At 41.1% G+C, this 1,153,433-nt stretch overlaps 1 protein-coding gene and 6 long non-coding RNA genes across 11 annotated transcripts; 5 read left to right on the forward strand and 2 right to left on the reverse strand.

Moving 5' to 3' along the window:
- Positions 1-69,625: 69,625 nt before the first annotated feature.
- On the reverse strand, positions 69,626-497,381 carry EDIL3 (EGF like repeats and discoidin domains 3). The gene is made up of 11 exons (XM_045022223.1): positions 496,897-497,381; positions 395,371-395,499; positions 350,430-350,459; positions 298,466-298,594; positions 255,515-255,628; positions 214,131-214,312; positions 171,525-171,680; positions 170,221-170,365; positions 156,315-156,499; positions 94,168-94,323; positions 69,626-74,402 (listed from the first exon to the last, which is right to left on the reverse strand). The coding sequence occupies exons 1-11, from the start codon at positions 496,961-496,963 to the stop codon at positions 74,253-74,255; spliced, it is 1,443 nt and encodes a 480-aa protein (XP_044878158.1). The 5' UTR covers positions 496,964-497,381; the 3' UTR covers positions 69,626-74,252.
- LOC123373296 lies at positions 384,397-409,046 on the forward strand. Of its 2 annotated transcripts, none has more exons than XR_006580648.1 (3): positions 384,397-384,449; positions 386,717-386,860; positions 408,948-409,046. It is a non-coding gene; the product is annotated as an uncharacterized LOC123373296 (long non-coding RNA). The 2 variants fall into 2 exon arrangements; XR_006580649.1 differs by lacking the exon at positions 408,948-409,046 and adding an exon at positions 392,229-392,727.
- A 13,748-nt stretch (positions 497,382-511,129) lies between the features above and the next one.
- LOC123373295 lies at positions 511,130-542,382 on the forward strand. Of its 3 annotated transcripts, none has more exons than XR_006580647.1 (3): positions 511,130-511,523; positions 512,301-512,400; positions 541,381-542,382. It is a non-coding gene; the product is annotated as an uncharacterized LOC123373295 (long non-coding RNA). The 3 variants fall into 3 exon arrangements; XR_006580646.1 differs by lacking the exon at positions 511,130-511,523 and adding an exon at positions 511,629-511,684; XR_006580645.1 differs by lacking the exon at positions 511,130-511,523 and adding an exon at positions 511,921-511,965.
- A 1,228-nt stretch (positions 542,383-543,610) lies between these two features.
- Positions 543,611-578,971, reverse strand: LOC123373148. The gene is made up of 4 exons (XR_006580584.1): positions 578,884-578,971; positions 575,445-576,258; positions 547,033-547,099; positions 543,611-545,427 (listed from the first exon to the last, which is right to left on the reverse strand). It is a non-coding gene; the product is annotated as an uncharacterized LOC123373148 (long non-coding RNA).
- Positions 578,972-635,791: 56,820 nt separating this feature from the next.
- On the forward strand, positions 635,792-655,254 carry LOC123372202. The gene is made up of 3 exons (XR_006580167.1): positions 635,792-635,916; positions 636,697-636,818; positions 655,127-655,254. It is a non-coding gene; the product is annotated as an uncharacterized LOC123372202 (long non-coding RNA).
- A 77,090-nt stretch (positions 655,255-732,344) lies between these two features.
- On the forward strand, positions 732,345-741,031 carry LOC123373085. Its single transcript, XR_006580556.1, has 4 exons — positions 732,345-732,456; positions 732,771-732,834; positions 738,962-739,066; positions 739,767-741,031. It is a non-coding gene; the product is annotated as an uncharacterized LOC123373085 (long non-coding RNA).
- A 224,588-nt stretch (positions 741,032-965,619) lies between these two features.
- Positions 965,620-968,512, forward strand: LOC123373359. 2 transcript variants are annotated; one of them, XR_006580685.1, is made up of 3 exons: positions 965,620-965,707; positions 966,151-966,252; positions 967,902-968,512. It is a non-coding gene; the product is annotated as an uncharacterized LOC123373359 (long non-coding RNA). The 2 variants fall into 2 exon arrangements; XR_006580684.1 differs by lacking the exon at positions 967,902-968,512 and adding an exon at positions 967,475-967,531.
- The last annotated feature ends 184,921 nt before the right edge of the window (positions 968,513-1,153,433 follow it).

A 1,153,433-nucleotide genomic window follows, 5' to 3' on the forward strand; every position in this document is an offset into this window, starting at 1 on the left:
AGAGAACAATTCAAAATATATCTGAGAATATTCACTTAACTAAAATACTGAATTTATTTCTACACTGGTTGCCCCCTGTTCATAGTCATGTCAAGAGAATATTCTAGCAAGTGAGTTTATGAACAGGAATGTTAATCTAAATACAGTAATTTATTTTAAGGGACTACTATTAGAGAATATTTGAGTTCAAAATCCAATTTCCACACAAGCACCAATATTGGTTAAGAGGAATTTAGAAAAATTCTAAGATCAATAATGCAGTTTCACTAGCTTTCAGAAGCAGTTTCCCCTCTCTGCCTCCAATTTAACTAAGTACATACTGATGCAAGCTATAATATTAGTTACAACAATCTATTATCTTTTGCCTGTTCTCAAACATGTTTAGCTGATAGGAACACAGCATTTCATATGGACTTCAGCTGAGTCCCCATGTGCATTCTTTAATGTAATAAAGCCTTTAGTTATTGGATTAACACACTATAAAGCACATACTTAACTTGCATATTAATTTTATAGTTTATCTTTAATGCACTTAGAGACAACTCTTAGTCCCTTGGAAAGTCCTTGTGGGTTTGCAGGATAAGTCCCTTTATGGTTGCAGCCCAATGTATTTGATGAATATTTTGCTTGTATATATACACAGAGTCATTCACTGAAGAAAGGGGGAAAAAAAACCATGACAGATTATTTGGTTTGCTCAAGATATTACCTTAGATCTTTGGGAGAAGTGTTTTTAGTTAAATGCCTTGACTGGAACTTGCTTTCAATCTGTCTTGGAATTTGAAGCTAAGCAACTTTTTATTTGCTCTTTAACATCATGATTGCAAAATGTCATGTGACCTTTAGATGGACAGTTGTATTATATATGTACTAACAGTCCTGTGTGTGTAATGCTTCTTTAGCTGCTTTGCATATTTCTGGTTTACTGAAAAGATACCTGGGTGCAGTGTGGAAAACAGAAAGATAGTATTGTATCTTTGAACTCTTCAGGTTTACAGATTTGTCTGACTGTTTACATGGATATTGTGTGCATTAGATCTAATTATAAATATGGAAAAATAGTTGGCCCTGTTTTGGGTGTGAAAAATATAGCTAAACAGCCAAATTAATAAAGGGTCATTTGTGCAGGAGTTATATATTTAGGATATATTCTGGTAAATTTAAAGGTATTTTTATAAAAGTTTATTTACACCACATAATTAGTAGTTTCAGGGACAAATGTTCCTACTTTCATGTCATTTTTGTTTGGTTGAGACTAAAAGAACAGCTGTCACACTAGGTAAACATTCCTTTTGTTTTGTTTTTAAAAAGCAGAACTCAGTGAAATTGCTGTGTACCTTTTCTATATTGATGTTCAGGAAGAGGAATGTCTAAGATAAAGTCTAATATCTGAATAGTAATTTAACAAACTAGGGAAAGGAATTTAGAATGAGGCTTCCTTAACTGGTGTAAGTATACTGGTATAATGCACAGGCAGAGGACTCCTAGTGTGGTTGTGCTTTGTACTGGGGTAGTAAAACCATCTGCCACAAACAAAACAGGGTATACCAGCGAAATCATAGCTTTGGTTCCGTAGCTGCATCTACCTTAGGGACTTCTACCATGGCATCTGTGTCTTTCCTGTGGAACTCCAGTCAACCTGTGGAACTGTTTGTCAGAGGATGTTGTGAAGGCCAAGAATATAACAGGGTTAAAAAAAGAACTAGATAAATCCATGAACGATAGGTCCATCAATGGCTATTAGCCAAGATGGTCAGGAATGGTGTCCCTAGACTCTGTTTGGCAAAAGCTGGGAATGGGCAACAGTGGATGAATCACTTGATTACGTGTTCTGTTCATTCCCTCTGGGGCACCTGGCATTGGCCACTCTCGCAAGACAGGATACTGGGCTAGATGGACCATTGGTCTGACCCAGTATGGCCATTCTTATGTATTCAGGGATCACACCTCTGACCATCATAGCTATCCACACTCTTTGGCTGTGATTTTCAAAGCATTCAGTATTTGTGTAGGCCAAGTCTACACTAAAAAGTTAGGTTGACCCAACTACATTGCTCATGGGTATGAAGAATCCACGCTCTTGAGCGAGATAATTAAGCCAACCTAGCACCCTGTGTAGACAGCACTAGATTGAGGGAATAATTCTTCTGTTGACCTAGCTACCCACCTGTCAGGGAGGTGGATTAACTACAGTGATGGAAGAACCACTCCTGTCGCTGAAGTGAGTATCTACACTGAAGCGCTACAGTGGTGCAGCTGCAGATTTTTCAGTGAAGACATTGCCTAATTCTGCTCCAATTAAAGTCAGCGAAAGCCGGGAGTTTTTCTATTGCCTGGGAGCAGAGTTAGGGCTTGTCTACACTGGCAGTTAACAGTGCTGTAAGTTTCTCACTCAGGGGTGTGAAAAAACACCTCCCTGAGTGCAGCAAGTTGCAGTGCTGTAAAGTGCCAATGTAAACAGTGCCAGCACTGGGAGCCATGTCCCTCATGGAGGGTTTTTGAGTGCTGGGAGAACTCTCTCCCAGAGCTGTGCCACAACCACACAAGGCACATTAAAGCACTACCATGGCAGCACTTTAGCGTTGCCGGTGTAGACTAGCCCTTCGACCAGCACTGAGTGCTTTTGAAAGTCCTATACCAACTGTATCAGTGTCTGAAAGCCAAACAACTGAGGTAAAATTAGGGAAAATTATGTAACTACTCACAAACAGTTACATACATACACTGCATGTATGCTCAACTTCTGGTTCTTTAGGGGTAATTGTTATGGGAGAAGTAATATTGGCTATTACTGGGGCAGGCAATAATTAATATTAAATTAATTTACAATCTAACATTAATTAATCTTAATGCATGCTTCACATTAATATTGGATTAACTTTAGATTGCAAAAATTACAATTTAGATAAGATACTTGGAACAGGACTTTTCATTTGTCTGTAAGGACCTAGGGGGCTCTAGAAATAACAAGTTTCACAATATGAAAACCCCTGCACCTTGTCCATGTCTGTCTTTTTTATAGACCTTTACAACTCCTGTTTTGGAAAGCTGCAGAATGATGTTTCCAAATGTTTCATAGGGACCATAATTGGGACAGTTAATTTCTGCCCTAACTCCTGTAGTTGACTGCATATTGCTGGCTATAACACCACCAACACACAGAATTTGGGGATGGTTTTGTTGTGTTGCTGGCAGTTATTTAATGTTTCATATTTGACATATTTCAAGGGAAACAAAGCTCCATTTCATGAAATGGCTGGCTGCAGAAGTAGGGTTTGAATTGTTTCGGGTTTTGAATATGTAATATAGCAATAAATTAATATTCGTCAAATTATTTGGATAAATGTGGTGTCAGCATTGTTGTTAACTAAGTGTTAGAGCAGCACAATTCTATTTGTTTAATCCTATGGGTTTTGTGGGATTCATACAGAATATCACAGAAGCTTAGTGGACAGCTTCATTGGAATTCCAGAGTTTGTAATAATTTGCTGCAAATTGAAGCTTATGGTTGGGTATATGACAACAAACCAATGATGTGCAATTATGCCAACAAGAATGAAACAGAGATAAGTGATCTTAGAAGCGCTAAGGTGGAGGGAGGAAGTCATGGTGTAGACACCAAATTTTATTCTTTGCTGACATAATTTGCAGCAGAAAGTTTGGTCCTCCAGGAGATTGTTCCAGAGGACTGGAAAAAACTAATGTGCCAACATGTAGAAAGGGTAAATGGGACAAGCCAGATAACCATCAGAAATTAGCCATATGTTGTTCTTGGGCAAAATGATCAGAAGGCCGACATGGGATTAAATAGGCGAACAATTAAACTAGGGTAGCATAATTAATGCCAGTACACATAGTTTTATGGAAAATAGGTCATATCAACCAAACTTAATATCTTTTATAGATGAGACTACAAATTTGGGTGATAAAGGTATCTGTATTGATAAAATATACTTGAACTTCAGTAAGGCATTTGACTTAGTCACACATGATATTCTGATTACAAAAAGCATTATAAAAATCAATGTAGCCCATGTTAAATGGATTAAATTCTGGTAAATTGATAGATTTCAGAAAGTAAATGCAAATGAGGAATCATCATCCTTTGGGATGTTTCCAGTGGGGTCCCAAAGGAATGTGTTTTTGGCACAGTGCTATTTGATATCTTTATCAAATTTATAAAATTTGCAGATGACAAATTGGTGGAATGGTAAATATTGAGTTACACATATAAACAAACACAGATTAATCTGGATAATTTGTCAAAGTGGTTCATTTAACCAACATGGGCTAGATACACAAAAGGAATTAAGCACCTAAATTCCAGAATCAGGCCCCATTGGGATTCACAAAAGCTACACTCAGCTGTCCCTGAACACTGTAGGCATCTAAACTTGCTTGATGCCTAAATTTTTGTGGTAAGAGTTCCCCTTTTGGCCTATGTTTCTGCCTCTGAGCACGTACACTTCATTCCACATCAGGAATCAGGATGGCTAAGAACATAAGAATGGCCATCCTGGGTCTGACCAAGGGTCCATCTAGCCCAGCTTTGTGGGGTTTTTTTCACACCCCAGACAAAAGTTTTGCTGACAAAAGTGCTAGTATAGACAAAACCTAAGCCTAGCTAAGTCAATTTCCTGCAATATCCTTGAAAGACTTTATTGAATTAAGTTTCAGTATGTTTGAGGTCCATTGTATTAAATGAATGGTTTGTGTATTATTGTGTGCTGGGATTGTATGTAACCTCTCTGGGGGAAGATGGGATGTGAACCCTGTGAAGTGTTATGAATGTCAGAGGACTATACAAACAATGGGCCACATAAGAATGGACTTTTGGGTCAAGTGGCTTGCTTGAGGAATCTTTAGGGGGAAGGTGAATGCAAATTCCCAACCCCAGGTTATGCAAAAACCTAGCCCTTTGAAGCTAAGTCCCAAGGAGGGGACTATTATCTCCTGATTGATCTTCAGATTCTGGGAACAGGTAAAGGCATTTTTTAGAGTAGATATGGGGACAGAGTAGGCCAGGGCCGCCCAGAGGATTCTGGGGGCCCGGGGTCTTCGGCGGCGGGGGGCCCTTCCGTTCCGGGACCCACCGCCGAAGTACCCCGAAGACCCGCGGCGGGAGCCCCCCGCCGCCGAATTACCGCCGAAGCGGGACCCTCCGCTGAAGTGCAGCCCGGTCTTCGGCGGTAATTTGGTGGCGGGGGGGGGTCCCCGCCGCGAGCCTTCGGGGCACTTCGGCGGCGGGTCCCGGAACGGAAGGGGCCCCCCGCCGCCGAAGACCGGGCTGCGCTTCGGCGGCGGCGGGTCCCGTCCCGCTTCCCCCCCACCCCGGCCCCAGCCTCAGCCTCTTACCCGAGCGCGTCTCCGGCGGGGCCTGAACCCCGCCCCGCTCAGAGCCGCGTGGTGAGGGGGCGGGGCTGTGAGCTCCACGCCGAGCGGAGGCAGCTGCCCTGCCCCCTCCCCACGCCGCTCTGAGTGGGGCGGGGCTCAGGCCCCGTTGGAGCTCCCAGCCCCGCCCCCTCCCCACGCGGCTCGGATCGGGGCGGGGCTCAGGGGCCCCGGCGGAGACTCGGCGCTTGATGCGCTGAGGCTCCAGGAGAGGGGCGGAGGCGGGAGCCTCCGCTCTTCTCTTGGGGGCCCCTGCGGAGCCCGGGGCAAATTGCCCCCTTTGCCCCCCCCCTCTGGGCGGCCCTGGAGTAGGCAATGGGGTTTGTTACAGGGATTGGTTCCTGGGTTAGTGTTTCTATGGTGTGATGTGTAGTTGCTGGTGAATATTTGTTTCAGGTTGGGGGGCTGTCTGTAAGCGAGGACTGGCCTACTTCCCAAGGTCTCTCAGAGTGAGGGATCATTTTCCAGGATAGGTTGTAGATTATTGATGATGTGCTGGAGAGGTTTTAGCTGGGGGTTGTACGTGATGGCCAGTGGTGTTCTGTTATTTTCCTTGTTGGGCCTGTCCTGTAGTAGGTGACTTCTGGGTACTCTTCTGGCTCTGTCAATCTGTTTCCTCACTTCCCCAGGTGGGTATTGTAGCTTTAAAAATGCTTGATAAAGATCTGTTTGTCTCTGTCTGAGGGATTGGAGCAACTGTGGTTGTATCTTAGAGCTTGGCTGTAGACAATGGATCATGTGATGTGGTCTGGATGAAAGCTGGAGGCATGTAAGTAAGTATAGCCGTCAGTAGATTTCTGGTATAGGGTGGGGTTTATGTGGCCATCACTTATTTACACGGTAATGTCCAGGAAGTGGATCTCTTGTGTGGACTGGTCCAGGCTAAGGTTGATGGTGGGGTGGAAATTGTTGAAATCCAGGCGGAATTCTTCAAGGGCCTCCTTCCCGTGGGTCCATATGATGATGATGATGATGATGTTATCAATATAGCGTAAGTAGAGGAGGGGCACTAAGGGACAAGAGCTGAGGAAGCGTTGTTCTAAGTCAGCCATAAAAATGTTGGCATACTGTGGGGCCATGAAGATACACTTTCAAGTCAGCGGCACTGCCATGGGTAAGTCATCCCCAAATCTGAAATGGTTGTGGGTGAGGACAAAGTCACAAAGCTCAGCCACCAAGCGTGCCGTGGCCTCATCAGGGATACTGTTCCTGACAGCTTGTAGTCCATCCTTGTGTGGAATATTAGTATAAAGTGCTTCTACATCCATGGTAGAAAGGATGGTGTTTTCTGGAAGATCACCAATACATTATAGTTTCCTAAGGAAGTCGGTGGTGTCTCCAGGGTAGCATGGGGTCTGAGGAGAGAGTCCAAATAGCCAGATAATCCTGCTGTAAGAGTGCCAATGCCTGAGATAATGGGGTGTCCAGGATTTCCAGGTTTATGGATCTTGGGTGACAGAACGAATACTCCTGGTTGGGACTCTATGGCTGTCTCTGTGTAGATTTGTTCCTGTGCTATAGTAGGGAGTTTCTTGAGGAGATAGTGTAAGTTGCTTTTGGTACTCCTCAGTGGGATCGGAGGATAGGGGCCTGTAGAATGTAGTGTTCGAGAGTTTCCTGGCAGCCTCCTGTTCAGAATCAGACCTGTTCATGATTACTACACAGCAGCTCCTTTGTCAGCTCCTTTGATTATGTCAGAGTTGTTTCTGAGGCTGTGGCTGGCATTGCATTCTGTACGGCTGAGGTTATGGGGCAAGTGATGCTGTCTGTTCACACTTTCAGCTTGTGCATGTCTGAGGCAGCACTCTATGTAGAAGTCCAGTCTGTCATTTTGACCATCAGGAGGAGTCCATGCAGAATTCTTCTTCTTGTAGTGTTGGTAGGAGGGTTCCTGTAGGTCAGTGCTCTGTTCAGTGGTGTGTTGAAAATATTCTTTGAGTCGGAGATGGTGAAAGTAGGCTTCCAGATCACCACAGAACTGTATCACATGCGTATATTATCCACTGGTAAGGTAACTCCCTTCTTTTCATGTGCCAGATATTTATGCCTGTATCTGTATTTTTCACTCTATGCATCTGAAGTGGGGTTTTTTAACCTAGGAAAGCTTATGCCCAAATAAATCTGTCAGTCTTTAAGGTGCCACTGGACTCCTCATTGTTTTTGTGGATACAGACTAACACGGCTACCCCTCTAAAGGTTGGAAGATGAATCTAGTCAGTCAAATTCAGAGCAGGAATAAGGTGCAATTTATTTTTAAACAGGGACAGTAATTAGCCATTCGAATGATGTACCTAGGGATGTGATGCATTCTCCATTACTTGAAATCTTAAGATAATGACTTTGTAAAGATATGCTCCAGCTCAAACAGAAGCTATGGGCTTGATACAGAAATTACTAGGTGCATTTCTATGGCTTGTGTTACGTAGGACATCACACTAGATCAGTGGTCTCCAACCTTTTTACCCCCAAGATCACTTTTTGAATTTAAGGGCAACCCAGGATCTACTCTGCCCCTTCCCTTCCTCAAAGCTCTGCCCCACTCACTCCATCTGCTCCCCTCTCCATCACTCACTCTCCCACCTCCTCACTCACTTTCACCAGGCTGGGGTAGAGGGTTGGGGTTCGGGAGGGGGTGCAGGCTCTGGGCTGGAACCGAGAGGTTTGCAGTGTGGGAGGGTGCTCTGGGCTGAGCCCAGGGAACGGGATTGGGGTGCAGGAGGGGGTGAGGGGTGCAAGCTCTGGGAGGGAGTTTGGGTACAGAAGGGGACTCCAGGCTGGGGCAGAGTGTTGGGGTGCAGGAGGGGGTGGGGTGCTGACTGAGAGGGGGTCAGGGCTGGGTTTTGGGGTGCAGGAGGGGGTGGGGTGCTGGCTCTGAGATGGGGTCAGGGCTGGGTTTTGGGGTGCAGGAGGGGGTTCAGGGTGCAGGAGGGGGTATGGAGTGCTGGCTCTGGGAGGGGGCTCAGGGCTGGGGTGCAGCCTCCCTCCAGGATGCACTTACCTCCAGCAGCTCCCAGTTGGCAGTGCAATGTGGTTGCCACTAAGGCAGGCTCCACTGCCTAACCCAGCCCCATGCCACTTCTGGAAGGGGCCAACACGCCCCTATAGACCGGGGGAGGGGAACATGGCTCTGCATGCAGCCCCTCTCTAAAAGCACCACTCCTGAAGCTCCCACTGTCCACAGCTCCCCCTTCCTGGCCAACGGGAGATGCGGGGGCGGTGCTTGCAGTCAGGAGCAGCACACAGAGGGGGACCCCTGCTCCCCTGCCCCTGGGGCTGCGCTGGCCACTTCCGGGAGCAGCGTGGGGCTGAGGCAGGCAAGGAGCCTGTCTTAGCAGCAGCCTGGCCGTGCTGCCAGAGATTGCAATCTACTGGGAGATCCTCTAGGATCAACCAGTCGATTGTGATCAAACGGTTAGTGACCACTGCACTAGATTATCATGATGGTTACTTCATGTCTTAGACAGAGAATCTTTTCAGTTGCCTCCAACAGTTGCCTGAGAATTCTGTTTCCTTTTTTACACTTTGGAAACATATCAGTACTTCATTGGCATGACAAGCTGAATTGAAGTGACTACTGCTAGGCAAGAGTTAAAAATTCAGTTAGCAGTGAGACAGAAACCCACGTAACTGAGGGCAGGTCTACACTACGGGGGAAAATCGATATAAGATACGCAACTTCAGCTACGTGAATAACGTAGCTGAAGTCGGAGTATCTTATATCGATTTACCTACCGTCCTCACGGCGCGGGATCGATGTCCGCGGCTCCCCATGTCGACTCCACTACCGCCGTTCGGGTTGGTGGAGTTACGGAGTCGACAGGAGTGCGTTCGGGGATCGATATATCGCGTCTAGATGAGACGCGATATATCGATCCCCGAGAAATCGATTGCTACCCGCCGATACGGTGGGTAGTGAAGATGTACCCTGACAAGTAGGAACACTGGAATCCTAAGAATGTGCGGGAGGTCAGACTAGATCAGTGGTTCTTAAACTTTTGTATTGGTGACTGCTTTCACACAGCAAGCCTCTCTGTATAAATCCTGGAAGCAAAGCAGGAGTTTGAGGGTAGAGGCTGAAAGCTTACAACCCCCATGTAATAACTTCACAACCCCCAGTTTCAGAACTCCTGGACTAGATGATCACAATGGTCCCTTCTGACTTTAGTAAGAGTATCTGAGTAAGGTTTAAAATTGTAATGTATATTCTAACCAGTGTCCCATAAGTGACTTGCCAAAGATGTCAGAACATGTTAATATTAGAGCTGAGTGGGTCTAATATTTATTTTCTATATTGATATAGGAATTAGACACAATGCTCCTGTCAGATATTTCTAAGTTATCTGCAAAAACCATAAAGTTTTCAGTTACCTAAGTAGCCCCTGAAATCACGGGTAAAGTTGTGCCCCCATCAAATCTGAAATGGTGCCCCTGTGGGCAGGTATGGAATTTGTGGTTCCCCAACCTTCCTCCCCACCCCTCAACATGCAGCCCCGTTGGCTTGACTGGAGCCGCCTCCCCCACCCCGAATATAGAAGTCAAACTACACCTATGCTCACACCTCTGATTTAGCTATGCCTGAAGAGATCTGTGGTACAGACCTGGCTTGAGTATTTTCCCCTCAACTAAGGGTTTTTAGCAGAGCCACTATTGATTTCTAAACACTTAACATCTTCAACTCCATTTCTACTCCCACTTTGTCATTTTACATGATGTAAATTAGTGGCACTCGTTTATTTACAGCTGGATAAAAGCTTTACAACTGAGCAAAAACTTTCAAGGAATCCAAATTTAAATCCTGCTGATTAGATAAGAGGTAATGCAAGATGTTTCTTGTACTGAGCACAAGAGGGTGAAATGTAACAAGACAGTGCCTCACAAACCTGGGTAGGTTTCATAACTAAACCTGGACATTGTACAAGGCAATCAGCATTTTATCCAGGACTGAAGTGGGATAGAGAGTTTGTGGTGTTCATGCTTTTTGCACAACATTAAGAATTCAAGCAGATCTAAGCTGTGTTCCAAATAGCCATGTTTACTACTCTGTATAAACTTAAGTCCCAATTGCATACATACACTATTAGGTTCTGCTGAGTTCTGTAATAGAAGACAGGGCAGCCCACTACACAGCTTCCAAATTATTTAAAGGAATACTACTCAGTTCTTAAAAAGAACAGGAGTACTTGTGGCACCTTAGAGACTAACAAATTTATTTCAGCATGAGCTTTCGTGAGCTACAGCTCACTTCTTCGGATGCATAGAATGGAACACATCCGAAGAAGTGAGCTGTAGCTCACGAAAGCTCATGCTGAAATAAATTTGTTAGTCTCTAAGGTGCCACAAGTACTCCTGTTCTTTTTGCGGATACAGACTAACACGGCTGCTACTCTGAAAACTACTCAGTTCTTAGACACTACAGGGTTTTTTCCTGACCCCCTAATAGTTCTCAGTTTTACAGGGTGACTTCTAAGCATCTGAGTTTACAATTTTCCAACTTGCCACAAAGCTGTCCTTGGTTCTCTTCTCTTCTCCCTCTACACCTTATCTCTGGGTAATATCTGCACACAAATTCAGCTACCATAACTATGTTGATGATTCACAGATCTACTTCTCTATTCCAGACCTGTTTCTTGTCCAAAATAAAAATCTTGGCCAGTCTCTCTCATATCTCATGGATGTTCAGCCAATGGCTCAAGCTCAACATCTCCTTGCTCCCACCTTCATTCTCAATCACTGTGGAAAACCGCACTACCCTACCTGCCAGTCAGACAACCTATCTCTAGATGTTCACAGCCAGGGTATGTCTAGCTATTGCCGATTCTCCCTCTAACATATGACCTTTCCTAGCCATTCACACAGCTAAATCTTATCCATGCTTTCATCTTCTCATGTCTTGCTACTGCAACATCCTTTCCTCTGACTTTAACAAATGTACTCTTGCCCCACTTACCTCCACTCAATATGCTGCTGCAAGGTAATTTTCCTAGACACTTGCGTTGACCATGTAACCCATCTTTTTGCATCTGTCCTCCAGCTCTCTGTTCTCTAGCACATCAAACATAAGCTACTTGTATTCATTTTCTAGGCCCTTCACAGCCTCTCTCTTTCGCTATCGAAATATCAGTTTGTGCCTCCGATTGGCTCATTGCCCAGCCTCCCTCACTGAGATTATATTTTCAAACAAGCACCTCTGTGTTTTCTGCCCCACATGCTTGGGAGAAACTCCCTGTAAACATCTGAAAAACTCTCTCACCGTTGTCCTTCAAAACCCTCCTTTTTCCATGATGCCTTCAAAAACTAAACAACAGATAGTCCACTGGTGTGCTGAGACCACTGCTTACCACACTGACTAATATTGTCTCATTGTTCCTTATTCTCCCCCGTCTGTCTGTATCCATCTGATTAATTGTTTTCTAGTTAGATTGTAAACTCTCGGGGAGGAAGAGACTACCATTTTATTCTGTATTGGTATGGCCCTTTGCACATTGCAGTTCTGGTCTAGGACTAGCACTCCTAGCTGGTACAATAATACAAATAGTAATAACTGTGTTTGAAAGGAAGTTAGGCCTGCACCTCATCCCTGTTCCAGTGGGGAAGGGAGAGTGGTATAAGGCTTAGAAGAGGAATTAATGGTACTGCGAGATGACTTAAGTGTGTAACTTTAAACCTGGGAGTAGCTTTATTTACTTCAATTGGACTACTCCTAGGCATTTGTTTACGTGTTTTGCTTTATTGGGTCTTAACACTTGAGATTATTCCCTAGAGAGCATGCCATGGACATCAGCCCCACCTCTCCATCGTGCCTAGTCACCTCCTGAATTGTGCTGCTGATCGGGAAAGGGTCCGCTGGCTCCCAGGAAAGCGGATCATCCAGCAGCTCTTCCATTCTGCAGTCTCTACTTCCACTTGCTTTCCTCTACCCACACAAGGTGGAGGGAAGATGCACTGGGCTTAATTGTGTTCTGACTTTTGATTTGTCACTTAATGTAAGAGCAACCTGTTCTGAGAATGTTTATATTGGCTGCTAATTGATGCATTGAATAGCAAGTTGAGAAGAATATATCCGTTTCGTTTGCAGCTGTGTTTAATTATGACAGAAACATTTTCTTTTCAATGACTCGTCTTGTGAGTATATTTCCCATTTTAATTTATATTTTGTCTGTAGTAAACTTAGGCTTTTGCAGCACATAGCAGATGTGTTTTCATTATGCCCACATTTGGTAATTTTAAACTTGTTGACAACCCTGAACATTCTTTAAACAAATCTACACAAATTTGCAAACTCTGAACCTGACAGTTGGTTCTAGAACTGCAGCTACTCATGGATAAATATCTTTGCAATGATATCCCTTGCTTTTAAATGGGTAATTGGTATTTTTGTTACTAACTGTAAATATTATGGTACCTTTCATTTATAATCCTATCTACAGGAGATTATATATATGTTTATTCAGTGGCCCTGTGAGCAGTGCATTCTCACCACCTACAGGGAGTTCAGCAGACAGTCACTAAGTTGATTTAGCTATCCAGCTAAGCCACAAATTTCACAGCTCCATCAAACCATTGCCTGGTGGGCCAGGATGACCTGCTCCCCACAGAAAGAGGTGGAGGGAAAAGAACATGAGAGAGAATATAGGGTACTTGTATTTTGATCATGATTTACAGCAATACATTTCTAGATCTCATTGGGAAAATGCAGACATCGCTGTTTAATACTGTTGCCTTTAGGTGTCCGGGCAGGAAAAAAAATAGATGACATTCCAGAGACCTAGCACCATGAACTCAGAATACACTGCTGAATCAATGGCCAACATTGACACAGATTCTGCATTTCTACCACCTTCAGTGGTAGTTACGAGAAAAACTAATGAACTGCCAAAGATAATGAAAGGGCATGAGTGTGATAGAAAAATCAAATTAACATAGCATGTTGTCATACTTCCTTGATGGTTTTGAATTTCTTTGCATTCAGTTTTAGAGGTGTTTTAAAGCACTCTAACCTTATTGTTATGGTCCATTTTATGGTGCATATTTAAGCTAAAATTCATAATTTTAACATTTCTCTTCTCAGCTCTATTAATATCAAAGATGGTCTTGTCCAAGACATTGGATCAATATAAAACGAGCTAGTAAATGGGGACATTACAGGCAATTTCTTCTTTATATTTTCTGCAGATGTTCATATACACAGAAATACTGTAGCCTGGGGATATGTTTTGGATCTTGCAAACACAGAAATCTTTATCACATTCTAAACTTGAACTTTTATTGACATGCAAGACTCTGTAAACATATAGGAGTCAGGATTTTTAATTTTTCCTCTCTTGGTTGGGCCATAGATACCAATAGCCAAGGAAGTTACTTTAGAGGAGGTACTCCAGCTGAGCACAACAGGACATAGTTTCTTTATGACGACCTTGTCTCCCCCTGGCACAAAGCACTTTTCACAGCTGAATGATCCAACCTCAGGAACTCCTAATGATGGAAAATAATAGCTTTAAAACTGCTAGCTACCTGAGCAGTGTGTCATACACATATCCCCCTCAGATTTTGTTATTTCTGCAGGACCTCAGAATATTTTTTGACGTGGTAACTTCACCTCGATGATATCAGGGTAGCTGTGTTAGTCTATAGCCACAAAAATGAGGAGTCCAGTGGCACCTTAAAGATTAACAGATTTATTTGGACATAAGCTTTCGTGGGTAAAAAAACACCACTTCTTCAGAGTGAAAATTACAGATACAGGCATAAACATATATTGGCACACGAAGAGAATTACCTTACAAGTGAAGAACCACTATTGAAGGTCAATTCAGTCAGGGTGGATGTGGTCCACTCCCAATAATTGAGGAGGAGGTGTCAATACCAAGAGAGGGAAAATTGCTTTTGTAGTGAGCCAGTCCCTCCTAGTCCCTATTTAAAGCCCAAATTGATGGTATTAAGTTTGCAAATGAATTGTAGCTCTGCAGTTTCTCTTTGAAGTCTGTTTTTGAAGTTTTTTTTTTTTGTTGAAGAATGGCTACCTTTTAATCTGTTATTAAATGTCCAGGGAGATTGAAGTGTTCTTCTACTGGCTTTTCTATGTTACCACTCCTTATGTCTGATTTGTGTCCATTTATCCTTTAACATATGTAATCAGATAACGTAAATCAGATTAATTTTGGACACATTTCAGAAAGTCACCACTAGCGATAAATTACAGCCAGGGAGCTGAGGAACTCAGAACGTCATATGACAATCTAGGAAATACTGGTCATTCATTTTACACTCCGCATTGTATTCAGGTTGTTCAACATGTAATTCAAAAGGAAAGGAAAACCTTGACAAACGCTCTTGTATTTAAAAATTCAATAAAATATTATTTGAAAATGTTTAGTGAGGGGAGGGCAAGGAATGACTAACACAGGGCTCTTAGGCTTCTATTCTAATAGGTATTGGGTAAGCTCTATCATTGTAGAAGATGAAGAAAAATAAAAACAGACAAAGAAATGGATAAGATCCTTTAGGCAATCCAGTCCATCTCCCTGCAAATTCAGGATTGTTCTCTATAGGATATGTTCTTGTGTTCTGGCCAATCTAAAGGTCCCAAGTGATGTGGAATTCATCATTTTTGACACAGACTAACTGATCTCACAATCAGGATTTCTCTTTCCCCTGCCCCCTTACAATTTGTATTGCAAAGACACCAAAAGACAGCACTCCACTGAGCTGGGCCCTTTACAAATATACAATAAGGAGGTGGTCCCTGCCCAAAAGTGCTTACAATAGCCTCGATATACCCTTTTAAAGCATCATCCTCATAGTTATACCATCAAGCAACACCATAAATAATTCCTTTTTTGAGTAAAACAGCACTCCTTCTGTAATTCTATTTCAGGTATGTGCAGTTAAGTTATATGTTATATCTTGTAGGATGACAGAAGGGAAACATTCAATATGAAGCTCCTTAGGCTAAAAGTACCCCCGGAGACCACTTCAGAATTACCATTCCAGGTTGGCTCCTGAGAAGGTATAAAATGGCTTAGTTGTATTGGCTTCAATAAAACAAGGCTAACTTATAGCTGCTGAACATCTAGACTATAGTCACTGGAATTGAAGTGTAACTTCTGATCTAAAGCAAAATTAGATGGTGTCGCAGGATAGCTGGCTTCTTAGGGGGTCAGGCACCTAGCCTACCCAGGATAGCTTCTGCTAAGGAGAATGAGCCAACCCAGATCAATCTGTGAGTAGTTGGGTGGGTGGCAGTTAATTATCTAAGGAGCACTTGGGCCAAAGTAAAGGGTTATGAGGGTTACAGAGGATGAGAAGTTCCCTAACCAGCTCCCCTGAGGACTTCTCAGGGGAGCTGGTTAGAGAAACTCACCAGAGAAGGAAACCTGGATGGAAGACGGTCTGAAAGGCAAGAGCGATGAGTGCCAAGAATCTAGAGTGACCTGGTCCAAGGGAAAGGACCTTACCAGACAGCAGCAGGAGGTCTAGATCACAAATGAACTAGGTGCTGATGTAGGAGAGATTTGTATTGGTTTGACCTTTGCAGGGGCCCTTTGTCCAGAGAAGGAGCACTTCTCCAGCTGGTGGTGACAGGCCTAGCTCCAGAGGAGATCCTGTGTTGAGAAGGCTTTACTGATAAGGAGTCTGGATGGAAGAGACAAATGAACTTAGGTTAGAGGCAGACAGATTAAGATTAATTTGGCCCTTCCCAGCTGTACAGTGGGGTGAAGACTTGCTTGTATGCCATGTTCAGCCTTTGATTAAATAAGTTAGACCCCCCAAAGGGCATTGTTCAGTAAAAAATACAACGCCTCATTGAACTCATTGAAAGCCCATTAGGGGAAACTGAGGCAGGGACCTACCCTGTAGTTCCCAAAGGGATGGGGGAGGTGAGACACCAGCCTTGACAGAAGGGAGCACAAAAAGGGTGGGTAATGGTTATATTTTATTTAAGGAGATATATTAATCTGTATGTAATTAGATGTTTAAGAGTAAGATTACTTGCAACCTGTCCTGACAATGCAATGTCTTTGTATGGATTGACAGAGATCCAACGGTTCAGTCCTGGTGTCTTTGTGAAAAATGTCACCTATTTAGGAAGACTGACCATATTTCATTTTTTATTTTGTGTAGGGAAGAAGCTCTGTGTGGTTGCAGGAGAAAACTGGAGTAAATATAGTAGAAAACCATTACATAAATTCTCACAAATAGGTAAAAATAACCTACTTTTTCTTGGCATTTTTATTTTCTTCCAATAGTTTATATGGAGAATTTTGTTTCTATCTCCAGCTGGAGAGTAAAAGATAAATCACAGAATGACTCTGGGGATAGAAGTAACAGGATTTCTAAGTATGAGGATTTATAGAATCTAGGAATGTAAAGAAATGTGATGTATATAATATGTGCTTATAAGTATAGAGTTTAGTGAAACATTTCAGACAACACCTTACAAAATGTTGCTTGAAAAATTAATGTAAACTGGCTTGGATGCGAGTACTGCTGCATGGACTGAAAGTTATCAGAAGGCTAATGATACCAATGTGTTGAGTTGTTGGGAGGTGACTGCTGGGATGCCACAAGGATCAATGTGAGGACTTATTTTATTATTCATCTTGAATCAGATGTAAACAGTCCATTATTAAATGTATATAGGGTACTAAATTAACAGCTGCTGCCAGTCCCAGTGGGACAAAAATAGTATAAAGGGACCTTTAGAGGTTGGAAAGCTGAGTCCCCAGATTTGTTTTAAGTGTTAACATATTCAGGTTCAGAGTAGCAGCCATGTTAGTCTGTATCCGCAAAAAGAACAGGAGTACTTGTAGCACCGTAGAGACTAACACATTTATTTTAGCATAAGCTTTAAGGTACCACAAGTACTCCTGTTCTTTTAACATATTCAGGGAGATTTGGATTTCAGAGGAAAAGTAAAACTTGCTGTCATTACCTCCCACTTGGTAAATACCACTGCTGGAGACTATTCTTTGGCTCAGAACCTATACCAATAGGAGGGGCAGTAGAGATGCAAGAAGGGAGTCTTTTGTCCCCATGCCTGGGCAGAGATGGTCTGACAACAAGGAGGATTAGACTCTCCTTCTTCCTGTGCATTAAAATGAGGTGGTTATGAGGTATACATTCACTTCTCCTTTTCCTCTCCTTCCTAAGGTCAAATGATGGCAGGGATTCTGTCTCCTTTCCCCTATGTGCTCAGGTCATAAAGTGTCTAAGGAGGCTCCTCTCTATGTTGAGTCTGAACTCTTTATGCACTGAAACTTAACTCAGACTACATGTCTCTGTCTGAAACTTTTAATCAAAAGTTTTGACCTGCGAACTACTCCTGACACCTCCCCCTCCCAATAAGTAGCCATATCCTCCTTTGTCTTTTCTAATTTACATTTTAACCTGTTTTATCCCGTAGAATCTTGATTGATTATGCATGATCATTATGATCTGTTAATCACTTTGTTTACTTCTGTGTATAAACATTGGTGCTCACCCCTAATAAACTTGCCACACTTACTCCGAAGCTCTGCTTTTAAGCTAAGGATGGTGTGAGCCCGTTGATCAACGAATTGTTGTCTGGTCTCTGACAGATTTCTGAGCCCTATACCAACTCCGCACAAACTCGGGTGCTGGAGAGGTGAGTAGGACTTGCTTTTTACCTAACAATTTGGGGGCTCGTCCGGGATTCCTTCTGGTGCGGTGCCTCTGTCCAGTGGTCAGACCACTCATATACGAATTGGCAGGCGCCACGGGAGATTTCTCCCAGCCAATTCAATATTGAGGGGTCGTGTACTGGACAGCAGGATAAACGCCAGTTGGAGGGCTCCTGTCAGACACCATGGGTCAAGGGACTAGCGTGCCTCTTGAGAGTCCGCTGGGGATTGTAAATAAGTTATGGAATGAAGGGAAACTCCCAGTACAGACAGGAATGTCTAGGAGGAAGTTGTACACACTGTGTGTAAGGAATTGGACTGGGTATACCGCGGTATTGGCCGACCCGGAGATGAGGTGGCCTTCGTATGGCTCTTTCGAACAGGCTGCCTTAAGAGGAGTAAGGAGCCAGATCGAAAAAGACCATCCGGGACAGTTATGTTACTGGTTTTGTTGGGACACAGCAGCAGAGCTGTGGAAATCTTTAAAAATTATGGCAGTCAGGTATTCTTCCGGGAGTGAACCCCCTCCATGTTATTTCGATGAAGGGTGTAAACCACGGTGTGTTTTAACTCGTCAGTTGGTCCCCACTGCACCTGCCCCTATTCCTCCGCAAGGGGACTCTCTCCAGAGTGCAGAGGGGAATCTGCAGGACTCCAGATTGGAATCTCTGCAGAGGGATAAGGAGGAATTGGAGGGGCACACCTCGGAAGGAGTTTTGCATGGGAGAAAGAAAGGGAAAGTAGTAAAAAGAAAGAGAAAAAGGAAGAATATAAGTTGATGGCTTTAGCTTTTCGCGGTGGTATTCGAGGCAGAAGCCGTGGCCGTGGCAGGGAATTTCAGGGTGCTCGGGGAAGAGGGTCCTGGCAACCCCAGCCATCAGGAAATTGTTTTCAGTGCGGACAGCCCGGTCACTTTAAACGTGAATGCCCCTGGGGACGCCCAGAGGGTCCGGTCGCATCCGCAGATACTTACACCAGGGACGAATACACCGCTGCACCACCAGCCCAGCCCGTTCCTCAGGCCTGGATCAACTACGGGCAGCAGCAGCAGCAAACTCAGCCTTCTCAATGACGGTACCCCGGGGGCGAAGGCAAACAATGTGATGGTCTTATTTCCTTAATGTCTTTAGCCGGCTCTTTCCTCACTTTCTCCCCTCCCAGCAAAGAGCCTCGTCTAACCCTTTCAGTCCAGGGACTGCCTGTCTGTTTCCTCATTGATACTGGAGCTACTTTCTCTCTTTTAAATCATGCCCCCTCTCCCTGGCTATCCTCTGAGGTTAAAACTGCAACTGGGGTGGAAGGCAACCCACAGTCTCTGGGACTCACTTTGCCTCTAAATGTTATTTATGCTGATAAATGTTTTTTCTCACCGTTTTATTTTTTCCCCAGCTTGTCCGATCCCTTTGATGGGCCGGGATTTACTCTGTAAGCTTGAGGCTACTTTAACCTGTACTCCTGAAGGGGTAGGATTATTGATGACAGTGTTAGGAGATTCAGCCCTAACTCAGGGTAATTGGGAAACCCCCCCCCTCTCTCTCCCCTGACCTCACTGACTTGCCTTCAACCCTCTGGGGAATTTCTGACACTGATGTTGGCCTGCTCCTTTCGGCAGAGCCAGTAAGGATTCAAGTGAAGCCCTCCTTAGCCCCCCCGTCAGTCCCCCAATACCCCGTCGCTGGAAGCCCGGGAGGGCATCCGCCCCATTGTCGAGGGATTCATTGCACAAAAGCTAGTCCGCCCTCAGCGCACTCCCTGTAATACCCCTATACTGCCTGTCAAAAAGCCTCCTAAAAAGGACAGAGACCCTATTCGTTGGCGCTTTGTACAGGATCTACGGGTTATTAATAACTATGTGGTCCCTCTTCATGCAGTAGTTCCTGATCCAGCTACTATCATCAGCCAAATCCCCTGGGATGCTGAGTGGTTCACTGTTATTGACTTAAAATCAGCCTTTTTCAGCATTCCTGTGCACCCAGACTCTCAATATCTCTTTGGTTTCACCTGGGAGGGACAAAGTTATGTCTGGCAACGACTTCCTCAAGGCTACAGAGACAGCCCCACGATTTTCAGCCAATGCCTACGCCACGACTTGGAAGGCTTCACCAGTCCGCAGGGATCCACGTTAGTCCTATACGTAGATGACATCCTACTAGGTAACCGCGAAGAAGCCGCCCTCCGCATCGATGGTAAGGCACTTTTATTATACCTACACACCAGAGGCCACAAGGTAGACCCTAACAAGATTCAGTGGGTCTCACAAAAGGTTCGATATCTGGGTTTCCTGTTAACCCCAGAGGGGAGACAAATGGACCCAGCCCGCATAAAGACTATCCAAAACTGCCCTCTGCCAAACACCAAGAAACAACTTCGAGGTTTCTTAGGATTAATTGGCTTCTGTCGCCCTTGGTTGCCGTCCTGCGGGGAGTTGAGCAAACCGCTCCACCGACTCACTGCTAACCTTGCTCCTGACCCTTTGCAGTGGTCCCCAGACACGATCCAAGCCTTTCAGTTACTCAAGGACAGTGTGGCCTCCTCCATGTCTCTCCGCCCCCCCCAATTACAGCAAACCCTTTCACCTTTTTGTCCACGAGAGGGGCGGAATTGCTAGTGGCGTCCTTACCCAGCTGAGCGGGCCCCACCATTTCCCGCTTGCTTTTTACTCCCAGCAGATCGACCCTGTCGCTCAGGGAACCCCATCCTGCACCCGGACTCTGGCAGCAGCTGCCCTGCTGACCACAAAGGCAAAGAGCCTGACCCTGGGTCATTTTACCACGGTCTGGACCTCTCATGCCTTGTCAGCCCTTCTGCGTAGGGGCACGACCCAAGTCTTTTCGGCCCATCGTCAGCAGCAGCTAGAGGCCAAACTCCTAGAAGACACTAACCTAATTTTTAAAAGGTGTGGGCCCCTTAATCCAGCTACCTTGCTTCCTGACCTGCCAGTCCTCCAGGATCAGCACAACTGTGTGAAAGTAGTTCATAGCATCTTACAAATAAAAAACAACCTGTTTGACGTGCCACTGGACAACCCTGATTGCATCCTCTTCTCGGACGGAAGCTCCTTCTATGTTGATGGCAAGCGTTTCACCGGTTATGCAGTCACCTCTGAATGGGACATTCAAGAGGCCGCCTCACTGCCAGGCAACTGGGGAGCCCAAGCCGCCGAACTCTATGCCCTGGCCTGAGCTTGCCAGTTGGCCGCTGGTAAGACCGTTACCATTTTTACTGATAGCAAGTATGCTTTTACCCTGTACTGGTACCCGCTGCTGAACTACAGTCGTGGGAAAGCCTCGGAGCCACTCTGGTCAAAGGGACCTGGCTTATGCCGGATGGCCGAGCCTGCCTCCCTCGCTCCACGTACCCCGTGGCAGTTCGCTGGAACCATGATAAGGGGGGTCACTACGGCACGCACGCCCTTGTGGACACCATCGCTCGCTTTTGGTATGCTCCAGGCATTCAACCCTACTGCCTGTCAATAGTGAAAGCATGCAGCACATGTCAGCGAAATGGACCTGCTCCGCCTCTTAACAAAATTAAGGGTAAAAAACCTCCGCCTGCTGCTCCATTTCAACATCTTCAAATTGACTTTGCACATATGCCAAAGGCTTTTGGGAAAAAAACACCTCCTTGTTTTGGTTTGCCCTCTGACAATAGGGAGCTTAAGCTTACATTGGCTAAATACTGTCAGGAAACAGGGTTAAACTGGCCTCAGGTACTTCCCTTGGTCCTGTTTCACCTTCGTACTCGCCCAACCCGTGTATTGGGATTATCCCCCTTTGAACCGCTCTATGGACACTCCCCCTTTCAAAGGCGGGGCGCTACCACGTGCTGATGTTTCACTATTGGGAGGGGATCATATGACCGCGTGCCAGTTTCTCTCCCTACAGGCTCGCCTCCGTACCCTTTGGAAAGCGATCCACCCGTTCCAACCAGGGGACTTCGTCTGGGCCAAAAAGTTCGTTCGTGGCGACGCCCTCCAGCCGAGGTTTACTGGACCCCACCAGGTTCTTTTAACAACCCAGACTGCAGTGTTCCTGGAAGGACGCAAATCCTGGATCCACCACTCCCACGTCAAGCCAGCCGTAGTGGACCACAGTGACGAACCAGCAGCTCTTGCCACCACTGAGGATACTGCCTCTAACCAGTGGACCAGCTTACCTCTTTAAGACATCAGATTTAAATTGACTCAAAAAAATGAGAGGACCTTTTATTCTGACAACTGTATGTTTTTTATTATGCCTTTTTATTTTATTTTCTGCTTATGAAAAATGCTGTGTTTTTGTAAACGACACCTACCCTGACACTTTTCAACGTACCAAACATCTAAGGGAAATGGCTAAGAACTACTCCTCTGGCCAGCCACCTTATGATTGGTGGGGAGCCTTATGGAATTGGCTGCCTGGATTTGGGTGGGTTAAAAAACTCTTGGTGGGTGTTGTTGGGGCCATAGTAATCCTTATAATACTGTGTTGCTGTATCCAGTGTGTCCCCTCCCTCATAAACTCATGTGGGTCAGTTTATTCTTTTCCTACTTCAGCCAAAGGCCTTACTCTCTTCAAGTTGGCCCAGGCTGAAATTGCCAAGCGGCCCTTGGCTCCTTAAAATGGGGTGTAGCGTTTGGTAAATAATTATCCCAAAGCTACAAATGGGGGAATGTTGAGTCTGAACTCTTTATGCACTGAAACTTAACTCAGACTACATGTCTCTGTCTGAAACTTTTAATCAAAAGTTTTGACCTGCGAACTACTCCTGACACCTCCCCCTCCCAATAAGTAGCCATATCCTCCTTTGTCTTTTCTAATTTACATTTTAACCTGTTTTATCCCGTAGAATCTTGATTGATTATGCATGACCATTATGATCTGTTAATCACTTTGTTTACTTCTGTGTATAAACATTGGTGCTCACCCCTAATAAACTTGCCACACTTACTCCGAAGCTCTGCTTTTAAGCTAAGGATGGTGTGAGCCCGTTGATCAACGAATTGTTGTCTGGTCTCTGACAGATTTCTGAGCCCTATACCAACTCCGCACAAACTCGGGTGCTGGAGAGGTGAGTAGGACTTGCTTTTTACCTAACATCTATATATCCCATTTGGTTATTGGTATATAGAGGAAGAAGCTAAAATCTGTTTCTTTGTTATTGTCATTTATATTACAGTAGTACTGCAAATGTGCTAGGTAACGTACAGACATAAAGGAAGCAACAGCACATACCCCCAAAGGCTAAAAATCCAGAAATACAAAACAGAAGAAAAGACGACAGATACAGAGTTTGGCCAGGCTGCTGACAGCGGTTTTGTCTTTGTTTCTGTGTATAAAGTATAACCAACTGTCACCTCAGTTGGCTGTTGCTAGCTCCTTTCTTTTAAGTGTAAACTTTTTTGTGGGGAGTGCTGCAGAATTAGGGAGAAAGCAAGGAGCAGGTGAAAGGAGTCCAGAGGTTGGCATCACTGGTGGATTAGAGGGCAGTGGGAGACATTTTCATTGGTAAACTGTTCACTGACCCTGATGTTCCATTAACCCTTTCTTAAAGTTAGTCAGAGCTCACTTTTCTTTCACTAATACTTTTTAGAGGTATGGGCTCTTTCACACATGAGGATTGTGTTCTCACAAGGTAGCTCACCAACTGAGTTATATCATGGTTTGGCCTTGCTCATGGGAATGGGACCAAACTATCATGCTTTAATGATTATTAATGGTCTTGCTATATGGAGCTAGATCTCTGCAGGCAGAAGGAGAGCACACAGACTATTACCACTCTATGCACAAGGAAAGGGAACAAATGAAGTCCCCATGCTCATCCCAAAGAGAAAAAAGGAGGTGGTGACACCTTCAGGGTGCTAAGTGGTGGCTCAGTGTGCACACTCCTTCTCTATATCAGACCCACCTTGGGAGATTGTGAACAGAGATGCTCCATAGAAGTAATGGAATTTTCCTCTGAACACCACTACAGTTTATGGGTACACTGTGGTTGCTATTATGTCTTAGGGTGCCAGCACTGATGTAGCACCTCTACTTCTGGAGGAATGGGTCTTGGTCAATTGTTCAGTATTGTCAAAAGTCTCTCCGTGCTAGGGCTCATGGAGGTTTGCAGCTCACAAAGGGTGCTGAGCTGATCCCCTTTTGCAGACATTTTCAATACAGATTCTCCTGTACTCAGAACATTGTGCACCCGTCTTGTGTTGAAAGATATAGCCCTAAGGAAATGAAGTATAGAACTAGCTGATATTATTCTAGCTTTTCCAGCAACAGTAGTTATCGGCTTTCAAACAATTTATCAGTAGACTAGCCTTCACTATTTTTTTCTTGCTGAAAATATTTGTCTTTTAAGAAGAGGATTCTGACAGCAATTAGCACAATGCCATCAGCTAAGAGAACCCCCTCCTCTGTAATATTGAACTCTGTCTCAGGACCAGACAATAAAACTGAATCTAAAAATAAGCATCTGCTTCTAATAAACTTTAATCTCAGAGGACTAAATGCAAGACAGGAATGCTTACCCTTTGCTAGTCTTCTTTCAGGAGTTACACAAGAAGAATTCTCCATAGTTGGAAAATGATCGGAACATTTAATTTTTTTTTTAAACTATGACTGCTTCTGTCTGAAAAGACAGACTATCCATTACTTCAGCCTTTCTAATTCTACTCAGAGAGAGAGTTCAATTTTAGAAGGTTGGTACAGTGCTGTTTCATGGGGGGGGAAAAAAGCAGCACCTACTGGAACAATTGTAGACATGCAAAGGTTGATTGAATGCAGAGTGTTACTGTAGCTCTGGGCTGATGCTTCAAAAATACAATTTAGTTGCTTTAGTGGTAATTAACATCACTTGAATGAAAACTCATCTTTTAATTATATGGGTTCTGAGTTTACTGAATTATCTTCTTCAACAGTGTCCCTTGAGACAACTGTGAGTAGACATTTCAGATCGATATTTACCCATATATGATATATAGAAAGGTACATGCCTACACACCTACATTATATACAGGTTTCAGAATAGCAGCCGTGTTAGTCTGTATCCGTAGGAAGAACAGGAGTACTTGTGGCACCTTAGAGACTAACATTTATTTATATAAGCTATGCTCAAATAAATTTGTTAGTCTCTAAGGTGCCACAAGTACTCCTGTTCTTCCTACATTATATAGATATAGATCAATATAGCTAGAAAGATTTTTACCCATACATGATATAGACAGGTACATACATACATGAGATAGTTGTAGATATCCCCAGATATATGATAGATTTGATGTTTCACTGCATAAAAAAAGTTAAGTAATCTGTATCACGGCTAGTGTTGCTTGACTGACATCAGAAAATTTAACATTTGCAACAATGCAGAGCAGCAGTCAGTGTGCTGCTTTTGGGATCATTACCTTCTTGATACAATGTTCATTTCACTCTTCATCTCATTTCTTACATAACCAATTTTATTAATCCTACAGCGTGACTGGTTTTGATACTTGTTGCCAATAATTAGAAAGGCGTCAGCATATCAGAGTGTAATTTTGTGGGAATACAGTTCTACTTCCTCATCTGAGCAACAGCTGTCTGCAGCATTTCTTAACTTTTTTCATATTTAAATGATAGAAAATAAACATAGCCAGCACTTTTTCCATTTTCATATTTTGCAAAGGCATCAAGATTATATACTAGCTCCATGACAGACCTTTTCTGGCTCCACATAGGTATTGCCAATAGGAAGTGGTCCATGAGCAGCTGGGTGCAGTTTAGAGCAGCTCTGAGGGTTGTCTAAACTGTGTTGGGTGGCCCCAGCTGACCATAGTATCAGAGAGCCACATGCATGGCATTAAGCAACCTTCAGCCCTCTCTTGTTTCAGTACTGTACCATGTGCGACTCAGCCAGGCTGCAAGAAGGATCTAGCCTAGTGGCTCTCAACCTTTCCAGACTATTGTACCCTTTTCAGGAGTCTGATTTGTCTTTTGTACCCCCAAGTTTTACCTCACTTAAAAAACTACTTGCTTAGAAAACTCAGATATAAAAATACTAAAGTGGCATAGCACATTACTGAAAAATTGCTGACTTTCTCATTCTTACCATATAATTATTAAATAAATTGGAATATAAATACTGTACTGACAATTTAGTGTCTAGGATATAGAGCAGTATAAACAAGTCATTGTATGAAATTTTAATTTGTACTGACTGCTAGTGCTTTTTATGTAGCCTGTTGTAAAACTAGGCAAATATCTAGATGAGTGGATGTACCCTCTGGAAGACCTCTGAATACCCCTAGGGGGACATGTACCTCTGATTGAGAGCCACTGATCTAGCCCTTTGTTCTTAATAATGATCCATGGCTGCATCTATAAAGGGGACCAGATACTATATCAATCGCCAAAGCAAGCTCCCAATGATGACAATAGAAGTTTGCACAAAGCTTGAGAGCAAAATATGACCAGGGGTGAAAGTAACTTAAAGGACTTACCAGTACGCTGGAGTCCTGAGCAGGGGCGTGGCCTCAACCAGAAGAGGCGTGGCCTTTCAAGATTTAAAGGTCCAGGGACTCCGGCTGTGGCTGGGAGCCCCGAGGCCTTTAAATCACCCTGGAGCTACCAGCTGCAGAGGCGGCTGGGAGCCCTGGGGCTCAGGGGCAAATTAAAGAGCTTGGGGCTCCAGCTGGCGTGGAGCTCCAGGCCCTTTAAATCCCTGCCCGAGCCCAGCTGCCGGAGCTCCGGCAGCACTTTGAAGGGCCCAGAGCTTCCCGCAGCGGCTGGTACTGGGGGCCCTTTAAATCACCACCACGGAAGCCGGTCCAGTCCAGTCCATACCGGCTTACTTTCACCTCTGAATATAACCCCGATTGATTACTATGATTTTCATTAGTAAGTGCTATCTTAGTGGCCTGACTCTGTCTGTTTCCATGTTATTCTTATGTAACTTACTTCTTTCTATAGTGCTTTACTCTGTTTGGGTTTGTGTTCCCCTTCTTAGATATCTGTCATCTATTGACCACTCACAACTATCATACGTGCCAGGGAACAACTTTCCAGATTTTTTGCTTCATTCCTTTTCAGGGTATAAAACATTTTTTTTGTTTTGTTTTTTTAATATAAAAAGTTTCCAGAAAACAGATGATATGGTCAAACACTTATTTTGAAAAATTTCCACCAGCATGCAAGTGATATACATTTATGCACATATGCCCTTGCTCCTCCTCAGCCCTCCACAAACTGGAGAATGATGCCACCTTACAATGCAATCCAGAAGAAGATACAATTCTTTGTGCTAGCCTCGCTCCCATCCAGAATGGCATTCTGCTACCCTCTATAAATGTATTACTTTGCCAATTTGGAGGCCATCTATTAACTAGTGGGCAAATAGGGTGTTTAAAAAAAAAGCCAAAGTATCCTTTAGACTAGGGGTTTAGCTAGTGCATTCCCAGCAGCATCTGGGGTCTGGTGACCCTATATCCTGTTTTGGCTGGGAGTGTCCTTTTTTTAAGCCTTGTCTTGGCCATCCCAAATTTTTGGGGGAAAACTGTGCATTTGTCCCTTTTACTCTTGCCAGCTGATCATCACTTGGCAAGCACAAACAAGACAAATGCAGTTTTCCTCAAAAAAGTGGGGGGTGCTTCCTAGCCTGGCACAGAGGAATATGTGGGAGGGAGGGCTTGGAACAGCAACTTGAGCCAGGCCAGGCCCAGCCTATGTGGGTGGGGCCTCAGGCCAGCCCCACAAGTCCCTGTTTATGCTGTATTCTGTTAATTGAGATCAAAAGAACATCCTAGCATTTAAATGACCTGTAAACATAGGGTATCGCTGTATTCATCACTTTGAAATATATAGCTGATCATCTGCAAAGAGTGAGAAACAGGCAATTGCCATGTTAATCTGTGTGAATAATGATGCTGCTTAGGAAGTGAGGGCTTATTGTTCCCTGAGGAATTCCAACTTGTCAAAAGAAGTTGTATAAGGCCTGAAATTGTATAAGAGACCCTTGGGTCCTGATCCTGTCATCTCAGATCTTCTTGAGGTTTCATGCAGGGAAAGACTAAGCCATCAGGATTGAGATCCCAGCTCTGACGGGACCGCCCTGAATACAAACATTGGACTATAACCTATGGACTAAATTCTAAAAGAATTATTTGCAACTACAAAGCTCACCATCTCTGCTATGAATCTGAATCTCAAGATTAACTCATGTCTGTATGTATTTTGAAATACTTGGAGGAGAGGAAGGTGAGCAGGAACAGTCAACATGGATTCACCAAGGGCAAGTCATGCCTGACCAACCTGATTGCCTTCTACGAGGAGATAACTGGTTCTGTGGATATGGGGAAAGTGGTGGTTGTGATATATCTTGACTTTAGCAAAGCTTTTGATATGGTATCCCACATATTGTTGCCAGCAAGTTAAAGAAGGATGGATTGGATGAATAGACAATAAGGTGGATAGAAAGCTGGCTAGATTGTTGGGCTCAATGGGTAGCAATCCACAGCTTGATATCTAGTTGGCAGCTGGTATCAAGCAGAGTGCCCTAGGGGTCGGTTTTGTTCAACATCTTTATTAATGATCTGGATGATGGGATGAATTGCACCCTGAGCAAGTTCGCAGATGACACTAAGCTGGGGGGAGAGGTAGATATGCTGGAGGGTAGGGATAGGGTCCAGAGTGACCTAAACAAGTTAAAGGATTGGGCCAAAAGAAATCTGATGAAGTTCAACAAGGACAAGTGCAGAGTCCTGCACTTAGGAAGGAAGAATTCCATGCACTGCTACAGGTTGGGGACCAACTGGCTAAGCAGCAGTTCTGCAGAAAAGGACCTGGGGATTACAGTGGATGAGAAGCTGGATATGAGTCAGCAGTGTGCCCTTGTTGCCAAGAAGGCCAACAGCATATTGGGCTGTATTAGTAGGAGCATTGCCAGCAGATTGGGGGAAGTGATTATTCCCATTTATTTGGCACTGAGGAGGCCACAGCTGGAGTACTGCATCCAGTTTTGGGCCCCCCACTACAGAAGGGATGTGGACAAACTGGAGAGAGTCCAGCGGAGGGCAACAAAAATGATTAGGGGGCTGGAGCACATGATTTATGAGGAGAGGCTGAGGGAACTGGCCTTGTTTAGTCTGCAGAAGAGACGAGTGAGGGGGGATTTGATAGCAGCCTTCAACTACCTGAAGGTGGTTCCAAAGAGGATGTAGCTAAGCTGTTCTCAGTGGTGGCAGATGACAGAACAACCAGCAGTGGTCTCAAGCTGCAGTGAGGGAGGTCTCAGTTGGATATTAGGAAACACTATTTCACCAGGAGGGTGGTGAAGCACTGGAATGGGTTACCTATGGAGGTGGTGGAATCTCCATCCTTAGAGGTTTAAGGCCCAGCTTGACAAAGCTCTGGCTGGGATGATTTAGCTGGTGTTGGTTCTGCTTTGAGCAGGGGATTGGACTAGATGACCTCCTGGGGTCTCTTCCAACCCTAATCTTCTACAATTGAGCTTTTAACCATATGTATATTTTTTTAAATAAACTTTAGTTAATAAGGATTGGCTGTAAGCAAGTTTGGGTAAGATCTGGAATATTCATTAACCTGGGAGGTAATGTGCCTGATCCTTTGGAAGTGGTAGAACCTTTTATTTTATCTGATGAAAAAGAATCATCATTCTTGACATGGGTATCCAGGTGTAGGCCTGAGGCTGGGTTACTTTAAGGGGACTGTGTTGTTGGCTTCTGGGCAACCAGTGACGTAATAAAGCAGCTGTTTTGTGCTGGCTTGGTAAATCTAAGTACTGAAATATCCACCAGCTTTGGGGATTGTCTGCCCCATTCTTTGCAGTTCTACCCTTTTGAGTGACCTCAACTGGCTCCCAGGGCCCTACTCACACTACTCTTCTCATATTCCCAAGCAAAATTGCACATAAGCATGGGTGCTTACAGTTTGCAAGTCTGAACAACTATGCATCTACTTGAACACACATGGTAAGCAGTGGTGTTTGAACCTGTAAAGCCTGGGTGCAGGTATAGGCACATTCAAAGGTGAAGGGTGGGAAAAACAAGTTCTACAGCTCTCGCTGAGACAAGCTATTAGGCACGATGAAACAGCAGTGCACTTGAAGAGTCCACTAGGATGTTAAGGTGTCACAGCTGTCAACAGCTGACATTTTAATGACTACTTTAAATTATGCAAATACATAAAAATTAGTACTATGTGATGCACAGCAAGGTGGTGCTCTGAATATACTTTAGAGTCATGTCTTATAGAACAGTAGTTCTGGCATTTACACATTACTTCTAGGAAAGAAAAGGCCCTGTACAGAAAATATGCTCATCGAACCTTACAAAGTGTTAAACAATAGAATATGCTTTGAATATGTAGCATTTCTGTATGCTATTATTTTTGTAATAAGCAGCATTGTCACATCAACTTGAAAACTACTCAAAAATATTCTGTCATGGGAAAAAAAATGAAAGTGTAGTAGTAGGCATCTTGGACCTAGAATATTAGAAAGACAAGGTAGGTGAAGTAATATCTTTTATTGGACCAGCTTCTGGTAGTGGAGGGGACAATCTTTCAAGCTTCACAGAACTCATTATCAGGTCTGAAGAAAGTAACCAGTGTCTGAGCTAAATACCCAGAGGGTAGATTGAAAGTTTTATGTTTAACATACATGCTGTAGGAGAACACTTAAAATGAAGTGGATAATTAAGGGTTAGCAGGCAGTAAGGCATGCTACAAGTTGTACTACTAAGCCATAAAACCAGTGTTTGTTAAACTCAGATTTTTAGAATCCCTTAGATGTGAATTTAAATCCCCAGTCCCATCTTTTGGGGGTGTTGTGCAAGTTTCCTTTGAGATCTAGGTGGTCAGATATGGAGTGATTGCTTTATGAAAAGTGTTCACACGCAGGTGACAGGGTGTTTTTCTTGTTCTCACTTTTCTGAGAGTTCATTCACAAGCATTGTGATTGTCTGGTTTCACCCACCTAGCATTTGATACACTGGTAGAGTTACACCACATGTTGTGTTAGGTATGTGCAGTGCAGGACTATCATGGGGTTCACTACTCACCACTGCAGTGCCTCCTTAGAGCTCACCCCCAGGCTGACACCCCCTTCTTCAATCACTTACCAAAGCATGTCTCTTTCCATAATCAGGGTACTCCCTGTTTGTAGCCCTCCAGCTATGTCACCTCCTTCTGGGGTATGAAAGTGTCCCCTGGATGATCTGTCTCAGGCAGTTTTCTGTTCCATTGCCCATATTGTGCCACTTCCCAATGGCTGGTAGAGAAACCTGGACCTACTCACTACACTGGGTTCCAGCCAGCAGCTAAGGTCTACACTGTTCCAAATCTTGTTGCTCTTTCCCTAGGCTGCTTCCTACTTCACCTCTGTCAGGCTCCTTCTCCACCCTCTCTGGGTACACCTTCCCTCAGGGCCAGAATGCCAGAGCTTCAAGTCTCCTGCTGGTTTCTGCCTTTCCCTCTCTAAGCTCTGAGAATAATTACAGACATTCTGTGCTACAGCTCCTTTCTCATAGGCTGCTTCCTGGTTTTATAGCAGCTTAGCCTGCCCCTTGCCCAGCTGGACAATCAGTGAAAAGCTTATCAGGTGAAGCCTGTAAATGGGTTAACTGGCCTTTTCTGTCTACTCAGGTCTTGTGTAGGGTAGGCACCCAATCACAAGGACCTGGGGAGTTTGAAAGTCTTGTTGTCAAGTTATGTCTGCAGATTTTGCATCTGTTACTTTTATGCCACTTTGAATAAGAAATGGAAAATGCTAGACACAGAAAAACTGAGGGTACAAAGTATAAGGTTCCTAGTTCTCATTAATGTAGTCCTGTTGGAAGAGGATTACAGTGATGCAAACCAGAAACCTTTTAGTTTGCACCCACAGCATCAACACAGGGGAGTTACCATGCAGCACTTTGGTGCTCACCACTGTTAGCATTCTCCCCACTCCAAACTGTAGGGCAGTATACACCAGCCCTCAATTTCTCTGTCTAGTATCTTCCATTTCTGAAGCTTGCCACTTGTTTCACAGCCAGATTTTGGATGCTCTATATTTTCCACATGCAAGTGAAGAGATAATCAACGGGTGCTTCCAAGTAGCTGCAGAGCTGTACTTTTTCTAATCATCTTTCAGAAATAATGCTGTGTTATTTTCTTCATCAAAGTGTACAGAAAAATGTTCTCTAGTGTACTTTTATTTAAGTAATGCAAACTTTTAAATAGCAGGATAGACTCTAATGTGCAAACTATTTCAGGTTAATCATATAAAACCATTGAGTTGCTCAGGAAATTTCAACAAAAAACAAATTGTCAAAACCAGAAATGAAATTCGATAAAAAATTACTCCTCCCCCTCCCCATTTTCCAACCCAAGCTATAACATAACAAGCCAGATTGTCCTCTAACGCGCACTAGCATTGTCAGAAATAATTCAATTTGAAACCTCTGGAGTTATTCTGGTGTAAAACTGGTATAAGTTAGATGAGAATCAGATTGTATAGCTTTAAACAACTAGAAAAATTCCATTTGCACTAAGCCAATGCAAACTGCTCTGCAATGCCATTGTGTGATGTTGACAGGTGCACATTAGAACCAATCTCCCACCATTTTCACAGTAGCTCTGTTACAGTATCATTTCTATCAAGTTGACCCAAGTTTCTACAGCTGGTGATTTTAACAGAAGGGCTCAGAACATAATTGGAACCTTTCAGCCCAATATATATGTACACACAGCTTCTGCATTGTGTATCAAGTGTAGCCAATTTTTTATGCCTGTGTTATGGAAGACAGATGTATTTTTCATAGACAAGCCGTAACTCTGTGAGAGACTCAATGTCTCTTCAGTGAGTTCATAATTACAGAACTGTCAACAGTCCTGCAGTTTGCTTCTTGAATCCAGCCGTTTTGAAAAGCCCATGATGAGTCCCAATCATCAGGGAGGTAGAAGGTGATTGTAATGAGAGTAGGAACTTTGTAATAGTGCAAAATTATTAAGTAGTGACTTGAGCCTTACCAGCAGAAGCACTTCACTTTTGTTTAAAGATGCACTTGGAGCTAGAGCAGACCAGCCAGCAATGCCTAGCTATACAGTTCTCAGCAACAAGTTTGTTACTTAAAAAGGCTCCAGTATCTTTTCTTATTTTATAATAGCAATTTAACAGCTATTACAGTGATTATTACAAGTGTTGATCCTAGTACTGAGCAAGAAGACTGCCTGTAGCGGCCTGTGATGCTTGCTGAGAACTCCTTGTAGTTACTTCACTCCCTATGGCTTGGCAGCACCCAATGGCACTATTGGCCCTTGTTTAACACTGCAGTGATTTTCAGGGTGTAGCAAGTGGATTACACTGAGGGACAGACCCAAAGAGGGATGTTCCATTTCCCTTTTATGGGGGAGAATTCTGGAGAATCCTGAAGGATTGATAGTGAAGCCAGAAAAAGCGAGAAAACATTGCACAACCTTTTGGGTGGGAAAGAAAGGGGGTGAGGGACAAGTGAAGGAAGAAGAAGACTGTGCAAAAGGGGGAAAATGAAAAAAGATGAGCACTACTTTACCACTGATTTAAAAAAAAAAGGTGTATGTGCCCTCCTTTACTGTACTGTCATTCCTAGGCAGGAGCCGCAGAGAAGGTGATCAGATGAGAAAACTATTTTGAATAGTATTGATGTCAATTCTAGTTAAATACATGGTGTTTGCTGCTGACTTTTTAAAATAATGTTCTCCCTCTTTGGGATTATTCCTTGCCCTGGGAAATGTTAACATGGCTCCACCAGTTGTAGCAATTGTGGCTGTGCTCTCATAAACCAACTGCTGTTGTTTTAGCCATCACATTGTCTAACCTTGATGAGAGCAAGTTTCTTGGCTGCTGACAGCTTGTTTACACTAGCATTCCCACCACTTCTTTCTCCCATAATGGGACAAGGCACAATCACAGCTCCTGGGACCACAAAGGGTGTGGGAAGGCAGAGGGATTGTTGCACTTCTTTTGTACTGTGTGTCCAGGTATGCTAGGAGGAGGAGCAGTTTGCACCACCCCAAGAGATTGCAGCATGCACACTTGTCTTGAGAGTGGGGAGCTCCAGATAGAATTCTGTCTCCTAAGACACAAGCACTTTCACCGCTCCCCATGGGAAGGTGCATCTCTACATTGCTCCATGTGCAGGGATTTGCCTAACTGGCTCTAGTGGATCATATGTATATCCCAGGAGCAGTGGGTAAAATCCTGGCTACATTGGTGTGTGTGTGTATGTATATATATATAGAGAGAGAGAGAGAGAGAGAGAGAAAAAGATACCTATCTCATAGAGCTGGAAGGGACCCTGAAAGGTCATCAAGTCTAGTCCCCTGCCTTCACTAGCAGGACCAAGTATTGATTTTGCCCTAGATCCCTAAGTGGCCCCCTCAAGGACTGAACTCAACACTGGATTTAGTAGGGTAATGCTCAAACCACTGAGCCATCCAGCCCACTGAGCAATGATAAAACTCCTGTTGACTACAGAGCAGAAAGGATTTCACCCAGGGCTGTCCCTAGCCATTTGGGTGCCCTACGCAGCCCCCCAGCCTCCCTCCCTGGGTCTGGGAAGCAGGAGCTGGGGGGTCACTTTTGGGGGCCCTGCAGGCCTAGAGTGGCTTGGGGGATTAGTCAGGGAGGGGGGGGGGCAAAAGCAGCCCACTCCACTTCCCTTGCCCTGACCACAGCCTTATCGCTCAGGGGAGGGGGCTTGGGGGAAGGGACTCCCCACACTCACCAGCAGTGGCTGAAGTGGAGCAGCCCAGCCCCAGCCCACTCCACTCCTCCAGCTCCCAGCCATAGCATTCTGCTTTCTGCCACTGGTGAGAAGGAGGAGGAGGAGAGGGATGACCTTTCCCCAACTCTTCCCCCCCCCCCAGCGACATGGCTGGGGCTGGGGCAAGGGAAGTGGAGCAGGCTGGGGCCGCGTCGCTCCGCTTCCCGCCACAGGTGAGTGCGGGAGGTGTCCTTTCCCCAACCTCCCCATGGGAAGCGGAGCGCTGCATCTGGGAGCTGGTGGAGTGGAGCGGGCTCGGGCCACGTTGCTCCGCTTCCCGCTGCTGCCAGTGAGTGTAGGGTCAATGGAGGAAAAGGTGGAAGCCGGATTGGCCAGGGGCGGAGCAGGGGGGAAGGGTAAAAGGCAGGGTGGAGGAAGTTGTCTGGGGCCCCGCACCCCCTATGGATGGCCCTGCCCCTTGCAGTGGGCACAGCCCGTGGTCGGGGCGAGGGGGGGTGGCCGAGGGATGGGGCTGGTGCTGCTGTGTATGCAGCACACACAGCTGCCTAGGGCATCATGCCATTTGGGGCAAATTTCATGGTGCTCTACGCAGCTGTGTATGCTGCATATGCCTAAGGACAGTCCTGATTTCACCCTATGTTCAAAGAATTCTGACACATGAATTTGTGTAGCAGATTCTTTTGCTGCCTTCATTATTTATGGCCTGGGAAAACAAACATATATTCTCCAGTCCTGTACAACTCACCCATGTGCCTCTGGTATGCAGGGTATACAACTCACCCCTGTGCCTCTAAAATGCAGTAATCCCTCATTTTAGACTCAAAACGCTATTCCTCAGCATTTCATTTTGTGCCTTCATTTGTGATTGTGTAATGAGCCATAGTGTTAGACAGAAACATTAACCTCAGATTGAATGCTAGTTGAAAGGGAGTTGAAAAGTACTGGCCATTAAGAGATTCTGGGGTCAGTATTCAGTATGGAACAGACAGTGTACTGCAATTATATTAATATGGGTACGTTATTTAAAAGGTAATGAAAAATGCTAAGTACTGTAGTGCAGAAGCTAGTGCCATAACCTTTCACTTCCCTGCTTGGAGCAAAGGGAAAAAATAGGTATGGTGCTTTCATCTTCATTCCTTGAGGAAATATACTCAAAGTACAAAACCAAATTGTACACCATGACTGGCAATTTCTGCTAAAGACAAGAATTTTACATGGAAGGGCTTGGGTGATTTGATAGCTGTATGGGGGGAATTGTGTACTCTTATAATACTGCATTGTTTTTAACTTTAACAAATGCTTTTAGTACTTCAGATTCATGTGCATGAAACTCATACACTGTTTTGTGTAATAAAGTATTAAGCATTCACATTAGACAATTTACTTATATTAAACACTCCCTTAGTGCTTAGTTCTCTCTGTGCCCTGGCTTTGAGCTTACAAATAAATCCTAAATCAGGAAATGCTTCAACTTTAAAATTGGCCAGATTAATGTTTTTTCAAAAAAATAAAGATAATTTTCACTTGACCAGAAACATAAGAGTGCCAAACAGGGCCGCCCAGAGGATTCTGGGGGCCCGGGGTCTTCGGCGGCGGGGGGCCCTTCCGTTCCGGGACCCGCCGCCGAAGTGCCCCGAAGACCCGCGGCGGGAGCCCCCCGCCGCCGAATTACCGCCGAAGCGGGACCCGCCGCTGAAGTGCAGCCCGGTCTTCGGCGGTAATTCGGTGGCGAGGGGGGGTCCCCGCCGCGAGCGTTCGGGGCACTTCGGCGGCGGGTCCCGGAACGGAAGGGGCCCCCCGCCGCCGAAGACCGGGCTGCGCTTCGGCGGCGGCGGGTCCCGTCCTGCTTCCCCCCCGCCCCGGCCCCAGCCTCAGCCTCAGCCTCAGCCTCTTACCCGAGCGCGTCTCCGGCGGGGCCTGAGCCCCGCCCCGCTCAGAGCCGCGTGGTGAGGGGGCGGGGCTGTGAGCTCCACGCCGAGCGGAGGCAGCTGCCCCGCCCCCTCCCCACGCCGCTCTGAGCAGGGCGGGGCTCAGGCCCCATTGGAGCTCCCAGCCCCGCCCCCTCCCCACGCGGTTCGGATCGGGGCGGGGCTCAGGGGCCCCGGCGGAGACTCGGCGCTTGATGCGCTGAGGCTCCAGGAGAGGGGCGGAGGCGGGAGCCTCCGCTCTTCTCTTGGGGGCCCCTGCGGAGCCCGGGGCCCGGGGCAAATTGCCCCCTTTGCCCCCCCCTCTGGGCGGCCCTGGTGCCAAAATGGATCAGACCAGTATACTGTCTACAGTAGTCTGATATCTATTTTAGATTGTGTCCAGTGTCAGATGCTTCACAGGAAGGTGTATACTCCCTACAAGGGATGTTTATACAGTACGGAGCCTGAGGTTAGAAAGAAATATTTCTCACAGGCAGGGGTGAAAGTAACTTACAGGACTTACCGGTACGGCCGGAGTCCTGAGGGGGCGTGGCCTCATCCAGAAGGGGCGTGGTCTCATCCAGAAGGGGCGTGGCCTCTTGAGATTTAAAGGCCCTGGGGCACCAGATGTGGCTGGGAGACCCAGGGCCTTTAAATCAACCAGGGCCTCCCAGCTGCAGAGGTAGCTGGGAGGCCCCCAGAGCTCAGGGGTAAATTAAAGGGCCTGGGGCTCCGGCTGCCGCAGGGAACCCTGAGCTTTGCAGGGCTGGGGCAGGTGTTTAAAGGGCCAAGAGCTCCTGCCACTGTGGGGAGCTCCAAGCCCTTTAAATCCTGGCCCCAGCCTGGCCACCGGAGCCGTGGCTGGGATTCAAAGGGCTCTGGGCTGCCCGCAGTGGCGGGGAGCTCTGAGCCCTTTAAATCTCATCTGTGGTGGGGGGGGTTTAAAGGGCTCTGGGCTGACCACAGCCGCGGCGGCCCAGAGTCCTTTAAATCCAACCCCAGCCTGGCCGCCAGAGCCGGGGGCAGGGGGTTTAAAGGGCTCTGGGCTGACCGCAGCTGCGGCAGCCCAGAGCCCGTTAAATCCGGCCCCAGCCTGGCCGCTGGAGCCACGGGTGCGGGGTTTAAAGGGCTCTGGGCTGACCGCCGCCGTGGCAGCCCAGAGCCCTTTAAATCCAGCCCCAGCTGGTCACCGGAGCCGCGGGCGGGGGGGGTGGGTGTTAAAGGGCTCTGGGCTGCCAGCTGCGGCAGGGAGCCCAGAGCCCTTTAAATCCCCGCAGCGAAAGCCGGTGCAGTCTGGCATGGCGTACTGGCTCTTGCCGGTACGCCGTACCGGCTTGTACCGGCTTATACCGGCTTACTTTCACCTCTGCTCACAGGCACTATTGTATTAATTTAGATGGACTATATGGGCCAAAGGTGTTAACATGACCGAGTCACTGTCCAACATCAAACAGTGTGAAACAAGGTCTTGGGCTTGGTACATAGAGACATTAGCCTGCTTAGTACTATGGCAAACACACCATTACAAATCATGTTAACCTTTTCTTAAAGATACGGAGAAGGAGGAAAAACAGTTGAAGCATTTGAAATATTGTTAAGTAAAGCTTTCCTATTAACAGTTTCCCTTTCTCTTTAGCTGGAGAGAGATTTTAGAAGAAAAAACCCCTTGTTTGACAGTCTCTTGGATCTTGGTACCAAAGATGGCATTGTCCTTTTAGGGAAAAGAGAAGAAGTTAGCTGAGATGGGCTGGAGTTCCTGCTGCTGCTGTGTTAAAGTCTGATTCTCTTTCAACTCAGGCTGTGTTTCAGATTCAGCAGGAGCTGGTAGAGATGACTATGTCAATTGGATCCACTCTGGCCCACTCTGGTGAGGGATCCCTCAGGATTAGGATGAAGAAAGTCCAGGTTCCCAGGAGACTGTGTGGGTGACAGCCATGATGGTGAAGCTCTCCTCAGTACACTCTGAACAGCTTCTGTCTGTTCTTCTAGATCCCACCCCCCAGGTCTTTCATTAAGGGCCCCAAAAGGGTGAATTAGTCCATCCCCTAATTATTTTGTCCACCAGTAAGGCCTAATATCACTGCTGTACAGCCAAAATGCTTCTGAAATAAATGTAGTCAAACTTTACTAATTCTGGGTCACTGAGAATGACAATGATGCTTAAAATTGTTGATTGGCTCTAGTTTTCAAGATATGCTATTGGGTCAGTATATATGACCCTTGACTTGGGAATAGCGGAGGATAAGTGAGTTATAAAGGGAAGGGATCTCAATTTAAACCAGAAATGACTAAAATACATCTTTGACTGGATCTATGAATAAATCTATGACTGGGTTTGGACAGTACTTGCTTTTTAGGCAAAACAATGAATGATGCAATCTGAAGCTGGTATTGCGTCATACATGATATGAATTGCATCATGTTATTCCTAGAAGTCATGGATGATGCAATCATAACGAAGCTTACATCACTCTGCTGAACAAATTGCCCTATATCAGCTCTAGAAATCATACAGTGTCGTGCTCTCTTATTTGTCAGTGTTTGATTTTGCAAAGGGACACATTTCTGTTTAGCCAAAGTGAGCAGAGATGCCTCGTACTTGTGTGAACAGTGCAGATAACTTCTGCTATGTTTGTGGTGAAGTGACTTTTGCATCACAAAAGCGAAGTATAACCACTATGGTTAAGAAAGCCTATCACCTTTATTTTGGCTGCAAAATTGGAGATCAGGACAAGAGGTGGGCCCCACACATATGCTGCAACACTTGTGCAACAAATCTTCGCCAGTGGTTGAACAGGAAAAGGAAATCTATGCCTTTTGCAGTGCCAATGATTTGGAGAGAGCCAACAGATCATACCAGCAATTGTTACTTCTGCATGGTGCCTCCACTTTTTCTTCTTTGACACATGGGAAAGGTGTGTCAAAGAAGAAAAAGTGGACTGTGCATTATCCAAACATTCCATCAGCTATACCCCACGGGGAAGGACTGTCGGTTCCTGATGCACCAGAATCATTCTCACTTGAGTCAGATGAGGAAGAGAAAGAGGATGAAACTTCTGGTCCTGAACCATCAATGTCACAGGACCCACATTTTCTCCCATCCTCCTCCTCTGAACTACACCTCATAACACAAGGTGAACTGAATGACCTTGTCAGGGATTTGGAACTACCCAAGAGTAAGGCAGAGCTGTTGGGCTCCAGACTACAGCAGTGGAATCTCCTGGCAGGTGATGTTAGGGTTTCCATGTTCCGTGACCGTCAAAAGGATCTTGTCCCATTCTTCTTCATGGAAGGTGATCTTGTAGCCTGCAACAACATCGATGGTGTGATGGCAGCCCTCAACATCGTTCACGATCCAGATGAGTGGAGACTGTTCATTGATTCATCGAAGACGAGTCTTAAAGCTGTTTTACTGCATAATGGCAATGTTTTGCCATCAATTCCAGTTGGTCATGCAGTCCATAAGAAGGAAACCTGTGACAACATGAAACAACTTTTGAGGTGCATAAACTATGACCAACATCAGTGGCAGCTTTGTGGCGATTTGAAGGTTGTTGCTCTCTTGCTTGGTCTGCAGACTGGATACACAAAGTACTGCTGTTTTCTCTGCGAATGGGATAGTCGTGCAAGAGATTCCCACTACATCAAGAAAGATTGGCCACTCCGACAGTCATTGGAGCCTGGGAGGAAAAGTGTTCAGCATCCACCACTTGTTGAATCAAGGAAGATTTTGTTACCACCCTTACACATCAAGCTGGGTCTGATGAAGAACTTTGTCAAGGCCATTGACAAAACACAAGCAGCTTTCAAGTACCTCCGTGGAAAATTTCCAAGGTTAAGTGAAGCTAAGATAAAGGAAGGTGTCTTTGTTGGTCCTCAGATTCGTGAACTTCTTCGAGATGATGCATTTGACCATGCACTGCGTGGCAAGGAAAAGACGGCATAGAAAGCCTTCCAGTTAGTGGCAATAAATTTTCTCGGAAACAACAAGGCAGACAACTACAGGTTGTTGGTGGAAAACCTCCACAAGGCATACAAAAGCCTTGGTTGCAACATGTCACTAAAGATACATTTTTTGCACTCATATCTAGATTTTTTTCCACCGAACTGCGGAGCAGTGAGCGACGAGCACGGCGAACGATTTCACCAGGACATTGCAACAATGGAGAAACGCTATCAGGGCAAATGGAGCCCATCAATGCTTGCAGACTATTGCTGGACAGTGACAAGAGATGCTCCATTTAATGAATACAAGAGACAAGCCAAGAAGCGCCGAGTAGACACCGAATAGGACTAAACTATGTACATAATAGTTTTTTGCCTTTTGTTTCATAATAAATTTTATTTATATAACCCTTTTGCTGATTTTTAAAGTGTTACATAAACAGGACAGGTGAAATATTATCATGTAAAGCAACCATAAACACATGAAAAGACCTAGGTTTACAATTTATGATTAAAACTCTACTATCTACACAATATACATAGACATAAAATGTAAAAACTTAAATATATTAGAAACAGTAGCCAATCAGTTGTTTTAATTGTCATATTTGAATTCAGCACATCAAAATACATAATAAATAGCACATTTTATCTCTGAAGTAGACGACTTCTCAAAAATTATAGACCAGTGTATTCAGCACACACTCATTTTAGTTCATTAATTTCTGGTTTCACATCTTCTGTTTTTACCAAGCATAATTTTGACATAGTCCTTGAACCATATCAGTAGACCTCCTTGTTTAGACTAATTAAGTTTTTCTGTCTCCTTTTCATATCTTTTACTCTCAGCATTTGCTATTATAGGGTATTGTGACATCTTAACATGTTCACATACTTTTTACAGTTGAGCTCACAATTAGAGTAAATTTGCAGCCTCAGTTATCACAACAGCACTGCCTGCTTGGTTCATATCCTGAATCATGAGGGTAATAGTATTCCTCATAGTTGTTTAGTATATCTATGATAAATATCTAATCTTGCTTTGAATGCTTAATAATATCTAGCAACAGTGAGTTCCAGAATTCATTTCTTTAGATTATTAGGTTAATTATGTCTTATCTTTCTTTAAAAGAAAATAAGCCTTTTATCAGTTTTAAATTTGTTGTATTTTAATTTCATTTGGCATCCCCTTTATTTTTGTACCGTATTAAGAGAAATAACAAATGGAATTCAATATACACCGCTATCCTGATATAACACAAATTTGAATATAATGCGGTAAAGCACTGCTCCGGAGGGGCGGGGCTGCGCACTCTGGCCGATCAAAGCAAGTTCGATATAATGCAGTTTCACCTATAACGCGGTAAGAGTTTTTAGCTCCCAAGGACAGTGTTATATTGGGGTAGAGGTGAACCATAACTTTTAAAGGCAGAATCTTATTTCAAAGATGGGATAAAACTGGCATATCAGATCCAAAGTCTCCCTGAATATTGAACCCACAAGTTATTTGGCTGAACATAGGTGTAACTGGGTGAAATTATATGGTCTGTGTTATGCAGGAGGTAAGAATAGATGATCTAATGGTCCCTCCTGGTCTTGGAATCTATGAATCAACCTTGACCAATTTAATATTCAGATTCAGTTTTAGATTTATACTTCATAGGTCCTGACTTCACAGAGGCCTTTTCTAAAATGTAAATGCCATGAGGAATATGGTTGTGTCCATAGAAGGATAACAAATAGAAAAGGAGTAAAGAAATAAAATGTTGCAGAAACCTGAAATTCATGTATCCAACCTTTCTGAAAATTGTCACGTTTTCATCCTGTGTGGGTACCTCTTTCTAATGGCACCATTTCAACAAAAAATCCAAATTAAATTTGTTAAATCATGTTAGAAAATGACTGAGTTACTAGTCTGCTGTATTTATTCTGTGGATTGAAATAAATACAGGTTTTCCTTTGAGGAAGCATTTGCCCACCATTGTACTTTCTGAATCAATACCATTTTGAAGGTGCCACTAAGTTAATTTATCTTTTTAGTCCCATACACTTGTGCAGTTTGGCAGCTACAGAGGTCAACAGAGATAAATCTATGTTTCTTAAGATGAAGTAGTTCTGAAAAATTAGAGGTCACTCTAATTACAACCACTCAAAGTGAAACATAATGGCAGCCTGCCTTTGCTTTAAAGATTCTGGCAGCGTAATGTGACTTGAAAAATGAAGCAAGTCATCAGTTTTGTATATTCAGCAGGTTGAACTGACAGTCATCTGGAAAGCAACTCAATCTATTTTTGAATAAAATCTATTGAAGTCAAATATCTTAATTTCCATTCACCAATAATTACACTGTTACATAAATTAATCACCAAACATGTTTGAGGCTAAAAGGATGTGATGGGAGTGCACCTAAGCAAGTGGAGTTTTCTTTTTGTCTTTCTATTAGAAATCTGATGATATTGCTATACTGCTACAAGCCACCCTCCATCCCCACTCACACATAAGGGGTGTGTGGGTGCCTTGTATTCTGATTCTGAGAATAGTTCATTATCACTGACTTTTATTTACCTATGCAAGAACAAAAACAGGCTGGGTCGGATAGTGCTGATATACTTTACATTTGCCTTTAAATGCTGATCGCCATATCCAAGGCCTGTCATGCTCACACATCAAAGCATGATTTAATCAATCTCAGTTTTAAGAGCATTTTCCTGATATCTAGCCTAAGTTTTTCCTTCTTCAGTATCACCCTATTCATCTTAGTTATGGCACCATGGCCTTCTCTAGACATTTGTGTTATACTGGCTGAGATCTGCCCCATCTCTCTGTGTCTATGATATACCTGTTAACATTTTCCATGTTTTTGAAGTGAAATGTTTTCAGTTGGTTGCTCCAATATTTCATGCTAAAAGTTTATGAGGCTTGCAAATGCTGAAGAATAATATATTCTGACAAATCAATTGTGTTAAGTTTTCAGTGTGAGAATGTTGTGCCATATGTTTTCAAATCCAGAATTAAAATGAAAGGGGATAGGCAGCTAGTTACAATATAAAAATAGATGGAACAATTGAAACAAGCTACATGGTGGAGTTTAGCTCAAATGTTTTAGGTCCTGTGAGAATCCCTCAGTGGGGGAAACTGAGAATGAACCTAATAAAAATAGATTACTTTTTTTTTGTGAAAACTACATGCAGTTTCTCATAAAGAAAATATGAGCCCTTAAGTTTCAGCCCTAAATTACTCCGAGCTGTTATGTCTCTGAGGACACTAAGAAAAAAAAAACCTAACAATCTGGGAAATGTCCATTCTCTTTATAGAGAGAACAAAACCTAAGAGTTCTCTACAATAATGGTGTGCCATAAAAGTTACTGCCTTGTTTGATGATTGTAACTTTGGAGAAACTTCTTTAACTTCATGCTGGAAACGTACAGTAACCAGGAGATGGAATGAGATGGAACAGACCCCGCAGGATACCAATGGCATGATAGCTGCCATTCTAGACCATCACTTCCTCACTCAGCACTCAGGAATATACAGTCACTGGCTGCATACTCTGTAATGGTTGAAGTTGTCAGGACTCTCACCAGCATGAAATTCTTTCCCATGACAGGAAGTTAAAATAAATCCATCCATAATTGTTCCCTTCAAGTGCACAATTCCAATGTTGGTGTCAGGAATCCCCTTGCAGACAAGGTGGAGCAGTACCTTCTAATTCCATGTCTTCCTCTCAAAGTTCCAGGTGCCTTTTGCTTGGATCCGAAGGAGGCTACAGTACTCTTTGACTGTTTAATCTTCTGAAAATGTATGTGATTAAGGCTATGTCTACACTACAGACCTTACAGTGGCACAGTTGTACCACTCTAGTTGCGCCATGTAAGGTCTCCCATGTTCTATGTCGGTGGGAGAGAGCTCTCCTGCCAGCATAATTAAACCACCCCCAACAAGTAGTGGTAGCTTTGTCAGTGGGAGAGCATCTCCCACCAACATAGCACTGTCCACTCAAGTACTGTTGTCAGTGAAACTTATGTCGGTCAGGGGTGTGTTTTTTCAGACCCCTGACTGACAAAAGTTTTACCAACAAAAGTGCTAGTGTAGACAAAGCCTAATAAGAGTTAAGATTAAGGGATAAAATACAATGATTCACATTATTTTCCATGTGTATTTCATACTAATAACCATGAAGGGTTCCTTCAGGAATAGAGTGTTCTGTAAATAAAAATTAGTAATTAGGCATTCCAAGACCAAGGTCTGAGTTGCTTTTGTTCTCAGATTGGCTGTTTTATGTTTTTCAAACATTGAATAAAAAGTGACCTGCATTTCACAAAGTGTATTTACTGCATTTCATAGAGATGCTTACATGCTGAAAAATCAGACTTTTGAGCCGTGTCTAGACCAGGAGCTTTTGCAAATGTATTAGCTACCGTAATAATTAACACATTTTCAAATATCACTTATCAACTAATGCAGAAAAAGAAAACACATCAGCTGGCTGTGGTGAACCATAGTGGTTGAAGGAACCAGCTGACAGGAGGAGCAGATTGAAAAAAAAGATGAGAGTGTTTAACCAAAAGCTTTGGGAAAAAAGTGAGAGGGTTTTTTAGATTCCCCCCAAAATATTTTTTTTTCTTTTGAATGTTTAAATTTCTTTTTGGATGGAAAAATCCACTGTCCTAATTTTTAAATGTTTTCTCCTTTTATTTCCACTAGAAAAAGAGATGGAGAAGTTTAAAAAAAAGTCAAGAGAAAGTGGTATTTTTTTTTATAATTGCAAAACAAATGAATGGAAATCTTGTTGAATTTTTGTTATTGAAAGATCAAAAAAAGTCAAAAATTTTGTTAAGTGAAACTTTCCCACAAAAACACATTCATTTCTCAGAGCGAAGTGAGAGGCAGATTACAACATCCTGTATCATACGGCACTGGGAATGAGGGAATTATGATTGGTATTTTGGGTAGCTATGCATTTACTACATACAAGGCAGTCCTTAGGCATAGGCAGAATAGGCAGCCGCCTAGGGCACCACTAGGTCTGGGGGCACCGCTCTGCCGGGAGCCCGGACAGATGGGAAGAAGTGGAGCAGGGCCGTCCTTAGGATTTCTGGTGCCTTAGGCGAGATTATTAAACTGCTGCCCCTGTGCCTGATCTGCTCTTAGCAACACAAATAAAGCATACAGTATTGGAAAACTTGCCACATTCACGTTATTAAAACCAGTTTAACTTAATTAAGCACACTGTAGTGCTGATGCACTAGCACTAAAGAAGTAGCACTATAGAAAAAATTCTGATTTGACAGAATGATGCAAATAATATAATTTTTTTAATTTGTCAAAATTTTATTGGAAATTTATATGAAGAGGTATTGAAACAAAGATTTGTTTTTAATTAAAAGCAATCTTTCTGGCTTTTTTGGCTGCAAAAGCTGGGTTAACAAGTTAACAAGTTAACAAGTTAACAAGCTGGGTTTCCAAACAGTGGGAAAATATAACCCTAGTTTTACTGCTAGGTAAAGCACAAAGTAACCAAAATGAAGTCAGCACAGAATCATCTCATCTAGATTAAGGTAGCACAGAAATGTTACAGAAGTCCTATTGTACCTTATTTTTGTTTGGAAAGACATTAGCAATAGCAGCACATTCACATGATAAAATACATGATAAATCACTGCCTCTAAAGTTCCATCAAAAACTGACATTTTCACAGCTCTAGCATGATCTGCTGTACAGATTCTTCACAAGGAAGTGTCCCTGGCCTTTTTAACTCATATTAACTATGTATTTACTTTATGAAAGTTGGAGAAAACATTGTGAAAACGTAAGACATTGGCTGCCCAACTTCTGGGCTGGCAAAAGCTATACTGACTCACAGGAAAAAAAAATGCAGGAGAATCTTAGTACAACATATGGTCAGTCTATACCAGGGGTCGGCAACCTTTCAGAAGTGGTGTGCCAAGTTCACTGTAATTTAAGGTTTCTCGTGCCAGTAATACATTTTAACGTTTGTAGAAGGTATCTCTCTATGTCTATATTATATAAATAAACTATTGTTATTATCTGAGGTCCTGGCCACCGGTCCTGCTCAGGCCACTGCCAGCTGAGTAAATGAAACCCCAGACCGGCAGCGGGCTGAGTGGGACTGGTGGCTGGAACCCTAGACAAGGATCCCAGGCCCTGCTCAGCCCACTGCTGGTCTGGGGTTCTGACCACCAACTCCTGCCAGCCAGGATCCCGGCTGCCAACCCCCCTCAGCCCGCTACCAGCCTGGGATTCTGCTCACCCAGGCTGGCAGGACGCAGAGTGGGGCCGGCGGCTGGGCTCCTGACTGGCAAGGGGCTGGCAACCGGAACCCCGGAGTAGCAGTAGGCTGAGTGCTGCCGGCACCCCAGACTGGCAGCAGACTGAGCCACTCAACCCTCCACCGGCCCTGCTCAGCCCGCCACCAGCCCACTCACCCCACTGCCGGCTGAATGAATGGAACCCCAGGCTGACAGCAGGTTGAGTGGTTCAGCTGGCCTGCTCAGCCCGCTGCCAGCCTGGGGTTCCTTGGGGGTCCCCAGGCCAGCAGCAGGTGCTGAGTGGGGCCGACGGCCGGTATCCCAGCTGGCAATAGGGCAGCAGCCGGAACCCCAGAGCAGTGATGGGCTGAGCCGCTCAGCCTGCCGCTGCGTGCCATCAAAAATCAGCTCACCTGCCACCTTTGGCGCGTGTGCCGTAGGTTGCCGACCCCTGCTTTATACACTAGTAAGGAGATGAGCATATTACAGTTGTTGGAGGGCTCTTATCAGGAGTAATAGGCTATAGGAAAGTCAGTCAACATTTTTTGTTTCTCTGATGAAAACTGGCCCACTCCCTGCCTCAAACCAAACCTGTCACTAATAATTGTCAACAACTTAATTTTCTGTTTTTGGCTAAGATATTGATTTAAAAAAAAAATATTGAAATTGGATTCAGGATTGTTAGCAAGAATTTTTGGCAAACAAAGTTGTTAAATCACAATCTAAATGGCAACACAGTACTGCTTTCATGCTTGGCTCACCCCCCAGCCTGCTGGTCCAACAGCTGCAGTAGACCCCAAAATCCACCTCTTGGGGTGCAGAGTGGCAACAGCAGCAGCAAACCCTCAGGTCCAATCACACGCCAATGGGCACCACCACCAGCCTTACGGACCATGGTGAAGTTAGCACAGCATCTGATCTCAGGGACAGGTCACCCATGGAGCCACAGCAGCTCATCCTGCCCTATGTAGCTCCCCCCAGATGAGGTGGATCACTGGCAGCTGCCAGCCCGGGGGAGAGGCGCTCCCCAGATAGGGTGCCCAGATCCAGATGTCCTGATTTTATAGGGCCAGTCCCGATATTTGGGGCTTTGTCTTATATAGGCACCAATTACCCCTACCTAGAGTGACCAGACAGCAAGTGTGAAAAATCAGGATGGGATGGGGGTAAAAGGAGCCTATATAAGAAAAAGACCCCAAAATTGGGACTGGCCCTATAAAATAGGGATATCTGCTCACCCTACCCCAACCCCCTGTCCTGATTTTTCACACCTCCGGCTAACCCCAGCCCAGCCCTGTGTGACATTCCAATCCTGGCCGAGGAAGTGAGTTACTTTCACTTTCATTCCTCAGCAGGCAGGCAGCCAGCCTCCTCCCCCCACCTACCCACCAGCACCTCACCCAACCCAGCCCTGACGGAGGGGAGGGAGGAGAGAGAGAGAGGGATGCTCCTGGGGAGGAGGGAGAAAGGAGGGGGTGCTCCATGGGGCATGGGGGAGAAGAATGGATGTTATGGGGGACAAGGATACTGGTTCCAGAGCCGCAGAGCCTGCCTCACCTCACCTCAGCCCGGGGGGAGGGGGAGAAGAGGCACACTCACAGGTGAGCTCCTTCCCCAACCCCTACCCCCTCCCCTTCCCAGAGACCCCAGCAGCCAATCCCCTCCCTCAGCCTGTGCTGCATTCGGCTCTCTCTAGGACCCAGCAGCCTGCTCTTACATGCTCCACTACATACTAATTCTTGCTTTGTGAACTGTTAATTTAAAAAAAATCTACTTCTGGCCTAGACTTACCACCAAAAGGAAGATTGCATGTTTGTAGTGGCCATGACTTTGGTGAAAAAAGCCCAAATGACTTTTAGGATGCCTGCCACCCAGCTACCCTATGACTGAGTAATACTCCTCCATGAATTTTTCGAAGCACAGGCAGATGGAAGTCAGTTTAGCTTTTTGGAATTTAGAGCAAAGATTCCCCTTCCTGACTCTCAACAAAATCTTAAGATCGGCCCTGTGCATAATGGTGTGAGGTCTATGGGTGGGCCTGGTCACCCACATTATAATTTGACTAGCCAGCATTGGACTTTAAGAGCCTGGACTTACATCATTGGAAGTCAACAAAAGTTTTGCCTTTGACTTTAGGGAGAGGAGGACCAACCCATAACTTATTGTATGGTACCCCTATGTTATGATGATGCATCATTTGAACTGAGTATCCTGAAGTAATATTGCTGTACTAATATCTAGTAACTCCATTTCTTCCCCTTCTATTCATTTGCATTGCCCAGATCTCATTTCCATTGCTACTCAATCAGTACAGCTAGCCCTGCCAATGGCAACCAATAATTTTGGACCCAATTTACATGCTTAACTACCAGTACGTTCTTACATTCCATTCAAAGGGATTTCAACATAGGCTTAAAGTTAATCACATGCTTAAGAGATTGCTGAATTGAGGCCATTGTTCATGTTGTTGAACACTGAAGATGGTAATATGTTTACTCTTACCTCTCTCCTGTGGATCTAATTTATTTACTTTGCAAACAAATCTTGTGTTTTTCTTTGTGCTTTTTTTATTTGTACTTACTGCCTGGCTTCCAATATTAAACAAAACCAAATGTTTTGTAGGTAAATAGGCAGATTGCACGTGTAACAAGGTAGCAAACATTACCTGTTTTTTTAAAAATAAAATTGAAAAAAAAAACTTTTTAAGCTTTGTGCACTATTATAAAGAATAGTTTACATTAAAAAAAATACCACCACTGTCAGGAAAAATCCAGCTGGGATTTCTTATCTCATTTGCAAAGATGCTTTTAGGTAAAATACCCAGTGGCACAGATCCTACATAATCAATTATCACCATACTTCAATATAACAGAAGTGGGGAAAAAAAGGGTTATAGTAGAGACAAACTAAGACTTCAGTCTTGTAAACACTTTATGCATGTACTCAACTGTACACATGTGAATAGGCTCATTGAGTACAGTACACCTACTCGTGCTTAAAGTTAAGCATATGTGTACGTATGTGCAGGATTGGGGCCTTATTTTGCATTAAATGTTGACCCTGTTTTGGACATTGAGAAAAAGCACAAAATTAAGCTTATGTACAGATTTATTTCCCTGTCACATTATCAAATTCTAGCTTTAAGTTTTCAGGCCTCTATTTTGTTTCCATGGCAAATTCAGCTTAACAAAGTCGGGGGGGGGAAGTTATTTACTAGCAGTTATTTTCACTTTGCTCAAGCTAAGGGCATGTATATACTTACCTCCAGAGCAATCGATCCAGCGGGGGTCGATTCATCACGTCTAGTGAAGACGCAATAAATAGACCGCCAAGCGCTCTCCCGTCGACTCCGGTACTCCACCAGAGTGAGACGCGTAGGCGAAGTCGATGGGGGAGCGTCAGCAGTCGACCTACCACAGTAAAGACACTGAAGTAAGTAGCTCTAAGTACGTTGACTTCAGCTATGCTATTTAAGTAGCTGAAATTGTGTAACTTAGACCGACATAGCTCGCCGCCTTTCCCCTCCCCTCCAGTGTAGACCAGGCCTCAGTCTTTTCACTCTTGGCTATGAGCTAGTAAACGTAATAATGAATGGGAGAGTGAAGCAGAGTTCTCTAGTTCACTGCTACTTCAATGAAATTAAATATAAAACTACTCACAATAATACTATTTGAAATACAACTACTACTAGCCAGAAAGCAGCAATGTGAGTTAGTCTTGAAGGTTGATTTTAAAATTTATTTTAAATGGGCAATGTTTAAGGGCTCCTTAACCACCTTGCACCTATCAAGGCTCCAGGAACCTTGCTCTGTGTGCATATGTCCCGCCCACTTGCACATGGAACTGACACAGTTGTGTGTACAGAATCATTCATCCTCCCAATTTTTCCCTCTGGAACTTGTAGAGGCTTTTATGCATTGTCTAGGGTCTGTGCAGGAGATGGGGAGGAGTGGGGCATGAAGATCCGGGAGGATGTGAGTACAGGGGAGGGGAGAGACACCATACCCTTCCCCTTTCAGCTCCATGGAAATTAGGCAAAGAAGTAGGGCTGTCAAGCGATTAAAAAAATTAATTGTGATTAATCACACCGTTAAATGATAATAGAATACTTTTTATTGAAATGATTTTGGATGTTTTCTACATTTTCAGATATATTGATTTCAGTTATAACACAGAATACAAAGCATACAGTGCTCACTTCATATTTATTTTTTATTACATATTTGCACTGTAAAAAAACCAAAAGAAATAGTATTTTTCAATTCACCTAATACAGGTATTGTAGTGCAATCTCTTTATCATGAATGCTGAACTTACAAATGTAGAATTATGTAAAAAAACCCAACTGCATTCAATAATAAAAAAATGTAAAATTTTAGTGCCTACAACTCCACTTAGTTCTACTTCCTGTTCAGCCAATCGCTCAAACAAGTTTGTTTACCTTTGCAGGCGATAATGCTGCCTGCTTCTTGTTTACAGTGTCACCTGAAAGTAAGAATAGGTGTTCTCATGGCACTGTTGTAGCCGGTGTCACAAGCTATTTACATGCCAGATGTGCTAAAGATTCATATGTCCCTTCATGCTTCAACCACCATTCCAAAGGACATGCGTCCATGCTGATGACTGGCTCTGCTCGATAACAATTCAAAGCAATGTGACCAAAGCATGTTCATTTTCATAATCTGACTCAGATGCCACCAGCAGAAGGTTGATTTTCTTTTTTGATGGGTCGGATTCTGTAGTTTCCGCATCGTAGGGTTGCTCTTTTAAGACTTCTGAAAGCATGCTCCACACTTCATCCCTCTCAGATTTTGGAAGGCACTTCAGATTCTTAAACCTTGGGTCAAGTGCTGTAACTATCTTTAAAAATCTCACATTGGTACCTTCTTTGCATTTTGTCAAACCTGCAGTGAAAGTGTTCTTAAAATGAACAACATGTGCTGGGTCATCATCCGAGACTGCTATAACATGAAATATATGGCAGAATGCGGGTAAAACAGAGCAGGGGACATACAATTCTCCTTCAAGGAGTTCAGTCACAAATTTAATTAATGTATGTTTTTTAATGAATGTCATCAGCATGGAAGCATATCCTCTGGTATGGTGGCTGAAGCATGAAGGGGCATATGAATCTTTAGCATATCTGGCACGTAAATACCTTGCAATGTCAGCTACAAAAGTGCCATGCAAATGCCTGTTTTTACTTTCTGGTGACATTGTAAATAAGAAGGCAGCATTATCTCCTGTAAATGGAAACAAATGTGTTTGTCTTAGTGATTAGCTGAATAAGAAGTAGGACTGAGTGGACTTGTAGGCACTGATGTTTTACATTGATTTGTTTTTGAATGCAGTTATGTAACCAAAAAAATTACATTTGTAAGTTGCACTTTCAGGACAAAGATTCCACTACAGTACTTGTATGAGATGAATTGAAAAATACTATTTCTTTTGTTTATCATTTTTACAGTGCAAATATTTGTAATAAAAATAACATACACTTTGATTCCAATTACAACAGAGACTACAATATATATGAAATGTAGAAAAACATCCAAAATATTTAATACATTTCAATTGGTATTCTATTGTTTAACAGTGTGATTAAAATTGTGATTAATCAAGATAAAAACTTTTAATCGTGATTTTTGTTTGCATTAATCGTGAGTTAACGGCGAGTAATCGACAGCCCACCAAAAAGATTATATAACCTGAGTTGCAGCATCTTTTCGGTTTAGCTCCCTCAGTGGTCCCAGGAGCATCTGCAGCCAGGAGTTACTAGTATTGCAACTCCAGCGTAGCTGCACTGCCAGGGAACTTGGGCAAAGACCCTGTCAGATACCAAAGCTGGGGTACAGAGCAGGCACAGGAGCTCTTTGAGGATCACTGAGAAGGCACTAGGTTTTCAAGCTGGCCCCACTGATTTTTTTTGTAGTGGGGGGTGGGGGTGGAGAGGAGGGGAATAGAATGGGCAGATGGAGCTATGTACCTTACATATGGGTCTATATGATGGGAGGGAATCCTTATGGAAGGGTACTGTGCAAGGAGCACCCCACCCATTGTTTTGTACTTCTTTTTCCAGTGGTGGGGTGTGATCTGGGCCATGGCTATGTTATTACTATGAATGTGTAGTTTATTACTTTCTTTACAGAAGTACTCAATGTTACACTGGCACAAGTGCAAAAGAGCCACTAAGATATATATGGGTGTAAACAAGATCAAAATCTGGCTTTTGGAGTGCATGGTGATCAGTAAGAAAACAGCACTGTGGTTGTGCAGTACACAAATTTCACTCATTCATTTTGATGTTGCACACCATGGAAGATTATGCACAAGACAGGCCCAGGCAGACATTTAAAATCCAAACCATGGTAGATACTTAAAAACAGCTTAACAAAACTTACATGAAGTTACATGAACTACAAGCTGAAAGCAAGGGTGAAATATATCAGGGCTAACCGTTATTTTACCAGAAACTTATAAGCCCTTGAGCACAGGTCTGTTATGCAAGTATTTTAGCATCATTACTGGAACATTATGGGCCCAAGTCTGAAAAGTACTTACTCACATGAGTAGCTGCATTGAAGTCAGGGAATCTACTCCAGTTACTATTTACTATTCAAGACAAGTAAGGGTGGCCAAATCAGACCCTGTATTTGTAGTATTTTTAGTTAAAATAATGAATGGAGAACAGCTGTTTTACTTTGTTGCTGTTGCATAGTACATAAGCTATTTTAAATGATAGTTAAAAGAAGTATTTCTTGCACTCCACTCTTTGATTTGGGAAAAGATTAGTCCATTAAGAGATTTCTTACCCAGTAAGCATTAATCTAAATAGAATGGAACTCACAGTAAAAACCAGCTTTGACCACAAATGCATTTTTTTTCCCCATGCCGTATAAATGGCTGTGGCACAAGCTGGGAGAAGGTTGCTCAATGTTTAAAAATATCTAAACTGTTTTAGTTGAAGTACAACTTTCCAAACTATGGACACTTTATTGGGATTTGTTGATCAAGCAGTTCATATTACCCACTCTGTGTTTACAGGTGTAAACTATGCATACCATTCAGTCAGCTCAGAAGTTGCAGCAGGACTGAACAAATTTTCCTTCACCACATCACACTTTCTTCTGGTTTGGTTTGGTTTTGAAGTCTGCTTTTAGACTCTCAGAAATATTTGGAGAATGTGACAGTTACAGTTAAACATATTCTCAGTAAAAAGCCATTTGTTAGTAGATGGCTCCCCTCCCATAGGAAAAACAGCACTTTGTATTACAAAACAGAAATTGGAAAGAAACTGAAAGGTGATTATAGATATTATAGACCATTCAAGGTGTCTAGCAACTGTCATGTTCTATATATATATACCGGTATATACGTAAATATCAGGTTGGATTCTTCTGGAATTAAAAACACTTGGTACAAACCTTTTAAGTCACGTCATTAAATCTACATTGAAAAACTCTCCTTACTTAAACTTCAGTCCTCCCAGGTTAGTGTTGGTGTCCTTAATATATTAAGATGTACTTACAAATCTCATAATAGGAACAAAATTACTTTAAAATAAGCTGTATGCAGTGTTGTTGTAGCTGTGTTGGTTCCAGGATATTAGAGAGACAAGGTGGGTGAGGTATATCTTTTATGGGACCAACTTCTGTTGGTGAGAGAGGCAAGTTTTTGAGCTACACAGAGCTCTTCTTCAGGTCTAAATTGCTCAGGTTGGGGTTAACAAAAAAGTGAACAAAAAAATAAAAAAAGAACCACACTATGATACATATATATACAAGGATGGCTAGATTCCTGTTCCTCACTCTGTTACTCCAGTTTTATATCAGTGTAACTCCAGAACCCTGAAGTCTTCAGAAGGAGAGAATAATTTGTCAGCATGTTTTTACTCTGGTTTGCTCCCATTATACTTACAATTACGCTGAAATTAGTAGCTTTATATTTTAGCAATAGTGAAATAACTGTCCAAATGACATTTTCTGATGTTGACCCTATGGAATGAAAGTCAGAACGTAAGAGTAGCCAGAGGGTCTTTGAAATACCAGCAATTGGATGCTAAGTGGAGAATAGGTGTTAATGGCAGACTTTTAGACATACAATTCTCTGGAAAATTATACTTAGGAAAAAAGTAATAATTATCCAACTGTATATATAAGGCTGGAGCCTTAGCTGGAGTAAATTGGGATAGTTCCAAGTTAGCTGAGGATCAGGGCTGTATTTTGCATGTACCATCTCTGTGAATGTGCTGAGGCCTTTAACCCACACAAACATATCTCAAATTTTAGTGATATGTGTTCATTTGTAGGCTGCCAAATTCTGCAGCCAAGGGGCCAGATCATGAGTCCCTCACTCATATCAGCGGGCAGTTACCTGAGTAGGCCCAGTGACTTCAGTGGTATTGTCTGGGTTGGTAACTGCCCACTAGTGTGAGAAAAGTCTTCACAATCTGGCTCTTGGAAAGGACTGTGCAGGGTTTGCAGGATCTGGCACAGTGTTAGGATGAACAAACAGCCCCAGTAGCTACTGAAAACACAAAGGGTCTTTCCATCCCCTACAGTGGGCTACTCCCACAAAGGAGCAGGAAACTCTATGAGGTACTTCTTGCAAGTTTCCAATTACCATGAATTCTACCCTTTTGAGATGGACGTTGCTTTGTTCCTTTCTATCCTCCTGCAAAAGAAGCCAAGAGGGCTCATCCCACAAAGCCAATGAATCTTGGAGGACAAGCAAAAGCCCCGTGACTCTGTACTGAATCCCAGCCCTAGCTGCTCTCTTGGTACCATGCTTAATACATTTATTAGAAGTTCACTGATATTGTGCCGGTGGACTGAATTTGGTCCAGAAAATGTTTCATGCATTTTATTCACTATGTTACACATCCCAGTCCTATATTTAAAGAATATTATTGAGGTTGCAAATTAAAAAGAGGGAAATCATAATGCATATGCACAAGGGGGGCAAATTAAAGTTGTGCATAGGCAGCCTTAATTTGCCTCTCTTCTGCATATGCATTTAATTACATACTATTTTTCTACATGACCCTCTGCCTCGTTCAGACCACAGGATGGCTGGCGTTCACTTCAAGAGTAGCTATTCAAAATTTGTTTTATCTATATTGTTCAGAGTGTTGCCCTTGGCCTTATTTACTGGCCACTGTTCAAACCCTGCTCTGAAGACAGAATTATTAATTTCCTGGTGAGTTTTTTACAGAGCTTGTCACTATCATATCCAAGTGCTTTACAGACATTGATTTATATTCACAACCTCCCTCTCAGATTAAGGGGGTTGTATCCCCATTTTATATATGTGGAACTGAGGCAGAGAGAGAGTAAGGTCAGAAGTGTTCACTAATTTTGGATGTTCCATTTGAGGACTTGATTTTTCAGAGCACTTAGCATTATATAGCACTTCAGTTGCAGCCGTGAGTGCTCAGCACTTCTATAAATCAGACCCCAGGGTATGAGGTTCGGCACCCAACAAATTAAGAACACACACTCAATGACCTCCTGTGAAAAGTTTGGTTTAAGTGACTTACCCTCCATTACACAGCAACTCTGACAGAGGCAGGGATAGAATCCAGTCCCCCAGGGTATCATTCCACTGCCTTAACCATGAGACCCTCCTTTTTCTTCTTGCAATCCCCTGCCTCATTCACTACACATCTTTCAACAGGGGAAGAAGTGCGGGGGAGGGAGGCTTTGCGACTGTGGGGTCCATTTTCATTCTCTTATCCATTCAAGCCTCTGGGCAGAGTTCCTCTGGGCAGTGTCCACTGACTCCTTTAGAAGAGCAGTGGGTGCTGGCCGGGGTTCTCTGCTCAGTGTCCCCCTCTGAATCCCTTTGACCCCACTTCTGATCTGGTTTTCTCTTTCATTGTCTCCAGAAATCCTCAGCTGAGGAGGGCCTTCACTTTTGTGCAGACCTGCATTTGCCTGCACCAGTACTAATAATACTACTATACACCTTCCAAGTTCTGCAGCAGAGATCCTACAGACAACAACTTCTTTTCCTACACACTCCTGACTGATCCACAGAGCAGGTCTTGTGCTGATTGAGGCAGGAGTCCTGTGGGAAAAACAGGATTATGTAATTAAAGACTGTAGCAAAATGCATTCCCACAAGGAGGCCCAATTAAGGTTGCACACAGGCAATCTTACTGCTGGCATTTTCTAACTTTCAAATGGTTGAATCTGCAGCTTTAACACTGCACTTTCCCACTGGCTTTCACAGCTATTTGCTGAAAGGCAGCAGAGGGATGGCAACACTCAGAAATCTTGGATTCCGTTCCAGGGTCTGGAGGGGAGTGTGCTCCAATGTGCACAGACTCTTTTATCCATCCCCCCTGCCTCAAGTTTGACCCCTTCTCTCCTAATCAATGTCCCTGTCCAAGTCCCAGTTCTGTCTTTTCCCAACCCCTGGCTCCTTACCCAACACCTATTGTCCTTGCTTACCAAATCCTGGTCTTCACTCCTCAGGTAATAATAATTAATAAATGGAGACATACCAATCTTCTAGAACTGGAAGGGACCTCGAAAGGTCATTGAGTCCAGCCCCCTGCCTTCACTAGCAGGACCAATTTTTTTGCCCCAGATCCCTAAGTGGTCCCCTTAAGGATTGAACTCATAACCCTGGGTTTAAGCAGGCCAATGCTCAAACCACTGAGCTATCCACTAATGTCTCATCCTATTCCCACTGTTGTTGCTCAATCAGTCCTAGTGCCACCCTCTGGGCTCAATGTCCAAGCCCCGAGTCTCTACTCCCCTTCCCAGCTCCCTGTCTCTTCTCTCTACACTCAGTTCTGGTCTCCTTGTTCAGCTCCCTCTTTCTTGCTCCTTGTCCCATCTGTCTCTCCCATCCTTTGCCATTGGCTGTCAGTTCCAGTTCCAGCTCCCCTTCCTGGGCTCCTCAGCCATTCTCAGTCTTTGAGGTCCCTTCCAGTCCTACACTTCTATGATTCACCCCACCTCATCCCTGGCTCCTTTTCAAGTTTCTCTGCCCAGCCTGTCTCAATTCTACCCCGCACCTCATGTCTGATTCTTCTCCCCCTGCTCCTGTTCCCCTTAGCACCGGTTCCTAGTCCCATTCTCCTAGCCCAGCCATTCCCAGTCTTCATCCTCGGTTCTTCATCTGATCTGAGAAACCCCACATTTCTCCCACCAGCTTCCAGTCCCCACTTCCAGTCTGAGAATCACTAGACTCCTTCATTCATTCTAGTTTTTGTCCCCTCTGCATTTGAATGGCAGCAGTGGTTGGCACTGAAAGCACATTGGTGACATTGACTCCCCTGCTCTCATTTCCAGTGCCTGGCCCCACCATGGCCTGGAGCAGCAATTACAGGGAAAGTTCTTCTGAGCCTCCTTAAGTGTTGCGCTAGAGGGAGCACGCTTAGTTGCTTCCTCTAGCATATGTGCAGTCTGGTGACATGGAGGAGCTGTGAGGGGATGGAGAATGCTCAGTTACTCTGTGGAGATGGTGCATACAGAGTCAAGTCAGCACTAGGAGGGGAGAGAGACTTCTGCATGCTCAGTGAGAATAGAATCTGGAGATTTTAGCTGATAAAATTGAAGACTTTACTGAGCATGTATGAAGTGAGATTTAAAGGCTTATAGCTTAGCCAAATTGAGGTGGGTTTTAACAGGGATGATGAAAGGCACATTCCTGACACAAAGGCTACCTGCCTGCCTGATCCAGTATTGTGCAAAGAAAATGTCACCAGAAGTTTTTAGCATGAGCAAACAATATACTTTTTTCCAGCTTTGGTCTGGGAAGTAGCTGAACCATTTCCACACCGAAAATAAACAACAATTCAGCCTGAGGCAGATATCTACCGTTTAAAATTTCAGCTCAGACAGTGAAGCAACTGGGTTTTATAATAGCACTCGTCGGGCTACCTTAATAATACGCAGCACTAATGAGCCCTAGAAATAATTTCAGCTAAAAGAAAGTTGTAGCGCCATGGCTGGATGTGGTGCTTTTATTTGTACAGTGCAACATAAATTCTAAAAGTTACAAACAGGATTTAACCAGGAAAGAACATAGTTCACAAAGGACAAACCCTTGTTTTCTCAGTTCTCCTGAAAGGAAGAGAAGAAAGTAGAAGGTCAAGGATTGACTTCATTGCAACATCATTGATCTTCTCAACATAAAAAGGTTGGCTAGGAATGAAATGGTCTCTTCTGCTCAGTTAATGGGTCTGCTGATAAACATTGGATTTAAAAAAGGAATTCTGTAAAACGACTAAACATATTTTCCCTTGCATTTTTAGGGTGGGTTTACTTAGGAGTGGATAAACTAAAAGGAAAGAAAAGGGAAGGGAAAGGAGTTGAAGGGGACAGACGCATATGATTCCTGTTTCCTTTTCCCAGTCATGAAAACTGTACAGTATAAGTTTACAGAACATGTGTATGTGTATACATGTGTATATAGGGTAGGGATTCCCGCCCTAGGGTTAGGGTTGTCAGGGTAGGGCACTTGGAGCTAAGGTTAGGGTTCCTATGGGTTTGGCACCACACCCTAGTTTTAGGGTTCCTATGGGTAGGTCACTTAGAGCTAGGGTTAGGTTTCCTATGGGGAGGGAACTTTGAGCTAGGGTTCGGGTTCCTATGTGTAGAGCACCCCGCCCTAGGGTTAGGGTTCCTAAGGGTAGGGCACTTGGAGCTAGGGTTAGGGTTCCTATGGGGAGGGCACTTGGAGCTAGAGTTAGGGTTCCTATGGGTAGGGCTTCCCGCCCTGGGTTTAGTGTTCCTAAGGTTAGGGCAATTGGAACTTAGGTTAGGGTTCCTAAGGGTAGGACACTTGGAGCTACGGTTAGGATTCCTATGGGTATGGCTTCCTGCCCTAGGGTTAGGGTTCCTAAGGGTAAAGCACTTGGAGCTAGGGTTAGGGTTCCTATGGGTAGGGCACCCAACCCTAGGGTTAGGGTTCCTAAGGGTAGGGCTCTTAGAGCTAGGGTTAGCGTTCCTAAGTTAGAGCACTTGGAATTAGGGTTAGGGTTCCTATGGGTAAGGCCCCCCACCCTAGGGTTAGGGTTTCTATGGGTAGGGCACTTGGAGCTATGGTTCGGATTCCTATGGGTAGGGAACGTCGCCCTAGGATTAAGGTTCCTAAGGGTAGGGCATTTGGAGCTAGGGAAAGGGTTCCTATGGGTATGGTTTCCCGCCCTTGGTTTAGGGTTACTAAAAGTAGAGCACTTGGAGCAAGGTTTGGGTTCCTATGGGTAGGGCGCCCCACACTAGGGTTAGCGTTCCTATGTGTAAGGAACTTGGAGGGTCCCTACCCTTAGGAACCCTAACCCTAGGGTGGGAACCCTTACCCATAGGAACCCTAACCCTAGCTCCAAGTGCCCTAATCATAGTAACCCTAACCCTAGCTCCACGTGCCCTACTCACCGGAACCCTAACCCTTGGGCGGAAAGACCTACCCATAGGAACCCTAACTCTAGCTAGAAGTGCCCTACCCTTAGGACCCATAAGCATAGGGCAGGAATACCTACTCATAGCATCACTAACCCTAGCTCCAAGTGCACTACCCTTAGGAACTCGAACCCCAGCTCTAAGTGCCCTACCCATAGGAACGCTAACCCTAGCTCCAAGTGCCCTACCCTTAGGAACCCTAACCCTAGGGTGGGAAGCCATACCCATAGGAACCCTAACTCTAGCTCCAAGTTCCTTACGATTAGGAACACTAACCCTAAGGCGGGAAGCCCTACCCACAGGAACCCTAACCCTAGCACCAACTGCCCTACCCTTAGGAACTCTAACCCTAGGGCGGGAGGCCCTACCCATAGGAACCCTAATCCTCACTCCAAGTACCCTACCTATAGGAACTCTAACCCTAGCTCCAAGTTTAATACCCATAGAAACCCTAACCCTAAATTCAAGTTCTTTACCCTTAGGAACCCTAACCCTTGGGCGGGAAGCCCTAGCCACAAGAATCCTAACCCTAGTTCCAAGTGCCCTATCCATAAGAACCCTAACCTTACGGCAGGACTCCCTATCCATCGGAACCATAATCCTACCTCCAAGTCCCATACCCTTAGGAACTCTAACCCTACGGTGGAAAGCCGTACCTATAAGAAACCTGTCCCTAGCTCAAAGTGCCCTTCTCATTGGAACCATAACCCTAGCTCCAACTGCCCTACCATTATGAACCCTAACACTAGGGCAGGAATCTCTATCCATAAAAACCCTAACCCTAGCTCGAAGTGCCCTACCCACAGGAACCCTAATCCTAGCTCCAAGTGCCCTACCCTTATGAACCCTAACCATAGGCCGGAAAGCTCTACCCATAGGAACCCTAACCCTAGCTCCAAGAGCCCTAATCTTAGCAACCCTAGCCCTAGGGCGGGAAACCCTACCCATAAGGACCCTAACCCTAGCTACAAGTTCACTACCCATACGAACCCTAACCCTAGCTCATAGTGCCCAACCCATAGAAAATCTAACCCTCGGGCAGGGCGTCCTACCCATAGAAATGCTAACCAGAGCTCCAATTCCCCTTCCGTTAGGAACTCTAACGCTAGGCCGAGAATCCCTACCCATAGGAAACCTACCCTAACTCCAAGTACCCTACTGATAAGAACTCTAACCTTAGCGGAGGGCGCCCTACCCATAGAAAACCTAACCTAGCTCCAAGGGCCCTACCCATAGGAACCCTAACCCTAGATCCAAGTGCCCTACCCATAGGAACCCTAACCCTAGCTCCATGAGCCCTACCCATAGGAACCATAACCCTAGCTCCAAGTGTTCTAGCCATAGGAACCCTAACCCTAGTTCCAAGTTCCCTACCCATAGGTACCCTAACACTAGGGCGGGAAAACCTACCCGTGGGAACGGTAATCCTAGCTCCAAGTACCATAGCCATAGGAACCCAAACCCTAGATCCAAGTAACCTACCCATAGGAACCCTAACCCTAGCTTCACGTGTCCTACCTTAGGAACCCTAACGCCAGTTCCAAGTAACCTACCCATAGGAACCCTAACCCTAGGGCGGGAAGACCTACCCATAGGAACCCTAACACTATCTGGGCAGGAAGACCTACCCATAGGAACCCTAACACTATCTTCACGTGCCCTACCCATAGGATCCCTAACCCTAGCTCCACGTGCCCTACCCATAGGAACCCTAACCCTAGCTCCAAGTGCCCTACCCATAGGATCCCTAACCCTAGTTCCAATTGCCCTACCCATAGGAACCCTAAACCTAGGGCTGGAAGACCTACACATAGGTTCCCTAAGCCAAGCTCCACGTGCCCTACCCATAGGAATCCTAAACCTAGCTCCACGTGTCCTACTCATAGGAACCCTAACCCTAGGGCGGGAAGACCTACCCATAGGAACCCTAACCCTAGCTCCTAGTGCCCTACCCATAGGAAACCTAACCCTAACTCCAAGTGCTCTACCCATAGGAACCCTAACCCTAGGGAGGGAAGACCTACCCATAGGAACCCTCACCCTACGGCGGGAAGACCTACTCATAGGAACCGTAACCATAGCTCCAAGTGCACTAACCATAGTAACCCTAACCCTAGCTCCAAGTGCCTTTCCCATAAGAATCCTAACCCTAGCTCCACGTACCCTACGCATAGAAACCCTAACCCTAGCTTCAAGTGCCCTACCCATAGGTACCCTAAATCTATCTCCAAGTTACCTACTCATAGGAACCCTAACCCTAGGGCGGGAAGACTTACCCATAGGAACACTAACCCTAGCTCCACGTGCCCTACCCATAGGAACCCAAACCCTACCTCAAAGTGTCCTACCCAAAGGAACCCTAACCCTAGCTCCACGTGCCCTACCCATAGGAACCCTAATCACTAGCTTGAAGTAACCTACCCATAGGAACCCTATCCCTAGGGCGGGAAGACCTACCCATAGCAACCCTAACTCCACGTACTCTACCATAGGAACCCTAACCCTAGCTCCAAGTGCCCTACCCATAGGAACCCTGACCCTAGGGCGGGAAGACTTACCCATAGGAACCCTAACCCTAGTTCCACGTGCCCTACTCATAGGAACCCTAACCCTAGCTCCAAGTGTCTTACCCATAGGAACCCTAACCCTAACTCCACGTACTCTACCATAGGAACCCTAACCCTAGCTCCAAGTGCTCTACCCATAAGAACCCTAACCCCAGCTCCAAGTATCCTACCTATAGGAACCCTAACCCTATGGCGGAAAGACCTACGCATGGGAACCCTAACCCTAGATCCAATTGCCCTACCCATAGGAATCCTAAACCTAGCTCCACGTGTCCTACTCATAGGAACCCTAACCCTAGGGCGGGAAGACCTACCCATAGGAACCCTAACCCTAGCTCCTAGTGCCCTACCCATAGGAAACCTAACCCTAACTCCAAGTGCTCTACCCATAGGAACCCTAACCCTAGGGAGGGAAGACCTACCCATAGGAACCCTCACCCTACGGCGGGAAGACCTACTCATAGGAACCGTAACCATAGCTCCAAGTGCACTAACCATAGTAACCCTAACCCTAGCTCCAAGTGCCTTTCCCATAAGAATCCTAACCCTAGCTCCACGTACCCTACGCATAGAAACCCTAACCCTAGCTTCAAGTGCCCTACCCATAGGTACCCTAAATCTATCTCCAAGTTACCTACTCATAGGAACCCTAACCCTAGGGCGGGAAGACTTACCCATAGGAACACTAACCCTAGCTCCACGTGCCCTACCCATAGGAACCCAAACCCTACCTCAAAGTGTCCTACCCAAAGGAACCCTAACCCTAGCTCCACGTGCCCTACCCATAGGAACCCTAATCACTAGCTTGAAGTAACCTACCCATAGGAACCCTATCCCTAGGGCGGGAAGACCTACCCATAGCAACCCTAACTCCACGTACTCTACCATAGGAACCCTAACCCTAGCTCCAAGTGCCCTACCCATAGGAACCCTGACCCTAGGGCGGGAAGACTTACCCATAGGAACCCTAACCCTAGTTCCACGTGCCCTACTCATAGGAACCCTAACCCTAGCTCCAAGTGTCTTACCCATAGGAACCCTAACCCTAACTCCACGTACTCTACCATAGGAACCCTAACCCTAGCTCCAAGTGCTCTACCCATAAGAACCCTAACCCCAGCTCCAAGTATCCTACCTATAGGAACCCTAACCCTATGGCGGAAAGACCTACGCATGGGAACCCTAACCCTAGATCCAATTGCCCTACCCATAGGAACCCTAACCCTAACTCCATATCCCCTACCTATAGGAACCCTATCCCTAGGACGGAAATACCTACCCATAGGAACCCTAACCCTAGCTCCAAGTATCGTAACCATAGGAACCCTAACCCTAGGGCGGGAAGACCTACCCATAGGAACCCTAACCCTAGGGCGGGAAGACCTACCCATAGGAACCCTAACCCTAGCTCCAAGTGCCCTACCCATAGGAACCCTTACCATAGCTTCAACTGTCCTACCCATAGGAACCCTAGACCTAGCTCCAAGTAACCTACCCATATGAACACTAACCCCAAGGCGGGAAGACCTACCGATAGGAACCCTAACCCTAGCTCCACGTACCCTACCCATAGGAATCCTAACCCTAGCTCCAAGTGTTCTAGCAATAGGAATCCTAACCCTAGCTCCAAGTACCCTTCCCATAGGTACTCTATCCCTAGGGCGGGAAGACGTACCCATAGGAAGCCTAACCCTAGCTCCACGTACCCTACCCATAAGAATCCTAACCCTAGCTCCAAGTATGCTACCTATAGGAACCCTAACCCTATGGTGGGAAGACCTACCCATAGGAACCCTAACCCCAAGGCGGGAAGACCTACCCATAGGAAGCCTAACCCTAGCTCCACGTACCCTACCCATAGGAATCCTAACCCTAGCTCCAAGTGTTCTAGCAATAGGAACCCTAACCCTAGCTCCAAGTGCCCTACCCATTGGAACCCTAACCCTAGGGCTGGAACACCTACCCATTGGATCCCTAATGCTAGCTCCACATTCCCTACCCATAGGAACCCTAACTCTAGGGCGGGAAGACGTACCCATAGGAACCCTAACCATAGCTTCAAGTGCCCTACCCATAGGAACTCTAACCCTAGCTCCAAGTGCCCTACCCATTGGAACCCTAACCCTACGGCGGGAAGACCTACCCATAGGAATCCTAACCCTAGGGGGGAAGACCTACCCATAGGAACCCTAACCCTAGGTCGGGAAGACCTACTCATAGGAACCCTAAACCTAGATCCAAATGCCCTACCCATAGGAACCTTAACCCTAGATCCAAGTGCCCTACCTATAGGATCCCGAAGCCTAGCTCCAAGTGCCCTACCCATAGGAACCCTAACACTAGGGCTGGAAGACCTACCCATAGGAACCATAACCCTAGCTCCAAGTGCTTTAGCCATAGGAACCCTAACCCTAGCTCCAAGTGCCCTACCCATAGGAACCCTAACCCTATGGCGGGAAGACCTACCCATGGGAACTGTAACCCTAGCTCCACGTACCCTAACCATAGGAACCCTAACCCTAGCTCCAAGTGTCCTACCCATAGGAACCCTAACCCTATGGCGGGAAGACCTACTGATAGGAACCCTAACCCTAGAAGGGAAGACCTACCCATAGGAACCCTAATCCTAACTCCAAGTGTCCTACCCATAGGAACCCTAACCCTAACTCCAATTGCCCTACACATAGGAACCCGAAACCTAGGGATCGAAGACCTACCCATAGGATCCCTAACCCTAGCTCCACGTGCCCTACTCACCGGAACCCTAACCCTTGGGCGGAAAGACCTACCCATAGGAACCCTAACCCTAAGGCGGGAAGACCTACCCATTGGAACCCTAACCCTAGGTACAAGGGCCCTACCCATAGGAACCCTAACCCTAGATCCAAGTGCCCTACCTATAGGAACCCGAAACCTAGCTCCAAGTGCCCTACCCATAGGAATCCTAACCCTAGGGCGGGAAGACCTACCCATAGGCACCCTAACCCTAGCTCCACGTACCCTACCCATAGGAACCCTAACACTAGCTCGAAGTGCCCTTCTCATAGGAACCCTAACCCAAGGGCGGGAAGACGTACCCATAGGAACCCTAACCCTAGCTCCAAGTGTCCTACCCATAGGAACCTTAACCCTAGCTCCAAGTTCCCTACCCTTAGGAACCCTAACCCTAGGGTGGGAAGCCCTAGCCATAGGAACCCTTACCCTAGCTCCAATTGCTCTACCCATTGGAACTCTAACCCTATGGCTGGGTGTCCTACTCGTCGGAACCGTAACCATAGTTCCAAGTTCCCTATCATTAGGAACCTTAACTCAAGGGCAGGAAGCCCTACCCATAGGTACCTTAACGCACTGGCGGGAAGCCCTACCTATAGGAACCCTAACCTTTGCTCCAAGTGCCCTACCCTAAGGAACCCTAAGCCTAACTCCAAGTGTCTTCCCCTTAGGAACACTTAACCTAGGGAGGTGCTCCCTATCCATAGGAACCCTAACCCTAGTTCAAAGTGCACTACACCCTTAGGAACCATAACCCTAGCTCAAATTGCCCTAAGCTTATGAACCCTAACCCTGGTGTGGGGCTCCCTAAACCCTAACTCTAGCTTGAAGTGCCCTACTGTTAGGAATCCTAACCCTAGGGCTCGAAGCCCTAACCATAGGAACCCTAACCCTAGCTCCAAGTGCAATACCCTTAGGAACTCTAACCCTAGGGCGGGAAGCCCTACCTATAGGAACCCTTACCCTAGCTTCAAGTGCCATACCCATAGGTACCCTAACCCTAGCTCCAAGTGCCCTACTCATACGAACCCTAACCCTAGGGTAGAGCGTCCTACCCATAAAAACCCTAACCCTAGCTCCAAGTGCCCTACCCATAGGAACCCTAAGCCTAAGGCGGGGTGCCCTATCCATAGGAACACTAACTATAGCTCCAAGTGCCCTACCCTTAGGAACCATAACCCTAGGGCCGGAAGCCCTACCTATAGGAACCCTTACCCTAGCTCCAAGTGCTACCCATAGGAACCCTATCCATAGCTGCAAGTGCCCTACCGATAGGAACCCTAACCCGAGGGTCGGAAGCCCTACCCATAGGAACCCTAACCCTAGGGCTGCGTGCCCTACCGATAGGAACCCTAAGCCCAGCTCTAAGTTCCCTACCCATAGGAATCCTAACCCTAGCTCCAAGTGTCCTTCCCTTAGAACCGTAACTCTAGGGCATGGAGCCCTACCCATAGGAACCCTAACCCTAGCTCCAAGTGCCGTACCCTTAGGAACCCTAACCCTAACCCTTACCCAACACCTGTAACAAGTTTCAATAGCTTTTTACAATGTAATGTGTTAAAGGCCTCTTCTAATCAAGTTGTGGCCTGGTATTTGTCAATGAATGTGGGTCACACAACATAAGGACACTAGTTTTGCACGTTGAAAAAGGCAAAAAGGAATACACTTCAAAGGAATAATAGGGTGGCCCCATGTAATGGAAATAAGCAAGGAAAGAAGAGAGAGAGAGAGAGTCTGTGTATGTGTGAAATTAACCCCCAGAGAGGGTCTACCTTTTGTGGCTGACATTTACAGTATACACCACACAACTTAAGCAGCGTTGTTTAATATTTTTTCATAAGGTTGAACTGTTTCACTGTTTTTTAGCCTCTTTGAACAACATCCCTTCCCATCCCCACCCCCTGGTCTCCTTCAATATTAAGCTCATGTATTTTATGTCTGACAGTTTATGTGCTTAATTGCATTTATTTCGATCAAGACAATAGAAAAATACCTTTCCATACTACAGTTTCTATACTGACCTCTTGCAGTGGCCCAGAATCTCAATACAGTTCGGGATGTTCCTTTTATTCTGTTTTTGATTTTCCAGTCTGATGCAAATGTTTACTGACCTTTTACACCATCTTTTGAAGGCTGATTTTCTTTATCTAGTCATGTGAAGATGAGAAACGTGTCCACTGACCTATTGCCTGATGCAAAACCTCAGATAACCATGATGTATCAACTGTTAGAGCAGCAAAGGAGACAGCATCAGGAGAATTAACATGATGAACAGACTGCACAAGGGCAGTTCTCTTGGTTATGCTATTATCCTGGGTTATTCTTGCCTCTAATTTATACTGAGACAGGATGTTTCTAAAGCCTATTAATATATATGTGGTAAATTGTGTTCTGCTCATATACAGTCTTACAAAGTTAACTAATGAGACCAAAGACTATTTCCACATTCTTGCATTTGAAATAATGGTTTTACTCAAGCATTTATCTAAATCTCCACCAAATGCTGGTCTTGGTATAGATCAAAGAATAATTTGGGTGTGAAGGTATACAAAGAAAATGTATAAAAATGAGCACATGTATGTCTCTCTGTTACACTTTATATTACTGACTTGACAGTATCACTTCATCACCGTTTTCTGCACTGTAAAATGTATTTCCAAACAAAAACCTTTGTAAAATAAGAGGTGAAAGTGTGTTGAGCCAAGTCCTGCTATTACTATCCCATTGATGTCCCCCCGCCACTATTTTATGAGACTTATTGATCAAAGTACATGTCTGTTGTTTTTATCTAAAGATTCAAATACATATTTTTGTCTTTACCAACATAGATACTGAAGGCTACATTTTTCATAATGAAATTATATGCTGACTTTCATGTTAATCTCTCTAGTGTATTAGCCACATATGTAGCAGGATGGACAGTGATAAAGCATTATTTTTCTAAAAAGGATTATGAATTATTTTCTGTCATTACTTTAATTTAACACCTCATGATGTACAAAAAGTCTTTCACTTCTCAGTTCTGAAGGAGCATGCCTTGCGTTTCACATTCCTGAAAAGGTGTAGTTTATAATTAAAAGCCAAATAGATTTAATATAGTAAATATTACATTATACATTCTTTTCTGTATGCACCTACTTTCTTGCTTATTTTTGAATACTGATAGTGATATATTACTGGTAAGCCATCACAACATCAGACCTTTCTACTGAAAGATTATTATGCTATTAGTGTTCAGAATGTAAGTTTGCAACAGAGATAATATAATTGTTCTCCATATGTAGCATATTCATGGCTTGTATTTCCTTCCACAGAAATCTCCTTTTCATCCAATGCAATACATTAAAACAAAGCATATCTATATTTGTATAGAAGGATATGGCTGTAGATAGAGGTGGGTAAATGGCCAAAGTTCGGAGGTTCACTTCAGCTAAAATAAACACACCTCAATTTGATACTTCAGCTGAATCTCTTAAATGTACAAAATTAGTAGAGAACAGCTCTTCTCAAAGTATTTTGGCATTTCTACTCCCATTCTCAGGCAGAAGCATAAATGACATGGTCAACCAAACTTTTTGAACACTAGAAACATTTCCAGTCAGATTATATTTGAGTTTTGATTGAACACTCTAATCGGTATCTTTATCTTCTTACCATTTCACTAACCTATGGATGGGAAAGTGAGGGGGAGTGATTGACACATATCCATTAAAATTTGATTTATAGGACATTAGATGGTGCCTATACATTTCTGATGCCCATCCAAACAGCAGTAAGCTATGCAATTGTTAGTCTCCCTTGCACTTTTGCATTTTTTATGTAAAACAATAGAGTATTTTTAGACAATAGTTGGTTGTACCAAGGACAAACTTACCTACCACAAAGAGCCAAAGACTGAATTCAACAAAATACCATATCATATCTGTATTCTGCATTCACTCTCACTCAGACTGAGAAAACTTGGGTCTTTTTCAAGGTATTTCATTATAAATGCTACAAAAATGTACTCATTTTTCAAAAGTTTTATTGTTAAGTTTGAAGACTAGACAAGGTCATACTGGTTTTACATCATCCTACATGATTAAAGTATATACAAAAACATTTGAATGTTACACAGCTTCAAAGGTTGCAAAGGTCATTGTGTCTGAGTTACTTCTGTACTTACTGACACATCAGAAGCCAGCACTGAATATTATATTTCATATTTGTTGTATAGCGAAGATACACTCATTAGTATCCCTAGTCTTCAAAACTCACACTAATTTGTATGCAGTCATTCCAAAAGAGAAAGTCAACCTAAAAATCAGAATCAGTTGACGTGATAAGCCCTTAATAGAACATAGATCAAACTAAGCTTTGTGTCTTGTTTTATTTCCCAGGCTATATAGCACATCATAGGGCTATAGAAAGGTGAAGCCAGCCTACATATATTTAACTGGTTCAGGGTGAAATTTAATTAAGAGAACAATTGCACTCCAGTTTGATGTCATTGTTACGATTTATATAAAAATTAAGGATTATTTCAGAATGTTTTCCCAACCTTTCTTAGAAAGACATTCTCTGCTCTGTTTGTGTATGGAACTCCCATTGTTTTTAAGAGGGGCAAATGGTAGAATCAGGATAGAATATGTTCCTTAGTGTCAATTAATTTTATGCAGATAAAGAGGTTAAAAAAAAAGTTAAAAGAAAAAATTCTTAAATGATGGGCCACACCTGGCTCTCAGTTGCTATGTTAAATCTGAAGTAACTTCATAGGAGTCAGTGATGTTATCTCAGTTTTATACAGCTATCACTTGGAGCAAAATTTAGCTCTATGGCTGTACAATGCAGTTTAAAAAAAGCTTTCTGGCAACTAAAAGTCAAATGATGTCACTAGAAAAATCCCCAGTACAGCATTTGAAAATGTAAATGCATCATATGTGATTCATTTATAAATCATCACAGAGCACTATCACAATGTACTGAGCTTTCTCTTCAGGCTCTGAAGAATGAATTGAAGAAGGCTGACAAAAATAAATAGATGGAAAAATTCAACTCTTTGAAATATTATGAAATAAGAGAAAAGTCTAAATTCTGTAACATAACGTTGCTTTTTTATGTGCTGATGAAATTGAAACATAATTAATCACAGAGCCAAGACAGATTAATTCAAATCCAAACTTGAAAATGTAAAGTACTAGTAAACATATAAAAATTACTTATGAACATGGCAACTAAATTAAAAAACAACACTAAAACAAATTGCTGACTTAGAGAAGTAACTTTCAGAAATGGCCTCTCATTTAGGGGGAAAAGTCAGATAGAAGTCTATATGCTATTATTTATACCTACAATTAAATGCAGGCACAAATTAGTGCTCACAAAGTAGGAGGCTAAATTGAGAACCCTTTAGATATCAGGCCAGAAAAAATTCAAACATTACAACCCAACAACTCTTTTGTGAAGACCCTAAAGTGCAAAACATGGGCAGTATATAATTTAACTATATACCAGTCCCCCCTTTTCCAACAGTTTTTGCTCTTTAAAAATGCCATTATGATTGACTTTCTCTTTAAAATTGTTCACTACAATTGAAGACCACTCCATATATACATCATTAAGGAATGCTGCTAACACAGTTACAGACGAGACAGTAACAGTCTAGTGGCTTTTGTTATGCAGCACAAATTAAAAAAAAAATAAACAAAAACTTAGCAGTGTTGCACAGGACCTCAACATTTCTTACACATACTTTCTTTTACCTTTAGAGGACTCTTAATTAAAATCTTTGAAAATCCATGTCTAAGCCTTATAAAATAAATACTTGTATAAATACAGCATGAGGGTTAAGTAATTTTTATTTAGTTTTAAAAATTCAAGTAATTGGAGATGTGCTGTCACGCAAACCTCCACAAATCAGTAACAAATTTTTGTTTCAAAAATTCCCCACAAAGTTTGAAGGTCTTTCAAAGTGAAATTTTCTCTTTGTGGCGACTGAGAGATTATATGCAGGTTGTGAAATTCAAACTGTTTTGTTTTTGAAGTAAAATTTTCCCCTTTGCAGATTATGGGACAGCTACTTATATATCTGGGAAGCAGGCCCAGGTTCATATCTCAATGATGTTATAGCTTCAAAAAATGTAATGGTGACAAACAGAAATTCAGCATTATTTGTTTAAAACATGCAGCGCTACATATCTACATCAGCATGTTATGAAATTAAAGTAGGGAAAATAATCAGTTATCCAATGTTCTAAACAATGTTAGTTTAGATAACTAAACCACCTCCCCACCCCAAGAATTTGAGAGTAAAGTAATAACATAATACTGCTTTGCATGTACCTTTAATCTGAGGAACTCAGTGCTTTACAAAAGTGGGTATCATCTCTTTTTACTGATAGGGAAACTGAGGCAGAATTAAAGTGACTTGCCCAAGGTTGCACAATGAATAAGCAACAGAGCTGGCATTTGAACAGAGGTCTCCTGATTCCCAGTCTTATGCTCTACCCATACATTGCCTCACAGGCTTCAAGAGGGATGTGCTCATGTGAAACTTTCACAGAGAGCTAGCATAATGGACACACAACCCTGCACATTACTGGGAACATATGCAGTTGGGCTGCATCCAGCTACTACACAATAGGAGGGGGAGTAGTGGGGAGTGGCCTGCTGCTCCCCTCTTACAGTGCTCTGGGGTCATATGCTATCTGTGGACTATATTCCTGACATGCCCCATTTATAGCATTCCCCTGTGTAGGCTGAGTTTGTTCCTCCATGCATCAGACACATAGCTGTTCAGCAGCTTTTGTCCTTATGCACCTGCAGACGATACCTCAGAATTGGGTCCTATCTGAATAGGATGTTGTTAACACAATGTAACATGTCTGTGGAGACTAGAAAAGGAAGTAATTCTGTGAATAATGTAATGAGATGGGTGAAATTTTGCTATGGGCTTAGTTAAAAAAAGCCCAGTGAGGTGGATGGGTGTGAATACACCCTTCAATTAGCATAACCTGTAAGGATAAATTAATCACAATCCCTCCTCCTCACCAAGATAAAAGGGCTATGTTGGTTTGGGTGAAGTGCCTGTGTGTGAGAGGAAAGGGAGCACAGAGAACAGAAACGGAGAGACACAGGCAAAATGGGAGAATGCCAAGCAGCAGCCTGTGAACAAGGTGTATGACCCTGGAAAAAAAGCTAGAGAGAGAGGTCTGTGGGTGTGGTTTTGGCTAAAGAGGCTTGGAGTTGTAAGCTAAGAAACTATTCTTTTGTTTCTGATTCCTCCTGCATTCGGAGAAGCAGGATCTTGTACATTCCTTCTAAATAAGAAAGATTGTGTCAAAGAAAATATCAGTCTACATCAATTTTTACTCCCTACTGTAACATCCCCAGGGGCCAGGGCCCTGAACTTTGAATAGCCACTTGATCGAAAAGGGGCAACAATGGCATACAGTGAACAAACAGGGACAAATTCAAGCCTCACATTACTCACTGACATGCTATAGTCAGGAGGGGATCTGAAGAGCCCAACATTTACATGTTCCTCTGACACTGTTGAGTTCACATTCTGCAAGAACTTCCTGGCCAGCACCATAGAGGGAGCATACTAGGAAAAGTGAGCCGTGTATATTAGCATCTACTCCCGGATCTCACATGCACCCTCCCTCACTAAGACTAAGGAGGCTTCTGAGCTAAGTAATCTCCTGGGCAGCTCTGTGCAGATTGCATGCCCACCCCTGAGCAAGTCAGAATATGGGCGCCTATTAATGCTGTTTTTGCAGCATAGATGTGCATCTGTTTCCATGCTAAAAGTACTTGGGCCTTGAATTTGGTCCACAGTGTCTAATCTCAGCCTTCTTGAAAAATAAAATTGCAAACTGAATTCATAAACTTTGCTTTAACAAAGTCATTAACTCTGTAATATACTGATGATAGATTTTGTTCCATGTACAAACGGGTCAGTTCTTTTAAAGAAAACAATGCTAGCAATGAGATTAAAGTAAAAAAGACAGTGACTATGTCCACAGCATACATAACATAAAATAAACTGAATGGAAGCAAAATGCAGTTGCATGGACTCTGTAGTTTAAATAAAAGTAATGAAAGGTAGTTTGCAACATCACAAGTACCATATACCACAGAGTATCTTCCAAAATGTGTGTCATAAATACTGACAATGTCTGATAGGCACGAGGGAAACAATATAATGCAGTCATCCCAGAGAAAACTTATTGCTAAAAGCTGCAGTATCTCTTTTTGCAAGTAAGATGACAGTGCGATTTGCAAACAATGTGTCAGCCCAGGGTTTCTAAAGCTGCAAATGATCTTTTTCATGCCGTTTCTCCTTCCTTGTAAAAAGGATGCTGCTGTTCTTCCCCTAACACATTTCAACTAGTGTGAACAACTCAGAAGAAAACGAGAAAGGTAATTGCACAGCGAAAGGGACAATACTGTAACAGATTTAAAGGGCAGAATCAGGTTGGATCCTTTAAAGGGCAGGCTTAGACCTCATTACAAAAGACAGTTAGCGGCCTACCAGAAAGTGAGCACTTTTTCATGAAAAACCCATTCAACTTCCTACAGGTTTTGCACAGTTTCTTCTACAGAGATACTTTTAGGAATATAGAGAATTGTGTTGTCAAACAGAGATCCTCTTCAGTCCTCTTCTGTGCAGCCCAACAGCTCTGACCGTAAAGTGATCCTGCCATACCATGACCAAGGGAGGATCCTTATGTGCCGGGCATAGATTGGTGGGTCAATGACATTCTTTCTGTGTGTGTCATTGTCAAAATTTCCCTGGAAAACCTAGAATGTAAGAATTAAAAATTATTATTTATGCCTGTGTTGCCCTTCGTGAATACGAACTCATGGAAGAAAAAGAGCTGATAAAAGTTGTATATTTTCCCAAAGTAACTGGAAAATATTCTGACTTAGGAAAGGACAGTTTCCCAATACTGCAACAGCGTCTTTTTCTCAGCTAGGAGCTACTCCTTGCAAGGCTTAAAAAGGTCTCCAAAAAGAACCTGGTCAATAATTGCATAAATAATACAATTTAATTAATTTATAACAGTATTTTAGTAAGTTTACTGTCTACTTCGAGGGTCCGGAAAGTGCTTTTTATAATTATCCCAGATACCAAAAACAGAAAACATGTCATGCTGAAATAAGGTCAATTTCCCAACTGGGGAGTGTTGCATGACTGCATCAGCTTTGCTTAGAGCAAGGGTTCACAAACATTTTCCAAAGTGTGGACTTTTCCCCCTCCTACTTGCAATTGCTGGACTGTCTCTCTTCCTATTCATAATGTCCCTCTGGCAACTACAGCACTACCACTGCCTACATGAAAAATTAATATTAAGAAATAATGTATTTCTAGCACCTTTGAATGTGATTTAGCTGTTGGACATAAGATAAAGAACCAGCATCATGTGACCAACCAACTCTTTGTGGACCACTATAAGTCTCCATGGGTCACCAGTAGTTCATCAACCACAGTTTCAGAATGTCTGGCTAGCTGGGGCTGGACCCCAAGAAGTGATGCAGCAATCTGATGTAGTACAGCCCAAATGGCAAATGCCAGCATTGCCAAACGCAAGAGTTCAAAAATCAGAGGACAAACCAAACTCAATTCCAACTTAAAGTTCACACTGTATGTGTTCCTGCTAACATGCTCCAATCCTGAACATGGACTCTGTGGCACCCTCTACTAAAGCACTATGTTCTGTAAAGAGCAGGAAACTTGTAAGAAAACATGTCCAGGGGCTGAAGGAATACAGAGACATAAATATAGAAGTAGGAGAGGCAAGGAGGGCAAAGGCAAGGGGAAGAGGCAGAAGGTGGACCAAGCATGAGGCTGAGTAACAGGAGGAGGATTGTGAGAGGCAGGTTTAAAGTGCTTTGATGGGAGAATTTAACTGTATCTCAAGTGATTAAGGTCTTGTCACTTAGCCTTTTGAGTCAAGAGCCTCTTTGTTCTTTATGAGGGGACTGAGTCAAGGTATACGGGAGAAATTTGATAATAGGGATTAAAATTTGGTAAGATTGTAGGGTGAAAATTTACCCCAAATTCACAAATGAAGTAAGAAGGTGAAACTACCAGTTAAGTCAGTGGGGAATGAGCTAACTCACTCTAGGGATAAATTTGACCTCTAGCCATCTACAGGGTGAGCCATTGTTATATTTATTTCTATTTACGGTACTTACATGGTCACCTCTACCATAATATCTGAGTGTTTCATAATCTATAATGTATTTATCCTCACAACACCTCTGTGAGGCAGGGAAATACTACCTTCCCCATTTCAAAGATGAGAAACACGGAGATAGAGACTAGGGGCTAGATGTTAAAGGTTTTTAGGCACCTAAAGATACAGGTGGGCATTTAGTAGGATTTTCAGAAGCACCTAGGTACCTACTCCCATTGAAATCAATAGGAGTTAGGTGCCTGGGCACTTCTGAAAATCCTACTCAATGACCATCTGTATATTTAGGTGATTAAATACCTTTAAAAGATGGCCTTAAGGTCACACAAGAATCTGTGGTGGGGTTAAGAATTGAACCTGGCTCTACGAAGTACGAGGCTAACAACCTGATTGTTGGACTATCCATCCCTCTGGTTAGCCTAGTCATCTAATTAATCATTAATTAGTTATTAGTAATCATTTTAAAAGTTTCAACTTTAATTCCAAATAGGTGCATGTTAATCATTCTTTTCAAATACAAGGATACTCTGACAGAACTTGATCCTGCTCCCATTACATTTAATAACAAAATTCCCATTGCCTTCAATAGCAGCCTCACAGGATCAACTATATATTCTAATTTTCTACCACAATTTTAAATGTTAACATTTTCTTATTTACTATGATTTTACTCTCTCTCTCTCTCTCTCTCTCTCTCTCTCTCTATATATATATATATGTTCCTTCCATATAACATTTAAAATATTCCACACATTTTTTCTTTTTATATTACAGTCAAATGCTAAATGCTAGCCATTGAGGGTGGGATTTTAATAAGCGCCTAAGTGATTTAGGAACACAACTCCTATTGACTCGGCATAGTATGTGAGCTCTGAATTCACCTAAGCTCTTTTGAAAATCCCATCCTGAATTCCCCCCAGCTTTTTAGCTCATCCATCTAATATTAAACTGCAAAAATAAGACTGAAACATCAAGCAAATATTTCAGTCACTCCATGGGTGAAATCATGGAAACTCTGAAATCAATGGCTTTTGACTTCAGTCATCCCAGAACTCCCTGTTACAGATGGCTTTGGTTTGCAGCAGTTGACTGATCTTACCCATTGGCTAATCTGCTGCACAGCCGATATCTGCAGCCTTGCTCTAAAGTTATATCAAAATTACTGACATTTTAAAATTAAATACCTTTCTGACTTAGCATTTTTGGCATACACTGGATGTTGAGATAAATTTGGTAATCATATTGTTTCACACATAGGGTGACCAGATGTCCTGATTTTATAGGGACAGTCCCGATTTTTAGATCTTTTTCTTATATATGCTTCTATTAACCCCCACCCTCTGTCCCGATTTTTCATACTTGCTGTCTGGTCACCCTATTCACAGTAGGACATCACTGAAGCGGGGTAGATATTTTATTTCATCACTAGTGAACCTCTTTTGCTATGAATTCACTGATGATCAAAATGTCAGGAAATGGAAAAATGGTATTGGTTAGTGAAAAAAACCTCTGACTGAGTCAAAAAGTCTGAATACTGTGCAGCTCACATATGGTGGGTTTCTGTTTTGTTTTGTTTTTAGCTAGGGTAAACCAAACTATAAATCAATATATTGACTCTAGTTTGTGTTAAAACAGTATAGGATTTTTTCCTTGTCACAATAGCCACACATTTATTTTAAAGATTGTTTTTCTGTTGGAAAGATGAGAAAGATATTTTGAGAGGGAATTTTCAGCATATTTGGAAGTTCTTCATTCCCTTCAAACTTTGACAAATTCTCTTTTTGTGTTCACCTGAACACCGGTGAAAAGGTAGAAAAACAATATCTATTGGCTTTTCAGTGTCCTATAAAAAATGAAATAGTGGTTTTAGTTCTTTCCTACTGGACAGGTACTCTATGACAACTGGCACTCAGGCCATGTCTTCACTTACCGGTAGATAGGCTTTGCTGCAATCGATGCAGCGGGTGTTGATTTAGTGGGTCTAGTGAAGACCCACTAAATCGACAGCATAATGCTTTCTGGTCGACTCCGGTACTCCACCTCTCTGAGAGAAGTCAATGGGAGAGCGTCTCCCATCAACACAGTGCAGTGTAGACACCTAAACTGACCTAATCCACATCAATTCCAGTTACATTATTCACCTAACCGGAGTAGTGTAACTTAAGTTGACTTACTGTGGTAGTATGGACAAGGAAGTTTTAACAGAGATGCCAAAGACTGAATGCATGGGGGACTAAACCAGTAGTTCTCAAACTAGGGAGCTGCTTGTTCAGGGAAAGTCCCTGGTGGGCTGGGCTGGTTTGTTTACCTGCTGCATCTGTGGGTTCGGCTGATCGTGGCTCCCACTGGCCGCGGTTTGCCTCTCCAGGCCAATGGGGGCTGCAGGAAGTGGCCAGTGGGAGCCGCTATTGGCCGAACCTGAGGACATGGTAAGTAAACAAACTGGCCTGGCCCGCCAGGGGCTTTCCCTGAACAAGCGGTGGCCCTAGTTTGAAAACCACTGGACTAAACTATCCTCTGAGCCCTAAAGGTGGTCCTTTCATGCGAAATATTTACAAAATAGCATAAGAAAATGTACACTGCTTTCCATGCTGTATATATCCCTTGAACATAAAACATCTTTTTGAAGTGCTATCAAATCTGGCACCTTAAATACATAAGAACGGCCATACTGGGTCAAACCAAAGGCCCATCTAGCCCAGTATCCTGTCTCCTGACAGTGGCCAATGCCAGGTGCCCAGAGGGAATGAACAGAACAGGTAATCATCAAGTGATCCATCCCCTGTCACCCATTCCCAGCTTCTGGCAAACAGATAAACTTGATATGATAAATGATAAACTGGCACCTAGTTACTATAGAGATAGGCACATTACAAGTGCATGTGTAGTTAAAATAGATTACATTAGACTAGAGAGATAGACTACTGAGAAAACAACACTAAGGGCTAATGAAAAAATATATTTATCATAGGAGACCATTCGTAGACTGAGTGCAGTATTGATTAGATAAATCAGCTAGAGCTTTGGGATAACAAGATTGCTTCTGACTTTAAGTTTCTTTAAGTTTTGTACTGTAGCAAAAAAGACCTCAAAACTTTCAAGCTCTAAGTAACAATGGTACTAGCATAAACCCTATAGTTTTTCTCCCCATTGAAGAATTAAATAAGCCAACAATGATAAATAGAGACAGATGAAAAATAATAATAATAATTTATTGCAATTTTTTAAAAGTTTTCCACAAAATATTGGTTGAAATTTCAAAATATTTTACCCAGCACTGATGGTTATCAAGTATAAAAAACACTGCAAAAATTTCACACCACAGAGCTGATGAAAAATTTAGTTTTTTACTGTGGAAGATGTAGATCACAAGGTAAAATGAACTATAGGTCTGACCCTGAAAGGACCTTTCTACCTGCAGAATCCTGCACCAATGAGGAGCCTCACTGAAAACAAAGGGGTCTGTACTGGTGTATAGGTCCACCCATGCAGATCTCCATGCAAAATTGGGGAAAAGAAAGATGCATTAGATGAAAACAAAATTACATCTAGTTCTTAATTAGATGAAAGCAGTGTAATTGACCAACAATATGGAAATAAGAACAGGAGTAATTGTGGCACCTTAGAGACTGAGGCTTTGGCTACACTTGCATTTCAAAGCGCTGCCGCGGCAGCGCTTTGAAGCGCTAAGTGTAATCAAAGCGCCAGCGCTGGGAGAAAACTCTCCCAGCGCTGTCCGTACTCCACTTCCCTGTGGGGAATAACGGACAGCGCTGGGAGTGCGGCTCCCAGCGCTGGGGCTTTGACTACACTGGCGCTTTGCAGCGCCGCAATTTGCAGCGCTGCAGAGGGTGTGTTTTCACACCCTGCTGCAGCGCTGCAAATTTGTAAGTGTAGCCAAGCCCTAACAAATTTATTTCAGCATGAGCTTTCTAGAGCTACAGCTCACTTCTTCGGATGCATAGAATGGAACACACAGACAGGAGATATTTATACATACAGAGAACATGAAAAGGTCCTCACCCACAACTATTTCACATTCGGGGACAATATATACCTTCAAGTCAGTGGCACTGCTATGGGTACCCACATGGCCCCACAGTATGCCAACATCTTTATGGCTGACATAGAACAACGCTTCCTTAGCTCTCATTCCCTAACGCCCCTACTCTACTTGCGCTACATTGATGACATCTTCATCATCTGGACTCATGGAAAAGAAGCCCTCGAGGAATTCCACCGTGATTTTAACAATTTCCATCCCACCATCAACCTCAGCCTAGACCAATCCACACAAGCGGTCCATTTCCTAGACACTACTGTGCTAATAAGCGATGGTCATATAAACACCACCCTATACCGGAAACCCACTGACTGCTATACTTACCTACATGCCTCCAGCTTCCATCCAGGACACACCACACGATCCATTGTCTACAGCCAAGCTCTAAGATACAACCGTATTTGCTCCAATCCCTCAGACAGAGATAAACACCTACAAGATCTCTATCAAGCATTCTTAAAACTACAATACCCACCTGCTGAAGTCAAAAAACAGATTGACAGAGCCAGAAGAGTACCCAGAAGCCACCTACTACAGGACAGGCCCAACAAAGAAAATAACAGAACGCCACTAGCCATCACCTACAGCCCCCAACTAAAACCTCTCCAGCGCATCATCAAAGATCTACAACCTATCCTTAAAGATGATCCCTCACTCTCACAGATCTTGGGAGACAGGCCAGTCCTCGCTTATAGACAGCCTCCCAACCTGAAGCAAATACTCACCAGCAACCGCACACCATACAACATAAACACTAACCCAGGAACCTATCCTTGCAACAAAGCCCGATGCCAGCTCTGTCCACATATCTATTCAAGTGACACCATCATAGGACCTAATCACATCAGCCACGCCATCAGGGGCTCGTTCACCTACCAACGTGATATATGCCATCATGTGCCAGCAATGCCCCTCTGCCATGTACATTGGCCAAACCGGACAGTCTCTATGCAAAAGAATAAATGGACACAAATCTGACATCAGGAATCATAACATTCAAAAACCAGTGGGAGAACACTTCAACCTCTCTAACCACTCAGTGACAGACTTGAAGGTGGCAATTTTGCAACAAAAAAACTTCAAAAACAGACTTCAAAGAGAGACAGCTGAACTTGAATTAATATGCAAATTAGACACAATTAACTCAGGCCTAAACAGGGACTGGGAATGGTTGGGTCATTACACTAATTGAATCTATTTCCCTATGTTAAGTTCTCCTCACACCTTCTATGGGTCATCTTATTTATCATTTCAAAATTCTTTTTTCTCCTGCTGATGATAGATCATCTCAATTGATTAGACTCTTCCTGTTGGTATGCATACTTCCACCTTTTCATGTTCTCTGTATGTATAAATATCTCCTGTCTGTGTGTTCCATTCTATGCATCCGAAGAAGTGTGCTGTAGCTCACGAAAGCTCATGCTGAAATAAATTTGTTAGTCTCTAAGGTGCCACAAATACTCCTGTTCTTTTTGCGGATACAGAGTAACACGGCTGCTACTCTGAAACATGGAAATAAGAGTTAGGGAAGTTCTTTTTCTAATTCATTGGCATGTTTGCTTGTACTTGGAGCAAAAATAATATGTTTAAGTCTGGAGTGCAGAACATTTTTCAGCTTGATATAGAACCCATCTCCAAGGCTATTTTCTGATTTGCTAGTTCACATTAAAGTTGGCAAGTCTAGAATTCATCTTAGTTCATCTTTATTCAAGTTTCATTGATAAGCAATTAATTTGTTGAGATGGACCAAGGCAAATACCTTTAGGGAAATAATTTTGTATTTAAATGACTGACGTCAATGTTTGTTTAAAATGACTATTGACCATTATGGCACCATTGTTTCACATATTCAAAAACTTAAATTTGCAACTGGAACAACATCCCATGTGTAAAAAAAACTGCTCAAGAAATAAAGCGATATTATTGGATCCAAGGGTTTCAACTCTTCAACTTGCTTCCAAAGATGCATGAATTGTAACAGCTCTACACATTCACATTGTTTTCCATCATTCTCTTTGTTTGAGCCAAAGACCACTGAAGTCAAAAGGAGTTTTCTATTGACTTCAATGGACGTAGGACCTGTGTGTGCCCTCTATTGCGGAAAAAGAAGGAAAGATAAATTGTGTTCTGGCTTCCACAACCTTTGATTACCTCTCAAAATGTTCTGTCAGCCACATGAGACAAACCTCAAGAAAATAATTTGGAATACTGTGCTTTAATTGTTATGGGTGGGTGAACTTTTAAAAACTTCTTAATAACTTTTCATGTTCTTTTATCCAGATTCTACCACTCTTACTCATGCTGAAGAGTAGTTTACTCCACAAGTAGTCCAAGTGAGATCAGTGTGGCTCCTTATGGAGTAAAGTATTACTTAGTGTGGGTAACAGTAGCAGAACTTTGCCTTTGTTAAGCGTAACGTATCTGACAGCGGCATACAATATGACAACATGAAAGACAGCTGCTCTAACAAGGACACATGCAATTATGTGAGAGAGTATGTGCGAGTATACTGAAAGTGTATCTGGCTCCTGTGTCCTCACCCTTCAGAGCTGAATAATTGGAGCCTACTCAAATGAGACTAAAAACCTGGAAAATATAGCATGGGATGCTCTGCTTCAATAAAATGTTGGTTTTTTTTTATCGTAAAATGTGCCCTTTATCTATAACTGGGCTATACAATTAAGTTGCCTTGCTTTCAGCAGTTACTGAAATTTTCAATAGAGTTAACAATGCTTTTATAGCACAAAAAACAAATCAAAATACTGACAATGTAAGATGACTCATATTTTTAAAAGCTAAACAAATACCTTATAACAAAACTTAATAATTTAGAAGAAATGTTTAAATACAAAATAAACTGGAAAAAACTGAATTATAGCTAAATAATGTATTGTGAATTGTTTATGCTTTATTCTCAAGCTCAGAGCTAGTATCTCTTTTATGGGGCACGTTAGCCTCAGGCAACCTTTGACTAGGTAATTGCAGTGGGAGGGAATGTTTGTGGTAGAGTGTCAGTGAATGTGCAGAAAGAACAGGTGTGCATGGATTCTAACTCCCCACAGAAGACCTTTGTGGTTTACATGTCAGGTATAAACCAAAATTAGATTAAAGTGGTGGCTTGGCCATAGAAATAAAGATTTTTTGAAAACAATTCTAGGCACCATTATATTTATGATGCTGGGGGAAGAAGAGAGACTAAAAATTGACAATCAGTCCCCAAAACAATGTTGTTGTTAATATATTGCCTATTGCAATATTTCTGTGCCAAGCAAAATATCTGATATGGACCCTCTATTGGAAATGCATCCCTGCTTGGATTAGATCTAGCTAAAAAGAAAATGTTAGTGCTGCTTCTATTTAGAGTTGGAGTCAGTGTAGATCAGAACTCAGCTGACTGGCAGTAGTTAAAATGGAAGCAGGGATAATGTTCCTTCTTTCAAACCTTTTTTTTAATTATTATTTAAAAGCATGCTACATTGAAAAATAATGCTTGAAAGCCGCATTCCCTTCTGTTTAAAGCATCTAATTTATATATTTCAAATTCACTAAAGGTGATACACTCAGCAGACACTGCATTTGTAAATTTGAAAAGCTACTTTTTTTTTTTAAGTAACACTTTTAGTCACAAAGAGTGAGATAGCTCAGTGGTTTGAGCATTGATTTGCTAAACCCATGGGTGTGAGTTCCATCCTTGAGGGGGCCATTATAGGGATCTGGGGCAAAAATCTGTCTGGGGATTGGTACTGCTTTGAGCAGCAGGTTAGACTAAATAATCTCCTGAGGTTCCTTCCAACCTTGATATTCTATGATTCAGAGACTAGGTAGGAGTCAGCAAAAGTATTTTTAAACATCTCTACCAACTGTGCTATCACTGGCAGATATCTGGTTGGGTATTAATTCTGTTGACTCCAATGGAAGATGATGAGGCACACTGCTGGATTGGGCAATAGGTCTTTATTTCCATTTATGTATCTACCCTATAGACATAGATATCTATATGTACATATGCAGAGAGAAAAAGCAATTCTTTCCCTGACACTAGCATGTTTATTCTTCAGAGTGCTCATTAAGGTTTCACTCTTGGCCACCTCCTTTCTGCTTCTCCTATAGCACTATGCCAGTAACAGGCTTAGAATCAGGAGTGGGGTGGAGTGTGGACCTTTACATGGAGATGGCATGTGATGCCCACAAATGGTAGGCAAAAGAGATTGGAATGACCATAAGGATGTTTGCCTTTCCAACACTAGATGGCTCAAAAATGTAACTTTTCTGGTGAAGAATACCATACTAGCAGAAAAAATAATGGGCTCCTACAATGAATCTAACCTCTTTTTTTCAATTTCCCTTCTATTTGTTTTTGTTGTTTGTATTTGTAAGGTTTAGATGAATGTAAGTATATGCATTTCAGGACACAGACACATGCAAACATATATATTTCTAAGTATGTATCTCTCTGTCTCTCTCATGTACGCACACACACAAAAGCAACTTTCATGGCTCGAATGTACCTGATTTCCAAAATTATTATGTGTCCTTTATTTTTATCATATTTGTAATGGGTTCAAGGGAGATAATCATTTCCAAATAGGCAAAACACAGAAAGGCAATCATGTAGTATTTTTTATCCAGAAATGGCTAGTGATGCCACTTGATGGGAATTTACTCCTTTAAATGGAGTTTGTGAATTGTTCAAACTGGTAGGTTCAAAGTCAAAAGTAATCTTCAGAAATTGGGATTATTACAACATTTCAAAGCCCTGATTTCCCTGGGAAAATACCCACTCAGATTCAAGTGTGGGTACTGTCAACATAAGCACATAATTTCTTCTCAATTGTCATCACAGTGTGTGGGGACAAAAGCCATTTCTTAGGATGGCAGGACATGAACTATATGGTGAAGCTATGACCTAAAATTTATAGGGCCAGATACTCATCTTGTGGAATTGGTATAGCTCTATTGAAGACAACTGAGCTAAATCAAGTTTCACCAGAGGAGTATTTCGCCTGTAGTTTTAAAGAGCAAGGCCAACATTTTGATTTACACTTGGAACTAAATTAAAGGATACTGGAGTTTTGAACTGATACAATAAGTTCCCTGCGGCCAACAGGGTAGTTTTATTCTGCACAAGCTGTAGTGTCTGAGTTGTATTGAAGGTTAACCTCCAGGCAAGTTCTTACAACAATCCATTCTGGAGGTGACAAAGGCATAGATAGCTGTAGGGAGAAATAGTACACCTCTCCCTCGATATAACGCTGTCCTCAGGCACCAAAAAATCTCAGCACGTTATAGGTGAAACCACGTTATATTGAACTTGCTTTGATCCACCGGAGTGCTCAGCCCTGCCCTCCCCGGAGCACTGCTTTACCGTGTTATATCTGAATTCGTGTTATATCAGGTCGCGTTATATCGAGGTAGAGGTGTAATAATCATCCTCTTCAACACTGATGAAGATGCACTTTTGGCATCCAATTCATCTGAAGTAATCAAAGATCCATGAATACCCCAAAACTGAGACGAGATAGGCAAACCCCATCATGTTGGCTAGACATCATCTCCACAATATTCTCTAGATACTTCAAAACAAACAACTATCATTACCTCTGTCTTATCTGGAATGAGAGTCAGTCATAACTCTAAGAAGTGTTGGGTCAGAAGACAAACCAACCAACCAGATTGCCTTATCACATAACAGGACAGATCTCTTGTCTAAAACATCAGCTGATATGTCTTATACAACAGACCTGCAAAATAGCTAGGTCCTGATTTCAAGAGGATGTTTAAAGATAGAGAGAAAGAGAGAAATGCATAGGAATGTGTTATCAGAACACATACACTTTTGTAATCAACAGCCACGAAATCAACATCCATGAAACCCTACAAAAAAGTTTATACTTGAATTTTTTTTTGGAGAAAACCTTGTTTGTTTTTTAAATGTTGAGATGGCAAGCCCTTCTGAAAGCAAAATTGCAGATGTGCTAGCTAAATGCAAAGCTTGTAATGTAATATCCTAATATCATTGCTATCTAATGACCTTGCAAAACTAATTACTAATATAAGAAGCCATTTAAATATTGAAGATTTATATTAATGGGGATTTACCATCATCATCCTGGCAAATCCCACAGGGATGTATCCTCCTTGCAGACAGAACACCACCTGGATCAGTCTTTGCTGAGATGCCTAGGTGGTCTGGCTGCATATTCAGTTTATGTCCATCGTTGGCACCCCACAGTATTTCTGGCACCAGCTTCTCCAGTAAAGAATCTGGATAGGCAGCATCAGCCAGAGTCTGCAGGATCAGTTACATTGATAGGAAGATCATTTCAAGACAATCTTCAATTGTTCTTTGTCTGCAGTCCCTCTTCCATTTGAAGAGTGGCAGAAAGTTGAGGACACTTGCAGAGCACCTGCTGCTGCCATGGTTTCAATGGCCTCTGTCAGGTCACTGTGACATCAAACTTGCTATGAAACTGCAGATCTAGAGAACTATGCTTATATGAACTCTATTGTACTGAAGTGAAATGTGGATGCTGAGGAAGGCTAAAGAACACTGGATTGATGTTTTTGATTCTCGTCATCTTCATCAGCTGCTCCAAATCAAGTGGCAGAACAACATCGGAAATGAGGATATTTAAAGCTGAACCCAGCACTGGTTCAGTTTCAGTGATTTTCTTGATCTGGACATATTAGAATGGAAGATCAACAAATTCTGAAGCCACTACAAGTCCGGCAACCACATGGATGCCAAAAGTTTTGGTGGCACAATAAGATTGCCAGTGATGAACATAAACTGAATGGGGAATTAATTAATTAAAACATAAGCAACCCCCTTACCCAACTGAGGAAGACAAAAAGAATCATTTTCCAAAAATTATGAAGAATCATCAACTTCTTTAATAACTATTTAAGATAATTTTTTAATTTTAAAAGACTATTTGAACTAAAAACTTTTATATAAAAAGAGTATTTGGAATTTTTAAAAGTGGAATTTCATTTCCTGTTAAACCCTAATAAAACTAAAGAAATATTTCAGAAAATGGACTGAATAAAAACAATTTTTAAAACTATAACTATAAATATTATCTGAGGCTTTCCAGCCACAAGAGAACAAAGGCCATTAGAAGTGTGTGGCACATTCATGAAATATACTGAATATTCAGGACCTGAAGGTGTCATCAAAAACAACCCACAAAGGAATGGAGCCAGTGAAAGGATTACAGCAATCAACTATGAATATAAACAAGACTGAAATTTCATGAAAATAGGAAGCAGAAGAGTATAAAATTCTGAAGTGAGCATCCATTACTCCTACTCTCTGCTATTCTGTTCAAGCACTCCTCAACTCATCCTGTGCATCTCTACAAGCAAGCTGCCACAGACAGCTAAGAAGACAAAGAAGAGAACAGATAAAAGACAAACTTCTAGCCCAGATGACAACCAAGACTTCATCATAGTGAGATGGAAGTAGCCAAAAGCACTACCAAGGGATAAGTTTTCAAAACTCTTGAAATGAGTTTATTGGAGTGTTGAAATTTACATCAAATTTGGACCCATGATTATTTTAGGAAATAAGACTTTGGTCTCAGTTTACCATGAGAAAAGTGCCACACCAAAGGCTGGGTTAACTCTCAAAAGTGTAATCTTTGGTCAAAGCTCTCCACAAAGAAGCACACTAAGACCCTGTCAGAAGTAACCAGTTTGTCATTTGTGTTGTTTTGTTTAATGCTGTATTTTTCTTTCTTTAATAATAAAATAGCCATGGTTAATAATTGTGATTATTTTGCTTGGTTTTAATTGCAATCTCCATGAAGGTATTTAAAGACCCCTGTGACTAAAATGGTGGGGCCCTTTATTCTTGGTAAATTGAGACCAACGTCTTATTTCCCCAAATTATTATGAGCCCAGACTTGATGCCTCATAGGAAAATAGAAACTGTTCATGGGTGAGCAAAATAATTTTGTTTACAAGTGGATCCTGCCAGGTTATCATGTTATAATGTGAAACAATTTATCAATGGGTAAAATAAGCAATCTTAACTAAATCCTAGGGAATCAAGGAAAGTGTTTTAAATCAGTTAATTAGAAGAAGTAGTCAAGTAAGAAGTTGTCTTAAAACAAGCCAATTAGCAAATAATAAGAATCTTAAATAAATTAAATCTCATCATTTCTATGATTATCAATGTTTAGCCCCCATCTCCTCTCCATGAATATGTGATCTGACCACGTAGTGATTAACAGGAGAACTTGTTAATATCTTAAGTTACAACAGTGGGAGTTGCATCCCTGAACTGTCAATAAGAAGCATAATTAGTAAGAGTGGGGTACCATTTCTTGTTTCTCTAGACTAAATATTTTTAGTAATTTTGGGGCTAAAACTACCTGGTACTTGATAATATACAATACCGCTTTCCATACAACATGCCAAATGCAAATAAATGTTTTTTAAAAAACTTTGCTTTACATTTGCTGTTATCACTAATCAACATTGCACTGGACTTTTAAACCTGCAGAATTTTGAAAACGAAAACCAGAGTGCCTGAAAAGTTCTCCTATATTCTCACAGCTTTGGTATTAACAATTATACTATACATAGGCAAATCAAGTACTAAATTTGAAAATGTGTAAAATATTGTTAAAATGTATCCATAACCTGTATTTTATGCACAAAGAGAATGTGATAAATCTATAAATATAAGTAGAGTATTAAAATAATTATACATTTGACAAAAGAAAATTAAGCAAAATTATTACAGAAAATAGGCCAATTTTTAAAAAAATATATCATCGCATCTCATTTCACATTTGCAATTAGCCTGTGCAATCAGTTGCTAAGGAGATTTACTAGAAGTGTAGATTATACCATTTATATTGCTAACTATCTGATTTGCCCAGAAATTGGGCCTACATTTAAATATTATAATCTCTGTCTGCAATTAATTGTTCCTGCAATTTCTGATCAGGATTGACGGTGCCAAATTCTGGATGTAAATTTCAAAGCTGAACTGAGGCTCCTTTAAAAGTGTTGCCCTTTACATATTATCAAGAAAAATGCAATCTTTAGACCTCCATTTGACATTACAATTGCCTCTAGGTTATCTACCGCACGGGAGGCAATTTAAAAATCACATTCAGAATGTGATTAAAAAAAAATTAAATCTGCTCATGCTTGGTATTAGTGGCCTTGCCATAAGAGATATAGTAAGCTACTGACCTCTAGCTGAGAAAAACAAGATAACTATTTTACTCCAGTCGTTCTAAAATACACTTTCTTCACATATGTAAGTTGCTTAAACTTCAGTAATTCCTGACTGCAGGGAAAACATTAATATATCCCAGAGGTTTCATTCTAACTACTTACAATGACCAAGAAAGGCGTAATTTTTAAAGATGCATTTTTTCCAGTACCATTTAGTTTGCATCTCTAGATGAACTCAGTGTAGGTTTAAACTGAGATGACTGGCAGTTAAAATGTCAGAAGCCAGACAGAAGCAGCAGGTGCTACTGTTCTTGCTTTCACAGGTTTTCCATTTAAAAGTGTGCATCACTGAAACCTAAAGCTAAAAAACCACCTTTCCTTCTCTTTGAAACATCTAATTTATTTATTTATTGGCTGAATGTGAAGGTGATCAGCACTTTACATATACATTGAATGTATATATATTTTAATGGGTTTTTAGATCTTTATTCATCGTATGAAGTGACAGATTTTGTTTGGGGCTGAAGAGCAGGTCTCCCTTGGGGATTGTGTTCCCTTTTCCTCCATTTCTGGCATTATTTTTTCTTCCTAAGATATTGGACCATTGGGCAGCCAGTTGGCCATGGAAGACATTAGAACTGTGTAAATTGCCTGAAATAGTAAATAAAAGTTAGACAACTGAGTGTCTGAAAAATAATGGCAGGTGGTTACTAATCACCAGTAATGGGAAGCAAAAATCTATAGGGACTCTCAAAGGATATGGCAATCCTATCCTACTCAGGATAAGTTCACATCAAGACTATCATAAAGCTGTCAGGCCATGGTAGAAAAAAGGGAAACATCAGTAAGTTTTGCTTGGTGCAGTAAAGCATCCTTGAAAATATTTATACATTTTGGGCCAAATCCTGTGGACATTCTCAAAATTGGTTCTTCTGCAAAGGCTGGTCGGATTCTGGTTTTGTTCCAAACTATTTTTCTTCTGTTCCCCCCATGAGTGCAGCTCAGTATTTCTTGATGGTGTCTCTTTCTGTGCTACTACACCAAGGAGCAAAGTTAGAGTAAGCTTGAATGCATGTTCTCTTTTTTACTGTAATGAATGCAGTACTTTGCTATTAGACGTTTGGTCTCTGAAAGACATTTCCTTTTTTTAATGCAAAGGTTATAAACTAATATGAGTATGAAGTACTAATGTTGGTACACCGCTACCTCAATATAACGCCACCTGATATAACACTAATTCAGATATAACGCGGTAAAGCAGTGCTCGGGGTGGGGGGCTGCACACTCCGGTGGATCAAAGCAAGTTCAATATAACACAGTTTCACCTATAACGCGGTAAGATTTTGGCTCCCAAGGACAGTGTTATATCAAGGTAGAGGTGTAACTGTCAGATATTTTGGATAGATTTATGGTACATCCAGGAAAGGTGAAATTATTGTTTCCTATTTTTACCTGACAACCAATTATACTAAACACACATGCATAACCACATCTGTCAGTACCTTTTCAGTTTTATTGCTATAATGGCAGATTTTGCTTTTATTATCTGGAGTCTTGGAATTTATTGCAAAAGAAAGTCACTACAGGATAAAACCACTGAGATCTGCCCTAATGTTCTCAATAATATTTGAGAGAGAAAGACTTAAAACAGAACAATATGGGCCAGATTATGATACCCTACTCATGCTGAGTGAATAGACTCTTTCAATTAATTTAAATCAATGGGTCTACCCAAGAAGCAAGCTATCACTAATTCCATGTCAGCAAAACTGTCCATATGGATATACTATATTTTGTATCATAAACTCTTTTATAGAATGCAAAAACTGAAAATACAATTGACATGTGTGAGATATGTTTATGGTTCCTTTTATTAAAAAAAAAGTTCTACGAATAATAAATACAAGTGGAAACATTTAATACCCTGAAAAAAACAACAACAATTGTTGAAAACATTCAAACCTTGAGGCAACAGTTACTTTAACTGCTAGAATAAGACATTCTGCTAACCATTTGGAACCTAAATATATGCTATAAATGGCCATTAGTGTAACTATGTTCCAATTATCCATAACCCAGGAGAATGTTTTAATAAATAATTTCCATTCTGTCTGCATTTTTAAAAAATGATTCCCGTAAGCGGTGTATGTATTGTAAACAAATCCATAATAAAAATTTGACCATGCTATTAATTCAGCTGTTTGCAGCCTCCAGTATAAAGTCAATGTGCACTGAACAACATTCGAAATTAAAAAAAAGAGAAATTAAATACGTATGTATAAATCAATCACTAAACCTACTCTTGAACACCTGTGGGAGGACAGACCTCCAAATTGATGCAAAAATGGTTATTATGGTAATTATAATAACATATCATTCTGATTATTACAAACCTGTCTTTGCCTTTACTGAATTTTAGAACATATTTACAATTATTTTTATGCATACAATGCTTGGAAAACAATAGCATACGTGCTTATATTTATAGTTGCTTACTTTATTAAATTAAACATTTGGACTAATTAAAAAAAACTCCTAGGAAATCTGTTTTCTCCCAAAAAATGAGAGGCACAAAAAGCATCAAAGAGAATGCCCCTGTCTTGGCCATAAACCTGTACATATAGTTTCTAGGTCCAATTGCACAGACTCTGGAATGCAGCTTTATAATGTCTATTTTGCTTTAATATTCTATATAGTTTGAATTTTATATTGTGTTAGAAAGATATAGCTAAATGTTAGTTATTGCTGTTTGTCCCATGCATAGACTATGTGGTAGGAGTTTTAATTGAGAATTGTAGGTAAATCTACTGTAGGATGTTAAACCGAAGCTACTAAAGTTACACATTTTTAAAACAGCAGGTCCAGTAAACTTACAGCCAAGAGTTTTAAAGGAGCAGGCTGAGGCTCTCGCTGGACAATTAATGTTGATTTTTAGTGAGTCATGGAGCACTAGGGAAGTTCCACAAGACTGCAAGAAAGCTAATGTTGTGCCAGTTTTTAAAAAGGCTAAATAGGACGACCCAGGTAATCACAGGCCTGTCTGTCAGGCTGACATTGATCCCAGACAAGATAATGTAATAAGTACAAATCAGCCTGGGTTTATGGAAAATAGATCCTGTCAAACTATCCTGATATGTTTTTTTTTATGACAATACAAGTTTGGTTAACAAAGCCAATAATGTTGATGTAATATATTTAGACTTCTGAAAAGTCTTTGACTGCACAACATTTTGATTAAAAAAGCTAGAATGTTATAAAATTAAAAAGAATGGGCTCTTCAATCTAGCAGAGAAAGGTATAACATCATCCAATGGCTGGAAGTTAAAGCTAGACAAATTCAGGAGGGAAATAAGTGTTAAATTTTTGACAACGAGGGTAATTAACTATTTTAACGATTTACCAAGGATCACAGTGGATTCTCCATTACTAACAATTTTTAAATCAAGATCAGATGTTTTTTCTAGAAGATTTGCTCCAGGAATTATTTTTGGGACATTCTATGGCCTATGTTATACAGGAGGACAGAGAGGATGATCACAGTGGTTCCTGAAGTATGATGGGTGAGAATCTATTAATCTAGATTGTAATCTGGGGAACTGTTTGGTTAAAGGTAAACTACCATAGAAATGTCTTCTAAAAAAGAAGGTTACAATTGCCTTGTTAAGGGATGTGAATATATTATTTTCTACAATGTGAAAGCAAAATGATGTATGGCACCTGTTTTTTCAAGGCAATAAATGCTGACTTGGGAGTCTTTGGTTACCCCTTCCCCTCCCCTCTCCCGTCCCTCGCTCCTGTCCCTCCTGAGAAAAACCTCAGTTTTAAACTCACAAAGATTTCTGGAAATATGCTTTGTGACACTGATTTCTTTTATAAAGTCTAAAGTCTTCATTTGTTTAACTTTAAGGAAAATATGTATAGTGGTGAAATTTTTTGGTTACTTCTAAACTTATGTTTCAATTTAAAGGTGAAAACCTGTTTGTTTATTCCCTAAATGCTTAAGATGCAAAAGCTTCTTTTGTGATGTTCTTTGGCAAATGTTTTGTATCTAAATGCAGTCATCTAAAATAATAACTTACAATGCCATTACTGTGTGAGTAGTAATACGTTTTATGTACCAATATAGAATCAAGTGACCTTGCTAAAACTGGTTACTAATATAAGAAGCTATTTGAACATCAGATATTTATATTAATTGGGGAATTAATTAGTTATCTAAAAATCACAAAGACAACAATCACCTCTTCAAGGATCATTAAGAAGACACACAATGATTTTTTTTGATGACCACTTGAGTTGAAGACTCTCTTTGAGAATTTTTAAATAGACTATTTTGAAAGCTCAGACTTGCATAGAAAATAAGAATGTGAGTGACTTATGAATATCTTGCTTGTTTTTGATAGTGGTGTCCCCTTGATCACCTCATGTGACTACTATAGTGAGGATCATGTCCCTGGAGCAGTATGTCACTTCTTTTTTCTCTAGACTATGTTGATATAAAATTACATGGCACTCAACACCTTAAAACATCCCTTTCTCTAACATCTGCCATTAACATTTGCAAAAGGAAGAGTTCTGGAATTAATTTATTTTAAAGCATATTAAGACCGCTGATGCAATATTAATGCATATGGGTGGGTATATGATATCCTAGAATGATTAATTACCAGAAAAATCACCCAAAACCATTTGGTACAAAGGCACATTAAAAAAAAGTATTTATTTTTTCAAAATAGCTAGCACATTTTATCATATACTTATCAAAATCTCAGCAGGGTTGCTTGTTCACAAACAAGCTACTTTTTATATGCATTCTATTGCAGAGTTCAAGGGAGAAATAATTTCAATAAATGGAGAACTGTAAAGTTTTATGTCCCGCATCTAATAGCTTTGGATCTGGCACATTGCATAGATATGTATGATATTATAGTATCAGTGAATGTCATTGTGGTTTATGATTCCTTTCTGTTCACCTTGACTTTTATCTGTGGAACTCTAAGCATATAGATCCACATAAAACAGACAGTACATATTAACCTGCAGGCTACCAGCACGGAGGTTACTACTTTCTGTAAATGCAACCCAAATATCAATTGCCTCATTATCTTACCTTATCTTTTTTTTGTTTTTCATCCTGGTAGATGGTCCAGTGCTCCCCATCATTACTGTAAGCAAGTTTATAAGAGCCCACAAACTGTACATGACCAAAATCTTTAGCTCCTTGAGTAATTATGCCAGTCACTTTTGTAGGCACAAGGAGGTCAATCTATAAACAAACAAACAAATAAGAAAGTCAAACATAGTTATAATATTTTAAATTCAGCAACTGACTTTGTGTCACACAAAAACATAAAGATACATTCTTGATCATGTCATAGCAGCTATGATGCCCAAGAGCACAAGCTAATTTAGGAAAGCCCTGAGTTTTGTAGAGAAACCACCTGAACAATTGTTTAAGCTGATTTCCAAAATGTCTTCTAACTTACAAGAGCCTACTTAGACCAGTATTTTCCAAGATCTGGAATATAAATATTGGATTGGCTTTACAAGAATCCTACATCTTGGATAGGACTTCCTCATTCCTAATAAAGAGATTTTAGAATTACTTGTGCATTATTTCTCCAGTCCTGATTTTCAGTATTCATATGCTTCTGCAGCCTCAAAGTTAGGATTTCCACACAATCATGGTCTGTTATATGACATGTGCTGTTTGGGCATTTTGTTTGTTTTGTGATACGTGTGAGTGTATAAATGCAGCCTACATTCCTTATTTCCTAGAGCTGCTAATGGGTTCCTCTTGTGTGGAACTTTAATTTTAGTTGCTCCCCTCCCAGCTCCCCAGCTCTCAAACTAGGGGCCAGATCATCAGCTGGTATAATTTTGTTTGGTTCTATTGACTTCAGTGAAGCTACATTTATTTGCACTAGCTGAGGGCTTGGAGATTTCTAAAATGATTTTGGCACTTTAACTGCATCTATTGCCCAATATATACGTACCCCCGTGAATTTTAGTTTTTGCTCCAGGTTAAATCATTTCCATATTTATGCTTATACGTTCTAAGTAGCAAATGCATTTTTTTTTTTACAAAATAGTCTCCTGCAAATTGGATGTCTGTGACACCCCAATACCAGAGAGCAAGGGGCTCTCTGGTATGTAGCAGTGAGTTTCAGCTGGCCTAACCAGCTCAGTGCACCCTACACATTGTTTCATGATATTTATTTAAAAGGTGTCTTGGAAAAGTAACTCACTGATCGTTAATATTCTTGTGTGATGTAAATATGGTTAACATGCAAAAAACTACGCAGATGTGCTGGAACGATGTTCTTCAATTGTGTTTGGCAGACAGTGCCATAGGTGCTGGAACTAGAGGTGCTGGGGGTGTTGCCGCACTCCCTGGCTTAAAGTGGTTTCCATCATATACTGAGTTTACAGTTTAGTTCAACGGTTCTCAGCATCCTCACTATACAAATTGTTCTGTATCCCTGGATAGTGCCTAAACCCAGCTGGTCCTAGAACAAGGTTCCACAGGCTTGAATATGTCTCCAATGTAAATTAAGCCAGGTGTTACCTAAGACAATAAAAAGCATATTGACATGCAAGGTAAAAAAAGCTATCAGGCAGGCAAGTGGGGGAAGATGACCACTTAATCTCCATGGGGGATAGAGACTGCACCCCGGGAAGCCTTCCTGCCTCTTCAAACAGGGTCAATGAACTTTGGGAAGATATATGAGAAAGCAAAAGCCAGTTATATGATCCTTTACCTGAGGAGATAAAGAAACCAAGTGCTTTGGGCTCTATGTTGGATTCTGGCTGAAGACTGGGCAGCCTTGCTGGAAGAATGACTGTGGTGAGAAAACTACTTTGAATAGAAGACTCTAGTTTGTTAAATTGGACTTTAATCTTAGAACCAGAGTTTTCCTTTTGTTTGTTTGTTTGTAACCTTTTCTATCCCTGTCCCTTCTATTTGGGCATCACTTAAATCTGTGTGCTAGTTTTAATAAATCAATTAATTGTGGAGGGTATGTTAACACCTGTTAAACTAACAAGGTGATGTATATTGTCTCTTCAAAGGAGCAGTGAAATTGAGCAGTTACAATGAGAGATGCTGAACATGGCAGAACATGTTTTTCAGGAGAACTTGTGGCTGGAATGGTAGTTGAGGTCCCATTGCAAAGAATAACTGGCGGGCGGAAGCCAGGGTAAGACCTTCTTGCTTGTATGCTGGCTGCTGGCGTCTAGATTGTGAGCCACAGCAGCATAGCATAGAATTGCAAGGCAGGTGGTGACTGAACCCCTTATGTCTGGCTGAACCCCAAGGCATCACAATGTCACACCAAAGATTTTGTTTTTAATTCTGGAGCTAAGTGCTCCAATTTAGGAACATGACTCAAACCCCTCTGAAGTCAAAGGTAGCCTTTCAATGTAATTTGTATTATTAGGCATAAAAAAGCTATTTGATGATTTGCACTGACAAAAACTGAGTTGCAAATGCTATTTAAAAATAGATCATACTTTATGAAGGCAAAATACAGAGAGAAAGCTATGAAATGGGATATTTATTGTTCTTGGTGTTTTGTAGTTGAGAACCATGTGCTGTTTCACTTTCCATTGTGTTTACTGTTATTCTTTCAACCTCAGCTAGAAGTGCATTGTTCTGTATTAGTGATTACTGTATGCCTCAGTTTTTGGATGTTGACTCTGAGACTGCTCAAAAGAAGTCTGATTTTCAGAAGAGCTGAGCCACCCTCAGAAAAATCAGGCTTTTCTAAGTTGGCTGCCCAAAACTTGACACCCATTTTAAAAAAATGTATTTTGGCAGACGATAATATTTTTCCATTTAAATTAAAACATAAAGGGTCAAATTTTAGGTCAGTGTTAGGTGTTAGTGTCTTTAAATTTTGCAGGGACATATTCCCTAGGCAACATATGTGCCTTTCAGAGGTTTGGTGAAAATTGGTTATGATTTGTCAGTTAGAAACATTTTAAAAACATACTTTCCATATGCAAATGGACTTAATATGATCAAATAATGGCTCTCCTAATACATATAGCATGTGTAAAAATTGTAAGAAGTGCTACCTACTTCCATTCACAAAGTGAAGTTGTGTAGGAAAGGAATTTGGATAAGAGGCTCTGCAATCATATAGTATTATAATTGTTTCTATATAAGCTTCAATGCACATGTGTAGCATGCTGTAATATCTGATTCTTTCTCTATGCAAGATAATTAACATGGTTGTAATAGTTCAATTTATTTTCATTCAACATAACTAAAAAGTGAATGGTCCCCATCTGATGATAACCAGATCACAATAGGCCAAAGGTCCACTTTTCTCTCCCACTTCCCCATAAATAGTAAAGATGGTACTTTACTATTATTTTAAAATATTTATTTATATTCTCTCTCCTCCTGTGCTACACTCCTCCTCTTCTCTCTCTCCCTCTTCCTGCCTTCACATCTTTTTCCTCCTTTACTATTTTATGATGTAGTCATAGTGATCTGGTTCACCTTGTATTTAGCTTCCCAGATCTGAAAAAGAGCTCTGTGTGAACTTGAAAGCTTGCCTCTCTCACCAAGAGAAACTGGTCAGATAAAAAATATTACCTCACCCACCTTGTGTCTCTAATATCCTGGGATGAACATGGCTACAACAACAACACTGCATTTGAAAGTCCATTGAAGTCATGAAAAGACTTATAGTGAGTTGCAGTAGTCTACTCATGAGATCATGAAGGCTTGGATCATGTGAGCAGTTCCATGTAGGATATGAATGGGAACAGTCTTCTGTCTAGACATAGATTGAAGTAAGCATTTTTCCAACCATCGGTACCTGGAGTCCAGAAAGGCATGTACACTTGGGTCTGATTAGACAGCTGGAGGGCAGAACTTTTACTGGGAGGTGAATTAACAGTTTTTTAGGTCTTCAGAGAGTTTTCATATTCCCACCAAAAGCACCTCCAGCTTGCTCAGGTTCAGGATCAGCCAGCTTTCTGTTATCTAGTTGTTTATTCTAGCCAGGCAGATGGATAGCTCGGAAAATGGTGATATTTCTACTGGAAGCAAAATGTATGTAGAACTGAGGACTGGCTGCATATTGCTTGTATTTCAGCCATGATGTCTCACTTCCCCTCAGAGACTTCATGTAGCTGTTAGAAAGGATGGAGAAGAGGACTGAGCCTTAGGGAACTTCAAAATTGAGTGGCCTAGAGATAAAGGAACAGCTCCCCATGATTTCGCTCTGTGAGCATTTGGACAGGAATGATTGGACCCATTTCAGACCTTTCCTGTCAGACCTTGTTACATCTCTGAGGTGAGTTGTATCTAATGCTCTAGGCAGACCCAGAAGGATAAGTATGGACATATTCCCCCATCTGTGGATAGGAAGGAGTTATTTATCAGTACTGTCCTTCTTCCATGACTATGCCTGAACATTGACTGGTACAGATCAAGGAAGTGGGCAGTAGATTGGTGTGCCTCAAGACTCTTCTTTGCCAATTTATTGATTTTCTTGCTAAAATAGCAGATTTGACTCCTGTCAGTATTTTGCAGGTCTGCTAGGTCCAGAGATGTGTTTTAGTGAAATGGCAGAACTATACTGTTCTTTAGCATGGGTGGTAGTTAATATGTATACTTACGTAAGTTGAAAAAAACCCTCACCAGCTTAGTGTTTGTAGGATTGTGCCCTAAAGCTGCAGAACTTTAATTCTAACTTTGCAATCTTAGGTCAAGTTTTTCAAAAATGGAGGGAAGAGCAGTATAAAGGGGACTTAAGAGTAAACTGTAACTAAAATTAAGCTCTTAGTACTTTAGTTAGGAGCCTAAATAAGTGGCCTGATTTTCAAAAGGGCTGAGAACCAAGCAACTCCTATTAACTTCAATGGCAGCTGCTGGTTGCTCTGCACTTTTAACTAAGGCAGTGATACTCAGACTGAGGCTCACAAGCCACAAGTGGCTCTTTAATGGGTCTCCTGTAGTTCTTTGCAGCATATTATATTAAAATGCTGTGTGATTTAATTATTAACCAATTAGAATACTTGGTCAGTCATTTTGCTGTCAGAAGAATCTGATCTATCTAAATATTTCCCCTGTCATACTGTTCAAATATGAATATATAGCACTGTAGTAAATGAAACAATGAATTCACACTACTGTGGCTCTTTTGCGCAATGCTGTCCGTTTATTTGGCTCCTGAACTACTGAGGTCTGAGTATCACTGAACTAAGGTTTTAGGAGCTTTGCTTTTAGGCACTAATTTTTTAATATCTTGACCTTAATGGTCTCTTAAAGTAGCCTTGAAAGGAATGTTACTTATATTGAAAATTAATGTCTGTTTTGTTAGTATATGAAAAAAAAAACCCTTCTTAAAAAACAGATGTTGTTTGTTTGTTTTATAACCATAAAGATAATCTAGATGGATTTTATAAATATTTTATGTGGCCATCATATTCAGAGTACTTACTGAAATTCAGAGCAGGAAAAAAATCTCATTAAAATTCAAAGGATGTAAAAGGTAAAATCATAATCAACCTTTATTATCACACAGATCCAGAGTTAATAAAAATGTCCCAGTAACAGTTGTTTTATGCTTACAGAACATATCCAATGGCCTTGTAATGTTGTTCTGAAGTGATGTGGAAAGCTCAGGGATACTTTGGCCTATATTCTATCATTTTTTTCTAGCACACTTTCATGGTGCTAAGTACACATTTTTTTATTACATTGTGTTGAATAATTATACTGAAACAAGAACAAAATTATAAATAACCAAAACTAATATTAACAAGGCATCAAGGTAACAGCTGTGCTACCACATGTTCCTTTAGCCTGTTTTTCCCCAAATGGCTACATCCTGCTTGCTTTGCAGGAGTATTTCCACTGAAACCAACTTGTATGAGAAAGGAAAGCAGGATTTAACGGAGAGTATAGACAAAATATCTGAATTAAAATAATTTAATGAAAAACATACCTTCCTCTGAGGAAGTAGAATGAATATTCAGTCAGTCAATTGCAAACACCAGGTTATCAAATGGATTACCAGGGAAAGAATCTGAATTAACATTCTGTTGCTGTGTACTTTTCAGATTTGAATGTGATTAGCTGGATCGCAATCATTGCCTTCTTCAATATAGCAGAATTTAGAACTTGGCAGAGGCAATTAGGCTGTTACTGATAGGATCATTAACTGGTTACAAGAAGAACCATGGATTACAATTTAATGCATACTTCTACAAACTGCTGATCTAAAAGCAGTTTAACATCCTGTGATTCAAAGAACTCTCCTGGGCTAAACTCTCCGGCTTTCTTTGTATGTCTCCTTTTCCTGTTTTGTTTTAGTTACTAAGGGCTAGATCCACAAAGATACTTAGGGGCTTAACATCCTCTTTTGGTACCTAAGTCCACCATTCGTGCACCAATAATGTCCTCAAAACCCACCACTCAGCTGGCACCTGACTCTATGGGCATTTAAATTACCTAGCTGCCTATGTTTCCACTGGTGGGCATGCACAAAATCATCCAAGTCCGGCTACCACTGAGCTGCTCAGCATCCTAGCCCTGGCAGGATTCTTAAAGTAGGCGTTCCCTTGCCTATCACACCTGAGGGGTCTGAGGTGGTAGGCATGCTCTGAGCATGCATAACCCACACAAAAAGAACTGGGCAACTAGCTTGGGAATTTCAGGAACTGGCTGCCTGGCATGTGTGAGGGTATAAAAGGACACCCAATAGCCTTGTGGTTAGAGCACTTACCAGGGATGTGGGAGATGTAGATTCAAGGCCCTGTTCCAAATCAGGCAGAGCAGGGACTTTAACAGAGGTCTTCTGTATCCAAGGTGAGGGCCTTGGCTACAATAGGGTGGATCTCTTTTTCTCTCTGGTGTTTCTTGAGAAGTCTGGGTTTTATCCCCTAGGACACAGTCTGATCTGGCTTAGGCAGTGAACTACAGGAGAGGGTTCATGGCTAAGAATCTTGAGTGGATGGAGGCACTTCCCTTTGGCCCGTCAGTCACTTGCCTAAAGACCTAGATTGATGGGACTCAGGTGCCTAAATGCCTTTGAGAAGAGGAAACCTAAGCCCCTCCTTTTCCCTCTGCATTTCACTCCTGGCTGAGGACTTACAGAGATTATGTGGCTCCCTGCTCAACTAAATAGCATCTCAGAATCTCTCCCTTAAGCACTTCTTTCTCTACTAGGTGGTAGGGCACCAAGGGGGTTCATGTTGCAGTGCCTTGTGGAGCAGCGGCTAAGTACCTTTGTGGATTTAGTCCTGAGATATTAAAAGGCAATTCAACCATGGAAATGTGATTTGGAGGAAAGAGCTGATTTATTAACACAAAAACATATCTGAATATTTGTAATTAAATGCTCTAGATTGCTAGTTAGTTGAGCAACTTAGTGTAAATTTAAAACAGTACTGAACAGTGTTCTTATTTAAACTATGTGGAATTGGCCCTTTTTGAGAACTCTTTACTTATACTCTTTACTTACACTACTTATACAGTTGAACTCAGGAGTAAGTAATCATGTAATTGTGTATAAGCGTTTGTGGGATTGGGGCCAAAATATAATAAAGCCAGATTCTGAGATGAGTTTAGACCATTTTGCACTGCTTACCCATTTAAGAAGAAGAAAATAGTTGTAACACAGGATGAAATTTCCAGCAGCAAATTCCTTCTGTGCAGGAAGAAACTCCACAGGTGTAGAGCTAGCAAAGGTGGCATAGCTGCTTCCTATGCCCTCAGCACAGGTGACTTGTCAGAGGCGGGCTGGGGGCATGGCAGAGCTGAGCTCAGCTATGCCCAATTCTCAAATTATCCAATAAATAAGAGACCTTATGCCAGCAGTGCCAGCAACATAAAGCTAGTGCTGGAACCTTCCTTATCTTATTTACACTACGTCTGGGTGGCCCTGAATCAGGGAGTTGTAGCTGGCTCCCTGGAGCCACCACTCTCCACTCCAAGCATTTGATATGGTGGAAAATTGGAACCAATAAAATATAGCAGCCACCAGGTGTGCTGCTATATACAGCAGCTAATGCTGTGTCAGAATCTCTGTATTAATGCCTGAAATAAATGTTGTTTTCCAAAAGTAAATCTAAAAAGGCCCCTATTAAAAAATGAAATGGTTAGCAAATAATCTATAGTGCCTAAGTACCTGTAGTACTTTGAAGAAGAAAAAACACTGCTAAAAGACATAATTTCTAGAAGCTGCTGCACATAAGTAACTAACAACTAACTCAGAAATATATTAAATAAAGTTAACTAATTATGCATTCATTTAATCAAAAATATTACAGATTTAAGATTATAAAGAAAAACACTAATTTATGAGATTAAAAAGTAATGCTCCAGAAAGAACTTTTGTAAGAAGTTTGACAGAAAGAACCTTCTGCAGACTATTATGTCAATTCCAACACCTTCCAAAGAGACTTTTCTGTCTGTCTTTCTCTCTCTCTTTTTTTAAATTACTACTATATTGTAACACATGTATTAAGCAAAATGATTCACTGATGCCCTGATTCTGGAAAGCACTTAAGCATATGCTTAACTTTAAGCATGTGCTTAAGTCCCATTCAAGAGAATGGAATTTAAAGACATGCTTGAAGTTAATCATGTATTTAGTTGCTTTCTTGAACATGGACTGATTTAGGCATGTGCTTAGGTACTTTTCTGAATCAGATAAGGCTCCTGTAAATGGTAAGGATAGAGTGTTTCTTTTCTTTACATTTCCTGTTTGTTTGGGTTTTTTTCAATTTAAGCTTACACCTGTAACATTATTTTACAATGTTTTGATATTTTTCTTAACAGGTTTAGTTCCTTAGGCAGAACTACTAAACACAGCTCTTATTTTGTTCTGTCTCTCCTTAAAAAATGATGTTTAATTGGATCAGCTATTGAATATACAAAAATGACCTGTATATCAAGAGAAGTTATGTGAATGTACAAATTATATTTCATAGAAAAGAGTCATCTCCTGAGTATATGCTTTCTTGAGAAACAAGTAGAAATGTAGGCTTGCTCTGAATGTTTTTGTCTTAAAACTTATACGATGGCTGGTTTGTTTGAGCAGGCAGCTCAATTCATACTCTTTTTAAAAAAAAAAATCATAGTAGCAAATGGTATGCATTGTATTTTCAATTATGGTAAAACATTTCAGAAATTGAGAGAGGGGGTGTTTCTCAAACTTTGTGGATTTCAACTTAAATTATGTTTATACTTGCAGTGGTGTGTAGAGTATAGATACTGCATGCCCAGTTAGCAGGGGTATAAATAGCAGTATAGACAGTGAGGTACTGCTTGGGCGAGAGGACAGACACACCAGAACTGTAGGATATATATAGCCTACATGGCTTTCTACATGCCCAAGCCAAGCCTCCTACATCAACTCTCTCTTTTTAGCAGTGTGGTGTCCTGCTGCCTCCCTGCTGCTGGAGTGTTTCATTTCCACCAAGGAAAGACTCCAGCAACGAGGAAAGGCTCTGCCATGGCCTTTCACTGCTATGTGTAGTTACTTATCACAGTGTGGATACAGCCTGCTTTTCACCTTGTCACATAGCTGTATGTGCCCTACGCACCACTGCAAATGTGGACAAGGTCTTAGAGAGGTGGTCTTGTGGATCACTTCATGTCTCATTCACAACTGTGGAACATTCATGAAGACTTTTTCTCCTGCTAGCAACTGAATGACATCTATGTGATAACTATAACAATTGCTTATATGGTAAAGCAACATTGAAAAGCATTTCATGTATTTTTAGCTGTCTTCTATGCAATTTAGCAGCTGGAGACCAAAAAGAACCAGTACCATGTGACTGAAATGTTTTTTTGTGGACTGCCAGCAAACATGCTACAGACCACAATTCTGGAATCATGGAGGACTTCTCTACATGGTGAGTTGGTGTACGACAAGCCATGGTGTGAGTCTCTCATGTCCCGGAGTGCACGGTAGCAGCGTACACTTGGTGAGTTAGCGCATGGCAAGCTGGTGCACTGTAGACTCTCACCCTGGCTTGCCGTGCACTAACTTGCTATGCAGACAAGCCTTTAGACCAAGAAATAAGTCACTTGAACTAAACTCTCAACTAATGTAGTTTTCTTATTACCGTTCATTTTTAGATGTAAGTCACGGCAAAAACAGAAACACTAAAATACCATATACTTTCCTCAGAACTTCAAAGACAAATGAAGTTAAGGCTTCTTTTTATATGTTATAGTCACTGACCATTTTAAGACCTGTGAGTCTTTCCTATATAAGAAAATTTTAACATACCACAATATGCTAAACTTTGACTAATCTTACTTTACTGATGCTTCAAATCCATTTTAACTATAGGGCTTGGATTTTCAAAAACACCAAATGGGGTTAGGCACCCAACTCCCACAGGAACTCAATGTGACGTGCTCTAAAGTCCCATATTTACTTTTGTAAATCCCATGCATAACACCCAGATAACAATGCCATCCCAGTGGTTCATAAAATGCAATTGATCCTGCAAGATGCAATGACTTCATTGGAAGCTGATGACTCCCAGAACCCCTCAGAATACACTCAGCATCTCTCAGGAGAGGACATCACTTTACAAGTTCAGGCCTGGTAATGCTGATTTATAAAGAATGGGTCACAAAGAGATTCAGAATGTGAAGGGCCGAGAGCCATTGGTCTAAAAATCTGTTGTCATTTCTACTCACCTTGGATTAGTACTATTTGTATTCAGACATATTTTTGTGTATTACCTTAAAAAAAGTTAAAGTTCAATTTAAAGTGGCTCAGGAGAATAAAATTCTTTAAGTAACTATAGTGTCTCTCACTTGTCAGGGATGTTCAAAGCTGATTAGTGTTTATGATGACAGATGCAAATAAAACAGTCCATAAGATTAATAAATTTAGACATCTGGCGGAGCTTAGAAGAAACTTTAGAACTGCATTAGAACACTTAAATAGTTGATCAGTTCTGTTCATACCAGTAGGTGTCATATCAGGCAATGAGAATTCTTGTGGAGAATGTCAGAGAAATAGCAGTCTATAGTACACTAGTCATTAAAAATGAAAAAGCCATTAAAATAGTGTGTGCTTGAGGAGATTATGGGACCTCACAGTAGTAGCACATTATGCTGCCTTGTAGACAAGTTCTGCATTTGAAAACTACTGCATTAGCTAACTGTGCAGCACAGGACATTGGTAGCCAATTCAAAGGAAAAGCACTCAGGAATTGCAGGGAATCCTCACAGCTAGAGATAAGTTGTTACAAATAGCCTGTGCTGGAAACTGATGGCAGAAATGGGGAATAATTTGTAGCGATAGAAATTAAAACGATATATTTGGAAACAATTGAGGTGTGATTAAAAATCTACCTTTTTTTGAAAAGTTTAAAATTAATAGTATATGCCACTGTTAAAAAGCAAAGCAAAACCAAACCACAGGAGCATGGCAGAAATAATTGTAGAGGAAATAACTGCAAGAAAATGTCATTTAAAAGAATTATTATTATGACTCTTTTTCCTAATAGGGGAATAATTTCCAAGATAGTCTGAAAACAATTATAACTGTCAGCCACATGTCAGCACATTATTGTCAAATGATGGTCAAGTCTTTGAATACTATTGTCCCAAAGGTAGTGTATGGCATCTTTTCACATAATTGAAAAGCATGATATTTTCTACACTGTCCTGCAAAAAAAGTACAATTCATATTGGACAAGACAACCTGAAGGAAGAATGTGGTTACAAAACCGTGAGACCATTACTTGGGCATAACACAGATCGAATTTGTCATAAGTGTAGATATGGAAATCTGACACACAGTCAGCGTTAAAAATTAAAAGTCAGAATTTGCTGCACGCAGAGCTGGCCAGAAAATGGGCTTTTCAGGAATTTGACTTTTTAGGAAAAATAAATCAATACAAACCAAAGTTTTCAGCTGAGAACCAAACTACTTGGCCACAAATTGGAGTATTTTTGGTGCCTCAGTCTAATTTTCCTCTGTGGACTGGGTTCTATGATTGGACTACATCTCCTGTGATGCACCACAGTCTTCCCCCATGTTGATGGCAGCTGGTTGCAGCATGGCAACCCCTGTTCTTTGTGCATCTTGTGAGATGAAGTCAGGCTGTGGAGCCTGACCTATAAAGGAAAATGGGACCATGAGGAAACCAAGCTATAACATCCACGAGGCACCATAGAAGAAATATGTGAATCAAAATATTTTAGTTTTCAGCTGAAATATTTCAGTTCTTGGGTGTTTGTTTTTTGGCAAAATAAAATTAAATTTTCAGCAAAATAGCACACCTTTTTGGGAAAAAATGTTTAATCAAAAATCATTTTTTTAAACCAAAAACAGTTTTGATGTAAGGTTTTTGGCTGGCCCTAATTGAACTTTCTGCTGTTCTTATGGGACCTGATCCAGAGCCCACTGAAATCAACGGAAATCTTTCCATTGACTTTAATGGGCCTTGAATTCAGGCCCTTAGTTTTCAAAGAAACCTTGAAATTTGCATTGTAAGAAGCACATTTTTGTCATGTATCTCATTCTGGCCAGACAATTCCCACTGACATTAAAGGGAGAAGAGAAACCATTTTTGTGTCAAAATCCGTAATTTTCTGAAATGAAAATACCCTATTCTGAAAATATTCCATCACATAACTAAGCTGACTCATCAAAATGGGCAGTGCAATGTTTTCTGCCTTCCAAACCCTAAACAAACCAAATATGACAAATACTAAACATAAGCTAATGAACTAACATAAAACAGCCAACATTGGTGATGACAATGGCTGAAGACAAAAAAAAGGATGACAACTGTACAGAAAAGCCCACAAAGATGACTACAACTGGAGTTGAAGAACACACACAAAGAAACCCAACCAACCAACCAAGATCAAAACCAAAGTAATTTGAAGCATTTCAACTAGCTGCTAACCCTTCCTTCCAATGCCTTTGTGCGCAGTGAGCTGCCTTTATTCCAGAAACTTCAGAAACGGCCTGCTGACTTGCTCCATCATCTTTTAATTTTGATGATGGCAGCATGCTAGACCAGTTCCCAAATTCACAGAAAAATCTTCTGAGGAGATGGGCATCCTGTTCCCAATTCAGCTGCATCATGACTCAAATGGCCTGAATTTAATTCATGCCACTGAGATATTTGTTTATGGGATTTTTTAGCACTTTCTGATCCTAACATAATTTTCATTTTATGTTCTTTTTAAAGTTCCCACTGAAAATTGTGACAGGCTCTGTTGGCATATCAGATGTTGGCATAAGTGAAGGGGTGTTATGAAGAGGATAGTGATCAGTTGTTCTTGATGTCCACTGAAGGTAGGACAAGAAGTAATGGGCTTAATCTGCAGCAAGGGGAATTTAAATTGGATATTAGGAAAAACTTTTCAACCATAAGGATAGTTAAGCACTGGAATTGGCTTCCAAGGGAAGTTGTAGAATTTCCAGCATTGGAAGTTTTTAAGAAAAAGTTAGATAACACCTGTCACGGATGGTATAGGAAGACTTGGTCCTGCCTTGATGCAAGGGGCTGAATTATATGACCTCTCAATGTTCCTTCCAGCCCTACACTTCTATGATTCTAGGGCTGGAGATTCAGTCCCAGATTGGGAATTCCTTAGTTCTACAGAAGGATTCCCTATTATCACAGTCCACTCTGGGAACTCTCACAGTGCTTAATTGGGAATGAAAGAGGTGCTGGGGCTCCAGCAATTTTTAAAAAACGTTTGTAACTGGTGCGGCAAGCCCAGAGATGCCGGGGTTATGAACTGCCAAGCCCAGAGATTCTGGGGTTATGAACTGCCAAGCTCAGAGGTGCCAGGGCTATGAACTGACACGTCTAGAGGTACCAGGGCTCAGCCATGGCAAGCGCTGGCACAAATTAAGCACTGGACTCTCAGGCCCCAGAGTTAGTAAAACAGCCGTGCGAATGGGGGACTTCCTGGAGGTAAACGTAGGGCTGGGAAACCAAAGAATACCAGCAAAGGAGATGTGATCTGTGAGGTGCAATATATTTGTTAGTTTCAGAATGGTAACTTCCCCATCCACACTGAAGTGAAAGTAGAAGGATTTGTGGTTTACAACCAACAGTTGTGTTTGATTTTGTCCTGAAATCAGTGGAAATCTAAGTAGTTTCAAATTAGTTTTGATTTGAGGTTTTGGATTCATTACATCTTGCAACCAAAAGCAAAATTTCAGGAGTGCAAACCCTTTGAACTGAAACCTAAAAGAAAGTTTGAGAAATCCCCACTGAAAAATGAAACTGCTGAGAGAACAGCACAACTTTCTTCAGAAGGAAGATAATGTGATGACTTTGACTGGAATACTGATGAATGTTTTAATACAAATGTTTAGATCACCCAGGGGCTTAAGAGCAAGGCACAAGCTGTTTGTTTTGTTTTTAAAAGGAAAAAAAATCTTGTTATGTTCATCCAATAAAGAAGTTTATTATTTACCTGGCCTGCTTTTCTCAGTTGACTAAATACAGCTACACAAAGAAGTCTTCATAACGTATTACTATATATGTTGAATATCAGCACGTAAACTCAAGACAACTTTGCACACAAGATATTTCAATGATAATTAACATAACTACTGAACTGTTTAAATACTAACAAAAACTCCCTGGAAGCAAAGTTAAATTTGCTTAGAAGATGAGTCTGAAAGATCCTCCTCTGATTTACAGGCTCTTACTATAGGAGTCTTCTTTTCATAGTAACTGTAGCCAAGACAGCATCATTCAGCCATTCTTTTAAAGAATGACTTCACCCATCTGTCAGCTGAGATTATCATGCATAACCTGTTTCTACAGCTATGCTGCTGTAGTTGTACACTAAAAATGACAAAGCCATGTTAACAGACCTTGAAAATAACCATAAGCCTTACAAAATACACTTGCCAAAATAACAGAACAAGCTTTTGTTTTCAATGATAAAATGTTAATGATATATAGAATTAAAGAAACAAATTGGTGCAATTCAATTAAGGTATCTCTCATGGCCCCTTTTAGTCAGAGAAATATAGGTGCAGATTTACAAAGGAAAATGAGTTTCTTCTTCAATTTAAGCTAAGTGGAGAGATGCTTCTAAAGCAGTATTCCCATATGTACTATCTTGAATAAAATTAAAAGATCTATTAATGCTCATGCTTCAGGGAATAGGAAAATCACTTGTTATTGGTCAGAATGAACATCCCCAGATACTTAATATACCATTGCACAAACAGACACCAGCTTGAAATGGGAGTGGTTCTGCTGGCAGGATATTTTCACTGTGGGGAGCTTGATTCTGGGACTCAGTTCTCTCCTTGGTCCAACTCATTCCAAATTTGTTGACCTTCCAGATATGTTGCATGTTTATCTGCTGTCCTTGGCATCTGAAGGAGGAGTGGAATGAAATGGGTCTGAATGATTTAACAATTTAAATTAATTGTGGATGAGAAAGATTTACCTAGTTATTCATCCAGAATAATTTTAGGGTGTGACTGTTTGAAGAGGTGTAGTCTCAAATTGTTTGTATATGTTCTGGGAGTATAAGATGCACAATTTGTAAAGTAATTTTTGTCAACATTTGAAAAAAAAATCAGGGGAATGGACAGATGTCTGGAGGTAGCTGTTATGAGCAGATTCTGATTAACTTTTTTATATATATATTAAGTAAAGCTTGCTGGACAATAGAATTTCTATCCCACAAAGAAATTCAGATAATCAGAAATGTGTTTTTGTCCTTGTGACGGGGTGTATATATCCTGTACTAGGCAAGAAAGTGTTAACCCCATACAGGGCCGTCCTTACCCATACTCAAAGTATGCAGCTGCATAGGGCACCAGGAAATGCGGGGCACCAAATTGCCCCAAATTTCCTGGTGCCCTATGCAGCTGCATGCTGCTCCAGTGGCCAGCCTGATCCCCCGACCATCTGAGCTGCCCCCGTCGCTGCTCCGCCTCTTCCTCAGGGTCCCCACCTCTTCCCAACCCTGCTCCACCCCAGCCCCAGCCCCACCCCCACTCCACTCCTTCTCCTACGCCTCCGCCCCTGTTCTGCCCCTGTATCGCCTCTTCCCGCCCCTCCTCTACCCCAGCCCTGCCCCTACTCCACCCCTTCCCCTGAGGACTGCAGCAGGGGTCGGGCGTACCCTTCACTCACCAGGCAGCGGGAAGTGGAGCGACCCAGCACCAGCCTGCTCTGCTCCACCATCTCCCAGCTGTGCTGCTGGTGAGTGCTGGGGGGCAGTTCTCCCTGCCCCCCAAGTCCCAAGACTGGGAGCCAGGGGAGCAGAACGGAGCGGGCTGGGGCCAGGTTACTCCACTTCCTGCTGCCCCGTGAGTGCGGGGTCGGGTCTGCTCTGCACTCACCAGGTGGCAGGAAGTGGAACGATCTGGCCCCAACCCGTTCTACTCTGCTGGCTCGTGCTGGGGGGGGTTCCCCCTGCCTCCCAAGCCTGTTCCTGGCCCCCCCCCGCAGAGGCCTGGTGATGCCCCCCCGTGGGGGGGCGGGGCTGCGTAGGGCACCAAAATGTCTAGGGACGGCCCTGACTCCACACTACGGGAAGTGAAAGTCCCACCCATCAGACTATGCTGGGCATGCTTCAACTGCTTCCTCAGTATAAAAGGGAGCAGCCCAGCTCATTCTAAGCTGACCACTGAGGAGGGAGGATGCTTGGGGGAGGTTCCATCCCAGCAGCTGCTTCAGCACCTGCCTGCAGGAACCAGAGATCCCAAGAAGACCTACAGCCTGGAGTCAGAACTACCTACACTGTGGAGCTTGGAGATCCTGACAACATACAGACCCCAGCTTCAGGAAACACATTAGGAAGTGGCCCAGGAAGGTGGAGTGATTGGTATCTCCCACACAAGGGAGGTCAGTGTGTCGCAGTAGGCTCCCTACTGGTTTGGTAGTGACCACACTCGCCGTTGACAGGAAAGGCCCGGATCTGCCTACTCCAGCCGTCACCCCTCATAGGTGGCCACACAACCTTGATCCTGAGGGCAGCCATACAGACTCTGGCCATTGGGCCACATTGCCCTGATTCCAAGGGCAATTCTATTGACTCTGGCCATTAAGCCACACAGCCCTGATCCCCAAGGGCAACCATATAGACTCTGGCTACTAGGATGCGCTGCCCTAAACCCAAAAGCAGTCATGGGTCATTAGGGCATATAGTCCTCAACCCCAGGGGCAGCCATATTGACTCTGGCCATTAGGCCACCAGCCCTCACCTACCCCAATAGGGGACGAGGTGTGCATACCCTGTGACAGTCCTGGATTAGGATGAAAAAAAGTCAAAATGTAAAATTTTTTAAAGGACAGAAATTCTGGAAATTTCTATTCAGAAACATTGACATGACCTCACTGGAACATTTCATACTGATAATGTTGAAATATTTTACAATATAATATATATAATAAATATTTTATAATATATAAAAGTTGAAAGAAAAGAGAATATCAGAACAAAACTAATCCAGAAAGCCTAAAGAAAATGAAATGAGAAAATTGAAATTAAATGCTCCATTTCAATTTTGAATTGTCTTGAGCTTCTTCCCTCAAAAATTTGTCTAAATTAACATGTTTCTGCAAAAAATTAAAATTTTGACAAAAGAGCATTTTCTGATGGAAAACTGTTCCCTTGAAAACATTGAAGACCTAATATTAAGCAGGAGTGAGGAAAGGAGGTGATGCTGCTGTGGGCCTTAGGCAGGTGGGTTCAAGACTGGGGAGGGTCATTACAACCAGGTTATTCTTCTCTAACTTAGTATCCCTTCACTCGGTGCTTAGAGACATAGGATGAATGGATAATACAGAGAGCTGAAGTTCTTAGCACATGGCGTTCCAGTGTAAGGAGTCAGTATCTACTTTGGAACTGCATAATCTTCCTGAGGAACCTGCTACGAATGATCCTCATGGAAATGGGGCTAGTCATTCATTTCTTCAAATTACTAACCTGAAAGTATAGGTGACCATCCTCAGCTCTAGGAATCTATCCCATACATTTAGGTACCAAAACAATTTTAAAAGGCTGCCCATGAACATATCTACTTAAGGCCATTCCTTTTCCAACAACCTCAGAGCAAAGGGGAAAAAGATGTGTTCTGCTGCATGCCTGCAGAGTTATTAAATCTGGGCACTGACAGACCAAGGTGGGAGTAAGTTCTGAAACTGAAGACCCCCACAGGTAATGACCTGCCAAAGTTCCCCCTCACCTAGACTGAGGAAGTTCCAACTGAAACATCTCTGCTGATTTAAACTATGGAAGTATGTCACAAGGAGATAATCGGGTCCTGAGCCATTTAACCAAACTGGCTCAGTGGAAGTTATATTGACTCTGAGGGCAGGACACTAAACTATATAGACTGTTGAGTCCCTTAGAACAAAACAAAACCGTTTCATTTGCAATCAGTTTTAGATTCCTGTTTAATGCCTAAGATAAAGACTATTGAAGTACATGGTCATTGTTATTAGTGGGCTCTATATCAAAGCTCTAATGCAGAAATCTGAGAATACATTGGGAAGTCATGTCACATGTCAATTAAGAAGTGTTAACTAACATGGTTGTAAATTCTAATATACATACTACAAAAAATGATCTCTGACACGTGTTGCTACCTGTGTTTAACTCAAAGGGTTAACTAGCAACAAATGTTTATGTCGTGTTTACACTAGAATGTATTATTGTGTTAAGTAACACATGTTAAGTAACATATTTTAAAACATGACTAGAAAGGCATGTGTGGACCTAATGTGAACTTCCTGGAAATCTCAAACTGCAGAGAAGGAAATTTTTGCAACTCAGAAAGGTAAAAAGTAGAAAAAATTACTGAAAATAACAACGTGCATTGAGCAAGGCAAAGAAAAGGACAGAGTGGTAGCTATGATTAGAAAAAAATATATAATCCCCTCAATGGCATATTCTTTTAGAAGAAATGCTAAACAAAGCCCATTCCCAACAAAAAGTCATAACATCCTTTAGGCTTCTGAAGAAAGCCAGACTATGGGCCAAATTCTGCCTTTGGATATCTGCTTGTGATCCCTACTGAAGTTAATAAGAACTATATACATGCAGTTCAGGGCAGTATTTGGCCAGAAATTTGGTAGGACAAGAATAGGAGATGCTCAATTATTAATAAAGTTGAAATGTTAACTTTACAAGTTAACATCTACTGTTTTTAAAAATTCCTCTTAAAAAAAAAAAAAGAGGACAGTGAAATCATGAGACTAGAAATTCTAAGAAACCATTTTTCAGACCTAGTCCAGGGCCGGCTCCAGGCACCAACTCAGCAAGCAGGTGCTTGGGGCAGCCAAGGGGAAGGGGCGGCATGTCGGGCTTTTCAGCAGCGGGTCTCTCGGTCCCTTTCGGAGGGAAGGACCTGCCACCGAATTGCCGCCGAACAAGAAAGCAGCGCGGTGGAGCTGCCGCCAATCACGGCTTTTTTTTAAAAAAATTTTTTTGCTGCTTGGGGCAGCAAAAATCCTGGAGCAGCCCTGATCTAGTCAAAGCATTTTCCTCCCCCACTCCGCCCCCCGACTTTGCTGCTTGTAGATTAATCCTTTAAATGGCTCCTGCAGCTCTAGCTCTGTCAGGTGGGTGCAGGTCCAGTATATGAAAACACGTTTACTCTCCAAGCCTCCATACCTTTGTTACAGCCTTGCAAACAGAGAATTTCTCACTCTACTTAGAGCATGCCCAGGATGTTGTGACAAATCCTTTTTCATCCTCTAGCGGTTAAAAAAAAACAAACTGTAAAAGAATGAATCAGGAGAATAAATCTGAACATCCTTCAAGTAGCATATTAGCGAAAAGCCTAAATAAAACATGCCCTAATATAAATCAAGGTCTAGTAGAAAGCAAAATATTAAATGGGCTTGTATCAGTGGTTTCCCCAGGAATTGAAATTAGGGGGGGTGTTCGAATTTACAGGGTGGGTGTCAGGACCAATGACATATATAAAAGAGATATGAATAAAGTAAATGTTTTGTTAGGATTATGCAAATTTAACATAAGAATAATGCAAGTTACACCAAAACACATAACAGATCTAGATTTCTAAAAAAATATACATTTTTAAAAAAAGTATTTAATTTAAATTGACTTTTGAAAAGTAAGCCATCATGGGGTAAGAGGAAAGTCCTCTCATGGATCAGTAACTGGTTAAAAGATGGGAAACAAAGGGTAGGAATAAATTATCAGTTTTCAGAATAGAGAGAGATAAATAGTGGTATCCCTGAGGGGTCGGTACTGGGACTATTACTGTTCAACATATTCATAAATGATCTGGAAAAATGGGTAAGCAGTGAGGTGGCAACATTTGCAGATGATACAAAACTATTCAAGATAGTTAAGTCCCAGGCAGACTGCGAAGAATTACAAAGGGATCTCACAAAACTGGGTGACTGGGCAACAAAAATGGCAGATGAAATTTAATTTTGATAAATGCAAAGTAATGCACATTGGAAAACAATCTCAACTATACATACAAAATGAAGGAGTCTGAATTAGCTGTTAACACTCAAGAAAGATCTTGGAGTCATTGTGGATAATTCTCTGAAAACATCCACTCAGTGTGCAGCAGCAGTCAATGATCCCCAACATTCTGTTTGCTTTTTAAAAAAGAACAGGAGTACTTGTGGTGCCTTAGAGACTAACAAATTTATCTCAGCATAAGCTTTTATAGGTTACAGTCCACTGGATAGCTCAGTGGTTTCAGCATTAGCCTGCTAAACCCAGGGTTGTCAGTTCAATCCTTGAGAGGGCAATTTAGGAAACTGGGGTAAAAATTTGATCCTGCTTTGAGCAGGGGTTTGGCCTAGATGACCTCCTGAGGTCCCTTCCAACCCTAATATTCTATGATTCATCGGATGTAGCCCACAAAAGCTTATGTTCTTTTTGCAGATACAGACTAACACGGCTGCTACTCTGAAACCTTTGCTTTTTAAAGAAAGGGATAGATAATAAGACAGAAAATATCATATTGCCTCTATATAAATCCATGGTACATGTACATCTTGAATACTGTGTGCAGATCTGGTTACCCCATCCCAAAAAAGACATACTGGAAATGCAAAAGGTACAGAGATGGGCAACTAAAATGATTAGGAGTATGAAACAGGAGGAGAAATTAAAATGACTGGGAATTTTCAGCTTAGAAAAGAGACGACTAAGGGGGGATATGCTAGAGGTCTATAAAATCTTGACTGATGTGAAGAAAGTGAATAAAGTAAATGTTTTGTTAGGATAATGCAAATTTAACATAAGGAAAATGCAAGTTACACCAAAACACACAGATCTAGAGTTCTAAAAAAAAATAATTAAAAAAAATGTATTTAATTTAAATTGACTTTTGAAAAGTAAGCCATCATGGGATAAGAGGGCAGTCCTCTCATGGATAAGTAACTGGTTAAAAGATGGGAAACAAAGGGTAGGAATAAATTATCAGTTTTCAGAATGGAGAGAGATAAATAGTGGTATCCTTGAGGGGTCAGTACTGGGCCCTGTACTGTTCAACATATTCATCTGGAAGAATGGGTAAACAGTGAGGTGGCAAAATTTGCAGATGATACAAAACTATTCAAGATAGTTAAGTCCCAGGCAGACTGCGAAGAGCTACAAAGGGATCTCACAAAACTGGGTGACTGGGCAACAAAATGGCAAATGAAATTCAATGTTGATAAATGCAAAGTATTGCACATTGGAAAGCAATCTCAATTATACATACAAAATGATGGCATCTGAATTACTGTTAACACTCATGAAAGAGATCTTGGAGTCATTGTGGATAGTTCTCTGAAAACATCCACTCAATGTGCAGCAGCAGTCACAAAAGCAAACAATGTTGGGAATCATTAAGAAAGGGATAGATAATAAGACAGAAAATATCATATTGCCTCTATATAAATCCATGGTATGTGCACACCTTGAATAGTGTGTGCAGAGCTGGTCACCCATCCTAAAAAATATATCTATATATTGGAAAAGGTACAGAGATGGACAACTAAAATGATCAGGGGTATGAAACAGGAGGAGAGATTAAATGACTGGGAATTTTCATCTTAGAAAAGAGATGACTAATGGGGATACGATAGAGGTCTACAAAAACTTGACTGGTGTGAAGAAAGTGAATAAGGAAATTTTATTTAATCCTTCACAGAACACAAGAACTAGCAGTCACCCAATGAAATTAATAGGCAACAGGTTTTAAAAAAACAAAAGGAAATACTTCTTCACACATTATAAAGTCAACCCAGGAAACTCTTTGCCAGGGGATGCTGTGAAGACCAAAACTATAACAGGATTATAAAAAGAACTAGATAAATTCCTGGAGAACAGGTCCATCTGTGGCTATTAGCCAGGATGGGGAGGGATGCAACACCATGCTCTGAGTGTCCCTAGCCTGTTTGCCAGAAGCTGGGAATGGGCAATAGGGGATGGTCACTTGATGATTACCTGTTCTGTTCATTCCCTCTGAAGCACCTGGCCTTGACCACTGTTGTAAGACAGGGTACTGGGCTATATGGACCATTGGTCTGACCCCAGTATGCCCATTCTTATGTAAAAATTAATTATAATAATAAAAATGTTTAGTACATAAACTCCCCAACATCATGACCTCCCAAGATAGCAACAATGTGAGATAACAACCTTGGCAAATACTGCATTTTAAAAATCTTGGCCTAGTAGGAAACATATTTATATAAGTTTCCATTCCCAGTCACAAATCTAGCATTCTGGAGCAAAGTGACTAAAATATAGTCCAACAAACAAATGTTTATTTAACATGCCCCTCACTTTTCCCTCCACCGCACTTCACTCACTGGTGTTGTCCTTGGTCAGTGGAGAGTAGACTCAGAGTTCAGAGGTGCTTTCACGTGAGTACACCTTCCAGGTGGGGGACAAGAAGGCACCTTGCTTGTTCCTCTAGCTGCTCACTGTTCGTTCTGGCCACGTCTGTTCGTTGTGACACCGTTCACTCCACCGCTCTGTTGCCAATGGCCCTGCGCAGTCACCTTCTGCTGCCACCTGCCACTGTGACCTCTGTGAGTTGGTCTCTTGAGGTTCCACCAGCTCTCAGTGATTTCAGCTAAGATCTCAGTGCGGGAACCTCGCTGCTAGTGCAGTCTGGGCTGTCTCTTACACAAAAACACTGTATCCACAGGAACACTGTCCCCACAACAGGACTAAGCACTTAGATCTGATTGTCAGTGATTTCAGCTGCAGTGGTCACTTAACAGAACAAAAGACTATCTATGGAGCCTAATCAGCTCTGTCTTTAAACAGTGGAGAGGGACAGGTCCCCACCCTCTCTCTTGATGCCTTCAAATCATCACAGGCTAAGTACAGTTCTACTGCCCTTTACTCATACAATAAGAACAACATTTCATCCCCCATTCCCCTCACATTCAAGTGGTTTGTAACCCAACCCCAGCCAAAATCTATCACTTGGACAACACAGCTCTGTTTGCTGGATACCTAGGTAGATTAGGTGTGAATGTAAATATAATCTGGCCCTGAAGCCTTTCCCTGCAGCCCCAGCTCATCACTGGCTGTCAGGGAGAGCTCATTTAGACTTTGCTTACAAATCATCATTTGAAATTATTAGGTTGGCCAACATCACCGAAATGAATGCACTAACATCATAAAAAACAACAGCTTATAAGGAAGCAAGGAAGCTAGTCTATGTTCATACTTTTCAAATCTATTATACTTTTTAAGATACACATATTTTATCATACACTTTATAAGCTTTTAAAGTGTGTATCAATGTTCCAGTTTAAATTCAGATTTCCAAAGTCACTAAATTGGTATGTAACTACCCCACAAAACTGGGGGGGGGTGTTGGGGAAATTCAGGGGGGGTGTAGGGAAATCACTGGCTTGTATACTGAAATGCAAGATCTTTGGCTCATCACTGCATAAGTCTGCTAAATGAAAGGTGGGGGGTAAGAGGGGGAGGGAGGAGGTTGTTTCTTGTTTTCCATCCAGGATTCCCATTAAATATGTTGGTTTGACGTTTACAACCTGATTGTGCTCATTACCTGTAGGTAGACATTTCTCATTTGCAATGATTCCTAACTCTTTGCTATCAGATAATGGGTAGAAGTACATCTATTCCTGCAGTCTAGCTCAACAATAATTTGTGCACTGGCATTTAAACAGGTTCACGTGCTTATCGGGCTGCTCAATAAAACAATGCAATTTCCAAATCAACTGCCACATCAAATGTAGCAAATGTTTCTTCTGATGCAGAAAACATCACTTTAAAGAAACACACGTACCAATGTGATGTTTACATTTTTCCAGGGGTAGCACTTGAAATATGTTTCTTTGCACTGATGGATTTTTGCAGGAAATCTTTTGGAAATTGTTTTTGGCACACCAGGAAATAAAGATCATTTTTAAGCTGTTATCAATAGACGTAACCTTTTCCTGTCTTCCAAATGTCATATTAGAGAGACAAGGTGAGTGAGGTAATATCTTTTGTTGGACCAACTTTTATTAGTGACAGAGACAAGCTTTCAAGCCACACAGAGCTCTTCTTCATGTCTCAGAAAGGTACACTGAGGCTATGTCTACACTGGCAATTGAATAACAAAACTTTTGTATTTCAGAGGTGTTAATCTCCGCCCCTCCCTAAAGACAAATGTTTTGCCATGACAAGTGCCAGTGTGAACAGCACGTTGTCGGCAGGAGTGCTCTCCTGCCAACAATGCAAGCACCACTCATTGGGGGTAGATGTTTTTTGTCAGCAGGATTGCTGACAAACAGCGGCTACACTATGTGACTTTTAGCGGCACTGCTGTGGCGACACAGCCATGTCGCTAAAAGCTGTGTAGTGTTGATATAGCCAGAGCATCACAGATAAATGCATTGTTTAGCATAAGTAATTAGCACATATTCTAAGGAACCGTTCAAGATAGAGTGGCCTGTTAACAGCTCTGCAGTCATAGGACAAAAAGAAGGATTAGTGGGTTTCAGACAAAGTGTTTGCTGTTGAATATAAAATTCTTATGGGTGAGGATGAAATGATGTGTTTAGAGTGGATAGCTGAGGACAGTTCATTGTCTTGTAAATATTTGAGGTAGGAAGCTAGGCCATCATTGTGAGGGATGTTGGTGCATAGGAAAGTGACATCCGTGGTGGGAAGGATGGTGTTCTAAAGGAAGGTTGTTAATGCTGCAGACTTTGTGGAAGAAGTCAGTTGTGTCCTGGAGGAAGATGACCCTTTGTGTGCTGAATGTTTTGAGTATGGTTTCTATGCATCCTGATATTCCTTCAGTAAAAGTGCTGTGCTGGGCCAGATATGATGGGCCTGTGTGGGTTCCAACATCTGTGTAGTGTGGGAAGCATTTAGGAGGTCGTGGCGGTCGGTTTGTGGAGGATGAGCTTGTAGAGTTTCTCTTGGAATTGTTTGGGGAAGATTTGATGATATCCGTAAGTTCCAAGATAAATTGTTGCATTGGGTCTTTTTTGACTTCTTTACAGTAAGTGGTGTCAGAGAGTTGTTAATTGTCACTTTGTCCAAACCAAGGAAACAGCCACGGGTACTAGAAGGCTCCCCAATATGCCAACCTCTTCGTGGGCCATCCTTGAAGAAGAATTTCTGGACAAATACATTATTAAACCAATCATATACCCGAGATACATTGATGACATTTTCATCCTCTGCACAGATGACTTAAACTCCCCTCATAGATTTCCACCACAACCTCTACAAACAACATCCATCCATTAAACTCTTTCTGGAACACTCCCGCACTAGCATCAACTTCCTGAATAATATAATCTGCTTTAGAACACTACAGACATTCATATAGTAGAAACCCATCACACCTACTTTCAAAGATCCACTAACCACCCCAAACACACCAAAAAATCAGTTATCTACTGCCAGACGCTCATATACCATAGAATATGCTCCAAGGAGAAAGTCTGGGATATACACTACAACACACTTAAAACTGCCTTTACCAAAAAAATGAAGACACTCCACCAGAGAAGTAGATCACATCATGGAACAGGCCACACAAATTACCTAAGAGAACCTGCTTCAGTACAGAAATAGAACCCACTCTGACCGCACACCCCTAGTTGTCATTTCACATGCCACCCCACACTGGAACCCATAGGGGGTATCATCAAACAACTACAACCCATACTCAGTGGGGACCCCATCCTGAAATAAATCTTTCCTAAAGCCCCATTTATGGCTTTCAAACAGCCTTCCAACCTCTCCAAACTCATCATCAGAAGCAAGCTCTCTATTGATTAGGTCACCAGATCCTGCCAGAACAACAGATGCAAAACCTGTAGACCTCCACTGCTACAATGATCAACACTTCCACAATTCATTGTGATGTTGCACCCCATAATGCTTTACAGAAGTATGCTTATGAGTGTAAATATGACATAACTGGAATATGTTTTATGCTAGATATGTCATGTAACATATCTCTGCAAAGGTTATGATCTACTGAATATATTCATCCTGTTTGTATGCAAGTATCATTTTTGTATTCAAAGTTAGGAATATTGGCTTTGTACTTGTTTGATTTTAAATAGCCTCAGTGAAACAGTTGGTCAGCTTCTTGAGACAAGACTATTCTCAGTAAGTGCCCAATCAAGAAACACTTAAGCTAACAATGAACTTTGAGAGACGCCAATCCACATCTGAGCTTTCCTGGGAATGTGGTGTCGGCCTGTAAGGAGGAACTGAGTCATGCATGGACATGTCATGTGACTTGCCTATGTAACTCCAAAACTCCTTCTTGGAGCTGGATTCTGCATAGGAGAGGGGAAGGGGTTAACACCCGTGAGAGAGTATATAAGCTCTGGGGAAACCCCTCCATTTTGTCTTCAGCTGGCACAAAAGATAGCCTGTCCACCCCAAGGAGATACCCAAAAGAAACTGGAACAAAGGACAGTAACTACAGGGGTGTGAGTGGTTGCTGGACACTGACTAGAAGGAGGCTAGTCTGTCAAAGAAGCTTATTGGAACATCTCTGAGGATGAGATTTACCTGCATTTAGTTTCCTATTGTATTAGGCATAGACTTGCGTGTTTTATTTTATTTTGTTTGGTAATTTATTTTGTTCTGTCTGTTATTACTTGGAACCATTTAAATCCTACTTTTTGTATTTAATAAAAGCAGTTTTAAATTATTAATTAACCCAGAGTATGTATTAATACCGCGGGGGGGGGAGGGGACAGCTGTGCATATCTCTCTATCAGTGTTATAGAGAGCAAACAATTTATGAGTTTACCCTGTCTAAGCTTTATATAGGGTAAAACGGATTTATTTGGGGTTGAGAGCTGGGTATCTGAGAGCTGGAGACAGGAGCACTTCTTAAGCTGTTTTCAGTTAAGCCTGCAGCTTGTGGGGGATGTGCTTCAGACTTGGATCTGTATTTGCAGCAGGCTAGCATGTCTGGCTCAAACAAGGCAAGGTTCTGAAGTCCCAAGCTGCCAGGGAAAATGGGCTCAGATGTAGTCTAGGCACATCAGATGGCAGTCCCAAAGGGGGTTCTGTGATCCAGCCCGTCACACTCACCTTTCAAGAGCCATGGATCTTACACATGCCTATCTCAACATGTGGTATACCTCATCTGGTGCACTAAATACCCTAACAACAACAATGTGGGTGAAACCAGATGATCATTACACTCTCGAATGAACTCACACAGGAAAATGATAAAATATATTTTTTTTAAATCATCCGTGGGCAAACAATTTTCATAAAGCCATCACTCAATCAGTCCTCATGTTCAAAAGAAACCTGCACAATACTTTAAAAAAACGAGCCGGGGAATTTAAATTCATAACTCTGCTAGACACTAAACATCATGGACTGAACAGAGACACTGGATTTATTGCTTATTATACAATCTGTAACCCACTAACCCCCTCTTTTTGTCCTATGAGTGTAGACATGTTACTTGCCCACTATACCTTGAACGGTCCCTTAGAATGTGTGTTAACTACTTAGGCTAAACAATCTGTTCCACCTTGCATTTAGCTGTTATACAGGTTGTACTTTCCCCAGACTTGAAGAAGAGCTCTGTGAAGCTTGAACGTTTGTCTCTATCATCAACAGAAGTTGGTCCAATAAGAGAGATTACCTCACCCACCTTGTGTCTAATTTCCTCAGATTGACAAAGCTAGAGCTATACTGCATACAAATGTCATTTTAAGCAGACCAATTTTTACTTTCATTTTCCAGATACAAACAATTCATCTAGATCAGGGGTTCTCAAACTTTTTCTTTCTGAGACTCTCCCCCCGTATACATGCTATTAAAAATTCCATGGCCCAACTGTGCCACAACAACTGTCTTTCTGCATATAAAAGCCAGAGCTGATATTAAGGGGTAGCAAGCAGGTCAATTACCTGGGGCCCCATGTCAGAGGGGCCCCCGCGAAGATAAGCTGCTCAGGCTTCAACTTGAAGCCTGGGTGGTGGGGCTCCGGGCCGTGGGGCTTTGGCTCAGACCTCTAGTAGAGAACTGTTGATCTAGATCTTGATCCTCAAAGCTTCTTAACAGGCTGACCCTGAGTCAGCAACGTATATGCTTAACTTTAAGATGGGGGTGACCCAATTGACTTTAATGGGACTACTTATGAGTTTAGGGCAGGGATAGGCAAACTTTTTGGCCTGAGGGCCACATCGTGGTTCCAAAACCGTATGGAGGGCTGGGTAGGGAAGGCTGTGCCTCCCCAAACAGCCTGGCCCCCACCCCCATCCAACTTCCCGCCCCGATTGCTCCTCTCAGAACCCCTGACACTTCCAACCTCCCTGCTCCTTGTCCCCTGACCGCCCCCACCCCTAACCCTGTCCCCTGACTGCCCTTACCCATATTCACACCCATGCCCCCTGACAGGCCCCCCGGGACTCCCACGCCTATCCAACCCCCCCCTGTTTCCTGTCCTCTGACCGCCCCCCTCCAGAACCTCCGCCCCTTATCCAAGCCCCCCACTCCCCGCCCCCTTACCGTGCCGCTCAGAGCAGCAGGATTGACAGCCGCACCACCCAGCCAGAGCCAGCCATGCTGCTGCATTGCCTGGCAGGAACTCACAGCCCTGCCGCCCAGAGCGCTGGCAGCACGGTGGGCTGAGGCTGCGGGGAGGGAGGACAACAGGGGAGGGGCCGGGGGCTAGCCTCCCTGGCCGGGAGCTCAAGGGCCAGTCAGGATGGTCCCGTGGGCCAGATAAGGTCTGCAGGCTGTATGTGGCCTACGGGCTGTAGTTTTCCCACCTCTGGTTTAGGGCTTTGGTGGATTAGGGCCAAATTGCTCTGCATGTTGCAAGCCCCTAGTCCACTGTATTTCAATTAAGTTTAAGGAATGTTCCCAGAATATGCCCTAAAATACCATTAAACAAACACAGGGGCCTGAAAAATCTATCATGTTCAGTGATTACTACTGTTGAAGTCCATGGGATGAAGTCCAATGTGTCTACCCATGGTGGCAAGCACTACATGCAGTAGTAAGTGTTCAAAGGCTCAGACCTATGAATTGCAAAGCCAACAGAGAGGTGAATAAGGCATATGAATACTCCTGATTTGCAAAACCTTGAGCTATGAAACATGTGGGGGCTAACCCAAATCTAGGCTGAAGTAAATGGCTTGCATGGTCACAGCTTCCGGTATTGACTCCAGGGTCATCCTGTGGCTGTTTGCTATTTAAAGAAATAAACTAACAAAACAACAATCCTGGAGGAAGATGGAGGCATGGCTTTCCTTAAACCTCCAGACCACCAGGCTCTATTCTTGATCTCCCCGGCTTACCTCTGACCCATAACTTCTTTAAATTCCTCAAGTAACTCATATTCAGTCAGTGAGAGAAGAACCCTCCCCAGTATTAGGATGGTGGGAAATTTTCTAAGTATGGAGAGCCCTAACACTATTCTCATCAAGATGATGGAACTATCTTGTATTTATGCAGAACCCAGGTATTTCTGGGTGTCATGGAACTGTGATAATAGTAAAAGGGACAGCTGGGCAGGAGCAGTAGTATCACATCTCAACTGGAATAGGTGATGACTCTCTTAATAATAATAGCGTAATAATATTTATTTCACCACTTCAAAATACCGGGAACTGTTTTTGCTCATTCCACTACACATGAATTTAGCCCAGATGTCTAGTTCTACTACTCCTGAAGGAATCAACAAAATATGCAAATATATTAATCCTCAGCATCTCCAGTCTCATCAAAAATAGTCACACAACCACTTTATTTAGAAAATCAGGGTCTAACTCACTACATTTGGATTTATTTGGCTTTATTGTTTTCACATCCCTTAAATTGTGGAATTATTGCCTGGATTTCACACAACACACATACACAAAATGTACAAATTGTTTCCATTCTTTGTGCTGGTTCTTGGTTCTAAGAGGTTTTCCTCTTGAAACTATTTCTGTATCCTGTATGGCCACTTCATGTCTTTTTATTAGGTATTCCTTTGGGATAAATTCAGTTGTCATCAGATCTGAGCACAACAAAATTTGAACTTGTAAACAAACAAACAAAGAAACAAACAGAAAGACCAACCTCCTCCCTCCCCCACCCACAAAACAAAAACAAAAACACCACCACCACAATACCTAGAAGCGACCTGGAGAGATTAAAATAGGAACTACAGGAAACAAGGGAGATTGGGTACTAAAACACAAAGTCCTACACCCAGGGAGAGGAAATAAACAGCACAGCTATAAAATGGTAGGGAGTATGAGAGCAGATATAACCAAGCAGTCACACCCATAATTTAAAGGAAGTTCATTTTGAAGGTAAAGTCAACAACAACACAGACACTGATGTGTTTTACGTCGTACTGTTAGCTGGCCAAACTTTGTACAATACTTAATAAAATACCTAAACTATTAATAGATATTTGTTTTCATTTCAAATACATAAAAAAGGTTCCTATCCTAGGAATCCTTGCTATAAACTATAGTCATACAGCAATATAGCCATATTAAAAACACAAACACTAGTATTTATCAATCCCTTCATCCCCAATAGCCTGGGGAATCGCTGAGCCTTGCAGACTGCCCTGAAGGTCAACAGAGTTGGACAATTATAGATTAAGGGGAGAAATAGTCCAAACTTAAGAGTCTCCCAGCGGCTCCCTCTTTTTCATAACAAGAGAGTCCTATGCTGTGTGTGCCCAGTGACTGCAGCTGAACTGCACTGAGACAGCCCATTTGACAGACTCATCTTAAACCAATCAGGGCTTTATGGTTCAAAATCGACACCTTAAACTGTTATTGGTTGTGAACAAATAGCCAGTGCAGATCCAACTTCCTGATGTCTTCAGGAGGAAGCCTTGGCCTTCCTTGATTCTTGGCCTACAGGAGGGTATGGATGGCAATAAAAACAAGCTCACTCCCTCCTGCAAGTTCTCAAGAACAGTCCTCAGGACTCCAAGAAGCCCCTTCATCTATCATCTTGAAATAGCAAGTTAAACACTTTTTGTCCTGCTGCTGTCCCTTTAACTATGCATCTGAGATACCTCAACATGCAGAGGGGGTTAAAGAATATAAATTTTTCATACAAGATCTTATCGATAAAGTTAAGGATTTTAAATTGTATGGCCTTGTTTTCTTGACATGTATGAATAAAAGTCAGAATATCATGTTACAGTTATATTTTACATGTGCTATTTATATTTCGTCTTATATTATTGTCTACTATAACAGTTTAATATCCCTCCCTTATAACCCTGTCCTTGCCTCTCCTTTAAAAATCAATAAAAAGAATTTAAGCACCCCCATCACCTCCCAAAAAAAGGAGTTCGTAAAAGTTTACCAGGAACTGAAAAATACATTTAACTTGTCGACAGGTACGTTATTACCCATAATTAACTTAAACCATATGCACCTTAAATTTACTACTATGACAGCAAGAAATTTATTTCACTACACAGATCACATTTCATTTATGTATAATACACAAGCATAGGAAAGTATCAGAGAAGCTAAGCTTATTTCATTACAGCAGTTGAAGTGTAATGATCCTAGAGAAATATGCAACTAACCTTGTGGTACTTTCAGAAGAAAACACTGAACTAAAAGAAATAAGTCAGGGCTGCCTCTTGCCAGATTTTTATGTTCTGCTTACTGAGGTGCAATACCATACATTTAGTTAACTGCATAAACACCTATAAGAACTACAGCTTTTCTAAAGGGAAAATAAACAGGAAAACAAGGAATCAGACATTTTTTTTAGCGTAGGTCTCAGTAATGCATTATGAGTCCGATCCTTTGTCAGAAAAGCCAGTGGGAGACTTCATACCGATTTTAATAGGAAAAGGTTCCAGTGCTATCCTGTGATGCAGGTGATACCACCCTACAGTACGATACAGGAGGTATTGTGCCTCAGAAGAGCAAAATTCCTCCTAGTGCTCCTCTGCTGCTGCACATCTCTATGGGGTAAAGGATTCACAGATGCCAAAGCCTAAAGGGACCCTGTGATCATTAAGTCAGACCTCCCTCGCTACTGTAGGCGTCCTCAGGAGGCTAATGGAGGGGATGGCAGGATCCCTACCCGCTTTGTGGTGATGTGCATTCAGAGGGATGTACAAGGAGGCAGCAATCCATGCATTCCCCTGAGTGTGCGGCCTGAATTGTGACAGATCCTTACTCAAAGCATGCAATGGGGAAGGCTCCTTGTTTGCTTTCACTTCACTGGACACCCATATAAGGGCTAGTCACAATCTAGTAATCACTAATGCTAGGGGAGGAACTATTTTTTCTTTGTAAAAGCAAGACTGGACCAGAATTTTCTCTGCACTTCAGCAGAACAGCTCTAATGTGGCTGTACTGTGAGGATAAAGCATTTTTGTCTAATGTCCAGTTTCTTTTGATTAACTTCTTACTATGCAAAATACAGGATGTTTTTTATTATATTGTCTAAAGCCTTACAAATAGTTAGAGAACGCCAGTGTAATAATGCAAGATGCTTTGAAACCATGCTGCTGGTGGAGTTCTGGTTAACTGAAGGAGGATGGGAATTGAAACAGGAATCTTGGAGGTGAAAGTTTTTCAAGAGATATCAGCAAAGAAGAACATTGCCATGGGATAATGGTCTCCTGCAGCTAGACATACAGACTAAATACAAGGGGAAGTAGACAATCAAACAGTGATCCTGTTAAGAGTACTTTTATATCAAAAAACTGTAGAACCATTGTGCAGGTTCTCTCTACTCTACTGAATATCAGCATAGTGATCAGCTTAGAGAACAGACTTGTTCTCTTTCCAGATATGAAATAAGGGCTTGGTCAAATGCTCAATGAGGCACTGGAAAGACTCCATGGGTGAAATTCTGGCCCCCATTAACTCAGTGGAAGTTTTGCCATGGAGCCAGGATTTCACCCTTATTAACTTCAGTGGACAGTGGATCAGATACTCAACTGATTTCTGAATGGCTGATTTGTATTAAACTTTCAACCATCTAGTACTCATTGGCTAGCTCAGATTTTGTTACAAAAAAAGAGCTTTCATATAATTTTCTCCTTGATCTGAAAAATCATTAGTTGAAAAATTACATATGATGTTTTGACCTCTCATTAACTATGGTGGTGGCTTTCTTATAAATACAATATAAAATAAAATTAATGAGCATGATAATAAAACAATAATGATGATAATCTGAATTGAACGATTGGAAAAAGGCAAATATAGTGCCCATCTTTAAAAAATAGAAGAAGAACCTGGGGAACTACAGACTGGTCAGTCTCACCTCAGTCCCTGGAAAAATCATGGAGCAGGTCCTCAAGGAAACCATTTTAAAGCAAGTGGAGAAGAGGAAGGTGATCAATGACAGTCAACACGGATTCACCAAGGGCAAGTCATGCCTGACCAACCTGACTGTCTTCTATGATGAGATAACTGGCTCTGTAGATGAGGGGAAAGCAGCGGATGTGATATTTCTTGACTTTAGCAAAGCTTTTGATACAGTCTCCCACAGTATTCTTGCCAGCAAGTTTAAAAGTATGGATTGGATGAATGGACTATAAAGTGGATAGAAAGCTGGCTAGATTGTCAGGCTCAATGGGTAGTGATCAATGGCTTGATGTCTAGTTAGCAGCCGGTATCAAGCGGAGTACCCCAGGGGTTGGCCCTGGGGCTGGTTTTGTTCAACATCTTTATTAATTATCTGGATGATGGGATGGATTGCACCCTCAGGAAGTTTGCAGGAGAGGTAGATAGGGACAGTGTCCAGATTGACCTAGACAAATTGGAAGATTGGGCCAAAATAAATCTGGTGAGGTTCAACAAGGACAAGTGCAGAGTCCTGCACTTAGGACAGAAGAATCCCATGCACCGCTACAGCCTGGGGACTGACTGGCTAAGCAGCAGTTCTGCAGAAAAGGACCTGGGGATTACAGTGGATGAGAAGCTGGATATGAGTCAGCAGTGTGTCCTTGTTACCAAGAAGGCTAATGGCATACTGGGCTGCATTAGTAGGACCATTGCCAGCAGATTGAAGGAAGTGATTATTCCCCTCTATTCAGCATTGGTGAGGCCAAATCTGGAGTATTGCATACAATGTTGGGCCCCTCACTACAGAAATGATGTGGACAAATTGGAGAGAGTCCAGCAGAGGGCAATGAAAATGATCAAGGGGCTGGGGCTCATGACTTATGAGAGGAGGCTGAGGAACTGGGCTTGTTTAGTCTGCAGAAGAGAAGAGTGAGGGGAGATTTAATGATATCCTTCAGCAACATGAAGGGGGTTCCAAAGAGGATAGAGCTCGGCTGTTCTCAGTGGTGGCAGATGACAGAACAAGGAGCAATGGTCTCAAGTTGCAGTGGGGGAGGTCTAGGTTGGATATTAGGAAACACTATTTCATTAGGATGGTGGTGAAGCACTGGAATGGGTTACCTAGGGAGGTGGTGGAATCTCCATCCTTAGAGGTTTTTAAGGCCCGGCTTGACAAAGCCCTGGCTAGGATGATTTAGTTGGTGTTGGTCCTGCTTTGAGCAGGGTGTTGGACTAGATGACCTCCTGAGGTCTCTTCCAACCCTAATCTTCTATGATTCTATGAACTGACTTAAAAAGAGGTTATTAGCTCATCAGCAGTCAGACCTACAAAAGTTATACTGTACATTATAACCATGTGCCTTTTCTTTATCACTTCTGACCAAGACTGTCTCTTCTCCTGTGAGCCCATCTAGGGGAGCAAGGAGAAATAAGACTTCCTCTTACTCCTCTGTGGAGGGGGAAGTGTAACCTCCATTGTAGGCCATACTTCCCATCCAAGACTGGAGAGGAGTGGAGTGGGTGGAGCCTAGCCTCCACCATAAGGGCACATGATGCACTGGCCAGCACAGCTGAGCCAGCATGGCAAGTAGCAGATTACTGCCCTCAGGAGCAAAGGGGAAGCTAGGAAGAGAACTGTCACTGAAAGTGATAATTCCCTCCCTAGTCTGCTCCTGGAGAGGGCAGTTATGTGCTGTGCCTTACTCAGGCAAGGTTCGAAAGTGACACATTAGCCCTATATTTGTATATAGCAGAATGGTCAAGCAAATTTATCTATTTATTTATTAGCAAAAATGGACCTAGCATTTCTTCAGAGGTGATTCAAACCATCAGTTTACTTTTGAATCTATTTAATGGCAATTTTTGTAACCAGTGTAATCTCTTGTTTGGTAAAGTTACTTCTAAAAAGCCCACTGCCATAAAGTCTTCACTCAGAGACTGCAGTGTAATCACATCCTCGTGCTCTAGTGCACACAGTAGGGACTTGTCAAATAGGACCAAAAAGCGATTAAAAATATATGACTAAATTTGATAGTTTAGGAAAGATAGTGAACTACTTAAAATAGGTAGACATTTATGATGAAGCTGGCTGTCTTTGGATTTGGTGATATTAACCTGTATGTCTGTGAATCAGATTTTTGTAAATTACATATATTAAACTAGTGAATATGCATATTTGACTAGTTTTATGTTGCCTCTCCTTTGAAGTGAAAGCTTTGGATGCATATTGCTTTTGTATATTTACAGTGTATTTTTCATTGCTGACAAACTCAGTGGCATCTGGCCGCTCTCTGATTGTATAAACACAAATAAGCCATACATCATTGACACCTTGCAGGTTGTTTGGCTAGCTGCAGTGATAAATAGTGATTATAGTGAATGACTAGTGTCGTGGCCATCTTCATTGCTGCTTGCATGCTAATATGATCTACACACTTTATCCTTATTATACAAATTCAGTAGTTGCATCCCACTTCCAGTAACAGAGAAAAGATAATGACCTTGATCTAGGTGTCTGTATTTAAACCTGTAATTGTAATGAATCATGAAAATATTGTGCAAACCATGGCTACAACACCATGTAGAAAGCACTGCCATGTAGAACTCTCATTGTTACTGAAATGTCAGCTATGCATCTGGAAAAACAGAAGACCAAACAACAACATACAAGGACAGGGTAGCATATGCATATTAAGGGTATGGCATATGGATTGGCCCATCAACATGTAGTGACATACGGAGAAGCAGAGACAGATGGCTAGCATCCCACAACAGATTCTAAAACTGTGGTTCATATATGCTTTGGCAAACAGTGATTAGGAATCTATGCTAAATGTCTCTATGACTGAGATGAATGCAAGAGGTACAATGGCATGTGATGCTGCTAGGGTTTTTGTTTGTTTGTTTTTAATTCCACTTTGGCAGCTCCATTATTTTGTCACTAATATATTCCAAGACTACTAGTGTCTCTCTGTATGTAAGCTACATGTGACAAGCTCAAAGTGACAAGCTCAAACTAAGTATCAAAACAGGTAGCTGTGTTAGTCTGTATCCACAAAAACAATGAGGAGTATGGTGGTGTCTGTTACAGCTCCATTTTGTTTCTTAAAGCTGTCCCCTTACTCCATTTTGTTCTTGTTCTCCTCTGTGGCCACCCCTCCCTGGCTGTTAAGTTGTTTACCAGGGTCTCTGCCCTTCTCAAAGGGAGGGCCCCTTAAGTTGTTTAACAAAAGTCATTGCCCTTCTCAAAGGGATGGCCACTTGTGCTAAGTGGGACCACTGCCCTGTTCAAAGGGTTAGTCCTGTTATCACCTTGTTAAAACCTGGGCTTGTTAAAACCCCATTGGTTACTTTTTTCTCTCTGATACCCCTCACATTCTACATTTACACCACTGTGACACATTTTTACCTAAAATTGTTTGTTATTTAACACATTTTATCCATAACTGTTAGTTGCTTATATGCTGCTGTGACACACCTTTTTACATAGAAATCGCTAGCTACCTGTTACATTTATACCTCAGTGTTAACTGATTACCCACTGTATTGTATCCTACTGTGTTGTATCCCACTATTGAAACCCCCTTACTGTTCACCAAAAAGAAACCCCTCCCCAATTGTCTACCTTAACAACCCCATACCCCTCACTATTGAATTTTCCCTGTTCTTGCATTTTATTAATAAAGTTTATTTTGCACCCCACCCGTGTGGTAATTGCTCCCCAAGATCCCATATACCTGCTGGCAGGGACAGGTGGCACTTTAAAGACTAACAGATTTATTTGGGCATGAGCTTTCATGGGGAAAAAACACTTCTTCAGATGCATGGAGTGAAAATTACAGATGCAGGCATAAATATACTGAAACATGAAGAGAAGGGAGTTACCTTACAAGTGGAGAACCAGTGTTGACAAGGCCAATTCAATCAGGGTGGATGTGGTCCACTCTCAGTAATTGATGAGAAGGTGTCAAACAACAAGAGGGGGGAAATTGCTTTTGTAGTGAGCCAGTCACTCCCAGTCCCTATTCAAGCCCAAATTAATGGTGTTAAATTTGCAAATGAATTGTACCTCTGCAGTTTCTCTTTGAAGTTTGTTTTTGAAGTTTTTTAGTTGAAGAATGGCTACTATAAAATCTGTTATCGAGGTGCCCAGGGAGGTTGAAGTGTTCTCCTACTGGATTTTGTATGTTACCATTCCTGATGTCTGATTTGTGTCCATTTATTCTTTTCCATAGAGACTGTCCGGTTTGGCCAATGTACATGGCAGAGGGACATTGCTAGTACATGATGGCATATATCACATTAGTAGATGTGCAGGTGAATGAGACCCTGATGGTGTGGCTCATGTTGTTGGGTCCTCTGATGGTGTCACTAGTGTAGATATGGGGACAGAGTAGGCAACAGGGTTTGTTACAGGGATTGGTTCCTGGGTTAGTGTTTCTGTGGTGTGGTGTGTAGTTGCTGGTGAGTATTTGCTTCAGGTTGGGGGGCTGTCTGTAAGCGAGGACTGGCCTACTTCCCAAGGTCTGTGAAAGTGAGGGATCATTTTCCAGGATAGGTTGTAGATCGCTGATGATGTGCTGGAGAGGTTTTAGCTGGGGGCTGTACGTGATGGCCAGTGGTGTTCTGTTATTTTCTTTGTTGGGTACCTTACTTCCTGTAGTAAGTGACTTTTGGGTACCCATCTCGCTCTGTCAATCTGTTTGCTCACTTCCTCAGGTGGGTATTGTAGTTTTAAGAATACTTAATAAAGATCTTATAGGTTTTTGTCTCTGTCACAGGGACTGGAACAAATGTGGTTGTATATTAGGGCTTGGCTGTAGACAATGGATTGTGTGATGTGTCCTGGATGGAAGCTGGAGGCATGTAGGTAAGTATAGCCGTCAGTAGGTTTTCGGTATAAGGTGGTGTTTATGTGGCCATCACTTATTTGCACTGTAGTGTCCAGGAAGTGGATCTCTTGTGTGGACTGGTCCAGGCTGAGGTTGATGGTGGGATGGAAATTGTTGAAATCCAGGTGGAATTCTTCAAGAGCCTCCTTCCCATGGGTCCATATGATGAAGATGTCATCAATGTAGTGCAAGTAGAGGAGGAGCACTAGGGGACAAGAGCTGAGGAAGCGCTGTTCTAAGTCAGACATAAAAATGTTGGCATACTGTGGGGCCATGCAGGTACCCATAGCAGTGTCTCTGACTTGAAGGTATAAGTTGTCCCCAAATCTGAAATGGTTGTGGGTGAGGACAAAGTCACAAAGCTCAGCCACCAAGTGTGCTGTGGCCTCATCAAGGATACTGTTCCTGACAGTTTGTAGTCCATATTCATGTGGAATATTGGTGTAGAGGGCTTCTACATCTATGGTGCCCAGGATGATGTTGTCAGGAAGATCAGCAATGCATTGTACTTTCCTCAGGAAGTTGATGGTGTCTCAAAGATAGCTAGAAGTGCTGGTAGCATATGGTCTGAGGAGAGAGTCCAAATAGCCAGGTCATCCTGCTGTAAGAGTGCCAATGCCTGAGATGATGGGGTGTCCAGGATTTCCAGTTTTATGGATCTTGGGTAGCAGATAGTATACCCTGGACTGGGCTCTAGGGGTGTGTCTGTGTAGATTTGTTCCTGTGCTATAGCAGGGAGTTTCTTGAGCAGATCATGTAGTTTCTTTTGGTACTCCTCAGAGGGATTGGAGGATAGTGGCCTGTAGAATATGGTGTCGGAGAGTTGCCTAGCAGCCTCCTGTTCATAATCCGACCTGTTCATTATGACTACAACACCTCCTTTGTCAGCCCCTTTGATTATAATGTCAGAGTTGTTTCTGAGGCTGTGGATGGCGTTGCGTTCTGTACTGCTGAGGTTATGGGGCAAGTGATGCTGTCTGTTCACAATTTCAGCCTGTGCACATCTGCAGAAGCATTCTATGTAGAAGTCCAGTCTGTCATTTTGACCATCAGGAGGAGTCCACACAGAATTCTTCTTCTTGTAGTGTTGGTAGGAGGGTTCCTGTAGGTCAGTGCTCTGTTCAGTGGTGTGTTGAAAATATTCCTTGAGTCAGAGATGGTGAAAGTAGGCTTCCAGATCACCACAGAACTGCATCATGTGCATGGGGCAGAAAGAAAGCCCTAAAGATAGGACAGACTCTTCTGCTGGGCTAAGTGTGTGGTTGGATAGATTAACAATATTGTTAGGTGAGTTGAGGGTACCACTGTTGTAGCCTCCTGTGGCATGTAAGACTTTAGATAGTTTACTGTCCGTTTTCCTCTGTATAGAAGTAAAGTGTGCATTGTAAATGGCTCGGCTCATTTTTGTAAAGTCCAGCCAGGTGGAAGTTTGTGTGGAAGGTTGGTTTTGTATGAGTCTCTCCAGTTTTGAGAGCTCATTCTTGATCTTCTCCTGTTTGCTATACAGGATGCTGATCAGGTGGTTCCTTGGTTTCTTTTAGAGTGTGTAGCACAATCTCTCACCATAGTCAGTGTAGTATGTCGATTGCAATGGATTTTTTACCTTCAGTCCGTTTGGTATGATGTCCACCTTTTGCACTTGAAAAGGAAGATGATGTCTGTCTGTATCTGTGCGAGCTCAAACTATAAAATCTACAAACATCATAGGAAACTTTGACCCAAAGATTTAGGCATGGTATGTGGAAAATGTAACCATGTGCTTTTCAACTACTGAATTCCAAAAAAAGTCTACGAATTTGACAAATAAATTCACTTTAAATTACACTACGTTTTTCTTTAGGTAGATAATTCTAGCATTGCTCCTACCCTGGTAACAAGACTCATGGAGACTCTCATGTATTACTAAATATTACATATCATATCCAGCTAATGAATCTGGGCATTATCCAAAGTATCAAACATTTTAACAAGAAGGAATAAATAGTATTACCACTGTATCACTGCTGCTGAATGCTCATCAGCTTTTGGAGTATATTCATAATGCCTGAAGAAGATCAGTAACAGCCAGGATCACTCTGAATTGCTGGAAGGAAATTTAAATTTTGCTAACTTAATTCCCTAGCCATTAAGGGACAAGATCCAATTTTCACAAAGTCAGACCATGATATTAACAAGAATGAAGACTTCCTTCATCACTCTGACAAAAAATTAAGTTTAGCTGACAGCTTGTGAATTTCTCACTTGTCCATTCTAGAGAGCATGCAGACACTAATAGATCCATCCACTCCACCACCAATTACTCTCAGTAAGGCACTGAGTGTGGCTTACACCCAGGGCCTTTGTGAATGTTGTTGAGGATACATTGACATTTATGGCAAAAAAACAAAGTGAAGTGAGCAACTGATTGCTGGATGTTAATTAATATGCATAATGGCCAGAATAAGCAAACTAATTGTTAAGAATGAAAAAACCCAATGAAGTCCTGCACTGATGTAAAGTCAGAGGAGGTAGGTTTGTTCATCTTCATGAAAACTGAAGCACTGACTGGATAAATAAAGTTATTCTGTGGCTCACTTGATTGCACTCGTGTTTTTGAATTAAGTATTAGGTCTGATTTCTGTAATATCTTTAATCCAACCTTATGTTTTAAACAATTAATTATTGTTTCAATATTGCATTTCTGGTACTGACAATTTACAAGCACTCTTAAAACATCAGTATTCAACCACAGTATCTTTTTGTATTATGTCAGTTTGGCTTTATAGATTTGCCAATTAATGTTCAGAAAATAGACCTGGCTAATTATGGATTTTTCCCCCCTAAAACTTGATTAGCGTGTTGTGAGAGTGTTCAAATTCTAAGTTAAGTTTGTGGAACCAGGCTTGTTATCAGCAGACTTTTCTGTTATTCTCCAGTTATTCATTCAACCAGGCTGAAAAATATTTTCACACATGTATAAGAATATAATTTAGATTTACTGATCTAAAAATTTGTAATTGAAATGTATCACATGGTTAAAGAAATACTTAAAAAATAAAGTATTTAAAGCACATGATAAAGCAAATGAACAAATACAGTCAATCAGAAGTAAATGTGAGTCACTACAAGATCAGGATTTCATTAAAACCCAAACGTTATCTAAATTCAGATGATAAATGTTTTTAGTTATATATAGGAAAGAAAAACACATACACACACACACACACACACAGAGTTCATGCTCCATGGACTTTTAAAATTGAGAAGGTCGTGTGGTAGGTTGGAAAACCAATTTCAGGGTTTGTTTCTGCATGGGTAAAAAGGAGGGTTGTGTAAAAGCAGAGCTGAAACATCCATAGAGCTGATGAAAATGGTCCTTTATGGTTATGCCTGCTTTAGTAAGAGAAAGTAAGCTAAAGGAAGACATCTGTTTGGCCTGGTAAATCAGGAAGGACATGTCCAGTGTTCACCACAAAGTTTGGAGCAGCTCCGGCTCTGAGGCATTACGGCACATGAGAATTTTTGGAAGCTGTACTCCTGATTAGCCATAGGAGTAACTGCAAATCCTCTAAGTGGCCACCGCATGCAACTTTAATAGGCTTTACCCCACTGTATAGACAAACTCTAATATTGTGTTCGAGCCTCCCTGCCGTGTCTCTTTTGGACAGAGGTCTCATTGACTTACTGTCATGAGCACCTTACACATTTCTCCATACTAACTGGGCATGTGTCTGCACAGGTGCTGAGTAAATGCTGAGGCCCCAATTCAGCAAGGTAATGAAGTACATGAGTAACTTAAGCAAAGATGTAATCCCATCAGTTTTAGTGGGATGATTAAGGATAAGATTTTGTCACAGATGTCATGGAAATCAGGGATTCTGTGAGTTTCAGAGACCTCCGTGACATTTTCTGCTTCAGCTTGAGCCCTGTATCCTGGGGCAGCAGAGTCAAAGCTCTCAACTGCCAGGGGCGGCAGGAGTCCCACAGCTCCCAGCTGCTGGGGGGCCCCACAGCTCCAAGCCAGGGCTGTGGAGCTGTCATCCACCTCTGGAGCTCTGAGCTGCTGGGAGTTGCTGGGGCCCCACATCTCTGAACCACCATGGGCAGTGGGGGCCCCGGAGCTGTCATCCACCTCCGGAGCTCTGAGCTGCTGCCTCGGGGCTTTGGAGCTCCAAGCCACCACAGGTGGTGGGGAGCCTGGAGTTCCGAGCTGCCCCAGCAATGGGGGCCCCACATCTGTCAGCATCCTCCATGGGCAGCAGGAGCTGGAGCTATTAGTCTTCTCCCCAGCAGTCAACTCCCCTACTTATTTTTAGTAAAAGTTACAGACAGGTCATGGGCTTCTGTGAATTTTTGTTTATTGCCCGTGACTTGTCCATGACTTTTACTAAAAATATCCATGACTAAATCTTAGCCTTACTCATGATTACTCTAGCTTTTACATTAACGGGGTAAAGTGCATGCTGGAAGGCTAGCACCTCTAGAAGGGAAGTGGTAAGAGTGGGGGATGCAGTAGTTGTGGTACTGGTAAGTTTTGTGCCTGTAGATGGAGGAACAGACTATGCATTTTTTCCCTTGCTTTTGTAGTTTTAAGTCAGCATCAAGCCCAGTATCCTGTCTTCGGACAGTGGTCAGTGCCAGGTGTTTCAGAGGGAATGAACAGAACAAGCAATCAAGTGATCCATCCCCTGTCATCCTTTCCCAGCTTCTGACAAACAGAGGCTAGGGACACTCAGAGCATGGTTTGTAGAAGAAAGGGTTTTGTTTTGTATTTTTTAAATGTATGAATATGCATCTGGCTTTGGGCTTTTTCACTGCCGAAGGCACACACAATCACTTGTGGGACCAGTCACTCCCTATTCTGACAAATTTTTGTTTTTTTTACATTATGAAAAAATAAAGTTGTCAGATACTGCAAGCCAACATAAAAAGAATTTTCACTGATTTTGATGAGGTTTCCATATGCAGAGGACTTGTAGGAGTAAGCCCCAAATCATAAAAATATATAAGTAAAAATCTTTTTGCTATTTTAGCTACTGGGGCTGGAAATAATTTTCAGTATGGTATGAAAAAGGCAACCTGTATTTAACTGGACTGACTGCATAAGAAAGAACTACTCATCTGAGTAAGGGTTGCAGGATCAGCCACTGAATTCCTTACAAACAGCTCCTTACTCTCCATATCAAAATGCACACAACTTGGTTTGGGTGGGCTTCTCTTATGTCCACAATACAATAACCTTCAAGTAGACATTATTTATCTTGGATATTAAGTGTTCTGTAAAAAAAGCATTTTATTTAGTTTAATGAGTTAGTTAATGGCAATTTCAGAGCTGCACAAATCCTACCAAATAGCCATTGCAGACTTCTGTGGGCAATATCACACTAAATTTTGTGTAATAAAATAATTAAACAACAAAATAATAGAACTATACTCAAACTATTTTAAACCTGTGCACGTGCTGATTTTGTATGAACATTATGTACTGTGCAGAGAAAAGAGCCGTGCTTTAAAAGCAATGTCTGGGTGACAATGTTGGCATCAACTTGTCTCATTAAGCTTTTTTTCCTTTCATCTGTGGGACCCACTACTCAATGACACTATGTAAAGTGACAGATTATTATATTACCTAACAAAAAAACCCATAAAGTCTCTATTCTGATATTTAAGATTACATTGGTTAAACAGCTGAAATGTAATGCTCAAATTAAATTTACATCTTTCGGTTGAACTGAAGAACAGATTAAATTTGAATAATTAATTTTAATGTTTCCATTTATGTCCTCCTGCATTAAAGTTTAACTTTCTTATAACTTTTAATGTAAGGAAGAGAATGTAATTTCCAGAATTCAAAACTTGTTTCAATCAAAACAATATGGAAGGGCTCATGTACTCTGGAAACCCTCCCATAACTGTTGTAAATTGATTATTCACCATTTCTTCCACCCTAAGCGACTGTCTGTGATAGAAGACAGACAGTTTTATAACTGAAATTGCTTTGGAGTTATATTTCACTCACCGGGACACCATGCAGATTCTATTGATGTGTACTCTTTTTTCCTTCTAGAAAGCCACTGCACAATTTGTCAAGTTGATTTTTCAGAGGGTCAAGTAGTATAATATTCACATCCATAGTTAATATTTATTATTTTTTGCAGGAAAAAAAGTCTTACTTCTCTGCTGCTGTCAGGACCATTGCTTGAGCAAAAACCAGCCGTGTTGTAACAGGATAATGGAATTAAAAAAAAATAAAAAATTGATAGTGTGAAAAGACATCTCAATAGAAGGGACAACAGAAACCATATGGTATACACCTCTACCCTGATATAATGCCGTCCTCAGGAGCCAAAAAATCGTACTGCGTTATAGGTGAAACTGCTTATATCGAACTTGCTTTGATCAGCCCGAGTGCGCAGCCCTTCCCCCCCCCCCCAGGAGCGCTGCTTTACCAAGTTCTATTCAAATTCATGTTATATTGGGTTGCATTATATCAGGGTAGAGGTGTATCATGAGTTTGGCATGTATATAAAATGGCCACTTTACTCAGATGCTTCCAAAAGAATGCCAATAAAATCCTTTATGCTAGATCACACACACACACACACACACATCATGTTTTATATATGCAATATACTTCAAAGGAAAAACTATTTTAGACAGTAGATTTCTTTTGTTTGTTTTTAATCCCTGCTATTTTTTTCTGTATGTTTCCTGTATAGCCAGGGTGCCCTAGTACCATGAGGCTAACAGAGCTGCTATTGGAAGGAGAGAGGTGTAAACATTTTAGATGTCCCTGATAATAGTCTGAAATAGCTTTTCTAAAATCATAAAGCTATGACTTTAAGGTCCAATATCCTGAGAACTTTCCAGGCTGGAAACATTCACTGTATCCTGTTGGGAAGACAGGCTTCCCAGTTCCTCTCCAATGAAATAAATCACATATTCATAGCCATGATGTATTAAAAAATATTAGAACAAAAATCTGGTCCTGGTCTGAATATCACCAGTCATGCAATTTAGATCAGTAAAATTTTGAGGGCAGTGAGACGAATAAGCAATGTGGTTTTAAAAAAAATCAAAAACCACCACCACCACCAACAAAACAAGTAGCCATTTTAAAGCTAGTCCAAAGTTTGCATTGATAGAAGCAGTCCTCCTATTGAAGATGGATTTGTGGGCAGAAAACAGGCATGATAATCTAAGGAACAGGATAAACATATCATTGGTGCCTGCTGATCTCTGGGTTTATTTTCCTTTTCTGTACTCTGGAGATTATGGCACTTTCAGCTGGCTGAAGGACAGAACAAGGAGTAATGGTCTCAAGTTGCAGTGGGGGAGGTTTAGGTTGGATATTAGGAAAAACTTTTTCACTAGGAGGGTGGTGAAACACTGGAATGTGTTACCTAGGGAGGTGTTGGAATCTCCTTCCTTAGAGGTTTTTAAGGTCAGGCTTGACAAAACCCTGGCTGGGATGATTTAGTTGGGATTTGGTCCTGCTTTGGGTTGGACTAGATGACCTCCTGAGGTCCCTTCCAACCCTGATATTCTATATGCTGTGTTGAGCTGGACTAGGTCCTGAGGCCCCCTGCTGGAGACCTCACAGCCCTGCCTCACCCCACCCCAGAAAAGGGCAATGGCAAGGGTCCTCTAAGCTCCCTAAAGTGTCTGTGTGGGATGCAGCTAATCGGGGTCAACAGGCTAGTATAAAAAGAGCTGCAGGCCCAGAGTGAGTGCAGTTGCTGCCTGGAGCCAGAGGAGTTAAGATGGTATTCCTGACTGGCTGAAGGACCTCCAGGACCTCGGCCAGAGCAGTTGCTGACAGAGACCAGAAGAAGCAAAAAGGAGCTCCTAGCTGGCTGCTGGGATGTGGCCCTGAGGTAAGGGTGAAGAATGTGCTGGGGCCATGGGAAAGTGCCCCAGGGAATCTCAGCAGTGATGCAGCTTAGATAAAGGGACATGGTAGATGGCTGCTATCTATAGTGTCCATGGGCTGAGACCTGGAGTAGAGAGAGGGCTCGGGTCCCCTCCATTAGCCACTGTGGAAATGGCCTGGACTTTGATGCACCCCAGAAGGAGAACTGAACTGTTTTAGTGGCCTAGCAGGAGATATGGGAGCTAGAAAGGCCCAGAGGGGGCAAGGACATTGCATCTAGGGAGGGAGCCCTGGACTACAGCTTGATACCAGGGCTGAGACCTTTTTAAAGACTGCTGAATTAATTAAGGACTTGCGCCCAGGGAGGGTTACAGGAAGAGAAAGGCCAACTGAGGATAGGCCCCTGTTGGATGTGGCAGGGGGTTATCTATTTGTTGTTTCACATACAGACTGTGTGAGATGCAGCCAGAGGGACAAGACAGAAAGAAAGTGTAGGCACATGCACTCTGCCAAAGAGGTGTTCACGAGAGATGAGTGCCACCCCATTACACATGCTCATTCAAATTAGTATACAGATACCACCACCATATGTATTTATTCATATCTATATATAATCTCTATATAAAATACAGTTTTGGACCCAATTAGGTGGATCAGGGCCATGATCTAGCAAGATACTCAAAGTGGTGCCAATTAAAAAAAAAAGACTTCCTGTTTTGGTGGATTTTTGTGTCACATTGTATAATATCACCTTGCTCTGGAGCACCTTTGGAATGCAGAGCTTGGGCCCATCTTTAATTTGCTAATTCATGGGGAAAGGAGGACTGTAGAATTTCAATGCTTCCATGTGGTTTACCCACTGTGCCAGTCTAGGTTTGCCAACCCTTCAGGATTGTCCCAGAGTCTCCCGAAATTAAAGATTAATCTTTAATTAAAGTTTGTGTCATATGATGAAATCTCCAGGAATCTGTCCAACCAAAATTGGCAACCCCATTCACCACACTGTCCAGCTTTCATTCTTTGGGCCTGGTCCTCAAAAGCGTTGTTTGTCAGCTGAAGGTGCTTAAGGTCTCTCAAAAGGCACTCAAGCATATAGCAAGTTGGGGCCAATACTATGAGGTGCTGAGTGCTCCCCACTCACTGAATCCAGGTGAGGGTGCACAGCACCACACAGGAGGGCTCAGCATCTTGCAGGACTGAACCTTGAAAATCTGTGTATACTGCATATAACATAGTGCCTATGTATAATGTACTTAAAAGTATTACTAAGGTCAACCCTGGCACATCACAATGTAAAGTCAATAAAAAATACTCAGATAAAGGAAGATATTCCTCTAATTGTAAATACTGTACCAAGCCTCTGTAGTGCTGCTTTGAAGATACTAAAAAGGAATCTCTAGCTCATTTGCCTTTGGAAAAAAAATGGTTATATTTTCAGTACTACTTAGTTCAAAATATTAAAATATGCTATACATTCCCTTACACTGTAATAATATGATACAAAGAGGTAAGTCTGAAAAGTATCCTCCTTTCTGAGGATCAGAAAGATAAGCACTCTTGTTTTTTCAGATGTATTTTTCATTAATTAGTTAAATATAGAAATAATTGTGAAAATATTTTTTATGTTTAATTATACAACAAAGAGAGGCTCTGTTCAACAGGATTAATATATCTAGTGTTTAATTACACACAAGTTCTAAGAGGATCACTGCAACAACAAAAGTAATTAATGTTTAGTTACATATAGGGCATAATTAGACAGGCATTTCTTGTAATTTATAAAAATAACTTTGAAAACACTTATTGCTTTTATATTCCCTATATTCAGACTTTTAAAAAAAGAAAAAACTGTGGGGGGGGAAGGAAAGAGAATTTGCATGTGGTGAAAGAAATGCTGATAATTGAATATATGCCAAGAAAGGGCTTAGATTATTTTAAAAATATACCACTCTAAATTTAGGCTCCATGTCAGCTCTGTCTGGATGTCAAAGGGTAACTACAACCAAAGATTATGGCCTCAATCTGCAAACATTTACATACATACATAAATTTATGCACATTGAGTAGTTGTATTAATGTTTATCGACTACTCACAGTTTGTAAACTTAAGCACAGAGGGAAGTCTTTGGAGGATCAATGATAAGTGAACTTGATCTGTCATTTTACATTATAAATCCCATTAAAAATCAGGTGCTTTTGAACAAGACTCAGATAACTGAAAAAATCTTTAATAACAGTATTTTTCACTATCTATTGTCATTTCTTTTTTACATGCTCTTTCCCTCTCTCATCTACCAATGTTAGCATTTAAATCAGCGGATATGGTTAACTTGCATCCAAAGTTTTAAAAGTGCAGGCCAATGAGCTCATTGGATTGTTAATACTGATTTTAAAGAACTCTTAGAATTCTAGGTAAGTTCCAGAAGCCTGGAAGAAAGCTAATGGTATGCCTTTGTTTAAAAAGAGTAAACAGGATGACCCTAATAATAGGCCTGGCAGCCTGACATCAATCCTGAGAAATAATCCAATGGCTGATAAGGGACTTGATTACTAAAGAATTAAAGGAGGGTAATATAATTAATGCCAATCAACATAGGTTATGGAAAAGAGATTCTGTCATATTAATTCAATTTTTTTTTGAGATGTGATTACAAGTTTGGTTGATTAAAGATAATAGTGTTCGTGTAACATACTTAGACTTGGGACACACAACATTTTGAATTAAAAAACTAGAATATACAAAATTAACATAGCACATGTAAATGGATAAAAACTGGCTGACAGGTCTTAAAATGTAATTATAAATGGCAAATCATCATCAAGCACATCATTTCCATAGAGATTTATTCTTTGCCCTATACTACTTAATGTTTATTAGTGACCTGGAAGAAAACATAAAATCATCACTGATAAAGTTTGCAGATGATACAAAATATTGAGGGAATAGTAAATAATGAAGAGAAAAGGTCACTGAAAGAAAGGAGTCTGGTAAGCTGGGTGCAAGCAAATAATATGTATCCTAATATGGCCAGTTGTAAATGTTTATGTCTAGGAACAAAGAATGCATCCTTTCTTACAGATTGGGGAACGCTATCCTGGGAAGCAGTGACTGAAAAAAGACTTAGGGGGGTTGGTGGATAATCAGCTGAATGTGAGCTCCCTGTGCAACGCACTGGCCAAAAGGGCTAATTTGATCTTTGGATATATAAAGAGGGGACTCTCAAGTAGGAGTAGGGAGGTTATATTACAGTGGTATTTGGCACTGGTGTGGCTGTTACTGGAACACTGTCTGCTTCTGGTGTCCACAATTGAAGAAGAATGTTGATAAATTGGAGAGGGTTCAAAGAAGAGCCATGATTAAAGGATTCGAAAACATGCCTTACATTGATAGACCTCAGGTGAATTTATTTAGCTTAACAAAGAGAAGGGTTAAGGGTTGACTTAATCACAGTTGATAAATACCTGCATGGAGAACAAAACTTTTATAATGAGCTCCTCAGTCTAGAAGACAAAGGCATCACAAGATCCAATGGCTAGAAGTTGGAGCTAAATAAATTCAGTGTCATGCTAAAAATAAGGCACTAATTTTTAACAGTGGGGGTAATTAACCATTGGAACAATTTATCAAGGTAGTGGTAGATTCTCCATCACTGTCAACTTTTAAATGTTTTTCTAAAATATATGCTCTAGTTCAAACAAGAATTCATTCAGGAAGTCCTATGGCCTATGTTGTGCAGGAGGTCTGACTACATTACCGCAGTAGTCCCTTCTTGCTTTATAATCTATGAGTGTTTTCTAGCAAGTTTTTTTCCCCCCTATATCACATTTTCTGACAGGGAAGCTGCCTTCTACTACTTGAGGATCAAGCAATGTAAATGCTATTAAAAGGGAGAAAGAATGGTCTTATAGTGAAGGGACCGTTCCTGCAAGTTATTAAGGAATGTTCAGTGGCAGTAGAAGGTGCTCAGCTTCTTCTCTGATTGGGTGCCATATAATCTATATACCTTTGGGAATTCAGTGGAGTTACACCAAGTCAGAATCTGCCCCTCCAACTGGTGTCAATTATCATCTTTGTTTCTGGTCACTAAAAGAGGTTACATATAGCATAAGGGGTTCCCTCAGATACTTTCTCTTTTATTTGCCTTCTCCCCTACCCTAAACTTTGAAAATATGCATATAATTTCTAGATAGGAGGTTAGGGCCTGATTGTCTTCTGAAGAATCTCCAAAATATAGAACAATATTTAATAGCAACATTCACCCTGAAGTGTTATCTGCCAGTGTTCTGGCAACCTCTAAAGAGTGGAGAGTCCCAGATCTGCATGTCTCCTTCATTTGTGCAGGAAGATCTCTTCAAAAGGTGGGGTGGAAGAGGGGTCCAGGCCAGAAGTGAATATTTGCAAAAATATCAACTATGGGTGGTGAGTACTTTATTTTATAGACCCCCCCCCCATATACAATTTGCCAGTAAAATATGGATCTCTCTGTATCTACTTTATCTAATCCAGGGATCGGAACATTGCTAGGAGAAAGTGTCTCAACTGTTGAACAAAAATGTTGTTAAATCAGCCAGATTCTTGTACTCCAGCCTTATTGTATTGGTTAGATTAATAACAGTGCTATTATGAATACAATAATTAGAACACAAAATAAATACAAAACTTTATTCAGTGAACAGTAGCTTCACAGTCCTTTTGCACTCTTTTATATTGGATCTATGAGAGTTACAAAGAAAGTAAGTGATTGTCTTTCAGAGTTATGAAGTAACATTGAGGAAGAACTTAAATCACCCTGGATATAGACAATATTATATATATATTAGATGGGCTAATGAGAAGTAGTAAGATCCAACAGCAAGGGCATTAAACTAGAAGACAGGAGTTCAACTCCAAGTTCTAGTACTGGCTTGATGTTTGTCCTCGGCCAAGTTGCTTCATCTCTCCATGCATCTTTTTCCCCTTCCACCTTTTGTCTTATTTAGACTGCAGGAATTTTGGGACAAGAACTGTACTGAACTATGCATTTGTACAGTGCCTAGCATAGTAAGGCTCCAGTCTCAGTTGGAGCCTCTAGATGTTGCCATGATAATAATAAATAATTAATACACAACTAACCACCATTTTACAATGCTACTGCAGGAAGAGAGTAGGAAGGAATAAGCAGCATATTTTATACCCATCCCTTCCATCTCCCTCTAAGCAATTTTGACCAGTCTGCCTTTTCCCTTTATTAAAAAAGGAAAGAAAATACGGTTTTGTTATTATAAATGGACAAAAAGCAGGGGAAATAACTATGCTTCTGTTACCCATAAATCATTAGTGAAAATCAGTGGAAAGTATGGCTATTATTCAATTGCTTGCAGTGTAAAGCAAATGAAAAACCTACCAGCTTTCACATTAAACTCTGTGTGTCATTTTCAGAGGGTGCTGTTATTGGTATCAAGCAATTGGGAGATCTTTAGAGTAAATACTCAAAAACAATGAACACTTCAGAGTTAAAGCCTATGTATATCCACTTTCAGAACAACTGGAGAGCTTCAGCTTATGCTCCCTATTTCTTTTTATCAGAATCAAAAACCATTATTGTAATGGGAAATTTGTCATTATTCAATTTCCTTTTGTCTGCAAGGCAGTGATACACAGAGAGGAATGATAAGTGTGGTAAAGGAATTGACAGTGCTTTCCTGCAACTCTTTAAAGCTAACAGAGAGGCAGCTTTGCCTGCTTAGGGAAACTTCTCTCACAGATATTTATAACCAAAGATGAATGTGTTATGTTTAATAAGTAGCAGTCATTGTAACAAAGTTAACTCATTATATTTTTCTACAAAAGCCTTTAAAAGAAAGAATTGGAAACATAATTCATTGAGTACAGTATGGAACTGCTTTTACTGTTATATCAATACAATTGCTCTGCTGTTCAAACGGACCTTCTCTTTCAGAGCTATCTATCAGACTATCATTATAAAAAGTAGAACCCAAAGAAACAATCAAACTGTTACCTCCTACTGTTGTGTATTTCATGGATGCCTAGAAACAATTCTTGCAATATGAAGTTTTTGAAGGCTTTGCCTCACCTGTGTTTTTAATAATCTCATTGAAAGTGGCCAGCCAATATAAAATCAGTGAGTTTACTGAGGCCCTGGACTTTATTGCCTAAAGACATCATTAAAAAGCTAATACTGTATAAACACAGATTTTTATGCTGCCTTATTTAAAATGATGGCTTAAATTCAATTTGCACTATAAACATTTTCATAAAACGAACTGGGAAGCAAAGCTTTGCAGAGTCAAAAGCAATTCTGGAAAGGGCAATGCTGCAATGTACACTTTAACAATACTATTGTGAGTAATGGAGTTTGCTTGAAACGATATGAAGGAAACATTGGGTTAGAGTGTGACCTCAGGAATGGATATCCAGTGCATTGCCCAGGTAATGTCCTTGGATGCAAAGGAGTGCATTTTGTCACTGATTAGTTCAATTAATGGGAAGTGACATTAGCATAGCAAAGGCAAGGGAACATGCTTTGCAGGCATCACCCGATACAGGCACTGGGGGTACTTACCATGTGGCAGGTATATAACTACAGATGTGTTAATTTGTGGTTATTTTAGGCTAGTATTGTTTTATTTCCATGTGACTTTCAAAATAAAAAAAAAAGTGGAGAGAAATGTAGCTGTAGCCAGTAGAGTCAGTGGGTAATAATCCTTGTAATATGACAGGGAAATTAATCTTCTGTAACCCTGTCCCATGTCGGGTAACTGGGGCCAGGAAATAAATATTAGTCTCTTAACAGCAGGCCTGTGTGTTACATCCTTATAACTCAGGAGGTTAAGGAAGGCATTGCAGAAAAAGGAAAGCAACAGACAAAAAGAAAGAACAAAACCAGTCCCACAATTAAAATATATTAATTTTAACTCGCAATGTTTTTTCCCTAGCCTTTGTCCTTAAGTGACTTTTTTTTCCTACTTTGAAATGCCCTGTCCCTCTTGGTCTGTCTATTTGTGTGATTTAATAAAAACCAATACACTCTGCACAGCACTCAGTGATTAAATTAGCACTCTATTATTACAAAATGTTTTAAAAAAACCCAGCTGCTTGTGACTGTCCTAGAACCACAGTTTGATCTAAAAATTAGTTTTCATGTAAGTCCCTGTTTTGGCCAATCACTGGGAAAGCAAAGAAGCTAAACCATTTTAAACAAAAAAGAGCACTGCATACCAGCCACATAATAATGGACTCGCAACCCAAACTGTCTCACTCTCTCCCTATGTGGGCTCACATACACACTGATCAGAGTGTTACTCTGCAGAACCTTGTACAAGACTGTTTTCAAGACCAATGAGCTATTGGGGGAGATCTGCTGCCACAATTGAATGCCTGAACAAAGACCTCCAGGCAGGATGCAACAGCAGCTTCTTAACTTGAAAAGTAAAAGGTATCTTCAAATGATAGGGGAGCCTAAAATAAACAAGACTGCCCCAAATTCTTCCTGGTATTCCAGTACAAAATCTGAAACAAAGGTCTTTTCTTCCACACCACCTGCCCCTCCACTATCTGAAACCCCAGAAGCTTCATAGCCCTGATTGTCTGGGAAGCGATTACAGGCACCCCACTGAGAACCAGAGGGTAAGTGAAAAAGCTTCCCGGACTTACAGACTTCTTAGCCTTTTCTGAGTGTGAAAACTACTATGATCTCACAGCCCCTCTACTCTGAGATCAGGCAGATAGAGTAAACATAAGGGCATGTCTACACTTATCGGGGATTGACCACAGATTGCTCTCCCGTCAACTCCTGTACTCCATTGGAACGAGAAGTGTAAGGTAAATCCATGGGAGAGTGTCTCCCATCGACCCAGCATGGTGTAGGCACCGCAGTAGGTCAATCTAAGCTACATCAACTCCAGCTACATTATTCACATAGCTGGAGTTGCGTAAATTAGGTCGACTTACCTCCATAGTGTAAACAAGACCTAAGAAAACCTTCCTGAAATACTCATCAGTTGGTCTTTGGAACAACTGGATAGAACAATTGCTGTACAACCTGGCACTGAGATCAGGCTAATTGTACAAAACAGAGAATCCTTTAAAGTACACTGTCCAGTTGGATTTTTTCCCATTCTATCTAAACTGGAAGTTGCTACATCCACTAGTTCCCATAACTGAACCCAGCTTGGGCTCTAGATCTAGAGAGAGCATTAGAACAATGATCATAGAGATCATTCAAGATGTAGAGAGCTCATTAGAAACAATGTTTATAAACCCCACCCATCCCACATGGAAAACTCTGAGGAACAATATCAATGCCTCCTGCCTCAACATATCAACAGATAGATTCCAACACCAACACTTTAAATTCTTCACAAACAATACAAAAGTAAGAGTCACTCACCTACCCACCATTCATCACCTCTGTTCATTAAATTGTTCCCACCATATTAGGTCTTTCCTCAATTATCTACCTTCTCATCTTTGATCATCAGTGAACTAAAACTGAAGAACTGTAGCAGAAAAACAACAAATTATAAGACATAGTCATGAACTCCTGCAGGCAATGGGTGGGTAAGGAAGGTTAAACAGCCATCACACAATTTTCTCACCTACCCCCACCTCTCCAAAACAACTAAATCCACTATATTTAGAGAATACCAGATCTCCTGGTGCAGAGAGAGAGTGCACATGCAGGAGAGAGGCCTTTTGTGAGGGTGCACAGGAGAATGAGTTGGCTTAGATTTTAAAGGGTTTTAATTCCCCTCTCCTACTCTGGTAGTACTGGCTGAGGTTCAGTGGAGCTGCATGGCGGGATTCATCTACTTTTATGACATATTATAATTAAGCTTACAATTTCCACCAAATACTTTTAAATCTTAAAAACACTGTCATAACATGCTGTTTATGTACTCCAAGCCATCTAGAAACCATATAATTTCCTCATTCTGTTAATTACCCAAATTGCTCTTAAACTAGCATTTTTCCTTATTCCAACTTTCAGCAGTTTTTAAAATTAGTCAATGAAGAGAAAATATACTTCTGATTCAATGAACCCATTTTAATTAAACAATTGGCCTTAATTCGAAATATAAAATGATGCCAGAAAGAATATTCTTAGTATAAAAACTAAAACCAATCCACTATTATATTTACTTGTATCCTCTTACCTAGGATATTTTTCACTCCTTGTCAAATTATGAGACCAGCAATTAAAAGAACCCATGTAAATTCTAACACAATAATAATTATTTCTAACACCAAATACTTTTCTGTGAAGCACTATATAAACTTCTGATGACACACTGACTCTTTGTCCATGAGGAAAACCTAAGCTAAAATTTCCTGACACAATGAGACCATTAAAAGTCACCCAAAGAACACAGTAACTTTTTAAATTACTTGTTGTTAAAAAGTCTCTATTATGGGACAATCATAAACAAGCTATATGCTTTCATGTAATGGTTTATTTATAATCTGCAATTCTACTGCATAGGTTAGCAGATGATAATATTTATAGCATTAAGTTTTGAACTCTGGAAATTAAGGACCAAGTCCTAACACACTTATGGGCTAGATCTTTGGATCCAGATAAGCTCTACTTGGCAAAGGGCAGAGTTGGGGGATTAGGGGGAGCCAACTCTACAATCTCTCTCTATATTTTTCAATTCTTGAGCTAGCCATAAGATTACAGGAGAAATAATGAGACACCATGGGCTTAGCCACCAACAGTATGCTGATGACATTCAACTACATATCTCATTCTCAACAGATGAAACCATTATCACTATTAAAATATCAGAATGCCTACAAGAGACCAGCTCTTGGGTGAAGAGCAGCTAACTCAAGTGAACCCAGGCAAGACTGAAGTGATAGAGTCATATTAACGTAGGGTTGGAATGTACCTTGGGAGGTCATCTAGCCCAGCCCCCCCCCCAAGCTGAGGCAGGACCAAGTAAACCTAGACCATCTCTGAGAGGTGTTTGTCTAATCTGTTCTTAAAATCCTCCAATCCTTCCACAACCTCTGCTGGAAGCCTATTTTAACCTTTCCTCATAGGTCAGGTTTTCTAAATCTTAATCACTTTAGATGCTTTCCTCTGGACTCTCTCCAATTTGTCCACATCTTTCTTAAAGTGTGGTGCCCAAAACTGGCACAATACTCTAGCTGAGGCCTCACCAGTGCCGAGTAGAGCAGAACAATCACCTCACATGTCTTACATACGACACTCCTGTTAATAGAATCCCAGGATATTAGCCTTCTTTGCAACTGCATCACTTTGTTAGCTCATGTTCAATTTGCAATACCCTATAACACAGGATTTGAAGTGGGTGGGAAAGCTGATTGTATACCATTTTTGCACTCTTGCAATTCCCAGGGCTGCCAAGGGCATTCTGACTCCAGAATTAGCTGCTCCAATTTATGTTGGATTATGTTGGCACCTAGGGGGCATTACACCAGCCATAGATCATTGGAACTTGATGCACTTTCGTCATGCTTCCCTCCCATTCTTGGTCCATTCACTTTTTCCAAGGGAAAAATAGAAGGGTATGGCATGAATGGCTCTATGCCACTGGAGATCCCCCCATGCCAGGGGAATAATCAGATGCAATTTATACCAGCTTTAAGGATTCTGTTTTCCTCAGAAGCATATGATAAAACAAACTAAAGGGACCACAGGGTCTGTTCCAACAAATCAATAATAATATATCTTTTGTTTGATTATCTAGAAAATGAACATGCAACTCTTTTACTAAACAGAAAAGAGTCTGTATAAAAGAAGACACACAGATCCTAAGTTTGCACAAAAAGGTATCATAGACAGATGTTATTTTCTGCAAATATAACACAAAGAAAGTGATGACTTATTTTGAATAGACTCTCCATCTGTGCCTCACACCATCAGGATCTCAGAAGGTAAAAAACAGTTGTCCTGCATTATGCTGAAAACATAAGCAAAATTAAGAGTTATTCCAACTGATATCTAAGCATATTGGTGCAAAAGCTCCAAGACAACATCTGATACTGGAGACCATGTTCAGTGATGGAGGAAATATTAATAAAAAATCTACTATGTTATTTTTAGCAATCAGGTGTGAAACAGAAATCTATACACATCTACAGCTAATTGGCTATAGTGATTCCATTTTATCAATCTCTAGCAGCAATATGTTGTGTATCAACATTGGTGTTCTCTCTGATCATGCTTAGTTGATTCCTTCACATGTAATCAACATTAGAGACATTAAAAGATGACATGGCTTGTTGCTCCAGTCTATTTTTGAGGGAACAATGGTTTTCTTAAAACATCAGAGCTCCATAGGAACAGTGTAAAACTGTGAATAAACGGTATAAGGTTTATCACTCATGGGCATCAAGCTAGAAAACCTTCCTATGCCTTGTGGCAAAATACACAGAAAAAAAGTTTCATCGAAGTAGAGCCCTATTTATAATAATTAAGTTGTTTCTAATACTTACAAGTACAGCGATAAATATATTTATAGATTTAGCAGAATTAAGAATATGCAATTTAAAACAAAATCTCAATTAACAATACATTACTGTGAAAGAGGGCCTAGACCTCTTCCCTAATTCATAGTTCATAATGCCAGAAAATAAGTGGTAGGGGTTGGTTTTGAGGAAAATGCTAATCTGTTGGTTTGAAAGGACAGTACAGAAAATGGCTGGGGCAGCGTGGCAGGTAATAATGCACCACAGCACTTTGAGGCTTTTCCTGTCTTAGCACTGGTCTACACTGGAGGGGGAGGAGGAGAGATCGATCTAAGTTATGCAACTTCAGCTATGTGAATAACGTAGCTGAAGTCAACGTACTTAGATTGACTTACTGTGGTGTCTTCACCTCAGTGAGTTGACTGCTGCTGCTCCCCCATTCACTCCTCCTGCACCTCTAGTGGCGGTGGAGTACAGGAGTCAACGGGAGAGCGCTCGGGGGTCAATTTATTGCATCTAGACTAGACACGATAAATCGATCCCTGCAGGATTGATCGCTGCCCACCACCCTATGACAAAGTTCCTCCTCTACCTTGGTGGTTCCTGTGCTTATTGGCGGCTTTGTGTAAGCTTCAAAGCTAGTCTCTCTCATCAACGGAAGTTGGTCCAATAAAATATATTGCCTCACCCACTTTGTCTCTCTAAATCCCTTAAAGAGCAGTGTTCATGAGTGGAAAGTTTCTGAAACCTACTCCTTCATCTCAGTCTTGATCAAGGGGCATAGACTATGGTATTCTATGCTGGTAAATTCTGTTTCCATTTGCCAAGAAATGAGAGACAGCAGAGAGTAGTTGGCAGGGGTAATGGTCACAGTTATTGAATAGTAAATTAACAGATGCTCTTGCATGGCTTTGAAATAGGTTATTTTCCTGTAGAATAAAAATGTGGCCTTTACAGCAGGAGGAGGGATGAAAGAGTCCACAAGACTCAGGATTTTAACTCAAACAGAAGTCCTTCTGAAGGTGCTTGGGGAGTATATGATGCATTCATAGATCTATAAATTTTAAGGCCGGAAGAAACCATTATGATAATCTAATCTGACCTTTTGTGTAACATAGGACAGTGAATTTCACCAGCCATCTCCACACACCCCTTTACCAAAATACTTCCTCCCATAATTAGTTATGGATATGGAGTAATAGTGTGTTTTGCTGGGAGGCTGGCATCCCCAAGTGGGAAGACTTACAGTTACAGTGCATGTACAACAGTTGTGGTTATGATAAGGTGCATGCCAGGAGATGGGGGAAGTAGAGGGTATGTACTGGGGTGGCTTAACTCTTCATTTTCTTGTTTTGTGGGTTAGCATCAGGTGGATTCTGTATTACTACTTCACAACAAAGTTTTTCCTATATTAATTTCCAAGTTTTAAAATACTTAAAAGATGGAGGGTTTTTTAAAATTTTATATATTTTGGGGTTTTTTTTAGGGAGCACACCTGCGTAAGGTCAGAGATGCAGTTGCTGTTGGAGAAGATTTTATCCCAAATCTCCTGTGAATCAACAGCTGCCATAAATAGTCAAAAATGTTTATTCACATCACACAAATATGTTGGCAACCATTGGAACATAATCTTTCAGCTATGATCCTAAAATCAATATTTTCCCCCAAAACAACAAGTTGCATCAGATCTATTCAGGATACCTCTTTCTACCAACATTTATGCAGACCCATAATTTTTTAAAAAATACATCAGTCAACAATGAAAGTTTGAAGGGCAAAGGATCAATTTCAACCAGAGCCCAATGTCAAAGACTTCTTAATAAAAAATAAAATAAAGACAAACAAAACAAAGACTGTACAAGTATCAGGGGATATCCATGTTAGTCTGTATCCACAAAAACAACAAGGAGTCCAGTGGCACCTTAAAGACTAACAGATTTATTTAGGCATAAGCTTTCATGAGTAAAAAACCCCACTTCTTCAGATGCATGAAGTGAAAGTACTGTAGTCCAATGCCTCTGAATTCATATGCTTCAGTTATTGATGTGCCCAAACACTTCAAGTCTAGGTAAAAGCTCTGTAGGAAAGAGGATATACTCATCCTCTTTCACTCCATGCATCTGAAGAAGTGAGGTTTTTTACCCATGAAAGCTTATGCCCAAATAAAGACTGTACAGAAAATTCAAAGGCCATAATAGCTAATACTGTGTGAAGTTTCATACTGATGGGCTACCTTTTTTTTTTTAAGAGAAAAACATGAATTTATGCCTCAATTTAAGCACATTTTAGAACACAACCTTAGATATGGAGCTGCAAGGAGGAGCCTCCATACTAACATGCAGCTATTGAGGGGAAAATGTATAACTTTGCTTTTATACATTTTTTTCCTACAAATAAGGTTTTACTAGATTCTCTGAAAGCAGCATTGTGAAAAAGCAGTCACTATGTTAAAAGGTTGCAATGTGATGAGTATAAATGGAATTTCCCAAAGGGACCAAAAGCACAGAGAAAAACAATGAGACAAATTTAAATGATGGCTATATCCTCTTTCCTACAGAGCTGTTACTTAGACTTGAAGTGTTTGGGCACTTCAATAACTGAAGCATATGAATTCAGAGACAGTACAAAATAACTAGTCTATGCATTGAAAACTCAAATGGTTTAATGTCTCCGGTTTTACCGAAACATAGTTAGTATTTTCTAGGAAAAGTACTACAAATATAACAACTTCCAGTTATCCATAGCATGTTATATTAAGTTAAAGGAAAGAAAATAGTCATTCTCCCATGAAATGTTCTGCAATCATATTATGAAAGTTAAAAACAAAAAGACTTCCTTCCAGATTTAACTTGCCTTATAGACTTCTTGCATATTTTAAGAAGAAAAAAAAAGTCACAAGTTTTATGGACTGACTCATGGAAAACCTGCCAGCAATTAAATGAATGCTACGTGAATTAATTTGCATACTCAAGTTAGTTTGAGGGAAGGGAAGAAAAAGAGAGGAAAAAGCATTTTGAACAAAACAGAAAATGTTAGAAAATAAGAAATGCTGTCGTTTCCTCTGTTTGGTAGCTCCCTAACACCCTTACCATCTGTAGACAATGACAAATCCATTGTCACCCTCAATAGAATAAAACATCACAGAGCATTTCTTTATAGCCTCTGAATGCTATTGGCTCCCTTGGATCAGCAACGGAGACAAAATTACCCTAGATCTGGCTTGCCTCTCTTTTTGGTGGAGAGACACTCTTTTCCATTCCTTCACCACAAAACACAATAACCACTTCCTCCTGAAAAAAACTAAAATGACTTAAAACATTACTGTATTTCGACAGACTGTTTTAAAAAAAAGTTCACCAAATCCAGACATCTTTAATTATTCAAATGATAAATAGACAATGCAATCACTACTTCTTTTCCCTCTGTGTATAAGCTTAGAGAGGAGATAGTAATCACATTGCTAAATTGCTTAGCAACTGTGGGTAAAAAAGCTAATAAGTTATAATTTATATGTGAAAAGCTTGCAGGGGGTTAGTAGCACACCTCTAGCGCTATTGAGGTTTCATGCTGAGAATTCCATTTCAAACTGGCAGTTGTCTCAAAACACTGCAACATACAACAGTACAAAAATGTAAATGTCACAATGACTGGTCAAATAGGCTTCCATATGGTGATCTATTGCTTTCCCATTAGCCTACCAGTAACTTCTATAAATCACTTTCAGACTGAAAACAACCTTTGTGAACAGCTTCATAATGAATCCATGTGTTGAATCAATCTTACTAGATTCAAAAGTGTTGGGGGAAGGTAATTTTGAATAGTTTCAATTAGACTAAGGTAACTCCTAGGAGCCAAATTTGCTGACCTTATGCAAAAGTTCAAGTAAATGGGCTTTGTCCCAGGGAGTTTTGCTAAGGCTGGGAGATAGAATCTCTCTCAACAGGCAGTCAAGCATCCAGTACAGTAACCCATAGCCACTATTTGAGTTCATTAGCTGTAGTAATACTCATGGCTGCTAGCACCTCATAAATCGGTGGAGGGGGAAGATTAGGTTAATTCAGTTTGTAGACCCACCCTCGCCATGCCTTTCTGCGTGGTGGCACATATTGAACAACAATGTAGTGCACTGAGAGATACTGGGATGCAGGCACCCAAGTGTGGGCTCTCTGGAGCCTTATCTCCCATGTGCAGCTGATGTAGATGGGTTCCACTGCTGTTATTCCCTACGTACCCAGGTGAGAAAAGCAAGATTTGATTCTAAATCAACAAAACTTTCCAGTACAAGAACATAGAGAATATAGACAGACACTAAGAACATTAGTGAAACAGTGAAACTTTACCTGCAACCACTGTGACTGGTCACTATGACCTGAAGTCCAGGCATTCACTTTGCCTTGTTTGTCTAGCCGGGCTTTCCTAGGTTCCCAAGTGAACATGTCCATGTTGAGTGTTCTGAAGATGCTGGAGGCAGTAATCTGATAGTCCTGTATATGCCCTGATTTCATCCCCAGAGGTTCAGAGCAACCTGAAAAAAGTGAAAAGGAATCCATGAGACTATTTACTTCACTACAGTGCCTTTTTTTTTTGTGGTGGTATAACCTGGGTTAGTGGGTCTGATAAGAAAGGGAGCCAAGCTTGTTGCCAGATAGATGAGAGATGGGGAAAACTGCAGTGTGCTCATCTTGCTAATAAAGGAGCCTTATGATTAGGTGAATACTGGGAGATGGATGGCTGACTAAGCCAACGGGGAAGGGGGTCAGGGAGAGGGAGAGATGGACCTGCCTGAGGGAGTGTGAGTGATCTCCTGTCTCTCTCTCTCCCCCTGCCTGGGGAGGTTACCTATTTTGCTCTGAAAGGCATTTGCCAAACTACTCTGGGAGAGAGCAACTTCACTTAGAAACACTGAGGAGGCCTGATCCACCATTGGGACTTTTTCCACTGTAACATCTACTGCTACAGCAAATAGGTTAGCCACAGGGTGAATAGGCACCCTCATCACCTCGCCGCAACCTCCAGGCCTGCAACAACTCATGAAGGTACAATGGTTCCTCCACATTATGGCACCCACTAGTGTGGAATGAACTTGTGAATCCAGGGAAACCCACCCTGACTACTTGCAGGTCATAGAGTGTTACTGATGTACCCACTTCAGATCAATCTTCCCCTACCCTTTATATGCTTCCTCTATATTTCCCCTGGTAAATAAAATTTGCCTTGATGGTTGCCTCATCTGTTATGGAGGTGTCAGAAGAGTATGTATGAGGTATCGGGCTAGGTACAGGTAGAAGTACTGGGTCACCAATAGTCAAAACCAGATAGGAAGCGATGGCTGGGCTCCTGAATATCTTAAACAATCAGGTGGAGGCACCATCAGTTAGTAGTTAAGAACCCAGGCCATTGAAACCCACTCCAGCTAAAGCAGAGTAACACTGGGTTAAGGGCTCTTGTTGATGACTGGCTGCCCTTAGAGGTACGGAGACCCATAAACCATCTTACAGGGGGAAAAAGAAGAAAGCAGTTCCCACAGAAAGGGCCCTAGGGAATCACGAACATCTTTGGAGGAAATTGCAATCAAATCAAAAATTGTCAATTCAAGACATTTTATTATAACACATGTTGAAATAACTGAAATCAAGATAGAGAACTCAAAATATTTTCTAACACATTTACAGAGTAAAGTAAAAAAGGTGATTTTTCCCCCAGTCCTTTTCATTAGTTTCAGCCTCATGTATATATATGAATTCCTATCCAGCACATAACCATTGTTTCCTTTAATTTATTCTACTCTACTCTTATACCATGTACCATTGTAGTGGTGTCTTAACACCAAGGAAGTGTAATTCTACAAAATACGTATTTCTTTCTTACTGCTACTAGTGCTGAGGAAAATTCCCTGAGTACTAATCACATCTGTACTTTTTCATAACTTGATATCATGCCAAAAAAGATATACCAGCAGCAAGGTGTAGACTACAGATATTATAGCTGGGAGAGGGGGGAGCTTCCTCTGGAGAGCTAAGCAGGGATTGTCTGCTAAAATCAGTTGGCCATATCCCACATGATTTACTGTGACCGAAGATGAGGATGGACATTGATGGATATTGGTCCTTTCTCTCCTCTCCTCTTTTAAGTTTCTAAGATAAAATTTAACAAGTGATTCCAAACAAACATGATGCTGTGCAATGAATCATGAGGTTATTCACTGGGCAGAGGCAGGGTGCATTTGGATCTACTAGGAGGAAGAATAGGTTGGAGCAGAGTTAAGGACAATAAGAAGTTTTTTAAATGTATTAGGAACAACAACAACAAAAAATTCTGACAATGTTATTGGTCCATTACTAGATGGAAATGGTAGAATTATCAATAATAATGCAGAAAAGGCAGAAATATTCAATAAATATTTCTGTTCTGTATTTGGGAGAAAAACAAATGACATAGTCTCATCATATGGTGATGATAACACTCTTTCCATTCCACTATCTCTGGCGGATGTTAAACAGAAGATAGCGAACTTCGATGTTTTTAATTCAGCAGGTCCAGATAACTAGATTCCAAAAGTTTTAAAAGAGCCGTCTAAGGAGATCATGGACTGTTAATGCTGATTTTCAGTAAATTTTGGAGCACTGAGGAATTCCAGAAGAGTGGAAGAAAGTCAGTATTATTTTTAAAAAGCGTAAACAGGATGACCTGGGTAATTATAGGCCTGGCAGCCTGACATCGATCCCAGGTAAGATAATGGAGTGATTGATACAGGATTTGATTAATAAAGAATTAAAAGCGGGTAATGAAATTAATGTCAATCAACTAGGGTTTATGAAAAACAGATCCTGTCAAACTAGCCTGGTATTTTTTTTTGATGATATTACAAGTTTGGTTGATAAGGGTAATAGTGTTGATGTAATATACTTAGATTTTCAAATGCATTTGACTTGGTACCACACAACATTTTGATTAAAAAGTTAGAATATGGAATTAACATGACACACATTAGGTGGATTAAAAATTGGCTCACAGATAGATCTCAAAATGTAATTGCAAGTGGGGAATCATCATTGAGTGGGTGTGCTTCCAGTGGAGTTCGAGGATCAGTTCTTGGCCCAATGCTATTTTTTTTTAATCAATGACGGAAATAAAACACCAAATCATTACTGATAACATTTGTAGATGACACAAATTGGGGGAGTGGTAAATAATGAAGGGGACAGATCACTGATTCAGAGCAATCTGGATCACTTGGTCAACTAGGCACAAGCAAACAATATGGGCTTTAATAAGACTAAATATATACATCTAGGAACAAACAATGTAGACCAAATACAGAATGGGGGACTCGATTCTGGGTGGCAGGGATGATGAAAAAGATTTGGGGATCATAGCTCCCTATGTGATGATGTGGCCAAAAGAGCAAATGCCAATCCTGGGATGCATAAACAGAGGAATCTCAAGTAGGAGTGGAGAGATTATTTTACCTCTATATTTGGCACTGGTGCTTCCACTGCTGGAATATTGTGTCCAGTTCTGGTGTTCACAATTGAAGATGCATGTTGATAAATTGGAGTGGATTCAGAGAAGAGCCACAAGAATGATTAAAGGCTTAGAAAACATGCCTTATAGTGACAGAATTAGAGAGGTCTAAATACCTAAATAGGGAACATATATGTAATAATGGGCTCTTCAGTCTAGTAGAGAATGATACAACATGATCCAATGGCTGGAAGTTGAAGCTAGATAGATTACGACTGGAAATAAAACAAATTTTTGACAGTGAGGCTAATTAACCATTGGTGTAATTGACTATGAGTTGTGGTGGATTCTTCACCACTGACAATTTTTAAATCAAACTTGCAAGTTTTTCTAAAAGACATGTTCTAGGAATTACTTTGGGGAAATTCTATGGCCTGTGTTAGACAGGAAGTCAAAGTAGATGAACACAATAGTTCTGCTGCCATAACCTCCATAGATCAGAAGGCACCACCATACGATGGCAGCACAGTAACAAGAGAACAGAGGCCGATGGGCTGCATGGCTCTTGTGATAAAAAGGAATAAGGAAAAGGTAGGGTATGTGGCTGGCTAGGAGAATGGTTAAGGTTTTGTCTACCCTGCAATCAGAGGTATGATTGCAGCACAAGTAGACATACCTGAGCTAACTTTGATCTAGCTAGCTTGAGTAACAATAGCAGTGAAGCTGCTGCAGCAAATGCCATACAAGCTCATCTAGGACCCTGCACTGCCACCTATGCCATGCTGCTGCAGCTTCACTGCTATTGTTATTCAAGCTACCTAGCTCAGCTATGTCGACTCGTACTGCAGTCAGACCTCTAACTGCAGTGTAGGAATACCTTGAGGCCATGTCTACACTGCAGTTGGGAGATGTAATTCTCAGATTGGGCAGATGTACATGCACTGACTCTGCTCAAGCTAGTGTGCAAAAAACCAAAGTGTAGCCACAGTGGTATGATGGCGACTCAGGCTAGTTGCCAAAGAAAACCCTGTCTGAGGGCTTGTTTTCACTACCACGCTATATCAACACAGTAGGAGTGGGAGGGAGCAATATATAGGTCTTGACTGGAGATAGAAATGAGAGAGATTCATTCATTGGTTTAGAAAGGCAGGTTGCTTATTATGCAGTATCAAAGTATCACTACTGGATTACTAGGACTGTCCTTAAGAGTGCTTCATCTGAAGAAGGGGTGGGGTGAGAAGGAAGGGGAAAGTGCCTGATACACAAAAATGGGCTGTCAAAACCATTTGCGCCAGAGTTGAAAAACAATACATCACAGAAAATGAAACCATCAATTGCATTCATCTACTTTTTCTACTTTGCACCCACCCTTATACATGCTTGTGCACACACATAATTTTACACTTTTTCTTTCCAGCTTCACAACTTAGAGGGAAGAAGAGGATACCACAAATCTTAAACTGCTAGCAGAAAGAGAGGCAGAGCTACTAGAGCAGGAGGTAACATTATATGGATACAGGAGTAGGGACAACAAATTATTGCTATATCAAAGAAAATTACATCCATTATAGATCACATATTTAATTGAATACTTCCAAAAAAAACCAAAAAACAACCCCCCTTGCCTCCTCCTCTCCCAACACACAAATGTAATTTCTGATGTCTGGGCTTTGAACAAGGGTGCAAAGGACCTGTAAAGGAGACTTCTTGAATACTTTGTAAACAAAAAAACCTTTTTATTTAAAAAAAAATGGTGAGAGGGAGTATTATAATACTCGTGATTATAAAGACAGGATAGGAAATTATGGAAACAAAATGGTGATGGCTAGGACATACATGAAGGAAAGACCCAAATAACGTAACAAGGGAAGTGTTGGACTGGAATCCCTAGGATAAGGTGCAATGCTGTAGACTAAGGTTAACACAGAAATGCACACTAGAAGTGGAACTGAAAGCTCTCAGAATGACAAGGCAAGAAGCCAAGATGGCACTAGGAGACCAATAATTCAGGGTCTTGATATTGGGATAATCCATACTCAGGTGCAGACATGCTCTCTATGGTCTTTGGTTGTAGCACATCTTGTCTGTCAGTTTGCCCGTGTCCTCTACAACACTGAGTACCCCCAACTCCCATTGACTTCAGCAGTGCTCAGCACCTCCCAAGAGGCACTCAGCACCTCTCAAGAGGCACTCAGCATGTCATATAATTGTGCAAGAACTCAGAAGTAATCAGTGCCAAAGCTAGAAATTTGCATGCAAGAGTTCTTATCACCTAGGCTTGTGCTCAAATTACTATGTTTGTCTTGCCTTACGCTAGGGTTTGTGAAGGAGTGGTAAGAGCAGAACAAGCCAATTATTTTAATACAAACACTATGTTCTGCCTTGATTGCCGTATGTATCTATTGGTGAATTAAAAAAAAGATTTTAAGACTTTGCTTATGAAAAATAACAGACTGCTTGGTTATATGAAAATACATATGTTGCCTATAATTCTCACTTTCAGTCGGTCCATTTGAGAAATCAAACAGGTGTTCTGTAAATCCAAGAATGCCAGTCAAACAAAAGTGAAGGGCAGCTTCTGCTTCCCTTCTTCACATTGAATAGTACAGTACCTTATTCTACAGAAGGACACATGAATACTAATGGGACTACTTTCTGAATAAGGTACTACTCAACATGAGCAAGATTGGCAGAATCTGTCTCTAAATGCAGAAGGTTTCAGGAAAAAAAAAAACCAGGGAAAGAAATAAATGTTCATTTTATAGTTGGCTGGCACAAGCCTAGGAAGTGCTTTTGGGCATATAAAACGCACTTATGGCCCTGTTTAGATAGGACTATTGTGCTTAAAGTTAGCCCTGTGCCTAAGTATATTGCTGAATTGGGGTCTAGGAAAGGTCCATCTTTTGATCTTGCTACACTTTTTTTAATTAGAAAGGTTTCATTAAAAAAAAAGAAGAAAAGAGAAAAAGAAAAAGAAAAAAAGGATCAGTTCTAAAACCCCCAGACCTCTAAGAGTGCACCTCAACCTCAGATAAACCACCTGGAATTAGACTGCATTAGTCTGTCTTATGTGTAATTGTACTTGGCTTTCCACTGAGGCGGAGTTGTTCTGATGAGCCCAGACTGTGACAACAGTGCTGAGGAATGGTGACCTTGAAACTGAGATGAGACCACTGAAATGAATTCACTTTAGTAGCTTTCACAGTTCTTTGAGCAAAACAATTCCTGGTCATTCTGGCAAGGACTTATTCTAAATTGTGGTTCCAGAAATGGAAAATGTAGAAAGAAAAATCTAATATACTAAAGCACCTAAGATGGGATTTTCTATTTACTTTCAAATCTATCTGTATTGGAAAAGGGCTACAGTGAGATTAATGCATTAACTTTTAATTTCTGAATCTGGTTTTGATGTCACTAGAGGACCAAGAATTATTTAACTCAGATTGTTGTGATATATCATTTGGGAACTGGATGACTATTGTTCATACAGTAAAACAGGAAGCCAGGTAAAATCATCCTAAAATGAATTTACTGTAGCAATCCCTGTGGTGAAAAGTTGATCTCTTTTGACAGATAAAGAATTTGCATGTTAGAGAGCGGATGGGGTCAAGCATTACATTTATGTGCTATAACCTTTGTTACAACAAACCTTGAGAGGGCTTATATTGGCTCACTAGTTTATTTACTTTTGCTCCAAGACACAATCACAGTTTCTGTAGGAAAGTCACAAAACAAATCTAAATCAAATCAAATTCATCAAAAGCAACCAGGCACAATGTATTTTATTTTGCTTTGAAAGTTCTTCAGATGCAGCTTACTGAACTCTTGCAATTTCGAGCTTGTTATACAGTGCCTGTTCAGCATAATCTAGGAGATAGGGCACTAAACAGGAAGGCAGGACTTGGAGACCTATGTCCAGTTCCCAGCTCTACCACTGACTTGCTATGTAACTCTGAAGAAGTCACTTGACTTCTGTATCTGTTGTTCCTCCTACGCTTTGTCTGGCTTGTCTAGTCAGGCTGTAAGCTGTGGGTGGGGAGCACAGGCTGTCCCTCAGTATGTGTTTGTGCAGTGTCTAGCACAATTTTGATTGGTACTTCTAGGTGCTACTGTAAATAAATAATTAGAGAATTGCAGAAATGAAGCACTGGAAGTGACCTCTGGTCATCTAATCCAGCCCCCTGCACACAGGCAGGACCAAATATATTTAGATCATCCCTAACAGGTGATTGTCTAACCTGTTCTTAAAAATCTCCAATGATGGGCATTCCACAACCTCGCTTGGAAACCTGTTCCAGTGCTAAAATGTATTCATAATTAGGCCTGGTCTACACTAGGACTTTAAATCGAATTTAGCAGCGTTAATTCGAATTAACCGCTCAACCGTCCACACTAGGAAGCCGTTTAATTCGACCTAGAGGGCTCTTTAGTTCGAATTCGGTACTCCACCCCGACGAGGGGAGTAGCGCTAAATTCGACATGGCTATCTCGAATTAGGCTAGGTGTGGATGCAAATCGAACTTACTAGCTCCGGGAGCTATCCCACACTGCACCACTCTGTTGATGCTCTGGACAGCAGTCCGAGCTTGGATGCTCTGACCAGCCACACAGGAAAAGTCCTGGGAAAATTTGAATTCCTTTTCCTGTCTGGACAGTTAGAATCTCATTTCGTGGTTGGACATCGGGGCGAGCCCAGCAGCACCGGCAGCGATGCAGAGCTCTCCAGCAGAGGAGTTCATGTAATCTCTGAATAGAAAGAGGGACCCAGCATAGACTGACCGGGAACTCTTGGATCTGATCGGTGTGTGGGGCGAGGAGTCTGTGCTTTCGGAGCTGCGCTCCAAAAAACGGAATGGAAAGACCTACGAGAAGGTCTCCAAAGCCATGAGAGACAGAGGATACAGCCGGGATGCCACGCAGCGCCGCGTGAAAATCAAGGACCCCAGACAAGGCTACCAAAAAATCAAAGCGGCAAACGGACGCTACGGAGCCTGCCACCACTGCCCCACCAGCGACCATGGACTCTGACGATGGGACAGTGTCAACGGCCAGTTCCTCGGCGATGTTCGCGGACGGGGAAGATGAGGAAGGGTTTGTGGAGGACGAGGCAGGCGACAGCGCTTACAACGCTGGTTTCCACGACAGCCAGGATCTCTTCATCACCGTCACGGAGATCCCCTACCAACCGTCCCCGGCCATTAACCCGGACCCTGAATCAGGGGAAGGATCACTCGGTAAGTGCTTTAACCATGTAAACTTTTATTCTTAATATAACAGGAATCTGAAGTATGTGAAAAGGAGGTCTCTCTATATATGGGGATAGAACAGAAATCCTCCTGGGAGATCTCCACGAAGCTCTCCTGGAGGTAATCGAAAAGCCTCCACAGGAGGTTCCTGGGGAGAGCTGCCTTATTGGGTGCTCCGTGGCAGCACACTTTTCCGCGCGAGGCTTTCATGAGGTACTCAGGGAGCATTGCCTCCCCGAGCACGGCTGCATAGGGCCCTGGTTTGTGCTGGCTTTCACGCAGCATGCGCTCTCTATCTCCTTCAGTGACCGTCCTCAGGGTGATCTCGCTCGGAGAGTCCTGCATCTAATTAGGGGAATTACTGTAATGTTACGCCTGGTCCAGAGTATTTTTCAAAAAACTCCGGACAGACGGCATAGCACAGACTCAGCACGCTGCTGCGTGACGAGCGTAACGGAAAGCCAAAGAATCAAATGGACGCTCATGGAGGGAGGGGGGACTGAGGACGCAAGGTATCCCACAGTTCCTGCTGTCTCCGAAAAGCATTTGCATTCTTGGCTGAGCTCCAAATGCTTCTAGGGTCAAACACAGTGTCCGCGGTGGGTCAGGGCATAGCTCGGCAATTTATGCACCCCACCCCACCACCAGAAGTGAAAGGGAAAACAATCCTCTGTTGACTCTTTTACATGTCACCGTATCTTTACTGAATGCTGAAGATAGATGCGATGGTGCAGCACTGAACACCGACATCCTCACTCCCCCCACGCTATGGATGGCTGATGGTGCAATATGGCTGGTATCCGTCCTCATCATCAGCCTATTGGCACATGGGGGAGTGCAAAAGGACTGGTAACCATGCGTACTAGCATCTGTGAGGTCGATCAAGGGCGCCTGGCCATAATTTTTCCTGGTAGATGGTGCAGTATGGCTGGTAACCGTCCTCATCATAGCAACAGGGGGCTGAGCTTCATCAGCCCCCACCCTTCATGTGTAAAGAAAAGATTCAATTGCCCCTGGACTAGCAGCAGGATGCTGGGCTCCTCTCCTCCACACTCCTTAATGTCCTATCTGGACTATCATAGCAACTGGAGGCTGCCTTCCACTCATTTCTCACTAACAAGTCACTGTGTCTTATTCCTGCATTCTTTATTACTTCATCACACAAGTGGGGGGACAATGCTATGGTAGCCCAGGAAGGCTGGGGAAGAATGGAATGAACAGGTGGGGTTGTTGCAGGAGCACCCACTGTGAATAGCATTCAGCTCATAATCTATGCAGGATCTGACACAGAGCAGCTGTGCTCTCTGGTTCTCTGATACAGTGGTTCTCTAGTACACTTGCCCATATTCTAGGCAGGACTGATTCTATTTTTACATACCAAAAAGGAGGGATTGACTCAGGGAGTCATTCCCAATTTTGGCTTTTGCGCCCCTGGCTAAGAGCAGCCAGGGGCACTTATGACAGCAGCAAATGGCGCAGTGCAAAAGGACTGGTAACCATGCCCATCTTATTACCAATTTATGGCATGGTAGATGGTACAGTATGGCTGGTAACCATCTCTGCTATCATGCAAAAGCAAAAGCATTCTGCTGTGTAGCGCTGCTGGACCGCCTCTGTCAGCGGCATCTAGTACACATACGGTGACAGGCACAAAAGGCAAAATAGGCTCCATGGTTTCCATGCTGTGGCGTCTGCCAGGGCAATCCAGGGAAAACGGACTTGAAATGATTGTCTGCTGTAGCTTTCCCGGAGGAAGGGATGACTGACGACATTTACCCAGAACCACCCGCGAAAATGGTTTTTGCCCCATCAGGCACTGGGATCTCAACCCAGAATTCACAGAGACAGACTACACTGTGTTCATTGTTCGCCAAAATTTATCTTTGCAAGGAATTCACTCCCTTTTTCCCATCACACAGCTTCGACTGTCTCCAGACCTGCCACAGCATCCCCCTCACAGAGGCCGGCAAAGATTAGGCGGCGAAAGAAAAAGACGGGACGAGATGTTCGCTGAAGTTAGGGGGTGCTCCCGAGACGAGGCGGACCAGCAGAGCCAGTGGAGGGAGACCCTCTCTCTGTACCAGCGCTCACACAGCGAACGGGAGGGGAGGTGGCGTGAGGAAGACAAGCAGTCAACTCAAACGCTGCTTGGACTAATGAGGGAGCAAACGGACATGCTCCTGCGCCTTGTGCATGTTCTGCAGGACCTCAGGCAGGAGGACAGAGCCCCCCTGCAGTGTATCTGCAACCGCCCTCCCCCGCCACAAAGTCCCATACCCCCCTCACCCAAAATAACCAGAAGGAGGGGCGCCAGAGGCCGTGTAAACTGTCACTGCACCCCAGCAGAGTGCTCAAGTACCGAAAAGCTCTCATAGCCTAATTTTTGAGAAGTCCTTTCCTTCCCGCCTCACCCAAGTCCCCATCCCAGTTTCATCCCCTAACTGTCTAGTTGATAATAAAAAATACTTTTCTGTTAATTACTTTTTCCGTCATGTTCTTTTAGAGGAGACTGTGTTTGAAGGGGGGGAAGGGGGTTGGTAATTTGACAGGACAATCACCTTTACCAGGGTACAGACATGGGGGCAGGATCAGCAGCAGGTCACACACACACTGCAGTCAGTACGCACCCTGGTCGGTATGGGAGGTGGTTTGCAGGTTCTGTGTGGGTGGGGGGGTACGTGACTTTGTAGCGGGGCAGGGGGGTTACAGATCTCATGCAACGGTCCCTGTCCTGGACCACAGAGCCACGCAGCAGAGGAATCTGTATCCGTCCTCCCCCGCCAAAAGGCCACATAGCCCACGCACACAGAGTCCCAAAAAGGAGGGATGGCAGGCTCCGTTGAAACATCCAGTCCGGCACTGCAGACCGCTCTGGGAGCAGGAGCCTGTCATTCCTCGAGTTTACAGGCGGTCTTTACATCACCGCACACCCTACCCAGCACAGTCCGTGTCCCAGTTTCAACCCTGTAACGCAAAGTCATCAATAAAGAAACCTTTGTAAAGTTACAGTGGAACATGTAGTTTATTTTTATACGTGTGTTGGAAGTTGGGGAAGCGGGGTGGGCGGGGTATGTAACTGCAGATGCTAGTCAACAGTAACTTGGTAAAGAAACAGGGGCAGGTTCAGCTTCTCTGTAAAGAAACTGAACAGTCACAGGTCACGCTGCTCACTGCTCGCTGGTACTTGAAGAGTTCCTTGTCGCTGTGCAAGGCGCCTGCACAGAGCTTCACGAGCCAGGGCATTAGCGGGTAGGCTGGGTCCCCGACGATCACTATAGGCATCTGCACATCCCCAAGACTTATTTTGTGGTCCGGGAAGAAACTACCTTCCTGCAGGCGTCTAAACAGACCAGAGTTCCTGAAAACAAGCACGTCATGAACTTTGCCTGGCCACCCGACGTTGATGTTGGTAAAACGTCCCCCATGGTCCACCAGTGCTCGCAGCACCATTGAAAAGTAGCCCTATTTCTCAGCAGCTGACTGTGGAAGAGGTGGACGATAAGGTGCGAGGAGTTGACAATGGCCATAACTGCAGCGGGATACGTGCTCAAAGTGCTGTGGCACCCGCGCTGTCACTGAGCAGAAAAGTGCACGAACAGATTGCCCGCAGGCGCTTTCAGGGAGGGAGGGCGTGATTGACGGTTCAATGATGACAGTTACCCAAAACCACCCTCGACACATTTTTTCCCCCAGCAGGAATTGGGGGCTCTACCCAGCATTCCAATGGGCAGCGGGGAGTGCGGGAACTGTGGGATAGCTTCCCACAGTGCACCGCTTCCAAAGTCGACGCTGGCCCCGTTACTGTGGACTCAGACAGTCGAATTAGTGTATTTAGTGTGGATACACAAATTCGACTTCATAAGGTCGATTCCACAAATTCGAATTAAGTAGCTTCGAAATAGTCTTGTAGTGTAGACGTACCCTTAGAAAGTTTTGCTTAATAGCTAACCTAAATCTTCCTCGCTGCAGATTAAGTGGACTATTTCTTGTCCTACCTTCAGGGGACCTGGAGAACAATTGATCACCATCCTCTTTATCATATTCCCCCTCAATCTTTTTTTTAATCAAGACTAAACATGTCCAGTTGTTTTAACCTTTCTTCATAGATCAGGTTTTTTTAAACCTTTTATCATTTTCATTGCTGTCCTCTGGGTGCTCTCCAATTTATCCTCATGTTTCCTAAAGTGTGGTTCCCAGAACTTGACACAATACTCTAACTGAGGCCACGCCACTGACAAGTAGTGTGGGACAATTACCTCCCATGTCTTACATCCACCCCAAAAATGATATTAGTCTTTTTTCACAACTGCATCACATTATTGACTAATTCCACATGTGATCTATTATAACCCACAATTCCTTTTTAGCAGTACTACTATCAAGCCAGCTATTCCCCATTTTGTAGTTGGGCATTTGATTTTTTTCTTCAAGTATAATACTTTGCACTTGTCTTTATTGAATTTCATCTTGTTCATGTCATTCCAATTTGTCAAGGTCATTTTGAATTCTAATCCTCTCCTCCAGAGTGCTAGCAACCCTTCCCAGCCTGGTGTTATCCACCAATTCTATATTCTCTACTCCATTATCCAAGTAATTAATGAAAATGTTGACTAGTACTGGACCCAGGACAGACTCCTGCAGGATCCCACTAGATATGTCCCCCCAGTTTGAAAGCGAACATTGATAACTACACTGTGAGCACAGTCTTTCAGTCAGTTTTGCACTTACCTTATAGTCATTTCATCTACATCACATTTCCCTAGTATGCTTATGAGAATGTCATGTGGGACTGTCTCAGAAGACTTACTAAAATCAAGATACATCATGTCAACTGCTCCCCCCATCCACTAGGGCAGTAATCCTGTCAAAGAAGGAATTTAGTTTGGTTTGGCATTACTTGTTCTTCACAAATCAGTGTTGACTAATCCTTATAACCCTATTATCCAATAGGTGCTTACAAATTGATTGTTTAATAATTTGTTCCAGGTATCAAAGCTAGACTGACTGGTCTATAATTCCCTGGGTCCTTTTTGTTCATAGGTGCTATGTTTGCCCTTCTCCAGTCCTCTGGGATCTCACCTTTCCTCCTTAAGTTCTCAAACATAATAGCTAACAGTTCAGAGATTGTTTCAGGTAGCTCCTTAAATACCCTAGGGTTAATTTCATCAGACCCTGCTGACTTGAATACATCTAACATTTAAATATTCTTTAACCTGATCATTCCCTATCTTGACTTGCATTCCATTCCTGTGTTTATTTTTAGTTTTGTTAAGCATTTGGTCACTACTTACCTTTTTAGTGACGACTGAAGCAAAATAGGCATTAAATACCTCATTCTGTGCCCATTTCAAGTAACAAATAATTTGATGTCAATATGTACAAAAATATATACCCTACTTTAAATACAAAGAATATCAAATTCAACCATGCTGTAACACCACAGATGTCAATGGAATTATAGCAGGAATAAATATTCCAAACCACAGGAACAAAGCAGTTTTATGCTATGGCAATGGTGTGTTGTTGGAAAACTCACCTGATAATTCACAGCCAAGAAGTTCCATTCTCAACGTACAGTGTCTTCTGCAAACCTGAGGATACAGTCGAATGTATTGTGATTTTATTGGAGGCGTGAAAGAATTGGCATAGGGAGTGTTGTTGTCCACATTTCCATGGAACACCTGTGACGACAAAAAAAAAATCATCACACATTTCAAATAGTACAAGGATGACAACTGGATCCTTACTTTATCTTCATGGACTTGTACATATCCACTTCCTTTTCTAGTGTTCACACCCTGTTTGTCATGTCTTTCCACATTTAGAAGCTTCTCCTTCACCTATGCTCCCCAATCTGGCCTGATTCAGCAGGGTACTTGAGCGTAACTTGAAGCATGTGGGTATTTCTATTTGTTGACTTTAGTAGAACTACTCGACGAGTAGTAATCATGCTTAAAGTAAGGCATGTGTTTAAGAATCTTGCTGAATTGGGATCTCTCTCTTTCTCATGCTCCAGCTACTAATACACTAAAATCACATCTACCCTTCAACTTGTGTATTAAAAGTTCCTGTTCATTTTAGTCTGCAAATATAAACACTGATCCACACTTATTTTTCCCTCCCTCATTTAAGAGCTGATCTAACTTCCACTGAAATCAGCTGGAGAGATTCCATTGACTGCAATGGGATTCAAATCAGGCCCTTAAAGGATTTTTCTATTCTCTCTTCATTGTAATTAGATATTCTTACACTTTGCTTCCTCGCCTCATTACAGTCTTTTCAACACAGCATTCTCTCTGCCTACATGACAGCAACTGTGTCCAACTCTGAAGTGCCTTACTTCTAGCCTACCTTTTACAGTAAATCAGTCTGTGCTGCTTCGTACAAAAATAAATTCTAACTATATTGTAAACTTTCTTTTTTTTCTTTCTTTTTTCACAGGACACTATTTTTGCAATGCGGAGATTAGCATTGATGAATGGGTTCTAGGGTATCAAGGGTTAACATTAATCTGCCAATGTACTAAAACTAAATTGAAAACAGAGTCATGAGTAATTACTGGTAAACTAATTAAAATGAAAATCAGTTAAGTGTAATAAACAGGATTATTCTAGCCTGGGGACACAGTGTTTATAGAACCATCAATTAAAGAATAAGAAAGTCTTAGCAGACATAAAGTGGAAATGTATTGCTATGTTTTCCAGAAAAAATAGTAAGGCAACACAGATAAAAGTGCTTTCTCTATTAGACAATTAGACTCATCTACTAGAGATACCTTTTGCTTTCAGAAGTCAGATATACCTTGGGATTTTCATTCACACACAGGTGACTCAGTCTTACCATATCTTCATTGGTGCCTTTTACTTTGTATGTCACCCAGGACTTCCCATCATTACTGTATGCAATTTTGTAAGATTTTATATATTCTGGGCTTCCAATCCTCTTGGCACCTTGGGTTATAACTCCAGTGACTCTCATCTTCCTTTGCAGGTTTATCTGCAATAACAATACAACATCATTGGTAACCATCAGAGGGACACAGTTGCTATGATGACACTAAATTGTTGTTCTGACTCAAACACAAATGAAACCAGTTCATTCTGTAGCATTTTGATTGATTGTCTCTACATTTCATTTGATCATAAATGTGAAAAAAACAATACGTTTGCCCCCAAACTACATACTGTATTATTTGTATATGTGTTACAATGTGTCTACAGCTAAGATTTAATCTTCCATTCCATTAGAAGACTGATTTTGACCTCCTCCTCACTCTAATATCACAAGAATATTGCATGGTCCTCTGCCAGAGTAAAATATTTCTGGAAAGTCTGAGGCAAAACAGAATAGGGATTTCCAACATACGGGTGCTCCAAAAGAAAAAAATCTGTGTTTTGACCTTTCAAAAAGATTTTTTTTAATGGGTTTGATTGTAAGCTCTCTGAGGCAGGGATGGTCTTTCTAGTTTGTGTTTGTTCTAGCACAATGGGGTCCAGGCCCATGACTGGGTCTCCTAGGCACTACAATAACAACAACAACAACAAAATAACTGCATGCACTCACACCAAAGTGCTCAAGATTTCCTCAGCTTTGAAGACAAGCCACAGAAATGAAACAGATTCAATGCATTTAAGACTTCTGAAACTGGATAATTTTGAATACATGTTATCTGCAGGTGAAAAAAAGGGCTGTTTTTCATCAGTAAGCTCTTTCTCTCTCAGTGTAATCCTCACTTGGAATTTCCAGTCTTTCCAATGTTTCTCTCCTTTGAGAGACTGCAAGGTTCATTTCCCCCCATTACTAATTGATAAACATTTATTCAACTTTCCTTTGGAAGGATTTTATATCTATTATACACATGCATACAGTCAGTGGGATTCCCTTCTCATACACCAGCATAATTCCCTTGCCTTCAATGGACTTATACTTGATTTACATCCTTATAAATGAGAGGTGAAACAAACCCCTAAAAGCTACAGCTCAGGGGCCTGTTTGTCTTCAAACATACAGTTATAAATATGGAGTAACTCTACTGAAGTCAATGGAATTACACCAGCATAACACTGGTGTAAGGGGAGAATCAGGCCCAATATATTTACAATCAAATTTTAAGTACAGCAATTCACGGTTCTTTTCCTCCATCCTTCTGAAAAAAACAATTAATAAAACAGCAAAATCTGTTGAAGTGGTCCACTCCAGGGACTGACAATTATACTAACTGAGAGGAGTCTCCCAATTAAGGCAAAATGGATTTGTGCTCAGTACATTGGAGTATGGTTTAGCATGGTGTCTTATTATAAGAGGTTGCCTAATAAGGGTGATTTAATATACTTTTCACTCTGTATATGGAAAATCTTAAACATGCACAAACAAAAACAGTATGTCACCTAACCCTGCAATATTTACAAAAAACAATCAAACCAAACAGTGCCCCCTGCCCCCAAGTCTGACAAGTGATAGCTAAGTTAAAGAACGCGCAATTATAGCTAACTTGCCTCCCAGCTCCATTGACTCCCACCATAAATTCCAGAGAAACAAGTTAATTCCAATTATATCTTCTTTGACACTGTTATTCAAATGGATAACCATTTTCCAACTGCACCAACAGTTCACACACATTTATACAGATGATTTTTTTAAATTCTAATATGGCTTTGTTGTACAAGTTTGCCCTCCAATGATTTATATGGTAAATGTTAATATAACTAACTAAAGCTTTTTGAAACCCATCTCCCTAATGCTGGAGAAACAATGGCTACTAACAGCATCCATGACTGCAACAGCAAACAAAGAGTAACTATTAATGGAAAGAGGTTAGATCAGAGGGAGGTCTCCAGTGGGTTTCCACATAGATCTGTTCTGGGTTTGGTGTTGTTTAACATCTTTATTAATGATCTGGATGTAAGTATAAGAGCATACTGATCAAGTTTGCAGATGCCACAAAGTTGTGGGGAGGGTTGCCAACACTTTGGAGGACAGAGATAAAATTCAGAGAGAGTCCGGACTATAGACAACAAAATTAAATTCAACAAAGACAAATGTAAGGTGCTATACTTAAGGAAGAAAAGCCAATTGCATAAATACAGAATGGGGGATAACTGCTTGGCAGCAGCACAGCTGAGAAGGATCTGGGAGTTGTGGTGGATCACAACCTCAACATGAGTCAGCAATGTGATGCTGTTGCAAAAAAGTAAATGAAACAGAGGTATAGCATAGAAGTCCCTGGAGGTGATAGTTCTGCTCGACTTGATACTGGTTAGGCCTCAGCTGGAGTACTGTGTCCAATATTGGCACCAATGTACAGACAGGATGTAAAGAAACTGGGAAGGATCCAAAGGCAAGTGACAAAGATGATCAAAGAGATGGAATGCAAGCTATATGAGCAAAGGCCGAATGAACTGGGTCTGTTTAGTTTGGAAAGGAGGAGATTAAGGGGAGATATGATAGCAGTCTTCAGATACTTGAAAGGCTGCCATAAAAGAGGATAGAGAAAAGTTGTTCTCTTTTGCCACAAAGGGCAGGTCAAGGGGCAATGGGTTCAAACTACAGCATAGGAGATTTAAATTAAATCCCAGGAAAAACTTCCTAACTGTAAAACAATAGGACAATGAAACAGACTGCCTCGGGAGATTGCGGAGGCTTCTTCACTGGATGTTTTCAAAAGGAGGCTGGATAGCCTCTGTCTTGAATGGTTTAGCCACAGCAAATTCTGCATCTTGGCAGGTGGTTAGACTAGATAACCCTAGACTAGATAACCCTTTTACCCCTATGATTCTAACCCCTTTGACACTATACTCCTGTGAGCCCCCACATGTTTGGAAGAGTTGAATGCTCTTGGAGGAGGTGTTTGGGTCTTTGTTTGTACACCTCTACCCCGATATAACGCTGTCCTCGGGAGCCAAAAAAATCTTACCGCCTTATAGGTGAAACCACATTATATCAAACTTGCTTTGATCCGCTGGAGCGTGCAGCCCCGCCCCCCTGGAGCACTGCTTTACAGCGTTATATCTGAATTTGTGTTATATTGGGTCACATTATATCGGGGTAGAGGTGTAGTTATAAAAACATGAAATTAAAGGGTGCTCCTGCCAAATGACTACACATGAAAACTTTAGCCATACCCTTGCCTTGCCTAATTAAAATAGTTACTTTCTTTTATTATGGAATTTGATTACTGTTTGACCTGTGACCTTGATACTTTAAGAAAGTAAGTTTTCTGTGCTCCACTCACATACAACCACCTCCATATCCATGTATTTTTAGGTAAAAACTATGCCCCCTTTTATTTATTCCTAAGTTTTAACCAATTTGTTTTTTTGTTTGTTTGTTTGTTTGTTTTTCTGGGTCTCTGTTTCTGCTCTGAATCACTGAGCATTGGCTTTCAACACTGCTGAGCTTCATGCAGTTTTCCAATCAGATTTAAAAATAAGAAACTGGATGCTATACAATATGCTTGATGTAGGTCTCTTGTTTCTTCAGTACTTCTCAGAAAACCCACAGGAGGGGAAAAAAGTACCTTGAAATTCCAAGAACTTTCATGTGTATAAAAATCTGAGGGGCTAAATTTGACAGATATAACTCCATGAAGTCTAAAGAATTACAGCAGAAGAGAAACTGTCCCACAGTGTCTGTGTTCTATTATGACCTTTACTTTTGCCAAGCCAGAGCCTAGCAAAATACAAAATATTACAACTGTGCAGTAACTATAACTAAAAGCAGTAGGTGAAAGCTTTCTTACTAAGTGTATTTTAGTAGGAAATAAAGTTCCCAGTATGGAATATGAACTAGCGCTTTTAGCGATACAATCTTTTAAAAAACTCAGTCCTCTGTGGTAATTGTGAAGAAAAACAACTCAAGTTAATTGTTAGACTTTAGGCTTTAGGGATACAGAAAAAGCAAGGACCTACGAAATAACATGATACATTTTAATTATATAGCTACTTGTGAGCTAAAATAAACAAGGAGATGAAAGGCATTAAGATAAGAACAACAATTTGACACATCATTTTTAAAAGACAGGAGTTTATTGCCATAAAGAAAATTAAGCATAAAAACTATTATATCTATCTAGACATAACAAGGATGGAGAAAGTCAATAATATCCTGATGAAAGAAACTCACACTATTAAAAATTAGATGCTGGAGGAAAAACATCCTTTATGGAAATTTTGATCTTTGCCACTGAAGAATTACTAAGAGCAGGGAAAGGGATCAGTTCCATAGATTTTATTCATCTAGGTAGCCCAATAGGATTATTCACATGAATAGAGCTGCAGGATTGGCCCAATATAAAACAAAGGACCCCAATTCTATTAATAATATTATAACATATAAAAATAATTCCTCTGTTACTCAAAAATTATGGGTCAAATTCTGCCATCCTTACTCATGTCAGACAGCAGTTGATGAGACTTGTTGAATAAGGTACTGTTCAATACTAGTATCAGAATCTACCACTAAGTGACTAGTTAATGCAGTCTTAGTAGAGAAGCTCATTTGCGACTAGGTCATGCAATCCTTATTCATATTGGTGAGCACTTACTCACACAAGTAACACTCCAAAAATCTCAAAGAAAAGGAGCTTTGTGAATTTGACCTCTATTCAAAAAGTAGGGTTACTTGTGTAAGTAAGTGTTCAACAGTGTAAGATTTGCATAAACTAGCCCTTATAAAATATTCCTGGGCAGTCTACTCAGTTTATGGGATATCAACCTAATTCGAGACCTTTTATCACAACAAGATAAACAATCAGAAGCTCCTAGAGCTAGGGGATGCAGTGGGGTGAGGGCAGAGCTATGCCATGACTTACTGTCCACTGGCCAGGAGGTATGACCCAGCACTGGGCAAACAGTTGTCCAAGGGTGAAGCAGGTGAAGCAGGTTTGGGTCTGGTCTACTCTCCTGGAGGCAACAGGACTAAATCTATATTCATTTACACCAGCTTCACACTGGTGTAACTTTATTGTCTTCAGTGAAGTTAATCCCGATTCACAGTAGAGTAAGTGTGAAGTAAGTGGAGAAAGCAAGGAGAATCTGGCCCATTGTGTCTGAGTCAAGCTCCCACTAGAATGCTGTATCAAATCCTCCTTATATCAAGGCTGTGACTCTTGGGAGCTGGGGTACTTGTAGACACTTTTGAAAATCCCACTCAACCTTGAATTATTTTTCATCCCTTTCACCCTTTTAGCTACAGTCACCCTGGTTCCCATGGGTCTGCATACTGCCTATTATATAAAACCACCCCAGGTATCATGTTTTCTGTTCTTTCTGCTGATTCTAAAGCAGAAATTGATAATCATGCTATTTGCACAGGTGCACTAATATCTTTGATTATGTTGGTGCATAAACAAAACCATTTGGGAGTAAAACACTGAAGTATCTATGTTGAAGATGTCAAACAAAAGCAGCCTCATTAATCTGAGCTCTCTTCAAAAAAGAGTAATTGCCTGAAAATGGCAACATCAGAAAGAAAATATTTACAAAGTTTTGCAGACAATGGAGGATATAACTGGGACAATGTTTTAAACAAATTTAGGCTCCATGCAAGGCATGTGTATAACTTCTCTCACAACTGTGAGTAAGCTTATACGTGTGTGTGTGTGTGTGTGTACGTACGTACATATGGACATATGTACATACTTGGGTTCCAGATCAGAGCCTCAAGAATAATATTCTGTTAATACTTTAGTGATGTAATTCATTAAGGCAGAGAATGACTAGAAAGGGAAATAAACAGAGATAATTATCTTTCATGTGGAGAAAATAAATTATTTTTGTAGCCCTCGCTTACCATTTCAAGATTTCCCTGTATGTTGTGGCAGCTGAAAGTGCTCCCCACACAGAGTCATGTACACATATACATATTTCAGTGGTATCTCATGTTATGTCTTAGGTTCCAAAGCTATAGATGTCAGATTTCTTTATAGATCTTAAATTCCCTAATATTTGTTAACTTTAAAATGAAAGGCTATAGGGTCATTCAGCAAAGTAGTACTTAAGGTGGATTTAGCTGCTAGGAACACCATTAAAGATCTGACTTACAATTTTGGCCCTGGGATTTGGGATACACAGGAGACTTGTTAGCCTGCTGAATAATTTGTTACAACTATCAGTAGACATGTAAAATGTAAGGAGTTCAATATTCATACAGAATTCCAAGCATGGAATCCATTTTTTCCAGGTATTATTCAGTATCTAAAAATCTTTCTACGTACAACATAAATGGAGGAAAATATGAATGGTTTTTCCTCCCTCCTTTGACACACAACTCAAGATTCTGAATAACGGAATGCTTTTTTCAATTATCTTTTATCATGTTTCAATTATCTTGTTTATGCCTCTTTGGCTGGTCAAATTCTCTCTGCTAGGCTCTGAGATGGTGAACTGCGGGCTTGTTCCATGCAGCTCAAACAGGAGGAATGTCTAATGGGATCAGTTTAAAGTTCATATGCTTCTGCAGCCCAGGATCAAATACTGTCAAACTCAACATGCAGAAAACCTGCACTTGACAACAATGATGTTCACTTGACTCTGCCTTGTCTACATGATTAAATTCAGAAGCGGTGAAAGATGAGAAATCTTGCTGCCTTTAGGAGGAAAACATGTGCAGTGCTCTTGGCCAGCATTCCTGATCATATTCCCCTCACTTGTTATTGTACAATTAGCAATAAAGCCTAAGTAGTACAAAGGCTCTTTGGATTATATGTGTAGACCAAACTACTAGTCTCAACTCTCAGGAAGAATTAATTTAAAATTCCCACAAAGTCTAGTTGCTTGGGATATATCAGAAATATATTGGTTTGTGAAGCCTCATTGCTAATCCATAGTTTATGGCAGATTTTAGTGTCCTGCCTTAGTGAGATAGAAGTCTGCTGTTATGACTAATTCTCCATCTATTCCAGTGCTGAGTGCATTTTCCACTAATCTAAGTTATCCCTTATGCAAAAACCAGGGTTTGAGTGGGGATTGAATATTACCAGAATGGGGCGCTTCACCAAAGCAGCCCTTCTCTGATGATCTTATTAGTTTCCCAAAGACTGAAGTTTTAATTTTTCTTTAAATATAAAATATATTTTAAAAAATCAACTTTCTGGTAGAGGCATGTGTTCACAAACATGTTCTGGTGAAAAATAGGGACATTTTTACAAAGAATTTTTTTGTTACCACCTCTAATTTCCATCTCAGATGGTTGTGAAGACTACAGTTGGTCAAAACTGAATATCTGTTTCATGGAAGAGTTTCGGTATTTTAGAATTTGTATTCATTCTGAATGGGAACACAACAAAATATTTTAATTTCTCATAAAGTAATATGCACTACTACTACTACTACTACTGACATAACATGATATGGCATAATACAATAATTGAAAAAGTTTATTTTATTTTTAAAATCATTAAGGAAGCTGCTACTTAAAGCAGATTGAGAGACCTGTCTTATTCGTTAGTTCAAAGGGTATCCAGTTTGTATTATAATAAAAAGCTGTTTGACACGGTCAAAAATAATACAATAATAATGGTATAAAAATGGAAATATCCAATACAATAAAATTCAACCAAAAATTTCAGAATTTCCCAAGTCAAAAATTTCTGAAATTTTTTTCTTTAGAAAATATTTTTCTGCAAAAATATTTGTTTAAATTAATACATTTTAAAAAATCCATTTGAAATAAAATAGCATTTTTTGTCACCAGCTCTAACGAAGACATCACTCTGATCCAGAACTGGAAACATACCAGCATGCAAAGTTAAGCAACCACTCTTAAGGACAGAATGACTGCCATTTCCTCTCTACCAACCCAGGAGGCCACAAACACGACATCTGTGGACCCACTGCGCTGGGAGGGAAAGGCTGCACAGCAGAACTCAGCACCACTGCATCTGTGTGGTAGGAGGCCCACAAGCCTTATCCGCATTTGCCTTTTTGTTGAAGTTTCCCACTGGACTACCATTTGAGCTGCCCCACTGGTACTAGCAATACTGGGAACATTAGTGTACATCACCAGTGGCCTGTGTTTTAAATAATTGGCATCTAGAGTTAAATAACACAGTGGTTAAAATGCTTATGGCATGTCGACACTGACTCTCCAATTGTGAATACCATGGTGGAGCTGCAACGGTGGTAATGCAGTGCCAGAAGTGCCAGTGTAGATGAGATGTCCACTTGCTGCTATAACTCACAGGCTGAGGGCTTACACAGTCATTCCTGACTAAGCTCTGGGAAAGGGTTCCTTTTTCCCCAACTCCATTTTGACCTTCTGTGCAAAGCCAATTTACTTGAGCTTTGTATGTGGATGGAAAGGTGACTAATGCTGAAGCCTAACAGCAGCAATTTAAAGGTCATCACAATCAGCTATTTCACTGCTCATCATTTTTGCAAGCCATGAAAAGAGCTGAGTAGAATATCAACACTTTCTCTGTGCCTCCAGTCTGACCCCTGGAGTGGACATGTGTGGAACAAAAATGTGGCAGATGATATTTCTGTAGCTTTCAATATTAAAAAAAAATTGTGGGTAACATTCTTCTTGTGCAGCTGATACATGATTCTGATAAGTATACAATTTTCAGAGGTAGGCACCTAAATCTCACATTTGGGTGCTGAAATAAGCTGTTAGGTGTCCCCATACCTATTTTAATTGTCTAAATGCCAACCCCATGTAGAACTGGGTATCCCAATTTAGGCTCTAATCTTGTTCCCACTGAAGTCAATGCAAAACTTCTACTGACTTCAGTGGCATAAGATTGGGCTGCTAAGTTTGAATATTGGGCTCTAGGGCCCCAACTGTCAAACCTGGGTATCCAAAATGAGGCTCCTAAATCCTTAAAACAGAAATTATGGATTCGACAGACATTAAGAGCTTGATGTGGAAATTATTAACTTAAATTTAATGGCCTGTGTTGAGGACAGACAAGATGATCATAATGGTCCCATATGGCCTTAAAATATTTGAATCTGTGGGCAAGTCTACACTACAGCACTACATTGGCACAGCTGCACCAACGGAAGAGCACTCTCCCGTCGGCATAATTACTCCACCTCGGTGAGAAGTGGAAACTATGTTGGCAGGAAAGCGTCTCCTACCGACGTAGCACTAGTATGGACAGCACGAAACTTGCATCACTTGGAGGGCTTTTCCACACCCCTGGGCGATGTACATAATATCGACTTAGGTTGTAGTGTGGACCTGCCCCACGTTTAGGAATCTAACAAAGAGAGGCCTGATTTTCAAAATGCTCAGTCCCTGCAGCTCCCAGTGAAGTAAGAACTGGAGTCAAGGGAGGCTGCAGTTAGTCAGCAATTCTGAAAATCAGAAGCACAAACATTTTGTGCTTTAGTTGAGGCACACAAGTTTGATAATTTTGGTCTAAGTCTCATAGTTCATGTTGATGCCATTGTGGATGTTATAGGCAGAAGGATAATTTGGCCTTAACATAGTGAGAACAGTTATAGTGTTTACAATATATATGAAAGAGACACATGAGAAGAGACCTATTGCTATAGCACAATGAAGCACTTAGAGAAAATGCAAACTTAGCTACTCATATGCCTGGATGATAGAAGTCATTACTTTGTGCTGAAACGTTAGTTATTTTTTAAAATGGTAGTGGAAATGAAAATGTAGTTTGAACGATGATTCTTTTCTGTCAATGACTTCAGAGCCTTTGGCTTTCTCCTGAGAGATCTGAACACCCATAACTCTACACTAAGGTCAAGGAAAATTGCAGGTGCTCAGCCACTCTCTGCATCACATTCATTGTTAGCTGCTTTATGGCAGTCACTACTTTAACTGCCTTTTGCATTGCCAATACGTGATAGCATTGCCAGTGGACCACGTACAGATTTACTATGAAGATGTTATTGACAGTGTTACAGAGAGTGCTGCATTCCTAAATGCTGACTCAGGAACAATTAAATATCAACACAGAAAATCCACAAAGAATAATGTGAAAAATGACAAAAGAGTCTGCTGAGAATAGGAAACTTTTGATATTTTTCATTGTCATGCACAATAGGGGAGAAAAAGAGAGAGAGAGAGAGAGAGAGAGAGAGAGAGCGCGAAGGGTGAAGGTGTAGGGGAAAGGAAACATTTTCTTTACACAGTTGTGCTACAAATAATATGAGAAAGCATGGCAAACATCCAAGTTCCTACATGACAGGCAATGTGATATGTAAATGAAATATTAAAATAAATATAAAAAGAATCTTTTAATGCTAAGAGGGTGATCCGGGTGAACTAAATATGGAGACACTATTATAGGGATTGTTCTATATTTTCCATAAGATTTAGGATAAATACACTGATATTTTCTGTTAATTCCAATTTGTTGTATGAGCAAAAGTCCTTCACTTAGACCCGGACCCAGAAAAACCTTTCCCCATCTCTGCTACTGCATCTTCAACAATCTATTGCCTCTCTGTATAGTGCCTACCAATGGGGTCCTGATCCATGACTGTGGCTCCTTGGCACAGTGGCAATAGAAATAAATAATCATCAGCCCCAGCCCCCTTCTGCACTCACTACTAGCTTCTCCGCATCCAACCTCCCAAAAGCATGTGCTTAACTATACGCATGTGAGCAGTCTTGACTTCAGTGGAAGTACTCATGTGCTTAAATTTAAGCATGTGCTTTCCTGTGTCATGGCCATGAATTACCATTGACGTCAATGGTACTGCTCGCGTGAATTTGACCCTCTGTGCATAGATCAAAGTACAGTACATGTTAGAAATCATAGATACGGAAAACATATGTTTGGGGTTTGTAGCATTAAAACAGAATACTTTATGCTATGAACAACAGAAAATGCTCACCTCTTTTATTTATTGTTGAGAAATTTTACTTTATGCCTCAGAGCATTTACATAATTAGACAGACTAAAAACTTGCTTGGTTTGTTTCTTCTTATTATTAAGACATTATTTTAATCCCAAAGTAGTTGTTATAAATTTCATTAACTGGATGATATGAATTATTCAGCTAGTGGCATATTTAGACTGTAGTCTCAATAAGAGGCCCATATTGTTCAGAATTCTGTAGTCCTATAAAATTTCACCTCATTTGCAAAATATTGATTAGATGGTTATTAACTAACTGCAATTGTGTTTCGCTAAAATTTGCTAAATATTAATTACTTTATTATTAGTAAAAATAATTCTCCAGATATTTCGAACTTGTAAATTCTCTATGAAATATCTCCACCATTGGCATGCTAGCCCCTCACAAAATAAGTGAAGAATACTTAAAATGTCAATTAAAGAATGCCTGAACAAAATCAATCAGAGAAAATATTTTAGATTAGTTTTTATTTCCACATGTTAAATAGGTTAAATCCATAGTCCCCAGAGGTTAAAAGGCAGGCTGTTTCTACACATTCAGGGTCACAAACAAAATACAGCCTCCATTTAATTCCAACAGAGCCTAGCCTTCTCCTTTTCACAGGAATGTACAACAACAATAAAGGGTCACAATATAAAACTTCAAATACAGCCTGGAACTCTGTCCAGGGCAGATACTTGATTCATTACTTATGTGACAGAAACCAGAAATACCTTCTATTCTGTTCTTTTTCTTCCAACGCACCATGGTACATGAACACCTCTGAACTCTGTGGTAACCAGTACAGAATGATCCAAAGACCCTTGAAGTCAATGGAAAGGCTGCCTGTGACTTCAAGATGCTTTAAATCAGGCCCATATATAACTTGTCAGACCAAGTAGTATTAGTGAATTACAATCAAGTGACTTAAAAGAGCCTGTTGGGCATTAGAGTCACAATGACAAAATGAAGACCCAGTCCAGTTAGGCCCATGAACATTAAAACCAAACCTTGAATTCAGCCCACCCACCAAAAGGCTGCTGAAGCACAGAATGAAGTAGATTGCACAGAGTCCTCATCCTATCAATGATACTACTGTATTGTGTACCCATAGCAATTAACAGATCACTCTAAAAAATGTCAGTGAGAGAAGGATTGTAATCTTCTACTCCATCCTTCGATTGCATCCCCAGTCTTCCTACCACTGACTCCTCCACCACCTCACATGCCCCATTCCCTTTCTGAGCTCACTGGTGACTTGTTCCTCATCCAGCCTCCTCAAAGTTGCATCTCAAAACTCTGCAACCCTTCCCTACTATATGTACTTCATTTTAAACATTTTTTTTTGTTTTACAGGTTTACATTGGAAAAATATTATTGAGTTAAACAGTTCCAAGTATTAGATAGCATTCGTTGCCAACCATATCACATTTCAATATCTCCTTCTTTCTTTAGGACATTGAAAAACTCTGCTTCAGTCTACATCCCAGAGTATTTTTCCAGCTGCATTTCCTCTCATCCTCTTCACTGTATCTTTAGCTTACTTCTCCTACTGCAGTCTTCCACAATGCTCCAATCCATAGAATGTTTTACCAATCCCAGTGTACCTTGCTCTCACCTACTGCTCCTCTGATTCTTCCTAAGTCTCACACACATTATGTCATTGACATGCCTTCTCCATCCCAAGATTGTATTAAAGAAAACAGAGAAATAGAGCAAGATGTTATAAGGAAAAAAATGAAACCGTAAGGAAAGCTATTAAAAAAAACAGCAAAACATTTTCATGAAAATATGTTGAAGTATTTTCTCATTGTCTGTTGAAATTTCAGAATCATTGACCAGCACACATAGCCAAAAAAAGACCACAATTTATTATGAAAAACACTTCAATTGTTCACTGATTTTTTTAAACTAATCTTTGACCACATGCAACCCTAATTCAACCTCTTTTCCGGGTCTCCAAGTACATCTTATGTTTTCTGTGGCTGTCCTTGAGGCCTTTAATATAGGTGTTATCCTTGAGTCGGAACTTTCTCTAGGTCTTCAAATCCAGGCTATGTCTAAGTCTTGCAGATTGTTTTTCTGTAACATCTCTAAGATATGGCCTTTCCTATCCATTCATGTGGCTAAAACTCTCATCATCTCATGTCATAATTATTGGAACATCTTTTTCTCTGGCCTTGACAAATGCAGTCTCACCCCACTCATATCCATTCAGATTGCTGCTGCGAAATTCATTTTCCTAGCCTGTCACTTTGACATTGTCACCTCTCTCTTCAAAGGCCTTCACAACCTATCCCCACCATCTGAAACATCTCTCATTCAGTAGTGCAGTGGTTCCCAAACTTTAACAACCTGTGAACCCCTTTCACTAAAATGTCAAGTTTCACGAACCCCCTCTTAAAAATGAATATTTCCAGGGATTTTCTCCTTTACCTGAGTATAAATTATAAAAGCAGTGATCTTGGAAATATAACATTTGTTTTTATGACCTGCTTATTACACACTATTATTAATTATTATTTCTCATTAAAGTATTTTTATTACATTATGAAAAACGGCAACACTCTTCCAAGATCTTACTTTCATAGCTTGTATCACTCTGAATTAGACCGGCTCCTATGTTTCATCAAGGAGTGTCAGATTTGAAACAGCAGGAAGGGATTTAAGAAGCCAACTCATAGAGTTCCTCCTACACAAGCATGCAGGTCTTGAGCAGTCCAGGCAAACAATGCACATTACAACAAAGCTTAAACTTGTTCTTCATAATAATTTAAAAAACAATACTAGCTGCCTATTTAATTTTAAAAACAGCAACAAATATGCACCTCCCTTTCCATTTCTAATAAGGACTCGAAGTTTAAATCTCCTCAGTGTGATAGAGATGCTTGCTTTGATCTGCTTAGCTCTTGGAAGTCCAGGGGCTCCGGGCTGCTGACCTGTGTTGCCCGGGGTCCCTAGGGACAGCTCTGTCTGCCATTAGGGAATGTTTTCCCGAGAACTCCCTGTAACATTTCACGAACCCCCAGGGGTTCACGAACCCTAGTTTGGGAACCACTGAGTAGTGAAAGGTCATCTTCCTCCTCCAATCAGCCCGTGATGTCAGCCTCCACCAACCACTTGTTACATTTTCAGGCAAACACCTTTGTACTGCCTTCCTTGCTGCCCCTCAAACTTGGGAAGAGTTACCCATAAACATCTGCAAAAACATTTAATTGTTTTATTTCAGATCCCTCCTTGAAACTCTCTTTTTCTCTGATGCCTACAAAAAACTTGACAGCAATTAGGCAGCTGTTATGCTGAAACCACTGCCTATCATGCTGACCAAAACTGTCTCCTTGCTTCCCAGTACTCCCCTTTCAGTCTGTCTCTATCCAAATCTTATACTTAGATTGTAAACTCTTTGGGGCAGGGGCTGTCTTTTTGTTCTGTGTTTGTTCAGTGCCTAGCACAATGGGGTCTTCGTCCATGACTGTGGCTCCTAGGTTCTATAATACAAACTGTGGCATACCTCAGGAAAGAGACTGTCTTCATCTTTGTCTTGTAAAACAGTGCACACATTGCTGATGTTTAATAAACATGAACAAGAACAACCAATTATAAACCTGGAATGAACCAAGACACCAGTGGAGAGACTGATGCAGTCTTTCCCCCAATAGGATGAAAATAGGGTTTTTTTTGGTGACATTCCCTTGTGTTTATACTTCCTGTGGCATTGCCTACTTCTGTAGGTTTTTTATTATTATTTAAAAAAAAACTAATACTCCAGAGGGAAAAAAAAAAGCAGAGGGAACACTTTGATTCCCCGTCCCCTCCCCATCATCACCACCCTGAAGAGAGATACTTTTCTATGACAGAAGAAAACTGAAATACAAATCAAGTTTCAACATCCGGGTTCCACATGTGTGTGCAAGGAAACTGTACAGTTAAGTTCAATATCTTTGTAACCCTTGTTTTCACCACAAAAAAACTGTGGCTGGAAAAGAGCTGAGAATTTTCAAGCTTCCTCTTATGCAAAGCCAAACCTCAAAGGCCCCAATCCAAAGCTCATTGAAGCCAAAGGAAGTTTTTTCATTAACATCACTGAGCTCTGGATTATGCCCTAAAAAAAGAATACACCTTATTTTTTCTTTTCAGAACAATTGGAAGACAATGGCTCTAAATTAAAAATTCATTGCTTGATCTATGTTATAGATAACGCAAGGGTAAGACCCATGGGATGTGAGATTTTAATGATAACTTTCTGCTTTAGCACTCACAGAATAAGAGGATTATATTGTTGCAGTAGTGAAAACGTATTCATAGTGTTGAGGAGATGCTTTCGTTCCATAATACTGATCCTCCAAAGAGATGAAGTTCCACAGAAGTCAAAGGGACTTTTGAGATGGCCTGGGGAATGCAACCGTGAATACATTTGCAGGTTTGGTGCCCAAGTTGCCAACCAAAAGCTGAATTATTTGAGAAAGATTTACAATTTTTTAAATGTAATTTCACTTGTTTGTTTGTTCCTTGATGTAGGATAACATAAAAAGAGAGTATCTTTTTAAAATTTCAACCGTGGCACAAGCACATTTGTTAATGAGCAATATTTGCTTTGCCAAGTTTGAAAGTAATTAATTAAGACACAAAATGTTATAAATATTTGACTAAAGAGAGGTACATCATTTTCTTACTGATTTAGGCACACACTCATGGAATATCACTTGTTTATTTCATTCAGTGCATGACCTTTCACTGTTCTTAAACTATCTTAATGCTAACAAAGTTGAATGTAAAAAACTGTGATGTCAATGCTGAGATTTTAGATGCACAAAAGAAAAGACATTTAAAATTATTGCTTTTACAACAACTCAACCACACTATGCAAGGATATTAAGGAAGACGGCATATAACAAATAATAGAGTGAAAGTGAAATCCCTGCAAGCTGCATGGGCGCTTTTTAAAGACACCATAATAGAGGCCCAACTTCAATGTATACCCCAAATTAAGAAACATAGTAAAAGAACTAAAAAAGAGCCACCATGGCTTAACAACCATGTAAAAGAAGCAGTGAGAGATAAAAAGACTTCCTTTAAAAAGTGGAAGTCAAATCCTAGTGAGGCAAATAGAAAGGAGCATAAACACTGTCAACTTAAGTACAAGAGTGTAATAAGAAAAGCTAAAGAGGAGTTTGAAGAACGGCTAGCCAAAAACTCCAAAGGTAATAACAAAATGTTTTTAAGTACATCAGAAGCAGGAAGCCTGCTGAACAACCAGTGGGGCCCCTTGACAATAGAAATACAAAGGGAGCACTTAAAGATGATAAAGTTATTGCGGAGAAACTAAATGGATTCTTTGCTTCAGTCTTCACGGCTGAGGATGTTAGGGAGATTCCCAAACCTGAGCTGGCTTTTGTAGGTGACAAATCTGAGGAACTGTCACAGATTGAAGTGTCACTAGAGGAGGTTTTGGAATTAATTGATAAACTCAACATTAACAAGTCACCGGGACCCGATGGCATTCACCCAAGAGTTCTGAAAGAACTCAAATGTGAAGTTGCGGAACTATTAACTAAGATTTGTAACCTGTCCATTAAATTGGCTTCAGTACCCAATGACTAGAAGTTAGCTAATGTAACGCCAATATTAAAAAAGGGCAGTAGAGGTGATCCGAGCAATTACAGACCAATAAGTTTAACGTTGGTACCGGGCAAATTAGTCAAAACAATAGTTAAGAATAAAATTGTCAGACACATAGAAAAACAAACTGTTGAGCAACAGTCAATATGGTTTCTGTAAAGGGAAATCATGTCTTACTAATCTATTAGAGTTCTTTGAAGGCGTCAACAAACATGTGGACAAGGGGGATCCAGAGGACATAGTGTACTTAGATTTCCAGAAAGCCTTTGACAAGGTCCCTCACCAAAGGCTCTTACGTAAATTAAGCTGTCATGGGATAAAAGGGAAGGTCCTTTCATGGATTGAGAACTGGTTAAGAGACAGGGAACAAAGGGTAGGAATTAATGGTAAATTCTCAGAATGGAGAGAGGTAACTAGTGATGTTCCCCAAGGGTCAGTCCTAGGACCAATCCTATTCAACTTATTCAAAAATGATCTGGAGAAAGGGGTAAACAGTGAGGTGACAAAGTTTGCAGATGATACTAAACTACTCACGATAGTTAAGACCAAAGCAGATTGTGAAGAACTTCAAAAAGATCTCACAAAACTAAGTGACTGGGCAACAAAATGGCAAATGAAATTTAATGTGGATAAATGTAAAGTAATGCACACTGGAAAAAATAACCCCAACTATACATACAATATGATGGGGGCTAATTTAGCTACAACTAATCAGGAAAAAGATCTTGGAGTCATCATGGATAGTTCTCTGAAGATGTCCACACAGTGTGCAGAGGCGGTCAAAAAAGCAAACAGGATGCTAGGAATCATTAAAAAGGGGATAGAGAATAAGACTGAGAATATATTATTGCCCTTATATAAATCCATGGTATGCCCACATTTTGAATACTGTGTACAGATGTGGTCTCCTCACCTCAAAAAAGATATTCTAGCACTAGAAAAGTTCAGAAAAGGGCAACTAAAATGATTAGGGGTTTGGAGAGGGTCCCATATGAGGAAAGATTAAAGAGGCTAGGACTCTTCAGCTTGGAAAAGAGGAGACTAAGGGGGGATATGATAGAGGTATATAAAATCATGAGTGATGTTGATAAAGTGGATAAGGAAAAGTTATTTACTTATTCCCATAATACAAGAACTAGGGGTCACCAAATGAAATTAATAGGCAGCAGGTTTAAAACAAATAAAAGGAAGTTCTTCTTCACGCAGCGCACAGTCAACTTGTGGAACTCCTTACCTGAGGAGGTTGTGAAGGCTAGGACTATGGCAGTGTTTAAAAAAGAACTGGATAAATTCATGGTGGTGAAGTCCATAAATGGCTATTAGCCAGGATGGGTAAAGAATGGTGTCCCTAGCCTCTGTTCATTAGAGGATGGAGATGGATAGCAGGAGAGAGATCATTTGATCATTGCCTGTTAGGTTCACTCCCTCTGGGGCACCTGGCATTGGCCACTGTCGGTAGACAGATACTGGGCTAGATGGACCTTTGGTCTGACCCGATACGGCCGTTCTTATGTTCTTATGTTAGAGTATTTTACACAGAGTATGCACAAGAGAACCAAGTTTCTCTTGCTGAGAGAATCCTAACTTTGAACAGGCTGTCTTTTGTGCATCTAAAACCTCAACCCAACTTTATTTAAAATGTTAAATGAACCAGCATAGACAGACTACGGTGCAAAAAAGAATCGGTTATAACTAGAAGTTTTATTCATGTGATATAGGCCATTTAATGCAGCAGCTAGTCATAACAGCACCAGGACATTTTCACTCTGCTGTTGGGAAAGAACGGTTTACCCCATGTTTTAACAGAAAAAGTACAGCTTTCCTTGCCCAGACCAAAAGAAAGGTTGAAGGGGGAAGTATCTAAAGGCTAAAATAAAGACACAGGAGCAGATCTTCAGCTGCTGGAAATTGTTGTAGATCCACTGACTTCAGTGAAATCACTGGATCTGTGACAATTTCCACCAGCGTAAGATATGCTTCATGGTTCCTGCAGTTCAAAAGACAATCATGGAAGCAAGTTAGGGAGCATTCAAACTCATCTCTTTGCTGGTTTATATTCCTCACCTGCCAGGTAATCAGATGTCTGCTGCCAATTACACTTGTCCAAATTCCCCCAAGGAAATCCAGCTATTTTATTATGCCTAACTGTTGGACTGCTGAAAGCAAATGCAGAGCTCAGGTAGGGTTTTTAACACTTCGCTTGTCAAGCATTCCCTGGGTTCCAGCTCTCTTAAACAATATACAGCTACTCTATGTGAGGCAAAATTTGAAAAGACTGAGGTTTTATATCCTGCTTAAAAAGTGTGTGCTATTAAATTATATCAAATATTTAATCTATGAGGATGGCTTTTTTTTTTTTTGGAAGTTGATACTCCAGTATTCATGAGTGAGGAAATGAACTTCGACAAAGTGGATGGTTTGACAGACGGCAGTTTGCTTAAGAGCTCTTCCTACCAGATGTTTGCATGAATGTTTTATAAGACCTCTGTGTATTTTCGTTCTTTAATCATTTTATTAGCAAATACTTATCACCTGGTGCATACTTGCCCTATGGAAGTTCCGGATGATTGATGTAGAAAGTGAAAACTTGGGGATAGAAGTGGTGGGATTTAGAAAGTCTGTATTTTAAATACATTTTATGTTTTGGTCCCTTCTTGGAAAAATAAATAAACAAACAAAAACAAATGATTAGGGCTCCTTTAGTTTTAAAATGTTAATGTTATGAAATGTATGGTACAACTTACTGTTTAGGCATAACTCAAGCAATGAGTATTCTAAGGAGTCACTAGGACTACTCACATGCTTAAATGTATATATATTAGTAAGTGTTTGCAGATTAGGATTGCAGATACTACTGTGATAGGTATCCTAGAAATGCATGTAATAATAATAGAATTTATATTTACCGAGTTGAAAGTCTCTGGGTATAGATAAAAGGGGTAAAAAAATAGAGTTGATATCCTGGTAGAGATCCATTATAGATCATAAAATCAGGAAGAGGACATGGATGGGGTATTTCTAGAACAAATAACAGAAATATCATGAACACGAGACCTGGTAGTAATGGGGGACTTTAACTACCCAAACATCTGTTAGAAAAGTAATACAAAGTAATACAGCAAAACACAAAATGCCCAGAAAGTTCTTGAAATGTATTGGGGACAACTTTGTTTTTCAGAAAGTGGAGGAAGTAACCAGGGGGACAGACATTCTGACCAACAGGGAAGAATTGGTAGCGAATCTGAAGGTGGAAAGCAATTTGGGTGAAAGTGACTATGAAACATAGAACAGTCAGTCTGCTTCAATATCTGGTAAGATATTGGAACAAATTATTAAACACTCAATTTGTAAGCACATAGAGGATATCAAGGTTACAAGCAATAGCCAGAATGGATTTGTCAAAAACAATTCATACCACACCAACCTGGTTTCCTTCTTTGATAGGTTTACTTGTCCAAATGATGGGTGAGGGGAAGCAGTAGATTTTAGTAAGACTTTTGATACAGTCCCACATGACATTCTCATCAGCAAACTAGGGAACTGTGGTCTAGATGAAATTAGTATAAGATGGGTGCACAACTGGTTGAAGGACTTTCCTCAAAGAGAAGTTATCAATGGTTCGCTGTCAAACTGGGAGGGTATATCTCATGTCCTCCCACCCCTGGGTCCTGGGACTACTACTATTCAATATTTTCATTAAGTACTTGGATAATGGAGTGGAGGGTATCCTTTTAAAATTTGCAGCTGACACCAATATTGACAGAATTAGAATTCAAAACAACCTTGACAAATTGGAGAACTGGTCTGACATCAAGAAGATGAAATTCAGTAAAGATAAATGCAAAGTACTATACTGAGGAAAGAAAAATCAAATGCACAACTACAAATGGGGAATAACCATCTCAGTACTACTGAATCGGATCTGGGGGGTTATAGTGGATCACAAATTGAATGAGTCAGCAATGTGATGCAGGTGCAAAAAATGCTAATATTTTGGGATGTACTAAATGGAGTGTCATATGTAAAACACGGGAGGTATTTGCCCTGCTCTGCTTGGTAGTGGTGAGGCTTCAGCCAGAGGATTCTGGGAGCTGCACTTTAGGAAAGATATGGACAAATTGGAGAGAGTCTGAAGGAGAGCCACAAAAATGATAAAAGGTTTTGAAAACCTGACCTATGAGGGAAGGTAACAAAACTGGGCATGTTTAGTCTTGAGAAAAGAAGACTGAGGAGGGTCTTCTTAACAGTCTTCCAATATGCTAAGGGCTGTTATGAAGAGGACAAGGATCTATTATTCTTTGTGTCCACTGAAGGTAGGACAAGAAGTAATAGGCTTAATCTGCATCAAGGTAGATTTAAGTTAGATGTTAGAAAAATCTAAACATAAGGGTAGTTAAGCTCTGGAATAGGCTTCCAAGGAAAGTTGTGGAGTCTCCATCACTGGAGGATTTTAAGAACAGGTTTACCAAACACCTGTCAGGGATGGTGTTGGTTTACTTAGGCCTGCCTCTGTGCAGACGGCTAGACTTGATGACTTCTTGAGATCCCTTCCAGCCCTACATTTCCATGATTCTATGGTTTTGACTACGTTTAACAATTTGTACTTTTAATATAAATGGGAATGGACTACTCAATAGCTTTTAGTTCTGACAATATCTGAAAGCAAGGGTAAATGAGATGGAGGGGAGATGAAAATTATTTATTAAAGTAATGTTTGTGTTACTCAGTGATTTGTAATATGCACAGCATAAGAAATGCCATACTGGGTCAGACCAATGGTCCATTTAACCCAGTATCCTGTCTTCTGACAGTGGCCAATGCCAGGTGCTTCAGAGGGAATGAACAGAACAGATAATCATCAAGTGATCCATCCCCTGTCACCCATTTCCAGCTTCTGGCAAACAGAGGCTAGGGAAATTTCAGAGCATGATTTGCATTTCTGCTCATCCTGGCTAATAGCCATTGATGAACTTATCCGCCATGAACTTATCTAGTTCTTTTTTTGAATCCTGTTATAGTCTTTGGCCTTCACAACATCCTCTGGCAAAGAGTTCCACAGGTTGACTGTGTATGGTGTGCAGAAATATTCCTTTTGTTTATTTTAAGCATGCTGCGCATTAAATTCATTTGGTGATCCCTAGTTCTTGTGTTATGAGGAGTAAATAATACTTCCTTATTTACTTTCTCCATACCAGTCATGATTTTATACACCTCTATCATATCGCTCCCTTACTCATCTCTTTTCCAAGCTGAAAAGTCCTATTTTATTAATCTCTCCTCATATCGAAAATGTTACATACCCCTAATTATTTTTGGTGCCTTTTTCTGTACCTTTTCCAATATATCTTTTTTTGAGACGGGGTGACCAGATATACACACAATATTCAATATGTGGGCGTCCCATGGATTTATATAGTGGCATTCTGATATTTTCTGTCTTATCATCTATCCCTTTTCTAACAATTCCCAAAATTCTGTTGGCTTTTTTGACTGCTGCTGCACACTGAGTAGATGTTTTCAGAGAACTATCCACAATGACTCCAAGATCTCTTTCTTGAGTGGTAACAGCTAATTTAGACCCCATCATTTTATACGCATAGTTGGGATTATGTTTTCCAATGTGCATTGCTTTGCAATTATCAACATTGAATTTCATCTGTCATTTTGTTGCCTAGTTATCCAGTTTTGTGAGAACCCTTTGTAACTCTTTGCAGTCTGCTTTGGACTTAACTATCTTGAGTAGCATAGTAGAATCCCAATCATGTGAAGAGATTTGCTTGCAAGGACCATTATATGTGGGGCTCCCAGTGTGTAGAGCCTAAAGTCTTCAATGGAGTCTTGTGCACCGGCAAGGGTCAGCTGTGCAAAGCTCACTGCGGGATCAGGGCCTAAGACACCTAAAGGTCTTGGTGGGTGACACAGAATTGAATTTGCAGAAGTGCCTAAGGAACTTAGAAGCCTAAGTCCCATTGTCAAAAGTGTCTTGGGAACTTAGAAGGTTAAGGCTCATTGAAAGTCAACGGGATTTAGGGTCCTAAATCATTTACATGCCTTTTGGAATTTTACGTACAATCTCTGTGTGTAGATCCCTTTCCAGGATTAGGGCCTTACTTGGCAGGCCTTCTTGCCAATCCTCTCCTTGACCACTATTGACTATGGACTAGGAATGTAGTTTATCAATTAAATATATATATATATTTTTCTTTTCAAATGGTGAGATGATAATAAAAGAGGAAGTAATACAAACCAGTACTTTCTGAGAGGGGTAACAAATGTACCACCAAATATTTTATTTTAAAATAAAACATCTACTGAATTTGCGTTCACTAATAATTACTTGCAATAAAATAAATGATTTATACTTGAATATTAGTCTGGAAAGTCTGCACATATTAGATTATAAAATGGTATCTCGGCTTTGGCAGGCCACATGATAAAGCCAGTTGGGGGAGCTTTTAATATAGGTAGCCATAAAGAACATTTTACTACATCCATGGTGATTTCTATAAAGGCACTTACAATGTTTCAGTTTGTAAGGCCCAGCTGGTCTCAAACACAGGCCTGCAGAGCTGTCAGGCAACCGACATCACCATGCTGCCAATCCAGGGCAGCTGTACACAGTTTGCACTCCACTACCACTGACCTGCAGTGGACACAGACCATGGGAAGTCCTGCCTCAACGGACCTGACAGGCAGTATCTTTATGGCTCCTGATTGGCTCACTGCCCTATATAATCCCAAGGGGAGTTCCAGAAAGTGTTCAGGCAACAGTGTGAATCTCCTGTAGCTGCCATGACCATTCCTGTTCTTGAACTGCTGGCTTTGACCTCAGCTTGATTTGGACTTCACCTCTTGATGCAGACCTTGAAATCTGACTGAGAATCTGACCCTGGGCATCGACCCTGGCCTGCAACCTGACTAGAAACATCGCCACTACTCCCAGACAGAGGTTTGGTTCTGACAACCCTTGTCAGGATTCTGACAGTTTGCCTGGGCGACCCTAACCTGTGGTGAAGGCCTATGTTGGGGAACTCTGGAGGCAGAGGGCCACTCTCTGCCCAGCATGCCTAGAGGATATTGGAGATGCCTGAACAGACTGACCACTCTGAGGAGGAACTCCCCATGCTTTGAGCCCAAGTATCTCAGCTTGCAACAGAGAACCAGCTCTGTACAGGCAATCCACCCAGTTCCACAATAAAAACATGGCACTGCAGGCCCAAATGGCACAGCATGCTACTGATAACCAGATGCTATGAGAGTGGGCAGCTGAGCTACAGGATAACAATCCTGCATTACAGGCATACACTGTGGCCCTGTACCCAAACCCAGTCCCCATCTCAGAACATTTTAATGGGGACTGCCAAAAATTCAGGGGCTTTATTAACCAATGTTGCCTGCTGTTTCTGCTCCACCCCGTGGTCTTACCTCACTGACCAAACAAAAGTAGGACTAATTATTAGCCTCCTGATAGAAGATGCAATGGACTGGGCCTTGTCCCTACCCGAACAAGCGAGCCTGACTATTTGATTGGGATGCCTTGCTCCAAGCGTTTTCAGGCATATTTGACAATCCTTACCATGCCTGCTTGGCAGAGGCGACTGTACGCAAACTCCAGCAAGGGCAGGGACCAGCCTCCTTCTTTGCTGCTCGCTTTCAGTGACTAGTCTCCAACACTGAGTGGAATGAAGTGGCCCAGTTCTACAAGTTCTGGTGGGGACTATATGAGGAGGAGATTAAGGATGACCTAGCTCGGATGGATGCCCTGACAAACTTAGATGCTTTCATCGACCTTGTCATATGAATCAACAGTACTCTCAGTGAGTACATGAGGAAAGGAGGGGTCCACGTTGCTAACCGAACCAGTGTTCCTTAGTACCTGTCTCCAGCCCAGACGCTAAACCTGAATAGCTGGATAGCACCCACCACCCTCTGACCCTGAAGGAAAAACAGCACCATTGCCACCACAGGTTTTGTTTCTACTGTGGACGATCTGGCCATGCTTTTGCCTACTGCCCACCCTGAGTTCTAGCATGACACAGTTCAGGAAAAAAACACGCCCAGGTCTGGTAGAGGGGCTTGGCCTAGGTGAGCCCCTCAATAATGCCCCTCCTCCCCCGTTCCTCACCAAGGAACCTTAAAGTCCAGATCTGTCTTTTGTTCTAGGGGAGCCTTACCAAATTCTGCTACAGTGGGCACTGGTGGATTCCGGGGCAGCAGACAACTTCATAGATGCTGATACAGCCCAAGCCCCAAGTATTCCAGTTCAACCAAAGACTGTCCACAACTTATTGTAAACTATAGATGGTTCACTCATGTCATCAGGGCCAGTGACACAGGAGATGGTACCATTCAGGACCATCAGGAAGTCCTTCAGTTTGAGAAAATCCACTCACCACTTCCCCATAATTGCTGGCATTTCATGGTTGTTGGCTCATGATCTGTACATCCTTTGACATGAGCACCAAGTTAGCTTTTGGTCCAAGTTCTGCCAGCAAGTCTGCCTTTGCACACCATTGGATTAATCCCAGAATCAAAATGTACTCCCTCCAAGGGCCTTGGCTAGGGGTCAGCTGAGAGCACCACTGGAGTTGACTTCAGCACTGTCCCCAAGTACAGTAACTATGGTGATGTCTTTAAATAAAAGAATGCTGACACCCTACTATGGCACCAGAATTATAACTGCCCAGTTGAGCTGCAACCAGGGACCCAGGTGCTATTTGTCTATATCCACACAATATTAGAACCGGAGCTGTTTGCCCTGTGCGCTATCTCCAGGAGAATCTGGCCAAGGTTTTCATAAGGCCAGCTGCTTCTCCTACTGGAGCTCCAGTTCTGTTTGTTAAAAGGAAGATGGAACCCTGTGCCTACACTTGGATTACCGAGTCCTCAATCAGGTTACCGTCAGGAATCAATACCCCCCATTCTACTCATCCTGGAACTACTGGACTGTGTACAATTGGCTCAAGCATTCATAGAATTTGTCATAAGTGTGGGGCCTACAACCTGATTTGGATTTGAGCCAGGGATGAGTGGAAGATGGCTGTACCTAGTTCAAAAAGCTAGTACAAATTCTTGGTAACGCCATTTGGCCTCACAAATGCTTGCAACATTCCAGCATTTTATGAACAAGGTCTTAGACCAGTATATTGTAGTCTACCTAGATGATATGCTCATCTTTTCTGAGGATCCCGAGCAATACACCCAGAACATCCACTTGGTCCTGCTTCACAAATTTCCACCAGGACAACTGGTTCAGCCTCATACCCCAAGCAGAGTTTTCTTACAACAACGCTGACCATGTCTCTACCACGCAGAGACCATTCTATGCAAACTATGTCTTTCACTGCCATCTCCACCTGGCTGTACCTGCCAACTCCATTAATCCCACAGTTGCTGACTGGCAGATCCAGGAGGGCCAAAAAGAACTCAAGGCACATCTGGACAAGGCCAAGGGAGACTACAAGCAGCACATTGACTGCTGGCACCAGGAAGGCCTGGCATACACTAATCGGGCAAAAAGTATCTCTCAGCCCAAAACCTCTGCACCAACCAGCCATGTCGTAAACTGGATTACTGATACCTCAGCCACATTCCATCAGTCAGGTAATCAACCCAGTGACCATGAAGCTTCAGTTTCCCAGATCCCTCAAAATACACCTAGTGTTTCACGTATCCTTGGAAAAACCCTACACTGACAACCCCTTCGCTCACTGGGCTCAAAAACCATACCCTCCATTGTGAACCTAAGAACACAAAGAGTATGAGGTCATGAGAGGCTGGACTTGAAAAGTCAATTGCAGCTCTCTCTGGTACTTTGTAAGCTGGGAAGGTTATGGCCCAGAAGAGGGATCCTGGGAGCCAGAATCACAAGTCCATGCCCCTAACATCATGGCAGCCTTCCACATGGCCCATCCAGACAAAACTGGGCTGGTGGAGGGTGCCACCACAGGGAGCTGGGTAAAGGTAAGGCCCAGTGGGTCTTGAAACCTGCCACCCCACAGCAGCTGTAACCAGTTTGCAATCCACAACCCACTATGGACACAGACCATGGGAAGTCCCTCCTTAAGGGCTCTGACAGGCAACACTCTCATGGAAGTGTCCAAGCAACAGTGTGGATCTCCTATAGCGGTCACTATCATTCCTGCTGTTGAACTGGTAGCTTTGACGTCAGTTCGATTTGGACTTCTCCTGATCTGGATTGATAGACTTCATCATGATAGTGACACAGTTTTACCATTAAAAAATTATGAAGTGTTTGATCACATCATTTAATATAAATACATTAAAACTCATTAAAAATGCACATTAGCTTATGTGAATTTTGTCTCTTACAAGAAGATCGTGTTAACTAGCATTCTTATACTACTGCCACATTTTCTAATACTGACAGCAGCTGCAGTTAACATGTAGAATATATCTTTTTAAACTATTAAGAAAGCAAATTTTCACTAGCATTATGGTAATTAGGGTGAATAGCCAAACAATTATAGACCAAATATTGTGTTATGGCAATACCAAGGCTTGCTAACTTAATGTTAAGTGTCTTTTTGTTTTAGTTGTTTAATCAAAAAGCAGCATACATTTTTAAGACCTCCTTTATAACTACATATAAGAGATTACTTTTTAAATTTCATTTTAAATGAAATTGTAATTTTCCATCAGGGATAACTTAGAAAGGATCATTAGACTAAGCAATAAATTAATGCACTCGGTATAATGCAGCCTTTGGGATATAGGCTGGAATACAGTTGTGCTGGGAGCAGAATACCTTCCAGCCCTCAGTAGGGTGAAAAAAAATATTCACTTCTCACAAGACAGGCAATGTATCCACTGGGTGAAAAGTTCTATTCTCTCCTCTTCAGGTTCTTATACCATACCCATCACCATGGTATCTGAGTAAGTAGTATCCCATGCATCTAAAACTTACGGTACATACAACTCAAAAACACAAGAAGAATGATATTTGTAAAATAATGGCTTTTCAACCTTAACATCCAGGCCAGAGCCCTGAGGCGATATTCACATTTGGATACAGCCTTTCCTCAAGGCTCTCAACATGCTTTAGCAGGTTATGGTAGGTATTCCCTATCTCTAAAGTGAGGTTGGTAAACTGAGGCACAGAGGTTAAGGAACAGATTTTTAAAAGGTATTTAGGCACCTAGTGGCATTTTCAAAAGCATCTAGGTGCTCTAATTTCTATGGGTTGAAGACACCTAGATACTTTTGAAAATCCCACTAGGCACCTAAATACCTCATAAAAATCGGACCCTAAGTGATTTGCCCAAAGTCACAAAGTGAGTCTGTGGCAGAGCAGGGATTAGAACCCAGCACTCCTGAAAATTAATCCCCTACATAACAGCTAGAAATACCAGATCCCCCCAGCCATTTCTCCTCATTTGATACTATACTGCACAGTTCAGTTTCTCTTCCCTTGTGAGTAATAACCCATGCCACTGTAATTTTTTGGCCAAGGACATTTGGATGGGACAGAGTGGCTTGCCCATGAGCAGGAGAGCTTGGGGCTAAGCCTGCCCTTATCATAAGGAGCCTCACCTGAGTGGAATCAGGTGATTTTATATAAAAGGCAGCAGGTGACTAATTGAAGGAGAGTATGGGAACAGGAGCTGAGCTCCAGCCAGAGAGGGCCAGGAACTGGCACTTCAGATAGAGCTTGTGATTTTGGACTTTATGTTTAATTGTTTTGTGATTAAGGACTTTGACTGTATCCACTATTAAACAAGCCCCAGAAAGGGGTGCTGGAAGGCACAAGAAATAGGGTTACCACCTTTCTAATGGCTGGTAACTGGACCCCCCTATCTTCCCCCGAGGACCTGCCCCCTGCCCTGCCTTTTCCCCTGAGGCCCCATCATGTTCTGCCTCTTCCTCTCAAGGCCCCTCCCCTGTCACTTGCTCCTCTTCCGCCTCCCTCAGTCATTTGCTGGATTGTCTCCACATTCTCCCCTCTCCCTGCCCAGCTGGACTCCCTATTCTCTGGGGTTGGGGTGGGAGCTGTTGCAGCCTGACAAGGAGCTGAGAAGGGGATGGGGCACAAGGGGGAAGTTGGGTGGTGGCCAGCCTGTCTGCCACACTGGTATAGTTGACAGGATCCCTGAAACCCCTCCTGTCAAGGAGGGAAGTAACAATGGTGCAGCAGCAGATAGCAAGATGGAAGAGATACTGTAGTACCTGGTATGACAACAGCAGACCCAAGCTGTCCTCTTGCAACTTCTGCAGGATCAGCAAAGGAAGTGCTGTGGACAGCCCAGCATAATCAGCAGCAGAGGCAAGAGGCTCAATACTGTCAACAGGAGAGATATACGCTGCACTTCCATTTCCAATGTGGGAAGCCAGGACATAGACATTTGAATGCCCTAGGTGGTGACCTGATTCCAGGGGATGGTTGGCCCAGAAATGGAGGAACGCTGAAGCATGGATCCAGGGGGAAAGGAGATGACCTAAATGCTTTCAGTGTGGAAAGGCCAGGCACATTAAGAAGATCTGCACTGTGAAGAAGCTGCTGAGGAAAGCCCTGCAGAACAAGGAAAGATAATTCCCCAGTAAGAGAGGCCAAGTCGGAGAGGGTGCAGACCCAATACTGAGACCAAGGGAAGAAAAAAGGCAAAGCAGCACTCTGCAGAATAAGAATCTTACAGCAGGGGCGGGGGCTATGAGGAAGGAGTGGAGTGGGGGGTGGGGATGGGGCGGAGCAGTCACGGGGGCTTTGGGGAAGAGGCAGAGGTGGGGCAGTGACGGGGTCAGCTTTCCTGGCTGGCTCAGCACGCAGGCTGGCCCCTGGAGCAGCACGCAGCTGTGTAGGGCACCAGGAAATTTGGGGCAATTTGGTGCCCCAAATTTCCTGGTGCCCTACACAGCTGCATAGTTTGCGTATGGGTCAGGACAGCTCCGGACATACATCTGGAAGCTGAGTAAGGGTGGATGATACAACGATGGCGGCACCTCCTACAGTTGCCAAGAGGTGCAACACAGAGCTAAGAGCTGAGGATGTGAGATGACTACTTTCTCTGGCTGAGAAGCACTGAGTAGAGCTGGCTGTTTTGGAAGGACAAGCTCACTGATGAGCAGCAGGCAACCCTAGCAGAAAGGGATCACTTTCTCATCATAGTCAGCAAACTGGAAGGGGAGTTGGAGACTCTTCAGGCCCAGACCCCAAAGCCAAAGGTGTCACTGAATGGGGAAAAACATTTATATTTCTCTGGGTAGGCAAGGTTCTAAGGGGTGAGGATAGTATGTGACAGGGTGGCGTTCCCCTTAATGGCTGGAGGGCCTGGGGCTAGCCAACCCTGATTACTAAAGGAGATAGTGGGTTCCCTATGATTATGAAGAGCAGCAGGTGGTTGCAGCAAGAGGGGATGCTCAGGAAACAGAAGCCTGAGAAGCTGTAATTGACTTGAAGAAGCAACAGTTGCAAGGAGAAAGATTGACTCTTGCAAATATTTTTAATTCTGCTCCAGCTCTGGGAAAGAGGGCTGGGCAGAGGAGGAGAGAGGAGAGAGACACTGATCTGGAACTTCTAGAGGGCCAGTGTATATCTGAGGAGTGAATAAAGTGGACTGGAGGTGAGGAAATGTTTTAAACTCAACACCATCTGAAGGAAATTAAGAAGGCCAGAAGAAGGAGAAAACAGGCAGGAAACCATAGAATAAACCCTGGTTATGAGATGGTGGCTGAACCTGCTACAGACACCCTTTGCAGCTTGTTCATACCACTCCTCATATGGCTGTGGGAATCTTTGATTTCATCCTTAATAACCAGCATACAACCATGTACCCCCTTCCAATTTCTCATCATATGTCAACCCCATTTACTTCTCTAGGGACTCCTTCATTGTTGGTTTAATGATGGAGGAGTGGACAATATTTCCTGAGTGACACTATTCAATAACCAAAACTTACTTATGCACAATGCTTTCCATCAACAACCGACATTTACCTACAGTTACCACCCAATAGCATGAGACATGGCAGGGGTTAGGTTTGAAGGACTGACGCCTAGCAGAGCACTTGTTGGAATTGGTGGGGGGGATGATATCTGGTAAGCTTCTTAGTGTGTGTGAGGATTCTTTTATTGTTTTTAATATGTTTTACTCTGTGATGCTTTTATCTTAAGAATAAATGTGCTCGCTTAAAAGGATGTGTGATAACTTATAAGTGCTAGCAATTATAGTTCATAGCCTTTGGTGAGAAAGCAAAGCACAGATGCTGGTCTGTTTAGGGAATTGCTGGTTTGCTGCGAATATTAGCGTGTAAGCAGGGAACTGTGCAGCCTGGATAAGCCTCGGTCAGAAAGGAGACTGAGGAAATGTGAGCCTAGAGTGAGTGCCCTGGATAGGGCAAAAGTGAGGAAATATAGGTGCAATTGCCCTGAACTGTGACACTTCTATTCTTCCAGGTCATTGTTAAAAATGTTAAATAACAAAAGGTGGAGAATCTATCCCTGAGGTCTCCAGTAGAAATACTCACTCAATGAGTCCCCATTTACAATTATGTTTTGAGAGATAACAGCCAGCTTTGAATCCATTTCATGTGTGCCATGTTAATTTAGTATACTGTAAATTTTTTCATCAAAATGTGCTGCTGACTAAAATGCCTTACAGATGTCTAAGAATATTCCATCAACACTATCACCGTTATCAACAAAACTTGTAACCTTAAAAAAAAATCAAGTTAGTTTGACAGGATCCATTTTCAACAAACCTATGTTGATTGGCATTAATTAAATATCCTACTTTAATTCTTTATTAATCAAATCCCTTATAAGGTGTTCCATAATCTTGCCCAAGGTCAATGTCAGGCTGACTGGAATATAATTCGCTGGGTCATTCCATTTACCCTTTTAAAATATTGGCACATTAGTCTTCTAGTCTTCTGGAACTTCCCCAGTTTTCCAAGACTTATTGAAAATCAACATTAGTGGCTGAGAAGCTCACTGGACCAACTCTTTTAAAACTCTTGAATACTAGTTATCTGGACCTGTATATTAAAAAAAATTCTAACATTAGTAGCTGCTGTTTATCATCTGCTTAAGTTACTGTTGGAACGGAAAATGTTTCACATAATATGACTACATCACTTTCCACCCCTAAATATAGAAGAAAAATATTTATTGTACATTTCTGTTTCTCTTGCATTATTATTGACAAATCTTCCATTTCTACTTAGTACCAATACCACAGTTAGAATTCTTTTTGTTTCTAATCTATTTTAGAAACTCCAATTTACTGTCCTTAACTGTGCTGCCCATAGACGGCTCCTTGAGTCTCTTTGCTTCCCTTATCAATATTCTACAATTCCTAGTTTCTTGTTTAGATTCATTACTATCAGCTTCACCTTTCTTCCTTTTTTTAAATAGCTGCCTTCACTTTCCCTCTAAACCAAATTATTATTTTAAAAGCAGTACAGCTTTCTTTCTTGACTTTTTTGGGATTGTAACTTTTTGGGCATTGAGTAAAGTGTTCTTAAACAATTCCCTCATCATTCATATTTTTTCAGTTTATTTCTTTTCCTCTATTAGGGAGGTTCATTTCAGTATTTTAGGAGATAAGTGGTATGACCAAATAAAACTGGGATGGCTGCAGTAAGGGACTAGAGTAGGAAGATTAGAATACTTGGCTGCTGATTAAGATTTTTTTTTTTTTTTGGTGGTGGTTGGGGTGTGTGTCTTGAGAGGACAAACTTATATCCTAAGCCCATAAAACAGAGGGGCTAGCAATGGTAAAGAAAATAGCTCTGATTTATAACTGGGATTTTACAAGAAAATAGTTAGCATTACTACAATAAGCAGAGACAATTTTGATCATATCTAACCAGCAATTATTAAAATAAAAGTATAAAAATATGAATGTTTCTCCCCTTTTAATTAGAAACAATAATGTCTGGTGTCGCTAATGAAGCAGAAAGTGGTTAACATGGATGTTATAGTATTAATATTCTAAACCTATAAGGAAAATCAAAGGTCAGCAGAACTTTATAAAAAGAGAGCAATGATTGAGTTTGCCTTTAATTTGCTTTCAAAAACATGGTCATTGACCCTTTAAATCGCCAGCCGATTACAAGCATTGTAGTGTCATCACTAATTACATGCTGGGAGCATAAATTTAAAATAGCAATTTCAGTTTTCAGTTCATCAGGAGAATACAGGAAAATGAAATTGCATACTAATTAGTTCATGTGTGTCAGACACCTGAAAGATTAGGGGGAAAACTGCACTCATTACAAGTGAGTTATAAGCAAAGTACTCAAAACCTTTCACTTGACAGGCTGCATATAAAGAAATTAAATGACAAAAGATAATGATGTTACAGACAAAAATAGCTAGGGTCTGAATATAATTATATTTTGTGGGACTTTGTCCATTGTATAACAATTTCCCTAAGAATTTTCTTTACATTGGAAACTATGATAAAGAAACACGCTACTGTTTTAAGTTCACTGAACCATATGTTAATTTGCTTTTTACATATATATGTATAAATGAGTTTCTTGTTTCATATCATTCTACCTAATCTCTGTGAAACATTCATTCAGTCTCTGAAGAAAAAAAAATTGCCATTCTGAGAGTCTAACTATTCTATCAATCAGACCACCATGAAGAGGATGCTCTGTATAGACCTCCTCCATCCTGCACACAGAGTGGATGAGGTCAGCTGATTCCACAACACTGTGTTTTACCACTCCCACACTGGCCTGGATCCCACAGGGAGCCTTCTTCACGGGCAGAGCTTGCAGATGGGGAAGCAAAAAGGTGTGCGCTGAAGATGGAAAGAATGTTCCTCATTTCCCCTTTCCTGCAAGAACTGCAGGAAATTGGCCAGAAAGTTAATAGATCCCAAGGCCAGAAACGACCAATGTGATCCTCCTGTACAGAACATAGAACCATCCCAAAATAATTCCTAGAGCAGATCTTTTAGAACAAAATCCAATCTTGATTTAAAAATTGCCAGTACTAGAGTCTTGATAAATTGTGCCTATGGTTAATTAATCTCACTGTCAAAAATTTATTTCCTGTCTGAATTTGAATTTGTCTAGCTTAAACTTCCATCCATTGGATTGTGTTATACCTTTCTCTGCTGAACTGAATAGCCCATTGATAAACATTTGTTCCTCATATGGGTACTTATAGACTGTAAAATCAAGTCACCACTTAACACAAGAATGGCCACTCTGGGTCAGACCAAAGGTCCATCTAGCTCAGTCGCCTGTCTTCTGACAGTGGCCAATGCCAGGTGCCCCAGAGGGAATGAACAGAACAGGTAATCATCAAGTGATCCATTCCCTGGTGCTCATTCCCATCTTCTGGCAAACAGAGGCTAGGGACATCATCTCTGCCCATTCTGGCTAATAGCCATTGATGGACCTATCCTCCATGAATTTATTTAGTTCTTTTTTGAATCCTGTTATAATCTTGGCCTTCACAGCATCCTCTGGCATAGAGTTCTACAGGTTGACTGTGCGTTGTGTGAATAAATACTTCCTTTTGCTTGTTATAAACCTGCTGCCTATTAGTTTCATTTGGTGACCCCTAGTTCTTGTTTTATGAAAGGGAGTAAATAACACTTCCTTATTTACTTTCTCTGCATCAGTCATGATTTTATAGATCTCTATCATATCTCCCCTTAGCTGTCTCTTTTCCAAGCTGAAAAGTCCCCGTCTTATTAATCTTTCCTCATACAGAAGCTTTCCATACCCCTAATCATAACCTCCTCTTTGTTAACCTAAACAGATTGAGCTCTTTGAGTCTATCACTCTCTAAGGCAGCAGTTCTTAACCAGGAGTCTGCAGCCTGTGGGAGGCCGTGGGCAGGGTTCAGGGGGTCTGCCAAAATAGACCAGGCAGCAAAGCTCAGGCTTCAGCCCCTCACTCACCTCAGTGGGCCACCCAACCTGTGCGTCAGCACCTGCAACAAGCTTCACACTGAGTATGTAAAATAAAAGAATATTTTTTTTATTTTTGTACCTATATTATCCTTTTTCTTTTTTATTATACAGTTAAAATACACATATATAACTATGAATTTAATACAGCTTTTAATCTACTGGATATGCAGAAAAACAGTTGTGACAATGGTGTGTCATGTACTTTTTATAGCATGTTGGGGGACCTCAGAAAGAAAAAGGCTGCTCTAAGACATGTTTTCTAATAATTCTGATGGCTATTCTCTGAATTCTCTACTCTCCAATTTATCAACATCCTTCTTGAATTGTGGGCACAAGAACTGCATACAGTATCCAGCAGTGGTCACACCAGTGCCAAAGACAGAGGTAAAATAACTTCTCTACTCCTACTTGAAATTCCCCTGCTTATGCATCCTTGGATTGCATCAGCTTTTTTTGGCCACAGCATCACATTGGGAGCTCATGTTCAGCTGATTATCCACCATGAACCCCAAATCTTTTCAGAGTCACTGCTTCCCCCATATGGTCCCCCATTCTGTAACTATGACCTACATTCTTTGTTCCTAGATGTGTGCATTTACATTAGCCATATACACAGCATATTGTTTCCTTGTGTCCAGTTTGCCAAGAGATCCAGATCATTCTGAGACAGTGACCTATCCTCTTCGTTGTTTACCACTCTAATTTCTGTGTCATCTACAAACTTTACCAGTGACAATTTTATGTTTTCTTCCTGGTCATTGATTAAAAAATGTTAAATAGCAGAGGGCCAACAACTGATCTCTGCAGGACCCCACTGGAAACACTCCTGCTTGATGATGGTTCCCCACTTAAAATTACATTTTGAGACCTATCAGTTAACTAATTTTTAATTAATTTAATGCGTGCCATGTTAATTTTATATCATTCTAGTTTTTTAATCAAAATGTCACAAGGTCTAATACCTTAGACAATTCTAAGTATATTATGTCAACACTATTACCTTCATCAACCAAACATTTCATCTCATCAAAAAAACATGTCAATTTATTTTGACAGGATCTATTTTTTCATAAACACAGGTTGATTGGCATTAATTATATTATCCTCATTATTAATTGAGTTCCATATCAGCTACTCCATTATCTTGCCTGGGATTGATGTCAGGCTGCCAGGCCTATAATTACCCATGTCATGCAATTTTCACTTTTTTAAAATTGGCACAATATTAGCTTTCTTCCATCTTCTGGAACTTTTCCAGGGCTTCCAAGACTTATTGAAAATTAACATTAATGGTCCAGCAATCTCTTTAGATAGCTCTTTTAAAACTTTTGGATTCAAGTTATCTGGACCTTGAGTAGCTACTGTTTAACATCCTCCAGAGATACTAATGCAATGGAAAAAATGTCACAATATGAGACTCTATCATCTATTGTCTCTCTAAATACAGAACCAATATTTATTGAACACATCTGCCTTTCTTCTTCATTATTGCTGACAATTCTACCATTTCCATCTACTAATGAATGAATACCATTGTTAGGATTCTTTGTTCTCAATATGTTTTAAAAACTCCTTATTGTCTATACCTTTGCTGGCCATACATTTCTCCTTGTGTCGCTTTGCTTCTCTTATCAAGTTTCTAGAATTCCTAATTTCTGATTCATAATAATTACTATCAATCCTCCATTCTTCTATTTGTTATACATTATTTTACTACTATTATTATCTGTTATAGCTACCTTCACTTTCTCGCTAAACCAGGTTGGTTTTTCAACCAGCACAGCCTTTTCCCTCAATTGTGGGATTGTAGCTTTTTGGGCATCTAGTAAGTTGTTCTTAAATTATTCCCAGTTATTATTCACATTTTTCTGATTAAATTCTTCTCCTAATCTGATCTGATTCATAATTGTTTTCAACTTTGTGAAACTGGCCCCATTAAAGCACCAAGTATATATGTATTACTGGTCTGGACTTTATTCTGCTTGCACATTATAAATATGATCAAGTCATGATCACTTTTACGTAAGCTTCCATTAATATTTATTTCTGTGGTCAGTTCCTCTTATCTGTTAGGACAAGGCCTAATAAAGTTAATGCAGTATCAGGCTATATTGACTCTCATATCCTCCACATCTGCCTGTGAGCCTTCAATTCTAAGAAAGGTGCTAGATTGGCCTCCTATGGAGTCTATCCTCAGTTAAGGCTAGATTGTTCTTAGGACAACTCTGCAGTGGAGGCAATACAGAACACCTCCCTTTGGTGAGCGCTAGGAGAGACCAGGGATTGCAATGCAAAAATTAAATAAATTCTCCCAGGCTCTTGTGCAATGGTGAGGTCTGAGACTCCTGCTGCTGCTCTCCTTTGCTCCCTAACTTCCCCCACTCTGTGCACCCATGTGAGGACCAGGCAATATCTGCCCCTTAATGAGTATTTTACTGGTCAGAGAATGAAACGGGGCTCCAATGCAAAGTACAATGCATCCATGAAATCTGATTTTCCAATGGTTCATATCTCTGAGAAATCAAAACCAATTTCCGGCAGAACCTCAAAGGCATTTCTCCTCAACAAGGACTATTTCCCTTCCCAATTTAGATTTTATTTATCCCAAGCTATTTTAGCACTAAAGGTATTCAGAAAAATATTGCAAGATTTTTTGATTTATTTTTTATGGGAATAATGTATTATGTCCACTCTCCCCCTACTGAAAAGTAGCTCAACAATTTTTCTTCAGGTGCTAAAACAGAAGTTACCCTGGGGCAGGGATAAGCCCCGGAAAATTTCATTTCAATAAGTGACGGTTTCAAAATGTTATGACTGACTGAAAACAGGTTTTAATGGAAATGTTCAGGCAACCTTAACTATAGCTATCTCTAGTGCTCCAGCTATAATGAAACTATAGAAAATCTCTAGTCTTAGAAAATGCAACACTAGCTCTCAATGTTCACACGGAACTTCAATTTTTAATGTCTTTCCTGAAAAATCCACATAGTAAACTGCAGGGAACCTTATTTATGCCCAGGAAGAATGGTTGGATGGGATCTATTCCAAGTCTCTAGATAAACTGCTGCAGTTTCTAAGAATCACCACAAACATGACCACCTTTCATTCTAAGTGCAAGGGGGAGATGGAGGGACAAAGTAAGAAAGAGTTACATGTAAGATAGGCTAAGCACATTACTTAATTAATTATTGAAAGGCACTTAAATACCATGGTAATAAAAGTTGTATAAGAATCTGAATAGGATAGAATCAACACTACCTAGTATTACTGGTCAGCTCTGTGTTTTTGGGGAACCAGGGCACAGTATCCAACCTGTCTGACTCACAAAGGACCCCCCATACCTCACCCTCTGTTTGAACCAACGCCGATCAGAAGGAAGACTTACAAAAAGCAATGAAAAGGCAGTAGGAGACTCAACTAAACCCCTCAGACAAGGGCGACAGGATTAACGAAACTCCCCTAGCCTCATTTGCATCAAAGATGGGACAGGGAGGCATCTCCATTAGCATACAGAATGTAGAACAGAGATTCCAAGGCAAGAACCACACTGAACTATGGGACCAGAAAAGCAGGGAAGCACTGCATGATGGGGGATCTCTACTCCCAGGGCCGGTGCAACCATTTAGGCAACCTAGGTGGTCGCCTAGGGCACTACGATTTGGGGGGCGCCATTTTCTTCGGCAGCGACCGCGGCGGCCGGATCTTCAGCCACCCCGGTCGCCACTGGCATTTAGGCAGAATTTGCTGGGGCAGGGGAGCGCAGGAAGGGCCGCCTGCAGCAAGTAAGGCGGGGGCGGCACGCAGGGGAACTCCCCGCCCCAGCTCACTCCTGCCCCACCTCCTCCCCGAGCACGCCGTGGCCACTTCACTTCTCCCGCCTCCCAGGCTTGCGGCGCCAATCAGCTTAGGCGCTGCAAGCCTGGGAGGCGGGAGAAGTGAAGCAGCGACGGCGTGCTCGAGGTGGAGACGAAGCAGGGGTGAGCTGGGGCGGGGGGTGCCTCAGGGCAGAGGGTGGGGGGTGGGGAGCTGCTGCAAGGGGGGGCGCGTCAGGGCGGAGGGGGGGAGCTGCCGTGGGATGGAGGGGGGAGCACAAGGTGGAAGTTTCGCCTAGGGCGCGAAACATCCTTGCACCGGACCTGTCTGCTCCAGATGTTAATGAACCCAGGCCTGCACACAGCCAGCTCAGCAGTTATCAGACCAATTCTAGTAATAAATCCTTTTTTAGTAGCCAAAATACTGAAGCTGCCTAATTCCATTCTGAGCTCCCTCAAAGAAACACCACCCATAGCCAGGAATGATCAGTTCCTATTGTCTAGCCTGAACAAAACAACTTTGGTATACTCCCTTGAGCTATCGATTTACCCCTAAAGAAATCTAGTGTTATCCCTTGAACCATTGTTCTTTCCCTACAAAAACCCCTACCCATGCTCAAGGAACTGTTTTGCTGCCTGTATTCAACATCTACATCAGTTCCACTGGGATTTCATCTTCTTCTGACTCATCGTGCTGGGGGCTCTGCCTGTCTCCAGCACTCCGGACCCTCAGCTACTGCCTCCACCTGGGACCCCCCAATTGATTCAAGCTCCATGGAGCGGTGAGAACCCAGCTCTCTCTTTTTCTTTCTCTAGGTTTAGCCTTTTGACCTTGACTTGTGTGATCAGTTATAGTTTTCTAAACCTGACTTTTATAATCAAATTTAAGTTAGATTTAATATTATAACTTATGTTTGTTTGGCTCCCAATAAATAACTTTCATGGTTAAGCCAGTTGCTTCTCTCTCTCTCTCCCCCTTGTGGGTGTCTTTTGGCTTCCTCATTCGCTCTGCAGGAACAATCCTCATACTTAAACCAAAGATCCCTGCAGCGCCCAAAAATCCTGTGGGGTTTGCTCATCAAGTGGGTTACTATCAGAACAATTGTAACATGAAAGTGGGGATAGGGACGTACTGAACCTGGGACATATTAGAATAGAAGCTTGGAAGTGCTGCTCAACCCAGCCTGCTCAGGCGTACTCTATTCCAGGACAGTGCCCGTGGCATATGAGGGTGACAGCTTGGAGGTGTTGTTTGACCCAGCCTGCTGAATCCAAGGGCCAATGACGGTGACAGCTTGGAAATGCTGTTCAACCCAGCCTGAATCCAGTGACATATAAGGGGTCATCTTGGGAGTGCTGATTAATCCGGTCCTCTCAGACATGGTCTGTTAATGTGTGTGTGTGTGGCTGATTCTGCGGATGGAAGAACCCAGCCCTGGGGAACCTAGGTCCTGCAGGATAGCTCCATTGGGAGGGAACTATCAGAAGGGAGAAGTAGAGCTCTGTATGAGAACACAAGTGACACAAGCAGTACATTGACAGAATTACAGAACACTACCCCCCAGAAGAGTAACCCTAATAAATGAGCTACCCCAAAGTAATGGGCAAATCTGCTAATACTAGACTGAGTCCTGTAGCCTGATCTATAGATTATGTATTAATTATATTGATTACTTAAGAATTCCGTTATCACTTTGAGAGTTGACAGGTTTTTGTCTCAAGATTAGGCACAGTGTTATTCAAAGTATTATACAGTTGGGAACCCTGATGTGCACAGCTGTAACTCTCACACTATAGGAACTCTTCTATATTTACAAATAGTTTATTAATACATTTAATACAATCACAAACACTCCAACTGAGTAAGGTAGATGGAGATACTACAGAAAGTACATATGAATATCCATATACTCACACCATCCCTTGCAGAACAACTTGAAATGTTAGCCATCATCTTCCTCATCACCATCACCTTCCCCCTCATCACCATCATTCTGGCATCTCCCAAGGGCTACATTTCTCTCTCCTACTGCCCATTTGCTGGGATGCAACTTTTATAATATGTTATGCTGACACCACTATGTCTGTTGCATATTCAGCAGGGGTTTCCTCCTCTCTTCTTTATGTGTATTTCCTCACCTTACTAATGTTGGCATGTACTTCTCCTATAGGTTAGTATATCAGAGATCTCAACTTATTATCATATATGTCAATTCATTGTCATGGCACTATTGTGGTTAGTCATCTGTGGATTTGATTCCTGTTCCTGTGGTTGATAGGTGTCATTATGGTCAAAATTCCCCCTTGCAAATTCTATTTTCAGTTCCCCAAAGGTTAGGGGAAACCATTAGGTCATTTATCTGTGCCAAATCTCATAGGCCTCAAGCTTTATGCTAACTGCTGAAGCGATACAAGATACAGGTTCCCTGCATTACTAATTAATATAATAAAACAGAATATAATGAAGGCAAGGCAGTGAAGATAATGAAGGAAAGCTAGCCCTATGGGCTACAGTCCTTAGAAGGGCTGACTGAAAAACAAGAATTTCATTTCACACAAAAGACTTTGCTATATTTTTTTGTGAAAAAAATATATAAAGAGAGTGCCCCATGAAAAATAGCTAACAGCCCAGTGGTTAGGGCACTGATATAGGAAATGAGAAGCCCAGGTTCAAGTCAATGCTCTGAATCAGGCAGAAAATCCCACTCTAGTTTACTGGAGCCAACTTCCCTCTAACAGAGCCTAAAAGGACAATTTACTACTTCATGTTCCCATTTTACTTTTAAGTTAGGTTCTGACTCCAAGAACACACTTCTGCCCAATTCCCTTTCCTTTATTCTTTCCTATTCCTTCTCATTGTATACATTCAGGAATTTCCAACTCCCTGCTGGACTTTATGGAAGGAAACAGATCTTAAGATGCTTAATATGTTTGTTTTTTCACTATGGAATTATAATAATTAATAACAATAAAACAACATAGGGTAAAATTTTCAAAAACTCTTGCTCCTAAATATCACAGGTAGTTTTGAAATTTTTACCTGTAACAGATTTTGGACCTAAAATTTAGGTAAATAGGAAAAGTGCATATAACACTTGTGAACATATACTTTATCTGCTAGTCAGTAACTATGCACAAAAATAACACAGGAAGTCAATGTAAGAACTAAAATATCCCACATGGAACAAAAACTGTGCAATTTGCATATGAATATTATGAAGTATATATTTCACATATTTGACTTGCATGAGACCATATAAAGACTAATATGAAAGTGGCCCCTTTTATATGTTACATATGGATTGTAACATATATTACCATGCAAGAAGCTTTATTAGGTAACAAATAGTTAAAGTACCTAAATGCTAGTCCAATACATACACATCATTAAAAACAAACAAACAAAAAACAACCTATAGAAATCACCAGCTAAGATTAGCTACAAATCTGATACCAAGCTTAAAACACTATTCCTTAACATGTAGCCATCAGATTTGATATTCCACTGCTTTGCCACTTGTGTAGTCATGTACATCTGTGCAAAGTGAATCCACCTGTGCAAATAACTACACAATTTGCATGGTAATGAAATACCATATCCATTGAGTGGACATTTTCATTTGCAACTTTCCAGAAATATTCTCTTCTGGGCAGAGATAAAGTATGGAGAATTTCAGCCCCCAAAGATATGTTTGAGCAAGTTACAAACATTAGAAAACAGGATTCAAATAGAAGACACATTTCAGTCTTAACTACAACAGTTACCACTGCATCTGCTATAATGCACACACTGACTTATTTATGTGGGCGTGTGTGTTATGTAGCTAGACAGAGAGGATACAAATAGAGGGTCCTGTGCTAAAGTCCCTTCTTGGGCAAAATTCCTAATAAAGCACATGAGAATTTTGTCTGCATAAAGACTTCAGGATTGAGCCTATGCCTTTATAAATATCAAAGGCTGTCCATCCACAGCTGCTGCTGCTAAATGCTACTATAGCACTAATGAACAGATATGTGGCATATCTGAAAAGCTGACTCTTTGATAAGAATCTGTTTTTATGTACAGAAGATTCTTACAGTTACAATGGAGTATTAGGGTATGTCATGTTTTTATATAAGATTTGTATATTTTACACACATAAAGAAGTTGAAATTAGGATCTTCTCCCACCACCCTTTAATCTAGGATGCATTTATGACAGTGAACAAGAATCCTGCTATTAGTTTACCACTTATCTTCATCAGTTTCTTAAATGACTCTGGAAATTGAGTGTAGGAGATTTTTTTTTTCCTCCCACAACTCCATCTGTTACCTGAATCCATGGCCATCTGTCGTTTTCTGCAGCAGTCCAAGCATTTACAAGACCCTTCTTATTAAGTCGTGCATAGTACGGATACCATTTCTGGAGCCCAAAAAGAGCCCGATGGGTGGATGATGCAGTAATTTGTTGGTTTGATACAATTCCTCCTTCTATTCCCAAGGGGCCAGAGCATCCTATGAATGAAAAAAAGGGAAAAATGAATACAACTGAAATGATTGATTACTCAGGTTCATGATTGACATACTTGGAATAGTGGTTAAATTAATCCAGGATGCTACTGGTTTCAAATATGTTATTAGCAGAAATTTAGAGCATCTGAGTAATACTGTGCTATCAGCAGAACTGAGCAAACAGTACAAAAAATTGTCCGTGAATAGTTAATTACATTCGACAACTGATTAGATTAACTTCATGACTCCTTTTTGTTTGCTTTCCACAAACATTTGAAAGTCTGAGTTTTATGAATGCAAGTATTTACAAAAATGAACTGTAAGCCTGAATGTTGCAAAATTTGCTAAAAACAAATTCAAAATTGTATAATTACTCCAAAATTGGCATTTTGCCATTTGTGCAATGCTAGTTAGTCCTCTATCCAACACAGTGGGAATTGTGAATATTGTAATTGAATATATAATTGGAAATTTGCACTGCATTGGTTAGTTACATAAATAACCTTGTATTAAGTCAGGTCCCTGAGTGGAGCTCTTTTGTAACTAATTGATGCAGCACAAGATGTATATTCAGTTGCAATCTTTACAATTTTATTATAGACTTTTCTATGGTGCTCATCACCAAGGTACCTAAGCATCTCAAGAATGTTAATGGATTTATCCTCCTAAGACACCTAGGAGGTGTTACGATATTTGCACATGATTGGTTATGCAAGTCATTCAATCAGGGAACATAACCCATAACCCTTACATGAGTAACCAGCACACAGGAAAAAAAATGATTATTCAGACTTCACAAATATTCTGTTGACTGAGAATAATTTCCTGAAAAAAAATGTGAATCATTTCAAGTGAATGTGATTTTTTTTTCTATTCCAAAACAATTCACAAGGGGAAATTCATTACATGAATTATTCGTAAATTATTTATTTAGCTCTGCAAAAGATCTTCTGCAAGTTTGTGGGCCAAATATACCTTGGGAATTTGAAACAGGACAGTAGAGAGCAGACATTTACAGACATTGATCAGGACATGCAGCTGAGTGAACAACAGACACAGGGATGGATTTAAGCAGACAGCTGCCATTTTATTAATTTATCACTGGGAAGTTGAGCTAGGCACCCATCCCCTGCTCTCACATACCAGGCATTTAACTGGGTCTAACAGTGAGTTACTGGGCTCCCACCATATACCAATAACTGAGAGTAAACCCTCCTCACACACACACACACCCCTGACTTACCTCACTTCTAAATTCTCTCTCCCTCTCCCTAAAATGAGGGGATAGAGGTAAACAAGAAGGGACCTCAGTCTGCAAAGAGTTAACATGTCCCCTTCTCCTACAGGCACAACGTCCACCAGCAAAATCTTGGGTCTCATTTACCTTTGGAAACTGGCCCTTTTCTTTAATACTTTATCTGCACTAGCCGCTGGGGGCAACAGCAATTAGCCTCATTGCATGCCCCTATCCCTACTGCCTGGCATCTATTTCTTGCCTGATCAAGCCCTTAAGGAGACAGAGTCAAATGTCAGCCTCTGCATGCAACAGATGGACTCCATTAACCCTAAAAAGCTCAAGCCCTGTGTTGCAAGTGTCCCTGTGTGTGATCACTCAGCCACATGTCTACAAAATTATCCAGGCCACTTCACAGTTCATACGTTTCCAGGTTGATGCAGGTAGACTCAACGGCTCCCCGCCAAATTCACCTTACAAGCATCTTTGACCAAATCAGAACATGTTCAGCCAACTCCACATCTCTCTGAATCCTAATTCTTGCAAGCACCAAGCTAACAGGGACAAGAGGCTTTTGACAAAATCTCAGGAGAGTTTACATAGATGGGGCAGATGGGCATCAAAGCCACATAGTCCTGTGCCATCAGCCCAGCCAATGGGAAAGCAGAGGACTCAAGGAGGAGGGGGGCAGACTTTTCCTGCCAAGCATGTGTTCCTGCAGTCTCTGCTCTTTCTCCTCCAGTATCCTGCTGTCCTATCAACATCCCCTCCTGTTGATCAGGGAGAAGGGAGACATTTTGAACCGTATTTGCACATCTGAATGTAGGCAATGAATTCCTAAGTGTTATTTCTGTAAAATCCTTACTACACACTGTGATAAACTTACAAATAATTTAATTTAAACAGACAGTGGGGGAAAAAATGATTATTGCAATTTGCTCCCTTTCCCCGAAGCTGTGGCAAGGGACAGTCAATTTCAGCATGATCTCAGCATTATTATATATCACTGACAAATATAAAACAAATTGAAATTGTAAGTTGACTTTGAGGTGAGGGCTGAAAGGCCTTTAAAATACTTTGAGGGGCTCAATGTTTATTGTTTTCCAAATGACAAAACCTGCTCACTGTACAACTAAAAAAGATGCTGGATGAAATCCTGACCTCACTGAAATCAATGGCACTAATCTCAACAGGACAGGATTTCACCTGTTATTTCTAACTGCCAGCCAAACTCAGTCTGAAATCTGGAAGCCTACTTCTGTTTTTCTGGGTCATCCACCACCACTAATATAGATTCTGCAATTAGAGCTTAGTTAATAATTCTGTGGATGCTGCATGAATCAGAATGAAATTCAGTTCACTCTCCCACAGCTGTATTGGCTCCACGGTGGTAACAGGAGGAAAAAATAATAAAATCTTATCTTTGTCACTGACAAAGGTGGACATGACAAAGAATGAACCTGAGAAGCCGAACTGTTAATGATGTATTATTTTTACATAGTAAAATCCAACTTGAAGGTTTACACACCAATTTCATCAGAAGGGTGAAATCATTTGTTAAAATAAGTCCATTGAGCCTGAGAATTGTCACACTTTCAAGCCAGAGGAGGATTTTGAAAAAAAAAATATGGGGCTTCAAAAGTTAATATGTTTCTGATTTCTGCATAAAGAATTTAATTTCTTTATCAATTCATAATTCAAATACAAAACAAAACAAAACAAAAACAAACCCAGCTTAACTGGTTCCAGTTTCCAATGAAATTAGGCATCCAGGAGAGCAAGTGAATAGTGGGGGTGGGTGGAAGTCTAAAAATGGAGATGTTATTAAATTTCATTTCAGATTGGATAGTTATGCTTCTGGATATGGATCAGGGAGTCTGAGGAGGAAAGTTGAATGTGCGTTAGTGAGCCGATGGAGGTTAACTTGAACTAGAAGCTTCAGATACAATATTGCATTTTGGCAGTCTTCACTCTGATAAATCATTGCCTAATGACATGTTATTCCTTTTTTACTTACCTAATGTGTTAAAATTTTACACCAATGTTAACTTTTCCCTTGCATATGTTAATTATGGGCAAACAGGTCAAATCCATTCCCCCAGATTTGAATCCTTTGAAATTTTCTGAAAAGGAGGAGGATGTTGATTTTGTGGCTTCATATGCAACCAATCTGCATGGATTTGAGTCTGATGGAAGTTAAATCTTGGGATGAAGATAAGAGTTAATTCTGGATTCAGGGGAATACGTACAAGTACTGTCCTTGTATTGCTTCCTGCCTTACTTCCCAGCTCTCCATATGTTTAGGCTGGTAGGGAGTCATAGGAGAGGAAGGTTTGAGGCAGGTCTGCTCTATATTTTTTTCTGGGACTTTTGCTAATTCAGTTGTAGATGTCCTGCTTGCCCTTATAGCTAGGGCCCTACCAAATCCACGGTCCATTTTGGTCAATTTCACGGTCATAGGATTTTAAAAACTGTACATTTCATTATTTCAGCTATTTAAGTCTGAAATTTCACAATGTTGTAATTGTAGGGGTCCTGATCCAAAAAGGAATTATGATGGATTTGCAAGGTTATTGTGTGTGTGTGTGGGGGGGGGTGTTGCGGTAGTGCTACCCTTACTTCTGCGCTGCTGCTGGCGATGGCAGCGCTGCCTTCAAAGCTGGGCAGCAGGAAAGCAGTGGCTGCTGGCTGGCTGGGAGCCCAGCTCTGAAGGTAGAGCTGCCACCCACAGCAGCGCAGAAGCTATGGTATGGTATTGCCACCTTTACTTCTGCACTGCTGCCTGCAGAGCTGGGCCCTCAGTAAGCAGCTGCCACTCTCTGGCCACCCAGCTCTGAAGGCAGCAGCATAGAAATAAGGATGGCACAGTACGGTATTGTGAGCCTCACTTCTGCGCTGCTGCTGGGGGTGAGGGGAGGGTGCTGCCTTCAGAGCTGGGTACCAGGCCAACAACCACTGCTCTCTGGCTGCCCAGATCCGAAGGTAGCGCAGAAGTAAGGATGGCAATACCGTGACCTCCCTAAAATAACCCTAACCCTGCAACTCCCTTTTGGGTTAGGCCTACAATTTGAGAATGCTGGTCTCACCTGTGAAATCTGTATAGTATAAGGTAAAAGCACAAAACAGAACATATTTCACAGTCCATGACATGTTTTTCATGGTCGTGAACTTGGTAGGACCCTACTTATAGCAAAATGCACAGGACAGCATGCAGAGAAGCAGCCTCACTATACCGAAAGTGTTCATATTGAAACTTGTTTACCACATAAAACAATATGTATGTTGCCTGACTACTGACAAGTTTATTGTGTGCTCCATTTTTCTGGCCAATGCTAGTGGTGGGGGTGGGGTGTTTTCCCAGTAGAAGTAAGACAAGAATAGTTTAAAGTGGAAAAGGCAATTATAATTTTATCTTTTATCAGTCAAAAATGAGCACGGGGAACTTGTAAAATGCTCCATAGTCTTATTTTGCAGGAATCCCAAACCATGGGTAGTCTGGATTTTGTCCTTGAAACCTAAAACAGGGGGATTGAAATTTTTACAATAAGTTTTGGTAACATGGCCACCAGAGTGTCTGTAAATACAACAGGACCCTGCATTGTATGATCAGGACAGTACCGGACAAGGGGGGACCATCTTTTTGTTCTGCGTTTGTACAATGCCTAGCACAATGCGGTCCAGTCCATGAATGGGGCTCCTACCTACTACTGCAATATAAATAATCATAATAAATAGTTTTATGAGGATCCCATGTTCTCTTTTGGAGAAAGCATTTATTGTCGCCAATGGATCTGGACGATTTTTTAAAAATGGTTCAAATATTCACATATAAGTTTGTGTGTGCAAACTGGTTAACTACATGCACAACTGCAATGAATGTATTTGGGCCTGCTGATACATATGCACTTACATTTTATGGCAATAAGATCAGTTCTACTTTTAGAAAGGTAGTTTCACTAATAATCACCCCTTCCCCCTACCCCCACCTGCAAGAGTCCTAAGGAGGAGCTCTGTGTACCTATCTCCCTAATCAGAGATGCCTTTGAGGGTCCACAGCCCTTCTCACAACAACAGAGATATCTATATTCTCTCTGACTTCCCCAGTGCTCCTGGGAAGTCTTCAAATGAAATACAGAGAGGTCCCAGGGAAAAGTTAATAGTATGCAGAGACCTTGCAAATGAAAAGACAATAGGCTGAACTTCAGCTGGTATGAAAGGGTGCAGCTCCCCCCAGTCAATGAGGACCCATTTACATCAGTTGAGGATCTTGCCCAAGGTGTTAATCAAGCCAAGTTGAAACTAATAATGAAACAATGAAAAAAGCAGCACTTTGCTTTGGAATGAGAAGTGAGTAAAGGTTTGGCCAGTTCTTATTTGCAGTGCACACCCTGCAAGTGGACCATTAAAGTGGATGTGGGGAAACTTAACTGAGAATTTCCTAGCTCTTCATGTTTTACTTCTCAGCCTTAACTTTGCATCAAACAGTGATCTAGCTATGGGGATAATAAGAATAGTTAGAGGTTAACTTCTGGATTAGGCACCAGAAGTATAACTACACAGAGTAGTGCTCACAGATTGGATATTCTGAGCATTAGAACTAAACGAATACCGTAATTGATTTTTTCGAATCAGTGGCCAAATAAAAAAAAAATAGGTTTGTTTCTTACTGACATTGATGTTTTTATTTTTGTTTTTCTTGAATAAACAAAAAACTTTTTGTTCTGGTTGATTCAAAATGATGTTTCTGAAACTAAATGTAAACTCAACATGAAGTATCAAAATGATTTGTTTAAAAAATGTAAAAACAAAAATATTTTGATATTTCTAATTTTTTTTTCTTCACTTCTTTTTTGCGGAAACTATTTGTCAAATTCATTCTGAATTTTTGAATAGTTTCTGTGCCCCCAAAAATGCATATTTCAGTTAATTTACTACTGAACAATTTTTGCCCAGGTCTATTGAGCATTGACATAAGTCTGCTCCCACTCAGTTGAGTTTGGTGGGAGCAGAGTTAGACCAGTGCGGAGTGCCTACATTATGAAAATGGGAAGAGCTCCCTCTACATAGACATGGAAAGAGCTACAAAGGCAATCATACAAACCTGGACAGTTTGTGAAAAGTATGAGAAAAGACACTTGAGGGGCCATACATTTACCTTGATCTGTGACTAGAACATCTGCCTACATTGCTGATGTAAATATGGAGTTATTTGGGGGATTTGAGGTCAGCCCCAGTATATGGACCTAATGATTTAATATGTCTCTTCAATGTGAGGGAAAACCAAGGGTAGGGAATCACCTTAAGTGCTTGAATGACATGGACAGAGACATTTTGTTCTTACTATGAAACTAATTCATATATTTATGGCTCACTTGTGGTTCATCCTGTGCAGATGTGCTAGTGGGGTTATACAGTATGTTCTCTTCCCAGAGTAGCAAATAGCTACAATCTGCCTCCTACTGATGGAAAGAGAAAGGGTAGAGATACCAGTCAGTACTGCTCCATGTTCCAGGGAGAAGAGTGTCTGGGAGAATTTCACTTCTTAAATTGAAGGCAGTTAAATGACCAAGTACAGCCAGTGGCACAAGTAGAATTGCAGTACGCTGTGCATAGGCGACTCGGGAGGGACACAAAGGGGGGCACCAGCTAAAGGGGAGGCATGTGACCTCCCACGTGACTCCTCCCTGCCCCACTCCCAGCCTGGGGCCCCCACGTGCTCCCCATCCCCTTCCCATCACACGTTACCTGGGTGTGTGGGGGGGGATGTTCTATCCTCCCACTGTGTCGGAGACTTCTGAACCACATGGCTCTCCCAGAAACCACAGCGACGAAAGGAGCAGAACATGGGGCTGCCAGCTCCTCCAGCATGGCTGTACAGACCCCAGACAGGAGGCGCAGCTGCATGGAAGGGCTGGGGGTTGGACATCCCTGCCGGAGGAGGTGCTGGCATGGGGCCGCCCAGCAGCCCCACGTTCTGTTCCTCTGTCTTTCTGGTATGGCGTATTGGCAATAAATATCTTAATGGTATGGTGTACCATATCATACCACCCTACTTGTAACACTGAATACAGCACTTACTACGCTCCATCAACTATGACCATATACCATCAGAATTATATGTTTTCCCTAGCTTTTTTGATATTACTCCTAAAATCCACAGCTAATTTCTATGTCCAGGGAATAATTTACTTCACTGTATATATTTCTTATTGTGATTGTACTTGTCTTAATTTGTCAAATTGTGCTTTGTCAATTTGTTTAAGGCCATGTCTACACTTACAAGCTTACAGAGGCAGAGCTGTACTGATACAGCTATGCTGCTATAAGATCACTCGTGTCATCACATTATGCCAGTGGGAGAGAGTTCTCCCATTGACATAATAAAACCAGCTCAACCAGCTGCGATAGCTATGTTGACAGGAGATCATCTCCCGCCGACATAGTGCTGTGCACATGAGAAATTATGCCGGCAAAACTTATGTCACACAGGGGGGTGTTTTTTCACATCCTTGAGTGACAAAAGTTTTACCAACATAAGTGCTAGTGTAGACATGTCCTGAGAATAACACCCAAAATTCACAATTTGTAAATGAAAAATCCTAAAATATAACATTGGAGATTTTTTTAACTTCAATGCGCATTTCAAAACATACCAAAATGAAACACATAGCAAACATTAAACTAGATTTTCATTTCTAGATAAAGAGAACAAGGCATATAGAACAATCATAGCGACATTTGCATGTGCAGTTATAAGATCCACATTTAGACGGTTATTGTTATCCAAGGTAATATTCAATAACATTAGATTTTCAATTCCACCTTTTAAGGCCATTCAAGAAAGAACAGATCACACGGATAAATTCCTCCCATTACAGAGGCACATCAATTCTATTAGCATAATGGAATGATTGGTCTATCTATTATTGAAACAAAACATAGTTTAATTACACTTTTGGTTGGTGTTATAAAAGGGACAAACTTCTTCTCTTACTCTCATTAAAAATAAACCCACACATGCAAACACTAGGTACAGAATTCACAAATTCAAAAGGAATGCCAATAAACCTCATGGCCATGAATAGAATCAAGAAAATGTAGGAATTAATGTAATATACATCCTCAAAAACCTGAGAGTTGAGTACCAATTTACCCTTTTAATTCTCTTAATAACCAGCATCAGTTTGGAATGAAGATAAGCACTAAGGGGGTTGCTTTAGCATATAAGAAGACAGCTACAACCAGAGCACAGGATTTCACCAATATGAATCAAGAAACAATTGGCCATCTTTCCAGGTTTCACCTCTAGAATACAGGGCTTAAAGGATCAAGTGGCCTCCCTAGTCACATATTGGGCACCACTGCCCAAATCATGCAGCCCACAAAGGTAAATTCTATTATCATCCACCAACTAAACCCAAACAAACAAGTACTGCCCCATTTATGCCAAAAATTGCTTTATGATATTTTCAGATGGATATTAATATAGAAAAATGCTATTGATTTATAACCCTAGTAGATGAAGGGACAAATCTTTTTAGGAACGATTGAAGAGAGAATAATAATAATGGTAATAAGCCAAAAAATAAAGGGGTGTTAGTTCACTGGACAAACATGTTTACTTGAGTGGATTTAATGCTGAGTTCTATAATTTATTTCAAGCTAGAAGTTAAGCAAAACCTCCAAATGGTTTAAATGTTGCTTGAAAGTGTGTAGACTATGCCCTTGCAAATAAGAGAATAAGATTTCTTGCTACTTAAGATGAAGAATGGCTGATTATGCAGCATTAATACATAGCTTTCATTTATTTGGTTGGTATATCTCCAGAAAATGTAATAAAAACAAACAGATTTAAAATGGAAGGTATGCAAAAAACAAATTTACTTGAGACATTTGCAGTACTCTCTTCCTCCAAGCACCTAATTTTGTGGAGTGAGATTACTCTGACTGTTTTTAGCACAGCATGTTAATTACACTGACCACAAAGCCTGCCAATGGGATTACAGATGACCTCCAATATTGCAGTAATTAATGCTGATTCATGCATAAACTTTCCTCTGTGCAATTTAGACTGCAGCCTTTCCCCCACGCCTACAGTTTGTATTTTATAGGATACCATTCTTCAGACAACACTAATAATTTAAAGGATCTGATTAGATGGTTAGGAACAATCATTTCAGTAGTTTATTACAGTTTCTATCCATACTCAATATATATGATAGACTGCTGATGTGGGAATGTCTAAATCCACAGAACACTAAAATTGTCTCCCCTGTGCAAAGACAGAGAAAACAGGTTTTGTGCAGGAGAGTTTGGTAGTGGATTGAATCCTCCCTTCCTTGGTCTGCTGTGTACTAGTGAAACTGCTTCATTGCTATAGTAACTTCTGCAGCAACTGAACCCCTATGGGTAGGAGAGACTTGCATATTTGTCGGTCCTTTAGTTATGTCCCACACCCCCAGCCCCCCTTTAGTACCCAAGACGATTGTATATGGAACCAACAAAGAGCACATAGGGCCAGTCTTTTTAAAAAGTATTTAGGCATCTAAAGATGCAGCTATCCCCATGAGATTTAGGCACTTAGGTGCTTTTGACAATTCCATTAAGCACTTATCTGCATCTTTAGGTGCCTAAATATCTTTTAAAATCTGGCCCATAGTTTCCATGTGGTTTGTCCCCACTATGCATTAGAACAACAGCAACTCTAATATGCTGACAACTAGTGAGAACATAGCTGATCAGTGCTTTTAGAGCTTTCATTAATGCCAGTCACTAAAGCTCCCTCAGGTAAATTAAATTTGCACAGCAAGGTACATATGAAACGTAATAGAAACTCCTGCACTTCTCCCTTCCGTTATTAAGTTTTACTTGGAATAAGACTTTTATTTTTAAGACACCCCAAAACTATTCTAGTTATGGCAGAAAAATATTAACAATAATTTTCAGATTGTTGTAAACTTAAACAGAGTTGAGTTTGGTCTAATCTTTGGAAGCCTGTTCCACAGCCAAGAAAGCTGACTGAAAAACCTGGCCTCCCATACACTTTGACCTGGATTTATTAAAATGCATTGTCCCACTGGAGCACAATTCCCTTGGCAGGTCATGCAGAAGGATGTGGTCACTGATGTAGCTGACCAGTTGAAAATTCTGATGTTCTGAACCAATGCCTTGAATTAGCCACAGGGACAGAATGAAAATGGCCTTAATATTTTCTTAAAAGTACTAATGAGGTACTGTCAGCTTAAACACAGTTTATGAAAAAAATATACACACACACATACACACTATGTCCAGTGAAACTCTGCATTAATGCACTAAAATATTTATCTTTAAAGATATAGTCAGATAACTCCTCTTGTAGATAGAATTGGAAAGACAAGACATCGTTATGCTGAAAGGTCACCTACATTACCTTAGCAAATTTATGAGAGCTGCAATGGGAAATAATGGGACTATCACATCAGTACAATTAACATTCCTTCAAGATGCCCTGACAATGAGAATCTTCACGGGACTCAGTTGGATTACACGGGGCTTTTCAAGAGCTGAATCTCATTTTGCAGCACAGGTACATTCTTTGTGTAATGTACTTTAGTTTTTTAGAAGAGCAGCAAAACATATCTTCTAGAAAAATGACAACAATATTGCCAGTTACAAGACACATTCACTGAGACTGTTTAAAAACTACCAGCTGCAGTAATACGAATTCTGCATTGTAATAAAATAGATGTTCTTTGGAAAGAACTAAAAAAAATGGAAGCACTTTACAATATAGTGCTGATGTAAAATGCTAAATATGAGCTATAACCACTGTAGAGAACCTGAATTGCATGCAAATGGATATTATTTAAATTCTGCTATCCACAGGATACAGTTTTCAAAGCCTCTAAGGTGTTTCCATCTTCTACCATAAAATACACAACTTCTTGATAACTGGAAACTCAGATATTAGAATTTATGCCCTGATCCCACAAGATGTTCCATATAGGAGAACCCATGTTCATATTTGTGAAATGTCTGCAGAATCAGGGCTACAAGCACCATGCTACAAATGTAGGATTAAACTGGGGGAGGCAGTGACCTACATTAGGGTTGAAATTCAAAATCAATATTTCCACAACCGCTGTTCTCCATATGCATAAAAATATGGTATTTCATTAAATGATTGCATGTGTACAATAATACAAATTCTACATTTGCAACTGTAGGTCTTAGTATAGGAACAGAATTACAAATTCTGCTTAATAATAATATTGTATTGCACATGAGGCTCTATCTTCACCTAATTTTGCGCACTTAGCCTAGGTACCTTCTGTTATGGAACTGGACATCAACACTTAGATCACACTTTTCAGGCATGGGTGCCAGTATATGCATCTACCATGACAAACAAAATAATACAATTCCTTCCTTTATATTAAATAGCTTAGACTGCTAAGTTCATCAGATGATACTTGTGACAGATTGTACGCCTATGTTCACCACTTTTACAAGACTATGGTACATTTTGTACAAAGTATTCCTTGTGAGGTATCATTTGAATACTTATAATTTGCTGATCATTATTGTCTTGGTAAAATATATGTAGCAACATTGTATGTAAAGTTATAAGATTCTACTGTATGACATTGCTGAGACATGCTTCAAGTTTAGAAAAGCAGGCACAAACCAATACCACAGAGACAAGGGCAAACGGACGCCTCAGACAGGTGTCAACAAAATTAATTGGACTATCACTTGGTTAAGTGGTCACTCTTTGGCAGGAAGAAAGATGTGAGTGAGAAATTTACATGCTGTGTAAACAACCTGGCTGTTGCCTGAACCCCAACTGGAGATGATTCTCACAGAGAAGGAAAAGATATAAAAATGAGGAACAGAGCCCCCAAATCACCTCTTTCCCCTCATCTCTACTCACGGCATCAACAAAGTTTGAAAGACAAAGAAAGCCTCATTGAACTGGGGGAGTGGTCCTGGCTGAAGGATTCCAACCAGACTGCTGTAAGCATATGGTGAGAGAAACCTTTTTTTGCTTCAAATTCACTCAACTTGTTAAGTTAAGTATTAGTTTGCATTTTACCTTTTATTTCTTTGTAACCAAAAGAAACTCTTTCTTTCTTTTGACTCACGTCTCATTACTAAGGCTGCGAGTTTGTCACGGAGGTCACAGAAGTCATGGATTCCATGACTTTTCGGGACCTCTGGGAATTCTGCAGTGTCTGGTGCACCTGGCCTGGGGGCCATCTGAGCAGCTCAGGCATCCCCTGGGCCAGTCTCACCAGACACTGCTGGGGCAGAGTCGGGCCACTGAGCTCCTCTCCCCTAGCAGCAGCAGGAGTTTTGGTGGGAGTCTCAGGGCTGGGAGTTGGGACACAGGACAAGGTGAGGACTCTGGGCAGTGCTTACCTGGTGGGGGGGCTCCCTGGAAGCAGCGACATCCCCCTCCCATAGCTTCTATGGGAAGGTGTGGCTAGGCAGCTCTGCGCGCTGCCTCCGCCTGCAGGCACCGATCCCACAGTGCTCATTAGCCGTGGTTCCTGGCAAATGGGAGCTGTGGAGCCAGAGCTCTTGGCGGAGGCCGCGTGCAGATTTGCCTTCCCATGCCTCCACCTAGGACCTGAGAGAGGGGGATGTCACCACTTCCAGGGAGGTACGGAGCCAGGTAGGGAACCTGCCAGCCCTGCCAACCCACCCTCTCCAGAACCAGCAGGGGTCCCAGGCCATGTGCTGCTCCCCCCACCAGGAACTGTAGCGGTCCCAGGCTGCCACTCTCCCTCAACACACACATTTAGTCAGGGGTATATAGTACAAGTCATGGACAAGTCATAGGCTGTGAATTTTGTTTACTGCCCATGACCTATCCATGACTTTTATTAAGAATACCCATGACTAAAGAGTAGCCTTAATCAATACTTGTAATCACTTAAATTCTATCTTTATTTAGTTGTTAAACTTTTGTATTGTTTTATCTAAACCAGTGAGTGTTGGAATTGAAGTGTTTGACAAACTTCATTTGAGATAACAGAGCTTGTGCATATCATTTTCTATTAATGAAATGACTGACTTTCTATGAGCTTGTACTTTGCAGAAGGAAAGAGCTGGGCAGTATAAGACTCACATTTCTGGGGACAAGTCTGGGATGGAGTTTTCTGGTGTTACTCTGCAAAACAATTCAGGAGTGACTGGCTAGAAGCATTCATATAATTCAGCTGGGAGTGATTTTGCATGCTAGAGGCTGTGTGTGAACAGATCAGAAGTGGTTGTTCTCACAGAGAAGCAGTGTTAAAAGCACCCCAATTGGAGAATTGAGGGAACACAGCTGTTCAACCATCCAGATTGTGCCCAGGGGAATGTCACAATAATGCAGACTATATTGGAAGCCTCTGCACTTTTTCTGTAGCAATTTGGAGCTAAATAACATATCGCACTGATAATAGTATGCATGAGTACGCAGTGAAAGACTATAGCAATGCAGTTCTATTATAATGCAGATGCTCAAAGTAGCATTGTTAATGATTCCGTCAGAACCTAAACATAGAATTTCCTGATGCTATTACAATTAAAGTTTTAACCCGTGTTTCATTAACAGTGTTATAAAAAAATATAATGTCTTTCTTAAATGAAAATACGTTTTAAATAGTGAAAAAGAGGAAGGATAGAGAGGTTCAATCAGAGTGGCAGTAGCTGTTCAGTATGAGATACAACAGAAACAGCAATCTAGGCTGGCACACAAAAGATGTGAATTCTACAGAATCTTTGCTTCCAAAGGTGTCTTACTATATCCCAGCCTATTCACAGTTTAGGTTCTGATTCTGTAACTTCCTGTGCTCCGGCACATCCTGGGGCCTATGCATTGTTCCCCTGAAGTCAATGGGGCTGTGCTCAGGCACAGGTGTCCATCCACATTCAACACATTGCAGGATCAAGGCTTTAGTTCATGACAGATGTTGGATGCTGTGGCAACGGATTAGTGGACGTTAGTTGAGGCATACATTGAAGGCCCAGTGATAACAAGAATAGTATTGAAATATAGGTCTTCAGCATGACAGAACTAAGCATTACAACCAAACCAGGTATCGAATTAATACAAAAATCTCATTTTTTGTTTGATTTTTTTTCTCCCCATGTGCATTAGATGCCACCAAATGCACTATGGAGAAACTGAAACATTTCCTCTCTTCCCACCCTTGCTCATGGTTTCCTTTTTTTCTTCTATCCAATTGCCGCTCTCACATTCCATCCTTTTGTTTTCATTTCTCTTTTTTGGCATCTCTCAGTTCTACCCAGTACAGAGGAAGACACTGCCTCTGCTCTAAAGCACCTGCATTCTAAAATAGATGAAACAACATAGTTATCTGGTGCTTTATATTCTAACAGATCTCAATGTAGTGCAAACAATTTACAATTAAAAAATATGCAGCAACATTTTTTCCTGTACTGCCACTTTCATTGGTGGGTTAAAACAGATAGATTTCAGGCGGGGAAGTGCCTTTTAAGAAGAGATTCAAAAGAAGAGAGGGAAGTTATTGGCACACCAGGGGAGAAGGAGTTTCAGGCATGTGCAAGAACATAGATGAAGGCAGAAAGATGAATGTATGAGAAAGAAACAATAGCCACTCAGAGCATATGTGAACTGTAACTTCTAGATAAAATGGACTGCCACTGTGTAACACAGCTGAAAAAAAATCTTACTAGATTTTGATCATTGTGTAAAAAAGCAGTGACAGAAGTGCACACAAAAGGACTACCACTGGCATACTAAGGTAACAATATGATTCAAGTTAAAATAGCCAACATATCATTCCTCAAAATGTTGTTTTGCGTGGAAACACCAAAGTGACCCCTAGTTCTGTCCATGATACATTTGAAGTGCAAACTGTAAACACTTTGATCAATTTTGTTTTGCTGGAAAATGATGCAAACTCAAATCAACATGAAGCAGCAAAGAATCCTGTGGCACCTTATAGACTAACAGACGTTTTGCAGCATGAGCTTTCGTGGGTGAATACCCACTTCTTCGGATGCAAGTCTTGCATCCGAAGAAGTGGGTATTCACCCACGAAAGCTCATGCTGCAAAACGTCTGTTAGTCTATAAGGTGCCACAGGATTCTTTGCTGCTTCTACAGAACCAGACTAACACGGCTACCCCTCTGATACTTCAAATCAACATAGATCCTCAGATAGTAAAAACTGTCATAGCTCCATTAACTTTGGAGCAACACTGATTAACACCAGCCGAGGAGCTGGCCTACAGTACTTAACTTTAGCCAGTAACATAAGGACTAGCACAGTATGAAATATTCCTAGAAAATAATTTGTTAACTGATTTAGCCCTTTCTCTGTTTGGGAGGCATTCACAGGCCAGGCACAATTTGCACCAATCTGTTTGTTGTTCACATTTATCTGGCAAACATTGAATGTGAACATATTTCAGCCCCAATTGTTCAAAAACTGTTAGATGTGAGTATTTGATATATAAAATTCTGTATTTAAGCTACATGATTGTGTTACCTAATCAAATGGCTTTCCACTCCTTGAATGGATAACCAGTATCTTTAGTAAACTGAAGGAGGCCTTGACTACATCACTGGTGCTTTGCCTTAGGGAGAAGATGGGAGTGTTTTTAGGGACAGGAGCAGAAGAAAACCAGACAAGGACTTATAGTTTTGCCTTTTTTTTTTATCTTTTACTTTCCACAGGAACCTTATACTCTGGCTAAGTAGAATCATAGAACTGGAAGGGATCTTGAGAGGTCATCTAGTCCAGTCTCCTGCACTCAAGGCAGGACTAAGTATTATCTAGACCAAGGGTTCCCAAACTTGGTTCGCAGCTTGGTCAGGGTAAGCCCCTGGTGGGCTACAAGATGCTTTGTTTACCTGAGCATCCTCAGGTATGGCCACTCACAGCTCCCAGTGGCCATGGTTCGCTGTTCATGAACAATGGTAGCTGCGGGAAGCAGCACAGGCTGGGCCACCACTTCCCGCCACTCCCATTGGCCGGGAACGGCAAACCGCGGCCACTTGGAGCTCCGAGTGGCCATATCTGCGGACGCTCAGGTAAACAAAGCATCTTGCGGCCCGCCAGGGGCTTACCCTGAACAAGCCACAAACCAAGTTTGGGAACCCCTGATCTAGACCATACTTGATAGGTGTTTCTCCAACCTGCTCTTAAAAATCCCCAATGATGGATGATAGATAGACCCTACCTCTAAATATACTTCAGTTTCTTGAGTGTGGGAGAGGGTAATTCATAAACCATTGGAAGCAAGATGTACTGGATGTTGACATTTAATTTTCTCAGATAACATTTGCACAAAATCAAATGTGTTAGGATGTACGTGTGGCATCATGTTGGTGAATGGCAGTGCCACATATCCTCTCTGCCTCATCCTCTCTGCCTCTGCCTCAAGCTTCATGCCTGGCCTCTGGCCAGGGGTTTTAAGAAAATTACCCCACTGCAGTATTAATGGGGATAGTGTTCCAATAGTGTTATGTACAGCATAGGACTCTTACTATGAACACAGCATCCATATATATATCAAGTGCATTTACTGGTTGTGATGTTCCCCTCTGGTGTTATCTGGACCAGTGATCTGCTAGGTCACTCCAATCCTCGATTCTGGGAGCCAGCCTTACCCTGCTCCACTGTGAGAACCCCCACTCCTGGGCTGTTCACACACAGCCTTTAGCATGTAAGCTGCTCTCAGCATGAGTGAGCACTTTTGGCCAGCCGCTGCTTGGATTGTGCAACCAAATGACACTAGCCAATATCTCCGGTCCCAGACACAACCCTGGGAACCTCCATCTTGTAGTGTCCAGTTATGCCTGCTGGACATTGCAAGCTTATATGAGTTCATCAATTTAACAAAGAAATTGATATGTACCAGGCTTGTTATCCCAAGGGGAGTCTCTGACACTCTTCAAACAAAACACATGGCTTCAGGTAGAATAAACAAACACATTTATTAAGTACAAAAGGTAGATTTTAAGTGATTATAAGTCAAAGCACAACAAGTCAGATTTGGTCACATGAAATAAAAGCAACACACAATCTAAGCTGACCTTAACGCCTTCAGTGCCTTTACAAACTTAGATGTTTCTCACCACAGCTGTCTGGTTGCCCTTCAGCCAGGCTCTCCCCTTTGATTAGCACTTCAGTCACTTGGTGGTGGTGTCTGTAGATGGAGGTGGAAGAGACAGCATGGCAAATGTCTCTCTCTTTTATCATGTCCTTTCTTCCCCCTTGGTTTTGCCACCCCCCTCTTCAGAGCCAGGTGAGCATTACCTCATCGTAGTCCCAAACTGACCAAGGGAAGGGGGGTGACTCACTTGAGAGTCCAACAGATTCTTTGTTCCTGCCTAGACTAGTGTCCTTTGTTCCTGTGGGCCTGGGCTGGGTTTTTCCCATACACGCCCTGGTGAGGTGTGAACTGTCCCTCTGCTCCTGGAGAGTTTTTGCCTTGGCTTGTTTTAAGCCATGGGGCCACATTTTCAGCCTCATAACCATATACATGAAATTACAACCTATAACATTACTATAACAACAATGCTCAGTGCATCAAGAGCCTTCCAAGGACACCCAACATGCCAAACTTTGCATTGGATACCACACAATCATATTATAAGGATGAAAATGGCTGTGCAGGGTGTTCCCTGTCAGGTACAGAGTGTCACACTGGTCTCTAATTTTCTGTCTTGCACCCTCTCATTTCCTCTTTGTTTTCCTCACTCATGATTATATATGTGATGTGATTTGATATATTTTTTGCAAACAGCTCTTGCTTTCTCTTTTCATTGTCCGCTATTCTTTTGTCCCCTCACTCCCAAACTGAGCACAAGGACGGATTTACACCTTACTCTCCCCGAGGAACAGTGCCCTCCTCCCCCACCTACCTACAACTGACCTTGGTGTTTTGCATAAAAAAAATGAAACTTTTCACCTACTTTTAACTTTTAGGTGCCCCTAGAACGCTAGAGTCCCTAGGCACATGCCTACTGTGCCTAATTAGAAATCTGGCCCTGACTGAGCCTAGGCTTTGTGGGTGTTCTCTACGGGGGGGGAGGGATTTCACCCAGAGGGAGTTTTAAAGGATGCGTTTCCCCTCTCAACATTGAAAAATTCTAAAATGGACATAAAATCAATGTTTCCACAAAAGGCCCATCTTCACTGCAGTGTTAGTATGAGGAATAACTTGAGTGTTGCCCCTAACCTGACTCCCAGTCACATACAAAAATCTCTAGCTCAAGTTAAGTTGTGCTTTAAACCTGAACTAGCTGCCCATCAGAAGGTATAGGGTGATGTTCAAGTGCTTCTGACACTCAAGCCAGGATTGTCTACCCTAGGAATTTACATCAGCATAACTACATTTCAAAGGAATGTGAAAAAATCTAAACCCTAGAGACACATCTATGCTGACCTATCCCCTGGCATAGACACTGCTAGGCTGACTGAAGAATTTTTCCATTGACCTAGCTACCACCTCTCAGGGATGTGGATTAACTACAGCACCAGTGGAACCCCTCCTGTCGTTGTCATGTCTACACTGATGTGCTACAGTGATGCAGCTGCAGCCATACATTTAAGTGTCACCATACTCCTTGTAATGCAGTGAGGATGCAGCTAAAGGCTACAAGCTCAAATTAGCACAACTCCTCAGCTGCTAATTCAATCACTCTCTACTGCTAATCAACTTAGTTGGAGTGTTTCTGTTTCACAGCATGGCTGTCCTCCCTTGAGCTAGGATAACTCAAGTGGGGGAACCCAAGCTAACTGTTAGAGTGTACATACACTCTAAGTCTGAGGTTTGTAGATCCATACTATCTTGAAGTCGGATTATCTGAAACAAAAGAAAGTAAGTTTCCCTCAAAAAATTTGCTTTACAATATAAAGAAAAAACTCTCCAATTCTATCAACTTTTTTACTATTTTTAATTTTTCAGTTAAATACATTGTTAGCCACCACATTGCCTGGCAATGAACTAGAAAATATGATTAGGTTTGTTGCACAAAATATTATATGTGGAAGGCAATATCTCTAACAATTTGCATCAGTGCCAACTAATGAGGATACATACACTTCCAGATAAGCAAACTTTTCAAATATTGTTGGGTCAAACCTCAAATCTCCAGCTGTTGACTTGAAAATAAAATGATTAACTATGCTCCATGCAACTGAAGATTGCAATTCATCCCATTACTGTCTGAAAAACTACTTATTTGCCAATATGTTCAAACAGATTAAATGTCTTTTGTGCTGATGTAGCATATCAGCAACTAGCAGCACATTATTTTATTACTGTATTGGTCAACACTCTTCATGTGCGTAAGTAATGTCTATCAGAACTAATCAGATATAAAGAAATTGGATGATGCAGTCTGCTTCTCAATAATGCCATTACTGCTAAAAGTCTATCAATGTTTCCATTATAAAATCCTATCATCATAGGTTTATAACAAGGTTGTAAAATGCAGTGTTGGCTATTATTTGGCCTACAAGGTTTTAGCTGAGGAGAAAGTGTAAAAGTGAGATTAGGCCATTCTTAAATTGTATGAGCATTAAAAAAAAATGGAAATTGGAGGTTCTTAGTAGTTTGCAGGGCTCCTAATGCCTAGAGATGACTGTTTTCCTTTGTTTTATTTTGCTTTAGTTGACTTAACATTTATAAAAGTTGCCACGGGGCTGATGCACCTGGATTCTAAGGTGTTTTCTATCCATGAAGCAAGTATAGGATAGGTATCATCAGTACATTCCCCACTGAGCCACCAATGCATTATAATCCTGTCCTGGAAGAACACATTTCTAGGGTTAACTACAAGTTTAGTCTCTATAGCTCACAATGTCTAGAGAAATCATGTGGTAATCTGGGCTGACTGTAAATAATCATGGAAGAACAGACATTGCCTGTGTAAGAAAATGAGAACAAAATTTACCATTGTCCCCCTATTAAAAAGGAAAAGAAGGGAGTGAAAGCTAATGATGGGTTGGACACAATATGTAGCAGAGAGGACACAGCATGTAGGCAGTCAGTGTGATAACATATTTGAGCTCCAGATCAGGCAAACTCCATAAGAAGCAATGAAAACGCTAAAGGGACTCCAGGAAAAAAGGCAAACTATAAACACTCAAGCCTATCACGTTTTTAAGGTCCTGAGTGTTTCTCGGATTTCCTCAAACTGTTAAAACGCTGCTAATTCAGTGCAAAGCCAGAGAACATGATTAAACATGCCGAGTAAAGAGGCTGTGTAAGGCTAAAGGAGCAGCAAAGGCCTGTAAGATGTAACTTAGGTTTTAAGATGATAGGATCCAACAACTGAAAGGATCAGATAAGAGAAACCAAGCTAATACTGGGAATGCTAGACACCATCCCCGGGATTCTTCTTTAACAGTATTTCTGACAATGACCACTTGGAGATCAGTGAGAGAAAGAGGATCATAGTAACAGGTCTAGGAGATCAGCTGAAATAGGGTAGGCTTTATTTTTGTTTTGTACACCTAACCTGACACACACATCGCAGAATTTGCTTGCCAACTACCTAGTAGTTAGGGCACTAGCCTAGGACTTGGGACATATTACTTCACCAGAGACTTCCTATGTTTCCTTGGACAAGTCACTTAGCCTCTCTGTACCTCGATTCCCCATCTGTAAAATAGGTAATAGTACTTCCCTATCTTATAGACATGTTGAAGATAAATACATTAAAGATTGTGAGGAACTTAGGTACTGTGGTGATGGGGCCATGTACATTCCGTAACTGTATAGATAGAGGACATTCAAATTGCAGTTAAAACTACTCCAGTTTAGGATTTTTGCAAAGCAATATAACTGTTTAACTTGTAAATCAACAGTCTGTACAGTTTTAAGATTTTAAATCTTATCCTTTGCAATACATTGCTGTGAAAAGGAGTAGGAAACCCCTTCTCCCCCAGCCCATGCAGAACAGAATTCTGCCTGTGGGTGGTTGAGGAAACAAAGTAAGAGTATGCTGTATTGGAAGGACACTCATGGAAGGGTTGATTTGGAAATAACAGACAGATTTTCATGTTCTTAGCTTGAAAAAAATATTAATGTGAATATTATCATCTTGCATTTGTACAGCACCGAGCACAATGGCAGCCTGGTTCATGGCCAGTGTCATACAACAAGGATGTAGATGGTTGTGCCTAGTGGTTGAAACAGGAGTCAGGCCAAGTGGTTAGAACAGGATTTGGTAGACAGGAATCAGAGCCAGGGTCAGAGATGGATTCAGAGGCCAGGTGGCAGAGCCAAGGATCACAGCCGGACCCAAGAACTGGAGCTGAGGATCAGAACTGGGTTACCTGGAGTGAGGCAAGTCTGGGCCAAGGCAGGAGCAGGGCTGAGAACAAGCAGGCACAGGAGGTACCAGCTGTGGGTGAATGGTTTGAGTAGTCTCTGAACAACTTCTTGTGTTTATGGTGAAGCAGACTCTCTTGCTGCGTCTATTATTGAAACAAGGAGGATGAGGTAATATCTGTTATTGGACCAAATTCTGTTGCTGAGTTTGTTCAATAAAAGATATCTCACTACCTTGTCTCTCTAATATCTTTGGATTGACACAGCAATATTGCTGAGTCTACCATCACCAAGCACTGGACATCACAGATAACACTGGTCTACAATTTTTGAGAAGTCGTCTGTTTCAGAGATAAAATGTGCTATTTATTATGTATTTTGATGTGCTGAATTCAAATATGACAATTAAAACAACCGATTGGCTACTGTTTCTAAGGTATTTAAGTTTTTACATTTTATGTCTATGTATATTGTGTAGATAGTAGAGTTTTAATCATAAATTGTAAACCTAGGTCTTTTCATGTGTTTATGGTTGCTTTACATGATAATATTTCACCTGTCCTGTTTATGTAACACTTTAAAAATCAGCAAAAGGGTTATATAACTAAAATTTATTATGAAACAAAAGGCAAAAATCTATTATGTACATAGTTAGTCCTATTCAGGGTCTACTCGGCGCTTCTTGGCTTGTCTCTTGTATTCATTAAATGGAGCATCTCTTGTCACTGTCCAGCAATAGTCTGCAAGCATTGATGGGCTCCATTTGCCCTGATTGCGTTTCTCCATTGTTGCAATGTCCTGGTGAAATCGCTCGCCGTGCTCGTCGCTCACTGCTCCGCAGTTTGGTGGAAAAAAATCTAGATGAGAGTGCAAAAAATGTATCTTTAGTGACATGTTGCAACCAAGGCTTTTGTATGCCTTGAGGAGGTTTTCCACCAACAACCTGTAGTTGTCTGCCTTGTTGTTTCCGAGAAAATTTATTGCCACTAACTGGAAGGCTTTCCATGCCGTCTTTTCCTTGCCACGCAGTGCATGGTCAAATGCATCATCTCGAAGAAGTTCACGAATCTGAGGACCAACAAAGACACCTTCCTTTATCTTAGCTTCACTTAACCTTGGAAATTTTCCACGGAGGTACTTGAAAGCTGCTTGTGTTTTGTCAATGGCCTTGACAAAGTTCTTCATCAGACCCAGCTTGATGTGTAAGGGTGGTAACAAAATCTTCCTTGATTCAACAAGTGGTGGATGCTGAACACTTTTCCTCCCAGGCTCCAATGACTGTCGGAGTGGCCAATCTTTCTTGATGTAGTGGGAATCTCTTGCACGACTATCCCATTCACAGAGAAAACAGCAGTACTTTGTGTATCCAGTCTGCAGACCAAGCAAGAGAGCAACAACCTTCAAATCGCCACAAAGCTGCCACTGATGTTGGTCATAGTTTATGCACTTCAAACGTTGTTTCATGTTGTCATAGGTTTCCTTCATATGGACTGCATGACCAACTGGAATTGATGGCAAAACATTGCCATTATGCAGTAAAACAGCTTTAAGACTCGTCTTCGATGAATCAATGAACAGTCTCCACTCATCTGGATCGTGAACGATGTTGAGGGCTGCCATCACACCCTTGATGTTGTTGCAGGCTACAAGATCACCTCCCATGAAGAAGAATGGGACAAGATCCTTTTGACGGTCACGGAACTTGGAAACCCTAACATCACCTGCCAGGAGATTCCACTGCTATAGTCTGGAGCCCAACAGCTCTGCCTTACTCTTAGGTAGTTCCAAATCCCTGACAAGGTCATTCAGTTCACCTTGTGTTATGAGGTATGGTTCAGAGGAGGAGGATGGGAGAAAATGTGGGTCCTGTGACATTGATGGTTCAGGACCAGAAGTTTCATCCTCTTCCTCATCTGACTCAAGTGAGAATGATTCTGGTGCATCAGGAACCGGCAGTCCTTCTCTGTGGGGTACTGGGCGTATAGCTGATGGAATGTTTGGATAATGCACAGTCCACTTTTTCTTCTTTGACACACCTTTCCCAACTGGAGGCACCATGCAGAAGTAACAATTGCTGGTATGATCTGTTGGATCTCTCCAAATCTTTGGCACTGCAAAAGGCATAGATTTCCTTTTCCTGTTCAACCACTGGCAAAGATTTGTTGCACAAGTGTTGCAGCATATGTGTGGGGCCCATCTCTTGTCCTGATCTCCAATTTTGCAGCCAAAATAAAGGTGATAGGCTTTCTTAACCATAGTGGTTATACTGCGCTTTTGTGATGCAAAAGTCACTTCACCACAAACACAGCAGAAGTTATCTGCACTGTTCACACAAGTACGAGGCATCTCTGCTCACTTTGGCTAAACAGAAATGTGTCCCTTTGCAAAATCAAACACTGACAAATAAGAGAGCACGACACTGTATGATTTCTAGAGCTGATATAGGGCAATTTGTTCAGCAGAGTGATGTAAGCTTCGTTATGATTGCATCATCCATGACTTCTAGGAATAACATGATGCAATTCATATCATGTATGACGCAATACCAGTTTCAGATTGCATCATTCATTGTTTTGCCTAAAAAAGCAAGTACTGTCCAAACCCAGTCATAGATTTATTCATAGATCCAGTCAAAGATGTATTTTAGTCATTTCTGGTTTAAATTGAGATCCCTTCCCTTTATAACTCACTTATCCTCTGCTATTCCCAAGTCAAGGGTCGTATATACTGACCCAATAGCATATCTTGAAAACTAGCGCAATCAACAATTTTAAGCATCATTTTCGTTCTCAGTGACCCAGAATTAGTAAAGTTTGACTACATTCATTTCAGAAGCATTTTGGCTGTAGAGCAGTGTAATTCTTTGTCTCTCAGGGCCTTGTAGTAAATCAACATTTTCGACTCAGGCATATTTCATGGAATCTTTTCCCCTTTGTTTCTTTTTCCCATAGTTCCGGCCATTCCTTTCAACTGATCTTTAGATTTTTAAACTTCAGTTTACTTAAAGGGATCTCTACATGAATGTGCTAGTTTTTAATAGCATTTCTTGCCACTTTGTCTGGCAGTTTATTGCCCACTACCACTGCATGTGCTGCAATCCATGCTATTACTATGATTACATTCAACTTTGTCAACTCTGTTGTTAACAGTAATATTCCATTAAGTATATCATTTCTGCTATCTGAAGTGACATTTCTGATTGCCAGCAGTCCTGACAAGGAATCAGACAGGGTGACTATGTTCACATCTCACACACTTTAATGCCAGCATTATCGGCTTAAGTGCTGGTCTGCTCACTGTTTCAGCCAATCAGGTGGCACAGACAATCAGACAGCCTACTACAGGCTAGCTGTGGTCATTAGGTTGCCTGGAGACTAACTCTGCTACTGGGCCTGATTCCTGACAACCAGGGCTCCTATATGCTATGGTAATTCAAATAATGCATATGTGACAAGGTTGGGACTCACCACCCAGCGCCTCCTGCTGGTTACCTCCGGGAATTAGCTCAGTCCAATGGAGCACCCTCTCCTGGTGGTGTCCCACCCATTGTCTCGCCTTTGGTTGGCATCTGAGCCTGCGTCACTCTCTAGCTCGCAGCATCCTTTTCCGGACGACTACCCTCCAGCAGTGCCTCTCAGTCCATCCACACCCCCTTCCGGGAGGGTCGGGGGGATTGATCAGCAGTCTCTCTGCGCCCCAGCCACCATGTCCAACCATGCCCCCAAAGTCTAATCTCTCCTGTCAGGGATCTGGCATGGTCTATGATGGCCGCTCCCCACAGCCGATGGCTGGGTGTACTGCAAGAGGGGAAACAGGGGACCCCGGCTGCCCTCTACTCTGGGTCCCAGTCCAGGGACCCTCTGGCGGCAGTCTCGCTGTCCTCCTTCTCCCCCCTCGTCTGTCCACTTCCCTGGACTGCTTCCCCTATGGCCCCTTGCACCCACTAGACCCTTCCACGGTGCTAGTCTCCTAGCTCTGGAGACTGACCTTCCCCTGTCAAAGGCCTGGGACAGACTAACTGATCCCTTCCTGGGCAGCCTTTATATAGGGCCAAGCTGAGCCCTGATTGGCTGTCTCCAATCTTGGCTCTGATTGGCTCCCAATAAGCCCTTCTCTAATTGGCTGTCGGTGTAGTTTCTTTTATTGTTTTCATATGTTTTCTCTGAAGTGCTTTTACCTTCAGAATAAAATAATCATGCATAAAAAAATGTGTGGTAGCTATAATGGTGGGCAATCACACTGTTAACCATCTCTGAAAAGAAAGTAAGCGGGCAGCCTGTCTCTGCTGAGGATATTACAATATATTCAGTGCACTTTGCAGTCTGGAAATACCCCTGTTAGAAAGGAGTGAGATGTGGGTCTCTACCCAAGAAAGGCTATGGCTAGGGAGCCTGAAGCCTTGCTGAACCACTAAGGGGAAATACAGGTGTAGTTGCTCTGAACTGTGACAACATTCTCTACTTCAAACAGAAATTAATTGAGGGAAGTCCTGTGGCTTGTGTTATGCAGGTCAGACTAGAGGATCTGTTTTTATAATCTATGAATAACAGCAATCACCTATGTTGAAATAATCGGAGTAGATTAAATAAAATCCAATGGCAGGAAGACAATTTACTGATTGTAAATTGTTGAAGTCCAGGACTTCTTTCAGATTAGAACTGTCCAAACTAATCATGTGAATAAATTGTTCAATAAATTTAGCCTTTATTCTTCGTTGTGCATCATTTGCAAACTGTGGATAGTGTGCAGTTCATTGATATAATTAAACTTAATCGACTCAATAGAAGTAATTATGATCCTTCATGTTAATAACCCATATATAAATGGCTCTCTAAGCAAGCATACCCAATACATAATGAGTAAGTATATTACTTCAATTAGTTACCAGAACAATAAGAAAATATTTTTTTAAATGCTTTTATTTCAGAAGGGCTCTCCCTTAATTAAAGTGTGAGAGCTGCTTATTGAGTGCTTTGTTGAAAGTTTAGTTACTGACTGGTTTTACATACATCTCTATGGGTAAGTCTTTGTTGTTAGTGGATTATCAGGAATAGTGGTATTCGTTATTTGGACTACAGACTCATTTCACTCAGCTATCAGAAAGACATGATGGCTGAGAGACCTTGATTATATGACCTAAAAATGAATGCCTCCGTATCACATCACCAAATTTAAGCCACCTAGTGTCCATTAACATTTGCTTTTTTTCCCCAAAAACCAGAGACCAAATCCTGCTCACAGAATACTCGCACTAATATCTGGAAAAAATATATCCAATGATTTTAACTTCGAACAATGCCTAATGGACTAGGATAAAAATGTATAATAGTTTGTAGTGTATGAAGCCAATATACATGCAAGTAAACTACAGTGGCAGAGGAGCTGTTATGGTTTTTCGTTGTCAATAGAGATGAGAGATGAGCAAATAGTGGGGAGAAAAAGTCCCCAAATTTTTATTTGAATTTGAAAGCAAATTTGACTATTCTGATCTAGAATGTATCCAAATCTTACTGTTTTTTCCTCCACAATGTTTCTAAGATCTGTCCTTTTCCATCTAGCAAACAACAAGAGGTTCTTATCAGCTCTCACTTGGATTATGCAGCCTCCTACGCTTATACCTCCCTCATACCCGCATCGACACCCAATCTCTCCAATCCATAAAAAATACAGCCCTTACAAGTATCTCCTTTGATCCATCAATCTGACGGCATCACCAGCCCTAGAATCCTTTTCTTCAGGCACAATTTTGGATGTTTTAAGTGAAAATGCATCCACTTCCATGACCATTACCAAGTCCACGTAGAAAAATAATATAGAAATCCATTACAGATTAAACAACCCACAATGAATCTTTACTTTTTTTTTAATCTTGACAATTTTTGAGTTTGAGTGAGAACTTTGTCACATTCTAACTTGATTCCCCATCCATCCAAAGAAGCTGTAAAACCAAATGAATTAAATCCAATTAAAATAGCAGACATCACTAGAGTTATTCTTCATGTAAAAAATTCACCAAAGGAACTAACCCAAATTCTACACTGACTAGACTGACTAGACTTTATTGAATAACGAAGTAATAAAGAATTGTTCCTCCTCCTCCCCTCTTATTTTTAAATATTGTCGTCTTTGGCATCTGAAAAACTTTGAAGAGCTATTTTATGAAACCTATATAAATAAAAAAAATTAAAAAAAACCAGAGGCCTGAACTATTTTGGTTACAATTTAACAAATCAGAGAAAACATTGAGCTTATTTTCATGCTAATCTATTGACACTGGAAATTGTTTCCTTCATGATAAGTGTCAGTGGAAATTGCTCTAAAATAGAATTTGATTCCTCTTCTCAGAATGCATGATATAATCCATACAAAGCCTTCTCATGTTCCACTGAAGTCAATGTCAAAACTCCCATTTACTCCATTGCGAGCAGCATGGGGCACATTATAAAGTGTCCTTGAGAAAAGTGGATTAGTTTTAGTCAGACAGATAGAATTGTTGGAAGTTAAATATTATTTTATATTCAAAAGCAGAACAATTAGACCATTCACAATCAACAGTTACAGTTCTCAATGTCAAAAACTCATTTATTTGGATATTGATGTAATTTTGAAGTCCTATTTTCCCTGCTGGTTACTAATGCTTAGTGAGAGGAATCATGATTCATAGCACTGTAGTGCTTAATTCTTTTTTGTGCCATTGTGTTAAAGTTTCTTTGGGAGTCATTTATATGTAGTTTAGTAACATACAGGGTCATAATTAGTGCTGTGACGCAATGAGGCTTATTGAATCAAGATTCTTGAGGCCACAGAAATGTTTCTTTGCTATAATTATTGATGTGGCTCCCTTGTGTGTAGGGTTACTTGTGAACTTCTTAATAGGTGGACTAACAACACAATGGGCTGTAGTTACTCCTTCTGAGTCATCACAGTCTAACATGTCAAGGCCTACTTTTAAATACATCACTATTTGCTCATCTCTCATTGTGATGTAACTAAGCACATCTGTGTTTAAAATATGCACACGTAAAAGAGAATAACTAGAAAACATGGGCACACAAATATTAGGGCAAATAGGAATACAGAACTTATTTATGTTAACAGACATAACATTAGAAATTTCACCTGTGAACTGATCTCAGCGAAGCCATACTTGGTTGGCAATATATTAGCTACTGCAGTAGGAAGAGGGCCTGAAACATAAGCCCTTGTATCAAAGGCCTGGGCTGAGGCCTGAGCTAAACTAGTGGTAAACATTTGCTGATATAAAGAACAATCAGGTTGTGAGCTAGAGGTAGGTCCTGCTCACAGAATCTGGCAAGAACAGGGCTGATATTGCAAAAACACACATTACTAAGAGGTGCTAGGCACAGAGCCATCACACAAACACATTCCAGAAAGATGGTACCAGAACATGTTGATACTGACACATTCCCTAAAGATAACAGGAACATGCTGACCGATCCTAAAGATAAGGTCAGGATGACAGCGTGATGGATAGAGATGTACAAGGTGATGGGTGGTAACCAGCTACATCAGAGGATGTCAACTAACTACATCAGAGGGGCAGTACGTAACTTGTTTGTATTGATGTATAAAATGGAAACTAAAAGGGAGTGTTTCTGTCTAGTCTACGGAGGAATGGAAAGTCCCGCTGTTCACTGAGCTGGTCCATTGTTACGGGAATACATGTATTAGTGATCCGGTAGAGTCTTCAGGATACCAGTACTTTGCCTTGTTGACAATAAACCTGGCTGTGTGCCTTTGTACCTTAACAGATCTTGATCATTGAGCAGTTCATTCAAGGTCTGCTGTGCCAGGAACCTGCACAGAGCTGAGACGGCATACAGAGTGAACACATGCAGCCAAACATCTCACCACAGCTACTACTAAAGTTTTGCTTAATTTCATACCACAAAAATATCCATTTTATGAGCCACTGTATAGATAAGGCATTTTGAAGTTAAAAAAAAGCTTTTACTATTATTTTAGTTCTATTCCTCTTGTGACCCGGGGTTTCTGGGCACTGAAAATGCCAAGGTCAGGGCAGGCTGCAAAAAGGAGAGCAGATTCTCCCAAGGACTGGTGGTTAACACTGAAGTTAGACTCACCAACCAGTCACTAACTATGTTCCTGTTCCCCCCACACTGATTATCAAGAATCTGAAAAAAGAAATCAGACAGCCTCCTTTAGTGCATTCCAGTTCTCTGGCTCCCAATAAGCATATAGGTCCAATAAAGTGATAAGTTACTTAAAAACTCTGCTCATGTACACAGGCACCAACTTTCCTTGGCGCCGGTGGGTGCTCAGCCCGCCCCTTCCCTGCCCCTATTGGACTCCTCCCCAAATCCCTGCCCTGGCCCCGCCTCTTACCCGTGTGGCTTGTACTTCCTTTGTCCCAAACACAAGCTTCACAGCACATGGCATAAAAAAGCCTTGGAGTTCTGTCCATCAGCATGACCCTATATGTCTTGCTGACTCAGATGTGTAGTCCCTGCCTTCTCTCAATGGGTTCATTATACAGTTGATGGGCCAGCAAGCAAGCTTAGTGCTGATGCCATTCTGTCTCGGGTGTCACCCAGAAACACAGCACATGTTTTGAAATACAGATATGCCATATATATCTATAACTCATAATACAAAGGTGATACAAACATATAAACAAGATTATCATACTTGCAAATCATAACTCTGTCACTGACACCTCACACGGCATATTTGGCATGATTCATTGTAATGTTATAACATTGATATTAATATTATACATTTTCCATATTCCATACAGCATCACAACTCTAATAAAAAATGTGAAAGTGAAACTCAGATAACATGATTTCTCTATCAGACAAATATTGACATTTGCTGTGGCTTTACTTTAATGGCTGTTAAGCAGCCTAGCAGTTTCAGACAGTAAAGGTTTTTTTAAAGTCAACTTTTACTAAAATTGCAAATATACTCTACCAGAGGTGTTGGATGTGCTGGGGGGAAAAACTCAACCAAGATGGGTTCTAAAACTTTTGTCACTAGCAATGGAAAACAACATCAGTAGTAGATATATGTCAAGCGGACAGCTGTCTACCATGATAGATAAAGACTGGAACTGAGGATCAATCTCATCAGTCACCTCTAGAAAATGAAATAATAAAATGTTATGACAGACTTGTCTTTTAAAAACTAGAATACCACTTTCCTGTCAAAACATGCCTGTACAATTCTGAGTCTTAGTTAAAATGTAAGGCATGAGAGAAAGACTAAAGTCTCTATTTGTCATTAAAGATTACTGTTGTATTTTTTTTTCAAGTAGAGATTCGATGAAAGTGGCTGCCCTAATTAAAACCACACACACTGATCTTCCAAGCTGCAGAGGGCCACCCAGGCAGGGCAGCTTGCATGTTCAGGATAACAGTTTATCTGGCAGTTTGCCACCACAAAGCTATGCCATCGCATTTCAGATCTGATTGGCAATGACTGTGCTATTTCAGTACTAAACCTAGCATAATCAAAAAGCAGATAACCCTGTGGTAAATTATGTGATTTTTTTTCTTATAGATACAAATAACTACTAGATAATGGACAAATTCCCAAAATTTTCTTGTGACTTCTCAGCTGCTGTACTGAATAGTAATAATTGTCTTTTCTGGTAAAATGTTACTATACATGTGAACTTTCAGCCAGAGACTAAAGTAGAATTAACAGTTAGCATATTTCTCACTCCTCCTCTGTGTCTTACATATCACTGCCCCCAAGCTTGGAACAGGAGCTTTGTGGGAACCTCTTTCTGGTCAAGCAAGTAGGAGTTGTGAAGCTTGCCTCAGCAGGCTCTTGTATTTCCTTCATCTTCTGAGAGCTGCAGGCAGGAGCTGTGCAAAGCTCAGGGCTGGTTTACACTATGGGGCTAGATCAACCTAAGTTGTGCAACTCCAGCTACGTGCCTAACGTAGGTGGAGTTAACGTACCTTAGGTCAACTTAGGTACCTTAGATCAATGTACTTTAGGTCGCGCATAGATCCCTCAGTAAATGGAGACAAGCCCTCAGTGATTTCCAATTCAGAGATGGTGCATGTGAACCATTTTTCCCCTTTTCAGTTATATCCTCTGCAGTTTGGTTTGAATTCTGAGTCCAAATGAAGCTCCAAAATACAAAGCAAATGTCAAAATGGTGTTGAGTTTTGCATAGTTTGGGACACAATCTCCAAATTTTGCACAGTTTATACTAGATTAGCCTGGATTTACCAAAAAGTTTATTAACTTTGGTAAATCTCAGTGGAGTTTATGAAAGTTTTACAAAGCTCTAGAACTATCTTACTCACATTACTAATTTGTGTGTCTGCTGATTGGTAGCTAAAAACTAGAGCAGACTGAATAAGTTAGCAGAGGACCCTATTTCATGGCTATACTCTTTGAGTAAGTGATCTGCATATTACTACAGCAAAGACCTGAACCAAGTCTTGCAGTCTGTCAGCAACAGGTCAAATAGCTGAAACATGAGGGAGCTTCCTTCTGACTAAAACAATTTTGCTGAGTACATTTCAACTGTAAGTTGCTCTTCTTTTGTCTTTCTATTCATTAATATTTTCACTGAAGTTACTTTTCCATCTTTTCTAGTTTTTTGATGTTGTAATAATCAATGTACATCCATACTTTGAACACTGTATGAGTCACCCTATCTCAAAAGAGATGTATTGGGACTGGAAAAGGTGCAGAAAAGGGTAACAAAAATGATTAAGGGTATGGAATTACTTCCACATGAGGAGAGATTAAAAGACTGAGACTGTTCAGCTTAGAAAAGAGATGACTAAAGGGAGGAAATGATAGGGGTCTATAAAATCGTGAATGATGTGGAGAAAGAAAAGAGGAAAGTGTTACTTACCCCTTCACATACACAAGAACCAGGGGTTACCCAATAAAATGATTAGGCAGCAGGTTTAAAACAAACTTAAGAAAATACTTCTTCACATAATGCACAGTCAGCCATTGGTGGATGTATACCTATCTCATAGAGCTGGAAGGGAGCCTGAAAGGTCATCAAGTCCAGCCCCCTGCCTTCACTAGCAGGACCAAGTACTGATTTTGCCCCTGATCCTTAAGTGGCCCCCTTAAGGATTGAACTCTCAACCCTGGGTTTGGCAGGCAGGCCGATGCTCAAACCACTGAACTATCCCCTTCCCCCTTCCATGAATTTAACTAATTCTTTTTTGAACCCAGTTATACTTTTGGCCTTCACAACATCCCAGAGCAATGAGTTTCACAAGTTATTAGCCAAGATGGTCAGGTGGTGATGGTGGTCCCTATACCTCGAACTGTCAGATGCTGGGTCTGGATGACAAGGGATGGATCACTTGAAATTGCCCTGTTCTGTTAATTCTTTCTGAAGTATTTGGCACAGGCCACAGTCAGAAGATAGGATACTGGGCTAGATGGACCACTGGTCTGACCCAGTGTGGCTATTCTTACAGTTGTGTAACCTATAGCTGTATTCTGGCTTATTGCTTTTTATATTACCAAGTCTTTACTTGCAATTTATATTTTGTTTCTGTAAGAACATAAAGAATGAGACTAGACAAAGCTGTTAAAGTGCATATTGAGGCAATTTTAAAAATAACTCTGGATACTGTAATGGCTCTTTTGGGTTTAGAAAATACCTTAAACTTACATTGGCATAGAACAAACCACATAGTAAACATCCACATGAAAGTTCTTACTACATAGACAGAGGATGGCATATATAATCTAATGTCAGTAAGGGTATAGAAAAGTGACTTAGCAAATTCAGGGCCATGTTGTTCCTCCAGTTCAGTAAGTAGACTAGGATATACCAGAATTCAGGTTGAGAGGCAATTGCTACCCAAATACGTGTTTCCTCCAACAGTGTAAAAGTGAATTAAAGGGGCTCCACAAAGCACGAGATCAGTGGGTATGGAGGATCAGGCCAGGAGTTGGGTTGGAAAATATAGTTAGAGAGAATCTCCTCTCCTTCTGAGAAACTTCAATCTGAAATGAAATTTGATAACCAAGTTATAGATGCTTGAAAATGGAATTTACTTCATAATAGGAGTACCGTATTTTCCGGCGTATAAGACGACTGGGCGTATAAGACGACCCCCTAATTTTCCACTTAAAACATAGGTTTTGGCCTATACTCGCCGTATAAGACTACCCCCCCTTCCGAGGCTGAAGGACCCACCACCGAAGACCCGGTAGGGAACCGTCCAGTGAGTACACCCCCCACCCACGTCCTGCCCCCCCCTCAGAAACCACAACCCATAACCCCCCCTGCCCTGCTCCTTGTCCCCTGACCACTCCTTCCCAAGACCTCCAACCCTAACTCCCCCCCAGGACCCCACCCCCTGCCAAACTTGCCCCGCTCCCTGTCCCCTGACTGCCCCGACTCCATCCACCACCATCCCAACAGACCCCAGGAATTCCCACGCGGCGCCTACCCAACCCCCCCTTCCCCATCCCCATCCCCTGTCTGCCCCCCCAGAACCTCTGCCCGATCCAACCCCTCCTCCCCCGCCCCAGTCCCAGCCCTGGCCCTGGCCTCTTACCCCTGCCGGGGGCCAGGGTCGGAGCCGCAGCCGCGGGGCCCGACTCCCCGGGCCCGGCCGACACCGGAGCCGGCGCCGCAGCCGCGGGGCCCGGCTCCCCGGGCTGACACCGGGACCGGCGCCGCAGCCGCGGGGCCGGCTCCCCGGGCCGACACCGGGACCGGCGCCGCAGCCGCGGGCCCGGCTCCCCGGGTCGACACCGGGACCGGCGCCGCAGCCGCGGGGCTGGCTCCCCGGGCCGACACCGGGACCGGCGCCGCAGCCGCGGGGCCCGACTCCCCGGGACCGGCCGACACCGGAGCCGGAGCTGCAGCCGCAGCCGCGGGGCCCGGCTCCCCGGGCCGACACCGGGACCGGCGCCGCAGGTAAGCCGTCCCGCCCCCTCCCCCACACGCCCGGCTTACCTGCCCACTCCTTTTTTCAGGCTTCCCGTGAACATTTGATTCGCGGGAAGCCGGGGAAGGGGAGGAGAAGGAGGGCGGAGCGTTCAGGGGAGCGGTGTCATCTATTAAGCCTGCTCGGATTGACTGAGTCAGAGAGGCAGGCTATTACAACCTTTGCCAATCCGAGCAGGCTTTGTATGCATTAATGGCATACACCAGAGAGACGCCTCCCAGGATTGGCTCAGCCGAAGCCTGTTTATACCCGGCGTATAAGACGACCCCCGATTTTTGGGGGTTGTTTTTTAGTTTCAAAAGTCGTCTTATACGCCGGAAAATACGGGTATTTACACAACTTGAAAGCTACTACCCTGTTAGGTTGTGCCTCAGTGATATTATTAAATGAGTGGCTCTCATGTAGCAAAGAGCTAATTAAATGTGTAAAATGTGTGATCAGGTCCTGGGGCCTGTCTGAATAATTTACAATGAGTCTCTATCAGGTGTCTCAGTAAAATTCTATCCTTTACTGCCTAATCACTTTAAGGTACCGAGGAATGAATTTTCAAAAGTGAGATATTTCTGTAGTGTTCAAAAGCAGCATGGTAAAAATGTACCCAGAGGCATCTGACTGAGGACTGTGTTTCAATATCAGATTCTGAGAGTTTAATCTTGTTTTGTTTTTGAGTCCAAGGCAAAACTAAAATTCCCATTTAAACATTGGACCTCTCTCCACAAACACAAGAAGCATGGGAAACAAGCAACACGAATCAGAACTGACACTAAATAATGGATGTTAAGATCTGCTAAGTTGGGTGGGATGATTCTCCTAAATGGAATGTCAATATACATGAATGTAATCTATCAACAGACAGAAAAATATGAGAAAGTGAAAGAGTGGTAGCATATGTAGAAAATATTTGCAATGATGGGGGCTTGTCCTTCTCCCACTGAAGGCTGTGGGAGATTTGCAATAGTTTTAGTCAGTAAGTGTAACAGTACACTGGTGAAATTCATTAGGTGAGAACACAAAGAATGAAGAGCAAAAAGAAAAAAGTATCAGAAGCACGTGCTACAGACTATCACAACTGAAGGAGAAAAAGGGCAAACTGTGTGGTCCAACTTCCAAGCTGCAAACTAAGTGCTCATTGGAGGTTTTAGCTATACGGATGTGTGTTAGGTAACAAAAACAGCCAAACATGAATTAAAAGAGATTCTCAATTGCCTATAAGACAACTTTGTGATCCAGAAAGCAAGAGATTCCAACCTAAGGAACTGGAGCTGCTCCTTACTTATGGAGAATTTGGGGGAGGGATAGCTCAGTGGTTTGAGCATTGGCCTGCTAAACCCAGAGTTATGAGTTCAATCCTTGAGGGGGCCACTTAGGGATCTGGGGCAAAAACTGGTCCTGCCTAGAGAAGGCAGGGGCTGGACTAGATGACCTTTCAAGGTCCCTTCCAGTTCTAGGAGATTGGTATATCTCCAATTATTACCTAATTTGAACTAACAGAAAAGCTTTAATGAAGCTAGTGACCATTAATTACTAAAATGCAGCATAGAAGCAAGAAATGGGTTCAAAGAATGAAGCACTGTGAGGGCACTAGATGTCAGGAAACCAAACACTGAGGAATTAAGAAATCTAGTGAGTAAGATGCAATCAAAATGGTAGAGGTTTAAAGTTCATAGAACAGAAAGGGGCTCAGCCTTTGAATCCTGTGGAGATGGAGCATTTGCAGGCAAATTCTTTAAATTCTAGGGACTACCTGTGTGGAGCTGGCTCTCTTTCCATGATGCTTCTCAACCTTTTCATTTGCACGGGCAGCATGGTTCTCCACATACAATAGTACAGAACTTCTTTCTTGAAAGGCACAGAAATAATGTTAATAATAATCTGAGCAGCATTAACTATTGAATAGATTTCCATAGAATATCAGTGGAGTCTTTAGAGAATATGCTGTACACCAGGGGTAGGCAACCTATAGCACGCATGCCAAAGGTGGCACGTGAGCTGATTTTCAGTGGCACTCACACTGCCTGAGTCCTGGCCACTGCTCTGGGGGCTCTGCATTTTAATTTAATTTTAAATGAAGCTTCTTAAACATTTTAAAAACCTTATCTACTTTACATACAACAATAGGTTAGTTATATATTATAGATTTATAGAAAGAGACCTTCTACAAACATTAAAATGTATTACTGGCACGTGAAACCTTAAATTAGAGTGAATAAATGAAGACTCGGCATACTACTTCTGAAAGGTTGCTGACCCCTGCTGTAGACAGTGATTGCTCTCTAACTACAACCCTAAAATCATCTACAGCTCCAACTCCAGGGAGATCACATAGATAGGCTCACACAGAGGGTTCCTGGGGGGGAGAGGAACGGGAAATAAGCATACTACAGAGTTATCATACATCTTTGTGAAGCTTTCAGAGCCTTCCCACTCCATGTTACTCTGTTGCTCTCTTTCCTCCCCAACACCTTCCAGAAATGAGGACCATCTGGACTTCAAAATCGGGTAAGTTTGGATGGAAAAAATAAAGGCAGCTAATAAGACAGAAAAGCAGAATGAGTTTAAAACTATCCAGATGCACTAAGGGATAAAGTGTTTTAAAAAAGAAAACAAAATACTAAATAAGAAGTAGGTCCAGCAGAGCCTTGAAGAAGCCATGGAGCCATGAAGAAGTATGGCTGCAGCCTAGCCTGATCTCTTTTCCTGACTCCATACTAAGTATTCACAGACCACATCAAATAAAACTCCTCAACATCAACCACAGCGTCTGCACCAAAACAGCACAAGCATGGTCTGTTCTTCCCAACCCAGCTGTAGGGTTTGAGCCCTGAAAAGTTCTCTGCTACTCCCTCCTACCAACAGTAGCAGAAGAAAGAGTCTGAGGGCAGGAATTGCCTCACTAACTCATCTCCAGCCTAGCCTGTCCCTCCCACTACAATCATATCAGTTGACATGAAAAGCTCATGAGATTTGTGAACTGGGCTCTCCATGGATACTGAGCAGTTTGCAGAACTGGGGTATAAAATAACAGTCTCTACAAATCCAAGAATTGTTAAACATGAAGGACAGAAATAAATGATTTAAGAAGCTATAACTAAGAGTGGTAAAAGAAAATTAGGAAAAAGAAAATTTAGGAATAACTTCCTAGCATCAATAATCTCCCCAGGGAAATGGCAGAAGCCCCATTATCTGGGACAACCTAGATGTAAGACTAGAAAATGCACTCTAGAGCACAGCCCAACATTGACAGGAAAATGGACTGGATGACATAATATGTATTTTTCTGTTCTGTCTTCTATGTTTCTGATAGTCTATGATCTAGGTAAAAAATCTTTAAGCTGTCTGAGGTAATTTTTAGACAGTAATCATGCATTTACATAATTAGTGTAACAGCATTTAATTACATAATTACTGTAAACATGCATAATGATGTAATTAGAATGTGTAATTACTACCTGTAATTACATAATTAGATGTAACAACATAGTAAAACTCTTTATAATAGAATTGGGTATTTGCAACTTTAACTACAGTGATGCTATTTGGAGTTGCTATAGTGCACAATAATAATGTTGGTACATTACTAAGAGTCCATGTTTTAATATGAACTGAACTAAAGCTAGTTTATGTTTATAGCTCACAAACGAATGCTAAAAGTTATTAAAACCGTGTTTAAGTGCTTAGGGAAGATATGGTGAGCTCCCAAAACAAGGATAATTCAATGATCTGTAGTCAGCACAGATGTTTAGCCACCTGTCCATCCATTTATGTTACCATAAAGTAACCTGAAGCATTATGGGTAGTTACAGACAGTAGTATGATCAAATATTCTAAATGTTTATTTTTCTTTTAAATTATACATAGTATAAATGTTGATGTTAGCAACTATATTGCTTTCCAATTTCTTTTTGCATTCTCTCTTGGTACACTTGGTTTATATTCCTCATTGGGTTTTGCCTCCTACATAAATTATTGGCAGCACTTCTCTTCCCCTTACCCCAGGAGAATAACACAATCTTGTAGTACAGGACTGTGAGCCTTTCACATACATACACACACACACAGAAACACACATTTGTAAGCATTTTTCTCATCCTAGGAATAACAATTTTTTGTTACATATCTCTGTCACTACCAATTCCAGCACATTCTTTAGAAATCACATTTAAGTCATAATGAATGTGTTTTTGGAAGTCTACATCAAGGTGACTCAGCAGGCTTTTGAAAAGTTTGTGCTCAATAAATTGATACAAATTATTATAATTCTTCCTAACCCAGCAAAATTACCCTTTTAAATTCCCCAAGATATTTCCTTGCAAGCCACATTGTTAAGCACTTACTAATGTGAGTAGACCCATTGAAACCAGCACGACCACTCAAAGAGAGAACACAAGTGAGTATCTCTTAAGTTTCAGTCCTGCTCTTCTGGTGTTAATGCAAATTTTGCCATTGACTTCTACATATTGGGACCTCAAGGACAGCCAAAAACAAATAAAAAAGCAACAGTCCCTTCAAAAATCCATTCTTTATTATCTAATTATAATGTCTACTTGTTTAGCACTTATATGGCCTGAAATCCCATAAATATTTATTTGATGGTTCTTTATTATTGTATCCTGCAAGAAATAGGAAAGTGTGACGCTCTGTACCTCAGGGGGAACACCCTGCATGCCCATGTTCATCCTTATAATATGATTGTGTGGTATCCAGTGCAAAGTTTGTTATGTCGGGTTCCTTTGGAAAGCTCATGATGCACTGAGCATTGTTGTGATAGTAATGTTGTAGGTTGTAATGTCATGTATATAGTTATGAGTCTGAAAATATGTCTTCATGGTGTAAAACAAGCCCAGGCAAAACTCTCCAGGAGCAGAGGGGCAGTTCACACCTCATCAGGGCATGTATGGGACAAACCCAGCCCAGGCTCACAGGAACAAAGGACATTGGCCTAGGCAGCAACAAAGGGTCTGTTGGACTCCTGAGTGAGTCACCCTTCTTCCCTTGGTCAGTTTGGGACGATAGTGAGGTAATGCTCACCTGACTCTGAAGGGAGGGGGGCAAAGCCAAGAGGGAAGAAAGAACATAATAAAAGGGAGATATGTTTGCCATGCTCTGTCTCTTCCACCTCCATCTACAGACTGAAGCGCTGATCAAAGGGGAGAGCCTGGCTGAAGGGCAATCAGCCAGCTGTGGTGAGAAGTATCTAAGTTTGTAAGGGCATTGAAAGTGTTAAGATCAGCTTAAAAAGCAAAATGCATTCATTTCATTTGACCAAATCTGACTTCTTGTGCTCTGACTTATAATCACTTAAAATCTATCTTTTGTAGTTAATAAATTTATTTGTTTATTCAACCTGAAGCCATGTGTTTGGTTTGAAGAGTGTCAGAGACTCATATAAGCACATAACTAGACACTGCAAGACAGAGGTTCCTAGGGTTGTGTCTGGGACTGGAGATATTGGCTAGTGTCATTCAGTTACACAATCCAAGCAGCGGCTGGCCAAAAGTGCTCACTCACATAACTGGGAACAGTTTACATGCTAGAGGCTGTGCATGAACAGCTCGGGAGTGGGGGTTCTCACAGTGGAGCAGAGTAAGGCTGGCTCTCAGAGTCGAGGATTGGAGTGACCTCACAGATCACCGGTCCAGAAAATACCAGAGGGGAACGTCACAGAAGGATAACCCCCCACAAGATAGAGATGATCCTTTGATGAATTCATAAAGAATCTGTCAGTTTCTCCATTTATCAAGTATAAGTACCCTGTAAAATGATCTATCAACATTATATAACACTTAATGATACAAGAAAATCAAAACATTCTACTCTATCAATCTAATAAGTGATGCTTGAAGTGGGATTCCATTAATGTGAGCCACCTCTCACACACAGTGCAGCCCTTAATCTTTCCTCCACAAACTCCATGGAAAAACATAAAAATTGAATCTGGAAAAAAAATAATGTATTCTATCTGCTACTAAGCATTAACTATGCTGAAGCATATTTTTAACTGTATCAGCAACTTTAACAGCTGTATCATTTTCCTTTGAAAAAGATATGACCCAAGTGTGGAGACTCTCCTATCATGACAGTCAACACTAAACAGGTAGAGACCATCTTGTGATGGTTTTTAAGTCCTCCTGGCACAATTTCAGCCTTTCTGAATCTGTACACTAGGATGCACTTCACAGCTGAGAGTCTAGGGTTGTTAAGCAACCAAGAAAACAGGAAGCAAGAGTTATTAAATCTGTTAAAGCTGTTGAGTCAATGTTAGTAACTGTTCTAGAGCAGTTTGCAAACTCTATAAGCATCATCTCAGCCTCCCAAAACATAGCCAAATAAATTTAACCTATTAATTCTCTCCAGTATCACATATCTTTTATGGGCTATGTCTACCAGCTCTTTCAAATTTCCCTGCCCTTTTGCCTATTGTAGGACAACAGCTGTAGACCCCTTTGCTTGCAAAATTGGAGACTAAGTTGAAGCCCCTTTAAAAAAGATGCTCCTTCAGTTCATATTTAAGAGGTCCACACCCCAATTGGTTGAAAGACCATGTACTGCATAATGCACCCAAGGTCTGCCAACTTCATAATCTGCCCATTTTATGTTAATATTGTATTTATCCATACATTAATGATTTAGTGGAATCCTGGGTGCTATTACATGATTGTTTCTGTAATACATTGAGTAAAGAATTTAAACAGGTAGATTTGTAAAATAAAATTGCAGTACTTACTGTATTGGCAGTTCCTTCCCATAAATTCACCTGGACACTCACAGGAATAGTTGGCAACAAGATCTGTACAAATGCCACCATTTTTACAAGGTTCAGCTTCACATTCGTTTACATCTGTGGGAAATACATAGTGTCAGCATTAGCAAAACACTTTAAGAAGTAATAAGTATTTGTTTCATGCACTGTAAATTAGACAGTCATTCTCTAAAGATCCATATGGATGATATTAGTATCAGAAACATATTTTTGGACAGTAAACATATGTTCAGCAAAGAATGCAAATTGTGCAAAATGTGTTCAAAACAGAGCAATTTTAACAATCAAATCCAATCAAGCACATATAGATTTGGCTAGTTTCAGAAACACATGCTACAATCTTGAAATGTCCCGTTAAACAACAACAGAATTAAGGGCTACACTGTGGCTTTGTCACAAGTTCTGAAAAAGGGGCAGTGCATAGTTGTTCTGGTCCAGGAGGAAATGAGGGACCATACAGTGACTCAGAGGTTCCTCCTTTTCTTCTGGGAAAAGTAATTTGCATCATCATATACCTGGCAGAGATTTCTTCCCCCTGTGTTTGAAAAGAGTAGTAGACTGAAAGATTCATCTATTCTCTGCCTCTACTCACCCATTCCATGCCCACCTGCATGGGGGAGAATAGCAGCTGCTGAAGATTGTTCCCCTCTTCCCCGGCAATGTAACCCTGCCTTGCAACAGGTAGCCTATGTAGGGAAGTAAAGCAGCAACTGTGCCCTCTCCTTGTGTGGGCACATAGTGCAGGTCAAAATTGTTCCCTAAATAAATAATCCAATTAGCTCAGAGAGTAACTCATTCATCCTACTTTTAGAACTGTAGCCGTTTTTCTTTTAGCAACAGCTGCCAGTTAAGAATGTCTCTCAGTTCATCTTAATTCATTTAAAAAAAACCCTCTAATTGACAATCTAATTGTTTTAGTGTCTAAATAATTCCCTTTCTGTGCATGACTTAGTCAGTAAATAAGAACTAACAGCTTGATCTAGTAGCTTATAAATTTTATTAAATTCAAAAGGCAGTAGTTAGCTAATTTTATTTGGGAGCTTCCAGAGTTTGGTACTGCAGGGAAGAGGTGTCTTTCAACTTTTGTTGAACTTGACAGGGAGTGCAGAAAGGAAGTTCTAGCTCAGTAATTCTCAACCTTCTCTATATTGTGACCCATTTTGCAACAGAAAACATTTCAGGATTCCCTGTCCCCTTTAGGCAGTTAGGAAATGGGGTGTAGTCAGACCCTCCCCAAGTTGAGAACCCATGTCCGAACTCAGTGGTCTGGGGCCTGCTGGGGGGCCGCAAACAGGTTTCAGGGGGTTTGCCAAGCAGGACCAGTGTTAGACTTGCTGGGACCCAGCCAAAAAGCTGAAATCCCAGTGCATGGGGCTGAAGCCTGGGGCCCTGAGCCCCACCACCTGAGGTTGAAGCAGAAGCCTGAGCAACTTGGCTTCATGGTGCTTCCTGTGGCATGGGGGCCCTGGGCAATTGCCCAGCTTGCTACCCCTCAACTCCAGCCCTGGCTTTTATATGCAGAAAACCAGTTATTGTGGCACAGGTGGGCTGTGGAGTTTTTATAGCACGTTTTTTGGGGGGAGAGGGGCTCAGAAAGAAAAAGGTTGAGAACCCCTGTTCTAATTTAAACCACAGAGCTGCAGAAAATGGTTGCATTAGATCACCAGACAAAGTTCACAATGTGACACCTCTTAATAAACCAATGTGTTTTGGGCCTTAAAGAGATTTTTTCTATAAATAGCAGTGCGCTCAAACAGGACACAAGTGACAAGCTTCAAGTTTATACAAACAAATACCCAATATGGGTGTGTTAATCAGGTATTTGTATATATTTAGCATGAGTTAGTGGATGGATATACCTTTCTGTGAAGTTCTGACCCCAAAATCTTTGTTGGGAACTTATATATCTGAGTACGACATACGTATATATTGCACTGTAAAGAACTCAAAAGTCAGTAAATGAGAAATTAAAGGTTGTACACACAATCCTATCTGTGCTCCCTGTGTGCTTTTCAATATGACAATCTTCATTGACATGAAGCTCATGCTGTTTCTCAAATAATAAAATGTATCATCATACATTTTCCCCCCTCAACCACCTTACAAACCACACAATCAATATTGGGCCCCAATGTACACTTTCATTAAATTTTCACTGCACAGCCCCATTAGCCCTCTATGCCTATGCTTCATTGTTTCCTTAGCTACCCCTTTTTCTCTAGTTTAGCAAATAACCTCTTGCAGTATCTACCATACATATGCAGAGTGCTATTTTCAATGAATATTAACTTGGTCAAATCAAAACCAGTTTTACCAGAAAGCTTAAAGATGCTTCCTTTCAATAAGGGCCATTTTCCATGCTAAATTTCAATTTTCTACCCACGTGGTTTCATTTATGAGAAGTTCAGAAAAAAAAGTTGCTGGAATTGTATTTTTAATAGAGAAAGGAATTTTAGACAGCCTCATTACAGACAGTAATATGAGTGTAGTACATTCATGTTCTGCATATGTGCAGAATGGCACAGATCCATACGATTTCCCTTGTCTTGGATCTTACCATATTTAGAGCTGAGCTAGATGAAAAATGTCTCAAATCATAAGAGTGAGTTCCTGTGAATTGTTTGTTTCAGTAAGCACATTAAATACATTGCATTCATGACATGTGACACATCTACACATGTTTTTAGCATAAGTATGCTTATAAGTGATACACATTGCTGAAACCTTTCACTTTTCAGGTGAAACCACTCATTTTGACTATTTGAACACAAGTGCTTTGGACATGTTTAACTGTTCCAACATTCTGTTGGTAGTATGAATGCATTTGAGCAGAGACTGTGCCTGTCTACTCAAAATACATAACGCAGGCTATTTCATATGTTGAGGCTATGCACATAAACAGAGAACTTTAGAATCCATCTCTGGAAACTGACCAGATGCACTCTTCTGTTGCCTCTTTTGTTAGGTAGGTAGATTTCAGAGCAAAACAGGTCAGTTCCCTGTTGAAGCAGAAATCAGTTACACTGTGTAAAGATATTTTCTTAGGGTACGTCTACACTACGGGATTATTCCGAATTTACATAAACCGGTTTAGCAAAACAGATTGTATAAAATCGAGTGCGCGCGGCCACACTAAACACATTAAATCGGTGGTGTGCGTCCACGGTCCGAGGCTAGCGTCGATTTCTGGAGCGTTGCACTGTGGGTAGCTATTCCGTAGCTATCCCATAGTTCCCACAGCCTACCCCACCCCTTGGAATTTCTGGGTTGAGATCCCAGTGCCTGATGGGGCAAAAATCATTGTCGCAGGTGGTTCTGGGTAAATGTCGTCAGTCACTCCTTCCTCTGGGAAAGCAACGGCAGACAAGCATTTCGCGCCTTTTTTCCCTGGATTGCCCTGGCAGATGCCATAGCATGGCAATCATGGAGCCTGTTTTGCCTTTTGTGACTGTCACCGTATGTGTACTAGATGCTGCTGACAGAGGCGATTCAGCAGCGCTACACAGCAGCATGCTTTTGCTTTTGCATGATAGCAGAGATGGTTACCAGCCATACTGTACCATCTACCATACTATAAATTGGTTATAAGATGATCATGGTTACCAGTCCTTTTGCACCATTTGCTGCTGTCATAAGTGCCCCTGGCTAAGATCAGCCAGGGGCGCAAAAGCCAAAATTGGGAATGACTCCCTGAGTCAATCCCTCCTTTTTGGTATCTAAAAATAGAATCAGTCCTGCCTAGAATATGGGCAAGTGTACCAGAGAACCACTGTATCAGAGAGCACAGCTGCTCTGTGTCAGATCCTGCAGAAATTATGAGCTGTATGCTATTCACAGGAGATGCTCCTGCAACAACCCCACCTGTTGATTCCGTTCTTCCCCCAGCCTTCCTGGGCTACCGTAGCATTGTCCCCCCACTTGTGTGATGAAGTAATAAAGAATGCAGGAATAAGACACAGTGACTTGTTAGTGAGAAATGAGTGGAAGGCAGCGTCCACCTGCTATGATAGTCCAGACAGGACAGTAAGGAGTGTGGAGGAGAGGAGCCCAGCATCCCTCTGCTAGTCCAGGGGCAATTGAATCTTTTTTTTTACACATGATGGGTGGGGGCTGACGGAGCTCAGCTCCCTGTTTCTATGATGACGATGGTTATCAGCCATACTGTACCATCTACCAGGAAAAATTAGGGCCAGGCGCCCTTGATCGACCTGACGGATGCTAGTCAGCATGGTTACCAGCCCTTTTGCACTGCCCCATGTGCCAATAGGCTGATGATGAGGACGGGTACCAGTCGTTTTGCACCATCAGCCACCCATGGCAGGGGGGAGCAAGGATGTTGGTGTTGAGTGCTGCAGCATCGCGTCTATCTGCAGCATTCAGTAAAGATAGGGTGACATGTAAAAGAGTCAAGAGAGGATTGTTTTCCCTTCCACTTCTGGGGGTGGGTGGGGGGGTGCGTAAATTGCCGAGCTATGCCCTGACCCACCGCGGACACTGTGTTTGACCCTAGAAGCATTTGGAGCTCAGCCAAGAATGCAAATGCTTTTCAGAGAGACTGCAGGAACTGTGGGATAGCTTGAGTCCTCCAGTCCATGAGCGTCCATTTGATTCCTTGGCTTTCCGTTACGCTTGTCACGCAGCAGTGCGCTGAGTCCCTGCTATGGCGTCTGTCTGGAGATTTTTTAAAAATGTTTTTTAATTTGTCTTCTGTAACGGAGCGCTGATAGAACAGATTTGCCTGCCCTTACAGCGCTCACGTCCGCATGGTCCATGCGGGAGCTCTTTCTTTATTTTGATTTTTAACTGCATCACCACACGTGCTGATCGGAGCTCCACGCCGGGCAAACAGGAAATATTCAAAAGTTCGCGGGGCTTTTCCTGTCTATCTGGCCACTGCATCCGAGTTCAGATTGCTGTCCAGAGCGGTCAGTGGTGCACTGTGGGATACCGCCCGGAGGCCAATACCGTCGATCTGCGGCCACACTAACCCTAATCCGATATGGTAACACCGATATTAGCGCTACTCCTCTCGTTAGGGAGAAGTACAGAAACCGGTTTAAAGAGCCCTTTATACCAATATAAAGGGCCTCTTAGTGTGGACGGGTGTGGCGTTAAATCGGTTTAATGCTCCTAAAACCGGTTTAAACGCGTAGTGTAGACCAGGCCTTAGTGTAATTTGTTTATTTCTAACAATTACATCTGTCCTGATTCTTTGACCAGAGATGGTCCCAAACTGCACACAGGCAACCCTCTTGCAAAAAACTCTCAATTAAAACACCGCTGCCTTTTCATCAGTTCTCTCGGGCCTTCAATACAATTAACTTAGGTTTGAACAGAGACTGAGAATGGCTTGGTCATTACGCTAATTGAATCTATTTCCCCATGAAGCAGCAAAGAATCCTGTGGCACCTTATAGACTAACAGACGTTTTGCAGCATGAGCTTTCGTGGGTGAATACCCACTTCTTCGGATGCAAAACTTGCATCCGAAGAAGTGGGTATTCACCCACGAAAGCTCATGCTGCAAAACGTCTGTTAGTCTATAAGGTGCCACAGGATTCTTTGCTGCTTCTACAGAACCAGACTAACATGGCTACCCCTCTGATACTATTTCCCCATGTTAAAGTATCCTCACACCTTCGTGTCAATGATCTGAAATGGGCCATCTTGATTATCACTTCAAAAGTTTTTCTCCCCTGGTCATAATAGCTTCTCTTAACTAATTAGCCTCTTACAGTTGGCATGGGTACTTCCACCTTTTCATGTTCTCTGTATGTACAAATATCTTCTACTGTGTGTTCCATTCTATGCATCCGATGAAGTGGGCTGTAGCCCATGAAAGCTTATGCTTAAATAAATTTGTTAGTCTCTAAGGTGCCAAAAGTACTATTGTTCTTTTTGTTCCATGTTCCTGCTTCAACCTGAAGGCTATACTAGGGAAACCTGCTAGACAAAGCTGCTCACACCTAGGATCACATCAAAAGAGGAGCTTGAGCGTTCAACTCTTCTGTTGTGCAGTTGCTTTGCAATACAGTTGAATCTAAGGAGATGTTTGATTGCCCAGCAAACACTGCTTTACCACACAATCTGCCTAAATGACTGTCTGGGTGTGGTGAGAGTTTCATTCAGAGTACTTATACTTCAGTGACTCATAACACGTATGACATTAGTACCTTTCACTATAAAATTTGTACAGGCATGACATGTCAGTTGGGCCAGATTGTGCTCTCAGTTACAGAGGTGCATCCCTAGTTTTTTCCCCATTGTATATTTCACATTGTAGTGTTTCTATGCACTTTACTGGTTAACGGGACAACATTTATTTTGTAGCATCACAAATCCATATATCATTCTAGAGTTTGGGGTTCTGCATATAGATCCATGACAGACCTGACAAATGTTTAAAATTACACATAGCTGGAGTGTTCACATATCAGCTACATATCTGAAGGGATCAAGGGCATGAGTTATCCTGGTATTGTTAGTGAGACAAGGTGAGTGAGGTACTCTAATATCTTTTATTGGACCAAGTTCTGTTGGTGAGAGAGACAAGCTTTTTACACAGAGCTCTTCTTCAGGTACCTAGGATTACTGCCATTAACTTGAACATAAATTTGGCTCCAGCTCTAACTGTTTCAAATCATAGAATCGTAGGACTGGGAGGGACATTGAGAGGTCATCTAGTCCAGTTCCCTGCACAAAGGGCAGGACTAAGTCACAAAAATAATTTGGAAGTGAGGGAGCTTGCTAATTCTACGTGGTGTTGGTCAACCTGCCTGACCTCTTTTGTAGTCTGTCAGAAAAATACACAAAGTTTGTAGCTCCTGCGATCTTTTCTCTTGAGGACAGGTGCATACTAATGGGCCCTCAGTTCAATATGAAGGCCACTCAGTCCCTTTAACAAGCCAAATTCCAGAGTTCTACTTAGAAATTAATGGTCACACATGACCCCTAGGGTCCTATACTTCATTCTTGTCTTATTATTTGCTGCCTATAAAGGGATCAAATATTGGAGTAATAAAGGTTCCCTAGATTATTACCTTAATTTCAGCCTACTAAGAGAGAGAAGTAACTCATTGTCCTGGAAATAAAATCTGTCACTGGCTAATGACCAAAGAATAGAAACTGCTCAGTGCTAAATTAAATTCTTTATATGTATTTATAAAATTTAACTAGGTACTTATCTGCCTTTTTAAACAAAACCGATTACTCTTATGTTTTCTTCAGGTTGTTCATCATTTTAATACAAGCTAATGCCTCTGTGAAAAAATTCAAGGTCACCGTGAACTGGAAAAAAAAGCAAACTCTTTCATTTGGTGAATTAGAAATGGTAATTTATCCTTTTAAGAGCTTTTCTGATTCAAGATTATCAAGATTTTAGATTTCTCTGGTTTGTCATTAATAGATAAATATGAAGGAAAAAATGCACGATTGTACAACATATTCCATGTGGTCTGTGAGCTTACTTAGAAAATAGTTTGAATTTTAAGTATCAGACATTTTCACACTAATCCTCATATTCTAGCTCTAGTGAGCAATTAGCTATGATCAGTGTGGAAAGATGGAGGCTTTTAATTATTCTATCTGTCAGTTAGTTAGAGCTAGCTAGTGTATATTGTAGAAGCTTCTATCATATATTTTCAGCAACTCCAGCGGCAATGGGCCCCTCAATCCAACCAAATTGACTGTGTAAAGTTACATCTGATGTGAACAAAGACTAGTTCACTTTTGAGACAAGTGCAGGCTTCTACCGAAAGGAAAATGAACTTAAATGTGCTTAAGATGAGAACATGGATTATAAAAAAGTTATTTAATTTACAGTTTATTATATTGTTTTGATGTGAACATTTAAATGTAGTTTATTTAATGAAATATAATATCTAAAAATTGGGGTCAGATTCTGGTCAAACTGCCAGCACTGCTAATTATGATATGAAGCATTTCAATATTTAAAGTCTATTTCCTCCTTCTTAAATAGAAATATCTTATATTAATCGTTGTCATCTTGTCACGATTAAGAGTTTGTGTAGATAACAATGTTTGAGCAATTTAACAAATTCTAGAATTCTTAGAGCAGGGGTGGGAAAACCTTTTGGCCTGAGGGCCACATCTGGGTATGGAATTTGTATGGCGAGCCATGAATGCTCACAAAATTGGGGGTTGGGATGTGGGAGGGGGTGAGGGCTCCGGCTGTGGGTGCGGGCTCCGGAGTGGCGCCAGAAATGAGGCATTCAGGATGAAGGAGGGGGCTCCAGGCTGGGGCAGGGGCTGGGGTGTGAACGCTCTGGCTGGGGGTGCGGGATCTGGGGTAGGGTTGGGGATGAGGGGTTGAGGGTGCAGGAGGGTGCTCTAGGCTGGGACCGAGGGGTTTGCAGGGTGGGAAAAGGATCAGGGCTTGGGCAGAGAGCAGGTTCCCGGCCAATGGGAGCTGTGGGAGCCGCGCTTGGGGTTGGAGCAGTGTGTGGAGCCCCCTGGCTGCCCCTACAAGTAGGAGCCAGAGGGGGGACATACCGCTGCTTCTAAGAGTCGTGTGGAGCCATGGCATGTGTGGAGTGGGGTCAACCCCTGACACTGCTCTCTGGCTGGAACACCAGCATGGGGCAAGCCCCTGACCCTGCTCCCCGGTGGGAGATTGAGGGCCAGATTAAAACGTCTGGAGGGCTGGATGCGGCCTCAGGCCATAGTTTGCCCACCCCGTCTTAGAGCAATTCTTCCTAAAGAAGATGCAGTTAAAACAGCCATCCAGTTTCTTGTGGTTGTTAAACAAGAATACTACATCTAATATATATAGTTACTGTCTTGTCTTCACTAGGCGAAAAGGTATGTTCTTAACTCAGGTTAACTAACACAAAGTAAAATCCTAACAAAGACAAGGCACTTTATAATTTTCACACAAGTTTGCAGGTCAAGGTAAACCCATGGCTACCCCATAGTCTTTAAGACCTTTTCTATGGGTACGTCCAGACTACCCGTCGTATCGGCGGGTAGCGATCGATTTCTCAGGGATCGATATATCGCATCTTGTCTAGACGCAATATATCGATCCCCAAACACGCTCCCCATTGACTCTGGAACTCCACCAGAGCGAGTGGTGGCAGGGGCGGCTCTAGGCATTTTGCCGCCCCAAGCATGGCAGGCAGGCTGCCTTCGGCGGCTTGCCTGCGGAGGGTCCGCTGGTCCCGCGGCTTCGGCAGACCTTCCGCAAGCATGCCTGTGGGAGGTCCTCTGAAGCCACGGGATTAGCGGACCCTCCGCAGGCAAGCCGCCGAAGGCAGCCTACCTGCCGCCCTCGCGGGGCCGGCAGAGCGCCCCCCGCGGCTTGCCGCCTCAAGCACGTGCTTGGTGTGCTGGGGCCTGGAGCCGCCCCTGAGTGGCTGTAGCAGAGTCAACGGGGGAGCCGCGGACGTCGATCCTGCGCTGTGAGGACGGGAGGTAAGTCTGAATAAGATACGTCAATTTCAGCTACGGTATTCCCGTAGCTGAAGTTGCGTATCTTACATCGACACCCCTCCCCCCCCCCAGTGTAGACCAGGCCTATCTTAGGAATGTTTTGCTGGTATAGTTATACTGATATAATTAACAGGCAAAATCTTCTAGTATGTACACAGTTATATATGTATAGACGTTTTTATAGTAGTATAGCTTATGCTGGTTCCCCTTTTTACCTTGTGAAGACACATACACTATGAAACAATGTTACTTATCAGTAACAGTATGTTACACCCATATATTCACACTAATGGGATATGTGTTTCCCCAGTACTGTGAATTCAGAATCATCTACATGAGCACTACCCACTATGGGCATCGAGAGAGAAGTTACAATAGTCCTTTAGTTTCAAGCATTCTTAGTAAAGTTGGGTTGGAAACAGTTTTCCCATCCCAGGAAAAGTTTTGCTATCTTGAAACATTTTCTCATCTCGAACTGGGACAAATGTCAACTCTCTTCTCCCACCCTACCCCCAATTCACAAACCCGAAATTAAAAAAATGGTTGAAACAATTGCAATGTTTCGTTTTGATTTCAGTCTACTTTTAAAAACTTTTTTACCAGAAATTAACACATTTCAAAAGAAAACGTTGTTTAGAAATTAAAAACAGAACTTTTTTGCTTAGAAAAATGTCAAAACGGTCTGAATCAAAATAGTGTTGCCATAAGTTCATGAAAGAAGTTCCAAATATCAACACTATAAATTTCAATAATAGATTATAGCAGGGGTCGGCAACCTTTCAGAAGTGGTGTGCCGAGTCTTCATTTATTCACTCGAACTTAAGGTTTCATGTGCCAGTCATACATTTTAACATTTTTAGAAGGTCTCTCTCTATAAGTCTATATTATATAACTAAACTATTGTTGTATGTAAAGTAAATAAGGTTTTAAAAATGATTAAGAAGCTTCTTTTAAAATTAAATTAAAATGCAGAGCCCCCCCGACTGGTGGCCAGGACCCGGGAAGTGTGAGTGCCCCTGAAAATCAGCTCGTGTGCCGCCTTTGGCATGTGTGCCATAGGTTGCCTACCCCTGGATTATAGTAATACTCGATTTGTTGTCTGGATCTCAGCGACCAAACCCAGGTTGTGGGCAACTTGTAGTGGAAATTAACCTGGAAAAGGGACATTATGGCACAAATTGCCAGCAACCTGCATTGGAGGTCGAGAACCAGGGGTTTAGACACAGCAGTCCGACCAAAAAACTGAACAGGTCTAGTATGGCAGAGGACAGGGTCAAGGTACCCAACTGATGTGCGGATGGAATCTCCAACACAAATGAAAGCCATCTTCCCCACAGTAGAATCTCCTCCCTGGTGCAGCTGCTCCTTAGGTACAGGAAGTTTCCACTCCCTTTTATAGGTAGACAAGTCATTTTTCTGACGAAAGCTGCTCATCAAGAACAAAGAACAAACATAGGGTGATATATAGATTTATAGTGACTGTTTTTCCCAATTGATTGCTTCAAACAATGGAAGTGTTGATAATTTGCCTTAGATATATATTAGGGTGACCAGATGTCTCAATTGTATAGGGACAGTCCAGATTTTGGGGGCTTTTTCTTATATAGGCACCGATTACCCCCCACCCCATCCCGATTTTTTACACTTGCTATCCGGTCACCCTAATATATATGCCCCTGATTACGTTGATGTATTGACACTTTGCCTTAGAACTATCTGCCTTTGTTTGCTTTATATTTTTTCTTATATACAATAATTCTAACGGACTAAAATGATTTACTTAAGTGTTCCATTCTCACCTGTGTTTTACTGACTGAGAGTCTTTGCCTAAACTTGCATGGAGCCTATAAATAAATAAATAATGACAGGGTGCTACTATTAGTAATTGTCACAGGGTAGCTGGTCCCTGTGAATAGAACTGAGCCCCACTCCCCTGTGTCAGAGCAGGAGAGTCCAATCCAGCCAGTTAAAGAGGGAGGTGAAGGCAGTGATTGGGACAGGCTGTGCCTGGGGAAGGGATTCCATGATATAGTGTAGTGGAGCAGAGCAGAGCGGAATTAACTCCTGTGGTGAGTCCCTGGGGCAAAGAGTGAGGTGCTCAGGGAAGCAGTCCTGGGGCTACTGCTCCAGGAAGGGAGCAGAGCTGTTTGGAACTAGGAAGCTGCCAGAAGCAGGAGCACCAGAGACTCCTGGGAGGGGAGGCCATGAAGCCTGAGAGAAAGGAGTGAGTTAAGACTGTTTTCTATTGCTTTACTTGCCCGTGTTAAGAGAATAATACTTCTTAAAGGAGACTGGGCATGACAGTGTTTGGAAGCTAGGGAGAAGCCCTGCCCTGTGACAGTAATAATGTAAGATTATCAGACTTTTTATTTCTTTAAGTTGTCCTTAAACATGTATTATAATGTAGGGGCACAATACTTTTCCTCTAAAAAATATTAAAAGACAATACAGGGGATATTAAAGAACAAACTGGGACCAACAAAACACAAGTTACAGAATCTTAAGCATGAGAGAAAACAACTCACAATAGCTCTTCAGCTCACTAAGAAGGAAAGAGAATGCTTACTCCTCATGGTCCATGACCTCAAGTCTGAGGTAGAAATTCTGCATGCAGAGATAGAAAGGCCTATGCATGCAGGGACCTTGAAATCCAGGCGATGAAGACTTTATGTTGCTTGTGCCTGGTGAGAATGGAAATGTGACCCTGATCCCATTGCAATAAGACTGAAGGCAACTGGGACTAGGGGTTTGTGCATGAGCAATTGTGCTAAGGTTCCTGGCAATAGGACAATACTCTGGGTATGTCCACATTGCAGTGTAAACCAAAGGTTGAGTCAGCAGACCGTGGGTTGGCTTGAGTTTCTACATGGATAGTCAAACCTAGGTTAAGAATTTTCTAAGCCAGGCCTGAATTCAGGGCTTCAGCATCCAGACCACAGAATGCAGACCTGAGTGCAACCAACCATATCCAAGACTTCTTAGTGCCCGCCTGAAATGTGGCTGCTCTAGCTCTTTATTCATGGTGCATTGTGGGAAAACACGACTGCCCACCAAATGTGACTGTCCAGAGGACAAAGAAAGTCAGCCAATGGGATACAGGGATACTTCTGGCAGATTCCCAGAGCACAAATCCAGTGGGGCTGTGTGTACACTACAAAGCAATAGTGTCCTGGCTTGACTCAGGTTCGGCCCCTCCATCCCCGTGGGATCCTGGGCCCCTGGATCTGAGCCCTTGGTTAATGTGATTAGTATGTAGACGGGGAGGGGAAGGGAGGCTTGAGTCTGAGTTCAAATCCTGGGCTCATGCTGCAGTGTAGACATACCCTAAGTGGCCTGGAGGACTTTTGGTGAAGTGCTGTATGGCATCTTTGTGATGTGTTAAAACGCTAAGGGGAGTGTTTTGTTTGGTCAGGAGGAATTTGGGGGTCCTAGAGTGTGAGAACAAGAGACTCCTCAGAGGGGTGACCCCAAAGCCTGAGAGGAAAAAGTGAGTTAAGATTGTTTTCTATTGCTTTACTTGCTTGTTAAAAAATAACCCTTGTTAAAGGAAACTGGGCATGGAAGCAAGCGTTTGGAAGCTGGGGGAAAGCCCCACCCTGTGACAATAATAATGTAAGATTATATTCCTTTAAGTTTAATGTAAGATTATATTCCTTTATATTCCTTTAAATATATTCCTTTAAGTTGTCCTTAAATATTTATTATAATGTAGGGACACAAAGTACTTTTCCTCTAAAATAACAGAAAATACAAATGAATATATAATTTCACGATCATTTTTATGCAGTCTTTTCCCCCATGTTGTTATTAAACAAGAGTAAAACAATTTTCCCTAAAGAGAAAATTACACCTATAGAAAAAAACAAAAACAAACCACATCAAGGGCGCAGATTCTTAGCTGGTGTAAAACATTGGCTTCTATATGGAGTTATGCTTCTGCACACCATCTGAGGATTTGGCTCAAACTGAGTAGTCTGAAGATCAAAATCTCATTGTACATTAGTAAACAAAAGACATATTTTCCCCCCTCCTTGACAAACATTATTCCAGTTCTTTCAAATCCAATGATAAAGGTGTGCTGATGACTAATCACTGGATTCATATACTTTTACAACAGATATAATATTTTTGACATAACACAGAGAAACAGATCTTGAAATACTTGGCTTTCTGTCTGAGTTTAGCCTTGGCAATTTTTATAGATGGAGTTGTTGATCAAATAGCTGGGGGCTTTAGAGATGATTTACCTAGATACTTTAAAGTTGTTTTTCTAGTTCTTCTGTTATGGTGTTTATTGTGTAGAAGCACTGAAAGATTTAATGAAGCAAAGAATGAGGTGTCATATGATTAAGATCATACAGAATGCCTTGTTTGTGGACTCTACCGAACACAAAAATCTACAGTGGAATGTTATTGTGTCTAAGGAGCCAAATATGGATTTAAAAAAAAATCTATAATTACTAGGAAAATGAGATTTAAAATAAGATATTCTTGTTAATATAAGGTTGTAGCAGTAAGCTATAGTACAGAACAGAGACAAAATTCTCTGCAGGTAGAAACTGGGCCAGCTCCACTGAAGTGAATTGAGCTTTACCATATTTATGCCAGCAAAGAATTTGACCCAAGATATTCAATGAAAATAGAATTCAAGCGTGTTCTCCTAAGAGTGAGCTACTTACTGAAACAATGAAATGTGAAGGACCCAAAAATCTCATGGATCAAAAGCAAGATGACAGTTGATAAAATACTTACAATAAATGTCACTTTATATTTAAATTTCCATTTCTCAGAATATGTGATTTATGAAAATAGTTCCAAGTCGCAAGGTTATAATGATTTTTCTCTCTGTATCTTTGGGACTTGCACTTAAAATTGAATGAATAAGCATCAACTAAAGGTTAGGAAAGGTCAAAAGTAGGACGTTTAAGCACTGGTTTAAAGATATGTAAGAGCTAAGTATTATCATTATTACTTCCAGTTTAAAGCTAGATCCAGATTGGCTCCTGAACAAGTCTTCTTGATATCAGATAGATAGTGTCATTATTTGAAAGTGCAAACTAGTAGTTAGATATCTAACTACAAACATGAGTGTTTCAATTTACCACAGGGACAAAAATTACAGCAGAATTATTTTGCTGGTTAAAAATGTGCCCTTAAACAGAGGCTACTTGAGAAAATATGGATAAGTATTCCTGATAAATTGCAACAGATCACATTAGAGATTAACTGAATGTAAGGGCCAGCTTCAACACCGGACAGTCTTTTCTAACTACCAGTAATTTTTTCAGAATTTTGGGGCCAGTATTTTCTGACAGCTGGTTTCTTGCCTTCAAATGGAAATAGCTTTGCTACACCATGGCCCTGATGATATATTGAAAGTATCTCACTGTTCAGAAATATCCTGATTATTTGATTTTTGAAGACACTGAAAGGCAATTACACTCATGGATGAGGAAAGTAAACACAAACCACTTACTGCCCACAAATACACAACATTATTATGCCTCTAGTCTTATGCTGCCATGAGTAGTCTTCCTGTTAAATTCTGTTGACACATGTGCGATATGAGATTTCTGATAAACACTGTCTAGAATAATCTATTGTGGAACAATCTTCCAGATTATGCATTAGGACCCTTCCTGAGTCTTTCAGCAGAAGACAAGTACTCTTCAGATAATGCTATCCCCGGTTAAGAAGAGTGTCAATATTCTGTCAAGTAAGAGACTTACTAGAGCTGTGTTTTGAAGCTAGAAAGAGGCATCTTTAAGAAACAAACAAACAAACACACACACACTTAAAGTAGCCTTATGCATTGGGCAAATGTTTGGTTGGACAGTGTGTTGAAGTAAGTGTAAATCTGTAAATCACCCTCAGAGCCAGCTATGGAAATTAAGATCCAAACATGTGAAAGGAAGGATTTTGAAAGAAGTTCCATTAGCTTTCTACTTTGTAGAAATCTATCAACATTTTCAGCTTCAGCATTTTTCCTACCATAATAGATCTGTTTCTCATTTGGAGGGCAATGCCCATTAGTATCTATTATTTATCTACAGCTATGTACCTTCACTTACAGCCACATATTAATATGACATAATTCCCATTATTAATAATGGGACAATATCTGAAACCCTTATGTATCAGGATGGCATACCCTTATATATATGCCCATAGGGCCCGTGAAGATCACAGGGAGAGAAATAATACATATTAATGGCTAGCCTTCTCTGAATGACACACATTAAATGCCACAAATACTAAATGAATATGCATAAGCAAAGATATGAAATCTCAGCAGAAAATATAAGCTAGTTTCATGCATACTTAGGGATATTGTGACAGCTAGATAAATACTTACTGTTAATGGGAATCACATGAATCAGTCTCAAACACAGATGAAAATATATACCCTTCCACCTGCTACTTTGGTACTGAACTCTCACACTAGGAAATGCAGGATTTAAAAGATCTATGTTAAGCACTTTGCTTTATATAGATTTCAAATAAAGACCAATAATAAATTTTTTCCACAACTACTGTCATGCTGCCGGGTATGGGACACAGCGGCTGAGTATGGGACACAGCTAAGAGTGCCCATCTTAGGTCAGACTGCCAAAATACAGGGCATGTACCCCAAACAGGTGGTATAGTCTATCATAAGACTTCACCAAGCCAGTAACAAAATGTGTGCTTCCAAAATACTTTATTAGTTATTATGAAGCCACAGGCAATCCCTTTCAGGCACTCTAGCCCCTCTTGCACCCTCCAGACAAACCAGACTTCTGTGATGTATTATTATTAAAACCAGAAATCACATATATTAGGTTCTTCCAATTCCAAAGAATCAGACACATTCCCCAGGTCAAAATATACTTCAGTTCTTACCTCAAAACCACGCTGGTAGCCAATCCTTTAGTAACTAAAAAGGTTTATAAATATATTTTAAAAGGAAGAGAGTTAAGACGTTAAAATGAATCATATACATTAGAGTTGATTTCAGAGTTTATAGATCAGGATAATAGCAGTGATGTTAAATCCACTAGCTTGCAATAAGTCTGTCTGGATCATCCCAAATATTGGGGGTCATCAGTTCTTTGTTGAAAGCGTCCCTTTGTTAGAAATCATAGTCCAGAGATATGGAGCAGGAATGAAGATCCAGAACGGTCAGACAGTCTGCAATTTATACCTCTTACTCCAGGTACATGGAAAGTTACTGGCACAAACATGTAGTCCTGGATCACATGTGCCTCACTGAGTCATGAGGAATTCATTGCCTACATGCTGCCTGAAGAGACCTGAGGAGGGGACCCTGGAAGAGCTGATTGCTCTTAATGGGCCATCAAGCAGGCTGGCTAGCCTTGATATAAATCTGTCTTGGGGTGTTACCCAGAAACACAACAGGTTTGACATAAAAACACATAGCAAAGTTTCATAACTAAATATACCATGATGATGTATGCATATAAACAGGATAATCATACTTAGCAGACTATAACTTTTCCGATATCTTACACTACATACTTTGTACACGATTTATCACAATTGTGCAACAGTGGTGCTACATCTCTGATGATACGTTACTGTAAACATGATCACCTTTCTTTTATACAGAGTCATATCCTCTATACATAGATCATAATTTTATTTCTTTGAAATTGTAGTGCTTTAGTATCAGCAAGTATAAGTCTGCCATTAGATAAGAGAAAAATTTGCTGTCCCTGTTGTTGACAACAGATCTTGCATTGTGCTATCATATAACTATAAATGCAAGAAAATGTAACTTCTAATTAGTAGACCTTATCTAACCTAAAGTATTATCTGTATACAAACAGATAAAGCCAAAAAGTAACTTCCAAATGTAATGTTCTTGTGATGGGATGGACTAGGCCCAGAGGCTCAGGGTCCTGCCACACCCCATCCCGGAGAGGAGCAGAAGAGAAGTCCTCCAAGTGGCCTAGAGTGGCTGTAGGGGAAGCAGTCACTCAGAGGAGCTGCAGGGAACAGTCAATCAGAGCCCAGGAGGTCCATATAGACAGGAGCTGCAGAGCCAGAGACAGTTAGTTGCTGCCTGGAGCTGGAGGAGAGGAGAAGAGAGGAGAGAGCAGCAGGACCACACACAGCTCAGTGCTGGCAGGGACCATGGGAGCAAAGATGGAGGTCTTGGCTGGCTGCTGGGCCTGAGTAAGGATTGAGCCCAGGGATGGCTGCAGGAAGATTGAGTCTCCAGGGAGGAAGCCCTGGGGGGATCTGCCCCACATCAGGGCCAGGACAAGTTAAAAGACTGTGTATCCCAGAAGGGGTTTGTTCTGTTTCACATACAGACAGCATGTATGATTTGGCCCCATTGCCCCCCCCCAAGAAACTACCAACAGGGCTCACCACAAACTGGTGGACTGTAGGCATACATACTCAACCAGGGGGTGCTCGCGAGAGGTGGGTGCCACCGTGTAACAGTTCTGAACTAAAGAAACTGAATTCCAAAACCACAAGCTATCTTTCAATAGTTAGAAACTTAGTTAAATACAACTAAAAGAAATTATTAATATTTAGTATTGCTAAACATTTCTAGAATTTTTCATCTTAACTTCAGAAATAGTTTGCATTCAGACATAGGGTTGAGTTGCCAGAACGCTTAAAGATATGAATAACTTAAAGCATGAATCCTATTGACTTCAACATGCTTAAAATTATACATGCTTAAGTGCTTTGCTGGATCACAGCCATAGGCAAAAGCTATGGGGCTGGACCAATAATCTAACAATAACACAATGGGCTGTTAATGTGGGGAACATGAGCCCAGTTTTTCATTTGATTGAAAGCCATATGGATGCAAACAGTCAGAGGATGAGGAAAAGGCTGGTATGTCAGCAACTCATCTGGCCTTTTGAGGAGTGGCATTGAAGTGCTCCAGAAGGAGTAGGTGCATTCATGCAAACAGCTCATGGCCCTCAGAGACAGAATACGGACTCTTGAGACCACAGTGGCTGAATTGGAGGAGCTAAGGGAGACAGAGAGGTAAGTAGATGAGACTTTCTAGGACAGAGAGCTGTCCCATCCCCAGTCTGACAGCCTATGTGCTGTTGAGGAGGATGAAAGTCTCAGGGAAGGAGAAACTCAAGCTGAAGTGGAGGGAAACAGTCCCATAGTTGGGACCATCCTTCCAGATGATGTCATGGTATCCTCTTGCACTAAGGATACCTCTCCAGGGGAGGAGAGCCCTATTATTAGGAAGAGACAGGTAATAGTAATGGGGGATTTGATTAATAGAAACATAGACAGTTGGGTTTGTGATGACCAGGAGAACCACATGGTGAATTGCCTGCTGGGTGCAAAGGTTGCAGATCTCTCAAGACATCTAGACAGACTTATGTGCAGTGCTGGGGAGAAGCCAGAGGACTTGGTACAAGTAGGTACCAGTGACATAGGAAAAGGTAGGAGAGAGGTCCTGGGGGCCAAATTTAGGCTGCTAAATCGTCACTGGACAATTGAGATACTAAAGGAGAATTCAAGGAAGACAAAGCCATTGCAGAGAAGATAAATGAATTCTTTGTATTGGCCTTCACTGCAGAGGATGTGAGGGAGATTCCCACATGTGGGCCATTCTTTTTAGGTGACAGATCTGAGGAAATGTCCCAGATTGAGGTGTCAGTAGAGGAGGTTTTGGAACAAACTGATAAATTAAACAGTAATAAGTCACCAGGACTAGATGGCATTCACCCATGAGTTCTGAAGGAACTCAAATATGAAATTGCAGAACTACTAACAGTGGTATGTAACCTATCACTTAAATCGGCCTTTGTGGCAGATGACTGGAGGATGGCGAATCTAACACTAATTTTTTAAAAAGGCTCCAGAGGTGACCATGACAATTTCACTACTAGGCAAACTAGTTGAAACTAAAAGAACAGAATTATCAGACACATAGATGAACATAGTATGTTGGGGAAGAGTCAACATGGCTTTGGTAGAGGGAATCATGCCTCACCAAACTATTAGAATTCTTTGAGGTGTCAACAAGCATGTGAACAAGGGTGAGCCCGTAGTTATAGTGTACTTGGACTTTCAGAATGCTTTTGACACCAAATGCTCTTAAGAAAAGTAAGCTGTCATGGGATAAGAGGCAAGGTCCTCTCATAGATCTGTAAGTGGTTAAAAAACAGGAAACAAAGGGTAGGAATAAATGGTCTGTTTCTACAAGGGAGAAAGGTAAATAGGGGGGTCCTCCAAAGATCTGTACTGGGACCACTGCTGTTCAACATATTGATAAATGATCTGGAAAAAGGGGTAAATGATGAGGTGGCAACATTTGCAGACAACACAAAATTACTCAAGATAGTTAAACACAAATTTGACTGCAAAGAGTTACAAAGGGACTTACAAAACTGGGTGACTTACAAAACACACCTTCGAAGATCCATGGATCCTACACATCTAAGGGCATGTCTATATTTGATATTTAAAGGAAAAAAAGTTCCTTTTTTTGCGCAAAAAACATGGGAGTGTCTACACTTGCCAATGACTTTTTACAGTGAAACTCAGATGCTTCACCGCAAAAAGAAAATCACCTCCATGAGAGGCGTACAGCTCTTACCAATGATGCTTTTGCGTTGCTGTGCAAGTGAAGACATATTCTTCCTATTTACAGAGCTTTTAGCCTCCGCAGGATATCCCACAGTGCCTAGACGACCACTCTGGCCAACAGCTCTGCTGCTCTGATGCCAGGTAGACAGACATCCACCTCTCCCACTGTAAAGCCCCGGGAACTTTGAAACGCCCCTTCCTGTTTTCTTGGCAAGTGCTCACTTATCATCTGGCCAGGTGTCAATGCCTGTTCCATGGAGCAAATGATCCCCTGCTTGGAGCAATGCTCAGTTACTGGAGCTGATCAGTGTTTGGGAGAGGAGGCTGTGCAGGGACCCCAGGATGCCCCATGATCACCCCCACCATCCCCACAAGACCTTTCATCAAAATGGAGAGAGCTGCACTGTGGGATAGCTGCCCTCAGTGTACTGCTCTCATCAGCGATGGTAGTGCTGCAAATGTGAACACTCTCTGACGCCTGTGGAAGTAAGTGAGTACATAAACCAGTGCTTTTCTTTCACCGGTTCACTATCACTGGTGAAACTGACAGCACAAAAACTCTGCAAGTGTAGACATAGCCTAACATAACATGGTAAATCTTCTCCAGTGCACTAAATGCCCCAATAACAACTATGTGGGTGAAACCAGACAATCACTAGGCTCTCTAATGAACTCACAAAGGAAAATGATAAAATACAGAAATGCCCTAGCAGCTGTGGGTGAACACTTTTCATGAAGCAATCACTCTGTATCTGACCTATCAGTCCTCATGTTCAAAAGAAACCCACACAACACTATCAAAAGATGAGCCTGGGAGCTTAAATTAATTACTCTGCTAGACACTAAAAATCATGGACCGAACAGATACACTGAATTTATGGCTTATTACAACAATATGTAATCCACTAACCCTCTCTTTTTGTCCTATGACTGAACAGGTGTCAACCGGCCGCTCTACCTTGAACGGTCCCTTACAATATGTGCTAACTATTTATGCTAAACAATCTGTTCCACCTTGCATTTTTCTGTGCTACTGGGAATACCTTTTCCAGACTTGACGACGAGCTCTGTATAAATCAAAAGCTTGTCTCTCTCACCAGCAGAAGTTGATAAAAGATATTACCTCACCCACTTTGTCCATCTTCTATAATGACATTTTCCCTGTTTGGTCTCTCCTTAATTTTTTTTAAGTCTGAGCCAAAGATTTTCAGCCATTTCTGAGAAGCAGGAGATAACCATTATATATAAGATGAATTCTAGCCACGTTTTTAAAGAGTGTTCTAGCTAAAAACAGCTGGGGATAGAAAGCTGACATTCATCAAGAACAAGTCCTCATTAAAAGTATTCTGGTTAAAAAACTGAGGAGGGTGGGGTGTTGTATTTTTTGTGGCTGAATCATGAGACTTTGAAAACTGCACTTTGTACATGAGCAGAATGATGATTGTAGTTTATTTTAAGAGCCACAAGGAGCAAATTTAGGCAATCTCTGTGAATCTTGTAAAGTTTGCATATCAGTCCAGTACATGGAAGAGTGCTTGGCCTTGTGTAAACTTTACGAAGTGTATAGCTTTTCAGCCCATGAGGGGCTCCCTCTGTATAGATATAGGTGAATGGGATATGAAATCCCAGTAGTGCTTTTAAAAAAATTATTTGTCTAGTATAAGCCCTGGCTGGGATGATTTAGTTGGGTTTGATCCTGCTTTGAGCAGGGGGTTGGACTAGATGACCTCCTGAGGTCCCTTCCAACCCTGAGATTCTATGATTCTATGATTTTTATAGTCACAAAAGATATTTTTTTCTCTCACTCCTTTAAAAAAACAACCCAGAAGTTACATATAAAGAAAGTTAAAGTCACAAAATTAAGTCCTCAGAAGTCAAGTGGGAACTTCTAAGGTGCACAATAAGTTCCCATTGACTCCAGTGTACTTTGGATCAGATTCTAAAGGAAGCAGTTGCCACAGAAATCTTTGCCCTAATCACCATACATCTTATATTTAAATCGCTTTCATGAACTCTTGACAATCTTTGTAGTTTTAAAATCACATTTTGCTATTTTAATGGTGTTTTTTTGTCACCTGCTGCTTTATTAAAGACCTACAAAGAACAACTGATCTTGCAGTGAGATTTGCTCAGGTAAGCCCCTGCATTTATGTGAATCCCCATTAAGTGTTTTGTACCTGTACAAGGCAGCGGCGGATTTAGAGTTAGTGGGGCCCTGTGGGCAGCTTCATTTTCGAGGCCCCCCCTCAGGACCCAGACAAGAAAAAGAACACTCTCATCTCCCCTGCCTTCCGTTTTTCATTCTTTTTTTCTTCCTCCTCCTCCTATATTATAAGTAATGGAAAGTAAATGAAAATAAAGTGAGGTACCTTGACTGGGGCAGGGGGTTAGGGTGCAGGAGGTGGTGTGGGGGGCGGGCTCTGGGAGGAAGTTTAGGTGCTGAATGTGGGTTCTGGGCTGGAGCAGAGGGTTGGGGTGTGGGAGGAGGGCTGAGGGGTGTGCGATCTGGGAGGAAGTTTGGGTGTAGGCTCTGGGGTGGGGCAGGGAGTTGGGGTGTGGAAGGAGAGGTGAAGGATGCGGGCTCTGGGAGGAAGTTTGAGTGTGAGCTGAGCTGAGGCAGGGGTGTGGGAGTGGGTGAGGGTGTGGGAGGGGGGCAAGGGGATGGCGCTTACCTCGGACGGCATGGCTCCCAAAGCGACCGGCACACACACGCCTCCAGCAGCGGCTCCTCGGCAGGACGGGTGGCAGGGGGTCTCCACACGCCACTGTCCTCAGGCGCTGCCCCCACAGCTCCCATTGGCCACAGTTCCCAGCCAATGGGAGCTGTAGAGTTGGCACTCGGTGTGGGGGCAGTGCGTAGAAACATCCCTCGCTAGGTGCCACAGGGACATGCCAGCCACTTCCAGGAGTGAAGCACCGTGGAGGGAGGGAGGCAGAGCGGGCAGGGAGCTGCCTTAGCCCTGCTGCTGATATGTCTGTCTGCGCTCCTTGTGGGGAGGGAGGCAGTGGGTCTCTGTGCGCTGCCCGAGGCGGGGGCAGCACACGGAGCTGCCTCCTCCCCCACCAGGGGAGCGCAGAGACATGCCACAGCCAGCTGCTTCCGGGTGTGGCGTGGGGCCACTGGACACAGCATGCAGGCAGCCTGCCTGCCTAAGCCCTGCTACACCACCAGCTGGGCTCGACTCAGGAGCAGATTGTCAGATATTTGTCCTGCATTCTGGGGGCCCCCCATCACTGGGGGCCCTGTGCTACCTCACGGTTTGTTTCATTGTAAATCCACTCCTAGTACAAGGCCTAATTAATAACTATAGGCATGGGTTATTACAAATTGAAAAGAAGCTACCCTCTCTCTCTATTCTATATTCCAACCCAATCTGGAATATTTAGATATTTCTTTATCTTTTATTTACCCATTTAAATGTATCATTAACAATTTCCCAGCTAAGCAATTTTTCATTTAACAGATCTTGGAACAACATTCCTTGGAACTTTTTGTTGGTTTTATAAGATTTGCTACTTTAAAAGTTTTATGCAGAGAATCCCCACCTCATTTTAATTGCTTTTAATATACACTGGGATGGAAATATTAGTTTCATTAAGTTACTTACCATGTAATTTAACACTGTAAAAGCATGCCTTCAGGGCAACAATTCCCATAGTTGCCTATGAACCTTCTTAAAATAATTGGGTATTTATATAACAAGCACTTTATAAATCATTTTGTCTGTCACTGAGAATAAAAAGTTCTTAAAGCATCAAAATTTTATCAGTCACTATTACAAGTAATGATCCACAACACTAAGAATTGTGGGTGAATTCAAATTCTCCTGTACAGGACTCTATCTTGTAATTGGCCTCAGTGCAGAAGTGGTGCAGGTGGGCTTGGGAGATGAAATACACCCCACTGACCAAGCACCCTGGCACAAGCCTATAGAGTAGCTCGCCTCAAGTAGTCTATAGACTTACATAGCTGTTACACTTTTTTAATGAGTTGGGACCACTGGATGTACTGCACTATACATGACTGACACAACACCATGTGATGGGATGTACAAACCCAACACTGGGCCCAGGTAGCCCTGGTCCTCCAGACCTGCAGAGCATGCTCCAACTGGAGAGGAAGCTTTAAAGGGAGCAACACAGCTCAGGAAGATGAGGCTGGGGAGGAAGACAGACCTACCTTGCGGGTTCTCGAACAAAGGTGCCAAAGAAGCCTCCCTGTGACAAATATGGACTGCACACAGAGCCAGATGTGGCTGAAGTTTAGTTTAGGAAATCTTCAGCATGATGACAGTTGTCTCTTTCTAATCAACAGTTCTGTTATTTTGGGCTACATGCAGCCCATTCATTCTTCATGATTAACAAGGAGCCAGATTAACAAGGAGCCAGTGCCTGACTTCCACTGACATCATCCCCCTACACTGGATCTCATGTATATGGCAACGGGGCTTCGCAGAGTCAGCCCAATTTGGCACCTGCCTCAAATGAGAGACACATCAGGATAGGCTTATGCATTTACAGCTACAAAATCCAACATACCATGGGGAAATTGAAGGCTTTTGCTCCAGTTTGTTGACATAGCTTGGACTAACATTTGGCCAAGAATTATACTAGTATTGTAGAACATCATTCACTTATTAAATATTTGTTGAAAAGTGGGATGAGGCCAGTCTTTGTTGGTGTTAAATGTATTGGATTAGTGAAGTGAGAATCAAATGAGGTGCAACAGACTTTCAAACTGGGGTTAAAATTCTTTCCATCTTCTTCTGCTTCCTATTTTATGTGCTGCTTCTACAGTAATATTACTCTGTAGCTTTGCTATAAACATAAAATATGTTAGAGAAAGGAAAGTGGAGAAGAACTTCACTGTACAGAATAGCAGACCAATTTCTCTAACGCTGAAAAATAGCTGTATTACAAAAGCATAGTGCTTTTAATTAAACTCTAAAAACTGCATAAGAGTAATGATTCTTATGCATAAACAGCCTTTGTTAAGTGCAAGAAAGGATCAAATAGAATACACTTGCAGAACCAGATGCCTTAGTGACTAGTACTAGGGATAAATTGAAATCTGACAAGATTATAAATCTATCAGTTATCCTTGGGCAAACAGCAATTTAAATCATCATTGGTGTACTAGATTCTTGCCTGTATGCCTGGGTCTCACTGTCAATCCTTTACAGAGGGGCATAGTCTCAAGGCCTTACATTTTACTCATTCCTTATCCAGTCAAGAACATGCCTAGACTTCAATGGAGTTTTTCCAGGAATTAATGCCTAACTAATAGCCAATTTTCAGAAGAGTTTAGCTCACTGGGAGCTTCTAGGTGATGAGCTCTTTCCAAAATTTAGCCCTAACGGCCTATTCCTGCAAATCTTTATTTCTGTGAATAGTACTGACTACCAGGAGTCAGCAAAGATATTGGGTTTACTCCTGGTAGTAAGTGCTAAAATCAGTTATGAGTGTTTGCAGGACTGGTTGCTATGGAAGAACATAAGGACTCAACCTTCCTGCATTACCAGGAAGTAGCCAAAACTAAGGTAATAATATCAGCCACACTCAAAGAACTGAAAAGAAGAAGAGGGGAAATTATTCTACAAATCTGGCCCCCACACATATCAGTAAAAAACAACCCAAATTCAGTACAGATATGTCTGTATTTTATTTCAATGTTTTCCTAAACCTCTGACAAGAGACTGCTGCAGAGCAATTGTGAGCTAGTAGAACATTTTGGGTATTGACATGCAAATGTGAATGCACAGAACATGATAGCACCATGAGTCATTCCTGAGGTAGTTCATGAATACAAAGGGATCATATCTGTAATGCAGATTGATACATACCATTAGACTATTATCTCAATTCTCCATATTGCGCTTTATATCCAAATGCTATGTTTTCCTCAAGTGTTGCCCAAGCTTGTTTTTATTTATTAGAATAATTAACATCTACTACACACACATGCGTGAGCACACACACACACACACACACACATGATGGGCCTGATTTTCCATCCTTTGCTCATACGAAGTAATACTTATTCATGCTATCAAACCTGTTGAGCTCAGTAGGATTACTTGCTTGAGTAAGTAGCAGTTTGCAATGCAGAAAAGGACCCAGGGTAATGAAAAGCTTTTTGGATCTCTTTTTTTTAAAAAGCACCTCCGAATTTTGCACCTCTTTTGTTCTCTGGGTCTCAAGCATAAAGAGTATCTCTTCATCTCTGCCTAAATTGCTTGGGGGCTTAAAGGGGATTGTTCAAACTCCAAACATTAACAGATAAATTACTCACATCATTTTAAGAGGGTTCAATATGCCAGTGCAAGAATCAGCATGTCATAGTAGGTAACTGCACACATAAATCTGCACGACCTGGAACATATGCATAGAAGTTTCATTCCATATCCTCTCCTGCATGCACACTTAGTCCCATTTCTGTAGATATTATGGTGTCAATAACTTAAAACCAAACAATAAACATTTGAAAGAAAAGGGGTACTCTAAATAACAATATCCACTTTATCATAATACCTATATTTCTACATATATGGATCAGTCTCACTATGCCACTCATTGCCATTTGGTAAAAATATTGAATAACTAGAGAGGCAGGATTACCCATTGGTTAGGATATTAGCCTAGGATCTAAGAGATCTAAGTTCAGTTCCCTGCTCCACTTAGACTTCCTGTGTGACCTTGGGCAAGTCACTTACTTACTCTTTCTGTGTCTCAGTTTCCTATCTATACATGGGAATAACAACACTTCCCTACTTCACAAGAGTGTTGGGAGGTTACATACATTAAAGATAATGAGGTGCTCGCACACTACAGTGATGGGTGGCCAGAAAAGAACCTTAGATGGGTAGAACTACTCTAAGAGCCAAGTTCAGGGTCTCAATCCCTGCCTGAATAGCAAGATGAGTGCTTGAATCTTCACAGTAGCTCAGAGTTCAGGGAATGAATCTTCCTTTTGAGGCTGTGGAGTGTCTTTACGAAGGCTAAATCACCCTAGTTTGAAGTAGCCATATGATTCCACAACTCAACCTCACAATGGGCAAGACGAATGGGGAAAGCATAAGAAGAACTGATGAGGCTATGTATAGCATCAGATCGTCTGGTCCTACTTCTCCCCACCCTGTATAGAACTGTCTTTTATCTTTTTCTGCAACCAAACTTTTGAAGAGCAAGGTTAACTTCTTAGACAGATTTAATAGTATGATTTCTGTATATTATCTTTTTATCTCATTTCACATTTCCTTTGCTGTATGATCTTTGCTTTGTATAAATGTTCATAAATGTTACAGTTTTCATTCTCTTTGCATCATGTGTGTGTGAACCTTTCAGAGCATCTCCTTGAGGCACTTTACTCAAGACTGAGCACTTGTATATTTATGAATGGATCTATGTAACCACATTAGCTATATATACAGGAGGGTATGAAAAATGTTGTATGTAAGACAGGGGAGGTAACTGTTCCACTCTACTCTGCACTGGCGAGACCATAGCTGGAATCTTGAATTTTGGGCACCACACTAAGAAATATGTGAACAAACTGAAGAAAGTCCAAAGGAGAGTAACAAAAAAGATAAGAGGTTTAGAAAACCTGACTTATGAGGAAAGGTTGAAAGACCTGCATATGTTTACTCTAGATAGGAGAAGGCTGGGGGAGAGGGAGGGAGAGATACAATAGCAATCTGCAAATATGTTAAAAGGTTGTTATAAAGAGGACAGCGATCAATTGTTCTCCATGTTCTCCAAGGGTTGGATGAAAAATAATTGGGATAGTTTGATGCATGAGAGATATTAGGAAAACATTTCTGAGTCTAAGGAAAATTAAGCACTGGAACAGGTTACCTAGGGAGGTTGTGGAATCCCAGTCATTGAAGGTTTTTAAGAACAGGTTAGACAAAGACCTGTTAGGGATGGTCTATGTATACTTAATCCTTCATCAGTGGTGGGGTGGGGGGAATTGGGATCACCTGAAGTCCATTCTAGTCCTGTATTTCAATTATTCTCTGGGTCCCACAAAATAGTGAAAACCTGTGTCATGCAAATACGTATGGGAATATTGCAAATATTCATGTGGCTTAATGCTTCAGGCTGCACTGAAAAGAAAGTTTATTAAGGCATTTGGAAGAGTACTTTACAACAATCAGGAGCCAACAGGACTGCTCCTAGTAATAAGCACTATGCAGGCCTATAATTGTATGGAAGAGGCAGTGCCAGGGATACAAAGAATATATTATGTGACACACTGCCAAACCTGAATCGTTTCTAAGAATTAATATCCCTATAATCACTTGGTAACAGAAACATTATTAACAGACCTGTGCTAAGAAACAACTCATTTTTTAATTCAGTCCAGAGGGTGATTTTCTTTCTAGTCTCTCAATGCCAAATTATTGTTGAGAAAGCACTGGGAGCTTTCAAGTAGCAGACAGCCTTCAAATAGAGAAGGCTAAGCCTATTACAAAAAATAAAATGTCCAATAGATACATTTTCAGAAAGCCTTCTGAACCCTGAGTCTGTTAAAATATACCAAACAGAGCACTCAGCAATAAGTATTTCCTTCCACTCTCAAAGTCCCAGAGAGGGAAGGAAATGACTGCATTGATCTATAAGAGAATGACTTTTTCACTCTTTCAAAACCAAACCAAACCACCACTTTTTGGAGGAGAATTGAAATAAACGTGTTTACTGAAAGCTTAAAGCAGAAATTGAAAAAAACCACAAAAAATAAAATCACACTGATGCCATAGCTAATAGTTTTTGCTTGTTTGAATATATAATGTTGAAGAAAATTGAAAATATGTACACAGTACATACTGTATGATAAGAACACAGTATTAAGTGATAAAGAAAGAGCATTAACATATACAGAAAATTGGGCTCCTTTTTGTAATCCTTATCCAGGGAATCTCCTACTGAAGTAAATGACAGGTTTGTGGGAGTGAGGAGTGCAGCCTCATGTCCATTATAATATAATAAAAGAATTCATCTATTTAAGCATGAAACATTAAAAAAATCCAAAATCAAAATGCTGGAAATCTGAAATCCTAAAGAAACAGGACCTCTCAAATTACTAAACCGTCTTTGTACCGTTCATTACTAAATAGCTATGATATTAGGATCTATTTGCAGTTCAGATAAAGTGATAGGCCTCTACTCCTTTTTAAAGAATATACACAATACTGAATATATTCTGAAAGGGATTAACTTTTTGATAGTTTTGTAAACATGTTTCTATGTAATAGTGGTAAGAAAAACACTTAGTATTTTTCCATAATGCATTTAGGAAAATAAATAACTACTCCTCTTATGAGAAAATCCATTGCAGAAGCACTATATTTTAATCCTTACACTACCTTATAAGACAAATATTGAGGTTAGACTGAGATTTTAACTGTTACGGAATTTAAAGAGGAGGCAATTTTTTAATTCAATATATCACTTTTTTATTATATGGACACTTGAATTCCATTCTCCAAAGTTATCAGTGGCCCACTCTGCATTCTTTGTCTAACCAGACTTGCATTACACGTCAATATAGGATTTGGCTCAGACTGAAAGTAAAGTATGAAATAAAGTATGAAGCAGACATTGTTCCATATCTATTCTATACAATTCATGTTGTATGTAGAGCTTGGAAAGTTCTCTAATTCTGCTGCTGCTAATTCTAACAACAGTCTGCATATAGAATCATAGAATATAAGGGTTGGAAGGGACCTCAGGAGGTCATCTAGTCCAACACTCTGTTCAAAGCAGGACCAATCCCCATCCCAGCCAGGGCTTTGTCAAGCCTGACCTTAAAAACCTCTAAGGAAGGAGATTCCACCACCTCCCTAGGTAACCCATTCCAGTGCTTCACCACCCTCCTAGTGAAATAGTGTTTCCTAATATCCAACCTAGACCTCCCCCACTGCAACTTGAAACCATTGCTGCTTGTTCTGTCATCTGCTACCACTGAGAACTGTCTAGATCCATCCTCTTTGGAACCCCCCTTCAGGTAGTTGAAAGCAGCTATCAAATCCCCCCTCATTCTTCTCTTCTTCAGACTAAATAATCCCAATTCCCTCAGCCTCTCCTCATAAGTCATGTGCTCCAGCCCCCTAATCGTTTTTGTTGCCCTCCACTGCATGGGATTCTTCTGCCCTAAATGCAGGACTCTGCCCTTGTCCTTGTTGAACCTCATCAGATTTCTTTTGGCCCAATCCTCTAATTTGTCTAGGTCCCTCTGTATGCTATCCCTACCCTCCAGCGTATCTACCACTCCTCCCAGTTTAGTGTCATGTGCAAACCTGCACATAAAAATATAATTTTAAATGGTAAAGGTATCTTGTTCTGCAGGAAAATAATGTCTTCCAGTTGTAGAAAGGTGTTCTCACTTACACTATAGCAACAAGAGAGTTTGTTATTTCAGTCAACCTGTGGTTTAGCCAGCTTGCACCTAGGATGAAATTCACTCATCTGTAGAGGACCCATGCAAGGCCAAAGCACCATTTAAGTCCCACTTATGCCCTATTGTGAGGTCACTATGGATAATGCAAAGTCATGCACGTTGCAGGGGGAAAAGATGAAGTACTCATACACTTTAATGGCATCTAAATTAACTGTATCACTTCAGGAAAGGGACTTGGGCTCCATGATAGACAGCTAGTGAAGACCTCAACTCAATGTGCAGCTGTGGCCAAAAGGACAAACAAGATAGTAACATGTATAAGGAATGGAAAAATATTGTCAGTCCATTACAGAAATCAATTGTGTTGCCTCTGGAATATTGTGTGCAATCTGGTCACCATCACAAAACTGATATTGCAGAACTGGAGGAGCCTTAGAGGAGGGCAATGAGAATGATTAGAGGCATGAAAAAAGTGCCATTTGAAGAGAGACTGAAAATATTGGGATTGTTTACCTCAGAAAGGAGATGAATAAGAAGGGACATTATAGACGTATACAAAATTATAAATGATATAGAGTTGGTAGCTCAGAAGCTTCTCTTCTTCCAGTCTCATAATACAAGAACATGGGACATTCAAAGAAATTGAAAGATAGCTAGTACAAAACTCATAAAAGGAAATACCTCTTCATACAACACATTATTTGACTTTGAAACTTGTTGCCAGCGCCAAAAACTTAGCAAGATTCAAAAAGGGGATGAGCATTTATATGAATAACAAGAATATTCAGTGTTACAATAGTTATACTGCTAAAAAAAATAATGTCATGTTTCAGGTCTTAAACCAATCTTTAACTATTAGGGAATAGGACAAAAATCTTCATGTAGAGGTAGACTATGCAATATCAGGTTTCAGAGTAGCAGCTGTGTTAATCTGTATCTGCAAAAAGAACAGGAGTACTTGTGGCATCTTAGAGACTAACAAATTTATTTGAGCATAAGCTTTTGTGGGCTAAAACCCACTTCATCGGATGCATATATCTTCCTACTGCATTTTCCACTGCATGCATCCGATGAAGTGGGTTTTAGCCCACAAAAGCTTATGCTCAAATAAATTTGTTAGTCTCGAAGGTGCCACAAGTACTCCTATGCAATATCAGTCTACTGTGAGGTTTCTTGCTCTGAATGGTTGGATTGATATAACCCACTGAAGTACTCATTGGTCTCTCAACACTTTTACATAAGGCATTACTGGCTCAACTTCCTAAAACTCTATGAATGGAGTCAACTTCTTCTGTGTTCCATCTTGTCAAGTTTGATGGATGTCCTTTCAGTCATCTTAAACTACTTCTGATGATCTGACTACTAGAGCTTGTGTACTGCATTTTATTTCCTCTTTGAGGCTTCTATTCTAGGAAAATACTATAATGAATGTTCTTCCTTCCAGTCAGCTCTCATAAGGTCCACCTCATCAATGTCAAACATTTCCAACCAAGTTTGCAACCAATTATTTTGGTTCAGCAAAGTTCTGAAAGTTCCTGATTGAATGAGTGCTATTTGCTCTTCTTCACTCCTTATCTAAGCAAGCAGTTATATAAGCAATTACCGGAGGGAACAGTTTTGAGGTTTTATTGAATTTTACATTTACATTATTATTTTATATTAAGACTGTTTTATTCCACAGCATGTGTATTGGAGTGATATTAATATTCCTGTTCAATCTATATACAAGGTTAAAGGCAAAATAAGATTTCTTAAAACAAGAAACCCTCTCTACGTGAAACTTGAGCTTACTAAAAATGTGATTTACTTTTCACCATATATGCTGTTTACTTTTTACATTGCAATCAGTTTGGGCAGGGAAACTAGACAATTAAGAGTCAGTGTCACTTTCTGGTATACAAGCACCTTTTCTTTGATCAGGTCATTGCAGCTGTAAGCTCTCTAGTGTAGCCATAGCCTTAGTAACTTAACAATGGGGAGGGTGTGACAATCAGGGTCCAGACACCCTGAATCAGAGGACAGGGGGTCTGAACCCAAAGAATAAGCAATTGAATCAAATGGCCTATGCATACAATGTTACTGTGTATAAATAAATCTGATAGTCATTACAATTAATGGGAAGACATTTCAAACTGAGAAGAAAACCCCAGTCTTGGAAAACTAAGGGAGGAGAATGTTTCCCCTATTCTGTGTAACCATGAATTACCACAGTCTGAGAGAGAGGGGAAAAAACTTCAAATGCTGTTAAAAGGGAAGGGGTTTGAAGTGAAGGCTCTCCAGAAATGAAGGGCCAGCATCTAAGCAAGCTGCTGTCCATAAATCACTGGGATCACCTCTATGATAAAGGGCATGCTGAGAAACTGTTAAGAGAAAATAGGGAGCTTGTATCAGGGAAAGGAATTTAGCTAATATGGAAGTGTAAAGCCTGAGGTTGTGTCTTTAAAGTTATTTTCTCTGTAACTTATGTGTTTGCTTTTTCTTACTATTTCATCTTTGAATCTGATGTTTATCTTAAATAAACATTTTGTTTATTTTTACCCCAAGCAGGTGTCTGTTGTGCAATCGGGGTGGAGCGTGCAGCCCCAAGTGGACGGATAACTGAGGGCAGGCTTCACTTCTTTGGGGGTGAAGAACCATAAGAGAAAAGTCCAAGAGTCTGGTAGTTAAGAACTCAGGGGATGGATTTAGGGAGACTCAGGATCAGAAGGGCTATTGGGGTCACCCTGCAAGCAGGAACTATGCAGGTAGAAGCCAGGGTGAGACCTTCATGTGTGCAGGCTGGCTACTGGTGTCAGAGCTCTGAGCTACAGCAGAATAGCATTAGGGCATTCAAAATTACAAGGCAGGCAGTGACAGAACACCTTATTCAGGCCCGCTGACAGCAATGCCGGGCCCCAAGCCCAGGGCCCTGGTTGTCCCTGGGGTGGCGCGGTCTGGGGTGGAAGTGACGAATGCGTCACTTCCAGAACTGCCAGTCATGCCTAGGTGCATGTGATCACTCTGGGCCCTGTGATTTGGGGGGCCCTGTGGGCCAGTGCAATTGGCCAACATGGTTGTGTGCACCCAGGAGCCCTGTGGCCCATGGGTGCTCCAGGGTTGCAGCACCCACAGAAAAAAAATGGTGGGTGCTTAGCACACAATGGCAGCCCCCTTGTCAGTGCCTCCCCATCCCTCCCAGTGCTTCCCAGCCACCATGGACCAGCTGTTCCACACTGAGCAGGAGGCACTTGGGGGGGATGGGGACAGCAAGACCAGGGCATGTCCCCGGGGTGGAGGAGGGGGGATGGACCAGGGCAGAGGCAGGAAGAGGTGAGGTCGGAGTGTGGACTTGGGGAAAGGGGTGGAGTGGGGGCAGGGCCTGAGGTGAAGCCGGGGGGAGCACCCCCCCAGCACATTAGAAAGTCAGCACCTATGGAGGTGGTAACCCAGACTTTGAACCCAGTCTGGTTTTCTAGCAGTGCAGGGCATTTTTGTATTGTTGTAAGCATTTCCCCTTAAGACCCTAAGAATATAAACTACATCCCAGCCAAAACCCAAATCTGAACATCCCCAGGTTTCAGGGGGATTCATAATTTTCACTTGACTTTTTCAGGGCGGGCCTCTCTCTTGTTTCAGTCTGTCTAGTGGCAGGCAGTAACTCATTCACTGCATTCATTTACATACAGAAAGGTAATCTTCCTAGCCAGAAGAGAGAAAAATACAGTTTTAAAATAAAGTCTTGGATTCTTCAGAGCAAATCAAAAACCAGGGAAAGACCTCAAAATTGTGAAATAGATGGATTTTCTACAGCTGTGCCTCTGAATAACTCAGTTTCTCCTTTGAATAAGATTAAGAGGTATAGACAGTGTTATAGTATATGATTACAGGGTAATGGTGTTCTACTGCAAATACTAAAGCAAAGCTGAAGCATTAGACACAATAAATATCAAGACATTTGTTTTCCAAGCAGCTGCTATTTGCCCTGTATTATTATCTCTCATTCAAATGATTAATTAATGATGTTGATAGTGTAAATGTTTTATGATGAATGTTGACTCAGTAGTGCAGATCACTATCCCTCTGTTTTAAAAGGTGCATTCAGATAGGCTGACAGAACTTTGTCATTCGGAGTCATAAAAGTGAAGTATAATAAACTCTAATTATGCTTGCTTCTGATGAATGGTAAATATTTATATTTACATAACAACTTTCAACCATAAAGATGCCAAGACAGTAGAGAAATTAACTTTGTTCTCATCTGAATTATGACATGCAGTGTAATGCCCACTACAGCTATGCTGAGTCAGAGCCTGACTCAATACTGACTCAGAGTCTAATTTTGCTGCTGTTGCTCACCAGATTGACTTCATGTGGGTAACTTCTCACCAGTGTGAGTAAGGCATCTGAAATCTAGACCTTCATATATGTAGAAAAACACTATACAATACGAGAGAGGGAGACTGCCATGTACTAATATATCAGGAATATTTAATAGTTCCTTACTCCTTGAACATTTCAGTGAAGATATCAGAACTACATCTGAGGGATCTGGGTTTTCCATCCAAATCCATCCCTGATTTTCATTATAATCCTTGACTGTCTGGCATTGATGTTATTTAGGATATCTTCGTCCCCAGTTTTGCCAGTGGAGTATGTAATATGTAATATTGCAATCAAACATGGCATATGAAATCAGTAAAATTAATACTGTTCTTTTATAATTTACATACCAATTATTTACATGAGCAAAAGGTCAGGGTGTCTCAGAAATATTGATTGGATTCTGGTTAACATGAATGACAGAATGTCAGCTTCTGGAGTGTATCTTGATTGCAAAATCAATCATCTAGTGTAATTGATTTAGCAGGATAATATTAAACATTAAAGAAATCTGAGATAAAACTAAGTGTGTGATCTTCTAGAAATTTTAATAGTTTTAGAAGCTGTTATGTATCTTGGAATGGGGTCATTTTAATTTAACTTCTTATGCTGGACTAATTTTGACAGATTTTTAATTTGAATTGTAACGAACTTGCAATTAAGTTCCTACACAGGAAAGTAGGAGATTAGAGTCCTAATTTTTCATAAGTTCATAAAACTTAGTATTGCAAAGGATTTTGGCTAAAAGAGATATCAGTGCTTGAAGTGTTTGGGAAACTCCATTTGAGATGACAAAATTTGTGCATATAATTTTCTATTAATAAGATGACAGAATTTATATGAGCTTGTGTTGTCCAGGAAAGGGCTGGACAGTATCAGATGCACATTTCTGGGGGAAAGTCTAGGACTGGGAATTTGCTGGTGTTCCGCAATGTAATTCAAGAGTGGCTGTCCATAGCACTCAGACTGTATAGCTGGGAGTAATTTACATGCAGGAGTGGTTGCTCTCACAGCAAAGTAGTGTAAAAGGTACCCTAGGTTGGAGAATTGAGGGGACACAGCTGTTCAACAGTCCAGATCAGACCCTGGGTAAAATGTCACAAATTATACATCGGTAAAACTGAGATTTCCCGCCCACCCCCACCCCCGAACAAACAGTAAATTCACCAAATAATGCGCTTTTTGGAGCATGAAAACTATTCATGAATTCTGATAGAATTTGGTGAATAGATCCATCCCTCCCCATCCCCCCGCCATGGCCATTTTGAAATTAAATGTTACAACTTTTCATTTCAAAATTGAGATTTTGTTTTCCTTTATATCAAAGCAGCTTTTAGAAAGAAACAAAGATGAAACAAAGGAAAATGTCGTTCTGTGAAAGAATAGTGGTTGCTGTTCTATTAGTGTAGACAGAACGTTATAAAACAGATTTTCCATTATTTACCATGAAAACAACTTAAGCTAACATCACTTATTAACATGTCTGTTGCTCATAAGAACATAAGAATGGCCGCACTGGGTCAGACCAAAGGTCCATCTAGCCCAGTATCTGTCTACTGACAGTGGCCAATGCCAGGTGCCACAGAGGGAGTGAACCTAACAGGCAATGATCAAGTGATCTCTCTCCTGCCATCCATCTCCATCCTCTGACGAACAGAGGCTAGGGACACCATTCTTACCCATTCTGGCTAATAGCCATTTATGGACTTAGCCACCATGAATTTATCCAGTTCCCTTTTAAAGATTGTTATAGTCCTAGCCTTCACAACCTCCTCAGGTAAGGAGTCCCACAAGTTGACTGTGCGCTGCGTGAAGAAGAACTTCCTTTTATTTGTTTTAAATCTGCTGCCTATTAATTTCATTTGGTGACCCCTAGTTCTTGTATTATGCTCGATGAAAGCATTCTATATTTAAGAGTCCACATATAATACAAGAGTTGCTATCTTAAGTACACTTTGATGTCTAATTTTATTAGACAAATATTTAGTGTGTAATCCTGAATAAATAGTCAGAGCCTAAAATGCAGTATTAAGCCAAGTAAGAATCACCCACTATTGTTTTTTAGTAGGTTTCTTTCCACAGTCCTGCTGGTGCTATTCGACTAAATCCTGAGGTCCATATTTCAGTTTGTTGGTATTTTCTCTAAGACCTCTTTCTACTTGGCTTCCTACAAATTTAGTTCAACTCCAGATTATGTTACTCAAGTATCTTTATCTGGCATATAGCATAGGTATGCTGAGTTGGTAAGACTCAAACACAGGGGGTGGATGCAGGGTACTTCACAGACCCAAAGTTACACAGAAAACCTACACATGTTGCATTACATTACATTACATGCTTTGGGATTGGTTTGGTTACTTTGTAGGAATCAATCCCTGTACAACATGCTCCATCTACATACTGTCCATGCAGAACCTACTCTTTTCCACATTTCAGGTTCCAGGCTTATTTTATCCACTGTTATTATAAATTCCCTTTTCCACTAGCGTGGTCTAGATCAGTGTGCTGTTTAACATTCCTGACCATTAATTTATTTTAAAGTTTGTGTAACAGAGTGCATATTACGGATAGTTAAGGGTTTTGGCTGCAGGGTTAAAATACTAATCCCCTCTCCTTTCTTCATGGCTTGCTTGAATGTATTAGTTAAGGAGTTAATTTTGAGGTTTAGTTTTGAATGCTGGCAGAATTTTATAAAGAGACCCCAACTCTTGTGCCACTCAGTATGGTTGCCAATGTATGTTTTGTTTGTTTCTTTGTTTTAGGGTTTTTGTGGCACAAAAGTTAGGGTCTCCCTCTAAGGGTATGTCTACACTACCAGATTAGTTCGATTTAAGTTAATTCGAATTTTTGAAATCGACCTTACAAAGTCGAATTTGTGAGTCCACACTAACGGGGCAAGCGTCGACACTGGAAGCGGTGCACTGTGGGAAGCTATCCCACAGTTCCCGCAGTCCCCGCTGCCCATTTGAATTCTGGGATTTCCCCACAATGCATGCTGGGGGGAAAAATGTGTCGAGGGTGGTCTTGGGTAACTGTCATCATTCAACGTGCTTTCGGACGTCTCAAAGGGAGATAGAGGAGCTTACTGACTCGCTCGGATCTCAGTGAAACCAATATCCCCATTGTTATTGCAGCTTGCTGTGTGCTCCACAATCTCTGTGAGAGCAAGGGGGAGACCTTTATGGCGGGATGGGAGGTTGAGGCAAATTGCCTGGCTGCTGATTATGCTCAGCCAGACATCCATGTGATTAGAAGAGCCCAGCGGGAAGCGGTGTGCATCCGGGAGGCTTTGAAAACTAGGTTCCTCAGCGAGCAGGGTAACCTGTGACTGTTCTGTTTCTTTACAGACACGCTGAACCTGCCCCTGTTTCAGTTACTGTTGACTTTTTTCTGCGGTTACATACCCCGTTCACCACGTTTCCCCCCTTCCAACACCCGTGTAAAAATAAAGTTAATGGAGCATTGTTAATTAACAACCTTTTCTTTACTAATGACTTCGCGTTAAAGGGTTGAAACAGGGATGCAGACTGTGGTGGGTAGGGTGTGCAGTGATGTAGAGACCGCTTCTAGACTCCAGGAATGATAGGCTGCTGCTCCTACAGCGGTCTCTGGGGGGAGGACGGTTACAGGTGGGTGTGCAGGAAGGGGTGAGGGGTGCAGGGTTTGGGACGGAGTTTGGGTGCAGGCTCTGGGTTGGGGGTGGGGGCGTAGGAAGGGGTGAGGGGTGTGTGGGAAGGGGGAGGAGGTGTAGGGGGATGAGGGCTCTGGCTGGGGCTGAGGGTTTGGGGCATTGTAGAGGTTCAGGGCTATGGTAGAAGGGCAGGGTAAGGGCAGCCTGCCTTGCCATGTGTGGATGGCAGGCGCTAGGACCCTGGGGCAGCAGACAGCATTTCTGCGGGTAACCGCTCTACTGTCAGGCAGGGACGCAGCGCGGTGGGGGGGGGAGGGGAGATGACACACCGGGGGAGGGGTGGCAGGTGGGGGCTGGGACCTGCTCCAGGCAGGGAATTGGCGGGGCGGGGGGAGACCCGCAGGGGCCAGGGCCCGATCCAGGCAGGGCCGGGGGAGAGACCCACCTCCAAATATACCTTGAGCAGGGCACCTCCCGCCTATGAACAGAACATTAAAAACACCTCACAGACTGACCAGGGTGCCTAGTGACTGCACTCTGTGTGTGACCTGCTGTTGATCCTGCCCCCATGTCTGTATCCTGGTAATGGTGAATCTCCTATGCAATTACAACGCCCCCCCCATTCACACAAAGTCTTCTGCAAAGAAACATGACAGAAACAGTAATTAACAGCAAACTACTTTTAATACTCAACAACACAGTTGGGGGATGAAACTGGGATTTGGGCTTGGGTGAGCCAGAAAGGGAAGGACTTTTCAAAATTTATGGACTGAGAGCTTTTGGGTAATTGAGCACTTTGCTGGGGTGCAGTGACAGTTTTCACGGCCCCTGGCGCCCCTCCTTCTTGTTATTTTGGGTGAGGGGGGTATTGGATTTTGTGGCGGGGAAGGGTGGTTGCAGATACAGTGCAGGGGTGCTCTGTCCTCCTGCCTGCGGTCCTGCAGAACATCGACAAGGCGCCTGAGCGTGTCTGTTTGCTCCCTCATTAGTCCCTAATTAGTCCAATTAGTTTGAGTCGCCTGCTGGTCCTCTTGACGCCACCTCTCCTCCCGTTCGCTGTGTGAGCGCTGGTACTGAGAGAGGTTCTCCCTCCCAGAGCATTTCCTGTGTGGCTGGTCAGAGCATCCAAGCTCGGACTGCTGTCCAGAGCGTCAACAGAGTGGTGCACTGCGGGATAGCTCCCGGAGCTACTAAGGTCGATTTCCGTCCACACATAGCCTAATTCGACATAGCAATGTCGAATTTAGCGCTACTCCCCTCATCGGGGAGGAGTACAGAATTCGAACTAAAGAGCCCTCTATGTCGAATTAAATGGCTTCCTGGTGTGGACGGGTGCACGGTTAATTTGAATTAACGCTGCTAAATTCAAATTAAAGTCCTAGCGTAGACCAGGCCTAAAACTCTGCATAGTACGCCTCCGACACCCATGCATAGCATGGTAGATTAATTCTTGCTTTTATGACCATAAGCATGGTGCTGTAGGGTTTCGCCATGAGACCAGGTAAACACTTATTGTCTGCCTTAGCAGCACACTGACATCTCTGCCCTCTTAAATGGATAGGGAGAATGACATGAATAGCTTTGCAGATTCTGTACAGATATACTACTACCCTAAAACACAAGATTGCCCCCAACATTGGAAACTATGACCACTGCATGGAAGCAAATTTACAAAACAAAATGGAAAGAAACTATTTTTTGCTTCTTTCTTTACATATTTTTATGTGCCTTGAGCTAACTTCCATTAACCCAGCTTTGTCTTTATTTCCTGAGTCTAGCAAGTATACAAAGAGGCCAAGTCTGTCCAATACCAAGTATGGACCGTACCACCTCACCTTCAGGAAAATGCGGTAAGGAGCCTGACCTTCAATCATGATTTCAATTCCACTTGATGCTCAATCAGGTCTTCTTTGGAATTGAACCATGCCTTGGTCTTCTGTACTTCCACCTTATTTTTCCCATCACACTTTTTTGCACTTGCAAAATTTGCCTTTGCAATTTCTGTACTCAGGCCTCTGATAGGGCTACAGTAGCCAGATGGGCTGCAACTGGGTTAACTATATTCTTCCACAATCTCATTGGTCTTTTTATTAAGGCCTTGCAAGGGGAAAAGCCTTGGATCTGTATTCCCTAGCTCTTAATAGCTGCCTGTTACATTCATCCCTTTTCTTAATTTGGATTTGATGGTCCTATTAGTTTGCTCAACTTGTCATGCTGCCACTGGATGATAGGGAATGTGAAACTTCTGATCAGTGTCTAGCAGGATGTCATTTCTTTAATGACTGACACCACAAATCTACTACCACTGTCTGAGTCAATTACATTAGGAACTCCACATCTGCAGACAGATTATACATCAATTGTTCTGCTGTAGTTAGGGCAGTCATATTTTTCATAGTGAAAGCTTCCACCCAATGTGAAAAAGCATCCACAATTACCAGCATGTATTTGTTACCTCTTGGTGCTAATGGCAACTCCCCAGTACAGTGAATTTGAATTCATTCCCGTGGACTCCTGGGTACCTGTCTCATAAAAACCCTTCCATGTTGTTAGATGGATTATGTCTAGACACAAACCATACAAGCATTAAGATGTTCCGTCAGGTCCTTTTCCCATTAGGGCCACCACCACATTTTTGCCAACCTGTCTTTGGCTTCTGCCTGTTTGGGGTGACCACCCACACTGGGCCCATGCACCTACAGCAGCAGATGTTTTCTCATATTCCATGGTACAATCCATACCAAACCATCTTCTGTTTTTGCACATAAGAGTCCTTGCTCTATTACTAGATCCTCACCTTTTCCTTTCACTTCCTGGCTGCAGACTGGCTACCAAAGCAGTCCTAATTCCAAATCCTGATTTTGAATGCTTTGCAACTGCCTTGCTTTAGCTCGTTGCAATTGCCTCGAGTGAGAACTACTACCATGTGGCTTTCAAAGAGGTCTCCCACAGCCAGGGCGGTCCAGTTACTGCTGCATCTTGGCTGCTAAGTCGGTTGCCTGATAACCTTTTACCACGGACCCTCTTTTCCTGTGCAGCTGAATTTTAACCATGTCCACTCTGTCAAACTATTTGACAATATTGTTCAACATTTGCACATGGTACTGAATTTAATCTCTCCTCTGTCAGTAGCCTGATACTTGTTCTGAGCCCACCAGGCTAGCATTAACACAGCTCTGTCAAGCCAGGCCCACAGAGTTAACCTTCTCACCGTTTAGCCATTGCCTTGCAATTGCATCAAGACATGGAATCTTCAGAAGAACCACACTGTGCCTTAATCCACAAAGCAAAACACAAAGTTTGGAGTATAGCTTCTTCTTACACAAACACTAATTCCACTAATGCCGAATGAGTTAAATGAATCCCCGAACTTCTATTTAACTTTTCTACTGTTCTAGATCATGGAGTCTCATTTATTGGATGAGAACATGACAGCAGAGTTCATGGTCTAGTTACTCTTTTGATGATAAATATTCATGACTCCTATTGATCAGCCTTTTGCTGATGAACTACTACTGACATATTAATTGGAGACCTTTGAGGCATACATTTGCTGCATAATTAAAGTAAAAGCTGTTCTTTTGCTAAAATCTGCATATTGGCTAAGTGTAATAGGGTGGGACTCCTTTCATACAGTTTTTAATAAATTCCAGAGACATTACCGACAGTTTAGGAACTATCCCTTTCTACAGTGTGAGGTTTACTATTAATGATTCATGTAGGACTTGGTTATCAATACAAGTCTTCTAGCCTGTAACTATACATGCTTAAAAGGTAACCAATATCAATATGATGATCATAACATCATGTGAAATTTAAGTTAGAAGTGTGCGGACTGTTTTCCAGTAAATTATATGAAATGGAAAGTGGACCAAATATTGGACTTAAAAACATCAAATTTAGAAGTCCATCCCTTTTTAAATCTGAAGCTTCCAACCCTCAGGAAAATCTTTCTGTTGAATTAAACAGCATGATTTAGAATACTTCTTTTTGGCTCCTATCAAAGTGGGATGAAGAAGATCTAGAAAATTAACTAAAATACACATCTCCTTTTAACTAGCCTTTATATTTTCAGCTGTCAAATTAATCAGCATCAGCATCAAGACAAAACCCAAAGCCTTTTCTCCATTGAGATCAAGATGTCTCTGTACTACTAGAGACATCAGGCCAATGTCTGCTCTCCGTTACACCCACAGTAAAGGAGAGCAGAATTTGGTTAGTCTTTCTTTAGGACTAGATTTTTAGCATATACTCAACCAATTTAATTTTTGTTTCATTTCTTATCAATGGCTCAGCACCAACAATCATGAGAAAAAGTAATTTTAAATTGGTAGTGTTCTCAATATTCAACAGCACTAACCTGGTCATAGCGTAAATACCTACTAATTAGATGTCCCAGGAAATGAGAACAGGTGTCAGTATTAATACTGCAAACATAGAAAGATATTTTAAAGGCTCTTGTCCATAAATATAATAAAAGTTACAGTACTGAAACTTACTGTGCTGGCAGTGAATTCCATTAAATCCTTTTGGACATTTACAGATGTATCCTATGAATGTATCCCCTCGATACGCTTCACTAATTTCACAGGTTCCACCATTATGACAGGGATTAGGAAGGCAAGGTCCTGAAAGATAAAAATAATGTAGTAATTTAAGTGTTTTCATTTAAACCCCCACATTATATATTCCACTAATCCACTAAAATCTACTCTTCACTTCATTCAGATTACTTACCATCGTAGATTTTATTAACATGAAGAATTATGAAGCATGTCACTCTTCATTAATCACAGCTTTATTTTTTTAGTACAAGATAAGAACATGGGATTAATGCCTGATCTTGCTCCCATTGAAAACAATGGGAGTTTTACCACTTATGTAAATGAGGTAATGTATATTCATCAAGTGACTCTTATGACAGTTACTCATTTGCATACAAATCCTAGACCTACTAGGCTTACCAGGTATGCAAGGACTTTCACCTCAAGTATGCCTGCACAGCCCCTACATGGGCCTTTAGTGGCACAAAGGATGTCATGTATTGGGTGAGTTTCACTCTGAGAACATGTGACGGTATACACCAGTCATTAGGTTATCTGAATCAATTTCCCCTTCCATGATAAGCAACTTCTTAACTTATCTGTTTCAAATCACTTCTAAGAGTTCCTTTCATAAATGAAATAACTTCTTTCTACTACACACATGCTGTGATAGCTAAAATAAAATTTCTGCATACAATTGTGAGATCTAATTGTTTGTCTGTCTCTCATTCACAGTGGGTGTTTTGGTAGAGTTTCTAAGTACAGTAAATGTTATTTTTATATAGACTGTGGATGCCTTGAAATAACTAGACTATGTTAAATCTAGGTCAGTTGTTTATTCTTTTCTTTTTAACTGTTTTGTGTTGAAAGCATTTACTATTCAATATGTTTTTAATATCTCAGCTATACTGACCAATACAATTCCTATAAGAATAAATGTTTGCATTTGATAAAGATTATTTCCAGTCTTACCTCACAAAGAATTGGTAGTCAGTGATCTGAACGTTTAAAAATCAGTAGCATGCCTTAAAAAAATCTCAAGTGAGCACTACAAAACTATTTTATTTACACTCTTTACCATCCCCAACTCCTCTCCGCATACACACAAAAGCTAATCTCAATTGTTGAAATGCAGTGGTATAAGCCTTGTAATTATTCAGCCACTTAAAATCTTATTTTGTGGTAAAAAGAGAAAATATTTTCCATTTTACAATGTAGGCCTGGTCTTCACTACACAGTTGGGTCGACATAAGCTGCCTTACATCGACCTAATACTGAAAGTATCTACACTACTAGGTCCTTTCCACCAACATAACTCATCTGACACATCAATTTAAGTCCACAAGAGTCAAAATGGATGCTGATGGGGAGCTGGCTGGTTAAACCCAGAACCAGAGGACCTTCTCCTCTGGGATTCATGGTCCTTCCAGGAGTTGTCCTGCTGCCTTATAGGAAGGGAGGACTGTCCAAAAAAACACTGTAGCCAGTATTGCTACTGTTTCTTCTGAGCGCTGTAGTGGTGTCTCTTCATGGCCAGAATATATATTCCCAAAGAATTCTGAAGCCAAGTGGCTCTCCTCATAGTCACAGTAAACGCCATAATTTCAGCTGAGGCACCTGCCAAGTCCAAAGCTGACTGCAACATGGCCTTGACCACCACAAGACCTTCCACAATGAATGCCATAAACTCTTGGGTTCTGGCAACTTGTTCATAAACTTAGACATGTCCGCCCAATTGACAAAGTCATATTTAGAGCTCAATGCCTGCTGCTTCATGATGCACATTTGCAGGGAAGAGGAGGTATGAATCTTCCTCCCCATTAAGGTTTTTAAGGTCAGGCTTGACAAAGCCCTGGCTGGGATGATTTAGTTGGGAATTGGTCCTACTTTGAGCAGGGGGTTGGACTAGATGACCTCCTGAGGTCCCTTCCAACCCTGATAGTCTATGATTTCTATGATTCTATGATTAAATCTATCCTTTTGGATTCTTTGTCCTTAGGAGTAGAATTATACCTTCCTTGCCATGCTCTGCCATTTCTGCAGTTACTACTAGAGAGATATGGGCCAGGTGGGAGTAAAAACCCTCAAAACCCTGCACAGAAATGATGTCTCACCTCTCTGAATGCTTTGCCATGGCAGACAATTGAGCTGGAGAAGACCAGAGGGATTTTGCAGGTTCCAAAAAAGCCTCATTTATTAGATGGTCTACTGTCCCTGAAGCTGATGATTGGAGAATATCCAGCAGTTTATGCATATTCTTCTGTTGGAATTCTTTCTGGATAGCTAAGGTACAAGCCATATGCCTCAGGGCATCCTGATATGCCATAAAGTCCTCAGGCACTGAGGGAGAGGAAGTCTGCTGTGCCAACAATGGGTCCTGTTTTTGAACCACATGATCTAGCTGGAGTAACCCTGGAGATCCAAAGGGAATCGACTCACCAGTCACTTGCCACTGAGATGGGTTGGGAGTAAGGGCCCCATCGGTATTGGTGATCTTTGGAGCAGATCGAGGAATGGAACTTCAGGGACTGAGGAGTGTCACAAAGATTCCAAAGAGGCAGCTATATGTATGGATGAGTCATTGGTGGCCAGCAGGCACCGGGTCAAGAGCCCCTGTCCCAACTGCAATGTTGATCTCAGTATCAATAGGTGATCTGAGGATGATCTCTGGAGCCTATCCGATGAGGAGTGGGAGGACAATTCTGACCTGGATCTTGAGGTGTAGCAGAGGTTCTCAGATGATAACAGGGGAGCCAGCCCCGATGGGGCAAACAAATGATCAGACTTGTCTGAAGCCCAATGTGGGGGAAGCATTGGTGCCAAGGAGGAATGGGGGATTGGCCATCCCATGTGCCAGAGTACGGCGCTGATCAGCACTCCTTTTAGAAATAGAAGAGAAATTCCCCCCAAGTCTTGGAATGATCCCAATTTATTTTATGGGCCCTCTTCCTCTTGGGGGAAATGCCAGACCCCCAACCAGCATTACTTGAAGCATTATTACTTGCCGATCAGATGACGGCCTCAGTGCTGAAGTTGCTGCTTCAGCCAGAAGTCTTTTGCCACCTGAGTTCCTCTTTGTGAATGATTTGCCAATGGAACACAACGTACAACAAGCACCTGTGTGGGGATCAATGTTGGTGACGCACCCCCGTCCCCCTGATGGACAATGCAGTACCCTAGTGAGGGCATCACACAGGGCAGCCAACTACTCTAACTCGTACTACGCTAACACTAACATTAACCTAATTAATATAGACACAAGAAAAAAATTCTCAGAAACTGACACTGAAAGCTCCAACTCTAGCCATGGATGGTGAGGAGGAACTGTGGGTATGGGGGCACTGCCATCCTCATATGGAAAGGGGAGGGGCTATGGCCACAGGCCATGAGCACCACCCCTGCGGGGACTTAGGCAAAGTTCTCCAGCTCCAGTGTGCTGGAATACACAGCTGCATTTACTTGAAGAAGAATATAAAATTCAGATCTGAATTTTGAGACTTGGGCCCACCCCTCAGTGGCTTAAATGTTCATTTATTCAGCAACATAATAAACATATTGTCAGTCTCTCTAGCATTGAAGTATTATTACTTGCCGATCGGATGACGGCCTCAGTGCTGAAGTTGCTGCTTCAGCCAGAAGTCTTTTGCCACCTGAGTCCTCTTTGTGAATGACTTGCAAATGGAACACAACGTACAACAAGCACCTGTGTGGGGATCAATGTTGGTGACGCACCCCCGTCCTCCTGATGGACAATGCAGTACCCTAGTGAGGGCATCACACAGGGCAGCCAACTACTCTAACTCGTAGTTTCAGTCTCTCATAGCATTCTTCCGGAAAAATAGATTATTAATATGATAACTATTCTGATTGTTTTTGTAGTTGTGGATTGGGCATACTAGTATTTTTATTCTAACTACATATGTAGCAGACTGACAACATCCTCCCATGCCCTGCACAAACCCTATGGAATGAAGATAATGTTTAACTTAATTCAGTAAAGTTTATCGAATTAGGTTTAATATCTTTGAGGATCATTGTACTAAAATGCAATTGTGTATGTGTTACTCTGGAAATGCAATTGTGTATGTGTTACTCTGGAATTGCTGTAACTCCTCTAGAAAGAGAGGGATGCTAATGTAATTCTTCTGGTTATCAGCCCTTTGAAGCCAGCACCTCCCCCTGAGAGGTTTGCTTATTCTTGTTCAAACCTGACCAACAGACAAAGAAAGGAGTTTTTGATAAACAGTCTGGTTTTAAACAGGGTCAAGACATTCTTCCTGTTCCAGCAAATGGACAGGACCCTTAGTCCACAGAAGGTCCCAGTCCTTAGGGAATGTTTGGATGGACTGGGCCTATTGAGAACCCATAAGACTGGGTGCTTGTTCTGAATTGAAGCTGTGATCAACTTGAAACTACAAGGAAACCTCTTGAGTGGGGTATTGATGGACTGCTCCTCCCAGAGCCCATGTTAGGGTTGGGGTGATTTCTGGTAAGCGTATTAGCAGGTGTGTAGATTCTTTAGTCATTTTTAAAAGTTTTCTCTAGAATGCTTTTTACTTTAAGAATAAAATAGGATTGCTTAGAAAGTACTGTGAGGTAACCTACAACTGTGGGCAGTCACACTGTTAACTAGATTTCTGCTGCGGGACTGGAATCCCATGAGTCCCGCGGGAGCGGGATAAAATTCAACAAACAATGTGGGAGCAGGTGGGAGTGGGTACTGTGGGGTGGGATGGGATTTAAAAACTAGTCCCGCACAGTGCTCTTCTGTTAACCATCTCGGAAGAGAAAGCAAGTAGGCCTGTTTAGACAGTTGGGACAGCTTGTCCAGTTAGAATGGAGTGAGGTGCAGGCAATGGTTGGGGAATGGGATGCCTGAGAATGGGTGCTCTTGCTAGGCCACTGAGGGTAAATACAGGTGCAGTTGCCCTACACTCTGACAACATTGTTTCGGTATGGCTTCACTAGCAAGGTTAAAGTGCTTTAAGATGGCCATGTAGTCACAGCACCAGCACTGGGAAAGAGTTCTCCCAGTGCTGTAAAAAAACCACCCCCCGAGGGGAGTAGCTCCCAGTGCCGGTGCACTGCCTACACTGCCACTTTACAGTGCTGAAACTTGCACCACTCAGGTGGGTGTTTTTTCACACCCTTGAGCGACAAAGTTTCAGCGCTGTAAAGTGGCAGTGTAGACAAGGCCTTAGTAACTAGTAATATGTTTTGTTTGTTTCTGTTTCTTTTAAAGAAATTTGTATTTCAGAAATGTATTTGCAAGCAATGCCAATATTTTAATTAAAGGAGTTTCACTGAAAACCAGAGAACACCAATCAGCTAATTTGCACTTGTTAAACATTTTGTTTACTAAAAGAAATGAACTACAAATGCTAGTTAGCCTGATTTACATTCTAAAAGAAGGAATGACTGAGATTAAATTAGGCACTAACTTTACAGTTCTATGTCTTTTCAGTATCTCTAAAGGAATACCCCCTTGAGTCCCTGATGCAGCAAGGTAATTATGTGCGTAACTTAAGCATGGGAGTAGTCTCATGGACTTCAGTAAGACTACTCACACGATTGAAGTATCTTTCTGCATCAAGGTCCTATTCTTTGCAACTCATCTTCATTTTCTCCCCACTCCTGCAAAGACATATGTGCCTGGGGGTTTGACTGTGCACCTCTCTTTGGAGGATCAGGGGATTACATCTCTTTAGATACATGCATCCCACAGCTGACATCATATTGTCAGCGGAATGAAAAACCCAACTTTCACTCAGATGGATATTCTGTGTTATTTTCATCTTCTATACAGACAACAAAGTTTGTAACCACCCTTCTTTACAACTAAATCTTGTAAAATTACTTTTAAAACACAATGGGCTTCAGGGATTTGTTTTTTAATCAATAGTGCTGTAATACTTTTGTAGGTAATCTTTAAGTAGCTTCTTACACAAAGAGAACAACATTTGATCAATATTAATGAGTAGTTGAATTCAACAGTATGCTTTCCAGGCATTTTTATCCATGTTCATATAAAGTAATGTCAACTAGATTAATTGCACACTAAAAGTAATAAATCTATTCAGTTTGCTGCTCTTTTGAGTCTTCCTCTGTACAATTCCATTGGCAATAGCCAACAGTAATAAGTGGAATTAATCTTCAAAAGTTAAGAACATTGATATTCAATTGGAATCCCATGCTACATGAGAAAGATACTAAAAGTTAACTTAAAAGATGGCAGCTGTTGAATTTTTTAGAAGCTGTGACTGAAATATCTGAGGTTTTTATACAATGGAATTTAAAAACATGTTCTCAGTGGAATAGCAAAGGGACTTAAGGCAGAAACATGTTACTTCTTTGCCTCTTTGACAAGAACAGTCAATTCAATCTTCATAAAAATGTACACACTTGGGATAACCAACCTTGTGCTGGTGACTGAACATTTGAAATATGAGACAAGTTGTTTGTATTTAAAATACCAAAGCACTGAAATGGGAAAATGATTTCCTGCCATTCCAAGTAAAATGTAGTTTGACAATGATAATAAATACTAAAAATGGATGAATCAGTTTGGAATGATCTGAAAGTTTAGTTTTGATTTGAGGGATGTGCAAAGGAATGTTTGAAATAAGAAAGAAATGGATTTCTTTTTACTTCCTGTTTCTCCCAAGATTTCCAGCCCTACTTTTCTGTCTTTTGTGCAGCCTGCCATTTCTGGGAAGAAGATTGTCGAATCAATGTTTGTAAAGCACACTGGAAGATGAAAAACACTATATAAACCAGGGAGTGGTGATGAGATGGGTTATGAAAAAATCCACCACCACCACTCCAGTGTATTCAAATATGGGGCAGACAAAATTAGGCAGCAGGCTTTGGACGCAAAAGGTGGGAGGTGCGGGGGCCTGCAAGGGGCCAAGAAGTGGAAGTGTCTAGATATTTTGTGGGGAACAGTGGCAAGACCTCAGCTCCATATATACCAGTAGAGCTGAGCTGGTGGGAAATGCTGACTACGCGTATGAAGCAAAGCATCCCAGCACCCTCCTCCCAGTGCCCAGGAAGCACTGATTATACCTAAGAAAGTAAAACTCCAAGACATTGTTGCTCAGGCAGTGAACCCTCTTCCCAGTCCTCAGCCCAGCTCAGTTTTATGTGAGGTATAACTGAGCTCATTCTGAGCAAAGAGGAAGTATTATTAAAATGTATATCAAAGGCAATCATTGAGTTAAAGTGGCAAGCAGCAGAGCTGTTTACAAACAGCACACCAGGAGGCAAGGTAAGAAACAGAGTGAGAAAACAGCTGACAGCAGCCATTTTGTAGCTGCTTAAAGGGCTAGAAAGCACGGTGGGGGGGGGACACAAAACCAAAAAAACAGACCCCTCTACACTCCCTTAAGGAGGATCTTTTGGAGATGGAGCTCTCTCTTATAGTCCTCACAACTGTAAATACTGTGAGTTTAGGATTCTCTCTCTCTCTCTCTGTAAGGTGTCGGGGACAAATGATGCTCACTATTCACTACCAGTATACAAGTGCTGTCTGGAAGAACAATACATAGCTGCAAGCTAAACCTCTCCATGTTCACTAAAACATATTTCAATGTGAGTCAGTCAAAGTTTAAAAAAAGGTTACCACTCACCCTTCTCTAGGCAGAAGATGCTGCCAGCAATGTGGGAGGATCTCTTTTAGGGTCAAGGGTTTTTTAATCATCTCACTAGACACCATTTAGAACTTTTAAAAAATTCTTCAGCATTGTACTTGACCCAAACCAGTAAACAAAGAGTCAAACCAAGCATCCCACAAAAAGATAGTCATCTAAAAATGTGGTATGAGATACATTTACAAATATCACCATTTGTTTACAGATACTACAGTTAAACCAGCATCTCATCCATCAGTCACATCATCCTCAAAGTCTGATTCCTCACACTCAAAAAAGTGAAGTGTCAGCTCTCTGTTGTGCTAAAAAAGTAGGAAATCAAAAATAAAATACCTATCATCTTTCACTGAGCAAGAGGGGTGAACAAATATAAAAACAGGAATCTAGGCTCCAATAGAGTAACAGACAGAGAAAACAGGGCCTGTTAAAGAAACAGCAGCACACCTGGTATTAGTTTTCTCACTAATACACCTGCTAGAAGAACAGAACCTTCTACAAGCTTCCAGAAATCATACAATATTAGTGAAAGTATTCAACTAGAAATTCATGGTGATATGGATAAAGGCCAGCAATGATACGAACTATCTGGACTGTGAGGAACATCACTGAAGCAGGAATAGTGATATCGTTACACTGATGATATGGTAAAACTCCAAAAGCCATTGAAGCACACACACACACACACACACACACACACACACCTAGTAAAAGACAAAAGTTCTTTATGCTTCCTTTCAAAAAAACTAAAATTCCCTCTGTTTCTTTTAGAACACCAGTCCCTCTTTTAATCCCTCTTATCTCCATAGGAACACCACCAGCATCTTTAATTTCCTCTGGTATATTTCAATCCTCATCAGTGACCTCTCACCGCATTTAAATAAATTGTTGGAGGTCAGTTTTTTCAAAGTCCTGATGATCCACATCTTGCTGTCTGTGTTCATTGCCAAATACAAAGTCTTCAAAGTAAATCACATAGAGGGAACTCTTAAATCTTTAAATTGATATGTGCACAAGTAGCCAATTGCATATGAGACCAACATCTTTAATCCTCAAGGGATTATCCTTGCTTCTAGACTTGGTACCAATGCTCCGCTATTAAGACCACAGGAATTGCCAGATTGGATCAGACTTGAGGTCCATCTAGTCCAGTATCCTGTGTCCAAAAGTGACCAGCACCAGACTCTTGAGAGGAAAGTGTAAGAACTCCATAGTAGGCAGATGTGGGATAATCTGCCCCCCACAGTAGCTCTCACCCTAATCTCTAATAGTTCGAGATTGCCGTAAAACCTAAAGCATGAGGTTTAATATACCTTCCAAAATGTTGTTTTCATTCCTTATTACAATTAAGCCTGACACTAGCACCCATAAATACTAACAGTCACTATTTAGAAGAGACAGTATTTTTTTTTAGAAATATTTCTACCCTATCCGTTCAAAAAGCTCTCCTAGCCCTCCTTCATATGAGAACTTATAAATGTCAACATTTTGCAGGCATGCACTCAAAGTATAGAAAAGCAGCACATCTCCCTCAAAGGCACACAGCTGAGAGCATTTTAAACTAGCAGGAATGTCTGTATGTACCTCATTACATGGTCTGACAGATAGCTGCTTTATTACATAAAAGGGTAGCAATATAACAAATGCATTAAAGAACTCTGATCTTACTCACATTTCTTATATTGCCCATTCATTTACTATGATCATGCAAGGCTTCCCTGACAAGGAAGCATGTCAGGTATGCCAGGGATTTGAATGCTCCCAGTGGTGTGTCTTTCATGGAAATTGTGCTGCTTTGAGCCCATACCATTTCAGCAATTTTGACAGAAAAGATCATGGAACTGGTGATTGTGGGAGCTTGTTAATTCAGCTTAAAATACAGAAGAAGAAACTATGTAGCTAACCAATGTGGACAGCTGGGCCTCAATTCTTGAAACATTTATAGACATGCTTAATTTTAAACATGTGAATAATCTCATTTAAACTAATGTGACTACTAATATGCTGAATATTAAGTGTTTGCTGAAGTTCTTGCAGATTAGAGCCTTATTTAAAAGAAACTGTCATTACTCCTGCCATAATCATCTCTAAAGAACACGATGTTTATTTGTTACTTGAGACTATGGCCCCTACCTATCTTGGCTTCCCACCTTCTGGTGTCTGGTCTTAGGGTCTTCCATGTCAGGGCTGGCCCACAACATTTTGGCACCTGAGGTGGGGAGCTCACATGATGCCTCCATGCCCCCTTGCTTGGACCAAAACAGGGGTCGGCAACCTCTGGCATGCGGCTTGCCAGGGTAAGTACCCTGGCGGGCCGGGCCAGTTTGTTTACCTGCCGCGTCCACAGGTTCAGCCGATTGCGGCTCCCACTGGCCACGGTTCGCCGCACCAGGCCAATGGGGGCGACGGGAAGCAGCGCGGGCTGAGGGATGTGCTGGCCGCAGCTTCCTGCAGCCCCCATTGGCCTGGAGCGGCAAACCGTGGCCAGTGAGAGCCATGATTGGCAGAACCTGTGGACGCAGCAGGTAAACAAACTGGCCCAGCCCGCCAGGGTGCTTACCCTGGCAAGCCGCATGCCAGAGGTTGCCGACCCCTGGACCAAGACTTTGAAAGGTCTCAATTCTGCCTTCTTCCTGTTCTACTCCTCTCATGGTACTGCTCTGCTGCCTACCCCAATAAAGGAGAACTAACAACTTAAAATGTCTTGTTCAAAAATTTTAAGTAACACAACTTTCAAACGCCTGAACAGCAAATATAACTTTTCTCGTCTGCATAGTAAACACTGGCATTTTTATCTATTTGAATAATCAAAATGATGCTTTCCATGTCTTCTTGGCTGCAAAGATTTGAACTGCTTCCTGAAGTTTCTACAGTCTGGATCAGCTCATGCTCTGTTGAGATGGTTGCAAGGCTGACCAGCCTCTCCTGTGTCATTGTGGAGCATAGATGTGTTTTTATTAACTTCAGCTCAGAGAAGCTTCGTTCTCCACTGGCAACTGTTACAGGAAGTATTAGAAGTATGTGCAGCGCAACAAAAGCATTTGGAAAGAGGGTGGTCATCTTATTTATGCACATATATTCCAGAACAGCCTTTGGAGTTGATCCTGATGAAATGTATCTTGAAAGGGCTTTCAGTTCATCACCTAAATCACTCGCATCAATATCGCACATGTCATCATGTGTCAACACTGTCTCTAGTACCCTGCATTGCTGGTGTAGGTCTTCTTCAGGTATAGTGAGGAGTTTGGGAATATCATATATATTAATGTGTTCCTTGAGCTGCATGAAACGTTCTTCAGCTGACTGTATTGCACAACCTAGCACCTGGTTAAAGAATTCAACTTTGAATTGTTGTTTGGGGTCTCTTATGGGATTATCCCATGCCTCATAATCAAAATGTCTTCTTCTTCGGTGACTCTTGTATTCTTGAATGGGTGGGAAAATAGCTTCACTGTGAAGTTCCTCTGCCAACTTTTGTGCACTCTTCAGAACGTTTTGAAATCCTTCATCTGACCGGTAAGACTGTAGGTATGACTTTGCTTTGTCCAGTTGTTCCATTGCTCCAGATATATCAAGGTCAACACCTTGGAGTCTCTTGCTTACAACATTTATTTCAAACTGTATATCATGCCACAACACTAAGCCACACAGAAATTTGAAGTTATATATGTTTCTGGTGATTCCATTTCCCTCTGCCACTGTTCTCCCATGAACAGTTCTGTCATAGCATTATCCTCCATAATGGCAACTATGGCATCATCTATTTTTCCAATTTGGTGTCTGATAGGCTTTATTGCCTCCACTCGACTTTCCCATCATGTGGCACTCAGTGGTTTCAGTGTCAGAGAGAATGTTTCCAGATGTTGCTTCAAAATTGGCCATCGATGAGTTGATACATAGATACTTTGAATTATATAAAAAAATTCATCAGCCTCACTAGAAGCTGATGCTGCATCACTGACCACCAAGTTCAATGAATGAGAACTGCATGGGTCAAAAAAAGCTTGAGGGTTTAACTCTCGGATCCGTGTCTGCACTCCTCTGTTCTTTTCTCTCATCTTGGCCCCATTATCGTAGCCCTGACCTCTCATGTCAGCTATCGCAATTCCCATATCTTCCAGCTTTTTAAGAAGCATATTTGTCATACCAGCTCCTGTAGTATCATCAATGTCAATAAATTCTAGAAAATGCTCTCTGACAGTTACCATTGCAGGGACATTTTCACTAGGTTCTGTTGTTGTTACAAAATGCACCATTAAAGTTATTTGTTCCGTATGGCTGATGTCAGGTATGCAGTCCAGAATAACAGAGTAATCTCTTGCTGACTTCAGATTTGCCACAATCTTCTGTTTGACTTTTGTTGCCAGTAACTGTATGATCTCATTTTGAATTGTTTTTCCAAGGTAGTGGTGTGTGTACATTTCTTGGGTGGTGACTCTTCTTAGATGCTCCTGGAGTACAGCATCAGACTCAGCCATCAGCTCCACAATTTTAAGGAAGTTTCCATTGTTTGGTACATACAGCTGATCTGAAGTGCCACACAGTGCTAGGTTTTGGGCAGCAAGCATTCTCACAATGGTAATGAGCCTTTTCAGAACATTTTGCCAGTAAAGAGACTCTGATGCAATCTTCTCTTGATGCTGATCACCTATGGTGGCCTTTAACCTAGTCTCATCTCAAGCTCTTTCCACCTATGGAATGCTCTCTGGTGATTTGCTGCCTTCTCGTGGCATGCCAGATTTCTAGCCGGATTTTTCCAGTCCTTAGTTCCTGTAGAACCCAATGTGGCTGGAATATTAGACTGGAAGTTTGCAACTAAAACAGTATGCAGCATTCTGGGTTTTTGAATACATAAGCGATGGCCTCTCCACTTTGTCACCATTGGGGATTTGCTGCCTGGGGATCTGAGGAGGGTACCGAGGGTGGAGCAGTGCTGGAGAAGGGCAGAGGGAGCTGGGGAGCTCCAGCCTAACTAAGCCTCCACTCAATTGGCTCTTGTCCTCCCTTTTCTCCTTGTTCCCTTTTTTTCTTGAGTAGCCATTGTTTACTGATTCTCCCTCTCCCTCCTTTTTGCCTGACTGTGATATCTGTGTCCAACCCCATTTCCACCTCCAAGTCATTTCACTTTCCAAAATAATCCCAGATTGATTCTGTTACCTTTGGCTAACTATTTTACTCAGCCACCAGCTCTGCACTAATTCCTCCAGTCACAGTCTTGGGCACCTTCTTCTTGTTTTTAACAGACATTGATCCATGTCAGAAATCTTTTCCTTCCCTGGCTCATTATTCTGCTCTCCAAAGTCATGTCATTCATTCCCTTTATGAGCCTCAATCCACTAGCCTCTCTGATTTCTTTAACACTAGAAAGAGTCGAACTGGACAGGAGTTTTGTTTTGTAAAATCTCTAAGAAGCACTCTTACCAAAGCACTTTTTCTGAAATCATTTCACTGAAAGACTTAGTATCATCTAAGAAAGACTTCAGTGTGGCGGAACTTTCACAGAGATGATATAGAGAATCAAGTTACTTGTATTATTTTTATGACCATCATAAGCACTTCAATTTACTTGTTAGATATTATCCTGCCTTGCCACACAGAATTAAGTCAAAGGAGGTTTGTTAGGTGAAAACAAACAGGAACCTTAATCAATGACAAAGACAAGCTAACACCAGAGAAAATACTAAGGGTTCTTAAGCAAACAATGCAGCAGGTATTAATTGGGAAATGCCCACTTGCCTGGCTCCAACCATGTTAGCAGGTCAGTTTTTCCTAGACCAAAGCCAAGTATCAAAGGGGCACTAAACCACTGAAGACCCTGGCCTAGAGAGTAATGATTATGCTGTCTGTATATGTGTATCATTTCTGTATTTGAAGTTATGAACACTGGCTATGTACTTGTATCTCAGTGTGTTTGATTCTAAGTAATATCAGTGAAGCATTTGGTCAGCTTCTTGAGAAAGGACTATTTGGAGTAAGTGCCCAATCAAGAAACACTTATCTGACAATGGACTTTCGGAGACGCCAATCCACATCTGAGCTTTCCTGGGAACGTTCAAACTAACATGTAAATAATGGCGTTGGCCTGCAAAAGCTGAATCATTTGTGTAAATGTGACTTGATCAGGTGACTACAAACTCCATCTTGTTGCTGTGATTTTGCACAAAAAACAAAGGGGTTTCAGCCCACAAGAGAGAGAATATAAAAGGCCCTGGAAACCCTTCCATTTTGTCTTCAGCTTCTTCAAGAGATGGTCTCTCCATCCCAAAGAGATGCCTGAAAGAAACTGGAACAAAGGATAGTAACTACGGGGGTGTGAGTGATTGCTGGACTCAGGCCATAACCTACAACATTGGTCTGAAAACGATTGGGCCCAGACTAGGAAGGAGTCTAGTCTAGTCTGAGGGTGAGATTTCATCTGTAATCAGTTTCTTGATGTATTAGGCTTGCGTGTTTTGTTTTAGTTTGCTTGGAAACTTACTTTGTTTTGTCTGTTATTACTTGAAACCACTTAAATCCTACTTTTTATAATTAATAAAATCACTTATTAATTAACCCAGAGTAAGTAATTAATACCTGGCGGAGCAGACAGATGTGCATACCTCTCTGTCAGCGTTATAGAGGGCAGACAATTTATGAGTTTACCCTGTATAAGCTTTATACAGATTAAAAAGGATTTATTTGGGGTTTGGATCCCATTGGGAGCTGGGTGTCTGGGAGCACTTGCTAAGCTGTTTTCAGTTAAGTCTGCAGCTTTGGGGGCGTTGGTCAGACCCGGGGTCTGTGTTGCAGCAGATTTGCATGTCTGGCTCAACAAGGCAAGGTTCTGAAGGCCAAAACTGGCAGAGAAAATGGGCTCAGAGGCAGTTTAAGCACATCAGGCGACAGTCCTAAGGGGGTCTCTGTGACCAAACCCATCATAAGAACATAAGAATGGCTATACTGGGTCAGACCAAAGGTGCATCTAGCCCAGGGGTAGGCAACCTATGGCACGGGTGCCGAAAGCGGCACACAAGCTGATTTTCAGTGGTCCTGGCCACCAGTCCGGGGGGGCTCCACATTTTAATTTAATTTTAAATGAAGCTTCTTAAATATTTTTAAAGCCTTATTTACTTTACATACAACAATAGTTTAATTATATATTATAGACTTATAGAAAGAGACCTTCTAAAAACATTAAAATTTTTACTGGCACGTGAAACCTTAAATTCGAGTGAATAAATGAAGACTTGGCACACCACTTCTGAAATGTTGCCGACCCCTAATCTAGCCAATGCCAGGTGCCCCAGAGGGAGTGAATCTAACAGGTAATGATCAAGTGATCTCTCTCCTGCCATCCATCTCCACCCTCTGACAAACAGAAGCTAGGGACACCATTCCTTACCCATCCTGGCTAATAGTCATTAATGGACCTCCATTAATTTATCCAGTTCTCTTTTAAACACTGTTATAGTCCTAGCCTTCACAACCTCCTTAGGCAAGGAGTTCCACAAGTTGACTGTGCACTGTGTGAAGAAGAACTTCCTTTTATTTGTTTTAAACCTGCTGCCCATTAATTTTATTTGGTGGCTCCTAGTTCTTGTATTATGGGAATAAGTAAATAACTTTTCCTTATCTACTTTCTCCATATCACTCATGATTTTATATACCTCTATCATATCCCCCCTCAGTTTCCTCTTTTCCAAGCTGAAGAGTCCTAGCCTCTTTAATCTCTCCTCATATGGGACCCATTCCAAACCCCTAATCATTTAGTTGCCCTTTTCTGAACCTTTTCTAGTGCCAGTATATCTTTTTTGAGATGAGACCACCACATCTGTATGCAGTATTCAAGATGTGGGCATACCATCAATTTATACAAGGGCAATAATACATTCTCTGTGTTAGTCTCTATCACCTCTTTCATGATTCCTAACATCCTGTTTGCTTTTTTGACCGCCTCTGCACACTGCGTGGACGTCTTCAGAGAACTATCCACAATAACTCCAAGATCTTTTTCCTGATTCATTGTAGCAAAATTAATCCCCATCATATTGTATGTATAGTTGGGGTTATTTTTTCCAATGTGCATTACTTTACATTTATCCACATTAAATTTCATTTGTCATTTTGTTGTACAATCACTTCATTTTGTGAGATCTTTTTGAAGTTCTTCACAGTCTGCTTTGGTCTTAACTATCTTGAGTAGTTTAGTATCATCTGCAAACTTTGCCAACTCACTTTTTACCCCTTTCTCCAGATCATTTATGAATAGGTTGAATAGGATTGGTCCTAGGACTGACCCTTGGGGAACACCACTAGTTATCCCTCTCCATTCTGAGAATTTACCATTTATTCCTACCCTTTGTTCCCTGTCTTTTAACCAGTTCTCAATCCATGAAAGGACCTTCCCTTTTTCCCATGTGTAGTGGGGTGGATTGCCCCACTCCCTGTGAGAATGGGCTGTGGCAGGCCAGGGCGCCTGCGCAGACAAGGCTTATTGTGAGCCAATCAGAGAGGGGCTTATTGTGAGCCAATCAGGGCCCAGTTTAGAGCCAGCCAATCAGGGCCAGGCTCAGAGGTATATAAAGGCTGCCCAGAGCAGGAGCAGTCAGTCTGTCCCAGGCCTTCGACAGGGGAAGGTCAGTCTCCAAGGGAGGAGACTAGCACCGTGGACAGCGCAGTGTTGGCCAGGCTCGGGGAGGCTAGGGGGCTTGAACCCATAGCCTGCCAGGCTGCAGGCCCTGAAGGGAAGGGCCTAGCGGGTGCAAGGGGCCGTAGGGGAAGCGGCCCAGGGAAACAGACAGCAGAAGGGGAGAGAAGGACAGCGAGGCTGACGCCAGAGGGTCCCTGGGCCGGGACCCAGAGTAGAGGGCGGGCCTGGGTCCCCCCCTTCACCCTTTGCAGTGCACCCAGCCATTGGCGGTAGGGAGCGGCCATCTTGCTACACCAGATCCCTGACAGGAGGGATTAGACTCAGAGGGCGATTGCACATAATGACTGGGGTGTGAGACTGCTGAGCACTGACCCCCCGGAAGGGGGCGCAGAAGGACTAAGGGGCACTGCCGGAGGGCAGTGGCCTCGAAGAGGACGCCGCCGAGCACGCAGCAATGCGGGTCCAGAGATAACGGAGGACAGAACGACGGACGGGACACCACCAGGAGGAGGCGCTCTACTGGAATGAGCTAATTCCCAGAGTCACCAGGAGGAGGCGCCGCTGGGGTGAGTCCCAACCCGTTACACCATGACAACTTAATTTATGTAAGCACCTTTGGTGAGGGACCTTGTCAAAGGCTTTCTGGAAATCTAAGTACACTATGTCCACTGAATCCCCCTTGTCCACATGTTTGTTGAACCCTTCAAAGATCTCTAATAGTTTAGTAAGACATGATTTCCCTTTACAGAAACCATGTTGACTTTTGCCCAACAATTTATGTTCTTCTATGTGTCTGACAATTTTATTCTTTACTATTCTTTCAACTAATTTGCCCGGTACTGACATTAGACTTACCGGTCTGTAATTGCCAGGATCACCTCTAGAGCCCTTTTTAAATATTGGCGTTACATTAGCTATCTTCCAGTCATTGGATATAGAAGCCAATTTAAAGGATTTTTAAGGTTACAAACCATAGTTAATAGTTCCACAACTTCAAATTTGAGTTCTTTCAGAGCTCTTGGGTGAATGCCATCTGGTCCCGGTGACTTGTTAATGTTAAGATTATCAATTAATTCCAAAACCTCCTCTAGTGACACTTCAATCTGTGACAGTTCCTCAGATTTGCCACCTACAAAAGCCGGCTCAGGAATCTCCCTAACATCCTCAGCCGTGAAGACTGAAGCAAAGAATCCATTTAGTTTCTCCACAATGACTATCATCTTTAAGCGCTCCTTTTGTATCTAGATCATCCAGGAGCCCCATTGATTATTTAGCAGGCATCCTGCTTCTGATGTACTTAAAAACATTTTGTTATTACCTTTGGAGTTTTTGGCTAGCCGTTCTTCAAACTCCTCTTTGGCTTTTCTTATTACATTTTTACACTTAATTTGGCAGTGTTTATGCTCCTTTCTATTTACCTCACTAGGATTTGACTTCCACTTTTTAAAAGATGCCTTTTTATCTCTCACTGCTTCTTTTACATGGTTTTTAAGCCATGGTGGCTCTTTTTTAGTTCTTTTACTGTGTTTCTTAATTTGGGGTATACATTGAAGTTGGGCCTCTATTATTGTGTCTTTAAAAAAGCATCCATGCAGCTTGCAGAGATTTCACTTTAGTCATTGTACCTTTTAGTTTCTGTTTAACTAACCCCCTCATTTTTGCATAGTTCCCCTTTTTGAAATTAAATGCCACAGTGTTGGGCTTTTGAGATGTTCTTCCCACCACAGGGATGTTAAATATTATGGTCACTATTTCCAAGCGGTCCCATTATAGTTACCTCTTGGACCAGCTCCAGTGCTCCACTCAGGACTAAACTGAGAGTTGCCTCTCCCCTTGTGGGTTACTGTACCAGCTGCTCCAAGAAGCAGTCATTTAAAGTATCGAGAAATTTTGTCTCAGCATTTCGTCCTGAGGTGACATGTTCCCAGTCAATATGGGGATAATTGAAATCCCCCAATATTATTGAGTTCTTAATTTTGATAGCCTCTCTAATTTCCCTTAGCATTTCATCATCACTGTCCTGGTAAGGTGGTCGATAATAGATCCCTGATGTTATATTCTTATTAGAACATGAAATTAGAATCTCTATGGATAGTATGTAACATGTGGATTCACTTAATATTTTTACTTCATTTGATTCTACATTTTCTTTCACATATAGTGCCACTCCCCCCTCACACACAACCTGTTCTGTCCTTCTGATATATTTTGTACCCCAGAATGATTGTGTCCCATTGATTGTTCTCAGTCCACCAGGTTTCTGTGATGCCTATTATATCAATTTCCTCCTTTATCACGAGGCACTCTAGTTCACCCATCTGATTATTTAGATTTCTAGCATTTGTGTACAAGCACTTTAAAAACTTGTCACTGTTTATTTGCCTGCCCTTTTCTGATGTGTCCGATGCTTTATGTGAATGTTCCTCGTCTGATCTGGCTCTTACATTATCCTCTTCCAACCTTTGCTCCTGACTATAACCTAGAGAATCTTTATCAATAGACTCTCCTCTAAGAGAAGTCGCTGTCCGATCCACGTGCTCCTCTGCAGCAGTCAGCTTTCCCCCATCTCCTAGTTTAAAAACTGCTCTACAACCTTTTTAATGTTAAGTGCCAGCAGTCTGGTTCCACTTTTGTTTAGATGGAGCCCATCTCTCCTGTATAGGCTCCTGCCATCCCAAAAGTTTCCCCAGTTCCTAATGAATCTAAACCCCTCCTCTCTACACTATCGTCTCAGCCATGCATTGAGACGCTGACGCTCTGCCTGCCTACCTGGCCCTACATGTGGAACTGGAAGCATTTCTGAGAATGCCACCATAGAGGTCCTGGATTTCAGTCTCTTCCCTAGCAGCCTAAATTTGGCCTCCAGGACGTCTCTCCTGCCCTTCCCTATGTCATTGGTACCTACATGTACCACAACCACCGGCTCCTCCCCAGCACTACACATAAGTCTATCCAAATGTCTCGAGAGATCCACAACCTTTGCACCAGGCAGGCAAATCACCATACAGTTCTCCCGGTCATCACAAACCCAGATATCTATGTTTCTAATGATCGAATCTCCCATTACTAACACCTGCCTTTTACTAGTGACTGGAGTTCCTTCCCCTGGAGAGGTAACCTCAGTGCGAGAGGATACCCTAACACCATCTGGAAGGAGGGTCCCAACTATGGGAAGTTTTCCCTCTGCTCTCGTTGACTGCTTTGCTTTCATGGGCCTTTCAACCTCCTCAACAGTGTAGTGGCTGTCTGACCGGAGGTGGGACAATTCTACAGTGTCCTGGAAAACCTCGTCAACATACCTCTCTGCCTCCCTTAGCTCCTCCAGTTCCGCCACCCTGGCCACCAAAGCCCGTACGCGGTCTCTGAGGGCCAGGAGCTCCTTGCACCGAATGCACATACACACCACCCACCCACAGGGCCGGTAATCAAACATGCTGCACTCAGCACAATAAACTGGATAGCCCCAACTCTGCTGCTGGGCTTCTGCCTGCATTGTCTCCTGCAACTACCTAGTTAATGAAAGCGTTTTGTTTAAATACTTTTTAAATTTTAAATGTAGTTTCGTTTACAGGTTTTAAAGAACAGCAAGTGAACCTTGCCCCCTTCCCATTCCCCTTCCAAACTACCTTGCGAAACTCCCTGTTAGCAGCCCCTGTTCGCAAACTACCCATCACAACTATATGGGCTGTTTTTCTCTCCCAAGCCAGGAGTAGGAGATCTTGGCTGAGAGGAACTTATCCAAAACTTGCTGTCATAACTATAAAGGGAAGGGTAACAACCCTCCTGTATACAATTCTGTAAAATCCCTCCTGGTCAGAGACACCAACATTCTTAACCCTTTACAGGTAGGAGGTGGCAGAAAACAAAAAAAAATTAGTTGCAGTTGTAGTAAATATCAGAAGGGGCAACCCAAACAAAACCCTATCACCGGGGGCAACCCAAGGCCCCACCTACATCCCAAGGAAAGCCCCAGACACCTTATCATCCCACTGCTGCTACCATGTCAGGGTTCCTTCCCCACTCTGAACTTTAGGGTACAGATGTGGGGACCCGCATGAAAGACCCCCAAGCTTATTTACCAGCTTAGGTTAACAGTAAGCTCCCACCACCAAGCATGTTCCAAATCTTAGGAGAGAACCACTTGGAACTCTACCTTCCCCCAAATATTTCCCAAGTCCCTAACTCCCCCGTTTCTGGGCAGATTTGAGACTAATTCCTCCCCCCTCCAAGTTCTTACACCCCTTTTCCTGGGTAGGTTGAGAGTATATCCTCACCAGGTTCTTAAAAGAAGGATTTATTAAAAGAAAAGGTAAAGTTTATCTCTGTAAAATCAGGATAGAAATGACTTTTCAGGGTAATCAGATTCAAAGAGCCCAGAGGAACCCCCTCTAGCCTTAGGGCACGTCTTCACTACCCGCCGTATCGGCGGGTAGCAATCGATTTCTCGGGGATCGATATATCGCGTCTCATCTAGACGCGATATATCGATCCCCAAACGCGCTCCTGTCGACTCCGGAACTCCACCAACCCGAACGGCGGTAGCGGAGTCGACATGGGGAGCCGCGGACATCGATCCCGCGCCATGAGGACGGTAGGTAATTCGATATAAGGTACTTCAACTTCAGCTACGTTATTCACGTAGCTGAAGTTGCGTATCTTATATCGATTTTCCCCCGTAGTGTAGACCAGCCCTTAGTTTCAAAGTTACAGCAAAACAGGGATAAACCTCCCTCTAGCAAAGGAACATTTACAAGTTGAGAAAACAAAGATAAAACTAACACGCTTTGCCTGGCTGTTACTTACAAGTTTGAAATATGAGAGACTTGTGCAGAAAGATTTGGAGAACATGGATTGATGTCCAGTCCCTCTTAATTCCAAGAGCGAACACCATCAAAACAAAGAGCATCAACAAAAGCCTCCCCCCCCCAAGATTTGAAAATATCTTGTCCCCTTATTGGTTCTTTGGGTCAGGTGTTAGCCAGGTTACCTGAGCTTCTTAACCCTTTACAGGTAAAAGGATTTTGGTGCTTCTGGCCAGGAGGGATTTTATAGAATTGTATAAAGGAGGGTTGTTACCCTTCCCTTTATAGTTATGACACGTCCCCCAAATCACAGAGAGTGTTGGACAGCCGGTTCCACACTGTCTGTGATTTCTTCCTAGAGCTTTAGGAGAAAACAGTTAATAAGACACATGCACCTTTAGGCATACTACTGATTAAATAAAAACTAACAATGTGTTTTACACTTTAAGAACAATTTTTAACCAGTTGATTTTGGGAAACTTTTACGGGAGAGTGCATTAGCCACTTTGTTAGTTATAACATTTGCAAAGAAGGAATGGGATGGATACACCTTTTGTTGTTTCATCTCTTTTCTCTGCTTGCTTTGTATATCATTGGGTGAATAAATAATGTTTTGTTTTGAAGGAGCATCTATTTTAGTCACTTTAATTAGCCACTAGTCACAGGGTCTCAGGGGAAGAAGGTTTATAGGTTGCAGACTCAGCTGGACTTGTTATGTTATCACATTTGCTAAACAGGTGGGCTGCAGCCTGAGACCCAGTCTAAGGAAGGTAGGCAGGAGTGGAGGGAGCAAAACCTGCCACTAGCTTGGTACACATGAAAGGAGTCATAGGGGTCTAAAGTGGAGCTCGCCCTGTAACCATGACAGATGAATTCACCACTAGAGCTAGGTAAAAAAAAAATGGACTAATGGTTTATTTGCCAACAATGCAACTTTGATTGACATGAAACTATTCACAAATTTCACAGTCCCAATTATTTTATGGCTAGAGCATTCAGCTAGGCTGTGGTAAACTTGCATTCAATTCGCTGCTCTGCCCAACATAGAGAACTTTGGTCTCTCCTTTTGCAGGAGAGTGCCCTATCCACTGGGCTATTCTGTCACTGGTCTCGCTCATATGAATGGCAATGAATAGTTATGTGGGGGAGGAAGGGTGGGGAGAGAGAATGAATGACTCTAGTCTGCTGGTTAGGGTACTCACTTAGGGCGTGGGAGACAAGTTCACGTCATTACTCTCCTGATGATTTAATTATTCATACACAATTGAAAAGCTTCAACAGGAGAGATCGAGAGAGGGATCTATGCCAGAGTACCCCATAGTCCAGTGGCAAGGCCACTCTGCTGTAATGCAGAAGACCCAAGCTCAAGTCTCTCCTCCACATCAGGCAGAGGAGGGAACTGAACCCAGTTCTCCCACTGCACATGAGGGGTGTGCCTTTTTTTTGTTTCCTAGCTGCTGGGATAAAAATTATGAGGAAGGCTACCATTTCCATCTCATCAAATCTGGTTCGGGATGATTAATTCAACCCACAATGGATTTTTTCAGTTCACTGAATTTTCTTTGTAACCTTTGGGTTTGGTTCAAGTCTAACTGAATTTTTTGTTCAGTTTTTCAAAATTGCCAGGAAACCAAAAAATCATTTATTCATCAAGCTCTATCACCACCAGCAGATCTTTCCATTGTTAATGGGTGCATTGCCTGGCCTGTCACAGGATTTAGACAAGAACACGTCACAGAATTAAAAAAAAAAATGATAGACCCTCTAATTATGATCGGTATAATATGAAGGTGTCTGGGCCCAATGCCTCTACCAGAAACTATTTCTATTGTTAACGGTATTTGTAAATTGCCTGAATAAGCAATATCCGATGATGAGGAAAATATGCTTTAGTTCCGATGCCAGGCATCTCACAGCGAGATGGGACATCTTCGTAATGGTGCTTCTTTGGGAGTCATCTCTCTCTTCTTTTCACCAATGATAATCTCTTTTGCTGCTGCCTCTGCTACTAGCCCTTTACATTGTATGTGGACTCACTTTGAAGTATCAGAGGAACAGGCAAGAGCTTTGATCCTGCTCAAGGTTCTGTGTTCCATTTATACAACTGCAAACTAAATGTGAACCCTAATTATAACAGCAAATAATTTAAAATCCTGTCAGTTCCCCAGCTGCATACTTAAGAGGGAATTAATCAAAGCAATGGCCTAAACTCGTTATTCATATTTCTATGAGGTAGGCCTTAATTACTAGTCCTGTATTAATGGCACAGGAACAACAGAAGACAATCTCAGAGACCGAACACTAGGATAATGTGATGAAAGATAGTTATTAATTGTGACATAAATATTGTCCAAAACAGGAGGCTACAAGCTGGTCCTCAGTGGAAATCAGGAGGAACAGACAAAGCTTACACTCCAGTCAGTCATTTCCCTCAGGACACGGGAGGGAGGGCACACACCCTTTTCTCTTTTCATTATTTCATTTGTTCTCAAAACTTCTCCCTAAGGCCCCAAATCCTTCTCATAATCAACCTCTAACTCCGCCCCAACAACCGTTTCTTATGTCTTCCTTCCCTCTTACCTAAATGATCAACCCCTTCCCTTCTCCTCACCCCCTAGGATTGTCCCCATTTTGACCTCACACCAGCCCAGCAATCCAGCATATTCCATAGACACCCAATTTAGCTTCACATTTAGTGTTTGCAGCTCTTGAAGTGCATTCAACTTCAAGCTATATCTCAGAATCACTGAATTCTGCTGCCTCCTGCACCTGCTGTACTAACTCACAGGCACTTATATATATATATAATGAATTGCTCTTGATTAATGTGATTCAAACACAGTTGGGCATGGATGAGAGCCCTGACCTACTTCAGTGAATAATGGTAATAATTTCTCTATAGAAATACTTGGAGTTAGTCTTTTATGATAAACAAATACTTTAATGCCAGACTCTTTCATTATATTGTTACTAACACTACAGCAACTACAGTTGTGGTGGGTGTTTTTGATACTGAGACAAGATTACATGACTCCTACCAAGCTAAATCTTGCCTTTGACATATCCCTGAGCAAGGGCTGGTGCATAAACTGCACTATCTCAGGAGTAGTCTCAGGCACCACTGCACCACAGACACACTCCTAGCTACAATTCATCCCATGCAGCCCACTTGCACTGGCTGGGGGTCAAAGCAGAAGAGCAGCAATGCAGCATGCTCCCTCCTTATACTCAGCGAGCTGGCTTTTGATGGGGGATCATCAAGCATAAAGCCCTCCTCTGTGTCCAGAGTCACAATCTAAACCGGTTTTACATGCCTGTGCAAAGGAGTGTGGATGGCCTTATTCCTCTGGTCACATAAAATAAGGGTGAAGCCAGTCCATAATGAGCATCAGCTTAACTCAAGATAGATCAGTGGTTTTCAAACTGTGGGTCACGACCTAGTACTGGGTCGCGGAATGTAAGGCACTGGGTCGCGGCGGCTCTGGTCAGCACACCGACCAGGCTGTTAAAAGTCTTGTCGGCAGTGCTGCCTGGCTAAGGCAGGCTAGTCCCTATCTGTTCCAATACTGCGCTGCACCCTGGAAGCAGCCAGCAGCAGGTCTGGCTCCTAGGCAGGGGGACCGTGGGGCTCTGTGCACTGTCCTCACCCCAAGCACCAACTCCGCACTCCCACTGGCTGAGTACCGGCCAGTGGGAGCTGGGTGGGACGGTGCCTGAGGGCAAGAGCTGTAGGGAACCGTTTGTGCGCCTCCACCTAGGAGCTGGACCTGCTGCTGGCTGCTTCCAGGAAGCCTGCCCTAGCACCCCACTGTGCTGCTGACCAGGAGCTCCACACCCCAAGCCCTTGCCCCAGCCCAGAGCCTCCTCCCACACCCTGAACCCCTCATTCCCAGCCCCACCCTGCAGCCCTCACCCCAAACCTCTGCCTCAGCCCTGAGCCACTCCCACACCCCAAACATCATCAACAATTTTCTTCAAGTGGGTCGCCAGAAAAAAAGTTTGAAAACCACTGAGATAGAGGACCTAAATGGATGGTGTTATTCCTTTTCAGAAATGGATCCAGTCTGTAGCTGGGTATGGTCCCAGCAAGAGTACCTGAAATGACATTCTTCTACTGATTGTATGAAGTCAGGCAATCTGTTAAAATGGGCGAGAGAAGAGTCTGCCTTCAAAAACTGTGCAAGCTGGAAGCCCAGTGTTAATGTCAATGTGAAATTCCAGTATAGTGAAATCAAATCCACATCCGTTAGTGCTATGCTGAATAAATTGTTTAAAATCTGTATTTTTGTGAGACACTATTCCCAGCTAATGAAATTCCAGCAAATTCCCTTTCCAGGAGTTCTCAGAAGTTGTTATATTCTCCTCGTCTCCTGCTACCAAAATTCAGTGCGGAACACGACTAGCTGACAAATACATTACACTTTTTGCCTCCCTCTCATTTGACTAGGAAGTTTTCAAAGGGAATTGCCAGCTTGACAGAACTATTATTTAATAGCCTATTTCAAATCTCGGAACAGAGCAATGTGACACAGCATTGCTATCTTACAGAGGAAATTATCAGAACTATTTGCTCTTCCGAAATTCCCTATTAAAACTCTGAGGAATTCCTGTCCTGAGGTCAATATGAGAGGATTTTGATTCAGCTATTGAAATTCTGTAGCATTGTTAATGTTTATTAATGAATAATTACTGATCTCAGGTTCAGAGAGATGAAGGTCAGTGTTTCAAATGGATGAAATATTATGAAAAGGGATTTGATATGATAGAATTGACAAACCCAATTCATGAACAACAAAGACTTTGTTACATCAGTGTAGAGTTTAATTCATGCTTTGCAACGAAGTGTTAAAATATGTTACTGTAGGCAAACTGAATGTGGATTTATATTGTGTCAGATCTCTGAATTCTTGAACTATGAATTTCTTCATTTCAGCTTGTCACTTAATAAAACTACATGAAATTCAAGATCCTGTGTCAGCATATTTAACACAATTCAAATAACTTGTGAATTTTATGAAGGTACAGTCCACTTGCTTTAGTATCTCAGCAATATCTAAATGGACTTTTGTGATGCATTTACAATATTTTTATTTAACTCTGTTGTTTGTTGCCATCCTCCCAAGCTCAGAACTTAAATTCTCAAGTCCTGAGAATGCTCATGGAAGCCAATGGAAGTTTTGCTGAAGTAAGGAATGAATAAGGACTTTAGGAATTTGATTATTTTGTTCATCTCTAGTAATATTGTAACTTTACATTAGCAGTTTCCAGCTCTAGAAAATCTGTGTGGCTTATATAAAACCTCTAGGTCCAATTCAGACTGGAAATAAGGTGCAAATTTTCAACAGTGAAAGAAATTAAGCACTGGAATAATTTATCAGGGGTTGTAGTGGATTCTCCATCACTGGCAATTTTTAAATCTAGATTGTATGCTTTTCTAAAAGAGATACTCTAGTTCAAACAGAAATTAACCCAGGGAAATCCTTTGGCTTGTATTATAAAGGAGGTTAGACTAAGTGATTGCAGTGGTCCCTTCTGGCTTGATAATCTATTATTTCTAAACTCATGCCACTGTAAAATCAAGAATGACTCCATTGAAGTCAATGGTGCGAAAGAGAATCACAAACTATAAATAAAAAAGTATAGCTTTAAATGGTAGGAAGGTGCAGGTAAGATTATATATTATAGGGGTAGATAATGGAATACTACTTGCAGAGGAGAGGACAGGAAGCAGGAGGGGAGGATGAAATGAGTTCTAATGGCAGTAATAGAAACATTCAAAAGGTTAAAATAAGAATTTAAGTAGGAATCTATTCACTTTATGAAATAAAGCAAAAACAAGAGGACATGGGCAATTAGGCTCTAACAAAGGTTATTAGCATGTGGAAGAGTGGGTCAACCAGATCAGCAGGACTAATTAGTAGATGTAGATTAAATAATTTATTTAATACTGTAAGTAGAACATTAGTGGATATACATGCAGAGATGTGTGCATCCCTGACTCAAAGTGAAGTTAATTGAGTGTATGCCTATGTTTGGTTCCTTATATCCATAAATCACTATTTCTATTTGTCTTTCATTAGCAAATATAAATTTGGATTTCATCTGCAGTGTTGCTTCAGTGCTATATGTCAAAGACCACTGCTAATTTTAAAGATTCCTGGCCTTGGAGCTTTTTTTGTTGAACATCCTCATCAATGTTATTGACAACCTGTTACTATTTCTAAACACACACCCCAAATTTCCCCTCAGCCTTCTCCCCACCCAAAGGCAGGTTAGGCATAAAGTCCTTGTGAACACCTCAGAAAAACATGTCTTTGAAGAAACTGGGTGACCTCCATTGAACTCCTGACTCCTGACCTAATCATCTCATTTAGTGAACATGTGGCTGCTTTCTTTATCCTCCAGCTACATTTTGGAAATAACTCTTTTGAGATACCAGCCAGAATCAGCTGCTCAGACAATCCAATTACCTAATCCCTTACAGGGACAGGCAAATCCTTCTGACTGTAGCCAGAGAGCAGATTGTTTGGGATATCAGACATTTTAACAATATTCTTTTTTAGATAGAGGATTAGTAGCGGGCAGGGAAACAGTGAACATAATATAGAAAGAGACTCACTTGGATGGGAATTGGACATCAAATCAGTATCAGAGGGGACAGAGCTTTATAACAAGAAGCACCAGGAAAAAATCCATTTGGCTCTATTTTAACACTTTCTCATGCCCTCAGAGTCACTTAATTCCATTTACTACCTATCTGTCCATTTTAACATTTGCTGTGCCCTGCTTCACTGCAAGCCTGGGGCAATACCTTTAAATATATATCCAGGATCATCACTGATATAATGCAACATACACCTATATACATATAGCTAAATCTGTATGTTGCAAAAGCATTTAGGTCAATGGGAGGCTTTTACATGAACATTGGCTCATGCCATCATTACTTAAGGCCTGATCTTGAGAACATGTGCTGTGTGAAAGTTTGTAGGACTGGGCCCTTAATCTGTTGAATGTTCAGATCACTAAATTTAAGAAATTAATTACTAGGGGAAACAATATATAAGGAAGACTCTTGGGAGGAAATTTGGTAAAAGAATTTGAAGGGTAAAGCACACCAAACTATAAGAATTTTGAGGAATTTTATGCAGAAATTTGTGTAATTTCTGATGTCCTTAAAAAAAAAGATCACATACATATATATATATATATAAAATTCAGCAATAAAAATGTAAGTTCTATTAATGTGCCCTTCTGGTGGAAATTAAGTTTTACCATACTGCTGACCAACTTCCTGGTATAACACAAGAATACTGAGCAAGGAGATGATACTCACATAGTTTCACAGGCAGAACTGCCAGTAAGCACACCTCTACCCCAATATAATGCTGTCCTCGGGAGCCAAAAAATCTTACTGCATTATAATGCAGTATAAACCGCGTTATATTGAACTTGCTTTGATCCACCAGAGTGTGCAGCCCCGCCCCCCCAGAGGGCTGCTTTACCGCGTTATATCCGAATTCATGTTATATCAGGGTAGAAGTGTACAATGAAAATTCTGAAGGACTGGCCCCTTAGATAAATTACATCTCAAACATGATGTTCAATGAGCATTTTTAAGGTTACAAAGTCTCACACTCAAAAGTAGGAAATGCCAGAATTAAGGTTGTATGTGCAACCTTTATTTGGTTCTCTTGTGCATGTATCTTGTAATATAGTCTTTAATTACATAGTATTTTTTCCTACAGGACCCCAGTCTCATTCTGTGAATGGGTAGTAATTTAGTATTGACTTTTATCTTCCTAATTCAGTATGCAGCCTCAGGTCTTACTAACTGTACACCATCCAAGTCATGCACTGAATACAAAATCATTAACTTTCTTGTAGGCGTTTCTATGGTGCCCTTACAATTGTATCTGAGTGTTTCACAAATATTACTATATGAATCTTTACAATACCACTGTAAGATGAGGGCATATTATGCCTGTTTTATAGATGGAAAATCTGAGGCACAAAGATTAAAGCCAAAACTGCCTAAAATGTCAACTAATTTTGGCTACAGACACACAATACACATACTTGCGCTTCCCATTCCAGTCCAGATCTCCTTCCCCAGCCAGTCCCAACCTCTTCTTTTCAGCAGGGTCCACATCTGATCTCTGTCCCAGCCTCCCGCCTAGTCCCAGTCTTTCCTCATCCCCCTCACAGCTGATTCCATGACCCAGTCTCCCGCCACTGCTCCCAGGCCCAGTTTCAATGCCCTGCCAGCTACCGGTCTTAGTCTCCTTCTTCCACCTCCATGTTCTTTATCCCCATTTACTCCTTTTATCTCCCTCCAAGGTCTGGTTCTTATCCTCAGTGTGTTAAGTCAAGCAGCTTCCACCTCTAGGCTGCCTGGGCCCAGCAAGGAGAGCATTGAGAGCACAGGAAAGACAGATTTCCTCCTACTCTCAGTTCTGGTACTTGGCACCACAGTGGCTCAAAACGGGCCAGGAAACCAATGGCAGGGAAGTCCTGTCAGCCCTTGCAGCCTGGGCTGAAGTATTCACAGTTCACATGGGCTCTTTGAAGCATGTAGCTGCCTAACTCTAACAAGTGTCTACTGAGCATGTGCAAACAGATTTCCCCCCTCAAAGCCTTATAAACATGGTCCAATTTAAGTGGTTTTTCAAGGGCAGAGAAAAAGGCACACCCCTGACATACGGTGACCTTCCTGCCCAATTTCAAGTTCCTACTCCAAAGTATGAAGGTGCTAAAGGTTCTCAATGAAATGGTTGTGTGAATTTTAACATGAAAACAATGTATTTTTCCCTAACCCCAGCTGAAACATTTTACAGCTAAAACGTCAAAAAAAAAATTCACCCTGAGGCAGACACCCAGCATGAAAAATTTCAGCCCTAATGGTTACAATTCAGCAAAGGTATAAGCAATTGAAAACTATTTCTTATAATGGAAAGCACTGGGCAGTCTCAACTATAGGCAGCCTTACCTGGGCCACCTATAATTTTTTAATATAAACTTCAGAGTGACTCTTGAGCTTATAAAACTGAGCAACTAGTCACACTCTCTGCAGCTATACCCAGTGTGGAGCAGTGCTGTTATATAATCTTTCTCAGATAGCTACTGGCAATGCAGCGCAATCCAAATATCCAGCACCCTTTCTATCCTAATCCTGAGAAGAAATGGCCAATTTCGCTGAACTGCAAGGTATTCACTAAGGAATAGTCTGGAAATACCAATTAATTTCCACTCCTGACCTAAGCAAGATATGAAGCTTTTAAAGGTAATAGGCTACTACGCAAATCTACTATACCGCCTGGCATTTTTATTTTTTATTGCACAAGCCCCTATTTCATCAAAATGGCTGTGTTCAATGTTATCTTTATAGAGCATTTTTATTTTACTTCTCTGTTCTGCTTAGAATATATGGGGAAATAATTAGCAAGAGAGCTCTAGGCACTGAAGAAGAAAATGTGCAGTTCTATTTTTAAAAAAGGAAAATTTGTTATAAATGTGTAAGGCAAGGTGAATGAAAGAGTAAGCTCCATTACAGACCCGGGGGGAGTGGAAAAGTGTGATCAGAATACACAAGTAGCTCCTATCCATTAGAAGATACTATTCAAAATGTATGAGATATAGAATAATTTTGCATATTGCACAGAATTTATTTTGCCCCCCCCAAATGACATGAGGCAATGCATTCACAACAGATACAGTAACAGAATATTGCATAGGGAATTAGAATCAGAGGGCACGTCTGAAGTCTTTCACATACAAAATCATGACGTGGTACCCAATTACACGGTATTGTTATGTCTTCTGTGCAGGGGCTCAGGAAATTTCTTATCACTGTCTTAAGAACTCATTACCACTGCAATACTATGGATAGCCTCCAACCTCGTCCCTAAAGTTCATCTGGATTTATGCTGGTGACTGAGAGAAGTCTAATGTGCATAAAAGGTTCAAACCCCTCTCTTGAATACAAGTGCTTTCTGGGAAAATTTGCTGAAATCACTACTGAAATATAAGGTGCATGGCTCTTTTGTTATTCCTCTGTGATAAACATTACAGCAGTCATAATTTGAACTTCTTAGAACTAATAAAAGCGATCACAGGGGCAATGCTATTCAACATGCTGAGCCGCCCTGACTGTGAAATTGAATTTCACAGCCACACTACATTTAATATTAATAAGGCAAATATATACTACACTACGGCATAGAAATGATTGAACTCTGATGGAAATAATAACCATAATAAGGTCTCAAATGTTTTCACTTTTGGCTCAGAATGTAGTTTTCAGTGAATCAATGAAGGGCTGCGGATACCTTAACAAAGAGCTTGCACAAAAGCCTCTCTTTTAGACTGTGATGGACCCTGTGTGGCAGCTAAGGATGCATGTGTTTATAGGTTGAAGAGAAGAGCAATTGAGGAATCTGTTCATTTGTTTTCCATTTAAGCAAAAGTGCTTTCTCATACTTCTCACACAACTATAACCCAGGGGGGAGGTGTTCATTGTTTACTCCTGAAAAATATAACAAGAGTAGGGCTCTATTGTCCCTCAGCCTATGTACATCTATACAGGTGCCTAAGTGGAAACTCATCCCCTTAAATGGCCTATCCAGACCTTGAGTTTGTATGCAGGAGTAAGGGGGTTATGTACACCTGACCTTATTCCCCTCCTCACTCAAACACACACTCACACACAAGCACCTGAGCAGGAATCTGTACATAAGTGGAACCAAGGTTTCAGCACCTGAACATGCTGGACAATGGAGAGTATAAGAATAGTTCTCCGAGTGATTGTTCACATCGATTCCCATCAGGTGTGCGTGCGCCACATGCACAGTTGTCAGAAATTTTCCCTTAGCCGCTCTCGACGGGTCGGCTGTGGAGCCCCCTGGAGTAGCACCTTCATGGCGCTGAACATATAACCCTGCCGACCTGACTCCCTTTCTATTCCTGCTTACCATCTGTGACAGCCATTGGAACTGCATTCTCTTACCTTGTAAGTGCTTTCTTTAGTTTTCTTCTTTAGTCTGTAGTTTTCTAGTCTAGATTTCAGTTAGTTTAGTTCAGTGTATAAAGTAGTTTGGGTTAGGATGTGGGCTCATCCCCTCCCTTTACTTGCATACTTTCACATAGCCATTCGGCCTGTGCACAAACGGTTCCTATCTTTTCTGGTCAACCACAAACATTATTAGTTCACGGTCCTCCCATTCGGTCTATCAATGGCTCCCCGAGTGTTCACCAAGTGCATGTCAGTCGGAGCAGCCTTCCTCTGCAGGAGGCAGGTGCAGATGTACCCCTACCTCAATGACTAGTTAATAGGGGGGCAGGTAGAGTCTCAAGGCCAATTAGTCAGATTCACTTTTGAGAGACTGGGACTCCTCCTCAGTGTGAACAAGTCAACCTTATCACCAATCCAAAGACTAGAATTCTTCAGATCAGGGCTGGATTCAGTACAGGCAAGGTCATTCCTGCCAGAGACTCGGTTCCAAGCCATAACAAACATGGTACCCAACCACTACAGCAAGGGGGGTTCCTGAATCTTCTCAGCCACTTGGCAGTCTGCACTTACGTGGTCCAACATGCCAGACTGAGGCTCAGACCCCTACAAGCATGGTTCGTGTTGGTCTACCGCCCAGGTCGCAAGAGAATGGACTCAGTGGTCACTGTGCCAGAGCAAGTACTTGAGTCTCTCCGATGGTGGCTCGACCCTCTGTCAGTGTGCAAGGGAGTCCCCTTCAACAGCCCACAGCCCTCTCTGTCCCTAGTAATGGATGTGCAAGCTCTGTGTTGGGGCACTCACCTGGGAGATCTCCCAACGCAAGGAGTATGGTCCATAACAATATCAAGGAGCTCAGAGTGGCACAATGGGCCTGCCAGACCTTCCTGTCCCAACTACAAGGCCAGTGCATGGCAGTGATGACCAACAACACCATTTCCATCATTTACATTAACAAACAGGGCGGATCCTGTTCCTCCCCCCTATGTCGGGAAGCCCTCCAGCTACAGGAGTTGTGCATGGCCCACTCCATTCACCTGGAGGCATCATATCTCCCAGGAATGCAGAACTAGCAAATCACCTCAGCAGATCGTTCCGCCACCCCAACTGGTCCATCCATCCAGATATCATACATTCCGTCTTCCAAAGGTGGGGGGGGGGGGTTCCCCAGGTAGATCTGTTTGCCACATGGAGCAACAGAAAGTGCCCAGTGTTCTGCTCCTTCTGGGACACAGCCCAGGCTTGATCTCGGATGTCTTCATGCTACCCTGGGGGGACAGTCTTATGCATACCTTTCCACCGGTCCCACTCTAACACAAGGTACTGCTCAAGAGCCACAGAGACAAGGCAGAAATAATTCTGTTGGCCACAGCATGGCCACGCCAACATTGGTACACCACACTTCTGGAGTTGTATGTGGACACCCTGATCCTGCTACCACTTTACCCAGATCTCATCACCCAGGACCACAGTCGCCTTCACCACCCAGACCTCCAGTCCCTCCATCTCACAGCATGGAAACTTCATAGTTAAACCCCATGGAGCTCCTGTTTTTGGAACCGGTAAGGCAGGTTCTCCTCAGCAGCAGGAAACCATCCACCTAGCTAAGTGGAAGAGGTTCACTTGCTGGTGTGCCCAGTATCGCACACTTCCAATCCAGGCACCTATACCACTCATCCTGGATTACCTCCTGCATCTGAAACAACAGGGCCTAGCAGGGTCATCCATCAGGGTACAACTTACTGCTATTTTGGCCTTCCACCTGTCAGAGTTTGGGAGTTCCATGTTTGCCAACCCCGGGGTAGAGCGTTTCCTCAAATGCCTGGAAAGATTATATCCACAGACTCGTTGACTGGTGCCTGCATGGGACCTCAATCTGGTCCTATCCAGGCTAATGGGATCCTCTTTCGAACCACTGGCAGCTTGCTTCCTTCTGTATTTGTTGTGGAAGGTGGCATTCCTGGTCGCCATCACACCCGCTAATCTCCAACCCACTCTACATGGTCTTCCACAAAGACAAGGTGAAACTCAGGCCTCACCCAGCCTTCCTTCCCAATGTGGTGTCCCAACTGAATATTAGCCAAGACATTTTTCTACCAGTCTTCTATCCTAAGCCTCATAACAGTGCACAAGAGCAGAAGCTTCACTCATTGAATGTCTGGCGTGCATTAGTATTCTACATCGAGTGCACTAACCCTTTCAGGAAATCGAACCAGCTGTTCTTAATGGTGGCAGACCGGATGAAAGGGCTCCTGGTCTCTTCCCAACTCATTCCTTCCTGGATCATGGACTGCATCCGCACATGCCACAAGCTGGCTAAGCTCCCAGCCCCGGCTATTATGGCACACTCCACCAGAGCACAAGCCTCATCAGCCACTTTCCTGGCCCAGATCACCATTCAGGAGATCTGCATAGCAGCAACCTGGTCATCAGTGTATACGTTCATCACTCACTATGCTATCACCGAGTATTCCAGAGATGATGCGGTATTTGGCAGAGTGGTGCTTCAGTCAGCGATTCCTTAATTCCGATCCCACCTCTGGGGTAGAGCTTGGGAGTCACCTGATTGGAATTGATGTGAACAATCAATTGAAGAAGAAAAAACAGTTACTCACCTTCTCGTAACTGTTGTTCTTTGGGATGTGTTGTTCATGTTCATTCCAATAGCCACCCTCCTTCCCCTCTGTTGGAGTAGCTGGCAAGAAGAAACTGAAGGGGGTTGGGTCGGCAGGTTATATATTGAGCGCCATGAAGGCACCACTCCAGGGGGTTCCCTAGCCAACCCGATGGGAGCTGCTAAGGGAAAACTTTCTGACAACCGTGCATGTGGCGCACACATATCTGATTGGAATGGACATGAACAACAGTTATGAGAAGGTGAGTAACTATTTTTTATTTAGTATAAGTTTAGGCTGCTGTGACATTCCAGGGGCATCCCAGGGAAGGAATTGTGGCTCAGGAACCCACAAATCCCTTCCCTCCTGTCCCCTTACTTCAAGAAGGTGATAATTTGCATTGCTGAGCCACCCCAGGAGGACCCCTATGGAAGGTACTTTGGCTCAGGGAAGAAACAATGTTCCTTACTAAGGGATGGGCTCTTGTGGCCCAATCTAGCCCATAGTGTTCATCTGATATAACTGAAATGTCAGTCACTGTGTCTGTCTGAAAGAAAGAAAGCCTGACAATGTAATCTAGTGCATTCAAAAATAAGAAGACAGATAAATATTTTTTTTAAAGTTGCTTATCAGAAATATTATGAAACTCACAGACATGCCATTTTGTTGGAAGGAATAATTAAGCAGTAATTAAGCAATAATTAAGCTCAGGGTTGACCTATCAGTAACAGTAACTTATCAGTATCTCACCCCACTTTGGTTGTTGAATTCTAATAAAATGCATCTGGGAGAAGTCTAGAGTCCCATCCAGCACAATGCTGTGGTGAATTCTGAAGAAGCAGGGTTTAAAAATTTCTCTGTTAACTTTATTTTCATATCTCCTGTTAAACTTTTTTCTATCTTGAGGCTGATTCTGCCACCCTTACTCACATTGAATACTGCAAATATTTCCAGAGTGCAATGTGACTTCTCACCATCAGGTACTGTTGTGTGAGGTAGAGCCTTTTAGCGTCTCCTATGTTCTTTGCTATTTTTTGTTTCCCCACTATAAATCCTGTCTCTGTTAATGCCTTTGTATTTTGTTCTGAACCATCTGCTGGTTTTTTTTTCTGTTCTAACCCTTTTACTCCTTTTTTCTGAATTCAGCTCTGTGCTGGGTCAGTTATCCTTTCTTATTTCAGACCCCATAGACATTTCGCATGCTTGCTGGATTTCTCTACAATGACCTTCTATACATTTTAGATTGCTCTTGTCAACTGATGTTAAAGTTTACAAAAGTTAAAATTAGAAATAAGGAAGGAAAAAGAATCAATACCACAAAATGTTGTCAAAAAATGAAGACTTTCCCCACAGATTCCATTTAACAGCTACAAATAATTCTGTTATGTATCCATCTGTACATAAATACCTACATTACAGAGCTGTTGTGAAGACTAAGTAATATTAAGTAGAAAGAATAGTAAATATGGCAGGCGACCAGCTTGGCTTAGCAGTGAAATCCTTGCTGATCTTAAACACAAAAAAGAAGCTTACAAGAAGTGGAAGCTTGAATAAATGACCAGGGAGGAGTATAAAAATATTGCTCAGGCATGCAGGAGTGAAATCAGGAAGGCCAAATCACACTTGGAGTTGCAGCTAGCAAGGGATGTTAAGAGTAACAAGAAGGGTTTCTACAGGTATGTTAGCAACAAGAAGACCGTCAAGGAAAGTGTGGGCCCCTTACTGAATAGATGTGGAAAAAGCTAACATACTCAATGGTTTTTTTTGCCTCCGTCTTCACGAACAAGGTCAGCTCCCAAACTACTGCACTGGGCACCACATTATGAGGAGGAGGTAACCAGCCCTCTGTGGAGAAAGAAGTGGTTCAGGACTATTTAGAAAATCTGGATGAGCACAAGTCCATGGGGCCAGATGCACTGCATCCGAGGATGCTAAAGGAGTTGGCGGATGTGATTGCAGAGCCATTGGCCATTATCTTTGAAAACTCCTGGTGACTGGGGGAGGTCCCGGATGACTGGAAAAAGGCTAATGTAGTGCCCACCTTTAAAAAAGGGAAGAAGGAGAATCTGGGGAACTACAGGCCAGTCAGCCTCAACTCAGTCCCTGGAAAAATCATGGAGCAAGTCCTCAAGGAATCCATTTTGAAGCACTTAGAGGAGAGGAAAGTGATCAGGAGAAGTCAGCATGGATTCACCAAAGGCAAGTCATGCCTGACTAACCTAATTGCCTTCTATGATGTAACAACAGACTTTAGCAAAGCTTTTGATACGGTCTCCCACAGTATTTTTGCCAGCAAGTTAAAAAACTATGGGTTTGATTAATGGACTATAAGGTGGATAGAAAGCTGGCTAGATCATCAGGATCAACAGGTAGTGAACAATGGCTCCATGTCTAATTTGCAGCCAGTATCAAGCGGAGTGCCCCAAGGGTCGGTCCTGGGGCCAGTTTTGTTCAATATCTTCATTAATGATCTGGAGGATGGCGTGGATTGCACCTTCAGCAAGTATGCAGATGACACTCAACTGGGTGGAGTGGTAGATATGCTGAAGGGTAAGGATATGATACAGAGGAACCTAGACAGATTAGAGGATTGGGCCAAAAGAAATCTGCCCTTGTCCTTGTTGAACCTCATCAGAGTCCTGCATATAGGACGGAAGAATCCCATGCACTGCTACAGACTAGGGACCAAGTGGCTAGGCAGCAATTCTGCAGAAAAGGACATAGGGGTTACAGTGGACGAGATGCTGGATATGAATCAACGGTGTGCCCTTGTTGCCAAGAAGGCTAAAAGCATTTTGGGCTATATAAGTAGGAGCATTGCCAGCAGATCGAGAGACGTGATCATTCCCCTATATTTGGCATTGGTGAGGCCTCATTTGGAGTACTGTGTCCAGTTTTGGGCCCCACACTACAAGAAGGATGTGGAAAAATTGGAAAGAGTCCAGTGGAGGACAACAAAAATGATTAGGGGGCTGAAGCACATGACTTATGAGGAGAGGCTGAGGGAACTGTGATTATTTAGTCTGCAGAAGAGAAGAATGAGGGGGATTTGATAGCTTCTTTCAACTACCTGAAAGGGGGTTCCAAAGAGGATGGATCTAGGCTGTTCTCAGTGGTAGCAGATGACAGAACAAGGAGTAATGGTCTCAAGTTGCAGTGGGGGAGGTTTAGGTTGGATATTAGAAAAACTTTTTCACTAGGAGGGTGTTGAAGCACTGGAATGGGTTACCTAGGGAGGTGGTAGAATCTCCTTCCTTGGAGGTTTTTGAGGTCAGGCTTGACAAAGCCCTGGCTGGGATGATTTAGTTGGGGATTGGTCCTGCTTTGAGCAGGGCGTTGGACTAGATGACCTGCTGAGGTCCCTTCCAACCCTGATATTCTATGTTTCTATGATTAGTTTATTAATCATTTTGAAGATTAAATGCATTATATCCAGTGCAAAGTATTATTATTTTCTATCCTGCATCTCTACTCTGTTAAAAATATCAAGTCTAAACCTTAAAGCTTCTTTCATTGTTATGAGGTGCCAAATGTATTTGCATATTCCATGTATATGAACATTAAGTGCCAATTGCCTACTGCCCTCAGCTTTAAAAAAAAAAGAGTAGATTGTTCAATGACAATGACTGTTCTTGGTTCAGAGTAATGATTTTGAAGAGAAAAAGGGAATGCATTTATTTCTTCATTCTAAGTAAAGAAGTAAAAGCAGGTGAACAAAGTGAAGCATGTTTATCTGTGCCATCTCTCATCTTGCTTTGAAGAAATTACTCTTTGATATTGTCAGAAACAGTTCCATAGTCAGGGAAATAAGATGTTAAGCCTTAGGGGGAGGAGAGGAAACACATTAATCTAGGATGAACATTTTGAGATACAAAGCTTCATATAGCAGGTCATCCAGCAGCAGCTGATATAGACAAACTGTTCTCGGATATAAATTGTCACAGTGCAGAGACCTCCAAGTTAAAGAGACCACTAGGAGAGACTCACACTCATGGCTGTACACTAGGAGGGGTGATATCTGTTAGAAAGCTCCTCAGAGAAGATTTTTCTAGCCGTCTTTCCGTAATCCAGTCAGAAATGCAGAAGAAATTAGTAACCGTGTTTGCATTCACTGAAGTGGTTCAAAAGAAAGTATTCACAGATATCTGAGATAAAACTAAGCACCAAGGTACTAAGCCAGAATGTGATAGAAGCTGTTCCAGAACTTTAAAGCACTTCTACAGAGAAAGGGCACAAAAATGCTGTCAAAACCAAAAAGGATTTAGCTTGAAAGTTATCCTTACAAACCAATCATATATTTTCAAAAAAAATGTTGAGACCAGAAGCTGTGTCTTGCAGAAAAGTGTAAGCTCCTTCTCATCTGAAAAGAGCCAATTTAGTTCATTGCCTACATAACCAAAACAATTCTGAAATGTCATTTCTCTAGATACAGACTAATTTAAGAACAGACAAGACACCTATTATTTGAGGATTATAAAGATACTAATCCTTCCACATAGGCTGTAATAATGGCCACTGGCCAGGGTAAAATTCACTGAATTTACACTTCTAATGGGGCTACATAGAAAAGGCCAATGTGCCTTGCATGCTGAGAGCCAAACTCCATCATGAAATGTAGAATCCAGGAAATATCATTTTATACTGCTGATAACAGGAAATAAATAAATAAATAAATAAAATCCCTAATTGTGATGTTACACCCCATATTCTTTATGGAAATATGCTTATGATATGGATATGGCATACCAGATTCTTGTAAGGTATCATCAGAGAGGTTATAATTTACTGAATGTGATTATCCAATTTGTATGCACATATCATTTCTGTATCTGAAGACAGGAATATTGACTATGTAACAATTACAACTGTGTGTGTACTTGAGAGACACCCACTAGACAAAAGGCCATCAGCTTTAATGGACCATTAGGAAAAAGATAATGAGTCTTCGAAGATGTGGATCCCCCATCTTCTGGGAGTTCCTTCCTTTGGACATTGCAAATAATTCTGGTTTCATGGTTGCTTTGACACTGCAAGGTCAGGTGATAATGTCACCTGGTAAAAAGTGCCACCTTGGACACTGCTGGTACTTTTCCACGGGAAACAAAGGCGTCCTGCCTTATGTAAATTCTATTTAAGACTGGAGAGTAAGGAAAACAGGACTCTTCTCCATTGCCTTCCTGCCCAAGAAGAAAGACTGCTGAAAGTACCTGAAGAGACAAAGGAAATTAGCTGTGGGATGGCAAGGGCTGTGTCCAGACCGAGACAGAGGAGTCTAGTCTGTAAAGAGAAATACCTGAAACTCTAAGCTACAGAAACTCTGCAACTTGCCTAAAACAACATTTAGGCCTGGTCTACACTAGGACTTTAAATCGAATTTAGCAGCGTTAATTCGAATTAACCGCTCAACCGTCCACACCAGGAAGCCATTTAATTCGACCTAGAGGGCTCTTTAGTTCGAATTCGGAACTCCACCCCGACGAGGGGAGTAGCGCTAAATTCGACATGGCTATCTCGAATTAGGCTATGTGTGGATGCAAATCGAACTTAGTAGCTCCGGGAGCTATCCCACACTGCACCACTCTGTTGACGCTCTGGACAGCAGTCCAAGCTTGGATTCTCTGACCAGCCACACAGGAAACGACCCGGGAAAATTTGAATTCCTTTTCCTGTCTGGGCACTTTGAATCTGATGTCCTGGTTGGACATCGGGGCGAGCTCAGCAGCACCTGCAACGATGCAGAGCTCTCCAGCAGAGGAGTCCATGCAATCCCAGAATAGAAAGAGGTCCCCAGCATGGACAGACCGGGAAGTCCTGGATCTGATCGCTGTGTGGGGCGATGAGTCTGTGCTTTCGGAGCTGCGCTCCAACAAATGGAATGTAAAGACCTACGAGAAGGTCTCCAAAGCCATGGCACTCAGAGGATACAGCCGGGATACAACGCAGTGCCGTGTGAAAATCAAGGACCTGAGACAAGGCTACCAAAAAGTCAGAGCGGCAAACGGACGCTCCGGAGCCCAGCCCCAGACATGCCGCTTCTACGAGGCACTGCATGCCATTCTAGGTGGGTCTGCCACCACTGCCCCACCAGTGACCGTGGACTCTGAGGATGGCATAGTGTTGACGGGCAGTTCCTCGGCGATGTTCGCCGATGGGGAAGATGAGGAAGGGTTTGTGGAGGACGACGCAGGCGACAGCGCTTACAATACCGCTTTCCCCGACAGCCAGGATCTCTTCATCACCCTCACAGAGATCCCCTACCAACACTCCCCGGCCGTTAACCCGGACTCAGAATCAGGGGAAGGATCAGTCGGTAAGTGCTATAAACATGGAAACATTTATTTTTTAAAAAACAGGAATAAAAAATGTATAAAAACTATATAAAAACTTTTCCCTATAAAACTATATAAAAAGAAGGTCCACACATATAGGGATGGAACAGAAATTCTCCTGGGACACTTCCACGAAGCTCTCGTAGAGCAGCTTGAAAAGTCTCCGCAGGAGGTTCCTGGGGAGAGGTGCCTTATTTGGTGCTCCGTGGAAGCACACTCTTCCGCGCCAGGCCATCCTAATGTACAGCGGAATCATTGCCTCCACCAGCATGGCAGCATACGGTCCTGGTCTGTGCAGGGATTCTCGCAGCATCCTCTCTCTCTCTCCGAGTGACCCGCCTCAGGGTAATCTCGTTCGGCGACTGCTGCATCTAATTAGGGCAATTAGTGTACTGTTACTATTGTGAATGCTTGACTTTTACTTTGCATAGCAATGACCTTCGTTTAACAGCCACGTGTTGGAGGCCGCAGAGGAAAAGCATACAGTGATCTTTCCCAGGCACAGCCGCGAGGGGCTGGAACAGGGTCAGACTTTATGCTTTCCAGATTGCCTTCAGCGGGAGGGCACAGCTATCCATTAACTGTTAAGCAGCCTATAGTGTAGTGCTTACCAGGCCTGGCTGCTACACGGATTCAGCTGTACCGCCCCGCTTGTCCGATCTCCTGTGCACGACCGCAGCCAATGAGAGCGTATTCCGAAATCTCGAACTTGTCCTGAGAGCTCGTGAGATTAGGTGCCCTGTATGGTCTTGTTCACAGAAACTGACTAGACTGTGTTCAGTGTTCGCAAACATGTATCTTTTCAAGGAAATCACTTCCTTTTTCCCATCACACAGCTGCGGCTCTTTCACGAACTGCCCCGGCTTCCCCCTCACAGAGGCTGGCGCAGATTAGGCGGCGAAAGAAAAAGACTAGGGACGACATGTTCTCGGAACTGATGGCCTGCTCCAGAGCCGAGGTGGCCGAGCAGAGACAGTGGAGGGAGACCTTATGTCAGCACCAGCGCTCACACAGCGAATGGGAGGACAGGTGGCGGCAGGAAGACCAGCAGGCGACTCAAACGCTGCTTGGGCTAATGAAGGAGCAAACGGACATGCTCCGGCGCCTTGTAGATGTTCTGCAGGACCGCAGGCAGGAGGAGAGAGCCCCCCTGAACTGTATCTGCAACCGCCCTCCCCCGCCACAAAGTCCTGTCCCCCCCTCACCCAAAATCACAAGAAGGAGGGGCACTAGGGGCCGTGAAAACTGTCACTCCACCCCAGCAGAGCGCTCATGTACCAAACAGCTCTCATGCCATAAATTTTGAGAAGTGCTTCCCTTCCTGGATCACCCAGTCCCAAATCCAAGTTTCATCCCCCCACTGTGTAGTTGAGTATTAAGAGTAGTTTGTTGTTATTCACTGTTTCCGTCACGTTTTCCTTGTCAGAAGACTTTGTGTGAAGGGGGGGGAGGGGTTTTTTAATTGCATAGGACAGCCTCCATTACCAGGGTACAGACTTGGGGGCAGGATCAACAGCAGGACACACACAGACTGCAGTCACTAGGCACCAGGGTCAGTCTGTGAGGTGTATGCTGCCCCGGGTCAGTCTGTGAGGTGTATGCTGCCCCAGGGTCCTAGCGCCTGCCATTCCACAAATGGCAAGGCAGGCTGCCCTTACCAAGCCCTTCCACCCTAGCCACGAGCCTCTCCGATGCCCTGAGCCCCAGCAAGAGCCCTCATCCACGGACACATACTCACCCTTCCCACACACCCCTCACCCCTTCCTACGCCCCAACCCCCAGCCCAGAGCCTGCATCCAAACTCCGTCCCAAAGACGGCACCCCTCACCCTTTCCTGCAAACCCACCCCTTCCTGCACACCCACCTGCAACCGTCCTCCCCCCAGAGACCGCTGTAGGAGCAGGAGCCTGTCATTCCTCTAGTGTAGAAGCGGTCTGTACATCAGTGCACACCGTACCCACCACAGTCTGCGTCCATGTTTCAACCCTTGAACAGGAATTCATAATTAAAGAAAACTTTGTTAATAATCAGTGTTCCATTAAATTTATTTTAAAACGTGTGTTGGAAGGGGGAAACCTGGAGAACGGGGTATGTAACCGCAGATCGAAGTCAACAGTCACTGAAACAGGCTCAGGTTCAGCTTCTCTGTAAATCAACTGGAGAGTCATAGGTTACCCTGCTCTCCGAGGAACCTAGCTTTCAAAGCCTCCCGGATGCACAGCGCTTCCCGCTGGGATCTTCTATCGGCACGGCTGTCTGGCTGAGTGTAATCAGCAGCCAGGCGATTTGCCTCAACCTCCCATCCCGCCATAAAGGTCTCCCCCTTGCTCTCACAGAGATTGTGGAGCACACAGCAAGCAGCAATAACAACGGGGGTATTTTTTTCGCTGAGGTCCGAGCGAGTCAGTAAGCTCCGCCATCTCCCCTTGAGACGTCCGAAAGCACACTCCACCACCATTCTGCACTTGCTCAGCCGGTAGTTGAAGAGTTCCTTCTCACTGTCCAAGGCGCCTGTATAGGGCTTCATGAGCCAGGGCATTAGCGGGTAGGCTGGGTCCCCGAGGATCACTGTAGGCATCTGCACATCCCCAACCGTTATTTTGTGGTCCGGGAAGAAAATACCTGCCTGGAGGCGTCTAAACAGACCAGAGTTCCTGAACACACGCGCGTCATGAACCTTGCCCGACCACCCGACGTAGATATTGGTAAAACGTCCCCTATGGTCCACCAGTGCTTGCAGCACCATAGAAAAGTAGCCCTTTCGGTTAATGTAATGGCTGGCCTGGTGGGCTGGTCCCAGGATAGGGATGTGAGTCCCATCTATAGCCCCACCGCAGTTTGGGAATCCCATCGTGGCGAAGCCATCTCTGACGACCTGGACGTTTCCTAGAGTGACTACCTTTGAGAGCAGTTGCTCAATGATTGCATGGGCTACTTGAATCACAGCAAGCCCTACGGTAGATTTGCCCACGCCAAAGTGGTTCGCTACTGACCGGTAGCTGTCTGGCGTTGCAAGTTTCCAGAGGGCTATGGCCACTCGCTTCTGCACAGTCAGGGCTGCTCGCATCCGGGTGTCCTGGCGCTTCAGGGCAGGGGACAGCAAGTCACAGAGTTCAAGGAAAGTGCCCTTACGCATCCTGAAGTTTCGCAGCCACTGTGATTCATCCCAGACCTGCAGCACTATGCGGTCCCACCAGTCCGTGCTTGTTTCCCGGGCCCAGAATCGCCATTCCACACCATGAACTTGACCCATTGCCACCATGATCTCCACTGCGTGGCGTACCCTGCTTTCTGAGAGGTCTGCGCCACTCTGTGACTTCCTGTCCTCACCGCGCTGCTGGAGCCTCCTCGCCCAATTTCTCAGCAGCTGACTGTGGAAGAGGTGGATGATAAGGTGCGAGGAGTTGACAACGGCCATAAGTGCAGCGATGATCGCAGCGGGCTCCATGCTCGCAGTGCTGTGGCGTCCGAGCTGTAACCGACCAGAGAAGGGCGCGAACAGATTTCCCGCCGGCGCTTTCAAGGAGAGAGGGCGGGAGTGACGGTTGAATGATGACAGTTACCCAAAACCACCCTCGACACATTTTTTCCCCCAGGTGGCATTGGGGGCTCTACCCAGCATTCCAATGGGCAGCGGGGACTGCGGGAACTGTGGGATAGCTTCCCACAGTGCACCGCTTCCAAAGTCGACGCTGGCCCCGTTACTGTGGACTCAGACAGTCGAATTAGTGTATTTAGTGTGGATACACAAATTCGACTTCATAAGGTCGATTCCACAAATTCGAATTAAGTAGATTCGAAATAGTCTTGTAGTGTAGACGTACCCTTAGGGTGAGAAATTACTTCCTGGAACGAGTCTCTTTAAGATCTTAAGCTTAGTATGCGTGTTTTGTTTTATTTGCTTCGTAATCAGCATTGTTCTGTTTGCTATCCCTTATAATCACTTAAAATGTGTCTTTTATAGTTAATAAACTTGTTTTGGTTATTATTAAACCAAGTTTGTGCAATTTCCAATGGGGGGTGGAGTTGTACATATCTTCCTCCACATTGAGGGAGGGGGAGAATTTATGAGCTTACTTTGTATAGGTTTCAGAGTGGTAGCCGTGTTAGTCTGTATCAGCAAAAAGACAAGTACTCCTTGTTCTTTTTACTTTGTATAGATTTCTCTACAGTGCAAGACAATGTTATTTTGGGTGTAGTTTCCAGAGGGGAGCTGTACTTGAGTGCTGGGCGATTTCCTTGCTGAGCCTCCTCATAGAGAGCTGTTGGCAGACTCTGTGTGATTCTACAGCTGGTGAGTTCTTACCTGTGTGTGTGCTGCCAGAGGCCAGACAGCCTAATTCAGCAAAACAGGGAGAGGGAGCCCAGGCTAGTGGAGCAGGCAGGCTCAGTGAAATCCCAGTACATCAGGTAGCAGCCCAGAAGGGAGGTCCAACCTGTCACACTAATGACCATCACTATGGCATTAGAAATATCTAATCATGATATTACTGCTTCAAGAACGGTATCATTTGGGGAAAAGTATGGATGGTTATTTGTATTAGAATTGTTATTTATCAGTTGTCCTTTTTTCCCCCAACTATACAATGTATCTTTTCACCTTTTGTGATTGATAGCATAGTCCTTGTTCTACAAAAGTCCAATGTCATACCTGAAGAAAAGTATTCAGAGTACAATCATAAATATCTTATGATTGTGAATGATAAATGATTACCCCTGAGCCTTGCAAATTATGAAAATGTCCTTACGTTCCTCCAAAATCACTTCCATGTTAACTCTACTCCCCTGGCATGATAAGGTTAATTATACTCCTTCCAAACAAGTACCACAAACTAGATGAAAGATGTAAAGTACAAGCATTCTTTGAAGAGAAAGAAAACACTTGCGCTTCAGAAAAAACTTCCAGTAGCTGAAAGAAATTTAAGGTTCTCTCTTTACAAGGCTTCCTTCTTTTAGGGTCTGATCCAATTCCTATTGAAGTCAATGGAAAGACTCCCATTGACTGCAGTAGGCTTAGGATCAGGCCCCTAATATAAATCTATAAACATGCATCTTTCATCAACAAGAAAAATGTTTGAGTCAGTATTATAGGGAAGGATTATTTGATTTATGCAAAACATAGAGTTCTAAATGCCAATAAAAGCTGGGAAAATAATTGTATTAAAAACACTTCCATAAGAATGTTGCAATCTATTACTTTCAGAACAATACCATCTGGTCATACCTTAAAGCAAAATGAACAGAAACTATAAATTAAAAAGCTTCCAAAGATCTCAAATTGTTTATCTAAATGTTAATTTATACCCTGAAATGGATTAAAGAATAGTTGCATTCTGTGCATAATAGGAGAAACCCCGGAGTAATTTCTTTGACCAAGCAACACATATATGAGAGGCTTTTTTTCTTTTAATTTTAAGTTTATTTCCATATAATAGCACTACATCAATAAGATTAGAAGACTGGGCCTAATCTTGTGCCCATTGAGGTCTATGACAGTTTTGATTTTGACTTCCTTAGGAACAAGATGGAGTATTTTTTGGTCACAACTTACACTGAGCTTCTGGACCACAGATTCACTGCTTTCTGTTTAAGGCCCCGATTAAGCCCATGCTTATAGAGTCAGTGGGACCAATTACAATCTTAAAGTTTAGTGTTGCCTTGTGTGACCTTGAGGCTTTCCCCCTTCCTTTGCAGCATAAACTGTGGCACATAATAGTTTTGTCTCATCTGGACTGTAATACTTTGGTCTAATTTTGGTCGTTGGGTTTAGTTGTCACAGGGCTGGCTGGTGTTGGTAGCCTGTGATATACAGGAGGTCAGACTGGACGTTCTGGTGGTCCCTTTTGAGTCAGAGAGATTGATAGGTGTGAAATCAGGAAGGCCAAATCACACTTGGAGTTGCAGCTAGCCGGAGATGTTAGGAGTAACAAGAAGGGTTTCTTCAGGTATGTTAGCAACAGGAAGAAAGTCAAGGAAAGTGTGGGCCCCTTGCTGAATGAGGGAGGGAACCTAGTGACAGAGGATGTGGAGAAAGCTAGTGTACTCAATGCTTTTTTTGCCTCTGTCTTCACAGACAAGGTCAGCTCCCAGACAGCTGCACTCTGCAGCACGGTATGGGGAGGAGGTGACCAGCTCTCTGTGGAGAAAGAAGTAGTTCGGGGCTATTTAGGAAAGCTGGATGAGCACAAGTCCATGGGGCCGGATGCGCTGCATCCGAGGGTGCTAAAGGAGTTGGCCGATGAGATTGCAGAGCCATTGGCCATTATCTTTGAAAAATCATGGCGATCGGGGGAGGTCCCGGATGACTGGAAAAAAGCTAATGTAGTGCCCATCTTTAAAAAAGGGAAGAAGGAAGATCCAGGGAACTACAGGCCAGTCAGTCTCACCTCAGTCCCTGGAAAAATCATGGAACAGGTCCTCAAGGAATCAATCCTGAACCACTTAAAGGAGGAGAAAGTGATCAGGAACAGTCAGCATGGATTCACCAAGGGCAAGTCATGCCTGACTAACCTAATTGCCTTCTATGACGAGATAACCGGCTCTGTGGATGAGGGGAAAGCAGTGGATGTACTATTTCTGGACTTTAGCAAAGCTTTTGATACAGTCTCCCACAGTATTCTTGCCAGCAAGTTAAAGAAGTATGGGCTGGATGAATGGACGGTAAGGTGGATAGAAAACTGGCTAGATGGTTGGGCTCAACGGGTAGTGATCAATGGTTCCATGTCTAGTTGGCAGCCGGTATCAAGTGGAGTGCCCCAAGGGTCGGCGCTGGGGCTGGTTTTGTTCAATATCTTCATTAACGATCTGGAGGATGGTGTGGACTGCACCCTTAGCAAGTTTGCAGATGACACTAAACTGGGAGGAGTGGTTGATACGCTGGAGGGTAGGGCTAGGATACAGAGGGACCTAGACAAATTAGAGGATTGGGCCAAAAGAAATATGATGAGGTTCAACAAGGACAAGTGCAGAGTCCTGCACTTAGGACGGAAGAATCCCATGCACTGCTACAGACTAGGGACCGAATGGCTGGGCAGCAGTTCTGCAGAAAAGGACCTAGGAGTTACGGTGGACGAAAAGCTGAATATGAGTCAACCGTGTGCCCTTGTTGCCAAGAAGGCTAATGGCATTTTGGGTTGTATAAGTAGGGGCATTTCCAGCAGATCAAGGGATGTGATCATTCCCCTCTACTCAGCACTGGTGAGGCCTCATTTGGAGTACTGTGTCCAGTTTTGGGCCCCACACTACAAGAAGGATGTGGATAAATTGGAGAGAGTCCAGCGGAGGGCAACAAAAATGATTAGGGGGCTGGAGCACATGACTTATGAGGAGAGGCTGAGGGAACTGGGATTGTTCAGTCTGCAGAAGAGAAGAATGAGGGGGGATTTGATAGCTGCTTTCAACTACCTGAAAGGGGGTTCCAAAGAGGATGGATCTAGACTGTTCTCAGTGGTAGAAGATGACAGAACAAGGAGTAATGGTCTCAAGTTGCAGAGGGGGAGGTTTAGGTTGGATATTAGGAAAAACTTTTTCACTAGTAGGGTGGTGAAGAACTGGAATGGGTTACCTAGGGAGGTGGTGGAATCTCCTTCCTTAGAGGTTTTTAAGGTCAGGCTTGACAAAGCCATGGCTGGGATGACTTAGTTGGGTTTGGTCCTGCTTTGAGCAGGAGGTTGGACTAGATGACCTCCTGAGGTCCCTTCCAACCCTGAGATTCTATGTTTCTATGATTCTATGATAGCATAGAGAGAGTCATAGAGAGCTTTGCTGGATCAGGACCTGAAGCATGACATGATATATCTAGCAATATAAACCAGAGTGGGTAATGCAAACTGCTTCCATTATATTAATTCAAATTTTAAAATGCATTTGCTTGGGTCAGATTTGTTCTCCTTGTGTATATACTTTTTGTGAACACTTAGAGTAGCTGAGTTTTACTGGCACAAATGTTTTCAATAAGTGAATTTCAACCCATATTGTGAATTCACCTGTTGGAAGGATTCGTACCAGAAACATTTGTGCACTTATCCAGACCATGGAACAGAAACAATATAACATTTTGTGTCTATGCAGCATCTAGCACAAGGAGTCCTGGTCCATAGCTTTGTCTACTTGGGGAAATTTACTGGCATTACTATACCAGTATAATTATATCACAATTGTACCAAAACAACACCTCACATGGCTACACTTACTTGGAATAATGTTTTTTTTTTCAGATTAGCTTATGTCCCACAAAGAGGCCACTTTTATTTGGCGTATCTATATGGAGATTTATACCGTTGTGACTGTAACAATATAATTATACCAGTAAATAATGCTGGTAAATTTCCCCATGCCCTGAGATTCCTAGGCACTCCCAAAATACACAAAACACTGGGCTGCTTATTTGATCACAACTAAGCAACAGTTTCAATTTGAAATATTTCAAATATTTGTGACCATTTAATCAAATACATGATTAAGAGTTTGGATAAGAGAATTTAGAGAGAGATTAGAAAGAAGACAAGGAGTCAAGAGGAAAAGAAGAGTTTGGATAAGAGAATTTAAATTGGTTTAACATGGAACCTTGCAAAAATATTCATCAATAATGAATTACTGTAATTCAAGGAACTTGTGAATTGCTTAGGGATATTCCACCAGCAGAAAAGCATCTACATTTCTCTCTCTCTCTCTCTCTCTCACACACACACACACACACACACACACACACACACACTTCATTGCAAATTATGAGCTCAGCTCCATCGAACACATGTTTTATTTGGAAGAAATATTCCAAAATACCGATGAAGGGCACAGTGTTACACTGGAGTGCAAAACAAAAAACAAAAAGCTTTCTGAAATTACACTCTTCTGTGATGCTATTTAAAAAGAAAGGTGCTCCTGGGGAAATCAAGTACACAATTTCTCAGGGTGCTCTGAAACCCGTGAAATCCCATTTAGCAGGTCTAGCAGCACTCCAAGATGCTCACTATCAGGCCTTCTTATGAGTTGAAAGCATTGTGGTTTTTCCCCCCCTTTTGATTCATATGCCTGGTAGGATTTTTTGCAATGGGACTACTTGTGCGAGTGTCTGCATGCTCTATATTGTGCACAAGCTGGCACAAGCTAGCTCTATATTGTGTAAATATATGTATGTTTATGCCCACAAACTCACAGCATACTAGTGAAAAAAAAGCATGGTTAATACAGTTGCAGAAGGTTAAATATGACTGTTTCCATTTTTAATGCAAAAATTGGAACAACTGTAACTCTGACAGATCCCAGTCATTGGCAGGTGGGATCAAACCCAGGACCTCTGGAGCTTAGTGCATGAGCCTCTACAGCATGGGCTAAAAGCCAACCGGCTGTTAGCTAAGGCTGTAGAGCAGACTCATTTAACTCTCTAAGGGGTCTCGATGCCACTAGATGAGACAGAACACCACACCCAGGTGTGTGGCTTACACAACCATGGTTTTAATAGCTTTTGACTTTAATAGCTATGTCTGCTTTTGACATTTATTTTATTTGAAAATGTGTAATAGCTGCTTATTAAGATATATTAAACAAAATTGTAATGCTGGAAGGTCCTGCTACAATGGATTCTCAGAAGGCTGGAACTTTTAAAAATGATTTAAAAATATCTTTAAACATGCTAAAGCAATTTAAATTCTCTTATCCAAACTCTTCTTTTCCTCTTGACTCCTTGTCTTCTTTCTAATCTCCATCATACTTTTGCTCTTGCACAGTTTAATCTGACACTATCTCCTTTTATTAAGCAACTTCATCTGCCTCCTTTCCTTCTTCCCACTTGTAGTCTCTTTCTTGCTTATTCTACGTCTCTGCCTACCTTTTACCCTTCTTACTTTTATTCCCCTTCTTAATTATTTATATTTCCCTCAATATCATACTATTTGAGCACCTCACACTCTTTAGTGTATTTTCCTCACACTCTTTAATATATTTTCCTGTGAGGTTGGGTATTTCCCCCATCTTACAGATGGTGAACGGCATCTCGGAGGGACTAAGTGACTTGTCCAAGGTCAGACAGGATGTCAGTGGCAGAGCAAGGACTTAAACCAGGTATCCCAAATCCTGGGCCATATTTGTACTTACAGAACCTCACCTGACATAGCTATGTCAACAAAGACCCCCAGTGGAGATATAGCATATGCGCAGAGAAGGTGGTGTTCTGCTGGCATAGCTGCCATCTGTCCAAACGACATTAGCTATGCCTACCAAGGCACTTTTCTGTCATTATATTTACATCTACACTAGAAAGTTTTGCCAGCATAGCTACTTCAGCTGGGGGTGTGACTTTTTGACACTCCTAGCTGATGTAGCTTTGTTTGTAATATAGACAAGGCCCTATACTACTGCTCTAAACCCTGTACATATCCTCCCTCTCTACCTCTCATTCATCCCTACAATTTATTTTCTGCTACCCTAGGCTCCTTGTTTCTTCTGAACATGCTACTAATGTTCCTTCACATATGCTAGAACTATTACTAAGCTTGTGTGTATTAAAGTTTTTTAATATCAAATTAGTGGATTCCTGATTAATTTGAGGTCATTAAGCTTAATCATAAGGGTAAGCCACAAATTTGTATCCTAGAACAACGTTCAGGGAGTTTCCAAACTAGACTCTGCAAGTGTGTTGTCAAATATCTTAATTATTTGTCAATCAGTTCTTCTGAAATAAGTCTAGGCATACTCAATGTTTCTAATATAAACCAAAGAACTGTCAAAAGGAGGGACCAAATAGGAGGGAAAGGCACTGATACTGAAGTTAACTAGCCCTAAATTCAAAGGCACGTACCATAGTGTCATACTTTGGAGAGCACCTTGGTTAAAATTAAACCTAGAACCATCTATAATGGCTAATATGATTAAATCATAAGATTATCTTACCTGCTGAAGTTGGCTCCTCTTCATCAGATTCTGGGCCCAAAAAAAGAAGAAAGAAAGAAAGAAGTTATAAATAGTTGAACAAACTCAAACAGCACTAATTAATAGCCATTTGATTATATTTAAATATATGTACTAAAATCCGAAACTGGAAATACAATGGCATGACATGTGTGAGTTTTTAAATAGAAAGTCTGAATCGACTACATTATCAGAATTCAGTTTTATTAGAAAACCAAGCTAAGTCAACTGAGAACTTAACATGACTTTGTGGTTTTAGAGTCTTGCATCTATATCCCCCTCCCTCTGTCCCCCATCCTCCATATATATCTCCTGTGTAAAGACTATAGGGTAAAACTCATTATTTGCTGGAAGATATCAGTCACACATTTCTGAGACCATATTAATTAATGGGAATAGTTACAGCACTGTTAAAAGAAACGTGTTGCCATGATGACCTACAGAGAGAAAAAAGACAGAATTTTTCAAAGGAATGTTCTGGAGTGGCCTCATTTGCTCCAACTCAAGATAACAGGAAGTCCATCTATATTTCATAAACATACACACAATAAAAATGGTTTTCCCTGCATCCCTCAAAAGTATTTAATCAAAGGGAAGGAAACCAACAAGTGATTAACTCACATACCCTTCTTATCCTAAGAAGTCAGTGGAGATTCAGCATACAGGTGCCACAGGGAACTCTAAGACGATAGAGAGCTCTAGAGCATGATGGGGTTTTTTGATCAGTATTCCTCAGCATTTTAAAGATAAAGTTACCTTTTTGTTTCACTGAAAAAACACAGTTTCTCCACTTTCCCTACCATAGACATCCGCTTTTTAGCTTGCTTGGAAAGCACATCTCTTTAAATGCTGGGCTGGACAGGATAAAAACACACAAAGCCTCTGGTAGCACCAATGAAGGTGGCCTGAGAACTGTGTAACATGCTTCCTCCCTCAGGCAATTGCTTCTACAACTTGACTACAGTTGACTGACAAAAAGAGAGAGACATTTCAAAATTTTTTGCAAACTTTGATCTCCTGCATGATTTATTTTTCCCTCTTCGCCTACATTAACATATATAACTTGAGGACTCCTTATTTTTAGTGAAATTTTATAGCAGACACCTTTGGGAACCTCTTTCATCACATATGAATTGCTCTGTATATAACTCTTTAATATTGTGTTCTGTATGTATTGTATATGACAATTATCCTGGACACAGCGGTTACTTCTAATTGCACTGGAGTGAAGTAGTCTTTCCGAGGGGCATCAGAATCAATCAATAGCAGCTAATGAAATATTGTGTGAGGCACCAGCCAGCTGCTTTCCTTTGATTAAACTCTTTTGAGGGGGGGCAGGTTTATTAATGGAATTCAGTATTCAGAAAGAACTGAAAAGGATAGGGAACAAGAAGCTAAACACAACACAGTAACAAATGCCTATAAAACCCCTTATACAAATAATCAGTCACCGGTGTAATGACTACTTTTGCAAATAAGCATACACAGGATTGAACTTAAATTGTATGACAGGAAGAAAATGTTTTATTATAGATGTACTGAAATTAAGGAAAAGATGGCCATGTCAATTCAGGATTTAAAGACAATAGGAGAGAAGGAGGAGGAGGAGGAAAGATGCTTTGCTCTGCTGAGACATGGCACACTGGAAGATGCTGGAATTCACTGACAGCCTCAGGTCTTGCTGCAATGCCCATTTAAGTTAATTGCAAAGCTCCTGTTGACTTTAATGGTGTAAGATCAGGCTCTAAACAAGCTTTTTGAGAAGAGAAAAAACAAACAAACTCCATATTGCTGAAAAGTTAAGTGCTGGCCCTCTTGAAATCAAGGGGAGTTTTGCCATTATCTTCAAAGGAGCCAGAATTTCACCAACTGTCATTAATATGCTCTGCTTTGCTGGGCAGCCTTTGAACCTAACAAATAGTGCTTTTGTTTGTGGTTAGACAAATCCACTGTATTTACAGATTTTCATTTTATGACTTTTTCCTCAATTTTCTATCCAGTACCAAAGAAACATTGCTTATTTTAAAAATGGAATAGATTGTATAGACTGTTAGCTCAGTGACTATGTTGTAGGAGCTCCGGAGGAAGGAAACTGACTTTTGAGCTGAAGAGTGGTGGAAACAGAAATGAGCTGATGACTTGTGCACTCAGTCAAAAGCAAACAAGTTGCAATTTCCCCAGCTACCAAGGAGTTGGAGGGAGGGCAGAAGGACTGGTGAAACATCAGCATGAACCCAGAGAGATCCAGGGCCGCCCAGAGGGGGGGGGGCAAGCGGGGCAACTTGCCCCAGGCCCCACAGGGGCCCCCACGAGAATGGCTGAGGCTCCGGCCCCAGTCCGACCCTGCCTCCGCCACGAGCCCCGGAGCCTCAGCACATCCAGCAGCGTCCCTGAACAGCACTGCAGCGTGGCTCCGGCAGGGCCCTTGAGCCCGCCCCGCTCAGAGCCACGTGGTAAGGGGGCGGGGCTGCAAGCTCCAGCTGGGCCTGAGTTCCCTCCGCTCAGCCTGGAGCTCACAGCCCCGCCCCCTGACCACGCGGCTCTGAGCGAGGAGGAGCTCAGTCCCCGCTGGAGCCACGCTGCCGCTGGCGAGGGAAGCTGCTGGATGCGCTGAGGCTCTGGGTGAGGGGGGAGCCGGGGGTAAGGGCCGGGGGGGTTGGCTAAGGGGCAGGAAGACCCAGGGACAGTCAGGGCACAGGGAGGGGGCAGAGGTTGGGGGGGCGGTCAGGGGACAGCGAACGGGGGGGGGGTTGGATTGTGGATGTTCTGAGATCTGTCAGGATTCAGTGGGGGGGTGGATAGGGGTTGGGGCAGTCAGGGGACAGGGAGGGGGCAGAGGTTGGGGGAGCGGTCAGGGGACAGGGAATGGGGAGGTTGTATTGTGGGCATTCCGGGGGGGTCTGTCAGTATTCAGTGGGTGGGGGAGTGCATAGGGGTCAGGGCAGTCAGGGGACAGGGAGCAGGGGTGGGGTCTCTGGGGGATGGTGAGGGGACAAGGAGCAGGATGGGTTGGGGATTCTGAGGGAGGTGGGCAGTTGGGGGGCAGGAAGTGGGTGGGTCGGATGGGGGCAGGGCCAGGCTGTTTGGGAGGCACAGCCTTCCCTACCCTAAAGCTCATTCAGCAGTTTGAGGCTTGCAGAAGAGCCAGGCTGTTAGCTTTTCCATTAGGGCTACCATCCCTTTTACTTCTCAAATGCCAAATTCTAGTCTATATTTAATTTCAGTGCCATAGGGAGATTGATGTCAGGGGAGGGTAGCTTCATTTAAAATTAGCCACTGGGGGAGGGATCACATGAGAAGAACAATATCTTTCCCAATCCTACGAAGGGAGACCCCCCCCCCGCATTCCCTGAGGCTCCAGAGGGGTTAATTCAGTGGTTCTCAAACTTTTATACTGGTGACCCCTTTCACATAGCAAACCTCTGAGTGTGACCCTCCTCTTATAAATTAAAAACACTTTTTAATGTATTTAACACTATTATAAATGCTGGAGGCAAAGCGGGGTTTGAGGTGGAGGCTGATGGCTCGTGGCCCCCAGTAATAACCTCGTGACCCCCTGAGGGGTCCTCAAATCCAGATTGAGAACCCCTGGGTTAATTTAATTTTAGCACCCTGTGTCCATTCACATGCATGTGCTATTTTGAGCATTTCAATTTTCACAACATAGACTCATCCCAGATTCTGGAACAAGCTCAAATGCTCAGTTTGTGGAGTATGTACATAAGCTATACTAAAGACAAACCCACAGTAACCGTCTCCAGTTTGTGAGAGACCCCATGGAGCCAGTCTCTAGGAAACAGATAAATGCATGGAGGTTAAGTCCATTAATGGCTGTTAGCCAGGACGGGTAAGGAATGGTGTCCCTAGCCTCTGTTTGTCAGAGGGTGGAGATGGATGGCAGGAGAGAGATCACTTGATCATTACCTGTTAGGTTTAATCCCTCTGGGGCACTTGGCATTGGCCATTGTCAGTAGACAGGATACTGGGCTGGATGGACCTTTGGTTTGACCCAGTATCGCTGTTATTATGTTCTAACCTAAATTAACCCAAAGTTATGGAGACAGATATGAGTCAAGGAAGCCAGCAGAGTATCAGAAACCTGAAAAAATCTCTGACTGGATGGGCTCAGGCGTTTGGTCACAAGCTGAGGTGGTTCAAAAGTTTTGGATTTTTTTAAGCAGATTTTTTTTATTGTTTCTTTAAACAATCAAACACAGCAAGCAGCAAATATTTGGCCACACACTTCTGAAATCCCAAACCATATTCAGGTGTTGGCAGACTAATTTCAGCTTTTCAGTTAAAGAAACCACAACAAATTTTGAAGGAAAGCAGACATTGTAAGTGATTTTTTTCTGCTTTTTAAAAACCCCTAGTTTTCGATCCAGAAAAAGTTTTGACGGAAAATATTTGTCCAACCCTTTTAATGAGCTTTAGTGCCTTTTAGCACTAGCTGATGCTGAGAACCAGTGATACCTTGTAAAAAGTTCTCTCAAAACTGGGCTTGTGTCGAGATGCAGAAGGTTTATTTTTCCCAGGGCTGCCCGGGGGGAGGGGGGGGCAGCAAATGGGGCAATTTGCGCCAGGCCCCACAGGGGCCCCCACAAGAATATAGTATTGTATAGTATTGCCTTTTTTTTATGGAAGGGGCCCCTGAAATTGCTTTGCCCCAGGCCCCCTGAATCCTCTGGGCGGCCCTGGAGAGATCAACAGTTAGAGCAGTAGAAACGGCAAGTGTGTCTGCAAATCCAGTAGTCTGTGCACAGGAAGGAACAGCGCCAGCATGAGAGAGAAGAGGAGCAGGAATATCAATATCAGCTCAAGATGAAGAAACTGCATCAGCAGGACCAGCTTCAACAATATCTGCTTGAGCTGGAGAAACCGCACCAGCCAAATGATAGAATGGTAGGTGGAGCCAGTGCTGGGGCGGTGGTGGCCAGATTCTAAATTACTTCCTCACATTAGGGAGAGAGATGACATGGACATGTTTTAAATGCTTTTGAAATGGGATGTGAATTGAATAAGGTGGAGAAAGAGGACGTGGTACGGAATGTGGATCTACAGGTGCTCCGGGGCTGGAGCACACACAGGGAAAAAATGGTGGGTGTGGAGTACCCACCACCAGCCCCCTATCAGTGCCCCCCTCAGCACCTCCTGCCTGCCAGCTGTTTCACAGCATGCAGGAGGCTTGGGTGGGGGGAGGAGTGAGTATGCGGTGTGCTCAGGGGAGGGGGAAGAACTGGGCAGGAAGAGGCAGGGCAGGGATGGAGCAGGGGCGAGAAGAGGTAGGGCGGGGCCTTGGGAAAACAGGTGGAGTGAGTGAGGGGTCTGGGGCAGAGCCAGGAGTCAAGCACCCCCTGACACTTTGGAAAGTCAGCACCTGTGTCTGGCTCCACTACTGTCAGGGACAAAAGGCTTGGACATTTTTCACCCTTATCAACAGTGGTGGACAGATGATGAGCTGTGTAAACCAGCTTTGTTGTAAAAGTTTAAACTGACCCCTAAAACATATAGCAAAAGGTTTTGGCCATGTTCTGTAAGTTGCCGGGGGGCCATTTTGCCTGGGATTGCCCACTTTATCCTCTGAAGCCCAGTGCAGTGATGGAAAGGCCAGCTGCTCCCAACCTCACAGAGTTACCTGGGTGACTTATTCTCCAGAGGGAGAGAGTCACACCGCTAGTCCTCCGATAGCATATAAATGATCATGGTGAGCCATTCACATTTCTAAACCACTGCCCACATGGCATGCTGCACCCTCCTGAGTGCAAATACATTGGATCGCCAGTGGGAGCAGAAGGTGATAGTCAATGGGGAGACATTCACTGGATGAAACTATTGGGACTGCTAAAACCTCTAGTTAAACCCCATGTCATGAAGTCCCATCCAATGCTACCAAGATGTGAAAATGGATTGAAGTTCCTGGTGTCAAAGCCTTCACTCTACCTACAGCCCAGATTTCTACCCAGGAGTGGTACTGATTTTAGGTCAATTGTCACATATTTCCGAAAAACAAAGAATATGGACTGATATTATGGCTTTGATGCAGAAGAAGTGAATCAGACCCACTCAGTTAACTCCAGAGTGGGAAGAGACTCTGTTAGCCAAAATTCAAATAGGGAAGCTGAGAGGGAGAAAGGGGGTGGATCCTTCTCACTAGTTTCCAAGGGGAATCGAGACACCTTCCCTGGGTATGCAAATGCCTGAGAAGGGAGGAGTGAGGAGAACTACAGCCAGGAATGAAAGGAAACTTCTTCCCACAGTCTCTGACTGCCTGATGGTCTGTGAAAAAGAATCCCGAGCCAGTGGGAAAGGGAATTCTGCTCACCTTGCCTCAGTGTGTGGGAAACAATACTCCTCCTCCTCCCCAGAGAGAAGCTGAGGTTAGGCTAGGTCCTGAGCACTGAGAAGGTGGGCAGAAAAAGGAATGTGGCTATGGGAGAAGTTTGAAGACTCTCCCTTGCCATCCAGAGAGGCACCACCTCCTGGAGAGGCTCATTTATCCTAGTTCAACCTGGATTCTCCAGAGGCCAAAAGACAAAGAAAGGACCTTGGACAAACAGCCTGAGTTTAAACTGACTCACGGCCTGCTTTTTGATCCACAAACAGACAGGGCCTTCTGTCCAAAGGAGAGCCAATCCTTAGGGAACAGTTGGAAGAACTGACACCAATCAGAACCCTTGTGGCGACTGAGGGAGGGAGGTGATCTATGGTAAGCTTATTAGCATGCATGTAGGTTCTTTATTGTTTTAATATGTTTTCTGTGTAATGCTTGTACCTTACAAATAAACACGCTTCTTTAGAAAGAGCGGTATGGTAACTTAACTGTGAGCAATTGTGCTGTTTAGAGCCTCTGAAGAGAAGGCAAAGCAGGCCTGCGTAGGCAGTCTGACTTGCTGGGGAATTCAATGTAGGCCAGGATCTGTTCAGCCTAGAAAAACCCTGGCCAGGAGAGAGAAAGACACGTCTTTGTCCAGGAGAGGTGAGGGCTAGGGAGTCAGAAGCTTAATACGGAGGGGGAATACAGATGCAGTTGCCCCTAACTGTGACAGAGATAACTAAAACTATACTTGTCTGTTCTAAAGGATGATTACCATAACTCTTGAAAAGCTAGAACAACTCACTGAATATAATTAGAAGGCAAGATCTTGGCCAACATGATATTAACCAGTAGAGAAGTCACTGCTCAAATTTAACTGATTTTCCCCTTTGCAGTCCAAACAGAACTCCCTAATATTCCAGGGCAGAAATATGCACATTTAGAATTGCTTTCATGAAAAAGGCAAAGACCTAATTTTAGCAGTCATTACTGTATTTCTAAAATCCTGAACTGGAAATATGTATTAAAAATTAAATATGAATAAATTCAATATGAAATTCCACAGCCTTATGCACACAGTGATTTCTTTATCAAGTGAGACACACAGCTTAAATTATCCTGCTGTCCATGACAGGATTTCTATTATCACTGATAGCTTGAAAGGCCACATCTGAAAAACAAACTGCTTTTAATAAGCCATCGGACTCTTTCCTTTAAAAAAAAAAAGTTTGAAGCAAGACTCTGTATAACACATGACTGGAAACTTCCCCTCCTGTGTAATTGTGGTATAATAAAATATGGACTGTCCTTGTAATGGACAAGCTTTCACACCATGTATGTACGTAAGAGATGCACCAAAAGGAGGATAGGTATTTCAAAATTTGGACACCCTTTTTAGTGTACTCAGAGCTGGAGGGCTCCCCAGACAGCAGGCCAGAATCTTTAGCCAGGTTCTGTGACTATTAACCTGATCCTGAATAAGTAATGTACAATATAGTATGTAAATGTTGTATTGCAATTTTGCCTTAATAAAAAGTGTTTAAAAAAAAGAATACGCTGTACATTGTTCATCCCAACTCAAACACGTCAGCTCTCCACTTGCCATTAAATTATTGATAATAAATAAACCATCACCACCACAACACTATTCCTGTGATTAGCAGCAATTTCAATCCTAAAGTTATTTAAAAAACAAAAAACAAAAAAAACTATACGAGTTTCATCCATGATAATTAGCAGTAAATTTCCCAATTATCTTATTTCAGAGATGAGGAAGGAGGAAAAACAAAAAAATAAACGAACCACATTACTTCGCACAAAATCTGCTGTTCATTATGCCTGGCAGTAGTTTGGCATGATCAGTCAAATCGTTCTCCCACTGATTTCAAAAGGGGTGGGAGGGATCAGGAATGGGCCTACATGGGGTAGCTTGTAAGACATGGATATCTCCACCAGTATGTCAAAGAAGTCTGTATAAAGTGGTGGCATGATAATGATCTTGAAGTATTTGGAGACGTAAAACACCAAAACTGAAACAGTTTGCAACTTTTAAAATGTTTTACAATTTTTTTCCCCTTTCTACAGTGGAGCATTAACAAAATATATGATATCATATGGCAGCACAAAGATTTTATTGCTGTACACTTAGAACAAATTTGATGCACATTTGTGATTACTTGTATAACTCACTCATGTTTTGGTCATAAGTGAGTAATACTATCATCCTCAATATATGCTAATAAAACACAGACGCAATCACAGAAGAAATAGATTTGAACAGAGGGTCCAGTAATGCGAATTGTTTAGGGTATATCATATTACTGGTATGAGAGCGGCTATGAAAATGCAATGATGCTATGTTAGCATGGGAGTGACTATAATAATACCTGTGTTAAGCCTCAGCGTTCGACCATTATACAGGTAGATGTTTTCAGAAGTGCAAGCAAATCCAGTCTGAGCTTTGAGGTGTAGTAAATTTGAAGTCTATTAAGGGGGCAGTTCACTGGTGGCTTAAATTAGCTTTGTTTCGAAGAAAGTGGTCATCAAGGATTAGGGTGACCAGATGTCCCGATTTTATAGGGACAGTCACAATTTTTGGGTCTTTTTTCTTACATAGGCTCCTATTACCCCCCATCCCATCCAGATTTTTCACACTTGCTGTCTGGTCACCCTATCAAGGATTAATGCTAGATCTAGTTGCCTTCAACACTTTTTATTAATATTTGTAAGAAAATGTAATGGGTGCATGATTTGGAAGAACTGATAACAATAAAAACAGTGAACTATCTACAGGGTATTATTTCATACTTAAAAGCCTAAATATTTAGAGTTTTGTAAAATGCATCAAACCAAGACTAATCAACATCAACACCCCATAGTATGCAACAGTTTCTGGATTTAACTTCAATTTCAAATGAAAGAAAATGTGAAAGTTTCCTTTTCTTTTTTGCACTAAAATTTAACACTGACAAGTAGTTCTGAAAAACTGCAGCCATACAATTATTAAAATCATATCTGGGAAATGACGAAAAACATAATGCAATTATTTCAAGAAGGTTAACGTTCAAAGTGCTGTTTAGATATGTTCATGGCATTGCTTGAAGTAAAAATCAATAGGATAATTGACTTTTGGCATATTACAGTTGTTAATGGACACAAGAAGATTGCCTATCTTGATGTTACTAGATCTGTCAACAGCACTCAATATACCATTGACCATCAAGTTTTGTTCCCTTGCATAGTGTGTTTGCCGGTGTGGTCATATATTTTTTCCCTCTTACTTAAGAACTCTGATATGAAGGGGAGGAGGGTGGAGAGAAGTATCACAAAGATCCATTTTTTCACGCCTCCTGTTCAATGTGCATACATTATATTGAGTTATATTGTTGGAATGAGCAATGAAGGCCATCACTATGGTGTTACTACTCTGCTGTGCATCTCTTTTTTGTCAAAAACAGACTCTTCTCTGCAGCGAAGCGGCTGAAACACAGCCTAGATAAGACAGAAATGATGCCAGTTGCTCAAGGATGCTTTCATCTTCTATTGGAAATGTAGACTCACTCTATTCCAATATAGTATGTAATGTTAGGGTAACAGTGGGTCCTTCAATGCTCATGATTTTTCAAGTAGTGGCATTGCCCCTTTCCAGCTACAGCTAGCCAAGTTGTTGCTGTCAGCTGTCCATAGCTTTCTAGAACTGGTGGCAAGATGTTCCACAGACTGGTGCATTCAAGAGAGAACAAGTTCTCTCTCTTTTCCTTCCTCTTTGCCATTATATTTCAAGACACAAATGACTGACAAAAGGCTAGCCTCAACTTCCAGGAAATTAATTAGCAAAATCTTCATTAAAATATATAGGAAATTTCCACACTAAAAATTCCTTTTTGTTTCTTCTTATGAATGTCTTGGGCATCAGTGTTATGATGATTATTAGGATGTCTACTGTTTGCTTTTAAAAACAAAATCTAATGTAAGAAATACCAAGGGGAGTGGCAAATTATCATCTCTTTGAATCTTTAAGTGGAGGCTGGATGTTTGAGAGAGATACTCTAGTTCAACCACACGTTACTGGCCTTTACAGGGTTCACATATGTAGTAGGAGAGAATAACTCTGCCCACTGCATGACTTACTAAGTGAAATTCTATATCCTATATTTTACAGATCAGATTAGATGATCGTACTCATGTTTCCTGCCCTTAAAAATCAATGAATCTGTTGGAATAGTATCAATATTATACATTTTCATAAGCATTCCATTAATTTAGCATTCCCCATGTTTTTATATTATTGTGTTTAATATCCTTGTTTTATTTCTATGTCTGTTACTGTAACATCTTCAAGGGTTGTTTTTTGTTGTTGTTGTTCTTGTTGACTGGGAATTAAGATGAACAACAACAAAATACAGCTAACTGAATGAGTCAACCCAGTGCCTACTGAAGAAATCATACACCTGACTAATATCAGAGGGGTAGCCATGTTAGTCTGGATCTGTAAAAGCAGCAAAGAGTCTTGTGGCACCTTATAGACTAACAGACGTTTTGGAGCATGAGCTTTCGTGGGTGAATACCCACTTCGTCGGATGCATGTTATGTCATGCATCCGATGAAGTGGGTATTCACCCACGAAAGCTCATGCTCCAAAACGTCTGTTAGTCTATAAGGTGCCACAAGACTCTTTGCTGCTTATACACCTGACTGTTTGCAAGATAAAAACTGTAGTGATTTGTTTTTAAAATAAATCATCTGGTACGCATAGCCATTCAATGAAATTCTGCCAACATCACAACAGGCTGACTTTAGAGCACAAATTTTGAAACTAGTGGCTGTCTGTCATGGCTGAAACATCACATAACTATATAAACATACTCCCATGTGTAGTGTGTGAAGATACAATCAAGGATTAAAAATATAAAGAAAAAAATAACAAAATATACTAATATAAAACCTAATGTACTTCAAATGATCATTAATATTAATTACTACGAGCACAGGTCTATAAATTATAGAGCAAAGTCTTCACGCCTCTCATATTTTATAAAACTTGCTCTAACATACCAATAAAGAACCTTTTAAGTTAAATACTTATATTTTATAGCCTTTTTTAACTGAGTAGGCACCTGCTAACATCTGTTATAGTTAACAATGCAAAACTCAGTCCATTATAGCCCCATCTTTACACAAAGATACATGTCTACAACATGGTGCAGCTTATCAGTGGTAAATGGCAGACACCAACAAACACTCATCAGGGACAAACAAGGTCACCTACTAACAACAGAAAAAGAACAAGGAATGTGCTGGACAGAGCCTTTCAAAGAATTGCTGAACAGGGAGCCACCTAAAGAGGAAGCAAATATCCAGGAGGCAGAAGAAGATCTTGATATCAACACAGACACCCCATTTAAGGAAGAGATCATTCAAGCCATCAAATCCTTAAAAAATGGGAAAGCTCCTGGCAAGGATAACTTGAATGCAGAATTGTTAAAGGTAAATCCTGAGTTAGCAGCATCTATCCTGGCCCCTCTATTTATATCAGTCTATCAAAGGGGAAAAGTGCCAGATGAGTGCACCAATGGGGTTATAGTGAAGATACCAAAGAAAGGAACTCTCAGTGATTGTAATAACTGGCATGGTATCACACTTTTTCTGTGCCAAGCAAAGTATTGTGCAAGATCATAGTCCAGCATATATCAGAGGCAGTTGATAGCGTTCTCAGAAAAGAGCAAGCCAGTTTTCGGAAAGGGCGTGGATGTACAGACCAGGTCTTCACGCTACGAAACATAATAGAAGCAAACTTAGAATGGCATCAAACTCTACATAAATTTCATAGACTTTGAGAAAGCTTTTGATAGCATTGACAGGTCCAGCCAGCCTATGGTGCATTCTGCAGGCATATGGAATCCTTCTCTGTATAATCAACATAATCTAAAGCTTTTATTTCTTCTTTACATGCAGTGCTGATCACAGTGAGCTTAGTTTTGAAGTCAAAACTGGAGTTTGTCAGGGATGTGTCATGTCTGCAATCATCTTCAACATTGCCGTTGACTGGATAATGCAGCATACAACAGAAGACATGCCAAGAGGCATTAAATGGATACCCTTCTGATCCTTTGAAGACCTGGACTTTGCAAATGATTTCAGTCTCCTATCACATATCCAACACCATATACAAGAAAAAACAACTTGACTCATCAAATTCAGCCAGCAAATTGGACTGAAATTCAACCACAATAAGACAGATATCATAACCTTTAATATTGCCTCACCATCACCAGTATGGATGGAGATTATGGTCTCACCAATGTAGAAACATTCACATACTTGGGCAGCACCATCAGCCAGGATGGTGGAACAAGCCAGGACATCTGTAACAAAATCAGTATAGCCAGGAACACCTTCAGGAGCTTAAATACAGTCTGGAAATCATCAAAATACAACACCAAAACCAAACTCAAGATTTATCAGAGCTGCGTACTTTCAACATTACTTTATAGTGCAGAATGCTGGGGAATGAGAAAGTATGACATGTTCAAACTCTCTTTCCATACAACCTGCCTCAGAAAAATCCTCCATATCTTTTGGCCCAGAACAATCTCAAATGAAGATCTACTGACACAGTGAAGCCAAGAAGATATCAGCACCATCATTTCCAGTAGGCGTTGGAGATGGATCGCTCATGTGCTTCGAATGGAAACTCATTCCATCACCAGAGTAGTAATGCTGCACACCTGAAGGCAAGTGAAAATGAGGCCGCCTGAAAACAACAAGCGAAGAGCTGTGGAAGCCAAGCTGAAAAACCTTGGGCACAGCTGGAGAAACTACTGAAAGACTTGTCATAAACAAACAGGAGTGAAGGAGCTTCATCACTGCCCTAAATGCCAGAGGCATAATGGGAACATGATGAGGATGATTTACACACAAAGGCCCTCTCACCTTCAAGGCTGAAATTTTCCATGTATGATTTTTTGTTTGCTTGTTTATTTGTATGGTTTGAGGAAAATTTGATCAAAATACTTTCAGACATTTGTATGTGCCTGGAAAATAAAAAAAAGCACAATACTCCCCATTGTAAAAACATCCTGCTTTTATTCTACAGTCATTTCCACCAACCCCACCAGTAAGACAACAAAATCAGCTGAATGTGTAATGTGAAAGTTGGAATCGGTGGCTATACAATTAGTTTTCATTGAGTCTAGTGCCTTTGGTTTGGGGCAAAACATTACTTATAGTTGGATGGGATGTGAGAAAAAAATCATTGTGGGCTGAATACAGTATGCTTACACAGCAATAGCCCACCTGCACTAGCTTGAATCCAGCTAGTGCAGGAAATGACAGCAACAAACATAGATCAGCACAGTATTCAGATTGGGCTAACAAACAAACAGAGTATGTACCCAGGGTCCATGCTAGGCTTGCACTGCATGCGCCGAATACATTAGTAGTTTTCAGTGGTTCAGAGTCAAGCTGGATGGGCGTATCAAGTGGGGTCCCACAGGGATCAGTTCTGGGTCCAGTTCTGTTCAATATCTTCATCAATGATTTAGATAGGAGAGTATACTTATAAAATGTGCAGACTTGGTGGGAAGAGTTGCAAGTGCTTTGGAGGATAGAATTAAAATTCAAAGTTATCTGGACAAACTGGAGAAATGGTCTGAATTAAATACAATGAAATTCAATACGGGCAAATGCAAAGTATTCCACTTAGGAAGGAACAGTGAGTTGCACACATACAAAATGGGAAATGACTGCCTACGGAAGGAGTACTTCAGAAAGGGATCTGGGGGTCACAGTGGATCACAAGCTAAATATGAGTTAACAGTGTAACACTGTTGCAAAAAAACAAAACAAAAAACAAACAAAAAAAAGAAAATATAATTCTTGGCTGCATTATCAAGAGTATTGTGAACAAGACACAGGAAATAATTTTCCTGCTCTACTCCATCCTGACTTAGCCTCAACTGGATTATTGTGTCCAGGTTTGGGTGCCACATTTCAGGAAAGACATGACCAAAACTGGAGAAAGTCCAGAGAAGAGCAACAAAAATGTACTGAAACATAACTACGAATGTTGAAGGCAACAGACACAAAATGGACACTTTCCAGTAATGCTGACATTAACACAAACTTAATGATTATAAAAGAAGATGATACATAATTAGAAGTCTGAGTCTTCAGGGTACTGAATGCATCTTGAGCTGAGACTTCCTTGTGCCTCCCAGAACTGCCAAACATTTCACCAAGATTGATCCTTAAAATACTACCAAAAATTTTAAGATTCTCTCAGTATCAACACAATTATATAAAGTTATTAAATCTTGAGGTCTCAGGCATTACTTATGAGAAAATAAAGTGAATATAAAAAAAAATGTAAATTATCTGAATGAAGTCACTAGAAGTCTAAAGTTTATCAGCTTCTCTGACTTAACCTTTGTAAAGAGCACTTTGAACATAAGTACCAGTCAGCATTCCAGTACTTCTCTGTACTTCCAGTACTCCCAGTGCTTCTCAATTTTGATCTGTGAAGAAGCCAGATTTATTGATTATAAAATATGTTTTGTTAGGGGTTGTTGTTTTTCGTATCAAAGTATTTGGATTTCAAGACTATACTGGTCTTTAGTTTTCTAGACCAAGTTTATTCACATTTCATATATCATATTTTAGTAATTTAGGGCTAGATTTTCAAAAGGGCTCAACCCTCAACAGCTCCCAATGAGGTCAACAGGAATGGTTAGGTGCTGAGCACTTCTGAAAATCTGGTCCTTAATTCTTTCTGGCCTTCCCCCTCCCACACCAAAACACTGACAGCTAAGCCTTCCTTTAACTTACTCCATTTGAAGTAATGACTGACAAGCTCTAAAGCACTTATACACCTAAATCTCCATTCTGCAACACTGATTTTCTAATGTGCTGGGGGGGGAGGGGCTCGACCCCTGTCTGTGCCCCAGGATCTACCCCCCCACACACACACCTTCCCCACAAGACCCCAACCGCCTCTTCCTGTATTCACTTCATCCCCATCCTGCCTCTTCCCACCCGGTTCTGCCCCCCTCCCCTGAGTGCATCCCACCCTCGCGCCTCTCCTCCCCCCAGTGCCTTCTGCACACCATGGAACAGCTGATCACAGCAGGTGAGAGGTGCTGAGGGTAGGGGGGGGAGTTGATTGGGGGCTGCTGGTGGGTGCTCAGCACTCATTTTTTCCCAGTGGGTGCTCCAGCCCCGGAGCACCCATGGAGTTGGCTCCTATGCACCATTGAGATTTTCTAGGCTGACCTCATATATAACACAGGCCATAGAATCTCCTTGAATTAATTTCTGTTTGATTTGAGAATATCTTTTAGAAAAAAAGAACACACAATACCCTTGATCCTCATTCATAGCTCCCATTCTATGGCTCCATATCTATGGACATTCCATTATCAACAGAGAACAACAGATGGTGATTAGATAGCTCTTATGGTAATACAAAGTTTGCCCTTAGGACATCAAGTTGTTTACTGTTCTCAATTCAATGTATACTACAGATTATTGGGAATAGTCTTAACATTTGACCCGTAAGGAGACACTTTGGACTTGGTACTTCTGAAACAAACTGCCCAATTGGAGGGCCAATGGCTAGGCCCAGGGACACTTGCTTAGTGGTTTGAGCATTAGCCTGCTAAACCCAGGGTTGTGAGCCCAGTCCTTCAGGGGGCCACTTAGGGATCTGGGGCAAAATCAGTACTTGGTCCTGCTAGTGAAGGCAGGGGACTGGACTCAATGACCTTTCAAGGTCCCTTCCAGTTCTAGGAGATAGGATATCTCCATTAAATTAATTAATTGACAGCAAGAATTGACTTCTATGCTTAACCAACTCTTTCCTCTATCCATGGGTGAAGTCACAGATGATGGTATCATTGCTATCAGCTCTAAACTACAGAAGATGTGTATTTTATGGTACCTATTTTCCCACACTAACACTAATATATTAAACTACACTTAGCAACTGCTCAATGATTGCAGTGACATCAGTGCCAAAACTGCTGTTGACACAGTCTCCATCTGCAAGGCCCTAGGAAATTTTATCAAGAAGGCAGCATGTGAACTTTGCCTCCTGAAATCCAGGAAGCACAGAGCACTTTGTTCTGCCATCTCCCTTGCTTTCATTACAAGCCCAAATTAAAAAAAAAAAAAAGGTTAATTTTAGAGGATCCGATCTTTCTTGTTGCCACTCTTTATGTCAGCTCCTCAGAGATAAACTAAATACTCTGTAACCTCAACACGTTACTTTATTTTTTAAGATTTTATTTTAATGTTAAAATTTTTTTAACATTTGTGTGACAGTTATTCATCTAATTCTTACCAGTGTAAATATGGAATAACTTCATTGACTTCAGTGGAGGGAGAGAAAGAGCAATTCTTACACTGTTTTGGCAAAATACATTTAAAATTTGTTTCTTCAAAAGATTTTTCTCACTAGAAATTGTATGGTACCTTAACTGAGCAAAAAATATTTTCCATAAAGGAATTTGTTTAATTTAAAATTTAATATTCTAACAATATATTTTAAGAATCTATGTTAATTACTATGTACATACAGTATTCAGGAAAAGCATAATACAGCTAAGGCCTGGTCTACACTAAGAAGGGGGTTCGAATTAGGGTACGCAAATTCAGCTACGTGAATAGCGTAGCTGAATTCGAAGTACCCTAATTCGAACAACTCACCCGTCCAGACGCGGCGGGGTCGAACTCCGCGACTCCCCCGTCCACTCCGCCAACTCCTTCTGCCGAGGTGGAGTACCGGAGTCAACCGCGGCGCTTCCGGAGTTCGAACTATCGCGTCTAGATCAGACGCGATAGTTCGAACTCCAAAAAGTCGAACTCTCCGCGTCGAACCGGCAGGTAAGTGTAGACGTACCCTAAGACTCTTATGACTAAATAGAAGATGTATTCAAGAAACCAAAATGAAAAATTATGGTTATAAATATTCATTGGAGGGGAGATTCTTCCATCTCTTAAATATCCCATGCTTTAAACTAGTGGATTTTAGTTATACTTTTGAATTTAAAAGAACTATACGGCTAGCTTATGTACTATATGTACCATGCGTATGTGTGTGAGAATGTCGAGAGAGAGAGAGAGAGAGAGAGAGAGAGATACACAAATCACACAAGTGCATCTTTGATTTACACACACTTACAAATATATACACACAGACAAATTGAATTCATAAACACACATATATGTCCGAAAAAGATATGCATACCCATATGTATAGAGTGCTGAAGGGAAATTTCTACATGTTACATATCATATGGTAAAGCTAAAATGAAACATCCAGTATTTGATTTAGTCTTTTTCACTTGTATGCCTTTTTATTGATTCTGTGCCATGCCCTAGGGTCTTTGTATAAAAAGTACTTTATACATGCGAAAATGATTGACTGAATTGATTGTTATCTCCCAGTGACCTGCAACAAATCAATGAAATATACATTTCTATTGTGTGCTTCTTATATCTTATCTCAGTAACAAATTTTCATATGATCTCATTTAACACCAGTAGAAGGTTAGAGGCCAGTTCAGATCTGGAATAATATGGATGCAACGCTACTGAAATCAGCAGAACTGTAACTAAAAGCTGGCCAGAAAATGGAAATCTCTTCCAACAAGATATTTTGCTTGTTTGAAAAAATTTTCCCACCCCAAATTGGGACAAAACTTCAACATCATGAATTTTCCCCCAAAATGGAATTATTTCTGGAATCCCTTTTTGGGAGAACCAAAATGGATTTTTTGGCTTGCCTGCTGCCTGCCTGGGAAGGCTCTTGTCAATTTCATTTTCTTCTTGCAATCAAAAAGTGCAATTAACAAGAGCTTTCCTGGTTAGCAGACATTTATTCTCCACCAAAAATATCTTTTTTTTCTTTTTCGGGGGGGGGGGGAGGAGGGGGAGAGAATTAAAGTTTTCCAAAGGAAAATTTCTATTTTGTGTAAAGGGAACTTTGTCAGATTTTTCTGATGGAAAATTCTTGATCAGCTCTAGCTGTAACCACTTAGATCAGATCTGAATTTGGGCTAATGAATCCCAGATAATTCCTTTGTAACTGGGGTCAAGATTTCACAGCAGTAAGTGATCACGTAAAATGTATTAGCATTTAGCTGTGACAAATGTAGAGCATAAGTACAAAGAGGCTTAATGAAGCTCTAGCCTATTTTCCAAAACACATTACTTTGTGATTACCTTCAGGCTTCAACACCATGTGAGGCTTCAGAAGCCTGGGGAAGGTCACAAGTCCTAGCTTTGTAACAGTCTATTGTGTGAGAGGAAAGGTCAGCCAGGCCACAGAAGAATTTTTCTTTTATACTGACACAGCTGAAGTGATCCTCAGGGGGAGACAGATCAAATTAATAAGCTAAATCTTCCGTCTGTGGATCTTTTTACACCAGATTCATCAGGCAATTTTAAAAAAAAAGATCAGTGGGTGGCTATGGGAACTGTGTTTGCCCAGTGATGGAACATGTCCCCATGACAGCATGAATGTGGACAGAGTTTGGTTGCCAAAGTCCAAGTTACCCAGAAAAATTTACCACTAAAAAAAACAAAAACAAATAAAACTAACCCAAAAGATATTCCACATCTTTTCTCTGTATACTTCCCCTTTTGTGTGTTGGAAGACCTTTGGCCTTAATCCTTATTTTTAATCACCTGGAACCTTTTATGGATTTTTTTTCTTAGTGCTCCATTGATTACCTTACTCTATCAGTCAAGATCAACACCTCCACCACCAAAATATGTTAGTTGTCTTCCTGTACACACTAAAGACATTTACTGACATCACTCCTAACAGAAGAGAACAAGGACTTTGCACAAATGGGGAAAGGGGAATGACAGGCAGCAAAACAGGGCTGCAATTTACAGCTGCCAAGCAAGAAGAACAGTGGAGCTACTATGAATCATTTCTTGAACAAACAGAGCTCATAAGACATATAAAGAAATTTCTGTTTGTTATAGACAGGGATTTAAATGAGGCTCGAGAGGCAAATTAAATTAGAAGGGTGAAAAGATGATGCCATTTCATTTCATCCCGATTAACCAGTCATTTGAACAATCAACGACAAACACTTTTCCTAATTAAAGGACTAATCCTGCTCCAAACGCAGTGCTATTAGACTGCATGACAAACTCCCATTGACTTCAGTGGGATCAGGAGAAACCCTATAATAGCAAATGTTATCCTTCAACGTATATTCACATAAAATATGTATTAAAAAGGAATGCTGCTAATTTTGCACTTCCACAGTAATAACAAGATTCATAACATTCTAGCTTTTAAACATCATTGAAATGTTTTTTCCTCTAGTATTTTGAAGAAAATCTTTCCCCTCGACCCTTGGGTAATCAAGGATTAGACCTGGGATCAAATATATTTGGTTGTAATAGTTTAAAAATAATGGAATCCATCTAATTTGGGATTGTCAATCATCCTTAGGACTCCATTTTCTCTTTCAGAGGTTGCATGTTGACTGCATTAGTCTTTTGGAAGAACCTAACACACAGATTCTGACTAGTATATTTAAATAGTTGGCATGTACAGTTTTGGTCAGGCAGATTGTTTCTATGCAACTCAAATTAATCCCAATGACACCACTAGTAAGGACAGAGCTAATCCATTGCTTACTCTCTTGCTGCTGACCCAAGTCAATGTGTTCATCAATGAGTTAATGCCTGCTGCAGATCTTTCTTCCCTTCATGCCAGCAAACGCAGGAGCTGAAATTAGATGTCGTCTTTCTAAAACCATTAGAGCTCTCCTTTTAAATTATAGGCCACATAGCTATATTTTTTTGTAAATCAAAATGATATTGACAATGCAATTTCCCTATCTGTAAAACTAATCCAATTTTTGGCCTAATTAGGGATCTAAGGTGAGCGATAACAGGTAAGAATGTTGACTGGTCTCAGATAAAAGAAATAGAAGCAATGAGAAACATCTAATGAAAGATACCTCCCTCTCGAGAAAAGTACAGCTGCACTTTTTTTTTTAATCACTCTCTCTTCCGTGAGTGCCTTCCTACATGTGGTCTCCTCAACTGTAGTAGAAGTAAACATTTTGAGTAGTAGAAAATTATGACTGATTTTCACTTAATGGGTATTCCAATGCACTAGGTGTTGTGATTTTCTGCTGTTTGATCCATAGAGATGCTCATATTTTAGGCTCTGAACTCACTACCACCTGTGTGCAGGCTGACCTTGTGCCAGCATGAAACCACAATGACTTCACTGGGTATGACAAATCTATGCCAATGAATCACACTGCAGGACTGGGGACTTGGTTAACAGTAGCAATTCTCTTGACTTCAGGGGGAAACTGATTAGTCCATGCTGTCATTATCACAACATGAGCTTTTCATATGGAATAGCTGATCTGCCTCTGATAACAGCTTTTTGTTTTTACATAGAATGTGAGATAAGAATGGGACCAAAAGCATTTTTTAAAACCTGTGAAAATGATGAATTTTTACCAACAAGAATAATCTCTTTGCACAGCTTTAATACTAAGGAAAACATCTTCACTGAGAGGGTCCATAAGTCAGACTCAGGTAATGACTTTGTGTACTCAGGTTTCCCTAGTTTTTCTCCAATAAATGCATTTCCACACTGGAAAACAACTTTTTTGGTTTGTGCATAAGTGTCTGGAAACTGACTAATCCTCCAGTGGGTCAGCCTGCTGTGTCAGCTACGAAATAACATTGTTAATGAATGCTTATGTTTAAATTACCTCTTTGGATCATAACTGGTTGGAACACATATACAGTTTTCCTGTCTCCTCACCATTTGTGGCTGTGGATTGTATTTTACTATTATTACTGGTTATTTCTAAGACTATATCTACGCTACAGCCACTAGAGAGGCACTGCTTTGGTGCTGCAGCTACACTGCTGTAATGTAGGTGCTCCCTACACTGCTGGAAGGGGTTTTCCCATCAATGTAGGTAACCCACCTGTCTGAGAGGCAACAGTTAGGTGGACAAAAGAATCCATCTGTCAACCCAACCGCCCCTACATCAGAGGTAAGGGTGACTTAAGTACTGAACTCACAGCACAAAATTTTTCACTGTCCTGAGCAACGCTGCTAGATCTACCTAAGGCTACGTCTATACTACCCACCCGGGTCGGCGGGTAGCGTTCGACTTCTCGGAGTTCGATATATCACATCTCATCTAGACGCGATATATCAAACTCCGAACATGCTCCCGTCGACTCTGGAACTCCACCACCGTGAACGGCGGTGGCAGAGTCGACGGGGGAGCCGCGGACTTCAATCCCACGGCATCTGGATGGGTGAGTAGTTCGAACTAAGGTAGTTCGAGTTCAGCTACGCGAAATTTGCGTACCTTAGTTTGACCACCCCCTCCTAGTGTAGACCAGGCCTAAGTTTTAAGTGTTGTCAAGGCTGATTCCCCACTTTGAGTGCAGAAGGTAGGGGCCCACAAGGATTCTAAAAATTAATACTGGCCACTCCAGGCTTGTATTAAACTTAAAAGGTTACAGCTTTTCTCTGACTTTGGATAGGTAGATGCAGCCACCACCCAAGTGCAAAAAAAACCCTCTGAGAACCCAGGAAGGCACTTGGGAATTCCTTCCTGTGGGGTACCCTCAAGCCCTTTCACCCCCTCAGAAGCTGAGAAAGAAAACAAAGGAAATCCGCTGTTGCCACTAGCTAATTAAACATGTGCACAAGCCTCTTAGGACACAAAATCCAACCTTGTTCTTAAAAAAGGTAAATTTTATTAAAACCAAAAAGAAAATACATTTGAAAACTCAAGCTATTGCTAGATTTAAAAAACCCACTTACAAGAATTAAGCATCAAGAATAACCTTCTTGAGGTCCAGCTTAAAGGTCACAAGCAATACAAAAGCATTTGAGGTTAGCAGAGAGGAGTCCACAAGCCATAAAGAAATAAGAAGAAATCAATCTAATCACATCATCCTAGACATTTCCTGATCTACGTACATATCTGGGGGTTTCAAGTGAGTAGTTTCTAGTGTGAGTCAGATGATTTTTTCATACCTAGGCCCAAGCTTTTTATAGCATAGTTCCAGCCCTGTGTCTACTTCTCCCCAAGAACAAAAACAGACAGATGAAGGGGAAGTTTTTTTCTCCCAATTTTAAAAATTCTAGCCTTCCCATTGGCTCTTTTGGTCAGGTGCCCACTCTCTTCCTTTTACCTATGCAGGGAGACTTTTCAACCCTTTACAGGTAAAGCAAGTAGAGAACAACTACTAAGAGGGATTTTACAGCTAACTGTCTGGCTGGGTGTCCATAAAAGAGATCTCCTCATTCCTCCCCTTCATTTATCACAAGTGTAAACCAGGTCTAAGTTAATATTCTGCTATGCTTACTTTTACCACCTTCCTATATATCTCAGGACACTTGTTCTCTTCTTGAAACTTTATGTCCTTAATCACACACACATATCCTCACTATTCCACACACTTCCAAAGTACTTTAATTTTCACTGTTTCAAGTGTCCCCATCCAGACCCTGTCCCCTCAGACTCATTCCTAGAGCATAAACTCCCTGTCTGAAACCCATTCTCTCTCTCTCTCGCTCTCTCACACGCACAGTATGTCCCCCCACACGCACACTTTCCCAGAGCTCCACCCTAATAGGCATTCCATTTTATAGTTTAATCCTTTGGGGACACATAATGGTTACATCAAGGAACCTACAGGATTTGCAAAATAACTTCGTAAGCACATGCACACACGCATTTACACTTTATTAATAGAGAAAGCATGTAGACTTTCAGATCCATGTAAAAACAACAAAGCCCTGCTTACTAAAAACATTCCTCCAGTTAAGGTGACAAGAGCACAAGTGCGAAAAATCGGGATGGGGTGGGGGGTAATAGGCACCCATAGAAGACAAAGTCTCAAATATCTGGACTGTCCTTATAAAATTGGGACATCTGGTCACCCTACCTCCAGTGTCCTCACATCTGATGACCCACTGGGCTTTGGTCAGCCCTTTCAGGGTCCCAAGACCTTCCTCAGCCTTCAGCTTCTCTTCCTCCCCTTTCAGCAAGATCTCCTTTACTTATTCAGGTCCAATGGCACTGTAACTCGGGGAGCATGCCCCTTTTTAACAGCAGCTGTGGACACCTTTTTCTTTGTTCCCCTGTTCTGTTAGGGAATTTCCACAACCTCCCTCCCTACAGTCAAGCCTGGGAGAAATTTAGCATAGCTCTTTAGCATGTTCATTGTTCTACCATGGCAGAGTCATTCAATGTTAACAATTCTTTTGATTATCCTGTAGCTGCTTCCACAACAGGTTTACAAGATACCTAACCAGTTCCTCTCAGCAAATACACACAATACACACAAAGGTCTAATGTTACACACTGAGTTTATGAATTCTGATTAGAATTCATAGGTTGTACATAGATAGATTCCCAAAGCCATCATACTCTATCATTTCATTTGTTCATTTTTTATGTGCATCTCCTAATAGTGCCTTTCAACACAGACCTTTTTTTTCATACCAATTTCTCTTTTGATAGAGTCACAAAAACTTAACAACTCTCCCAACAGTTTTTTCAAAATCTGTACTGAACACTTGTGCAGAATTCCCCCAAGAGTATACTGAATACAACTGCACTTATGATTATGCATTTATGGGGTCCACTCTTCCTTCTGTGTATGGGGATGCCCATACATGCTTGACACATGACAGTTGTTGCTGGCTGTTATGACCTCCACTTATTAGCCTAAGCATAATAATTTCATTAATACCTTGTACTCTTTCTCTCTTCTTAGAGACTTAGATTGTAAGCTATTTGGAAAGATACTGTCTTTTTGTTTTGTGAGTGTGCATCATCTAGCAAAATGGATGTGTCCTCTCCATCAAGACTCAGTCATGAAGTCACCTCTGTCCCTTTTGTATCTGTCATATAGGGTATGCTCCATGAAGCTGGGGGCATCACCAGGAGAAAAGATGACTTTAAAGCAGCAGTTATTACCCTCTCCATAGCTCTTTCTATACTGTCAATGTGATATGGGCAGCCAGCTAGGCTAACTTAGCCAATGGCAACATGGCATAGGCGGAAACCATGTTGCAATTACTGTAAGAACCCTGGGAAGTGCACACAGTTTGAGATCCAGGGAAAGGATTCTGGTATTCCCATGGATCTTGGGCGTTCTGTGTGACATGGAGAACACGAACTCAGATTTTCCATGTTCTAACACCACCTTCCTGAGGTTATGATTTGGTGGCAAAGCAGCAACCAAAGCCAGGAAAGACAGATTATAGATATAGATCTCCCCTTTATATGCCATTTAATGGACAAAGAGAAGGATGATCTTATTTATTGTACAGGGCCTTACATATTATGATATAGTGTGATGGGGTGTACCAACCCTGCACTGGGCCAATGGGGCCAGACCAGTCATTGTGGGCCCAGAAAGCCATGCCCCCTCACCTTTGCTGTGCATGCTCCAGGTAGAATGGACAGATAAAAGGACACAGCCCATCTCAGTCTGGGCTCGCTGAGGAGGAGGAGGGATGTGTCCTGTAGGCTCCTGCAGAGATGTCTATGACTCTCCAAGCAGTGGGAACCATGGACCCGGACTATGCTGCGGATGACCAGTCGATTGCAAACACTGACTAGGATGCTGCCAGCTGACCAGATGCCCAAGATGAGCCTTGCAGTAGGAAGTGACCCAGAGAACATAGTAGAAGCTGATGCTTTAACTCTTAACTGGGAATATCCCGACTTCACAGGCCCCTGGGTCGGAATCCGGTGGAGTAAGGTAGGTCCAGGTTCCTCCCCCGTCCCCACCCAGGCGTGGTTACTGGGGACTACAACCATAGATTGATTGATTGCTCTGCAGAGCCCTGCAAATGCTATTGCCTTCCCCAGCCAGGATGCTCAGGGGCTATAAGACTGTTTGCTTTGCCCTGCTCAGGAGGTGTAGACTACTTGTCGGCTTTACCCTGCCTGAAGGTCAAAGCCCCAACCGTGGTTTTTTGCCCCAGCCAGGAGGCTTGGGAAGCATAGATTGAGTGGTTGCTGGGCCCTGCTGGGGCGCTGAGTCCCCGTAATCAAAATTGCCTCATCCAACAGAGTCCCAATGGTTGTGTGATAGGGTATACCAATCTAGGCCAAGGGAGGAGGCCCCACTTGACACACAGACCCTTCCTCCCCCGGAAAAGGTAGGATTAGACAGATACATTCTCGTTTCACTTGCTGGCCTCCATAGATCTGCATACAAATTTGTGCATGCACATACACTTGTCAACACTACAGGTAAAAAAATCACGTGCACACTTGAACAATTCTAACTCTTGAATCCATGCATCCATTCTTTAGAATTTGCATTTGCACTAACTATTTGTTTTAAGGTCCACATGCAGATGTGTATATCTGAAAAGTATCAATCTCCACATATGTTTTCACAAAAATGCATGAACAGAAGTGTAGACCAGATAGAAACCCAGATGAAAATTTGTCACAGATTATTAACAGAGTGACGCTCATGTGTTTTAAAAAGGGAAACGATTAATGTCAGCAGGGTGTACCATGGGTAATGTTAGTATGACCCAGTTAACTGTTGGTCCAATGCCAGTTCTCAAACATGTGGTCAGCCTATGTAATCAGTTAGAAATATATATGTATGTCACCATGATTTAGTGCAGAATCTACTGCCCTAGTGCATTTGGATTGCCAAGGATACTAAATTGAGCATGACTTAAATAATTATTTATCATTCATATAAAACAAGAAAAGCTGTATTTTTGTGTTACAGAATAGTAGAAACTTTAGGCATCAGTAAGTTCTATATAATACATCTTAAATAAAATGGTTTCAAGCAAAAATAAAAAAGGCTTTCCCTGCTATATTATGTTGCCAAGGACATTTTCACAGAAGAAACTATTTACTGGATTGATTGTCTTAGAATTACAGAAATTAGAGATGGATGAGACTTATTAGGTGAGCTAGACCTGACACCCACTAGTACAGGATTATTCTCTACAGCATACTCTCAACTGATCTGTTATGGCTGATAGGAAACTGATATCCTGTGATTATTTGGTACCAGGATATGAATAAAGTTACATGTGGCTCTAAACAAACAAGAAGTTATTACTGGAGGTTCTATAAGAACATATACTTCAAAACATATTCAAAATTTAAGAGCTTGTTCGGTCATTTCCTCTGCTGAGGTCAAATGGAAATCTGCTGCCATAGTCCATTAGTTTACTGAAAAATGGGGCCAAATTTTCAGCTGGTGTATATCACCATAGCTCCACTGACTTCAACAGAGCTACTATATGTCAATTTACACCAACTGAAACCTCAAGTTTTTCTTCAATGTATAAAAACTAATACTTGCTTCCACAAATCCATCTGCACATTCAAGTTTGAAAACTGCAAAAGCCCACAAGGTTTTAAAATTTCATTTAGTATTCTGTAAAGATACAAAAGAGATAGCAGGTACACAGTTAAAATTGTTTTTTGTTCTGGAATTTTATGCTGGACAACAAAGGCCTAATCAGGCCATTGGGGGGGTGGGGGGAGGGTCACAGTATTGCCACTCTTACTTCAAGAATTCAGACCAATACTCTTATCTCTGTAGATTATTCAAATAGAAAGTAAAGGTAAATTTGTTGGTGACTCCAAATTTTACTTCATATTAAATTTTACTCTTTAATATATATTAGATCATTATAGATAAAAATTAGAATCATGTTGCAAAATTTCTGAAAAAAACTTTCCGAAGAAAATGGAACCTAGATCCTTCTCTCATAAAGTTGCAGTAATTAGCAATTCTATTGTTGCTTCTTTTTTCTATGTAAATGCACTGCATTTAGAACTTTCATTGACATGAATAACACCAGGTCTTGCAACCAATCACTTCTGTCCAAGATGTTTTCAAACCTTTTAATCTGCATCCTTCAGGATTCCAGAATTATCTTAATGACCAATTTGCCTTTTCAGCTAAAGAATCTGTTTCCTTCTGGTGTTTTTATTTTAGTGAGTTGTTTCCAAGCTGTTGAGTCAGATCCCACTGCATAAAAAATCCAGGAGCATACGGGAACATGAGAGAGAGAGTCTTTAAAGCACACCATTTCTAAAAGCTGCATTATAGGGATAATTATCCTGTGTGGATTCTTCTAAACTCATCAGGGATATCTGCACTTTATTAGGAAATAAGAACAGTAGAATACAAGAAAAAACTGAAGTCCACTAATTACCACCGAGCAAGCCACAGAAAACTGATTGATCATCAGATCCTAACTGATTATCTCTATTAAGGGGAAGTTTTAAAAGTTAATAGATATTATTGTAAAGGAATCTTGGTGTTGATATTACCTATATTAAAACAAAAACAACCTCTGATTTCAGTTTTGGCCAACCCACGTCATAAGTGCAAAAAAAGAGAAGCATCTCTCCTGATGGTGGATTGTGGGGGGAGGGATAGCTCAGTGGTTTGAGCATTGGCCTACTAAACCCAGGGTTGTAAATTTAATCCTTGAGGGGGCCATTTGGGGATTTAGTTGGGGATTGGTCGTGCTTTGAGCAGGGGGTTGGACTAGATGATCTCCTGAGGTCTCTTCCAACCCTAATGATCTATAATGTCAAACACTGATAACTTCCTGAGGAAAAAACAAATACTCTTAGGTGTTTTACCTAAACAGGTTTTTTTTCTTTTCTTTTTGGAATCTTCGTGAATACCTATGTGTATGGCTGCTTTTACCTGTTTCCAACAGATCTTTATGCAATGATCCATTTAAGCTGTACCATGCAACAGGACCCCCTTCTAACCTGTTGTTCTCCAAAATGTATAGCTCTTCAGCCTTAATTAGCCAAGAAAATAGGTTTCATTAATTACATAGCTTTCCTCTGGTCTCTCTCCAGAATCTTAACACAACTAAGGAGGTAAGATGCCCTAAACTAGATGCAATGCTCCAGCTAGGGCCTCCTAATATCTTTGTACAATGATACAGACTCATATTTTAACCTGGTTTGTAGGTATGCACCTAAATATAAGCATGTGAGCAGTCCCATTCAAATCAATGGGACTACTTACTTGCTTAAAGTTGCTGGAGTCATATTTATTTACAAAGACTCCTTTGGATGAAGCTTTTGCTGCAATCCAGTACTTTATTTAAAGCACCAGTTCCTTTATGAATATTATCTTCAGTCTAACGGGCATTGCTTTACATTTACTCACCTGATAATCCAACACTCATTTTGTAGATCACTCACATAACAGATTAAAACCTTTCTGAAGATGATCTTTGTCAATAAAGGTAATGATAATATTGCAGATGTTGGTGTCCTCTGGAAATTTTGCCATTATATAGGTACAGCCCTGCCCTAGGATACTAATAAACAAACTGAAGAGCAATTGTTTCAGCACTGGCTTCATAGAATTATCACTTACAACTTTTCTCCACTGCATCTAGGCACCATCTACCATGACCTTTTACTTACATCCATTTCCATTTAACCTGGGGTGGGCAATAAGTTTTGCAGGGGGGGGGGGCACTTCACGAATGTTGTAAGTTGTGGCAGGCCACACATTTCTATTATATTAATGGAGGGGATGCGGGTCTGGGAAGGAGTTTGGTGCAGGAGGTGATTCCAGGCTGATGCAGAGTGTTGGAGTGCAGGAGATGGTGAGGCCTCTGGGAAGGGTTCGGTGCAGGACGGGGTTCTGACCTGAGGCAGGTTGTTGCGGGATGGGATGGGATGCGAGGTGCAGGCTCTGGCCGGGAGGCGCTTACCACAGGCGGCTCCTGGCTGGCGGTGCAGCAAGGCTCAGGCAGGCTGCCTTCATGCCATGGCCCTATGCCACTCCTGGAAGCAGCTGCTGCTGGCACATCTCTGTGCACCCCTTGGGGGGAGGGGGCAGTGGGTCTCTGTGTGCTGCCTGCGCCTGCAAGAACTGCCCCTGCAGCTCCCATTGGCTGGTTTCTGGCTAATGAGAGCTGTGATGATGGCGCTGGAGATGAGGGCAGCACTTGGAGCCACCTCCGCCCCCCCCCACACACACACCAGGGGCACGCAGAGACATGCCAGCAGCTGCCAGCCACTTCCAGGAATGGCCTGGGCCCACGACAGGCAGGCAGCCTGCCTGAGTATCCCGGCTGTGCCGCGGGACTTTTAGCAGCCTGGAGATCGCAAGGGGGCAGCCAAAGAACCTGGCAGGCCAGGCAGAAATGTTAGATGATCTGGATCCAGCCCAGGGGCTGTATTTTGCGCACCCCTGATTTAACCTCTTCAGTTTTGATGCCTTCATGCCATACACAGGTTGGCTAGTTGCTTTAACAACATCTAGAGCTTTACTCAAGTCTAAATAGATTCCATACAATAGCAGTTGAGCCATGGCAGCACCAGGTAGCCACTTGAATACATAAGCAGGGTCCCAGCCAAGCCTGTACAACCAGTTTTGCTGCAGCTTCACTGCTAATGTTGTTTGAGCTAGTTGGATCAAAGGTAACTCAGGTATGTCTACACAGCAAAAGTCAAACTCCCTTCCCCCCTCATCAGAAGTACCAGGGCGGGACAGGAAGTAGAAAAGGAGAGCTCCAGAGCTCAGTTGCTGCTGAGCCACAGGAGAGAGCGGACATCTCTTCTAGGGAGCAAACACCTCTTCAAGAGCCCATCCCAGCCCTGGAGTGGACCGATGCCTTGCCATAAGGGGAGGCAGACAAAGATGCTGAGGAGCTGGCTGTACCCTGAGGAGACAGAGGATTTTTTGGACCACGGCACCCTACACCCAGACTGTGGTAAGAAGTAGACCAGGGGGACCAGACCAGTTTTGCAACCTGAGGGTGAGTCAGCATGTTGTGGCTGGATTCCCCACTGACCCAGTGGTGGAAAGCTCCACCACTGTTAAGACCCTGGGCTGGGACACAGTGGAGTTGGGTGGGCCTGGGTCCCCCTACCCCTGAGACCCCAACCCTGGGGTGGCAGACTCCCCACTCGAGGCCAAGAGGCCTGTGGTTGTTGGCCATCCACCAGAGCCAAGTGTAGTAAGAAGAGGGACTGAAACATAAGGCCTTGTATTAGAGGCCTGGTATGAGGCCTGTGCTAAAGTCATAGTCAAAACTTGCTAGTATAAAGCAAAGTTAAGTTGTGAGCAAGAGACAGACCCTGCTCACAGAATCTGGCAAGAACAAAGCTGATATTGCAGAAACACACATTCCTAAGTAGTGATAGGCATAAGAATATATACGCAAACACATTCCAGAACACCCTGATAAACACATTTCCCAAAGATAAACAGGAACACATTGACCTATCTTTAAGGATAAGATCAGGAAGACAGCATGATAAATAGGGATGTTTTGATCGAACATACAGCTACAAGGCAATGGGTGGCACCCTAATATGTCAGAGTGTGTCACCCTGATGCGTACGGTGATGTGTAACTTGTTTGCATTGGTGTATAAATATGTATCTCAGAGGGAGTATCTTTGTCTGGCCTAGGGGACAGTAGAAAGTCCCACCAGTAACTAAGCTAGTCCATTGCAATGAGTGTACATGTATTAGTGTACCTGTAACCATTGAGCCAGGGCATTGGGACCGTGCTTCGTTGACAATAAACCTGACCAAGTTACTTCGCTATGAACCGAGTCTGTGGATTTATTAGTCTGTACACCAGGATGCCCAACCATTGAATGATCTTCCCTGCTGAGGGCTTGCGCCCCCAGAATCTTTATTTCTCTGCCCTGACTGCAGACCAGAACCCCAAACTCTTTGGTGTCCTGCCCTGCCTGAGGGCCAGGGCTCCTCAATAGACTATTTATGGCTATTTGCCCAGCCAGGTGGCTGCAGGTTAAAGACTGTTTGTGGCTCAGCCCTGCCCAAATGGCCAGAGTTCCCTTATAGACTTCTAATTATAGACTGTTAATTACTGTCTGCCCCAGCCAGGAGGCTGTGGGCCAAAGACTGTTGTGCTTTGCCCTGCCCATGGGGCCAGAGCTTTCCCCTATAAGACTGTTACTTGAGGCCTGCCAGTAGTGAGGTGGAGTGGCCTCTTCCCCCACTCGAGTGTCAGGGACCAGTACACAGACATACCCTAAGTCTACTAATAGCCCCACCACCACACACACACACACACACAGAATAGCAGTGATATAGTATAACCACATGGCACTACTCCACATGAAATAGCCTCCCAGGGGGATGGTCCCTATTGAGGAATCTCTCACAATGAAAAACAGACACACTCAAGAGCAACTTCGTTCATAGAGGTAACATAGAATATCAGGGTTGGAAGGGACCTCAGGAGGTCATCTAGTCTAACCCCCTGCTCAAAGCAGGACCAATCCCCAGACAGATTTTTGCCCCAGATCCCTAAATGGCCCCCTCAAGGATTGAATTTACAACCCTGGGTTTAGTAGGCCAATGCTCAAACCACTGAACTATCCCTCCCCGCCACCTCATGCAGTGGTATTGAAGGCACCTGATACATCCCGTGGATAGACACGTACATCTTCACCAGGTGACACACTGCTGGAGCACTTTTGCAGCAACCTTCTCAATGATTTTACCCAAAAATGGTAACTGGAGATCTGAGCATGATTGGAGGGTTTGTCAGCATCAAGAGATGGTTTCTTGAGCAAAGATGACATCTTTCTGTACCATCCAGGAAGGAAGTGGATCTAACTCTCAAGCCACAGCCCACAAATCTGCCAGACCTCAACAAGGTCTCACAAGCTGAAACTCAAGCAGAGAAGATTTGTTTGTCCTTTCAAGAACTGGTTCTGTTATCATGAAGGCAGGTAATTCTATCTGCATCTAGATGATTATGGGCCCAATACGCCACTGTGTTCCTCCAGATTTACACCAGGGAAACTCCATTGAAACTATTTTCATGCAAGGTGTAACAGCCACCTCGTCCCTTTCCCCTCCAGTACTACCCCCTCAAAAATCAAGAACCACAGTGTGGTCAGCTACATCAGAAGGACTAATAACCACCTAACAGAGGATATGTCTACACTTTGACCTGGGGCTGTGATTCCCAGCTCACATTAGCCCTCATTGAGTTGGCATGCTAAAAATAGATAGTAGCCATGGCAGCACAAGTGATGGGAGGGACTAGCTGCTCTGAGTATGTACCTAATATCACTAGTAAGCAAGCACTTGTGGCACATAGCCATTCCTGCTGCTTACGCTTCCGTGGCTACTTTCAAGCATGCTAGCTTGACGAGAGGGGAGTGTGTCCCCTCAAGCTGGGAATTACACCTGCATCTCAAGAAGTAGACATACCCACAATGTCTGGCTGTGGGACCATATGGTAGCCCAAAGGAATTTTTCATGTGAACACTGAAGTCCCACAGAACAATTTGTCTCAGTGATTTTATTGCCACTGTGAAAGGGAAACCCGATTAGCTCAATGGCATAGAGTAGTGGGGGCTGTTTAAAATTTGGTTCTACTCTGAAACGATGTAAAAGTGTAAAAACAAAATCTTGTGGATCTTCAAATGTATTCTTGTTTTTATTCAGTCATTTCTGTTTATTTCATTGACAAATTTCTAATAGTATTGGTCAGAAAACAAAACAAAAAATGTGAATTTTTTCTTTGTCAAAATTTTATTTTGACAGACATTTTCTGACTCATGTCACTGTTCTTTACTCCTGTGAGTGCAGTCATCAATGCAACTGCTAAAGAAAGTGAGAGCATGAAAGCGAGCACTGGATTCTATGTGCAAAGCCACCAAAGGCAACAGGACTGCACTGGTGTCACTGAGGGTTTAATTTAGCTTGCTGGTGATTCATGACAAGGAAAGAACCCAGACTGACTCATAGGTCCTAGGTTCTGTTTGCAGAGCTGACAGTTGGCAAAAATATGGGATGGGTTTCTTTGTGTGGAAATGGAGTAAATTGACATGGAAATCTCTGAAATATGGTAAGCTAACATTAATCATCTGCTCAGTTAGAGTGGTGTTCCTTTTTCCCCATTTATTCCTAGAATAACACACAACTTTCTCACTCCTCAAAATGTCTATGACAACTGAGATGCGTAAAACTTGTTAAAAAGAAAAAGGAAGGCGGATGGGGGGATATCTACATTATTATCTGTAGATTGCCACGGACTCGCAGGGGCGAAAGAAAATGCAGGCCTGTTATTTACCAGGCTGCACGTGGCAACAGACTATATTGGTAAGGGATGCAAGGAGAGTATGGGTCACGATGCAAACTGCAGACACACACACACACTAAAATTAATCAATTTAAAGTTTTATTGGGGATAATTACAAGGGATAAGGGAGGAGCGTATGATTAGCTAATAGAGTTAATGAAACTTAAAACACACAAATGACTAAAATATCTACTAACAATATTTATAAACAAAGATGCAGCATTTAGTAATAACTGATACTTACAAATACAAACCAACGCATAACAACCGGCAAACGTAGAAGCTCTGTTTGAAACACGTGAGCTGAGAGAGAGGCTTTGAGGTGATCAGGCTCGGTTACGGGTGCACAGGATACACAGGATTCGTTTTTCTTTCTCCTCTCCCTGCCTGCACATGGCAGGCAGGCCTAAAGTACCAACTATGACATCATAGAAGTGTCATAGGGGACGGGGCCCAAAACCTGTTTGTGTTCGTTTCTGATTGGCACAAGCAAAGTTTACACCAAGTAGGGGAGCAGGTGCCTTAAAGTCTGGCTTCGCCCCCAAAAGGTGAGGAAATGCATATTGTCTTAGAATGCGTTCAACACTGAATGACAAAAGAAGAGGCCAGGGCAATACCGGTATGGGCAAGTTTTACAGGATGCAAACAGGAACTCATCTCAACATTATCATCATTATTTTCAAAATTTGAAGCACTCAGAATGTGGTCATTTTGCTCCAGTGGAGTCCAAGTCTGCATCCCTTATTCATGTTGAATAGAACATACATGAGTTGTCCTACTGAATGATTCACATTAGTAAGTTCATAGATTCCAAGGCCAGAGGGGACCATTGTGATCATCTCATTTGACCTCCCATATAACTAGGGCCCTACCAAATTCATGGTCCATTTTGGTCAATTTCATAGTCATAGGATTTTAAAAATCATATATTTCATGATTTCAGCTATTTAAATCTCAAATTTCAGAGTATTGTAATTGTAGGGGTCCTGACCCAAAAAAAAGAGTTGTGGGGGACGGGGGGACTGCAAGGTTATTGGAGGCGGGGTGTTGCAGTACTGCTACCCTTACTTCTGCGCTGCTGCAGGCGGTGGTGCTGTCTTCAGAGCTGGGCAGCTGGAGAGCGGAGGCTTCTGGCTGGGAGCCCAGCTCTGAGGGTAGAGCTGCCGCCAGCAGCAGTGGAAAAGTAAAGATAGCATGGTATGGTATTGCCACCTTTACTCCTACACTGCTGCCTGCAGAGTTAGACCTTCAGTCAGAGCCGCCACTCTCTGGCCACCCATCTCTGGAGGCAGCAGCGCAAAAGTAAGAGTGGCATGGTATGGTATTGCTGCCGTTACTTCTGTGCTGCTTTTGGCAGGTTGCTGCCTTCAGAGCTGGGCACCCACCCAACAACCACCACTTTCCAGTCACCCAGCTCTGAAGGTAGCACAGAAGTAAGGGTGGCAATACCATGACACCCCTAAAATAACCTTACAACCCCTGTGAAATTCCCTTTTGGGTCAGGACCACCAATTTGAGAAACATTGTTTTCCCCTGTGAAATCTGTATAGTATAGGGTAAAAGCACAGAAAATACCAGATGTCATGGTCCATGATGAGTTTTTCATGACCGTGAATTTGGTAGGGCCCTATGTATAATGCAGGCCATAGAAGTTCTTCAAAATAATTCCTAGAGAAGATCTTTTAGAAAAACATCCCATTTTGATTTAGAAATGGTCAGTGATAAATAATCCACCATGACTCACAGTAAATTGTTTCAGTGGGTAATTACCCTCACTGTCAAAAATGTATGGCTTATTTACACCTTATTCCATCATTGCAAATGAGGGTTGCAGGTTCAAATACTTCATAAATAGGTTTCTTCTGCTCACCATACCAAAGCCCCAATTCTAAATAAATTAATATCTTTCTTCAATTGGTCCCTCAGCTATATATTGAAGCAGATGATGCTCTCCCATGAAGACTTTAGAATATTTGGCTTCTGAGAAAATTACCCATGAGTTACTGAAATGACTACAAAAGTTTATTCAGATAGTTTATTCAGAAACTCCAGCCTAACTTGTAGGGCTGACTTACCTGACATAGGCATGCCCAAGTTAAGACAAGACAACCCTGAACAAATAATTGCTGAAACAACTAACTACGGTGAATATGTTTCTAGAAAATAAGGGAGGCAGAAACTAACTAAACTAACAATTGTCAGTATGTTTATAATAATATAATATATGTCTATCTCATAGAACTGGAAGGGTCCCTGAAAGGTCATTGAGTCCAGCCCCCTGCCTTCACTAGCAGGACCAAGTACTGATTTTTGCCCCAGATCCCTAAGCAACCCCCTCAAGGATCGAACTTACCACACTGGGTTTAGCAGGCCAATGCTCAAACCACTGAACTATACCTATTCCATATAACAAGGTAGACAGAAACAACCTGAACTGATAAGTTTGCCTTATGCACTCTTCAAAGCAATTGGTCTTTACATGCAAGAAGTATAAATGTTAGTAACTAGGAAAGATGTATATAAACTGTGTAGGGTGACCAGATGTCCTGATTTTATAAGGACAGTCCCAATATTTGGGGCTGTGTCTTATATAGGTGCCTATTTACCCTCCATCCCCTGTCCCAATTTTTCACACTTGCTGTCTGGTCACCCTAGAACTGTGTGATGTGTGACATGAATTGGAATCGTGGTAACACTCTGTACCTAACCTCCTTGCGTCTTAGTCTGTCCAGCATGGACAAAGAGCTGTTACTTGCCTAATAAAGTAACCTGAGTGATGAGCTGGAGTTGAACTGAATTTTTTTTTTTATCCCAGAGAGCTGGACGAAGCGTTCTCCCCAAATTGGATAAGGTGTTCTGAATAAGCAGAAAATGCCTTGGAGGAAATCTCAGCATCACTGGTGCTGTGACTTGGATCTGTGTCTGGATTAGGTGACCCAGATCCACTTGTCTGGAACAGGTAATATAGGTTTTGTTATACGTAGCTTTACTGGTGATACTCACAACCTAACATTTAAGCAATGGCATTATTAGATGGGTTTAAATTGAGGAGATTTCTACTGCATTAGAGAAATGGGTTAAATCCAAGGAAGGCCCTTTGGATTCCCCAGGGAGGTCTTGGGGGGGAAACTGGTCCAAATAGAAAAGAAACTCCAATAGGTTTGGATAAAAAGTGAAGAACCAAAGAAACAAAAACAAACAGAAACAAACGTGTTGTTACAGGGATTAATTTTGGGACTAGGAACCCCGTGTAAGGAAACTAGAGAGCAAGGCTTTAAGTAAGTAAGGTGGAGAAGGAGAAATGTGAACTGAAAGAGAAAAAGAAAGAATTATATTAGGTGCGTGCTGAGCAATCCAATGAATCTTTAGAAATCTATAGAGCCAATACATAAGGCAGTAGACGTGTTGATGGAATGAGGAGTGACAAACCTAATATCCTTGGTGTGTAATTTTCCTGCATAGCCAGTGAAAAAGCCAGCAGGTGGGTCAAAATTAACAATAGAAGTGTAAACAACAAAAATCTATGGCTCCTATAGTATCAGGTTATTCTGAAATGATTGCAAACTCTCTCCTAAAATGAAGTGGTTTTCAATATTGGCGATTAGTAATGGCTTCTGGATGTTGCCCCTGTTCCCGGAATGTCAGTATAGAACAGTGTTCATGTGGGGAAAAGTGCAGTATGTGTGGACCATGTTACCCCCGGGGTACAAAGACTCTCCAGTATTTTTCACGGACAGATGATACCGAGACCTAAGGACCTTTCTGAGCCTGCAAGGCTCATTCGGAATGATGTATTGGTGCAGTCCCCCACTGAGAAGGAACACAGACAGGATCTCTCTGAGCCATTCCAGGGCTTGCAGCAGGCAAGGTTAAAGATTAACAGTGGAAAAGCACATTTGGTTCACAGAAAGGTTACATTCTTGAGGGCAACAACAGGTGAGGAAGGATGTAGTAGTGATCATCATAGAGATGAATTAATTTCCAAATTGCTAATCCCTCCTGATAAGCGAGCATTAGTAGCATTACAGCTACTTTTGGGGATCACCAGATTTGGTAGGGGATTCTCCCCATTTCATGTGGAAGCTGCTAGTCCTTTGTGTTAGTTCGTGAGGGCCCCCCACCATGATCGGCAGGAAGAACACACTGAAGTAATGGTAAAGCTGAAACAGCTTTTGGGGAGTGCTCCAGTGTTGGAAGATCCAAATGAAAGTAAACCGTTCTTTATGTACTCTGCAGTAACTCCAGTTGGCACAGGGGTGGTGGTTCATGCAGAAATATGGAAATCAGGATCAATTAGTATACTATATTGCAAAGTGTGGAACCTCAATACATTTGATGGGAGAAAATTGTGTTGACTGTGTACTGGGCAATCATTAAAAACAAATCTCGGTTGGAGAACAGAAGCTGTTCATTGCTAGTTACCTCCCTCAAGATACTGCTGGGGGGAAAAGTATCAGCTGGACAGAGTTAGCATTGGATTCTGGCATTGCAGGAAGAAAATGTGGAGGCAGTACGGCTAAAAGAACCAAAGGAATGTGTGGCAGGGATCCGCACCGAAAGAATGCCCCATGAACGAGAAGTTAGCTCAGCTAGCACTTGACAGCTAATCTTTAAAGAACTAAATGGTAACAAGGTTAGAGAGGAGGAGACTTGGTATACAGATGGCAGTAGCCATTATGTAAAGGGACAAAGGAAAGGAGGCTAGATAGCAGCGAAGCTGAGAGATGAAGTGACTGTAAATACTTTGCTGTATAACTGTGGGAATAAGTCGGCTCAGTATGCAGAACTAGCAGCTATTGTTAGAGTACTGATGGAAGAAAAAAGGGTCCTGCTCTAAGCTTACTGTTGTCTTGGTGTTGGCTTGGGTGTTCAGGGGAGCTGTGTTGATGCTGGCCTGGTGGGCTCAGAACACGTATTGTGCTATGGATGAAGGAGAAATCAAGTTAATCACTACATGGATGATGGGATGGATTGCACCTTCAGCAAGTTCACAGATGACAATAAGCTGGGAGGAGAGGTAGAAATGCTGGAGGGTAGGGATAGGGTCCAGAGTGACCAAGACAAATTGAAGGATTGGGCCAAAGAAATCTGATGAGGTTCAACAAGTACAAGTGCAGAGTCCTGCACTTAGGAAGGAAGAATTCCATGCACTGCTACAGCCTGGGGACCAGCTGGCTAAGCAGCAGTTCTGCAGGAAAGGACCTGGGGATTACAGCGAAAGAGAAGCTGGATATGAGTCAGCGGTGTGCCCTTGTTGCCAAGAAGGCCAATGGCATATTGGGCTGAATTAGTTGGAGCATTGCCAGCAGATCGAGAGAAGTGATTATTCCCCTGTATTCGGCTCTGGTGAGGCCACACCTGGAGTACTGCATTCAGTTTTGGTCCCCCCCCACTATAGAAGGAATGTGTACAAATTGGAGAGAGTCCAGTGGAATGCAACAAAAACGATTAGGGGGCTGGGGAACATGACTTACGAGGAGAGGCTGAGGGAACTGGGGTTATTTAGTCTGCAGAAGAGAAGAATGAGGGGAGATTTGATAGCAGCCGTCAACTACCTGAACGGGGGTTACAAAGAGGATGGAGCTAGGCTGTTTTCAGTAGTGGCAGATGACAGAACAAGAAGTAACGGTCTCAAGTTGCAGTGGGGAAGGTATAAGTTGGATATTAGGAAACACTATTTCACTCGGAGGGTGGTGAAGCACTGGAATGGGTTACCTAGGGAGGTGCTGGAATCTCCATCCTTGGAGGTTTTTAAGGCCCGGCTTGACAAAGCCCTGGCTGGGATGATTTAGTTGGTGATGGTCCTGCTTTGAGCAGCAGATAGGACTAGATGACCTCCTGAGGTCTCTTCCAATCCTAATATTCTATGACAAATGCTGGATAATATGACTAAACATTTTGAAAAAGAACAGATATGGTAAAAATCTGAGCACACAGAAGGAAAGAGCTGTTCATAAAAGGAAATGAGGAAGCAGATTTAGCAGCCAAAGACACAGTGGTAACCAGATCACCCTGTCTGTTGAACACTGGTTTAGAAGTCATTCCACTGGCAGCTGTCACCTGTGGCCAGCCGCAATCATTACAAGCTAAGCCAGAGCAACTGCAGAGCATCCTCAGAGTTAGGTCCACTATAAAAGCAAGTTCAAAGCCTGGGAATAAAGGTGGATGGCCAGGAGTTAGTACTAAAGAAGGGACTCGTGTGTGTAAAGTCAGAAGATGGTTTAGCATGGGTAGTACAAAGGGATATAAGGAAGGATCTCTTAGCATGAGTACATGGATCAACTATGGGTGGTCACCCTAAATATGAAGCTACCCAGGAAAGACTGGCAAAAACAGGATGGTAGCCCAGGAATAGGATTTGAATTTTAATTCCTATCTTCTTTGTGCTAGATATGATCCAGCAAATAGAAAATGCAGAGGGGCACTTATGGAACAGGCTCCGAGGGGACCCTGGAAACTAAAGGATCCAAACTGATTACATTGGGGAACTACCTCTAACCCACCAAGGGGACAAATATGTACTAGTTGTAGTGACTCATTCTCACATTGGGTGGAAACATTTCCAACTAAAAATATGTCTCCATTGACAACAGCTAAACACTTGGTGTATAATTTGTTTAGTTGGTGAGGGGTTCCCAAGGCAATTGATTCAGATAATGGTAGAGGGTTTATTGGATCAGTGGTTAACAAAGTATGAACATAAGAACGGCCATACTGGATCAGACCAGAGGTCCACTTAGCCCAGTATCTCATCCAATGCCAGGTGCCCCAGAGGGAATGAACAGAATAGGTAATCATCAAGTGATCCATCCCATCACCCATTCTCAGCTTCTGGCAAACAGAGGCTAGGGACACCAGCACAGTGGTAGGCATTGATCAGAAATTCCACATGGCTTATCATCCCAAAGTAGCAGTACAAGTGGAAAGAATGAATTGAACCATTAAAATTGAACTCATGAAAAGAGTAAATATAACAGGTAGTAATTGGGATTAGGCTGCATCAGAGCTAGAGAATGAAGATCCGTGGGGTTTTCCCCTTATGAGGTTTAATGGAGAGACCAATGATACTGTGGGAGAATATGATTAACTTTATACAAGGCCATATGGCTACAGTAGTTTTGTCAGAGTCCTGGGTATAGGACTTGCAGAAGCAGATTTTGCCATTGCAAAAAAGAGTGCAGAAGACCCAGGTGTGGTTTTATGCCAAAGGGGACCTGACCAGACATCACGTAGGCTCCAAGGTATGATGCAGGATCAGGCCACATACCACCCATTCCTGAAGGCAAAGTAGCACAACTCGTACTTTCTGCTGGATCAACTTGGTACCTTGGTGTGCTTATTGGAGTTGGGAAATAGAGGACAGAATTGAGTGAATAAGAGTCAGTTTTCAGCCTACTAAAGTAGGTAAAGAAAGAAGCAAGAAATGGTTACTTGCAGCATATTTGGTACTAAATTTGTAATGCACTTAATTTAGGGAATAGAAGAGATAAAGCAGGGGAAAAGATTTAAAATTTTAAACAGAACACTGATTTAGAAAAAGGAATTTATAATATTGGGGAAATTGCAATTTGCAAGACTAGAAGGTCCTGGCACTACATGAAATTAATAATAGGACTGTGTCAATCAGGACTGTTATTCCCAGATGAACAGGGAGTCCTAGAGAATTAGTGTATGTTAACAGTATGGGTACTATTGAGACTGGAACACATATACAACACTATCAGAGTGTTAAGTTGGCAACAAGGGATGGGGTAGAGAAAAACCATCAGTGTTGTCAAAGAACCTGGCATAGATGGTTCTGTGAATGCTCAATACAAGGGAAGACATCTACCTTGGAGGGAGGTTGGGCTCAACTAGTCACCAAAGAGGAAATGAATGAGGTGATACAGCTCAGTGCAACTGTGTGTGCAGTGGGATAGCCCCACTTACTGTTAGGATGTCGTCAAGTCAGGGGAACCTGGATGAGTTTTGCCTAAACCTCACCTCTCGGATTCAAACTGGGACCCAGGCCCTATGGCTCAATATAGGGATTGAGGATAATAAGGCAGTGGCAGTTTTGGACAACACTGAATGGGAATCATTAGTGACAAATATTTTTGTGCCCATACCTCCCTTGTCCATTAACATAAAGCAGTAATGAGAAGCAGAGCAACTGATGCCCATTGACTAACTGATAGCCAAGCAACAACAAATTGGAGACAGTACTGTACAGACTATGGAAACATCCAGATGGACCGTACCAGTAGAGGAGATCTTGCATGCCATGCTGCGTACTTTAAGTTTAGTCTTAATGAGAGTTCAAATAAAAACAACTATTTTGGTCATAGGAATATGTTGCTGGATAATACAATTGAAAAAGCAAGCACAAAGAGAAATACGATGCAACTGAAACAAATGCTAACGTAAGAGACAACAAAAAGGAGTGGAACGTGGGCTGACTGAGCTGACAAAACAGACCCAAGTTAAAACAAAAAGAACCCAAAAAAGTAACTGCTGAAACAACTAACTATAGTGGGTATGTTTATAGTACACAAAGTCGGCAGAAACAACCTGAACTGATAAGTTTACCATATGTAGTCTGCAAAGCAATTGGTTTTTTCATGCAAAAAGTATAGATGTATATAAACTGTGTAGTGTGTGACATGAATTAGAATTGTGGTATTACCCTGTACCTAAACCCCCTGCGTCTGGGCCTGGCTAGCGAGGACACACAGCTGTTACATGCCTAATAAAGTAACCAAAGTGATGAGCTGGAGCTTGAGGGGTTTTTGAATCCAAGAGAACTGGATGAAGTGTTCTCCCAGAACTGGACAAGGTGTTCTGAATAAGCAGAGTGGAAAAGGGGGGAAATCCCAACACAACTCAGCCAACATCATTATAACATATGAACAACAAAATAACAATTTGCCTTACTGCCTTCATGCACGCAGTGTAATTGTACAGGACAAAAAAAGTATTAAATGTCAACTGCACTAATGTATTGTAGTCTAGCTAGTGTATAAATGTTAATAACTACTTGAATTAAAAAAGGTTTTCTACCAATCACTATCTCTGGATTTCAAATTAAAAATTTAAGATTATTTCTGCATATGCAACATGATTATTCCATCTTCCCAAATGCTTTACTTGTTTGCACTTTATTTTACCTACTAAATGTGGACCTTATAGAACTGTTTAAAGTTCTCAGTAAAAAATAATAATTGTAAGTTATGCTTCACATTATTACAATATGCTTTCATCTCAGATTCACTCACAACTGGCTTCTTCCCAGTTCTGTACAACATAATTTTCTACACAATAAGTCCATAAATTTACTGCTAAAAACCTATGCAAAGGCTATTCTAGGGTTGCATAAGCTATTGCTAAATGAGCTAAATTCTGCCCAGGCCAGCACAGATGTATTAGTGAGGAAAGGGGAGGGTAAGTGCTCAGGGAGCCTCTTTCTACCCCTCGTTCACCTGTGCACCGAGCCAGAAAAAGGCTGTTACTTGTACTCCTCAAGTGCTACGGGACAGCCAACTATCATATCTGATGACATTTCATAGCCACAGGAAAGCACATAACACAGGAAAGCATGGCCAGGGGCCCACTCTGGATGCAGCAGTATTAGTACCTGGCAGGAGATGCTGTGTGGAGAGAGGACTGCTATATCTTTTCAAGGCAGTAGTAAATGTCACTGCATCAACAAGCAAAATGGAACAAAATAGGTTACAGGTGTTTTCTTTAGTGCCATAAAATCTGCAATCTCAATATGTTGATGAACAACCCTAAAATTGGATGATATTAGAACATTAATATTCAGCAATAGAATAATTAGTCTCATAAGCTTGTTAAGGAAATATAGGTATAGAACTTTACTCCTAGAGAATAACTAGAAACTAAATAACATTAAACTGACTTCAACAGTTACCTAATGCATCTAATAAATACACGACATTCAGGCTCAAACCAGGCAGCAGCAAAATTTCTTGGCAAGTTCCACCAAGAAGTGGTATCTTAAACATAGATCCACTGACCTGCAGCCCAAGTCCTGTTTGCCAAGGGGCCCAGGGCCAAATAGAATGTAAAGCCACAGAACCATGTGCAGGTCCTCACTACTAATGAAGAGTGGGTCCAAGAGAAATAGGTTGGGATTCGGGTGGCAGTGAGGTGCGGGCCCAGCCGCTGTGTTTGAATGTAGCATGTTACAGTGTTATGTGATACACATGTGATGTGTAACACCCTCATAATCCTACACTATAAGCAAACACAAATCAGTCATCAGTAGGAAGGCAAATCATGTGAAAGACCAAACATCAAGAGAACTGGGACCACCATAGAGTCACAGCCTAATAAAACAGCAGCAGGACTTCTGGTCCTCTAATATGAGGGGAGAAAAAACCATCCTCATCTCCACTATAAGTCAACATTGCTGATAATCACCTCTTCTATCCTTCCCTGGAATCTCCTACCTCTCTAATCCAACATTGATGACACATATACATACATTTGTGTACTGAGCTCTCTATTTCATAGATATCATTTCCACTCCTCCTGTTCTTTAATTCCCTTTCATTCATCTATTTGCATGTCCTATAGCACTGTTAAAGGGAGAAGAAAGGTACCCTAACTAACTGGTTGCATCTGATGATTCTATAGGATAGTCAGTTCCTTTCTATTTGTGATTCAGAGTAATTTATAAACTCTACCTCCACCAGCCCAGGTCCAAAACTTTTCCAATTCAGTCTGAGATAATGGAATTTGTAGCTATGTTCTCTACCCAACTCTACCATCTTCCTGTGTCCCCCTTCACCCCCACACAATCTTCTGATGGGACACTGAAGACTGATTCATTAGACTCACCATTGTATTTTCAGTCACTCAGATGCATCCATGCATTCAAATCATCACACCACTATACACTTCTAATTTGTTCTTGTATCATGGTTATTATTATACCCAAACCAACTGGTCTGTTACTGTGAAATGCAAACAAATGCTAAATAGGCCTTATTCTGATTTCTCAGATGCTGATTTTATATCCACATTACTCAGTTGTAGTCACTCTTGATTTACAAAAGCGTGAGTTCAGAATCAGGCCACATTGGCTTATCAAGCAATTGAGCTTTGGAGCCCTCATTAAAATAAATAAAATCACTGAAATTAGCAGCAGGGTATTTGAACGAATTGGATTGCAGTGACCTTTACAAGCTAGGTAAAATTTCTGGCAAACTGACACTCTCTCCAAAATAAAACACTGAACTTTGCTGAGTCGTTTTTCTTTTTGGATATAATTTAGAGATAATTAGGGAACAAAGAAACAATCAAAGAAAATATGAATTCAGATACCACAAACATTAGACACAAGGATAAGGCACCAATAATGAACAAGGCAATGACACAAAATGCAAAGGACACACCACTATTTGGATAATCATAGACTAATAGAATACTTAGACAGTTATTGCCATATTTTATGTTTGCACTTACCAACCTCCACAACACTAGAACAGTTGGGGTCTGTGAAGCCACTGGGACATTCACATGAAAAGAAGTCATCAGCCAACCCGGACAAACAGATGCCACCGTTTTCACAGGGGTTGGAATCACACACATCTCCTGTGAATTAAAGAAAAAGATTCTCAGTCTTTCATACAGGCCCCCCCAAACCCCTTACGTGATAATTTTAGTACAGCTAGATTATTGACAACCAAGAATAGACCAGCACAATGGCTCCAGATTCCTTTGAAAACCAAATACCTTCAGATCTACAATTCTACCATGGGCTCAATTTTACATTTATTTAAAGAGACTCACATTTGTCCCAAGATTTTCATTTTGTACATAAAAGCTTTTACCAATAATAAAGACAAATAGGTTTCCATTTTTTAAAAAAAGCATTTCATAAGAAACTGCCTTGATACAGTCAGACATTACCTTGCAGATGCAACACAAACCTTGAATCACTGAAAACAAAAATCTGATGATAATCAACGGAAGTGAAAGTAATTTGTGTGATTGAAAAGACTCTGCCCATTCCCACTTTCCCTTTGAAGCTACTGAGTGTACATCATCATTGCAGAATTAACTCAAGCTCTTCCTTTGGTGTTGATTTTACCTGGCTCCACTCCTTACACACAACTATCCCATGAAGTTTAGTGGTGCTTTCAATCCTGGCTAGCTGGTTTATCTGGGGATATAGGCTAAAACCAGGTCAAGGCTTTTCCACGAGCTGGCAACCTGCCCACTTTGTAGTGAGAATGTAGGCTAAACTACTCAAGTTCTGATAGTCCTCCATTGCCTTCCCACAATTCCCCCTTTATTCCCCAAAGGACAAACAAGTTGTCCCAAAATTCACTGGGAAAGAGTTGCAGTGTGGTTCATTTGACCACATTACAAAGAACCATGGGATATGCCTAGTGACAACAGTGTCACTAGGAATGGGTTTCCACTCCGGTCAGAGAGGGGTTAAAGTGCTCATCTGAGCACAATGAGCCCGAATCCAGTGCACCTGTGAGGCCTGTTAAACCTTGAGAGGAGTGACTCCTTAAAAGGAAGGATCTAAACCCAGTGCACAGTGGCAATCAGAGGGAAGCAGAGCTAGAGCTTCTTAGCCCCACAGAGCCAGGGCATGCTCACCAGGAAAGCTGAGGAAGGGCCTATACTGCCTGGACCCTTTTTTATTTTGTCTGTTTTTTTCTGGTGCCCAGCATGCTCAGCCTGTTCCTCTTGGACACATGGAGGATTAGGAACTTGTCTCTCCGTCACAGAGACTATTTAGTTTTTGCCTTCCAGAGAATTGTGGGGTAAGCTTGGACTGTTTTGTGAGCTGCAGGATTATTTTGTTGCCTTTTTTGTTTTGGACTGTTGTTATGGCCAGAGAGGAGATCCACTGCCCTAAGACTTGCAGATGGAAGGCCACACCCAACACTTCAAAACAGTGCTCCAGTGACATCTACATATAGAGAGGGATGTCTGAAATGAGAGAGGTGCCCCCCCATCATCCCAAGGAGGCACCCTAAAGAGACAACCTTTGGCAGACACACATGGATGGGCACAGCACTGGTGAGGCTATCGTAATTCGGGTATGAATTTATGCCCAGGCTAGGCAAACCCAAATACGAATTACTTGCGTTAACTTTGCAGTGAAGACATACCCTCAACTGGGTCTCCTGGCTGAAGAGTCTGTGCCTCTCTCTTCTGACCTCTCTTTGCATCAGATTGCTTTGTTTGTAGCATCTGAGGGAGTTAGTTCCATGTAGTGCAGATGAGACTAGAGAAGTGTCCAGAGCTGTGTGGACTGGACTATAAAAGTGTGTTCAATTTTAATAATCTAAAGCTATGTTAGTATCATAGGCAAGTAAAAGTATGTGTGCCATGGATTTATAACTTGGCAGAGTCACTGTGAAATGTTCTATCACTTTAAGACACTTCAGATTTATAATGTAAACTTGGAGCCTGCTACAAAGCCCATGGAAGTCAATGGGAGTCTTACCATTGATATTAGTGGACTTTGGATTGTGCACTTGATCTCCATTATATATAACCCCATGTCACCAAGGACAGGTGTATCTAGATTCCAGGAAAAAATGGTATCAGCTACTGGCATGTTTCAGGGCCCATTGTTACAGAAATACTCCCTCTGACCTCTCGCGTCTGACCCAAAGTCCCATGATGTCAATTTGTTGCTCAGATAGTAAACTGCATATTGAGTTGCTGATTTCTTATGCTCTTCCCCACTGTGCAAAACAGGTCCATGAGAATAAAAATGTATTTTGATTTTATGTTAATGTCTGGCCTTATAAACCACAGAAGCACAGTTCACTTAGTTTAGTAGCAGAACTCCAGAACTGAATTTCCTTGTATTTTATGTTTGAATGGGTCATGTTGTAATATTGCTAATTTGCACTTCAAACATTTTTTAGTTTCTATTCTTTCTATTCTATCCATGCTATGGAATTCTCTGTGTCAATCAAAACTTGTTACTCATGCATGTGAATTCACAAATCTGAAAGGAATGCTCAGTTGTTATACAAGCAACATTACACACACACACAATTACACCATTGTTCTCAGACAGGTGATCAATGAAGAATTTTACCATTCATATTTTAGTGTGATTAATAATATACTTCAAAACTATCAACAAGTACTTGTATAATAGTTTTGCTAATCTCAACTAAAGTAAAACAAATCTCTATGGGGATTCTTTTCTTTGTTTTTAAAGATTAAATAGAGTGACATTCTACAATTTAGAATGAGTTTTTTGTTTGTTTTGTTTTTTGGGTCGGTTGGATGCTTGCTTTTTTAATTAAAGAGATGTTTTTGCATCTAATTTTTGTTCAAAGAGTACCAAGGGAAACTTACTTGTCTGTATCAGTGGAGTGAAAGATTAGGCACAGTCATATGCACTGAAATAGATCTTGAAGCCCAGGAAGATCTTCCCAGAGGGGCCATTACAGACGAGTCAATGTCTGAACTGCCTACACATGCAAACTGGCAGATGAAAGACTAACATTCTCAAATGGGGCTACTCTAATAACACAAATATATGCAAGTGCAGTGTAGACCATGGAGCACCTGTTTGTTTGCTGACTCATTGGGGAGGCCTGTATGAAGGAGAACCTTGTTGCAGCAACAGAAAGAGCCATCACTTGTGCATGGTTCTGGGAAAACATCTAGTTTGTGATAAGGACACAAGAAGTAGTAGCGAGTACTAACCAATGTGGATTCTGTTATATATTATTAATCACATATGCATGGTTGCGGTGTTGATGGGGGAAATTCAAATACTTATCATTTTTTGACATATAAATTAGCCTTAAGATCAGTATCTAGTGGGAGAATTCCAAATTAAAAGAATAATCACATGTAAAAAATTCACTTTATAGTAGTTTAAAAGCTTTCCTTTATTGAATTCTGTATTTCTAATGCAAAAAACTCAAGTTGACTTTTGAGTATGCCAAGTTTTAAATTGGTCTCATGGAATAGGCCATTTTAGATTTGACATGTGTATGTCTGCTCCCTGGTAACTCTATATCCTGCCAATTGTACATCGATGAGAGGGGTAATTGGCTCAAAGAGAAAGCCGATGATATGCCCTTCCATTTTTTAAAGCATCTGTTTTAAATTCCTCCTGAGGTTGTCTGTTTATTTGGGGAGCAAAGAATGCTAGATCTTGACCGCATGGGGCTCATTTAGGCATTTCTGCAGTGAAGATAGGGTGGTATGGGCCCAATTAATACCACCATGGGAAGAGGATGCTCTGAGAAGTGTATTCCCTCCAATGCTATTAATTAATTTGGAGGAGAAACACTGATTGAACAGTGTGGAAGTTCTCAGTAACATTAAAAGGGACCTTTTGGATTTAAATAAGATATTTCCTGTTTTTTGTGCTGTTCTGATCTTTAACAACACAAGCCAATGAACCAGAAAGTCTTCATGGGATTAAAGGGAGCAAGCACTTAGGGCCGAATTCTGCTCCCATTAAGTTAAAGGGAGTTTTGACTTAATGTCTTCAATGGGAGCAGGATGCATGCCTAGATTTTCCATTTTTAGCCATTACTTGACATCTTACACTATGAACAGACTGTGTATAATTATCCAAAGGATTGCATGTGATGTCTACTGTATGATTATCATAATCATTTCAAAATGTACCTACATATAATATTTAAAGAGTTATGTAGCTATACATGAAATTATGTTCTCAAAGCCTGGGAGTTAAGGTAGGTAAACAGATGACCTGTTTAAGACCTGTTCCTTCCAGGAAGAGGGTAATAGACATTTATCTCATTAGATGGGTGTTGTGTATTGTCTGCATTACAATATATGTGTCTATTTGCACACTGAACCAACATGCTAATCAGAAGATTGTGGAAATATAGAGAGTAGAGAGTAAATTTACAGGAAGAAATAAGACAGCAGGAGGGGATTCTCTGAGTAAAAAGTACGGATTGTTGGAATACATCTGGGGGACAGAGCTACCCCTCCCTGCATCTTTCCACTGAGGAGGCAAGAGGACAGCGTGACTTGTCTCATGTACAGAAGACAACAGCCAAGCCTGGCTGTAATACGCAGGAAGGATTTTGGCTGAGCTTTTGCTCTAAAAGACATGATAGTGACTAGTTAAGTAAGTCTAGGTTCTAGAACATGTGTTGTGTTTTTATATTATATGTAACCATTTTGTTTCCAATCCTTCTACTTTCTTTCTCTAAAAGCTCTACTCTTTGTAAGAAACTTTTGCTAGTTTTCACTATAAATATAACTAAGTTCTGTGGGTTAAGTAGAGCTGTGAGCTCAAGAGAAACTGGTAAGCTGGGTGGACTGTTCCTTTGGGTACAGTGAATCTGTGAACTGCAAATGTCCAGTAGAACAGGGGCAGTACACTCAGAGGGGAGTGTGCTGAACACTCTTAATGGTTGCTTGCTAGGATCATCTGGATATATCTCACCAAATCAGTTCCTTGTCATTGCAGTGGCCTTGGGCATTGATACCCAAATCCCCCCATTTTCTGCCTGAGAGCTGTAATTTTTTAGTTTAATTTGACTAGGTTATTTGATTCAGTGCTGGGGTAACTGGTGGGATTTAGTGGCCTATGATGTGCAGGAGGTCAGATCACAAGATCTGGTGGTCCCTTCTGGCCTTAAACTCCATGACTATGACTCTTCAAGAGCAGGAGAGCTGGAATGCCAATGAGCACTGCCTGGGAGTTCTCAAAGAATTTTGGAGAATCAGCCAACATTCCTCCTTTGGGTCCTGGTTGCTAGACATCTGGTTCTAATATATCTTTATGGGTAAAACTTAGCCCTTAGTTATTTGTTCCCTGGTGAAATTACACAGTCACATACCTTTGGCTCTGTTATTCATTATTGTTTTAGTGACACGTTAGCCTGCTGGAGCCTAAACAATTTGGATAAATCTGTCATGTTTTATTGTTGCTGTAAATTTGTAAGTGGTGGGCTATAAACCCAGTCTCAGTTATTAGTAAGAATCTGTGGGGCAGCTGCAGCAATGCAAACTCTAATAACACAACCCAAAACAGAGTCCCATCAGAAGCCTTGCTATACTGACTAACTCGTACAAAACAGCAGAGGACTAAAGAGGGAGAATGTATTATAGCAACTTTGAACTGCAATGATTAAAACTGGAACTTGGCATGACATCCTACGCAATGTAGTGGGAAATGAGAAAACTCAGACACAAGTGATCAATAACTCTACTTAAGACTAGAAATAAAGTTCATGCAAATTTGCATACTCAAATTAGTGAATCTTGCTTAAAATGTTAGCCCCCATATAATTTACTGCCTGTGAAATTGTGCAGAATAAAATAAATGTCACTTTTGAATCAACAATATGCCTCAATTTACATTTGTGGCACTTCAGAGGTCATTTATGTTGAAATAGTGAAATCTAATTTGTTATACATTTTGATACATAGACTTTGATTTAAAAGGCTCTGTTCTCTCAATAAGAGAGGCTTACTTGGTTTACAGCTTGTTCTGACATATATGGTAACAAATCCCATCATCAGTTAAGTACTGTCTGGTTTGCATATTATATAACTTTTAATACAGCCCTACAGTTTTAGGATATAATTCTGCAGTCAGGATGAGAAGGAGAGAGAAAGAACTGTAATCATAAGGCAAATTCTCCCAGTATTAGGCAATATCGCATCTTCAGCTAAATGCACATCTATTTGTGCAACCACAATGACTTCTAATACATTTTTAATAAACAGCATAAAAATTGGTTTGCTGTTAACAAAATACAAATGAAACAATATTTTATGCTTGTTGTAACTTGCAACCAGAAATGCCTCTTAAAAATAAAAAAGGTGTGCTATGCTCATTTCCAAAGAAATGATCTCAGGTGCCTTTTAACCCCTTCATGCCCTTTGACATATTCTGATTCAACCATCATCTTTCAGTGAAATGTATGTTAAATACAGAAGTGCCACAATAGGGGTAATGTACGTGCTATAGCAGTGCTATTATAATAATCACAAGAGGTCAACTCCGGATGCTCTTACTCTGTTCTAACTCAAGACATAATTACAAAGACTTTAGGAACTTATCATATCAAGATTTTAGGATTCCATGCAAAGATGTGAGAAAAAAGTTAATGGCAGAACATTTGCTTGAAAGAAGAAACACACAGGTACAAAGTTGCCAGAGTTCATTAAACAACCTTGCTTTTTGCTTCTTTTTTGAGTCTGAGCTTTCTGGAAGGGAAAGGTCTGCTTGCAAATTTTCTATCATTTCTTTACAAGAGCATGAAATGGTGCAAGGTATGTAATCATTCTAAATATATTTGTCCTGTAGCCAGCTTCACTTGGTGAGCCCTTTTATATTTTCCTCACTTGGTTCCAGCCAGACTGGCAGCAAAGATTTTTAAACAAACAGAACTCAAAACATCACCTTCATAACAAAATTTTTTTTCCATAGATATGTCTGATGAGGTGCAGTCTTCCAATTTCCCTCCACCACTGGAGGCTGTTCTGTTCACAGCTTATACGCAGAGAAGTTAGATAAAAACAAATACCCATGTTGGAAGATTTTAATGTAACACTACTTTATTTATTAGAAGTAACCAGAGAGAGAGAAAACAGCCTGCTCCCTAATGCAGCAAGGCATAACTCACCCCACCTTGTTTCCAGGCTGACTGTTGCTTCCAGATGTTTCACTATGGAGCTTCTTTGCCTGTAAGCAGGACCAGAAACCCCCCACCCACTCTTAAAGTGATAAAATTCAATTCCGGCACAGTCCTCAAAACACCACAGAAGACAGGACAACCCATTTCAATCCATTCCCCTGATTCTAGGAGAGGTCAGCAGGCAAACAGTCCTTTTCCTGCTAGTGCCGCCCCCCATTACAAGAGAAGAGACAGAGAGATGATGATCTCTTTCCCAGAACTTGTTCTGGTTGGCTGGGAGAGGTTCAATCTTGTCCACTGTCTAGTCTCCTGGTCCCAGGCCCTTAAAGAAACAATAGGCTAGGTATTCCCCAAATATTAATTATTATGATAGGACCACTTCCCCTCTCTCTCTCTCTCTCTCTCTCTCTCAATATCTTCATCTGCCATTCCTTAAGGTCCTTGTCTGCTCCAGAACTCCTGGAATGGCGTAGACTGGCCTCCCAGACTTACCCCTCTGGTTTTAAAAGGCATGCTCTTCTACATGTCCATTATGCACACATGAAGGGGAGGGCTGAAGATAGAAATCTATTGCAGAGAACTATTGCCTTGGTACTAGGGAGGAAATTATGACCCTGAGTGTCTCTGAATCAATGGGGCAAAACTGGGCACTTCTACAGTATCACCAACCCTAAGTGTTCAAAAATCAGTCATACACGCAAAATCATGAGATTGGCTTAAATATTGTTATTTTAAAAAATAAATATTTGGGTTTTTTAATTTGTTTGTATGGTTTTGAACATTTAGGGTGCACTTGAGTAACATTTTTCATTCTTTTCTCTGCAACAACTAAAGATAGAAACTTAATTTTTCATTTAAAAAAAAAAAAAAATGAAATGTTCACTTCATATGATTCCAGGAGCTGGTACTTTAATAAAAACATCAAATATCGCAAGACATGATAAAATTGCAAAAGTTGGGGACATTGCCTCTACCATTCAAATAATGAAAACTGTATAAGACAAGAGGCCTCCAGGGACACAGGAAAAAGCATGTTGGGAAGAGGGCCTAGGTACATCTTTAAGAAGTTGTGGCCTGTGACCCACCTCAGTGATTCTCTACCAACATCAAGGAGGAAGGGATAGGCATGACATCTATGCCATGTTCACTGAACACATCGAGTTATATAACATGCGTTTCTTATATAGGTGCATTGGGACAGTAAAGGGTCGGCTTGCATATTCTCTTTCCTTGGGACACCTGCAAAGAGACAGCTATAAACTGATCCTTTGTATTTAACTTGATGAAATGCTTTCTAGTTGAGAGTATCACTCCTGCTTCTTTTTCCACCCTGGAAACATTCGATTCTGAACAAATCTACAGTGCAAGACTTTGGGAAACTTTACATTTTATACAACGTGCCTTTGATCCCACAGATCATTGTAGAATCCTTCTTTACAGAATAGTGCAGTTCCTTGGTTGACAACAAAGGACAACCTGAAAGACGGAATTCAATTGCTGTATATAAATAATGCAACACATCATGATGGTAACAGTTAGTCCATCAATTCCTGTCAAGAATACAAACTTACCGTGACTTTATGAAAACAATCTTGTGATATGAAGGCTAGCTATACTGGATACACTGTGCAAACGAAAAATAACCATCCAGTAGTTTTCCTTATGTATTGTATTATTTTGTAAACCAATCCATAATTACTAAGTTGCAAAATTACAAATATCAGACAGCTACAGCCATAACTTATGACTTTGGGGTTGTACTTGACTGAGCTTATTAATTTTACTGAAAGAGTTCAACACAGTTTATCCTGCATCAGCAGGACCCTCAGACACACAACACCTGATCTATTAGCAGGCATTCCTATTCTGGATCTGGGAATGGAGAGATTATGTTTTTACTATTTATTTAAGCGTGATAATTTTATAAACACGGTATTTTGTCTGATTGTGTTACAATGCCAAGAATCATCATAGCCAGTGCTACTGGCAGAAGTGCAGCTAGGAGTACCATTTCCTAGAGATAACTAGGTGGTGATAGACCACAAAGAGAGACAAGAAAAATCAAGACTCTCAAGCCTCCAAAAATAGGTGAAAAGAAGTGATAAAAGGAGATGAATAACAGACTTCCTATGGGTGCTCTTACACACACACACACACACACACACTTTTATGTTATGAGAACAGGAGGACACCAAATGAAATTTAAAAGGTAGCAAAGTTAAATTGAAAGCACCAGATATTTTAATAGCTAGAAGTTGTACACAAGCTCTGCTATCTAGGATCAACTATATTGGATAATTTATCTTTGGATAACTAAACTAATTCTCTCATAGGAAAGGCAGTCACCACATTTGGCCACCTTACCAACAGCATGTAGGAGAACAAGAAACTGACATTGAGTACCAAGATACGGTTCTCCCAGATGGGCTTTTTGAACACACTGCTGTTTGGTGACAAGACCAGGATTACCTATAGGCATGAGAGAAGTCTAGACACCTTCCACAAGTGCAGTTTTCACCATATTCTAAATATCAAGTAGGAATACAACATTCCTGACACTGAAATATTCGAGAAAGCAAAATTACTGAATCTAATCACTATTATCAAAACACCGATACTCCATTGGCTTGGTCATCAGCACCAGGTGGATGATGGACACATTCCAAAGGGTTTCCTGTACAGAGAACTTGCAAATGCTCCAAGGCCACTGGACTGACCTAGGCTCAGATTCAAGAATGCTTATAAGAGGGACATGAAAACTTTCAACACTAACACCACAAGCGGGGAAGATGCAGTTAGCCAGGGGTGGCTCCAGGCACCAGCATGCCAAGCACGTGCTTGGGGCGGCAAGCCACGGGGGGCACTCTGCCGGTTGCTGTGAGGGCGGCAGGCAGGTTGCCTTCGGCGGCATGCCTGCGGAGGGTCCGCTGGTCCCACGGCTTCAGCAGACCTCCCGCAGGCGTGCCGATGAATCCGCGGGACCGGGAACATCCTGCAGGCAAGCCGCCGAAGGCAGCCTGCCTGCTGTGCTTGGGGCGGCAAAATACCTATAGCCACCCCTGCGGCTAGAAACAGGCTACATTGGAGGGATGCACTGCACTAGTGCATCAAAAAGGTTGAAGAGAGGGGGTTGAGAGAGAGAAAAGGGAAGCGCGCTGAAAGGAAAGCACAGCAAGCCTCTCTGGGCCTGCGCTTTATGCCTGCACTATCTGTTTCAAGGACTGTCACTTGAGAATTTGATTTTTTAGTCACTCACCATGCTGCAGCATGACACAGTAAATGAACCATTTTGGCACTTACATCATTGTCTTTCAAGATGGACAGTTGCCATTCAAAAAGGGGAAAAAAATGTTTTTTTAAAACAGTGTATTTCATTGTCCAGTGGAATTAATTGTCACAAGATGTTACTGAAGAAAATGCTTAGTAGTATCCCAATTCAAGTGACACCATCATAGGACCTAATCACATCAGCCACGCCATCAGGGGCTCGTTGACCTGCCATCTACCAATGTGATATATGCCATCATGTGCCAGCACCAGGCCCTTTGCCATATACATTGGCCAAACTGGACAGTCTCTACGCAAAAGAATAAATGGACACAAATCTGACATCAGGAATCATAACATTAAAAAACCAATGGGAGAACACTTCAACCTCTCTAACCACTCAGTGACAGACTCGAAGGTGGCAATTTTACAACAAAAAAACAGACTCCAAAGAGAGACTGCTGAACTTGAATTAATATGCAAATTAGATACAATTAACTTAGATTTGAACAGAGACTGGGAATGGTTGGGCCATTACACTAATTGAATCTATTTCCCCATGTTAAGTATCCTCACATCTTCTATGGGTCATCTCGATTATCACTTAACTTTACTCCTGCTGATGATAGCTCATCTCAATTGATTGGCCTCTTACAGTTGGTATGGCTACTTCCACCTTTTCATGTTCTCTGTATGTATAAATATCTTCTTGCTGTATGTTCCAGTCTATGCATCCGATGAAGTGGGCTGTAGCCCACGAAAGCTTATGCTCAAATAAATGTGTTAGTCTCTAAGGTGCCACAAGTACTACTGTTCTTTTTGCGTATACAGACTAACACGGCTGCTGCTCTGAAAAAGGATTAGATATTTATGCGAACAACAAGAACATAATTGACAGTCACATTTACTTGCATAATCATTTTTAAGGCTATCAGTGCTAATGCTATAGGATGTGTGCTAAGTACTAACTGGCTGTTTAGGAAGAAATATCCCCTATTGACAACGTTCTTTGGATGGCCACTATATAACAAAGAACCTGATCCCTCAGTCATTTCTCAGAAAAAATCCATTGAAGTCAATGGGAACTTTGCGTAAAATATGCAGGGTGGGGCCTATTTCTGAAATATAGAGCTACAAAAGATTTCAAAAGAAGACTGAGAAAGTACACTAGCAGTTTGACATTAAAATCAACTGTTTTCAATGTACTTTAATAGTTTTCTGAAGACACAGAATCATTTGTTAACTGTCAACGTTCAAATCTATTTATCCACAGTTGAATCAGAACTATAAATCATGTTGAAGACGCACCTCTGTAGACATGCAAACTGATAAACACCAGAACAAATGAGCTCTGTAATTCTTTTAGCAAACATGGAAACAGTTGTCCAGACTTAATGGCTAGATGGCTCTGATTTGTTTTCCTAATGTAAAAGCATTCCTGAAGAGAGAGATGAACAATTAACACAGATCTTGCAGTATTTGAAGGAGAAGGTAACTTAAACTACTGATGCCTAGAAATTTTACCCACCTCTTTCACCTGTTACACCTAATTGCTGATTGTCATAAGCAATGAAGCTAGAGGGCTAATAAAACAAGTCCAAATGATTAAAATATATATTTTAGTGGCCCTATTATCTGCATGTTTCACATATTAAAAGGATGAGAGTCCATATAAGAATCTAGATAGCAGGTTTGACAATTCTCATGATTTTATCCAAAGTGTCAGGACATCAGACATTTTTCTGAAAGCCTCAGGTGATGGAATCAAGAGCTTGCATGCAAATCTCAGCTTTTGTATAAAAACAAAATAGTTTCTAGACCTCGTGGTTGTGGGGAAAAGCTATAAAATGTACAATGAGTGAGCTATAAAAGCTCAGAAATCAGAAGGCTAATCAAATGAACATAAACTTTATTATCTTTAAAAAATATATTATTATTTTGGGGGTCTGACATGATTTTTCAATATCTGAGTTTGGCAATATTAAGATTATACTAGAGGACCTAGGTTATACTGTAAATATTAGGGCTCAATTCAGCAGATTGGGTCTGAGTGCTGTGACAAAGTTCCTCCTCTACCTTGGTGGGTCCTGCGCTTATTGGCAGATCTGCACACCTTAGTGATCTTCTCCTCTGGTGGAACCCACAGTCAGGGTCAATTCCTCCTGTGTCTGATCAGGAGTTGGGAGGTTTGGGGGGAACCCGGGCCTGCCTTCTACTCTGGGTTCCAGCCCAGGGCCCTGTGGATTGCAGCTGTCTATAGTGCCTCCTGTAACAGCTGCATGACAGCTACAACTCCCTGGGCTACTTCCCCATGGCCTCCTGCAAACACCTTCTTTATCCTCACCACAGAACCTTCCTCCTGGTGTTTGATAACGCTTGTACTCCTTAGTCCTCCAGCACCACACCCTCTCACTCTCAGCAACTTGCACCTCTTGCTCCCAACTCCTCACACGCCCCCCCACAAACTGAAGTGAGCTCCTTTTTAAACCCAGGTGCCCTGATTAGCCTGCCTTGATTGGCTGCAGGTGATCTAATCAGCCTGTCTGCCTTAATTGGTTCTAGCAGGTTCCTGATTACTCTAGTGCAGCCCCTGCTCTGGTCACTCAGGGAACAGAAAACTACTCATCCAGTGACCAGTATATTTTCCCTTTACCAGACTCCTGTACCCCACTGGCCTGGGTATGTCACAATACATTGGTATATAGTCATCTCATCCATGAGAACCTAGGGAGATTGTGGTTGCAGCTGTGGGAAAGTTAGGCTTCCAAGGGAAAGAAATCATGAAAAATGTTCATTCTGTGACAGCAAGTTGTGAAGCTGCAAGACAGAGGATAGGAGAACTCAAGGCAGTGAACTTCTTATGCTCTCAAGTCTCAGGCTTTCCATTCTCATTACCCATTTGTCTCAAAGCCCACACAAGCAGGAATAAGGATAACTCTAGGACTGGAATAACAAACCCAAGGGAAGAGGTAGCTCTAGATTGTTAGATGTTGTCATAGTCCAAAGCCCAATGTAATGCAGTAGTAGTATGGCTACCCTATCAAGGTTAGGACAAGAGCTTTACAGTATTGCCTCTGGTGTATTAATTTATAACATGCTAAATCCCTTCCTACCTTTTAATCTTTTTTTCCTCTTTTTCTATAGGATCAGCTACTTTATTCATTTGAATGGAAAATAGCAGTAGGTCACCATACTTCAGCCTGCTGCACTGGACACTTTTCAAAATATCTCATATGTGACAACACAATAAGAAATAAAACCAGCTAAGAAGTAAACTCTTCTCCATGTCATGGGTTATAAGGAGTTCATGTCTATGCTAACTAGGTCTACAGAGGAAGAGATGACCTATTTCTGACACTTTAAATCTTTATTAGGGAAAAAAAGGTTCACATTTGGTCAAGAGAGAAAAGTGTTTTAAATTAGAGCTGGCTGAAATTTGGAATTTCCAGTTCACAGGAAATTTTAACATTTCAAAATCTGGTTCGAAACCAAAATTGTCACAATTTCCCCAAACTTCAAATTCTGGACATTTTTGTTTTGGAAACACTTAAAATTTGTCAAACCTGAAGCGCTTTTGTGAAATGTTTGGGGTTCCACAAATCAGCATTTTCCAACAAAACTCCGGAAGATTCCCAACCAGCTCTCTTTTAAGTGATTCCAGACTTGTATATTTTTACAAGTGCAGAAATAGATTTTTTTTAAATGCATACAAGAGTTTGTTTGCTCAACAAGGTGATACAGTCCAGGAACTGTTTAATCAGAAAAGAAAGGATGCAGCTCCCCAATGTGACTGATAGATATTACTGAAGGAGTGATTTTTGCTACTCCATATCCCTAATGCAGTTATGTTATACTCCTGCCAATAAAATCTTCTACCCCATAACACATTTTGCATGTGTGTGTGCATGCTTACATTAGAGCTGGCAAAAATCTGCTAAACAGTATTCACAAATATATTCATTTTGACTATATTTGTACTTCCTTTTGATTCAATATTCATAAACATTCATGTTAATCAAGCTTTGTTCCCACAAATGTTTAGATTCACAGAAATCAGGAACGGTTTGCGATTAAGAAATAATTCATAGGTTCATAGAGTTTAAGCCCAGAAAAGACCACTGACCTGTATATCACAAGCCATTAAATTTCACCCGTGTAACTGTGTATGGGCACAATAATTTTAGTAAAGCTTAGCATAACTTAAAGAAAGGCAACTAGCTGTGATATGAAGACTTCAGGAGATGGTGAATCCATCACTTCCCTTGATAGTTTGTTCCAGTGGTTATTTACCCTCAATGTTCAAAATTTCTAATTTAAATTTGTCAGGCTTCTGCTTTCAGTCATTGTTTCTTTTTATTTTTTTATATGCTATATTAAACAACCCTTTGCTACCTGGTATATTCTTCATGTAAGCTATTAATAAGTCACCAGTCAATCTTCTTTTTTGATAATCTAAACAGAATGAGTTCTTTATGTATCCCAGTGCAAGGCTGCCTGTTTTTTGAATCTGTCCTTGAATCACTTTTGTGGTTCTTTTTTGCATTTCCCCGACCCCCCTAATATTTCAATATCCTTTAAAAAATGTTGACACCAGAACTAGATTCAGTATTCTGCTATTGGTTTCACCAATGCAGTATACACAGGTAAAAATCACTTCTCTATTCCTATTCATTAGTTCTCTGTTTCTACATTCCATACATCTATTAACTCTTTTTGCCATAGCATGGCACTGGAAGCTCATAGTAAATTGTTTGTTCACTGGGATCCCTAAATCCTGTTCAGTCATTACTTTCTAGGATACCTCATTCTGTAAGTATGGCCTGCATTCTTAGCAATGAATAAGTATATAAAAGAGACAAAGAACAAGTGGAACATTTTGTGTACCATGAAGAACCAGTATGAAAGAATGGGATTATTGAAGATGACTTTAAAAAAAAAATCATAGTAGCTGCTACTACATTCAGAAAACTCTGCAAAGTTTGGAAGTCTAAAGACATTTTGATAAAAGCAAAAATCAGCATATAGGAGATAACTGTCATGCCAGTACTGCTGTATAGTTCAGAGCATTGGAGTATGAAGAAAGTTGACTAACAAAATATATTGACTGCAGAAAACAACTGGCAGAGGGGAATACTGAGAGTTTCGAGATGGCAGAAAATAAAAAAAATTATACAAAAATGGCTAAGGCACAAAATAAAAAAATCCAAGAATAGTGATTGTGATCATTTGGACATATGTCAAGAATGGACCTGTAGTGGGGTGGTCACCCGCTCCTGCCTGGAAGGGCTTAAGACAGCCTTGGAGAGGGTTGGGGCAGGGGGAAAAGCTGGGCTGGTTGGAGAAACAGCCTCAGCTGTGGCCACGCTCCAAACAGACCCAGCTGGCCCTATAAAGGCCAGGGAAGCCAGGACCAGAGACAGTCTCTCTCTGCCTTCAGAGAGAGAGGGGGGCCTGGCTGCTGGGAAGCTCAGGGTGCCTAGAGTGAGGCAGGGCTAAGAGCTTCAGGCTGGCAACTCTCCAGGCTGCAGGGCCTTCCTTGTCCAAAGCCCCATAGAGGCAGTGGGTTGGAGAGAGAGAGGCAGCAGGTCCAGACCCAACCTTGCCTATGATGAGTGGCTGACACTGAAGTCTGCCCCAGGGCGTGGGGGCTGGTGACTGGCAGTAGCCTATGACTGAGGCGAGATGGGGATAGGGGATGGGGGTTTCCCGGGGAGGGGAGACCCTGAGACAGCGGGGTATACTGCCAGGGGGCAGCACCCCAGATAAACAGGCACCAGAGTCCAGGAAGAGACACGGGGGCCAAGTGGCAGAGCGACACCGGCCTGCAGAGGGCAGTCTCTCCTGCAGAGGGCACTCTGGAGGCTGGATAGCTAATTCCGGAGACAACCAGCAGGAGGCGCCGCAGGGGTGAGTCCCTCACCGTTACAGGACCCAAAAAGGATACCATACAAGGCAATACATACTACAATGCAAGGAACTAGAAACAGAGGAAGACCAAGGATGCATTGGATAGAAACAGTAAAGAACAACATGAAACAAAAAAAGATTTAAAGATGAATGAAGCTGGCTGTGAAACAGTGGCCCACTAGTGGCTCGCTATCTGTGTCAGCAACTCTTGACAGGCCTGACACACTCACCACATCTAACACACTGTTGTCATGATATATGCCCAACGAGGCATGTAAGATATCACTGGAAAACTAACTCACAGTATGTACAGGCTGTGTACAAAATTATGAATGTGCTAGAATTATGTTCTTAAAATATATTTGGCAAGCCATGCATAGTCCAATCTGTCCTAGACAAAGGAACATGTATTTGCTTGGCTGACAAGCCTAATTGTCAGCCAGAGACAGTGAAAGAACATTTATATGAAAGGTAAACAAGATCATCAACCTAGCAAATAGGGGAGACAGCTTCTTAGCTATAAAGGCAGCAGATCTGAACCTCAGATGATAAGTAATTAAATCAATTAATTGTAAATAATATTACTACATTATAGAAGTGTATCAAGTGATGTCTTTTCTGAAAGCTAATGGTACCCAGGTGATTAATATCTTTGTGAACTGTATGTATTAACACTACATGAGAACATATGGATATTTAATGATATTATGCCTTAAAGTCTGTGACCAAACACAGGAGAAACAGGTTTTCTCCCAGACCAGAGAGAAGGCAGCTATCTACCTGTCTCAATGAAATTAAGCAAGGTGTGACCAAAACCAAGGGAAGCCGTTTACATATGAATCAACAGGGGAATGGGAAGTTCATAGCATGAAGTTATCCTGAGTCTGGGGACAAAACAGTGAGTCTGGGGAAATAATATAAGGAAAACAAAGAAGGCATCTTGGACAGACATGAGGGGCCAGAGCTCTTGCAAGCTGAGAAAGATGGGTCCGTCAGCCAAGGGGGTTGAAATCTCTGGGAAAGAAAAAGATTGGTAAGAAATCAAGCTTAAACCAAGGCTTTAGCTTGTTAAGTCTTAGCCACTAGAAAGTGTATTTTTACTTTTGTTTCCTTGTAACCCTTTTAAACTTTATTCCTTCTACTTGGTCACTTAAATAAATTAGCAGAAAGGACAAAGGTTATTTATTTTTACAATAAACCAGCTCAGTGCCGTGCTTGAAGGCAAAAGTGTATTTATCCCAGTTAAGTTAATAAGCTGCATTGTGCTTTTATCTCTTTAAAAGGAACAAATTAACCTTGTTATTTCTCTGACTGTTCCAGGAGAGGGGTGGGCACTTCAGGACAGATGGTTTGGGGGAAATTCAGGACTGGGAATGTGTTTGGGGTAACCCCTGCATAAGGTAAGTGGGTGACAGTGACTAGAGCTCGGTTGTTTTATTGTAGGCAGGCCGCTAGGGTCAGAGAGCTGACCCAGGGGTGTAAAGCACACAGACTCTAAGGATACTGCTTGCTTTTCTGCTGTCTTTTGGTGTCCAGGCTGTGAGCCACTGCAGTGGAGCACTCAAGAGACCCAGGGTTACAGGGCAGGCAGTGACACAAACCCTTATTGGTCTAGATTGCACCTCTGAAAATGACGGTGCTACAAGTAGAGTGACCAGATAGCAAGTGTGAAAAATTGGGACAGAGGATAGAGGGTAATAGGAGCCCATATAAAAAAAGCCCCAAATATCAGGACTGTCCCTATAAAAATCAAGACATATGGTCACCCTAGCTACAAGCCAAAAAAAGGTGGGAAAACTTCAGTTGTCCCCATCGTTGCTGCTGAGCCGATGGAAAGAAGAAGAAACGAAGATGTATGATTTTTCATTTAGCCATATTAAAATTATTTTTGTTTGAATGGGCTCAGTTTTTTCTGTATGATTGTCCTGTTTTCATCATTACAACCTAGTCCACCAATCTTGTGCAAGTTTTATCAGCAGTGATTTTATATTTACTTCCAAATCATTGATAAAAATATTGAATAGCTTCAGGCCTAGTAATGATTCCTGTGGAATACCACTAGAAACATCTCAAAATTGATAATGATTCCCTAGTGTAGCTACTATTTGAAAGCTACCAGTTTTTTAGATCCATTTAACATGTGCTCTCTTTGAAAAGTTGTCACTATACAATATAATCAGACTATCATGTGGTACAAAAGTCTGAGCAATGGATCCACAAAGAGGCTTTGCATTTCAGGCACCTAGAAAATCACTGGAACAACACTGTGCTGAGTTAGGCATCTGGACCCCCTATATGATTAGTGGGGACAAACATGTGCCTTAGAATATGATCCACAAAAGCCAGCATGCTAGGGAAGTAGCAAACTAAATTAGCCAATGGGAGATACCAACAAGAGATATGTCCCTAAGCCTTGCTTCTTCTCGCATAGATAGGCACCTAAATTCAGGCTGCAAGGAGACAGTGTAATTTGAGAACTTAACCAAACTAAACCGCAACTATTTTGGGTGTATTTAACTGTTATTAATTAAAAGCAGAACCATATAGCTAGGAATAACTGTTAGGGTTTTTATAGGTAAGGCCAAATTGCTGCAGTTGCATCTTTGCTAATTAGAATGGAAGAAGGAGAAAAAAGCTAAACCATAAAAATAAAAACAAGTAAGTAAATAGCGACCTTGGTTCTACGTGCCCCTGACATATACGTTTTATTGTTGTTATAACTAGAAATATTAAAAATGCTTTGCTAATAAAAAAGAGAAATTCGTTAAAACTAGAAGAATCTGTGACCCAATAAGAGTTCTCTGAGTTATGTGAAAGTTATCTATAAAAAATTAAATAGAAGTACATAACTCAAAGCAGTCCAAAAAGGCTTTTCTTTGGGCAAAAGGCTGACACCTCTACTCTCTATCAGCTGGACAAAAGGAGAGCCCCTGGAAACCCAGCTGGTGATCACTTGAAACCACCTCAGACTTTGGATAACTATGTTTGGGGTGCTCTGAACCTATAGCGTGCATGTGCGCATGTGTGTTTAAGACCTAATAAAAAGTAGGTTTAGGTAAAAACACTCTGATTTGTATCAATCATTTATCAGATGGAGGAGCTGTGTCTGACTGCAATCCACAAAGTGGAAGAAGATAGGCATACCTCTGCCTAACTCATCTGGGGTACCAGATCCAGTAGGCATGTTCAAGAGGTCACCTAGCTCTACAGAAAACAGCTGGGAGGGCAAGAAGAAGAATAGGAAGACTAGATTTTTACCCACTGGTTGGGGTACTCACCCAGGTTGAGGGAGTCCACTGGTTCAAGTCCCTGAAGAGTAAAAGGGATTTGAACAGGTGCCAAATAAATTTAGAAATCTACAGGGTTAGGTGGCAGCAGAGAGAGGATTTTGTGGATCACACTGGCATCTAAAACCTGGCTTAGGTACCTAAATCTGGGAGCGAGGCTCCTAAGTATCTTTGTGGTTCTAGGCCTGAATATACTACTTCTATGTGGCTACATTTTAAACTAAACTTGGAATTTTAAATAATTAAATCAGGTTTGTTTGATAAGATCTATTTTTCATAAAAACATGACTGGCTTTAATTATATTCCTATCCTTTAATTCTTTGTTCATTGGATTCTATATAATCTTTTCTATTTTATCTGGAATTGATATCAAGCTAATTTGCCTATAGTTACCTGGATCATCCCGTTTCCTCTTTTTGAATATTGTCATATCATTAGCACTCTTCCTGTCTTCTGGAATTTCCCTGGTATTCCAAGTTTTATTAAAATTTAACATTATATGGCCAGATTCCTTTAGGACTCCTGTGTGCAAGTTATCCAGACATGCAGATGTAAAAATGTTTATCCCTGTTATCTAACATCAGTTACTAATCCACGTGTGATAAAATTACATCATCCTGCTTCTTTCCAAATACAGAACAGAAATATTTATTGAATACTTTTGCTTTTTCTGGTTCATAAGCAATTTTACCATTTCCTTCTAGTAATGGGCATATAACATTGCTAGCATTTCTTTTGTTCCTAATATATTTAAACTCTCATTGTCCTTCGCTCTGCCAGCCATGGATTTTTCCCTGATGCCTTTAGGTATTCAAAACTGCAAAATGGATCAATATATGGGGCCATTTGACAGAAAGTCAGTCAGGAAGCATTTCATATGTAGTGCTCTAAGGGTTGCACTTCCCAAATGAATTCAAGTCTACATTTTAAAAGTTTGTGTGTACATTATATTTTATATATATATAGGAGACTCTGGTTTTATTAAAATTGCTGCAGTTGCTGCTATGCCCTCCCCCGCGTGTTACTGCTGCAAGCACTGATGTTTTGATGCCACCTCATTGGCTCTACCCATTTCACTTTGTCACAACTGTTTAAAATCTTCCACCTCTAACAGTCAGTCATCATCCACACAAGGTATTTCAGTTACCTCTGTGAACTCAGTGGTACTGCTTTTCCCATAATCTAATTCCCAATTTTTATCCAACTTTGTGGGAAGTAGATGTTACCAATCATTAGGGCATGCCAAAAACAAGAATTCCATTTTGCGGTGAGGGTGAAGTTTTGAAATTTGTTTTCATTCCGATCAGCATGAAAAGTTATACCATTGACATTCTTCATGAAAAAACCAGGAGTCAGAGAGACAGAGCAACCCCAGAATAACCAATAACCAAATGGTTAGGGCACTCACCTGGGATGTGGAAAACTCAATGTTCTTCCTCTGTCTCAATGAATATTTATTTATACAAAGAGGAACAGCTACAACAAGAGAAATTGAGAGAGAGGCTGAGTCTATAGCCAGGTGCTTAGCACTTTCACTTGAGATCTAGATTCAAGCTCCTGCTCCCAATCAAGCACAATGCCCTAGCCATTAGGTTATTGGCTGTTCTGGGAAGGATTCATCTTTGCTCCCCAAAATTCTATCTGGTCCTTAGAAAGTTCTGTCAAAACAGATACGATTCTGCCAAAAGTTTGTTTCCATGAATTGGCATTTTCCAATGAAAAAAATGTTTTGCCAAAAAATTCTCAACCAGCTTTATGAACCACATTCAAAATAATTTTTAGCTTATGAAGATGTGTGTCCTCTTATGAAAGGTGTGGAATAAGAATAGCCCTATAGCTGTCAGCTCAGATAAAGTGACCAGGTTAGGGTCACTCAGATGATGAAAATGTTGACATTTAGAGCTCTGGTCATGAATGCTTTATGCCCCTTCAATTTTTTCAGTGAAGCCCTTGGAAACATGTACAGATACAAGTTTAAGTTTGTTCATGTCTGACTCTGTTTTTTCTCTTAATGCTAAACTAACAAACTTTTGTACATGTACAGCTATTTTTAAAAATATATAAAATGTATTGTTTTCCCAAAAACCCTATAAAAGTAGCTAACCTAACAGAGTTTAATGGACAGATCTCAGAAATGAGAGCTAAGAACATTAGAATTTTAATCCCAGGTCTTCCACAATTCACTCAGTGGCTTTTGGCAACTCACAATCTCCCTGCACTTCAGTTTTCCCATTTCTATAATAGGGAAAAAGATACTGTCTGGCTAACCTCACAGAGGTGTCCTGAGGTTTGGTTAGTTCACACCTGTAAACCACTTTTAAAATGTAGACCCTTGTATTTTTGCTGAGCACTACAGCAACTGTACAGAAACAACTATGTGTATACAGTCGGTACTCAAAGAATTGACTCAATGTTTGCTCAATGAGTGGAAACTAAGAATATAAAAATTAAAAAGTATAATTTAGATTAGTATTTAAATAAAGTCAGACCAGAAACCATCTTATTGGACGGCATGTGCAACTTATTGCTTATGAAAGCAGTTCTGAATAAGAAAAGGGAAAGGAAGCAGAAGGAAAAAAAGAGCAAGACAGACTGGGAATAGGAGAGAAGAAAGAGATCAATTGGAAATCAGTGGTCTGCGGGTATCAGATGTTCAATGTGATGTGTTCTAATAGTAAACTTTATTTTAATTTAATTAACATCAATGTATCTTCTGCTCATCCAGCTAATTATTAAAGTGTCTAGTCTGTTTCAGTTAGAAGTTTATATCACACAATACAGGATAATTTCTCTGGAAGCTCAAAACAACCAAAAAAAACCAGTCTAGACAAATTAAATGTACTTTGATTACTTATTGTCTGATGGACAAGTTGCTGACCTGCACTTAAATATTGAGGATACATTGGCTGACCGGTGTGTCTTAAGTAAATCTGAAAATGAAACTGGTCTCCCATTTGAAAGAAGAAATGGATGGTTTGCCCACTTGATCTGCTATATTTCTCCATTTTTTTCTGGCTTTACGCTGTGAATTGCATCCTATGTTGCATTTCAGGTAGCATAAACATGGCTAGTTACTGATACGATATACCCAAAGTACTGTCTGAGATGCAATTGCTGTTCAGTGGCATTTAAAAGAGGACTATGGCAGTTCAAATATATACTCAGCAATATGTATAAATCCAAATAAAGCTAGGTAGAGAAGTGGTCGGGGATAGTATAGTCAGGAGAAGGAAACTGATTAAATAAATAGTTTTCAGTGAGCATATGAACACTTTTCACAGAGTGGTCGGGGCAAATTTGAAAGGGAGCACAGAGGCTATAGTTTAATAGGCTTATCATTTTAAAAGTTTCCTATGTAACTGTGCAATACTTTTACCATTACTCTATGATTTCCTCCCTCTCTTTCACTTCTGCTTTCATCTCCTGTTGTCTGATCCTGTCTTTAATTCGAGGAAGTTCTTCAGAGTAAGAGCTGTATCTTTAGGTGCATTTGTGTAGCACAATGCTCCCAACTCCCATGTGACTGAGGCATTTGATCACTACTGTAGTAAGAATAATTATTAAAAATAAAAGGGTAGTTTTCATTTTTCAATTTCATGTCAGATATGCTGGTCAGTCAATTTATCTGTGATTTCTAATTGCCAATAGAATCAATAGTTTGTCCGTAAGGCATGAACATGTAACACCAATGAGCTTAAGATTTTTTTTTTACTATTATTTTTTGAGGGATTCTCAGATACTATCATATTTTCTTACCAGACAAGATTGAGCCCTTAATTTTCTCTCCTTCCCTTTTTGTCACTATTTTCTCAAAGATCTAGACTGTCCTTGGACTTAAAAAAACAAAAAACAAAAAAAACACACATTCCTGGGCTGACATCACCCTTAGTAGCATATACAGGGTCAGATATGGCAAACACTCATGAATGCAAGTGACTTTCCTCACAGAAACTTCAGTGTGGCTGCTCATGTTAGTACGGTAACTCACATTAGCATTTGTAGGTTTGAGACATCTGTATATTAAAAAAAATTACTATGTTGCAAAATGGCCTTGTTCTGTAATCTGTACAAAACTCTTGAACCACACAAGCTTCACAGGATATAGAAGTGATTCCAACTTTTTGGCGGATAGCCACCACTCATGGGGTGGAACAAAGTCAACATCATTAAAATAGTATATGACTTTAGTATTTGTGATAGGGGCTGGGTGAAACTCAGAATTTCCAAAAATAAATAAATTAATTAACAGAAATTAGTTTAGAATCATAAAAGTCAAATTTTCCAGCAAAACAAAATTCTGAGTCTCTAATTTTGACGTTAAAACAATTAAAATTAGAGTTTAATAATTATTTCTAAATTAGTATAAAAGGTAATAGGTAATTGGTATTTTAATTGATATTCTAAATGGTAATTCATTTGATAACTGGTTTGGTAAACGGCACGTAGTTTGCTTATTTGTAACTGGCATTCTAACAGGTCATTTATAATTGGTATAATATAAAAGTATGAAAATTAAATAAAAAATATCAAATGAATTTCTAAATGAAATATAATTTCAAAAGAAAAATCAAAATGTCCATATTCTAGTCTGATAAGATCAAGACTGAATGTTCCAACCTTATTGAAATGCTTCATTTCCATTTTTTCTAAAATAAATTTGGTCAAAATAGACATTCCAATGAAATATTTCAATTCTGACAAATTGATAAATGCTCCTGGAAGGTGGTTGCAGAACCAGACTCAAAGTCCCTGAGTTTTTGGTTCTGTTCTTATAGGATTTTGTCCTTATACAAGTCTATGGGAATCGCTTCATCATGCTGATGTTTGTTTGACGTGATTATCAATCAGCAGGTGGCACATTCCTGACAGCTGAGTGTTATCTTGTTCTTTGGACTCTTCAGCCCTCCATGTGTGGGGGGCAGGCACTTGGGTGGATTCCGGCTTGCCCTGCAGGGTCATCCGGTTATCTCTGTGCTACGCATTCTTCGGCCATGGGAGATCACAGTTATAACTCTTAGGCTGGCACCTTTGATTTGCTAATTATTTATTTGCATCACACACATTCATCACATTCATCCTTTAAGTCACATCTTACACTTTTGTTTTACTACCTCCTCTTCCTTGATATCCTTATTTTACAATTCTATTTTCCACATGTGACAGACTTTCATCAATCTATTTAACCTTTTTAATACAATAGCAGAAAACAAGCAGGATAATAAACGAAGGGGGTAAGGGATTTCTGCAAGACCAATTTCAGAGGACAGTTGTTTTTACAACAACTCTTATCACCTTCTTGAACAGGTGAACCACCAATAAGTCTTCATTACTAACTAATGCCAAAAAAAAAAAAAATTATGTTGTTTTTTGTGATGTGGATACCAGCCCATTGGGAAGCAGAGTTAGACCACAAAACAGCCATCAGAGAACATTTGGTCATTACGGAATTGGGCAGGATGTGAATTTGTGCTCCTTACCCCAACCTCTATTATATCCAAACCCTACAGGCTTATATCAATTCAACTATCAAATTCATTCATGCACTCAACCCCAATCTGCTCCTTCCCTCCCTAAAGATAAAATTGTGACAGTTTCTGGCCTGCTCCCTGTATCCAAGTTACAGGTTTTAGACTTTTATTGTTTACTGATGGTATCCAGCAAGTCGTTCTGAGGGAATAGAGTACAGTACTTATAGTGCAAACAGTGATTAGAGAAGCCTTATTATTCCCAGCCAGTGAATATAAACGAGTTATTGCACCTAGATAAATAGATTGGCTTTGTCCCTAAAGGCTAATAGTGTGTGATCTTGACGAATAAAGTGACTAAAATAAAAATCTGATAAGTAGAAGAGAAAGGTAGATCCAAGGATTCAACATATTTCTTCCAAAATTGAGCTATTAATAACAACCTAGAGGCTAATTATGGAACTCCTCAACTATTTTTCCATGTATTTATTGGTCTCATTATGGGAATCATCTATTTTTTCAAAAATGTATTGAACTTACGCATTTACCATTGGAAGTTTTGGTACCTCTGTTTTTCTCTGAGCAGTTTTTGGTTTTTTAATTACTTGATTTTTTCCTATTTCTCTGTACACACAGGCTATCACTATTATTTATTTATGTTGTAGTGCCTAGGAGCACAAGTCATGGACCAGGATGCCATTGTGTTGGGTGCTATAGAAACACATATTTTTAAGGTTTTGATACAGTGAGCTGGTCACCACAGAGAGCCTCAGACTCTCCCTTTACCAGCCTGGCACAATTCCCCTGCCAGGCCCAAGGTGGGCTTTCAACCTCTTGTTCATTTCAGGCCAACACCTCCTTTCCATTTTATACTCTCTTCCTCCCAAAACCCAAGGAAGAGCTGCTGTTTTGCACAAACCCTGTAACCAAAGTGACAGATGGTATTCTCTGATTACACGTTATCATTACCAGCAAAAAAGAAGAGTGAAAATAGGGAGTAATGCAGAACATCCTGAATGGTGAAAATGTTATTTGCATGACACTTGCAGCTCCCACAGATTTAGGGCCTAATCCTGCTGCTAAATGAATTGAAAGGCAAAACTCCCAGTGACTTCCATGGAGCAAGATCAGACCCTTAATGCCCAAAAGGTTGTGATTGAACTTAACCCTATATCTCCCAAGTCTCAGCTATTGGCAAGGCCATCAGTCTAGATTCAAGTACCAAATTCTGCCTTCAGTTACATTAGTGTAAATCCAGTCACTCCATAAAGTCAGTAGTTATTCCCAATTGACATTGTTGTCACTGAGTGTAGAATTTGGCTAATTCCTTCTATTATTCAATACATTTTTTTTATGATATATCTCAGGATTTTTAAACTCTCTCTTTTTAGGTTTTATTTTCTGATGTTGGTATTTATTTGAATTTTCTCTATTTTCTTCTTGTAATTTGAGCCAGGTTGTAATTGTTTTTAAATTTATTTGCCATAAATTTTATTATTTCTTAGTGTCTCAGCCCCAATTTATATTTGTCTGAACCAATTTTAAGTTGACAGTGAATAAAAGCCTGTCTTCCACTTTGAGTAAAATTTTTTGTGATCGCCCTCTCTTTTCATTTATCCATCACTTTATTTTCTTGGTAAGTAGTTTTGCATAGTTATTTGACAATCATATTAGGGTAGCTGAAGAAGCATTTCTAAAAACCCTTGACTATTAAAGGGTGTAGAATGATAGCATATAATCCATGTGTCACTACCTATCATGATTGCTGGATTACTAAATCATACATTGCCACTGTGGTATCCACCAACCGTGCCACTGTGGTATCCACTAACCCTGTCTAATCAAATACCCCAAATATATGTACGGTTATCTGGAGAGTCTAGGCAAAATAAAATAAAATAAATAAGCAAGCAAGCAGCTTTTTCTTAACCCCTTACTTGCTTTCAGAATATTCTCAGTTTTCTTCCTAGGGAAAATTCATTCCAATAATGGACAAGAATATATGGTGAACGTCACTCCTACATTATTCAGGAGTGATTAATTTAAAAGGGTAACTTTAATTTCAAAGGAGCAGGAGATTATGAGGTTGCAGGAAACGTCACATTAAACAAAACAACGGTTGGAGTTTAACATTCTTTCTTTTCAAGGCTGCACTGATGGAAGATCCAGACTGATGAAAACAATACAAGACGAATATTTACCTTCACATTTTTTTGTGGCAAGCTCCAGGCAAGCTGGAACATTAACTTTTGCTATTTTTTGTACTTTTAATAAGTGTCCAAACTGTTTAATTATTAAAAGCCATCAACAAGGCAGCACAATAGGAAGTGTCTTAAGTATTCAAAGGAAGATCAAAGACACTACAGTACTGGCAGTACGTACTAAACTCTTTTCTTTGAGCAAGCTATAAATAAGTGTTGGTGAGCTAAATTTCAGTGCCTCCTTTGTAGATAATGAAACGAAGACAACATGTATTGCATTTCCCATATAAAAGACATTGTCATGTCAACTGAAAAATATTATGTAGGTGGAAGAAAAGCAAGAGAGAAAAAAAATACAGTATTTAGCTTGCCTTCTGGGCAATAGCGGAGACCTTTTTGGTGACCTTAAAAATCACTGGTTTCAAATCATAGCTTTAAATTTCTAAAGCAAAAACTGATCACCTAATAGTTGTGTGAATCTGGGATACAATATAAACACAAGCTTATTTAAATAAAGATCTTTAAAAAATGATAAACAATAACTAAACTCAAGCAAGAGACCTAGGGTTCAGGGTTGCAGACTCTTCATTCAAAGTCCCACTGATGTCAATGGGAGTTCTGCAGGGGTGCTGGAACAATTTTTAGAGTGGGAGTGCTGAGAGCCATTGAACCAAACTATAAACCCTGTGTATAATGGAAACCACTTTAAGCCAGAGGGCACTGCAGCACCCCCAGCACTGCAGTTTCAGCACCTAAGGAGTTCTGGGTCTCTCTACAGGATCTAGTCCAACATGTATTGATTGCAAATAAATGGCCAGACTCTACTCACTTACCTCAATGGGGCTAACTTGCTTGAGTAATGCAAGCAGTTACTCAGATATATGGTGTATAGACCAATGATGAGACTATTTATGCACTTATAGATGGCCCCTTCTTGTCCCCTCATCTGAGTGGGGTGAGGGTGCTTCATCAGACCAGCAGAGGAAATATAGGCCCTGATGTCCACAAAGGAGAGAGTAAGAGAGGGACAGGTCTGACTTTTCTGGGGCATTCCTCTCTTCCCTGCTGCCCAGAATGCATGTAGAGAACCTACCTGGGCAAGGAGCCAGGCAAGGGAAGGAGAAGTTTTTTCACCTCTTCCTGTTCTTGTTTGCTAGCCTGTGTGGCAAGGATGGTGGGAAGAAAGAATTGATTGTCACTCTTAATTCTGCATCCCTCCCCTATATGAAGCCTTCAGGGCATGCAGACACCATTCTCCTGCAGTAGTTGCCTCACTTTTCTGGGCCTATAATGGAAATATATATTTTGAACTGCATTTCCAAGATGGGATTAGGAAGGAATTTCCCCCTCCCGAGGCAACATATCTGCTATTTTTTGTTTGTTTCCCCCCCTACCCTGGACAATTCTGGAGGCCATTTTTTAGGGGAATATGGAGTGAGGACAGGATTTAAAAGCTGAAAGTTTACACATAATTTCATCACAGTTTATAGCCTATGTCCAGTGCAGGTGAGTGTCTCAAAGGGTCCAATTCTCAGAGAAAAACACGAATAAAAGACCCAGGAAATGGCTGGTGGGCCATATTAGTCTGGAGAAGAAGGGGAGGCCTTAAATCTTCTTAGAGTGATGTACCCTTCATGTATACCCTCATTCCCCCTTGTGTGTGAAGCAAGGATTCAGAGGTATGCTGAATTGTAAGAGTTAGACCAAACCTGAATGTTGGTTATTTTGCATGAGCCTATCTAACAGCATACTGGAGCTAAATAGATGCATATTTGGTTTTGGTTTTGTGAAGTTGGCAGGCCAGATGCCACCTCTTGCTCAGACTGCAGGAATTAGCTAAGAACTAAAAAACTCATAGGTGGGGTCCAGAACAGAACACCTGTATTTTAGTTTTGCTCAAAATAGGTATTAGTCTTATAAGAATGTATTTAGTGTTTAGACTCTCTTAATCTCACTTAATGTTGGCATTCCCTGCTATAAGAAAATACACCTTTACCCCGCTATAACGTGACCCGATATAAGGCAGGTTCGCATACAAGGCAGTAAGCTCTGACACGCTGCTCTGAGCAGCGTGTTAAGGGTGCTGGGCCAGGCCGGGGCCGCGGGGTTCAATAAGGGGCAGAGGGTCTCGGGGGCGGTCAGGGGCTCCCCCCGCCAGAGTCCGGGGGGCAGGAACTGTGGGAGGGCACTTTTGGGGGCCCCGCAGTCCTAGAGGATTAGCAGGGGGCCGGGAGCAGCCCGCTCTGCTTCTCTCACCCCGGCGTGTTGCTCGTGGGAGGGAGATTGGGGGAGCGCTGCTGGTGAGTGCGGAGGGCGTCCTTTCCCTAACCCCCTTCCCCTGCACTCACCAGCAGCAGCGGAAGCAGAGCAGCTCAGCCCCAGCCCGCTCCACTCCGCCAGCTCCCAACTGCAGCGCTCCGTTTCCCGCTGCAGGTGAGTATGGCAGGGGCGTCCTTTCCCCAACCTCTCCGCACTCACCTGCGGTGGGAAACGGAGCAACATGGCCCCAGCCCGCTCTGCTTTCCTTGCCCCGGCCCCAGCCGTGTCGCTAGGGGGGCAGCTGAGGAAAGGTCCTGCACTCACCGGCGGTGGCGGGAAGCGGAGTGCCGCGGCTGGGAGGTGGCAGAGTGGAGCGGGCAAAGTTATAAAGCAGAGTTTTGCTATATAACTTTGAAAATACTTGTTCTGAACTTGTGAACCCAGGTATGGGAATCATCCCCCTTACCCTCAGCCCATCCAGAAGGACTATCAAAATCAGATGGGCCATCAAGGATCACAGCAACTCAAGGGATTGACCAAAGGGCCTATTGCACCTTGGAAATGCTATGTGCAAGGAAGATCATCTTGTGGACTTGGAAGATGAATGAAGGAAATACAATAAAGTCACAGGAAAATTTTTGATCTCTCACTTTGCTGTTTGAACTCTGATAGGACTAGAAGCAGAGATTCCCAGAGGTTATCCCTGGATCCACTATGAAAGACACTACAACTCTGTCACTCTTAGAATTTAGATGATAGCCCGTTTGTGTGCATATGTTTGCCTGCTTTAACCTGTAAATAACTCACATTTCTTTTTTCCTAAATCTTTAGTTTATTACAGGATAGCCCACAGTCATTGTCTTTGGTGTAAGATCTAGGGTACCAATCTGAATATGGTGTGATAGTGGTCCACTTACCACTAAGTCCAGTTTGTCTGAGTGGCAAGATAGACTGGAGAGTCTAAGGAGACTGTGTGACTTCAGGATAAGACTGTATAGTTCACATATGTTACTGTGTTGGTAAAATCTAATTATTGAACACACCACCAGTTTGAGGTGTCTGCCTTGTTTTTGACAGTCTGCCCGGAAGTAGGCATTTATGATTAAGAGCCACTTCAGACAGCATGAGAGGTTGTTTTGGAGGGGAGTGGGCGGTTGTTTTGGAGGGTGGGGGAGGGAGTTGCCTCCTTCTCCTTCCACTGGTTAGAGTTAAAAGTTAATAAAGTTGTGTTCTTCTCTTTTAATCTATCCCAGCCTCTGCATTTCTTGGTGTCCATGTGCTTTAACTATGGGCCCAGTTGCCTCTGCTGTGATCCAAGTGGCAAGTGTCTTGGCAAGAGAAAGTTCTTGAAACTCAACTAAGGTAGCCTGGCATTAGTCTCATTCTTCTCCTACACCTGTCCTAGCAGCCTGACATTCCCTCTCATGAGATCGTTGATTTGCTGGCTACAGCATGATGAAAAAATCTCCAAGACTAACTGCTGATTCTGTCTTAGGCTCCAAACAATCTGAACTGACCAGACTGCACATAACTTTCATTATCATTCTGGATGATTATTTGTATAAATATTTCCTAGATATTCTACCGGAATGGATGTGGGACCTTCAGTCTTTTGATTAAGACTATCACAAGAGGCTCTAGAAGTCTCAGTACTCATCACTATGAGATTATGGTCCCACGCAGGAAAAAAAATGTTCCGATCATCTGAAAATTGTAACCAAATATACAACAGGGAAAATAATACTGGTATAACAAATTGGTGAATAATAGAAAGAAACAGAGTCATTCTATGTATTTGTCTATTCTGCCATATTTAAATGTTCAGACAGCAGTTTGCTTGCTTGCTTGCTCTCTCTCCTCCCCATTGTAAAACTGTGAGATAATTCAGCCCAGATCTTCAGAATACAACATACAAATTAAATGACCAATGTATCAAGTTTATCTTTAGAACAGAAGATTCAGCCAATTCGGTCCTTTTCTATACATTTTAGCATTATATTTCATGTATACGCACAAGTGAGAAAAGGCACAGCCAGGAGGAAAACTATGAGACACAAATGCTTTGTTACAAACCTGCTTTCCCTAAAACCCATTAGGTTTACACTCCAAGCCCTTGGCAGTTCCTGAATACCAGCATACAAGGATGGGGTTTAGCATCCTGAGCGTGTGGTCTTACTATTATTATAGTTTTTATTTGTACTATGACAGCACCTAGAGGCTGCATGAGATTTAACTGGCTGTATTGCACTGTGACATTCATTATTATTATTATATGTATTGCTGTCCCCATTGACTAAGGCATTATACTAAGACACAATGCCTGTCCCCAAATAGATTACAATACAAGTAGACAAATGATAGGAGTATTGTTATGCAAATAAGGAACTGAGGCACAGAAAAATTGATCACACAGGAAGTCTATGACAGGAGTTATGAATCTTATCCAGAGTGCCTACGTTTTTGTCCATTGCCTTAAATACGAGAATCTCTCATACCTCTGTAGTATATACCTCCTATCATGTCAGCCAAACTTCTGCACACTTTTCCCAAGTCTGACTATTTGTGCTTCTGTTTAGAGTCATTTGTGTGGATGGCTGTGTAAAACTCCCTGAGTGATCAGAATATGGGTGCAAAATGCCTGTTCTAATGCCTAGAAAAGTAGCCCGGAATTTATTCCTAAATTTAAATCCCCCTGCATAATTTAAGGTAGTAATGACTTTAAGAACATAAGCCAATAAAAACATCCTCCTGTTTATACTGATTATGCAAATGTATGGTTGCGAAATAGCATGATGTTTCAGTATCTACAGATCTACTACCTGTGAATTTGTAATTTTGCATTATAATATGGTGAGTGCATAATAGTTCGAGCATATGCGGTATGCAAATGTAGACTAGATGGTACACAAAAAGTTATCTTTGTGGGAAATGCCAGTAAAGCACACTATTTTTAGCTTCCAGTTTTTATGTCTATTGCTGTCTGGCCCTAAGCGGAAACACAAAGTAAAGAATCCAGCGCACAGTTCTTATTCAGCATACTATCAAGTCAGTAACAATGATAGGAACATGTTATAGTGGAAGAGATGCTGTCACTTTTCATTGTCAAGGCAAGAGAAGAGAGAGGCAGGTAGCAAATGGGTAGCAGCAGAGTGTTATTTCATATATATTTCAGAGCTTTCCTGGAATTTTTAATTGGCACCTTATAAGAATTCCTAATATTAATTGTTACTTCAAAGTATTATATGTATTAAAAATGGAGGGTTTGATTATTAGATGAAGTGCAGTTACTTTACACCATGAGTAATATAATTTGACTACAGACCTATCAGTTTACTATTTTGCAAGAATCCTGGAAAAAGCTTTTGGTACAATTCCACACCTAGGAATTTATACTTAGTTATATTTGGTCATAGTTATCATAGAATTCAAGATCAGAAGGGACCATTATGATCATCTAGTCTGACCTCCTGCAAGATGCAGGCCACATAAGCCGATCCACACACTCCTGAACTAATTCTCTCCCTTGACTCTGCTGTTGAATGCGCCAAACCATGATTTAAAGACTTCAAGTAGCAGATAATCCACCAGCAAGCGACCCCTGCCTCATGCTTCGGAGGAAGGCGAAAAACCTCCAGGGCCACTGCCAATCTACCCTGGAGGAAAATTCCTTCCCGACCCCAAATATGGCGATCAGCTGAACCCCGAGCATGCGGGCAAGACTCTCCAGACAGACCCTCTGGAAAAGGCTAACAATATCCCAACATTGACCCTTTGTACTAATTACCAGTGTGGCACGTTATTGACCTATTGACTAAACCCGTTATCCTAGCATACCATCCCCTCCATAAACTTATCCAGCTTAATCTTAAAGTCATGGAGGTCCTTCGCTCCTCGGTAGGCTGTTCCAGAATTGCACTCCCCTGATGGTTAGAAACCTTCATCTAATTTCAAGCCTAAATTTCCTGACTGACAATTTATATCTGTTTGTCCTCGTGTCCACATTAGCACTGAGCTGAAATAATTCCTCTCCTTCCCTGGTATTTATCCCTCTGATATATTTAAAGAGTGCAATCATATCTCCTCTTATCCTTCTTTTGGTTAAGGAAAACAAATCGAGCTCCTCAAGTCTCCTTTCATACGACAGGCTTTCCATTCCTCGGATCATTCTAGTGGCCCTTCTTTGTACCCGTTCCAGTTTGAATTCATCCTTCTTAAACATGGGAGACCAAAACTGCACACAATACTCCAAATGAGGTCTCACCAACGCCTTATATAACGGGACTAGCACCTCCTTATCTCTACTAGAAATACCTCGCCTAATGCATCCCAAGACCGCATTAGCTTTTTTAACGGCCACATCACATTGCCTACTCATAGTCATCCTACGATCAACCAGGACTCCTAGGTCCTTCTCCTCCTCCGTTACTTCCAACTGGTGCGTCCGCAGCTTATAACTAAAATTCTTGTTAATCATCCCTAAATGCATAACCTTACACTTCTCATTATTGAATTTCATCCTGTTACTAATACTCCAGTTTACAAGGTCATCCAAATCTCCCTGGAGGATATCCCGATCCTTTTCCGAATTGGCAATACCTCCCAACTTGGTGTCATCCGCAAACTTTATCAGCCCACTCCTACTTTTGGTTCCAAGGTCAGCGATAAATAGATTAAATAAAATCGGACCCAAAACTGATCCTTGAGGAACTCCACTGGTAACCCCCCTCCAACCCGACAGATCGCCCTTCAATACGACTCTCTGCAGTCTCCCCTTTAACCAGCTCCTTATCCACCTCTGGATTTTCATTTCGATCCCCATCTTTTCCAATTTAACCAGTAATTCCTCATGCGGTACCGTATCAAACGCCTTACTGAAATCAAGATATATTAGATCCACCGCATTTCCCTTGTCTAAAAAATCTGTTACTTTCTCAAAGAAGGAGATCAGGTTGGTTTGGCACGATCTACCTTTCGTAAAACCATGCTGTAATTTGTCCCAGTTGCCATCGGCCTCAAGGTCCGTTACCACTCTCTCCTTTAAATTTTTTTCCATGACTTTGCATACTACAGATGTTAAACTAACAGGCCTGTAGTTACCTGGGTCACTTTTTTTCCCCTTCTTGAATATAGGAACTATATTAGCTAATCTCCAGGCAAATGGTACAACCCCCGAGTTTAGAGATTTATTAAAAATCATCGCTAACGGGCTTGCAATTTCAGTTGCCAATTCCCTTAATATTCTAGGATGAAGATTATCTGGGCCCCCCGATTTACTTCCGTTAAGCTGTTCAAGTTTGGCTTCTACCTCAGATACCGTAATGTCTACCCCCATATCTTCATTCCCATCAGTCCCTCTACCACTATTCCTTAGCCCTTCATTAGCCTCATTAAAGACCGAGGCAATATATTCGTTTAGATATTGTGCCATGCCAAGATTATCCCTAATCTCCACTCCGTTTAAAGTTTTAAGTGGTCCCACTTCTTCCTTCTTGGTTTTCTTCCTATTTATATGGCTAAAACACCTTTTGCTATTGGTTTTAATCCCCTTCACTAGGTCCATCTCCACCCGGCTCTTTGCCTTTCTCACTGCTTCCCTACACCCTCTGACCTCAATAAGGTAGGTTTCTTTGCTGATCCCTCCCATTTTCCAGTCCTTGTACGCTTTCTGTTTTTTCTTAATCACCCCTCTGAGACGCTTGCTCATCCAGCTCAGTCTAAAACTGCTACCTACAAACTGTTTTCCCTTTCTCGGGATACAGGCCTCTGACAGCTCCTGCAACTTCAACTTGAAGTAACCCCAGGTGTCTTCCGCCTTTAGATCCCTAAATATGTTAGTCCAATCCACTTCCCTAACTAGTCGCCTTAATTTAGTAAAGTTAGCCCTTTTGAAATCGTAAACCTTAGTCTCAGATGCAATTTTGTTTATCCTTCCATTTATTTTGAAACGAATTAGCTCATGATCACTTGAGCCAAGGTTGTCCCCTACAACTATTTCCTCAACAAGGTCCTCGTTACTCACCAAAATCAGATCTAAAATGGCATCCCCCCTCGTCAGTTCAGCAACTACTTGATGAAGGAATTCATCAGCTATCACGTCTAGGAAAAGCTGAGCCCTATTATTATTACTAGCATTTGTTCCCCAATCTATATCCGGGAAGTTAAAGTCTCCCATGATCATACAGTTCCTATTAGTATTTACCTCCTTAAAAACATTAAAGAGCTCTCTATCCATATTCAGGCTAGATCCCGGTGGTCTATAGCACACCCCAATCACTATCCCAGGGGACGCTCTAGTAGTTTTCTTCCCCAATGTGACCATTGCCCAAACAGTTGAAGCTGACAACTGGACAACTCTTGTGAGTTGTCTAGTACAAAAGATAAACAAAAGTTGTTACATACTGATGTCTAAGGAACAATATACTTGCTCTGATAGCTGTATATCATGCTAGGGCATATTTCATCATGGGTGGCTAAGATGATTAGCTGGAAAACAGGTATTAAGGAAGATGACCTCATTCTATATATTAACTGCTTTAGAACAGTAAGTCTACACCCTTTGAACAAGCACAAGCAATAAGGTATGTTCGTCTGATATTGATGTAATCTGCCTACCAGTTTCACAGTTTTCAACCAATGAAATTGATAGTTTCCATTTTAACAAACGTAAAAATTCTAACCAAAGAGGCTGAAAATGTGAACAAGAAATTAATTATCAAGATAAAAACATCCCATTCTTGATCACAGGCCAATTTTTCATTAAAATAATAAAACTATATAATATACCACATGTAAAGCTGGGAGGTTACTGAATGAAAGGAAGTATGTAGCACGTGTTGACCCTGATAGCTGTATCCCCTCAAAAGGACAGCCGACTATGAACTAGCTTATTAAACGTGTTTTATAAACAGATGTTATTGGAAGACTCCACCCTTTTGAGGTGTGCAGTTTGTAGCTGCAATCAGTCATCTAAATCCTAGGTCTTGTTCCTTTAATCAACTATAGGTGTAAATTTTGGCAGGTGCCAATTTCACTTGCAAAAAGGGAACTTCGTTTTTAGGGGTGCAATTTGTTCCTCAAAAAATTGTCTTCTCAAGATCTGAATATATCTATTTTATACATACACACAGCTTGATTCTACTCTCACTTACAGCAGTATAAATCAGAAGCAACTCCATTAAAGTACCTGCAATTCTACTAGTGTAAATTTGGTGTAAGTGAGAGGAGACTGAGGTCCATTATATACATCTCTATCTAGACAGAGCAAGACCCTAACTAGAACACTCTCTCAACCATATTGTGTCATTCCAGCTCCTGATCAACTACAGAAATCCAGAGCAAACCCAATAGTTATGACTTCCAGTTTTTTTATGACAGGTGAGTGGCTTGCCCCTCTTATATGGTTGCCATATTCTATCATCTAAAAAAAGATTATTTTGATTAGAACTTTAGGACAGTTTTTCTCATGCTTTCCTGCAAGAAAAAAAAATCTATGCAAGGATAAAAATACTCAGAAACTGGTGCCTTACAGATTTTCAGTATGCCGTGTTGTAGTAATGTTGGTTTCAGGATATTAGAGAGAGATGAAAGGGTTATGTTATTAGTGGACCAGCTTCTGTTGGTGAGAGAGACAAGCTTTTGAGCTACACAGAGCACTTCTTCATGTCTGGGAAAGGTACTCAGAGTGCCACAGCTAAATACAAGATTGAACAGATTGCTAACTACTTATGCTAAACTCATATTCTAAGGTACCATTCAGCCGACATCTAGTCACTGGGGATGTCAGTTTAAGCTGAGGGTGTAATTCCTAGCTCAAGGATATGAACCCACTTTAGCTGTGATTGAGCTAGTGTGCTAAAAATAGTGTGCGTCCGCCACCACAAGCAGCAGGAGGAGCTAACCATCTGAGTACGTACGTTGCATCTCTGATGGAATTGTACTCAGGGAAGCTGGAAATTACACCCTCAAAGTGCAAATATACCCAGAGGCTGGAATTTGCCTCCCTGTTAACAGTGTGCATGTGCTACCCATCCTGCATATGTCTTAACTGCCAAAGGGTAATCACAGGGACCTCATGGCGTCCATCTCATGGCTTCTCATGAAGGGGTTTTTACATGGAGGGCCAGCCTCTGCATGTTAATCACTGATCCCTCTATCCAGACTGAACCATGCTACCACTGCTACATCCTTTTACCTAGCCCATTCCACCAGCCCCTTAGGACATCTGCCTGCCAGAGTGGGAACTCGTAGGCATACGTATGCAATTTCCTTAAAAACAAAAAAGAAGCAGCAGCAGCTAGTAAGAATTAACAAAAACATACCAGAAGCACAGGCTTTTATTATACAACTGTTGGTGTAGGGAAGGGTAAGTCATCATTAGGGAATAATGACATGTTTTGAGGTCCTGAACTGGTTATTATCTCACCAACAAGGTAGTTAAAGTACCATGTATAACTGTTTATACATTTTTTACAGCTTGTTAAAATCTCGTTTCTTTTGTTAAATGTGGTTCCAAGATATTGTGATGCACAGTCAGCATAAATGCCTACACGGAGCATGGAAATATCTTGGGAAACAACTTTTCTGCATTAAATGTGTGATTAAATTGTCATTCCTGCCATTACGGGAGACTCTCACCCTAAGCAGGGATTGATATTCTGAGTCATTCGGGGCTGCTTTAACAAGAGCAAAGAGAAGATGGCTAGTGATTACACTGAGGGAAGTGATGATCTTGCTATGGGACCCATTAAATGAAAGGCAGACCATGTATAAATACTGTTACAGTGTACAACTGAATAACAACTTGTGTAATGTTAGTGCATTATGTAACTGAAATAAATTGCTTCAGATGTCAAGGCCTTACTTTGAAACAATATAACTGATTTATCATTTATATAAATAAAACCGACTCAGGTTTGCCAGAATGAATAGATTACTGAAAGGCATAATTATATTCTCTACCTACTAGTATCTAAATATTTATATAGCTCTGATATGAGGAGGACTGATGGTCTTGCCATTAAGGCACTGAATTGGTGCTCAGAAGACTGAAGTTGAACTCCTCAGCTTTTACCAGGCAACCTTAACTCTGGATTAATGATTAAAATTAAGATTTTTGCCATTTAATAATGTACAATGTTTAGACTCCACTAGGGCCAATTAAAGTGACTAAATGGAAGCATCAACGGCAATGACTCATTCACTACTAAAACACATACTGAAGAAGAAGGGAGCTTATGTTTAAAGCTCTTCCACTTCGGAAAGTATTAAGTATTGCATACCAGCAAAAATAAAATAAAAAAGTGTTAAGGGAGCTTTCAAAATGTACCCACTAATTTCCACAGTGTCTGTTTTAGGAAGAAGGGAACTGGGATGCTTTTGCACATCAACATCACAGACTGATCAAACAACATGACTGGTCTTACACTGACAGAGGGCCCATTTCTGCCACTCTTACTCACGTTGAGTAGTACCTTACTACATGAGTAGTCCCACTGATTTCAGTAAGGTGCTATTCATAGTGAATAAGGGTGGCAACAAGCCAACAGCAAGAGCTTTCACTAGACAGACTCTTTCATGGGATGTCTGCTCTTTAATAGTTACTTTTCAAAAAGCCAACCATTAAATTATGACAATTTTGATTTTCAAAATTTAAAGGTCATATGAACTGTACACTGAAAATATGTTACTGATGCTGTTGTGTATAGTAAAAAGCAGAGTAATTTATGTCATCAGTATCTTTCTCTCTTCAGAACAACCAATCTGAAAAATAAACATTGAAGTCAATGACCAAGAAACACAGGGCTGGCAGAAAAACACAAGATTAAGAATTACTGAGCTATGGAGAAAATCTCCAATCCACTAGGCTATAGTTTTCCATAGTGTCCACAACTCTGCTCTGAATGGGCTAGGACTGTAAACCCCTTACTCACATTGATGGGCAATTCCTCACCCAAGCAGTCACACTTATGGGGTTATTTGAGTAAGTAATTGCCCACCAATGTGACTAAGAGGTTCACCATTTGGCCCTATAGAAATTCAATGGAAAAACCTATACAAACAAAATGTTAAGATCATCATTTCTGGACATGAGTACTAAAATTTGCAAAGTTAAGGTTCAGACAAGTTCCCTGTTTCTTTTGCTCTCTGACCACAACAGTCCCAGAGCCAAAGGGGTTCCAAGTTAATTCCTATAATTCTGGGACCCAGTCAGTCCTGAACAAAATAAACTCAGCTGTCTTCTTCATCTTGGAAGCACTCGGTTCCAAAAAAGGCAGTGTTGTGATCTATTCTTGAAGTTAAAACACATCCCCATGGTCCATCACTCCCAACATAACCAGATCTCACTCACTCTTAGATCTGTGTTGTGCCTGCATTAAATGCTGGTCAGTATAATGCACCATTACCACAATAGATTCCTGTCCAATTATAAATTGAAACAAAAGCAACAAAACACATCTGACTGCTGGTCTGCCTTATATTATAAACACACAACCATGACATTTGTTGGACCAATGGGCCCAGCTAAGACTACAAGATGCTGCAAGGAAGGCATAATAGCCACACCATTTGCCTATTGTTCAGCAAGGAAAAATCCCTTTTTTCTCTCAAAATGGTGGCAGGCCAATGCCCAGAGCAAACATAGCAATAGTAAACCTTACACAGAACTAAAATTTACTTCCCAGTTTGCAGTACCATTTGTACAACCACAACCAGTTAGCAGGAGGGAGGGTGGGAAATAACCAAAAAGAATGTCTCCCTGCCACATATCCAGAACTTTTTACATCCATCTCTTCTGCTCTGAAGAGACATTTATAAACAACAACAGAGTCCAGGAACAATAAGGGTCTCAAAGCTACTAACCTCTAGGGGACCAAAAAAGGCCACCAAATCCTAACCACAAGGGTCATGCACCTAATGGAAAGTGGGTGAGGGGAAATCCAGATCCCCTCACAAACTAACCAGTCAAAAATAGTTTCTCCGCAACATAGGAAAGCACTATTTTCATTGTCACAATGACCCAGTATTGATATAGGCCTCAGTCCTGCAATTCGTCTGTACAGGTTGACTCCAGTGCCCACTCAGAGTCCCAGTGAAGTTAGTATTGTTCAACATAGGTGTTAGGTCCACCTACCTGGATCTGATCCCAGGATTGGGACTGAGACTTCTATGATTGCTTCTATTATAAGAATTTTAAAATTTTGTCAGAATGCAGGGGCAATACATGTTCTTTTCAGCCAGCAGCCCAGCCTTCCGAAAGTGAATTCCAGAGGATGAAGTACTGAATTAGCCAACCTATCTGGAAATGATGAGTATGTCTACACTGCAATAAAAACCAGTAGAACAGCTGTGGCTGGCCAAGGTCAACTGATTCAGACTCATGGGGCTTGAACTCTGGTTCCATAAAATTGCAGGATAGATGTTTGGCCTCGGGCTGGAGCACAGGCTATGAGACCCCCCCACAAATGAGGAAGGCCTTAGAGCCTGGCCTCTGGTCCTGACCTGAATATTTACACTGCAATTTTATATCCCCATATCCTGAGTCCCACAAGCCTGAGCCAGCTGACCTAGATTTTGAGACTCGCTGTCCAGGGTTGTTTTTTTTTAAATCACAGTATAGACATACTCGGAGATGTCCTATATTTTATATCATCATATCTAAATAAATTTTATCTGTAGTATACTGTATAAATTCCATTCACTTTTCCATACACAAGACTTACATGGTCTCTATCTGGACTACGTAGGTACAAGGTAAAATAAAATGACGGAGAAAATGTTGCATATTATATTGTTTAAGAAATATTATGCAAACTTTCAGTTTAAAACTATGTTCAGTACAATTCACCACCACGAGGCAAATAGAAGCAATTTGTAAAAGGTAGAAATACTAGGGCATGGTCACAATGAAAGCTCAGAACCTTGTCTGAAAAGAGGGAGCATTCTGGTCACACACACGGTAGGACCATGGCCCATTGCTTGCAAGATGTGACATTTTTCCCCATCCTAAAACATATTTTGCCAAAACAGCAGCAGTTCTTTGCATGTTATAACAACATTAACTTCCATCAGTTTATTCCCTTTGATTTTTATGGATTTACATTCACTAATCTGGGTATCATAGGCAACCTTATTTCTGGCATTTCCTAACTTTCAAGTTCTTGACTTTGCAACCTTGATTTTTAAAAAAAATAGTTTCCTATTTGTTATTGTTTTTTCAAAAAACCCAACAAACTGGAAAAAACAATTCCACAATGTGGCATATTGATTTCCATATGAGTCACCTACTTCCACTTTAGATCCACTGCATGGATCTTTGCCAGTTAAGCTAAAGGAGTAACTGATAGCACTAGTAGATTGTCATCCGCTCTGTAGACCAGAAAGGGATGAGACACACACTTTAAAACTCTCTAACAGGGGGATGGTGAGACTCAGGAATCCTGATTTCTACTCCAGGTTCTGGAGGAGAGTATGCTCTAGTGGACACAGACTTTTCTGCCCATTTTCCCCAAGCTTGACCTTTCTGCCCTGTTCTGATTCCAGGCCTGTCTTCTCCCTATTCTTGCCTTCTTGTCCCAGACCTGCTCCCAGCTCCTCATCTAATCTATTTTTTCATCCCTTTGATCTGTTTCCCCAATTCATGGCTCCTTGTCCAGCCATTCCAGCTATGCCTCTCCCCATAGCTCGTCGTCTGATCTAAGTGTCCTCCCAGACAACTGGCTCCCAGTCATTCTCTCCTCCCCCATTTTCCTCACCAGCTCCAATTCTCCTGGCCTCACTGGTTCCTGTCCCCCCTCTAACTCTCAGACAGTTTCTCTCCAATCCCTTCCAGTCCCAGTCCTAGTTGATGCCTTGTTCCAGTTTACTCCTTTCCCTCCCCTCAGCTGGCTTTTGTCCCTTCTGCAGGCTCTCAGGGGATCACAGAGTAGAGGTAAGCAAATAAGTGATTTTTCATTTTGGGGGATGGGAGACTGAACAAAAAAAATCAGTTCAGGTTGAACCAAAATTGAAATTTTTCAGGTTCGCTCACCAAAATGGAAAATCTGAAAAGAAATTGTTTTGGACTGGCTGGCCAGGAGTTGGAAGTCCTAGTGTCCCTAACCACAGGGCAGTCCACATGTTGGGGTTGCCTCAAAGCTGCAGACCTGTGAGCCAAGGACCTCCAGGCTCCACAGCCTGGAATCCAGCTTGAGTCAGGGTTCTCAGGGCTCCCAGGCTCCCTGCTGCAGTGCTGAGAGCCTGGAAGTCCTGAGATCTGAGACTTCATCTGGGTCTCCCAGAGCTTCCAAAACTTCCAGGTTCCTGGTTTCAGTACAGAGACCCTGAGACCCCCCATGTCTCCTTTTCGTGGAGCTATGGACCCTGGAATGCCAGCAGGTTTACAACAGAAACCTGCCTGTATTATGACATTCATTGAATCTGCAACAGATTTGGTGAAACATTCCTAATTTCACCTAACCTTGCAATCTGTAAATGGCAAAGTTATTGTTGTTAAATTCTTGTATTACACTGATCTTCAAGTGCTAGGTTCTGCACAAATACATGGGAAAACACAGTCCATATCTAGAGGAAATTTATTATATAGCAGACTAGTATATTAAGTCAGGACATTCTACAAATTTGCCATTATTAAAAGATAGGGACTTATCAATGGATTTTAAATTTGGGTGTGGAAACTATTGCTGTTACCTGAAATATGTAACAATGTCCAAATTTTGGAGATCTGCAGTACAGATCTTGTATCTGAGGCCTTGGAACTTCAAAGAATAACAACCTTCTACAACTTCCAGTGCTGTTCCTTGGAATACAGTAACCTAGACTTTCTGTATAATTCAAAGATGAGACTTCATTATCATCATCCAAATGAAAAAGGCTACTTTAGAAGACCTCCCCATCTACAAATGTGACTTGCCACTTTTTAAATATATACTATAGCCTCTCTTCTTGTTTTCTTTTCAGCCTCCAGTAATTTATTTTGTTCCCAGTACCGACAGGCAACTTTCAGTCAGACTTCAAATATGAATCATGCCAGGAAATGTAGCACACTTTGTTTTTGGCTTTGTTGATATTAGTGGCTTTCAGGTGTTACAGACATTCACTTATCTGTATTTAATGGTTCTACAATGCTTAGATTGCAGGAAAGGTATGAGGGGAAAAATTAAACAAATTTCTTATATTAAATATGCATGTTTTTCCTTTGGGTATGGAAAGAAACCTAGAGGTTTTCTGTGGACAATTAGGCAACAATCTCTCTTCTTATACTTTGCACTTGCTTTCTCTTTGTGCCCTTTGTTGGCACCAATTTCTAGTTCTACTTCCTGAGTCATTTGTTAGACTAATTTTAGCTGTTACCACTTTTTTTACTCAATCAGGGCCAAAAGGATGATTGCTATTTTTTTTTCCTGTTCTGGGAGCCTATCTAGATGTATGATGTAAGTTACTAGCTAAATGAGAAAAGATTTCTTTGTGGCTCTCTAAGGTTTGATTTGGTACTACGTGTGAGCAGTAAACTATCAGCTTTCTTAGCTGTGAATTCTTGTTACGTATTGATTAAATATTGACTAAGTTATATAATGAAATAAAGTAAAAACAAATGTATGCAAGTTTCCGGAGAAGCTTGGCATGATTTTGATATAGAACCACAGTCTATGGACTGTAACTGTTTGTCAATTTCTGTTGCTCCTCTGTGGAAATTATAAGATGGAGTCTAAATATCATTCAGAGGCACACTATTAAATCTTCCCTGATTTCATGGAATGTCTGGGTCAAAATTTGGGTCTTTAGCTCTATTCTCTAGCTTACACTCACAGCACACACAATGTTGCATCTGCAACATTTGTTTCCCAAGTAAATCTACCAAATGGAAAAATGATTAAGTAACATGACTAAGCACATTTACTGTTCTTCAAACAACCTGCACGTGGATGGTTGTGAAGTTTTCATGGCACTTGTTCAGTATTTTTCATTACATATCAATATCAAAAGCTGTCGAGTTTCCAAAAGAATGTAGAAACATGATTTTTCCCCAGTAAACAGAACCGATTGTCAAACCAAAAGGGGGATTTTTTTTTACCTGAAATGTGTGAAACATTGAGTAATGGAACGTCTGTTTTTAAACAAAGATAGATTTGAAATGCAAAACATCAAAGTTTGTGTTTTTACTGTTCTAATTAACTCTTCAAAGATTTTTCTGCCTGGTTATCTAAGTGTCGATATTTGTTCAATGTGAAAAAACAAAACAAACAACCCACCCCATCCTCCCAAACACACCTCTGCAAATCATGAAACTTTACAGAAAAGTGTAAAATTTTGTGGAAATCACTTAAACACAACTGCAAAAAATTCATAAGAAATTTTCACTGAAGCTTTTCTACAACTTTACACTTGTATATTTCACCTAGAAGATAAAAAGTTGCGAAGAAATTGGGTGGTTGTCTAGTGACTTAGTAGCTTCATTTTCCTCACATATACATGAAATTGTGACTTCTGTCTTTTATGAGCCACATGGGAGATTTTTGTAAAATCAACACACAACAAAATGACAATAAAATACCCCTGAAAATGTCTACATTGAAAATTCCTTCTAATGCACTACATCTATCATTTTTTATAGAAATAAAACTAAGTTTCCTTGGATGTTGGGTGGTTATGTCAGGTGAATCTAATTGTTCCAAAGTCATGACATCTATAATCTATTTCATGCACAATTTTTTTTTGCCCAGAGGTGAGCAAAATTATTCATGAAATTCCCCGACAGATGCTAGGCAAGCATCAAACATGTAAGATGCATGTAATGTTTCATTTTATGGTTTAATTGCTACTTCAGGTTAGCTTTCTCTTCCTCTCTACAGTTATGAATGTTATTTTCAAAATACCTTTTCTTTAAAAAAAGGGTACTCCTCCCCTGTGTCACTAGATCTGAATGGGGAATAATGCTATAAAACCTACAAACCCTGGAGGCACTAAACCTTATCATTATGAGACCCAAATGTAACTAAGCTGACACCAATGTTTTCTGACACCAATGACTTTCACATTTAACTACTACTGAGCAATAATTATTCAGCACTGAATCATAGAATCATAAAATATCAGGGTTGGAAGGGGCCTCAGGAGGTCATCTAGTCCAACCCCCTGCTCAAAGCAGGACCAATTCCCAACTAAATCATCCCAGCCAGGGCTTTGTCAAGCCTGACCTTAAAAACCTCTAAGGAAGGAGATTCCACCACCTCCCTAGGTAACCCATTCCAGTGCTTCACTACCCTCCTAGTGAAAAAGTTTTTCCTAATATCCAACCTAAACCTCCCCCACTGCAACTTGAGACCATTACTCCTTGTTCTGTCATCAGGTACCAAAGAGAACAGTCTAGATCCATCCTCTTTGGAACCCCCTTTCAGGTAGTTGAAAGCAGCTATCAAATCCCCCCTCATTCTTCTCTTCTGCAGACTAAACAATTCCAGTTCCCTCAGCCTCTCCTCATAAGTCATGTGCTCCAGCCCCCTAATCATTTTTGTTGCCCTCTGCTGGACTCTTTCTAATTTTTCCACATCCTTCTTGTAGTGTGGGGCCCAAAACTGGACACAGTACTCCAGATGAGGCCTCACCAATGTCGAATAGAGGGGAATGATCACGTCCCTTGCATATGAGCATGTAACATACGATTTCTGATTTCCAAGAAAAGAGAAGGCTGTGAAAGGTTAAGCAACTGAATACAAAACTTGGAATTCATATTGGACATAAAATGATCGCCCCACCTCAGATGTTATAGCTATTTCTTTTTACATTACAGAATGCTCTCTAATCCCATTAGAGTAGAGAAACTAAAAGGTTGTATGTCTTTCTGGGGTGATAAATTTAGCTACCAGACAACCTATCTTTCTAATAGGAAACAAAGCATTTTCTCTTATATTATGGATACTTATATAGAATAAGACCAGTGGTCCAGGAAAAAGTATTTTCTCCCATTTTGATAAGTGATTAGATTCCTCAGGACAGAGAGAAAGAACAGAACAGACGAGCTTTCTTAATATGGTAACCAGAGCTTGGATGACACAAAAACATAAGTGATTACAAAATGAACCTTAAAATAAGGAAACACTTCATCTAAATCAATTACTCAGATTTTTGCAGGCACCTAAATCTGCAGTCAACTTTTTCTTTTCTTTTTTTTAAACTTGATCAACAATGTATTTTAATATGTCTTTAAAATTTGCCTTTTTTTATTGTCAAGAAGCCCCAAATCTCCAAACTGGAGTTCTTTGTATGCATGAACCTACTCTAGTCCACTTCTTAAAAAGGATTACTAGCTGTCTCAAGCCAACCTGATCATTTCACAATTAAACTCTTCCTACAGTTCATTCACATGGATCAAGCTAGTTTTATGAGACAGCTGAGGTTAGTGATAATTTCTATTGGGTATTTAATTTATTATAACACAATGACCCATGGGAAAGTAGATCTATATCTGTCTCTGAGATATGTAGCCTTTTTGCTTTTCACATTCTTAAGCACTTTGGATTTAGCAAAGAATTTATCAGTGTTATATAAGGACTCAAGACTTTGTGTAGCTACAAATGAATTTATATTTTCTATATACACTCTTTTTAGAAGCACTAGACAGGTCTCCTTGGTCAAACTCAACACTTGTACTATACACCAAAGACCAATTTCATCACTCCCTAGTTTTCTATTCTCACACTGGTCCAGTTGCTCAGGTCATTGGATAAGTTATCCCAGTTGCAGTGAAAATTTATCACTGAAGGCTTCAAGAAAGACTTTTGTTTCTCTGGTATAATGATCATGCCTCAACTATCTAAATTACAAACAAAGTACAGTCCCTCTTGTAAGCAGTCAACTTGAGTTAAATTAGAATGTGTTTGTTCCACACTAAAATTAAGATAGACAAATGTTTGAAATTAAAAGCACCTAATGAACTGCAAAGACAAACCAAGAATAACAAAATTCAATGAAATGTCTTTAGATCAATTATATCTTTCAAATTCAGAAGTGTATTACTGCTGAACAATTTAAATTCTCTATTTTATAACTGAAAATTCACAGTATTGAATAGGCCTTTTTCTCATGTGCTTAAAATTTTTTCATAGAGGACCACTTTCAAATATTATCGTGTCAAAAGCACGTAATTTGTTAGTGACAGTCATTTCTCTCTCTTTCAAGAAAGATGTTTTATGCTTGAGATTGTTAGGTACCTCAGTGTGTCCCTAAATCAAGATGACATCAGAATTAAAAAGAACTATCCCATTACAAAGATATAGCATGATGTGTTTTATTTTGTGTATATACATATATGCTGCAAGAAATTCTTATCCATATACCAATATCACAACTTTCTAGATCAAAAATCATTCTAGATTTTCTTCTAGCAGATTATGACACTTAGAAATTGTCCATAGTAAAATATTCCATTACCTTACAATCAATACACAGTAATAACCACATGCCCTGATAAAATTCAGGGGTTATTTTGAATGAATGTTTGTCTACCACTTAACCTTATTAAAAGAATGAAAAGGGATTCAGATTAAGCTGTTTCTGGTGTTACAATAATTTCTGATATGATATCTAAGAGCTTTGCAGATTTGCACAAATGCCACTAGGATTAATGGACCCATAATTGGACTCTAATTTGTGTGAACTAGAATTTCTAGCCTCAAAATCAGATAGTTATATCATACAGCATACACGACTGTTTCACCGAGTTTGATAAAATGAGATTCTTTCAGTGATACGTGCATGTGATTCCCATTACAGGTAAGGGACTTTTTGTGTCTATTGATAACAGTCTAGAACCCAGATTTCCTACTCTTACAATTTAGCATCCTTTTATAAAACTCTTGACTTTAGAATAACTACTACATGGAGTGTTCTCAGTATCTTAAGTAAAGCGAATATTTATTATATAATTTCTTGGAAAGTAAGGATAAAGTTTGCTGAACTATGTATTGTTAAAAGGCTAATTTAAGCCTGTAAACTCATCATGCAGCAATGAATGGAGGGTAACTTCTCTACTCCAGGAATGGCCACTGGAAGGAAGTAAGACTCAGAGTCACAATTCCTCCCATGCTCCAGTTAGGAAAATAGGTTACCAAAACCCAGACCCAAATGGGTGCAATTTATTTTTCATCTGTGCTTAGCCAGATGCTCTGGTCAAGGTCTGTGAAGGACTGTCAGCCAAGGCACCGACCACTCCCAGCCCTACTGCAGCAGACGAGTACTATCTTCCTATCATCTTACTGATGAGCAGACTGGTTTTAAGATGGTTCCTGTTCCTAATAAAGTGAGGTTAAAAAAATAAACTTCCTACTACTCTGTGTAACTGCAGCCTGGGACTGCCTTGTTCAGGGCTTTTTGGATTCTTGTGACACACTTTCTGTTGGGGGCAGAAACAAAGGATTGCCTCTAAAGTATACAGAAAGTCTGGTACTTCTGCACTTCCTGGAAGACTTATTCTATAGCACTTTCCCCCTCCCACCCCTTTTTGTAGTTCTTTTTAAAATGTTTTCAGACTGAACTAACTTATTGAACAATTATCAGGGGATAGATGTGTTTGTTTGTATCCACAAAAACAACAAGGAGTCCGGTGGCACCTAAAAGACTAACATTTATTTGGGCATACGCTTTTGTGGGTAAAAAACCCACCTCTTCAGGTGCAGTGGGGTTTTTACTCATGAAAGTTTATGCTCAAATAAACTCTTCAGTCAAATCTTCTTGGAATTCCATGATGCCCAATACAGATTTAACATGCCTGACAACTGTTGCTGCTTTGATATCTACAAATATGATGACTTCTGGGAAATTGGTAAAGTAGTCTATTATAACCAGGTGATCATGTCTTCCCAAGTTGAATATGCCAATACTAATTTAGTCCTATGGAATTTCAACTGTTTAAGTGGTAACATTGGTTCTTTCTGCTGGGAATCTTTATACTGCTGACATGTACCACACTTGCTTATCATTTCTTCAATGCCACTATTCATCTGTGGCCAGAATATTCCTTCTCTAGCTCTCTCTTTTGATTTTGTCATTGCCTGCTTCCCTTTATGTATTTATTCTAATAGTTTCCTTCTCATCACTGTGGGAACCATGATCTGTCTTCCCTTCAAGATCATTTCTGAGATCACTTGAAAGCTCATTTTTACAGTGTGAACACGCATTTGGGAAGTGTTGATTTTTCTCCTTCTTTACTTATCACTTGTGTCACTGCTTGCAGCATTACATCATTAACTGTTTCTGTCTCCAATTCATCCTAGATGCCTAGAGATAAGCATGTGGCACTTTTACCATGTTCACATGTATGCTTACCACTTGTTCCAGATCATTAGACTGCGTACTAACAGATGGAGCATATGCTCTTGAGAATGTATCTGCCATTGCTAAGTGATGTCCATGTTGGAACTCCAGGGTCCCATTATATTTCTGTATTTCTCAAAAGTAGTGTCTGTATACTTGGTGTTGCTTTTCCAGTTCCCTTTGTTTGTATAGCAATTAGTGGTTTCTGATCAGTTTCTGCTTTGAAGCTATGACCGTGGAGAAAGTAATGAAATCTTATACATCCATGTGCCAAACCATGTGTCTTTTTCAATTTATGCGTACATCGTCTCTGCATTTGTCACAGCCCTAAACCAGTGGTTCTCAAACTGGGGTTCGTGAACCCTTGGGGGATTGTGAACTGTATCGGGGGTTCTCAGAAAAAATTCTGTAATGGCAGACCCCGGGTGCAGGGGCCAGCAGCCCAAGCCCCATGACCATGACTTCCTGGCAGAACAAGTTTAAGCTTTGTTGTAGGCGTGCGTTGTTTGCCTGGACTGCTCAAGACCCAAATGCTTGTGGGAGGAACTCTTTATTTGAGTTGGCTTCTTAAATACCTTCATGCTGTTTCACAACTGGTACTTCTTGATGAAACATGTAGGAGGCTTAATCTAAGTGATAGGAGCTACAGAAGTGAAATCTTTGAAGAGAGTGATGCCGTTTTCATAATTTTATTACATTATGAATGTAATGATAAATAATAATGTAATAATAAATAGTGTGTAATAAGTGTGACATAAAAATATTTCCAAGATCACTGCTTCTATAATTTATACTCAGGTAAGGGAGAAAATCCCTGGAAATATTCATTTTTAGGAGGGGGTTCATGAGATTTGATATTTTCGTGAAAGGGGTTTGCGGGTTGTTAAAGTTTGGGAACCACTGCCCTAAACACATGTGAGACTGGCAACCAATCAGTTCCATGACACTGTAATAGTACTGCTCCCAGCCCTCCTTTCAAGGTATCTGTGGAGAGTTTGCTTTCTTTCAATGGGTCAAAAATAAAATAAATAAATAAATAATGCAGCTCTCAAGCTGATTTCACAATGTGCTTTAAATCATTTAACTCTCTTTCATGCTCTGACATCTATTCGGTGACCTTGGGGAGATGTCGTAGGTGAGTGGTACGAACTGTGTAGTTATGTATGACTTTGTTGACATAATTCAACATGCCTAGCAGTATTTGAATTCCTTCTCATCTTCCAGTCTCAGCCTGTTCAGTATTGCCTGAATCTGACTCATCAGGCAAGATTCTCTTTGTCCTCTCTCACTCTCTCCTAAGTATGTTATTTCCATTGTTTGAAGCTGATGTTTGCCCTTATTTGGTTTAAGATTATTAGCTCTCACAATTTCCAGTAGTATCCTCAGTTTGCTGCCCCAAAATGTCATCAACGTGCACATTCATGTACCTTCGAACATCTGGCTCATTGTACAGTGAAATACATCTAGGAGGTGAAACGTATTCTGAAAGGCAGTCTTAGAAAACAGTATCTGCCAAAAAGCATGTTGAAAATGGGTATCTTGTAGCTCCCGTTGTCCAATGGGATCTGCTAAAATCCAGATGATGCATCTAATTTGCTGAAGAATTTGTCTCCTGTTGTCTCACACAATAGTTCAGTTCTTGTGGGCAAGTGGAAGTGTTCTCTTTTTATGTTCATGTTCAGCTCTTTACGGTTCACACCCAGCTGTAGTCTCCCTCCTTTTTTTTTGCTACAGTTACTAAAAGTGCATCTAATCTGTTGGCCCTTCTATTTTCTGCTCTGTATATCATTGCTGGCAGAACAGTGGAGCTAAACAGTTCTTTCCTTTTCTTCATGGGAAGTTCATCATTCATTAGAGATGTCTTTATTTTGTTGAAACTTGCCCATCCTGCTTTTTGCCTCTTGCTGCATTCCCCTTTGAATGAGTTGTTTCTTCTCAGATGCTGACCAAAGTAAAAATATTTGTTCACCTCCTCAATTTCTTTCCCATTTACAGTGATGTTTCCTTCTACACAATGCTCATTCCACATCTGCTTAGTCTTTGACGTGTTTACTTCCAACACGATATCATGCAAAAGTGTTTGCAGTTGCTGTAATTTGTTCTCCAGTTCTGCTGTGTCCTTTACCAGTATTATATAGTTTTGGCGAAGAGAAAATGGGTTAACTGTTCTCTGTCAATTCTGATTCCTTCTTCCCAGTTCAGTTTCTTGAACAGCGACTCCAGTACTGCTGCACACAGTTTTGGTGAGTTTGTGTCACTCCTCTATGAACAGTAATAAAGCAGAGGACATTGAATAATGTTATCTCTGTCGAGCAATTGCAGTTAATTTCTTCCAGCAGGTTGATGTACCTTGCGTCAATTCAGATTTCATTGAGAGCGTTGAGTACAGCATTAATCTTCACTGAGTCAAATGCCTTTTTGTAGTCAACAAATGCAATACACAATGGTACTTTGTATTCCTGGCATTTTTCGATGTGTTGTCGAACTGAGTGGATGTGATCAGTTGTCAAATACCCTGAGCAGAAACCAGCTTGTTCTCTGCTGTTGATCGGATTAAGAAGAATCTTGAAATGCACGAGTATGACAGGGGTGAAGACTTTATACACTTGAGAGAGGAGTGTGATCAGATGGTAGTTGCTCAGTTCTTCTGGACCACCTTTCTTCATCAATAGTATTGTTTTTGACTTCTTCCAGGCATCTGGGACACGCTTGCTATTGATGTAGATGGTGAACCGTTGTGCCAACACTTTGAAGAGAGTATCTTCCACTGCTTTGAGGTATTCTGGCCAAACATCATCCACTCCCGGACTCTTCCCCCTTTTTATGTTACGAACTGCGTATTCAATTTCTTCCCACATAACGTCCGGAACTTATTCTATAACCTGCTGCCTTATCAGTGTATGCTGGACATTGACATGGGAGGTGTAGAGGTCATTGTAGAATTTTGTACATATTTCTTTCATCTTGCTCCTTTCCAATGTCCATTCATCTTTCAGCCCTGCTGGGATAATCTGTTTCAGCCTAACATCTCTATCTACCTTCTTCAGACTCTCATTCTTTTTGACTGCCTCTCTCAATTTCTTCTTTCTAAAGTCTTCATAGTCTTCTTTGATCTTCACACAAATTTCTTTGCACAGTGTTCTGTATTCTTTGCCCATTTTTTCTTCTAACTTCATGTGCACCCTCCTTGCCATCAGGTTCACAGTTTCGCCACTGATCCTCTGCTTGCACCCCAGAATTTTCAATGCCTTTGTCTTCTTAGCTGCTGAGATTATCTGTGAGATAAACTCTTCATCGTCCTCATTGATGTCCTTGGTGACCTTATACTCAAGGTCCGTTTCACTCACTTCCTATGCAAATGCCTCTTCATTGAAGTGCCATATTTGCTACAGTTTCTGGCTTCTCGTTTGCGTTTGCGAACCACAAATTCTTGTTTTATCATTTTCCTTTCGTATTTAAATCTCAGTGGCCCTTCCTAACACTGGAATTGTTCCTCCATTATTGTCTTTTACAGATACTTTTGACTCTATTTGTATGTTCTTCTTACCTCTCTTTCAGTTTGTGATTACATTTACATGTGCTCCAGTGTCTACCTTGAATGTCATACAAGTACAATTTGAGCACATTTTAATTAGTCAATCTTGACTTTTCAAGATTGACCATTATTGTGCTTAAAACAGCTATTCCTCTTCACTTAAGGAATCCCTCTCTGGTCTTAACACATGTTCTTTCCTGCTTTCTCTGCACATTTTAGCATAATGATTGGGTTTATTATGGTTTCTACACATTTGCCTGAATGTTGGGCATTTCCTATACTCATGCTGGTTACTACATTGCTGGCATTGTTCCCTTCTTTCCATGTTTCTGTCACTGGCCAATTTAATTGCTGTGAACTTTCCCCATGCAGATTTAGATATGGTACCCAAAGTCATGAGCTCTGTGCCTTTCTCTAAGCTTTTTAATATGCATTTCTGTTTGTTCTGTGGCTTGGCATATAAATATTGCTCTTTCCAGTGTCAGATAGATCGTCCTTAGCAACAGTTCATGGATTCCTATTGTTACACCTCAGGATGATCTGGTGTTTAAGGAGAGAGTCTTGGTATTCCATATTCACAGGACTATTTTTTTAGTTTTAAGACTCTGACAAACTCCTCTATTGTTTCACCTTCATTTTGTGTTCTCATCCTGAACATCTCTCTCATAAGTAACATTTTTTCCCCCTCAGGACATAATGATCCTCAAACATTTTCATTATTTCTGCAAAGTTTCCTTCTCCTTCCCACCACTATCTGTATAGAATGCATTGTAGACATCCAGGGCTTCTTTCTCAGCCATTGTTGAGAGCAGAGCAATCTTTTCCTTGTCCTCCAGTTTATTTGTGCATACGGCTTTCACACACAGTTCAACTTGCTGTTTGAACCATTTCCAGGCATATTTAGCATTTCTTCTGTTTGTCGGAGCTGATGGAGGAGTTATGTGCAATAGTACTGGCTCTGTAGCAGCCATGTCAGTGTTACCATTGTCACTGGGTCTTCCAGCATGCTGTGCCTTCCACCCCTGGTACCATGTAGTTACCATGTACCGTTCCTGACAAGCAGATCATTGGCAAGATAAATCCTTTATTATGAACAGAACTATGTACACAAATTAGGTAACAAAACTTTCTACTACTCTTTGTAGCTGCAGCCTGTGACTGCCCTGTCCCAGGCTTCTTTATTTGTCTCCAGCAGGAAGTGTGTGACCAGAAACTAAAGACTGTATCTTTAATGTACAGGCAGTGTGGCAATTCTACTTCCTTGAGCATTTATTATATAGCACAGTGAGTATGTGGACAGTAAGGGTTGCACGCCACTAACAACCCAGACACCTGAGTAGGCCAAGCCAGGAGGTGGGGGGGGGGTTCCTTGCCAACAGCCACTTGGTCAGCTGCCTAAAACATGGTTTTACAATCTCATGTTAGCTGATGTACAATTGTTGAGGAAATGTACCTTTTTAGCTAATGTCAGTCTTTCCTCCTGAAATACATTTAGGATAGGTTACATCCCTTTCAAGTCTCATGTTTGTTTGTCTATGTTAAGATTTTTTGCTTTTTTATAAATTTTAAGCACAAAGGGATCTAGGTTTTTCTCACTCTATTTCACTTGACATAAGTACCTAATTAACTCAATGGGTATTTAAAATAAAGCCTCAAGCTAACAAATCATTAAATAGAGCAGAGTCACTAAACAGTAATGTTTGTGTGCATGGAACAAGTGATACTAAAATTATACTGAATAATCCCACTCTTTTATACTATGCGTCTTTACTAAATAGTAACTGATAACCTCCTGTATTCATTATATTGGGCATTTTTGCTTGAATCTGTTTTTATTTGTATGTTCTATGTAATACATTTTTATTTACATTTTAAAAACTAAACTGATAATTAATGAAAACAATGCTGCTGGGATATTATTCTCAAAATGTGATTCTGATGCAAGCACCACAATGCATCCTTCACTTAGGATGTAAATGGATGGTGAGTATGTTTCATGAAAAAGGGATCTCAACCAGCCTTGGGTGAAAATGCTGGAAAGAACTTTGGGTGAGATAAGCGTCTTTAGACAGGAGAAGTTGTTAGCGTAAGTTTAGTCTCTCAAAAGCATACTGTGATTTTGTTTTATGTGTAACCATTCCCATCTCTCACTGATTTTTATTTGAATCTGTATTCATTCTCATATATTTTGTTTGTTTTATAACTGAACTCAAATGCTGTGCATAATACAGGAGGTGGGGTCTAAGATGAAATGGGTAAACTGGGTACACTGTTTCTTTGGGAACAGAGTATCCGGGATTTCTGTGGCTATTCAGCAATCAGGAGGACATTTTGAAGGGACTCAGGTCTCAGGAGCATCTGTTGTCAACCTGCAAGGCAAAAGACTGGGCTGGTGTAGCCCGGAGAAGATTGCTTGAGTGACTGAAAGGCTGGTTGTCTTAGGCCTGGTCTACACTTGGTGGGGGCGGAGGAGAATTGACCTAAGATACACAAGTTCAGCTACGAGAATAACGTAGCTGAAGTCGACGTATCTTAGGCCCACTTACCTCATGTCCTCACGGCGTCGGGTCAACTGCCACTGCTCCCCCGTCAACTCCGCTTCCGCCTCTTGCCACAGTGGAATACAGGAGTTGACGGCAGAGTGGTTGTGGATCGATTTATTGTATCTACATTAGACGCGATAGATCGATCGCTACCCGCCAATTTGGCGGATAGTGTAGACGTAGCCTTAGGGAACTAACACCCATCCAGCCAGCCTAGGCAAGACCCCCTTATGCTGGAGACAGGCAATGACAAGGTGATTCTCAGTCCTGGGTGCCCCAAAAAAATCACAATGACCTACCTTGAAACATTATAATATGATCAGATAAATCCTCCAGATTCAAAATAATGAATCAAGGACAAAATTCTGCCTCTAGATTCACATGTACCTTGGAGAAGGAGAAGGAGAAGTCCATGCTTTGGAGGCTCTGAGTGGAAAACACAATCTGATGAAATTTTGACCTCTCTTGCTTGCCCAAAAAGTGCATAATGTCAGAGCTGCATTACTCTATCCTTTATCAGAGGGGTAGCCATGTTAGTCTGGATCTGTAAAAGCAGCAAAGAATCCTGTGGCACCTTATAGACTAACAGACATTTTGCAGCATGAGCTTTCGTGGGTGAATACCCACTTCGTCGGATGCAAGAGTATTCGTATTCACCCACAAAAGCTCATGCTGCAAAACGTCTGTTAGTCTATAAGGTGCCACAGGATTCTTTGCTGCTATTACTCTATCCTTGCAATAGCAGAGCCCCGAAAAGGGGAAGTGGTTTAACTCACAGGGGTTGTTGTATGCTAGTAACAGACCTTCAGGAGCTACCATCTAAACAAACAAAACAAAATGCCTCTATTTTGGGATGATTATGCAAGTATAAATTATTCCAGCCTTGCAGTAATAACTGCCGAATTCAAGGGAGCATGGGCGAGATCCAAATCCCAAATAATGCATTCAGACAGAGCATGGAGATTTGCAATACTTGCTGGAAGAATTATGGACCTATAAAACCAATAAATGAGTTACAAATAACTGTAAATATGGATGAGTGTATCAATATGGATGAGAGACATCAATACAGAATATTCTTCTAATTTTTAAAAAAATATTCTTTGTATAATGATTTATATTAAATTATATTTTGATCAGTTACCAGAAGCTTGAAATAATGCTATTATTGTTTGCTGTTTCAGCGCACCATTTGCGAGACACATAGTAAAAAAGGAAAATATGTCTAACCATTAATTTGCTTTCTTGACAAAATATGATCCACCAGCCTCACTTAAGGTTTATGTGTATACTCATGTAATACCAGAGACAAGTTACATGGCTCTCAATCACTATGTCACTACAAAGAGGAACACCCAAGAAGAAATTAATCCAAAACTGTGCATATTAATAACTATCGCTATTAAAGAATAAGAAAATCATCAATTCAAACTTCCATATTCCCTCAGTACAATGTAGATCTACACTGAAAGATAACCAAGCAATATATACAAGGGGGAAAACTGTCATCAAAGTGTAAAAACAGATGAAAAAAATTATAAAGCCAAATATATTTTCATGGAAATAGGATTCATTTATACACTCTGGGCCACATTATAATCCCAGTTACTTTGGTGCAAGCAGGGGAGTTTCTCTGGATTTACATTGACATCAGAACTACCCTCCCCTCACTGACTTTTCCTATTGACTTTATCCCACAAGCTTGAACACACATGTCCCAAAAGCTGCTTCTTAGGATGAGAACAAGGCAGTTTTACAGTACTTGGTAAAAATACACTAGATGATGTGGCTGCACATATCTTCTACCGTAACTGTTCTTTATGCATAAAATGAAGCTATGGGCCTACTAGAATGAACTTGAACAATGTTTTGGGGAGAAACCCAGTAGTGCATAGGACTTAAGTAGGTGAGGCGCGGGTGGGGGGAACTGATGTGGGGGCCGAGGAGACAAAGAATTAATTAGACTTTAGGGGATTGGGGAGTAGCTGGAAGCCTCACACCATCAGGCAGCCACTGAGTGCTAAAATCATTTATTCAATAAATTTGGGACAGTTAGCAACTCTCTCCTTCTACCTCCCCTACACCCCCCCCGCCACACACACACACTGTGCACAAGGAGGCGTTGACAAATAAAACAGATCAAAAGCTGCAATATAATCCCTGTTACAAGTCTCATGATTTGGGGGCCAATTTAATGATTTTGGACTCCTGCTTTTTAAACTTTGGGGATCAGGTTTGCCATACTGAACTTTAACCTGCCGTGTAATTTAACAGCACCTGAGGCGTGCACAGGAATAAAAAAATGATCACTTCTGGAGGGGCCAGAGGAGCTGTCAACTCCCCCCACCATGGCCCTCAGTCTGGAGGAGTTCTGTGCCCCCCCCCCCGATTATTGGGAAGGGGGCCATGCCCCTGCTTCCCCCCCCCTTGTACATGCCCGCAACAGCACCTATTAAATCAGCAGACAAAACATTTGCTAAGATTGAGGAACTTCTGCAAAATTACCTATCCCTACAGGCCTTGGTGACTGCAGAGCCTTTTCGCTTTTATAAACAGAGTCAAAAAGCAAATTAAACAGTTTCTGACTATGAAGCTGAATTAAGGAAACTAACAGAGCATTGCCAGTCTAGAGAGAGTTGAAAAGATGCATTAAAAGGAACAGTTAGTGTGTGGTGTGCAAAATGAAGCAATCCAAAAACTGTTGTTGACTGAGTTTTATTTGACCCTAAAATATGCACTGGAAATTGCTGTAGCAATGAAAACAGCTGCCCAAGATGCCAGGGAGCTGGAACCACATTGTGTAATGTGTACAATAAATAAACTAGGTATCGAGCAAAAAGTACATTATGGACAACGTTCAAAGACCGTCTGCTTTCATTGTGGGAAACAATCTCACCATGCAAAGGATTGTTAGTTCTAAGACAAACCACACAGAAATGGCAACAAACCGGGTCACCCACAGAAAGTGTAAAAGTAAGTGCAAAAAGCACAATCATCACCTCACATGAGCAATGCCAGACTAGTGCAGGTTGATCAGTTTGCAGGTGACAACATGGAGTCTGTGACAGAGACCTTTTGGCAAAGGGTCCCCTGTTCTTCGCAAACAACTCTCATCTCAGGCCTGGCAAACTCACTACACCAAACATGTCTTACAGGATCTTCATCCATAAAGAGTAACATGTAAGATCTTTACAGAAAGCTCTTAACTTGTTAGGATTCATAATATTTGTGAGATGTATGTATAATATTTAAGGAATAACATTATATTGCAAGTATGCTTTATGGACTTAGAATAGAAATTAGCCACCGGGGCAATGTGTCTCGGTAATGACCCATTGAAGCAAGAGGGAGCTGTGACCCCTCCCTAGTCAGCCAGTGAGGTAATGTAGTGTTCTATTGTCTATCCTTGCCGCATCCTCAATGGAAAACCATCAAGACAACTGAAACTGATCAAAACCACTTGGAGGTGAAAGGGAACATTATAGCAGGCAGGAGACCACTGGCTGTGAATAAAGACATTGTTGGGAAAGGCACTCTGCATCCACTCACTGCAACCATATCTACACTAGCACTTATGTTAGCAAAACTTATGTTGCTCAAGAGTATGAATAACCCTCCCCCCCCCGCCCCGAGAGACATAAGTTATGCCGGCATAAGCTCTAGTGTGCACAGTGCTATGCCAGCGGGAGAGCTTCCCCAGCCAACATAGCTTCTGCTGCTCGGAGGGGTGGTCAGCATAGAACGTCTTCACCACATGCACTGCAGCTGTACTGGTGCAGCTGTGCCGGTGCCCACTGTAAGTGTAATCAGGCCCTGAGTGAACCCCTTAAGGAGCAGGGGATTTTCATGAACATTTGGATTCTGGTTCTTGTAAAAACAGTCAGTTCTGCAATGGATTGAACTTTGAGGAAAAAGAGGACTGTTGAAATCTACTTTATTTAGGAAAAGTAACTACTGATAAGTGTAGACCCAAGTTTACATTTTACCATATTGTTGTAACCAGTTGTTTCCATCACTTTCTCTCACTTCTCATTAAGTCTGTTCTTATTTCAATAAACCCACTTTTTGATTTATTACAAGTGTTCACAAGTGCTGTGTGGTTTACAGGAACAGTGGCTAAAGGTAAAACTGGGGTAAACTGCACCTTTGGGGCAGAGGATTGGGAATTTATGTGAGCAGACAGTGGCGGGAGGGAGCAGGCGGTGCTGGATATCACAAGGGAACAAGTCAAAAGGGACTCAGGGATTGGGATGCACCCACTGTTAACCTGCAAGGTGGAGTTAGAGACTGGCATAGCCCAGAGGAGAGTGCTTGAGTGGCTGAAAAGCCGGTGATGTCAGAGAGCTGACACCAAGCTACCACAAGAAAGATTTCCCCTTCCTGGAAACAAGGTGACTCTCAGTCCTGGGTGCCCAGAGAACCATGACAGAGTCCATGAAGAATTTGGTATCTTTATAACTACTTAATTTAGAAGATACTGAGGGCCACTAGGGGGCTCAAAAACAAATTAAAAGGATACTGCCTAGTTGTTGTACTCCACACCTGCCTTTATGTCTGATTTTTCTTTACAGCAACATTATCTAGCCCACTCCCATAGTATTTAGGTGCAAATCCATCTGACAGGGGATGATTTAAATGCCTTTTGATGTCCATAGCTCCTATGTGGTATTCTGATAATTTATGCAGACACCAGAGTGTTATGGATTAATTCCCATTCACATTTCCCTGGACAAAGAAATGGCAATATTTACTTCTGATCTCTAAAGAAACTGGAATGCACTTCAGACTAAAAATCTGATGATAATCTCAGTACCACTTTGTCACTTTGACAGATACTGTGTTGTTCTGTTACAGCGAGTGATCCTGTCTCTACAACTATAATTGCCATTTAACAAGAAAAGCCTAGGGTGGGATTTTCCGTTAGTCTAAATCAGTTCACATCAAAGTGAATGGGAGTCATCCATTTTGCAGAGTGAGACCAATGCTATGCACGTTTGAAGCCAGTGTACAGACTGGAAGTAAAGAGGTAACCAATTACGGCTCAGAGGACTCTGAGTTGGTTACCTGTTCTCTTTAAGCGATCTTTATATCTTTGGAATTCTAGTATGTATTCTGACACATTGTCTTCAGACATATAAAATGCCTGTGATCCTAACTGAATATCCTGTGTCACTTTAGCCTCTCTTTCAACAATCATATAGTTAAGAGGGTTCATGTGTGTTGTGACTAACTGTTCATTTCCAGAAAGTTGATAAGACTTCTCTCTCTTGTGGCCATCAGAACTGTGAGCTAAGACACAAAAAGTAATTCTTCAGCTCTACTCCGCACTGATTAGGCCTTAGCTGGAGTATTGTGTCCAGTTCTGGATGCCACATTTCAGGAAGGATGTGGAGAAATTGGAGAGAGTCCAGAGAAGAGTAACAAAAATGATTAAAGGTCTAGAAAACATGACCTATGAGGGAAGATTGAAAAATTGGGTCTGTAGAGAGTCTGGAGAAGAGAAGATAGAGGCAACATGGTAACAGTTTTCAAGAATGTAAAAGGTTGTTACAAGGAGGAGGAAGAAAAATTGTTTTTCTTAACCTCTGAGGATAGGACAAGAAGCAATGGACTTAAGTTGCAGCAAGGAAGGTTTAGGTTAGACATTAGGAAAAACTTCCTAACTGGCAGGGTGGTTAAGCACTGGAATAAATTGCCTAGGGAGGTTGTGGAATCTCCATCATTGGAGATTGTTAAGAGCAGGTCAGACAAACACCTGTCAAGAATGGTGTAGATAATACTTAATCCTGCCATGAGTGCAGGGGACTGGACTAGATGACCTCTCAAGGTCCCTTCCAGTTCTATGATTCTAAGAATTGTCTTTATGAGCTCTCCATCTGTAGAGAATCCTGTTTGTCACAAGATCTATCCCAGAGAGGATCCTACATGGACACACATCTTTGTTTTCTTTGCTCATCATGAATGAAGTTAACTGGGATCCTGATCTATCTTTCTAGGTGTGAGTATCACTTTGATAGAACTTATCTCTGCAAGGAACTCATGAACTGCTTGGGCACCTGTGGTCAGTTCTGTGCATGATACCATTAGCAGCTTCTCTAGCAACTTATCAGATCCACGTCTGAGCACTGGAACTATGTCATCTATTGCTTAGCAAGTGAAATAGAAGTATGTCACTATAAATATTGTAGCCCCTTCTAATATTGGGTTCCCTTGTCTTACTCCTCCAGCAGGCCACACTCTTACTTCTGTATTGCTCCCCTTACTTTAGTCCAGACAGAGAACTGAAACCCCCACCTCAGGGAGAATGTCTGAATGGACTAATTGTCACATGTGTTCTTGCAGCTGTCCTCAATCTGGATCACACTCTTGCTGCCACCTGTTCTGCTGTACCTGCTCCTGCACGACTGGCCTTGAAAAGATAGATTTGCTAACATGCTCATGTGCAGAGAGCACAGAAAGAAAAAAAAATCATATTGTGGGTTTCTGCAGGATAAACAGGGAATTTATGTGGCAACTCAACAAAAGTTGTGCTGACACAGTCATATTACCCATGAGGCTTTGGCCCTAGCAGATGCCCATGAAGAGCTTTGAAAGAAAATCTCAGCAATATCAAACAAAGGAAGTTGCAAAGGGGATCAACTACAGAGAAGGTTTTCTTCACTTCCCTGACTGAATCCTTAAAAATCATCTAGTCTGTAGAAAGAGAGACCAGTCACTTGTGAAACGGTGAGAGAAACTTCATAGCGTTCTCCTCAGACTACCTGCTATCCACTTGTCCATTGGGTCTTTCAGAAAAAAAAAGTACCTTTGTGAAAGAACATGTGTGTCCTTTGCTAGAAAGGCTACAACAATATCCACCTTAGGAATCTGAATGGAAAAAATCAACCTTCTTTTGAAGTTCATACAGCTTCTATCTGCTTATCTTCTTTATTGACAAAGGGCACCTGCCTTTAAGCAGACTGCTCCCAGTCTTTCCCCTTTCCCGCCCCTCCCCCAGCATATCTTTACCCAGCTCTTTCTTGCAGTGTTTCTTTAAGTTTTTTGCTTCTTCTGTTCCTTCTGGAGCTCAGAAACCCTTTCAGTCATGGTTTTGGAGTAGTCTGGGAGGAGGAACCCACCCTGAGCACTGTCTATAGATTCCTTGTAGGTCTGATTCTGATATAGTGTTCCCTCCTCAATGGATGACCGGCTTGGAGTTTTACATTGCTTTTATTTTTGAAGCTGTTGCTCCTGGCAGGAATGAGATAGATAAAGATACAGCAGTGATGTGTGTCTCTGATTTTTCTGTGCACTTCCTCCCTATATCTGAAAGCCTAAATGCTATGCCAACCCTCTGGATGTCATCAAGGCTCAAGACACCAGGAAATAAAATCAGATCCTGGCTGCTGTTGCTTACCCAGGAAGTATACCAGGAATAGCCCTATAGCCCTGTGATGGTCTTGGCTAAGTGCCAGCTTCCTGGACCCAACTTCTATATCTCCAGGAGGAATCCTCTTTAATTTTTTACTGTGGTCACCACAATCATAAGCTTGTACTTATCTGATCTGCTGGTGACTCAGAATGATGGGACACTTAGCTTCCTCTCTGTGCTCAGGCACTCAGAGCTTATAATTGCTCGAATGGGAGAAATTAGAATCAGAAGATGTAGCTATCTCAGTATAAATGGAATCTTTATCCACATTCAGGCTCGAAAAACAGAAGACGATGTGGTGAGAGGGGCTCTTGTATACAATACAGAGAAAGTATTTTACCAGCTGATTCTTGGTCTTGTCTGTAATCTTGCACCAAGACAGAGATGACAACATGCATTTTAAAATACACAGGATGTACAATGAGGCTGCCCAGAAGAGGGTGGGTCTAGAGACCAGCTGTTCTCTGCAGCACACTACACGGGCAACTTGCCTTTAATTTATGCAGGTAATTGCTGCATATGTTAATGAAGCATGTTGCAGCATTAACTCCTGCTAGGCAGCTTATCCTCTTCAAAGGGTGAATTAATGCACAGAACCAAATGCAGATGGCACATGAGCTGGCTGCCAGTTTTAATGATGGAGGAAATTTGGAAGGCTATCAAAACACCGGCCGCTATTGACTCCTTTTCACTGACTTAAAAACAAACACAGCCCTCAAGTTAATTGCTTGCCAATTAACTCAGGTACTTAACATGTTTGTAAAGGCTAGTGTGGACACACCCCACATTTTTTTTAAATCAAGGCTTAAATCCATAATTTAAGGCAAGAACCAGTGAAGACAAGCCCTCTCTGTAGAAGGTCTGAAACCTAAAGATTTGATGCTGGCAGTTCCCACCCTCCATCCATTTGGTCAACCTCCTGCTCCTTCCATTATTCCCATCCACTCGGAGAACATGACTCTTTTCCCACAATCTAAAGCAAGGTCTCTCTCCCACCCCCCTTTCTGGTGTTTTGAACAGAAGGGAAGAATATATAGCTGCATGGAAGAATGTTGTGAGAACCAAGTGCTTAGTTCTTAATCTACACATGAAGATGCTTATTATTAGTTGAACCATTTTCATCAGACATGTGAATTTCTAAAATCCTCCTCTAAAGCTCCAAGACAGTCAGATCTGCATAAGAATTCAGACTTCTTCAAAGGGTAGAATATTATACAAGCTTCTCCACCCCAGCGGCTCTCCTTTTTTCCCCATCTGTTAATTCACCTAAAAAGTAATCCACTCACACTTTCCTAATATTATTGTTATGCTGGATGGAGTTGGAAGCTAAAAGCAACCATGTCTTGATTTACAGGCAATCACAAGCCTCATTTAAGCTGATGGGCAGGCTAGTCACACTACATTCTGGCTAAATGAAAGATGAAATTAAGCTCCTTTTTGTGGAGCAAGATAGCTGAAACAACAGAAGTCACCACCCAAAGCATTGGCCATATGCAAGGACTGATTGCAAATAAAGAGGCTGGGGCATTCATTGGTTGGAGTGCCTGTGTGTCAGAAGCAGAAAACAGTGAAAAAATAAGAAAAGCACTGGTAGTGAAGCCAAGAGAGAGCACATCTTTTGGGCAGAGTCCTCTGTGGAAAAGCAGGCTTGGCATTGTGATCAGGGACACTGCCTCCTGCTGTTTGTAGGAACAGGACTTTATGTGTGTTCTTTGTGAATAAATAGGATTGCACCAGAGAAATATGTGACTATAATAAATTTCTTCTCCTAATGGAAACAACCCACAAGAGGTCCCAAATATTGGCTGACTGCTTGGACCAAAAGGGACAACATTATTTTTCCATGTAGGCAATTGATGTAGTTACTCCAATATGTTATTCAATCACCAATGGTCAGGGAGATTTCCACAACACAAGTTATTAATATATGGTCCACATTATGAATCAGCTTAAGAAACCCCCTCTTTATCCCGTTTGTATTTAGAGAGATGTCAACAGTCCTCTATTTTTTCCCCTCGAAAATGTCAGAAACTGACCGCTTATATTTAGATTCCATCATTAAAAACCAACAGCCACTCTCTTCAAGAGACTCACAAAAATACAGTATTTATGATCCTCCTGACAGCTTTGCTGCAGCATTTAAACACTGTTCTCAGAAGTGCCCCAACATCATCCCTGATGCTAGTGAACAAACAATGTCTCTGCTTCGTAGACACTACATAAAACACTGTCTTGATTGTTCAGAAAATCAAGTGTTACACAGAATTGGGGATTCTTGAAAGTGGAGCCTCATGGGGACACAGGACAACTTAGCAAAGAGTGAAGGATGAGCAGCAACACCGTCAGTCAAAAACACTTGATTCAAAAGCAGTGAAATGCTTACATTTGCTTACTGACATCACTTAAACCATTAGAATAAATTAGAAAAGAGAGAGTTACTAGAGTATTCCATGTATACTTTAAACACTGCTCAGATAGTATGTCCAGATTTTAAGTAGGACAGTTTGCAACTATGCATGATTGCAAAGGTCATTAATATGATGATAAAACAGACATGGGACACCCTTGGTTAATAACCTTGGGGTTTTAAATGTAATACCTGGAACACTAGAGAATTATTGTTTATGAATTTTGAAATGCAATCTGCTCCCCTACCCCGCCCCCCAAAAAAGAAATCCACCCGTAAAACAAAAAAAAAGGAATAGTTTTTGAATTGCATAACAGGTAAGTCAGTCAGTTATACTCAGAATTAAAACTCATTTTTTAAAGACAAGTTGCATATAGAAAACTTGTTTTTTCCATGTCTGCATTGTTAATAACAATATTTTCAATGAGATGTTATATATTTTAGTTAGAGAGAGACACCCATACTAATGGTATATTCCTCATTTTCTGGGTGTCTCACTTGAGATGCTGAGGTCTGATTTGCAGAAGTGCTGGTCACTCAGAGCTGCAGCTGATGTCAATGGGAGCTGTGCTTTGAACGTATGAAGTGCTGTATAATGGTAAGTACTCTGAAAAATCAGGGCCCAGGCAACTCAAATAGGGCACCCAAAATCAGTTGATACTTTTGATCTTTATTGGTGTCTCAGTTCCCCATCTGTAAAAATGGGGATAATTTCACCCTCTCACTTCACAGGACTGTTATAAAAATAAATTAATTAATGTTGATGTAGCACTCCGATACTACAGTGAAGACCATTGAAACCCCATGAGGAAATTAATAGTTGTGTCTTCAATGCAGGGTTCGAACAGTATATAGTAAATGAAGCATAGGGCTGTTATAGTTATCAGGCTAACTGCACCTCTAATCCTTCCTAGTCCCTTGCAATGCATGCCCATCTGGTCACAGGCTTTGAACAGTAACCTCTCTTGGGGTGAAATCACATGATTTTCCCACTCTCAGACAAGGCCTTTGGATGCAATCCACAGGTTCTAACCATGATTACCTCAGCAGGCCTGACCTAGGTTCAGTACCTGCAGTTTGGTTCCCTCCAGGAGCTAAGACAACATTACCAAGTAACCAAACAGCCTTCTAAAAGCAAAGTATTATTTATTTAGACAAAGCATTTAAGTGAAAACAGGTCTTAAAATAATAAAGAGATTATACAACATGCCTTCCTTACCAGATATTTACCCATTTTTCACATGAGATCCTGATAAATTTAAGCTTCATGTAGACCCCCGCTTACTCCACAAGACCTCTAGGATCCAGGTGACATAATCTCTTCCCTTAACTCCCAAACCATTTCTCCCTCGCTCTGCTTTGGGGAGCAAGTCTTTAAAACATGCTTAGTCTTTTGATCACCTCACCTTCATTCTCAGAGAATGAGTCACATTTTAACTGTCTATAGCCCTTTGATTTGTTAGCTCCCCACACTGGCAAAACAATGCTTGCAACTTCCTTGGAGATGGGCTATAGGATTCTCAAAGCTAATAGCTATCACCTTTCAGGTGTGTGCCAGGATGTTCTTTTCTGAAAAACACTGTGTTGCCTTCCTGTTTGTTTTTTATAAGAGCCATATATTAAGCTAGATCATAGAATCTCAGGGTTGGAAGGGACCTCAGGAGGTCATCTAGTCCAACCCCCTGCTCAAAGCAGGATCAAACCCAACTAAATCATCCCAGCCAGGGCTTTGTCAAGCCTGACCTTAAAAACCTCTAAGGAAGGAGATTCCACCACCTCCAGTGCTTCACCACCCTACTAGTGAAAAAGTTTTTCCTAATATCCAACCTAAACCTCCCCCTCTGCAACTTGAGAACATTACTCCTTGTTCTGTCATCTTCTACCACTGAGAACAGTCTAGATCCATCCTCTTTGGAACCCCCTTTCAGGTAGTTGAAAGCAGCTATCAAATCCCCCCTCATTCTTCTCTTCTGCAGGCTAAACAATCTCAGTTCCCTCAGCCTCTCCTCATAAGTCATGTGCTCCAGCCCCCTAATCACTTTTGTTGCCCATTTTTGTTGCTGGACTCTCTCCAATTTATCCACATCCTTCTTGTAGTGTGGGGCCCAAAACTGGACATAGTACTCCAAATGAGGCCTCACCAGTGCTGAATAGAGGGGAATGATCACATCCCTCGATCTGCTGGAAATGCCCCTACTTATACAACCCAAAATGCCATTAGCCTTCTTGGCAACAAGGTCACACTGTTGACTCAACAAGGGCACACATTCGATACATTCATACAGGAAAGTCTAACACCACAGTTTACAGTCACATCACTTCACTGACCTTGTCACATAGAATATTCATACAATTATTACATATAAAGGAGAAAACAAAATATTGAACAGCTGCTCATTCAGTGAGCACCATCTATCTGGAGAACTGATGGAGGGGGGGTGCTGTGGAAAAATGTGTTCATGTAATTAAAGACCATCATAATGCATACACACCAGAGGGCCAAGTTAAGGTAGCATGGGCAGCCTTGATTCTGGCATTTCCTAATGACTGAGCACTTGACTTTGCAACCTTAACAAGGTTCTTTTATTCTAGTTTGTGTATGAAATGTCTAAAAACAATGTTAGTGTGGATGAATGGGAAGAGAGAGATAAATATTGGCACAGACACAATAGAACACATTGCTTGGCTATAAAAATTGAAAATGCATGTACAGTAAATTGAAAAGAAAAGAACGCGAAGTCTTCTTGCGAGGATAGAACAAATGAAAAGTTGATCAGTTCCCAACCTCTTTTCAGTAAGAATTAGACAAATATTATTTAAAAATCATTAAAATACAGTAACTCCTCACTTAAAGATATCCCGGTTAACGTTGTTATGTTGCTGATCAACTAGGGAACATGATCATTTAAAATTGTGCAATGCTCCCTTATAACGTTGTTTGGCAGCCACCAGCTTTGCCCACTGCTTGCAGGAACAGCAGCCCATTGCAGCTAGCTGGTGGGGGCTTGGAACCAGGGTGGACCAGCAGCCCCCCGATCAGCTGCCTGTTCCCCTAAGTTCCCTGGAGCTGCTCCCCGGAGCCTGCTGCTTGCTGTGCAGTGGTGGGGAGGAAAAAGGAGGCTAATGTCAGGGTGTCCCCCTCCCCCTGCACACCCCATCTTCCATAGAGCAGGGGGGACACACAACAGGGCTCAGGACAGAGGGAGCTTCCTGGCAGCAGCTGCTGTCTCAGCTTGCTGATTAACTTAAAAAGGCAATGTACTTAGAGTGCGATCAGAGTACTTAAAGGAGAAATGCGCGTCTCTTTCTCACACACAGGGTGTGTGTCTCGGTCTCTGTCTGCCATGCTGTCTCCCCTCCCTCCATTCGTGCTGCCTTGTAGAGTATGAGGCTACATTAACAACGAGTTAACCCTTGAGGGCTCAGCCAATTGCTAGTTCATCATTTAGCAGTAGAGCATCCCCTTGGAAATATCCCACCCTCTTCCACTCACTGATTTCACCACCTCAACCAAGCTTCACAATCATCATCACTGTGTACCAGTATTAAATTATTTGTTTAAAACATATACTCTGTGTGTGTGTGTGTGTGTGTGTGTCTGTCTGTCTGTCTGTCTGGAGAATTCCCTGGAATCTAATGCCCCCCATTTACATTAATTTTATTGGATTCGCTTAACATCATTTCACTTAAAGTCACATTTTTCAGGAACATTCCTTGCTTAACATTGTAGTTGTTACTGTAATCAATAAAACCATGATTGTTATGTGGCTCACTGAAAATGTGAAGCACTTTTCACACACTTACTGAGGAAAGAATATTAAGGTAGATAGTGCAGCAAAAAGTGCCCAATGCTTAGAGAATTCAAAAATTCTTCAAAGTGGCATCATCTAACTAATTAAACTGATTACACTTGTGGATTCTGAAGGCCTGAAGATAAATTCCTAATCTCGAGTAGTTTTAAAAATTCCTTGAGTATTATCCTGCTAATTGGATGAATATATTTGCTATCACCTTTAGTGATTTAGAAAAACAAAAACATAAAAAACCATCAGTCAAAGCAATTTTCAATTATAGTTCGAATTTCTGAAATCTGATTCCAGTTATAACCAGAGGCAGAAAGATAGCTGCATTCTGAATAGAAAGGACACCCTTACAATGAGACAGTTAAGCATGAGCTCATACTCCTAGGTATTACAGGTATTCTTCCTTCCTATACCTACAGGAGCTTTACCTATCATTAGAAACTCAGGGCTTGTCGGAAGGCTCTGTTTAACATACTTATATGACTCCCATTATCATAGTATCTGAGAACCTCACAATCTAACATATTTATACTGCCTGGGAGCTACAAAGTACTATGACCCCATATTACGGAGGGGAACTGAAGCATAGAGAGGCGCCCAAGGTCACACAGGAAGCATGTTGTGGAACAGGGAGCTGAACTTGGATCTCCCAAGTCTTAGGCTATAGTGTCCCAACCACTGAACATCTTTCCTTTCAACACATTCTGAAAGTCGGCAAGGGTAGAGCTTGAATTCACAATAGCTCAACTTCAAGGGACATAAGTCACCTTGAGACATCCACTAGCAGAGCAGGAAATCTTCATAATGATCCTCTCACCTGCATCATTCAAGCAGAAGGAAGGAGGAAGTTTGTTTTCTCCACACATCCCCCTGCCCCCCATCCTTCCCACTACCACACAGAATAAACCACAGGGGCTTCTAAGAAAACTTTCAGATCCCAGGATATCTACAGGAGATTAGAACTTGCTGGACACAGGGTTTGTGCCTCTACTGCAACTCTGGCCCTTTTCAACATGCTCCCCTGGCAGTGGAGCTCCAATGATGCTATACTACCAACAACTTCTTTAGCTATGGTTGCCTCCAGGGACTCTCCCTTTAAGAGATATCCAACGTGTAGAAGGAGAGCTCTGGCAAATGGGGGAATCTGTATGTGGAACTTATGAATTCTAGTTGATATTAGGGACTCTATATATGTATCTTTACCAATCTGCAAACTCCATTTTAAATGCCCAGCCTCTTGCCTTTTCTACTGTCCATCTGTGTCCACATTAGGCTGAAATTAAAATGCGTGGCAACTGAAATATAGTTGCTCTAGACAGAAAGATAACTCCTAGCTGGAAGAACTGGTTTGTTGGGGAACAGGACACCTTGGTAAGAAAGTCACCTGGTGAAGCTGGCAAGGGAATCACCTGACACAGAATAGGTGGTTATAAAAAGGAAGGATCTGATCTATTTGGAGAGGGAGGTTGGCCATTTTCAGCTGATCAATCGGATGGGAACTGATGCAGCCTTATGAGGCAGGGGAAACCCCTGCCTGCTTGCCTTCCTGAACCCTGATGGTCCCCCAAAGACTCTCAAGGAAAGTGTGAGCTACTAACAGGCATTGTGTTTAGGATGTTCATTGTTTTCTAATGATGTGTATGCTCTTATGTTTTATATGATTAAGTAAAGGAGCAATAATGTGTTAAGAGTTCTATGCAAAGCGCTTCTGTGTCATATGCTTCAGTTACTGTGTCTCCTGAGAAAGTTAAGGTGTAAACCAGATGCTCACACCCTGGGGTGCAATTCTGGGAAAGGGTGTAATTAAATGACAGAGGGTTCCTGCTCAGAGGATGGGGTGGTAAACAAAGGTCTGCACACTGAAATTGTGCTGAGGGACCCCAAGATTAGGGCAGTGGCTGGATTCTACTCAGACTCTGGAGGCAAACCACCATGCATCCAGAGGCTTGGATTCCCCTCACAGCAATCTGGTGGGTGGGTGGAAGAGGGCACCTGACCAATTCTGTTACAGAAAAATGTAATACAGCATCAGGCTACAGTAACTTTTTCAGGTAAGCTCTGTGACACTAGCGGAGCAACAGGATAATTTGTATTTATGCCCCTATCCCACCTGCGCCCCATCCTCACTTAGACCCCAGACCTGTAGAGGCTCTTGGTAGAGACCCTAAAGGAAGCTCACCCCTACTGCATGAGAAGATGGAACTATCAGACTTTTTCAGACACTAAAAGTGCTCCTTCTCTTGTTTCACATGTGATGAACAGAAGGTTTCATTGTTCGAAGAGTTCTTTTAGAGGATATCACTGAGTTCAAGGTTTAAAAAGCTAGATAATTCAGGTATGAACTGAAAAGTAACATATAGAATAAATTAAAAGTAGCTTGATACAGATTAATGTTATGCTGAACTCAAAAGTAATGAGAGACAACCAAACCGGTTACAAATTGATATGTAAAGAGCAGATATTGGGGACTGGCACAGATTTTCCATCTGGGTGGGCTATTCACGTATTCCAGAAAAGAAAGACATTCTGCCAGCCAAAGAGGGGGTGGGGGAAGAGTCTTAATATTTCAGTGCTCTAGTCTCACTGAACCATCCCAATTTGAGAAAGAAGATTTCCAAACTCTGCTAGCCTTTTCAGAAATAGGAAAAATTGCTTAACAGTGAGATACATCAGGTTTTGTATAGCCTCTCAAGGTGAATGGTGGAGGCCAAATTGTTTAGGACTTTAAAACCAGATTAGCTCATTAAGGACTAATGAACATTCAGCAGGAAAACAATCCTGAAAGATGGACTTGATGACCAAACAGAATTCTAGAGATAGAGAGCAAGCCTGTTAATTCACCCTGAATTGAACAGTTGAAGTTTGGGGTGGAGGGGGAAGGGAGCATGCCTCCAGTTGCACTTCTGAGCAAAATGTATACATTGAGGGCCAGATTGTGTCAATAAGGCACAACTGTCAGTAGGTGGCAAAGCTAAATCAGACCACCTGTAAAACAGCACCAGGAAACATTGTGTTTCAGGAAGGCAAAATGCCTCTCAAAGATCCCACAGGGAAAATGCTGCAGCCTTACTTTGCCATCACTTGGGTGAGTGTATGAAGAAGCTATAATCTCTTGCCTACCTTCTCCTACCCTAGCAGGGTGCAGTCTCTGCGCTCAGGAGAGCCCCTTTAAAAACAACAGATTCTAAAATGTGAATGACCAAAACCAGATCTATAACACTGTTCAAATTAACATCACATTTTGCATCACACTTTTATTATATAAATCCATGATATGCCCACCTCTTGAATACTGTGTACAGTTCTGGTTACCCTATGTCAAAAAAGATATATTGGAAGTGGAAAAGGTACAGAGAAGGGCAACAAAAATTATTAGGAGTATGGAACAGATTCCATATGAGGAGAGATTAAAAAGATTGGGACTTTTCAGCTTGGAAAAGAGACAACTAAGAGGGGGATATGATAGAGGCCCATAAAATCTTGACTGGTGTGGAGAAAATGAATAAGGAAGTGTTATTTACCCCTTCACTTGACACAAGAACCAGGGGTCACCCAATGAAATTAATAGGCGGCAAGTTTAAAACAAACAAACAGGAAGTATTTCTTCACACAACACACAGTCACGTGTGGAACTTTTTTCCAGGGATGTTGTGAAGGCCAAAATTATAACAGGGTTCAAAAAAGAACTAGGTAAGTTCATGGAGGATAGGTCCATCAATGGCTGTTAGCCAGGGTGGGCAGGGATGCAACACCATGCTCTGAATGTCTCGAACCTCTATTTGCCAGAAGCTGGGAATGGATGACAGGGGATGGATCACTTGATGATTCCCTGCTCTATTCATTCCCTCTGAAGCACCTGGCACTGGCCACTGTCAGAAGGAGGACACTGGGCTAGATGGACCATTGGTCTGACCCAATATGGCCATTCTTACATTAAAATTAGTTATAATTTAATACAGTAACTCCCCGAGATAATGACCTCTCGAGATAGCAATGATGTGAGATAACCACCTTGGCAAATAATGCATTTTAAAAATCTTGGTCTACTACGAAACATATATTTATATAAAAGTTTCCCAGTCACAAATCTAACATTCTGGAATGAAGTCACTAAAACCAACAAATGCTCTGCCCGTTGTTGTTCGTCGTGTCACCGTCCACTCCACCACTCTGTCCCCAATGGCCTTGCTTCATCGCCCTTTACTACCACCTGCCACTGTGACCTCTGCGAGTTGGTCCCTAGAGGTTCCACCCAGCTCTCAGTGATTTCAGCTCTCAGTGGAGGAACCTCGCTGCTAGTGCAGGCTGAGCTTTCTCTTCCACAGAAACACTGCTCCACAGCAGGTCTAAGCATTTAAACCTGATCATCAGTGATTTCAGCTCTAGTGGTCACTTAAACCAAAAGACTATCTATAGAGTCTAATCAGCTCTATTTCTGGAGAGAAGGGCAGGTCAAATAGTGCCTGTGATTCTTAGGCAGAGCCCACACCACCAAGCAAAACACCTGTGCCTCAACCACTCTCTCTCTCTCTTTCCACTAGGATCTGGCATCCAAACCTCCTGCTTCGGGAGTGCAGTTCAATTGAGAGTGACCGGTGCTGGGGCTCAAGCAAGTTTGTTACTTTCATAATGGATGTGACAAGCCCAGAGGTCCCAGGGCTATGAACTGCCGAGCCTAAAGGTGCCGGGGCTCATCCCTGGCAAGCCCTAGCACAAATTAAGCACTGAGGGAGACCCCATCATTCAGGCAGGCTAAGTACAGTTCTGCTGCCCTTTACTCATACAATAAGGATAACAACATTTCATGACCCCAACATTTAACACTACTCTGATTCGTAACCCAACACCAGCCAAAATTGATCACTTGGGCAGCTCAACTCTGTCTGCTGAATACCTAGGCAGAGTAGGTGTGTTCTTGTAAATACAGTCTGGTCCTGAAACCTTTCCACCCACCCCTGGCTCATCACTATCTGTCAGAGGAGAGTTTATTCAGACTTTGCTTACAAATCATAATTTGAAATTATTTGGTAGGCCAATATAGCCAAATGTGCCAACATGGTCATAAACAACCTGTATGAGGAAGCTAGTTTTTGTTCATACTTTACAAACCCATTATATTTTCTCAGGTACAAGTATTTTCTCATATACTGTATATGCTTTCAAAGGGTGTATTAACGTTTCAATTTCAATTCAAATTTCCAACCAACTAAACTGGCAACACTGCATATAACCGGGGGGCGGGGTGTTGGGGAAATTTGTGTGTGTGTGTCTGTGTCTGGACATCCTTGGTTAAGGCACTCACCTGGGATGTGGCAGACTGAAGTTAAAGTCCTTGGTCTGAATCAGGCAGAGCAGGATATGAAACTGGGTCTCCCATATCTCAAGTAAGTACCCTGATCTGCAGACAACTGGCTATTCTGGGCTGGGTCTCTCCCACCTACAATCCACCCACCACCTGAAATTATATCCTAGGCCTAAGTAACCTCTCTCTGAAACTAGCATGATCCTGTTTAAAGTGTCAGCTTTGATGAAGAACAACAGTGAAAAATAAGTCTGGGGATGTTTTTAAATGTACATGTGTTTGCATAAGAGAAGACAGCTCAAAGAAGTGCACCTTGAATTTGAATGGATGGAAGATGGTGGTATTTGTTATGCTCCTTAATTCCTGTGAGTGTTTGTTCCATAGCCTTGGACTGGCCCTTCACCCCCCCAGTTCAGGGCTCCTCCCTAGCAGAGAGACAGACCAGAACTGGCTTTTGACAACACTTTGCCTCTAATAACTGTGCCAGTTTTAAAACTGTGCTTTTTAATTAAAACAACAAGAAAGGGGACATTTAATTCTCTTGAGCTGGGAAGAGAAGTGTCTTCAAAACGTCAAAAGCAACATGGCAAGTGGTGAAATATAATGAAATGTCATACAGATACTGATAGAAATATACACTTTTCAGGGCTGGAAAGTAAAACTGATACAGCTGTCACTTTTGTAGCACTTCACCCTTTGCTTTTAATTCCCACTTAACAAAAATAAACCTATAAAACATCTCCTGATTCAGATATTATTTAAATGACACTGTATTGCTATGATTCATATTGCACCATTAGTGCACATGACACTTTAGACCAGGGGTAGGCAACCTATGGCACGGGTGCCAAAGGCGGCACGTGAGTTGATTTTCAGTGGCACTCTCACTGCCCGGGTCCTGGCCACCGGTCCGGGGGGCTCTGCATTTTAATTTAATTTTAAATGAAGCTTCTTAAACATTTTAAAAAGCTTATTTACTTTACATACAATAGTTTCGTTATATATTATAGACTTATAGAAAGAGACCTTCTAATAAACATTAAAATGTATTACTGGCACACAAAACCTTAAACTGGAGTGAGTAAATGAAGACTTGGCACACCACTTCTGAAAGGTTGCCAGCCCCTGCTTTAGACACATGCAAGAGGATCATTCCCCAAAGATCTTATAATCCAAGCACCTGACACAACAAATGCTTTTTCATGTCAAGCTCTTATTCATGTTGGCCTATTGAAGTCAATGAGAGTACCTGTATTAGTAAGGGTTCTGATACACGAGTAGGCATTTTCAGGATTGGGCCCTAAAAAAAGAGATGCAACATACAAGGAAAGGGATTGAACAATTATGTTTGGCATACGTCCTTCTTTCCTCAGTTTAAATTTTAATCTGATCTGAATTAAAGGGTTACAAGGAGAGGAAAGAGAATAACAATGGAGAGGGATTTGTGGAATGCCATATAGAAAGTGAATTTTTATGGGGCATTTGGTATGGCGCACAAGACTGCCTGGTGGAGACAGTTCCAGGAATACGGAACAGCACAGAGAGGAAAAAGTAAGTGGGAGAAGGAAGTGCACATTAGTTATCAGTACATAGCGCACAAGGGGGACTTAGCAGGAGATGAGAGCTATGCTGTAGGCAACATGCAGAGCCTTTTATCTAGAAACAGCAGAGTTGTAGATGCAGTGCTATGTAGCCCAAAAGTTCTACTAATGCCTGAGAAGTATCTCAGGATGAAGACTCTGAGGAGGGGTTGGTGGGCATTAGACAGCTGCTTTCTCTCCCTCTCTTTTAAAAATAATATATTTTTTTTAAAAGTCTTTTCAAACAAAAGTCATTTCTTTTGTTGTGTCTGCTGCCTTCTTCCATTTCTCTTTCTTCATTCTTTCAGTTGGGAGAAGAATGCCATTTCTCTCTCTCTCTCTCCCCCCACCCCCATGTCTTTGCCCTTCCAGTAGCAAAGAAACAGTTCCAGCAAAAAATAAAGGGAAGCCTAAAATTAGAAAGAAATGCTTTTGTAAAAACTCTTTTGAATCTGAATATTTTAGATTTTGCTTTAAAGCATTTGCTTTTGTGAAATTAAAATTGTTTGATCCTCACTGAACTTTTCTGAAACAGGGAAGGCAATATATATGTTCTGTCTAAATTTCAAGATGTATACTGTGGCACCTTATAGACTAACAGACGTTTTGCAGCATGAGCTTTCGTGGGTGAATACCCACTTCTTCGGATGCAAGAAGTGGGTATTCACCCACGAAAGCTCATGCTGCAAAACGTCTGTTAGTCTATAAGGTGCCACAGGATTCTTTGCTGCTTCTACAGAACCAGACTAACACGGCTACTCCTCTGATATAAGATGTATACTATAATTGCACAGGGCTCCCATGGACTTATGTAATAGATGTTGGCTCTTTTTGGACTGATCAGAGATGCTTCATTTTGCCTTGTACTCCCTATATACCAGAGGTGTGCCGATATCCATGACAACAGACAGCTCGTCCATGTCTTCTAGCTTAATTACAAAATGCCATTTTTTGGACTTGAAACGTATGCAGTGAAACTGTAATGACTAATGCAAATGACAGAATATTCTCCATAACTCTCCTCCCCCGCTACCTTTCATTATCATATCAGTTCAGCACATTTATCCGTCCCAATATGACTTCAATGCATAAACGGCAGCAGCTGCAATCATGCTGTAGAAGTCACTTTCGCAGGGTTTTCATTAGATTTGAAGGTCCTTGTGACATGATAAATGGTGATACCCTGTCTGCAAAATCATTAATGATGTCATTCACAGTGTTGTAAAGCAGCATGAAAAGCAGTGACTTATTCAGCTAAATATATTGGCTATTTACCCTAATAAACAAACATTCAAAGGATTAAGTGCCTGCAATTTTTGTGTCCTTAAAGCTGTTATTTTTATCCATAACTGTCAGGTACATTCCTAGTACTTTATATAACGTTTTTCTTCCCCATGGCTGAAGTTTACTCCCTGTAAAAAGCCAGAATAATCAGTATATTGTGGGGGAACACAGGGGATCTCAATTGGGTTACAGGAGGAATGTAATTCATACCCCAACCCTTTGCCAGTCTACAGATTTTTACAACACAGCACTCCACCCAATCTGCACCTGGATGCAAGCTTTATGGCACCTGATCATAGATACTCTGGCCCCACACAATGCCAGGCCCAAACCTGTCCTATGTGCCAGCCAATTCAGGTCAAACATGCACACACACACACACACACACACACACACACAGCCTGAATCGTGAAAAGAGTGGAGCGTGTTCATAGTTGTAGGAGGCTACATATGCATTCAGTGTTTAGGAATAGCTACCATGCAGCCACAGTGGGTATGTCTGGAAGAATCTTCCCCTCACTGCTTCTTTTCTGTCTTTTCAAAAAGAACAAGAGTACAGGTACCACTGAGTTTTCCCCTTGAGAGGAAAACACAGAACAAAGAGATGGGAAGGAAGAAGGCAGGCAGGCAAAGTGGCAGGTGGAGAGATTCACAAATACATCATTTAGTGGATTTATGGTAAATCGGTGGAAATGCAGCAACTCGGCAAAAGGAAAATGGAGATACTAGTTGCATGGCTGCATAATTAGGCTCTTGTTCATGCAGTATATATTAATTTATTTTAAGTATTTTTTTCAAGAAACAATATATATTTTTTATTTACCTAACCATTTCTAAAAAATTTTGCTTAAAAAAAAACACAGTTGAAATGTATGAACAGGGTCCTAATAATGCAGCTATGCAAATAGTGTCCTTGTTTCCTTTTTTGCTAAGCATATAGTCAGTCTCTGAAAAAGTTTACTTAAAAATCAATTAAAATCAATACGTCATATGTATGCACAATGCTTATATAAAGCGCACACACAAAATGCTAAATTTCTAAACATAAATGAATAGAATAGATACAGCAATATTTACTACCAAAACCCATTCACAGAAGTATGCCCGCTGTCAAATGGGGCTATTCATAACAGCAAGGCAAGCAGGATTTAGGCCATTTTTAGGATCAATCCTCATCTTAGAGCCCAATACTAGAAATATTTTGCTCTTGGGCGTAATATTTAGCAAGATGAGTAGTCTCATTGATTCATTTCCAGGGACTATTCCTACCCCAAACACTCCCTCTCATTCTGCACCACCAACTTTTTCACTTCTTCCACATCCCATTCCACTACTCAAGGAAGAAAATTCACCAGCAAAATAAAATACTGATTTCTAAAAAGCTTGGACAAAAGCTTGCCATCACTTGGATGAAATACACCCATCACATGAGTTTAAAGCCAATGCACTAATTAAGCACCATATGAAGACTTTATACCATTGCTAACTCAAGATATTTAAATACAAGTCTCAATATAGTTGGCATTTTTCTTAAAGTTCCCAGTCCTGGAGTCAGGGGATTACATGAGAATCCCAGCTTTTATTTAAAAACACGTTTCTAGCCTACATGGTTGTGGAGAATGATCCAATGGTAAAAGAGTGTGTGGAAGACTTTACACAGACTATTCAGGTATAGCAACCATTTCTCAAAAGATCAAGCAAACTGAAACCAAATATAATTATACCTAAGATTTTTAAAATGGAATCATTTAAATAAGATATAACAGCAAAAGTTATAATATAAATGGTGTATCCATAGACAGACACAATACATCTAAAGTGATATCTAGATGTATTTCCTACCCACAAATGAAATTATTTTGTAAAGTATATACTAATAATTAGTATTTTCCAAAATAATGTTTACACTTCTAACATGACTAATCAGCTCAGCTTCTAAAACCCATCCACTGATCTATCACAAAATAAATAAAATGGAAATCTCAAATGCTCATATACTGAAAATTGTAGAGTGTTTATTTTATTCATTTCACAGATTCCCATGAGTGACCAGAGTACTGCATAAGAAACACTGTCTCATTCTTTGATATCTCACTCCTTAAGTGACCAAGACTATCAGTTTACTAGAAAGGGCAACAACTGCTGAGTCATATATTTATTGAGACACAACTCTTTTCTCCACTAGAAAAAGATATATAATTTAAGCACAGCTATTAAATTTAGTCAGTTTATTTTCAGGAAGGAGCTAGCACTGTAAAAATGGACATACATTCAAAATGGTACACACAATTAAGATTTAACATTACCTAAGTGTGACGATTTCTGTAGACAGGACCAATAATGACTAATCACCAGTTTTACAATGACAGCAAAGTAGTAAGTAAATAGATGATTTCACATCAAATGAGACTGTCAGATTACCTTAGATATTTTACACTCTGATTGGGTTTATGGAGTGCAGAATACCTAGCAAGATGGGATGGGGAGTTCTGAAAACTGCTTTGCTGTTCAATAACATGACAAGCTTCTCTGATTTTACGCAGCTGAAACAGCCTCGTGATCTTTTTATGACAGTCCCTCCCTCCTGCTGATTCACTACGGCTAAGCACTTGGTGAAGGACAGCTTTAAAATTTTCCTCCCAGGATTCTATTCTAGTTTCTTCCGTTCCAGTTACACCCTTCTCATTTCATTCTTAAACTAAGGGGATGAGGGAAGAGGAACACAGTAAAAATAAGGAACAGGAACAAAAATTAGCAAGCAGAGCATATAAAGTTACAGAGCTAGATTGTGCCTTTAGGCACAGCCCTAGGATTAGCTCTGGGAGGCACAATTTACACTCCATAGGATAGTAATTCACTGCTGGCACATACTAGCAGTGAGTTACGCCACCACCCTGTTCTGTCTGTGCTACACTGGCTGGAGAGCTGGAAGGGAGGGACAAATGCAAGGTTCCACCCCTACCAGCCCATCTGCTCTGCAGTAGCACAGTAGTCTGTGCTGGAGAACGAGGGGATTTCGTACTCCCCAGTGCTAGTTCAAGTTTCAATCTAACCCACTGTAATTTTTTCTGTGTGGGTACTTGAGCATTTAAGCCACATTTGAGGATGATTATCACACTCTGAAAGGCAGCAGAAAAGACTTACATGTCTATTTTCACTGCTCCCTTTTATCAGTGTGCCACAACAGTTCATCTCTCTTCCTGTTCTGAATTACTAATTATGCAGCACAGAATATTTACAGGTCTGACTGATTCCACAACAATACTGCCACCTTACCATCTGATCAGTTAATGGACAAGCAAAGCAGAATTGTCAGAGAATGCTAAATAGGGGTATCCAAATATTTTTCTGACAATTATTATAAAGCCATTATAATAGTTATAAAGCCAAGCCAAAAGTGGTGAGGCAGAAAATGTCCCGTGCACTTGTATAGTCTATTTCCTTTGCTTACATCAGGTAAATTTTTATATATTCAATTGTGATTGTGAATTCCACTCTGAAGCTTGAAAATAGCACCTCTTTTCTTTGTAATCTTGTCCTTCCCCATTTGGCAACACTGATTTTTCTCATCTTTTCATTGTATTCATACTGTATAATTATTTGTGGGAGGGACGTGAATTTTACAGATCATGAAAGCGAAGAACTAAATTGAGAAACTAGTATAAGTCAAGTATAGTCAGGGCAAACATGCAAGTTTCCATGGAGAACTCTGCCAGATATGTCAGACTTGACCTGCAATGTATCTGCTATTGGATAACTGTTCTCTTTTGAACAGATGGTACTACGCATGTCAAGCTGAGTGATAGTTTTAAGATCATATGATCTAGAATGAAATCACCAAAGACATTTACACTACTTCTCTAAACCAGAAATTGAACCCAGTTTCCAGAGATGAAAGGCTACCTATTGCACTATGGATCAAATTTACCTCACCTATAACAAAACATAAAAACAAAAACAGGGCAGTCCCCCTTTGGCCACAAAGGTCTGGGCACAGGAATTGCGATCATAGTCCTTTAATGAAGACTGTTTGTGAGGGTCTTAGAGAAAGAGAGTGGATATGTAATTATGGGGTCTTATGGCCCTTTCCCTCATTTGGTTACATCGTCCATTCTGGAGAGAATGCAAACACCTCTGCTGCATGCAGAGATGTGGAGGAACCTATTCCGCTTAGCCCAAGTTGTGTGAAGGACCTTGAACAGGTGCTCCACATAAGCCACCAAATAACATTTGGTGACTTTGTCAATGGTTCTGCATTGTCAGGCCCCGTTGCTTTCCCAAGAAAGTCACTCAGCTGGGTGTTACATTCACAGCATAAACATAGGGAAATTAGATTTAAAAAAATGTTCTTGCTGGAAGGTTGCACTGTAACACTCCTTTATTTCTTAGAATTCATCAGGATAATACACAAGGACCAAAAATACTCAGAGAGAAAACATGCTGCTCCCTAATGAAATGAAGCACAATTCATCCCACCCCACCTTACTTTAAACTGGCTCTTTCCAGAATGACTCCACTCCCAGATGGTTTGCTCCAAAGCCCCTTCCCTCACAAACAGGACTAGGAAACACCCTCTCTCTTAAAGTGATAGCTTCCAATTCCAACAGTCCTCAATACACCACACTGGGGTAACTTTGGCTTTTCACTGCAGTAGCACTCAGGGTGCCTACATGGGGAAAGTAGAGGAGGTAAGAATAGCAGATGGAACAGATAAATCAACTCATTTCATTGATTATGCCACCATCTAAAATTTGAAACATTTCAGCCTTAATTAACCTTACAGTTGACTTTTATGCATTAAAGGCCTGAACTAGACAGAGCCCATTGCTAAGAGTTCATGTAAAGAGCTGCAAAAAGGAAGCCATTTGCAATGAATAACAAAGGCTTTATTGCTCTTACAAAAGCCAGGAGCAACACTGCATATTCTTGAGCATTTTATCTGGTTAATCAACTATGTACATATATACCGATGTCTCTCTTTTATACAGCACCCCTGTAACACAAAGGCTTTGGATCAAGGTCAATCCTTCACATACACATTTAAATGTGGTTAATTCTTTTGCTTTTGATATCAACTTTTAATTTTACTGCCAAATTTAACAGTTCATGCAACCAACAGCTAATCTTTTTCTGAATAAAGAAAAAAAACTTGAGTTTGGATCTTCTAACAACTAATTACAGCTGCATCTGACCTGGATTAGACTTTTTTTTTTAAACCAAATATACTATTAGCATCTATTTTGTTAGTTTATCTTTTCCTATTGACTCATTTTCCTAATCTATCACTCCAGTAATTCTGCTGTCCTAAGACTTTTGGATTGTAATAGTCCCCAGCTGAAATAGTGCCAGAGCACTTAAAAATCTTCTTGTGGTTTCACTGGAGAAAAAAATCATACCATCATCATTCCATTTTAAAAAGACCACATCACTACCAAGTACAAAAAAAAACACACCAAAAAAACCCAAAACCCCAACAGATTCTCAAGCTGAAAAAGACCCTTCTGAAGAACAGCCAAAAATTTGTTTCCATCTAAATAACAGAGCCAGGGGAATACTGCAAATAGTATCGATGAATATTTGTTTAAGTTTTTAAACATATTCAAAATCTTGGAAGACTTTTCTCCCCTCTTACTGGATCAAAGACACTCAGCTTTGGGTATTTTTGGCAAGTGGTCAGTACTACTAGTTCAAAATCACCAATCACAATCCAATACTTTATTACTTGAAGTACAATAAACCTTCGGATACTAGCCCACTAAAGTTCCGCATTTTCTATCATGGAATAAAGGCAATAGCCTTGGCTATTTATGAAGAAATATTAATTTTCGTTTGTGCACAGTTATTTGAGAGTGCCAACTTAGATTTGCATTTAATAGCTGTACTATTATATCATTCAATGGTATTAATTGCAATTTTTAAGCTTATTCACCATATACACTTTAATTTTAAAATGAAAAATGGATCCAGAAAATTAATATTTTTTTTGTAGAACAGAAGCCTGTAATAAGTTTGATTTAGTTCCTTAACTTTTAACTATTGAAGTCTAAAAATCAGAAAGGTAGCTTTAGAAAAGCATTTGTGGCACAACTGAAATCTATGGAGTGCCATTTAAAAAACCCTCTTCCTACAAGCTGCAGAGTCTGAAATCTGTGGGCTCCACAAAACAGAAAGCAGCCTCTGCAACTACTGATCCACAAAACCCCATGGATCTGACTAGCTATGTTGCTCCCTGTTCTGGGAGTGGGGAAAGAATTCCCACTCAGTGGGGACTGAGCTGTGCTGTTTAACCTGTCTCTTCTCACAGAGAGTCACACAGCCAAGGGTTGCACTGTGCAGGACTTCGGCCTTTCCTATTCAGAAGGTTCTTTCTCTGTTGGTTAACAGTCATAGAATTGCTCATGACAAAGACAAAGACTGAGCAGAACCCTAGGACCAGTAGTGTTCATAATGCAGAGCGCTCCAGGAGCTCTACCAGTGCTAACGCAAAAACTGAAGGAAAAGCTCACCCAACTCTTCTATCTTCCCAGAGGCAGTCATGCACTTCTCCCAGCCAAGATTCCTTATGGAGGCATTAGGTGCTGGAGACACTTATCAAAGAATGCACCATGCATGCATCCCAGGAGGGACGCAGGCTCCCCACCAGGAACACAATCCTGTGAGCTGATGAGAGCTTCCTGAGAAATACAGTGATCTCAAATGCTCCTGAAGTCAATGGGAGTTCAGGACAATGCAACACCTTGTGGGATCAGGCCCCATCTGCCTGCCAACCAGGTATAAACTGAATAGGGTCACTAGGTTCAAAAAGCACCAAGAGCTGATATCCCTTGGAGAGCTGTTTTGGAGCTGTCAGGGAAGTGAGGCTGCGTAGACCATCACCACTGACAGACAACTGGAGGCAGAGAAATAGAGTCATTCCACTGCATCTCCATCAACTTTTTGGCAGAACTACTCACTGCATTCATGGCAAATTTTTGCTTAAAAACTGATGATATGATATAACCCCACTTTATTATGTTAAAATAAAATAACCCTAGTCCTGACTCTCCTCCACCCAGACCTGTTGGAGAGGTTTTACAGCCTTAGAGATAGAGCAACTCCCCCCTCCTCCTTGCAGCAGTTAAGGGGGGTAGGGGATACTTTTAGGTCTGCTTGAGGGAAGTGGTAGGGAGCTTGCTTGCATGAGTTGTGCACATTCCATGTACTTCTGTGTTACAGTGACAAAGGCCCTCCTGCCACTCAAACATTGGGCTCTCTATCATAATAGGCCATCCTAATTTACATGACCTGCTGAGATTTATGCCAAGGTCTGGATTGGGCCCAGAATCAGGTTACTTTCTTTCTGGCAGTGTCCCATTTATTGTGGTGCATCATGTAGTAATTTATTTACTACATTACAGTCAGCTCAAATACGCAAATGAGTTCAGAGGTCAACACAGGAATACAGTCTTTCCATGACAACATAAAGCAGGCTTCTAATTAATCTGAAACGAAAAACAAAAACCAGTGTTCTAGCTCAAGAAAAGGGAAAGCTGATAAGGTACAATTTTGCTCATGTCTATTGTTAACCAGATATTCTCTTATGCCAACTTTTATATACACCTCTATCTCGATATAACACTGTCCTTGGGACCCAAATTTTTTTTACCGCGTTATAGGTGAAACCGCGTTATGTTGAACTTGCTTCGATCCACCGGAGTTCGCAGGCCCACCCCCCAGAGCACTGCTTTACCGCATTATATCCGAATTCATGTTATATCGGGTTGCGTTATATCGAGGTAGAGGTGTATATCTTTTTTAAAATGATATATAAATATATATCCTAGGACCTGATTTACTGCAAACCTCAATGCAACTTACTTATGAAAAAAAGTGAACATGTAGGGTGACATTAAAGAATACAGGCTCCATTGCTCAAGCCAGGAGAACGCCAAGGTGCATTGATATTGCAAAGTATCTCCACACCTCAATGTTTCAAATAGCATAGGCACAATAAGATTTCACAGCCTCATCACACTCCAGAGTGCCTTGATGTTATTAGAAAAGTGCTTGATATTTTAATAGCTAGTCAACATATCTCCTCTTTCTTTTCTCAAGATTGCAAGTTGTGATGAGATATATCACTATTTTGGATTGTAATTTTCAGTGCCCAATGAAATATACACACTATGAAGTGTATTTTATAATTAGATATTGAAAGTGTGAAACACAATCATGTCAACAGCACTAATTATTATTATATATGTAATAACCAGAAACCCACGTTTCTTTGTGACAAGGTATTGGTCCTTGATCCATTATAATCCATACACTGTACTGACAAAAGGAAAGAAAGGAAGGGAAGCCCCACACAATTTATTTTATTAGCAGCAGTTTTGCCATAAAGCTTAAGTTTTCAGGATTTAGATTATCATAAGAGTTCCAACTCCAGAATTTCAGCTAGTCTATACCATTGCAGCTCCAAGGATGCCTGTTTACACAAGCTGAGAATCTAGCCTTTGGCATCTAACTAAAGAGAAAAGTGGCTATCCCAAAAGCACCAGCTGCTGGCAGAAGAACGGGTAGATAAATACATCAAACAGCCTAAAGCTAAAGATTTTCTGAAGAGTTTTTCCACCTCTTTGATCCGCTCCTTCTGATTCTCAGACATCACTCCTCCAATTCCAGTTCTTCTGTAGGCTAGTAATTTCATTCAATTCTATGTAAGATCTCTTCCAAAGGACTCTGCTTTGTATGGATTTATATTACTGAAAAGATTCCCTTACTGCTGTTGGAACATTATTTAAAAACCTTCTGGATCTGTTATGCCAAGGTTTACTCTGCACAATGGCCAGTATCAAATGGATACCAGTAACTCAGGACCAGGTTATGCATTGACCTTATGCACATGTACAATGGTGAGTAAGGAGGTTTATGAAGCCTCTCATCCTTGTGCACACAGTGAGGAGTGGAGACATTAGCTCTGCCCCTCACACACCAGCTGTCACATGAATGATCATAAGCTGCATCACACACAAAAAGGAAAGCAATATAGGTCCATGGGAGTTCCTAGCAAGTATTGTAGAATGCCTTATAGATGATCCAGCTCTGCTGACTCTAACTTTATATATAGTTTGATCCAATTGTCTTTAATGGAATGGATAGTTAGAAAAATATCTCTGCTCTACAAAGTAGCACTAATGGGTCTTGAAAATGATCTAGCCTCAAGATATTCTTACTCAACATATGTGGTCCATCTTACAAAGTCTTTGCACAGCTCTAGACCATTCATTACTATTTCAGTTGATTTTCTTCCAGAACGACATGAAGAGAAACATGTTGCAGAAACAATCCTGAGGGCAAGATTGGCACACACGGTTATGGTTCTATTCATTTTAAAGTTAAAGTTAAAGATTTTAAAGTTAAAGTTAAAGATACTGGATAGTTAAAGATGCTATCCATTTAATTCAGATGTAAACAGCTCATGATTAGTTGTCAGTAATCAAGCACATTTATTTTAATTACTGATACATATATTTAATTGCTATTGTTTTTATCCTGATGTTATATACTCATATTAGTTCTATTTACACATTGATTAATAAGGAATGCAGTACATGTTGCTTTTTATGGGGTAATTTATTTGATACTAATTTTTTTAGGTGGCATCTATTATATTACAGCAGCTATACCTTTATTGAAAAGTATAACAGGGCTTCACATTAGTTTAAGATCTGTTGCTTTACTGTAGAAATAACCAAGTTATTACTTTAACAAAAAAAGTAGTTTTAAATTAGGTAATTAATTATTGGAAAATGTCTGGCCTTTCCCCAGAGTGCAACCAAATGATTCATCAATTCATTTTACTTTAATTTCCTCCCTTAACACTCCTATCAGGAGAGCTATTAAACTCTTTACTTGATCACAGAATCCCAGATCTGGGGCTTCTCAGCAAAAGACATCCATCTCAGATTACTTGTGCCAAACCAGCTGGTTTTTAACCCCTAGTTTGAGTACTTAGGGCTTCAACCCCATATAGTTAAGAACTGTGGTTTTCTGTGGCAGTCTTGGACATTAAAATTCAAATAGTTTTCTACTATTAAAATTGTGAAGTGAAATATACAGAAGAGTGAAAGCTGTACAGTTATCAAACATCTCATTCTAGATTTAATAGAAAAATATATAACTGTAGAAGTTAATTACTAAGTAAATCTTTTTTTCATGGGTTGCCACTGTCAGCTTATATAGCCCAATAAACACTGCATAAACAAACCTGACAATTAATTCCTGGAAATTTCAGCATATTTATTTTACACTGCTTAATCCATTCAGTTCATAATAATAAGCACCAATTAAAGGTAAATCAGCAAACATAGAAACTAAGAAAAACAGCAGGTTTACACTGCAGCTGATCTTAAACACTTAACTGTTTTTTGATATGTGGCTGTGGTTGTAGATTTGCATTCTATTAGCATTTGCACGAGTGAAGCTTCATTGCTAACATTCACAAAGAATGAAATTCAGCCTTATGCAGAAATGGCTAACAGTACAAAGCTATATATATATATATATATACATACATATACAGTTTTAAGTAGTCACAGCAGGGTTTACACAGGACATGAACCTTTGGGCTGACCTTCCATATGGGGTCAATTTCACCTAGAAAGGAGGAGGGGGGAAGCATAAAGGCTACCAGATCAAGTTTATTCATATTATAAAAAATGAAATAATACACTTGCAAAAGTTTTGCAGTATTCATCTGGCTCTAATAATGATCCAAAGTGAAATCCGAACAAAAGAATGCACAGAATGAAAAAGTAAAACAGAGCACCATGGTGGCTCTGAACAGGTAATATTTAATCTCTCACACTTGTAATGCGTCTTTTTCTTTTTTTAAAAGAGAGGTGGATAGCAAAACACTTCTGTTAGTTACTGCATTGTTTTACTTAGGAGGGGGGAAAAAACCCCCTCTCTTTACTCTGAATGTCTTCCTTTGGCAAAGTTCATCGTTTTGCCACAATTTTTGTTTATTTTCCAAAGAGGCCATATTGTCCATAGTTCCCATTGCCTTTTTGGAAATCATATGTAAACATCTAAATAAAATTCACCTTATTTTCTCAGGAGCTGATCACTCTCAGTTCCAAAACCCAGATCTCTTACTTAGCAAATATAGATTAGAGCTCCCCATCTTGCACCGCATAGTCCTAAACCACAACAAACTAAGGCGCCTAATTTTATACATTCAGGATTTGGTTTGTGTGACAAAAACCCAGACCAAATCTGAAAAGTTAACTTCAGAACCAAATTTTCAGAAACATCTTACCCCAGTGTCTACATTTGTGCCCCAGAATCCATGATTCTATGCAACCATAAAATCCTAAATTATATGAAAAAAGAGCAATTGCACATTCCTAATTTGCACAATATGCAGTTCACAATGCGCAGGAAGGATTTTGTTCATCAAATGATTGCTTTTGTAATATTGTAGACAGTTTTATATTGTTTTGGTTTTGTAATTTCTACAGTGTTTGCAAAGTAATGCCTCTTTGTTCACATGAAACAAAGCCATTGCACTTAAAAGAGTTACTTTAAAAATAGTCTACATTCAACATCAAGCCATCCTTTTGATCAAAATACTCTGGGATTTTGTGCTTTTTATTCCATGAATTGAAGTCTTGAAATTACAGGGGTCAAACTAGAGCTAGTGAACCATTAACGGTGGATAAAATAGCAGCCCACAGGAAAATAAGCACTGGCTTACCATACATTATAAACTGTCACTGTGAAAACACCTTCAAACCACACACCAAGCTTGACACAGCAGGGTATTTTGCATATAGTTCCTGGTCTAATTGTACTATGATTGCAGTTGATCTTAGTACTTGTCCATTAGGCTATACAATACCAATAATTTTCAAGACTATTTGAAAGCTTTCAGTTCATGAAACAGAGGATTGTACTGAGAGCTCTTCAAAGGCAAGGAATAAAAAGTTCCTAAGAAAACAAAACAAATGAAAATAGGGCCTCAGCAGTAGCATAGATCTGAAAAGACAAAAGGTCAAAACAAAGAAGAATGACAAGGTCACTATGTTTTCCCAGATCCCTATTACAACTATGAAACTATGGCGACTGTGGGCTACAAATGCTAAGTGGCCAATGAGAAGTCCCCATTTTCATATAGGTATTTCAGGGATATCTATGATAAATACAGTCACCTCCCATCCAGGCAGTGCTGGCATAGACTTTTTTGGTCTTTGAATTATGAAATAAGTAGTGCAGGTAGCCTGCTGTTTCCTCCATAACCATCCTGTCAGTCACCTTGATTTATTTTGTTAATATGTCACATGAAATCCTTGTATTCTGAATCTCCTCTCTTGTGCCTGTACTTTCAAGTTTCCCTGGAAATTAAATAGTCACCCCAAAATCCATGTGAAATACTGGATAGAAAAAAAGTCTCATTTATTTAGCTTTTCCCTCAGACTGAATGTATTTCTATTGCTATTAATAAAAGGACTAGATTGAGCCTTTAAGCTCTACCAGGAGCATGGAGCAACACATAGGGGCATTGCCCCAAAAAGAGCACTGGGAATATACCCCAGACATACACCTTCAAGGTGCAACTCCTCCTTACCTCACTTCCATGGGGTGGAGCGGATGCATCGTATGTCAGCCCTTTATAAGATGCAGTATGATCTCCACCCTGCCCTATGCATTCAGCCAGCTCCACTGCCCAGCATCCGGGAGAAGTAGAGACATGGCTTCCCTTACCCACTATCCACTCCTCTAAACATTTGTGTATGGAGGCAGAATACCCTCCTCACACCCAAAACTAAGATCTGGGTAGATCCTGTATGGCCACACTAGGGAGTAAAAGGTGCAATTACTCCCCTATTCAGTCACGTGTGACCAGGGCCCAACATTAGTATTTCATTAAAACCACTTAAAATACCTTTCATAAAGTCATTTACAGAATAGATTACAACTCGGTGCAGTATGTTTCTTAAAATCTTTTAGCAAGTCACATTCTTTCTTCCTCAAAGAACAGGTGTAATAAGTCTAATCCTCCAGCAATTTCTGTGCTATGTTCTTAGCAGCAAATGGAGAACAAAATTATATCCCTTCTGAATATAATTTTCTACAGAAAAGTTGTGCTGTCTCTCTACACCCAAGGCTTTTTAAAATTATTCCAACTGTGATAAACATATATACCTTGCTGTAAACATATTGTGACCATTTGCAATATGCATTTTAAATAAACTTACAGCTTGTCAGTTTGGAAATGGATGAGAAAAGAGAATCTAATACACACACAGTCATAAGATGAGAACGTTAGCCAACATTTTACCTGAAATAGTGATTCCAAAATGCTGATCTAGAAATTTCACAATAGATCATCTGTTTCTAAGATGTCTGGAATGGATTACATTTGGGAGTAAGTATAATTATGAGATCACAATGATGATAGTTTTCATGCTGTTTGAGGAGATGCCTCACACTAACAGGGAGCAGGTCTTGACCCTTCCACAGTGGTAAATGTGATACTAACAATGAGGTCTGGCATCATAACGCCTAACATAACAGATACAACCATCGGATTTTCCTTAGCAGTTCTTTTTACATCAGGCATATATCTATTGAATTAACCTCTTGATCTTCATATATCATTGTTTCTAGATTTTGAGAGAAACTGCATATCCTCTTTGGAAGATACACCCATTTAAATAACAAAATATTGATAGACCTCAGCATGCAGCTGAAACCCTCACCCCATGTGGCACAGTAGTGCTTTGAAGGGGCCAGACCTGACACTCGAATCCAAGCAGGCAGAGGTGAAGAGCTATCCTCTACAACCTCCAGAGCCCTGATTGATTAGACAGGTGGCAGAAAATCTCACCACAAAACTTCCTGGTACTAGCCTTCTCCCACTGGAGGAGGGGATGTCACTCCTGCATAGGAGCTCAGCCCTGCCCAAGTAGGGGCAGGTAACGGGTTACAGGTAGATCTGGCTGGAAGTGTTCAATTGGATTTTTGGTTGGTTGGTTTTTGGGGGGGAGGGGGAGGGAGAAAGAGAACAGAAAATGGGTTTTTCCTAAAGGAAAGTTTTCCATAGGAACTTTTTAATCCTCTCCCCTCCACTGTTATTTGTTGGAAAACCAAAAGCATAATTTTTTGCCACTGAAAAAGGGGAGGAAGGAAAATGTGGGGGGAGGGTGGGGGAGAGGAGGCAGGGATTCCCCTCTTATGAACCTCAGAAATGTAGAAGTTTTCTTAAACGTCTTACCAAAGACATTTTTGTTTTCATTTTTCAAGCATCAGGCTAGCTGGTTGACATCACACCTAGCAGCTATTTCACAAACCCTGAAGGATTGATCTGTGAGAAGACTGCACTGTATGAGTGGATGGGCTTCAGAAACTGCAGATCCAAACAAGGCCCAAGAAGAGAACTACGGGAGACCAGGGAACAGCCTGGGTACTTTGCCATAGCCAGGCGAGGATTGCAGCTAGAATCAAGCCTACCCAACAGATGTCTTAAATCAGTGTGCCTGACTAGGAATTAGCTAAACCTGAAGTTAATACATGAGTGGATTCAGAAGGAGTGCATTTCTTCCTCCTCTGCTGGAAGTGGAAGGAGAGCTCCACTTCCTCATTGGTTGGGGTGGCAAGAGCTATTTCACTCATTCAGAGAAATTATGAGAAAGTGTCTTAATCTGGCCCAGAGCTGAAGTGGCCTATCAGGACAGGCTTTAGAGTCAGCCAGCACTTAGCTGGGCAGAAGGGCCAATGGAGCAGAGCCACTGGGGACTGGGTAACTGCAGACACAGTGCGCTAAGGACCTGATCCTTTCTTCTTGCATAGTCACTTACACATATGTAAAGAAAGTGCACAAAAGCAGGTGTAAATGCTACCAAATCAGAGCCACAGATTTTATACTCACGCTACACAGGTGTAAGTGACTACAGCAGTACAAGGCAGGGGAGAACTAGCATTTTTATTTTAGAGTTTGAAATCTCTGCCTCCATTGGTAGAGGATACCAAACTCCTCACAAGGAAGAGGTCATTTCTGAGCCACCATTCTTCTTACTAGATGCTGGTTGTTGGTCTAAGAATCCATTTTATTCAGTATTTACTCTCACCTCTGTTTCTTATCCAGCAGGTTTCTGGGGTTGCTTTAGTTGCTGCTCACCAACAGACTTCCACCACAAAACAGATTTATCCCACAACAGGCCGCCAGTGAGTTCCCTAAGTATGCTGGACTTTGCTGAAACTTCATTCTTTATGAAATTCACAATGACTGCTATGAAAATAATAAATACATAAATAATACCTTGCTGAGAAAGCTTGAAGTGAACGAGCAGCAAAAGGTAAGAGAGGAGAACCTCAGAACACATGGCAATATCTGAAAAAAGTGTAATATCTATAGACAAAATACATGGTAGAGAGATAAAGTAACACAAGTTGTGGAACTATAAAAGAATAGCCAAAGCCTGGATTAAAGAGACTGAAGGTGTGTAATGACATCAAACTGTGATAGATGCTGTCAAAGAAGATAAGCAGCTACACAGAAAAATACAACTGTTTTAAGACACCTTTTACTTTCAATTTGCACATGTAAACTTGGTTTATAAATCTCTATTCCAAAATCATCCCAATATATTGTCCATAGTGGCTGCACCATGGAGGGAAATATAAGGACTCAGGTAATCAATGGGCAGAAATCACTTATTTTCCAATTGCCCCAGTAATTCTCCCTAATTTTACAGGACTGAAGCAGCTTCTTGACAACAACAGAAAAAGTAGTTTTGTAGTGATTTTTGTCAGTCTCCTGGCACAAAAATATGGCAAATATATTTACTGATGCTGGAAACTGGCAAGAGATTAAGGTGCTGAGCGGTTTCAGAACATTTTGCTCTCTGTCAAAACAAGCAATACTTTGGGAATCACTTTTTTAAATGTGGGCACTAAAGGCTGATTTGTAGCCTTACAACCCAGCCTGACCAAGGGGCAGTTTGTAGATATGGTACCCACAGAGCAGAGCAAAAAACAAAGCCACAATCTGGTCTCTGCTTTGCCCTTGCTTTGTTGGAGAAATAAATCTGCACCAGCTCTGATGCCAGCACTTGCAGGGGTGAGGTGGATGGGCAGAGCCAAAGTTCCATCCATGCCCAGCCCACCTTCCCAGGAAGGGGAGTGGCAGCCCAGTGAGGTAACTGATTTCCTCCCCATGCAGGCTCCAACAATGCAAATAGCCGGTGCAAGGACACCAGTGGTCCAGGCTCCTCACCACACCCTTAATCTCTGGCATGGCCATGCATCAGGCCTTACAACTGGCAAGAAAATACAAATTCTTTTTAGTGAAAAATTTCAATGGTTCGGAATTTGTTTTTGTTCTGTGCCAGTACAAAACACAGGCCTATTGGAATTTTTCACAAATGGAGAAATACATCCACCCCAAGGTAGCTAATAGGCTAATGGTGGGGTCACTCACCTGGATTGTGGCAGATCCAGGTTGCGCCTGATTCAGAGCAGGGACTTGAACCTGGGCCACGCACATCCCAGTGGAGTCACTGCACTCTCTCTTGCCCAATTAATATTTAATTATTTATACAAAGTGGAACAGGAATGACTGAGATAAAAACTGACTTCATAGGCTGGTGGTTAGGGCACTCCCGTGGGATGTGCAAGATGCAGGTTCTCTGCTCCAGATGACGCAGAGCAGCCACATAGGTCTCCCGCATCACAGATGAGTGCCCTAACTCCTGGGCTATCAGCTGCTCTGGGATGGGTTTGCATCTGTCTCCCTCACTCTCATACCCAAAACCTTGCTACAGAAAGTTTCTGTTTCAACTTAAAATGAAATGAAATAAAATAAAATAAAGCTTTCATCAAAAAATTCTGAACTAGTTCTACTCACAACTGAGTCCTACATAGAGAGGCAGCTCTTAGTATGCCTACTTCTTACCTTCCATCGGATGCCATTCTCTGACGCTAGCCAAGTGCTACATTCAAAGCAGGAAAAAGTACTGCCCAAGTTGCAAGAAAGCTTTTAAAGTTTTAAAAGCTACTTTGTGACCTACTTTTTGCATTACAGCAAGGCTATAGTTAAGACTGTGCAGGCATCTCCATTAAAACCACATATTCTGAGGTACTCTTTACCTATGTGGTGAAAAAAGCACTTCTAAATGCTTCTTGGCATACAAGCCGTAGCCCGGAAGAAACATTTTAATAAGCAGTTTGGGGTGGGGTGGGAGGTTTAGAGGGCACTGTTCATTAGCTTTTGAGTTTCAAGAAAAGCTAAGAAACTTCGAAGTTTTGTTGCTTCTGATGCAGTTTTTGGCTCCTATAACTGATTGTTTTGAAATATGAAGTTTAGCACCCTATGACCTAACCCCATTTGCTATTACACCAACTGAGGATCTGACCTACAGACAATGTATATGGGTTATAGCTGCTTTAATACATTTTTATAAGGATTTTGTATGATAACGTATTCCACTCTAAATAGATTCTATAATAACCAGCTTTGAGGTAATTACATATTCTAATTGTGTCTAATAATTTGCTTATAGCCACTGAAGGTCAGTCTGATTTTTCCACTTTTTAAATCTGATTTTATAGGCAGAGAACATGATATATATCACGATTATTAACTATTTATACTACCGTAGCATTCAGAGGTCCCAATACACAGTGCAAATGCATACAAAGACATAATTTCCTTCCCCAAAGAGCCAAGATTTCAAATTTCCTCAGCTTTGCAACTGCCAGTTCTGTTGCTGCTTTACCAGTACTGAAGAACCATGCTACCATCAGGGTATCACTGGGACCCAGTGCCTTCTTTTCCTGGCCACTCCCCTACGCTAGTGATGGTATAGAAATTGCTATGACAGTTGTATACCACCTGAAGATTCCCCTATGCTGGCTCCCCCTCCCAGCTGCTAGCCAAACCAGCTTTAGGACTTCTATCACCACTGGAGCAGCATGAAGGATCCCTTTGCCCCTTTAATATCTGTTCTGGTTCAAGTCTTCTCCAGTATCTCAGACGATTTTGGACAGAAAAAAATTAGACTTCTACTTCACATTCTGCTCTCCCCAGTTCTTGGACGAAGTTTTAAAGCTGAAAGAATGTAGTACTGTTTGGATGCTCATCCCATGCTCTCAAACCTCCATGTGCAGTCTGACACTGTAACTATCCAAGCCTCAAGCATACCTCAAACATGCCAAAACTGACTCTCAGTACAACATCAAGCCCTATGATCATCTTCTAAGATTTCAGCACCACTCTTGGCTCTTGAGCTTGTAAAAGTTTGAGTTTGCTGTTCTCAAAGAGGCATGAACAGTAAGTAAATTAGAAGTGGTAAAAGAAAGCAACCCTATACCTGGTCAATTAATTTGTAAGAGTGCTCATGCATCTTTCTAAAGAAAATTATTCCGGACCATTGTAATCATTTCAATACAAATTCCTCAGGACCAGAATCCGATGCTGTTACTCATATTCAGTAGCACCTTATTCTCCGAATGCTCCCATGAAGTCAGTAAGATCATTTGTGGAGTAAGCTTCTTATTCCAAGGTAAGGAAGGGTATCAGAATCTGGCCCCTAATGGCAAGAGATTTACCTTTGAAGCAACTTTCAGAGTGCACTAAACTCTCATGAATTTTAACTGGCTGATAACTGTGCTAGTTGCTACAAGACCAGCAGAAAGGGGCACTTCAGTAAGCATTTCTGCAAATGCTGTCTTTGTTACACAGCCTCAATAAAACATCATTCAATTTTTAGTCTATAAGGTGCCACAGGACTCTTTGCTGCTTTTACAGATCCAGACTAACATGGCTACCCCTTTGATACTTTATTTAAAAGGACTCTTAAAAAAAAAAAAAGAGGAGTCCCCATTGGAACAATGCATGGCTTGACATTTGCTACTGTCCAAAACTGACAAGTCTTACATTATTGCACCCTGCTGCATCTGTTATATGCTAAGGGCTACACCAGCAGGCACTGGAAACAAATTTGAATACAAAGGTAATCTGTTAAAGAACAGTGAGAAACCACTATGCCAGGTCACACTGTCAGCTGTTTGTAGAGAAATAGATGTTGTCTACAGATGAAAAAGGTTCACTGAGACATAAAACAGGAAAATCTTAAGAAGTCTCTGTGATGTTTTCAGTCTTCCAGTGTTGTTAGATTTGAACAATCATGTTCTTCTATTTATCTCTGATGTTTCTCAGCACTGCTGCACCACGCTGCTCATTCCAGCTCTAGCAGCAGGCTTTAGAGAAGCTTCCAAGCACTGGATTAAATTATGTTTTTGCATTGTAACAGAGAAAAAGCAACATCTTTTGAAAAAGTTTCTTGGACGTTTAAAAATATCTTCTCAGGCTCCCCAGACACAGATAAAAAAGCTTGCAGACTTTTTTGGCAATGCCAACGTCATCAGTTTGCTAAGCCTCTGTGTAAAGGCTTCCCATAATCGCTGAACAGAAACTGTTTCAATGCAGGGGCATTACACAGATCAGTGTCTATTTCCCACAAAAGATCTACCACATGAGTTGAATTTACTGAGCAAGTTCTTTTTGAAAATGTGATTTAAAAAAACCCCACATCATTACAGTAATTGTTAAATATTAGTGTAAAGTTAAGATGTGTCTAATCACCCCTTTTCCATGAGGTAGTCCTGATGTCTAATTACCACATGATTTATTTCTGGGTCGTGATTTATGTCTGTCTGTCTAAATAATCTCCACTGACACTTCTAACACCTACTGGTGAGGATGCATCTGATTAACAGCCCATTCTCAACACAGATCAGTACCATGAAGTCGTCTTCATAGTTTTCTTCTGACATTCATCAACATTCTGCTTAAATATTTATTAAAGTTTTAATCGATCTTGGTTTATCTACAAGAGACAATGAAACATTGAAAACATCACATATGAAATTTTTTTCTATAATGTATCTCTTCAACATGTTACTGAAATTCACAAAAGGACACAAAATCATCACAAAAAGATCATTATGACATACCTTACAAGCTGTTTCTAAAGTTACTTAAAAAGTAAGCTTAAACAGAGCATTTCAAGTGTTCAGATCATTTACATTCATTTGTGATCTTTGACATTCAAAATATAGAGACAGAATTTTAGTCACCATTATAGGGAATAGTTTGCTTAAAAGATTTCATAAGACTACTCTTCATTCTGATTAGTTCCTAATAAGTGTGCAAATCAAACTGATATCCCTGTATTGCTTCTATGGACAAGAGACAATGTTTACTCCATCATAAATCATCCGTTTCTTCACTGTGGCTGCTGTCTGTTCAATAAATGACACAACATCAGATTTATTTTGTTCAGGTTTCGCCAAAGAACAGCATCAACAAGAAATGTAAACCCTTTATTGCGGTTTAGAAACAAATATCAAAAGAGCCAGTAACTCTCTTTCAAAACAATTAATTCACATCTTCTTGAAAGCTAAATGCTACAAGAAGCCACTCCATATATTATATATATATATATATACACACACATACATATAGCCTAGTTTCCACATATATTTGCATATAACATGTATGTGAAGATCTAACCGCTGTGCCAATGTATGATATTAAAAAATTAGCCAGACTGGACAAAATAAAATGGAAGAAAAATCAGTTTTTTTATTGTGATGACCAGACTATTCCATCATTATTGTGCATTATAAATGATTTACTAAACAACTGTGCTAGTTAAGTATAAACCTGCTGCATAGAAAACTTATCATAAACATACATTTTTAAAGACAATATGAGTTAATAGCAATTGGCATCACAATTTGATCTCTCTAGTTTTCAGCACTCATAGATAAAAACTATAAGTTGCTTTTGTATACCAGTTAAATGATTTCCAAGGAAATCTAACTGTATATTAACAAGCACATGCTGTAAGAATAGAAGAATGTAATGGTAGACCAGCAACACAACTCATTAACTACCCATATTACTTAATTTCCATCTGTAACTGGTATTGACCCAAAGGCAAAACAACACAGAGCTGACCACTGCAATAATGGCACCACTGCATAGTTTTTTTATTGTGAAAGTTGATATTTATTGAGAAAGATGAAGTTTAACAAAGCATAGAAAAAGTTTGGGACTGTTTGAAAACTTTTTGGAAGCACTGTAAGTAATTGTAACTCTTACAACCCTCATAATTTTGAGAGTGCCTATTACAGTGTTATGCCAGAGAGCAAAATTAACTTAGTGTGGTAGATCTGTTTAAGAACAATTTTATTTAGTTTTACCATGTTATGAAGACTCAATACAATTTGCTCTTATAACTGCATTATAAAATAATTGGAAAATATTTTACTTTAACAATTACAATTCAATTAATTATGTAAAAATGGGCAAACTGTCTCTACAAGGTATGTTGCTCTGTTTGTATACAGTGTAGAAAAATAATGATATTCATTTAGTCCTCCAGTTGCTTAAAAAAAAATCCTCCTGCTGTAACTAGAAGAAAAAAGCTTAGATGTATACCAGGCAGTCATGTACAATTCCAATGCAGAGTATTTAAGACATGTCTAGACTTTGTCAGATATAATACCTTTTGCTTAAAAGACTTTAGGCAGAAATTGCAGGTACAAGGACAGATTGCATAAGCTATCACATGCTTGCTGCAACTGTATGAACGTTATTGGATTTTGAGAGCAACCCATAGCGATGAATAATTTAAGAGCTAATAAAATATTCAATTTGACTGATGCATTGGTTTAATTTTAAAATAAAAATGATTAATGAAAGGGGCCAAGTCTAAATGTTAAAGAAATTAGCAAGACACATGCTCAGCTAATACTTGCTCTACGCAAGTCTGACAAAATCGCATTTCTTTTTTTAGTGCATCTCAATGCATTAACCCTTAACACGCGGCCATTTAGCCTATGATAAGAAAAATTGGTTGGATGCAACGACACTAGTAGCAAGTTCGCGCTGCGTTTATAGGCTGGGGACTATCTGAGGGGAAACTCATCTTGCACAGGTAACTATTTGCAATGATGACCCCGCAGAAAGCTTTACATTACAGTAAGAGAAGAAAGTGGGGGAAAGTACCATTTCATTGTCGGTTCCTCCACTTAAAAGACAGACAGTGCTAGATACTAGGGAGCGGGCAGCTGCCAGATCATTCTCTGTGGGGACTTGAAAAGCAATTCTAGAATCAGCCTCGACCACCGGCTGCCCTTTGCTGGGCTAGCCATAGTCCTAGCAGTTGCTGCTGAGTTTGGTGCCGTGTGCGTGTTATTGGGCTGAGGGTCTGATTCACGGAGCAGCAGGAGCATTGGCAGGGGAGGTGAGTGAGTGAGTGTGGGTGAATGACCGCAGCCCAGAGCTCCCAACAACCGGACTGGGCTGGGCGGCAGCTGCAGTTGCTGTATCCAACCCTTCCCTGCCTCCACCCAAGCGGGGGCTGCCCATCTCCACACCTATGGGACAGGCAGGCGTGTGGTTCACGCAGCCACCCACTCGCTCCTTCTCTCACTGCTTTAGAATCAAAGTGCGGAGACGATCAGTGCAGAAAACATCACTGTCCCCGGGGGAGGGGAAATCACTGCTAGGAGGAAAACCCCTCGCTGCATCTGAGAAGCTAACTACAGCGGGTTTCACTCCATCACCTTAGAGGAGGCTGCCGATTGCGAACATTATACTAGGAAAGGCACTTGAGAGCCTCCCATGCACATTGCCTGACTCCCCCGGCTCCTGTGGACTAGCCTAGCGGTGAGAGTGACGAGGAGTTTCAGATCGCAGCCCCTGCTCTGCTCAGCTCAGCTCAGAACTGCTTTGGGCGAATCCCTCCAGCTCCGTACAGGGGAAATGGCCTGGCAGACGCCTTTTCTGTTCGGGGGAAACTCTTCCTTGGGGCTGCAGCCAGATAGGGATATTTCAATCAAAGCCGGCACAGTGGGAAGCTTTTTTCACATCCTTTTAGCCCCTTTCTCTCTCTTTTGAAAACTGAACAGAAAGGATGCTTTAATTTGCCAGAGAGAGCGCCTCAAATTCTGGACCAAACCTCCCCTGTCGCTACAAACTTGAACACACCAACCAGCAGCGCTTCTATTTCCCAGTATCCTTCCTCTCCGAGGCGTTCCCATGAAGATCAGATTAAGCCTCACTGGTTTTGCATTAAAAAAACCCCAAACACCTCGTTACTTTATTATCCCCTCTCGCATCCTTAGGTCATTAAGAGCCTGACAAGATGAGCTCCTGCAACTTTTACAACGGGAGGGGTGAGGATGAATTAAAAACCCATCGGATTAAGGAGTGTGGTTTATTCCCACATTTCAGATGGAGAATGTCCTAGTTAGAGAGCCAGCCAAAAAGGAGATTGACACAGGCGTTCATTAGTAGAGCGGTATTGAAGCCCTGAATGTGTTTGCAAACTGTTCAGCATTTTGCTGGATCTTCAGCACCGAATTAACATCCTTAACAAATGAAGGGGAAGATGTGGACAGCTCTGTGGATATTAAGTCTCCCCAACCTCTCATCTGGATTACATTTAAACTCTCACCGAATCCTTCCCACTAATTAAGCACAGTTACTAAACAGAACATGTGTGCAGAGGCCAGGGCATCTAATCCGACACACAGACACATATTAAAAACACCCACGTTGTCATCTTTGTATTATTCACAGCTTCCAATAGTTCACGTCTCCCCCCCACCCCCCCCCAAGATCGCCTGCGTCAATTCTCACTCCACACGGCGCACTTCGCTTCTGACTTTGGGATCACTTGGCTTCCCCGTGGCCCCACGGACACTCCCACCCTCCCCACTACCCTCACGCCCCTCCTCACCTTGGGTGATTTGCGGCCCCCCGAGGCTCAAACAGAGCAAAAGCCAGGCGACCAGCAAGCGGCTCATGGTGATCCTTTTTCGTCCCCCAAGGGGCGAGCCCAGGCAGGGGGGTTCGTTTGGAAAGAAGGAGGAAGAGCGGGGGGATCCTTCCACCAGGCGACTCGGCGAGAAGATGTCCTCTTCCCGGAGGTTCCTTGGAATAAGGCTAATTCTCTTGGCGGGTGGCTGAGTTCTGCCTCTTCCCCTACTAATAAGATCCCGGAACCAGGCAGAGCAGCTCACAGTCTGAGCGCTGCGAGTCCATCGCGGCTTGCAGAGCAGGGGCTGGTCCGGCGATGCGCTGGGAGCTGGCTGGGTGTGTGGCGCTCCCCCCTGTCTACCAGTGGGCTGGTGACAGCCGCCTCCTCCGGCGCCTGCTGCTGCAGGGGCTTCTGCCGGGAAGGGAACAATGCAGGGAGAGAGGACAGAGCCCTGCTGACTGGAGAGCGCACTGTATACAAACAGAGGCGGCGTGCCTCGGAGCGGAGAGCCACCTAAGCTCCCTCCCCCACCGCACTCCCCTCCTCCTAGTCCCTTCACTGGAGTGGCTCCTTCTGCTGGAAGAGAGCGAGAAGACGACACACAAAGAGAGATGAGGACAGCCACGCCCTGGCACCTGCTCCACCCTCCACGAAGAGCCCCGCCGCAGCCCCAGGGGCTGGAGGACTCAATGAAAGAAAGACCGCTATGGAACAGGAGGGAGGTAGTGGTTTCTTGTAGCTGGCCAGAGTGGGTTTTATTTTCCCAGCGCGTGTTTGGTAACTTTGCAATGAAAATCCTCACCCATGTAAAAGCTTGCCAAGGCCTCCTTGTGCTGGGGGAACTGTTCCCCTCGCCCCCTTAATGGGTCACTCAGATTGTGCAAGTGCAAAGAGAAACAAATGTTTGGTTATTTCCTGCTGCTCCTTCTCCAGGTGAGTTCAGGGCACATGAAAAGGTCCCAGAGCCCTTGGGAGGCAGTCAGGGGCAATGCAGGCTTCATTGCAATAAAATTGGGTGGTGGCGGCCACAGTTCATAGGTCAATGGCCAAATGAGAGGAAGTGGTCTCCTGGCAATTTAGAACTTACAGTAGGTGAAGTCCATCAACAGAACAGCATGGACAGTGCCAGTCTGCCCCTGCCAACCACAATCCTGATGGCAACCTGTTTCCACCCACACTTTGGCAGACCATCTGAACCAGAAGGGGACTTGATTCAGCACTATTAAAGTTCAGTGTTCATGCCAAAGCAGTCTCTGGGAGCTTGAGGAGTAACTGTGCACACTCCAGAGTCCTCTTCTGCCAGGGAATTTCCCATAGGCTACCAGATAAGTTGGTAGTTACCAAAAACAAAGGTTGTGTTGGATTTTGACTGAGGTCAAAGGACAAACCACTTGAAAGGTGCACTACTTGAATAGCTGAACATGCTATGTTTTTTTGTTTGTTTGTTTTTAAATCTACTTAGATGGCCCCTTGCTAATGACTGAGTGCTTCACCATTTTAAATACATTTACCCTCACAAACCCCTATGAGATAGTATCAGAGGGGTAGCCGTGTTAGTCTGGTTCTGTAGAAGCAGCAAAGAATCCTGTGGCACCTTATAGACTAACAGATGTTTTGCAGCATGAGCTTTCGTGGGTGAATACCCACTTCTTCAGATGCAAGTTGCACTTGCATCCGAAGAAGTGGGTATTCACCCACGAAAGCTCATGCTGCAAAACGTCTGTTAGTCTATAAGGTGCCACAGGATTCTTTGCTGCTTCCCTATGAGATAGTGGGGAGTATATCCCCATTTTAACAGATAGGGAATGGAGGCACAGCGAGACTAAGTCAGAGCCCAGGGGAAGTTTGTGGCAGACCAGGAAACAGAAGCTAGGATTTCGGAGATCTATCATCTGAACCATCCTTCCTCTCTTTTCCCATTCTCTGACCCATCCTCCTTCTCTAGTTATCAACATGTGGTGTAATGGACACAATTTAATTAATTCTGTGGGAGGCTGGAAAGATCTTTAGAGGTTTTAAAACAACTGTTGATTTTATATACCTACAATTAATTTTATAGTCCACACAAGTATCTTCATAGTAATATTAGTTTGAGTATTAATATTCTGTTTTTATTTACAGATTATTGAAGACCATTGGGTTAGGGAAAATGCCAAGATATTTTAAGGATACATATGTAAGTCTGAGTCTATGACAAACCAGGTTGCTTGACAACAATCATAAAATTAGAGATGGAAAAGACCACTTTAGTCATCTAGTCCATCAGCTGCCAGTATGTGATAGTCTCCATTCTTTTATTTTGAAGTGTTTTGTCTAATTTTAAACGCCTGTAAGCAGTAGGGCTTACAACTGCATCCCTTAGAAACTATTTCCCATTTCTTAGAGATCCGTATCATAACACTTTTTTCTGATTAAAAAAAATTAATTTCATCCCATTAAATTGTCAAAGAGACTTAATAAGTGGACCAGACCCTATTCTTTTGTTTAATTATATATATATATATATATAAATAAAGCCACTGGAGTAATAACACATTTAGATAGTGCATTTCATCTCCAGAATCCCAAAGTACTTCAAACACTTTATATATGTGTGTGTGTACAAACACACACACAATCACTTCATCCATCACTAAAACACAAGCACCTCTCTGGGTGGGATGCAGCAACTGTTTAGCAATGCACAGCAAAACTACACAGCACTTTAGGTCAAGAAATGAAGAAAAATCTTCTCTTCTACTGTAATGAGGTTCTTAGACAGCCCTCATCACCATAGCATCTCAGCACCTTCCAGAACTGTGTTCAGCATAGAATATTGTATCAATTTGCAAAATGCAGGGAGAACTGAGGTGAGAGGAACAGAGTTATCCAAACTGGAGTTTGGCCAAGATACAGAAGGTAACAGTTGTCTCTCCTGGCCTCCATGATTCAGTACTGGATCACTAATGATACAGAGAAAACTGTTACCCGAGGACTAGTTTGGGTCTTCCACAAGAGAGGCTTAAGAGAAAAGAAACCCTTGTGTGGAGGTGTTTTCCCTACATCAGAAAGCAAGGTTTGTGCCCCTGGGGAACAGACCACATGTCTGCCCTCAGGACCTGCTGAAGGGTAGGGCCATCCATGAGGAGTTCCTTGGTAAGGAAGCAGCATAGTGACCTCTCCCCCACTGACACATAGGAAGAACAAAACCCCCACACAGGCCCTGATTCTGCATCATTAAAGACAATGGGAGTATTGGGGCACAATAAAATCCTGAATTACAAAACATCACTTCTACAACAACTTGTAATTCCTTTGGCAACCCCGATATCTCCTACAAGAACTAGCTATATCTGTAACAAGTGGATTTTGGAATTCCTTTAACATCGCTACCTCTTCTCAGTTTTGTTATAGCATTTCAGGGAAAAGCTTAGTTTTCTGATAGCCTTCCACATGTCTCTGTTTTTAATGCAGTGTCTCCCAAGACTGGTGCTGGCTTGGCTTCTTATCTCTTATTTTACAAGTAACAATTCAACCTAAAACAAGAAAAATGTAAACATAAAGCAAAATAAAGCTATATTTACACAGCAAAGGATCATAAGAAACAAAGAACAATACTGCATTTTGTAAACTTTCTTACAAAAGAGAGTCACTGTTGGATAGTCTAATAAGTACACATAAATGTGTCTTCGGTAACCTGAACACTCCAACAATCACTCAGGATTTTGAGCCTTTCCTTGACTTCAAAGGACTTTGGATAAATCTGTATTATCTTAAACACATACATTCTCCAAAGTGTTTTCTCCTCCAGAGTGTTCTGTAGGATACAAGTTCCTTTCTTTATAGCTCACTCATCAATTTACAAGCAAAATCCAACTTTCTCTTACAGTAACCAATTTAGGAAGTAGGGTGGTCCTGTGGAGAGAGCATTGGAGTGGGAGTCAGGAAATAGTGGGTTCTGTTCCTGGGCTCTACCTCTAACTTGTGCAACCTTAGACAAATCATATACTCATAAGAACGGCCCTGCTGGGTTGATCAAAGGCCCATCTATCCCAGTATCCTGTCTTCCAACAGTGGCCAATGCCAGGTGCTTCAGAGGGAATGAACAGAACAGGTAATCATCAAGTGAACCATCCCCTGTTGCTCATTCCCAGCTTCTGGCAAACAGAGGTTAGGGACACAATTCCTTCCTATCCTGGCTAGTAGCCATTGATGAACCTATCCTCCATGAATTTATATAGTTCTTTTTTTAACCCTGTTATGGTCTTGGCCTTCACAACATCCTCAGGCAAGGAGTTCCACAGATTGACTGTGCGTTGTGTGAAGAAATACTTCCTTTTGTTTGTTTTAAACATGCTACCTATTAATTTGGTGACCCCTAGTTCTTGTGTTAGGTGTTACTCAGAGACTTTAAGGTGAGAAGGGATCATCACGACCATCTAGTCTGACCTCCTGCACATTGCCAGCCACCAAACCTCACCCACCCACTCCTGTAATAACCCATAACCTCTGGCTGAGTTACTGAAATCCTCAAATCTTGATTTAAAGACTTAAAGTTACAGAGAATCCATCATGTACTTTACTTCAATTCAGCAAGTGACCCATGCCCCACACTGCAGAGGTCTCAGGACCCCATCCTGGGGTCTCTAAGGCCTTGGCTACACTGGCGCTTTACAGCGCTGCAATTTTCTCGCTCAGGGGTGTGAAAAAAACACACACCCCCCAAGCGCAGCAAGTTACAGTGCTGTAAAGCGCCAGTGTAAACAGTGCCCCAGTGGTGGGAGCGCGGCTCCCAGCGCTGTAAGCTAATCCCCTCGGGGAGGTGGAGTACCTGCAGCGCTGGGAGAGCTCTCCCCCAGCACTGGCACCATGACCACACTAGCACTTCAAAGTGCTGCTGCGGGAGCGCTCCCACGGCAGCGCTGTAGTGTAGCCACATCCTACAATCTGACGTGGGGGGAAATTCCTTCCTGATCCCAATGTGGTGATTAGTTAGACTCTGAGCCTCTGGAAAAGACCCACCAGCCAGACACCTGGATGAGAATTCTCTGTAGTATCTCAGAGTCCTCCCCCTCTAGTATCCCATCCCCAGCCTTTGGAGATATTTGATACTGGCAGTTGTGTTTGGGCCACCTGCCGTAGTGGGCTACCTCATCCAACCATCCCCTCCATAAACTTACCAAGCTCAATTTTAAAACAAGTTAGGTTTTTTTCCTCCTTTGCTCCCCTTGGAAGGCTGTTCCAGAACTTCACTCTTCTGCTGGTTAGAAACCTTTACCTAAGTTGACAAGAGAGAGCTCTCCCATCAACTTAATTACTTGAGCCTTGAAGAGTGGTGGTATCTATGTTGGCAGGAGAAACTCTCCCACTGACGTAGAGCTGTCTACACTGGTGCTTAGGTTGGTATAACTTACATTGCTCAGGGGGTGGCTTATTCACATTCCTGAGTAACATAAGTTATACCAACATAAATTCTAGTTTAAACAAGGTCTAGGTGCCACCATAATATTTTATAAATGAATAAATAGAAAACCCCACACCCACACAACTAACAGCTTATCCTTATCACCAGCTAACCCACCTCTACATTTTAGAGCTTCTTCAATAAGCAAGAACATAACCTGTAAATTACCCTGCTGACATCTTTAGAGGATCTCAGATACCAGCTATATTCTAGAAACCTCATTTATTTTAGGAGTTAGCTTTTTCAGTCTCCCATCCAACTACTGACTAGATCTGAGCCTGCTTAGTTAGTGAAATCAGAGAAGCTCAAAACCTGAGGTGTGCAGCTGCTAATTATATTACAGTTATAATTAAGGATATAAAAAAGCAGCTACTGCAGCTGGGTAGTAATTTTTTCCCATAATGTTTTCTAATAAGTATGTACTTTGTGCATGGGAGGATTTTTCATGTCATACATCATTCACAACTTGCTGCATTGATTTCTCAAAGTACTCGGTACATATTTGCCTTAGAACAAAGAAAAGAAAAATATATATAATAATTTTAGCTGTCTGCCTATTGCCACCTCTGGAACACGGCCCCAAGGGTGGTGGTGGGGAAATCATCCCTTTGTCACTTCCCATATAGGATCTAGCCCTACCTTTCTTGCACATGCAATATTTCCAGTTAAATCAGCATGAGTTTTGGATGCACAAGGCATGGAAGATCCTTCCATCCCCAAACATTCATGGTTCAAAACAAATGTCCTGTAATTCCAAGTCAATCAGAAGACAGGTAGATAAATGCCTGGGGGGGACACAGCAAAACATACCAAGTTGATGCCAAAACATAGATCTTCTCTTCCTCCCCCACCCCCAATTTGCAATCCCCCTTTCTGACAATGTATAAGGAGGAAGTGGGAGGGTCTTTATGTGACATAGGAAATATGATCATAATGATATTGACATTCTCCTCCAAAACCAACTTCTGCTGTCTAAATGGAATGGGTGCACTGCAAAGTCCATTATTTGGCTAAACATTTGAGTGGGTTAAAATTAAACAAAATAGGTCTTTCCATCTCTAAAGGACAGAATATAAGAGACCATAAAGAAGGAGAAAGCTATTCAGGCCAAAGTGTGGAAGTAACGGTCTAATTCCAGCTGAAATAATTCTCTGTCTAGTTGTGTCTGTAAGTGGGAAGGCAATTCAGATTTATGGGAAAGGTATAACAGTGGCTCTGGCACAAGGACTAAATCAATTATGAGGACAAGTACTAATGGACAAATATGTATGTCTAGTATACGTGCAGCACCTGTGGATGATTCCTCGTAAAGAATTCTGCTGCTGTCAATGTATCAAACACTAAATTAAACATTAACATGTCATTTCTGCTCCATGTGTAGAGCACATACTAGGAGTCATTTATTCAGGCTTATTGGGGATCCATTAGACAGAGTATTTTGTTTTTTCCTTCTCATATTTCTGCATCACTGATGGCAAACTGGCATCTTGTATACAGAGTCTGTGCAGCCTACAAAGCTGAAAGCAGTAAGTGTTGTTTGTGACCATGCTGTTTTCAGTTGAATGGAAGTCTATCGACTGCAGAATTGTGGGAATGGGATTCAATCAGTGTACAATGTTACATGCTGGAAAAAATTTCACATTATTGACAGAGGGATAAGTATGCAAACCCTAATACAAGCTCCAACCCCACAACCTGACTCCCTAATTGGATTACAAAATCCTTCTCCACTCTACAAAGTGACAACTGTCCCAGTCCCCATGTCATCTGTTAAATTTTCCCATACATTGTGTCGTGCATCCTCAACCAGATTGCTCCCAGCTTCCTAAATTCTCCTGTATCTGCCTCCATATAAAACATCGGTTTGGCTGATATGTTACATTCTCCTATACTTCTACCTTTCCTTGATTCCTCTTCATGGATGTAGGACCTTACAAAGATTTCTACCAAGTTTCTCTCCTTGCCTGCAGACTCAACTGTTTTGACCTTTCTAGATTACTTTTGATTCAAGTCTTCTTGGCTTCCAATTCTGTAGGCAACAGCAAATTTGATCTGAGTTGCATTTACCTCTGAGAAACACTTGAGAAAGAAAACCTTGTTAACACATTTCAATTCCTGCTTGGCAACACAAAGGGGCAGAAGAATATAAGAGGGCTCTGCTTGAACACTAAATTATATAACAGCTGAAAGTTTCTAGGATGGCAGGTCTGCCTCTTGTTTCAATTTCACATTCAACACCATGAGATGAAAGCAGAAAGCCTGCAACCACTTCATGGACCACAGTTTGAAACCCACTGGTCTAAAAATATAAGGGACTTGGCACAGATACAAATTGCTATAGGAGGTGAACCTGACAAGCAAAGGAATTGGTTTTGAAAGTCCCTTTTCAGAGGCAAATTTAAAATCCATATCCTAAAAGCTCAACAAGCAAGCTTATCTCTGGTGTAAGACCACTGGAATCTGTGAAATCTGTGCCTTGTATGTTTAAGTATACATACAGTATTAGGGTGATATCTTTATTAAATATTATTCAACTATAAACCTACAAAATAAGTCTTGAACACAAGTTCTTAGACAAAGTAGCTGGTGACCTTATTGAGTGAGTTTATCATTTCAAAAACTCCTAAAGCTGTTTTCATCTTACCAATACATATATTTTAACCACTTGAACTGTGAACCTTCAATTCTCTAGATAACTAAGAACGTGGAAGCTTTTTCTTAAGTGTTCTGTTAGGGGCTGTGTAACAAACAGTAAGAAGAGTCTTGTAGAGCATTTTATTCTGAGGTAGAAAACTCAGAATATGATTTTAAAAATCCTGTCTTATTTTCAGAACTGATATTGCACCGTTAGCTTTAACAGCTCATTCACACTATACTCCAGAACCCAAGGGAGGAACCACTAAATTACAACAGAATATTTAATGGAGCTGTGCCATCTGTGTTTCAGAGACTTAACTGCAGACTGAGCTTTAGCTTTGTGATTTCAAAATAAAGGGGAATATTACTAGAGTCAGAGGACTTTCAACCCTACATCACTCATTTTGAAATATATTTCCTATCAAGATTTCAGATGAATAGTTGGTAAGTTTTATTGAAGGGTAATGCCTGGATCATGCAGGCAAAAGCCATCCAGGTTTCTAGACAGTTAAAAATATTGCTTCACAAAGGAAAAAGATAACATAACTAATCATAAGTACTGTCTTTGTACCTTCTGAAGAATTGGCAACCTGTCATTCTATGTTGTGAAATAGAACCTGGTAGGTTGAAATAGCAATGCAAAGGGTGTAGGAGCACAGAATCTCAGTGCCTTGAGAGAGCTATCCCATCTGAGTTTGCACTGATTCTTCTTTTGGCTCATATCACGTTGAATTATTTTTTACATAACTGTTCCTGGAAGCCTCAAGAAGCTTGAGGCCTAACTGTGCTAAAGTCTGTACAGATATAAAGTAACGATAATCTCAACCCTGAAGAACTTACAGTCTAGAAGATAAGACAAGGGGGGGAAGGGGGAGGATGAGGTAAAAAAATGCACAACATTGCCTAAGAAGTGCACATGCAGCTATCAGTAGCACTAACCACAAATTATTTTTATTACTGTAGTTCCTAGGAGCCCCAGTCATGGACCAGAACCCCATTGTGCTAGGTGCTACACAAGCACAGAAGGTTTAACTCCCTCAGTGCTCACCCTGATGACAGTCAGCATCCTACATGAAGGATGCCTGCAGGTTTTGACTCAGTGTTTAAACCAAAACCTCTCTCTTGACGGCCTCTTCTGACTTTATCCCACTAACATTTTGGGTATCTTTAGAAAAAGCAGTGTTTAACAAGAAAAAAACAGAAAGGAAAAAAATAATCACAGAATAAAAAGGTAGTTAAGTGCAGACACATCCCAAAATATTCACAAGGTGGACAATTTACTTCTTTACCAGGTAACTAAAGTATTTTCTATAGCGTGACAGAAAGAACTCCTGCCCTTTGTATATATTTACATGCTATTTGAATGGGGTGTGGGTGTGTGTGTTACATAGAAGTTTGTATCTACTGGCCACGTTTGGGAGGTTTAACTGTGTGTGGAACTCCTTCAATGGCAGATTTTCTCCTCTCCAAGAAAGACACCACTCCAGAGGGCTTCATTTAAGAAACTATCTTGAACCTGAATAGACAAGACTCAAACAAAGGTAATTCTAGAAAATGTAACGCTATGTTAAAAAACTACACATGGGAAACAGGCACTAGAACTGTCAGTATTAGGAGGCAGCTTCCTTGTAAGAGGGTAGCATTTTCCTCAATTTGGACATATGTGTTGGAGAATAGTTACCATCATAGGGTCTCATCCAAAAGGAGTTTTGCCATCATCTTCAGAGGGTGTAGAGTTGGGGCCATAGCTAGGAGTGTCCCTGTGTAAGTGTTATATTTTGTCATGGTATCTTTGTTTTATACTCAATTTAGATTTTCTAAGCTGCCTAAACTCTTGCAAATTTGGGGTGTGCTTAGGTAGAGTTTGCATTTGTGTAGGCATAGGATATGGAGTAACTTGACACCTAACTATGTCTTTCTATGCTTTCCACCCCTGCATCCCAAGTGAGTTTTGCTTCTGGGAAGAACATATGTACATTTTACAAATGTATGTTGGGTGCTAACCTTTGAAAATTTGATCCCTTGAGCACTTAGCTTTTTAGACCATCCATTTTTGTAGCTTCAAATTGTGTTCACTGCCACAATTCAGAGCAACACCGGCTGTATTCCCCCTCCTTGGTTCCTTGAGGGCACCTGCTCTAGGCTCCTCAGCCATCACCTCTTTCACTCCTGACCAGGAGTTTTTCCAGGCTGTATGGTTACCTGCCTACACTCTGATATCCCCAGCAAATCAGACTGCCCAAGCAGGCCAGCATCCTTGCTTTGCTTTCTCTCCAAAGACTTATGAACAGTGTGATAGCTACCACACAGCTCTTTCTAAGCTTAAAGTGCAAGTATTACAGAGAAAACACTAAAACAATAAAAGGTCCTGTACACATGCTAAAAGCTTATCAGATATCTTACCATCAGTCTTGTGGGGGGTCAGGATGCCAGAGTCCTTCCAATCCTTCCCAGGAAGTATTGGGGCCCCTTTTGGATGGACAGTCCTGTCCATTTAGTGGACAAAAGTCCTTTCTTTGTCTGTTGATCTCTGGAGAGTCCAGTATGAACCAATACAGATGAGCCTCTCTCTGGGACTGTTACAGCCTGATAGAATTCGCCTAATCAACCCCCACTGTTCTTAATTCCTGGAGGAGCTGTGGCCACCTCCCCTTGGAATTACATCCTGTACCTGGCCCACAATGATACACACACTTATTACAGTAGTAGCTCCCAAAGGTATTGCAGGACATTTTCATATCTGTCACATTCAAATTTGAAATTTTTAATCAAGCCAATTTTCTTCATAAGTTCCCACAGCTCAGCTTCAAAATATTTGTATCTGAAAGTACTTGCATGTCTTTGACACGTGACTGCTTTGAGCCCTGTGGAAAGTCATGTTCTACTAGACAGACTATGGAGCTTGGCATCCTAAGGCTAAAAAAAAAAAAAAAAAACACCACACCCTTTCTTTGCATCTTCTGGCAACTAGAGGTCTCCCCCAACCTACAAGTCCTCTTTTAGAGTTTCTCTGATTTTGGTTTGGTTTAGCATCTTAGTCTATTCTTTTCTATGAGAGGCACAGTAATAAATATTGTGTATCCCAACATAATTAATCAAATAACCATCAGGAGATGCACTAAAAGTTCTGTATATGATGCTGCTCAATTCTCTATGGCTAGATCCTGCTCATTCAACCTGCATGTGTATTTTTACAGTTATAATTGCTAGCCTTGCGCTGGTCATGCAATCCATGTGCCTGGAAGAATGACTTCCATGTATATGGATTTCTGGTGTAAGGAAAGGGAAATGCTTTTGAGTTTCTGATGAAAGAATACTCCTATTGCAGTGAAATAACAGTTCTTGTAGTAGGAAACATGGACTGCATATGCAAACATGGTCTACTTGAGGCAATATTTTGGCAAAACTAGTGTCTAATGGCCTGGAGTAATATTCTCAAATCCATCTCCATCAGACCCCCCACTCCCCACACACACTTTTTTTGCTCTAGGTGTCTCCTTCTGATTTTCTTATTTCTCTTAATTTGGAACAAAGCCATGTAGCTTGGCTTTCCATATTTTCTAACCTTTTTTTAAGTGACTTGAAAATATGGCATTTAGTGACTTATGCTTTCTTTTATCTTACTGCATGACATAATAGGGGTGGAAGGAATCATACTAATTGTAAAACCAACCTGAATTTATTAGTTGTAAAATGAAAATAAACATTTCATTCTGCCATGCCATGATGCACAACAACACAAGGATAGGGGGAGCTATCCATTACAAACGTGAATGCTTTGATCACTTGTTAGAAGTGTACATTTAGCCAGTGTTTTTGACGATTAAAATAAACAATGCATCTAACCAGCAATATCAACTTTAATAAACTGACAGTAAATTTTATTGTACTTTGATGCAGATATTCAGTGCTTACCAGAATCAACAGCAAATAGTTTGTTCTCTGGCTGAACTCTAAGTCTGTTTCTACCCAAATGGCAGTTTGTTTTTGATATCACTGTTTCTCTGTATTTTAAAACATTGTGTGTTGAGCTAATTATTTTAAAATGATCTCTTGCCTCCATATACTTTTGTTTCAAGGTTGCTTTTCTAAAAATGTTGTTTTAAAATATCGGTCATAAGCCACTAAGACAAATTTAACATGAATGGTTGTATTAGGAATTCAAGAGCAATTTCCATAATTTATGTAAGAGCACTAATCAAATCAATTCCCAATAGCTGAAATTTCACAGATTAGAACAGTTATCTCTTGGGTATTGTTTTCAATTGATCACTGACACACTGAATTTTGTGCTGGGATTTTTGGTATAATTTATTGTGTGTGTCTTTTCTGTAATTTTTATGATGAAAACAATTAATTAGCACCATTTCTCCCACCCATTCTAAATAGTTGAAATAGGGGAAAGACTTCAGTTAGTAATACTACTTCACAGGGACATTCATGACTAATATTTTGAAGAAATGCTTTTCACACACATACTTTATCTTATCAGGTAGCCATCATTTTCTTTTTTGCTGTCTGACAAAGCAATTTTCCCTCCCCTTTGCAATTCACTTTGATGGTTTTTTCAGACTATATTGATTTTTTTTTTAATTTCCTGTTTGTTTACGGAGAGTACACTTCAGTGTCTGTTGCTTTTCTACTCAGAAATGGAATCTTTAAACATACATTCACCAGTGATTGCCAGAAACAGATATGAGATCTAGAAGGAAAACAAAAAACAAAACAAACAAACAAAAAAAACCCACACACACACTGGTAGTTGAAGAACAAAATGTAAAAGTCCTCTCTCATGATTTGAGCACAGACCATTGTCCCTCTGCCCTCAAGGATAGGGCTGCTGGCAGTGATAATAGGGAGTTGATGACCAATCTGCCCAAGGAGCATGGACTAATTCAGTAAAGTTATGGGCATGATTCCCCACTGCCTTGCGCTTTGTGCAGCCATTTACACTTGTACAAAGTGGATATAAAATACTTCCTCTCTGATCTTGTGGCACTTTATGTTCACACTATTTTTGGATTGCATAGGTTTAAATGTCTGCACAAGATGTAAACAGTGAAAAAAAATCTGTCTTCCTAAAGAGCAAAATTCTTATTTCTTGCCTGAATTTGCTGAGTATTTTCTAATGGCAAATCCCAGTTTGTACATGCAATAAGTAGCTGTCAGTAATATAGGGAGTCATATTTCAGCATCTGACATCCAAAGAGCATAACCTTATGAAATATTAAACATCCTTTGTTCCAGAAGCCCCATGCTAAATTATTTGGCATCTATTGCTGAAAGATTACCTCACTTGCCCATCATTTTGGGAACTCACCATCTTCCCCTCCCCCATGAATCCATCATCTCAGAAATGTATTTGTCCAGAACAACAGAATTAAAAGAAAAATAAAATGACCTAATTAATAACTGAACTATTTAAGGAAAAATGGGGAAAATGTAATGACAAGGATAATAAAATGATAATGTAAAAGGTATATTTTATATATAAAAAGTTAACATAAATTCTACTGTCAAGTATATTTCATTCCTGTATCTTGTGCCATTTCTCAACGGTTAAGTAACTTATACTTTCAATCACTATTTACCTTTTAATAAAAATAGTAAATAAAACATTTACACACAGAGAGCCACAGCCATGAAAGTTGTGGTTTCATAAGGAGCACCAGGACTACAGCTATGGTTAAGTATTGAGGCAACAGCACTTGGTGGCCTGATCCCAAGAACTTGGTACTCCAACGGAGCTCAATAAGAATTGCAGATTCTCAACCCCACCACAAAGCCATAGAATGCTGCCTAGAGGAGTCTTAAAATATCCTCATTCCCAGTTAAAATACTTACAATTTTATGATTCCCTACTGTTTACTCCCCTTAGCAGTACGTCTACTCCTCCCAACATGATTCTGTTCACATTAATGAGACCTTTGGAGTAATTAGGGGAAGGTAGAGGTTATAAACAATAAATAAACACTGCAGCTGGGGAACAGCTATCACACAGCTGTTCAGTCAAACTGGGATTTCCTGCTCTCCTACAAGTGCAGCAGCTTGCATATAACTAGTTTTCTAGCATTTATTTAAAATGGCTCACTTCTAATTGCATTTTGTTCTACAGCTTTTTCTATTATTTGATTTATATTTAAGTGGATTGGAGTGTGGGTCAATGTATACTTTTGGTTTCATGTTTATGGAGAGGGAATTCATAGTAGTATGTGATGATGCAATATAAAGGTTTAATTGGCCTTTGTTTGCTATGGCTACTTTACTCTTGAGTGAAAACATAAGAGTATAATGCAGATCATCACAACAAAGGGCCAATAAACCATCACACACCCTTTTTTGTATATGCCAGAAAAGCTATTTGAGAGTCTTTAGAGGTTTTAAAAGGCTTATTGCTGCTATCTTTTAGCTTTTAGCCTGTAAAGCCAGAGAGGCTGGGTTCTTTAGTATCAAAAGTCTGTGCAAAGGATGAGAACTTCCAAAGCATCTGAAAATTATCTAAAGCCCTAATCCTTCAAACATTTAGGTATGTGTTTAATAATCTGCATGGTAAGTAGTTCAACTAAGTATGATAAATACGCTCAGCTGCCTTCTGGCTGCTCTGAGGTCCAAAATACTTGGAATACCAAGGACTCCCCCATCTTGTCACAGGCATGCACCCTATGCTGGGTGCTGCCTGTGGGAATGGTAATGTAGGAATTCCTGGCTGGGCACTTAAGTTCTCCAAGAGGCATAAAGGAGCTGTAACATGGCCCTGAAGCAGGATTGTTGGAGGGGATTCTTGTGGAGTTTTCCTTCCCAGTATTACCACAGTAGGGAAATATATTAGCAAAAATGTTTCTTAACTTGAAAACATTCAGGTGTTACCAGTTAGTTAATGCATTTAGCCAGCTTGCCACTTGTCTGCTTTTAGAGAGAGGCAAGTCACATCTGTTCACACAGACTTTCCACAGAATGAAAAGTCTTGGGTACTTAGCTTCCTGGCCAAGTCTTCCTCTGTTCTGTCCATGGAAAAACATGGTTCATTTGCTCCTCTATTGAGCAATATGAATAGACCCAATTATAAGCACCATAAAGTATGCCCAGGCAGCAGTAGAATAGGCTCTCTCTAAATGCATGTAATAATTTAAATAAATAACTAATTGTTTAGTTGGTGAAATATTGCTGCTTAAACATTTTAAGAACTTTCTTTTATTGGGACAGCTTCTTAGAGCCAGATAGTGCCACACAAAGGAGGGGAAAAGGTATAGATTCAAATAGCCTTACATGTACATACACCTAATTTGTTCTGCTCCCTACACAGGGGCAAAGTATGCTCACACTCCTTGTGCTCGCCTGGATTCAGGGACTGCTCACTTCTTACATCCTCTGAAGTATGAACTACCCCAGCTGGACACACACATGTAAGTTTGCTGTATCATCCTTAGGTGCATAGCAATAGATGTCTTTCCGCTGCTCCCTGGGGAGCACAGGAAATTGTCATTCCTCAAGAAGGTACAATGGCTGGTGCAGGGTAATATGACTGTGCCTAAGTGGTGAGCCAGCGCCTAACAAGTGCACACTGGCCCCTATTGGGACACTAGACTGATGGGGGTGTCCAATAAAAAAAGGATTGTAAATTCTAAGAGGAAGGATAGTCCAGTGGCTAGGTTGCTAGTTTGAAACTTGGGAGATCAGGGTTCATTTCCCTGTGTCATGACCACAGGCCTTGAACCCAGGATCAACCTGTGACCCCTCCACTTGGCAGCCTGCTGACAATTGCTTACCCAGGACTGAGGAAGCCCAGCCCCAATCTAAGGCTCCACCCCTGAGTTCCTATTGGTGGAGACCCAGAGCTGTCAATTGGCCTGCTGGTCCTACTTAAGCCAGCAGCAGGAACAGGAAACTGTCTAAACAACTGGATTCCAGCTGTCTAAGATGCCCCAGTTTGCTATCTGCCTCTGACCCCCACTATCCTGATCTGGCCTGACTTTGGTTACCGACTAGAGCTTCTGATCTCCCAGTATCCTGACTCTTGACTCCTGTCTTGTGACTGTGGACTCTGGCTCTGACAACTAAGTCTGGCTGCCCACAACCTGGCTGTGACACTCTGCTCTATCACAAACTTCCTGTGTGATCTGTGGCAATTTAATAGGCTGAAATCAAATGAAGTTAATAAGAGTTTTGCCATTAACTTCAAAAGGGTAGGATTTTATCCTAAAGCTATGTCTATACTATGAGCTAGATATGTGATTCCCAGCTGAATAGACATACTTGTGCTAGTTCTTCTCTGAGCTAGAATGCTAAAATAATAGCGTAGTCACAGTAACACAGGCAAGCAACAGTGGCATCTGTTAGCAGCCCAAGTACGTACCAGCAAGGTTCAGGCAGGTATGTACTGGGGGTGGCTAAACTATTGTGGCTGCTGCCCATGCTACCATGGTTTCACTACTATTTTTAACACACTAACTCAGAAAAGAGCTAGCATGAGTATGTCTGCAAGCTGGGAAGCCCATAGAGTAGCCTAAGAATATCTTGTGCCTCAGTTCCGAATTGGTAATGGATAATAGCACATCTCTACCTCACAGGAGTGTGGTGAGAATAAATACATTAAAGATTGTGACAATCTCATCAGTCACAGCAAAAGGGGCCACAAAAGTACCTTAGACAGATAATAATTAATAAGGGAGGTATTTGGAGGGCAAAAATTATTTTCAAACACAATGCAAAGAAGGTCAAATATCTAACTTAGAGCATATTAATAAATTAAAAGGAATATATACACATACACACACACACAAGGGAAAAAACACTTAAATTTAATGACATGAAATAGCTTCAGATCATTGGATACTGGCTTATTCAAAATGTTCTCAACATCCTTTTGAATGTAGGCTAAAAACTCATCAATTGTACCTATTACATATACAACATTGCAAGAAGCCACAAAAGTCACATTGAAATATGAATGAAGCTGATTATTACATGATCTGTTGTACTATATGAGATGTCACATAGTTTTGTAGAGGAAGCCTCTGACAGGTCCATGCATTTAGAATCAGATGTATATAATTAACAGATTCCAGGTTAATTAATTCCAAGGTTCTCCAGTATTTATTATTAGATAGTAGGGAACTTGGCCCCCAACAATTCAGAAATGTATGAAAAAAGAAATATGTATTTCATGCATCTAGGGATGCTGATTATATGAGAGAAAGATTGTACAAAAAATCTAGACTGACAAGGTTACAACTATTATCAAATAATATGGAGCAGCGTATGAAACCTTCACATTTTTTTCTTTAAACCATTGTTTTTTAAAAAGGAGAATTCTTAGATCTAGGTAAAGGGCAAAAATTGTCTATACAGAAAAATGGCTTAGGGCATGAGTTTCTTTAATCTACAATTTTTATGGTTCTCTTCCAAGAAGAGTGAATAATATACTTGAAAATTATTGCACTGAGCTCTGGCATAGATGGCCATGCTGGCACTAAAACTGTTTCAATGCTGAGCATGGAAATTATGTACGAGAAAGGGTTGCTGGGACTTGTACATAGTTATTGACTTTTATAACAAAGAGGAAGGGAAGGGAGGCTTTTGTTAACTATTGTAGGGCACTTCTAGGGCATTCATCATGATAATATTCAGAATGGATTCTGGTGGATAGTTTGGCTAGTTCTGGACAGTTTTTATTATCTCAAGGAAAAATGGAGAACAGTAGACAAGTAAAAAGTAAAACCATACCCATTTTTCCAGCTGAGAAGCAATGAAGTATCACAGATGTGAGCACAGTGTTAAACTTTGGCTGCTGCTATGCAGTAAAAGAACAAAAGACATAAGGCTTATTGTATTGCAGGCACCTTATTAGTGTAGATGAGTCCTGTTACTGACTGTGAATTGTCTTTCAGACCTATAATAGTTATTTCCTGATAGCCTTTTATCTGAGCCAAACTTTAGGCCTCTATATCTTTCTTTTGGTCCAGTCTCCTGCTTTCCATCTGTTGAGGTAAACTGAGTGATAAGGACTATCTTCCTTTTTCCTTGGTGAAATGTTCAAAAGAATAGCACATTGTGCCATAGGCAGACCAATTTCTTCATCTTCAGAATGATGTGTATTTTCAAAAACAATGTTGACAGGTTGAAAATTAGGCATGACAAGGACACCCAAGGTATGTATAGTACGTATGCACAGAGCTTGGGTATGTAAGCAGGCAGGGATGCTGAAAAAAAATCTCAGCCACGGCCTTTGAACTGTTTTCTGATTCGTCTATTTCCTTTCTCTCTCTTCTCCTTCGAGTCCCAGTGCCACTCAGCTGATCTCAGCTATGCCAGAACACACTCTAAATAACATGATAGGGCACAGCGATAGTTCACAAAACTTTTGTAAGTTAATAGTCCATTAGTTAATAGCTGTTGTTGTTTTGAATGCAGTTGGATCTTCTAGCTTCAAATGCTCTTGTGGACTATATAAACCACTGAAACACGTGTTGCTTGTGGACCTGTAGTACAGAAATATGTTTCACACCATTTGGTTTCATTAGCTTCATCATGCCATACATATACTTCCCATCAGCTTCCGCTGGATTGTTCAACTGAATCTTCTGACTGAAAGTTAACATTTCTAGTTTTTTGTTTGTTTGTTTTTTAATTTGGCTGGACTTATGTCTGCCATATAAGCAAACAGAAAAATGGACCATTTTTATGAGAACATTTATTTAGTAAAAGGTGACCATCTGCAGAAGGTAAGCCATCCAAGAAGACTGCTCACTTAATATGATGGATTAAGCCCAAACAACAACAAAATTTAATGAAGTCAGGAGTCTAAATCCTTTTGACCAAAGGGGCAATGTTAACTCTGTGGAGGACACAAAAAGATTATGGATGCATTTAACAGTAATTAATTAATGCAACCTGGAGCCCATTGATAAGTTTGAGATGTTCTCATTTTTTTCTTATCTGCAGGAAAACTTACCTGCTCTTTGCTATTGACTTTGAATAATTCATTTTGAATCACACATATTTCCAAACACCTGCTGTGCTTCCACTCAGGTCAGGCTAGAATTTGCTGGTTTTTTAAACACTCAGTGCCCTCAGATAAGGAAATGTCATGTGCTCATTCACATTAAAATCTAATGTGGCATTATTTGTAAGGAGGCCTTTTTGACTGGTTCAGACAAAGGGCTTGGTCCTCCAACATGTAATCCATGAATAGTGCATCCTCTTTGAATCAACAGAACTACTCACATGATTAAAGGTTTCAGGACCAAACCCAAAGGATGCATGCTGTACATCAAAGGGTCATTTAATACTGGTTCATTTGACTCTAGGTTAACTAAAACAGAAGGGATATGCCAAATCTATAACTGTGCTGTGCAGCCAAACGCCAGCTAAGTTCAAGATTCTGTTGCCATCAAAGTAAATGACATATCTCCAATTGACTTGTATGATCCAGGCACCGGATGGGAATAATATTTTACCAAAAGAAAGTAAGACACAAATCCTGTTCTCGCTTCCTTTTGTGAAGAGAGCCCTCTGGTAGTGATATTCCAATGTATAAATGAAGGCAGGATTTTGAGTACTTCCTGCATGGTTGAGCAGGTTTGGAGACAAAACAGAGATTTGCTGGAGAATCAGCTGGAACACAGATTCTCTTCTCTTCCTCCCTCCAGTAGAGAGGGGCATTAGAACAACAGATGCCACTTCTGCTTCTAGACTGGAGTAATCAATATGGAGGAAGTTTATACCCATTCTACAGTTTGAGGAGGAATTCTTCTCAAAGAAAACTTCTAGCAGTCAGCTCTGTTATTTGGGCACATGAGAAGATTTATTTCTATATGGTCAGCCATGTTGTATGCTATGGCCCCTGTGACAAATGTGACAACTTCCTGTAATATCCTTCAAAAATTATTGTATTAAGTGTTACCCAGGGTTTTTTCAACTCAAAGCTCTTGTTAACATTTACTCTGTGCGAGGAGGTGTCAGGAAATAAATCAAGGGAGACACGGCCGTCCGACTGATAGATGGCTGGCACAAACAGGACAACATGAGTGCTTTCACTTAAAACTAAACTTGACTAGTCTCAAGCACTTATACACATCCGCAGCAAGATTAGTAAAACACCCCCAACCCTTGATAATTACCAAAGCTGAGTGTGGGTCTCGAGTGACGCAGCGGCAGCCTGTCTGCCACTGGGGAACAGAAGATGCATCCAGAGGGAGAGACCAGTCCCAAAATGAGTCCCCCCGTCTCAAGCTTTTTCCTCTTATTTATACATTAGTAATTAAAGAAACCTTGTTAAGTAAGTAGTTTCAAGCAAGAGGTTCCTTCTGATTATTGATTAACCAGGTGTGGGTTTTTCCTTGCAGCCTTGAAATCTCAATAGACATTCCTGGGGCATATCCTACTCTTTTAAAATACATGTATCAGCAACTTCAATCCAATTCTTATCAGGAAGGATGCAGAGACAAGCTGCCCTTTTGGTGGCATCCTAAATCCCCCTCCTCTCCTGCCTTGGTCAAGCTGAGACTTGCTTTTAACAGCTTGCTGACTAGGCTGTCTTTAACAATAAGCCATAGTGGTTTCAGGCACTTTACTGGTTTGCCAAAGTCTCCCCATACATTAAGTAGGTTGGTGTCCATTGTAGGAAAAATGCAAAATATATGTATTATTGTGGAATTTTATGTAGCTTTTGTAGGGGGAAGACATGGCCAGTGTAAACCAAGGGAAGTGTTATGAGCTTCAAAGAGCTATTTGAGACAATGTGCCATACAAGAATGAACTTATGGGACAATCAAAATTAAGTGGGTTTCTCAGGAGATCTGTAGGAGGTGGTATATGCAAATGTACCCTCTCAGTTATAAGAGAACTTAACCTTTTGAAGCTTTGACCTGAGGACAAGACCTTTGTCTGCTGATTACCTGTTCCCAGGTCCCAAGATCAAAGGCCCAAACTGTATAAAGGAGGGACTGTCAAATTCATAGGTGGGCTTCTTCTGACCAAAACCCATTATGAACTTATGACCACAGAAAAACCCATTGGTGGAGTTTGAAAGGACTGAATCCTACCAGAGCCCTTGCTGGAGGTGGGGGTGTAGCCTGATTTGGGGTATGTTATCCACTTAATTTAATCTTATTTAATTAATTTTAATTAATTAATACTTATTATTATTATGGATATTAATTAGTATGGGTTTTGGCTCGCCAATTTGTTTGATCAGAAGATAAAGTTTGTCTTGAATCAGGTTTCACAGAGTTTATAAAAGGAACTTCGGGGGGCTGACAGGAAGTTTACACTGATACAGATATATCATAAAGACCTTTTATTAAAATCAATGAAATAGTAAGCAAATGGTAAAACAGTTAGAATTACAGAGTTACAATTGTATTACTGTTATTCGAGAGATACAGATGATAATACAATATTATAAGCTGCAAACGTGGTTAATACACTCTGTTTTAATAACCTGGTGTTGGAAGATACAGGGCCACGCCTGTGGCAGTTCCGTTTTCATACCTCTTAGCAGAGGAAGCTAAATGCAGAGCTGTTAAAGCTGTTTATTCTTTAACTTAACCCAATAAATCTTAAACTAATATAGGCTTAAGGAAACCAAGCTTAGCCTAGTCCCTTAAACTTACAGTTTGAAAAGAAATAAAGTACGGCCTATTAATAGTTAATAGTCGTCGTAGATGGGTAGCATCAATACGTTGTTGAAGGTGGAGGCAATGAAGAGTAGACAGGAGTAGATAGGTGGGTAGATTGCCTGCCTAATGACGAGCTGCCTCACCTTTTTATAGGGCATTGGTTGGAAATCCTTCCTCTTATGCCCAAATGTCATCCTTCCCCCACAGAAATGTTAGGGTACACTTACCCCATAGGCTAGTATGTATGTGTGTATGGATGATAGGTAAGTATGCATTTGTGGTGTACTTGTTACATTTGTCATACCACTTTGAAAAATCCCCTTTGCCATCTTCCATTATTCATTGGTTTAGGCAAAAGGTCTCTAGACATCTGTGTGGGTGTTTTGTCTATTACTACTTTTCTGGGTAAGGGTCCCAAAATGTGCTATCTTTGCCTTAGCTTCACATACAGGGTTTTGGCCTGTAGGTCTCTTGCATTACAGCCAAACTTACTTTTAATATAAATCTATAAGCCTATTACATCAAATACTCAAATTTATAAGAAAGATATATTTATACAGACCAGCAGATTAATCCTTAGGGCTTTGTTTGGGACAGTAAAATTCCATCCCCAGGGGAAAGGGTATAGAAGACCCTGGAAACATTTCCATTTTGTCTTCATTTCCTGCATCATTTCTCTGGACTGCATTTCTAAGGCCTGGTCTACACTAGGGTGGGGGGTCGAACTAAGGTATGCGACTTCAGCTACGCAAATAGTGTAGCTGAAGTCGAACTACCTTAGTTCGAAGTACTCACCCGTCCAGACGCCGCGGGATCGAAGTCCACGGCTCCCCCGTCGACTCCCCCACCGCCGTTCGCGGTGGTGGAGTTCCGGAGTCGACGGGAGCGCGTTCGGAGTTCGAACTATCGCGTCTAGATTAGACGCGATAGTTCGAACTCCGAGAAGTCGAACGCTACGCATCGACCCGGCAGGTAAGTATAGACCTGCCCTATGAAGGAAGCTCTAACTATGGACTGATGACCTCCAAGCTGTTTGGGTAATTTCTAGAGAAACCTTTGCAAACTAGCAGTTTACTCCATCACTGCTACAAACCTGATATAAAAACTTTCCAATGATTGCATGTACATGATCTATTAACCATTTTAACTCTCAACTTCTTTTCTCTAAAAACTAAACCTTTTGATTTTAGTTATTAAAGGATTGGCAACAGTGTGAGTATTGGGTAAGATGTGAGTTATATAGTGACCTGGCTGTGGGGCTGATCTTTTGAGATCAGAAGAATTCTTTGTTTGATTAAATTGGTTTTCAATAACCATTCATCATAAAGTCTAGCACTGGGTGATTAAATGAGTGCTGCAATGCCTAAGGAGACTGTATTTTTGACTTTTTGTTAACCAGTGTGGGGAGACAAGTTTATTTTTGTTATTGGTGTGGTATATCTAATGGTAGAATAACCATCACTTTGATGTGAGTCTGCCCTATTTCTCAGCAATTTGTGAGCTGTGACCAGGGCCATCCCTAGGGGAGTGCGGGGCCTGGGACATAGGTGCTGAGTTTCTAGTCTGCTGGGGGGTGCGCCCCCTGGTTCTTCCCAGGTCCCGCCCCCACTCCACCCCTTCCCCCAATGCCCACCCCCTCCCTGCCTCTTCCCACCCAAATCAAAATGGGGGAGGGATAGCTCAGTGGTTTGAGCATTGGCCTGCTAAATCCAGGGTTGTGAGTTCAATCCTTGAGGAGGCCACTTAGGGATCTGGGGCAAAAATTGGTCCTGCTAGTGAAGGCAGGGGGCTGGACTAGATGGACTTTCAAGGTCCTTTCCAGTTCTAGGAGATTGGTATATCTCCAATTATTACCTTTGCCTCACCCCCACCCTGTCTCTTCCTGCCCCGCCTCTTCCCTGCCGAGTTCCGCTCCCTCCCCGAGTGCCCTGTGCCCTCGCTCCTTTCCCCTCCACACCTTCTGATGCCGCAGGCAAAACATCTGATCTGCCATAGGCACTGAGAGGGAAGGGGAGGCGCTGCTGGTGAGGCTAGGCACTGGGGGTAGGAGGTGGTTCTGGTAGGAGGGCTCCTCCTCGCACTCCCCCTCTCGCTGCTCGCCTCCTCACCCTGCTCGCCCACCTCACCTCCCTGCCTGCCTCCTGTGGGGCCCCCAAAAGAGAAGTGCCTGGGGTGGTCACCCCAATTTACCATACCCTAGGGATGGCTCTGGCTGTGACCCACTGAGGCACAATGACACTGGCTCCCAATGATCTCCATCTGCAAAGAACCCCCCTCCAAAACATACAAGGACTACAACATTTAAACAATGCACAGCCCCTGGTTCATATGAAAATCTGTAATCATGCAAAATATTGTGATAATTGTTTAACATATATTTCATTTTGACTTGTCAACCAAAAAAGAATGAAGCATTTTCTTATATTTTGGTTACAAACAGCTCCCTTTATAGAGCAAGATTTTGGAATTGAGCATTAGGGGAGAGATTTTTAAAGGCACTAATGGCAGCTAAATACCTGCTAGAGAGGAAGAATGGTCTTTTGGGTAGGAGTATTAGCCGGGGCCTCCAGCTACAAACTTCCTGTATGATCTCAGACAAGTCCCTTACGATGGGATCCATGAAGGAACTTAGGTGTTGCAATGCAGAGCATTATGGCATTTAACTTTTAGGCACCTAGAAAAAAAAATCACAGGAACACACTGTGATTCACAAAGCAAAGTTAAACACTTTGACTCCCTCTATAGTGACTGGTGAAAGATAGGTGCCTAAGAATGTGATCCACAAAACCATCACACTTGGTGAGGCATGTAAGCTAGCTAATGGGAGACACTAATCAGATGGGAGCATGCTAAGAGATAGGCACTTACCTCCCTGCAGCCTGAAAGTATGTATGGCGGTTAAGCGATCCACTAACAGGAACCCACTGTGTGCAGAAGGCAGCTTATGTGCATAAATCACTTTTGGAGGGAAATGACTTAGGCCTGTGCCTTGCTCCATGCCCAATGGATGAAGGAGGAACCCACCTTTAATGCAGTGGTTATAACACTTGCTGGGGATGAGGGAGAAAAAGGGAATTGAACCTAGAACTGTGGCAGAGGGGGAGAAAATTGATAGGAGATGCCTTTTCCTCCCCCTCTGCCAGAGAAGAAGGGAATCACTAGCCTGGAAGACATAAGGAGAGCACCTCTTCCTCTGGATAGCTTTTGAATGGGACCCAATCCCATCGGTGGCTGCTGAGCACACCTAACCAATTAGGGCCTGCATGGAACTTAGGCAGCTAAAAACCTGTCTTCCTTTGGTTCATAAATTGCTCTGGCATAAGCATTAAATAGACGCCAGGGAGCCTAGAGTGAGGTGGCAGTGCACATGCCCACACACAGGAACATAGGCATCTACAGGGTTTGGCAGGAGCTATGTGGATTGCAGTGGAACCAAAGTCAGCATTTAAGTGCCTATTCTGGGGCTTAGGCATCTAAGTACCTTCATGGATCCCATCATTAGCATCTTTGTACCTTAATTCCTCATCTATAAAATGGAGATAGTAGTACTTTCTTACTTCACAGGGGCATTGGGAGAATAAATACATTAAAAATCATGAGGCGCTCAGATATTATGGTAACTGGGGTCAAATATCTAAAGTGAAAGTTAATAGGAATTAGGCACCAAACAGCCATTTCTGCCTTTCAAAATCTCTGCCTTAAAGCTTCAAACTGAGGAAAATGCTCCAGCTTTCTACATGAGCTTTGGGTCCTCTATAGATATTAGCAGTAATTCTTTTTTTTAAACTTTGTCTTTGAACTTCAAGTCATTATGATGCCACTTAATTAACTTAATTTGTATATTATGTTTGGAACAAAATGCCTATGTTTGGGCCAAATACCATCCCTGGCGCACGTGCTCCTCCCTTCAAAATCATAATGAATTGTCCCTTGTACAGTTGAGGGACCAAACTGGCCATTAATTTTCTTCATCGTAGCTGAATATTATTTTCTCTCCACCCACTGAATTTTTTGTGCACACATATAATTAGAACACAGTCACCCAGCTTCACTTGATAAGATTTTACACTTTCTAGAAAATTATGACCAACCACATGTCAGATGTACACGTCATTCATGGCTGGTTAAGGGCAGTGGAGAAACTTTAGGCTTACTATTGATGAAGAGTTAACCTTGCTGAGGGCAAGCTGCCAGTCACTTAAGCAAGCAGTGACTACACCTTTGCACCAGCAACTCTCTTTGGACATTAACAACCTCAATTATTGCTTTGTCTCAAACCTCCCTTTCTGGGGAAGGTTATTTAGAAAAGGGTTTTGTCACTACTCCACCCAAACTTTGAATTCAAAGATTTCCTCAATTGCTATCAGTCTAGTTTCACTCCTGGCTATGGAAGAGAGACTGCCTTGATATTTATGGGGGATAACCTCTTTTTAGCGATGGTCAGAGATGAAGTGTCTGTACTGATTTTTATTGGATCTGTTTACAGCTTTTGATACCACTGAGACATTGACTTGCCCACAGGATTTAGCATAGAATGGATGTTGAATGGGTTCAATGCTTCCTCTCAGTGAGGTCCAGAAGGAACCACTAGCCAACTGCTTGTCCTCCCCTGAGCATTCTCGTGCTAGAACTTCTAGAACTTCATATCCTGTTCAATGCAAATGAAAAAAAAATCAGTAGGGAGGTTGTAAGAATGTTGAGCTGCTATGAACATAGAACACTCAGTAAATGTGCAGTGCAGAGTGCTGGTGATTATGTTTGAAGCACTGCATAGCTTAGGTCTCAGTTACCTGAGACCTAACACTCTGATGTAACAATTAAGGATACATCTACACTAGCACTTTTGCTGGTCAAATTTTTGTTGGTCAGGAGACCAATCCTGGACCAACGCAAGTTTCACTGACAAAAGCACCAGTGTGGACAGCACTACGTCAGCAGGAGATGCTCTCCCACAGACAGCTACTGCCTCTCCTTGGGGTAGTTTAATTGTGGTGATGGGAGAGCTCTCTCCCGTCAGCATAGAGCAGCTACGCGGGAGACCTTACAGCAGTGCAGCTGCAGCGGTACAGTTCCTCAGGTTGTAATTCATACTTTTTGCCCTTTCAACTGTGTATTCAACTCCAGAGCACATTAAATATATTTATTCAGTTTCACTGTAGTCTACATTTTGATTTTTTTTCATTTCTTATTTTACAGTTAGAAGAATGACAGCATTTATTATTTAATCCCCTAAGAAGCATTCTGATACAAAAGCCATAGGGGTGCTATAAATTAAAGTTCAAATTAATAGCACCAGAGATTGAAGTGCTTTGTTTAAGCACAGAACAACAATACAAGCAGCAGCAGTGCAAACTTCATCCCACCACCCTAGTACCCACCCTGTTTAGGAAGGACCACCCTAATGAGTAAGTTCAGGTGCCATGGATGTCTAATACTTGGACTTTCAGTAGAGACCTCAGAGGGTGCCAATTTGTGATATTGATTTCATTGGATATGGACAATTGTTCATAAGAAACTGAAGTGAGATCAGCTCATTTATAAAGGCCTTCAGCCAGTATTGCCCTGGCTCTGATTTGAACCAATAACTGAGGAGAATGAAATGTATTAGTGCCCCCTGAGCTATCTAATCCTCTTTGTCTATAATGTTTGAAAACTCAGATATTTCTGAGAAAAATTCTCCCCTCATCACACTAGTTCATATTTTAAACAAGTTCTGTAAACTATCTGTGGGATAAAGGTGCAAATAGTACTGAGTTTACATCCTTCTTATTTTTAATGGAGAAACACTAGAATGGAGACATCTCTCAGAAAAGGACTGATATATAAGGGAAAAAATAATTCAGTGTGATCTTAAATGGCTTTTAAAATCCCAGACACAAGCCTTTTTCTTTAATCAGAAATATATTGCCCTAGGATTGGGTCTCTAGAGCACAGTCTGGAAACTGCAATCTATGCTCCCACTCAAGCTAATGGAAGTTTTGCTGTTCAGGAAGAGGATCAGACCTTATGTAAAAAACAAAGATTCTAACATAAGTAATAAAAACAAACAAACAAACAAATAAAAAACTTTGTAGGCTCATGCTAGAAAAGAACTGATATTAAGAAAATTAAAGCCAAACAACTAATGTAAACATGTAGAATCAGGGGAAGGGAGGATTTTATTATTTTAACTAAAAACCTGTTATTCTCATTTCCTTATTCACAAAGTCTTTGCTTAATAACAGCAAAGCTGCATTTTGCCTCATGTAATTTAACTTAATAATCAGGAATAGTCTGTACTGTATATTTTCTGACATTAAATAGCCTGTCAACAAGATCAAATATGTTCTTCATTAACCTTACTTATTTAAATTAAATTCTTATAATGACTAACATTATTTAAAGCAATGTTTAACATTTTGTCTTCACTGGTATTTATACTTTTTTGGTTACTTGGCTGTTTTCTTAATATTGTGTTTGATCCAACGTCCATTGAAGTCAATGGAAAAAAATTCCCATTTACTCCAGTAGGCTTTGTATCAGATTTTCTGTACAAATTGTTTGTCTTGTAAATTTTAGGATAGTTCATGGATATTGTTAGGAAACTCACATACTTTGCAAACAAAACAAATACATTGAATCTTCAAATCTTGACTGTATCTATCAGAATATAGGAATTATAATAAAACCCTGCCAGTTGTCTGCCTGGTGCTTGATATTTGAATGGAGGATTGAAAGCCAATCTTGCAGTGACATCCAAGTAAGCAGCCCCTGTGACCACTGCAGGATCAGTGCTTCAGTGTGGTATTTGGCTTCTGTCATAACTATAAAGGGAAGGGAACAGCCCTCCTGTGTACAATACTATAAAATCCCTCATGGCCAGAGACACCAAAATCCTTTTACCTGTAAAGAGTTAAGAAGCTCAGGAAACCTGGCAGACACCTGACCCAAAGGACCAATAAGGGGACAAGATACTTTCAAATCTTGGTGGGGGGGAAGTCTGTTGTTTGTGCTCTTTGTTTTGGGGCTGGTTTGCTCTTGGGACTAAGAGGGACCAGACATCAATCCAGGCTCTCCAAATCTTTCTGAATCAGTCTCTCATATTTCAAACTTGTAAGTAACAGCCAGGCAAGGTGTGTTAGTTTTATTTTTGTTTTCTCAACTTGTAAATGTTCCTTTTTGCTGAGAGGATTTTACCTCTATTTGCTGTAACTTTGAACCTAAGGCTAGAGGGGGTTCCTCTGGGCTATATGAATCTGATTACCCTGTAAAGTATTTTCCATCCTGATTTTACAGAGATGATTTTTACCTTTCTTTCTTTCTTTCTTTAATTAAAAGCTTTCTTTTTAAGAACCTGATTGATTTTTCCTTGTTTTAAGATTCAAGGGGATTGGATCTGGACTCACCAGGAATTGGTGGGGGAAAGGAGGGGGGATGGTTAAATTCTCCTTGTGTTAAGATCCGAGGGGTTGGATTGGCATTCACCAGGAACTTGGTGAAAAAGCCTCTCAAGGCTACCCAGGGAGGGGAAGGTTTTGGGGGGAAAGAGGGTGTTCCAGACACTGAGGAATCTGAATGGTGGTAGCAAACCCAGACCTAAGCTGATAGTTAAGCGTAGAAGTGTTTATGCAGGTCCCCACATCTGTACCCTAAAGTTCAGAGTGGGGGAGGAACCTTGACAGCTTCAATACAGGAAGCTTCATAAAACCACTGTTAACAGACTGAAATGGAAGACCAATCCTATAAGAGAAAATTCCTTCCTGACCCTAGCTAGAAATCCATTTATGACCTGATCTATGAAGATTTAAAGCTCTTGTAACATTATTGTAACTTTTGCATTACTGTAGATATTCTTGAGTCTAATTTTTTAGTACTCTAAACATACCAGAATAAAGTTACTTTAAATTATTTACTAATTAATACTTAGGAGATTACTGTCCTCCAGGCATTTGTGCCACTTAAGAAATCTCTCAAGGGAATGGAATCAGTCTAAAATAATCCTAGGCAAATCTACTGGGCTCTTCATGCATGAAGAAGAAAAACAAATAATGATCACTATGCTACTTTGAAAATAGTGAAACAAAGGATTTCTCTCTCCCAGAGGCAATATTCTTCTTTATCCCTTGAACCTCAGAATATCTCATTATTTGTGAAAATAATGACACCCAGTCTTGTGAGATCCCTTTATAACTCTTCACAGTCAGCATTGGACTTAACTTGAGTAATTTTGCATCATTTGCAAATTTTGCCACCTCACTGTTTAATGCTTTTCCAGACCATTTATTAATATATTTAATTGCATTAGTACCAAATCCACCAGAGAGGTCCTTTGGGGCCATCTGCCTGTCCCAAGTCAGGGTAAAGGAGGAGGGTTGGGCGTGGGGCTAGCAACTTCACCCCGTAAAAAAATCAACTTGCTACAGAAACGCCAACAATAGAGATAACAGAGACTTTTACCCTGGAAAAAGAAGGGTCTTCAACTCGAAGACGCATGACGCTGGGTGGTGAAAGCCGCAAGGAAGCCACTAAGCCGATTACCCTTCTTGCAACCAGGAGGATTACCATCGGCACATGGAACGTGAGGACCATGTACGAGTCAGGAAAGATGGTGCAGGTTGCAGCAGAGATGAGGAGCAACAACCTGACCCTACTAGGCATTAGCGAGACAAGATGGACGGAAGCCGGACAGAGATGACTGTTGACAGGAGAGCTGTTGCTGTATTCAGGACATGAAGAGAGCGACACACCCCACACACAGGGAGTAGGCTTCATGTTGTCCAAGCAGGCACAGAGAGCACTGATTGGTTGGGAGGCACATGGTCCCAGGATCATCACTGCATCCTTCAGAACTAAAATGAAGAGGATTAAGATGAATGTTGTTCAGTGCTATGCTCCAACTAATGACAGTGAAGAGGAGGACAAAGACTACTTTTACAACAGACTTCAGAAAATATTAGAGATTCTCCCAGACAAAGACATCACCATCCTTATGGGAGACTTTAATGCCAAAATTGGACCTGACAACACAGGATACGAACAAGTCATGGGGACCCACGCTCTGAGAGAGATGAGTGAGAATGGAGAGAGATTTGTGGATCTGTGTGCACTTAACAACCTGGTCATAGGAGGTAGCATCTTTCCTCACAAGCAGATCCACAAGAGTTCCTGGGTATCGCCAGCAGGCACGACAGAAAACCAGATCGACCATGTCTGCATTAGCAAGAAGTTCAGAAGATCCTTGCAGGACGTTAGAGTTAGAAGAGGAGCAGATGCGGCGTCTGACCATCACTTCGTGGTGGCCAGATTGAAGCTGAAGCTGAAGAAGAACTGGATAGACGTGTCAGACAGAAGAGTGAAGTTCAACGTCAGCCGTCTGAAGGACCATAAGACCAAGGAAGATTTTGGACTGACGCTGAAGAATAAGTTTTCAGTACTACAGGATCGGTTTGAGGAAGAGGAAGACAGTGTACTCAACAGATGGCAGAAAGTGAGAGAGACAGGTCAGTATGCCAGGAAGTGCTTGGAATTAAGAAACACCAGCAGAAAGAGTGGATCACAGCAGAGACCTTGACTAAGATAGAAGACAGAAAGAAGAAGAAGGCAGCAGTCAACAACAGCAGGACTAGAGCAGCAAAGGCCAAAGCTCAAAAAGAGTATGCTGAAGCCCACAGAGCAGTGAAGAGGAATATTAGGAAGGATAAGAGAGATTATGTGGATGGACTGGCAGCAGAAGCGGAGCAGGCAGCATACAGCAGCAACATGAAACAGCTGTACGATACTACCAAGCGACTGTCTGGAAAGTTCAGCAAGCCAGAACGTCCCGTTAAAGACAAGCAGGGAAAGTCTATAACAGGAATAGAACAACAGATGAACAGATGGGCGGAGCACTTTGAGGAACTCCTGAACAGACCAGCACCACCAAATCCACCAGACATCGACCCAGCCAACGAGGACCTCCCAATCAATTGCGATAAACCAACCAGAGATGAAATCAGAAAAGCCACCACCATGATGAAGAACAGGAAGGCGGCTGGACCTGACGACATCCCAGCAGAGGCCCTGAAAGCAGACCTGGATGCTTCAGTGGAAATGCTGTACCCCCTCTTTGAGAAGATATGGGAAGAAGAAGTGATTCCGGCAGACTGGAAAGAGGGATACCTCATCAAAATCCCCAAGAAAGGAGACCTCAGCAACTGTGCCAACTATAGAGGAATCACACTCCTGTCAGTGCCAGGGAAGGTCTTTAACCGAGTCCTCTTAGAGAGAATGAAGGATGCCGTCGATCCACAGCTACGAGATGAACAGGCAGGTTTCCAGCAGAACAGATCATGCACGGACCAGATAGCAACGCTCTGCATCATAGTCGAGCAGTCTATGGAGTGGAACTCCTCGTTGTACATCAACTTTGTTGACTATGAGAAAGTGTTCGATAGCGTGGATCGAGAGACCCTCTGGAAGCTCCTTCGGCACTATGGCATCCCAGCAAAGGTGGTCAACCTGATCAAGAACTCATACGACGGTATACACTGTAGAGTGATCCATGGAGGGCAGCTCACAAACAGCTTCCAGGTGCGAACTGGAGTCAGACAAGGATGCTTGTTTTCACCATTTCTCTTTCTCCTCGTCATCGATTGGATTATGAAGACATCCACTTATGAGCGTAGGAACGGAATCCAGTGGACATTGTGGACCCATCTTGATGACCAGGACTTTGCCGATGACCTTGCACTCCTTTCGCACAGTAAACAGCAGATGCAAGAGAAGACCAACGTAGTGGCAGCCACGTCATCACAGGTTGGCCTCAACATCCACAAGGACAAGACCAAGATCCTTAGGATTAACTCCATCAGCAACGACCCAGTCACACTGAATGGAAGCCCCCTGGAAGAAGCGCAATTCTACAAAAATAAGTGCTGGTGCAGACTCCTATATCCATGTTGAGTCCCACAGAAGTCTCTTTGCCCAGCCTTCTCAGCCTTTCCACTGCCACCCCTGTATCCTCATTTGAACCTCCTTTGCCTGCTTCCCCCCTACTCCTCTATTCCTAGTCTCCCATACAGTCGCAGTCTCAATCCTCTCCACTAGCCAACCACCTGTCCCAGTCTCCCTCCCACTTCAGGCTCTTTAGCCCAATCTACTTCTTCTGTTGTGATCCCCCCATCAAGGTCATACTCTTGTTCCCTCAGCATTAGTCAGCCTCCATACTGTCTGGGCTCTATCAGGTAGCACTGAAAGCACAGGAGAGAGATTCTCCCTGTTCTCAGTTCTGGTGCCTGGCACCACACCAGCGAGGGGCAGCAGTGGCAGGGAAAGTCCTGTTCAGCTTCTGCATCCCTGGGCTTGAGCATGCTCAGTGCAGGTGGAATCCTCAAGACATTTAGCTGCCAAACTCCAAAAGCCTCTGAGGAGTGGGGCTCAGCACTTGGGCCTCAGCCCCTGCCCCCACAAGCAGTTTTGCAGGCTGAAGGCAGGAAAGGCATGTCAGGAAAGGGTACAATCCAGACTCCTGAATAGCTGTGTCACCCCTGCCCTCTAACCTGGGATGCCTTTAACAATACTTTGCTGCTGTAGCCTTCAGTCTAGAGTGCTCACAAACAGCCTCCAGCATGTAAGGTCCTCCCAGCTATGTCTGTATATGTGCTGCAGCCAACTAGCCAGACCTCATCTTTTGCTTGTAGGGTGACTTCAACAAACGTCCAGTCTTAGATTTCCCCCCAGAAATATACGTTCTATACTGTCCAGCCCTCTCCTGGACAATGCAAGTTTTATATAAAAGTCTGTTATTTCTTTTAACAGAAATAAAATGCACATAACTTGTCACCTCAAATGGAGTTTCCCAGACACTTCAGTTTAAACAAACTGGATTAGATAAAACAAGTTTATTAACTACAAAGAGAGAGATTTTGAGGGAAAATAATGAGGCATAAAAGTTAGACATTTTTCCAAGAAAACAAAGTTAAAATGCTACTGGTGCCTAACAGAACAATCAGATTCAAGCAAAATTTCTCACCGTATGCTTTCAGCAGTCTTACTGACCAAACTCTCTAGCTCAGGATCCCTTCCCCCAAAATCCAATGAAGGCTTCTTTTGCTACTTCAGGTATAGAGAATGACATCAGAGGGTGTGTGTTTGCCTCTCTTTTTTATAGTTTCAGTCCCCATTTTGAAAAGCATTTCCAGTTGAGTACCAGGAGACAAAAGGTCTGTGTGGAAGGATGTTCCCTGGTACTTTTTTTCCTTAGCAGTTTGAGCTTCCTTTGTTTCCTCTTTCTGCCTGAGGACTCTTGACTGTTTAAATGCAAATTAAGCAGCTCACACATTTATTTGTTTAGGACAGACCTGTTTGCCAACATCTGCTTGGGTAGGCCTGTAGTTTGGAACATGTGTTAATAACATCATACAGGGAATAACTTCACATACAATGTTGTCACACATTTTATGAGGACAATAATGAGCACCAAGGTATGAGTTTTCAAATGATACCTCACAAGGCATACTTTGTACAAAGATTATTACAGTAGTGTGTAGGGTATAGACACAGGGAGACAGTCTGTCACACTCAGTTCTTTCTTCTCTGGCTGCTTCCTCACAAGCTTGCCTTCCTCTTATTAGCAACTGCCGGAGAGATAATAGCAACTTTTTGCTGGTGACTGAGGGGTTCCTAATAAATGGAATCTACTGTAATAAGGTATTTTTTTCTCCATCATACACTTGTCTCCTCATCTTGTTGAGGAAAGCATATTCTGTCTGAATTTGTGAACTCTTACTATTCCACTGATTTTGAGGCCATGGGAACTTCCATTATTCTGATATTTTTTTCAATATTCAAGCCTGCAAGTTTTAAATCAGTCATAAAGTGTTTGACAAAGGCATTCAAATCCTCAGTACTGTGCTAAGTGAGAGAATGACTAGTATCAAGGGTACTATTTTTTTTTATAACGGTTCAATGCTTTCAACCATGAATAATTACTATATTTCAGTCACACAACTTTATGTGTCAGTTTTCAGATGTTATCCAAATAATTGGGGTCTTAATCAATATCCTTAAAAGCTTCTGAATTGTAAAGAAAAAATGGATTTAAATTTATTTGATTTGTAACTTGCTGTCATCTAGTGTTAGCTTCAGCATAATAAAACACATATGGATGTGTCTGCTTAATTGCTTGAAAGCAGGAAGGATATACTCTGACAGAACCTGGTGGCATATTTTGCAAGTAAAATAAGCTTCCACTGGAATTTAGAAAGTAAATATTTCTGAAATTTGCCTATTTTCCTCTTGTGTTCTTTAAAGATTAGTTGTAATTCTGGAAAAACACCAATATTAATTAGGTCATAGGGAGACAGTTTGGCTTACTGGTTAGATATACAATTAGAATTCAGAACTTGCATAATTATAGCCTTTCTTGTAAAGCACTTTGAACTCTACAGATAAAATGGCAATACTAGATGGTGTTATTATTTATCAGGGAAATAGTGTTTAAAGAGCAGAACATTCTTCCACAGATGACAATTTAAGTTTATTACTATGTTAAGAGTCTAAATGATTTTAGTGAAAAGTTTTATGGAATGTTAAGAATTCTTGGCAGTAGTCATAGAGGAGGGCCCCCTAGACTAGGCACTGTGCAAATACAGAACACAGAGATGGCCCTTGCCCCCAAGAACTTCCATTTTAACAAATATTGACATTGCAAAGAAGGTTGTAAATATTGGACCATATTCTTCCCCTGCATGGGGCTAGAATAGCTAGCTCCCTAAACAGGGAGATCTTTGTGTGGTGCAGGGCTATTACAGTCTCTCCTGTATGCCCTCCCATCTGCAGTCAGTATAAGGGGCATGTGGCACACAGAGGACCCTTGGCAAAGAGTTTTTTGCAATCAACTCTCATCTCAGGCCTGACAAAAATCACTACACCAAAACACATTTATTGCAGGGTATTTATCCATGAGGGGTGTGACAGGGCTTGGGTGGCCAGGCAGCCTAGTGGTTAGTTTGCCAGGCTCTCAGTCCCCTGCTCAGCTGAGTAGTCAGTCTTTAATGCCAGGAGAATGGTAAGGGGAGCTGTGGCCTCCCTTTCCCTCTGGTCCCAGGCCCTGTGTATATCAACCCCATAACAGGGGGATTGGTTCCTGCCAGCAGTCTGTTCAGTTTGGGGCATGGCCCCTCCAGTCCAACCTGATTCATGGCTTGCTGCCTGTAGAGTTCCCTCTTGGGTCTGGGACAGTGTCTTGCTGTGGTCTCAGGCCCTTTCAGGTCTGGCAACCACAAGCTGGTGAGGGCAAGCCCCACAATGTCTCTGGGATTCATTCAAGCCATTACCTCTGGTGCTGGGGGTTCGTTCGCAGTCTGTCCTTGGCTGGGGAGCCAATGCTTGCTTCCTGGTGGCTGCCCTGGCTGGCAGGCTGCTGGGCTGTCCCTTCATGCAGGGAAACAGGAAGGTCCTGCCTCTTTGCTAGTCAGAACTGAACTGAACCAGGCTCCCTTCTTTTCTCCCCACTCCAAGCCTGGCACTGGCCACAGGTATAGCAGAGTGGGACTAGCTGAACCCAAAGGTCTTCTTTAACCTCTGCTGTGCTGGCTGGTAGTTTCTCTGCTTCCTCATAAGGGGTAACGTATAAGGTATCTACAGAAATCTTGTTCCTTATCAAGGCTCGATCACAGCGAGATTTATATACAGGTAACATTTAAGGAACAATGGAAATATATTAAAAGTATGTTATATGGACTTGGAGTAAAAGTTAGTTTCCAGGGAATAATATGTCCCAGTGACGGCCCATTCAAGCATGACAGAGTTATCACCTCTCTCTGATTAACCAGTGATATAATGCCAGGTTCAATTGTATAGCCTTTCTCCATCCCAAGACTACTCATAGAAAATCATCAAAGACAACTGCAAATAATCATAATCACTGAGAGTTAAAAAAAGAATATTACAACAGACAGGGGAACTCCTGTGTATGAATAAGGACAAAAGACTGTTTCAATATAACACAGGGTGTGGAGAGGCACTCTGTATCCATATACTGAGGGAATATCTTGTGGAGTGGAGGTGTTTTATTAAAAGTTTGGATCCTGGTTCTTGTGAAGCCAGCCAGCTCTGCAAGAAACTTAACCTGGGGGTAGGGGGGTTACCTACTTCACTACTGATCTTGATGGACTTTAATAGTAATGATGCTATATAGTTAAAACAAAGCATTATTCCAATCACTTGGGCATATTGTTACTAATTTTCAAGGTAGCATGAATTGGTAGGACTTATATTGAGTTAAGGCTTTTTTCCCCCCTGGAAATATCACATAAAAATATTAACTTGATTTAAGTGTAAAAATGTACCTAGCAAAAACTGTAAGGAAGACATTCAAGGAATTCTTTGGCTTATTTTCTTCAATTATTTTCAGCAATGACAGTAATAAAATGGCAACTCCCATGTTAGGAAGCTTATGCCCTGTATAAAATATTCCAGGAAATATAACATGAGAAAAAAAAAAAAGCTTACCAATTGTATCTCATGGATCGGTAACTGGTTAAAAGATAGGAAACAAAGGGTAGGAATAAATGGTCAGTTTTCAGAATGGAGAGAGGTAAATAGTGGTGTCCTTCAGGGGTCTGTACTGGGACCAGTCCTATTCCACATACTCATAAATGATCTGCAAAGAGGGGTAAACAGTGAGGTAGAAAATTTGCAGATTATACAAAACTACTTAAGATATTTAAGTCCAAAGCAGACTGTGAAGAGTCACAAAGGGATCTCACAATACTGAGTGACTGACTGGTCAACAAAATGGCAGATGAAATTCAATGTTAATAAATGCAAAGTAATGCACATTGGAAAACATAATCCCAACTATAAATATAAAATGATGGGGTCAAAGTTAGCTGTTACCACTCAAGAAAGATCTTGGAGTCACTGTGGATAGTTCTCTGAAAATATCCACTCAATGTGCAGTAGCAGCGAAAAAAGCTAATAGAATGTTGGGAATAATTAGGAAAGGGATAGATAATAAGACAGAAAATATTATATTGCCTCTATATAAATCCATGGTATGCCCATGAATACTGCATGCACATTTGGTCACCCCATTTTAAAAAAAAAAAGATATATTGGAATTGGAAAAGGGCAACAAAATTATTAGGGCTATGGAACAGCTTTCCTATGAGGAGAGATTCATAAAACTAGAACTTTTCAGCTTGGAAAAGGGGCAATTAAAGGGGTATGCAATAGAAGTCTATAAAATCATGACTGGTATGGAAAAAGTAAATAAGTAAGTGTTATTTATTCCTTCTCATAACACAAGAATTAGGTTCACTCAATGAAATTAACAGGCAGCAGGTTTACAACAATCAAATGGAAGTACTTCTTCACACAACACACAGTCAACCTGTGGAACTCTTTGCCAGAGAATGTTGTGAAGGCCAAGACTATAACAAGATTAAAAAAAGAATTAGATAAATTCATGGAGGATAGCTCCATCAATGACTATTAACCAGGATGGGCAGGGATGGTATCCCTAGCCTCTGTTTGCGAGAAGCTGGGTATGGGTGACAGGGGATGGATCACTTGATGTTTACCTGTTCTGTTCATTCCCTCTGAAGCAGCTGGCATTGGCCACTGTCAGAAGACAGGACACTGGCTAGATGGACTATTGGTCTGACCCAGTATGGCCATTTTTATGTTCTTATAAAACCCTTGGACAAATATAAGTGTTTAATTAAAGCATATTGAGGATTGCTGTGAATGGTGCAAAAATGGGAAAGGATGGGATTGGGATCTGCTGCATAGGTAGGATCTTTGGAGCTACTTGATGGTAGTGAAGTCATGCAATGGAATTGCCCACCATTCAAGCAGTCCAATAAGGTGCTTTCCTATCATTCTCCTACTGGACTACAGTAGTTATACCTTATTCAACCTCTTTGAAGCAAAGATTGGGGTCTGGCTTGGGATCCCAGTTTATTACCTTCTGGAAGTTTGGGTTTGTGAGTAGAGCTGGGAGGTAAATAATTTTCCCGTTCTGTGAATATTTTTGGGGAGTTCAAACATTTTTTCTTGTCCTGAAACGTCAAAATATCAAAAGTTTTCATTATCCAAAAGGACAAACAAAAAATTTGAGTCAAAATGTTTTGTTTCAACAATTTCAAAACTCTTGCTTTGATTTTGACCTCTTTTTTAAACTATCCCACCCTTCCATCTAATTAGATTAAATTTTAAAACAAAAAATGGTGTTTCTAAGGAGAAAGATGGAATTTTTCATTTTGAAAATGCCTGAAGTTTAATTTTTTTCAGTTTCAAAACTTTTTCAACAACTTGTCAGTTGGTAGAGTCATGGAAATTGACCCTTTCCCCACAAATAGTTGAGACCAATCTGCATTTTTCCTATGAAAATTTTCAAAAAATTCCCAACCAGTAGTATTTGTGACATGCTGTCTTCAACCCTCCCTCTTTCCCCTCCCCCAGTTATCATATGTTTTTTTCAGTTTGATGGAGGATCACCATATTTTTTCTTGATGGATCCAAAAGTCTAAAATGGTGAACATTATTTTCAATCCATATTTTCAAAGGGGCAGCTGAAATTATGCAGGCAAGATTTGCATACACAAAACCTGTATTTGCATCAGGCATATAACAGCAATTCAAAGGATTAAGGCATGCATTTACCTGATTTTTCAGACACAAATTAGTTGATAATCAGCTGTATTTGAAACGTTGAAGACTCTTTAAAAAAAGAGTAGTGTCTAATTGAGTATTCTGTAGTCATCAGTAATATATGTTCAATGTCAGAGTGGTAATTCCGCAACCTGAAGTGATAGCTGCTCCTGTGAGCATGAGACCACGAGCCTTTGTAGATCAGCAGCTGCTTTCTACTGGACAAGACCCTAAGCTTCATAGTATGGTTGATGTTTCAATTTGTAATCCATTTTGCTAAGGAAGGGCTAATATAAACATTAAATATTATTGTGTACAGATCACATTCTCATGCTATTTGAAAAATATATGAAAAGCCTGTGGAAATATGCCTGAATTAAAGCAACTGAAATTTTCTAAACAGGACAATGAACTATTTAGGCATGAAAAAGCTCATCAATACTGAAGATTCATAGAGTATGTTATACCATGGATTAGCACACTTGGCTTTTACCTCTGGAATGAAGTTGGCAGTCTTAAGATAGCCCCACTGTACAATTCATAACTACTACATTGATCCTTCAAAATTCATTGTGATTGGAAGTCTTTACTCAGAAGAAACCCAGAGGAATTTAGGTAGATAGTATGCTAGCAGAATATAGCATACTGTCAGGAGAGAAGCAGCAAAGAGTCCTGTGGCACCTTATAGACTAACAGACATATTGGAGCTTGAGATTTCGTGGGTGAATACCCAGTTCATCAGATGCATGCATATCAGGAGAGAGAAGCTTGCAAAGTTCCTGCCCATATTGGGGAAAATTTTCATCTGGGCCCTTAGATTGCACCCAATGGTTTGCATGGACACCAATTTGTCTGCACAGTGTGTTTCTGTCCATGAACACTACTTGTAGGTCTGGAATGCAGCCAACCAGTGCTGGCCCTCTCTCACTGTCATAACACCACAGTTCATAACAAGCCATAGCACTATGTTCAATGGTAGTTCCACTATTTTAGATCAGAGCTGACTTCATCCAACAGATTCAGGGCTCAAAAAGGTTAGTCAATCTACCATTGCAGAGTCCCCTTATAAATAAAGTAACATTAAAAAAAATGATGCTAATCTGTGTTTTGGCATCACAAAGGATCTGGAATGACTCAAGAGAATAATAGCTCATAGTTAGTGTTTACAAGTATTAAGTAATTCATTATCATAAATGTAATTAAGTTTGATTGCTGAGGCTGTATTGCTGAAATAATGGAAAGATTGCATCATCTTCACTATCTAACAGGGCACTAGCTTTCTAAGAGACGACTTACCACAAGAGACATAATTTTGGAGTAGTAAATAGCCATATTGATTTTAAGACTAAAAACAAAACAAAAAATCCCAAGCAGTTCTTAAAATTAGCCCTTAAATAGTGGCCTTATTTTCAGAAGTACTAGGCACACAGTACTGCCTATTAATTTCAGACAGAGATACAACATGGTTTTCATCAGATCACTTTTTAAATTACTCAAATATAGATGAAGGGAGCAAATTTTAGGCAACAATTTTTTAGAATCCTAGTCAATTTTTCGACACAATAAATGGGAATCCTACATGAAATATTTGCAGCCACATATAACAAAGAACATTTACCCTTTCTCTCCTTTTTGACTTCCTTCATTTCACTATCCTTCTCTTTGTTTTCTCCCCCCCCCTTCTTATTTTAATAATTTCTTTAACAGAATTAGCATGTGGTATTTTTGCTGTGTCATCCTGTGTCTGATGAGTCTCTGTAAGCCATACTTACTTTATGCTTGGTTTTGATAAAGATTCCTGTTACTCTTAAAGTTTAATACATTTTAAAATAAGTAACAGTGATGGTCAGCTGTGGAGTTTCCTCAAGACACAGGAGGTTGTGATAAGAGAGGTTTGGCATAGAAAGTGATAATATTTAAACAATCAGTTTCGCAGCAGAACTCTTGAGTAGCCTAAATTACCTATTGTTTTTGGGGGGTGGAGGGGAAGGTATTTTTCTCTTTTAAGGAAAAAAGAAAAAGATACATACATTGTAAAGTGTCTTTGAAATGATTGAAATGGCCAATTATTTTTCTTGTTGATTTTACTTTCAGAAGATTTTTGGCTGAATCATAGAATCTGTAGCAAATTATCAATAATATTACTCAAACATTTTGCTGAGATAATATTATTTGCTAATATAGGTCCCAGTCTACAGTGCCTTGGGCATCAGGTGCCCAACCCAAAACCCACTGAAATCAATGGAAGTCTTTCCATTAACTTCAATTGGATCAGGACCCAGAGCTTTAAAGCTGATGAGTCTGATTCTCCACTCTATTACACTGGTGTAAAACCAATGTAATAGTGTACATAATCAGATCCAATGGATGATTTAGGTGTCCAAGGAATTGGATTTGACTCCTGCTGTGCCTGTATGTGTATTGTAAGAGTGAAAGAAAAGAATGGAGTTTCAAAATCCATTTCAGTATTGAAAAGCAGAATTTCTAGATTGTTCCAAGAAAACCGGCTAGAAGGGCTTGGGCAGTACTATTTTAATCCAAAGACTATTCTTTATTTGCTGCATCTGCAGCTAACTCTAAAGACACAATTGAAAATAAATGAACTTGGGAAAATGTTTGACACTTCCCCATGATGAAATATGTACTGTTTTTCAAATAACTCAACTGTCTCATTGAGCATCAGAAATGTTACCTGGCCCCAAGTTTCCATTTGGCTAATGACTTTCTCAGCATAGTGAATGACTAAAGCTGTCACTGCAACAACTGTAGTAATACATCAATAAACAATTTTCTTCCTAGTTTTCAGCTAGCTTTACCTCTGAGCAATGACAAGATCAGTGGACTACACAACTGATATAGGTGTAATGAAAATTCACAAGACTTCTATAAGCTAAAAATATGTTAATTTGTTGTTTACACATGACTAAGGTAAACTATGTAAACAGTATAAGCCTTGTGTCAGCTGCAGACCAAAATTGCTATTTGATTTGTGTGAACCAGTGAGTTTTACACCTGATTGTAAAAAACACATTTTAACTGGCAAAGGGAAGAAGAAATTTCGAAAACTGGGAGATATTCAGCCAGATCCTCAGTTGGTGTGACTCGGACTAGCTTTATTAACAACAATGGAGCTACACCTATTTGCACCAGCTGAGGATTTGGCCCAACATGTCTTTCAATGGAAGGAACTAGGACTATATTAATATTTCTTTTTTTACTCTTATTTGTATTACAGTAGGTGCCCACGAGCCTGTAAATGCTTCTCTAGAGCTCCCTACCAATGGTCGCTAGTCTAGCCCTATGGAGGTATCTCTTTCAGTAACTCAGCCCTGCAGCTGGGTCATTGTCTTAAATCCACCTCTTCCGGGGTCACAATTGTCTAAACTGAAAAGCTCCAAAATGTTATGAACACAAATAAAAGTCCTGCCCGTCTTTCCAGGGCTCTTCCTCAGCTTGTCTTCATCTCGGCTTGTATCCCCCTGAAAAACCTAATGGTGGGCTTGTGCATTCTCTTCGTTGGGGCCAGTCGGGGCACCCCATCCCACCCTCTGCTCTGGGGTTCCAAACTGCTCCTTTACCTGTACTGCAGTTTTCCCTGGGACACATCCTACCTTAAATTCATCTATGAGTCTTTCTGTCTCTTCCCTATTGAATCCGGGTCTCTCCCAGACCTCCGTGCCTGGAGAACTTTTCTCCACTGTGACACTTCTGCCTGGCCCTCTCTCCAGCCCTTTTCCCAGGTGGGATTTATGACCATGTAAATCTACATGTAGCCACCTCTGCTCTTCATGGGGAATTTGCCTGATTTTCCTCAGGTGGGGCACATTCTGTAATCAGGTTGGCTTAGCCCCATGCTCTCCATCCCAAAGGTCAAGTCAACCTGTTACAGAGCCCCAGTAATGGACCATGACCTCATTATGTTAGGTGCTGTACAAACACAGAACAAAAAGATGTTTTACATTTAACTGCAATGACATGTATCATCACATTTTTATGTCTTAGGTTTCAAAATCCAAGTGAGCAACATGGTCACCATGGTTTTCTATAAGTTTTTTCATACTTATTATAGAACACAAAATACCTTCTTTCTTTAAAAAGGGAAATTTGTGGGATGATCTAATATATGGAAGACCTAGATTATTTAGTAGCGATCACAGCCATCACTCAAATGCTATTCTTAATTTCCGGAAGACAAGGTGTTAGCCATTGTGAGTTCTAACATTTTCTAAATACTAAAGTTAGTCACAAATATTATCCTTGTTAATAGCAAACCAAAAATGTAAGATTTTTTTTATGAATTACAATGATTAATGAAGTAAGTTTCTTCCTACATCACACATACCCACCCACTTACACACCAATCAACATACATATATGCCAGTGTAGCCTTAACATTACTATCTCACATGTCCTTGAAAATCTAGGACTACAGTTTTTTCACTCGACAAATACCAGAAATACCTTTATAACCACAAAAGCACTACTAAATATACCTACAAACGTGTTCTGTGGCATCATATCCAATGTCAGTAATAAGTGTATTTTCAGCAGCTCAATTCTTTATAATGATTGGTCCTTCCAGTCACCCAGGATGCTCACTTAGCATCATTGTCATATTTTGTATGTCCCAACAAATCCATTCACCAGCCTTTAAAAGGGATGATGTTGGATTTAGGACAGTGAATAAAAGTAAGCAGAAATCTCTGCCTATATCCATACATCCGGAAACCTTAGCACAAAAGGCTTTACCTGATTTTACAAGAAGAAGCTGCAAGCAACTTAAAAAAATATCTAGGAAAAGAATACCTGTGATTGAATATATTATGTGTTAATGAGATAATGAGGAATCTGAAGGTGAAAAGTTAGCCGTTGTTTCAGAAGCTAAGCTAAGAAATAGAGGGAAAGGCTTTATATATATATGAGGAAGAATGAAAGGCTTTATATATATGAGGAAGAATATGGTCAGAATATAACCACGAGGATCTTTCTAATACCCTCCCTCCTTGATGTTGCACCACATACCTACATACACACATACACTTAAGGGCTGGCCACAATAACAGTACTTGCTGTCCCCTCACTTGAACACAAGGAGAGCTCCAAGCTAAAACCTAGAGGTAAATGGAGGTGTTTTTTTCTTCTCCCCAGCCAGGCTGCCCAGCATAGCTGGTGCTGTGGAATGGGAGGAAGCAGGTACCTGACCTAACCCAAGGGTGGTGCAACAAACATTATCCTCCTTGGACTACTGGAGATAACATGACAACTTAAGGAACAATGCTACCCAGCTTTCCTGCTCTACTAGTGAGTCTCCCCATCTCTCCCTTCCATGGATTTCATATGCACCAATTAGTTTTCATGTGTCTTTAATTGTGCATGAATAGAAGGTCTTGCTTTCTGTATTTTATCATTCTAAACAATGAAACAAAAATAAACCTGGCTAAATATTATTTTGCCTTTAATGACTTGCAAGTTGCTTTAAATGGATATGAATAAATTGGTGGTTTGTGACCCCATTTTTCCTCTGTGATTGCTGATTATATCATGCACAGAAAATAAAGGCAGGAATCTGAATTGGGACTGCATTCTATAAGGAAACAACGTGGTCTAGTGGATTGGTCATCAGGAGACCTAAGTATTACTAGATCTGCCTATGACCAGTGGTATAACTTTGGGCTAGTAACTTTAATCTCTTTGTGCCTCAATTTCTCCATCCATAAAGTGAGGATGATAGTAGTCACTTTCTTTGGCAAATCTGGGCCTATACAATTAAATTTCATGTCTGGGCCACTGAAGCTAAGTATGAACTTCTGTGTTCTCTGTGAGTATGTTTGTCTCTACATCTGCAGCTGTTCTTGAGGAAATGTGATGTTGGCCAAGTTAATTACCCAGTTGCCCATAATTGGGGATTTCATACCCTTCCAATGTTCATGTTTCTTTTTCCTTAGAAATTTACTTGTGCTATACTTGCCTTTGATTTCAAATGTTTGAGGTTTATTTTCTTTTTCAACTTTAAGATTTTGCCCCCTTAAATTACAGTTGTACTCTGCAAAAATTATTCTAGAAATAGCATTGTGGGGATTCCGTGCTTCCTGAGTAAGAAGGATCTCTTTATATACCTGTCATCCTGTTTCAGAGTTGAACTGTACTTAGTTCTTGATACATATTAAACTTCACTGCATTTTAAGAAAAATTCTTGTTTGGGGAATATGTTCAATCTCCTTTCAGCTAATATCATAACATTATGGATTGAGTCCTGTTCCCCCTGAAGTTAGTGTGTGGTTGGAGCAATAAAGTAAAAATCTGGACCTCATAGCAAAGCCAGTGATAATTTCTATCAGGCTTTCTCTCTGCATGGGAGATTTTCTAGAAAGTGATGTAGTTTAAAAGTCTGAGTAAATGCAAAAAATGGAGAAACTGGGACTTGTGTATAAAAGTATATTACAGTATATAGTTCCAAAAGGTCTAGTGGTACTTGTGTTGTGTTTAATCAAGTAGAACAAAGTAGATATTAGATCCTAGTATCCTATTTTGCTTAGCATTCTACAAGCTATATTTTAAATCTCAGTGGCCTGAATGCTAATTAATAGAACAAATTAATCTTTTTGACCCAAAGGAAATTTACAAGCGTGTTCTTCTTACACTTACAAGGATATTCATGTAGGCTTTCAACGGCTCCATTGCCAAGAATGAATAAGAGATGTCTGGTGGTCCCAAACCAAAATTATGAGGAATCAGGTTTAATCACTGAGTCTTTACACAATTTAATTGTTACAGTGGAGTGACGTTGCCATCCAATCTACTGTCAAAACAGTTTGACATATCAAAGGAGATTATTCTCTCAAAAAGAGCTTAATTTTTTTTCCATTGCAGCATGCAAATCAATAATGTTTTGCAAAAGAAACCAAAGGTTTTGTGGTTGTCACTTTCTTTCAAAGAAAGTAAATAAATTCCTTATATGAATTAATACACTGCAGCTGTGAAATAAGCAATCCCGTAAATTTGTAGAAACTCGCTCCAAAATTGCAGCACTTCAGTTCCGTGACTGCAAAGTGTTACAGTCAGAGCTGGCTTAATAGGGGATTTTTTTGGTTTTCTGGCAATTAAGTATTTTGTTCAACCCACTCCAAAACATCTCATTTAGATTGTGATTATAATCTTGAAAAACTCAAGAAATAAATAGATATATACAGTGTGGCTGATAGCTGTGGTATTCTTTGGAGGTAGAAGGGGGTAGCTTCATTAACTCCTACTGACCAGCTGCTCCTGGACAGTTGCGTACAGATGTGAACAAAATTATTGTGAAAAATGCAATATGCTTTTATGCTATATACACACACAGGAAATTTTGAAACAAAAAGTCATTTCACACTGAAAAAATGATGTTTTATTTCTAAAATAACAAAACAGTATTTTGACTTTTTTTTTTAAACTGAAAAAATTTGGTGAATTCAACACATTCACAGAATATTTCGAGGTCATTGAATGTGCACTTTTTGCAGAAAAATGTTTCGGAGGAAAATTTTTGCCCAGCACTATCATAGCATAAGACAGTATCTTTCAGTTCCAGATGAGTGCGCTTTTCACAATAATTTTGTTCACATCTGTACGCAACTGTCGCAGAGCAGCTGGTCAGTTAATGAAGCTACCCCCGTCCACCCCTAAAGAATATCACAGCTATCAGCCACACTGTAGGCACTAGGCCTGATTTCCAGTTACTCCATTTCTGCATGTCCTGCAGGAATAGAGGAGCAGGAGGGCAGAAGGATAATTAAGTTTACCTCAGGGGACTCCTGGCCCTTGTAGCTAAGAATAACACACATTAAGTTCCTTTAGGATAGAGGTAAACTATAAGTATTAATTCATGTTGTAACACAGGGCCTACAGGCTTCAGGCCTTTGAGATATTCAGCTTAGCCACACAAGACCTTAGGCCTGAAACAGGATAGCGTGACTAGTTGACTGAAACCTGTACCAGTAAAGTGTAAGATTATGAAGTGCAGATGTTCTGGAAACTATGCATCGGTAGACTGGAAAATATGCAATAACATCCCAGTTAATATTGCAAGGGGCCTGCTGGTAACATTTCAGGGGATTCTGTAATAACCAGCTTGCTGTGGTAACTCACTGACATAGATGTTAGTGAGAATAAGGGGAACTAAGGAGATGCCCCATTTCTCATTGGCTATCCCTAAATTAGTGGGTGTGGCAGTATGAAAAGGAAAAAGGGGGTGGAACCCATATATATATATAAAAAAATGAGCCTTAACTATAGCATAACACAGGATAAAAGTGTTGCCTCCTTGTGTGCTGGTGGGGAATGCATAGGAGACAGTAGAATGACAACCATTGTGATAAAGATGATGAGGAAGATATTGACTGACACTCTAATGTCCCCCAGAAGGAGATGTGAGAGATGCTAGTCACAGGGATCAACACTTTGCACTCTATCTATATCTTTATTTAGTGTTTGTGGGATTGTTTCACTGCTTAGTTGAATATGTTAATAAAAGGACCTTTGAAAACTTTTAAGTACATCGGTATGTTGTGGTCATTGTTCTACATGTGCTACTAAAATCTCCAAATCAAAAAGACATTCCTAATGGTGATTCTCATGCTGCTAATCCTCATACTATAGTAGTTTAGGAGGCCAAATTCTTAACCCAGGTCACTGTTATCTAATAAAACCAATCAATAAATTAATAAGGCTACATACTGACGAACATAGCTACAGGTGGCAGAGAAGGAGAACAGAGCAGGAAATGCAAGTTTGGAACAACCCCACAAAGGTTCCAGAGCACTCCCCTGCTAATTTGCTTCTGCTTCTTTAGGTCCAGTAACACACAGAGCCAAAGAATGGGAGATTTCTGAGGTGGCTGGATAGCAGCAACACTTCTGACTCTGGTAAAGTTCGGTGTCAGGCATGCAGAAGAGTTCTTTGCCTGTGGTCAGGTTTTCCAAACCTGGCAGGAAGTGGGGTGTGCACACACACTCACATAGGAGAATGTATTCTGAGCTTGGCAAATTGAATTGAAAGGAGAATTGAAAGCTGAAGGGGTGGTTCTGAGCAGTAGGAAGAAGAGAGGCTCTTTGTGGGGTGTAACAGGTCAGCACCCACCTCTTGAAAGCATCTCCTCGTCAGGGGTGTCTTCAACTGGTCTTTAGTGACTCGGCTCTCTAGCCGAGACACACATGCTGTCTGTAGGTAGAACAAACAAAACAAAACCTGTTCCAGGGTATACAGCCCATCAGGATAATCCGCTGGTGGGCATCCTGCAGCTCCCAGTGACCGCAGTTCATCGTTCCCGGCCAATGGGAGCTATGGGAAGTGATGGACAGCACATCCCTGTGGCCCATGCTGCTTCCCGCAGCTCCCATATCCTTTTTGGTAACCCTCCCTGGGCTCAAACTATAAGCAGATCAACAGGGCCCATCCCAGTACCCTCACTTGGTCTGGCCAGGCTCTCGGGTTAGTCCTTGCTCAGCCCTTCAGCCAGCCAGGAGTTCTTTTTTCACTTCCCTGGACTCAGTCCTGCCTGCACAGAGGTGTTCATGGTCCTACTGTTCTTCTAGCCAGGTACCCAGTTTTCCCTCTTCTAGGTACAGAAAGCAACTGATTGATCTGCTGCTGCTGCTTCCTTTTATATAGTCCTTCTGCCCCCAAGTGGTTGTTCCAACAGCCCCTTTGATTGGCTGCTTCCCTGCAACTACTCTAAGCCACGTAGAGGACTTTTTCTCTGCTTTTCTCTGAGGTGGGGTGAGGCAGGTCTGTGAGGCCTTCCGCACAGGGCCTCTGGATCTAGTGCACCCCATCACAGAGGGGAACAATATTATGGAGGAGGTAACTTGAACTGGTGTGGGTTGGGTTGATGGGAGCTGAGAATGCCCTTCCAGAAGTACTAGAACAACATTATGTCTCCCAAATCGGTGCCAGAATGTCATTCGAGAGTGTTCCATCCTGACTTGAGCCCTGGTTCTGAGCCAGAAGGGGGACATGTTATGTCAACAAGCTTGAGTATAAGGCAAATGTAGTCAATGCATGAATTGAAGGGGGAAAGTTTGGCACTAAGAAAGAACAGTGAAGGGATGACAGACTGATAACTACTGTTTCCTCCCATCCTGCCCTTTACTTTAAATATCCTGTAATTCATTCAGAAAGAGAGAAGAGATGGGGGAAGAAAATGTCCCTTTCCACCGCCCCCGCCCCCAATTTCTTTTATCCCTCACCAAAACTCTTCCCAATACTCCAGATACAGTGTCCATGCAGCCCCACTACTTGTTTTGGGCACCAGCTGCCACCACCTTCCAGCTTGTAAATAAAGTTCAGTTGCTTGTTACCAGAGCTTGGTTGGGAAACCTCCCTCAGTATGTTTACTTCTGTGAATGAGAGGGGCCAGTGGAAAAACTTGATTATGTGAAACTGTCAGTTTTTTCTTCCATCTCTACATATTAGGTTTATGGAAGAGTTCTATCACTTCATTTTAGAACTCTTTCTCCATTAACAGTGGACCTGTCAAGTTTGAGTTTCTGCCTCAGAGTCAGGTTCTGGCTGCACTTAGTGGTGCTGACTTATTAGTCACTTCAGCCCCATCATAGGTTTCCTTTCAAAATGACACTAGTGAATTAAATCAATAATTTTATTACCCTTTGAAACTGTAGCATATTGATAAACAACTCGGTTGTAAAAATGAATGTCAGCTTGTACTGCCATCACTTACAACTTGAATGGAAGGTTTTCCAGATATAGTAGTTGTATTAATTGATATAACATATTTTATACCTTTGTCCCAAAAGCAGTACTTACCTATTCATTTTCCTCTAGCAGCAATAGAGGTTAAATTCAAATGTCAATTCTCTCCTGTTCTTTCTTCCTAGAAAACATAGGAACTCAGTCATTTTTACAGCTGTCAATATCACATTTATGTTTTCTTCTGGTACGTGTACCTTTGAACTGCCAGTTTCACTAAAGGGATCAAGCCTCATTGTGTTCAGCAGAGGATATATGAAAAGCTTGTACAAGTGTTTGTTTTTAAATAAACATATTAACTGGTAAAGCAACTTGACCTAAAACATAGGGTAAGTCTGAATATAGTTTTAAATATTGTGCTATGGTTTCCTTAAATAATAATAAAAAAGCACAGTGCACTTGATAGCTCAAATAGCTATTCACACAAATACTCTTATTTTTTAATTTTTTTTTACTTAAATGGGACAACTCACATGCTTAAGTGCCCTGCTGAACTGGGAACTAAAATAAGTTTAAACAATGCCAGGATGAGGACATGTCTGGCCGTCCAGATTCTAGGCCTCAGCAGCCCCTGCTCTTTGCTGCTGGAGATGCACAAAAGGACAGAAAACCAGCTTAATCCTTAGGTAGAGGAATATCCACATTGATTAGAGCCGTCAGCATGAGGAATGTCTTGTGGGAGGATCTCTGGCAGATAGAACAGCCTGTCAGAGGCCACTGAATTGTAAACAATTATAGTCCCTGGAATTAATTTTAGCCCTTTACTTCTTTGTTCTGTCCTCAGTGTTTAAGGAGCACACCCTCCTTATTATAATAACCTTTTATGTTCTTGAAGACTCATGTCCCCCCTCAGTCTTCTCTTTTCCAGATTAAAGAAACCAGGTTTTTTTCAGTCATTCCAGTAGGTCATGTTTTCTAGACCATTAATCATTCTTGTTGATGTCTTTTGGACTTTCATTAATTTGTCTACATCTTTCCCTCAGTGTGGTGCCCAGAATTGGACACAGTACTCCATTAGAGGCCTTATCAGTGCTGAGTAGAGGGAATAATTACTTCTCATGACTTGCTTACAACACTCCTGCTAATATCCCAGAATGATATTTACGTTTTTTTTTTGCAACAATATTACATTGTTTACTCATTTTAAGTTGGTGATACTCTAGAGCCTCCAGCTCCTTTTCTGCAATACTCCTTCCTAGGAAGTCCTTTCCCATTTTGTATTTGTTTGATTGATTGTTCCTTTCTAAACATATTACTTTGCATTTATCCTTATTAAGTTCAGACCGTTTCTCCAGTTTGTCAAGCTCATTTTAAATTCTAATCCTGTCCTCCAAAATGCTACCAACTCATCCCAGATTGATATGGTCCATAAACATTATAAGTATACTCTGTCATTATCCAAATACACACACATGAGTCTTTTGAAGTCAATGTAGCCATCTAAATTTACAGTAGAGGAGATGGCTTTGTAGATATTATGACTTTTCATGCTATCACAAAAACTTTATTTTGGTACAGTCTGAAAAATTCTCTATGGAGTTTGTGCATTAGACTTTAAAATAAATACATGTAACCACCATCAGATGCATTCTGACCTGTTTCCCCATTGATTAATATGTGTACAGTGATTTGAAGATGTAAAGCACTATATACATGCAAAGTATCATTATTAGGAAAGATCTTTTCCCCAGTGTGTTAAAACTAAATATTGATCAACAACAAAAAGCTTTCTTTTGGGGTGATATTTGTAAAGAGTAAGAGGGGCTGGATAATGATATTTCTGAAGTCATAATACTCTTTTAAATAAATCAAACTGAAAAAATGAGTTATAACTTTTAAAACTATTGAAATGTTTGTGTGGGAAAAGAAAAGAAATCAACACAACTTTATAAATTAGTACATAGGAGATTTGGAAAACCCGTTTAGGTTTATTTAGTCCCTCTGCCTACTGCAGCCCAAATAAAATACAGAGATGTGCACAGAATCTTCATTATTTCTTCTAAGCAAAACCATAGTAATACCTTAAATTTGCATAATCCATGACCTTTGTTGGCAGATTATCCTATTGTCTTAGTGACCTTGGGTTATTTCCTACAATTCTAAAAGTTATAATATTTTGAGGAAGTGAATGTCTCAGGGGACTGGTAATAGGATGCAAAGTACTTTATTTCTAAATAGCTGGCCTTTAATAGTTTATAGTATATGAAATTAGTGGAGGTAACTGTCCAATTATCCAGGTGTCTCCATCACAAAACTACTATAAACAACCGATATGTTTGATCTCTTTGCTGAGACTGACACTGGGAGTATGTCTACACTGCAGCTGGGAGTGAGTCTCCCAATCTAAGTAGACAATCTTAAAATAGCAACATGGATGTTGCGACTCAGACTGGAGCTTGGGCTCTCAAGTCTAGGGGGTCAGGTGGGCTTCAGAGCCTGAGCTCCAGCCTGGTTTTTAACACTCACACCACTATTTTTAAGCACAGTCTGCCTATGTGGGGCAGGAGGCTCGCTCCTAGCTGCAGACATGTACACATGTCACGGCATGTCAGATACTGAATTAGAGCTGTTCAAACAATATATTTTTGTGTTCACTGACCAAACTGATAAATTATAAAATAAATAAATAAATATTTTCAGATCAACCTGTAAAGAAAATGTTTCAGTTTTCCCAGTGAAATAAAAAATAAATAATTTTTGGGTCAAACAAAAACACTTCTAGAATCTATTGCAGGATCAGGGCTCAGACTTCAAAGTTTGCTGCTCTGTAATATACATAGAGTGAAATCTTGAGGTAAATGGGGGAAATACTCAATAATATGTCGTTCTTTATTCTACTAGCAGAAGGCATAACACCACCTAACAGTTGGAAGTTGTCGCTATACATATTCAGATGGGAAATAGAGTGCATATTTTTAAGTGTGGGTAATTAATCTTAAACAGCTCATGTAGGGATGCAATGGAGTCTCTATCACTTTAAATCTTTAAATTAAGTCCTGATGGCCTTCTGAATAGGTATTCTATAGCTCAACCAAAATAATGGGCTTGATGCAGAGATTACTTGGTGAGGGTTTTTGGCCTGTGTTTTTCAGGATATCAGACTAGATTATCATAATGGTGCCTTCTGGCTTTAGAATCTGTGTAAATTAATTTAATAAAATAGTCAAACAGTAAATTAGACCAAAAACACTTACAAGTAATATTTGTTTCCCATCTGACTTTCATTACTATATAAAAAAATATTTTTTTTCTAATGTAACTGCTGGTAGCACACTACAGTTCCCTTTTTCATGGTACAGCTTCATTCACCTGCCACAATTATTTAAGACGTCTCTTAAGTAGAGTGGATCAGAAAAATTGTGACAAAACATTTGTCCAAATTTGCCAATTCATCAAAATTGAAATGTTCTCCAGGATCAAGTCAATTTGACAAAATTTCACTAGAAACTAGGCAGGGTTGGCAGGTTTCTATCAGAAGTCTGCTTGGTTTCCTCCCAGGTCACCTGTCTTTGGCAGCTTGCCTGATGAGTTGCTGGGGAACAGGGAGACTGAAAGCCCTGGCTCTGCAGTGCTCATGCTTGTAGCTCTAGCGCAGCCTGGGCTCTCTGACTCCCAGCAGGCACCACACAGACTGTCATGGGGCTAGGGTACACCATGTGACAGTCTGTCAGGGCAGCTGTTTTGTCAAGAATTCTGAGGTTTTGTTCTGAATCTGAATAAAATCTAATTTTGAAACACTGCATGAAACTGAATTACTGTTCTCCACTCAACTCGACTTTTAAATGTGTGTAATATATTCTGGCAAACAAACTTTACATGCATGGAAAGTGCCTAGAGTTTGGATAGATGCAGCTGAAACAAGTTTAAATATACATTTGTATTTATTGTCTAAAGGGTACTTCTGCCTTCTTTATAATCAAGGTAGAGTCTGTTAATGTTATCATCACTTACTATTTGTACTGCAGCGGTGCCTGAGGTCCCCATTGTGCCAGATGGTTCCTGCCCCGCTGAGCTTTGATTACACCAGTGAATCAGCAGTAATGGATTGACCCTGCTCCATTAAAATCAATAGGCGTTTTTCATTGACTTGGATCAAGTCAGAATCAAGCCCTAATTAAACTGAAACAACTACTTCTATCATTTGCCAACAGGCTGGCAACAGTAATAGACTCTGGTCTTTGTTATAGTATCACCATGGAAAAGTAAGATTTTTCTGAAGTGCTCAGTGCAGGCCTTTAAAAATCACTTAATGTTGTTCTAGTAGGTCAGACTGTAATGAAAATAGATCAAAACCTATTTTGTTTTCTGTGTTGCCTATTGTCATTAATATCACGAAGACAACTAATCATCATATGTAAAATCCTTACTTCTCTCAAGTAATTGATGGCTATCTTGCTATTTTTCCTACTACACAGAGCATTGAGATCATATTTTTGATACCACATGCAACAATCTGAATATTTACACTAATGTAGGAAAGTTAAAAGAAAAAAAGTCAACATTCAAGCAAACATTGTGGGAAGCTTTTTCCCCCTACATCATGCATTTTAATTATAAACCAAGCACATATGTAGAGTAAAGAATAAAAAATAAAATTGGCCATATACATATATGGAAACAGTATAAGAAGTTCTAAATATATATATATCTATTTAAGAATATCAAATACTATTATTTTTAATTCTTCTAACAAGTAAATATGAAGTAGCTGTTCTTAGAGAACTCAGCACAATAAATTGAATGTAAATTGATATTGCAGGAAAGCAAGGAAAAATCAGTTTACATTCATCTTATTTTAAATTGTTAAGAAGTCCAAAAGAAATCAATTGTTGGATGTACTGTACATACTTTAAATGTCAACAAATGTGAAATGCAATGAATTTGATAACATTAGAAAAATCAGCATTTATACATCAGTTATGTAAGAGCAACGCCTACTAGACTCGCTACAGTTAATAGTCTGTCAGCATTTCTACTAAAAACAGATTTTCACATCCCATACAAGATCTGCCTGGTTTCTGGATTTTAAACAGATTCTGAAAGCAGTTTTCAATTTGCAGGGCCACAGAAGAAGTTAATTGAGTTAATATGCTTTTAAATTTCTTTAGTTAGAACCAAATTGTTCTCTTTAAAAATTAACGTTAGCACTTAGCCAGTGATGTGGACTAATCACTTTTGTCATTTAAAAAAGAAAATAGACAGTTGATCTGCTGTAGTAAAGAGAAAAAAAAAAAACCCACCATGCATTTGGTATTATGGATCCATAAATCCCAGTTAATGGTATAAACACAGAATCATAGAAATGTAGGGTTAGAATAGACCTCACAAGGTCATCTAGTCCAGTCCCCTGCACTAAGGCAGGACCAAGTAAACCTAAACCATCCTGATAGGTGTTTGTCTAACCTGTTCTTAAAAACCTCCAAAGACAGGGACTCCACAATCTCACTTGGGGTACGTCTATACTTCCCGCCGGATCGGCGGGTAGTGTTTGATGTATCGGGGATCGATTTATCATGTCTCATCTAGACACGATAAATCAGTCCCTGAATCGATACCTGTACTCCACCTCGGCAGGAGGAGTAAGCGGAGTCGACGGGGAAGCCACAGTGGTCGACTCGCTGCTGTGAGGATGGCCAAGTAAGTCGAACTAAGATACTTTGACTTCAGCTACTCAAATAGTGTAGATGAAGTTGTGTATCTTGGTTCGAACTCCCTCCCGCTAGTATAGCCCAGGCCTTGGAAGCCCATTCTAGTACTTATAGTTAGAAAGTTTTTCCTAATATCAAACTTAAATCTCTCTTGCTGCTGATTAAGCCCATTACTTCTTGACCAACCTTCAGTGGGCATGGAGAACAATTGATCTCAGTTCTCTTTACCAGGGCTGGCGTTAGGCCAATTCCACCAATTCCCCCGAATCGGGCCCCGTGCCCAGTGGCAGAGCTGCTGGGGGATGGGGCAAGTGGCCGAGAATCCCTTCCCTGGCTAGAGGCTCCTTTTTAATTTTTACTCACCCGGCAGTGCTCTAGCTCTTTGGCGGCAGGTCCTTTAATGCCACCGAAGACCCGGAGCGAGTGAAGGAATCGCCGCCGAAGACTTGGACTGCTGCCCGGTGAGTACAAGCCCCACATGTTTTTTTACGTTTTTTTTTTTTTTTTAGGTCATCCCTGCCGGGGCCCCGTCAAAACTGTTCGAATCGGGCCCCGCACTTCCTAAAGCCGGCCCTGCTCTTTACCACAGCCCTTAACATATTTGAAGAATGTTATTAGGTTCCCCATCTCAATCATCTTTTCTTTTCAATCAAGTTTCTTTTAAACATGCACAGTTTTTTAACTTTCCCTCATAAGTTAGGTTTTCTAATCCTTTTATCATTTTTTTAACTCTCTTCTGGACTCTCCAGTTTGTCCACCTCTTTCCTATATTGCTATGCCCAAAACTGAGCACAGTACTCCAGCTAAGGCCTTACCAGTGCCTAGTAAAGAGGGACAATTATCTTCTGTCTTACATAAGACACTCCCATTAATACACCCATAATAATTAATAATAATAATACTAACCTCTTTTGCAACTGCTTCCCATTGACTCATTCAATTTGTGATCCACTATAATAACCCCCAGCTCTTTCTCAGCAGTACTACCCCACCTAACCAGTATTCCCCATTTTGTAGTTACATGTTTGATTTTTCCTTCCTAAATTCAGTGCTTTGCATGTCTTTACTGAGTTTCATCTGACTGATTTCAGTCCAATTCTCCAATGAGTCAAGGTCATTTTGAATTCTAATCCTTTCCTACAAACTGCTTGCAACACCTCCCAGCTTGGTGTCATCTGCAAATTTTATAAGCTTATGTCCTCATTAACATCTATAATGCATTCTTCAAGCCCTTTCAAACTATAGCTGCTAAAATCTGCTTCTTTGCCCATTTTTTCTCAACACATAATGCCCTCCTCCACCCCCATCACTCCATTGGCTCTCCCATGTACAACTCCTGGGGGAATTCTGTACCACTGTGCATTCACAGAATTCACATGGCCCATATATATATATATTTGTCAGCAGTCTGCGGGCGAGGTTCTGCATTGTAATGAAAATAGATCAAAACCTATTTTGTTTTCTGTGTTGCCTATTGTCATTAATATCATTATGCCTTTTGCCCACCAGGGTCTGCTGTGGTGCCAGAACAGAGGTAGCCAGCTCACTACTCACTGACTGGCCATAGCTGTCAGCATCTGAATAGGGAGATTGCAGAGGCTGCATTCCTCACAGCACCCTGCCTGTGGGGCCAGGTGAGGTGGCACAGGGTATGTGTGGAGGGACAGACAGAGTGGGGCACATGAGGCTGCTGGGAAGGTTCAGAAGGGCTAGTGGGGGGCGGGGGGAAGACTGGAGCAGGGGCTGAATGGAAGTGGTGATGTGGGGACACATGGGGATAGAAGGCTAGGGAGTGCAGAGCACATGAGGACAGGGGAATAAGGATGCAGGGATGGACTGTGTGGGAGTAGGGCCAAGTGGAGGTGCAGGAACACATGGGGGGGACAGAAATGGATGGGAGTAGGGGTGGCTGAGTGGGGGTTCATGGACTCATAGGGACTGGAAGAGGGGGTGTGGAGGGGGATGAAGGTGCAGGGACACTGGGGATGGGAGGAGGAGAGATGGATGAGTGGGGGTGCAGAGCCACATGGGGATGGGGGAAGAAGGGTGGCTGAATCGGGGAGCAGGAATACATGGGGACAGGGGCAGATGTGATTGGGAGAGGCTAGAGGTCAGCCAGGGTCTGCATGGGAGAGGCTCCCCAACTCACTAGCAATCCCTCCTCCCCCCAAAAAGCAATGGTTCCATACTTATTCCACAATCGACAACCCTCCAGGTTCACTCCTGACTCCTTCCCTCTCCCTCAGCTCTTCTATTACCCCTGACTCCCCCAAGCCTTAGCACTGCTTCTGAGGGGTGCAGGACATACAGTTCCGTATTGTAGTTAAAATGGATTATTACTCAACATTCTGTATTAATATGCTTAGTAAGGGATCTATTTGTCCAAAAATAAATAAATAAATAAAATAAAATAAAAATACCCTGCCTTTTTTGTTGTTACAGACATACTTGCGGACAGGTATTTTGAAATAAATGACCAAAATAATTGAAACTGGTGTGATTATGTTGTATTATTTTGACAAATAAAACATTCAGAATATATTTTGTGTGTGTGTGTGTGGGGGGGGACAGAATTCCCGCAGGAGTAATACAAGCTTTTAGTCTTTCCTTTAAGGCTCTCTAATACTCTTCCCTATTAGCTGCTTTTCTAACTTACTGAACTGCCTGTGCTGCAAAAAGGTGCCAATCTTAAATACCTATTTGTCTGGTTCAGTCACAAGCACCTTCATGCTATCTTGCATACTGCCCTTGCCCCCACCTCTTATGCATGAAACATCCCCTCTGCACTGCTCTGAAAGACCACCACCACCAGCACCACCATGTGTTCTTTTAAATCCTTGCTTGAGATCCACTTCTACTGTAATGACTACAAGAAATGATAAAGGCTAGATAAAGGGCCAATGGAGATTGCTGATAAACTGACCTTGGGCAAAATGTCAGGTTGAAATAAGAGCTTTATGCCACTGAAAATGGGAGATGCTGAAGAATTCTAAAGAACTTTACAAAAAATACAAGCTGGTACTTGCAATCACTCTTTCCTTCCCTCATAATCAAGATTCCGACTAAACCTATAAAGTGTGAGAACACTGAGCCAAGAAAGGAGGTAAATTCAAGTGCCAAGGACCCCCTCAGAGAGCACTAGTAGCAGGACCCTCTTTTGACATAATTTTGCACTATGTGAAGGCTTATTATGAGCTGAATTAAAACTGGTGCATCCATGAACCTTTCACTTAAGGCAATTGTTTTACAACTAAGGAGCCACATCTAAAACAAGCCCTAGTAGAGTCTGCCTGTAAAAAAAACACTGAGACAGAACAGCAACCGAGGCCATGTCCACACTACACAGTTTTGTCAACAAAAGTCAGCCTTTGTTGACAAAACAGTAGAGATGTACACACTGCAATACTCTTCCTGCCGATTTAACTCTTCTGCTACGCCAATATAATAAAACCACCTGGATGAGAGTCATAGAGCTCTTTGCAATGCAGTTAGAGTGACACAGTGTCAGCATAGACACTGAGTTGCTTATGTCATTCTAAGAGGCCTCTAGGAGAGATCCCACAATGTCCATCATAACTACTCTGGTCACTAGTTTGAACTCCACTGCCCTTCACCCAGTTACACAGGCATGTGCCCCCACTCCTTTGAAAGGCCTGAGAATGTTTTGAAAGTCCAGTTCCTGTTTGCTAAGCCTGGAGAGCTCACATTGCATCTTCCCAGCTGACCACCCTGGCTCCCCACAGCAAACGTGCTCCCATCAGGAGTACACTGGAATTGTGGGAAGAGGAGACTGTGCAGTCACAACTCCGCTCCAGCCGTAGGAACTTTGATACCTATGGGCAGATTGTTTATGGCATGAAGGAGAAGGGGCACAAAAGAGAGAGACAGCAGTGCTGGGCTAAGATCAAGGAGCTGAGGCCGGTATACCAGAAGGCAAGGGAAGACAATTGTCTGTCTGGTGCATCGCCAGAGACATGCCATTTCTACAAAGAGCTGCACGCCCTCTTTGATGGCTAGCCCACCTTCACCACCAAGACCCCTGTGATGGGTTCGACCACAGAGACCCCCTTGGGACTGTCACCTGATGTGCTGAGACTACCTCTGAGCCTGTTTTCTCTGCCAGTTTGGGCCTCCAAACAACCCTGCTTTGTTGAGCCAGACACACAAGCCTGATGCAACACAGATGTTATTCCAGGTACAAGCCTTTTCAGACCAACTTTATAGTTTATGGCCTGGGTCCAGCAACACTCACCCCCCCGTAGTTACAGTCCTTTGTTCCAGTTTCTTTCAGGCATCTGTTTGGGGTGGAGAGGCCATCTCTTGAGCCAGCTGAAGACAAAATGGAGAGGCTTCCAAGGCCTTTTATATTCTCTCTTGTGGGTGGAAACCCCTTTGTTCTTCTTTGAAAAATCACAGCAACAAGATAGAGTTTGTAGCTACCTGGGCAAGTCACATGTCCACGAATGATTCAGCTTTTTAGAGGCTGACACCATTGTTTGTATGTTAGTTTGACTGTTCCCAGGAAAGCTCAGATGTGGATTGGCATCTCCCAAAGTCCATTGTTAGTTAAATACTCCCAATTACTCGAATAGCCCCTTCACAATATGTTGGCCAAAGCTTCCTTATGTGTTTCCTACAGCAAATACAAGCATAGAGACAATGCTCATAACTTCAGATATAAAAATGATACGGGCATACAGCTAGGAGGAATATATTCAGTAGATCATAACCTTTGCAAAGATGTGTCACATTGCATATCTAGCCTAAAGCACATTCCTGTTGTTATATTTACACTTATAAGCATATTTCCATAAACATATAGAATACAATGTCACAACCCCCATGGTTACTTTGGAGGGGCGGGAGGAAGCAGCCAGCACAGTGAACCCCAAGGACATAGTGGTGCATGAGGAAGTGGAGTTGAAGGATGGAGGAAAAGAAGCAACAGGGACATCCACTGGCATGGTGAGCCAGGACCTCAAAACACCTCAGAACACTGCAGAATGAGCCCCAGTAATGTGCCTTTGTCAAAATGCTCCTTCAAAAGCCTCCCTGCTTCAAATAGCCCCTGTTGAGCCCCTCTATCAGCCCTGGTATCTCACTGCTCAAAAGCAGCCACCAGCCAAACCACCCCTGGGGAAACTTTGTGATGACTATGGGAATAAATTCCTCAGTGAGGTCAAATCTGCCAAAAAGGCAGCTCCAATGACTCTTTAAACTGTCAAAAGGAATATTCAAGCTTCCTCTGCACCGGCTGCTGTTACGGTTTCCAGTGTAAGGCTTCATGAGACACAGGAACAAGGAGTAGGTTGGGTCTCCCAGAATCACTAAGAGCATATGCACATCCCCATTGGAATCTTCTGGTCTGGCAGGAAAGTCCCTGTATGCAGCTTTCTATACAGGCCTGTGTTCTTGAAGATGTGTGTCATGCACCTTCCCTGACCACCCCATGTTAATGTCAGTGAAATGACCCCAGTGAGCCTCCAAGGCTTGTGATACCATAGAAAAGTAGCCCTTTCTGTTGCAAGGTGGGCTGGGGGGGAAATTGGGATATGCATGCCATCTATCACCTGGCTGGAGTCAGAGAATCCCATTGCTGCAGAGCCATCCACTATTTCCTGTGTATTTCCCCAAAGTCACGGTCCTTCATAGCAGGAGGTGATTAATGGCCCTGCACACTTGCATGACTGCAAACTCCATGGTGGACTTCCAACTCTAAATTGATTTCCGACTGATCAGTAGTCATCTGGAGTTGCTAGCTTCCACACAGTGATTGCCATTCACTTCTCCACTGTGAGGGAAGTTCTCAGTTTGATATCCCTGTGCTGAATGGCAGGGACAAGCTCCGCACACAGTTCAAGGTGGCTTTGTGCATCCAAAAGTTTTGAGGCCACTGCTTGTCATCCCATACCTGCATCACGATGTGATCCCATCACTTAATGCTTGCTTCCCCAAGGCCAGTACTGTCAGTCCACCACGAGCAGCTGTTGCATGAATGCCAAAAACAATCTTTAATTGTTTCTTTCATACACCTGGCAGACATCATGGTGTCATTATCAGATTTGCAGTTCATGAAATACCATAGGATCAGCTGCACTGTGTTCATAATGCTCATCGTAAGACTGAAGAGCAGTGCAGGATCCATGCTTTCAGGCAGAGACACCAGGCACACAGTTTACAGGGGCTGTTGAAAAGTGGCCCAAAATGTGGTTGGAAGCTCATAGAATGATGGGATGGAGAAAACTGCATCATGGGACAGTGAGTGGCACCACGTATCATGCACTGTAATAATCTAAAAGTGAAAAGGGATAGATTCATACAGTGTAAGGTTAGAAGGGACTATTAGATCACCTAGTCTGACCTCTTGTATTTCAGAGGCCAATACATTTGATCCAGTTACCCTTATAATAAGCCCAGAAACTTGTTTGACTTTATCATCACTTCCTTGAAAGAGACTGAAAATCCACAACTTCCTTCGATAGTTTGTTGTAATGGTTAATCACCATCACTATTAAAAATGCACTTTAATTTCTAATTTGAATTTGTTTGGCCTCAGCTTCCAGGCACTGGTTCTTGTTATGCCTTTGCTGGTAGATTATCACCGCTTTTGTACCAGGTGTACTTTCTCCACTTGAAAATGCTTAGACACTAGATACTTACCAAGTCACCTCTCAGTTTTCTGTATGATAAACTAAACAAATTGAGCTCTTTAAGTCTCAGCCTAAGGCATTTTCACTGACTCTTGAATCATTTGTGTGACTCTGCTGTACACTCAGTTTTTTCAATATCCTTTTAAAAATTTAGACAACAGAGCTGTATGCAGTATTCTGCTACTGGTCTCACCAATGCCCTACAGAAAGGTAAAAACACCTCCTAACTCTTACTCATTCCTCTGTTTATATATCCCAGAATCACATTAGCACTTTTTGCCACAGCATTGCATTAGCAGCTCATGTTCCATTCTGTCCTTGATGACCTCTAAATCCTTTTTAGAAATCACTGCTTCCCAGGATACAGTTCCCCCAAAGCCCTCATGACTTCAGTCAGCTAGGCATCTGATCCACACAGGCCAGCATTCCTTGTTCTTCAATATCAGCTCGAATTTGGCTGTATTAAAAATGCATTTTGTTGAATGGAATCTACTTATCAATCAATCCAGACTCAGAGATAATAGTTTGCATCTCAAACACCAGCAAACTTCTGGCCAGGTCTCTTAGTAATGCTGTCTCAGCATCTGCTGAACAAAAAACTAAGAGCAGGTGTGAATCTAGTTATTAAGAGAGAGGGTTGTGAATTTTCCATCAGAAAAATGCCCTTTTAACAAAGTTGAAATAGCCTGTAGGAAAAGATCAGTTTTGATGGGAGAGTGCGGGGAACAGTGATTGTCACAAAAGTTTTTCAGGAAGGGAGCCAACATTTTGATCTGTGTCATTTTCACTTTGGCCTGGTCTACACTAGGACTTTAATTCGAATTTAGCAGCGTTAATTCGAAATAACCGTGCACCCGTCCACACCAGGAAGCCATTTAGTTCCACCTAGAGGGCTCTTTAGTTCGAATTCGGTACTCCACCCCGACGAGGGGAGTAGCGCTAAATTCGACATGGCTATGTCGAATTAGGCTAGGTGTGGATGCAAATCGAACTTACTAGCTCCGGGAGCTATCCCACATTGCACCACTCTGTTGACGCTCTGGACAGCAGTCCGAGCTCGGATGCTCTGACCAGCCACACAGAAAAAGTCCCGGGAAAATTTGAATTCCTTTTCCTGTCTGGACAGTTAGAATCTCATTTCGTGGTTGGACATCGGGGCGAGCTCAGCAGCACCGGCAGCGATGCAGAGCTCTCCAGCAGAGGAGTTCATGTAATCTCTGAATAGAAAGAGGGACCCAGCATAGACTGACCGGGAACTCTTGGATCTGATCGGAGTGAGGGGCGAGGAGTCTCTGCTTTCGGAGCTGCGCTCCAAATAACGGAATGCAAAGACCTACGAGAAGGTCTCCAAAGCCATGAGAGACAGAGGATACAGCCGGGATGCAATGCAGCGCCGCGTGAAAATCAAGGACCCCAGACAAGGCTACCAAAAAATCAAAGCGGCAAACGGACGCTACGGAGCCTGCCACCAGTGCCCCACCAGTGACCATGGACTCTGACGATGGGACAGTGTCGACGGACAGTTCCTCGGCGATGTTCGCGGACGGGGAAGATGAAGAAGAGTTTCTGGAGGACGAGGCAGGCGACAGCGCTTACAACGCTGGTTTCCCCGACAGCCAGGATCTCTTCATTACCGTCACGGAGATCCCCTACCAACCGTCCCCGGCCATTAACCCGGATCCTGAATCAGGGGAAGGAGCAGTCGGTAAGTGCTTTAACCATGTAAACTTTTATTCTTAATATAACAGGAATCTGAAGTATGTGAAAAGGAGGTCTCTCTATATATGGGGATAGAACAGAAATCCTCCTGGGAGATCTCCACGAACCTCTCCTGGAGGTAATCGAAAAGCCTCCGCAGGAGGTTCCTGGGGAGAGCTGCCTTATTGGGTGCTCCGTGGTAGCACACTTTTCCGCGCCAGGCTTTCATGAGGTACTCAGGGAGCATTGCCTCCCCGAGCACGGCTGCGTAGGGCCCTGGTTTGTGCTGGCTTTCACGCAGCATGCGCTCTCTATCTCCTTCAGTGACCGTCCTCAGGGTGATCTCGCTCGGAGACTCCTGCATGTAATTAGGGGAATTACTGTAATGTTACGCCTGGTCCAAAGTATTTTTAAAAAATCTCCAGACAGACGGCATAGCAGAGACTCAGCACGCTGCTGTGTGACGAGCGTAACGGAAAGCCAAAGAATCAAATGGACGCTCATGTAGGGAGGGGGGACTGAGGACGCAAGGTATCCCACAGTTCCTGCTGTCTCCGAAAAGGATTTGCATTCTTGGCTGAGCTCCAAATGCTTCTAGGGTCAAAAACAGTGTCCGTGGTGGGTCAGGGCATAGCTCGGCAATTTACGCAGCCCCCCAACCACCCCCAGAAGTGAAAGGGAAAACAATCCTCTCTTGACTCTTTTACATGTCACCCTATCTTTAATGAATGCTGCAGATAGACGCGATGGTGCAGCACTCAACACCGACATCCTTGCTCCCCCCACGCTATGGATGGCTGATGGTACAAAATGACTGGTATCCGTCCTCATCATCAGCCTATTGGCACATGGGGCAGTGCAAAAGGACTGGTAACCATGCCGACTAGCATCGGTAAGGTCAATCAAGGGCGCCTGGTCCTAATTTTTCGTGGTAGATGGTACAGTATGGCTGATAACCATCGTCATCATAGCAACAGGGGGCTGAGCTTCATCAGCCCCCAAACCTTCATGTGTAAAGAAAAGATTCAATTGCCCCTGGACTAGCAGCAGGATGCTGGGCTCCTCTCCTCCACACTCCTTAATGTCCTATCTGGACTATCATAGCTGCTGGAGGCTGCCTTCCACTCATTTCTCACTAACAAGTCACTGTGTCTTATTCCTGCATTCTTTATTACTTCATCACACAAGTGGGGCGACAATGCTATGGTAGCCCAGGAAGGCTGGGGAAGAATGGAATGAACAGGTGGGGTTGTTGCAGGAGCACCCCCTGTGAATAGCATACAGCTCATAATCTATGCAGGATCTGACACAGAGCAGCTGTGCTCTCTGGTTCTCTGATACAGTGGTTCTCTAGTACACTTGCCCATATTCTAGGCAGGACTGATTCTATTTTTAGATACCAAAAAGGAGGGATTGACTCAGGGAGTCATTCCCAATTTTGGCTTTTGCGCCCCTGGCTAAGAGCAGCCAGGGGCACTTATGACAGCAGCAAATGGTGTAGTGCAAAAGGACTGCTAACCATGCCCATCTTATTACCAATTTATGGTGTGGTAGATGGTACAATATGGCTGGTAACCATCTCTGCTGTCATGCAAAAGCAAAAGCATGCTGCTGTGTAGCGCTGCTGGACCGCCTCTGTCAGCGGCATCTAGTACACATACGGTGACAGGCACAAAAGGCAAAACAGGCTCCATGGTTTACACGCTGTGGCGTCTGCCAGGGCAATCCAGGGAAAACGGGCTTGAAATGATTGTCTGCTGTAGCTTTGCCGGAGGAAGGGATGACTGATGACATTTACCCAGAACCACCCGCAAAAATGGTTTTTGCCCCATCAGGCACTGGGATCTCAACCCAGAATTCATAGAGACAGATTAGACTGTGTTCATTCTTCGCAAAAATTTATCTTGGCAAGGAATTCACTCCCTTTTTCCCATCACACAGTTTGGACTGTCTCCAGACCTGCCACAGCATCCCCCTCACAGAGGCTGGCAAAGATTAGGCGGAGAAATAAAAAGACACGGGACGAGATGTTCGCTGAACTTATGGTGTGCTCCCGAGACGACGCGGACCAGCAGAGCCAGTGAAGGGAGACCCTCTCTCTGTACCAGCGCTCACTCAGCGAACGGGAGGAGAGGTGGCGTGAGGAAGACAAGCAGGCGACTCAAACGCTGCTTGGACTAATGAGAGAGCAAACGGACATGCTCCTGCGCCTTGTGCATGTTCTGCAGGACCTCCGGCAGGAGGACAGAGCCCCCCTGCAGTGTATCTGCAACCGCCCTCCCCCGCCACAAAGTCCCATACCCCCCTCACCCAAAATAACTAGAAGGAGGGGCGCCAGAGGCCGTGTAAACTGTCACTGCACCCCAGCAGAGTGCTCAAGTACCCAAAAGCTCTCATAGCCTACATTTTGAAAAGTCCTTTCCTTCCCGCCTCACCCAAGCCCCCATCCCAGTTTCATCCCCTAACTGTCTAGTTGATAATAAAAAATACTTTTCTGTTAATTACTGTTTCCGTCATGTTCTTTTAGAGGAGACTGTGTTTGAAGGGGGGGAAGGGGGTTGGTAATTTGACAGGACAATCACCTTTACCAGGGTACAGACATGGGGGCAGGATCAGCAGCAGGTCACACAAACACTGCAGTCAGTAGGCACCCTGGTCGGTATGGGAGGTGGTTTGCAGGTTCTGTGTGGGTGGGGGGGTACGTGACTTTGTAGCGGGGGAGGGGGGTTACAGATCTCATGCAACGGTCCCTGTCCTGGACCACAGAGCCACGCAGCAGAGGAATCTGTATCCGTCCTCCCCCGCCAAAAGGCCACATAGCCCACGCACACAGAGTCCCAAAAAGGAGGGATGGCAGGCTCCATTGAAACATCCAGTCCGGCACTGCAGACCGCTCTGGGAGCAGGAGCCTGTCATTCCTCGAGTTTACAGGCGGTCTTTACATCACTGCACACCCTACCCAGCACAGTCCCTGTCCCAGTTTCAACCCTGTAACGCAAAGTCATCAATAAAGAAACCTTTGTAAAGTTACAGTGGAACATGTATTTTATTTTTAAACGTGTGTTGGAAGTTGGGGAAGCGGGGTGGACGGGGTATGTAACTGCAGATGCTAGTCAACAGTCACTTGGTAAAGAAACAGGGGCAGGTTCAGCTTCTCTGTAAAGAAACTGAACAGTCACAGGTCACGCTGCTCGCTGCTCGCTGGTACTTGAAGAGTTCCTTGTCGCTGTGCAAGGCGCCTGCACAGAGCTTCACGAGCCAGGGCATTAGCGGGTAGGCTGGGTCCCCGACGATCACTATAGGCATCTGCACATCCCCAAGACTTATTTTGTGGTCCGGGAAGAAACTACCTTCCTGCAGGCGTCTAAACAGACCAGAGTTCCTGAAAACAAGCACGTCATGAACTTTGCCTGGCCACCCGACGTTGATGTTGGTAAAACGTCCCCCATGGTCCACCAGTGCTCGCAGCACCATTGAAAAGTAGCCCTATTTCTCAGCAGCTGACTGTGGAAGAGGTGGATGATAAGGTGCGAGGAGTTGACAACGGCCATAACTGCAGCGGGATCCGTGCTCAAAGTGCTGTGGCGCCCGCGCTGTCACTGAGCAGAAAAGTGCACGAACAGATTGCCCGCAGGCGCTTTCAGGGAGGGAGGTAGGGAGGGCGTGATTGACGGTTCAATGGTGACAGTTACCCAAAACCACCCTCGACACATTTTTTCCCCCAGCAGGCATTGGGGGCTCTACCCAGGATTCCAATGGGCAGCGGGGAGTGCGGGAACTGTGGGATAGCTTCCCACAGTGCACCGCTTCCAAAGTCGACGCTGGCCCCGTTACTGTGGACTCAGACAGTCGAATTAGTGTATTTAGTGTGGATACACAAATTCGACTTCATAAGGTCGATTCCACAAATTCGAATTAAGTAGATTCAAAATAGTCTTGTAGTGTAGATGTACCCTTAGTGGCAGAAACAAAACTAACAAGAGCCTTCCAGATGGGTGGCTGATACATTGAAAAATTCCCTTTCAAGTTCTCTTAATGACATTTTTCTTGAAATCTCTTCTTGTGAATAAATTTCAATTTTAGAACTGCAGAATTTTTTGTAGGAAAGATTTTCCACTTTCTGGCTACCTCTGCTTACAAATATGAGAAGCAAATAGTAGGCACCTTCTCTCGATTAATGGAGATGTACTCAGCTAATTCCTCTGGTTGCTTCTCCCAAACCAGATACCAGCACCTTCAGTCTCATGTACTGGTAGTTAGTTTTCATTCACTCTCCACTTTTGTAGAGCAAAATGGCATCCTCTGCACAGCATGCACTGTACAGGCAGGGTCACACTGGTGAGTCATTTTTACTTAAAATCAAGGTGACACCCCTGTTTTGGGGGTACTTAAAGAGACTTTGAAGGACGGGGGTTTCAAAACACTAGGAAATGGGATTGGACTTTAATAGTAGCAGCTCTAGCCTAAGTCAACAATCTGAGGGTTTTTTTTAATAAAAGTTTAAAAATATAATGGTGACTAAGCAGTCTGAGACTTCTAATCAAAACCCCAAACCATGTTTGACTGTTTAGTATTGTACAATGACAGGGTCATGTTTGGCCCACTTATTTCACTGAAATTAATACAAATACTTGGGGGTGGCGGAATCTTCCCAAGTGTAATTAATGTGGATCGCAAACACCCTATCTCAATTTTTGTGGTATGCGTTTGAGATATAATGCACAATCTTTTTAAAAAGACAGATGACCTCATTCTCAGATAGTGTAATTCAACACAGCTCCAGTGACATCAGTCATCTATGCACCTGACCCACAGAAGCACATTAACAGAATTTTGTGATCATTCACATGAATTAATCAAGTGAACCCTGAACAACTTGGTGTTATTAGTGTCCTGAAAAAAATAAACTTTCACAATGGAAGACAGAAAAGTAACTTCAGAGAGTGAAACCATATGCCACTAAAGCAGTATAATTGAGCATGTGGAATCTCACTTACCACACAAAAGGATGAATGTTTCTATGTGCATAAGGTGAAACACATGACTTGAATATCTATACCCCCACAAAGGCCATGTTCTTGCCTGAGGCTTTGTCTACACTACCGCAGTAAGTCAACTTAACTTACTCTCCTCCAGCTGTGTGACTAATGTAACTGGAGTCAACATATCTTAGGATGACTTATTGCGGTGTCTACACCACCCTGCATAGACGAGAGACACACTCACATCGACTTACCTTACTCTTGTCGCTCCGGCGGAGCGGCGTGGATATCTGGTAAGTGTAGACATGGCCTCAGTTTCATACATACATTGGACATGCAGGAAGGCAAGAGAATTTACTAATCACAGAATCATAGAAATGTAGGATTAAGGGACCTCAAGAGGTCATCTAGTCCACCCTCACCCCCACCCATGCTATAGCAGGATTAAGTATTACCAGGTCACATAACTCATGAATTCTACATAGTCGATTCTTTGACAAGGGCAGTACATGCATCCATCAGCATATCTCATACTTGTACATTCTCCCCTGTATAATCCATTCTTAATAGGAGGTGGAATAATTTAAGTGAGTCTGTACAGAATGACCTTCCCAGGGTTATTATCAGATATACATTAGCTATTTTGGACCTTTCTTGATCATTTTCTATCTCTCACTTATAGTCAGGACTGAGTCAGAAATCTATCTACATGTACAGATGTGTGTGTTTGTGCATGCACACTAGACAGACATAATTTAGATAGATAAAGGATGGTCCAATGGTGTTAGCATGGCACTTTGGAGGTCCAGGTTCAGTTCCCTGCTCTGTCACAGTCTTCCTGTGATAACTCGGACAAACCATTTAATATCTCTAAGTTCCCCATCTGCCAAATGAGGATAATAACAATTTCCTGTCCTAAAGGGATTACAAGGATAAACACATTAAAGTTTGTGTGATATTCAGATACTTCAGTGATGGAGGCCAATGAGGTACCAACATATGAAACAGTGGGAGAAATTCTGTACTCTTATAATACACCAGAGGTGGGCAAACTATGGGCTGCAGGCCACATCCAGCCCGTGGGACCCTCCTTATCAGCCCCTGAGCTCCTGGCCTGGGAGGCTCGCCCCCAGCCCCTCCCCTGCTGTTCCCCCTCCCCTGCAGCCTCAGCTCACTGCGCCACTGGCACAATGCTCTGGGCAGCAGGGCTGCAATCTCCTGGGGCAGCACAGCTGCAGAGCCAGGCCTGACCCAGTGCTCTGTGCTGCGTGGGGTGTGGCTGGTTGCAGCTGGGTGGTGCGGCTGCCTGTCACCTGTGCTCCAGGGAGCGTGGTAAGGGGGCAGGGAGCCAGGTTAGGGGGTTGGAGAGAGGGCTGGGGAGTTTGCAGTGGTGGTCAGGGGGGTGGATAGGAGTTGAGGCAGTCAGAGGGTGGGGAGCGGAGGGAGGGTTGAATGGGGACAGGGGTCCTGGGAGGGCAGTCAGGAAGGAGAGGGGAGGTTGGATCAGGTGGGGGGGCAGTCAGGAAGGATGAGGGGTTGGATGGGGCAGTGGGGGGCAGTTAGGAGCAGGGGGTCTGGGGGCAGTAAGGGGACAGAGCAGGGGGTGGATGGGGCAGAAGTCCCAGGGGGGTCATCAGGGGGCAAGAAGTGCGGGGGAGGGAGGGGCACGGGTCAGATAGCCTCCCCAAACCGGCCCTCCACACAATTTCGGAAACCCAGTGCAGCCCTCAGGCTAAAGTTTGCCTGCCCCTGTGATACACGGTGGGAGAAGAAGGAGGAAAAAACAAACACATCACACAGAAAAGAAAGTAAAACGGATTGGATAATAGTTCTCAGCTCAGCCAGTTCCACAACTAAAATAAGGCAATAATTAAAAAAGAAAAAACATATTAATGAAAGCTTATAATTACTGAAAAAGTACTTTTCCAACTGGATAATTCCTAGTATTTGAAATCCATTGGAAGAATACACAATCTTTCCATGTAATTTAGGAGCTTCTTCAGGGAAATGAAAATTCCCTAATTCTCATGGCTGCTTAAGGTGAACACTCACATAGGGGCTGTAGACCTCCATTAACTCTCAACTAAAGACCTTGATAGGACATAAGCAAAGAAGATAAAGATCATTTACCATCTCACCTCTTGCTGGTCTTGATAAGAGAAAAGCAAACAAAGTTTATTTAATGATTATTGCGAAATAAGGGCAATATATAATTTTTGATTACTTTTCATGATTATTATAGCGTACAAGAATATTTAAATAGCCCCACCATGAAATGTGGAAGAGTTCAGATTTCCATGGTATTGAATAAAGATGACTTCACCAAAAACAGGGGCAGTTTTACCTGGCAGTAAGCCTAGTTTTGTTTGATAAAAAATAATGTACCTAAGTGAAACACTAAGAATTGGTTTGTTTTCAAGTTTGTAACAAAATGTGAAAGTTGTGACTTCAGTAATTAGTTTTGCATTTTGTGATGAGTATTTCACCCACCTCTAGTAGATACTGGCAGTAATTAGAGATGTTATATGGTCTACTCTATAAAACATATCAGTCCAAATATTGTTTGGATTTATACTACGTATACTATACGCTCATTATTTTAGTCTTTTCTAGGACTTATGTGAACGTGGCAAGTATAGAGGGCCAAATATAATGCTAGTTTAAATCAATGGGATTATTCCTAGACACTTTAATGGGACTACTCAAAGCTAGACACATTCGGAGAACTGCTCCAAGGCCCACTGAAGTCAGTGGATATTCTCACATGCTTAAGTACTTTGCTGCATCAGTAGCTCAGTCATAAAGCTTCTTAAAATGATGAACCTGGAACAACCGATTTTTACAGCATATGCTGAGAGATTGATTATTTAATGGCTTTTCCCAAACAATGGAAAACTGAAGAAAATGGTCACAGACAAAATCTTAAGGGACAAGCTGAAGATGGCCTGAAAACTGACGCTTGCTCTGATTAATCCTGATTTGCAAAACTCTGCCTCTCATTACACTGCATGTTAAGATTCATTCTATCCACACTGAAGACTGAGGCTGAACTTTGCCAGAATATGCAAATTTTTCAGATTAGTAATCATAAGAACTCCAGTTGTAATCGTAAAATGCTCCCTCTTACAGTGCTTCACCCTGTCAGAAGGTTAAACATGTCACGGTCCCTGTCGCAAAGCTTGCATTTTCAGCTTGTTAAAGACAACACTGAGCTAAGTTTTGGAACTCTGAAATTTGAGCAGAACAGCCTGGGTTACAAAGAGCACGGGGGAACCTCTCAGACTACCTTCCCACAAATGCTGTTGGCTGTCTTTATGTAAATTGTTTTGGGCTTTTCCTGTGGCTGTGCCATGCACAGGTTGTGTACTGCTGGCTTTTTGAATAAGTAGCTGTGAAGTTTCTGTTGGAAACATGAAAGTGTACCGCTACTGAACTCTGCTCTTTTGCCCTTTATTGAGGATTTATCACCACCTTAATACAATAGTTTTAATATTGAAAATATTTGTTTAGAGAATAAACACACTGCCCTAAAGTTTAAATCTCAGATGAAGCTATTTTGAGAACATTTTATTGTTGCCCTTCTCTGACCTCTGTTTGGGAGTGGAACAGTTAAAATGCCCAACTACTTTCTGCAAAAGAGTCTGTCCTTATGGCATTTTGGGCCCAAATGGAAGCAGGAAATACTACACCCACTTTCCTATTGAGACTATCAGCCCAAAGCTGCAGATTAAGGAGGTTCAAACAAACATTGGAATCTTGGGATCCTTGTTCCATTGCAGGTGGCTCATCATTAACAGACACGATTGAAAAACTTTCACTCTCTTATTATGGACCAGATTAGTGTTTTACCATAAACTTTATGCAAGGAATGAGACTTTGCTGTATTTCCCCCAAAGCAATAAAAAATTCCTTCCCTAGACTAACAGTTCCTATTCTGTTCCCCCCACCCCCCGCTGTCTCATTCCAGGTGGAAGGAGGGTTACTCCTACAGTGCATGGGGAGTAGGAGCAGAGCCAAGGCCACTCCCTGCCCATCCATCTGCTCTCTCCACCATTCACAGTGTGGGTGATGTGAGTAGTGCACACAGAAGAAAAGGGAGACCTTTTAAGTCCTTATTTGGAGCACACAGGACAATGGAAAATCTTGGCTGACAGTCATATGAATTAATCATTTTGCACTAAAAAACATCTTGGTCATTTTAAGCAAAAATCCTAAGTAAACAGTGAGGATTCACACTTACGTGAACTTTATTTGTATTAATTTTAATCTTTCATATTGGGGAGGAAAGTATTGCTCTGTGGTTTGAGCATTGGCCTGCTAAACCCAGGGTTATGAGTTCAATTCCTGAGGGGGCCATTTAGGGAACTGGGGTAAAAATTTGTCTGGGGATTGGTCCTGCTCTAAGCAGGAGGTTGAACTAGATGACCTCCAGAGGTCCCTTCCAACCCTGCTATTCTATGTTTGTGAAGTCTTGGTCTGAAAACTAGAAGAAGAAAGCAGACAGAGCTATTAATAATGTCACGAATAAAATCAGTATAAAAAAAAATATATATATATATATATATATATATATATACACACACACACTTACTAGACCTGGTCAAACAGTGGGAAAAAATATTAGTGACAAGTTGGCAGAAAGAGAAGTGGAATATGATGAATAATATTCATTTATAAAACTGGTAAAGTAAAATAATGAACATTTGATAATTACATGAAAAATAATAAAAAATTACAACAAATATTGGGCCAAATTAGTGCACAACCTTTACACTGAGTAGTCTCACTGAATGTAATGGGATTACTCATAAAGCAAGGTACTGATCAATTTAAGTAAGTGTGGCAGAATCTTGGTGCATTATTTGAGATAAAGAGGTCAGTGATAGTGCTTACACTATTACTAACTATATGATGGCTGTGGATATTCTTATTATCCATGTAGTGTATAATCCTACTATCTTCTTGTTTTCAATTATGTTTTGTAGCAGTGAGTCACACAGGTTAGTTATGATCTTATCTATTTAAAAATTTTTACCTTTCAATTTCATTGCATGTCTGCTTGTTTCTCTATTTTGAGAATGGGTACCCAACTGACCTCCATATCCTGCATTATTTTATGATTGTCATATTTCTTCTCATTTCATCTCTTCTCAAGCTAAACAAGTTAATGTCTTTTCATTCTCTCTCATATATTAGACTCACCATGATTTCCACTTCATATCTTTGGACCCCTTCCCTTTCTGCTATTTTTTCCTAGATGAAGTGACCAGTATTCAAGATGAGAAAGATGTACTATCAATGCGTGACAACATAATGTATTATTTTCTATTGCATTCTCTTTACATTGTAGCATTCCTGTTTGGTTATTTGCCCACTACTGCAGCTGAACAGCTGTTTTCAGTGAACTGTCCACAGTGATGCTTAATTTTTTTCCTGGCTGGTTAGAGTTAACTTGGAGCCTATGAATGTGCACATATAGTTCAAATCACTCCTTCCAGTATGATTACTTTGCACTTTTCTACACAGAAATTCATCTGCCATCATGCTGTCCAATCCCCAGACATATTTCAGTCCCTCTGAAATGTATCACTGTTTGCTAGTTTTGAAGAACCTAAGTCTGATGTCATCTGTGGCTTTCTTGTAATGGCCGAAGGCTCATACATTCTCTCTCCACATATTTTTTCCATGAGAACTGGGGCCTGTTCTAGTTAGGAATAGCAAAATAGCTCAGTTTGTCAGGATCAACCTGCGTTGAGTCCATTGGATCTCAGAAATCCAGGTTTTAGCATGTTACATCTGTCCTAGATTTTAGCCAGTGCCCATGATTCTCCTTGTGGCAATCAAAGTAAGTGAATGTGGGATACTGTGAACTCATTTGCCTCCACTATGAATCACTGCTCCTTTGTCCCCTTCCATGTAACTCTGCAGTCTGCTGACATGCAGTTTCCACTATAGCAGGAAAGTTTCAGGCAGTTGGGTTCTGTTGCTTGCATGTCAGGGGTGTTGTTAAAGCCTCTAAAAGAAGAAGTTTATTTAGCTTTGATTTCCATTATGTAATATTTCCTTTTGAGCCCTGAACCACAAACTGAAGTCTCTCTGCACATTAAAATAGGCTATAGGAAGAGGCTGGGGTTTCATTTTAGCTCTTAATATCCTTTTGGAAGAGTCCTATAGAATTTAGCAAAAAGCAAAAGTACAATTTTCTATACATTTTGGAACTACTATATCATTTTAGAGAATTATGTCTCCTAATTTATAGAATTATTATATTCTATAGAACACATACATCACTTTTACATTCTTTAGAATGTATACATAAGAACAGAGTGTAGAATTGGTAGGCCCTTCCCACCCCGACAACAAAATTAAGGCTAGGTTTTATTTAGCTTGTTTTGGTTTATTAAGATAAAAATACCCTACACTGGAGTCAATTGCATCATAAGGGCTCCACCCTGCAGTCTCAATCCAACAAGATGCTTAACATAGTTAGAGTCAGGCAAGTTCTTAATAGTCTCATGGGCATCATTAGTTTGAACTGGACTACTCTTGTGCATGCTTAAGGTTAAGCAGGTGATTCAGTAGCTTGCTGAATGACGCCAGAGTGTTCAGCAGCTTGCAGGATAGAGCAGCGTTCTAGCAAATGTTAGCCACACAAAGTACCCTTCTTAAAGTCAGAAGTGATTTTGTAATCTATTTGCCTAATAGGAAGATCTCTCTTAAAGAGAGATATTAGGGCAATGGATAGGAATGAGCTGTGTCTGGGTCATTGTTGCTAGGCAGATGCACAATTAGCACTCCACAGCCAGAAATTTCTGGAATTGGGTACAGTAGTCTTGGGTATGTGCAATAGGTTTACCGTAGCTGGACTCAAGCGCCATGCAGGCAAGCAGTCAGGGGAGCTGCTTTTAAATGGGCCTGTGCAGGCTGGGAGAAGCTGAGCCCAGGAACATTCAGAAAGTAGGCTGTTTTCCTTAACTCTGAAGCATTTAGCAGCAGATCAGGGATACTGTTAAACCTTCAACAGGGAAGCTTTGGCAGTGTTAATTATAGAAAGGGAAAAATTTATTTTAATTGTATATTTTAAAACATTTGGCTAAAAATCAAACATTCAGTTAAATTGTCTAAACTAGTAGGATTCACCAACTTTTCCCCATTATTACATTTAAAGAAGAGTCATTTATTTTGCTATTCTCATTTTTTTTTAAATCTATACACTTAACTGACTGGATGATTAATGAATTAGCTACCTGGCTAACAGTGATTTCAGCAGAGGAAGAGTCTGCATGTAGTCCACTTGAAGATTCTTACAAGCAAGTAAGACTTTTGACTCAGCAGACTGTATAGATTTGGCAATCAAATACTCTCACTGAAACTCAGGTTACCTCAACCTAAGCTTTTGGGAACGCAGAGTTCCTTCTCTGTGTTTCTGTGGGGACTGATCTGTTTAGAACTTTATATATAACTGAAGGTAATGTATGGGGATTATAAAATAGCCAAGCTATATTATAAAGAAACAATTTACAAGATTTGTCAAGTTGGTAATTAAGTTCATTCCTTTTGAGACTTGAATGTAGGGAGGTTGACCCTGTGCCATCCTTGCTGAAAATCCTTAGCGAGTGAATTCTAGGTCTCCAGCTGCTTTTCTATGGGAATTGGGGTAGTTTTAGGCCATGGCATGAACTCTAGTTCACCAAAAGGTGAAATTTTATTTTACTTTCACATCCTATTATTCTGCAGAGTTCCACACTGTAAATAAGTGCATTTTTTCCCCTTCTTTCATTTTCAAGGTCAGCTTGTACATCACAGAATTCCAAGTTGACCCATCTGTTTTAACCACCCCTCACTCTCCACAGTTTGGTTAGCATGACCTTGAGTGTTAGCAATTCTATTCCCTAGTTTACTAAAGTTTCTTTCCAAATAAACTAGTCACTTGGCAGGACAGAAAACTAACATCTGACTTGGGAATTTAGGCCTGCTATTTACTTGTCTGACAAAACATTTGTCTTTTTGACTTTGAACTCCAATTTCAGATAGCTACTTAACCAGTAGTTTTGTCAAATTGTAGTGGCTTCCTGAACTTGGCCTGTTTTGTGGCTACATAAGTATGCAGCTCTGATTCCAAACAACTTACATTAAAGTGTGTGAGTTAATACACAATCCCCTGCATTTACACATACAAACTCAGGTCATCACACCTCTAACTAGTCAATTTGTGAGAAATATGTACAGGTGCTCAACTCTATTACTAGAGAGTCTCTGAAAAATGGTCTTTAAACAGTAATTGATTATACTTTTCTCCTTATGTCTCCATGGGCTTTACAATGGAAGCAAGTACCATTATATCCAATTTACAGATGGAGGAAAACACATATTAAGAGGTGAAAGGATTGTCCAAAGTCTTCGTGGAGGTCAGTGGCCAGAGGCAATAACAGGACCCAGATCTCCTGGTAGCAGTCCAGTGTCTTCTCTGTTCTGCCCCTCCCCTTTTTCTTTTGGTTATTAAAGTGGTGGTGTAGCAATGTTGGTCCCAGAATATGAGAAGATATTACCTTACCTACATTCCCCTTATTATATTGTCTCATTTTTAGCTGTTCTGTTACAGTCACTTGTATTTTTGCTACATCTGAACACTGGTGGGTGGATCAGGTGTTTTCCATTTAGTAGAGCTACATGACATTCATGGTTTTGTGGAAGTGTGCATGAAAACTGAGCTTGATTTTCCTCCCTTATTATAATTAAGGTAACACCCTACTAAGGATTTCATCCTCTTTGTGCTGGGCCATATAAAAATATATAGAGAGAGACAGTGTCTGCTAAAAGACTTACAGTCAAAGTGAAGGTATTACAACAAGCACCTGGAACAAACAGTATCAGAGGGGTAGCCGTGTTAGTCTGGATCTGTAATCTGCTTTTATGGAACAAACAGATTGAAGAAGAAGGTTGACAATAGCTAAATAGAGGGGAATTTGACATACAGAGGAATGTTCAATTAAATTTTAGTTATGCTTTAATTATATAAAAATGACAATTACAAGTATTAAAGATGAACTACATGACTTTATCCTGTTATTTTAATACAGTCATTTCAAGAATCCAGGTCATGAACTACATGGTATGAACATAATTACGCTGAAGTTATACTTCATCTTTTGGGACAGATACATGCATCAGAAAATGCAATGTAACAAGTGTATTATAATAAAGAGAATCCAGTTACAAAGTTAGTCTTCTAGTTGTAAGACTAGATGAACCTTTCAGTGGGATAATGCACCAAAAAAGAGGGAGGAGAGGGCCTCAGATCTTGGCTTCAGTTCTGGCAGCACATCTTAGCCAGAACCACAAGTTGTGGTCTCAGGAAATCCAGAAACCCAAAGCTGGCCTCAACTGGGCTTCATTAGGCTTCTGATAAGAGCGGGCTACCACAAGTCTATGATCCTTGCAGTCAAAAGGCCTGAGAAATATTAGCATCAAACAGTAGTATCACCACCTACCTGGTTTGGCTTCAGGCTAGCCTCTGCCTCAGTACAAGAGCTGATTGCCTATCTGCATTCTCCATCGCATGTGACCTGCTGGCCTGTTTTCACAACCCAGAAAAGACTCTCTGCCACTCTTTCACAGCAGAGAGTTATTCTTAGCTTAGGCAAAGCAACCAAACAAAAAAGTAGTTTCTCTGCTCACCATGGGCTACAGCTCTGAAATTTTCTCCCAGTACTGACTGGACAGAGCTTTCAATCCTCCTACTACAGGAGAGGGGAGGAGGCAGCGCAGCCTGGCAATGCCAGACCCTCCCCCAGTAATTCTGATCACAAAACAGTCTTGCTGTCTTATAATTCTTTGCTCCCTTTCCAGCTGGGTCTGAAAATTGATCAGGTCTGCTGGCCTAAGAACCCTGACCCTAAAAGGGGCAGGCCATTCTGTTACAAGAGCCAATCCACTTCACATACAGTGAAGATAATTTGAAGGAACTACTAATGAGGCCAATAGGTCTGAGATGACAGATTTTTGCATAGCTTGAAACAGATCAAAATGGACTACAGGGTGTGTGTGGCAGAGGGTCAAGTGAACTCTTGGTCATGGTCATCATAACATTTTTTAAATTATATGGATGAAATCTTTCTTCAGAAGGAAAGCAAACCCTGGAGACTTCCCAGCTACTTCTCTAATCTATGCCCAACTGGCTCATCTCCTGTAATTTACTATTCAGCCATTGAGGAAAAAAAAAAAAAAAGCTCTGTGAGCCTCTCCCATTTTTGAGAACTAATTCATCAGATGACTGGAATAGGAAGTCCGCTGTTACCCAGGAAACTGCAAAATAAAACAAAACAACAAAACAGTAGGATCCATTAGGTTCTTTGAGTTAAGAAAGAGGCTAGTTCTCATACCAATTCACAATTTTTATATAGATGTAAGCCTCTCCTGATGAACACTTATTTGTAATTTTCCTTGCATCAAACAGTTAACTCACATGCTGAAATTCAAAGACTGATATAGTGTTTTCAGAAAGTTGCTAAATCAATTACCTTCAGTCTTTCAGGACTGAATTAAAGATTTTCTTTGACTGAATTTCTTACTGTGGAAAGCATTTTTCAGAAACATTTACATTGCTGAATGATTAAAAGTGAATGGTACATTTCTGACATGTAATTATAATATTCCTGGTACTGTTGTCATACATACTGTTTCTTTCTACCATTATCATAAATTATGCTGCTATAAAACAGGGATTAAAATGTACACAATCTCTACTTAAAATGCAACATTACAATTAATCTCAGGGTTCTAAATAACTGTCATAACTATAAATTTACATATACATTGCCCTGTGGGGAAAAACAAAGCTGAAATTTATATTGACATGAAAAAATAGATGAATTTTGAGTTAACTACGTTGGTTTAAATTCTTTAGGCCCCAGTCCCACAAAAGGAACTACAAAAAAACATTTAAATTGATGGGATCTGCATGGGTGCAGGGGTCTGCTAATGCAGTTTTGTTTACAGAACTGAGGTTTTGAAGACAAGCTGGACTTGAACTCTGATAGGAGATCTATACAGTCTGGCCCAAATGCATGGCTGGATCCTTAGCCTTCATTCAGATGCATATTTGGTCATTGAGGATTACTGATATTTATTTCATATATTAGCTTTAAATTCCTCAGAATCAAGTTATACCTTATCACCATGTTTTTCCTTCTCCATTCCCTCCTTTTACCCCAGTCTTGGATCCAGAGATCCCTACAGATGGATCCACTGACTTGGATGAGATTGCATGTAGGTATAAGGATGCACACTTTTGGATCAGATTTCAGGAATGCCCTTTATGTTACACCCACTTGTTGCCTGTTCTTAAGCTAGAACAGGGGTCCACAACCTCTGGCACACAGCTTGTCAGGGTAAGTACCCTGGCGGGATGGAACAGTTTGTTTACCTGCCGCGTCCGCAGGTTCAGCCGATCGCGGCTCCCACAGGCCATGGTTCGCCACTCCAGGCCAATGGGGGCTGCAGGAAGCGGCCTGGGCTGAGGGATGTGCTGGCCGCAGCTTCCCGCAGCCCCCATTGGCCTGGAGTGGTGAACCATGGCCAGTGTGAGCTGCAATTGGCCGAACCTGCGGATGCGACAGGTAAACAAACTGTCCCATCCTGCCAGTGTGCTTACCCTGGCGAGCCGTATGCCAGAGGTTGCCAACCCCTGAGATAGAACATAAGCTCTCCAGGATTCCACACCTTTCTATATGTCTGCACCACAGCTAGAAGCACACCTCCCAGCCTGGTAGGTAGACCCTCACTAGCTCCACTTGAGCTAGTTACTAAAAATAGTGTGGGATATTGTTGCATAGGTGGTGGTATGGGCTAGCTGCTCAAGTCCAAGCCCACCTGACTCCTTAGGTTAGAGCTGGTGACTAGCCTGAGTGGCAGCACCCATACTGCTTTTTTTTTTTTTTAAAAAGGTTACTACCTCAAGCGGAGGTAGTGTGAGTCTGTCTACCTGTTCTGGGAGGTATGCTCCCAGCTGTGGTGCAGACTTAGCCGTAATGTTTTTACAACATTGCATCACTGTTTACTTTTATCTTACAGCAGTGTGATCTAACATACATGTGTGTGTGTGTGTGTGATTATATATATATATATATATCACACACACACACACACACACACACACACACACCCAGCCTGGGAATCAGGAGACCTGAGTTCACTTCCTGGCTATGCCACTGATTAGCTGAGTGTCTTTGGGCAAGTCACTTCTCATCTGTTTCTCCTCCACAGCTTTTATCTATTTAGGCTGTGAGCTCCTGGGACAGGACTACCTCTCATTAAGTGTTTGAAGCCTTACTGTGCATTCTAAAAATCTCCACTTGGACCTCCAGGCACTACAGCAATAATTAATAATAATGAATACAATACTGCCAGCTAAATTCCAAACATAACTACTTAATTAAGCAATAGGGGGAAGCAATGGAAAATTTATATATGCACATCCAAGTTAAATGTACCATTGAGCAATATATATATATATATAAAAATATAAAAAAAATAGTGTAAGTGACAATGCTCAGACCTTGTCTCAGTGGGTCCTGCACTTCCAGACAGATTTATGCTAGCCTCAGAGGCTCACTGAGACCCTCTACATAGCCCTTCTCTTTCTAAAGGCAAGTGTCACAGCCTACTGAGCCATTTTCATCATAAGACAGCAAGTGGGGTGGGAAGAAGCAACCCTCCCTCACAGTGTCTGTTGTCTCATGGTCTCTGATTTATCATGGAGAGTGGGGGAGGCAGGGGGAACCCAGACCCACCCTTGACTCTAGGCTCCAGCCCAGGGACCCTAGTAGTAGCAGCTGTTGGTAGCTGATCTTTTGAGACAGAACAAGTACAATTCCCTGCACCACTTCCCTACAGCAGCCCCCACTTCCTCAATATCTACTTCACCCTTACCTCAGGGCCTCCTTCCTTGTACCTGATAGGGTTTGTACTACCCAGTTTCTCCAGCAGTACAGCTTCCTCCTACAACTCCTGGCACACATGCACACCTCTCTGACTAACTGGGAGGCTTTTAACTAGTTCCAGCCAGCCAGCCTCAGGTGTCCCAATCAACCTAGCTGTCTCCACTGCTTTTTAGAAGGATCTTAATTGGCTCCAGGTATCTTGATTAACCTGGAACAACTGCCATTTGGTTACCATGGTACCAGGGATTTGTTTAGCCTGGGGTTAACATACCCGTTCCTCACTACTTTCCTACAGCCATCTGGCCTTACCCAGTCAGAATATATATATAAAATAAGCTTCTCTGTGGCCATCATCACCATAGTTTCTAAGCACCTCATCCATATTAATAAATGTACCCTTAGAATACCACTAGTATGTAGGAAACTATCATCATATACAAAGGAAGTCTGAAATAAGCAGTAGGATTCTGAAGAGATGGCAAGGGTAATTTTTGACAGCGTAGGCAGACATTATGAAGTTTTAAGACAATTACTTAGTGATTTATATCTAAGAATCAGGGGCGGCTCTATGTATTTTGCTGCCCCAAGCACGGCAGACAGGCGGCTTTTGGCAGCGTGCCTGCGGGAGGTCCACCGGTCTCACGCCTTCGGCGTACCCACCGCCGAATTGCCACCTAAGCCATGGGACCGGTGGACCTCCCACAGGCATGCTGCTGAAGGCAGCTTGACTGCCACCCTCCTGGCAACTGGCAGGCCGCTCCCCGCATCTTTCCACCCCAGGCATGTGCTTGGTGCCCTGGTGCCTGGAGCCGTCCCTGCTAAGAATTTGTCCATTAGCTTTTCTTGCTACATTTTCTTACACAGTCTAATTTTTATGAACCTTTCAGATTTTATTTTTAACTGCTAAATATTGACACAAAGATATTGTTTCTTTTGCAGCAGATACACTAGTCCAGGTGGGATGCCATCAGGGTAACAAATGGGTGACTGGTGGTAACAATAATTCAGCTATTGATGGCACTAAAAGTGTCACCAGATAGAACACTGATTCCTCTAAATGTGCCACATACTATTTTGCGCTCTAAGCATGCTCTTTTATTTCTTATTTCTAAATTATGACTAGAACTGATCAAAACTGATCAATGCCTTTAATGAAAACTGGCTTTTCAAGCACAATGGAAAAATTGTGGAAAATTTTCATTTTACTCTTTTTTCCTCTTGTTTTTTTTTCAATCAAAACCTATTTTGCAAGAAATTTAGAAAAAAATTATACAAAATCTTCAAAAATTCCCACAGAAAAATAAGTGGCAGTTTTCAGCCAGTTCTAACTGTGACATTCTTAGAGATCACATGGATATATGTATTCCTTGTCAGTCTGTCAACTTCCCTTCCGTATGAAGTGGGCAGCTTCTACCACCCACTACCCGCTACCCCAGACTCACCATATCATTCAGGGCTTCTATTTTTGTGTTCACAGATCCACTTGCAAGAACTCTTTCCTTTTCAATGCTTCTTGGCAGCCTATGAGAATACTTCAATTTCCAGTTGCCATCTAATGTGCTACATAATGCCATGTAGTGATTGTGGGGAACCACTTAGCTGGATCTTCCCTTCAAACACCTTCGTATTATTTAACCCCCCAGGGCTCCAGAAAGACAGCACCCCCACTTTTTTTTTGAAAAGTACATTTTTCCTTTTCTCATTTTCATCTGTAGATTTGACTTCTCAGGCTGGTAGGGATGCCTATGTCTTTAAGGAGGTCTCTCCGTTCAGTACCAGGCATCTGTACAGAGCTGGTGAAATGGAGAAGGCAAAGTATTGCTATTTTGCAGCTGGTGTTGCTTCATTTAGTAAAATCTGCAACTGGAAGGCTTCAATGGTGAGCCCACTTTAAAATTTGAGCAGTGTGGTCAGAACACAGAACTGGGAATCAAGAGACCTGGGTTCTATTTTAGCCTCTGCCACTGACCTCAGGCAACTTGCTAAAGCCTATATTTTCATAAGCATTAATTTTGGGTGCCTCAATTTTCAGGTGCCCAGGTTAAGCTGGACACCCTAGTAGTAGTGGGCACCTCTGATAACAGTTTAACCTCTGTGTTTCTAGTTTTCCCAGCTGTATAATGGATGCATTTACCCTCTTTTGTAACACTTTCAGATTTTGGCTTTAGAAAAGCTATCTATATAAGTGCCAAAGGTGGGATTTTCCTCAGCTAGGATTCTGGGCTTCCAACCCCCCTAGGCAGCATTGAAAAATACCATTGTGTGTATTATTTTCATAAACATTCTCCAATTTTATTTATGCAGTTAGCATTTTTTTTAATGTAGCAAAAGGAGTGAGTGACTCATGAGACAGGCACTTTCACATATCAGGATAAAGTAATAAGGGGGTTGAAAGGATCTTCTGCTGATCAAATGTGAAAGCCTGCTGGCACCTGAGTTAATGCAGGAGTAGTACTGGTGAATATATATATAAATGAATATTGTGGCAAATTGCCAGCACTATTATGATGGGTCTCGTGCTCTCTCTTCTTTGGGGGGGGGGGTTCAGGGCGCCATTTCTTGCCGCTGAATTGGAATATTAACTACCCCACTAGTGTTCTACAGGAGGGGAGTGGAGAGGAGGGACCTGGGCCCACCCTCTACTCCAGGTCCCAGCCCAGGGGCCCTGAGGATAGTGGTAAACCACTTGAACCGACGGTTCCTTCCCCTGGGCTACTTCTCTCTCCTGTCCTTCAGCTTGTGGGGGGCTTCCTGCCCTCCCTCTGCACAAGCCAGGTGCCCCTTTACCTAGGGTCTTGGACTTCTTAGCCCACCGCAGCACTTCTCCAAACTTTCCTATGCTTCCCTTCAAACTGTTCTCTGCTCCAACACTAATCCTTTCTGCTCCAACTCCTCCAAACTGTTCTCTGCTCCAACACCAATCCTTTCTGCTCCAACTCCTCCAAACTGTTCTCTGCTCCAACACCAATCCTTTCTGCTCCAACTCCTCCCCTGTCTGATTGAAGCAGGGGTTTTTATCAGATGACTGACTGCAGGTGCTCTAATTGGCTTCAGGTGCTCTAATTAATCTATAGCAACTTTCTCCCCTCTACAGGGAATAAGGCTCCCTTCTAACCCTCTCCTGCTGCCCTCTGGCCATGCTGTATCACAATATGTATACAAATTTAAGCTGCTGTCCAAGATAATTTAAAAGAGAACAAAATAGTAAGCTCCTAATTCTGATAGAAAAACAGTCTTTACCTCTCATTGCAATAGCGTGATTTGATTTCACCGAGTATGCTCCTGCATGCTTTGTCCAATGTTTGAGGTTTGCACTTTCTGTGCTAGATTCTGATACCCTTCCTCACATGGAATAGGACCTTACCCCACAAGTGGAGCCATTGCCATCAATGGGATGACTAATGGAGTGAGGATGTACTGTTCAGTGTGAACAAGAGTATCCAAATCTGGCAATCAGTGCAAGTAATTAGAACATTTAAGCATTTTGTAAGGAAGTTCTTTCAAACTGCCAAAACAGAATAAAATGTAACATATTGTTGCAACTACTAATCACTGAGATTTCCAGTAGAGTAAGATGCTTGAAATATTCCTTTCTGATTTTTCCTCTGTAACCTGACATGACTGTAAATTAATTTATAACACACCTTATATTGACCATGAAAAATTCTCTATCAGACAGACTTTCCCATGCTAGACAAATTCTATGTGGCCTGAATTCCTGATAGAATGCTGTTTGCATTGCTGTTAGTATGAATAGAATGAAAAGTGCATTTTCTGAGAAATGAGGAATAGAGAGAACAAAGATGTGGCAGATACTACAGAAAAGATATTGTACATGCTGATCCACAGGAATAAAGTGAGTATTGTTTTTCCTGCCTTACTACTTATCCACAGTGATGATGACTCCTCTGCCTCTCTCACCCAGCATCAGTTCCAGGACTAATGCTCACTGGATACAAACAATTGCATTTCCTTCCATAGAAATTTTAATTTATTAGCACCATAATGTCAGTTCCTGAAATCCAATATGCAGTACTTCCAAGAATTAAATTACACAATGTGGAAAGTAATAGGGGGAAGTGAGAGGGTATAGATAAATGTCTAGGTAATATCTTTTATTTTTACCTACAAAAGCCTATGTGAAAATTGCAAATATTGGGACACATTCATCTAGATGTGTGAAAATGTATGTGCACAACTCTCATTAGGAACATTTACTGTAGCAAATTCTTATACATTTTGATAAGAATTTAGCTTGCTCTATGGATCCTTAGCACTTCCATTTGAGAAGTTTCTGTACATTTTTGAGAAACATACACTGATTCTTATAGCTGGACAGATTTTTTTGAACTGGCTCAGAGGATTGGGATAGACAATCAGAATCTGTCTTTCACTTCTAGGTCACACACATAAATGTGCCCAGTTTAGAAGAGAAAGGAAGTGACTGCCAGCAAAGGTGTCAGTTGTGATGGTGGTTAACCTTAGGATCTTGACTGAGACCAACAACTCATTTCATGTAAGCCACTGAGGAGCTGCCAGATGGCAATCTCAGCAGGAAGATCAAGGACTGAATGGCTGTTGAAACCTAAATGCCCCCATGCTTCTCCAGTTAGAAAGTAAGGTTCTGATGTCCATGCTATAACCTTGTCTGGGGATAAAGAGAGGATTTCAAACTCCAGGACTGTCAATCCAGGAACTATAAAGATCACTACATTCACTACATTCAAAGCACACTCTTTTTGGAATAGTTGTTTGTATAGACAAAATGCTGCATGACTATATCTAAGAGTTCCTCAGACTTGCTCTTTTAATGGACCAATTTCATCCTTGCAACAAAGTCAATGGAATTCTGCTAGGAATGAATATGGAACATAGAGTTAATTAAATAAGGGTATTATTTTATACTAAATTCTAAGACATTTTAGCTATAACAAGCCAATTTCATATACCGGTATTTTTGGCATGAATCATGTAACTTAAGCTGTTCTGGGCAGAGGCCCTCTGTAACAGGTTGGACTCACCCCTGCGGCGCCTCCTGCTGGTGACTCTGGGGAATTAGCTCTTTCCAGCCCAGGAGCGCCCTCTGCAGGCCGGTGATCCCCCTGTCATCTCCTGGCCCCCGTGTCCCTCAAAGGACCCCGGTGCCCCTTTAACTGGGTTTCCCCTTCCCAGGGGAACCCCCACCCTACTATCCCCACTTTGCCTCAGTAGTGGCTACTGCCCAGTCTCTATCTAGCCCCCGTTCGCTGGGGCAGACTGCAGTATCCAGCACTCATCATCGGCAAAGGGGGTTTGGAACTGCTGCCTTGGCCTACCCCTAGGTTGCCCCCTGCAACCCCCAGTACCTTTTGCCCTATGCTAGGCCACAGCCTGGGGTTTTCTAGGCTGGAGCTTCCCCAGCTCCTCAGCCTTTCCCCAGCCCTGCTTCACCCTAGGTACCTTGTCTCAGTTCCCTGCAGCCAGGCCCATCTCCCTCTAGAAACAGAGAGAGGGACTGTCTGTGCTTCTGGCTTCCCTGGCCTTTTATAGGGGCCAGCTGTGGCCTGATTGGGGTGTGGCCCAGCTGCAGCCACTTCCCCCAATCAGCCCAGCTTGAGAGCAGCAGCTCTCAAACCCTGCCAGGCCGCTTTTAAACCCCTGAAAACCCGGAGCAGGGATCCACCCTGCTACACCCTCTTTTGGTTATATGTGTGTACAATGCCTAGTGCAACGAGGCCCTAATCCTGACAGTGGGAGTGACCACAGCACAAATAATAACGAAAGGCATGTAAATTATTCAATCAGAGCTACGAAAGAGTTCCAGTTTTTATACCTACTTAGCAGACTTAAGAAAAGAAATTCTGTTGACTACTGGCACCCTTCTGCTCACTGTAATTGCAGTCAACGGAAACTTGTGGTGAATGCATGCAAGTTCTGAGAACGTGCACCACTAACTATATTGTCTGTTCAATTTCACAGAGTTAGCCAAAATCCCACATGCCTACTGTAGCTCACTTTGAAGAAGGGCAGAATGACTGCTGAAGAACTCTTGGCGACAATATAGATGTTCTGGGTAATACACTGATAGCTGCTTTCGCATTCAATGTGCGTTGAGGTTTTCCTAGCGTATTTTAAGCATTCACTGTCATAGAACCTCTCTGTCATAGAATCATAGAATCTCAGGGTTGGAAGGGACCTCAGGAGGTCATCTAGTCCAACCCCCTGCTCAAAGCAGGACCAAATCCAACTAAATCACCCCAGCCAGGGCTTTGTCAAGCCTGACCTTAAAAACCTCTAAGGAAGGAGATTCCACCACCTCCCTAGGTAACCCATTCCAGTGCTTCACCACCCTACTAGTGAAAAAGTTTTTCCTAATGTCCAACCTAAACCTCCCCCTCTGCAACTTGAGACCATTACTCCTTGTTCTGTCATCTTCTACCACTGAGAACAGTCTAGATCCATCCTCTTTGGTCTAGATCCATCCTGTCCTTATATTCCTGAGGGATGGTCTGATGTCCTATTTGCTAATGCAGACTAAACAAGTGGTGGAAGTAACCAATTGACTTGAATAGGCTTTCGATCAATCCTCTTATGATATTCTGGGTATAGTTAACCATTTATACGTACCGTTGTGCTTATGCACAATATCTTGTTTTTCATAGTGACCAAGTAAACTTAATTTAATACCTTAACACGTTAGAGAGCGGCCCAGTATATTTTACCTTTTTCTTGTTATTCTCAGAGAGCTTGTATATTACCTAGATAGTTGTATAGAGCAAAGAGAAAAAACTGTCAGCTGATCAAAGGCTACTAATGACTTCTGAAAATATGTTTTCCCTACCTGCCAGGAGAGGCCTTTGAAATTTTTCCAAAAGTGTTAGTATGCCAGGAGCAGGATTTGCAATATTCCCTTAATTACTATATTGCTTCCTTTACATTTTGATATTTTTTTCTAAATCGAATGTCATCCATGTCAAACTGACGAGGCACTTAAATAATAGAATCTTCTTTGCTGCACACTTAACTGTACAAATGACTCCAGTCACCCCCCTCCACAGTTCTAGCATATAGCCTTGCAGACTTGAGGCAAAAATCTACAAGTTGTACAACAGACATTTACCGCATGTGCATGTACCTATACCACTCTCTTCTGTCCCTCCTCCCTCCCCCGCCCCACACTGCTAGGACAATGATGCTGAATTAATTCCAGCTCACTATTATTGTCCTGGGAATATTTTCCATTGCCTCATACATATTCTAACAAATCAGTGATCACACAAGCCTTCACAGTTGCTGATTTGCTTCATAGATTTTTCACTGTAATCAAGGGAATAAAATTCAGGTCCTTCAGCTCCAAAAAAATCACATCCTACTGCTTGGACATTTGAATCAGAGGAGAATTTCCATTTGTTCAGGACCTGGCCTGCTTCTGAATGATTCTTACTCTGTCCAGTAAAGGGGCTGTGATGCACATAAATACTAGCCAGGTCATACCTTACAGTACTACTGTGGGATTGCTTAGAAAATCTTCATGGGTTATTTTAAAAAGATGTTGCCTTGAGTCAGCAAATCTCTTTAAACTATGCTCCAGAAAAAATGCAAGAAGAGGCTATACCTAGGCAATAGTATGGTTAAAAGTGGCATGCTAATAAATTGGCCCCAGATACCAAAAAGAAAGCATCTCTCTTCAAAAAGATAATCTCCATAGACAGCTACATTCCTCAGGAGCTATGCAATTGTCAACCTCAAGGGTGAAGCTTGTGCAAAAGCAGAAAGAACTTTGTCAGCAGTTAGGCCAACACTATGGAATTCCTCTTCCAACAGAGGCAGAATATCCAGAGATCTCATTTCTTTCAGAGCAAAGAGTAAGACTGAATTCTTCTACTTAGCTTTCTGATACTTACAACAGAAAAACAGTGAACCTGAGATTTGATGTCACGAGAGCTCACCCGATCCCCAAACGAAAGAGGGGGCGGGATGCCATCTAAAGAGTTAAGCAATCTAGAATTCTGTATCCCCTACTCATTCAGCTGGTTATAGCCTCATGCAATATCTATATTGAAGTTCTACAGAGATCATGCCAAGATCCTACTGAAAAAAAAATTAGTATTTTAATTTAAAGAAGCAGCAACAAAAAGGAACGTGTGTGTGTGGGTAGATGGATGAAAGTCAGCTTTGACCTATTCTTCACATGTTACAAAGAAGCAGTGAAGAGTACCAAGGTTTTTGGTTTTGCTTTGTGGTTTACTTTTTATATATGTTTTTAATAATTCATTAGTATGCATGTTCTGATGTCTTTATAAATACAGAATATTAGAGGTTTGTGAAAAGCACAATTATTTTTGGTAACAACTAAAGATGCTGTCTCTCTAGTATGCAATTAGTGTAGATTTAATAAAATAATTATTGTATATTAATTAAAAACCAATTGCTTATTGAAAACATTTTTATTGAGGATTAACAATTTTGTAAGTCTACTTTACAAGGCTAAACCCAATCTCTCTCTTATATAGCAGTCTATCTTCAATAATGTTGCCAGTAATCAACAGATATCTACTTTACCTTTAATTATTTCCATATTAAATGCTTATTAGAGATTCTGAATCAAAGAAATAGTTGCCAAATAGTGTATATTTGAAGATCAAGTATATAACCTCACAGTCATGCTGACTCCTGAGATTTATTCACAAGACTTCCTATGGTATAAGCAACAAAAGAAATAAAATCTCAGTTTCCCCATACTCTTCTGCAATTGTTCCAAATGATTCAGATGCTTTGTGGTTTGTGCATGGTCAATCAGACATATCCTGTGAACAAACTAGCATGAATGCTAAGGCTGTTAGTGAATCTGCAGCAAAACCCATTGCATCTGTGAACTGTACGCTGAGATGTATTTGGATAGAACACACCTGATAGGATTTAACATTCCACATTAAATTCTCATTTTTGACCTTTGCAAATTATACTGTCCTATAACCAACTTTACAGAAAACAAAATAATTTCTAGGCTTCTAGATTCTATTTTTTTTAATAAAACAAAATATATATATACACTGAGGTCTGTACTTTAGCTAAGGAACAAAGATAAAGAGAATTGTGAGAAACATGACATAGGTAAATGGTTAATTTAAAACAATTTAATCCACATCCTTTTCTCTTATTGTTGTCACAATCTGCTGCTACAGTCACTATCCTGTTCAATGCATGAGTGTTTTAGGCTCATGGGCCCAGATCCTCAAATCTACTTAAGCATTCAGCTCCCATTGAGCTCAGAATTAGAGGCTTCTTTTGAAAAAATTGGTCTTAAATGACTTAACTAAGAGTCACACAGCAGGTAAGCAGCAGAGCTAGGTTCTGAACTCCTCACATCCAGCCCCCATGTTCTAAGCATTAGACAATATTCTCTCTGCTTTGGGAACTCATTATGACAGATATGATGTGTCATGGTTACAACTGTATTATTCCAGAAAGACAGTGATGGTTACAGAGCTGCTCAACCTTCTGAATAGCAAGAGTTCAAAGGGCTTTAACACTTGACAAAATATTATATGAAATATTGTGTTGTCTGAAAACATGTATCTTTCTTAAGCTTTCTTCATTATTGTCCGTCACTTCTCTTAATTCATATTGAAACTTTTGTTATGACTGGGGCCTGGGTAGTCTGACCTAGTAGTCAGAGCAGGTGCCAGGCCAGGTCAAATAGCAGGCGGTCAGAGTGCAAGGCAAGCCAGAGAGCAAAACTGAGAGTCAGGTGTCAGAGAGAGTCCCAGACAGGCCCGAGGAAAAAACAGGAGTCAGCTATCAGGCAGGGTCAGGTGACCAGGAGGTCAGAGTTCAAGACAGGCCAGACAGCAAACCAAGAGTCAGGCTCAAGTTATCAGGAGATCAGTAGCAAATAGCCAGAGCAGTCCTAAGCATGGAGATCACAGTTACATGGACAACTTCCTGTTCCTGTGCTAGCTTTATATAGGCACTATGAAGCAATCATGACCCCCAGCATTCTGCCAATCAGATTCCAGGAGTGGTATCCTCTACTGGCATTCAGCTTCTACTCTGGCAACTGTTAGTGGGTGACAGGTTGGAACTTACTAGCTCCTAGTGGACCAGGGTTCAAAAGCTGCAGTCCTTGACAAGCTTATGCTTAAAAATAAGGTTCCCAATCTTTTTAAAGCTTCCATAGAAATCCAAAATGATGTGTTTGTAACACATTATTTCCATGGTAACATACTGCAATGTCATGAATACCTGATTATGACTTCACTGCAAGATAAAGTAGAAAAACAAAAATCCTTGTGATGAAGAAAGCTTTTATTCAAACACAAAGATTTTCAATTAGGTATAACAGCAAAGGAAACTCAAAAATTACCAACCAATTAACGAAAATCACTTTTTCTATAGATCTTCTCTTTTTCCATCACTGTCCCTCTGTGCAAGGACCCTTTTAAAAACGAGTCACTGATTGTACTAGTTAAAATACAATGGGCTATTGGGAACTAGTCAATACAATGAAACTAAATTACAAATTGCTGGGTTGCTGAGTGCAGTTTGCAAGTCCTATCACATTCCTCCTTGCTGTATGTGGCTCAGAGTATAATGGATCATAATGGACCGCACTATAAATAAAACTTTACTCTAAATTATGTCAAGTTATCTTTTAAATACTAGGGGCAAAATCATGCCTTTACAGTAACTCCTCACTTAACGTTGTAGTTACGTTCCTGAAAAATGTGACTTTAATGATGTTAAGCGGATTGAATTTTCCCATAAGAATTAATGTAAATGAGGGGGTTAGGTTCCAGGGAAATCTTTTTCACCAGACAAAAGACTATATATATATATATACACACACACCCAGACCCACACACAGTATACGTTTTAAACAAACAATTTAATACTGGTACACAGTGATGATGATTGTGAAGCTTGGTTGAGGTGGAGGAGTCAGAGGGTGGGATTTCCTTTATTGCTAAATGATGAACTAGCAATTGGCTGAGCCCTCAAGGGTTAACTCTATCACTCTACAGGGCAGCAGGAATGGAGGGAGATATGCGCATTTCCCCTTTAAGTACACTGCCTTGTTAATTAGATCAGCTTGCTGAGACCACAGCTGCTGCAAGCTCCCTCCGTCCTGAGCCCTGGTGTGTCCCCCTGCTCTATGGAAGATGGGGTAAGCAGGGTGCAGGAGCAGGGGGGAGGGGGAAACCCTGACATTAGCCCCCCTCTTCGTTCCCTCCTCCCACCCCTCCGCACAGCAAGCAGGAGTCTCGGGAGCAGCTTCAAGGCAGAGGGCAGGAGCAGCACATGGAAGTGGGGGGAGGGACAGCTAAACTGCTGCACAGGGAACTTAGGGGAGCGGGGAGCTGATAGGGGGGCTGCCGGTCCACCCTGGTTCCAAGCCCCTACCAGCTAGCTGCAATGGGCCGCTCTTCCTGCGAGCAGTAGACAAAGCAGGCGGCTTCCAAACGATACTAGAAGGGATCATTACACAACTTTAAACAAACATGTTCCTTAATTGATCAGCAACGTAACAATGAAACAACGTTAACTGGGACAACTTTAAGTGAGGAGTTACTGTACTTTTCTAATCTGCTTAAATGACTGATAGGAACATAGGGTGCCAGTCTTACAGAGCTGTAGTGGTGGCACAGGACACGCTATCTCATTGAAGTCTGAGGTTAGTGATAGGAAGAGGCTCAGGAGGGATGCCTTACTACTGACTCAAAAAAAGCAGTGAACACTCCTACCAACAACGTGAATAAGCATTGGGCTCCCAGAGCCCACCCATGCCACCATTCTGATGGACAATATGCCTTTGGGACTATGGCGCACTACCAAGGATGTCATCTATGGCAGAATGAATTCTGGCCTGATGCTACTTAGTCCCTAAGGGGTAGGGTCTATTTTCACCCTTTCCCCCAAGCTCATCCGTACAGAAGGAAGCATTTGGTCCTTGTTAAGGAAGACAAAAATATGACCTGTACATTATGTCATTAAGTGGCCTGAGAATAGTAATTCCTCTAATGTTACTATACATTAAAAATCATTTGCAAACTCTTTATTGCTATTCTGAAGAATTCACCAAATAACTTTGTGACACTGCACCCCATATTCTTCATAGTGATATTATTATGATATGATTATAGCATAATTATGATGCATTTTATACAAGAAAAGTCATGGGAGGTGTCATTGGAAAAGTTATGGTTTGCTGAATATGATTATCCTATTTGTGTCTATGCATCATTTTTGTATCTGGAGTTACAAATATTGATTGCGAATCTGTATTACAAATATAGTTATACTGGGTAATGACCACTAGATAAACTTTCAGTCTAGATAGTGGGTGAGGAAGGGTCTATTCAGGGCAATGAGCCATTATGAAAAAAAGAATAGCCTGTAGGAGAAGCTTATCTCCCACCTGGTGATGAGCCTTCCTGAGAACACTGCAAACAGTCTGTGAGTAATGGCTGCTATGACTTTACAAGGACATGTGATCAGACCACACGATGCTGGAATCATTCTTGGGATGTCAGTATTTTTTCACAGACTGGTCTGGGAACCAAGCTTTGAAACCAAGTGTTCTCGCCATAAGTAAAAGCTATATAAGGCAGGGAGTGACAGCATCTGGTGTTCTTCACTCCCCACACAAGAAGACTCCCATAAATACCTGAAGAACTTTACAGACTAACCTGGGGGAAGTGCTGGACCCAGGCTAAAGGGATTTCTAGCCTATGAATGAAACACCTGGGGATTCCAAGCTGTAAAGCAAGTACAGCTTGCACTTAAGAATCTGCAGCCTTCTTCTATAATCTCTTAAAGGGAGAATCTGCTAATTCATATCCAATCTATTTAGTATATTAAGCTTAATTTGCATTCTTTGTTTATTTGCTAGGTAATCTGCTTTGATCTGTTTGCTGTCATTTATACTAATTTAAAATCTATCATTTTTAATTAATAAACTTGTTTTTGCTTTATCTAAACCAGTGAGTTGGAATGAAGTGTATGGGAACATAGCTCAGGGGCAAAGGCTGTTGTATATTCCTCTCCACACTGAGGGATGGGACAAACTTTATGAGCTTACGCTGTACAATTCCCTGTGCAGTGCAAGATGGTATACTTTTAGGTTTATACTCCAGAGGAGGTGCATGCCTGGGGAGCTGAGAGTTGCCTTAGCTGTAGCTTTCCTATGCAGGGGCTGGACAGAGAGCCTGCATGTAACTGAAGCTGGGATTGTCTCTACCTATATGATTGCTGGTGAAAGTGCAGACTGGAGGACTTTGCAGCTTGTCACAGCAGTACAGTGTGAAAGGGAGCCCAGGCTGGTGGGTCAAGAGGCTCCATGGTACCCCAGTTCCAGGTGGCACCCCAGGAGGAACCCATCACAAACTTGAACAAGTCATTTTCAGTTTATTGGGGGTTCTTGAACTGATTGTTTCAACAATTTGCTATTTGTCATTTAGTGTGATTAGCTGCATCAGTCACATATTGTTTCTCTTCTAGGATGGGATGATTGAAACTTTTTAAACAGAAGAACAAACAGAATAATAAATAGTACACTTCTGATGTAAATTTTTGGATGAGTAGTTTGTGCTATAATTCATAAAGCTTGCAGGATTTGTGAACATTTTAATGAATAACCTGGAACAATCTGAGTATTTGTAAACAAATAATATGACAAAGTGAATCAAATTTTTTAAAGCTATTCATCCAGCTCTGTCAGTGCTGTAAAGTCCATTAGTGCTATATGTGACCTAGAGTGCCTGGGGCAGCCCTCACCGAAAACGCCAAGGTCAGGGCAGGCTGCAAAAGGGAGAGCAGATACTCCCAGAACTGGTGGTTAACACTGAAGTTAAACTTGCCAACCAGGCACAAACTGTGTTTCTGATCCCTCACACTGGTTATCAAGAAGCTGAAAAAAGAAATCACCCCCACCCCCTGCGACACACAAACCCCGTTTATTGCATTCCAGTTCTCTGGCTCCCAATCAGCTCATAGGTCCAATAGAGTGAGAAGTTATTTAAAAATTCTGCTCATTATACAGAATGTTCTTCTGACCCCAAAGGGCCAGCCGCATTGCCAGGTCAATATTAGTTTGGATCTTACCCAAAATACCACGCTGCCAGCCAATCCTTTGGTGTCTAAAACTAAATGCTTATTATAAAGAAAAAGGAAAGAACAAGAAGAGAGTTGTTAAATGGTAAAGCAATCAGATAGATACATACAGGGACTTCCAAGTCCATATAGCGAGGTCTTAGCAGTATTGGTGAGTTTGCTGGCTTGAAAGTCTCTCTGGAGCACATCCACAGCTTGGATGGGTCATTCAGTCCTTTGTTCAGAGCTTCATTTGTAGAAGTTATTCCAGAGGTAGGCAGCAGAAATTAAGACCAAATGGAGATGATGCAGCTACTCTTTATATTCCTTTTGCCATGTGGCTTGTACTTCCTGTTTCCCAAACAGAAGCTTCACAGCACATGGCATGGGAAAACTTGTAGTCCCCTGTCCATAAGCATGTCCTTACAAGTCCTGCTGATTCATACAGTGTAGCTCCTGTCTCATTTCAATGGGTCCATTGTACAGATGATGACCACCTAGGCCATTGAACAGGCTCATGATGATGCCAATCTGTCTGGGGGTGTCAGCCAGAAACACAGCACGAGTTTGGAAATAGAGATATACAATACACACCTATAACTCACAATACAAAGGTGATACAAACATATAAATAAGATCATCATAATTGGCAAATCATAACGTTTTCACAGATACCTTATATGGCATAGCTGGTTGGATTCCTTGCAATTTTATAACAGTGGTATCAGCAATATCATACATTTTCTCCCATATTCCATACAGCATGTGGAATATGTATATTGTTCCAGGACTAGATCTTCTGTGAATGATGTTGGAGCATAGCAGTTTGCAAAGCACACACAGCGCTAAATTGTACCATTTAGGGGTACCTGCGTTGGGGGATCCTGGGATGGTGAAACTCCACATAACAATTCTAGGTGGGGGAATCTTGTAAGATGGAGCTTCCTACTTCTCAAGGTGTCTGTCCTGCAATGACACCTGCATAGGGCCCCGTTATCTTCATTGAGCCACAGTGTGGGTGAAGGGGTCCAAATACGACTGACCTGCACAGTGAGTTAGTGCAGAGGTTGTGCCGTGTTATACCTCCACATGTTCTTTACCCCTCTGGGCGTGATGTATCCCTCGATGGATTGAGTTAGCAGCCCTTGGTTTTGTCTTTGGCCTTTGCATAATGTGTGCAAGTAGGGGGAGAAAGCTATTTATGTCCTTCCCATATATCCACAAAAAAAGCAAGAGACAATGGCCCAGAAGCTCCAAAAGGTATTTAGGCACCTAAGCCCATTGATTTTATAGGGAGTGAGGATCTGAGCCTATACATATCATATTAAGAAGTATCCACATATGCACATTGATAGCTGATGTTGCTTTAATCCATATATCACTAAAACAATTTTGGATCATTTTTATGCAGCATTGAAAGCAGAAATAACCTAAAAAGATGACAGTTTTCCTTAGCAGTGTTTTGCTATTACACACACTCATTATCATCCTATCTATTAGCTTGGAAACACTAATATGATTTGAAGGTTACTAATACTCTGATTTTCATTTTCTATTTGTGAGTGTACATAATGTTAGCATATTTCATTCTCACTACCACATAAAAGTTCATCTTATTAGCAACTCTCTAAAATATTGAGTTCCTAGAAACAAAATTTGCTGATAAACTAGTGGGTGACATGAAATTTTCACATAATGAGAATGTTGTTAATATTATGCCATAGAAAGTCGCTAATTGTATATGACAGGAAATTGCTACTTGCTGAAAGTTATGAGGAAGATTTTCATAGCAGCAAATGTAATTTTAGCTAATGTGAGGTGAAAATCACCACTAATATGATGGTAGTTAGTCAACACAAGGGCTCAGTAGATAGTGTACCATTCTCATGGGTGTTTGGGGCATATTTTGGGCTCACACATTTCAAGCTGACTCACGGAGAGATAGCAGTAACACAAGTCATGAACAAGAGAGGGAGGTGAAGTATAAGCCGCTATATCAGCTCTATGACAGAATGTCCCTCTACACTGAACATCCTTCTCCAGCAGCAGACTACACTGGCTTTAAAGACACTTTGGTCCAATAAGGAGATAAATAAGCTGTATCACAGTAAAGAGGGATCGATCTTCATTGGATTCAGTAAAGTGACACCAATTTGTACCAGCTGAAGATCTGGTTTAATAATTAGGGGCAAGACATTTCTTCTTGGGGACAGCTGGGAATTAATCTCTACTTTCATCCAGATTTATTAGTCTCCACCTAGTGTGGCATGATCCTTCCAGCTATTGTGATATAATCTGTAAAGGGTCAGTTATATGCTAGCAGAAGATGAAGCTAGGAGGATTATTTAGTCATCTGCTACAACCTCCAGAAGACAGTCATTCTAGAGGTTGGCAAAATAACATGAATGGATATTTGGGGAATAGTAGATCCAGGTTCCGTTGGGCCATCTTGTGGCTCAGTACCCTTTTTGGAGGCTACTCCAGAACCTAAGCTTTCACATAAACTATGATGATCTGGCTCTTAAACTGTTGCAAATCAACATAGCTCCCTCGACCTCAATCTAGCTATTCCAATTTACACTAGCTGAATAATAGAAATATAGGTGTAGAAAGGATTGTAAGAAGTCATCAAGTCCAGCCCCCTGTGTTTAGGCAGAACTAAGTGAATCTAGAGCATCCCTGGCAGATGTTTGTCTAGTCTGCAATGATGGTGACTTCACAATCTCCCTTGAAAGCCAGTTCCAGAATTTAATTATCCTTATAGTTTTTCCTCATATCGAACCTAAATCAACCTTGTTGCAGATTAAGCCCATTATTTCTTGCCATACCTTCACTGGACATGGAGAACAACTGATCACTGTCCTCTTTATAATAGCCCTTAAAATGTTTGAAAATGTATCTGGTTCCCCACTCAATCTTTTTTTCTCAAGACTAAACATGTAAGGCTTAAAAAGGTAGGGGGGCATCATAGGTCAGATTTTCTAACCCTTTTTGATCATTTTTGTTGCTCTCCTCTAGACTTTCTCCAGTTTGTCCACATCTTTCCTAAAGTGTGGTGCCCAGAACTGGACACAGTACTACAGCTGAGGGCCCACCAGTGTCAAATAGGGCAGGACTATTATCTCCCATGTGTTTCATAAGACATTCCTGTTAATACGTCCCAGAACATTAGCCTTTTTTGCAACTGCACCACATAGTTGACCCATATTCATTTTGTGATCCATTATAACCCTCAGAGCCTTTTCAGCAGAACTAGAACCTAGCCAGTTATTTCCCATTTTATAGTTGGACATTTGATTTTTTTCCCTTGCTTTGTGTCATGCTTTGCACTTGTCTTTACTGAATTTCATTTTGTTGATTTCAGACCAAATCTCCAATTTGTCATGGTCTTTTTGAATTCTTATCCTGCCCTCTACAGTGTTTGCAACCCGTCCCAGCTTGGTGTTATCTGCAAATTTTATAAGCACACTCTCCACTCCATTATCAAAATTATTAATGAAAATATTGACTAGTACCAGATCCAGGTCTGACCCTTACAGGACTCCACTAACTACACCGTCCCAGTGAACCATTAGTAACCACTCTTTGAATCCAATCTTTCAATCAGTTGTGCATCCACCTGTCCGTAATTTCCTCTAAACCACATTTCCCTAGTTTGCTTATGAGAGTAAAATGGGGAACTATATCAAAAGCCTTACTAAAAATCAAGATATATCAAGTCTACTACTTTATCTCATTCACTAGGCCAATAACCCTGTCAGAGAAGTTAATTAGGCTGGCTTGACATGTTTTGTTCTTGATAAATCCATGCTGGCTATTCCTTAACGCTATTATCCTCTAGGTGATTACAAACAGATTGTTTAAAAATCTGTTCCAGTATCTTTCCAGATATTGAAGTTAGACTGACTGGTCTGTAATTCCCTGCATTTTCTTAGTACCTATCTTTAAAAAGGGGAACAATGTTTGCACCTATACCTCTATCCTTTGTGTTTGTGAAGATAACCTTCAAATTATGAATTAAGAAACAGATTAATTTATATCTGTCTGACTATGCAGAGAGCCTGAAATAATAACAGAGATGTTAACTGCCCCATTTATCTCAATAGAGTATTAACTCTGAATACTAATTAGGTCAATTTAAATATAGCTGTTAACTTTAAATATTTCATTTCTAACTAAATATGCAAAAGAGAGAGACAGCTATAGCTGATATCCTGGCATGCAGACAACACAGGAGAGGGACAACGTATTATGAAGATCTGCACAATTAATTGTATTAGTACTTTGTCATTTTGTCCTCAAGTTGAGTGACACATTGTTTGTAGAGTGAGCTTGGTTTGCAAGCAGAGATAGAGAGAGATGGTATATTTGGACAATAATAATACCAATAAAGAGATGTGGGGATTAAATATCTGTCCAGTAAGCTCCAGGTGTTGTGTTTATGCTATTATGACTGCTGAAACTTTCCAGTTTAGGGAAATCAGAAAGAAGTTCTCAAGCTGGAGCCAGGTAGTAAATGGAGATTTTGCACCTATGCAAACTGATCAATCATTATTGACTGGCATATTTTGCATTTTCCAACTGAGCAATATTAATTGCTTTCTATTTCTCTTATTTAATACAGATGAAACTGAACGGATTGTGCAGATCGCACTCATTTTTCAGTCACGAGCATTGGGAATTTTAATATAATTAATGATCCAGGCAAGAAGGTTTATTTATTTATTTTTCCACTGGATGAAGCTGTCTGGCAACACGTGGAAACATTGCTAGGTTCTTTGAGCTATCAATCATTTAATTTGCTAGGCAGATTTCATCCCTGGGAAGTCTTGATTGCATACTGGATTGATGTTTCTTTGAACCATGCTTGACTAAACAGAAGGAGTAGCACCTCACAGTGGTGTGATTCCTGTTATAGACATAATAGTAATAATGATTGGAACTGGCTTTTGTAAATAAGACATAAACTGGGATATTTGATTTCTTTCACTATTATTAACACGGAGACTGAGAAAAACAAAATCGCACACTTCTTATTCAACCAGCCACCCTCTCAGAGCTTTGTGCCTGCAGCATGAATGTATTATAACTTGTTTCTCCTTCAATCCACAAAAATCAATGTCATGAGGCTAAAGAGGCCTGGACTGGGGGAGAAGTTGGTTGTTTGCTGTTGGGAAATTAATTTCTCTGACTGCTACTCTGTACAGATCTCTTGGCTTTCTGTACTAAAGCTCAGGCATATAGAAAATGTAATTGTTTTATGAAATGGCATTATGTAGACTGGGCCCAGATCCACAAAGGGACTTAGGGGTTGTGAGGCTCAGCATCACAACACATAACTTTTAAGCACCTAGAAAAGTCACTGGACTCTAAAAAGGCTGAGTTAGGTGCCTAGTTTCCCTGAACAATGAATGGTGAGAGATAGGCACCTAACAATGATCCGTAAAAGCCAGCACCCTAGGTGTGGAGCCACCTAAGTGAGCAATGGAAGTTGCTTACAAAAAGGATGTGTCTTAAGCCCCCACCCTCTCGGGGAGTTAGACACCTGAGTCTGGGCTACTGTGAGGTGCCTTTCTCTGGCCAGCTCCACACAAAACAACCAGGGAGGAGGCAGCTGTGACGCAGGGAGCTTCCTGAAGCAGGCGAAGTACCCAGAGGTGGGTCTGATCTCCTCCAAGAGCAGCTATTAGGGGAAGAGGAAGTCCTGTCCTGCCTCAGCCTGGCCAGGACTAGCAACTAGGAGCCCCCAGGCAGGGCACACCCAGGAGCATGGGGGAGATCAGACTCATGTCCACAAGCTGCAGGAAGCTCCATGGCTGCTGCTTTCAGACCCCGGCTCTGAAGTCAGCACCGCTGCGGAACTTCCTGCAGCTGGTGGAGGTAGTCAGAGGTGAGTTTGATCTTTCCCCACTACCACCGAGAGCAGCCACGCAGGGGAAGAGGAAGTCCCAGCCCTTCTCGGACTAGCAGCTGGAGCCCAGTTCATAGTAGAAGACTCCAGCTGGGGGAACCCCCAGCCCTGACCCTCCCACCTAGATTTCACAGGGAAGGTCTGATTTCATAGTCCATGACACTTATTCATGACTGTGAATTCGGTAGGGTCATATACATTAGGCCAATCCTTTGTTCTTCACCTGTAATCAGGGGATCACAGTCCACTTTCCTTCCCCTACCCACTGCCACCTTCCTCTGTTTGTCTCTCCCTCTGAAGTCCCCACAATTTCTTCATTAGCATTTGACTCAGGATGCAAATATACTTTCTTTGTAAGGCACAGAATACAGTGGTTGGCTAGGGAGATTAGTGTCTCCTGCCAGGTGGAACCTGTCCTGAGATGTCACCTTTGGGTGATCTGCCTTTAATGTCAAAGCTTTAACAACATCATTTCCAACATATTCATATCTCTTTACATACGAGTGGCACATATATTTGACAAAGATTATGATGATCAGCATGACACAAGTTTTCAGTAAAAACCTTACAGGATATTCTTTGGTGAACTAGAATGTAAATATCAGAGCCATGGGATCCCTGTATCTCTTATGCACTTCCAAGCTCTCTGACAGTGGCATCAAGAGGCCTCTCATATAACCTTTGGCCCAGTGGCTAGGGATGTAGGAGATACAAGTTCAACTCTCCCTCCCTCCCCCAGTAAGGACAAGAGGTTTGAATAGGAATAAGTGCCCTCACCACTGGACTAGAGAGTCATTTCTCTGGTTCACGTAATATTTAATACAAAGTGGAACAGCTTCCACAAGAGAAATAGAGACAGCTCCCTACATCAGAATATCCCATAGCTCGACAGCAAAAGCACTCTTTTGAGGGATGGGAGCCCCCTATTCAAATCCCTTCGCCTTATCAAGCAGATGAGGGATTTGCATATAGTCTCTCCCATCCTGAGTGAGCGCCCTATTAACCAGACTAAAGATTATAAAGAGAGAGTCCTCCTCCTTGCCGTGTCCCATGGACTTAGACAAGCACAACACATGCTTACCAGATCAGGCCCCATAGATGAAATAGGCATTCCCCCACCTGGTTGAGGCTCATGCTAAGGCTTAGGCAGGAGACAGGCAGAAATGTAGGCACCTAGGGACTCTTACAATTAAAATTTAGGTGCCAAGCAAGTTTAGGCATCTACAGGGTTGGGTAGAAGCTGATTAGGGTGTGTGTGGATCACAATAGTACCTAGATTTTAGATTTAGGTTTCTAAATCTGAGATTTAAACACCTAAATCTCTTCGTGGCTCTGTGCCTTGTTGCTTTTCATTCAACTTTCACTTAGGCCCCAATCCATCAAAGCATGATGCACTTGCTTATGTTTAAGCACATGAGTAGTCCCATTTACTTCAATAGGACCATTCACATGCTTGAAGTGCTTTGTTGGATTGGGGCCTTAAACAATGGTGGAATTCTGCACCCCAAAAGATCAAATTCTCCCAATTATTTTACAACCAGCCTCTAATTTTACCTCCACAATCCACTGTAAATACAGGAAGTTGTTGGGATATTATTTAGACCGTTAGCTATCTGACCACACCTACAAGTCTGCAGTTAGATATTTAAAAGTCTATGAGGTTTTTTTAGTGCATGTGAATGTGGGTGCAAAATTAGGAGGTCATTTTTGTAAATGTAACCCTTTTTCAGTCAAGTGTTAATATGAGGGATGGACAAACAAATTAAAGTAAATAACAATCTCCTCAAATCTTTGCCTGAAGCACAAACAATGAAACTTAGCTCTTACGTAGTACTTTTCATCAGTAGATTGCAAAGCACTCTATAAAGGAGGTAAGCAAATACCAATGATGGTCTGAGGTTTAAAAAAAACAAAAACTTCAGTTAACTTTTTGCAATAGTCTTCATTCTTCAGCATGTCTACTTTTAGATGAGGTCAGAAGTACAACTTCTATGAGTAAAGCTATTATATTTGTGTAGTATTTCTGACTCATCAAAAACCAGAAAGCCATTGAAATCTCATGAGAAAGTCTGTTCTCAAAACATTTCAAGAGTATTTTTTAAACCAGTGGTTTGCATAAATATGCACTGATCTGGATACTTACCAGAACTGAACTGGACACACAACTCAGGAGGTTCATCTGCCGCTGTCATACAGATCCTTGCAAAATTTGAGCATAAAAGCCAATTTTTTGCACATAAAATGGTCTCAGTTATGTCCCACATGAGGATATGTAAGGGAGTAAGGCCCCCAACCCAATCCCCCTGCATGGTGAAAGAGGACCTACCAGATCCTGGGTTGGGCATCAGGAGGGAGACAGCAAGAGCAGTATGTGCAATACTCCCACCCAGAGAATGAATAGAGCAAGGAGTCTTTCTGCAATGGACTCAGCAGCAGAGCAGGGGAGTATGCTTGATCTGGCCATGGGTTGATGCAGCTTACTGCCCCATGCAGAAAAAAAAAAAAGCTCTCTGTATAATAATGGACTCAAACTGCTCAGTCTATTGATACTAACAAAGAGAAGGTTAAAGAATTGACTTGAGTATAGTCTATAAGTATCTACATGGGGAACAAATATTTAATAATGGGCACTTCAATCCAGCAGAGAAAGGTGAACATGAGCCAATGGCTGGAAGTTGAAGGTAAATCAATGCAGACTGTAAATAAGTGAGACGTTTTTAATGGTGAGAGTAATTAACCATTGGAACAATTTAACAATGGCCGTGGTGGATTCTCCACCAATGACAATTTTTAATTAAAGATTAGATTTTTTTTTAAATATATGCTTTAGGAATTATTTTGTATAAGTTCTAGGTTTATATAGGAACTCAGACTTGATGACCACAGATGTCCCTTCTGACCTTGGAATCTAGGAAATATGCCTCAAATGAGGTCTCACTGAAACATACAGTAGTTCCTTTCCAGACTTGTTCCTGGGGCAGCTCCTTATTCAAGGCCTCAAGTAGTTACACACAGAAAAGGCAATTTGTGCTGGCAATTTGGTAATTATGTATGCAGTTCCTATTCTGGTGAGCACCTAAAGGGTTTTGGAGCATGCATTCACACATAAACTTGGGGGGACACACATCATAGGCCAGTTGAAATTTGTCCAGTAGTACTCAAAATGTCCTTCATCAAACTTCCAACAGAAACTTAAGACTCCCTGTAACTGGAGACTTCCACTGTGGGGTCCCAAGAGTCTGCATCCTTAGCCAAAGTGCAATTGCAGTGGCTCAGTTGGGTCAGTGTAATGTCTCTAATTTGTCATCAGATACGGAAGAAACTAACACACAGACATAACCCAAGAGAGTCAAACAAATATCTAATATTAATCTCTGAGAGGCTACCCTCCATCTTCAGCAGAACCAGATCCACTCAATTAACTTCCTGTGTGTGCCATTACCCAGTCTCAAAGCCACTGACATTGGGAATTTATGATTGCAGAGGAAGTAGTGGGATTACAGCTCTTAGTTGCCTAAATACAGTTTTGAGGATCTAGGCCTTACTCCTACTGAAGTCAATAGAAGTTACTCACCTAAATGCCTTTGAGAATCTGAGCCTTAAGCCTGGTCTACACTAGAAAATTAGGTTGATTTAACTACATTGCTCAGGGATGTGAAAAATCCACACTCCAGAGCCGTGTTGTTAAATTGGCCCAAGTCCTCATGTAGACAGCACTAGGTTGATTGGTGGTAGCTAAGTTGATGGAAGTATTCTTCACTCAGGGAGGTGTATTACCTATGTTGACAAGATAATGCCTCCCAGCAGCATAGGTAGTGTCTATACTGAAGTGCTATAGTGGTGCAGCTGTACCACGTAGCATTTTAAGTGTAGGCAAGCCTTTAGTGCATATGGAAGTGTAACACCGCTAAGATCACCAGTTTTCTTGGCACAGATTTTTCCAAAAGGCTGCATTTATTTACAAATGCTTGGAATTCAACTTCATCAGTCTGCAGACATAAACTGACTCCTCATGCTGTGTATTTAGTTGTTCAAGACACTGTCCATTGCTTTTGTAATATTGGGGGGGTTGTTTTTAAACATTTCCATTGTTAGCAATCCTCCTTAAATGCTTGAATATAAAAGGACTTCTTTCTTTGAGAAAGTCAAGCCACTGCTATTAAACCCTTGAGTCAGATCTGCTGTAGTGAAACTCTTTCCCCATACAGCTCTGCCAATGAACTTTAATCCTGAACTGCAACAGTCTGTTAATTCTGAGTTTCTCTTGAGCAGAAACTGCCTGTTGTGCCAAATTGTATGATGTTTTTTTGATGTAGAAAAATGTCTGCAGGAGAACAGTATGAGACCAGATTTATCCGTCCAAATCAGGGTTTGAACCTAGGACTCCAAGTGTACCATATATCCTGTCCTTCCAAAATGGCAATTTATAAAATTTCTTCTACATAATTTAGCCTCCTAGCTCCAAACTCATTTTAAATTTAACCACAACACTCCTTTGTGATCACATTTTAAATATTATACAATGTAAAATCTGATATATCCAGAACTTGGTCATGATGGTTACAATAGTAGAATACTAGCCTGGGGAATAGGGGAAAGAAGCAATGTCACCTTCCCAAGCTCTGCCTAACAACCCATCTCTTTGCACCTGAGCTATCACAAGACAATAAAATAGGATACTATTCAAACTACTCATTATCGCTCATTAACTACACTCCCTCTGCCTTTCTGTGTGCTTTAATTTGCAGATAAATGGTTATCACTGATATTTTAATCATCACAATGAGGCTCTGGAGTCAACACCACAGTGAAAAGAGCAGGAGCAGTTCACACAGCCTGGAACAATAGCTCTGAGATAGCTATAGACTCAGGCAGGCATAACTGTACCAGCATACACTTGGTTAACAATTGTAAAGGTCTCTTTGCAACCATAAGCACTAGAGACTTTTTTTTTTTAAAGTGAAAACTTTCTCATTTTTGTTTCCAGATAAGAGTGCCTGCTGTTGTGAGCTGGTCTGATGTGACTGGTGGCTAAAGCAAACATTACTTTAAGAAAATGAACGCTTGTGCCATGTAGTGATCATGTGTCTCCTAACCCTACTTCATGCACCTTTTGAAAGATAGAGTGCTACAGTGAAGCAATAGTTTTTAATAGGGGGTGCTGACTAAGAGCATGCAACTCACCAGTCAGCACATGGCAGGTTCTCCTCCTTCAGCACTCCCTACTGACAGCCATTGCAGCACTATTGTGGTCTGCTGCTTCTTGCAACTCAGCCTTCAGGCCAGATCACAAAGTCTCACCTCTTCTGGGATACCAAAAGCTCAACTAATAATAGTTTGTCAACTTCACACTGGACCTTTGGTCTGAGTCCTGTATCAAGGTGAAGTTTCAGTAGTCCTTACCCTGTTTTGTGGGGAATGGTGTGGGGTCTGCTCCATCTTTTTCTGTGGGCTGGTAGGTAAACTCAAGGTAACCCTCTCCACTGCAGGGCTGCCCCAGAGGATTCAGGGGGCCTGGGGCAAAGCAATTTCGGGGGACCCTTCCATAAAAAAAGTTGCAATATTATAGAATTCTATATTCTTGTGGGGGCCCCTGCGGGGCCTGGGGCAAATTGCCCCATTTGCCCCCCTCCCCCCTCTGGGTGGCCCTGCTCCACGGGGTCCCAGTTCAGGGATCCTTGAATTAGGCAGTCAAGGCCTGACTACACAATCACCTGGCTGATTCCCTGGACCACTTCCTACCTCACCCTGTCTGGAGTTTTTGCCTCAGCCTCTTCCCATACTCCTAGAAATCTGTTCTGCTCTCTATCTAAGCCTATTCCACTGGCTCACTGCAGAGCTTCTTTGCACTTTCTGCTAGGCAGCTGGTTCTGCTGGAGGGAAGTTTTTGCCATTGTCCTCACAGAACAGTTAGTAACCCAGCAGAAATCTTTCTGCTCTCTACAGGCCCTCTACCACTGTGAAAAGTCCTCAGCAGACACTTCCTGACACTGTGTTCAGCTCCCAATTGCAGATATACCTTTCTTTAGGGAGGTTCTGCTTGCCAGCACAATAGCTCAGCTCCCTGACACCCATCAGGTGTCTGCCATTGCATGAGAACCAAAATCTACTCTTCTTCCTGATCAGGCCCTAACTGACCCAGATTCAACGATTTTATGTCCACCCTCCAGGCTTGACACCCACTGCAGGTGTGGGTGCAATCAGCCTGAGCCTGCTAAAGGTTCTCATTAAACTCTTCAGGCTCACTGTGGGATTGGTACATCCCATCTCACTGACCAAAGTCACACATGATATTTGATAAAGAAATGATTCCTAACTGTAATTTAAAATATGATCTATCCCTCTCTCTCCCTAGAATCTGTATTTAAAATCAGAAGGGACCAATTATCTCAATCTCATGTGGTACATAAAATCTCATGAAGAGGTTGCAAGAGTTCATTGCTATCAGAATCCAATTCCAGCCCTCTTTTAATCTCAAACCTGAAATCAAGAATATCAGGGTTGGAAGAGACCTCAGGAGGCCATCTAGTCTAACCCCCTGCTCAAAGCAGGACTACCTCCAACTGAATACAATCTGGATTCAACACCTATCACTAGTAGTTTTTTGATGCAATGTCTGAGTTCAGAATAGAACCTCATGTTGTCTCTCTGCCTGAATGCTATTTCCCACTCCCCTGCCCCCCGGTTTTACACCACCTTTAGTTTTTTTTCCTCCATTTATGTCAAGGGGACAGCTGGAGAATGTGAAGAGAGACTTAGAAGCAACCAACCCATTTACAACATTAAGAAACAGTCAATGGCTCATAGAACATAAAAAGAAGAAATAATGAAGCAATAAAATTATTTCACTTCAGTGCAGAAGTGTGGCTGGAATTATTTCTTTGTATTTCACTCCAGCTCATCTATTATTCCATACATTTTATTTAGTAGGTCAAATTTTATTACCGGTATATAATAAAATTAATTGGCTCCTATCTGCTGTTAGGAATATTATTGCGCAATGTTTTGGCTATGTAGTCTTCTCTGTGAACAACTAAAATATACTATAATATTAGTGAGCATAAAATGGCATGTGTGGTTACAATGAAACACACACTTCAAGTTTGTTATGAAGCAAAGACCAGTACCTTCAGCAACTGAAAATAGTAGTCATCTAAGCATAGTCACTTCATTGTCATTTTGCCTTTCTCCCCACTCAGTCTCTTAGCTCTTCCACCTCTTGTTCTTGTCTTATTCCTAGAGTGTACATTATTTGGTGCATAGAGTATCTTTATTATGTGTATACAGTGCCTAGTACAATAGGCCCTGATCTCTGGCTAGGTCTTCTAGGTGCTTCTGCAATCCAAATAACAATTACATACAACAAATATGTTAAAAGAACATGATTATGGTTTCAAAGTCAATCACTCAAAAGCTAGGCAATCCCAAAACTAAGATTGCCCGTGTAACAGCCTCTTTGCCTGTATGCATTAGGTTAGTCTTTAATTACATGCCAACATACTATTTTTCCACTGGACCTTAGGCTTATTCAGTGCACAAGATGGATGGTCTCACCCCAGCCCACATTTTCCATTTTGCAGCTACACTTGTGCTCCCTGCCCCATTTTGTCTCTGCCCTCTAGCTATTCCTTACCTTTCCATATACCAGTCAAAAAGCTTCCTTCGTCTCCTGGCTCCTAGCAGCAAGCATTGACAGCACAGAAGAGAGAGAGTCTCCTTGTTCTCATTTCCTGTGCCTGGTGGTGGGAGGAGCAATTTCAGAAAAAGTCCCATTCAGCCAGGAGCTGGAGCATGCTCAGTACAGAGAGAGAATTTACCTGCCAAACAAGCCTGTGATGAGTATTTTCAAACTGTAATTATTGGATGGATTTTCATGAGGAATGTGCCTTCGCTGTCCCAACATTAAGGTAACCCAACATTAAGGTAACCCAAATTTCAAGTTCATGCTCCAAAACATGGAGGAACTAGAGTATCTCAATAAGACGGTTAAAAAGATTATTTTTAACATAGGTGAGACAACTTATTTCTCCATTACCTTATTTTCAGAAATGGTTTAACCTTTTTTTGCTGCGACTTCCTTCTCCTCCCACTGATAATTTGCATAGTCAATTGCTTGGCCATCCTTTAGTTCATTCTGAAATATACTCAAGAAACCAAATAACCAATGTCAGTCTGGTTTATAATATGGTACAGGAAAAAAGTTCTATACTATACAAGAGTCTGAAAAGCAGTCCAGTGCAGCCATGCTACATTCACTTTATGCAGGAGGGGTGTTACACATTTCAGCTGGTATTATTTATTATCATGATTTTACAAGCTTAACCTCTTTTTATATGTTACTAAAATCCAACCCATCAGTTTGTTCCAGTTCTCTAACTTGTTATTCTGTTCCTTTCTTATCTTTGGTTTGGATACTAGCATTCCAGGTATTGGTCTGTGAAAGTACTTCTGTAGCTTGTACTAAGACATAGGAAACTTGTCAAAATCAAGAAACATTCATTCTAGCTGCTTGTGCCAAATGCTTACTTCAGTAAATGCAAGGCATTATGGATACTTAGCATAAAGTGAACAGGATAATGATATAGGCCAGTTTAGGCTATACTGTTTCACTGTTACAATATTTGTGCTTAATGCATAGATTTTATAGTGTGGATAATGCATATTAATACAATATATGTTTATATGCTAGTCAGTATATATTAGTCAACTCCCAAAAAATGTGTGTGTATACATGTGTATAGTAAGCTATAGACATGATACCTAGACACCTTACAGCAACTGAGAAAACATTAACTAAATAAAAAGTCTCAGGAACATAACATCACTCCTTGCTATTAGATGATATAGAAATCACACCAAGATTATGTGGATAGGTCTTTTGTTGCACCTCACAGTTTGCTAAGCACTAGTTCTGTCAGATCACCTAAAGAAACAGGTTCCCGAGGCCCCTATGAGGAATATCTGGCGCCAGTCTCAGAGAACTTCATCCCAAGAAGAGTCAACAACAGTGGTCCAGTGGAAGCAATCTCTCAGATAACTGGATCCTACCACTCAGGGATTTGTAGATGGTAGCCAGCACTTTGAACCATAGAGCCAGCGAAGAGCATAGAATACTTATGTCCTGAGCTTTATCCATCAAGAGATATGATCTGTAGTGCTCTAAGTAACCATTAAAATATTAGTATTGTGTGTGTTTCAATTGTCTGCTTAAATGAACTGTTAGTAAGTATTATAGGCCTGGCTGCTCTCTTAGAGCCCTTTTACATCACTGTAATTTCACTAACTTCAATGAGTTACTCCTGATTTGTAAGAAGAGAATCAAATGGTGCGTCATTCTGTGACTTGAAAACACCAATCAGTAAACAAAAGACATCCTTATTCTACTGAAGTGTTAAATAACGGCTCACTCTTTCTAAGAAATCATGTGAACTCTCTGCTGCTTTTCCTAGTATGTTAAAGCACAGTTTTATACTCCAAATCTGAGTGCCTTTTGGTAAACTAGCCTTGAAATGACAAAAGCATGAAACGCTGCAGTGGAGACCACAGCTAAGAAGAACTGTTGCAGCTGACAGATCTGCTGCAAGTGGGGAAAAGACCCCCCTCCAAAAACAGTCAGATTATGCCAAAGCTATCTGGCAACAGGAAAACATGGGATCCAGTCTGAACACAAGACTGCAAACCATGAGAAATCCTCAGCTGTTAGATATCAGCAGATTGCCAGTGATTCTAGATATGGTCACTGCACAGTAGCAGAGTTCAAACAAGACACTTTCAGAGTAGAGGTGAGCAAATACTTGAATTTTTGTTTCGGTCGCCAAACTGAATGAAAAAGAAATCTGTTTGTTTCTAACTGAAATTGATTTTATTCCAGTTTTTCCTCAACAAAAACAAAACAAAAATAGTTTGGATCCTACTAAACATTTCAGACACTCTACCACTGATTTTGCAGTGAATGTACTATTTGACTGAAAAAATTCAGAGGCTTAATCCAGTCCTGTAGATGCTCTGCTCTGCCTATCAGCAATATTTATATCTCATCTGGAACACCCAGTCGAAAAGGAACCTTGGCAGCTCCAGCCAGCACAGCTGAACGGGCTGCTAAAAGCCTGGTCAGCAGTGCAGCTGGGCTAAGGCAGGCTCCATGCCTGCCCTGGCTCCACATGGCTCCCGGAAGTGGCTGGCATGTCCGGCCCCTCGGTACAGGGGCAGGGTGTGCACAGGGGCTCTGCACACTGCCCCTGCCCCAAGGTTGGGCTCCACAGCTCCGATTGGCTGGGAACAGTAGCCAGTGGGAGTTGCAGAGGCGGTGCATGCAGGCATAGGCAGCACGCAGAGCCCCTGGCCCCTCCACTTAGGAGACAAACATACCAGCTACTTCCAGAGGCCGCATCCCACACCTCCTTCTGAACCCCAGCCACCTGCTCTAGCCCTGAGCCCCCACCCGCACCAAAACTCCTTCCAGATCCCACACCCCCCATCCCTTCCTACACCCCAACACCCTGCCCCATCCCTAAGCTCTCTCCTGCATCCCAAACCCCTCATTCCTGGCCCCACCCCAGAGTACGCATCCCCAGCTGGAGCCCTGACCCCCCTCTTGCACTCCAACCCCCTGCCCCATCCCTGAGTCCCCTCCTGCAGTCCGAACCTCTCAGCCCCAGCTCAGAGCCCCCTCTTCTATCCCAAACCTCCTATGCCCAGCCCCACACCATAGCCTGCACCCCCAGCCACAGCACTCACTCCATCCTGCACCCCAGCCTCCTGCCCCAGCCTGGTGAAAATGAGTGAGGGTGGGAGAGAGCTAGTGATGGAAGGAGGGGGGATGCAGTGAGCAGGAGGCAGAGCCTCAGAGAAAGGACAGGGCAAGGGTGTTTGGTTTAGTGCAATTAGAAAGTTGGCAACCCTAAATGCACTTCATGAATGGAAAAAGCATGGGAGAAGTTACATTGGCAATCTTCTCAGAAGTCTTGAATCAACACATCTGCTGGTTATCCTGCCCACTCTCCTCCCCAACCAACATAACCATTTATGGGTTTGTGCTGGCGTCAGCGTAGGAGAGGTTAAAATTGCCTTCTATTATTGCAGTCACACCGCTGTGGATTTTCTGCCACTGGGCATCTGAAACCCAAGGTTATGCCTGCAGAACAGAATGTTATCCTGCTCACAGTGAGAAGAAAACTGTGGAGTTTGTCATCCCTCAAATACGTGTGTTTTTTAACTTAATTCACCTTATCTAATGGGATGTTTTTAATTTTCTCTACTAAAAGAAATAGTTGTGTTACAGGTTCCCAAAGACTCCCATGTGCATGTTGAATGAGGAAGCAACACATTCAGAATCCCAGGGGGTCGGTTTTAAGGTCCTAGTACCTGAAGGTTTGAATACAGTTCTCGATGGCAGGTTAAGCCAAATTTTTTATTGGTTTTGAAAGGAACCTTTAGATAGATGTAACCTAGGCATCATAGTTTATTGAACCTGGCCCTTTTACTGCTGTTAACTCTTGGCAGAAGGGATACATTTATGAATTGTCAGGGGGAGATTGCATTGGTATTCAGCCCCATGCTAAACCCACATCTAAAACCAAGTTGCTTTAAAATTAAAAATGGCTATGCTGAAAATATATTCTATAGACAATTAAAAATAAAAACCATCTTAAGTGATATTTTACAATACATTTTATACAAGCAACACCACACAATGTTTTGATGTCTTACAGAAATGAACTATGACATATTAGCATGAAATGCATTATTATTCTTTGTCTCGTTGCCCATTTTAGGAATGTTTACCCAATTATTTTTCTCCTCCCTCAGTTAAACTCTAAAGCAGCAGCATCCTTTTTATTTCAAGTAGTGATTTACGAAGAAATGAAAACTTTCCACTGTAGCCATTTAACAATAAGAAAACCACAAATCTCAACCATAACAATACTCCACTCTTCAAACTCTCAGCTAGGCTGACAGTGGTAATGGAAATAAAACATGATTTCTGAAATCTGTCAGTCTGATTTTTAAATAGTAATTTATATGCTGTGGTTCTGACTTCTATTTTCATTTACATATTTAATAAAGACATTAATCATAAAAAGACTAAAGCATGCTTATGGGTTGCTTTTTGCAATTAAAGAAAGTTAAACATGTGAAGTGGAGATAAATGTGATAATGCGATTCAACAACTTTAAATTGACTGCATTTAGCTTAATTTCACTGTTAAGCATTGCATATAAAATTGGGGTGGATAATGGTGTCACCATTATCAGTGATAACAGCTGGGCAAATACTAGAACAAAGCTATCCTTGAATATTTTCTCAGATTCTTAAACTAATTTGATCCTCTCTCTTTTGTGTTTGCTGTCTGTGAATTTTCTAGCAAAAAGGTTTACTGGTAGAAATGGCAATTGAAAGAGCACATTTTAAAATGAATATTGGAGAAAATTCACAGAAGGGGAATTCTGAATTTGTGAATTCAATTATTAGAACCAGAAAGCTGTTCATGAGTTCCAGTCTTCCAATCATGGCACAGAAACATACCATATGGTATATGTATCCAATCAGAACTATCTAACACAGTTCAAATTCCAATTTTTTTAAACAAAATTTTATTTGCAAATAATCTATAGGCTCAGAGTTACTCACAGAGATTACTCTGCAGGAATTTTGTAACAATTAATACATTTGAGGAAAACCATACACAGGCAGACAATTCACAAACAGGAAAGAGGAATTAAATTAAACAAGTTATTGCAACAGCAATGCGAGTAGTGCATATAAGATCACCATTTTATCTGGGGGCTTATCTACACTACATAATTATGCCGACTTAAGTGGACATACAGGCACCACAGTAATGAAAGCGGGGGTTCACATCCACACTATCCTCCTTCTGTTGGTGGCGTGCGACCTCAAGTGAGGCACTGTGGGACACTGAGAGCTGGAGCCCCCCTGCCCTGGGGCTGATAGCCCGAGCTGTCAGCCAGGCCTGAAGCTCACAGATGTGGCCTCCCCAGTCTTTGCACTGACAGCCTGAGCTGTCAGCTGGATGTGGGGATCACAGCTGACAGTCAATGGGCGATGCAAACTACGCAGTGTCTACATGGACACTATGTCACCCTAATTACATCAACCTAAGTGCTACACCTCTCACGGTCTTAGGTCGATGTAGTGGGTGACTTACATCAGCAGGTAACCATTGTAGTGTAGACACTTACATAGTTAGGTTAACATAAGCTGCTTTAAGTCAACCTAACTCTATAGTATAAACCAGGCCTAAGTGCATGAGTTGGTTCCCCTTGTAGATTTGGAAAGTTGAGAAAGAGCAACAGAGATGTTGCACAGCATTAACTGACTGAAGAGGTGTTAATGTGCCACTTCATCTTGAATGGTGTCTTAGAATGTGTGTTAACTACTTATGCTGAACAATCTGTTCCATCTTTTATTTAGCTGTGACACTCTGAGGCCTGGTCTACACTCAAAAGTTAGGTCAACCCAGCTATATTGCTCAGGGGTGTGAAATATCCACACCCTTGAGTGACATAATTAAGCCAACCTAACCCTCAGTGCAGACAGCTCTGGTTAATGGAACAATTCTTCCACCAATCTAGCTGATGGAAGAATTCTTCCATCAACCTAGCTATTACCTCCTGGGAGGTGGATTACCTATGGCAACGGGAGGGGTTCTTCCATTGGTGTATATCTATACTGAAGCACTACAGTGGTGCTTCTGTTGCTTTTCAAGTAGACAAGCCCTGAGTATGTTTCCCAGACCTGAAGAAGAGCTCTGTGTAGCTCAAAAGCTTGTCTCTTTCACCAACAAAAGTTGGTCCAATAAAAGATATTACCATACCCACCCCTCACATTTAGAATAGGAAATAAGTAAAGGTGGGCTAATAGTATTATTTTAAATGGTAACCACTGGTGTGTGTTTTTTGTTTGTTTGTTTGTTTTGTTTTTGTTTTTTGGAGAGGCTGGGGGAAAGCTGGGGTTAAAAATTGTGAAATCACTTAAGAAACTTGAAGGATTGGCAGCTGCAATGTTTTCATGAGTGGATAAGATTATTTAACCAGAGCAGTTTAATGGAGAAGCACCACATGTATGTTTGGAGTGATGAGCTGCAAATCAATTCTTTCTACAGCATTATGTGCTCATCCCATTTTTTATCGCTGCACATTTTAAGTCTGTCTCTTTTCAGAGTAGACTGTAGCTTTACTCTGGGGCCAACTATGAAGCTGACCACTTTGCTCTATTTATAGTCATTGTGTTAGTTTCCTTTGCATTGTATGACCCTTCAAGTAATAAGGAATTTTTTTGTGGTACTTTAAAAGTGACAATCATATGATTCAGGTTACTTAGCCTTTTTATTTGCCTTAAAGGTCACAAAGTTTATAGCTACATTACTGGTACCTAGGTTTTAAAAGTTACTTGAAACTCCGAAGATCCATAGCAGGCACCCTAAACTCGCTCCAGTTTCTCTTTTTCTGTAAGGGTGAACATCTTAGGGTACATCTGCACTGCAATAAAAAACCCCTGGCACTGAGTTTCAGAGTCCAGGTCAATTGGCTTGGGCTACAAGACTAAAAATAGAAGTATAGACATTCTGGCTCAGACTGAAGCCTGAACTCTGAGACCCATCCCCATTACAGGGTTTCGGATCCCAGGCTCCAGCCCAAGTCTGAACATCTACGCTGCTATTTTTAGCCCTTCAGCCCAAGACCTGTGAGCCCAAGTCAGGTAACCTGGGCCACCTATGGGTCTTTTATTGCAGTGTAGATGTACCCTAAATGGTCTGTGTTTCTGTTATAGATGCTTGCTCTATAGATGTGTGTGGTATTTACCATAAAGCCTTTCAAAACTTTTGTAAGTTTTGGTGGCTGTGTTACTGATTTCTCTGCTTCATCCTAGTAGCTCATTAAGGGCCTGATCCAAAGCCAAGTGAAGTCAGTGGAAATGTTCCCAAGCACTTGGGTAGTCTTTGGATCAGATCCAAAATATATTTTGCATTCTTAAATTACCAGGCTTCCTGTTTTATTCCCCTGTTCAAATACTCATGCTTAAGTAAATTTTAGGTTTTCCCACTACTTATTCAAAGACTAGATATATATATTCTTGGCCAGCATAAACATAATGATCATTCTAATCCTTTTAGTATATGAGCACATATATTATTTCTAACTATCAAATACAGTTTAATAAAAACTTAGTAGTTTTGTTTCTTTATACAAATATCCTATTATCATCGTTTAGGACCAATTTAAGAGCTTCCTAATAAATTAGGGATGGCTACTGCTCTCATTTAACTTGTGTGAAAAAAATCTGTCCCCCCGCCCCCCAGAATAATTACATACATTCATATAGCTATATTCACGTATAGTATGAATATACTGACCTCTTTCCTTGCAACTTTTATACTCTATAAACAGGAACTCACCTTACTAATTTCATGCTGAAGTTGACAAGCCATGCTTGCCACAATGAGTTTGCAGAAACCAATCAACATCTCCCAGTGCAGTCCGAAAACCTGTTAGAGTGGATCGATAGAAGAACCTAACCAAACTTGTGCATTCTCTTTGCTAATTCTCCTAAAACCACCTTCTTCCCATTATTATTATTATTACTACAGTATTATCTATATGGTGACCATATTTCCCTATGCTAATAAAATTACTCATATTCAAGCAAGTTCAATGGCACTCAGTCAGAATTATGCAGTACAAACATTCAAATTAACATCAAGTTGAATGAGCTCCTGTTAAAAAGAAATATGGCATAGTTGAAGTCTTTTTATTTAACTTCTTATCTTTTCAAGGCTTTAGGCTTCACATAGGTAGAAGTGACACACACATGGAGAGGTGACACACACCTCTCTCACACAGGGGGTGACCGACCGACCCTCCCCTCCCTGCTTGGCGCTCTCCACCCTCCATGCCTGGCTGAGGCCCTGGGATGGACCTGCCTCTATTGGTACCTGGCCAGAGAGGTGGCTCAACAGGGGACGGTGCCTAGGGGATGGAGCAGCCCCACACTCCCTTGGGCAGGACAGAGGGTGGGGTGTGGGTGGGGGTGGTGAAGAGGGTGCTAAGCCCCTGCCCAGGAGCCTGCTGTGGAGCATGCAGGGTCGGGGAGCGAACAGGTTGGAAATGGCTTCCCTCCCACCACTCCAGAGCTTAGCTGAAGGGTGGAGAGGCTTCCCCATACCAGTGCTGTGCGGGGCTTTGGCACACAAAGGGCTTCACTCCTTCTGGCCAGTGTCCTGGGCTGGAGGGTCTTGAGCTTTCCTGGGGTGCCAGCCCAACCAAAGGCAGTGGGGGAAGGAAGGAGCCTCCCGGCCAGGCTGTTGGTGAGCTGAGCATTCACACCAGGGGATGGTTCTTTGCACAGCACTGGGAGTGGGATGCACTCTTCCGTGGGGGATATGGAGGAGAAGTGGAGCTGGATGTAGGGGTGAAGGGGCAAAGCAGGGAGAGTACAGTGAAAGGGGGAGCACATAAAGGGCCGATGGGTGGGCAGCAGAGAAGACATATAACCAGCTGCTGACTTGTGCCTAACTGCAATCACCAATCACAGCAGCGTTAAGCCAGTGCTGTCTGGAAATGGGATGTGGGGGCAGAGCCCTACTGGCTGAGAGCTGACACACAGTGGGGGCTGCACTGATGGACCAACAGGCCGGCTCCACGCACTGCAGCTTTGCCCTGCCACCAGCTGTGCACGCTCACCCCCATCATTGGCCACTGGACCCCAGAACTCACCACTGGCAGGCAGCTGGTGAGCAGGGATCCGGCCAGCAGCAGGACCTACCAGTACTGATGGAGGGGGGCAGAAAATACAGGACCATTTTCCCGTTTTTAAGAAAAAGTCGGGACACCTGCAGGAGGACTTAAATACAGGACTGTCCCTTTAAAAACAGGATGTCTGGTCACCCTAATTATCTAGAATCCCCAACCCAAAAATCAAACTTCCATTATGCTAGGCACTGTACAAACACAGTAAATAACAATCCGAGCCCTGAACAGCTTACAATCAGAATAAAGGTAGTATTTTTATTACCATTTAACAAACAAGGAACTGAGGCACAAAGCAGTAAGGGCCAAATTCATAAAAGGACTTAGGTACTGCAAGGGTCAACCCTGCAATGCCTAGGTGCTTGGAAAATTGCTGCAATTCATATAGGCTAGGTTCCCTATATGAAGTATGGGGAATGCTGTGAGAGACCCTGGGACAATTCCCCTCTATTATAGGATGTTCTGATGTTGGTTTTTCTCAATCTCTCCTATTGAAGCTGTTCCACTATGGGTAAATAATTGAAGTCATAGGAGCAGAGGGACTGGATCCTGGGTCTCTCACCTTCTAGGGGAAGTATGTTATCCACCAGACTATAGATTCATTTTTATGCTACCATCTCCCAAGGACTAGTTAAACATTTATGCAAAGTGGAACAGCTTCACCAGGAGAGACTGAGAAAGCCTCACATTAGAATATCCCACAGAGCACTTGTCTTGAGAGGTAGGATACCCATGTCCAAATCCCTTCTCCCTATCAAGTGGGAACGGTGGGGTGGGGAAATTGAACCAGCCTCTCCCACATTCCAGGCAAGTGCATTAACTATATGGCCACAAGATGGGGAGCAGCAGCATCTCTTCCTCCTCCACTGCTTCTTTAAAAAAAATCCCCAGCTCAGGTGCCTGATTCCAGGAGAGGGTTCATAGTTGTGCATCACAAGCAAAGATAGATGCCACATTGCAAGCCTAGACACAGGTGCCTAACTTCATGAGAGATGTGGGACTTAGAACACGTCCCTTTCATCACCATCTTCAGTTGGGTAGTTTAAGTGACTTCCCGCCTAGCATGCTGGCTTTTGGGAACCCTATTCTGTAGGAAATGGTGGTAACTGAAAGAGATGTGCTTCCAGTGTTGACATTTAAAATTAATCTATTCAGTTAAAAGAAAATAGAATAGTTCAAGATAGATATGTAAGGTATCTTTGTCATTAGCAACGATTATTTTGTGACAGGGTTCTGTAGATTTTATGTGCATATTTACTATTTTATTCAATAGCAATGCATGTTTACCCTAGGAAATCCCACGGTACTATACCAACCTTAAGAAAAAGACATTGAATATCAACAAACTGTTGAACTACTTTTTTTCAGTGTTTCCTGAGTATAAACCTCACTCAACTGAAAATCCACATTCATACAAATATGTTTGTTTTTAGAAACTTATGTATAGACCATCTATTCTGTCCTTGGAAAGTCGTTGGTCAATAATTAGGTTTATGATGTACTACATTAAGCCTCCTGGAAGGTATGCTTTAGTCAAATACAAATTATGCTTTAGTCAGACAATTTATGGAGCTTAATATACAGGTGAATGGGTGAAAGGTTATGGACTGTGATATACGGGTTAAAGTAAATGATCTAATGACTTCTTCAGGCCTTAAACTCTGAATTTTCCTTCTTTCTTCATCTTTCCCATAAGTGATAGCCTATGGTATAGGACTATAGGTGTATCAAGTTCAATGAAGTTTTCAGAAGTAAATGGAAGTTGAAATGTTGTGTATCACCTCCTAGAACAACAGAATATTCCTGCCTCCAACCCCTTGTGCTACTCTAGGCAGTGAGTAAGCAGGAATTGAGCTAGTACTTTACCATTTACCCCAGCATCTGTCCACTTTCCACCTACTTGCTTTGGGGAGCAAGTATGCAAGCACCCCAAATGCACATGGATCCAAGGTCTGGGTAACCTGATAGGTATTATAATGGGGTTCCTTACACCCTCTCACTCATCTATGTGGTATTGGTCTTTCATCTCTCTGAAGGATATATACCTAGCGTGATGTTGTTCCATTCTTCTTCTTGTACTGTAATCTCCATATTCATGGATGCCTCGAGGTGTTACTTGGAGTCTGTTGTTCATTTAGTCACCCATCATTGTGTTGCAGGAAACTTCAGATGACTTCTTCTCCTTGTCACAAACTAGATGTTTTTCCAGAACTGTGTACAAGCAATGGGTCTTTCCATCACTGCATTGAGGTCCTCCCTCACAAAGAGTCAGCAAACAAGCAGATGCTCAGACTAATGTACTGAGTTTCATGTATAAAAATTAGATTTGGAGAAGCAAACTCACAGTCAGACTGGTCACATGGTCATAGACATGAGAGAGACAGGATAGGGGTGGTAATATCTTTTATTGGACCAACTTTTGTTGGTAGAAGCTATAAGCTTTTGAGCTACACAGACCTCTTCTTTGGTTCTGGGGAACAAAGATCAGTGTCATGATGTTCAGTTAAAAAAAAAAACAACAGCAGGTACATTTTCCTATGTTAACACTGTAGTCTAAAATAATGGTAATGAAAAAAACAGGCATACTCTATCTGTCTCTTTCAACTTCCATTCACTTCTCCTCCAAACTGCCTTTTACATTTCACCATATGTTTTTTCCTTACGAGAATGGCCAATTTAAGAAAAAGAGAGGAAATAAACCTTTCCTAATACATCAAACAAAATTCTTAAATGGAATAGAATATTGGAAAATAGGGGTAGGAGGGGAGAAAGAAAGGGAAAGGAGAGGAGAAAGAGAGAGTTCCTGATATTTTCTTCCTTGAGACAAAGTTAAACTGAACATGCATTTAATTTTATATTAGTGTCTTTCTGTTAGAATGGGCTCCTTATCTCAGAGACAGCATATATGCATCATGTTGCTTAAGATGACATAGTAACTATAATGTTGTCATTGAGTTGACAAGTAAATTGTCTGAAGAAACACACAAAAATGGTGGGGGTGTCATTTAAGGTTATCTGCAGTAGTCTGAACTCTCAAATGCTTCTTGTCATTTTTTTTTCATCCAGGATGTTTTTAGTGAAAATGCTTAGGTTAGAATAGATCACATAAAATTGCTTTTGTCAGTATGAAAATATGCAAGATATATTTTTGAGCAAAGCAGAAAAGGATACTAATGAATTAAACAGCTTTCTTCAAAATAATAACAACAATCTTGCTATACTAATGCCAGCCTGTACATTAAGGAAACCATGTATATATCAAGCAGAGTGCCCCAAGGATCGGTCTTGGGGCCAGTTTTTTTCCATATCTTCATTAATGATCTGGAAGATGGTGGGGATTGCACCCTCAGCAAGTTTGCAGATGACACTAAACTGGGAGAAATTGTAGATATGCTGGATGGTAGGGATAGGATACAGAGGGACCTAGACAAATCAGAAGATTGGGCCAAAATAAATCTGATGAGGTTCTACAAGGAGAAGTGCAGAGTCCTGCACTTAGGACAGAAGAATCCCATGCACTGATACAGACTAGGGACCGAGTGGCTTGGCAGCAGTTCTGCAGAAAAGGACCTAAGGGTTACAGTGGACAAGAAGCTGTATATGAGTCAACAGTGTGCCCTTGCTGCCAAGAAGGCTAATGGCATTTTGGGCTGTATAAGTAGCAGCGTTACCAGCAGATCGAGGGATGTGATCATTCCCCTCTATTTGGCATTGGTGAGGCCTCATCTGGAGTACTGTGCCCAGTTTTGGGCCCCACACTACAAGAAGGATGTGGAAAAATTGGAAAGAGTCCAGTGGAGGGCAACAAAAATGTTTAGGGGGCTGAAGCACATGACTTATGAGGAGAGGCTGAGGGAACTGGGCTTGTTTAATCTGCAGAAGAGATGAGTGAGGGGGGATTTCATAGCTGCTTTCAACTACCTGAAAGGGGGTTCCAAAGAGGATGGATCTAGACTGTTCTCAGTGGTACCAGATGACAGAACAAGGAGTAATGGTCTCAAGTTGCAGTGGGGGAGGTTTAGGTTGGATATTAGGAAAAAGCATTTTCACTAGGAGGGTGGTGAAGCCCTGGAATGGGTTACCTAGGGAGGTGGTGGAATCTCCTTCCTTAGCGGTTTTTAAGGCCCAGCTTGACAAAGCCCTGGCTGGGTTGATTTAGTTGGTATTGGTCCTGCTTTGAGCAGGGGGTTGGACTAGATGACCTCCTGAGGTCCCTTCCAACCCTGATATTCTATGATTCTATAGTACTTATTCTTTTTATATCAAATAAACATGAAGTAGTTCATCCTGTGTGTACACTTTCAGTGGTGTCTAGAGTAAAGGTGTAGCTACCTGCCCTAGCTACCACAGTGAGAAACGGGCTACGTCCACTCTTGTCACTGTGGTGTGTAGCTACAGTACACATGGCAGTGAAATAGTCTAGCAGCATGGAAAGGCTTTGGTACTGGGGAGCTGCTGAAGCCTTTCCCTGCTGCCTCCCACCTGCCAGAACTTTTCCCCACCACTTCCCCCCGCCAGACTTTTTCCCTGCTGTCTGTGCCTTTCCTTACAGCAGGAAAGGCTCCAGCAGCTGGAAGGCAGTGGGACACTACACAGCTAAAAATAGCACTGCTTGCGTGTATAGAGAGAGCTGTGTAGGGCATGTATCTTGGGGGTTCAGGTTTTGCCTCACCCTCTGCACTATATATACCTGTGCTAGCTGGGAACGCAGAGTCTGTACTCTACAGGCTGCTTTACATTTACCCAAACCTGTATAGTCAGAGGTAGCTTATCTAGTTGCTAAAGTATAGGTGAATGTATTGAAAGACCTAGGTTCTTAGACCATTAAAGAACTGGGGATTTCTGTAGCCTTAGGACAAGTCACTTAGGTCAGATATTCAAAAGTGTGAGCCTACAATTTGGTGCCTAAATCCATATTTAGGCTCATAAATAAATTATCTAATTTTAAGAGACAGTGAGTGCCGACTGCTGCCACTGATACTGTCGTTCAGGTGAACATTGGCATAGCTTCACTGAAATCAGCTTACAGCAGTTGAGAAACTTGCAGTAAATTTTCCATCTTTCCTCTACCCTTTATGAAAAAATGACTGTTTTGATCTCCTCAATAGAGATGTCAGCATCCCTCTTTCATATTATACTATACATAGTTGTAGGATGAAGTCTGTAGGGATTAGTTTCTACCCAGCTTGTTGCTTTTGCTTTTTTGAAGCGATTTTTTTATTACCTACACCAATTTTGTTATTGCAATGTTTGAATACAATGAAATCTCATCACATATATAAGAAACCCATTATTTCATCTTTCATATTTGCAGTCAGTGTATGAAGTCTGCAAAATCTTACAAGTCTTTTACCATGATTTGTAGCTCTGGAAGTATCTTGCATTTTCTTTCTTCCTTCTCTTTGCATTTCTCTCTGGTTTTTCTTACTCCACTGGTCTGCTCTGTCTCACATCCTTCTCCACTCTGTTCTCACCCTGAATTTCAACATAATCCCCACTGTGTTCCTTTATGTTCTTTAATGTCCTTTCTCCTTTGCCCCATTTCTGATTGTCCCTTTCAGCCTCTTTGCTAATGAATGAGACATCTGAGTTAAGGATGCTATGGGTTGAGCATTTTAAATGGTAGAAAATTGCAACTTTCTTATAAAGGAGAAAATAAAATAAAACAAAACAACCTCCCCCTCCACCACCACCAAAAAGAAAAACAGAAACAAAACAGTTTAGCAAACAGTTCCTGTGGTTTTTCTTATAGCCTAACCCAGTAAACACAGCCAAATCTTCTTGGACCACAAACCCAGTCAGGAAGCCCTAGAAAAGTTGACCATAAACAACTCCCAACAATGGGAGTTAGGCACCTAAATACCTTTGAGGATCTGGGTCATTGCATGAACTGGCAACCTTAGCCAAAGTGTCAGTTAGCTCATTCCCTCTGCATCTACTTTGATAGGGTGGTACTCTTCCTGGGAAAGGTGGAGAGAATTTGATCATCTCTCTATCATATTGTGGACTAGAAGAGCCCATGTTTAAGTGTCCAGATAGTGTGCTGCTTTAGAAATAAAGGAAGTAGCAGAGGGATATGAAGCTCCAATTGTGAGAATGATGCCACATGCCTCTGTCTGCACAATGAATATATTTTCTTGCTTCTCTGGGACGAGCTGTACTCTGATAAATCATTTTCACCCCTATAATTCTGGAATTACTAAATGCCTGGTGGGTATGATGATGGCCTTTCCAGCATCCTGAGACCTTTCTGGTGCAACTATAGCAAAGGATATTCAGTATCAGTGTGGAATTTATCATTCATGTCTGTCTTTGATGCCATTAGCCAAAACCTGCATCCTGGTAATGAGAGTCCCAAATACCACATTGAGTAGCAGTTTTGAGGGAGTCCTTGTATAACTAGTCTCCCTCACCCAGGAAGGGCTAGATCCTCAGCTGGTGACTGCAATGGATCTAAACTGATTTACACCAGCTGAGGATCTGACCAAGAATCTTGGTGCTGGCTCCTGAAATCCTGGCCCACCCCTTGTGCAGCACAAACACACTGGTTCCATAGCAAGAGGGCCTTCCAAAACTAAAAAGAGGTAGTATCATGTTCCCCATGAAGAACTGAAGATTCTACTTTATGCTAGGGCAGCACATTTCAGACAACAGTGAAGTGGGATCGTCAAGGCACTGAGATCTCTGATATTCTGTTTGGATGTTACCATAGAGAAGTATCAGCAATGGCCTCTTACATTACCACATCAACGTCCTTGATTACAATAGAATCCATGCACAAAATATTCCAAGCAGTATTCATTATGATTAATGTTGTTCTAATGAATGCTAGGAACTAATAATGATTTGCCATTTATTATCAAGTGTTTCTGTTTTAACTTTGTGGCATCGATCAATAGACCTTCCAGACATGGCCACATTTTCATTGTTATTTCCAGGGGCAAATAACCAAGTTTAACCAAGAAAGATTAACAGAAGTTGCTTCTCAAGTTAAAATGAATGTTTATGGAAAGGACATAATTGTAACCAAATCTGGATCTGGATCTCATGAAAGTACATTGATTTAAATGATTTCTGTCCTTTAAATGTTGACATTCTGGTTATATCAACATCTTAGTCACTCAATCACCAGTCACAATCTCTATTGTCTCCTACTGCTATGGTGTTAAAATCAGGATGGTTAGATAGATAGATTAGCTAGATAAAAATTGTTCATTCTTGCTAAATAGATTTAAACATTGCAATAAAAACATAGTGAATGAATCCTCTATTATATGGCAATTTCAAAAATCCTATTTTAGCAGAAAAATCTACTGATAGTGGAAGCCTTCAGATCTATAGGAGGTGTACACTGTTTACAATGATCTGAAAAAAAAGGTGTGGGTGGGTGGGTTCTCTCATAATCTTAGAGCTAAAAGAGTCCTTAGTGTGTGCCCCTCAGCCACAGAGCTTGATTTTTATTTTATTTGTTCTGCATCTATGACCTCTTGAAAATCCTCTCCCCCAACAGAAACACACACACAGTTTAAGCACTGGATGTGTACAACAGATTAATAAAACAGGAACATAAGAACTGCCCTACCAGGTCTACCAATGAGGGGGAAGGGAGAGCTCAGTGGTTTGAGCATTGGCCTCCTAAACCCAGGGTTGTAAATTCAATCCTTAAGGGGGCCACTTAGGGATCTTGAGCAAAAATCAGTACTTGGTCCTGCTAGTGAAGGCAGGGGGCTGGAATCAATGACCTTTTGAGGTCCTTTCCAGTTCTAGGAGATAGGTATATCTCCAATTATTATTGTTTTAATGATCAATTTCTGTCTGGTAGCCTATGGTCTCTGGTCAATTCACAGTGCTTTGGGGAAAGCATAATCCACAACACCCACCCCACACACAGGCCATAATTTCAAATCTGAGTACCCAAAGTAAGATATTTAGGCATCTAAATAAAAGTGGCCTCAGCATCCATCACTTTTAAAGAAGTCAATTGGAAATGCAGATGCTAGGCACTTTTGAAAATCAGACCACTTTTATTCAGGTACCTGAATATGGATTTAAGAGACTAAGCGTAGAGACACCCAACTTTGAAAATCAAGTATCAGGGAGTAGCCATGTTAGTCTGTATCCACAAAAACAAGGAGTCCGGTGGCACCTTAAAGACTAACAGATTTATTTGGGCAAAGGTTTCACGGCTAAAAATCTTCACTTCTTCAGATGCATGGAGTGAAAGTTACAGATGCAGGCATTCAAATAAATCTGTTAGTCTTTCAGTTGCCACCGGACTCCTTGTTAACTTTGAAAATGTTTGACCATAATGTATCTAATTTTAATAGGGCAACACTTCTAATGACCTGACCTAATGACTGCCTAAAACAGGGGTCGGCAACCTTTGAGAAGTGGTGTGCCATGCTGTCATTAATTTAAGGTTTTGCGTGCCAGTAAAAGGTTTAGCATGCCAGACATTGCAGCGCAGGCAGCAGACGGAACCCCAGACCAGCAGTGGGCTGAGCCGCCCAGCCCACTGCCGGCCGGGTTCTGTCCATCCAGGCCAGCAGAGGGCTGAGCGGGACTAGCAGCCGGGACCCCGGTTGGCAAGGTGTCAGGAGCCAGGACCCCAGACTGGCAGCGGGCTGAGCGGCACATCCCTCTGCCTGTCTGGGGTCCCGGCCGTCGGCCCTGCTCAGCCCGCTGCGAGCCCGGGTTCTGTCCATACAGGCCGGCAGTGGGCGAAGCGGGACCGCAGCTGGCAAGGGGATGGTGGCTGGAACCCCAGACCACCAGCAGACTGAGTGGCTCATCCCACTGCTAGTCTGGGGTTCCGTAATCCAGGCCGGCTGCGGGCTGAGCAGGGCCGGCGGCCGGGACCCTGGCTAGCAGCAGTGTGCCACTAAAAATCAGCTCGTGTGCCACCTTTGGCACGCGTGCCGCAGGTTGCCAACCCCTGATCTAAAAAATAAGGTGCACTATGAAATTATTTTAATACATATCTATAAATATATCTTATGACTAGCTACTTTGGTGAAGAACATATATGAACAAATCTTTCCTGTATTCCATGCTCTTTTTATTTTCATGTTACAGCAAATGTCAGCTCTGCAATTGATGTGAGCTGACTGGTAATGCAGTGAAAAGCTTATTTTTAAATAAAGAAGTATTAATTTAATAAATCATCTTCCAGGAACTTACAAAAGTCAATTGCAAACAAACTAACATACTAGCAGGATAAAGACTGTCATGTACATAAGCAAAGGATAACTGACATTAACATAAAAGATAAGGTGATTACGTATCTGTATTATTACATCTGAGTGGGATTTTCAAAAAGAAGCCATGTCACTTAGGAGCACAAGTCCCACTGAAGGTCAGTTTAGTGCTTTTGAAATGCCTGCCCTCTGTTCATTACTCATGTTTGGTGAGTTACTAAAAAAGATTTTTGAAGTTTAAGTAAGAACAATAGAAGTAGGTAGAAAGGAGAGAGAAAAAATAGAGAGGAGAAAACAGAAAGATATAGGATAGCAGCAGATACAAACTGGTATGTAAGTCTTAGGAGAGCTGATGAAGTTATGGCTTACTAAGTGATAATTGTTGCCACAGTGATATATTTTTGAGTCTTCCAGTAGGAATAGAATTTATCTAAAGCACCATTTTAAGTTGTACCAACTTGTAATGACCCATTAGGAACTATTGCACTGCTGGGAATAGCTGGAGTAAAGGTTAGGGTATGGTCAGGACTCTCTATTACCTGGATATTCACTATTAAACATAGGCTGGTTCTGAGGGGGAGTGCATACTGTCAGGGTCAGTGCAAGGATATTTCGCGCCCTAGGCAAAACTTCCACCTTGCGCCCTCTCCCCCCCGCACCCCTGCCCTGAGGCGCCCCCCCGTGGCAGTTCCCCCCCCTCCGCCCTGAGGCGCCCCTTCCCCCACGCAGCTCCCCAACTCTGCCCTGAGGTGCCCCCCTTGTGGCAGCCTAAGCTGATTGGCGCCGCAAGCCTGGGAGGCGGGAGAAGTGAAGCGGCCACGGCGTGCTCGGGGAGGAGGCGGGGCAGGGGTGAGCTGGGGCGGGGAGTTCCCTGCGTGCCGCCCCCCCCCTTACTTGCTGCAGGCGGCCCTCCCCACGCTCCCCTGCCCCAGCTCCCTCCACCTAAATGTCAGCGGCGACCGGGGCAGCCGAAGATCTGGCCGCCGCGTCGCTGCCGAAGAAAATGGCGCCCCCCAAATCCTAGCGCCCTAGGCCACCGCCTAGGTCGCCTAAATGGTTGCACTGGCCCTGCATACTGTCCTTATTTAAAGCCTTGGTGGTTACCACAATTGACCATACTCACTTCATGTCTGTGGTGGCATTCTTACTGACCCTGCCTTCTGCAAGCTGAATGCCTCTGATTACAATTACTCTGCGGCCGCCCCACTCAAAGCTCTGGCTGTCAAAGTCAGGATTTACTGTAGCTTCTGCTATCATTTCTCTTTTAACACTTCTGAAGATGTTCAATTACAACAAATTGTTTCTCACTGCGCTCTTATGAAGATTAAGGGCTGGGGGCACTGGGCAGGCTTTGTGTATTAGAAAAAAACCCACTTAAATAGAGATTTCTGCTGCCAGCATAGCTGTCTGCAAATCCAACAGGAAAGGAAACCCTCTTAATATGAATTCTTGTACCCATAAAATATAGTATCATATTAAGGGAAAGCAACTCTCCCTTGATTTTGAAACATGAGCAAAAAATATAACAGATGCATCTCGTACTGTGTAAACAACACACATGGATTTAAATCTCTTATATTTTATTTTTATGGTGTAATTCTGAATTGCATTATTTTTGCATTTGTAATTAGAAGACAGAACAGATGGTGAAGTCTTCGTTTAAAGTGATGTGTCTATTAAAATTATGCTGCCAAGTAATTGTTCCCTATCACACGGATGTCCATTCGCTATAACATTATAGTTGCTTCATTTACGTACACCAGAAGGAACTGGTAATTTGGGAGCAGGGGCGGCTCTAGGAATCCCGCCGCCCCAAGCAGGGCGGCGCGCCGTGGGGCGCGCTCTGGCAGTGCCGGTCCCGCAGCTCCGGGGGACCTCTGGCAGATGTGCCTGCGGAGGTTCCGCTGGTCCCGCGGCTCCGGTGGAGCTTCTGCAGGCACGCCTGCAGGAGGTCCACCCAAGCCGCGGGACCAACGAACCCTCCGCAGTCATGCCTGTGGGGCTGCCGCCCTGCCGGCAAAATGCCGCCCCAAGCGCGCGCTTGGCGCGCTGGGGTCTGGAGCTGGCCCTGTTTGGGAGATGTTTACTTTTTGGGGGGTGGGATTCACAATAACAGGAGGCAATGTTATAAGTGACCACTTTATTAGTAAGATGGAAACTTAGTAATTACCTATTGTTAATAAAAGGAATACATAATACACAAATCAAGGGCCAGCCATGTATTCGTTGCAACTTCTGCTCCCTACCTCTATAAGTACAATATGCCTTGAACAGTTGTACCCATCATTACCTTAAATGGAAATACAGAATATGTGGGACACATTTATGAATAGGTAACATGGTAAGCAAATTCTGAAAATGCCCAGGTAACAGGCCTTCATGCAAATATGTCCTTCTTTGATGACTCTCTGGGAGTGGTATTGAGGATCCAATGGATTATAAGTGGTGTGCCGAGTCTTCATTTATTCACTCTAATTTAAGGTTTTGCGTGCCAGTAATACATTAACGTTTTTAGAAGGTCTCTTTCTATAAGTCTATAATATATAACTAGACTATAGTGGTATGTAAAGTAAATAAGGTTTTTAAAATGTTTAAGAAGCTTCATTTAAAATTAAATTAAAATGCAGAGCTCCCTGGATCGGTGGCCAGGACCCAGGCAGTGTGAGTGCCAGTGAAAATCAGCTCGCGTGCTGCCTTTGGCATGCGTGCCATAGGTTGCCTACCCCTGGATTATAAATTTAGCTAGTTTATATAGAAATACAGCAGTGCTAAGGGGACACAATCTGGCCCTATCTCACCTGCTGGAAAATGTCTCAGGGTACGTCTACACTACAAGACTATTTCGAATCAACTTAATTCGAATTTGTGGAATCGACCTTATGAAGTCGAAGTTGTGTATCCACACTAAATACACTAGTTCGACTGTGTGAGTCCACAGTAACGGGGCCAGTGTCGACTTTGGAAGCGGTGCACTGTGGGAAGCTATCCCACAGTTACCGCACTCCCCGCTGCCCATTGGAATCCTGGGATTTCCCCCCCAATGCATGCTGGGGGGAAAAATGTGTCGAGGGTGGTTTTGGTTAACTGTCATCATTGAACCGTCAATCACGCCCTCCCTACCTCCCTCCCTCCCTGAAAGCGCCTGCAGGCAATCTGTTCGTGCACTTTTCTGCTCAGTGACAGCGCGGGCGCCACAGCACTTTGAGCACGGATCCCGCTGCAGTTATGGCCGTTGTCAACTCCTCGCACATTATCGTCCACCTCTTCCACAGTCAGCTGCTGAGAAATAGGGCTACTTTTCAATGGTGCTGCGAGCACTGGTGGACCATGGGGGACGTTTTACCAACATCAACGTCGGGTGGCCAGGCAAAGTTCATGACGTGCGTGTTTTCAGGAACTCTGGTCTGTTTAGATGCCTGCAGGAAGGTAGTTTCTTCCCGGACCACAAAATAAGTCTTGGGGATGTGCAGATGCCTATAGTGATCGTCAGGGACCCAGCCTACCCGCTAATGCCCTGGCTCGTGAAGCTCTGTGCAGGCGCCTTGCACAGCGACAAGGAACTCTTCAAGTACCAGCGAGCAGCGAGCAGCGTGACCTGTGATTGTTCAGTTTCTTTACAGAGAAGCTGAACCTGCCCCTGTTTCTTTACCAAGTGACTGTTGACTAGCATCTGCAGTTACATACCCCGCCCACCCCGCTTCCCCAACTTCCAACACACGTTTAAAAATAAAATACATGTTCCACTGTAACTTTACAAAGGTTTCTTTATTGATGACTTTGCGTTACAGGGTTGAAACTGGGACAGGGACTGTGCTGGGTAGGGTGTGCAGTGATGTAAAGACCGCCTGTAAACTCGAGGAATGACAGGCTCCTGCTCCCAGAGCGGTCTGCAGTGCCGGACTGGATGTTTCAACTGAGCCTGCCATCCCTCCTTTTTGGGACTCTGTGTGTGGGGGCTATGTGGCCTTTTGGCGGGGGAGGACGGATACAGATTCCTCTGCTGCGTGGCTCTGTGGTCCAGGACAGGGACCGTTGCATGAGATCTGTAACCCCCCTCCCCCGCTACAAAGTCATGTACCCCCCCCACCCACACAGAACCTGCAAACCACCTCCCATACCGACCAGGGTGCGTACTGACTGCAGTGTGTGTGTGACCTGCTGATGATCCTGCCCCCATGTCTGTACCCTGGTAAAGGTGATTGTCCTGTCAAATTACCAACCCCCTTCCCCCCCTTCAAACACAGTCTCCTCTAAAAGAACATGACGGAAACAGTAATTAACAGAAAAGTATTTTTTATTATCAACTAGACAGTTAGGGGATGAAACTGGGATGGGGGCTTGGGTGAGGCGGGAAGGAAAGGACTTTTCAAAATGTAGGGTATGAGAGCTTTTGGGTACTTGAGCACTCTGCTGGGGTGCAGTGACAGTTTACATGGCCTCTGGCGCCCCTCCTGGTTATTTTGGGTGAGGGGGGTATGGGACTTTGTAGCGGGGGAGGGCGGTTGCAGATACACTGCAGGGGGGCTCTGTCCTCCTACCGGAGGTCCTGCAGAACATGCACAAGGCGCAGGAGCATGTCCGTTTGCTCTCTCATTAGTCCAAGCAGCGTTTGAGTCGCCTGCTTGTCTTCCTCATGCCACCTCTCCTCCCGTTCGCTGAGTGAGCGCTGGTACAGAGAGAGGGTCTCCCTCCACTGGCTCTGCTGGTCCGCGTCATCTCGGGAGCACCCCATAAGTTCAGCGAACATCTCGTCCCGTGTCTTTTTATTTCGCCACCTAATCTTTGCCAGCCTCTGTGAGGGGGATGCTGTGGCGAGTCTGGAGACAGTCCAAGCTGTGTGATGGGAAAAAGGGAGTGAATTCCTTGCCAAGATAAATTTTTGCGAAGAATGAACACAGTCTAATCTGTCTCTGTGAATTCTGGGTTGAGATCCCAGTGCCTGATGGGGCAAAAACCATTTTCGCGGGTGGTTCTGGGTAAATGTCGTCAGTCACTCCTTCCTCTGGGAAAGCTACAGCAGACAATCGTTTCAAGCCCGTTTTCCCTGGATTGCCCTGGCAGACGCCACAGCATGGAAACCATGGAGCCTGTTTTGCCTTTTGTGCCTGTCACCGTATGTGTACTAGATGCCGCTGACAGAGGCGGTTCAGCAGCGCTACACAGCAGCATGCTTTTGCTTTTGCATGACAGCAGAGATGGTTACCAGCCATATTGTACCATCTACCACACCATAAATTGGTAATAAGATGGGCATGGTTAGCAGTCCTTTTGCACTGCACCATTTGCTGCTGTCATAAGTGCCCCTGGCTGCTCTTAGCCAGGGGCGCAAAAGCCAAAATTGGGAATGACTCCCTGAGTCAATCCCTCCTTTTTGGTATCTAAAAATAGAATCAGTCCTGCCTAGAATATGGGCAAGTGTACTAGAGAACCACTGTATCAGAGAACCAGAGAGCACAGCTGCTCTGTGTCAGATCCTGCATAGATTATGAGCTGTATGCTATTCACAGGGGGTGCTCCTGCAACAACCCCACCTGTTCATTCCATTCTTCCCCAGCCTTCCTGGGCTACCATAGCATTGTCCCCCCACTTGTGTGATGAAGTAATAAAGAATGCAGGAATAAGACACAGTGACTTGTTAGTGAGAAATGAGTGGAAGGAAGCCTCCAGTTGCTATGATAGTCCAGATAGGACATTAAGGAGTGTGGAGGAGAGGAGCCCAGCATCCTGCTGCTAGTCCAGGGGCAATTGAATCTTTTCTTTACACATGAAGGGTTGGGGGCTGATGAAGCTCAGCCCCCTGTTGCGATGATGACGATGGTTATCAGCCATATTGTACCATCTACCAGGAAAAATTAGGGCCAGGCGCCCTTGATCGACCTAACGGATGGTAGTCTGCATGGTTACCAGTCCTTTTGCACTGCCCCATGTGCCAATAGGCTGATGATGACGACGACGGATACCAGTCGTATTGTCCCATCAGCCATCCATAGCGTGGGGGGAGCAAGGATGTTGGTGTTGAGTGCTGCACCATCGCGTCTATCTGCAGCATTCAGTAAAGATAGGGTGACATGTAAAAGAGTCAAGAGAGGATTGTTTTCCCTTTCACTTCTGGGGGTGGTTGGGGGGCTGCGTAAATTGCCGAGCTATGCCCTGACCCACCGCGGACACTGTTTTTGACCCTAGAAGCATTTGGAGCTCAGCCAAGTATGCAAATCCTTTTCGGAGACAGCAGGAACTGTGGGATACCTTGCGTCCTCAGTCCCCCCTCCCTCCATGAGCGTCCATTTGATTCTTTGGCTTTCCGTTACGCTCGTCACGCAGCAGCGTGCTGAGTCTCTGCTATGCCGTCTGTCCGGAGATTTTTTAAAAATACTTTGGACCAGGCGTAACATTACAGTAATTCCCCTAATTACATGCAGGAGTCTCCGAGCGAGATCACCCTGAGGACGGTCACTGAAGGAGATAGAGAGCGCATGCTGCGTGAAAGCCAGCACAAACCAGGGCCCTACGCAGCTGTGCTCGGGGAGGCAATGCTCCCTGAGTACCTCATGAAAGCCTGGCGCAGAAAAGTGTGCTACCACGGAGCACCCAATAAGGCAGCTCTCCCCAGGAACCTCCTGCGGAGGCTTTTCGATTACCTCCAGGAGAGCTTCGTGGAGATCTCCCAGGAGGATTTCTGTTCTATCCCCATATATAGAGAGACTTCCTTTTCACATACTTCAGATTCCTGTTATATTAAGAATAAATGTTTACATGGTTAAAGCACTTACCGACTGCTCCTTCCCCTGATTCAGGATCCGGGTTAATGGCCAGGGAGGGTTGGTAGGGGATCTCCGTGACGGTAATGAAGAGATCCTGGCTGTCAGGGAAACCAGCGTTGTAAGCGCTGTCGCCTGCCTCGTCCTCCAGAAACTCTTCTTCATCTTCCCCGTCTGCGAACATCGCCGAGGAACTGTCCGTCGACACTTTCCCATTGTCAGAGTCCATGGTCACTGGTGGGGCAGTGGTGGCAGGCTCCGTAGCGTCCGTTTGCTGCTTTGTTTTTTTGGTAGTCTTGTTTGGGGTCCTTGATTTTCACGCGGCGCTGCGTTGCATCCCGGCTGTATCCTCTGTCTCTCATGGCTTTGGAGACCTTCTCGTAGGTCTTTGCATTCCGTTATTTGGAGCGCAGCTCCGAAAGCAGAGACTCCTCGTCCCTCATTCCGATCAGCTCCAAGAGTTCCCAGTCAGTCTATGCTGGGTCCCTCTTTCTATTCAGAGATTACATGAACTCCTCTGCTGGAGAGCTCTGCATCGCTGCCGGTGCTGCTGAGCTCGCCCCGATGTCCAACCACGAAATGAGATTCTAACTGTCCAGACAGGAAAAGGAATTCAAATTTTCCCGGGACTTTTCCTGTGTGGCTGGTCAGAGCATCTGAGCTCGGACTGCTGTCCAGTGCGTCAACAGAGTGGTGCAGTGTGGGATAGCTCCCGGAGCTAGTAAGTTCGATTTGCATCCACACCTAGCCTAATTCGACATAGCCATGTCGAATTTAGCGCTACTCCCCTCGTCGGGGTGGAGTACCGAATTCGAACTAAAGAGCCCTCTAGGTCGAACTAAATGGCTTCCTGGTGTGGACGGGTGCACGGTTAATTCGAATTAACGCTGCTAAATTCAAATTAAAGTCCTAGTGTAGACCAGGCCTCAGAGTGGGATAATCCCCAGTGTGCACAGTGCTGGCATGACCAGCTTTACACTGCCCTCCCCCATAATGCCAAGGATTATAGGGGGAGGTTTTGTTCTTGGCTGGAACTATTCACTGAATTCATGTCAAATTTGCAAATAGTTTCAGGTTGATGGAAACGCCACTTTCTGGTGAATAAACTATTTGTCTGAAAAATTTCACCCAGCTCCAATACTGAGTTATAGTTCTTTCAATAAGCAATGCAGGCTGGAATCTTGAGAATTTTAGTAAATTTCAGCTTGTTTAATTAGGAGCTTCTTGGCTGTCCTCTAAATTACCCTATGGTTCTCACCATAGATAGTGGGTAAGTCCTCTGTCTCATCCTGAGGGTTTATATATGCTGATAACTCACACATACACGTGGCATTAGCACCTTTTGCCGAAACAAGTTTAATTCAAAACAAGACATACCATACTAATCCTCCCAATATTAAAAACTGAGAAAATCACAAACTGATTATACAATTCTTATATCAATCTTAACAGAGGATACAATAAGACCTATATAGTGCCTGAGAGGGGAGATGTAAGCAGAAATTGTGCTGATGTGCTTAAGAGGAGCAAATTTAAACTTATCTTCACAGTTTTCAGAATGAATTTCTTTCCTGCTCTAATTTGGTATTTGGCTTAGGGATAAAAATATTAATTAGCAGCCAGTGTACTTTAGAAATGATACCTTTCCCACAAATGCTATTATTAAAAACTTCTCAATATCTTTCAGTGACCTGAGAGGAGCAAATCCTCGAATTGAGAACACGATGATGTTTCATCTGAAAATTACTTATGGTAATTTAGGCCTGGCTTGTGCTTTTCTTTTGCTCAGGTGTAAATGAGCTCTGCACCATTACTTTACTTAGCTGAGTACAATAGGTCAGAGCTTAGGTCCAGGAGTGCAATCCCTGTTCTCTCAACAGTGCTTAAAGTCATCTGAAAAAAGTGGGGGATCTCTCATCACCTCTTCATTGGCCTGTCTCCCTGCCCTGCTTAATTTTTCTCTCCAACCCCCAAATCAATTCTGTCCCCTCTTTTCTCCCTCCAAGTAATTCTGACATCAAATTTATTATTTTCCTCCAACCTCACCTCTGCTCCTCCAGCAGCTTCTGAGGTTCTTCACCCCTCTTTCCTAGGCTGGGGTGGGACTGCAGTGGGGTCCCCTCTCTCCTTTTCCAGGCTGGTTGTTGCTTGGGGGAAGGAGGGAGGCACATAGCAGAGGAGAAAACAGAGGAGGGAAAAGAGCCACCCTGAGCAGCTGGGTTCTTTCTGCTCCCTCCTGTGAGAATGATGTCAGTTCCTGGGCCGGGGGGTGGCTGCTATACAGCCATTCTGTGTTCAGGGTATGGAATGAATGGAGTGACGCACATACTTTTTGGCTAGCAGTAGCAGAAAAGTAAGGAGTGAGCAGGCATTGTATAGCTCAGTGCAATATAGACTAATCACTGTTCCACTCTGCTCTTAACGCAGCCTCTACCTCCCTATAGCAAGGTTTTCCAAAGTGCTTAGTCAGCACCTTGCCTTCCTCACTGAGAACAATGGAAGCTGCTGGGTGAGAGCTATTCTGGAAATGTAGCCCATAATGCACTGAACCAGAACCCCAGATCTGAACAAGCCCAGATAAGGGGGAATCTGAATCCCAATCAGAATTTTGAAGCGCAGGCTTATCATATGTAATTTCAAATGTTTCTAAATAAAATATCTGTCTACCACACTCCTCATAAAACTGCAACACAATATAGCACAATACAGCTGGACTGGTAATTTCTTCTCAGGAAAGGATTCAGACTGGAACAGATGGGGTATTGCATGTTTTCACACCTGAGTTTCACTTTCATTGGCATAAATGTACACATCATTTATCACACATCTCATTTGCCTGAACTGCATTCAGCTGTACCCAGTGCTATCAGCTATTCACTCTCTGGGACACTAAAATTCACTCCAACTTATGTTGAGGGAAACAGAATTAAACAATATAAAATAAAAAAAATGTGGTCAGTGTGGATGATTCATTTTTAGTCTTTTTAGTTCAGACCAGGCTTGCCTTGAAACTTTAGCATATGAGGAAGCTATCTTGATTAATTCCACTGTAGAAATTTGTCAGAAAATAAGTTGTTTTCAGCATTGTTGTAGCCATGTTGGCTCCCAGATATTAGGGGACCGGGTGGGTGAAGTAATATCTTTTATTGAAACAACTTTAATTGGTGAAAGAGACAAGCCTTCAAGCTACACAGAGACTTTCTTCAGGTCTGTAAAGCTCAAAAGTCTGCCTATGTCACCAACAGAATTTGGCCCAATAAAAGATATTATCTCACCCACCTCATGTCTAGAAAAATAAGTAATTTTCTTGTGAACAGTGTCACTGTTGTTTATATTTTAAACAAATATTTGGGTATATGTCTCTCTCAATATCTCTCTTGCGTCTAACCTTGCATGCAATTAAATCTCCTGTGAGAGCTAAGCAATACCAAGTGCTGTCATCCCTGAGTCAGAAGCCTGACATTGCAAGGTTCTTGGTATGAACTCCAGGCAGGTGATCTGTTTTTGGCATCCCCTTGGGGCTGACTAGTGTCCTTGTTCCTGGTTACCAAGGAAAACCACCTCCCTTTCCTGACATCATAAAGTCACATCTGATCATTTCATGATCAAGTCTGAGAAGTGAACCTGCTGAGGAAGGTCAAAAGCTTAACACTGACTCTAATCAGATGAGTCATCATGCTGCCCTCCCTCACTCTTCCTGACTGGAGATTATTTTAAACTTTTTTATTTTAAACATTATTAGTTTTGTTTATTCAGTATGTCCCTTTTTCTTCTTTGGTTTGCAAGCAAGCAAAGGGTAAACATTTATCACCAAAGCAGAGGTGAGAGCTGAAGGCAGAAATGACATGGAAACCACAGGATTTTTCAACCACATAGGCCATTTCTTTTTCACCATTTGCTGACTTGTAATTTACTATTAATATTGTATGATTTTGTCAACAATGCTTATACTAATAGTCCTCCAGACCTGAAAAGTGGTCCTGTTATGCCTCAATAGAATCCATCTAGCTTCATTTGGACTCAGTGCAGGTGTAAGGGCCCATCTGCATAACAAGTCCTGGTTCAAACTCAGACCAAACCATGGCTTCCATTCTGCAAACACTTATGCACCTGCTTAGCTTTACACATATTCACACTGATAGTGCTATTGAAATCAAAGGCAAAATTCCCAATGACTTCTGTGGGGCTAGGATTTCACCCAAAGAGTTTAATGGGACTACTAAAATGTGAAAATGTATTCAGGTGTTTGTAGAATCTGGGCTTCATATTGTAGTCATAAACTTATTTTCAGCCTGTCAAAATCTCTTTGTGAAAAAGGTGAGAAAGAAATAAAGGTCATGACTAAAGATTTTTTTATCTGGTGAAAAGTATTATGGCAGTCTGTGTAATTATGTGAACATGAGCCTGAAATATTACAATCTTCTTTACTTACTAATTTAGGGTTTGTTTTTTTCATCTAACACAGGTTTTACAATTTGTCCCCATAGGTTCTTTACAGAAATTAGAAAGTTCTTTCTGAAAATTAAGTTAAGCAAATGTTACAAACAGTTGGAATCAATACTTTCTCTTACAAAAGACACCTTGAGGAATAGAGTGAAAAAAATCTCTGAATGCTTCTATGTTTGGTAAAAAACAATATAAATAAGAAAAACATTTTTTAAAATAGACCAACGAATAAACATTTAGAATAAGAATGCTCACCCCAGGTGCTAGAGAATATGATAATATAACACAAGCAATTCCTACCAGAATTTTTTGTTGTTTTAAATAAATAACTTTCTTTGATTTCTTTACAATAAGGAACTTAGAAAGCCATTGTTACTGAGCTCTTTGTTGACTGAGAGGGAGCTGTAGTAACTTAAAGTCAGGGGCTATATATCAATACAATGAGTGTACAAGACTATTATATTCTGTTTTACCAGACAGCACTTCAGGTGATATAAACAAGTTATGAGGACAAATTGTATGCTTCACAACAGAATCTTGAACTTCCGGCTAAAGCTTCAACACCGTCATCATTCATTATCCTGGGTATTCAAGGTTTAGTTGGTATTATTGCATTGTCAAACAGATATTTGTTTTTCTGTTTTTCCCTAGAGCTACACCAAGGTTTTTACCAGCCCTCTGATCTCTACTAAACTAGCACCTCCAAGCCCACAAGCTTCAGATGATTGTAAACACAGTGCAGTTTGTCATCTAAGTTCACAATAAAAACAGAGGTAAGTTATGAGCCTATCAGGTACCAAGACACCAGGGAATTTCCCAAGCACAGGAGTCAGCAGATCTGCTGCAGAAAAATGCTGAGTACAAACATACTGGACTTTCCCATCAGTGCTTTCATCTACTAGGTGGATGGTGTGGGGTTATTTCCCTTTCCTGTTCCTTCCTCCCTGTAACTAGCAGGACACAGGAATTCTTAGGGACAACATTTGAAGGCCTGGCTGGAATAGAGGGGAACAGTTATGAAGGTTTCTTTTGTAACTTTTTCCTGATTAATGAGTAATGCCATCAGCTGTCCACATAGCCAGAGGACATGGACACAATAGTGGGGATTTTGTAAGTAGTCAATTATACTATACTTTAGGTAGCATTTTATAAAGCATAGGCCTAACTCTGCTCCCACTGAGTTTAAAGTGAGTTTTATTAAATGACTTCAATGAAAGCACATGTAGACCATTCCTAAAGGCTTTTGAAAATCCCACTGATTATGTGCAATCTGATACATGAGTTTTGTGGGGACAATGTCTTACTAGATGATCATCTATAACTAACCAGTAGATCTAAAACCAATAGTTTGGAAATCACTGGACCTGATTCTAGGATCACTTAAAATAGTGTAAATAGGAAGCAGGCTCACCAAAGTGAATTGAGTTATACTGGTGTAAATAGGGCATAAGGACTTGATCCAAAGTCCTTTGAATCTTTCTACTGAATTCCAGTGAACTTTGAATAAGGTGATACATAAGTTGCCAGGCCCACCGTATCAGGGCCTCCTAAACTTATACAATCTATGAATCCTTGATGACATTAATGTATAAACAGAGACAGGTGGATTTTTCAGGAGATACTCAGAATTATTTCTTCTGATTGTGGATTCATACTATGGCTAAGATTATAAAGGAGCATCTTGTGTGAACAAGTTTTTATACTAGCTTTTAACAAATTTCTTATCAGAGGAAATTTTTCAGGCATAGTCACTGTCCAAAAAGAATTTTTGTGTTTGAGCAAAATTCCTTCATGCATAGGTTAATAGGATGGTAATGAAAAAAATATACTTTTCCCATTTCCAAAAATTCTGATTGGGCTTTTCAAAGGCAATTAAGGAAGTCAGAACCCAACTCCTATTGAAATTTATTCACTTACTTATTTGCTACATTTGAAAATAGAATTGATTTTGATTTTCTGACCATTTGCAACAGGCACATTGGAGTCAACGAAGCAAGTGATTTCAGAAAGATATATGCATTGCACATGCCAGGATTGTTATGGAGGTGTTCATTTTTTTATATAGAGATTTAGAGAAAGCTGTCAGGCTTTGATTGTTGCTTCTTCATATGGGCCCCTTCTGACTCCTTTATTCTCCCCCAAATAATGTTTATTTGAATGTTTTATAATCCTGAACACTCTGGTCCTGAGATGCAAAATATACTCCACAACCTAGGAAATTTTAAATAGATGTCTGAGAAGTGGATTCCCAGACTACTTGGGACTTCTTTTGGCCTGGCAACATTTTGGTGCTCTTCTCTCTAGTTGGGATATAAAACTTGAAGCCAGCACCATTTTTGTTTGTTCTTTTTTCTTTATGTTAAACAGTGTCCTTCCTGGCTTCTCTGGGATTGCTGCTGGGAAGCAAGTGCCCAGTCTTGGGATACCCAGTGCACTCTGCTGATTTTAATGGAGCCACTGGTGCAGCTCTTGCAAAGAATGCACACCAGTACTTCAGCTGAATGTGCACTCCTTAAAGTGAGCATACAACTGAAGGAGTGTGCTTTCCATACAGGTGCAAGTGTCATGCTCAAAGAAATAGTCCTGTGCTTCAAAAACCCAGGCAATCTAGTACATGAAATGCCCAGTGTTCATTTAATGTTATGGTTTCACCAGCTGAAAGAAAATAAATCAGGAAATGAAAAAGCTAAAAGTTCCTACAGTAATATTGGCTTGTCCACAACGCAGATAGGATCTGTAGTGCCATCTATTCTTCTTTGTTGTTCTGTTTATATAGTAGCTTGATATAAATATTTCTCCTCACTAGTAACAATATTTTAATTAATTATTATTATTTTATGAATTGTCATTAGAATCCTGCCATCTACTCCCAGAGTGGCTGTAAAGATACTCTTATACCCCTTTCATGCACAAGGTCACTACAAAATTTTCAACATTAGTTGGCTGTAGATAATCTGGCAAAACCCAAGTAAAAATTCATTTATAGAGTGACATCATCGTGTGCCTGTCAACCAGTACATCATAACCATTGTGTTTACTCAACAAGGGCTGAATGAGTAAAAAGCTTTTCTTTCTTTCTTTCTTTCTTTCTTTCTTTCCCCTTCCAAATAAGTTTATTTTCTGTCCAAAACTGAAGCAGCCAATATGACATTTTTAAATTATAAATGTTGTCAGGAATATGTGTGCAAATAATGAATAATATGACCCCATAAATCATAGTGAACTATTTTATTATTATTATTTATCATTTATATTTACTTTATATTACCCTGAAGTCCCCAGCCAGGATTGGGTGCTATACAAACACTTAGTAAGACATGATCCTTATCTCAAAGCACTTACAATCTAGTGAGTATATTTTTCATTAGTCCATTGTGTGACTGTGACTTAGGTGCAGTTATGTTAGAAATAAGAATATGAAAAAAAATACTCCTTCTTCTCATAACAGTCTGGTCCTTGGGTGGATTTGAAGGTTCCATTATGTAGAAATAAGTGCATGATGTAAAATATTTTCAGGACTATCCATTTGAATGTTTACATTAATTTGCTTAATTGATTGTGGCAAGCAAGCACAAAAGTAGTGGTGAGCATGGCTGGAGTAATCAGGTTTTACTGGCACTAATATTCCATGCAAAACATATTTCAAAATCCCATGTATTCTTTCTTGCAGAAACCAAATTTGAAATCAGTACATACAAGTATTCCTGCTAGATGTGCTTGAACTCTGACCTATACAGGGAACTGAAATAAGGCCTGTGAAGGTATAAGGCTAACATTTGACTTAGATCATAGGCCAGCAGCTGTCTGTCTGGCTGATTAGCTCTGCCCACTGCACCTGGGAAAAAACCTGCAGTTTAACTGGATAATCCTAATAAGAGGAGGAACAGGAAGTGGTATTGGGGAGCTGCAATACCTGCCAGAGGCTGGAATTACTGCTGGGTGGAAGTGCTCTACCAAACAAAAATGTTGTTTTTTTCACAATCTGCTGATGCATACTCTATGACAATCACTGGGCTAGCAAAGTAATTGGGGAGAACATAAATGTAGGAAACAGGAAGTAAGGGGTAGTTTAGGAGAGGCTCAGATGGATGCTTGGCAGAAAGCTCAGTGAGTGAGGGCTATAGGGAAGTGTGCCCTTGCTGTAAGCCTGATGCTCTATGTAAGAGGGGGCTAAATACACACCTTGGTGAAAGATAAACAGTTTTGTGTGTGTTTGTGACTATGAAACTGCCTCAGCTGGTCAGGTAGTACACTTCTTCAAGTAGCAGCAGGTGCCCTGTGATGGGATGGGAGGGAGGAATCTAAATTTGTAAATCATAGATGATTCCTTTGCTAACTACTTGCTTAACTCAAAAAACAGGAGAAATCCAGAGGGAAGAAGGTGAAATACTGAATTAAGTGTTAAAAGACTACTTTCATTTCTTCAGTTTTTTTTCTTTTTTACTTTTGGTTTTGAGCATCATAGAGAATGCATTGATGACTAATTAAGCTTTCCCTAGACAGCCACATTTGACAAACTGTTTTTCCCCTTTCTAAAGAAATGATTGCTCATGAAGTGGGATTTCTTTAAACCCTCACAGTTCTAGTTTGGCTGTTCTTAGCAAAGTCAGTTTCTCTAAAGCAAACTGAAAAACAAACATGAGTTTTTCATATATGGTCAATGGAGCCTTTAAAAGAAACAATGCTAGCTGCTTTTCTGCATGCATTTTAAATTGCTGCCTATCTAATCCAGGGGTAGGCAACCTATGGCACGGGTGCCGAAGGCGGCACGCGAGCTGATTTTCAGCGGCCCTCACACTGTCCAGGGGCTCTGCATTTTAATTTAATTTTAAATGAAGCTTCTTAAACATTTTAAAAACCTTATTTACTTTACATACAACAATAGTTTAGTTATATATTATAGACTTATAGAAAGAGACCTTCTAAACACATTAAAATTATTACTGGCATGCGAAAAATTAAATTAGAGTGAATAAATGAAGACTCAGCACAGCACTTCTGAAAGGTTGCCGACCCCTGATCTAATCTAAGGTAAATCATTGCAGAATTTTCATCAAAAAATTTCTGTTGGAAAATACTGTTCTAATGAAAATGCAATTTCTCACATTTTATTGTTTGTGGGGTTTTTTGACCAAAAATTCCCACACTCCATGCAGAATATTTTAACTGGAAAATCTTTCATTTTAGAACATTTCATTTTGAAATTTTATTAATAATTTTATTATTTTTACTTTATTTCGTCAGTCATTTTAATTTCAGAAATTTTCAGAGTTTCCATTTCATAGTAAATTTTGAAAACATTTGTGAAGTAGAATGAAAACAAACTTCAAAATGTCAATGTCCCATGAAACAAATTCAGTTTGAACTAGCTTTGATCCTGATATCTAATGCCTGATCCAAAACTCATTGAAGTCAATGGAAAGACTCCCATTAACATCCTGTTTTGTGAGTTGAAATGCAGGGCCATATGTTTTTTGTTATGAAATATAAATAAGTGGCCAGATGGTCATTACTAAATTCTTCATCACACCTTGGAAAGCCAGTTTATTACAGTGTGCTGGTCTTCTATTAGCATAAGAACCTAGCAGTGGTCATTTCTGACAAAATTATAAGTAACAAAATTACTTGTTTTTTTTTTTTCCTTTTTTGAGGCAAGCTCCAGTTTTTAGTTACATATTCTTATGTTTCTAGAGTCACCCTACTTTCTGAACATGAACCTTTTATGTCTACATTTCAGGAACTTGTTGAAGCTGAGGTGATTATTGTCTTTGCAACAGCCCAGGGTATCAATCTAACTAATGAGGCCATATAATTGCTCCTTTCAAGGTTTCATGATGACATGAACATCACAGAAATTGCCACTCTAGGGGTACTCAAAGGTGCCGGTTGTGGAGAGAAGTCTGTACAAATAATTCCTGTCTGACTTTTCCATTTGTACTGACTCTGCTCAGATTGCCACTCAAAGCCTGTTTTTGCTACTCAACACTACAGCTTTAGAAAATCAAGCTGTCTTCTTCCTACTTCCTGAACGACATTAATCGTGAAAACTGAAGTGGTTTTTAGTGATCTAAGTGGTGGTGATGACAGATGAAACAAAATCATGATTTTTTTTTCAAATGTGAGAAGTACACTTTAAAATGAAAGCAACAAATCATTTAACTGATAAATTTAGCAAAGAGAAAGCAGAAATGATACAAAGTCTTTCACATGTGGAATATATGTTCTATTTTTTAACATTCTAGAGGCAGATTCCAATTGTTTATATCTTCTAGAAATACTATTTTTTTTACTGAAATACTTTCCTTTCTTAAATCCATTGAGATTATGATTTGATAAAATTTGGCATTCCTTTGAAGTCTCTTAAATTGCAATTGTCTTTCTTGTAAATGAGATCTTTCCATTTAAATTTCTGTAGATACATAATTTCAGGAACTAGTCTGAGCTTTTCATAGTCTTACAATGTTTTCTTATATTCATATTTGAGAAATAAGGAAACTGAACTGCACAAATAGGTCAAGAGTGCACAGCATACTGCTTCAAACAAAACGCCAAAGCATCTAGTAATGTCACATAAATATTAAGCAATCTAAAAACTGTGAAAACACTTTCACAGAATAGAACACTATGCTGGGTAAGTAATACAGAGCTGCTAGTTTTCATATACATTGCCAAATCTCTGAATAAGTCATTTTGTTATTCCTCTTAGGTTTCCTCTTCATCCTTATGAGGCAATAACGGTTGTTTTTCCATTTAGGGCTCCTTGTTTATCTTATTGTGTTTAATTTATCTGCATTTTTGAAGGTTTTACATTATTTGTTCTTGGTATATCTATGCTGGCTACTAGTGATTACCCCTTCATCCTCGGGTATTCACAAATTGAATATTTTGTACATTACTCTAGTAGTTTCCCAGGTATTGAAGTCAGGCTGACTGGCCTATAGTTCCCAGCACCTCCTTTTCTTTTAAAGATGGGTACTATGATAGCCCTTGGCCAGTCTGCTGGGACCTCTCCTGTCATCCAGGAGTTTGTAAATATTATTGCCAGTTGCTCTGAGATTTTTTTCAGCTACTTCCTTCGGTACCATCAGGTGAATAGCTTCTGGGCCCCTGGATTTGAATTACCTTATATACTCGTTCATTAGCTTGTTTGTTTATAAGCTGACCCCTTCCCAAGATGGTTAGGTAAAAATAGCAAAAACTGTATCACCCTTTTATAAGCCGACCCTATATCTAAGGGGTTGGCAAAGTTTGGCTCCCAGCCATCACAGTAAGCTGCTGGCAGGTCGGGGCATTTTATTTACCTGGACCGTCTGCAGGCATGGAGCCCCTCAGCTCCCTGTGGCTGCAGTTTGCCGTTCCCAGCCAATGGGAGCTGCAGGAAGTGGCGCCACTTCCCGCAGCTCCCATTGGCTGGGAACAGCAAACCGCGGCCACAGGGAGCTGAGGGGCTCCAAGTAAACAAAATGGCAATGTATTGGATATTCAATGATTCCATAAAGTTTAAAATCATCAGATTTCAGTGTAGACCTGTTTGTAAGCCGACCCCCACTCTTTGATGCATCACTTTTTTACCAAAAATATTCAGCTTATGAACGAGTATAGAGGGTAATTCAAATTGGTCAGAAGATCTGTGATCTTTACTTATCCTGATCAGCATCTCTTCCTCTTTGCCTGTGGTAACTATGGTAAAGCACAAACATCTTTATGGTTTAGTTCACATGCAGAAAAAAAACACAATAACAATAGAGACAATGACAACATCTGCCACTACTCCTTCCCCTTTTAAATCTTAACCACTTCCAACAGGATTAGTGCTTTATAACAGCATCTAAGTACAATTAGCATGGCCAACAGTCAAAAAAACAAATGGCTGAATAGCCCTTCCCTCAAGCAAGTCTTCCTACAGTTGTTGAGAGATTGAGTGCTCCCGATTAGAGAGGTTCATAAGCAAGCGTGAATAGTGAAGATAAAAACATTGCACAATGAGTGTATTAGGAGTTGGCCACTCCACTCCACAGCACAAACCCAACCGTAAGGTGATTATCCAGTGGACATGCCATGTTATAATTATCTTTAATGTGTGTAATGTCACATGAGCAACCAGCCAATGACCTTTGGCTAGAGGGGAAGAAAACCCTCACAAAACTATGTAGTCCCATGTACCTTGCTTGCTGGCCACCAGGGCCAGTATGCACTTGGATGATATCAGGCTGCATGTACAGAATTTGTAAACCAGACTTGTCCTGAGCCTGCTTAGGATGAATCACTCCCCTTTATCCTCACAAACATTATGGGCTATGCAGCAGGTTATACAATTGGCGTTAGCCACATTAGCATCTAGATGGGTGAATACACAGTGCTAATCAGCTTTCAGCCTACTGAATGTGCACTCAACAACCATTCGGCAGCTACTGAGCTTGTAATTGATTTTCCTTTTTCCAGCGTCATTGATGTAAGGGTACAGTTTCATGAGACAATTTAGATGTGGATATGTGGGATCTTTCAAAATAACAGTTGGCACATATACTGTATTCGCCAGAAAAAAGTATTGTTCTGTAAAGTACCTTCTTCTCCCTTCAAATATGGCTCTGACCCTGGCATCCTGAATGTTTCCAGTGTTTCCCATGTTTGTATTCATGAATCTGACTCTGTGGTCCACTAAGCCTTTCAGAATGATTGAATAGTTCACATACTCACTTGCCCCTTGTGATGAGGCTACTGATGGCCCCTGCACAGTTCAGGAACTACATCCTCTGAAATCCAGTTATTACTTCTGGAACTCTTCTTATGGTAATCTCCTGTGGGTAGATCACAGTGTTAGTAGCCTCAATAATGTGCACAACTATGACCCCAACAGTAGACTTTCCAACCCCAAAGAGGTTTGCAATGGATCTATAGTTGTCTGATGTTTCCAGCATCCACAGGGCAACAGCAACCAGCTTCTGAAGCAGTATAGCTTCCCTGAATCAAGTATTCTGTTGCTAGAGGTTTGGTGCAAGCTCTTCGAACAGCTCCACAAAGCTCTTTCTTTATTTGGAAATTCTGAAGCAACTGTTGGTCAATATAAGAATGTCCATATAGGGTCAGACCTATGGTCCATCTAGTTCAATATCCTGTCTTCTTACTGTGGCCAATGCCAGAGGCTTCAGATGGAATGAACAGAAGGGGGCAATATTGAATGATCCATCCTTTATCATCCAGTCCCAGCATCTAGTAGTCACCCAGAACACGAGGTTGCATCCCTGACCATTTTGGTTAATAGCCATTGACGGACCTATCCTCTATGCACTTGTCAATTTTTTTTTAACTCAGTTATAGTTTTGGCTTTCACAACATCCCCTGACAATGAATTCCATGGAGTGATTGTGTTTTCTGAAAAGTGCTTCCTTTTTTTTTTTTAATGTTAAACCTGCTGTCTTAATTTCATCGGGTGACCCCTGAGTCTTGTGTTATGTGAAGGGTTAAATAACACTTTCTCCATAGTATTCATGATTTTATAGATCTCTATCATATTGTCCTTTAGTCATCCCTTTTCCAAGCTGAAGAGTCTCATTCTTCCTAATCTATTCTCATATAGAAGCTATTCCATATCTGCAATCATTTTTATGTCCTTCTCTGTACTTTTTCCAGCTCTAACATATCTTCTTTTTTCAGATGGGGTGACTAAAACTGCACACAGTATTCAAGGTGTGGGGCATATCATGGATTTACATAGTGGCATTATGATATTTTCTGTCTTATTATCTATCCCTTTCCTAATGGATCCTAATATTGTTTGTTTTTTTGATTGCTGTCGCACATTGAGCAAATGGTTTCAGAGGACTGTCCACAGTGACTTGGGTGGTAACAGCTAACTTGGACCCCATCATTTTGTATGTATAATTGGGGTTAAGTTTTCCAATGTGCATTACTTTCTGTTTATCAACATTGAATTTCATCTGCTGTTTTTTTGCCCAATCACTGAGTTTTGTGAGATCCCTTTGTAACTTTTCATGGTCTGCTTTGGACTTAACTATCTTGAGAAATTTTGCCACCTCACCATTTAGTCCTTTTTCCAGATCATTTATGAATATATGAAAAGTACTGGTCAAAATACAGATCATTTGGGCAACCTGCTATTTACCTCTCTCCATTCTGAAAAATTATCATTTATTCCTACCCTTTGTGTCCTGTTTTTTAACCAGTTAGTGATCCATGAGAGTATCTTTCCTCTTATCTCAGCATTAACTTGAACTCACATAGTTTGTGGTTTGATATCCTTCAGCGTCAGTCTTGAAAATGATATAAAGCCATTCTTAATCTTCAACAATGGGCCATAACTATTTAGTTTTGCAAAGTGTGTAATGTGATAGATATTGTGCAAGATTTGTCAATACTATGTTTATATAAAAGTCAGAATTGAATGGAAACATAATATAAATGCTGAGCTCCGATGAATAAAAAGTGTTTGTTTCATTGTAGGATGCCACCCATTTTTATCACCGATAACATAAGAAAAGGAGGTGGATATTTTGCTACCCAAACTATTCATGGAGCAGAATATGGGATTCAAGTAACATTTTAGATGTAGCAAGTACTGGATTTTTTAGCAGTAAATGGTTTAAAATTGAAATCTGAAAAGCATCCAGGGTGAGGAGCTAGCTTTAACATTTGAACTCTAAAGCACTGTGAAAAAAGAATATGAAGGAAGAAGACAAGAATTGTTTATTCATGTGTGAAGTGGTTGAAGTGAAACTCAAACTTTTGACATGCTCTGTTTAAGAGCCAGTTTCTAATCCCAGAAGTACAGCAAGCTAGAGAACCTGCTATTCCACTTGCGTGCATAAGCAGATTTTTCTTTTTTCTTTTTTTCTGGTTTTTTGAGACACAGGATGTCTGCACATCTAAGATTAGAAACTGGCCTTTAGACTCTTTCAGAGAGGATCTGCTCATTGCCAGTTGTTGCATATGTAGGAGATCAGTTAATCCTTGTGGTTTATGCCCCACAGGAACTATTTGTTTTACATTACTACTAATTGTAAATACTGGGACTGGTTCACAGATTCCCACTGACTCCACAGGCTGGGGACTGGTCCACGCTCTCTAATTTCATCCTTTCCATTATCCATCGGAACCTGTTTATAAAATCCCAGTGGTGTTACTTTCATTTGTTCTTCTACTGCTCACTAGAGATCTTATTGTGATCCACATACTCTTACATGGAAGACGACAGCATTAGAAAAGCCTAAATTGCATTGGGGAAAAAGAACACTCAGATTATAAATAATTATTATATTGTGGTAGCACCTAGAGGCCTCAGCCAAGTCAGGTCCTATTGAGCTAGACGCTGCACAATTATGCAGGAAATGACAAGCCCCGCCCCAGAGACCTTACAGTCCAAAAGAGAAGGCAGAACCAATGTGGAACAAGCCAGGCAGAAGGGGTGGGAGAGAGGATAGAATAATAAGGTGACTTACTGTAGACTAGCTGTGTGCGCAATTCATAGGTGCAATCAGCTATTCAGTAAGTAATCACAGTTCACTACATCCCTAGCCATTATTCAATGACCTGTAGTTATCACGGGAGACGTCAAGACTTTGTGGATTTTAATTTGCTCTCCTTTCCTTCTCTCTCTCAGATATATACTGTCTCTAAATGAAAATTTGGAATCTAAGTTTTTGCTTCCTGTCACAAAAAACAATCAAGTTTGGCAAGATTTCGCTTTTATATACCCATGCTGTTACAGAACTGAATATATCATCGCTGATGAACAATATGACTGGCTATTATTATGGTCTAATACATTCACTGATATGTTTGTTTTATAATATACTAAATGTTCACAAAGGATATGTCAATGGGCACAGATATAGATAGGATATATGGAGATTGATGAAAAATAAAAATAAGGTGTTGAGAAACTATTGGGTCTATGTTCTGCCTATAAATAAGATGAAGATAGAATACAGATCTTTTTCAGATCTCTGAAACTATTTGGTTTGGCATTTGAGGTAAAGATTTTAGATGATTCCTATCTGATCTAGACTGACTCACCCATTCTATATCTATTTTACTGGAATTGGGTACCATTGTGCCATAAACTTGTATGAGTAAATGGCCTGACAGCAAAAAAGCTCTTAGCCTGCCTTTTAATGGTACTTTGAAAAGCCAAGAAAACCAAAGGCCACCATTTTCAGCCTTTTTATTTTTGTTTTTGTTTTCACAGAAGATTCACAGTCTTCACTGGAGAAACAGAATGAGCCGATACTGTTTTATTGGTTTGATTTGGAAATGGAAGCCATTCCTCAGCCCAGATTTTGTTGATTGTCTCAGTTATTTATTTTGAGGGGGTGGGGCAAAAATGTTGTTTGCTGCCTTGCTGGCCAGGAGTAACAGCTGGTATTTTCTATCCTTGAAAGGAATGCCAAGGATAGAGCTACGTGGGAAACTGGTGGTGCAAAAGACTCAGAAATCTGTCTGAGCAGCTGTCACTGCTATGTGCATAGTGCAAATATGCAAAATGTTGCTTTGAGTTGCCAAAGCCTTCAGTGATTTTGGCAGCTTATAGTTATAATACTGGATGTTCTGTGGATGGCAACAGCAGTAGCGGTGTCATGTCTCTTTTCGGTGCGTAGGAAGATGCTGAGTCTTTCATTTCAGTGCATGTGTTTACTGAGGCATTGCCAGTGGGACGGCAGAGGCAAGACTGTAGCATCAATATGCTTCACTGGCTTCAGATATGGTTTGTTTTTTTAAATTAATTTATTTTGCAGTCAACTGATGATTGGCTGCTTCATCTTCAGTTATCTCCACAGGGCCATGTGGAAGAGACACAAGAAGGATCTGAGAAGAAGTGTAATTTGGATAGAGGTGCAAATGGAACAAAATGTGGGGTTTGTTTCCATGCAGGAATTTTTAAAGTAAGACACCACTGTATAGAAGTTTCTTTTTTTAATTTAGAGTGTGAGTGTAATTTTAATAAAATGAGATTAAGGGTGAACTCCTGGCAGTATTGAAGACAATGGGAGATTTGCCATTGACTTCCAAGGGCAGAATTTAACCCTGAGAAATAAGTAAACAAAATGCAGGCAAGATCCTTTGTGCAGGTTGGACAATGCAGCTCTACACTGATTGGTAACACTTATGCCAGTACTTATGAAAATGAAGTTGAGAGTCATGTCCAGCTGTTTGGTGACTGTCATTTTTTCATGTGCAGGGACTAGGTTGAGACTAGCACGTTCCTTTTAAGGCATGGGTGGGTGGATTGGTGCACCTTGACACCATCAGTTGCAGGATTGGAGCCAAAGGTCTTCAAAAGTACACAAAATAAAAACCAAAACACTAGACCGGTGAACTTAACCAATTTACGTCCCACTGAAAGTTAGCCTGCGTAGAATAGCTTTATACTGCAAGAGCCTGTATTTTTCCCTGATCCACATCAGTCCTATTCTAATGCATACAAAAGGAACTTCTGGGACTCATGCTTTTACAAATACAACCTACTAGACAAAGCACTTTTCCTATCAATCACTAAACATCCAAAGTAAAGTGGAACTCTGAGAAAAAAACAGCGTGGGTACATAAGAGAGAAATTTTGCCAGACAAGCTTGATTGCTTTTTTTGAAAGAGGATTACACAATTAGAATAGCAAGTGGTAGTGGAATTTAGCAAAGCACTTCATGAAATCTTACTCTCAAAAATAATTCAGATTGCCTTGGAGAGGAACACTGACATGTGGACTGAACACTGGCTGAAGGAACATCAACAAAGAGTAATCATAAACTGCAATATGTTGATTTGGGAGAAGGTATTTAGTCAGGTAACACAGGGATCAATGTTAGGTCAGGTCATTGAAAACCTCTGTTCAATGTGCAGCAGCAGTGAAAAAAGCAAACAAAATGAATATGGAATGGGGTGGAGAATAATTCAGAAAATATTATGCCATTATATCAATCGGATTCACCCTCACCGGAACTACTGTGTATAGTTCTGCACACCCTAACTCAAAAAAGGATATTGCAGAATTCGAAGTGGTTCAGGTATGGATGACAAGAAGGATTAGGTGTATAGAAAAACTCTCATATGAAGAGAGATTGAAAAGATATGGATTGTTGACTTGAAAGAGGAGCTAAATTAGATAACATATGATAAAACTACACTCTGCTAATTACTGCATGAACTACAGTGTAGAAGATCCATTAGAAATGTATCAGTTGTAATCTTGTTTTCTAATTTTCCATCTCAGGGAAAAAAGAAAAGATATATATATATATATATATATATATATATAAGTGATATGCAAAGCATCCACTGTAGTTAAAAATGAAGATAGTGTATGTATTAGGTACAAATAATTTTGTTATACATTTGTGGATTATCCATTGATACCTGAATACAGTGCCTAAAGAAAGCTCAGTTCAGTCTGATCAATACCCTCTTTCAGTGGAGTGGAAGGATGGTATTGTATGTATATCAGAGGACTATGAAACAAGTGATCTTTATTCATGGCTCTGCCATGGATCCTTATTCACAACTACTTTGTGTTTCTGGGAAAGTTGCCTAGGGCTAAATTTTCAAAAGTGGCTCTAATTTTCAATGCCTCAATTTGTGGGTGCCCAGCTTGAGGTACCCCAAACTAATGGTCTTTTTTTTTAAATGCTGGTCCGAACCTTCCTGCGCTGCAATTTTCTCCTCTGTAAAATGAGGACAATAAGATTTATCTGACAGGAGTTTTGTGAGGCTTAATCCGTTCATCACACATTTTGAGATTCTGGATGAGGGTGTCATAAGAGATTGAAACATTCTATTACTAAGGTGGGCAAATACAGAAAGGTACATGGTTCCTTCTTATTTATAGGATTTGGACATTGTACGGTTTGAACTTTTTTGAACAGATTTATCATGTCCTTTCAAATACTCCTGTCAGAAATACTCAGTTTCAGAAGTTTTTAATCTGGGTATGTGTGTGTGTGGGGGGGAATTATCGGGATCTTATCTCCCCCTCAATGTGCTCATACAACTCCCATTAGCGTTAATGGGAATTTTGCTCTAATCAAAGCTAGACTTGACCTCTTTTTGTCTCTACTTTCCATTTTGGAGAGACATTTTCAGCCTACAAGTTATTACAAATATAACAACAAATGGCTGTGTTAAAAACCAGCACCAAACATTAAAAACAAATTATGTCCTCAAAAACAGAGGAGTGCATATTACCTATTTTGAGGGCATAATTTGTTTTTAATGTGTTTTAAACAGTGAGATTTATTTTGTGTGTGAGAGAGTGCGTGCACACATGGGTGAGACTTATTTTCATATCAGTAATGTTACCAGACCTCAATGAAAATATATTTTTAAAGTACTCTGTATAAAGGGTCTTGCATAAATTCAATCTCTCCTTAGGTAAGCCAGGCTATCATAAAGAGAATTAAATGATTTCCTTTAGGCACTTATAAAGGATAACTGCTGGACTCTTAGCTTCACAGAATTCCAGTGCTTACCTTTTAAAGATGTAGTTTAATGTATCATAGTTCCTTCTTTGCAATTACTTTTATTATTTCCCTTATCTCAGTGCTTCTCATCCTTTTCCAAATCAGGATCCCTTTTTCTACACCAGGACCCACTTCCCATCCAGGTGAGATTTTGCTAGGATTCCTCCTCCCTTCTAATTTAGAATTATAGGAAAGGCAGAGTTAATTGTAACCCGTTGACTAATGTCAATGACCCCCAGGTTGAGATCTTATTTTATGGCTTTAAAAAGATCAGGCTAACTGGAGTGAGGAAGAGAAATTGTGGAGCCCATCTCTCCCAGCTGTCAGAAAATAGTCAGAAAGAGGGTGGCAGACACTTCCAATCATGGGAAGAGGGTTGTGGGTGGGAGGAGAAGTCCTTTCTTATATCATCCATAAGCAGGGAGGGGAATAAAGAGAAAGGGCTGTTTCATTTTTTCCTCCCAAAAACTGTTGGGATATTGGTGGAAGCTTCATATTTGTTAGACACCTGGTAGTTATGGTTGATGTGAAAGATGGAACTTTCCAGTCAGGCCTCTGGACAGTGTCATGGTCCCTTACCCCCTAGATTTTGTTTTTAAAAGGTTAAAATTCAAGAAATGAAACAACTGTGCTCCCCCATGAGCTATCAATATCCAGTGAGGTGATAAATGAATTACAAAAGCAATTCCAGTCATGCTAAAACAGTCCAAACCCCATGTTGTTTGTTCATGCTAATTCTTTCAATATGCCATTCTGCCTGCAAGGGAAAATTTATCACTTGAGCATGGGTAATATTACATAGTTTGAAAAATTCTTGTTTTGCTGGATATTAAAATGGCATGAAAAACTGCAATCCTTTTGAAGCATCTATTGAATCAAACCATAGTTTATGAACTTCCCCTCCAGAAATGCAAGAGGATTGGAGCAAAGCTCAGTGAAAACTGGGGACGGAGCATGGAAAGGGGTGGGGAATAGCAATTGCACAGCATGCTTTCTTCCATGGAGGGGAAGGGAAGTTTTTCCAGAAGGAGCATGCAGGGATACAAAGAGACCTGAATTGTCTGTGGCATTCTTCTTTCCTATCAGAATGGCTAGTCACACAAAGGGGATTATGTAGCATGGGAAACTACAAACATAGGAACCACTGTAGTGGAGGGAAGGGGCAGACAACACTGTAGAGAAATTATCACACTGCAAGTTATTTCTTCCTTCCCCATAAATTTCAGCCTCAGAGGTTGTGCCACCCACCTGGTCTATAAGCTTTTTGAATGAACAATGAGTCCCTGTAAGGCATCTGAGGGATTGTGCAGTAAGGCACTATACTTTACAAGATACTAGCAAATACACTAGAAAATACACTGCACAATCCTGCAGTGGCAGGGAAATTGGCCAGATGATCTAGCCAAACTTTGCAATCTCTAATTTTGATGAATCTAGGAAACAATTTGGCTCTTCCTTCAGGGTTGGGGGGGGGGGTATTTTTGTTTTGTTTTTAATAATGGAAATCTGTACTGTTAAGTACTGTATATTTTACATTGGAGTTGAAACTGAACATAATGCAGTCCACTTAGGGCTTTATTAACTAAACCAATATGACTTTTACTGATGAGTAGAACAAGGTCTTCACAAAAAAGAAACCAGACCTATAATTCTGACTTAAATAATTTAGGAAAGAGAAAAATGCTGAAAGTGGAGAATGTCATGTAAAGACAAATGAAAACAACCCCCCTGTAAAGTCTATAGCAGAAATCATAGTATTTATATCACATGCCACTACCCACCACCTGTCTCCCCCCCCCCCCCAAAAAAACCCCAACAACCATTCTTTAAAAAGCTGTGGATGGAGAAAAAGAAATAAAGATCCAAAATGAAGAGAAAACCACTGATGAACAATTCCTTCTTTTTTTAATTTTAACCAAAATATGGTGGTAATAAAATGATCTTTCCTTTATTTTGTCTAAATATACTTTGCTGTGCAGTTTTAGGAAAACCAGATGATGATTTTGAGTAAATATCAGGAAGAAAAAGGGGATAAAAACCTCAAACTTGACCATGGTACATTCATCAGCAGATCAGATTTTCTGCAATCATTAGCTCTTGTGCTAACAGTCTGTGAATAGTGTCTTATGCATAGATGCTATTTTTGGAAGCTAAACATTAGAAATAACAGTTTGGTTTTCAGTCTTTATAAACAGGATTATGTAATTTCCTACAACTACTAAAATGGATAATGAATATAGTCTTCAAGCATTTCCTCATTCCTGTGCTTAAATAAACTAAACAGGAGGCAGTGATTTAAGGGTGCTAATTTTAATCTTGTGGAAACATAAAAGGCTGAACTAAAGGGCAGGTTTTAGTGGACTATTTGATAGTCAGATTATTCATGTGGTCAGTTGAACTACAATATGCTAGTAGGATGGTATAAAAGATCTGAAAACGTCAGCATTATCCCTTTTTATAATGTGGTTACTCATCATAGTTTTATTTCTATAAGAGCTGGCTTGAATTCTATGGTTCCTAGGGGAGAGTGGGTGAGTGGCAGCTTTCACTGTCCCAAATGCGTCTATAATTGATGGAGAAAGGTCTTCATGGACTGCACTACAAACACCCAAAATTTTTAGCTCAACTTCTCTCCTCCCCTCCCTAGCAAACACTATAGATATTTATTGAACTGTTGTACTTTTTTACTCCACACACATCTTATTTTTATATCTTCTTGATAAAATGTACTGTATTTCATATGATATAAAATGAAAAGCTGTGATGTGTCTGTCATATCATTTATCAACGAGAGATGGGAGATAAATTGATTTGATCAAGAGTTGTTAGTGATAGATGGTTGAAGGTATGTTGAAGTTCAGTTTTCTTCCTATTTCGTAGAATCTCTTTTTGCTGAAAGTATCTTGTTATTGTCCATATTGTGCTCAGTGCTGTCCAAGATCCTGATTGCTTCTTGCTATATGTAATAATGTAATGATTTCCAGAACCTGAGCCGAGAATGGCTGTTTTTATCTTTTCTTTTCACATTTACTGTTATGTATTGAAATTCTCCAGTTATGTGAGTAGTTAACTGGAGATAATGTATACCCATAACATCTATGAATAGGATTAACAGCTTCTTTGGCAAAGTCACTCCCCAGCCAGCACGTTGCCTTGTGGCTAGGAACGGCATTGTAGGGTTTCATCCTCTGTAGTCCTGTCACTCAGGTCTGCTAATGCAGTGGGGGTCCCAAACATTTTAGTAAGGCAACCCACCAACAGTATTTGTCTTTTTTTGTGATCCCCCTCCCCCGGGTCCAGATTTGTTTGGGGGTGGGGGTGCCAAAATGATAGTCCAGTATCTTTCTTCTCTCTCCCTCTTGATGGAGGGGCAGCTGGACCAAATTTCAATGAGTGGCATTGTGACCTGGCACAAAGGTCACATAGCCGATGAGGTTTGGACTGCCAATCTGGGTGATGCTGCTACCCCATGTTCCAGATCTCAATGGCCAGAGGTGACCCCATGTGCCAGGTTACACAGGCCAGAGCAGGGATGCAGGCCCAGTCCCACTGGACAGGAGCCGCTGCTGCAGAGTGAATGCAGGATGAGCTCACTCTTCCTTTTTCCTCTCCAGGGCCTCCCTTCCACATCAGGCCTGCGACCACCTGGAACCTTCCCACAACTCACTGGTGATTTCAGCACTCATTGTTTGGGAAACATTGCACTAATGATCCCCTTTTCACCTTGCAACTCAGCCCTCCAGCCAGGTAACCTTTGGTCTCACCCCTTTCAGGGTAAACCAGGGTTTTCACCCAGTAGCCCCAGGCCCTCATACTGTGTTGACAGTCCTGGGCCAGGCCTAATAGCCCTTCTGGCCCCTTGTGCCTATAGTCTTCTGGCTACTTCTCCTGGTGAGGCTGTAGGGGAACCCAGTCCCTCTTTCTACCCTGTGTACCAATCCAGACACCCTTGCCGCAAGCGGTTAAGGTTTGTCTGGTGTGACCTCTTGTTTCTTCCCTGGACGACTACCCACAATGTGTCTATCATCACTTCAGGGTGCTCATATTCTCAGCAGGGGTCTGTCCTGGGGCCTAGACCCTAGACTCAATCCTCGAGGTAACAAAGAAAGAGAAATTAAATTTAAAAAGAGAGAGAGAGAGTGGCTCCAGTTTCTTTGTCTTAACCAGCTCCTCCTGCCTCCTTACTACTCTGCATTCACAGTAAATCTAAGGTAGTTTAGCTTTTTTGCCGTGCTCCGCTCTGGGTGCTGCGAATGAGAAGTCTGTCCCCCTTTTGGACTGAGCTCCCTTTTCAAGGCTCTTCCTTCTCCAAGATTGCCATCTCAGTCACAGGAGCCACACGGCAGAGCTGCCTGGGGCCCAAGTGCTCTTTAACTCTTCCCTGCCTAGTGCATGGTTGTACACCCCATCACAGGATCTTACTGTTATATTGTGAGTAAAGTCCTTTCAGAATATGGTGAAGTGTAGGTAATAGCTTCACAATTAACTTTGCCAGAAGCATTCAGTTCTAACTCTCATATTTTTTTTCAGGAAATCCTTTGAGGCTGGTAGTTCTCATGCTTAAATCCAGCCCAAGAGTGCTATTTTTGGGAAACTTTCATGAAAATGGAATGACTCTATTTTGAGGCATGTCACTATTAAAAATTTATACATTTCTATTTTTCAACTATTCTCCCTCTGTTTTTATTAGTCAGCTCAAAAGCAACTTCAGATTTATCATGAATTTGGACTTGTCATGCACTTAGGGGAAAATCCTTAGCAGCAGAACTAGTGTGGTTCTGCTGCAAAAGGAAAGGCATAACTTTTATGCCATGGAGCAACAATCAGTACTGGGTACCTACATACTAGCAGACATGTGGGGATGGTTCAGTCATTGGCAGGAGGAGAGATGGGGCCAGAAAATATAGTTATCATGGGTCCTATGGTCCTCTTCTCCTTGCAAGACCATGTAAAGGTCAGTAAAGACCATGCCAGCCAATTGACTGAAGAAGCCCCCACACAGTGGTTCCTTAGACACACTCTGGCCTAGGGAGAGTCTCTCTCCCCTGTGCTTCTGTTCAGCTGGGTGCACATTCAGATTTTATAGCCAAATCATTGCTGGTGAATTTTGAAACATTGGATTTTGTGTTTAAACTCTCAACTATAATACTGAAGTAACAACAAAGAGCAACTGGGGAAATAAATTTTTATCGCTAACTTTGTAAAAGCAATGTTTGTTTGTTTGTTTATTTGTTTACTATTTTTGCAGTTGAACTTGCCTCAAAGTTATTTAGATTTATTTGTCTCCAGGGAGTCTAGAAGAAGGGATGTAATATTCTTCAAAAAAAAAAAGTGATTTAGTTGGGGATTGGTCCTGCTTTGAGCAGGGGGTTGGACTAGATGACCTCCTGAGGTCCCTTCCAACCCTGATAGTCTATGATTCTATGATTTTATGATATGAATTCAAGACTCTCCCTAATATATGCTAAAGGTAGAAGCCATGTTGCTTAGGTCATTCTCCGATGTAAAATATCACCTCTGATGGTAGTAGAATCATTAATGGGTTCAGTGTAGAACATGCACATTTATTGACACTGCTGTAATACTGTTTTCTGGCCTACTGCTATCCAGTAATGAAATTATTGCGTGTCTGTGGCGGGGACTAAAATATGGCATCCTTCTTTAAAGCAGAGTGCCACCATCTTTGGTCATATTTTTAGGGATATTCATTTCTGCATGAGATGCTTTGGAGTGACCTCAAAATGATGGAATGATACTGCAGGTTAGACTTGGTATTTCTTGTGAACTTGCCTTTTTTTCTGAAAGTAAATCTGAACATTTTAAAATATACAGGCTTGGTAGATTTGTTATTTTAAAAGGAACAGCAAACAGTTAAAAGAGAATAAACTACTCAAATTGATGAAACAGGCTCAAAAGTAATAAATCTTGCAAAGACTTTGCAGCAGGTATACTACAGATAAGTAGTAGCTTAAAGTCTTTAAAGGCCATTTGCAATTCATATAGAAACCTATATCTGTACTCCATGTACCTTAAAAGGTTGTGTGCAACAAGCAGAAAAAGAAATGATTTAAATCTGCTAAATTTGGTCCTCATACTACCGTCTGAGCCAAAACATATGAAATCAGTGCCTATGGGATTCAGGATGTTCTGTTATTGACCATTATTTGCTTATTTCAAATGGACACTAAGTATTCCATATTTAAAATGTAAATTATTACCAACAATAGTATTTTATGGCAGAAAAGAATCCTATACAGCAAGCAGGTGATTTGGATTTCTAATAATAAAATGTCCAGAGTGATATTTAGTCATTTTTTTGAGAATTTAAAGCTTTAAAGCGTGTGTCTTCTACAAACAGAATTTGGTCCAATAAAAGCTATTACCTCACCCACCTTATCGCTAAGTTGTACACAGATGATTCCCCAAAATATCACACTCCTCTGCCATCACAAGTGTCGAGAAGTCAATGGATTTGCAGCTGGTAAATATTTAGATACCACAGACATTATCTGGCCTTGCTGAGCTGTGCTCATTGAAGGATCAGGCAAAGGTTGATTTTGAAGCCAGACAAGAACTATCCCAGTTCCCAGCATAAGTCAGAGCAGTCCTCAAACTGTTTGTTCTAGCACAACAGAGGCCACCTGTATCAGAGGCCACCAAGGGCTATTACAACAGCTCCGAATAGGAGGAGAGCAGGACATACTCTCTTGCCCTGGGAACCCTCCCTTTGCTTGGACTGAGTCAGGAACTAGTAGAGAGCTGTTGTATTGGCCCTGCATCACATGCCCCTTATGTAAATGGAATCCCTAGGTTGCCAGCTAAGCCAGATTTCTAGCTGCTTTGTGCTGATGTAGTGGGGCTCAGAGTGTGGCTCTGCATTTTTTATTACAAGATTTACAAAAAATGAAAGTTTTGAATCCCTTGAAAGTCTCACACATGTACATTACATGGACAACCCAGTAATCATACACAGACATAAATTCATGCCACATTTCAATTTATTTTGGTAATTTGGTTTCATTAGGTTTAATTGAATTAATACTTCAGCTAACACTTGAAAACTGAAATTCCTAATTTTATAGGAAACCATCTCACAGTGAAGAAGTCTAAAGCTATCAACTAAGAGAGTTTTGAATGTCAGACATTATGTTAATGAAATTAATAACCTCTTTAACCTGCTCTTTTAGCATGGTATTGTGAACTGTGTCCAAAGCAGTGCAATAAAGTATATTGAATGATTAAAACAGAGAGAAATGTGTACATAATGATAATTCTTTTGTTCTTCTATCTCTACTGCAGAAATACTTCAGATGCCTGCCTTGAAGGTCAGAATTCTTTTTTAATGTTTATGTTCATCTTTCACTAAGGTGAAAGCAAAATTTGAGGGTTTTTTGTGACACTTAAAATATAAAACCTTTATACTCTTAAGAATTTATGGCTCTTATCCTTCTTCCATGTTTATGGCTAAACTCCCTTTGATGCCAATGGGATAAAAATTGGTCCATATGTATTTTTTTTCCTTTTCTCCCAAGCTTTGTCTAATTTTCTTAGACTGAAAGGCTTTTCTGAGCATGCAACTTCTCTGTTCTTTGAGTTTCATATCTACTTGTTCAAAATATATGTGCATATATAGAGAGAGTTCTCAGGTAGTTGTTTCAGGCAACAAGATAAAAATGTGCTTCTACTTGTGCATTCTGCTTGATTCTTCTCCTTTTTCTAACTGGACTTGATCTGAAGCCCATGAAATCAGTGGGATTAAAGCCCATGGAGAAGACATATGTGGATGTCTATAACAATCACACAGATTTCAGGAGGAAAACCCTCCAGATATGATATTGTACAGAATCCCAGAAAGAAAGTGGTGTCACATTCTATAAAAGGAGAAAAAAGTTTATAATCCCAACATGGGGCTAAAATCATAGTTGATGTAAAGGGTGATAGGAGTTGCATGATGGGGTTAAGTTAATCAGGAAATAGGTATAACACCAAAGTAATCTAAATTGCGCCAATCTTTAGATAATTGGTTGTACTAAAATTACCCTAATTTCACTTAGTCACAGTGGGATAGATCCTCAGATAGCATAAATTATTGTAGCACCATTGAAGTCAAATGACAAGTTACACTAGCTGAGGATATGCCCCTTGGGTTTGTATAGATTAAGAACAGCAGCTGAAAAAGGGTGTGTAATCAGTCCAAATAATGGCATTCTAGGGTTGAATCAAGGGAGAAATCCCACGGAAGTAATTCAACAGTGATGCAAGCAAAACAGTCAAGTGACTAGGAGGAAGAGATTGAATTAAGCCCCCCACCTCTTCCCACACATTCACTTGAATTTATATCCACTTCACCACAGACTTCCTTAATATTCTTGGCAGCACAGGCAAAGTCCCACACAAAACCCACAGTATTATGGGAAAGTCTGCTGTCAGAAATAGGATTGAAATATTATGAAACAGATAAACTTAAATATGTGGCATATATTGTAAATGTAGGAATCATACTCATAATTCTGTATTTTTTGTATAACATTCATTGATACTATGTTGTTCATCCAAATGCCTGATGTAATAATATTATTTTGTAAATGATTCTTCAGTAAACAAAACATTAATATTATACCTATATCATTATATACAAATTTTAAATCAGGCTTATGATGGAATATTTGAGATCTATTATTCAAACTACAGTCATAATTTTATAAAAGGGTACCTAAATTTAAGATTCTAAATCTTTATTAAACACTTGAATAAGTGGCCTGATTTTCAAAAGTGCTGAGCACTCAGCAGCTCCTACTGAAGTCAGGCTCTTAAACTGTTTTCTATCTTTAGGCACTCATTTATAAAATGTTGGGTTCTGGTTATAAATAAAAGGATGAAGGCCTGATTTTTTATTCCAGAGACATTGAGCATCTACAGAACTTATTGCCTTTAACTGGAGTGGTAGGTTCTGAGCATCTTTGAAGATCAGGCCCTCATGTATTTTCAGCATATTTTTTCTGTTAAATCAATAGAACATCAGCATCTCTCAGGATCAGGTCCTTTTAAAGTCTGTTCTGTCCAGTTGATCCCCATTTGGTTTACATCCTTGAAAATGACAAATTCATACATGCCATCTTAGTTTCCACCCTTTCATGCTACTCCAGCCATTCACATTTTTGTTTTTAATTTCTAGTAAAATTTTTAAAGAACCACTTTCTCTGTTCTTGTCCTTACACCCCTAGGGAACCTAGAGATTTTAGTTCTGCTGTTGCATAATACATTCTAGTTTTGTAAAAAATGACATGGATAAGTAGAATTGGAATGGAAGAAAAACCCATGAAGAAAATATGTAAAATCCATAAAATCATAAATGCTCACCCCTACTTTTAATCTGCTTATCAAAATCCATGACAGGTGTAATACATGGCTCTAAAATTTGTCTTAGTTCTTATTCCTATGTCAGCTCCAATATGAAATAGTAATGAGATTACATCTCCCTCTACAAACATTTATGGGAATAAATTAGCTTTTACAAATGATCTAAATTTCTTTGGCTCCAAAATGTCTAACATCAAAAGATGGGAGGCAATTTTCTTTGTATAGATAATCCAATTCACAACAGAATGCAACATAAAATAGTGCTAAACACAATCATTAATTGCAAAGTAACAGACTATATAGTAACAAAGGATTTTTTTTCTGTTTTCCTTCCATATGAATTTCTCAAGTGCCACCTCTCTGAATCAGCACAAAGTTCCACTGCAGACCAGGTGAATCCTTACTTTAGACAAAGCCCTAAAACTGCTATAGCCCCCTTGCTACTGCACACAGGAGAATAACTGCTGGACCTGCAAAAGTGCATGGTCTGACCCCACTGACATCAATGGGAGTTTTACCAGTGCAGGATCAAGCTTTAATTGCAGATATACTAGATCTGGGGTAGAGGGAGCTCTCTTACTGGGATCCCCCAATCCTTTCCCTACCCTTCTACTGGTACAGATCCTTCATGACTGCAGAGAATGGTTTAAGATTTAACCTTAAATTAAAATATATAACCGTATTTAGCGTTGCAAAATTGATATTCAAAATTAGGATAAGGAGGAAATCGTGTGATGGGTGCTTATCAGAGGTGATGGACACCACATTGTGCAAAGTCCTAGTTCATGTGGCTTAGGTCAGACTTGACCTGGGCAATGATCACTTAAATCAAATCAATAAAAGGCAAAGTTCAGATGCATAACAAAACTCCTTGGCTCTTAGGTCTTTCATCAACATCTCACTCCCCTGTGTTCTGGGAGGTTCTAAGTCTTATAGAGTGTGTCTACACAGCAATGGAAGCCCAGAGTTATTGGAACTCAGTTCAGAGAACCTTGGGTTTGAGAACTGAGGACTTGAACATCTACACTGATTGCTGATCCAAGGCCGTGAATTTTTGAAGATGGGCACGAGTCTGGCATTCCAACATTGACACTGCAGTATGCAGGCCAAAATCCAACCAAAACATATCCCAGACTTGCTGCCCTCCAGAAATGTGGCCACTCTAGCCCTTTGCTAGTGGTGCGGAATGGGAAAACATGATTGTCCATCCTCTTGCCTGGCAAGAAGTTTGAGCAGCCTGCAAACACTTCCTGCTGATCAGTCATTTTGGTTCAAATGCTCCCATCAACTTGGAGGAGTGACCATATGAAGAACTTCTCTCTCTAGTGTTTTTACTCTTGTTTAAGGAAATAGGTGAGTTTCTGTGAGTTATTGGTGGACATTCCAGTGGAGTTTTCTGAGCCACCTGAGAAAGCCAATGATGGAGGAGGATGACGACTGAGGACACAGATGTGGCAGAGTCAAACAGGCCAATGCTGCTCATGACACTCAGTATAGTTGCTGTTGCCCTCTATATAAACTGTGGCCCTCCTCCAGAAACACCGAGCACAGTGGGACCACATTGTTATGCAGACCTCTATGGAATGGAATGAGGCCACTATTATGCAGGTTAGCAGTGGCTCTAGAACTTTACAGGAAGAAAACTATATTTCTGGAGCTCTGTGAGCAGCTTGCCCTGGCCCTCCAGCATCAAGACACATGCATGAGAGCAGCCATGCCAGTCCAGAAGCAGTTGTTATAACCATCTGTAAGCTGGCTACTCCAGACTGCTACACGTCCATTGCCAACAACTTTGGTGATGGAAATTGAAAGACTTCTCTGTCATTTCAGTCACTCCTCATTTTGGAGGACATAACACTTCTCATGGTTCCCGAATGGCAAAGAGAGGTTTTATTCCAACCTGCTGTGTATGCCATCAAAGTATTCATCTGTATGGTGAGTGAACAACAGATTTACTAGTGGGGTATCTGTTTAGCTACAGAGGTAGGTCTTAAAATATGTCCTTACTTGAAATATGACTATGTATCTGGAGTTCCTGCTACAGGAAGAGTTAGCAGCTATCAGCACCTGGGTTTGGGTCAAAATTCATGAGAGAATCAATTGGATGCTGTGTTAGTATCCACAAGGATTGGTGCCTTCCTACAGCTTCTAATGCAGCCTGTTATGAGTGCGTACAAACACACAGAACTCCACCAGCATCCCCTTTCCTTCTCCCTGGCACACTTCTCGACTGCATTCAATCCCCCAGACATATTTCAGACGCGTGATTTTGTCATTGTGGACTACATTTAACTGAAATGGACTGAATTTGAACCTCCCCCCTCCATAGCTGACTGTTTGTAGGTGAATCATTACACTGTTGGATTGGTACAATGCACCATGCTTACAGGAAAGGCAATAATAGTTGTTTTTTAAACAAACTGGCATGTCCTAGCAAAAAACCAAACAAAACTTTTTTAGTAAAGTTTCACTTTCAGAGGCTTGTCTCACTGTTAGTACTTCCCCTTCTCCATTTTGATTTCCACATGGTAGTGTTAGGGGAAGGAGGGGAGAAAGCAGAAAGGAGGATGCCAAGGTGCTGGTGTTCAAACAACCATTTACAGATAAATCCTGCTACCTGGACCTTGTAATAACTTTTTGAATTGCTCCCTTCCATAACTTGAAATCCCTCCCATAACTATATTAATAAGCACAAACATGGAACCAGAAATTTGCCCAGCTCTAGGCAACTTCTGCTGCCAGTTGGCTGGCAGGTAGCTCCTTGGGGGCAGGAGGGATCCAGTTTCATCACCAGTCACTTTGGCCTCATCTGGCACCTGCTGCTGACTTCCATCATTCCTATGCTAGAACTGGGGTCAGCAGGGTGACATCCAGACTGACCAGGTCATCACACACCATTGTTGACTCTTTGCTAGGTGCATTATCCCATATACTGTCAAAGTCCTCATAAAATGGGCATGATGATGATGAGTTCTCAGAGGTGCGGTTCTGGTCCTTAGCTTTGCTGTAGTATGTGTTGAGCCACTTAATCCACTCCCTGCACTGGTCACTGGTCCAGTAAATTTACAATACTGCCTGCTTCTTTGCTATTTGCTGGTAGGGCATAGTCATTCCTGGTATTCTTACTAAAATCACTTGTCTTACACAATAGATTCACCTAAATCTGGCTGTGATCTTGAGACCACACATTTCTTCTAGTCAGTGGCCATTGCACGCAGGAGAAGGTTCACTTTGTTGAAGCTCATACTCTGAATTAAATGGAAGGGTTAAACACCAAGCTGTACTTGAATAAAGCAAGTTGCCTCCATTTTCTGGGAGTTGATTGGTGACTTGTGGGAAAGATAAGACAAAGAACACCGGCCAATGGGATTGTGGGATAACATTGGCAGACTCCCATTCAGGGCCATCCCTAGACCACATGGCACCCCTCTCCATTTGTTAAACTTTTGAATACCTTATTTTTATTGCATTTGTAGCCCATTTCACAACTTATGCATGCAAATTGTGCATCAGATTTATCCCTGTTATATCAGATGATACATTTTAACGCTAGGATCTGTAACTCTGTATTTAGTTGTGCCATATATAAGCAAATGAGAAAAAATAATTTCCTCTACCCTTATAGAAACTTTTTAATTTTAAGAATAACTGAAATGTACTAACATCAAGAAATTGAACTGTGCACCAACAGCTTGAGAATGTTAACCCTAGTCCTTTAGTTCAAAATATCTCTTTTCTTGCCTTTGCCCTCGTGAACTGAAGCACAGCGTCAGAGAGATCCAAAGTCTAGCCAATGGCATTTTCAAGAGAGAAAATACCAAGCAATGTCAGTCTCTCATCAGCCATCATCAATTAAAGATACGTTTTAATGAGCTTGAGTTTTGAAAAGCTGCGCTCACCGCTTGTGACTGTGACCGGCAGCGTGAGCAGAATGCTCAAAGCTACCCACACATTAGGAAAAGTGCTCTTCAGCTCTGCATCATGAATGAATTGGAAAACGTGGAGTGAAGACAACAAGGAGTCCTTGTGGTACCTTAGAGACTAACAAATTTATTTAAGCATAAGCTTTCGTGGGCTAGAAACCACTTTGTCAGATGCATGGAGCGGAAAATACAGTAGCAGGTGTATATATTTACATAGGACATGAAAAGTGGGGCGTCAGTCTAACGAGACAATGACAGAGTGGAGAGTGCTTCTCTTGTTGCGAAACGGATGGATGTTGGTCAATTTGGCATAGAGGTCTTTATATTTAACTACTGAATATTCTCCATGTTTCGGCATCCAGTGAAGGTCTTTACAATTTTTGAAGAATGTTTCCCTGTCTGCCTACTGCTTACTAAGGTCATACAATAAAACCAGGTCTTTTTGTGGTGCTTCATTTGTCCAAACTTTTCTTTGAGGACACTCAAGCAGTGTGAACGAGTGAGCCAAAAAATCTCCTTCTTGAATATTTCTTCCAAGCTTCCCATCACCTCAACTCTGCCCTGGTATCCAAACTGTCTCTTCTTCTGATGAATACGTGTTTCCTTGATGACAGGCTCAATTCCTAAGTCTTCCAACATTTCTTTGGCAGCAGTGATGTCATCTTCAAATCTGTTGTCTCTGATGAGAAGCTGCCTTGATTTCATTGTGGCCTACAAAGTAGTAGTGGTTGCAATGTCCGTTGACCTGAGTTTGTAATGTCTTGCTTACAACATTTACTTGGAAGAGGATATTGTGCCAAACTACAGTTGAGACCAGACATTTGAAGTCAGTGATCTTCTGCCTCATGACTGATACCAGCTTCAGCTTTACTCTACTGCACCAGTTCTACCAGGGTGTCATAAACCTCAGTCACTTGGTACCTTACTGGCCTTATGTTTTCAATGCAGCTCTCCCAACTAATGTTATTTAGTGACTTCATGGTCAGATTGGTAACATTCTCCATGAGGCTCTTCTACCTGATAGTTGATGTTGAAAAGAGGGCCTATATCCTTTGCAGTATTCCAAAGAGAGATACTGAATGTAAAGAAGATGATGCTGCATCTGACACCCAGGTTGAAGGAATGGCAGCCACAAGACATGAAGAAAGTTCTTGGATTCAGCGCAAGGATCCTTCCCTGGATGCCACTATTTTGTCCCTTCATGTTCATGCCACTGTCATAGCGTTGGCCACAGCAGTCCCAAAGCTTTATTTTATTATCATTAAAAATGTTCATAAATAGTTCTGATACATCTTTTCCAGTAGTCGTCCACAGACCAGAAACAGATAGTGTTCCTTTACTTGGATACAGCCATCCTCATTGTCAACAAATCTTACTGTAAATTACATCTTTGTCATCTGGGTTGCCTGCCCCTAAATCCAGTCCTGCTCCCAGGGCCTGAGTCTGGCATGGCTGTGTCCACATTCTAAAATGTTAGGGCTTGAGTCTGAGCCCAGGCCTACATGGCAGTGTAGAAATGTCCTGAGGTACATCTACAACTGCAGCTGGGAGCATGCTTCCTAGCTCACGTAAACAGACAGGCGTGAGCTGTGCTTGAGCTCGCATGCTAAAACTAGCAGAGTAGCCAAGGCAGCAACTCAGGCTAGCTATCTGAGTACAAACTTGCTCAGACCCCTTGGCTACGTATTCAGGCAGCCTGAACCACTGCCTGTGCTACCCCTGAGCTACATTGCTAGTTTTAACATGCTAGAAGGAGTAGAGTTAGTCTGTCTGTCTTCCCCATTGAGAAGCATGCTCCCAGCTACAGTGTAGATTTACCCTTAAAGGAACCCTGCTGTTAGTTCCTCTGGCAGAGAATTGTTGCTTTTTTGAAGTCCCAAACTCTTCTACCCCCTTTCTTTCTGTTTCTCCCTCTTTATACTTGGGCTTGCCTTTAATAACTGCAACAGCTGGAGGTGTGACTCTCCATCAATTAAATTTCTCACAGCTGAGCTGCGTTGCAGTTGGTTTTGATGTCTGCAGACAGCCTGTGTTTTGTGTGTGTGTTTTGTGTGGCCCCTTCACTGTGCTGTGACCCTTGAGTTTTAAATTATATTCCAGTAATAATTTGACTTAATCCTGCAACGTGCTGGTCACTCTGCCCCGATCTTCCAAAACACCTGGGCACTTGCTTAAGTTTAAGCAAGTGAGTAATCTCATTTACCTGAATTCTTTATGGGGTCAGGGCAGAGTGCTCATCATCTTTCAGGATCAACTTCTTCATATTTAGAAAGTAGTTCACATTAGTGATCATTTGTGCACAGATCAACATAACTGGTGTATCTCAGAGAAACATGGGACCCAAGTGAAATGATATGTACTTGAATTATGCATGTTTGAAACCTTCTTTTTTCTCTATATGTAAATTTCCCTCATTTTCTATCCCTTGGTCTAGCAGGTGTACAGTGTTTTGTGAAACCATGGGCATGTTATCTTACCAAACTGTGCTGCCCAAATAAGATACTTCATCAAACTAAAAGTTTATTACTAGTTCAAGCTGGCATCCTAGATTTAGAGTGATTTTAGGAAAGACCTTTGATCTCTGCATCAGTGTTAATTTGTGACTAATAAAGTTGACAATTGATGCTGGCTGCTGCCAAGAGCAGCACTAGGTTTGAAAGAAGCCAGCTGTTTGGAGGGGTATGACCAAAGAAGAGGATAAGTGTCAATGAATGTATAAGAAGAGTCCACTGCAATATACTTCTTTACAGAGTGACATAAAGTCATGTGCTAAGACTGTCTTTTTAAGACATTAATAATATACACAGACCTCTGTCTCTCTGTTTTGGTCCCTTTGGGCTCTTTTCCATGCTATGTTTTGTTGGTTCCTTATCCTGATATAATAGATAACTATTGAATGGTAGCTCAAACACCTGGGAAGCTGTTTGCTTCAAGTTTTGTTGCTGTTTGCTGGTTGACAGAAACATGCTAAAAGCATATATTAAAATGATTCAGGAAGCATATATTTGATCTGTGATTTCTGTAGGTAATTAGTGGATCAGATATCAACAAGTAGTGTGTAATTGTTATCTATGAAAAGGATGCCTCAGACTGCACTGCCTACATCTTATCTAAACTACATGCTAGTGATTATAATGAACCTAGATGTATGGATGTTTGGACTTCCAAACAGTGTGTGAGCAGGAATATTAGAGACATGGTAAGCATGAGAGCAAGACTCTCACATGATTATTAGCTGATGTTTCACCTATTCTACCAGTTTCTCCAGAGCATGTGTTTCATTTGTGATGTTCTGCTGAATGTCTTTTGTTTTGATCATTTCACCCTTTTGATAGCTGTTGTGCAGAAAAGGACTAAGGCTGACAGTACACAAGCCACTGCAATGTCTAGAATTTATCACTGAACTCTGCATCACAAATTTAACTTTAGTATTAACTATACAGATTTAGGTGGATTAAAACCACATGTGAGAGAGACACTTTTTAGTTTTCTCCAGAAAAGAGAAAATCAAAAGAGGGAGCTTTGGGCAGGCAGAACAAAAACACTAATGAAATAAACATCGATCAACATTGTCTTTCTGTTACCCAATATTGATTGCTATGACTACCAACAATGAGACATAATACAATGAAAGCGTAACTGAAGGGAGAACTAGCTAAAAAAATTCCTGCATTCCAGGATCCTCTTGTTGTTTGCTGGATTTAGCAATGAGGGAAGTCAGGGAAAGATAAAAATGAGGATGGAAGAAGCAGCAAAGAGAGTTTGAGAAATGTTCTGTTTCTATATTGCACGTCTATCATTAAAATATATCCATTTGCCTGAAAATCAGACAAAGGACAGTCCTTGTAGGCTTGGATCCTAAGTCAATGAAAAGGAAAATAAAATGCTTCTATGGGGATATATGTTTGCTCATCTGGGTCCTCTATGGATTAGTTTCTTGAGGCATCCTTTTAGCCTTTGATCTTCCTAGGTAAGAGTAGAATTAAAACTTTGGGCAACAACTATAACCTCAATGAACTTTGCTAAAATCACTTGTATTTTTCACACAGGCACATATGAAAATGTCCCACCATCCTAACTCTTTTTGCTACACTAAAATAAGAAGCCACTAAAAATTTCCCTTTAAATACATGGCAATAGTTCCACTGTTCATGTTGAAGGGTTCCTCTCTTTCTAACAAGCTATTTGTGATAGGCCTTGCTCATTGGTTAGTAGCTATCCCAATAGGTCATATTTACCCATTGCATCTGCCAAGATTATCTGAGATCAGTGTCCCACATTCTAATTTTACTAACAACTGGATATGAAAAATATAGATTAAGTGCAGCTGGTGACTGCTGCTGCTGAAGAATGGTTGTAATTAAACATGACTTGGACTTCAGATTATGCAGTAGCTAAACTTTGATTAAATCTTCACACAAATGCTTATTAATTGCATCACAGACTCTTCTTCAGTATTGTAAAACTTGATTTGCTTTCAATGCTGGTTTGAAAGGCACAGCAGCTTCAATGTCTTTGCATGCTGTCATCCTTTAGTGCCTTTCACACCACTTCCTCTGCATGCTTCTTCAACCTCTCGTTCTTCCCATGGCAATTTTATCATAAGTCTTCACGGACTTTGTTCCTTTGTCCCTTTGTTCCTTCCCATCCTTGTAGTAGGCAGTGGTACTGCCCATCATATTTTGTTATATTTTGGGGGCATCCATTGTAGTGACATTCCACAATTCGAGTATGTTTGAGAAGCTACAGAATTGCAGCTGGTCAAAAAAAATTTCCAATGGAATGTTTTTCTATCAGAAAACGCAGATTCATGAAAAGCTAAATAGTTTTTGGAAATGTGTGACCTTTAATAAAAATTTGTTTAAAAAATGGGGGTGGGAAATATTTCAATAGTGTAACAACATTCCATTTCAACCATTTTGGAATAGAATGTTTTGATTTTCCCTTTAAAAATGACTTCCCATTTAATTTTTCTATTGTAAAATGAGTCAAGTTTGCCTGAACAAAGCAAATTGCAATTTTCCCATACTTTTGGATCACAGGAAATTTCATTTTTTTGTTCTGTTCTGGAACAGAAGACATTTGACATTATGAAACTTCCCTTGAAATAATAATAATAATAATAATAAAAAGCTGTTCCCACACAGCTTAAAGTGGAACACAAGAGATTTGATACTTTCCAGGTGTACTACATACTCTCAGGTATCTCTGGTTGGTAAATCTCAAGAGCACAGAGTGACAACAACAGGAATATTGGAGATAAATCCTGCCACCAAAAGTATGAAAAGAAATGGAGAACTTAATATCTTCACTTCTGAACCTCAGACATTTTTCATTTGGTTCAGTTGAAGGAATACAGGTTAAACTCATTTGCCCAACACAACACAAAATTCAATCAATTTGTATCCATAATTTTAAAGATTAGTTTGAAGAATTAAAGGTTTGATTTATGTGGAGAGGGCCCTAAAATCTCTTTCTAAAAAGGATAAATTTCCCAGAATTACCATGGAGCTATAAAAAGTACACGGTTGAAATGTTTGAAAACTAGGTTTGCTCACATAATTTCCAACTCATTGGTTTTCTGACTGGAAAAGGGCAGGAGGACCTTGGGAATTCTTTGAAGAGCTGAATTATAAAAAATCATAATCTAAAGGCAGACATAGACTATATCTCTGTGGAAATTTATGAAATTCCCTTGGGAAAATTTAATGGCACCAGCCTGGTGGAGCATGTGTTCTTGTTTTAAAATGGTGCCATCTTTGTAACATGGAGAGAGTGCATGTCTATAGGTGAGTTCCTACACAAACTGAATTCCATCTTTAATTCCCCTTGATCCCTATGCAAGCTTTGGTGCTACTGAAGCAAACCCATAACAGAGGGCTTTTTCTGTCATGCTGACATTAGAACCTTTTCTGTATTGCCTTTAAAACTTAAGGTGCTGGAATTCTTGTATGACCATACTCAATAGCACTTCTCAGGATGAGTCTACAGACTATTTATCTCTTTGAATCAGAGGGGGATTGAAATGCTTTGCTAAAATGTTAAATGTTCTGTTTGCTTCCTTTTAGCATTTTAATAGTATTTGATGTTATCCAAAGCCAACAGTGCCTGCCTGGGGTCTAAACTAGAAAATGCTAAAGGTGACACTCAAGGATATTGGCCAAAAGCCTACCTTGCTCTAAAAATGATTTAATCTGACCGGGGGAAATGCTCTGTATTCCAACTATCTCAGGATATTTTCTGTGAAATTTACATTTTCATTACTGTAAAATTTAAAAGGAAAAATACAATAGCTAAAGTTTTGTGGACTCTACAGGACCAGTGATTGGTGCTAGGTCTACTGGCAGGCTGTATAGTAGCCATTACTCTCTATATCTCCTAGATCTCTGATGACATCCTTATTCTGGGGCATTGATCAAGCTGTTTTGGCATAAAGAGAAGCTAAATAAGTTGATGCTCTTTTTAAAAGGCAGCTATGTCAATCTACACACACAGACAACCTCTCAACCTCAGTATTTGCCCATGGAAAAGGACATAAATTGGAAGGTTTGAGAAAGGGTGCAAAAACCCCCAAAATAAAACTGACTACATATTTTCAAACTTGATGTTGTCGAGACCAGTTTTTTATCAACTTGTATTCTAAGTCAAACCATTTCCTTAGTTAGGCATTTAGATTTGAAAAATCTAGTTATTTTCAAACTGCATTTTAATACTCAATACTGTTAACAACTACTGATTGGCTTTATTTTGCTCCATGTGATTCTATTGCAAGAGACACATGTTTTCCTTCCCTTTTAGAATGAAGGATGAACAATTGGAGATATCCAAGAAAACCAACTCACCCATGGCAGTTATTAATTACATGGTACCTTTGTCAAACAACTGAAAATTTTACAGATACTTGGTCATGTACTTCTTTAAGTAGCAACAAAATGCAAAATAAATGTTTAGGGCATTTCATTTTGTAGTCCTACAATATTTTAAGAACTATGCAATGATTGCACATTGGGGCAGCCCTAGTGGGACTGCCTCACACAGTGACAAACACATTTGTTGATAATAAACAGACTTATTCCTTACTCCCACAATATTTACCTTCCAAAGAACAGTCTTTGCTCCCCTTGGGATGTTGTATTAATAATCTTCTGAGTTTCAAGCACATTAAACATAGAGGGTCCAGTTTTTATTCCAGTGCAGTGTTACTTCAGTGGAGCTGAATTACCTTGATGTAAGCAAAGATCAGCATCAGATCCAGGCTCTCTAACACTTTGTACAGTTAGCCCCGAGACCCTATGGCCAGAGAGGTCTTCTCTACCAAGGCAAAGCTTACTCCTCCCAGAGCCCAAAGGTCTCACTCATAGATGAAACATTTCCTTTAAATACCTTTTCCCTAACAAGGCCCCAGCAGTCAGCCATGCCCTCTCACACTCTCTTTAGAGCAAGCCAGATAATTTTTTTCTTTCCTTCAAAGTACCTTGCTGGTGAGGGGAACATCCAACACCATTACAATACCCAACAAAAAAGTGATAAGCCTCTAGGACATTGATCCGAGTGTGGGAGGTACACTCATAAGCTTGAAAATGAAGCTGCACCATATAATATAATATATACGCCCTGCACAAACAGAAAAAAACATTTATTCCTTAATGTTTAAGGACAAAAAAAAACCCTGGGTGAAATGATAGAATGTTTTTTTCCCCCTAGTCAGATACACAAACAGAAGAAAAATGGAAGGGAAAAAAAAGGATCATCATTATTTTTTTGTGGAAGGAGCGAGTTCATCTATCAGTTATTATCTGAGGAAGTTGAAGTAAAATTGGCTTCTGCATGAAAAACTTCAGTTTCATAGTTTGTTAGCTTCAATAGTGCATACATAATACAAACAAAATCTGTTATTAAATGCAACCCTTGAGAATAAGATTTATGGGGTTATGGAAATAGGTTTTATGGACTTCTATTTATTGTATTCCAGTGTGCAGCTATAACTGGAAAAAATTATTTTGTAAATACAGTGTTATAGGTTTCCATTGTTTCTCAATGGCTTTCATATTAAACTTGTTAAATTTACAAGTATTAAGATGTGGGTTTCTTTTAAACTCTGACACTCCAAGCTCAATTTGGCATCTGAAAGACAAGCTGTGGGCTTTGTGACTCATGCATTCTCACCAGAAATGGAGCTTCCATAACTGGAATTTCACTCTAGCCAAGTGTTTAAAAGTGATAAGTCAGGCTCCAAAAAGTCATGAGAGTGGCTTAAAAATTATGAGATGTAGAAGATTTCACCCCCACATACCCCTCCCCCCCAATTTATTGTGTATTTGTTTTCTGGTGTTTGAAGCCTTTAGAGTTCACATTTTTAAACTCTTCTCTGCATTCACAAGACACACACACACTCACACAGAAAGTGAGATTCTCAAGTAGTAACATGATTCCAGAAGCTGGGGTTTACCTCCCCCCCACCCAGTAAATATTGTGACAATCACAATAAAACTGCAAGAGTTACAACTCTGGAATTGACATAATTTTGCTAATGCACAAAAATTAAAGGGTACAGGGTACACTCTTGCTGAATGTGTCTCTGGTTCTGTAGTGCTAATGCAAGTAAAAGGTAATAGAATATCAAAAGTAAACAGATTATATATATCAATAGATGAAACTGAGAGTAGATCTGTAGTAAGAAGATACTAATTTCCACAGTTGTAATTCCAGTCCTAATCACACTTTCATCTTACCCAATTACTGCAGGATTCATTGGAGTGTGAGAGTGGGGGCTGCACAAGGAAAGGCTCCATTCCAGCCCAGACATTCTGGCTTCCAGTGCTTGTAGTGGTGTTGTGCTGAGCTTTTGTACAGAAGTGTCCTGTGACAGAGTTCTGGGCAACAGCCAGCACTCTGGTCACAGCAGTTCTAATTAATTACTCCACAGCAGACCTCATTAATTGATTGTGATTTCTTTATTGCTCTTCCCCACTTGCTCAGGAACTGAAGGCTCCCTAGGATGGTAGGTATACGGCTATATAATGTACAAAGGTGGTGAAAACTAAAGTTGTAAATAAACTGCAGGGGGTGTTTTGCCAACCAAAAGGCCTGACAGCTGTGTGTGGACTTGAGCAGAGGCAGGAGTGAGCAGATCCTGCCACATAGCCTCTATAGTGGTGTTTTTTGTGTTTGTGCGTGCAGTTATTCCTCTTGCTGCCTGGCAGCTGTGGGGAACCCGAGTGATGATTAGAACAGATCCAAAAACAAATTTTCCATGTTGTTGTTTTTGTCAAAAATTTACAAAAATCACTTTAGTTTCTGTTGAAATTTTCCATGGGCTTTCAGAAAAAGATCTTTTGGGTTTTGGCCAAAATATATTGATGAAAAATGACATTTTTTTCAATAGAAAACAAATTTAAACCCATATTTCTACTGAAAAATAGTTTTGATGGTAAATGTTCCCCCAGACTCACTTACTATGCTATCAGCAGAGCTTGCCTTCAACAGCTTCTCTTCAGGCCTTATGCCCAGTCTTCCTCTCAGCAGCTGACACCACCATCATAGAAACAGCTTTTAAACAATCCCACTGATCCCATCTTAACCCCCCTGTATACCCTACATTCCAATGTAATACTTTCCTCCAGCCCCAGATGCAATAGCAGTAGCAGACCAAGAGAATGTTGACGGTGCATGAGTAGCTGGATGATTCAGTGACTGGGAGCAAACAGCTGAGTGTGACTAAGTATGGATGATTGAGCGTGGGTAGGTATATACAGGGTCTGAATCTGATCACATTTATGCCAGTTTTACACTGACAGAGTTCCACGGATTATGCTGTCCAAGAACATTCTTGTGAACCAAAAAATTATATATGTACAATCACAAATCTCATCAAAGTGTATGCTCAGATTTTAACAGAATGAATGCTCACAAATGCTGTTTGCTATATTCATCTTGCCCAATTTAAGAGACTCTATGTCTACACTACCACTTATGTTGCTAAGGGGTATGAATATTCCACCACCCCAAGCAACATAAATTATTCTGGCATAAGCAGTAGTGTGCACCACTCTATGTTGGCGGGAGAGCTTTTCCTGCTGACATAGGTACCGCCGCTCGTTGAGGGTGATTAATTGTGTCAATGGGAGAGCTCTCTCCTGTCTGCATAAAGCAGCTATATTAGAGATCTGACAGCAGTGCAGCTGCATTGGTGCAGCTGCACTGCTGTAAGCACTGTAGTGCACACATAGCTACAGTGTTCAAAAGCAAAGGTACAGTTTAAACAGCCGCTTCTTTCTAAATGCTACTGGAAACTGAATTATGTGGCGTATTTTGTTATGGAAATGTTAAGCCATTGAATTAGTTACTGCACCTTTGAATTTGAGGCTGCAAATATGAGTGGCCATTCTGAGTTCAATTCATCACAAGCCATCAGACAGGAGTCTCACACTGTGTGCTTCCTTGTGGAGACTTTACTTTTGTTCATTCTTATTATGTTGTTTTTTTACATATAATACTTCAAATCAGAATGACCTTTATCAGTCTGATCTTTATGTACAAAAAAATATACACGTACACTTCTTCTGCAGCAAATTTCCTTTTCTTTATTAAATCAGCACTTCCCTTGGGCCCCAGTAAGGCCTGGTCTACACTAGGACTTTAATTCGAATTTAGCAGCGTTAATTCGAATTAACCGTGCACCCGTCCACACCAGGAAGCCATTTAATTCGACCTAGAGGGCTCTTTAGTTCGAATTCGGTACTCCACCCCGACGAGGGGAGTAGCGCTAAATTCGACATGGCTATGTCGAATTAGGCTAGGTGTGGATGCAAATCGAACTTACTAGCTCCGGGAGCTATCCCACACTGCACCACTCTGTTGACGCTCTGGACACCAGTCCGAGCTCAGATGTTCTGATCAGCCATACAGGAAAAGCACCGGGAAAATTTGAATTCCTTTTCCTGTCTGGCCAGTTTGAATCTCATTTCCTGTGTGGACGTCGTGGCGAGCTCAGCAGCACTGGCAGCGATGCAGAGCTCTCCAGCAGAGGAGTCCATGCAATCTCAGAGTAGAAAGAGGGCCCCAGCATGGACTGACCGGGAAGTCTTGGATCTGATCGCTGTGTGGGGCGATGAGTCTGTGCTTTCGGAGCTGCGCTCCAAAAAACGGAATGCAAAGACCTACGAGAAGGTCTCCAAAGCCATGGCACTCAGAGGATACAGCCGGGATGCAACGCAGTGCCGCGTGAAAATCAAGGACCTGAGACAAGGCTACCAAAAAATCAAAGCGGCAAACGGACGCTCCGGAGCCCAGCCCCAGAGATGCCGCTTCTACGAGGCACTGCATGCCATTCTCGGTGGGTCTGCCACCACTGTCCCACCAGTGACCGTGGACTCTGAGGATGGGATAGTGTCGAGGGGCAGTTTCTCGGCGATGTTCGCCGATGGGGAAGATGAGGAAGGGTTTGTGGAGGACGAGGCAGGCGACAGCGGTTACAATACTGCTTTCCCCGACAGCCAGGATCTCTTCATCACCCTCACAGAGATCCCCTACCAACCCTCCCCGGCCGTTAACCCGGACTCCGAATCAGGGGAAGGATCAGTCGGTAAGTGCTATAAACATGTAAACATTTATTTTTTAACAAAACAGGAATAAAAACTATATAAAAAGAAGGTCAATGCATATAGGGATCGAACAGAAATCCTCTTGGGACAGTTCTACAAAGCTCTCTGAGAGGTACTCGAAAAGCCTCCGCAGGAGGTTCCTGGGGAGAGGTGACTTGTTGGGTGCTCCGTGGAAGCACACTCTTCCGCGCCAGGCCATCCTGAGGTATAATGGGAGCATCGCCTCGACCAGCATGGCAGCATAGGGCTCTGGTCTGTGCAGGGATTCACGCAGCATTCGCTCTCTGTTTCTCCTGGAGACCCGCCTCAGGGTGATCTCGCTCGGCGACTGCTGCATCTAATTAAGGGAATTAATTTAATATTACTATTGTGAATGCTTGACTTTTCCTTTGCATAACAATGACCGTCGTTTAACAGCCACGTGTTGTAGGCTGCAGAGGAAAAGCATACAGGGATCTTTCCCGGGGACAGCCGCGAGGGGCTGGAACAGGGTCAGACTTTATGCTTTCCAGATTGCCTGCAGCAGGAGGGCACTGCTATCCATTAACTGTTAAGCAGCCTAAAGTTTACGGCTTACCAGGCCTGGCTGCTACACGGATTCTGCTGTCCTGCCCCGCTTGTCCGATCTCCAGTGCAAGACCCCAGGCAATGAAAGCGAATGCCGAAAATTCGAACTTGTTCTGAGAGCACATAAGATTAGGTGCCCTGTATGGTCTTGTTCACAGAAACTGAGTAGACTGTGTTCAGTGTTCGCAAACATGTATCTTTGGAAGGAAATCACTTCCTTTTTCCCATCACACAGCTGCGGCTCTTTCCCGAACAGCCCTGGCATCCCCCTCACAGAGGCTGGCGCAGATTAGGCGGCGAAAGAAAAAGACTCGGGACGAGATGTTCGCTGAATTGATGGCCTGCTCCAGAGCCGAGGCGGCCCAGCAGAGCCAGTGGAGGTAGACCCTCTCTCAGCAGCAGCGCTCACACAGCGAACGGGAGGACAGGTGGCGGCAGGAAGACCAGCAGGCGACTCAAACGCTGCTTGGACTAATGAGGGAGCAAACGGACACGCTCCGGCGCCTTGTGGATGTTCTGCAGGACCACAGGCAGGAGCAGAGAGCCCCCCTGAACTGTATCTGCAACCGCCCTCCCCCGCCACAAAGTCCTGTCCCCCCCTCACCCAAAATCACAAGAAGGAGGGGCGCTAGGGGCCGTGAAAACTGTCACTCCACCCCAGCAGAGCGCTCATGTACCAAACAGCTCTCATTCCCTAAAGTATGAGAATTGCTTGCCTTCCTGGCTCACCCGATCCCAAATCCCAGTTTCATCCCCCAACTGTGTAGTTGAGTATTAAAAATAGTTTGCTGTTCATTACTGTTTCCGTCATGTTTCTTTGCAGAAGACTTTGTGTGAAGGGGGGGGGAGGGGTTTGTTAATTGCATAGGACAGCCACCATTAACAGGGTACAGACATGGGGGCAGGATCAACAGCAAGTCACACACAGAGTGCAGTCACTAGGCACCCGGGTCACTCTGCGAGGTGTCTGCTGCCCCAGGTCAGTCTGGGAGGTGTATGTTGCCCCAGGGTCCGAGCGCCTGGCATCCACAAATGGCAAGGCAGGCTGCCCTTACCATGCCCTTCCACCCTAGCCATGAACCTCTCCGATGCCCTGAGCCCCAGCCAGAGCCATCATCCCCCCACACCTACTCACCCTTCCCACACACCCCTCACCCCTTCCTGCAAACCCACCCCTTCCTGCACACCCTCCGGTAACCGTCCTCCCCCCAGAGACCGCTGTAGGAGCAGGAGCCTGTCAGTCCTCGAGTGTAGAAGCGGTCTGTACATCACTGCACACCGTACCCACCACAGTCTGTGGACCCTTGAACGAGAATTCGTTAGTAAAGAAAACTTTGTTAATTAAAAATGTTCCAATAACTTTATTTTTAAACGTCTGTTGGAAGGGGGGAAACCTGGTGAACAGGGTATGTAACCGCTGAAAAAAGTCAATAGTAACTGAAACAGGGGCAGGTTCAGCTTCTCTGTAAAGAGACTGGACAGTCATAGGTTACCCTGCTCTCTGAGGAACCTAGCTTTCAAAGCCTCCCGGATGCACAGCGCTTCCCGCTGGGATCTTCTAATCGCACGGGTGTCTGGCTGAGCGTAATCAGCAGCCATGTGATTTGCCTCAACCTCCCATCCCGCCATAAAGGTCTCCCCCTTGCTCTCACAGAGATTGTGGAGCACACAGCAAGCTGCAATAACAATGGGGATATTGGTTTCGCTGAGATCCGAGCGAGTGAGTAAGCTCCTCCATCTCCCCTTGAGACGTCCGAAAGCACACTCCACCACCATTCTGCACTTGCTCAGCTGGTAGTTGAAGAGCTCCTTGTCACTGTCCAGGGCGCCTGTATAGGGCTTCATGAGCCAGGGCATTAGCGAGTAGGCTGGGTCCCCGAGGATCACTGTAGGCATCTCCACATCCCAAACACTTACTTTGTGGTCCGGGAAGAAACTACCTTCCTGCAGGCGTCTAAACAGACCAGAGTTCCTGAACACACGCGCGTCATGAACCTTGCCCGGCCACCCGACGTAGATGTTGGTAAAACGTTCCCTATGGTCCACCAGTGCTTGCAGCACCATTGAAAAGTAGCCCTTTCGGTTAATATACTGGCTGGCCTGGTGGGCCGGTCCCAGGATAGGGATGTGAGTGCCATCTATAGCCCCACCGCAGTTTGGGAATCCCATCGCGGCGAAGCCATCTATGATGACCTGGACGTTTCCCAGGGTCACCACCTTTGAGAGCAGTAGGTCAACGATTGCGTGGGCTACTTGCATCACAGCAACCCCCACGGTAGATTTGCCCACGCCAAAGTGGTTCACTACTGACCGGTAGCTGTCTGGCGTTGCAAGTTTCCAGAGGGCTATGGCCACTCGCTTCTGCACACTCAGGGCTGCTCGCATCCGGGTGTCCTGGCGCTTCAGGGCAGGGGCCAGCAAGTCACACAGTTCAAGGAAAGTGCCCTTACGCATCCTGAAGTTTCGCAGCCACTGTGATTCATCCCAGACCTGCAGCACTATGCGGTCCCACCAGTCCGTGCTTGTTTCCCGGGCCCAGAATCGCCGTCCCATAGCATGAACGTGACCCATTGCCACCATGGTCTCCGCGGCGCGGGATCCCATGCTTTGTGAGAGGTCTGTGCCACTCTCACACTTCATGTCCTCACCGCGCTGCCGGAGCCTCCTCGCCCGATTTCTCAGCAGCTGACTGTGGAAGAGGTGTTCGATAAGGTGCGAGGAGTTGACAACGGCCATAAGTGCAGCGATGATCGCAGCGGGCTCCATGCTCGCAGTGCTGTGGCGTCCGCGCTGTCACTGACCAGAAAAGTGCGCGAACACAGTTCCCGCCGGCGCTTTCAAGGAGAGAGGGCAGGAGTGACGGCTGAATGACGACAGTTACCCAAAACCACCCTCAACACATTTTTCCCCCAGAAGGCATTGGGGGCTCTACCCAGCATTCCAATGGGAAGCGGGGACTGTGGGAACTGTGGGATAGCTGCCCAGAATGCACCGCTTCCAATGTCGACGCTTGCTCCGTTAGTGTGGACTCACAAAGTCGAATTAGTGTCCTTAGTGTGGATACACAAATTCGAATTCATCAGGTCGAATCCACAAATTCGACCTAAGTTAAATCGAACTACTCTTGTAGTGTAGACATACCCTAAGGGTCTGAGCCAATAGGCGCTGTATAAAAACACACACAGACACAGTTCCTGTCCCAGTTAAATTATATTCAAGTGCTCGTATATCATTTAATTTTTCTGTAGAAATGTGAAGTCTAAAAACTTACCCTCATAATGAAAAATCTAAGAATTTCAAAGACATTAAAAACCTCCTTTAGTTCTGTGTTAGCTAAGTGGTCTGAAGAAACTTACTGAGAGCTTCCCTTCTTACCCCACAAGAAGTGCATTGGTTTGAAGGATAGTGCTGTTCATTAATGCAGCAAGTTGGAGATAAGTGGTGAAGTCAGCCTATATGACTATATGATATAGCCCATGCAACTGATGAAGAAAGTAGTGAAGGATTGATGTGTATGATCATTAGCTGAAATTTACAGTTGCAAATTACTCAGATTATATAATCTGATTTCATATTTAAGGAATCTGTTTCTGAAAATCTCACATTTTTTTTCTGCTTGGGTGTATATTGCTATTCTTTGGTCTTGTCTTGTCTTGTTTTGTTTTTTGTCTGTGAGACATTGATAAGGCAAGAAAGTAGAACTGAGAGAGAAACTCATAAGTATTCAGCTGTTGATAGATAACAAACAAATCTAATATCCAATATAAACGGTCCAGTTCAGAGCACATTTACACAGGTGCAACTCCAGCTGAGGTCAGTAAAAGTTGCATCAAGTAACTGGGGACATGATTAGATCCTTATTAGTTATAGGATGGGTCAAAAAAAGAATCCTGAATCCAAATATCTCCAAACTTTTCAGATGGTTACAAATCCAGGCCCAAAACTGAGCTCAAACCTTGTAATTAGGGCCAAGCTGTCTAAAGGGCCAAACTAGAACCCCCAAATCCAATCATCCCTGAACTTTGGGAGGAAGGAAGCAGGTGTAACTCTCAAATCCACACCTAGATCTGATTTTTACAGCTTGGGCCCATCCCTTTTAGCACATCTGATCTGATCTTGTTGTTCCAGGATTTTTTTTTTATTTTGCCTTCCTCATGTATGCATGAGTCAAGAAAGAACTAATTTACATATTCTTGCAGCAGCCTGGAGGCAGCCATTTGGTGCATGGATAATTGTGTAGGAAAAAGAAAATACATTTATGGGAATGTTCTGAAAAGGGCAAAACATTTTAAAGTCACAACATAATGTTTCTGGAGTTGTAAGCAAAATTAATGTAATTGTAAGAAATGGATAGATCTGTTTATATTAGACCTTTAGGAACACTACTTCAGATGCTTACAGCTGGCATCAAGTGGAATAAATGAGCAATGGGCAAACAGAATGACTGAAGAATGGGCAAACACATTTGGCTTAATCTCATAATCCCTCAAATATTGTGGGTTCAAAAGAACACTCAAGCTTATGTTGGGTTTGTGGTCTGCTTGGAGGAGGATCTGCCAAATAAAAGAGTGGAGAGAGAAAATTCAGGGAATTAGCAGAGTGACACAATGAAGCAGAGAGTGGGCAAAGTGAATAAATTCAGACAACCAGGTTATCAATTCCTTCATGAAAAGCGGTGGAAGATGACTTTTTACATGAAAACCTCACCAAGGAATCCCTTTATACAGATGACCTCCCCAGCGTTTGTCCCATCATCAACCTACTTGGAGAAAAATCTGCTTCCAAACCTGGTGGATCCCATGAGCCATGTGGGAAGCCAGCTCCATTAATAAGGAAGCCATATATGCCTATATTGATTCTGGCCCCCCAATAGCCCCCATCCCTGCTCCTTTGTATTTAGGTTCTGTTGGAGCCACCTTATCGTGGAATCTTCCTTAACTGCAGCAGCTCTCAGGAATCCTGGTGTGGTTGGAAGGGGACTATTGGTCACTTAATATAGGTTAGAGCTTTGTTGACTTTTCCAAGTTACTTTAATGGGGCTGGAAGGGAATGATGTGTTTGTTTTCCTATCTGACTTTGCCCTGTCTCAGCTCAGTTCCACCCTGCTCAACTCCTGCCATCCCCATGCAGACTCTGGATTGTGCTGAAAGGGCTCTGTGAGTGATGAGGGGTGGAAGGGAAGGTGTCAGGGAGCCAAGGTGGAGACAGGGACTATCTGTGTGACCTTGGACAGTCATCTGTGGTACTCAGACACCATGCTAAAGGGAGCTATAAAGTACACACAATAAATGGATGTCAAGTGTTGTGGTTACAAAAGATTTTCCCCAAATTGCAGGGGTTATACCCAGCAAGTATTGCAGTTTTGCCAATTACAAGTGTTCAAAAATCAAGAATCAGATCATCAAAAGTCATGAGATTGGGTTAAAAATCATGAGATTTTAAAAATAAATATAGGATTCTTTTTATTTAGCTTCTGGCTTTTGAATGTTTTTACAGTTCACATTTTCAAGGTTTTTTTTTCCCCCTGTAACAGTGAGGGATAGATAATGCATAGCAACAGAGCATACAGATGAACCTGAACGCAGTAACTTCATTTAGAAAAGATATAGAATCAAGATGTACCCCGGTAATAGAGAGAACGGTGGTTGTGCTATAATGCTTGCAAGACATTTTAGTTTTGATATATTATGTGACAGCTGTATATACTTGTTCAAAAGAAAATGTTTTACTAAGGATACATCTTTATTTATGCTTTTCGGTTTCAGAGCGTGGAGAAACATCTTTAAACAGAGAGAAGAGGGGATAAAAGGCCAGGGAGATAATGTGGTGCAAAATTATAGTGTTTGACAATATTCTACTAATGAAGATCGAAAAAACCCAACACATTTCAAAAGACTTACAAAGGGACGTTTCCTATCTATTCAAATTAGGATCATGTAAGGAATGATCAAGCTAGTTTTCCTACTGAGTACACAATATGTTAAATGGAACAGATTGAAAATAACAGGGCATTTCACACAGGCATAGGGCATGCAGATCTATTCCAGACTAAATGGTATCACAAACAATTTGAAAATACCATATCATACATTTTGTCATCCTGGCATACACAATAGCACCCTGAGCAAGTTACACTATGCATTGTTAACTCAGTATAACGGCTTTCCCTTTTCCTGATTAGTAATGAATATTTTATATTCCTAGAGGGTAAGGATCTCTATTTCCAACCACCAGAAAGTTGTCATATAACATGGAAACCTAGCAGCATTTTGTGGTGATGCCAATTTGGTAGGGAAAGAATATTTGCACCATGTGTTATTTAGAAAAATAATCTAAACTGTCTGGGTTCTTTTCTGCACCAGATTTAGAGCCTTGGGAAAATATCTGAAGCAAAATCAAATTACAAGTGCTAAATTTGTCAAAGTAATGCTCTTGAGAAATTAGAAAGCCACAATTCTTCCCCTATTTCCCCACTACTTGCTATAAAGGGAGTGATTGGCTACAGACCTTTCCCAGGAGTAGAGTATTCCCCATCTTGCACTGGCTGTCTCTGCTGGCTGACTTATTGTGATGAAGTCAGGGTTCTGTCCACTCCTTGACCTTCCCTGCCCCATCCTCACCTACTTCTTCAGGGATGGAGGAATGCCAGAAACACAACAACTGCTCAATGTTCTCATGCCTGGACAAAGGATCTTGGGAAACCTAAGACAGCCATGTTGGGATACTTAATTATCATCAGGTACAATCTGGTCCTCTGTCATGGGACTTCTGTAGTAATGGACTATTCTAAATGAATAAGAGTGGCAGAGTGTTTTGGTTTCACACAGTAAATGCTGCTACATTCACTGCTAATTACACATTAACCTCTGCTACTCTATACTCTTGGGAAGAATATCTATTGCTGAAGCTACAGGAATGCATCGTTACCTCTACTGGACTATTTCATATAAAACCTCCTGCACAGATTTCATCACCATGAGATGTGAAGAATCACAATCCTAAAGAAGAGATTTGCAGAGAGGAATGGTTAGGCTAGGAGATAGGATTTCTGACCTTCCAATCCAGGAACACTCAAAAAAGTAATCTTCATATAATGTCAGAATTTGTGACTCTTGATGGAAGTTAGTTTTCTCATTATGGTTTGAGTTTTGTGGGCATCTAGTATGCAAAGGGTTCCTTATGTGTTCACTCCTATTCAGAATGCTGTCTGCAAGTAGAGTGCATGATGAACTGTCTCGAATTGCTGTGAAAAGTGATAAAACTTTATTACCTCACATCTAAAGTTAGTTAGTGAAGTCTGTCATAGCAAACTGAGAGAAAGACTGAAGTTAATGAGCTGCTTTCAGAATGATGGGCTTTTTTTGAAAGAAGCTGTTCTTCCACATAACAGTACCCATGGAACAAAACAATCATAGAAGCTGCAGGCGGCATCATAATTAATAAAGGGCAACAACACAATGCTGTTTAATCTAACATGATGATTCTGAACTGTAGAAAGTAGCAGCATGGGATTTCATTTACAAAGCCAGTCTATCATTTACTCTCCCCATAAAATTAGGAAGCATCAATCTCATCAGAATCTGAAATCATCTACCACTGCCAAAAAAGAAAATACTTCACAGCCATGCAATAAGGGTTCAATAGTCTCACATAAACAAAAGGTGGAATAATTCATTTTGGTTTTCCTTGTGACTGTATTTTTCCCTTGTATATGTTTGGGATTGATTGTATTGTTACACCTGTTCTGTACCTCAATTTGGAACAAGGTTCTGATGAAATTGGCCCAAACGATGAGCACCAAAGGGAGATTTAATGGCAAAGCAATTGTTAAATTGGTTAAAAGTTACTGCCAAAATGCTCTGAACAAGCAGGACAGCAAAGTAAGAGCAGTTCCCAAACCAAGCATTTATTTAACAGCAAGTGCTTTATCTAACATTTTATTTTATCCCACATGCTGCTGTCTGTGCCCAGTTGTTTCAAAGGACTGAATAGTTACTCAGAGATAAGAACAGATTTCATAAGAGAAAATAACATATTAAAACCATTCATTAAAGAGATGTCCCACTGATGTCTATGAATATTAGCCTTCTCATTATACAAATGTGTGGAAAATGAGAATGATTCATGTCCTTCTTTCTCATGCACACCACTTTTACTACTGCAACACTGACATTAGTGTTATTTTTGTTAATGAAACAATACAGAAAAATAAAATTCTGTGTTTTTAATTCCACTTCATTTTATTCAAACAAGAAATTTGGTGATGGGATGGGATAACACACATTTTCCATTCTCATTTGATAGTGGGATAGAATGTTAAAATGTAGCTCTATTATTATTTTAGAGGCTCTAGAGAGGAGAAAGACCCTCAGGACTCAAAAGGTCTGCATCCTCAGAGGCCTGAGACACAAACAGCTTGTGGGAGCTTGATAAGGAGATTGCTTGATGTGCTATGACTGCTAACTGCAAATGGCTTGGACTGGCCAGATGACAGGACAAAGGGCAACAAAGTTATTTTGAGGTATCGTAAATTTTGTACTTTGTGTTGTTATGTTAGTCGAACATGGCCTAATACAAAGCCCATTGACACAATGAAAGTCTTTCCATAGACTTCAGTGGGCTGTGGGTTATGCCCAAAGACCATATAATTTCAAAATACTATGGGTTGTTTTTTGTTTGTTTGTTTTGGTTTGGTTTTTTTTGTATTCCAGAAGAAAATAATAATGTGTTAAGGGTTAATTAAACTACTACATGCTAGAATGATGCGAAGCCGACTCTCCCATCTTACATGTAGCAACTGAGGAAATAAGATATCTTGTGAACCCCACCTTATAGTTCCTATCGAGGCAAAACTTGAAATAACTATCACCCACAAGAAAAGGAAGTTAACTCATCCCCTTTTGTCTATGAAGCCTGCAGAAGCCTCCGAAGACTACATGCTTTTGTAGAACACAGGGAATGTCAGATTGCAATAAAACATAGACAGGCAGCTGACTCAGGCTTTCAGATATGGGGCTATAGAACCGTAGTGTAGACACTTGGGTTTGGGCCAGAACCAAGGCTCTGGGACCCTCCCTCATCCCAGCGTCCCAGAGCCCAGGCTTCTGTCCAAGCCCGTATGTCTATACTGCGATTTTATAGCCCCTCGGGTAGAGCTCCACAAACTCAAGTCGGCTGATGTGGGCCAGCCTCAGGATTTTATTAGCCATATCCTGTAGTGTCTGTTCCATATTACATAAACCATATCACATAAACCAAATGAGATAAGGATTGAGTGGTAACCTGAGTGTAGAATTTTCTTGTTTAGATTCAGACCTCTTAAATAAAATTGTTTTTAAGAAGTAATTTTTCGTTTTTCTTAAATTAAATTTTTAAAACATGATATTTCCTACACAATATTACAGCTACAGTTTTGGTTTTGAGTTAGGCTTTTTCCAGTTCCATGTCTATTTTTGATTTTGATGTCACAGATAGCCACTCCTGTGACACTTCTCTTAATATTTTTATTATGATTTACACCATTCATAAATGCATAAATCTCAAACTCAGTTAAACTCCTGAGGTTTCTACCATTTTTTGACCAAACTGGTAATTTTGGCATCATCAAATGTAAATCTGCAGCTAAGCTCTAGTCCTCACCTGGCCCTGATTTCAGCAAAGTACTTAAGCATGTGCTTAAATTCACTTTAATGTAGCCCTATTTAGTGAAGAACTTAAATGTATGCTTATGTATAGGCTATGTCTCATTGAAGTAAATAGGGTTAAAGCCAATTCTTAAGCACTTTACTGAATAGAGATAGGTTTCAATTTATGCACGTTTAAGTATTCTCTGAAATAGTGCCAATATTACTACTTAAAGTCTTACATAGTAAGCATATTACAATGTATAGCATGCCCAGAATTCTTATTGGGAAAAAAAAACACTAGGGAAAGTACAAAACCACTTCAGATGCAATAAATACTTTTAAAGTGTAAACTATTTTTTTGTAAATAGTAAATGCAACTAATAAGTAACCTTTAAGGAATACTGCATTATATTTCCCCATTTCTTCACAAACAAGATCATCTTCCAGACTGCTGCACTGGGCAGCACAGTATGGGGAGGAGGTAAGCAGCCCTTAGTGATGAAAGAACAGATTAAGGAATATTTAGAAAAGCTGGACATGCACATATCCATCAGGCCTGATGCAATGCGTCCAAGGATGCTGAGGAAGTTGGCTGATGTGATTGCAGAGCCATTGGCCATTATCTTTGAAAACTCGTGGCAACTGGGGGAGGTCCCGGACAATTGGAAAAAAAGCAAAGATAGTGCCCACCTTTAAAAAAGGGAAGAAGGAGAATCCAGGGAATTACAGACCAGTCAGCCTCACCTCAGTCTCTGGAAAAATCATGGAGCAGGTTCTCAAGGAATCCATTTTGAAGCACTTGGAGGAGAGGAAGGTGACCAGGAACAGTCAGCATGGCTTCAACAAGGGTAAGTCATACCTGATCAACCTAATTGCCTTCTATGATGAGTTAAGGAGATAAGGCTGTGTGGATATGGAGAAAGCAGTGGACATGAAATATTTTGACTTTAGCAAAGCTTTTGACATGGTCTCCCACAGTATTCTTGCCCACAAGTTAAAAAAGTATGGATTGGGTGAATGGATTATAAGGTAGATAGAAAGCTGGCTAGATCATCAGGCTCAGTGGGTAGTGATCAATGGCTTGATGTCTAGTTGGCAGCTGGTATCAAGCAGAGTGCCCCAAGGGTTTTTCCTGGGGCTAGTTTTGTTCAACATCTTCATTAATGATTTGGATGATGGGATGGAATGCACCCTCAGCAAGTTTGCGGATAACACTATGCTGGGGGGAAAGGTAGATATTCCAGAGCGCAGGGATAGGGTCCAGAGTGATCTAGACAAATTGAAGGATTGGAGCAAAAGAAATCTGATGAGTTTTAGCAAGGACAAGTGCAGAGTCCTGCACTTAGGATGAAAGAATCCCATACAGTGCTACAGCCTGGGGACCGACTGGTTAAGCGGCAGTTCTGTAGAAAAGGACCTGGGGATTACAATGGACGAGAAGCTGGCTATGAGTCAACAGTGTGCTCTTGTTGCCAAGAAGGCTAACGGCATATTGGGCTGCATTAGTAGGATTTCCAGCAGATCGACAAAAGTGATGATTCCCCTCTATTCGGTACTGATGAGGCCACACCTGTAATAATGTGTCCAGGTTTGGGACCCCCACTTCAGAAAGGATGTGGACAAATTAGAGAGAGTCCAGCAGAGCACAACAAAAATGATTAGGGGGCAGAGGCACATGATTTAAGAGGAGAGGCTGAGGGAACTGGGGTTATTTAGTCTGCAGAAGAGAAGAGTGAGGGAGGAGTTAATAGCAGCCTTCAACTACCTGAAGGGGGTTCCAAAGAGGATGGAGCTAGGCTGTTCTCAGTGGTGGCAGATGACAGAACAAGAAGCAGTGGTCTCAAGTTGCAGTTCGGGAGGTCTAGGTTGGATATTAGGAAAAACTATTTCACTAGGAGGGTGGTGAAGCACTGGAATGGGTTATCAATCTCCATCCTTAGAGGTTTTTAAGGCCCAGCTTGACAAAGCCCTGGCTGGGATGATTTAGTTGGTGTTGGTCCTGCTTTGAGCAGGGGTTTGGACTAGATGAGCTCATGAGGTCTCTTCCAACCCTAATCTTCTATGACTCTATGATTTCTAAAATAGAGATAATACTTAACCATCTTTCTAAAATACATTGGGAGCCTCATATAAAGTGTACTATCTAAGTGTAAGGTTTTATTTTTATTTATTATTCCCTGAAGAACTATTTTTCACATGTCAATTGCTTTTGTTCTGGAGCTTCACTAAAGAATATATGACACCTGACATTTTACATTCTATTGTGTTTCTCAATAAAGTATGGCCTGGTTTCTTTTCTTTTCTTTTTTTTTTTTTAAACGTCTTTCTAAAGAGAACAACTAGTAATCCAGGCACCTGGTGAAAAGTTTAATTTCAGTTCAGTCATTTCAAATTACATTATTTTAACCCCCTGGAAAGTGGGGTTAAGGGTGAAAATGTCAACAGACTTGCACAACAGTGGCACTACTGGACTCATGGCAGGGTTCGAATTAATTAGTTTCTAATTACAGATGGTTCACACTAATAAAATTGACTATAATCAAAGTGCTATCACATTTCATAATTGTTCATACTTGTAATAATTGTATACTGCCTGCATTTTTTGAAGGCTATTAGTATTTAGAATAGCTACTTTTAATTTCCAGTCATCTCTGTAATTGTCCGGAGTAGTGGATGGGTGTATAACTGACTAATACAAAAAAACCCAACCCTTATTTTAAAAATATATGCAAATTTAAAATGTATTTTACATCAATTGACAGACGCAAGGACTGAGTTGAAGATGCCATTTGGTTATTACTAACCACGTTTCATATAGATATTGTGGTATACAGAGTGTTTGCCATTAAAACGTTGCTATATAAGGTCAGAATAATTAATATTATGGCAATATTGGATGTATTCTAAATCACATACAGAAATTCCTATTCTCAGTCTGGCACTCTGTATACTAATTATAGTTTACATCTCAAATATTGGGGTGATGCTAATTATTTTCAAATAATACATTTCTTCCTCAGTTCTTTGATGAGGCCAAAAGGAATAATAACATGACAGTAACATTTCTTGCAGTATTTATGCTTCTGGTCTTGAACAAAACATTGAGGTGCAAAGGTATACAGAAAAAAAAGTTATCTGAACTTCCTTGGACCTCAGAAAGTTTTGGTTCAGTTCTAAGGATTACCATGCATGGGGTTCAGTGCTCTTAGCGCCAAACTCAAAATATAAGACAGGAGACCCCACATTTTATGTTTATTTTCTTCAATGGCTGAATCTGGGTTCCATTGAATTCAATGATATTCTCATCGACTTGAATAGTAGGGAAGATTTGACACTAAATGAGAAGAGAATGTATAACTGGACTAGAGTGTGCACTTTCTCTTCAGACTGGTTTGTATCTACTTCCTCCAAACAGTTTTTCCAAATAAACAAAGCAGTGAAAATTGGTTTGTATTTGTTTTGTTGTGTTTTTTTCCCTCCTTCTGTGGGACACAGTCCCGCTTCCATTTAAGTTAATGGCAAAACAATGGCCATTGACCTCAAAAATTCAGAAACTTTTTTGACCACAAAAAATAGTAAGAAATATTTTCTTCTGGAAGCTACTAGAGATCTGACCTTCACCATGGTATCAACAGGACAATCCTCAGATCCATCTCGGAATCCCCCTGCAGGACTTGAAAGGGGGCCTTCATAGGGCTACTTACAGGCTTGTGCCTTTGCAGAGAGAATTTTTGAGGTCCTTGTATACCATTCAGGTGGTGCATAGTCTGGAGTTTAGCAATAATCTTTCCATTAGTCTCTAAGTACAACTCTGCTCTAGATTTCCAAAGAGTGGAATTTTCACTCCTGTTCCTGGGTTTCCTCTTCTCTTCTGCAGAAGTGAATTTTGGAGTGGATTTTCAAGGGAGTAATCTTGAGGATTGCTTTTCTCCTTAACCCATCAATATTCCTTGTCATAATTGTTTGTTTCCATATTGACTTGCAGCTCCAGTGCATCCATTTCTCACATTATTCCATGTCTCTCCTTCCTTTAATCATAGGATTATGGAATTGTAGGATGGGAAGGGACTTTGAGAGGTCATCTAGTTCAGTCCCCTGCATTCATAGCAGGACTAAGTATTACCTAGACCACCCCGACCAGTCTTTGTCTAATCTGTTCTTAAAAATCTCCAGTGATGGAGATTCCACAACCTCCCTAGGCAAGTTTATTCCAGTGCTTAACCACCCTGACACTTAGGAAGTTTTTTGTAATGTCCAACCTAAACTGCCGTTGCTGCAATTTATGCCCATTGCTTCTTGTCCTATCCTCAGAGGTTAAGGAAAACATTTTCTCCTTCCTCCTTGTAACAACCTTTCAAAACTGTTCTCATATCACCTCTCAGTCTTCTCTTCTCCAGACTAATCAAACCCATTTTTTTTCAATCTTCCATCATAGGTCATGTTTTCTAGACCTTTAATCTTTTTTTTTTTGCTCTCCTCTGGACTTTCTCCAATTTGTCATCCTCGTTCCTGAAATGTGGTGCCCAGAACTGGACACAATACTCCAGTTGAGGCCTAATCAGTGCAGAGTAGAATGGAAGAATACTTCTTGTGTCTTGCTTATAACACTCCTGCTAACACATACCAGAATGATTTTGCCTTGTTTTTTTTTGTTTTGCAACAGTGTTACACTGTTGACTCCTATTTAGCTTGTGATCCACTATGACCCACAGATCTCCTTCTGCAGTACTCCTTCCTAGACAGTCTCTTCCCATTCTGTATGTGTGAACCTGATTGTTTCTAAGTGGAGTACTTTGCATTTGTCCTTAGTGAATTTCATCCTATTTACTTCAGATGATTTCTCTAGTTTGCCCAGATCATTTTGAATTTTAATCTTATCTTCCAATGCACTTGCAACCCCTCCCAACTTGATATCATCTGCAAACTTTAAGTGTACTCTCCATGCCATTATCTAAATCATTGATGAAGATATTGAACAGTACTGGACCCAAAACTGATCCCTGTGAGACCCCACTTGATATGCCCTTCTATCTCGACTGTGAACAACTGATAACTACCAGCTATGCACCCACGTTTATAGTAGTTCCATCTAGGTCAGAAATCAGCAACCTTTGGCACATGGCCCGCCAGGGTAAGCGCCCTGGCAGGCTGGGCCAGTTTGTTTACTGGCCACGTCCGCAGGTTCGGCTGATTGCGGCTCCCACTGGCTGCGTTTTGCCGTTCCAGCCCAATGGGGGCTGCGAGAAGCCGCAGCCAGCACATCCCTCAGCCTGCGCCACTGCCTGCAGCTCTTATTGGCCTGGAACGGTGAACCGCGGCAAGTAGGAGCCGCGATCAGCTGAACCTGAGGACACGGCAGGTAAACAAACTGGGCTGGCCCACTAGGAGGCTTACCCTGGCGGGCCATGGGCCGAAGGTTGCCGATCCCTGATGTACGTTGTATTGCCCTAGTTTGATTATGAGAAGATTGTGTGAGACAGTATCAAAAGCCTTATTTCAGTCAAGATGTACCACATCTACCACTTTCCCCCAGCCACAAGGCTTGTTACCCTGTCAAAGAAAGCTATTAGGTTGGTTTGACATGATTTGTTCTTGACAAATCCATCCTGACTGTTGTTGATCACCTTATTAGCTTCTAGGTGTTTGCAAACTGATTAATCATTTTCTCCATTATCCTTCCGGGTACTGAAGTTAAGGTGACTGGTCTGTAATTCCCCAACTTGTGCTTATTTCACTTTTTATAGATTGACACTATATTGAACTCTTTTTCAGTCCTTTGGAATCTCTCACGTCTTCCATGAATTTTTTCGAGGATAATCGTTAATGGCTCAGATATCTCCTTAGTCACCTCCTTGAGTATTCTAGGATGTATTTCATCAGTCTTGGTGACTTGAAGATATTTAACGTGTCTGGATAATTTTTAACTTGTTCTTTCCCTACTTTAGCCTCTGATCCAACCTCGTTTTCACTGCCATTCACTATGTTATTTGTCCAATGACACTATTCTTTAATTTCTTCAATAGTGAAAGGCACAATTTTCCATAGAAAACCCATTTTATAAAGGGCTCAGTTGCATCCATTTAATAATTTAATTATTTTTTAGTGTAGATTACCTAGAAAATCAGTTTTTTCTTTGCGTCCTCCTGCAGTGGAAGCGTATGGGGGGATGTAGAAACATCCTTTGCTATGTATTATATATGATTAATCCTATATCTATGATACCCATATATGAGATATTTTTGCTCCCTTTCTAACTGAGTAATAAGACCTAGGCACTGAATGCCTTTTTATATCACTTGAGTATATTTACAAGACAGGAGGCTGAGGTCCAAGTGATTTCAGTCATCTGCGTAGTGAAGTAATCTCCCTGGAAAAAATTGCTCGGAGTCTCTGAATGCTATTGTGAAATAGAAATAATAAAAAAGAGAAAAAGTTGTACCTATGTATTCAGCAGGAGTTATTGATATGGAGCTGACATCTCTGGCAGTAAATCAGAAAACTCCATTTGTGTCTAGCATGTTCTTTCTTTTCAGGAAGTCAGTTAATTCTCTATTGACAATCTCAGGCAGAATGCCTTAGTTCTATATCCCACTGGATAGTGAAACTACAGTATGCAAATATAGCCCACAAGGATCCAGACAGCTTCAATGAAGAAAGGAAGACACAATGATTATTTGGCTGTAGCCAGAATTGAAGTAGGGAGATTCACAAACAGCCTACTTTGACAAAATATATTTTGTTTAAAGTCTTTGTCCCCAGCTGAAGTTCCCTGTGACTGAGTCAAGAAGTTAAAAGTTCACTCTTACCCTGTATGGGAGAAATAGCCAAGTGATGCCATGCGCTCACTTCAATGTGATTGCAAACAGGGCTAATAGCTGGTCAAAATTCTGAGCTGAAACCTCTTCTCTGGACTTAAAAGCGTGGAGTGTGAATATTATGCAAATTCAATGACAGTAAAATGACTACTGAGTTGAATTGAGCATACTGCAAATACTGAATGTGGTAAAATACTTGTGAATGAGTGAATGATTAAAGCATGTGTGTGGCTATTTGAGATCACTTCCCATTTCTTGGCATAGTCCCATGGAACTGTTAGCCAACCTAGTAACCAATAAAATAAGCATGTTCTAGTCAAGCTGATATCTTAACAAGAGCAAACAGACGTATCCTTGTAACTATTTTTTATTTTTATTTTATTATTAACTGATGTAACTGACAGCTTTTGGTAGACATGACTGTTAGTCTCAGTGACTGTACTGGGCTGCACTTTCTTACATTTGACAATTTTCTTAATTAAAAAACAATCCATAGAACGGGTGATTCTCAGATAATCTTGCCTTGTCCTGACCAGAGGTCAAGATTTAAACAAACAAACTTAAGTGGAGGCTCCTAAATTTATGTGGCCAACAGGGTCAGCACTTTTGAAAGGTGTTTAATTATGGATGTAAGTATTTTTTAAAACCTTGGCCTCAATACCTAAAATGATTCATCTAGGCCATTACCCCTGATTGAATAATGATTAAGTATACCTAGACCATCGCTAACAGGTGTTTGTGTAAATTGTTCTCAGAAACTTCCAATGACAGGGATTTCAGTCTCCCTAAATAAGTTGTTCCAGTGCTTAACTATCCTTATAGTTAGAAAGCTTTCTTAAATGTGAAATTTATTTTTCCCTCTATAGTTATTGACACATAATGAATGAGTGTACCAAACTTCAAAATTGTAGCCAAATGGACACTTGAGAGGTTAAAATCAGATGATGATGACCTTTTGGTGACCTTTAGTTGTAAGGTCAAACGTCAAATTATTTTTTTCCTGTTCTCAGTGGACAACAATCAAGCCATATGACCTATTTTAAGACATTAGCACAATGGAAACATAGAAATTAATTGTCACTCAGTCAGTCACTCACCCATTAAAAAGTATGTATTTAGACAGGATACTTATATAGAATCATAAATATGCTAGGTTGCTTAACAGATAAATAAAAGATGTGGTCCAAACTGCAAATATCTCTAACAAGAAGAAACAAATAATTGGGGTGAGGGAAGGGAAAGAGGAGAGTTATACATGAAGAATATGAAAGAGAAGAGTGTGAAGAAGCTGTATTAATTATGAATGTCTGTCTATACACTGTTCGGTGGGTATTGTGTTGTTGGCTCAAGAGTAAGTGAGAGTTAATTTAGTCTGACTTAGCTTTGGTCTGTAGGAACCACAGTCAATGGCTTTAGACAGACCCTATTGCTGATACTTAAATAGACATTGTATGTGTTATTTGCTTTTAACTTGACCTCCACCTGTGCAGACAGGATTTGTGATGATTGGACTTACACACTTACTCCAACTGGGAGTTGAACTTGACCTCATCGTTTACAGTTAATAAAATGTTACAATAACATATAGCAACAAATGTTGATGGGCAGGGACAGATTTAGGGGCAGGCAACCCAGCTGACCACCTGGAGTGCCGGGCTTGGGGGCACCGAGCTTGGGGTGCTGTTTTTTGTTGTTAGCGACAAAAGGGAAAATAGAATGTTTGAAGTAAAATGTTTCCAGTATTCTGTATGTGCAATCATTTTTCACTAACCTTCTAGAATATTCTGAACCTTTGTAGACTCTCATGGAACCTTCCAGACTTTCTGAGAATGACATTTTCCTTGAACTTCCTAGAATGTTGTCAGTTATGCCCTCACGAGTATATAAGGGGTGAGGCATCAGCAGTCAGTCAGTGAAATATAAGAACCAAGTGAAGTGAAGTGAGAGTCGAGCTGCAATATTGTAAACCTTGTGTAATTGTGAAAGTGTACTTGTGTTTTAAGACTTGAAAAGGGTAAGTAGAGACTAATAAAGGACCCATTTAATGAGATGCCAGAGATATCTATCAAAGCTCTATCTAAAGAAGAATGTGGCTCACATGAAAAGGAAAGAAGGTCTAGCACTTTGTATTATCTCAGTCTGACTCCACTAAGACTTCTGGAAATATTTATTTCACACTGGATGTGCTCTGAGACTTGGCAAAGGCATCAGCATTGCCATGTGATAAGTCGTCTCTGAGCCTGATGAGTCTTTTGAAGTAATTACCTGCAAGTCTTAAGGGTCCAGCCAACCTACAAGAAAGGGTCTACCAGGTGACCTCAAGGCAGGTCTATCAGCTCCTAATGAAAGCAGCGACTTCAGTCTGCTCAATATCACTACCTTGTTGGGGATGTTACCTAGTAGGTCTGACAGACTGTCCCTGCTCCAGCTCCAGCTCCAGCCTGAGCTTTTGCCTGTTCCAGCTCGTGCCTGAACCTGTTCCAGTCCAAGCCAAGGCCAGTCACTCAGCTATCCTGAGAGTTTGAAGAGACTTTTCCTCTGGGCCTGAGATGAACTCTCTGCCATGTTCGTCACTGAGATGACAAAGCTGGTCCACAACCTTCATGGTCAACTTGTAAAGCTTCATCTGGAGAATGCCTCTCTTCACTCACAAATCCTGGCAGCTCCAGTGCCTCTAGTACTGCCAGATACAGTCCTTCTGGAACATGCCTCAAGATTCCATTGCTGGAAAGATTTGATGGGAACTGTCAGAAGTTCTGTGGTTTTCTTAAGCAATGCTGTCATTTGTTCTTGATGCATCTCATGATGTGTCTTGATGACCAGACCAAGGTGAGGCTTATCAGTTTTATTAACCAGTGAATTCCTAGACTGGGCCTCTGTTTTGGAACAAGCAAGCCCAATTATTACTAATATTGATGAATTAATCCTCATCTTTTCAGTAATATTCAGTTTTCCTAATTGCATTCATACTGTTAAAGCCATTGCACAATTCCTCAGGCAAGGCCATCAGCCCATCTTGGCATATGCTGCTCATTTTCAGCATCTGGTTGCCAATATGGCATGGAACAAGGCAGCCCAGACTGCCATTTCTGGCAGGGTCTGAACAATTATGTAAAATATTAATTGGTTTGAGTAGAACCACCCACTATTCTGAACTTGTATCAAATTGTGCATCCAGATCGACAGTCTATCTCAGAGACACCAAGAAAAGAGGAGGATATACCTGCAACCATAGTCTAGCCCTGCTCTATTTTGGCCAACCCTATGGGCTGTTCTAAAGCCAGATCCTATGCAGACAGATGCAACATGAAGGCACCTCATGGATCAGGAAAAAGAGCATCTGTGGAAGAATGGCCTTTGCCTATATTGTGGTGAACAAGGCCACTCAGCTACTGAGTGTCCCCTTAAATCCAGACCCTCTGCAAATCCAGGAAATGACCATGGCCAGCCCCTTTAAAGGCATTCTGGCTCAATGTAACCATGGAATTGAGTCCTACACACGAGCCCCAACTTCTGCCAAGGTGTATCTTGGAAGCCGTGGACAGTCACCTTCCCCATATGTAGGTCTTGCTCCTCTTCTGCATCTCAACTGCACCTGAGGTGAGCTTCACCCAGCTTGTGGAGCTTGGTTCTTCTAGTAATTCTATGAATGTAGGGTCACCAAAGCTAACCAATTGCAATGTGGAAGAAGCTCACTCAAGACCTAGTGGAGTTGATTGATGGTAGCATGCTGTCCTCAGGACTAGTCTCCCTTGAAAACACATTGCTCCAGGTCAAAATAGAAGACCATGAGGAAACTCTGCTGTTTAATTTAATAAAATCGCTATGCTTCTCAGTCATGCAGTATTCCCTGGCTCTCAGTTCAAATATCTCTTGGAAGACATTAGAGAGATGATTTGAGTTGAGCTACTGCTGACGACTCTGGCTAGCTGACTCAGGTGCCCAGAAAATGAGACGAGGCATGGTAAAGGTCACTGCCATCGGTGATCAGCTTCAAGGGAGGCAACGGCTTGTTAATCCCTGCAAGATTTTGCTGATGTCTTTGCCAAAAGAAATGCTGTCATCTTACCCCCACATAGACCTTATGACTACACCACTGGCCTCCAGCCAGGGGCCAAAATTCAGTTCGGATGGATTTATTCTTTATCAGAACCAGAACTCCAGGCTTTAAGAGAATACTTTGACAAGAATTTGCAAACAATTTCATTTGTCCATCTATATCTCCTGAAGCCCTGATTTTGTTCATTAAAGAGAAAGGTTTTTCCTTGTATCTTTTTGTAGATTGTCATGCACTGAACAAAATCACTACAGAAAACAATAACCCTAGCCTTTGACAAATGGGCTGTTAGAAAGGGTCAGTCTGCCAAGGTATTCACCAATTCAGTCTTACAATCTAGCTTGCAATAGGGAGAGAGACTAATGGAAAATCATGTTTTGCATCTGTTATGGCCATTTTGAGTACACAATTGTGCATTTTTGTCTCTCTCCAGTGCCCCTGCCATGTACCAGCACTTTGGGATGTTTTAGACTAGAGTGTGGTAATCTACCTGGTTGACATACTCAGCTTCTCAGAAAATCAACATCTCGTGACCAACACATCTACCTAATACTAAAAAACCTCCAAGGAAATGTCCTGTATAGGAAATCCAGAAAGTGTGAGTTTGACCACCATTGTCTCAAATTCTTAGTTATGTCATTTTCCCTGACAGGATAGATAAGTTACCTTGGGTTTCCCATCTTTTACTGGAAACTCTTCAAAAATGGTGACCCCAATTACCCAGATTCTCCAGAAGAATACCAGAAGCCCAGTCCACTTCTCTTCCGTACAAGGAAGCATTTAAACAATGCCCATCTTGGTACATCTGGGCCTGGCAATACCCTTTTTTGTCAAAGCAGATGCCTCCAATTATACGATCAGAGCAGTTTTGTCACCATGGCAAGGGCCCCAGGGTTTGCTCCATCCTAAAGCATTTTATTCTCGGAAACTGATGCCCATGCAACAAAACTATGAAATTTGTGACAAAGAACTGCTAGCCATCAAGGCCACTTTTGAAAAATGTTGCCATCAATGGGAAGGCATACTTTTCCTAGTCCAAATGTACAAGGATCACAAGAACCTAGAGTCCTTCCTCCCCACCCGCAGGTTTGACTTCACCCCGATTTATCGCCCAGTACCAGGAATGGTAAACCTCACACTTAGTCCCAAAGGAGTGAGTACCAGGACAAAGAAGATGGGACTCCAGAACCTGTCATTCTTGAAACCCTGTCATTTCACCAACCTAGTGGTGAACAACTTGCTGTCTCTCAAGAAGTCTCTCCTACTCCTTGATCCATTTAGAGCAAAACTTATGTCAGCTGGTACAGACTTAGCCCCATCTTGAAATTCTCACTCAAGAATGAGATCCTCCTGTTTAAAGATGGAATCTCTGTCAATCAGACTTAGCAATACTCAAAGTGACAGTTCGCCCCTGACTGGCCATTTCAGTCACTGGAAAATGTTGAAGCTGGTTTCAAAATTTCAAATACTCAAAACAGAATTTGTTCATATAGAGTCCTACATAAACTCCTGTGACTGTCTGCTCAAACAAAGACTGACCATATGAAACCCCTGGGCACTTGGATGACCAGTGTTGAGATGGAGTTGGTAGTAGAAAAAAATTCCATGGACTTTAACAGTAACCTTCTCAATTCCAAGGGCCACATGAATGTGCTAATCATTGTCAATCTAATTACAAAAATGTCCCATTTGTGCCATGTCTTCAAATTCCCAGGGTGGAGATAACAGCCCAACTGTTTTTCAACCGTGTACTCAAACTCCACGGTCTACTATCTAATGCTACCTCTGATTTAAGGATTGCACTTCATTTCACATTTATGGTGAGACTTGTTAAAGCTCCAGAATGTGGATCTGCATGTCTTCTCAGCTTATCACCCCTAGATTTACAGATTGACAGAAGGAGAGAACCACATTCCTGAGTGATATCACTGTTGCTTTATCAATTACCACCAGAATGACTGGGATTTTCTCCTCCCTTTTGACAAATTCATGTACAACTCTGACCACAGATCAACAGACATTTTTAAGCCAACTACAGATTCTACTCTTGGCTTCACCTATCCATGCCACAAGTCTCCTAAGGACCCACAGCCTCCAGCCTGGTTGAACACCTTCACTATGTCTAGGAGGAGTTGAAAGACCACCTGGAATTGACCAACAGGGATAATGAATGCTACTCCAATCTCTGTTGACAGAGAACTCCTCACATCATGATCTGAGAAAACTATAGTTTTCCAAGCAGCATTTTCGATCTTCCCTACCTTACAAATGCTGGATTAGCAAATACCTGGGCCCATTTTGGGTCACCCAGCAGATCAACATTGTAGTCTTCAATTTCCAGCTGCCCAAGACAATGAAGTATTCCATGTTTCCTTGATAGAAAAAACATATTAATGAGTTTAGCCACCACCGCCATCCATCACAGTCCAGGGTGAAGCAGATCTTAGACTCCAAAGTGTGAAGGAAAGCTCATTTATCTTGTCAAGTGGGAGGATTATGGTTTGACTGATTAGTTGGTAGAGCCAGACGACAATATACATACACCTGCTCTACTTTGAGTATTCCACCAGTCACACCCCGATAAACCAGGTTTGAGAACACTTCGTAGGCATCTTTTTTAGGGGTGTGGGATGTCACAGAGTGGCTCTCTCGTTTGGCAGTGTATTGCACTCCCTGTCTTGTTTCTTGAACTCTTAACCACAGACACACACCAGCTTGTTACCCTTTCACCATGTGTGTATTTATTCTTCACTTTCATGGTATAACAGAATGCATAGCAGGCTTATAGCAGGAAGAGACTTCCATACAACCTTCTATCCTCATCCCAGGGTCACCCTCTCTGCTTCCTCTGTTCCTGTTTCTCCCACTGATATCCTCCTAGTTACAGAGCCCATTGCATCATTAGCCCAACAGTTGTCACACAAGTGTCGGTAATCCCCAACAGAGACTGATTAATTGGCTTCAATGAAGCCTGCACTGTTCCACTCTTGCAGCATCCTTAGTGACCAGGGTGCTACTAATAGTGCCCTGTCACTGGGGAGTACTGTGATGAATAGTCTGAGCTTGATGAGTCATTTGAGGTAATTACCTATGATTCCTACAGGTTTAGCCAGTTCACAAGCAAGGATCTAACTAGGCAACCCCAAGGAACGTATATAGGGTCATAATGAAACAGACCATCCAGTCTGCTCAATGTGGCTGCCTTGTTGAGGATGCTTCCTGATACTTGGTAGTTCTGACAGACTGCCTTTACTGGGGCCTACAAAACCCATACTGAGCTTAGGCAGGAGTGGGAGGGAAGCCGCTCCTAGCTGCAGGCAAACAACTTAGCCACACCCACATGCAGCTGCCAATCATGGAGGCAGGCACTCGCAGCTGTGCCCAAGGGAGGAAATAAGGCCTACTATCAAGGAGGGAGTACAGAGGAGAAGGCAGAAAGACCTGGGACAGTGTAAGGGCAACAACCCTGCTCTAGGCTGCCTCCCTAACCACAATTAAGCGACTGATGCACACTTTCAGACTCTGTCAAAGTGCAGCATCAAAGATCCACCCTGACCGGGGCAAACTAAGAGGGTCCCAGTGGGGTCAGCAATGACCCTCCATGGGACCATTTCCAGAATCTGACACAACATGGTACCAGAATTTGGGTTTGTGTTCAGTGGACCCTCTCTGCACAAAAGGAAAGCCAGGAGCAAAATAAAACCTTCTCTTTTATTTTCCTTCTACATATGCCAGAGAACTAGTGAATCAGTTCCTTCAATGGCTGGCAGACTCACAAGCCCGGCAACAACAGCTGTTTGAACAGATGGCATCTCACTGTCAACAGCTGTTACAACAGGTGGTGGAGCTAGTACCAGCTGCTACGCCTCAGTGTCCGGCTTCTGTGGGAAATGCATCCCCCACAATACGGGGAATTGGTCTGGCCCCAGTGGTCCTCAAGGTGATGGCAAATGATGACCCTGAAGCATTCCTGCTAACCTTTGAGACGGTAGCCATGGCTTCATATTGGTCCCCAGCCCAGTGGGCAATCTGTCTCACCCCAGTCCTCCTCAGATAAGCCAATGCAGCATATTGGGGACTGGATGACATGGCAGCCCAAGACTATGAGCAGGTGAAGGCAGCCATATTGGACAGGTTAGGTCTAGATGAAGAGTCCTACCATCAGTGTTTCTGCCATGCACGACATCAGGCAGTCGCCCAGAGGCTGAAGGACTGCTGCTGGTGATGGTTAAAACCAGAATCTCAAACAGAGCCCTAGGTAGTCGAACTCATAGTCCTAGAACAGTTCATACATATTCTTCCGCCTGCTGATTGGGACCAGCTTTGCAGACACTGGCTGGTAAACCTCGCCGAGGCTACCCACCTCATGAAGGACTATATGGCTGCTCAAGCCATTTGGGGGCCATCTACAGAAGCCTTTAAGGGGCCTTCTATGCCACATATTTTCTAACAAACCTTAGAATTACACTTGCAGAATAAAGTATTACTCGATGTAAGTGGACCCATTAAAATCAGTGTGTCTACTTGGGACAGTAAGGCCCTAAGGAAATATAAATCAGTCCATATATGTCCCATCATCTTAACCCCTCCCTCTCCAACATAGTTAATTCTTATCCCCTGTATTTCTTCCTTTTCTAAAACTTTGTTCAGCTTCCTCTTTGATTGATAAACAATATTTACTTCTGTTGCTAACTCCGGCACTTTTTTCCCATCACATTAATTCAAGGAATATGGAGCATCAAGGAACATCAGGAATATTATTAATCCAAGGATCTTTCTGCCTAGCTCCTAAACACATTTAGTAAAGGTATTCTGAGATCTGAATAAAATAGAGAGGGGCAGGGAAGAAAATCTAATTACTGTCTCATTTTTTTCTGGTAATTTGGTACATGTAGTCAGCTCACATTTGTATACAGAAGGATGGATTAAAGCATGATTCTTGGATCATTGAAACAAAGGCTTATGGGCAGACAGGCTGCAGATGGAACTGTGCAGTAGAGACAGAATAATAGTGGTAGTGCAATAACTAGTTAATGGGTTGGGATACTTTACTGGTACCAGAATCACTGATTCAGGAGTGGGAATGCAGTAAGAACATGCAGGTGGAAGCAAACTCAGCAGGATTCCCAAGTTAAATAGGATTTCAAGTTTATTTGGTGCAATCAAAATAACATTAATGAGCTATGACATTCCGTTCATACAATTTAAAAGTTCAAGCAAAACAATATGAAAACACTATAAACAGAGAACATATATGCTTCCAGAGCCCATTGTTCTAGCTTCCAATCACCAAACCATTACTTGTGTCCCTGCAAGAAGCTTGTCCCATTTTTATGTCTCTGAGCCTAGCAAGGTGCAGCTAGGAGGCTGGTATTTAAACCAAAAAAATAGCAGCAGCACATTTTGGTTAGGTAGGGCCTCTTTTTAGGTATTATTATAATTATGGGGGATATCATGGCTCCAAGCCCACTTCAGAGGACAGTAGAAGATAGCTACATCCCATCATAAGGAAGGAATAAGACAGGGATCTGTCTTGGCATCTTAGAAGGTAGAAGTAGGGTCTGGGATAGGAAATGACAAAGGAAAAAATTGGTTTTGGCAGGCTCGGATTGTGGCAAAGGATTTGGGAGTATAAGAATTTGATGGATCTGGATCAGTTAGCACCCAGATGGATTATAAGCATTATCATTGTGTATCAGTGGTAGCCTGTGTAGGAATGTTTATTTTATTAAGACACAAAAGTAGAAATGTCATGCCCAATACTGTAGTTCAGTATATTAAAGACAATAAGACTAATTAGCTAAAACTATGCTAGTCATTCATCTCTGTGTTCAACCTCTATAAATTATTATCCATTTAAAAATGTTATGGACATTTTCAACCTTTCTGCTTGCTTCTGTTATCTGCAATACATTATTCTGACATTAAGAGCCACAGTGACGTCATATAACCACCAGTCATATGTAATGAATATTAGGCCTTGAAATACAGCTTAATTTGTCTATGCTGTGCTGCTGATAAAAAGGCTTCAAATGACTGATCCCAACCTACTCATGAAGGGCATCATATTGTATTAAATGTCAAGTTTCTTATTTTGCATTTTGTACAGTAAAGGAATTAGACATAGCAATTGTTCCCTCTGGGCTCATTGGTTTAAGAATTAATACCAGCAATAAACATAATGATATTTCACAGGCATTACTATCATTTGTTTTTATGATCACTTCTACTGCAATTTTATAAAAAATAAAAAATATTAGTCTTTTCAGAAGAGTTCAGATAATGCATTCTGTTTTCAGTAATCATTATAGATGGGCTGAAGAAACAAAGCTCCATGTATCATAATGATAATAATAACTAGCTCTTCTACAGTTGTTTTCATCCATAGATTTCAAAGTGCTTTTTAAAGGATCATTGTTGCGATTTTACAGGTAGGGAAACTGAGCCACAGAGTTGCCCAGGATCATGTAGCAGGCTGGTGGTCAGTCCTGGGATAGAATCCAAGAGTCTATCCATTAGGCTCCACTGCCTTCAAGCAGGAAGGGTGCAAAAAGCTCTCAGGTTAGATTGGATATGTGAGCAAATGAATTAAACTCCCCATGAGTCTCTGCACATAAAATCCCAGGATACTTTGTGCATGAGCCAAAATGTTATCTATAATTCTAGAGATTCTGTACTTCGGGTAAATGTAGCATGTGATCAAATTGTGCAATTTATATATTTTACCCTGTTGATCCATATGTGGGGGGGCGGTGTCCAGATGTCCAGGAAGGGACTACTTGCAATTGGTGATGAATTCATGTTATTGCAAATGTGTTTGATGGTCGATGAATGTTTGATGTTCGATGAGATAACAACCCACTGAGATGTTTTAGCTCATTAGGAATTAGTAATTGTGCTTTTTCTCTAATAAGGACTTGGTTGCAGATGTCTTTAGTGTATTGATTAGAGATGCTGAAGCAGAGTTCCTGGGAGTGAGTTAGAAATGAATAGAGTTGCTTCTCCAGTCTTCAAATCATTTTGGTAAATAAGAGCCTCCCTTTTGTATTGTGCTATGTTAATCTTTCACTAACAATCTTTGATTAATTAATTGCAATTGAGCCCAATAATTTGACCTATAAAAGCAACAAACCTAAATAATATTTGGAATATATATCTTGCTGGAACTTCAGACTTCCCTTTACTTTGATACTGTTGCCTTGTTTGGTGTGATTTTTGTACACGTGCTTAGAGCTTTTTAAATATAAGTGCATTTTTATCAGTTGAAAAACAAAGTACTCAAAAGTCCAATTCAGGAAAGCAATTATGTGCTTAACTACCATCAACTGCAATATATAAAGTTAAGCATGGGCATAAGTGAGCACATTTTTTCACTTGGAGGCCTAACAAGGTTTTCTGTGTGGACATAGATAACATTCCTACTGAAATGTTGTGTCAGAATTGAATTGGAAAATTATAAAATCCTAGCATTCTTAAAACATTCTTCAGTTATTCTGTTCTATAATGTCGGCACAGTTTTGTAAATATCACACAACAACAATATGTCTAACTAAGAAGTAACTATTAGTCTGATTCTGCAAACTTTTTATTCCAGCTACTCAAGCAAGCAAAGATTCACTTGAGGCAGAGTTTTAAAGATTGGGTCCTTACAAGCATAATTTGTATGTAATTTAGTTTAGTGTTATACAGCTACAACTGAACATATATGTTTTTCCCTTTAACCAAATATTTTATGTTCTAATGAGTGAACTTCAAAAAGTGCAGTTCAGTTTAGATTAAGTGTCTAAAAGTTCAGATACTTATCCAATGATCTTCCTAGTGATGAGATTTCATTCCATTTATGCTTTTTGTGGACTGTATGTAACTGAGGAAGACAACAGGAGGCCTGATTATGATTTTTTCTTATTCTCCTGTGAACAAAATTAATACCACTGAATCAGCAAATATCTAGCATGAGACTGACTTTAAACCCTGTGTAGTCATAATGTGTAGTTCTTTGAATTAGGGGCCTAAGCTACTTAAATACTTGAGCATTATAGGATTTTTTTTCATCTGCTACATTTTGGAGAATTCTAAAGGATATTTCACTCATCCTCTATTGAGTACTTGCAGATACGAAGTATATTTGAATCTCTGTGGAACTTTTATCTTAAATTCAGTGTACAGAATACATTCTAAGAGGTGAGGGTGCTTAGCATCTTCAAGGAAATGCTTATCACCTTACAGATGTCAAATCTCCATAACAGCATCTGCCCTTCTGCAATTCTGAGGGATACTGAGGCTTTTGGGCACAAACCCTGTAGTTTTCTCTGGCTTTGTAGCTTACAGACTAATCTAACAGAGCCTAGGCTGGTGAGTGAAATCTTATTTGGTCTCCCTAAGCACCCTTGGAAGGGTCAACTGACCAAAATATGGGTATTATTTTGAAATGTGCTCAAAAGTTGCTTAACTGTGCTTCCATTGTAGTCAATGGCTGAGCGCTTTTGAAAATGCCAACCTACAATGCCAAAACCTGCCACCTTCCAATGCAATATGCTCTAAAGCAGAATTCTTAATGCTAGCCTAATATCTTTAGTATTTTCTGAGCTCTGAACTATAAATGATCATAGAATCATAGAATATCAGGGTTGGAAGGGACCTCAGGAGGTCATCTAGTCCAACCCCCAGCTCAAAGCAGGACCAATTTCCAACTAAATCATCCCAGCCAGGGCTTTGTCAAGCCTGACCTTAAAAACCACTAAGGAAGGAGATTCCACCACCTTCCTAGGTAGCCCTTTCCAAGGCTTTGCCACCCTCCTAGTGAAAAAGTTTTTCCTAATATCCAACCTAAACCTCCCCCACTGCAACTTGAGACCATTACTCCTTGTTCTGTCATCTGGTACCACTGAGGACAGTCTAGATCCATCCTCTTTGGAACCCCTTTCAGGTAGTTGAAAGCAGCTATCAAATCCCCCCTCATTCTTCTCTTCTGCAGACTAAACAATCCCAGTTCCCTCAGCCTCTCCCCATAGGTCATGTGGTCCAGCCCCCTAATGCTTTTTGTTGCTCTCCGCTGGCCTCTTTCCAATTTTTCCACATCCTTCTTGTAGTGTGGGGCCCAAAACTGGACAAAATACCAATTACCCAAGTTGTAGGTGAAAAAAAGGTTCAGAACTTTTTAAATTTTGGTTTGACAATCTCTCTGAATTTTATCATTGTTATTGTTACTAATGAATAGAAAGCCAGTGCAACATAAACAAGTTATGATGCCAGTGTTTTATTAAAAAAAACTTAAAAAAAAAAGTTATGACGGTGTTTTTATTTAAAAAAAAAACAAAACTGATTATACCAACATCATTTCAAAATAAGATTTTTGACAGAATTGCAAAATCATTTGTTGCTATATATGGTAAAATTATTAAATAATTCATGGTACAGTAATATAGCCCTTTTACGTTCAAGTTATTTTGTTTTATTAACTGGAAAATAGCTATATAAAATCAAAACCAACTATTTTAGTTGGAAATGCTAACATACAGTTAGGTATTAAATGCTGAAGAACTCTGACATTTGCTCAGAGGTAAGTAATCAGAAGCACAGATAGTGCAGGTTCCTCTAAAGGAAAAACAAAATGAGTTCACCTATCCAGTTATTTGTAGGGATGTTAAGTCTGTTCAGTTGTCCTGTATGTCCGTGTGAAAATATGGTGCTGAGAAATTTCAGTATAATATATAGCAAGGACAAGAGATAACACTTACTAATACATTCACACATCCTAGCCATCTAAGGCACTGATCCTGCAGTTGACTTTGTTGATCCCTAAGTATCCCCTGTGTCTAGGGGAGCTCTTCATATTTCCCAGCAAATGGTTTCTGAATAAGGAAGGAAGCATCTTATGGGAAAAGAAGCAACCTGTGGCCTTAAACTTCCCCTCCCCATCACATATTTTACTCTCCAGTTCACTTACTTGCCACATTTAGAGGAAGCAAGCCAACCTTCACTGGCTTTCTGAAGATGGTAGCTGGAGAAGGTCAGCATAATCAGGAAAATAAGTGGCACACCTGTTTTCTTTATTCTTTGCCAGCAACCCCAGGACTGAAACTGCTGCTGATGCTGGACTGGCCTTTACTGGTATCTAGGCCTGAAATACCCCAGACTGTACCACACAATTACCATGTTTAATTCTCGTGCTATTACTGAATACTTGCTCAATACATGAAGATGCTGAGCACGGGCCTTGGGGGCAGAATGGAACAAGCTTGTCTCTTTCAGTGCCTCAAAGTGCAGCAAAAGGCTTCTGCTGTAATATTGTTGGAGGGAGAGTAACGACTGGCTCTCAAATAACATGGGAAAGGGCAATATACATATGTGTCAGGGTAACAACTGGCATCTCTTGTTAGATCCCTGTGGGGACTGGTGGGTTGTTTTTTTGTTAGTTTGGTTTATTACTGTGAGCAAAAATAAAAGAAGAATTAAGTGCTGACCTTGGCTTATTTCTTGTAAGTGTCAAAGCAAAAGGCTGTCTCTTGGTGAGTTTTATGGGGATCAAGGAAAAGTGGCCCAGTGAACCATCTCAGGAAGCATGGCACAGAAAAAAATTGAACTGTTTGTGGAAGAAGAAGTTGAAGGGGGGCATGAAGAATGATGCCATTGGCAGGCCTGACAGCAACTCCAAGAAGCTTTAACTTGTTATGGTAAAGAAGGGGGAGCCAGTGCAGGGGTTCTAAAAGTGGAACACTGCGGTTAAGAAAGAGGATAACATTAGTAGCTGCATTTTACATAGAGACTAAAGGAAGAGCAGTTTGAGTGTCACAGAAACCAGAAAGCAAGAGGTCACATTAGCAAGATAGGAGATGATGAGGGCAAAGTGAGCGTTTTAGCAAGGTGGACAAAAAAGAGATGGTCACATATTAGAAATGCTGTGGAGGAAGAAACAGTAGGATTTGACATTAGATTGTCTTGGGTAGGGGAAAAGGGAGGAAGGAATCAAATATGGCCTCTGGACTATGACCTGAGTGGCTGTTAGGATAGTGGTGTTAACTGTGCCAAGAGAAAGGGGGAAATGGAGAGAGATTTGGAGAAAAGATCAGTTCTCTTTTGGCTGTGCAACATTTGAGTCACTCAGAAGGAGATATCCCAGGGACAGGCTGAGGTGCGGATTTGTGGGGATGGAGACAGGACAGGGGTGGCACTGTAGAGCTACAAATCAGCTGCACAGAGAGGCAGCTGAACTCATCTAAGTGGATGATGTCATTGAGTATTGACTATGGTAGGAACTGTACCAGTAAAGCCTGGCAGGATCACATTTTTCAGTGAAACATCACGGTTCATTATGGCTTGATACAATAAATACCAAATTTAATTCACACTGAAAGTATGTGCAGACCAAACTATCAATTTTTGTTCTTAATTACATAGATTGTTCAGTGAAAAAGGAAATCAAGAAGGATCTTTGAACAGAAAGTGGATTATTTATGTTCTGTTGTCATGCAACAAATATTCACCCTGTAAGCTATATACACACAGTCCATTTGGAAAATGATGCTAACACAGAAGCCATCTGGGAAGGGCAAACACCTCTGTGACTTAGAATAACTGCTACAAAAAAGGGTATTCCTTGTCATACTAGAAATGAGTGGTTTGATCCTACTCTGACTGCATGTGTATTCTACCAAATGTAATAAAGGTTCATATTGTAAATCTGGGCACCCTTGCGGTAAGATTATAACCCTGATTCCCATGCAAAATTAAGTTTATTTGAACATGTGTTGTATCACAACAATTATTTGTATTCAACAATGTGCTTTATGCCACCTTGGTGATACTGTGTAATTGGGTGCATTCCATCCTCTAATGCTCCAGAAACTTTTGCCTGTCCAGTCAGTGGCAACTTTGGTGATGGGAATATGAAAAACATCACTCATCTGCAGTATAAGCTCACACAGAAAAATATTTATGGTTTCTGGCCCTTGGGACATTTCTCCAAGAGTGTTGGAGGAACAGAGATCTCACTTCCTTGGGATCTCAGGACATACTGGGCTCAGCTAGGCCTAGTCCTCCCGCCTACTTCCTTCCTGTCTTTTTATACCCCCCAGTTGATGGCTAATTGGTTCATCTTCCCTCCCAACCCGATCAGTTACTTAGCTACATATTCCCACTCAGTCTTCTTTAGGGCAACGTATTGGTGTCCAAGTCATCAAAATGCTGGCTCACTTGTAAGCTTTTAGCACTGTATGTGCTTATGCTCCACACTTTTGTTTCCTGCCTCAACATCAAGTGGCAGCACCTCTTACCTCCTGTGGAGTTAGGGTGACCAGACAGTAAATGTGAAAAATCGGGACAGGGGTAGGGGGTAATAGGAGCCTATATAAGAAAAAGACTCAAAAATCAGGACTGTCTCTATAAAATCAGGATATCTGGTCACCCATTGTGGAGTGTGAGGAACCCCAGTGGGCCAGCCTGTAATCCACCTTGATTCATGGCCCACCAGGGATATCAGCTTGTGGCTTCTTCATGAAGCTGTGGGCACAAGTGTGTACCTGGCACAGTTCATCCCTCTCCCTGACATCTGCCCCTTCTGTGACATGAGAGAGACCCTGGCACACATTTATCTCTAGTTTGCCATGTTGCAGCCCCTTTTCTAGCACCTCCTGAACCTTCTCTTAAGGTTCTGGCTGCACTTTTCCCCACACCTCCTAATTTATGCACACCCTGTCCATGCCCCATGAAGTTGTGAGACCTCCTCATCAACCTTCTCATCAACTTTCTTCTGGTATTTGCCAAAGTGGCCATCTATAAAACCAGGAGGAGGATGCTGGACAGGGAGATGTTCTGCGACTGTGAGGCCTATTTCCATTTCTCCTTCCAATCACATGTTGGGCAGAGTTCCTCTGGGCAACATCCACCAGCTCCCTAAACACCTTTGTGGAGCAGTGGGTGCTGTCCAGAGTTCTCTGATTGGTGTCCCTTCTGGATCCCTGATTTTGACCCTGTAACCCTCATACCTTTTCTCGTTTTATCATTTGTTATCCTCCAAATTTATTTGAGTCCTTGGTTTAGTAGCTCCTCCCTTCATCTGGGGGAGGGGTCTTCAGATGTGGGTGGGCTTGTGCCCATCCATCCCCGGAATGCAATAGGTGTTAGCTTCTAGCACTCTATCACATGCTGTCTTTATCTTTAAGTAGGTCCAAGTGAGAAAGAAATAGTGTAATTTTTTAATGTATTTTTGGAAACAGAAAATGAAAAAAATATACTTAGTTAGCTTTAAACTTTGCTCATTTATTCCAACACAGTCTGCTGCTTGACTGAATTAAGCATAATACTCTACAGAAATGTTCCAATCTACCAAGTAATTACTTACTTAATATAACATACAATGACTGTATTCTTAATTAGTTTGCATAAAAAAAACCCAAAACAGTCTTCTGGAATGTATTACGATCCAAATAAAAGTGAAGGGCACCATATATTCAAAAAATCTAACATACTTTGTGTGAAATAGTTTTGAAGGTTATAAGCAAACCTTTACATTATAAAAGCACAGATATGTTCCCTTCACATTCTTATATGGTAGCATAAATAGTTTAGATGGAAAAAGCTTTATTCTTGTTGCTAGAATTGGAATCCACTAAACTTTATTTTATTAAAATTCCCTTCTGCATGTACATTTAAAAATTTAGTTGTCTTTTATTAGCATTTTTTCTTTAAACTGCCTACATGATTCAGTCTAATGCACAAAATGGAGGAGTCTTAAATTAAGTCCAGAGGATTAGCACTTCTGAGTTAGAGCAAAGGCAATTTTAGCCTAGCTTATTCTTCATATCCGCTCAATTAACCTTGTAGAGCTTTAGAACAAAAGTCAGCATGATGAGTGTCATTTAAATTGAACAAATGCCATCTATCTGTCAAGGTATTGACTTACATCAGCCACTCCGAGCTAAGATCCGGGTTTGAAATGAAGTGGACAAGCTATGAGGCAATGGAAGTTAATTTTTTGGCATTTAAGAAACCTTATGTTACAGATTGCATGAAGCTTGGCATTTGATAAGTACTTCCCGCTCATCTGCAAAGGCAATAACACTTTATATACTGAATATCATTTGCAAAAATAAGTATTTTATATTTTACTGTGGCCTTGTTTGCTGGAGATAGACACCTTCATTTAGTGAAGGATGTCAACAACAGTTCCTAACTGAACAGAATGTTGCTGTGATTACATTCAGGGCATTCATTTGTACAGATTGGGAAAAAAGATACCATTAAAGAATGGCACCGTAATTAACTTTCCATTCAAAATTCTAGCTTTCCAAAAGACTTTCCCTATATATCATTGCTGTTTAAACCTAATAAAGGACTCAACACAAATTAACTGAATGCCTTCACAGTTTTCCAGATGCCACAATATGTTGCTCCAGCTATGCATGCAAAAACTATTTGCCGGGGTTGGTTGCCATCTGATCGCACTTACAGAAGGAGTTTGAATATACCAAACATTTTGTTTTGGGTTGTTAAATATATATACAATCAGATGATGAGATGCTGGCTCCATTGAAGTCAATAGTAAAACTCCAATTGACTTCAATGGGGCCAGGATTTCACCCTTTCCTCCTCCTTCACCAGCTTCACTCCATTTTGAGAAGAGGGACCCTAATCCATGAATTGCCTCAGAGCTTCTCCTTTCAAGCCCTTTTTTCCAGGGAACCAAGGAGTGTAAATGCCCTGCACTCCTGGTGTTGCTTAAGAGATAGGTATGTTCTGATTGTTCAGTGTAGAATAACAGGATGGGATGAATGTCTGGTTTTTTTGGTAATAGTATATGATGCAAAAATGAGGTACCACTTTCTACAGATTAAAACACCTCATTGGGAGTCAGGAGACTGGGGTTCTAATCCTTATTCCAACTCTGGCTTTCTCTATGGCTTTGGACAAGTCATTTAAATCTAAATCTTTAAGTATTAACTAATTCTTGGTCCAATCTATGTGCCTCAGATTGGGCTCCCAGAGACTTAGGCACCAGAAATTAGCAGTTACTTTTAAAATTTAGACAGCTGGCTCATGTCTCAGTTTCCCCATCTGTATAATGAAGATAATGCCATACCTTCCCAGGTATGGTGATCCAAACAAGTTCAAATCCTTGGATTAAAATATTCTGCAAGTTATGTTATAATATTTTTCTCGCCCCACTTCAGAATGCAGCCTTTCTTCCCTTAAAAAAAAAAAAAAAAAAAAAGCTTCTTTGAATTTGATTCTCATCTAAGTTCCAGGTGGGAGTGATAACACTAACTGTTACAGTGAAGACAATTTCTTCTATTTCACAGTAGTTCCTCTTGATCTGCCTCATTCCTGACCTATGCAGTGTTGTTGTAGCTGTGCTGCCCCCAGGATATTAGAGAGACAAGGTGGATGAGATAATCTTTTGTTGGACAACCTTGTTTCGCTTACCAACAGAAGTTGGTGCAATAAAAGATATTACCATATCCTCCTTGTCTGTCATTCCTGACCTGTAATACTAGATTTGCAAAACTGCTGTAATAATGTATTACTTCAGGTACAGACTCTTGTTGGTCACCATTACATATGAAGATATTTTATCCATTCATCAACAACAACAAAAACACGGGCCCTGTGACAATTAAATGAATAGAAAACGCTAGTCTGGGTTAGCTGCTACAGTTACAAGTCACCACTATTTTTCATGTACCTTTACAGAGAGATTTAATTATTTTAATCTGAACTAAGGATGAAATAACAATTTCAGAGTGAAATTTTGGAAAAAGTTCCAAAGCTTATCCAGAATTTATCTAAACTTCTTTGGTCTGGGAATTGAACTGTATCATCCATTAAAAAATATATTCTTTATTGATGATTCCACTATTTCATGCTTTGGATCTGGTGGAAATAAAGCCACTATTGTCAGCTTCAAGAGGTTGAAAAATCAAGAGACAGACCCACCCAAAAAGCCTGAGGATGGCCCAAACAGTCATAAGAGTTTTAAAAGCTAAGATTATATTGTGGGGTTTTGTCCTGTCTTTTGATTTTTGAACTCCCTAGCCCATCCTCAGTGTGTGTGAGGGAAAATCAGCATTGCCTACTTTCCCATATTTATTGGGAAAGGTGATTTTGGCTGTCTGCTGTAGGAGCTCTAGGCCCCCAACAACTGCTTATCACCTCACTGGCAATTAATTCTGCCCCTAACCTCCAAATCGTTTTTGTCTTCTAGTCCCAGCATTAATCAGCCCCTGACCCCTCCCCCACCACAGCTTTCCCTGGTTCTTCACTTTCCTCTCCCTGGCCTAGTGTGGGTGGTCTCCTCTCCCTCTTTCAGGTTGGGGCTGGGGAAGCTCCAGGGGTTCTTTGCTTCCCCCACTGCTCTTTCTCTGGCCAGGTGTTGCAGGTGAAAATGGGGGAGGAGCAGAGGCACAATCCTAACCCAGTTGCTCACAGGACAGTAGGGGGGAAAGAAGGCAAAGCTACTCTGAGCTTCTAGGCTCTATAGCTACCATCTCCTCTCTTGTGAGAATGAGTTTGGGTTGCTGAGGATGAAGGGATGGGGAGAGAGCTCTTCCTGTATCAATTGGATTAGTTGTTCAGTCACAGAAGTCAAGCAGGTTAGGCAGCCAATAAGAGGGATTTTGCCTCACTAGAGATCTGAAGTGTTCTCACATCATAGTGAGATTTGCTCCAGCCCCTTAAAAATCCTGCCAGTCACAAAAATGTAGCAAGTTGGCCATACTGTAAAGCAACTTAAGTCAGAATAGCTCCCTTCAGTATGTTCACTTTCAATCTCAGATTAAATTAGTAAATATAGAAACTGATTTTAACCTTTCCACATTTCAAAAAAAGATTAGAACAGATAATAATGGAGGAAAGTTTGGGCTAGTGTTTAACTTATGTGAAGGTTTGCAAGGCTCCAGTCCTAAACAGATCAACAGATTTATAGATCAAGCATACCTGGAATAATTGGAGTTCAGCTGGAGCTTCATCCAAAGTAATAATGTGGATACAAAACTTATTAATAATACTAGGAGACATACCAATCTTCTAGAACTGGAAGGGACCCATTGAGTCCAGCCCCCTACCTTCACTAGCAAGACCAAGTACTGATTGTTACCCCAGATCCCTAAGTGGCCCCCCTCAAGGATTGAACTCACAACTGTGGGTTTAGCAGACCCATGCTCAAACCACTGAGCTATCCCTCTGTTGATGAGAGCTTTCATCAGGTCCTTCTTGGTTCTCCAGCTTGAAATGACCACTTGTAATAACCATGCCTTTTGTTCTGAAAGAAGCATCAATATAATAATGAATATTCATTTTATGATGATGTTTTGACATGAGAACTACTTACATAAAGGCAAACAACCAAGTTTTGTGATTGCCTTATTAACAAAGGAACTGTTGCAAGTGTCTGAGGTTCACAGTTTTCATTTCTGAAAACTAAACTTCAAAATCAATGTAATTGAACCAGAATACTAAATTTATCTTTTTTGTCAAAAAAGTAACTTTAAAATTTAGTAATGCCTTTATTCTTTAACTTTTTGTGTGTGGGGGCGGGGAAGGGGAATGCTTTCCTTATACCACTAGCCTCTTAAAAATTATCATGGGAATCATTGAGTATATCTGCTTCCCTGATGTGGAATGATTTAGAGAGAGAGAGAGAGAGAGAGAGAGAGAGAGAGTGTGCGCGCGCGCTGGGTGGGGGGAAGACATCTAATTATTAACACCAATAGTGGAGTTTAAACCAGAAGAAATGCTGATGTTGTAACAGAGGCACTGCAGTAACATGCTAGCACAATAGCTCCTTATGTGCCCGGGTGGTGGAGGAAACAGGAGAGGAAAGTAAACCTGCTTTTATTTCCAACTGTTGCCAGTCAGACTATAGACAACCTGGATACCTATTTGTGTTTCCTTCATATTTGAAAATAATCACAAACATTCCCAGAAGCAGCAAAGAAATAACTGAAGGGAATTTCTGTTGAGGTGAAGTTCTTAGTTTTTTAAGCAGGTAGATAATGGTTAGAAAAGAAGCACTTATTTACAGTAGCAAATTAAGGAGGTTCACTTTTGTCAGAATATATCTAAGAAAGGAGCATTAAAAAGGGGTGGGGGAGGTTAACATTTGAGGTAAATCATAAGTAATAGGTGACAAGAGACATAGCCTCCATCATCAATGCTTTTGTTTTTAAGACTATATGGCTCCTAATTTTATTTTCTTCCAACCAATTTGTGTTCAGCCATGCTGATTTTCAGATACTGTTCTTCAGCATTTGTACTATACCCAGTCTTGGTAATAACTTTACAAGTGTTTCTACCTATTATCAGACTTCTTTATGGTAACTAACTTCAACTCACACTGAAACAGCAATAATGCCAAAAAACAAGAAAACTATGTAAACAATCTGAGAAACATTACGGTCAGACAAATCTGAACACAGCAGACCAATACTTGTCAGTGGATGGTAGAGAGAAATTATGATATTCAGTGCATGGAACTGGTATGTAAACATTCCCATGAACCCGGTTTATGAGATTTGTACTAATTTACTAATTAATTTGGTATGCTTGATAACTTTAAGCTGTCTCTAAAACTAGAACTACAAACATGTTTCCCTATGTGTTCATTTTTTCAGTTATATTTTTGTAGAAAATTTTCATCTCTTCAAACTAGGGCTTCAAATATTGTAGGCACTGCAGCTAAAACAGAGACACCCCCGGGAGAACTGTAAGCTATTGATTAAACAAGATTCATAACTTTAACCTGAGGCAAAGACTGAGAGTGTTCAAAACAATGAGTTCCAAGTTTTAGAGGAGCAACTGAAGTTGAAGCTGATAAGCAGCTTATTACTGATGAGAAAAGGAGATTGGAACATTCTCCAGAGATGCAGCCCGCTGTTCACTTGAGATTCAGACTCTACAAATGAGCCTCACAATGCTTATTAGCTTTAGCACGTGAGCTTGCTGTCTTCTACCCATTATGCTCACCTTTCATTGAAAGCTAGAAAAACAAGTCATTCAGACTTTACTCTTGAAGAGTCTAAAAATGTGTGCCTTCAAGCCTTTGGGGAAATTTATACTCCTGCCAAGGTAGGAGCAAACAGAACAGCTGAGACTACTGTAAAAACTAACATGGGAATATGGGACTTGGCCTTATTTGGAAAAGGATATTTTTATTTTATTTTTCAGTGTGGGTCCCTGCATCAGCTGAATGCCACAGCATGAAAGAGATGAGAAAAGGGAGTTATGTGCAATTAGACCACCAGAAGGGCTTTCTTCTTGAAAATAAAAGACAATAAGGGTCAAATTTTCAGAAGTGGCTGTTAATTTTGTGGTCACTGATTTGCTTGCCCTGGGCATTTTCACTCCTAACTTCCAGATCTGCTCACATGCACATATGGGGTTTGTGCTTTTGAGTGGATGTCTGCACAGAGGGTAATTTGGAGCCAGATGGAAATTTGGCCTCTGAGAAAGAGGAAAGAACTTTGAACAGTCTACAGAAAGCAGAATAATGAAAATGAGAGGAAAGGAATGAATCAGGCATCTAATGGTAAGCACTAAGGACTTTCTAACCCATGAATAAGATGCCTTATGTAATGCAGTAGTTGTGATTTTATTACAAAATTAAATAAAAAGTAACACCGTAAAATTATCAATTCAGATTTAAAATGCAAAGTTAGAGCCTCCATGGACAACAGAAGGCCATTGGCTGTGTAAAGCTCTCTCTTGGCATTTATTATTCCATTGTTTCCCTGGCAAAATCTCACCCCCAGCCCTCCCTTCCCCAGTAATGTTAAGGTCATAACCTTGGTATAAGTAGGTCTCTTTTCCTTCTAGTGTCTTATTGTAGACCCTGGTTCCCTTACAAAGGCAAAGAAGTCAGACCCATAAAATGAAGAATGCTTTGTCCCAGAAGGTAAGCTTCCAGTGTAGTTCAGAATGAGGATGGTTGATCAAAGAGATACAAACTGCTGTGCTAAATATGCCTATATTAATGTGTCTGCTGTGCAAAAAAAATCCACAAAGCAATAGCTTTACTTAACACAAGTTAGACCAGAATTCATTGGAGTGTCACACTGTGGGATTACCCTTTAAGTGAGTTGGCTTAGCCCCACCTGTGACTAATTAGTGCCTCCCAGGTGAGCCGATCAAGTCCAGGGATCAGGTGATATCACCTGGTCCTTGGATAAAAGGTTAAATGGCACTCAGTTAGGGACAGACAGTCCTGCAGGGAAAAGATAGGATCCTGCAGATGACCCTGAGTCAGGGGAAGGGGCCTGGTAATGCTGGGATAGAGCAGAAGCCTAAAGAGGTTTGAGAACACCTGGGTTTTGAAAATATTGTTGAGCCTAGCAAGGGGCTGAACAACCTGTAGATTTGGGGGAAGATTTGATTTAAGCTGATATTTGAATTATGATATTGTTTTACTACACCAGACCCTAGGAAGGTGGGGTGGTGTTGGGTTACCGAAGAATGCATGCAAGATCTCTGGACTCTGTGTCCAGTATATTTAAACCAAGTAAACATAATCAAGAGGAATGAATCCTAGTCAAAGTTAAACATAAAGAAAAGCATTTTCATAACAGACTTTTGAAAAACTGTCTGGGTCAAGATAGCTGAAAGGAAAGAAACAGGAGTTTGCTCACAGGCGTCAAACAGGTTTCTGAAAGGACAATACATGGAAAATTATTACTAAAACACAGATGCTGTTTTCCATCTCGCTCTCAGCCTTGAGAGACTAATCTCTGAAAATCTTTTGTGAGATACATAAGTACTAATAACCTGGAGTTATTTGTATATGTATTTAAGTTGCCTAGACCACATGGGTAGGTACCCCCCTCCTTTTAGCTTAACTAAATATCCAAATAAAAATATAACCTAGATAATGCATGGAGACCCTCCCCTCTTCTGTAAAGCTCTGGGAGAGGGGGTGATGTCAGTCACATCCAGGGCATCATTCTCCGAATTTCTTTCTCAGATGCATGGCTGTCTCCTTGTGGAACTGTGAGTCAAATAATAGGAGGTGGTGGCAAATGGATGGGCCAGGAGGGAGGAGGTGAGTTGACAGCAGGACTGGGAGATGCAAGTGATTATCCAAATTGTGGTGATTATTTAGAAATGGTAATGTGGGTTCCAGTTACATTACCTTATCTGTGGCCCCCAATTCCCCATTTAAGGTGGATTCTGGGGCCAGCAGTGTCCATGGGAACCAGAGTGATCAAGATCTCAAAGTTAATGCAGTCTTCCATGGTGATGACCCCATATTTAAGATCTTAGGGACCTGTGGTTTTGGAGATAGGTCCTCCTCCCCCTGTTCATTCTAGAGAGAGGTACAAGTTTTGCACCTCTGTATCCCTTCTGCCTTGATAGAATGATTAGAGAAAGCTTTTGTGAGGAGATCCTGAGAGTTTTCAACCGTAACTCACCACACTCAAGTCCCTTTCTACAGATATTTCTACACGTGGGTATACTCTGTGCCAATGTTAGCCTTCTTTCATTCAATATTAAGATAGTTGTTCCTACATACACTACTTTCTGGATAGATACACAAAACTGGAAGGGGGGGTTGTTTTTCCTTTCTAGGATTTTCTGGTAATATAGGTCAATCATCAAAAAATCAGATAATTTCTACCACTGGCTTCACGAAGAAATCTTAAAATAATTTTACAACATGACTTGCATCCACATATTGCAAAGAAAAAAATAAATTAGTGTTCCACAGGATTTGAACATTCTCATAGTGGAAACTCATCTATGATGATTCAGAATAGAAGCCCCAAATTGTCTCAGTACTGCAGTGAGGAAATTTGAATTCTGCATATAACAATCCTCTGCTTAGAGTGAGATTCTTTTGTGAAATAAATGATTTTATTGTAACAGGGATCCACTGTAATTAAATTTGTTAAGTATATATTCTTAATGTATTTGAAATATGTTACTTGGAACTTTTAAATCAAATGAACATTACATTAAAGTGTAATTACTTTTTGAGGTACAATAAAGAGTCATACAGGTGTATTATTGTACATTTTCCCTTTTTCATGGCTTAATCTCTTTACAGGTTTGGATCAGAGGAGTAGATACTATACCTAGAAAAAAGATTTAGTCTGAATGGAAATTGTTAGTTAAGGAATACACAATTGTAGTCACCTCTTGCTATTTTCACCTGGGATAATTATTTTTGAAAACTCTTTTCAGTACAGCTAGATATACTGTACCAAAACTTATATCATAAAAGACAATTCCTTGATGAAGATTTCTCTGTCAATTTCATTTATTTCTTTAATAAAGTCAGTGTCATTTTATGTTTTTTTCCCCTTAGAATAAAATTCTATTGTTGCTTAGTTGATTTCTTAGCCCAGTGTTAGGATAGGGTGACCAGATAGGAAGTGTGAAAAATCGGGACAGGGGGTGAGGGGTAATAGGAGCCTATATAAAAAAAGCCCCAAATATTGGGACTGTCCCTATGAAATCGGGAAATCTGGTCACCCTAGTTTAGGATGATCACTTAACATCCCAATGAAATGGAAGTGCAACTGAATAATATCCCAGCACCATGAATGTTTGGGTTTCTCTTTTAAAAAAAAAAAAAAATTTAAAGAAATCACAGCCACAACTCCCACCGTGGGGAAAAAGCAGACTTTTAGAGCTAAATATGTAAAGGGGCTGATTCTGTCACCTAAATGTATGCAGGTGCAAAAAATGAAATCAATGAATTGTAGCTACAAATAATAAGATGTAAGATATGTATTGTGATGAGAATTTTGTATCTGCAGTTGATGCCAATCTGAGATATGAAATTGGATGATAAATTTAAAAATCTGGCCCATAATTTTTGCTGACTGTTATACATTATACAGTTTTACATTTCATATGGTAGCAATTGTTCCACCATTGTGACAAAAAATAATGTTTCTTTCAATACCCTCTGACTAATGGTACAGTAAGTATCAATTCTGAAATAATATCCATTTAAAATATTGGATCTCTGTAAATGGGTGGCATTGTATTTTTAAAAATGTAAGCAAACAATATATTTCAAATGACAATATATGACTATCTAAATAAGCCGGTTGAAAAAAGTTAAAAATATTTTGCAAAAAGTCATCAATTCCCCCCCCCCCATTATTTTATTAAAGTCTAAATGCAAAGGGATGAATTGCTTCTGTTCTGTCCCTGTATATGGGGCGGCATGTGGTGCACTGCCCCATGAGCAACCTGGGAAACAAATTGTGAATCAGAGTCACATCAGCCTCCCAATATCAGCTTGATGGGAGAAGAAATATATCCTGTGCCAGCCATATACCCTGGTGCAAATTATCTCCCTGTGAAGGGATCAGCTCACTGCTTGGCGCCTCCTTGTTGTTGAGCATAGTATGGCAGCTGTCTCTCAGGGGGCTGCAGCTGTTACCCACGGTTATTTGAACCCAAAGCTACGGTAACTATTTTGTTTTTGTTTTTTAGGCAGTGTCAGGAAATAAATTAGTGGGGGACACACTACCTCCATCTGATAAATGATTGGTACACACAAGAGTGCTTTCACTCAAAAAGCCTTGTTTTTATTGCGTGCAAAGCATGCGTTTAAAATAGCAATTGTCTAGAGCACCTCAAAATATAGTTACTCAAAATCTGAAGTGGTGTCAAATGGTGGCAGCAACAGGTTTTTGCTGTCTAGCCTTTCTTCTAGCTGCTGGGGGTTTTTTGCTTATAGAAAATTTAAAGCTTCTTAAAGTATATTTTTAATTTTTTTTTAGGTAACTTAAATCAGAGCATAACAAAGTAATTTTTAATAGGCTGGGTTTTTTGTGGTTTTTTTTTTAGCAACTGCAAAGAATTGATAATTTTTACTTATTAGCACAGCAACTTCTAGAAAGAAACTCATAAGCACAGGCACTTAGACCAAGGTCAGCTATTTACATTCCTCCCCCACTTTTATGAATTTGTCCTTGTTAGTAACAGTGCAGCTGTTCTGTCTGCCTAAGCAAGGCTGAATTCTATATGGTGTTTTTGCTTCCAACTGATGGTGGCCAAGTACACAAAATGACTATGGTTGTGTCAAGTCCAGTTTTCTTGTAACAGCCACCAGGTGCTCTGCTTCTGTAGTGGCATGTCACCTCCTCCTGTGACTTGTCCCTTCAGCCAGATCACTTCCAAGCCTCTCTCCTTCCAGGGTAGTCCATAAACAAAAATAAAGGGTATTAATACAAACAAACTGACTCCGTGAGAGAGAGGGAAGGACCTTCAGATCAGTGTTATTGGGAAAGATCCTTCCTTCCCTCAGCTCTTTCCTCAGGAATCAGAGCAGGCTGCGCAGCGGGGACAGAAGGACGGTGAAGAAATTTGGCAGCATGTGACCTCCAGAAGAAGAAAGAGGAGTGTCCATGTACCAGCAATGCAGATACAGGTGAGCAAACATTTTCATGTTCTCTCCACAGGTACTAATGTGGAGAGTGGACTAGATGATACATCTGAGGGAAGGGAGCAGAAGGAGACTCCACCAATTTGAAGGCATGAGATGCACTGTCCTAGGGATGGGGGTTCCATGACCACTGCCCCAAGAGAAGGAAGTGGGTGGTGGTGGTCGGGGATTCCCTCCTCGGGGGACTGAGTCATCTATCTGCCACCCCAACCGGGAAAACCGAGAGGTCTGCTGCTTGCCAGGAGCTAGGATTCATGATGTGATGGAGAGACTTCCAAGACTCATCAAGCCCTCGGATTGCTACCCCTTCCTGCTTCTCCACGTGGGCACCAATGATACTGCCAAGAATGACTTTGAGCGGATCACTGCAGATTATGTGGCTCTGGGAAGAAGGATAAAGGAGTTTGAGGCACAAGTGGTGTTCTCATCCATGCTCCCTGTGGAAGGAAAAGGCCCGGGTAGAGACCGTCAAATTGTGGAAGTCAACAAATGGCTATGCAGGTGGTGTCAGAGAGAAGGCTTTGGATTCTTTGACCATGGAATGGTGTTCCAAGAAGGAGTGCTAGGGAGAGATGGGCTCCACCTAACAAAGAGAGGGAAAAGCATCTTCGCAAGCAGGCTGGCTAACCTAGTGAGGAGGGCTTTAAACTAGGTTCACCGGGGGGAAGGAGACCAAAGCCCTGAGGTAAGTGGGGAAATGAGATACCGTGAAGAAGCACGAGCAGGAAAGCGCAAGAGGGTAGGACTCCTGTCTCAGACCGAGAAAGCAGGACGATCAGCGAGTTATCTTAAGTGCCTTTACACAAATTCAAAAAGCCTGGGAAACCAGCAGGGAGAACTGGAAGTCCTGGCACAGTCAAGGAACTATGATGTGATTGGAATAACAGAGACTTGGTGGAATAACTCACATGATTGGAGTACTGTCATGGATGGGTATAAACTGTTCAGGAAGGACAGGCAGGGCAGAAAAGGTTGTATTGTATGTAAAAAAGCATTGTATGTAAGAGAGCAATATGACTGCACAGAGCTCTGGTATGAAACTGCAGAAAAACCTGAGAGTCTCTAGATTAAGTTTAGAAGTGTGAGCAACAAGGGTGATGTAGTGGTGGGAGTCTGCTCTAGGTCCATGGTATCCAAAGGGCATGGCTTGTCATGGGGTTTAACTGTGGTGGTGGTCAGTTTGTTAATGAGTTGCTGAAAGGAGGGCCAGTCTTGGCCTATTATCTGCTAGCAATACTGTAATTGAATCAGTGTCAGTGCCTACTGTCAGTTCCAGTTGTATACTGGAGCAAGATTTTAAGTCTCCATGTATACACTGCAAGCACATCTTTTCTGGGTTGATCATCTCAGCCGGTAGGGCGACTTGCATCACCTTGAATCTACAAGCCCCAGTACCCCCTTCTCTTGAACTCATATCAGGACCATCAATGTAGGGGGAATCCTCCTTCAAGCCCTGTCTTCTGCCATACAACCCTCTTTGTATTCATATTCCATGAATGGACACTCTTTCCTACAAGGCCCTGTTGCCCACAGGAGTAGAAAGTTATCTAATTCACCTCGGGGAGACAAGGGACATATTAAAAGATTTAATACAGTATATGTTGGTATATCCACCTTTGCCTATCAATGTTTTCAGAGGATTGGAAGATATTTAAATATTTATGTATCATCATCTACTGATCATATTTATAGCTCTGTGTTTCTTAGATTTCATTCGTGGTTCTACTGGGTCAGCAGTCAGCATGTTACTTTTAGCGAGTGTCAGCTATTCCTGAAATACTTTGCTTTCATCAGCTCTGCAACACTGCTTTCTACTAAAACCATACAAACAAATTCATTTAAAAAGATTTATAGAGAAAGCACCATATCACAATAGTTAATATCAAGCAAAAAATATAAATATCTTAATTTGTCTTTCACTTTCCTTACATCACTGCACATCTTACTGGAAAACACTGAATTTCAGTGCCAGGAAGTCTAATTTGATTGCAATGTTACCTGGCAATTCAGCATTACAACATTTCCTTGGTTAAAGTAACAGATTTGTAAAACCAGTCGAGAAACTTTATTATCACAACAGAGCATCAACCTCTTCTCTGCACATTTATCACAAAAGGAATGTTCAGAAGCACTGGGGCATGAATCATTCTAGATTACCTATCTAGCACTTGAAAGCCTTGCCACAGAATAGCTGCAGTGGAGATTAGCTTGCTCTGGTCTCTGCTGAATTTACAAAGGCTATTCTACAAGAGAAAAGGAATTTCATTCAATAGATCCCTAGCTGTGAAAGGTGTCTTAAATCTGAGGTGGCCTCATACAGGCATATTTTATGAACATGCATTATAGGTCAAGTTAACTTTTGTAGTATTTTTTTTCACGTATGTTTTGGTATTTTGAAACTGTGAATTTATATACTTTTATAAATTCTTCTGCCTATATATTCTGTCATTTTAAGACTACCAGCTAAATTAACATTTAGAAGGTGTGAATGTTTGTCTTATATGTCTGTGTGAATGTGTTTATACATCCTCACACAGAAACACACATAATAGATATGGCATTTTATATATACATGCCACATGTGCCTATGGACTTAATGGTAGCACATGTGCCTATGGACTTAATGGTAGCACATGTTGCTACACAATCACATTGTGTGTGTGTGTGTGTGTGTATATATATATGTATCCCACAGTGCACCATTGTGACCGCTCTGGAAAGCAATCTGAACTCGGATGCACTGGCCAGGTAGACAGGAAAAGCCCCACGAACCTCATTTCCTGTTTGCCCAGCGTGGAGCTCTGATCAGCATGGGTGGCGATGAAGTCCCAAATCTTTTCAGAAGATAGGGGAGATTTATTGCCTAAGCAAAAAATATGTTCAGTTTGCTGCTCTGCAGACCCTGTCTCTCCCTCCATCTCATCAGAGGCTTAGCTTTTTACTGCTTTCAAGCTCTTTGTTTTGGATTTCCCAGCTGGATTTTCCTGAGATTACAAGCTGGGATCTATCCCTCACCCCTCTTGTAAGATCAGCCAGACTATTGTATTTAGCTGGAAAAGTGTGTTAACATAACCCAATCATTGTCTAACATTAAACAGTTTCAAACAAGGTTCAGGGTTTGATATACAAGCCTGGTCTACACTACGCGTTTATACCGAATTTAGCAGCGTCATGGATGCTCCTGGTCATGACCCTGCACCCGTCCACACAACGAAGCCCTTTATATCAATATAAAGGGCTCCTAAAACCGATTTCTGTACTCCTCCCCGACGAGGGGAGTAGTGCTGAAATCGGTATTGCCATGTCAGATTAGGGTTAGTGTGGCCGCAATTCGACGGTATTGGCCTCTGGGCGGTATCCCACAGTGCACCATTGTGACCACTCTGGAAAGCAATCTGAACTCGGATGCACTGGCCAGGTAGACAGGAAAAGCCCCACGAACCTCATTTCCTGTTTGCCCAGCGTGGAGCTCTGATCAGCATGGGTGGCGATGAAGTCCCAAATCCAAAAAGAGCTCCAGCATGGACCGTACGGGAGATACTGGATCTGATCACTGTATGGGGAGACGAATCTGTTCTATCAGAGCTCCGTTCCGGAAGATGGAATGCCAAAGCATTTGAAAAACTCTCCAGGCTATGATAGACAGAGGCCACAGTAGGGGCTCAACACAGTGCTGTGTGACAACCGTAACGGAAAGCCAAAGAATCAAATGGACGCTCATGGAGGGAGGGAGGGGGGACTGAGGACTCGAGCTATCCCATAGTTCGTTCAGTCTCCGAAAAGTATTTGCATTCTTGGCTGAGCTCCCAATGCCTGAAGGAGATTTATTGCCTAAGCAAAACATTGTCGCCAGTGGTTCAGGGAATATGTCGTCAATTTACCCCTCCCCTTCCCCCTCTCAAAGAAAAGGGAAAAAAATCGTTTCTCTCCTCTTTTCAATATCACCGTATGTCTACTGGATGCTGCTGGTAGACGGGGTGCTGCAGCGCTAAACAGCAGCATCCTCTCCCTTCCCCTCCCCGATGGCAGACGGTACAGTACAAAATGACTGATAGCCGTCCTTGTCATCATCCTGTGAGTGCTCCTGGCTGGCCTCGGTGAGGTCGGCTGGGGGCGCCTGGGCAAAAATGGGAATGACTCCCAGTCATTCCCTTCTTTAAGCTTTGTGTCCTGGAGATTCAGTCCTGGCACATGGTGCAATAGGGCTGGTAACCGTCCTCATCATAGCAGCTGGAGGCTGAACTCCTCTCCACCCCCCTCCACTTTCATTTCTAATGGAGATTCTGGACTATTATAGCAGCGGGAGGCTGTGCTCCTCTCCCCCCCCCACCCTTTAATGAGTAATGGAGATGTCCTGCCTGGAATGTCATAAAAGCTGGAGGCTGCCTCCCCCTCATTTTATCTCACTAAAAAGTCAGTGTTTCTTATTCTTGCATTCTTTATTACTTCATCACACAAATGGGGGGATAACTGCCACGGTAGCCCAGGAGGGGTGTGGGAGGAGGGAAGCAATGGGTGGGGTTGTTGCAGGGGCACCCCCTACAATGGCATGCAGCTCATCATTTCTGCGGGATATCTGGGGCTTTGACCCGGAGCGGCTGTGCTCTCTGGTTCTCTAGTAGACTTGCCCCATATTCTAGGCAGGACTGACTCTATTTTTAGACAAAACATAAAGAAGGGAATGACCTGGGAAGTCATTCCCATTTTTGTCCATGCGCCCCCGGCTGACCTCAGCGAGGCCAACCAGGAGCACCCATGACAGCAGCGGACAGTACAATATGACTGGTAACCGTCATCGCGAATTTCCAAAGCAGCAGACCGTGCAATAGGGCTGGTAACTGTCTCTGCTACCTTGCACAGGCAAATGAATGCTGCTGTGTAGCATTGCAGTACCGCGTCTGTCAGCAGCATCCAGTACACATACGGTGACAGTGAAAAAAGGCTAAACGGGCTCCATGGTTACCATGCTATGGCATCTGCCAGGGCAATCCAGAGAAAAAGGGCGCGAAATGATTGTCTGCCGGTTTTTTCACGGAGGAAGAATTGAGTGACGACATTTACCCAGAATCACCCGTGACACTGTTTTTGCTCCATCATGCATTGTGATCTCAACCCAGAATTCCAATGGGCGAGGGAGACTGTGGGAACTATGGGATAGCTATGGGATAGCTACCCACAATGCAACACACTGGAAATCGATGCTAGCCTCGGTACATGGACGCACACCGCTGAATTAATGTGCTTAGTGTGGCCGCATGCACTCGACTTTATACAATCTGTTTTAAAAAAATGGTTTATGTAAAATTGGAATAATCCCATAGTGTAGACATGCCCACAGAGACCTAAGTGTTCTTAATACCATGGCAAACACACCATTAAAAACCTTTAAACCCTTTATTAAAGATATAGAAAAGAAATTTCTCTGTTTGTCAGAGGATGGAGATGGATGGCAGGAGAGAGATCACTTGATCATTGCCTGTTAGGTTCACTCCCTCTGGGGCACCTGGCATTGGCCACTGTTGGTAGACAGATACTGGGCTAGATGGACCTTTGGTCTCACCTGGTACAGCCGTTCTTATGTTCTTATGTAAAGAAAAACCATTAAAGCATTTGTAATGTAAGGTATTAAGTAAAGCTTTCATTTTAACAACATCCCTTGTTCCCTTTCCTTTTAGTTGAAGAGAGTTTTTTGAAGAAAAACCCCCTTTGTTTGCCTGTCTTTTAGATGGTATTAATGATGGTAATAACTGACTGAGGAAAACAGATGTTAGTTAAGATGGTCTGGAGCTGTTGTTGTAAATGTCCAACTGTGTTTTAATTTAATAATTGGAAATATACCAATATCCTAGAATTGGAAGGGACCTTGAAAGGTCATCAAGTCCAGCCCTCTGCCTTCAATTTTTGACCCAGATCCCTAAGTGGCCCCCTTGATGATTGAACTCACAATCCTGGGTTTAGCAGACCAATGCTCAAACCACTGAGCTATTCCCCCAAGACAAACCAAGACAAACACACACAAAAGTGGAAAAGAAAAGAACAGCAAAAACAGAATCTGGAGCTTCTGTCTCTAGTCTCGAGTCTCAATTGCATCGCACTGCTGGAAAAATGCATGCACAGCACACGGTGTGATCAGCCACTCTGAGACCTGGCATATTTGTACCAGCATTGGTCTGTTTAGCGCATTGCTTTTAGTTGCCTCTTTCTGGTCAAAGGCTTAGAGCAGTGTTGCAAAAGATGCAGTTTTGCCAGCTAAAACAGACTCTTATTGAACAGAAGGAAAAAGGAGAGAGATAGGAAAGAGGTGAAATAAGGCAGGGAAAGAAAAGACACATGGGGCAGAGGAGGGAAGGTGAGAGAGAGAATGAGACAGTGAGTTTCACATTCTTGGTTGTATATAGGATTCAGCTGGTGAAGGTGGAGGTATCAGGTATCATCTGGCTTCCTTTCTCTGGCCCGGTCCAGTCAGGACATCTCACAGGATTAGGATGAAGAAGATTCAGGATCCCAGGAGATGGTGGCGTTGACATCCTTGGTGGTGCAGCTTGCTCCAGTAGCCAGTTTTTCCTCCCAAAAGTCTTTCTCTAAGGACCCCAAAAGGGAGTGGGGGATGGAATAGCCTATTTCCTCATTATTTTGTCTACCAATTGACACACCAATTTAGGTTCACTGATTTCTGGTTCCACACTTTTCTTGTTTACGAAGCATGGTCCTAACATAGTCCTTGAGTTGTATCAGTAGGCCTTTTTGCTTAGACTTATTCTGTCTGACTCCCTTTCATACCTTTTCCCATCAACAGGGCTGGCCCTAAACCAAATGACATTCCAGGTGATTTGTTAAACTTTGCAATACCTTATTTTTTATTGCATTTGTAGCCCATTTCACAAATTTGATGCACAATTTGCATTCATGATTCATCCCTGTCATATAAGCTGATAAATTTGCAAGCTAGGATCTGTAAATCTATATTTATTCATGGCATAGATAAGCAAATAAAAAAAATCATTTCTTCTAAGCTTATAGAAACTCTTAATTTTAAGAATAACTGAAATATAATAACATCAAGAAATTGAACTGTGCACCAACACTGAGTGGACCAGTATTAAATAGTGTTACGGTAGGTGACAGCTTTAGAATGTTAATCCTAGTCCTTTAGTTCAAAAGGTCGCTTTTCTCACCTTTGCCCTTGTGCACTGAAGCACAGCCTCAGAGAGATCCAAAGACTGGCCAATGGCATTTTCAAGTAATAAAATAGCAAGCAATGTCAGCCTCGCATCAACCATCATTGATCCAAGATATTTTTTAAAGCTCCTGAGCTTTGAAAAGCTGTGCTCACCACTCACAACTTTGACCAGCAGCGTGAGCAAAATCCTCAAAGCTATCCACACATTAGGAAAAGTGTCTTTCAGCACTACATCACATATTAATCGGAGAACTTGCAGTGGAGAGTGGTTCCTGTGTTGTAAAATTTGACGAATATTTTTAAATTCAATATAGATGTCTTTATCATTGATGTCCTAACATTCCCCATGTGTCAGTGTCCAGTGAAGGTCCATACAATTGTTCAAGAATGTTTCCCTATCTGCCGGCAGCTTACTAAGGTCATACAAAAACTCCCAGGTCTTTTTGTGGTGCTTCATTTGTCCAAACCTTTCTTAAATGGACACTCGAGCAGTGTCAACAAGCAGGCAAAAAACCCTCTCTTATATCCTCAATTTTGCCCAGTCCATTCAAAATTGTATGATCAATATAGCAAAGTTTAGGAACTATAGCCATAAAGCAGGAGCTGATGTATCGATATGTGGTGTGCAATTTTTCCCATTGCTGTTTCTGTCATCTTATGAGGCTGATTCTTCTTTATCATCACTCTCCTCTCATGTAAGCCATATTCTTCATTATCATCACTCTCCTTTATGCCACCAGGAAAACTAGACAATTCTACATCACTTTCCTCCTATTTCCATTTCTTATCTTCAGGTAAATCTACTAATTCCTTAGTAGTAGGACTTCAATTATTTATGCTCCGGGGACAATTGATGCTGCATAAAGCCCGGGCTATGTTTTTCTGTTTCAGATATTTTCCTATCTATTTTTCCCCTTGCTGCAAACTAGATTGCAATTGAGCTTTTTGCTTCCTATACTAAGCTCCTGAAGGCTTCTTTAGGGGCATCTTTTATTTTCTATGGAGGAAAACAGACAGTAACAGGGATAGCAGAAGTCTATGTTCTGCAGTCTTAGAAAGTCATCAAACATTACATGTCAAGCATGGCAAAAGAGGTAACAGTATTTCTTTTATATTGTTACGTAGACAGTGGTTCGACACATATCCCTGGTGTCTCATTAAATGTGTCCTTTATTAGTAGCTACTTACACTTTTCAAGTCTTAAAACACAAGTACACTTTCACAATTACACTATAAAACAAGGTTCACAATTTTGCAGCTGGGTTCTCACTTCACTTCACATCATTGTTATATTTCACTGACTAGCAACACCCTGCCCCTTATATACCTACGAGGGCATATGAGGTTCAAGGAAAATGTAGTTCTCAGGAAACCTGAAGATTTCACGAGATTCTAAAAAAGTCCAGAGCATTCTAGGAGGTTAGTGAAAAATTAATCCACATACGGAATACCTGAAACATTTTATTTCAAGCATTCTATTTTCTCTTTTGGCTCCCCCCCAACCCTGGCACTCCAGGCTGGGTTGTATTCCCCTAAATCCAGTCCTGTCTCAATGATATTTGATACAATTCACTATAGTATACTACTATTCCTCTTCAAGGTTTTCAAATGCCAACAGTACACAGATGAAATTCAGTTCTACTTTTCATTCATCTCCACTGCTAGCTGTACTATTTTTGAACTGTCTCAATGGGTGTCCTCCATGATTATAAGGGTCTTCTCGGAACACAAATATACTACAAGGACCATGCTTTACTGATATCACTGTATATCAGAAGTCTTTAGAGTTATTTACTTGAAGAGGAGACAAAATGAAGACCAGGATGACAAGAAAAGGAAAATTAAAGGAATAGATGGTACTGGTCAAAGGATCTTACCTGGTATTTCTTGGTCCTCAGTGATCACCCATCCTATCTCTTCCAAACAAGAAATAATATTGCCATTACAAGGCAATTAGTTGGTTACAACCTGAAACAAAAGTACAGCACATCTTATCTTATTTCCATTTATATGGCTACAAATTATGGGATATTAAAAAGCTTCAGTCTACTTAGTCCTGATACAGTAATTCCTCACTTAACGTTGTAGTTATGTTCCTGAAAAATGCAACTTTAGTGAAAGCATGTTAAATGAATCCAATTTTCCCATAAGATTTAATGTAAATGTGGGGGGTTAGGTTCCAAGGAAATTTCGGGGGGGGGCAGACAAAAGGCATTGTGTACCATACAGTACTGTACTGTACTGTGGTTGGGAAGTGCCCCTGGCTTACCTCACACAGGCACAGCCCGCTGCGGGGAAGGACACTAGGAAGCACTTTTGCAGTAGCAGCAGCAGCTTCCCTGGAGAAGAAACGGCGCTGACTTTGCCGGGGGATGCTCCAGGCCCACCTCTTCCCACCCCCACTCCACCTCCTCTCCGGAGCACACAGAATCCCCACTCCTTCCCCCTCCCTCCCAGTGCTTCATGCTTAGGACTTTCTGGGAGGGAGAGGGAGGAGCGGAGACGCAGTACTTCACCGCTCTTCCCTATCCCTTCCAGTGCTTCCCTGACACCAAGCAGCTGTTTGGTGACGCGTAGGACTTTCTGGGAGGGAGGGGGAGGAGCGGGGAAGCGCTGGGAGGGAGAGGAAGGAAACGGAGAAGAGGAACTTGTGCAATGCTCCCTGTAAAGTTGCTGCTCTTCCACAGAATCTTACAAGCAGTGGACAGAGCAGGCAGCCAAACAACGTTATAAGGGAGCATTGCACAACTTTAAATGAGCATGTTCCCTAACTGAGCAGTGATGCAACTTTGAAACAACGTTAAGCGGGAGAACGTTAAGTGAGGAGTTAGTGTATTTGCTTTAGACAGTTAGCCATCTACAAAAAATATGTCTATAAAATATTGTATTAAAATTCTCACACTTTTCTTTTTAATTTCATTTCATACTAATGATGCAGGGTTTAGGAAACAGACCACAGTTCATTCACTTTATAGATCTAGCTGAAACATGAACTATAGACATATATTACCTTGAATATGTAAAGTGTCAGTTTTATTTAGAGATCTTTAAATAGAAAGATTAGAAGAGTGTATGCTTTATTATCTGCCAATATGTGTTATGAAGTATATTAGCCATCTGGTGCTAGGAGGGACAGAACAAGTACAAGGCTTAAAAAAACTAGGGGTGAAACTGTGGCTGCATTTCAGCCAATGACAAAACTCCCATTGACTTCAACAGGGGCCAGCTAGGATTTCTTCCCTGAGGCTTCTGACGCAGTTCTGTGGGGGGAGATAAGGGTTAACCAGCAAGACTACAAAACAGCTGAAGATCATTAGCCTCCTTGAAAAGGCAGCATTGAGCACAGTGGAGTAAATGTAAGCTAAGAGCCAGGAGTTGGGAGTGTCTGGGGAAACTGGATAAGAAAAGCTTTGCTTTACACAAAGGTAACTCTATTAAAGTCAGTATAAGGCTTTGTTATTTAAAGACTAGAGATTTTCAACAATGTCTAGTGATTCTGAGTGTTCAACTAAGAGACACACCCATCCTCACCTCTTTCTGAAAAAAATCAGGCTCTATTAAGGAATGTTAAGTGAGTACCCACAAATGGAAACTCCCAATGTCACTAATTATTTTTGAAACTTTTGGCCCTAGGTGTTTGAGACTGACTTTTTTGCTGCCTTTTAAATGTTTGTTTTTTCTTGGCGATGAATACAAAAGGGGTTTAAAGACTGTGTCTGTCTGTCTGCCCTTTTTAAAGGTTTTACTATGACCCTGTCTCAAAGAGAGAAGTAGAAGGAGAGGAAATAGGCTTGGGAAGGCAGGTGAGTTTGGAGAGGAATATTGTTGCCATGATTTCAAGGCCTGAGAGTGAAACACTAAAATGCAGTATGGTTGGAGTTCCCCTCTTTCCTGGCTAGTGATGAGGGGTTTGGGGTATGGGAGGGGCTCAGTCAGAGGGTTGGGGTGTAGGGGTGAGGGCTGTGGGATGGGGCTGGGGATGCTGCAGGAGGGGGCTCAGGGCTGGGGCAGAGGGTTAGGGTGAGGGGGGATGAGGGCTCGGGCTGGGGATGAGGGGTTTGGGGTCTGGGAGGGGCTCAGGGCTAGGGCAGAGGGTTGGGGTGTGGGAGGTGCTCAGGGTTAGGGCAGAGGGTTGGGTTGCAGGGGTGAGGTCTAGGGATGAGGGGTTTGGGGTGTGGGAGGTGCTCAGGGCTAGGGCAGAGGGTTGGTTGCAGGGGTGAGGTCTGGGGATGAGGGGCTTGGGGTGTGGGAGGGGCTCAGGGCTAGGGCAGAGGGTTAGGGTGTGGGGGGTGTGGGCTCTGGCTGGGGCTGCACTCTCTGGGATAGGGCAGAGCTGGGGAAGAGGAGTTTGGGGTGTGGGAGGGGGTCAGGGCTAGGGTGGAGGGTTGGGGTGTGTATTTGGGTGTGGGCTCTGGGATAAGGCAGGGCTGGGGTTAAGTAGTTTGGGGTGCAGGCAGGCTGCCTCAGGGCTGGGGCCAGAGAGGAGGACTCCCCTCGGCCCTCTTCCCTCCCCCCCTCCCCCCAGCAGCACACTCGCCTCACACCACTGTCACTGCACATGCTCCTAGGGCCCCTCTCAGGTCCAGGAAGCCCCCTCATCTCCCCTCTGGTGGGTGCCGGGGTGGGCTGCTGTCATATGTGCACCTCCTCCCTGCTGCTGCCCCTCATTGTAGCCTCACTGGTGGTGGGGTTGCCCCTTGTCCAGCATGGGGCAGGAGCAGTGACTGCAGGTGGGAAGGGGGCCCTGTGCTGGTGGAGGATCCTGCCAGAAAAGGGAAGGCTCTGAGGTGGAAGGTCAGGGTCTGCCTGCTCTGGCACTAGTGGATGGGGGCACTAGGACTCTGCGGTGGCAGTTGATGCTGGGAGACAGCAGAGTGGAGCACAGCACAGAGCTGCAGGGGGTAGCCACTGGCTTGAGGCAGGGACACTCCGGGGCCCGGGGGAGGTGAACAGGGGCAGCAAGTGGGGGCCGGGGGACACTCAGGGGATGCACGCAGGGGCAGCAGGTGAGGCCAGAGGAGAGACCCAGACCCAAACATTGGTGGAGCCAAGCCCTCAGGCCCTGAATATTGCTGAAGTCTGGGCACGATGGGCCAATATAACTTGCTGCCCCTGCTTAGCACTGAAGGAAAGATGAGACACAACGTGTTTGATATTTAAAAATAAATAAGTACATCCTATAAAATGTGAAGTTTGAAGAAATCATCCATTTAGGATGTGAATAAAGAATAGATATGTCAAGAAAATATTATGAATTTCCTAAATGCCACCATGCTATTGTAGTTTTCTCCTGGTTGAAAGGGGGAAGAGTGCAAATCTGTGACTTGGAGGGCTATTCAGTCCATCACTAAATACAACAGAGAGCGCTCCCATTCCAGAGATTTTCCTTACCATAGAACAAATAGTGCTATTTCTCCTCTCCCTCCCCCCCACCATGGCGTGCAACATTTTTTTTTAAATCACATGGTTGCAGGAGGCACAGTAAATGTTAGGAAAATGTAGACCTGAAAAAAAGAAAAGTTGGGTATTTTTATTCTGTTTCTACTGCTCAGTAGGTGTTAAGAATATTCTGTATGCTTTGCTCTATTGATCCTTAAAGCTGACAGTGGAAAAAAATCAACTTTTAGATAATGTTTTCACCTCTTAGCTCAGAGAGCCAAGATCTACACACAGATCTTGTCTGTGTCCCCTAATTCACCCCATTAGCCAGCATAGCAAAATAATTATTTTATGGCTTCTGAATTAGGGTGCTTAAGTAGGTATGGCATATCACAATTTAAATAACAAAAATCAGTCATTTAGTGAATTTTGATTTGCTGGGTAAGCATGTTAGTGATTACATCATTACTGATCTAGGGTATTGTCCCTAGGAGGAGGACAGTTAAATCTTTATGGCAAGTAGAATCCAGGTTTGTGGCATCTAAAGGTCAATACACAGTTATTAGGGTTACTAATTGACTTTAATTTTTTATTGGTCTGCCAGAAAGTTGTAGTATATATACAGCGTGCATGTCCTGTAAAAATGATTTAACTATTGGCTCTATTTCAAAGGCTTTAAAGAAAACATTGTCTAGACAAAGAACTGCAGCATAGTATAAAATGTTCCCGCAAGGTTACAGTTTCAGCTTAGGCTGTAATGAGAAACTTTCCATATAGTGTTACAAGCATGTCATAAAATAAATAGAAAGCAGAGTCACAACATGTGATACTGTCACCTGTTAAAAAGGTTGTGCAATTTTATTTTATTTGTACCATTTGTCTGTCTCTAAATAAATTGAGAATGTACAAAAGAAACCTGCCACTGAAACTCACTATACTGTACTGCATTGATTCAAATATGTATGTAAAATGTAAGCTGGTATAACTATATCAGTCTCAAAGCTAGCTTTATATAATTATCAGCTTTTCCTTCCGCTTTTATCCTCAATATTTATTCAGCTGGTAATGTATGTTACATAGTGATACATGCAACTACCAAATAAGTGCTACCATGAATTAACATGTGTGTCTTTCTGCTTTGACTACTGTAGATAATAGGATGGAATCACAAGGAGGCAGATTTGGATACTTCTATTTACACAGAATAAAAGTATATTTTATTTCAAAGGAACTATTTATGCAGTGAGATGCTTCTAAAAGCAGTAACCAGAATTTAGGTCAATGTCACTCGATTCTTATCAGCACTATTCTAAAATGGAATGATTGGAAATCTGTTGAGTTATATCAGCAATGTTGCTTGCCCAATTCACTTTTCATGCTTTTGTGTTATAGTCAACATTGATTCAATATAGCAATTAGTCTGAAAAGGAAAATTACAAAATTGGTAATGGGAATTTTGGGCTTTCAGAGGAATCATATTTTCATACCTAGAATAGTTAATAATGGGGATACCACTATTTTCAGTGTAAACTCACATTTGGAGATGGAGTTCTAGATTTTATAGATGTAAAAGTTGAGATTTTCAAAGTACTGCATGGGATTTAGCCACACATTTTCTATTTATTAAAGCAGAAGATGTGAGAGAAATCTCAGCTCTAGAGACTAAGAAACCATACAGATGCCTAATACTGCAGTATGTTTTTATAAGCATCTGCTTATCTTACTAAGTCTTTTTATCCAAGCTTACAGTTCAGAAATAGGAGATTTCTATTAGCTAGTATTTGTGTGAGACTTGTATAATTATAATACAGAGCTGTCAAAGCAGAACAAAATTGTACTTAGTAAACTTGGACCTAGCTGCAGGCAGTGAAGAAGAATTGCAAAAGAATCTCTAATTAAAAATGAGGTTTATTGCAGGAACCAAAATTCTTAGTCAAAGGATGCATGTGGACCATCAATATTTATGGGGATTTAAAGATGCTTTTCCCATTCAGCCGAAAAGGTAATGAAAAACAACACAAAAACAAAAATCCATTCATTCTTCTATTATTCTTTTTTAGAATCTACTCAATACTAATTCCTATATAGTCTACAGAGGCAGATGTAACACATCCTTCATGGCCAGTTTCTGTTAGACTTAGTCTTTATGATGACATAGAAAGGTCTTTGGCAGTCAGTTATGTCACAATCGTAGACTCTTGTACCTAGCATATACATGGACACTGTTGTCTGGCATTGCTTAGTCTTTTGACCTCCTGTGACTGAGACCACTGTAACTGTTACCTTGTACGCTCGCTCTCTCATATTTTTTCTGTTAATTCACCTGTGCTGTATTGTCTAAACCCTAGATTATGACTGCTCTAATACAGCGACTATCTTACTATAACTTCTGTTTTGTACAGTGCTTAGGCAGTGAGGCTGTAATGCACATTTGGATCCCTGAAGTGGCATCATCATCATAACGTTCAGATGAGGAACCTACCTTGTGTCCATAGTAAATCAGCAGCTACCTGTTGAGTGCACGCACTCTGGATTTGCTCATGCAAATACTCTTATGTTGCAGTATGTGTGCACATTTTGCCACTGAATTCAGGCAAAATTTGGTCAGCCATACTTCCATCTGTTTTTCATCCCAAAGTAGTATCAAGTACCATGTTACACACAGGAATTAATCGGTATGCAAAAGCAGACCGGTGATCCATCCATTTTAAAGGACTGTGCGAGAAACCCTGCAGAAGGGTACTATAACCTGCCTATAAGTGAAAGTTTCTTCTAACCTCATTAGATATTGACTTATGTCCTAATAATATGTACTTTGTATATGCCACATATGTTACAGAAAAGCTATTGTAGAAATATTAGATAATTTTGAAAAGCTGATGGTACATTGCTTTCATATCCTTCTGCCTATAGAGCCCAATGCCTTAGTTATCATGGGTAAAAAATTGTAAAAGCACCTAAGTGATTTAGGACCCTGTCTCATTTTCAAAAGTTACCTAAACTTTTAAGAGTTAGATCCACAAAGAGAAGTAGGCATCTAAGTCTAACATTTAGGTGCCAATAAGATCTTCAAAACCTTTGCTCAGCTGCCATTTAACCTTGTAGCACCTCCGTTTTCACTGGTAAAGTCCTCTACCTGTTTATGCTTCTGCTGGTGGGCACACACACAGCCACCTAAATCTTGAGACCTTCAAGCTGCTTGTCACCTAAGCCCCAGCAGGGTTAACAAACTAGGTGTTCCCATGCCTATCTTGCTGGCATGGCCTGATCTGGTAGGCTCTTTCAGAGCACACTCACTTGCACAATAGCCCAGTGGTTAGAGTACTCCCCTGGGATGGGGAAGATCTATGTTTGAATCGCTGTTCTTCTGGATTTGAACCCAGGTCTTCCACATGAGTGTACAAACCACTGGGCTATAGAGTCATTCTCTCTCTCTTGTTGGTGTATATTTAGTATTTCATACAAAGTTGAACTATGACAGGAGAGGTTGAGAGACACCACAATGCCCTGCAACCTGTACTCAAATACATCATGGAATCTCAAATACATCATGGAATCTCTCTCTTCCAATAGTACAAAGCTCCCATTTCTGGCCTTGTAGTTTCACAAGGTATTGGACCTTATAAATGTCACTAGTCCAAAACTGATAATATCTGTTCTGTGCTTTAGTGTAATTTATTTTTTCCTGGAGGAGAAAATGGAATTTTGCCTCTGGTGAGGAAATAAGGCAAAGCAAATGTGACTGGTAGTTTTTAAAACGTGGCAGGTCTTTTGAAGCTGTTTTGACATTTGGAATATCATCATAGTCCAAACATAGATGGATTAATGAACATCAGGCAGGTCAAATATGCATGATAAATACAATTTATATCCATGTGATAAGAGTTAAAACTGTGCTAACTTCCACATATATGTGTGGACATGTGTATATGAATAGATATAATATAGTAAATGCATACAATATATTATATCCATAACCAGCTATTTAGGATCAGCAGTCCAAGACTAGATACAAATATCTAAAATTCAAGCCCGCCTCTGCATAAATAGTTTTAATGCACAGTAAGATTCCCTGTTAAGTTCAACTTTAAAAGATGTTACATTTTGACACAGCAATTTCCTGCTGCCTTTTCATATGTCTAGCTCTGCTGTACTGCTATTCTTGATAATACACCATTACTGTAGCAGAATATGAACTCATAATAAGTGATGATGGGTTGAGGAGAAAGCCATGAAAATGAAGTTTGAAGCGATAATACTACTATATCATCTTCTAGGCTAACTCAGTAATGTACAGGTTAGGTATTTTTTTCCAGCATGGAACTAGATATAAAAGACCACAGGATGTTCAAATGTAAACTTACTGCTTCTATGAGTTTTCCCTAGAGAAGGAAAATCTTCAAAAGTTCCAGTGTTTGGAACTTGCTGAAATAGGTATCCACGTTTCAGATGTTTCTCAAAGATTTTCTGAATTATCAAAAAATGTTTTGTGAGAAATCTAATAACAGAGGGCTTCTCACAAGATTTCTGGCAATTCTACTTTTGTTCCAGGCTGAAAACACTTCAAGGACATTTTTTATCATGGTGCTTCAAGCACTTCCAGCTCTTTCTGAGACGTTCAGAGGAGCAAGGAAATAGGGGAGAAAAGCTGGCTATGTGAGTACTAAATATTTCAGGGAATTCTGAATTCATAAATAAATATTATGATGGGGGTGGGGATGCTTGAAGTATTGTATCTTCCCACCAATTCACCTGGGCCACCAGCTGGGATCTGTATGGAACTGAACTTGGGATTTTCAGTTGTTTCAACATTCAGGCTTTGTGTTTCCGTTATGTTGCCTTTTACAGCCTTGCCCACAGAGGTTCAGGCAAATAAAGCCAGGTAAAAGGGGTATCCGATAGGAATATCCACATGCAGACGTGTGTATGTGCAGGGCCGGCTCTACCATTTTTGCTGCCCCAAGCAGGGGTGGGGGAAAGCCATTCAGATTGCTGCCCGAACTGCCGCCAAAAAAAAAAAAAAAGGGCGGTCTGGACTGTGCCGCCCCAAGAATGGACGGAATGCTGCCCCTTAGCATGTGCTGCCCCAGGCATGTACTTCCTCCGCTGGTCCCTGGAGCCGGTCCTGGTATGTGTACACATTTTTAAGCAAAAGGGTGCAACCCTTACTGAACATTTGAGTTGGTCAAAGTTTAGTTGATTGTGAGTTGTGTGAAGTAGTACCTCCTATTTATTTTAAACATGCTGCCCATTAATTTCATTAGGTGACCCCTGTTTCTTGTGTTATGTGAAGGGGTAAATAACACTTACTTTCTCGACACCTTTCATGATTTCATCAACCTCTATCCCCCTCTAGCTATCTCTTAAGAAGAAGTCTGCAGAATGGAAAAAAAAAATAGAGAACGTCTGCCATATGATAAATACAACCTTTTCAGGGTAGTTCAGCAGGCAAGATATATTATTTCCATGAAAGAAGAAGATATAGATGTAAATTTCAGAGAAGGTACAGTGGAGTCAGAAAAGAGAAATGACATCCACAGTAAATTTCTTTATGCAGTACAATGTCAAGGAATGTCATATTTCGGACTTAATAAAATATTACCAGCACCTCCAGTTTATAACAGTATGGAAATTTTTTGATCCATTTAAGATCAACTCAATGTTTGGAATTGCTTATTATTTGTAAATATGTTGTTCACCTTTTATCCACTTTAGATTAAGTGTTTAATTCTTTTAAAATGTTCATTATCATTTAGGAGATAAGTGTAGATTTTCAAAAGTGAAGTAAAGAAAGGAAGTGGTGACTTTATTGCTATGCTCCATAGCTTTTTGAACTGTGGATCTAATTTCAGGGGATCTTATGCTGATTTTATTTCTCTGAAATTATAAATTAGTAGTTTCTTGGCTGATTAGGCATAAGATTTTCAAAGAGTAGGCTAAGGTCTGTAAAGGATTTTTGGTATACACATAACTCTCATATTAGCAGGAGTTACAGATGTTCAACAAGAGATAATAGATTTGCAAATTCCCTGTGCATTATTTGTTCATTCTTGTCCTTATTTAAATATTTTTTTCCCTCTAAAGAACAAATACAATGTAGATTCTATTCTGTTTGGGCCATATTTTGAAATTCTCATTGAACTCTTGGTTAGAAAAAATTCTACTGCTTTCAGAAGAAATTGAGTTATGATGCCACGGAGCACAGAAAGATACATGCTTATATTAAAGAAACCAGTGTTTTTTAGGGCTGCCACGTCTTCAGTTCATTGCATGATGGCAGCAGCAAATCCTTATCTTACCTCTCCCCCGAATAAAGAATCCAGTGGACACTACTCAAAGACAAAAAGTGGCCACTGGTGCCGGCCCCTACTGCCTTACTTTAAAGCGCTGCTTCATTTTGCTGTCAGGTAACAAATGAAGAAATTATTAATTTTGAATAATTTAATATAGTTACAGTTATTCACATAAGACCTAATCCTGCAAAAACCTACTTGTACTAGCATCTGAAGTGGTTATTGCAAGTAGTCACTTTTCAAATCAAAGGGTCTATTTATGTTTGCAAGAATGAGCCCTTAATCCATAACCAACTCCATGAAGTCTTGCCCGCTCCCTCAATTTTTCAGTCACAGGAATCATTTTATACCAATAAGATGGAAAATGAACTTTTCAGGCTGACCAAACATGTAATTTTGTCAAGGTTGCAGCTGAAAAGATTAAATATATAATGTATGATTCATTTAAAATATTGAGTGTGTTTCAACTAGACTAACTTTTGATTTTTTTTCATTCATGGTTTGTTCTTGTAATCTAACACTTGACATTTTAAAAGTCTACTGGGTCCGATAAACAGAAAATCAATACACAGTTTACTGCTTTCCCCCACATTAGAGATGGATTTCAGCTGTTTAATTTATAATATTATTGAAACCCTTTTTATCAGATTGCAAGAGAAGGGGATGATCTGCATTTTTATTTACTAAACAAATGAGTCCAAAATACCCCTAGTCCTATTCAAATGAGCTGTCTGCTTCAGGACAACAGTCCTATACTAAATATCAAGCTGATCACAATGATAGTATAACATACACTCACGGGTCTGTCATAAACAGTTAGTTAAGGGTTAAGGTCTCTTTTACCTGTAAAGGGATAACAAGCAGTACCTGATGAACACCTGACCAGAGGACCAATCAGGGACAAGATAATTTCAAATCGCTGTGGAGGGAAGTTTTTTTCTGTGTTTTTTGTTTGAGTTGAGTCTCTCTTTGGAGCTAAGGGAGTCCAGACACCTTTTTCAAGTCCTCCAAGATTTCTGCAGTATTGTTCATCTATTCAGGCTAGTAAGTGTTAAAAAGGCGAACTAGTATTATAAGTTTATTTCTACATTTGCAATTGTGTGTTTTGCTCAAGGAATATCTTTATTTCTGTTGCTGTTACTTGCTCGCTCCACCTGTGCGGCGCTCTCCAGCCCCCGACTCACAATTTCCTTAATGAGCACCATCTTCCAGCACACAGAGCCACACTGCACAAGTGCGCCTTCACTGCTGTTTACGGGATTGGAACCCCATCCCTACATGGGAGCCCTCCCTCTACATGGCAAAATGCCTGATACCCTCCCAGTCTCCTATGGCCCCACCCTCAAGAGCCTCGAAACCACCTAGGGGCTGCACCCATCTCAGCAAGGGCATCTCTGCCTGTTGCAGTTCCTGGTATGGCCGCTGCCAACAGGGCTTCAAGGAGTCCCTGGTACCACCTCTGTAGAGCACCCTCACCACGCCATACCCCATGAGTCCCCCCTCCGCCCACCTGAGTAACATCCTTTATAGAGCCCCCTCCCCCGTGCTACTCTCCATAGAGTCTCCCTCCCCTACCAGGCATTCATGGCCCGCCATACAGTTTCCAGATGTGGCCCTCAGGCAAAAAAGTTTGCCTACCTCTGCATTAAGAGAACACTTTATGAAATTTCTTAAGCAAATCTAAGAGTTCATTTAAAGATTCTTTTTCCAAGTCTCAAAAAATATGGTAGTTAAACATTCATTGGTATTTAAACAGCCTGAAAAACTCTGAAAGGGTCAAGACCTGCCAGCTCTCAGGATTTGCAAGTGAGTATCATTTATATTATTTTTTCACAAAGAGACATAGACCTATGTAGACCTCATGAGTTGCTCAAGAAATCGCATGGTTGATTGCCTGCCTGCAGCAACATTACAATGTAATCAAGTTGGTGAATATTGCTGTTGATAATACTGGAAGTCCTAGGAGTTCAGGTGTATCCCTGTCTTTTATTTTAAAGGTGCTAGTCTGCTCTTTGAAACTGGATCACCCCTGAACTCTTCTAATGTTTCCTGGGGGAGAATACAATTTGCAGTTGTAAACAGATGGCTTAGGAAGCGAATAATGAAGACATTTTAAGGGCTATTCCAGCAGTGACTGGGTTTAGAATGGGAAATGAACTCTCATTTTATATATTTATTTAAAGGGGGGAGGGAGAGAGAGACTCTGTGTGTAAGATGGAATTTTCAAGTGTGACTAAAGGAGTTTAAATGCACATTCTGTTGTGGTTAGAGACTGTACAGTAGAGGAGTACCTTGAAGAATTCTGGCTATTTATAAATATCTAATATTTGAGTGCAATGTTTTCATATTTGTTCTGTAGCCATCAACATTCAGATTTCTCTAAGTGATGAACTGCGTAGATACATCATTTGTGTTACCATGTCCTCTAAACATATGGAAAAAGGCTAATTACTTTGTTTTAAGTGAATCATCTTTACTTGAATTCTCTAAATAACTGTCATAGGCTTCTGCCTCAGGTGGCTATTGTGGGGTAGTGTATTATTAAGTAGGTTGCTCAAAATTTTATAAAATAGTATGAGATGTGTATACCTCTCTAACAAACATGTCTTTCACTCTTCCTCAGCCATCTTCATTCTAGTGTGAAAATGGAGACTTTAGAACTAATTAGGCTCTAGAATAAACAGATAAAACTCTACTTGAAATGGCCCAAATTCAGTAGTGACATAAGTGTTGCTGTAAATTACGGGTTTGGTATAAGCTGGTCAGAAAGTGGGTGTAAGTGGACAGCAGTGTAACCCGCACTGGTGTGTCGTTGGTTGGATGTAAAACCTACAGCGATTTGGTGTTCCCTAAGGGTATATGGAATGGATGCGATGTATAGCATCCACTTAATTGTTTTTCTTGCTACACACTTTTGTACCTCAACATGTAAATTACTTGGACTGGTTGAAAATGGAGTGATGGGGTGTGTATCCTGTACAGGTAATACATGACTCAAGCCTGGTCTACACTACGCGTTTAAACCGGTTTTAGGAGCATTAAACCGATTTAACGCCAAACCCGTCCACACTAAGAGGCCCTTTATATCGGTATAAAGGGCTCTTTAAACCGGTTTCTGTACTCCTCCCTAACGAGAGGAGTAGCGCTAATATCGGTATTACCATATCGGATTAGGGTTAGTGTAGCCGCAAATCGACGGTATTGGCCTCCGAGCGGTATCCCACAGTGCACCACTGACCGCTCTGTACAGCAATCTGAACTCGGATGCAGTGGCCAGGTAGACAGGAAAAGCCCCGCGAACTTTTGAATATTTCCTGTTTGCTTAGCATGGAGCTCAGATCAGCACGTGTGGCAATGCAGTTAAAAATCAAAATAAAGAAAGAGCTCCCGCATGGACCATGCGGATGTGATCGCTGTAAGGGCAGGCAAATCTGTTCTATCAGCGCTCCGTTACAGAAGATGAAATTCAAAATCATTTTAAAAAAATCTCCAGACAGACGCCATAGCAGGGGCTCAGCGCACTGCTGCGTGACAAGCGTAACGGAAAGCCAAAGAATCAAATGGACGCTCATGGACTGGAGGACTCAAGCTATCCCACAGTTCCTGCAGTCTCCGAAAGTATTTGCATTCTTGGCTGAGCTCCAAATTGCCCCTGGACTAGCAGAGGGATGCTGGGCTCCTCTCCTCCACACTCCTTACTATCCTGTCTGGACTCTCATAGCAGCTGGAGGCTGCCTTCCACTCATTTCTCACTAACAAATCACTGTGTCTTCTTCCTGCATTCTTTATTACTTCATCACACAAGTGGGGGGACAATGCTACGGTAGCCCAGGAAGGCTGGGGGAAGAATGGAATCAACAGGTGGGGTTGTTGCAGGAGCACCCCCTGTGAATAGCATACAGCTCATTATTTCTGCTGGATCTGACACAGAGCAGCTGTGCTCTCTGGTTCTATGATACAGTGGTTCTCTAATACACTTGTCCAAATTCTAGACAGGACTGATTCTATTTTTAGATACCAAAAAGGAGGGATTGACTCTGGGAGTCATTCCCAATTTTGGCTTTTGCGCCCCTGGCTAAGAGCAGCCAGGGGCACTTATGACAGCAGCAAATGGTGCAAAACGACTGGTAACCATGCTCATCTTTTTACCAATTTATGGATTGGTAGATGGTACAGTATGGCTGATAACCATCTCTGCTGTCATGCAAAAGCAAAAGCATGCTGCTGTGTAGCGCTGCTGAATCGCCTCTGTCAGCGGCATCTAGTACACATACGGTGACAGTGACAAAAGGCAAAACAGACTCCATGATTGCCATGCTATGGCATCTGCCAGGGAAGGTGGTGTGAAGCCTCCTGATATATGGGGCTAAAGATTATTTAAAATCTTCACAGCAGTTTGGAGCTTGTGTAATTTATATTTGAATTTAGTTAAAGGATTCCTGGGAGAAGACCTGGGGTCACTACTCTCTGAGGAGTGAAACAGAGGAGGTGTTCTGGAGGGGTAGAAAACATCATATTGTAGAAGAGTGGTGTGTGGGAAGCTCTGTGTGTGGGACATAGCTTCTCTTCTAGGTAGCAATGTGGAAAGTCACCAGACTGAGAGCGCTGAGTTGTAAAAAGAGGCAGACTACTGCGGGACCAAAGCAACCACTGGCAGAGGACACTAGAGAAGGCACTACTATTCCATGCCCAGGCATGAGGAGGCAGTCCAGCAGTGAGGCAACCCTTTTATAAATGGGGAAACATTTTTTGTAAAAACTTCTGAATGAAATGAAAATGATCTTATTTTTTAAATGAAAAACTTCATTTTGATTCAAATCAAATGGATTCAAATCTTTTTTTTTTTTTGCGAGGGGGGGAGGTATTCCCCTTCCCAACTGTAACAATATTTTTCTTTCTATTCCATTTGAATCCAAGTGAAAAATTTTCATTTAAAATCATTTTGTGGAAAAAAATCTGGTAAGTATACACAAATATTTCCATTTTGTTCTAAACTCTTTTTGCAGGAAAGTTTTCCTATTTTTCAACTGAAAGGAAGTAGGGGTAGTGTAACAAGGATGATGTTGGGGAGGGTTTTTCCTTACATACACACACCATACTATATGGTCCCAGGAATATCAAATGAAAATAGGGAAAGAAAGTGTAGGGAGTTCCCATGCCTCAAAAACTCACCCCCCTGTCTTTTTCCTTTCCATTTGAATCAAAATTATTATTTTGCATTTATAAACAATTCAGAATTTTTCAACAATTGAAAACAATTTTATTTCAAACACTTTTGCCAAAAAATCTGAACCCTTTTAACAGTACAACAATTTTTGCACAACTCATAGGCATTTTTTGTTGTAGGGGGTGGGGGATGAAACATTTTGTACCAGCATTAGAAATGACTCATTTGGGCAGTTAATGTCAAATTCATACAAATTACACTACTCTGCCAATTATGCCAGTTTCAAGACCAGATAGTACTTGATGTGCAGCTTCCACTATAATTTGTCATCATTTAATTTGCCTAAATGTCTGTCATGGAGCTCCTGAAGTGAGTCTAGATCAATGGGGAAACAAGCCCATTTTTGTGAGGGATAAATTTGGTCTTTAGTCTAGAGCCTGCTTCAAATGTCAGGTTTTAAACGGCCAATGCGAGAGAGGTAATATCCTTTTCTGGACCAACTTGCATGGTGAGAGAGACCAGCTTTCGAGCTACACAGAGCTCTTCTTCAGGTCTCGGCTACAGCACTGCAAACAGGTTTTGAATACTCGTTTCTACAAACTCTTACTTAAAGGATTAAGTGACAAAGTTTACATTTATATTAAAAATAAAAGAGCAATCCAGCCTGTTACTGCAATTCGAGGCAAATCAAGTAAAACGTGTAAAGAAGAGAAACCGAGAGCTAAAGGCTTCTGTTCCACTGAAAGCATCTTGGAAACTTTTAGTCAGTTTGGAATACATGTACAATACTAAGATTTTCCTTATACTTCCACTAAATCAGAACATATTGAGGTTTTCATAGTTTACTAGAAGATCTGTTAAAATATACAAAAATGAAAAGATCAGTCCTAAAGAAAATGTAATAAAAACACTTCAGCCGTAACCAAAGAAAGTTTTGGCAAACTGAGTGTGTTTATCTTTTCTTTAAAAACAACAACATGGTTTTTGGGCCAATCTCATGATTTTGGGAGGATCTGACTCATGACTTCGAGGTTGGCATAGTGGGAGTGTATTTGTGCAACTGTCACACAGGAATTTGTGCCATCTCAGAACAACTGGATCTGATTGTTAGCAACTGATTATTACTGGATCTGTTAATTGTGTTTAGGTCTGTTTATTTAATTCTGTTTTAATGTAACTTTATTGAAGTTGTGCTATCTCAGACAGATTAAGCGAGACCCAGTATTTCTTATTGTGATCCCAGTGTGCAGTGTGATCCCTTTGACCAGTTTCCATGTACCATTGCTTATAGGGGCTCAGACTTGGGCAAGCGGTGATAATGTGCTTTTAGAGAACTTTATAATGGATTACAATTAAACTTCATTTATCAACTGTTTACAATTCCCTCCTGCGCAGTATTCCTGCATGAGGCCTATTCACCACTAAACTCCCACTCATACAATATTTTGATGGCTTCATGTAAGTGTGATCTTGGTGCTGCCCTGGCTTTGTGCAGGCCCTTTCTGAATTGTTAAACTGTTTAATCTGACACTTTTTAAGATCTTTTTTTATTTGAAAAGGTACATTCTTAAGTGACATAGACATTAATCTTCATTAAGGATTCTATGTTCGTCGCTTGTTTTTATAGAACTTTTTTTCTTTCGAGGTATAAGAAAATGAATCTGTCAAAAGTATATTTATTTGTGTTTAAACAAATCTGAACTGATTTTTTGCCCCAACCAATTTTGGAAATAGAAGCCTCAACCTAAGAATTCTGTCTGTAGCATCCTTGGCGGTAGAGAAGAGATGGGACTTGGCTATAATAAATATAAAGAACATTCTTTACTAAGGCCACTGAACTTGGACAAGATCCAGTTATTTTCACTGGTGCTCTAACACACAGATTGACTCTAAGCAGAACCTATAGAGCCTAATTTCACCACACAGAGTTTGCCTAAAAATCCTGGCCTGGATTGCACAGACATGGAAAGGGCTGCTGTATGCACCTCAAATTCCAGAGAGGGTGGATTTTTTCAGCCAGAGTTATAAGCCTTTATAATGGAAATATTCTCATATTTAATTACATAATTGTTTGCAGTCACTGCCATTTAGTATAACCTGTAATAAATGTTCCAAGTTTCCCTGGAATTCTTTAGTTAGCTGCGGTGGATTGTGATGAGCACCCCATACTAGCCTGGTAACAGTAAATTGGCATGACCATTCTGCAGAATTCCAGCACCTCTGAATATACTGTAATGTCTGCAGAAAAATAACGTTAAGCTCAGCCAGCTATACAGATAAACAAGAATTATTTTTCTGTAGCCTTAATAGTGCCCTTGAGCATAATCTCTTCAAAATTGGAAAGAACTGATCCCCCACTGAGTGGCCTGTCTACTTATGTTTGCGATATCTGACCTATTTTTCACCACTTAGTTTTCCCTCAGTGTTGGACAACAATCTGAAGTTCTTCAAAACAATCCAAAGCCTTTCCAATAAAACACTTTTAATATAATATATAAAAAATTCCACCAACTCTTGCCTGAAGCTGGATCTATATATTGACCTATACAATTGAGTCCTAGCAACACTATAGGAATGGTCTCACTGATTAAAGTTCCTGAGGGTTTGATTGCAGCACCCACTAAACACTATTTTTTTCACATGAGGCTGTGGTAATCGCACATGCAAATACTATTTTGCATGGCAAATACTAGGTTTTATAACTACAACTAGTTCATAACTTTTCCAGGTCCAACTATTGCACCCTTCTTTGGACATATTTACAATAATCTACCTGAAAACAACACCAAACTGAGGCTCTGAAATTATGCTCAGCCCATTCCTCTGGTCTAGCCAAGACATATTTGGCAGAACCACCAAGATGGGGTGTGGGGCAGATGGAAACCTGGCTCAGGTTTTGCTCTAATTTACACTGTTAATCCTCCTCTTAGGGCTGTTATAAGACCTGAGGATTTTTGGAGCATAAGACGTTCCAGCCATGGTTCTGCCCAACCTACAAGCCTCAAGGTGTCACCTAACAGATGATAGTACAGAACTGGATCTATATTTTTCTGGGGATTCACATGTGCTGGGGGAATCCCCAGTGGGCTGTTGAAGTTATTTTTGCAGGTACAATGATACTTCTGGAGAATAACAAAGGGATCAAAATGTGGACCAGGTTCTGGCCCACACAACTGTACTCTTACATTATTGGCATGTTTAAAGAACACTAGGAAAGATGAACAAAATGTAAAACTTTTAAGTGCTTCAATGACATTTGACCAATTTTCACCAAGATTATTCATAGCCTAGAGCGGTATTTCTCAATGACTGGTTCATGGACCCGCACCAGTCCCTGAGATCTCCCTGACATAGTTTAGGAAAGCAGCAAGCCAGTCTCTGGTACTAATATGTTTGAGGAAACACTGGCCTGGGGTATCCTGTTGCTTCTGTCACTGCTCCTGGATTCAGGTAGCAATAGTAAGTCCATAACACCCATCTGTGACTGACAAATAATTTAATCTCTCTTCTCTTGCAATAGTTAGTTATGGCTTTGTCATCTTTAGCTGAGAGTGCTATTCCATCCAGCACACCATAGAGCGACCCTTAATACTACTTTAATGTACAGGTTTTCTTCCATTTAATGAAAAACAACAATGAATTATGTCATGAACGAACTAGGTGCAGTTCTTAAAGTGTAGTCCAGCCTCAGCAACCTCAGTAATTACTGCACATTAGCTAAAGGTTATGACACAACCATTGCTGAAATATAGTAACTGTTAAGGAAGAAAATGTTGTCAGATTCAAATACCTTGCTCCTAATAGCTTTCTTTTTTCTTTCTATAGAAAGTGAAACTCAGACTGAAAGAAAAATAGACTTGGCAATTTTGAATTAGAATACTAGTTGTCATCTCTAATGTCTAGAGCTCTGTAGAACTTGCAAAGTCCTTTCAAATAGAACTTGGAAACACTTTTCAGGAGAACCAATTCCCAAAGGTCTCCAAGCCATAAAGCTTGAAGACACTTGTATGCAATTGTACCTAGTCTCCCATGGTCAAATTTTGAAGCATCTATCCCAAACATTGCTTATGGGTCTGCAACAGACAAAACATTCAGAAAACAGCTAATTGTTGGGTATGTCAGCTTGACTTCAATGAAGCTATGATAGTTTACCCTAGATGAGGATATGGCCCTTTATACCTGATTTGAGGGCATAAGTGGGACTTAAGTTGTGCATAGGTCTTGAGGTTGTATTCTGTGTAGGGGTATGTTTCATTCAGAGTTTAAAAACAAACAAACAAAAACGCATTGATGGAATCCAGTTTACTCAGGCTGGTTGATCATCTTGATGCTGACACTTACATGATGCCTGAATATGTGCTACTTCCTTGTCCTCTGCTGGCCACATCTTTGAATAATGAAACATGGTAGGATATGCTCTGGATTTACACTTGTATAAAAAAGATACAGGAACTTCAACAAATATGTGGAGAGTGGGATTTTCCTTGCATCAAACACAGTAAATACTCATGTAAAAAGAGAGAAGAAAATCTGTATCCCTGAGAAAAATGAAAGACCATTTGTGCCTAATACATGGAAGAAAATATTTGCAAGTAGCTAGTGAATGTTACTTGAGATACTATTTAAGAAACAAAATCAGCAGGAGCAATTTGCAGTGTGTGTGACTGTTCCAGCAAGAAATATGAGATTTGTTCAGTGTTATCAGTAATATGATAAGAATCAACATTGTATCATAGCTGGTAGGATTTGTATGAGTGTGTAGTTTTTTTGTCAATACAGCAAAACATTCTTATCATGGCAAATTTCTCTCCATCGGTTGTTCTCATGTTGTATTCGTGGATTTTGTTTAGACTCTAATAAGATACAGAGAGATGTTAATATGATTCAGCTCTCCTATTGTGCTAGCAATGTTCATATGAGGTTACTAGGGTGCATAAAATTCAGTACTGGGACATGTTAATACATGTAAAATATATTTGAATAAAGTTAAAGCTAACAATTCCCTGATGCTCTTATAATCACAATTAAACTAGCAGGGCCGGATTAACTTTGTGTGGGCCCCCTCCCCGGGGAATGATTGTAAAAGGGGCTGGGGGCAAAAGCACAGTGGGGCGGAAGCTAGGGTTGGTCGCTGGAGCAAGGGAAAGGCCAGGGGTAAACTGCAAGTGCAGTAAACAGGATTCCCCCCCCCACCCCAGTACTTGCTCACAAAGAGCGGGTACCTAGCTGGTTCTAGCCCATTCTCTTTGTCTCTTTCTGCACTGAGCTGCCCCTCCTCTCGCAGCAGCAGGACAGGTTCTCTTCCAGTCATCTGGGGTGGGTGTTGGGAGTGAAAGGAGCTGAGGCTAATGTTGTTACTCCTATAACCAGTCAGCACTGCTAACCGTACACTCAGGTCCTGTTTTTTACTGGAGTTTCCAGTCTAAAACTGGATACTTGGCAACAGGGCTGCCAGAAAAGCCGGGGGGAGGGAGGGGCAAGCAATCATTTTTAAAAGTGAGAGGCTAAGCCTTAAGCCCGGGGAGGGTGGAGAAGCAGATGGTGGGTGGGCTAGGGAGTGGAGGGGAGCTTGTGGGCAGGGCCATGTCTGTTGCACTGCCCAGGTAGGTTGGAGACTGTGGGGATCAGGTGACACAGTATCCCCAGCCCAGGTGACATGACAGACAGTGGTGGATTTAGAGTTAGTGGGGGCAGCTCTGGCCCTATGCTCAGCTTCATTTTTGGGGCCCCTCCTTGGGACCCAGCCAAGAAAAAGAACATTCTCTCTTATCTCCCCCCACTCCAGTTTTTCATTCTTTTTTTCTTCACCCTCCTCCTATAAGTAATAGGAAGTAAATGAAAATAAAGTGAGGTGCCTTGATTGTTCTTGTAGTATAACTTATTTTTCCTCCGACCACTTGAAAATCACAAAGGATCTCGACAGACCACTTAATGATCTTTCCAAATATTGTTTAAACCATTTGCTAACGATGGATAAGAGCACTTTGGATAAGAGCATTTTATAAAAAAGTAAAAAAAAAACCATTGGGGTGCAGGGTCTGGCCAGGAGCTAGAGTGAGGGAGGGGGATCAGGGTTGAGGCAGGAGGTTGGGGTGTGGAGCGCTCTACCTGGGGCAGCTCCTGTTTGGTGGGAATGGGGGACATGTGTGTGCAGGAGCTCCTGTTTGGTGCTCAGGGTGGGGATGTAGGGGGTGCAGGAGTCAGGGCATGGGGTGTCGGGGGGGCTGGATATGTGTGGGGTTGCAGTAGTCAGGGCAGAGGACTGGGGGTTTGTGAGGAGGTTCAGGGGGGTGCAGGAGTCAAGGCAGAGGGCTGGGGGTGTGGGATGGGGATGTGAGGGTGCTCATGGCAGGTGGCTGGAGGGGGTATGCCCCGCCCCCCAAGGCCCCACCCCCACCTTTTCCCCTTCTCTTCCTCCCCAGAGTGGCGAGTGCGCTGCAGCTCCACTCTTCCCCCTCCCTCCTGATGGCAAACAGCTGATTGGTGGCAGGGAGAGGGAGAGGGGGAGGGGTGGGAACACAGCATGCTGTGGGAAGAGGCAGGGGAGGAGCTTGGCTGCCGACAGATCCTGTCCTGCAGCAGAAGTGCCAGGAGCCAGCAGCATCAAGCTTCTGCCCCCACAGGAGAAAGCGGGGAGCAAAGAAGAGCGGGCTGGGCTGGGGCCCCTTTGGATTGTGGGCCTGGTGCCATGGTAAATCTGGTACTGTAAATCAGTAGTAATACAATAGCTCTAATAGCATAGGGGAATTAAAATAATGCTAAGAATGCATTCCTCTAGTATTTTTCATTGAATTATAGGGCTAACACTCCAACTCAGGATATAATCCTTATTCAGGGAAACACATATTTAAGTCCAACTGAAATCAAAAGTTAAGCATTTCCATTAGAGTCTTCATTTTTAAACACAGGTTCTAATGCTGAATCCACAAAACATAGCTACTGAGGAGCAGGGTGTAACAAAAGTTACACTATGAAGTCTGGTAGGAGAAGGTTCTTGGGTGATTTTCTCTCTGACCTCCTACAGAGAGGATGATTAGTTTGATTTGTCTTCCCTCTGCATTCTAGAATCAAGAGAGATCACAGTAGATCTTTCCATCTCTCTGCTATTACAAGGTCATTCCCTATTAATTGTCTTCTATTTCAGTTTTAAAGGTACCAAGTGATAGGTCTTCCATTAGTTCCCTTAGGGGATTATCCACAGACTACCCTGGCAGTTCTTGGGAAGGCAAGGAAGGTGGTGGTGACGGGAAACATTCTGTTCTCAATATTTTATAAGCTACAAAGTGCTTTAATTGCTAACATTTCAAAGTACAGAAATTTTAAAGGATTGACTGACATTTTTCCACACTCAAAAATATTAACCACCATCTAATGGGTCACATATAACACAAAGAATTAAATTGTAGACTCAGCATAACTGTAGACTCCTACTAAAAGCTTTCGGGTAAAGCATTTCCTCTGAGAGAGTATTCTTTAGCCAGCTTCCATGACTCTATTTACAGTCCCACCCTTGCCAGACATTATTTCTAAAAGAGGCAGCAAACAGCCCTCTTTGTTCCATCAGGAATCAGTTCCAGATACAGAAAACAAGACAGTCTTTATCTTTAAAAAAAAAAAAAGTCTAGTTTTAGGAAATATTCCCCAACTTCTTCATAAACTGATGAATGGAATGCATCTTACAGTGTCATGCTGAGGAAATATTTCCTGTATTCACTTTCATATTCCTCTTCAGATTGCCACCTCATTGCTTCTATGTACAGCTTTTTTGATAATCCCACAACAGTTCTCTAAAAACTATAACTTTCAAATATTTGTAGACTCTGAACCTCTTCCATTTAGTCATTTATGAGCCCAGTTACATATACATATGTAGGTACTGCTTAATGTTTTTCTTCTTGAATTCCCTTCATGTGGAATAACTTTCTGGTAACCAACCAGGTGCCTAAAAATGAACACAATAGTCCTGGTGTAGTGTTCCTGCAACATATAGAGGATGCAGTTGTGCTCTCAGTGATAACAAAGCTACTCTGTCAGCCAAGTATTTGAGATTTCTAGTTATTTAAAGGCTGCAGCCTGTGCAAGTGGAGCTATGGGTGAAATTCACTCCTGTGCAGGGGCATATATAGCACTTAAATCCTATGTCTGGTGTTGATATCTTTGTTCTCCACATAGCATAAAGAGTAAGAGAGAACTACAGTGACATAATTGGGTTTCAAATTACCATAGAGCTGGGTCAGAATTTCTGGATTAAACGTTTTGTTGGAAAATGCTGATTCCTCAGAACTGAAACTTTTAACAGAAATGTACCAGTGCTGATAACTTTCCTTGGGAATATTTTCTTCAGTTCAGGTAGGAATTTCTGGTCAGACAGCCCCCTTCCCCCCCGTACTATAGTCAATATGCTGGTGGTCAGAGCACTCCTCTAGGATGTGGGAGAAACAGGTTCAAGTCAAATCTGTTCTGCTTTATTCAGAGCACAGACTTGAACTTTGGTCTCCTATAGCCCAGGTGAGTGCCCCAACCACCAGACCATTGGCTCTCATGGGGTGCATCTCCCCAGATCTTTTCTGTTGGAGCTATTCTACTTTGTATAATTTTTTACTGGACCAGAGAGAGAGACTGACTCTATAGCCTGATGTTTAAGGAACTCACCTAGGATCTCCTCTGAGAGATGAAGTCTCTCCTCCAACGATAATTTGTTTATATAAGTGGAACAGCTCCACAAGGAGAACTTGAGGGAACTGCACACCTGAATACCCAATAGTCTGGTGGCTAGGACATTCACTTGGAAGGTGAGAAAATGGCAGAGCAGAGCTTCAGAGGCGGGTCTCCTACATGCCAGGTGAATGCACTAACTACCAGACCATTGTCCATTCTGTGGTAGAATTATCTTTTGTGAAATACTTTTCAAGGTCTGGGTTTAACCCTGATGCAGAAAGGTAACACTTTTGAATGTCAAAAAGGTTTGCAGCATGGAAAAACATTTTCTGCCCAGTTCTCCAAACATATTTATTAACTATATATCTTAGATATACAAGGCTTAACTACTTAGTGCTGTTCTCCTCACAGTATATAACAGTAACACTTTTGCCATTTGCTGGAAAGGAACAATACAGCCCACTTCTCAAATCATGGGTAAGAAATCTTGCAACTGCATTTCAGTGAGAACACTCCCTAGTTCACATGGACAGCCATGACTCAAATGGGACAGTCATGACTCTATATGTACATGCATTGATCAGAAGTTAAACGTGCTAGTGAAAAATTGTATATTATCTGCATGCTTTTTAGGGCCACAAAACAGGGAAAAACTTAAGCCAATGTCTTCGCTAGTATACTTGAATTTTTTTTTTATATTTTTTTCTTTTAACAGAATAAAAATGGCAAAGCAAAAATAAGGGCTCAATTCCATCAAGGAATAGAAGCAAAAGACTTTAAAGTGTTTCCAAGCTGCTAAAATATTTAAGCACCTCTCAAATTCTCCATAGCAATATAGCCTAACATTTTTGTTTGTTTGTGATGTCTCATGCAGTCTCCTCCTATTATAATTGCACCTTTGTAAGAATCTGCAACAATCCTATAGCTTTAAATGAGCTAGTTATTCCAAACTTTGCCCCATGATGTTTGTTAAATTTTCATGCCTACATATTGTTTCACAGATGCAACAAAATTTAAACATGAATTCAAACAAACTTTTAGGCTGAAGCAAACAGGCTTGATAATAAGAAAATGCATTTGCAAGATAAGCTTTGAGTGTGCTACCTTTTTTGAAAAAACAAAAACTATGTAATTCTTAGTTCTACTCACATCTTCCAGAACAAATCTGAGAGGATCATAAAGAGATAATCATCAGTGAAAAATACAAGGGATTCCCTAGTAGTATCAACCCCCAAAACACAACAAAAAAACTTGACCAAGCAAGTAAATGCAAAATATTGCTTCTGTTTTTAGCTTCTAGAACTAGAAGATGATAAGGAGCATGTAGAGAAAATCACAATAGGGTAAACCTCACTATGCAAATACATCTCCTTGACTTCAATCAGGCTTTGTGTAGGCCCAATGGGCTACCTGCAAAGATCCAATTGCAGAACTGGGGCTTAAACATGTTAGACATAATCTTCAACGCTGACTTCAATAGCAACCAAATATCTTCACTGTTTCTCTCCCTAATTGAGAACTGTATATTCAAATAAACAAACTTACTCTTCCTTCAGGCTATAGTCTAATACAGGGGTCGTCAACCTTTCAGAAGTGGTGTGCCGAGTCTTCATTTATTCACTCTGATTTAAGGTTTCGTGTGCCAGTAATACATTTTAACATTTTTAGAAGGTCTCTTTCCATAAGTCTATAATATATAACTAGACTATTGTTGTATGTAAAGTAAATAAGGGTTTTAAAATGTTTAAGAAGCTTCATTTAAAATTAAATTAAAATGCAGAGCCCCCCGCACTGGTGGCCAGGACCCGGGCAGTGTGAGTGCCACTGAAAATCAGCTCATGTGCCGCCTTCGGCCATAGGTTGCCTACCTCTGGTCTAATATCTTCATATATTTTAAGGCCAGAAGGGATCTTTATGGTCACCTAGGATCATAACCATGTGATTTTCGACTATCATCACAAGGTCTGACCTGCCAACACCCTGGCTCATTTCTAACATCTGCTTCCTCTGCTGCTTTCCTTCTGTGGTGTGTGTTTGGCAGAAATCTCACTAGTAGCTGACTTCCTCCACTATACATTTGTTTTCTCCACCTTCAGTTCTGCCCTCTTCCTAGCTAAACAGCTCTACTTCTCCAAATAAATTTAATTCCATGTCCTTGATACTTTTTTGCCATCTCTGATTTGCTCCTCAAACCCTACCCTCCTGCAGCATGCATTTCTGTCTCTCCAAAGGATCTTACCAAATCTCACCAAGAAAAAATTGTCAAAATATGAAGTGATCTTTCCCCTCTTACAACTCTCTCCTCCTCCATTGCTGCCACCAACAGAGAATTTTCTTGCCTGGTCTCCTCCTCTAGTCCCTCTACTTGCTTCAGAGACCTCACCACAACCATCTCCTTCTGTCCCTTATTCTACTTAACCTCTCACTCTAGCTTTTTGCTATCACAATATTAGCATGCATTTATCTCTCCCACCTTAAAAATAACTAACCCTTGATGCCACTACTGATCTTTCTCCTTTTCATCTCTAAGCTCATTGAACATACTGTTTTCAATTGCTGACTGGAATTCCTCTCCTCCAATTCCATCCTAGACTCTCTCTAATCTGGTCTCTGTCCTTTGCTCTCTTCTGAAACCACTCTCACTGAAGTCTCTAATGACATCTTTCTAGTCAAAACTCAAAATCTCCTCCATCTCTATCCTCCTTGATCTGTCAGACGCCTCTGACATCATTGGTCATGATGCCAGCCTTCATTGTCCACTTGTTACATTTTCAAACAAGCACGTTTGTACTTTATCTCCTGGAGCCCCTCACACCTGGGAGGAACATGTGCAGCTATACTTTCTTATCCTTCAAATCCCTCATCAAAATTCTCCTTTGCCATGAAGCCTACAAAAAATTATTTCCTCAGGGACTGTACCCTAGTGGGAAGATTTGCATGCTCTATTGACCTGAGAGCTATGCCTGGTAGGGCCACCCAAGCCCAGACAGGTTGAAGGGTAGGAGTTGGACTAAAGGCAGTCCACCAAGCCTCCTGGTACAGAGTTGTGAGTCAGACTAACCGGCAGGTCATGCAATAATATTTGTTATGGAAACAATCCAGAAACGAGACAAGTCTGTCACAGATTTTCAAATACAGTCATAAACTATGGAGAACTTTGATCAGCAGGGCATAAGACAAGGAAGTATTGGCCAACCAGCAAATCCACGTGACACTATGATGATGGAGAATGAAATGTGGTATTTTCACAGATAAGGTTAAGACAAGAATTGGGTGTTGTAATTTTAATTACTTTAGAGCACAGGTAGACTGACACAAGTTATCAGAGAAATGGAAATCTTAGGCGTAAGTATATTTGCACTGAGTGAGATGAGTGGGCTGGACAAGGAAAATTGTCATTGGAAGGCATGGTTATTTTATACTCTGGAAGAGAGGATGAGAAACAGCAGGAAGGTGTTGGCTTATTATTGAGCTAGGAAGATACTAAAACACTGACGGGATAGGAACCTGCTCACTCTGATGAACCAACAATAGCAACAAACGGGTCAAAGATTTTCTATGAAAGATTACAAAGCATCCTTGGCAAGACCCATAAATATGACATTATCCTCATGAGAGATCTAAATGCTCAAGTTGTATATATGCACAATAGTGTATAGGAACACATTATTGGCAGACATGGCATCCTAGGGTAGACTGACAATGGCAGTTTTATTTTGATGGCTCCAACCAAATATAAATTATTATTCCAATGGCTATTACTTTAACTGTTAAAAATGTATGCCTTATTTCTAGTCTGAATTTGTCTAGTTTCAGCTTCCATCCATTGGATCATGTTATACATTTCTCTGATAGACTGAAGAACCCATTATCAAATATTTGTTCCCAATGTAGGTACTTATAGACTGTAATCAAGTTACCTCTTAATCTTCTCTTTGTTAAGCTAAATAGATAAACTCAAGGAGCTCATTCACTAAATCCTTTTATCATTCTCGTGACTCTTTTCTGAAACCTGTCCAATTTTTCAACATCCTTCTTGAATTGTGGACACCAGAACTGGACACACTGTCCCAGTAACACCAGTGCCAAATGCAGAGGTAAAATAACATCTCTAGTTCCATTCAAGATTCCCCTGTTTATGCATCCAAGAATTAATTCTTTTGGCCACAGCATTGCACTGGGAGCTCATGTTCAGCTGATTATCCCCTATGACCACCAAATCTTTTTCAAACTCACTGCTTCTCAGGATAGAGTCCCCCATCCTGTAAGTATGGCCTACATTCTTTTTTCCCCTAAATTTATACATTTAAAGAGATGGTTGTAGTAGTTTGGCCATATCATCAGAAAACCCTGTGGCAGAAGCACAGGGTACATCTTAGATTGGATTCCATCTGGAAGGAAGAGAAGTCGTGGATGTTAAAGAATGACAAGACAAGAAAAAAGGATGTTGCCATCAATGAGACAACTTATGTTGGAGTCAAACAACATCTTCTCAACCGTAGGAAAAGTGGGTTGCCCCATGTGCCACTTAGAACAGGGGTTTCTAAGTCTAAGTAAATCTACAAAAAATGGACAATGATTAGGCTGCTGGTGTACTAAGACCACTGCCAATCATGTTGACCGAAATTGTTTCCTTGGACTCCCTCATCTGTCTGTATCCATCTGTAGTTTCTTGTTATGTAATTACATTGTAGGCTCTTTGGTGCAGGAACCATCTTTTTGTTCTCTGTGTGTAAAGCATCTAGCACAATGGGCATCTAGACTGTGATTATGTTTCATAGGCACTATGGTTATACAGATAATAGTCTGACCTCCAGCATAGCACAAACCAATCAACCTGACTCAGTAACTGCTGCATCAAACTATAACTTCTCTTTGAGCTATAGCGTATCTTATCAGAAGACATCTAAGATATCTGTTGATTTATGGACTTCAAGTGATGGAGAATCCTCTACATCCCCAGGTAAATTATTCCAGTGTTTAATTATGCTCACTGTTAAATATTTGCTTCCTATTTCCAGTCTGAATTTGTTTAGCATCAGCTTCCAACCACTGGTTCTTGTCATCCCTCTTTCTACTAGATTGAAGAGCTATCTGCTTTCAGAAATTTTTGCTCCATGGAGGTACTTCTAGATTATGATCAAGTCACCTCTGAACCTTCTGTTAAATGAAAGAAATAAATTGAGCTTCTTGAGTCTCTCATTAGAAGTCATGTTTTCCTGATCTCAAATTATTCTTGTACCTTTTTTTTGGACCCTTTCCAATTTTTCAACATTATGTTTAAACTTTGCACTCCAGAAATGGGCACAGTATTCTAGTTATGGTCTCATTGATTCCATATACAGAGGTAATACTCGTTCACTCCTCCTTCTTGATATTCCCCTGCTTATGCATCCAAATTTGTCATTCATTACACCATAGCACTGGGATAGAATACAGATTTCAACAAATAGCTTAGCAGACCTCAGTCTTTGATGAACCATTGTGAAAAGTTGTGCTTCCTTCTCATAAATGGCCATGAGTATTCTGTACTGGATAATGGTTTGGTACATATCAGTACAAAATAGATGTTGTGTTTCGTAACAAAATATAGGTAGACGAGTCATAGAATTTCCACTATGTCTTGAGTGGAACTAAAGGAATTCTATTGACACTACTAACCATAACACAACATAACTACATTCTTGTTTTATTCATTTTCCATATACTCCTTTAAAAATAGACAGACACTTGGTCCTGATTTTTTCATTTGCCCTGCACCTTGTATAGTCATTTACACTAGTGCAAAGTGGATGTAAAGTTCTATCAAATTAAAATGATATACACTTTTCACTGGTATAAAGTATTGCTCTAGGTAGAGAACAAAGAAGATTTAGGCCCATCTACCTTTCAGAACAGCAGGAAAGAACAGCAGCAAATGCACACCTTGCTAGCAAGGGTTGGGGGCTGGAAGCAGTACAATCGCCCCCTGGGGAAGTGATAATGTCAGCCGGAAGAAGCTGAGGATGAGTGTTCCACATACATCCTCTGTTCACACCCATTCAGCTCTGGCGACGGTGAGAGCTACAACTTCACTGTTCTCACTTCTTCCCCCCCCGCCCCGCACCCTGCATTTTGAAAGGTGAAAGAGGTCCTATGCTCTGTCTATGTCCATGCTCTGACCTGACAAATCTTTCAGAACAAAAGGCTGACAAAAGTTTTCTCGAACCCAATATATTCATGCAAAAGCATTTCGTTTCAACAAAATGGTATTTTCCTACTAAAAAGGTTAAGTAAAAAACTCCCTGAACAGTTCTAGTTCTTGGCACTCACACCGCATTGTGAAGAGGTATGCCTCTTTGTTCTAAGCTTAATGTCCTTTGGTAGGCCTGAGGGGGAACAAGGGGTATGGCCTTTATGTTTGCTTGCATGGACTATAAACCTGAAGGTTACTTGTGCCAATCTATATCTACCTGGAACAGTCCTGCTGGGTAGTTTTGGACACTTTACCCTGGTTTGGTATTAGCTGGTAATGAAGTTGTGGCCTCCAGGTTTAACCGTATTATAGTCTCTGTGTCTTAATGTTTCTAACTCAAAGATTAACTAGAACATATAATGTACAAGGTCTCTGGTAAACTAGTGGTCTCAATGAACTATATTACTTTTTCTTTCAAATATTCATTTTAATTTCAAAATGGCTTTGCTTAGTATCAGTGTGTCCTTTTTATGTCCTCCCCGCAACCCCCGAATAATCTAGTAAATGAGTTTACTGGCAGAAATGTATGCAGAAAGAGTGAATTTTAAGGAAATATGGCAGAAAATAAATATTAAATTCATGATTGTGTTTATTTACACCCAAAAGAAACTCTATTTGTCATGTTTGCAGAGCTCCAAGCACTTAAGCACAAACCTGATTCTAAGAGTTTGTCATCCACTCAGGGAACACAAATGCATCATATGACCTGGGTATCTAATCATAACAGCTGGAATTTTTGACAGTCAGTGAGTACAATGTAATACAGATAAAGAAAGATTTACAGAAATCTAGCAAATAATTTTGAATAACACTCATTTGAAAAAAAAAGTGTTCTCCTATGCAACTCTCACCCAGAAGCAAAGCATAGGCCTAGTCTCTACTTACTTTATTGTACTAATATCATACTCACATGACTCATGTGAGTAAAGTTTAAGACATACATATTTTTTGCAGGATTAGGGATATTATTTTATCAAATGATTTACAGGGTTTTGTGTCCACCTCTAACATTTGCCATACTTCAGTCTCTGTTCTGACTTTTCCTCCTTGTGTGCGCACGGTTTGGGGAAAGGGAAGATGTAGATTTCAGAGAGGATATGTAACTGACTTCTTCATCAACGCAACAGTACTACTTCTATGTGCAGTGCTGACTGCTTTACAATAATCAGAATTTTTAAAACATCACACAAGGTTTCGAATACAAGGCAGGTTTTGCTATTACTGTATCAACAAGTAAAAAGAGATGGATTGTAATGTAGTTTTAAAGTTGTTAAAAGGAATAAGTCCATGATTGTATTGTAGGAATATACTGAATGTCTAATATTTAGTAGTCAGCCAAATATCTAATAACTGTAAATGGAGTTCACTCTAAAGTTCCTTCTGAAGCTGAATAGGGGAAGGAAAGCACTGATAGTCACATAATTTACATCTGATCTTTTATTCTAGTATGATAGTAGCAATTTAACAAATACCAAATATTAGCCAACTTCATTACACATATCATATTAGATATTACTTTTCTCCATTATTTTAAAGTCCTTTCTATTGGCACTTTCACCCACTGTGGAAAAACAAACAAACAAGGCAGTTTTGTTTACAGAAATGTAAACAATCAATCATAATTAAAGCTTCTTATTCTTATTTTTATGAAGACTTTATGGCCATTAAATCTGTGCCAAAATAAAACATAATTTTCTTGTTTCCACAAAGTAAAGTGGTCTAAAGAACTCTGGGGAGGTTAGACTTAATTTTAAATGGTCTTTCTAACAGATTTCTTGCTCGTGCCCTAGAAAGCAATAGTAATCAGTCAACAGTCAGAGATGCTACTCTGAAGTAAAGTTTGTTGATAGAAGCAAAACAATTATTTTAAAATCATTTTAAAGAGTGATGAATGAGAACAGTCGCTCTCCTAGAAACCATGAAAGATCTCATACTTGCAGTGTGGCAGGGTTCTTTAGCACACACCTTCGTAGACATGTGAGTCCCATGGAGGGAGGGAGTTGAAAGGGGAGCCAAAAGTGACAGAGCCGAACATGAAATAGTGAACTGAAGAGAGAGATGTCTGGAAATGCATAATAACCTACAGACTCACGGAATCTTCACCACGGACCATAAGGTAAAAAGGAGAAACAATAGCAGCACTCTGACAGAAGGGGACACTGGTATGTCCTAATTATTCAGTTTGATATTAGGTACTTTGTAGACTATTTGTATTTTGCTGACATTTGGTCAATTCCTAGTCAAGTTTTGGTCCATGCGAATGTAGGGCCTGGTAAATCAGAAATGACCTTTACTTGTGTGTACACTGACTTATTCATGCATTTTTCCTGTGTGCAAAGAATCTCTTATTTTCATGTGCAAGGGATAGAGTTCTAATATGAAAAATTCATTTGTCCAAAGAGCATTTGCACATGTAAATCCTATCACTTGTACATAGAAGAGATGTCCTCTACCATTTAGGCTCATATTGTCGTGGTGGAAATGTCCACAGATGCCATATTGGACATGGAGATAAGTGAATTATTGGGATCGTAGGGGTAGAGAAATTTCCAATAAGATTAGAGATAAGATGCTGTAGTTGAATTACCTAGGCAGAAATATGATTCTTTTCTTGGTTTCCCATCTGAAATATTAAAGCACCTTCTTCTAAAACAAACTGACAAAAACAAAAAACAAAACCTAATTTTGCAGAAACATTCTTTGCTCTTTTCTCATCACTATTTCTAATATTGGACACCTACACACGTTCCAAAATTACAGTATGATGGAAGGACATTTGTAGAGAACAGTTGTATAATTGTAGAAAGCTCTTCAGTGATGCTAGTATGCCTATAATTTAAAAGAGAGTGGAACTCAAGACGTGCTTATTGGTAGAAAGCAGTCAGTGAAGAGGTCCACCTCCAGGAGCTTAGAGGGATGAGTGAAACCAAGCTGAAACTTAGTAAAATTAAAATCTTTAACATGCCTGGCCTTTTTGATGGAGGAAGCCTATGAAGGTTGGTTAAAACTAGAGTATTATATTGCTACTTTATACTGGAGAGAGACCTGAGAATCAGGAAAGGAGCTATTACATAGTAAAAATAATAGTTTTCAGGGGAAAAAATACTATTGAGAGAGTTTCAAAAATCAGTTCCTGAAGTAACTATGAATAAGAATTTCAGCTACCTGCCTAATTAAATACTGATGGATGTGAAAGACATTCCTCAAATACAAAATATGGAGAAGAGAGCTACTGAACTAATAGGATCCATAAAACTTGGTGTGGATTCTATTATGAATTCAAGACTTTTTACTGCTTTAGAAAATGAAACAGATGTTCCATTGCACAAGAGTCAGAGAAAAGAATACCCCCCATATGCGAACATGCTGCTATATCTGTACAAGGTTTCCCTGACCCTGGACTTTAAATATAAGCAGTGTATTCCTACTATTCTTATCCCCTTGGTATAAATTCCATGGTATTCAAATACAAAAGAGAAATGTACATTTGTGCACATGAGGTAGTATTGAAGGATGGGTATAGGTTCTGACATTCATCTTGATAATAGACTTGACACTTGGGATTATTCAAATTAAATAACTTTGTATTCTTTCTTGCAGTACTTGTAATATTTTATGTATTAAAGGGACACTTGAAAATCCCATTTTTATAGGGATATTACCTTTTTTATAGTTACAATGAATACCTATGCTAAAATTGACTATAGTTCAGTGGAAAAAATTATATCCGTCTCTCTTCCCACCTGCTCCCATTTTGTTTACTTTTCACATTCTGACTGTACTTCATGCATAATTTGATGAATTTGGAGCTGCTCTATAAATTTATGAATACTGTATGTTGACTTGGTTATTGGGATGTTTCCTGGCTGAATATATTGATTTAGCTTAAGAGGGAGCTTTTAAGGAGGGTAAAAAGTGTGTCAGTTCAGGGCAACTGCACCTGTATTTGCTCTCTGGTCCCTTAAGGGCACCCACTCTAAGCTCCTAGCTTCCTAACCATCAATTGTCTTGTTTAGAGACCCAAGTCTCTTCTTCTTGACTGGGATTTTTCGAGGCTGCACAGCTTACTGCCTACATTACGATATTTCCAGCAAGCCAGACTGCCTAAACAGTGCAGCTTCTGTGCTTTGCTTTCTCTCCAGAGGTTATGAACAGTATAATGGCCCACATGTATAAGTTACCTACAGCTCTTTATAAACCATTACATCCTTAAAAAGCTTAGCAGCAGTCACCCCAACTCCAAGCTTGGGCTCTGGTAGGTGTCAATCCTTCAAAACCCACAACTGGGTTGATCCCATGGGTACAGTTCATAACTGTCTCAGATTCAGAACCATGACTAGTTCAGTCTTCCCTTTATATAGCTAGAGCTTTCATCTTGGCCTCATGTAGCAGGTGATCAACAGATAATGGTCAACTCCTCAGGGTGTTACACAAAAGGTTGAGTTTTTGAATAACTAGAGGTGGAGAATTTGCATTTGCCTCTCCATAGATATTTCACAAGAAATCAACTTAACACTCTGATGGGTTCCCCCTGGGGTGCCACCTGGAACTGAGGTACCACTGAGCCTTCTGACCCACCAGCCTGGCCTCCCTCTCATACTGTGCTGCTATGATAAGTTGCAAAGCCCTTCAAGCTTGTACTTTCATCACATTCACACAGGTAGGGACACACCCAGCTGTAGTCACATGCAGGCTCTCTCACCACCAGCCTAGGAGCCCAGAGCAGTACCATCCTGCCCTGGTCAAATCTGGCCAGTATATGGGTTTAACACCTGGTCCACCTCTCCCTCAATATGAAGAGGACCATGCACACTTGTGGTAACAAAGCTGAGATTTTCCCCAGACACCTTAGTCAAGTGCATACTGATTTGGATTAAAACATAAAATACGGTAAGTTTATTAACTACAAAAGGATAGATTTTAAATGATTATAAGTGATAGCAAATAGATCAAAGCAGATTACCTAGTAAATAAACAAAACCACAAACTGAACTTAACATACTAAATAGATAGGATATTAATTAGCAAATTCTCACCCTGAGTGATAAACAGGCTGGCACAAGCTTCCTTGGTTTTGCAGCTTGGGTTTTCCAGGTTTTCATGCATAGGCTAGAAATCCCTTTTAGCCTGGGACCATTGTTTCCTACTTGTTCAGTCTTTATTCCTCACTTGTTTCCAGGTGTGTTGTTGTAGGGAGAATGAGGTCCCCCTAAAATGTCATTTCCCCCCTTTTATATCTTCTTCCCACTTGCTAGAAAGCTCTTTTGTTGTGACCTGGGTGAAACAGTTCCCATTGTGTAGTGCTATCTCTGAGTTTTCTACAATACACGAGAGTTTGGTAGTTATTCAGGGCATTGCTTGGGGTGCCTGAAGAAGATAGGCTGCATTGGTTACCACTGGGGTGGCAAGACTTATTCAGTAAGATATATATCATAGAATATCAGGGTTGGAAGGGACCTCAGGAGGTCATCTAGTCCAACCTCCTGCTCAAAGCAGGACCAATTCCCAACTAAATCATCCCAGCCAGGGCTTTCTCAAGCCTGACCTCAAAAACTTCTAAGGAAGGAGATTCCACTATCTCCCTAGGTAACCCATTCCAGGGCTTTGCCACCCTCCTAGTGAAAAAGTTTTTTCTAATATCTAACCTAAGCCTCCCCCACTGTCCATTACTCCTTGTTCTGACATCAGGTACCACTGAGAAGAGTCTAGATCCATCCTCTTTGGAATCCCCTTTCAGGTAGTTGAAAGCAGCAGGGCCGCCCAGAGGGGGGGGGCAAGAGGGGCAATTTGCCCCAGGCCCCGCGTCCCGCAGGGGCCCCCACGAGTGTTTTCCGGGGCCCCTGGAGTGTTTCCCCTCTTCCCGCGGCTCCGGTTGAGCTCCCGCAGGCATGCCTGCGGCAGGTCCACCGGAGCCCGGGATGAGCGGACCTGCCGCAGGCATGACTGCGGAGGGGGCGCTCATCCCGCGGCTCGGCTGGACCTCCCGCAGGCATGACTGCGGCAGGTCAACCGGAGCCGCGGGACCACGGCACCCGCCGCAGTCAAGCCTGCGGCAGGTCCGCTCGTCCCGGGCTCCGGTCGACCTGCCGCAGGCATGCCTGCAGGAGCTCAACCGGAGCCAAATGCCGCCCCCCAGGGAAAGGGCCGCCCCACGCGCCTGCTTGGCGCGCTGGGGTCTAGAGCCGCCCCTGAGCGGGGGCCCCCCGCCGCCGAAGACCCCGGGCCCCCGGAATTCTCTGGGCGGCCCTGGAAAGCAGCTATCAAATCCCCTCTCATTCTTTTCTTCTACAGACTAAACAATCCCAGTTCCCTCAGCCTCTCCTCATAAGTCATGTGCTCCAGCCCCCTAATCATTTTTGTTGCCCTCCGCTGGACTCTTTTCAATTTTTCCACATCCTTCATGTAGCGTGGGGCCCAAAACTGGACACAGTACTCCAGATGAGGCCTCACCAGTGTCGAATAGGGGGGAATGATCACGTCCCTCGATCTGCTGGCAATGCCCCTACGTATACAGCCCAAAATGCCGTTAGCCTTCTTGACAACAAGGGCACACTGTTGACTCATATCCAGCTTCTCGTCCACTGTAACCCCTAGGTCCTTTTCTGCAGAACTGCTGCCCAGCCATTCGGTCACTAGTCTGTAACAGTGAATGGGATTCTTCCGTCCTAAGTGCAGGACTCTGCACTTGTCCTTGTTGAACCTCATCTGGTTTCTTTTGGCCCAATCCTCTAATTTGTCTAGGTCCCTCTGTATCCTATCCCTACCCTCCAGCGTATCTACCACTTCTCCCAGTTTAGTGTCATCTGCAAACTTGCTGAGGCTGTAGTCCACACCATCCTCCAGATCATTAATGAAGATATTGAACAAAACTGGCCCCAGGACCGACCCTTGGAGCACTCCCCTTGAAACTGGCTGCCAACTAGATATGGAGCCGTTGATCACTACCCGTTGAGCCCGACGATCTAGCCAGCTTTCTATCCATTTTATAGTCCATTCATCCAGCCCATACTTCTTTAACGTGTATATAAACTGTTGTTTTAAAATCCTCTTTTTTGTCTAATGCTTTCTTCCTTCTGCAAAATAAACAATACTTGTATTTTAAGAAGGCTGTCTGATTGCTATATTGCTGCCACAGACTCCGTAAGAGAACTGCAGGTGCCAGCACTCACTCAGACCTGCAGGGTAAGAATGGTGAATATACAGGGTCACGTAGCCCAAGGCCCAGTCTAAGAATAGTAGAATCCGCACAAGGACAGGTAAAGGCATGAGCCTAACATCTGGGGAGGTGTACTCACTAAGACCAGAAATTAGACATGCTAGCTCTGTAAGCATGACAGTTAGATTCACTATTTCCCTGTATAGTCAGTTGGTTTCTCCTTGCTCAAAAGGCCATTGAAGATTTAGCAGGAGAACAGAAAACTTTTATAATAAATGATAAAGAGATTTTAAAGAATATTTACCATTTAGAGTTTCTCTATCAGATATGGATTTTTTTTTAAATTAGTCAACTTTAAAAAAATAAAATGAAGTTGACTGTTTCACTTCAATCTTTCCAATTTGAAATATGTCCAATACTGTGTCTTGCATCTGTGCTGAGTGAATGCATTATTGAATCACCACAGAATAAATCATTCCAGATGTGTTTTGTAATGATTTTCTGGTTGCATGTAGCTATTTGCATGCACAGCTACCACACAAAGTAACAGCAAAGTAAATAGCTATTTTAAACTTGTTGAATTGAGACATTTGTCTAAATTGACCCTTTTTCAGGAGCGGTTTTGATTTTGATAAATTGACATTTTCTGATGTAAAAATGTTTCTTCAGAAAATTCCTTACCAGCTCTAATTCGAACACATAGGTTCTGCATTTAGATCTCACGTAGTAGCTTTAGACATATTTAACTATGGTGCTATGGTTAGAAATGTGATGATATAAAATGTCACCTGTGCTCTCAGTACCTTGTATGTCCCCCCATCACCTCTGCTTACTTTATTGTTCAAAATACGTTTTCATTATCATTTTTTCCCTCCCAATCAACACAGCTCTTGGAAAGTGAGCTATGTACTCCCCTTACTCCTTCATAAAACCCAGAATTATTTACTAATGTCCAGTCATAGAATCCTTGACCAGCTAGAGAGACCACAGCTTGACTTTCAGATCCTCAAATGAGTTTGTTGAGCTTGAATAAATTAAAAAAATATTACTTTTAAACTGAATGAGACAGTAGTGCAGACCATGGGATCCCCCAGGCTTAATTTACATTCTCTAGAAACAGATCCATCCAGCTTCATTCTTAAAATGTCTGATTCTCATTATCTCTAAGGCCCCTTTATATACATTTATGCTCACTTCATGCCTTTTTCCACTCTGCCAGAGTGGTGTAATTTAAGATGAGTTTAATGTAAATGAGAATCAGGCCCAAAGAAAATCAGCTAGAGCAGTTGCTGCTAAAGCTCTGACTTGATGAGCAAAAAGGGTGTGTTTTTCAGTCATGGTTGCTCATTCAAGTTAGCACAACCTGAAAAAAGTCCTGCTGATGCTGATTAAGACACAGGATAACATATTTGGAGCAGAATTAGCTGGTCATGTTATGTTCTGTGTTTAACACTGATGTACAAAGTCTAACAAACTGCAAGAGGTACACAGATGGAGGAGAAGGAAGGTGCAAGTAACAGCATCAAGAATGTATTTACATAAGTTAGACAGCTATGTACATAGCTTAATGGTTACAAACCATGTAATTTAAATATAGATTGGCAATCATGAATGATCCTCTATAGTAGTGGTGGGCAACCTGCAGCCCATCAGGATAATCTGATTGCAGGCCATGAGACATTTTGCTGATGTTGACCGTCTGCAGGCATTGCCCCCTGCAGCTCCCAGTGGCCATGGTTCGCCGTTCCTAGTCAGTGGGAGCTGCGGGAAGCGGTGGGCCCCAGGATGTGTTGGCCGCCACTTCCTGCAGCTTCCATTGGCTGGGAACAGCGAACCGCAGCCACTGGGAGCTGTGGGAGAGCCATGCCTGCAGATGGTCAATGTCAGCAAAATGTCTCGCAGCCCGCAATCAGATTACCCTGATGGGCTGCATGCGGCCTGCAGGTTGCCCAGTACTGCTCTATAGCTATTATCAGTTGGTGATTTTCTTTAAATTCTTTATGTTTTCTTTAAATTCTTTATCTAAATACAGATGCAGTCTATACATTGAAATAAAATACCATTGTTACCTCATATGTATCCAAAGTAAAAATATAGGTGGCTACATTTCTGTACATGTTGATGGGTGAGTTTTGTTATCATCTAAATTGCATGAAAACTGGACATATGTAAGACTGATTAGAAAAGTACTGTCATCTCTGACTAGCTTTTTGTGTGTGTTTATTTCCCCTAAATCTGAAATTAAAATAAACCTGTCACAATGAAAAAGGCAGTTATGTCATTGGCAGATAATTTTCAATAATGCCCATAGGGCAAAAAGTTCATGTCAGGATATGGAAAGAACATTCATAATTTGCCTAGCCTCTTCAGGTTTTGTAGGAGAAAACAACCAACCAACCAAAAAAGCCAGTTCTCACTGTGTTGGTTTCCTATTTTGAAATTTATGAACTCTTCACAAACGCAAAATTGAATTTTCTACTATTGTCTGTACAGAACACACGTCTGTGATTTCTGCTACTCATATTGTTCTTTTGTCTCCTGTGAAAATACCGAGAGACTGTTTGACCCTTCTGGATTTGTGTCTCCTAGGCTTCCTTCCAGTTTGTTTCATAGTCTCATAAATCGAGCTCTTTAAAAGCTACCTTAAAAAGATATGATTTTCAAGGAGATTTATATTGCTCATTTGTGTTTCCATATCTCTGGCAGATAGGAGGTAGTTTGCCTGAGGTAAACAGACAGAGGGAATGCAATAGTTTCCTCCTAATTATTACAGGCAAACTAAACGTGTACAAAGAACATAGGGTTCTAAGCTATAAAAGAGAATTGACTAAGTTCTTTTAGACCTTCTATTTTTCTCAGCAATAATATTAACCTTTCATTATGAAAACGGCAGGTGTAGGACAAATTGTCTCCTGTTTAGCTTTTTCATTATTTTGTCCAACAACTTTTAATTTTAATAATAATAATAGGAAATATACCTATCTCCAAGAACTGGAAGGGACCTCAAAAGGTCATTGAGTCCAGCCCCCTTGCCTTCACTAGCAGGACCAAGTACTGATTTTTGCCCCAGATCCCTAAGTGGCCACCTCAAGGATTGAACTCATAACCCTGGGTTTAGTAGGCCAATGCTCAAACCACTGAGCTATCCCTCTCCCACAATTAGTCTATTATAATTTCATAAAACACTTTTAGATCCACTTTCTCAGTACCTGAAAGGATGGTGGATGAAGTTGGAGAATAAAGACTGAAAGAATAACTAGGTGATGTAATAGGGATCCTGCATTATTCACATAATGAGTAAGGACTACTTGCACAAATTCGTTTTTTTTTTCAGGATCAGACCCCTAATCAATATGTAATATCAAGATTGTAAAAAATATCAATCAATATGTAATATCAAGATTGTAAAAATATGGCCTGTAATTTAAATCTGGCTCTTACAAGTAGGAAATGCTTTGCTTTGATGTGTTTAAAATTAGAGTTGTATGAGGACCTAGCATCCTCAAGTAGCCGATTAGAGCACTGAGGAGATAAGAGTGGGTATTCCCAAATGCAAATGAACTCAGTGCAAAATGAATTTGTCAAGCCATCCCAAAACCATAAGATCTATACTAACAAAACCATGAGTTTAATGAAGAGAAGGTGAACGTCAGTCAGTCAATCAAATCAATTGCTTCCTGTTCAGAGCCTAATCTAGACGATTATAATGAAGATGACTCTATAAATTTAGCCATTCCCCTACGATTGCTTCAAATAACTCTACAAGTTTAATGAATCTGAAGAAAGCCTTTACATAAAGAATGCTCTAGGGATTATATTACTTACAAAATGTCTGAAATGCCCATGGAATGAATATTGCCTATGCTTTCTCCTAGTTATCATGCAACTAAAGTAAACAAATGCTGATGTATACATGTGTAATATGGAAATATTTCTTTTTGAGTCAATTACTGTATGCATATAGCAGCCCAATTAACATTCACAATAGTACCATGGGAACACTGAGTAATTCCAAAATAATTGGTCTTATTTAATACATTTGAGCTTCATAAGGACATGACAGACTGTAACAGTTTGACTTCTACATATTTTACCCAAGACTTTATATAAGTTATCATGCTTCCCCCCTAATGCTGCAGAATGCTACTAACTGGTTGGTGAAGCAGGACTTGCAAACTTGAGATGGAATTCAAGTAAGTGAACAATTGATATGCAAGCCTGAAAAGGAAAAGGTTACAATTTCCAATGGAATAAAAATATTATTTCACGTACCTTGAACTTTGCTATTTAATTAGACCAGAGATGGAAGAATGCAGTTTGGTTTATTCCACCTTACATCTTCTAAAAAGTGTCTGTATTAGTGAAGACCTTAGCTTTTAAAATTTAAATTTCAGTACATTTCGTGGTTGTGAAACGTGTAGATTGAAAGCCCTGGAGAATGAAGGACTCCTTTTATACATCAAATATGTAATAACAGTACAATATTAGTGCAAGGTACACTGTCAATTCATATTCTGGAGGGATCACTGTGACACTTCCTCGGAGTACCCAATACTGTGTCATCTTGTTACCCCCCTGCCTCCAGTGAGAGATTTGTTTGTGCATAAGTGGGTATCAGTTCCCTGACACCTCCAGTCTGTTAGCCACCCAAACAATCTCCTCTGGACAATATCAGCCCTTACATTTGTCTTGTAGGTTAATGGTAGGTGCACTCCAGTCCCCAAACCCCTAGTGTTCAGCCTCTTATCCACTGTTATATCAGGTTTGCTGTCCCCAAGAGCACAACATACAACCCAGCTTGAATGATTCAACCCAGGATCAGTTCTTATATTACACCACAACACTGAATTATTTTTATTGTAAAAAAAAACCTCATAATTTTATCAAAGATTAAGATTTAAGAGCTAGTGAGTGAGAGTAATGGGAACAGAGAGGTTACACTTAAAAAATGTCATACTTTCTAGAGCATTGGCCTACTAAACCCAGGGTTGTGAGCTCAATCCTTGAGGGGGCCATTTAGGGATCTGGGGCAAAAATCTGTCTGGGGATCGGTCTTGCTTTGAGCAGGGGGTTGGACTGGATGACCTCCTGAGGTCCCTTCCAATCCTGATATTCTATGATTGGGCAACCCCATGTGGTTCACTCTCCAGTATGCATGTTTCCTGTTGACTCAGAATGTAAATGGAGCTTCCATTGTGTTGGCTTACAAGGCTTAATTTACATATTAACAGACATACACATATTACCTATCTGGACAAAACCTCTTTTTCTCTTTGTTTCTTTAAAACATATTTTCAGTACATATACACAACTCCTTAAATATCATCTATATATACTGATCCTCATAATCATTGCAAGATGTAGGATATAAGCTTTTATTAGAGACCTCTCATGACCTCCATTATGGGTAAATACCATGAAAACGGTATGCTAGGTGGAGTGATTTTGTCAGGCCTATTAGGCATTCCTGTTACACAATAGTGACCCTTTTGATGGTTGTCACTGAGGGATCTTAGGGTCACAATCACCTCTAGTAATGAGAGAGTAGTTCAATCTCTTTTTCCATTTGTATTCAATCCTTGCCTTCTCTGCTGAGATAAGGGTGCTAATTAATGTCAAATGCATTGATGACTTGACGATGTGGATAATTCTCTGCTGGAACTAGACTGCAACTATTAATTTATTTCAATTAAGCCAACATGTGTATATCAGATAGTAACAAATTTTGATCCTGCCTGGGCTATACTTAAACTTCTGACATTCTCTTAAAATGCTCTGTATCCCACTAACCAATCTCCCATGAGTTACTTAATTCTGTTTAATATTTTTCTCCACTAGTATATTTATATTTATTCAGAAACTAGATGGGTATAGGTGATGTCATATACTGCAGTTTCTGAAAACATCTATTCTTTATAGGTTCTTATACTTCTTCATCATCAGAACTTCTGAGTACTTTTCAGTAGTGATATGACTAGCATCAGTCACATGTGGTTTATTGTCTCACTGTCTCCCCAGGAAGAGAATTGTGTGGGCAGAGTAATTGTTAAATAAATGTACATGCTCCTATGTACATATATTATGTCACGTGGAAGACACTTGGCTACCATAGTGGTGGTTCTAAATGTAAGGTCTGAAAACTAGTCTTTAAACAATTTAGTGCAAAGGAGAAGGAAGTTGGGAAGGAGGTGGGGGAAGGAAGGAAGTCATGGACAATGGACCCTGATAATGCATTAGGACCCTAATTCAGCAAGGCACTTAGAATGTGCTAAATTGCAGTCCTGATGCACTGCCTAAAGAAAGCTCATGAATGCAAATATGCCAGAATTAATTCCTATGACTTACTGTCTTATTGGATATATAACAAATAGTTAGGTTTGCATCTATCTGTGCTTAACAGGTTAAGGAAAAGCTCCACATGTTACACTAATGTTCTGACTTGGGAGGTCCTTTTTTCTCACTAGCTTTGAGACATATTGCAGGTAAACCTGAGATGTGTTTCCCTTTGGTTTTACTTTTTTTTGTATGTGGTTTTGTCTTTGAATGACTTCAGTGGGAGATCACTGTGGATTGAGGGGAGTATAAAGTCCTAAATTACACCCTGGCCCATGGACCATAATTAAACATGGAATTTCTGTGCCAAATGAATTTGACGATCTTGCACCAGACCATGCTGCTTCTCACCTTTGATTTCATTCAGCTGTTCCCCTTGGATTGGTTATTATAAAGGGTTCATTTCTCTTGTGTCTTAGTCTTTGCCAGTTTTAAGATGTGCCAGAACAACTAATTTGGGGCTGGTCCTTTCTAATAAATATTTCCTCCTTGCTAAACTATTTACTCTTTTTCCCCCCTCTATGACCTTCTGGAATGAAGAACAGTCTTAAATACCCTCCTCCACAGTGATTTAAGTCAGTTTGTTATCAACTAGAATTATCTGATTCAATCTAGAATAAACAGAATGCAGTATATTTATTTGACAAAACCCTGGCTGGGATGATTTAGTAGGGCTTGATCCTGCTTTGAGCAGTGGGTTTGACTAAATGATCTCCTGAGGTCTCTTCCAACCTTAATTTTCTATGCTTCTATGAAGCTTCAACAGAAAGACTGTACAGAATAGCAAAGTGATTTTTATCTTTAAATGTAATGCTTATGTGTATGAAAATGTTCTGTGTGAGATCCCCTCTGGATTACAGCAAGAAAAAAATATTAGATATTAAGAAATCTTCAGTATGATTTAAGCGGGTTCTTACTGACCATATAAACAATATGGTCTGTCCTTCAAAACTTCACTCCTTCTCTCTTTTTCCACCCCTCTCCTCCATCCCACTTCTTTCTAGTTGTTGACACTTGTAAACTGTTCACCTAACTTCTTTTTGCTGCTGTTGTTATTCCTAGGAAATACCTTGCCTTTCCTCAAATGCCTTATTAGTTTTACAAAATTCATGGATGATTTCTGCTAACCATTCCTGGCTAGCTGCTCTCAGCCTGCCTTTCTTTGGGCTTGTATAGTGGGATATGGTCAGCAACAAAGTACCTAAATCAGACCAAAGCATTGTAGTTCCCACTTACCTTTGTTTCATATCCATTATTTTCTCTGAAATATTTGGGCCAGACCCTGACCCCCATGTTAGTGGCATAAAGAGGCTATAAAACTGACCTGATGAGAGGAGGCTGTCAACATAGGACAATCTCCAAGGGATTTAGAATTAGTGTCACCATTAGAGTACGATAGGAAATGATTTTTCCATCTCATTAAAATTTTTGAGATTTCAATTTTTTTTCTTGTTCCTCATCAAAATATCTTGATTTCATCCTGACATATTTTACAAAAAAACCTAGCTCCTGTTCTCTCATGAATAGCCAATAGCTTAGTGATCATAGCACTTTAACTGAGATCTGTGAAACCCAGGTTCAAATCCCTGCTTTGCCTGATTCAAACTGGATACTTGATTTTCAGTCTCCCATATCTCAGATATGTTCCCTAATTTCCAGGCTATTGGGTATTCCAGGGCATGTTTGTGTTACTCTTTCCTGTTGGAAATGTATCACTGGGGAAAGTCTCACTTAATCTTTCCTAATGGAGCTGTTTCACTTTGTATAAATAATTATGTTTTGGTATAGGGACTTGAAACTGGGTCTCCCAAATCCAAATCCACTGGGTTATTGGCTACTTTGGTCTCTCTATTATATGTTCTATCTGTTTTTGATTAGCAAGTGAGTGCTGGGCCTGAGAATCACTTATTGACTAAATTTTTTGTAGAACCTAGTATGTTCCCACAAGAAGTTTTGGTTTCAATTAATTGCCATTTTCTGATGAAAAAATGTTTTGTCAGAAAATTCCTGACAAGTTCTAGTTGCTGTACGCACACTCTCTGCCAGTTGTGCTGCAGTCATGTATGAGAATAGATTCTGTTCATTTTTAAAAAAACACAAGAAATTGTTCCATGTATGCCTAGAATTGCATGAATTCTGCAAATCTTGTCCACTAAAACTGTCAAGATGCTTGAGAAGCTCCAGAGTCTGTGGAGCTAGCTGCTGAAATTTGTTGCCCTGAAACAGTCAGGAATAAGAATATCATTAACTGCAGCAAGAACATATAGGAATATAAAAACTACCATGATATAGCTGACCTACAGTCTGAGTTAGTCAGAAGAAAAATTGTGTGGGAATTGATATTTGGTGGGATCACTGGCTCCTCTGCATACACATTATCCTGACATCGAGAATTTCCCCTCTAGGGGAATTACACAAGTGTTCTTCCACCTGATTCATTTACTGTAGCTTAAATGGGGAAGGGAATTTTTGGGTGCCTGTACTTACTGATGGTAATCGCCACCCAGATGGAGATGTGGCAGCACATGTGAGGGTGTTGCTGAGGTGCCCAGTGCAAGAAGTTATTGACCTTTGCAGAGGTGACCTCTCTGGAGGTATTTAGTGTTCTATTATCACTGAATTTACTCATGTGTGGGGAAGGTTTTAAGATAGCTTATTTATTGAACTACTACAGTACTGATGATGTAACTGGTCAATGTGTTGTGTCCCCATCTCTGCCTGACTTAGAGCTCATTTGAATCTGTTACAGCTCTCTGCAAGATACTGTAGTCTTTAGCTCATGCTACAGAGACTCATGCTTTTAGTCCTCAGTTCAGTTCTTGGTGTCAGCCAAGATGGTACCATATCATGGCAACCTAGACTGGCTGTTTTCAATGTTTCAGTGACTACAATTGGTTTCTGCCTCTGTGTGTGAGACTAAACAGGATATATATTACTACATAATTTCATGCAGGATACATGGCAACTTTAAACTTTCTGTCAAAGCTTATCCCTTCATTGCACAACTTTTGCAGGAGGAAGAGGGCAGGGACCTTGGTATTCTGATGAATTGAGTAAAAGGCTTTCCTTGCCATGTAGAACACTTCTGGAAGAAAGCTTTGGGTCAGGGAGTGGAGGAAACAATGTCACTCTTGAGCTAGTGCATTCTGCTTGGTTGTCTGCAGAATGCATAGGTAACTGGTGTTTGGAGAAGAGAGGAGAAATCACAGGGAGTTCTAGCCTTACTCTTTCCCTTAAAATGGGGGGCTGCCTAAATCCAACTGGCCAGTCTGGGTCCAATGAAGGCAAGCCCTTATAGATGATGATGGCAACCCCCAGTCCCTTAGGGCTAATGGAGACTGCCAGACAGAGAACCCATGATTGGCTGATATGGGCCCCTTAGTCCCCTGGTGGAGCTAGCTAGGATGGAATATATTAGAATTGGCATTCAATATTTCAAAATTAGAACTGAAGAATTATCTTTGATTTTCTCATTGCAATCAGATTTATTTAGCAATCTGCATAACGATACACATTGTTGCATGTATTTTTACAATGGCTTTTTCCTCTATTGTATGTTCTCTGCTTGTATAAACATAATTAATTCATCCTAAATGAGCTATCTGAAATAAATTGACAAAGAATGTGAATAGGGGAAATCTCATTTTTGCTTAACTAAACAGCAAAAGTATGTATATATATATTAAGTTTAGCTGTACATTAGCTCAGCTGCAACTTAAAATCTGAATCTTTTGATAGAGTGGTATTCCAGTATAAACGAGAAATGTTTCCTGCATATGTTCAATGCCATTTTAAAAGCAAATGGATAAATTGGACTGAGCACAATATCCTGCTGAGATGTTAACACTCCTGCTGCTCATCTCCTCCAGAAATGAAGTACCAACAATTCTTCATAAGTTTTCATTTACATGTTAGCTTCTATGCACAGTCTTCTGTTTCTGCCTAAACATTCAAATAGCTGAAATCACTTGACAGATTATTGCTGTCTCCCAGGTTTGTAGCTTTATTATTTATTCTGGGTTGTTTTCGGTTTCATGACATATTTTATTACGAATGCCATTGCTTTAGTCAAATTCCTACTAAGCACACTTCTTGGAATGATAGTTATGTGTTATGTTATTATAGATGTGGGGGGAAAGGGTTTTAAGTGGCAGACTATTTTTAATGAAGAACTTTTAGAAAAAGGGTTTCAATGTGGCCTTCGGATCAATTTTCTTTTGCCAACTGATCAATTCCATAGCCCCACCTGTACATCTGAGACCTAACCTTGTATTTAGGCACCTACATCAGAAGACCAGAAAATAAGTGCACTTATTTAACTTTAGGCACCCAATTTTGCAAATTATAGTGATAGTGTTTCTCCTGAAGTCTACTATTAATTGAAGTTGACCCAAACATTGGGTAATTCTGAATCATTTTCTACTAATATAGGACCATATTCTAGCCCACCTCTGAGCCTGTATATCAGCTACCCTTCCCTCTACCAGCTATCTAATTGCAGGTAACTGTACTTTAGTTGGGGGGGGGGAGGAAGGGGAGTGCTGGTGGAGACCAGCCTTCTTGGAGATGCTATGCCCCTCCCATGCAGGTGTGTGGGCAGTGGTTCGGGCTTTGGCTTCATCCTCCAATGGACATGGTAGCACAGTGGTGCCAGTGCATTGAGAGATGATGCAGAGAGAAACTGGATGGCACATATGGGGCTCTCTGAGTGACAAGCTGCTTCCTGGGCTAGTCCTGGGGAGAACAGCAATGCACTACCCTGCACCAAGCTCATGGGAAGTCGTATTTGAGGGTCTGATTCTCATTTATACACTGGCAGCATGAAATAGTATTAAAAATTATGTAAATTACATGTGGCATTCCCTTTTCACTGCCAGTCTGGTAAATAAGAATCAGTCCTGTACCTGTAATTATTCTATTGTGAGGTTCTTTTATGTTTTTAAAATTCTGCTTGTAAAACACATACATTTCTCTTTTTATTCTTTAGTCCTAAAGTACTCAACTTGTTATGCTCTTATAGTCACATTTCTATCTGTCAGTACGTATCCAGTCATCATCACTGTCATATCTAAGCATATGCAGATAGTATTCATCCTGCTTCCAAATGCTTTTGAGACAATAAAGAATATAATATTGCACCACTTCCCCCCCCCCCACTGTATGAACTCAGCCTTTAGAAAGTTCCTCCTGAATATCAAGGATGCATCTACACTCTTCCTTTTCTCATGCTGAGATAATAGTGCAGCTTTGCAGAGAAACTGAATTAGTATATTAGATAAGGACATTCACATCAGGACATTTTGAAAGGACTATTTTGTAAGTGTCTGCTAGATCATTGTAAAAGAATGACTGATTACATGTCTATCGCACTATAAATCAAATGTGCAACAACATATAGGCAAGAGTTATTAACAATCATACAAGTCGTGAATAGAATAAAAGCTTTTTATTAAGTTGAATTACAGTTCTTGATCAATTATAATAATGCATCACTTATTATATATTCACAAATGCTATATATCAAAATATGAAAAACAAAATCAGAGAAGCTGATTGATATGTTTTGAGCCCATTTTTCACATATTTGAGTCAAGCTGAAATCACACAGGGTTTCTGGGGAGGAATTCTTGTTTTTGGTTTGTTTTTTAAAGCCAGTTGCAATGTTTAGCTTAAAAAAAAATCTATCTGAAGACAGTAATTCTCATCCTGGCATGAGAAATTCTCACTGCTATGTTAAGCTTTGTATTAGCATCCGTGGAATATTTCATAAAAATCCTCCCAATACTTAGGAACAAAGCTGTTGTTTTGGAGACAGCTCCAAATTAGCCTTGCCAGGCTGTAATGCTGCAGTGTTAATGAGACCAATATTTGGCACAACTTAATCTGCAACAAGAAATGCTAAGCTAAAAAAGCAGAAGTTATTTTTTACCACAGGGATCTATAAGGTTAAATCTTATACATGTTCTATTGATCCTTGGAGAATTTACACAAGTTATAGAGATTTTCTCTTCCTGTATTTATCTTGATAATTTTATAGCTTATTAAGGGATAATTTGACATTTTTTATTCACGTGATGGTAATTTATGTCAGTTGGCTCTCCATATATTATGTCAATTATCATGGAGGAAAGAATTCTGGCTATGTCCATAAAATCACCTGGAATGTAATGAACACAAATAAGGGGAAAGGCCCAGGTTTGAATTCAGTGGTAAACATCAGAGGCTGAAATTCCAATATGAACCTTTGTGTAACCTGAAAATGTTAAACCTCATTCCACTCCCACTTCTCAGCGTGACTAGGCAGCTGTCACAGTGTTTGCTGGATGAAATGACTTGAAACTCTTTCACACCAAATGTTGAAGCATGGTTGACTCCTTTACACAGACATGGTTGATACAAGGACAGAATGGATAACATTTCAAATTATCTGTTTTTGTTTAAAATAGTAATAATATTGCTAATTGTACAAGCACAAGCATTTTCTAGCAGTAAAAGAGGGTGTCCAGTATACAAGCTATGGTAATACAGTGAGCTATTGGATATGGTAATGGTACATTCTGTTACTATACAAGTTATGTCAATAATTTATTTAAGCAGTTCATAACATTTCATCCATCTTTTCTTAAATAGTTCATTTTAATATAATACCAGCAGTAAGTTGTTCCAGTTCCTTGAATTCTTTCATAATTTCACTGCTCTACAGCCAAAATGCTTCTGAAATAAATGTAGTCAAACTTTACTAATTCTGGATCACTGAGAACGAAAATGATGCTTAAAATTGTTGATTGGCTCTAGTTTTCAAGTTATGCTATTGGGTCAGTATATACGACCCTTGACTTGGGAATAGCGGAGGATAAGTGAGTTATAAAGGGAAGGGATCTCAATTTAAACCAGAAATGACTAAAATACATCTTTGACTGGATCTATGAATAAATCTATGACTGGGTTTGGACAGTACTTGCTTTTTAGGCAAAACAATGAATGATGCAATCTGAAGCTGGTATTGCATCATACATGATATGAATTGCATCATGTTATTCCTAGAAGTCATGGATGATGCAATCATAACAAAGCTTACATCACTCTGCTGAACAAATTGCCCTATATCAGCTCTAGAAATCATACAGTGTCATGCTCTCTTATTTGTCAGTGTTTGATTTTGCAAAGGGACACATTTCTGTTTAGCCAAAGGGAGCAGAGATGCCTCGTACTTGTGTGAACAGTGCAGATAACTTCTGCTATGTTTGTGGTGAAGTGACTTTTGCATCACAAAAGCGCAGTATAACCACTATGGTTAAGAAAAGCCTATCACCTTTATTTTGGCTGCAAAATTGGAGATCAAGACAAGAGGTGGGCCCCATACATATGCTGCAACACTTGTGCAACAAATCTTCGCCAGTGGTTGAACAGGAAAAGGAAATCTATGCCTTTTGCAGTGCCAATGATTTGGAGAGAGCCAACAGATCATACCAGCAATTGTTACTTCTGCATGGTGCCTCCAGTTGGGAAAGGTGTGTCAAAGAAGAAAAAGTGGACTGTGCATTATCCAAACATTCCATCAGCTATACGCCCAGTACCCAACGGAGAAGGCCTGCCGGTTCCTGATGCACCAGAATCATTCTCACTTGAGTCAGACGAGGAAGAGGAAGAGGATGAAACTTCTGGTCCTGAACCATCAATGTCACAGGACCCACATTTTCTCCCATCCTCCTCCTCTGAACCACACCTCATAACACAAGGTGAACTGAATGACCTTGTCAGGGATTTGGAACTACCCAAGAGTAAGGCAGAGCTGTTGGTCTCCAGACTACAGCAGTGGAATCTCCTGGCAGGTGATGTTAGGGTTTCCATGTTCCGTGACCGTCAAAAGGATCTTGTCTCATTCTTCTTCATGGAAGGTGATCTTGTAGCCTGCACCAACATCGATGGTGTGATGGCAGCCCTCAACATCGTTCATAATCCAGATGAGTGGAGACTGTTCATTGATTCATCGAAGATGAGTCTTAAAGCTGTTTTACTGCATAATGGCAATGTTTTGCCATCAATTCCAGTTGGTCATGCAGTCCATATGAAGGAAACCTATGACAACATGAAACAACTTTTGAAGTGCATAAACTATGACCAACATCAGTGACAGCTTTGTGGCGATTTGAAGGTTGTTGCTCTCTTGCTTGGTCTGCAGACTGGATACACAAAGTACTGCTGTTTTCTCTGTGAATGGGATAGTCGTGCAAGAGATTCCCACTACATCAAGAAAGATTGGCCACTCCGACCGTCATTGGAGCCTGGGAGGAAAAGTGTTCAGCATCCACCACTTGTTGAATCAAGGAAGATTTTGTTACCACCCTTACACATCAACTGGGTCTGATGAAGAACTTTGTCAAGGCCATTGACAAAACACAAGCAGCTTTCAAGTACCTCTGTGGAAAATTTCCAAGGTTAAGTGAAGCTAAGATAAAGGAAGGTGTCTTTGTTGGTCCTCAGATTCGTGAACTTCTTCGAGATGATGCATTTGACCATGCACTGCGTGGCAAGGAAAAAACGGCATGGAAAGCCGTTAGTGGCAATAAATTTTCTCGGAAACAACAAGGCAGACAACTACAGGTTGCTGGTGGAAAACCTCCTCAAGGCATACAAAAGCCTTGGTTGCAACATGTCACTAAAGATACATTTTTTGCACTCTCATCTAGATTTTTTTCCACCAAACTGTGGAGCAGTGAGCGACGAGCATGGCGAGCGATTTCACCAGGACATTGCAACAATGGAGAAACGCTATCAGGGCAAATGGAGCCCGTCAATGCTTGCAGACTATTGCTGGACAGTGACAAGAGATGCTACATTTAATGAATACAAGAGACAAGCCAAGAAGCGCCAAGTAGACACTGAATAGGACTAAACTATGTACATAATAGTTTTTTGCCTTTTGTTTCATAATAAATTTTAGTTATATAACCCTTTTGCTGATTTTTAAAGTGTTACATAAAAAGGACAGGTGAAATATTATCATGTAAAGCAACCATAAACACATGAAAAGACCTAGGTTTACAATTTATGATTAAAACTCTACTATCTACACAATATACATAGACATAAAATGTAAAAACTTACATAACTTAGAAACAGTAGCCAATCAGTTGTTTTAATTGTCATATTTGAATTCAGCACATCAAAATACATAATAAATAGCACATTTTATCTCTGAAGCAGACGACTTCTCAAAAATTGTAGACCAGTGTAATTATTGACAATGTTTCCATAGTGGGTGTCTGTTTCTTGCTCCATCAGAGTGAAAAGATCTGCTCAGATGGATTTCACTGCAGGATCAAGGACATAGGGTCAGATTTTGAAAGGTATTTAGGTGCCTTGGCACTTTTGAAAAATCTTCTTATTTGCATCTTTAGGCATCTGAATACCTTTAAAAATCTGCCCTGTGGTGATGAAATACATATTTGGGTTCAATCACAAGGATTTCAAAGAGATATCTATCCCTGTTTAATTACAGTAAATTGGTCATTTTTCCTATCATTATAACTAAATCTAAGATATATTGTCTCCCAAATACCTCTAGTACATTTTTGTTTTGTTTTGTTTACATCACTCCCGAAGATAAGAGGATAGCTCCTTACACCATGGTATTACTTCCAGAATTTTATTGTACATTTTCATTTACTGTGTTTTGTAGGACTGGCATGTGAAGATGTCCAGTCATAATTTTTAACTAGTATTCACTCCATGAGGGAAGCTATTTATTATCCTCCTATCCACTGGAGAGACTTGTTGATTCATTTCCTTTCTTCAGCCTATCCTCACATTATAAATATTGCAATGCAGTTCAGTAAAAAGCTATATATGTAATGGGTTATGTTCAAGGCATACACACACAGAAAGAAGACATAAAATCATAAATATTCTTGATGGAAGGTTGCAACATACTATTACTTTATTTCTCAGAATTCATAGCGACAACACACAAAAACCCAAAACAGAAAGGAAGGGCTTTTCCCTAATGCTGCAAGATGCAGCTCACTACAGTTTGCTTTATACTGGCTCTTTCCAGAACACCTGTGTAGACTAGACTTTCCTTCAGAGCCCTTTAGCCTGCAAGCGGAACCAAAAAACAGCCCTACTCTTATAGTGATAGCTTGCAATTTCAATACAGTCCTCAGTACATAACATAATGAATGAGGGTTTTAACCAGATTTCATTATTTTCAATTCTTTACATTGTTTACATGAACTTTACTTTCAATAGAGGTCTATCTTCAGTTCTTATTATGATTTTGTAAAGATCTTAATACTAGCAAAATACAAAAATTCTCCATGTCAATGTCTTTAAATATTCTGTTCATGCACATGTTATCTTTACACCTTTTTGTGAAATTAGGAACAAAGAGTGAAATCCTAACCTCATATAAGTCAATAACAAAATTACCATTTGCTCCAATGGCACAGGATTTCACCCAAACTGTTTTCAGTTGTAAGAGAATACTACGTTTTATGTAGATGTCAAAATATGTAATAAAGAGTTCTGACATTTGAAGATTAATTTCTCAGATATAAACTACATATTTTATGATGAAGCTATGTGTCTAAACCAATAAATCATAAATTATATATTTGACTACTCAGTTATTTTGGTATCTTAGATGCAGTAAAAACCAGACTATTTTATTTCATTTGGATATCGACTACAAATTACATCTTCTGGTCATTTGGTCATGAAAAGCTTTCTACCCGAGAAGCAAATTAAAACACATCATAATGTGTGTGAATGTGAATAAAAAACCACAAACAATATGTTTGTGAGTCCCTTATGGTAGATTTCTTAATTGCAGCATCTGTATCCCTTTTTTCCATCTGTGCTGAGCTTTATGTAGGGGCCTAATTCAGACAATACATTGGGAAGAAAAGTTCCAGCAGCTAAGAGCTTGGTGAACAGAAGGCCTTTTCAAAGATCTCATTAACCATCAATGGGCTTAGGTGGAGTGGTCCCAAGGGCCATTGGGCTTTCATCTGTACATTCATCTAACCTTATAAATATTGCAAAAAGGACTGAGTTCTGTATTTGGATAAGAGAATTTCTGTAAACATAGGTTAAAGCATTAACTTTCCATTTAACTAGACACAGCCTAAAACAACGTTTAAAAATAGTAAGTAAATATATATAAAATAACTACATCATAATAAAAGAAGATTGATCTAGTTTTATCATTTGTTCTTTTAAAGGAGAATAATTCCTGTAAATATTTGAATGTGTTCTTAATAATTAATAACAAATAATCCTCCAGGAAACCAAACTAAAGAATAGAGCTAGACAACATGTCGCTGGATACAAGGCTAAAGCTTTACTTTCAGACATAGCAAAATGAATAATATTGATTCTATAAAACCAGATATTGAACTTTTGGAGTTTGGAACATCCCAATATTCCTTCAAGAAGTCCACTCTTCCAAATAGCTGCTTATAGGAAATAGGTGACCAGATGTCCTGATTTTATAAGGACAGTCCTGAAATTCGGGACTTTTTATAGGGATTTTATAGGAACAGTTCTGATATTGTCTTATTATAGATGCCTATTATCCTGTACCCGCTGTCCTGATTTTTCACACTTGCTATCTGGTCCCCCTCCCCCAATAGGAAAGGAATCATTTATAAGTTATAATATCCACTGGAAGGATGCTCCTTGCCATTCCGAAGACAGGCTTGCTCTGCTGCTCAATGTGATTTGCATAGTGGTAGTTTGTGGGTGTGGTGGTGGTGTTGTTTTTTAATGAACAAAACCTCAATATTTTGGTAGAAAAAAAGGCAATGAAAAATAGAAACAAAATATGAAATATAACAAATGTATGGATTCAGAAATCAAAGGAGCCACTGGGATTCATAGATTTGACTGACAAACTATTGCCAAGAGATATTAATATTGTCAATAGCATGTTATGGGTTATGTTTTACCTTTAGTTACCTTTTGCTTTAAAATCCCATTGAGAGACGAGCAGTATGTTGTAAGCTAGAACTAAGAATAAATAGGGGATAAATAAATAAAACTTCAGATAGAGCCAGTCACAGGGTGCATTGGCACTTTTAAGGGAGTTCAAATTAAGCTGTCACTAATTTATTTTCCAGATCATGTGACATAACATGTGCTCACAGGGCTAAACGAGGTAATCTCTGTGCTTAGTTGTGAGGAAGAATTATAGGGGGCAGGAGTTGCTAGTAGGGAAGACTCAGTAGGAGACCTCTAGAAAAGGCCAGGCAGGACACCTGGTGTACAACTTCATTAAAGGAAGCTAGACAAACAGCTAGGAAGAGTGAGGGAAGAAACTGGCTTTCTCTTATACACTTCGTCACTCTTCTTTGTGTACTTTGATCATCAGTGAAAATTAACAATCTTGATCATTAAATTACTTATGGGGGACCTCCTGCACCAACCAGAAGCTCCTGTTCTTTACATCTTCTGAAGTGGGTGCCATACTGAGAGCTCCCCACCCATTTGTTATAAAGGGATAATGAGGCAGAAGTTTCTGGAGCAATGAGGCTTCCTCTCCTAAGCTTCCACTTTTCATGATTCATGTGGACAAGGGGATGGGTCTTCAGGCCACATGATCTCTAGGTCTCCTCCTTGGCTGCCTGTTACTGAAACAGAAAAGAATCTCTCAATACACTGTCCACCCCTGGAGTTGAGGAGACACTAAGCATGCTTAATGCTTTCTTTGATATCGTGAAGGATAGAATCACAGACTCTGCCCTTATAGACATAGACTTTATGCCATTGCTTCCAAGGGAGAAGGGATCCTTTAGAATACATACAGCCTTCACAATTTCTATTGATTCTGTAGCTGTGGATCCAGTTCTGCATTGGATAGGGCCTTATAAAAGCTGTTATGCTTGAAAATGGTAGCAAATAGAACAGCTGCTAAACAAAACACAGTAAACACAGTCACTCCTTACCAGTTCCAAGTGTAGATTACTAATCCTAGGATATTGGCCAAATGAGCCTTAACTGTGTCATTCCCAACAAATGTGGCTCATGAGAACAGAATAATCAAGAGCAGTGGAAAGAGAGATTCAGCTGCCTGTATTTAGCTAACCACTGAAATATTTGAGGAAAGATTAGGCAAATGGGGTAAAATGATACAAAACAGATAATTGAATATAAGTTGGGTAATATTCTCATGTTTCCATTGACTTCTGTTGGAGTTGTGAGAGATGAGAATCTATGAAAATCAGGTTCTAGATGGCTGTGTCTGGGCAACTAATTTAGGCAATCAAGGTTAGTGGAGACTTTAGAGAAGGATTAGCTATTCTGGTGAACACTTTCTAACATATCATTTTTTAATAGCTATTGTATCTTTAAAAAGTGGAATCATTCTCTCTCTAAATTGGATTTTTTTTTAATTAGTGAATTGTATATCAAGTCTTTTTTGTTTTCCTTTGGGAAACACTAAGTATTAATTCAGTCACTGTGCCTAAGTTCTCTGTTCTCATGTATAAATGGATATAATTTATTTTGCAGCTGTATTGTTAGTATTAAATACTGTCTCTTATGTTTATAAAGTGCTATGAGATAATCTGATGAAAGATTCTATGTAAGTGCAAAACATTTATATTCCTACTGAAATATGAACCAATAGCGTTTATTTAAGGTTTTCCATCACTGTGGACCCAATGCAGCTGTTAGGTTTTTATGCTTAAACAACCATTGCACAAATATAATTAGGTCCTGTGCACCTAAATTACTAAAGCTAAGTTCATTTTCTTCAAATGACTGAGAGTAGGTTAACAAAGGAGAGCAGAACGCACCACAGTTTATGGTATCTATTGACCAGGAAAGCTGCTCGAACCGTAACTTGTAATTTCTCTAATGAAATGTCATTAGAATTACATAGAGGTAAAATTTAAACATTGATTTTTTTTCTCCTTTCCAAAGGTGAATGAATCTTACTACTTAGATTTCTGCTGCATTTTTTTTAAAGGACTTACTAAACCTGTTAAAAATAACCTGAGCCACTGCAAGTGAGAATTTGTTATAAGAACAGACAAGGTGCTTTACTCCAGTACAATTAGAGTAATTAAAGTATGTTTCAAATCCTATAATCTAAGACACAAGGCAGCTGCACTTTCATTGCTCTGAGCACAGCCTTCTAAACAGGTATGAAGACTTATTCAATTATGCAGCCTGTCAAGTGATATACATGCACATTTGCTCTCCCTGGAGCCTCTAGTTTGCACACAGCCCCAGCCCTGCCCCCATTTGTCTGAACTCTGTGGATCATATCAGGCACTGAGTTCTACAGAGCCTCTGCACCATGACTTCTACCTGATATCCTTTTATTTCCAATCTGTTCCCATTCCATGTGCAATCTGTGCAGGTGGGAGAATGGAAGTTACACACTCTGTAATCTTTTGCATTACAACTGTTCCTAGATGGTTAGCTAATTAGTTTATTATTTTGTATTTATGGAACTTGTTACTGGCTTATATTTCATGTAAATAGTCTGTTTTCTTAATATTATTAGGAATTAAAGTAATATATAGATGAAGGACTTAGTGGATAAAACATTGTAATTTGGTCCAGCTGTCATGTTAAAAAAAAACAACAGTAGATCCACAGTGCCATCTCATCTGGTCTAGTGTCACAAATTATGTTGTATACTGATTAGTATTAGCTAGACTGGAAAGTGTATTTCAGCCTTAACTAAGGATCAGCTGTTGTTCTTAATAATAAATATAGAAAGGGGTCAAATTAATTTCAGACAGCCATCATTCTATTACTCAGTAAAAATGTGATTCACAATCTATTTCTAGTAACCATACAAACAGGTGATAATATAATGGCAGATTAAAGTGTAATAGAATAGTATTGTCAGTTTTCACCCATTATCTTTGAATTTTGTCTTTTTAACTTGTTTGAACTATCACTTTTAAGATATTTACATTTGATATTGGAAGTAGGTGAGAGGATATTTAAATCTTTGTAAGAAACCAACTTCTGCTTTTGATACTGGCTGAAAATATCCTGGGATCATTTAATAAAATCAACTTAAAATGTGATTCAGATCTTGAATTAGAGATATTTTGTCCCTGAAGTGGAAGAGACTGCTTCTATTCACAGGATAGAACTCAGAGTTTGAACGAGCATGTAAACTTAATAAGGACCTATGAGACTATACTAGCATAGATATGATGGCATAGCCCCAGTATATAGATGTAGCCATCACTGACAGAAGGGATAGGAAAACCACCTCCCTGAATGAAGCTAGTTGTTGATGGAAGCCCTCTTCCACCAATATGGCTGCATCTATGCTGGGGGTTTTGTCAGGATAGCAATGTTGGTCAGGGATGTTCTCCTTTTTAGTAGCTGTGCTGATATAACTTTTCATTGTAAACCAGGCCTTGCTCTCTGGTGAGACACGTTGGAAGAATCCTGTATTCCTGCTACCCATGTCATTCTATGGCAAAACCAAAGTCTCTGGCTACAATCTGGCACAGTCATAAGTACTTATAAAATATTACCATGCATATGTTATCTGTTTAAATCCACTACAACATATCTATTATAGGCAATTGAAAGTGGCATGGAAATATTTTGTTTGACAACTTCGCTAACCATAACTTTAATGTATTGAATACCCCAAATCTAAATGTTCTGTATCTTGTTATTCCTGGTTTAAGGCCCCTGATATTGCAGCTAGAGGGCTCCTAATACGTTCTCATATTCCAGCATGCACTGAACTCTGACATCACAAAATATAATGTATCATGAGGCCAGATGATAGGGTGTGGCATGTTCTTACAGTATCACACACAGTTTTGTTAGTTACAAGTGTTTGAACGAAAACACTCTTGAAACAGAATAATCACTGTCTGTTCCTGCAGTATTCACCTTTTCCAGTATAGGGAATATCTCTCAAACCACTAGAATCTTTCAAAACAGAGGACATTTAAGTGTGATGTTTGATCTTGCATGCTTCTTTTCAAGGAAAATATAACTGCAACAATAGTGAGTGTAGTGAGATGAAAATCCCAAATATGTGGTATATTAGGAATTTAAAAGAGCCACTAGTCTGCCAATAACTGTCCCATTCCTTAATATAGCTGATAGTGCAGTAGCGAAGGGCACCTTTGTATCATTGTTTTTTCTTTTATCAAACTGACATCTCAGAACCACACTTCAGAAAGTACTTTGGTGATAATTCTGAAGATCTTATACACCATAAGTGCATGAGCTCTGTCCTTTTTTTAGGGTGACCAGATGTCCCAATTTTATAGGCACAGTACCGATTTTTGGGTCTTTTTCTTATATAGGATCCTATTACCCCCCACCCTGTCCCGATTTTTCACATTTGCTGTCTGGTCACCCTATCTTTTTTGACATCAGGCATTCATTTGCCGGTCTAAGAGACAATCATTTAAAATGCTTGAGAGAGGCTTAATCAGTCAGGTTGCCTACATTAATCGAGCAGTTATTCTATATCTGGCTATGGTATCAGAATGTGAATGAGATTCCCCACACTTCATTAGTTGGATAAAATAGTAAAATAAATAATGTCTCAAATCTAGCCTCAACTTTTGTTCTTTACTATGCATAGGTTCATGAACATTTTTTTTAAATGCCAATGCTAGAGTATGGCATCGAACGCTTCAGTGATGTTTGTTTTTTGGTGGTGATTTGTGTAGTCTGGGTGTATTTCTGGGTGTGTGGGTTTTTTTTTTCCATTTCTCAAACTAATTCCCTTTATTCCTTTGTAGCCCAGCCTTACCTTCTCCTATAGTATATTTCTTGGACATAAATGTTCGTAAATACATTTTCAAACATTCCTCCAATCACATATCTTTATATGGATCAGCTAAACCAGCTGTTGAGCTTAAACGGCTCAATTACACCTTCAAAAAACCTCACATCTCCTTGACTTTACTGGGAATTAAGACAGGCATTTGAGGGTCCAAGCACTGTGACCTGAATCACATGGCAGCTGCCTCCTTTTCTCTCCCTACTCATCTGCAAATTGAAGATGTATTTTCTGTAATAATAAAGTAGTTTTCCAGATGTCTCCAAACCTGATTTCAAAACAGATAGATGAAGCATTAAAAATGGGATAGATTCAAAAGTCCCAGAGGAACTGAACCAGGTTGAGCTCAATGTGCTGCTCATTGTTCTGCATTAATTTTCCTATGGACACCTGTTAATATCAGTATAAATTTTAGAACTTTAGCCCTGCTTTGAAAGTTCTATTAAAGGAAATATAACATACCACTTTTATACTGACTCATCCAATTTCCAAAGTACCAAGTCATATTAAAAAAAAAAATCACTCCTAGGCAAACGAAGGTTCTATGCCAAAACAGATTTGTTATCCTTGAGTGTTCAAATATGTAGCAAGAGAGTAATCAAATCATGAATTCAAAGCTGATAAAAATAGACCAGTGAAAACAAGGAATATGCAAACTCACAGAAAATGAATAATTAATAAAAAAAAAAACCAAAACCCTCAACACTGATTCTAAGCGTCTTCATTTTTTTCCTGATTGGCCCCCGAATCAGCAAGTTACTTAAGCATGTGTCTAACTTGAAGCAAGTGAATGGTCCTGTTGTCATCAGTCTACCTGCATGCTTAAAGGCATTAAATTAGACATATGATGTGGCTGAATCTTTTTGATCTCTGGTAATGTCAGACAAAGGTATCATGCTACTTCTCTGCCACATTTGTTTGTAGCAATAATGGCATCAAGAGAGAATACATTGGCATCTGTAGTATCCATAGTCAAATGTCAATGTGCTTTCCTTCATCCTATACCAATCAACAAAAGATAGAAGTATTATTACTCAGAGTTCAAAGGAACTAGCCAATTTATATGGCAAGATGTACAGTGGTCTCAAAAGTGAGGCATTTCAAAGGCCTTTTTTTGAAATAGCCTTTTAATTTAAAATATATATAAAAGTGTGAGTAATATAGGCAGATTAACCCTACATAATACATCTGTATTACATTAACCATACTAACCGAGTAAACACATTAGATAATTCAAACATTTTTCTAGTTCTTAGTCATGATAAAATTCTCATCTTTCAAGTTAAATGAAAATTGTGAACATAGCGTCATCTCTATTAGCCTTCCTGGGAGCCAAATTATTTGGAGCAATATAGAGGTGGTGTTTATAATTAATGAGGGCAGTCAAGGAGGAGTGTATTGTAGTTGGTGGAAAAGACACCTTATGTTTATCTGAAGGACAGAGTATCAAAGTAGGGAATCTTACACAAAGGGAAGAATAGAATAGCACCACAGATAGTGAAGAACAGATCATGGTAGACTAATTTTAATGTCAGCCTTACTACTACAAAATGTTAATGCTTAATGATTTACAGTTGAGCTTTCATTAGTTTTTCAATGATGTAGCCGAACTTGCCTCACCTACATGAATAAAAGGGGTTATGACTTGCTGTTTTAAAATGGTGTATGAGCTACTGGGATCATTTTTGTGAAACACTCCTCTGTCACTGATTTAATTAACTACCAAGGCCTGAGTTTATTACTGTTAATTATATCACCATTGCTCACAAAACATACCTGCGGTTAATTCCATTATGGTTTCAAGCAGCAGCATCCTTGAAAATCAATATTCCGTTTATATGCCTGATTTTCTGCTTCTGGGTATGCATGATTAATTAACCTCTGTATCACATAATGTTATTTAATGGATTTAAAACAGGACAATTTTGGGTCATGGGGAATAGACAGCAGTTTCACTGTGCAGAGCATGGTATTTAATGGAATTCAATTAATATATTAAAATGACTATGTAATAGTAAGGAGTCAGCCTTTGTTAGGCAACTGGCTCACTGTTAACTACATGAAAAATTAGGATTCTAAAAATATGCTAAGATTGAACTGTCAGTTTGGTGATTTCAGAATAGCTCCAGTTATATATTTTTTGTATATCCTGAACCATCATCTATCACTAAGGCCTAGAGTAATTTCAATTACAGCGGCATTAATTGTACTATTATTAAAAGGCAATCACCTTTTGACTCTTTCAAAATTATCTGACTGCATTTCTGCAGTAAAATGATGCGGTTATGTGCATGAACTATGATTTTTTTTTTAGTTTAATCCTGAAAAGATTATCTAGCTATTTTTCTCCCACATCAATAGGACTTCACTGTTAAAATAACCATATGTGGATTCAAATATACTGTTGTGGCTTCTTAGTTACAGAGCACTTTACTGTGTAACTAATTAATGCCTTGGGTTGCAGTAGTTTATAAGCAACAACAGGTGAACGTGCTTGAGGAAAATCCAACATTTAGCAATGATAAACTGGGAACGTCAGAGTAAATTTGTCTTTTCAGAATACTCATAAAAAAGAAACAGTGATGGATTTCAACAGCAGAGATGTCCTCAAATAAATGTAAAATGCCAAAGAGTGAGTTTGTTTGTTTGTTTGTTTGTGAAGTCTGTGCTTCTCCCAAGCTATAAAAGAAGAAATAAATTTGTTTTCACTACAATATGCCATTAACAAAACATTCCTATATTTTCTGTAGACCCTGCTACAAATACATTCTGTTTATGGGCCTTACTAACATTCCAGCTACACTACACTACAAGCTAGGGGTGTGATTCCCCTGTTCTGCGCACATATTTGTGCGAGCTCACATCCAGCCTACTCTAAGTTATGGGTTATATGGCAGGAGCCCTGTAACCATGTAATGGAACCATTTAAATGTCTGAAACCAGCGGGTGTGTATTAACTATGGCTGGGCTGTGCCTCCAGTGCTGTGACCCCTGCTACCACAGCTACATTGCTATCTATAATCATGCTAGCTGAAGAGAGCTTGTATGAGTATATGTCTACAAGCAGTGGAATCACAACCCTAGCTAGCAGTGTAAATGTAGCCTAAGTCAATTACATGTGTATTGGTTAATGCACTACTTTTTCCCTTAGCTAGAAATTATATAGTCGAGTCAGAGAAACAAGGTGGGTGAGGTACTATATTTTATTGGACCAAATTTTGTTGGTGAGAGAGACAAGCTTTTGAGCTTACATAGAACTATTCTTCAGGGCTGGAAAACTTCCTTGGAGTGTCACAGCTAAATACGAGATGAAACAAATTGTTTGTCTGGTTATTCCAAAAGAATGACAGGAGACATTACATATGGGTTTAATTAAGCCACAACTTTATTATTAGATGTCTGGGACTAACCTGGTGGAAACCCCCACAATTCACCGGGGGCTGGGGGTGAATGCTTTTTTCCGCAGCCCCCCCACCCCTTTCCGTTTATGTCCCTCCAGCAGATCCACAGCTGGGACTCTCCAATTCCAGCCATTTCTAGCGGGGTGGAGGGTCCACTAGTTCCCCCTTTTCACCCAGGTCCCTCCAGCAATTCCCTTGCTGGGACCTTACCAATTCCAGCCAATTCCAGGGGGGCTTACACCAGCTTTACACCCAACTGGGTTCCCAGACATCTCCAAATGCCCTCTTTTATATCAGCCAAAAGTATGGCAGCACCTGAGTGTGACAGAAATAACTCCAGTACCCCATAGAATATGCCAGGATGTGAAATTACTGTTCCTCAACAAGAATTTGGCCACTTCCTTGTTTACATACTTCCTGGTTTTGTCGACCCTGGCAAGGTTCATGGCTCCCCTCCAGACCCTGCGCTGAAGCATATCCGACCAGACAATGTTAATGCCTGGAAAAATTGCCAGGATCTGTATCAGATCCTTCCTAGTTCATTCCTCTCCAGCAATTTCCTTGCCGGGACCTTACCAACCACCCTTGCTCAGGGGATGGGTTAAGGTGGACTATAATGATGGGGGTTTGGCTCCCTGCTATACCAGTTAGAGAAGTCCCCAAATGCCCCCAGCTTGCTCAATTACCAAGCACCTCTCCTTAATTCCTTTTCCAAGCCTTTTATCCATTCTTATGTGCCTTAATTTATGGAGTATCTGCACTGAACATCCACCACAAGGAGACACCAGCCATTAGCTTGGTTGCCTCCTTCCTACACCCAACTGGGTTCCCAGACATCTCCAAATGCCCTCTTTTATATCAGCCAAAAGTATGGCAGCACCTGAGTGTGACAGAAATAACTCCATTACCCCATAGAATATGCCAGGATGTGAAATTACTGTTCCTCAACAAGAATTTGGCCACTTCCTTGTTTACATACTTCCTGGTTTTGTCCACCCTGGCAAGGTTCATGGCTCCCCTCCAGACCCTGCGCTGAAGCATATCCGACCAGACAATGTTAATGCCTGGAAAAATTGCCAGGATCTGTATCAGATCCTTCCTAGTTCATTCCCAGTTAACTCCACCCCTTTAAGTGTTTTCAGATTTTCTCCCAGGTTTATCACTAATATATCCAGTGGCTGCCGATGCACCCGCACAGCATACAACAGCGGTATCAGTTGATCCCATAACATGCCCCTCCGTGCATGCAAACTGAGTAATGCTTCGCCACCGAATTCCAGCTGGGGGCCCTGGGGCAATCTGGATGTGTGCCTATGCACCCAAAGCACAATACTGTGCCCACAGATCCACACCCTAGTGTGTATAGCTGGCTGTCCCATATCTGAAATGAGAACGCAACCAATTAATGTTGATTTTCCACCTGTGGTCTTACATACTTTCGGTATGCATTAGACCTGGCCTGCACAACACTGGTGGGCAAGTGGTAGGATGGGGCTGTCGGGTTCGCCCAGGGCCAGTGCAACCATCCGGGATTTTTCCTCCCTCCCCTCCCTTCTCCTCACTCAGAGTGCGGCATGGCTGATTGGGCACCTAGGCCTGATTTAGCTGCTCCCATGTCCCCGACTGCTCTGATCCCTCTCCACACACACACACACACACCCTGACAGATCCCCCAGAACTCCGGACCCATCCAACCCTACCCCGCCCCCTGACAGCACCCCCAGAACTGTGTGGGGGAGGGGCTGTGTGTTTGGCTCCACGTGGAGCCAGCGGCTGGAGCGGCTTGGTGGTAAGGGGAGTCCTGTGAGGCAGTCAGGGAGCAGGAGGAGGGTTGGGTGGGTCAGGAGTTCTGGGGGGGGGGCTGTCAGGGGTTGGCAGAGGGTTGCATGGGTCGGGAGTTCTGGGGGTAGTCTGTCAGGGGGTGGGGAGTGGTTGAATGGGGTGTGGGATTCCTGGGGGTCTGTCTGGAGGCGGGGGTGTGGATAAGGGTTGGGGCAGCCAGGGGACAGGTAGGGAGTAGAGTCCTAGAGGGCAGTTAGGGTGTGGGGGGTCTCAGGAGGGGGCAGCCAGGGGACAGGTAGGGAGTAGAGTCCTGGAGGGCAGTTAGGGTGTGGCGGGGTCTCAGGAGGGGGCAGTCAGGGGACAAGGAGCAGGGGGGTTGGAGATTCTTAGGGGGGGTGGGAAGTGGGAGGGAGTGGATGGGGGCGGGACCTGGGTGGGGCTCTACCCCCCGTCCTCTTTTTTGATTGTTGAAATATGGTAACCTTAAAAAAGCGGTGCCCTGGCTCGGCAGGTAGGAGCTGCCTTCTGGAGGCACAGGAAAGCCAGAGTGTTGGCTTGCAGGGGCAGTGACCCCAGCCATGGAGGAGCCGGTACGGCACAGGAGGGCAGCAGCCCTGCAAAGGCGGCGGCACCGCTAGTGGGGAGCAGCCGCGCCCCCCACCCCTCCTGCCCACGCTGCGGCCTGGCGTGTCTCCTCCCCTCGGGGGCTCCTGCAGGGTGCAGCAGATGCATGTGGTCGGAGGCCCCCGTATGCCCCCTGGCTTCCCACTCGCCACGTTTGGGCTTTGCAGCTCCCGGGCATGTGAGCCACCTAGGGTGCGAGGCCCTGAGCCTGCTCCGTGAGGGGCAGCAGCGATGGTGGCTCACATGCCCGGGAGGTGGCAGCGGTGGTGGCTCAACAGAAGCTTGCCAGCCTCCCATAGGGTAACGAATGCACCCCATCTGACTTGATCAGTCTTTGACCTTCGCAAGTGTAATATCACTGCATGCTTGTGCCAGCTTATGTTACAAAATTCCAAAGCCTTTCCTGTAGAATCCCTGATGGACCCAGGCACTAGCTCACTCATCCTGAAAGTACCAAAAAATGCTGTGAAGAATGCTGCCCTGAATAGGGACCCCTCCTATGCACTATTACATATAACACCAAGGATGTCTTCAGGGCTGGGAAACTTCCTTGGAGTGTCACAGCTAAATACAAGATGAAACAGATTATTCAGCAAAAGTAGTTAACACACATTTCAAGGCACCATTCTAGGTGAAATGGCCCGTTAACTACCCTTCAGTCACAGGGAGGAAAGGAAGGAATGGGAGAGAGGAGGTAAGACAAGCAGCTTGGGTGGGGTGAGTGGTTGTTAGTGAGTGATAGATTGTTGTAGTAAGCCATATATCCAGTGTCTATTCAGTCCATCATTTTTAGTATCTAGCAAAGTTATGAATTTAAGCTTCGAGGCTCATCTTCTGAAAGTGCCATGCAGGTTTCCTTTGTGGATGAGGACTGATAGGTCAGACATAGAGTGATTGCTTTGTGGAAAGTGTTCACTCACAGGTGATATGGTGTTGTCTTTTATCATTTTCCTGTGTGAGTTCATTTGAGAGCATAGTGATTGAAAAGCTACACCACTTGTGATAGGCATGTGTAAGACCCATGGATCGTGAAAGGTGTGTTTTCAGGGTGTTGATCATTGTAGCAGTGGAGATATGTCTGCAAGTTTTGTATATGTTGTTTTGGCAGTCTGCTGCTGCTTTAAGTTGGTCTGTCCTGGTCTGTGGGAAGCTTGCTTCTGATGATGAGCTTGGAAAGGTTCAGTGGTTGTTTGAAGGTCAGAAGAGTATGGGTTGTAACTGTTTATGATACCCCATATGGGTTCAGTATGGAGAGGTAGGTGGCAACTAGGGGTGTGTGGTCAGAGTGGGTTTTCTTTCTGTATTGAAGGAGATTCTCTCTGGGTATGTAGGCAGCCTGTTCTATGATGCGATCTACTTCTCTGGTGGTGTGTCCTTATCTGGGGAAGGTGGTTTTGTGTGTTAAGTAAAACATATTACCTCATCTACCTTGACTCTCTAATATCCTGGGACTGACAAGGATACAATGACTGCATAATACAGTCAGGACTACCTGTTTTCACCAGTTGTCACCACTTACCATTCTGTATATGCAGCTATAATTAGTTTCAAGTCCAAAGTGTATATATAGTTTCCACAATAGCTCCACTTTTCCTTTTTTAAAACACTTTATGCTGATCCACCAAGCCCTTCTCCTCAATTCTTCAATCCTCTAGCTTTCTAGTCTATGAAATATGTGAAATGAGTCACGTCTCTTTCAGTGATTAATACTGAGCTGTCAGACATGATCTTGTAATGCTGCTATCTCCATTGACAACAAGAATACTTCTGGTGATTTATATTGCTTAATTAAAAAACTCCCAACTCTTCAATTATGTTGAAATAGGGGCCCCCTTTCAAAGGAAAACAAAATCTAGATGCTGAATATTGAAACTCCACGGTGAAGAACACCTATGTTTGCATCTAGCCTTCTCTGTTGCATCTAAAACTAGCAGCCAGAGCCTAGTTTGAATTGTTCTCTCTATTTTCCTGGCATGCTCTGGACAGTCATATCAGATTTAAACCATTAGAATATATTCAACCTGCCTGAGTGCCTCTGTATATTGTTCATCTTGTAAAATAGTGCTGTTTCATTTAACCCTACAGGCTCTTACATCCTTTCTTCCTAATGTTTCTATTACTAAGTGTTTCTTAGTTAAATAAATTTACAGGTGACTTGTATGTTCTGTATTTAATTTTTTGTCTTTCCTATGTTCATCTTCTCTGTAACAGTAACAAAATAAAATATCCCTCACTGCAGTCAAAGCTATGATCTTTTTAAAATCTTAACAAATCGATTTTTTTTTTTTAAATATACCTGTCATGTATCCAATGGTCTTATCAAAATCCTCAGAAAAGGACATTTTTTGGAGGGGAGGTGCTTAAGGACACTTTTTAACATAAAAAAGATACAGTAAAGCATGACAAATATGTACTTTTATTTTGCTTTATAGTTCATCTTTAAACAGAATTGCATACTAGAAATAGCCCAACACAAAATAGAGAGAAAAAGATCTGGCAAAGAACAACTAAGACCATATTAATTAAACACCTGAATTAATGTAGGAAAAGCTCTAGATGAAAGATATCATTGCTGTATTCTGTTTTTGTTAAGTTCTCTTTAAGCTGCTTGTGCACATTTTTAAAGACAGCAATAAAATCAATGAATGTAGCCAACGATAATAAAAAAAATACAGGTCAACTTAGGTGTCTCTTCAAAGTTCTGTAACGTTGAGTTAATTCTTGCTGTGCTTTTACTAAGACATCAGCTGATTTAAGATGTTTCCACATGGTGGAACTCCACATTTTAAAATGCAGGAAACCATAATATACCAGATGGTGTGGTTTTGAGTGCTGTCTAGTGGGATTGCTTCAGTTATGCCTTGTACACTTTTGAGACTACTTGAGATTGCTCCTAAGGACATATGTGATGACAGACATAGCTTTACCCAGGTTCAGTTGAGAAGCAATTTCAGTTAAAAGAAATGAAGAAAAGGCATATTTTCAGCAGTACAATTAACTGGTGCCTTCATAGTAAATTTGACACTGATAAACAATTAAGCACAATGTTAAATCAGTGGAAAATTCCCTGGCCATGCCATTTGACCTGAACCTCAACTGTCAACAGAAACTCTAAGGCACGCAAGTATATGGATTATGTCTCTGAGGAAATAAATCTGGAACTCATCTCCTCTTCTTACAGATGTCAAGCACGTGCCAATGGGGTGTTGATGACTGCAGCCTGTGGTCAAGTCTTACTGACTTTCCGTTATTTCATACCTCTGAATCTTGTTATCCATAGCAGCTAGTTATTGCCTCACTTGACAACTTACTTAATGAAACCAATAAAAAGAAAATCTGGGAAGGAAAGATAGTTGTGTGGTTATGGCATTGACTGGGAGTCAAGAGACCTATGTTCAATTTTTGGGTCTTCCAGAGTCTCACTGTGTGTCGGTTTCCTGATTTGTAAAGCAGGAATGGCAATACTTATCTGAAACTTGCGGTGAGGCTAATGTCAATCGTGTTTTTCAAGTACTTTGAGACTGTTAACTGGCAGGTGCCGTATATGTGCATAATATTAATTCATTAACATTAGTAACCTGCAGAGGTCTTTCTTATTTCCACACTAATTTTAACTTTTGAACATTTAGAAGTGAGTCTTGAGCAAAGAATATATACTATAGTGGCAAATACAGCAATACCCTAACTATTCCAAATGTAAGTTTTCCAGAATTCAAGTATCTATGAGGCTGGAAAAGAGGAAGGATGTAACACTTTAAAATAAATATTAAAGTTAGGAAAAATCATTCTAACACAGGGCTTAAAGTACGCAGTCTACAGAAGTAGACAACTGCTAAGTTCCACATGTGTTCAGCATGTGATATATTGTGTTACATTGGTAATTTGTAAAAGAGGTGTTTGAAAACAGTCAACCATAGGCTGTTTTTAGAAGCATTTTATTTACTGGGTCTCTCTTGAGTCTTGACATTTTTAAGTTTCTGGAATTCCTTCTCAGGTTTCTCTTTTAATCTGATCTTTTCCTCCCTCTAAATATTGCATTTTGCATTGTATTTTGATAACTCAATCACTTTTTTAATTTAGGAAAACAAGCAAAACACTCATTTGAACATGTAAAATGTTCTACTTGAAGGTATACAACACACGGATTTCATTGACTTAATGATAATTATATTTGACCTTTTAAAAGTTTCATGCAGTAGTTTTCAACATGCAAAGCCTTTAGCATGGTATTTTTCTTAAACTATTTTCTGAAGGTTTTGATTAAGAAATAGAACAAATCTGTTTCCGTTACAGTAGTCACTACTAAATTTATGGCCCAACTCATTAATATTGGGGCCAGTGTTCATGTTTATATGACTTCTCTACACAGACCAACTATTGACTACATTCCATTCATCAACACAGGGGAATTATCTAATAATATATTTCCTACACACATACACCACCAAACACATGCAACACATTATAACAGTGTCTCATCAGGATGTTTCTGACATTAAAGAATGGATTTTTAAAAGTGAGCAAAAGGATTTTTAAAAAAAAATCAAACAAGACCACAGCATAGGCGCTGACTTCCCCTCTTTCACGTGGGTGCTCGACCCACCCTCTGCCCCCGGACCCACCCCCACTCCACCCCTTCCATGAGGCCTCACCCCTTCCCCATCCCCATTCCAACCCCTTCCCAAAGTCCCCGCCCCAACTCCACCCCCTCCCTGCCCCTATTCCAACTCCTTCCCCAAATCCCCACCTCGGCCCTTCCTCTTCCCTGCCTCCTCCCCTGAGTGCTCCATGTTCCTGTTCTTCTCCCACTTCGAAGCATGCTAACACCACCAAACAGCTGTTTGGCAATGGCCAGGTGGGAAACGCTGGGAAGTAGGCAGAGGAGCGGGGATGCGGTGCGCTCGGGCTGGGGGGGGGAGAGGTGGGGCAGGTGGTGCAGAGTACCCACTAATTTTTCCCATGGATGCTCCAGCCCCAGAGCACCCACGGAATTGGTGTCTATGGACCACAGTGAAAGTTACAACTAGTCCTTTTTTCTCTTCACAAAGAAGCACCCTGTGTCAGCAACAAATCTACAGGAACCAACTGGCTTCCTATAGAATTGTATGTACACAGAGAAAGTAAGACAAGATGCAAGGGATGCGGTTTAATTAGGCCACAACTTTATTACTTAACTCAGCTGGGAACTAACCAACAGTAATTCACACAGTGAAGATCATGATTCCTTCATTAATCTTTTCCACCTGTTGGAGGGATGCCATAAGCCCTCTATCTCACCACAGCTGGGACCCCACAACCCTTCTTTTATATAAGAATTAAAGAGATGGGGAAATGGGGGTTTTCTCTCTGCTGTACCAGACACTAGGAGCTCCAATCACCTTTCCACAACTTATTTAGGGGATGCCCACTTCTTTAAGGGGATTTCTACATCCATGTCTTGAGGGAATGTACTAAGTCTACTTCCATTTCCAGTTTATCAGGGAATCAGACTCTCTGTGGAATGAGTACCAGAACTGGAAACCTGCCACCTGTTAAGCTGTGACATTTTGAATCTTACTTCCTGACCTACCCCCTGGTTCCCTGAGCTGCTTGAGGGAGGTAAAAAATTCCAACCTGCCAATGCTAAACTGATAGGTAAAAATTCCTTCACAGTCCCACAAAATGGCAGCTAGCACTATCTCCCCAGCAGACTAAAAAAACTGGGCCTACTCTGATCCCGGGATGGGGAGGATGGGAGATGCTGATCAGACAGGAGACAAGGGGCTAAAGCTGGAGGGACAGGGTTACCATACCCTTCCCCAGTTGTTGATTTCAGACCAAATTTCTTAAATTTATCCAAGTCATTCTGAATTATACTCCAGTTCTCTAAAGTGCTTGCAAACCCTCCAAGCTCGGTATCATCTGCAAATTGTATAAATGTACTCTCCACATAATTAGTCATTAATGAAAATATTTAATAGTACCAGGCCCAGGACATATTGCTATGGAACCCTAAGTGATACATCCTCCCAGTTTTACACTGAGCCATTAATACCTACTCTCTGAGTATGGTTTTTCAAGCAGTTTTGCACCTAGCCTATAGTAATTTCATCTAGAGAATATTTTCATAGTTTGCTTATGAGAATGTCATATTGGACTATATCAAAAGCCTTACTAAAGTCAAAATATATCACTGTTACTGTTTCCTCCCAACCCTAGGAGTGTATCCTTGTCAAAAAACAAAAGTCTGGCTGGTTTGTTCTTGAAAAATTCATGTTGGTTACTGCTTATTACCGTATTATCCTACAGGTGCATATAAATTGCTTGATTAATAATTTGTTCCAGTATCTGGTCTACAATTTAGTAGGCCCTCCTTTTAAAGGTATTATGTTTGCCATTCTCAGTCCTCTGGGGCCTCACCTGTCCTTCACGAGTTCTCAAAGATAATTCACCATATATTATGTGGGTGTATTACTCAGTGGCTCTTTTGGTTCTATCCAGTCAATCTCTGTCTTCCTTATATATTTCCATTATTTGTTTTTGCAGTTTCATTCTGACTCTAGCCCAGGTAATACTTCTGACTTACCTATGCAACATAGCCTATGTTTTAACTGTTTCGTATAAACACCTACAAGCACATAATTAGTACCTAACAATCACTTCAGATTTGGCTAGTCAAATCCATCAATACCCCAATAGCACTTATAACATCTGGAATCTTTCAGAGTGTTCTCCATATTGTGCAGGGGAGGCTGTTGACAGATGTTGATACTGCATGATAAGAAGATGCTTCATTGTAATGCAGATTCAATTGAGTCTGTAAATTTCAGTGTAGTAACAGCAACAGAATATTTAGAATGATCTATACTGAACAGTACTGAATATTATATATTTTGAAAGCTTCACTGAGGTAGATGGTATTGTGTAAATCATTCCAACTATCCAAATTTACTGTGACTCAAGTTACATAGCAGATACTTGAATCTATGAATACGCATGTACTTTAAAATGGCTACTGGGATATTCAAAATAGTTGTGAATATACCATTATTTATGTCAGCATTATATCCTCTTGTGCCATTGTTCTAGTTCTGTATTTCTTTCAAATGATGTTATATTCTTAACCCTATCGTGGGAAACAAATTGTGGGTTTCAAATATGACAATATGTTACTTGAGGCCAATTTAATTATTGTTGCAATGTATTAAGCACACTTATTGGTACACTTTTGTGTGTATGCAAAATCAGAATCTGTGTGAGCAAATACCCAATTTGCACAGACAAACACTGCTTACCTTGTGCATACAAAAATAGTAGCTGTCAGAACAAACTCTGGTAGAAAACACTGAAGCACCCGACAATGCAGGATGCCATACATATCTTCCTAAAATAGAAGTTAGCTATGAATACTTGAAAATCATAAGATACAATGTGGAGAGCATTTCTGAGTGACTAAAATGCCTCAAGCACTGTTATGAATCAGTAATTCTGAAGGAATGAGCTCTTTGGGTTGTCTTATTGCTATTATGAACTGTATTTTACATGAAGCAAAGAGTCCTGTGGCACCTTCTAAATTAACAGACGTTTTGGAGCCTGAGCTTTCGTGGGTGAATACCCACTTCGTCGGATGCAAAGCTCATGCTCCAAAACATCTGTTAGTCTAGAAGGTGCCACAGGACTCTTTGCTTCTTTTACAGATCCAGACTAACATGGCTACCCCTCTGATACTTGTATTTTACATATAAATCCAAAGAAAATAGTCAGACCTGTATAACTTTTACTGAGAGTTGGACACAGTCATGATATCACTCACATCAAATGGGAAAGTTCTAATTGGTATCCAGTCTTCTAAAGCCAATTCATAATTTAGAAGAAAATATTCACATGAATTACGGTTACTAACATGTACAGATATATTTATATCTGTGTGGTATTGTGGGAAATGTTTTGGAAATGTTCTGGGAAAAGAAGCTTTTTATATGTTGTTTGTGTTTTCATCTTCATGCAATAAAGTTGAAAGGACAACACAAATATATAGAAAATGGAAAGACGTGCATATACTTTATATATTTTTCAAAAGCATCTTAAAACTCCTCTCTGACGGATCATGGAGTGAGGCATGTCCTAATTTTATCACTGATTATTTTTAATAGAAAGATGTAAAACAGAACTGTTTAAGATTATGCATTTTAATTTAATAAATTAGCAGTAGCTAAGTACAAATATATGGTGAAACATAAGCCAGTAACCAATTATGCAAAGTTAGATTATTTCTTGTTCAGCGCTTTCGAGATTAGTTATTAAGAACTGCATTTAAAAATATCTGGAAAGGACGAGATGAAAAATAAAAAATGTGTGCAATAGAAAAAACTGTTCAATAATGTTTTCCATCCATGTGCAGTTTCTTTCCTGGAAATTCTGTAAACGCCTCATAAAGCTAGGTGTAGCAATGATAGTCACGCTGTAGTAGTTAAGGTTAGGTCAGAACTTCTATCAGATGTCCTTAGGAGTTTGTAACTTGTATGTAATAAAATTGTGGTGGACAGTCTGGAAGTAAATTTATTTATTTGTAGTATATAGGGGAAAATGGTCTAGTTATAGTGCTCAACCAGAAACCTTGAATCCAAACCCTTATTTATTTCTGAGACATTCAAAATCCAAACCCAAATTTTGCAGTCGAGGACCCTCTTGACTTCAATGTGACTTCTTATGAAGAAGGACAGCATATGTGAGTAAGAGCCTTCAGGATTGGGTGTTATGTCTATCATGGGCTGAAATCAGAATTTCAAATCCAACTACCTGCAAACTTTAATCTCATCTCTAAATTATCATTAAACGTTCATAAATACACTACCTCCCTCCCGCTCCAAATGCTTTACCTTTGTCTCAAAATGGCTTTGAGTTTCAAAATGAAAGAGAGGGCTTTTTTTTTCAGCTGGACTCTGTTAGTACTAGTGCATTGTCCTTGAAATGCCTCCAAAAGGCTTACTTCTGCTGCGAAGCATGAAAAACCCTTCCTGCTGCTCAAGACTGGGCAAGTGAAGATCTGTGACTGTGTCTCTTCCACTTTCTTCCTTTCCAAACTCTCTATTATTGGAACATGACTTACATTAACTCTTATTCTTACTCATGTCCCCATTCCTGACATTTCTCTTCATACAGCTACTCCCAGTTAAAACACAAAACTGAAAACAAAACAATGTCAGAAAGAAAGAAAAATATGAGTAACAGATCTATGTCAATTCTTTACCATAGTCATTTCCTTGTATGTTATATCTCTGACTCCAACTTTGCACCTGTTTGTGGTTTTGGACTATAAGCCTTTAGGGACAGGGACTGTGTCTTATCCACATTTGAACTGCAAGTAAAATTAAGCTCTTTCAGATGCTGACATAGTATATATGTTTACTACCACTAATACTAATAGTATGACTACTAATGTACGAGTTACAAACTTAGCATGTACATATTGAATTTATAATGAACTACTTAAAGCACATGCAAACTGATGATTAAAAGGTAATGTCTTAGAGAACTGTTTTTTGTGGGGGCTTTTGGGGGTGGGGTGGGGGTGACAACTGCAGGTTCCAAAACATTTCTTAGGTTCCAAAACATTTTTTCCCCTTACACTCCCTTCAACTGTCAGAACTTGAGATTGATAGGTCCCACAGACCCAGGAGGCAGCTCCAATTAACAAGAACCAATTTTTTTGTAGGGGCCAGGAGAAGAACAGTTGAACTATATCTCTGTCCTTCCCCCCATGACATACCTGTTGCTTCAATAAGCATTCTTTAAAGATTGTTTTCAGGTAATCATAGGAAACCCCACAACCTATCTGGGAGTTTCTGACTCCAACAGGTAGGTCTTGATAGGACCTACAGGTAGCCAGAATCTTATTTGAAGAAAAACTCCCAGTCTTTTTTCATCAAATGCCGTGCGTATACTGTAGAAAATTGACATATGCCTCTGAAGCTGAATAAAATCAAATATTGAAATGCTACTTTTAAAAAAAAGTTTCAACATTTAACTAGTGTGAATGGCTCTAACTTTATCCAGCTGAGATTTAGCCATTGCTAGGAAATGTGGGCACAGAGATCAGTACAGATTACAAAATAGGACTGGCTGGAAAAGGTAGAGAGAGAGAGAGAGTGTGTGTGTGTGTGTGTGTGTGCGCACGTTCAGCTGGGATGTGGGAGACCCAGGTTCAAATCCCTATTCTTTCTGTCTATTAATAGTTTCCAACACCAGAAGGGACAACTGTGATAATCTAATCTGTCTTCTATAATACAGGCCATAAAACTTCCCATTGCAACTCAGTGATTTTGAGGAGGGCTACATTATTTCTCCCTTTCTTTAAATGAAAAATAAGACAGCTTCAAAAATATAAGACAGTTCTTTTTGGAATAAAGGGCGGGCTTAAACAGAAATAGGAGATAATAGGGTGAAAAGCCCAAGAAGACACATACGAAAGAACATGAAGGAAAGCACCATCAGATAAATTACAGGTTAAAACCATGCTGTTTATATAAGAGAAAAGACCAAAAAAGAGAGCATATGGTGTTTAGGAAGAATAGTAAGAGCAGAGGGGAATCATCTGTGAAAACTTTTAACCTGACTGAGAAAAGCTACAAACAAAGGCAAATGACAGACCAACCAATCATAAGAAAGAAGATAAGAATGGACCTACTGGGTCAGACTAAAGGTCCATCTAGCCCAGTATCCTGTCTTCCCACAGTGGCCAGTGCCAGGTGCCCCAGAGGGGATGAACAGAACAGGCAATCATGAAGGGATCCATCCCCCATCGCTCATTCCCAGCTTCTGGCAAACAGAGGATAGGGACACCAAGAATCAGGGAGTATTCATAAGAAAAGGAAGATAAATCCTGATTGTTAGCTTTATGGTGAAGTGCCTGATCCAAGACACCAGTGGCTGGGATAAAAGAAAATTGATCTCCTAAACCACGTACACATAAGTCCTATTAACATGCCCAAATAGACACTGGGCACAATCATTTGTTTTGCCCATCTCCAAGCACAAATGTTGGAATTGCACATACAATTTAGAGGACCACTTTTGAAAACTGGAGGTTGACTTCCTTTCCTGAACTCTTCTTTATTACATAAAAGCAACTTAAGATCGGTACTTTGTTCTTAACTTTAATTGAATTTCACAGCTTTAGTTAGGTCAGGTCACAAAAGGAAAATCTGCTGCACCAATTTTCTTCTGTGCAGTATTCTGAATGTTCCTACAAGAACCTCTCACCATGTATTAAAAATGAGAAGAATTTTTTAATTGGCTTTTGAGATGACTAATCTTTAAATAAACTTAGCTGAGGCTAGTACTTTGGACAGGAGTTTTGAAAGTGTCTGGCATTTAAACTGTGGAACCCTTCATAACCCTTAATTTATAGTCTTTCAAACCACATCATGTGATGGTGAGGTGTCTAATAGGGTACAACTTGAATTGGTGTAATCACTAGTCTCATTTAACATCTTTGCTAGTGATCTGAGAAAGTCTGAACAGCTCATTGCTGAAATACATAGGTGATATTTAAATGAGAAGAATGTACAGATACCAAGGTGGTCGATAAAATAATGCAAAGGAAACCAGAGATTAGAAACATGGGGAGAGAGAAGATTTAGATGCTTATGATTTTTGATTAACTGTAATCTTTTAGATGAAAGACTTTGAAAAAATGCAATCTAATCCATTCTGAGGTACAATATTCCAAAGAGTAGGTAGCTAATGGAGAGGAGAAACCTGTGGTGTATTGAATACTATATTACAATTGTAAACTGTCACTTTAAGGGTATGTCTACACTACAAGACTATTTCGAATCAACTTAAGTCGAATTTGTGGAATCGACCTTATGAAGTCGAATTTGTGTATCCACACTAAATACACTAATTCGACTGTGTGAGTCCACAGTAATGGGGCAAGCGTCGACTTTGGAAGCGGTGCATTGTGGGAAGCTATCCCACAGTTCCCGCAGTCCCCGCTGCCCATTGGAATACTGGGATTTCCCCCCAATGCATGCTGGGGGAAAAAATGTGTCGAGGGTGGTTTTGGGTAACAGTCATCATTGAACTGTCAATCACGCCCTCCCTTCCTCCCCGAAAGCGCCTGCGGGCAATCTGTTCGTGCACTTTTCTGCTCAGTGACAGCGCAGGCGCCACAGCACTGCGAGCACGGAGCCCGCTGCAGTTATGGCCGTTGTCAACTCCTCGCACCTTATCGTCCACCTCTTCCACAGTCAGCTGCTGAGAAATAGGGCTACTTTTCAATGGTGCTGCGAGCACTGGTGGACCATGGGGGACGTTTTACCAACATCAACGTCAGGTGGCCAGGCAAAGTTCATGACGCGCGTGTTTTCAGGAACTCTGGTCTGTTTAGACACCTGCAGGAAGGTAGTTTCTTCCCGGACCACAAAATAACTCTTGGGGATGTGCAGATGCCTATAGTGATCCTCGGGGACCCAGCCTACCCACTAATGCCCTGGCTCGTGAAGCCCTATGAAGGCGCCTTGCACAGCGTCAAGGAACTCTTCAAGTACCAGCGAGCAGTGAGCAGCGTGACCTGTGACTGTTCAGTTTCTTTACAGAGAAGCTGAACCTGCCCCTGTTTCTTTACCAAGTTACTGTTGACTAGCATCTGCAGTTACATACCCCGCCCACCCCGCTTCCCCAACTTCCAACACACGTTTAAAAATAAAATACATGTTCCACTGTAACTTTACAAAGGTTTCTTTATTGATGACTTTGCGTTACAGGGTTGAAACTGGGACACGGACTGTGCTGGGTAGGTTGTGCAGTGATGTAAAGACCGCCTCTAAACTCGAGGAATGACAGGATCCTGCTCCCAGAGCGGTCTGCAGTGCCGGACTGGTTGTTTCAATGGAGCCTGCCATCCCTCCTTTTTGGGACTCTGTGTGCAGGGGCTATGTGGCCTTGTGGCGGGGGAGGACGGATACAGATTCCTCTGCTGCGTGGCTCTGTGGTCCAGGACAGGGACCTTTGCATGAGATCTGTAACTCCCCTCCCCCGCTACAAAGTCACGTACCCCCCCACCCACACAGAACCTGCAAACCACCTCCCATACCGACCAGGGAGCCTACTGACTGCTCTGTGTGTGTGACCTGCTGCTGATCCTGCCCCCATCTCTGTACCCTGCTAAAGGTGACTGTCCTATGCAATACCCTACCCCCTTCCCCACCCACCCACCCACCCCTTCAAACACAGCGTTGTGTAAAAATGCATGACGGAAACAGTAATTAACAGCAAAGTATTTTTAATAATTAACCAGAGAGTCAGGGGATGAAACTGGGATTGGGGCTAGGGTGAGTCAGGAAGGGAAGGAATTCTCAAAAATTAGGTTATGAGAGCTTTTGGGTACTTGAGCACTCTGCTGGGGTGCAGTGACAGTTTTCACGGCCCCTGGCACCACTCCTTCTGGTTACTTTGGGTGACGGGAGGTATGGGACTTTGTGGCGGGGGATGGCGGTTGCAGATACACTGCGGGGGGGCTCTGTCCTCCTGGCTGCGGTCCTGCAGAACATCCACAAGGCGCCGGAGCGTGTCCGTTTGCTCCCTCATTAGTCCAAGCAGCGTTTGAGTCGCCTGCTTGTCTTCCTCACGCCACCTCTCCTCCCGTTCGCTGTGTGAGCAGTGGTACAGAGAGAGGGTCTCCCTCCACTGGCTCTGCTGGTCCGCTCGGGAGCACCCCATAACTTCAGCGATCATCTCGTCCCGTGTCTATTTCTTTCGCCGCCTAATCTTTGCCAGCCTCTGTGAGGGGGACGCTGTGGCAGGTCTGGAGACAGTCGAAGCTGTGTGATGGGAAAAAGGGAGGGAATTCCTTGCAAAGATACATTTTTGTGAACAATGAACACAGTCTAGTCTGTCTCTGTGAATTCTGGGTTGAGATCCCAGTGCCTGATGGGGCAAAAACCATTTTCGTGGGTGGTTCTGGGTAAATGTCATCAGTCATCCCTTCCTCCGGGAAAGCAATGGCAGACAATCATTTCCAGCCCGTTTTCCCTGGATTGCCCTGGCAGACGCCACAGCATGGCAACCATGGAGCCTGTTTTGCCTTCTGTGCCTGTCACCGTATGTGTACTAGATGCCGCTGACAGAGGCGGTTCAGCAGCGCTACACAGCAGCATGCTTTTGCTTTTGCATGACAGCAGAGATGGTTACCAGCCATACTGTACCATCTACCATACCATTAATTGGTAAAAAGATGATCATGGTTACCAGTCCTTTTGCACTGCACCATTTGCTGCTGTCATAAGTGCCCCTGGCTGAGATCAGCCAGGGGCGTAAAAGCCAAAATTGGGAATGACTCCCTGAGTCAATCCCTCCTTTTTGGTATCTAAAAATAGAATCAGTCCTGCCTAGAATATGGGCAAGTGTACTAGAGAACCACTGTATCATATGACCAGAGAGCACAGCTGCTCTGTGTCAGATCCTGCAGAAATTATGAGCTGTATGCTATTCACAGGGGGTGCTCCTGCAACAACCCCACCTGTTCATTCCATTCTTCCCCCAGCCTTCCTGGGCTATCATAGCATTGTCCCCCCACTTGTGTGATGAAGTAATAAAGAATGCAGGAATAAGACACAGTGACTTGTTAGTGAGAAATAAGTGGAAGGCAGCCTCCAGCTGCTATGATAATCCAGACAGGACATTAAGGAGCGTGGAGGAGAGGAGCCCAGCATCCCTCTGCTAGTCCAGGGGCAATTGAATTTTTTATTTACACATGAAGGGTGGGGGCTGATGGAGCTCAGCCCCCTGTTACTATGATGAGGATGGTTACCAGCCATACTGCACCATGTACCAGGAAAAATTAGGACCAGGCGCCCTTGATCGACCTTACTGATGCTAGTCGGCATGGTTACCAGTCCTTTTGCACTGCCCCATGTGCCAATAGGCTGATGATGACGACGGATATCAGTCATATTGTACCGTCAGCCACCCATGGCGGGGGGGGAGCAAGGATATTGGTGTTGTGTGATGCAGCATCGCATCTATCTGCAGCATTCAGTAAAGACAGGGTGACATGTAGAAGAGTCAACAGAGGATTGTTTTCCCTTTCACTTCTGGGGGTGGGTGGGGGTGGTGCGTAAATTGCCGAGCTATGCCCTGACCCACTGCGGACACTGTGTTTGACCCTAGAAGCATTTGGAGCTCAGCCAAGAAAGCAAATGCTTTTCGGAGACAGCAGGAACTGTGGGATAGCTTGCATCCTCAGTCCCCCCTCCCTCCATGAGCGTCCATTTGATTCTTTGGCTTTCCGTTACGCTTGTTACGCAGCAGCGTGCTGAGTCTCTGCTATGCCGTCTGTCCGGAGATTTTTTAAAAATACTTTGGACCAGGCGTAACATTACAGTAATTCCCCTAATTAGATGCAGGAGTCTCCGAGCGAGATCACCCTGAGGACAGTCACTGAAGGAGATAGAGAGCGCATGCTGCGTGAAAGCCAGCACAAACCAGGGCCCTATGCAGCCGTGCTCGGGGAGGCAATGCTCCCTGAGTACCTCATGAAAGCCTGGCGCGGAAAAGTGTGCTACCACGGAGGACCCAATAAGGCAGCTCTCCCCAGGAACCTCCTGCGGAGGCTTTTCGATTACCTCCAGGAGAGGTTCGTGGAGATCTCCCAGGAGGATTTCTGTTCTATCCCCATATATATAGAGACCTTCTTTTCACATACTTCAGATTCCTGTTATATTAAGAATAAAAGTTTACATGTTTAAAGCACTTACCGACTGCTCCTTCCCCTGATTCAGGGTCCGGGTTAACGGCAGGGGAGGGTTGGTAGGGGATCTCCGTGAGGGTGATGAAGAGATCCTGGCTGTCGGGGAAACCAGCGTTGTAAGCGCTGTCGCCTGCCTTGTCCTCCACAAACCGTTCCTCATCTTCCCCGTCCGCGAACGTCGCCGAGGAACTGGCCGTCGACACTGTCCCATCGTCAGAGTCCATGGTCACTGGTGGGACAGTGGTGGCAGGCTCCGTAGCATCCGTTTGCCGTTTTGATTTTTAGGTAGCCTTGTCTGGGGTCCTTGATTTTCACGCGGCGCTGCGTTGCATCCCGGCTGTATCCTCTGTCTCTCATGGCTTTGGAGACCTTCTCGTAGGTCTTTGCATTCCGTTTTTTGGAGCGCAGCTCCGAAAGCACAGACTCCTTGCCCCACACACCGATCAGATCCAAGAGTTCCCGGTCAGTCTATGCTGGGTCCCTCTTTCTATTCAGAGATTACATGAACTCCTCTGCTGGAGAGCTCTGCATCGCTGCCGGTGCTGCTGAGCTCGCCCCGATGTCCAACCACGAAATGAGATTCAAACTGTCCAGACAGGAAAAGGAATTCATATTTTCCCGGGGCTTTTCCTGTGTGGCTGGTCAGAACATCCAAGCTTGGACTGCTGTCCAGAGCATCAACAGAGTGGTGCACTGTGAGATAGCTCCCGGAGCTAGTAAGTTCGATTTGCATCCACACCTAGCCTAATTCGAGCTAGCCATGTCGAATTTAGTGCTACTCCCCTCGTCGGGGAGGAGTACAGAATTCGAACTAAAGAGCCCTCTATGTCGAATTAAATGGCTTCCTGGTGTGGACGGGTGCATGGTTAATTGGAATTAACGCTGCTAAATTCGAATTAAAGTCCTAGTGTAGACCAGGCCTCAATGTTCAGGTTTTTCCCCAGTCTTTCTTGCAGATTAAGAGGCTGTGACAGATATTGCAGTTGTCGGCATTATCTTGCAGGGATGGGTCATGCACAACCTGTGGGCATGGAGTGAGCTTCTCAGTACCAGGGCTGAGGGCCAGACATCAGTCAGGGGCCAGGACAGGTCAAAACTGTAAAGCCAGAGTCTGTTACTAAATTGAAAATGTGAGGCAAGAATCGGGGTCTGGCCAGGCCAGCATCTTTCACAGGAGTCAGCAATGGTCTTAAGCTAGAGACAGTAAACCAGGCTCACATTGGAGAGCTGAGCCTTGGTCAAGAACCACGAGTCTGGGATCAAGGTGAGTTTCAGTGAGGAAATGGCAAGATAGGTCTAAGGCAGAAGCACACTGCAGGTCTGAGTTGCTAAGAGAACTCCCAGAAATGGCTTCCTAGTTTATAAGAAGAGTGCCAGCCAATCTGGGAATTATGGTCTGTCGCTCATGCCCCTTAGGCCAGAAGTTCCTCCAGGGTATAGCCTCTCAGTTCCTTTTGGTGGCAGTCCTATCTGGGCCCCTCATGATAATGTGGAAGTGGCACCTGCCTTGAACCCCACAGACCTTGAACCCCACAGACTATGGTTTATAGTGCCTGCGGGAGGTCCACCGGAGCCGAGGGACCGGCGACCGGCAGAGTGCCCCCCGCAGCATGCCGCCGTGCTTGGGGCGGCGAAATGGCTAGAGCCGTCCCTGTCTGTGATCGTGGGTTCTGTAGGAAAGTGTGTGATTGGGGCCTATCAGCAGTCAGTCTGCAGCCAGTCAGACTAGAGTAAGGTGAGGTGAGCTGTGTGTGCCTCTCTGTTTTAGGCAGTAGGCAACTCTGAGTGTATCTGTTTTGTGGAGATTAGTGTGTCATTGTTCTGAATTCTAAGAAATAAAAGAGAGTTATGTTGCATCCTTCCATAAAGAGTGTGGTATATTTGTATCTAGTTTCTTTGTGTGTATACTGTGAACATAACAAAATCGATGCTGAAAGAGACCTGGCATGATAGAGGGCAGCAAATTTAAACAAGAGTTTTCAGTGTGATATGAAGGAAGAAGAGACTAAAGTGATATATTCAATAGGTTGACTTTATCAATGATGCCAAGCAAGCTGCTTCCTACAGGCCAGATTGTGACTGTTACTTGCACAGGTGCTGCGGGGGAGTGGAAGCACAAAAGACCTGGACTTGTGTTACATAGGGAAGTCTTAATGATAACCTTTGTGATCTGGAGGAGTGCAAGGGCTGATTCTTCCATGCTTTCCAGGGAGCATTTGCCCAACGAGAAGGGGATGATATTGGGCTGTGTCCATATCTCCATCCACAGTGGTTCACACAGCAGGCCAGGAGCACGATGGGGAACAAGCATCGCCATTCAAAACAATGCAGACTTTATAACCACTTAACATAGTGGGGAGCCTACAAGCACATTTTACAAGCTTTTCTACAAAAAAAATTAAAGGATTTTATAAACAGGAAAGAGATCAATAATTATTTTTAGACATGATATGGTTTAAGGAATAATTAAATCAATTTTTCCACAAAGGAAAAGGAGGAAGTAAATGGCCCACTAAGGAACTCTTCCAACTCAAATGATTGAACACATGCTGAGTGATATTTTTTTTTATTGTCTCATAATTCCCCACCCATTATTAGTGTCCTTAGATTCTAGGTCAGACTGACTTGTCTATAATTATTGGCTCCTCTTTTGTAAAGACTGGGATTATGTTTGTTTCACTTCGGTGTACAAATACTTTCTCTTTCCAAGGTGCTATTGAAAACCTTCGTTATTGGACTTGTATTCTCTTCAGAATTGCTGTGGTGTGACTGACCTAAACATGCCTTCAGTGATTTCAATTGGCAAGAAATAGAGAAATCCAGGCCTGGATAAACAAAAAAGTAATTTTTAAAAGAATTGTTAGAAAAAAATAAACTTTGAATTTTAAAATTAGATTTTTTTGGCTGTTGTCAGTTTCCCACAATTGTTATGGCTTTGGGGACATTGAATGTACTGTATTGTGCTCAAATGCATTTCAGAAGGGAAAAAAAAACTAAGAAAAGGATTAGAGAACTATGTTCTTTACATGAAAACTAATGTTTATATTATATTGGCACAAACCGGGTCTTTACAGGAAATATTTTGTTATTTTGTTACCGAACTGTAGCTAAGAGGAAATAATTTAAATAATAAGTTTTAATGATATTGCTGATTAACTGAAACATTTTTCAAAAGTCTTAAGGAGATTAAATCAAATTTTATGTTTCTGTACCCTTAGAAAATGTGTTTAATTTGTTGTTGAAAAGATGTGGCATGTTTCTGTAAAGGCAGCAGAGAGTCCTGTGGCACCTTATAGACTAACAGAGCTTTCGTGGGTGAATACATGCATCCGACAAAGTGAGTATTGACCCACGAAAGCTCATGCTCCAATACGTCTGTTAGTCTATAAGGTGCCACAGGACTCTCTGCTGCTTTTACAGATCCAGACTAACATGGCTACCCCTCTGATACGTTTCTGTAAAGGAATATCAAATGTATTATATGAGAATTGGCTATAAAAAGTATGTTAGACAATATAATTTATACTATTTATACCTTAAAGGAATGATATCATGTGGTGGGCATTTGTGGGTTATCAGCTGTCACTTTAAATCTAGTGTCATATGACAAAAATGCTGATAACTTCAAATCTATAAATAGGGATTAACCTTCTGAACTGAATATACCACCCCAACCCCATGGAGATTTATGGGGTTTATTTACTGACCTACAACTAAGAATCTAACTATCACAGGGATATTGAGCCAGCTATTCTGCCGTCACCAGTAAGTCTTCTTTTTCTTCTGTTGCTAAAGAAGTCAATGGGAACAGTGGGAAGGCTAATATTTTGTGTTCAAATCTGACAAAGGTTAAATTCCTAACTATAAATCCTATAGTGCATATCTGGGGAATTAGAATAATATTCCAACTTTAGACTGAGGCACGAGTTTCCTCTCCCCCGGCCCTCCACAAATACCATCCAGTACTAAAATGAAAATACCAAATCTCTTTGAACACTCAATCATTTTATGTGGAAGGTCTCAAAGACTATAAAGTCAAGTTTTATTAAAAGGCTGTCTAGCAAAAATATATTAAAGAAAACACACTGCCACTTTAATGCATCCAAACTATAGTAAATTCCTAATATTATCCTTAGTAGAATATTATTTTAGGACTCTTCACTGCTACTGGGGACCAAACAGCCACTGCTAAGAAAAACATTCTTAGATGAGGCAAAAAACCTGTATCCTCTGCTTTAGACTTTAAGTTAAGTGCACTGGAACAATGGAACTGTCATCTCCAGAAATAAGACTTATATGTACAGGAGACAGGGTGTCCTCAGAGACTAGCCCACGAATCTGTAACTCCTTCGTTGAAGAGGTCAGGATGCCCACGAACCTCTGCATCTTCAGTGAAACATCCAAACAATAGCGCTAGCAACAGCCAAAAAAATTCTGCTGCACAGTACCTCTGTGAGGAAGCCTTGGAATATAATGAATGGCCTTGAATTTTAAGAGGAGGATTCTGTTTGAAGGAATAATACAAGTCATTGGGAATTTTCAACCAAAATGTTTTTGACAGAAAATCTGGTTTCTGCAGCATTGAGATTTTCTGTGGAAAATATTTCCTAATGAAAATATTTGTTTGTCGAACTAAATCAAAGTTTAACATTACTCTGTGTCTAGGAGTTGAAGTTTACATGTTTCATATCCCCTTTCTGACCTATGGGAAGCGATCTCTTTCTGGACCACATGTTCCATGGGCAATAACATTCCACCCTCTCACTAAGTCTCCACAGTGCATAATGGGAGTCTAGTGACCTTATGCATTTCAGCAGTTGTCATATATGCTTATTCATTTACTCTTGTTAGGTTAGTGTCTACAGTGTGTTCAGTGCCATGCAATGCATAAAATAAAAAGATTCCTAACTCCAAAAAAGTTAAGTTCTAAAAGATATATGTACTGGGTAATCTAGGGAAGGGGATAAATTGGACATTTCCCCATTGCCACTCCATTAACACACTCACTTATTTTGAGAATTATGGAAGTAATGAGTTTGCAGATTTGAATGAGAAAAGGGTTGTGGATGGTGAGCAATTTGTCACCCACCTCAGCCAAGTGGAAAGCCTTGGAAAAGAAATCAGTAATGCAGAATCTGGGTATTATCTTAGTATGCCTTGTTTATTTTGCACTATATTTACAAGTTCTGGAACAGAGGCAGCCACAAACAGCATGCAGACAGTCTCCTCTTTCAGGGATTTGATTGCAAACATCAATGTCTGGTTCTCTGGATGCAACTCTGCCTGAAGAATTGACCCTAGTTAGTGATATTCAGGAAGATAGCAAACATCTTTTCTACTTTCCACAGCTTCCCAAAAAAGAAACAGAAAACCAGAAACAACACAGCATTTTCTTTAATGACTAAAAACACAGAGAAGAACTTGTAATATTGTGCGAAACAGTATTATCTGATGACCCCTACAATAATATTATCTTTCCTATCCTTTGACCGCATATATCTAAGATTCTTGACCTAAATGAAGAGAAACTTTCATCTTTCTTTTCTCCTCCTCTAGGAAGAATAAGTCTAAAAAAATATCATATCATGGTTCACAGTCTGAAACAAGATAAAGTTTTCTTGCTTCCTTTGAGCTATGCAGTTGTTCTGAGTTCTTTATGTTTGATCAATAGTACCTGGATTGCAAAGTTTCAGAGATACTTAATAAAAAAGAAAGACTCCAGGATTTCCAGTGAGATTCAGTACTTGTTTCTTCCCCAGGAAGTTCCTGAGATTCTGACCCATAAATGTATGATATTTTAGCTATGTAACAAAAAGAACAGGAGTACTTGTGGCACCTTAGAGACTAACAAATTTATTTGAGCATAAGCTTTCATGGGCTACAGCCCACTTCTTCGGATGCATAGAATGGAACATATAGTGAGGAGATATATATACACATACAGAGATCATGAAAAGGCAGGAGTTGTCTTACCAACTCTGAGAGGCCAATTAAGTAAGAGAAAAAAACTTTTGAAGTGATAATCAAGATAGCCCAGTACAGACAGTTTGATAAGAAGTGAGAGAATACTTACATGGGGAGATAGATTCAATGTTTGTAATGGCTCAGCCATTCCCAGTCTCTATTCAAGTCTAAGTTGATTGTATCTAATTTGCATATCAATTTGAGTTCAGCAGTTTCTCATTAAAGTCTGTTTTTCAAGCTTTTCTGTTACAAAATTGCCACCCTCAGGTCTGTTATTGAGTGACCAGACAGGTTAAAGTTTTCTCCTACTGGTTTTTGAATGTTATGATTCCTGATGTCAGATTTCTGTTCATTTATTCTTTTGCGTAGAGACTGTCCGGTTTGGCCAATGTACATGGCAGAGAGGCATTGCTGGCAATGATGGCATATATCACATTGGTAGATGTGCAGGTGAATGAGCCCCTGATGGCATGGCTGATGTGATTAGGTCCTATGATGATGTCACTTGAATAGATACGTGGACAGAGTTGGCATTGGGCTTTGTTACAAGGATAAATTCCTGGGTCAGTGTTTTTGTTCAGTGGTGTGTGGTTGCTGGTGAGTATTTGCTTCAGGTTGGGGAGTTGTCTGTAAGCAAGGACAGGTCTGTCTCCCAAGATCTGTGAGAGTGAGGGATCATCTTTCAGGATAGGTTGTAGATCTTTGATGATGCGTTGGAGAGGTTTTAGTTGGTGGCTGAAGGTGACCAGAGGCGGCTCCAGGCCCCAGCACGACAAGCGCGTGCTTGAGGCGGCATGCCGCGGGGGGCACTCTGCCGGTCGCCGGGAGGGCGGCAGGCGGCTCCGGTGGACCTCCCGCAGGCGTGCCCGTGGAGGGTCCGCTTGTCCCGCGGCTTCGGTGGAGCATCCGCAGGCATGCCTGCGGGAGGTCCACCGGAGCTGCTGGACCAGCGGACCCTCCACAGGCACGTCTGCGGGAGGTCCACCGGAGCCGCGGGACTGGCAACCGGCAGAGCGCCCCCCGCAGCGTGCCGCTGTGCTTGGGGCGGCAAAATGGCTAGAGCCGCCCCTGAAGGTGACAGCTAGTGGTGTTCTGTTATTTTCTTTGTTGGGCCTGTCTTGTAGGAGGTGACTTCTGGGTATTCATCTGGCTCTGTCAATCTGTTTTTTCACTTCAGCAGGTGGGTATTGTAGTTTTAAGAATGCTTGATAGATATCTTGTAGGTGCTTGTCTCTGTCTGAGGGATTGGAGCAAATGCAGTTGTATCTTAGAGCTTGGCTGTAGACAATGGATCATGTGGTGTGTCCTGGATGGAAGCTGGAGGCATGTAGGTAAGTATAGTGGTCAGTAAATTTCTGGTATAGGGTGGTATTTATGTGACCACCGCTTATTAACACAGTAGTGTCCAGAAAATGGACCGCTTGTGTGGATTGATCTAGGCTGAGGTTGATGGTGGGATGGAAATTATTGAAATCATGGTGGAATTCCTCAATTCCATGGGTCCAGATGATGAAGATATCATCAATGTAGCACAAGTAGAGTAGGGGCATTAGGGGACGAGAGCTAAGGAAGTGTTGTTCTAAGCCAGCCATAAAAATGTTGGCATACTGTGGGGCCATGCGGTACCCATAGCTTTGTATCATCACTTTTAAAGGATTATGTGTCTTTCTCTGAGCCCTGCACAGGTCGATTAATGGCAACAAAAGCCCCTGGCTTTAAAGGCAGAGGGGGATAAAAATTGTCCACACTAAAATCAAACAAAATATCTAAAATATTTATAAAATCCACTGTTCTGTAGCATGTGGCATATGCAGGATACTTTTACAGAACTGTGGGGTGGGGTGTAATTGTTTTTACCTGCAATCATTAAAGATGATCTGCATATATACTAAGTGGTGAAGCAGGTCATTGTAAACTTGTGATAATGAAATTTACTATGCCAACATGTGTGCTCTGTATAGTATTAGCTAATTTCACCATTGTTTTGTTCTCTGAACATTCTTTACCTTCTGCTGATTGGCCCCTCACTCCAGCTTCTTTCTGATCCTCTCCCTTATTGTCTCTGCACTTCAGTCTCACTCTAACTGCTTTTCATTCTTATCTGCTTCCTTCCCTCCGACCTCTTCCCATTCTTTCCTCTCCTCACCCACCTATTGTATTAATTTTGGTAGACTATGTGGGTCAAAGGTGTTAATATAATGCAGTCACTGTCCAACATTAAACTGTGTTAAACAAAATGCGGGGTTTGGTATACCGAGACCTCAGCCTGCATTAAATGTACCATTAAACATTCTTTTAACCTTTTATTAAAGATACAGAAAGGAAGGAAAAACCTTTAAAGCATATGAAATATATAGCTTTCAGTAAGACTTCCATTTTAACAACATCCCTTGTTCCCTTTCCCTTTAGCTGGAGAGTTTTAAAAGAAACCTTGTTTGATAGTCTTTTAGATGGTATCAAAGATGGTCATAAATGTCCTTTTGCAGAAAAGAGAAGTTAGTTGAGATGAGTGGAGCTGCTTTGTTGTTGCTGCTGCTGCTTTTAAAATCCAATCCCATTTCATCTCAGTTGGTTGGGATTCAGCTGGAGCTGGAAGGGGAGACAGTGTCATCTCAATCCCTCTCTTTGGCCTGGTCTGGTCAAGACATCCCTTAGGATTAGGATGATGAAGGCCTGGGGTCCAAGAGATAGGAATGGCAACCATGATGATGAGCTTGTTTCAGTAGTCTCCATCTGTTTTCTCTTCTGTCTTCTCTTCCTCTGCATCTGTTCTTTATTTAAGGACCCACAAAGGAAATGGTTTGTTGACTTTTGTCCTCAAATTAGGCCTAATATCCGACACATCAATTTTGGTTCATTAATGTCCAGTTCCACGTCTTCTGTTTTTACCAAGCATGATTTCAACACAGTCCTTGAATCATATCAATGTGGCCTTTTTGTTTGGATTAATTAAGGCTCTCTGTCTTGCTCTTTTGCAGCTGTTTATAACATTAATTATTTAAATCAACTTGTCTTACTTCTGTTAATATTTGCGACTATGAGTTATTGGAACATTTTGTGAACTTTCATATGCTTTTTACAATTGAGCTCACAATTAGGGTAAATTTATAGGCCCAATTATCACAATATATCTCAAACCTATATTACATTTAAGAGAACAAAAATTAAGTAAAACAAAACAAAACCACCAGTTACCATAATAATGAATTATTATTATTAAAAACAATCAATCAAAAAGGGAAAAATAATGGCAACTATCATTCTGTCCATTCTACTTGTATGTTATGTCCCTTTCAACCCAACTTTTGTATACCTTTTCAATTTAGATTGAAAGAGTCAGATTTTCAAAGGTACCTTCTTCTTCTTAGAGTATGCGCAATGTGCCTCAGGTGGCATGTGACCAGGATTCATCACTGAATTTGATTTGCTGGTTGGATCACTAGCTTCCCAATGTGGGTCAGGTACTGATAGGGAGTGCGACATGAATGCTGATTCATGCCCCCTCCAAGGTACCTAACAGTGCAGATAGGTGCCTAGAAGAATTTTCAAGAGTACTTTGGAACCTATCTCCCAAATTATTCTGGTTAGGTGCCTTTGAAAAACCCAGTAGTGTGCCTACCTGTGTCTTCAGATGCTGATATACCTTTGAAAATCTAGCCCTAAAATCCTTGTGACATGGGTCATCTACTATTACATCTGTACAGTTCCTAGAACAATGGGGTCCTGCGAGTTCGAAGCACTACACTATATAATAATAAGTAATAATTAATAATTAAGCTTGCAACCAGCTTGCCTTATGGAAGAAACCCTACTTATAACTTTAGAAAACTGATATGGCCTGAATATTGCCAGATTTAACTCTGAATACAAAGGATAAATGTTTCTGAAAAGTCTGATGAAAGCTGGTAAGCTATTTCTGTTATAGATCATTAAACAATTCCCTGGTGTGAAATTTTAAATTTTATCTAATGTTTCAAACGATCCAAACTGTTAAATTTCCTTGAAAACTTTTTCTCTGGTTATATGTGTATTGCCATTAATAGCCATTGTCTGAATTAGCTGGGGGTTCGTTCAAGCTTGGTATTGAGTGAGGAAAAGACAGGCAGGACCAGGGTAACACTGAAAAGCCAAGTGGCTGCGTTTATTTAGGGGATAATTACAACGTGGGCTGGGGGAGTAGGCAACTTTGGCTGGGATGGTATCAAAAGTACAAACACACCCCAAAACACAGTAATAATACACTTTATACTGCTCACCACACCACACCAAATAGGCAGACACACCAATCACACAGATAGGAATCGGGTTCGTCAGGGCGGTGCCCGGTGCAAACACAGAAAAGAGACCCACGGGCCACTGCCTCTGCCACCCTTGCGTTCACACAGAGGATAAATCCAGAGTGTGGTGCGGCTGCAGCTGGGCAGATTCCACTTACTCAGACCGCGGGGACTGGACCCCATTTGTCAGCTACTCTCTAAGTAGAGACAGCTCCCAGATTCATTCACTCCGGACAAAGACAGAGCAGTGATTCAAACACATAAAGCAGTTTGCAATTAACAATTCAATAACTAATAGAACAATAATACAAGCTAGCTAAACAATTGTGCAATTCTGAGCTCACTATACAATCCTGATATCCTGAGTAGATATTTGGTACCAAGTTAGGGAGGGGAAAAAACAAGAGGCTAGATAAGCTAACTGTCAGATATCAAAAAGCAAATACCGCACTCCAGGCGCAGCTGACCAGCAGAACAGACACCAGAAGCATGACGAGCTGACAGGGATCGGGTCCAAACGACAACGAATCCAAACGATACGACACGAGTGCACTTTACCGGGAGGAGACCCTGGCCGAACGAGTGATCAGGTCCTTCAGCTAACACGCGGATGCTCCACACAAATTTTTTGGGGGAAACCTAGTTTTATAGAAGGATCTCACTCCCTCGTGTCAGCATCTGATTGGCTCCCTGGTCCCTCCTCCCTTCAGGTTTCGAGCTGTTGCCACCCCACGTCGGAAGGCTTTGCACACGGCACACTGGAGTTGACGAGTAAACAAACCTGACCCTTAGATGACTGGGTCCAAAAAAGAGTGGGAAAATGAGTCGCTGGGCAGAATTAAGTCTCTGTATACAGTACTCTGGAGTTGCTAGGCAGAACTAGCCTGACCTCCAGACGACCGACCCAAAAAAACAGGTTGCTGGGCAGAATCAGGCCTTCATACATAGAACTAGCCTGACCTTTAGATGGCCCAGCAACAGAAAAAGAAAAAAACAAAAAACACAGGAGAGCACAACTGACTTGGTTGTGGATTCCACCTATTACAGCAGTTTTTACCAGAGTTTTTTGCCCTCTCATATACAACAAAAACCTGGTCCAAAATGGAGGCTGCCTTGTCCTTTTAGCAGGACAAGATGGCCGTGGACCGACAATTGGCCATACAGAGCCATAACTATGAATTGGATTGCGACAGCCATCAGCTTAAAGTTGTTTTTTTCTCCTAGTCCATTATCATCTTTGTTAACCCCACTGATGGTCTAATACTGGTCCTGACAGTCTGAGGAACAGTGTTCAATGTGCGTAATATTGTCAAGTTCTGTACATGGTGTAAATATAATTTATAGTACTTAGGTTTCAGTGTTTATTTACCCTTATTAGCTCCTTTCCCAGTCCTGCTAAATGTATAGAACATACATGCTATGAGACATGTTTCTTGCTTTTTGGGTAACAAAGGTGTAATTAAATCAGATATTACATTGCATCAAATAATATTACATTAAATATGGCAGCAGTAAGCATATATCTGTGAATAGTGGACATTCCATACTATACTGTTGTAATGGTATGAAGAGTTTTTTTGTTATAGACAGTTATGATTAAATGTTTATGCTAGTTACTACTTTTCAAATATAAGCATCACCACTTCAAATGTTGGTTTCTATAAATGGGAAAAGCGATTAGTCCATATAAAGGACTAGTTACATGCCAAGTTTCATTTCTAAAATGAAGTATTTATGTTGCTTGGAATACAAAGTATCCTTAATACCTTTTAATCTTTTTGCTATCCTTTAATATAAATGTAATCAAAACCAATTTTGATCCAGTTTGTTTAAAAAAATACTCTGAGATAAATCATTATTTTCATACTGAGAGGAGAGTAGATGATTTAAAACAGAAGTTTGTGTTGAAAACCCATTTGATCTTTCCCTATAATGTAGTATCATTAATGTACAGCTGTAAGAGAGAGAGCCTAGGTTTTACATGTTTAAAAAAAATAAAATTGTCCAATATTCTGGTGAAAATCAAAAGAAATTGAATTTTTGTCCACATGAAAGTAAGAATGCTACTATTAGCTGATACTAACACATCAGTGGAATATCATAGTTCTGTAAATAATTTGCATTTTTATTAACTTCTTAAGTATTTGCTTGTAAATGTTTCAGATTAGTTGATGCTAAAATGCATACTTCATTTGCACACTTTGACTATTTGTCCATTTAATAAGTTCATAGTTATTAGAAAAATGAGATAATAGTTAATTACTTTTCTTTTTTCCATTCTTTCAGACTTCATGAAAATAAATTAATCCTTCATTAATGGCCATGTTACCAGTGAATTCTGTGGCTCATTGATTACAAGTAGGGCATGTAAAGTTTTATATAACTCTTTACAGGAAGATCATAGATTGGTTGTGAGTCTTGTAATTAAAACTTTCTTCCACTGTCTTCAGTTTGGTTTTAACTTCTTATTTCTTGACTGGCATTATGTAATATGGTGAAGGTGTAATGCCTTCATTTTTTTTTAAGACTGATATATTGGAAGGCGAATAGAAGCCTTTAGGATTCCCTTAATACCTATTGTAAGTGAATTTCTATGATACTGTTTTTCCAAGTAGCTTTTATTTTCTGCTTTATGTGCATCCTGGCAGTTGGTTGATTTAATGTTTATTTCAAAACAACAAAAATAATGAAGGCCATGTTTGAGTTACTGACAACTATTCAGATTGAGGTGTTTTATTTTCCTATGTAGTTCTCAGGAAAACAGTACAAGACACAAAATGCAAAAAAGAATTTGGCTGCTATGTTAGCAGTGCATTCTGCAAGGTGCTGAGCACTATGGCCAAGATCCAGCAAAGTCTTTAAGCATGTGCTTAACTTTGAGCATGTACATAGTTTTATTTCAATTCACATGCTTAAGTACTTCACTGTATGGATCACCTTGCAGGATCAACTATTCAGCAGGCAAGATGATTCTGAAGAAAAGCCAGATTGCAAGAAAATTATAGTGAAGATAAAATAAAACATTGATCTGTACTTTCTAGTCACTAGGGGAGGGAAAATGAACAATGAAAAACCTTATTAACTGAGAATCCATATAGAAGAGTATTTTTTTTCTTTTTTACATTTTTGAAAGTTGGCTATTTGATAGATCATGATCTTCAAAAGTCTCTTTTTGAAGAACACTAGTACAGTATTGAGCAATTGTGGTAATCTGTTTCCCTTAAGTGAGCCCACAGGAAGGGCTTTGGTTCAGACTCTGCTCATTCTATTCAAAGTCATCCTTTTCTTTTCTTTTCTCCACTGGAACAAATACCCAGAGTCCATCAGGCCAGGTAGTCTTGGTGATGCCTATTCACTTTGAACTCTGTGGCCAAATGCAATGTAGTCCATCCTATGTGCCACTAATTATCAGTCAACATTCTTGAAAAATAACATGACAGACACAGTACGTTGCCAGAGACAACATTCAGCAAAGCTAATTTCCTCTTCAGAGTTCTACATGGAAAATACACCTTGGTATCTCAATATAGCTATTGAAATTCGCATGACAGGTCCTTTTTTGGTTACCCCCAAAACAGCATGTTACATGATATGTAAAATAAATTTCCATTCACACAGAAATCGTCTTACTTATTTCAACTGAGGATTTCTAAAAACTGCAAAGTACCAGTGCTAATAATACATGCACCTTGTTTTTAAAGAGCCATTTTCCTGCAGGATATGTGTAACACTGAGATTGTGTGCCAGTATAACAAATCACATTTAATATTTGCTTTTTTAAAAAAAATGAGTTAAAATCTGTTAGAGATATTCTGGTAGCAGAGGTAGGCTAAACATTTTTTTTTATATTAAATATTTGCATTATACCCAGCTGCACATGCACACGCAAGTTGAGGGGACAGGACACAAAAAGCTTTCCATGCAGCTGCTGGGAACAAAGGCAGTGTACACCCTTATCTTGAAGGGTGAAATCCTGGACCCATTGAAGTCAATGGGATTTTTGCCATTGACTTCAGCAGGGTCAGGATGTCACTTGAATCCTTTCCTGTGGCTCAACACAATCCCTTCTGCCCTCATCAGGGGAGCTAGTGTTCACACTGTACCTTGTCAAAAGTATGTTGCTCCTGCTATCCAGGAGGCCTTATTTTTGCACAATGGCCCAGAAGCCAGCCAGGGGTGTCCTTAGCATGGGTTCAATTGGACCCACAGAAATCATGAAACCAAGGGTTCCAAACTTGAGTGGTGCTGTGACCCCACTTGCAAGGTCTCAACATCTGGGGTGGGGATCTGGGTCCAGTCCCATGAGACAGGAGCCCCCACTGCAGGACAAGTATGGGGTGGGCTCACTGTCCAGGTGCCTCCTCCCAGCCCAGGGCCTTCCCTCTGCACCAGGCCAAGATTAGGGTTGTAGTGCATGGGTAGAGGGTGCTGCTGTGAGTGCTCAGTGACCCCTTAACTACTACTAAGTATAGTGCACCCATTGAATGGAGAGACTACATCAGCCCCTGCCAGGAGCTATTCCTTTGCCAGTAGCCTCCATGCTACTCATTGCTGCAGGAAGTACTTAAAAGGCAAAGCTTGTCCCGTATGATGCAGGTATTCAGGGTCATATTTTAAATTGGTGGTAGTATTTCTTCTGTGAAAAAAAGTTTCACTTAAGCCTTTTGGTGACTGTTCTCTGTTAATACTTGTAGACTAGATAAAATTGTACTTTGGACGAAATATTGCTTGCATTATTCAGACAAATAGTCCCATTATCCTCAAGTAACCACCCTAATTGCATAAGGTTATCAGGATGATAAAGTATTTTATAAAGCAATTTTAAATTGTTAAAATAAATTAATTACTTTCTATTTCTTGCTCTACTCCAAATAGGCCATCTCCTGCAGTCCTTGACTTCCCTCGGTAAGGCCCCCAAGATTTGGCAAAATGTATTTTTCTGTTTGTAGAGACACTTTTTAACATAATGATTTCTTTATCAAAAAGAGATGCAAGGGGTTGAGGGGGAAGGGACTTAGTTTTTGAAAAATATGCATATAAAATTTTCAGGAATAATAAGATCCTTTTTGGTGTAACCATTGCCTGAAAAATGTTGTTATCAAATTTCAACTTTAAGCTGAGTTGCCATAAAATGATCCATCTTAAGATCTTATAATGACTCCGGAGCAATGTATGACTCACCACTGTGTGTATATATATGAGTGTGTATGTATATGTGCGTGTGTAAAATAAGATGGATACGGAATTACTAGCCTGAATGGAGTGGCTACTGCCTTGCAGTCAGATGAAAATTGCTGCAACTGAGTTGAAGCCAAGTGTCTCAGGCAGGCTTTTAAGTTTGATTTAATAAGACATTATTTGTGTTTGTTAAATATCAATAATTATTGAAAAAGCTCCAATGAGGTTAATAAGTAGCAAGAGCTGAATCTAGTTTCTTTGTCATTAACTCCAAATTATAAACACAAACAATTAGATAGATGGGGGAGGTAATATTTTTTATTGGACCAACTTCTGTTGGTGAGAGAGTCAAGCTTTCAAGGTTACACAGAGCTCTTCTTCGGGTTGGAGCTCTGTTTAAGCTCAAAAGTTTGTCTCTCTCACCAATGGAAGTTGGTCCAATAAAAAATATTACTCCACCCACCTTGTGTCTCTAATATCCTGGGACCAACACAGCTACAATAACAGTGTGTAAAATACAAACAATGACAATAGATTATTAGGAGAATAAATATGCAAGAAACGTTTAAGCATTCTTAGGTCTGCATATTGCTCTAAATCTAGATATAACTTTAGATGGCACTAGAAGTTTTGTCTAAATAGGGGCTTCAGGCTGGGATCTCAGGGGCCCAATCCAATTTTCTTTGAAGTTAATGACTGCAAACACCGGCTTCAAGTGGGAGTTGGTTCAGGACCTGTGAGTGTTTCAGAATGTTAAGGAATCCCAAAACTTGATTATTTAGTGATGTGCAGAATTTCAAGAGATTGGGTTTAGTTCTTAGTTTTCATTAATTCTTCCTTTTTTTAAATAATGTAGTGCTTTAAGTAATAGCCAAATAAAGTGACAAAGCCATTACTGAAGGTGTTACCCCCCACTCTGAACTTTAGGGTACAGATGTGGGGACCTGCATGAGATAAACCCTATGTTTATTTACCAGCTTAGATCTAGTAGCTGCCACCACCAAATAGTTTAAACAAACATTTATGGGAGAGTCATTGGGAAACTCTGTCTTCCCCCCAAAATATCTCCCCAGTCTTTATCCCCCTTTTCATGGCAGGATTGAGACTGATTCACCTCCCACCAATTCCTGGTGAGCCCAGATCCAAAAAACCCTTGGATCCTAAAACAAGGAAAAATCAATCAGGTTCTTAAAAGACTTTTAATTAAAGAAAAAGGGTGAAAGGAATACCTCTGTGAAATTACCATGCAAGCTGCTCTCACAGACAACAGATTCAAAACACAGAGGATGTCCCTCTGGGCAAAAACTTAAAGTTACACAAAAGAAACCCAATTTGATTCTCCCTCTTATGCAAAAGAAAGTCACAAAAGAAAATAAAAATAATCTAATACATTCCTTCTCTAAATACTTACTACTTTTAAGAAATGTTAGATGGCTGATTCCTGGATCCTTCCCTCCAGCACAAACTTACTGAACAGACAAAAGACTCATTTCCCTCTTTGAAAACATTTTGTCCCCACATTGGTTCCTCTGGTCAGGAGTCAGCTAGGCTATGTGAACTTCTTAACCCTTTACAGGTAAAAGAGGAATTAACCCTTAACTGTCTGACAGTTTGGGGGGTTGGAGAGTGGGGTCATTCTCAGAAAGGTAGGACAATTATCAGTGATACTGATGGGGGGAAAAACATAGCAGTGAAGAATATTTCAGCCATCTTCCCATGCAAAGGGAAAGGAAAATACACAAATTGTGACTTTATTTAATCAAACAAAAAGCAATACAAAACAAAAAACCCTGATTTTTTTTAACAAAATAAGAGTTTGTCTATGTAACCATTTAAAATTAAGTGATCACAATGTGATTAACAAGCACATCATTGTATATACTGGAAAAGTAGAAAAATACATATTAAAAATGCCTGGGTCAGAGTTAAGGCATTATATTTGTGATGAAATGTCCTTTTTAGAAAAAAATACTCGATAAGAACAATGTTTTTGTTTATTATGCAAGCAGTTTAAGATTTATGATGCCCTTAATTAATTTGCTGGCATTTAGTGCTAGATTTTTCACTTAGTAACATTAAAAAGATTTTGTATCCAAGGCTGATAACAGAATGTTGGCTGTACGAAATACTTTAAATCTAGGTTTTTAATATTTATGTCTGAAGCTGGTTGAAAAATAGAATTTCCTTTCAAAAGTTAGAAAAAAACAAAGAAAATTCATTTTTTCCAACATGTGTATTTGTAGACCCCCCCTGTCCCACTGCCCCAGTTTCTTCATGAAAAACCTAACACTAAAATGTCTTCAGTTGTTTTTGGGGAAAAAAAGGGGGTGGGGGAGAAAGATATTAGGTTTTCATTAGAAAACATGGAAAATATTGCAAGGAATGTGCATTTCCCTTGGAAAACTTTTATTTCAGAAAAAGGCCATTTTTGGTATTTTAAAAACATCTGAAAGGAAAAATTGAACCAGCTATTTCATCCGATCAGGTAGGAAAAAAAGAGAATACCTCAGCTGAAAAGCAGCAGCCAGATCTTTTTAAACTATTATACAGCAGTCTGCTGGAGGAAATATATACATTATGCAATAGATCCTAATAGCCTGGATTAAAAACTTCCAGTCTCTTCAATAGGATTTGTGAGTGTGTATTACCTCAGAAAATGAGGTTGTAATTTTTATAGAGCTTTTTTTAAGGCTTGCTGCCTTATGTAACTATTGAACTAACAGAATTTTTAACATCAATTCCCAGAGGCTTTCTAACTTTCAAATCACATTATATATAAATTTAAGTACAAATCTTTCAAAAGTAAAATCCCTACAGGGAATACTCTCTCTTGTTCCACAAATTGCTGCATAGTTATAGTGTCCACCTAAAGTCTTTATGATACCTGAAATGTTATAAAGTTGGAGACAAACTTATTGAGTACAAGAAACTTAGTATGGAATATCTGCAAATAGCCATGATGATGAGCAAATGGGATTAATTCTGAATCCCATAACAATGCTGTGTTATTCAGTGAACTGTTCATCAGTGATTAGTGTTCTCGCACATTCACTTCTTATTCTGGTTCTATGTCCTCTTCACCAGATACCAGAGAATGAGACTAGAGTAAACACAGCCTAGCCACCATGAGTTGCAAGGGGGAAACTAATCACATTTATAAAACAGATTGTGAGTAACTTGCACATTTTTAGACTATCCACCCTTTAAAATAGGGATTAGGTTTTCATCTGTGATTGGTAAATTCCTAGCCCAGGTTGGAAATTACCATGCACACTAAATAATTAGCAAAGAATCCTGTGGCACCTTATAGACTAACAGACGTTTTGGAGCATGAGCTTTCGTGGGTGAATACCCACTTCATCGGATGCAAGTTATAACTGAGGATGTAGAATCAAGATATTATATGTTATGAGTAAAAAAAAAAAGCCTTTTTTTTCCAGTATCATCTGGAAAAATCAGATATGAAGACAGTAGATGTGAACCTAAACAAAATCACTTCATGTGAACCTAAACAAAAGCTGCTCCATACCAGCTGAGTGATGTTAAGCCAGAGAATATATGTCAGTACTCTAAGGTGTATGCTCAAGCTACACACTTTATGCACATACCTCTTGCCATAGGAAGAGAAGTTAAAAACAATCAGATATCTGTTTTGTCAAACTGGAAAAGGTGCCAGGCTCTATGGATACCCACTTCCTAAAGTAACACAAAAGAATAAGCATCAGATTAATGCTAGCATGAATACTATTCCCAGGTTCCCTCTGTTGACACATTGTAAAATGGATGAGATGAACTCCAGCCAATAAACATATTAAAGATATATAGATATCTGAATAGAGAGGATGAGCTATTCTGATGCAACATAATGGTTATCAACATAATTAGATCATGGCAGAAGAGATGGAATCACAAATCATGGATGGTTACTCACCAGGCAGAATGGTCAGTGTCACTTGGTTCCCGTAGATGTTTGAAGCCTCACCAGGAGGTCAAGGTTCTAATAAAAGGGCAGTTGTACTAAAAAATTGCAAGACTGCCTGATGTATTGGTGCAGTCTATAACATTCCCTTTAATTTCACTGACAGAAATAATAATACTTGGCTCTCATATAACACCGTTCATCAGTAGATCTCAAAGTACTTTACAAAGGGAGGCAAGTATCATCATCCCCATTTTGTTAATGGGGAAACTGAGGCATAGAAAAGCAAAGCGGCTTGTGCAAGCAACTAGCAGCAGACCCATGACTAGAACCTACTTCTTCTGAGTCTCATTTCAGTGCCCAATCCAGTATACCAGTGACTTTCAACCTTTCCAGACTACTGTACCTCTTTCGGGAGCCTGATTTGTCTTGAGTACCCCAAAGCTTCACCTCACTTAAAAACTATTTGCTTACAAAATCAGACATAAAAATACAAAAGTGTCACAGTACACTATACTGAAAAAATGCTTAATTTCTTATTTTTACCATATAATTATAAAAAAAATCAGCTGGAATATAAATATTGTACTTACATTTCAGTGTTTAGTACAGAGCAGTATAAACAAGTCATTGTATGAAAATTTAGTTTGTACTGACTTTGCTAGTGCTTTTTATGTAGCCTGTTGTTAAACAAGGCAAATATCTAGATGAGTTAATGTATCCACTAGGAGACCTCTGGATACCCCCAGGGGTACACATACACCTGGGTGAGAACCACTGTACTAGACTATGTTGTTTCCTCTATGTCAAACAAGTGCCCCACACACTGCATGCAACACCACCTGTATGTAGTACAGTAGGCATGAATATATGCATAGCAGCATCGCCTATAGGCAATAATCACTATAGGCAATAATCATTCAAACATGGGTGGTTGGTAGCTGGCAGATATACACAGAATATTTCTACCACTTCAGAGTGAAGGAAAAGATTAAGTGTGATGACAAGCTAATGGCACGACAACCAAATATTTGTATTATGTGACTTTGCTTGTCTTTCACCTGAATTATACAAGCCTGTGGAAGCTGTAAACATTCCTTCCACATATGTATCTGAAACATCTGAAATATGGTGCCGTTTGGGGCCTACGCCTTTATTTGTTGCATTTTGACAAAGGTTTTCAGGGTGTGGCCTTATATGCCTGTGCTAGATTTGTATTTTTATATAGCCAAATATATTAAGCTTCTCCTTGCTGAAGGGGTACACAGTTGCTGTGATGCTTTTATTTATTTATTTATGTATAATTGGTGTATCCATCACATAGAGGGAGCGTTCAGATCAGTGTCTAGTTAGCTAGTCTTTCTCACATTCAAAAGTGGCCACTCTCTATCCCCATTGTGGTATTCTGCCATTGTGATGGGGTCTGCTTACCCCGCACTAGCCCAGACAAGGTTAAGCCCATGTTATTGACAGCGGAAGTCCCGCCTCTCTGGCAAGACTGGGCATGCTCCAAGTGCTCTAGTAATATAAAGGGAGGGAGCCCAGCTCATTCTGGGCTGGAGGCTGCAGGGGAAGCACCTGCCTGGGAAACTCCTGCGGAGGGCCAGCCACAGCCTCTGACTGCACCGGGAATCAAAGCCAGGGGCAGCTCTAGGCATTTTGCTGCCCCAAGCACGGCAGGCAGTGCCTTCGGCAGCTTGCCTGCGAGAGGTCCCAGGTCCCACGAATTTGGCAGCAGCCTGCGGGAGGTCCGCCGAAGCCGTGGGACCAGCGGACCATCCGCAGGCATGCCGCCAAAGGAAACCTGCCTGCCGCCCTCACGGCGACCGGCAGAGTGCCCCCCATGGCTTGCCGCCCCAAGCACGCGCTTGGGGTGCTGGTGCCTGGAGCCGCCCTGATCAAAGCCGTCCCTGGCCTGTCTGCACCCCAGCAACTGGAGGAACCCTTGAAGATGGCTGGCCCTGCCGAACACAGAGGACTCGACATCTCAGGGGAAACCCCAAAACAGACTCTGGTAGGAAGTGACCCAGGGAGGGTGATGGAGTGATACCTTCCACCCTGGGGAAACTCAGTGTGTTTCGGTAGGACTCCCCCGCTGAGTCAGTGGCAAGCCACTATGCCACTGTTAGGGCCCTGGTTTGGGGCCCAGTGGAGTCGGGTGGGCCCGGGCCCCCCTACCGGGGCTGCCACACCCCATAAGGGGTGCCCCAATGCAATAGACTCTGGCCGCTAGGCCACGCTATCCTGCACCCAAGGGTGGAGTTGTAGACTCTGGACGCTAGGCCACGCTGTCCTGCACCCAAGGGTGGTGCTATAGATTCTGGCCGCTAGGCCACGCTGCCCTGTACTGAAAGGCTGCTTCATAGACTGTGATGGATAGGTCACGCGGCCCTGACCCTAAGGGGGTGGATCGTCACAGCCATGTATACCAAAAAGAATATTGTGTGGGGTGTGCATAATGTCTGGGATTATCTTACCTGCATAGTGTGAGCAATGTACAGGAGAAACTGACTTGGAGAAGTAGGGAATTTAGCCCATCAAGGAAACAAAACATCCTACATAGTAATACACTATCAAATGCACATTGCATGCTGATGAGAAGACAGAGTTGCCTGCATTTCTGAGTTTCCCCTTACATTAGGACCACAGGACTGGGCTGAAGGAAGTTTTGACTGCATGGAGGTTCTGTGGATTAGTTGTGATCATATTTTTGACAGTTGAAAAAGATTGCAAATTGTCATAAATTGTTTGAATGGCAGACAGAATCTGGTGATTTACTTTCTGACTGATCAGTGTCTTGCCCACACTTTTCTGAAATCTGCAAAATTATAGTGTGTGGTGATAACTCTTTCCTTCATATTTTGCTGTAATAAGAGACACATTTGATGTTCTTGTCCCAAAACCTAAACAGAAGGTTTCTTTACTATGAATACGCTATACATGTTCCTGAAGGGTATTGCTTTAAAAATGCAGATTCTGAATACTAAGGGTATACGTCTTTGAAAAATGATCCCTGTTTGTCATCTTTATCTCTTCTGATTATATTGAACATGACATGAATATTCATAATATTCATTTGACAAAGTACACCTTCACACATGTTGCTCTATTCAGTGATAGATTTTTTCTATTAATTGTTCAGAAAGGTAATTAGGATTGATATATGTAGAAATATGCTGAGACACTCCATAGCTGTTACAGTAAAAGAAACTTATCTATTTTTTAAGCATAATTGAGCAGGAGTAAAATAAATTAAAGACTTAATCACTGTGGTATTTTTTCCAGCACTGCCTGTTGCTTTGCATCTGGAAGGTCTTAAGAGTCTCAAAATTAATTTGCCAGGCATTTGACAGAATCCTTTCCAGAAGCTAGAATTCTTCCACTGCATACAATATTAGGCTATCTTCATTATGGTGATTTGCAATTGAATGAGATTAGATTGCTTGTAGTGTCTGGTATTTTTTCTTCTTTTAATTTGATTTCTATAAGCATTAAGTGGACATTTTCAGTATGTCCCAATTTTGTATCTACAATGTCCAGGTGCCAAAATGAAAAGTTGAAAGAGTTCTTATCTTTCAAAATATTAAATTTTTGTTCACTTAATTAGTCTCTTGACTCAGTCAGACCTCACACTGACCTTAGTAAAAGTCAATTTGTTTATTATAAATTGAAAATGCTAATTAGATACCAGAAGGAATATTCCTTCATTTGTACATTTAAATGAAGCCTTAGCATGTCATGTTGCTTCCAAAGACAAATATCAGGGGAATGTTCATTAAGTTATCAAAACAGGAAGCAAAGATGCCCATGTACTTTTGAGGTGAAATCTAGTCTCTCTCTTGTAACATACTGTCATACTGAGTTCTATGCGATGAGAGAAATGAGTGTCCACAAAATCAGGATATTTTTTCTGAATTTGTTTGTTTGCAAAACGGGCATACCTCATATTACCATTTTGAGCAAGAGAAACTAAACAGAAATTGTGGCATCAAAGCAATTGTGTCAAAAGAGCAGGAAAGCAGAAGTTTCTCTCTCAAGTGCTGTGCCAAATTGTGTCTGACTGTGTTCTAACTCTTTTCCCAAGCTCACTGAAATCTCTTAAATGCTTTAAATGTCATCCAAAGCCATTACCTCAGTGTTAACTACTCTCTCAGTTTTGTCACAGACAGAACAATTTTGGTGTGTTTTCTTAAATCTCGAGCCTCTGGATTCAGGTGAATATGTGAGAATTTTAGCTTCTGTCATCACAAAAGTATGTTTCTAGCCCTCTGGTTGTGGAGAAAAGCTTGGAAAGGTGATCCCCAAAGGTTCAAATACAAGAAGACGTAAAAAGAATTAAAAAATATATATTTTTTTAAATCACATTTGTTTTAGCCAGTCATAATTTTCTAGGGGGGCAGCGTCATGATTTTTCAATGATTGAGGTTGGCAAAGGAGTTATCCCTCACATGACCTTGGATTTTTGAAAACCAAAAGGAAGCCTATTTAATTATTGTATGAAGAACACTCAGAAGGGGCAGAGTTCTGCTTTAATTAACATGCAAATCTATTGAAAGAGAACAATATGGCCCTAAGGGTTCCAGTGTGTGCATGCCACTTAAGATAGAGGACTGGGTCATCATCTGGTGTAAAACTGGTATAGCTCCATTGAGGCTACACTTATTTTACTGAGGTTGAAGATTTGGCCCAGAAGACCTATTGTCCATCCCAGTTAACCCAATCTGCTATTGAGCTAGATGTATCTGCAGAGGATGCTGATCCCTTTCGCAAGTTCCCTTCCCCATCTCTTATTGCTTATAACAATAAACATACTTAATATTTTCACTTCTTTGGCTGCAGTATTTTCTCTGTACCTAGCTATTGGAATGAATGAACAGACTTGAATTCAACTGGGGAAATAGTAACTCTGCTGCAACCCTAGGAATTGTGCATCCCTGCATATTGATGGCAGTGGAAGGGACTCGGCAATACCATTTCAAATCTAAGGTGAACCCATGATATTCTTCAAGGACGGGCAAGTTTACCAACATCTCGGCATGCCCATAGGTTTCTGTGTCCAGCAGACACCTGAGGATACCATCACGGAGATGATGTGGCTAGGATCGAGTTCTCCCTACTGGTACCATGGCAGAAGATTGATGCCTTGAACACCTTCCTGATCCCCCATGTCTCATTTGTCCTGAGTGGATCTGCTATAGTGAAGGTACCTCTGAACAGGGCAGACAACACCATCAGGCAGATTGGGGAAGAAACATCCACTTCTTCACTGAGGGCCAGCAATGAACTGGTGTACATCTTGCACAGGCAGGGTGGCGCCAATGACCCTCTTATGGGTGATCTCTACGACATTGCGGTGATCACTCATGCCTTCCACCTGCTGAGGTGCCCAGACACCATGGTGAGAAACATCACAGAAAGTGCTATCCAGGATGTCATCAAGAAGTGAATCACAAGGACCCCCTCGATCAAGATGTCATCACCTACCTGAGCGGTTCACTGGAAGGCAAATTTGAAAGAGATGGGGGAGACTTTGCTTGGTTCTGGACTTGTGCTCGCATCACTACATGACAACTGGAGAAGCGTATTGGCTGCTGCTGGACATGGTGCGAGGAATGCCAGGAGCTGGGAGTCCTGGTGCCACAGGTGAAGAACACGGACCACACAATCATCACTCTGAGAGCTAGAAGCATGCTGGAGAGGACCCTGAAGGATACCATCTGCTGCCGGGATGTGGAAAACCTGAAGTGGAAGCTGGACCAGACAAGGTGTTCGAGGTGATGTGCAAGTGGGACGCCAGCAACCACTTCCTCCCTGAGGGCAACTTTACACTATTTGACAACTGGAGGTTCATCCACAGGGCCCGTCTCAACTGCATTGCACTGAACGGAGCCGTATGCCATGGCAATCAGGATAAGCAATTCAGGAAGTGCGGCTATGCAAACCAGACACTACCCCATGTCCTGTCTAGCTGCAACTTAACCCCTGGCAGCTGCGACATAACGCCATCCAAGATTGCCTAGTCAGAGCCATCCTGCTACCCATAGGGAAGGTGGCTGTGAACTCTGCCATCTACAGAACCCTTCCACAACCAACTCTCTATATAACTTCTCATGAGTGATGTACCCGAATACTTGGATGCTAATTCCTGAACTCTATTCTTAAATATATTCACCTAAGTTTTGGTTATTGCTGATTATGCACTTTATGTATCTTATGACTTTAAAAACAAACATTGTATTTGCGGATGATCTAAGCCCTATACTCAGATATACAGACACTCTTTTCTTAACCTGTGTATTATATTATTTTTTAACATTAGCTTTAATAAAAATGTTAATTCTTTGAAAACAGGGAGTACAGAGCTGATATGGCACAGTCAACTGTATAATTAAACTGCAAAAGCTGTGTGACAGGCGCCTACCTCCAGGAGAGGGTTGGGGCTTACTCCTCAGTCAGTATCTCCCATTGGCTACCTTGACTAGCCTACTCCCTGCCTAGCTTGCTGCCTTCTGTGAATGCCAGTGTTAAGGTGGCTATCTTTCCCCATGTATTGTAGAGGGAGCATAGGTGCCTAACTCAGGGTCTGTGAATCACAGTGGTTTTCTAGGCATCACAACTCCTATCTCTTTTCGTGCATCCAGGCCTTAGACACTTTTAAAAATTTTACCCGAGCTCTAACAACATCAGCTTTTAAAATAACTACGAAGGTTGGAGTACCCTTATTTTTTCTGCGTTGCTACAATCGTGGTGTGTTACATTAGAAATGAGCCTGAGCTGCAAAACCAAATGTTAGCAAAGGCAGTGGAGTTTGGGAGGTTTTGTTACTAGAGTAATGTATAAGTATGGTGTATATAAAATCAAAATAAGACAGTCAAGAAAGGAAAGAGAGAGGTTTGTAAGCACTTCTTTCTTTTCACATAGTTGTTAATAGCTGGCAATTAAATATGTTTACTTTTTTCATAATTTGTAATGGTATTAAAATCTGAGGTTCCCACATAAGCTGTAAACTGAAAATCAAAAGCAAATCACAACTATATTTGCCACAATCCTAGTTTAGCCATCTCTTACACATCCTGGCATGGGGGTGTGTCTATTAACTGTAGGAGAGGAGAAAGTTTTATTAGGGTGAGGTTTTCTAAGACAGAAAGTGGAGCTAGCCCCCCAACTGCCATTGAAAATCAGATTGTGTGCCCTAGCTCTGTACCACCTTCATAAGGGCCCAACCATAGTTGACGTTAGCTGCTCCAACCAGCATTAGAACAACTAAGTAAAACTAGAAAAGGCTTCTAATGTCTCATGTCACTTCCTATTTCATGTCGCATTGAGGTCTCAGAGCTTCTTTTGAGGTTATCTGTGGCAATAGATAGAATAGAAAAAAAATGCTCAAAATTTAACAAAATAATGTTTGTTTTTTTAATATATATTTGAGCTAATTGTAGAGAGAGAGCTTGGTAGCAGAGCTGGTAAAAATGAATGTAAAAATGTTTTGACAAAAAGTGATTTTTTTTGCCTTTTTTTTAAAATTTAAATGAGAATGTCTCCCTTTTTCTTTAACGAGATCTCATTACATGTGGTTTTATGTAAGTTTGTGTGCATGTCTGAGTGCATTGGGACATTTTTCATTGAAAAATTACTGATACCTGACTACACTAACAGAATCTAGCTCCTGCTTCAGAATGTGTAATAGGACAATATATAAAAGATGAGGCAAAAGCTTTTGGATATTTGTAGAGCATTCAATTTGAAGAAACCAAGCCATGTCAGCCAGTCAACCTCAGCTTGCTTTCAAACAAGGACAACTGCCACAAGAAAAAAAAATGCATGCAGTGCTGGTGTAGCCGTGTTGGTCCCAAGATATTAGAGAGACAAGGAAGGTGAGGTTATATCTTTTATTGGACCAAGTTCTGTTGGAAAAATTGCCACTTTACACAATGTCACAAGTATTGTAAGACAGCCTCAAGCATGAACCCTGGATTGCACTCAATCAAGGAATAAAATGTCTAAATTAAAAATATCAGACCTTATGTCCAGTAAAGGAACCTTGCCTGCTCAAAGCAGACAGGTGATTTTTAAAGAAACAAAGCTGTATTCTATATGAATTGATTCCCAACTGTAATTTTAAACTTCTCTCTTTCCCTCGGTGAACCTGGTGAGCTAGCCAGACTGACATCTCCCTATTTTTCTGTCAGAACAAAACATCCAGGAAAAAACTCCTCTATGGACCAATATGGTTTAATCTTATTACTAATATAACAGCAGTTTGATACTCAGCAGCCAATCATTCTCATTTGAGTGATCAGTGTATCACTTAGTATTGTGGTTCTGCCTAGATACTAAGGTGACGGGCACATTAGAAATAGCATGGGAAACTGATATACTTAGATGAATAAGGACACAGTTGTTCCTAGTACATTATTTGCTCCCCTTGGCATTATTCTATGGCTAGTGTCTGAGCCAAAACAGTGAGGGGCTTGGAGAATGTGAAGCTACTAAAGGAAATGGGTGGTCAGGAAGGGGAAAACATTTACATTCTTTTTAGGGCTTCTCTTCACTTCAGAGTTAATTCAAGTTATAGCTTGAGGGTTGTCCCTAACTTGAGTTTTATCCACACATAAAAACCATTAACTTAAGTGTAGTGCTGCTTGCAACTTGAAATGGCTGTTCCATCAAGAGGTATACATGACAGTTTGTGTTAGCACAACTTGTCAGTTGCTAACACCACCACCCTGCATGGCTTGAGTGTTATTTCTTAGTATGCCATTCTCACTTAACCTAGGCTACCCTGAGAGGAGTTAACTCCAGTGTAGATAACTTGAGTTAACTATTCAGTGGAGACATAGCTTTAGGGCAGGTCTACACTAAGGGCGGGGGTCGAACTAGGGTACGCAAGTTCAGCTACGTGAATAGCGTAGCTGAATTCGAAGTACCCTAGTTCGAACTACTCACCCATCCAGACGCCGCGGAATCGAAGTCCGCGGCTCCAAGGTCGACTCCGCCACCGCCTTTTGCAGTGGTGGAGTACCGGAGTCGACCGCGGCGCTTCCGGAGTTCGAACTATCGCGTCCAGATTAGATGCGATAGTTCGAACTCCGAGAAGTCGAACTCACCGCGTCGACCCGGCTGGTAAGTGTAGACTAGCCCTTAGTGTGTAAGCTCTTTGGGGAAGGGACTATCTCTCTCTGTGATTGTACAGCACCTAGCATAATAGTGCCCCAACTTTGGTTGGTACCTGTAGGTGCTATTGAAATATAGAACATTAATAATTATGATAACATGGTGTCTCCAATACACACATTGCCATTTCCAGTTTATACAAAACACTGCTGCTAAAATTATCTTTCTGGCCCATCAGTTGGAACATACCAACTTCTCCTTGAATACCTTCACTGTTTCCCCTTTCTCCACCACATAAGATTTAAACCTCTTGCTGTTGAGAACCTCCATGACTCAGCCCCTCCCTATGTGTGCAGTCCAGTCTCTTATAACATGTCCATATCCATTTCTGCACACCAATGAGACAATCCTCCATTCCCTGTTTGTCTACTTCTCACACAACCATCTCATGCCTTTTCTTCATTCTGCCCCCTGTACATGGAAATCCCTTCTTGGTGTGCTCCAAAAGGCTACCTTCTCATTTTACATCCTTTCTGAAGACCCATTTCTACCTGGATGCCCACAAGAAGAGAAACAAAAACATGTATTTATATTAAAAAATCATAATATGCAAACTGAGAAAAGTGTGGACAAATTAGCGAGATTCCAGATGACAGCAATGAAAATAATAAAAAGTTTAGAAAACCTGATCTATAAGGATGGGTTAAAAAAACTGAGACTGTTTAGTCTTGAGAAAAGAAGAAGGGTGGAGAGGAGTGGGGACCTGATAACAGTCTTCAAATATAGTAAGGGCTCTTATGAGAGGTGATCAATTGTTCTCCATGTCCACTGAGGGAAGGAGAAGAATTAACTTGCTTAATCTGAAGGAAGGGAGATTTAGGATAGGTATAGGGAAAACTTTCTAAGGATAGTTAAATACAGGAGGGAAGTTGTGGAATCACTGTCATTGGAGTCTTTTAAGAACCTTTTAGACAAACACCAGTCAGGATGGTTTAGGTATACTTGTTTCTGCCTTAACATGGGGGAATGGACTAGATGACCTCTGAAGGTCTCTTTCAGCCCATCATTTCTATGATGCTATGTGGAGAAAATGGTGGAAGTCAACAACATAAGAAGAAATATATTACCACAGAACAAGAACTGTTATCTCCTTGGCTTTTGTATGATAGTTAATGGTTGAGTAGGTTCAAATTTTAGTTGGTTCACTCAACATAGGATCTTTTGTTATTCTTTGATACTGAGGGCTCTGTACAATGGTGTGAGATCACTCATCCACACTCACAGACCTTCTTTCAGTTGATTTGAGAGAGACTTTTCTATTCTCTTTTGTTTTGTTGCTACCCTATAGCTGCAGGAACCTCAGAAAAACATAACCAGTGGAGCAGCTTGAGGGGAAATTATCTATGTGCAGGCATTCAAAAGCCTTTAAATCTGGCCCACAATATAGCTGTGACTTTGGAAACTCAAGTGCCAGCTAATGAAATAAATGGCACCTGGGAGCTGGAGTCTGCTTAGCAATGCCTCAGAATAAACCAAGAGTGAAAATAATAACAACAACAACAACAAAATAGAAAAGGAGATGGTAAGGAAGAAATTTACTTACAGAAGGACTGAATCTCAGATATAGGTGGGGAAGTCTGGGAACTTCTCCTATGGCAACGTCTGAATATTGGAAAGTCTGTGAGCATTTTACTGAAGAAAAGAATTCTTCTCACTTCTCATTTCAGACATTACTATTATTTTATGTATTGCTGTTCATGTAGGGCCATATTCTACCTGTCCCTTTTGTGCACAACATGGGGGAAGGGTGCCAAAGTATCTTTCTCCCACAGATTGCACAGACGTACATAAAGGCCAAGAAGAACTGGACTCCTTACATGTCATCCTTCTCCAACCCCTACTGTGTGTACTCCTCTTATCTCCTTCTTCCTCTCATTCCTTTATTATTTACTGTGCTCCCCTCTCTAGCTCTGCATCCATATCATCTATTCTTCTCTCAGACCTCTTCCCCAGCCAATTTTTCTAGTGGCACGTAAAGGCTTTTGCAGCAAAGGTCTGGAATATGAGAAAGTGAGATCCAAATTCATTCTATACCATCCCCAATTTTCAAATCTCATTGGTTTCAAAATGTGAATCTTGTTTGCAGGGTTTTACAATATCAATTGTATTAACAGATGTTGAAAAAATGAAGTGTTCCAGACCCAAGTAATTTGTTTGATTTTTGCAGTAGTTTTTCCTACTCACATGTCAAAACAATTCAGAGCATCATGATTTCCAAACTGCTAGTAAATCATGAGAGAAAGAGCTTAAGCAGTAAATGTAATTAACCAAGCAAGTTAAAAAAAAGACAGACAGACACACACACACACACAAAATTAGAATGTATTCAGTAGAACATAAATTGCTGTTAAAAAGCTATCAGGGCTTCAAAAGGAAAACTTATTTCTATTTCCTTCTGTATTCTCTTCTTCAGGGCCTTGTTCTTTCTAAGTGCTCTGTGTCTATCTTGTGTTGATAGCCATTCTACAAACCAGTCATGGTTGTGGACCTGTGGCAGTAGTTTTTGTTTTTACCTGACTATATAAATTACATTGTGTAAATATTAAGAGTCCTGTGAGAGTTGGCTCAAGGAATTACCACCACAGCAGCAGTCACCACAATGTCACTATGGTAGCTGTCCAATGACTACAGCATGATGCTAGCAATAGCCAAATTTGTACTTCCAGGAAATTAACATTTTGTAACCCTGACCCATTTCAGGGGATTATGGCTAGGAAATAAACTTCAAGCTCTCACCGGAACTCTGTGTGTCATCCTCAGGGCTCTCCAAGATCCTCCCACAAGACAAGCTCTGCCAACATGAGATCCCAGAATAACATCTCACTTACAGTAAATTATGCAGATATTAGAAGCATGATCCTGAGTGCCCTATTGGGCTCCACATCAAACATCTTGGTTTGGCTCCCCCTCAGTGAGGTTTGGATTAGGCGAATAACCGATCTTTGAGTTCATTGGCATTTCTGAAAAGTTGAAAAAATAAATAGAATCCAAAAATTCTGAACAATTTCAATGAATCAAAAAAATCTATTTTGGGTCAAACAAAACATTCAGTTCAAAATGTTTTGTATGCCATTCTCACTTAACCTAGGCTAACCTGAGAGGAGTTAACTCCAGTGTAGATAACTGGAGTTAAGTATTCAGTGGAGACATAGCCTTAGTGTGTAAGCTCTTTGGGGAAGGAACTATCTCTCTCTGTGATTGTACAGCACCTAGCACAATAGTGCCCACACTCAGGGAGAGGTGACACACACACACACACACACACACACACACACACATTCCTGTACACCTCTCTCACGGGGGGGGGGGGGCGGTGACCAACAGACCTGACCCAGCCCTTCCTGCCCAGTGCTCTCCACCCTCTATGCCTGGCTGGGGCCCCTGGGACAGCCCCCCCTCTCCTAGTACCTGGTGCCTCATCTTCCTGAGGCAACATGTGTGTGGGGGGGGGGCACAGGGTCACATGCCCCTCCTCATATTTATGACAAGGTTCACACCAGAATGAGGCCAGCAGTAGCCTTTTGGCACAGTGTGGGAGGGAAGGGATGGGAGCTGCTTCCAGCCATGGGGGCGGGGGGGAAGGAATGACCTGGCCTGTGTTTTTGCAGAGCTCATCTCTTTCCCCCCCTTCCCCAGTGGCTGGAAGTAGTTTGTCCCTTCCTGCCTGCACAGTGTTGAAAGGCAGCTAACACTTAGGCCGCCACTGACATAACCCAGCCATCTCTGGCTGCAGCGTGGGCAGGAAGGGGTTAAGCCCTCAGGATGCATTGTGCACCAGGGCCCAGGGAACCTGAGTGCAGGGCTTCAGCAAACCTGGCCAGAGAGGTGGCTCAGCAGGGGAGGATGCCGAGGGGACCGATCAGCCCCATGCACTGCTCCCTGGGGGCAGGACCCAGGGCATGGGGAGGGTCGTGTGCAGAGGGTGATAAGCCCCTGCCCTGGGAGCTACTGTGGACCCTGCAGGTTAAAGGCATGAACAGGCTGGAAATCGCTTCTCCCTCCCCCACACCGCCGCCACTCCAGAGTTTAGCTGAGGGGCGGAGAGCACTGTGTAGGGCTTTTGTACATGCAGGGCTCAGCTCCTCCTGGTCAGCACCGCAGACGGAGGGTCTTGGGCTTTCCCAAGGTGCCAGGTCAGCCAGAGGCAGTAGGGGAAGGAAGGAGCCTGCTGGCCAGACTGTTGGTGAGCTGAGCACTCCAACCAGGGGCTGATTCTCTGCACAGTGCTGGGAGCAGGATGCACTCTGCCGGTGAGGATATGGAGAAGCAGTGGGGAGTGGGGGGTGAAAGGGCAAAGCAGGGAGAGGACAGCGAGAGGGGGAGTACATAAAGGCCTGATGGGTGGATGGCAGAGGCGACACATAACCAGCCACCGCCTGGCACCTGCCCGTACTCACCAACCACTGCAGCTCACAGCATGCAGCCAGTGCCAGCCGGAAACAGGACAGGGAGCAGGGCCCTGCTGGCTGATACCCAGGACACAGCGGAGGTTGCGCTGACAGATCAGCAGGGGGAGCGGCCCGCCCCACGCACTGCATCTTTGTCCAGCCATCAGCCTTGCACCCCCATTCCATCGTTGGCCACTGTACTCCCACACACACTCACTGCTGGTGGGTGGGCAGCTGGTGAGCAGGGATCTGGCCAGCAGCAGGACCCACCAGTACTGATGCGGGGGAGACAGAAAATACGGGAAGTTTTTCCCATTTGAAAGAAAAAGTCGGGACACCTTCAGGAAGGCTTAAATATGGGACTGTCCCTTTAAAAATGGGATGTCTGGTCACCATGGCCACTGAGCTCTGAAGGATTGTATCCTGATAGATGGGGCTCACTGGTTTCTCCTCTTCACTCCTTGGGACAGTCTTCTCCTCCGGGTGTCAATAAAATTAGTGACCTTCCACTGCAAATCACATGTTATCCTTTTTTGGGGGGTGAGGGGGAAGGGTCCATTTTTGTGGCTACCACTCTAATTCACTGCATATGGATGGGCCCATTTGGAGGCTAAGCAAATCTTGCAATTTACTTATTTCTGCTTAGCTTTTATTATTATGTATTTGTATTAGTGTATCACCTAAAAGCTCTAATCCTGGATCAGGGCCCCATTGTGCTAGGTGCTGTACAAACACAGAACAACAACAGATGACAGTTCTTGACCTAATGAACTAACAATCTAAGTATCAGACAAGACACAATAGATAGATACAGACAGACCAATGGGGAAGTACAAATAAGACAATATTGGTCAGTGTGACAGGCTGTGGTCTCAGCACACCACACCTCAACCATTGTAAAGTTTTGTGTAGACTTTACAGTAAAAGAGAGTTTTGAGGATGGATATGAAGATGGATAATGAGGTAGCTTTGCAGATCTTGATAGGGAGTGCCTCCCAAGCATGTGGAGCAGTGCAGGAAAAAGCATTTATTTAGCTATCAATTCTTGTGTTGAAAATGACAATAGTAGATTTAAATACATGAAATGCCAGTATAATCCTACAGCTTTAACTACTTTTTTTCTTCCAGAAGAAGCTAATATGCATTAATAATTTATTTCATTCCTATTGTATTAGATATGGTATTTTAATTTTAAAATATTTTTGATACTTTATATACATATAAATCATTAAAACAGTGAAATGAAAAAAAGCAAGTTGTGATCTTATCTGCATAAAACAGGTTTATGAGCTCAATGGCTTCAAGCTAAATGGTTCTAAGGAAACTGTAGATGCAAACAAATATCCTTTAGGAAAAGATATTTTACATATGGACAGCTACACAGTTCATCATAAAACTCTGAACATCATTTAGTTAGGAACTTAAAAGCTTATAAAGCGGTCCATGAAAATAAGATTCCATTAACCTGATATAGAAGTGCATATGGGTTATTTTTTTTCAACGGAGATTAAATTAGGTTTACATTTATTATTCATAGAATTCTCTTTTAGGTAAAAATGTATGGTGTTTTTGTTTTCTTTTGTTTACAATGTATTCTGAAAAATGCTGTTCTGCATCTGAAAAAAAAAGATTCTGCTACATTACATGAGGCATCTTGAAAATTTGCGTATAAAAGGAAAATACTTTATGAAAAATGGTCCATATTATTCTGTCAAACAGTGGCTAGTGAAAGCAGAGTGAAGTGTACAATTAACTGAATTAGACTTTTTTATTGGAAGATGAAAAGAGATTTAACCGTCACATGAACCAGATCTGTGTCTGTGACTTCAAGCCCTCTAAAAGCAAAAATGCAACGATATATATTACCTTTACCTGTAGATTTCAAACCACTTTACAAAGATGGTAGGCATTATCATCATGTTATACATAGAGAAACTGGGGCACAGTAAATTATAGACAAATTTTGCAAGAATGGCCTTCCCTTTGCATAATTTCTCTTAACAATGCCCAGCTTGTGTTCCATTATTCCAACAGGCTGATTTTCAAATGTAGAGACCTCAAAGCTACCTTTGACTTCAGCATGTAATGGCCAGAGCCAACATTTCCCAAATGCCTCAATTTTTGTGTGCCACCCAAATTGGGAGACATTTCTAAAAACATTGAGTATAAGACATTCTGGTCTCCTGTTAATAGTGTAATGCCCAGTCTGGCATCATACTGCCACTTGGGTTTTTACTTTCCCATGATCAGGGGTGTTATGTCATAAGTATTTCAAAGACGATGATCAATTACAGTCCCAGACTTTCATACATTTGCTGTGAGGAGCTAAAATGAAACACATTTCTATCTTTTTAGCACCAGACTAATAAATTTGTTTATGAAAGGTGACAGGAGCATTTCTGTGTAAGAAAACCTCTGCATTACTCCATATCACTGATCAAAGATATTGGCGCATTTGTTTTAATCTTAGTTATTTCAGTAATTCTGCAGCTGCTTTGATATGAAATGCCATATGTAGTCAGACATAACATAGCATATATTTATCTCTGAACTCCAAGTTCCATCTAATTATCTAACAAGCCATTTCATACAGTAAAAAGAAAGTTATTTCTATGCTCTAAAGGATTCTACTGCTGCTTTCAATGAAAAAAACAAACAAAACAACAATGGATTCAATCCAATTGCATATTCACAGTTTCTGTGTGTGGTAAAAATGATGAGACTTTGAATAAGATCTGTAGGGATGCAAGGTGCCCTTTTTCCTGAGGAACCATTTATCTGAATAAATAAAATAACTCTTACTTTTGTAAGGTTGGGTGTTTGTCTTGGCACAAATGGCACTACAGCATAAAAAATTAATTCTGTTCATGAGAGATTGCCAACAGCTGACAAATTTTGCACTAAAAATAAGAATCTGTCACTGCAAGTTTCTTTGGCTCTAGCAGTCTTTCTGAAAGTACAATTTCTGTAATCATATTGAAAAAGAATTACGGATGGAACATTCACTTTTATAATGTGAATATTTCCTATTTATTTTATGGCTCTCCTACTGTACCTTGTGCTCAGTTCCTCTGCTTTTATGTAGTGGAAGCACTATTGTTATGCAATTGCAGCTTTACTTTCAGTAAGGATCTGCCAATGCCAACTCCAAAATGTAAATGACTGTGCCAACTGCAGCTGAGAACAAACTGTAGAATAATTACTTTGTTTATGCCTTTAAGATGGAGATGCTCACATCTAATTTAAACTGCTAAGATTGTTCTTAAATTACTTGACTCAGTCTGCATCTATGATAGACAAGTAAACCACTGGTGACTGAACTAGTGGGACTACAGTAGTGAGTACCAAAGGAGTAGTACATCTATACTAGCTATCACAGTCTTCCCTGCATCTACATTAGCACTCAGTAGCACTATAGTCTGTTTCTATTCTGCGGTTCCCAGGACAGCTCCTCGAAGGAGAGATTTCTGGAAGTCCAAGGGAATTGTAGGAGGAGGGGGTCAAATGCTCAAAAATTCCTGGAAATCTCTAGCATTTTTTTAGGCATTTTGCAAAACGTAGATCAGGGTTAGAACTTAATCTGCACAGCCAGATGATTTTGTTCCAAATCTTTTGAGGTGTCTCAGGTAATCCATGAGAGACAATGGAGTATATTAGAGAACAAGACTTGCAGTTAAAGGATTTATTGCTGCAAGGTTCTTTGTGTACTATTAAATGATTAAATGATTATATTATGTTCTAATACTTAACAAATGCATTTAAACAAATGCATGGTATGCATTGTTCGGCTCTGCTGGAGGAAGGACAGGAGACTCTGGATGTGGTTTAATTAGGCCACACCTTTATTCCTAAATCTCTGGGAGTACCCGGCAGATAAAAATGTACCATGCAGATAAATCCATAATCATTTACAAATTATACTCAGGGATTGCTGGGATCCTTCCCTTGAATGAGAGTTAAGGGTTGCTATAAAGGAGGGGTGTTTGGCTCTGTGCTGAACCAGTCATAGCAGTCCTAACCCCACTTCCACTTTCTTAAAGAATACCCACTTTAAATCCTTTACTAATCCATTCTATGTGATCACCCTATCCCTTCCCTGAGGGTATGAAGGTCTGTTTTATAAAGAACTATGCTTTAACTTTTGGGTATCTGCATGGGACATGAGTATCTGCGTGGGACATAATGAATTGTAACAGCACAGCCTAACCCTGGTTTTATGTTCATCCCAACTAAACTCCACCACCTTGGCTAATCTGGAAGTGAGGGGAAAAGTTCTTCCCAGCCCCCAAGAAAGGAGCAACTAGCATAATGCTCACCATGGATCATGACAAAACCTGGAATTTAACTACTACCATGAGTGGGAGGGTGGAAGCTTCTGCCTGGTCCAGATAAAATAGGGCTTTTCTTGTCCTGGCATGGACCTAAATAGTTCCCCATCTCTTCCAGTCACTTTGGTGGGGGCGACCTGACTAGTGTCTGACCTGGTCTGAAGCCCCCACTCTGACTTGATCTGAAGCTGCCGCAGCAAGTCACTGTGGCTCTCCAGCCTGTAAAGGGGCCTCACACCCGCTACCCGCTTAATGTGAAGTGAGGTCAATATATAAGTAAAGTAGAAGCTTTTCTAAAAATGTTATTGAAATTGCATCTGTTGGCCAATGCAAAATCCTATATTTGTCAGAACAAACTGAATGAGGGAACAACTGAGTGGTTATCAAGCAATTATCTTATTCCTGTACATAAATGTGCTTTTCTTCATGTGTGAAAATTGTGTTTGCCTGCAAAATCCCACAAATGAAAATTCAGTAATTTGTTCCCCAACTTGTAGCAATCTGAGAGTGTCTAAATTGCACATTCAAAAAGGATATGTCATCCAATTTTGAAAGTGCGTTTCCAGTTTATATCTGAAAATTTGACCTGAAGACCTATTCTTCTCTTTCCCCTTTTATAGTAAATCCAGTTATTCTTTCAAAGTGTTAATGTCTTTGTCTATTCATGATTCTCTACTCATGGTTTGCATGATTTTGGAATAATTAGCAACAATTAACAACTAAAATTAACAAACATGACCTACGAAGGAAGGCTGAAAGAATTGGGTTTGTTTAGTTTGGAAAAGAGAAGACTGAGAGGGGACATGATAGCAGTTTTCAGGTATCTAAAAGAGTGTCATCAGGAGGAAGGAGAAAACTTGTTCACCTTAGCCTCTAATGATAGAACAAGAAGCAATGGGCTTAAACTGCAGCAGGGGAGATTTAGGTTGGACATTAGGAAAAAGTTCCTAACTGTCAGGGTGGTTAAACACTGGAATAAATTGCCTAGAGAGGTTGTGGAATCTCCATCTCTGAAGATATTTAAGAGTAGGTTAGATAAATGTCTATCAGGGATGGTCTAGACCAGGGGTCGGCAACCTGCGGCTCCCGGCTCGCGAGGGTAAGCACCCTGGCGGGCCGGCCCGATTTGTTTATCCACCGCGTCAGCAACTTCGGCCGATCGCGGCTCCCACTGGCCGCGGTTCGCGGTCCCAGGCCAATGCGGGAGGCAGGAAGCCGCGGCCAGAACATCCCTCGGCTCGCGCCGCTTCCTGCCTCCCGCATTGGTCTGGGACCACGAACCGCGGCCAGTGGGAGCCGCGATCGGCCGAAGTTGCCGACGCGGTGGATAAACAAACCGGGCCGGCCCGCCAGGGTGCTTACCCTGGCGAGCCGGGAGCCGCAGGCTGCCGACCCCTGGTCTAGACAGTATTTGGTCCTGCCATGAGGGCAGGGGACTGGATTCGATGACCTCTCGAGGTCCCTTCCAGTCCTAGAGTCTATGAATCTATGAATATTCTTTCAGATGACTAAATTTCCTTTTAAAGGCATATGTATTAGCTTCCTTACATTAGCTAAACTCATCCAAAGTAAATGTTATTGTAATGTCATGTCTGCACATATAGGTAATAAATTGCATCTTGCAGCATTATTTGGAACTTTATTATTCTCTGTGCTACCTTGCTCTGGTAAACCCATCATTCCTTAGTAAAGACTTGTAACTTAATGTTTTATATACCAGTGACAACACAGGCTCTCAGTACAGCCTTTGTTTAGGTTTATCACATATTTGCTTTCATTTTAATTGTTTTATACACTTGATTTTCCAGATGTGAGCGTCTGATTGTATTTATTGCCAAGTGTCATGAGACCTATCTTTGCTAGTGCTTACCCAATATACTATAACAAAAAACAACAGTGAGTATTATACTACCAATAGCAACTTTTCAAGGAGAAATTTGGCAAAACAAACAGGTGTTTGACTATGGTTTCTGTTTTATTTTAGTTGTGACTTGTATGATTTTTATATATAATGCAAAGGATCATCAAATAGTTTCTCTTTTAAGCAATTAACTGAATCTGTTACAACTTATTTCATATTCTCTCAATTGCTTAACCAGTAACTCTTTCCCTACAATATTCAAGAGCCTGAATTGTCAATAATTTTAAGCCATTTTACTGAATAAGGCATTAGCACCTTCAACTTAAAATTTTCAATATTTTCTGGCTGTTGTGCTTAAAATTCAGCCATATTTAGTAGGAAAATGAAGAATTTTGTTGCTTTATCTGGTCTGTTGAAGTATGCATTTGAAAAAAAAAATCTTTGGGTTTAAACAGGTTTTAATACTGACATAGATAGTACCTACTACTCTTCAAACATTGCTGAACTAATTGAAAAGTGTGAGGAGGACATCTTGGGCCTGATTCTCCTTTACACAAGGCCATTTGACATCACCCTAGTCATATACAGGAGCCTCAGGGTGGGGGGAAATATATTTTATACAAGAGCAATGTAAACTGACCTTAGAGTAAATGAAAATTAGGACAATTATATCTATTACAGCAGAAGTAGTAATACTAGAGTCAAATTTATTATTAAAAAACAGCTTTAAATTCCAAATCATGAACATCTGTAGATTTAAATTAGTTGTATAAGTAGTGGGGTTTTTTTGGTTTTGTTTTGTTTTTTGTTTTTTGTGGAGGGCAGGGTTTACAAGCCAAAAAAAGTCTGAAATTCATATAGAATATTCTGAGGGTATGAAGGTCTGTTTTATAAAGGACTATGCTTTAACTTTTGGGAGCCCAACCTTTGTAAAGGTTGCACTGGCAAATTACCAAGAGACAATGAACTGCAACTGATTTTCATATAAATTTAGATCAGTTTCTTTAACAAAATTGTAATTTACACAACCATAAAACTCTGTGAACATGTAGTTATGTTCTTCATGATATTAGCAGGAGAATATAAGTTACTTGCTGCTTGAGTTCACAAGTAAAAAAAACCCCAAACCCTCTGAAGTAGTCATGTCCCCCAAATGACCATACTTGACCTCATCATACATTTAGCTGTTGAAAGTGAAACTGAATATAGAGTTTGAAAGAAAAGTTAACATATCTAAACATTTTGGGCCCAGTCTCAACCATGGAACTCCCTTTGAAGTCAAAGGCACAGTAGTATTAGTGTAAGTGGCAAAATACTGTGGTATAATGATATAGCACTCACTAGTTGTGCAGAACGAATGGATCTCCTCTCAGTTACTCTAGTGCAACAAAGTGTAACAGAGCAGAACTTGGATTGGACTGAAACTTAAACCACTGCTTATACCTCCACAAACTGTCATGCAAGTTACACCAATCTCTTCCAGGCTGTGTTTAGCAGAACTTGACAAAGAATGTCGTATAAAGCTGCTATCCCGTGACTGTTGATGGTTTAAATTTATATTTCTACAGGTGAAAAATTGGTGATGGAACACAATTTTCCTGCCCTGCAATTTAAAAAGTAAAAATCTATTTATTTAAATGTATCTTTAGAAAGTAACTTATTCTGCAAATGTATACTCAGAAGTTTGTCTTCCTTTTAAAATGGTAAATTTGTTATACTGTGTCCAGCTACTTGTACAAAAGAATTCCGTCCCAACAATAACCTGTTCCTCTTTGGTGTGACCCCCTCTTCTTTTTGTCACACTCATATTCCATACCTGTTGACCTGCTTTTCCCTGCCTAGTTAACTTTCCTAAGAAGTTTCGTCATTATACAGTACAGTATTCTAACCTGGCCCTGCATTAGACCTAGGGGTTGCTGCTGTCTGTTGCATCATTTAAGATGAGCCAGTTGTCTGTTGTGGGATCATGTCCAGAGGTTAGGCCAGCTGGAGGGGGGCAGGAATCAGATAAGTCCAGAAGTTCTTCTCTTAACAGTTGACCACTTAGAAATAGTAAAGAACACTCAGTGTTTGAATAATCATCTGAACTAGGCCTGTACAAATAGCCCTGGTTCTTATAAGCCTGAATTTAATTAGAACCCATGATAAAGTGGATATTAATTGAGTGGATAGTCCAGTGAAGCCCACACTGTGGGAGCTGTGGCAAAAGAAGACTGGTCACATGGGGAAGTGAATGGCCAAGAAGAATCCTGTATTCAGAAAACCTGTCCCCAGTGCATGGGCTCTACTAAATAGGCATGAAGATGTCCTCTTTATATCACAGTGTATTATTTATTTATTTATTTGTATTACAATTGCATTTAGGAACCTCAATCTAGGATTAGACCACTATAGTGCAAGTCACTGTACAAACTCACAATATAAAGATGGTCCCTGCATCAATAGCATAATGTATTATCATGGTATGGTGGGGGGAGTAAGAGAGTGAAGTGTCAGATACCTTCCGTTGTAATCCCTGTTAATCTCCCATTGCAATTAAACATGGGAGAGACCAAATCTGACAAGATGCACTGAGGTCACAATAGAAGTAGAGGTAAATGTTGATAAAACCAGTATTCAAAATGGTCAGTTTCAATGTGGAAGAATTCCCTGCAGATCAGGCAGATGTTCTTTCTGGCATGAAAGCAGACATCATGTGCCTGCAATAGACACACAGAGAGAAAACAGCACCAAACATCCCTGCCATGCATATTGTGCCAACATTGAATGCAACATTTATGGCAGCGCAATATTTGTAGGAGACCAAAGACTGGTGAAAAACACTGTCATGAAACACCAAGATGGATCAAATGTAGTTTCTGTTTATTAACCACCAGGTGAACAACAGACTTTCCTCTTCCAGAGAAACTATGCATTATCATAGGCGACTTCAGCAGTCACAATACCTTCTGGGGATACCCCAATAACAACAATGATGATGTTGGGAACTGGGTGACAAGAAACAACTTGATCTTGCTCTATGACTTTGAGGACAAATATACCTTCCAAAGTGCACAATGGAACAAGGAGTACAATCCTGACCTAATTTTTGTCAGCAGTGAAAATACAAGCAACTTCAGAAGGGAGATCATGGCAATGATCCTAAAATCACAGCATAGGCCAATGGAAGGGACAATAGAGGCTACACTACAACCCAGAAAAAAAAATTGCTGAGGTTCAACTTCAAAGAGGTTGAGTGGGAAATCAATCTCTGAATTGAATGAATCCATTTGTAATATTACTCTGACATATGACCGTTATGGAGAATTTGTCTCAAAAGTACAACACAAGGGAATGTTAGTTTACCTGGGCTTTCAGAAGAGAGACACCAACAATATAAATCAATGTTCAGAATTGTTTGACTGAAATCCCCATGTTTAAGGAACCACTGGGCTTGGTGAAAGGCTTATGTGAGAGATCAAAGTGGTGCAATGGCTGGAGTGAGTGAATTGAAACAACAAACCTGTGCCATAATAGCAAAAAAAGCATGGGCCACCATTCATAAGCTGCACCCTGATGGACAACAACCAAAGTGCTTCACCACAGTTTCTCCCAACCAAGTTTTCAGTGGTAAACCTCATCTTCAGTCCTCATCCTCAATGGTAAACCAGCCCACAAAGCAAAGCACAGACCGAAACAAATATAGTACAGACTTCGCTCACTCCTCAGAGACAGCAAAGTCCATAATGAACACTTCGACATTTTGGAGCTGGCAATGGTGATGAAAACCCTGAAATGTGGAAAGGCAATTGGAGTTGATGGTATATCTAATGAACTATTATTACACTTTGGTACAAGAGAAAAGAAGTGGCTGTTTGACTTCTTTATCTCTTGCATGAAGATAATGCAGATACCCAAGCTGTGGAGATAGGAAAGAGTGGCTGCACTAGCCAAACCACATAAAGATCCTAACTCTGCAGAGAACTACTGCCCAATATTTTTACTCTGCTCAACCTACACGCTACGTGAATCGATGATAATAGGTAAAATAGCACCAACAGTGGAAGGGCAGCTGAGAGAGGACCATGCCGTTTTTCACCCACTATATTCAAGCTGTGGCCAAGTTACAAACCTAGTTCAATACATCGAAGATAGTTTGAAACCTGAAAAAGTACATATCCTCCTTGCTTGAGAATGGATGTGCAGTTTGTTTGTATATTTTCTTGAGGGAGATAGTCAGAAAAGTTGACAGCATACTCAAGGGAATGGATTGCTTCAATGGTCAATCCTAGCACCCTTGCTGTTTAATATTTCCACAAGTGACCCATCAGAATTCCCCAACATGTAAAGATTCATTTCCAAAAGAAATGTTGGGCTACATAACATAAATGTTGGGCTACATAACAAATCTCGATAAGTAAGTTGGAAACATTACAGAGAAAAACATACTTGTGCAACTAAGCTGATAGAGTAGTTTAATGAATGGAGTACCTTAATGACTAAAGCCAAAGTTAAGATTAATTCTCCCGTCTCCCCCCCCACCCCGGAATGCCATTGTGTGATTGCATGTCAGGAGGAAGAAGAGAATCAGAGAATTATTGCACTGGAAAGGGACAAAAATATGCAGCCCAGCGCCCAGACCTTTCTCAAGCCCTTTCCTTGAGAACTGAGTGATTATTGTGCCTAGAAGGAGGTTGTCAGCCTTCATAGTTACAGGTCATAATGCAGACTGAGCATCAGCTCAATGAAATTCTTTTTTATCTCCTCACCATACAACACAAAACCTTCATTATGACTTCATACATCCCCTACAAGCAAAATGCACAACATATGTTTAATCTGTGTACATATGTCAGAACTGACTGTTTGCTAAGGATGCTGAGGTGGTAATTAGGGTTTTGCATTATATTAGGAGGCTGATTAATGTGAGTATATGTCCTTACGTTGGAGGCAGAAGGGAAGATTGAGAAGATGCAGTGTGCCACTGTCAGCTGAAACATGCTGAGTGGTCAGTAAAGTGTGATTAACAAGTGTCTCATAACTTGGCATGTCCTTGCATTGAAGGTGTGTTTTAGGGTAGGTCTATACTTACCTGCCGGGTCGACGCGTAGAGTTCGAACTCTGAACGCGCTCCCGTCGACTCCGGAACTCGACCACCGCGAACGGCGGTGGCGGAGTCGACAGGGGAGCTGCGGACTTCGATCCCGCGGCGTCTGGACGGGTGAGTAGTTCGAACTAAGGTAGTTTGAGTTCAGCTATGCTATTCGCGTAGCTGAACTTGCATACCTTAGTTCGACACCCCCCCCCCTTAGTGTAGACCAGGCCTTAGAGGCATATCATCACACCAACCTTATTCCCTTTTTAAATGAAGATTATTTTTGGATTATCGCATATGTGTCTTTCACACTTCTAGTATCATGGAACCAAGTTCTGTATCATCCCCTAGAAACAGATGCAACCTAAAATTGTATTAACGGTGTGAGGAGGGGGAAGAGGAGGATATGACATTGGTGGCTACTTCTGAAATTGTGTGTGGCCTCAAATATATATTTTTAAATGTATGAAAAGCCTCCACTAAGAGAAGTGGAAAGTAGTTTTGTAAACTGTACCTGCTACTGTTTACAATAGTGATGGTCATTCTGGTAAAAAGCTCCAAGTAACTCAGGGACAATCATTTCCTCTGCATCCTCATGTAAAAGGGAGTCCCCCATGTGTAGATCTCCCACCACCTCCCCTAGTAATAGAGTAATAGCCTTTGTGGCAAAGATCCCTCTCCCTCCAGACCTCACAGGGGACTGTCAATACATTCAGATAGCTACACATAAAGCAAGACGGAAGTTGTCATGACTATAAAGAGAAGGGAACAGCCCTCCTGTGTACAATACTATAAAATCCCTCATGGCCAGAGACACCAAAATCCTTTTACCTGTAAAGGGTTAAGAAGCTCAGGTAACCTGGCTGACACCTGACCCCAAGGACCAATAAGGGGACAAGATACTTTCAAATCTTGGTGGGGGGAAGTTTTTTGTTTGTGCTTTTTATTTTGAGGGTTGTTCGCTCTTGGGACTAAGAGGGACCAGACATCAATCCAGGCTCTCCAAATCATTCTGAACCAGTCTCTCATGTTTCAAACTTGTAAGTAACAGCCAGGCAAGGCGTGTTAGTTTTATTTTTGTTTTCTCAACTTGTAAATGTTCCTTTTTGCTGAGAGGATTTTACCTCTGTTTGCTGTAACTTTGAACCTAAGGCCAGAGGGGGTTCCTCTGGGCTCTTTGAATCTGATTACCCTGTAAAGTTATTTTCCATCCTGATTTTACAGAGATTATTTTTACCTTTCTTTCTTTAATTAAAAGCCTTCTTTTTAAGAACCTGATTGATTTTTCCTTGTTTTAAGATCCAAGGGGTTGGATCGGTGTTCACCAGGAACTTGGTGAAGAAGTCTCTCAAGGCTACCCAGGGAGGGGAAGATTTTGGGGAGGAAAGAGGGTGTTCCAGACACTGAGAAATCTGGATGGTGGCAGCGAAACCAGATCTTAGCCGGTAGTTAAGCTTAGAAGTGTTTATGCAGGTCCCCACATCTTTACCCTAAAGTTGAGAGTGGGGGAGGAACCTGGAAAGAAGTACACCATGGGAGGAGTGGAAAGGTGAGAGGCTGTATTTACTTTCTCTGAGGACCTTCTAAAGAGGAGTTCCAAGGCAGGCACTGGCCAAGAACCCTCTGGTTGTATGGGTCCATTATAGCCATGCTTCCAAAAAGAAGTGGCAGAGCCCCAGAGCTGATGTGCATGCAGTGGATCCCTGAGATGTGTGTGATATTGGGGAATCTGCAGTATTTGTAGGCCAGACTCTTGCTTTCTTACTTACTTTCTTTTTCCCGTTCCTCAAGAAGAATTCAGAGGGAACTCAGCAAGGGAAACCTCCCTGGTCTACATGTAAAAACAGTGTTGTCAAGTCTTTCAGTTTTATAATTTTTTTTGTGATAAGAGGTGTTTTTTCTTAAAAGCCCAGCTCCTGAAATCATGTGAATATGTGAGACTCAGAATTTTATTTTTTTTAAAAACACAAGTTTATAGCCTTCACGATTATGGAAAAAAGGATGAAAACTTAAAGCCTTCAAGGGTCAAAAAACAAAAGACAAATAAATTGTTTTTTTTTTTAAATCATGAGATTTTCAAGAGAATTTCTTGATTTTGGGCAGGGGCTGACTCGTATTTGAACACTTGGGGTTCACAGTATAGTAAGTGTTACAGTGCAGGGGGATGATCTGGGTTTCAGATATTACTGATCATGTTTTCCTCCTTCACTGGAAGCAAGTGAAGAAGGCAGAAACATTCGCAAAGGAACTATCAACATGATCACCTCTAATAGAGATACAGTAAGAAGAATATGAAAAATTAAGATGAAATTATCAAAGATTTAATAGGAAGAGCAGTGACAGAAATGTCATTTATAAAGTTGGTTGTGAATTTTCTGTCTGAATGATTTCCTCACGGGAAAATGTCCTTTTTACAAAACTGAAAATTTTCACAGGCAAGTTTCAATTTTACCCCAAAAATTCAATTTTCTGATAGGAAAATTGAAACATTAACTCCTTGGTGGCCCACCTGGAAGACTTGTCAGTTTTACGTACGGTGAAATATAAATTTACAAGAGTCTTTCTCGAGGGTGCCTGGGAAACAAAAAAAATCAGTTCCCCTGAAACAAACTTATTTTGGAATGTATGTGCCACAAAACAATTCAGAATTTTACTTTTTCTCCTGAATCAGGGTGATTTTTTTTTTATTGAAATCTTGAAATTTTGCCCCAGATGGAAATTCTGATTTCTGGCCAACTCCACTGATATGCTATAACACATTACCACAAGGGCTGGAAAGCAGAGAACATTTGTTAAACTTAAATATTACAAATACTACTGCAAACTTTCATGAAACTGAGATATTAACTTGGAGTTTCAAAAGACAGAGTGTTTGAGTCATTTTCATTAAATGGTTTAAAATATAAATACAGTAGCAAGATCTTGTTGTTCAATGACAGTGTCCCCTTGAAGTTAGATTTTTTTAAAAAGCCATTGAGGAGTGTGACTAGAGCTCTCATCTGCATAAACTTACTCATGACCCCGGTAATGTCTTTGGTTGGAATACTTCTTGTTTTATTTGGCTTTCCTGCACTGAGGAGTACAGCACTCTAGGTCAACAAATGTGATATTTACAGCCTTGCCCTAGAATAGTCATTGTCATAGAAGGTATTGGTTTCATCATCTCCAAAACACTCCCAGTGCCAGACTCTCATCTGGTGTAAATGTGTGTAACTCCACTGACTGTTGTGGAGCTATACCTGTTGAGGAGCTGACTGCAGCTCTGACTGGGATTTTAGCCATTCACAGCTAAATTGCTTAATTGTTGAAGCCACTTGACAATGGCAGCCAAAATGCAGGTGGTCTGTAACATCATTCAGTACATTACCATCACTCACTATGCATCTCAAATCCAGCCTTGTAAGTTCTCAAGCAAGAGCCTTACCCAGGGCTGGCTCCAGGCACCAGCTTATCAAGCAAGTGCTTGGGGTGGCAACTCCGGAGCGGGCGGCACTTTCAGGCATTCGGCAGCAATTCGGCGGAGGGTCCCTCACTCCCGCTCGGAGCGAAGAACCTCCCATTGAATTGCAGCAGATCCGCGGCTTTTGGGGGGGGGGGGTTGCTTGGGCAGCAAAACCCCTTGAGCCGGCCCTGGCCTTACCTGCAGCCCCACCATGCTGCAAGGTTAGATCAGTGGTTCTTCACTAGGGGAATGTGTACTCCTGGTGGTACACAGATGTCTTCCAGGTGGAACATCAACTCATCTAGATATTTGCCTATTTTTACAACAGGCTACATAAACACTAGCAAAGTTAGTACAAACTAAAATTTTATACGACAATGACTTGTTTATACTGCTCTATATACTACACTACAATGTAAGTACAATATTTATATTCCAATTGATTTAATTTATAGTTATATAATATGAATGAGAAAGTAAGCAGTTTTTCAGTAATAGTATGCTCTGATGCTTATGTATTTTTATATGTGATATTGAAAACAAGTAGACTTTAAGTAAGGTGTAACTTGGGATACACAAGATAAATCAGACTCCTGAAAGTAGTCTGGAAAGTTTGAGATCCACCGGGTCAGGTGATGAAACTGCAATTAACACCCCACCCCTGAGGCTGCACTGGCTGATTCAGCTGGGTCAGGTGACCAACAGCAAACTGCTGATTGGATGGCACCAGGCATAAAGCTTCCCGTTCCTATCCCTCCTCTTGTCTGAACAAATAGCTGCTAGGCTTGTTTCTCCCAAGTGTGCTACTGTCCTGCCCCTTGCTTGCTCCTTGTTCCTGTTACCTGCTCTTTGTTCCTGCTTCCTTGTCCTGGCCCCTGCTACTCCCTCCATCCCTGACTGTTGGTGTGACTTCTGACTTTGACTCTGGCTTAATCATTGGTGTGATCTGGCTCTGACCCTTAGTGTGGCTTTGGACTTTAACTTGACCCTTAGTGTGACTCCCAGCCATGACTCTGACTCCCACTTGGTGCTGACTATTAAGTCAGACGACCCCATTACAGGCTCTGACAATTACTCAGCTCTGAACTTAACAGAAGTTGAAGCATACTCTTGCTTTATGAAAAAGGCAGCAGGTGAGTAACAGTGTACTCTAATGTAACCTTCCCTCCCTTCTGTTAAACAGCAGGGTTTACTTTTAAATAATGTGCCTATTTCAGATTAGTCTAAAAATAATTGTCTTCTACACTAGAAACAATCTGAATTTTATTACACAGAAACATAGTCATCTAATTATGCAAAAGGGGCCAGTAATGAGTTTTGTCATCTCTTTCTTAGAGCCTTTTGATAGATTTAGAAAACCTTTCTTTTGCTTATATTGGAAAGTACAAATTCTCGCTCTGAAAGTATGGAGTATTATTACTGACAGACTTCCACTCTAGCTTTCTTAAATAAATTAATATAGATACATGCATGCCTCTTGCAGGTCAATATTTCCTATCAATGATTTATTACTGGATTTCTTTTACACTTCCATTTTCATTCTCTAAATACTATCCTTTTACTCCATTTGTAGTCAAACAAATACTGTTTAGAGAATGCAAACTGCTCCCACATTGGGTTGTTGACGTTAGCTTTTGCTTTATATCTAAGCAAAGGACTACAATAAAGTCTGTTAATAAGCCTGTTTTATTATTTTAATTTAAAAAAAATCTTGATCACTTCAGAACTGTAAAAGGCCAAGATACATGGAAATTGCCCACTGCAAACTAACAGAAAATTCAAAAACACTTTTTTTTTAACAAAATTACCAGCCTAAAGCAATCACAATTTTCAGAACCCTAGTAAAAGAACATCTTAATAAGTAATTATTATTTGTATGGTGATTCCCTATATAAAGTAGTTAAATTCTTTTTAGTTGTCTATTGTTTAAAGGTATTGAAAATCAACATGAAAGGTAAGTGTGTGTGGGGGAGGGGGGTGCGGGTGTGTGTGTTTTATACCAAATAAACATAAAATTGCATCCGAAGAAGTGGGTATTCACCCACAAAAGCTCATGCTGCAAAACGTCTGTTAGTCTATAAGGTGCCACAGGATTCTTTGCTGCTTTTATTAAAATGCTACTCTTTTGGCAAGTTCTGCCATATATACACGTAACTATTGTAGCACTAATGGTCAATTGTTCCTTAACACAACTCCTAGCTGAAAACAATTCATCCTAGTGAAAATCTAAATGCTGATATAAATTCATATTGATTTTTCCTGGAAGGGGTGAAGACATGACTGGGGGGAAAGAGAAAGGAAGAGACTGATGGCTTTATGTCCTGCATCCAGAAACTGTTGGAATTCAGTCATTATTTATTGATCCACTGAAAGCTGAACAAGCTAATGTGCTTAAGGTAAAATCCTCCAAAGTTGACGAGCCATAATCAATGTGAATTTGATGTTTCTTTTGTTGGGTGACAAAACAAAAAGACCCTGAAATACAAACCTATTGAAGAAACATTGAAGTGAACTCTGTGGCACAAGGCTTTTAGGCACACTCCCTATCATGCGAGGTAGGAAATGAGAACACATCACTAGGGGGGGGAGGAATAGCTCAATGGTTTGAGCATTGGCCTGCTAAACCCAGGGTTGTGAGTTCAATCCTTGAGAAGGCTACTTAGGGATCTGGGGCAAAAATTGGTCCTGCTAGTGAAGGCAGGGGGCTGGACTCAATGACCTTTCAGGGTCCTTTCCAGTTCTAGGAGATTGGTATATCTCCAATTATTACCTTTAGTATATTTGATCAAAGCAACCTACTGATCCACATAGCACCATTCTCCAAAGGGTTAAGCCTAAGAAAACTTTCCTTGTGACAATTGATCACTGGTAAGTAGGTTTAAAGACAACTGAACTAGAGCTTTCATAGAGGATAATGAAACCAGCACAGTGACCTCAGGGTAGGAGAGGCTCTATCCTCTAAGGATGTAACAGTATGAAAAGCAGTCAAGTTTTGGCATCCTACAATTTCTGCAGCAATTTCTTCAGCTAATAAAATAGTCTCACTGCACTGCATTCTATATTAACTTGGCGAATTATAGCAGTGCCCTTTACCACTTCTATTGCTAGGCATCTGTAACTGTTCCATGATAAACCCTTTCATGGGTTTGTAGCCTCTTAGCTTCAAATGCTAATAATGGGGATATCTGTTGTGGAAACAAAATTGAGGATTGAATTTGAAATAAATGTGAACTGGCTACCAAAATGTGTTCTGAAATACTATAAACAGCTCAACCAGCATTATACGTATCCATCTTTTAGCCATAGGAAGTTACTTTTCCTTCCCATTATGTTCCTGATAGGAATTCCAAAACAAATTAGCCTGGGACACTGTGAAGTAACTGGTTTCAGAGTGGTAGCCGTGTTAGTCTGTATCAGCAAAAACAACAAGGAGTTCTTGTGGTACCTTAGAGACTAACAAATATATTTGGGCACAAGCTTTCATGGGCTAAAACCCACTTCATTGGATGCATGGAGTGAAAAATACAGTAAGCAGTACTTCCACCTTAATTGAATTGGCCTCGTTAGCACTGACCCCCCACTTGGTAAGGCAACTCTCTTTTCATGTGCTGTGATGTATATACAGCTTACTGTATTTTTCACTCCATGCATCTGATGAAGTGGGTTCTAGTCTACGAAAGCTTATGCCCAAACACATTTGTTAGTCTCTAAGGTGCCACAAGGACTCCTCGTTGTTTTTGTGGAGTAACTATTGCTCAATCAGGGATGCATGTGCATAAACATTTGGACCATGTCTTAGCTCTTAGGCTCTACCACTAAATACTCATCTGTGGCACATTTTACATAGGGCTTGTGCAGAAGTGCTTGAGGTTGAATGGATCTAACTGCCTAAATAATGAAGCAACAATTATAGCGAAGCAACAATTATAAGCTGGCTGAGGAAAATCAGTCTGAGGCAGAAAGGAAGACTTTACATTATTTCATTGTAACAAAAGACCATTGAACAATGTGGTGACTAGGGTTAAGAGACACAAAGAGAGTGTGAGGGTTTCCTGAGGAAACCTATTTTCACTGGGCAATTGTCTTCATATACAGCACTACAGCGGCTGCTTCACTGTAGTGCTTTAGCGATGACACTCCGACACCGATACCGATGGAGTGCTTCTCCCATCGACGTAGTTAATCCACCTCCCTGAAAGGAAGTAGCTATGCTGGCAGAAGAAGCTCTCCTGCTGACATAGCTCTATCTACATGGGGTATGAAGGTAGGCTGGTATAACTATGTTGCTCAGGGATGTGGATTTTTCACACTTCTGAGCAACTTAGTTATACTGATATAGGTCTGTAGTGTAGACCTGCCTGAGAGAAGATAAAGCTGACTGGGAAAGACTCTGACAATCTGGGGCCAGGCTGGGTCTCAAAAGCTCTTTGGCTTCCTAAAAGAATGTAAAGTTGGATCTGTTTTTTTCCTGTAACTCAAGAACTAAGCCTATCTAATTTAGCTTCTAGTGACTCATAAGATTGGATGTGACTAAATATATGTGGAGACTGTTTTGAAATTTTATCTGAAGCTTTGTTGCTACTACTGAATAAAGAACTTGAATTTATGGAGGTTATACATCAGTCTTACTGGTCACAAATGCCCCAAAGGGGTCAAGCAGGTGCCCAAATCCCAGTTGGCCCTGCAGGGTAATAAGTGGTTGCAAAACATGGAGCATTGTATCCAGATACTGTTCTAAGAGTGAGAGAGTTGCAAGATTCCGCCCCTAGACCTGTAAGGGCACAAGGCCTAACAGCTGAGGTGGTGCGCTCAGAGACCAGAAAGGAGACAGAGGTGCAGCTAGCCATATGTGACCAGAGGCACCCCTGTTTTCACACTCTCTACACACTACTGCACTGATATTTGTACAAAATGTGCCTTGCAAGTTATCATTTGAAAATTAACACACTGGTCAATAATATCATTGTGAAATGTATGACAATGCTGTATGCATGGTTATGGATGACCGCTAATATTAAGTTTTAAAGTCAATATTTGAAAAAAGTAGAAAATAAGTTTTCCCAGGATTTGAATACAAATGTAGTAGGGTTGACCAGTGACAATGGGATTGCAATTTGCAATGAGGTAAACAGAGCCATCAAAATTCACAAGGTGGTTGGGGAGTCAATATGTCTGGATCAAAAAGGAAGGACAATTCCTAGTCAATTGGCATTGGCAATTGCTACAGAGACACTTCCAATGTGGTGTTTCCTACTGCAGTTTTAAAATGTAACACACAAAGGGACACATTAATCAAGATGGAGTCAGTCCTCCAAAGGAGACCAAAGATTGAAATCTGAGCGATCAGTTTGATCCTTGAAACAGAGGCTGACTTTGAGGTATAAGGACACACAGAGACTTCAGGTGATCCCTCACCTGAGGAGACAAGGAGAACCAGAGCTTCGACTCTGTGGAGAGCCTGATTAAAGCTAGTCAGCCATAGATGGAAAAGGCAAAATGGTGAAGAAACTACCTTGAACAAAGACTGTAGCTTGTTAAGTTAGATCTTGGCTATTAGAAAGTGTTCTGCTAATAAACTTGTTTTATTTTTCTTTGTAAGCCAATGCAGTGCTGTGTTGGAAGGGAAGTGTGTGTTTACCCAGTTACGTTAATAACTAATGTACTGATTCTTTAACAGAACAGTGAACTTTATCTTCTGGGGATGTACAATGATAGGGGCTGTGCATTGCTGAGGAGCTTGTGGGCTGGAGTAAACTGATTGTTACCTTCTAGGTTACGACTGGTAGAATTTTTGAGTTGCTGGTGAGGAAGACAGATTGGTGTGGTCAGACACTGACACACAGTCTAATCTCTAGCAAAATTTGCTATTGCTGAATCTGAGAGGTAACACAGTGATTCAGAGTTCTAGCTGTCCCAAACAGCATGTCACTCCACATAACTGTGCCAGTAGTTAACACTGTTAACTAGTTCATTAATAGCCATTTTAGGGGATAAACATAATGGATTTTTTTTTTTACTAGTAAACTAGTAAACATGTTAGAACACAACCTCTGCAAGTCATGTTAATGAACAAGAGGAGAAATACAACTTTGCAGTTGATGTAGATGTATAACTAGTGTTTAACATCATATCAGCCAGCCTTTACACAGGTGCACAAGGAGGCTTTTCTCCCAACTCTCCTTTAATTCCCACTACAACTGCAGTCCTTATGTTCAGGGGAGTGTTAAAGATGGAAACAAACAAAAATCTGTTGGGTCAAACAACTGTATTAAACAAGAACTCCTAAAGGTACCTCTCCTAGCGCTGGGTGCGTGTGTGCGAGACGGGGGAGAGTAACTGTAAAATATCTTTTCCACTTCCTAGTCTTTCCACAAATCCAGAGCATCCTGACATCCAGAATACTGGAGAGTCCCATGAGATCTTGGCTTCATCCCTCTCACATACCTTGTTTTTCCCCCCTAGTCCCCAATACTTCCCGTGACCTGCTTGGTTGGTCTCCCTTTGTTGGTACATTCCCTTGTAAGGATGGAGGGAAGCTGTCCTGCTGATGTAACAGTGTTTATACCAGCACTTTGGTAACTAAAGGTTATACAGTTATTCCTGAGTCATTGTAAATGGTTTAATTTCAGACACAAGCAAAGGTTTGGTCATAACTACTCAATTGTTAGTCAGAGTATAAACATAAGCCCTAAATTTAAATATAATTTTTAAGATGTATTCTCTTATTGAGGAAAATATATATCCTTTTACCCAAAACCTAGTACTTTATATAGCGAGCACTGTGCTGTGACAAGATACAGCAGGAATGCTAGAGTGATTGTAGAGAGGAGTTCTGATGATGTTCTGTTCTTTAATTTATAGGACATGCAGGAGCAGGGCCAGAACTTCCTTGGTAAACAGGGTTTTTAGGGCTCAATTATCCCCTCAAACACACCCATTTTAAACCAGTGTAACTCCATTGACTTAAAATGAATTACTCCTGATTTACAAGTGAGAGAAAATGGAAATACTTTAGTTTCAACTATTTTCTGAGATATAGCTGTGTTAGCATGTATTTTCACTTCATGTATGCTGTATGAAATAAGTAGAGATGGGGGTGAATAACCAGGAGCCCGAAAACTTGCAGCCACACATTGAGATTTGAAACAGTTCGGTATAACTTTTTAAAAGAAAAATCTTTCCTCTGCTATCTGGTTTGCGTTAGAAACACAGCTAACTGCACCACAATATCATGAGAGGTTATCCTTATGCTTTTTCCTACAAGCCGGAAGCAGAAAGTACTGAAAATCTCCCAGGGTTTCTATCGCAGTTTTTTAGATCAAAGTTGCTCAGAACTTTTCAATGCTTATCTGAAACTGCAAAACTTTTGAGGTTCACAAATCACATGAAAGACTACTAAAAAGACCTAAAACTTTTTTCCATCCGAGTATCCAGCAGTCCACTCTTGACAACCAGTATCATTCCAGATCCTATTTTGGTCCATATTTTGGTCTAAATAACTGGCTATATTTGTGCAATGTTCATGTCTCATGTAGAACTCAGTCCTGAAGGAATTACATGAATATCTTTTACTAATCTCTGACAAAGCTTGCATTCTCTTTTTCTATGATCAGTAAGAGAAAATAATAAATAGGGCAGTGTAATATTTCTCAGAAATTTGTAAAATTAAGGATAATTCTGTCTTCAGTTGGTTGATTGGAGGATACTATTGATATGTTTTTGTGATGGGTTTCTGTTTTTATTAATAAGGTTGTGCTATTGAGAAAAAAATTATAAATCTTCAGATCTAATTAGATCAGCTAAACCTCATGAGGTTGCTTTCGGTACTTGTCATATTACAATATTCTTTTTGCCAATATCATTCAGATCACATAACCTACGGAGAGCAATTTTGCCTATTAAAAAGACATCTATAAATCAAACTGTTTACCCAAGTTAATCAGACTTTAGTGCAATACAACACACAGCAAACATCTACTGCACAATTAATTTAAAAATAGATAGACCCCAAGGTATTTAAATCTTCCCTCTACATCCCCTTCTGGCTTGTGGAATTCCTGCCCATGTGCATATAAGATTTGGTGACCTGTGAGAAAATAATCCTGCCAAAGCAATGACTTGGTCAAAGGTCGAATTGTTAAATTTTATTTTTTGACTTCTTTGCTGCAGCTGAAACCTGTGTACATGTTTTGTCAGCAGACTGCCTCTGGATTGAATGCAATACCAGGGTTGTACATGAATATTATTACCAAATAGCAAGGATGTTGGGAACCAAATTCTGCCATCTGCTACAACCCCACAACCCCACTGGACTCAATGGAGTTTCATAGATGTAATGGACAGCAGAATCTCTGTGTATGACAGAGATGAATGATTATTAGCCATGAGTGAATTATCTAGTAAAAATATCATATATTCTGATGTGTGTTTAAGCACCCACACAGCTACTTGGACACATGCCTGTAGGTGCTCTTAACATGTTCTTTCTGGGTCTTCTGGGAGTACAGGTACAAGCTTGATTTCAACTTGGTTTATATCAGATTAGCTAAAATAAATTCCTTACTGAATTGAGCAAAATTGATTACAAGCCAACCTAAAACTGATTTAAGGGTGTCCACATGGAGGTTTGCATGAGTTCAACTAATCTAGTTTAGTTGAAAATACACCATTTTTGTTATTACAAGCCCAGCTGTTATCAGGTTGTGCTTTAACCTATACATTATGGAATAGATGAGATTTGAGAGGGACTTTAAAAGAGGATAGGGTTTATGACTTTATGGATTTTGACTGGGAGCTTTTCCCATTTTTCTGGGTTGGCATGGAAGAAAGCACAAAAGTGTTTGTTGGAGAAGTCGACTACAGAAACTAGCATAATTGGTGGAACAAAGGCTGTGGTCGACCTTGCAATAAGATATTAGGGTAGATAAGTAGAGTGTGGCTAAATTGTGTATGGCTATGGAAAATGTAGATTTAGGACTTAAGAACATGGGAATGGCAATACTGGGTCAGACCAATGGTCCATCTTGTGAAGTATCCTGTCTTCCAACAGTGCCCAATGCCTGGTGCTTCAAAGAGTATGGACAGAGCACGGCATTTATGAAATGCTCCATTGCCTGTCATCCAGTCCCAGCATCTGCCAATGAGTTCCACAGGTTAACTGCATTGTGTGAAGAAGTATTTCCTTTTGTTTCTTTTAAACCTGCTACCTATTAATTTCATTGGGTCCCTGGTTCTTGTGTTATGTGAATTACACTTCCTTATTCACTTTCTCCACGCCATATACAGTTTTATAGACCTCTATCATGTTTCCCCCTTAGTCATCTCTTTTTTTAAGCTACACACTCCCAGTCTTTTTAATATCTGATCATATGGAAGCTGTTCCATAGCCTTCATAATTTTTGTTGCCCTTCGCTGTACTTTTTCCATTTCTAATATATATTTTTGAGATGGGATGATCAAAACTGCATGCAGTATTCCTGGTATGGGTGTACCCTGGAATTATGTAGTAGCATTGTAATATTTAATGTCTTATGATCTTGCCTTTTCCTAATGGTTCCTAACATTATGTTAGTTTTGAGGGGGGATGTTTTCAGGGAACTATCTACAGTGACTCCAGGATCTTTCTTGAGAGATAACAGCTAATTTAGACCCCATCATTTTGAGTGTATATTGGGATTATGTTTTCCAATATGCATTACTTTGCTTTTAAGAACATCGAACTTCATCTGCCATTTTTTTGCCCAGCCACCCAGTTTGTGAGATCCCTTTGTAACTCTTTGCAGTCAGGTTTGGAATTAACTATCCTGAGTAATTTTGTATCATCTGCAAACTTTGCCAGCTCACTGTTTACCCTCTTGTCCAGATCATTTATGAATATTTAAACAACACTGGTCCCAGTACTTTTCCCTGGAGAACCCCACCCTTTACCTCTCTCCATTCTTGAGTGATCATTCATCCCTACTCTTTATTTCCTGTCTTTTAACCAGTTACTGATCCATTAGAGCAGGGGTTCTCAACCTTTTTCTTTCTGAGGCCACCCCAGCATTTTATAAAAACTCCATGGCCCACAACTACTGTTTTTCTGCATATAAGAGCCAGGGACAGTGTAGAGGGTAGCAAGCAGGGCAGTTGCCAAGGGCCCCACACCACAGGGGACCTTACAAAGCTAAGTTGCTCAGGCTTCGGCTTCAGCCTCGGGTGGCAGAGCTTGGATCATTGGACTCAGCCCCATGTGGTGGGGCTTCGGCTTTCGGCCTTTGGCCCCAACAAGTCTAATGCCATCCCTGCTTGGCGGACCCCCCAAAACCTGCTCACAGCCTTCCAGGGGGACCAGGATCTCTGGTTGAGAACTAGTACATTAGAGGACCTTCCCTTTTATCTCATGACTGTTTACTTTGCTTAACAGCCTTTAGTGAGGACCTTGTCAAAGGCTTTCTGAAAGTCCAAGTATTTTATATCCACTGGATCTGTCTTGTCCACGTGTTTGTTGGTCCTCTGAAAGAATTCTAATACACTGGGAAGGCATGATTTTCCTTTACAAAAGCTGTGTTGATTCTTCCGCAATGAATTGTGTCATAGTCAGAAAATCTTAGTATGTAAAAGAGGCATTAATATAAAAATTGCCCCTCTTACCCCCACCCCTTGAACCAAACCATTTATCCCTCTCTCTACCATGTAGCTCCTGGCTGTTATTTAGGGCTGCTTTTACTTTTTTCCTGCACTATAGATAATGACCAAAGCATAATGAGGCAGCTACCTTCATCAAGAAATATCATGAGGATGTTGCCTGAGCATCAAAAGAAATGAATAAATAATTGGACTGTATTTACACAAGCAGCTAAGAGGATTCTTGTGTTAAAAAGTCATTATGTAGGTCATTTTTGTGGTGGTTACATTTCACTCATAGGGGTTTGCAGGTACAGAAAACAATTAAGTCTTTTATGTTTGTCTGTGGTCATTTAAGCTTGTATGGTATCAGTGTGATCCATTATAACTATAACTGCCAATCTATCTACTGCAGGAAATTCTGCATTTGCTTTGTTTTCTACATTGAGAGTGCAGATTAGTAGTGGGTACAGCAGAGGGGTGGGTAGCTGAGGAATGCACACCGATGCCATCACCTGTAGCATTTTGGGACAGTAAGAATTTTAAGAGTTTTAAATTTTAAAAAGAAAATTCACACTGGAGTCTACCTTAGCACTGAACATTATGGCCTTGATTTTCAGTTTTGAGAGGAAGGATAGTCTAATAGCAAGGACATTGACCTAGAACATGGGAAATCTGGGCTTTGCCACAGACTTTGTCACTTAGTCACTTGATTTCAGTGGAAATTAGGAATCTAAGTACTTTGAATATTTTTGCCTTAACCTCTGTGCATCAGTTCCCCAACTGTAAAATGGGGATAATAGTACTGCCCTCATAGGGATGTTTTGGAGGATAAATATATTAAAGACTGAAATGCTTTGAGATCTGATGAAAGGGGCTCTATCAGAGATAGGATAATATTATTATGCTAAGGTTCCTTCGCACGAACATAGCAGTAAAAAGGAGCCTTACACCTACTTTGTCATTAGTGTAACTGACAGTCAAATCCTACAACTTAACAGGTCTCTTTAATACTGCTGTGATAATATGAGATTACTTAAAAACCTGTCTGAGGAGAAAGGTGAAGCCATTAAAGGAGGAGGAGCTGGTAGAGGCAATAGACAACTACTACAGCATACTATTGATCTGTGTAAAAAGTGTACCAGCTGCCTCTATGGAATATTGTCAGAAGCAACATGGAGGAATTACTGCAATGAGATGTGATTATTGAACCTAATGGTTTGAGAAAGTATATACGATTTGAACTGTTTTTTTTAAATTATTATTATTATTACTTTGCTGTCTGTCTTTCCAACACCTTCCCCAATCAATCCGGGATGTGAAGTTGTTTTTGTTCCATGAGACGTTACCTTTTTTTCAGTAAACTTAAAATGTTAACTGGGGAAGTTAAGCAAAGTCATGCCAGGCAAAATAATGCCTATAAGGAATGGTTAGCCGGTCTACTGCAATCCTGAGATAACCTGCAGCCCAGTTCAGCTACATCCAACTAGAGCTTGTTGAGATTTCATAAATGTTCCCATTCTGCATTGGGAGGAGTCTGTGATCTTTTGAAGTGAGAAAGCAGTGCCCCCCAGAATGATTAGTTTGGTGAGTTAAGGAATTTGTCTGGGATGTGGGAGACCCAGGTTTAAGCCCTGCTCTGTTATTCTCTCACCTCCCAGGTGAGTGCCTTAACTAGCAGGCTATTAGCTATTCTGGGTGCATCTTTGTCAGTCTCTCCTGTTGGAACTGTTCTATTTTGTATAAATAAGTTAATATTCATTGGACCAGTGACTTGAGTAGGGGTCTCCTGCATCCTGTGAGTGACCTAACCACTAGGCTATTCTGAGGTGGGTCTTTTTCTCTTTGTTTTTGAGGAGAAATTACTTCCTGGAACTGAGAAACCTTTCCCAATGAAAGTTTCATTGAGACTGGCACATTCCTGTGGAAAAAAATATATGTTTTGAGGAACCAGCATTTTCTGACAATTCAGCGCCTCCCTCCAAAAAAAGCTGAAAAATTCCTGATCAACTTTTTCAACAGCTTTTCCAGATACATTTCACTCCCTGGATGTTTCTTATTTTCTGTCCCAACTTCATGTGGTGTCTGAGCACATGAGCAGACTCTAGTCCAGAATATCATGGACCAGAAAATCATTTGCAGATTGGGAAAAAATTTATTCTGATTAGACACTTCCTTTCTCCACCTGGTGTATGCCAGCTGCATCTTTTTTATCTTGCCCACATACAAAAAAATCCTTTTGGGGCTTTGTAGGTAAGGAGTTAAACTGTAAGACTAAGGGGGAAAAGGAGAATATTCAGTGAAAGAACCTCCTACCCCAGTTCCCCAGGGGGGAAACACCCAACACAGATGACAAGATATGTTTTCAGATTCAGACTAGGCGGGATTTATCCAACACACATACCATTTACATTAGATAATCTGGATACACACCATAAAGTAGGGTCCCATGTACTCCATCAGTGTGTACCATTCATATGAGGCAACCCAAAGACTGAACTGGACTAATTGTACCATAATTGGTATCTACAAGCTTACACAGTTCAGGAGCACCCTGGGAAACACAAATTAATCTTTCCTTTTTGACAATAAGCTTGTTGAAGCTAGTCATAAATAGGTGGATAGCTAAGACAATGGTGTGCTTCCCAGAGAGTTGGTTGGGTGGATGGGAGAATATGTTACACTTTCCTTAAGAGCGGCAGAGCAGCACTGTCATGCGCAGCCTGGAAGCCCCTTTTAGGAATCCTGGCTGACTCAGCCAGAACTCTACCTTGCAATTCTCACTACTGTATTTCCCTGGGGACCCCTTTACACCATATACCTTCAGGTGTCTTGGGTAGACTTTATTCCATAATTTGATAATTCTCCATCTGCATAACCAGGAATGACTATGATTTGAGGTAATTTCAAACAAGTTATAAATATCTCATCCTACTCTTCCCCAGGAAACATTTAGTGTGAGGATCCTAGTAATAGTAGAGACATGTTCTTTAATAAGGGACTGCATTCTTTCAATTATGTCATATTATGCCTATGAGAAATTAAGTAGAGCAGGTTGGGAATTTTCAGATGAAACTTTTTTCGTTGGAAAATAAATCAGAAACTCTTCACAGGAAAGGATCCATTTTAATAAATCTCATGATTTGATTTTGTTTTTTGGAAGGCATGGAGGGGGGGAAGTTTGAAATTGTCAAAACATTCCATTTTAATTTTTCTTTTTAAATTAAAAGTTTCGGTTTTCAGTTCAAAATGACTTTTTATTTTGACATATTAGTTAATTAATACTTCAAAAAATTGAAAACAATAAAAATCAAAATGGAAGCAAAATGTTTGGAAATTATCCAAACAAAATATTTTGATTGACCCACCTCCCTCACTCACTCCCCAACCCTTCCAAATTTGGGATGATAAGTTCATGACCATCCATGAATTGGGATGGGAAAACAATTATCGAGCACAAAAACTCTCATGGGATGGAAAAGCTATTTCCCACCCCACTCTAGAATTATCACTGATATAACTTAAGACTCTTTTCAGTGGCCTAAACTTTCCCAGGTTATAGATAATACAGTATCCCAACTGTACTGCACTGAGATTATTCAATGTGTTCAATGATATGCTTTCCATAATTTCTGTATTCATTGTCTCATTTTTTGACCCTTTGTCAGTTTATGACATGGAGATAAAAATATTGTTTTGAGTAAAAGGCATGGATCTTTAGGTAGTGTAAAACCAAGCTCCAGAGTCTAACCCAAGATGTGTGGGCTCTATCATGTACACTGAAAGGGAACAATTTTTGTCATGCAACTAAAGTGTCTTCCTTAAGACCCTGAGCTACGAAAGAAAAAGTAAGATAACATTTTAAATCATACTTATTGTAAAAATTGTTCTTCCACTAACATTCCTGCCTTCAGTAACTAAAAACAATTAATAAACAACAAAAACAGTTCTTTTTCTTATAAATTTGAACACCTGGGAATACCCACCAGTTTGAAAAGACTGAGCTGAATAAGTAAAGGAGGCTTATTCTTCATTGCATTGAGGCTGGAAGTAATTCATTAACATTCAAGGCCCAGGTCATGAGTGCATTGTTGCTACTTAGTCTCATATTGCTGGTGATTATAGCCCAAAGGCTGCATGAAAGGATCACCCCAAGTGTAGGAGAATCCTGCAGTGAGGTAGAGCTGATGTAGCAGCTGCCACACCTCCAATGCCACTATACAGGATCTAGTTAGAAGTAAGAGCATGACAGGCTTTTCTGTGCCTCACTGATCTCTGACATCGTAATGTATTTTTTAAATTATATTGTGCCAGCCCCTTGGGACTCCTGCCAGCTGGTGTAAGTTTAGAGAAGCCTTTAGGGACAAGGGAACTCTAGGAGAAACTGAGATCTCTCTTAGTCAATATAGTGACTCCAAGGCAAAGAACATCCACTGATAATCATAAAGGGACTTATTTAAAAGGGGGGAGAGGGACATGCTTCTTGGGAGAAGCAAAATCACTATGCACAGGATCCAAAAGCTTTATTGACAGTACTCAGAGTACACTCTGGACCAATGAGGCATAGCTAAGGTATGCTAAATTACTCAGGGGAATAGGCTTGTCTCTCAAGCAGCCCACATTCAAGCCACCTTTCTATCCATCTTCTCTCCAAAGATGCAGAGAGAGACCTTGGCCCATATCTATAAGGAAAAGTTGACTGGGCCTGATTCTCCTCTGCCTTATATAATTGTTTATTTCCCTGGAAAGTGCATGCAAAACGCTATCTTTCTGTGTGAATGAGTGTGCAGGGTGCAAGACAGTGGAGAATCAGGCCCTTTGCCCCTACCTTTTTAGAACAACCACGAACGTATGTTTATTCCACAACGTATGTTGTGTTACTGTATGCATTAGAATGCTCATCATTGATGTAGTAACCTTCTCTGTCCATATTAATTTCAGATTTGGTGTGAAGAACTATCACACTCTGGTAACCCCTGCTGCTCGTCATTGCTTCAGAGTATAGCCTATGGTTTTGAATATTGCAAATAAAGCTTTGGCTCCTATAAATTATGATTATTCTTTTGCTGTCCCAGGAGCATGACTTGTTTTTCCTATGAGAACTGACCTAAAATGAAAGACTATGATTTATCTGCAATTGCTGTTTGCCTCACAGCCTGTCTGGTCACTAAGAGAGAGATCACATTTTGATTAGTACAGCTTAATTGCTACAGTTATATTTCTTTTATACTTCACGTTGACATAGATTAATTTGCATATGCCTGTGAAAGGTGACCACCGTCTGTGTCTGCAAAACATAGTTCCTCATTTTTGATGGATACATTTACATTAGCTGTTGTGATTCTGCATATAACACATGCTAAACATTTTCTTATAGCTGCTGAAAGTTTATTTAGACAAGCTTCGTTGCCACTGCAGTCTGGAGCTGATGTTTTTAATGGGTGGTGCTGGTAGAAAGGTCATTGTAAATTTAGGGAAAGTAAATGTCCCATGAACAAAATGGACTTCACTTAGCATTAGACTCTAATAAGATCGATAATGTGAATTATATAAGTATGTAGCGTATTAGAACAATTTAGATACTGGAAAAGGTTTTTTAAATGCCTACTGCAGTATTTGGCAGGAGAATTAAATTTTCTGCTTCACAATGTTTGAAAGACTTTCCCTTTGCTGTGTAATCAATTTCATGATAAATTATTTCAGTAGATACTGAGTAGGTATTTTACATTATTAATAACAGTACTGCAGTTGTGAAAGGGAACCTTATTTTAGAATTTTCACTAGTGTTCCTAAAGAAGGTTAATGTCATTAATACTTTGTAATTTACCAAATGGAATGCAAATTTCCACTCCCCCCAACACACAATTTGCTCCATCTTTATTGAAGAGCACGAGAATCTGTTGACTGTGCATTAGCATTCTACTGACAGAGAATATTGAGTCATTCTGCACTTATTAGTCTAGACTGAAGGACAGCTACAAGTGTTATCCTTAAAGTTGCTCTTGTAGTACTTGACATGAACTATCTATAACGTAAGTCTTGGCTCTCTAATTACTCTAATTTGATGTTAATAACAAAGAGATGTACATTATTATATTTGTGGCAAATACATTTGTCACCTTTGGCTCTTAAACGTGGTTCTTATCCATGGTCAGTACACATTCTGGGTGTCCATAAGATCATAGTCTTGCAAAGGAAACAATTTATAAGGAAGGACATATAAATCTATGCTCTTTTTCATGGAGAATTCCTGGTGCAGTACATGCTGGACATTCTTCCTTCCCCACTATTTCTTACAGGCTGGGCTAGGAGAGTCTGCAAAAAAAAATAAAATTCACTGCTATTGCTCTTTGAGCTAGCTAGATCAAAGCTAGCTTGGGAACATGTGCTGCAATCACACCACCGATTGCAATTTAAACATTCCCTAAGATGCAAATGGACTAATTAAAAAAAAAGATATATTAAGAAGAGAAAGAAAGAAAAAATTAAGTTGAAATAGGAGAGAAAGACCTGATTATCTACTCCCACTGCTTTTACATCAACATAACTCCATTGACTTTAGTGGAGTGACTCTTGATATATGTCTGTGTCAGTGAGTGGACAATGAGGTTCATGGTATGTATAACACATCTAGTCTGAAGCTCTGCTAAGCTCATCTAGTTTGGTTAGAATGATTGTAAAAATACAACTGGTGCTTACATTTCTAAGAGACCATTTCTCCTTTTCTCCCTCTAACCCCTTTGGCCTCCCATACTATCAGAGTTGCATCCTTCTGGCCCCCTGTCTAGTCAGTGTCTCACAGACACAGCCTCTAGTTTTAAGTGTTTTATTCCTCCTTTCCCTTGGATTCTAGGCCTTTATAGTCTGTGACCTTTTTTGATACAAAGGTGTGACAGAATTCATTTTCATATCAGGCACGCTGGTCAAGCTTAAATCAGCACTTCGACAATGTAGTGCTTGATCAGGTGAACCATTTGGGGAGAAGTGTAATCCCTTCTATTATCCATACATTGCTTATTATACCAAAAACTTTGAAAATCTCCCTGTAACTCTGAAGATACTGTCCAGTTTCTCCATTCAAAACCCAGCATTTCATTTGATTGTACTTGGATGTCAGTCTAAAATGTGAAGGCAATTGGATGATGGTTTGCATGTCAATTGTCCCTGACTGGAGTTGTTCGACCGAGTCAAAATCAGTCTGTTTTTGAAATAACAAGATTTTCCACTCTCATATCCTTTCCTCTTTCCAGTATTTCTGCCCTTTATCAAATACAACTTAACAGATGAGAACTGAAGAATATTCCAGACCTAAGAAACAGAAAAAAAATAGAAGTGAAAGTGTGTGTTTGGTTACATGGATTATGTTGCTATTAGTAAATCATTGAAGAGTGGTCTTTATTCTGATATTAATTAGCAACCACATGAATTCCATCACATTCCTTCCTTTTTACAATTATTTGTCATTTTGCTTGTGGATTTTTTTTATTTAAAATGCATGGAGCTATTAGTACTACTTATTGCTAGAAATAGTGTATGCAGGCTCACAAAAGTTTCCTTAAATAGCTAAAGCATTAATATTATTCCTGACTACAATGTCTTGGCATTTCTATCCTGGGTCTCCTTGACCAGAGATTGCCAGTACTGCGAAGTTGGCCTATATTATATACAGGTTACGTAAGGTGGCTACAATTCTCACCTATGAACGACAATAAAATTGTAACTCATTTTGATTTGTGAATCAAGTTCAACCCTCTCACCTGGTGTCCCACGATTAAACACTTGTGAGTTGTGCTAGTCTGGAATTTTCCATCAATTTTTTCTGATGAAAAAATGGGTTTTTGCCAAAATAAACACTTTTGCCAAAAGTACTGTCCTCAGAAATTTTAGATTCTTCATCAGAAAACCAAAACTGGAAAACTGAAATGTTTTCAGTTTACAACTGAAATTGTTTTGATTTTTGGCAAAAAACTGAAAAATGGTCAAGTTTCAGAGTTTCAATTTTATGATAACATGTTTAAATTTTGTATAGAAAAGGAACCAACATCTTCCAACCAAACCTACTTATTTGTGCTTTAAAATTATTTCAGTTGGTTTTGTTTTCTTATCTTTGTCATTCTTGCTCTAGAATATCCCAGTTCTTCCCAGAGGCAATCAGTCCATCAGGGTACATTTATTTAATCATGGATCTGATTCCTTTTTGATACCAAGTCTCTGAATCTAAAAACATTCTGAGAACTGTTTCCAAAGTTATTTCTCCACGTTTTTTGTGGACCCGTCACCATATTAAATTCTCTAGTCATGAGATGGAAAAAAATCTGATCTCAAGTAATTAATTGTAATTGCAGCTGCCCTTGTCTCTTCTGTATTCCCACACTGTCCCAATAATTCCTTTTTACTGGTTGTCCCCATTAGAAATGCAGCATGTGAGATTTTTACATTTTTAATTTTGACATTTCAAGGTCATTCCCAGCGTGAGTCCTTTTGGGTTTCATGCTCATTCTGGCCAATTCAGTTTGTTTCATATTTAAGACCAATATCCCAAACTCAGTGGTGGCTGCTTTTCACTCATTTACCAATATGGTTTTTGCCTACTTATTTCAGTAAGGATATTCACTCCTTTAAGAGTAAATGTCACTGAATAATATGAATGAATGGCTACAGGAATGAGGACATCTAAAATGAAGCTTGACCACAGAAGTGGCTATAAGAATATTTTTAAGCCAATGCCATTTTTATTTTTAACTGTTCTTCCTCTTAACTAATCTTGGCTCCTCAAGGCCCTTTTGCCTGGTACTTTTCTATGGTATTTAAGACACACTGGGTCTGATGCAGTATTCCTATACTGGTAAAACCTGTTGAGTCTGGGGAGTTTTTGACATGCAAAAAAATGCATAATCTGGGTCCCAGTCTCTACAAAAGAAGAAACTGCTGAATGTGAGCTTCTACTATGAGATTTTCTGCTTTTTTGTAGACACAGTCTACCCAACAAGTCCTTAATTTAGCTATATGATTTATCTATCTCAGGAACTGATGTATCCATCTATTTCATTACTTGCACTTGATCATTGCCAAGACATTGGGAAACAATGCCTAATATGATGTTCTTGGATACAATATCACATTGGGATATTTCCCACAGTGATATATGGGACAGTACCATTCTGAAATATAGTATGAATGGGACAGCGCTAATGCTGCAAAAGTAAACTGGAAGTCACAGAACTTAGAGGAAAATGCACGGTGCTAAAAACTTCCTTCTCTACCAAAAATGCACTGGATATCAGGAAGACAGTCTAGACAGGAGCACAACACTGCTTCAGTGGAAAGGAGAAGTTGCCATTTAAAAAAAATAGTTTCTATCACATAAAAATTACTATTCTGACCTAAAACAATTAACCAAGTATTTCACTTATACACTGTTTTTACATAGCTAAAATTTTAAAGTGCTCAAATCTGCTTTTAAAAGATGTTGAGCTAATGGTATTTAGGATTATTAATCTGGCAGTCCTTCAGGCTGATACTTTCTGCCAACCATTTTATTCTGCTGACCATCAAGTTGCAACACACAGGGAAAACCACAAGTGATCTTAAAACTGTAATGGCAGAGGGTGAACTTATGTTCTCCAGTCCCATAACAATGATTGTCATAAAATATTTATGTGGTCCCATTTTCTGCTCCCATTACAATTTTTGTCATAAGAGTAGAGTGGCAAAATTCTAATGCTTTACACATTTGGTCAATTATACGGGGGTGTGCTATATGGCTTTGACCTTTTCAGTGTTCTGTGGTTTGATTGGATGCTCACTGCAGTTCTCCCTTGCTTAAAGCCCACTACCCTGTAGGGAAGCAGTAGAATAGTTAGCCAGTTAAAGTACAGAATACTGAAAAGGTCAAAATAATACAAAACACTTTCATACCTGAAGTATATTAAATATTTTAAAGATGTTGTAGCAATATGATAAAGGTGAGAATGTGGCAAGGAACAACATTAAATTGCATTTTATTCCAAACTCTAAATCAATCATATTTTTTGTAGAACTTTTATTATTTCAATATGTGAGGACACCCTGGGGATATCTGACTTCCAAAACTGGTGAATGGATTTTAGAGGTAATTAAAAGTGCATCTGTGTTTTGAAATCTTGTCCCCAATGAAGACAATGGCAAGACTCTCGCTGACTTCAATGGGGCCAGAATTTTACTCCTGGTCTCTAAACAGAGACAGTTCCTGTTAGCTGCCATCTCTTCTGCTTTGGAGGCAGATTTATGGAGCAAGGAATATTATCTGAATGGGAAATAGGTAACCTAGTAAAGTTTTGTGGCTAATCAAAAAGTTTTATATTTCAGGGGAAATTATTAATTGCTGCCATTCTACCTTGGCTCATATTCTGTAGATAGCCTCACTGAAGTCTGAAGGGTTGCCTGAGTTATATCAGGACAGAGTTTAACCTTAAAAATGCTATGTCAATCAACTTTGTAGATATAGGCTCGTTTATAGCTAACAACTGATGTCCATTTCAGATGGTGAGATAATTGCAACAAAGGAGCTGGAATTCTGCTCTTTGTAATACTAGAGTAAATCCTGAGTAACTGCCTTCACTTCTTTGAGTACAGAATATGCAATATAGATTTGGATTTGGGATTAGAGAAGTGTCATGTGGATTCAAGAGCAGGATTTTGTCCCTCTGGTTGTTGTATAGTCTTGATTGCTTGTTGGGCACTTCAGAAACTTCTTTATTTTAATAAGACTTTATATAGTTCTACAAATTCAGTAAAATAGATATCTAATAGAAATACAAACCCATTAAAATATTTCACCAGACTTTCAAGATCCTGTATTTGTCTAAACAGTTAAATTAAATTACATTAAAATTAAGCACATAATTAAGAAGCTTGCCAAATTGACATGGGATTATCCAAGTTAAGTGCATGCTTAAATGCCTTACTGAATCAGGGCCTTAGTTCTCTGTATGTATAATCGGTCCATTTGGGTTTGTGTTAATTTCTGAAATGCACAGCTGAAGTTGTCGTTCCTGTCCTTCTACGGTACTGGAAAAAAGGTTTATATGCGAAAGCAATTGTAGTGGAATGTGGAGTCTGATTAAAGTTGATTTAAAACTGATGCAGATTTGCATTCTCTGTTGAATCTAATGGTTCTGAGAACAAACAAAGCTGAACTTGCTTTAAATCAGTTAACTTGAGTGGCGGCTAGAACACTCAAAAGCAGCCATGGTATGTGACAGTTTTATAACTCTGCTCAGTGTGTTATCCAGCATAATGGTGGTTTCTGATAATACATAATAAGGACTTACTATTATCTGCTGCAAAAAGCTGTACAATGCTGAAAGGCCCTCTTCAGATCTGAAATTAGTATTTTAGTTGTGGATCAGCACTAAGGGTTATAACTCAAATCAATATAATTGTAAATGCGGAATCATCATCAAACAGGTGTGTAGGTTCTGCAGTAACTGGTTCTTGGCCCTATTCTATTTAACATTTTTTATGAAAGACCTGTAAGATATAATAAAATATTCACTGATAAAGTTTGAAGATGACAGTAGTGAAGAGGATACTGCATTGATACAGAATGAGTAAAGAGGGAACAAGCAAACCCTATGTGTTTTAATACAGCTAAAGGTAAATGTATATAACTAGGAACAAAGAATGTAGGCCATATTACAGGGTGACCCTGAAAAGCAGTGACTCTGAAAAAAATTGGAGGTTGTGATGGATAATAAGCTAAACATGTGCTCCCAGTATGATGCTGTGGCCAAAAAGACTAATGCAATCTTTGTGTGTATATAAACAGGGGAATCTCAAATGGGAGTAGAGGGGTTATTTTACCTCTGTATTTGGTAATGATATAACTGCTGCCGGAATACTTTGCCCAGTTCTGGTGTCCACAGTCTAAGAATAATGTTGAAAAATTGGAGAGGGTTCAGAGAAGAGCCACAAGAATGATTAAAGGATTTAGAAAACATGACTTATGATTGATCTCTGAGTCTATCTATTTAGCTTAGAGAGAAGGTTAAGGGATGTCTATAAGCATCTATATGGGGAACACCTATTTGAAAATGGGCTCTTCAGTCTTTCAGAGAAAAGTTTCTAACATGATCCAATGGGTGGACATATTCAGAGAGGAAAAGAGTTGTAAAATTTTAACAGTGAGAGTAATTAACCATTGGAACAACTTATAAAAAGTATAGTAGATTTTCCATCACTGACTATTTTAAAATCAAGATTGGATGTGTTTTTTAAAAGATATGTTCTGTCAATTATTTTGGAGAAGTTCTATGGCTGGTGTCATGCAAGAGGTCAGACAAAGTGATCGCAATGGTTCCTTCTGGCCTTGGAATCTAAGAATCTCTGAAAGCTGTGTATTATCAAATTCACTCATATCAGTTATATATCACAGGACCCCTTCAGTGTTTTTCCAATAGTAACACAAACTATCTGGCTTCCAGATTTTGAAGTTGTGGTAGAATTCAATTGTTAAACATGATTGTGTCATGATCTGGGAAAACTGTATGTTTGTAAAGTGAATTTCTGGTACAAAGAGGATTAGACACAGAAGATAAAGCTTCTCTTTCAGCCGCACTGTAGGATTTGGCAATACAACAAACAATTTTTATCCTTAACAGAGGTATGAAATCTCTATTGACGTGCCTTATCTTTCCCCGCCAAATCTAGCGTTTTTGTTTTGCAAATTGTTCCTATGGCTATAAAACTCACTTTCTGAGAATATGTTGGTATTGCATACAGATACTATTGTGACATTTATCCTAAATCTGGACACTTTGTAAGAAAAAGGACTTATGCAATCTTATGCTAGATCTTCTTTCCCTGGGTGTATATACAAATATTCCTTTTAAAACCAATGGTCTAAGCAGGATTTAACATTTTTAATAGGGCAATGAGTTTAAACCTGCCTCAAACCTCAGCCTCACAGAAATAAAATATTTTCTTTTCAAGCATGGTGAAGTTTGTTTTCATGTTTTAAAACAATGTTCTTGCACTATTGCACTTACTGATTTTGAGGTACCAAATTATCTTCATGATAGTTCCAGTCCTGTCAAATCCAAAGACTAGAGATTGGCCCCAGCTGCAAAATCCAGTATTGTTGTGATCAGACACTTTTATCTCTCCTAAAGAGAACTGAATATTTTGCAGAAAGTCAGATTCTTAGGATTCTTGTTGGCCTTAGTTAATCACATAAGCTTTAGATGATTTCTCAAATATCTGGATTTTTATCAAAATAGAACCCAGTCGTTGAAATTCAACCATCCCTACTATCAGCCATGTGCTACTACTACTTAGTAGTAACAATACTTAATATTATTTAATTGTCCACCTGTAAGAGAGAGGGAAACTGAAGAGTATGATTAACTGACTTTCTGAAGGCCCAGCAACAAATTGGTAGAGGATAACAGCGAATAGATCTCAAGAATTTCTGTTATTGGTTCCATACCCTGATCACACAACCAGTGTTTCTTGACCTTTAGGACATGATTCTTGGGTAACTCATGGGACAACTTGCTGGGTCCCACCTCAACTACTGTCTGAAGGAGGTGGGGAAAATTGGAAGATTCCTGTTGTTACTAGAACTCACGGGAGCAAAAAGAGGGGAATGCAGAAACAATTTTCTCTCTCCTGCAGTTACTGTTGCTGCCACCCTCACCTCTCCTCTGCCCAATCTCATCCCAACCCCAGTCACAGTGGAGTTCTGATCTTTCTCCCCACACAGCACTCAACTCTGGGTCAGGAAAAGAGGTACTGCTAGAGGTTGTGGAATTATCTGAAATGCCTCTGCCACAGAACTGTGTACTGTGGGAAAACACCTCCACCACCCTCATCACATCAGGCCATATGCAGTTGCATCATCCTAGAGTTCCCCAAAGTCTCCCATTCCCACATGGTTATGGTATATAGTATATTGGGATGTATTTTTGACCATTTTGTGGATTACAAAAGTTGAGACTAGAACTGGTTGGGAATATTCAACTAAACATTTTCATTGGAAAATGTTATTTCATCAGATAGGTTTCTCAGGTCAAGGATGGAATTTTGGGGGTGGGGAGATGAGACAGACAGCCACATCAGCCAATTGCTCACTGTGTGGGGCACTTATGTGGGACATGTGAGACTCAAGTTCAAGTTCCTACTCTGAATCTATTTTGGGGTGTGTCTCTCATCTTTCCATAGTGGTTTGCTTTTGTTCTGATGCAGAATTAAGCCAAATCAGAATTCTTGTTTTTACTGGACCGTTCTGCTTTCCTTCTCAGCCTGTCACCAAAGAGTTCCAAGGACTATAAGGGTATTGTGCATGGCAGTGCTACCACATCAAAGACACATTCTGGCTAGAGTTGTGCAAATAACTGATTTTTGTTTTCAGTTTGTTGGTTGAACCTCCCCACACCCATTCACCCAAAAAATAAGTCTTAGTTTGACCCAAAATTAAAATCAGTAAGAACAACAAAAAATGGTTTTTGGTGAACCAAAAAAAAAACTTTTGAGTTGACTGGAACATTTTGTTTGTTCTGAAACAAAACATTTCATTTCATTTTTGCATTTTAAAATCTTATTGAAACAAAATTCAAAACAATAATTCATTTCGAATAAAAAAATCAAAACACTTAGAAAAAGATCAAATGAAATATTTTGATTTTTTTTCACATGAATTCATTAAATGTTTAGATTGACTTGATTCTGCATGTTTCCCACACAAAAACTGTTTCAGAAAAATTTCAACCTGCACTAGTGTATCTTTGACAGAAACAACCTCAAAGGCATGTGTCATATCAGCCTTAAATCCTTTGGAGGGACAAACTAGACTAAATTATGAAACCCTATACAGATACGAGATGGGAGTGAGTACCATTCCCTGATGGTGCTCCATGCTCTTATTTTGAGTGACTTTTGCTTTGCCTTGCACCCATGGGCACTTATTTGGAATTTTCTTTGACTATGTTTTCTTGGGCAGAGTTTGCTGTCTCCCTCCTACTGCAGAATGTTTGGGTACTCTTATTCCACTTGTGCTTCCTTTCCACTAGCCCTTGAAAATACAGGGTAGATGCAGCTTTTTTTGTTTGTTTTGTTTTGTTTTAGTTTTTTTAGGGCAAGGGCCTGTATCGGTGGCACAGACAATTTGAAAATAGCATCTCTTGATGACTGACCTTCATGCATAGTTATAATGTACCGCCTCTTCAAAGATGTAGAAGTTGGGGGCAGTCCTGTGGTTGCATTGGCATAAAAGCTCCTTCTACTTATTCTCTGTATCACTCTTAGGAGACCCAACATCATACTTCTTTTGTAGATTTGTGTGTGTGTTTTGTAATTTGTTTCACGATAAGAAAGCTTTGTTTGTAGATGTTATTGTTGATTCCTTCAGTAGGAGACAGGATACTGAAATATTCATATTTTCACAGAAGAAATAAGACATAAATCAGTCCACTTACAGCTTGTTTTTAATTCAGCCTGCTGCCACTGCTTTCTAATGCACAAATTTGCAAGTGTATTTGGTCTGATTTAGATCTCTCCCATAGATATTTTTTCCTGTTCTCTCTTCTGCAGTTTAGTGGATGGAATAATTACAATTTTAATGACTGTTTTAAGGGCGTAAATTCTGGTGCTTACCTGCACAGTACTCTGAGGGCTTTCTCCTCTGAGTTTCTAAGGCAGTTTGTGGATCAAAGATACATGTTTGAAGCATAAAAACAGAGGGAAAGCAAACTCTCTTTACATGTTCAAAACAAGCTATATTAATCCATACATTACAGTGAAATGTTATTGACTTCCCTCAGTTATCATGCACCCATTGTGAGCCACTTGCACTGCCCAGATTTGTGAAGAATGGTCTTTATTTGATGTCAGAAACCAGCCTCTTATAACTGACTTGACCATGCATGTACCCAGCTTTGATTTGCCATGCTGTTCATGAGTCTTTCTGAACCAATTTGGAAAAGGCTAGGGACAATGTGCACCCAGCCTTCACACCTAGTCCCAATGAGAGGATCCTACATGCATCTGTGGCCAAAGACAGACACTGGCACACATCCCTGATGACCACCCTCTGACCAGATTTGGTGGTAGTCTGGGGAAGTCTGCACTTATCTGATGAGGCTGCCTCAAATTGGCTTGGCAAGCATTTCATAAGAAGTAATCATGCTTTCACTGTTAGAATGAAAAATTCTGGCAGCTAAAGAATGCAAAACAGATTGTATTTAAATAGGCCATGTGGGAGGCTCCTGCTGTGACATAAACCCGAGTGTGTCATCTAGTTCTGTCTCCAGCTAAAACTGCTAGTCTTATTTTTCAAGCATTATTCAAAACAAGCAAAAATTTTGTTTAATTAAATTTATTGAATGAAAATCTTAATATTCATGAATTTTCAGAAGTTTAAAAACAAAAAGTTGCCACTTCTGTCAATTTAAACCCATATTTTCTATTATTCAACAGCCTGACAGCAGCCCACAAATCTCACCCTGGCTTTGCCCAACCTGGTTACTCTTTGCAGACTTAGTACCCTGCCAGTCTCGAATTTTACCCCAAATAGTCCAACTGCAGCAACCAGTCCCTCTCACTGGACCTTTGCAGAGAAAGTGTTTAGTTTGCTGTGTCAATAATGTCAGTAAATAACTCCAGCATGTTAGCTTTCTAGAAGCATGAGCTTTATTAAACTTACAGATGATAGGGAATTTGCCAGACCCCCACCCATAGGATCAGAAGCAGATTGCATCCTAACCCCTGCCTTTTAGGCCCAGGCCTGTTAGCAAAACCCAATTGCTATATAGGACAAAGGTTAACTTCTGCAAAACTTATTTGTCTGTATAAGGGGGGGGGGTGAAGAAACCAGAGAAAGAGGAACTGAGGAAAGGAACAAAGAAGGCCCATATGTGCCAACTCAGCTAGAATGCGACAAGAGCCTTATCCAATGCAACCGCAAAGGAGGGGTCTTAAGGCAGGCAGACTACCAACGAAAACTGCCAAAGAACAATAACAGGAAAAACCAAATATGGAAAAGTACTGAGCTAGTTTGCTTAATTTGCCATTGATAATCCCAAATAAGGGAATCTAAGTAAGTGTTAATTTGCGGTTTTAGCCTTTATAAGCTTGGTGAAAATCTGTTGAAGATAAGGCAGCTAACCCCTTGTGTGGGGCCACGCTGACCTTCCTTGTATGCATATTCGTACTCTAATAAAGGTGCCTCAGGCTGTCTGATCCAAAAATCAACGGTGTGGTTAATTTTCCACAACACAGAGCACTGATCATTTATAATGAATGCATAACAAGTTTATTAACAAAAAAAGCATGGATTAAGTGGTACTAAGTAAAAGGGCAAAGGTAGAAATGGTTACAAGCAAATAAAAGTGAAAACACATTGAGAAGATTAAAATTTAACCTAGCAAGGTACAGTCTTTGTTCAAGATGATATCTCTCACCCACAGTGTCCTTTCCAGCTTGGTTCCTTTGTCTCCTAAGGTGAAGGAGAACTCAGGAGTTCTTTGCCCCTCTCTTTTATAGTCCAGTGAACTGTTGAAATGTATTCTTCTGAAGGGTATCCCCAGATAAAGTTCATTAGTTCATCCTGAGTAAAGGAGCCATGAGATCTAGAAGGTAAGGCTCCATGCTGGTTCCTCTCCCTGCTGGTTATTACTCAGACCTGCCATCAGGGGGCAATTGACCAGGGGCCCGGGCAATTTAAAAGGGACCAGGGTCCCCCAGCCGCCACCACCACCAGCAGCACAGCAGGGCTAAGGCAGGCTTCCTGGCGGCCTTCACTCTGCAGCACTCCTGGAAGCAGCCAGCATGTCCCGGTGGCCTCTGGGGGGCGGGGGTGGCCAACTGTGGCCAATGGGAACTGTGGGGGCAGTGCCTGCAGGCAGAGACCCCCTGAACTTGCTGGCTAGAGCCACTGCCAGAGGGGTGTGCTGGTTGCTTTTGGGAGCAACCCGAGGTAAACACCGACCCCTTCGCCCCCTCCCACACCCCAACCCCCTGCCCAGCCTAGAGCCCGCACCCCAACTCCTTCCCAGAGCCCACACCTCCTCCTGCATCCAAACTGCCTCCCAGAGCCCGACCCCACACCCCTCCTGCACCCCAACATCCTGCCCCAGCCTGGTGAAAGTGAGTGAGGGTGGGGGAGAGTGAGCGATGAGGGGAGGGGAGATGGAGAGAGCAGGGGACAGTGCCTCGGAGAAGGGGTGGGACAGAGGCATGGTCTCAAGGAAGGGGCAGGGCAGGAGGTGGGGCAAGGGTCTTTAGATTTGCATGAGTAGATAGTTGGCAACCCTACCAGGTGGGCATGTAGAAGCTCTGGCTGTGCCGGAAGAGCATGCCCAGCAGTGCAGCCAGCAGCTCACTGGACACCCAAAGCGCAGTAGGCAGCTCGCTGGACAGCAGCCAGTGCAGGAGCAGCACCGCTCAAATGTCAGGCGGGCCTTGTCCAACCGGGCGTGGCTTGTGCATGCGTGGGGGCCCATTGACTGTTCTGCCCTTGGCCTGGAATTGCTGTCAGCAGGCCTGTTATTACTACAATGAAAACTGATCTGTTCCTGCAACCTCTGATTTGCAAATGAATAACCCATTGACTGATTGCACCCAGATGGAGGCATCAGCCTTTCCTTTGTCTGAGGAAAACCTGTTTACCATCTCCACAGCCTTGTCTGTTTGAACACATTTTAATCTATTTCCAGTACAACTGCAGTCTTTTGCGGTTTACCATTCAGATACTAAACATTAATGTTCTGTGTGGTATGTTATTAATTTTCCAATGATACCTTACACCTCACCTAATTATATATGATTACAACATTAGTGAGTTGGGGTACACTGAATTGGTTTGGTCGGCTGAAACTTGCTGCTAAATACCAGGGATCCTCTTACCCTCTGGCATTGGGATGCTGTTAGGATCACAAATATATCAGCTTAAAAAAGGACTTATAAATAGCACTATGAGGGAGAGGTGGAGTATTAGTTTATTCTAAGCTTTGGGCATTTAAATTACATGCATGTGTGGTGCCTAGCTGTAACTGAGATGGTTACATCATAAATGATTACACATATGGATAAACTGAGCCAGAGACTCACGTGGCGTAAATCAGCATAGCTCGATCTTTCCCGATATCTATTCTGTAATCAATAGAATAAGTACAGCTGAGTTTATGTAATTATGAAATGTTTAGGAGCTGGAATCTTACCCATAGAAGCTAATAGATGAATATTTAAACAAATTGATTAAAATAAGTCTGTTAACTAAACACCGCTTATTCTCCCCATCCCTATCCCCAATTTCAAGGTGTAGGATATTTGTTTAATATGTTACACAGAATAACATTTAAAAAAATCCCTTCACCATTACCTTTATTACTTGTTCATATGCATTATTTTCCTGAAACCTTGCTATTAAGGGTAATGGAATTAAAAGCAAATGAATGATATGGTATATAAAGCATCACACCAATAAGCATAGCATCACTGCATGCCTATGTCATGTTAACTCATCTGCCTTCAGTGAGAAGGATACTTTTACCAGAAAGAAAAGACAAATTCATAAAGAAAATATGAACTAAATACACATAAGTCCTAAACATCTTCCATATTAGATCTATGACATAAGAGTTGCAAGTCAGACTTTTTAAAATATAGGTTTTTATCTCAAGGGTATTTTTTAAAAATAACTTTAGGAAAAGGAAATATTAAACAAGATAACAGCACATATCAACAGTCATAGTATGCATTTTACACAGTATACTTTAAACTTGGATCAGCATTTATTCCTTTATTTTTCATTGGTCCATGAGACATTCTAGGAAGAGTGTATAAGTCTCAAAAGCATTTGTAATCTACCAACTATGTTCTAGTTATGGCAGGTCACAACCATCAAATTATGACATGATCTTACATGATAAATCAGGCACTGTTACAGTTAGTCTGAGTTTGAAATCATAGCCCCATGGAAGTCAATGGCAAAAAGTTCATTGACTTCAATCTCAGGAATTCACTCTGAGTTTAGGCTGTAAACCACAGACCCAGAGCCTAAAGTTATGCTGGGAGAGTGTGGCAACTGTGTCCTCCTTAAAGGATAAGTGAGACATGAGGAGTTTGCTGGGGACAGAGCATTACAAACTTCTCTCTTCTGCTTGCATCTTGTATAGTCAGGGCCAGACTCAGTCTTCCACTAATACTGTTATTTGAAAAGATATCATTCCCATGATGCCTTTATATAAAAGACAGCTCTCTAGCAGAACCAGATTGTGAGTTAATAGCCACTAAAATTGTGGTATAAAAGGGAAAAAGTATATTTGGTGAAGGAGGAGAGAGAGGATAACCAAGACTGGGGATAAATTCTCTTCTTCAATTTTTTTTTTTGTGTATTAACATATTACTGAATAATTTTATGTGCAAATAATTTACTCCTCCTTCTTGGAATTTGCACTCAGGACTTTTTTAAAATTAACCTGTTTATGGCACATAATATTTGTTAAAGTCATTTCGGCTTTTATACCTGCCTCAGCTCTATCCCATAGGTGCTGGAACTAGAGGTGTGAGGGGTACTACAGCACCTCCTGGCTTGAAGTGTTTTCCATCATATACAGGGTTTTACAGTTTAATTCAATGGCTCTCAGCACTCCATTATAAAAATTGTTCCAGTACCCCTGCTCTATCCCATCATTAGCACTGGCTCCAATTTGTTTGTTCTGAGCTTTCAAACAAAGTACCATACAGAAACCTAGAAACAGGTCTTTTTTTTTTTTTAAGTCACCACTCCTCCTCACTTAGTTGTTGAATAAACCCATTTGAATCCTTCCATATGAAACTGTCTTCTCTCTTCTTTGTTCTGTTCCTATGTTTATAGACCATTTGCCTGTTGCTTATCACTTGAGGCTTGATTCTGCAAACCATTGGTGCATGGAACTCTTCTTACTATTGCCCTTTCACTGTAATAAGTGTGACTGAAAGAGAAGGAAAAAAAGGATTTTAACTAGATCATGTTGTTTTATGAATATTATTTACTTCTCAGTGATACAGTAAATTGTAAAATTATACATTCTTTATCTGAAATAAGACAATAGATGGCACAGAATGTTTTAAAACAATCCAAATAAAAATGAACCCCATTTTAACATCCCTTTTAAAGGAATTAATTAATGTTTCCTTTGTTAAAGCCAATTAATAGCTGAAGCATTAGTCCTGGGTTGGGAACTTGGGTTTCTTCATGAATTTTGAACTGTTTTCTGTAGGAACAGATACAGTCTAACTCAAAGAAATCATTTTACCTTTTTAGAAACATTGCAGGAATATGTTGACTGTTTTGAAATAGAGACTTTAATTCCCCCTCTCCTTCCTCCCTCACATTATAGACTACAACATTGCTGTTCACGATCGGTCTTACTTAAAACCCTTTGAAGTCACTGAAAGTTTTCCTGCTGACTTCATTGAGCTTTGGCTCAGGCTTCTTATATCCCAGAAAAGTCCATTTAAAAAATTTAAATCATACAAAATACTGTTGCCACGTTTGTTGTCCAGGAGATTGTGATAAGCAAATCTCTCTCATCCTCCAATCTTTGCACTGGCAACTGGTTTATTATAATGATGAATTCTTATTTATGACTTAGCAGGCTATATATAGTCTAATATGTGTTGTTCTTGTATTGCTTAGTAATATATTCCCCATTACCCTTCTCAGAGGAGATCTTCTGACTAGGGTTTGTTAATTATTTATTCCATTTACCTGGGTACGGTCATTAAATGCAACAAGTAAGGAGAAGATTTTATCTTTCACAAGAAAAGACAGAGCTCTAATATATTTAAAACTAGATTTTGGGGTGGGACTAGTAAGGGGTGTTGATAGAATGGAGGCAAAAGGGAGAGAATTATGTTATGTTAAATATCTGAAATAAAGCATGTGATTTAATACACTAGTGCATAGCACTTGGCTCCTTAGATCTCTGCTTGAAGTGATTTCTTACATTTTCATTTCATGTCATTATGATGCTTTTACTGATATTCTTCCATTGACAACATGTTGAGTGTAACACTCCATAAGATCCCATGCATTTTTTTATTGAAGACTTTTAAAAAATATTTTAAGATTTCTTCAATATGAAGCAGTACAGCACTTGTTGAATAGCATCTTTGACCAACGGTTCCCAAAACACATCAGTCTTGTTCATTTAGCAAGCCTCAACTCCCCATGAACTATGTAAGTGTAACCAACTAGTAAAGGTCTGTTACAGGTCCCCCTTTGTACCAATATGCGGAGGATCAGAAATATTATAGCTCCCAAGCTGCAGCAGCTCATGGGTTTAGCTCTGGAGGTCCTCCATTGAAAAACCAAGTATGTTGGGCAAGATCTATCCCATAAATATTTTAAAGACAAGAGAAATTCAAAGGACTTGCCCATACTTCTACAACAGAATAAAGCCAGTAACCTTGATTTCTAAACCTGCTCTGATCAGGAATCCCCGCTACCATACATGTCAACATATATGTACTAAATAGACAACAATGTAGAGACAAGCAATCAACAGACTAAAAGAAAAGTGCATCAATTATGTTACCTCTTTCATCTGTCTAATCAAGGTATCCATATGGACTCAACCACAGTAATGCTTGCAAACCTCACAAATATTCATGAGGTTCTCCACAAATATTCTGGAAGGTAGACAGTCATTAAAATCTCATGTGGTTGTCATGTTGGGTCTCTTTTGTGTTACAACCCCTTTGCACTGCTTAGGCTGTATAAAGAGTGTGTAATTTGGCCACAAATGCTCAGGGGACAATTTCTCTGGTGTTGAGGAACTCTCTGTTGGGCATTACTGTGCCATATCCACAGTAAATTGGGCTAGGGAGTCAATATATTAAAGGTAGGGAGGGAGAGGCAAGGTGTTGGGTCTATTAAGGATACCTATTTCAGTGGTGCAAGTGATAACTGCCTGGCAACAGACCAAAAGTGGTAGGAGCCAAAACTGGCCCTGAGAATCAGTCTCTCCAACCAGCTCCCTGACATGTTTCTTCCAGTCCTGTAGACTGAAGTGTTTTGGGAACCTTGGATAAAAGATGCCATGCAACAAGTTCAATACTACCTCATATGGAAGAAATCTTAAAATATCCCAAAAGTCTTCAATAAAAAATGCATGGGAGTCTTATGGAGTGTGACACTCACTATGATGTCAGTGGACTCATATCAGTAAAAGCATCATAATGACATCAAATGCGAATGTAACAAATCACTTCAAGCAGAGATCTAAGGAGCCAAGTGTCATGCATTAGTGTATTAACCCACAAGTTTCATTTCAGATATTTATTGCCTCATAATTCTCTCCTTTCCTGCCTCCATTCTGTCAACACGCCTTATCAGACCTGCCGAGCTCTGATGCAGGAGTGACTCTGGCTCATTAAAGTAACAAGAAAGGAAAAACCATAAATCTTTGAATATTCATTTTTATGAAGACCACAAACATAAAATACTGAAGTTTTAAGAAGCTTTGTAGCATTCTATAGTTCTAAAAAAAAATGGAAAAAGTAATAGGATAAAAGTAAAGAGAGAAACCATTAAAAAGGAGGAGTGGGCACTGAAAGTGTTGTCAGCAGCTTCCATGCCCGGATTATGCCTTCTCTACTGTAGCATTCTGAGCTTGCCTTTTTTTTTTTTTTTTTGTCCACAGTTACTGGCCTATCTGCTCACATATAATGAAGAGAGGCAAAACAGTTAGGTGGATAATCTGGTTATCCACTAGCCAGATTATTTATCAGTCACGATTTCCCAGTCCTGAAAACCATTAGTACTGCTAGAATATGAAGATACAAGGCAACCTCTTACAAAGCTAGACAATTTGATGAGCCAATCTACTTCTAAAGAGCAGCAAAAAATCTATAGCCTTTTCTTTTAGAAAAGCAATAGAGGTTATTGGACAGCAGCCAAAATATTAATGGATTGTTATCAGTTATCCTTCTTCAGGGCATAAACTGATCACTGGCAAGGGGGTTGAGAAGAAATTTCTCCTAAATGTGTTGACCTGGAGGAGTTTATGTAGTGTTTTGTGCCTTCCTCTAAATCATTCTACATTTGCCATTATGGAGAAAAAAAGAATTCTTTGTTCTCTTTAAAATGTGTAGGACACTTTTAATGATTCTTATGCAGATTTATGATGACAAGGTACTGACAGCTGAAGAAAATGTTCCAGTTTGATTGGAGTACTTATTATAGCCTGGAAAAGAGAAAGAAATGTTGAGTGTCTAATTCAGGTAACAATATGAAATTGGTGAAAGCTTCCAAAGTCAGCACAAGCAGTAAAGAATTCTGTGGCACCTTATAGACTAACAGACGTTTTGGAGCATGAACTTTCGTGGGTGAATGCCCACTTCATCGGATGCAAGTAGTGGAAATTTCCAGGGGCAGGTATATATATGCAAGCAAGAAGATTTGAAGCCTGGTCCTGAAGTTTTTTTGCTGCAGGATGGCCACCTTAAGATCTGCTATTGTGTGGACAGGGAGGTTGAAGTGTTCTACAGGTTTTTGTATATTGCCATTCCTAATATCTGATATATGTCCATTTATCCTTTTCCGGAGAGACTGTCCAGTTTGACCGATGTACATAGCAGAGGGGCATTGCTGGCATATGATGGCGTATATTACATTGGTGGACGTGCAGGTGAATGAACCGGTGATGGTGTGGCTGATCTAGTTAGGTCCTGTGATGGTGTCGCTGGTGTAGATATGTGGGCAGAGTTGGCATCGAGGTTTGTTGCATGGATTGGTTCCTGAGCTAGAGTTACTATGGTGTGGTGTGCAGTTACTGGTGAGAATATGCTTCAGGTTGGCAGGTTGTCTGTGGGCGAGGACTGGCCTGCCACCCAAGGCCTGTGAAAGTGTGGGATCAGGACCAGACTTCAAAGAGAAACTGCTGAGCTTCAGTTCATCTGCAAATTTGACACCATCAGCTCAGGATTAAACAAAGACTGTGAATGGCTTGCCAACTACAAAACCAGTTTCTCCTCCCTTGGTTTTCACACCTCAACTGCTAGAACAGGGCCTCATCCTCCCTGATTGAACTAACCTCGTTATCTCTAGCTTGCTTCTTGCTTGCATATATATACCTGCCCCTGGAAATTTCCACTACTTGCATCTGACGAAGTGGACATTCACCCACGAAAGCTCATGCTCCAAAACGTCTGTTAGTCTATAAGGTGCCACAGAATTCTTTACTGCTTTTACAGATCCAGACTAACATGGCTAACCCTCTGATACTTAAAGTCAGCACAAATACTTGGACTTCACAACTGACTGGAGTGGAGCTCTTTCTATCTGCCATGTACCTCTAATGTAAAATGAGAGATAAGTGACTTGGAAATAATATTGACTGACAGTTTTTGGTAATGAAGAAACAGATTTCCTCTGTCATACATCTATGAAAAGATACAGTGAAGAGCAGGGACAGACTCATTTATAGATGTGACATGAATTTTGCTGACCAGCTTAGCTGTGTATAAAAAGAGCTAAATTGCTATATAATGTTCTTATATAAGCATAACCAAACGTTGATCACATTATTCATACCATTTTCATTTCTACAAAGCTAGCATCTAGCAAACACACATTTGTTTTTCTCACATTACAAAAGAATTTCATTATTTTTTTGGTATTCATAAGTTTTAGAAGTATTATTTGACTATTGATTAACATGCCAGAGGGTGACTGACTCATTGTGTTATGAAAGATAATAATTGCAAGAAAGATAAGCATTTCTAAAGGACAGCCTTGTCATACTGCTCAGTACAGCTTCCTTACTTCTTATCCCTAAATCTTTTAGTTTAGAAGAATAGGTTTTAACAGATCAACACTTTCAAATGATGTGTTTCATATAAATGTGTTGCACAAAGTGAACAATGGAAATGGACAAAACAGGTTTTGCAATTAGAGTCTATTATTTGTAGACAGTAAAGTCAAAATCCAAAGAGCATTCTATGCAAGAACATTGACCTTGACTTTGCTGATTACTTTTATAGAAATGGAAAGTTGAACAGGATTTTCACAAATGCAGTACATAAGATTTTCCAGTAACTCCTTAAATTATGGCTTCATTTATAAATTTTCTGTTCACATTTATGAGAATAGCTAGTGTTTAAGAAAGTATTAGTAAGTCAGTTTTAAAAGGCACTATTAGTAAAAAGACTTTATAACCAGGATGCTATGACAAGTTATTATAAAGTATACAATTTAGATATTGTTAAAGAAGTGGAAAGATTTAAATGCAGTTGTACAGTTTAATAACTTCATAAAAATGTTGTAAAAAGGAATTATCAGTACAATGGTTTTATAAAGCATGCTATGACAAGCATTTATAGTGTTCACATAGAATATCTTCCATTTTGAAGGATTCTGTCAACTAGAGTGAGATCCTCAATTCTTATAGTGGTAGATATGGCTGGAACATGTAATAGCTTCCAAAATGAAGAGGTTTTAGGCTAGGGTTTTCAAGGAACCTAAGGGAATTAGGCACCCAGCTCAGAGCTTCCCAGAGGATTCAGGGGGCCTGGGGATTTCTGTAACTCCATTTGAAAATTACTGACCTTAAGTATAACCACTGTGTTCCTTGTTCTTAAAGTGGGAAACTTCTGTGGTGTAGACAACTCTTTTTATTTGAGGGGAATTGAATATAACTTTTGAGTAGTTTTGTACCATGATTACATTTGACTATTTTTAATAAAGTGAGATAAGTGAGCTCCTTTTCCATACTCTTTACTTTAATCCAATTCCTATTTTTTGGTGAGTGTGTGTGTGTGTGTGATTGTGTGTGCGCAGCATAACTCTGAGTGGGGTGACACCAAGAACCATCAATTCTTGAAAACATTTGTACTGAGACAGAAGACTGCTGTCCAAGGAGGAGCAAAAGTTCCCCTTCTCCTTCCCATACATAACTGGCACTGATATTGAACCCACTGTGACACTGGCAGACCAGGTACTAACTCATACTGAAGCCCCGGTCAATTCCCTTGTGTATTAGTATAGATCAAAGTAATTATTAAATGTATAATACTATTGGAAAACAGGCAGGTTTTTACATCACTGCCAAGATTTGGAATGATAAAATTGTACATATATTTTACCTGCTTTAACCTCTCATAACTCTCACTTCCTTTTCTTAGCTAATAAACTTTTAATTAGTTTACTATGGAATTGGCTACCAGCATTGTATTTGGTATAAAAATTGAGAGTACTAATTGACCTGGGGTAAGGACTGGTCTCTTGGGACTGGGAACAACCTAATGGGGTTTAAGTGACCTTCTCCCACCTCCCCACACACACACACAAAGTCCAGTTTATCTGGGTGGCAAGACAGACTGGAGAGTCTAAGGGGACTGTCTGTGAGAGAAAACAGCTGTAACTTTTGAGAACCGTTAATTTGTGCAAATTGCCTGTCATCCAAGCAGACCTTTCCATCCCCCTTCCTCACTGTCAGCCTGTTAGTGGACAAACTCACACACACCCAGGAGCAATATGATATTTCTCTGATAATCTGTTCTACGGTTTCTACCCAAAAGCTTTATATTCATGATAATTAAAAAGACTTTGAATTTACAGTTGTCTTGATCAGGGACTATTTGGGGGGCAGGAGGGGCCTTCCAGTCCTGCATGAAGTTCTGGAGAAAGAGGGAGGGAATATTGACAAGGAGGGGCGGGGCTTAATTTATCAGCCTCTCGTCTGGTTTCTGTTGAGCCTTGAGGACTTCCTTGCCTCATCAGGAGGGGCTCGTGGATCAGGCTCTTCGAGGTAGAAGTGCAGGATAAAAGTGATCCTCCTCCTCCTTCTCCATATCTTCTAGGGCCTTCTCCTCCACAGGCAAGTGCCAAATTGTTCTCTGAATTAAACTAGAATTCTTATGGAGTAACACTTTTGACAACACTGAAGTTATTCCAGATTCAGCAAATTACTGAACAGTGTGCCTAACTTTAAGCATGTGAGTAATCCCATTGATTTTGATTGGACTAATCCCATGCTTCAAGTTATTCACGTGTTTAACTGTATTGTTAAATCAGGACCTTTCAGAAGTGCAACTGAGATCAGATTCTGACCTAAACCTCTTAGGGTATGTCTACACTACAAGACTATTTCGAATCAACTTAATTCGAATTTGTGGAATCGACCTTATGAAGTCGAAGTTGTGTATCCACACTAAATACACTAGTTCGACTGTGTGAGTCCACAGTAATGGGGCCAGCGTCGACTTTGGAAGCGGTGCACTGTGGGAAGCTATCCCACAGTTCCCGCACTCCCCGCTGCCCATTGGAATTCTGGGATTTCCCCCCAATGCATGCTGGGGGGAAAAATGTGTCGAGGGTGGTTTTGGGTAACTGTCATCATTGAACCGTCAATCACGCCCTCCCTCCCTCCCTCCCTCCCTCCCTGAAAGCGCCTGCGGGCAATCTGTTCTTGCACTTTTCTACTCAGTGACAGCGCGGGCGCCACAGCACTTTGAGCATGGATCCCGCTGCAGTTATGGCCGTTGTCAACTCCTCGCACCTTATCGTCCACCTCTTCCACAGTCAGCTGCTTAGAAATAGGGCTACTTTTCAATGGTGCTGCGAGCACTGGTGGACCATGGGGGACGTTTTACCAACATCAACGTCGGGTGGCCAGGCAAAGTTCATGACGTGCGTGTTTTCAGGAACTGTGGTCTGTTTAGATGCCTGCAGGAAGGTAGTTTCTTCCCGGACCACAAAATAAGTCTTGGGGATGTGCAGATGCCTACAGTGATCGTCGGGGACCCAGCCTACCCGCTAATGCCCTGGCTCGTGAAGCTCTGTGCAGGCGCCTTGCACAGCGACAAGGAACTCTTCAAGTACCAGCGAGCAGTGAGCAGCGTGACCTGTGACTGTTCAGTTTCTTTACAGAGAAGCTGAACCTGCCCCTGTTTCTTTACCAAGTGACTGTTGACTATCATCTGCAGTTACATACCCCGCCCATCCCGCTTCCCCAACTTCCAACACACGTTTAAAAATAAAATACATGTTCCACTGTAACTTTACAAAGGTTTCTTTATTGATGACTTTGCGTTACAGGGTTGAAACTGGAACACGGACTGTGCTGGGTAGGGTGTGCAGTGTTGTAAAGACCGCCTGTAAACTCGAGGAATGACAGGATCCTGCTCCCAGAGTGGCCTGCAGTGCCGGACTGGATGTTTCAACGGAGCCTGCCATCCCTCCTTTTTGGGACTCTGTGTGCGGGGGGGCTATGTGGGCTTTTGGTGGGGGAGGACGGATACAGACTCCTCTGCTGCGTGGCTCTGTGGTCCAGGACAGGGACCGTTGCATGAGATCTGTAACCCCCCTCCCCCGCTACAAAGTCACGTACCCCCCCACCCACACAGAACCTGCAAACCACCTCCCATACCGACCAGGGTGCGTACTGACTACAGTGTGTGTGTGACCTGCTGCTGATCCTGCCCCCATGTCTGTACCCTGGTAAAGGTGATTGTCCTGTCAAATTACCAACCCCCTTCCCCCCCTTCAAACACAATCTCCTCTAAAAGAACATGGCGGAAACAGTAATTAACAGAAAAGTATTTTTTATTATCAACTAGACAGTTAGGGGATGAAACTGGGATGGGGGCTTGGGTGAGGCGGGAAGGCAAGGACTTCTCAAAATTTAGGCTATGAGAGCTTTTCGGTACTTGAGCACTCTGCTGGGGTGCAGTGACAGTTTACACGGCCTCTGGCGCCCCTCCTTCTGGTTATTTTGGTTGAGGGGAATATGGGACTTTGTGGCGGGGGAGGGCGGTTGCAGATACAATGCAGGGGGGCTCTGTCCTCCTGCCTGAGGTCCTGCAGAACATGCACAAGGCGCAGGAGCATGTCCGTTTGCTCCCTCATTAGTCCAAGCAGCGTTTGAGTCGCCTGCTTGTCTTCCTCACGCCACCTCTCCTCCCGTTCGCTGTGTGAGCGCTGGTACAGAGAGAGGGTCTCCCTCCACTGGCTCTGCTGGTCCGCCTCGTCTCGGGAGCACCCCATAAGTTCAGCAAACATCTCGTCCCTTGTCTTTTTCTTTCGCTGCCTAATCTTTGCCAGCCTCTGTGAGGGGGATGCTGTGGTGGGTCTGGAGACAGTCGAAGCTGTGTGATGGGAAAAAGGGAGTGAATTCCTTGCAAAGATAAAGTTTTTGTGAACAATGAACACAGTCTAGTCTGTCTCTGTGAATTCTGGGTTGAGATCCCAGTGCCTGATGGGGCAAAAACCATTTTCGCGGGTGGTTCTGGGTAAATGTCGTCAGTCATCCCTTCCTTCATTTCAAGCCCGTTTTCCCTGGATTGCCCTGGCAGATGCCACAGCGTGGAAACCATGGAGCCTGTTTTGCCTTTTGTGCCTGTCACCGTATGTGTACTAGATGCCGCTGACAGAGGCGGTCCAGCAGCGCTACACAGCAGCATGCTTTTGCTTTTGCATGACAGCAGAGATGGTTACCAGCCATACTGTACCATCTACCATACCATAAATTGGTAATAAGATGGGCATGGTTAGCAGTCCTTTTGCACTGCACCATTTGCTGCTGTCATAAGTGCCCCTGGCTGCTCTTAGCCAGGGGCGCAAAAGCCAAAATTGGGAATGACTCCCTGAGTCAATCCCTCCTTTTTGGTATCTAAAAATAGAATCAGTCCTGCCTAGAATATGGGCAAGTGTACTAGAGAACCACTGTATCAGAGAACCAGAGAGCACAGCCGCTCTGTGTCAGATCCTGCATAGATTATGAGCTGTATGCTATTCACAGGGGGTGCTCCTGCAACAGCCCCACCTGTTCATTCCATTCTTCCCTAGCCTTCCTGGGCTACCATAGCACTGTCCCCCCACTTGTCTGATGAAGTAATAAAGAATGCAGGAATGCAGGAATAAGACACAGTGACTTGTTAGTGAGAAATGAGTGGAAGGCAGCCTCCAGTTGCTATGATAGTCCAGATAGGAGATTAGCCCAGCATCCTGCTGCTAGTCCAGGGGCAATTGAATCTTTTCTTTACACATGAAGGGTGGGGGCTGATGAAGCTCAGCCCCCTGTTGCTATGATGACGATGGTTATCAGCCATACTGTACCATCTACCACGAAAAATTAGGACCAGGCGCCCTTGATTGACCTTACCGATGCTAGTCGGCATGGTTACCAGTCCTTTTGCACTGCCCCATGTGCCAATAGGCTGATGATGAGGACGGGTACCAGTCGTTTTGTACCATCAGCCATCCATAGCGTGGGGGGAGCAAGGATGTTGGTGTTGAGTGCTGCACCATCGCGTCTATCTGCAGCATTCAGTAAAGATAGGGTGACATGTAAAAGAGTCAAGAGAGGATTGTTTTCCCTTTCACTTCTGGGGGTGGGTGGGGGGCTGCGTAAATTGCCGAGCTATGCCCTGACCCACCACGGACACTGTTTTTGACCCTAGAAGCATTTGGAGCTCAGCCAAGAATGCAAATCCTTTTCGGAGACAGCAGGAACTGTGGGATAGCTTGCGTCCTCAGTCCCCCCTCCCTCCATGAGCGTCCATTTGATTCTTTGGCTTTCCGTTACGCTCGTCACGCAGCAGCGTGCTGAGTCTCTGCTATGCCGTCTGTCCGGAGATTTTTTAAAAATACTTTGGACCAGGCGTAACATTACAGTAATTCCCCTAATTAGATGCAGGAGTCTCCGAGCGAGATCACCCTGAGGACGGTCACTGAAGGAGATAGAGAGCGCATGCTGCGTGAAAGCCAGCACAAACCAGGGCCCTATGCAGCCGTACTCGGGGAGGCAATGCTCCCTGAGTACCTCATGAAAGCCTCACATGGAAAAGTGTGCTACCACGGAGCACCCAATAAGGCAGCTCTCCCCAGGAACCTCCTGCGGAGGCTTTTCGATTACCTCCAGGAGAGCTTCGTGGAGATCTCCCAGGAGGATTTCTGTTCTATCCTCATATATAGAGAGACCTCCTTTTCACATACTTCAGATTCCTGTTATATTAAGAATAAAAGTTTACATGTTTAAAGCACTTACCGACTGCTCCTTCCCCTGATTCAGGATCTGGGTTAATGGCCGGGGACGGTTGGTAGGGGATCTCCGTGACGGTGATGAAGAGATCCTGGCTGTCGGGGAAACCAGCGTTGTAAGCGCTGTCGCCTGCCTCGTCCTCCACAAACCCTTCCTCATCTTCCCCGTCCGCGAACATCACCGAGGAACTGGCCGTCGACACTGTCCCATCGTCAGAGTCCATGTTCACTGGTGGGGCAGTGGTGGCAGGCTCCGTAGCGTCCGTTTGCCGCTTTGATTTTTTGGTAGCCTTGTCTGGGGTCCTTGATTTTCACGCGGCGCTGCGTTGCATCCCGGCAGTATCCTCTGTCTCTCATGGCTTTGGAGACCTTCTCGTAGGTCTTTGCATTCCGTTTTTTGGAGTGCAGCTCCGAAAGCACAGACTCCTCGCCCCACACACCGATCAGATCCAAGAGTTCCCGGTCAGTCTATGCTGGGTCCCTCTTTCTATTCAGAGATTACATGAACTCCTCTGCTGGAGAGCTCTGCATCGCTGCCGGTGCTGCTGAGCTCGCCCCGATGTCCAACCACGAAATGAGATTCTAACTGTCCAGACAGGAAAAGGAATTCAAATTTTCCCGGGACTTTTCCTCTGCTGGTCAGAGCATCCAAGATCGGACTGCTGTCCAGAGCGTCAACAGAGTGGTGCAGTGTGGGATAGCTCCCGGAGCTAGTAAGTTCGATTTGCATCCACACCTAGCCTAATTCGAGATAGCCATGTCGAATTTAGCGCTACTCCCCTCGTCGGGGTGGAGTACCGAATTCGAACTAAAGAGCCCTCTAGGTCGAATTAAATGGCTTCCTGGTGTGGACGGGTGCGCGGTTAATTCAAATTAACGCTGCTAAATTCGAATTAAAGTCCTAGTGTAGACCAGGCCTTAGTGCCTTTTCTGAAGTGTTGTTTATGGGTATTAAACTTACTCCCAAGCCCAGTGATATAGGACTTATTGAAACAGGAAGTGCCTTCACCTAATAAAATGTAGTATCTAGCTAATAAATGGCATGACTCGCTTTTTCAAAATGAGTCTTTATATCTTATCTTCTCTTGTAGGTCAGCATGCTATTAAAAATAATAGATGCAGTTATCTTGCCAGAAAGCACCTGAAGTTATTCTTCAAATACTGAATAAAGTCTCAAGAACTTTTGTGGCAAATGAGGTATAAAACATATTGTTAAAAGATATTGCCCCAAATAGAGTGACACTAAACATTTTACTGTACAAGAAATGTACTACAAAAGCTTCGTATCTTTAAATCAAGTCAGGTAAGGGTGTGTGTGCGTGCGTGTGTGTGTGTGTGTGTGCAGCAAATATATCACCCTTAATCTTAAATTTCATAGAGCTGTCATTAAGGGTCATGACATCTTTCTAGTTTATTTCATGCCATGACCAGTGAAGCCATTACAGTTCATGGTAACATTTTAAATTAGGAGTCTCAAATGATGCTCTAATCCTTTGAATGCTGACATCTTCCAGATTGCCAGACAAATGGATGTTTGGGAGGATGTGTATATAGCTTCTGGGTCCACTCCTTTTCCCTTTGAAGTCTGTTCTCATGCTCCTGTTGACTTTAGGAGGAAAAAAAGCAGCATCAAGCACTATGGCTGCCTTACTGAAAGGTTATTTTCAATTAAATAAAATCATTATAATATGATGATCAAATTAGGATTATTCCTAAACCTATTCTGTGTAACTTGTTATCAAGTTATCTCAATGGCAGATCTATTATTGTTACATTATTATTCTATATCTTAAACTTGCTTTTTTTGTACCTAATAGTTTCCAGAGTTTAAATATACTTTTGGAGGGTGATTATATAGCTGTTTTAGCCCTTTGACTTGGACTGACCTTCAAGCTAAATGAAATATTTGTCTTACTATAGCTTATCTGTGAATATTTCAAAACAATTCTAACCACTCACTTCACTGAGTAATGTTCCTGCTTCTAATTTATTTTAATTGGTTATTGATAATTTTGGGCTTTTTTTAAGTTCTATAATCAAATAGATCATCCTTTTTAATTTTTGAATGATTTTAATCTTTATTTTAAACTGTAATTATGGCTATATAGTAGGACACACATTGATAGGAAACGTCAAGAGGCTGAAGATGCTAGCCAAAGAGGTGACCTTACAACCTTGTATAATACAATCAAATAGCTGACAGGAAACTTTAGCAGTACTGAATGCCCTATTGAAAATGCAAAGACTTTTAGTACAGAAGAAGAACAAAGGAAAAGATAGACAGGACATTTTCAGGCTGTTTTAAATAGAACAAACCCAAGTGAACTACTAGAAATATGTGAAGACCTACCACTAGAGTTTGATATTGATTTAGGAGATATTACAATCGAAGACATTAGAAAAGCCATCAGTAAATTCAAAAATGGGAAAGCAGCTGGAGAGGATAACAGTACCAGAGAGAGGCTGGTTGACAAAGTGACAAAAGAGCCCTCCAAAGTTTCCTTCTGTTTCTGGTAGAATATAGAATGAAGAAAAGAACCCAGTCCAGTGAAAGAGAGGCCTTATAGTAAAATTGCCAAAGAAGGGTGACCTTACCAACTACAATAAGATTTGTATATAGATTTACACCTTATTTCCATCTGAATAACCTTCAACATCCAGCCATTGATTAGATATCTTTCTCTGATGGAATGAAGAGCCCATTATTAAATATGTGTTCCCCATGTAGTTACTCATAGACTGTAATCAAGTCACCCCCACCCCCCCACACACACTTTCTCTTTGTTAAGATAAATAGATTAAGCTGCTTCAGTCTATCACTATTTTTTCTAATTCTTCAATCATTCTTGTGACCCTTCTCTGAACCTTCTCCAATTTTTTAATATCATTCTTGAATTGTGGACACCAGAAATGGATTCAGTATTCCAGCAGTAGTTGCACCAGTGCCAGTACAGATATAAAATTATCTCTCTACTCCTACTTGAGATTCCCCTATGTATACATCTATCGATAACACTAGCCCTTTTGTCCAAAGCATTGCTTTGGGAGCGCATGTTTAACTGATTATCCACCATAACCCCTAGATCAGTGGTTCCCAAACTGGGGTTTGTGAAATGTTACAGGGGGTTCTCAGGGAAAAAGCCCCTAATGTAGGACAGAGCTTCCCTAGGGTCCCCGGGCAGCAAGGGACCAGCAGCTAAGCAGATCAAAGGAAGCATATCTATCACACTGAGGAGATTTAAACTTCAAGACTCCTTATAAGAAATGGAAAGGGAGGTGGATATTTTATGCTGTTTTTTAAATTAAATAGGCAGCTAGTATTGTTTTTAAAATTATTATGACGAACAAGTTTAAGCTTTGTTGTAATGTGCGTTGTTTGCCTGGACTGCTCAAGCCCTGAATGCTGTATAGGAGGAACTCTTTGAGTTGGCTTCTTAAATATCTTCATGCTGTTTCACATCTGATACTCCTTGACGAAACATAGGAGCTTTGTCTTATAACAGGCTTATTCAAAGTGATCAAGCTACAAAATGAGAAGAATGTTGCCATTTTCATAATGTAATAAAAATACTGTAATGATAAATAATAATTAATAGTGTGTAATAAGCATGTCATAAAAACAAATTTTATATTTCCAAGATCACTGCTTTTATAATTTATACTCAGGTAAAGGAGAAAAACCCTGGAAATATTCATTTTTAAGAGGAGGTTCACGAGACTTGACATTTTATTGAAAAGGGGTCACAGGTTTTTAAAGTTTGGGAACCACTGCCCTAGATCTTTTTCAGAATCCTTGCTTCTTTGGTGTGAGTCCCCCATCCTGGAGGTATGGCCTACATTCTTTGTTTCTAGATTGTTACATTTAACCGTATTAAAACACATAATGTTTGCTTGTACCCAGCTTAACAAGTAATCCAGATCACTCTTGTATCTGTGACCTCTCCTTTTCATTAATTCTCACTCCCCCAATGTTTGTATCTTCAAACTTTATAAGTGATGATTTTGTTTTCTTCAGGGTCATTAATAAAAATGTTAAATAGCAGAGGGCCACACGAACTGATACCAGTGGGAAGAGGTGCTGGAACTAGGGGTGCTAGGAGTGCTGCCGCACCCCCTTGCTTGAAGTGGTTTCCATTATACACAGGGTTTACAGTTTGGTTCAATAGCTCTCAGCACCCCCAGTATACAATTTGTTCCAGCACCCCTGCCAGTGGGACCCTACTAGAAACACATCTGCTCAGTGGTGATTCACTGTTTACAGTTATATTTTGAGACCAGCTTTAATAGAGCAGAGACATGTTGCTAGGGCAGTGTGGTAACCTTGCATTTCCATTGTCTGTGGTACCTCTTCTGTGAGAAACAGGTTGTGTCTGGTCTTAACACAGCTTTCCAGGGGAGTCAGACCTGATCCACTGCCCTCCTGTGTTAGGGTTCCATGGATGTTGGTACAGGCCTGGGGAGCAGAGTGGGAACTAAACATCTCAGAAGCAATTTTGGCCCCCTTGAAGTCAATGGCAAAACTCCCATTGATTTCCCAAACTACTCAAAAGTTATATTCAATTCCCCTCAAATAAAAAGAGTTGTCTACACCACAGAAGTTTCCCACTTCCCATTGATTTCAGTTGGTCCACGATTTCACCCTTGGTAATCCTTCTCTTCCCACCACCCATCGCAGGTGGGTAAGAATGTAATGGCACAGTAGCAACATCTCTCCCACATGCTGGCCATTGGAGATAAGCAGGTACAAGGCAAGGGATATATGCAACACCCAGAAAAGGGCTGTAGCAAATTACACCTCCCTTTCCAAAGAACAAGAAGTAGCGAATTGGAGATGACCTGTAACTCTGAGTTCTCATTTCTTCCTAGGACTCTTCCTGGGGTGCCACAGCTAAGTCTCATTCTAGTGCCTAATAATAATAATAATAATAATAGTACCTAGCTCCTATATAGTGCTTTGCATTAGTAGATCTCAAAGGACTTTAACAAGGAGGTTAATATCATTTCCCTCATTTTACAGAAGGGGAAACTGAGGAACAGAGAGGCAAAGTGATTTGTCTATTGTCGCGCAGCAGGCCTGTAGCAGAGCTGGGAATAGAAATCAGATCTCCTGATTCACAGTCTAGTGTCCTTGGCCATTCAAACAGAAGATCAAAGTTCATTGCTGTAAATCCAACATCTTCTGCAGACACTGAATAGAACTCATTTATAAAAATCAAACATGTACAACTTCAATAAAATTTAAATTATGTTAAAAAGAACAAATCCTGTGCTAAAGAACACGGAAATGCTGATTAAAGAGGTTACAAAGTGAAATTGATATGATATCCAAAGACAATTGAAGAAAATAATAGGCTATTTTGCAGTGAAAAGATGGCAATAGGAGCTATCAGTAACATGACTTAATTAGACCTGTACAGAAAAAAATGCACCATTGGTGGAAGAAATCCAGCTTTCAATTTCTTCAACCAAAAATAAAATATTTTTTTTATTCCAAGTATGAAATAGGAAGTTTTTACAATAAAAAAAATGCTTTTTCCCCCCTATGAAAATTGGCATCCTTATGCACAAATGATAACATTTGACTCTGGGTAAATTTATAGGAGAGAAATTATGAGATACAATACTATATTTCAGAAAATGAGAGGATGCATTGTCTAATGGTTAGATCTCTGGGCTGGTCATCAGGAGACCTGGATTATATTCCTAGCTCTACCACTGACCAACTGTGTGACCTTAGGAAAGTAGTTTTGCTTCTCTGTGCCTCTGTTCCTTTTCCTAGCATCTATTTGTCTCCCCTATTTATATAGTAAGGTTTTGGGTGCAGGGATTCTCTCTTACTTTGTGATTGTAAAGCACCCAGCACAACAGCACCACTTTTGACTCCTTCCTCATGTAATTAAGAAGTGTGCTGTAATGCATAGCATGCACACAAGGGGCAGAGATAACTTTGTGCATCCAGCCCTCACTTGCATATTTCCTGAACTTTGAGCACTATATTGTGCAATCTTAGCATTGAATTAACATCATTTCTTTTAGTCAATACCCACATATTCCTTTCCATAATTATGTACATAGATAAGAATATGTAACTGAGCCTTAGGGCCAGGGATGGCTCTAGGCATTTTGCCGCCCCAAGCATGGCAGGCAGGCTGCCTTCGGCGGCTTGCCTGCGGGAGGTCCCCGGTCCCGTGGGTTCGGCGGCACGCCTGCGGGAGGTCCGCCAAAGCCGCGGGGCCAGCAGACCCTCCGCAGGCATGCTGCCGAAGGCAACCTGCCTGCCGCCCTCGCGGTGACCAGCAGAGCCCGCCCCCCCCCGTGGCTTGCCGCCCCAAGCACGCGCTTAGTGTGCTGGTGCCTGGAGCCGCCCCTGCTTATGGCACAGGACTTAGGTGTCCAATGTAAGGTTGTAGCATATAAAATATTAACAGCCTGCATTCTTAGGTTAAAAAAAATATATATGAAAAAAGTGCATGCAGTAGAGTCAAACTTAATTTTGTGAACATGTAATGACATAATACTTGGAGAAATATATATATTTAGAATTCAAAACAGCATCTTTGTGCATATTATAGCAAATCATTCTTGTACTTACCACTCACTCATCTTTCAAATGCAATATTAGGATGAGGGATAGTACACTATTGAATACATTTTGTTTTAAAAACAGCAGCCCTTGCTGAGCATCTTCATCTCCTTAAGAAGTTAATGTGATTAATTGCAGATACGTGGCACCTCAGGATCAGGGCCACATTTTGCTAATGTATCTCTTTCCTTAACTATCCACTGCAGTTCTTCTTAGCCATTATTTTCACATTATCTTGCCTTCATATCCAGCTGTGGTGACAACATGAGAATACAGAGGTGAACTACTGCATGTTCAAGTATTAAATTTAAAAGTACATTCACTAACATTTCCAAAGTACCATTGAATCCTATTACAGGGCCTTACCACTGCTATCTGTAACAAAATGCCGGCCAATATGATAAATGTCCATATTCTCACTGAAATAGAATATTGAAATTTGCTACATCAGTTAATTATGGCCAGCTAATTATAGAAAAATCCTAAATTTTGAAGGTGGTTTGTCAGTCACCAGTCATATTTTCCAGATTTCTTCCATTCAAGTACCTGAAATGATTATAAGTTGCCAGATACAAGAAAAAAAAATCAAAATTTGACCTTTCCTATAGAGGTAACCTAAGAGAGGTCATTATATTTTTTAAAAATGTTTCCAACTCATCACATGGCCTTTCAAGCATATTAGGAATAACAATTCACCACACACAAAAAAGAAAAAAAAAAGATTACTTTTATATGTGAACTAGCCATGTTGCTCCCAATTGTTATTTATAGTTTGTTTAGTGCTGACAATGTGATCAACACTGTATATCTCAACATCAAATAATTTAATGACAAGTCGAAAGACACATCAGCAGGACACACAAACAAATCCAAAGGTGCAGATGGTGGTGATTGTAGTTATAAACTCATTTCTTGGACTTACAGAAGAAATTGGATTTTAAGAGGAAATTAAGGCCCTGATTCAAGTAAGCACTTAAGCAGGTATTTACATCCCATTGTTTTTGACATGCTTCAATTTAAGAATCTCTTTAAATGCTTTTCTGAATGGGGTTGTTTTCCTGAATTGGGGCCAAATGGGGAGACTATTTTGGCATAGAGAACTGTGATGAGGTATGTGTTCTGATCACTAAACACAGGATGATAAAATGCTATCAGAGAGACAAACAGGCCTTCATAAAGCAGAGGAGGAACAGATAAGGTACTTGATAAGAGACAAGGTAGTGTAGGCAAGGTCAGTGCTGGAGTGTTTTGAAGTCAAGTATTAGAATTTTAAACTGGATTTGATATTTAAGGAGACACTTGTGGCATTCAAATAGGTTCATAGCTGTGACAAGATATATAAACCCCATACTGATGAAGGACTTAGAATGGAAAGTTTTAGATAACCTTCATATAGGTCTTGCTACTACTTCACCTATTGTAGGGCTTGATTTTATATCACTGAGGTCAATGGAAGTTTTAAAAGTAGCATAAGGCCCTTATCCACATGGAGTTCATATGGATAACTTTCACCTCCTTTAAACTCATTCTACACGATTAGAAATTGGACCTCTGGGATTCTTCTGCAGGGAAAGTAAGCTATGCCCCACAGCAGAAGTGCATACCAGAAACTGAACTGGAACTTGCCAAGTGTTACAGGGTGGTGCTCACCCCCCAGAGCAGACTCTTTTGTTAATGCTGGTGTAGTACATGGAGACTTGAACCAGATTAGAACTCAGAAAGGAGATATTTTTATTCTAGTAAAGGTTCACATAGACAGCTAAGCAGCCTCCATATTTAAGAGCTTCCTCACCCCCCCCTACAACCTAGATGCTCATGCTCAGTACTGTAGTGAGTGCTAATAGTACAGCTGTTTAACAGTAAAATAGCTCTTCTCACATTGGCCACTAATGGCAATAAACATAACAAATACCTACAACATTGTGGCTGGCATCACCCTGCATGCTCTCTGGTGGCCCTGTGCAGAGAGATTGGTGAGTCCCTGCCTCAATTTCTCTTTGTGGACTATCAATAAGTTCAATGAGTCTTGTATATAGTGAATGATTCCCTTCAGGCATTTAGTCAAAGGCTGCACAGATATGCAATCAAGTCTTCACCCCCAGTGTGCTAGTTGGTGCGGGGGAGTGGGGCAAGTTAATATTGGTCTGTCTTCTTCTCTGAGTCTGTTTATCTCCTCTGTCCAGGCCCTTTACCTCTCAACCCAGGCCCCTCTTCTGGAGTCAGGCCTCCTGTCCTAGCCTGGGCAAGGTGTTCCTACTCTGTACTGAGGGTCCCTACAGAGCTCAAACCATTGCAGAAATTCTCTGGAGCAATGTGTAGTTCCCCTAGTAATGCAGGCCTCTTACTGCTATCTGATATGGTCCTTTCATTGGGACCAAGCTTCCCTAGAGCACTGCCTTTTCAGAACCTGCTCCCTCCATGAGCACCTTTGCTAGATCATCTTTTCTGGTGAGCTCTTGAACCAGCTCCCTTGAGAAGTCCCTTGCCTCAGGAGCTTCTTTCACTGTGTTCTCGGCCTCCTGGCTGAGCCCTCATCACCCTTAATGGGCATTTCTATGCTTCTGCTAGAAGTGAGCCTCCCAGCCAGCTGGACAGGCTCACACTAGTCAGACTCCAGTTAGAGTACTAAAAACAGCAGTATGGATGTTGTGCTCCAGCACAGACTCAGGCTAACCACCCCAGCTTAGATCCAGGTCGTCAGGTGGGCCTGAGAGCCTGAGCCACAACACCCACACTGATATTTTTAGTACTCTAGCTTGAGCCCTGCTAGTATGAGTCTGTCGACCTGTGGTGGGAGGTTCACTCCTGTCATAAACAGATAGTTAAGGGTTAATGCCTCTTTTACCTGTAAAGGGTTAAGAAGGTCACCTAGCCTAGCTGACACCTGACCAGAGGAACCAATGGGGGAACAAAATGTTTCAAAAGGAAGGAGGGAAGTTTTCCTTTGTTTAGTCAGTTTCAGCCGGAGTGAAAAAGATCAAGGAACCGCCTCTTATCAGAGTACTAAGTTTTAGAAAGGGATAAATAGGTTTATGTTTATTTTCTTTGTAACTTGTCTTGGTACCATTAAGGGAATTATAAAATTTGGGTATTCTTATGTGTATTAAGATTTTTGCCCAGGGGAACATCCTCTGTGTTTTGAATCTGTTGTCTGTGAGAGTAGCTGGTATGCTAATCTCTCCCAGAGGGTTTTCTTTTACCTTTCTTTTCTTTAATTAAAAGCCTTTTTCTTAATACCTGATTGATTTTTTCCTTGTTTTTAGATCCAAGGGGATTGGATCTGGACTCACCAGGAATTGGTGGGGGAAAAGAGGGGGGATGGTTAAATTCTCCTTGTGTTAAGATCCAAGGGGTTGGATCGGTGTTCACCAGGGACTTGGTGAGGAAGTCTCTCAAGGCTACCCAGGGAGGGGAAGGTTTTGGGGGGACAGAGGGTGTTCCAGACACTGAAAAATCTGGATGATGGCAGTAAGACCAGATCTAAGCTGGTAGTTAAGCTTAGAGCTTCTCATGCAGGTCCTCATCTGTACCCTAAAGTTCAGAGTGGGGAAGGAACCTTGACAACTCCCACCGGCAGTGTAGACCTACTCTACTAGGCCCAGGTGTTCCTAAACTAATTAACAGTCCATCCTGCCACCTAAGCTATTAAGTACTCACAGGTGGATCTGGGTTGACTCATTTTCCTTAGTGGAGCCAGCCAGGCTGGTCCCTGACTCCCAGCTCCTGTAACACCACACTTCCTCTCCTCTGTGTGGGTTGTTCCCATATAGTTGTTCTCCAGATTTTGCAGCAGTGGATGACAGCAAATTTAAATGTAGCAAAAATTCCCAAGTAAATGGGGCCCCTTCTGTATATTTAAAATAGTCCTCAACCTCACCTTGAGTCTCCTTCACAAAAAGTAGGCCCAGAGCACCTCTTTGTTGATGCTGTATGTCTGTCTCCTTGTGCCGTAATTATTCTTCATGTCCTCTGTAACAAAGACCCAATTTCATAGGTTTCTGTACTTGGCAAGAAGAGATCTCTTTGTTCCCCTATCCTTTAATTATCAAGCTTAGGTGGGTATTTTTCTTTTTCTCCTCTTGGGCAGTTTCTACTTCTCATTCTGTCAGATCTCTGTCTGCTCCTCTACCAGCTATTTTCAGACAGCTTTCCTCTCTGTGTCTGGAACAAAACCTGTGGTCACGCTCAGGCATATCTATGTATTGACTTTACACTGGCAGTGAGGCAGCTAGACATTACTGCTTCTGTGAATACTCGAATATAAAGGCTGGGAGGCAAGAAGGAAACCACGTATATATGTACTGCTGAATGACTGAGGGATGGAGGCCAGTTAGCCGGGTCACTTGGGGAACGTGGGGCTGGCTTGCACAGTTTAGACATTCATTTCAGGTTCAGATGAACATTCAATGATTTATTATAAACCAACCGAAGCTACGAACCATCCATCTCTAATCACTATTATATTCCTCAGAGTCAAGCAAGCTTGGTGTTGCAATATAATGAAAAAAACTAAACCAAAACAAAAACAATGGAATACAATTTAACTTACAACGAAAAATTATTTAGTCACTACAAAGAATAGACAGTGAAGTAAGTGTAAGAGGTTAGGGATTAAAATATTTAGTACCATGTTCCAAAGCAAATGAAAAAATTCAATGATTTCTTTGGGTATGTCTACACTACCAGAGTAATTCGATTTTACTTAACTCGAATTTGTGGAACCGACCTTACAAAGTCGAAGGTGTGTATCCACACTAAGGACAGTAATTCAACTTTGTGAGTCCACACTAACGGGGCAAGCGTCGACATTGGGCAGCTATTCCACAGTTCCCGCAGTCCCCGCTCCCCATGGGAATTCTGGGTCGAGCCCCCAATGCCTGCTGGGGGAAAATACGTGTCGACTGTTATCATTCAACCGTCACTCCCGCCCTCCCTCCATGAAAGCGCCGGCGGGAAATCTGTTTGCGCACTTTTCTGGTCAATGACAGCGCGAACGCCACAGCACTGCGAGCATGGAGCCCGCTGCGATCATCGCTGCACTTATGGCCGTTGTCAACTCCTCGCACCTTATCGTCCACCTTTTTCACAGTCAGATGCTGAGAAATCGGGCGAGGAGGCTCCAGCAGCGCGGTGAGGACATGAAGTGTGAGAGTGGCACAGACCTCTCACAAAGCACGGGACCCTGCGCCGTGGACATCATGGTGGCAATGGGTCATGTTCATGCTGTGGAACGGCGATTCTGGGCCCGGGAAACAAGCACGGACTGGTGGGACCGCATAGTGCTGCAGTCTGGGATGAATCACAGTGGTTGCGAAACTTTCGCATGCGTAAGGGCATTTTCCTTGAACTGTGTGAGTTGCTGTCCCCTGCCCTGAAGCGCAAGGACACCCGGATGCGAGCAGCCCTGACTGTGCAGAAGCGAGTGGCCATAGCCCTCTGGAAACTTGCAACGCCAGACAACTACCGGTCAGTAGCGAATCACTTTGGCGTGGGCAAATCTACCGTAGGGGTTGCTGTGATGCAAGTTGCCAATGCAATCGTTGAGCTACTGCTCTCAAAGGTAGTGACCCTGGGAAACGTTCAGGTCATCATAGATGGCTTCGCCGCGATGGAATTCCCAAACTGCGGTGGGGCTATAGATGGAACTCACATCCCTATCCTGGGACCGGACCACCAGGCCAGCCAGTATATTAACCGAAAGGGCTACTTTTCAATGGTGCTGCAAGCACTGGTGGACCATAGGGGACGTTTTACCAACATCAACGTCGGATGGCCGGGCAAGGTTCATGACGCACGTGTTTTCAGGAACTCTGGTCTGTTTAGATGCCTGCAGGAAGGTACTTTCTTCCCGGACCACAAAATAACTGTTGGGGATGTGGAGATGCCTACAGTGATCCTCGGGGACCCAGCCTACCCGCTAATGCCCTAGCTCATGAAGCCCTATACAGGCGCCCTGGACAGTGACAAAGAACTCTTCAACTATCGGCTGAGCAAGTGCAGAATGGTTGTGGAGTGTGCTTTCGGATGTCTCAAGGGGAGATGGAGAAGCTTACTGACTCGCTCAGATCTCAGCGAAACCAATATCCCCATTGTTATTGCAGCTTGCTGTGTGCTCCACAATCTCTGTGAGAGCAAGGGGGAGACCTTTATGGCGGGATGGGAGGTGAGGCACATAGCCTGGCTGCTGATTACGCCCAGCCAGACAGCTGTGTGATTAGAAGAGCCCAGCGGGAAGCGCTGTGCATCCGGGAGGCTTTGAAAGCTAGGTTCCTCAGTGAGCAGGGTAACCTGTGACTATTAAGTTTGTTTACAGAGAAGCTGAACCTGCCCCCATTTCTTTACCCAGTTAATGTTGACTATCCTCTGCAGTTACATACCCTGTTCACCCCGTTCACCCCCTTCCAACACACGTTTAACAATAAAATACATGGAACTTTGTTAATAAACACCGTTTTCTTTAGTACTGATTTCGCGGTAAAGGGTTAAAACTGGGATGCAGACTGTGGTGGGTAGGGTGTGTAGTGCTGCAAAGACCGCTTCTAAACTCGAGGAATGACAGGCTCCTGCTTCTAGAGTGGTGCGCGGTGGTGGACTGGTTGTTTCAACGGAGCCTGCCACCCCTCCTTCTCGGGACTCTGTGTGTGGGGGCTATGTGACTTTGTGGCGGGGGAGGACGGTTACAGATCAGCTGCTGCATGGCTCTGTTAACCAAGGATAAGGACCGCTGCATAAGATCTCTAACCACCCTCCCCCACCACAAAGTCACATAGCACCCCCGAAACAGAACATGAAAACAACCTCCCAGACTGACCAGGGTGCCTAGAGACTGCACTGTGTGTGTGACCTGCTGCTGAACCTGCCCCCGTGTCTGTACCCTGGTAAAGGTGACTGACCTGTCCAATTACCAACCCCCTTCCCCCCTTGAAACACAGTCTCCTCTAAAAGAACATGACAGAAACAGTCATTAACAGAAAAGTCTTTTTTATTATCACCTAGAAGTTAGGGGATGAAACTGGGATGGGGACTTGGGTGAGGCAGGAAGGAAAGGACTTCTCAAAATTTAGGGAATGAGAGCTTTTTGGTAATTGAGCACTCTGCAGGGGTGGAGTGACAGTTCTCACGGCCCCTGGCACCCCTCCTTCTTGTTACTTTGGGTGAGGAGGGTATGGGACTTTGTGGCGGGGGAGGGCGGTTACAGATACACTGCAGTGGGGCTCTGTCCTCCTGCCTGCGGTCCTGCAGAACACCCACAAGGCGCCGGAGGGTGTCTGTTTGCTCCCTCATTAGTCCAAGCAGCGTTTGAGTCGCCTGCTGGTCCTCCTGCCGCCACCTGTCCTCCCGTTCACTGTGTGAGCGCTGGTACTGAGACATGTTCTCCCTCCACTGGGTCTGCTGTGCCGCCTCGGCTCGGGAGCAGCCCATAAGTTCAGAGAACATCTGGTCCCGTGTCCTTTTCTTTCGCCGCCTAATCTGTGCCAGCCTCTGTGAGGGGGATGCCGGGGCAGGTTGGGAGACAGTCGCAGCTGTGTGATGGGAAAAAGGGAGTGAATTCCTTACAAAGATACATTTTTGTGAACAATGAATATAGTCTAGTCTGTCTCTGAACAAGACCATGCACAGCACCTATCTCATGCGCACTCAGGACAAGTTCAAATTTTCGGCCTTCGCATTCAGTGCCTGGGGTCTTGCACTGGAGATCAGACAAGCGGGGCAGGACAGCAGAATTCGTGGAGCAGGCACACATGGTAAGCCGTAGACTTTTGGCTGCTTAAACCTTAATGTATAGCAGTGCCCTCCTTTCACAGTCAAAGCAATGGTCATAGCGTTTGCAAGTTCCTGCTGCCGGCAATCCGGAAAGCATGAACTCTGCCCCTGTTCCACCCCCTCGTGGCTGTCCCCGGGAAAGATCCCTGTATGCTGCCCCTCTACCGCCTCCACCACGTGGCTGTAAACCGACGCTTATTGTAATGTAAAGGAACAGTCAAGCATTCCCAATACTAACATTCCCCTAATTCAAAGCAGGACGCCCTGAGCGAGATCACCCTGAGGAGGATCACTGACAGAGATAGAGACCATATGCTGCATGAAAGCCAGCACAAACGAGGGGCCTATGCCGCCATGCTCATCGAGGCAATGCTGCCAGAGTACCTGCTGATAGCCTGGCACGGAAAAGTGTCCTACCATGGAGGACCCAATAAGGCCGCTCTCCCCAGGAACCTCCTGCGGAGGCTTTTCGATTACCTCCAGGAGAGCTTCGTGGAGATCTCCCAAGAGGATTTCTGTTCTATCCCCATATATATTGACCTTCTTTTCACATAGTTAATATTCCTGCTCTGTTAAAAATAAATGTTTACATGTTTAAAGCACTTACCGACTGATCCTTCCCCTGATTCAGGGTCCGTGTTAATGGCTGGGGAGGGTTGGTAGGGGATCTCAGTGAGGGTGATGAAGAGATCCTGGCTGTCGGGGAAATCAGCATTGTAAGCGCTGTCGACTGCCTCGTCCTCCTCATCTGCTTCCTCATCTTCCTCCTCCGCGAACATCTCCGAGGAACCAGCCGTCGACACTATCCCATCGTCAGAGTCCACGGTCAGTGGTGGGGTAGTGGTGGCGGCCGCACCTAAAATGGAATGCAGTGCCTCGTAGAAGCGGCATGTCTGGGGTTGGGATCCGGAGCGTCTGTTTGCCGCTTTGATCTTTTGGTAGCCTTGTCTCAGGTCCTTGGTTTTCACGCGGCACTGCGTTGTATCCCGGCTGTATCCTCTGTCTCTCATGGCTTTGGAGACCTTCTCGTAGGTCTTTGCATTCCGTTTTTTGGAGCGCAGCTCCGAAAGCACAGACTCATCGCCCCACACAGCGATCAGATCCAAGACTTCCCGGTCAGTCCATGTTGGGGCCCTCTTTCTATTCTGAGATTGCATGGACACCTCTGCTGGAGAGCTCTGCATCGTTGCCAGTGCTGCTGAGCTCGCCACGATGTCCAAACAGGAAATGAGATTCAAACTGGCCAGACAGGAAAAGGAATTCAAATTTTTCCGGGGCATTTCCTGTGTGGCTGGTCAGAGCATCCGAGCTTGGACTGCTGTCCAGAGCGTCAACAGAATGGTGCACTGTGGGATAGCTCCCAGAGCTATTAACGTCGAATTCCATCCACACCTAGCCTAATTCGACATGGCCATGTCGAATTTAGCGCTACTCCCCTCGTCGGGGAGGAGTAGAGAAATCGAACTAAAGAGACCTGTATGTCAAACTAAATAGCATTGTGTGGACAGGTGCAGGGTTAATTTGATTTAACGCTGCTAAATTCGACATAACCTCCTAGTGTAGACCAGGCCTTTGACAGCTTAGATCTAGATTAATGAATTCAGTTTTACTCAAGTATGTTTCTTGAAGAAAAGAAAAAACTTTGGAAGGGCTGAAGTTGCTGTTATTATTGACAGATAGATTAAAGACAAAAGATAAAGAGAAAATCTTAGTTTCATGTTTATTTATGGGCATAAAATTCTACTGATTGATGTACCATTACATAAAACAATCATTGTAAAGGATGAACTGCTTTATTTAATCACTATAAATTTATATTTTGCAAACAAAAGCAAAGAATTATTTTTCTAGCAAAGATATTTATCATCTCAACCACTATCTGACATCCTGTTGAAGAAAAGAAGTCTGTAATTCTTTATCCCAGTAATATAGATAAATAGGAAGAAAACGAAGACTGTGTGGAAAACCACATGTAATACTTTGATTTAAAAGTTCAAGAGATCATGTACATATGAAATCATCATATAGTAGTTTGGCTATAAAGTCTCTCTATTTTTAGGGGAGTTCAGTCTCCCTTTTTTGTTATACTGACACAACATTAGAAGTTGATTTCCATTAGACATTATTAGATGCCAAGCAAATAGATTGCCTCGGATGGTTGTGGAATCTCCATCATTGGAGATTAAGAGCAGGTTGGACAAACACCTGTCAGGGATGGTATAGATAAAACTTTGTCCTGCCTTGAGTGCAGGGAACTGGACTAGATGATCTCTCGAGGTCCCTTCCAGTTCTCTGATTCTATGATTATTTGAGGCTTATTACTGTACAGATGCTCCCTGATTTACGCAAGCATTCTGTTCTGGAATGGCAGGTTATGGTATTGTGTCCATCCTGTGCCAAATTCATCTATGATAGAACAATAAAATTGTTCTGTATAACACAACAATATAACAATGAAATTACACCAGGGATTATTTTGGCCCATTACATGTAGCATGTGCTGTCACTCATGGGATTATAGCAACTGTCTAGATACTTAAAAAAAAAACACAAAAAACCCCCAGCCATTCTGTATTGACCTTTAGGCTCCTAGAGATTAAGGAGATACTGTCATGTACAATATGCAGGGGTGTGGGAGGGACAATGTTGAAGTAACACTAAGACTTTATTCTGAATTTCTGCATTTATGCTGATTTAAGGTAAAGTGTGTCTTTAGGCATGTGGTTATAAATAAGCATTTCTAGAAGTCTCAGCACAAAAATAAATTTACATAACCTAAGTTCTGCTACTCTGAGACTCAACAAGGGAGCAGGTTTAACTAAATTTCTTTTGCTTTTGTTGGATTAAGACCCTTCATATTGGTTTCACATAGTTTTTGCATTTAAATTCTGTTACACTGGAAACAATATATAAAAACAAAAACAAAAAAAAATGCCAAAGACAAATATACAAAATGTCCTTCAACTAAAATCACTTTGCTTTATTGCAAGTGTTTACAAAACAAGTAAACAAACAAAACCCTTACACTGATTGTACAGTTCCCTTAGGCTCCTCCATATGCAATAAACTGTAATAGCAAAAGAACTGTTAAAATTGCTGCAGTCAATTCAGTTACAGAGACCAATTTCTGAGTGAGAGAACCTTACTAGGATTTTGAAATCCCATGTTTGGACATTCAAATCACTAATAGGCACGTAAACACTTTTTTAATGTGCCTAATTGCCAAGTTGCGTATTCAGATGTGGAATTTAAAAATCCTTTTAAAACACTCATTTTAACAGTAACTGCTAGTGGCCACCTTTATAACTGAGCCCATTCTATACCATAGAAATAAGAGGAAGGGTGGCTAAGGCACTAGACTGGGAGTTAGGAAATCTGAGTTTAATACCTGGCTCTGCTACAAACTTCAGATGTGACCTTGGACAAGTCACTTAATTTCACTTCCCCTATCTGTAAAATTGAGCTAATACTAATTTTTTCCCACCTTTTGTCTGTACAGTGTATTTATATTGTAAGCTATTCAGGATGTGACTGTCTTACTATACATTGCACAGCACCCATGGACTTTTGTCTTTCTTTGGCCCTTTAGGCATTACTGTAATAGAAATAATAACAAACTGTTAGTATGTCTTTTAGTAAAGTGTTTGAAGATCTGTGGTATTATGAAGGAAGAAGAATATTTGTATGTGATTTGCTTTTCTCCCCAAAGATCTAAGATAATTTTCTAAGGAACAGAAAAGATTTACAAAAACTAAAATGTACAAAAACCTTAATTAAAAAAAATGCAAGTTACTTTTAGTGGTTACCTGGAGAAGATAAATATTGGGATTTCTATTCATGGTGCACTTTTCTAGCTGCATATAAAATATGATTTACAACTTGCTGCAGTAATTTCACAAAGTCATTAACACCAGATCTATATGCTTTCTCATGGTGACTAGTTAGACCATATGAAATCTATAATCCTTATTTTACCAGATGTTAGAGCAGTGAAAAGCTAACAACAGACTTTCATACAGACAGTCATGTGCAGGTCCCTTCAATTCAACAAGAACTACCTGTGCATATCTGAGGGCTGAACTTGGTCTTTCAAGTATAGATTTTGCTTCACAGAAGCTGGATGTAAATGCTGTAATTTTCCAATGGCACTTCTTAAAACTCCAACTCATAAATAAAAACTGCTCAAGGGACTATCTTTTTGTACTATTTCTAAATCAACCAGTCTTATTGGCAGTTGGGTTGCTTAGTTCTTCTGCCCAGCACATTGAGTGCTTATCTGTCCTATGTCTCCTAACATTAACATCTGATGGATTGTTTCTTCAGTCTGCAACATTTCCCTAGCATCAATGAAATTATATGTAGTATTTAAAATGGATTCTCTTAAGAAAGTAAATAACCTGTCCAGTGTGTGTGTGTTTAAAATGACAGTTCTTCTACCTTACTACATCCTCCTCCTCTACTCCATTCAGGGCCAATCCTAGACCAAATGGTGCACCCTCACATTTATTCAGCTTTTGAAAGCCTTATTTTTTTATTGCATTTGTAGCCCATTTCACAACTCCAATGCATGATTTATCCCTGTCATATAAGGCAATAAATTTGCAGGCTAGGATCTGTAAATTTGTATTTATTCATGCCATATATAAGGAAATAAAAAAATGTTTCCTCTAAGTTTATAGAAACTTTTTTAATTTTAAGAATAACTGAAATGTACTAACATCAAGAAATCAAACTGTGCACCAACATTGGGTGGACAAGTATTAAATAGTATTACAGTAGGTGAGATCCTCAGAATGTTAAAACTGAAGCCCAGCATCAGAGAGATCCAAAGACTGGCCAATGCCATTTTCAAGAGATAAACTACCAAGTTCTGTCAGTCTCTCATTAGCCATCATCAACTGAAGATGTATTTTAATGAGCCTGAGTTCCGAAAAGCTGCGCTCACCACTTGTGACTCTGATAAGCAGTGTGACCACCATCCTCAAAGTTATCCACCCAGTAAGAAAAGTCTTTCAGCTCTGCATCATGAATGAATTGGAGAACTTGGAATGTAGAGTGCTTTGCGTGTTGCAAAGCGTGACGGATGTTGTCCAGTTCAACATAGGGGTCTTTATCATTGGTATCCGAACATTCCCCGTGTGTCAGTGTCTGGTGAAGGGCTGTACAGTTGTACAAGAGTGTTTTTCTGTCCGCTGGCAGCTTACTAAAGTTATACAAAAGCCCCGGGTCATTTTGTAGTGCTTCATTTGTCCAAACCTTTCTTTGATTGACACTTGAGTAGTGTCAATGAGTGAGCAAAAAAACTCCCTCTTGAATTTTTCTTCCGAAGTTCTGATCACCTCATCTCTGTCCTCGTAACCAAATTGTCTCTTCTTCCAATAAATACAAGTTTCCTTGAAGACAGGCTCAACTCCTACGTTTTGCTCACGATGTCCATTGACTGAGTTTGTAATGCCTTACTTACAATGTTTACGTGGAACAGGATATCGGGCTAAACCACAACTGAGGCCAGACATTTGAAGTCAGGGATCTGGTTTGCCATGCTTTGTGCCTGGGGTCAGAGTCCAGCCTCGGCTTTACTTGACTGCACCAGTTCCAACAGGACATTGTAAATCTCAGTCACTTGGTACCTCACTGGCCTTACGCTGCCAATGAAACTCTCCCAGTGAATGTCACTTAGAGGCTTCACAGTCAGATTTGTAACATTGTTCATGATGATCTTCTATCTGATAATTTATGCTGAAAACAGAATATATATCCTTTTCAGTACTCTAAGAGAGATACTGAATCTAAAGAAGATGACACTGCATCTTACGCACCCAAGTTGAGGGAATGGCAGCTACAAGGTACGAAGAAAGCTCTTGGATTCAGCACAAGGATCCTTTCCTGGATGCCACTTTTTCTTCCCTTCACGTTCACACCACTGTCATAGCCTTGGCCGCAGCAGTCCTGAAGTTTTATTTTATTCTTATTCAAAACGTTCATAAACAGTTCTGTTAGGCCTTTTCCAGTAGAGTCATCCACAGACTGGAAACAGATGAAATGTTTCTTTTCTTGGATACAGCCATCCTTGTTATCAACAAATCTTACTGTAAATGACATATTTTCACTGTGACTAATGTTGGGAGTGCAGCCTATTATTACAGTATAATACTTTGCTTTGCTGAGCCGGCTGCATCAATATGTTATCAAGTACCTTCCTTACCATAAGGTTAATTAATTTATGAATTGTTCTGCTGCAGTAATGGTACATAGCTTCTTTGCAGACTACTCAACATAGATACTAATTCTTGTTGTATTTCCCAAAGAGCTTTACCAAACCAAGGAAATTACCATTATATTCAGTGAACAACTTATCTGATGAGCTCCAAAAAGCCAAATTATTTTTTGCAAGGAAGAGGGTAATTGATATCAGACGCTGAAGCATGTTCCTCCAGTGCTGGGTTTCTACATTCATCATGTGCTGGTTTGCTTCATCTATACATTTATTCAGCTTGAGCCTGGACTCAAACTCAGTATATTTGGAGTAGGGTGTAAAAAGGCTGGGTGACTTGTCATGTTGCTTGAAAGCATCAGCTAAATTATGCCAGTACCTGTACCCATAAAGCGCAAGGAATAATTTGGCATTCTTGTCAAATATTTTGCAATAAAAACAGAACACTTTGTCAGTTGATTGAGTAAAATAGCCAACTCTGATTCAGTTTCTCACCATTCTTGAGCACTCTTTTGCAGTGTGATTTTGAGAAGCGTTGCTTCTGCTCATTACTGGAAACATCATGTCCTCAATTTTGCGCGGTCCAGTCAAAATTGTACGTTCATTATCAGGAGAATTTAGGATCACCAACCAAAAAACAGGAGCTGATGTATTGATATATGGTGTGCAATTTTTCTCACTGCTGTTTCTATCATCATGCAAGACTGATTCTTCTTTATTTTTTCTCTCCTTTTCATGTAAACCAGATTTTTCTTTATCATCACTCTCCTTTATGCTGCCAGGTTGATTATTCTCCATCACTTTCCTCGCATTTCCATTCCTTATCTTCAAGTAAATCTGTTAATCCCTTAGTAATAGTACTTCCATCATTTATGCTTTACTCCTCAATTTCTTCTGCACTGGGATGATCGCTACTGCCTAGAGCCCAGTCCATGTTGTTCTGTTTCAGGTATTTTCTCATCAAATTTTCCCCTTGTGGCAAAGTGGGCTTTCTGTTCACTTCACTTTGGTCTTATATCTAACTGACTGACTGGTGACACCCTGCACCCTGTATACCCATGTGGGCCTGACTGACAACATTATAGGAGGTTCAAAGAAAATGTAATTCTCAGAAAGTCTGGAAGGCTCCACAAGATTCTACAAAGATCCAGAACATTCTAGGAGGTTAGTGAAAAATGAATCCATATATGGAATACCTGAAACATTTTACTTTAAACATTCTATTTTCCCTTTTGTTGCTTACAACAAAAAACACCCCAACCCCAGCACCCCAGGTGGTCACCTGCCTCTAAATCTGGCCCTGTCTCCATTCTAACCTCTCTGGCAATTTTGTCTATATGGATTTTTAAGGCCCTTTAGAAAATCCACTGCACCTTTTGTCCTCTATCAACTTCAAGAATTCATAGAATTGGTGTGCCATCAATAATTTCATTACCAAGCACATATTTTTGCCTTGAACTTCTTACTTGCATTATTTTCATTCTAAATGGTGACTTGGCTTGACTGCGGAGAATTTTCAATATTTTACTTACACATTAAAAGCACTTTAAAAGTTCCTAATTTGTCTTATGTAAGTTGCTGTTGCTGCTAGTGATGGTGCAGACATGCCAGGTTGCAGTGATAGTAATAAATGGTGTTAATGCCTTAGGGTGATACCTAAGTAAATCAACTGGTAAAGCTAAATTGTGTTCAGTTTCAATTTTTAATACTGTTTTGTAGCAGTGGCTGTTCATTCTCCACTGAATTGGCTTTGCTTACTTTGTGATTTAATTGTTCTTCAGAAAGAAATGAAAATTTAGGAATGTATAAGAAAGAAAAATGTAGTTTTACAACAGAAGCTAAATAAGAACATAATATCCTAAGAGGTGTCAAGGGAGCCTTAGTAGTGCAAAAAACAACTACACTTAAAACTTAAAAAAAAACAGGTTTCAGAGTTTTCATTATGCAAGGCACTGCATTTAGCCGTATGGAGTGGAAATCCATCAACTTCATGAAAAAACTCGTACAGATACAGACTGACATCATCTTCCTTTCCAAATGCAAACAGATGGACATCATACCAAAAGGACTAAAGGTAAAAAATCCATTACAATCTACATACCACACAGACTATGCTGACAGATTGTGCCACACACTCTCAAAGAAACTGCGAAACCACCTGATCAACATCCTATACAGCAAACAGGGGAAGATTAAGACTGAACTCTCTAAACTAGATATTCTGATGAAAAACCAACCTTCTACACAAACTTCCTCATGGACAAACTTTACAAAAACTAGACAAGCCATTTACAACAAAAACTTTGCTTCTCTACAAAAGAAAAAGGACACTAAACTGTCTAAACTGCTACATGGCACAAGGAGCCACAACAATAGCTCCCTTAACCCACCCAACAATATTGTTAATCTTTCCAGCTATTCTCTTAGCCCAGCAGAAGAATCTATCCTATCTCGGGGACTCTCCTTTTGTCCTTCCAGATCCACGAATATGATACAGTTTTGCGGTGACCTAGAATCCTACTTTCGCCGTCTCCGACTCAAAGAATACTTCCAACACACCTCTGAACTACATACTAACCCACAGAATCCTTCCTACCACCGCTATAATAAAAAGGATTCTGCATGGACTCCTCCAGAGGGTCGAAACAACAGACTAGACTTCTACATAGATTGCTTCCGTCACCGTGCACGGGCTGAAATTGTGGAAAAGCAACATCACTTGCCCCATAACCTAAGCCGTGCTGAACACAATGCCATCAACAGCCTCAAGAACAACTCTGACATCATAATCAAACAGGCTGACAAAGGAGGTGCTGTCGTCATCATGAATAGGTCGGAATATGAACAAGAGGCTGCCAGGCAACTCTCTAACTCCACATTCTACAAGCCATTACCCTCTGATCCCACTGATGATTACCAAAAGAAACTACACCATCTGCTCAAAAAACTCCCTGAGAAAGCACAGGAACAGATCTATACAGACACATGCCTGGAACCCCGACCAGGTGTATTCTATTTGCTATCCAAGATCCATAAACCTGGAAATCCTGGACGCCCCATCATCTCAAGCATTGGTACTTTAACAGCAGGATTGTCTGGCTATGTGGACTCTCTCCTCAGGCCCTATGCCACCAGCACTCCCAGCTATCTTCGAGACACCACTGACTTCCTGAGGAAACTACAATCCATCAGTGATCTTCCAGAAAACACCATTCTGGCCACTATGGATGTGGAAGCCCTCTACACTAACATTCCACACGAAGATGGACTACAAGCCATCAGGAACAGTATCCCCGATAATATCACGGCTAACCTGGTGGCTGAACTTTGTGACTTTGTCCTCACCCACAACTATTTCACATTTGGGGACAATATATATCTTCAAGTCAGTGGCACTGCTATGGGTACCCGCATGGCCCCTCAGTATGCCAACATCTTTATGGCTGACTTAGAACAACGCTTCCTTAACTCTCGTTCCCTAACACCCCTACTCTACTTGCGCTACATTGATGACATCTTCATCATCTGGACTCATGGAAAAGAAGCCCTCGAGGAATTCCACCGAGATTTTAACAATTTCCATCCCACCATCAACCTCAGCCTAGACCAATCCACACAAGCGGTCCATTTCCTAGACACTACTGTGCTAATAAACGATGGTCACATAAATACCACCCTATACCGGAAACCCACTGACCGCTATACTTACTTACATGCCTCCAGCTTCCATCCCGGACACACCACACGATCCATTGTCTACAGCCAAGCTCTAAGATACAACCGTATTTGCTCCAATCCCTCAGACAGAGATAAACACCTACAAGATCTCTATCAAGCATTCTTAAACCTACAATACCCACCTGCTGAAGTGAAAAAACAGATTGACAGAGCCAGAAGAGTACCCAGAAGCCACCTACTACAGGACAGGCCTAAAAAAGAAAATAACAGAACACCACTAGCCATCACCTACAGCCCCCAACTAAAACCTCTCCAGCGCATCATCAAAGATTTACAACCTATCCTTAAAGATGATCCCTCACTCTCACAGATCTTGGGAGACAGGCCAGTCCTCGCTTATAGACAGCCTCCCAACCTGAAGCAAATACTCACCAGCAACCGCACACCATACAACATAAACACTAACCCAGGAACCTATCCTTGCAATAAAGCCCGATGCCAGCTCTGTCCACATATCCATTCAAGTGACACCATCACAGGACCTAATCACATCAGACACACCATCAGGGCTCGTACACCTGCACATCTACCAACGTGATATATGCCATCATGTGCCAGCAATGCCCCTCTGCCATGTACATTGGCCAAACCGGACAGTCTCTACGCAAAAGAATAAATGGACACAAATCTGACATCAGGAATCATAACATTCAAAAACCAGTGGGAGAACACTTCAACCTTTCTAACCACTCAGTGACAGACTTGAAGGTGGCAATTTTGCAACAAAAAAACTTCAAAAACAGACTCCAAAGAGAGACTGCTGAACTTGAATTAATATGCAAACTAGATACAATTAACTGTGGTTTAAACAAAGACTGGGAATGGTTGGGTCATTACACCAATTGAATCTATTTCCCTATGTTAAGTTCTCCTCACACCTTCTATGGGCCATCTTAATTATCACTTCAAAAGGTTTTTTTTCCTCCTGCTAACGATAGCTCATCTCAATTGATTAGACTCTGCCTGTTGGTATGCATACTTCCACCTTTTCATGTTCACTGTATGTATAAATATCTCCTGTCTGTGTGTTCCATTCTATGCATCCGAAGAAGTGAGCTTTAGCTCACGAAAGCTCATGCTAAAATAAATTTGTTAGTCTTTAAGGTGCCACAAGTACTCCTGTTTTTTTTTTAAAAAAAACATAATTGTTATGGGAAACAACTTTTTGCCTTAAGGGTTTAGATACTTGTATACTTTAAGATACACTGCTATAATGCTATGCACATTTTTAAATAGGCACAATTATCTCCATTTTCTTTTCTCCCTTGCTGTCATGGGCATACAGCATGCAGTATTGACAAATTTTGTGAACAGCCCATTTGGCTCTAAGTTTTACTAATACCGTTCTAAAAAGTTTCAGTTGCAATGAAGTTAAAATCATTCTGTGGCCATATGCTTTAAGTAGCTTGTTTGAGTCAGGAGGTGGACTGCTGCGTTCTGAACCAATAAAACCTTTTTGGAAATGGTTCCTTCATTCTGAAGCATTGCAGTAATCAAGCCTGGGTGCTGCAAATGCCTGGATCACCAAGAGCAGGTCTAAATGAGACAGGATAGGGCTGAAGGCCTGGTTAGACCTAGGTGGAAGAAGGCTTCAAGTGATCATTGCTATTTAAGAGTCCAAAATGAATGAGGAGTCCTGAAGGACTCCAACACTGCAGCCCAACTTGATGATCTCTGAGAAGGCAAAATCTTCAAAGTGTTTGTCTTAGCAACATGATTTCTGTTTTAATTTTGATAATTTCTCTAAATCCAGCACTTCAGAGCTGGCCAGAGGGTAGGCCCAAAAGGTCAGTTTGCCCCAGGGCTCCTGTTTGAGAGGATCCCCAAACCAAGTGGCATTGTGTGTCACAGCACCACTCAGGTTTGGCTCAACTGCCCTTCTGTCATGTGCCTATGTTGCTGGTCATGACTGAGGGGCAGCTAGACAAATTTGAGAGTGATGCTGTGGTCCTGTGCAGCAGGTTGCAATCTTGGGAGCAGGGAGCCAGGCCCAGGCCCAAAGCACCAGGTGCTTCTGCTATGGGGTGAGTGCAAGGTGGGCTCTTTCCAGTTCCTTCTCTCACCCAGGGGCATCCTCTCAGTGTTTTTGTGCTCTTGAGATTTTTGGAAGGGGAAGAGGTCTCAGTTTCAGATTTTGTCCCAGGCCCACAAAAATCTCTGAGCTCAAATGTCTACACTGCAATTTTACAGCCCATGAGCCTGAATTAGCTGACACGGGCCAGCCACGGGTGTTTAATTGCTTCATAGACATTCTCCAGGACAGTCCTGTGAAACTCCAAAGAGTTTGGTCCAAAATTTGGATTTCATCACAGAGGACATCTTTAAACCATGTTGTTGAACTCCCATTGACCCCTGCAGTGTATTTCAGGTAGGCCAGGTAGGTCATCCCATGGCTAACATTTGATGAATGCTGTGGCAAGATCAAGCACTATAAATACATTGGACCTCAGGATGGCACAAGTACCACATTATGCCTGGCACTTGATTGGGGTTTCACATGGATGGGCTCCTTTTCCTCCTTTTTCATGCTCCTGAATATTTGGAAACATCCTTGTCCTAAATAAATAGCTTTCCCATACATGATCATGTAAATTTAAGTGTCACTATCTTCGGCCCTTCCAGGGCTAGAAGCAAGAGATGTACCTGTTTAAAAGATGGGAATCTCTCCTTTTCTAGCCTTTATGTCATGTAACGTGACCTTAAAGCTGACATTGTCCATGACTGAACATTGCCTATCCTGAAACTGAGGGCAGTGCAGTTTTAGGCAGGAATTCCAGTAGGTCAGAACAGAAATCTTGTGGCAGATTTTTTTAAATGAGTCTTTATGAAGTTGCACAAGGTTCAGAATGGTAGAATAATTCTTGGGGTAACTAGGTTGCTTGGAAGACTGCACATGAAACAATCAAAGGTGCATTACACCACTCATATACATCCAAATTCTGTTTGCTAGAAGCTGGGAATGACAACAGGGGATGGATCACTTGATGATTACCTGTTCTGTTCATTTCCTCTGGGGCACCTGGCACTGGTCACTGTCAGAAGACAGACTACTGGGCTAGATGGACCTTTGGTCTGACCCAGTAGGGTCATTCATATGTTCTTATGTCCTCTCCCTATCAGATTGTCCCTTTGATCTGCCAATGATACTAGCTTTGTGCCCAATTCATTCGAATGTCGCAGGCGACAGCGGCAGTCATTGAGCTGCTCAATTGCCTGCTGCAGCACATCGGCAGAAGGTCCTTCTTTGGCGGCGCGATGGGAGCGGAACCGGAAGCTCCCGTGCGCCCCGTGGGGAGCGCACAAAATGCCGCTTCCCAAATCCCGGCACCCTAGGCGACCGCCTAGGGTCGCCTAATGGAAGCGCCAGCCCTGGGTATGACCAGTCTCACTCCATGTTAATATAAAGCTGTTGAACTAGACTCATTGATTGTAGGCAGAACTAGATTGAAACCCATCTGATTTTGAAGAAGGTTAGGATTAATCACAACCCCATATGGCAACATGTGCTTAATTGTTCTCAGACTTTTTTACAGCGGTGCTGGTATCTAAGCTCTTTGAAAAAACATGTATATTTGCCTAGGCACAAAACATGATTTGCAAGGAAAGATTTTGTAAGGCTACCTTGACTTTTAGCTTTCTGCTCGGATATTATTAACAGAACAAATTAGAACCTCAATTGCCCTGTTTCAACCTTTATGATTTAAGGCAACTTTATAACTTATTTGGAGAAAGGTAACTGGCAAAGCAGCCATGCACTTAAGTCAAATTTAACTAGAGGTTACAGGAATAAGACGACCTATCTGAAGAACATAAGTGGAAAAAGAGATCAGTGAAGTTGATGATAGAGTCTTTAAGGACTAGCACAAGTAATTTATTGACAGATAAGATAAATAGTGAACTCTTTACTTTGGAGTTTAAAAAGGAAAATGTGGGCTGGACACCATAAAGAAGAGCAAACTTGTCAGGAGAAGAAGAAAAAAAAGTGAGAAAATAAACATAATGCCAGAGTAGAAAGTAGAAATAGTAACAATATATCTGAAGTCTGGATTTTATGTGGCCCAGGAGTTTTGCCATTCTAGGAAGCTTACTCCTCCCTGTCATTTGTTCATTCAACAATTGTGTATTGTCTAGGTTCTAGATTGTGAATGCTCTGGGAACTGTCATTGTATTGTTTCTTATACAATGCCTAGTACAATAGGAACCCTACTTTCAGTGTGGGATCTTTGTGTGTTATTACAGTAGAAATAATAATTAACAGCTATATTTAAAATCCCTTTGGAAACAAGGAATTACTTCATCAGAGAAAACAAGGTCAAAGCCTGATTTAAAAATTGTTTACTAACAATGGCTGCAATAGGAGCAACTAAATAGGAATGCTTTTGTTATAATTATGAAGAGGAAACAGCAAGTGTGTGTTAGCCCCCCTTCTCCTCCCCCTTTGGTTTTCATGGTGTCCTGGCTTCTCGTGTCTGTCAATAAGATTGTAACATCTTGTACAGCAGATACTGAACTTGGATGATATATTGTATGGGGACAACAAAATAATAGTAGTAATAATAATAACAACAACTAGTATTTAATTTTTAAAAAATACAAAAAACTGTAATGTGAGGGTGCTGGCTGGGCAGAGAGATGGGACAAATACTCAGTTGGTGTAAACTGGTGTAGTTCTGATTTAGCACAAAGTAAATAGGGCTATGCTGATTTACTTTGGCTGAAGATCCTGTCCTATATGTACCCTGATCTCCACTGGCTACATTTTAGCCCAAATTAAGAACAAAATAATGGCCTGGAGTCACTACTGTGCTCCTTACGCACTGGGAAAGCAAGAAGCAGGTTTGCCTGTGCCCACTGTGCAGGAACACAAACAGGTGAAAGAAAGGCTCTTTTCACCAATCCCTTGTACACCTATAGAGGACTAATTGGACCCTAACACTAAACTTTCATTGCTTCTATCCCTGTGTTGCTTATATCTCAGCTTAAATTAGCCTGCCCCTACCTTGTTTTCTCTTGTATACTTTACTTTCTCAAGAACAATCACTTAGCTCCTCCCAGCCACCATTTAACTAAGTCATCAAAGTATATCAGCTACATTTACCCCAAAGGAAGCTTTTTTTCTCATTTAAAAATAAAGAACCAGATCCTCAGCTGATGTAAACTGGTATAGCTCCTTTGTCCACAATGGAACTATGCTGCTTTACATCAGCAAAGAATATGGCTCAACACTATACACTTTCCTGATCTCTTGTGTCTCAATGTTATTACAGTAATTCCTCACTTAACGTTGTCCCTGTTAACATTGTTTCGATGTTACATTGCTGATCTATTAGGAAACAAGATCGTTTAAAGTTGCATAATGCTCCCTTCTAACATCCTTAGGCAGCTGCCTGCTTTGTCCACTGCTTGCAGGATTCTCTGGAAGAGCAGCCCCTCACTGTGAGGATTAGAACCGGGGGGAGGGCGGTAGCTCCCCTAAATTCTCTGTAAGGTATGTGGATCAGCAGCTGTCCGGCAGCAGTTCAGGTGGCCCTCCCGCTGCTCCTGCCCTGCCCTCGAGTTGCTCCCAGGAGCTCCTGCTTGCTTGGGGAAGGGGGGAGAGGGGTGCTGATATCAGGCAGTCCCCCTTCTCCTGCCCCCCTGCTCCATACCCTATCCCCTCTCCACAAAGCAGAGGAGGAGGACGGGGCTCAGAGACAGAAGAGAGGGAGCTAGGTGGAAGCTGTTGCTTCTGTCTGAACTGGTTGATCTGCTTAAAAGGGCAATGTGCTTGAAGTGGAGTCAGCATACTTAAAGGGCAATGCACCTCTCTTTCTCTGACTCAGGCATGCACTCCCCAGCACTTTGGACAGTCAGCACCTGTGCAGCCATGCATGTGCTGTCAGGAAGAGGGAGTGGTGCACTCCAGCTGGATGGCGAGGGGCTTATCATCATGTTAAGTTTTTGTAGAGAAGTGTTTGCAGCTACTGCCCTGCATCTATTTTGTTTCCTCCCTCCTGCCTCAGTCCATGCTGCCTTGTAGAGTGTGAGGCTACATTAACAACAGCCTATTAACCCTTGAGGGCTCAGCCGTTTAGCAGCCAGGCATTCCCTGGGAAATATTCCACCTCTTACTCCTCCACCTCAACCAAGCTTCACAATCATTCATTGCTGTGTATGATATTAAACTGTTTAAAACATATACTGTGTATATATATGTGTGTATATATGTGTGTATATATGTGTGTGTGTATGTGTGTGTGTATGTGTGTGTGTATGTGTGTATTGTGGCAGAGCTCTGACCTTGCTCCTGTGGGTCCTGTGCTTCTAGGCGGTTTATGCTAGCCTCAGTGGCTCACTGTGACCCTCCACGTAGCCCTTCTCTCTCTAGGGCCAGGGTTACAGTCTACTGAGCCCTTTTCATCATAGGCCTGCAAGGAGGTTGGTGAGAGAACTCCCACAGTTTCTGTTCAGCCTCCTGTCCTGACAGGGACCTGACTTCCCCTTCCAGGAGATGTTCCTGTAGTGGTGGGTTGGGGGGAACCCGGGCCCGCCCTCTATTCTGGGTTCCAGCCCAGGGACCCTAATGGTAGCAGTTGTTGGCAGCCAACCTTTCACTGCCAGAGTTGCTACATTTCCCTGGGCCACTTCCCCACAGCTCTCCTGCTTCTCCCTTCTTCACCCTTACCTTAGGGCTCCTTTAACGATGGTTTGAGGGTGTCTTCAGTAACCAGCCCTTCAGCCGCACTACCTCTCCTCTGGCTTCCTGACCCCCTGCCTGACTGGAGTGAGCCCTTTTTATAGTATCAGCAGGACCTTAATTAGAGTCAGGTGGTCACATTAACTGAATGGCCTCACCTGACTCTTTACAGCTTAATTAGAGTCAGGTGTTCTCATTAGACTGGAGCAGCCCCTGCTCTGGTCAGTCAGGGAACAGAAAACTGTTAATTCAGTGGCCAGTATATCTGCCTTCTGCTATACCCAACTGTCCTGGGTCTATCACAGTATATATATATATATATATATATATATATATATATATATATATATACACACACACACACACACACACACAGAGTATATGTTTAAGCAGTTTAATATCATATATAATGTTATATAATGTTTTTTGTCTGGCAAAAAATATATATCCCTGGAACCTATCCACCCCCCCCCCCTTTACATTAATTCTTATGGGAAAATTGGATTCACTTAACATTGTTTCGCATAAAGTCGCATTTTTCAGGAACATAACTACACTGTTAAATGAGGATTTTCTGTACAATAGTACTTAAACCTACAGAAAATAGTTGTTTGTGGAATAACTATAGAATGAAAATGCATGGTAGACGAAAGTAGCAGAATATAGACGAACTGTGGCACAAAAATAAAAGGAAAATATATTGCTTTTAAAAAAAGTAAACAATATTGAAGATAAGCTTATATTGTTTCTGCTGAATTTCTTGCCAGAGATAATTGCTATATAACAAAACATCTGTGATGCTCCACTGAGACAGATGACATGTAGAAGGATGAACAGAAAATTGCAAGGCTGCCTGAAATAATGATAAAAATAATTCTGAAAATGTCTTAAAGTGAAATATTATATTCTGACATGGTTATTCAATATCCATCAAAGAAGAGTAAGGACAGATAAAGATTAAACTAATCCCACCACAAATATAAAATGAATGAAAAGTAAACATCTGATTGTTGGATTATATTTATTAGGCTCAACATTTTCTTTAGGCACACAGACAATACTGATCAGTCTGGTTCCTAATGAATAGGTTCTTTAAAAATAGCCAAAATAGAAAATAATGTAATGCATTGTGTTACTGTATATGTCCTCAGCAATTCTGAATGGAAATGGAAGCTGAGATTGGGCTTGTTGATGTGACTTTCAAACTACACGAATAAAATACTCACTCCAGAATGGCTGAGCTTTATACCAAACTTTTCCTGGTAGTTTCTCCCCTTCTGCATGCTTATGCTTGAAAGTGTCCTACCTCTGGTCCTTCACTGCCCGTGCATATAGGTATCTGTGAGTATCTCTCGCATACAAATGTCTCAAGAGCATTTCATATGTGCTTTTGTGACTTGAATGTCATCACTTGCAGCCAAAGCCACAAAAGCATCAAAAACTTTACTGTCATCTTCCAAAGCAAGAAAATGTTTCAGCAGAGAACCTATCAGACATGTCACACTGGTCTCTTCCACAAAAGACATCTAGGCTAAGCAAGTCTTTTGTATTTTCCTTGACCCAAAAGCATTTTGCTTGCTTGTACTAATTAATCTTGATGTAGCACCTTTCTAAGCAATGATTCACCAAAATAGACATATTCCATCAAACATATATATTTATTCAAAAGTAGCATTTTATAAGTCCAATTTTGGTGCCCACTCACAGTCTGATAGCATCTGTAAAGGGCACACACAATACACTGCTGTCATAATATTTAGCCAAACACTGTCTTATGAGGTATCGTTTAAAAAGTGGTGACATGCTGCTCATAAACATCATTGCATGAAATATGTATGGGTTGTGTATAAAGAGTTATGGATGGGTGGTGAAAATGTGTTCCTAAAATATGTTTTGGAGGCAGCTGATAACAAGCATGCCCTAGGGCTTGATTACAAGCAAAAGATAATGGAAGTACATTTACATCTAAGGTAAACAAAGTGATTAAGCTCATTTAAAAAAAGTAAATTGACCAGACAATGAGGAAGGCAGCATGGTGTCTGCACACCAGCTGGGGAGAAGAACCCTCTCTGAGATACACACTTCAAAGGAGTATATTTCAAAGGTTTACTGGACAATAAAAAAGAGGTGAGAAATCCCTTTTTATCCATCACTTAACGGACAAAAAAACAGCCCTTTTTGAATCTGTAAAAGGTGGATCCCTCAGACATTGAGGACACTGAGAACTGACTGTAGATGAGAAACTGACAGAAACAATAAATCACAATTGTGGCGTTTTAAACACTGGAAAACGTGTGTGTGTGTGTGTATATATATATATTGTGGCAAAGTTCCTCCTCTCCTCTAGTAGGTCCTGCGCTTATTGGCGGATTTCCTCCCCTCAGTGGTCTTCCCCTTGGATGAAACCCACAGTCTGGATCAACTCCTCCTATGTCTGATTAGGAGTAGTGAGGCTTGGGGGGAACCTGGGCCCGCCCTCTACTCCGGGTTCCAGCCCAGGACCCTGTGAATTGCAGCAGTCTCTATAGTGCTACTTGTAACCGCTGCTTGACCACTACAGCTCCCTGGGCTACTTCCCCATAGCCTCCTTCAAACACCTTCTTTATCCTCACCATAGGATCCTCCTGGTGTCTGATACTGCTTGATTGTATGATGTTTCCTCAATCCTCCAGTAGTACACCCTCTCAGTTCTTAGTTCCTTGTGTCTCTGGCTCCCAGCTCCTCATACGCACTTCCTTCCTCTGGCTCCTCCTCCCTTAACTGGAGTGAGCTCCCCTTTTTATACCAGGTGCCTTGATTAACCTGCCCTGATTGGCAGCAGGTGCTCCAATCAATGTAGCTCTCTCCGGTGCCTTCTAGAAAGTTCTTAATTGGCCCCAGGTGCCTTGATTACCCTGGAGCAACTGCCATTTTGGTTCCCATGGTACTAGGGATTTGCTTAGCCTGGGGCTAACATACCTGTTCCTCAGTACTTTCCTGTAGCCATCCGGCCTTGCTCCATCACAATATATATATATATAAGCAGAGATAATAGTAACAGAAAATGGTTTTATATATATACACACCACCATTTTCTGTTACTATTATCTCTGCTTAGTATCACTTAAATCTATTATTTATTAATAAACAATCTTGTTTTATTATAAATTCCTCTCAGTGCTATATATTAAGGTAAGAAGTGTGTCCTCAGCTGAGCTAACAGGCTGATGTGTGTGTGTGTGTGTGAGTGTGTACTGTCTCTTTGGAAACAGCAAACTTAATTTCTGTGAGTATCTCATGAGAGGCACTGGACACTACAGAAAGACATCTCTGGGAGACTCAGAACTCAGGTTTACCGAATGTTACCTGCAAGTCAAGGTTTAGACTGGAAGAGTCTTAAGGAGTTTGCTGAAAAGGCAGAAAGACAGGTGTGGAGGGAGCTGTCTCACAGTTTAAGCAAAGCTCTTTCTTGCTAAATCAGAGGTAACACAATGGCTTTTGGTACTGGACTCCCTGAGGAGAGTGTCATACTATACCACTGAAATTGTTGGGAATTTCAATGGGAGCATAGCCCCTCAATGTCAATATCTGGGTAGATCATTAAGTTGTACCAAGGTATCTGCCTCTTTAAAAAATGAGTCCAATGGGTTTCTAAAATTGTATACAATGCAAATGTATATTGGCCTTCTTTATGGTATATTCCAAAGTCAGGATACATATCTAAAGATAGTGAATATACTCATGAATGATGAAGCCAAGTGACCAAAAGCTGCTTCTATGTTGTGCAGGGCTCCCATTGAAAGGAATAGGAGTCTTTTATAGTCAGACGTTAGATATTTAACAGATGAAGTGTCACCACAAAGCTGCTTTAGTTATGTCTCATTCCAGACACTAAGGTGACCCATATTAATCAGACAAGATTACAACTTTAGGTTTGTTGTTTGTTTTTAAGTTTTGTTCATACATAATTTTCAGGTATATTGGGAAAAATGTTTTTGACACAACAAGCCTACAGGAAGGTTTTCAATATTCACACCCCCAATATTCACACCCCCAGCCAGATTCTGCTACTAGGATGTGTTGCCTTAAATTATGTTGCAGATAGCTGAGCAGAATTTGGTCCTTGATATGTGACTACTTCAAAAAAAATTACAGCTAACACCTTTCCAACAGTAATGGGGAATTTTATTACATACAAATATAAATTAGTGGAAGGCTAACTTTTATCAGTTTGGTTTATTAAGGGAGGGAAAGATTGTGATAATATTCCTTTTGTATAAAACTTGCCATTCTATGCTTTTTAGACAAAATAAAGATCTAATTAAAATTCCCAAACAGTGATTTTAATCAGGTTATAGCACTGTGGAGCTTTTAACAGGGAGTATATTAGAAGTTTCAGAATCCATAGGCACAGCAAGTATTCACTTTAAAAATATAATTCAAACCATTCCACATTAATATTCATACGTAATATTCAAAGGTCTTTTTCCTCACTTTAAATTTACTAATGGGAAATCATACATCTCAATATTAACAGTATAAGTAGGGCCAAAGATCAGTTACAGCATTTTCTCTGATAAGAAGTAATAAAAATAAGCTTATGAAAACTACAAAATGCAATCATCATTTAAATATTTGCTATGAATCCAATATAGTACCCCATGAAACCAATCACTTATTTTTCTGCAAGAATAACCAACTTTGATTCCCTCCATTGGTTCCTTCTTGATAAATAATACTGACTCTTAATAAAAGATTTGCTGTCACTATCAGATGGATGGATCTGTGTTCAGACAGATGGATTTGTAAACACATGAATATTTTAGAAACATTGACTGTGATGTGAGTATAATATTTTATTACTAACTTCATTTAAAGTAGAAAAGTCATTAAAGCTTTGTTCTCTTTTCAAATTATTCAGAAAGCAAGTCACTACTGCAGAATAATCAAACCACATGTGGCTAAATTGTGGCCAAAAGGTGCAAAAAGCTCGCTGCTTGTACAACTTCATGCTTGTACAACTGCTGGGTACAAATGCAGTCTCTACATTCTGCTGAGCACAGGGATGACTCTTTTAATCACCCCCAGGGTTGCAAGATAACCAAAATGGAGAGGGGAGAAAGTGGGACCGTGACAAGAGAGTGTGCCACAACCTTGAAAAAGTGTAACAGCAGGCATACACCCATTGCTTCTTGGGGAAATTCAGAATAAATTACTTCTTTGAAGAACTGAACTTAATGCAAAGCCCAGCCAGGTAAATACAATTTTCCCCTTTGTATCCTAACATTTTTTCCGTGCACAACTTTGTTGGCTGTTTCTTAATAGAAATTCAACTGTGCTCAAGTTTTAAGATACCACCAAATTTGGAATGGGTGGAAACTGAGGAGGAAACAGCCAAGCTGCAAAATGTCCAGACACATAGTGGAAGTGAAAGTTGTAGGCAACTAGAGAAGATTCAGGTTAATCAATGGAAAGCCCTATGCAGGAGCTGAAATAACAGCACATTTATACAATAAAATGGAAAAGGATATAATGAAGTAATTGTACCCATTGGATTCACCTTTATCTTTAAGTTTGTCTCCTTTATATTGTCTTCCTTATATTACTTTCCACATAAGCAAGCATTATATATATAAAATTAGGAAAATGTGGAATTGTGACTGTGGGGTCTGGAGCAAAGGAGATCCACAAAAGCACCATCAGATCAAAGAGTAGACCACAGTATGACAAAGTTGGAGAACCACTGTTTAAGTATATAGCTTTAATAGTTTTCATAAGATGTATTTAATTATTTAAAATAATTTAAAGTGCTTCAGTGCATAGGAAATTCTGTCTAGAGTTGAGTATGCTGTCACTCTGCAGTTTTCCTCAAAAAATAAACATAGAAAGAGAATTAGAGCTGTTCAAAACATTGAAAATTGGAGATGAATGTTAAACGCTGCCACAATCTTGGATGAAATGTTCACCAAAATTGTTTGACCTTTCCCCCCAGATCTATATATATTCTTCCAGTCCTAGACCATACATGAGGAGAGACTTCAGCCACAATGTTAAATTCTTTAGGTCAAAATTCTGATATCGTTTCCCTGGAATAGTATCTTTCACCATGAGTATTTCCATTGACATCAGTTGGATTACTTGTGCAGTAAAGTGCTATTCAGTGTCAGTAAGCGGATCCCAATCTAGCACTTAGTTCTTTTTCAGTTCCCATTGATGACAATGGGAGTTTTGCCTGAGTAAGGACTAAATAATTTAGCCTATACAGAACTATGCCAAACTGAGTGTTTTTGTATTACTTAATTGTAATTTACATTGTGTTCTCACAAAACTGGGTGACTGGGCAACATAATGGCAGATGAAATTCAATGTTGATAATGCAAAGTAATGCTTATTGGAAAATATAATCCTACCTACACTTATAAAATGAATGGGTCTTGTAGCACGGTGACAACTCATCGTCACGGCTCCTCCCGCTGGTCGTCCTAGGAATTAGCTCTCCAGCTACGGAGCGCCCTCTGCTGGCCAATATCCTGTTTGCTGCTGGCCCCCGTGTCCCTCCCGGACCCCAGTGCCCCTTCCCTTGGGGTTCTGCCCTCTGCAGTACCCCCGCAATCTCTGGGTCTCCCCTCCTCAGGGAACCCCCAACCCTCTATCCTCACTTGCTATTGCCAGTCATCGTCTAGCCCCCGCTCACTGGGGCAGACTGCAGTCTATAAACCACTCATCATCGGCAATGGAAGTTTAGACCTGCTGCCTTTGCCTAACCCTGGGCTGCACCTCTGCAACCCCAGTACCTGCTCTGGGCCTTCAGGAAGGCCTGCAGCCTGGGGGTTTCTCAGGCTGGAGCTCCTCAGATCCTCTGGCCTTTCCCCAGCCCTGCTCCACTCTAGGTACTGTGCTGAGCTCCCAAGCAGCCAGGCCCGTCTCTCTCCACCACTAGAGAGACACTTCTCTGAGCTGCTGCCTCACAGCTCTTTTATGGGGCCAGCTGTGGCCTGATTGGGACATGGCCTCAGCTGTGGCTGCTTCCCCAATCAGCCTACACTTTTTCAGGAGTGGGGCAGCTGCCCCACTACAGGTCTAAATTAGCTGTTACCACTCAAGAAAGAGATCTTGGAGTCATTGAGGATAGTTCTCTGAAAACATTCACTCAATATGTAGCAGCAGTCAAAAAAGCTAACTGAATTCTGGGAATCATAAAGAAAGGGATAGATAATAAGACAGAAAATATCATATTGAATCTATATAAATCCATGGTAGGTCCTCATCTTGAATACTGCATGCAGATGTGGTTGCGCCATCTCAAAAATGATATATTAGAATTGGAAAAGGTTCAGAAAAGGGAAATAAAAGTGACTAGGGTATGGAATGGCTGCTGTATGAGGAGAGATTAACAAGACTGGGACTTTTCAACTTGCAAAAGAGATGATTAAGGGGGGATATGATAGAGGTCTATAAAATCATGACTGGTGTGGAGAAAGTAAATAAAGTAATGTTATTTACTCCTTCTCATAACAAAAGAACGAGGAGTCACCCAATGAAATTAATAAGCAACAGGTTTAAAACTAACAGAAGGAAGTATTTCTTCACACAATGCACAGTCAGTCCCCTTGCCAAAGGATTTGTGAAGGCCAAGACTACAACAGGGTTAAAAAAAGAACTAGATAAATTCATAGAGGATAGGTCCATCAATGGCTATTAGCCAGGATGGGCAGGAATGTTGTCCCTAGCCTCTATTTGCCAGAAGCTGGCAATGGGCACAGAGGATGGATCACTTGTTGATTGCCTGTTCTGTTAATTCCCTCTGAAGCACTTGGCATTGGCCACTGTTGGAAGAAAGGACACTGGGCTAGATGGACCTTTGGATGTGACCACCAAAAGTATTTCACATGCAGCTCAGACAGTTTACCTCCTAAATGTCTGAAGGTGGAAGGCTGGCTTAAATACTTTGTTAACTAGTTATCATGAATAGTGCCACTTTAAGGAAACCAAGAACCTGAACGAACATTAAGGATGATATTAAAATCTCATGACTATTAAAAGGGTAACAGGCTACATATTGCAATGTAATTAGTCACCGGTATCAAGAAGATGACCCCTTTTTAGCACATTGCTCAGCTTAATAGCAGTCATTTAAAATGTTTTTCTTCATGATATACTATTACTGATGTAGACCATTGAGTTCAGGGTTGATTAAAACAATTTTTTACCATACTTGATAATCAGATTGTTAAAAAGTAACAGTAAGTGTTGGATTGTCAATTAACAAACCAAAGATTAATGCTGATGATGATAATAAGATGAAAATGTGCAGGGGCACCTTCATCAGCACTGAACAGAAAAAAGTCCTTCAAAGCACCACTGATAAAATGAATCTCTGGAACAGCTTTTACACCTTCCCAACCTATGCCATTCATCTCTGAGCATGGCATATTTACCAAAATCTCCCTTCATACCCCTCTGTTAGCTCCAGAGTTGTGTGATAGTTGGCATGAAGGTCTTTCTGTGTATAACTCTGCAGTCAGAATGTGGGTCATCCATCCACCTTTTACTAGGTGGGGACTACTTTGATCGTCTTCCATTTAACTTACCAGACAAAATGTGATAGCTATTTTAATTTCTGTCTCCTGAAAGTGAACCTCATATATTACTGTAGCAGACAATGCCTTTTCATTTGTGAGTGGCTTACTATCTTCTTACTATAGCTACTATAGCAGGAACAGAGGAGATGCAAACAGAGGGATTTCGCCTGGGGGGAGTTCCCACATAGTTTTTGCCTTTCAGGCTTCTGTGAGCAGTAAACACAACATCTGAAGAGGCTCTTAGAAGTAAGACAATATGGATAGTGAGTGATCAGCTGTTGTGCCCTGCACAGGATGTGGCATGTTTGTCTTTCTCCCAGAGGACAGAAGCGACTTTGTCCGTACAACAAGCAAGCTGGTTTCGATATTGGAAGAGAAGGTTAAAGGAATAGAGACCCTAGTATCATCAGAGAAAATGAAGACTTTGTGGATAGAAATCATCGTTTGGTACTGTAGGCACAACATGCTAAAGAATCACACAGGGCAGTGCAGAATCAGGAAGAAAATTGGCAGCATGTGACCTCCAGAAGAAGAAAGAGGAGAACCCATGTACCCCCAGTGCAGATAGAGGTAAGAAACCATTTTCAGGCTCTCTGCACAGGTACTATGGCAGAGAATGGTTTGGAAGAGTCCTCTGAGGGAAGGGATCAGAAGGAGACCCCATTGACTGGAAGGCATGGATTGCATTGTCCTAGGGATGGAGTTCCACGACTACCACTCCCAAGAGGAGGAGACAGGTGGCGGTGGTTGGGGACTCTCTCCTAAGGGGGATAGAGTCATCCATCTTCTGTCCGGACTGGGAAAGTGTGGTGCTTGCCTGTAGCTAGAAGTCAAGATGTGACAGAGTGTCTGGTGAGACTGATCAAGCCCTCAGACTGCTACCCCTTGCTACTCCTCCATGTGGGCACCAATGATATGGCCAAGAATGACCTTGAGTGAGTCAATGTGACTATGTGGCTCTGGGAAGAAGGATAAAGGAGTTTGAGGTGCAAGTCGTGTTCTCGTCCATCCTCCCTGTTGAAGGAAAAGCCCAGTAGGGATCATAGAATTGTGGTAGTAAATGTGTGGTTATGTAGGTGGTGTTGGATAGAGGGCTTTGGATTCTTATACCATGGGATGTTCTAGGAAGAAGAATTGCTAGGAAGAGATGGGATCCACCTAACAAAGAGAGGGAAGAGCATCTTCACAGGCAGGCTTGCTAATCTAGTGAGGAGGGCTTTCAACTAGGTTCGCTCTGGGATGGAGACCTAAGCACTGAGGTAAGTGGGATACCAGGAGAAAACACAAGGATGAGGGTGCAACAGGGGAGGCCTCCTGATTCATATTGAGAAAGTAGGGCAATTGGTTAGTTATCTTAGGCGCCTATACACAAATGCAAGAAGCGTGGGAAACAAGCAGGAAGAATTGCAAGTCCTGGCACAGTCAAGGAACTATGATGTGACTGGAATAACAGAGACTTATTGGAGTAATTCACATGACTGGAGCACTGTCATGGATGGATATGAACTGTTCGGGAAGGACAGGTGGGGGAGAAAAGGTGGAGGAGTTGCCCTGTATGTAAGAAAGCAGTATGATTGCTCATAGCTCCAGTATGAAACTGGAGAAAAGACTGTTGAGAGTCTTTGGGTTAAGTTTAGAGGTGAGAACAACAAGGGTGATGTCGTGGTGGGCATCTGCTATAGACCATCAGACAAGGAGGATGAGGTAGATGAGGCTGTCTTTGGATAACTAACAGAAATTTCCAGATCACAGACCCTGGGTCTCATGGGGGACTTCAATCACTCTGACATCTGCTGGGAGCAATATAGGAGTTCAGTACAGGAGAGCAATACAGTGGTGCACAGACAATCCAGGAAGCTTTTGGAGAGTGTAGAGGACAACTTGCTGGTGCAAGTGCTGGAGGAACCAACTAGGGGCCCTGCTCCTCTTGACCTGCTGCTCACAAACAGGGAAGAATTGGTAGGGGAAGTAGAAGTGGGTGGCAACCTGAGCAGCAGTGACCATGAGATGGCCGATTTCCAGATCCTGACAAAAGGAAGAAAGGATAGCAGCAAAATATGGGACTTCAGACTTCAGAGAAGCAGACTTTGACTCCCTTAGGGAACTGATGGGCAGGATCCCCTGGGAGGCTAATATGAGGGTGAAAGGAGTCCAGGAGAGATGGCTGTATTTTAAAGAAGCCTTATTGAGGGAGCAGGCTGATGTGATTGAAGAGCCATTGAAAACTTGTGGTGCTCAGGGGAGGTCCCTGACTATTGGAAAAAGGCACATATAATACCCATCTTTAAAAAGAGAAGAAGGAGAATCCAGGGAAGTACAGACCAGTCAGCCTCACCTCAGTCACCAGAAAAATCATGGAGCAGATCCTCAAGGAATCCATTTGGAAGCACTTGTAGGAGAGGAAGGTGATCAGGAACAGTCAACATGAATTCGCCAAGGGCAAGTAATGCCTGACCAACCTGATTGCCCTCTATGATGAGATAACTGGCTCTGTGGATATGGGGAAAGCAGTGGAAGTGGTATAACTTGACTTTAGCAAAGCTTTTGACATGGTCTCCCACAGTGTTCTTGCCAGCAAGTTAAAGAAATATGGACTGGATGAATGGACTATAAGGTGGATAGAAAGCTGGCTAGATTGTCGGGCTCAACAGGAGTGATCAGTGGCTTGATTTCTAGTTGGCAGCCAGTATCAAGTGGCAGGCCACAAGGGTTGGTCTTCTTCCCCCCACCCCCAGTCTTGGGCCCCCCACTACAGAAAGGATGTGGACAAATTGGAGAGAGTCCAGCAGAGGGCAATGAAAATAATTATGAGGAGAGGCTGAGGGAATTGGGTTTATTTCCTCTGCATAAGAGAGGATTGAGGGGGAATTTGATAGCAGCCTTCAACTACCTGAAGGGGGGTTCCAAAGAGGATGGAGCTAGGCTGTTCTCAGTGGTGGGAGATGACAGAACAAGGAGCAATCGTCTCCAGTTGCAGTGTGGGAGGTCTAGGTTGGATATTAGGAAAAACTATTTCACTAGGAGGGTGGTGAAGCACTGGAATGGGTTACCTTAGATTTTTTAAGACCCAGCTTGACAAAACCCTGGTGGGGATGATTTAGTTGGGGTTGGTCCTGCTTTGAGCAGGGGGTTGGACTAGACGACCTCCTGAGGGTCTCTTCCAACCCTAATCTTCTATGATTCTATTATTCTAATGTCAAACATCTTCCTTGTAGAAGGCATTTGAAAAACCTACAGCCTTTGCTTCTGAATGTTTGTTAGGATTATTTATTTCTATTTTGTGATTCTTTGTAATCACTAGTTTTCTACACTGTCCTTTTAACTTCCTGTGATAACAAACAATAGTTTTCCTCAACTGCAGAATAGCTTTTGTGTATCTACAGTGCTTCCCAAGTTTTTCCTCCCCTTTTTGCCTTAATTTCTTTTACCCTTTTTTCAAGGACATTGACTTATTCAGTACTTCTATTTACTACAAATCAATTCGTTCACTTTTCATTAATTTGTTCTGAGTTGGTGTAGCAGCACGTTGTGTCTGCATATTGTAGTAGTAACCTTTGTCCTTAGTTTTCATGATAGTAAAACCTTACTGCATTAGCATGTTCTAATTGACTTTAATTTCTTGTGGCTCATTTAGTTTGAAGTCTCTACACACCTTGTAGATTATTACAAGTATAGAACATCTGTTGTCCTATGTTTAATGTATATAAAATTCAATCAGGCTATCATGAATGAATGGCCAGAGAGCTCATATACATAAATACATGTGTAATACTGCATATTTATTCTTTGCAGATATTACTTTGATCCTGTGCAATACCATATTACACTGTGTATAAAATACTATGAAGAGTGTTCCCTACTAAATTGGGCAGGTAGGGGATGGGCATAGGACTTTGGGACACTGATACATTGGCCCAGAAGGTCCATTGACCTCTCTGACTTCTCTATCAATCCTTACCATTGTATATTCTGTACAATATTTCTCCATATAATGGGCCATATCTTCAGCTGGTTTACACCTCATGAGGATCTGGCCCAATACATTTAATGAAAATTGCATGCAGCATATATTTATGGTTGCCAGATTTTTTTAATGATTCTTTCCAGCAATTCTATGTCTCCAGGATTTTCTTTTGATTCTTTCTGATGTTTTCTGTCTCCTGTGACTCAGTTATTTTTTCAGCGTGACACTTTTACACACATGCAGGAGAGCTGTTCCTCAAACCTACTGTTATGCTGCACATTCAATCCTTCTGGATAAACTGGTGACATGATGTTCGTCTTTAACAGCACAATAACTGGCATAAATGGTATCGGATGCATCAAGGAAGTTCTGCCTATTGTACTGAGTATTTAAGAAACATAAAGGCATAAACATTTTCAACAGGAAATATTTGTTTCTTCACATTCTGGAAAAATATGTTTCCTTCATGGAGTAAAACCTTTTCAGAAAACTGCTTGTGGGAAGTCATGGTGTTTCCTTTTTATGGTCTCTTGAAAATTCATATTAGGTCAGATTCTAATTTCCTTATACTTATTTAATGGCAGTTCACTTTCTGAGTGGTCCTATTGATACCCTTCTTGGAATCAGAATCCAGCCCTTAGTTAGGCCTCCATCAGTTTGGTTGTAAGTTCATTATTATCACTTATTCCTCATATCGTGCTTTGGACCTAATTACAGGCCTGATCCTAACCTAATACCAATTATACACTGGTGTAACTGCAGTTGATTTGTACCAATGTATACTAAGTAGGATCAGAATCAAGCTCTATATTGGGTATTATGGACTAAATTCTGATGCCATTACACAGGTTTTACTCAGTCTTTATTCAGACAAAATTTCAATCAGCTTCTTATGAGGATTGAGAGCATTTACCACTGAGGTACTCAGCACTCACAGGATTAAATCTTGATTTGTTGTTATGTTTGATAATGAACAGTTACCTCACACTGAGTTTTGAATAATGTAGTTGTCTAGGGTGCTGATGAATAGCTGTTAATAGTTATACACACACTTTCAACAACTTCAGTGAATGCAAACTGCAATTGTGCTGGAAACGTTATTCAATTTTGATGCTAGCTTCCTAAAGAAGCCTACAATGATATCTATAATTTGCTTGTATAAATCTGCAGGAGGGTCAGGAAAAACATGCTTTAGGTTATCCTCTTTCAGAAAGTCAGCAAACAGTGTGCCATTTGAGTGTGTGGCTATACAAAGGACAAGTTAATGTTCCAGTGAAAATCCCTGGGAGGCTGATACGGTCCATTAAAAATGGGGGCATTTGGTCACTTCACTGAATTACTTCAGTAGTAAGCTCAAATCTTTAAGAGCTCTCTCTAAGGAATTAAGTTCAAAGCTTGTGTTGTTCTATTTTAGGACAATTTTATTTTTAAATAGTATAGGTAGTGTTTTTTTTCCCCTCAGTAACACTAATAGAATTATTGATTTTTCTGGTGATGGAAATATGTTCAAAGTCAAGTAAATATTTGAAATGTAATTTATTTGTTTTTAATAAATTCAGTAAGATCCCTTTTTGTTTTGTTTTTTTGCTTTGTAACAGACAATCAAGTTGTGTTGTTAGTAAATTCTACAGGTGAGAATTTGCCTCAAATGCTTTGATGATATCAAAAGACCAATAGGAGTTCAGGAATAGTGAATATTAGTATATACCCATTGGTGTATATTAGAACTTCCCGTTTTAATCTCACAAATCATTTTAAATATCAATGTAATTCAGTGAAGTTAAGTCACCAAAAAGGCTCTTGACAGTTCAAATCACTCTATTTCTCCCCCCCTACAGCCAGATAATAGATTTATTGTTTGCAAGACAACAATGGTCTTCCTTAAGATATGATATCTTTTGTACACTAAATGATTCTAAAGGGATATGATTATGCAGCACGTAGTGTTTTACTCTGATTTGACATGTGTCCAAACACAAAGTGCTGGAACATAACTAGTCTTTTATGAAGGTAAAATAGGTTACATGGTTTTTTTTCCCCAAATCATTGAGATATTGGAACAGTAAATGACTAAAACTAAAACAGAGACATTAAAAGCATTAGAGGCCAATATTTCTGCAAGGCCTGATCCCAAATCACCTGAAATCAGTGGAAAGTTTCCCAATAACTTCAATGGACTTTGAATCAGGCCCATGAATTAACATTTCTTTAGAGTACTTGGTTCAAGTTGGGTTTACTTCAGCATCTGGTGTACTTATCTTCTTCCTTCACTTCTGTTTTTTTAAAGTATTCTTGTAAAGTGTTTAGATTAGAAAGTCCTCTTATTTCACAGAACAAGGACATCACCACTGCAGTCTTCATATTGTCCCTTCAGCGGGCCTCAGTCCTGGCCTGGAAGGACCACCATTAGAAAAGAAAGTACAGTTCAGTCAATTCAACCCTTGGCATCCTGCCAACAAGGGGGCTAATTATTTTGTGAGGCAGACAGTTGTCCATCAATAAATTTAAAAAAATACCATCTGCTGATAATAGCTTTCAATCATTAGAGCTTCATTATTGAGTTAGAGATGAAACATTAATGCTTCTGGCAGGCCACAACTACCCACTGCCTTCCAACTAAGAAGAAAGGCTTCAAGGTGCTGGGGCTGGGATAAAAAAGTGACCTTAATGTTGTGTCATTTGATGAGGCACAACCTTATCAGGTTATGTTTGTGTTCTGTGGGATGCTCAAACACCTTAACTCCCCCCCTCCCCCCGCACAGTTCAATGCGAGGTGCGGTGTTGAGTAACTCTTAGGACAAAAAAGCCCCAGAGTAGTATTATATTCATTAAGTCTGTAGTCACAGGAAAAACTCACACTGAATTAAAGACTTTGGCATTAAGCTAATTAAATGTAATACATTTTTGCATTTATATTCTAGTTTAGCAGCAAATTTAAATTTATTCCATAGCACTTTTTATATTGTACTTAATATAGTCATCATCCAAAAAGACCTTATTCATAAGCACTTGCACAGATGAGTAATTTACACATGTAAATAGTCCTATTTATGTTGGCCCTATATTTGGAAATAATGTAACCGTGCATACAAGTTTGATTCTCATTTTATATTAACATATCAAAATCATGTATAGTTGAATTCTTTCATTTCTTCTCTTAATTATATATACTGTTGGAAGAAACAATAAGAATAATAATTGTTCAATCCAAGTGCCTTCTGAATTGGCCATTTATAAAAATATCAGCTGAGAACTAATGGTATAGTGTACTACTGACATATAAACAGTAATGTAAAACATAAAAGCAAGGTACAGACTCTTAGATTTTGTCAATTCCAGTTAAAAAGCTGACTAGATGTAAGAAATCCCACAATTTCCTACCTCTCCTTACTATACAAAGAGTTGGATGCAGATGTAAGCAGAGGATATTTCCCACCATAGTACAGAAATTTCTCTATGTATCCTGTACGTAGTAGGGCAATTTCACACAGTACCCTGGCTGAACTGAGTGACAAGAGGATTTGAGTCCCCACTCCAATTCACTTCACCTCAGTACCTGCCCACCTTGACTTTCCCTACCAGCCCCATGTGAATAGGACTCACATCACACAGGGAGGACTGAGCCCAGGGGTTCCTAGATGTTTACTCAGTCTCTCTGTGGTCAGCTCTGGGCTGGGGCGAAGGTGCCTCTACTCCAAAATGCTATTTATTTGGCAATTAAAGAACACACTATAACGTAAGCATGGTGAGGAAATGACATGGATAAGGTTCAATCCAGCAGTCTCTAAAGTTCAATAAAATTACAGTTACAATAAATTTATGAGTCTGGAGTCTTCTTCCTGGACCTGTGTGTAATACTGTAATGCTGTGGGTGTCACACATCTCGAGGATGAGTTTAGACTCTGTGACAGGCCCTCCTGTCATGCTACATCCCCCTCTGAGTTTGGCACACAATGTCCTCTGGACAGACTCTAGGAAAGGGATCCATCTCTTCCTCTCTCCCTAGACCAGAGCACACGACCTTGCTGCAAGAGCGGGAGATTCATCCCACCTCTATTGCTCTGATGTTTCTTCAACTCCTCCAGCTCTGGGCTGTTTCTCTGGCTGCTCAGGATGTTGCATTCTCCCTGTCTCTCTTTTGGATTGCTGTACTTTCCCTGGCTTTGCTGTGGCAGCCCCAGCTCACATGGAGGACAGGCCCTGGGCTCTTGACTCCCACATTGGCTTGCTTGCCCTGTCAATCTGGCTGACTAGGAGTGCTGGCCTCTACCTGTTGGACCTGGGGACTTGTCATTCCCAGGATCCTGACTCCTCTTTGGCCCTTCCCCTTTGTCCTGGTTTGGGAGAGGGCCAACCAAAAAATCCAGTAAATTTCAGTATGGGGCCAACAGTCCCCTTACACAGATACCAACCAGAAGGAGATGTGATCTTCTAGTCCTCTTGAATATTGTTCCCCAATTTGACTCATGCAGTGCAGATGACAATTCCTAAAGTTTCCCATATTTCTGCAGTTAAGTACAGTATAAGGTACTGATTCAGTAAAGGGAATTAAGTATAGGCTTAATGCTTTGTTAAATAGGGACAGAATTAAGCACATGCTTAAAGCCACATGATTGCTTTGCTGAATTGCGGCCTCAAAGCTATGTTCTACTTGGCCTTTAGCCAGGTGTCCAGTGGTGGGGTTTGAGCATGAGGAGCCTTCCACCTCTTTTTAGTGGAATGTGTAAGGGCCAGGCAGAATTGCAGCTGCTGCATTCTGGACAGCATGGGGCTGTCCCATACTTGCTGCCCTTGAAGGGTAGCCAGTGTCTGAAAGGAAGTGATGAGACTGAAGATGGGACCATGGCTCCCCCATTCCCCTTTCCTTTGAAGGGAGGAAGATGTAAATTGTACCCAGAATGAATGTGTTAGCAGGTACTCCATCCATTTCAGAATATAAGGATTTTTTTCCATGGAAATTTGATGACTGCGGTCTCCAGACAATATTAGGCTATTCTATATTGGCCTTTATAAGAAAAAGATGACTACATTAGAGCTAAAATATAGAAAGAAAGATAATGTGCAGTCAATAATACATTCAGAGTTAAAGTCACACCATTTTTTAAATACCATTTAGCTTCCAGTAAGCTTTCTGCGTTTGGTAGAGAAAAGATATCTGACAGAGTTCTGAGAGATACAAGAGAACTATTTAATGAATACAAACAAATATTTCCAGCCTGTAAAGTTGCAGTTAATAGATGCAGCTGAACCTACATGCTGTCATTGTTGCCTGATACAATTTGTGGTAATCAGAGAGAGCATCTGAATAGATTCTGTGCTTTATTTAAACACATTTACAAGTGTATTGCTTTGCTCCAATGTTCATGGCTTTATTCAGTGCAAAACAGGAATTCTGAGACAGCTTGAGGTACCCAGCAAGGAAGCAAGTCATTCTTTCTTGAAGAACACAGAATACAGTAGTCCTAATAAACAAACATCTACAGCGTCCCAGTTTTGAAAAATTAATATCTGAAGGTTACATGACCTGCTGTGTGTTTCTATAGATCTCAGTACTTGACAGTCTATGTGAAGTAGGTTCATAAAAACCGTGGTATTAAAAGCTTCTGACAGGAGTTTGCTTTCTGGAAGGGTTCAATATCTTGAAAGGGCATAGAAGAACAGACTGTGCTGTACTCGGCTACTAAAAAAAAAAAAAAAGAGAAAAGAGTACCATGGTGCCTGTGTATTATGTATTTATCTGTGTCGTACGAAATTGCATGTTTTATGGAAGCAATTCAGCAACTACCAACTTCAGCAGGAAATCTAAAATCATACAATTCCAACTTTTGAAAGGGACAATTTACAAAGCTGTTCAGAATGGTGACTAGGGATACTCACAGCTATGAATAACAAACACTAGATGGCCAGACTGGTCCTAAACAACATGATTTTCTGAATTCTAGTTTGGAACCCAAATGCTATAGATGGTGAAAAATGTTTATTACCTATAAAAATAGGATGGTCAGCCTCTCTGACCATAACTGACTATAACAGAGAGACATTTCCTGCTGCCCAATCCAGATTAGCAGAGATGGGCCCTTTATATAGGAAGTGGAAGTTTACAGTTTCCCTGAATAGCATATATATATATATATATATATATATATATATAATATATATATATATATATAATATATAGGTGTAGAGGTTTCAGAGGGGTGGGGAAATTAACAAACTTGACTTTATTTTTCTTGTCATATACCATGGGAATGAGTTCTGTATATAATTCTAGATACACATAGATTGAACTTGTTATAAAAGTCATTCTGTAGCTCTAGAAGGACTTGTCCCAACTGCATATATTTCAATGGGGCATTTTATTCTATGATTAATTCAGCATATTACACAATATGAAATACACAACGGATAATGGAAATTGTTGGGACAATTTAAAATAGGGCTAAATTGTCTGTCCTTGCATGCTTATAGGTTGTGATGGGTGCCAGTGACGCAAGGAGGCTATACCTCAATCCATCCTAAACTCAGGATTAAAAACAAGTTCTGTTGCTCAGAGAACTCCTTGAGAGTGAAAAATTGGCCCAGATACAGACAAGTGAGCACATTGTACGATCCTAAGGGGTGGGTAGTGTATACACACACTTGCTCTCTCACTACATGGTGAGCCAGAAAGGTTCAGGCGTGGACGGATTTGACTTCTGAGGCACAATCCTCCCTCTTGGGGTGGTGCTGTTCTGGACTGCTCCAAATACAGGCCTGTGACCATCTGGAAGAATCTATGCATAATAAATAACTTAAATTAGTAATGAGCAAACTGGCTTAGGCTGAACAGGAGCTGATCTGAGCCTCAGCCTAATCTTTGATTCATTCAGCCCTCACTTTGGAAAAAAATCATGCATCCTTCCCCCATCCATCTACATTTTTTGATAAAACTGCCAGGACCAGCAAGCAGCAGTGTCAAATTAGAAATTTCACAAATTGCGATGATCAATATGCTTTGACACATCTTTGACAGGAGAAGTTCCAGGGAACTCCAAATTTAAATTAAATAGGGAGCCGTAGAGGGGCTATCACAATTGCTGAGCCATGCAGATTCATTAATAAAAGCAAGTCTGATGGAAAGTTTGTGGAACTACAATCACCAGTAGAGAGACAATCACAGAGAGCTTGAGGGGAAGCAAGTAGAAGTGAGATGGTGTTGAAAGGAAGTGATGATTGGAGGTAAGGTGGCAAAATACCTATATGGAGAGTGATAGAGAAAGGGGGAAGGGAAGTAGTGGACTGTAAGGAAATTTGAAAACTTTTTGGTACTATACTTATCTCATCTGAATCTCGTAATCTCAAATTACTATCACTACCTGAAGTCAGCCAATAAAGAAATACAGTAACAAAATTTTCACTGAGTCACTGGCTGTACGCTATATTGTTGCTACTTAGATTGAGGATAATAGGCAATTTATGAAAAGCCAAAGCACTTCATCAAGAGACCTTAAAAATAGTGTAAAAGAAATTAACTTCTTATGACAATAGACACTAGACAATAAACACAAATCAAAGGCACCTTCTGTGGAGAGCATTTTAGTTTCAAAATCTTAGTGAATAATTTATTTTAAAAATGCATTAGGGTTTGAAAAATCAAATATGCTGGGTACTCTCTCCAAATGTAAACTGTAAAGTGCTAACTTTAAATAGAAAAGCTCTCTTATTGTGTGCATGTGCTCCCAAAGGGGATGGAATGGAGTAGATGGGTGCACAATTTTAGCACAGAACTAGATGCTAAAAATTCTAATTTTGGCTCTGATTCACTTCCTTTAAGGTCCAATTCCAATGTCTTTGGATCAATTTCTCCCATCTGCAAAATGGAAATATACATCTATATTTATATTATGGCACAAGTATTCATAGTGCTTCGCTGGCAAAAATAAAGATGGGTCTCATCCCAAAGGGCTTTACAATCTAAAGATAGACCATGAGCTCAATGAATGATTGGGCTACAGAGCATGAAGGTTAGGGAGGGAAGAACAACAGTAAACCGGAAGAGGGAAATACTGATTTATTTCCCTATTAGGATTTCAAGTGGAATGTGTTCAAGACAACCTCTTATTCAACCTCTTGACTTCTAGCTCTTCTGCTTGTTATTTCCACTCCCTGTGTGATATAGCTGCCCTAGGATGGAAGAAGAGGAGATGCTTACTGGCTACTGAATTTATCAGTGGTGCTATTCTTGTTTCCATCTCTCCTTCTTGCTTTTTTTGAGTTGCTTTATCTTTAGACTCATTTTCCTGAGTTTGAACTGTCTGAGGTTGAAGAGGTCTTCATAACCCTTTATTTCCCAGCATGCAATGTAGTTGATGAAATGGTGGAATGCCACGTTGCTACCTTGTGAGGTCATATTGCTGTGATATAAACCTCATGCTCAATTACCACTTTCTTCCCAGAACATTTAAATGATCCAATGTAATCTGAAAAAAAATGCACTGAGCAGCTAAATTGAATGGATTTATGGTGTTAACTGCAGTTGAGATATCTCTATCATATGCCAGAAACAGGTATATTTCAGTTCACGAGAAGTGCTGCTTGAAATTACCTAGTGACTGAAGTAAATATCACATGATTATTATTCTTGTCATTGGAAATAACTATGATAATGTATTCATTATTGATTCTTTCTCTGTAGGGCTCCAGCTTTGGCTCATTTCTCATTTTAAATGGCTCAGTAAATCACAAGAGTTGTCAGTGCTTGCTCATTTAGCCTTATATCATTTGTTTACTGCATCTGCTCAACAATAGCAGGGGATATCTATAGGCTACCCTGGACATATATCTCAGCAGTTAGTCAACTCTGGAAGACAATATTGACTAAAAACACAGACTTTGAGAAAAAGTCAATAAACCTTGAATTACAAGCAGGGGAGAAATAATAATGCATAATTGATGTATTGCATTTGTATGTATGAAGATCCATATTTGTTCAAAAAAAAAGGGAAAATTAGTTACAATTCCTAATGATCTAAGTGTAATTTGTATAAAGATTAGTCTGACATGAGGCTTAATTAACTACAAATTATATGAGTTTCTAAATGGAGTATAAAATTGTATTTTGTGGCATTGTTCAGTCTGAGAAAAGTTAAATGTCAGCCTCTTTGTTCAGCCTTATGTGAGTTTCCTCATGGCATTGGGCAGAAGATAAGCATTTTTTACGTGCATTGAAACTCCATTGATTAATTATAATACCTTCTCTGACAAGTACTTGAATATTTAGTGATTGAAAATATACAATTAAAAAATTCAAAACTATCTTTAGAAGTACTGCTCATTGTTTCAGCCTCAGGGCCACTGTGCTCATGAAGTTTGGCAGGTGGATTTAACAATAATAGGAGTTATACCTATCTCCTAGAACTGGAAGGGACCTTGAAAGGTCATTGAGTCCAGCCCTCTGCCTTCACTAGCAGGACCAAGTACTGATTTTGCCCCAGATCCCTAAGTGGTCCCCTCAAGGATTGAGCTCACAACCCTGGGTTTAACAGGCCAATGCTCAAACCACTGAGCTATCCCTCTCCCCATTATCTGTTAATAGATAATGGTCCCCATGGAATAGTGGTTTGGTAGATGGATTTCCATTCACAGATAATTCATAGATCCTTCTGCCATTGCTCTGTAAGATACCCATATACAGATACAATATTCAGTTCAGTTCACCAACACTTTATCAGCATTTCAAAATAAAAAAGTGTTTCTTAAGTATAAAATTGAGACAGACCCTTCAGGTATCCCTCAGAGTTTGGTAGGATCTGCTCAAGATAGGATCAGACATGTGATCTTCTGTGTTCATTTGTGTTCATTTGTGATCCAGTGGTAGTTTGCTATATAGCACGACAAAAACTCCACTCCCTAAGATTAGGCACCTTATGACTTTAAGACACAAGGAACACTGCTCTGTGGTATATAAGGGATACATATGTCCCCAAGCATTTGGGCTGCACCCCGCTATGTCCCCCATTGCCTTTTGGGATGTATCTATCCTTGGATGTTGGATGATGATGATGAAAGCGATTTCCCCTCACAATCTTAAAATGTATAATGTATGACAGAAACCTATAGAGTTCAGTGTTACAATGCAAAGTTGGGCTTGAAAGAAATTCCTATTACAAATGATTGCAAATCAAAAGGTTTCAAAATTGTTGTAAAGTTCTATATTTTAAGCAACATTTTTGGTTGGTTTAATTCTTAAGGTAACAAAGAAAATGAAAATCTATTTAATTTGTCAGGAAGCAAGCCCGCATCAATCTTCAGGCAACCTAACAATGTACAGCTGTAGGAGGCTGCCTAGTTGGTTACCTCTTGATTGGTTACAAGAGTCAGCACACCAGCTTTTAAGCCCAGCAGCAGTTCAACACCACCTCAGTGTTTCTGTGCCTGCTTGTTGCCAGCTGTGTGCCTCACTCCAAGTAACCAGCTATGACCCTAGGTACTGATGCTGGCACCAAACACTAGGCATGATTGCCCACATCCCAGTCACTGACACATAGCGGTTTAACCCTATAACACCTCTGAAACTTTTCAGTTGCCAGTGCTTTCTTATGGGAGAGCTATTTCTTTCAATCTTACTTTACATTATCAAACTGGTTGGTTCCTGTCTTACAGCTGTGACATAACTATTTCTAGTCATTTACTCTTCTTTGCAATTAGAAGTAGGGTAAAAGTTTCAAAAGTACCTGCCCCAAGTATTTAGACATCTGTGTGCCTCTTTGGGTGCTTACGACTTTGGATGCCACTGACATTTTTCAAAGACACTTTTCAGTTAGTGCCTAATCTCATAGATTTCTAAGTATCCTAGAGGCTCTTTGAGCCCACCTAATACCTGTGGCTGGGAGCTAACCATACCAGAAAGGCTAGAGGCAAGCCACCAATAGGTGGTGGGACAGCAAAGCACCCACACAATAAAACTAGAGGTACAGTGATCATAAGAGAGGTATTGAGCATGAGCAAGACACGTGGTTTCAGCTGCTAGGGCATGGGCTTAAGCAGCTGACCTGGTTTAGGTGCCTTCCTCTAGGACCAGGCTCATGACTGAATATACTGAGGGGAGGGAAGTGCCTATCTCTGGTCCCTCAGCCAAGAGTACCAGGCAAGCTGTTTAGGTACCTAAGCCCTGCTCCTCTCCTTGGTATTTCCCTATTCAGCTTTCCCATGCATTGTATGGGTAGTCCGGGCTGAAAATGTCAATAGGAAGCAGGCATGGGATAGGCATTGCAATGCTGAATGGAACAATACCTAAAGCTCTGGGCCTAAGTACCTTGCATGGTCAGACCATCAGGTCACAAGTGAAAATGAGTTTATGCAAGTTTCAGAATCACTTCATGTTTGATATGATTGACAAACTTTATTAATCACAGAGAAGGCAAGCACTGGTATATGGGATTCAGATTGTGGTACATTGTGAAAGCACCTGCTCATACCATGCCTGGTTAAAGCTGGCAAATCCTCATTTATCTGAACAATAGATTCGTTAAAAAGTAAGAAGCTGGAGAATATTATTGTTACAGCTATTTCACCATATTTGTATTTGTTTCTTCTTTATGTGAGAACTAATAAATTAAATGATAATGAAAACAAATATTTTTGGATATTCACTAAAGCTATGTTTCCATTGCTACAGTATTTGAGAGCTGTGTTAAAAAAACATTTCACAAAATAATGTGCTGATTGAACAGATCCTGATTCGGTAAAAAGTCATATTGGAACCATAGGGTTAGAAGAGACCGCAAGGGTCATCTAGGCTAAACCCCTTGCCAAGATGCAGGATTTGTTGTGTCTAAACCATCCAAGACAGATGGCGATCCAGCCTCTTTTTGAAAACCTCCAGTGAAGGAAATTCCACAACTTCCCTAGGCAGTTTGTTCCATTGTCCTACAGTTCTTACAGTTATGAAGTTTTTCCTGAGATTTAATTTAAATCTGCTATGCTATAGTTGCCTCTTCTCCTGCAAGGTAAAACCATTTTTCTCCATCTTTTTTATGGCAGCCTCAGGGCCGTCCCTACCTATGGTGGTGCCCTACGCAGCCCGAGTCCCTGCACCCCTCTGCAGGGAGAGCATGGGGGGTGGGGGCTGTACTCAAGGGCTGCAGGGCCATGGGGACAGGAGCTGTGGGGGGAAGCAGCAGGGCAGGGAGGCCCAGGGCAGCGTGAGGGATTAACAGGGGACCTGGCGCCAGCAGCAAGAGTCAGGCCCGCCCCCCAACACTCACCAGTGGCAGCGGGAAGCAGAGTGACCTGGCCCCAGCCCGCTCTGTTCCCCCAGCAACCATCCCTGTCACTTGGGGGAGGGGGCTTGGAAGAAGGGGTCAGGCCCACCCCCACACTCACCAGTGGTGGTGGCAGGAAGCAGAGCAATGCAGCTGGGAGCTGGTGGAGCAGAGGTGGCTGGGGCCTGGTCGCTCTGCTTCCCACCGCTGCTGCTGGTGAGTGCGGGGCTAGGCCTGACCCTTTCTGCCAGTTCCAGTACCTCCACTAATCCCGTGGGCCATGTCGCTCGGGGGAGGGGGTTTGGGAAAGGGGTCTAATGGGGGTAGGGTGGGGGTGGAGCTGGGGGGCTGGCTGTGGGATGGAGCTGGCCACTGGAGCCAGTGTTGCTTACGCAGCATGCAGCTGCCTAGGGCACCACAAAATTTGGTGCCTCAAGTTACGTGGTGCCCTATGCAGCCGAGTATTTTGCGTATCCCTAAGGATGGCTCTGGCAGCCTTTCAAGTATTTGAAAAATACTGTCATGTCTCCCAACCCCAATCTCCTTTTTCCAAACTACGCATACCCAGTTCTTTCAGCCTTTGCTCCTATGCCTTGCATTCCATCCCTTTGATCATTGAGTAGGAGCTAACTGTACACTTTAGTTTTAGATGTGGTGTGAAGGAGTTAACTCACTGCAGGAGCACCTCCTTGTGTCTGGGCTTGGCATAATGGTTCCCTCACCATCTACACCCGCTGCTGATGGTCAATCCAGTGACTCAGTCCTCTGGTCAGCTTGCAAGTTAGTCAACCCCTCCCAGGTTATAACATCCCAACTCAAAAGAATAATGACTTCTATCTCTGCATATTGCCCCACTCCCATGCTGTGTGAAGTTCCTCCTTGCTGCATCAGAGGGGGCAGCCTCTGAAGGCCTTCTACCTGGAGGCCAAGCTCCTCCTGAACCACTCACCCTGGAATCTTCTTTCTCCTAGCCCTGCTTTAGGTGTCTCCTCCCCAGATGCCATCTCTCTTCAGGGACAGTCTCAGAGTGCAGTTTCTTCCTGAAAGCCCCTCTATTATTCCTTTCTCCTTTAATCTGGGTCTTCTTCCAAAGCCCACTTTCCTAGCCTCATCCCTTCTCATAGTCTGCCAAGGTTTATTCTCACCCCCCAGTTTGCTACTCACTGCCCTTACATTCCTAGGGAGTGACTGCAGATTCTGTCCCTTCAGCCCCTTTCTTCTCCTCTTTATACTAATCAGTCTGCTCCTGCCCAGTAGGGATTTATGATCAGTTAAGCCTGATTCCTCCCCTGATGCAGCTTTATATGCTAATGGTCATTATCCCATTCAGGGCCTGTGTGGGGTACACATCCCCTCACAGGTGGCATCGAAGTACATATCACTGACTTGCAAGGTATTTGTTTTCACATTCATTGTTAACCCACATTTATTTTTAGTTGTAGAAAGAAAGTTTGTAAAAGCTTTGCTACATCTTTTCTCCCCAGTTTTGACTGTTTGTGTCAATAACCTTCAAAACTTCTATGAAGCATTTTGCTGTTGTTGCTGCATGGGTTAGATACAACTTGAACTATCTTTTCTTAATACCAAATAATGTATGAACTTTTACATTTCAGGAATAATTCAGACATAAGTTTTCACATAGCATAATGGGCCACAGCTTCAACTGGGGGTAAACAATTAAGCTCTATTGAGCTTAGAAGAGCTATTTCTGAGGGCATGTCCACAATACAAAATAAAGTTGATCTAAATTAGGTCGAATTACAGTGAACCCAGTAATTAAATTGGCTCAGTGTGTCCACACTATGCTGCTTCTGGTGGTGGTGCATGTCCTCACCAGGAGCACTTGCACCAACTGAAGTGGAGTATTGTGGGCCACTGTCAGCCCCAGGCAGCAGGGCTCCAGCTGTCAGCCCCAGGCAGTAACAGGTGATGTAAGCAACACAGTGTCTACACAGACACTACGTTGACCTAACTACATCAACTTAATTGCTACATGTCTTACAGAGGAAGCGTTATTAAGGCGGCTAACCTGCATCGGCGGGAGGGACATTTTAGTGGAAACGCTTACAGAATTAGGTCAATGTAAGCTGCCTTACATCGACCTAACTCTGTAGTGCAGACGAGGCCTGAGTCACCATTGCTGAGGGACAATATAATATAATCTATTTTCACATGTGTTGTTTCACTAATCACTGCTAAATACATTACATATCCTCTTACTAGCTGCAGCAAAATAAAATCTAAAGATTCAAATACGATCAAAAATAGGTTCTTAAGTTATATCTACACAGTAATATGCATGTGGGTTCAAACAGGAAATTGTGGGTCCTCTCCATGAGTGCTTTGACATTGGCTTCAATGGGGGCAGATTAGTACCTGTGTACCTATATACAGCTGGAACATTAGAGATTAAATAAAATCCATTATTTGAATGAGGCAAATGGGATTCTGTTTAATACTGGTAAAAGAAAAAAACTGATGTACATAATAAACTAAAGGAAATGAGATAGCTAATGTGAAATGTGACAAGGCAGATCAGGTATTCTACAGTAAACAGCATTTTTTTTCAGCTTTTTTAACCACATGTAATTAGAAGAGCTTCCAGAAACAGGCATAGTTTTTGGAGTTTTCAAACTGCTACTATATGAAATCCATTGGATAATCCCCATACAGGTCAATTTTATATTTCCTTTGTGTATGAATCTCAGAGCTGTCCAAAACAGGAATCAAATAAAGAAGTTAGCTGGTATTTGGACATTAGTTAAATATAAAATAGTCTTTGAAACTGAGAGATTCCTTTTGGATCTTGGAATTTATTCTTATCTTTTCCGACTAATTACAGCTTGACATTCTAGAAATGTGGAGTCATTAATTACAATAAATTTACATCCTATTGTCTAATCAAGTAAAGTTAACTAAAAGTCTGAAATAAAGTGCAATGATTTCTCTGCTATACTGCAGATAAGGTTAAGAATGAAAAGAAGAGTCACAGGTGAAAGCGTACAAGCTACTGAAATAAATCAAATGACATGTTTTATTAGTGTAAGTACCTAATTGAAAATTGAACTAGAACTAATGTAAATTGAATCTACTACCCTATTTCTCAGTATACCATTGACACATTAGAACATGATACTTTCCCTATCACTCAGTAAAGTTAAAAATAAAGTCTGAAAGCACACGTTGTGAGATCATTGGAAGGAAAATTTTAACAATCTGGACAGTGCAGGTGGAAACCTTCACAGTGAAATAGCGAAACAAACATTTTCGGTTCTGTGATGAGCAATAAATAAAACTAATTCATATTTGTATAATTAGAAGCAACAATGACATAAAAGGAGCTGAAGTACAGTTGTTTTGGCTAATGAATCTCACCTATAGATTAGATCTATTTTACCACAATCATGGTCAGAAGCATCATATTAGGAATGGGCTTAAAAAACAATCACGGGGAAGTGATCATATATAGTACTGGAAACAAAAAGGGTTATTAACACAGATTAAAAAAAGATGTGTAAATGTTACATAATATTAGCACACTTGACTTCAAGAAATCAGGAGAATTTCACCAGTAAAATGACTTGAGTTTATTGCTTTCAACAGCATTCAAATGCAAAGCTATATTAGTGTTGATGTTTCATTAGCAATGTGAGTTGTGTAAACCTCTGAAAAAAATTAAGATTGCTTTCAGAATGAGATTCTTGGGATTAATTCAAGACCTCTGGATCTGAAGAACAGTCGAATAGATTAATATTTGTTTGTTTGTTTTAAATGAAGTTATGGACTTGTTGTTAGTCTGGAATAATCTACCTTGAAGGTAGTCTGTATATAGATGAAGACTTAATGCTATGTTTTTTTGTGCTTTGTTATCACAGTCCATTAGCATTGTTGTAGTTGACAGCTGTATTTTCACTATAAACATATTTATTTGGTATAGAACAGAGATAAAGACTTATTCTAGATCAGCTTGACATACAAGAGTTTTTATTTATGGTGGTGTTGTAGTCCTGTTAATCCCAGAGTAGTAGAGAGACAAAGTGGGTGAGGTAACATCTTTTATTGGACCAACTTTTGTTGGTGAACAAGAGACAGGCCTGAAGATCTCTGTGTAGCTTGAAAGCTTGTCTCTTTCATCAACAGAAGTTGATACATCACCCACTTTCTGTCTAAGTTTTTAGATCATGTTTTATTGTATACCAAATTTGTTTCAAATTGGCTGGCTGTTCTGAAAGAAAGACTTCTCTGTGATATAAAGGATAACCACAGCATCTAAAGTACTGTAATTCATTAAAACTAGGTGAAAACTTTAAAGCTGGTGGAGAACACTTTGATCATTAGGGTAAATACAGAGTAAATCCATTGACTTCAATGGAATTGCTCTAGATTTACCGCAATGCAATATCAAAATCTGTCCTCTTGCCTCCATTAGCGTCACCTCCATTAGAAATCATTGATTTATTTTTTCATAATATTTTTATTTGATAAACTATTTCAAAAGGATAGTATTTATTTTTCAAGACTGAAAGTCTCATAAGGATTTTAATCTAGAAAAGATTGAGCCTATTGCTAGGAAGCTCATTAGATATCTAGGGCTACTTTAGATAAACATCTAAGAATTTGAGTGCTTTTCTTAAAAAACACCTCTCACTGCTGACGTCACTACCTGTTCCTCCTATACAGCCATCGTTTTTCCATATTCCCAAGATCTTGGCAATTTCCCCTTCTTCCTACACAGCTCCTTTTAATCCGAAAGGTCTAGATTTTTCTACACTTGGGTCCTCCAGCCTTCATCTTTCTTTCAGGGTCAGCCAGTGAGTTCACTCCTCCTATTTTTTCTGAGGAAAAAGTAAATGCCATATTCAACTTGTGGGCATCTCTGGTTTATAGAACTTTAGGACCAAATTGTCAAAAAGGTAGATAAGCAGAGATCCACCCACAGAAAAGGTACATATAAAAGATCACCAGTGATTCACAAACAGTTGCTGTGAGCACACATATTAAGTGGTTAATTATGAATGCAAACAAGTTGCTGATTCAACATCTTATATTACAGTCATAGTATAGATTTCTTACTCAAGGCTATTTTAAATTTGCACAATCTGATCCTAAAATGATACACAAATTAGATGGACAGATCAGAAGAATATATCATTACAGCTGGCTGGAAAATTAAATATCTAGCCTATGGGAAACTGAGTTTTGGGCAGGGGGGACATCTTGTCTTGAATAGGTACCAAAAAGTCAAAATTTTGTAATTTTCTGTCCAATGTAGATTCCAAAAAAGTTCTAGTTAATAACATCAAATCATTTTGAGAATGTCAAAAAAATACAATACATTATATTACATTAGACAACTCTCACTTGGGGTTGTTTGGTAGGGGAGCACCACCTAGTGGTTAAGGCTTAGGCCAGTGACATGCAGGGGAGTTGTTGGTAGAAGAGCATGCCTTCCCTCTCCCCTCCCCCCAGGCCCTTTGAGGGCTAAGAGTGATCTGCCAGCCAGGGATGCTTAAGGCAGCTTTCACTGGGCCACTTCCTACCACCCCTCTGCAATTTCCCAAGGGCACCATCTGGGGTAAGGCAGAGTGTGGGTTGTCTGCTCACCACAAGGCACCTCCCAGCAGTAGTGTGGTAACTGCCTCCTCCTGTGCTATGGCCCAGCTCCCTGGGCCAGCTCAGTCCAAGGGCTTTCCCCTGCTGGCATACTCCAAACAAAAATAAAGGGGATCAGTCAAGTCCAGAGTTGAAATGAGAGGAGAATGCTTTCCTCTCAGGCTGTCTGTGCAGCAGGCCCTCCTTTCCCTCAGGGAGGGGAATTTGGGCAGTTATTTAGGGCAAGATTCAGCTCATATCTTCTGGTGCTGCCAGTAGCAAGTCTGCTCTCCTCTCTGCCCTACCCCCAAATGAGCTGCTCCCCTGCCTTTTAACTTCTCATCCGGTTGGTGCATCTGCTACAGGTGAGGCAGGGCGGGGCTAGCTGAGCCCAGAGTAGTTCCTTAACCCCTGGTTGCTCAGTGAGGGGTATATTGAGCCCCTGACATGTACATAATAAAACTATTACACTATATGCATCTCAACAAAATTAAACTAAATGAGAACATTGAAATGAACTGTTTCAAAAATGTTCTGTCAAAAATTGTCAAAATTCTCCCCTTGAGAAATTTTAGTTTTGACAAAAGTATATTTTCTGACAGAAAATTGTTTTGTTACCTTTTAGACCAGCTTTACTGTATAATCTAGTAGAAGTAAATGGCAAAAGTAGACAATAGCAAAGACAAAACAGTTAAAAATTGAAACAAGAACAAGTATTAGAATAAATATTTTGTTGTATTCCATGCCTCCAGTGCCTTTCTGCTTCACCCCGATCCAGAAAAGCACATAGGCATGGGCTTCATTGTAAGCACATGGGTATTAAGATTGATTTCAACAGGACCACTCACATGCTTAAAAGTTATACCCAGGAAGGAACAAGGGCCCTACCCATGTCCATTTCAGTCCCAGGCCCTTGCCTGAGGGCAGTTTATTGCTTGAACACAAAAGTCATGAGTAACACAAAACTAGGCAATTCCCCTAACAAGAAATGGCTGCAGTCCAAAGAGGCTTTTTCCCTTGTTTCTTTTAGTGTGCCACCACCACTCCTCCCCTCTCTGAGCTGCCTGTCTTCTAATCTCCAGGAGACCTGGAAGCTCATCTGGGCAAGCAGGTCAGTAGCAGCAGTAGATGCGATAAAATTGATCCCTGATCGCTCTGCCGTCAACTCTGGAACTCCACCGTGGCAAGAGGTGGAAGCAGAGTTGATGCGGTCGACTCACCGCCATCCTCACGGCCAGGTAAATTGACCTAAGATACGCCGACTTCAGCTAGGCTATTCGCGTAGCAGAAGTTGTGTATCTTAGGTCGCCCCCCCCCCCCAGTGTAGACTTAGCCTTAGGTACCGATCAGTTCCCGTGGAGAAGGCTGACTGGGGATATAAAGGTAATTAGCTGATCAGGCTGGGATGGCTGAATCAATTAGCCATCAGTTGAGGGGTATAAAAGAAGACACAAGAAGGTAATTAGGGGGAGGATTGGGGCCAATTGAGCTTGGTATTATTGAGAGCTGAAGGAAATAAGAGCTTTTTGTTGTTCCTCCCAGGCTCTAAGGAAAAGGGAAAAAGGACAAGAAACCTGGTAAATACTTTGATGTATGAAATTGTATTGGTGGTGGGAATATAAATAAGTTAACACAAAGTTGCAGTGTCTGACAGATTGCTGGGGCATCAGAGGACAGGGACAGAGCATTGGCCTGTTTGGAATATACTGAAAGCTTGTAATTACCACTGTCAATAGTCACCCACCAGTTTAGTGTATCACTATGCTATCAATCCAGAATTAATTTGCTGCAAGTCCTTTGTGCTATACTTACAAGAAGAGAGAGATGCACAACTGCCAATGAGCACCAGGTGTCATTAACTGTTGTGAAGGACAAAAGGGGTATCCAATTTTCTTTCTAGTTTAAAAACACAATAAAACTAGGCTTTATAATAAAGTGTGTATATCTAACATATCCATGTTTTAATACTTATACCAGTGTCACTCCATGTAAATATTTAACAACAATTTTTGCATTACAGTCAAATGTGACATCTTGAGATAGTAGCTATAATAGATCTCCTGTCTTGTGATCTCCTGTCTCATGTGAGTAGCTCCAGGGACTACCCTTCTACATGAACAAGGTGAGCAAGACATTGCTGGAAACAATGCAGAGATTCTTGTGAAAGGAAGCAGTGCTGTCAATTGGCTTGTGTGTGTGTGTTCTTTCTGTGTGCTGGCCGCTGCTCTGCGCAGATTCAGCTGCAATGTCATTGCCTCAGTAGCGCTGTTTAGGCTGCTCAGTGCTTCTGTCCATGGAGCTTCAATGTTATTAGTAGGTAGTGCAGCAAGTTAGTTCAGCAGACTTCGATGTTACTCATAAAGAGAGACCACAAGCACAGTTCAGTGGCAAAGACACTCAGCCAGGTTTATTGCTCCCTAGACGTAGTATTAGTGGCCTGGCTCTGTGATTACGGGTACACTGATACGTGCGCGCCTAGTAGCCAGAAATGGACCAGTCAGCAGTGGGAGTTTCTGCTGTCCCCTAAACCACACAACTAATTAAGGTGAAGTACCCTGACATTTATAAACAAAGACCAAAAACTAAAATACACAATTTACACCCCATCTTCTGTATTTTATTACATCTGTTTGTTACTTCTTCTTGTTCCTGATATCTTGGACAAAGCATCCCTATTCATTGTTATCAAACAATCGTATCTTGTACTAGATTGGGATGCAATTGTACTAGCTGGAATATATTTATGTAAATATTTAGTACCCTAACAAGACAGTGAACTTGTAAGTATGTGCTTTAATACATGGCCTGACTTTAATTCCCAACTTCTGGTTCAGGCCTCAGATCTTTCACCAGGCCCAGTGTTCCAGGATTTCTCTTCTATAAGCCATAGGTAGTCATATGTGATTTGGTACAGTTTGCTTAGTCCAAGAAGGAGATAATCCAATTTCTGACTAGGCAGCCTGATTCCAGCTCACTCCATATTTCTTTTTGCCAATAAAAAGACAGGAGAGAGTAGGAGGCAATTCTTAAAAAGAATGGCATGTCCTTAAATATCTGACCGGAAACCAGCCCATGGGCATGTGAGAAGAAATAACAATTAAAATGTTAAACTTTCTAATCCTGTTTATATTTCTCTATCATTGGACTAAAACTTATTGTCATTTGAACATAATTTAACAGAGAAAGTGGATTTGCTAATGCATGTGATAAACAGATGATACAAGCTGCAGGTTATGGCTGTAACTTGTTCTAGTCTGTAAATTTGAGGGCTTTCTTACAGAGGCTGTAGGCAGAATTGATTATTGCTATGAGCTGTGTTTTGCTGAACTAACATTCTATTGTAGGTAAACAACCAGAGGACCTGATGCAGCGGGTATCCCTCTGAGCTCACTAGGAAGCAGAAGATGTAGCATATGGGCTAGGTGAGGTAGTAGGGAATTGTTTTCCCCTTAAGGTACAAGTCCTCCTCCTCTTCCCCTGAAGTTCTTTTAAATTCCTTTCGGTTCTGGCTTCTCATGTTCTCTGGAAAGGTAAATGTATACACAACATGCAGCAGGCAGAAATAGTCAGAAAATTATGCTGAAATAGTTGTGTGTTCTTCTTAACTGCTGAGAGAGGCAACATAAATTATTAGTACCAAGACAGCAATACTGGCTATAGTTTATCATCATAGTGCTTTGCATAAACCCTATTATTCCTGTCTACTAGTTTCTTTAAAATCTATGCTGCTTCTGGTAACATCATATAACAAAAACCCATGATTTGTTTCAGAGAATACTGATCTAAACCCTGCTTGGAGTTTGCCAGCTTCTGAAACTCTGGTCTGGACTGAACCTCTAAGGGAGTCCTCCTCCTATGGACCTCACCTATGTTACCATTTCCCAGCATGTCTAGGGGGGTAGAGGGGAAGAATTGACTGGAAATATCAGCTTCTGCCTGGGGCAATCTGATCACGAAGTTTTCTGGGCCAATGATGAGCCAGGGTTTCTCTGCCCCTCCATGTGAGGGGACAGCCTGACCCAGAGACAAAGACTAGTTTTAGTTTCAGTTTCGAACTTTGAGTTTGGGAGCTCAGAGAGAAACTGAACAGCTCAGGGAGTTTCTGATATACTCCCCTGCCATTCCCACAAACTGGAGTATGCCATGGGATTTAGGGCATGGGTAAGACAGTTCCAGCCCTGCAGAGACCAGCAGCCAGAGTGTCGGAGATCTGACCTAATCCAAGAGACCAAGATCTAGCCAAGACTTCCACAGGACTCCAGAGAAGGGAGATAGGAGAAGACCCTGCCCCACCCAGGGGCAAAGATGCTACGAGAAGACACCTTATTGTTAAAACCAGCCAATGTTCACAGTACTGCAGCACTTACCTCTAGATTCATACCCCAGCATATCATCTGCCTGGGAAGGTGCCAGGGAAGGAAATTGGGGTTGGGAGGAGTTGTGAGTAGGGTTGCCCACCCTCCAGGATTGTCCTGGAGTCTCCAGGAATTAAAGATTATTCTTTAATTAAAGATTATGTCATGTGATGAAACCTCCAGGAATATGTCCAATCAAAATTGACAACCGCAGTTGAAGTGAGAAGTTTGTTGACTTCCTGATGTGTTAGTACTTATTAATTAATCCTAACCCTTTCCTTCTCCAGAACCTATTTTCTTATTCCCAATAAAGTCCCGCATTGCTATATTGTTTATGGCTACGTTGTTTCTTTCGTTGCTGGAGTTTGTGTTGATGTACTTGTTTCTCGTGTAGGGATTTTATACTCCTTACCAGCAGTGGTAGCATTACTCATTTGTAATTAACCCCCTCCACCTGGTATCCCAGACAAAATAAGCAGTCACTGGTGCCTCCACTCACACGCATCACAAAAAACCCCAAGACCCAACTTGCTCTAGGAGAGAGATAAAAGCCACTCCAGGGAGGAGACTTGAGTTTCACCTCAGGGGAGGGGCTATGTTACTGTGACATTCCCCTGGTGTTATCTGGAGCGGTGATCTGATAGGTCACTAGAGTCCTCAACTCTGGGAGCCAGCCTTATCCTGCTCTGCTGTGAGAACCCCCACTCCTGGGCTGTTCACACAGAGCCTCTAGCATGTAAGCTGCTGCCCAGCTACGTGAGTGAGCACTTTTGGCCAGCCACTGCTTGGATTGTGCAACTGAATGACACTATCCAATAGTTCCGGTCCCAGACACAACCCTAGGAACCTCCATCTTTCAGTTTCTAGTAATGCCTGCTGGACGTTGCAAGCTTATATCATTTTGTCAATTTAACAAAGAAATGGATATGTACAAGGCTTGTTATCCTAAGGGAAGTCTCTGACATGCTTCAAACCAAATGCACTGCTTCAGATAGAATAAACAAACAAATGTATTAACCACAAAGATGGGGTGGGGGGGTTGTGATTATAAGTCAAAGCACAAGAAGTCAGATTTGGTCAAATGAAATAAAATCAAAACACCTTCTAAGCTGCTCTTAACGCTTTCAGTCCCCTTACAAACTTGCATACTTCTCACCACAAGCTGGTTAGTTGCCCTTCAGCTCTCCCCTTTGATCAGTGTTTCAGTCACTTGGTGGTGGTGTCTGTAGATGTAGGTGGAAGAGAGAGAGCATGTCCTTTCATTCCTCTTGGCTTTGCCCCTCACCCCTTCAGAGTCAGGTGAGCATTACCTCATCCCAAACTGACCAAAGGAAGGGCGGAATTCACTGGAGAGTCCAACAGATCCTTTGTTGCTGCCTAGGCCAGTGTCCTTTGTTCCTGTGAGGCTGGGTTGGGTTTGTCCCAAACATGCCCTGATGAGGTGTGAACTGCCCCTCTGCTCTTGGAGAGTTTTGCCTGGGCCTCTGTTCCTGGAGAGTTTTTGCCTGGGCTTGTTTTAAGCCATGAGGCCACATGTTCACGCTCATAACTATATACATGAAATTACGACCTATAACATTACAATAACAACAATGTTTAGTGCATCATGAGCCTTCCAAAGAACCCGGCATGACAAACTTTGCATTGGATATGACACAATCATATTATAAGGATGAACAAGGGGGTGCAGGATGTTCCCTGAGGTACAGAGTGTCACAGCTACTGCTCAGGCTTATCTCATTACTAGTAGAAAGCTTAACTTATTTCTCAAAGTAACTATCTGATTTCAATGAGACTGTAACAAGAATACGCATCTACTGGATACTATAGCAGCCGATGTAAAGACAATACAACTAACAGCCAGTATGTGCTGCAGAAGCAAAGAATTCATTTTATTTTTTCTTTGTCTAAGGGTCAGACAACTCAAACTTGGAATACCTCCATTTGAATCCTACCCAAAAATTTATTTACATAGGGCCTATGCTGTTATTAAAGTAAATGAGTGTTTTTAATACCAATGAAAAAAATTGTAGGCCCCCTGTCATTATAAATGTATTCGGAAGGTTCACAATGTTTTTTATTTAAATGCAAACATCAAATTTGATCAGTCTGCTAAAAAGCTGCCATGAGCTTTTAAAAGTACTCATAATTCTTAAAAGCAGCATTCAGTACATTATCTATCGACCAACTCAATTTTCTTGGATTTTAGTTTTTCATTTTAATCTTGAAAGAATGACGTTCTCAGCTAGTCAGCAAAATAAAGATTTATGTAATTGGATAACAGCAGGAAGGGCAGATATGACTACTTTTTTTTGTTATAATTGAGTGATCAAGTTTTTTAGCAGTAACCCTGCACAAGCTAAGTATAGGTTAAAAAAATTTCAAATGCCAAACTATTTGAGTTTCACTTTGAGATTTGGGATTAAATTAATTGAAAAGTGAAACTTGAGTCTCACCTGGCTTTCTGTAGATAATATGCAAGGATATTTGAAGTAATAATTTGGTCAAGGTTTACTGGAAAGGCTTTTGTATGTGAGCAAAACTTAACTCAGCAGTTATGTTATAATTAAAACCAAAGTGGGTGACTTTGGCTTACCCGAAAATTTCACACTGCCACATCCCAGGACATCTGTTAGTCACCCACATCTGTTAGTCACCCACTTGTGGAATCATATTTCTATTTTCTTAGCTAGATATTTAAATAAAATACATATGAATACTATGAGGTTGGGCAGGCTAGAAAAAATATGTATTCATGTACAGTATCTTTAGATTCAAAATATGTATGTCTGATACTAAGAGTAAGGGTCTAGGAGTTGGGATTGAGACTTTCAGAACAGTACAGTACAGATGATCTAGATACACATCTTTCACTAAAAATAATGACAGCTGTAAAACTAGATTTGGGTGACATTTTTTGTGTAAACACCTTGTGCGGATTCCAGTCTACCAAAATAATTGTCAAATTCAGGTTAATTTCAGCCAATTGTTTTGGTTTTTTAAAATTGTTTTGGCACTCCTAAAATGAAACACTTTTCACTTCAGAAAGACATTTTATTTTGGAGTCTTCCTGTCTTTTTAAAACTTTTTTTCAAAAAATTAAAAAACCTCAGTTTGAAACATTTTAATCCACAATGAAACCTTTCTTTCATGAAAATAATGACCAAAAATGTTGATAAAATGTTAGATAACCCGAAATCCATCAGTTATTAATCAAAGATAGTTTAGCACAGTACCGAAGGGTCAATGCATTACTGACCAATCTGGAAGACAATAATGCAGCACTCAATGTGTGCTAAAGTGTGAGCTAAAACTCTGCTTGCATATCGTATTTGTTTATGATGGATAGAATATTCAATACATTATTCAAGATTAAAACACAAGAAACTGGTAACAACTGATCTTGTTTTAAACATGGAATACCAGAAACCACCAGAGACATCTGAATTAGCCATATGTTCATACAGCGCACATTTTGATTAAACAGCAACAAGATAATGTATGTTTCTGCATCTAGCACTGAAATTACACCACTTTACATTTCCCCTTGGTTAAAAACTTATCATAAATAAATAAAATAAAAGCATTCTGGGAAAACATGGAAACAATTCATAGTTATACAACTTAGCATGAATACAAACCACTCTGAGAAAATATATGTCACTACTAGTTACTTATCTCAGTTGCACAGCACACTTTATCCTGTCAAACTGTAGGTACAACAATAAAATCATTTACCTATTGTGGTATATACATGTATTTGTAAGATCCAGGTTCCCACTCGTGTACAATTCCATTCCTTATATGGAAAAACTACCACTGAAGCATCAGTATTAATATAACTATAATTGCTCAGGCAGTAGTTTTCCACTTCAGCTTTGGTCTAGCCATAGATTGGTATCAGGCTCTGGTTCAGTTTGGTCAAAGAACTCAATTTTTTTCCAGTTTGGTGTCCAAATAAAAAAATTGATTAGTTGCACAGCTCTACCCAAGGTTGCTTTGCAAATTGCCACCCGGGATTCCAGAGTCCTGTTCCTAGCTCTGCAATTGACTTGATGTGAGGTCTTAGGCAATTCAAATAGCTTCTCTTTTCCCAACAGGCTCATCTGTAAATACTGGAATAGTGTCTTACAGGAGCATTTTGAGGCTCAGTTTACAATTTTATTTTTTAACTAGACTTAGTTCAAAACCTGAATTTTTTCTACAGAAAAAATTCCATTTTGAAATTGTCAAAATTTTCAGATTTTCCCACAGGAATTTTTGTAGTAACACACAAAAAAACAAACAAAATAATTTGTTTTCCATGTTTGTTTATTGATTTCTTGTGGGGTTCCCTCCTTTCAATCTCTTTTTTTCCATTGAGGGGGCGGGAGTGAGAAGAAAGGTTTTTAAAAAAATGTAAGTGGGCGAGGTATTTATTTTTCACATTTGATGTTTTACAATGTTTTCCGGTTGGATAACTATAAGACAAAGATGAAAAGTGTGTGTGGAGGGGGAGAGAGGACTTCGCTTTCAGGTACACTCTTCCCTTGTCCTCCATTTTCCAGTGAAAAAGCTATGGAGCTGGGTGGATGAAATGAAATGTCTTTAAAAGTAGAAAGACAAAAGGGTAAAATTCAAAACTAAAACAATTTCATGTCAAAATGAAACATGAAAACATTTTTTTTTCAAAATTTCAATTCAAAATTATTATTTTTAATTCAAATTTTCTAATCAGAGGGAAAAAAGAAATTGAATTTGACACTTTCTGGCATAAAAAAAACAGTTTGGACAAAACTAAATTTTTAGAATGGAAAATTTTTTGTGCCAAAAATTTGAGCCAGCTCTGTTTGTAACACACTAAGAAATCATTGGATGAAAAGCACAGTAAAACTGCAAAGTACTAATTATTATTATTTTCATTGCCATCCTACAGTGACTAGTAATGCAGTTTCTCCGGACAATCTCCTCTCTTTGTGGACTCTCTCCATTAATTCCAACCCAAATCAGATCTATCTGAAAATCAACTAAGATCAATACAACATTGACCCGTTTACATAAATCTTACTGTACCAAGAATTGGCATGAAGAAAGAGTACATAAAATATAGCCAATTAAAACTTGACTTTCCCCATGCACCACTAAGTCAGGGAGAAAATAATCTTTTTGACTTTGAAGCACAACTGTTAACTGTACATTTCTAAAAGGGTAGTATCATTTCATGTTACAAAACATTTGCCTTAGAAGCTCATTATATCACATAAATATACATCAAGAGAATAAATTTAAAAAAACCAAAACACCTCCTAATTCACAGCCTTTTTGGTAACGTGCTCAGTTAGTTTACATAAAAGCTTCCGTTTTGAAAAAGGTATACTATAAAATAGCACAACTACTGTAAAGAAATAGATTTTTCCCTTCTGATCTTCTGTGAATTGTGTTTTAAATGTGTTTACATCTAATGTATTGAGTTCAATGAGTGACACTAAGAATCAAGCTCTGGCAAGCTGATGAAATATAGTAAATGAAAAACAGCATTATAGTAAATACAATGAGGAGTACTTGTGGCACCTTAGGCCTGGTCTACACTAGGAGGTTATGTCGAATTTAGCAGCGTTAAATCGAATTAACCCTGCACCCGTCCACACAACGAAGATATTTAGTTTGACATACAGGTCTCTTTAGTTCGATTTCTGTACTCCTCCCCGACGAGGGGGGTAGCGCTAAATTCGACATGGCCATGTCGAATTAGGGTAGGTGTGGATGGAATTCGACGTTAATAGCTCCGGGAGCTATCCCACAGTGCACCACTCTGTTGACGCTCTGGACAGCAGTCCGAGCTCCGATGCTCTGACCAGCCACACATGAAAAGCCCCGTGAAAATTTGAATTCCTTTTCCTGTCTGGCCAGTTTGAATCTCATTTCCAGTTTGGACATCGTGGCGAGCTCAGCAGCACTGGCAACGATGCAGAGCTCTCCAGCGGAGGTGTCCATGCAATCTCAGAATAGAAAGAGGGCCCCAGCATGTACTGACCAGGAAGTCTTGGATCTGATCGCTGTGTGGGGCGATGAGTCTGTGCTTTCGGAGCTGCGCTCCAAAAAACGGAATGCGAAGATCTCCGAGAAGATCTCCAAAGCCATTACAGAGAGAGGATACAGCCGGGATGCAACGCAGTGCCGCATGAAAATCAAGGACCTGAGACAAGGCTACCAGAAGACCAAAGCGGCAAACGGACGCTCCGGATCCCAGCCCCAGACATGCCGCTTCTACGAGGCACTGCATGCCATTGTAGGTGTGGCCACCACCACTACCCCACCACTGACCGTGGACTCTGACGATGGGATAGTGTCGACGGCCGGTTCCTCGGAGATGTTCACGGACAGGGAAGATGAGGAAGGAGATGAGGAGGACGAGGCAGTCGACAGCGCTTACAACGCTGATTTCCCCAACAGCCAGGATCTCTTCATCACCCTCACGGAGATCCCCTACCAACCCTCCCCAGCCGTACCTGGACCCTGAATCAGGGGAAGGATCAGTCGGTAAGTGCTTTAAACATGTAAACATTTATTTTTAACAGAACAGGAATATTAACAATGGAAAAGAAGGTCAATATGTACGGGGATAGAACAGAAATCCTCATGGGAGATCTCCACTAAGCTCTGCTGGAGGTAATTGAAAAGCCTCTGCATGAGGTTCCTGGGGAGAGCGGCCTTATTGCGTCCTCCGTGGTAGCACACTTTTCCGCGCCAGGCTATCATCAGGTACTCGGGTATCATTGCCTTGCAGAGCATGGCGGCATAGGTCCCTGGTTTTTGCTGGCTTTCACACAGCATGCGGTCTTTATCTGTGTCACTGATCCTCATCAGGGTGATTTCGCTCATGGTGGCCTGCTTTGAATTAGGGGAATGTTAGTATTGGGACTGCTTGCCTGTTCCTTTACATAACTGTAATCGGCGGTTTACAGCCACGCGGTGGAGGCGGTAGAGGGGCAGCATACAGGGATCTTTCCCTGGGACAGCCGCGAGGGGGTGGGACAGGGGCAGAGTTCATGCTTTCCGGATTGCCGGCAGCAGGAACTGGCCAACGCTAGGAGCATTGCTTTGATTGTGAAAGGAGGGCACTGCTATAAATTAAGTTTTAAGCAGCCAAAAGTCTACGGCTTACCATGTGTGCCTGCTCCACGAATTCTGCTGTCCTGCCCCGCTTGTCTGATCTCCAGTGCAAGACCCCAGGCACTGAATGCGAAGGCAGAAAATTTGAACTTGTCCTGAGTGCGCATGAGATAGGTGCTGTGCATGGTCTTGTTCACAGAGACAGACTAGACTATGTTCATTGTTCGCAAAAATGTATCTTTGTAAGGAATTCACTCCCTTTTTCCCATCACACAGCTGCGACTGTCTCCCGACCTATCCCGGCATCCCCCTCAAAGAGGCTGGCGCAGATTAGGCGGTGAAAGAAAAGGACACGGGACGAGATGTTCTCAGAACTTATTGGCTGCTCCCGAGCCGAGGCGGCACAGCAGACCCAGTGGAGGGAGAACATGTCTCAGTACCAGCGCTCACACAGCGAACGGGAGGACAGATGGAGGCAGGAAGACCAGCAAGCGACTCAAACGCTGCTTGGACTAATGAGGGAGCAAATGGACATGCTCCGGCGCCTTGTGGATGTTCTGCAGGACCGGAGGCAGGAGGACAGAGCCCCCCTGCAGTCTATCTCTAACCGCCCTCCCCCGCCACAAAGTCCGATACCCCCCTCACCCAAAGTACCAAGAAGGAGGGGTGGCAGGGGGCGTGAAAACTGTCACTCCACCCCTGCAGAGTGCTCAAGTACAAGAAGGCTCTCGTTCCCAAAATTTTGATAAGTCCTTTCCTTCCCGCCTCACCCAAGCCCCCGTCCCAGTTTCATCCCCTAACTGTCTAGTTGATAATAAAAAATATTTTTCTGTTAATTACTGTTTCCGTCATGTTCTTTTAGAGGAGACTGTGTTTGAAGGGGGTCATTCCTTGAGTTTAGAAGCGGTCTTTACATCACTACACACCCTACCCACCACAGTCTGCGTCCCAGTTTCAACCCTTTACCGCGAAATCAGTAATAAAGAAAATGGTGTTAATTAACAAAGTTCCATGTATTTTATTTTTAAACGTGTGTTGGAAGGGGGGGAACAAACTTAATAGTCACAGGTTACCCTGCTCACTGAGGAACCTAGCTTTCAAAGCCTCCCGGATGCACAGTGCTTCCTGCTGGGCTCTTCTAATCGCACGGCTGTCTGGCTGGGCGTAATCAGCAGCCAGGCTATTTGCCTCAACCTCCCATCCCACCATAAAGGTCTCCCCCTTGCTCTCACAGAGATTGTGGAGCACACAGCAAGCTGCAATAACAATGGGGATATTGGTTTCGCTGAGATCTGAGTGAGTCAGTAAGCTTCTCCATCTCCCCTTGAGACGTCCAAAAGCACACTCCACCACCATTCTGCACTTGCTCAGCCGGTAGTTGAAGAGTTCTTTGTCACTGTCCATGGTGCCTATATAGGGCTTCATGAGCCAGGGCATTAGCGGGTAGGCTGGGTCCCCGAGGATCACTATAGGCATCTCCACATCCTCAACAGTTATTTTGTGGTCCAGGAAGAAAATACCTGGACCACATCTAAACAGACCAGAGTTCCTGAAAACACACGTGTCATGAACCTTGCCCGGCCATCCGACGTTGATGTTGGTAAAACGTCCCCTATGGTCCACCAGTGCTTGCAGCACCATTGAAAAGTAGCCCTTTCGGTTAACATACTGGCTGGCCTGGTGGTCCGGTCCCAGGATAGGGATGTGAGTTCCATCTATAGCCCCACTGCAGTTTGGGAATCCCATCGCGGCGAAGCCATCTATGATGACCTGAACGTTTTCCCAGGGTCACTACCTTTGAGAGCAGTAGCTCAACAATTGCGTTGGCTACTTGCATCACAGCAACCCCCACGGTAGATTTGCCCATGCCAAAGTGGTTCGCTACTGACCGGTAGGTGTCTGGCATTGCAAGTTTCCAGCGGGCTATGGCCACTCGCTTCTGCACAGTCAGGGCTGCTCGCATCCGGGTGTCCTTGCGCTTCAGGGCAGGGGACAGCAACTCACACAGTTCAAGGAACGTTCCCTTATGCATCCTAAAGTTTCGCAGCGACTGTGATTCATCCCAGACCTGCAGCACTATGCGGTCCCACTAGTCAGTGCTTGTTTCCCGGGCCCAGAATCGTCGTTCCACAGCATGAACATGACCCATTTCCACCATGATGTCCACGGCGCGGGGTCCCGTGCTTTGTGAGAGGTCTGTGCCACTCTCACACTTCATGTCCTCACCGCGCTGCCGTAGCCTCCTCGCCCGATTTCTCAGCATCTGACTGTGAAAAAAGTGGATGATAAGGTGCGAGGAGTTGACAACGGCCATAAGTGCAGCTATGATCGCAGCGGGCTTGCAGTGCTGTGGCGTCCGCGCTGTCACTCACCAGAAAAGTGCGCGAACTGATTGCCCGCTGGCGCTTTCAGGAAGGGAGGGCGGGAGTGATGGTTGAATGACGACAGTTACCCAAAACCACCCTCGACACATTTTTTCCCCCAGCAGGCATTGGGGGCTCGACCCAGAATTCCAATGGGCAGCGGGGACTGCGGGAACTGTGGGATAGCTGCCCACAGTGCACCGCTTCCAATGTCGACGCTTGCTCCATTAGTGTGGACTCACAAAGTCGAATTACTGTCCTTAGTGTGGATACACACGTTCGACTTTGTAATATCGGTTCCACAAATTCGATTTAAGTAGAATCGAACTACTCTGGTAGTGTAGACATACCCTTAAGCCTGGTCTACACTAGGGGTGGGGTTCGATCTAAGGTACGCAACTTCAGCTACGCGAATAGCGTAGCTGAAGTCGAAGTACCTTAGTTCGAATTACTTACCCGTCCTCACGGCGCGGGATTGATGTCCGCGGCTCCCACGTCGACTCCGCCACTGCCGTTCACGGTGGTGGAGTTCCGGAGTCGACGGGAGCGTGTTCGGAGTTCGATATATCGCGTCTAGATGAGACGTGATATATCGAACTCCAAGAAATCGATTGCTACCCGCCGATATGGCGGGTAGTGAAGACGTACCCTTAGAGACTAACAAATTTATTTGGGCATAAGCTTTCGTGGGCTAAAACCTACTTCATCAGATGCATGGAGTGGAAAACACAGTAGACAGGTATATATACACAGTACATGAAAAGATGGGAGTTGCCTTACCAAGTGGTGGTGGGGAGGTCAGTGCTAATGAGACAATTCAATTAAAGTGGAAGTGGGCTATTCTCAACAGTAGAATACCAAGGGAGGAAAAATCACTTTTGTAGCTGTAATGAGGGCAATGTAATCAGAGTGGCCCATTTCAAACAGTTGACAAGAAGATGTGAGTAACAGTAAGAGGAAATTAGTATGGGGAAATTAGTTTCTGTAGTGACCCATCCACTCCCAGTCTTTATTCAGGCCTAATTTGATGGTATCCAGTTTGCAAATTAATTCCAGTTCTGCAGTTTCTCGTTAGAGTCTGTTTTAGAAATTTGTTTGTTGAAGAATTGCCACTTTTAAGTCTGTTATTGAGTGTCCAGGAAGACTGAAGTGTTCTCTGACTGGGTTTTGAATGTTATAATGCTTGATGTTTGATTTGTGTCCATTTGTATGTATTATAATAGTGTCCGCCAGTGTCTGTAAAAAAGGCTCTCTGCATTTTCACTGTAACCAGTTTTTTGAATTTATCACACAACCATGAATTGTGCTTGAGGTGAAAAAAAGAGCATACACATGCTCAAACCCCCAAATGTATAATATATATTTTTAAGTTTATCAGAACTGTTTAAAAGAGGTTGGCTGTTAGGTTATAGGACAGAAACATGGATCCTTTGTGCATTCAAATTGCAGTACTGAAAAATTGTTGATCTTATATATTAAACGTTTGTAGGCCAGATAGTGAGCTAGAAATTCTGGTTATTTATGTTATAATTGTAGAAATAGATTCAAAAGCAGCTACTGTATATTCAGTTATATAGATAGATAGATATAGATATAGATAGATATCTATAAATATATAGATATAGATTTTAGAGCAATTTCCAGACTCTCTACTGTTATTCTTAAAACATGCATATTACCACTCACATATAGAGCATCAGAGTTCCAAAGACGCCATCACAGTCTAATGCAGCAATAATTCACAAATGATGTATCCTTAATAGTATGTATTGGATTGGCACAGGTCTTAACAACAAAAGAGTTATTATGCTTTGTCATGCCAATGATCCATGGATCAAGGACTGTCTAAGTACTGATGTGATGTGAACTCCCTAGTTTGACTACTTATTGCAGAGGTGTAGGAATTATGTATATGTCTGTACTACTGTATCAATAACCACAACCACGTGTGGAGCTCCTCAGATGGTCATATCTTCATTAAAGCCACTGGGAAACAAGCTGAGGCTCTACCCCCAGTATACACCAGTTGAGGGTCTGTCTCTGAATTTTTGGATGGTATTAAACAGAAAGCTTACCTAAGGATTTCCTGTCTTTTGCAAGTTTAATCATTTTTTAGAATTATAGGACCAAATCTTAGTCCTACTGTAGTAACTGTCAACACTCCCATTGACTTCAGTGGGGCCAGGATTTGGCTTATACTTTTAGCTCAATATGCAAGCCACTATTGGACTCTTTTGGCCTGATTGGCCTCACATTTACACCTGTGTATATTAGAAATAATAGTGATGAAGTCAGTGGAATTACACTTGTGTAAAACCAGTGGAATTGAGGAGAATTTTTCTACCATACTCACTGGCAAGACAACCATCTCCAAACCTCCTTTTCTATCACTGTGGCAATAGAAACAGTGGAGAACTGATCCCAAGCAAACACATATTACGGAGAACCTCACTAGAAACCTTTTAAAATAATCCTAAATCAAATATGGCGTCCTATAGTCTAAGAACCCACGAACCAAAGGGTTTCTCTTTTGTACTCCACTTTTTTTCTGTACAGGGAAAGGTGAAAATGTGTGGCAAAAATTGGTTTTATTTTTATTCATATAAATCGTTAGCAAAAATTATGGTGTGCAAACTAGGGTGAAAAATGGCTGACAGTCAGGGTCGTGCTGTCTGGAGTTGCTCATGACCGTGAGTGCCTACCTCATGGCGAACTGTCAAAAGCAGGGCAGACACCCCAACCTGGTGATATGTTCTATAATTAGATTTCACCAACCAGTACCAAATGTTAATTCCTAAAGTACTGTAGTACTGTTATAATGGAGACACAGACAGTCCCCTTAAACACTCCCGTCTATCTTGCCACCCAGGTGAGCTGGATTATGTGATAATGGCCATTTACACCAAAAATCACAAAATATTCTGGGCTACACCCAGTTCCAAGAGACCAGTCACTCACCCAGGTCGATTTGCATTCTAGATCTCACACCAAAGACAACAGTGGTAGCCAATTCCATAGTAAGCATACTAAGGTTAATTAGCTACAAAAAAAGAATGAGAGTTATTGAGAGGTTAAAGAAGGTAAAAAATATGTATGTAGGTGAATCACAGTCTGTAATTCCAAATGGTAGTAGAGATGTAATAATCTGACTGTTTCCCAGAAGTCTCATAGGGCTACCCAGAATAGCTCTGGGAATCTCAGTCTTGTTCAGTTATCCTGTCCCGTTAGAATCCAAACAGTCCAGAGATGAAGATTTTTCCTCTGTGTACATGCGTATTGCTTCTTCTTGCAAAGAAACAAGTTGACAGGTTCACTACCCATGTGGGCTCTTTCTTTGCTGATTCAGAGAGAGGAGCACAACTGGTGTGTTTGATCTCCAATCATCGCACACAATGATTACTTGTTTTGAAATGAGCAACTATTAGCACTTGCCTGTTAAAGATTTTCATTTTCATTACATAAGGCTTATTTCTCATTAGTTATAGGAATACATACAATAAAAATGTTTGCTAGTACATTATAACAGAATAGAGAAACATGAAAACAATGCCTGCACCATGCACCATCCCATTAGTTTTCATGAAGTTTAAACACCAAATACATTCTTATACATTTAACAATCATTTTGATCTATACTAATACACAAGCAAATTGCCTGGCTTCCAACTGTGAGTTTGTTAGTTCTCAGCTGATGCCTAGGCTTTGGCCAGTGAGGGCCCTTGGCTTACCAAAATCTCTATCAGTTTGGTAGTCCATGAGATGTAAAGGCCAGCATAACATGGGTATATAATTTCAGCCATTGATTCCTGTGCTTGGCCTAATAACCGTCTGATGGAACTAGAGTGTATTTTTTTTTAGAAAGAGATTTAATCATGATTCAAAGACACCATGTGATGGTGAATCTACCATTTGTAATCTGTTCCAATGGTTAATTAACTTAACTGTTAACATTTTGCAACTTATTTTCATTTTGAACTTTACTGACTTTTTATGTCTTTGTCTGTTAGATGAGAGCCTTCAGTTACCTGACATTTCAACCTTATTGTTGGAGTAGAAATATATATGTATGCTTATTTTCTTAACCCACAACTGAAATACAGTCATTTAAGTGACCTCTCCAGAAAACAACATTCAAACCATCAAAAAACTAGTTTTTGGTGAATTGTTCAACTCAAACAACAAAAAGGTAGAGTATATTCCCTTTTGAAAGGTGATATGCAAATGTGAGACCCTAAAATTAGTAGACAGTCCTCAGGTTTTTGTTTGTTTGTTTGTTTGTTTGTTTTTAAAGACATTTATCCATTGGCTGAGCTCAACTCACATTCACATGCTTAGACAGAAGTCCATACAAACTGACTAATTTCATATGCAAAAGACTCACTTTACATGCATATAATTAGCTGATATGTGCACAAATGTCCATCTTCACATCTGTATGTGGAATTTGCGGGTACAGTAGATGCATATATAACCCATTCTTCATTGTGTTACAAGTCATACTCTGTGGCTGCTCCAAAAAGAATAGCTACCTTCTATTGCTCCTAGTGAATGCACCTAGGTTCTGAGTCACTATCCTTTGAAGTCATTGGGAGAGTTTTCCACTCAGCTTTGAGTTAGGTCCTGTACTGTAATAATGAAGGTCCTAGATCAAATCTTGCTGTTGGCCCATATTCCTGTACATGAACAATTTTGGCAGGAGCTATGTTTAAAATGTTGTCCAATAATCAGTTGCAAATTATCTTTCATGTAGGCATATTGTATCAACTGTGATGTTATAGTTTAGGAGTTTTCTGAATTTTTTAAATGTCTCCCAAGCAGCACTTTATCTAGATTCTCATTTGTAAAGACTATATTTGGGTCTGGTATTGAATATTTTGCAGGTTTCTGGGGTAACAGGAGAACTGTTATTTTCCTGCCCATATAAAGGATTGTTTCACACTTTTGCTTCCTTTTATGACTTCATTTCAGTTATTAAGATGGTGACAGGGAATTTAAAGCTTTGAATTCTATTAGATTGTTTAATTTTGTTTGGTCTTGCCTGGTTGATTATTTGGGTGTGAAAGTTTATTGTCAGTTGAGTTACAGATAGTTGAACTAAAGAATGAATCAGTTCTTTCTTTTATGAAAAGACATAATCTCATAGCTCTGAACAGTAAAGCCAGCTGGCCCAGAGTTCTTCATCTGCTAGTTTTACATATTAAGTAATTGGTATATTGAATTTCTATATGTGTTGAATTTTTACATAGATTATTACATTAGCCTGTAATGCTTTATATATTTTCAGGACTCTCCAACATAATGTTACATTGTGAAATCTGTGATGACAAAGGAAAAATAATCACACTTTTACATAAAGCTTTATCTACCTCAGATGTTTTATTGACTGTCTTCTGGGGTGACGGGGACACTTAGTAAAGTGGAGAGTCTAATAACTGCATGATTCTGAGTTTTAGTATAGTAATTACGGTTGAAAGGAGCTATATTACTATAAGATAGTATTATAATGGCAGAAAATACCACTCAGTATATCCTTTCTTCTGATAAAGAAAGAAAATGGCATACACCATTGTCATACCCATAGAAATTGCAAAATAACAAGACTAGTGTAAAACAAATTAATTCACAAGGCTGTCAAAAAACTCTGCCTGTTATAGCCTGATTAACTCAACTTGTGTTGCATGTTTCGATATTTAATACTTATACATTTCCTTTGTTTCTAAGGTGTTTGAGAAGACTCTGATGACTTCTGAAAATGAGATTTTCCAGGCTTGACAGCGGGTAATTATTTATTATAATAATTATTTTAATTATGTGTTAGTATTACTGTAGGACTTAGGAGTCCTGTTACATGCTCCATTTTTTCCCCCCCACAAAGTTCCCTATAGTGGGGCAAATATTTGCTCAGCCTGGAAGACTAAAAAGAATGGAAAATACTCTAATGCAGGGATTACTATCATAAGATACAGCAAAAGGTCCTGTGGCACCTTGTAGACTAACAGACATATTGGAGCATGAACTTTCGTGGATGAATACCCACTTCAGCAGATGCAGGTATTCACCCATGAAAGCTCATGCTCCAATACGTCTGTTAGTCTATAAGGTGCCACAGGACTCTCAGTCTGCATCTGTAAAAGCAGCAAACACGGCTACCCCTCTGATACTATCATAAGATATTAGACTAGTTGTCCAACTAGTTCACTATCCTAGCTTTAACAGCTGCTACAGGAAAGGCACTAAATGTGCATAATGTAGGAGTCAACCTGTGTGGATCCAATTGTAGGATCGGGACCTTAGTTTGGACCCAAGTTAAAATTGCCATTAAAAAGTCAGCTTCCTTTCTTCACTATAAAAATCAGTGAAATCATTCCCTCCAACTGTGTAAGAGAGAATTTTAGCAAAAAGCCTTCCAAATGAAGTCTATGTTGGGTGATTTTCCTGGAAGGCTATGTTGACTATAAGCACAACATCTATATATGGTTTACAAAGTGCACTGTATATTTATGGCTGAAACATATTAATTATTTCATCTCTCTAAATATTCATGCCTCACTCCTCATTGTAGTATAGGGTGACCAGATGTCTCGATTTTATGGGGACAGTCTCAATATTTGGGGCTTTTTTTTATATGGGCACATATTACACCCCAACCCCATTCTGGTTTTTCACACTTGCTATCTGGACACCCTATTTTAGTATCTGAATTAAATTATAGAGTTTTCACCCAGCTTTTGATTAACAACATTTGGAAAATATTCAAAATTAAGCCCACCCAAGGAAAACAATTCAAAAGTTAAATCACTGAGGAGGGAGGGATAGCTCAGTGGTTTGAGCATTGGCCTGCTAAACCCAGGGCTGTAAGTTCAGTCCTTGAGGGGGTCACTTAGAGTTCTGGGGCAAAATCAGTACTTGGTTCTGCTAGTGAAGGCAGGGGGCTGAACTCAATGACCTTTCAGGGTCTCTTCTAGTTCTATGAGATAGAACTCTCTCTCTTTCTATATATATATATATAATATGTCTTACATGAGGTCATACTTGAAGATATGTCCTCTTGCATTCTGTTTACTGTAAAAAAAATTAAAACAAAAGCAAAAAACCCCAAACAAACCAGAAGGTCCTTTCAATGGTTTAGCCTGTGGCAACACTGCATTTTTTGCTGTAAAATATAAAATGAATCTGATTTAAAAACTTGAATGGTTGAAGATGCTTCATTTTCATTCCCAAATGGTGTACCTGACTTAAAAGGTCATAGCAAAGACAGTTAATCACCAGTCCATCAAAGCTGACCTTACAATATACTTGGCAACTAACTTGCAAATGCTTGCTTCTGAGAGCTTTCAAAACTCAGTCCAACTCTACTGCAGTGAATTGTCTAGATATGACTAATTCAGGTAGTTATGTTTGGGTTTGTAATAGACGGTGAAGAAATCAGGCTATAGCCATTGGACAGTTTGAATAGCAGATATTAGATAACATTGAATGAAATGGGAAAAGATAATATTTATAAAAGTAAAATAAATCTTTTTTCCCAATTTGATTAAAAAGTCTTAATAAAATGCAGATTTTGTTCAGTCTGAATATGAGCACAAATTAGATGCAGAGAGATTCACTTTCTGATGAAAATCTGACCTCTCTCTGAACTTGGATATTTCCAAGTTTGCACAGCTTCTGTTCAAATATTTATTTTCTAATACAAATTGTGTATTCATTTATGTACTGAAGTCAGGAATAAAATGTCAACTATAGTGGCCATTAAATATGGAAAACACACATCTTGTGTAAATAGATAGTGTGATAAATCCATCTAATGAGTCTGACCTCATGTACAACAGAGTAGGTTCAGGGAAGGAAATAAAGAATTTTATTTTCCTTTCTTAATAACTTTTGAGTAACAAAATTCCTACTGAACATTGTAACATTTCTTCTGTTGTGCGATTAAAATATATGTGCCTTCTAACAGATGTCCCTTAATATGAATTGTGTTAAAAATAAATAAATAAATAAAAATAAGGATAAGTGTTTTTCCAGACATAAATGTGGAGGGATTTTTGAAAGAGAGAGAATGTACTTGTTAGTCCTAAAAAACCATTCAAGGTCTAAAGGGTCTAGGTAAAATATGTTTTCTTTAAGATAGACCATATCAGCCACACTATATAGCAGCATTAAACTGCTTACAATTGCTCCACTTTTATCTTTGGTCCTCTACATCTGCAGAAAACATAATGTGAAGGTTGTAGGTACAGAAATACTGTAGAGATGAGAATGAAGAATGGCTTTATAATATATAATGGTGACTAGTAAGACCTTGAGCTCAGTATGAAGAAGCAAACATTTGCTGTTCTGTCAACTGATTTTTTTTCAACTGTCGGCTGTAATTATGAAATCAATAAACTCCATTATATTTAGAATTTAAATAGGTTCTCAAATAAGACATACCATCTTCAGGTCAGCAACAAGCTGTTTATTACATTCTAATGCAAGTGAGCAGTAATATGGCTTTTGCCATCTCATAATTTTAAGGTGGATTGTTAGCATAGACTATTCATTCTAAACAAATCCACTCCCATCATATCCCTCCTTGTAATAGGAATGTCCTATTAATATAGCTGTTAACTAGAAAATGAGGGCAGGCTTTGCCTAGGTATTATTCTGCATCAGATCATAGGCACTGACTCTAATCATTAGAAATTCAAAGGGGTTGGGAGTTTCTTTGACTTTTGTCAAATAATGTCAGTATTGCGTGTATTGGAACTTATTTATGATACTATGCCTGTAAAAAGATCAATGGCACTGAGTAAAAATATCAAATGTGCCAAAGCAATTTAGGAACTAGAGACCCGTGTTAAAAAGGGATTTAGAAGCCTAAGTTCAGTTCTTGTAAATACTCAGCTACTGTAGATAGAACTGACTTCAATGGAGTTATGACAATTTTCACCAATAAAGATCCACCCAATTGTGCTCCTATGTGCCTAGGGTGTGATCTATACCCACACACACTCTTTTATGTTGGCTTAAACCCGAGGGTATAAGCTCAACTACTATAACCAGTTTTAAACTCTTATAAGAGATCCCATAAATGAATGTCACACTATCTTTAAGTAGTTTAGTTAAACTGATTTAAGTTAAATGAGTGTGACTTCTGTATGCAGGCAAGCCCCAGTGACTTTTGAAAATGTGACTTAGGCTCCTAACTCAGTTGGGTTGTTAGGAAAATCAGTTTCCAAAGAAATTTGGGGAATCAAAAATGGGGAGTCTGAAACTGGTAGATTCAATAAAAAATGAATATGTAAATTAGGGATCGGCAACCTTTGGCATGGGGCCCATCAGGGAAATCTGTTGGTGGGCCAGGACTGTTTGTTTGCCTGCAGTGTCTGCAGGTTCAGCTGATCACAGTTCCCACTGGCCGGGGTTCGCCATTCCAGGCTAATGGGGGCTGTGGGAAGTGGCACGGGTCGAGAGATGTGCTGGCCGCCACTTCCCGCAGCCCCAATTGGCCTGGAATGGCAAACTGTGGCCAGTGACAGTTGCGGTTGGCTGAACCTGCAGATGCTGCAGGTAAACAAAGCATCCTGGCTCTCCAGCGGATTTCCCTGATGGGCCATGTGCCAAAGGTTGCCGATCCCTGATGTAAATGATCATGCATGCTTTGGATTCATCAGTGGCAAGGGGGAGAGTTAATGCAAGTCCTAAAGTTATACCAGAAAGAGTAGTATCTTTTTGTTACTCCTCTTCACAAAAATATTCCCCAAAGAACCAGAGATTAAAAACAGCAAAGAATCCTGTGGCACCTTATAGACTAACAGACGTTTTGGAGAATGAGCTTTCGTGGGTGAATACCCACTTCGTCGGATGCAAGAGATTAAAAAGTTATCAGTGAGCTCAAAGCTATGAATTTCTATGCACAGCATGTAGATCTTTTACTACTTTTCTTCCTTTTCCACTAGATTGTCATGGAATCCTCTGTCCTCTTATAGATAAAAGTACAGCCTTGCACATATGCTGTAGCCATGCCTGAAAATTTGTGTCTATATGGCTACAAAAACCTGTTTCTAATAAGTATGAACATGCTCAATTACCTGATTCGTGTATGCAAATACAGGGTTTTGCACCATAAATATAGCTTTTGAACTCAAAACTTAAACAGGCTTCAGTGATCTGCCACTCAGAGTAGGATAATCCTGACAGACTTGGAGAACAATACAACTCAGGCTGCAGATTTCACAGCCCAGAGTAATAGGTATGATATACAAAAAACAGTTCATAAAACTCTTTAATTCACTCCTTTTCAGGCCTTTTCCCTGGAAAGGTTCCAGTTCTGCCAAGTATCCATAAAATACATGTGGCACATTGTCTCTGAGGATAATGTAAGCATTAACTTAGCCAAAACTGAAATCTGAATCACCTGACCATTATTGAACACAGCAAAGGATCTATAGTCATTCTGGAATTTTGTAGCTATTATCAGTGGTAATTTTGTTGAGAATTATTCATCTTTATTAAGACACTTGACTATATAAAGGCTGGTCTGTTATGAAATCTCTTTTCATCTTCCATTCCAATGGTTGGAAGCTAAAGTTAGACAAATTGCAATTAGAAATAAGGTAAAATATTTAACAGTGAGGATAATTAACCATTGGAACAATCTACTTAAGGATATGGTAGATTCTCCATCATTTGAAGTCTTTAAAGCAAGATTAGATGTCTTTGTAAAAGGAATGCTACAGCTTGAACAGAAGATATGTGCTTGAAGAAATGTTTGTGTAAGATCCCATGATTTGTGTTATGCAGAAAGTTCAGATTAATGATCAAGATGATTTCTTTCCGCCTTATCTACAATAGAAGTCATTTATATTACCATGCCTGTTACTCTGGATGCAATAGTGCAGAATGTATTGTCTCAGAAAAGGCCTTTTTCTTGTCTATGCCAACAGTATATTGATCGTCTCTTGCAACATAACATATTCAGTCTTAAGAGCAACTTTAATGACTATGCTAGTGAACAGAGCACTACACTGGTTCTCAGACCTAGGCACTATTGGTTCAAGCACTGGCTTGCTGTGTGGCTATGGGCAGATCACTTCCCCTCTATGTGCTATAGTTTCCTTATCTTTGAACTGAAGATAATGACACTATCCTCTGTAAAGTGCTTTGAGATTTACTGATGAAAAGTGCTATATAAAAGCTAGGTATTATTATTATTAGAAAGCATTAAGAGGTAATCAATTATATAGCAGTAGGTAGCTGTGGTAGCATATAATCTTTGCCAGGAAATGAGATAATTGCTCTCAATATTCCAAAGAGCCCCAAAATTTAATTCTTCACATATTTTACAAAATTAAAAAAACCTCTAGAAACATCTACTTTGCTGATATCTGCAGGACTCCAGCCACACTATTTTAAAATTTAAATTATTTTCCTTTTGTTCCTCCCAAGGGCTAGTTAGGTCTTGTTAAAATTAAGCAATTTTGACAGCATAGTTTCATTATCTTCTGAAGTATTTTCCAAAAGTCCATCCATTTTTTTTGTCCCTTACCTTTGGGTGGCAAAGTCTCCATTTTAAAAGTTGTTTCTAACTCAAACATTGACTGTGCAAAAATGGTAACTTCTTAAATGATCTGTATCTGTGTGCATTTAGTAATATATTAAATGTAGTTGTAATGAGTTGTTACTACTTTTTTGTCAGAAAGGAATTAGTTTAATAAGTTTCTTAAGTGCTTTTTATCATGTTGGCACAACATAAGCAATAAATAATTATAAAAGCACTGCAAAAACCAACAGAAATATGGAAGAATCAACTGGATTATTTTCTGGATTATTGCATTATTAATATCATTGTTAACTAAATTCTGATTCTTCTTCATGTGATTCTTTATGTATTCCACTCTTGTGGTGCATGGACCAGAGATTGGAATCTTTCAGCCAGCAGTGCCCATTGGCTGGGACCTTTGCACCTGGTGCAGAATTGTACAATCCTTATGGATGGGAAGCCCTGTGTACACCAAGCAACTCCAGGAGTTATTGTTTCTTCTAAGGCACCTCTCCCATTTCTGGCAACTTGCTCCCTGGAGGAAGCAAAACAAAGTGGGCCCTGTTCACAGGGACTGTTGTTGTGATCTGCCCTTGTAAGGGCCATGCAAGGATAGAAGAAGTTTTGTGTGGTCCTTCCATCCACCATTCCATGTGCTTCTGAAAAACAGATCACAGTCTGACCCTATATGATTAGATACCAGTCATTTTCTAAAACGGTTTCTGAAACAGGGAACATTATCATATTGAACAGTACCTTACTCTATGAGTAGACCTACTGCAGTCAATGAAGCTACTCATGGAGGAAAGTAGTGCTCAATGGGAGTAAGAGTGGCAAAATCTAGCCTTGTGTTTCATTTCTCTGCACTGGATTGTATACAGTTGCTTCTTAAACTAATCAAATAAGCTTCAATAAATCAAATCTTTATATTATGGCTACAAAGATTTTTAAGGTCAGGAGGATCATTATGATTATCTAGTCTGACTTCCTGCATAACATGGGTCATAGAACTAGACATAAAAATAGACTGGAGTGATTACTTATCCTTTCAGTTCAACACAAGTCTCTCTAGTAAATCAAATCAATCAATAAATCAAAAGTTTAGATCAGACTTATCACATTTATTCACATTCAGCAACAGTTATTGAACCAAAATATTAATCCCATTTTAGTGTCTTTTGCAGAACCCTATCTGAAGCTTGAAAAATACAATTAAAGACAAGTTTATTAAACATAAATATACATATTCAAATCAGTAGTAAAAGTTGGTTATTGAGATCAGCATTTTTCTCTACCATCTCTGGGGAAATCTAGTAACCAAAATAGGTGCTAACAGCTAGATACTAAATATTGCAAAGATCTATTATATAATAAAACAACTCTGAGGAAATTTAGCAAAGAATAATCAAGATTAATTTGACAGAATCTCAGCACAGCATTCCAGTGATGTGGAGATTCCATGCCTTCTTTCTTCATTAATCAAAACCAATCTGCATTACGGTCCATATCCAGCAAAGTATTTCAATGGGAATAGTCATGTGCTTCAAGTTAATCATGTGCTCAAGTATCTTGCTGGATGAGTTCTTCACAGTTGATGGAAAAAATAAATTATGTTAAAGCTTGTTTAAATAAATGAAGTCTGGCACTCATGTCTTGAGTAGTGTCCCTATGGGTACTCCACTTCAGGTACACATGCACCTCTCAAGCCCTTAATCAGAGATTTTCCCCCTAGCAGTGCCTGTTCAGCCTGTGCATGCTATCCACTGAGGTTATATAAGGATGCACAGGTGAATAGCCCTTAGTTTCTTCTCTACCAGCTCAGCCTGAGACAGAGAACTAGCATGCCCACCTTGAGCATGTTTCAGCTATTTTGCATTCTTCTTATAGTCAAGTTTTGTCAGTATATTTGGGTGTTTGTAGTAGTTATAATTACTTATTAAGTGTTAGTAGAGACAGAATAGTTTTATTTTGTTTTTCCACCTCCCCTCTTTTTTTCTTGGGGTGGCTTGTCTTCCTGGCAGGGCATGCCTGGCTCACCAGGCTTCAAATGCTGCCTCTGCTGCTGAGATACTATACCTGGGAGTGACAGTCACTCTAAGAGTGTCCATGTTTGGAGGAGACCCACAGCTCCCAGAAGTGCAATTTCTGCATAGCCCTCAAATCACACGCAAGGAAGAACAGCAAGATTAAGCTCAAACTGTTAATGATGGAGCATTCACTTTGACCAGAGTCAGGTCAGAAGACGCTGACTCCCCCATCCCCCCATACATCTGTCTCCAGACAGATCCAGCGCTCCTCCCACCTTGGTGCAGGCTTCCCCTAAGAAGGGGAAGGTCATTGAGTCTTCTCAGAGGGTTCCCAAAAACAGGACTATGGACACTCATCTAAAGACACATGCTCTGAAAAAAACAGGTCCCCATCAAGATCTACTGTTTCTGAAGCCTCAACTTCTTGGCTCAGTACTGCTCTGGTCCTGGCAAAACTGGAAAGCTCTGGAGCTTGACGGAAGAGACATGGCTCTGACAGGGCTTTGACATCCTTTACCAGGGAAAAGGAGGGCAAGCATAAGCATCCCAGTCTGGTACCATCAGGCTCAATCCTGCTAATGGCACCTACACATTCAGTACCCTTGGTATTCCATTGGTGCCTACGTTAGTATGCTTTCCATCAGTGGTACTGTCAGCTTTGGCTACCATATTCTTGGGTACTTTGTCGGTACCAATTCTCTACTTGGTATCATTAATTTAGGTATGCAAGAGACCTGTCCATAAGATACGAAGAGGTAATTGTCCAACTCCACTCAGCACTGGTGAGGCCTCCACTGGAGCACTGTGTCTAGTTCCTGGCACCACACTAAGAAAGATATGAACAAACTAGACAGAATCCAAAGGAGAGCAACAAAAATGTTTAAAAGGTTTAGAAATCTTTCTTCACAGGTCAGGTTAAAAAAAATGGACCTGTTTAGTTTTAAAAAAAGGTGACTGAAATGAGACTTTGTAACAGTGTTCAAATATGTTAAGAGCTGTTATGAAGAGGGTGATGATCAATTGTTCTTCATGTACACTGAAGTTAGAGCAAGAAGTTATTGGCTTAATCTGCATCAAGGGAAATATAAGTTTAATAATAGGACATCTGGAGCAATGGGAAAACCAGTGCCAAATACAGAGGTAAAATAACCTTTCTATTTCTACTTGATATTTCCTTGTTTATGCATCCAAGAATCACATTAGGCTTTTTGGTCACCATTTCACACTGGAAGTTCATGTTCAGCTGATTATCAACCACAACCCCAAAATATTTTTCACAGTCACTGCTTCTCAGGATAAGGTCCCCCATTTTGTAATAGGGCCTGTATTATTTGTTCCTAGATGTATTCATTTACATGTAGCCATATTAAAAACACACACTGTTTGTTTTCACCCAGTTTATCAATCAATCAAGATTGCTCTGAATCAGTGGCCTGTTCTCTTCATTATTTACCACTCCCCCAATTTTTGTGTCATTTGCAAACTTCATCAGTAATGAGTTTGTTTTCTTCTAGGTCAGTTATAAAAAGGTTAAATAATGTAGTGTGACCCTTCTGCCCATCTGAGTTGGCAGCACGAGGGTCGGGTTCAGTATCTAGGGGTTCTGTTTCAATAACACAATGCAAAACCAGCTTGAGCCCCCACCCAGTGACCTGGGACAATTACATACCACCCCCTAGGCGCCTCTAGGAGGCAATACTTCCCCTCTTGCAAGCACAGACCCTGAGTGTAACAAAATCTTTTTAATAAAGGAGGGAAAGAATGTGGTAGTATGTTGGGGGAACACCCCAAACAGGATTCATAACACAAACCATGAGCAAAAGACCCCCCCACCCAAGTAAGTTTGGCAGTATCCTTTTCCTCTCAGGGTCAAAAGTCCAGCAACCCAAAAAATCACCCAAAAGTTCAACAACCCAAAAGTTGCCCTGTCCCTGGTCAGTGCAGCCCCAGAGTTCAAAAGTTTATCTGCAGAGTTTACCTCCCATCCTGGGATGGGCACAGCAGTGTTAAGGGGCACCTTACGTGATCTGAGGCCAACTACCCCGCCTCTCCATGGGGTTCTGCTGCAGCCTTCACTGTGAGCCACTCCGCCAGCTGCTCCACTCCTCCAACTGTCCCGTGAGCCGCTCCAGCCATTCCACAAACTGCTCTGCTCCACCAGCTGTCCCCTGAGCCACTCCAGTCATCCCACAAACTGCTCTGCTCCACCAGCTGCTCAGCAACATATCTTCAGACCCCTCCCCCGCAACACTCAGTGATTTCAGTTCTCAGCAATTTTAGCTCTTTAGTGATTTCAGCTTGTAGTAGGGGAGCCTCAGTGCTGGTGCACCATTGGCCCAAAGTGAATTCAGCTCAGCAGCCTGTAACTAGACTCCTAATCGAATTAAAATTAGCTCTGATATTCCACAGTAGAGAGAGGAGGAAGTGCAATTGGTATTTCAGGCCCTCAAAAGGGCCCATACCATCAGGTACAAACACCTGTCCCCAGCAGCGGCCAATACGTCCCTCGGCCTGCGCCGCTTCCAGCAGCTCCCATTGTCCTGAAGCAGCGAACCACGGCCAGTGGGAGCAGTGATCGGCTGGACCTGTGGACGCGGCAGGTAAACAAACCGGCCCGGCCCGCCAGGGGCTTTCCCTACATAAGCAGCATCTCAAGTTTGGGAAACACTGTTGTAGAACTTTCCTGGTGTTCCATGCAGGGAACAATAATTTCAGAAACATTTAGGGGAGGGGGTGCCACACTATTAGAATATAAGCATTATATGTCCTGCAACATTGTGCAAAAGTTGCGGGGGTTGAGTGGGCAAACAGTAGAAGACATAATGGAGCATATAGACTGATGAAATGTCTTAGCGGGGCAACTCCCACCTTGCCCTATGGAATATGATGCCACTGGTTCCAAGACTTACTGAAAATCAATGGTCCAGCAAGCTCCCCAGCCAGTTCTTTTAAAACACTTGGACGCATATTATTTGGACCTGCCGATTTTAAAATATCTAACTTTAGGAGCTGCTGCTATCCCCTCCCCAAATAATTGTGGAATGGAAGTGTGTTATCAGCACATGATATAACTAATCATTTTTTGGTTGATGCTAGAAACCATCTAAAAATCAACTTCCTTTAAAGGTGTCTTAAAGTGAGCATTCATAAGTTCAGGCACCCAAAATCACTTTTCACTTTTGACTACAATATTAGTTGTGGCCCAGGAAAATGTTTTAAACCCCTGCAGTTATGTGGCCTTGAAGTACATTAAAAATACACAGAGAACAGATCCTAAAATTACAAAACTAGTCAAGTTTGAAGTTTACATCTTCAGCCATTTTTCTAGCTTATAAAATCCCTATCCTGCAAAGAGTGCTATGTGGGCATACCTTGGTGCTCATATATATTTATTTTTAGAATCCAGACCAAAGTACATAATTGATAAGAATATAAGCTTTTCCTTCATCCTCAGGTTACTAAATATCATTTTAAGTGTCTTTTTTTGTAGTTGTTTATAACTTTTTCAGACAAAATCCTTTTAAGCTGACTCCAATCATGGAAAACTGCAGATCCTACTGCAGCATTCTTACACCTTCTGACGCATCTAGTGCTGGCCATTGTTGGAGACAAGATGGAATTTGGATATGATTCAGCCTGGCAGTTCCTGTGTCGCTAAACTGGGATCTTTGACTGCTTTGCTAAAAATTCAATAGCTTGCTTCTTGAATCTAAAACTTCCTGTCTCCCTTTCTAGCATCAACCTGGTAAGTTACCAGACTTCAGTTGTAGAGAAAACACATAGTAATGTTTGTACTTTTCTCAACAATGTTCTACTAACAGTAGGGTGCTCAGAAATCTGACTTATTCTACCTTTATCCCTAATCACACTCTATATTATTTTTATAGGATTACAGCTTTGCTAATTTTTCTAAACTCAAGTGTCCACTTTTTAGTGGTGGGTAATGATTCTTCAAAGAATCTAAACCCTTATTTTGGAAGGAAATAAGCTGTGTACACATAAAATATTGAATGGCCCAAAAATGTAAATATCTTTTCAGCCCCATTTGTGAAAGTATTACACAGTTTTCTATTATCCTTTCTTATAGCGTAAGCAAGCCAGCTCAAAATAGTAAACTACCCTGTTGTTCCACAATCATTTAAAAATTAATCATTCTACAATCTCTGTCAGGGCAATGGATTAATTTTGAGCCATTTTGGGCACTCACTATGGTCTTTGTCAGGGGAATGAGAAAATATGAGAACAAAAATAGTTCAGGCATTAAAAAATGCGATAGCTCATCCTTATAACAAAAATTGTGACAAGTGAGAAAGACTAATCCTTTCTCATAACAATCTTAAAATAGGTCTAAAACCAGAAAATACTGTAACACCCATCAATTTGTATGACAAACTGAATAACACATTTAAACCCCTTCTAATGGCAATCTTAACTGCCATTAATGCTAATATAATAAGCAATGGCAATTTCTTATTGCTTGAATATGTATATTGCTAAGCCACTCTTTAAACTTTGATAGCATCTAGGTTAAAGTAATATATACATATAGTGTATAAAGATGTTCCTTACCTATTTCTATGTAAAGACTACTACTGAATATGACAAATAGAACCGGTTGGAAAATATCAAATTTTGAATTATTTTCACACACACACAAAACAAATTTTGCTGAAGTTTTTCACAAATTGTCCTTTTTCTCAACCAGTTCTACTGACAAATAAAAACTGCCATCTCAGTAAAACTGTTACCGCCTTATGTCCTTAGGCTTCCCTCTTCGTGTCAGCCCACCAAAGCTATTTGTAACACACATACCTGGGAGAGGACACCTCTGTCTATGCATTTTGTACGGAGAGTAGGTGGAGATTGAGACTCCAGACACTATTTTGACTTCACTCTCTCTCTCTCTCGCTCACCAGGTGTTATGGACTTAATTCCTCAATCACATCATTGTAATTAACCGACTAAGCCAATTCTTGTTCAATGTACAAAATCATGAGTGAGTCGAGGCGCTGTTGGGACATTGTACTTCTTAGTTTGTTTTTTACATGTGCTAGTTTAGAAAAGGCTCTTTCACATGAACAGCTTGTAACAGGTAAGACTACAAAGCATTGAATAGATTTGTAAAAGGCCTGAAACATGGAAGACTGATACGATTCCTTTAGCCAATCAAGCCACTCTCTGGTGGTGTTTGTAGTGCTACCTTTAGGAACAGATCCGTCATAACCACGAAGCAATCCGACTTCAGCTTCCAACTCATCCAAGGACGCTTTAAATTTGTTGGCAATGATTCTCATATCATCTCTGCCAATGTCTAAGCTCAGCAGTTTTCCCATTGCAGTCACAATTTTACAAGTCTCCTGTTCAAATCGCTGGTCAATGCCAGTAATCATTGAGTCTAGGAGTGGGTAAAATGAAGTTATACTCTCCTGCTCCTCTTTTGTATCAAAGTGATGCTGGGACTCAAACGCATCATCAGTACGAGTGGATGTTTTTCTTTTCTTAACTGGGGGAACCAATATATCATTCTCCACACACATTTTCAGACTGTCATTGAAAATAGATTGAAAATATTCTGAGCCACTTCTCATCGCAGCCATAGAGTTACTCAAGCTTTTCACCCCTGTCATTGCAGTAAGTAAATTGAGATCTGGAGCTTGAAGAGCCTTACTCACTTTTACCAACATCTGGAGAATAGGGTGCATCATGTGAAGGGAAAAGATGAACTTGAATTAATTTAGTTCATGGGTAAGGCCCTGGCTTTTATTTTAGCATCATCAAGGTGAGTTGTTTCAATAATCTCTTGTAAACCTTGTAAAATGATGGAGTAATTTTGTTTTACAGCAGCCACTGCTTCTGCTCTGCATGCCCATCTTGTGTTTGACAGTGACTTCAAAGTCTTCAACTGGGATCCTACTTCTTGTGAAAGCTTCTCCATTACTGCATGTCGCACAGGACTCCCCTCCATGAAGGTATAAAGAGTCTGAATAATAGCAAAAAAATCAAAGACAATTCTGTTTTGTTTACTTGAAGTGCATGCATCTACTAGGACAAGGTTCAAGCAATGTGCATAGCAATGTACATAGAGTATTTCACTGTTTCTTTCTTTACATTTCATTTGAACTCCCACAGTACATCCAGATATAGTAGATGTGCCATTAAAACAGACAGACATCACTGATGACCAGTCAATTTTAAGAATGCCGAGGACATTATTTAACTGGTCAAAAATAGACTGAGCATCAACTGTTAATAGTCTCTGAACAGACACAAAATGTTCAACTGGACTATTTTTTCATTGTCAAAATACCACACCACAACGGACATCTGTTCATGGTGTCCACAGTCAGTAGTGTCGTCGGCAATTATTGAGACCATTTTTCCATTTAGCGAAGACACAATCTTTTGTTGCACAACGTTGTGCAAGGCCACAATTAAATCATTTTGGATGTGATTACTCAGATAGGTAGCATTTCGAGGAGATTGTTGCCATTACGGGATCATATTTTTGGAGCACATTGACAAGATTTAGAAATAAACCTTCCTCAAAACTGTCAGATTTTTCATTGTGACCCCTGAATGGTCTCCCACCTTTCGCCAAACACAGAACAATGTCAATCAGTCGCTCCATTACACTTTGGTTATGGCACCGTTCTTCTTCTTGTTTAGACAGAGAAGCCTGCTTGCCCTTCTCCAACAATATATCAATAGGTTTCCCTTCATTAAAACTTGACCATGAAGAACAGATCAACACATGAGATTTTGACAGTTGGTGGTTTTTAAAATATTGGTTAGCCCTATGCCAGTTTCTGAATCCCTTATCAATAAATGCTGGATCAGTGTGACCTTTGTTTGCTGCATCATTAGAGGAAAAGAAACAACAGTAAAAGCAAAATGCTGCGTCCTTTGATGGGCTATCTTCTAACCACCTATATTTTTCATACCAATCGGACTGAAAACTTCTTTGTTTATTCCTTTTTTACTTCTAGGAAACATGCTCAATCTAGGCTGATAAGGACCTCTAGATAATCGAGACCGGCGTTCTAATCTATTTTTTGGAATATCACAGACCGGGTCATCAGATGGAATGTTTGATGGCTTTGAACAGGAACTACACTGATCTGAACTAAGAGATAAAGTCTGTTTCTGTTGGTCATTACTCAGTTTATTGCATGCACTGGAACTGGTGGAGGCATTATCTTCATGTAAGTTCTTAACCGAGGAGTCTGAGGTATTTGCACTACTATCAGCACATTCATTATAATTCAGTTTGTCTGCTTCTTTTCTTATCTTAACAACAAACCGATACATATTCTAAATTTAAAAGGGGGTATAATACAATGGAATTAAAACGTAAAGCTACGGGCGGCTTGTTGTGCTATTTCAGTAGAGTCCATGCGACAAAGATGACGAACATTATAGACACTGTGCTGGGCACGCCTGATGCAGCCGTTTATATAGGTGAAAGAATTTGCTAGAATAGTAGTCAGAGGGGGAGGGGAAGACCAATGGTAATGCGGCGCCACAGTAGTGGGGATGCATGCTGTGAGCAAATGCGGGTTTGCTGTATAGAGTGTATCATGTGATTACATTAAAATGCAAAGCCACATTTTTTTTAACATTAGGGCAGGGGTGGGCAAACTTTTTGGCCTGAGGGACACATCGGGGTTGCAAAATTATATGGAGGGCCGGATAGGAAGGCCCCACCCCCTATCCACTCCCCTGCCCCCTGACAGACCCCCGGGACTCCCACACCTATCCAGCACCCCTGCTCCCTGACTGCCCCCTCCAGAGACTCCCGCCCCAACCACCACCCCGGAACCCCAACCCCTATCCAACCAGGGGCAGCAGGTTTGTAGAACTTTTGGTGGTGCACAAGCAGAGCCATCCCATCCATAGGACGGATCGGGGCAACCGCCCTGGACCTGTGCTTTGGGGAGCCTTGTGCTTCAGTGAGCACAGGGTCCAGGGAAGCCTGGGGGCTTAGCACCAGTGAGCAACCAGCCCCCAGCACGCCCCACCCCACCTCTTCCCCCCCCGCCCCCACTACACCCCTTCCCCCAAACCCCCGCCCCTGGTAAACTCTGGGAGCCGGTGGGGTGGAGCAGAGCAGGCTGGGGCCATGTCACTTGCTCCTGCCAGCACCAGGCCCCTCACAATCCCCCCAGGCTGCCCTGGACTCCTTGTCCCCCTGAAGAATGGGACAGGGCTAAGCACCACCATGTTTTGCGACGGACACTTGACAGTTATCAGACTTAGTGATGGACATTGGGGGAGGTAGGGAGTATTATGTCATTCAGTCATTCATCCTGTAAAATAGCACACAATTTTCCACACCGAAAAAAGAAAAACAGTAACCTAGTTAATAATAATTATTAATAATAATAATAATAAAATCAACTCGTAGAATTAATGAAAAATGTGTGTATACTGTATATGAGATTATTATATGAGAAATGAAAATGAGCTTGCTTTGGGATTTTACAAGGCACTTATATCATTTAAACACATTTGGTACCCTGAGTAATGATAACACTTCTTGCAAATCATATAAATACGGATCTCATGGTCCCTTTCCTTCACTCCATTGCCAAGGCACAGGTGTTATTGCTGGCTGCCCTAGGGCTGCAGAAAACCCTATGGGCAAAACATATGGAAAGAAGAGGATCAATTTAAACAGAGAGCTGAAGGGGGACTCCCATAGTGCATTAATTAACACTTAATAAATACATCAAAATTAAATACATTAAATAGATAAGAACCTGTAATGACAGATTTTACTTCATAAGAAGCTCCAGAGAAAGAAGACCCAAAGGGAGGAATGGTAGGGGGAATCCCAGGAGGTAGAGGGGCTGGTAGAGGGAGCAGACAGAGAACAAGAGTAGAGGCAGAGAGGCTGCAGGGTTGGCCCAGTCTTCTGCATCTCCCCTTTTGTTGGAGACACGGATCTCTATCACTGTAAGGGGGAACAATAGAATGGAATGCCCAGAAGAATGAATGACTTGAGGACAATTTCCTGAGGGACCCATATCCTTGCAGAGCTTTTCTAGCTCTGACATTTACATTTCTACATGGTTTGGCCCACGGAAATAAAAATATGCACATCTTCCATGTTTTTTGGACCAATGAAAAACCAGGTACAATTCAAGTGACATTTAAAATTCCCTATGAAACTGAGTTAACAAAATAAATGAGCTTATGAACAACCAGAAAATATACTTCTCAAGTGAAATGCTATAACTGGACTTCTTTGCAAAGAAATTGTAAGTTTTCTTACAGGAAAAGCCACAAACTGTCTGGAAAGGAAGAGTAGATTAAATTACTTGCCTCAGTGAAATTAAATATCCAGAGAATTGCTGTGCCTGTGATGATGATGACTGGGGCTTGCTCACCTGTGGCTCTCCCTCCCCGTGCTGTGGAGGCACAGCTGGGCAGGTCTGCATCTGCAAGCAGGCCCCTGCCTCAGGTGTAGCTCCCATTGACCTTGGTGGCCAACAGTCTGGGAGCCTCCTGGCCAATGAGCTGGGGGCAGGATGGGAAAGGCAAAGGGGAAGATTGTAGGGAGCTTGGGAGCAGGGGAGGCAGCGGGGAGGAGAGCTGTCTCTGGAGGCACAAACAGGGGGGCTCTCTGGAGAGGGGTGATGGGGCACAGGGGCTGGTGGGGATCTTCCAGGGGGGCAGAGGGTTGTGTGGTTCTCTGTGGGGTGGGGGGAGTGATGGACAGAGCCAGCTGCAGCCTGAGTCTGGTCTGCGGGGGAACGGAGGGTTGCTATATCCCCCCCTGTACTGTGTATTTTATGCCAGCCCCGGGGTGCCCATCGCTGCTCATTTCTCCTGCCCTCAGCCCCATCTGTTTGTGTACCCCCACAATGCCCCCCCATTTGTGTCTGACAGTGACAGACACTCCTGCAGCTCCCTCCCCATCCCTGCTGGGGAAGCACAGTCAGGCAGCTCTGGCACTGCCTCCCCACAGCTCCCATTGGCCAGGTGGGCTGGGAACTGGGTCAGCTCTGGGAGGGGGAACAGAGGCACATCCCGTGCGCATGCCTGTGGGAATGAATCTTACTACTTAGATTACCCAACAAAGTGTGTTTGAATTGCAAAGACTGTTTAAGAAAGTCATACTAATAGCAATTGTGCAGCTCTGATTCAATTTTTTCCCATTAGTTACCCAATTAGGCAGAAGTAAGTTTAAATTACTATCCTTCAATATGTATTTACAAAAGACTAGTAATTAACCATGGTAAGACTGGTAAGAGAAAATACACAAGATCAAGACACCAGTGTGACAGAAAATTTGAAATAACTAAAGGAAATGTGGAAAAACACATTATATTTGAAAAATAATTTCTTAGTTTTATGGTCTAATTCAGTGAGTTATTAGGTTTCTATTTTAAAAGAAACTTCTAATAAATAAGCAACCATTAAAAACTAATTGCTCATTAGTTTGGGAAATACAGACAACCTTTTTACTAAATGGCTGCTTCCAAGTAATATTGTGTTTAACTTTAAACAGATCTAAAAGATGTCTTATTGTCTAGCAACCCAACTCAGTGGGGCTACTCAAGTGATTAAGATTTATTCATGTGAATAAGGATAGCAAGATGGATTCCAATATGGAAATCACAGCTGTGTTAGCTTGTGTGGGGATTTTGCAATTAAGCAGCTTAGCTGATTTCTATTCACTTGAGAGTGTCATTCTGTATCCAGTCACAAGTATAACAATTCTTTCCCAAACTTTCTCACTTGTGGTTTTTCTTAAACTCACATCTCTATCCTACAAGTTGCTGATCTTCCTCAAATTTTATTAGTAGGAATTGCTTTGCACTTCATAGGATTGGTACTATAAGGATTAAGGCCCAAAAATTTAAAACCTGGGTACCTAAATTTAGACAGCTATGGGCCTGACTGAAAGCCCATTGATATCAAAGGGAAGATTTCCATTAACTTCAATTGGTTTTAGAACAGGTCCAAATCCATATAAGTGAGCTTATTTCAAGAAGTGGTAAACACTTATAGCTTGCATTGCGGAAGCTAGTTGGGGTTTTGGGTGCTCACTTAGAGTATATCTACACTGAAATAACTGGATGTGATTGAAACTTGTGTAAACATACTCGAGCTAGCTTTAGTCTAGCTAACTCAGGTACAGGAGCATTGATGCTGAAGCAGCATGGCCATCGGTGTAGGGTAGTGGGCTGAGTAATTACTCAGGGTTTCAAGAGGGTTTGTGCAGCCCACAATGAACCCAGCACTACTGTGCTTTACTGCTCCAGTACCCAAGCTAGCTAGAGTAAAGCTAGCTCATCTATGTCTACACTGAAATCATGGGGTACACTGAAATCATTGCAGCTTGTGTAGACATGCCCTCACTCTGAAGAGAAGGGCACTTAGCTATATAAATAAGGATATAAGTGACTACTTGAGGAACCAAAGTTTGAAAATTGGCTTAGCACTCTAAGGGTGAGACATTCAGAAGCAACTAATATGAGTTAGGAACACAAAGTCTAAAGGAACTAGAATGAAGAAAATAATCTAATTCATGATCTCTACAACAATTTTGACTGTCAAATAAACATACTTCTGTAGTTATGACTGTGGGTTTTGAGACAAATTAATTGAAAAAAAGCCACAAGCAAAACCCAACACAGTTTTTACACACACAAAAAATGCTCAGAAGAGACTTCACAATTTGTAAAAACAAATTATGGTTTTCACAATGAGAGATACGCATTTAATTCTATGAGTGTTTCTAGTAAATAAAAGAAGGAAAGATTAATACCTAACTTATCTTAATTCTTTAGAATGCCAAGGAATTATGCTAAAAGAGAAGTATAGCACATCTATTAATTGAGAAGGGACACTTCTGCAGCTGCTAGTCTTATAAAAGAAGTGGATAGTAGGAAGTGAATTATATTTGCTTTACTGTGGCAAGTTTATCACAGTAATGGACAGTCTGGCTCTACAAAGAAAGAGGCTTAGGTCTGACTCTGCAAGGTCTGATTCCCTCCTGTGGGATGCTGAGTGCCCCAATCCCATTGTAGACAATGGAATTGAAGGAGTTTAGAATCTTTCACAACTGGGCTTTACAAATCTTTATATGTTCATCCTTGCTAAAGTGATATTCACTATCACTGACAAACCGCATAAACAAAACCTGCTATAATTATTATCAAGCACTTTCTGACAGAGAAGTCACCAGGGATATTACAAGATTCAAGAAGATAAACTAGGAATTGGAAATTGACATGAATGTTAAAAATGCCAAGCTGATCAATGCACAAGATTTATGCATTAATGGGATTTGCTTGTTTTCTTCTCCAATGGAAATTAGATGCACACTTTCTTATAGGTTCTACTGTGCTGTAGGTTCAACATTAGGGTTCCCCAAGGAGGATAATTTTCACGTTCATTCAGGTTGTTTTAGGCCAATTTTCAGACCCCACTATGAATAGCATGAATGTCAGCTGCCAATAAGCTCCCTGCGTCCAAGGTAAAACCACTAAATATTGGTGATTATGGTCATCACACAAGTTCCCAGTGTTCTATTTAGCATGTGACGTGTCCAATTCCCACCCAATTCTCATCCATGCACATTTAGGGCTAACATGATCTCCCTGTTGCCAGTTCAGAAGTGCCATGAAAGAGTGTAAGGACTAGAGAAGAAAGGGGCAATTTTTTTATACCTTTAACTTGCCCATTTAAATAGCCATTTATTTTCTAATGTTTATTTTAAAAATAGATATTACAGCTTCAATTTTCAAAAGTGACTTGGGGTTTCAGGCTTGTAACACCTTAAAGGAACCTCATTTTCAGGAAGTGCTATGTAGTCACCTTCTGTGCTGTTATATGGATTAACAGTCTCATTGGATTGGGTTTGTACTCAGTGAATTTTCTGAATTAGCTTCAGCATAGATCAGTGGCATCTCGTGGACTGTCTTAAAGGGCCCAGTCCCACAAGGAGCTGACCAACCACTAACCAGTAGATTTCAATGAGAATTGAAGACACTCAACACTTCACAGGAGGTGCTCAGTATCCTGCAGGATCCAGCCAATTTTGGCTATGATCGAGAGATCCTACAATTAGTTATGCAAATAGTACCTGGCAAATATCAAGTAAGTGGTTGCTTAATGTCAGGTTTTTGGTGTATGGTGCAAGTTAAACATAAGTTTAATATGAAGAGTATATGTTTTTCCTCTAAGCCACAGTTTCAAAAAAAAAATAGTAAAGAACTTCGGATGCTAGGTTTTTCTATTTTGCTAGAGGCAGCATATATTATACCCACACAGCTGGATAGATACCATTCACGACTGACTACTGTACATCTGTTCAAAGAAAAAACAATGTTCTTCCTTAAAGTGCAAGTCATGTCGATTCATTTGCTTTGCACTTTTAATCTTTAAGTGAATTTCTAAAAATCTGGTGCTCTCTGTGGTATCCTGGAATAACCAATCTGAATGTGGTTAAAAATCGTTAATGATTGCATTTTTCATGACAGTGCAAAAGTTTGGATAAACTCTTCTGTTTATATATTATGGGCCACAGACTGTGGCTAGCACTTGCAGAGGTGTGCAAGATGGGCATGGGGGGATGGTGAAAGGAGCCTTTCCTCACTTGAATCTTGAGCACCATGTTGTGAGCCAGATGCAACTCTGCTGCCCTGAATCATTTAGAATTCTGCTCCCCCACTTCCCAAAGCAAGTAACTTTTCAGGATGATCAGATAAAATATCTTTAGAGGTTGGGTTTTGTTTTTCCTCTCATTATCTTTTCTGGTAAAATCTGGGCAAGTAGATTTTGTACCCAGCTGATAACTTTTCATGATATTTTTGCAAGACTGTTTTAAATTAACCTATTGAATGGTTGCTCTAGAGCTTGCCTGTGCGTGTATCCTCATTCCTGAGGAGTGTTGTTCAACCATGTGGGTTGAAATGATGGAATACAGCTCTCTGGGAACAAGTTCCATTTTGAAAACACTTCGGCGGGATATAAGGTTTGGGAGTCAGAACAGACTTTGAGCTCTTATAAGGATTACAACTAGTTAAGCATATTAATGTCTTGACTCATATTGTGGTTCATTAATTTAAGGAGGAGCTAAACTCTGAGGTCATTTGTGTAAGAATAGGTGTGTCTTAAGTTCTAACCTCTTACTTCCTGTGTTTTCTGATACTCTGTAAATATTTGTTCTTATCAAATATATGATTATTGGCTGTTTGGGAAATTCTGTGTGTACCATTGCCAACGAGTATGTTAATTACCTATTTCCAAATATAAAAGATGGTAACAAAGGGAAAAGATAATAGTGGCTGGTCTCACAGAAAGGAGTTGCTGAGTCAGGGAACCAACCTCTTAGAAATTATCTTCACAGAACCGAGGGACAGACTAAAACTAATATGGACACAGACCAGCACTGGAAGAACAGGTTAAATCTTCAAATACACTGCACAATGCTTGAAAGTTACCTTAGTGATGACCCTCATGCCTAAACTTCATCCAAAGAAGTATTTCAGATCTAGAAGAGAAAAATGGTTTCAATTTCAATTAAGAATATTATATTTGCTACAACTCTCTCTTAAGAATATAATATTTGCTACAATTCTCTCTTTACCATTCCTGAAGAGAGGCATCAATTGCAGCCTGGTGTATTTTACAAAGTATGATAGTTGCTCCCAGTGCTCTGCATTAGGAAGATGAGACTTCCGCTGGGGATAATTAACTTCACTTAATTCAGAGCCCTTCAGAGCAGAATGTATCTTAACATCTGGTCCAAGAAAGCGGACAAACTTCAGCCAATTTAATGGAAAATTAGCCCCAAAATGCATTAATGTATAATTAATTATAAATATATTCAGAGCTGTACTAAGGGTTCTGTGGGCCCGGAGTGAAATATTTTAATAGCCCCTTTTCACCTCTCTGTGGAAAAAGTCAGATGTTGGTTCATATTTAGATAAAGTTCTGAGAACAAAAACTGGTCAGGTAAGTACACAGCAAGGAACTGATCCTGGTCTGAATGAAGTGACTGAGAGTTTTTACACTGACCGTAATTTGGCCCTATTTGAGCACATATAAGAATATGAATAAAAGGGACTTGAACATCCCTAGGTGCTGATAGGTTACTATGATTTGTTGTGAAATGTTTCGACCTGTGAGTTAACTTTCATACATTGTTGACAAATTGGATGCTGATCTTTTAGACCCTGATTATCTGCACTACACTTCTCCTTGGGCTGCCACCTTGATGTGGTGGAGAAGCTTGCATATAGTTAATACCCTAAAATTGATGCCATCTGGAGTCCTGTATTTCTGGTAGGGTCACCCACTGCAGTAAGGTTGAAGGCGAGGTACCAGACAAAGTGCAGCCCAGCACAACACAACCCAGTACAAGACCTCAACGGCAGAACAGGTGGATGAAGCAGGATCACCTCTCAATGGTTGTGAAGCCATTGAATAGCACTACAGGCTATACCTCCACAGGGAAATGGAATCTCAGGGAGTGGAAACTCATCAACTTCTAATTACATTTTTTTTCAGTTTGGGACGAGAGATGCAGGGTTTTTTTCCCCTTTGACTTCCAAAAAGAGCAAATTCCAAGAGATCTTTATGTATCTCAGGATATCCACAGAGGCATAGATTTATTTAGGGGTGCCAATTTTGGTTGGACATATTCCTGGAGGTTTTATCACATGACAATCTTTAATTAAAGATTGATATTTGTCCTGAAGTCTCCAGGACAATCCTGGATGGTTGGCAATCTTAGCCACTAACTTCTGGATTTCATGGTCCCTTGCACCTCTATGGCAATGTGGGTTGGGACTTGTCCAATAAGCACTTCCCCTGAAACTCTTCTTCGGGGATAGAGGGAAATGGGGAGGGGAGAGGTAAATGTTAATGCTAAATTACTGAAGGTTTTTGGGTAAATGATGCAGTGGAGAGAGAGAAAGTGAGAGAGAGCTTTCTCATACATAGAACCCAAACTCCGATGAAGTTACTTCCATGGCATCAGTGGAAGTGCGGAACAATGGCAGGACTTACCTTTTCATTAGCTCCAGCAGAGATGTGCCTAGGTTTTGTCCCTTCCATCTATTGGTGTGAACCAGGCAACAGACCCTTTAGAATTTTACTCATTGTGAATTTTCTACTCTGTATCACAGAGTTCATGTAATCAACAAACCTAGAAACATAAGCATTCCGTTTAATTACTATATTTAATTTTCTGAAAGAAGTAATCACAAGAGGGTAGAACTCTGGACCCTGTCTGAGTCATTAATGCTCTCACATTTTCATGACAACTTCCATTTAATCTGTAGCTTAAATTGTGCTACATTCTTAAATGCATATACTGATCACAGTTGTGCAAAGAGTTGGTTTAGTCCAACATTACTTTCAAAAGCATCAGTCTGGGTTTGAAGTTGAAGTTCTCAATCTGGACTGATGCTATTTATACAGCATACATATCTGACCTTTCCAATATGCACTCTGCCAATAGACCTCATCCCTTCCTTTGAATGACCATGAATGAGTTGTCATGTCTGAGTTTTTGGTTTCTGATGATGTTTGCATAAAGGGTTCCATGAATCTTAATTATAATAGTCATGTTTGAGGTGATTCACCAAAATCACCAATTCATTTCAGATCAATCACTGGAATGCTATTAGATTATAACAGCTCTTAATTTTTGTTGTCCAGGAATGTATTCAAACCAATGAGCTATAAATATAAAGTTCCATACTAACCATCATTCTCCTAAGCTATACGGTCCTCCACAAATGTTAATTGATTTGTTAAAGTATCTAGTTACAAAACTCCTGTATATATAATTACTTTATTATTTTAATAATTTGGATGCTTTCCTATAATTTTACATTTGCCTTTTACTGATGACTTCTACTGAACCCATAAATTAGTTGTTGCCTGTCAGTGAAACTCACACCTATATACATTTCTTTAAACCAACAAAAGTGATTCTTTATCATCTAGTAATGATACAGAATCTAATTAACTTTAAAAAAAGAGTGTAACTGTAGTCACTTCCTAGACAAATGAATCACTCAGTGTTCTTGTAGGTTCATTTTTGCCTACAAATAGGTATATAGATTTAGAATTGAAAGCATTTGCAATCTGTTCCCTTTCAAAGTCTGATTTACGAAAAAAAGACCAAGTATGAATGGAATTTTCCAACGAACTCTTTGCTCCCATTTACATTAATTGAAACTTTACCATTAAAAGGAGCTGACTGATATGAAGCATTAGCCACTATCTTTGTAAACTTGTGGAAAACACGAGATATTCTAGAGGCCTGGAAGAGGACAAATATAGTGCCAATCTATGAAAAGGGGAATAAGGACAACCTGGGGAATTACATACAAGTCAGTTTAACTCCAGTACATGGAAAGAAAATGGAGCAAATAATTAAGCAATCAATTTGCAAGCACCTAGAAGATAGTAAGGTGATAAGTAACAGTCAGCATGGATTTGTCAAGAACAAATCATGTCAAACCAACCTAATAGCTTTCTTTGATAGGGTAACAAGCCTTGTGGATAGGGGGGAAGTGGTAGATGTGGTGTATCTTGATTTTAGTAATACTGGTTCACATGACCTTCTCATAAACAAATTAGCAAGAGACAGCTTGGATGAAGCTACTACAAGATGGGTGCATAATTGTTTTGAAAACTGTTCCTAAGAAGTCGTTATCAGTAGTTCACAGTCAAGCTGGAAGGGCATATCTAAAGGAGTCCCTCAGGGATCAGCCTTGGGTCCAGTTTTGTTCAATATCTTCATCAATGATTTAGATCAGAGGTCCCCAAATTGTGGGGTGTTCCACCCTAGGGATGCACAGAGGAACGTTTGGGGGATGTGACTGGGGCCTGGGCCAGCCCTCACGTGGGGTGTGGGTGGGTAGGGAACAACTGGGGCCCTGGCAAGAGGCCCCCACCTGGGGCCCTGGCTGCCAGCCCCACACCTGGGCCCCGCTCCCCGCTGTGGCTGCCGGCCCCATGCCCGGAGTCCTGGCTGCCTGTCTCGGCCCCCAGCTGAGGCTCCTCTCCCGCCCCCACCCCCAGGTGTGGCCCCAGCCTTGGCCTCCTTACCCCATCTGCCTCCCCCCTCTCTTGGAGCTGCGGCCCTGCTCCTGGCTCCGGAGGAGAGTGTGGGGGGCACAGACAAAGGTAAGGAGGGTGCACGAGGTAAAAAGTTTGGAGACTGCTGATGTAGATAATTGTATAGAGAGTACACTTATAAAGTGTGCAGATGATTACCAAGCTGGGAGAGGGTTCAAGTGCTTTGGAGGAGAGAATTAAAATTCAAAATGATCTGGATAAACTGGAGAAATAGTCTGAAGTAACTAAATGAAATTAAATAAGAACAAATGCAAAGTACTCCACTTAGGAAGGAACAATGAATTTCACACATACAAAATGGGAAATTACTGTCTTGGAAGGAGAATGCAATCTGGGGGGTTAGAGTGGATCACAAGCTAAATATGAATCAATAGTGTAACACTTGCAGGGGAGAGGGGGAGGGAAGCAAACATCATTATGAGATGTATTATCAGGAGTGTTGTAAGCAAGACACTAGAAGTAATTTTTCCAATCTAATCCATCCTGATAAGGCCTCAGCTGGAATATTGTGTCCAGTTCTGGGTTTCAGGAAAGATGTGGACAAATTGGAGAAAGTCCAGAAAAAAACAACAAAAGCAAAAATGCAACAAAAGTGATTAAAGGTCTAGGAAATAGACCTATGAGGAAAGATTGAAAAAAACTGGGTTTGTTTAGTCTGAAGAAGAGAAGACTGAGGGGGGGACATCATAACAGTTTTCAAGTACATAAAAGGTTGTTACAAGGAGGAGGGTGAAAAAATTGTTCTCCTTAACCTCTGAGGATAAAACAAGAAGGAATTGGCTTAAATTGCAGCAAGAGAGATTTAGGTTGGACATTAGAAAAAATGTCCTACCTGTCAGGTTAGTTAAGCACTGGAACAAATTACCTAGGGAGGTTATGGAATCTTCATCATTGGAGACTTTTAAGAACAGGTTAGACAAACACCTATCAGATGGTCTAGTTATTACTTAGTCCTACTTTGAATGCAGGGGGACAGGACTAGATCACCTGCTGAGGTCCCTTCCAGCCATACGCTTCTGTGATCCTATGATTATATTAAATGGCAGCACGGTTAGACCAACACCAAACAATTCTGAAAATCCCATCTCACATCAATGTGGTTAACGGAATAGATAGTTTCAGATTTCCTCTCTGGCCTGTCAGGAACAGCAACACACAGCTAGTGACCCCAAGTTCCAATGTGTTAGTGGATGTAGCTTCAGTTAATACAGCCTCTCCCTGAGTACTTTACCCTTCTGTATGTGCATGATCTTCAGGTACTTCAAAAAATCAGTGGAATGGTACAGGAAAAAATAAACTTTATGTACTCTTAAAAAAGAGCCCTTTTTAGAAGGTACTTCTCTGATGCATAATATCGGTGATACAGCATTCCAGCCAACGGGTATTTGTTTAGCACAGGTGAGTAAGTGATCTCCATACAGTTATTAAAGTGCCTTGGGACATATCTGGATATTATATGTTGTGTTATTACTATTATTATTTTGTTGTTGGCAATTTATTTCACTTCTATCCAAAACCGGTAACTAACAAAAAAGAGCCAGCTAGAATAAAAACAGAACATTTAGGATGAGTATTTTGAAAGGTGCCTGGAGAATTTATATGCCCAATCCCTATTAAAATTAAATCCCATTTTTTTTCCCTGTAGATAGCCTCAGCCTTACACGTTTACTTTTGCTCATTGGGGGAGAGGGAGGGGTCCCCATTTACTTTATTTAAACTTTCTCCTTACAGGGTCACTAGTATGGATTGTGTGCATATGCGTGTGTATGTATATGCAAATATGTTTTTAAATTCACCTTTCCAGATGAATTACTCCTTTCCCCAAGTTCTCACCACTCTTGTAATGCATGTTGGATTTGAGTTTGCTCCGCAAAACTTTTGTGCTGAATCAGAACATAAATTTGAATGTTTTCCCTCTATTTTTATGAAGCTTTACAGCCATAAATGATGTTGTGAAGAATTTATGAAGGTGAAATCTTCACTAACTACAGGGTTATTGCCTTTTCCAGAGGAATAAATCCAAGCTACCTAAAAGTAGAGGTATAAAGTTCTCTTCACTGTAGGATTCACAGCTGACAGGCACAGTCCCAGGGTCTTTATATGTTTCCAGGGTTGTAAAAGACATAAATGGAGAATAAAGATTAATAGAGCTCCTCAAGTAGTCAGGCAGAATATGCACATGAGTATAAGCAAACCTGCAAGCTAACTTTCTCCTCTTAAAGCGATGTAAAGATAAATGTGCACTATCACATCAATCATTTTATCTGGGTGTTTGTCACTAAATGTTAAAAATGACCCAAGCATTATCAATATATCACAGGGGAAAAATGGGTGTGGGATGTGGGGGAAGGAGGAAAGTCTTAAAATTATACCTTTTGGCTTTGAAAAAGTATGAAGCAATAACAGTGTGAAACTAAGGTAGCAACATGACTAAAATCATAGTGGGATCTGCCTCTACTAGGAATTTTTTCTAAATTGTTTTAAAGTGTGCATTAATGAAACTGTCAATTGAATTAAGCCATTACATGGGCTTTGGAAGCTGCTCTGTCTGATCTGTAAAACAATTCACATTTTCATTACAGTAATCAGAGGTTTAAATGGGTTTAATGAAATTATGACAATTGTTGGAGATATGCATTAGCTTTTCTGAAAATGCTCTGTAGATTAGAATACACAGTTTCAGCATCAGAGTAGGACTAAAGAATTACTATTCTAACTGGCAAATTTTGCTGAGAACCCAGCAAAGGACTCCTTCTGAATGCCGTGGGAGCCACGTGTTTGCACCTCAGCTCTAAATTCGACCTTAAATATGTAATAGGAACTGGGCGTGAATATCGCTGCCAGAGAATTAGTTTGTTGGGTTTTCCTCTCTGATAGTCTTATAGCTTCTTTGAGGAGAATGTGGTATCACAGTTGTTTTACTTGAAATCAATTCTATGAAATATAACAATTTGTTTTCTTCTCTACCTTCTAATTAATTTTTTTAGGCTGTTAGTAGTGGACAATTAAGGTCTCTTTTTCAGAGTAGAATAAATACATGTTAATCTATATTGACTTACCAAAATTCATTAATCTTACCTGGTTCATTCACCAGGTACAATCAGGCCAAGTACATTGCTGAAGTTATGAAATTAAATGGTAGATTGTCTGAAGTAGACATTAAGCGAATATTTTTACAAGTGTGCATGCACTTTTACGTGGCCCAGAGTTGCTTGTACGAGACAGCTGATGTTTGTGCAAGTCAGGTTGCAGAGGTACAAATCCCTGAGTTGCATCCATGTCTGGTGTTATGCACATGCAGGTGCACACACCAGCATGAATTCACATTTGTACAAACCCTTTTTAAATTTTAGGCCCTTTGTCTGTTTACAAAAGGGGACATTTATGCAAAAATAAGTTGGAAACTTACAGTTCTCCAGCAGTCTCCTAACTACACCCCATTAACTGGTTTCTGACTGCTTGACCTATTTAATACTTCAACATACCCAAGTTTTGTTTGTCTCAATTACATTGAGATGGTATTAACATAGGATTTTCTTTCTTTTTAGGTCCTGGTCTCACAAAGCACCTAAGCATGAGTAAAACCTTGAGCATAAGTAGTTCTTGGATTTCAGTATGAAACTCATATGATTGAAGTTAAGGGCTTTGTTGGAACAGGGTCTTGTTGACCTAAATGCTCTTCTCCAATGAAACAATGCCCAGGAGGGTAATTTTTTTTTTGTCACTTGTAGTTCCTGGTGCATGCTTCCACTGAGGGTGGATTTGCAGCCTCAAAGGCTATGTCTATACCACATACCACTGGTGTCATCATGTAGTGCACATGTAGCTACATGCCACAGTGAAAATCTCATTTTGCATCTACACTGCACTGTGTAGCAACATGTATCAGTAAAATTCTCTGGCAGAGAGGAGGCAGTGAGGAAAGTCACCAGTAGCTCCCCACTGCTCAACCTTTTCCCCACTGCCTCCTCCCTGCTGGTGTCTTTTCCTGCTGCCAGAGCCTTTCCCTGTGGTGAAGAAGGGCTCCAGTAGTGGGGAGCTGGCAGAGCCTTTATCTGATGTCTTTTATTGCAGTGGGGAAAGGCTGCAACAGCGGGGTGGCTGTGGGACACTACACAGATAAAATAGCAGTGTAGGCAGGGAGGCACAGCTTGGGAAAGTATAGAGTTGGGTCAGGTATGTACTCAGGTATGAACCCATACCCTTCAGGAGTGTCTGTATTCTACTCATAAGCTGTGCCTCATAGTCTACACTATTATTTTTGCCCATTCTAGGGGGACTGCACGTATCAGAGGGGGCAGAAGGTAAGGTGAAGAAACAATATGAAGGAAGAGGATCTTTGGGGAAAACGGATTCCAATTTTATAGCTATTGGGTCATCCAGAAGGAGGTCCCACCTGGTTCATGCTGATCGCCTTTCCCATTGGCAATGTGTATCCCTCACGAGCTCCTGACATGAATGCATCCTATTGTTTCTTCCCCGAGAGGCCTTGAAGGTGCAACATTAACTCACGCCGCCATCCTGGATGGAAACTCACTCTTTTCAAGTGAAGCATGTCGTATATGTTATATGGCTCACCATCCCCTTTCAGCATGCCCTGTTGGTGAAGAAGAGATTCCACCAGCTGATGTGGGCAACAGAGCTGTTGCTTCTCCCCTTCAAAAGCCTTTCTATCCTCACAGTGGAGATGTGATAGAGTGGCCTTGTAGTTGACTTTTCCAAAGGAAGAGGCCTGACATACAAACCCCAGCTCCAGGAAGAGGGCTGAGGGGGAGCTCCTGTTTGAAGAAGGGAGATATGACTGCTCAAAAGCAAGAGACAGAGTGACTGCTCTGCTGCTGCTGCAGAGAAGAGCTGTGAGTGGTCTCTGAGAAAGCACCTTCACCGAGATCCAGGTCAGAATAGCAGAATCCAGAAACTTGATGAAGATATCAACATATGGGGTGAAGGAGCAGCTCAAGGAAGTGGTGGAGGGATCAAAGAAACAGCCCTATCTGCCAAAAACAGAGTACCTGGCTAGAACCCAGAGGAGAGGGCAGGCCCGGGTTTCCCTGTCTCTATCCCAGACCAAGAGAGAGTGGATGGGTTTTAAAAGTCTAAAAGAGGCAACAAGTTCCAGGTAGATGTTGGGAGATGGGCTTGAAGGGCATTAGATTTTGAGCTTCCTATTTTGGGAATTATTATTTTTTTGTTTATTCTGGAAGGGGAATGGACTAAGTGGTGACCTGGCTGGAGGGCTAGGCCATGGAAAATGACAGATCGCTGTGGAACCAGAACGGCTAAGAGGGTGCTAAACTGAAAATCCTGCAACACTGCACCTGAACATGTGGAGGCCCTCTGGAGGTGAGAGGAGTGTTGCAATGGATGGGTCATTTGCATCTAATAAGATGGCTTGTGGTTAAGACCTAAAACTGGGAGTCAGAAGAGCAAATTCAGTTCCTGGCTCTGACACAGATTTCCTGTGCGACCTTGGTAGGTTACTTATTCTTCTGTTTTCCCATTTAAAAAATTGCGATAATAATACTTACATAGATTTTTAGAGGCCAATTTATTGTTTATAAAGCATCTTGAGATCCTTGTGTAGATTATGCTATTAAAAGTTTTATATAATGTATTGTTATTAAACAACTATTTAATGCCAATGTTTCCTTAATTTTTTGTTTGGAACAGAATTGTAAATAACTCAGCTATTTAGATGGATAGCTAGTAGACCACTATTGTGTGATCTTGCAGTCTCCTTTTTGGTGGATTGGCACAAACAGGTGTAGTCCCTGGAGCAATAACACTAGCATAAGCATAGTAACAAGAGAACATATTTTTATTACTGTAAGATGCTACAGAAGCATCTCCCCTAATGCTGCTGACCCCCAAAACACTTTCACTTTTCTAAGGCAAGAACATACCTCTTGCCCTGATCTTCCCCTCAGGGTTACTTCCTGAGTCAGGGGTCCTCCCGCTCTGGGAGGTGCCACAGCATTCAGGGGCTGACTGTAGATGTCACACACCCAATCAGCAGAGTAACCCTGTTACAATACCTTACCTACTATACCAACTCTGCATAATTTCTGTTTGAAATTTTGCTGCATATTGATAGAAATAATCCTAAAAATATATACCTTGTATTGTATTTTTTCTTTCTTAAAGTGCAGCATGTGATAAATCTGTAGTAGATTAAAGGTATATTATTCAAATAAACCAAATAATTTAGATTTGGTTAAATTGACTTCAGTATGAGTTACATATCTAGAACACATGCAGGACTGATCTTCTAATAGGTTATTAATAGTAAATAGGTAAATGGAATTGTTTAAAATGTATGTTTAAAATGTTTTAGTTGGAAATTCCTTTAACTGGTGATGGAGACAATCTTTATATTAGAGCTATGTGAATAACTGATTTCAGTTCACTCGTAATTCCTAAACATGAAAAAATCATTGTGTTGACCCACATTTTTTAGTGAATCAACAATTAAAATAGAATAGAAATGATTTCAAGTTGTACAAAACATTTCATTTTGATTTAGCATTTTTAAAACAATTTTAAGCTTCCTTCCATTTTATTTTTAAAACTTTTTAAAAAAAGTTGCTTTGAATTAAAAAAAAAGTTTTTTTTTGACATGAACAATTTAGAAAAAAGCTGACATGATTTAATGAAACATTTTGGTCTCAACGATTCTGCATTTGTTGCAAAAAAAAATTTCAGCTGGAAAATTTCACCCACCTCTACTTTACATGTCTGCCACTCAAAGATTTTAAAGGTGACTCACAAAACAAATTAAACTGCAAGTTACATGGCATCTGAAAGCATATTTCACCCAATAATTGTAATAAAAATATTGCTAACAAGTCTCTATATTGATGATATATTTAGCAGATTTTATTAGAATACTTTTTGTTCTTGGTGTCTTTCTTAAAGCATTCTTCCTTACAGCTGGGTTAAAGTCTTCAATCTGCTATTTAAAACTAAAATGATAACTTGTACAGACCTAATTATAGAAGAATGAGCAAACTGCTCCAGTGACAGAATCAGTTCTCAACAGAAATATACAACCTATTATTTTAATATGACAGGATATTATTGTGCATAGTTTCCTCTGGTATTTCTTTATAATTTCTTTTAAATTCCAAAACTGCTAGAAAGGACCATGCTGTTCAAGTTAAATATTTGACTTGGTGTCAATGGAAAGAAATATACTACCTAATGGACTGGAAACTGTGCTTGTGTCACTGTACATGAAGGCTGAAATCTTTCAGAAAGGGTCACAAATATGGCTGAACTAATTTGATACTGCAAATAGATACAGGTGCACAGTTAATTGCACACATGCATAACCCATGTAAATAACTCGATGTCTAGTTTATGGGTACAATCATGTAGCTAGGATTTCTTAATTAGTGCAATTATGACCCCAGTATTGGAAAGACAATTAGAGAACTAACTAAAAATTGGGAACAAAATGTATAATTCCCAAATTCATATATATATATTGTATAATCTGTTATTACTATTAAATCTCTTGGCTCCACAAAAGTATGAACATCAGATTTCACAACTCCACAGTTCAGCAAAACTTCAGTAATTTAAACATTTTTAAAAAAAATTTATTTTAAAATCCACATTTTACACTTCAAAAAATTCCTAGCACCTTAATGTACTGTGTTTCTATGAATTATGTCTCTAAGAAAGCAAGAATTCTGAAAACATGAGAGAGACTTCTAGTATCCCATATACAGTAAAGCAAATTCATAATGGAATTTCCCTATTTATAATCAAACTGAAGTCAACTCTCTAGTAGCCAGGGGCTGAGGCTGAAAATGTTTAGCAACATAGCACTCCCCGTGCCCATTACAGAAAGCAACTATTCTGTTTTGATAGAAGTGTCCCTTAGGTACTTATCTATATGGTATTGTAAAGTAGCAAGGTATGCCAGTGCAAGATTTTTGTGCACACAGTGAAAAGGCCACAAAAATGTACTTAAGACAAGCCTCAAAGAAAAAATAACCAGTAAAATGGGAATTAAACAATTTATTTTAAAAGATTAAAAACAAATTCTATTCGTACAAATGGTTTGATACAAATTATTAATAAAGCTCATTATTTAACGAAAGTTGGCCTTTTGTTTTGTATGGTTAAAGGCATAGATTATTCATTGACAGGAGTTTTAAATAATGTTTTCATTATAATAGAAGTCAGGTATACTATTGCACGTCATGGTACTAAAAAAACACTACTAACCAATGGACTCCTTCTCAGTGATGGGCAATGACAGTATATATGTGAGTGTGATGGGGCACTCTACTCACCTCTGCCTCCTCCTGGGTGTACTGGGTTATCTCTGCCAAGCTGTCGCCCGTTTCTTCGGTTGCATTCCGTCACTCTCTGTCTCTCTTGCTCCTTCTGTGGCCCCTGTCTCTCTCCAGGAGCTACAGCTTCCTCTTCATGACTCAGCCATCTGGCCAGGTCACTAACTGGTTTTCCCTTCTGGGGTGGTCTTTCAAGGTTTCTCTCCACAAGCAGTATCAGGCAGTCCTCATGCCCGCTGTCCTAGGTCACTCCAGCAATTACTCCAGCTCTTCTTCATATCCACTATCCACTATACTTAACAATACCACTCTGTGGTGGTTGGTGGGGGAACCCAGACCCACCCTTTACTCTGGGTTCAAGTCCAAGGTCCTGCAGCTTCCCTAACCTTGCTGCTGTCATCTTGGACTACTTCCTACATTGCTTCTACAACTCTGACCATAGATGAGTGAAGATGTCCTTGAATCCACCTGCAATAACTATTTTCTGATCTGGGCCAAGTAAAATTTCTGTCACATTGCACCATGATTCTGACAAAAATTTTACCAGATGTGCTTTATTGTTCAAAGATGATATCTACTCCTTTGCAGTTCTCATAACTCTTTAGGGGCTTCTGAACTATTTTGAAGCCCAGTTCAGCAAGTTCTGCAAAGCTAGTTGCACCTTCTTGTCTGACCATTTGTATAACCACCATGCCATTCACTGTCCAAGCTGTGGCCATGGTGGATGCTGGTAGTTGATACACTGACTCTGTTTCTTTTTCTAATTCATATAATAGCTTACTCTTTCAAGTTTTGTGCTCTAGTTTCCTTCAGATCAGTCTCTCCTGTTTGTGGAACTACTACAAGTTGGCTAAACAACCCCCATCTGCATTGATAGTCACTGTCTTATCACTACTAACATTCAATCTGATCTTTTTGCTTATAGATGTGAATGTCTTAATGTTGAGCTTTTTAAGTGTTTAAACAATCCACTGGTACATGAATTGAATCTGTCTTCCACAAACTTTGCTTTGATTCCTGTATCATTCAAAGTAACAGGCCTGTTGGTAACCTCCACTGGTGCAACAATGCCAGTTGCAATACTGATGAGTGCTATCAAGTTAGCTTTCAAATCATATGGGTTTGTCATGGAGTCGGCGATGGCAAGAACAATCTTATTTATATCTCCTTCATCACATTGCACGTGACATGGTGCAGCCTCCTTGTGTTTTCCTTGTGAAATGTCTGAGTCTACCATATCATACATTACCTTCATGGAAGCTGTGATAGCTGAGTGCTCATGAGCAGTGATGAACTTTCTAGACAACGCTTATGGTTTCAAAGTGAAATCCACGACACCCCCTTTTACTTTGCTATCAAAGTTTACTGTTGTTCAGGTGCCATGTCTGTCCAGACTGCTGAATTTATTTCTAGACCACGCCACAGCATGATTTTCATGTGCAACCAGCTCATGAACTTTGGAGAAATAGATGACCCTTCTAACCCTATGATTCTATGTCAAAATGCAGTAGCGAACAATAATGCAACAAGTCTAACAACAACTAACTCTCCCAGCTCAATGATGCCCTTGAGAATGTACAGGATGTATTGCACAGATTCCACAATTTTGGAACAAAAACAACGAGAAGTCCTTGTAACACCTTAGAGACTAACAGATGTATTAGGGCATAAGCTTCCATGGGCTAGAACCCACTTCATCGGATGCATGAAATGAAAAATACAGGAGCAGGTATAAATACATGAAAGGATCGGGGTTGCTTTACCAAGTATGAGGTCAGTCTATTAATTAATATTAATGCCCCTCTGCCATGTACATTGACCAAACTGGACAGTCTCTGCACAAAAGAATAAATGGACACAAATCTGACATCAGGAATCATAACATTCAAAAACCAGTAGGAGAACACTTCAATTTCTCTGGTCACTCAATAACAGACCTAAAAGTGGCAATTCTTCAACAAAAAAACTTCAAAAACAGACTCCAACATGAAGCTGCAGAACTGCAATTAATTTGCAAACTGGATACCATCAGATTAGGCCTGAATAAAGACTGGGAGTGGTTGGGTCATTACAAAACCTAAACTTAATTTCCCCAATACTAATTTCTCCCTACTGTTACTCACACCTTCTTGTCAACTTTCTGTAATGGGCCACTCTCTTGCCACTTTAAAAGTTATTTTTCCTCCCTTGGTATCCTACTTTTAATTGATTTATCTTGTTAAACTGACCTCACACTTGGTAAAGCAAAGCCCATCCTTTCATGTATTTATACCTGCTCCTGTATTTTTCACTTCATGCATCCAATGAAGTGGGTTCTAGCCCACAAAAGCTTACGCCCTAATAAATTTGTTTGTCTCTAAGGTGCCACAAGGACTCCTCATTGTTTTTGCTGATACAGACTAACACGGCTATCAATCTGAAACCTGTCACCAATTTTGGAACAGTAATTTCCCAAACCTTTGCATTCTGGGGTGTTTATATCAAAATGATTAACCTCCTGTCAGAAGCTTCATATCCCTGATGTACACAGATACCCAGCAAGCATAGCTGATGCAGTCAAAGGCAGTGGTAGCATCTTTACATCTGCCACAAGGTGCAGCTCCCAGTTGCTTTCCTGTTTTGCTCTAATGAAATACATTAAGATGTTAACCATTTTGATGTAAACATCCCAGAATTCAAAGGTTTGGGAAGTTGGTGTGTTGGCAAATCTCAATATCAGTATACCCATTACTTTTTAGTTTTCCCACAATATTAGGTATAGGGCATCTACCATGAGGACTTCCATGTGGCTTGGCACATTGCAGGAGTTTCAAGTGATCATGTTCACGATGCTATTTTCTTTGTTTGAGCCTGAGCTGCCACTGTGCAAAATCTGCCTTCTGGAAATGGAGGAGACTGAAACTGATAGATTACCATAGTTAGCAAAATGAAAAAAACCTTTGTCCATTTTTTATAGCTATAAAACATGAAATTGAAATAAGCTATTTGTTTTAGAAATTACATTGTGTAAGAGGATCATAAATTACACATATAGACAAAACAACGAGCAGAGAACATATTTAAAGTGAATTTACCATAATGAATCAGTACAGGATGAAATCAATGCATAATTATACATATATTAAAAAGAGAATCATTACTTTGACTTTTTAAAAAAAATTTTGAAGGCTATTTGACATGATTTATAAAAGCATCCATAATTCTCAAAGTTACCACTACATAATACCACACCCCCTTACAATTACTCTTGGGGGTTATTCCCTTCATAAAAATGTGTTAAACCTTTTTTGTAAGGGGGGTACTATGAATTTCAAATTTAGGAAGGTTTTTCCCCAGACTAATGGAATGTACAAAGCTTAAAAGTAATACCTGCCTACGGTCTCAAATGGGATCATATGTAGAGTAGCTCTCCCCTCTGCTGCTCATGCCGCCATGGCTACACTTGTAGCATGGGACCGTCCCTTGGAGGTGGATGCTATAGCTTCCAGCTCCAGTGTAAACATAACCTGAATGTGCAGTTTTCTGGATTTCAGATATCAGTTTTTGACAAAAGTGTCTCAAAGTTCCATCCCTTGCTCTGAATATTTTGACATAATGTCTGTGATTTGCTTTGGACTTCACAGGTCAAGAAATGGGGCACCAGTGTTAGTAATGTGTACCCAAGCATCATGAGTCAGTTCCCCCAAAATGCTCAGATTCAAAACAAAACAAAACAAAAGCAATCACATTATTGCTTGCCTTCTCATTTTTCCCACCTTTCGGGAGAAATCACCATCCCCAATTTTGTGTGTGATAATCTCAAATTCAAAATTCAACCTGGAATACATACCCGCACAAATGCAGTCTCCCCATTCACAGACTGTGGGAAGCTGCCATTTCCCTACCTCAACAGGATAGGTCGCTCACATTGTCCCTCCATTCTTCCCCAAAGTCTCCTGTCCTCCAATGCTCTCCTACATTCATTTTCCTCTGCATATTTCTCTCTTCTCCCCTCACAGTTTCCTACCCATCACATTCATCCTGTCTGCCACATCACATTCCCCAACACCTACCTTCAGTCTGCCTTTTCTGCTCCCCACATGCTCTCTCTCTCTCTTATGGAGGGGACAAACTATGGGGGGAGTCAGATAATAATTATTTAATTTAAAATGTTAAACCTTTATAACCACTAAATCACAAATTGTCAACATCATGTCACAATATACAAAGTAAATAACCTTAAATCAGACTCTAATGAGTTCTCAAGCAGCATTTTTCTTACTTTGCCAATCTATATCTACATTTTGATGATTATTGGTTGTGTGTCTATGGTGAAATCCATGTTTACTGACATTTACTGATAAAACTCTAATCCTTCCAAGACTATAATATCAGGCTTAATTACATTGCAACTCATAGCAATACTGTTGATTGTTTTCTTCTGGTAGTCATTTCTAAGAATGTACATCTCTGGAAGTTTGTGCCCTTCTTTATGTAATTTTTAAACATATAATTTAGAGAACTGTACTACACACAAAGTAGAATTTACATTATGTATCAATGAATTTGTTTTGTGCTTGTGAGTTTATAATTATGCATGCTGCTACCCAGGATAGTTTACCAGTTCTGTTTTCCAATCTTAGGAATCAGGGTCTACAGCACAGCTAGTCTCTAGGCAGCATCATCAGTATAGCAGACTGACTGACTGTGTATGCCAAATGATTGGCTGGAGGGGCCAGCAGGCCAACTCTTGAACCACCACCCACTGCAGCAGCAGCATCTTATTGGCTCCTCAAAGCTCATGCCCATAAAAACAGCCAGACTAGGTCTGACCTATATTTCATCTAGCCCAGTCTTTTGACAGTGGCAAATGCTAGATGCTTCACAGAGAATGAACAGATCAGGGCAATTATCAAGTAATCCATCCCTAGTCATCCAGACCCATCATTTTGCAGTAAGAGACTTAGGTTGCATCCCTCACCAGCTTGGCTTGTAGACTTTGATGGGTCTATTGTCCACGAACTTATCTAATTCTTTTTTGAACCCAATTATACTTTTTGCCTTCACAACTTCCCCTGCCAGTGAGTTCCACAGGTTGACTGTGAGGTGTGCAAAGAAATACTTTTCTTTGTTAATTTTTAATCTGCTGCCTATTAATTTCATCAGGTTCTGTTGGTATGTGAAGGGGTAAATAATACTCCCTTGTTCATTTTCTCCTCCCCATTCATGATTTTATAGACCTCTCTTGTATTCCCCTTTAGTGGTCTCTTTTCCAAGCTAAGCAGTCCCAGTCTTATTAATCTCTCCTCATATGGAAGCTGTTCCATACCCCTAATCATTTTTGTTGTCCCTCTTTGTACTTTTTCCAGTTTGAATATATCTTTTCTGAGGTGGGGTGACCAGAACTTTACACAGTATTTAAGGTGTGGGCGTACCATGGATTTGTATAGTGGCATTATATTTACTGTCTTCTTATCTATCTCTTTCCTAATGGGTCCTAACATTGAGTTAGTCTTTTTTGACAGCTGCTGCACATTGAGCTGAAGATTTCAGAGAACTAACCACGGTGAGTCAAAGATCTCTTGCTTGAGTGGTAATAGCTAATTTAGAATCCACCATTTTGTATGCATACATGGAGTTATGTTTTCCAATGTTCATTACTTTGCATTTATCAACATTCAGTTGCATCTGTCATTTTGTGCCCAGTCACCTAGTTTTATGAAATCCCTTTGTAGCTCTCTGCAGTCTGCTTTGGACTTAACTTTATTGAGTAATTTTATATTGTCTGCAAACTTTGCCAGCTCACTGTTTATTTGTTTTTCCAAATAATTTATGAATTTGTTGAACAGCATTGGTCCCAGTACAGATCCTTGGGCGACCCTGCTATTTACTTCTCCCCATTCTGAAAACTGACCATTTATTCCTACCCTTTGTTTCCTGTCTTTTAACCAGTTACTGATCTATGAGAGGACCTCCCCTCTGATCCCAGGACTTCTTAATTTTCTTAAGAACCTTTAGTGATGGACCTTGTCAAAGGTTTTCTGAAAGACCAGGTACATTATAACCACTGGATCCTCTTGTCCATATGTTCTTTGACCTCCTCAAAGAAGCCTAATAGATTGGTGAGGCATGATTTCCCTTTACAAAAGCTGTGTTGATTCTTCCCCAATATTTTGTGTTCTTCTATGTGTCTGATTATTCTGTTCTTCACTATAATTTCAGCCAATTTGCCTGATACTGTAGTTAGGCTTACATGCCTGTATTTGTCAGGATCATCTCTGGAGACCTTTTTATAAATCATTGTTAGCTATCCTCCAGTCATCTGGTACAGAGTCTGACTCAAGTGATGGGTTGCATACCACAAGTAGTAGTTCTGCAATTTCATATTTGAGTAACTTCAGAACTCTTGGGTGAATGCCATCTGATCCTCGTGACATATTATTGATTTATTTAATTATTTGTTCCAAAACCTCCTCTATTGACACCTCAATCTGGGAGAGGTCCTCTGATTTGTCACCTAAAAATAATACCTCATCTCCTCTGCAATGAAAACTGATGCAAAGATTTCAGTTAGCTTCTCCACAATGGCCTTGTCTTCCATGAGTGCTCCTTTAGCACTTCGATCATCCAGTGACCCCACTGATTGTTTGGCAGGCTTCCTGCTTCTGATATATTTACAGGTTGATTTGCTGTTAGGTTTTGTCTTTTACTAGTTGCTCTTAAAATTCTTATTTGGCTGCCTAATTATACTTTTACACTTCATTTACCAGAGTTTATATTCCTTTCTATGTTTCTCGCTAGGATTTGACTTCCAATTTTTAAAGGATACCTTTTTACCTCTGCCTCTTTTACTCAGCCATAGTGACATTTTTTGGGCCTCTTACTATACTTATGATGTTGTTCTTTTTTTTAATGTTTCAGTAAAACTTGCAGGCTTTTCAGTCTTATGACTGTTCCTTTTAATTTTCATTCAACTAGTTTCCTCATTTCTGTGTAGTTCCCCTTTTTGAAGTTAAACACTACTATTGTGGGCTTCTTTGGTATTCCTCTCCTCCCCAGAAGGATGTTAAATTTAATTACATTTTGGTTGCTATTACCAAGTGGTTGAGCTATAACAATGGTGGGCAACCACGAGACAGTTTGTTTACATTATTTACATTGACCGTCCGCAGGCATGGCCTCCCGCGATTCCCAGTGGTCTGGTTCACCGTTCCTGGCCAATGGGAGCTGCAGGAAGTGGCGTGGGCCACAGGGACATGCTGTCCGCCTCTTCCCGCAGCTCCCATTAGCCAGGAACAGTGATCCCTGGCCACTGGGAGCTGCAGGCAGCTGTGCCTGTGGATGGTCAGTGTAAACAAACTGTCTCGCGGCCTGCCAGTGGATTATCCTGACAGGCTGAGTATGGCCCACGGGCTACAGGTTGCCTGCCAATGAGCTATAATCACCTCTTGGACAAGAACTAGTGTGCCATTTAGGACTAAATCAAGAATTGCCTCTCCTCTGGTGGGTTCCAGGACTAGGTGCTCCAAGAAGCAGTCATTAATGGTGTCTAGAAATTTTATCTTTGCATCCCCTCTTGAGGTGACATGTACCTAATCAATGTGCGGATATCCCCCATTAGTACTGAGTTTTCTATTTTTGTAGCCTTTCTAATCTCCCTGTGGATTTCACCATCAACATTCTGGTCAGGTGGTCGGTAGTACATTCCTACTGCTATATTATTATTATTCCAGCATGGGATTTCTATCCATAGAGCTTCTATGGTACAGTTTGATTCATTTAAGATTTTTACTATATTTGACTCTATGCTTTCTTTCACATATGGTGCTATTCCGCCACCAGCAAGACCTACTCTGTATATTTTCTACCCTGGTATTACTGTGTCCCATTGATTATCATTGTTCCATCAAGTTTCTGTGATGCCTATTATATCAATATCCTCATTTAATACCAGGCACTCAAGTTCACCCATCTTAGTATTTAGACTTCTTGCACTTGCATACAAGTACTTATCAAATTTGAAAATATTTAGTTGTTTGCCTTCATGTGATATAATTGAATGGACTCTTTTTCATTTGTCTGTTTCTCTTCAGTTCCTACCTGTACTTTATCAACGTCTATCCTCTCCAAGGATACAGAGAATTCCTGTTAATAGATTATACCCTAGGGGATGTGTCCATCCCAACTGCCTGCACCCGTCGGCTTTCCCCCAGCCCTTAGTTTAAAAACTCCTCTACAACCTTTTAATGTTACATGCCAGCAATCTGGTTCCATTTTGGTTTAGGTGGAGACCGTCCTTCCTCTTCCTGTCCCAAAAGGTTCCTTAGTTCCTAATAAACCTAAAACCCTTTTCCTTGCACCAATATTTCATCCATACATTGAGACCCTGGAGTTCTGCCTGCTTAACTGGCCCTGTGTGTGGAACTGGAGAAGTTCAGAAAATGCTACCATGGAGACCATGGACTTTAATCCCTTATTTAGCAGCCTGTCACCTCTAGGACTTTTCTCCTACTTTCTGTATGTCACTAGTACCTACATGTACCACAACTACCAGATCTTTCCCAGCACTGAACATAAGTCTGTCTAGATGTCTTGAGAGATCTGCAGTCTTCGAACCTGGTGGACAATTCACCATGCCATTCTCTCTGTCATCATAAACCAGACTATCTATATTTCTAATGATTGAATCACAGATTACTATCACCTGTTTCTTCCTAATAACTGGAGTCCCTTCCCCCGAGGGGTAGCCTCAGTGTGAGAGAATACCATGACATCATCTGGAAGGAGAGTCCCAACTCTGAGATCATTTCCGTCCATTCCAATTTGATGTTTTCCTTCCCACAGACTTTCGCCCTCCTTAACAGCACAGAGGCTATCAGACTGTTTGTGTCCCAGAAAGTCTCATCTATGTATATCTCTGTCTCCATTAGTTCCTCCAGTTTAGCCACTCTGGTGTCAAGATCCCATACTTGATTTCTGAGTGCCAGTTGTTTGCACTGAATGCACACATATGCCACCTGCTCATAAGGCAGGTGATCATGCATGCCGCATTCAGTGCAATAAAGATGATAGCCCCTACTCTGCAGCTAGACTTCTGCCTGCATTCTTTTTACCCTTGCATGGTTTTTGTTTATTTGGGGGTTTTGGAGTGGGGGTAGGGAGTTTGGTTTATTGGCCTAAGTTTCAAGACTGTAAGGTGTATCTGGCTTTTACATTCCCGTGCAAAACTCTCCTGTTTGCTGTTCCTGTGCACGAGAGCCTTTGTTGCTTTGGAGCTCACTTTTTAAGCCTCTGTTCTCCCTGAGTAGCCCTGCCTCCTTGTTAAAGGATCCTAAAGGGATTAGGGGTCAAAGTATGGCAGGCTAGAGCCTCCTTAGCAAGCTCACAGCCTTTCTTAGCAAGCCCCCAGGCTCAGCACACAGCTCCACCAAACAGCCCACACTATAAACTTCAGTCAAGCAGGCACACAGCAAGCACACAGTAAACTCATGCCACGGGGCATGTAGTTGCTCCTCTTTCACCCAGAGAACTTCTTTGCAAAAATCCCCTCTCTGCTGTTCCTGTTCACTAGCATAACTGTGACTGCTCCTGTGTCATCTTTTTCCTCCTACTCCTGCCTTGCACCCAATCTAACTTCTATCCTGCCCCTGCCATGACCCCCTCCTTGCCCACCACCCTGCTTGCTCCAGTTCCTGATGTCTGGCTTGATCCATGGCCTTGGCTTCTGACTACTGACTCTGGCTCCTGGTTACTGATTCCTGCTCTGACCACTAGGCCTGATGCTTACTCCAACCATTAGTCTAGACTGCCCTCCTCCCGGTTGGTTGACATTCAGTAGCAGCCTTGTTTCATTATCAGTATTAGTTCTAAAATGTGTGTCTTGAGATTGTCTTTTACAATGTACTTGGAGTGGCTGTACTAAGCTCTAAGGCCCAGATCCACAAAGGGACTTAGGCAATGTAACACCTAACTTGTAGGTGCCTAGAGAATCACAGGAACAACATTCAGAGGGGTAGCCGTGTTAGTCTGGTTCTGTAGAAGCAGAAAAGAATCCTGTGGCACCTTATAGACTAACAGAAGTTTTGCAGCATGAGCTTTCGTGGGTGAATACAATGCAAGCATCCGAAGAAGTGGGTATTCACCCACGAAAGCTCATGCTGCAAAACTTCTGTTAGTCTATAAGGTGCCACAGGATTCTTTTCAGGAACAACATTGAGATCCACAAAGCTGAATTAGGCCCCTAGGCTTCCTATACAAAAACAGAGGAGAGACAGACACTTTACAATGTTATCCACAAAGCTGAGTTAGGCACATAGGTTTCGGATATAATAATGGGAAGAGACAGGGAAATTAAAATGTAATTGACAAAAAGCCACAGATGCCAATGAGAGGCATGTCATAGACCCTGTCCCTCTCTCAGAGATAGGCACCTAAGTCTGGGTTGTAGGGAGGCACCTATGTGTAATTAGTAATCCACAAACATAAACCCTCTCCTGGAGTCAGGCAGCTTAGCTGTTTTTTGCAGGAATTAGTTAGGCAGGCCTTGCTCAACACAAAATGGCTGGAGGAGGAGGTGGAGTCACTGTCCACCTTATAATTTTTAGTTTAGTGGTTAGAACACTCACCTGGGACACAGGAAACCATTCCTCCATCTCCTTGAGGGGGAGAAAGTATTTGAATGGGGTCTTCCACCTCTTAGGGAAGTGCTCTAACCACTGGGCTATGGGATATTGTGTTGTGGGGTACCTCGCTATCTCCTGCTGAAGCTGTTCCAACTGTTGGTAAATAACAAAAGAGTGACTGGAGCAGGGATTTCCTCCTTTTAGGTGGATGCCTTAACCACTGGAGTACAGAGTCATGCTCACTCTCTCTCTCTCTCTGGCCAATTGGGCTAGAAAGAGAGAATAAGGAGAATGACTCTGTAGTCCAATGCTGCGGAAGCCCATCTAGGAGTGGGTCCAATCTCTATGTTACTGTCATTCTTTCATTATTTTTCCACATTGGAACAGCTGCACTAGGAAAGACTGAGGGATGCATCAGAATTTCTCTCACTCTGTAGTTAAAGCACCAACCTGAGAGGTAGAGGATCCCTGTTTGAATTCTCTCTCTCTCTCAGGCAGAGAGGAGGGAATTGAAGCTGGGTCTCCCATATTTAACCAATGAGCTAAAACATATAAAGTAGGCACTAACACCTCCTCTGGCCAGATTTTGAATTGGAACTACTCCAGTAGGTGGCCTCTGAACATGCCTACTAGATCAGGCCACGTGCACAATTTAGGCAGAAGAATGTTTATCTTTCCCCAATCACTTTGGGGCTTAGGTGGGAGATAAGCTTCCAAATCCCAGTAATGGGTGTGTGCTGAGACAGGAACATAGATGCTGAGGGAACTTTTACCCTGAAAAGTGAGTGAGTTTAGGCACTTACAGTTTAGTGGGCATTTTGTGGATCACAGTGGAGCCCCAAACTGGGATTCAGATACCTACATCCTTGTGGAAACACACACACTGCACTTCCCAAGTTACTGGTTACTTGGGAATGCAAGCAATTCTGTTTGCATAAACGGCTTGGCAAAAGCCTTTTTTGTTTGAAAAATCAGTCATTTTGACAGTACACATTATGAGAATTCTGAAGCAGACTGGGATATTTGGTATGCTTACATGTAATCCAGTACCCAGAATGTCCTTCAGGCTAACACCTGTGTCATAGTGTAATGCCCAGGCTAAAGTGGAAATGAAAAAGAAGTGCTACATCTTTAAAACAGACTGAGGCCTCAATTAGCTCTCAGTAATTAGAGTATATAATCAGCACCTGAACTGGCTGCCATCTTTTTGGGGCACAGCAGTTAAAACTCTGAACACCTCATCTGTATAATGGTAAGTAGTAACTGATGTTGTTATTCCTAAATAAAATGTAGTCTCTTTTGAAGAAAAAATTTTGAGGAGGTTGTATTGAGGCAACTCTGGCTCAGATTTCTTGGTATCTCCCTTATCTATCTTACCCAGTACTCACTCTGCACCTTTCCCTGTAGTATCTGAATTTCTTAGTTGATTTCAAATTTGTGCTATTATCTTTACAGACCCCAGCAGGATTATATGGCACTGTGCTTGAGTAGATCCATTCTTTTCTGTCTGAGAGGACTCAGATGGTATTGTAGAGTGATCAATTGCATGCTGGGTTTTGTTCTGTCATCCATTAGGGGAAATAGTGGGTCACACTGCCCTCAGTTTCCTGATCTCAGTCAGCTCTGTGTCTCTGTTTAATTAGACCCATATGGACTGTTTTTTAACAGTGCCTAGCGAGTACTTGGGATATATGAGGACTCTGTTTGAAGCACAATCTGGATTAGACACAAGTTGATTCTAATAACATTGAGGAGAGTGAATGGCCACGGTGAAAGTTATCCCTTCACTGAGGGGTCTTACTGCCATGTGTAATGGAAGTTATGTATCTTTCTGGATCTCTGTTTCTGGCTGCACACATGAAGAATTTTTGGGTACTGCTGCTGTTTTCTATCATGGCTTGACAAGACCAATACTTGTAGCTGTGGATCTCACATTGCAGTAATCCAGTCAGTATGTGTGTCCCAAGAACCTCTTAACGCTAGCTGGCACAATAGTGCAGAGTGATTACAAAAGTCTGATGAGTCTGGTGTCTATATTTTCAAGGAATGTGATGTGAGGAGTCAGATGAAAGCCAGTGTCACACTGGTCATTACTATTGTTTTGAAATGTATGTACAAATACTATGTCAGTAGTTCTATGCTGAAACTGTTTTAAAGTCTGTAACATGGCACTAGTCACCAGCAAAGGTTTTCCTCTAGACAGGTGGTAAGAAATATGTTTCTCTGTCAGGATGTAAATTGAGCATTGCAAGCTAACACACTTCATTTTTACATAATGTCAAATGTTAACAAAGAGATCTGAAGTCAACAGGGAAGGAGCACACAGGGGGAAAAACAAACCAAGGGGAGGCAGGGGTTATCCTAAGAGTGAAGACAATGTACTTTAGGGGTATTTCTTGGAGGCAAAGATGATATCCTAGTATTCTGCAGGAAGTTATGGACAGCATGTTTGCATTTATGAAAATGGTATCTCAGCCAACATTGGTTGAAAATGCTTCATAGGTGTCGGTCTCAGATAAATTTCTTTGGACAGGAGGTTAACCTGTTAGTTAAGTTTGGTCTCTAGAAAGCATGTTGTTATGATTTTGTTTTATATGTAACCATTTGTTTCCTGTATTATTACTCATTATTTGAATATTTGATGATAACCTTATTCTTGTTTTCACTATAAATATATCTAAGTGCTGATGTTAACCAAAGTGCTGATCCTTAGTTTTACAAGCTGCTGTGGTCTGTTCCTTTGGGAACAGCTGACATGAGAGTAGCTAGTCTCAGGGGTTGGATATCACAGTAGAATGCTCCAATGGGGCTTGAGGACTAGGGTGCACCTAATGTTAAACTGCAAAGCAAAGTAAGGGCTACCATATCACAGAGGAGAGTGCTTGATTGGGTACACAAGCTGGTGGTTGTAGGGAGCTGACACCTAGCCAATCATGAGCAAGACATCCTCATGCTGGAGGCACAGGGTAGCAAGGGGACTCACAAAATGACTCCCTTTAGCTATGCTGTAATGTGCCCTTACTCTCTTAACATAAGTGTCCCTCAACCATATCTTAGTTGTGATTGGTGGCCTAGAATTGTCTTGGGGTAAAAGTCAACTGAGCCTGAATGTATTGGCTTCAATTATGTTATTCCCCATGTGGATACAGTTTAGTAAATAAATAAAAATGACTCACAACAAGAGCTGTTTCACAGTGCGCTATCCACTGCAAAAGGCTCTGGTCACCTATTTGACCTCCACTGTGCAGGCACTGGAAATCAACTAACTAGGTAAGCAGAAGGTTTCCATTGCATGCTGCTTTCTATGCAAGCAACATCAGTAAGTAGGTGGCAGAGGTGAGCTTAGAATTCAGATATTCCTGTCTTTCACCCATTGTTCAGTCCTCAAGGGCAAACACTTTTTCTACATTTGCATATGCAAGTACTAAAAGTTTGCCATTTAAACTTTCTGAAAATTGAAGTATGATTTATATTGGATTTTAAACAGGGAAAAAAAACAAACAAATCCAAACAAAAAAGAAACCCTATTACAATCCATGGTGAAACTGTGGTTTAAATTGAATGCAGTTTGCCATGTATTGATTTTGATGCTTTTCAGCAAGCAGATTATGTTACTAATGAGGCTGTTAATCATATCCTGAAAGGATCAAGGGTAGTGAGCCAGCCTGCTTATTAAAAAGGGTGTTCGTTATTTCCTTTAGGATTCTTGCAGTATACTGATGGGAAAACGCACATACAAAGGAATAAAATCACATCTCAGAGTAGTTTGCTAGAAGCTCAAAGTCTGGTGAATGTGCCCTCCTAGACTCATTTGAAAACGTTGGGGGAAGCTACCACTGTTGCAAAGAATTTTATATACATTAGAGATTGAAAAGTACTATTTTGGCCATCAAGCCCATCCACCTTTCAGTATATGCTTGAATGTTGTGCACAGTTCTGCTTTTAAATAACGTTACTGATGGGTTTCCATAATTTTCACTGGCAAAGAGAAAACATAAGAAAGCAGAAGCACAACATACTTATCTCAAACATTTAAGAATCTGATAAATGATTCCATCTGGACTTGGAGTTTAGGTGAAAGTTACCTGTTCTTGCATGATATCTCCTCATATAACCTCTAACTGAGAAAGATTGGTCAGGACTACATTCTGAGCCTATTAACATTGCTCCTTAACTAGCTCCTTAATTAACTCATATGTTAATTAACTCTCACTTCGTCGGGGAGTCTGCCTGCCTGAAATGTGTCTAGATTCACAAAGGGGACTCAAAAGTTGGGCACTGGGAGGCTCAGTTTAGGAGCCCTGGTGCTTAGTGTAATTCACAGTCCCAAGATAGGCACCCAGGTTCCCTGTGCATTGTAGGGCAGAGTTAGGCACCTAAGAATGGGATTCTCAGAAGCCAACACACAGAGCAGGGAACTGCCTAAGCTAGTCAATAGGAAATGTGGAGGGGGTACTATCTTCAGAATGGAGACAGAAAGGCCTGCCCTGTCAACTAAGGGAGAGGAACCACTGGCTGCAATTGCATACTTGAGAGAATGAGAATGAGGTCAAAGTTAAAAATGAGGGAGCTAGAGGGGACACAGAGGAGAGAACCCTGGACAGTACCACCCTCAAAGGCATCTAAGGAATAAGAATATTAGAACAGTCATACTGTGTCAGACCAAAGGTCCATCTACCCAGTACCCTGTCTTCTGACAGTGACCAATGTCAGGTGCCCCAGAGGGAATGAAACAGAACAGGTAATCATCAAATGATCTATCCCCTGTTATCCATTTCCAGCTTCTGGCAAACAGAGGCTAGGGACACCATCCCCGCCCATCCTGGCTAATAACCATTGATGGACCTATCCTCTATGAATTTATCTAATTCTTTTTTGAACCCTATTATAGCTTGATCTTCACAACATCCTCTGCCAAGGAATTCCACAGATTGACTATGCATTGTGTGAAAAAATACTTCCTTTTGTTAGTTTTAAACCTCCTGCCTTTTAATTTCATTTGGTGCCCCCTAGTTCTTGTGTTATGAAAAGGGGTAAATAACAGTTCCTTATTTACTTTCTCCACACAAGTCATGATTTTATAGACCTCTATCATATCCCCCCTTAGTCATGTCTTTTTCAAGCTGAAAAGTCCCAGTCTTATTAATATCTTCTCTTGAAGAAGCCATTCCATACCCCTATTAATTTTTGTTGACCTTTTCCAAATCCAGTATATCTTTTTTGAGATGGGGCAACCACATCTGCATGCAGTATTCAAAATGTGGGCAAACCATGGATTTATATAGAGGCAATATGATATTTTCTGTCTTACGTATCTTTTTCTTAATGATTCCCAACGTTCTGTTCGCTTTTTTGACTGCCACTGCATATTGAGTGGAAGTTCTCAGAGAACTATCCACAATGACTCCAAGATCTTTCTTGAGCAGTAACAGCTTATTTAGACCCCATCATTTTATATGTATAGTTAGGATTATGTTTTCCAATGTGCATTACTTTGCATGGATCAACATTAAATTTCATCTGCCATTTTGTTGCCCAGTCACCCAGTTTTGAGAGATACTTTAGTAACTCTTCGCAGTCTGCCTGGGACTTAACTATCTTGAGTAGTTTTGTATCATCTGCAAATCATCTGCCACCTCACTGTTGACCCCTTTTTCCAGATCATTTATGAATATGTTAAGTAGGACTGTTTTCAGTACAAACCCCTGGGAAACACCACTATTTACTTCTCTCCGTTCTGAAAACTATTATTCCTACCCTTTGTTTCCTATCTCTTAACCAGTTACCAATCCACGAGAGAACCTTCCCTCATATCCCATGACTGCTTCAGTGGACACTGCTCAGAGAAAATCTACCCAGAAGCATGATCCAGTGGAACACTTTTAATAGTGGGGGTGCTGAAAGTCAACTCCCTTACCCCTGTCCGCTTCCCCTCCCACCAGGGTTGGGACCAGGGCCAGGACAGGGGTAAAGGGGCTGAAGCTGGGGCCACCGCTGGGGAGCGGGTCTGGGATTGGCAGCCAGGAGCCCCATGGAAAACCTGGGGGTGCTTCAGCACCCCCTGCACCCCTAGTTCCTGTGCCTATGGCATGATCATAGGCAGGACCAAAAATAGGCCCCACAGTTGCAGAGTATCCACTGTCCTGCTTCCTCCTTCTGGTGTGATGGATGGCCATCTTGGCCAACCCAAGAGGAGGTTGATGAGGAGGTCCTGGGACTTTGTGGAGCCACAGATGGGACATGCATAGATTAGGAGGTACAGGGAAAAGTGCAGCCAGGACCTCAGTAAGAGGCTCTGGAGCAGCCAAAAGAGGGGCTGCAACCTGATAAAGCCTACTCAGATGTGCACCAGGATCTCCCTCTCAATGCAAAATGGGCAGGTGTCAGAGTTCATGAACTGGGTCAAGTACACGCCCATGCTCATGGCTCCATGGAGGAGCTGCCAACTAACCAGAAAGGAGTATGGGCTGGCCCACTGTACTCATCACCCTCGTCAGGTGGCAATGGGTCCCGCCGCGTGTGTCAGGGCAGGACACAAGAGCAAGGAAGTGGGTTGTATGAATCAGAAGCACCTACAAATGTTCTCTGTGTGTGGTTCAGAAGTGGACCAGCTGGATGTCATGCAGCCAGCTCAGATGGTGTGCTGGGGCTAGCCAGGGATGCTCACATGGCAGAGGCCCTATGATGAGTTCTAGAGAGCCGGGGGTGAGGGGTGGGCAGGGAGCACCCTCCTACAGGGCTCACTCAAGGAAAGTGAGAGAAGCAGGTGGCAATGCTGCCCTCACCTCCTGGAGTACACAACAGGGGACACACAGGGTGGGTAGCCCCATGCAGTGGCCAAGCACTGCAGATCCACCAGATGAGCAGAGGGATGTGATCTAAGTCCCACTTTTCAAAGGAAGTTGGACATCTTACTCTGGGCTAGAGGGAGGAACCTATCTCTGTTTGGGATTCCCAGCTATGAATCCTGTCCAAAGTTAGGTGCCTAAGCCAGGTCAGCCCTTTCTTACATGAAAGAGAGGACAAGAATATGGTCCCCTTACATCTGATTGCCCAATGGTTAGGGTACTCACCTGGGATATAGGAGACCCCAGTTCAATTCCCTCCTATGCCTGATTTGGAACAGGGATTTGAACCCATGTCTCCCTCATCCCAGATGAGTTTCCTAGCTACTCAGCTATTGAGTATAAATGGGATACCAGCACTACCTCATCTGTGGTTTGTGCAAGATAGGTGCTAGATTGGATTGCACAGGTAAGATAGACAGAGGAATGCCTAGTTTGTGAATCCTGCTGGGGTTTAGGCATCAGCTGGATGCGAAGCAGCTCAGCATTGTTAGGAGTTAGAGGGGTTTTGTGTACGCCTACCAGTACCTGACTGGACTTTATTTTTTACATGCCCACCAAGGACTTAGGCAGTTTTGCCCCTTCCCCACAAGACTTTGCTGGTGGAAATTTAGCTACCTTCAGGCAGCTGAGCAGAGCTTTGTGAATGCCAGTGGCAATATATTTGTTCAAGTATAGCAGAATCACAAACAGTACATAAAGAATGTCACCATAGCGTCATCCAGTCATCATTTGTTCTGCCATGTCATAGTTCCATTTTAATGCCTTTCTCTCTTGTCCGTTTTTGTGGAAATGATTTTTCACTTTCTTAAATATGCACATAATTTAAAGGTTGTTGTTTCGTTGCATTCCTCTGCTTCTGATTTTTTTTATTATTGCTGGTTGAATCACTAATATTACAATCCCAGTGTACTGAGCCCAGAGGAAATTCCAGCATATTCAAACTATGTAGCTAAGTCTGCAGAAGGAACAATAGTTTTGCACATTTTGACATCCAGTTCAGTAAACCAAAGTTTACTACAACAAGTGAGTATCCACTCATACTGGCTTTAGCACATCAGTTGGGAATATTTTCCAGATGTTTTAATTAAATATTGTTGTGCCTCTTTTCACCACAAAAGCATTAAACAGAAAAGTAAAGTTACACACTGCTGCTTTTCTGTCAAGTTGAATGTTGCTTGGACTTCTGTCAAATGATGTTTTCTTGTATTATTCAGCTATTATTCATTTGTATTACCAAAGGCCTGCTGTAACTCTAAGAACAGAATTAGAGGAAGTGAGCAGGCCTGTTTTATTTTCTTATGAAATTGCTGCAGTAATTAGGTGATACTTCAATAAGACCTAGAGATCGTCAACTACTAAATTAATCTATTTGTTGCCCCTTTTTCCCGCTTGATGAATAGGTAAAAATTGTAACGGTTACAGATTTGTTATTTTGAAAATTCTTAAAATCAAATTGCTGGTAATAAACTTCTTTAAAAACAAATGTTAAAGGAACAGTACCAAACTGAAATCTAGACAATTTAAAAAGAGAGTTCAATGTAGTTTCATATATTATGCTTCCCCTGGATCCTCCTGCCAATTTTTGTGGTTTTACAATTTAACTTTTCCTAATTTTTAAATTTCAGAGTAGCAACCATGTTAGTCTGTATCCGCAAAAAGAACAGGAGTACTTGTGGCACCTTAGAGACTAGTGAATTTATTTGAGCATAAGCTTTAGTGGGCTATAACTCACTTCATCGGAAGCATAGAATGGAACATATAGTAAGGAGATATATATACATAAAGAGAATATGAAAAGGTGGGAGTAGCCCTACCAACTCTAAGAGGCTAATTAATTAAGATGAGCAATTATCAGCAGGAGAAAAAAAGCTTTTGTAGTGATAATCAACATGGCCCATTTCAGACAGTTTGACAAGAAGGTGTGAGGATACTTAATATGGGGAAATAAATTCAATGTGTGTAATTTTTAGAATGTTTTTTCCTTTTCTTGAAGAGTGAAAGTTAGCCATTGGAGAAACTTCATAACAAATAAACTTACCATACGTATTGTCCTATCAAATGTAAACAGTAAATATACTGGGGGAAAAAAAGATTGTCCAGTCTTTTTCAGTTATAGTACCCTTAGGCGCTACTTATAAAAATAGAAGACTTAAAAAAAAGACAGAAATGTGATTTTTTTAAAAGTTGGTGGTGTCCCTTTAAACCAGGGATCGGCAACCTTTGGCACGTGGCTCACCAGGGTAGGCCCCCTGGTGGGTTGGGCTGGTTTGTTTACCTGCCACATCCGCAGGTTCGGCCAATCGCAGCTCCCACTGGCTGCGGTTCACCGTCCCAGGCCAAGGGGCTGTAGGAAGCGGTGCAGGCCGAGGGATGTGCTGGCTGTCGCTTCCCGCTGTCCCTATTGGCCTGGAGCAGCGAACCGTGGCCAGTGGGAGCTGCGATCAGCCAAACCTGTGGATGCGGCAGGTAAACAAACCAGCCCAGCCCACCAGGGGGCTTACCCTGGCAAGCCACGTGCCAAAGGTCGCCGATCCCTGCTTTAATCCTTTACAAGTAACATTTGAAGGAAGAAACATTTATAAAATCCAAATGTGAGAATGAAAATCCCATTGTTACTACTTGATTTCCTCATGCAATTTGGGTTTTGTGAATGCCAAAATTGAGGATGCAAGTTTGGAAACTGCCTTTGAAAATATTGGCATCAATGTCTGTAATTTCTTCTGTCTTGTCTGTATTATTGAAACATACATATCTCTGGTTCAAATTTACCCTATCACTTCTTTCCAACTTTCATACATAAAACACTTTACAAACTTACAGGTGGGAGGCTTCAAAGTACTGTAGTTTTCTTCTGCTTCAACAAACCCCTGACTTACACCTGCTCTCTCCCTCCCTCCTTGGCTCTATGACCTATTTCCTATGGACATCTGTGCCTGGTGTTTGCATTGCTGATGCTCTTTAACAAACTGTATTGAAACTCATTCAGCAAAGGCCCAGATCCTCAAAGGTATTTAGGCAACAAACTCAGTTGAAATCAGTGGTACCTAAATACCTTTGAGGATCTGGGCCAAAGAGATATTGTTCTGCTTAATCAATCTCTACTAATTCAGTAAAATGTATGTCAAAGGGAAGTTGGAATGGCCTGTTTTTCATTTCCTAGGCCATTTCTATGACATCAAACAGAATATTTTCTTACTCTGTGCAGATGTACGAATGTGTGTTAGGGAATATGACTAAGTAGGACTGAGGTACAGACTCAGCAAAATTTAATCCAACTAGCTAATAATTACAACAGTTCATGTCACTAGAAAATTGTACTATACTAAGCTATCTAGATAGTATAAAAACCATTTGTTTCACCAATATTAAGGATATATTTTATATCACATGCCCCATAGCAAGATTTAATTATTTGGCTACTTAAGTTCAATTGAACTTTAAAAAAAGATGAATTGAAAGGCTTTTTGCCTCCCAAGAATTTAAAGTTTGGGGTTTTTTTCTTATGCAGTAGTTCATGATTTTACTACCTAGAGCAGAATTACTATTTAGAGCAGATATTTTAATAGGCAGCAGATTTAAAGCAAACAAAAGGAAGTATTTTTTCACACAATGCAAAGTCAACTGTTGAAGTCCTTGCCAGAGGATGTTGTAAGGGCCAAGACTATAACAGAGTTAAGAAAAAAAAAGAGCTAGATAAATTCATGGAGGATAGGTCTATCAATGGCAATTAGCCAGGATGAGCAGGGATGGTGTCTCTAGCCTCTGGTTGCCAGAAGCTGGGAATAGGCAAAGGGGATGGATGTTCTTATGCCCTCATGCAAGGCACCACTGACATGAGGTAGAAAGACTGGCTAAAGACATGGCTTCATCCAGTTAGGAACTGGCCAGGATAGGAGGTCCAACGCATGGGGCACATGATGCACGTTTAAAGGCTGAAGTAGCTCTTAATTTAGTATGCCTTTTTTTTTAAGGGCTGCCAGAGGGATCACTGCTAAATCATTCAGAGAGCCTAGAAGTCTCACTGCTGTACAAACCCTCAAACCTTCCCCAAAATGCACAGTAACAACTGCAACATCCTATGAAGCAGGAAAGTCTCTTTGGAGGTCCTAGAGACAATCTGAAAAAGTGCCCTGAATGAAGGGGTGTTTACTAAGTGCAGCTCTCGTATTGAAATGTTTTTCCTTGAGCCTTGTACTGGAATGTACATAACCACACTGCTGAAATTGCCTCACAATGAATCTTACACCTGTACAATTAGAATATTTAGGAACCCTATGAAAGTACAATCATTTTAGTTTAGGAACACAGGACTATTCAGGAAGCTGCAAGCAAGAATCTTATTTCCTGACCAGCAGGTTACCATTGTCCTAGCTCTTGCTCCCCTGACTCATGTACAGCAGCCACCTCAACAGCACCAAGGAATGTGCCTTTCATCATTTGAAGGATTGCTGGTGGTGTTAATTCACAAGATTGGACCTCAGTAAGAAAAATATCCCAATAGCTACAGGTGCCTGCTGTGTCCTGCATAATATCTTTGAAGCAAAGAAAGAAAAGTTTCCACTGGGCTGGAGGGCAGAGATGGAGTAGCCGTGTGCTCAGTTTGAGCTCCCAGATAGAAGGTCTATTAAAAGAGCTCAGTGCAGAGCTTTACAGCTCAAGGAGGCTTTGAAAGACCATTTTAATAGTGAGCCACATTAGTGTTTGTTGTAGTAGCATGTTATACCTGGCCCAGCTTTTTATTCATACTGGACTGCAAATGTGGTGATTGCTGTCTATGTAGGAATATAACATTGTTAATGCACCTATTAATTTTATCTGTATAATCTTATGAGTTGTGTGATACTTTGCAGTAATAGGTAATTAGCCACTTTGAGAATTGCTGAGTTCCAGCCAGCATATATTGTGAACTAATAAAGATGAATTAAGTTCCAAATAATAAAAAATTGTTTTATAACAAAATCTGTGCAGAAACAAACAAAACAGAACAGGCAAATCAAAACCAAATACATTTAAAACTTAATACCCCAGAATGGCTATTCTTATGTTCTTAGGATTTTTAAATAGTTCTTTAGAAACCATAGTTTGAATGGTTTGATCACTCCCTTTCTGGATTCTTTTTTTTTCTTCATGCTAATATTCATGCAGTTATGTATTCAAATGATGCTAAAAATGATTTGGAGGCCTGTAGCACAAGTCTACCCTTTTTTTCAGGCTAAAGTAGAAATAGTTCATCAGACATGTAAACTACAACTTGTGAATGAAACCATAGAACTCAGCAGCTGGAACAGAAGCAGCTTTATGACTCCTCTTTACCAGCAGTGCTAATGTGGCCTGGCCTGTTTGGCATGTCAATTTTCTACAGCAGAATGCAGATGTTCAAGAGAAAATCGTTTCTCACTACAGATTATGCATGTTTATATATATATATATATATACATTCTAAAGCTGATGGATAAATTGTACAATTTGCAATTCTTATGTGGCTATAAAGAAACATTTTTTAAAAAGTGGAGAACTATATCAAACAAGATTGTGACATGTTTACTGGCAACAGGCTAGTCCTGCCATAATGAGTTTACAATACAAGGCTCCAATTCTGCAAACACGGAGTTGCATGCTTACCTTTACACTTGTGAATAGTCCCATTGCTTAAAGTCAAGGGAGTGTGTGTGGCAGGATTGGAACATTTCTTCTAATTTTTTGTTTTTGTTTGATTTGTTTTAATAGTTAATGATATTTACAATTGGGAATATTTAAATACTAAGGGCAGTGCATTTAAGACAAGGATTTGACTCTATCTGACCCAAGTCCCCGTTTTACTACATGCACTCTGAGAATAGGTCCACTCCTGACTCCTCTTACTACGTTGGGATTGTAGTCAAACTTCTGATAATGATTACCAGATTCTAAGAGTGAGCAGCTGTCCAGCAGAGCTCACATTAAATGACACTATTACCTCTTTCACATGTCGCCTTCCTCCTTTTGATATTTCATTAGTCATACTGTGTTACTCTCCACCCTGCCACTGACTTAAGCAGCCTCCCTCCAGACACCTTAATAAATGTGTCTCAGCAGTGCCCAGTATCCCATGGAAATGGACTGTAAAACAATCCTGATATTAGGATGTCAGAAATGAGTTTACTAATATTCATGAATCATACAGGAATAGCAGGTGTTATTCTGAAACTTCAGTTGGAGTTGTGGGGGCAAACAATTTAAAACTAATTAAGAGAGAGGGACAAATTTATGAATGCAAATGTCTGATGAAGTTCTTTATGATGGTAGGAGGCAGGGCTCAACAACCCTGGGACTTGTTCCTTGTTGAAGTCTTATGTTCCTGAAAGCTCATGCTTCTGGGTTTTAGCCAGCCACTAGAAGGGGTAAGGAAGGGATTTTTTTTCTGCCCAGTGTTCGGAGGTTTTTTAATCTCCTACCTCTGAAGCATCAGGGTTGGCTGTGGCTAGGGATAGGATATTGGACAAAGAGGGCCAGGGCTCTGAGGTGGCACCAAGCATTCTCTCTCTGATGCTTTGCTGGCATTTTTCTTACGCACATGCTCAGAGTCTCACTGATTACCATGTGTGGGGTGGGGAAGGAATTTTCCCCCAGGTCAGATTGATGGTGACCTTGAGATTTTTTTCCACCTTCTTCTGCAGCATGTGGGTAAGGGTCATTTACCAGGATTGTCTGGGTATGTCTCACTTAATCATTTCCCTGTCATTGTGGGAACCTGGAGCACTGACACATCTTGGTACCTCCTATTCTCTGCCTGTGGCACATAAAAGTCTAGTCTCCTGCCAGCTGTAATAATCTGGTCTAATATTGGTCATTGGGTTTAGTGTGTGGGTACTAAGTGGTGATGGTAGCCTATGATATACAGGTGGCCAGAGTGGATAATCTGGTGGTCCCTTCTGGCCTTAAAGTCTGACTCTCTAAAACCAAACATAATATCAAATCAATGTTGTCACTTTCTACTATACACTGGCATCTGATTTATAATGGAGGGAAAAAAACAGAGCCAGTTACCAAATATGCTGCACAGTGGTAGCTGTGAGAAAATTCCCCAGAATAATACTTGCTTTACATGCACAGAATTTTCACTGTGAGATAAGAAGTTATCCTTAATGAGATAAATGTTATCCTTAATGAGAGAGAGAGGTATTGTCACTGAACCAAGGTACAAGGGTTGCCATTATAATAAAACAGAGCCTGGTTTTATGAGTGTCTACATATTTTGAATATGTTATGGACAATAACAATTAATAGCTTAATCCGTATGCTAAAACTGTAAAGCTTCCATCAACACTGAGGAGACAAGCGGCTCTGTGGGAACATTGGGGTTCTGCTTGTATCTTTTGTAACATTTGTTTTAGACAAGTGGCTGATTGCAAGCCTTGAGCATAATGAGTCATCATTTGGTGAACAATTAAAGGCAGTTTTAAAATCAAGTCTGAGCAGTGTTTCATGCTCTGTATAATTGCATCTATACACACACACACATACACACTGCTAAAAGAACATTATTAAGGCTATATCTACACTATGCAACTTTTACAGTTGTGTCGCTACAGCTGTGCCACTAAAAGTCGTGCAGCATAGCCACTGTTTGTCAGTTCTCCAGCCGACAAAAAAAACTTCCACCCCCAGTGAGCAGCGTTAGCATTGTCAGTGGGAGAGCGCTTCTCATTGGCAAAACTTTTGTCTTTAGGGGTGTGTGGGTTTTTAAACACCTCTGAAAGGCAAAAACTTTGTTGTTCAGTTGCCAGTGTAGACATAGCCTAAGGTTGTACAATCAAGCACTCAGAATTTAAGAAATGCCAAAATAACAGTTTCCCATGCAGCAGTAGATCTGATTGTTCTCTGAAGTGCAGCAGCTATGGAACTCAGTCTGAGGCCCATCAGGATCTAGCTACACTGCAAGGTGGGATGGCTCCACAGATTGGGTTGCAGCCCAAGCCCTAAGGCCTACACTGCAATTAATAGCTCCACAGGCCAAGCCCTGCAAGCCTGAGTCAGCTGGCATGGGCCAGTCTGATTGCAGTGTAGACATCCCCAGTGTTGGACTGGGAACTCATGTTTAGCTGATTATCCACCACAACCCCCAAATCTTTTTCAGAGGCTCTGCTTCCCAACATAGTCTCTCTCATCCTATAAGCATGGCTTACATTCTTTGTTCTTAGTTGTATACAGATAAATGTAAATGTGTTAAAACACATATGGTTTGCTTGCACCCAGCTTATCAAGTGATCCAGACTGCTCTGTATCCATGACCTGTCCTTTTCAGTATTTACAACACCCTCAATTTTTGTGTCATCTATCAGTGATGATTTTTGTTTTCTTCTGGTCAATGATAAATGTTGAATAGTGAAGGAGCCCACTGGAAACAAACTTTCTTGATGCTGATTTCCCTTTTGCAATTACATTTAAAGACCAATCTGTTAGCCAGCTTTTAAGCGATTTAATTTTATATCATTCAAGTTTTTTAATCAAAATGTCATGTGATATCAAACACTTTACAGAAATCTATTACATCAGCACTTTTGCCTTTATTAACCAAATCTCTAATCTAGTCAAAAATGATATCAAGTTAGTCTGATGGAATCTATTTGCTATAAACAATGTTGATTTCCATTCGTTATATTACCTTCCTTTAATTCTTTATTAATCAAATCCTATATCAGTCACTCCATTATTTGCCCAGGATTGATGTCACGCTGACAGGCCTATAACCCATACCATCCCATTTACCTTTTTTAAATATTAGAACAACGTTAGCTTTCTTCCTGTCTTCTGGAAGTTCCCCAGTGTTCCAAGACTTATTGAAAATCAACATTAATGGTCCAGACAACTCTTTAAAAACATTTAGATGAGAGTTATCTGGACCCACTGATTTTAAAATGTCTGACTTTAGTAGCTGGTGTTTTAACATCCTACCAAGGTACCAGTGGAAGGGAAAGACTATTATCATATGACATGACTATATTATCTCTTTTTTTCCAAATTTAGAACAAAAATATGCATTGAACACTTCTGTCTTTTCGGCATGAATATTGATAATGTTATCAATTACTAATGTGATCCATTACTTCCTTCTAGTAATGGATCAATACCATTATCTGGATTATTTTTGTTCCTGATATATCTTAAAAAACCCTCATCCTTATTGTCCTAAATTTTGCTGGCCATAGGCTTCAACTTCTGTCCCTTTGCTTCCTTTGTCTATTTCCTATAGTTGCTAGTTTCTGATTTATATTAATTGGTATCAACTTCCTCTTCCTTCCATTTGTTATATGTTGTCATAGCTGCCTTCACTTTCCCTGTAAATCAGTTTCTTTTAACTAATATGGCCTACTTCCTTGATTTGTTACTTTTTTGACATCTAGTCAAATATTCTTAAATAATTCCCAATTATCCTTCACATTTTTTATTAAATTCTTCCTTCCAGCTGATTTGGCTCATAATTATTTTCAGCTCTGTGAAAATGTCCCTTTTCTTGAACCAAATGTATATATTATGGATTTAGACTTTATTCTTTTTGTCCATTATAAATGTGATCATGTCATGATCACTTGTACCAAAGTGACCATTCTTTTTTAGTTCTGTGATCAGTTGGGCAGGTCCCCAAGAGAAAGCATTTGACATCCTGAAATAAATGATAATGGATGTCCCTGTCCTAAAGTACTATCAGCGAGGACAGCCACTGACACTCCAGTGTGATGCATTGGAGAAAGGGTTGGGTGTAGATTTTTGCTGGAGCATCCAGCTGCTTAGGCCAGCAAGAGACATGCCAGAGACTGAACGGGTATACCAAAATAGAAAAAAAATGGCTTCTAGCTGTGGTATTTCAAGTACACCCAGTAATAGTGCAATCAGACCACCAACCTGAGAGACAGTCATAGCAAGGCCCCTTCTTAGTGCCCCAAAGAGTTTTTAGCACATACTGGTGCACCTCCAGAGCTACCAGGTAGAGATCAGATATTGTCCAGATATGACTACTTGTGTTAGCTGACATTCTGAGCAAGGCATGTATACTCATCATCAGTGAATTAGGGGAAGGGATCAGGACATGCAATCCATTAAGAGTTGAACTATCTCCTTGTTACAAATGTAAAGCTAATGGAAATCAAATAGGCTATGGACAAGGTCATCCAAATACAGGCAGTCAAGAGAGTGATGCTAGTAGGGTAGCCACAACACAAAAGCCAAGAATCATACATTCAAATTAAAGATGAGCTGAGTGTGCAGGTTGGAATAATATTTTCAGGACAGAGAGCTGTTATGCCTACCTCATTACGTAGAAACATCATGCAAAATATAAGACCCTACTTTTGGCACATGGCACATCACGGGTTGCCAAAATTGTCCAGTGCAGGCACTGATGGGACAACAACCAAAACCCTGCTACCAGTGAGGGGAGATCTGTTGGAGACAGAAGGGTGCAGATACCTCTGGGGGGAGAAGCCTACAATCAGAGAAAGCAGGCACTAGAGTATGACAGGTCAGCCAAGGACATATTGGCCTTGGAGACAGGCATTCTTGTCAAAATCCAGCCATTAGAGAAATACCAATAGGTGTGGTCTAAAGGAATCATGAAGGGTGCAGTGGCACCCAGTTCGTATGAGCTGACTATATAAGAGAGACAAGTGATCCAAAGGAACAGGAGGCACTTACAAACCAGTAGACAACACCCAGAGAGAGCCTCCTGAGATAATCACAAAATGGAGAGAGAGAGAAATATTCCGAGGTCAACCCGACAGAGAGGGAGGAGACTCCATAGAGCGATAGTTTGCTAGCCTCAGAGAAAGGTGGCTGTAGGGTTGTCAACAGTCTCTTATTACAAGGGAAGTCCTTTATTTTTCATCATTGTACAAGAAAATCGAGAGTTGCTGAGTGCTGCAAATTAGCAAGAAATGCCGCTGGCGAATGTAGGTGAATACTGCATATTTATTATTATTTTATTCTATTATCATTTATTTTATTATATATTATTAATAATGCTAATATTGGGAGGAGGAGGAAGGAAGGGCAGGGGTGCTAAGAAAACAGTCTCTTGTTTTTGAAATACAACATTGTCAACCCTAGGTGGCTGAGAGAAAGAGATTGGTCTCATCAATAGGCAACCATGAGTGGCCTAACTATCTCAAACTAACTAAGAATGTGGATGCCATTCCAGTTCAGTTGTGTGTTAGCAAACTCTAGCCAAAAGGACACAGAGTGGGGATCCTAGGCATCATTTTTTTCACTGTTTATATTAAAGTGTTTGTAAAACAGGGAAGACAAATCATAATTAGTGGAACTGGGCCAATCAGAAGGCCAGTGTTTCCCTGAAGGACTGATATTGACGGGATATTAGTGGACTAGCACCTGCAGGGTGTTACTCTGGAAGTAATTGAGCCATATGGACAGAGCCATCCATAGTTTAATGAAGTTCCACTTGTTCAACTTAACCTGCATTCAGCTTCATTCTTTGCTAACGAAATAATCAACACTCACAATTGCTACATGTGGAGGGAGAATCTTTGGCTCAGATCTTTAAGTAACAGCTCTTGTTTTGAGCTACAAGTCTTATTGTAGTCTCCCTGTAGGTGTGTTATTCACAAAGAATCTTCCCTAGCCTAGGATGGCAGAGAGAGACTGCCTTCTCTGTCAGCCCAAGTTTTCAACAGCCATATATGGCATTTGGGTTGGACAAAAGCAGTGATTCCACCCTAGGTGGGCAAATACTTACCTTCTATATGATAGCACTTGGATAGATCCTTCCCACTAAGGATCTACTAAATTATCCACAGCAGCACAGCTTGGCAGTGCTACAGAACTGTTGCAGGGTTGGGTATGTGTTGCGGATGTTAGTTAGGCTAGAATTTGCCCTTCAGTTCCTGGCAGCCAGGTATCACAAAGCAGTCTGAGACTTGAGTTTGAATGCCTTTCATAGTGACATCTAGCGCAATGGCCATTCTCTTCCCCTTTTTTCATTGAAGTTAGTAACTAAATTAATTACATTAACTATGTCTGCTGACTATCTCTTTAATACATTTGTACCTAGACTGAAAGAGGCAAAAAATCATTGTTTGACATTTTCATTGCTTGATATAAAAGGTCAGTTTTTGCTCCTGGCAGATTTGCTAAGTTGGCAGTAATCAAAACATGTCTCTTGTTGCTAGAAACGTTGATTGTTCATGACAGTGAAGGAAGAGCTTCAAAGCCAACAGACAAAGTACACCAAGTGCTGCAGAAAGCTGGTTTACCTACATGATCCCAGTTCAGTTTCTCCTGTGGGTACTCCTAAAGTTCTCAGAGCTTCTCTTTGTGGAGTTAATGGCATTATAACTTGAAAGGTGGGGAGGGAAGCTGTCCAGTGGAGGTAAGGGACGAAATATGTCATAAGGCCAAATTATATTTAGTGAGGGAAACTAGTAATGTCTGACCTTTGATCTTAAAGACGTGGGGTTCTAGTGCCAGACTGAATAATGAGGAAGCGGGAGGGGTCAGCTTTGTTTGGTGTCTCTTATCAAGGTAAAGGCCAGATGAGTTCACTATGCTCAGCTACTCACAGAAATATGCATGCACATATCCTCTTAGAAGATAATGCTGTCTTAGCATTACATCCGCTATAGTCCCCTGTGCAGAGGCTACTGTGCATCAGCCAATGACAACTTACTACTCTAAAGAAGCAGTGAGAATGAGTGGCCCTAAGCCTATATTCTGTGCATCTTTCCTTTTCTGCTGGTCCCTGTCATCAGTGAGGTTGTGAGCAGAGCTGAGCAAATAATGGATTTTTCAGTTTGATGGCAATTCCAAAAAATCCATAAAGAAGTTTAGTTTTCGGTTGAACCAAAAACAATTTTATTTTTAATTTTAAGTTAACTGACAATTCAAAACATTTCAAGTCAGGTTGAAATAAAACATTTTGTATTATTCTAATTTAAAAAAAGAGCCCAGAAAGACTAGATTCAAATAGATCTTCCTTGTCACCTTTAGCCCAGTGGTTAGGGTGCTTTCCTGGGATGTATGAGCGTGGGGTTTAATTCCCCATTCTTCCTGAAGTGCAGAAAGGATTTGAAATTGGGGTCTATGGGCTTGCAGGAAAGTACCCTAGGCAATGGGATATTCTGATAAGGGGATTTCTCAAGCCCCAGTAGAAGCTGTTCACTTTGTATAAATAATAATTGAGGCAAGGACTTGAACTGTAGGGCTCCCACAGTCTAGGTGAATGCCCTAACTACCAGGCTATAGAGTCATTCTCACTCTCTTTCCCTGGATCAATGACTATCCATTGTCATTCATAATGACAATAAATAGTGTGCTATACTATAAACATCTGTGAACTTTTCCTGTGGGATTTCTATAAAACTTAGTCCAACTGGGTGAAGGCTACTTCTGGTTGAGAGTTAATTCCAGTATTAAAATACAGTAGTTGCAGTGACACAGTCAAGAATTCCTAATTATAACCATGTGCTGGGATGTATAGGACAGAACAGTAGTAGCTTAAATTCTGTTGAAACAATTGATAAATGTTGACATTTACAACAATGGCCACTGCATAAAGCTTGAATAGTAGTAGTACCTAGAAGCCATCCAAGTCTATCCTATTGTGCTATGATCCATATCAACAAACAAACTGTGCCCCAGGAGAACAGAAAACAAGAGAGCCCCACCAGAGAATGTTTCTTGGGTCTTGTATTCTCCTGCTTCACTCTAAATTTTGAGGAAAATTCCCACAGATTATTATTATTATTTTGTGCACATTTTGATTACCTTCCTCTGGACGATTTACTCAGTTCACTAGAATACAAAGATCAGCGACTGGTGCAAATAACCTTGATTGTCATTGTTATTTATACAATAAATATATATATATGTCTCTCCAAAATATTTTTTATTATTTCAGGTTTTAGTTAGAAAACAAGTATTTGCCTTAAGGCAGAAGCTGTCATCAGACATCACATGTAGCTGTCAGGCCCACCAGTAATAATCTTCTTTGCATATCTTGAAGAATAAAAACATTTCTAATTAAACTTCTAAAGCTTCTTATCTTCAAGACCTGGATGAAGCTGCAGTGGAATATATTGTTCCGAGTAACAATGGGTAAAACTGTAATTCCCTGTATAATACAAATCTAGTTGATTGTAACACATTATGTTCATTAGAAAGTAATAGATTTTTTTCTTGTTTGATTAAAGCAGCTGCTATTTAATTTGGGTTTAGAGACAGTGTATTGGCTCATACTTAAAGGGTGATTGGACTGATGGAGCTTTGGAATGACACCAAAACCATCTTCTATTCAGCAATACAACTTTATATGCTACTAATTTAACAGATCTGTGAAAGATCAGAGGAAATATATCTTAATTAAACAGTGTATGGACATCTCAGTAGAAAAATAATAGCTAAGAATAAAGAATTAACATAATTTAACAATGGTTGGTCTGTGGTTCGTCATGAAAAGTTACAGGCAGAGAGTACATAGGTTGAAATAGCAAATAAGAATTAAGATGTATTTTTATTGGATTTAAAGGAAAATATTAATTTTGAGAGCAGTAAATTAATGGTATATTAAACTTTTTAAATGCTTTGGTCAATGAAATAATTTATCAAAGACAACACTTTGCTCTTAGAATTTTATTCAAGTTTTGTATGTCTATGTTAAAAGCAAGAGTTGGAATGAAATGTAAAATGTCCAAAGTTCTACATACAAATACAGCATTAAGTAAATGGCCTTTATATCTTGGAAAACCCTGGATTGTTTTTAGGGAAATTAAACATAATTCTCAAATGGTGGACCTGATCCAAAGCCTTTGGGAAACTTTTCACTGGGCTTTGGATCAGAACCTATATTTGTTTGCTATATTAAACATTTAAAATGAAGTCACTGTAAAATTTCAGGCCAGATCCTTCACTACAGCTAAACTGCCAGGATGTTGTGGACCAACATTGCTTAAAACTCACTTTTGCACTCTCCTGTTATTGCTGCTTCTCTGTGTATGGTTTGGTTAGAGAAGAACTCAGGGTGCTCTGACTTGTGCTTGGCTGCAGTGACCATAAGAAACCAAAAAAGGCAGCTGAGAATTGGCATTGCATGAGAATGTTCCAGCCATGCCCTTTCTTCCAGTCATGTTCCTATTTTTCTTATGATGAAAAAAGAAAACAGAGCCGCCCCTGACTGTTTATGTTTTTTGCCGCCTCAAGCACGGCAGTCAGGGAGCCTTCGGCGGCGTTTCTGCAGACAATCTACCAGTCCCGCGCCTTTGGCATCTCCACTGCCGAATTACTGCCAAAGCCGCGGGACCAGTGGACCTCCTGCAGAAACGTCACCGAAGGCTCCCTGACTGCCGCCCTCACGGCGACCGGCAGCCCCCACCCCCACAGGCTTGCCGCCCCAGGCATGCACTTGCTGCGTTGGTGCCTGGAGCTGCCCCTGCAAACAGTACTGCAGCTAGTAAAATTCCAGTTTCAAAGAGAAAAGCCACTTTTCTGAGCTCTGAGGATTGCTTATATGTTCTTCATTAGATTCTTCTATTCTACCTTCCTTATTTGTTTGGATCATTGATCTGTTTAGTAAGCGAATGGGCCTTATTTTGTAATAGACATTCCACTATGACTGTGAGCTCCTGGTTCTTGAATATATCATAATAATACCTCCTTATTAGGAGCACCAGGTGATTTCCTCATAAACTGGACAAAAAACTGGAAAGATAAGGAGGTAGGAAAATAAAGTTGAACCCCATTAGATGATGGGCTCATCCCAAACTTTCTTTATACATTATACTGCTGAGCCATAGCTTGTTCTTTCTAGAAACTTGTCCTACAGTGGCACTCAATGAAGAATCCTAATTTAATATGAGAAGCCTCCTCATCCTGTTTCAGTTTCCTCTCACAGCATGCTGGAAGCTGTACAGGAGAATCAAATGCAAAAAATAAAACTCTTAACAACTTTTACCTTTTCACTTCTGGGCATCTTTGTTGCAGGGGGAAACCTGCTTTTATGGCATTCATCCTGCATGCTAGGCTGGGGATTGTTGTCCTCCCACAGAGGACTAGCTGATCAAACTGAGTACCAAATTGTGTAACTATAGTTTGTGGTATGATAAATAACTATGCAACCTCCCCTGCCCTTACAGAGTGGCTTTTTGTTCCTGACTCATGGCTAGTCCACAGATACAAGTCTGCTACTGCTTCTGAACTAACAAATCTAGTCCCTTAGCTCATGTGTTCAAATTCAGAGTCATGGGATCAAGCCTAGCTGACAACATTGTTACCTGGGGTTTTCAGAACCCCCAACAAGGGCAATTTAACTATTTCATTCCAGGCAGTGCAAGGAATTAATCAACAGGAATTCAACAATTCTGTCGGATCAAGGAGAAATGCAAGTAAGCAGTTTATTAGATTTAAGCGCACACAGACATAAGCAATAAGTTTAGAACATCCCAGATATTTCCCTATCTTCTGAGATGGTATTGAGTAATCAATGACAGGTCAGTGCTGGCCAAACGCCTTCCTTCTTGGAGTAAAGATGTCAGCAAAACATCTCTCCCAGGATAGCTCTTGAGGACTACTCCCCAAAACACTCTATTATCTGAACTTTTTATAACTAACTTCTACTAAACACACAGGTCATAATGACCCCTAGTAAGCCATCACTTTTCCTAACTTTCAATAAACTTACTATCAGAGGTGTCCATACTCAAGGCTGTCTATCCACATATCTTCTTTCACTCTGTTATTTACTCTTCTCCTCCCTTCCTCCCATACTGATTAGTAGTTATGACCTTACTTCTGAAAGCCTGTCTCCAAATTAACCCTCAACTATGTGGTGTTCTATTTCATTAATTCATAGTGGCTGAATACACACAATGTGATTGCAATTAGCTTGATCATATACTGCTTTTAGTGGCATGTAGGGTACCTACGCAGCTCAACCCCCCCCAAACATGGGTATAAATTGTAGGGTAGATGGTAAGTCACTGCTTAGGTGAATAAAGACTGTCCTGAACCCTATGGATTTGTACTCAGGTAGGTTCCCTACATGTCTCTCTCTACTTGCCCAAGCTGTGCCTCCTGCACCTACACTGCTATTTTTAGCAGTGCACTGTTCCACTGCCTCACAGCTGCTGGAGCCTTTCCCCACTGCAGGGAAAGGCTTCAACAGCAGGGAAGGACTCCCGGAGTGGAGAGGTAGCTGGGAAAGGCTCCAGCGGCACCCTCCTGCCTGAGCTGTTTCTTGCCGCAGTGAAAGGCTCTGGGAATGAGGAGCTGCAGAAGCCTTTCCACATTGCCACCCCTCTGCCAGAGCCTTTTACTCGACAGATGTAGCACAACACTGCACACCTGCATGGACACAGCCTGCTTTTTCACTGCCGCGTGTAATTACACATACCCTAACACGACTGCAAGTGCAGTGTAGATGCATCTGAAGGGAGCCGTATACATAAGGAGAATCAAAAGTGCCTTAATAAACAGCTTTTTAGCAGACCATGTTTAAAATAATGCTGTATAATGAGTGACTGTTCTGTAAATTAGATATGTTGAATTTTAATCAAGGTGACTTGTAATTCTTTAAATCCTGTGGCACCTTATAGACTAACAGACGTTTTGCAGCATGAGCTTTCGTGGGTGAATACCCACTTCTTCGGATGCAATCTTGCATCCGAAGAAGTGGGTATTCACCCACGAAAGCTCATGCTGCAAAACGTCTGTTAGTCTATAAGGTGCCACAGGATTCTTTGCTGCTTCTACAGAACCAGACTAACACGACTACCCCTCTGATACTTGTAATTCTTTATTCTACCAGTTCTTTTTCATTTTTTTTCTGTTTCTTTTCTCACACACTGATTTTTTTTCAGTTACATTGTGTTCCTTTTCGGTTGTCCCTTGTTTCACTTGATTTTTCATTTGCAGCACTGTTGTCTTATTAGTTCTCCTTTCATTGGAAATAATAAACATAGACAGTCTGTCTAAATCTGATATAAATTATCCACTGAGAAGCTGTGCAGTTGTGTGCAGACTCGCATGTTAATTTATCTGTCATTGCTTTAAACAGAAGTGTGATAACTTTCAGGTGTGGCTTTGAGATACTGCATGAATGCCATTCTAAAGACCCACACATAAAATAAGGGTTTGACTGTATCCTCCGCTGTCACAAGTGGGAAGAGACCAGTGGAGTGCATGAAGGGTGGGATGCTATAGAAGAGGGGGAGCAGCAATTCTGCAACATGCTATATTCCTAAAATCCTGGAGAAATTCACCTACAGATTGGATTAGGGCTCTGTAGGGCAGTGAGAAAGCAGCTGGTGACAGGACCAAGAAGATAGCTGTTTCCCAAGGCAATTACAGCTGAGTACAACTGATGGAAACATTTTGGGGGACATATCTATGTGTAATTGTATGAGTGTTGTGAAGGTCTTGTGCATGTTTGCTGCTACTTTTCATGAAATCTGAAAAATTAGTCCCTCCATCTCTTTGTTTTTCATTCTACATATTCTCTGCTCCATTTTTCACCCAACTTTTTTCTATTGATGTTTTTCTCTCTCACACAGTATTCCATATGCAGATCAAACCCCAAAACAGCTTGAGGCAAACTTTCAAATCCATGATGTTTCAGTGGCTTTGAATATAGGCAAAATGAGTTTGTCATCCTTAAAAGGGGCGGGGGTGTATGAAAATTTCAAAAATAGTGCTTAATTTGTGCCAGGGATTGCCAGGACTGAGGCAGTTCATAGCCCCATCACCTCTGTGTTTGTCGAGTCAGTTATGAAAGTAAAAACATTGTTTGAGCCCCAGCATTACAAATTAAACACTGAGGAAAAATGATATCTAGAAAGATTGACATAGGTCTACAGGTTAGCCTGGAGAAATGCAAACATTAGACATTAAAAAGAATGGAAACAGTACCATTGGGACCAAGAGAAACAACAGTAGGAAAGCAGGAATTCTTTCCCAGGTGCCTGGCCAGCGAGTCTTGCCTACATGCTAAGGGTCTAACCGATCACCATATATAGGATTGGTACGGATTTTTCCTCCAGGTCAGATTGGCAGAGACTCTAGATTTTTTTCCCCTTCTTCTGCAACATTGGCACAGATCACTTCTCAGTTTGAAGTAGAGTAAATGGTGGATTTTCCATCCCCTGAAGTCTTTAAATCTAGTTGGAGGACTTCAATAACTCAGTCAGAGGTTATGGGCCTATTTCTGGAGTGGGTGGCCTGCAATGTGCCTTAAAGTCCATGAGTCTAAGTCAGAAACTTAGATTGTGCCAGATAATAAAGGTCAAAACTTTTCCTGTTCAGTGCAGTCAAGAACAAATTCAATAAAATGAATGTGACATGTGTGTCTCATGTCTGAGTGTATTACATTGTTACTTACATGAAGGAATACACAACAAATTGTAAAAAAAGAATAATTTGTAATCAGATTGTACATGATCTATCACGACACATTTTCATCTGAGATCTACAAAATAAATCCCAGTTTCTGCCAGAATCAATCAATTTGGAGTGTGCATGATGAATCATCGGATACATTCAATGACACGTAAACAAATTCTTGACTCTGTCAGGGTGCCAGTATATTGCTGTACACTGACAAAAATCAACCGCTGTTGAAGCAATTGATGCCAATGATCCAGAAATGGAAGTTGTTCAGTTATATTATTTTTAACTTAGTAACATTAGGTTAGTCTTAATTAAGAGGGAAAAGACCTTCTAACAATTTTAGCTTCATAGAGAATCTGTGGGGATTAAGAATATCACACATTGTAAGAAACACCTGTACAGATCTTACACTATTATGTGGTCAGATAATTTGTTACAGGCAGTGAAGTCAGTGATGGTAATATTTGCATTTATACATGACCGTATCCTAGTGGTTTTGCATTCATGATCTCAGTATTTGCCTCTTTCAAATAATTGAAACACTGGTGCAAGCAATGCATGATTCATCTTCTTCTACCTGGCCTCAAAGGACTGATAAATATAGTTAAAATCCACAGACTGTCACACATGTAAGTAGTGCCAACAGCCAATACTCCTTTGCCATAGTTAGAAAAAAAATAGGCTGTGGAGAACTTTGCTGGCTCTGAAAGCAAGTTATAAAATATTGTTTGTGACTTCATTTGACCTCCATTGAGAGCCTATCTTTCAATCCTCTTAATGTTCAGTTAGGTAAAACAAAGTGCTTTAGAGGAGGGTCCAGTAAGGTGACAAAACACGTTCTTCCTGTTAAACAGGTTATTAGATGGTTTAATTCGGTAACTGAAAAAGCATTTCACTCTGTAGCTACAATGTCATCGTACTGCTTATTTTATCTGTAAATTATGTCTGCCACTTTACATTGTATTCTCCATATGTAGGGTTATTTCTTCTCCAGATCATGCCTAAATAAACTATTAATTGTGGTTTTGTTCTGGTACAATATTCTTTATCAGCCTTATCCAAAACTAATTTAACTAGGATAGTTAAAGGGTCTCTTGTAGTCGGAAAGAGAGCCAAGGCTTTGTTGTAATCAATACAAAGGTTATTATGTATTGAGGTTACAGGATACAGATAGACTGTCTTGTTCTTCTGGCTCCCCTGGCTTCCAGACTGACTAATACGGTATTATCTAGTGTCATCATGGATGATCTCCCTAAAGCCCTGCCTGGACTAAGCAATTTTGGTATGAACTTCTGTCTACACTAAACATGTAGTTTCATTTTCCGTTCTTTTCTGATGTTCCAATTTTCAGCCTGTTTGTATCAAAGGCATAATCTGCTTCTATGATGTTAGCTGAGCAATTGCTCCAGCACAAAAAAGAATGCTTTAAACAGTGTTGAAACATCTTGAATCAGACAATGCCAGGAAGCATTGTTTTCACATTGAAAACATCTCCAGTTATCATTGGTATTATTAACAGAACAAACATTGACAATTGGCATTTTGTTCTGGTGGCCACAGGATTGCCTATGCTAAATGGAGCTGAACAGATACGCTGCCCATAAATGGTGTAGCTTTGTTTCAAAATTACCTTTGGGTCTGTGGTAGCAGCAGCATTTTGTGCCACCTTACGTGGCCTTTTGAACCTAGCTCTTGTCCTAAAATAAGTGCTTGTGTGCATGCGCATATATAAGTAATTTTTTTATGTGTGGTTTTGTGAAGCCTTTGGGCTTCTTAAAACAAGCAAACTTGGGGACCTCTTCTGATATTGTACTGAGTGCCCTCACCTTACACTGAAATCGATGAGAATAGAGGGTGCTCAGTCAGTTGTAGAAGCAGATCCTTAGCCAGGTTTTTGCCACATGCTTCTGTGAAAATCTGTTTGTTACCCCTTCTTTTTTAACCCAATCTTCCTGCTCACTTTTTTCTTCTGATTATTTTCCCCCTTTTTTTATTTTCTCCAAATGTAAATACAGATTAGAACACTAAATCCATACCCTCAAGCTATGAGTGTGATGGTTTTAGTTATTCATCGGATTGTCTTGGATACTCATCACCACTGAGCACTACAGTTGGTGGGGAATTCTTCAACAAACAATTTTTTTCATTGGGAAATAACAATTCCTTGAAACCAAAACAATTCACAGGAAAGGATCAATTTCAATGAATTTCTCATGTTTGTATGTATCTATTTATTTTATGTTTTGAAACTGTAGAAATGTTAAATGACTTGTGCAAGGCCAAATGGTCCATCCTTCTATGATCAAATAACAAGAGTCAGAACAAGAGTGAAAATACAGGCACTCACTAATTGTTTTTAGCTATTCAAAATAATTAGCAATACAGGACATGCACACTTAATAGCAATTACATTATTATTTTTTGACTTAGATACAGAACATTCAATAAGCACATTTATTGTATTTGTAGGGGCACAGAAATTAATCCTACCCTCCCTCACAAAAAAAAAAAAGAACCCTAATAGGGATCTAGCTGTTTATTGACTTTAAGGCCAGAAGGGACCATCATAGTCTGACTTCCTGCACACTGCAGGCCACAGAACTTTGCCCACCCATTGTTTAGTGTGCTGTGAGAGAGGTTTTTAGAGTCACAATGCTAAGACACGTGGGGATAAATTCATCTCTAATGTATTTGCTTCATTGGAATTACACAAAGGGAAAAAACTGGCTTATGGTTGGTGTTCAACCAATTAGAATTCCATACCTTGGTTAAATTTTTTTGTGGTGCTAGTTCAAGGCACTGTGTTGAATGTTCCTAATACCCAACAGACACAATTATCCTTTAACATAAAGTCAGTGACATTTGAAGTACATTTATGTTTCTGCTGGAAAGAACAGTCAAAACAAATAGACTGAAAGATGTTTCATGATGGATTATCAAAAACAATGTTTTTCACTAATGTCAAATATCCCATAAAGGACAAAACCATGTAATGCAGGGTCAAGTGTCAAATCAATCTTACTATCACTAAGAATTTGGTTCCTTAAAGGTATCAGAGGGGTAGCCGTGTTAGTCTGGTTCTGTAGAAGCAGCAAAGAATCCTGTGGCACCTTATAGACTAACAGATGTTTTTGCAGCATGAGCTTTCGTGGGTGAATACCCACTTCTTCGGATGCAAGCCTTGACTTGCATCCGAAGAAGTGGGTATTCACCCACGAAAGCTCATGCTGCAAAAACATCTGTTAGTCTATAAGGTGCCACAGGATTCTTTGCTGTTCCTTAAAGGGAAGCAGTAGGGAATGTAGCCCTTCTGAGGCTATTGTATACAAGAGAATGAAATTAAAAATTTATCACACACTCGTGACTGGGCTACAACATGCCACCTAGGCTGTGGCATAGCACAATTTGAAGAGTACCACAGCCTAAATTAGATGAGGAATGACAGTAAGAAAGTGCATGAGAGAAAAAGGCTGATGCAACAGAATTCTTATCTGGATCTAATTCTAGATTCTGCCAATGAAAAGTCCTGGTTCAGATTTCATTCAAATCACCACCAGTGATCATGGACTGAAGTGGGATGTGAACCTAGATATTTGAAATCCTAAAAGTACAAGTATTGTAACATGATTTCCTCAATATATTTCTGCATATATCCCCCAGAGGAGGAGGAGTCTGTTTTTACATTGCATAGGTCCAATATCTTAGATCCTACCACGACACTCCCTAGCCACTCCTCCCTTCCCAAAGTATTGGTCTGGACAAAATGCTTCCTCCTTTTACACTCTGTCAGGTCAATTTTTTCTCAGTAGCAATTGAAGCTATCTTTTGCAAATGACATTTTCAGGTATACAAGTGTGTTTTATTTAATATTTTTCCATTTCCAATGTATTTGATATTAGTTTGTTTTTGGAATTTATGAGACTAGATAGGATGAAATGGCCTTATTATAAGATTAATCACTGAACCTGCAAGAGGCAATAAAGTTTTAGACTCGGGTGTTGGTAAGTACTGAGGAAGGCATAGAAGATACCAGATGTAGTTAATAAACTTTGATCAAGTGATCACAAGTTGATTTAGTTTAATGGAATTAAACTAATGGAAAGATAAAAAGAAAAGTCAAGGGGTTTTTTTTGTTTGTTTTTGTTTTTTTAAGGCAGACTTTGGGAAATTAAGGGACGCAGAGAAATCAACTGGACGGGAGAGCTCAAGTCTTGAATGTGGAAGAATCTTAGTTTTTGTACACTTGATTTAAAGAAATTCCATCTGCAATTTGCATTCAAAACATGGCAGGGAGGGGGATTGTAAAGAGAGGCTCCAGACCCAGTAGGATGAATAACCCCCTCAAAAAGGTTGTTAGGACTAAGCAGAGAGCCTAGAGGAAATAGAAGAAAGGATTGATCAACAAAGAGAGCCAAATTTTGGAGATCAGAAAATGTAGGAATAAACTGAGACTTGCTAATACTCAAGTTGAATTAGATCTTGCCAAGGACATTAACATAAATAATGAGAGGCTTTTTAATTGTTTAAATAAAAGGAGAATAAAGAAGAATGAGGTTGGACCACTATGCAGTAAGGATAGGGAGACCTTAAAAATAATCTAGGTCTGGCCCAAAATTAAATGAATACTTTGCTTTAATTTTTAGTAAGGTTGGTTATATAGAACATGGGCATGAAGGCAGAATGGCTGATGGAAATGAGTTTATTGAAATGGAAATTCACATCTGACTGACGTAGAAGAAAAACGTAGAGCTTAATCTGCTCAAATTGTAAGAAATATATAAATTCCATCCCAGAATACTGAAAGCATATGAGATTGTTATTGCAGTGGCAAGGATTTTTAATCAATCTTTCTATATGGGAGTGGTACTATATGAGTGAAGAATAGCTAACATTGTACATTTATTTAAGAAAGGGAAAAAGTGATCCATGTAATTACAGACCTGTTTGTCTGACTTCAGCAGTATGCCAGACTTTAGAACAAATTTTGAAGGAAACATAATTTAAACTCAAGAAAGAGATGTTGGAGTCACTGTGCCTAGTTCTTTGAAATCTTCAGCTCAATGAGCAGCAGCAGTCAAAAAGGCTAACAGAATGTTAGAAACTAATAGAAATAGGATAAAAATGAAGACAGAAAAATCATAATGCCATCATATGAATCCATGCTGCTTACACATCTTGAACACAGTGTGCAGTTATGGTCACTTGATTTCAGAAAGGATATAGTGGAATTGGAAAAGGTTCAGAGAAGAGCAGCAAAGGTGATCAAACATATGGAATGGCTTCTGAGGAAATTAGAATATTTCTAACCACCAGAGAAGGTTTCTAACCACAGAGGAATGAGGTTTTGAAACAGCCTCCCAGTAGTTGTGTGGGCTAACTTAATTAGTTTTAAGAAAAGTTGGACAAATTTGTGAGTTCAGTCGTATGATGGGAATGCTTGTGATAATGGGGGACAGGGCTCATAGACCCAAGGGTTCCTTCTGGTTCATGTCTGACTTTCTTAAAATCTCATGCTTCAGGGCTTCAGCTGGTCACTTGCAGGGATCAGGAAGGGATTTCCTCTCCCCCACCCCATTAGAGTGACCAGACGTCCTGATAAAATCGGGACCATCCTGATATTTAGGTGTTTGTCCTGATATTTCACTCCGCTGGCAGCACTCGGCTTTTTTTTTTCTCCACCAGCGGAGGCCCCCTCCTCCCCCGCATGTGCCCCAATATTTTCTCCCTCTCATTTGGTCACCCTACCCCCCAATGTTTTCTGTTTTTTGTAATTTCTCTGAAGCATCAGAGATGGTCATAGCTGGAGATGGGACACTGGATAGGCTGAACTAGGACTCTGAAGTAGTACAGAACATTTTTTCAGGTGCCTGGCTGGCTTACATGCTTAGGGTCTAACTGATACCCCTAAGTGGGGTCAGGAAGGAATTTTGTCCCAGATGAGAATGATGGGACCTTGTTTGTTTGTTTTTTGCCTTCCTCTGCAGTGTGGGGGATGGGTCATTTGCCAGCATCAGCTGGGGATATCTCACTTAATCAATTCCCTGCCATAACAAGAGTCTTGGGCATTGGTGTGCCTCGATCTCGCCTATTCTCTGCATGTGGCACATAATAGTTTAGTTTCTGAGGGCTATAATACCTTGACCTAATTTCAGTTGTGCAGTTTAGTATGTGTGCTGGATGGTCTTGGTGGCCTGTGATATACAGTAGGGTCAGACTAAATGATCTGGTGGTCCTTGAATTCTATGACTCTGTGAGCTGATCTATTTAGTGATCTGTGAGATGACCTGAGCTTTTTGAATCCAAAAACCAGACATCTAAAATGAAATGTTCATATTCTCTCCCTAGAATATATTTCTGCTTTGAACAAATAAGGAGGAATAATTCAATACAGCATTTCTCCTTAATCAACATAATGAAAACCAGAAACCCTCTTTGTTCTCCCTATCATTTGCTGTGGCAAACGCTGCACTGCTCATTTTTATCAGTGACAGTGTAAGTTGTGACTGAACAATTATGTACATAATTTCACACTGAAACTATCTTTTAGTGCCAGATCAAATAAACTTTTACCCTTTTTATACAGTGCACATTAAGAAGAATATGGCCATTGTTTAAGAGACTGGTTGTAAAAATAAAATGTACATTATTATTCAATGGGCTATACAAATGACTTGTAAAGTGTACACAGTAATAGAATGGTTTGTTGTTAATAGAAAATGTATTAACACTGTGATTTATTTGTATATGAAAGCAATGCCTACTTTTTTCCCAGTAATAGCTTCTTTTCATAATAGGCAAACGTGCATTGTATAGTTAGTGAATCTCCATATTTTAGGCTGGAATTTTCAAAGGGAGACAGGAACCCAGATCCAAGAGAGAGTCGATGATAAAGTTGAAATGAAATGTTCTGATCAACTCCACTTGAGGGTGTGGGTGTATTTTAAAAGGCAGACATTTCAGTTAGTATTTCCAAGTCTTGAGTTAGACATTTTTCTGTCATCTTCTACAAATAAAAGTCCAACTTCTTGAAGGATTACTATACTAACTGTATTTACAGGTGTGGCAATTAATAATTATACTTACACGTGCCTTGACACCAGTGTGAGACTTAGACTGAAATGCAGACTTGATAAAATGTGTATTTATTTTATTTGAGAGCTAGATAGTTTTGCTATAGTCCTGTATGTGCCTTTGAGGCAGTTCTGATCTTTCCATAGAGGGAAATCTGTGTCTATATTCTAGTCTGGAAAAAAGAAACCTATTTCTTTCTGTGTCCTCATTAGGAAAATCTCTGTTCTCTTGCACTTCACTTCTGTATCTAGTTGCCAGAGATGATGATATGGCCCCTGAAAACATAGGTTGTCACATAAATGACCTTTAAAAGCTCCTTCCAAAGTGTTCAATATTTAACCAAACATTTGCTGTTATAAGTCTTATCAAAGAAATCATTCTTTAACCTAAATACTATTGAAAAGCTAATTCAAATCCTTAATTAAATCAATTGAGATTCAATTAAATTGTCAGTCAACTGTGATGTCAGATACATACTGCACTGTACCTATCAGCTCTTCTTGATTGAGATACGTCATTTATTTTAGATCCAATTTGCCTCATCTCGCACACACAGCTGTTTCTCTGCTTACAGAAATCATTGTACGTGTAAAGAAAAGAGTGACCCAATTTCAAAGCAACCTCCTCTATCTTTGGTGTTGTGCTTCTCCTTTTGGTTCTTTGTTATATGTGCAAATGGCCAGCATCATTAAGTTTGTGCTTGAGAGTTTGGAAACTAGGTTCAGATAAATCCTTTAATCATCTGGACCAAAATCTGTGGAAGTCAGGAAATATACATTTGATATAAAAGCGGTTATTCCTTCGATCAAATAGACTTGATCCTATCTCTCATCACAAAACTATCTAGTTTCTTTTTTTTTTAGTTTTAGTTTTAATTAATTTTAGTTTTGGTCAGTTAAACTTCTGAAAAGTATAATTTTAAAAAGAAGTTACAATGAAAAAATCAATTTAATTATTAAACTTTAGGAAACTTTTGCTGCAGTACAATGATGAACCGAAGAGAATGGCAGGAATACTTCACTTATTTCATCTGTCTCAGTTTTGTATAAAACATTTAGCTCACTCAGGCCCCAATCCGGTGAGGTTCTGAGTACTGTGTGTTAAATGTTCAGCACCCTCGGGTCTCAGTGGGAGTTGAGAGCCCACAACATTATCACAGAGGCTCTCAGGACCATGTAGGATTTGGCTCATCTTACACTTATATGAAAAAGCATGATCTTACTCTAAGGCTATGCCTTGCTCAGAGTAGGAGTGAGTTCTAATGATTTGCGAAAGCCGTTTCTTGCCCCTCCTTCTCACTACCACATTTCTCTAATCTTTTTTTATTTATTCAGCTTTTAATAACAAGCACTAACCCAAAGCAGAAAATCACATATCCATCATTTAGGATGGTAGTGAGGTAGAATGGCCTCCCTCGGACTGAAAAGCGAGGGAGCACTACACTCCCCTGGGTGAGCAGAGCCGAACCTGCCCCGTCACCCTCCCAGGGCGGGGCTGGAAGTATAAATGGAGGGCCTTGCAGCTCAGTTGAGAAGGAGTCAGTAGAGGAGATGGACATCTCTGCCCTGCCACCGTACCCAGGAGCTGAATCTATGTTCTGCTGCCCACTGCCACTGGAGGAGATGGACCCTGATGAGGAGTTGCTGGGACTACCATCTGCTGTATACTCTGAGGACCGGTGGATGCCAGTGGTACCAAACCCCGGGGAGGTAGGAAGTAGCCTGGGGCAGCCGATGACTGGATGGCTACAGGCCTGACCGCATCTAAGTCGGCATGTTGCAGCTGGATCCCCGCCGACCCAGTGGCAGACCATTCTGCCACTGTTAGAGCCCTGGGCTGGGACACGGTGGAGTATGGCGGGCCCGTGTGGGTGACTTCCCACTTTAGGCCAGGAGGCCTGTGCTCCATGAAACCCTCTGCTAGCACCCTAGACTGCCTGCTGAGTGCGCAAACCCCTTTCAGAGCCCCTAGACTGTGTGGGTGCTTCCCCTTACCTGAACCCCAAGACTGTGTGTGTTTGCTGGCTGCCTGAGCCCACAAGCCCAGGCTGACGCCTGCTCCCTCCTCTGCCCCACCCAAGGGGCTGGAGCTTGTTGACTGTGTGTGTTTGCTGGCTGCCTGAGCCCACAAGCCCAGCTAAAGCCTGCCCCCTGCTCTGCCCTGCCCAACGATCTAAAGCTAACTGACTCGGTGTATTTGCTGGCTGCCTGGGCCCAGAGGCTTAGGCTACAGCCTGCTACCAGCCCAGCCCTGCCCGAGGGCTAGGGCCCTAGACTGCCAAGTGCTCTCAGCCCCACTGAGGGGCTGCAAGCTAGAGACTACGCTGGGTGCAAGAACCCCAGACTATTGTTGTCTGCTTGCCTCTGTCAGACGGGCCCAGAGCTCTAGACTGCTTACGGCTTGGCCCCACCAATGCGACCCAAGCCTGAGGACTGAACCTGAACCCAATGAGGTAGAGTGGCCTCCCTCCCCACTAGAGAGTAAGGGAGCACTACAAGGAGACATACAGATGTTACATATCACTTTTTCTACCGTTAATTGTCTGTAGCCAGGCTATTCTCAAAGGGTGCCCAAGGGCTGATTTTTAATTTTTTCTTCTGTTAAGCAACTGATATTCCCAAACTCAACTGTCCTATTCATGATTGGGGGCCAATTCTTTTCTCTTAAGATACATGCCTTCAATACAATGATCACTTTCCTATTCCGCTGCTCTGTCAAATTTCTTCACTTCACTCTCTCTTTCTTCATAGAGTTCAAGCTCTTCATGCTCACTGCCCAGGTTCTACATTAGCTCAGTCCTTGCCTTGTTTCTGGTACAGTGCTTTGTGTGCTCTAAGTCAAATGTCTCCACCTTAACTCTTCCCAAAGTTGGGTTGAATCCCTCTTTAAGCCATGAGTGGTTTATATGCTTGCCCTCTTCTGTCAATCCTTAACATGTACAGGAATCAGTCCTGTTTGGTCATTACATTTTCCCTGGGCTAAAATCCATTCCCTAGTCCAGGTACTCTCCCTAATTAGTCTCTAGAAAGATGTGGGCATAGGGTAAGGCAAAGTCAAATGTCTGAAGTATCCTTCATCATGCACTCCAGGCCAAATTCAACTCCAGGCTTTTCAGCTAGTTTAATGGAAGCTGGGTTTGGCCCTTATTCACTATCCTCACTTGGAGAAGGGGTTAATGATAATATGATGGTCTCTGAATCCACGTGGTGGTGGCTCCCCAAATCCTTATAGGAGATACTCTTGCAGGGTTTGTAATTCATCCCAAATACTGCAAATGGTAATATCTTATTAGAACTGCTTAAAACTCCATCTCTTCCATAGAAACAAATTTAAACTTTGACACAGAAATCTTCTGTTAGCATAATGTTACTTTAGAATAATTTTTGATGGCTCCTTGAGTAGTACAAAGTGTTGCACTGATTTTCAGTTTTATGCTGAACATAGCAATTTATTTCTGTTATTTAGGTTAAAATTACTCTAATATCTTATGTTTAAAAGTACTGGAATAATTTATTTAATGGTGATCTATTGAACTTTTGTTAAGCTTACAGTTTTAAATTATTAAAAATAATAGGTGACACATATATCCTACTGTACTGCGTTTATATTTCTTGATGGATATGTTTTCCAGACATATACGTGTTTTTATACCTTTGGTATAAATTTTGGTGACCGGAATTCAGTGACTCAGTTTAAAGTAAATGCAACATTAATTTTGTCAGATCTCTTGGGTACAAACAAATTGGGCCTGGTAAGCCCTAGATGCTTTTGGAAGTGCTGTTCAAGTGTTTGCACCTGTTCTTGAATACTATGTTTACACTCGTTTCTCATACCCATGCCTGCCTTATCTAAACCTGCTCTATAGAGCAAGAAATTAAGAATGAATAAATAAAGTAGCCTAAAATATAGAACCACATATTATCCCTGTTGTGAAATCTTCCCCTAAAGGATATTGCTATTATAGAATCAGAGAGATAGAGTACTGGAAGGGATCTCAAGAGGTCATCTAGTCCATCCACCTGTGTTGAGATAGGACCAAGTATACTTAGATGATCCCTGACAGGTGTTTGCCTAACCTGGTTTTAAAAACCTCTAATAATGGGGAATCTATAACCTCCCTTGGTAACCTATTCCAATACTTAAATATAGTTATAGAAAGTTTTTCTTAATATTTAATCCATCTTGACTACATGGACCTTGGGTGTGGGCATTAGGAATAAGAGGTACAACCTGCCCATTTACTCTGTCCCCACAAATGGTGGGTAAGGAGGTGTGGGGGAATGGACAGAGGTTTGGCTCCATCCTTTACCTTCTCAGTAGTCAGAGCTCAGCCAGTGCAGGAAAAAGAGAAATTTACTATTGATATAGTAAATTATACTATAGTAAACTTTACTGTTGAGATAAAGTAAATCTATGGAGCCAGGAGGGAATCTGTGATGGAATTGTGACTCAGAGAGATATCTCAGAGTCACAGGATTTCTCAGGGTTACTTTTAGCATAGGCACTGAGTTTCAAATCTGGCGTGGGTGCTCCAACCCCACTTCACCCCTTCCTCCCTCCCCCCAATGCCCCACCCCTGCCCTGCTTCTTCCCGCCCCCACTCCTCCTCTTCCCCACCACTTCCCACCCTGCCTCTTCCCCACCCAGTTCCACCCCCTCCCCGAGTGCACTGCACCCTCGCTCCTTCCCCCCAGTGCTTCCTGACACTGTGAAACAGCTGATCCACAGCAGGTGCGAGGTGCTGGGAGGGAACGGGGGTGCTGATTGGTGGGGCCTGCCGGCGTGCAGGAGACACTGGTGGGAGGGAGAGGTGTTGATGGGGGGCTGCTGGTGGATGCTGAGCACCCACAACTTTTTTCCCATGGGTGCTTCAGCCCTGGAGCATCCACAGAATTGGTGCCTATGATTTCCATGGTGGTTAAGATTAGGCACCACCCTTTGCCGATGGCTCTGTATAAAGTCACAGTCCAGCCCTAAATGATTATATTATTTCATTTCACTCACTCTATATACATTGGCTTCCTCTGAGGTCCACAGTAATACATTACTAGGTTTTTATTGTTGTATCCATTTTCGGTTTCCTTGTGGCTTTGATCTGAAAGAAGAGGGGATGGGGACGGGGGCATTTTATTTTTCCTTGTTAATTAACTGAGGCCAAATCCTAAAAGCAAAGTCATAATAAAGGATGTTTGTTCCAAGGCAACTGTACTGAAGCAGGATATAGGGAAGGAATGCTCAGTTTAATATGGACTTCAGGGCTGTTTATCTGATTTACCCAGACAGCTACAATAAGGTATGAAGAAGGAATAGCAAGTGAGATCCACTGCTCTCCTTGGACACATAATTTGACCTTTTGGACTCTCATCATGCGTTAACCCCCGGATATGTGCTCTTATCCTCTTAATCCATGTCTTCAGTAAAGTATTTTATTCCTGTTTTCCCGCAGTACTGCAGCTGTACCAGGCCTAGCAATATGTCGATAGTAGGATAAACCATGCTCAGGTATTTTTACCCCATACTATGAAAATGCTTGAGCTACACTAGTGCTTACCCTGTTACTAGCACTAGTAAGCTATACCATTGCTAGAAAATGGGTACAACACTTTCAAATGTATACACAGCCCTTTTGTAGGAAAAACCACCATTGATTTCTCCTCCATGATACAAAGGAATATGTGAAGTCTCCCTCTATGTGCTCTCTTGTGTCTGGCTCTCAACATGCACTGAAATGTAGCATTTTCATTGTGCTTGGGGTTTATGTAATACCACAGTCTTCTCAGAAGTTAGTCCAAACATTGAATATCTCAGCAACAAACTCAGCTCAATCTAAAGTACATGTAAGGATGGCCAAGTATTTTTATTAATGAGAACTTACAAAATTTGACTTATGTCTGAAGACTAGTGCTAAAGAGATTGCCAGTTGACCCATGCTGACGAACATGCCCAAAATTGAATCTCACTTAAATCCACAATTTTGAAATATTTTTCCCCAATTGCTCCAAAATATGAGCTGTGATATATATAAAAAAAACCTCAATTTCGTAGTGCAGCAACTCAAGATCAGAACCAGTTCCATGGGACCAGTCCAGTTTTCAGTTATCTGTGATACAAATATACACCGTTACTGCTCTCTCTGTCTTCCTCTTCTACTGAGTAGACAGTCAGAAATACAGATTAATCTAACCTTCATTATTATTATTATTATTATTATTATCATAATCCTTATTTATTAGTTGTATTGTGGTAGTTGTTTAGAGAACTCAGCAGGTTTGAGGTCCCAACATATCTGTGCATTGTAACACAGGAAGACAGAGTAGAGCAGGGGTCGGCAACCTTTGAGAAGTGGTGTGCCGAGTCTTCATTTATTCACTCTGATTTAAGGTTTCGCGTGCCAGTAATACATTTTAACATTTTTAGAAGGTCTCTTTCTGTAAGTCTATAATATATAACAAAACTATTGTTGTATGTAAAGTAAATAAGGTTTTTAAAATGTTTAAGAAGCTTCATTTAAAATTAAATTAAAATGCAGAGCCCCCTGGACCAGTGGCCAGGACCTGGGTAGTGTGAGTGCCACTGAAAATCAGCTCGCGTGCCACCTTCGGCACACGTGCCATAGGTTGCCTACCCCTGGAGTAGAGAGACAGTATAGCATATAAGCATGTGTCTATACACCAAAACAAAGCTTTTTTGGGGGGACCAATTCTAGGTCTGTCAGCTCTAACAACATCCCATTAAGTAACAGGGCTGGCTGCAAAACAAGAATTCTGTTTCTTGAAAAAAAAATAATTTTTTGGAATATGTTTTTGTTCTTCATCAGAATGAAATTAAGACCTTTTGAATTTTTTCATGGAGATGTGGAGCACGATCCACCCCACAATAACTCAGTGGTTAGGGCCACTACGCTGAAATGTGGGAGATATGGTTTCAAGTCCCTGCTCCAAATTGAGCAGAACATAGACTTGAACCTTGGTATCCTATATCCAAGGTGAGTGCCCTGACCACCAGGCCACAGAATTAATATTAATCTCTCCATAGGAACTGTTCCACTTTATATAAACAATAAAATATGTATTGGGCCACAGAGAGGGAGAGAGCAACTCAATAGTCAGGATGGGATACCTAGGTTCAAGTTTGCTTGACTTAGAGCAGGAACCTGAACCTAGGTCTGCTGCATCCAGGGGAATGCCCTAACTACTGGGCTATTCTGAACTTTCTTACTGTTGCTTTCTCATTCTGAGCCCAAATTCCTTCCTGAACCTGAGAAATCTTTTCCAATGAAAGTTTTGTCAAAACCAGTTTGGTTGTCATGAAATTATTTCATCCCCCCCAAAAAAGAAAAAAACCAACCAAAAACCAGCTCTAGCGTTGGTATTCGGTTTTACTATGTATTGGTAGCATATTGATTCAAAGAGTAGAAGAAAACTGGAAATGTCTTTTTTTTTTTTGACCTTACAGCAGTCATATGACACCATCTGACACAAGATGTCAAAAGTTCTTCTTATATAGATTGATATGGCAACTGAGCTGATTCTCCAAGGCAGACATTTTCAAGTGTGTCTGGGCCACAAAACCAGTACCTGGAGATCCCAGAAGAATGGAATTCTACAGAGCTTGATGCTGGCACTAACTTTATTTAATGTATTGACCAATGACCTGCTGAACAACATCTCTAGGTTGTTCATGAATGCCAACCATATCTGCTTGGCATCAAGGGTCCGTGACTTTGAAAAGTCAGAGAACCTGAAGAGTGATAGTCATAGGTGACTATTGAAAGAAATGGAGACTGAAACCAAATTCATCAAACACCATGTCAACATGCTTCCATTTATATACCATGCTCCGAGTCAAGTTGAGCTTAACATCTTTTTGAATGGTCAGTGATTGGCACACGATTCAAAGCCAAGATATCTAGGGTTCATCCTAGATCACACACACACAAATGCCATCTTACTAAAGTAACTCAAAAGATCAAGAGCAGAAGCTGCCTCCTGAACATACTAGTAGGTTTCACCTGATTGGGGATATATAGGATGCATCCCCCCGCCAACCATGTTGCACAAATCCTATCTGGATAGTGCTGCACAGTTTCCATCCATCTGATAGCACGATCATTGTGGTGGACAGAATGGGAGACCTTCTACCACTACTGGGAACGCTCAGATCACCACCAGGCTGGTGTGATGCTGGCATTATCAAGCCAAGCATTATCAAAATGGATGTTAGTTATAAAGTTAATAAGAATGTGTTTAGTGTTTAGACTTTATAAAAGTTTGTAGGATGCTGCATGTATTGATCTCACTTATAGTCTCTGTAGCCCATGGTATATAGTTATATCAGTATTTGCATTGTAAACCTCTGTGATTGTATAACTCAACGAACAGGTAAAAAGAAGCATTGATTAAGGTGCTCAAGATGGCCCATTGAAGGCAAATTATGATGTATTGTGTAGTATCAAAGGACAGAGACTTTGTTGAATGTATTCCTAACTCCCTCCAGGAATGAGACACTTACACATCCCATCAGTTTTGGACTGTGACTGTTGAGTTGTTAAAAATCCCTGACAAAGAGAAACTGAATCTCTTTTATACTGTCTGGATTCTGAGGCAAGGACTTCTACACATAAGCATAGAGATCCACTTGTGACTTGGCATGAGTTAGTCCTAAAAATACATTCAGTACTGAGAGTGCTGTCATCTTTTGAAACTATAGACTGAACTCATTAGTGAGTACAGGTTGCCTGCTTTAACCTGTAAATAACTCTTATCTTTTTCCTAGTAAATAAACCTTTAGACTCATAGACTTTAAGGTCAGAAGGGACCATCATGATCATCTAGTCTGACCTCCTGCACATTGCAGGGCTCAGAACATTCACCTAGTCACTCCTGTAGTAGACCCCAAACCTCTGTCTGAGTTACTGAAGTCCTCAAATAATGATTTAAAGCCTTAAAGTCACAGAGAATGCACCATTTACACTTGTTTAAACCTGCAAGTGTCCCATGACCCATGCTGCAGAGGAAAGCAAAATAAACCCGGGGTCTCTGCAAATCTAACCTGGGGGGAAATTCCTTCCGGATCCCAAATATGAGGATCAATTAGACCCTGAGCTTGGCTACTAGCATTGTATTTAGTGTGAAATCTAAGGTACAAATTGATCTGAAGTAAGTGACTCTTCGGACTGGAAGCAACCTGAATATTTTGTGATTTTTTTTAATGTAAGTGGCAGTTTATCAAATAGTCCAGCTTGCCCAGATGGCAAGACAGACTGGAGCGTCTAAAGGGAGTGTCTGAATTTCCATTACAAGACTATTGTAGTACTTTGGAAGTTCATATTTTTACTGGGTTGGTGACATCTAATTACGGAATATACCACCAGTTGGGTGTGTCTGGTCTGATTTTTAACAATGTGCCCTGAGGTTGGCACTCTTGGTCATGAGCCACCCTGGACAGCATGACAGCAGGATGAATAGCTTTCTGGCTTTGGACACCATGCCTCCTCTGGAACCAGCTTAACAGGTTCAGGTTTGGCATGGTTCAGTGTGTCAAGTCTGACCACACCTGGGGCATACAAGACAGCCCATTGTGCATCTGTGGTGCTATGGAGCGTGCTGCACACATGCTGGATGATTGGTTCAAAGTTTTTGTGATAGAGAGTCATTTCAAAATTAATTACAAAGCACACTAACAAGTATTTTTGTTACTTGCTTTTTTTTGCAAGAGAACAGCGCTCTGAAGAAACTATCTTGAATGCACAGCCTTGGCATTATTGATCTTGACAGGTCCTAGAAGGGTGTAAGAAGAGAACACTAATTCCTCGTTGGTATAAGGTGATTATGTTCAGTAAAGTCGGCATTTAAGGATCATTTATAATCACATTTAGAGGTGATTCTCATACAACTGTTGGCAAAGTCTTTTCTTAACCCTGTGCTTGTGCTTAAGATGGAGATAGCTTCACACTCTGAGCAAAATATTTGTCAGCTGAACTGAAATTGGTAATTCATGATGGAAGGAAACATTCACAGAGCAGACCAGATGCAGTGGTAGCCCAGGGCAAGTCTTCAGGGTGTTAGGATTTTGGGAGTTCCAGATAAACAAATCTGACAGAAAATGTCTTGGAGAAAGCTGAGTTCATCTTTAAAAATACTGTATTATGTTGTATATGAAATTCTACTTCCCCTTGGAAATTAGAAGAATAGTGTTGTCTTCATTTGATGAGCCATTTATTGGGGGAGAAATACAAATAAAGACACTCAAACTTTACAACAGATAAACAAGTCACAAATAGTTTTAGTGACCTAGTGGCAGCTTTGATATGGGGCACCTGCAGCACTTCCCCCTCCAAGAAGCAGTATGAAAATAAAAATAAATGTACTTTCATCTGGGTTCATAAATATTCTAATTGTACCGGTGTAAGATTCATTGTGAGGCAATTTCAGCAGTGTGGTTATGTACATTCCAGTACAGGGCTCAAGGAAAAACATTTTGATATGAGAGCTGCACTTAGTAAACACCCCTTACATTAAAGGCACTTTTTCAAAATGTCTCTAGGACCTCTACAGAGACTTTCCTGGTTCATAGGCTGATGTTGCAGTTATTACTGTACATGTTGGGGAAGACTTGAGGGGTTCTACAGCAGTGAAACTTCTGGGCCCTTTGAATGATTTAGCAATGATCCCTCTGGCAGCCCTTAAAAAAGGCATACTAAATTATGAGCTACTTCACCTTTTAAATGTGCATCATGTGCCTCATGTGTTAGACCTCCTATCCTGGCCAGTTCATGACTGGATGAAGCTATGTCTTTAACCTGCCATGCCACCTCATATCTGTGGTGCTTTGCATGAGGGCATAAGAACAGCCATACTTGGTCTATCTAGCCCAGTATCCTGTCTTACGACAGTGGCCAATGCCAGGTGCTTCAGAGGGAATGAACAGAACAGGTAATCACCAAGTGATCCATCCCCTGTTGCCCATTCCCAGCTTCTGGCAAACAAAGGCTAGGGGCAGAGCAAGGACTGCTTATATGTGTGGTCTAGCCTCTCCACAGGGCTGTAAGGGGTAGAGAAGGATCCTTGCACCCTAGAAGAGGTCATAATCTGCGGGGGGAAAGTGAAATAAATATATTCTTAAAATGATGTTTGTGTGTCAGAAAGCATTAGAAATTAAAACATCCAACGTATATTAGTCTTTATGGAAGAATAACTGAGGAGAAGAGTGTTTTTTTTAAACAGCTTCACCTTTTGACACAATAATCATAGTGTCAACTTATGAATAGTGTCTTAATTTTTCACTGTGGTAGAAATGAGTGCTAAATAACTGAAAAGCTGGAGTGGTGTCAAAGCAAAATGACACTGCCACATTCATCTTCATTCCAGCCTTCAGGTATAATACCACTTACACAGACATTACCTGGCAATAGAAACAAATATTTCATAAGCTGCATCTGAAGTTTGACCTTATTTCAAAACATCATCTCTGAGTACTTCAGGTTAGCATGTTGCTTTTAAAATGAAATTTCCGCACTTCTAGTTTTGCCTGAAATTCTGTTAGATGCAGAGTTAGTTTCCTTGATATTTATAAAATTAACGTTAGCTACTGTAAATAATTTAGAATGTGCATCAGTGCTTTCAAAACCATACACTCTGCATCTCTGCCACTACATATATTTGCATAGGCCTTTATTTTCAAAAGGCGTCTCATTCTCATTGATTCAGTATTTGGGTTTGCAGCTTGAGATACCTAATTTACCTCATGTGGGCATCCAAAATGGAGCACCCCCTATCCCGCAAATTAAAGACCACTCTTGAAAATCTGGGTCATGGATATCTGCATTTAATTTTGGTTAGGAGAGGCAGCAAGTGTCACAAATACAGTGAGGCACCTCTTGCTGGCCTTCTTCCCCGCTGTGAAAGAACCCAGCTACTGGGTCCCTGTGTTGCGGCTTTGCCATGGTTCGTCTCTCAGCGGGGCCGTGGGGTATCCCACCGCCTCGCTCTAGTCCACCGGCCGTCGGCTCTGCGGTAGTGTGGGACGACCAGCACATGGTGAGGGGCTCAGGCCTTTAAGCAGGGGGCTGAGCCAATAGTTCAGATGGCCGCCCAGGCCCTAGATCAGGGTGGGGCGGCAAACAAGCCATCAGGGACTCAGGCCTTTCAGCAGGGGCTGAGTCACTAGTCAATATCAGCCCAGGCCCTGGGTCAGGGCGGGGCAGCAAAGCAAGAGTCAGAGACTCAGGCCTTTCGGCAGGGGCTAAGTCAGGAGTTTATAACAGCCCAGGCCCTGGGGCAGGGTGGGGTGCAAACAAGTAGTCGGGGACTCAGGCCTTTCAGCAGGAGCTGAGTCAGCAGTTAATAGTAGCCCTGGCCCTAGGTCAGGGCGGGGCAACAAACAAGCAGTCTGGGACTCGAGCCTTTAAGCAAGGGCTGAGTCAGTAGGCAAAGTGCAGCCCAGGCCCTCGTCGGGGCGGGGCAGCAAACAAGCAGTCAGGGACTCAGGCCTTTCAGCAGGGGCTGAGTCACTAGTTCAATATCAGCCCAGGCCCTGGGGCGGGGCAGGGCAGGGCAGGGCAGCAAACAAATAGTCAAAGACTCAGGCCTTTAGGCAAGGGCTGAGTCAGTAGTTCTATATCAGGAGGTCCTAGCCTCTCCAGGCCAGTGAAAAGGGGGGAGTCTGCCACCCAAGGAGTGGGTGGCAGGGGGGACGCAGGCCCTCCCTCTCCACTGTGTCCCAGCCCGGGGCCCTAGCAGCGGCAGAAACTTGCTGCTGTCTGTGGGGATCCTGGCTGCAACACACTGACATAGGCTCTGGCAATGTTGCAGACAGACTGGGGTCGGCTGCCCCCGGGCTACTTCCGCACTCCCCCTCGTAGGGTACCTGAGTCGTCATAGCGTCACCAGCGGTCTCAAAAACCATCGGTTCCTCCGGGTAAGTCTCGGATAGTAGGCTTGGCTCCTCCTTGGGGTAGCTGGCCAGAGGCAGGCTCAGCTCCTCCTCGGGGTGGCTGGCAAGCGGCAGGCTCGGCTCCTCCTCGGGATAGCGGGCAAGCGGCAGGCTCGGCCAGTCCTCGGGGTAGCTGGAGTGGGGAAGGCTCGGCCAGTCCTCGAGGTAGCTGGAGTGGGGAAGGCTCGGCCAGTCCTCCTCTGGGTAACGGGCGAGGGGTAGGTTCGGCCGGCCCGGGACAACGTCAGGCCGGCCGTGGCCACCTGCTGTCTTCCCCGAGGGAGCTCGGCCGCAGACGTCTGGTCTCTGCGGCGGCTGCGTCCCAACTGAGCTCTGCAGGTGAGCTTTTATACTGCCGGGTCTGCGCCGTGACCTCTGAGGGGCGGGCACAGGACCCAGTGGCTCCGCCCACACTGGTATCAGGGGAGGTTCGTCTCTCAGCGGGGCTGTGGGGTATCCCACCGCCTCGCTACAGTCCCCAGTTGTTTTAAGCCTCCAGATTCTGAACGGAGTTCAGCCACTGCCCCAATCTTGCAGTCCCTAGGCACATGCTTGGTATGCTGACCTGCAGTATAGCAATTGTGCTCAGTGCTGACCATTCAGACTCCACCATAGTTAAACACACCCAACACTTAATCCCAAGGTATGAACCTTCTGGTTTATCATTGAATTGTCTCAGGGGGCACATGGCAGTGGTGAAGCATATAACACACACGGAAACTTTGTGCAGAATCTAACAAAACAGCTCTTTTCTTCATCACTCTAGAGCAGTATTTAGGCTGTGGTTTGATATCCAGATATCTTTTGCTCCAATGCTTGGAGTATCCTGAAACATGGAGCTTTCTTCCCTTCAGTTAGCTTGTCTTCTTATTTGTCCTTGACCAATCTGACCCCTTCCTTCCTCCTGCCCAAACTTCCTATAAGGATCCTCTAGTGGATACGCCCCACTTCCAACATCTGGCTCGCTTTTTTTGTTCTATCCTTTTGGTGACATTCTACTCTCTCCATTTCCTCCCACTCATCAGGTAAGAGACAGATGCACCATCTTGCTATTGAGCAAATCCACTTAACATCAGGTCCATACATATGCTAAGAGTTAAGTATCTTCCCATTGCCCTCAGTCTGGGGAAGATGTTCTTTCAGGATGGTAGGGTCTGGAGATACACATAACAAAGGGCATTGATGATACAGCACTTTTCTTCGACATTTCTCCAAATCATCATAGCATGATGGTTAAGGTTCTAGCACTTGACTTGGGAAACCTGGATTCAGTTCTCTGCTCCTCCAGGCTTCCTGTGTAATGTTGCATAAGTCATTTAATCACTCTGTGTCACATGTATATAATGGAAATAATAGTATTCCTTATCTCACAGCAGGGTTGTGAGGCTAAATAGGGATTGCAAGGTGCTTAGATATTTTGGTAATGGGGTACATAAGATGGATAGAATTTTCAAAGGTCATTGTAAAAACATTTGTTTTGAAAGTCCAATCATATAGTTACGTCCTCAGATACAGACTGAGGGCTGTGTAGTAAGATGGTGAGTAAATAGGGCAATAGTGGTGGTTGTTAGATGTTTGGCTGTGGGTGTTCCCTCTGTATGCCATCCCAGCTCTACGCAGGTAGCTGGCACAGCAAACCTTGAGCGAACCACCCAATGATGACAAGATCCGTTAAGGTACAAAGGCACTTGGCCAGTTTATTGTCGACGAATCATGGTACTGGCACCTGACAGACTCTACGAGGATGCTAAGAAATATATGTGTGACAATGGACGCTGCTCAGTGAATTGTGGGACTTTCCATTCTCCCCCTGGCTGGCCAAGGACACTCCCTCTGAGATATCTTTTTAAACACAGATACAAATGAATTATGTATTGCCCCTCTGATATATGTGGGTGCCACCCATTGCCTTGTACCTGTTGGTTTGATCAAAACATCTCTATCCATCATGCTGTCATCCTGACCTTATTGTTAGGATGGATCAGTGTGTTCCTGTTATCTTTGGAGAATGTGCTGGTATCAGGGTGTTCTGGCTCCACCCTTCTGGAATGTGTTTGTGTGTATCTTATTATACCTAGCACTTCTTAGGAATGTGTTTCTGCAATATCAACCCTGTTCTTAGCAGATTCTGTGAGCAGGGCCTGCCTGTTGCTCACAACTTAACTTTGCTTTATGGCAGCAAAGCTTTGATCACTACTTTAGTTCAGGTCTCAGGCCTCTGATACAAGGGCTTATGTATCAGGCTCTCTTCCTACTACAGTGGTTGTGGGCCTAACTGGGATATTCAAAAGGATTTTGGGAATTACTTTCTGCTACATAGGTTGATGTTAGAGTAAATTATTGCCACTCTGGTGCTTTTTGTTGTTGTTTTCCCTGAAATCAAGTTTGTTTGTTTTTTCAAATGGACACTGAATAAACTATAATGCCCTCTTATATTTAAAACTTGCTTTGTAGTACTGTGAAAATATGTCTGTTTCTTTCAGAATACTGGCATCTGCTTATGGTACTGGTTCTGCAGCAACTGTCTTTTCAGACATAGACCAAAAGATGAAGGCTTATTGTACACCTGAGTGGATCAAAATGTGACACAAATAGGTTGAGAGCAGTGCTTGTTTCTTCTAGCAGCTATTGAAATAATAATATTAGAATTCTGTACACTAGAACTGGATGAAAAAAAATCTTCTTTTTAAAATAAATAAATAAAATAAAATAAAATCCCATTTCTGGCCAGCTTGAATGTACACCAAACTGCACTAAATTATCCTCTGCTATAAACTGTCACTGCTCTGTGGATTTACATCAATATACACCAGCGAAGAATTTGACCCAATCTATTTTTCATCACTCCACCATGAAAAATTCAAATGTTGCTCTAAGCTTACTTTCTATGTTTTGTTTTATGCCATTGCAATGAGATTTTTACAAAAGAGTGGTTTAAATCTCCTATTAAAATGAAGTCTGCAACCCAACCTTAACCATAGCAGAGCGACTACTCTAACATAATTTATTTACAGTAGAACAAAGGAAAAGGGTGGGGGGGGAGATAAATTTGAAAGTCTGAAATATAATATAGAGTAAATGCAGTGCTCAAAAGAAATTAAAAGTGTAGTGCAGAAATAGTTATGGATAAATCATCATACAGTTTGTGATTAATCTTATTTGAAAAAGTGGTAAAATAAAAGAATATGAAATTTCTATTATTTTTTTAAAGTAGTAGACATTAATATGTATCAAAATAAAAGGACCATGTAGTATTAAAACGATCCAGAGAATCCTCTTTTACATACAGTATATAACACTTTCCAGTGCAGTAAATTTACTCATTCTCATTACCTATGACTCATTCCTAGAGAATACAACAGGCTACCAGGCTTAACAAATTACTATTTTTCCAATTAGTGATGCCTGGATCTGCCATCTACCCTGTAACTTTTTTATTTTATTAATTATTATTTACATTGCTAAACTTAGATTTCTACTTATCACTGTAGCAGCAAAAGAATTTGACTTTTTTTTAACAGTTCAGGCTTCAATAGGAGTATATCCTGAGTAAGGACAAAGGGCCAGATTTTTAAAGATATTTAGAAAAAAGAAAAAATGCTAGATGAGTGGGAAGAGAGTCATATAGTGAAGCTACCAAAAGAAAGGAGATATCAGATAAAAGTTAGCAGAGCATGCAGTTGCTGTCTACCCCAAGTAAAGGGGTCACCTGTATTATTCTAGATAGAATAAAGAAAATGGTAGATTCAAGGTTATGACAAGAACAGGCAGGATTCAGACAGGATAAGTCATATATAGATCAAACAGTAACTCTACACATCATCATACAACTGTCAATCGAATGGCAGTTCTTGTTTTATATGAATTTTATGTATTTTCAAAAAGCCTTTGATACAGTGGATAGAACAGTTCTATGGAAGTTGCTATGCCACTATGGATTCCCTCAGAAATTTGTGAACATTTATGTATTACTTGTCATGTCATATTTGCATAGATGCTCTGAATAAAAGTGTACTGATTAAGCCATTTGAGGCTACTACAGTTGTCTGACAAAGATGTCTTATGTCACTCCGTGATTTTTTTATTGGTAGTAGATTGGGTGACCACAGAACAACTAAGGGAAAGACAATGGACTTTCACATAGAAGTTAGAGGACCTTGACTTTGCAGATGATAGCAACTTGCTATCCCATACCACAGAGACATGCAAGCCAAAATAAATTATCTCCAGGCTTATGCATAGTTAGTAGGGACAAAAATCAACCACACAATAAGGAATATCAACAACACTTTCTAGGACTAATATAGAAGAGATCCAATATTTCGCATATCTTAGCAGCAATGTAAGTTCAATAGATAGGACAGACAAAAAGATAAAAGCCAAAAAAGCAAAATCCAGACATGCCTTTGTAACTCAAAAGCCAATCTAGAGAAACAGAAATCTTGCCTTTAGAACCAAACTTTGACTATTTAACACTATTGTAAAGTCAGTGCATATATGGCACTAAAACTTGGAGACTTACTAAGACTTTACTATCTAAACTCCAAGTTTGCATAAACATCTGCATCAGATAAATCCTCAATATCAGATGGCCAGAAAAAAAAATCACACGTGAAGACCTCTGGAGGAGGAGGAAACAGATAGGACAGGAAATTACGGGAAAAGAGTGGAGATGGCTAGGAGATACAAGGAGGAAAGACATGAATAACAAAGCAAAGCAAGTATTGGACTAGAACCTCCATGACAAGAGGTGATGGTATAGGATAACTTGGAAATACACAACAGAAGCAGAATTTAAAGCAATCAAAATGACATGGGAAGAAGATAGGACTGCAGTAGGAAATCAGCAAAGATGGAAGGCCATGGTGAGGGCCATGTTTTCTGCATGGAATAAAAAGGGATGAGAAAGAGGTTGCTGCACTCAGCATTGCAATACTTAGCTGTTTTAGCAGCCTAAATCTTATTTTTAAAAGGAATTTAGGCACTTAGGTACCAAAATCCCACAGATGGGAGCCTAAATCTAATTGACTGTGGGATTTTAGCTCCCAAGTGCCTAAATCCTTTTTAAAAATAATATTTGGGCTCTTAAATCAGTTAGGCATTGAAACGCAGAGTGAAGGAACACGTACGTACCTTTAAAAATCTGTGCCAAAGGGTTCTGGCCCAATATTCTCTCCTACAAGCCTGTTTCTGAGAAATGCCAAATATCTACTGAGAGTTGCTGAGACTCCTCAATCCCCATGTCAATGGCATCTGAGAGCACTCACCACCTGTCTGATCGGGGCCTGATCATTCTTCTGTCTAGGTAGGATTTGCTTATTTTACTGTGTTGCCTTGTTTTCCCTTTCTTCAAGGCTCCTTAAAGAGACTCCACACATGTTTCTCATTCAGTCACAGCCCTTCTTGGGGTCTGGGTTTATTCACAGAAAATAACTCAAAGTCCCCAATTAAAATCCCATAACTCCTAGCAGTCTCTATTCCCTAAGCCTCTTCCCTGCAGCCACCTGCTACCCTTTATAGGAAATTACCTGATCCCATTCAGGTGCGGATTATCCTGTAATCAGGGTGACTTAGCCACAGACTCTCCAGCCCAAGGGGCAAGCCACCCTGTTACATACTTTCAAAAACAAGTTTCTTAGTTTTCTTATGTTAACAATGCAGAACCAAGATAGAGTTGCAACAGAAGAGTAAAATATTATTCTGTTCAGCCTCATGCAATGTCAACAAAATTGCTAGCTAAGTTTTGAGTTAAGAATCTTTATTATTGAGAATGTCATATGAAGCAGACAGGATACAACTTGATTTTCACATGCAGGGCTAACAGTTGGAAAAATCTTAGCTTTATTTGTCAGATGATCTAGTTTCTCATGAAAGTCATTGCTGGAGATTAAATGTGAGACCTAAAGATGTCACCTTTTAAAGAGTCAGTTTCTTGACAATAAATTTACAGGAGAAGCGAGGGACTTTTAAAATGTAGTTTATGCTATCTCATGGACCACCTTATTAACCATTCATGAACCATCTCTCATCCTATTGACAATCAAATAGCATCCATGTCGGTAATTGACAATTGTGTTTGGGGGAAATGTAATGTTAGGAGACTATTTAATATTCATTTTAACTTACTTTAATCCATTTTAGCAGCTGGAATCAGGAAATTAACATATGACCAGCCAGTTCTCTGATGACTACCACAACTCTTGCCCCTGCTCGTGGGGCACCAACGGCCCCACTAGTGGCCTAGGAAGGAGGTAGAGTAGGGAAGTGGGGGAAGGGTCTGGGTTTGCGCTTCACTCTGAGCCCCAGCCCCTCTCAACTCCTGTGGGTTTCTTACCCTCTTCCCCTTTGGGTAGGGTTACCCTCGGTCCTTGATGCTGGGGGAGGGAGTCTCCCTTCCATGCTGGGGCAGGGTCTCCCTTCCTTTAGTTCTCTGGTCTTTCAAGTCTCAGCAACACACCTGCACACGCCAGTCCTCTCTCCTTCTTCGTACACCCTGACTGCCTGAAGCAGGGCCTTAACTGACAACAGGTGCTCCAATTAACCTGTAGCCACCCTCCCTAGTCTACAGGGAACCGCACCTTAATTAGCTTGGGGCTTGTATATCTCCCCTCTCCCACTGCTCCCTGGCTCTCCTGTATCACAGATCTAAAAATAAAAAAGTTGTTTAATATTAGGGGGCTGAAATGGCATATTCATTTGACTGCGCTCCAATACCAAAACATTTGCTTATACTGGATTAATTTAAAAACTGTCTATCCCAGAAGTAAAAATAGGTCATTCATTCATTATTGACATACTGTATTTCATCTTCCTTCCTATTATAATGGAGTATATCATTATCACTTTAAGACAGAATCTCAGCTCATGTAAATTGGCTCCAGTGACTTTAATGAAGCTATGGAGATTTACTATGGAGGATGATACCCAGGATAAACTACTACTTTTGAGCTACAGCAAGCAGATAAATAAACAGTAGATGGTCTGAGCCAAAAAACTAGGATTCAGAAAAACAAACAGTAATTTTACCCTTCTCTGTGACTGAAGGAAAGTATCCATCATTATTTGGAAGATTTGGCTTGAGAAGCTTGCGGAGAACTGGAGATCAAGATGATCATGAAAGCACTTTGAAACCTTTAAGAAATACTGGACAGACACTCCAAATTTTTTGGTAAGGAATTTTGACAGATAAGCAATGTGTCAATGAAGTTCACTGTTAAGTCTGACAACAAGCCAAAATATTGCAATCCTAGAGTTGTCATGCTCTGAAGCCTCTGGTAGAAGCTGATTCAGACCAATTAATAAACAATGGAGTCTTGTTACTGGTTTCATACCAGTGATCAAGAAAGATGCCTGTGTACGGGGACATTTTGGCAAACCAGTAAAGTGCCTGAAACCACTATGGCTTATTGTTAAAAGCAGCCTATTCAGCAGTCTCAGCTTGACCAAGGCAGGAGGGAAGGGAGGGTTGGGATGCCACAGATAGGGCAGCTTGACCCCACGTCCTTCCTGATAAGAATTGTGTTGAAGTTGCTGATACATGCATTTTAAAAGAGCAGGATGTGCCCCAGGAATGTCTATTGAGGCCTCAAGGCTGCAAACTCTGAAAAAAAACTCACCTGGTTAATCAATAACCAGAAGGAACCTCTTGCTTGACCATTAAAACTGCTTACTTAACAAGTTTTCTTTAAGGGATATGTCATTCTATTACTAATGTATAAATAAGGGGGAAAAGTTTGAGATAGTTGGTCTCTTTTTGGACTCTCCCTCTGGATACATCTTGTGGTCCCCACCCGTAGATGGAAAATTTGGCCACCGGAAGCCTGCCGCTGTGTCACTCGAGAGCCACGCTTAACTTTGGTAATTATAAAGGGTTGAAGGGTTGGGGGTGTTTTACTAACTTGTTGCAAACATGTGTAAGTTCTTGAGACTAAGTAAAGTTTAGCTTTAAGTAAAAGCACTCTTGTGTTGTCCTGTTTGTGACAGCCATCTATCGGTCGAATGGCAGTGTCTCACCTAATATATTTCCTGACACCACCTTGCACAAAGTAAAAGTTACCAAAAGCTTTGGGTTAAAAAAAAAACCCAGGCAGCACCTGCATCCAAACTCGTGGAGATTTCAAAGTGGCCTGAATCCAGTGCAGGCCAGCATCCACTACCTTGTATTGAAGATTTGTTTGTTTGCTACTTTTAGATTTGGATTTGCACAATGCATACCTATAAATGAAGATCGATCTAGCATTTCATGAATATCTCACAATCAGCATACAAAAAATGATTATTTTGTTACAACATGTTGCCTTTTGTTATTACATCAGCACCTGCTGTGTTCCAGAAACCTGTGAATGAGATCTGGAAGAGCCTGAATAGAGTTCAGTGCTGTTTGGACAACATCCTTGTTATAGGAACGGATCAAAAGGATCATCTTCAAAATTTAGAAGCCATCCAAATTACACCATGGGCTAAGAATATGTTGAGACAAATATGGGTTTTTCAAACCTTCACTTGAATATCTTGGCATGTGATTGATGTCATGGGCTTAAGGAAATCACCAGAGAAAGAGTAATGAACAGATGTGTCACTGGACTGCTTAACTACTATGGTAAATGGCAGAAGTATTGGCACCTTTACATGAACTCTTACAAGCAAAGAAAAAATGGAAATGGTCTAAAGAGTGTGAGCATACATTTGAGGCAAAGAACCTGTTGACATCAATCAAAGTTCTTATGCACTTTGATACCTTGCTGCCATTTCAATTGGCTTGTTATGCTTTACCATATGAAATGGATGCAGTTCTTTCCAACATTTTTTCTAATGGCATGGAGAATCAAATTGCCTTCATTTAATGAACACTCACCAACCCTGAGAAGAATTGTGCACAAATAAAAGGAAAAGGTTTTGTATTATCTTCAGAATTCAGAAGTTCCCTACCTATCTATAAGGTAGACAGTTAACCTTGCTGATGGATCACTGCCTGATAATTTCAATTTTTGGACTGAAACATGGAATTCCATCATTAACTGCTGCTTATCTGCATTGATGGACATTCCTACTTTCAGCTCATTCCTATATTAATTCCTTAAAGGGACTCAGCATGGCAATGATGAAGGGGCATCATGCATGCTATGCCCATGCTCCCATAAACCCAAAGAAACTTCAGACAAAGTTTTTTATCTCAGTTTGATGGATAGGTTACCCATCACTAGCACAGGCACCAGAAAAGAAACTGCTAAGAATGTTGTGCTTTCTTTTATGAAGGGAATGGTACTATAGGGTACAGTGTTGGAGCATAAGAATCTTCAGTTTGCACAATTAGTGTTACCTCAACCTCAATGATCTGTGAATCAAGGTTTCATCTTATGGGGAATGCAAGTGATCATTCCTAAATCACTCCTGTCTCCTGTTTTGGAAGCTCTTCACAGAGGTCACTTTGGTACTGTACAGATGAAGACCATAGTCCAGGGTCATATCTAGTGTCTGGGGATCAATAAAGACATTGAGAGGAAGGCAAAGTGCTGTACTATGTGTCATCAAATTCAGCATGATTCTGGCCCAGGTTGTCTATAATCTGGATCATGGCCTCCAACTCCTTGGACATGTATTCACATGGATTTTGTCAGATCATTAGAGGGTTATTTGATTTTGGTCATAGTTGCCACCCATTCAGAATGACCAGAAGCTTTCAGAATGACTTCTACTATAGCTACGAAGGCCCTTGGACATCTTCATCTCTTGTTTAGCCAATTTGCTTACGTATTACAGTTGCTGAGTGACAGTGGATCTCAGTTCTTTTCTGAAAAATTTCAGAGGTTCCTATCTTCGAATGGGATTCAGCACATACATTCTTCTCCATGCCATTCTGCTACAAATGGTCTAGGAAAAGCTTTGTACAGACACGTAAACATGCCTTAATAGCTAAGAAGACTATTTGCAGTAATCAGCAGAAATCTGACAATTGCTTGCTTGCCTACAGGAACACACCACATGTTTCTACCCAGGAGTGACATGCAACTTCTTTTTAAATTGATCTTTGTGTACCTGTGGTACCAGGTACATCCTGGTGTTGCTTCACATGTAGCCATAGGTGCTGACTCCATGGGTGCTCCAGGCCTGGAGTACTCACTGGAAGCCTCCCTATCAGTTCCTCCCCCTACACCGAGTGCATCTCGCTTGCCAGCAGCCCCGCCAGTCAGCGCCTCCCCCTCCCTCCCAGCCCTTCCCACGCACCACAATCACCTGTTCCACAGCGTGCAGGAGGCACTTGGGGGAAGGGGAAGGAGCAAGGACAGAGCGTGCTCAGGAAGAGGTGGAGTAGGGGTGGGGCCTGAGGCAGAGCCAGGGTTAAGCACTCCCTGGAACGTTTGAAAGTTGGCATCTCTGCAGGTAGCCAAATCCTAAGCTATGCAAATTGATCAGCAACATGAGAATCATAATCATTCTTTTCAAGTGGGAGACTAAGTGTGGACTCACAACCATGGTTATGGAGTGAAATTAGAGACCTTGTAAAATTCATGATATCTGTGTCATTCGTGATAAAACTATCTGATGATAATGTATGGAAATGACATATAGATCAGTTGCAGCCTCAAAAAGTATTGGAGTCTGGAGATGTTCCAGTAGGATTTTCTGTTCCTCTGATCAAACCTCCTCCTGTTACAACTCCTAATTTCAATGAGTTGTTGGAAGAAACTTTGGTATCAGATTGTGTTGATTTTGTACCACCGACTGTTGTTGTTGTACTGGACAACACCATACCTCTATCACCACGTTATCCCAAGAGAGTGTGAAAACCAGTGGTGCTCCTGAATTTATAAATTCTTTAATTAGTAAATTGCTATTCTAGGGCAGAATAATCCCTTGCAATTTAAAAGTCTGTAGTAGTCCACCCGCAACTTTTTGTTAGGTTCTATATTGTTTTATAGATAATGTGTATATATACTTGGAAAGTATTTTAAAGTATTGTAGATAAATGTGATGACCAGTGCCTTTATGTGGTTTGGCCACTCTGCATTCAGTTATGGAGACTCACTTTTGTTTCAGTTTCAATTTTACTACCAAAACAATAAAGCCAGACAGGTGTGTTTCTATCAGCTCCCCTTTATGTCTATTTCCTTCACTGCTGTGTCCAAATATAAAATATTGATCCAATGGCTGTAAGTTGAAGCTAGATGAATTCAGGCTGGAAATAAGGAATACATTTTAACAGTGAGAGTAACAAACCATTTAAATCAAGATTGGATACTTTTTTCCCTAAAACATACGCTCTATACATTATTTTGGGGAAGTTCTATGGCCTGTGTTATACAGGAGGTCAGAGTAGATGATCATAATGGTCCCTTCTGTCTCTGGAATCTGTGAATGAATGTCATCCATAGATTGTGCTAAGAGTACAAAACAACAGTCATGAGTTTGTATGTATGTGTTGTTCTGTAGTTCCATGACTCTTGCTCTTTCCTCTATGTCTACACAGCAGCTTTTCCTAAAAGTTGATGTAAGAAAACTGGAGCTCTAGTCATAAAACATTATCATGTTCTGTTTAGTATTGTATTAAAACATTTAGTGTTTTAATACAATACTATCAGAGAGAAATTAAATAACACATCCATTTTGAACATCCAGAATTTTCTAAATTTAAATAGTTCCCGTGGACTTTATTGAGTGGAAGCTTCAGAAACTGTATGAAGTGAAGAATGTGAGAAAAGAATTGCGTGTATACGGCATGATGATAGTGGCAGAAAATTATAATTCTTTGTTCCATCAATCATTCATGATGATGGTATATTAAAGGTCAGAAATGGATTGAGGCCAGTATTGTAAATGTAATATTCCACTTTCAAACTGGCTAACTTCCTCTGAAGGTCTACAGTACTGATAAGAGCCAAGAGATTTGGGGTTTAAACTGCTGGACAGCAGGAAAACATTAAGTAAATTAATGTTCACTGACATTTTCCTGAGTATGCTGAAAATATGCTTGGATTCATCTCTTCCTTTATAGCTAAAACATTAAAAGCTTTAAACAGTATTTAGCTTAACAAAGTTTTATCTATTTTAACTCCTATCTGGTTAATGAAGTGATGTGACTTAAATGTAAAAGCTTTTCTAATAATTTTTTTTTCAGGTCTTCTCTTCTAAACTTGTTTATGCTAGACCTTTAAAAATATATATATTTAGCTTTTTAAGTATACCTTAATAGTCCCCTTCATACAATTTATTGTACTCCTTTGTTGAGCAGAAATATTATAACTTTCATTTAATATAACTCCTGGAGCTGTGTTGATGAGGCAGCACAAAGCAACTAGGGCCAAGAATCTGCTGTACGGTGCGTTCTACATGATTCCTTGCCTCTGTCACGTTATTATTGTTCCCAGTTCGTTCTCTCTTGTTCTTGACCTACTCTTATTTCTCAGCACTTTGGGCCAGATAGATTCTAATCTAACAAGTATTATACAACAGAAACCCAGGTACCTCAAAAAATGTGCTACTGGGCTTGTGCACACAGTTACAGTAGTGGATTTTTCAAGATATGCAGTGATGTATGCCAGGTAGTTGAGATCAAAATCTGTCCCTTTATATTGAGTCAGAAAGGTAAATAAGCCGCTCTTCCCAGAACATAAATGCAATTCCTGTACTATAGGCTGCAGTGAAAATTAAGTGGCCAGAAAGGAAGTGCTGCAGAATGCATTTTAATATTGGCACATTTGATCTAAGCGAAATGGTATGATTTAACTTTTCCTGTCAGTGAAAGAATATATTGAGGAAGTACCCAGGCCTTGTGTTACAGCCAAAACACATCAGCAAGTAGGTTGGGAGGATTCTTTGACACACAAGGAATACATGATCAAGTGGTGTCTGAGTAAAATTTATTATCAATCAGAAGCCTTACTTGCATTTATACTTTTCCTCTCAATGTTATTTTGATCTTAATATAGGCCTGGTCTACACTAGGCGTTTAAACCTGTTTTAGGAGCGTAAAACCGATTTAACGCCACACCTGTCCACACTGAGGCCTGGTCTACACTAGGACTTTAATTCGAATTTAGCAGCGTTAATTCGAACTAACCGCTCAACCGTCCACACCAGGAAGCCATTTAATTCGAACTAGAGGGCTCTTTAGTTCGAATTTGGTACTCCACCTCGACAGGTGGAGTAGCGCTAAATTCGACATGGCTAGCTCGAATTAGGCTAGGTGTGGATGCTAATCGAACTTAGTAGCTCCAGGAGCTATCCCACAGTGCACCACTCTGTTGACGCTCTGGACAGCAGTCCGAGCTTGGATTCTCTGACCAGCCACACAGGAAATGACCCGGGAAAATTTGAATTCCTTTTCCTGTCTGGGCACTTTGAATCTGACGTCCTGGCTGGACATCGGGGCGAGCTCCGCAGCACCTGCAACGATGCAGAGCTCTCCAGCAGAGGAGTCCGGGCAATCCAAGAATAGAAAGAGGTCCCCAGCATGGACAGACCGGGAAGTCCTGGATCTGATTGCTGTGTGGGGCGAGGAGTCTGTGCTCTCAGAGCTGCGCTCCAACAAGCGGAATGCAAAGACCTTCGAGAAGGTCTCTAAAGCAATGATAGAGAAAGGATACAGCCGGGATGCGATGCAGTGCCACGTGAAAGTCAAGGACCTGAGACAAGGTTACCAAAAAGTCAGAGCGGCAAACGGACGCTCCGGAGCACAGCCCCAGACATGCCGCTTCTACGAGGCACTGCATGCCATTCTCGGTGGGTCTGCCACCACTGCCCCACCAGTGACCGTGGACTCTGAGGATGGCATAGTGTACCTGGACAGTTCCTCGGCGATGTTCGCCGATGGGGAAGATGAGGAAGGGTTTGTGGAGGATGGCGCAGGCAACAGCGAACACAATACCGCTTGCCCTGACAGCCAGGATCTCTTCATCACCCTCACAGAGATCCCCTACCAATCCTCCCCGCCCGTTAACCCGGACTCAGAATCAGGGGAAGGATCAGGCGGTAAGTGCTATAAACATGGAAACTTTTATTTTTTAAAAAACGGGTATAGAAAAAATAGAAATACTATATACAAAATTTTACATGTCAAACTATATAAATAGTAGGTCCACACATATAGGGATTGAACAGTAATCCTCTTGGGACAGTTCAACAAAGCTCTCAGAGAGCAGCTCGAAAAGCCTCCGCAGGAGGTTCCTGGGGAGAGGTGCCTTATTCGGTGCTCCATGGAAGCACACTCTTCCGCGCCAGGAGATCCTAATGTAGAGAGGAATCATCGCCTCCACCAGCATTGCTGCATATGGTCCTGGTCTGTGCAGGGCTTCCAGTAGCATCCGCTCTCTCTGACTGCGAGTGACCCGCCTCAGGGTGATGTCGGTCTGGACAGGCTGCATCTAAGTCGGGCAATTAGTGTATTGTTACTATTGTTAACGGTTTACAATTAGGTTGCATAACAACGACCCTCGCTTAACAGCCACGTGCTGGAGGCCACAGAGAACAAGCAGACATTGATCTTTCCCGTGCACTGGCGGGAGGGGCTGGAAAGGGCTCAGCCTTTCTGCTTTCCGATTGCCTTTAGCAGGAGAGCACAGCTATCCACTAACTGATAAGCATGATCTACTTTAAGGCTTACCAGGACTGTCTGCAAGACGGATTATGCTGTCTCTCCCCGCTTGTCCGCTCTCCTGTGCAATGGCGCCGCCAATGAGAGCGTATTCCGAAATCTCGAACTTTTCCTGAGATCTCGTGAGACTTGGTGCCCTGTATGGTCTTGTTCAGAGAAACTGACTAGACTGTGTTCACTGTTCGCAAACATGTATCTGTTCAAGGAAATCATTTACTGTTTCCCATCACACAGCTTCTGATCTTTCCCGGACTGCCCCGGCATCCCCCTCGCAGAGGCTGGCTCAGATTAGGTGGCGAAAGAAAAAGACTCGGGAAGAGATGTTCGCCGAACTGATGGCCTGCTCCAGAGGCGAGGCGGCAGAGCAGAGACAGTGTAGGGAGACCCTCTCTCAACAGCATCGCACACACATCGAACGGGAGGATAGGTGGCGGCAGGAAGACCATCAGGCGACTCAAACGCTGCTTGGGCTAATGAGGGAGCAAATGGACACGCTCCGGCGCCTTGTTGATGTGCTGCAGGACCGCAGGCAGGAGGAGAGAGCCCCCCTGCACTGTATCTGCAACCACCCTCCAACGCCAAGAAGTCCTGTCCCCCCCTCACCGAAAATTACAAGACGGAGGGGCGGTAGGGGCCGTGAGAACTGTCACTGCACCACAGCTGAGCGCTAATGTTCCACACACCTCTGACGCTATAACTGTTTAGAAGCGCTTCCCTTACAGGATCACCCAGTCCCAAATCCAAGTTTCATCACCCCACTATGTAGTAGATTAATAAAAGCTGTTTGCTGTTGTTCACTCTTTCCGTCACGTCTTTCGTGTCAGAAGACTGTGTATGTAGGGGGGGGCAGGGGATTTATAATTGCACGGGATAGCCTACATTAGCAGGGTACAGACTATCGGGGGCAGGATCAACTGCAGGTCACACACAGACTGCATTCAGTAGTCACCAGGGTCCCTCTGTGTGGTGTATGCTGCCCCGGGTCATTCTGTGATGTGTACGCTTGTCCACGGTCCTAGCGCCTGCCACCCCCTAATGTTAAGGCATGCTGCCCTTACCACGCACTTCCACCGTAGGCGCGATCCTCTCCGCTGCCCTGAGCCCCAACAAGAGCCCTCATCCACGGACAGATACTCACCCTTCCCCCACACTCCTCACCCCTTCCTACGCCCAAACCCGCAGCCCACTGCCGTCATCCAAACCCCTATGCAAAGACTGTGCATACTCGCCCCTTCCTGCAAACCCACCCCTACATGCACAACCACTTGAAACCGTCCCCCACCCCAGAGACCTATGTAGGAGCAGGAGGCTGTCAGTCCTGTATTGTACAAGCGGTCTGTACATCAGTGCACACCGTACCCAGCACAGTATGCGTCCATGTTTCAAACCCTGAACAGAAATGCAAAGTAAAGGAAAGATTTATTAAAAATAAGTGTTCCATTTAATTTGTTTAAAAACGTGTTTTGGAAGTGGGGGAAACTTGGAGAACGGGGTATGTAACCGCAGATCTCACCCAACACATAGAGACACAGGCCCAGGATCAGCTTCTCTTAAAATCAAGTGTAGAGTCATCGGTTACCCTGCTCTCCGAGGAAACTTGCTTTCAAAGCCTCCCGGATACACAGCGCTTCCCGCTGGGATAGTTTTTCGGCACGGGTGTCTGGCTGAGCATAAACAGCAGCCAGGCGTTTTGCCTCAACCTCCCATCCGGTCAAAAAGGTCTCGCCCTTGCTCTCACAGACATTGTGGAGCACACAGTAAGCAGCAATAACTACGGGGATATTCTTTTCGCTGATGTCCGAGCGAGTCAGTAAGCTCCGCCACCTCCCCTTAAGACGTCCGAAAGCACACTCCACCACCATTCTGCACTTGCTCAGCCGGTAGTTGAAGAGCTCCTTCTCACTGTCCAAGGCGCCTGTATAGGGCTTCATGAGCCAGGGCATTAGCGGGTAGGCTGGGTCCCCGAGGATCACTGTAGGCATCTGCACATCCCCAACCATTATTTTGTGGTCCGGGAAGAAAGTTCCTGCCTGGAGGCATCTAAACAGACCAGAGTTCCTGAACACACGCGCGTCATGAACCTTGCCCGCCCACCCAACGAAGATGTTGGTAAAACGTCCCCTATGGTCCACCAGTGCTTGCAGCACCATTGAAAAGTAGCCCTTTCGGTTAATGTACTCGCTGGCCTGGTGGGCTGGTGCCAGGATAGGGATGTGAGTCCCATCTATAGCCCCACCGCAGTTTGGGAATCCCATCGCGGCGAAGCCATCTATGATGTCCTGGACGTTTCCGAGAGTCACTACCTTTGAGAGCAGTTGCTCAACGATTGCGTGGGCTACTTGCATCACAGCAACCCCCACGGTAGATTTGCCCACGCCAAAGTGGTTCGCTGCTGACCGGTAGCTGTCTGGCGTTGCAAGTTTCCAGAGGGCTATGGCCACTCGCTTCTGCACAGTCAGGGCTGCTTGCATCCGTGTGTCTTGGCGCTTCAGGGCAGGGGCCAGCAAGTCACAGAGTTCAAGGAAAGTGCCCTTACGCATCCTGAAGTTTCGCAGCCACTGTGATTCATCCCAGACCTGCAGCACTATGCGGTCCCACCAGTCCGTGCTTGTTTCCCGGGCCCAGAATCGCCGTCCCATAGCATGAACTTGACCCATTGCCACCATGATCTCCACGGCGCGGCGTACCCTGCTTTGTGAGAGGTATGCACCACTCTGTGAATTCCTGTCCTCACCGCGCTGCCGGAGCTTCCTAGCCCAATTTCTCAGCAGCTGACTGTGGAAGAGGTGGATGATAAGGTGCGAGGAGTTGACAACGGCCATAAGTGCAGCGATGATCGCAGCGGGCTCCATGCTCGCAGTGCTGTGGCGTACGCGCTGTAACTGACAAGAGAAGGGCGCGAACAGATTTCCCGCCGGCGCTTTCAGGGAGAGAGGGCGGGAGTGACGGTTCAATAATGACAGTTACCCAAAACCACCCTCGGCACATTTTTTCCCCCAGCAGGCATTGGGGGCTCTACCCAGCATTCCAATGGGCAGCGGGGAGTGCGGGAACTGTGGGATAGCTTCCCACAGTGCACCGCTTCCAAAGTCGACGCTGGCCCCGTGAATGTGGACTCAGAAATTCGAATTAGTGTATTTAGTATGGATACACAAATTCGACTTCATAAGGTCGAATCCACAAATTCGAACTAAGTTGATTCGAAATAGTCTTGTAGTGTAGACAAGGCCTGAGAGGCCCTTTATATCGATATAAAGGGCTCTTTAAACCGGTATCTGTACTCCTCCCTAACGAGAGGAGTAGCGCTAGTATCGGTATTACCATATCGGATTAGGTTTAGTGTGGCCGCAAATCGACAGTATTGGCCTCCGGGCGGTATCCCACAGTGCACCACTGACCGCTCTGGACAGCAATCTGAACTCGGATGCAGTGGCCAGGTAGACAGGAAAAGCCCCGCGAACTTTTGAATATTTCCTGTTTGCCCAGCGTGGAGCTCCGATCAGCACGGGTGGCGATGCAGTCCGAAATCAAAATAAAAAAAGAGCTCCAGCATGGACCATGCAGATGTGATCGCAGTAAGGGCAGGCAAATCTGTTCTATCAGCGCTCCGTTACAGAAGACGAAATTTAAAATCATTTTTAAAAAATCTCCAGACAGACGCCATAGCAGGGACTCAGCACACTGCTGCATGACAAGCGTAACGGAAAGCCAAAGAATCAAATGGACGCTCATGGACTGGAGGACTCAAGCTATCCCACAGTTCCTGCAGTATCCGAAAAGCATTTGCATTCTTGGCTGAGCTCCAAATGCTTCTAGGGTCAAAAACAGTGTCCGCGGTGGGTCAGGGCATAGCTCGGCAATTTACGCACCCCCCCCCCACCCCCAGAAGTGAAAGGGAAAACAATCCTCTCTTGACTCTTTTACATGTCACCCTATCTTTACTGAATGCTGCAGATAGACGCGATGCTGCAGCACTCAACACCAACATCCTTGCTCCCTCCGCCCCGCCATGGGTGGCTGATGGTGCAGTAAGACTGATACCCATCGTCATCATCAGCCTATTGGCACATGGGGCAGTGCAAAAGGACTGGTAACCATGCTGACTAGCATCCGTTAGGTCTATCAAGGGCGCCTGGCCCTAATTTTTCCTGGTAGATGGTGCTGTATGGCTGGTAACCATCCTCATCATAGCAACAGGGGGCTGAGCTCCATCAGCCCCCACCCTTCATGTGTAAAGAAAAGATTCAATTGCCCCTGGACTAGCAGCACGATGCTGGGCTCCTCTCCTCCAAACTTCTTAATGTCCTGTCTGGACTATCATAGCAGCTGGAGGCTGCCTTCCACTCATTTCTCACTAACAAGTCACTGTATCTTATTCCTGCATTCTTTATTACTTCATCACACAAGTGGGAGGACAATGCTACGGTAGCCCAGGAAGGCTGGGGGAAGAATGGAATCAACAGGTGGGGTTGTTGCAGGAGCACCTCCTGTGAATAGCATACAGCTCATAATTTCTGCTGGATCTGACACAGAGCAGCTGTGCTCTCTGGTTCTATGATACAGTGGTTCTCTAGTACACTTGCCCAAATTCTAGACAGGACTGATTCTATTTTTAGATACCAAAAAGGAGGGATTGACTCAGGGAGTCATTCCCAATTTTGGCTTTTGCGCCCCTGGCTAAGAGCAGCCAGGGGCACTTATGACAGCAACAGATGGTGCAGTGCAAAAGGACTGGTAACCATGATCATCTTTTTACCAATTTATGGATTGGTAGATGCTACAGTATGGCTGGTAACCATCTCTGCTGTCATGCAAAAGCATGCTGCTGTGTAGCGCTGCTGAATCGCCTCTGTCAGCGGCATCTAGTACACATACTTTGACAGTCACAAAAGGCAAAAAAGGCTCCATGATTGCCATGCTATGGCATCTGCCAGGGCAATCCAGGGAAAAAAGCCGCGAAATGCTTGTCTGCCGTTGCTTTCCCAGAGGAAGGAGTGACTGACGACATTTACCCAGAACCACCCGCGACAATGATTTTTGCCTCATCAGGCACTGGGATCTCAACCCGGAAATTCCAAGGGGCGGGGGAGGCTGCAGGAACTATGGGATAGCTACGGAATAGCTACCCACAGTGCAACGCTCCAGAAGTCGATGCTAGCCTCAGACCATGGATGCACACCACCGATTTAATGTGTTTAGTGTGGCCGCGCGCACTCGATTTTATACAATCTGTTTTACAAAACCGGTTTATGCAAATTCGGAATAGTCCCGTAGTGTAGACGTACCCATAGTCACCAAAGAGAATAACTGAAGCTCTAGGCTGTGATTTTCAAACCAGCCTAAGGGATTTAGGAACCCAACTCCTACTGAATTTTACGGAGAGTTGTATGCCTAGCTTCCTTAAGCTTTTTTGAAAGTCCTGGCCTCAGTGTATAAGTATAAATTAAATTGAGACAAAGAGGATCTCATCAGGTTTAATGCAGTATGCTGAAATGTAACCATGCTGTTCCCATTGGTGTTAATGTGTGTGCCATAGCAGAGCCCCTCACCCTGATATGAAAACGTACCTCCTATGCACAGTTAGAAAATTACTATCCATTGCCCTTTTGCTCTTTCATCAACTAGTAGATGTGAGCTGTACAACAGCAGACATTTTCCAGACATCTTATCCATGAAACTTGATATTCTAGACTGATAGGTCATTTTTAATTAAACATGATTAATGAAGACTGGAGCATATTGCTTCTTTTCTTTTAATAACCAGAGCTAATAGGTTCTGCCCCTGGAATTTTGACCAGAAGAGCATATCAGAAATTGAAAAAGGACTCAAGAAAGTCAGTTGCTTTTTTTTTCCCTTAAGAAGAAGGAAGAAAAGTTTTATTAAAGCTGGAAACCCTGCTGAAACCCCTACATAAAAAGCACGCGCTCCTCCTCCTCTCTCTCTCTCTCAGAACTTGAGCATGCTTAATTGTATTCAATGGATAAATAGGAAGGGAAAGAACACTGCATGAAGGATTGTAATTCTTGGGTTCCATTCTTCCGGCAAGAGGATGCAAGTATTTCCTATTGAAAAAAAAAACCCTGATTTTTACTAATATACAACAATTAAAAAGGACATCATAAACTCTGTGGTGACAGGGTCTAAAATGCAGGTATAATGCATCTAATTAAGACTGTTTTTTTTAATCTCATGATCTCAAATTGTTTTGCAAACATTCCTTAAGAATCACAAAACTCCTGAGATGTAAAGGAATGTTTTATTATCCGGATTTTCTGGATGTTAAGTCATTGGCCTAAAGTCAAATGGTGTCAGTGGAAGGGGTGGGAAAAAGAATCCATGGGTTCTGACTCCTAATTCCCCTGCTGTAATAACTGAATCACACTCTTTTCAGGGTTAGGACATATGAACTTTATTCCAAGATGTCCTTACTTCAGTTCCCTTAGTTTACTCTCTAGATAAACTCTCTCTCCTATTGCAATCTACAGTCATTTAAGAGTCCTCATTCTTCATTTTCAAACTGATGTCTAATATGAAAAACAGAAGTTGTAGACATTTTTGAATGTCAAAATTTGATAAAACGTGTGAAATTTAATTTTTGACCAAAAGCAGGAGATATATATTTTAAGGGTATTTTTGTCCTGCTTTTAATCTGCTGTAATTTAAATAAAGTCTTTTGTGGGTATCATTTTACTCTCTGGCTATGTCTATACTCAGAGGCAACACTGGGAGGGGGGGCATGCAGAAGGATGCCTGCCCCCAGAGTTGCTGCTTGGCTTGGACTGAGCCTGCTCAGTAACACTGTTGAAGTCAGGTATCCTCACTCTGTCACCGCCCCCATCAGCAGCCATGGGTCATCTCTGTCTACACTACCACTTATGTCAGTATAACTTATGTCGCTCAGGGGTGTGAAAAAAGCACTCCCCTGAGCAACATAAGCTATACCAACAAAACCGCTGGTGTGGACAGCACTATGTCAGAGGGAAAGTGTTTCCTGCTGACATAGCTACCGCAGCTCATGGGTGGTTGTTTAATTATGCTGATGGGAGAGCTCTCTCCTGTCAACATAGAGTGGCTACACGAGAGATCTTACAGCAACACAGCTGCATTGGTACAGCGGTGCTGCTGTAGGTTCTCTAGTGTAGACATAACTTCAGTTATTATATATGATATCACAATTGCACAGTTCTATTAACTTAGTGGTGAACTGGAGAGTGAACTGCAAACATTTAGACATGTGTAACTTTGATTGCAATGGGACTACTCACATGCACAGTGGTTACTCACATGCATAAATATATGCAAGGCTTGCATATAAATGTAACAATTCATTATTGCTACAATTCTGGGACCAAATGAATGTGGACTTTCTTCCAAATTCTTTAGAAAGAAGGACCAACATACAAGCTTCCTGGGTTTCCCCCTCCTCCGCTCTTTCATTTTATGTCACAAATAGCAAGTATTAAAAATGGTCATGGCCAGGTATGCAGATACTTAGAAGAAAAGAAAGACAGGCTCATTTAGGAACAGAGAATGACATTTTCCTGTGCGTGGATCAACCTGAACTTCTGAACTACATCTTTGCTTGCGTTTCATTAATACAATGTAAAGAACAGTGCATCTTAATTACAAAATTAACAAAAAACCCACTCGGTGAAGGTAATTGTATTGTAGCAAAGTATTTAAATACTGATTGCTGTCAGATATATCCACTTCCACCTTGGTGGTGGGAAGAAAGGTATGTTTCCATTTTGGGACAAAACAGCAATGCTTCATGGCCTTGTATATACATTAACATTGCTAATGTTTTATAAACCTGTACTTCTGATTCTTAATTTATCCTGATACCTACTTTTCTTCCTTCCTTCCTTTTTTTTTTAAATTTCAGTTTTACAAAATAGATTCCATACTATTAGTCAAATGTATAAGCACACATATGGGAATAAATACTGGTATTCCAAATTAACTATGAATCTTGCAGTCTTAATAGTGCAATCAAAAAGCCATAGATGGACACTTCATGAGTAAGTGTATGAAATAATTACATATATGTCCATACTATAGTTCTCAAGTTGCATACAGTGATGTTATTGATTGAGTTAAACCTCCTTGAAACTAGCAGTGTCACATCTGCCCTTCAGTATTGATAAATGTAAAATACAACTAAGCTCCTTTGTGGAACTAGATAGCTGAAAGAATATCAGAGTCCACCCCAAACACAGGCAAATGTCACAACCTAAGCAAAAGCACATACAAGGCACATATGTGCAGAGGGGTTTCTCAAGGTAATGTTTGGTGGAGGTATATGTTTGACTGTGAGCAGGGGTGAAAGCAACTTAAAGGACTTACCGGTACGCAGAGCGGCCAGGGTCCTGGGAAAGGTCGGGGGAGTGGCTCTGGGCCCCTGGAAGGAGCAGGACTGGGGCCAGACTCCCCCAGCTAGTCCTTCAGCGCTGCCCAGCTCATACCGTCTGGGGCTCCAGCAGCGATTTAAAGGGCCTGGGGCTCCAGCCGCTGTCGGGAGCCCCAGGCCCTTTTAAATAGCTGGACCCCGGGGTAGCTGCCCCTTCCCTCCCCATCAGTGGCCCTGCCGGTACGGTGCTTAAGACTCTGCCACAGCAGCACCTTAACGTCGGCTGTGTACCAGCTGTACCAGCGGTCACTTTCTTACCGGTATGCTGTACTGGCCCGTACCAGCTTATTTTCACCTCTGACTGTGAGAGAAGTAGGAGAAACAGCAAAGAAGCAGAGAAAGAAGCAGTAGAAAGCCAAGGACACAGCCAGGACAAGCACTGGGGGAATTTGTTCCTTGAGAGGGAGCTTTTTGGTTAAGTGCTGGCTGAATAGGGGTTTGGAACTGTGAGCAAAGAAACTGTTTAAGTCCTGCTGTGTTCACGGAAACAGGACTTTGTATATTCTTTGTAAATAAAGAAGATTGCATCAAAGAAACATTTGACTCCAACATCAATTTCTCCTCCTCTCTGAAACAACCTAGTAGGCTCCATATTTTGGCTAATTGCTCCAGTCAGAAAGGGGTAACAGTATATATACACCTCTCCACATGTGTAAACATTCATTTTTTTACATAGTCATGTGAGCTAAATTATCATTGACAATATATGTTATATATCCAAAGTATTAAGCAAATACATACAAATAACAAAAATGTTTGCATAAATCATCAGTAATATATATATTTTAAAAAAGAGCCTATATTTGTTGAATTGGAGAAGTGCTAGGGTCATAGAGCATTTTTCAGTAACAATATTGAGATGTATTGAAGTACTTCCACCCAACATTCAAAAGCATCATTGACTTCAGTAGCCTTTGGATCAGTCCCTAAACAACCAGATACAGGAACAGTTTAAACAGAAATTCAACATGAGTTCTTTACTCAGAAAGTCAAGTTGCTAAAAGCCTTAGCTCCCAGAATGAAGTCTCTCTTTCTTGTCTCTTTTTTTGTCCCATTCCTGATCGACTGAAAGTGTAATTGTTAGCTTTAATTATTCTGCAGCTCGAATGCAAGGCAGTGATAAGTAGTTATTTAATCTGTTGTCAGCTTTAACTAACCTCAAATGTGACAAAAGGATAGAAAGCATTGTTGTCTTCGGTACCATTACTGGATCACAGTTGCTGCTGCCTACACGGATGGCACACCAATTGTTCAGGTATGATGTTCTCTCCACATAATCAGCACTTATACTAAAACCTGACATTTCCATGTCAAGGTGAATAAACAACCACTGTGTTGCTGTTGTAAATGTGCCGGTATGGAACTGCAGCAGGATGCTTTAGTTTCCCTCTCTGTAGGACTTCTTGCATGGCACCATTTTGGTTGGACGCAGTTTTCTGTTTGAAGTGTTAAGAAAGTAAAACATTCCAGATGTAATTTCTTCACGGTGATGTATGTATCATGCATGCATGACTATGTAAGGGGAGTGGTGATGAGGGATGACTGAAATTTCTGAAAACGTGGATACATTTTTATTGAAATATTTCTTAATCTCCCTCCCCCCCCCACCCCCGTTTTTTAGCCCACTGTAGTTGAGGGACAGATTCTAGTTGTCACTCTGTAGCAAGTGAGTGTAGTCAGCTCTACTATGCTATCTGACATTCCTCATAGTGGACAGCACAAAAGATCTCACTATTATGATTATAAGTATCCATTCATGTTCTCACTTTTTAAAGTGGAAGAATTCAGTGAGAGAGTTCAGCTTGTTCATTAATATAACTTTTTAAGCATCTAGACAGATACTGGTTTTGAATTGTTTGGGGTTTTTTTCTGTTCCTAGACTTTGCATGGCAACTTCTAAATGAGAGATATATTTGTGGTTAACTAATATCTCTCCATTTCAATCAATGCACTCACTTGAAAAAAAAATCTCTTCTTGATCCTTTAGTTCTGACTCAATGAAATCTCCCATTGAATTCAATGGGAACTTTTCCTAAGTAAGTATGTCATAACGCTGGAGCCCAAACTACAACACTGACACTATCCCTGATCCAGATACCATATCCATATAAGTGGAGCCCTCCATCTACATGTGGACCACTGATTTCAATGGGTCTCTACACCTGTGCAGGGGAACCTCTCACAAATGCAGTTGCAGAACTACAGCTTAACTAAGAGAATGCCTTGATCCTGTAAAGATTTAAGAACTCATTTTCAGTACATAGCTAGTCTCATTACATTCAATATTCTTATTAAATAGGATCTAGCCCTCATATGCTTAAAGATAAGCCTATGTGCAAGACTTTGCATTATCAGAGTTCAAGGGAAAATGAATACAGCAATGAAACGGTCAAACCTTTGGACAAAAGCCTCAAGGATAGTAAAAGATTATAAAGAAGATTTCTAATAGGAATGATAATAGACCTTTATATTTTATGGTGACCAGGGGTTACAATGTAATGTAGAATTTTATTTTAAAATAATAGAAAATCTTGCCTACATTGTTTCATTAGTTTTTATACTTCAAAGCTTCAGGATACTATTTATAATGAGAGATTAGTCTGTTTTACATTCTATATGGAAACAACATATCAACTCATTTTAGACTACTTGATTTTACCACAAATTTTAATAGCATGCCACGCTGCTTGAAAAAGGAATGCAGTCATCTCACTGTGGTTCATTAAATCAAGTTATAAATATTATGGCAAATGGAAAAAAATACAATGATTAGAACAACCTATTTACAAATAAATAATTCCAAACAATTCCATATTGCCACTATGTAAACTAAGCAGCAGACAATCTTTTTCATACTCTCTGCAGGAGGGAGAAATAAGAAATGAAAGTGAATAAATTGGGTCGACAACAGCAAGGTTTCCAATGGAGAAAGGAAAGGGAGAAAAAAAAAATCTTGTGTATGCCTACATATTTCCATAGCAGGTTTCACTGCAAGTAGTGATTGTCAAAAATGTCATATTGAAAGGTTTTTGTTTTAAGTGGGTGAGAGTTTCCAAAACTACTTTTCCCCTTCTGTCAGTAGCTTAACTTCAAATTGCAGGTTTATCATCATCACAAGTGAGGCATGTCAGCTAAATGTATCTGAAGCAAATTTTTGCTATATCATTATGCGTATGTGAAATTCATCTTTATGGAATCAGGCGCAGGTTAACAATATTGTATTGTACGCTGGATAGGACTGATATTTACAGTACTAGATAAAGTAATCACCTCAAATGTCCATTACTCTAGTTATTCAAGGTAGGCAGTAGCTAGACCTGCTTTATTAACATTTGCTGAGGGCAAGTAAGAGAATGTAAAGAGGTTACTGAGCATTTTACTGAGCATGAAAACCTGGAGTTATTGGGAGCTTTCAATGTGTAGCTTTAATTTTGGGGATGATATTATGATATTAATAACATTTATGTGGCGCTGTGAATTTTCACAATGCTTTACAAATTCAGATAAATGTAAACCTTGCCCTAAGGAGCTTACCTTCTAAAGGGTCAGTTTCTGCCATCCTTACTCACAATGAGAAGAAACTTACTCTTCAAATACTTCTATTGGTTTCAAGGGAACAACTTGTGGAGTAAGGTACTATTTAATATGAGTAAAAGTGGCAGGATGTAAATTAAACACAACTAGCAAACCCAAGCCAAGACCTTAAACAATGGGTCAGGAAAGGCAAGGTTGTGAAGAGAGTACTGGGAAGGAGGCAAAGGTAGGTAGTAGTCTTTATGAGGTCCATAGCAAATGAGTTTTTCACTTACAATAAACAAGCTAGCTACTAAAACCACAAAGTTCTCTTTGTCTCTGCATTTCTCAGGATGTCCTAACTGCTGTACAGTTATCTTTTAGATTGCCAGCTCCTGTAAGCAGGAATTGGCTTTGTTTTGCTGTCAGGAATTGGCTTTGTTGTGCCATTGTCAGTGACAACCAACTAATAAACTCCACTCCTTTCAAGAATTATTATTTAAGGAGGGATTTGAAGAGAATGACAGAGGGAGATCTCCAGAAAAATAGTATGGGGTTGCTTCAGATGTTGAAGGTGTGAAAATTTGAGAGTGCCAAATAGACACACTAAGTTAGTCTTCTGAGAACAGTAATATTTTGATCTAGTTTTCGTTGGTGGACTTGGTGTAGGAGTGTCTGAATGGTGTTTGTGGCCTGTGATATATGGGAGCTGAGATTAAATGATCTGATGGTCCTTTCTGGCCTTAAACTCTATGACTATGACACAAAGATAATAGGAAGGTAAAATGACCTGGAGTAATATAAGGTGAGTGTGAGGGAAGGTGGAGATGAGGGAAGAATGTGTGTAACATGTCCAGAGCAATGAGAGAAAAAGACAACTTTAACAATTATCTTTTGGTAGACTTGATGTTCTGGTATGTAAGAAAAGGGGAATCCAGACAAATGTTGCCATAGTGAGGAACATGGAAAAATGAAAGGATTTAGTAATCCATTACATTTTGTAGAAAGATTTCAGTGCTGACTCAGGCACCTTTAGGAGATCTTATTTAACTAAAACCAAGAACAAACGTGTATAAGAAATAAAACTACTTTATGCTGTCTGGAGCTCGCCTGACTATATTCTGTCTGAGCTTCCACAACTGGTTCTTGTCTGTTTGTGTGAAAGTTTGAAGAAACAAAAATTGTGGCATTATGTGTGGCAACTATAACCTAACAGTATAGTGAAGGATGCATATAATGAAGGATACATGGCAACTTTAATCTAAGTGATGTTTAACCCTTTATAACACAAAAGAATCAAAGGTAGCACCACAACTGAAGAGCCAGAGGGATGGGAAGAATATTGGAAGTGTTAATGGTGGTTAATGGGAAGAGCAGCATGGAAGAAAGATTAGGTAGGACTCTAAGTAGTACAGTTTTGGAAAGAATGAATTTGAGATCAGATCTCCTCTAAGAGGAGACATCAGACAGACATTTTTGCATACATAAATGGACAGAAGGGGAGATTGAAATCAGCGGCGGCTCTAGGCACCAGCACGTACCTGGGGTGGCAAGCCATGGGGGGTGCCCTGCCAGTCCCTGTGAGGGCAGCAACCAGGCAGCCTTTGGCGGCTTGCCTGCGGGAGGTCCGCCGGTCCCACAGATTAGCCGCAATTCGGCAGCAGGTGCTGAAGCCGCAGGACCGTCGGATCTCCCACAGGCAAGCCACTGAAGGCTGCCTGACTGCTGTGCTTGGGGCGGCAAAAAAGCTAAAGCCGCCCCTGATTGAAATGTCTTAATAGTTACTAGACAAATCATTTGTTACATCACCTCTGCTAGACATCAAGTCCACTTAACTTTATGACCCATACAAATGAATTCACTTTTTAATTGAACCCACTGAGCATTAGTGTTCCATGAGGTTATGCTGGCTGGTTATGTTTACGGCATCTGACTTTGAAATCTGGTCTGCTGGTGTTAGCTACCATGGCTCTCAAAAAGTTTAGGTAGCACAATACACAGGACCATTTTTCATATTAGATTAAAGTTCTGCCCTCAGATATATATAATGGCCTATTGATTTAAATTGGAAATGAATGTTTGTACCTGGGGACAGAACTGGACTCTAGAGCAGCTGGTTACAAATAGGAATTAAATCCTTCCATTCCTTGTTCACGTATATCATGTTTCTAAACTGTTTAGAGGAGGACATAAAAAATTACGGGGAAAAAAGGTTGTTTTGAAAGGAAAGCAAAACAAAATACTATGTGCCAGTTAGATCTGATTGTTTTTTTCCCCTACAATCAGAGTACACTTGTAATTTAGATCTTCTTCTGATACCAATCCATGAGACAACAAGCAGACGCCAGTACAGGGGTTTCAATACGTAATTTATTTGTGCTGATTAAGTTATAAATATTTGTTATAGATCAGTGCATCCATGATGTATGTGAAATTAAAGCTTCTAGTGAAAGTGACACAGTCAGCTGGCTCTGATAGTCTGATAAAGTCATTGAGCTTCATTTGGAATCTATGACTGCTATTTCAGCTAATTTAAAAGTACACATGTGAACTAGACTGTCTTTAATCTGATAAAGGCAACAGATGTGCTCGGAAAAACAGAAGGCTCATTTACAATCTGTCTGGATTGCTGGCAGAGTCTTTTTAATTATGGGCAATGGTGGCTCAATTGACCAACATGATGGTGAACTGATTCTCATCTAATGGACTGGCAGAACACCAAGAGAAATGGATGTACACAACAGAGCAATCTGCAAAATATTTTACAACTCAGAATATTGAGGTCACTTTGGTCCTAGGGACCTTATCAAACAAATATAAAAAAAATGTGAACAGAGTTACCATTTTATTTTAATAAATGATGTGTGGGGAAGAATCCTTAAAACTATTTCAGAAGCATTTCAGAACATTTTGGTACCAGTGAGTACCTGCAGTGGTCTATGCATGAGGTTTAATACTGTGGTGGAAAGTTGATTAGCAAAAAGTTCTGTCAGTGGGATGTGTAGCTGAAATGTTCTTTCCCATGCAAAGGCCCAGTTCTCTTAATTTATTAAGTTTTAAATGCATTTGGTTTTGATTTGCCTGTTTTTTTTTGTTTGTTTCTGCACAGATTTTGTTACAAAATACATTTTTATTATTTGGAACTTTAATTCATCTTTATTAGTTCACAACATATGCTAGCTGGCACTCAGCAGTTCTCAAAGTGGCTAATTACCTATTACTGCAAAGTATCACACAACTCATAAGATTATTCACAGACAAAATTAATAGGTGCATTAACAATGTTATATTCCTACGTAGACAGCAATTACCACATGATTCATACTGTATTGCAAAAGATCTGGGCCAGGTACAACATGCTATTACAACAAACACTAGTGTGGCTCACTATTAATATGGTCTTTCAAAGCCTCCTTGAGCTGTAAAGCTCTGCACTGAGCTCTTTTAATAGACCTTCTATCTGGGAGCTCAAACTGAGCACATGGCTACTCCATCCCTGCCCTCCAGCCCAGTGGAAACTTTTCTTTCTTTGCTTCACAGATATTATGCAGGACACAGCAGGCACCTGTAGCTATTGGGATATTTTTCTCTCTGAGGTCTAATCTTGTGAATAAACGGCACCAGCAATCCTTCAAATGATGAAAGGCACATTCCTTGGTGCTGTTGCGGTCGCTGGTGTACAGCTTTATGAGCCAGGGGAGCAAGGGCTAAGACAATGGTAACCTGCTGGTCAGGAAATAAGATCCTTGCTTGCAGCTTCCTGAATAGTCCTGTGTTCTTAAACTAAAATGATTGTACTTTCATAGGGTTCCTAAATATTCTAATTGTACTGGTGTAAGATTCATTGTGAGGCAATTTCAGCAGTGTGGTTATGTACATTCCAGTACAGGGCTCAAGGAAAAACATTTCAATATGAGAGCTGCACTTAGTAAACACCCCTTACATTAAAAGCACTTTTTTAAATTGTCTCTAGGACCTCCACAGAGACTTTTCTGCTTCACAGGCTGATGTTGCAGTTGTTACTATGCATGTTGGGGAAGACTTGAGGGGTTGTACAGCAGTGAGACTTCTAGGCTTTCTGAATGATTTAGCAGTGATCCTTCTGGCAGGCCTTAGGGGAAAAAAATACATACTAAATTATGAGCTACTTCATCCTTTAAATGTGCACCATGCACCCCATGTGTTAGACCTCTTATTCTGGCCAGTTCCTAACTGGATGAAGCCATGTCTTTAGCCAGCCCTTCCACCTCATGTCAGTGATGTCTTACACGAGGACATAAGAACATAAGAATAGCCATACTTGGTCCATCTCACCCAGTATCCTGTTTTCTATCAGTGGCCAATTCCAGGTGCTTCAGAGGAAATGAACAGAACAGGTGATCCATTCCCTGTCACCCATTCCCAGCTTCTGGCAAACAGAGGCTAGGGGCAGAGCAAGGACTGCTATTATGTCTGGCCTATCTTCTCCACAGGGATGTAAGGGATAGAGAAGGATCCTTGCACCCTATAACAGGTCATTATCTTGGCGGGAGGCAGGGAGTGAAATAAATTTATTCTTGTAGAGAAACTCTAGTAAATGAAGTTACTCCAGCCAGTTATTGGTACTGTTGCAAGAGGAGCTAGTAACTTGAGGGATGAGATATATTCTTTTCTGGTGTAGGAAGGGGATACAAAAATGGATCCCACTGCCCAATCCTCAGTCTGTATTTCATAACACCCTTCTGAGCTTGATTTTTTATTCAAAGCTATTGGAAAGGGGGGAAGAGGAAATAACATTTCATTTCTGAGTGGACCTAAAAAGACTCAATGAAGCAGCAAACATGTAAAAGTATTTTTCACTAACAAGGACACACACACACACACACACACACACACACACTTTAGTCCAATGGTAGATGATATATTCTGAAGCACGAGGAGTAAAGTATATTAATCCTCATGCTTCAGAACATATCATCTGCCTTTAGACTAAAGTTAGTTCACTATTGGAGCACAGATGCGGGAGCGGATCACCCACTGTTTTGATCCATATGGCTGGCAGTACCTGTTTGTGTCTTGCACTGGGCTCTGCCAGTCAGGGGCGGCTCTAGCCATTTTGCCGCCCCAAGCACGGCGGCACGCCGCGGGGGGTGCTCTGCCAGTCGCAGGTCCCACAGCTCTGGTGGACCTCCCGCAGATGTGCCTGCGGAGGGTCCGCTGGTCTCGCGGCTCCAGTGGACCTCCCGCAGGCGTGCCGCCCCAAACACGCGCTTGGCGTGCTGGGGCCTGGAGCCACCCCTGCTGCCAGTGTAGATCCTGTTGCAGGACTTCTGGCAGTGGGAAGATTGTAATGGCTGAAGGCAGCTATAGTGGTAGCAGGGTTTAATTAAATAATTGAGGTATGGGTCCAGGATGGATTTATTTTAACCTTTAATTAGGTTGTTTTCACACACCGAAGTTCTGAGAGATAAATCAGTCCAGTTACTGTTTATGTATTTTATTAAAAGAATAAGAAAACAAATGTGAAGCTAAATAAATATCACTAACTAATTTACTTCTGGTTTATCTAAATTAACAATTACACAATGCAATGATCAAATCTAGGTTACAATTAAAGTTGAATCAATATATCAGTAGTTTAATTTATCTGGCTCACTAATTACTAAACTAAGTAAATCAACTTATAAGGTAAACAAAAAAAAATAAGAAAAAATTACTTTAATACTTCACAAGAAAGTTAAGGGGCAAAGTCATTCCTTCAGTCTAATCAACTGAACTAAGGCTAGGTCTGCTCTGCAACATTTTACTGACATAGTTATGTTGCTCAGAGTGTGAAAAAGCCACACCTAACCAACATAGTTATGCCTACAAAATCTCCAGTGTAAACGCAACTATGGCAACAGAAGAATGCTTCTGTTGTCATAGCTAATGTCATTTGGGGAGGTGGTGGTACTATGCCAGCCTTCTGTCAGTTTACACAATATTTACAGTAGGGGGCTTTGATGGTATAGATATACCAGCAAAGCATTTGTAACAGAGACAGAGTCTGCTAAAAGCAGAAGCTAACCCTTGCCTTTGTTTTAAAGAAATACAACTCTTAGAATGATTTCTTAATAGCTTCCCACTTTATCATTTCACTTTTTTTTCTGAACATACAACCTATGTTAGGCTTTATTTACTTAGTTTATTTCCCCTTCCCACACTAACACAGTGTCTGCATCTTTCACAACTTTACACAGAAGCAGAAGTGATTTTTCAAGTCAAGCATCTTTGGAATAACCTACTTTAACCCAAAATAATCCCTTTCTCATCAGAAGACGGACTTGGAGGTTTTTATTGAAACAGTTAGTGACACAATGACATGCACACACTAATGGTGCAGAACAATTCAGGTCACCCTGAATTCTATACTAAAGACCTTTTGCTTCTTTTTTCTTCAGAGATTCTTCCTAAAATGCAAAGAATCCTGTGGCATCTTATAGACTAACAGACGTTTTTGCAGCATGAGCTTTCGTGGGTGAATACCCACTTCATCGGATGCATGTAGTGGAAATTGTCAGGGGCAGGTATATATATATAACACCTCATTATCTCCAGCCTGCTTCTTGCTTGCATATATATACCTGCCCCTGGAAATTTCCACTACATGCATCCGATGAAGTGGGTATTCATCCACGAAAGCTCATGCTGCAAAAACGTCTGTTAGTCTATAAGGTGCCACAGGATTCTTTGCTGCTTACAGATCCAGACTAACACGGCTACCCCTCTGATACTTCCTAAAATGATTAGTCTTAGTTGAAAAATATTGCCTGCTGGTAGAGTTCGTCTCTTCCTCCTCTTAGTTGTAGACTTCAAGTTGCTTAGCTCTACAAAAGGCTCTTTTGTACAGATCAGTGTCCCCTTACATTGCCTCAGGGACTACCCTTATATCTTCAAAGGCTAGTTATGGGTTCCAGCATGTTGGGTATAATTCAGCATGGATCAGTAATTTGGTATCTTGATCTGAGATCATAGAAGATTCCAGCCTGAAGATTTTGTTTTGTTGTGAAATCTATTAGTGACCACAAGTAGATGTCCTCTTCATAAACACGACATGTGAGAGTCCCATATGAGAAAATGACAGCAGAATTCTGTACAACCATATAAGGCCTATTCTTACATTGCTCAATATATTTATGGTACATCAGCTACCCCTGCGCCCATTTCAACACATTCCTTGTGACAGTTGATAAGCATGACATTGGGAAAGGGATTCTTGGGGTGGGTTGGGACCCAGGCTGAATGCATGTCTGCTTCAAAGCATTCTCACCTAAAGAGTAACATTTCTTATCAATATTAAACTTATTTAGCATTTGACAAAATAAAGGTATCCAGCCCAAACTCAAATATGACCCACATTCTTCCACTGTGGCAGGCTACAGGTTAACACGTACAGCACATCTGATGCTTCTAGAGACGAGGAAGACTTCCTATTCCTGGCAGACTGCATCAGGAAGGGCAGCCATAAAAATGCCACTGCTCTCTTGTAGATATGAATCCTCCCCTCCGAGCAACATCCCTCACAGACACAGGGAGATGCAATACCTGAGTTCAGTGAGAGGATTGCCTGAGGAAGGAGTCACAAGGTCAAATCTAAACGTGGGTTTTTCCCCAATACAATACTTTTACTTTGGTTTAGGGAATAATGAATGTGGCTAGTGGAGTGGGGTAGGAGAAGGAATAAAGAGGGAAACACACTTTTTTGAAGGAGATTATTCCTTTCAGTAATATTATGCCACAAAAGACCCAACATGCTCTTTCTATATATTCTGATGTTAGAAAATGACTGTATATACCCCTGGTTCTATCATCTCTCTGCAGAGTTGCTCCCAGAAGACATTCTCCATCCTTGACACATTCCAGTCTTCCAACTTAATGATTATTCTCATTCTCATTAGGCTAGTATTCTCATTAGGCTCATTAATCTAGTATTTTACTTGTAATATTACTGTAATTTTTTTATCATTTTAACATTTTTCATTGACTTCATTGACCTGAGGCTCAAGAACCTCGCAAATATGGAAAGGATTTCTTTTAAAATGAGCTTCTCTGAATTCTATCTCTAACACTGATGAGCTCTCTTGGTATCCACTAGGGAATAAAAGTTTGTGTTGCATGGAGAATTTTATGTGTGACTCACATTAATGTAAATGGTTGTCATGAAGCTAAATTCATGTTCATGCTGCTGATCAAGACCCTTTTGAGCCCGTTCATCTCTCTGTCCATTAAAAGCAAATACACACATAACCAATTATTTAAAATGGTGATTGTGACAGAGTAACTTTAATCTAGCAAAAATCATACTTGCTATAGAGTATAAATAAGTTAAGGGGGACTTATGGAAAGTATGAGTTCTGTGTCTATACATTCAGTTTAAAGACTGATATTGAACTTTAACTTCAGGTTAACACTTCCAGCCAGGGACAACTAGCATTAATCTGCTCAGAAACCGTAGTGATGAACTTGAAAGTACCTAAATAGATTAGATTTGTGTATCTTCCTCCATGGTTAGGAAGCATCTAGCAATTTTTGGGAAATCCAGTAATATAATTAATTAATAACAATAATAATTAGAGAGGTAGAACATTCAAAATGGTGAGCATTAGTAGACAACCCTTGGAAAAGAGGGAGCTAATTTGGAAGTGTGATGGGGTAACAAGAAACCAGGAACTAAAGAGTTTGGTGAAAAGAGGGAATAAAATACTGAATGACTTGGGAAAACATAGAAAGAACATTGAATGAGACAGAATGTCATATCCCCCTCTCAGAGGACACTCTAATACTAGGTCTGACTGGAAAACAAGAATTCCATCTGGAAAAAATAAAGGTTTCAGAATAGGTTGTTTTGGTTTTGACTGGAAACCTAACAGAGCCCCTTTGATATTTTTTTAAATGAAAAAATCAGAATGCTATCCTAGGATAGCCAATAGACCCATTGTAATGGGCCCTCACCTGAGATGTGGAAGATACAGGTTCAAGTCCCTGTTCTGTCTGAATCAGAGCAGGGATTTCAACCTAGGTCTCCCATATCTCACCTGAGTGCTCAAACCACTGGGATATTAGGGTGGGGCTTTGACGAGAGAGTCCATGCTGGACCTGAAAAAAGATTCCTGATGAAAATTTCATCAAAATGGATACATTTCTGCAAAAAGTTTTGGTTTTGACAAAATGACATTTTCCAATGAAAATATTTAATCGGAAGAATCCAAACCAGCACTAATGAATATTTTTGTGGGTATAATGGTGAGTACTATTAGAGCAGGCCACATCAGAGAAACAAGGAGATTGTATCAAGACTAACTGCAGAGCGACACTTGAGACAACAGTACTGGATTGCAAAGAGACTGTCATGCTAACAATCAGGAAGAGACACTTAAGCGATAGCTGAATTTTTTTGCCTCAGAATTAAATTAAATGGAGGCTGGTTTGACTTTACAAAGTACACTTTATTAGTAACACAAGAAAGCATTGTACCTATCCAACCTAGCCAAGTATAAAGTCATCACAGAGTGAGGAATGATGGCTTGTGAGTTACTATTATTTGAACTGATACCTTCCCTTTATTCATAATTTGGTTTTTCATTATGCTTTCATACATTGTGTTGGGCTCTTGAACACCTAAATACTTTTGTCTTCTTATGAGAGACAAATGGTACCTAGTGCATTTGGTCAATGGAACATCAAAACAAGTGCATGCCATACATTGATTCTGGTCAGCAAACGTGGGGAAAAGCCAGATGACGACATGGAATAGCAGGAATAGGGGACTGAAGGTCACAGTGATGCTGTGTTTTGGTTTAGGATATGCAATATATAAGGAGCATAATTGAAAAGTCCACATTTGCCCAGCAAGTATCACACAGTCGCCACAGTTATTTCCTATTGTCAGGTATCATTGTGTGGTAACTATTGGGTAAATTCTTGATTTATAAAGGCAAATGCTGCTCAAAATGGCATGTCATCACTGTCATAGTGAATACATGTAAAAGAGGGACTTATTTCAGTATCTTATAGCTTAAGACGAACCTTTTTGGATGTATTTTGTATTGCTGTTGTCTGTCAGTTTGTTCCCAGTTTAAATTGTGGCAGTTAATATAACTTTGCAGTACAAGCTAGAGCAAAACATACAGATATTCAGATATTGACAAGATCAGTGAGAGATGGCAGAATGACATGCAAACATTTAATACAGGAACTCTGCAAGGTCCAGGAAAGATCATATAGTCATTTCTATTTTTTTTCCTTACAATCTTAAGGAATGAGATTTATGTTGTACAGTATTATCACTAAGGTTAAGATTTTGTCACAGTTATTTTTAGTAAAAGTCTTGGATAGGTAGTGGGCAATAAACAAAAATTCACGTAAGCCCGTGACTTACCTGTGACTTTTACTAAATGCAATGGAAAATTTACAGCTGGAAATTTACAGCTCCATCCCCCACTGCCCGTGGTGGTGGGTGACAGCTCCATGCCACACTGTCCATGTTGGCAGCTGACATCTCTGGCCATTGCTGCCTGCGGTAGCATCTGACAGCTGGGGGCCCCCCATCGCCTGCAGAGGCTCAAAGATCTGGGGCCGGTGGCTCAGAGCTCCAGGCTCCCCCAACCTCCCCACCGCTGGCAGCTCAGAGCTCTGAGGCTCCCACCGCCTGTGGCAGCTCAATACTCTGGGGCCTCCACTGCCCATGGGGGCTGACAAGTCCCGGGGCCCCTATCACCTGTGGTGGCTCAGAGCTCTGGGGCCAGCAGCTCAGAGCTCCAGAACATCCCCCCACACCATGCTGGCTCAGAGCCCTCGATGCCCCCAGCGGCTGACATCTCCCCACCATCCCAGGGCATGGGGCTGAATCTGAAATGGAAAATGTCATAGAATCAGTGACTTCGGGGACAAAATCTTCTCCTTAATTATCACTCATCATTTTAATTCCTCAAATCTGTTTGATTTCTGTATACTTTAATTCCATTCATGTTAAAACAGCATATAAAATATCCTTAACTAATTTCTGTTTCTTAACTCTGTAGCAAAATATTTCTATATATCTATGTGAAAGGATGGTCTGCCCTTTTAAGGGTCAGGAGGCCTGGGGATAGCCAGCCCTGTTCAATCAGTTCACCTGGATCACAGTAAGTTGCCTCCAAGCCTAAAGTGGCTAGACTAATTAGGGTCAGGTGACAGCCTGAAACACTTGAGAGTCATAAATGAGCTAAGACCAGAGCTTGCTATAGACTCTCAGGAAACAACTGGGCTGGGGGAGACTTTCAAATATGGCTTGAAGGACTCCATTGAAGAATCCTAGGAATCAGTGCTCTATCCCAGAAGCAGAGCAATTGAAAGGTAGACTAGAGAGCCTGGGACTGTGAGGGGACTCCAAAGAAGCAGCCTAGGAGTCAGTCTTCTATACTAGAGTAGAGACTGACCACAGAGAGGACTGAAAAGAAGCCCAACTGGGGCAAAAGTATTTTTGGTTTGTTTGGACTTTTGTTATCTGGAAGGGGTTAAGTTTTAGTTATTGACTGGATTGTTGGGCTAAGACATGGCACCAACTCCAACTTGTGTGGGCAAAGGAAATTGAAGCAGGGAGCACCTGTAGCACCAGGGTTATTCAGAAGACAGCATGCCCTATGACACCTCACTTATGTAAAGAAATCAAATTCTGTCATTGACTAATACCTTCCTTCTCTTCATATCATCTTATTTATGAATAAATCCAATGGAATCAAATAACCTCATTCATTCTAATATTTTATATACAGTACCTGTCTAATCCTCATCTGAACTTTTCTTGATATAAACCCATTCTTGGTCCTTCTTACTCATAGTAACATACTGCAAACCCCCAGCCTTTCTTTGTTGAAACCTAAAGCAATGTTTTTTTATTGAATTACCTGGGGGTGGTTTCACTGTGATAGTACCAAATAAATTTCATTCTAGTCTGTAATAAATATTCTGGCAAGAGAATGTTTATACAGTAATGAAAAGAAGTAATTATTAAAAGGAATAGCACACTACTGTAAAACTGCAAGGAAATATGTCTCCTTTGGGAGTATTTTAGGTTGAAGAGGTAAAGTGTACTAAAGTTTAAATAGGCACCTTTTTTTACCTAATAGATTTTAATAATTTACCTAATAGATTTTAATTCTTAGGAATAAGAATTCACCAGAAGTGATCAGTGTAAGTCTTCCAGAGTATACAAAAAGGAAAAATTAATAGTGGTCTTGAAGACCATATTTTTGTATAGGGTAAGAACAATAACATATTTACATAAAGTGCACTGTATGTAGATTGTATCTGTTCTAAAATTCACATATAAAAAGAAAGCTACATGAGGAAAAAGAAGAATTCAGACATCTGAAGGTGTCTAAATAGCTATAATATCAGCATTGCTTGGAAAAAGTGTTAGCATGCTCAAGCTATGGATTTCTTTCTTTTGGTTGTGGAGTTTCTTAAAAGTTTATTGATTTATGTTATTTATATTATGATGCACACAGAGTTCTAGGGTAAATCAAATGAATCAATGTTTATAGTGTATGAGGAGACAGACACTTCAAAATACAAAACAGATAGGCCCGAGTCAAAACTTTGATCTGACTGCTCCCAAAACATTGGGAAATCCTGATCTAGACCCTCTAAATGTGGTCCTATACTGCATAGCTGATTGTTATTCTCTGTATAATTTGTGTACCATAAGGCCTAGTATCTCTTCCCCAAAATGCACAGTGATTCTAATTTCCTTTACTGGTCTGTTAAGATCAGTTAAGTTTATTGATTAATACAGTGGTTATAATAAAGAGGTAGTATGGTCTAGTGGCCGGGACAAAGGCTTGGGAGTCAGAAGACCTGGTTTCTATTCTTGGCTCTGATGCTGACCTGCTATGTGATCACATCACAGTCAATTCATCTGTTTTCCTCTCCAATTTTTTGTCAGGCTTTATCTATTTAGACTCTAAACTCTTTGGGAAAGGGACTATCTTTCACTGAGGCCTCTTTCAGGAATGTATCTTTATTCAGGACAGCACTTAAGAATTAGCCTATGTGTCTTCCTAAATTATGGCCTCTGTTAGTACAGCACCTAGCACTATGGAGTGCCTTAGGGCTGCTAGGGACTACTTTAATACAAATGAAAATGACTTGATTTTTCTCTGAGTACCTAAGAAGACACCCTCCCCAGTTAATGCTGCAGCATGGCAGCTTTCACTTATGTTACCTCTTAAGGTTCTGCTGTCAGAGGAGAATTAGCAGGGGCTCACCCTGTCATGCCTCCACCTCTTACCCCTGTCTCTGATATGCTCCTTTCTTCCCCCTAAGTGGTGGGAATGGTTTCTAATGCAGGATGCTTCCACCAGTTTTATACTGGCAGAGAATTCACCTATTATCATGTGCAAACCCTTTTTTTTTTTCAAAATTTGGCTCTTTTGATTTAAATGGCTTGGCATTCAGTATGTTCTTTTGATGATAGAAATCCCACAGTGTCTCCTCTCTGGAATTTTTTTTTGGATTAATCTCTGCTTTCTAATCTGATCTGATTAGACTGGAAAGCTCAGAGTTTAAACTCGCATATGAGTTGTTGCTGAGTCCACATGTTTATTTCAATAAGCTTGCCAGAGTTGTAAATTAAGACTGGAGAATGCATAGCACAAATTCAAAATAAATTACCAGAACACCGTTTCAAACAAATACCAGATTTCAGTCACAATCTTTATAAAATCCATCCAAAAGAAAACTGTTGTTATCTTTCTGGTATCTGATATATACCTAAGCAAACCAATTACTTTTGATCCTGTGGCATAAGGAATTAATTAAAAACTTTAAATCAGAGATTGTTAAAAACCCCATGGTAGAACTTATTTCCTAGGTGTTCCTCTTGCTATATAATTGGCTTTTTCTCTCCATTGCCTCCCCACACTATCTCATGTCCTTTCTCCTATGTGTTAACTGATGCTTCCATGGTTGTCTGTAATGAAGTTCTAAATTCTTCCTTCACCCTCAAAATCAACAACACAGATCCCTCATCTGTTTTCTTCCCATTTATCTCCAGACCCTTCACTGCTGCTTCTTCCCCTTCCCCAAGTTACTTTCTTTTGTAACTCTGTCCCTTTTCTATCCTGTACACTTCTTCCTATCCCCCGCTTCCCTAACCGTCTCCTCTTATCCTTCACTAAAGTGGAAAATTTTTCTTCTAGCCAGTCTCCCACCTCCTACATCCTGAAATGTATAGATGGTTCATGAAAAATGGCAAAGAGTCCTGTGGCACCTTATAGACTAACAGACGTTTTCTAGATGTTTTGGAGCATGAGCTTTCGTGGGTGAATACCCACTTCGTCGGATGCATGTAGTGGAAATGTCCAGGGGCAGGTATATATATATATGCAAGCAAGAAGCAGGCTAGAGATAATGAGGTTAGTTCAATCAGGGAGGATGAGGCCCTCTTCTAGCAGCTGAGGTGTGAAAACCAAGGGAGGAGAAACTGGTTTTGTAGTTGGCAAGCCATTCACAGTCTTTGTTTAATCCTGAGCTGATGGTGTCAAATTTGCAGATGAACTGAAGCTCAGCAGTTTCTCTTTGGAGTCTGGTCCTGAAGTTTTTTTGCTGCAGGATGGCCACCTTAAGATCTGCTATGGTGTGGCCAGGGAGATTGAAGTGTTCTCCTACAGGTTTTTGTATATTGCCATTCCTAATATCTGATTTGTGTCCATTTATCCTTTTCCGTAGAGAGTGTCCAGTTTGGCCAATGTACATAGCACAGGGGCATTGCTGGCATATGATGGCGTATATTACATTGGTGGACGTGCAGGTGAATGAACCGGTGATGGTGTGGCTGATCTGGTTAGGTCCTGTGATGGTGTCGCTGATGTGGATATGTGGGCAGAGTTGGCATCAAGGTTTGTTGCATAGATTGGTTCCTGAGTTAGAGTCCTGGTGCAGTGTGCAGTTACTGGTGAGAATATGTTTCAGGTTGTCTGTGGGCAAGGACTGGCCTGCCACCCAAGGCCTGTGAAAGTGTGGGATCATTGTCCAGGATGGGTTGTAGATCCCTGATGATGCGTTGGAGGGGTTTTAGCTGGGGACAGTATGTGATGGCCAGTGGAGTCCTGTTGGTTTCTTTCTTGGGTTTGTCTTGCAGTAGGAAGCTTCTGGGTACACGTCTGGCTCTGTTGATCTACATGAAAAATGGCACTCTTCAGAAGATAGTTCCCTTTGCAGAGACCTAGCTAGCTTATGTTTAAAGCCAGCCAGGTGGCTGTGCTCCTTACTACTTTTTCAGATTCCTTCCCAAGTTGGTCTTGAGGAAAAGGGTGAATGTTAGTAATTGTAATCAAATTCACATGGCTGTACTCATCTAATGGGTCTGGTAAATAGGATAGCAATACATTTCATGAAACTATCTCCTGAAAGCATGTTTGTCTTTCCTGCTAGTTTTTCTGTATCATGTAATTCTACATATGATAGTAGAATGTTATGTACATGCTAATTATTGTCAATTTGATTGTAATTATGAGATTTTGCAGACCTGTTAAAGGCCACCACAGTCACAGGCTGTGTTTTTAGCTAAACATACTGTTGATAAAACATTGCAGTTTCTGTGATTCCTAATTTGTCCAAATAGACCTTTGGGTGCTCGCTCGCTCTCTCACTCTCACACACCCAACTAAGGTAACATTTAAAAGAAATGAATCTTGATTTCACCCTCCTCCACTCCCGAGAAAAGCTTGAGATGCATACCAAGCTTCGATATTCAGGAGACTGCAAATCCACTTTTGCATCCATCTCTATATAAATTCAGACTGTACAGTAATCTCCTTTTTCAGCTGTGAAAATCCTCTCTTTAAACTGACTGGTCAGATCTAGATTCAGGAGTGAAAAACACAGGAATGGCATGCATCATAAGCTTTTAGTTCAGTTGCAAAGATTTATGCTGGAGGCGAAGCTGCAGGTAAAAAAAAAAAAATCTAGTGGCCTAAAATGATACCTGTCCAACTTCATGTTTACTATGGCAATCATCTTGCAGTTTTTCTAATGCCCCACAGAATAGTTGCTTCTTAATACTTTCTCAACAAAAAGATAGTTATAGATTTAGTTGAGCTGGTCCTTGTGTAAACACATATAAGATTAAATATGACATGACGACCCTGCACATCTGCCTATTTGATGGTATAAAATCTATTATCTCATTTACTGTAACTCCATTTATTCCTAATTTGAGTTTTGTTTAATGGAAATGTATTTTTTTATTTTTCATTAGTACTTTTAGCATATAACACTGTAAAACAGGTCCGTATCCTTTATAAGCTTCTTGCAGATGTGACTTTCTGCTAGCAACAACCTGTTGGCCTAGTTCTGCAACTCTTGCTCACAAGCATAATTCTTACTTTTGTGAGTAGGACTGCTAAATGGGACTGCTACCTTGAGAGAAGGCTATTTGCATGAGTAAGAATGGCAGGACCAGACTCTGCGCCTCTGCTTTAAGCTAGCTGATGTTCATTTGTGTGTTATAATGTTAAAGCTCTTGAAAATGTGAAGATGGAAAAGCTGCTCAGATCTAAAACATGACGTTGACAGATATGGCAATTGCCTGCAATATTCTTGGGAAACCCTGTTGAATTAAATTTAAGTATCTTTCGAGTCCACTGTACTAAATGCAAAATTTGTGTATTACTATGAGCCCTGGGAAGTGTTATAAATTTCACATGACTGTATAGAACAATGTGCCAGAAAGAGTTGACTTCCTCCTGGGAAACTCTGAGGAGGTGAATACAAAATCCACCTCAGTTATGCAAAAGCACAGCCTTTTAAAGATACACCCTGAGAAGGGAAACATTGTCTACTGATTACCAGTTCCTGAAATCAGAAGATCAAAGACCCAGGCTGTGTAAAGGAAAGACTGGACTATTCATAGGTGTGGTTTTTCTGAGCTAAAGTTGTGTATTTGTAACCAAAGAAAACTCCTGTTGTGGGGTTTGAAGGACTGCTGAGCCCCTGCTTGAGTTGAGAGCGGGAGATGGATTTGATCACTGATGAGCAAATAAGCATGCATGTGCATTCTTTTATTGTTTTTACTCTGTTTCACTTTAAGAATAAATGTGCTTGCTTAGAAAGAGCTATTTGGTATTTTAAAGCTGTGGGCAATTACATTCTTTGTAGCCTCTGAAGAGAAAGCAAATTTAGACAGTCTGGCTTGCTGGAAATAATACAGTGTAGGTATGGAACAGTGCGGACTGGAAAAGCCCCAGCCAGGAGGGAGAGAGATGTGGGTCTCTGCCCAAGAGCTGTGATGGTTGTGAGCCACAAGCCTAAAAATGTTTCCTTTCTGGACCACAGAGGGGGATGCAGGTGTAGTTGCCTGACCTGTGACAATGGAGTCATAAAACCAGAAGCTGATCTTTATAACGTAATATAAAAGACAAAGAGCTAATAGTTTTATTACATATAGTGCTTGAATGGCTTTCATTTAACAAATCCATGCATTTCAATGAGACTGTTCCAACAGGCAAAGACTATATATGTGAGTAACAATTTGTGGGATCACTAAAATTGTTAGGTCATAAATTCCCAGTGGAAGTGAGACACTTTGGATATTTGCAAAGATGAAAACTAGAAGTCAAGATGTTTCATTCAGAAAAGCACAGGAGGTATACAATGAAGGCATTTTACTATGCAGTCATTGCACTTGTAACTTACAGTGTGCCTGATAGTGCCCTGTTGCTGTGTAAGGGATGCCCTACTTTCACACTCATCCACAGCAATCAAGCACAATTTCAGAACCCTCTCTGCTCTTCATAAGTACATCAGAATGGCCATACTGGGCCAGACCAATGGTCCACGTAGCCCAGTATCCTGTCTTCTGACAGTGGCCAATGCCAGATGCTTGAGAGGGAACGAACAGGGAGGGCAATTATCAAGTAAGCCAGCCCCTATCATCTAGTCCCAGCATCTGGCAGTCAGAGACTTGAGGACCATAGGGTTGCATGCCTATCCATCTTGGCTAATAGCCATTGTTGGACCTATTCTCCAGGAATGTATCTATTTTTTTAACAGAGTTATATTTTTGGTGTTCACAACAGGGCTTTGGAGCTGTGCTCCGGCTCTGCTTCAGCTCCAGGCAAAAACCTGCAGCTCCACTGCTCCGGAGCTGCTCCACGCTCCAGCTCCGGGCTCCACTCCAAAGCCCTGCTTCACAACATCTTCTGGCAATGAGTTCCACAGGCGTTGTGTGAAGAAGTGCATCCTTACGTTTGTTTTAAACCTGCTGCCAATTAATTTCATTGGGTGACCTCGGTTCTTGTGTTATGTAAAGAAGTAAATAACATTTCCTTGTTCACTTTCTCCACACCATTCATGTCTCCTCTTAGTCTCCAATTTTCCAAACTGAAAAATCAGTCTTTTAAATCTCTCCTCATATGGAAACTGTTCCATACTGTTAATAATTATTTTTGATACCATTCTTGGTTCTTTTTTTCAATTCTAATATACATATATCTATCTCTATAGAGATAGATATATGAGAGAGAGGGGGAGAGAGATGCCTCCTAGGAGCAAGACACCCCAAAGGAGACAGGAGGCAGAGCTATGTCCCATCCCATACACTGACCAGCAGAGATGAGTACCTTTATGAAGGAGGAGCATACTGTGATATTGTGCCCCTGAAGGGGTGGAGCACAATCCCATTTCTCACCACACTGAAGAATTAAGGTAAAAATTCTGCCTTCTGCTGTGGACAGTGCAGTGCCATACCACTTGCGGCTAGGTACATTGCCTGAAAGGCAAAATTGAACCTCAAAGAGGTAGATACTTATAGTGGGCAGAGGAAAGTCCTTTTTCCCTGTTTTGTGCACTATGCAGGATCTGCCACAATCTAAGTTTATGGCTATTACATGTAACACAAAAGAAAATGTTAACTAATTATTAAAAATTGTTGCTTGCACAATTCTGTTACATGGTTTTGAAAACAACTCAGTGCTTGATTCTGAATGTTATCCATACAAATTCAGATAATATAAATATTTTTGTATAATATGGATTTGTGTACTAAACTGGCAAAGTGACTCTGGATTGGATTGCCCAGCCTTAGGCTTTAGGGGCTCTCTTTTATTAATAAATATAATAATAAATTTATAAATAAGAACATAGGCATCATCAACTTTGGATCAATCAGTAAATCCATTTAGTAAATACCACATTATTTCTGTTATTGCATTTATTTGTTTTATTGTAGTGTCTAGAAGCCCCGTCACAGACTAGGACCCCATTGTGCTAGGTATTGTACAAACACAGAACAAAAAGACAGCCCCTTCCCCAGAGGGGTATCTGAGCATCTCACAGGCATCAGCGAATTTAGATCGAGTCAAAAAACAGGTGCACATTGCTGTGAAAAACTTCACAACAATTTAGTCTTTTTTCCCCATAAAAAAATACATTTTTAAAGTTTTCAACCTGCTCTACTTATCAACCCCATTCATCAGATAGATAGGGAACTGAAACACAGACCTTTTGAATCCCATTCCAATGCCTTAGCTACTAAAAACCATCCTTCCTTCGTGAATCATGGGGGCACATCTATCCTTATTATTGTCAGAAGGTAACATTTTCAAAAGCGCCTATGGCACTCAAGGGTATTTAGGTGACTAACTCCCATTGATTAAAATAGGGTTAGGCACCTAAATATCTGTGATCTGGGCCTGAATGTATTAGGGGCCTAATCCCATTTTCAAAAGTGCCTAACTGTATGAAATATATGGGACTTAGGTGCCTAAATCACATAGGCATGTTTGAAAATCCTATTAGGCTCCTAAATCTCTCTGAAAGTTAGTTTGACTTAGGATTCTAAGTGATTTAGGTGCTTTTGAACAATGTATAATCTGTCTATAGTAGCTAGAAACATCAATGGCTATGCAATTATCCAGACCTTATAAAAATCCAGCTGGAGAATTTATTTTTATGACCCTCATTAGCAGCAAATTCAAGAGGGACTGACTATGTCATTTTTGGAGGATAGGAGCATAACAGTGGATATTCAATTAGGTATAAAACCACCTTTCACAATGTACTAATAAAGCCAAGTTTCTTAGAACAACAATATAAAAGTAAGTTGTCTATAGCCATAAATATTGCTATAACATAGTGTGTTTTAATGTACTTTTTAGAGCAAAAAGAGTATACTGTACAAAAATGGGGATATCAGAAAAATGGTGATAGCCACCAGAATCCACACACACACTCTCTCTCTCTCTCTCTCTCTTTCTTTGAAGCAACCAGGGGAATACGTATCTTAATATATTTCTTCTTCTAATAGGTACAATTTTAAAGAAGCAACGCTGTTGTCTGAATATTAACTGCAGTGAGTCAGGACATGACTTTTTTGCCCCCCTTTGAGTAATTAAGATTTCTTAAAATAGGGACAACCTATCATTTTATAGCTTCTGTGCAAGATTAGCATATCATTTTAGAACTGCTTTGATGTGCTAGAGCATTGAATATAACTATTAAACTGACTAGTTGCATATTATATCTTACATAGCCTTCATTGACGTATGAATTCATGAATGAAATTGTTACAATAAAAATAGGGAGTTCAGAAAATAATTTTTGTGAGTCATCTTTATCTTACTGTGGTTACACACTAGTGAAGAAGCACAGTACTTTTAAAAATCAGACAGTTTCACATGTATTCAGGGCCACTGAGATCAGGAGAAAAGGCATAAAATAGACTATTAATTTTTATTAAAAATATGTCCTGGCTGGCTAGTAAGTTACAGAATATCTTTGTTATTCTTAAACCCCACAGCTGATTACTGTCATTACCGGAGAGCTCCTTTTACTGTCATAAACATGCCCTGCAGTATATTCTTTTGGAAAAGGTTCATGAAGTCTCTACCTTTGGGCTGGACTGTGTGATAACAATTAGAGTTTTAAAATAATTTTACACAGTTTAAATAATTGTTGATGAGCTGTACTTGAAAATCTAGCAGTATAGGATTAAACTTGAATGAACCAATACATTTGTATCAATTAAGCAGTTCATTTCTTTTATAAAATTTAAATAAAACTAGTGAGAGATGAAATTCCTACCTGGAGCATTCTGTATTACTGTTAAAAGAACACCATGGAGCAGATCCCCAGCTTAGGTAAACTATTTTAGGCCCACTGAAAGTAGTTTATACCATTGGAGAATCTGCTTCCATCTGTTTTAAAGTCACAATTGTGTCTGAAAATTGTATCTACTGGTGTTTCTTGCCCTAAAGAAATATAAATGAAAGACCAAAGAGGGGGGAAATCTGTAATTTTACATTTTGTTTACTTTTTGCATTGCACAGCAATTTGAACGGTCAGTTCTACTGTTTTCCCATACACTTAATCAGTTTTCCTCCTTGTTTCTCTGGGTCTGTCTTACATCTTTAAAAAGTAGGAAAATGTGGTTATAAAAACACAGATGGCCACATATTATATGAATACTATGCATGCCATAGTGTGTGTTTATGATGGGTTACTTGCTATGGAGTTAGCACAAAAGGGTTTGTTAAAAAAACCAATCAGGTAGAACAGTGGCCTAGATAAGGAGCATCACAACAAACATTAAAATGTCCCAACCAGGTCTATAGCAGTGAATAGGTGATTCTTTGGACCCAAACTGGTAATGTAGCTCTTTTTCCTGGAGATGAACAGACACAAATCCCTTGAAAAGGGGTGGGAAAGTTGTCAACTGCGGCAGGGTGCCACAGACTAACTAAAAGTAAGAGTCCATAGCAAGCAAGCTGCACCTTGTCCCAGAGACAGGGATACCAAGGCTAAGCTATGTTTACCTAGAGGTTTGAGGGTAATGCTAAGTGTGGGTAAGACAGTATTCATAGATATCTCTTGGTTGTTATAAATCCATTTCTCCAAGTGCTGTGCACCTTTTGGGCAAATAAATCTTATTTTGTTTTGAAGAATCTGCTTATGTGTCACTTGTATACTGTTACAGTCCACTGTCTCTCAACGCAGAAATTCAGCAGATGCCAAGCCCATTAGATCCATTAGGTAACATGATTGGTAACCAGGGAGTATAACCCAGTGCCCCAGTCAGATAGTGGGAGGCATGGGCGTGAAGCTTGAAAGGGGTGCATGCAGGAGACTGAAAAAGGGGTCTCAGAAGGGTCAGCCAACCCAGGGACTATGACTATCTCCCCACTGAGAAGGCAGACACCAAGGAGAGTGTCAGGTGTCCAGGATGAGGGCAGTCTACCTCGTGGTCAGAGCAGGCATCAAGACTAGGGTCAGAGCCAAACTGAGTAGTCAGAAGCTGGAGCTAAGAGTCAAACTAGAGGGCAGGAACTGGATGCCAGAGACAAGGGTCAAGCCAGAGTCAGAAGCCAGAGCCTTGGGTCAAGCCAGAGACCAAGCAGGAACAAGCAATGCAGCAGGCAAGGAGGGTTAAACATTAAAGGCTGGAGCAGCAGAAACAAGATAACATGGGAGAAGTCACAGTGGCAGGTATGAGCACTGAGTAGCCAATGAGCTGCTGCTGCTGGTTTAAGAGCTGGCCTGCCAGCCCCTGCAGCCAATCAGGTGGGATGGCCAATCAGGCAGCTGCTGCAGGCCAGATGTACCGATGAGACTTCCTGGCAATTAGCTCTGCTGCAGTCCCTGATTCCTGATAGAGGGTGAGTTAATACTGCAAAGAACATAGTCACCGTATACAATAATTTGCTACATACATTGAGATTTGGTATAGGACAATGCTTCACAGACTGACTACTCTGTACCTGCCATTCTCTCTCAAAATTGGATTTTGAAATGTGTTGAGTTTCCATGGCCATACCTCAGTAAGGGTGAAATTATAGGCTGGACTTCAAAATTTTACTTTAGGATAAAACATACCTAAGGTATGCAGAGGTCTAGGCCTCTTTTGGGGACATCAGTGATGTATAGGCATTATGGAATAATTAATTCTAGTGTGAGGAAGTGAAGTTATGCAATCAAATATTGTAAAGGATTTATTACAGCTCTGGGCCTGAAGATAAACATACAGGTAAATATTTAATAACAATAGAATCTCCAAATCTTTATATCAGCAAAACTAGTAAGGATTTATGTGCCATAGATCTTGGCAGCAGTTGAAGTAGTTGCTGCTTTAGGCAATATGTGAAATCAAAAGAGACTCTTACCTCTCTGGGATTCCTCTGTTGTGATAGCTAGAAAGCTGGACTCTACCTGGTAAGTTATTTGACACATTATATCAGGCCTCTGCTGGCTTTTAGTATTGATGTGACTTTTTTGTTCACTGTGTCTTTTCCCTTAATTATGCAGGAGTTACCTCTTGAGACATATTGGTTAGAGGAAATTCCCTTTTCTATGTAGACAATGTCCTTTGGACATGAGATACTGTCTTCCAGAATTGCCATGATAGGTTGATATCAGACTGAGATTAAACCCTTCAAGGTTCAGTGCTTCGGCAGCTGCTACCAAAATAATTTCACTCTTCCACTTTTAATTCTGAACACTGAAGAATAATTTAGATCAACACAGTTATCTTCTGTATGAAATATTCAGCCAGTTTTGTTTTTCCAGATCTCTTTGCTCAAACATAGCATAGTAACTATGTTACGTCTCATTTTTCACAGTCATATTTTTTAAACTCTGCCTTACTTTCCTTTTATTTCTGTCATTGAAACTTAATATTTTCTAGTGAAGAAGAAAGTACCAGCTTAAACCAAAGGGATATTTTTTCAGGGTGATATGTGGGGACAGATATTAATGAGTGCTGTGTGGCAAAAGACTTGCATGCTGCTTTGCAAATATAGTCCTTCCACCCTGTGTCACATTTGTCATGGTCTTAGGTCTTTCTTACTTAAATGTATTATTCCTTAATATTTTCCTGTAAATTGGCATTTATTTATTTGATACTCTTGAGCAAGGCAGATGGGTGAAGAAATAATCCAGTCTGTGGAAGCCCATTTCTTCTTTAAGTCTATTCTTATCCAAGGGTTCAAAAGAACTTTTAAAATTTGTATTGCCTGTTTCTCTGCCCTTCAAGCTCTTTATCTTTGCTTATTACAGCATGAACATAGTAAATACTCCAATTGTCATATGCCAGAGTTGTAAAATCTGTCACTTGCGGAATTGCAAATATTTAGATAAACCAATACCCAAAGCTCAGGGGTCTCCTGTTCCTTCAAAGACAAAAATATTCAATACTGGGCAGTCTTTGATAAATCTAACAAGAAAAAAAAAAAGGAAATAAGGTGAGTGAGGTAATATCTTTAATGGGCCAACTTCTGTTGGTGAGAGAGACAAGCTTTTGAGCTTACACAGAGTTCTTCTTCAGGTTTGGGAAAATTAGTGCCACAGCTAAATAGAAGGTGGAACAGATTGTTTAATATAAGTAGTTAATACATATTTCAAGATAAAGTGGCCTGTTAGCCTTGAATGGTCCCCTGAAGTGTGTTAACTACTTAGGCTAAACAATCTGTCCCATCTTGTATTCAGCTGCATAAAGTTTCTCAGACCTGAGGAAGAAATCTGTGTAAGTTTGAAAGCTTGTCTCTCTCACCAACAGAAGTTGGTCCATTAAAAATTTCTCCTTTGAGAGACAGTGGACTGTAACAGTATACAAGTGACACATAAGCAACTTCTTCAAAACAAACAAGAGATATCTATGAATTCTGTTTTAGCGTTACCCTCAAACCCCTAGGTAAACATGGCTTGGCCTTAGTATCCCTGTCTCTGGGACAAGGTGCAGCTTGCTTGCTACAGACTCTTACTTTTTAGTTAGCTGCGGCAGGGTGCCACAGACTGACAACTTTCCCACCCCTTTTCAAGGGATTTGTGTCTGTTCATCTCCAGGAAAATACTACCTCATCTACCTTGCCTCACTAATATCCTGGGATTGACATGGCTACAACAACGCTGCATATAAGGGGGGAATGGGAAGGGACGCTTTTAGCCAGTCTCTATATTTAATCCTAACTTTGTTGGATTCAAGTTGGAGTCACAAACAATATCCATATTCTATAGAAAAACTTTTTTCTCTGAGATGCCAATGGTTTTGCAAGGAAGTCCAGCTAGCAAGAAGGAGGAACTTCTTGTGCCAATTTTAAAGCTTGAAAAGTGACCAGTGAGAGAAAAAATCAGGATGGTGGCTGCTGAGGAAGGAATGAATTCAATAGTGCAAAACCCTAGAGCAATAGTGCAAAACCCTTGTTTTATGTGTTGCCTTCACACAGTTTTATTGACTTTAGAGACTTTTTAATGTGCTGTACTGGCATGACCTTCCTATTTGAACCTTTCTTCTCCTCCTAACTATCTTTGCAGCCTTCCTGTCTTGCCTTCTAGTAAGAGGAAGGATGGTAGTGGGCACCGGGAAATTTTGATTCACATCTTGGCTCCACCACAGACTTCCTGTGCAATTTGTGCAAGTCATTTAATCTCTCTCTACTTTCTCCCCCCTCCCACCTTTGTCTGTGTTCAGTTTTTATGTGTAATAACTTAGAGAGGATGAACTGCCTCTTACTAGGAGTATATACACACACCTAACATACAGGGCACCAGTTTCAACTTGGGCCTTGCGCCGTGCAGTTCATCACATCACCTACATAGTTCTCAGTAACCAGTATCTTGATTTCATGTCTCGTTCACTTTTCAGTGTTAAAATTGTCACTGTTTCTCACATAAGCTTGGTTTAATATTAGACATTCATAAACAAGCTACGTAAAAATGGAAAGCTTGGACTTGGACCCAGCAGCCTTTCTGAATTCTCTCTGTTATCACAATTTCATTTTCATATTTAATTTCAGAATGTTGAAATATAAAATTAAAACAAAGCTTTTAAGCTACAGATGCAAATAGAGATGAAAGAATCTAAGGCCTGGTCTACACTAGGACTTTAATTCGAATTTAGCAGCGTTAATTCGAATTAACCGTGCACCCGTCCACACCAGGAAGCCATTTAGTTCGACCATAAGTGCAGCAATGATCGCAGCGGGCTCCATGCTCACAGTGCTGTGGCGTCCGAGCTGTAACCGACCAGAGAAGGGCGTGAACAGATTTCCCGCCGGCGCTTTCAAGGAGAGAGGGCAGGAGTGACGGTTCAATGATGACAGTTACCCAAAACCACCCTCGACACATTTTCCCCCCCAGCATGCATTGGGGGGAAATCCCAGGATTCCAATGGGCAGCGGGGAGTGCGGGAACTGTGGGATAGCTTCCCACAGTGCACCGCTTCCAAAGTCGACACTGGCCCCATTACTGTGGACTCACACAGTCGAACTAGTGTATTTAGTGTGGATACACAACTTCGACTTCATAAGGTCGATTCCACAAATTCGAATTAAGTTGATTCGAAATAGTCTTGTAGTGTAGACGTACCCTAAGATGAGTCCCTGGTAACACTTAAAACTCTGACAAGTCTGCCACATTTTTCCAATGACAACCCTATATCATAGCCTTGCCCAATTAGCATGAACATTTAGTATCCCTCCCCCACAAAAAACTTCTCACCCAGCCATTACCATATTGATTATTATAGAAAAACTTTTACTGACACACTTTACAAAAAGTGTGTTCACCTTGAGTGAGTACAATTAAGCCAGGCTGTATTGTCATGTGGCAAGGTGTAGGTAAGTGCAGAGAGAACAAGACTTTCAAAATAGAGCAAACAATTGTTTAGGCTGGTCTCTTACACTGGATGTTTTTCAATGGGAGATAAAATCCCCATAATGCAGTGGTTCTGAACCAGGGTACGTGTACCCCTCAGGATATGCAGAGGTGTTCTAGTCAGTACTTCAACTCATCTAGATATTAGCCTAGTTTCACAACAGGCTACATAAAAAGCGAAGTCGGTACAAACTAAAATTTCATACAGTGATTTGTTTTGCACTGCTCTATATACTATACACTGAAATGGAAATACAATACTTATATTCCAATTGATTTATTTTGTAACTATATGGTGAAAGTAAGTAAATTTTCAGTAACAGTGTGCTGTGACATTTCTGTATTTCTGTCTGATTTTGTAAGCAAGTCTTTTTAAAATGAGATGAAACTTGGGAATACACAAGTCAACTCAGACTCCGGAAAGGCGACAGTAGTCTGGAAAGGTTGAGAGCCACTGCCATAATGTATCTGGCTGCCCATACTCTGTTACTGCATGAATAAGGGGTAATTCTAACTTGATCCCAGAAAGTGATTATGTTATCAGCAGAAGCAAGTGAAGGGATAGATCTTGTAATTTTCATTATGCAAGAGTTTATTTAAATATCAAGGGAAAAGAATAATAAATCACGGTGGAGGAATAAATATGGAGTAATGGGGTGAGCTGGCTCTTTAAGAGGGTCTGAGTCCAGCTGTATCTGTGACAAACCTAGCCTTTGGGAAGGATCTAGTGCCTAAATCAGGCAATAGCCTGAGGAGCACGTGTTGTTTATCAAAATCTACAAAGAGCTCAGTTGAGGGGCAAGAGGGGGAACTGGGGAGGAGAAGAGTGGAGCAGAGAGATGTCACATATTCATGCCTCCCCCCCACCACACACATAGGGACCCCAGAGAAAGCAGCCCTGAAAGTCAGTGCTCTATATAAGAGTGGGAGATGCTCATTGGAGCCCAAGAGAGGCAGAATATTCTTTTGGGGTTTCTTTGGACTTTAACACCCCGGAAGGGGTGAACTCATACATGACTCAGCTGGAGGGCTAAGTCACTTCAGCAGCTGAACAAGCTGAAAACTGCATGGGTCTGTGAAGACCCAGGAGAGAAACTGAGACAGGGTGTCTGCAGTAGCATGTCATGCCACAAGAATATGTGCTCATGTTGCACAGTTTCACAGGAATCAAACTGTTCAAAGGAAAACTATGGTTGAATAGTAGGGAGTGGGGAAAACAGTGCTAAAATAGAGATCTGTGTACTCTGTGAAATAGTCCACCTCAGGAAAGTACAAGAAGCCTGGTGGTTTGAGTAGTTTTAAAATTAGATTGGACATAGCACTGAAGAACACACTGCAGAGAACAAGCCTCCATTGACAAATGGATTGAGCAAATGACTTAAATCTTTTTCTATTTATGATTTCTTTGATTCTGTCACTGCATGAAACTCAAAGTACACACAAGTAAATGTAAACACTGATGGCAATATGAAGTATTAGATGTGTGGGTGTGTGACTTTCAGAATCACAGCTTCAGGGCACGTGTCATTGTAAATATAGATTTTTTGCTTTTTCAAAAATTTGCGTTTTGTAATGTTCATGTCAGCTTCAGATGAATGCTTAAACTGACAGATTATATGATGTAATTTACATAATAATGTAAACCAATTCAAATACTTATCTTGCACATATGTACAGTTTCCAAATAGAAAAAAAAACACAAATTAAATGAAAATCATTGCACAATATATAGTATTTTTTTCATGCACTGTATGATATTGTGTGTGTAGGTATGTGTTGTACAATTCTAGGTGTTGTTCTTACACAGCTAACTATCGAAGACTTGTACTAATCTCCAAAGCAGGATGATGACTTGTATAGTAGAACCTCAGAGTTATGAATACCAGAGTTATGAACTGAACAGTCAACCACATACCTCACTTGGAACTGCAAGCATGCACTCAGACAGCAGCAGAGATAAAAAATACAATACAGCCCTGTGTTAAAAGTAAACTACTGGAAAAAAAAGGGAAAGTTTAATTTTTTTTTTGGCAAGGTAAGGAAACTGTTTCTGAGCTTGCTTCATTTAAATTAATATGGTTAAAAGCAGCATTTTTCTTCCTCATAGTAAAATTTCAAAGTTGTATTAAGTCAATGTTCAGTTGTAAACTTTTAAAAGAACAACCATAGTGTTTTGTTCAGTTACGAACAATTTCAGAGTTACAACCAACCTCCATTTCTGAGGTGTACATAACTCTGAGGTTCTTCTGTACTATAGTTCCCCTTATATGTATAACTATTTCTTTGCTGAGTACATTCAGAATTACTAGCACATTAAGACCTATTAACTGGAGCATTTTGGTCAGTGATGGAGTTAACAAAACTATGATTGTGCTATAAGTTAATTGGCTTGTATGGCCCATCACTGGCACCATGAGGTGCAGACCATACTGAGCATGAGGGCATTCAGGATACAGGCTGTGGATTTCTCCCTTTCAGACATTTTTCTGCAAAATAAACTAATCTTTGTAAGGTCAGACTTAGGTGGAGTCAATGAAGAAAAGCAGGGAGACATTGGGCCAGATTTACACATATATTTAGGCTTCTAAAATACCTAGTGGAATTTTCAAAAGCACCTAATAAGTTAGGCACCTAACCTGTTAAGGCACATTTGAAAATCTCACTAGTTGCCCATTTGCATTTGTATGTGCCTAGAAACCTTTGTAACTCTGATCCCTCATTCTCTCCTGTGGCTGGATCAAGGGCCAAACTGCTGAGTATTTATTCAAATCTAAAGTTTCCCCTTCCCTAACTTTAGGGATTTCCACCATGTCATAAAAGCATTTGTCAGCTTTGTGGGTGAAATATAGACTCTATTAAAATCAATGAGAGTTTTGCCATGGACTTCAGCAGAGGCAGAATTTCACCCTGTATGACAGAAATGACTAATTTTTCCTTGAATTTATTCTCACTATTTCTCCATTGAAGAATAATATATTTTGGCAAAAGGATTACTTATATTAACTTGGAACAGGAAAATTACAGTACGTTTAATCAGGTTAGAGGTACAAGAGAGGTATTTCACCATTCTTTCAAACACAAGTGACACATTGTCAAGTGTATTCTATATATATGAGGATATTATTGGATGTAAGTGGGGGAACCTCTTAGTTCAAGCTCCTAGATTGTACTGATCACAGGTAAAAAAAGATTACTGACAATATAGCCCCTCAATTAAATCAGTGATGAATAGGATGATCAGACTGTTAATTTTTTCTAGTCTGACTTCAAAACTGGAAATAGGTCTTTAATATTTCTAGATGCCTTGCTTTTTTAATTAAATGCTACATTCCCCCCCCCACACACACACACAGTTTATGATGGTATTCAAATTTTAGTAACAAATTTTAACCAAACTGATTATCACTCATCCTCACTTTATCTGAAGGCCCTTACTTTAAATTACTGATTATTATTTTTTAGTATTCTGCTTTTCCCGGCATTAAGAACCTTTCAAGGTATCTGAATGATTCTTGTCGAGCAATTTTTCCTCTGGTTCTGCCCCGCAGCCTCCACTAATATCTAGCTCTTGGTGGCTTGTCAAACTGAGAAATGAATTCATTTTTCCGTAAGATATTTTGTTATTTCTGCTGCTTGGGCCTCTGTTTTAGTTGGTTTACAACTGACTAAATGAAGTTATGGTAAATAAGTACAACAAGCTACTTCTCATCATGCTGAACAAGGTACATTGTCAGAAAGATTCTGAAATAGAACAGTCAGATTTGGCAATTTTTTTTTTTATGAAGCAATTTAGCCTTAGTGCTGTCAGGTTCTGTTCTGCCTGAAGGCCTGAAGTTTCATGGTTTAACAGTAAAAATAATAAAAAAAATATTTTTGAGAGATTAAATCATTTTTGAGTTTCTCAGACTTATTTTTCATCTTCTTTTTTTTTTAGCAAAGCATTTGACAGTACATGTTACAGAATCAAAACTCAGAAATTAGTCTGGATAGGAACACTTACATGGAGTGAAAACTACCTTTAACACTGTAAACAAAAGGCAGTGATAAATGGCAATATATCTGGTTGGGCAGGGAAATGTTTTGTGGAACAGCATAGCAGTTTATGTTAGGATAGGTTTTATATAAGGTCTTCAAAAAGGATTAAGTATTTCATTAATGAAATTAGCAGATGGTAGTAAATTGAGAGGAATTGCAAACAATAGTCATGAAAGAAAAAGAAAAAAAAACAAAGAAGACTAAAATTATGGGCAGAAAATAATATACATGCCAAAAATACAATTTAATGTACCTGGGGAATAATAATCTGAAACTCACATACTTAATGGGAGGGAGAAACAGAGATCTGATCATACAAATAAAGATACTAATAAAGAAGTAAGGACAGGAGCTAAGAATTTAACATCATCTTCTATATCTCATTCCAGTGCCTTAACCACAAGCTCATCCTTTCTTCTGAAATAATTTCCAATGATGATCCTCTCTGAAACTATCAATTTTGTTCAAAAAAGAATATCTAAGGATATTACCAATGTTGGATCTAATCCTCCCTCTAATGTCAAAGGGAATTTTGCCTGAGCAAAGGCTGGAGAATCTAGTCAGGTATCTTTTTGACAACTTTTTTTTTTTTAAGGTGGATGGTGGGTTGGGGTGGTTGTCTGGGGTTTGTTTGCTTTGCTTAAAACCCATCATCAGAAACTTCCAGTAATTTTCTGGCAACTTCAATAAGGATAATTTTCCAGCAGTTTTCTGTGAACTTTCACAATACTTCACTCCCCCCACCACATTTTGCCATTTTTATTTTCATTTCCCTTTCTAAAAAGTGTAATGTTAACTGTGCTTAAAACCTAGCATGATATACAAATAGCTGTGACACGCTGTGAATCAGCTGATTACTGGGGGAGTTGTGCTATTCTATATACACACTAGCTCCAAACCAATATTCTTCACCTCTGACACATGCAAAAACTGAAAATTCTTATCCTTTGCACAGGGCACATTTCATGTTGACAAATCAGACCAAATGCTTTGCTATGAAAAACTGAATTCTCCATAGACAGAGTCAGTCTGAAATTACTTTTCTCAATGTTCTGTTCTGTTCTGTTCTATGTAGGTTCTTATACTGCACTCATCACCATAGCATCTGAGTGCCTCCCAGAAGTGCATTAAGGAATCTGACCAACATGTGTCATATATTGTTGTTCTCTCATCCTCTCCCCAGAGGGAGAAATGTATGCACTGGAATGTCTTGGTTTGGTAGAGTTTATCTTTATATAGCCACATGTCTGTGTGTGTATTTATGATAGAGAAGGAAAGGCCCAAGGTCAAACCTTGCGTTATGGTTCCTGGGCAGGCTACTTCCTCCAAGATCTTTTTCCAGTCCCTGTGCCTCCACTTCTCTGTGTATGGGGGGGATCCCACAATCTGACCATTCTCTGACTGGCTCTCTGGGTTACATCCCCCTCTAGTTTCTAGCCATGTTTCTCTGGGCTTGGATCCTGTCACAGTTCTCCTTCAGGAGTCTGTGGTTAGTAACAGTGCAGTGACCCAAACAGTTTCTCCAAAAGAAAGTATGATTTATTTTGCCCAACCTCTATACAAAATCTAAAAAAGTAGATTTAAAAACAACAGACACCTATATGCATATTGTCCAACTTACCCTTGGCATTCCTCTCGAGCTATAGGTGGACATGGTCTCTTTGGGCACCAAGCTACAGCTGGCTTGAGGCAGACCATGACTCTGTCAGCCTCCAGCTGCTGACTCTGTCTGTCAACTTCCAGCCAAAGACACCTTTACTTCCTCAGGTTCTTTTGACCTCAGCCCCAGTCTTGGGAAGAGAAAAAACATCTTAATCCAGATGGTGCCAGGGAGGTAGTTTCCTCAACTGATGGCTCAGCTCTTGTTGTCTTAACACCTTTGAAGCTGGATACCTGAAAGGCTGTCATATCTGGGTCATTGTTTTACCTTTTCTGGGTTCCTTAACAGCCACCCTTTTTATAGCTCCTTTAATTTGACTATGCATTCAGGCAGGTATCAACACCATATTGAACAGGGAAACAGGGTCATAATAAGAACTAATCCAGACATTTTCCCGATTTGTCCCACCGGAGCGTAAGGTAGCAAGGTTTGTGATGACCCATAATTCCTGGGGGAATTCTACAATCTGAGATTGGCCCACAGGAAAGTTCTCTCTCCCACCCAGACAAGCTTTCTCCTTATTGTAGAGCATTCCATTTTACTAGAGGAGTATAGTTGTTCACTTCATCCCAGAGTTTTTGTCAGCCTTTTAGATATGCTGGGCCCAGGCCAGGGAGTAGCATTGAAGATAAGGACCAAGACCACGAGCTTGATTCAAAATTCTGTGGAAAGCCAATACAGAGCGTGGAAGATAGGAGTGATGTGCTTATGGCTGCCTTTGTTGCTGATGAGATACTCTGAAACTTTCTGTAGTAGTTGGAGTTTTGTAAGCGTAAAGTTTTCATACCCACTGTAACAGGGCTTCCTTGGTCCTGCTTCCATCTCAGTCAACTAACCATGCAGAGACCCTTGTGCTTGTTCAACACCATGGGCAGTTTATTTATAAATGAGTCCCACCACCTTCACAGCATACCTTGCATCTTTACAAGCAGGGAGAGTCAAGAGAGCTCTCTCTCTCTCCCTCTCACTGCCTGCTTTCCCCCCTTTTCACTTCCTTACTGTGCCTATTTGTCATCTCTGGCTAGTGGCTTAATTAGCCTTTCTGCCCTGTCCCCACCCACAAATTAGGCAAAGGTCTGCCTTGTATGCCTGATTGGAGCTGCTGTGAACAGAGTGCTCAGGGTTTCATACCTAGCACTTTTTCACACCCAGGTATGTCACATTGTTGTATTCCATAAAAGAGGTGACAAAGGCATGTATAACTGAGGCCAAGTTGTCATCTGCCGGGATGGAATGGTGTCCCCTAGATAACTGTAGATGATAGCAGCATCTGCTAGCAATGCTTTCTATGTAAGCATCCAAGAGTATTCCTAAACTACAGACTGAATTGACCAGTTGTGGGTGTATGTATCCTCGTACAGTTTGTGAATACTGTATCCTTGTACAGTTTGTGAATACTATATCCTCATAAGACCTGTGTCTTACTCCATTAAATATATGTAGTGTCTTAATGTTTCTGAAGCCTTATTAGCTAAACCAGTCCACATTTAATCCTTAAAGACAACTGTGGAAAAAATAATATGTTTTAGGGCCAGAGCCTACAAGTCAGCATCTTTACTCATACTCAAAGGCCTTCTACCTGTTTTTAAATGACAATTTTGATAAAGTATAGTTAGTCTGGAGACACAAAATCAGGATTTCTTCAGATTCTACTCCTTCAGTAACCCATGTGATGTTGTAGGATCAGATTAAGAGGAACCTTCTCACATAAAGGTACAAAGGTAACAAAACTGAAAGCTCATGTGCTTTTACACATTTGGATAGTGGGTTCTTCTTTCATCTTGGTGAATGAAGATTTGTGGCTATAACTGACCACAAGAATTGGCAATGGTTAGTTAATAACTAGAGTAATCCTAAATAAAGCTATTTTTAACAAATAAAAAAACTTTGTAAATAAATTAGCCAATATTTTACTCTTAGCTAAGATGTGTCTCTATAGTAGGTATAGTATTCAGATGACCCCGAAGGCTTTAGTCTGGCATTATTGAAGAGATCAACTTTCTTGCCAAATGAGAAGGTATAGCTAGTAGGAGAAATGACATGACTTTAGTCTTGGCACCGCTCTGCTAAAAACCATTACATCTCAAGCCAATATATCTTTAAAATGCATTTGTAATTTATCTTGACTCTTTTAATGCTAATTCTTCCACTGTAATCTTCAGCACAGAAATGCAATAAACTTATTTACAAGCATTTCTACATCTCTTATTACTATAGTTTCCAAGCACCACTATATACAATATAGAATCTAAGAATCTCCTTTGTATGTTTCAATTGCAAAATCTAGAACCAATAATTTACCTTTCTGATTTATTTCTATATGAGATGATGCAATTTCCTGTACTACATTGTCAGGAAGGAGTTAAAATTCAGCTAGCAGAAAAGACAAATCAATCTAGTTTGCTCCAACAGATATTTGAAACTCAGTTCTTAAATTTGGTACCTACACAGGGTCCCTCATGATTTCAGTCAATGAAACAAAAATATTTTTAAAGTTAATTAGTCCATCTACTTTAAAGTAGTAGAAACTGTCTTTTGAATGCATAATAAATAATGTTCATTTAGGATTGTTATATATTTATTATAGTTCTGTCAGCCAGCTTAGTGCGAAAATTTGTAGCGTGTACTTTGGTTATGTACCATTCCTTCCAAAGGCTTTGAGAGTATGTTCTCAAATCAGACTGAATAATAATTATACACTGCATTCCCATGATGGTGGGTAAAAATTCAGTACATTTAAAACCTTTGCAAAACTGTAATCTTATCAAATTGTAGTCAAATGTTTTTTAAAAATGGATGTGTGGAGGAAAAAGCAAACATTTACAAGATAATGAAATGTTTATGTGAAATTAAACTTAACTCAGATACATGCAGGATGTTTCTCAGAAGAATGGGCTTTTGTCCGGTATTCCATTAGTTTCTGCCAGGGCGAGAGGAAACTATATTTGACAGGGGCAGAGGTGGAGTTACTAGGCCAGATCTCCAGGTGGTGCAAATGGAGAATGCTGATTTACACTAGCTGCAGATCTCGCTAGCATGACCACTCATGCATTCCCAGAATACCAGACATTCTGGTACTTCTGGGAATGGCATGGGCCTGCCCCCACCAGCAGGACCTCACATGGAGGATGCCATTTTTGAAGAGCATGCCGCTCTGCCCTGACACTGTGACCACATAAAATAGCATCCCCCATCTGCTACTGGGCAAACCACCTAAAAAGAGGACTGTCTGGTTTAAAACCAGATGAATGGCTTGCCTCGATCTGGTTCATTATTTGCAAACCCATAGCCAGATTGCCCTTTCCTACAATAAAACCCATAGGAGAGGGCAAAGGTTTGCGTTTCCTCAGAATGAGTTATGCTAGGGCTAGTTAAAAAAATTCTGTCAATATAAAAAGAACAAGAGCACTTATGGCACCTTAGAGACTAACAAATTGATTTTAGTATAAGCTTTCGTGGGTTACAGCTCACACATCCGAAGAAGTGAGCTGTAGCCCACAAAAGCTTATGCTGAAATAAATTTGTTAGTCTCTAAGGTGCCACAAGAACTCCTGTTCTTTTTGCGGATACAGACTAACACTGCTGCTACTCTGAAACCTGTCAATATCTCTGTTTCAACAAAAAAAAGGGTTTTCAATTGATGATTTTTTTCCCAAGAAGTATCTGCTTTTTATAGAAGGAAATGACTTTTTTTTATAAAGAAACAGCATAACAAAAAGCCAAAATATTTTGGCCAAAACCTAATATATTTTTATTTCAAAGTTATGTCATTGTGCCTTATGGATTTATAGTTTTGATTTCCTCATTCCATATTCTCGTCTATGGGATGGGATTGTTGCTTGAATAATGTCTCCCATGATGCACCATGGCCAGAGATTTCCATGATGTCCTGCCTTACTTTTCCAAGAGGAAATTGTGGGACATATAGTCTGACCAGGAAATCCAGACTATAGAGGAGAATGGGAGCATGAGATACCCAAACTACAGCTCCCATGCTGAACCATGGCGGTGTTGCAAATCAAGAATAAACAAGAATATTTTTTGTTTTCTGCTGAAATATTTTGGTATTCGTATTTTTTTGAAAATTTAGATACTGGTGGGTGAGTCCCCAGGCACAAGGGTTTGAGTTCCCTTCCCATGTTGTTTTTATACCACTCTGGAGAGAGAATTGTAATAAATAAGACTATTGAAACACATAGTAGAGGAGGTGAAATAGTGGGTGTTTTAAATCGGTGAGGGAACGCTTGTGGGGAAGAATTTTAGTTATATTCTGGATAAATCTTAAAAATTTGGGACCCAGATCCCCAGCTCGTGTAAAAAAACAGAGTTCCACTGCAGTTTGTGGAGCCATTCTGATTTATGCCAGTCATAGATCTGATCATTTAATTCTCAGATTCATACTTTCAATATTTGTGAATACAGCATTTAAAGAGCCATAAAGAAACTTCAGATAGATTTCTCCCCCCCGTCCCCACAATAGGATGGGCTCACATCAGAAATGACCATGCTTTAAAAATACTCCCATAGTCATTTTCATCATGTTCAACTGTAAGGAAAAAGTCTTCCCCATTTGTAATAAATAACCCATTGAAAGTCTGAAAATGAGCTGTGTTGCCTTAGTAATTTGTTTCACATTATTGTATGCACACACCATGTTGTTAGAAGGTTGCTTTGACATACTGGGCTGCTACTGGAACCAGGAAAAAAAAATCAGGTAGAAATCCAAATCACCTGCAGTCATGTCTGTCAAACTGAACCTGAAGAGGGGAAGCACAAGTACTTGGAAGTTCTTTCTTTCTCAGTGCTCTCCAACAACTAGATAATGAATAATACTAAACAGTGAAATAAAAAAATTGAAAAAGCCATAACAAATTAAATGACCCTAGTAATAAACTAATACTTTTATTATTTTATTTTATTTACATGGAAATTATGCTGAAACAGTCTAAGAATTCCCAATGTCACTGACAAAGAGAATCCCATAGCTTGTAGATAATTTATGGTTAGATGATGTAACTAGCATTTCATGAAGACAGCTCATCAGAAACCTACTGAAAGTTGCCTGTGTCTAAAATCAATCCTGTGATGAACTGGCAGCAAGAGAAGACATATGATAGTGTGTTGGGGGCTTTTGTTTAGTTTAGTTTTTGGTTTAGGTTATGTCAATAGCTGAGCAGCTGTACTCTGAATTGACTGAAACTGAGTTGAAAAGATGTCAAGTATTCCAGAAAACAACATTACAGTAGCTAGTGATTGAAGCTATAGAAGCATGAATGAAATCCATCTGCATTCTGATAAGTGAAATACAATCTTAATAATTTGTTGTGCAGGTATAAAAAACGCTGATGACACTGGCTCCTGAATACATGCTGACATTTAGATTTCGAACTTCCACTACAGTATTAATGTCACAGTCAATAAGATGCAATTTGGTAGGATTCCATGACAGTCTCTTATTTTAAATGCTTTTATTTTAAGTAAGTTTTGTGTAAAAGCACTCGGATACAACATCAGACAACACTCCAGCTGAATCAATATTAGGACCAAATGATAGAGAAATTTGAGTTTCATCAGCCTAACAATGAAAACTTACCAAATGTTTGTGAATGTTTTGCCCAGTGGCAACATGTAAATTGCAACCATTAAATAGGCCAGAGCATGAGCAAAAGTCTCCTGCTGACATAAAATGACATCTGCTAGCTAGACAAGAGCAAAATCAATCCAATCACAGTGCTGCCAGCAACAGACTGAAATTCTGGCTCAATCTAGCATAATGTGATGATCAGCTATATCATTCAGAAGTGGTTCTTAAAGTCAAAGTGCTACCCTGCACATGTGACTGATACAAATGCACGGTAGGGTGCCACATTTATCATCTCTCAGTTTACCAGAACATGTTTTTTTGTTTGTTTCTCCCCCCGCCCAACTGCCAACCCTCAAATCTCACTCTGAAAATGATACTGCGTTTTTTCAGAGCAGGACTGTGAATCCTGTAACATAGGCCACCTATGAATTTGTGGATCTGGAAATTTCAGAGCTAAACTAGATTCCAATTTAAAAAAAAATGCTAGCCCTTTCTGGTGTAACAAGTGCTACGGTTGAATGTTTGTCATAGAGATGTTGGTTGGTTTGTTTTAGATAATGAGCTGTGCACATTCTTCTATAGTGACACCCAGTTCTGGCCTAAGGGGACTATAAAACCCATGGCTACAGGTCCTAACAATTTCAAAGGAACCCAGATTAATTTATGACTCTAGAAGGTTCAAAGATTGTATGCTGTGGCTGCTTGCAGTGGCCAGCCTCCTAGTCACAAAGTGGAACAGGAAAATGGCATGAGAAGCAGCAGGGTTTAGTCATTAAAAAACCCACCTGTGAACTGGAATAGCAGTGAGAAAGCATGTCTTGTATGCATTTGGGAGGGAACAGAGATGCTCTGGAGATGGTTGGAGGTGTTGAGTAGTAGTGTGGGAGAGTGCTAAAATTTGCTGTAGGTTCTTATGGGGAAGGTCTGCTGTTGGGTGATAACTGTAGTGGATGGAGGGAGCCTGGTTGTGAGACTCATGAGAGTGAAAATTTGAGAGACTGGGACTGCATTAGGGATTTGTTGCTGCTGATAGAGATACTTCTCCCATGCCACTTTCCCTTTTTCTCCATCTGCACAACACCCAATTTCAGGACAGCATCTTCAATGGAAACTGGTTCCACATTCCCTGTAGCTGAGTACTGTGCAGGCAGGGGAGGTGAGGAGATGCACTGGGATCAGGTGGGGCTGGAATGAGGATGGTGCCCTAGCCTTCACTCTTTTTCACTAACTTCTCCTAAGTCTTTGTGCCACAATGTTGTGCTGATTTTTTTCCTCTCATATGGTTGGATTCAACAGAGTGGGCATCCCATTGGAACCACTGGGAGCTCATGCACAACTATTTGAAAAATTATGGGCTAGTGCACAAAGCATTGTACTGGGAGGATGGGAATCCTGCATTTTATTCCCAGTACTGCTAGTGACTTCTTTTAAGTCCTTTCTATCGTACTGATGATTAGTCAGAGTCCATAAAAGATTATATAACAGTAGGCATTCACCAGAATATATAGAAAACCTTTCACTGATAGGCCTGCCAGCCTTTAGTTCCTGAGCACATTTGGATAATTGTCCTGTACAGAACTTTTAGTCATTTTCCAGCTCTGATGGGTTTCCCCCAGGGTTCCATCTGGAACAGTGGTACCACTGAGCCCTCTGTCCCACCAACCTGGGCTCCTTCTCCCACTGTGCTGCTGTGACTAGCTGCAGACACTGTCTAGGTCTTACACTTCCATCAGCACACACATAAGTACGCACACACCCAGCTGCAGTTACATGCAGGCTCTCAGAACAGTCCCTGCATATGAACAAACAATAGAGAAGCTACAGCCAAAATAACCACCAACTTCCCAGCCTAGGACTCCAGAGCGGTACTGTCCTGTCCTGGTCCAAACCCTAACCAGTATGAATTTATTATCCAGTTTGCCTCCCCCTCAATGTGAAGAGGAACATGCAACAGCCTCTGTCCCTTGAGCTACGATTTTCCATGCATTTCATTCAAACTCACTGGATTAGATAAAGCAAAAACAATTTTATTAACTACAAAAGATAGATTTCAAGTGATTATATGTGATAACAAACAGATCAAAGCAGATTACTGAGCAAATAAACAAAAATGCAAACAAAGGCTAAGATACTAGAAAGATAGCATGCAGGCTGCATATTCTTAAGGGTCAAGATGAACTGGCTTTACAGCATGGAATCCCCAGGTCTTTTTCAAACAGGCTAGAAGTCACTTTAGCCTGGGTCCATGCACTTCTTCAGTCTTTTGTTTCTTAGGTGTTTCCAGGAGTCTTCTTGTGTGAGGAGTGAAGAACAACCAATGATGTCACTCCCTGCCTTATATATCTTTAGCCTAGAGTAGGAACCCTTTGTGCCAAACTTCAGTTTATGGAAAAACACTAACATCCCAAGATGGAGTCCAGAGTCATGCAGCCTGGTAACAGGCCCTTGCATACCTTGTTGAGTCATAGCAGCCATTACTTACAAGCTATCTGGAGCATTCTCAGGAAGGCTCATCAGGTGGGAGATAAGCTTCTCCTATTGTTTTTCCTAATGGCTCATTACCCTGAATAGGCCCTTCCCTACCCACTATCTAGACTGAAAGCATCTTGCCTAGTGGGCGTCACTGAAGTGTAGCTATATTTGAAATACAGATACATAGTCAAGATTCATAACTTTACATACAAAAATGATACATGCATACAAATAAGATAATCATATTCAGCAATTCATAACTTTTCCAATGACATCTTACATGACCCATCTTGCATAAAATGCATCATAATTATGCTAACGTCATATAATAATCACTGTGAAGAATATGGGGTGCAGTATCACCCCAGCTACAAAGAGTTGCTGGCATCAGAAGCTAAGGTTTTCTTCTGCGGCATGGAGGAGACTGATGGTAACCTGAATTCTTCCCATTTTGCATATATTGAGTCAGCTAACTTTATAGATAGCCTAAAAAATCATCTCACTAATCCACTCTGAAGTCTTCAGGCTGACCCTGTACATAGTAGTGTAATCATGATGGACAGTATTTGTTTACATTCTGTGGGTGGAAGGAAAAATGTTTTGCCTACTCAATTTTATTTATTTATTTTTTTAAGGCAGACTCTAGGTTCTTTTCTTCTCATGCCTCATAGTAATATGGATTTTGCAGGGCCAGATTCCATCTTCTTTTATACCAACAACACCCACTTGTTTACAACCTAAGTCCTCACTTACCCTGGGGAAATTACATTGAAGGGTAATTATTATTTATTTAGCGTTTGAAATCCAATCAAGCCAAGCCACAGCGTTCTTATCAACAATGTTCAAGGCATGAAGACCTCCAGGAAGCTGAGTCATTTTGCAGTCCTCAACAGTATGTGTCATGGTTTGTGGCTGCCGACATTGATATAGTGGATTGTCTCTAATATGCCACTGAAATTCTGCAGCAACACAAATTTGATGTCCGGTACAAAACCAGTTGAGAAGGCTCCATTGCCTTTGTGGTAAATCGAACCCAGATTGACTTTGAGTGGGGTTCGAGACAAGATAACTATTTGTCACCTTCTCTGGGGACCATGAAGCTCTCATATATCCTCTACCATAAATTCCTGACCCAGTAAGCTTATCCAAAATGGGCATCATGAGGGCAGATGACCATGTGGTGGATTAAACAAGTCTTTAGTTAACAGTTTGGCATATCACACAATTTCATCATGAGCTTTGCTATGCTTTTCTCTCGCAAACACTGGATGGAGCAGTATTGCAGAAAACTGATAACCATGGTAGAGGAGTAGATTTAAGTGTACCTGAAATAATGTGCATGGTGGAATTAAGTTTTATATTGATCATCCTTGTGTGAGATGAGTGAGCCCATACTGGAGCACTGTACTCCACTGCTGAGTAACAGAGTGCCAAGGCTGAAGTGCGTAACTTGTTGACAACCTAAGTTCTCAGTTACCCTGGCAAAACTATATTGAAGGGAAATGTGGTTCAACAAATGTAAATAAAAGCATAATTAGGCCCGTAGTGTCTCTAGAACTGGGAATGAGCGCTTGACTATCAGTTTCCATGCTGAATCTCCACAGCTAGCAATTAGGATAGAGAGATTGAGCAAAACTGGGCAGAAGTCATTGATGGGCAATGAGCATGGAAGCCTAAGATGCCTATTTCACCAGGTCTCTTGACAGGATAAAACTGCACTCTAAGTATAGGAAGATTCAAACAGACATATCATCCCAGTCTGATGATATCACCTGTAAATAATTCTTGACGCTGATAAATGCACTAAAATTCCTTGTAAATACATTGCAACCCCGATATAATGCGGTCGTGGGGAGCCAAAAATCCCTACCGCGTTATAAGTGCAATGCTGTTATATCGGGGTAGTGGTGGCAGGGCTGCAGCGGTGATTTAAAGAGCCCAGGGCTCCGGCCGCGGGGAGCCTGAGCCCTTTAAATTGCCGTCTGAGCCCCGCTGCCGCAGCCCCAGGGTAGCAGTGGCAGGGCTCCAGCGGTGATTTAAAGGGCTCGCGGCTCCCCGCAGCAGCCCTTTAAATCGCCGTGCTATATGTGAACCCATGTTTTATCAGGTCGTGTTATAGTGGGGTACTGGTGTACTTATTTGTTTCTGGAACAGCTATGAAAACCCTGTCTTTGCAAATATTTTCACAACTTTGGTGATTCTGTGTGGCATACTGTTATCTCTGCTTTGTAAGATGTGACGCCAAAAATGCTTTGTCAAACATTTTCCTTTATTATGTTTTCACTTCTCCCCCACCCCCACCCATGTCTTCATCCTGTATTCATATAATTTAACAAATAAATGCCTAAATAAATAAATAAACTGACAACCAACCTCTCCCAAAACCCCAAACAAACAAAACAATCCTTTGTTCAACATGAGGCTTTTGTGCACATTTCAATTTATAGATCTACCATTGCACTGTTTTGTTTTCATGAAATAGCTGTGTAAAATATGTACTCTGAAAGCAGGGGCCATGCATGAAGAATTAGCAATTTTCATGTAACGAAAAATGATATTAGGAACACAATTAATTAAATGAGAACTGTAACCAACTTGCTGTCTGAAATGGATTGAGCATTCTGCTGCATGTTAAATTCACTAAGTTGTAAAAAGGGGTTTGTACTGTGAATACACTTGTTCTCAAGTGAATACACTTGCTCCCAATATTCAAACATTGATGCAATGGAGTAAACAACAATGTAGGCACACAGTTGTTGCAGCTGAAGATCCCTAAACATTAAAATATACAAATATGCATTTATTGAGCAATTTCCCATAATTGCCTGGTTAATTGCAAAACTATTCATGTCTATTCTTCCAGGCACAAACTTCTTTGGCATATTAAAGGTTTAGCCCAAACGCTACAATATTGATTGAGCTGCATCAACTGACCAATGAACTGAGGACTTTCAGCAGGTACATTTTCTAGAGTGTAGTGTCAAGAGTAGATGTGTGATTTTAATTTTTTTCCGGGGGGGGGTGGAGGGAGAAGGAAATAGTTTTGTGCCAGAATTTTAAAAAATCTGTTTTAAGCTGTTCAGAGGTTTGGAGCAACCTGATGGAGATTAATTAATGAGCAGAGTACAGGTAAGATACAATTTTCCAAAGATCCTGAGCGATGGTTCTGTAATTATCACCTGAATATCAGTTCTACATAGTTCACTACATATCTAACCTAGCTATCCAAAATCTTTCTATATACAAACAGTCCCAATATTCTCTTCCCACCCTTTGAATGAACATTATTAGTTAAAATATAGTAGTATCCAAAGATCCCAGTCAGGATCAAGGCCATTTTGTGCTGGGCTCCGTATATGTGTAATCCTCCTGTTTTGTTGAGTAAGTTTCCACATTTCTTTTTCTTTCCTTGCCGTCAGTTCATTAAGATACTCTGGTCCTCATCTTTATGCCAAAAGGCCCTTAATAATAAAGAACCTAGAGTCACAATTCAGAAGTTGAAACAGAATAGAGGTTCCTCTTACCAAAACTGAAAAAATAAAAAACTAAAGGTCTCCTCTGCGGCCTTGTATTTACTGAAACATATTTTGGCTTTTCTTGGTAAATGAACAAAGTTGTTTGTTTATATCTCAAGTTATGGAAAAGAGTTATCTTAAGAACTCTTATAGTTACAAAGTCTACTTATTGCCTTTTTATATTATTTTTGAAAAGCAAACCAAGAAGGCAAACATAAAACCCTGTAAGGGTTATTCTGCTTTATTAGTCGTTAGTCTTATTTTAGCCTTACCTTAGTATCCAACTATGTTGAATCAGATGCAAGTCCTATATATGCGGAAACAGACTTCAGGTATTGGCATGAGGGTCTCTGGGTGGGATCTACAAAGGTACTTCGGCATTCAAACCCCAGATTTAGGAGTATACATCTTGGGTTTATATGCGTAAACCCCATTTCAATCCACAAAATTCCTGCAGAACCCTGTAGGCACTTAAACTCACTCAGCACCTAGGTTTTTCGAAGTAAAACTGCCTAGGCACATCTGTTCATCCCTCTGGGCATGATCACTGCTGCCTCACTCCAGACTCCTATCTCCCATCTAAGCTTCAGAGCAATTCACAGACCGGGAGGAGAAAGCCTTGCAGCTGCCTAAGACAGGTGCAGGGTCTGATCTGGTAAGTGTGCTCAGAGGCTGCCTACCAGATTGGGTCCCATTCGAAATCCAACTGGAGGAGGAGGAGGTGATGGTGCTACCACTGCTCACCTTATAACTTTTAGCCCAATGGTCAGAGCCCTCACCTGGAATGTGGAAGACTCCTGTTCCAATCACTGTTTCATCATTTATGAAGAGTACAATAGCTTCAACAGGAGAGACTGAGGGAGCCCTCATGAGAATATCCCATAGCTCAGAAGTTAGATCACTTTCCTGAAAGGTGCGGGAAATCCTTTCTTCCCATTAGGCAGAGGGGAAATTGAACCTGAGTCTTTCACATCCCAGGTGAGTACTCTAACCAGTAGGCTGAAAGTTATATGGTGGGCACCACTAGTCACCACTTCCCCCTCTAGCCATTTTGTGTGGAGTGAGGCAGGCACCTCACTTGTTCCCTGAAAAGCAACTTAGGTTCCTAAACTGCCTGACTCCAGATGAGGATTTCCCATTTATGGATTACTAAACTGACATAGCACCTCTCTGCAGCCCCAATGTAGGTTCCTATCTCTGAGAGAGGGATGGGGCTTAGTACACAGCTCTTTGTTGGCATCTCCAATTGACTATCTTAGGTGAGGAGCCACCAAGCATGCTGGCTTTTGCAGCTCACATTCTTAGTGCCTCCTTCTCCCCCATTCATTGTATATGACCTAGACGCCTAACTCAGCTTTGTGGATTGCAGAATTGTTCCTGTGATCTTTCTAAGCTCTTAAAAGCATTGCAATGTTTCAGTCCCTCATGGATCCCAAACTTAGAGCTTTAAGTGCATTATTTAAAGGATCAGGTGAACACACAGCATTTAAAAATGCCATTATTCACCTCAGATAAATATTATCACGTATTCTTAAAAAGCAAAAACAATGTTTTTAATACTACTTCCATAAATACCTTGCTCGGACAGTGGTACCCTCTTGGAATGACATTTCAACATCAGAACTGCAAAATTGCAATTGCAGTAGTATCTCCAGATGTATAGGGGCAATACTGTTCTAACTTTACAAAATGTACAACATGAGCAGTTTGCATTTCCATGTGAGAAAAAGAGAAATTATTACATATAAGTCTTAAGTATTTCTACGGACTCATTAAGGACCTGATCCAGCACCTATTGAAGTCAATGGGAGTCATTGATTGACTTCAAATGGGCATCAGCTTATGCCCTATGGAAGTTGTATGCAGGTCATAGGAAAAGCAGAATAAAACTTTTCCCCATGCTTTTATATAGCAAAGTTTAAAAATTGTAACACATTTGCTTTCACAGCACATCTCTTGTTTCTCATCAACGTATGACAATAGTTACTAAATAGATATTCATCATTATCTCCAGGTTATCAAAACTGAAATACAATAAAAGATTCTCTTTCCTGAGATTTCCTAATAATCATGTTCACTTAACGAAGAATTCAATAGGAACAACAGTACGTAGCATTTACTCTTTATTTTGTAAACGATTGCTATGGAAACCATATGCTATGAAATCCATTGCACTGGTAAACTTATTCACTGGTGAAAAAGAAAATTAATGACTCCTTGTTGAAGCAATATACTGTTGGCTCTGCAGTGTGGGTAGAAGTGGGTATGGTCTGATGTTAACTGGTGTATTTGAATTCAACTGGAATTGTCAGTTCTGAGTACCTCTGAAAATCAGTTATGTAAGGCTTATGTTCTTGTTCTCCAACTGATATTTATATATTGTGCGATGATTTTTCATGACTTTATGAATCCCTGTATCCTTTCATAATTTCTTCATTAGCTTCCCAACTGTAATCTTTTGTTCAGTGCAAAGACCTGTTTTTGATCACATCAAATAATGTAGAAGAATACAAAACAAATAGTGTTTTAAGAATTTATAATCAATAGTCTTGAGAGAAACCCAATGAGCCAGAGCCAGAGAATCCATTGAAGTGAATAGAAACATTTATCTTAGGTGGTTTACTTATATACATCATAGTGAAAAAGTTAATTTCTTCCCATGGTTTAGCTTGTATGGAATGGCCTGACATAAGTTACTCATGGCTCCACTTTGCTCTGCCATTGCAATGATATATTGAGTCAGATTCAGTGTGAGCTTTATGTTGGCTTGTGACAGTGTAAATCCAGGTGTATAGAAAGCCCACCATCATTCAGAGGTAATAAAGGGCCAGAACCTACCCCTGCCATGAGGGCATTGTGGGCTGTACAGTAAGTGGGTAGTGCTGCCAGGATGGGGTCAAGACCAGGATGGTTATGTGATGTGCTGGTTCAACATATCCAATCTTAAACATCAGTTAATAGGGCTGGAAGCTACTTGCAAGAAGGAAGTGTGTGAGCTTTCAATGAGGCCATAATGGCAGCTTTACAAAGCTTAGAGCCTCTCTTAAGCATCCGGTTGCATGGAAGCTTATACAACCTTTTTTTTTTTCAATTAGGCCCTCTATGTTATCCACAGAGCAAATTACTTTTACTGTAGTCATTTCTGTCTGTTCTCGTTCTCTACCTTCCCCAGCAACAAACACATTAATGGGATTTTGTTTCCTACAATATACCAAAAAAGGAGTAATTGCAAGTATCAAGTATCTACATAGGGGCATGTATGTCCATTTGTGTCAATAGGCGTCCCATATGCAGAATTAATATAGAATATGCCTCTAAGCATCTTAGATATATGAACAGTTTTGTAGTGTTAATAAAAAGAGTTTGAAATATGCCTTTTGGGATTGCTTGCTAACTGCAGGAGCATAAAATGCTGCTGAAAAAGATATTTTTGTATATAGTGTAGGAGTAGTACTTTATGAAGGATAGAAAAAATGACTATATTACTCTGAGTTTTTTCCCATATGTCTATCACTGAAATGTTAGAGACTCTGCTCCTAAATCAATAAAAATAAGCCTTGCAAAAGCAACTAGCTATAGGATTTTACTGAACATCTGTATGCCTAAATGCTAAATCTGATTCTTGATTGAGTTGTGGAAGAAATGGAACCAAAATTATGGGCTTGGCCTAGAACTCAGCATTATTGGGGGCAAGTAACAGATGATAGCAACTCATTCTGCATGATATATTTTTCATTTAAAGATTACAATAGATAAAAATGAATGACTCTTCATAGCGCTTCCTACATCAGAATACTTATTACTGAGAAAACAGAGAACTAAAATAACACGGTCATTCAGAATTGATACAATATCATATATTGACACATCTAATATCCTGAGACCAACACAGCTACACAACACTGCAAATATGCTGATGTGGCAGAGATTCATTTTATATGTACCTATGATTTGGCAGTGGCAAGGTGCCTAATGAGAACAAGGGTTAGGAAATAGAAACGACCTCATCTGTCGTGGAAACAAATCTCAAAACAGCTTAATAGGACCAAATTGGAGGACATGGATAATCTCCATCCAAGAATATTAAAGGAACTGTCTCATGAAATTGGAAGCCCAATAGCAAGGATTTTTAATGAATCAATAAACTTGGGGATCATATCCTATGATTGGAGAATTGCAAATATAGTGCCTATATTTACGAAAGGAAAACAGCAATCCAGGAAACTACAGGCCTTTTAGTTTGACCTCAATTATATACAAGATCTTAGAACAAATTTTGAAAGCGAGAATAATTTCGCTAGTTTCACTAAGGAAATAGTGGTAAATGGTAATTGAGATAAAATGCAACATGCTTTTACAAAAGGTAGATTGGGCCAGACCAACCTGATTTCTTGCTTTGAGAAGATAATGGATTTTCTTGACAAAGGAAATGCAATAGATCTAATCTACATGGATTTTAGTAAAGCATTTGATATACTTCTACGTGGGAAATCATTACTTAAATTGTAGAAGATGGGGATTAATACAAGAATCCTTGGTACAGAACTGGTTGCTGCAGAAGTATGGCGGGTCATTCTGAGCAGTGAACTGTCAAGTAGGAAGGAGGTTACTAGTGGAGTTTTTCAAGGATCGGCCTTTGGACCAATCTTATTTAACATTTCATTAATGATGTTGGCACAAAAAGTGAGAGTGTGATAATAAAATTTATAGATGGAAAAAGTTAAGAGGTTTTGCTAATACAAAGGAGGACCAAAATATCAAACGAGAAGATTTGGATGATGTTGAAAATTAGTAATAGAAATGGGATGAAATTTAGCAGTACAAAGTACAAGGTCATGTACACAGGGACTAACAACAAGATTTTTTGATATATGGTGTATCAGTTGGGAGACACAGAGGAGAACAAAGACCTGGGTGCATTGGTTGATCACAGAGTGACTGTGAGCCACCAATACAATGTGACTATGAAAAGGGTTAATGCAATCCTAGGATGCATCAGGTGAGGTAGTACCAGTAGAGATACAGAAGTGTCATTACCAATGTACCAGGCACTGGTGAGACCTCATCTGGAATACTGTGTGCAATTCTGGTCTCCCATGTTTAAGAAAGATAAACTCATACTGGAACAGGTGCAGAGAAGGGCTACAAGGATGATCAGAGGAACGGAGAACCTAGCACACAAGAGGAGACTTAAGGGGGTTGGCTTGTTCAGCCTAACAGAACGATGGATGAGGGGAGATATGATTGCTCTCTATAAATAGAGTGATAAACAGCAGGTAGAGAGAGCAGGAGTGTGCACAGGAATTTAAATTTGATCCCTTTTGGAAGGGCACATTCTGTGTCCCCCCACCCCAGGAGCTCAGTCTCCCCTCTCCCCACTCAGCCCTGGGAGGAGCTCCCCATCACCCCAGCCCTGGCAGGAGCTCACTCTACCCTCCCACCCTGCCCTGGCCCCAGGGAGGAGCTCACTCTTCCCTGCCTCCAGGGCTCTGGGGCTCAAAAAATTCTGTGCCCTCAATGATTATTGAGGGGGGGTTATCTCCCTACTTGCCCCTCCCCTTTTGCACACACCTGAGAGAGAGGCATTATTTAAGTTAAGGACCAATGTTGGAAAAGAAATAAATGGATATAAACTGGCCACCAATGAGCTTAGGCTCGAAATTAGATGAAGGTTTCTAGCCATCAAAGGAATGAAATTCTGGAACAGTGTCCAAGAGGAGCAAAACATCTAACTTGTTTTAAGACTGAGCTTGATAAATTTACGAAGTGAATAGTATGGTGAGGTTGCCTACAATGGCACATGGGCCATCTACTACTGCTGTTAGAGGGAAGGTCTCTGAGTTACTACAGAGGACTCTTCCAGGTGTCTTGCTGCTGATTCTCACTTACATGTGCAGGATATAACTGATCACCATATTGGGTCAGAAAAGAATTTTTCCCCCAGGTCAGATTGGCAGAGACCCTGGGGATTTTTCACCTTCCTCCACAGCATTCGGTACAGGTCACCTGCTGGTTTGAGCTAGAGTAAATGGTGGATTCTTTGTAACTACAAGTCTTTAAATCAAGATTTGAGGACTTTGGTAACTCAGCCAGAGTTTATGGGCCAACTAGAGGAGTGGGTGGATGAAGTTCCATGGCCTGCAATGGGCAGGAGGTCAGCTTAGATGATCATGGTGGTCCCTTCTGGCCTATGAGTCTGAGTTAATAGAATATAGAATAATTTCATCATTTTTAATAGCACCCAATATTCAAGATTGTTTACTTATAGCAATATAGGTTGGAGAACAGTGGGTTAGTTGATGCAAAACATGTTCTTTTTATATTTGTTCTTTGTTTTGTTTACTAATTTGTTATTATAAGTATATATTTATTTGTATTACAGTAGCACCTAGAGACTACAATCCTTGTGTGCTTTTAATTCTGTTTTCACATGTCTCTATAGATCCTGTTTCATTCGGAGATAGGAGTACCAAAGTACTTGGGAATACATCAATAGGTGTTCTCGTGAAATGTCAGGCCTCACTAAAACCAGGAAAAATAATGTTGTGAATCTATCAAGAAAGTCTGTTCTCACAAGCAAAATATTTCAGAGCAAAAAAACCCACAACCCCAAACTGGCAAGTTGGTAAACATTCAGATAATCATTCAAATTTTTTCATGCTTATTAACTGAGCTTTGTTCACCAGAAGTACAGATGCAAGAATATTATTAATCCAATGCGTTATATGGAAAATTTTGCCATTAATGATCAAATAAATTCGTTGACAAATATGATGTTCAGCTATTCAGCCCACTCAAACGACTAGGAATAAATGCACATTTATGTGAAATGTTATGTAACAAAGCAGATTTTAATCTACTGTATTTATAAAACATCAGCAATCTACAAGTTAAACTTTGCTCTTTTTAACAATAGACTTAATATACTGATTTTTAATCCCCTTAGTTTCAGTAGGATAGATATAATTCTTGTGTGTTGCTTTGCAATCATTTAATCTTGCGCTAGATTTGTTGATGTATTAAGAATATAAGGAATTGTTCATCATTTAACAGAGCATAAAGATTAAATCATACTTCAGTTGACTCCAGCTGAGTACTACAAGTTCAGGAACCTCTTGGATTCTGTATTGCGGAAATTAGTTTTCATCTTCAGCTATTGTTTGGATAATGATCAGGGACAAAGACTTACAGAGAATGAGATGTTGAAATCCTTTCCCGAATTCATAGATTACACTTGCGATATGATAGTCCAATTTCCATTTGTTTGCCAAAGTTATACTGTTTAGCATCCTTCATGTATATTACTGAGTGGAGCTGACTTTAACTTATTTGTGTCCATGGAGGCAATGTAGGAAAAGAAGAAAAACTTGAAATTTTGACTCCTGATATAATCCACACCTGTGCTTGCTTTCTGGATGCTAGGAATGAGAGGAAGTGAGGTTTCTGGGGCCAGAAGGATTGGGACTGGAGTGTGATATGCTTTGCCGGTCCCCAAGCAGCAAAATGGTACCTAGGCTATGTCACGGAGTCCCTGGGCGATGCTCTGGAACTGCTCCCCACAAAGCCAGTCAGGACTTTGGGGAGCCTCCTCTCCCTTGGAGCAGACTTGTTCAGGGCAAGAAGCTTACACATCTTCACCTCCTGGGTCTCTTCTTGGAGCATTCAGCATCCTCTGCCCCTTCGTGCACTTCCCCCAGCGAGCCCGCCCCAGCGGGGTCCTGGGGAAGCCCCAGGGTCCTGCACCCCCACTTTGCAGTCAGACATGACTCTCAGCCAGCCAGTAAAACAGAGGTTTATTCGATGACAGGAACTGGGTCTAAAACAGAGCTTGTAGGTACTGCGAACTGGACCCCTCGGCCGGGTCCATTCTGGGGGGCAGGGAGCCAGACCCCCACGTCTGCACTTCACTCCTCGTCCCCAGCCAGCTCCAAACTAACCACCCCCTCCAGCCCCTCCTCTTCTGTTCAGCTCCTTTCCCGGGCCAGGTGGTCACCTGATCTCTTTGTCTCCAACACCTTCAGCTGGCACCTTTGCAGGGGAGGGGCCCAGGCCATCAGTTGCTAGGAGACAGAGTGTCAGGCATTTAGGTGCACTGGCCCCTTGCTCTGCAGCAATCACACACCCTGATCCACCACCTAGATACTTAAGAACTGCCTAGGGGACACTGAGGCACCAACACAGTATTCAGAGAAAACATTAAGAACATTCCCAGTTCGTCACAGGCTACAGTTCTAGCAGCTGTAAATCAGATCCCTGTTGTGACCTATGCTGATCTGACAGCAGCTCT

The sequence above is a fragment of the Mauremys mutica genome, chromosome 6, assembly GCF_020497125.1.
Source record: "Mauremys mutica isolate MM-2020 ecotype Southern chromosome 6, ASM2049712v1, whole genome shotgun sequence".
NCBI classification, from domain to species: Eukaryota; Metazoa; Chordata; order Testudines; family Geoemydidae; genus Mauremys; species Mauremys mutica.

Coding starts and splice junctions, on each gene's coding strand:
- EDIL3 (XM_045022223.1), bottom strand. CDS start 496,963: ATGAGCCGCTTGCTGGTCGCCTGGCTTTTGCTCTGTTTGAGCCTCGGG. Junction 214,313..255,514: donor GGGAAGGAACTGCCAATACA/GTAAGTACTGCA, acceptor TTTCATTCATAG/GATGCTCTGGCCCCTTGGGA. Junction 171,681..214,130: donor ACAGATGGCCATGGATTCAG/GTAACAGATGGA, acceptor TTGTTATTGCAG/ATAAACCTGCAAAGGAAGAT.